The sequence below is a fragment of the Mastigoproctus giganteus genome, chromosome 3, assembly GCF_048544385.1.
Source record: "Mastigoproctus giganteus isolate SK-2022 chromosome 3, ASM4854438v1, whole genome shotgun sequence".
NCBI lineage: Eukaryota > Metazoa > Arthropoda > Arachnida > Uropygi > Thelyphonidae > Mastigoproctus > Mastigoproctus giganteus.
In genome coordinates this window covers 206,542,719-207,696,151 of record NC_143577.1, presented here as the reverse complement: position 1 = coordinate 207,696,151, position 1,153,433 = coordinate 206,542,719, and the positions used below count along the sequence as shown (strand labels likewise).

General features: G+C 37.3%; 6 protein-coding genes and 1 non-coding gene across 7 annotated transcripts in view; 2 read left to right on the top strand and 5 right to left on the bottom strand.

Annotated features, from left to right (window-relative positions):
- Positions 1-18,611: 18,611 nt before the first annotated feature.
- TRNAT-UGU (transfer RNA threonine (anticodon UGU)) lies at positions 18,612-18,684 on the bottom strand. Its single transcript has one exon. It is a non-coding gene; the product is annotated as a tRNA-Thr (tRNA).
- Positions 18,685-84,472: 65,788 nt separating this feature from the next.
- LOC150088634 (HAUS augmin-like complex subunit 3) lies at positions 84,473-226,794 on the top strand. Its single transcript, XM_090370276.1, has 13 exons — positions 84,473-84,671; positions 103,732-103,830; positions 113,336-113,410; positions 127,347-127,458; positions 140,116-140,310; positions 147,460-147,602; positions 169,841-169,969; positions 176,938-177,121; positions 198,916-199,068; positions 208,529-208,616; positions 210,947-211,091; positions 224,459-224,636; positions 226,666-226,794. The coding sequence occupies exons 1-13, from the start codon at positions 84,493-84,495 to the stop codon at positions 226,792-226,794; spliced, it is 1,809 nt and encodes a 602-aa protein (XP_090226402.1). The 5' UTR covers positions 84,473-84,492.
- A 39,884-nt stretch (positions 226,795-266,678) lies between these two features.
- On the top strand, positions 266,679-267,173 carry LOC150088633 (uncharacterized). Its single transcript, XM_090370275.1, has one exon. The coding sequence runs from the start codon at positions 266,679-266,681 to the stop codon at positions 267,171-267,173; it is 495 nt and encodes a 164-aa protein (XP_090226401.1).
- A 9,892-nt stretch (positions 267,174-277,065) lies between these two features.
- Positions 277,066-362,126, bottom strand: LOC150088632 (zinc finger FYVE domain-containing protein 21-like). The gene is made up of 7 exons (XM_090370273.1): positions 362,004-362,126; positions 357,808-357,858; positions 341,323-341,491; positions 336,459-336,540; positions 322,752-322,849; positions 296,797-296,927; positions 277,066-277,116 (listed from the first exon to the last, which is right to left on the bottom strand). Exons 1-7 carry the CDS (start codon positions 362,124-362,126, stop codon positions 277,081-277,083), a joined length of 690 nt encoding a protein of 229 aa, XP_090226399.1. The 3' UTR covers positions 277,066-277,080.
- Positions 362,127-383,466: 21,340 nt separating this feature from the next.
- Positions 383,467-562,246, bottom strand: LOC150088631 (uncharacterized). Its single transcript, XM_090370272.1, has 16 exons — positions 562,135-562,246; positions 553,057-553,211; positions 549,592-549,668; positions 542,713-542,835; positions 530,556-530,633; positions 520,086-520,179; positions 510,040-510,116; positions 496,785-496,921; positions 476,672-476,724; positions 458,789-459,116; positions 438,771-438,823; positions 423,807-424,128; positions 407,478-407,530; positions 395,279-395,615; positions 390,385-390,461; positions 383,467-383,712 (listed from the first exon to the last, which is right to left on the bottom strand). The coding sequence occupies exons 1-16, from the start codon at positions 562,244-562,246 to the stop codon at positions 383,467-383,469; spliced, it is 2,322 nt and encodes a 773-aa protein (XP_090226398.1).
- Positions 562,247-588,158: 25,912 nt separating this feature from the next.
- Positions 588,159-1,110,944, bottom strand: LOC150088630 (ral GTPase-activating protein subunit beta). The gene is made up of 29 exons (XM_090369596.1): positions 1,110,805-1,110,944; positions 1,107,050-1,107,285; positions 1,097,977-1,098,175; positions 1,079,487-1,079,651; positions 1,070,346-1,070,579; positions 1,068,585-1,068,845; positions 1,057,100-1,057,225; positions 1,050,532-1,050,795; positions 1,030,716-1,030,963; positions 989,014-989,156; positions 954,747-954,850; positions 936,298-936,417; positions 914,707-914,823; positions 892,179-892,286; positions 873,192-873,332; positions 825,438-825,664; positions 800,413-800,523; positions 773,624-773,816; positions 766,098-766,186; positions 753,791-753,915; positions 749,405-749,572; positions 718,056-718,128; positions 700,164-700,334; positions 681,185-681,323; positions 676,578-676,760; positions 656,096-656,365; positions 652,667-652,808; positions 614,695-614,811; positions 588,159-588,279 (listed from the first exon to the last, which is right to left on the bottom strand). The coding sequence occupies exons 2-29, from the start codon at positions 1,107,251-1,107,253 to the stop codon at positions 588,159-588,161; spliced, it is 4,563 nt and encodes a 1,520-aa protein (XP_090225722.1). The 5' UTR covers positions 1,107,254-1,107,285; positions 1,110,805-1,110,944.
- Positions 1,110,945-1,143,933: 32,989 nt separating this feature from the next.
- The window catches only part of COX7A (Cytochrome c oxidase subunit 7A), a 43,231-nt gene continuing 33,731 nt past the window's right edge, over positions 1,143,934-1,153,433 (bottom strand). Inside the window, exon 3 of the mRNA XM_090370829.1 lies at positions 1,143,934-1,144,194. Coding sequence (XP_090226955.1) covers positions 1,144,048-1,144,194 — 147 coding nt within the window. The 3' untranslated portion in view covers positions 1,143,934-1,144,047. The remainder of the gene's footprint in view (positions 1,144,195-1,153,433) is intronic.

Here is a 1,153,433-nt window from a genome sequence, read left to right as displayed (position 1 = left end):
AAATCAAAACGCATGGGGATGTGTCTGGAGAACCTGTTGTGATACAGCGACTTCATGACCTGGAAACATCCACAATCTCCTGTGCGCAAAAAATTCAAAACTGTTCCCAGTGTCCGAAAAGTCCAAGGCGTTCTGTTGGTGGATTTCTTGCCGAAGGGAGGAAAAAACAATGCACAGCTTTACTGTGCAACGCTGGAAAAACTGAAAGCCAACATTCGATGCAAACGACCAGGACTCCTGACAAGCGGCGTGATTTTTTTACACGACATTGCAAATCAACACACTGCCCACACCACTCGTGAGTGGTTGCGCCGTAATCGTTGGGAAACTTAGTCACATCCCCCCCCCCTACAGCCCACACTTAGAGCCTTCAGACTTACGTTTGTTGGGCCCTCTGAAAAAACACCTTTCAGGAAAGCATTTCACCAGGGATGAGGAAGTTCGTCAGGCGGTGCGATGTTGGTTACTGCGTGTGGGCACAGACTTTTTCAGTACTGGTATTGATAAACTGATCCATCGTTGGGACAAGTGAATCAATAAAATTGAAGACTTTCTGGAGGAGTCGTGCATGTTCACTTATTTCTTGGTGTGTAATTTCAACTTCGTATTATTAAACATCATCGAGAGAAAAAATGTGTTACCTTACTTTTCGGAAACCCTTCGTAGCTTAAACCCAATACAGTTTATAAACACAGTTACTAGAACACTACTGAAAAAAAAGGTATGTGCAATTTAAAAATGTTATTTGGATGATTTCCTTTGGTACACTTTGTCAGAAGCATCACAACATCCAGCAGTAGTCTTCCAATGATCACACTCAGTGATCACTGAATTGTGACACCCAATCCGTAATGGACGATGCCATATAGCTCACAGTATAAAAAGCCGAACAGCTTCGTACGTTGGAGCATTGGTGAAGGGTGCAGACCATTGTATGGGCTCAACGGCAGGTTTGCGACAGTTGACATCGCAGTACAGTCTGGGGAATGCAAGAACAATATCCCAAATGACGATGTGTCGTCTGCTAGACGACGCATCGTCATTTGGGACATTGTTCTTGCATTCTCCAGACTGTCTGAGTGTGGAACCCCACACTCAGACGTACGGAGTTCCACAGCAGACGACCCAAGAAACACCCTCTCTTCACTACTGATCATCGTCGACGGCGAATGTTGTGGTGTCAACAACATTCTGGTTGGACACTGGAGGACTAAAAACGATGTGCTGGTCGGATAAGTCAACATACAAATTTTTATCTGGTGCAACAAGCCGATGGACGCCTTTGCTTGTGGCGCAAAAACATTAGTCCATGGACCCATCGTGCAAGGTGTCCACTACCCAAGTACGTGGTAGTGGTTGTTTAACATGGGGCACGTTTTTATGGTAAGAATTAGGATCCCCCCTAGTGCGTATGGACCAACGTTTTACTAGCAATGTTTATTGGCAGCGTTTAAGCGACTATGTGCATCCTGCTATATTGTATTTTTTTCCCCGGACAGAAACGGGATCTTCCAAGACATAACGCGCCGTGTCATCGGGCCACACTGTGACCAAGTGGTTCTAGAAACACAGTGAAGACATCATCCATTTTGAATGGTCTTCAGTTTCGCCTGGATTGTTTTGGAACGGGAAGTGAGGCGTATGGACACGCAACCGTCATATATTCCTATGCTGTGGAAAGCCTTGCTGGCAGCATGGCTGTAGATCCCTACGGACGTCTTCAGATATATATAGTTGAGTCAGTGCCTAAGCGAATAGCGGCTATTATCCGTGCAAACGATGGTCCAACAAGATATTAAGTAGGTGGTTATAATTCAGTGATCATTCGGTGTACGTTCGTTCTATAAACTTTGGTAGCGATTTTCCTTTGACTTAAGGTTTGATGGAATCATTTACCCTGTTGTCACTCATCGTCCAAGATTTTCGGGAAAGACGTCTAAAGGCACATGCAAGAAATGGAGTTTCAGCAACGTACGATGTCCCATTTCCTTATATATATATGAACTTACTGAACTCCATCTTTGTTTGCGGAAGACCTGCGTTCACCCAAAAAGTTTCCACAAATCCATTTAAAAGCCTTCCATCCCATGCTTTTAGTTCTAATATATTGAGCAATTTTTCTATTCTTTCGTCCTCCAGAAGATCGCTGATTTGAGATGCCACAAAGATCCCCTCTTTCGCTTTCGAGTGCTGAACTTCAGAAATTTCTCGCTGAAGTAATGAAATCCTCTCGAATTCTTATCCATTGTTTTCACAGAACTCTTCATTGACGTGGAGATGTGGAAGGAAAGTCTTCGCTGTATACACTAATGGAACTTACTGCACCCTATTCGTCTGTGGCTCATACGTGTCTCTTTGAAGCCAGTCATGTCTGAAGTAATTACCTGTGGTAGAATGACTGTCCCATGGGCATAGGAAGCATTTACTGAGGATGGTCCACACATTTTTAATGTGTTCATTAAAACTTATGCTGTACCAAACATGATGGTGTCCAGTTACTTTTGCTAAAGTAATATATATCAGCAGAAATATTTAAATTACTTGCGTTATACAACCATCACAGGAAAGTATTCTACTCTTTCACTTGTTTGATGAAAACTTGCTCAGTTTTTTACCGCAGCCGAGTCTTCAGGGTCGAAGAATGGAGTTCCTTATGCAGCATGTTCGAATCCACAAGATACGATAATAGTTTTGATTTTTTTTTCTATTTATTTCCTTCATTGTCATATTGTCTTCATTTCATTACAGTTAACTAAACAGCCGAAGCTTAAACTGGATTAAAATCTATTCAATTTCAAATTCTATTTCTGCTTGTCTAAACTATGTACTTCTTTTCATTTCCAATGTAGTGTATTACGTCCAGCTAAACGTTGAACCATGGGAGTATTTTGAAATACATGGACCCTACAAAGTACAGATTGCTATCCATGATGCCTATTCTCTGGTCAATCCATTTCGAGAAGGGTATTCCTTGAAGAGCGGGAAAATGTACAACGTCTACGTATCCATGGTAAGAGTCTGTGCCTATAGAATTCTAAAACTGAAACGTCGACTGAAAGTATGGCAGCAATTTAATTTGTGTAATTAACAAACGTATTGGAACACTAAGAGGTATTCTTTCAATAGGTTGCCTTCAATGGTCGGCAACCTACGACCAGGGGATCGTTGGATTCCTCTCCATCACGAATCTTCTGAGCTGCTAATTAAACTTTAAAAAAATAAATAATATAACAGTAATATAAGAAATAAAAAGGCTTCCCACAACATTTTTAGTTGAATTTTTTAATTCAACATTCGTATCTGCTTTCGTCTTTCACTTCCGTATGATTTTCCCTTTAGTGAATCGTTGGATCTTCAGAACCTTCGAAATCCATCAAATGCTGTCATTCAACTTCATGGGGCAATTTTAGAGCACTGCTATAACGCCATCTACATCATTGGTACTATCGATACTTTACGTGTGATTATCTTATGGTGTTCCAATATTTTTGATAACATAGTGTACAATATCTCCATTAACTCTAAATAAACAAGCTTAAAGACCTTTTTTTCATTCAAGTGATGTATTTGTATCAACAGATCGAAAAGGAACGCCTGCCTCCACCATACGAGTCAAATTGCACTGATTATCTGGAACAATGGAAATCGAATGGTGGAACTGGTCCTATTAATCGTAAAGTGAGTTAAATTTTAAATTTCAGTTGAATTTTAATTGGATAAGTAATCTATTGTATGAAGGCCACTTCAAAAGCAATGCCAACTGTTATTTTAGATAAAATATAATATTTGATGTTTTGTATGAATTGTATTACGTGGGAAGTTAATAATTAAATAACAAAAATTAAAAACATCAGATTACACGTATATTTGTAAAACTAAATTCACACCAAGAATCAAAACGTTTCCTGCACCCAAGCACTCTCAATTCACCAAATAAAATTGCATAGATGTCTACGTTTCAGAACGGTTAATGGATTCCGTTATCAAGGCAATCTGCTATATTGTAAAACGACTAGAGTCTTCTGAGGCAAGTCCTAAACTGAAGCAGAAAACAATGAGAATTCTCTTCTGCTAAACTTCAGTTTACGCACCGATAATCGAATCTCTTTCGAAGTCTATGAGATCCTATCCTTTTCCCATTGATTTTCACTGCACTTATAACATCTCAATGATTCCGTGCCATGACCAATGCTGGCTTATGAGAGTTAAAACAATGACCTGCTTGTTATTAGGTAGCTGTACCTAATAATGTGGACACTCAGTGTATTATAGCTGAAGGACTGAATACTGTTTACTGCAATGCACTGATTGGAGGAATGAATGGACGAGACGAGGATGCGAAAAATGTAGTGTTCTCAGTTTGCAGTGGCATATGAAAGTCATTTACTTCTAGAACTCGTTTTTTATTATCAGTTTACTAAATATATAAATCATGAAATTGTTATTATTATTTGTTTATTATATTAATCAATCTATTTTTATATTTTTGCTTAACAATAATTAATCTCCAGTTACCTAACAATAATTTTCATTGAATGTTCTGCAGATGTGCATCGAATTCTGCAAGCTACAAAGTGTGAAAGGATGTGTGGATGAAACCATTTCTTATCCCAGTGAAAGACCTCTCTGTGGTGCAAGTAAGCTTTACATTTTATCTTCTCTCAAATTGAAATTTTTCTTTTCTCAAATTCAGTTTGAAACAGTAGCTATTTGAAATCTTTTCGATGAAAACAGTAATATTTAATTGGTCACTTTCCATCTAGAAATGCTTATTTTACTTAAGAAAGTGTAGTCTTAGCGGCCTTTGGATTTCATTTGCAACTCGACATAGATCAATTAATATCAGATCAAAGGGGACAAATAACTTTTATGAAAACAGGGTTTTTGTCCCTTCTTGGGAATCGACCTTGGCAATAATGTCCGTGATTGATCACTGTTCTTCCACACCATGGAAAAGTTCTGGATTCTGTTCGCGATAAAACTGGAGAAAGACTTGGACTATTTTGACAATATGACTGAGTTAGTTGGGAGTAGTTCCTTTACTAGAGACTAAGATTTTTCGTTCAGAAACAGGCAAACTAGCCAAACTGCTGCTGTGCTTAAATTTTATGGACACAACATATGATAACACGTTGCCTTCTTGAATAGTTTTGAATTCAATAGCCTTAAGGCGCCTCCGTAGCCAGGTGGGAAGGAGCAGCAGTGCATAGCACACGCTTCTTGATTAGACCGGGGTTCGAGCCCGTCGCCACCAAATATGAAGGATGCGGAAAGGTCAGGGAATGACCACCGCATATCCCGGAGCAATATGGCATTAGTTGCTAATGCTCCTAAAACCCAAACAATAGCCTTAAGAAATATCCATGCAGAAGGACTAGATCTGCACTGTTGCAATTCCAACAGTAAGTAATTTAAATAAATTATTATTTTTTTACTTTTATTAACTGAAAAGGGTGAAATAGAGTGGGTGAGGGGCAGGGATGATACTTTATTGGAAATAAATAAATGGGTGAAAAATGTTCAATATTTAGGGGGAAATATTCGATTTTCAGAAGGTGAATCTCCAAACAGTAGACTGTGCTATGTGAAACGAGATTATAACTATTCAAGTGATATGGAACAAAAAAAAAATTGTGGCATTAAGAACCAATGAAGAACTGCCTTATCCGTCCATGAGTATTATGTCCGTACAATTGCGCGTGTTCTCTCATCGAGTTCTCTGTTTTGTTGGATGAAAAACCCCAGTTTCCAAAGTGTGGGAGGGAATCTTGCTATCCACACATGAGATCGACTAACTGTTGTTTTATGTTCTGTTTTTTTCTTTATATCTTTCAAATATATTTTAATAACAGTCATAAAATTAAATTTTAAGGTTTTGTAAGAGCATGCTACTCTCTTATCGCAAGAACTGCCAACATTCATTGAGCATCCGCCCTGACTTTTGACGGGGCAGTCATAGGATAATTGTCCCAGGCGCTCTATGACTTTTGGTAGAATTGCGAATTCAAGGAGCTCGAAAATTTACTCATGAATTTATTTATTTATAGAGCAGTATGTAGTAGGCCGAGATATTGTGGATGCTTGCAGCAGCAGATGTGGAGTAGCGTGCAAGTAAGAAAATTATACATTTTTTTATAATTACATTGGATATTAACCAATTGAAACCTAAGAATAATTGAATATCTCTGCAATTTTTAATCATTTTGAATTACAAAATAAGAAAGAGTTCAATACAGTTAAGATTTTAATATATATGCACATTATGTTATTCTTGGTACTGTGATATTTTTGAAAGGTTTTCTTCAAAAAAACTGCATCAGGTTTGGAAGATCTTACAATATCGCGCAATCTAGAAAGTGCAATCGCCAATACCATCTATCTAGCACCATATCACTGTTCAAACCATTGGATACTGCCATTGTACTTCCCGATTTCGACGTTTTTGAAATGTTTTCTGGGTTGGAATCGTCACTTCCCTTTCATCCGATGGGGTCAGCCACGCACATCAAAACTCATTGCTGAAGAGAATCATTTTCCAAGGGGCGGCGGTTTCTTCTAGTATGACACCATTGCATCCGTCGTTTTGCATTAACTTTCGTTACGAGAGACATGTTGGAGGTTATTCATCCATGAAACCCTGTTATCCACCATTAAGCTACCTCACACGCTGCACACAGTTTCCCTTCTTACAACTGCTGCTGTACGACCTTAGATCTTTCGGTTGATTCTTGGAATTTACGTGGTGTCCGTGGTAAATATTCAAATGTGTCAAGGCCAGCTGCCTTCCATTTGTGTACGATGTTTCTTATATAGATATTTGGCATCCCACCACTTGTTGATCTTAAAATTCGCAGAGCCTGTTTCCACACGCACTGTCGCTTGTATATAAATAAATAAATAAATAAATATTCATTTATTGCAACTACAGCAAGCCCATCACAAGCACATAGCTAGGGGCAGATAATAATACAGAGGAAATTACATAAAATAATCGAATATATGTACATAGCAGATTTCATATAGACATTAACAGTGACTAGGAACTATAGTTATGAATTAAAAAGAGAATTTTCACAACCGGACATTTGGCTTTCAGTTGCAGTTACTGGGTTGGATTATTTTTCTTCATTTTATCGAAGATCTGACTCCTGTAGACTTCAAAGTTGATTGACCTGTTGCAATCAATGTTGTGATGATTTATGAGGTGAAGGGGTGCATAGGGGAACATTCTGTCTGGAGAGGTTGGATTTGAATTGCTGGTTTCTTGAATTTTTTCTGTTGGGGGAAGCTATTATATTGATTAAGTTTGGTGAATCGCATGCAGAAGTGATTAACTTTGCAAGAATCATGACTCCAGACTCGCTGGTCATCTGTTGCAGAGGCTTTGTTTTTAGATTTTCATAAAGCTGTTGCCTGAATATTGTATGGGGAAAACGAAGCTTTCCCATTGAGCCATCTAAGAACCCAATATTCTAGGGAAAGGAATTTCTTGACGGTTACTTGAGGAGCACCAGACCAGATTTCGGAAGCATAGGACAGAATGGGAAAGATGCATCTTTGAACATGCTTAATGACTGTTTTTCTGTCTTGAATCGCTGCTGTTTCTTGTTTGATTAACCATTTTGCATTTTGGATTTTTTGAGCAACATACAAATGTATAAATAGTGGGCATTAAAGGAGATATTTTTATCAAAAACAACTCCAAGTTCTTTGTGAGCATAAACATTTGGGATTGGGACATCTGCAATTTTTATTTCTATGTAGTTGGGTTGTTTCTGAAGGGAATAAGTAATTTGAGCAGATTTGCTTGCATTTATATTCAGATTGAGATCTTTCAGGTACTTGATGATTTCACAAATCTGTGAATTCGCATCATTGATAACGTTGCGAATATCATCACTGGCTTTGGAGATTATAAATAACTTTAAATCATCGACATATGCCAGTATATTTGGATTTTCTTGTAGAAGTGGTTGAAGAGATGCTGAAAATATAGTACTGGAGAGAATGGCTCCTTGAGGAATGTCGTTGAGGTTGTGACGAGAATATTGTCAGTACTAGTGGGGAAGAGGATAAGTCTGCGATTCAAGCTGTATTGAAGATAGGAAATAATCATTTTTTTAGTATTTCAAAAGCTTTTTTGAGATCTATGTTGTCGAAATCACCTTTGATGTCAAAATAAAGTACATCGCATTGTGCCTTATCTTGAAATGTTTGGATGCGTACAATGGCTTGTTGTTGTGCAGCGCCCTCTAAGACCAAAATGCATATTGACAGGTGCATTAGCGAAGATTGCACTGTGAAGATATGGTAGCATGATTTTTTTCAATATTTTTTGTAATTATTGACGAAACAGCAATTGGTCGATGGCCGGGATGGTTATTTCTGCAAGCTTTTTTTAGGAATCAGAGTAATCCTGAAAATTTCCCACTGTCTTGGAAGGAATGGCTGGCAGATGCACCTGGAAATGATATGCACTAACGAATCAATAATGTATACGCTGGACAATCTAATAATAAAACCAGGGATGCCATCAGGACCTTCACTACTATCAGGGCGTATTTGGTTAACTGCACGCTGAACTGTATTCTTGTTCACAAGTTGGTTAATTAGCAGGACTTGACCCGGAAACACATCATGTTGCACTTTCTCTGCTTGTTCGTAAGAATTAAATGCTATAAATCTGTTTTGTATACCTTCAGTGCAAATGTCAGAACTGCTTGTTTCCATATTGCATCTTATCCATTCAAAAACTAGATCATGCTCTAAAGTAGCTGTTGTTTTTGTAGAAAATGCTCTTTTATTGTGCACTTTCTACTTAATTTTTGTATTACTGAATTTTTTTTGAGTTGAAACAATGCTCTGCTCTTTTTATATTTTATGTGTGCTAATGAAGTGCTGTATTTCTTCCACTGTCTGTGGTATTTTTGCTTACTTTTAAAGTATGGTTTCAGGTGGGATTTGAACCAAGGGAGTGAGAAGATATTCTAACAAGTTTGGATGCCGACTCTGTTTTCAGTTGATTCAACCATTTTATAAGAAGAAAGGTGGCGTCCTGTATAGGAATATTTTTAAAAGAATCCCATGGGTAGTATTTTAAGAGCTGCAAAAACTTTTCTTTCTGAAGGAATTTAATTGGTAATATTCTTTTGGTGATTTCCAGAGGGGAGCGAGGATTCTGGTAGCAAACTGTTACTTGCAGTTCTATACTTTTATAGTCAGATTTGAATGTAAGGTTGCTGCTAAGTTTTTCTTGGAGTGAGAAATTAGAGTATACAAGATCAAGCGCTTGATTACCGCTTGTAACATTTTTTAGCTCCTTGATTTTTTTAGCTCCTAGAACAAAACTGAGTCGGACAGCAGCTTCATTTGTAAATTATATTTGGGCAGGGGAAGGTCAAAGTCGCCCATTATAATGATGTTAGTTTGAGGCTTAAGAACAGTAGTGATCCAGGTTATTACTTCATTAATGATGTCATCAGTAGGTCCAGGTGGAATATAAATATTATAAATTTGAAGCAGAGAATCTTTATCTTGGATTATTAGGGAAATTCCCTCAAAGTTGAAGGTATTAGAGTTGTATGTGTTCGAAATTTTAATATTGGATTTTAAAATTATTGCTGTCCCACCACCTCTACGATTAATTCTTGATGTCAATATTGGCGTGTAGCTGAGATTCTTCGGCAGTAGAAAAACATCCTGTAGAGATTCCTGCATCCACGTTTCAACTAAACATATGATGTCGTGAAATTCTTCAACCATTAAGGAAATAAGTGTAGACAGTTTATTTTTTATGCTTCTTACATTTTGAAGAAAAATGCTGATATGGACATATGTGTTGGAAGGATGTTTGCAAACAGATGTATTAGGTGGCAGGTTAAATGATGGATTAGGATGAGAATCAGGAATATTATTCTCTAGCTATGCAGAGAGTTCAGTAGATTGAGAATTAGTTGGTACCTTTTCACTAGAGTTGTTGACCGATCCTCCAATAGCTGCATAAAATGGCATGACGAGTAGACCATTTGGCCAGATGTCAGGATTTAGATATTTTTGTAGGTCACAATTCTTTAGCTTAATTCTAAATGATGAATATGTGGGATGTTTGGTTTTTAATTTGAAAGCTCTACCTGGAATTTCTAGCTCTAATGGTAGCTGGTCCATCTGCTGGGAAGTAGTATTGGGTCTAACCTGCTAACAAAAATGTTACTACTTCTAAGCGTCGAACTATTTCTGTTTCTAATTTTAATACAAGACTGCATATTTCTTGTTCCTATTATGCTTGCATATCTGTTATTTCTGCGGGGAAACTTAAAACTTGGGGAGGTTGTAGGCAACCTATTATGGGAGGGCACTTCAGGATAATGCGCAGAGCGATCATTTTGACAGTGCACATACAAATTGCTCGGTTTCTGTTGATTGCTAATAGTGGTGGATATCGGTTGTCTGCCTGTGTCAACACGTTGCGAGGAAGCACAATTGTGTTCTCGGAGAGAAAGAGAGATAGAGCTAGATTTTTGGGGCTTAAGAACAGTCTGTTCAAAAAGAATGCTTTTGAACAGACCTTTTAAAATATTGTCATTTGAGTTTTTGACTTAGTACTGCTTTTATTTGCAGCGAGAAGAATTATGTAATCCGCGTAGAAGAGAAAAATACATATGAAGGTCTTGTAAGTTAACTTGTTCATCTTACTCTTTTAAGTAATTTATGTATTTAAGAAAATATTTTAATTTTTAATAATTTACTTGCAATTTAGATAAAAAGTTGTGAAAATAGTAACGTTAATATTGTTGTTGAAGTACTTTTATCTCTCCTAGTGTCCCATAGAGGAGGTCACTTGCAAGTAAGTCTTACTCCACTACTTTTTAAACAAACCTTATATTTAATGCTATATAAATAATGTAGATAATTTACATACTGTGAGATACTACGGAGTTTGCACATTTTAGCTTGAATCACTGTGAATTTGAATTTATAGTCGATTATTTATATTTATAGGTACAAGAATATCAAACTCGATTTCCGCTTCAACAGATTTGAAGTTACCAAGTTCACCTACAAGCCAAAATTCGAGGTGAGATCTATAGTACTTTAAACAATCCAGCATTTACTTTAAAACCCTGCTGAGTGTCCTCCTACCACTGGCAAAAAAATTTATTGTTAAGCACATACTGTGTGTTTCCAAATATCTAAATATTAAGAGGAACATAGCAACGGAAATCAAAAGGCTTGTAATTATGTGCGTTCCTTCTGTGAGCGGTTCGACACCAACTGTGCTAATCTAGCTTCTTTCAGAGTTATTTTACACTCTCCAAGTTAGATCGTTTTGAGTACCCTTTACGATTTTGTGGTTTAATAAATAAAAAATAAATAAATTTTCTGTTTATACTCCGTTGTAATCACACGGGTTCACAAGAAAGAAAGAATACAAGAAACAACCGTATTTAGCAGTCACGGGCTTGAACCTCTACTTATACACCCTCGCCACCGACCACTCAGCTACGGCGGCCTTGCGGATTGAAAGAAGGACGCTCCATCAAATTCTGTTAAAAACTCCAAAAACAGCTCTTAAAAGACAAATTGCTTTCAAGGTCTAGTAATGGGCAGAACTCAAATCTGAGCTAATTATTCAAAAATGGGCTGACTTCTACTGAAGATGCAGAACGTTCATGCTGATTATATTTCCCGGCCAGATCAGATGAAAATACTGCGCAACTTATCAAAATTCCTATAAAAGTTTAGTCCTAATTTAACTAAACAGACGCTTCCTGCAATTGGGCTGATGACCAAAAGTAACAACAAGTAACACCATTTGCACGTCATTAATGTTTCTTTTAACTGATCATCACAGGAGATGAAAACGTACCCGTTCAATGAACTCTCTGTGCTGCAACAGGTAAGGAAACAAAGGTTCCAGAAGAGCTTCCAGTAATACGCCTGGATCAGGTGTAGTATTTCGCAAGAGAACAACCAGTAAGTGAAACCATATTGTATCATAGTTCAGAAACTTTTGGTTCGAATATTGCACAGATGAGGTTTAAAACAGAGTAGGATCTCTATTGGCTAACAGGTCAATGGAGATCCTACATGTCAAGAGGATGAAGGAGAGGCGTTTGCCAAGTAGAGTGTTTGATTTACAATTAAGGGACAAAAGACCAAGGAGGAGACCAAGAATGAGATGGCAGGACATGATAAAGACCAATGTCATTAAGAGAGGAGGAAACTGGAGTGAACTCAACGACGGAGAGAAGTACACGGACAGGGCATGGTGGCGAGGTTTCATACGTCGACCCGTGGAATAGCGGAACGATGATGATGATGATGATGATGATAATGATGATGGAAAAGGACTTCATAACTCTGTACTCAATTATAGCGAGGGCTTCTACAGTGCGTAGTTCGCATTTGCTATTTAATTTGGCTAAAATTTCGGAATTAGCCAAATAGTGACTACAAACTTCACCCAGATACATAACACTGTTTTTCTATTAAGAAAAGACGATCGTTTTGCCACTGCATTGTTAAACTTTCGCCATTCTTTTCATTTTTCTCTATTTCTATGAGATATGCAACAGAGACAGCTTGGATCCATGTAATTTTCACCAAGTTCACGCTTGCTGTTCGGGATAAAAATTCAATGCTGAAAATTAATGGGATACTGTATTTTTTAAATAATTCCTGTTACTTTACTGTTTATTCTAGATATAAGAATTTCTGTGTTTTGTTTTTGAAACCATATACTGTAATATTTTGTAGTGTCATTGTAGCACCTAAATCATTAAAAATAATCCATATTTCTTCCTCTTTAGAGTATCGAGCTGTTTAGCTACATCGGAGGTTATATGGGAATGTGGCTAGGAATATCACTTATTTCTTTGTACGATTGTCTGGAAGCTATTATTTACTTGTTGTATTTTCCCATTGGAAAGAGTAGAGCAAAAAAGAAGTATAATCAGAAGATGTTTGAAGAACATCACCATCACCACTACCACCCTTATGAACGTCCGTACTAAATTTTGTAAAATCGTCGGACATCTGAAACATTCTAATTGTAATTATTTTCATTTTATAAAGGTTTTTATAATTTATTGAAAAATATTGTTAAAAGCTATAATTCAACATAAAATTTTAAAATGAACAGCAAAAATGATGGCAATAGGATGGCAAAAGTATGTAATAAATGAGAATGCATAATTTCACCACGGGTGGAAAATAATTTACCTGATCATTCAACACAACAGGCGCCTCCATAGCCAGGTGGGCAGGAGCAGCAGTGCTTAACACACGCTTCTTGATTAGACCGGGGTTCGAGCCCTTAATCACCAAATACGGACGATGTGGAAAGGTCAGGGAATGACCATCGCATATCCCTGGAGCAATATGACCTTAGTTGCTAATGCTCCAAAATAATAAAAAAAAGAAATGTGGAAGCTGATTAAATTAAGATAAGACACTTTTTTACCACGTGGCCAGATAGAAGACCCAATAGGACAGGGAGGTGGAATTGGAACGTTTGAGTATTGCATGTTACTCTGCGGCGCCAACTATTTAACAGTGCAAGCTTGCTGCATAATAGTCAATGAGAAAATTATGCATTTTTATTTCCCTCTATGCGTATCTTTAACGATGTACTCATGTTCATTAGTACATAGATGTGTTTTATTATGAAACTTTTCATAACATAATTATCAAAATGTCAGCAGAACTCAACAGAAAAAAAAAATACACTTACTAATACAAAATATTCCATGTGCCTTTAATAAATAAAAAAACGAATATTTATTCATTACAATAAATTGTTTTCAAAAATAGAACATAATTGGAAGGTTCAGAAGGTTAATATTCTGTTTCACTAAATATAACTCAGTGAGAACTACGCCCTCTGCACAACTCGAGACGTCAGAGTTTTCTATACATTGCATCCTAAAAACTTACAATTTCTGTATTTCTATTAATAATAAATGTGTTTAAACTTCTATTTATGAAAAGGCTGGTTTGTATCTTTTATAGAAGTGCATTAGATTTTGTTAAAAATTGAGATCCGTTTCTAAATATAGTTGACCAGTTTTGCGAATTCTGAATATACTGCAACTCAATACATTTGTGGTCTCCTTTCAGCCCTTTTTAATCACTAGAAAAGACAGGAAAGCGATATCGAACTGAAAATGAATACTTCTTTGGAAAAGACTTAGAGTCGATTTAGATCAGGCTGTTTAATTTCGTTAAAGCAGCCCAAGATCCCAAGATTATAGCAACAAAAAAAAAAAAAAAACTGTTGTAATCTTCACGAGAGCTGACGAGACTTCGAGTCGCATTAACACAATAATCGCAATAATAAAAACGTATTATAATTAGGTAATCTTCAAATTAAATCAATTAGATAAAATTAATTAGATAATCTTCACTTGGAGGAGGGAGAGAGAGAGAGAGAGAGAGAGAGAGAGAGAGAGAGATATGTATCATAGTCTATTCCAACGTTTGTCAACCTTTAATTGACCATGGAGCATCAAAAATTATGCCCTAATTTATAAAAAATACAAGTATAAATATATTGTATATGTGTATGAACGACATAAAATCTTACTCATATTTACAGATATGTGTTATTTATTCCTCTGCACGCTAACCCACGTGGTGAGTACTCGCGGACTATCAGTTTAGAAACACTGGCTTATTCAACAAGTTTCGATAAGTTGAGAGTGAGATGTAATGGTTAGATCTGTGTCGCTGTACATTTTCATTCCTTTTAGCCCACAGGATTAGTGGATTAGTTATTTCCTGTCCAGGTTACCAAATCTACCACGAGGAGTAGAGTAGTGTCATCGAGTTGATAAAATATTTAGAAAATTAGTAGGGTTAGTAAATAAATAAAATGTTGGAAAGGAAGGGTGGGTTTTCAATTTTGACTCTGCTTACAAATCTTAAGGCAAGAGTATTCGTTTTCATTCGAACGATCTTGAAATAATTGAGTTTAGAATATTACCAAGGATTAATAAATTCATTTTAATTACGAAATTACCTAATTGAGTAATCGCTTTTGTAACAAGCTGCGCAATGCTACCACTCACTATAGTGATGTGAAAGATATCAATAAGAACATTGTAAACACTTAAGTAGCAAAGTGTGCTACGTAGTAGGTAGGCTAGGGATCGAAAATTTACGCTTGTTAATAAAATATCTTATTTTTAATCATCAAGTATGCGCATCACATTGCCGATGTGTATGATGAAAGGGACCGATAACACGCTGTCTATTCAGAGCTCTGGGGCATGCTGGTTAATTGAGTTTCTTAAGTTGCAGTTGTCTCTGGTTATACGTAATGAAATCCAAGAGTGTTGTTGTTGTTATTGCGTGTTCTGCGGTCAATTTTCTATTTTCTGGACAAAAAAAACCCGAGTGTGGAGAAAAAACAATGCTACCCTCTCCTGAGACCGACTGACTCAACTACGTTGTGTAAAAGGCCCATAAAGAAGTCCTCACGTTGTCGACGGGACTCAAACTCTTTTACACCGGTGTGGGAAGGAGACAGCGATTCTACCAAGAGTGGAGACTGATATAAATGATAAATGCAAAGAAGAAAGCTTAGTTATGGGGTTGGGACTAACTGTTAATACGTAACCTTTATTTTTGGTATAACGAAAGTAATGAATAAATTATGTAACCAATATATGCAAACATAAATGAAATATTCCTAGCAGAAATCTGTGATCTAATTAGATCCCTAGAATGCCTTTGTATAACAGTAAAATATCTGTCTTTTTTCTTAAAATTCATTTTAATAAGTTTTTATTTATTTTCATTCTTTTTTAATTTTCTTTTCAAATTCTTTTTTAGGTTACTTTTTAACTTTTTTTTCAGTTTCGTTTTTAAATTTTTAGTGAAAATTTTCAACTATTTTTAAAATTCTTAACGACTTTTATTTATTTAATTTTTTATTTTAGTTTAGAATAAAACAAAAAGGAGGGCGCACTATACGGTTTTGTAAATGCTGTGTTCTTACGCGTATGTAATGCAATCGTCATTAACTCGTTTGGAGCATTTTGATATTGTGTAAACTATTTTATGAAGATTTCGAACTGCAGAAAGATAGCAGGTAGGTTGTTTTTTTTATTGTGAACAAGATAAACACAAAATAAATCTAATATTTATCATAACTTTATTTAAAATTTAAAGCTTTACTCCTACAGTGATTTTCTTCTACATATGTAAACGCAGTTTGAAATACAGTATATCAAATATAAGACAAAATAGTTCATGATGACCTACATAACATGAATAAACTACATACCTCTACAAGAGTAAAACATGAAGAAATGAAATGGGCGTTTGCTAAAGTAGTGCAAATGGTAAATACATATTACTCAGATAGGAATAATGGTAAAACTTTTGCTAATCGGAAGCCTATTAGTGAATATAAGTATTTCACGATTACATTATCCATATTTAGGCCATATTTCTTTTACTAGTGTAAACTCAATAATTAAATAAACTTAACGAAGGTTAAAACCAAGTCGTATTTGATTGAAAATAAAAATTATGATAATTATTTATTCTAATAAGTATAAAGATGGTGCTAGTTTAGTTAGATATCCAATGCTTTTGGAATCAAGTGCCGGTATTTTAAACACAATCGTGAAGAAAATTAGCATGACCGATAACTATCAATTTAACAGCATTATTATTATTATTATTATTATTATTATTATTATTATTATTATTATTATTATTGTTATTATTACCAAATAGTGGTGACCTTGAGGACAGCCACGTAGCTAGAAAGGTTTACATTACAGTATATTGTGTATACAGTATATTTACAGTAAAACAGTGTCCACGAATGTATAACAAAGCAAGTGGCTCGTAGCTGACTAAATGCAAGCATCCCCAAAATGACCACCATCAGTACCCTGGCTCAGTGAATGCCACGGTTCTTGTACTGGAAGCCATCTCAAAGCTGACAAGGAAATAACCTAATGGATCGCAGTTTTTGATTGCTCCCACTTGATATCATTTCCGTATACTGGAAATGGGAGTCATCTCTGAGATGCAATCACTTATTTTAGCTTTACCACTTTTGGCAGATGCACGGTTTATAAATTACTATGGGCGTGCATTTATTTTAAGATTTATCTCTTTTATAATGTACTGTACTTTTTTGGTAAATAATAAATAAATAGAGGCCATCTTCTGTAATAATAAGTTCATATACTCCTTGTTATAGTAAGATCTACGTCCTCCTCCCTCACTTAAAAATAATAGAATCAAAATTCAGTAAGGAACAGAATTTAAACAAAGTTAATAAGAAATAAAAATTTTATTTGGAGTTTAAGTTTTGTTTTTTGGAGTTTAATAATATAATCAACTATTATTTCTGGCAGCAGTTGCGCCATATTTTACCCTTGCCGTTATGCTTCTCGTAGTGAATATTAGCTTTTGCTCCTTAATTTTCCTTTATTTATTTTATTTTTTCAGTTTATTTTTGTATACTTTCATTTTTTATTTTGTTTACTTTAGAAAAATTAATACATGATATAAAAGTGTTTATGAGACGTCATAAAGAGAAGCTTGCTTTTCTGAAAGAGTGGCTTCGATGATGATCTTCATAAATGCGAACCACAGAATTTTATTAGGACAACAGATATCGTTGGTATGTCTTTGTCTGACTTTTGAAGCTTAGTTTTTGATTTGCAGCACTTCGTCGCTGCTATATTCGCGAGATAAATCACTGTGTAGAAAATTCCCTCATCGAAATCGAATAGGAACACAAGACAAAAACCCAACCACATATCCATGTATCCACTTATCTAACTTAACACCTCCACGCTGTGCAGAGAAAAATAGTACATCATTAGATCTTTAATACTCAGTACTTCAGAATTTTATTTTTAATATATTTTTTCCTTATTGGTTTTGTAACGTACAGCGCTAGCCATAACAGTCAGCTATACAACCATCGGTAAGTGATTTAAGCAGCATTTATAATCCAAAAGACGTTTCTTGGCTAAATCCTTAGAGTATGAAGGAGTTTACTTATGCATGGGTTAAGGCACACACATCATTTTACTACCACGATAGTTTTAATGCATCATTTTAATTATATCTCATATTGTGAATATCTTCACCTTCACAACGAGTTGCCATAGTATTGCACTATCTCGAATAAGTAACGCGTCACCTATGGAGAAGAATATTTACTTATTTTAAAGCGGATACCTTATACTCTGAGGCTTTAGCCAAGAAATGTCTTTTAGACTAAACCATTGCACACCATCAGGCATCTTTCATATTGTGGAGTTATACTTCATAACTGGGTTGTCACTATTGCAACAACGGGGTACCCACCCACCCACCGAAGAGAGGCCAAAAAAAAGCCTTGAAACGATGCCATCTGGGTGGTATCTGCCAAGAATAATTAATAGTAGTCTTCTCCATAGGTAGAGTTACGTATTCGAGGTAGTGCAATACCACGCATAAGTAAACTCCTTCAACATTTATAATCTTTACAATTTATTAAATATTTATAATGCTTTTGTATTATGTGTATTGTTTTTATCACCGGTAGGAGAAGCGGTTGAAGGGTAGAGTAGAAAATGGCAAAAAATAACGTACCTAGCCTCCAGTGAGGATCGAACTCACGACCCCTGGTTTACAAGACCAGTGCTCTAACCACTGAGCTACAGAGGCAGGTGAGAGAATAGCTTCATTTGGTTTCGTATCACGGTATTATGATGCTTCTACCACTTCCAGGGTTATCTCACTTTGAACTACTGAAGTTACCTCTTTGTATTTTGGTACGTAGCCACAGGTCACATTATATTTTTTCCCCAGTATATCGATACAAATATCTGATCCGCAGTGATTAGAACTGTGAAGTACAAACACGTGAATAAGAATCAGATCCATTCAACTCGCTTCAGTGAAGTAGCGTGAATTTAAAAAATTCATAATCAGTGTGAAGTTTTGCGTGAGAGAAAGTCCAATGCTGAATCAAAATTCCGTGAGCATTCACGGAATTTTGATTCAGCGTCAAAATTCCCTGTGACAATTCACAGGGCCTCTACAATTGTCATCCTGGAACACAGAAGTATTGAAATAATGAATGTCACTCATATTTTCAGCAAGTAGCCAGCCTGATTCATACTGGTTTCTATCTCAAGTAGCGGGCCTATTTCTTAATAGCCAGAACATCTCCAAAAAGCATTACTGTCCCACCACCAGCTTGTACGACATCTTATACATAGCCTGGATGAAATGTCTCATCGCTTTTATTTTTGAACTGTGTGCTTGGAATCATTACAATATAAACAGCTTTCCAGTCATCAACAGTTCAGTTTTTAAGTCTTTTAATCCATATTAGCTTATTTAGCATATTTTTAAATGCACAGCTGTTAACATTGGTCTTTTTCGGGGACCTACTCCAGATATCCATGTTATGCAAACTCTTCGCAGTGTTCTCTCAGAAATTAGCTAATGAAATCCTTTGGTTAACTGTTAGTAGTAGTTGCTTTGTTTGCCTTTGGAAAATATTAGTTGCAGCTTCAAATACGAGACCTAAGTGTGGCCATTCACTGTACAGTACGTTTATTATAACGGAACTGCAATCACTAGTCCACTCTCACATTAACTAATGCTGGACGTCCTTGTAAACCTTCTTGGGTAGCACAGTTGGAAGATCGCCGTCCTCCCCACATCGAGTGGAAAATACCTGAGTTCGAGTTCCGTCGATGACGTCAGGAATTTTTATGGGCCTTTTTCACAAATTGGCTGAGGTAGTTGGTCTCAGGCGATGGTAGCATAGTTTTTTTCTCCCTGAAACTCTGTTTTTTTCTCCAGAAAAACAGAAAATCAACCACGGAACACACGCAATTTACAGACATATACTGTATATGGAACAATATGGCCTTCGTTGATAATGCTCTAAAACCCTACTACAACAACAACAACAACGTCCTTGTAAGTGGTAACAAGCTCATTGTTCTTGGACCGTAGAACAGTATATAAATGCCCTAGAAAGCAACAAGTGGCGCTTCACACTCAGGGAATAAGACGAGTGTGGGTGTGAAATGCTGAGGAAATGTAGTGTGCCCACAATGAAGTTCGGAGAGGTTGGGGTAATGGTGCGGGGCTACTTCTTATGGCTTGGCCAACTATTTAGTGACAGAAATACTGAGTCCATCAATACCGAATTATATACTGACATATGCTTGATTTTTGCGTGAGATGACATATGCCAGGCGAAATATTTCTCTGTCCATCGAATAGAACAGTTTTTAACTGAACATGTAGACATATATAGTATTTTACGCAGAGCTGCTCCAGAAATTTAATTCAACTCCGCTGTGGTACACTGTGATGATACAGAACTCTGTAAAAGCCTGAAAGGTGTGTAATATTGTGTTTGTGAAGTGAAAGTGTTGAGTTGTTTCTGACCAATTAGTCACCAGGAAGGTGATCACCTGGAAAGCCTGCCCCGTGTCCGTCTACACCTCCCCGCGGTGTAGACGGACACGGGGACATTGAAGTAGTGCAATGCAAGTGGGTGCCAACCATCCCGTAGTTAAGGCAGCTCATGTCTCAGCTACCAGCAATAAAAAAATTTTAACTGAAAAAATTCATAAAAATAAATAAAAAATTAGATAAATAAAAAAGAGGGGAGAAAATAAAAGGGAGAATAAGTTTTAATTGAGTATCGTTTTAACTGAGCAAGTCATACTAGTCTCCACGAGGTAGTGATCCTATGTCTTTCCAATTTGTCTCAACGTGATTTGACTCATTCGAGTTTTCAGCAGCCATTATGTGTCACATTATCACATATGATTTCCAAATAATGCTGCCTCATGTCGAATATAAGTCTCAGTAAGTCGCTTACAAATTTCACAGGTTAGCACTGTGGCTATAATCAAAGTTCTCCTACACCTAGGCCTGAATTCGAATCCAGCCAAAAATGCAAGGAATTTTTGTGGCTGTTTACCAGCTAACTGAGCTACGTGCGAATTTTTTTCACAGCGTGCCTAAGTTTGCCAGTCTCCGAAGAGGTTGCATGGTTTTTCGTCTAGCAAACAGTAAACAGATCAAAGAATACACTCAATTACAAACAAAATATATTAATGCTTCATAGCCTTAGCTGACTTGCTGTTTACCACCTTACCTTAGGCTTAATGTTTTAAAATTCAAATTAAGAAAGGACAGAGATGTAGAATAGATGTGCGGAAATTTGCCCTTAGCCAGCGGGTGGTTAATTGCTGGAACAAACTTCCATCTGTCGTTGTGGAAGTTGATAGGTTGAATAAATTTAAGGAGGAACTGGACAGGCAATTGGAGGGAATGGTGTGATTTTTTTTTTTTTTTTTTTTTTTGGCTGATGCTGCATAAGCTCATACATTTGCTTTCTTGCATCACATGCCACTACTACTACTACTACTACTACTACTACTACTTACCTTTTCAAACCAACGATAGTCAACCTCTTGTCACTTTTTACAGCAGTGTTTGTCACCATTGTCAGCGGATGTTGACTGTAGTGAACACGTTTGAGAAAAATTGTGAAGTTACTTTTGACTTATCCTGTATTATCAGGCAGGAAATAAATCAATGCCGTCACCAAAAGAGAAATCCATGAAGCAGAGTTATAAATTCTTCATATGTGTATATTTGTATATTAATACGAAAGGTATATAGAAGAAAATATTATGCCTCACCTGCAGCGCGTATCAGTGATAAAAGATACTCATAGGATTGTTAAATATAGAGCTTCAATAATTTCAACTTTTGTTAACGTGGTGCCTCCAATCTGAACTTTTGTTAACATAGCAAAGTGTGATATTACAAGTTGACTAGACGGGCGGGCTTCTCTGTACTGGCATAAAGCGGATATTTTTCATATGTGAAACGCAAATAATTTTACGAAAAATTCCAGAATTCCAGAAATATAGAAATCATGGTCGTATCCGAGTCGTCAAACGAAAGGGTACATTAGTACAGGCTTTTTATTAACCTATTTACCCAGGCGTATAAACAGAAATTTATTTATTATTATTTATAAACGCATATTCAGCAGTTAAATGACTCGTATCCATCAGATATCTTAAGAGATATAGGAAGATCACTTCTGGACGGTCAACATGTGGCCTTCAACGTTCCACGCTTGTTGCGCACCTTATACAGATAAACAGGGATTATTCTACTGGAATAAATTCAAATATCGAAGCTATGTAGTTACACGGTTCTTTATTACAGGACATTTATAAGTAGCATTATAGCTTTAAACATTTATAACGAGTCTTTTTCTGACGAAAGGAAAACAGGGGACATGACAATGAAATATTGCAAGTAATCGCATAGTAACAGTTCTAACGTTAATATGTTCCATTCATATCATTTAGTACTGTGAAAAATAATTTTTTGGGCTTGGGTACTTTGTTACCATAAATCAGTGGTAACAAAGTTCCCAACGACGATCCTTAAGGAAGAATTGTTTTTAACAAGATAACACGCTCAGCATACATGCTGAAAATGAAAGATTGTCTTAATCATCAATTCCCACGCTATTGGATCGGGTGCTGACAATCCCTAAATGGCTTCTGCTGTACTGTACTGTACACCAGCCCTAAACTTAACTCGATTTCAAGGTTCAACACCATTTTCAACATCTCTAAACTTGATTTAATTTCTTCCCTTTCTTATGAAATATAAAATCGTTATAAATGTTTTGAGTTATAAAGGTGCTTTGTAATTACCCTGTGTATTTGGAAAGAATTCAGTCTACTAAAGATGGCATATTCGTAACTCAAAGTGATTTTACTTTATATTACAGAATAATCAAAATGTTCGGCAAGATGCGGGCAGATGGCTGCGAATAGAAAACAAACAAAATAAATATTTTATGAATAAAACAGTGTTGAAGATAACGTGCTAGACTTTTCAGCAAAACGTTGTGAAATCGCACTCTAAGAGCATATAAGGGTTGCAATTGGTCGTTCATCAATACATCCGTTTATTTTCATTAACAAAGACTTTTAACTTTATCTTGTCCTTGTATGACGTTGATTTTCCTTATTTTTCCACCTTTCATCCTCGCTTTCTTCACAGGGTACGTCACTGTGTAGAAAATGCTCTCAAGAAAATCGAAAAGGGACACCAGTGACAGCCCCAGCCACATACCCATATATCCACCCACGTAGCTGAACACTTCTATGCTCTGAAAAATAAATAAAAAATAAATAAGCACCATATAATTAGAACTTCACTAACGATTAACCTACATTCCTAAAATGAGAATACCTTCGAAATTTTTAACATAAAAAATGAAATCGATAGGGTACCTAATATATTTTTCTATTTATATACTGTATTTATAACATTTGTAATATTATAATCTAATTTCTTTATAATATTTATATTTATAATTTTCAAACGATTAAGAAGGCTGCAGGATTTATCAATATAGCTCGAAGTAAATTTTGAATCGAAAGTGTAAACTATTATAAAATGGCTGAATGATCCAACCCTCTGTGCTTGACTTCATCTACAGCTGGAAAAAGAAAATAGTTTCGCTCGCGGATGTTCCTAATAATTAGAATGATACAAGATCTGAGGGAGCAGTTAGAATAATTCAAGCGAAGTGTTAGTGTCTGCGTAGCCCACACTGGTTTTATCCCAGCTTATGGAAGGAGGAGACCTCGCTGGCTCTGGAGTTTTTGAATATTTTAGACGAATTCTGTCGTCTTAAATCCAGAGAAAAGTTTTTCGGGATTAATTTGTAGATTGTTGTATAAGGCTGTTATTTTTGCTTGAAACAAGCAGGAGATGCAAGCTAGATTCTACAAGATACCACGATAGTTGGTGGGCGCAGCTTGACCTTACTTTTCTTAACGGTTGTGATTACGTCATTACGTCATCAATTTTCGGGGAATCTAGTGTTCTGAGTAACAAACTGGCTAAAAGTTATGATGTCAACATTAGAAACTTCTAGCCTGGTCAGAAATACATTCTAATCTGGACTTTATATACAAGTTTCTGACCTATAGATCGTGAACAGTTTCCTAGCTTACCATCCATAAACCAATAATCCAGACGTTTTTGCTTAATACTTTATATTCATAATGCTATAAGTGGAATCTGATAAATAAACATTAAATGTGCGAGTTTCTTTGAGTAAAATTGGGGCAAAATGAAAGTGAAAAAAATTCGGATCAACAGAATTCTACTGGACATATATTAAAGAATCTTAGCCTGTAACTGAAACACTGGGACAAAACTAAGTATGACCTCTTTGTTTCCATAATTTCCAGTATAAACTCCATTAATTATTGGAACACTACACATAATTTTAATGCACGCCATATATAAATTTCATGCAATTACCCAATTAATAATAACACGAAGCTTCATAAGATGTAAAAACCTCATTTCGTACATTTGCTTCTAGTACAGTACTTATTAACTTATTTACAACTATTATAACTTTAATTAAAAACACCTTCCTTACCTCAAACTTCGGTACATGAATGGAGCGTTTTACTTTAAATCTAGACAGTTTGATGTGCACTCTAACTCTGCCCACCCTAAAAAAAAAGAAGAAAAACTCAGTTACTTTCTGCAGTTAAATAAGCAACAGAAGTGAAAAAAAAAACATATCATTGAAACTGTACCACTCAGTAGAGTGTGGAAAGAACAGGAAATATACACTGAGTGCCGGTCTTATTAGGTATACATGACATCGCATCGGACACCACTTTTTCCTGCAACAAAGCAGCGATGTCTCTCATCGTTGACGCCACTAACTTTCAAGAACATACTGGCGCATGCCCACTGTACTGCATCTTGAAATTCTTCACAGTGGAATGAAAACCGTTCTCAATGCCAGATGGCTCTTTCATGTCATTCCACGCGTGTAGCCCTCGTGGGTAGCACAGCTTGTGGAATCGCCATCTTCCGTACACGGCGTAGAAAAGACTTGAGTTCGAGTCCTGTCAATGACGCGAGGAATTTTTATAGTTCTTTTTCACAACCTGATTGAGTTAGCCGGTCTCAGGCGAGGGTAGCATGGTTTTTGCCCTGGAAAATCGGATTTTTCGTCCAGCAAAGAGAAAATTGACCATAGAATACATGCTGTTGTTATTGTAATAGGGTTTTAGGAACATCAGCAGCTAAGACCATATTGCTCCGTATATAGTGTCTGTAAATTACCCTCACCTGAGACCGACTAACTCAGCCACGTTGTGAAAAAGGCCCATAAATATTTCTAACGTCATTGACGGGATTCTAAATGTACCGTATATTACAAGTACATGCCCAGGCCATACCAAAGACATCTGCTCGAAAACTATACTGGGACCGCGCCATAATAATGTCTGTTGTGCGGGACACAACAGACCAGACATAACCCTCAATGACAAGAAAAAAATCGCTACCTATTTGATCGACATAGCAGTGCTGACCAGCAACCTCCAGAACACCTACGAGGAAAAGATCATAAGGTACACAGACATAAGACAGGAAGTCAAAGAAATGTGGCATATGGAACAAGTAATGGCCATCCAGATCACCATGAAAACGACCAGCATGGTGCCAATGAGCATCCATAAGAACCTAGCAGCAATAGGTCTCCCAGAGAACACTTACATGGAACTCCAGAAAGCACGCTGAAACACCTGTAGGACAGTAAGAGAGTTCCTTGACCAACAGTAATAATAATAATAATAACCGGATACAACCAACCACCCACGCGCTTGGTACCAGCACCCCTCAGGGCCGAAAAATTTCCATAAGAAGACAGTCATAATAATAATAATGACAATGAATGTCCAATAAGTATTTATTATTTTTCATATTATCCTGAACGATTGGCATAGGTTTAGTGTACATGTTCGTTTGCGTTTGCATCAGTTTCTTCAGCGGTAAACACAATTTCAATTCGATTTTAAATTTTTGAAGTTCGCCAATGCAATTTTCCTGATAACTGAACTTCACCAGAAGTGCGGCGCCTCGGTAGCCAGGTGGGAAGGAGCAGCAGTGCGGCACACGCTTCTTGATTAGACCGGGGTTCGAGCCGTCACCACCAAATATAGAGGATGCGGAAAGGTCAGGGAATGACACCGCATATCCCGGAGCAATATGGCCTTAGTTGCTAATGCTCCTAAAAACCAAATAACAACAACCAGAAGTGCACCGGTCCTCATCTCAAGTACAATTTTAATTTGCTACACCCAGTGCCGGATTAAGGACGGGCTAGTAGGGCTCTTGCACGTGGCGCCAAAAACCGAAGAATTATGAAGCAAGAAATATATATATCCTTAATAAAAGGGTGGCGAAAAATCTTTCTGCCCGTGGCTCGGAAATACCTGGTCCGGTGCTCGCTATACCTCTATCTTGTTCATCATCATAAGCCATTTTCAATCCACTGCAGGATGAACGCCTCTCCAGCAATTTTCCAGTTCCTTCTGTTTTGTGCAATGGCCATCCATTTACTACCCACGAACTCGTGAATTTCATCTGTACATCTCCGTTGTTGTGTTCCAGGTTTTTTTCTAGCTCCTCTTGGGTACCATTCTGTTATTTTCTTAGTCCATGTTTTCTTAGTCCATCATATCTTCGAGCTATGTGTCCTGCTTAAGGCTATTTCAGCTCTTTAGTTTTAATAAGAACGTCCTTTACTTGAGTTTTCTGCCTAATCCATGTATGTAATATCTATTTAGTTGTAATATCTAACAGTCTGATTCCTAATATAATTCATCCCATTCTTTGCTGTGTAGTTCTCAGCTTCTCTTCCATTCTTTTGGTGAGTGCCCAAGTTTCACTTCCATAAGTCATGGTAGGAGTATACATTGGTTCATTATTTTACGTTTCAGACAAATTGGGATATTACTTCTCAATATGTGACTATATTTCCTGAATGCTATTCATGCAAAATTTATTCTTCTCTTGACTTCCAGCAATTTATCATCATTACAGCTAATGACTTGTCCCAGATAAGTATGCGAATCCACCTTTTCAATTTCTGCTCCTTCAACGATTATATCCCTTTCTGTGACATACTTGTTCATCATTACTTTTGTTTTTGCCACATCCATTTTGTTATAGCCATATTGTCTTTCCGATGCCCGAAACATTGCCTTATGCTGTATGGAGTCAAATGCCTTTTCATAATCCACGAATGCCAGGCATAATGGTGTTTTATATTCATTTGCTTTCTCCATTAACTGTGATATTACGTGGTGATCCATATTTGAGAATCCTGTCCTAAAGCCATCTTGCTCTTTCGGTTGATTCTCATCAAGTATTCTTTCTAATCTGTTAGTAATGACCCTTGTGAGCAACTTGTAGATGTGGACTAATTGGTCTATAATTTCCACTTTCTGATTTATCTCCTTTCTTATGCAGCAAAACTATGATTGCATTATTCCACTCCTTAGGCGTCACGCCTTTTCTAATGCATTTTGTTAAGAGTCTTGCCAGCTTCTGTGTTATGTCTCTTCCTCTCAATTTTAACAACTCTACAGTAACTTCATCTTCCCCCAGGTTTTCTAATTCTTCATTTTCTTCAACGCATGTTCTGCCTCATCTGGAAATGATATCGTGTATGTCATATGTGTGACATACTAATTTGTGATCCATCTTCCCCACTGCTGGCATCATTCCCTCGCTCCTTGTATAATTCTTTATAGTAGTCTTCTGCTATTTGAATTATGCCTTCTTTGCTATTTATAAGTACTGTACACTATCGCTATTCTTCAGTTTCAGTATCATTTGTCTTTCTGTATTACTGCTCATGACTCTACTTTTCTTCTGTTAAATATTCTTATGTCCTCTCTGAGTCTCTTTCTAATGACTTTGCATAACTCAGTATACTCTTCATTTGTCGTCTTCGGTTCGTCATGATAAGTGATTCTTGACTAATGTTTTCTTCTTTGGATTTCTTTTTACCTATAGGTTTCTTGGACTTGATCACTTTCAGAAAGTTGTAGTATTCCTCGTCGATATTTTGGTCCTGAACGATCTGCAGAAGCTCAAACTTGTTCTTAAGTTCCAGTTTTCTCCTCAAAGACCTTCGTATTATTTACTCCAGTCAGTTTTTTTCCTTTCTTTTCTTACGTCTATATCAAGTGTGCGTCTTACCATTCTGTGATCATTTCCAACATTTACCTTGTTGAGGACGGTAACATCACGATATATCTTCTGTTAGTGAGGATGAATTCGATTTCATTAGTTGTTAATCCAGTTACGGTCATTAGTTGTCCAGTTACGTTCATTAGTTGTTAGTCTATCTTGTTACGATGCCAGAAATATGTAATATGCGTACTCGTGGTATACAGCGCCAATTTTACCCTGGAGTCACTTTTTAGAACTTTTTTTTTATGCAATTCAGTTTCTGATGGTGCTTCTTTCCACTTTCGCTTTTTCACGATTAAGCGCTTTCGTCTACAGGTCATATAAATGATACAATTAAATTATAAACCTTCTCACCTGTACATGCCTTGCACAACCCCCTCCCCTCGTAAATTATAATGTCCGTTTTCATAATCAAACAATACCATTAAAGAACAAATTTATTTTAAAGAATACAAAGTAACAATAATGATTAACTTACAGGCATACATCGTCTTCATTCGTGCACTTTAGGGAAGAAAAAAGTATAAATTAATATGGATTGAGCAGAATATATCTGATTAATATGATTGAACTGAACATAAAGTTATTAAATAATTCTTGGCTACCTTCAGAAACAATTTTGTGTTATATTATTTTTTTATTTAAGCTAATGCCACGAGACATCAATATACCATGTTTGTAATCGTGTGTTTATAACTGCCCATTTTTCCTGTTTTGCTCAGTCAATTTAAATTAAATTCACATTTAATTTAAATTTATTTTAATTTAAATATACTCGTATATTTTCATTTATGTGTTGAAATTGGATTTATGTCTCGAATTAAATAAGGTTGGGAACCCCTTGTTTTAATGTAGATTACTATTGTGTATTTTATATTTAACCAAGACACGAGAAAAGGTTTAATCTTAAACTTTATCAATCATAAACACCGTAGATATTCATATTTTTCGTGTAATAATGATTTTTGTTTTGTTCTGCTGTGATTCAAAGTGACAGCTACCAAAATATTCGTTTGTAGTTTAGATAATAGAATCAGTTTTTGCTTACCTGATCTGCCATTGTTTTGACCTTTTCAACTTTCATAATGTATTCTGCTTCACTAAAAGAAAAGGTAAAACATATAAGTAAAATAAATGAAAAGTGACTTCAAAATTGAAAAGTTTTTCAATGAGACACTAATATTACTATATTCAAATATAGTATACTATATACTATATTCTCAGCTTCTCTTCCATTCTTTTGGTGAGTGCCCAAGTTTCACTTCCATAAGTCATGGTAGGAGTATACATTGGTTCATTATTTTACGTTTCAGACAAATTGAGATATTACTTCTCAATATGTGACTATATTTCCTGAATGCTATTCATGCAAAATTTATTTGAGTTATCGCGCAATAAAGTTTATTAATAAAAATAACAATAAACGGGTAGAGCAATGTTTTATTTACTGAAACGACATATTGCATTTAAACTTTAAGTGTCCAAGCTCCTTTCGAGGGGTAATCAAAAAGTTTTGATAATGGAGTATAAAAGACATAGACGCACAATTTCTAATTTTTAAAAATTTTTTTAATGTACACTGGTGTGCAAAATTTAAGGACTAGTCAGGTTTTCACCTGTAGCTTCTCATTGGAATGGCCTGGATATGGGAAAAACATACCAAAGGAACCTGTGACATACAGAAATCATGAAGGAAACAAGACCGACACAAACAACGGAAACAAAACGGTACAGAGAGACTTTATTCAAAAATGGCAACATAGCACTGGCTACAGATGCATCACTACCAAAGATGGAACAAAGGAAATAGGTGGTCCTCAGAAGGAGTTATAACCACCCCTAATGTCGATGCAGACTTTGCACCGCCTGTCCATACTTAGAACAATGTTGTTGATAAGTTCTTGCGGTAACGTTGTCCATTCCTCCGTCAGCGCCATCTTCAGCTAGTGAGCATTTTCTGGTGGGTGTGGACGTCCCATATGTGTTCGATGTGATTTAGATCGGTGGAACGGGAAGGCCAATCCATGCGAACAATGTCCTCACTTTCCAAAAGCATATCAGCAGCTGCAGTGCGATGGGGTGTGGCGTTATCATTCATAAACACGAAACCAATGGAACACGGGACCAATGGCACCTCGGAACAGACGCCCATGGGGAAGAATTACCTCAGTACAGTAGCGTGCACCGGTTACAGTACCCCATTCCATTATCTGGAGTTGTGTACGTCCATCCAAGATAACGCCTCCCCAGACGAGAACACCTCGACTGCCATATCGATCCCTTTCAGTGATGTTTGCCGGGTCGTACCTTGTGCCAACCTCTTGCCAGATTAGCTGACGTCCAGAATCGCTGCTGAGAGTGGATCTAATCTCATCAGTAAAGAGTACCTTAAGTAAAGATTTTGTGGTTGTAACCTTTAGAAATAGTGTTGGTTCTTAAGTTTTGCACACCAGTGCATTTACTCCGATGTTCAATAAATTTATTGTGTTTAACCTGCAAAGAATTTAATCCTGCAAAAATTCATCAAGCCGTGCTTCCATGTTTGCCTTTAGCTCTTCATTATCCTTAAAATCAGTCCCACCAAGACGAGACTTGACGTTTCTGAACAAAAAATAGACCGGGACTTCGGGGAGGTGTAAGGATTAATTGTTCAAATCCACATTCATGAATTCAATTCTGTGCAATCCGAGCTTTGTATTGGCATGTAGAAGCAAAACCAGACGATTCAACTCTTCTTGTCTTTTTTTTTTTCCGAATTTCAGCTTTTAAACTTTGCCATAAAACTGGCATAACGCTCTGTTTTTCAGCAGATTTTTGGGTTCGAAACTTTTCGGGGTTGAAGATCCCTTGTGCTTCCAATTCATGCTTTCTATTTAGGATTGAGGATCATGAAAATATAGCCAAGTTTAAACACCAGAAAAATCTATCTGGGTCGGTGAGAATTAAATTTTAAATTCTCTTTTGATGACTCCTCCCTGTGATGTTTGTCATGAATAAAAGTGTTGTTGGGAACCCATCTTGCACAAACTTTGGACATTCCCAAATGCCTATCTATTATTGTTAAAATTTTTACATGGGAAATGCTAAGTACTTTTTTCAAATTCCAACATTTTAATTCTTCTGTTTTCTAATTTTTTTTTTTTCAACGATGGTAATTGTTTCAGAATTGATTGCTTCCGATGACCAACCAGACCTTGCATCACCTTCAACTGACTCGCGTCAGCTTTTGAACTCTGTCAACTATCTTGCAATAGAGCACAACTGGGTGATTCTTCACCAAACACTCTACTCATTTTTTTATGGATTTCTATCCCCTTTGGTCAAAATTTTGATTAATGAACGCTCCTAGATTTGCTGTACATTCATTCTTCTTTCAACTACCAACTTAAAAATAAAATTTTAGAAACTGCATTAGAGTGATTTACAATTTTTTAAATGTTATTTTATAAGACATTAAGCTGTCAAAATAACCTATTCTATAAGTTATTAATAATTTTTATATGCTCTGTTCTCAGAACTTTTTTGACTACCCCATCGTATCAACAAGTTAGTTCCAATACCTCTCATGAAGCATTTATATTCATGCTGTTAAACTGAACTTAAGTGATGCACGTGTCAATGCTAACACAAACTTTAAAAGCATTTTAGGAGAACGTTGGGGTCTCAGATTGGTTAGTTGCTGTTGGGTTCTAGACGCATCAGCAAAGTAGACCATTTTGTGTCGTTGTAATATATTTTCGTAAATTGCGGGTGTTCTGTGGTCCATTTGCTGTTTTCGGGATGAAAAACCTGAGTTTCAGAGAGAAAAAGCCATGCGACTCTCTCGCCTGAGACCGACTGACTATGAAAAATACCCATAAAAATTCCTCGTGTCATTGACAGGAATTTCGAACTCAGGTCTTTTTCCATCGGGTGAGGTGGGTCAATGATTATAACAACCGTGCTACCCACGAGAGCTTGGTTCGTCTCAAAGTTCAACAGAATTTTCCAGTCAGTGGTTTCCAGTACACTTCAGAACCGTGAGTGTTAAATTATTGCTGGATTTGTCGCGGATATTTGCTGTAATTTTTTTTTTAAATTTTGGATTGATGGAGGAGCCACCGTCAAATTTGGAAGGCTTTGGAAGTAAATAACAAAATTTAGGTTTATAAATATAGTTTAGAAGTGCAATTTAGCAATTGATGACAAAATTCAGCTAGGAATTTAACAAATTATAAATGTAGAAAGACTCCGCTTTATCTTTACTGTTTAATTGGAACATTAATGAAAGTAAATTTGGAACTTACTAGCAGGCGTCTCCACATCTGTTGTAACAAGCAGAAACTTGTTCTGGTGTCAAGAGTAGCTCTTCTTCTAAAATGAACAAATCCATTTAATTTAATTATAATATACTAAGAGAATTTTATTTTAAATGAATACACATTGAATTACTTTTCAGGCACGTTCGTATTAACTGTGTTTTCCCATTTTCCAAAATTAATAGAACTGAAAAGTAAATAAGTAATTACTTTCAACTAACTAATTAATGATATATAAAATACTGTATTTCCCCATGTATAAGACGCACCTTAATTTTGGGGCCTGAAATTTGAAAAAAAAAAAAGTATTATATAAAGTTATTGAACTCAAATTTTATTCATCATAAAATTCATACAACTTCTCAGTGATGAGGAGTTGTATGAATTTTAAATTCTCTTTTGATGATGGCAGTTTTGTCAAAACTCCCATCCATTAGCTTGTCCTCATCTGTGTCTGATGACAAATCACTGTCTTCATATATTCCCTCGTCCTCAGTTCCATCTATGGCATTTGAAATGCCACACTTCTTAAATGACTTGACAACGATCTCAATCTTGATATTATCCCAGGATCTTTTCACCCAGGTACAAACTTCTCCCATAGCTGTTTCTTCACTCTTCCTGTTGGTGTCAAATTGTCCCCAGAAGACTTCATCCATTGGTTCCATTCGTCTCTCATGGCAGCTTTGAAGGGTTTGTTAACGCTGACATCAAGTGGTTGGAGCTGGGATGTCAAGCCTCCAGGTATGACGGCAAGTTTTGTTTTTTGCTCTGCAGCAATCTTCTTTGTGTTTTTTGTTATGTGTGCCCTGAACTGATCAAGCACCAATAGGGCAGGTTTGCGTAAGAGCCCACCTGATCTCCTGCTCCAAACTTTCTCAAACCAGATCTTCATCCCATCCTGATGCATCCAACCCTTGTCATGAACGTGGACAATCACTCCTCGAGGAATGTCTTCTTTTGGCATTGTTTTGCGTTTGAAAATCAGCATAGGAGGCAGCTTGGTTCCGTCGGCACAACAAGATAGAACTGTATAATGGCTCTTTTCATGTCCACCTGTCTTCACAGTTACAGTTTTCACCCCCTTCTTATCAACAGTTCTGTTACTTGGGACATCAAATTGAAGGGGGACTTCGTCCATATTTTCAATCTGTCCCAACTCAAACTGATGTGTCTTCTGACATTGAATGACAAAACGATGAAATTCAAGGACCTTCTGCTCATAGCTTTCAGGCATCTTTTGGGAAAGTCTGGTGCATGTACACATGCTTAGTCCATTCCGTTTCATGAACCTGAAGCACCAATTATGTCCTCCTTTGAAATCAGTAACTTCTTTTTCATCAGCAATTCTTCTTGCCTCATGCTGAACCATCTTTGTGGACACAGGAATTCCAATTGCCCTTTGCTCCTCAATCCATATCTTCAATTCCCTCTCTAAATCAGGCCATTTTGCTGACTTGCCTCTAATGGCCTTCTTCTGCCGTGGCGGTTTCAGTAGATTTCTTCTTTCCGTAGCCAGTCTCGGATTGTTTTCTCAGTTGGAGGAGGACCAAACTTACGTTCAGCAGCACGATTTCCATTCACTTTTGCAAACTGGATCACTTTTAACTTGAATTCAGCACTGTACGAAAATCTTTTCTGAGCCATTTCTGGGCAGAACGTTGCAAAACGTAACCTAATATACGGGTAACAAGTGCGAAACAATGAGCGCAAAGACAACAAGCGCTAAAAGCCCGAAATGCAAGTAAAAAAATCTACAACCACTGTATAAGACGCACCCAATTTTTAGACCCCAAATTTTTCGAAAAAAGGTCCGTCTTATACATGGGGAAATACGGTAATTCATATATTATTAACTAAGAATAAAACTAGCAAATACAACGATCCAATATAATTTAAATGAAAACAAATAAATCTACGCTTACCATTTACGCACTGGGTCTCATTATTCAGGTATTCCACAGTGTGATCCACGCAATTAAACTCCTGAAGTACAAATTCCAGCTTACACTGATCCACACATGACTACATCAGTTTAAACAAAAATAGAAACACATTAGCTATTTTAGTCCGTTTACGTATAACAACTGGTATTATAAATTTTTCTATTTATGAGTGTCTTATAATGTGAAATATGTATTTGTCATTATTTTTAAAGAATTTACAATTCACAATAATTACTGTGTAATGTTTATTTTAATTTTTCTAAACTCGCATCATTCTGTTCACGTTGTTCCAGTAAAGGATGAACTACAGCTACTCAAAAATATAAAGTTAAAGTTAAGACTTAAATGAATATATATTATATAAATATTTGAAATAAACTCGTATATAAATTAATACCAGTTGATTGCTAAATCCTGATTGTCTGTCAGGGGCTGACTTTGGCTTAGGCAGACTAGGCAACTGCCTAGGGCCCGTAAAACGGTTTTATTATACATTTTTTTATTATTTTATTTTAAATAAATTTATAATGTTCTGCTTGTTTCGCGCCGATCAATCAGAGCATCAAAGCATCCTGAATGCCAGGCATCATATGCCTGGCATCAAATGACTGGCATGAGCTCCATAGCTTTGGTTTTTATGGGAGAGTGGCGGCGAATAAGCCAAACATCAACCTGAATCAGTGTTTCTCTTTGCATGATTCAACGAACCGTGTAATTGGTCCATATAGCAGTGGAAATTAGTTCTCTGGAGTGACAAATCTGATTACCCCACTATTCCAATTAGATAGGAGGGTGTGGGCGCGGAGGATGCCTGGAAAACATCTGATGCCAGAGTGCATTGTGCTAACATTGACATCAGGAAGAAGTGGCGTTACAGTGTGCACCTGTTTCTATGGTATGGCCTAGCCTTTGAATTCCAATGCCTCTTTTCGAACATCTTCAATAATTCTATGATCCGAAATGTGGCAATTCTTTATCACAGGCTAAAGCACTTTCAACAAGATAATGCCCCATGCCATACCGTCGGTTGCTATTCGCGAATGGTTCATGGACGTGAATGTGTAGAAGTTTGAATATCAGGCACAGTGTTCCGGTTTGAATCCTATGGAACACCAATGGGATGAAGTCGAATGTCGAGTGAAGGCCAGACCAACACAACCCACAATAGCTGAACCGGTCACCTTTCTGCTATTGATGAGGGAAGTATTTTGATTTTTTTTACTTGGACGAGGAAGTTTTGACGTGGCATGAATGCTACAGAGACGGCGAAAGAAATATCAGAGATTTACGGAGACAACTGTTTGAAGAAAACTGCAATTTTCAAGTGGAACAGGTGCATTAAAGAAAGTGGAGGACATGTGGCTGACAACTCGCGGCTTTGACAGCCAAGGATTTCCATTACTCCAGAGAAAATAGCAGAGGCTAAGGAAACTCTGTATGGAGGTAGGAGAAACACACTAAGTCAGCTAAGCAGCAGAATGTCAATCTCATATGGAAGTACATTCGATTGTTACAGACCCCTTAAAAAGACATTTTACTATATTTGTAATGTCGTTTAAGTATTTTCTTTTTTAATAAGTCTTCACGTTAACACGGTTTGAGAGACCCAGTGAAGTTGGAGACTGTTCTGAAGAGTGACATTTTGGCTGAGACAAGCAAGTTCAAAAAGCCGCAACGACCACTCTCTTAAAGATTATCAAAATAGCTTTCAGGAGCGCATGTGTCAGTGGCTTTTTCGAGTATATAGACTGCGTAGGAGATTATTTCGAAAAGCGGTGACTACAAGCAGACCTCAGACAAAATTTAAAATTAAGGTAAGCCCATTCCGCAAATTAAATGATCAAGTGACTGGCATCGAGAGCAGAATTTGGCCTAAAATTCGCACTTCTATAATAACATACACTGTGTGATCACTGAATTCTGACTACCTACCTAATACTTTTCCTTTTGCCGTCAGTACAGCAGCTATCCGACGTGGAATTGATTCAAAACGATGTTGGAAGCGTTCGGGAGGTATGGCCAACCAAGCTGTGTGTAATGCGCCCAGCAATGCAGGTGTAAAAGTGATTGATGTATCCAGACGCCTGATATGCCTCTCCATAGTGTCCCACAAGTGCTCTTTGGGATTAATATCGGTGGAGTTCGGAAGCCAATCGATATGCTGGAAGTCAGAACTGTGTTCCTCAAGTGCACAAGTGCCCGATGGCTCAGCGCATTGTCATATTGGAAGACACCATCGCCATTCGGGAAAAGTGCAACATAGCGGGGTGTATACAGTCAGCAAGCAGTTGCCGATAGCGGAGACCACTGATACATTGTTCTACATGCACCAGGGGTCCAAGTTCCTACCAGTGAAACATGCCCCACACCATACAACCGCCTCCACTGCCCTGAACTTTTCATACCATGCATGATGGATCAAGAGCCTCATGTTGTTGATGCCAAATCCGTACATGACCATCCACGGTGTGGAGTAAATAACGTGACTCATCCGACCAGCACACCTTCTTCCAGTCTTCTAACGTCCAACTTGAATGCTCTTTGCACCATTCGAGTCTTTTACGCCGATGAACTTTGGTTAGGTGAGAATGCGGTATGGGGTCATCTGCTAGTATAGCCCATACGTGGGAGCGTGCGACGCACGGTCATGCCAGATATTGTTTCGGGTTGGCCCATGTTGTATTGGGTAGTCAACTCTTGAACAGTGCTGCTCCTGTACGAGTCGTCGGACCCGGTGCTCACCTTTAACATCAACATCAACCTTTCGCTGACCTTTGCAGTTTTGCCGTCGAGTCGTTGTTTGACCATTTCGACACCAGTCCGGGTACACTTTAACTACGGTGCTCTCGAACACCCCACCAGTTCAGCCGTTTGGGAAATCGAGGCACCAGCTTGTCGAGCACCCACAATCTGTCCTTTATCAAAGTCTGATAAATCCTTCCTTTTACCCATCACGCTCGCAATTTTACTACCTACTGAACCACTGACACCTTATCTATGCTACGTAGATCGACTAAGTCCGCACTCTCGTACCGCACGTGGTCAAAGAGTCGCATTCAGTTTTCATAGGGGTGGTCATAATTCAGTGATCACTCAGTGTATATGGCCAAGCTAAGCAACTGTGTCAGCTTAGTAGCTGGGTCGAACTCTGAAAATGAAAGACTGAAATAACAATAATTCAAGATAAAATACTTAGATGATAAATTTTAATAGAGCTTCAGTACTTTTATAACATCGTTAGTGAACAGTTAAATAATAAATTCATTTTATATTCCTTATATGGACATTTATAAACAGAACTATATAACAATCAGAAATTAAACTGGAATTTTCAGCGCTTACTATAGTTAGATATTGGCAATGCTATACGCTTCTGCTATGTACATTCATATAAAAATTTAACCTTCATCGAATTTCTTGAAGAAAAATCATAATTATACCTTTTTATTCCAGGGACCTTCACCTCCATTAGCTTTCCATTCCTTCAGATAATCAGTGCAATTGCTTGCATAAGGTGCTGCTAAAAGTTCCTTCTCTTCCTGTAAATATAGTATTTTATTCATTTTCATCGAGTTCACGTGGAAACCAAACATTACAAAATATTAATGAAATAAATGTGTAATATAAACAATATCTGATGTCATTTTTGTTCAGGTTCTTACTTAATGCGTTTTTAATTCGTATTTTAAGTATATTTATTTAACAGTACTGTACCTTAAATATTAACTTCTGTTACAGTACTGTACAAAGCATTCAAAAACGCTGGATATAAAAATTAAATTAAAGAAACTTAATATAAATAGAGCCTCATAATGGAAGTATATACTGGAAGTTGCTTTGATGTCACTGCATACTGAAACTGCATAGCTAAATACTTGAACAGTTTTTCTTGAAATCTTGGACATTGTAGTCCATAAATGCGTTATTTATTACTTCGAGCCATTTACAATCCTACCTGAATATCATGATTTTACCAAAATTATGTTGAAAAATAAATAAATGTGGAATACTAGATCAGCTGTATTCCTAGATTATCAGTCATATCGGTAATCAGGTATATAGAATTACGCTAGATGGCGTTGAATCTTAAACGTTCAACCCACAAAGTAAAGTAACTCAAGAACTAGAACCCCTGATGCGTATGGACCAACGTTTCACTTGCGAGGTCTACCGGTAGCTCTTAGGAGACTACATGCACCCTACTGTTGCATTTTTTCTCGGACAGAAACGGGATCCTCCAAGACTATAATGCGCCTTGTCATCGGGCCTACACTGTGTACGAGTGATTCGAGGAACACAGTGAAGATATCACCCATCTTGATTGACTTCCAAATTCGCCTTACCTCAGTTCAATTGAACACCTGTGGAATGTTTAGGAATGGGAAGTGAGGCATATGGACATGCAACCTCTGTCATCTGTTCTATCACTGTGGAAAGCCTTGCAGGCAGAATGGCTGCAGATCCCTAAGGATGTTTCAGACATCTAGCAGAGTCAGTGCTTAGGCGAATAGAGGCTGTTATCCTTGCGAACGGTGGCCCAACACAATGTTAGTTAGGCGGTCATAGTTCAGTGATTACTGAGTATATATGCTGATGAACATTATGTTGTGATATGTTGTGTTGTGATTTTATGTTGCAAAATATGTTATATATAAATATATTATGATAAATGTGCTGTTAGTCATCATATCATTTAGAACGCAGATTGCATCACTCAGGTACCTACCCACCCACCGAAGAGGAGCCAAATAGCCCTGAAACGGTGCCGTCTGGGTGGTGGTAGTATCCATCTGAGAATAAGTAACATTAGTCTTCTCCTTAGGTGAAGCATTACTTATTCGAAGTAGTATGCATTATCATGGCAACTCGTTGTGAAAGTATTCACAATATGAGATATAACTTAAAACGATGCCGTTTTACTAATATTCTGATTTATTCAGATATAGCTATGTATTTCTGATGCGTTTGCACTATATTTATACCACAGATAAATAAGGAGCGCGTGATCATTTTCAAAAGCTGTTTGACAAGCATATTACAATGTAAATCAAACCATAAAGACTGTCAAATTTATTAAAAGAACGTCTTATCAGTTTATCAATCACAGATTCTTTGCCTGCTTTTTAAATTTCCCTCGAGGGTAGTACAATAGATATAGTTACCTTTCTACCCACAGCGGGCGGTTTCCACCTGGCTTGGTTCGTCAATAGTAGAAGGATGATTTTCATTTTTTCACAACGTAGCTGAGTTAGCAGGTCTCAGGCGAGAGTTGCATGGTTTTATCTCCTTGAGTTTTTCGTCCAGTAACGGGCAAATGACCACAGAAATATGCACAACTTACAGACACAATAGACTGACGCCTCATAGCCATAATTGCTGGCGCCTCCGTAGCCAGGTGGGCAGGAGCAGCAGTGCGTAGCACACACTTCTTGATTAGACCGGGGTTCGAGCCCGTGAGCCACCAAATATGGAGGATGCGGAAAGGTCAGGGAATGGCCACCGTATATCCCCCGAGCAATATGGCCTTAGTTGTTAATGCTCCTGAAAACCAAATAACAAATTCCATAATTGCTCTTAAAAGATATTCATTCGCTTTCTAAATTGTAATTTTCCTCACAGATCTGGAATCCTCCGCCAAAAAGGATTTAAAACAACCTTCAAAAGCTTAAAAGGACTTTCCTACTGCACTCAATAAACTGTGGTCCAATGTTTTATCCCAGAAAATTCTGCCCTCAGTTCTACCAGCACAACAAAGAGCTGCTCTCACCAAGAACGGCTTAAGTTCTGCAAATTGCAGCGTCTGGAATCTAGGCACCTGCGAGTTGATCTGATTGAGATGTATAAGGCCTTAAATGGTTTGAGCAGGCTCAATGCTGATGGGATTCTTGCTCTTCCTCAGATTACGCACCTGAGGACACATATATTCAAACTGAAGAAGACAGTTGTAGAATAGATGTGCGGAAATTTACCTTTAGCCAGCGGGTGGTTGATTACTGGAAAAAACTTCCTTCGGTCGTTAAGTCGACAGCTTTGATAAATTCAACGAAGAGCTGAACAAACTATTTTTGAGCGAATGGATGGGTGAAATGGAAGTTGGTTTTTTTTTTTTTTTTTTTTTTTTTGGCTGATGCTGTATAAGCTTGCTTTCTTGCATCACGTGCCTCTACTAATGCTAATTTCAAGCAAAATTAATATGAAAAGATAATAACTGTTCTGGGTATAAAACCATTCCACAAAAACCATAGTCATAATCTTTATTTGAACTTACCAAACTCAGATAAATATTATACTCAAAACCTCCATCCAAGTAGACTCCATCGGTAAATGGATTGATCATTGTCCAAGGTGCATGGACGCCCAGCCTGATTTGAACAAGTTGTTTCGCTAACAAGTATTGTTCTGGTTCTGTACGGAATTCCATTACAATTTCTGAATTAAATAAAATAAATAAATAAATGAAACATACATAATGTGAAAACTTTTTAGAACATTGAAAATTTATCAAAAGGAAATGTTGGTTGTTACTTATAAATATTAGGTGAATATGATTAACATTAATGTTTTAAAAACTATATCTCTAACACAAACAGTTTATTTTTAGAAGGCATATGCAATGCGCAAGGAATAGTGAGGAGATCGAAATGTAAAATTTCAATAGTCAGTCAGGGGAGTTTATCATTTATCAACTCAAATTTATCCAAACATTGGTGTCCTCAAATTGTCTGAAGCAGAAAAAGGGCATTGTTTTCCATCGAGCAGCATAATTCTCTGTAGTATTGCAGTTTAAGGAAATGGGAGGTTATATGGCTTCCATTGCTCGAACATTTCTCTATTTCCATTTTCTTGAATATTACCACAATTCTTTGTTTCTGTAGAGGTTTCCTTGGAGCATTGCCCCAAGGAAATGGGACAATGCTCCAAGGAAATCCCCCCCCTACACCATACCGTGCGGGAAAATATACTGCATTCTGGCTGTTTGTTACAAATACAACAAATTGATATTTAGTTGACCTTAGTTAGATCTTAGTTGCTTTTGCTCAGAAACGAAAAAAGAATTCTTCGAAGCACATAACTTGTAGAGATTAAAGTTTTCAAACAATGAGGACGTTTTAAAGAAAAACGTGAGAGACATTGATTTTGGATCATTTCCCAGGTTTCCTTTTAAGTTATATCCGTGGTAGTGCCTTTTAGATAATGTGTTTGTCATAGACTTGGTTTTCTCAATGAATGGTTTTACCATATTGTGGAAACGAAACAGACGTTAGCATCAAGGACATGATGACTTTTGTTGAGGGAATAGAGAAGATGGTGATGGACGATACGTAAAAGGTAAGTGCCTATTTCTGAAGAACATCCGTCACGATCTTCCCTCGGTAAAAGGAGGTGCTTAATTGAAGAGGAGGATAAATCTTTTCCATGCCATTCGTAGATTACTGGCTGTACTTTGTACCTTTCAATCAGAAATCTGCTTTCCAATTATTGCGAAGTACTTATAGAGAGGATGATATCTCTGTCAAAGGTCAGGATGCTTTTTAAGGCGAGCAGTAAGTGCGACTATTCTTATTCAACTTGAGTGTATACATTCTTTGGAGTTTTTGATTTTCACTGTTTAAAAAGAACCTCATGCAGGATCTGCTATAAAGATATCATCAAATAAAACTGGCAGCAGGAAATGTAACCCCCCTAGCTGAATCTGCTGTCATGATGTGAGTTATGTTTTGTTTTAGTCCCCAAACACGCATTGTTTCTCAAGAGATCCCTTCAAATCCTTTAGGCCCACATAATTTCTGAACGATCGATTTGAGTGTGATGTCCATTGATAATCTTGCTTATTTATATAAATTTAACTGAGTTCGCTATCAGGGTCACGAAGGAATCAGAAATTGAAGATTTGAATTGCAAGTGGCGATCGCAGTTCCTCTATGACTTCTTTGATAGTTATTTAGATTTTCTTCCAGCATTATAAACAGGCCTGAGGTAGCCGAGTTGTCAGGAGCGAGAGTGCATAGTAAGCTTTCCTTGAGTGGACCGGGGTTCAAACCCGTGACTGCTAAATACGATAAATATTTGTATTGACGATTTATTGTAAACTTGGTTGTCGTGCCGGAGTATAAACAGAAAATTTAATTATTTCATAGCCGTTAAGAAAGTGCTCAATAAAGAAACTGTCTCTTGCTTCAGCAGTTTGAAAGCCAATTCCACTGCACAGGGGGCCCAGGTTTCCTAAACCCATCCGGATCTTGTTCAATTAGAAGAACTCTTTATTACTCACAACGGAATTTTTATGGGTATGCTATGCTTTTTATTTAACCTCCATTTGATTTTTTAGCGTACATTCCCGCTGCTTTTTAATCGCCAAAGCAACTAAGACTATGAGGCGTCGATATATTATGCGTGTAATTACATGTGGTGTTCGGTGGGCTGTCGGGACGAAAAACTTCTGGAGAAAAACCATACAACCATCTTCTGAGAACGACTAACTCTATTTGAATAATGGATTGGCCAAGAAAAAGCGCATAAATATTGCTTGCGGCGTTAATGGGATTCGAATGATGATTATACGGTGGCAGGGCGGTGATTATAACCGATGTGCTACTGCGAGGGATCACACGCCATTATACCTCCAGCAGTTTTCAGTATCGGTTCACAGCGGGATCGCCCGTGAGTAGTACAGTTGGTAGGATCGCCGTTCTCCCTACACCTGGTGGAAAAGACCTGAGTTTGAATCCCGTCAATGACGAGAGGAATTTTTATGGGTGTTTTTCACAACATAGCTGAGTTAGTCTCAGGCGAGGGTAGCATGGTTTTTCTCACGGAAACTCCAGTTTTTCGTCCAGCAAACAGAAAATGGACCTCAGAACACACGCAATTTACAGACAATATACACGGAGACCGCTAGGTGGCGAAGGTCAGTAAGTTACTGAATTATGTGCTCCTAAAAAATATTCAAATATCTAAGTTAACCTGAAAGGATCATACATGAATTGCATATTGACAGAGAGCTTATCAGAAGTGGAATCTGGATATAGTGCCTATTAATGGAATCCTAATAGGTAATATGTTTAAACTTAATTTTAAGCATTCATACTTCGGTTAATAGTTGAAACGAACGTTGTGTTTATAGTGATCAGCAACAATCTGCTTAAGGCAATACGCCACTTAAGCTCTGGACAAGGTCAAGTGGTGACAAAGTTAGGGATTATACCTCCTCCACTCCCACCTGCATCACTAGTCATCGACGAAAGAAGTGCGTTATCTTGTGCTAACCTGTCGTGAAATTACTGAGATTCCGCCTTCCGTTTGCATTGCAGAATGACAGATTTCAGCGCATCAGCCGTGCCGCTTACTTGCTGCATACGTCTGACGAATGATGACTTTATAATTAAATGCCTTACTTGTCACAAAAACTATTGCAATAAGCCTGATTGTACTTCTGTCGATATTAAGAGATTGAACAAAATCAGAAAACGCAAGTTTGAATGTGACGCTTGTAGGCAACAAACAGTAAAAAATAATGAAGAATTACCTAATGAAGTCATTTGTGAAGATTCTTGCGAAGAACAGGTTAACAACCTTGAACAAGCAACAAGAGTAACCCTCTCGCAGACTGACCTTGGAAATGGCACCTTGGGCCATCCTGAAGGATCAATTCTTGAAACCCTGGGATGCGATATTTGCCCGGAAGACTGCGAGCACTCTGAAGAGTATTCCGCTAGACAGAGCAGCAATCATCGCCAGAATGAAAGGCAGGAAAAGAGCCGTAAACAATATGTCTCGCGTGCGAAATTAAAGGACATCCTTGCGGATTTCATCAGCCCTTTTTGATGCAGGCTGCGGAATACACTGAAAATCTCGCAAGCAATTTCATCCCTGTACTACAGGAACTGCAGGAAGAGAAATTTCTTCTCAAGGAACAAAACAGTAGAATATTGCAAACCCTTAAACAACTGGAGGAAAAGCTAGGATGCTTTGAATCCATCCTCGTTGCACAAGGTAACTCAGCGGCCCCCGTGACCGACGAATCGTGCTATATGAGGCAGAGCTACCCAAAGAAAAGTAGAAGAGAAATGCATGGATTGCACATGAGGATAGAAAGTAATGAAAATCACAAACAGAAGACAAGAAACTAATGGAATTCGGGAGAAAACATATCAGAAAGAATAACAACTCTACAAGACAGCCAAATAATAAGTGAATTTCAAGCCAAACAAACAAACGGCTTTCTGAAATCTACAACATTACTTCTGTTGCAACCAGAGAGCAAATTTTCGTATCAAGGCTGGGGCCCACAGCACAGCCCCGAAATATTAAAGCCATGTGTGAGGGTGAACATGGGACAGCTGTAGAAGTAAAAAAAAAAAAAAAAAATTACTATATTAGGGTTACCCGTAAATGATTACATTAACCCGTATTCGTGTCTGTAAATTGCGTGTGTTCTCTAGTCGATTTGCCTGTTTTGCTGGACGAAAAACCCCAGTTTCTGAGGGAAAAAACCTTGCTATCTACGCCTGAGGCCGACTAACTCAGCCACGAAGTGAAAAAAGTCCACTAAAGTTCCTCGCGTCATCGACGGGATTCGAACCCGGGCCTTTTCCACCCGGTGCGGGAAGGACGGTGACGATACCACTGTGCTACCCACGCAGACTCTGTGGAAGTAAAGCAAGTGAAAACACGACACCCAGCTTACTCCTCCTTTATAATCTCTTGTCCACCAGATAAAGCAACTCGTCTACAAGACCTAAGCGCCCGGCCAGTAGGTACCTTAGTCAAGCCCTACAGAGACAGATGGGCCAGATCACTGGTTAAAAATTATGGAAGGAATCGGGCTCAATAGCAACAAAAAAACTACCCCCAGCTGGAGATGCGGAACATCACATCCATTTGTTTGCACAAAACGTGAGGAGCATCTCAAATAAGTTCCACACCTTACAAACCATGATGATGCAGAATGACCTGAATTTCATTTGCTTAATCGAAACCTGGTTGGGAAATGCAAAACAATTAGATCGTCTAACTACATCAGCAAACTACAAATGTGTGGGAACCGATTATAGACGAGGAATGGAAGATATAAGTTGTTATCAAAATAAATACGAGTCTATAAAAGAACAAACAACCAATTCAAATAATTTTATATATTATATAATGCATCATATACCTCCCACCTGAGCACACAAAGGAGACAAGAAGTGAGCTCTATGCGTGGCTTATTGCAAATCTAAATACATCAGTCAACACGATAATAGCGGGAGATTTTAATATGCTTCTCTAAAACACGGAGGCCAAGGAAGAGCTGGATGCTACACTAGACGCATTGCACTAAACGCAGCTACCGACACTAGTGACAAGGGGAATGCAGAAACTTGACCTGTTGTACCATAGTTCGTTAGACATAAGGCTAACGCAAAATTCATAAAATTTAAGTTGTACCACAACCCCGTTGAAGTAGAAGTAGCATTGAAGATCCATAAATACATGCAGAAGACGAATTTTGCAAAGCACAGTAATTATCTTTTCTCCCTGAAGTATATTAATGCAGAAGTGACGTATCTTAATGCAGAACGTGGGATAACTGGAAGTATAGCAAGTGAAAACACGACACCCAGCTTACTCCTCCTTTATAATCTCTTGTCCACCAGATAAAGCAACTCGCCTACAAGACATAAGCGCCTTGCCAGTGAGGATGCACTCTATAAGGATGCAACATACCGGAAAGAGATCTTCCAGGATTCTTATAGACTTACCGAAATATGAATCAGCTGCAAAGTGACAACATACCAAAGAATTGTGAGTAAAAGTGAAACTTTCTGCTTTAAGAACAATAATAATTTGGTAAGCCATTGACTGGCAAAATACACTATGCTGCCACTTTATTAGGTACACCTACCTAGTAGCGTGTTTATCTCCTTTAACCTTCAAAACAGTCTGAATTCGTCTAGGCTTGGATTGAACAAGATGCTGAAAACGTTGTGCAGGAATGGAGTACCATTCAGACATGAGTGTGCCACGCAGTTCCTTGAGATTCGACGGAGGTGTAGGCCTGCATCGAAACCTTTCCAGCTCATTCCAAAAATGTTCAATAGGATTGAGATCCAGGGACTGAGCAAGCCACTGCAGCAAAGAAAAGTCATTGTCATTTTCCTGGAACCATTCCATAGTGATTCGGACTTTGTGCACCGGCGCATTATCCTGCTGGAAGTAACCATTTGACTGTGGATAAACTGTCAACATGAACGGATGCACTTGGTCAGCAACGATGTGGCATTCAGACGTGAATCTATGGGTATCAATGGACCGAAGAAAACATTCCCCAGACCATAATACTACCCCCACCACCTTGCACAGTAGTTGTCAGACATGACGGGTCCATGGATTCATGTTGTTTTCGCAAATTTCTGGGGAATCGAAGTTCATGATGCTTGTTGTTGTTATTTGGTTTTTAGGAGCATTAGCAACTAAGGCCATGTTGCTCCGGAATATACGGTGGTCATTCCCTGACCTTTCCGCATCCTCCATATTTGGTGGTTCACGGGCTCGAACCCCGGTCTAATCAAGAAGCGTGTGCTACGCACTGCTGCTCCTGCACCTGGCTACAGAGGCGCCCAACATGATGCACCAGGAACTTCAACTCGTCAGACCAAGCAGCTGTTTTCCAATCCTCGATAGTCCAGTGCTGGCGCTGCTGTGCCCACAGGAGGCGTGCTCTCTTGTTCTTTATTGGTAACAAAGGTACGTGATGTGGCCGTCGTCTGTTGTAGCCCATTCGCTACAAAGTGCGACTAGTGGTCTGTTGCGATATTTTGTTCTGCGCACAAGGTTGTATTCTGACGTGATGTGCGACATTGTAGCCCGTCTGTTTGCTTGCACAATTCTAGCCATCCTCCTCTCACCTCTCTCATCAACAAACGATTTTCTTCCACAGGAGTGCCGTTGAGAGGATGTTTTCTATTCGTTGCACCATTCTCGATACACCCTTGAAACTGTGGTGCGTGAAAAGTTCAGAAGAACTGCCGTTTCAGAGATGCTTTGTCCAGCACATCTTGCACCTACTACCATGCCACTTTCGAAGTCCGTTAGATCACTCCTTTTCTCCGTTCTTGCTACGGTTTGTACGCTTAACTGATACTAGAAAGGCTGTTCTGCTGCATTTATATCCATAACTGTGGTCATGTGACTTGCAACTTTGGGGGACGAACTATTTGTGTGCACGTCCCGGGGTGGTTTCCTTTTGTGGAATAAACAGATAATAATAATAATAACATAGCCTTAGTCGCCGATGCTCCTAAAACCCAACAAAAACCAACCATCACAGCAGAGTGATTCTATTGATCGTGTGGTTTCCTCCATATGTTATCTTTTCCATCCGTGCTTGCCGAAAAGCATAAATCGGGACTCATCGGAGCACATGTATTGCTTCTACTGCTTCTGCCTTCATCCCATCTGTTCCTAATCTCAACTGTTTTATTTTCCAGCTGGTATCCGAGATCCACCAATCCGCGCATTACGGGTTCTGTGCAATGTTCAAGATTTAAAAAAATGGAAGACAACATGCATGCGTTGCATATGTGCAATGAATATCGCTTAAAAGACTCCCAAATTCTTGCACACGCACACTCGCGCGCTAAAAATGAATTCGTTATATACTTATTGCTTCGTTCGGTTTTAGTATCATCTCAATCGAAACAGATCACTAAAAACAAAAAGTTGGCTTACCTGTAGTGGAAAGTGTTTTGTTTTGCTCCATATCCGGATTATTCAGTGCAGAATACATAGTATAGCACATGTTGGCTGAATTTGAGTTATCAAACACCAAATTGGAAGTGAAAGTATTCCTAAAAGTTACAAAATAAAGAGTTATTTGCTATTCTTAATTATCCGTATACCAGGGCTGATCAAAAAGCATAGAGACCGTTTTCGTAAAACAGATGTTATTTAAAGGGATGATAGATTAATCCCCTTCAAAGTAGGCTCCTTCGATAAGGGTAACTTATTCCATTGATTCTGCTAATTCTGAAAGCACCTTTTAAGTTAATATTTTTCAATTAAATAAAAAAAAATCAATTTTTGAGTATTTAAGTTTAGAGAACCTTGACTCTTGATATTTTAAGGAGTCCTTATGTGCTGTGATGTAATGACTAGATCGTAGGCATAGCTTAGCTTAATTTTTCAGCACTCACCTCATAGTAATCCGATTAGTTGGTGGAAAGTTTTACCACATACATGATGGTTATGAGATTCTAATAACTTACGGGGATTATAAATTTAAAAACTAAGTTATGGGCTTTAAAATTTTTCTAAGAAAGGAAAGTGCACCTTCCATTCTATGGTTGTCTAATTAAAATAAATTAAATGAAGAAAGATTTAGAGAACCGAAATAATTTTTCTGTTTGTTCACTCTATCTATCCATTTTTTTTTTTTTTTTCTCATGGAACCACATTTCATCTCAGCAGATGAAAGTCTGAAACAACAGAATCATCTGGAAATACGACTGTGTAAGCAGTAACAGCTTAGCCTGCGCAAAGCGATATATCAGAGATATGTATTCATCTCGATACTTTTTTTCATCAGCCCTCATAAACTGTTATCCATAAAAAATGCGTATATCAAAAATGCATTTATTATAAACTGCCCTACCATTAATATCCAGAAAAGAGCTTTTATTTTGTCATTAATATTTTGTGCTGAAACCTTTTGCTTTTATGACGGCCTTCAACCTTCGCGGCATACTCTCAACCAGCCTTTTATAAATATCAGGTGATATGTTCCTCCATTCGGGCTTTAACGCAGCCACCAGTTCCGCCTTGTTCTTTGGGCGATCTCAACGTGCACATACCCGACGAAGCCAATACATCCCGAAGATGCTCGATAGGGTTCAGAAGAGGACTTTGTGCTGGCCAATCCAACTTTTCTACACCCGTGTCCTCAAACCATTCTGTTACTACCCAAGCAGTATGGCATGGCGCGTTGTCTTGCTGATACAGGTGGCCTGGGCCTTCCCCGAAGTATCGCCATAATGTTAGGAGTGCATAATTGTCCAGGTTGTTCTGGTATTGCACAGAATTCATGGTTTTATCGATAACGACTAATGGGCCCAAGCCAAACCATGACAAGCAGCCCAATATTATGACACTGCTTCAACCAAACTTCATTGTTGGGAGGATACAATCAGGAAAGAACTGTTTCCCTGGCATTCGCCACACCCAGGAATGGCCATCAGACTGGTAGAATGCGAACCTCGACTTGAGGTAATTCTGAACGTGTCATCTTGCATGCCCACTTTTGCAATTGTAGCAGTGTGCATATTTATAGCAAGTTCTGTGACGTGTTGCATGCATAGGACCTGTTTCCCCATCCATGGAGGGGAGTCCGGATATTAATGGTAGGGCAGTGTATTTATTATATTCATTGTACTGTATCTTAATAAATTTTTAAATCCATTGTTATTAATGGATTTAACTTTCAACTTTCAACCGGGAAAATTGTGACCATAAGTAGTTTTTTATAAATGACCCTAATATTAATTATGATATCGTCTCGTGGCAAATTTCAGACAGACCAATCTGTCTTTGTCAATCACATGATCCCTTCATGTATGTAGAAAGGTATTATGGTAATTATAATGGCAGCCAGACAGAGCTCAGAAGGGACAGGAGCGTATTTGGTTTACTCGAACTGATTTGGCATTCGCAAGTAAGACTTTTTTTTGCTTGCACTCATTGCCATATACAGGGTGATTCACTGCCAGAGAGACAAACTTGCAGGAGGTGTAGGGGGCACAAAGACGAATCGGAATCACATCGCATTGCAGGGTCCGAAATGCCTTCGTCATGCGGTAGAGGACGTTGAACGGGAGGTCGCGTGAACAGCGATCCCTCTGGAAGTCAGCATTTGCGAACCGTTTCTGTTGAAGAAACCAAGTACCAAAAGTCCTCCGGAGTGGATAATCCGCAGGCTCCAATGATTGGACGCGTTGCAAATGGTATGAACTCATTTGGTTTGTTGACAGTATCCTCCATACAGTGGATTGGGACATACCCAATCGTTGGCCCATCGCTCCAGTACTCGTACTCGGATTGCCTTCTGCAAGACGTAGGACATTCTCCTCATTGTCTGGAGTCCTCGTCGTTCGCTCTCGATTCATGGTACCTCTCGTGAAACAACCAGTCTCGCGTAACCTTGTGCACACGTGCGAAAATCGTATGATGAGGAGCACGCCTGTGCGGGAAACGTTCCTGGTACAAGCGCAGAGCGGCGCGCCCGTTACAGTCCGCAGCTCCATACGCGAGGTGCATGTCGGCCAGTTCAACGTTTGAATACTCGTCCATCCTACTGCCTCAGGAACCGGTTCGCAAATGCTCACTTCCAGCGGGATCACTGTTCACGCGACCTCCCGTTCAACGTCCTCTACCGCATGACGAAGGCATTTCGGACCCTGCAATGCTATGTGATTCCGATTCGTCTTTGTGCCCCCTACACCTCCTGCAAGTTTGTCGCACTGGTAGTGAATCACCCTGTATATGCCCAGCATTCGATAGCTGATGGAGAGTGTTATTTCTTTGCCCAAGATGCTGAGAGAAAGACGAAATGAATTTATTCTTATTATCAATTTGTAGGGAGGAAGGAATTCTATCATATGTGGATAAATATCTTCAGTTAGTTTTAAATCTTACTGGGTGCTATGCATAAAAAATACGTATATGCTACTGTAAAAGCCCGAAATCCGGTGAATACCCTTGGTTTTACCAATCTGCACTGGTACAGACCCGAAATTCGGACTCTCGCCAAGAACTAAATGTGGTAATGTTTTGTATTCTCTCTCTCTCTCTCTCTCTCTCTCTCTCTCTCTCTCTCTCTCTCTCTCTCTCTCTCTCTATCTATCTATCTATCTATGAACAGTGGCGGTCACCTCTTCACCATCACTGAACAGTCCATTACCTTCAACGTGTGACACTTAATATGAGAATGATCCAACCCCAAGAAACTGTTTTTCTTATTTCCTGACATTAAAATATTGAACCTTTTGTATTTCATTCTAAAAAGTTTTCTTTATCTTTCCTTTTTTTTCTTTGTACATAGAATTTAAATAGTCGTTGTTGAAAATGTATCTACTGTTCACGTTTTAATTAAAAAAAAAAAAAAAAAAAAAATATATATATCTTTGAAATCTATATCTCTGACCCTATGTGGTCTTTCTGGAGTATAAACAGATTTTTTTTTTTTTTTTTTTTTATGTATTTTAAGAAAACGAGATCTCTGAAAAGTTGACAGTCTTTTCCATTAAAATAAAGCAATAAAAATCACCAAAAAAAAAAATTCAGAAACCTGTAAGAGTACATTTTGCACGCAGAAACTTGCAATAGCAAGTTTATCGGGAATTAAAGTAAATGGATTATAAAATAATGGATTCTAAAAGGAGTATTATAGTATTCCTTACAAAGAAGTGATGTTGTGACACTAAATTTATAAGCATTGTGGTATATTATATTAGATGTTTAATTGTTTTTCTTTTTGCGCTCACTGTTTTGATTATGCTACCAGCCAGTAGGCACAATTCCAGAATAATGGAAACACTCGCATTACCTGCATTTGAATCTACTATATCCTGTAATAAAGTAGCACTTCTTCAGCATCTTCTTCGGTCGGTGAACTAAAGTTTCCATCATTGACCAATTAGCCTTATAATCAAACCAGGTCTGAAAAGGAGGTAGCTGCAACAAAAAGAGTCAGAACTTATGTTACTCCATTATATTTTAATATAATACACTAACAAAGGAAAGTCAGCGTTTCATTCTAAATTTCATATGAAAGTTTGTTCCTTTATGGATCAAGCCAATTAATACGTATTTGAAAATTTTATCTGCCGATACCAATTTCGAGTATCCGTGGGTACTTTCAGCCAAATTTAAATTTCAGTCGGTGTCACCTTGTAAAGTTTCATTCATAACGACTACTGAGAACAGAGCTGTTGTTGTTGTTGTTATAGTAAGGTTTTAGGAGCATTAGCGACTAAGCCATATTGTTCTGTATATATATATTGTCTATAAATTGCGTGTGTTCTGTGGTCGATTTTCTGTTAGCTGGAAGAAAAACCCGAATTTCCGGAAGAAAAACCATGCTACCCTTTGTGTCTGAGAGCGACTAACTCAGCCACTTTGTGGAAAAGGCCCATAAAAATTCTTCTTGTCATCGACGAGACTCGAACTCAAGTCTTTTCCACCCGTTGTGGGGAGCACGGCGATTCTACAAACTGTGCTACCCACGAGGGCGGCAGAGGAGTGATAGATGGAGAAGAAGGGTGTTCAGCGTGCGTATCTCCTCTTTCTGTCTATATATAATTCACATTCCAGTTTTACAAAGAGAAAATTCTTTTTCATCGTGGACGAACTGTGATGATGCTCACTTACCTCTCTTTTTAAACCAGAAATGTACAGCTCTCTTTTTTTTTTTTTTACTTCAAATGAGACAGAGCTTTTGGATATTTTCTTTTAACTGGGCTGGTAGTCTGCCTGAACATCAGTCATTGACTGTTTGATATTTTTTTCTGCTCAGATGGCTAATCAACGTCTGCAATGACTTTATATTCGCTTTCCAATATGTCAAGCATGTTAGCGGTTTCCACAAAGCTGACTATTTTTCTAGGGATAGGGCGATATAACAAATGATGATCCGACAGCAAGTGAAAATTTGGATTTTATTTACTTTCAATTTATTTCGAATTTTCAATAAGCTTTTATATAATATGCGCATAACTCGTAAAACACAGTATTTATTCCAATTTATCCAGGCTCTGGAGACTAGAATGATCTCCCCATCCTGGATCGATCATTCTAGTCATGTGACCCCGGATCGTCTTCTAAAACGTTATGGACTCTGCCCTTTTATTTTGCAGTCTTCGTTGACTTACATCGCAAGCACCAGAACGTTTACAGAGTTCTACATTTCGAGAGCATCACAAGTGATCACAGAGAATCAGAGACTCACAGAGATCACAGTGATCACACGAATCGATTAAGAGGAAATGTCAGTGAAAGATACGGTCTCTAGCAGTTAATATTTTTTAATCATAAATTTAAATTTGAGGGTTTTTTTTCGAGTACTTCAGTTGTTGTACGCAGTTAAAATGTATACAATTATTAATTGACATGATTTATAAATGATCAAAATTTCAAATAAGGCTCCGACATGACATGAAAATGTGGACAGTTCCCTTGTAAGCATTTTTTAAATGTCAGTTCATGTTATCAACAACCACGCAATTTATGGTAATTCATAGAATGCAATATATTTTCTATATATTGCATTCTATTTCTTTATAATTCCCAAACCAATATTGGGTTAAAGACAATAGGAGTACAATAGGAGTTGGGAGTACAACCTCAGTTGTACTCCCAACAATAATCCTTAATCCATTTTTATAAAAATATTATATATATATATATATTTTTTATTATTATTTTTTTTTTATTGTTGCGTCTGTGAGGTTGCTGGGGTGATTCCCATATCTGCCGTGTTTCTTTGTGATGTAGCCAATGCAACTACTGTAATTTGGTCATGCGTGTGTTGTGTTCAATACCTCGTATAATTTATGTTCTGTTGGTTTTGTCTGACTCACCACTCAGAATCCACAGGCAGTCGCTATTATTATACCTATGGCGGAGTTAGCTACAGCTGGAAGCAGAGAAGACAGTTGGAAAGCTGTGGAGAGACAAGTAGTGTATAGGAAAAGAAAAGGAGGAGTAAACCCCTTGCCGGAAAATCACAGAGGAAGAGTGAAAGTATAATGATCATTTTCCATGTGACCACACTAGAAACAAGGCAAAAGGACCAACTATTATTATATTAGGCGACCCGAATATTTAAATTCATCTGCCGTGCTGTGTGTCTTATGTCTGTTAATTGCGTGTGTTCTATGGTCGATTTGTCTGTTTTGATGGACGAAAACTTCCAGTTTTTTGGGGGAATAACTTTGCTATCTACGCGTGAGACCGACTAACTCAGCCACAGAGTGAGAAAAGCCCATTAAAGTTCCTCGCGTCATCGACGGGATTCGAACCCGGGCCTTTTCCGCTCGGTATGGGGAGGACGGTGACGATTCCACTGTGCTACCCGCTCAGACAGGCAAAAGGACCAGCATGGATTCCGCTCCTGGAGCCAGAATCGTTTTCTCCTGATATGGATGAATATACGAAGTCGTCTACAGAGAGTAGTATCTCGCACCGGAAGACCGGAAGGAGGTGTGTCACCAGTACCAGTGACGAGGTATTCAATCTCATCACTGAAAGCGGTGGTCAGCAAAAACAGTCCCGGGTTGAAAACATTGGAGCTTGAACAACAACAAATTATTATTATTATTTATATTAGGGTGACCCGTAATTTTATACATAAACCCGTATTTGTGTCTGTAAATTGCATGTGTTGGTCGAGTTTACTGTGTTGCTGGACGAAAAAAAAAACCGGTTTCTGGGGGGAAAGCCTTGCTATCTACGCTCCGGATTCGAACCCGGGCCTTTTCCACCCGGTGTGGGGAGAACGGTGACGATACCACCGTGCTACTGCTCAGACTTGAACAGTTACAGGAGATGAACCCAGAATTCGAGAGAAACAGGTGGTTGCAGTGTACAAAAGTGGTAAGAAGGAATTCTATCCCAAAGCGGGGTCAGCCAGAAATCCAACTTGGGATGGAAGCGAGTAGATCTCACCTCTGGGGAGTTACAGAATTCAACAAAGTTGACCCCACACTGAGGCACAAACCAGACCGTCATCTTGATTCCTATCTCTGGATGATTACAGAGGGTTAGCAAAGTCACTTTAAGAAGTTTATGGAGTGAGCAAGAGGAGGAAGCATGGGTGGTGTCTGGTGAGCAGACCCGGAGATACTAGAATGGTGGGAGAAAGAAAAGAACGCAATAGCTGGTGATGAGCTCAGGTTGAAATTATTTGTCCCCTGTATATATCAGCATGTAACCCTCCCAGGGGATTGGATTTTATGTGAAGTTTGGAGACATTGTCTACATTTTGCAAGAATTAATGAAAGGCGATGCTGGCTGTTAATTTGGGTTCTTCTCCAAGTGGGGTTACCTGATATTCCTTAAGTAGTGATAGTCTAAATTCTGGTAATGAGCGCAGTGAAATGAAGCCTTTACCACTGTATGGTATCTGCATGGTTTTCGATGTTCGTAACTCAGTTTTTTACTCTGATTTCAGAAATGTTACTCGGCTTTTTTTCTATCACGCATCGTTTTTCTTTATAAAACACTTCAGTTGATGTTATGTTGTATTATTGAATGTATTAAGTTAGGAATAAATACTGGAAATTTGTAACCTAAATCTTCACGTGTTGGCAAGACTGCCTTCAGTCATTTATTTCTTGACCTTGAGAGTAGTGTTAATTAGTGTGAGTTTAATTTATTTTTGGTGTGTTATCGTATCAAACTCGTGCTGAAAAGTGAGTAAAAGGTCTTCACGCAAGCGTTTGACCAATTCGAACTTATTTAGGACTTTTCCTGAGGTGATTTGAATTTCTTAGTTCATTTTGTTTGTAGGCCCACAGGTTCAGTTTCCTGCTGTGTTAACCAAGTGTACCTACTGTCATTTTCATTCTGTATATTGAGCTTAGACTGCAGATGGCTATATAGCTGTTTCCGAGACATTTAAACCAATGTCAATTCATCGTGTAAAGCTCAACAACTGATTGACGATTTTCTGGATTACACTTCATTTTTTTGTTTTCATATCAGTCCCTCGAAGAGCAAGTATCTACCGTTTCCTCCTTCGACGATCTCTTTCCTACAAGTCAGAATCCAATATAAATTAATTCTCCTTGCAAACTAGATTAAATTCTTAGAAGTTCGTCTGGATTCTAAACTTCTCTTCTCAGTCCATTGCACAAAGCTTCGGTCTAGCACTGTGAGAGTATTCTAGTTTATGAAGTGCGACCTCGCTCTCATTTGCTGTCCCCTCCCCCACACCGGGTGGAAAAGATCAGAGTTCGAATCTCGTCGATGATGAGAAGAATCTTTATGAGCCTTTTCATAACGCGGCTGAGTTAGTCGGTCTCAGGCGAGGGTAACATAGTTTTTCTCCCGGAAACTCGGATTTTTTGTCCAGCAAACAGAAAATCGACCACAGAACACATGCAAAATACCTAAGGTATATACGGAGCAATATGGCATTAGTCGCTAATGCGCTTAAAATCCATTATTAAAATCCATGCAGAGTGCCACAGCATCGCTGAAATAATCTACTCACTATTGTAGTTTCTTGTAATCAGAGTGTAGTGCTCTGATCCTTCAGTTCACTCATCACGAATTTCTCATGAAATTTTTGTAAAAAGATATTTTACGATAATCCACAATTAACACAATAGAATTTACTTTGAAATCCCATATGATCTACTGCAATGATATTAGCAGCAGTTCATATCAAAAATCAGTAATAAGTGGCGCACCCCGGTGAAAAATAAAATATCATATTGGAGTTACGCGAGAACATCTATGTGCATTATGCCCATAAATTGTGTATTCTTTGATTGGTTTCCTGTTTTGATGGATAACAAGGGACCAAGTCTCTGGGAGCAAAACCTTGCTATACTTGCCCGAGATAAACTCATCCAAGTAGTGAAAAAGCTCATAAATTTTCTGGCGGAGTTCGAACGCTGGTCTTTTTCACCCGGTGTGGGGAGGACGATGATTTCAACCACTGTGTTACTCGCAAGGACACACCCTGGTGAGATATTTAGATCTTTTGTTTCCCAATGGCAGAATGTAAATTACCTCGTGAAAGGTATGTATTGTGTTAAGAGTTAAAGCAACTAAGGTTATCAGGCATCAATATAGTCTGTAAATTGTGTGTATTCAGTATTCGAGTTGCATGTTTGGAGACAAAAATCTGAATTTTTGGTAGAAAAAACCATGATGCCTTCGCCTGAGACCGATTAGCTAAGCCACGTCGCGAAAAATCCCATAAAAATTTCTCCCGTCATTAATGAGATTCGAGGCATTTTCCATCCAGTCTGGAAGCATAGTAATTATACCAGCTGCGCTACCCTTGAGGGCCTTCTGAAAGTGTTCCCTTTCTGTACCTACGAACTTGTTGGAAAAATACAACAAAGAGCACCAATGTTAGTTATTTGTAGAAAGAGATATCACACAAGAAGAGACTACAGTTTTGAAGGTTGCATAGTATTCACGTTGGATCAGATCAAGGGTTTTAAGACTAAAACGGTTAAGCAAACTAAATGCTAAATATCTTTTCTCTGATTATATTTACTCTTTCTCAGGTGATGCAAACTAGGGAACGTATGTTTAATTAATACAACAGAAGAAATTAATAAAAGACAGGCATTAAAATTTGTTTTGCCCAAAAGAATAATTGTTTTGTTTTGTTTTTAACAAAAAGATATTCTAACAGTGAGCGACTTCAGTTTTTAAAGTTGCATAGTATTGAAATCAGTCTGTTACTTTGGATTTGATTACTTTTTAAGACTAAAAAAAATTGGGAGATATTTTGTCTCTTTTTCAGGTGCTAAGGGACGTATATATTGAAGTTAAAAAGTATACACTCAAAATTTGTTTTGTCCAAAATGTTAATTGGCTATTGAAACAAACTGCTACCTAAAGACTGGTGTAAATTTATGAAAGGTTTTTAGATATGTGCCTGGATTAAAACGAGGTAGAAAGATATGTTCGGATAGTTTTTTTTTACTCGCCAAGTGATGCTTCATATATAGAGCTTTATTGCATCATTTTGCTTATTTTAATATAAATGGTAACATGCTCAAAACGCGTTTTTAATGCTAGTAAAAACACTGAAATATTGATACAGTATTCAACATTTCCCTTTATAAATAAAATGATGCAACATTATATTACATACCACAACTGGTTTGTCAGTGCTAGTTTCTTTGGATACGTATGTAGGGTACAAAGACTTTGCTAATTTATACTCTATTTCATGACATCCAGGAACCAAATTACAGAAGATTTTTCTACGAAACCTGAATTAAAAAAAAAAAAAAAAAAAAAAAATTTCATATTTTTTTCTCTATAAATAACCTTTTTTTATGAGAATTAAGAAAGCATGACAGTTTTTGTAGTGAAAGAAATGAGATGTACAACTTCTATGCTGAAATAAATTTCACTTAATCTATGAAAATGGAATGTTAAATAAAAGAAATAATCATCATATGCTTGGCTAATTACTTTCGAAACGAAATAAAAGATACTAATGCATATAACATGTATTAGTGTCAGTAAGACCGATCAATGCATGATTTTTCTGGATCAGCCAAAAATAAATAAAATAATAATTAATAAATGAATAATTAAAAAATATATAATATTCATTCCATTTCCTTTTCCCCACAAGGTAATCGTTCATTGTACATTTGAGTGTCGTTTAAAATGCCATTTCACGTCTGAATATCATTTCATGGTCCGATGTAATACAAGTAAATTCCCCCCATCTCACACACATCATCTACTATTCTCAAATATTCCTCATATGTATAAATAATTTACGTTGATTAACACAATCCTTCCTTTACAGGTTTTCACATATCATTTTTTCATAAGCTGTCTCTTCCTTACTACAAATCACCTATCTTATCTAGCAAATCAATTTCAACTTATGACCTTACATCAGCTGTACTTACTACAAATCTTATTTCTATCAATTCACCTATCTATTCAATACATATCAATCCAACTACTATTATCATCATCACCTAACATCAGTAGTACTTACTGCAAATAACTTATTTCTACCTTAGTTACTCCCTTATTTAGTTAACATCTTAGTTACTCCCCTTTCTAATACAGGGCAGCATTCCCCTTTTCTCTCAAAGTTTCTCCATAAAATAAATTTCTTCTTCCCTTTACACATTAACACATTACCTAGAATTTTATCTGTTATATTATCATTTGTTAACACATTGTCTAGAATAGTAATATAGGTTACCGCATTCTCATCCTACTACTCCTTGATTTATCCTATCATTATTTCCCTTATACTTTTTTCTTCTCTCTCTTTATCCCTTTAGTACCTTAACATCATTTCATGGTCATTACCTTTATCTAACCCAACTTAATACTTAATTGTACATTATAAAAGACACTATCAAACAAATTTCTCAGAGTCTAGCTTATGAGTTTATGAGTTCTAGGTTCAACAAAAAATAGAGCTGGAACACACTTACGTTACGAAATAGTGTCCTCTGCGGCAGACAGGCTTACTTTCAATTCTTTGGCACTCTGGTTTCCTACGTGACAGACAGGCTTCCCAACCGTATCAAATCTTTCTGGCTGTCGATCTATTCTTCGGGGGCTCGTGGACTAGACACTTCTGACGTAGATGTCTCGGCTCACGTATTTGCACAACTGGCTCTTTTTCATCGGGCCCGACCCTAGAACCACTTGTAGATCCTACTTATTTATTTGCTTCAGAAAACGTCGTGTGATTACATTGCTAGGCCCGCCGATCACCTGATTGGATGGCCTACTTCGCCCTTACTTTATACTTCAGAATACGTTTCCCACACGTCCCACTTCCCAAAAAAAAAAAAAAAAAAACCACACCACTTTCAGTTCGCACGTACTCGCGTTCTCTCCGCCTCCCTACCCTCTCTCTTTTTTTCTTCTTCTTCATCTTGCGACCACGATTTCCGAACTTGAATTCTAACTCTAGCACAGCTCTAACAACTCAACTTCCAAACTTTCTTCCTTCCCTCAGTCACTCCAAACTCATTTTCCTCAGCAGTTAGAATAATTTATACCACAACGGTCTCCCTCATGAACAAGCCAAACCCCTCTATTTCCTTGCTTTTTCTGTTTATTTCACACCCTAGTAATACCCTTTTTCATCTGTGCTGATAGCCTCCATAATACTATTTTCGTATTTACACTTTCCTTGCTAAATGTCGCCAACTTACCTAAAAATCCGCCACCAACTGCCAGCCAGTCCCGTCAGTACTTCCTGTGCTCAGGGGCGGACTTTGGACTAGGCAACTGCCTAGGGGCCCGTAATGATTTGGGGCCCGTAAAACGGTTTTATTATACATTTTTATAGTATGATTTTTTATAGGCACGGGACTCTTTTTAGCTTTCAACATAATACAAGACCTGTATTTTTATATTTAGTAATAGAAGACGTTTTTTAATCCATTCAACTGTGTCCTCCATTACAATTTCTGAAAGGTGGCAACCCTAGGTGGGGCCCGAAATGAGAATCTTGCCTAGGGCCCGATTTTTTCTTAGTCTGCCACGGCTTAAATCAAACAACCTTCATAACTCAGTTTCAGGGTCCTATTGTTTTTGCCCCTAGTAACCCCTTTTCGCCTGTTCGCAAATGACCACTCCTTCCCTAGTACGGCTACTTTCTTTGTCTACTCTCAGTTCACCCTCTTTTATCATTTGTAACTTCTTGTTTCCATTTGGTATCGTCACAAAAGGCCTGGTTCGAATCCTTTCGGTGACGCGAGGAACTTTTATAGGCTTTTTTCACTCCGTGGCTGAATTAATCGGTCTCAGGAGTAGATGACAAGGCTTTTTCCCCAGAACCTGGGGTTTTTCGTCCATCAAAGCAGGCAAATCGACCACAGAACACACGCAATTTACTGATACAATACACACAGGTAGACGAAGTAACTTTCCGGGTGACCCTAATAAATAAATAGTTTTTTCTTGTCTCCATTTAACTGCTATTTTATTTCTCACCATTTGTAACCTCCCTATTTCTAAATGTAATATTTTATAAAATCTTAATATTTACCATATCCAACTTAACGTTCAACCCTTACGAGGGCGGGGTGTGAGCCTACTCACCACTAGCCGCCCCTTTTAGACCAAGGAGATTTAATATTCAAATGACATCATCTTGGTTTAAACTTGTATAATCGCGCTTAATTGGTATAAAATGTTCAGTATCATCCACGACTGCGTATCTGAACACTTTCTATTTTGTATCTGCAGTTTTTAGAAACATTAGTTGGGCCCACTGAAAAGAGTTAAAAAAATATCTGAATCCATTATAATCACCTATGCGAAAACAAAATCTCTTTCCTTTACACCCTTAACATTCGTTACTTCTTTGAATAAATCCCACGCTAATACACTATGCACGCTGCCACCTAAACGCTCCTTAATTTGAAGATTCTTAATATGTAACGAATCGCTGCTGATAACTAGATGAAGAATATTGCTTTCTTTTGTTATCTCTCTAACATCTTGGTATACAAAAAACAGTCATCCAACAAATCTAGTTCTGCTACTGAGTGAACTCTCTACTCATGAGTTCCAATTGATATCTGTAAAGTTAAAATTCACCCGTGAGAAAACATTCTAATTTGTGGCCTGCTCCATTTGTCTATATACACTGTGCTGCCACTTTATTAGTTACACCCCCGCTGGCACACAAATGGTTTGTCCCACAACGTTGCAAGTCACATGACCATAGTTGTGGATATAAATGCAGCAGAACAACCTTTCTAGTATCAATTAAGCGTACAAACCGTAGCAAGAATGGGCATGGTAGGTGCAAGGTACGGTACGTGCCATGGTAAGTGCAAGACGTGCTGGACAAAGCATCTCTGAAACGGCAGTTCTCCTGAACTTTTCACGCACCACAGTTTCAAGGATGTATCGAGAATGGTGCAACGAACAGAAAACATCCTCTCAACGGCACTCCTGTGGAAGAAAGTCGCTTGTTGATGAGAGAGGTGAGAAGAGGATGGCTAGAATTGTGCAAGCAAACAGACGGGCCACAGTGTCGCAATCACATCAGAATACAACCTTGGTGCGCAGAACAAAATATCGCAACGAACCACTAGTCGCACTTTGTCGCGAATGGGCTACAACTGCCGACGGCCACATCGCATACCTTTGTTATCAATGAAGAATAAGAGAGCACGCCTCCTGTGGGCACAGCAACACCGGTACTGGACTGTCCAGGATTGGAAAACAGTTGCTTGGTCTGACGAGTTGAAGTTCCTGGTGCATCATGTTGATGGAAGGCTCAGAATTTGGCGAAAACATGAATCCATGTACACGTTGGGTCCATTGATACCCAGAGATTGACGTCTGAATGCCACGTCATACCTAAACATCGTTGCTGACCAAGTGCATCCATTCACGTTGTCAGTTTATCCTCAGTCAAATGGTTATTTCCAGCAAGATAATGCGCCAGTGCACAAAGCCAGAATCACTATGGAATGGTTCCAGGAACATGACAATGACTTTTCTTTACTGCAGTGGCCCGCTCAGTCCACGGATCTCAATCCTATTGAACATCTTTGGGATGAGTTGGAAAGGGCTGTTCGCTGCAGGCCTACACCTCCGTCGAATCTCAAGGAACTGCGTGACACACTCATGTCTTCATGGTAATTCCTGCACAACGTTTTCAGCATCTTGTTCAATCCATGCCTAGACAAATTCAGGCTGTTTTGAAAGCTAAAGGAGGCTCAACACGCTACAATACTAGGTAAGTGTACCTAATAAAGTGGCAGCACAGTGTAGTTGTGCATTGTATTCTTCATAGGCATTTGGCCTATGGCCTATGGCCTACTACTCATATCCCTATCTTTCCAGTGTTATGTGAAATGTGACTGACTTAACGTTACGCTGACTCTTGTCTACCCGTTTATTGTAAAGTCGACAAGCCCAGTTTGTCACAGCTAAGTACATGGCCTCCGTAGCCGAGCGGTCAATTGCGGGTGTGGAGTAACACACGCTCTTTGAGTAGAGCCGGGTTCAAGCCACTGACTGCTAAATACGGTCGATCTGCCAACCCGCACTGGATCAGCTTGGCAGATTATGGTCCTTTTCCATCAACATGAATCGTTGAAGAGGCTTCCATCCCAGGTATGTACAGAAGCAGTTTATATCGACAAATATAATTACTTTATATAGATTTCACAACTTGAAGTGCTCTAGACTTAACTATATTTTACTTCTCCATCTCATATTTCATATTTTGTAATCTTTAAATAATAGGTAAAAACCTCATACCTTTTTAGTAAGACTGTTAATCTCTCAACGCTCAATCGCGAATGATTATAATATGAACTTATCCTCCGTACATAGTCATAAATCAATTAAGTTGAAATAACTATTAATTAAAATGGCAATGAAAATTAAAATAATCCTGCCTTCAACTCTCATATCATATCAAGGGAATCGGAAAGAATCACAGAAAGACGGCTGCTACCAACCTCCAACAAAACCAACCAACATCTCAAGTCAACATGAGAATTGAAAAGCAGTTGTAGTAAAATTCTAAAACGATGAAACAAATAAATTAATCCACACATAAATTAAACTCTAAAACCGATTTATTAATTTATACGTATATATTCATATATTGTGGATATATCTCGTTATTGATTTGCTCAAGTCTTCACAATGCCTACCTGCCCACCGATGAGACTCCAATCAAAACCCGGATCTAGGTAGTAGCATACCTTTAAAATAAAAAGAAACACACTTCTACATTGGAACAATGCTTTTATTTAAAGTAATACCAAGGTAACGTTGCAAATTGCTTCCATGATATGAAACCGATGCACTTAGTATCAACCTCAGTTTTTTCATGGCTATGTACAGAAAGAGGTCATACCTATAGAACACCATTAAAGTCATTAAAATGAGGTTAACATACTTGGGCAAGGAGAAGAAATAAGAGGTCATCAAATAAAATTAATTCTGTTAGTTACTAACTTTGCTGTTGGGACATCAAGTTTGGTGATATTAGCAAATACTCATTCATGTTAGTACATAAATAATAAATTGTTCCTTTTTTTTTCAAATTTTCTTTGAAGAAAATCATTAAAAATAATTTAGGCACAAGGGATTTTAAATAGAATTTTTTAAGGAAAAAACTTTCTTAATTTCAGTTCAAATGTGAAGTGATTTTCATATACTCACCTGTTATTATTACAAAAGCTGAGTGAAGGAATGGGAACATTGATAGGAAAAAATTCTTTTATTTGCACAAGTGTTGGATATTTCCAGTAAATCTGTAAAAAACTATGGGTTTGATAGATGAATCCGGCGATGCACATCAGAAATACTAGAAACTTGACTGCTTTCCGTATCTTGCTTTTAGAGTTGACGATCTCTGGAATTCCTGTGATCAGTGATCGTTCCCATACCCTGCGGAAATGGCGATAGAAAGAAAACATTTGCACCATCCTGATGAACTCTCAGGCCTTTTACCAGGAGGGAGTAGCTAAAACAAACGGAAATAAAGAAATAAATAATTAGGGAAGAATATTTTATCTAAATGAGCAACAGCGGGCAACAGACAAATTTTGGCCAAACTGAACTGACTCCCAAGTCACACACGTATAGTTTATATTCATTAAGTAATAAATGCCAAAGAAAATATTTTTAGAAACTAGGGACAGCGTTTGAGTTGACTGTAGTTCAAGTTACGTGACTGCTATATACGGCGAGGTTCGCATACACTATCTGTCTTGTGAATTCAAAAAAATGGCAGTCCAGTAAGTTGTGTTCTAAGAGTATTTTCGAAACCGTCATTCCACAATCTGACCTGAACAATATGCAGTGTGGCTCATACTCTGTTGGATTTCCTCCATTTGAGAATACCCAACACATCACTTAAGCTAGTACTGCAAGCTTTTTTTTTTCTACACCAGAACAATTGTATAAACCTTAATTTTCCCAAGAACACAAATATCTCTTAAAAGAGTAGCATATACATGGTGTTTCAAAGACCCATGTATCGTATTCTCAAACATTACGGAGCTGTAAGTCTTTCAAATTACACACATGGTTATTTGTGGGGAATAAATTCATATCGCAAAATTCAGAAGCATTGATTTTGTTTTCGGTTTACAATAAGTTATTCTCTACCTTCTCTAGACAACTAACAAAGTTATATTTCAACCATTGTGGAGTAGTTTATATAATTAAAAATAACATGTGGGCTAAAACTTAGAAGGTTGCCCTAAAAGTCTCACGAAAGCGCTTCAGAATTATGGAGATATAAACTCATCATCAAATGCTGTTAATAACTATTTTAAAAAGCGGAAAAATTACAAAAGAATGTACTAACTAAAGCTTTCGTTGGTGATTTTCTGTAATTTGCCATTTTCATATTATTATTTAACTTTCATCCACAGTTATATGGTAACGGACATTAAATGGATTTCATTAGATGCGCGACTATGGGAGAAGCCGAAATGAGTAACCCTTGAACATGAGGAGAGATCCAAATTACTTTTTATATCATGGGTGAAGTGCTTTCATTTCTAGATTTTATAATTTAGAAATCTGAAGAGAAGCATTCATTGTCCTCCTAATTTAAATGCACTCTTCAGCCTTTACCCTTATCCTTGTTTAATAAAGCCAATGAAACTTCCTTTGAAATTGTTAAAGAAGATCCCATCCTTTTGGAAAAATTAGCCTTACTAGCTTCTAAAAACATTGGCAAAGCTGCCTCTTAACGAAGCAGAACAAAAAACCCTCTCCAGTTGACAATGTCACTAGATAGAAATACCGCAGAACCTTTTACTAATGACAAGGTTTAAAAATTATTAAAATAATTGCTCCTTCAATCAATGGAGGCAGTATCGTGGGTGAAAAAAAAAACAACTTTTTATCGTAATTACATTTTTAAATGGGAATAAAATCTCTATAATAATTCTTAGTCTGTTTTGCTTCAGCTAAATTAACTATATTTATAAATTTTTCTTCAACTCAAATAATTTTAATAATTTCAATGTTAATAAATGTGGATAATTTTATAAAATTCTATTCTCTAAAATGTCTGGACCTTTATCTGAAGAAATACTTTTTTTAACTATAAAATCATATTATTCATGAAAAATATAAATGGTTATTGAATGTCAGAATTTTGAACTGTATTCTGCTGATTAAAAATATGAAACATTATTATTATTTTTATTATTTTTTTTTTTTTTTTCAAAATGCAAACATTTAATTTCTCATTATAAACTTAATTAATTAATTAATTTATTTATTTATTTATATACACGTTTCTCACACATAGGGCACACAGACCTTAAATAAAGGTGAGAACGCTAGGAATTCCATAAAATACAAAACAGTAGTAATCAATATAGAACTAGAATTAAAATATATACAAAATATAGAACTAGAATTAAAATATATACAAAATATAGAACTAGAATTAAAATATATACAAAATATAGAACTAGAATTAAAATATATACAAAATATAGAACTAGAATTAAAATATATACAAAATATAGAACTAGAATTAAAATATATACAAAATTCACATTAAGAAAACATAGTAAGGAGCAAATTCTTATAAATATATGGATTAAGAGTAGAATCAATATTGCACTTATTCATTACCTGAAGAAAACGAAACAGAGGACTACCAAGTAAGTGATGAGTACGAGGAACAGGCAGTGAGAAATTAATTTTATAACGAGAATTCAAACGGGATATAGCGAAAGGTATTTGTGCAAGAAGAGATGGAGAATCGATAACAGGGTTTATGATATTGTAAACAAAAAGAGACCCCTGGAGTTGTCATGTAGAGTGAAGAGGAATGATTCTGAAGCGACCACAAAGAGCTCCATAATTTCGACAGTGAAAGCCAATGTGATACCCCGTCCTCTTAGAAATCGCTCAACAGAACAGGAGACCCCTCCTTGTAGGAAAATGTAATTTTCCCACAAGGAGGGTTCAATTTACCCTTTCAGTTTGAACGTAATTGAAAATGCAAATACAATCTACTTGCAGATTTGAATGTTCTTTCAATTAAAAGAGTTTATGGATAAATTGTCCATTCACATGAGTGGCCCAATAAGGCAATTAGACAATTACTGGTTAGACTAGGAAGCTGAGCAGAGAAGAAAGAATGGAGGGATGTGGTGGGGGCTGTTTGTTTGTTTGTTTTGGTTTTAAAATTCTTGAACATTTACTTGGCTTGCCTACTAGCGCTACACGGTGAATGATTTCAACATTTTCTGACAACTGTTTGGAGAATTCCTAGGGGGTGAGCACTCACGAAAATGATGCAAACGCTAATGCACAATGCTTCTATTGTTAATTCATTTCAACCGGCAGCCTAAAATGGGTGGTTACTAATCAGTATTAAATAAAGCACTTGGTAATTGTATTTATTGAATCCTAAATAAAGGAAATGTTACTCTAACACAGTACAATTTTCAACAATCAGATTAAAGATTTCTGAATTCGTAAGTCTAATTTTTAAGAAGTAATCTGCAATCTAATTTGTAACCAAGTAATTCTAATAGCCTTTTCCTGCCAGCTTCAGAGCCTTTGAACAACAGCTGATTGCAGCCGTCAATATCTTCTTAGTTAATGTTTAAGGTGCTAATAATATATCAAAATTCTTCATTAAATGTTTCATATTTACAATTTATAACTCCATACTTTTTACAGTAATATTTTCCGGAATCATGGAATATATAGTTAAGCCAATCCCAAAAACTCTGATCCCAACTGAGGTTAATCATTACAGACCTATAGTTAAGGCATCCTTCTTACTAAAGATTTTATTAAAAAAAAATAATGTTACCCACTATTACAACTCAATTCACATCAAGCAAGCCAGAACAAATCCATTATGGATTCAAGAAGGGGTTAACCATCACAAACCTACTGGCAACATTCTGGCCGCTTTTAGAGACAACGTAGAACTAGCGATAACATACTTGGACATCCAGGCTGCCTTTGGTGCAGTTTTTGTCATCATGTCCGCCTCTGTGAAGAATGCTTTCATATCAAAGGAAATGTCAGTTTCTTAACCGCCCTCCTAACTGAAAGGACTCTGCAACTTCATATGCATAATAAAGTCTACTCCTGTAGAATCCATGTGGACGTTAAACTAGGACGGGTTCTCTCTGGGATCCCCTACTTCTACTGCTCGTTTCTGAAAGAAATGGCATACTGTGCAACGTAGATGACATCAAACTGATGATTTAAATTAACAAAACGGGCAACTCCCCAACTTATCACAGAAAGGATAAACCAGCTGCAACTTATTTATTTTTTCGTAACGACTACTTCGGGGACTTCAAATCCAGCCAGACAGCTAAATCAGTTCTAGTAATATACTCACCGAAAAAAAAAAATTACACATAGATCACTCCTGCAATACAGAGAAACAACATCTGTTGCAAGTTCGGGAATGACACCGAGAACTACAGTCTAAAATTTTTGTATCCAACTGAAATTCCCATCTTAAACAAACTTACTGATCTGGGTGTAACTTTTTACCCAAAGCTGAAGTTTCACAGAACACATGGAACGGCTGCACTTGAAGATATATCAACAAACATGGCAGATGAAACAATACCTGTTGCACGTTCGGGAATTGGCAGACACCAAGAACTACAGTCTAAAATTTTTGCATCCAACTATGGCGTAGAGATCCGGCAATCAGCAGCACCCATTGACTTGAGGCGCCTCTATGCAGATGAGTACTGGCTTCTGAGGTGGGTAGCCTGCAAGCACCAGTGTCAAATCCCACAGCCTGAAGTGCTGAAGTCACTAGCAACAATGATTGAAATTTCCAGACTTCCAGAAAAAATGGAAAACATTAGGATTATTATTGCAGTTAAATGCTACCAGAACTCATCTCAGCTCCATATATCTGGGACCAGTGTGATTGGTTGATTCCACCTGCCCTTCTCAAGGCTGGCCCATCATTCCCTGCAGTGAAATCTAAACTTCACCTGCAAACAGAGTTTTGCCATACCAACTCCTTTAAAAAATTCAGGATCTCGATGCCGCGTTAAATTCGTTACAGATAAATCCTATAGACGATAAAGTTATTAACTAGAGTTGGATCTCTTTCTTTTTTATCACAAATTTGTGTTGTACGATGCTGATCAGCTTCTTTTTGAAGCTCATCTGCTGCGCAGAATGACTGTCGCCTGTGTTGAATTAATGCATAGAACACTAAGGTGTTATATAACTGTTATGTGCAATAGTGTTATATGTAAATATGTGCTAATTTGTTGATCTGTTATGTTTTGTAAGTAAATTTTTATGAATATTTAAATTAATTTTCCCCCACTCTTTGTAAATACCCCTGTATGTGCGAGAGTGAGCTGCGCCTCACATCCTTCTCTCCACACAGGGGGCTATAATTATAATTGTAAGCTGCTGGCATCGTTTTGCCGTTATTACAAAATAAATAATTTGATCAGATTAACTAATCTAAAGAGTATTCGGAAACGCCAGTCTCAATTAAATTCAATTAGTTTGGTGCATTTAATTTACCAAGTGTTGGGATTAAATGCTCTTTATTTAGTATTCAGTAAAGTATATTGTAGAAATCTTGATTGCAATAATAATAATACAAATCGATACATCGCAATATTGTGCTTCACAGCCACAAGACCTGGTGCTAACAGTAACAATATGTAAGAGAAAGAACATTGATAAATTAAACAGAAGAATACATCACAATGTACAAGGAATATATAGGTGGAAAACTGAAAAGTTAGTAAACTATGTTCATGTCATATGGTATTGCTGGCTTGCGGCATTAAGACGAGCTTCGAGGAGAAGGGACAGGGAAGTACAATTTAAGAATGCGGCATCTGTATTCCCTGGCACAAGAAAACTTATTAAGGTTAGCATCCAAAGACTGGGCACGTGAGAGTATCTGAAAAGGCAGATAGATGAAGACGGCTGAGATATAGGCACAGAGTTGGAGTCGCTCTGAGTGATAGCTGAGGGACTTCCCAAGAGCACAAATCCCAGAATCTTGCCAGTGATCATTTTTACCGTCGGAGTAAGATGTTTCACACTAATCATCGTGGGGAGCCTGTGTGAATTTTTATCAAACTGGCCACAGTTCTCCTTAACTGTGAGGAAATTTATGTTTGTTATGGCCCACTTTAAGAGCCAAAACTCAGTAGAAAAGTGGACGAATTGTGCTAGGGGTAGCAGTTGCCCATACCTCTGCAGCATATAAAAGCGGAGAGTATACTGTAGTTTTTTATATACCTTCTGGTTACTTGTGGTTTTTATATATCTTTTATACTGTATATCTTATATTAATTTTTTTAATTCACCTGGAGTCCGTGTTTACTGATAACTGGTTAAAAAAAAAAAAGACAGATAATCTGCAGCCATTATCAACTCACTGCAGGATGGAAGCCTCCTCAACGATTAATGCTGAAGAAAATGGACCATAATCTGCCATGCTGGTCCAGTAAGAGTTAACAGATTGACTGTATTTAGCAGTCAGGGGTTTGAGCCTCGGTCTACTCAAAGAGCGTGTGCTACTGCACTCCCGCTCCTGACCACTCGGGTGGTCTGCGCTGGTAGCATAGTGGCGTCGTCACCGTCCTTCCCACACCAGGTGGAAAAGGTCAGGGTTCGGATCCCGTCGATGACGCGAGGAACTTTTATGGGCTTTTTTCACTCCGTGGATGAGTTAGTCGATCTCAGGCATAGATGGGCAAGGTTTTTTTACCATAGAAACTGGGGTTTTTCGTCCAGCAAAACAGACAAATTGACCAGAGAACACACGCAATTTACAGACTCAATACAGTTCACATGTGCAGTTGAATTAACATTCTGCGTGACCCTAATAAATAATTTAAATAGTTTGACCACTCGAGTATGGAGGTCTTGGATATTTACTAATACATTGTTAAAAATGTTTAATTCAAGAGAGAGTTTATACATATGTCAATATGACACAAGAGGGAAGGGGGAAAGTTCCAACTTTCAAGGAACTCATCTTTAGGTATCAAAATGTTGGCATCACTAATTCAAATTCATTATTTGGAAAGAGAATGAAATTTACTTCAGTATCAAAACTTAATCCAAATCAAAATGAGACTTTAAAGGAGCATTTCATATATTGCTCTCCAACAAAATTAGGAAACGTAGCAAATAATTTAGAAAAATTTTATAACAACTTAATAACCTTATATCTTATGGCATACATTCCAAAATAAGTTTTATTACTTAATAATAAAATAATTAAAAAATGCGTCAGTGAACGCCATGCAAAACTGCACACTTATAATTAACTGGCCAGTTAATTATAAGGTGTAATCAGCAGAGCCAGTTAATACATATTAACTGGCTCTGCTGATTTTTGTTTATACTCTGACCGGAGTCAGAGGAGGTTACAATTAATTATTTTGACAATGAATACAATATTTAGCCGTATTTAGCAGTCACGACTCTTAACCCACAGTTTAAGTTCCACTCAAACGCGTGTGCATTACTGCACTCTCCCCCTTGACCACTTAGCTAAGCTAATTTTTTGCATGTTAAAATTTTCCTGTTTAAAAATCTGCATCCATTTGTGAGCCGACATTAACGTAGAAAGATATTTTGTGGAATTTTTAGAATGGAACAAGTTATACTTTATGTGTTCTAACAACAAAAAAAGTTGGAGAACTAGTTCCATTTTCATCATTGGAACTCATTTTTCTTCAGCGTTGCTTTTTTATAAATTTCAATATGCTTCGATGTTTTTGCATTGAAAATTTCTCTGGAAGGCTAGTTTTAAAACAGTTGCGACTACTCGCTCAAAGTTTTCTGATACAAAAAGTATATATCAAAATAGTTTAAATGGATTTATCAAAAATTATTCTCTAAGTTATCTAAATTTAATCCGTTATTTAAACTTACCTTGTCAGAAACTTGCCACCTTTCGAATCCTTACCGCCGAAAACTGCTCCGGCTTATCTCTTCAATCCAAAAAATAAACTAAAAAATATATATAATTAATTATTAAAATGTTTAAATCGCTCTATTAAGGATGATATCAATCTTTAACTATAAGTTCACTAGTCTCATTGTAGACCAGTAAGTACCAGATATAAAGGGGCACAAATGGCTGTTTTGAATATTATAACGGGCCCATGTCCAAAAATATGATGTCTCAATGACCAAACGCAATATGCCATTATGTCTAAATAGTCATTAGATCAGCTAACTCGCTCATCTAGTTTAGATCTACATCTGGTTGTACATAACGCATTTCACGCGACTACAAAAGTTGAAATAAATCCTGCTGCTAAGTGCAAACAGCTATGATTTATATCAGCATGGTGTTATTGATGTACGATGATACATGAAAGCCTATCATTATTATAAGTACTGTACATTTAGAAAGTTTCCTAAGATAAGTGTCTATACACTGTCCACCAACGTTTATTTGAACACTAAAATTTAGTGTATTTCTGTCAACAACTCTGTACGTAATTGTATGTAGTTATTTGAACAAATGTATATCTCGCATGGCTTGTTTCAGATGTGATGTTAAGCTGAACTTTTTACTACAACTGACAGGACTCTAGAAAAAAATTAGTGATGAGACTTTCATTCTATATTTTAGATTTTCTGTTATATTTTAAATTTTCTGTTATATTTTAGATTTTCTGTTATATTTTATCTATTATGTTATATTTTGGCTACTCTGTTATATTTTAGCTAATCTTTTATATTTGGTTTTATATCAATCCTCTGGCATTTTCTGTCGTGAAGGGAATTTGTCTCATGCTAATGTAGAGAGAGAGAGAGAGAAAATCTTTATTGCAACTAAATGAATACAATGTACATATATAGATTTAAATGAAGTTGCAATTGTCCCATCACGGTCAATGGCCAGGGGCTCACATCAGAATAGATAATTAGTTAATAGATAATGCTCACATCAGAATAGATAATGCACACTGTAAAATTAAAAATGTAGAATGTAAACATGTCATTACACTTCCTCACATTACGCAGTATTAATTATATTTACAAATTACATCATACGGTTATATTTACAATAAAAATATCTTATTTACAATTTTATTATTTAAAAATTTTATTTACAATAAAAATATCTAGTATACATAAATGGCACTTCTCTGTCAAATGAATTTTGTCGTGGCACAGGAGAGCTTGGCAAATGGTGTGGAGTGTGCACGAACTTGTTCTTATTCGATTCTGGGATTGGAGCGAGCTGCCAGCACTTCTTTCCTATAGGTTTTATTGCTGAAAAACCTATGCAAGTCAGCGTCGAGGTGCTGTACTTCCAGTAGCATTTGGTTTGGGAGGAAGCGGTCTGAGATATGAAGCCTCCGATTCCTCGAGCAGAGCATCGGGGTTGACCGAAGTTTTGGCTTGGGTATTCGCCAGTAACACGAATCCCAAATGGACGGTGTTGAGATCTGACCCGTGATCATTTTAACTATAGCTATCAGTCGTTGTGTTTCGATGATATCAGGCAGTCGCTGCATCCTCAGTGAAGTAGTTAAGGCTGTAGTTGTGTCCTGTGGTGGGAGAAAAGCTTTACGGTTAGACCATTTAAGTAGCCAGAATTCTGCAGCGAGGATTGGAACCACACTTCAGCTGCATAGAGGAGTGGAGAATAGATTACTGTTCTGATGAATTTCTTAATTAAACGAGGCTCCTTAACATAAATTAGTTGTTGTTTAGCTAGCCATCGGAGAGAGGCTGCTCTGGAAGTGAGCTTGTCTACATGAGCATGGAACCGGAGTTTTGGGTCAAATACTAATACCAAATCCGCATGTGTAGGAGTGGCAGATATTACAATTCCATCGAATGTTGGGGTTATTATTGTAGGGGTTGGTCTGAGAGAAAACACCATTAGTTTTGTTTTTTGTGGGTTGATCGAGAGTCCATACTGTTTGAGGTAAGAGACGAGGTTGGTGAGACTATTATTAATGCTTGATGTAGCTTCAAGGTGATTTTTGGAAGCAGTAGGCGTTAGAATCTTTATATAATCTGCATAGGTGATGATTTTCTCATTGTTACGGACAAGACGCGCAATTATAGCTGTAAATAATAAGCCAAATAGGACTCCTCCTTGCGGAACACCAGCAGAAATTGCCTTCTTGTGCGATTGTCCATAGGCATCGATTTGTTGTACCCTATCATAAAGAGGAGTGATGCTATGAACCAGAGGATATTACCTCGGATCAGATAGTGGTCTTCCAGTAAGCGGAGGGCGCCGACACGTTGATGCCGTCAAAGGCAGCTTCAATATCCAGGTACGTGATTGCGAGTTCCTCTTGCAGTTCAAAGGCGGACAATATATTACATGTTGTCATGTTGCAAGGAGGTTCGTCACTGTGGATCGGTTTCGGATTCCGTAGTGGATCTGTGGCGGCTTATCTCCAAGAATCTGATTCATTAAGGTGGGCAGCATAGTTTTTTCCAGGATTTTCAGGAGCGTTGAGGAGTTAGATAATCGGCCGAAAGTGCCTGGGTAGAGTGGGGTTTCGAACTTTTGGATGTGGTCTGACAAGGTACCTATTTCAGGCTTTAGGAAAATTTCTTGTGGTTAGAATTCCGTTGAAGATGGGCTTGTGCGGTTGGAGGATGAACGGACTGAGGTATTTTACCATGAATTGTGGCACTTTGTCGGCCCCCGCGGTTGCTGTCGCTGGAAGGGAGTTTATCGCTGTTGTGTAGAGATGGTGATGGAATGCAAGATATTTCGTTGTAATTCATTGTCGGGACATAAAAGAGAGTTTAGTTGATCTGCAGGCGTATTGAATCTGGTAATATGATCTAGCCATTGAGCTGGGTCCAGCTGACTAGGAAAGCTATGGGATCTGAAGCGGTATGGGATTTTCCCTTTTTGAAGTTGGGCGCCCAGGTGTGCTGTTATTGCTCGTGATTTCTCCCTATTAAATGCACTCGTGCTCTTGAATAAGATATCCGGTCGGAAGTCTGTTGAGTTCTTTTCCAGATCTGGTGTAGATGCTGCTTTAACAGGAAGGCCATATGTAGATTTGGATTCCACCAGGCTTTGGAGTAAGAGTAAGATAAGAGACCCTTATCTTCTTTGATGTGGAATATTGTGCAATGGTGTTTACCCAGTTTGTCAATAGTATTACCGCAAGCGAGACATCACACGTTTCAAGGACATGTCACAGTATAAAGGTGGCAGCTTGCAGGCATTTTTGGATGTTAAGGAGCTTGGGGCTGACGATGACGGCGATTTGAACGTTTTTTCGAGCAGTTGGTCCCCGAGTAGGAATAATTAATTTTGCGTAGATAGGGTCGTAATCCGATTTATAGTGCGTCTCGGGTGATTCTTCAATCATACATGCTAAGGAGGAAAATAGCAAGTCAAGGCGGTTTTCTCCTCTAGTAGGGCAGTGATCGATTAGATGTATATTTGCTGACTTCATGTAGTCAACAAGGATCTTCTTGTGGGCAGTGAGCTGTGGAGTGAGGTTGAAATCCCCGATGGCGATATGGTGAGCTGAGAGGTGAAAGTGGGTGATTGCCCAGTTGATTGCCTCAGTAATGATATCAATTGTGGTTACCGGTGGGATATACATTACGCAGATATTTATTGTGGATGTGTTTCTGAGCAGTGTCATGGCTAGGGCTTCGAAATTTGATGAGTCACTGGAGATAGTGTTGATCAATTTGAAGGCCACGTCTTTGAAGAACATAACAACACCACCTCCCCTTCTATTCCTCTGGATATCTGCAGGTGAACTCTGCCACATAACCTGCTGGTGTAGCTATCACTATGTTCTGTTGCTCATGCTCAAGCCATGTTTCAGATATAGCTAAAATATCGAATTCGCTTGCAAGTAGGATTTGCGCCGTAGTCTCCATTTTATTTCGAAAGCTCCTAACCTTCTGATATATTACACTTACAGTGTCAGAGCCGTGAACTTGAATTAAATTTTTGGACCTCGAAAGAGGAAGTACCACATGAGGTCGTGGGTGTCTCATTGTGATCACTGTTGGGATCGGCCAGCGTAGCTTATCTTGCTGGCTCGGAGAATTCGGGCTATGGGGTAAAATGAGGCTTGTCTACTGCGATGGTAGAACCGACTGTCTTGTTTTGTTTATGGCATAAGGGGCGCAACCACTGTAGAGCCTGGACCTTGAGTCAACTTCCATTTAGTCGAGTGTCCAATGCATGCTCCGCTATGTTTCTCCTTCTGACGCTGTCGCTTGGGTAGAACGGTCGGATAATAACACCAATCGGCCAGGAAGAGGGCTGATAGCTTCGACGGACATTGCTTCACAGGATAACTTGAATGAAGCGTAATTATTGCTCATGGTAGGTAGCTTAGTGACTTCCGAACTGACGTAGAGGTCTTGAAGGAGGACGTTAGCTACTTGTTCAGGAGTTGTTAGGGGATGCAGCCTCGAAATGAAAAAATTCTTAGATGTTTTGTTGCGATATGGCGTCATGGCTCTGCGCCTAGAAGAATTTGACGTGCCAGGTGCACGTCAAATTCGCACGAACCAGGTGCATGAATGAAAAATGTATGTGTAACATACATTTTTCATTTATGCACCTGGTTCGTGCGACTGTTTGACCTTTGGTAATGGAGTGTTGTGAGTGGGATGAGGCTGATATTTAGCCACAGTCCCTGCCCATGTTGTTCTGATGGTCTTTTTATTAGGACGAATTTCAGCGCTGTGAGCTAGCGGTTCTGTACGATGGCTGATGTCACTTCTTGATGCAATTCTCGGGTGTGCCGATGGCATAATTTCTGGACTATCTTCACGACTGCATGAATTGACTGATGAGTTGTGCACGTGTATAGGTTGTGAGGCACTCGTGATGGCTGTGCTACAGCTGGTTGGAAGCGACAGGGAATGCTCACTCGGTGGAATTTTTACCTTTTCATTTGACGTGTCAGTTGAGGACCGCATTGCAGGTATATTATTGCCTTTTGCATGGGAATGCGATATTTCGCAACGTTCTGATATATTACACTTACAGTGTCAGGGCGGTGCACTTGAATTAAATTTTTGGACCTCGAAAGAGGAAGTACCACATGAGGTCGTGGGTGTCAATATGTAGTGATCGATTTCTGCAGCTTTTCCACAGCACTGTGAGTCAGGAATAGAATGACTCATGCTGCGTTTCACATCCTCACGAATTTTGCTAGAGAAAAGCTCGTAACACTTATCGTAGAATGTATCAAACTTCGATTGTACACGTTTTAGTAGCGCAGCCTTGAAGTTACTCAGCATTGGCAACAGGACCTCATCGGTTATATGAGGTTGGGTGGAACGAACAGGAGGGTTTTTATTTCGCAGCCCTATTGAATACTGCCTATTCGTCTCCTCTGTGACTTCCGCATCAGGGTACATGCTGACACTCCTTGCGGTGGACTCAAGTGCGTGCGTCCAATCAGTCTGTGAGGCAGTGCCGATGTGAGAGGTAGGATTGAGATCGTGCAGTGTTCCGATGGTGCGCTTGGTCGTGGGGATCTCTTTAGCGTTACTGGTTTCACTGGGGGTATCCTCAGAGTCAATTAGTCCGAGGAACGGAGTGGCACTTTCAGTATCAGTGGTCGATTTAGCTGGCTGTGTGCCCTCCGGTTTCTGAGCTCGATTCACATCTTAAGACGTCGAACCGGGTTTCTCTGGTGAGATTTCAGATTTCCTTGGGGCAGTGAACACACACGTAGCTGACTTTGACATTTTAAAGATTTGTGACCGTCCAGAGCAGTTTCCGCATAAGGAGCGGCCGCAGTCACTATTGCATATTAGTATATGTTTGACCTTCTTCAGGCAGGCCTGACAAGTATGTATACAATCTTCCACCTGCATATTGCTTATTTCACTGCTACTATTTGAAGGCAGCAAATTTTAACGTTGATCCGAATTACAGCGACTTCCACATAATTCTTTTAGAGCAGACACAAAGAAGGAAGGCCACTATTGTTTGTGAGCTTTCAATTTCGTATAGGGTTAATAGCGTCAGTTCCGTCCAGCCACTGCTCAAGGCGTTGAGACGCGGACAGGTGTTCTTCCCTCAGTGGAGACAATGCTACGATCGCTTTAGGCTAGGATTACTGAGGATAAGTGCAGTTAACAGAAGCTAAGCAGCATATGCGAGTGCTAATCGCTATAAAGAGCATTCAAACATGAAAATAATATAAAATATCTATTTATCTGAACAACTATCATCCATGGGTGCATTTAGACGCGTGTTGGCACAAGGATTCCGGCAGTATCAAATGGACATCTGGTCGTTGAAAAGAACATAATTTTTAACTTACGTTCAGCAGAGCACAAAACGGTGCAACCGTTCACCTTCGCAAACAAACTTCGTTTTGATATTCTCTAGTCCAGAGCAAAACGCCCAGTTATGAAAATGTTTGAAAATATTGTACTACTATATTTATATTTGGTAGGACAAATAAAGATTCTTTCTTTCTAAAAAAAGAAAAATGTATGGTTACCAAAAAGAAAATTTTAATGTTGAGGATAAACCCGATGGATTGGAATAATTATGTGAAAAAAATATTTTTTGTTTGTCTCGTTAATTTCATTAATTATGCTAGCCACCATGGGTGTCCACGGAGTGGGCAGGGATGGAGAAATTTGCTCTCTCTGTATAAATATAGGATTCTATGGTAGAGATCTCTGTTCATCCCTCCTCATATATTCCTATGGTTGCCACTTAATCTTTGATGCAAGTAGCTGATGGGTTATAATAAAGAAATACAAATTGTAAATGGCCAGGAGCTGAGAACCTTAACAGAGAGAATAATCTATCCTGGAAAGGCCAGTAAATTTATTTTAGGTATTAAATTTATTTCTTTAGGATAGTTGACAAAGGGAATAACAATTTAAATATTGAAAATGATAATGATGATGAAATTAATCAATTGAAAAATGAAAATATACAGGTTTGTTGCTCAAATTGAAAAAAAAAAAAAAAATGTTTGAAAATATTGTCGTCGTGAAGATTCAACGACGACGTCGAATGAAAGTAATACAAATACAGTATAGTTGGGAAAGGACGTTAAGTTGTGATTTTCCGTAGAACTATACTTTTAGTAATGACTACTCTTATACCACATGAATGTATATTCATGGTATTTTTTCCCGGTGGTCATTACTCAAAGTATAAATCCAAAGTAATTCAAAGTTATAAAAGAATTTTGGCAATTTATTTTTCAGTTAAGCGTCGCATCTCAGAAGCATCATTGCATCAATGATGTCCTTTTTCGACCTCAGCTAAATTCGTCAAAAATATAATGCTTATAAAAAATACAAGCCAGAAAATGTGCACTCAAAGCTCGTCTGCTTGACAGATAGTGTTACTATCAGATCAACAACTTTCTTTATCTTTTGATGAGAATGATGTTCCTGCCTTTTAAAAAGACCTTTGTTCCCGTCAAAACGGGGAAAAAGATTGTTGTCAAAGCCTTCGATAAACTGTTCGATTTTATATTCATTTGGTTTTGTTGTTCCAGAAGCTTCACTCTTATCACTTTCTCTCAATAACTGATCAATGATATCTCCTTTAGAATCTTCGTTATTAATCAGAACTGAGGAACATCTCTTTTAGAAGTTTATTAACTAGCACTCCTTCATTTGCTCCTCCCTCAAATTTTTCCATTATTTTCCATTATTTCTCTACGATCCATTTCTGCACTCTTTCGGAAGGCACTGGAACCTGGAATAGCAATTTATTACTTCTCCTGCTACTTCGTGGCTTGGAGAATATCAATTGAAGTAGTAGTAGTAGTAATAGTAATAGTAGTAGTAGTAATAATAGAACAGAGGCGCATGATGCAAGAAAGCAAGTGTATGAACTTATGTAGCATCAGACAAAAAAAAAAACGATTTCACACAACTATTCCCTCAAAAGGTTTGTCCAGTTCCTCCTTGAATTTATTTAAGCTATCAACTTCCACAACGACAGATGGGAGTTTTTTTCCAGCAATTAACTACCCGCTGACTAAAGGCAAATTTCCGCACATCTATTCTACAACTGTCTTTCCTCAATTTGAATTTATGCCCCTTCAGTTTCGTAATCTGAGCAAGCAGAAGAATCCCATCAGAATTCAGCGTGCTCACAAGGCCTTATACAGCTCAGTCAGATAACCTCGTAGGTGCCTAATCTCCAGACGCTGCAATTTGCAGGATTTAAGCCTTTCTTGGTAAGAGGATCCCTTCGTTCGCCTTATTAATCTTGTAGCCCTTCTCTGTACACGCTCAAGCAACTGTACAATCTTCCAAAAATAAAGCCTCCAGATCTGTACGCCGTACTCAAGGCGGGGCTTGACTTTCGCCTTATACAAAGGGGTAATCATCTCCTTTTCCCTGCTAGCAAAATTTTTATATATCATTGACAATACCCCGTGACCAGCTTTGGCAGCCTGTCTGCATTGCTCAGAAAACTTCATATCTGACTGCATAATCACTCCCAAGTCTTTTTCATTTTTTACCACCCTAAGTATAGTACGACATAGTTAGTATATTCCTCTAGGGTTATTTCTACCCCATATGCAGTACTTTCAATTTGTCAATGTTAAATTTCAGTTGCCACTTCTCAGCCCATCTGCCCATATTTTCTAGATCCTGTTGCAGTAGCATACTGCCATTACTGTCATTAACAATCCTGCCAAACCTTGTATCATCTGAAATATTCGACTCTAAGCCTGATATACCCTCATCAATATCATTATTAAATATACAAAACAACAGTGGACCCAACACCGAACCCTGTGGGAGTCACTAAAAACATTAGTCCACGAAGAGCAGCGCCCATTAATTATCACTCTCTGTCTTCTCCCACTCAACCACTTATTTCATGCATTGTAGCAACTTACCCTTAATACCATTTTTTCTTTTTTCTTTTTTTCCAAAAAAAAAACTCTGTAAAACAGCATGTTTTACAGGGTAAACAAAGTAAACTCTCTCTCTCTCTCTCTCTCTCTCTCTCTCATGGGTTTAAAATCTTCACTGGTCTTCAGCTGATAGTTTTTCACTGTCTGGATTTCTCTGATGAAATCCATGACTCTTGCATTTGTTTGCGCCAAATTGCATTCTAACGTCAGTGCCGAACTTTTCAGTGATCCAGAATACCTGTTACTGTGGGAAAATCTCGTACATCCTGCTGAAACTGAGTAGATTCTCGGTTTCGGCAGAGCATTTGATCATCCGTGTAGATTAGCGTAGAGAGAGTGAGTGTAGATGTTCTTCCTCCCTTCTTTTATGGTTTATCCAAACTTGTTGTGGTTGAGCGTGGTGAACAGTGAGTTGAGTGCTAAAATAACTACAATTGGCTCAGGACATCTCCCTCGAAGATCTCTCTTCTGATGGCGATCAGTCTGGTTGCGATGTTCTCGGCCTTGATAGTGGTCTTCTATTTCACTATGGTTGCTTGTAGGAACTGAAGATCTATAGTATCGAGTTGACTTTTGTAGATCTTCAGTGTCTCTATCGGCCAGCTATGGGGTACGGAATCAAAGGCTTTGAGGTAATCGATGTATGCGTCTGCTGGTTGCAGCGTATCTTATAGGCTTGCTTCATAACTACCGCGTTAATAATCAATTGCTCCTTGAATCATTTGCTCATCTGCTTACATCCCTACTGCTGCTCGGCCATGTTGATCTGTCACTCCAAGCGGTCTGCTGTCTTAGTTACTCAGCTGGTAAGTATATCTTCTACATTATTGGGAGACAGGTGATCGGTCTGTACTTCACCGGGTTCAGACAGGTGATTAATTGAGTCAGAGATTCTGGGACTGTGTCAGGGTGCCTCATCATCTTGGTGAACTGCACCGTTATGTGTCTGTGTGCAGTTTAACTTTCTGTACCTGAAGTTGTGAATGTTATCTATTCCGGGAATTCGCCAGTCGTAATCTGGGATTCGCCAGTTGTAGAATATTGTACTTCTTTTCCTGAATCTCCCATTCTGTTATCTCTTGTATTACTTTGGTTTTCTTCCGTTGTAGTTCTATCCAGGGGCACTGCCGTTGTGACTAACTTCGCTGCTCCACAGGTTGCCTAAGATCTGCTCTAGTGCTTACTGGTTAGGGGCTACTTTCTCTCCTACTTCTCTTGTCCGATGTTCCTGTAGAAGGTGCTCTGGTTTTCATCAAATAACCAGTTGTGTGTTTTCCTCCGTGCACCTTTCCCGTAACGGCGAGGTTTCTTGCTGATTCTAGGAGATTTTCTTTGAGGGTGTCCAGGTATTCTTCAATACTCTGATTATACGTCTCGTGTTTTGTGTGGACGTTTTTTTCTTATGGGTGGACTTCATTTTACTGAACAGCTTTTTACTTCTATTACTCCTTTGATACTGGTTGCTAACTGTCTCTGTTATCTTATCTTTACTATTAGCTCTTTTATCTTCTGCTGTAGCCTTCTTTCTCAGGCCTGTTGGCCTGAGAGTCAAATGATTAGTTCGTTTGTAACTACTAACCATTCGACTGAAAACCATCCATTTATTTAACCCCGGGGACTCACGTCTGGTGAGTATGGGCTTGGCACACCCAGGGTTCTGAGCTGGATATCATCATTCTTCTGTTTCTTGGTGATTCCCTTCTACTCTCTCTCTCTCTCTCTCTCTCTCTCTCTCTCTCTCTCTCTCTCTCTCTCTCTCTCAGGGTAACTCGGGAATTTTTTTTTTTTTTTTTTTGGCTGGTGCAGCATAAGCCTCAAGCTTCCTTGCAACATACAGCTAATAATAATAATAAACATTCGATTGTGCCTCTCACTAACCGTAATCACTCCATGTTTGTCTGTCAGTATTATTTTCCCTGAATAGAGAAAGAGCAGCGACATCTATACATAAATAATTGGAAATTGTTGGCGCTGTTTTCAAGATAGGTAAGTATCGTGAAACTTATATTAATACTGATTTGACTTATGTTGATATTTTCACAAAATGAGATCTTACATATTTCGTTGCAAACTTCGTTCATATCTACGTGAAAAACTAAGGCAGTTTTCCTAATTGTAAGATAACCCATAGGTGAGTGTTTGATAAAGGGGATAAAGTTTCGTGGTATCTTGATTTATAGCCTCTGCAGAATAAATTGTACTATCTTCGTGATTTAAAAGGAAAGGAAAAGCGGTTAATCTTCACAAGCTGGTACCCCTGAGATAAACTTTTGGAGAGAATAGATAGGTGAAATGGGAAGTGTGTTTAGGAAACCTATGGAGGGATGGCCACATGTAACAGAATCTCCGAGACGATTTATCAACAGACCATATACCTACAAGCGTCGAACATGTACTGGAATATTTTACTGAAACATAGGAAACCGATGGAGGGCTGACCACATATATAACAGAAGCTGGTTCATTTATCATTTTATACCAAAAATTATTGACCTCCTACTATATAAAATTATATGTAAAGCATTAGAATGGGAATGCGAACCCTCAAAATGTTTGAAGAATATCTGCTAATACTAAGACTAATACTGCCTCAGTTATTAATTGATCTGTAACCAGTGAGTGCTTTTCATTCAAATATTCATCATTTTCTCATTGGAAATGGGTTCCAGCTTTTAAACATCCAGTGTAAGTAGTGCAGTGTAAGTAGTCACAGGAAAGTTAAAAGTATATGAATGAAGAATAAAGCTTGTATTCAGGTTTCCAAGATAACCTGAATACAAGCTTTAAATATTTCTTCTAATTCAAGAGCCGACCGGGCTAGCCGAGTGGGTAAAGTACCTGCCCGGCAACCCAAGGTCGCGGGTTCGATTCCCGCCTCGGGCTTGGATCAAAGTACTGCAAAAACCTTGGGAGGTGCAATATGGCCATAGAAGCCGATGCGCCAACAACTACCAAATCAAAAAAAAAAAAAAAAAAAAAATCTAATTCAAGATAGTTTAATATATTGTCTTAGAATGGCTTTCTGTAGTGCTTTTAGTATTAGATTCATTTGCAGTTTAGTCTTAGTCTGCTAATACTAAGACTAAATTACAAATGCATTGTCTGGTTTGGAAGATCTGTCATACTACTTGTAAATTGTGGATCTTAAAACTGTTGGAATAACATTTGTCTTTACCTCTATTTCCCTCTATTTCTAAATTATTTTATAATATTTAATATTTTATATTTATTATTTTATATTTAAATTATTTAACTATCTCTATTTTTTTGCAACATTTAAATAAAATTTTAGTGTCCCAAACACAAACAAAAAAGTTTATATATATTTTTGAAAATGAAGAAAAATATTGCTCACAGTGTGTAATCTTTTGGCCATGACACTTGTGAATTTTACAGGTATATCATTTTTCATTATGTCCATTTAGATTGTAACTATATTTCATTGTTGAAATAAACTAGCAAGTATAATTGAATATTATATGACTATTTATTATACAGACAGTGAACTAAGTTTAGCATCCTCTATGACCTGTCACCATGAACCCTGGGAAGAAGTTTCTTGATGTACTGGTTAAAATAAATTATCCAGCAGTAAATAAATTAGAAGCAGCCGATTTTGATTGGATGTTTGAGAATGAAAAAATGGTGCCTTTTCTCGCCACATTCTGCAACTCCATCAGTAATGAAAGCCTTTTAAGTGGAGCAGAACTTGATGAGTAAGTGTTCCTTTAATTAATTGTCAAATATACTAGTCATTTGTTACAGGGAGAGAAAAAAAAAAAAAGAGGCAAAAATCATGAGGCATGGAAATAATTTTAAATTCACAGACAAATTATGGCTGATATCATAGTAGGGAATATACAAAAATCAAATTATAAAATAGGTATACTTTTAATTGTCTAATTTACAGTATTATATAAATTTTAAAACAGGAGTATACAGAAAACAGAAGGATTATATTTGCATTTTGAAACTGCATGTTGTATATTAATAAATTTTTATCCTCAATATTCATTTGCATCTTCTTCATTTGCAGTAGTAGTAGTAGAGGCATGTGATGCAAGAAACAAGCTTATATAGCATCAGCCAAAAAAAAAAAAAAAAAAAAAAACATTTCACACATTCAATTCCCTCTAAAACTTTGTCCAGTTCCTCCTTGAATTTATTTAAGCTATCAATTTCCACAACAACAAATGGAAGTTTGTTCCAGCAACCAACTACCCGCTGGCTAAAGGCAAATTTCCGCACATCTGTTCTACAACCTTTCCTCAATTTCAATTTATGCCCCCTCAAGTTCTTAATGTGAACAAGAGGAAGAATCTCATAAGAATTGAGCCTGCTCAACCCATTCAAGGCCTTATACATCTCAGTCAGATCACAACACAGGTGCATAGTCCCCAGACACTTAAAATTCCAGAATTTAAGCCTTTCTTGGTAAGAGGACCCCTCCCTTCGTTCCCCTCACCAATCTCAAAGCCCTTTTCTGTACTCACTCAAGCAACTCTACATCCTTCCTAAAATGAGGCCTCCAGACCTGTTTGCAATACTCAAGGCATGGCCTGACCATTGCCTCCTTTTCCCTACTAGCAAAATTCCTGTATATCATTGACAACACCCCATGACCTGATCTGGCAGCCTGTCTGCACTGACCAGAAAACTTCATACCTGACTACACAATTACTCCCAGGTCTTTTTCATTTTCTAACACCCTAAGTGTAGTATCATACAGTTGGTACATTTCTCTGGGGTTACTTCTATCCATATGCAGTACTTTGGATTTGTCAACGTTAAACTTCAGTTGCCACTTCTCAGCCCATCTGCCCAAATTTTCTAGATCCTGTCGCAGTAGCACACTGCCATTACTGTCATTAACAACCCTGCCAACCTTAGTATCATCTACAAACTTGGATATTAAGCCTGATATACCTTCATTAATATCATTGATAAACATACAAAACAACAGTGGGCCCAACACTGAACCCCGGGGGACTCCACTAATAACATTACTCCACGAAGAGCAGCATCCATTGATTACCACTCTGTCTTCTCCCACTCAACCAACCTTTTATCCATTGTAGCAACTTACCCTTAATACCATACTGCTTCAATTTGTACAGTAGTCTTCCATGTGCAACAGTGTCAAAAGCTTTCTTGAAATCCAAGTATATGATATCAAAATTATTTTTTACATCCAGTTCCTTTGTAACCACATTATAATATCCAATCAAATTTGTCAGACAAGACAAATTTGATTGGATATTATAATGTGGTTACAAACCCACGCTGTGAATATTATAATGTGGTTACAAACCCCTTAACAAACCCACGCTGTGAATGAATTGTTATTGTTTTTTCATATGCTGGTGTTGCTAGCAAACATGGACATCAAGTACCAAAGGTTTAAGAAAAATTATAAGAGAAAAACTTAAAATTGAGAAAATTCTATTCATTAACTTAATTTTTTTATGCTAATACATAATTAATAAATGATAGTAAACACTGTTTCAAGTCAACAGATAATAACAATTAAGGGTGAAGAAAAATAAATAGTTGTTTACACCGAGGAATATTTACAAGCAATCACAAGACTAATTTAGGGATGATCAATGTATTTGATATATTTGCTTCAATTTAATTAGCAACAATTTGTTTAATGTTTACAAATATGTTAAATATGTTCATTGCTTAGCTTTATTATGTATCATTTTCAATTAACTATAGTATATGCTTGTTATTATAGAATGACACATAATATACTAATTAGTATTCAAATAAAATCTGTATTTGGTTTCATTGATCTCATCTTGGAAGATCTAATGATTTTTGTGTTCATAATACCTTTTAATATATAAAGTAAAGTAATACAATTTATTTTACATATTTAAGTTACTTCATTGCAAAATTTGCTTTTCTATATAATAACTATTATGTCATGAAAGATATTGAAATAAAAATAAAATTTAAGAGCAAACTTCTGTTAAAAACACAAAATCCTCCATAATAAGTTAAACATTATTATAAAATCATAATGTTTCAAGAGCTACACCATTTCCTTGATCACATACAAGAAAACTAAACTCAGATACAAGGAATCTTCAAGTATTTTTCATTGTGATAATGTCATTAGAAAGTCTTAAACTCAGTAAGGAATCTTTCTTATAATGGATCAGTCTCTCCCAGGTGAGTGCTGTTGGGCCAGATGTCATCCATTATGAAACAGTTAAACACATTATCAAAATCAGTAGATCATCTGCTGTTTATCTATGGACTCATAGATAAACAGCAGATGATCCGCTACTGTTTATCTCTGCCTTTCCAGGAAAAAGGTTCCTTTGCCTTGTCAGGAAAGGATCCAAAACTCTGAGTAGTTGTTGTTCTGTAAGCTGGACCAGATTTTCACAAGCTGGTCAGGTCTATAGTTGTTCTATGGATTTGACCAGCTTGTGTAAAATCCTGGAGACACTATAGGACTTGCAAGGATATTCTGGGGTAGTAGTTGAAATCAAATCAAAAGTGGTATGCATTACCTGCCTTCAAAATTGATCACGGATTTACTCTCTTCTCTCATCAAAGGCCAAGCACTGATTTGTTTTTAAATTGTATAGCATCATTATCAGATTAGGTCAGTCTGAGACACTGCCAAACAGAAAACTGTCATATTGTGATCACCTGAGAAATACCTCATCTACCCCTGTGTGTAGATTTGGCTGTTTTGCTGGACAAAAAACTTGAATTTACATGGGGGAAAAACTTGACATTCTTTCCCGACACCAACTAACTCAGCCACGGAGTGAAAAAAAGCTCATAAAAGTTCTTCGCATCATTGATGGGATTTGAAGCTGGACCTTTTCAACAGGTGTGGGGAGAATGGTGTTTATAACTTATAAACAACCCCTGGTGTTTATAAGTCCTAGCAGAGCATCCTTCCTGCGAAGGCTACTCTGCTAGGACTTTGTGTGCACGCATGTACATGCAGCCCCAACTAAACTATGGCAACTCTGCTATGTGATGTTAGCATTAGTAGAGGCATACGATGCAAGAAAGCAAGCTTATGCAGCATCAGCCAAAAAAAAAAAAAAAAAAAACCCTCCCATTGCATCTCTCCATTTGTACCAAATGCCTGTCCAGCTCAGCCTTAAATTTATTTAGCCTATTAGCTTCCACAACAAAAGATGGAAGCCTGTTCCACCAATCAACTATCCGCTGGCTAAAGGCAAATTTCCGTACATCTATTCTACAACTATCTTTCCTAAATTTGAAACTGTGCCCCCTCAGGTTCTTAGTCTGAGCAAGACGAAAAAAACCATCAGCATTCAGCTTGCTCAACCCATTCAAGGTCTTATACACCTCATTAAGATCACCTCACAGGTGCCTACTCTCCAGGTGGTACAATTTGCAGAACTTAAGCCTTTCTTTGTAAGAGCACCCCTTTGTTCCCCTCACCAATCTTGTTGCCCTTCTTTGTACTCATTCTAGCAACTCTACTTCATTCCTAAAATGAGGCCTCCAGACTTTTACACAGTATTCTCTAGGTGTGGCCTGACCATCGCCTTGTATAACGGGATTATCACCTCCCTGTCCCTGCTAGCAAAATTCCTATATATCATTGACAAGACTCCATGACTTGCCCTGGCAGTCCATCTGCACTGCTCAGCGAACTTCATATTTGGCTGCACAATTACCCTCAGGTCTTTTTCACTTCCCTGAGTGTAGGTACCACCCAGTTGGTACGTTTCTCTTCGGTTATTGCTACCCATATGCAGTACTTTGCATTTGTCCATATTAAACTCCAGTTGCCACTTCTTAGCCCATTTTCCCAACTTATCTATATCCAGTTGGAGTAGCATACTCTCATTACTGACATTAACTGATATAGTGTACAACTGATATAGTTGTACACGTTGGCACTAATGATATTAAGAGTAGGAGACCGGCGGAATTACTTAACAAGTACAGGTCACTGTTGAAAAAAAGCCGTGAATTAGGGTTGAATTTGAAAGTGTCTGCAATTCTGCCCAGACACAATAGGAGGGAGTATATGATGAGAGCCCTGTCAATCAATTCGTCCCGGGAAAGATTGTGCAAGGCTCAAGGGGTAGAATTATTTTTAGCCTGGTCTGTACTTGTTAACAGGAGAGACTGCTTCTACAGGGATGGGATACACTTAAATAGAAAGGGTGCAAGAATGTTTGCTAATGCTACGAGGCAGTGTTAGGTGGGTCGGAAAACTGCTAGATTGAGGGGGATACAAGGACTAATAGATTAACAGTAGCCACTGGCAGAGGTGAAAGTGATTCTTGCACTGCTTCTATTGCAATGAGCCGCAGCCTGGAAAATAAGATGCAGGATATTTCAGAGACTGCTGGGAATCATTGGGGTACAAGTAAACATGGGTTGTGTTAGGGTAGCTAAGAAAAAGAACAGGTGCATGTATACTTGCGTGTACACCAATGCTAGGAGTTTAGTAAATAAATTTGATGAATTTGAGGTATTGCTCAAAACATCAAAAGCAGATATTGTTGGGATTTCAGAGACGTGGTGTCACAGATATAAGGAATGCAGAACTGGAATTTGGGGAGTACAACGTCTACAGAAAGGATAGACAGGATAGGAAGGGAGGAGGGGTTACGCTATTAGTTAAGAAACACATCCAAGGAAGTGAAGCCAGTCGACATCGCTGGACAGTGCAGTGTCGAGTCAGTTTGGTGTAACATAAGCATTGGAAGATCAAAATTGAGAGTAGGAGTGTGCTATAGGCCTAATGACTCTGATGAGTATAATAAGAAACTCTCCAGGGAAATAGTGGGCCAGTACATAAGAGAGTCTTATAATGGGGGATTTTAATCTCCCAAATATTGACTGGAATTTGGGGGCTGGTCACTCACACACTAGCAAGGCTTTTGTGGATTTATTGGATGATTGTTTTCTACATCAGCATGTTCGGGAGGCAACTAGATGGAGTAATACTCTTGATTTGATTATTAGTAATGATTCTTCATGCATTAAGAATCTGCAGGTAATTGAACCACTAGGTGGCAGTGATCACGGTGTGCTGAAGTGGGATTTACTCAAAGAGGTAACTACCATTAGGGGTAAAGGGAAGGGTTATTGCTTTCGTAAAGGCGACTACGATGAACTGAGACAGTATTTAAATTCTATACAGTGGGACCAACTGATGATGTTACCAACAGCAAATTCAAAATGGGAAGCATTCAAAGAACTTATCTTGGAAGCTACTAGGCTTTGCATACCAACTAAGAAATATTGTTCAAGGTTTAGGCTTAAGTGGATGTCAGATGAACTAATGAGACATATCATCATTCTTCTTTTTCTTTCTTGGTGATTCCTTTCTGCTTCTGACTCTCTCTATCTCTGGGTAATTCAGATTTTTTTTTTTTTTTTTCTTGGCTGGTGCAGCATAAGCCTCAGGCTTCCTTGCACCATATAGCTAATAATAATAATAATAATAATAATGGCAGAGAAGAAAAATGCATGGGATACATACAAATTAACACGTGACACAGAAGCCTATGAATAATACAAGTTGATCTGTAACCAAGTTACAAAGGAGGTTAGGCAGGCGAAGATAGGCGCCTCCGTAGCCAGGTGGGAAGGAGCAGCAGTGCGTAGCACACGCTTCTTGATCAGACTGGGGTTCGAGCCCGTCACCACCAAATACGGAGGATGCGGAAAGGTCAGGGAATGACCACCGCATATCCCCGGAGCAATATGGCCTTAGTTGCTAATTCTCCTAAAAACCAAATAACAAACAAACAAACAGCAAGCGAAGGCAGATTACGAGAAATCTTTGGCAAGAGATGCAAAGAAAAACAGCAAAGAGTTCTTTACTTATGTAAACTCTAGAAGGAAGGGGATGAATCAGATTGGTCCACTTGATATCGATGGGTCAACTGTTGATGATCCTGCTCAGGTAGCTAACAAACTAAATGAATATTTTGCATCGACATTCACACACGAGGAGTTATTCAGTGAGGGAAATGCCAGAGGTGTATTCAACTCTGGCAGTAAGTTAGAGAATCTTGTAATAACTGAGAGTAAAGTGGAGGAGAAATTGTTGAAGATAAATACAAGAAAGGCACCTGGGGTGGATGGGATCTATCCAGTTATATTAAAGGAGGCAGCAAAGGAAGTAAGCAAACCCTTAGCCATAATTATGAGAGCTTCCTTGGACTCATGGGAAGTACCCATGGACTGGAGATGTGCAAATGTGACCCCAATTCACAAAGGAGGATCAAAGGGCGACACAAGTAATTATAGACCTGTTAGTTTAACTTCTGTTCCCGGAAAATTAATGGAGGCACTGGTTAAAGATGCACTGCAGAATCATCTAGACAAGACTTCAGTTATAGCTCAGACACAGCATGGTTTTGTTAAGAGAAAGTCTTGCCTGACCACTTTGATTGGATACTATGATGCAGTCACAAAAGAACTCGATGCAGGGAATAACTTTGATATTATATACTTGGATCTTAGAAAGGCTTTTGATACTGTTGCACATGGAAGACTGCTGCACAAATTGGAGCAGTGTGGCATTGGAGGCAAATTGCTGCTATGGATAAAGGGGTGGTTGAGGGGGAGAAGACAGAGAGTCGTAATCAATGGACACTGCTTATCGTGGACTAATGTTATTAGTGGAGGCCCTCAGGGTTCAGTATTGGGTCCATTATTGTTTTCTGTATTATGTTTTCTGTATCTATATAATATAAATGATATTGATGATGGTATATCAAGCTTAATGTCCAAGTTTGCAGACGTTACGAAGGTTGGCAGGGTTGTCAAGGACACTACTGACACTATGCTACTGCAACAGGATCTGGAAAGGTTGAGCAGATGGGCTGAGAGGTGGCAAATGAAGTTTAACATTGACAAATGTAAAGTACTACATATGGGAAACAGCAACCCCAGAGCAACGTATCAACTCTGTGGTACTACACTGACAGTGGTAGAGAATGAAAGGGACCTGGGAGTGGTTGTGCAGGCAGATATGAAGTTTTCTGAGCAGTGCAGACGGGCTGCAAGAGTAGCTCATGGTGTATTGTTGATGATATATAGGAATTTTTCTAGCAGGGATAAGGAGGTGATTATTCCCTTGTATGAGGCAATGGTCATGCCACACCTAGAGTACTGTATATAGGTCTGGAGGCCTCATTTCAAGAAGGATGTAGAGATGCTGGAACGAGTACAGAGAAGGGCAACAAGATTGGTGAATGGAACAAAGGGATGCTCTTATGAAGAAAGGCTTAAGTTTTGCAAATTACAGTGTCTGGAGACTAGGCACCAGCGAGGTAATCTGATAGAGGTGTATAAAGCCTTGAATGATTTGAGCATGCTCAATGCTGATGGGATTCTTCTTCTTCTTGCTTAGAATAATCACCTGAGAGGGCATAAATTCAAATTGAGGAAAGACAGATGTAGGATAGATGTGAGGAAATTTGCCTTTAGCTAGCAGGTGGTTGGTTGGTTGGTGGAATAGACCTCCATCCTTTGTCGTGGAGGTTGATAGCCTGAATAAGTTTAAGGCTCAGCTGGACAGGTATTTCAAACGAACAGAGGGGTGAAGTGGAAGTGGTTATTTTTTCAATTCCTACTATTAGTTCACACTCTCCCTATATATATATTTATATATATTGTTCAAATTTTCAATCGTTAATAAAATACTTTTTATTCATCCCCTCAAGTTCAAATAAATTTTTTTAAACTTGTAGTGGATGACACTTGATGTTAATACAGTTTTTTCAAATATTAATTCATTAATTAAATGTAATTAATTAATTTTAGTTTATATGGGAGAAAAAAATTTCTCTTATATAAGATATTTAGCAGGATATAAATTTAGGAATAAAATTGAAATCAACAGGCAGTAGCTCAATCGGTAAAATGCAAGGATTTCAGTATTTTTCACGTGAAGGTGAAGAATGCGAGTTCAGTTCTTGCGAAAATCAATAATTTTTTGATAAATTTTTGTTATTCATCCACTCAAGTTCAAATACATTTTTTTAAACTTGTAGTGGATGGCACTTGATGTTAATACAGTTTTTTCAAATATTAATTCATTAATTAAATTTAATTAATTAATTTTAGTTTTATATGGGATAAAAAAATTTCTCTTATATAAGATATTTAGCAGGATATAAATTTAGGAATAAATACCGTCAGTGGCGAAGCGTGTAGATCGCTGGAAAAAAATTTCTTTTTCAGATTCTTTTTTCATTCTGGGTTCTAGTCTGAGTCAAGTAGGGAACAAAATGGAAAATGAAACATATGAATAAAAATAATAGTCCAACACCATATATAGAAAGGAAAATGGAAAATTGCAAAGAAATTCGCTTTCTATTTTGCCACTTAATATTGTGATTCTGTCATATGTATATACATATTTATATTAATTGTAATTATTTAATAAAAAGTAACTAAAATAAAATTTTTCTTTGTTGACCTAAGTAGGAATTGACTTTAAAAAATTTTTTTTTATATTACTTGTTATTTATTTATTTTTATTTTATTTTATTTTTTATTTTTTTGGCTGATGCTGCATAAGTTTGCTTTCTTGCATCAAATGCCTCTACTAATGCTAATAACCCTGCCAACCTTTGTATCATCTGCAAATTTGGACATTAAACCTGATATAACTTCATCAATATCATTGATAAATATACAAAACAACAATGGGCCCAACACCAAACCCTGGCGAACCCCACTAATAACATTTGTCCACAAAGAGCAGTGTCCATTTATTACCACTCTCTGTTGTCTCCCACTCAACCATCCCTTTATCCATTATAGCAGCTTACCCTTGATGTCATACCTCTCCAATTTGTACAGCAGTCTTCCATGTGTAACAGTATCAAAAGCTTTCCTGAAATCCAAATACTGTATATGATATCAAACTTATTTTTGGCATTCAGTTTCTTTGTGACCACATCATGGTAAGGAATCAGATTGGTCAGACAAGACCTCCCTTTGACAAACCCATGCTGTCTTAACTATTACTGCAGTCCTCTCTAGATGATCCTGCAATGCTTCTTTAACCAGTGATTCCATTATTTTCCCCCGGAACACAAGTTAAACTAACAGGTCTATAGTTACTTGTGTCACTTTTTGAACCCCCTTTGTGAATTGGTGATACATTTGCACACCTCCAGTCCATGGGGACCTTCCCTGAGTCCAAGGAAGCTCTCATAATTATGGCTAAGGGTTTGCTTACTTCCTTTGCTGTGTCCTTTAATATAACTGGATAGATCCCGTCCACCTCAAGTGCCTTTCTTATGTTTAACTTCAACAATTTCTCCTCCACTTTGCTCTCAGTTATTACAAAATCACTTAGTTCCCTGTTAGCATTTGATAAACTTCTGACACTCCCCTCATTGAATAACTCCTCGTATGAATATAGATGCAAAATACTCATCCAGTTTATCAGCTACCTGAGCATGATTATCAATAGTCAACCCATCTATGTTAAGTGTTCCAATCTGATTCATCCCTTTCCTTAGAGAGTTTACATAAGTAAAGAATTCCTTGCTGTTTTTCTTTGCATCCTTTGCCAAAGATTTCCCATAATCTGCCTTTGCCTGCCTAACCTCCTTTTTGACTTGATTACAGACTAGTTTATACCTGCCATATGCTACTGTGTCGCCTGATACTTTATATGCATCCCTTACATTCTTCTCTGCTACTAGCCTCATTAATTCATCTGACATCCATTTAGGCCTAAACCTTGAACAGTATTTCTTAGTTGGAATGAAAAGCCTAGTAGCCTCCAAAATTAAGTCCCTGATCATCAGTTGATCCCACTGTACAGAATCTAAAAAATGTCTGAGATCTCTGTAGTCACCTTTATGAAAGCAAAAGCCCTTCCCTTTAGCTTTGATGGTAGTTGCATCTTTAAATAATTCCCACATCAATACATTGTGATCATGTCGCCCAGTGGTTCCTTTATCTGCATATTCTTAATGCATGAAGAATCACTACTGATAATCAGATCAAGAGTATTACTCCCTCTGGTTGCCTCTCGAACATGTTGCTGTAGAAAACAGTCTTGCTAGTGTGTGAGTGACCAACCCACAAGTTCCAGTCAATATCTGGAAAGTTAAAATCTCCCATTATAAGACATTCTGATTTACTGGCCCACTCTATTTCTCTGCACAATTTCTCATTATACTCATCAGCTTCATTAGGCCTATAACACACACCTACTCTCATTTTTCCTTTTCCAGTGCTTATTTCACACCAAACAGACTCAACACTGCATTGTCCACCAACATCAATTGGATGAACTTCTTTAGATTTTGTGTTTCTTAACTAACAGCATAACCCCTCCTCCCTTCCTATCCTGTCTATCCTTCCTATACCCATTGTACTCCCCAAATTCCAACTCTGCACTGCCTATACACGTGTCTGATATCCCAACAATATCTGCCTTTGATGTCTTGACTAGCACTTCAAGCTCATCAAATTTATTAACTATACTCCTAGCATTGGTGTACATGCAAGTATACATGCACCTGTTCCTGCTCCTGGCCACCCTAACACAGCCCATATATTTACTTGTTCCACTATGACTCCCAGCAGTACTGGAAATCTCCATTACCTTGCTTTGCAGTCTGCTGCCCATTCTAATAGTCTGCTAGAGTGCAAGAATCACTTTTGCCTCTGCCTCTGCCTGTGGCCACTGTTAACCTTTTAGTCTGTGTATCCCCCCACACTAGCAATTTTCCAACCCACCTAACACTGCCTCGATAACATCAGCAAATATTCTTGCACCCTTTCTATTTAAGTGTATCCCATTCCTGTAGAAGCAGTCTCTCCTGTCAACAAGCACAGACCAGGCTGAAATAAATTCTGCCTCTTGAGCCTTGCACAATCCCTCCAGGGCCAAATTGATTGACAAGGCTCTTATCATATACTCTCTCCTATCTTGTCTGGGCAGAATTGCAGACACTTTCACATTCAACCCTAACTCGTGACTTTTTTTCAACATTGACCTGTACTTGTTGAGTAAATCTGCAGTTCTCTTACTCTTAATGTCATTAGTTCCAAAGTGTACAACAATATCGCCTTTTGTGCCCTGAAAAGATGATATCTGCTCTACAACGTCATCAACTTTTGCCCCTGGCAGACATACCCTAGTCCAGTTCCACCTATCCTTCTTACATAGTATATTCCCTGTCTCCCTGACAATAGAATCACCAACAATAACTAGTTCCTTTGGAACCAGCACATTCTGCCTTGGAGATTGCCTCTGTGTTGCCTGGTGCACAGGAGTGAGCTCTGTCATTGAGCTAGGCAGCTGAGAGCCTGATGGGCCCCTCATATTAATTTCTTCGAGGGCATTTACCCTACACCTCAAGCTCTCATAGATGCCCATCAGAATGCTGAGTTGCCGCCTAATTTCTTGACACTTCAGACACCTTGCACACAAAGGAATCCTGTTTGGTAGATCATGTCCCGTTTTAGAAAGGTCAGCAAACATTTCACATTTTGTACATTTTTTGAGACTGTGATGCATTAGAGAATCGCCCACTTCATTTCTTCCCCCGAGCCGCAGCACTCTTGCTAGTCTGTGATCTTTGCTTCACAGCAGTAGTTTGGGTTATTATTTCTGTTTAAATACAATTTAATTAACAATGAAATTTAATAAGATTAATAATATTTTTGATTAATTGATAATACTATAATAAGCTAACAGATTCCTAATACAGTGCTCCACACATGCATAAAAGATATCTAGTTTTACTTTATATCTTACGTTATCAGTTCGAGATATATACGTTAAGCTATTTCTTATTGACTACAAAATGGCGGCTAGTTCAACAATATTGGTGCCAATATTGGGAGTCGTAACTTCCAAAAATCGCTGGTCAAATTCAAAATAAGAAGCTAACGAATGCTACTAAGCCTATTTAATATCTCCGTAAAACACAATGTACTATGTTAAATAACGAAGAATACATTAAAAATTAAAAAATACTTATCCTTTTACAGCAGCCAAAAATCCCCCATCCGTACTGTTCTGCGATCCCAGCGCATATCATACTGGTAAAGGCTAATAAATGAAATAGTATTGATGTATTGTTGTGTATGGTTGGGTTATGTTGTTTGTGTTGAGTGACTGGCTGCTTAGACCAGATGGCAACAGAAACTGCCACCACCTGATTACCATCCCTGGCCTGGCTCCACATGCCAAGGATTCACTGATCTAGCACTCCTAACTAACTACATTCATTGAGCCCCCCCCTCTCCCAATACAGGAAGAGAAGGACATAACAAATAATGTTAGACCTACAAAGTACTGGGAGAAAAAAATAAAACATCTATAGTTCAAGATGATATCCTCCGTTGAATGTCTAGACTGATTCAATGAAAATTACAGTCATGTCATTATTATCCTTCAGTTTGAGTCATGCAATAAAGATCACCTGCCAGCTAATGAGAAGCCAACTGGCTTTTCATTGGCTGGTAGGTGGTCTTTATTGCATGCTGAACTGTGAATAATATAAATGGCCACATGGTACATGGAAGTAAAACTTCCATTTAAAAGCATTACTGTGATGTGCGTTCAAGTTGTAAGGTCTCAAAATTTATTTCTCATAAAATAATTGAAGTATACATGCAGGACTTCTTTTAGTTTAACTGACAATTAGTTCTGAATGGTTTCAGAAGATGGTGGCACAATACAGTGTGTCATATTGATTGCAGTGCCCTAAACAGTATATTATGTTTATATTACTTAAAATGGTACCCTTCACTCATTAAGAACAATGTGTCATCATCCAATTTTTGCATCTCACTGGGAAAAGTCCAATTGAAATCCATCGGGAAATGTCAGAAGTGTGTCCTGTGTAGGCCTTTTGGATATGAAAAATGTTCATAGCTGGGTACATAAATTTCTTGAAGGATGGGAGTCCTGCAGAATGAAGCATGTGAACCAAGAAGTCAAACCAGTCATTCCAAGGCCATCATCTGCCAGGTTGAAGAAATGGTTTTGAGTGACAGAAGATCAACATAGGTGAAATCGTGTTACTACTTTGACTTCTTTTAGGGATTCCCTAGCTAACTTTTGTGAGAGGGCTTACACTTTACCAGCCCCTTTCATTCTGGACTTAAGTAACAAGTCTGTCAGATTGTCTGGTAGATATAATGTCAGCACAAGTACACAATATTCAAATCTCTCAATCACCAGCTTCAATTCCTTCCCCCACACCACTGCCACCACCTTCCTCCAAAGAAGCCCAGTTTGTCATCTCAAATGCAAGTACATCTAAGTATAGGCGCCTCCGTAGCCAGGTGGGAAGGAGCAGCAGTGGTAGCACACGCTTCTTGATTAGACCGGGGTTCGAGCCCGTCACCACCAAATACGGAGCATGCGGAAAAGTCAGGGAATGACCACCGCACCGGAGCAATATGGCCTTAGTTGCTAATGCTCCTAAAAACCAAATAACAACAACAACAACATCTAAGTATATATCAAGCACCCTGATGGAAAGCTCCACACATGCATAAAATATATTAGTTTTGATAAAACATATCAGATATCAGCATGAGAATGATATCAGTTTTACCTGTTGCTGGCACTCATTTCTAGAGGCTCTAAAAATAATGTAGGACAAACTGCAATTGCATTGTTTCAGAGTTCTCTGCAAACCTTGGGACCCTGGAGCCATTGTGCCTTGGTAAATCTCTAGTTGTCTGGCAAAAACAAAGTGAAACAAGAGGTTGACTCTGGCAAAAACAAAGTGAAACAACAAAGTTGTTTCACTTTGTTTTTGCCAGAGTCAACCTCTGATCTAGCCTTACACACTATGTCCAGTGATCCCTTTTCCTTACAGCAGTGTGTAAGGGAAAACAACTGGAAGACAACTTTTGGCTTGGGTGAGTATACAAAAAGGCTTTTCCAGCAAACTCAAAGTCTGTGTCAATCGTGGCTTATAGTTTAGTGACAGGAAGTCCCACATCTAGATGGAAATACTGAATATTAGAAACATGTTCCTATTCTGCATTTCACTCCCGAGTGTTTCTCCTCTTCCCACACTTTTTATCTCTTTCTATGCCACACTGTTTATCTCTTTCTATGCCACTCTTCTCTATCTGCTACCTATCTATCACTTCTTTCTCCTTAGCAGTTTTCTGCCTTGCCAACTTCTGAGTTAAGAATACCCACAAGGATTGTCCATCATCAGACTGCATTCTCCACCATCACCAGTTTTTCTAGTTCTCACCAGTCGGCGCCTCTGTAGCAGATGGGCAGGAGCAGCAGTACATAGCACATGCTTCTTGATTAGACCGGGGTTCAAGCCCGTGACCACCAAAGACGGAGGATGCGGAAAGGTCAGGGAATGAAAAAAAACCAAATAAGTTCTCACCATTATACTCTGAATTGTAGTACAGTTCAGCCTTCCATCAACAGTAAGAAAACAACACACTTGGTTTAGTATGTAGGATTGAAAAGATCCCAGGGAACAGCTGTCTACAATTGGACTAAGAAAGAGTTCCAGGTTCCCTCCTTGAATGCTTTCAGCTTCAGCTCTTGTGTTGCAAGAGTTTTTTTGAAACATTTATTTATTTATCCATAGTTGGATTTGAATTTTTTTTTTTTTTTTTGCTTGAACGAAGGTAGTTGATACCTCTTCAGCATTACCTGTTGCAAACTGCAACAGTGCTGAAGAGGTATTTACTGTTGCAGTTTGGAACAATTCCTTTAATGTGGTATAATAGTGCTTAAATTTTTAAATAATTTAATTATGGCATGTTTAATTTACATTTTAGTGTTTAATTGTATTTTGTTGTTTCTTTTGTACATTTTTCATTGGAGTATATAGTAGAATATACAAAACATTTGAGTTGTGCCTTTTGTTCTTATAGATTGCCTTCATGTGCATGTGATTTGGTAGTTCCAACTTGTGTGTACTTGGCATGATGTTCTTGAAATATCTGGTCACTGCTGTTGCACTTTCAGATATTTGTACCAACACACCCACAAACATTGTGTGTGATTTTTGTTGAATCAGTAACTGAAACTTTTTTTTTTGTTTGTTTTTTTATACTCAAAGAATTGAATGGATATCATCCACTCTAATTGTTGCAGATTTCATATACACTATTTGTGCTTATAGGATAGCCCAATTTCTGTCTTTACTTATTTGTGTTGTACAAAAAGAGAAAGGCACCTCCGTAGCCAGGTGGGCAGGAGCAGCAGTGCATAGCACACGCTTCTTGATTAGACCGGGGTTCGAGCCCATGACCACTAAATATGGAGGATGCGGAAAGGTCAGGGAATGACCACCGCATATCCCCAGAGCAATATGGCCTTAGTTGTTAATGCTCCTAAAAACCAAATAACAAACAAAACAAAAAACAAAAAGAGAAATGTAAAGCCACATGAAAAATGAAACTCATCAACTTCTGTTTTTGAACTTTCATTTCATTTTTTTTTTTTTATTTGGATATGCATTTTAATAAATTAAACTGTTTTAAATATACTATATTTAAATAACCTTGATATACTTTATCTCATTATACTGTCATATTGGATATACTTTGAATGTGATTGTGTCTCTCAAGATGTGTATGAAAAATATAGTATATAGTGAAACATTAATTTTCCACTGGAAACTGGCAAAAGTAAATAAATACTGTACCACAGAGAAAGAAAGCTGCTACTATATTTCTGTGTGATATCTTCTGAAATTCTAAAAAAATTTCTGAATATATCACAGAAGAATATTCACATTTCTCATGTGAATTCTGAATATTTCATATTTTGCATGTGAATTCTGAAAATTTCACATTTCACATGTGGCAGTCACAAAAAAAGTAACCAGCCACTGTATTTGTCATTTGCAGTATATTCAGTTACAGAGTCAATTTTTGTAACCAACAACATGTGACTGCGATATTTAGAAAACAAAAAATACTGCTAATGATTTAATACAAATTGTATATGAACTGATAAATAGCTTGCAAATTTTAATTTGTTACTGGTCACAGTTAGTGTTCTCTGTAATTTTAGTGTATTGTGAAGTTTTTGCTGTCCGTAATGTTAAAAGAAAAAAAAAAAAAAAAAGTTTAGTAGTTTGATCCAAAATAGCATTGCATTATTTTCTATGAAAAAAATATTTCCACATCATGGGTTTTTGCCTATGCATGATGATTTCCAGGAATGTATTACATTATATTCTTGGTTAACCAGTCTCAGTGGCATTGAAAAGTCAAATCAGCCTATGTCAGATAACAATTCACAAGGGGGGGGATCTGAGGGTGACACGAGTAATTACAGACCAGTTAGTTTAACCTCTGTTCTGGGGAAAATAATGGAGTTACTGGTTAAAGATGCATTGCAGGGTCATTTAGACAAGACTGCAGTTATAATTGAGACACAGCATAGGTTTGTTAAGGGAAAGTCTTGTCTGACAAATTTGATTGGATACTATAAATAAATAAATAATCTGTTTATACTCCGGGCGACCAAACGGTCAGAGGAGTTCACAAGATAGACAGAATACAAGAAACAGCACCGTATTCAACAGTCACGGGCTTGAATCCCGGTCACTCAAGGCATGTGTACATATGCACCCGCAAGCCTGACCACTAGGCTACGATGTGGTTACAAAGGAACTGGATGCGAAAAATAATTTTGAAATTGTATACTTGGATTTCATGAAAGCTTTTGACACTTGCACATGGAAGACTACTGTACAAATTGGAGCAGTATGGTATTAAGGGTAAGTTGCTTCAATGGATAAAAGGGTGGTTAAGTGGGATAAGACAGAGAGTGGTAATCAGTGGATGCTGCTCTTCGTGGACTAATGTTATTAGTGGAGTCCCCCAGGTTTCGGTGTTGGACCCACTGTTATTTTGTATATTTATCAATAATATTGGAGAAGGTATATCAGACTTAATGTCAAAGTCTGCAGATGATACAAAGGTTGGCAGGATTATTAATGACAGTAATGGAAGTGTGCTACTGCAACAGGATCTAGAAAATTTGGGCAGGTGGGCTGAGAAGTGGCAACTGAAGTTTAACATTGAGAAATGCAAAGTACTGCATATGGGTAGAAGTAACCCCAGAGAAATGTACCAACTCTGTGGTACTACAATTAAGGTGGTAGAAAATGAAAAAGACCTGCGAGTAATTGTGCAGACAGGCTACCAGAGCAGGCTCAATTCTGGATTCTTCCTCTGCTTAGATTACGAACCTGAGGGGCATAAATTCAATTTGAAGAAAAGATAGTTATAGAATAGATGTGCAGAAATTTGCATTTAGCCAGCGGGTAAAAATTTATCCACTGGCTAAATGCATTTTTATCCTATTAGATGGAATGGATGTGTGAAATTTTTGCTTTTTTTTTTTTCTATTTTGGCTGGTGCTGCATAAGCTTGCTTTCTTGCATCACATGCCTCTACTACTACAAAAATAAATACATAAAACCCACTACAGGTGTTCTTTGTTTATATTTTGTAATGTTCCAGTAGGCAGACCCTTGAATTTTTCAGAAACGCTATCCTGACCTTTTCTTTCTGCTTACTAGTTTTGCTCTAATGCTATTTTGGTAATCGCTCAGTTTTATTACCATACAATTTATTTTAACATCCCTTTGAATTTATCTTTTAATTTTCATCCATCATGTTTTCATCCATAGAATCAGTTTCCTTTTTTCCAACAGAAAATAAGTCACAGTGAAAAATGCTACAATGTAAAATGTCATAATGTAAATTAAAAAATATGTATATATTAAATTTCATGTCAAATATTCTCATACTTTTATAAATATGCATACAGTACATACAAAAAATAAATTTACATTGTTGTCGCATTTGAGTTTTACTTTCATTTTATGGATTATCAGGGAAAATTTATTTTCTTACTTATGTTGCAGTATTAATTTTTAAACTTACAATAATGTTGCATTTGCTATTTAAAGCATTAATCTGTTGAGTCCACTATCATCAAAATAGAAAAGCTTTTAAAAACACATGTAGCTTACAATAACATTGCTTGCTTTAAATAGTTCATGAACGTTAGTCATTGTGTTATAAAAAAATTAGTGAATTTTAGTTTTGCTTACAACATGGTTTTTCTAGCAGGGATAAGGAGGTGATTATTCCCTTGTATAAGGCAATGGCCAGGCCACACCTTGAGTACTGTATACAGGTCTGGAGGCCTCATTTCAAGAAGGATGTAGAGCTGCTGGAACGAGTACAGAGAAGGGCAACAAGATTAGTGAATGGAACAAAGAGTTGCTCTTACGAAGAAAGGTTTAAGTTTTGCAAATTACAGTGTCTGGAGACTAGGCACCGGCAAGGTGATCTGACAGAGGTGTATAAAGCCTTAAATGGTTTGAGCATGCTCAGTGCTGATGGGATTCTTCCTCTTGCTCAGAATAATCACCTGAGAGGGCATAAATTCAAATTGAGGAAAGACAGATGTAGGATAGATGTGTGAAAATTTGCCTTTAGCCAGTGGGTAGTTGGTTGGTGGAATAGACTTCCATCCCTTGTTGTGGAAGTTGATAGCCTAAATAAATTTAAGGCTCAGCTGGACAGGTATTTCGAACGAACAGAGGAGTGAAGTGGATTTTTTTTTTTTTTTAGGCTGATGCTGCATAAGCTTGCTTTCTTGCATCATATGCCTCTACTAATGCTAATCTTATAATTCCAGTTAAGGTGTCCTCTGACACCCATGTTTTATGAAGGTTGTATTGTATTTAAAAGACATGTTCTTCACTTATATGATTTTTAAGAAATATTTTTTTCTTACAGATACAAAACACTTGAGTTATCTCAGGGTATTTTAGAAAATGAAAAATTGCAACAATTAGTAAGCAGTATTGGTTCAAAAGATGCACCATCAAAAAGTAGGTGAGTTAAAATTAAGCTTATTTTATCATTTTTATCCTCTTTTTATGACTTTTGCAAGAAATCTTGCAAATTAAGTACAGTAATAACCATTTTGGTTAAATTGGTAATTCATATTTGTTATAAAAAAATTAAGAAATAAATTAATGATTTGTTGCAGTTAAATTAAATTTTAACAGTATTAGCTTGAAAAGGCTAATAATTGAAATAATAACTATACCTTCATGTGTAATCTGTTTGAGAACAGATAGTTAATAGTGCTGTCAGCAAACTCTTTAGGTATAATTTGCTGATAAAGTAGGACCTGCTGTCATTTTTTATAGAACTGAATCAGTTGCACACTTCTGCATATGTAGAGGAACATATAAAATGAAAATATTCTAATTTATTCTAAATATTCTAATTACAGTTGAAGCTAATTAAAACAAAAATTTTTGAAGCCAGAGATTTTATCATAGATTTAAAGAAACAAAAGATGGATTAATAAATGATTTAAACTGAGGTTATAATGGCATAAACATTAACTTTAATTATGTGTACAAAACAGTGAGAGGTAAAATGGCAACTAGCTGGCACATGACATGAGCCATTTTCAAAATTGATAAGTAGTCTTGCAAAGTTCAGAATGACTTACAAGCCACTATCCTGTAGCAGGATCTTACCAGCTTTGACAATGACTTAAAAAAAATACCACCTTCTCTGGAGAGCATTTATAAATTTTTGGCCATAGACTGAAATCTATACATAGACTCAGAATAAAAAAATTTCAGAAAATAAAAAAATAAAATAGAATGAAAAAATTTCAAATTTTAAAAAGTTTCAAATAGTTTTTTTTTAATATTTAAAAGAAATGGTATAAAGATTAGCATATACTGATTTACATGCAGATAATTTCAAAGAATAATCTAATAAAGGTGAATTGATGCAAGGAAGCCAGGTTTTTAAATCATCCTTAAAAAGAAGAAAAAAAAAGTTGTATTGTTCCATTATACATCTGTCCACCCTTCCTTAAATTTACTTATGCAGAAAAATCTCATTATAATACAAACTTGGTTTACAAAATTCAGTTAATATGTATTACAAAGTTCATTTTTACCCTATTAGAGATAAAAAATATAAAATTTGTATGCTTAATTCAAAGCTCCAGTACAGTTAGCCTATTATTGCCTAACCAGCAGCATGCATATGATCACCTGTTCTGTATTTCCAAAAATACAGCACTGACTTCTTAATTTACTTTTATGTAAACAAACATAGTTTATGGTTGCTGCAACATAAATACACTCTGAAAGACATCAACTGTTTTTCAGAGCATATTTTTTTCATCATCAGATTTTTAAAAGGATGTGATATTTTTATGGAGCTTGTGTCTTTAAATAAATTTAATAGCTGTTTATATTAAACCTTATCTAGCAGTTATGGTGACAAACCCTAAACAGAGGGAATTATATAAGAGGCTGACATGATGGAATGAAGTAAAACAGACATTGCAAAAGAATACAATATCCCTTTACTTACTTTGTTCACAATACTGAAAACTGAAAAAAAAAAAAACGTTGAAGTTCGTGACTGGAACAGTAATAAAAAAAAAAAAAAAAACAGGAAATGAGTCCGTGGTACAACACATGAGAAGCTTAAAATAAAACTCTTTAGATGATATCAAAAAATGAGTACATCTAATTTGCCAGTATCGGGTCCAATTTTGCAAGAAAAGGCAGATTATTCAACCTGGAATTAACAACTTCAAATGCATCAGTAGCTAGTTCCAAATATTTAACAACAGGAATAACTTAGTTTCACAAAATTTTTGCAGCGAGTATGGATCAGTTGACAAAAGGCAACAGACTGGTTATGTTCTGTATGGTCCTTTCTTGAAAAATATAAGCCAAAGGATATTTTTAATCTTAACAAGACAGGTATATTTTATAATTTTCTGTCAAACAAAAACCATACTGTTTGAGGTGAGTCTTGTAATGGTGGAAAATTAAGTAAACAAAGAAAGAATTGCTGTTTTGTTATGCTGCAAAGCAGATGGCAGTACAAAAGTGTGTCCAGTTCTGGTTGAGAAGTTATCCAAACCAAGATATTTTAGGAGTTAACCAACTACCCTGCAATTATGAGGCCATTCAAAATGTTTGGCTTTTGGTCAAAAATTTTTGTTCTTGGTTATTAAGAGTGGGCAGAAGAATGGTTTCATAAAAAAGGAACATTTTGATGGTTCTAGATTGTTGCAAATCACATTTTGTTGTGGCACCTAAGTTGATGAATATGTCTGTTGTTTTTACCTCCCATTACTACCAGTTTTATGCAGTCATGGGATCAAGGCATTATTTATAACCTCAAGACAGCATATAGAGCCTGCCTGATAAGATACATGATTTTGAAACACAGAAAGAGAGAAAAAGCTGCAGCCAAAAAGGGAAATGTTGTCTTGGATGCTTATTGTTATTGCTTGAGACAGTATTGTGCCAAGTGGAATAATTAACTGCTTCAGGGAGAGTGGCTTTAGAGATAATATAATCAAAAAATGTGGTCTAGAAAGTGAATGTGGTAGAAATGCTGAGGAATGGGGGACTTTGGAAGGGCATATAGATTTTGTGGGAAAATTTGAGGAGTTTAAGGTGAATGGCGAAAGTGCTGCCATAGCAACATCAACACCAGAAGAGCTGTTGAGTATCAAGCAGACTGATGAAGTTTTTGTTACCGATGATAAAAGTGAAGAAACACTCATTCTGCCTTTTAAAAAAGATGCCAAAAATGTGTGGTATATAATAAAGAATGCGTAACATCGATAAAGAAACAAATTATTGCATTTGATAATGTCTGTGCTACAGTTAAGAATGCACATAAAACAAACCGTCCAAACGAAATTAGATTCTCTCTCTCTCTTTAAATTAGATTAATTCTTCTGTATATGCTATATATACAGAAGAAAAATTTAATTTAATTAAACACATAATATATTTTTATTAATTTAATTTAATTAAATACATAATATATTTAATTTAATTAAATTTTTCTATATACAGAAAAATTTAATTTAATTAAATACATAATATATTTTTATTCCAATTACTTTGATTCTTTTCTTTTTGTTTACCTTATAAATAATTAAAAATAAAAGAAAATATGTATTCTTGTTATTGTTTTTATTTTTACTGTTTTATTTTTCTTTATTTTATTATTTCATTAGTTTTTGTTATTATTTCTTATTTTTGTTAGGTATATCTACCCAAAAAAAGAGATAAATCTTGTCATTTTGGTGGACCTCATTACTACAAACCTCAATATTACAAACCATGAAAATTTAGATCCCTTGAACTTTGTATTAACAAGATTCTACTTTATAAGTGCTCCTCTAATTTTATGAGATGAAAGTAATTTTTTTTTTTTTCAATAGATAATCCTTTAGCTAAAAGAGAATTTTCTTCTATCCAGTCTATAATTATACTTCCTTAATTTAAGTAAAAGTTCCTTGTAAATTGGGTCACACAAGAAAAAAAAAGGATATTCCCATTATTTAACTTAAGCCCTTTCAAAGCCACAAAGACCTTGATCAAGTCCTTGTGCAAACATCTTGTTTTGAGACCTTGCAGCTCTCTCTCTCTTTTTCGGAGAATGCCTCGACCATTTCTAGTAGATTCATATCCTTAGTGAAAGTAGGGTATGTGCTGAAGCTGTGACCTAACCAAGGTTGTATATTTTAGAATAACTAACTGTATTTACTGGCAAAATTCCTGTACATCATAGTAAAACACTACATTGTCTGGCAGTATTTCTACACTTTGGCACACAATGGCCTTTAGCTGCCATTGTGCCATAAAACCTCCAACAACAATTTCTACACTGTTGAAAGAACTTATATTGGATTTCTTAATTACTTGTAAGTCTTTTTTACATCATTATCAGGTACCTTGAGTTTTTTGTTTCACAGGATTAACCAGATGTATAACAGTACTTTTTTATTACTGTCACTTAACTGCCATTTTTTGGACCAACTGAATAATTTATCTAATATTAATATTGGCCATAAAGTCAGTGATAACCCTGGATTAGTAATCAGCAACTGTTGCTCTAGGCAAATCATGCAGTTGACCCAGACCCTAAGTAGCTAGCTTTTTGGTAAGCTGAAATGCATTTTGCTGAGTGGCTGAGTTATTGCTTATTAAAATTTAAAAGAGTGGGTCAACTTGCCTATATACAGGGTGTTTCAAAAATGATGGTCAATAATTTAAAGGTGAAAAGTACAAACTAAAATAAGCAAAAAAAGTCCCAGTTAACATCGGGCCGCAAATGAACTGTTTTCGAGATAATGCACATTTTCTGTTAAGATCCGCCACTGACTATGGGAGCACTAGTTTAGCAAATATCTGTGAATCCTTTGCTAAGGATGGTTTTATTAAACATAAGATAATACATTTTTAATTTTTGGTTTCAACACCACAGGATTTTACAGATGTTCTTTCTAACACCCTTTCCTCAACATCAGGAGTTATTCTTCTGGGCCTACCTGCTCGTACTCCATGTTCTCTAAGGCATTGATGTACCGTGATGAATGTGCGCCTGTTGGGCTGCCTTCGGAGGGGAAATGCTTCTTGGTACAAACGTGCAGCCTCGAGTGCACTGCCATTGGCTTTACCATACACTTCGTGTATCCGCATACTCTTCATTGCTGTAACTTCTTTCCATGTTGACTATCCTTTGACAAGTACTAGTATGCCTACTACGTCTCTCTGCACCTCCGTAGCCAGGTGGGCAGGAGCAGCAGTGCGTAGCACACACTTCTTGATTAGACCGGGGTTCGAGCCTGTGACCACCAAATATGGAGGATGCGAAAAGGTCAGGGAATGACCACCACATATCCTCAGAGCCATATGGCCTTGGTTGCTAATGCTCCTAAAAACCAAATAACAACAATTGCTACGTCTCAGAGCATTGAGAGAGAGGAAAGGGAGAGAATGAGCATAATCTAACCTAAACAAACAAGTCTGTGGCTCCCAACTAGAAATGTGCAATATCTTGAAAATGATTCACTTAAGAACTCATGTTTACTAGGCTTTTTTGCATGTTGTACAGTCTGTCCTCGTATAGCACGATAGTTGCGTTCCTAGAAACCCTCGTGCAATGCAAAATCGTGCAATATAAACAACAGGCCCTATGGGAAAAGTAGGGTTAGGTGCCGACCACCCAAGATTAAACACACATTTGGAACCAAAACATTAACAAACACAATAAATAATCGGGTAATTTTAATCGTTATAAAATACGTAAGTATTTTATAACGATTAAAATACGTAATAAAAATATTATATTATAATAAAGTATTTTTAATACTAAAAAAGTATTTTTTACGAATAAAATACGTATTTTATTCGTAAAAAAATTATTATATTAAATAAAATAGTCGTAATAAAATACTTACGTATTTTATAATACGTAAGTATAAATTATAATACGTAAGTCGTAATAAAATATTGCTAATGCTTTTGCTTCTATCGTAAGCAAACTTGCTTTTTGTTTGATTTTCTATCCAAACAGATGACAGCCGTTCCATCTCTTCCAATTCTTTGTGTCTTAATCTAATGGATATTAATTACACTTTGAGTTGTTCCCGCTATGAAAGTTGTTTTTATTTTCGCTGCATTCTTTGTAATTCCCGGCGTTCTCTCATTTAGGTCTGTAGCACGTGCAATATCACATGGTCTTTAATTTCGCTCAAAGCGTTTCACAATTTCGTATTTTTTCTCTATCGACAGAAGAGGACTGGCCATAAGCCTTAGGGGATAAACCACGGTGGGCCGGAGGCCGGTGTGATTTTGGCCATAAACCGTAGTATGAGGCCACTATAAATTTTCCCGGGTAAGAATTTTTGACCCAGTCCGCCTCTGTTTATCGTTATTGCTTTTTTTTTTTCTCTCTGAATCTGCAGTGTCTTAGCCAGGACACTTCCTTTTCACACCTTTTAAGTATTTTACTAATTTTTAGGGAATAAAGCGCAATTACAAAACGAGGAGGTACGCTTAATACACATAAACAAAGCTGCGCGCGGGTAGCAACTGAATAAACAACACGGTAAAGGCCGAGATACGCTATTAACACCTCACATTTTACTAAAGCACATTTCTGGGGGTTACTACCATAAAACAATAAAAACAATTTCCAGTTGCGTTTCTGCTAGTGGAATCTGTTATAAACTGGTAGTAAACTCCATCTAATTGCATTTGCGATTATACCGATAGCTGGAATTGTGTTGGTTTTTACGTTATTATGGTGAAATGTGTTTCCCCTTCAGTGATATAAAACACATAAATACATTTTCGGACTCTTCTTCATTGTTATCGTGTTGCGTTCAGTTGGGGTGATTCCGCGTTCGACTGCCATTTCTTGTAAACACAAAGGCGAATCGTGTATAAGCGAATTCGGTTCGTGTTATATAAGATAACGTTCCCCTATTTATAAATCGTGTATGATCGAATTCGTGTAATGCAAACACGTGCTATACGAGGACCGACTGTATTCTGTACAGTTCACCTTTAAATTATTGACCATCACGTTTGAAACACCCTGTATCACAAATTAAAAAGAATTTCCTTAAAATATTTGTTTATAAATAAGTTGATATATTAATAAATCCTCAGAAATGTAGAGAAATCAGTTATACTTATAATTTCCTCAGTACATGTAAGGGAATTGAAAATAATGACATTGTTGTTATTTTATTTTTCTGCATTTTAATTTTGGCATTTTTTTTCCTCTTGAATTCCATGGTCTTTATGAACAGGTTACTCCTGCATATGGTGCAAGGAAGCTAGACTTTTGCTGCACTAAAAAAAAAAGTAACTTACTCCAATGAGTAACAACTTATTGACTAAAGAAAAACTTCATACAATTCAGTATGTAGTTCTCCCCCTAATTTGTATTTATGCCTGTTTCTATCATCTTTTAATACCATGAAAATTTTATTATCCTTCATTTTACTAACCCCACCTCTCTTCTACTAAAGCCTTGTAAATCTCAATTAGATCCCCTCTTAAATACTTAGTTACTAAGCTTACCCAGTCTGCACATTCAAAATCTCCCATTTGGGTGCCTTTTAACCTCTTCCAGGCTCATTGCCCATCTTTGGATCTTTTCAAGAAATAGTTTTTTGAGCATGACCACATACCTACACACAACTTCCCTATCTCTGTAAGTTGTTTGATAAATCAGCCAGACAGCATGGAGCTTCTTGCAACAAACCTAATGTCTGCATATATTATAACTCCCAAATTTCTTGCTTCCTCTCCCATATTTAACTCAACCTTTCAAAAGTATATTAGTTATTTTGCAGTTATTTTCAAAGTTTAAAACTGCATTTTGAAAATACAGACAACCCTTGTATAACACAGTACTCTACAACACAGTTTTGCTCCAACACGATTGATAAATTGCGGCATTCCTCTCACAACATGAAACTTATATTATATGGTTTCGCTCTAACACAGTGTAAAGAATTGCAGCAAACCTCGCTTAACATGGTAATTTTGAGCTTTTGTGAAGGGAGTCCCTGCTATTATGTCGGATGTAATTTTTAAACATTTCCATTCTTTTTTGTGAGTCCCCACTGTTGACTCGTTAGTCATTATGCAAAAAAAAAAATTTTTGGAAAATCCCCATATTTTATTTTGTTGGGAAATTCCCATGTTAGGTTATGTGCTGTTGAACTTGTACTTGTTTGAGACCATAAAAAATTGACTATGAATTGTGCAGTTCATGGTTTTTAAGGTTTTCGTAAGGTTATTTTGGTTTTTATTTGATCATTTATAAATTTTTCTGGGTATGTATTACTAAACTTTGTTCTTGAGAACCGTATTGGAATAATTTCTTTGTTATGAATTAAATTCCAGCCCTAAATTATGCCTAAGGAAAATAAAAAAAGCATCACTCAAAAGAAACTTTTTCTCTAGAATCAAAGATACAAAATTTGGTTTTGTATCATCTTAAAAAATGGGAAAAAGTATCATACATTACAAAAAGTTTAAATTTAAATGAAGTAACAATCAAAACCATAAAGAAAAATGAACAGAAAATTAGAACTGCTGTTGCTGCAGGATCTTTCATTTCTGCAAATATGACAGCTCGTCTCCGAGTGCAAATAATTGAGAAAATGGAAAAAGCACTCAAGATTTGGTGGAAATGCATCATAGGTAAACCAAGTCAATTCAGAAGATGATAGCACAGATGAGTTTTAAGTTCCAAAATTTAAAATTCTTATTCTTTGAATGCAAATCCTTCAACGGAAAGGAGCATAAAGTTCAAAAGAGAACTTCAAAAATGCTTAGCTCCTCCATACCTGAAATTTAAAAGATCTATCAAGAAAAAGCAAACAAACCCAGTTTACTCATTTTTTTAAAGAGAGCAGAAGATACATGAAATCTAGATGCTGCAGAAGAAAGTTCAGAAGGTGAAAATTTTCTGCAACAGAAAAAACATCGTTTGATTGTGCTTAGCAGTGATGAAGAAAATTAAATGAACGTACATTATCTGACATATATGTATCACAGTTTGTTTGTTTGTTTGTTATTTGGTTTTTTTGAGCATTAGCAACTAAGGCCATATTGCTCCGGGAATATGCGGTGGTCATTCCCTGACCTTTCCGCATCCTCCGTATTTGGTGGTGACGGGCTCGAACCCCGGTCTAATCAAGAAGCGTGTGCTACGCACTGCTGCTCCTTCCCACCTGGCTACAGAGGCACCACATCACAGTTTGTAAGATGTTTGTTCAGTTATTATTGTTTTTAAAAAAATTTATTTTCCGACAGTTATTAAAAAATGGTGTATTTTTGTTAGCTTTTGGAATGCAACCCCCTTTTTTGTACTGGTTCTTAGTCCCGTATAACACAGTTTTGCACTACACAAGATTTTATAGGAAACCTAACTACCATGTTATACAAGGGTTACCTGTATTACAAACCTGTCGAAATCATCCTGAAGGACAGCTGTTTGACATGTCATTAATCACTCTTCCCAGTCTTTATATCATTTGCAAATTTTGACATACTCTGTATCTCTTCATGTCATTGAAAATCAGAAACAGGATCAGTCAAAGCACTAATCCCATAGGGAACCCACTTCTCTACCTATTTTGAAGAGTAATTATTAATTTAAGCCCTTTGTCTCTTGCTGTGTAACCAGCTATTAATTCAGTTAAGTATCTTACATGAATTAAGGTTGCTATATAAGCTGAACATATTCATAAATTACCTGAAAATGTCCAGCTTGTATAGTAGTCTCTCATATATGAGGCTGAATCAAACTTTGCTAAATTAAATGATGGCTATTTTACCAAGTACATTATAGGATAACTGACAGATTCTTTTGTCCCCAAAAGAATCTGCCAGTTGCCCAATTTTTAACAAAATTAAGCATTTTCAAGCAATTAATTCAAAATTAAAGCAAATTACCAACTTAGTTACAAATGTGTGAATGCATTTGCATGTGTTTAATACTGCAGATATTATATTTACAGGGAAGAACTAGAAGAAGAACTGAAAAAAATAAAAAAATCTATTTCTCATTTGAATCTACAAAAAGACATTCTTAGGTAAAGTTTTCAATTCTTGAATTCTTTTTTTTTTTTTTTTTAATTTTCTATGACATGTAATATTATTGATATTAAATTATTAAAATTATGACTTTAGAAAGCACTATAAAAATATTACATGTGCACCATATGTATTGTGGGGATGGGAGAAAAAAAAAATTTATTATTTGGCTTGTTTTTGTTGAGTTTTTGACTTCCACCCTACTGAAGCCACAAGCCCACCCCACAAAACACAAATCTAACTGCAATTCACAGAAAATTCTAGATTCTAGAGTATGTAAAGCGGTGTGTTAGCAGAACATTAAAGACATTTTTTACAAAAAATTTTACAAACCTTTAATGAACATTATATACAACATTTACATAAAAATTACATGTATGCATATCAATTTCTATATATATAAACCATACTATAGTACTATACACTATCTCTCCTTCAGGACTAATGCTTGAGGTCATTCCTTTTCCGTTACAAATTATCCACTTTACTTTGTATCAATTGTATCTTACATATTATGAATCTTCAATGAATATCCAATCATTCTCATCTATTACTCTTTGTTATTGCTTACATTAGTAATATCCATTACAACTCTTATTATTTTGTTAGATCTCTTAGCTTTTAACACATGAATTGTATTACAACTAGTATCCTCTTACATCAGTAATATTCACTGCAGATCACTCATTCTACCTTAGTTACTCCCTTCATTCAAGAGATTTCTAAATAAATAAAATTTCTTTCTCTACAAACGATATCTGTCAAGTTATCATTTGTTGACATCTTGTCTAAATGAATGATACATGTTAACATATCCTCGACTTACTACCCCTATGATTATATTTCTTTATTAATTCTTTTATATTATTTCTCTCTTTTTATTACCCCTGTACCACCCTAACATTATTTCATAATCATTAACATTCATAACAAATTATCTCAACCTTAGTAACTAACTTGCCTATTTCAATTTGAATTTTCTTTAGAAAGAACTATCAATCAATTTCTTACAGAGTTTAGATTATGAGTTCGGGGTTCAATAAAAAAAAAACAGAAACAGACTTACATTCCAAAATGATTGCTACTTCCAATTCCCTTGCAATCAGGCTTCCTTCGTAGCAGACAGCTTAAGTTCCTTTCTTGGGCGCTCTGATTTTTTTCTTTCCTTTCTTGGCTGACATATCTGCACAACTGGCCATTTCTCAATGGGCACCCTAGACACAAGTGTAGGCCCTTACACAACATAACTTTGGAGGTACAGCTTGCGGTTACATTGCCAGGGACGCCGATCACCCGATAACTGCCTTCTGATGCCGGACAAAGCTTTCTCTTCTTGGCTCACATATGTGCACAACTTTCAATGCGCATGTTTCCCACTCTTCCATACTTCCAAAAAAACATAATCACTTTCAGTCCACACGTACTCACTTCCTGTATGCCTCAATACCCCTTTCTCTCACCCATTTTTCCTTCTTTTTCTTCTTCATCTTGCTACCATGAGATGTGAACTCTGACCACCAAAAAATCTACTTACACTTCAACCCGCAAACTCACGACCTTCTCCCCTTAAATCACAGAAAAGTCAGATACAAAGTGGACAAGTGCTCAATTACTCTCCCCGAACTTTTCTTTTTCCCTCAAGTTTGAAATGTCTCCCCCAAGGACTTGCAACCAATCCCCATACTCTGTTTAATTTTTCATTCCTTCCTATTTGCTAAAACATCTCACCACAGTGCACAAACCAACCCTTCTCTAGAAATTTTCTTTTCTTCTTTTTTCACATGGCAGTATGACCTTTTCATGTTTGCCAGTCACCTCCAAAACACTCAGTTTCATGTTCACACCTTCTCTGCTAAATATATCAAACTTACCCAAATATCGGTCACCCTGACGCTGTTTTCTTGTTATGTGAACACTGGACGTTCACTTATTCTGGGGTGGCTTAGATCAAAAGAGACGCTTCATATCCAGTTTCACGGTCCTATTGTTCTTGCCCTCAGCAACCCTTTCTCGCCTATTCACAAATGGCACCCCTCCCTATTCCTGGCTGCTGCCCCTGTTAACTATCTTATATTATTTGAAATTGCTTGTTTCCATTTAGCTGTTATTTAAACAAATACATCTATAACTTTCCCATCCCCAAATCCAGTGTTTCTTCGAACTTTAACCTTATTTAATAAAACTAAATATCCAATCTTAATACTTTCTATTTTTAAACTTAATGCTCCCTTTCCATTGCCCTTCCTGGATTTATTTTAGCAAAACGATATTTCTATTTTATTTGTAAGATTTAGGTCTTACAGTATACGGTAAAATAATCTGTAACTCAAGGTTGATTTACAAAATACCTTATACATTCAAGGTATTTTGTAACATGTGGGCCATACTTTCAGGACTGATTTAGAAAATGTAAACAATGAAAAAAAATTATATAAACATATGCCTGAACTGTTTTTTGTTGTGTTCCAATCCCGATGTCCAGACTATACAAAGGTTGGCAGGGTTGTTAAGGACACTACTAACAGTACACTGCTGCAACAGGATCTAGAAAAGTTGAACAGATGGGCTGAGGGGTGGCAAATGAAGTTTAACATTGACAAATGTAAAGTACTACATATGGGAAACAGTAACCCCAGAGTGACGTATCAACTCTGTGGTACTACACTTACAGTGGTAGAGAATGAAAGGACCTGGGGGGTAATTGTGCAGGCAGATATGAAGTTTTCTGAGCAGTACAGACGGTCTGCAAGAGTAGCTCATAGTATCTTGTCAATGAGATACAGGAATTTTTCTAGCAGAGATAAAGGAGGTAATTATCCCCTTGTATAAGGCAATGGTCAGGCCACACCTTGAGTACTGTATACAGGTCTGGAGACCTCATTTTAAGAAGGATGTAGAGCTATCGGAACGAGTACAGAGAAAGGTAACAAGATTAGTGAATGGAACAAAGGGTTGCTCTTAAGAAGAAAGGCTTAAGTTTTGCATATTACAGTGTCTGGAGACTGGGCACCTGCAAGGTGATCTGATTGAGGTGTATAAAGTTTTGAATGGTTTGAGCATGCTCAATGCTGATGGGATTATTCCTCTTGCTCAGAATAATCACCTGAGAGGGCATAAATCCAAATTGAGGAAAGACAGATGTAGGATAGATGTGCCGAAGTTTGCCTTTAGCCAGCGAGTAGTTGGTTGGTGGAACAGACTTCCATCCTTTGTTGTGGAAGTTGATAGCCTAAATAAATTGAAGGCCGAGCTGGACAGGTATTTGGAACGAACGGAGGGATGAAATGGGAGCAATTTTTTTTTTTTTTTTTTTGGCTGATGCTGCATAAGCTTGCTTTCTTGCATTATATGCCTCTACTAATGCTAATCCTCCCCGCAACGAGTGGAAAAGAATCTGAGTTTGAATGCCATCAATGACGTGAGGAATTTTTTGGACGTTTTTCACAACAATGGCTGAGTTTGGATCTTAGGCGAAGGTGGCGTGGTGTTTTTTTTTTTTTTTCTCACGAAAACTTCGGTTTTTTCATCCAGCAAACAGAAAATTGACCTCTGAACACATGCAGTTTACAGGCAGTCTACATGGAACAACATGTCCTTAGTTGCTGATGCTCCTAAAACCCAACAATAACATGTTTATTTCATACACTGTTTAACTGAAAGCTTTGAAATTAGAAATGCCTCCTTTGCTATTTATTGTTGCATTCTTATGCTCTCCTTAGCTTTTCTAAAATTCTACATTGTTTGTATTCTTTCCTTGTTGGTAACAGTAATCACTTTCTCTTTGTGTGTGTACAACATGGCATCAATAAAAAAAAAATGTTTGCAAGTTATTTTCAGTGGCAGAAGAATTATTAATTAATTTCATGAAACACAACATTATTATTATAATGTTTAATATAATTAGGGAAGGACAGTACGTGATTGTTTTCCATTAAGGTTATTATTATATTAAAACCACTCTTATACCACGTGAAAATTAATATTATAGTTTATGAGGCTGTTTTTTTTTTTTTTTTTTTGATTTGGTAGTTGTTGGCGCATCGACTTCTGTGGCCATATTGCACCTCCCAAGGTTTTTGCAGTACTTTGATCCAAGCCCGAGGCGGGAATCGAACCCGCGACCTTTGGGTTGCCGGGCAGGTACTTTACCCACTCGGCTAGCCCGGTCGGCTTATGAGGCTGTTCGCCTACATTACTATGCATTAATATGATGTTTCGGGTATCTTACCGATACCCATCATCAGACAAGGCTGCTGCTGGAACAGAAAAATAGATTTACAAATTTGAATACAGTAAACCCCCGCTATTCGCGGGAGTTACGTTCCTGAGAAATGCCGCGAATACTGAGTTATGGCTCCCATAGTAATAAAGGGGTTCTGTTCCAAAGTATGAAATATATAAGAAAAACTAGTCTAAAATTTTGTCCATGTATGTATTATATGTACCTTCATAATATGATTATGTACATAGACAGTACATAGTTAAATGCAAGCATATGGCATCGAAATGAAAATAAGAAACAATTTAATATTAAATGTAATATTTATTAGAAATTTCAAACAAATCTTTCAAACCAGCGCCTTTGCTAGCTAAAAAACTTATCCCGCCAGTGCTATCACCAGTTTCGCTAAAGTGTTGATAAAGGAGTTTTGCCTTTTCACGAATGATGAGTGAACTTAACAGAATTTTATTTTGAGTTCGGTCTTCTATCCACAGATTTAAAGCCTTTTCCATTTTTTCTAATTTAACATCGAGTTACAGAGCAAATTTTTGAAGCAATTAGCGCGTTTTCACGGACACTACAACGGATTTTTTCTTCTGATTTCTTGATTGATTGTACCGTTGACTCATTGATTTTATACTGTTTTACCACTGAGGAGACACTTTCACCATTAGAAATTTTATCTAATAACTCAATTTTATTCGCTAATGTCATCACCTTTGATATTTTCACATTTCCCTTGTAATTCGTAGCCATATTTTTGTACGGGTTATAAAGAACTTGTCCACAATAAAGTCACTTTCTTCCGTTAACACACTCAAAAAAGTCTGTTTTACACTGCAAAACGGTAGATTTATCACTTTTGTAAGCATATCAATTTATAAATTGATAAATTTATTCAATTTATAAGCATATAAATTAAAAGCAAACGACGAAACCTTCCATGACAAGCACATAACACATAATGAACAAGGATTAGCAAGAAACATCCACATTCGCGATTTTGTCACCCCTCTCCCCCCACCCAATGAGCACTGTTTTGACCAGGAAAGATAATTTTAGCCACAACCATGTTTTTTTATGGAGGAAAATGTTCACGGTGCTTTAAAATTCACAATTTTTTAGGTTCCATTTTATATTAAATCAGCGACCCCGAATACAGATACCGCGAATAGCGGGGGTTTACCGTATTTTAGAATATTACAATTACCAATAATACAATTACAGCTACCAATTTAAAATTACAATATTGCTATTACAATTTACAAATTATGGTTGTAAAGTATTAAATTTTTAAGTTATATTACAATAGAAAACAGGAAATCTAAGATAATTACAGAGGTTAAATTCTTTCCTCCTGACAGACTCCTCTTGCCGATGCTCCCAGAAACCAGATGGGCATACAGGCAAGTGAACTGTCAGCAGTTAATTTATAGGAGATGGAGTAACTCCATTAGCCAATGGGATAGTACCAAGTTTTTATCCTGGATCCAGGGTTCTTAGAAGCCTGTGGTAACCTTTGCTCCCATACTCTTTACATCAGGGTTGGTGTGCAGGCTGGTTCAGGACCTTACCAATACTTATCATCAGGCCATGCTGCTTGTGCCAAGTTTTAACCTGAATCTGGGGTTCTTGTGTAGTGGATGCCTGGATGACCTTTGCTCCCATACTCTGGACATCAGGGTTGCTGAACAGGCTGGTTCGGGATCTTGCTGATATACACCTTCAGGTCTGGAGGAAGATATCTGGTCTATTTTCTTCTCCTGTTTTTTTTTTTTTTTTTTTTTTAACCCCTTCCTTCTCCTATATTTGAATTTACTGTTTCCTATTGCTGAGGTTCTGATCCATTTTAGTGAACAACAAGTAATGGGAAAAGTCGCAAATGATAGGTTTCGGTAATATACCTGAAACGTCATATTAATGTAGACGAACAGCCTAATAAACTATAGTATTAATATGGTATATAAGAGTGGTTTTAATATAATAATAACTTTAATGGAAAACAACCACATAGCATCCTTTCCTAGCTATATTGGATCTAGGTATGGACCAACCACAGTCCATCTCATTTACGACTTCTTCCTGTTACTTGTTCTTCGCTAAAATGGATTGGAACCTTAGCAAGCAATAACAAACGCTGAATTAAAATAGAAGAGGATGAAGGGGGAAAAAAAAAAAGCAAGGAAAAGAAAATAGACCAGACACACCTCCCTCCAGTCCACCTGAACCAGAATATGATCTGAAGGTGGATATCAGCAAGATCCCGAACCAGCCTGTACAGCAACCCTGATGTTCAGAGCATGGGAGAAAAAGTCACCCCAGGCTTCCACTACACAAGAACCCTGGATCCAGGTTAAAACTTGGCACCAGCCTGCACACCAATCCTGATGTCCACAGTATGGGAGCAAAGGTCATCCCAGGCTTCCACTACACAAGAACCCCAGATTCAGGTTAAAACTTGGCACCAGCAGCATGGCCTGATGATAGGTATCGGTAAGGTCCTGAACCAGCCTGCACAGCAACCCTGATGTCAAGAGTATGGGAGCAAAGGTTATCACAGGCTTCTAAGAACCCTGAATCCAGGATAAAAACTTGGTACTATCCTATTGGCTAATGGAGTAAATCCTTCTCCTATAAATTAATTGCTGGCAGGCCACTTGCCTGTATGCACACTCGGTTTCTGGGAGCATCAGCAAGAGGAGTCTGTCAGCATCTAAGAATTTAATCTCTTTGTAATCGCCTTAGATTTTCTGTTTTCTATTGTAAAGTAACTTAAAGATTTGATACTTTACAACAATAATTTGTAAATTGGTAACTGTAATTGTATTATTGGTAATTGTAATATTCTAAAATATTCAAATTTGTAACCCTATTTTTCTGTTCCCGCAGCAGCTTTGTCTAATGATGGGTGTCGGTAAGCTACCGAAATGTCATATTAATGTATAGTAATGTAGGCGAACAGCCTAATAAATTATAGTATTAATATTCATGTGGTATAAAAGTGGTTTTAATATATAATAACCTTATTATAATGTTTATAATATTTAAGATGTTTAGTTAAATTTCATTCTTTTTAATATCACGCAAAAAAAAAGATTGAAGTTTCTAAAAGGCAGGCACAGTACAAGTGTGCAGGTTTTCAACTTAGATACAAACCATGCTTCATAAACACTGTTAAAAAAAAAACTGAAAATTCAATGCAAAATATTGATGAAATATGAAAAGTAGTCCCAAAAGTGTGGAGGGGAGGTTCTTATAGCATTCTTTACAGCCATTTCTCCAAAAAATGCTGTAATGGGAGTTAACTTTTTATAGTTTCATTTTTTACAATACTTGTTACCAACCATAATCCATTAATGCTAGTATAATAACATACAGTGCACACATTTGAAACTTTGTGTTCAGGTCTGGAGGCCACACCACCACATTTTAGGAGACATCTTGGACCTCTTGAAAGGATCTAAAGATGGGTGACTTTACTAGTGAAAATAGCAGAGACATCCACATGTGTGGGGAGACTATGATCACATGGGTTACGGAGTTTGGAAACTTTGAAAACTAATAAGCATCATTCAGTTTGTGTGGAGGGCACAAACTGAATGATGGTCGAATTTCAAATTGAAATGGGACATAAAAATCAAGGAGCATAAATATAAACTGTTGAGCAACCTAATAAACTGAATCTAATGTGTTTGGTTAGTGTGGTGTTGACTTCTAGAATAAACTACTTTTCTGTATGATTGTCACTGACAGTGAAATTTAAGGAGTAACTGGATTAGTACTTTTGTCAGTGGGAAGAGTATGATATGAGGGATAAAGGTTGTGTAGTTTTATTGTTGATGATACAGCAAAAGTTTAACTTACATGCATTTTTTGACTTATAATAGTAACAGTGTATACAAACTTTGTTGTATTTGCCCATAACAAGAAACACAGGTCTTCCTTTACAGCAACATTTCACAAACTTTTTTAGTCACGGAACAATTTTCATCTCACAACATATTCATGGAACACTTACGAAACACAAGTTTAGCTGTAGCCAAAGAACTATTCCGTAATATTTTATTACATATGACATGCTGTGCATCAGGAGCAGTCTATATTTCCAACACATGTAAAGCTGAAATTCAAATAACTGTCACCATACTTTCGTTTATTAAAAGGTTGGTTCATCCTCACTTTGAAGTGTGACAATATTGTGTTCATTTTCATCGACCACAGTTGCACTACTAGAAATACTTTGCTTCTCGTTTTAAAGTTCCTTTTTGTCAACCACAAATCTATGGTCACATATTTTAATAATAATATTTCGAAATACTAATAATTATCAAAAAAAATTTATAAAAGAAAGTGAGTTTAGTTATGATATCGATTCGCTTCCTCCTCTCCTTCAACCCATGTACTCTAGGCTAAATTGCATACAAATGGCATACTAGATCACCACATTGCTATTTTTTCGTAGGTGTCATTACCTCTACACATACTTCTCTATGCAAAGCCTGCCAAAATGAAGTGTTCTGTGGTCTATTCAATTGATTATTATTAGTCTATGCCAGTATATTAATAACCGAAAAAAAATTATGTTAAATATTATAATGATACAAAAGTGGTGTTGCTACAAATATGCAAAATTTATTTATTTTATTTTTTTAATTATTAATTACGATTTTTCGTAGAACACTTGTTTACATCTCACGGAACACAGTTTGAGAAACGCTGCCTTACAGTATAGTCATTTCATTTCTATAAGAATTCCTTGGTTTTGATTCTATCAGAATTAAAACCAAGGAATTCTTAAAAGCTCTTCAATCAGGGCTGTCTACAGCCTTGTTGATTTGCAAAATACCAGGTGTTTGCAAATCAGCCCATGAACACATGTTTGTCTAGGCATATACAAAACAAACCATACGAACAGGATTACCATTGGAACTGACATGCTTATGTATCAAAAATCCCCAAGAAATAACACATTGTTTCATATATGTATAATGTAATTTTAGCATACCAGAATTTCAAATAATTTATTATTACACAAACAGACATTTACAAAAAAAATTTTCCTCTCATCTTTGTGAATTTTTAAATCTGAAATTAAGTGAAATTTTTCTTTGCCAAATAAAATAATTTTTTATATTAAAATTTACAGAACTATTGAAGTCTGTTGTTTTCAAGTAATTAAAAATGAATATTATTATTAATTTGTTGAAAGAGGAATGATTATTCATTGTGTATGAATAACCTGTTACCATATTTCAGTGTACAGGTGACCCCCGTTTAACGCTGATAATTCGTTCCGAAAAAACAGAGCACTAAGTGAATCCGCGCTGAGCGAGCGCTGCATTCCCATAAGGTAACATATGTGTTTGTGAGTTGCGGTCGGTGCCACAGGATATTTCCTAATCAATAATAAACAGTAGTGAAAAGATGCACAAATGTCGGTCAAAATATTTAATATTCAAATATTTGTACATATAAAATATTCTGCATTACATACGTATATAATTATGTGGTAACTACTTACGTATCAAAATTAAACTTAAAATTCCAATTAAAATCATGAATTTAATTGATTTAAATTGATTTAATTTAATTGATGAATTTAATCACGAAAAATGTATCGATTTTGGGTTGAACTTTGGCCCTCTTCCAAATAAACTAAAAGGGGTATTAATTTTAAATCCCCTGCAGCATTACCACCCAACAATAAAGCCAACCGATCCTTCGCCGCTTTGAAACCTGGCATGTTTTTTCTTCTTTCAATATGAAACTTCTTTTAGGCATTCGTTTCCACAAAAGTCCTGCTTCATCTATGTTAAAAACTTGTTGAGAAGTATAACACATAATATCCCTCTTCAATAATTTTAACAAGTTCTTTTTTGAAAGTTTCGGCTCCTTGATCTGCACTTGCGGCTTCTCCCTGGATTTTAAAACTATTCAATCAGCCCTTACTAGTTTTAAATGGTTCCAATTTTTTTTTTTTTTAGGTGAGTTTTCTTCAGATCATCATATAGGCTAATGTCTCTCTCTCTCTCTCTCTCTCTCTCTCTCTCTCTCTCTCTCTCTCTCTCTCTCTTTTTTAATAATATTTAACTGAATTCTGCATTGGATATTATCTTCAATAAAATTAGTTAAAAGTCTTTCCATTTCAATCCTAATAGCTGGCCTAGCCCTAGTTGCTTCCAGTGGAACAGCTACCTTTCCCGATGCTAAAATTAATTCCTTATTTTTTTTATAATTGTTCTTACAGTTAAACTTGCAAGTCCTAAATTATGGCACACATCCTCTTGTCTTTGACCGGAATCGATTCGCTTCAAAACGTCTTAATTTAATTTTCAAATTCAGTCTTTTTCTTACATTTATAGTCTTCGTACTGCGCCCAGACGTTGTTGCTTTTTCATTTTTATCAGCCATTGTTAACTCTTCGAAAATGTAACTGTGTTGGTTGCATTAATTATGTACGGTTAAGTCACTGTACTCCGTAGCCGAGTGGTCAGGAGCGGGAGTGCAGTAGCACACGCCCTTTGAGTAGACCGGGGTTCAAGCCCCTGACTGCTGAATGCGGTCGATCTGCCAACCCGCACTGGACCAGCGTGGCAGATTATGGTCCGTTTCTCTCAGCATGAATTGTTGAAGAGGCTTCCATCCTGCAGTGGGTTGATAATGGCTGCACTTTTTTTTTTTTAAGTCACTGTACTGCAATTAAATTAGCGTGCGAGAAATTTCACTGAGCGTGGGAAACGTTTTAACTGTATTGTATTTTTATATTCATTTTCAAGCTATCGACTCCATCAAATGAAACAATTTCGTTAAATATGCCAAAAATGCAATCTGTAAAAGAGTGTTATAGTGACAGCGTTATAGTCAGATACGGGTTATAATATAAGAACAGCGTTATCGCGAATCAGCATAAAGCGAACCGCGTTATAACGGGGGCCTACTGTACTTTCCACAAACACTGTTGGTTTACAAGATCATCATGTGTATCTGTGTCCCCATCCTAATAATATACATTATGGTCAAAATCAGATTTATCACACAGGTCTCTTCCCTGTCACACTGTTCAAATACACAAATGGGAAGGGGTTTATTTTATCTACCATTTTGAAACAAGATAGGCACCATTTGATTTCAGCATCACCTTTTTATAGCTCATTTGTTTAAAAATTTTAAAATTATTACTTTAGTGATCCCATAGTTTGTCACTCATATCCATATAGTTTTATTTGTCAGTAGAAGTGGTATGTGTGTTCATGAGGCGATACGCATACTGTGCGAGCTGAAAAACCCAGAAAAGCTTTGCAGGGAAACTCTTCACCTCAGATCAGTTAATTACAGCCTTGAATGAAGATGACTATAGGAATTCCTCCAGTTGTCAACAGGAATCAAACTGAGACATCTCTAAACAGGTGGTAGTAGACAGTGATGTATTGTGCTACCTAAATTGCCACGGACAACTCATTTGTTTACAGTTTGACCCAAATCAAATTTACAATGTCTTTTTTGGAGGGATATAAGTCTGCACCCTGATTGGGTTACTTCTCTTTCAATCCGTCATCTTGAAACAAAGTGACTGTCATTCAAAATACAGGTTCAACCTATTTGAAACTTTTCTATTTACAGTCCAATTGAAACAAAATTTATGATACTTGATTTACGATACAAAATTTCATTGTCTTGCCAAAATCATCATTGTCATCTTCCAAACTAGCATTATCCAATAAACTGTAAATATCTATTTAACTCGATCCACTAAGAGAAATTTAGATTTCCAAATCTTCCAGTTTTCGTTACAGAAAGCAATATAATATAAAAGTATGATACTCACTCTCAGAAGAAAAGCATTACTTTCCATTATATTTGACAAAAATAAATGTCTCAATGCTAGTCAACAAAATAAATCTTCACCTCTGCATTTACATGTAATGTGCATGCTGATATTACTGAATTGATGAAAACAGGGCCATCTAGTGTATAGTATCCAAATTTTGATTATCATAACGGCATCATTTTACAGGAAAATTACACACCATGATAGTTTAGTGAATGTGTGCATTCAAAACCAAACTAAGATAAACAGGTTTAATTGAAATAATCATTCTAAAACCATGTAAAGTAATAGTGCTGCAACTCCCACACATTAATTCTGATATTGAAATGCACAGTGCATTTACCACGTGCCCAGCCAAATCAGGTTTCGTTTGGTGTATCTGCCCATACTCTCTATGGAGAGAGTCAAGGTAAATGGTTAAATAAACATGTTGAGTAAACTGGATTGAATATTAATCATTATTCTTTGCCACCAGAATAATATAATAATGGTGCAATTGCAGAATTACAAAAAGTTTGTCTATGTAATGCAACAAGAAAGTCACACGCTGCATTTTTAATGATGCATGTAGTGAAAAAAGTTCAAAGAAACAAATGATTTGGCAGATCATCCAAGGACTAGAAGGGACAAAACTTTTTAACATTGGTCATCTGCCAATATACTTAGAATGCCTGTTTATAGGATTCTGTCACCAAACTTTAAATCATTCTGTTTTAAAATAAATTCTGTGCTGATTGTGCCTACTGGAGTTTCTCTAAAATTACAGATGACTTGAATTGGCTGCTGATATGCACTCTCCACACTAGATCATAATTTATTTTCTGCAAGAAAGGGTCACAGTACATTTTTTTTTTTTTTTTTTTTTTTTTTTGCTACTAGATTAATTGAGTCTTGTTTTTCCTGAAAAAATTAATGAAGTTTCTGTGTATGCCAACTGCACTAAGTTGGCATGCACAGAATTCTCAAAATATTAAAATTACATTTGAATACTGAAAAGAGGGACACTTCACTGCACACTAAACTTAACACCATATTTCCATTTAATTTGAAACCACATATTTTGGACTCTAATTCAGTCCCTTCTGCTGTGGTAAGCTAATTATTAAACTGATTAAACTTTTACATATCATTCTACTTTAGTCACTTAGGAAAAACCTTTCCTTAAACAGTATGCAGAAGTTCAAGAGATTTCTGGAGAAACAACATTGCTATTGTAGTTATTTTATTTTTTTATTTTTTTGTTAGTTGTTAACGCATTGGCTTCTCTGGCCATAATGCACCTCCTAAAGTTTTTTGCATTTTACTCTGATCCAAGCCTGCGACCTTTGGGTTGCCAGGCAGGCACTTTACCCACCTGGCTAGCCCGGTTGGCCATTGTAGTTATAAACAATAAACTGTTCATGGGGGATACATATCACTAGTTAGATGCTAAGAGTCAATCTTGAGTTGGATGTGGAAAATAATTTTGACAATTATTTGTGTTATAGAAAAAAATTCAGTTGTCTCATGCAAGAAGTTGTTGGTATCAAGGGATAAAATCCTTGGATTGTAGCCCACCTCTTCAGGCTAGGCTAATGTTCAAAGTGGGATCCCTCAAGGATCAGTGCTAGAGCCATTGTTATTTCTGATTTTCTTAAATGATATCAACTAAGGGATGTAGAGCATAATGTCAAAATTTCCATGATGCAATTAATGTTATTTCTAAAAAGTTCTATAAATATATGAATTTTATTATTTTTTTTTATTTTTTGGCAAATGCATAATAAGTCTCTGTTTCCTTGTGTAATTTGATGAAATAGAAATGATTAATAGATTTTATATAAAGAAAGGAACAGTTACATATAAGATATTGTCACTAATTTCTTCTAATATATTTATGGGTTAGTGCTCAAGAGATGCAGCTTGTTTGCCAGAATAATGCATTACAGAAACTCATTAGCCAAAGGAAGCAAGAACTTTATATAGAGGAACAAAAGGAAATTTCTCTGGGAAAAAAGGTAATTTATCATTTATCTCAGTTTTAACACTCTGGTGGTTTTACTACATTAAAAAGATTGTAATTTTATTTATTTTAATTTAATGGTAATAAAAATATATTATTGTAATTCTAATTAAATATATTAATAATTGTTAATGTAAGGATTCTAATTTTTGTTTTTTATTTAATTCAATTTGTATGTTTCATTTAAATATTACATAAGGTGAGTTTTCTTAAATACAATTATCCTCTGCTTTGCAATGATCTGCTTTTATATTGCCTTTTTGGTGCAGAAACAAAGCAGTGATCAATTTAAAAAACACTCAACCTACTTTCAACAAAATTTCTTCAGAATTTTTTTCCCTGATTATTAAGAAGTAAATTTAAAAAATAATAATAATTTTGCACTACTTTTTTCATTTAAATTTAAATAAATATGAAGTGGTGGATCTTCTACCACAGCGTCACCACTGCAATTCAGTTCATTTGAACAGATAATTGTGTATCACTAGATGTGGTTGTTGTCGGCCAATATTATGCGTGCATCATTGTTTGTTGGATCTTTTCTAAACTCTTATAATTTTCCATCATTTTGACAGGATTAAAAATTGTTTTCCCAGAAACAATGGCTGGTAATGATGTATACGATAATTACCAGTGCTGCTTCTGATAAGCAAAAATGCTAGAAAGACTTGGATATATTGTGCAAAAAGCATGTTAGTTTCACAGGCTGATAATTAGCAAAAATAAAAAGACACTTTACTTTGTATGTATAATGAAATAGAAAGACATTTAATGGCGAGAAAATTTATATGGGCTGAAATGATAAATTTATACAAGTTACCACATATTGTGTCTGTTTGTTTTTTTTTTGGGAGGGGGTGTTTTCAGTGGGATACAGAGATATTTACTATCATCATAGACTAAAGTCAAAAAGATATATTTTTACTTTAACTTAACCATTTAAGTTTTTCATAACAGAACTATTTGCTAAATAAACAGGGGCAACTTTGAGTTTAAATTGCATTACAAAATTTACTTTATAATACCATGTTTTCATGTCAGTAACAGCACCATTCAAATGATTAGAGATTGTGTAATCCATACGTAAGCAGCAATCCACAAGGGGTGGTAAATTAATATTCATAATAATAAACTTTTAGCAATAAAAGAATTTCACTTGTGTGTGTGTGTGTGTGTGTGTGTGTGTGTGTGTGTGTGTGTGTGTGTGTGTGTGTGTGTGTGTGTGTGTGTGTCCCTTAGAAGAGTTCTGACCAGTAATATAGGAGTGGTCTTATTGTTAAAACTTCATAAATGGTTTTTCAGTTGTTCTAATGTTTTTAAATTTGCAAGTTCAAAGTTATTTGTATTTTAAACCTTAAGAAAATCAGCTCAAAGCGAACTACCAGTAGAAAACTCAAGACCCAAAAAATGAGGCTTATATTTTTTAAAAGAGATGAAAAGAGGAATATATCTGTGCACAAATAAAAAACTATGTGTTTGATTTGCAAAAACATAATGAATGATTGCAAAGAGTGCAGCATTAGGCAGTATTTTAGGAACCCACAAGGAAAGGATAATCCTTGTTTACAGGTGAATAGCAAAAATAATTTTTGCAAGCAACGAGGGGAATAGGTATCCTGTGTGTTATCAGACAAGCAACGAGGGGAATAGGTATCCTGTGTGTTATCAGACACTCAGCCTAAAACACTGATGGATCCAATATCTCTCTATTACAGAAGATTTAGGAGAAGTCCGGTTGGCCTGCCTCCCTAAAATCCACTCATGCACACCTTCTTGATGGTAAGCCCTGTTAAGTCACTAAGGTGGCAATGAACGTGTAGAGTGGTTCTCTTCAAGACGCCTGGTCAGCGTGAAGAGGAAAAGACCAAACCCTCCAGCATATGACAGCACGACAAAACAAATGGCCCTCAGTCCCCAGCAGCTTTCACTCCCCCCCTCTTACGGCAGCGAGAGGATCAGAGTGGAAGCAGAGGGTACTAAGAATCTCTGGTTATGACCAGGCTGCCATGCACGGAAACTGAACTTGGCCTGCTATAACGTAAGATCACTCATCAGTGAAGACAGGATATTAGAGCTGGAAAAGGAATTAGAAAATGTGAATTGGAATATCATTGGTTTGACTGAAACAAGAAGAAGAAATGAATCACTTATAAGTTTATCAAGTGGAAATCTGCTGTACACCAATGGAAACAGTGAAAGGAGTGAAGGTAGAGTTGGGTTTCTGGTCCATAAAGATTTTAAAAACAACATTTTGGAATTCAAAAGCACATCACCAAGGGTGTCAAGACTAATACTCAAGATTTCTAAGAGGTACAAGCTAAAGGTTATAATGATTTATGCACCAACATCGAGCCATGATGATGAAGAGGTTGAAGAAATGTACACCGAAATTGAGTCTTCTAGATGAGCAGAAAACCCACTACACTATTATTATGGGGGACTTCAATGCTAAGGTTGGAAAAAGACAAAACAGCACAGAAAGGGGAACTATAGGAAATTTTGGAATTGGTGAAAGAAATGAAAGAGGTGAAAGACTTGTGGAATTTGCAGAATCTCAACATTTGGCTTTATTAGTTGACATTTATGAAACAGTTGAATTACACCTCTAACTTTAAGAGGGGAGAGAACTAATAACATCAATGTATGATAGCATAAAAGCATTTTACACAAAACTTCAGCCCTAGGAAATTCAATTTAAAAATAATAACCAAATAATAATCCAAAGAAAAAAAATTAGTCAAGAAACACTTGTCATGATGAACCGAAGACGACAAATGAAGACCAAGAAAAACACTGACAAGGAAAAAATTGAGTATATTGAGTTATGCAAATGAAATGTCAGTAATGAACACGTTTTTCAAGAAAAGGGTGAACAGAAAGTGGACATGGAAGAGTCTAAATGGATTAACAACTAATGAAATCGACTTCATCCTCACTAACAGAAGATATATTGTGAGTGATGTTACCGTCCTGAATAAGGTAAATGTTGGAAGTGATCACAGAATGGTAAGATGTACACTTGATATAGATGTAGGAAAGGAAAGGAAAAAACTGACTCGAGTAAATAATACAAAGGTCTTTGAGATAACAGAAGAGGAGAAAAAGCAGTATGTACTGGAACTTAAGAACAAGTTTGAGCTTCTGCAGACTGCTCAGGACCAAGATATCGACGAGAAATATTACAACTTTCTGAAAGTGATAAAGCCCAACAAACCTATAGGAAAAAAGAAAACCAAAGAAGAAAAAATTAGTCAAGAAACACTTGTCACGATGAACCGAAGACGACAAATGAAGACCAAGAAAAACACTGACAAGAAAAAAATTGAGTATACAGTAAACCCCCGCTATTCGCGGGGGTTACGTTCCTGAGAAATGCTGCGAATACCGAAAACGCGAATACTGAGTTATGGCTCCCACAGTAATAAAGGGGTTCCGTTCCAAAGTATGAAATATATAAGAAAAACTAGTATAAAATTTTGTCTATGTATGTATTATATATACCTTCATAATATGACTATGTACACAGACAGTACATAGTGAAAAATCAAAATGAAAATAAGAAACAATTTAATATTAGATGTAATATTTATTAGAAATTTCAAACCAGCGCCTTTGCTAGCTAAAAAACTTATCCCGCCAGTGCTATCAAGTTTCGTTAAAGTGTTGATAAAGGAGTTTTGCCTTTTCACGAATGATGAGTGAACTTAACGGAATTTTATTTTGAGTTCGGTCTTCTATCCACAGATTTAAAGCTTTTTCCAGTTTTTCTAATTTAACATCACGAGTTACAGAGCAAATTTTTGAAGCAATTAGCACGTTTTCAGGGACACTTCGGCGGATTTTTTCTTCCAATTTCTTGATTGATCGTACCGTTGACTCATTGATTTTGTTTTGCCACTGAGGAGACATTTTCACCATTAGAAATTTTATCTAATAACTCAATTTTATTCGCTAATGTCATCACCTTCTTTGATCTTTTCACATTTCCCTTGTTATTCGTAGCCATATTTTTGTACGGGTTAACACACTCGAAAAAGTCTGTTTTACACTGCAAAACGGTAGATTTATCACTTTTGTAAGCATATCAATTAATAAATTGATAAATTTATTCAATTTATAAGCATATAAATTAAAAACAAACGACGAAACTTCCCATGGCAAGCGCATAACACATACTGAACAAGGATTAGCGAGAAACATCCACGCTCGCGATTTTGTCACCCCTCTCCCCCCCACTGAGCGCTGTTTTGACCGAGGAAGATAATTTTAGCCATGCCCATGTTTTTTATGATGGAAAATGTTCACGGCGCTTTAAAATTCACAGTTTTTTTAGGTTTCATTTTATATTAAATCAGCGATCGCGAATACAGATACCGCGAATAGCGGGGGTTTACTGTACTGAGTTATGCAAAGCCATTAGAAAGAGACTCAGAGAGGACATAAGAAGATTTAACACAAGAAAAGTAGAACAAACATTAAGGGAAAACAAAGGATTTAAATCAGCAGCCATAAGCAGTAATACAGAAAAACAAATTATACTGAAACTGAAGAATAGTGATGGTGTACTTATAAACAGCAGAGAAGGCATAATTCAAATAGCAGAAGACTACTATAGAGAATTATACAAGGAGCGAGCGAATGATGCCAGCAGTGGGGAAGATGGATTGCAAAGTAGCGTAGCAACACATACGACATACTCGATATTCTCCGTGATGAGGTAGAACATGCATTGAAGAAAATGAAGAATCAGAAAGCCCCGGGGGAAGATGAAGTTACTGTAGAGTTGTTAAAATTGGGAGGAAGAGACATAACACAAAAACTGGCAAGGCTCTTCACAAAGTGCATTAGAAAAGGTGTGACGCCTAAGCAGTGGAATAATGCAATCATAGTTTTGCTGCATAAGAAAGGAGATAAATCAGAAAGTGGAAATTATAGACCAATTAGCTTGTTATCCCACATCTACAAGTTGTTCACAAGGGTCATTACTAACAGATTAGAAAGAATACTTGATGAGAATCAACCGAAAGAGCAAGCTAGCTTTAGGACAGGATTCTCAACTATGGATCACCTTCACATAACATCACAGTTAATGGAGAAAGCAAATGAATATAAAATACCATTATGCCTGGCATTTGTGGATTATGAAAAGACATTTGACTCCATACAGCATAAGGCAATATTTCGGGCACTGGAAAGACAAGGTATAGATACCCCACATATTATGATTTTGAAGAAAATATATGAGAGTGCTACCTCCTTTATTAGACTAGACAAAGACAGTAGGAAATTTAAAATAGAGAAAGGAGTTCGACAAGGAGACACAATATCTCCGAAGCTGTTTACTGCTGCTCTTGAGGAAGCTTTCAGAAGATTAGCTGGTTGCAGAAAGGAGTCAATGTGAATGGAGAGTACCTAAACCATTTACGATTTGCAGATGACATTGTGGTCATAAGCCACGATCCCAAAGAATTAGAGGAAAATCTTAATCAGTTATGCACAGTTAGTAAGGATTTTGGACTAAAGATGAATATGGCTAAAACAAAAGTAATGATGAACAAGTATGCCACAGAAAGGGAAATAATGATTGAACGAGCAGTAATTGAAAAGGTGGAGTCATATACTTATCTGGGACAAGTTATTAGCTGTGATATTGATAAATAGTTGGAAGTCAAGAGAAGAATAAATTTTGGATGGATAGAATTCAGGAAATATAGTCACATACTGAAGAGCAATATCCCAGTTTGTCTGAAATGTAAAATAATGAACCAATGTATACTCCCCACCATGACTTATGGAAGTGAAACTTGGGCACTCAACAAAAGAATGGAAGAGAAGCTGAGAACTACACAGCGAAGAATGGAATGAATTATATTGGGAATCAGACTGTTAGAAGGAGAGAAACACATGGATTAGGCAGCAAACTCAAGTAAAGGACATGCTTATCAAAACTATAAAGAACTAAAATGATCTTGGGCAGGACACACAGCTCGAAGACATTATGACTGATGGACTAAGAAAATAACAGAATGGTACCCAAGAGGAGCTAGAAGAAAAAGGCGGAGATGGATAGATGAAATTCATGAGTTTGTGGGTAGTAAATGGATGGCCAGTGCTCAAAACAGAATGAACTGGAAAGTTGCTGGAGAGGCCTTCATCCTGCAGTGGATTGAAAATGGCTGATGATGATAATGAACAAGCAACAAAATATATTCCTGTATTCTTTTCCACCAAAGGATAACTGAATCAGCAGTGAAAGCCAGTTATGTTTTGTAAAATTTAATTGAATTTCATTCAAAGCCTTTTACAGATGGGCAGTTTTTTTCAAAAATGTTTGATTGGGACAGCTAAAATTGTGTCCAGAAAATGGCAATATTTTCAAAAATATAAGCCTCACTTGAAGCACAACAGCTGAACATGTCAGTGAATTAGCTAATGATTTAAGAGGCCAATTAAATGCTATTAGTAAAAAATTTGTACTTATTCCATAGCTGTCAAGAAGAGAACAAATACTAAAGATGTGTCTCATATTGCAGTGTTTATTCCTGATTCCATCACAAATTTTATAATAATGGAAGAACCTTTGGAACTAATTCTCATTCACTGGACAACAACTGGAGAAGAAACTTTTAGAAATGAATTGTATCAATTGTTAACTTCATCCATTCTTGAGGATTGAATCATCACAAGTTTTCTTCTTTTCTTACTGATGTGGAAAGTGCGTACCAAGGATTTGCCATTCTATGATGAAATTCATTGGCCTTCGTGTTACAAGGCATTGGAAACTTTTATGATTTTAAAAGGGAAATTATTATATTTTAAAAAATATAAATAAATATTGAATGGAGGCAACATTTGGCATTATTAGTTGACATTTATGAAACAGTTGAATTACACCTCTAACTTTAAGAGGGGAGAGAACTAATAACATCAATGTATAATAGCATAAAAGCATTTTACACAAAACTTCAGCCCTAGGAAATTCAATTTAAAAATAATAACTTGGTTCATTTTGAAATCGCAAGTTATAATTTTCCATCAGTTGTATCTGGAGTTCAGTTGTTATTCAAATAGTATTGGATTATTGAGAAATGAGTTTGAATTTAGATTTCAAGCTTTGTGAAATTAAGTTTTCATGTTCAATGCATCATGTCATTTTGATACTGAAAAAACAGGGTTACAAATCGAATTCATTGAATTGCATTGTGATTCAATTCTAAAATAAAAATTTAGTGACATGTGGAGTGCCAAACTTTTATTTCTGTTTACTTGCAGAATGATTTCCAGAGATAGTTTAATTTGTGAAATATATGTAATGTTTGGCAGCACATTTATGTGAACAGCTTTTAGCATTAGTAATGCTAAAAGCTAACAGCTATAGCATTAGTAATGAAAGTTGTATCTACACAAAATATTATGCCTGACTCAGCAATTAAGTACAAGCAAAAGGCACCAAGTTTCTGGGAACAAATCTTAATTGGTTAAGTTTTTTAAGAATGCAGTTTCATCTATTTATTTATTTTATTTAAAGGATTAAAATTTTATTTAGTTGTGTTGTCTACTTTTAAAAACAAAGATTTCAAAAAAAAAAAAAAAAACTTTAATTTGCAATGCTGAAACTGATTTTTTTTTTTTAATAAATAGCCAATTTTATTAATGTACCATGTAATTTATTATATATTTAATTTATTATATTTAATTGTATATTTATTTATTACTAATTTATAGATACATATATTATACATTAAGAAACTATAAAAATAGCTATAAAGTAGTTATGTTTTAAAAAAAAAAAAATCCAGAACAAAAAATGGAGCTCACTCCTAACACATCTCAGATCAATGCAGCCCAAATGATCTGAGAGAAAGTTTGACTAGAAGTTTGTCAAGCCTGCTGTAAAGGAATAATGTGTAAAATGTATTTCATATATTATTCCTCTTATACATACACACATGCACTTCATTCACAGTTAATTTGCATGTTTGTGTGGGATGAAAAACCCAGAAAATATATACTGAGCTTAGTATTCATATGCATTCTTTATAAATTTTACAATTATTCACAGTTGGTTTTCTTTATTTGTACATTGCAATGAGATCTTGGTTTGGTTTTCAATATGATGTCTTTCCTTTGTGTTTTTGTAGTATTAAAGCTACGTTCATTCAAATGAGTTGCCTTGGACACTTATTTCTCTGGTTTCAAAAATACTATGCTCTCATTGTTAATCAAGTAGCTTTCTGAGGAGGATTGATTAACTGGCTGTCTTCCACTTTTCCAGTTTCACTCTTTTCTTTTTTCATAATGATTTCCTGGTATGCTTCTTTTGCAATGGATTTTAAGTTAGTGATATTTCACAGTTTAGGCCTTGGCTGGTTTCTTCAGCAGCCATTTTTATTTTTATAAACACACAGAAATAATGCATTTTTGTGTGACTATCTGTAGATATGTTGTGCCCTCTTACTTTTAGATGCCAAAATTTTTATATCTTTCATTCTTCCTTTGTTTTGTAGACAATTCTTCTCTTCCCCACCTTCTTTTATTCTACTGTAGTCTTTGTCATTGTTGCTCACTGTTGTGGATTCCTGTATGGTTATAGCAGTCTAGTTTTACTGTCAAACACTGATATTTCACTCTCTTGGTTTTATAGCCATTTTCTTAAGTGGCTTCTAAATTAATGTTTTTAGGATTTAAAGGAAGTTTAATAATTTTATGCCTTTTTTATATTTTAAAATTATATTGTTTCATGGATACTACTACTGTTTGTATATTATTTACACTATTTCAGTTATTAATATTTGTCTCTGCTGCTTTGTGTGTCTGTTGTTTTAACAAGTATTTCATACCTTATTCCTCTATACAGACTCTTATTCACATATTTATTTCTATATGACCTATCCATTAATCAGGAAATTCATTGTCAAGATAATCACACACAGCTATGCACGATTATTAATTGCTTCATCATTCTAAAGAAACTTGTATGGTTTAAACCTAGCCTTTATGGTTTTGTCTATTTTCTTGGGTTCCACAAGATCACATTTCTTACAGCTTCAGTCTTTTCGTTACTTCTTGATGTCCTCTTGCTACCACATGCTAAGTTATTGATAGTCTGAAGATTCCATGCTCCTCAAATTTATCCACCAAACGAGTAATTAAATGTGTGGGCACTTTTTTCCATATCGCGATTTTCAAGCACACTGAACTTCATTGACATTTTCATATTTCCAGTACCATTTTATGATTGCCTTTCTCTTTTCAAAAGTGAAAAGTGAGCCAAGGATTTGTACTCACTTTTCACTTTTGTACTTAATTGGGTACTCTTCGTTGTTTTAGCAGTAGCATTAGCAGAGGCATACGATGCAAAAAAAGCAAGCTTATGCAGCATCAGCCAAAAAAAATCTCCTACTTCACCCCTCCATTTGTTCCAAATGCCTATGCAGCTCAGCCTTAAATTTATTAAGGCTGTCAACTTCCATAACAAAAGATGGAAGTCTGTTCCACCAATTAACTACCTGCTGGCTAAATGCAAATTTCCGACATCTGTTCTACATCTAATTTGAAACTGTGCCTCCTCAGCTTCTTAATCTGAGCAAGAGGAAGAATCCCATCAGCATTCAGCTTACTCGACCCATTCAAAGCCTTTCTAAGATCCAAATATATGATATCAAAGTTATTCCCTGCATCCAGTTCCTTTGTGACCACATCATAGTATCCAATCAAATTGGTCAGGCAAGATTTTCCCTTAACAAAACCATGCTGTGTCTGAGCTATAAATGAAGTCTTGTCTAGATGATCCTGCAGTGCTTCTATAAACAGTGCCTCTATTAATTTTCCTGGAACAGAAGTTAAACTAACAGGTCTATAATTACTTGTGTCGCCCTTTGATCCTCCTTTGTGAAATGGGGTCACAGTTGCACATCTCCAGTCTATGGGTACCTCCCCTGAGTCCAAAGAAGCTCTCATAATTATGGCTAAGGGTTTGCTTACTTCCTTTGCTCCCTCCTTTAATATAACTAGATAGATCCCGTCCACCCTGGGTGCCTTTTTTATGTTTATCTTCAACAATTTCTCTTCCACTTTCCTCTCAGTTATTACAAAATCATCTAGCTCACTGCCAGAGTTTAACTCACCTCTGGCATTCCCCTCCCTGAATAACTCCTCATGGGTGAATGTAGATGCAAAATACTCATTTAGTTTGTTAGCCACCTGAGCAGAATCATCAACAGTTGAACCATCAATATCCAGTGGACTAACCTGATTCATCCCTTTCCTTCTAGAGTTTACGTAGGTAAAGAACTCTTTGTTGGTTTTTTTTTTTTTTTTTTTTTTGCATCCTTTGCCAAGAATTTCTTATAATCTGCCTTTGCATGCCTAATCTCCTTTGTGACTTGGTTGGTTACAGACCAGTTTATATCTATCATAGGCTTCCATGTCACCATTAATTTATATGTATCCCATGCATTTTTCTTCTCTGCCATATGTCTCATTAATTTATCTGCCATCCATTTAGGCCTAAACCTTGAACAATATTTCTTAGTTGGTATGTAAAGCCTAGTATCTTCCAATATAAATTCTTTAAATGCTTCCCATTTTGAATTTGCTGTTGGTAACGTCTTCAGTTGGTCCCACTGTATAGAATTTAAATACTGTCTCAGACCACCGTAGTCGCCTTTACAAAAGCAAAAACCCTTCCCTTTACCCCTGATGGTAGTTACCTCTTTGAGTAAATCCCACTTCAGCACACTGTGATCACTGCCACCTAGTGGTTCCTTTATCTGCAGATTCTTAATGCATGAAGAATCACTACTGATAATCAGATCAACAGTATTACTCCCTCTAGTTGCCTCCCAAACATGCTGATGTAGAAAACAATCATCCAATAAATCCACAAAAGCCTTGCTAGTGTGTGAGTGACCAACCCACAAATTCCAATATCTGGGAAATTAAAATCCTCCATTATAAGACTCTCTGATTTACTGGCCCAATCTATTTCCCTGTACAGTTTCTTATTATACTCATCAGAGTCATTAGGCCTATTACACACTCCTACTCAATTTTGATCTCCCAATGCTTATGTCACACCAAACTGACTTGACACTGCACTGTCCAGCGATGTTGATGCTTCACTTCCTTGGATTTTGTGTTTCTTAACTAATAGCATAACCCCTCCTCCCTTCTTATCCTGTCTATCCTTCCTGTACACATTGTACTTCCCAAATTCTAGTTCTGCATTCCTTATATCTGTGTGACACCACATATCTGATATCCCAACAATATCTGCCTTTGATGTTCTGAGCAATACCTCAAATTCATCAAATTTATTTACCAACTAGCATTGGTCTACATGCAAGTATACATGCACCTGTTCCTATTCTTAGCTACCCTAACACAACCCATGTGTTTACTTGTACCGCAGTGACTCCCAGCAGTCTTGAAATACTCTGAATCTTGTTTTCCAGGCTCATTCCAATAGAAGCAGTGCAAGAATCACTTTCATCTCTGCCAGTGGCTACTGTTAATCTATTAGTCCTTGTATCCTCCCAAGCTAGCAGTTTTTTGACCCACCTAACACTGCCTCGATAGCATCAAGAAATATTCTTGCACCCTTTCTATTTAAGTGTATCCCATCCCTATAGAAGCGGTCTCTCCTGTTACCAAGTAGAGACCAGGCTGAAAAAATTTTACCCTTTGAGCCTTGTGCAGTCTTTCCAGGGCCAAATTGATCGTCAAGGCTCTCATCATATACTCCCTCCTATCGTGTCTGGGCAGAATTGCAAACACTTTCAAATTCAACCCTAATTCACGGCTTTTTTTTTTCAGCAGTGACCTGTACTTGTTAAGTAATTCTGCTAGTTTCCTACTCTTAATATCATTAATACCAATATATTTTTTAAAATAAAATCTATTTCTATTTTGAAATAAAATCTAATAAAATAAAATCCATTTATATTTAGTGAAATAAAATCACATTCAGTTTAATTCGGAAACATTTATGGTTATGTTTAACATGAAATATATTTAGTTTTTGAACATGGTGACTGGTGGGAGCATCCAGATTTCTGTACTTTTTTGAGGTCAATTGGCTGAAGGGAAATACCTTCTGTCTCTCTTTTCCATCACTAAGGGCACTAGTAGCAGGCTAATCTGTCATAAAATTTAATAAATAAATGGTAGAGTATCCCTGTCCTAGTCATTCTATATCTGAAATAAAGGACCAGGGCTACATTTTGTGCATGAACGTTGAACATAATTAGTTAAGAAAAACACAATACAAAACAAACAGGTAGTGAAATAATATCTAAACAAACAATAAGCTTACATTTTTTAAATTAATTTTTTAATAAATCTGCAACCATTTTGTGCATTATCTCAGACAGTATTTCACGGTTCCAGTAATGTGAATTAAAAATTATTGCTAATGAACTCTCTGAGATGTTATATAACCTAATAGTTTACAGTACTCTACTGCCATTTAGTGATTAATTGACAGTAGAATATTGTGATTAATTGAAAATGTATGTGATAATATTGGAAAAAAATTTTTATTATTAAAATAGCTTTGATTATAAGGATATCTTAGTTCCATTTCATACATCATTAGTCGTTTTTGAAAATTGAAACAGGAAAAACTTTTTCTTTTTTTCTTTGCAATTAGGAAACTGAAGTCTTGTTGGACACTGTGAAAGATCTGCAGTCACTTATCCAGGCTGAAGATAGAATAAAGAAAAGTTTTGAAACATCTAGACAAATGAAACACCTCTTGTCGTATACCGATATTTGTGAATACCAAACAGCTGAGAATAGTGTGTTAGAAAATCTGAATATATTTATCAAAAGACATTTTTCAAAGGTGAGACTTTTGGCTATTTTTGTTTTTTATTTTGTTTTAATGGAGGGGAGTTCTAATCCAGGGAGGCTCACCCCCTTAGAAGTGAGGTAGAAATACAAGGTGTCCCAAAAGTCATTGCGTATTTTGGTGAAACTGTGTGATTTTCAAATAAATTTCATTACGACAAGTATATTTATTTTTTACATAAAACAAGTATTTGTAATGTGTTAGAGAGATGTTATTATAATTTTTTAATGTTTTTTTTTTTTCAGACCCATAATTCATGATGAATGTTCAAGAGTGAATTTTTGTTGTAACATCCCTCATCAAAGGAATGAAGTTTTGTAAAATTAGGGAAAGATTTTCAAGGTTTCATAGTCCCGGTCCTACAGGCAATATGATTTGTGCACTGGTGAATAAGTTTAAAAGAACTGGGTCAGTGCTTAACCCAGTTCTTTTAAAGAGAGATGCAGACACCCAAAGACAATATGTGAAAGCATTAAATCAATTTGAGAAATGTTCGAAGAGGACTCAAAATTATCAGTTAGGGAGGGATCTCAAAAACTGAACATACCCAAGACATCAATTCATAGAATTTTGTGTTCGACACTGATGAAAAAGCCCTACCACATCCAACCATTGCACGACCTGCACGAAGAATATTTTCCACGTCAAGCAGCAATGTGTGCAGATACAGGCCTTATATAGAACTTGTCAATCAAATCCAAAATAACAGCTTAACGAACCACATCTTGTTCAGTGATGAGGTGACTTTTCACACTTGTGGTAAAATTAATCGCCACAATTGTCGTATCTGGATTTCCCGAAAACCATCTGAGTTCACAGAATGGCTAAGAGACCCCCCCCCCCTTAAAGTAAACGTGTGACTTGGGATGACGAAATAAAAAATTTATGGACCTTACTTTTTTGCAGAAGCAAGTCACAGCAACTGTGTACCTTGATATGCTTCAGCAGTTTCTTGAACCCCAACTTCTTGATGATGGTGTTGTTTCAAGTAATATTTCAGCAGGATGGGGCACCATGTCATGTATTCGTGGACTCAAACTGTCCACGAATACCTCAACAGGTACCTTCTGAATCGATGGATTGGGCGTGGAGGACCTAGACCTTGGGTGGTGCACTCTCCGGATTTAACTCCCTTGGATTTTTTTGCTTTGGGTTTTATAAAATCAAAGGTTTATTGCAAGAAGATTCAAGATTCAGGAGAGGTGGTACAGGAAATTACCCCTGAAATGCTTGCAAATGTGTTCTACAACATGTCTGAGCAATTTGAAATTTGTAGGGACACTGATGGGGCACGTGTGGAAAGCAATAATTAAATTTTTGACCTTTGTATGTAATAATTTTTTTTTTCTGTTTCAAACTTTGATATTGTATAAAAATAAACTTGTAATCATGCTATTAAGTCATTTGTCTCAAATTCACCGGATTTCACCAAAATATGCAGTGACTTTTGGGGCACCCTGTACAGGGAAATAAGAAAGTCTTTCAAAATACATCCTTTTTTTTTTTCTTTGCCTGTTCATTATTTAGTTATAATGCTAATAATGTGTACTTAAACAGCAAGATATTTTCAGCAGCACTATTATTTTATGATTTTATTTACAGGTTTTGAAACTTGAATAAGAGAGGTGAGAAGGTGTAGCAAAATTGAAAGCATGGTTGCTAACTATCCAGATTTACGATGGAGATCCTTTTTTTCTAATCAGTTTGACAAGTCTCCATCTTACCATTATAATATAGTTGATAACAAAGAGTTTATTTTTTTGCAAAACCAAGTTTTCCATTCATTCGAAATGGATCAGTGAAATGGATCAGGATTCATTTGTCTAGTTCTGCCTTAAATTTATGTAAGCTATCAGCTTCCAAAAAAACAGATGGAAGTTTATTCCAGCAATCAACTACCCGCTGGCTAAAGGGAAACTTCCACACATCTATTTTACAACTGTCTTTCCTCATTAGGCACTCCGTTTGTTGTTTGTTATTTGGTTTTTAGGAGCATTAGCAACTAAGGCCATATTGCTCCTGGGATACGCGGTGGTCATACACTGACCTTTCCGCATCCTCCGTATTTGGTGGGCACGGGCTCGAACCCCAGTCTAATCAGGCGCCTCCGTAGCCAGGCGGGAAGGCGCAGCAGTGCGTAGCACACACTTCTTGATTAGACCGGGGTTTGAGCCAGTCACCACCAAATACGGAGGATGCGGAAAGGTCAGCTAATGACCACCGCATATCCCGGAGCAATATGGCCTTAGTTGCTAATGCTCCTTAAAAAAAAAAAAAAAAAAAAAAAAAAAAACTTTCCTCACTTTGAATCTATGCCACCTCAGGTTTGTAATCTGAGCAAGAGGAAGAATCCCATCAGCATTGAGCCTGCTCAATCCATTCAAAGCCTTATACACCTCAATCAGATTGCCTTGCAGGTGCCTAGTCTCCAGAAGCTGCAATTTGCAGAACTTAAGCCTTTCTTCATAAGAGCACCCCTTTGTTCCCTTCACCAGTCTTGTTGCCATTCTCTATACTCGTTTAGCAACTCTACATCCTTCCTAAAATGAGGCTTCCAGAACTGTATGCAGAGCTCAAGGTGTGGCCTGACCATTGCCTTATAGAAGGATATAATCACCTCCTGGATATATCACTGCTCATAGAAGGGTATATCACTGCTGTCAAAATTCCTGTATATCATTGACAAGACCCCCATGACCTACTCTGGCAGCCTGTGTGCACTTCTCAGAAAGCTTCATATCTGACTGCACAATTATCCCCAGGTCTCTTTCATTCTCCACTACCCTGAGTGTAACGTCACCCAGTTTAGTACATTTCTCTGAGGTTACTGCTACCCATATGCAGCAATTTGCATTTGTCAGTGTTAAACTTCAGTTGCCACTTCTAAGCCCATCTACCCAACTTTTCCAGATCCTGTTGCAGCAGCATACTGTCATTACTGTTATTAACAACCCTTCCAACCTTTGTATCATCTGCAAACTTTGACATTAAGCTTGATATACCTTCATCAATATCATTGATAAATATACAAAACAACAATGGGCCCAACACAGAGCCCTGAGGGACACCACTAATACCATTAGTCCACGTAGAGCAGTACCCATTGATTACCACTCTCTGTCCTCTCCCACTCAAGCATCCTTTTATCCATTGTAGCAACTTACTCTTAATGCATACTGCTCCAATTTGTACAGTAGTCTTCCATGTGCAACAGTATCGAAAGCTTTCCTGAAATCCAATTATGTGATATCAAAATTATTTTTTGCACCCGTTTCCTTTGTGACCACATCATAGTATCCAATAAAATTGGTCAGACAGGACTTCCCTTTGACAAACCCATGCTGTGTTTGAATTATTACTACTGTCTTGTCTAGATGATCCTGCAATGCTTCTTTAACCAGTGACTCCATTATTTTCTCTGGAACAGAAGTCAAACTAACAGGTCTGTCATTACTTAAATCACCTGTTGATCCTTTGATCCCCCTTTGTGAATTGAAGATACAGTTGCACATCTCCAGTCTGTGGGGACTTTCCCTGAGTCCCAGGATACTCTCATAATTATGACTAAATATTTGCTTACTTCCTTTGCCATCTCCTTTAATATAACTGGATAGATCCTATCTACCCCAGGTGCCTTTCTTATATTTAACTTCAACAATTTCTCCTCCACTTTGCTCTCAGTTATTACAAAATCATTTACCTCTCTGTTAAAATTTGATAAACATCTGGCCCTCTCCTCCTTGAATATGTTTCCTGATAATGAAATTGATAGCAAAAAAAATATAGTTGTGCAAGAAGAAAAACAACTTTTTCTTTTTTCATAACTGAAAAAAAAAAAGCAAACACTAGGCATTGTTAGTGAAATTGTATGGATAAGAAAAGAGGTAGTGATGGCTCTGAAAAATGGACCATTTTCAGTTGGTACAGATGGCAGTAATCAAAGTGATTCTGGGCTATATTCCAGTGTAATGATCTTTTGTAATAACAAAAAAAAAAAAAAAAAAAAAGTAGAAAATAGCTTGCTTTCAGTGCCACTGGAAGATGACTGCAGTGCAGGATACAACATTGAGCACCTGTACAACCTAAAAGTATGTTCAGATTACTTCAAAAAAAAACTATACGGCACTTAGTATTGATAATGTGCCTGTTATGGTAGGCCTAAAAACTAGAGGCAAGGGTATTAAAAGAGGAGATTGAGCATGTGAATAGGCTGTCCTTGTCATTTCGTTAATTTCTATGCATGAGAAAGGCAGCTGCATCCCTTCCTGTGAAAGTGGGTGAATACTTGTTACACATTGGCAGTTTTTGTTAAATGTGTACTAGACTGGTAGAACAGTAGCAGGAAAAAACTGGTTCCTTCGTGCATTGCTCACATCATACGATAAAAAAAAATAAAAAGGAACAGTAACAACCTTTGTCAAGCCTGTTTATCCTGGCAGTAGTGGAAAATAACATTCCTGCTTTAAATGTTAATTAATGATTAAAAATTGAAAATTTTCTACCTCCCTAAATATAGTCAAACTTCTACTGCAGTAATTTATGAAGTGGTTTTTTTTTCTTTTTTAAGTTTCATACAAAAATTGCTTTTTTCTTTTTAAGTTTCATACAAAAATTGCAAGAGAGAACCTGCCACTACCTTTGAAGTATTTGGCTTTTTGTTTGAAAAGTGATGTGGTGCCAACAAGCACCAATGCTGCTGTGTTTGTTTAATGTTTCAAGTTAGTTTTTCTTTTCCTACTAGATTAGTTTAATAAACATCTACTGCCTTACCATAGTTGATTTCAAAAGATTTATTATTGTTTTCATAAAGTAAAGACAGGAAAATGAAACTGGATGATCTCTCCAGTGGCTGACACATTGCAGAATCATGGTATGCTGACTCAGTTTCAAATTTCATGCACTGTAATGTGCCAAATTTGAAATAAATTTTAAAATAAACCTTCTTATGTCGGAAAACTACTTAGAAGAGAAAATGACCTAAGGGTATGAAATATTAGATACACAAATGAAAATGAAAAGATGCACATACATAAGTTAAAAATCATTTTTAAGTACTATTTCAGAATTTATAAATATTTTACTCTGCTTATGGAAAACATTTTTAAACTTAGGATTTCTATTTGCTTAATATTCTGTTCATTAAACTCATTACCAATGAGTACTCATTGGCAATGAGTACATTACCAAATACTCAATACCATGAGCACTTTTGGAGTTTCAACATACCTTAAAAGGTCACAATTACAATAAGACAGAGAACGATCCACTAAGTAATTCAGAACTGTTCAGAAAAATCAGAACTTAATGGCAAATGCTTCTTGTGGTCGAAGCTATCCAATTATGGATATCAATGAAAACAACTGCAATATGTCACTTCTATTATATCAAAATATTTATACTAAAAAGGTTTTAAGGCTGAAAGCCTCAGACTACGAAAATTCACTAATTGAACAAGTTAATAGCATCATTTTAGTTTGTAGTAAATCACCAAAGTAGGTAGCAAGTAACATTAGTCTTCTCCATTGGCAAAGCATTGTTTATTGGAGGTAGTGCAATATCAGGGAAACTTGTGAAGGCATTTACAATATGAGATGTTAAAAAACAATGCCATTTTCTTGTTTATACTCAGGCACGACCAGATTTCACCTACTTCAGTGGTTTACTATGAACTAAAAATAATGCTGTGCACTAACTTGTTCAATTATCAAAATGCTTATATTGTTTAATATTTTTTTAATATTAACAATAAAGAATTTATATATTTAAAAAATGTGTTAAGTGGAAAACGTCATAATAATACACAGTCTATTCTTTATCACAAACTTTTTATGCGGGAAAACTTTTTACCTGAGAAGCTTCTTACGTAGGAAAATAATACATTACAATATACACTGATGTTCAAAAAAAAGTGCATCACCCCTTAAAATTGCAATTGTCGTCCAAATAACGTACGTGTATGGCAATATTTCTTACAGATTGTATCAGATAAAATTGACATGCATAGGTAATGACGTAATATTGCAGCAGCTGTTACTTTCAGCTATATAAGCATGCTCTGCAAGAGGTGCAGTTGACGCCACGAAGGAAGAGTACTATTGTTGCTTTACGTGTAGAAGGATGTTCTTCCCGTCATATTGCTTAGAGTGTCTTGTAATCGGTAGACAGTGAGTAGATTTCTTTCCAAACTCAAGAATACTGGTTCTGCTGATAGGAAAAAAGGAACCGGACGCAAACTAGTCTCTATGCCAAAACAGGACTGTTTTGAAGCATTATGCCTTAAAAACCGTAAAGCTTCTTCGTCTGAGCTGAAAAGAGAATGGGAAGAACATACTGGAGTGGTAGCAAGTGCAGTAACAGTCAGAAGATGCCTCTTCAAAAATGAATTTGTAGCTCGTTGTCTTAAGAAGAAGCCCCTCCTCACACAAAAAATGAAAAAGGCCCGATTAATTTGGTATAAAGAGCACGTCAAATGGACACCCGAGCAGTGGTTTTCTCAGATTAGAAGAAATTCAACCTGCATGGTTCTGATGGGAGACAAGCGATTCACCGTAGTGGTGGTGAAGAATACCATCCAGACTGTATGGTGTCTACAGTGAAATTCCCTACCAGCCAAAAGATATGGGGGTGCATTTCGTATCATGGAGTAGGTCACCAGCAGTTTATAAAAGGTTTTGTAAATGCCAATGGATACCTGGCTATATTGGAAGGCAAATTGCTGCCAACCATTAGAGACCAAGGAAGGTCTCTAATGAAGATTCAGGGAAGGTCCCTATGGAGAACCAAATGTATCCCCAATTCAAATTGCTTTGATCAATGACTGATCAAATGGAACAAGTATGACTGATCACAATGGACCAAGTATGGACTGATCACAATGGAACAAGTATGACTGATCACAATGGAACAAGTATGACTGATCACAATGTAACAAGTATGTATTTGCAAGCGTTCATATTGAATAATGTTAACAATATAAACATTTATTGAATAAAATTAATTTTTTGCAACATTCACCAAACTTTTTAATCAAACCTTGTAAGCATTAACTTAATTGAGTTTTTTTCTGTCTGCTATCCATAATATTATATATACTAATCATAAAATATTATATAACCATTATACAATTCTTGTATCTTCCCTTAGTCATTATCTTCGCTACTTGAAGATGATATATTTCTAGAAGACACCACTACAGAAATTAGAGGGAAAAGCATGCACAGCAATTTACAAGATTCTGGAGACAAATACTCCTGTGAATTAAGAGAAATGAATAGGTTAAAGAATGCGTAAGTTACCTTTCATTCATAAAAGATATGTAAAAGTTTCTAAGTTCTGATTTTTAGTGTTAATATTTTCTTTTAATTTGCATTATATATATTTACCTATAAGCTTAAATTAATAACAAAACATATTTTAATGGTTCTCTAAATTTAATTCTTCTTTTGTCTTCAAGCTGTATCAGATCACTACGATATTTTTTCTTTACAGAAATTTATATCCAACTACCTGTGTATAGGATCAGTTTACCCATCAAATCCCTGTAGTTGCCATATATATTTCTAATCCTTGTAGTTTCTGATGAAAATTTAAAGGTTTTGATGTTTAGTTAAATAGTTCAAAGAAACTTAAACAAGTTTCTTTGAACATGAAAACAAGTGCCCCCCCCCCAATTGGTTTTTTGGGGGGTGCACTTGTTTTCATGAAGAATTTTTTAAAAAAAATATGGACAAGCCATCCCACTAATCCAGGTACATACCATTTTTTGTTTATTTCTATTATTTGTATTTTATTTCTTTGAGATTATATGTATTGAAGTATATTTTAATTTATAAAAATGTGTATTCATAGCTAAATTTCATGTTAAATACATTTATTTGTGCTTGTTCTGGAACTTGGGAGCTGAAGATATAAAAGTTTGGGAACCTCTGATATAGTGGATGGAGTATTATAGGATGGCTTGATAATTTTTTCATGAATTATGGAGGTGATACAAAACTGCAATTAGCAGCTACTATTGGATTCCCCCCCCCCTTCCTGAAGAGTATATTTGAAAACAGTATACTCAGGTTTTCTGATGTTCATGGTGATTTTGCTTGGTCCTCTTTATCACTTAATTTAAACCAGTGTGACTATCTTTTATAGGGATACTGGGAATACAGAAAAAAGTGTTTTCATTTTCCATAGAAATTTTGAAAGATGTACTCTGGAATTTCATTATTTGGACTAAATCATCATTTCACAAAGAGGAAAACATTAGCATTAGCATTAGCAGAGGCATTTGATGCAAGAAAGCAAGCTTATGCACCATCAGCCAAAAAAAAAAAAAAAAAAAAAAAAAACCCACTTCCACTTCACCCCTCTGTTCGTTCAAAATACCTGTCCAGCTGAGCCTTAAACTTATTTAGGCTATCAACCTCCACCACAAGGGATGGTAGTCTGTTCCACCAACCAACCACCCGCTGGCTAAAGGCAAATTTCCGCACGTCTATCCTACATCTGTCTTTCCTCAATTTGAATTTATGCCCTCTCAGGTGATTTTTCTGAGCTAGAGGAAGAATCCCATCAGCATTGAGCATGCTTAAACCATTCAAGGCTTTATACACCTCTATCAGATCACCTTGCTGGTGCCTAGTCTCCAGACACTGTAATTTGCAAAACTTAAGCCTTTCTTCGTAAGAGCACCCCTTTGTTCCATTCACTAATCTTGTTGCCCTTCTCTGTACTCGTTCCAGCAGCTCTACATCCTTCTTGAAATGAGGCCTCCAGACCTGTATACAGTACTCTAGGTGTGGCCTGACCATTGCCTTATACAATGGAATAATCACCTCCTTATCCCTGCTGGAAAAATTCCTGTATATCATTGACAATACTCCATGAGCTACTCTTGCAGCCCGTCTGCACTGCTCAGAGAACTTCATATCTGCCTGCACAATCACCCCCAAGTCCCTTTCATTCTCTACCACTGTCAGTGTAGTACCACAGAGTTGATACGTTGCTCTGGGGTTGCTTTTTCCCATGTGTAGTACTTTACATTTGTCAATGTTAAACTTCATTTGCCACCTCTCAGCCCATCTGCTCAACCTTTCCAGATCCTGTTGCAGCAGCATAGTGTCAGTAGTGTCCTTGACAACCCTGCCAACCTTTGTATCATCTGCAAACTTGGACATTAAGCTTGATATACCATCATCAATATCATTTATAAATACAGAAAACAATAATGGACCCAACACTGAGCCCTGAGGGACTCCACTAATAACATTAGTCCACGATGAGCAGTGTCCATTGATTACCACTCTCTGTCTTCTCCCCCTCAACCACCCCTTTATCCATAGCAGCAATTTGCCTCGAATGTCACACTGCTCCAATTTGTGTAGCAGTCTTCCATGTGCAACAGTATCAAAAGCCTTTCTAAGATCCAAGTATATAATATCAAAGTTATTCCCTGCATCCAGTTCTTTTGTGACTGCATCATAGTATCCAATCAAGTTGGTCAGGCAAGACTTCCCCTTAACAAAACCATGCTGTGTCTGAGCTATAACTGAAGTCTTGTCTAAATGATCCTGCAGTGCTTCTTTAACCAGTGCCTCCATTAATTTTCCTGGAACAGAAGTTAAGCTCACGGGTCTATAATTACTTGTGTCAGCCTTTGATCCTCCTTTGTGAATTGGGGTCACATTTGCACATTTCCAGTCTATGGGTACCTCCCCTGAGTCCAAGGAAGCTCTCATAATTATGGCTAAGGGTTTGCTTACTTCCTTTGCTGCCTCCTTTAATATAACTGGATAGATCCCATCCACCCCGGGTGCCTTTCTTGTGTTTATCTTCAACAGTTTCTCCTCCACTTTACTCCCAGTTATTTCAAGATTCTGTAGCTTACTGCTAGAGTTGAATACACCTCTGGCATTCCCCTTGCTGAATAACTCCTCATGTGTGAATGTCGATGCAAAATATTCATTTAGTTTGTTAGCTACCTGAGCAGGATCATCAACAGTTGACCCATCAATATCAAGTGGACCAATCTGATTCATCCCCTTCCTTCTAGAGTTTACATAAGTAAAGAACTCTTTGCTGTTTTTCTTTGCATCCCTTGCCAAGGATTTCTCGTAATCTGCCTTCGCCTGCCTAACCTCCTTTGTAACTTGGTTGCATATCAACTTGTATCTATCATAGGCTTCTGTGTCATGTGTTAATTTGTAAGTATCCCATGCATTTTTCTTCTCTGCCATATGCCTCATTAGTTCATCTGACATCCATTTTGGCCTAAACCTTGAACAATATTTCTTAGTTGGTATGTAAAGCCTAGTAGCTTCCAAGATAAGTTCTTTGAATGCTTCCCATTTTGAATTTGCTGTTGGTAACATCATCAGTTGGTCCCACTGTATAGAATTTAAATACTGTCTCAGTCCATCGTAGTCGCCTTTACGGAAGCAATAACCCTTCCCTTTACCCCTAATGGTAGTTACCTCTTTCAGTAAATCCCACTTCAGCACACTGTGATCACTGCCACCTAGTGGTTCATTTATCTGCAGATTCTTAATGCATGAAGAATCACTGCTGATAATCAAATCAAGAGTATTACTCCCTCTAGTTGCCTCCCGAACATGCTGATGTAGAAAACAATCATCCAATAAATCCACAAAAGCCCTGCTAGTGTGTGAGTAACCAGCCCCCAAATTCCAGTCAATATCTGGGAAATTAAAATCTCCCATTATAAGACTCTCTGATTTACTGGCCCACTCTATTTCCCTGTACAGTTCCTTATTATACTCATCAGAGTCATTAGGCCTATAGCACACTCCTACTCTCAATTTTGATCTCCCAATGCTTATGTCACACCAAACTGACTCAACACTGCACTGTCCAGCGATGTCGACTGGCTTCACTTCCTTGGTTTTTATGTGTTTCTTAACTAATAGCATAACCCCTCCCCCTTCCTATCCTGTCTATCCTTTCTGTAGACGTTGTACTCCCCAAATTGCATTTCTGCATCCCTTATATCTGTGTGACACCACTTCTCTGATATCCCAACAATATCTGCCTTTGATGTTTTGAACAATACCTCAAATTCATCAAATTTATTTACTAAACTCCTAGCATTGGTGTACACGCAAGTATACCTGCACCTGTTTCTATTCTTAGCTACCCTAACACAACCCATGTGTTTACTTGTACCGCAATGGCTCCCAGCAGTCTCTGAAATACCATGCATCTTGTTTTTCAGGCTTCTGCTCATTCTAATAGAAGCAGTGCAAGAATCTCTTTCACCTCTGCCAGTGGCTACTGTCAATCTATTGGTCTTTGTCTCCCCCCAAGCTAGCAGTTTTCCGACCCACCTAACACTGCCTCGATAGCATCAGCAAATATTCTTGCACCCTTTCTATTTAAGTGTATCCCATCCCTGTAGATGCAATCTACAGGGATGGGATCCCAATCTACACCAATGCTAGGAGTTTAGTAAATAAATTTGATGAATTTGAGGTATTGCTCAAAACATCAAAGGCAGATATTGTGGGGATTTCAGAGACGTGGTGTCACACAGATATAAGAAATGCAGAACTGGAATTTGGGGAGTACAATGTCTACAGAAAGGATAGACAGGATAGGAAGGGAGGAGGGGTTATGCTATTAGTTAAAAAACACATAAAATCCAAGGAAGTGAAGCCAGTCGACATCGCTGGACAGTGCAGTGTCGAGTCAGTTTGGTGTGACATAAGCATTGGGAGATCAAAATTGAGAGTAGGAGTGTGCTATAGGCCTAATGACTCTGATGAGTATAATAAGAAACTGTTCGGAGAAATAGAGTGGGCCAGTAAATCAGAGAGTCTTATAATGGGGGATTTTAATTTCCCAGATATTGACTGGAATTTGGGGGCTGGTCACTCACACAGTAGCAAGGCTTTTGTGGATTTATTGGATGATTGTTTTCTACATCAGCATGTTCGGGAGGCAACTAGAGGGAGTAATACTCTTGATTTGATTATCAGTAGTGATTCTTCATGCATTAAGAATCTGCAGATAAATGAACCACTTGGTGGCAGTGATCACAGTGTGCTGAAGTGGGAGTTACTCAAAGAGGTAACTACCATTAGGGGTAAAGGGAAGGGGTATTGCTTTCGTAAAGGCGACTACAATGGACTGAGACAATATTTAAATTCTATACAGTGGGATCAACTGATGATATTGCCAACAGCAAGTTCAAAATGGGAAGCATTCAAAGAACTTATCGTGGAAGCTACTAGGCTTTACATACCAACTAAGAAATATTGTTCAAGGTTTAGGCCTAAATGGTTGTCAGATGAACTAATGAGGCATATGGCAGAGAAGAAAAATGCATGGGATACATACAAATTAACACGTGACACGGACGCCTATGATAGATACAAGTTGATCTGTAACCAAGTTACAAAGGAGGTTAGGCAGGCGAAGGCAGATTACGAGAGATCCTTGGCAAGGGATGCGAAGAAAAACAGCAAAGAGTTCTTTACTTATGTAAACTCTAGAAGGAAGGGGATGAATCAGATTGGTCCACTTGAGATCGATGGGTCAACTGTTGATGACCCTGCTCGGGTAGCTAACAAACTAAATGAATATTTTGCATCGACATTCACACATGAGGAGTTATTCAGCGAGGGGAATGCCAGAGGTGTATTCAAATCTAGCAGTAAGCTAGAGAATCTTGTAATAACTGAGAGCAAAGTGGAGGAGAAATTGTTGAAGATAAACACAAGAAAGGCACCTGGGGTGGATGGGATCTATCCAGTTATATTAAAGGAGGCAGCAAAGGAGGTAAGCAAACCCTTAGCCATAATTATGAGAGCTTCCTTGGACTCAGGGGAGGTACCCATTGACTGGAGATGTGCAAATGTGACCCCAATTCACAAAGGGGGATCAAAGGCTGACACAAGTAATTATAGACCTGTGAGTTTAACTTCTGTTCCCGGAAAATTAATGGAGGCACTGGTGAAAGAAGCACTGCAGGATCATCTAGACAAGACTTCAGTTATAGCTAGGACACAGCATGGTTTTGTTAAGGGGAAGTCTTGCCTGACCAATTTGATTGGATACTATGATGCAGTCACAAAAGAACTGGATGCAGGGAATAACTTTGATATTATATACTTGGATCTTAGAAAGGCTTTTGATACTGTTGCACATGGAAGACTGCTGCACAAATTGGAGCAGTGTGGCATTGGAGGCAAGTTGCTGCTATGGATAAAGGGGTGGTTGAGGGGGAGAAGACAGAGAGTGGTAATCAATGGACACTGCTCATCGTGGACTAATGTTATTAGTGGAGTCCCTCAGGGTTCAGTATTGGGGCCTTTATTGTTTTCTGTATTTATAAATGATATTGATGATGGTATATCAAGCTTAATGTCCAAGTTTGCAGACGATACAAAGGTTGGCAGGGTTGTTAAGGACACTACTGATGCTATGCTGCTGCAACAGGATCTGGAAAGGTTGAGCAGATGGGCTTCGAGGTGGCAAATGAAGTTTAACATTGACAAATGTAAAGTACTACATATGGGAAACGGCAACCCCAGAGCAACGTATCAACTCTGTGGTACTACACTGACAGTGGTAGAGAATGAAAGGGACCTGGGGGTGGTGGTGCAGGCAGATATGAAGTTCTCTGAGCAGTGCAGACGAGCTGCAAGAGTAGCTCATGGTGTATTGTCAATGATATATAGGAATTTTTCTAGCAGGGATAAGGAGGTGATTATTCCCTTGTATAAGGCAATGGTCAGGCCACACCTAGAGTACTGTATACAGGCCTGGAGGCCTCATTTCAGGAAGGATGTAGAGCTGCTGGAACGAGTACAGAGAAGGGCAACTAGATTGGTGAATGGGACAAAGGGGTTCTCTTACGAAGAAAGGCTTAAGTTTTGCAAATTACAGTGTCTGGAAACTAGGCACCAGCGGGGTGATCTGATAGAGGTGTACAAAGCCTTGAATGGTTTGAGCATGCTCAATGCTGATGGGATTCTTCCTCTAGCTCAGAAAAATCACCTGAGAGGGCATAAATTCAAATTGAGGAAAGACAGATGTAGGATAGATGTGCGGAAATTTGCCTTTAGCCAGCGGGTGGTTGGTGGGTGGAACAGACTTCCATCCCTTGTCGTGGAAGTTGATAGTCTAAATAAGTTTAAGGCTCAGCTGGACAGGTATTTCGAACGAACAGAGGGGTGAAGTGGAAGTGGTTATTTTTATTTATTTATGTTACTTTTTTTTTTTTTTTTTTTTTTTTTTCTTTTTTTTTTTTTGGCTGATGCTGCATAAGCTTGCTTTCTTGCATCAAATGCCTCTACTAATGCTAATGCTAATGCTAATGCTAATCTCTCCTGTTAACAAGTACAGTCCAGGCTGAAAAAAATTCTACCCCTTGAGCCTTGCACAATCTTTCCAGGGCCAAATTGATCGACAAGGCTCTCATCATATACTCCCTCCTATCGTGTCTGGGCAGACTTGCAGACACTTTCAAATTCAACCCTAATTCTCGGCTTTTGTTCAACAGTGACCTGTACTTGTTAAGTAATTCTGCTGGTCTCCTACTCTTAATATCATTAGTGCCAACATGTACAACTATATCACCTTTTGTGCCCTTAAAAGATGATATTTGCTCTACAACGTCATCAACCTTTGCCCCTGGCAGACATACCCTGTTCCTGTTCCACCTATCTTTTTTACAAAGCATGTGCCCCGTTTCCCTGACAATAGAGTCACCAACAACTACTAGTTCCTTCGGGACCAGCGCATTCTGCCTTGGGGGTTGTCTCTGTGTCACGCAATGCCCAAGTGCAAGCTCTGGCGTTGATGTGGGCAGCTGAGAGCTTGATGGGCCCCTCAATTTAGTTTCTTCGAGGGCATCCACCCTGTCCTTCAAGCTCTCATATAGGCCCACAAGAACGCCGAGTTGTTGCCTGATATCGATACACTGCTTGCATCGCGCACACACAAAGACATCCCCCTTGGCAGTATCATGTCCCGTACCCGATTGCTCTGCAAACATCAAGCAAACAGTGCATTTTATAAGGCTGTGAGTCAGAGGACAACTGCCCCCCTCAGTTCTGCTCTGAGCCACAGCGCTTCCATTAGCTTGAGCCTTTTGCTTTGCTGCTCTGGTCTGAGTCATGATTCTATTAATTTATTAATTAATTATGTTATGTTATTAATTATGTTAAATATAATTAATTATATTACGTTTGTAATCTAAGTCGTTATATGTATTTATTTAAACGTACAATTTAACTCCTAACGAAGTTCAACTAACGCTATCTAGTACGGCATACAACTATCGTATCACAATGGCGGGAAAATTACGAAGGTATCGGAGTTGAAACACGTGGAAACCTTTACCGATACTTTTATGCAATTACAAGGCCGAGTAAAGAATAATTACACCAAGTTAATCAGAAAATCACAAAATAATGTTATACTACTAAATTTAAATCAAAAGTTTTAGAAAAACAATAATTTCAAATCAATAAATGAGAAAAATCCACTTAGCGGCTTGGAACACGACCGTCTCTAGTAGCCTCGTCAGCAGACTCATAGAGTGAAGGAGCACATTCCTACACTATAGTGTACATACCAGTAAACATACCAAGCATGTTTTTCCTTGAGGATTATCTCTTGTGTATGTGGGGGGGGTAAAAAGTTTGTGGCCTGAGTATGAAGGGGTAGTGGTAGTGTTAAAAGATGGACAAAATCAGTCATTGTGCAGTAATCTAATATTTTGTGGGGGGGGGGGTTTAATGCTAAAGGCAATTTGTAAGGATATGGTTACAACTTTGGTGGAGGATACCCCTTCGTATTCCATGGTTAAGAAGTTGGCAGCAGAATTTAAACAAGAGGGAGAGAGCCTAGAAGATAACCCACACTGTGGAAGACCTGCAACACAACATTCATCACTCCAGAAGTTGTTGAAAGTGTGCATGATCTGGTGATGAATGATTGATGAGTAACAGTTCAGTACATTGCCAGTATCTTAAGCACCTCATCTGAATATCTGTACCACATAATAAGAGAGGTTCTTGCTATGAAAAAGGCATCAGCACAATGGGTCCCAAAGCTGTTGACAGCAGATGAGAAATGCACAAGAGTTGTCAAGTAAACAGTTGCATCATTTTCAAGCAGATCCAGCAAATTTCCTTGAGGTTTGTGACCATGGATGAGGCATGGGTCTATCAACCAGAGACAAAGGAATAGTCTAAACAGTGGAAACACAACTCTTCTCCCCCTCCAAAGAAAGCCAATTTAATTCCTTCTGTTGGCAAAGTAATGGCATCAGTTTTTTGGGATGCTGATGGAGTATTGCTAGTGGATTACCTTCAGAAAGGCCAGACAGTCACAGGGGCATTATTATGCAAACCTTGTAAAGTGTTTGCATTAAAACATTAAGAGTTGCGATTTGGTTTGGTCTTGGGTGGTTCAGTGTGCATCGACTATGCTTCGCTTTTCCTTTCTTAGCAGTGATAGATAATGGGAATTGAACACACATTATATACCCAGTAGTTTTTTTAATGAAACCATATGTATTGATAATAAATTTTATGGATAATATCACATTACTAACTTTAACCTTTTGTTTTTTTCATAATGGATTAACTGGATAAGTTGGGGGTGAGTGTTGGTTGAAGAGCATTCCTATAGTAAGTTATGAGAATTTCTCTTATATTTAACAATATTACTGAAGTAGGAAGGATTGAACTTTATTGTTCTTGTCTTTAGCAAATTAAAACATTAAAGACAAATGCTGAGGAAATTCAGCAAAGGAGTCTTTTTCCACCAGGACAAAGCATGAGGGAGGCTTTGAAATCTTGTTCATCTCCCATATTCACCAGAGCTAGCACTGATAGACTTTCATTTATTTCCCTTTTGATAAAATAGCCGTGTGGTATCCATTTTCCATACTGATAATGACATCATTGCTGCAGTGGATGCATTCCTGGAGGTCCAAGAGAAAACTGTTGAATGCTGTTCCACTAATTCAAAATAATCCAAATACCCATTCATCTTTTTTGTATGACTTTCTATAAAGAAAAAATTATGATGAAAATTAGTTCCAAAAGGGTTTCTGCATTTGTTTGAATGCAAGGAAGATATATTTCTGAATGCACCATATTTAAGTTTGTGTTTGTCTCTCTCACATAATTGTTGCACCAGAATATTTTATAATAAAAAAAATATTGCATTTATTTCCCCAAAAAGGTGCCTCCATAGCCTGGTGGGCAGGAGCAGCAGTGCGTAGCACACATTTCTTGATTAGACCGGGGTTCGGACCCGTGACCATCAAATACGGAGGATGTGGAAAGGTCAGGGAATGATGACCACCGCATATCCCCGGAGCAATATGGCCTTAGTTGCTAATGCTCCTAAAAAAAAAAAAAAAAACAAATTTCCCCAAAGATTTCATCAGTGTTTTGGTAATTTTGAATTTACATATTCATTCCAGTTATATTGAAAATTGCCTGCTTTTGCAAGTGATGCACATGCATGACTTCCCCCCCCAAGCTCTGTGACAGTGCAGTGATTTCTCCACTTGTCATTCATTTGGAGAGGTCTGGGTTCAAGACCTGTTGATGATGAGGAATTTTTAAACGCCTCTTCAATTGAGGCTTCAGTTAGCTAATCTCAGATAGAGCAATAAGAGTTTTCTCTCATGAGTTATTCTGAGTTTATTCATCCCCACAGCATACAAATTGGTCTGTGAACACACTTGTACAGGCATAATATACAATGATGCATTATACTGATGTGCCTAAAACCCAACAACTCACCTTTGCTTCTCACTTAATTCTCAATGAAACCATGTCGTCACAGTTGTTCTGACCGAGAACAAAGGAAAGTCACTTATTCCAATCACAAGATGCCATTCTTCCCCAGTTATTATGATACAGAGCACTTTAAAGAAAGTAGCAGTGGATGTTTTTGCTGATTTAGACTACATACTTGTGTAGTGCATATTTATGCACCAACCATCTCTTCACAGCAAAGAAATGTTTTAAAAAATCTCTTCTGGACTGTAATGTTTTATTAGATATAGATGATCCAAATTCCATTCTTATATTTTTGATAAGCCTAAAAAAAAAAAAAAGTTTATTTCACACAAAGATGAATAAGGACGGATAAAAAAAAAAAAATTTAGATGTTCCGCCTGCTCTATGCATACTGATTAACCTAGCCCATTTTCTTCAGTGCTCCTCTGTTGTAATGGCTGAAATGTTGTCCATCTGAAGAGTTAAAGAATTGTTTCTGAACTTCATTCATAGCCATATTTCTTGCTTTGTTTTTTCATCTCATCATCAAATTGGTTTTGACAGTTTTTTTTTTTAATTTCTTTTTTTACTTCACTATTCGATGGAAACTTATTTGCAGTGTATAAATAACAAGCCATGACAGAGTTGGTCTTAACTGGTGAAAAAAAAAAAAAAAAAAAAGATTTTCTCTTTTGGTTTTAAATATGTTTGTGAAGTTCAGTATTTCATTACTAGCTGCCAAATTACTGTTCAATTTTTAGTTCTGAATGGAGTGGTTAATATATTGCAAGCAGCAGGCTACCTTTAACCAGACTTGGCTTTACAGATTTTGAGACTAGCTCAGTTCTTTTAGCAGTTCAATTTAAAGATGTTTTAAATTCTCAATATGTGAAAACACTGAAGAATTAAGATTATATAATATAGTTAGTACACTAAAGAGATTGTCTTGTTTGAATACAGATTGTCTTGTTTGAATTAAAAGGCACAGACATGAACAAATATTCCTCATGAAGTAAAATAGGTTATAATATTAATTAAGGCAAAAAGATGAAAATAAACTAGGTTTTTGCTGCATTACCAAAAAAAAAAAAATAAAACTTTGTATAACAATCTGTATTTTTAGTCTTTCCAACAGCCAGAGAGCACTGATCCAGCATTTCAATTTCTGAAAACTAACTGTCCCCTGTGTTTTCTTGCTGCAAGAACTAGGCCAAAATCTGGTTTCCTCTTCTTTTTCAAAGTTGGATCCTGATGTATGATGTATTTTATTTATGCTTTAGTATTTAGTATAAATTTAGACACATTAACACAAATGATCAGTTTCCTAACTGATTGATGATCACCACCTTAAAAAACAGTAATGGTTCTCACTGGTCAACCAGTCTTGACAAATTTCTGCCAAGTGACAGCCACCTTGTGCATATATTTTCCGGTATTTTCTTGGCAATTTGTTGTGAAGATTTTATGTCTCTGTATCCTTTTCTTTTATCAATTTCGCTCAAAGAAATTTTTTTTTATATTTACAACAGCCATATAGTGCAAGGAAGCCAAAGGCCTTTTTCTGCACCTACCAAAAAAAAAAAAAAAAAAGAGAGAGAGAGAGAGCAATACCTAGATGTTTTTCCTGTTTCAGCAGGCCTTTGAATTTAGCCAAACTGTCAGCCTTAACCAACCATGAAAGCAACTTATTCTAATGAATAACAATTTGCTCTGTGTGTGCGCATGCATGCACGTGCAACTAAGAATCATGGTGCTTTAATAATTTGTCCAGTCCTTCAGATATATTCTAAATGATGACCAGATGGCATTTGGTTCCATGATTGCAGATCTTCAGCTTTATCATAAATATTCTTTTAGTATGATTACTTTATTTTACCCCTGTGATATTATCAAAACTCAACATATCTCCAGATCCAAGTACCTGATAATTATTTTTGATGTTTTTAAATTGGGGTCATTCTTGATCCCACAATAGTAGTTACATTATATAAGAAGTGCCTCCGTAGCCAGGTGGGAAGGAGCAGCAGTGCGTAGCACACACTTCTTGACCGGGGTTTGAGCCCGTCACCACCAAATACGGGGGATGCGGAAAGGTCAGGGAATGACCACTGCGTATTCCCGGAGCAATATGGCCTTAGTTGCTAATGCTCCTAAAAAAAAAACACAACAACAATATTATATAAGAAAGAATAGTAGTTCAGGGTCAATAATGTGAAAATTTCATCCTTTTTCATTTACCTCCCTCTCCCCTCTTAGAGCCCTATTAACCTCAGTAAAATACCCTCTAAGGTATCTAGTTGCCAAGCTCGTCGCAGCTCACATGTTCAAAATCTCGCTTCACATGGGCACTCTTTTGTTAATCTTGCAAGGCACATTAGCCATCTCTGGACCTTTTCAATACATTTGATGTCTTATTTTAGGCATGACTTCCCCATACCTGGTCTCACAATTGCCTTATATGGTGGAATTATTACCTTCCCTATGGGAAATTTTTTTTTTTTTTTTTTTTTTAAGTCCAGATAATGCTCAGTTATTTCCAACATCCATCTCATGAGTGACACTAATAACAGTTTATCAGGTTAGTTAGACAAGATTTTCCTCTTTCTTAAATAATATACATCCACTTTGATAGGCAAACTTTGCTGCAGCCTTTTCCGGACCTAAATTTATTAAATGATAAAGACTGTCTATAACAGTGAACCTAGTAAGATTGTATATTGTCCACATCCCGAATGATCAGCAGTGATCATTCGTGTATTAAGAATTTGCAGATAAAGGAACCACTAGGTGGCAGTGATCACAGTGTGCTGAAGTGGGATTTACTCAAAGAGGTAACTACCGTCAGGGGTAAAGGAAAGGGTTTTTGCTTCCGTAAAGGGGAGTACAGTGGTCTCAGACAGTTTTTAAATTCTGTACAGTGGGATCGACTGACGATGTTACAAACAGTAAATTCTAAGTGGGAAGCATTCAAGGAATTAATCGTGGAAGCTACTAGACTTTTCATACCGATGAAGAAATATTGTTCAAGGTTTAGGCCTAAATGGTTATCAAATGAACTAATGAGACTCGTGACAGAGAAGAAAAATGCATGGGATGCATATAAATTATCAGGCGACGCAGAAGCCTGTAGCAGATATAAGCTAGTCTGTAATCAGGTCACAAAGGAGGTTCGGCAGGCAAAGGCGGATTACGAGAAATCTTTGGCAAAAGATGCTAAGAAAAACAGCAAGGATTTCTTTACTTATATAAACTCTAAAAGGAAGGGGCTGAATATGATTGGTCCACTTGACATCGATGGTTCGACTGTTGATGATCCTGCTCAGATAGCAAACAAACTGAATGAGTATTTTGCATCTACATTCACACGTGAGGAATCATTACAGTTTGAAAATGGAAGAAGGTTATCAAATTGTAGCAGTGTGCTTAATGATTTTGTAATAACTGAGAGCAAAGTGGAGGAGAAATTGTTGAAGTTAAACATAAGAAAGGCACCTGGGGCGGATGGGATCTATCCAGTTATATTAAAGGAGGCGGCAAAGCAACTAAGCAAACCCTTAGCCATAATTATGAGAGCATCCTTGGATTCAGGGGAGGTTCCCACAGACTGGAGATGTGCAAATGTATCCCCAATTCACAAAGGAGGTTCGAAGGGTGACACGAATAATTACAGACCAGTTAGTTTAACTTCTGTTCCGGGTAAAATAATGGAGTCACTGGTTAAAGATGCATTGCAGGATCATCTAGACAAGACTGCAGCAATAATTCAGACACAGCATGGGTTTGTTAAGGGAAAGTCTTGTCTGACAAATTTGATTGGTTATTATGATGTGGTCACAAAGGAACTGGATGCAAAAAATAATTTTGATATCATATACTTGGATTTCAGGAAAGCTTTTGACACTGTTGCGCATGGAAGACTACTGTACAAATTGGAGCAGAATGGTATTAAGGGTAAGTTGCTACAATGGATAAAAGGATGGTTAAGTGGGAGAAGACAGAGGGTGGTAATCAATGGGTGCTGCTCTTCGTGGACTAATGTTATTAGTGGAGTCCCACAGGGTTCGGTGTTGGGTCCACTGTTGTTTTGTATATTTATCAATGATATTGATGAAGGTATATCAGGCTTAATGTCGAAGTTTGCAGATGACACGAAGGTTGGCAGGGTTGTTAATGACAGTAATGGCAGTGTGCTACTGCAACAGGATCTAGATAATTTGGGCAGATGGGCTAAGAAGTGGCAACTGAAGTTTAACCTTGACAAATGCAAAGTACTGCATATGGGTAGAAGTAACCCCAGAGAAACGTACCAACTGTGTGGTACTACACTTAAGGTGGTAGAAAATGAAAAAGACCTGGGAGTAATTGTGCAGTCAGATATGAAGTTTTCTGAGCAATGTAGACAGGCTGCTAGGGCAGGTCATGGGGTTTTGTCAATGATATATAGGAATTTTGCTAGCAGGGAAAAGGAGGTGATTGTCCCTCTGTATAAGGCAATGGTCAGGCCACGCCTTGAGTACTGCGTACAGGTCTGGAGGCCTCATTTTAGGAAGGATGTAGATTTGCTTGAGCGTGTACAGAGAAGAGCAACACGATTGGTGAGGGGAATGAAGGGATCCTCTTACCAAGAGAGGCTTAAGTTCTGCAAATTGCAGTGGCTGGAGACTAGGCACCTGCGCGGTGATCTGATTGAGGTCTATAAGGCCTTGAATGGGTTGAGCACGCTGAATTCTGATGGGATCCTCCCACTTGTTCAGAATACGAACCTACGGGGACATAAGTTCAAATTAAGAAAGGATAGATGTAGAATAGATGTGCGGAAATTTGCCTTTAGCCAGCGGGTGGTTAATTGCTGGAACAAACTTCCATCTGTCGTTGTGGAAGTTGATAGGTTAAATAAATTTAAGGAGGAACTGGACAGGCAATTGGAGGGTATGGTGTGATTTTTTTTTTTTTTTTTTTTTGGCTGATGCTGCATAAGCTCCTACACTTGCTTTCTTGCATCAAGTGCCACTACTACTACTACTACATGGAATTCCATGCAGTTTTAAGTTAGTATTGTACAGTAGTCATTTCTGAATGCTGTAATACTAACTTAAACTGTTTCCCTCGAAAATTTAAAATATTCCGTGATGCACAGTTTGGGAACCGCTGTTTTATGCAATAAACATTTAATTCCATAATTATTTTCATTATCTTTTACATTGTATACAGTTAAAAAGTTATTTAAAAGGTATTTTTAAAATTCTTTCCAGAAGGAAAAAAATTTATTCCAAATTTATTCCAGAAGGTCAAGGACCAATTATAATTTTTCCTATTGATTATTATATTCGATTAACGCATTTCCGTTTGCGCGATGTGCTCGCTGGCCTCGATTAATTCGTCCCACAAACGCATCGCGCAAAATGGAAACGTGTTAATCGAATATAATAATCAATAGGAAAAATTATAATTGGTCCTTGACCTTCTGCAATGTCCATAAAGAATTTTAAAAATACCTTTTAAATAACTTTCTAACTGTATACAATGTAAAAGATAATGAAAATAATTATGGAATTAAATGTTTATTGCATAAAACAGCGGTTCCCAAACTGTGCACTGCGGAATATTCTAAATTTTCGAGGGAAACACAGCGATACTCGACATCTGTCGGACACCGTGCGAACTACTAGCTTGAGGTAGTTCACAGTTTCAGCATTTCTTATTAAGTTGTTTGGACCTAACTACTAAACGGAACTGTTGGGTATTTCTTTTGGTCTGGGTGCGCCTTGAAAAAATTACTGAGACACTAAGGGCGCCGTGAACCGAGAAAGTTTGGGACCTCTGACATAAAATACACAATGAAGAAATGACTGTCGCAGAAATATTTGAACAGTGTTGACTTTCTCTTTTCATCAATCAATTTCCGATAGCCGACAACAATCTTCTCTGGGCCCTGGCGAAATAAATATCGCAGAGAACCTCAAACCTTTTGTTTGAGGTTCTCTGCAATGCGAAAGATTTCATCTAATTCTTTTTACCGTTATCTCCTTTGCGGTAACATTTTCATCTGGCTCATTTAAAATTTTGAATTTTTATGCAAGTGTGCATTGACTTTATTAGCAGGAGACAAACAAGTAACACGTCTTCTTCCGATGGTTGATGGAACACACCGAAGCGGGCAGCAGGCAAACATTTGTTTATTGACTATACGACTTAATGCGCAATTCAAATCTTTTTCAACTATCGCATAAAAAAAAAAAAAAAAAAAAAAAGATCGCGTTAACTGGAAATTTGCATCATGTAAAGTGAAAAGTGGTATAATTTTTCAATTAGTGTTAACAGAAAATTGCGTTAATTGAACTCGCATCATGCGAGGCCTGGCTGTATTTGTGATTTCAACAGTTTATCATCAAAAAAAAAAAAAGTTATGATTAAGTGAAAATTTTCATTTCTGTATAATTGCTGCTTTCAGTTTAAACATAAAATGGTCCATTTTGCAAACATGGTACAATTCTAGCAGCTATGTCAGATAACATTCAAAATAGCTATTACTTTTGTCCTTCAAGAACCATTCTGATTTTTTTATTTTTATTTATTTAATTTTTTTGTTACATTTGATTTGGGAAACATTTTCCTGAATAATTTATCATCACGGTCTGCTACTGTCATAGGAAGATTGTATTCTACCAAAATTGAAGTACAAAAAGTACTTGCTTGTCTCACACTGAAATCAGCATTTCCACTTTCAAACTTTGATCATTTTAATGATCAATTAAATTCTTTTTCCCTCGAAACTGTTTCCCTCGAAAATTTAAAATATTCCGTGATGCACAGTTTGGGAACCGCTGTTTTATGCAATAAACATTTAATTCCATAATTATTTTCATTATCTTTTACATTGTATACAGTTAAAAAGTTATTTAAAAGGTATTTTTAAAATTCTTTCCAGAAGGAAAGAAGATCAATTAAATTCTTTCTTTACCAAATATGAAAATAGCTGCTGACTGCTATCTGCAACCAAACAATTAAAATAAACCAAATTAGACAAAAAAAAATAAATAAATAAACTACAAAATCTTCTTTTCCCATCAAATTCGACTATTGGGTTCTGTCCTTTAATAATTTTCTTTGAATATTTTAATTTTGCATCTAAAGGGCAGGTTTCCAGTCCTTCTCTTCAATAATTTCCCTTTAAGAGAAGGGCAGGTTTCCAGCCCTTCTCTTAAAGGGAAAATCATGTTTAACAAATCTGGTTCGCTATTTCGAAAGGGTCACTCACGAGCTGGATTTAGGGAATAATTTCGACATTGTTTATTTAGATTTCAACAAAGCTTTTGACTCAGTCCCACATGAGCGGTTGCTTTATAAACTGGAACAGATTGGAATCACTGGGAAAATCCTTAGATGGATAGAAGGATGGCTTCAGGGCAGGAGGCAGAGGGTTGTGATAAATGGCTATTCCTCAGATTGGGTTGATGTAAGAAGTGGGGTTCCCCAAGGATCAGTATTAGGACCACTGTTGTTTTTAATTTTCATAAACAACATTGATGAAGGGATAGAGGGCATGATGTCTAAATTTGCAGATGATGTTAAAATTGGTAGAGTAGTTAATGATCACTGTCAAGCTGAGCTTCTTCAGAGAGACCTAGATAGACTTCAAGAATGGTCAGAAAAATGGCAGCTGTGCTTTAATCCAACAAAGTGTAAGGTATTACACCTGGGAAACAGTAAACCCAAAAAAACTTATTCACTTGGTGGAGTTCAACTAAACCCAGTACTGGAGGAAAGGGACTTGGGTGTTACGATACGGTCAGACATGAAATTCTCTGAGCATTGTAAACAATTGTAAAACATTGTAACCAACTAAGGTTGCAAGGAAGGCCCATGGTGTCCTATCGATGATCTATTGAACTTTTGCAAGTAGAGATAGGGACGTGATAATCCCATTATATAAGGCTTATGTTAGACCACACTTGGAATACTGTGTTCAAGTATGGAGACCGCACCTAAAGAAAGACATCGAGCTTCTTGAAAGGGTGCAAAGAAGGGTAACTCGCCTGGTGAGATCGGCAAAAGGGCGTCCTTATGAAGAAAGACTTCGAATATGTGGGTTGCAGAGTTTGGAAACTAGACACCTTAGAGGAGATTTGATTGATGTGTTTAAGGCTCTGAGAGGAATCAGTAAAATGAATGAGGACAAAATTTTCAAGATTATAAATGATGCTAGAACTAGGGGACATAAATTCAAGTTACGGGGGGAAATGTTTAGATTGGACTGCAGGAAGTTTTATTTTAGCCAGCGAGTTATAAATTACTGGAAAAAGTTGCCTTCATGAGTGGTAGAGGCCGACAGTTTGGGGAAATTCAAAGGTCATCTGGATAGTACTTTCGGTTAAGGGAAGCGCATAGGATGATAGGTTTAATTTCCTTTTTATTTATTTTTTATTTTATTTTTTTTATTTATTAATTATTATTATTTAGTTATTTATTTTTTGTTTTTATCATTGTTTTGTTCAGATTTTTTTTTTTTTTTTTTTTTTTTGGCTGGTGCAGCATAAGCCATAGGCTTTCTTGCACCATGCGGCCGTTACTAATACTAATAATGAACTACACTTCATCGCATACATGTTCTTTGTTCTACCAGCAGCTTCAGCTCCCATCAGCATAGCTTTTTTGGGTCACTGGGGAATTCAGGTCTCTTTACCATGATAAGTGTAGTTCATTAAGAGGATTATGAAAAGAATGAAATTAAATTAACAAGCAACAGCTAATACTCGCCCATACCTGTCTCCTTGCATTATTCCAGTTCCAAAGCAAATGTCAACACTCACCAAGAGAAAAAAAAATAATAATAATAATAACAACAACAACAACAACAAAAAATCTTTGGAGAACTATAGTAATAACTTCATCATGAGGGCATCTGTCATCGTGGCCTTCTTGTCGTGAATTAACCTACTATGGATTCCTTATACAAACAGTAAAGGTAGATTCAACTGAAACCTAACAAATCTAATACATAATCATTCAGTAGCACTTACAAACTGTATGGGAAAAATTGGTCAATTACTGACTGACATGGATATAGGAAACTGAGCATTGAGCATAAATCAATTTGGTTTCCATATAAATAAGTCATTACTAGATCCCATGATAAAAGTGGAGACAAATGTCTGTGATTCTTTTCTTTAGAATGGACACATAATTATTAACTTTAGACATAGAGAAGGTTTTTGACACAATCTAGCAACATGGCATACTCCAAGATCTTTATAGTTCTGGTTTTTAAGGGCACTTACAGATTTTAATTCAAAATTTTCTGAGCTGTTGAATCTTCCAGGTGAGATATCAGAATACCTTATCACAAATATATGTTCAAAAAGGAGTCTATCGGGGCTGAGTTCCTAGTTCAACTTTACATTCAAAATTAATTTCATTAAAAAAAAAGACATACTGAATGCAGCTGAAATGTACCTTTATGCAGATAACCATCTTGTCATTTATAAAACACATATCTAATTGAAAGGCAGCTAAATAAAATAGAATCTTGGACAAAAAAAAAATGGATACCAATATCTCTGTTTAATAGCAATCATATCTTTAGTCTTATTTTTGTCATTTAATATTTTGATCTTTATTAAAACTTTGTCTTAACTTCTTGGAGCATATTAAACATCTCCACATAACCTGTTTTTAAAAACTAAAACATTCTCTGCAAAACTTATACCATGCCTTGATCAGACCCAGATTAGATTGTGGAGCTCCTGTCTACAGCTCTTGTAGTCAAAAGATTGTAAAATTTGCCTTAAACATTATAGTGCTTTACAAAGTGCCTTTTTTAATCTGCAGTGAGATAATCTATATACTGGAATTAATAAAACCTCTGCAAAAATCAGTTGGCCTATGATTTCAAGAATAAATTCTAAAATGGGGTTTAGGCTTCTATTGCATATGCCACAATGTTGTAACAAATTTGCCACAGCAGACAGCAACACCCTGAATAGCTAATATGAAAGGTGATATAACATACTTTCTTTTTCCTCACTGTTCCCAAATATACATGTCCTGCAATGGTCCAATAAAATGCTGCCATATCCCAATCACTCTCAAATGAATACAGCAGCTGAGTTATTTACCATATTTATAGCCTTGTAATTCATTGAAAAATCTCTTTCTCCAAAGCATCTTATATTCACTGACTCACTTAGTGTAATACATGCCTCCAACACACACACACACACACACACTGTGCATTCAATACTGTGTAAAATTCAAAGCTGAGTTAATGAGAACCACCAACAACAAAAGAGATGTTAAACTTTGCTGGATTCTGAGACATTTAGGTATCCTGGGCAATGAACGTGCTTATCAGGCAGCAAAAAACCCAAGTTCAGTCTTACACTGTGAAATTTCTTATACTGACTACAAACATCATCAAACAGGCATACTCAACTCAGTGCATAAGTCTGACAGAATTATGCAAATAATAAACTGCTGCAAATCAAACTGGATCTCAGGCAGTGGAAATCAAGTTTTCTTATGAATCAGCACGAAAAGGTAATTCTAGAAAGAATACACATTAGACACATTCACCTCGTACATTTGTATGTATATATATTCACAAAAGACAGTCCTCTAGAACAGGGTTGGCCAACGAGTCGATCGCAGATTTAATTTCGGTTGATCATGATGAATTTTAAATATACAGTCATCCCTCGATTTGTGCACTGAAATTTTTGAGATGGTAGATCACGGCCTATGTTGTGAAGGAAAAAAGTAGATTGCATCACAAATTAAGTTGGCCACTCCTGCTCTAGAATGTTGCCACTGTTGTCAGCTTCTATGAAACATTTGCTTAATAGAATATCCACCAACAGCCTTTCATCTTCCAGTTCATATGAAGGAAACTCTGATGCTATAGCAAATTTTGTGTGTGAACTTCAACACTGACAAGCTCTTTTCTTTATCTGAAACTTTTTCTGAAAAATTTTCGACAAAAAAAAGACTACTCACATACTCAACTGTGGCTACCCAGCAGTTCATAGCAACTACCCACCAAGAATTACTGGGTAGTTGCTATGACATTGATATGAGTTGCTATGACATTGATACAATCTTTATACATAGCATCCAAGTTGCTATGACATTGATACAATTTGCACTTCTAATCAGACATGTGATAGCCATAGCAGCTTTTGTGCCACTAAATGCCTAAGTAACAGCAACAATCAACCAAATGATAGAACAGTCCAAACTGCATAGCACCTTGTGTTTCATTTGGATTACAGAGGGTAGCCCATGACATTTCATAATGGCTCTTTGTTGCAATTTCAAGTATGCACTATTTAGTGTATTATAAATTTAGGTTAAAAGGTTTTTTTTTTTTTTTTTTTTTTTTGCACCTTTCTTGTTTCAGTTATGTGTGTATTAAATTCCCACTGCTGAGAATCAAATAATCTGATAATCCTGTAATATGTCATCTCATAATGTTTTTAAATTATATTAAAATTTCAAGAAATGATGCTGAGTGCTGCCTTCATATCCAGTATTAGTACTTTATTTATTAATGCCTTTTAACTGTTATATCAATATGCAAGGTGCTTAAAATCTTTAACTCAATTCATGTTGTTTGCTGCTCTTGAATTATAATCGGGACATACACAAAAAAAGTTATATCTCTTTGTGCATTCTTTACAAAATGTAGAGGTAAAAATGCAGATTGCACCAAACTTAGTGTACTGGAAGTTAAAATTGAGTTATAAATTTAACTTAGACCTTTTCTTTTACAGACTTCAAACTGTTGATCATACCAGAGTAAAATGGCTTCAAAAGCTGCTTGAAAACCAAGGGAAGATTGAATTTCTGGAAAATGTACTTGCTAGTAATATCACTATTCCATCATCATCTGTAGAACTCAGGTATGTATTAACTGTTTACCCTGGGTAGGACCCATCTCATCACTTGTATTAAGTAAAATAATTTCACAGTTTGTTTTTACCTGTCCAAATTTTTGCAAAATGTAAAGTTTGAAAACATGTTTGGTTTTGGTGAATTTAACAATTTACCTCACCTGTTCAAAGTTCTTGGTTTAGAATGGATGAAGATAGTTTAGTTTTAATAAATTGACGAGGTATAAACTGTTGTTAAACAAAATATAATAATACATTTTTACCTATTTCTGAGAATGCAAAAGTCAGGTGAGGATTTTGGAAATCAAGGTCCAGAACCTCAGAACATAGGTTCCACTTGGAGCATTATCCTTCTTAAATTACAAATTTTCTAATTTCATTTTTAATTTTATTTTCACCTTGTTATCATATAACTTGTAATCCAATAACAAATATAGCTGTTTTACTTACAAATTGTATCCGTGTATAATAATTTAGCAGTTTGCCTGATAACAGTTTGTCATGGTTTGTTCAGAAACATAACCTGTAAATAATTTTTTTATTAATTAAATAACAAAATTATTTACAGGATAATGCTGGGATAGTTATTAGATAGTACTAGATTGGATCATCATACATTTACATGTAATGCAAATGTACTATTGATAGAAATATAATTAACCAAAGAAAAATTATTTTAATGTGGTGTTTCATTACCTTATCTAATGTCATTTTCCTAAATTGTATATATCTGCATACTTTAAGTATTCTTAAATGCATCACTTTAGCTGCCTGTATGTGAAAAACTGTTACTGGCGGAAGGATAAAATTTGGAATTGACACTATCCAGTGCATGTAGAAATGGAAAGTGCGAAAGAAAAAAAAAAGTCACAGAAACTGCCACCAGAGAGACAATTGGTGATAAAGTATGATAAAGGTGATAAAAATGTGGTCATCATCAAATGTGTAATGAAGGAGCCAATTTACTGGCCAACAAATGTAGAGATATCCCATCCTTCATAAGAATAGTAGTAGTAATGGCAAATGATGCAAGAAAGCAAGCTTATATAACATCAGCCAAAAAAAAAAAAAAAAAAACCTGCACATTTCACCCATCCATACCCCCAAGAATTTGTCTAGTTCTTCCTTGAATTTATTCAGCCCATCCACTTCCACAATGACAGATGAAAGCCTGTTCCAACAATCAAGCACCTGCTGGTTGAAGGCAAACTTCCACACATCTATCCTGCAACCATCCTTCCTAAACTTGAATTTATGCTCCCTCACGTATGTAGTCTGAGCAAGTGAAAAAAATGCCATTAACATTCAGCTTATGCAATCCTTGAATGAATTGAATAAGCTGAATGTTAATGTTACTTCAATCAAATCTCCCCACACCTAGTCTCAAGACACTGCAATTTGCAGAACTGAAGCCTTTCTAGGTAAGAGCCTTTTGTTCCCTTCACCAGTCTGGTTGCCCTTCTCTGTACCTGTTCCAGCAGATCTGCATCCTTCCTAAAGTGAGGCCTACAGACCTGTATACAGTACTCAAGATGCCTAACCATGGCCTTACACAAGGTTTCTGTATATCATTGACTGTCCCCATGAGCTGTCCTGGCAGTATGTCTGCACTGCTCAGAGAATTTCATGTCTGACTGCACAATTACCCCTAGGTCTTTTTCATTCTCCACTACCCTCAGTATAGTACCACACATTTGATAAGTTACTCTGGGGTTACTACTACCTATATGCAGTACCTTGCATTTGTCAATGTTAACTTCAACTGCCATTTCTCAGCCCATAGACCCAATTTTCCTAGATCGTATTGCAGTAGCTCACCCTGATTACTGTCATTAACCACCCTGCCAACCTTTGTATCATCTGCAGACTTAGACATTAAGCTTGATATGCCTTCATCAATATCATTGATAAATATTGAAAAAAACAGTGGGCCCAACACTGAACCCTGGGAAACTAATAACATTTGTCAATGAAGAGCAATGCCCATTGATAACCACTCCCTGGTCTTCTTACACTCAACCATCCCTTCATCCATAGTAACTTGCTTTAATGCCATACTATTCCAATTTATACACCAGCTTTTTATGTGTAAGCGTATTGAAAGCTTTCCTGAAATCCAAGTATAAGATATGAAAATTATTTTTTGCATCCAGTTCCTTTGTTACTGCATCATAATATACAATCAGATTAGTATTAGTATTATTAGTAATGGCCATAAGGTGCAAGGAAGCCTATGGTTTATGCTGCACCAGCCAAAAAAAAAATTAATAATAAGCAAAATAAAATAAAATCAATAAATAAATAATAATAAAAAAATAACAAAAAATAAATAAAATAAAATAATAAGAATAAAAACAAATTAATAATAATAAGAAGAAAATTTTAAAAAATTAATAAGAGAAAAGGAAATGGACAACTTATGCATTTCCCTCTTCCCTTAGGTAATTATCCAGACTTTGAATTTCCCCATACTGTCAGCCTCTACCACCCATGTAGGTAATTTATTCCAGTAATTTAAAACTCGCTGGCTAAAATAAAATTTCCTGCAATCCAGTCTAAAAAACTCCCCTAGTTCTAGAATCATTTATAACCGTGAAAATTTTGTCCTTATTAATTTTGCTTATGCCTCTCAGAGCCTTAAACACCTCAATCAAGTCTCCTCTAAGGGGCCTAGTTTCCATGCTCTGCAACCCGCATATTCAAAGTCTTTCTTCATATGGACGCCCTTTTGCCGATCTTACCAGGCGAGTTACCCATCTTTGGACCCTTTCAAGAAGAAGAACAATATCTTTCTTTAGGTGCGATCTCCATACTTGAATACTTGATAGGACACCATGGGCCCTCCTTGCAACCATTCCACAAGCTCAGAGAACTTAATATCTGACCGTATCGTAATACCCAAGTCCCTTTCTTCCACTACCTGCTTTAGTTCAACTCTGCCAAGTGTATAAGTTATTTTGTGGTTACTGTTCCCCAGGTGCAATACGTTACACTTTGCTGGATTAAAGCATAGCTGCCATTTTTCTGACCATTTCTGAAGTTATCTAAGTCATTCTGAAGAAGCTCTGCTTGGCGACAATCATTAACTACTCTACCAATCTTTACACCATCTGCAAATTTAGACATCACGCCCTCTATCCCTTCATTGATGTCATTTATGAAAATCAAAAACAACAGTGGTCCTAATACTGATCCTTGGAGAACCCCCACTTCTTACATCAACCCAATCTGAGGAATAACCATTTATGACAGCCCTCTGCCTCCTGCCCTGAAGGATTTTCCCTGTAATAGAGTAACTACTCATCTGGTACTGAGTCAAATGCTTTGCTGAAATCCAAATAAACAATGTCGAAATTATTCCCCCCAAGTCCAGCTCTTGAGTGACCCTGTCAAAATTAGTCAGATAAGATAGCCCCTTAAACTGCAGTATAACTGCACTCCTGTCTAGATGGTTTTGCATTACTTCATATACTAGTGACTCCATTATTTTTTCTGAAACAGGAGTTAAGCTGACAGGTCTGTAATTGCTCATGTCACTGTTTGATCCACTTTCAACTCAACATTGCACTGTCCACCAATGTCAACTGGTTGTATTTAATATACTTCTTAACTAAAGCCATAATTAAGAAGTATATTCAAACAATGTATAACCCCATATTCAAATTCTATTACCAGGAGGTGTGACTCACACCATGTCTCTGATATCACTACGATGTTTGCGTTTGATGACTTAATTAGTACTCCAGCTTCATCAAATTTATTTACTATGCTCCTAGCATTAGCGTACATGCAATTGTATGTACACCTGTTCTTACTCTTAGTTATTTGAATACAGCCAATGTATTGGCTTGTTCCATAAGGACCTTCAGAAGGTATTGAAATTCCCAAAACCATACTTTCCAGGCTGTGCATCTTCCAATAGAAACAGTGCAAGAATCACATACACCTCTGCCCATGGCTCTAGTTAATCTATTGGTCTGTGTACTACCCCCCATTATCAATTTTCTGAACTACCTAACACTGCTTCAAAAGCATTAGTAGATATTCTTGCACCCTCCTCTATTTAAGGGTGTCCCCTGTAAAAACAGTCTCTCCTGTTCACAAGCACAGATCACCACGAGAAAAATTCTAGCCCATGAGCCTTGCACAGTCTCTTCACAGCCAAATTGATTGATAATGCTCTCATTGTCATTCCTTCTGCATTCTGTATTCCTTCCTGTCTTGTCTGGGTATAATTGCAGACACTTTCAAATTTAATACTAACTCATGGTTTTTTCTCAGCATTGCTCTGTACTAGTTAAGTAAGTCCTCAGATCTACTTTTAATATTAGTGCTAATGTGTACAACAATATCACCTTTCATGCCCTTAAAAGATGATATCTACTGTACATCATCAACTTTTGCCCTTGGCAGGCAAGGGCAAAGGTTGATGGTCCTATTCCAAATTTAAGCACTTGTATTCTCTAAGTGCAGCCATGGAGCTGCTGTTGTTCCAGTGAAAAATCCTTAACAATAAATCACATTGTTTGGTTGGTGTACAGTAATGGTACACCAACCAAAGATATGTTGACTGCATTCTGTTTCCATTTTTAAATCCTCTCAAAAGCATCAGTAGCAGTCATTTGTGATAAAGTTAATTTGTATTCTGGTGCAGATGGTGCCAATTTCCTGTGGCAGCTTTTGGAACTCCTTTTTCCACTTTCTATTTCTGTTTATGTTGGATAGTGGCCATTTCAAAATTTGTCTTTCTCCCATTAATGGTTTTCCACCTGCAGACAGCTGAAATGATACACCACTTTAATAACTGCCCTGTATACAGTTGTATCTAGTTTTATGTGTTGAATATTAAAGGAATTTCTTTATTCTTCTTCTTTGCCTGTATATGTAACTTTATTAATTGGTTCTTTAACTGAAAGCATAACTGAGCTCAGAAGTTAAATGGAATAAAAGACTGTTTACCTTTATGAGAATTTGTTTTAGGATATTTATTGAAATGTTATCATCAACCTAAAGTTAATACAGATTAGCTACTTTCGGTGTTGTTCTGAATCTTATCTTCATGTCATGCCTTTAAACAGATATAAGCTGCTGGAACTGGCCACATCTTTAGTACTGCATATACAGTTATAGAGACCTCATTTTAGGAAGCATGCAGAGCTGCTGGGATGAGTACAGAGAAGGGAAACAAGATTGGTGAGGGGAACAAAGGCTTCAATTCTGCAAATTGCAGCATCTGGAGACTAGACACCTGCGAGGTGATCTGATTGAGGGTGTTTAAGGCTTTGAATGGCATCAGCATTGATGCCATTCAAAGAATCCCATCAGCATTGAGCTTGCTCAATGCTGATGGGATTCTTCCTCTTGCTCAGACTACACACAAGGGGATACAAATTCAAATTGATTACTGTTGCAGAATAGATGTGTGGAAGTTTGTCTTTAGCCAGCAGGTAGTTGATCGCTGGAACAAACTTTCATCTGTTGTTGTGTAAGTTAAAGCTTAAATAAATTCAAGGAAGAACTAGGTGAAATGGGAAGTGTCTTTTTTTTTTCTTTTTGCTGATGCTGTATAAGCTTGCTTTCTTGTATCATTTACCACTACTAATGTTAATGCTAACTGAAACAGAACATTGCCACATTAATGATTAGTTCCATTACCAGTACTGTATATGAGCAGCAGTAATCCCATTACTGTATATCATTGACAGAACCCCATGAGCTACAGGATCTTTACTAGCAGGGATGAGGAGGTGGTTATCCCATTGTATAAAAAAATTACTGTATGTAGTACTCAAGATGTGTTAGGCCACATACAGGTCTGGAAGCCTTATTTTTTAAGAAAGGTTCAGAACTCTTTGAATGGGTGCAGAGAAGAGTACTCTTACCACAAAAAGACATTGTTTCTGTAAATTGCATCACTTGGAACTAGGCACTTGCAAGGAGACCTGATTGAAGTTTTTAAAATGGATTAAGTAAACTTGAGTTGAGTCTAACCCTTTCTCAAACAATGCATACAAGGAGACATAAACTTAAATTGAAAAAAGATGGCTGGAGAGTAGATGTGTGAAAATTTGCTTTCAGCCAGAGACTTTATATTAATTGTTTTACAAACTACCATCTGGTGTTGGAAGTGGACAGCTTGAATAAATTTAAGGAATAATTAGACATTATTAGAAGGCATAGACAGATGAGGATCTTTACTAGCAGGGATGAGGAGGTGGTTATCCCATTGTATAAAAAAATTACTGTATGTAGTACTCAAGATGTGTTAGGCCACATACAGGTCTGGAAGCCTTATTTTTTAAGAAAGGTTCAGAACTCTTTGAATGGGTGCAGAGAAGAGTACTCTTACCACAAAAAGACATTGTTTCTGTAAATTGCATCACTTGGAACTAGGCACTTGCAAGGAGACCTGATTGAAGTTTTTAAAATGGATTAAGTAAACTTGAGTTGAGTCTAACCCTTTCTCAAACAATGCATACAAGGAGACATAAACTTAAATTGAAAAAAGATGGCTGGAGAGTAGATGTGTGAAAATTTGGTTTCAGCCAGAGACTTTATATTAATTGTTTTACAAACTACCATCTGGTGTTGGAAGTGGACAGCTTGAATAAATTTAAGGAATAATTAGACATTATTAGAAGGCATAGACAGATGAGGTAGGTAGGTAGAGATTTTTTTTTTTGTGATGCTATGTAAACTTGCTTCCTTCATCATTTGTCAGGGCTAATAATAATTCTGAAAAGTCATTTTGAATGCAGTTATTAAACTGTGGTAATAAAGGACACTTTAGTTTTGATGCAAATTAAAGAATGCTAGATGCCACTTAGTATTGTTATTAAGAAAAAAACATCCTTACAATATTTTGTCTCTCTCTCTCTCTCTTCCCCCCCCTTCTTCTCCCCTTCAAATTTAATTAGAAATGAATTGCATAAAAAAAATATACACTTAAAATAAATTTTTTTACTTGTTCTATTCAGAACTCAGATGCAGGTATACCAATCTAAAGTTAATAGTATCGAGGATCAAATTAATGGCAAGTTTCATACAAAAATAAATATGGCAATACAGAAATGTGTCGAGAATTGTATTGGTTCTGTTATCCAGTCTATGTATCAATACAAAATTGAATTTCAGCAAGGCTTCCTTGACAAACAGAAAGAGGTAAGAATCTATTAATGTTAGTACAAAACTGTGTCATGTAAGAAATAGTATATTTAATGTAGCATATTTCTTATATTTTCACATTTGTAAAAATATTAGAAATATAATCGATGTCCCTTTGGTGATTTCATAACTTTCTTGTATAATTTGAAATGCCACAACTTTTCATAACTTTCTAAACACCAATAATTTTCTTCTGTAATTTGAAATGCTACAGCTTTGTAGTCCAGGTTGCTTATTTAAGTGAACTTCCTACTCACTACCAAAACATTCTAGCAACATAAGCTTCATTTTACTGTGCATGGCCTATTGCAGATTCCTCTTAAGATCAAATGTTTCACGTGTGGTTTTTCTGATTTTAAAGCAGCATTTAGCTGTTTGGTATACTCTGACATTTTGAAGTATAGTGCAATGTGAAAATATCTTTGTTATTAGTTGACAATAACAGACTGCCATAAGTGAGCTTGTTCCTTTGAGGTAGGCGCCTCCGTAGCCAGGTGGGAAGGAGCAGCAGTGCGTAGCACACGCTTCTTGATTAGACCGGGGTTCGAGCCCGTCACCACCAAATACGGAGGATGCGGAAAGGTCAGGGAATGACCACCGCATATTCCCGGAGCAATATGGCCTTAGTTGCTAATGCTCCTAAAAACCAAACAACAATTTCCTTTGAGGTAAGATGAGACATGTCTAAACACATTATGCTAGCAGCACAATCTGTTATCTCAACCTTGAACAATGAATATAATCTGAATATTTTTGAACAGACCTTCTATAACTAGAAACATCTTGTTGCACTAGATTTCTGGTGATGGTGACTGAAAGTTGTTAATATGTTGCAAGAAAAAAATCTATATTTTGTTTCTTTAATACAGCAGTGGTGTGGATGGTGGGGAAGCCTGACAGGTCCCCCTCCAGAATATTGTTATTAACTGCTAATGATTAAAAAAATAAAATTTTTTTCCTGCTTTCCAAAAAATAGTCAAACTTTTACTACAATAGTTTCTGGAGTAATTTTTTTATGGTTTTTGCAAAGTAATTGCATGCAAAAATCTATCAGGTGCCCATCTGTTATGCTTGAAGGGTAGAATGGAACCTGGCAGGTGCTGATACTGCTACAAAGTTTTGAATTATATGTTTGTGTATAGTTCAACATTATTTGCTTTTAATCTCCCACTAGTTCTGTAAATATCTATTTTTTTTTTTTTTTTATGAAAACCCCAAACACAAGAGGTACTAGAACCGTGCTTGGGTTGGAGGTCAAGAAGACGAAAGAAGATATTTGTTGACATTAGACTTCAACTTCTGTGGACTGCAATTTTCAGGAAATACATACGAAGGAAGGTTGTTCCAGAAAACAGCAGATGAATGAATAAACAAGGAAGATGAAAAGTTGGTTCTGTGAGTTTGAAGTTGGACAGTAAATGGACGTCGGCGGCACGTGTTCTGACTGTTTTGAAAGAGAGACCACAATGCCCATGGAAGTATCTGTAGAAAAGGCATGCAGCAGAAACAGTATGTCTATGAGACAGAGTGGAGAGACTGTTAGAGATGAATCATTAATTAACCTAACTGCCCTCTTCTGAATGGAATCTAGAAGTCTGAGAGAGGTTTTGGGGGGGCATCGCCCCAGAACATGGGAACAATATTCCATGGTAAGGCGGATTTGCGATTTGTACAGAGTGAACAAAAGTGAACTGTTTGGAAGAAAAGTAATGCCTAGAGAAAAAGAGAAAACCAAGTTTTTTAGATGCACAGGAAGCAATATTTGCAATGTGTTTTTGCCAGGAGAGATTAGAAGTCAGGTAATCCCCAAAAGAGATATATCAACTTGTCTAGAAATCGGAGTGTCACCAAAGATAAACATAGGAGCAGAAGAATCCTTTTTGCAAGATATAAGAAAAGACTGAGTTTTAGAAGGATTGAAATCAACTAAGTTGTCTTTGCTCCACTGGAGAATTACCTGGAGATTGGCATTTAAGGAATTGGTAGTGGATATTCAAGAAGTTGAAGCTCATTGAGCAGCGGGGCAAGGGTTCTCAAAATGGCAAGTGGAATGCAATGTGCTATCATCAGTAAAACTATGGATAGGATTTCCAGTCAATGGCAGAAGGTCATTAATATATAAGAGGAAAAGAGTGGGGGTAAGAACTGAACCTTGGGGGATCAGCAGCGTTAGTGGAGAAGTTAGAAGATAGAGAGCCATACCCCTCAGTGAACGATCAGAGAGAAAACTGGATAACCAATTACAAAAAACAGTTGGCAAACCAAAAGATGGAAGCTTAGTTAGAAGACTTTTATGCCAAACACAAACAAAAGCCTTTGAGATGTCAAGGGCAACTGCTTGTGTTTCACCGAACTTTTCCATTGAATTTGTCCATAAATGAGTAACATAAGCCAGAATATCACCAGTGGATCAACACTGACGTAATCCATACTGGCAATCATTGATCAGACGGAAGGTTTCTAGGTAGTTTAAGACTTGGTGTTTAAATGATTTCTCTATTACTTTAGAAAGAGAAGAAGTAATTGCAATGGGACAATAATTGTGGATGGGAGGGATTTGTTACCCTTTTTAGGAACTGGCTGGATATGAACAAATTTCCAAGCAGAAGGAAAAACACCTTTGGCATAAGAAAGTGAAAAAAGGCGGCAAAGAACAGGAGTAAGTTCAGGAGCACAGGTTTTGAGAACAAGTGGAAAAATACCATCAGCACCTGGAGCTTTCACCACCAAATACGGAGGATGCGGAAAGGTCAGAGAATGACCACCGCATATCCCGGAGCAATATGGCCTTAGTTGCTAATGCTCCTAAAAACCAAATAACAAACAAACTTAGAAGGGTTGTTTGTGAATAAAAGATAAAGCGTATTGGTTAGGATTGTCCGGAATTCTTGTAGGTAAATGAACAATCTGTGTAAGGTCATTAGTAATTGCAAAAGCCTCAGCATCTTGACCAGCTGGATCAGTGTGACTAGAAAACGGAAGCCAGCTGCAGTTGTGAACATTAAAATCACCAAGGAAAATTACCTCACTGTTAGGAAATTTGCACTGGAGAAAGTCAAGTTGCAAAGAGACCCAAATGATTAGTGGAGTTGGGAGAATGGTAGATACAACAGATGAATTTGACAGAATGAGATAGAGAGATTAAGCCATAGAAGATTCCAAATTACAAAGTCTCTGACAGGGAATATCAGAATGGACATATGCATAAGTACCACCTTTGAGGCGAAAGGAAGCATACAGCGAATAATTTGGCAACTGAGGTGAGCAGTAGTTGAATCAACCGATAACAGATTCTGTCAGAAAAAGTACGTGGGGGTTTGGCAAACTGCAAGTGGAAATGGAGATCGTTGAAATTAGGATTGAGACCACATATATTTCTGAAATGAACTAGGATGTGTTTGGGAGGTTTAGATCTTTTTGCAGATAAGCTTACTCTATTAGTTTGACAATTCATGGTGTATTCAATTGTAAGGAAAAGTGGGAGGGGCATGCTGTATGAAGTAATGAAATTTTTGGATATGGTGTACACATGGTAAGAATATACCCAGATTCTTGACATAATGTGGCCGCAACAATGTCCCCCGCATACACACTACTCAGACTCCGTCCAGTCACTATCTGGCACAGTAGAGGTAGCAATATTGTACACTAGTTAATCCTGAAACCTCCTAAAGAGTTACCAGTAGGTTCGATCCGGTATACTGACTAGTGGCCAGCCTGCAAACACCATTTTAGATCTATACCCTCGAAATGTAAGGAAGATTGGATCTTGCCATGATGTTCATCATAACCTCAAAAGTCATCAGTCATACTGCATGATGGAAGTGATGGGGAAGGGTTGACCGGAACTTAGCTGTGGAGACTAAACATAGGTTCCACCACTTCAAGCCTCCAATAAGCAAAGTGGTGAGATTGCACCGGTTGATGACAATCCTCTACCACCTAGTATTGCCTGGTAACACAGAGGGGCGGCATTCCTCCATGTAGTGTGGGTGCACACCTCAACCGACCCCTGCTTACGTTGGTTCACACCTAGGTGGTCACCTACAGTGTGCTTTTGCATGGAGGTTATACCCAGGCTTACTAACAGTCCCACCATCGTGAAGGTGCAAGCAGAGGATTTGGTTGTCACAGACCATCCGGACTTCGCCGAAATTGCATCCCCTTGACTTGAATGTCACCCGAATATCAGTTCCATCAGCGTTTTAGAATCCCAGGTAGCAAGTACAGCATGTCTGGCATATATGAGCAAATGTTTGTGACAATCTCAAGGACCATCTTTCAGGATTGTTTTTGAAAGATTTGTTATTGATTTTGCATAATAAAGACAATGTGAAATGCATCATTCACTAAAGATCTTTACTACTCTTTAGAAACCAATTTGTGTAATTTTCAAATAAATCTGATAATGAAAGTAACACTAATAGTGTTTAATATATATATTCAGTTTATACATATATATAATTTGAAAATAAATGAAGAATGTGCCAGTTTACTCCAGTCTAAGTAAGTGGTGAATTCAAAGTAAACCAGTATGTAACTATGGCAACAAATGAAGAAAGGAATGGGAGAATAAATCAAGTTAAAAAGTGTTGCAGAAAGAATCATGATTTATTCCCCCCTCCCCTTTTGTTTCCATAGTTATGTACTGGTTTATTTTCTGTTTGCCACTTACTTGGCTTGCCATACACTGGCATAATCTTCATTTATATTAAAATTGTGTTTCTGCAATGCATGTTATGCCTTGCCGCCACCAATGCATAAAAGTCCGCACTTTTTGCCTGAAATCACGATTCCACTTCATTGATGACTTCCTGTGACGAATCAAAGTGGTGTGCCCGCAATGGTTTCTTCATTTCTTGAAACAAGAAGAAGTCTTGTAGTGCTGCAGTAGCACAAATCCAACAGTTGGTGAGAACATTGCATTCAACTTTGCTTCTCCAAAGGCGTCAGCAACCTTGGAACTCATCGTGCAGAAACTTTAGACATGTGCAGATGGTCATGTAAAATGATGTGGGCAGAACCATAACTAATTCTCTCTGCATTTGTGATGAAATGAATTATCACACATCTGTCACTCAACACCAGCTTCTCTACCTTTGCAACCATCTCACTGTCTGTGGACGCTGATGGCCTTCCTTCTCTTGGCTCATCAAAGACACTTGTACAACCGCACTGGAACTCCCGTTTCCACTTTTTTACAGTTTCATATGATGGACAATTCTGCCCATACACAACTTTCATTTCTTTGTCAATTTCCTGAGCTTTCTTGCCCTGCAAATACAGGAACTTAATCGTTGCTCAATACTCAACTTTGTCAACCATAATGTCCTTCCTCAGATTCCGGGCACCACCTCTGATGTACGATCACTTATGCGAATGAAATTTCACATGTTAGTTATTGAATATGTAGACAACTTATATTAAAAATGGCATCTTCCTATTGATGTTTTATCTAGATCAGGGTACGAACCTTTTGATACCCCCTCGTATATAAGCAAAATATATATGTGAATAATAATACAAAAATAAAAGAGAGAGAGAGAATGAAGTATAGAAATATAGAAAAGAGCAAGATTAAGAAGAGTAAAGAAATGAAAGAAATAAATTACAGTATATATATATATATATATATATATATATAAAAAAATTACAAAAAAATTATATAAAAATAAAAATACATAAGTATATTGTGCATCCCTAGTGTCGTGTTAAAAATTCAACCACTGGAATTACACGAAAAGGCAGCAATATAAGTTCTTTGTTTCTAACATATGGAAGGCACCTCCATAGCCAGGTGGGAAGGCGCAGCAGTGCATAGCACATACTTCTTGATTAGACTGGGGTTCGAGCCTGCCACCACCAAATACGGAGGATGTGGAAAGGTCAGGGAATGACCACCGCATATCCCGGAGCAATATGGCCTTAGTTGCTAATGCTCCTAAAAACAAATAACAAAACTAACATATGGAACATGCTGAAGTAAAGCACAATTAAAAAGTGAATTAGGGGATTATTTAGTAAAATTAAGAATTTAAAATAAAGTAAAATAAATTTGAAATTAAAGATTCCTTTTTTGAGCGTTTCATGTCTCCCCTGTCATTGCTATAAATTCTTGACATCCCTACCCCATGCGTTCTTTTTTGTTCATCTGTCAAAGTCAACCATAAACTACATGCCTGCACTATATGTATTATATATATTCTCTCCCTGATATTTAAACACATTTGACCCTTACTTCTTGTATTTAATATTCTAAATTCTCCCTAATTCATTTTTTAATTGTACTTTGCTATGGCATGTGCTTCCTGCTAGAAACAGAGAACTTATATTATCATCTTCTCGTATAATTTTGGTGATTGACTTTTGATAATGACACCAGGGTTGTGTGATATATGAATATGTTTATGTATTTTTTAATTTTTATATATACTTACACACACACACACTGTAATTTCTGTACTGTTTTCTTTACTTCATTTTCTCTCTTTTTATTCACATATATATATTTCAGTTTTACTTATATTCATTTGGTCTTTAAATGCGTTCTGTTTGTCAGTGGCCCTTGTCCATAAATATCCCTTCTGTTTTTTTCATTTCTGCTTTCTTCTATTTCCCTTATTTCATATTTTGTTTTTATATATACAGGGTGTCTCAAAAATATTGGTATAAATGTTTAGGGGAGGTAGGCAACATCTAAAAGAATGTGAATCGCATAGGAACTCATAACCGGAAATGTCACCGTAAGTCGGTACACGGCACTGTTCATCAGTTTGTGAGAGGGAAAATTTCTGGTTTACTCATTCAAGCAGTAGTCGCCGCACAAAGAGCATGCATCGATATACGAACTGTGAGCTGGCAGACATGCATCTAGTGTATGGATTAGCAGAAGGCAATGGACGAGCCGCTCAACGAATTTATGGAGAACGCTTCCCAGACAGACATGTACCGGACCACCGTTTGTTTGTTTGCGTGTGTGCATCAAAATTTGTGCGATTATGGGTAATTTAGAGGTAACAGGAGTAGTGCAGGCAGACCACATTCGACGTGAACTCCCACCATGGAAGAAAGTGTGTTGAATGCCGTCCAGGATAATCCTACTACTAGCACACGTGCCATTGCCTCTACCTTAGGAGTGTATCGTTGCAGTGTACAGCGTGTCTGGCACGACGATTCCATATACCCCTTTCATCTCCAAAGGGTTCAGTTACTGCTCCCCAAGATCATCCTGCATGTGTGGCTTTCGCGCAGTGATTTCTCCAAGAAAGTGTTCAAGACTTGAATTTTCCAGCCTATGTTTTGTTCATGGATGAGGCTTATTTCACTCGGGAAGGCTTATTCAATCAGCACAATGCTCATGTGTGGGCTCACAACAACCCACACGTTGTGCACCCCCATGTGGCACAACATCGCTTAGCAATAAATGTGTGGGCAGGTATTGTCAGTGACTGCTTAGTCGGCCCATACTTGTTACCATCCCACATGAACTCCGCTATATATATCGGATCTTTCTTCAACAAGTTCTACCAGGGTTACTGATAATGAAAGTAACACTAATAGTGTTTAATATATATATATATTCAGTTTATACATATATATATATATATATATATATAATATGAATATAAATGAAGAATGTGCCAGTGTACTCCAGTCTAAGTAAGTGGTGAATGCAAAGTAAACCAGTATGTAACTATGGCAAATCCAGCAAATGTGAGACGCAACATTTGGTTTCAACGTGATGGGGCGCATGCCCATTATGGAAGGTGTGTTCGTGACCATTTGAACAGGCGTTTTGGGCATCGATGGATTGGCTGTGGTGGACCCATTGCCTGGCCCCCACACTCACCTGATTTATCGAGCCTAGATTTCTTTCAGTGGGGGGGCCCTCAAATCTATCGTGTATGAATCGCCTGTGGAGATGGAAATGGATCTTGTGGCGAGACTCGTCTGCGCTGCTGCTACTGTCAAAGAAACTCCAGATGTATTCGACCGTGTCTGCCAATCCATGCTGCGTCGGTGTCATGCATGCACCGCATCTCATGGTGTAACCTTCGAGCATCTGTTGTAACATCATGAAATGCATCTATCTCATACTCCATTGTTAATATTATGTCAAATAAATGTTTGCCACTAATTACTGTCTTGTATCATTTCTGCTTCTTGTGCCTCTGCTACTACTTTCCCGTGACGTTTCCGGTTATGGGTTCCTATGCGATTCACATTCCTTTAGATGTTACCTACCTCCCCTAAACATTTGTACCAATTTCGGGCGGAATTACAATGAACATTTCTATTAACAGGAGGGAGGTCAGTAAAGGGTTCGAGGTATGCTGGGAAGTCACGGTTATATATAAGGATGTCAGAAAATAATGAGAGAGGGAGTGGCGAAGGTGAAGTTAGTAACGGAGTTAATGATAGAGGGAGTGGCAGAGTAGTGGTTAGTTAGTGATGAAGTGAGAAATGAAGTCGTGGTTAGTAATGGAATTAGTAACGGAGTTAATGATAGAAGGGATAATAAGTGCTAGTGAGGAAGAGTTCCGGAGACGTACTCTGGTTTTACCAAGAGTAGTCATGAAATTATTGGAGATAGTCAGTTGGGAAGCGGCAAGCTTTTTGCTGGATTTCAGAAAGGAGAAATTTCCAGCCAACATAATAAAAGGGTTATTCAATCAACTAGGTTCAAGGCAGCAAGGAGGAATCGTGGTTAGTCGAGAGGAAGATAGGAATTAACAGCCTGGTATTAGATGAGGAAGTCGTCACACACGGTGTGGGAAGGTCAAGGAACTGATCCTAAAGCAGAGAAAAATATTACTTATTGTAAGTACTGTTTGGTATTATTATTTCTAATCATTCTATTTGGAAAGAAAAAGGCATAATCCCAAAGTACTATTGGTTTGTTTAGCCTAGGGAATAGCTGGACTAACAATTAAACCTTTAGTAATGAAACCTTTAGTTATATTGTCAATTAGACTAGAGAAGAGATATTCTAAATGGAATTGTTGTAATCAGTTTTTCTTAGAGAAGAGATATTCTAAATGGAATTGATGCAATCATTTTTTTTGGAAAACTTCCATAATAGGAAAAGTTGTGGATAAATTTTTGTATAAATATGTTTGTTCTATAATTAAACATGTTAAGTTTATCAGGTATTGTTCATTGCCTCACTCAATCTCTAACAAAAGGTATAAGTAATCATGAAATTTTCTGATGCAGTCAGTTGCCCAAAAGATAACAGTTATTACCTAAAATTAAAGTAAGCATTCTCACTATAATTAAAATAAGAAAGGCAAGGGCATACAAAATTTGGCGCACTCATTGTGCCAGTTGAATAACAAGACTGATGCTACTACAGAAAAAAAGAATAACACTAAGTATTTTTATATATATACTTACACAAACTCGCACCAAATACGGAGGATTTCGGAAAGGTCGGGGAATGACCACCACATATTAGCATTAGCATTAGCATTAGTAGAGGCATTTGATGCAAGAAAGCAAGCTTATGCAGCATCAGCCAAAAAAAAAAAAAACCCACTTCCACTTCACCCCTCTGTTCGTTCAAAATACCTGTCCAGCTGAGCCTTAAACTTATTTAGGCTATCAACCTCCACCACAAGGGATGGCAGTCTGTTCCACCAACCAACCACCCGCTGGCTAAAGGCAAATTTCCGCACGTCTATCCTACATCTGTCTTTCCTCAATTTGAATTTATGCCCTCTCAGGTGATTTTTCTGAGCTAGAGGAAGAATCCCATCAGCATTGAGCATGCTTAAACCATTCAAGGCTTTATACACCTCTATCAGATCACCTCGCTGGTGCCTCGTCTCCAGACACTGTAATTTGCAAAACTTAAGCCTTTCTTCGTAAGAGCACCCCTTTGTTCCATTCACTAATCTTGTTGCCCTTCTCTGTACTCGTTCCAGCAGCTCTACATCCTTCTTGAAATGAGGCCTCCAGACCTGTATACAGTACTCTAGGTGTGGCCTGACCATTGCCTTATACAATGGAATAATCACCTCCTTATCCCTGCTGGAAAAATTCCTGTATATCATTGACAATACCCCATGAGCTACTCTTGCAGCCCGTCTGCAGTGCTCAGAGAACTTCATATCTGCCTGCACAATCACCCCCAAGTCCCTTTCATTCTCTACCACTGTCAGTGTAGTACCACAGAGTTGATACGTTGCTCTGGGGTTGCTGTTTCCCATGTGTAGTACTTTACATTTGTCAATGTTAAACTTCATTTGCCACCTCTCAGCCCATCTGCTCAACCTTTCCAGATCCTGTTGCAGCAGCATAGTGTCAGTAGTGTCCTTGACAACCCTGCCAACCTTTGTATCATCTGCAAACTTGGACATTAAGCTTGATATACCATCATCAATATCATTTATAAATACAGAAAACAATAATGGACCCAACACTGAGCCCTGAGGGACTCCACTAATAACATTAGTCCACGATGAGCAGTGTCCATTGATTACCAGTCTCTGTCTTCTCCCCCTCAACCACCCCTTTATCCATAGCAGCAATTTGCCTCCAATGTCACACTGCTCCAATTTGTGTAGCAGTCTTCCATGTGCAACAGTATCAAAAGCCTTTCTAAGATCCAAGTATATAATATCAAAGTTATTCCCTGCATCCAGTTCTTTTGTGACTGCATCATAGTATCCAATCAAGTTGGTAAGGCAAGACTTCCCCTTAACAAAACCATGCTGTGTCTGAGCTATAACTGAAGTCTTGTCTAAATGATCCTGCAGTGCTTCTTTAACCAGTGCCTCCATTAATTTTCCTGGAACAGAAGTTAAGCTCACAGGTCTATAGTTACTTGTGTCAGCCTTTGATCCTCCTTTGTGAATTGGGGTCACATTTGCACATTTCCAGTCTATGGGTACCTCCCCTGAGTCCAAGGAAGCTCTCATAATTATGGCTAAGGGTTTGCTTACTTCCTTTGCTGCCTCCTTTAATATAACTGGATAGATCCCATCCACCCCGGGTGCCTTTCTTGTGTTTATCTTCAACAGTTTCTCCTCCACTTTACTCCCAGTTATTTCAAGATTCTGTAGCTTACTGCTAGAGTTGAATACACCTCTGGCATTCCCCTTGCTGAATAACTCCTCATGTGTGAATGTCGATGCAAAATATTCATTTAGTTTGTTAGCTACCTGAGCAGGATCATCAACAGTTGACCCGTCAATATCAAGTGGACCAATCTGATTCATCCCCTTCCTTCTAGAGTTAACATAAGTAAAGAACTCTTTGCTGTTTTTCTTTGCATCCCTTGCCAAGGATTTCTCATAATCTGCCTTTGCCTGCCTAACCTCCTTTGTAACTTGGTTGCATATCAACTTGTATCTATCATAGGCTTCTGTGTCATGTGTTAATTTGTAAGTATCCCATGCATTTTTCTTCTCTGCCATATGCCTCATTAGTTCATCTGACATCCATTTTGGCCTAAACCTTGAACAATATTTCTTAGTTGGTATGTAAAGCCTAGTAGCTTCCAAGATAAGTTCTTTGAATGCTTCCCATTTTGAATTTGCTGTTGGTAACATCATCAGTTGGTCCCACTGTATAGAATTTAAATACTGTCTCAGTCCATCGTAGTCGCCTTTATGGAAGCAATAACCCTTCCCTTTACCCCTAATGGTAGTTACCTCTTTGAGTAAATCCCACTTCAGCACACTGTGATCACTGCCACCTAGTGGTTCGTTTATCTGCAGATTCTTAATGCATGAAGAATCACTGCTGATAATCAAATCAAGAGTATTACTCCCTCTAGTTGCCTCCCGAACATGCTGATGTAGAAAACAATCATCCAATAAATCCACAAAAGCCCTGCTAGTGTGTGAGTAACCAGCCCCCAAATTCCAGTCAATATCTGGGAAATTAAAATCTCCCATTATAAGACTCTCTGATTTACTGGCCCACTCTATTTCCCTGTACAGTTCCTTATTATACTCATCAGAGTCATTAGGCCTATAGCACACTCCTACTCTCAATTTTGATCTCCCAATGCTTATGTCACACCAAACTGACTCAACACTGCACTGTCCAGCGATGTCAACTGGCTTCACTTCCTTGGTTTTTATGTGTTTCTTAACTAATAGCATATCCCCGGATCAATATGGCCTTAGTTGCTAATGCCCCTAAAAACCAAATAACAAAAAACAAACACACACACACACACATTGCAAAGTGAGGTTATATATTTTTGACGTAATCACTTCCGATGTGTACACACTGTTTACGTCTTTTATACAAGTTTTGAAAACGCTGCTGGAATTCCTCTTCTGGTACCGCTTTCAGCTGATCAGTCACTGCAGTCTGGATGTCCTCTGTCATCCCATATCGTGTTCCTTTCATGGTTGTTTTCATTTTGGGGAACAAAAAGTAATTTGGGGGGGGTTGATGACTGGAATAAATTTTTTTGCCTGATGTTGACGGCAGAATGTGCGGGTGCATTGATGTGGCCAGGTCGGGGATCATCCTCTCAGTCCATTTGCTCAACCTTTCTAGATCCTGTTGCAGCAGTATACTCTCATTACTGTCCTTAACAACCCTGCCAACCTTCGTACTGTCTGCAAACTTGGGCATTAAGCCTGACATACCATCATCAATATCATTTATAAATACAGAAAACAACAATGGACCCAATGCTGAACCCTGAGAGACTCCACTAATAACATTAGTCCATGAAGAGAAGTGTCCATTGATTACCACACTCTGTCTTCTCCCACCTAACCATCCCTTTATCCATAGCAGCAATTTGCCTCTAATGCCACACTGCTCCAATTAGTGCAGCAGTCTTCTATGTGCAACAGTATCAAAGGCTTTTCTAAGATGAAATATATGATATCAAAGTATCTAATCAAATGAGTCAGACAAGACTTCCCCTTAACAAACCCATGCTGTGTCCGAGCTATAACTGAAGTCTTGTCTAGATGATCCTGCAGTGCTTCTTTAGCCAGTGCCCCCATTAATTTCCCTGAATCAGAAGTTAAGCTAACAGGTCTGTAATTACCTGTGTTGCCCTTTGATCCTCCTTTGTGGATTGGGGTCACATTTGGACATCTCCAGTCCATGGGTACCTGTCCTGAGTCCAGGGAAGCTCTCATAATTATGGCTAAGGCTTTGCTTACTTCCTTTACCACTTGCTTTAATATAACTGGATAGATTCCATCCACTCAGGTGCCTTTCTTGTGTTTATCTTCAACAATTTCTCTTCCACTTTACTCTCAGTTATTACAAGATTATGCTTACTGCCAGATTTGAATACACCTCTGGCATTCCCCACCCTGAATAACTCCTGATGTGTGGATGTCAATGAAAAATATTCATTTAGTTTGTTAGCTACCTGAGCAGGATCACCAACAGTTGAACTATCAATATCCAGTAGACCAATCTGATTCATCCCCTTCCTTCTAGAATTTCCATAGGTAAAGAACTCTTTGCTGTTTTTCTTTGGATCCTTTGCCAATGATTTCTCATAATCTGCCTTTACTTGCCTAACCTCCTTTGTAACTTGGTTACAGACCAGCTGTGATTCCGAGGACAACTGCCCCCCCCCCCTCAGTTCTCTCGAGCCACAGCACTCCCATTGGCTTGAGCCTTTTGTTTGATGCTCTTGTCTGAATCAAGATATCTATTGAATTTGAAATAAATTTTCACTTTCAATACAAAATCAATGTGAAGGGTCACTGCTGATAACCAGGTCAAGAGTATTGCTTCTTCTCTGTCATGCTGCTGTAGAAAACCCATCCAGCAAATTCATAAATGCCTTACTACTGTGTGAATTACCAAACTACAAGTTCCAGTTAATATCTGGAAAGTTAAAATCCCCTCTTACAATTGATTCAAATTTAGTGGCCCACTCTGTATGTCTGTATAGTTGGTTTTTATACACATTACACTTACTAGGCCTATATCCCACTCCAGCACTAAGTTTTTTTCCGGTGCTAAATTCACATCAGACTAATCACATTGCAGTGACCAGCTATGTCATTTGGATGCCCTGCCCTTAGATTTAATATGCTTCTTAACCAAGTAAACTATGTATGCTTCTTAAACTGTTCCCTCTCTTGTCGTAACTGTACACATTATATTCCCCTTATTGAAATTCTGCATGTCTTATGTCTGTATGGCATCGTGTCTCCAATATCTCCAAAATGCCTGCATTTGATGATTCTGCCACAACTTCAAAATCATCAATTTTTTGTTCTATGCTTGCTCGCCTGGCAGTTATGTACATGAGAGTATACACGTCTTTTCTTTTTTTAGGTCAGTAATCTTAAGTCTTCGGCTCATGTGTTTGTTCCATTAAGATTTGTTCCATTAACATATTCTGACAGAATGGCACTTCAGTGACTGTGGTTGTTATGTTGGGAAAAACTGCCACTTTCGAAAGTAGTTTGCACATCAGAGATATATTGGCCTGTTTTATGAGTAGATGCAGGTGATTGAGCTTGAGGTTTTTATACATTTGCTGTCTGGATATGATATTGTGAATGGAAATTCTAATTTCTGGTTTAGCATTGGAGGGTCCAGTACTCGAGAGAAAAAGAAGAACTTCTAATATATGGCTTGTGGGGACTCCTGACCATATTTGTGCTCCATATGTGAGGATTGGTTAGATGCATTGCTCTACATGTTTGGTAATGATTGTTTTCTTGCATATTGTGATTGTTTCTTGGTTGATCAGCTATATGGCTCTGAATTTGTTTTGCCACTTGTGCATAGTGGCAGGAAAAGGTTTTGGTACTGGAGTGCCTTTAATGAGAATATCAACTGGCTTAGGCTTCTTCTGGAAAGTGGGCAGATTTCCTTATGTGGATGGTTAAGTTGAGGGTTTGGAGCTACTGGACCACCAATTCATTGGCATCCTGACTAATTTTTTGTGTTATCACTGGGTCTAGAGTTAAAGATTTTTAAATCATCAGCATATGAGATGATGTTGGGTGTTGTTGTTGTTTGTTATTTGGCTTTTAGGAGCATAAACAACTAAGACCATATTGCTCCGGGAATATGCGGTGGTCATTCCCTGACCTTTCCGCATCCTCCGTATTTGGTGGTGACAGGCCCGAACCCCCGTCTAATCAAGAAACGTGTGCTGCGCACTGCTGCTCCTTCTCACCTGGCTACGGAGGCGCCCGATGTTGGGTGTGATTTGAAGTAGTAGCTGTAGTGAGGCTGCAAAGATAATCATTGACATGAACTCCTCCTTGAGGTGTTCATGCAGATGTAGTGACTATAATATCCTTGGAGATAGATTTGAACACAAGGAATCTGTGGTTGAGGTTATATAAAGAGATAGTTGGGTATTGTAGTGTTTATCTTGCAATTATTTTTCAGAATTTGTATTGCTTCCTTGAGTGAGGTTATCAAATGCTGATTTAATATCTAAGTAATGACTGTCACACTGGGCATTTTTCTTGAAATGCTGATTGTATCAGCCAGGTTAGTGATCATGGATTTGCCTGCTGGACCATGATGGATATTGATGGAACTGCATCTGTAAATCAAATTTTGCAGGTATGGAAGGAGATCTTTTTCGATTATTTTTGGGATTGTCAAGGCGACTGAAATAGGTCTGTAGCTAATGTCTCCCTGTGAGTGTCCAGTTTTGGAATGAGACTAATTTTTGTAGGGTTCTCCAAATTTTGGGCAAGTATGTTTGACTGATGCATCTCTTGATAATGAACACCAGAAGAGTGATGATATAAGACTGGTAGCCTTGGTAACGAAGGTTGGAATGCTGTCTAGGTTGGATGTATCTTGTTTCAGGGAATTTATTATTTGTTGAATTGTAGACTGATTGACCAACTGATTTAAGACAATAGTTTTGTTCATCTTCATTAGGCAGAAAGTTCTGTGGCTAAGTAGATGAAGCTGCAAAGATGTTATTTGAAATCCATCTGGTGACTTCAGCGAGGTCAAGAGCAGGAGTAGTCACTTTGAAGAAAGCCCTCTTATTGTTCTAGATTCTATTTAAGATGGTCTTATATGCCTATTTTTTTTTTTGGTTTTTTTTTTACCTGGAATAGTGCTCTCTTTTTCTTGAGGTTTAGTAATGCAGTGGGAGTTCATTTTTTTCCATTCATTGCGACTTTTCTGTTTGAGTTTGAAATATAACTTTAGATCAGGTGTGAACCATGGTAAAGTGCATAATGTTATAGTGACTTTTTTGGATGCTGCTTCCTTGTTTAAATGTTGAAGCCATTTTATTAAGGGTTGAGTTGTGTTGCTTAATCAATGGGCAAGTTATTCAGAGAATCCCAGGGATAGAATTTTAATAGCTCCAGCATTTTGTTTTTATTAAGTAAATTTGGTGATTCTACTAACTTCTATTTACTAGTGATGGAAGGGATTCATGTGGCAGGTGGTAAGATACTTGAAGTTCCAATTGGTTGTGATCTTTTTTGGGTATACTATGATGTTTAGTTGATTTGGTTGCCTCTGGTACATGGAGTATTAGTTCTATAAATTCCAATGCCGGAGATGGCATTTTCCAGGAGATGTGTGCTTTGAATTTGGGGATGGGGTGGGTTTAAATCACCAGTAATTATTATATTGCTTCCTCCTTTGTGTATGGAATTGATCCAATTGAGGATTTCGCTGATTATATCTACATTTGTACTCAATGGGCAGTAGATATTGAAGATCTCCAGAGCAGTGCCATTGATATGCACAATAACAGTGATACCTTCAAAATAATTGGAATTGGAACTGACTAATTGCCTGATAGTGAGATCGTTCCTAATGTACATTGCAGATCCTCCTCCTTTGTTAGATTTACTTGAAGTTAGGAATGGAAAGTAGTTGAATTTTTGGGGAAGAAGCAGAGTATGATTGTTATTACCAGTTTTATACTGATTGTTATTACCAGTAGGGTAGGGAACTTATTGTTAAGGCTACATGCATTCTGTACGTAGAGGTTGAGTGTAGAGATTGGTGCAGAGATTGACATCTTAGGTTTGACTTTTTGGTGCACATTTGAGGCTAGAGAATGTTCTGATATTGGCTGGTGAGTCTAGCTATGCATCTAAAGGGACAACTGGCATTCTTGGGAAAGTAACTGTTGTCCTTGGTGTTTTGGGAGCCATAGTATGGCATGACAAGCAACCCTGCTGGCCAGAGCTCAGGGCTGAGGTTTTTTTTTTTTTTTTTATGTGAACCCCAAACACGAGAGGTATTAGAACCTATAGTACTTAGTACCGTGCTTGGGTTGAAGGTTAAGAAGACGAAAGAAGATATTTGTTGACATTGGACTTAAACTTCTGTAGATTGTAATTTTCAGGAAATACATATGAAGGAAGGTTGTTCCAGAAAATGGCAGTTGAATGAATAAATGAGGAAGATGAAAAGTTGGTTCTGTGGGTTTGAAGTTGGACAGTAAATGGATGTTGGCTGGTGGCAGCACGTGTTCGGACTGTTTTGAAAGATAGAGCGGGAATTATAGAAGCCAATTCAGAAGAACAGTGCCCATGGAAGTATCTGTAGAAGAGGCATGCAGCAGAAACAGTGCATCTATGCGAAAGCGAGTGGAGAAACTCTGTTAGAGATGAATCATTAATTAACCTAACTGCCCTCTTCTGAATGGAATCAAGAAGCCTGAGAGAGGTTTTGGGGGCACCACCCCAGATGTGGGAAAAATATTCCATGGCAGGGCGGATTTGCGATTTATACAGAGTGAGCAGCTGTTTGGAAGAAAACCAAGTTTTTTAGATGCAGAGGAAGCAATATTTGTAATGTGCTTGTGCCAAGAGAGATTAGAAGTCAGGGTAATCCCCATAAGAGATATATCATTTTGCCTAGAAATCGGAGTGTCACTAAACATAAGCATAGGAGCAGAAGAATCCTTTTTGTGAGATATAAGACAAGACTGAGTTTTAGAAGGGTTGAAATCAACTAAGTTGTCTTTGCCCCACTGGAGAATTACCTGAAGATCAGCATTTAAGGAATTGGTAGCAGATTTTCGAGAAGTTAAAGCTGATTGAAAAGGACAAGGTTTCTCAAAATGGAAAGTTGAATGCAATGTGCTATCATCGGCAAAACTATGGATAGGATTTCCAGTCAATGGAAGAAGGTCATTGATATACAAGAGGAAAGGAGTGGGGGGAAAGAACTGAACCTTGGGGGACACCGGCATTAGTGGAGAAGTTAAAAGACAGAGAGCCATCTACCATCACCCTCAGTGAGCGATCAGTGAGAAAACTGGATAACCAATTACTAAAAACAGTTGGCAAACCATAAGATGGAAGCTTGTTTAGAAGACCTTTATGCCAAACACGATCAAAAGCCTTTGAGATGTCAAGAGCAACTACTTGTGTTTCACCGAACCTTTCCATTGAATTAGTCCATAAATGGGTAACATAAGCCAGAATATCACCAGTGGATCGACACTGACGGAATCCTTACTGGCGATCGTTGATCATACGGAAGGTTTCTAGGTGGTTTAAGAGTTGGCGGTTAATTGATTTCTCCATTACTTTAGAAAGAGTAGAAGTAATTGCAGTGGGACGATAATTGGATGGGAGGGATTTGTAACCCTTTTTAGGAACTGGCTGGATATGAGCAAATTTCCAAGCAGAAGGAAAAACACCTTTGGAATAAGAAAGTGAAAAAAGGCGGCAAAGAATAGGAGTAAGTTCAGGAGCACAGGTTTTGAGAACAAGTGGAGAAATACCATCGGGACCTGGAGCTTTCTCAGCATCAAGATTCATCAAAATCCTTCTAATATCCTTTTCACGGAAGACCACAGGAGGCATTGAATAGAGCGTGTTGGGAATGGTGGGAGGTGTTTTACCAAGATCATTAATACGTGAGCTGGAAGAAAAATGGGATGCCAGCAGGTCAGCTTTATCCTTGGCTGAAGTGACAACAGAACCATCTGGTTTGGACAGAGGTGGGAGCAGAGATGGGCAAAAGTTGCGGCCAATAGCTTTGGCAAGAGACCAGAATGGTCGGCTACCATTAGGGCAAGAAGCAAGTTTTCTACTCTTAGCCTGTTCAAACTCTAGTTTGGACTGATTAATAACTGCTTTCAATTGTTGCGAGCTTTGGTGTAGGCAGAAAATGAATCTGAAGAATTAGAAACAAGCCAATTACGATATGCAACGTTCTTCTCTTGGACAGCCTTAGCACATTTATTGGAAAACCAAGGTTTAGATAAAGGGCGAGATTTTAAAGTGGAGTGTGGGATAAAAGATTCCATTCCTTCAAGAATAATTTCACTGACACGATCTGAGCAAACGTTGACATCAGAAGTTTTGAAACAGTAATCCGACCAAGGAAAAGAAGAAAAGAAGTCTCGCAGGTCATCCCATTTTGCATTCTTGTAATGCCAAACAACACGAGGTTGGGAATAGCCATGAGATAAAGGTTCCATTGGAGAAGAGACAATCACCAAGTTGTGATCTGAAGTGCCTAAAGGACCTCTCACTTTTACTGTATACTTAGAAGGGTTGTTTGTGAGAAAAAGATCAAGCGTATTGGCTGTATGATTAGGATTGTCCGGTATTCTTGTAGGTAAATGAACAATCTGTGCTAGGTCATTAGTAATTGCAAAAGCCTCAGCATCTCGACCTGCTGGGTCCGTGTGACTAGAAAACGGAAGCCAGCTGGAGTTGTGAACATTAAAATCACCAAGGAAAATTACCTTACTGTTAGGAAAGTTGGACTGGAGAAAGTCAAGTTGCAAAGAGAGGAAGTCAAAGAGCTCCAAGTGATTAGTGGAGTTGGGAGAATGGTAGAGACAACAGATGAATTTGACACAATGAGGTAGAGAGATTTTAAGCCAGAGAAGATCAAAGAGAGGAGATTCCAAATTGCCAAGTCTCTGACAGGGAATATCAGAACGGACATATGCACAAGTACCACCTTTGAGGCGAAAGGAATCATACAGCGAATAATTTGGGCATCTGAGATGAGCAGTAGTTGAATCAACTGATAACTGAGATTCTGTCAGAAAAAGTACATGGGGGTTGGCAGACTGCAAGTGGAAATGGACATTGTTGAGATTAGAATTGAGACCACGTATATTTGTGAAATGAATTAGGAAGTCCTTGGGAGATTTAGATCTTTTCGCAGATAAGCTTGCTCTATTAGTTTGACAATTCATTGTGTATTCAGTAGTAAGAAAAAGTGGTGGGACATGCTGTATGAAGTAATGAAATTTTTGGATATGGCATACATGTGGTAAGAATATACCCAGATCCTTGACATAACGTGGCCTCGACAATGCTCCCCGCATACAGACTACTCGGACTCCCTCCAGTCACTATCTGGTAGAGTAGAGGTAGCAAGATTTATACACTAGCTGATCCAGAAGCCTCCTAGAGAGTTACCAATAGGTTCGGTCCGGTGTATTAACTAGCGGCCGGCCTGCGAACACCGTTTTAGAGCTCTACCCTCGAAATGTAAGGAATATTGGATCTCGCCACGACGTTCATCATAACCTCAAAAGTCATCAATCATACTGCATGATGGAAGAGATAGGGAAGGGTTGACCGGAACTTAGCTCTAGAGACTAAACATGGGTTCCACCACTTCAAGCCTCCAATAAGCAAAGTGGTGGTATTTCACCGGTTGATGAGAGTCATCTACCACCTAGTACTGCCTGCTAACATAGAGGGGCGGCAGTCCTCCATGTGGTGTGGGCACCACACCTCGACCCCTGCTTACGTTGGTTCACACCTAGGTGGTCACCCACCATGTACTTGTGCATGGAGGTTATACCCAGGATTACTAACAGTCCCACCATCGTGAAGGTGCAAGCAGAGGATTTGGCTGTCACAGTCCGTCCGGACTTCACCGAAATTGGGTCCACTTGACTTGAGTGTCACCCGAATATCAGTTCCATCAGCGTTTTAGACTCCCAGGTAGCAAGTACAGCTTGAAGAGAGCTGTACTTGCTACCTGGGTATATTTAATTATATAAATTAAATATATTTTTTCTGATATATTTAATTTATTAATAGTTGTTCAATTTGATTTTCAATAGTTCGGGGTCAAGATTGACTTATAAAGATGCTATTTGTGTTATTCCTTGCTGCACTGCTTTGGCAGATTTTTAGATGACTAGGCTGACTGCTGATTCCAATAATGTTAACTTGATTGCTTTGAGCTTCCTATTATTTACAATTTTTGGGAGATGTTACTGGGGGGGGGATTTTGTGGGTGAGGGGAAGGCAGTTAGTGGAGGGGGGAAGTGTGAGGTTGTACTGACAAAGTAGGGACTTTGTAATGTATAGGATAGCTATCAGGATGGGCAAGGTAGGTAGAAGGGTTGGAATGGGGTCAGTTTGGCATGGGTGAACAAGTTACCTCCTAAGTCTTGTAACCTTTTTTTGTAGATAGTGCTGCATAAGCTTGCTTCCCAACATTATTCTGCAATTAGTATTGGCTAATATGAATACTAATCTGACAGTGGAATTAATACAGTCTAATGCATTTGTGCTTCAGTTCAATAAAATTATAGTTTCAGTAACCCTAAACCAAATGTATATGTTTATTTATGACATAGATTGATAACTTTACAAATTGTCAAAATACACTAGATTTTAGTGTGTATGTATACCCAGCTAATATATTGTTAATATTAAAATTAAACTACTCACATGTTTTAAAGATGGCCATTTCTTAATAAAACTTATAGCAACATGCATAACAGTTTTCAGCTAACAGAAACTTATAAACTGATTTTCTTTGTTAATACATGAGATCATTATGACAGCTCCTTAATTATTATGAATAAGAGCTAAAATAATATTAGAAATATTTATATCTCTTAGGTTGTACAAAGTTTACTTTCGCAGCAAGCAAGACAGATGTTTTTACAAATGATGTTGGAAACAGAAGAGCAGATTACAAAAGAAATTTCAGAACTACTCAAAGAATTGGTAACTACAGTAGAAGATGATTGGAATTTGTTTTGTCTCCGAAAGGTTTGTGTACAATTTTTATTTGTTCATTATTCGAATAGCTCAAAATGTACCACTGTATTTATCATTTTTATCCAAATCCAAGATAAGATAACTCCATGGCTTTACTTTATTTTTCTATTAGTATTTGGTGCAATACATTTTATAAATAAATAAATTTTCTGTTTATTAGTATTAGCCATATGGTACAAGAAAGCCACAGGCTTTTTCTGCACTGGCCAAAAAAAGAAATAGTAGATAAGAAAATACAAAACAAATTATGTGCTTTCCTCCTCACATGGGTAACTATACAGTTGACCTTTGAATTTCTTCAAATTGTCAGCTTCAACTACCTGAAGAGGCAACTTGTTTTTGTAATCAATGATTCGCTAGCTGAAAGGAAACGTTTGCAGTCTAGTCTAAACATCTTCCCCTGTAATTTCAATTTATGCCCCCCCCCATTTCTTGAATTCTTTATAACAGAGAAAATTCCACCTTCATTCATTTTACTAACTCTCTCATCACCTTATAAACCTCAGTCAAGTACCCACTAAGCTGCTTGGTTGCCCAGCTCTGTAACCCACAAAATTGAAAGCTTTCCTTGTATGGTTGCCCTTTGGCTGATTTCACCATGCAAGTTGCTAACCTTTGGACCCTTTCAAGAAGCCCAGTGTCATTTAGGCTTCCTATCTCCACAGGATATTGTTTGATAAACTATTGATAGGACACCATGGGCTTTCCTGGCCATCCATCTGTTTACACTGCTAGAAAACTTCATATCGCCCATATGGTAACTCCCAGATCCCTTTCCTCCTCTGTTATTTTTAATTCAACCCCATTAAGCATATAAGTTATTTTGGGGCTACTATTCCCCAAGTGTAAGACCTTGCATTTTGCTGCATTAAAACATAGCTGTTACTTTTCTGACCATCCTTGAAGCCTGTTCAGCTCATCCTGAAGGAGCACTCATCATTAACAATTCTCCCAACCATTACATTTTCTGCAAATTTTGACATTGCCCTTTATTCCTTCATTGATGTCATTAATGAAAATCAGAAACAACAGTAGTCCAAGAACCTATCCTTGGGGGACAATGATGTTACATCAAACTGAAGGATATCCGTTAATCAGTCTACTGCCTTCTTCCCTGCAGTCAACTTGCAGTCCATCTTAGAATCTTTCCAGTAATCCCAACATGCTCTAGCTTATACAGTAATATGGCTAATAATAATAATAATAATAATAATAATAATAATCTCTTGAGGGACTGAGTCAGATGTCTTGCTAAAATACAAATAAACTATATCAAAATTGTTCTCTACATCCAGCTCATGAGTAACTGTCAAAATAGCTTATCAAGTTAATTAAACATGATTTTCCCCTTAACAAAACGATGTGTGTCCTTCAGAATACCATTTCTGTAATCAGTATCAAAAGAGGTCTATAAACTGTAATTTTTAGCATTACAAACCTGTTTTAATACATTAATGTTCGTACATTAATGTACGAACATACATTAATGTTCATAGAGCTTTTGTGTCGGTGATCTGCGGTGAATATTTACTAGTAGAGCATATAGCAGGGGTGGCCAACAAGTCGATCACGGCTTTAATTTTGGTCTATCACGACAAATTTTAAATATATATAAAAAATTGATTAGTCAAAATCTAAATGTTATTATCATTATTATGCGCCCCACTGCATAAGCTTATTACAAATCCACTGAAGCACGTGACTACTCTTGTCACCACACAGCCGCTAGGCTTGTCTAGTGAAAATTCACGCAGTTACATTGTAGAGAGCATCGTGTATGTGTCGAATTCTTATTAGCTTACTTAATATTAATATTTAATAATTGGACAGTACTTATACGTTAATTTAATACCCTTTGATTTAAAATGAATACTATGAAAAAGAGTAAAATGTATCATTTTCATCAAGTGGGAACTAGAATACTTTTTTGTAATATTGTTTGATCTGCAATGCTTCCGTGGCTGTACCCAAAAAAGGAAACTTAGAAAGGCACTTCAACGCACTCCATGGTAAATACCAATCAGATTTTCCACCTAATAGTGACCTTAGAAAAAACAAATTAAAAGAATTTAAATCCAGATTATTCACACAACAAAATTTCTTCATTTACAATCTAAAGCAGTAACTGCAGAATCATTTGAAGTGAGCAGTCTTGCAAAAAAATGCAAACCATTTTCTGATGGTCAATTCATCAAAGATGCATTTTTAGAAATAACAGATTCTCTTTTTGAAAATTTCAAGAACAAAAACGAAATTAAAAGTTCTCTTGAATATATGCAATTATCGAAAAAATGAGTAAAAATGTGAGGGAACAATTGCAGGTTCATATTGCTAATTGTGTGACCTTTTCTTTACAACTGGATGAATCTACAGACGTCAGTGATAAAGCTCAATTGCTCGTTTTTATTCGTATGGCGTTTGATGATTCTGCAACTAGAGAAGAACTGCTGGGTATGGTTTCATTTAAAGAAAGAACTGGAGGTCTTGATATATTTAACGCATTCAAAAATTTTATTGAAAAACTTAAATTACCACTATTTAAGCTCGTATCAATGACAACAGATGAAGCTAAAGCAATGACGGGGAATCTTAATGGATTCATCGCATTGTGCCAAATGAATTCCCAGATTTTTTGATTTACCACTGTATCATCCACCATCAAGTGTTAGCCAGCAAAAGATTAAATACTAAAAGTGTTATGGACATAGCTTTAAATATCATGAATTCCATCAGAGGATACAATCTCTTCAAAGGAGACTTTTCAAAATGCAACTCAATGAAAATGAACCAGATCTGATATTACACACAGATGTGAGGTGGCTGAGTCTGAGCAAGTTTCTACAGAGATTTCGAAATTTGCTGAATGAAATTTAAAAAATTGTTGATCAAAAGGGAGATGATTATCAGCAGCTACAAGATATGGAGTGGTTGTGTGATCTGGCTTTTTTGGCAGATTTCACCAGTAAATTTAGTGATCTGAATTTGGAATTACAAGGAAAAAAATAAAAATATGGGTGACATGATTAGTAGTTGTTGTTGTTATTTGGTTTTTAGGAGCATTAGCAACTAAGGCCATATTGCTCCGGGAATATGCGGTGGTCATTCCCTGACCTTTCCGCATCCTCCGTATTTGGTGATGACGGGCTCGAACCCCGGTCTAATCAAGAAGCGTGTGCTACGCACTGCTGCTCCTTCCAACCTGGCTATGGAGGCGCCATGATTAGTAGTATTTCTGCATATAAATATCAATTTTCGCAATGGCTAAAGTTCTCAAAGAAAAAAAAAATTTCGATCATTTTGCAAATATCAAGATCATTTGCAAAAATATTCTGTTTTTGAATTTAATAGTGAGAAATATTTACTGAAATTGAGAAAGTTGTTGATGATTTTAAAACCAGATTCAGGCGCCTCCGTAGCCAGGTGGGAAGGAACAGCAGTGCGTAGCATACGCTTCTTGATTAGACCGGGGTTCAAGCCCATCACCACCAAATATGGAGGATGCGGAAAGGTCAGGGAATGACCACCGCATATCCCGGAGCAATATGGCCTTAGTTGCTAATGCTCCTAAAAAAAAAACCAAATAACAATAACAAAACCAGATTCAAAAATAAAAATATGGGTGACATGATTAGTAGTATTTCTGCATATAAATATCAATTTTCGCAGTGGCTAAAGTTCTCAAAGAAAAAAAAATTTGATCATTTTGCAAATATCAAGATCATTTGCAAAAATATTCTGTTTTTGAATTTAATAGTGAGAAATATGTTACTGAAATTGAGAAAGTTATTGATGATGTTAAAACCAGATTCAGTGATTTTAAAACAATTGAAGACATTGTTCAATATATTTCTTATCCATTTAATGTTGACTTAGATATGAAACAAATTGCAGAAAAAATCTCTGAGATTTTTCACATTCAGAAAATATTACTTGAAAATGAAATTATTACATAGAAAAACGATAACTTCTTAAAAGCCAGATCATCAGAAAAAGACTTTTGGAAATATGTTTGCTGAGAAAAGTACCCAAATTGTAAAAAATTAATTGAACTTTTAAATTCTTGTTTTGGTTCCGCATCTCTATGTGAATTGGCCTTTTCGTATTTGAAACAAACAAAAACGAAAAATTGCTCTACTCTTACGGACTTGCATACAGAAGATTCTCCAATTTTGCAAACTTGGCAGATGACATGAAGACACAAACTTCACATAAATTAAAAATTTAAAATAAGAATTCTGAATTGTATTTAATTTTAAAATTTATAAACATCATTTTTCAGTATGTGTTGATTAACTTTTTTAACCATGTACAAAGAAATTCTTGAGATGGTATATCGCGGCACATTTTGAAGAAAAAAAGTAGATAGCATCACAAATTAAGTTGGTCACCCCTGGCATATAGTATAGGAATCGTAGGGTTTTAATTCTGGTAAATAAGTAGCTCGTAGGTTCTAATCATGTAGGTTTGTTGTATATTTTTTTCTTTTAGCTAAGAAATTATTTCTATTAAGACTAGAAATTAAATTTCTAGTCTTGTTACACATTATACACATTATTGCATTTAGGTTTCTATCAGTTTAGTTTATTATTCTCAAGTTAAACTGAATTTAAATGGAAAACATGTCTCAGACTACAAGCTACAAAGCAATGGGCTCAAAGCAGTGAGAGTGCTGTGGCTTGGGAGAGAACTGAAGGGTGCGGTTCTCCTATGAATCATGGCCTAACGAAACATGCTACTTGTTCGATGTTTGCAGACCTAACTGGACTGGGACATGATACAGCCAAGGGTGTGTGTTCGGTGCAAAGAATATGCAGAAATTAGGCATGAACCCAGCGATCTGACAGGCATTTATGAGAGCTTGAACAGGGTAGATGCCATCGAAGGAATTAAAATACCTGCCCAACTCAATGCCAGAGCCCTGACTTGTGCATCAGGCAACATAGTGACAATCCCCAAAACAGAATGCACTATGTTCCACAGGAGGTAGTTATTGTCTGCAACTCTATTGTCAGGGAAATGGGAAATATATTGTACAAAAAAGGATAGATGGAATAGGACTAGGGAATGTCTGCCAGTGGCAAAAGTACTTTGACGTTGTAGAGCAGATATAATTTTTTAAGGGATATTATTATATGCTTAGGTACTAATGATATTAAGAGTAGGAAATCTGAGGACTTACTTAACATATACAGGGCAATGTTAGTAAAAATTTATGAGGTAGGATTAAATGTGTCTGCAATCCTGCCTAGACATGATAGGAGAGAGCATATGTTGAGAGCCTTCTCGATAATTTTGGCCCTGGAGACTGTGCAAGGCTCATGGGGTAGAATTTTTCATGGAATAGTCTGTACTTGTGAACAGGAGAACCTATTTTTACAGGGACAGGATACCCTTAAATAGAAAAGGCGCAAGAATATTCACTGATGCTATCACATCAATGTTAGGTGGACCGGAAAACTGATAGCTTGGGGGATACACAGACCAATAGATTAGCTAGAGCCACAGGCAGAGATGAAGGTTATCCTTGCACTACTTCTATTGGAACATGCAGCATCCTGGAAAGCAAAGTGCAGAGATTTCTAGCTGTGCTGTGGGTCATCATGAAACATGATTATCCCATTGTATAAGGCAGTGGTTAGGCTGCATCATGAGTACTGCATACAGAACTGGAGGCGTCATTTTAGGAAGAATGTATATTTACTGGAACAAGTGCAGAGAAGGGTAGTGAGATTGGCGAAGGGAATGAAAAAGTAGTCTTACCAAGGTATGCTTCAATTCTGCAAATTGCAGCATCTGGAAACTAGGCACTTGTGAGGCGATCTGTTTAAGGCTATGAATAGATGGGGCATTTTTTTTTTTTTTTTTTTGATAATGCTTTATAAGACGTTTGCTTTCTTGCATCATATACTACTACTACTGACAATAATAATATATATTGCACTCTTAATCATTGCATCTGAGATTTTCCTTACCACTGAAGTCAGACTAACCAGTCTGTTGTTACCAATTTCACTCTTAGAATAACTTTTATATATTGACAATATATTATCACTTCTCCAACCAAAGGAGTCTCTCTTGAGTACAGTAATGTCCTCATAATTAACTTCAGGAGCCTAACTCTCCTTTAGGCTCAAAGATTTTTCTAATAAACAGTCATCTGTAATTTCAAAATTGATAATTTTTTTTGTCTCAGCCTCACTTGCACAGCCTCTCCTCAACATGCTCTTTCTTCAGTAAAGACTTATGCAAAATACCTATTGAATTCATCAGCAAAATCAGCTGAGTCAATCTAAAACTTTCCCACATGCAGCACACATGGGTCAAATCTGATTCATCTTTTTCTTTGTATTCACATACCTGAAAAACTTCTTGTCCCCATTCTTTGCTCTCTGTTAACCAGTGCTTTCTCATACTCAGCCTTGGCTTCCCTGTCCTTATATGGCATACTATTACAGATCAGCTTGTAACTGTTGTAGGCTTCAGTACTTTTCCTCACTCTGTATCTTTACAATGCTATCTTTTTCTGCTCTGTTAGAGTTGCTAACTCCAAATTCAACCATCTTGGCATCCTCGTGGTATATTTTCGTAATGGCATATATGCATTCATGGCTTCTGTGATACAGCTTTAAAGGTATTCCATAATTCTAATATATTTTCCTTCCCTCTGCAGTTCACCCAATTAATAGACTGTGTATCTATTAAATGTTTATCTAATCTAATTTAATTAAATTAGAAATTAAAACCCATGCCTTTAACTACTGCAACATCTTTCTTCATATTCCAACTAACAACTGCACGATCACCACCTGCCAATGGCTCCTGTACTGTAAGTCCTGTTATGTCATCTGATTTGTAATAAGGAGGTCAAGAATATTCTTACCCATAGTATTTTCTCTGACTTGCTGGTACAGATAATCATCTAGTTTATTTTAAAATTTGTGTTCCCCATGCCGAGTTTCCCCTCCTACTTCTTCCAATTAATTTGGGGAAGATTGACGTCGCCCATAATAAGACATTCACACTTGCTTGCCTATTCCATCTGCACACAGAAACTCTCATCACACTCTTCACAATCCTCTGCTCTGTAGATTGCTTCCACTCTTAACTCTACCTTCGCTTCCATCTAACTCACACTACACAGTTTCTGTGTTGGCAGGTGTAACTTCTGACTCAGCAAAAGCTCTTTTCATGCTCAGGCTGCTTTTGATAAGAAGCATTACCCTACTATCTCTTCTGTCTTCCTTATCTTATGTATTGAAAGGCTTGTGCTGAGAAAAATTTTGCTGCATAAGCCTTGCAATCTTTTCAGGGCTGAATTTATTGAGAAAGTTCTTATCGTGCATTTTTTACTCCCATGCCTTGGTAAAATTCTACACTTAACTTGCAGCTTTTTCTACCCTCATAACTATGGAAGAAAGTCTCAGATGTGTATGTCTAATTATAGTGCCTACATACATAAATTACTATTTCATTTTGTGTCCTTAAAAAATAATTATTTTTATTCTTTCTACGATATCACTAACTTAGGCTGCTGTCAGACATGTCCTCATCTGAATTTTTGCTTATTTCTCTCTCTCTCTCTCTCTCTCTCTCTCTCTCTCTCTCTCTCTCTCTCTCTCTCTCTCCCTCTCCCATCATATGTCCAACTATGGTGAACTCTGCATACATGGTGCATGCTTGTATACAAGCAATGAGGTCTTATTCATATAATTGCAATAAGGTCTTATCCAGGATGTAGAGCTGCTAGAATGAGTACAGAGAAGGGCAATGAGATTGGTGAGAAGAACAAAGGGGTGCTCTTACCAAGAAAGACTTCAGTTCTGCAAATTACAGCATCTGGAGACTAGGCACCTGTGAAGTGATCTGATTAAGGTGTTTAAGGCTTAGAATGGTTTGAGCAAGCTCAATGCTGATGGGATTCTTCCTCTTGCTCAGACTATACACTTGAAGGGAATAAATTCAAATTGAGGAAGAACAGTTGCAGAATAGATGTGCGAAAATTTGCCTTTAGCCAATGAGTGGTTGACTGCCGGAACAAACTTCCATTTGGTGTTTGGAAGTTGATAGCCTAAATAAATTCAGGGGAGAACTAGACAAACTTTTGGAGGGTATTGGATAGGTGAAATGGGTATTTTTTTCTAATGTATTTTGTGTGTATTTTTTGCTAATGTTGTATGAAGCTTGCTTTCTTGCATCATATGCCACTGCTAATCCATGGTGCATTCTCATATATATGCAGGACATGAAATAAGGTCTTATTCGTAAAATTTCATTTGGCAACTTACCCGTGAGTGAAAGCATTTGCACTTGCTCTGCTGCTCCAGTCCAAGTTGCAATTTTTGTTAAAAAAAAATTAAATTAAACACACTAATATTGGGGGAAGGGGACATAAGTCACAAAAGTGTGGCTCTGTATATACCAAATGAATTATTGAATTTTTATCAGTAGGTTTTTGTGTTTTCATCAGTTTTGCATGATTAGTTGTGCATGGTTTTTGAATGTTCTTACCTTGAAGAACAGCATGTGTTGGTGTGTATTTTCTATGGGCCAAAGGACATTTGGCTAAAGATATTCACAAAGATATTTGATAGTTAGGACAATGCCAAGACAGGATGTCTGATGGAAAATGCAAGCAATGCAATTTTGGTCATAGTAGAATCAGTGATCTGAGCTGATAGATGGATAAGGATCAAAGATACAGTAGATGTTATAGGACATTTTCATGGTTCACCCTATAGCATAATGTATGATCATCTCAAATTTTGAAGGTGTACACGTGTTCTTCTTTATTCTCCAGCATAACCACCATCTCAGAGGAATTTACAGTAAATCATGAATATAATCATTAGTCGTATTTAGCAATCACATGGACTTGAACTATGGTCTGTTCATAGAGCATGTGCTCTATGAACTTCACTGTCACTTCTGACCACTTGGCTATGTCAGGTCATGATGGATCAGAGAACTGAAACCTGAACACAATTCATGTAGTACAGGAATTGCAATTTCTGTGGGAACTTTCACCCTACAACCTTGTAGTGATTCCCTATGTTTGGGTCCACTTAAACAACAATAAATAGCAAAAAAAGTTTTTCTGATGATGCAGAGGTTCAAAATGATGTCTATCACTAATGCCTTTTTATGCAGTAGGTTTTTAAATTTTGACAGCTATGGGAAAATATATAAATGGTTTTGGTGGTTGTGGTGAAAAAACCTATGTACAGATCAATTTCCTGTTTGCCAACCCCCCCACACACTTTTTCTCCCTCTCTCATTTGTAACTTGGTCCTGTCATTTTTCCATCTTTTAATTTAATTTAGTTTTCTTAAAACACATTATTTCTGGAGATTTTATAGGAGTCTTTTATTTTGAATTCCTGACTTTAGAATACCTTGGTGAAATTGATTAAAACCAAATCTTTTCTACTCTAATAAGGTATTATGTTTTCCAGGCTGTAATGAAAAAATTGAAAGAACAAGATGAAGCAAATGATATAAACGAAATAGAAAGGCATGACCTGCCTCTTCTCATGGTTCTGGGTAAGAGTTTATTTAAATAATAATAATAATAATAAATAGTTTTATATACTGTACATATATACTTATACAGTAACACCTGAAAAATACAGACTTTTTGAATAGCAGCAGTGCGTAGCACACGCTTCTTGATTAGACCGCGGTTCGAGCCCGTCACCACCAAATACAGAGGATGCGGAAAGGTCAGGGAATGACCACCACATATCCCGGAGCAATATGGCCTTAGTTGCTAATGCTCCTAAAAACCAAATAACAAACAAACTTTTTGAATACTTCAAGGACAGAAGGAAAATAGGCTGGGTGGACTTTAAAAAAAAACACCACAGACATTGGATTTATGCATTATGTCCCATTAATAATTTCCAAACACCAATTTCTTTCTGTTTACGTATATCCTAGAATGTCGCATCCTTGCTGTGTATTTGTAACATAAATATTTTGTTCATTGCAATGTATATATTTTATAAAGTATTCATTTTGCCGAACACCCAATACTAGTACATAGTATTGTGTATGGTACTTAATAGTATAGTAGTATGTATTTATCTTTTAAGCAATTCAATTGCTAAAATCATATCACACTATTTGTTTCTCATATTAAAAAAAAATATCAACAATTTTAACACAAATTTTTAAGGTCACTGATTCGAATGCTGTCTCTGGCACTGCTCAAATCTCTGGCCTTTATTTCTTAGGCAGGTACATGATGGACCAGTCCAAAAGTACTGGTTAATATTATGGCTTAATGCTGGCAACTATCTGGAGATTATATGGCTACTGCATTTATCTAATAAAAATAAAAAAATTACTCCTGAATGCTTACGTTATATGCATAACCTTTAAAAAACTGTAATTTTCAAAAATCCTGCATGTGCTGAATCCTGAGGATGGTGAATTTATGAGGTTCTACTCTATATATGTACATACGTATACTTACCAGTGATTAGCATAATCAAATGATTTCTATAATCAAGAGATTTCAATAATCGAAATAATTAAATGATTAGTAATTATAATAATATACATAATAAGTTATAATAATTGAATGATTAATAATTACTACTACTAATCATTTGAATGATATCAACCGAATGATTGCCCTAAATAAAATAATTGATTATGACTTCTCATTATACCCATCACTAATAAACATATAAATATATATACATGTATATACAGGATGTTTCAAAATTATGTATGCATCAATTTAATTTTCTTAAACACATTTTGTAGCTTAAAAAATATACAATTGTTTTACAATAATTTAATTTTTGTTTTATTTTATAGATACCTCTAAAACGATGGAGAGTATCCAATTAAGTTTTGAAGAAAGAAAGGCAATTATAAAATGATATTGTAAATATGAAAATATCAATGAAGTTCAGCATGCTTGGAAATCACGATATGGAACAAAAGCAGCCACGCGTTTAACAATTACTCGTTTGCCGGATAAATTTGAGGAGCATGGAACCATTCAGGCTATCAGTAACTTAGCATATGACAGGAAGAGGGCATAAAAAAGTGAAAAGGTTGAAGCTGTAAAAATGCAATCTTGTGCACCCCAAGAAAATCAACAAGACGGTGTTCACAAGAGCTAGGTTTAAACCATACAAGTGTTTTTAGAATAATGAAGGAATTAATAATCGCACACAGCAGTGCGCAATTATCTTGACAGTGAATTTCACGATCAATGGATAGGTCGTCGAGGGAGTGCGTTTGAATATCCTCCAAGGTCGCCAGATCTCACCCCTTTAGATTTTTTTGCTTGAGGATACTTGAAAAATTGGGTTTACAGTCAGAAACTGGAGAGATTGTGGATGAAACAAGAAGCAGAAAACATTTCACCTGATTTGTGCATTTCAGTATGTAGATCTGTTGGAGATAGATGCCATCCATGCATTAATGCTGATGGAGGGCATTTTGAACAATTAAAGTAAAGCTTTATTGTTGTAAAAAAAAAAAAAAACTGCTTTTTGTCTTCAACGTATCAAAAAAAATGTAAATTTGTATATATTGTTCATTAAATATAAATTTTTAAAGTGTGTATACATAATTTGGAAACACCCTGTATGGAATAAGCATGGAATATTTTATTTCTTGATAGATCACCCACAAAGAAAATGTCTCATTTAAAGACATAATTAAAGCTAAAGTTATATACATTATTATATAGAGGCCAACTGAAATCTCAAGAAAAATTTTTGATATTTTGATTTCTATTATGAAAAACATTCGTATTTTTTATTTAATAAATTTTGACAAATTTTGGTTAAAATATATTTTGAAAAACAGCAAATTTCTGTATAATTGAATTTTGCATATTATTTATTTAGATAATGATGAAAATAAAGAGAGATCATTATTTCCAACATATTCTGTGCTTTCAAGCATCACTGAACACCTCTCAAAGGAATCATCCAGAACACAGGCAAAATTGTCTTCTTCCTTTACATATCAGATGCAAAATTTACTTGACATGTGAGTAAACATTTGCACACTTTATTAAAATAATAAGATACAAGCTATCATCTTATTTAAATTAACATCAGTGTAATAATTATGACATTTCTATTGCTTATGAGTTTATATTTTGTTTTGTTTTTTTTGTTAGCTCATTTTGTTTATTAAATTATAGTAAGAAAATTAAATATATGAAAATATATTTTCATATATTTAATACAAAATTTATAAATATTATCTAAAATTTTATATATTTTATCTACAAAATTTCTTTGTTAATAATGTCCCCATCCACTTTATTTAAATTATTGTTCTTGGGGAAATCGTCAAATAGTTTTGTGGAATTTGAACAGAGAATTAATTAACATGATGTGGTAATAAATAAGCTTAATGAAATTTTCACTAAATGGCTGGTACACCTCAAATATCTTGAAGTAGTGTACTTATATCTTTTCATTGATGTTTTGAGAAACAATGAAAATTAATCAAAATGTCACAACAAAACATGAAGACAGAGGTAGAAAAATATTTTAGAAATGATTAGCATTAGCATTTAGCATTAGTAGAGGCATTTGATGCAAGAAAGCAAGCTTATGCAGCATCAGCCAAAAAAAAAAAAAAAAAAAACCCACTTCCACTTCACCCCTCTGTTCGTTCAAAATACCTGTCCAGCTGAGCCTTAAACTTATTTAGGCTATCAACCTCCACCACAAGGGATGGAAGTCTGTTCCACCAACCAACCACCCGCACGTCTATCCTACATCTGTCTTTCCTCAATTTGAATTTATGCCCTCTCAGGTGATTTTTCTGAGCTAGAGGAAGAATCCCATCAGCATTGAGCATGCTTAAACCATTCAAGGCTTTATACACCTCTATCAGATCACCTCGCTGGTGCCTAGTCTCCAGACACTGTAATTTGCAAAACTTAAGCCTTTCTTCGTAAGAGCACCCCTTTGTTCCATTCACTAATCTTGTTGCCCTTCTCTGTACTCGTTCCAGCAGCTCTACATCCTTCTTGAAATGAGGTACCTGTATACAGTACTCTAGATGTGGCCTGACCATCGCCTTATACAATGGAATAATCACCTCCTTATCCCTGCTGGAAAAATTCCTGTATATCATTGACAATACTCCATGAGCTACTCTTGCAGCCCGTCTGCACTGCTCAGAGAACTTCATATCTGCCTGCACAACCACCCCCAAGTCCCTTTCATTCTCTACCACTGTCAGTGTAGTACCACAGAGTTGATACGTTGCTCTGGGGTTGCTGTTTCCCATGTGTAGTACTTTACATTTATCAATGTTAAACTTCATTTGCCACCTCTCAGCCCATCTGCTCAACCTTTCCAGATCCTGTTGCAGCAGCATAGTGTCAGTAGTGTCCTTGACAACCCTGCCAACCTTTGTATCGTCTGCAAACTTGGACATTAAGCCCGATATACCATCATCAATATCATTTATAAATACAGAAAACAATAATGGACCCAACACTGAGCCCTGAGGGACTCCACTAATAACATCAGTCCACGATGAGCAGTGTCCATTGATTACCACTCTCTGTCTTCTCCCCCTCAACCACCCCTTTATCCATAGCAGCAATTTGCCTCCAATGTCACACTGCTCCAATTTGTGTAGCAGTCTTCCATGTGCAATGGTATCAAAAGCCTTTCTAAGATCCAAGTATATAATATCAAAGTTATTCCCTGCATCCAGTTCTTTTGTGACTGCATCATAGTATCCAATCAAGTTGGTCAGGCAAGACTTCCCCTTAACAAAACCATGCTGTGTCTGAGCTATAACTGAAGTCTTGTCTAAATGATCCTGCAGTGCTGCTTTAACCAGTGCCTCCATTAATTTTCCTGGAACAGAAGTTAAGCTCACAGGTCTATAATTACTTGTGTCAGCCTTTGATCCTCCTTTGTGAATTGGGGTCACATTTGCACATTTCCAGTCTATGGGTACCTCCCCTGAGTCCAAGGAAGCTCTCATAATTATGGCTAAGGGTTTGCTTACTTCCTTTGCTGCCTCCTTTAATATAACTGGATAGATCCCATCCACCCCGGGTGCCTTTCTTGTGTTTATCTTCAACAGTTTCTCCTCCACTTTACTCCCAGTTATTTCAAGATTCTGTAGCTTACTGCTAGAGTTGAATACACCTCTGGCATTCCCCTCGCTGAATAACTCCTCATGTGTGAATGTCGATGCAAAATATTCATTTAGTTTGTTAGCTACCTGAGCAGGATCATCAACAGTTGACCCGTCAATATCAAGTGGACCAATCTGATTCATCCCCTTCCTTCTAGAGTTTACATAAGTAAAGAACTCTTTGCTGTTTTTCTTTGCATCCCTTGCCAAGGATTTCTCGTAATCTGCCTTCGCCTGCCTAACCTCCTTTGTAACTTGGTTGCATATCAACTTGTATCTATCATAGGCTTCTGTGTCATGTGTTAATTTGTATGTATCCCATGCATTTTTCTTCTCTGCCATATGCCTCATTAGTTCATCTGACATCCATTTTGGCCTAAACCTTGAACAATATTTCTTAGTTGGTATGTAAAGCCTAGTAGCTTCCAAGATAAGTTCTTTGAATGCTTCCCATTTTGAATTTGCTGTTGGTAACATCATCAGTTGGTCCCACTGTATAGAATTTAAATACTGTCTCAGTCCATCGTAGTCGCCTTTACGGAAGCAATAACCCTTCCCTTTACCCCTAATGGTAGTTACCTCTTTGAGTAAATCCCACTTCAGCACACTGTGATCACTGCCACCTAGTGGTTCATTTATCTGCAGATTCTTAATGCATGAAGAATCACTGCTGATAATCAAATCAAGAGTATTACTCCCTCTAGTTGCCTCCCGAACATGCTGATGTAGAAAACAATCATCCAATAAATCCACAAAAGTCCTGCTAGTGTGTGAGTAACCAGCCCCCAAATTCCAGTCAATATCTGGGAAATTAAAATCTCCCATTATAAGACACTCTGATTTACTGGCCCACTCTATTTCCCTGTACAGTTCCTTATTATACTCATCAGAGTCATTAGGCCTATAGCACACTCCTACTCTCAATTTTGATCTCCCAATGTTTATGTCACACCAAACTGACTCCACACTGCACTGTCCAGCGATGTCGACTGGCTTCACTTCCTTGGTTTTTATGTGTTTCTTAACTAATAACATAACCCCTCCTCCCTTCCTATCCTGTCTATCCTTTCTGTAGACGTTGTACTCCCCAAATTGCAGTTCTGCATCCCTTATATCTGTGTGACACCACGTCTCTGATATCCCAACAATATCTGCCTTCGATGTTTTGAGCAATACCTGAAAGATTAAATGAAATAAGCATGATTTTTGTATCCATGTAGAATTAAAATGATTGAGGATTCAAAAAACCTTTCTAGATTGAAATAAAGTTGAAATGAATTGTATTGTTGAATTGAAATGTATATCTTTGTATATTGTGTAATTTGTTTTAATCATTTAAAAAGATTTTTTTTTTCGCACCTTGATCTTTTTTAGGTTTAGTTATATTCTACACTTTGTATATCATAACTGCCTTGAGCATTTCAAAACACTTTCAAGATGAACAACTTTAAATAAAGAGATGAATGGAGATAATATTATTTTGTATACAAGATGTATCAAAAATTCTTACCCTCACTTTTGTTTAAATGTAACAACTTCATCATCATAATCATTCAAATCTGTTATCTTCAGGTCACTGTGGTAGTACAAATCACTCCTGGACTATCAGCATTCCATTCACTGTCTTTTTTTTCCATGCTGGTCTATTTCTTTTTAAAGTTTTAGCCCTAGCTAGAGAGTAAGCCCTGTTTCTTTAAATGCTTGCTCGAAACAGTAGAAGAAAGGTACTTATTTTGCTATTTTCATTTTATTGTTCTTACTGCATGCCCATATACAGGAACTCCCCGACTTACGGAAATTTGACTTTACATAAGTTTTTGCTGGCCGGTGCAAACTTAAAAAAATCATGGAAATGTATTTTGCATCCCATAGGAATAAATGGAGGTATTGTGAAAATATCATGTGAACCCAATAACACTTTTTTTTTTTTTTTTTTTTTTTTTTTGTAATTTGTTCCACGTCCTTGGAAGTTGAAAATTTTTCGCTATATTACTAAGCTATTTATCTCTCTAAAAGGTCATATTTATAATGGAAATTGCACTACACTTTCATCGTTATCATATGTTCCCGTTATAAGAATCAATTTTGAATACCTTTGTGATATTTTTCTAAAGCACATTTCTGGAGGTCGCGAATGTAAAACAATAAAAACAATTTGCACTTTCTGGTTTATTGGGCTTTTCTGTTAGTGCATCTAATTATAAACGGGTAGTAAACTCGGTCTTATTGCAATTGTGTGGGTTTTTACGCTATTATGGTGAAATGTGTTCCCCTTCACTGAAATCTTCAATCATATAAAAAAACAAATTTTCAGAAACTTCTCTTCATTCCTATTTATGTATTACAATGATGAAGGGAAAGCAACCAACGAAAAGTGCAAGTAGTGGTGGTAGTGCCAGGAAACAAAACAAAATTGATTTAGAAATGAAGATTAAAATGATTAAGAAGTACAAAGCAGGACAAAGTTTGTCATCTATTGCAAGGGAATTAGGTCTCGCTGCTTCAACAGTGAATACTATTTTAAAGGACAGTGCATGTATAGAAGAACATGTCATCAAAGGATCAACGCACTTAAGATCAACAGTGATCACAAAACAGTGTTCAGGTGCTATATCGAAGATGGAACAGCTATTAATAATATGGATGGAAAATCAGATTCAGAAGCAAGTGCCCCTGATTCTAATGACCATTCAAGCAAAAGCAACAATTATTTATAAAGATATTAAGGATAAGTACGGTGAACCCCAACCCAAGTTCATGGCAAGCAATGGGTATTTTTAATAGGTTCAAGCATCACGATGATTTCCACAACGTTAAAGTACTTGGTGAAGTCCTCAGTGCCGATTCTGCAGCTGCAGAGAAATTTTGTGATGTACAGTAAACCCCCGCTATTCGCGGTCGCTGATTTAATATAAAATGAAACCTAAAAAAATGTGAATTTTAAAGCGCCGTAAACATTTTCCACCATAAAAAACATGGGCGTGGGTAACATTATCTTTCCTGGTCAAAACAGCACTCAGTGGGTGGAGGGAGAGGTGACAAAATCGCGAGCGTGGGTGTTTCTCGCTAATCCTTGTTCAGTATGTGTTATGCACTTGTCGTGGAAGGTTTCGTCGTTTTGCTTTTAATTTATATGCTTATAAATTGAATAAATTTATAAATTGATATGCTTACAAAAGTGATAAATCTACCATTTTGCAGTGTAAAACAGACTTTTTCGAGTCTGTTAATGGAAGAAAGTGACTTTATTGTGGACAAGTTCTTTCTAACCCGTACAAAAATATGGCTATGAATAACAAGGGAAATGTGAAAAGATCAAAGAAGGTGATGATATTAGCGAATAAAATTGAGTTATTAGACAAAATTTCTAAAAGTGTCTCCTCAGTGGCAAAACATTATAAAATCAATGAGTCAACAGTACGATCAATCAAGAAATCGGAAGAAAAAATCAGCCGTAGTGTCCGTGAAAACACGCTAATTGCTTCAAAAATTTGCTCTGTAACTCGTGATGTTAAATTAGAAAAAATGGAAAAGGCTTTAAATCTGTGGATAGAAGACCGAACTCAAAATAAAATTCCGTTAAGTTCACTCATCATTCGTGAAAACACAAAACTCCTTTATCAACACTTTAGCGAAACTGGTGATAGCACTGGCGGGATAAGTGTTTTAGCTAGCAAAGGCACTGGTTTGAAAGATTTGTTTGAAATTTCTAATAAATATTACATTTAATATTAAATTGTTTCTTATTTTCATTTCTATGCCATATGCTTACATTTCACTATGTACTGTCTATGTAAAAAAAAAAAAAAAACCGTCTATGTACATAGTCATATTATGAAAGTACATATAATACATACATGGACAAAATTTTAGACTAGTTTTTCTTATATATTTCATACTTTGGAACGGAACCCCTTTATTACTATGGGAGCCATAACTCGGTATTCGCGGCATTTCTCAGGAACGTAACCCCCACGAATAGCGGGGGTTTACTGTATTGGGAAAAATTATTGATGAAGGTGGTTATTCAACGCAGCAAATTTTTAATGTTGATGAGACTGCTCTGTATTGGAAAAAAATGCCGGATCGAACATACAGGCCCTATCTTTTGATGCCAGGTTTCAAGGCATCGAAAGATAGGGCCACACTTTTGCTTGGGGCTAATGCAGCGGGAGATTACAGATTAAACCACTGCTTGTGTACCATTCTGGAAATCCTCGTGCATTTAAGGGTATCAATAAATTCACCCTGTCCATGCATTTCCTATTGAACCAAAGAGCATTGATAATAATATCTCTCTTTGAGGACTGGTTTAAATGCTGCTTCATTCCAATATTTCTTTACAATATTTTTCATTGAAAAATATTGTAAAGAAAAGACAACAACATTCCTTTCAAGATTTTGCTTCTATTAGATAATGCTCATAGACATCCTACGTATCTAAATGATTTCAATTCGAACGTGAGAGTCATTTCTACTGCCAAACATGACTTCACTCATCCAACCTATGGCTCAGGGTGTTATTTCGAATTTAAAAGCATACTATTTGTGCATAACATTTGCTCAGGCATTGTCTGCAGTAGACGAGAAAAATTTTATGTTCAGAGACTTTTGGAAATCTTAAAATATTTACCACACCATTTTAAATATTACTAAAACAATTACTAAAAGTTGTTTAAATGGTGCCTGGAAGAAAATATGCACACAACACATAAAAGGCTTCGAAGGGTTTGAAAAAGACGAATCATATGAACTTAGTAACTTGCAGGCAGCGATAGCGAAAGAAGAAAATGCTGACGAAGCTCAACATGAACCAAATGAGGAGCTGAGACGCTTCATTACCAGAGAGATGGCAATGGCGAGGTTTGAGAAGGATGATCCTGACAGCGAACGATTCTTAAAAGTTAACAGAGGGTTGAATGATATGCTTGCTTGCTTGCTACAAAGAATCTATGATGAAAAGAAAAAAGCCACCATTCGGTCATCCATTAGTATATTCTTTTGTAAGGTTGAGCAGCTGACGACCCCTCCTCAACCTCTGCAGCAGCATACTTATCAGCTGAAGACGTTGATTCTGGCAACGATGCTCGAGAGGTAAAACTTACTGATGTTATGCCTGTCTCTTCCCTTTTTTTTGTAATTTTATAATTTTGAAATTTTTTTAAATTGCACACTTTTGTAATTTTTCCTGCACATGAGATAGAAAATTGAATAAATACAATAAATAATTCTGTTTACATGTTCGTCGAACATTTCTTTTTTGATTCAATCAATTCAGCGAGTACTGCACAAGCATGGGGGAAATTCCGACTTACGTAAGTCTAGGAGTACTCTGTTCGATTCACTTAATTTTGATTGGATATTTTTTGCTTTACCCAAGATTCTTTTTCTTATCCATTTGTAATATGATCTTACCAATTGCTTCTATCTCTTAATTTCATTTAGTTTTCTAAAACTCTAATTTCCAAAGACTAGTTTATGATCAGTCCCATTTTTATCCAGTTCTTATCAGTTACAACTAGCTTAAAACTATTGTGAACAGCTTTTTTCTCATTTTGCTTTTCCAAATGAATTTGCTTAACTGGCTTCCTATGCTTTCTGCTTTATTTTGCTGTTATTTATTTCCATGTCTAATGGTTATTATTCTGTTTTGATTTCCTTATCCATCTTCATTAAAAAATACTCTTAATGTCATAATGATTACGCTGATGCTCTTACTATACCAAACTAGTTACTAACTTTTAGAGTTTTTGGTGATTCAAAAAAGGTCTTACCATAGTCTATGATATAAATTTTCCTTGTCTCTTCCAATTTTAATAACTTTTTGTGTAGTTAATTTTCATGTAAAATTCTCTCCAACCTTTAAGTTTTAATTTTTGTTAATATTTCAGTGATGAGGCAAGAGAGAGAAAACACCTTAAAGTTTTTATGACTGTCAATGCTATTTGGTTAATTACTTGTATTTCCAGAAAAAGATTTTATGGATGCACATGATAATGATACAAAATCCATTTGTAACATGTAGTTGTGAGTGCCATTATTCTTTATGGAACTGTTGGGGGGGGGGGGGGTAATATCACTGTAGATTCTTATCAGAGTCAATTTAATGATTAAAAATTGTATGAATAACACAATAAATTTTAAAAATGTTTTGTATTCACTTCTTACATTGTCCATATATTACTCTACTGTACATTAATGGCAACTTCCAATATGTTATCTTATACATAAATGCTACACAAATTGTCATCTCTTATGTGTGTTTCTAAGTAATTATAGAGAACATTTATGATAGCTGAGAGCATGAGAGCATGAAAATAGATTTTAAATTTGGAGGAGCTCATGCTTATCAACCATTATTCTCTGATTTTAGTTTACAAAAGCTGGAATTCATATCCAGAAGTTGATGAAATCGAATCAAGTGATAAGTGAAAAGAGAAATAAGTTTTTCTAATTTTTTTTTTATTCTGATTCGATTATTAGTTTGAAATAATACTGAGAAACTGAATCAAAATAAGAACAAATTAATAATTAAAAGCATTTATGTACAAAGGTTTTGTTTTTATGAATTTTTAAAATTTTATGAAGATATTCACTCACAGATGTTTGTTAGCAAAAAAAATTTGGTGATAGACTGAAAATATTCTATTGTAATGCAATAATACTCTGAATGATTCTTAATTTGAAGAAATGAAGACCGATTCTCCAGAAACAGATAACTTCAACAATGTGCTGGATGCTTCAAATGAAAATATCCATCAACACTCACAGTTGTGTACATGACACATGCAAATAATTACAAGCCAGATCATTACATTGACTTTTGTTTAGGAGCTTGTACACACAAGAAAGACTGCAAAATTTTGAAAATATTATATTTAAAATTTAATTAGAAGTTTACTTTAAAGTGTAAAATAGTGAAAGGAGATATTTGCATTTTACCCGATGCCATGTTGAGGTCAGCACTACATATTTCTCAAGGAGCTGCAGTATTAAAATATTCCATTGAGAAACATGTCTTTAGTAGCAGCAGATCAAGAAAAATATGATTATTTACAGATTTGTGAATCTCTTAATTGGCAGTCTGTGTTGTATAGCAATGCTCCATCAACAGATAAACTTGACATTTGTCATGAAAGTTTTGAGAAAAAGCAGTGTAAGTCATTGCATTTCTCAGACGACACCCCACAGAAAACGAGGTATTGTCTATTTGACAATGACAATTTTCAATGATGGTTGAAACTGTCAGTGCCCAAAGAATTGTTCATGGAGCAGATTCCATGGTTGATGGCTTAGCAACTTCAAAAATTACTAAAAAGACAATGCACGAAATGTTTCAAGTAAAAGGAAAGAAGCTATAGATAAAAATGAATTAAACTAAAAAATTCAACTGAAAAATCACATCAGTGGGTGATGTGATTTTTCAGTTGAAGAAAAAGCTGAAATTTTGTCAGCTACAGTGTCAAAATTGTATAATTTAAAATACATTTTATAAATAAAATGTATTTATTTATTTAGTGGTAAATAAAATAAAGTTAAAAGAAGAAATGCAATTGGGGGGTGGGTGATTTTCATCCTTGAATGTTTGGGAGGGCATCCCTTCTTTTACTTCCAGTTTAGATATTAGAAATAATGAAATTTTTATTCTAAAAGTATGAAAAGATAATGAATTTGTTTTTCAGAGATTGTAATTATATTATATCAGTATATTAAATTTATATTGTTTAGTATAGTTATTTCCTGAAATGCATCCATTACACTAAACTGTTATTACCATATATGGAAAGCTTTTCTAATAAACAAAGTCAATATGAGGTGTGGCAATAAAGTTATTTCTGCACTGGTGCAATTATTTTCAGTGAGTTTTAAGATAAATAGAAGTGGTAAGTTGTAGTTCAAACTTCCTCCAACAGATGGTGGTAAAGAGATTGTCCAGTAGGCTGACAGTTTGCAATTAACAACCAGTTTTGTTAGTAGCATTAATGTTCCATGTCACAATTTTGAAACAGAGCAACATGAATCTCAAATATCAAACAAATACCCAATTTTGTTTTAAACTGGGAAAATCTGCAACAGAAACATGAATTGTTAAAAACTGTTCATGGTGATGAAATGTTAAGTTGTACCAGTGTGTTTGAATGGTATAAGCATTCATTGTGAACATCTTCACATCCATTCAAAGACAGTGGGGATGTTTGTAATGACCCAAGAAGTGGGGTCCATCAACCTCTCAAAATGAGGACAGAATTGCAAAAGTTTGGGAAATTGTGGCAAGATAATGTTGTTTCACTCTGTGAAAATGCTATCATTTTTATCCCTTTCGCCCGCTTTTAAGAAGCATTTATTCCTCAAAGTGCCCTATACTTTTTCCGCAGCCTGTATAACTAAAGTTGCATCACTTCATCGGAATTTGTTGCGTTTCACTTTCGTTTTGGCACCTGCAACCAGCACCGCCCCAGGGGATGCAGTAGCTGAAATATTATACATCCGTTAAGTGTCTAGTCAATTAGTGACGCCAGGTCCCTCTCCTGATAGCAGGTAGGCAGGCAGTAATAGCCCCAAGAACGACGAGGGGAGAACGCGGCTTTTGTCGAAGAAAGGTGATTAAGCAGAACAAGAGACATATCTTACACAATCAGATCCGATAAACATTGACTGTCATTTCAAAATTCCATACATAAGTGTGTCGATTTATGTTCGATGACTGCAATTGTAAAACAAAAGAAACTGCCCTACACAAATATGAGATTTCCCTTCTACATATATCATTTTTAGTAGTGTCAAATCCCAAAAGTTGACAGTCGCCAAGTGTAATTCTTTGCCCCACATAATTAACCCGTGAAATCAGAACAGGTCATAGGAAACTTAGGAAGGGGGATGCAGGGATATATATATGAAAAGGGTATAGAAAACGAGACCTTCTTTGGCTAGATTTTAGAGCGTGCAGATTTGTGAGAGGAGATTTGAAAGTCGGTGGATGAGATTCAAGAGTTCAGAGAATTGAAGAGTTTTCTAGAAGCCGAGTGTAGTCAACAGAGCTGTGAAGAGCACCAGAATAAGAAAATCGAGGAAGATCTCAGATCATGTCGATTGAACAGGCATCCCCAAAACTGTATTTATGGAGCGGAAAGCCATAGCCAGAAGTGCAGAAGGAGTACGACGATTTGTTGGTAAGTTAACTGGCATTTTTTAGAACAAACCAAACCCGACTACTCAGGTAATGAGACTTAATGACCTAGTTGTCAAAAATACTAATTGTAATTGTTTAATTGACATGCTTCCCTATTCCAGCAGTAGAATAGTTGTACGCCAGTCATTGTGAGTACTCGTGAGAGTAATGGTGGAAGTGCCAACACGAAGAACACTGTAAAATTGTAATACTAGTAGCAGCAAGATTATACCTGCTATTCAGTTAGTTTCCAAACAATCAATTGCCAATTATGCTAAAACTTTGACCAGATTCTTTTGTAACTATTTGTATGACTTATATGTGTAATAAACCTTGTTTTGTTGATCATTTTGCCTAGTGACATTTCTCTGCTACACATAATTCACTGAGTAGACCATTGATTTTGAACCATAGTTAAGCGGCCCTCAAAGATCCAATTACAAAGAAAGGTTTTTTAGTGAAATCACAGCGCAATCTTCGATGCTGCGAGCTTGCTCTCAGTGTCAATCTGAGTGAGTCTTGAGGGCACAAGATTAGTCCTAATCAAAACTGCTGGACTATCATATGAAACCCAGGTTTTCTGGATACACATATTAGCGTGCGTTCTTACCGGCAGTTGTATAATTCACAGAGAGCTTCAATTGATGGCAAGACTGAACCAGCAGCAGCACATGGGTAAGCGCACACGCTATAACAGAAAGAGCTGGGGAACAACTCTTTGAATGATGGTTGAGTTGAATGTGAATAAGGAGGTAGTTTGTCAAATTCTGCATGAAGATTTAGGGAAAAGGATGATCTGTGCAAAGTTGTTGTTGCAGTCTCACGGATGAGTAGAAGCAACAAAGCATGTCATCGTGTGAAAACTTCATCCAGACTTGTCAAGACAATACTAATTTCCTTGGCTATATTGTCACTGGAGCATTGGGTGTTTCAGTATGACCCAGGGACAAAGCATCAGAATATACAGTGGACTTCAAAATCACCACCAAGGCCCAAACATTGCATTTACAGAAGTCCAGGATCAAGACAACAAACAAGGTATGGTTCACAAGGACTTTAAAGGGAGAGAGAGAGAGAGAGAGAGAGAGAGAGAGAGAGAGAGAGAGAGAGAGAGAGAGAGAGTCAGTGCTGCATTCTGTGTATAGGTGCTTCAAAACCTACTTTTTTTTTTTTTTTTGTTAGTTGTTGATGCATCGGCTTCTGTGGCCATAATGCACCTCCCAAAGTTTTTGCATTTTACTGTGATCCAAGCCCGAGGCGGGATTTGAACCTTCAACCTTTGGGTTTCCAGGCAGGCACTTTACCCACCTGGCTAGCGCCCGGTTGGCTCAAAGCTTACTGAACTGTATTTCCTGGGTGAGGCTGTAAGTTTGAGAGAAAGGTAGCTGGTTCTTGTTGCATGACAGTGCCCTCTCCCATTCTGCACTTGTTATGAAAATAGTTCCCACATTAATCAATGATTAAAAATCTGAAATTTTTTTACCCTCAGTTTCAAATTTCATCAAAGTATGTGAAACTTGAGATAAATTTTGAAATAAACCTAAAAATGGAAGAAACTGCTAGTATTGAATATATATATCCTTATTTTATTTTTTAATAACATTATTATAATTAATAAGCAGAAATGAATGTGCATGTTTGAAATTTCATAAACTCATAGGTTTTAAACTGAAAAATGAAAGAGACTAAGAGATTGTATGTCTAGAACTTATTTTTTTGAAGTTTTCAGCAGAATTAATTTGTTTATTTTTTGTTGCTTTGAAAATAAAAGGTGTGTTTTAAAAATTAGATTTTTTTTTTATTAAAATTTAAAAAGTACAATGAGTACTGCAATCCATTAAGAAAAGATGAAATATTGGCACTGTTTAAACAAAACCAAAAACATTTTCCAAAAATTAAAAACAAAAAAAAAAAAAGTTGGACACCTGTCAGGTGATATAACACTGTTTTTACTAAATTTTGGATGCCACCACTACCACTGGGTATAATTATATTACTAATAGCAGTTAAAAATTGAAAACAAGATTTAAAACTGTGAAATTAAAGTGATTGATTTTTTCCCCCCCAATAGGGAAAGTAATATTGAAACACTTGAATTTTTAACTGCAAAGGATAGATGCACTTTTAAGGATGAGCTGAAATCGAATTTTAGGAACCTCAGTGATGTAATCAATACATTGAAGTGTAAATTAGGAGTCCTCGAAGAAGATCTAACAGATATTATAAAAGAAATTGAAGAAAGGAAAAGGGTAGGCATACTTTTTCCTAAATGTTAATTTTCAAAATCTGTAAAATCAGCTATTATCTTAAGATGGCAATTAATGATAAGAAAAAAAAGTTCCTCATTTGCAATATTTCTTATTTTTTGAATATTAGAAAATATCCAAAAAATAAGCATATTTCATAGCTTTATCTTATGCTTTGGCAAAGCTTGTGAATTTAGAAGGCAATGTATAGGTAGTCTTTTGTTTGAAGGATTCCAGTTAATGATTTATTTTATACTTCATAGCTACTCTTTCTATCTTCTTTAGACTACAAAATGCCTTAATCCACACATTGCACCAGTGATGACACACTGGGGCATAAAACTATGAATGAAATTTTATACTCATTATTTTGTGTATAATATCACTTTCGTTATTCCAAAAAGTTTGAAATATTTTAATCCTAATCTGTTATACCCAGTGGGTGCACTGTAATAGTACACATCAGCCTTTCAATCACTACCTTCCTCTTTGCTATTGCATTTCCTATTAGATCTTTAGCCTGAGCTGAAATAAACTCCCTTTCCTCTGAAGCTTGTATGAACCCTCCTTTCTCTTAAATCTACATCTAAGATTGTTGTCATTAATTTTTCCTTTATATATCTGGTTAGCTAATCTTCCTTCTCTTACCTCTGAATATTTGTTACTATAAAGTTTTTTCTTATTTCCACATTTGAAATATGGTCCTGCCATTGCTTCCATCTATTAGTGTCGTGTATTTTTCATACGGTTCTAATTTTTAATCAGTTCCTTTATTTCTTACCCAGCTTTGCACTCCATTAGTTAAAATAGGCTTAAAATATGAGAACTACCCAAAAGTAATGCACACTATATACATACTCCTTGCTCCATATGCCTGTGCAATTGACATTTATCAGGATAATAATCTGAAGTTTAACCTCAACATTAGTTGCTTGAAACAGAGCTCCTGCAATGAATGAAAGCCTTCATTGCAGGAGCAATGAAAGCTTTTAAAAATGGATGGTAATATTGCTTCAGGTCAGATTAAACATCTTTTTATCAAAAACTTTGTGGTTGAATGCCAACACAAATTTATGAATTGTTGTGGGAAGTTCGTGTGTGTGTGTGGTGAGTTAACAGAGTGTAGCATAATTTCATGTTAGTCTCAAAGGTTTCATCAAGGTCAGAACTGTGTTGAAGACAAGCAATGCTAAAATAGACTGAAAACATCTACGGACAACACATTAACAGTCATTATTACCACCATTTTGGTGGGAAGGCAAATATGTGACCTGCGAAGAAATAGCCAACAAAAATGGAATATTGAAATCATCTTTTCACCAAATTTTAACTGGGCATGTACCTTTTGTTTTTTACAAAAACAAAAGGTAAATGCCCAGTAGGTCCATATTTGCTTGTCAGATGAACAACATAGTGTAAAGAAATTTCAATACAGCTACTTGCATATTAATGACAAGGTGAAGAGTTTTAATAAAATGCATCGTTGCCATTTGTGAGACATGGGCACGTGATTTGAACCGGAACTGAAGACACAATCTCAGTGGAAGCATCCATCTTTGCCATGCCCCTCTAAATGTCGATGGCAACAACCAAAGGTGAAACAAATAGTCAGTGTGGACTGTGGTTACGAAGTCATTATTGCCACTGGTCGTGTGCTATTTGGAAGATCAGTAACCACTATGCAACATTTCTTCCTCAGAAATTATGCTTGAATTTGTCTGAAGTGGCCAAAGATGTTGGAAGTACAGCTTGTTTTCACCAATCACAAGTGGGATATGAATAATCTATTCCCCAAGATCAAGAGACCATTGTGAAGACAGATTTGTCTTTAGAAGCATGAGGGCAGTTGTGATCCAAGGCAATAGACAGTTAAATGGCATGAAAGATTTTTACACTGAAGATTTTTAATATAAGTTATGTTACAATATAAATTGATTTTAAATTAACCACGTTTGTGCATTACTTTTGGGATAACCCTTATATATATAGGGAATGTGCAAGATTTAAAAGATGAATGTTTCTTTTGTTCTAGGTGCAGCAAGAAGATCCTCTGAAATCAGAAGAAAATGGTTTATTTGTAGATTTTTTTACTAATCCAAAGCAACTAGTGAAGAAAGTTGAAACGCTACAAAAGAAGTTAGAAAAATATGCACAACAATAATCTGACATGCATATGTTAGCTAATAATATGAATCAACTTCCTAGAGAGGCATTTGTATATAATGATTTATATTGAATAGTGCTTTTATTTAAATTCCTGGATGTAATGTATTTTGCATTGTTCATTTCACTTTTTTCCTCCCTTTTGGATAAATTTGAGAGAATCATAGTATTTAGTGTAAATTTAAATCTGTTCACACAAAAAATATGGTAATGTAAGCAAAGTTTGGCTATAATAAACAGGATTGGTTAATAAAAGTGAAGGGCCTGAATTTATGCAATGGAAAGAAATATTTGGCTAAAGTTTTTTTTTTTTTTTTTTTTTTTTTTATATATAAACTGGCAAGTGTGACTGATAGCCCTACTCTTTCTTTCTGACAAAGTGAAGATAGTACACTGGTGTGCAAAACTTAAGGACCAGTCCAGTTTTCACCTGTAGCTTCTCATAGGAGTGGCCTGGATATGGGAAAAGCATACCAAAGGAACCTCGTGAGGTACAGAAATGAAGGAAACAACAATGGCACCGTTGTTGTGTCGGTACCAACAATGGAAACAAAATAGTACAGAGGGACTTTATTCAAAATTGACAACATAGCACTGGCTGCCATGATACAGATGCATCACTGCCAAAGATGGAACAAAGGGAAGAGGTGGTCCTCAGTAGGAGATATGGCCACCCCTAATGTCGATGCAGGCTTTGCACCACCTGTCCATAGAACAATGTTGTTGATAAGTTCTTGCGGTAATTCAGTCCTTGTGTTCGATGCACCACTGTAAACGGTGTCTCCAATGGGCAGGTGCTAAAGGGACACACTGTACTGGCCATCTGGCAAACAGTCCACCAGGTGGAGTCACCTGGCCACAGTAAACTGCAATATCCTGCGTCCTGTGCAGCTGGTTTGCAATGGATCCCGCTGTCTGGTGTCGGTCCCTCTTGGCCTGTAGGAGTATATGGCGGTCATCATTGGGCATTGTTTTTCATGGACGACCACCACTGGTCCTTCGAACAGATGTACCTGTCGTTCTGAAGGCTGACCACGCACGTGAGACAATGCTATGGGTGATACTGAACTCTGCAGCCACACTCCTCGCACTTCGACCTTCCTCAAGCTTCCCAATTATTCAACCCTGGATAAAGTCATCCAAATGTTGTGTACTGCCCATTTTGTTGTCTGTAGCACTGTATGAAACCAATCGAACATCTATAACAATCATGCTCACCATTCAGTAATTTGCACTAACTGCTGCTTTCATCTGTTTAGGTTAGCCCTCTCATCACGATTCAAATTTTTGCATGTGCACCAGCTTTCTACTGAACGACCACAATTATGCAAATTGCCACAGGCTATTTCGTTTGATTTTGTGGTTGAACCTTTAGAAATAGTGTTGGTCCTTAAGTTTTGCACACCAGTATATGTTTAAACTGGCAAAAAAAATAAATAAGTAAAAATATGCACTGGCAAAAAAAAAATATATAAAAAATGAGTAGATAAGAAAATACAAGTTATATGCTTCCCTCCCCACACAGGTAAATATCCAGTTGATCTTTGAATTTATTTAAACTGTCAGCTTCAAGTACCTGCAAGGGCAACTCGTTCCAGCAATTGACTTGCTGGCTAAAAGAAAACTTCCTACAATATAATCTAAACTTCAACCCCCCCCCCCATAATTTGAATGTATGACCCATAGTTCTGGAATTATTTTTAACAGCGAGATTTCCATCTTCATTCATTTTACTAATCTGTCTCAGAGTCTTATAAACCTCTGAAGTGCCTGGTTGCCTAGCTCTGTAGCCCACATAATCAGAGTCTTTCCTCATAGTCATAAAATTATGTGCATGACAGCCAAGATAATGCTATAAAAATACACCTTTTTTTTAAAAAATAATTTTTTTTAATATACAGAAATGTGTCCACAGGCCAATCTGCACGTTGTGGTGCCAAAAAACCAAGAATAACGCACAGGTGAAACTCCCTATTCCCTCCACTTGAAATCAGATAACTACAGCCTTGATTGAAGAGGGCTTTAGAAATTCCTCCAGTTGTCAACAGGAATTGAACCCAAACCTCTTCAGATGAGTAGCAGTGATATATCATGCCAACTAGACTGCCACATCTTAAACAATAAATCAATAATAAGTGTGAAAACTGTTTTTTTTCCAAGCCCACCAGAAGCCATAGCAAAGCCATTTCTCATATCTCATACTCATTGAATAATTTGCATATCAATCAACAATAAATATAGTTTTTTTTTACCTATTTCTGATTTTTGGCTAAATTTGTATATTTCAAAAATATTTCAAGTGCTCTGGGTTTTTTTTTTAAACAACTGGTTCTCTGTTTTGTTTTAGGATCATAGAAGCATGAATATTCAGTCATTTACCCAAGAATAAAAAATTTTTCCATTTAAAATATTAATCACTGTGTAATGCCTTAACCATTCATTCAGTATTTATTAATTATTAACACTTCAAATACAGTTAATATCTGTGAGAAAAAAATTTATTTTTTTTTTTTTTCAAGAATGTAGGGGTACGTATATGAGCCCCTGTATTTTGAAGTTGGAAAAAGGAAGTTGTAAGTAGCAGTAGCAACTCCATTGGAGTTTAGTGTACCATCTTTTTTTTTACAGTAGTAGTTTGTTCCATATTGTATTTGTGTTAAAAGTTAGATTAAATATGTAAGTGTTTTGTATTTGTGAAAGAATCTTATTACTTTGAGCTTGTTGAATGATGTGACTGCACTGTGGTAGTTGATTTTCTCGAGTTGGCATGATACACTGCAGTCAACTTCAGTAAGGTCATGGAACTTAATATTTTTCAATAGCTAATACTATGTAATAGAACAGAAATGGCACATGGTGGGAACCAAGCAAAGAACTTTAAAATATATTACTGACAGCCCTTGACTTATGAACTTAATGAATCCCAGAAGTTCATTCATAGGTCAAAATTCATGATGAATTTTATTCTTATAGGAAAAAAATAAAATACACTGTATACATTATGATGTGACCCTTTCCTTGCTGGGACTAATGATACTTGAAGATGAGTGATCTTTAATTGGAAGAGGAAGGTGAGGGTAATGATTGGAGGGTCATCAGGATATAAGGAAACTGTTTCTGGGCTTAGAAATGGCTTTAAAAGTACAAGGGGTTTCCGAAAAGTAAGATAACACTTTTTTTTTCCCTTAATAATCGTGAAAGGGAATGAGATGAAATGTGGTGGACAAACAGACCCGTTAATAACATTCAAAAAGACCGCCAGTGCAGTGTTGCGGTACTGTCTCCTCACAGCAGATTCCAGTTGCAAAATGACGGCTACCATGTGAGTGTGGTCCAAAACAGATTTCGTGAAGTTAATTGCTTTTTTGCAAGCAAAAGAGTCTTCACCAAGTGACATTCACCGTGAACTGGTTGCTGTGTATGGCGAAAACGTGATGACAAAGAAGCAGGTGTGTTTTTGGTGCAATGAATTTAAAGCGGGCCATGTTGATATTGAAGATCGACATCGAGCAAGACAGAAGACAACATTTCATGCATTAAAGGCATCATTCTTGAAAACAGGCGAGTGAAACTGCGTGTAATTGCTCAAATAGTGAACATGAGTAAGTTGACTGTCCACGATGTCCTTGGCTTTCGAAAGGTGTGCTGCTGCTGGGTGCCCTGACAATTGTCAGAGGAGGACAAAGCAAAACGCATGGGGATGTGTCTGGAGAACCTGTTGTGATACAGCGACGGAGAGGATTTTCTCACTTGCATAGTCACAGTAGACGAAATGTGGGTTCATCTCTTTACCCCAGAGAGAAAGCAAGACTCCATGACCTGGAAATATCCATAATCTCTTGTGCGCCAAAAATTCAAAACTATTCCCAGTGTCCAAAAAGTCATGGCCACAGTGTTCTGGGATTGCCAAGGCATTCTGTTGGTAGATTTCTTGCCAAAGGGAGGAACAATCAGTGCACACCTTTATTGTGCAATGTTGGAAAAACTGAAAGCCAACATTCGACGCAAACAACCAGGACTCCTGACAAGCAGAGTGATTTTGTTACACGACAACGCAACTCCACACACTGCCCACACTACTTGTGAGTGGTTGCACTGTAATCGTTGGGAAACTCTGTCACATCCCCACTACAGCTAAGACCTAGTGCCTTCAGCCTTCCATTTGTTCGGCCCTCTGAAAAAACACCTTTCAGGAAAGCATTTCACCAATGGTGAGGAAGTTTGTCAGGCAGTGTGATGTTGGTTACTGCATGTGGGCATGGACTTCTTCAGTACTGTTATTGATAAACTGATTCATCGTTGGGACAAGTGCATCAATAAAACTGGAGAATTTGTGGAGAAGTAGTGCATGTTCACTTATTTTTTGGTGTGTAATTTCAACTTCGTATTATTAAACATCATTAAGAAAAAATGTGTTACCTTACTTTTCGGAAACCCCTCGTAGTACAGCTTGATGTAGATGATACCATTCCTGCAACTGCTACTTTCTTGAAGGTCATGTTCAAGGAATGTCAAAACATTTGTCTTCTTTTTCTCTTAACACTGTAGCAAGCGAAATGAAAAATGTTCATTACTGAAGGCCTAATTTTTAAAATACACCAAGGCCACTGAGGATAAAACCTTTGGGCAAATCCTTACAATTGAACTCTTTGGGTTGTTCAGTCACCTCATCCACCTGACTTGCTACGTCTTCTTGCTGTTCTAACAGGTATATCGGTTGTTGGTTGGCAATCTTTTTCTGTAGCTATCAATAAATACCTGAATGCCAGGCCTCATCCATTTCCAAATCCAGTTGCCTATCAATCCCCACCAGGTTGTTGGACAAAGGATTTGAAGAAAGGGTCTCCACACTTTCTTCAAGTCACTTGAGACCAATGTTCTTTCTAGTTTTTAAAATGTCTTTCCAAAGGCTTTTTAATAGTGCCCTTGTCCATAGACTGGGTGAGGGACATATCAGATGTTAAGAAGGCATGCTTGATGCTTTCTTGACTCCTGATTATTAATATCAACAAAACCATGAAAATATTGCTAATATACTAAATGGCAAGAAGTTACTTTTAAAGGTAACCATTTGCTGTTAAAGTATATTTCCACCTCTGAAGCAATTAGCATATAAAATCAGTCCTTAAAAAGATTGAGTTACCCAGCTTTTATTTAGCATTAAAACTTCTAGCAAAATGGAATAGTTGTTTTGAAGGCAGTTGTTTTGTTTTATCGTAGGAGTGTTAGCCCAACTATAAAACAAGGCATATTCTCTCCTTTGGCAGTGTTTATTCTCTTAGATATCCTTTTTCAATACAGCCACCCATTTCATTGATGCTAAAAATGCGGTATGCATCATTCTGCGATGTTGTCTGCACTGGCAGCCACTCCCCTTAAGATTAAGGTTATTTCCTTTGTAATACCAAGCCATTGATAAACTTTGGGGTCAAAAGGTTCACACCAGAACTATAAAGCAACTTCCACAATTTTTTCTCTACCGTTGTGGCATTTTATTATATTCATGTTTTTCTCCATGGTTATAGTATGCTGTTTTTATATGCAAATTCATTCTGTTGTCAGTTTTTTTGCTTTACATATTGGTATAAAGAGCACAAATTTTATTAAAATAAGAATGCATTTGAAGGATTTGAAGAAAGGGTCTTCAAATCCTTCAAATGAAAAAAAACCTCTTCAAATCCTTCAAAAAAAAAAAACCTGTTGCCCTCTCACATACTGAGAGGGCAACAGGTTTTTTCAAATAAAACAGATGTCAACAGCAATAGCCTATTAGACAAATTTTCTAACTTTTAAGATTTTAGTATAATTTAATTTTTTCAAAACTTTGAAAATGAAAGGGCATGTCGTTAGTTAGGTTAAATAACATTGTGGATAAATATAGTTGTTTGTAAAGAGACTAAACCCAGGATTTGTCATTAGAGGAACAATGGTCCCTAGGCAGTCATGACAACAACAATGCTTGTGGCATTCTTTTCTTAAAAAAATTTTTCAGTAGAAATATAGTGGGCTTGGCATCAGCATATGTTTTGATGCTGATTTCAAATGGGCAACCCATTTTTTCCTAGAAACCTCAGTTTGCAAGATATTTTGTATTTTAATTTATGGTCTGTCCATTCACATTAGCTGGACTGCCAACTGAGAAGTAATGGAGTCAGGATGCTAGATCTTGCTACAATGGTCAGTTTCTAGACTGTTTTGCCCTCCATGCCAGTTATAAAAAGAAAACTTCCTAGACAGGTCATTCAGTCAAAGTTGTGTACAGGTTAGTGTTATATATATAAATTTCGTGCTTTTAAATTTTCACTTCAGTGCATTAATTCAGTGCATAACTTTTGTTGTATATACAGTGATTACACAAATCTCAGTCTATAACACCCTAATTAAAAAAAAAAAAAAGCACGTGAACTTTATTTTGGCTACAAGTTAGGTGATCAGAACAAGAAGTAGGCTCCTCATATATGCTGCACTAATTATGATTTGTGATATTATTAATTTCATGTGGTATAAAAGTGGTAATATAATAATAACCTTAATGTCAATGACTGTTTTTTTATATCTCAAATTGAAGGATGGAAAGGGGATAGACAGGAAAAAAAAAAAAAAAAACTAAATATTCTCTCAGACATTAGACCAGATGGTTAAACTACTTGTTACTCAGGAAACCCTGTCATTAGAAGAAGAAAACACGGAAAATAATGCAATGGAAACAGTCCACATAATCAGAATATGAAAAATACCCAGATCAAAACAAGCTTCTTCTTCTTCTAATTCAAAATAATTTAAACACTTGTGCATTATTTAAATCAGTAGGGAAGAGCTTGTAATAAACATGAAAAGTGATAATCGCTCAGAATAGAGATTTAGCAACATATGTAATATACAAATTTCATGCATTCATGGCGTGTCAAATTTGAAATAAATTTTGAAAAAATTTGAAAATGAAGTGAATAATAGCATCAAATATATGCACATATTTTATATTTTCACAAAAAAAAAAAAAAAGGTAAATTTTGCCTATTGACCAGTTTTCTAAACTGGAAGAATATGTTATAGCATTTTATGCTATAATATTTTATAATTTTCAAAAGAATATTTTTTTTTTATAAAAACCTAAAAAAACATGTATATGGTAAGTATTGTAATATATTAAGAAAAGATTCAATACTGTTATATTCCAAGAATTCAAAAATCCAAACAAAATATAAGCTATTTCCAGAAATTAAAAAGTTTACACCTGTCAGATGTAGTGCCACCATGTTTGTATCAATTAAGGGCACCACCTCTTCAGGGTTCAGTGAAAATTACAGAAAAGGCGATTCAGAATGTCAAGCTTGCATTCTCACCTGGATTTTTTTTTTATTTTATTTATTTATTTTTTTTTTTAAACCAAATCTGGGGAGGGGGAGATTCCACCAGGACTCAGTCATTGGAGTCTGCTGACGAGGCTAGTGGGAGCCATATGTGTTCAAAGCTGCTAAGTGGATTTTTCTTATTTATTGATTTGAAATTATTGTTTTTCTAAAACTTTTGATTTAAATTTCATAGTATAGCATAATCTGGTGTATTTATTCTTTACTCTTGTAATTGCATAAAAGTATCGGTAAAGGTATCAAATCCATGTGATACAAGTTGCAACTTCGCTGAACGAGAAGTTTTACTTAGCCGCTTTATTGACCATTTTTTACATCAAATTATTTTCTATAAGTAGCTTATAGACCTAATGAAGATTGTTAGTTTATTCTGAATTGAGACAGGGAGATTTGGAAGTTAATTAATACTTAAGTGTCCGTAGATTTACCATTCGTAACTTGCCTCCTTGTTATACGATACGTTATATTCCGAACTAGATAGCGTTAGTATAGTATAATATTGTCAATTAATCAGTAAAATCTATTAAACTTGTTTAACTTCATTGTCAATTAAATTGTACTTTTAACTAAATATATATAACGACTTAGATTACAAACGTAACATAATTAATTAAAACATAATTTGATACGGAAGTTATATAAAGGGAACTCATAGATAATTAATACTTGATACTGAAAAATATATATATAGCGTTATAACTGTGTCGGGATACAAGTTTAGACTTATAATTTTGTACTGGAAATGAAATTTTATTGAAAGTAAATCGAAATCATGACTCAGACCAGAGCAGCAAAGCAAAAGGATCAAGCTAATGGGAGTGCTGTGGCTCAGATGAGAACTAGGGGGGGGGGGGGGGCAGTTGCCCTCTGAATCACAGCCTTTTAAAATGCACTGCTTGCATGATGTTTGTGGGGCAATCAGGTACGGGGGATGTCTTTGTGTGTGCGCGATGCAAGGAGTGTAAGGAAATCAGGCAACAACTCAGCATTGTTATGGGCCTATATGAGAGCTTGAAGGACAGGGTGGATGCCCTCAAAGGAACTAAATTGAGGGGCCCATCAAGCTCTCAGCTGCCCACATCAACACCAGAGCTTGCACTTGTTCATCATGCAACACAGCGGCAACCCCCAAGGCAGAATGCATGGTCACACAGGAACTAGTAGTTGTCGGTGACTCTATTGTCAGGGAAACGGGGAACATGCTTTGTTAAAAGGATAGGTGAAACAGGACCAGGGTATGTCTACCAGGGGCAAAGGTTGATGATGTAGAGCAGATATCATCTTTTAAGGGCACAAAAGGTGATATAGTTGTACACGTTGGCACTAATGATATCAAGAGTAGGAAACCGGCAGAATTACTTAACAAGTACAGGTCACTGTTGAAAAAAAAGCCGTGAATTAGGGTTGAATTTGAAAGTGTCTACAATTCTGCCTGGACACAGTAGGAGGGAGCATATGATGAGAGCCTTGTCAATCAGTTCGGCCCTGGAAAGATTGTGCAAGGCTCAAGAGGTAGAATTTTTTTTTCAGCCTGGGCTGTACTTGTTAACAGGAGAGACTGCTTCTACAGGGATGGGATACACTTAAATAGAAAGGGTGCAAGAATATTTGCTGATGCTATCGAAGCAGTGTTAGATGGGTCAGAAAACTGCTAGCTTGGGGGGGATACAAAGATTAATAAATTAACAGTAGCCACTGGCAGAGGTGAAAGTGATTCTTGCACTGCTTCTATTGGAATGAGCAGCAGCCTGGAAAACAAGATGCAGGATATTTCAGAGACTGCTGTGAGTCATTGCAGTACAAGTAAACACATGGATTGTGTTAGGGTAGCTAAGAATAGAAACAGGTGCATGTATACTTGCGTGTACACCAATGCTAGGAGTTTGGTAAATAAATTTGAGGTATTGCTCAAAGCATCAAAGGCAGATATTGTTGGGATATCAGAAGATATAAGGAATGCAGAACTGGAATTTGGGGAGTACGTCTACAGAAAGGATAGACAGGATAGGAAGGGAGGAGGGGTTACGCTATTAGTTAAGAAACACATCCAAGGAAGTGAAGCCAGTCGACATCGCTGGACAGTGCAGTGTCGAGTCAGTTTGGTGTAACATAAGCATTGGAAGATCAAAATTGAGAGTAGGAGTGTGCTATAGGCCTAATGACTCTGATGAGTATAATAAGAAACTCTCCAGGGAAATAGTGGGCCAGTACATAAGAGTCTTACAATGGGGGATTTTAATTTCCCAGATATCGACTGGAATTTGTGGGTTGGTCACTCACACACTAGCAAGCTTTTGTGGATTTATTGGATGATTGTTTTCTACATCAGCATGTTCAGGAGGCAACTAGAGGGAGTAATACTCTTGATCTCATTATCAGTAGTGATTCTTCATGCATTAAGAATCTGCAGATAAAGGAAGCACTAGGTGGCAGTGATCACAGTGTGCTGAAGGTACGATTTACTCAAAGAGGTAACTACCATCAGGGTTAAAGGCGACTATGATGGTCTGAGACAGTATTTAAAGATGTTACCAACAGTAAATTCAAAATGGGAAGCATTCAAAGAACTTATCTTGGAAGCTACTAGGCTTTACATACCAACTAAGAAATACTGTTCAAGGTTTAGGCCTCAATGGATGTCAGATGAACTAATGAGACATATGATAGAGAAGAAAAATGCATGGGATACATATAAATTAACACGTGACACAGAAGCCTATGATAGATACAGGTTGATCTGTAACCAAGTTACAAAGGAGGTTAGGCAGGCAAAGGCAGATTACGAGAAATCTTTGGCAAGGGAAGCAAAGAAAAACAGCAAAGAGTTCTTTACTTATGTAAACTCTAGAAGGAAGGGGATGAATCAGATTGGTCCACTTGATATCAATGGGTCAACTGTTGATGATCCTGCTCAGGTAGCTAACAAACTAAATGAATATTTTGCATCGACATTCACATATGAGTAGTTATTCAGTGAGGGAAATGCCAGAGGTGTATTCAACTCTGGCAGTAAGCTAGAGAATCTTGTAATAACTGAGAGTAAAGTGGAGGATAAATTGTTGAAGATAAACACAAGAAAGGCACCCGGGGTGGATGGGATCTATCCAGTTATATTAAAGGAGGCAGCAAAGGAAGTAAGCAAACCCTTAGCCATAATTATGAGAGCTTCCTTGCACTCAGGGGAGGTACCCATAGACTGGAGATGTGCAAATGTGACCCCAATTCACAGAGGATCAAAGGCTGACAATTATAGACCTGTGAGTTTAACTTCTGTTCCAGGAAAATTAATGGAGGCACTGGTTAAAGAAGCACTGCAGGATCATCTAGACAAGTCTTCAGTTATAGCTCGGACAGCATGGTTTTGTTAAGGGGAAGTCTTGCCTGACCAATTTGATTGGATACTATGATGCAGTCACAAAAGAACTGGATGCAGGGAATAACTTTGATATTATATACTTGGATCTTAGAAAGGCTAAGATTTAATTTGTGCAGCAGTCTTCCTGTTGCACATGGAAGACTGCTGCACAAATTGGAGCAGTGTGGCATTGGAGGCAAATTGCTGCTATGGATAAAGGGGTAGTTGAGAGGGAGAAGACAGAGAGTGGTAATCAATGGACACTGCTCATCGTGGACTAATGTTATTAGTCGAGTCCCTCAAGTTTCAGTGTTGGGTCCATTGTTGTTTTCTGTATTTATCGGGCTTAATGTCCAAGTTTTCAGACGATACGAAGGTTGGCAGGGTTGTCAAGGACACTACTGACACTATGCTGCTGCAACAGGATCTGGAAAGGTTGAGCAGATGGGCTGAGAGGTGGCAAATGAAGTTTAACGTTGACAAATGTAAAGTACTACATATGGGAAACAGCAACCCCAGAGCAACGTATCAACTCTGTGGTACTACACTGACAGTGATAGAGAATGAAAAGGACCTGGGGGTAATTGTGCAGGCAGATATGAAGTTTGCTGAGCAGTGTAGACGGGCTGCAAGGGTAGCTCATGGTGTCTTGTCAATGATATACAGGAATTTTTCTAGCAGGCATAAGGAGGTGATTATTCCCTTGTATAAGGCAATGGTCAGGCCACACCTTGAGTACTGTATACAGGTCTGTAGGCCTCATTTCAAGAAGGATGTAGAGCTGCTGGAACAAGTACAGAGAAGAGCAACAAGATTAGTGAATGGAACAAAGAGGTACTCTTACGAAGAAAGAGTTAAGTTTTGCAAATTACAGTGTCTGGAGACTAGGCACCAGCGAGGTGATCTTATAGAGGTGTATAAAGCCTTGCATGGTTTGAGCATGCTCAATGCTGATGGATTCTTCCTCTTGCTCAGAATAATCACTTGAGAGGGCATAAATTCAAATTGAGGAAAGACAGATGTAGGATAGATGTGGGAAATTTGCCTTTAACCAGCGGGTAGTTAGTTGGTGGAACAGACTTCCATCCCTTGTCATGGAAGTTGATAGTCGAAATAAATTTAAGACTCAGCTGGACAGGTATTTCGAACAAACAGAGGGATAAAGTCGGGTTTTTTTTTTTTTTTTTTTTTAAGGCTGATGCTGCATAAGCTTGCTTTCTTGCATCATATGCCTCTAGTAATGCTAATATTTATGAGCTTGATAATGTAATGGCAACAAGGCCATACATAATGCACTTAACTATGGTAAAGTTTGATTGCTTTCTGTAATTTTATCAATAAGAATTGTGGTTGAAGTTTAGACTGCATTGTAGAGTTTCCTAGCCATTTGTGGAAAGTAAAAAATTTTGACTACATGGCATATCTGCTAGGAGGTAAGCAATACTGAAAGAGATGTTCATCATTGAAGAGGCACCAAGGAAGGTGGAAGATATGTGCGATTATAGGTTTCTAGTTCAGAATGACCACAAAAGAAACATTCAACCGTACATTTTTAAGTAAATTTACTCAGAAGAGAGGATATACTTTTTAATTTACAATTTTCGTAGCTTGTTTACTTGTAGCAAAGATTAACATTTTATTCTGTACAGAAATTAATAAATCTGATCTAGTATTATTGTATATTTACCTTTCTTTCATTTCTGGGCATAATCAGAATCAACTTTTCAAAATTCAGAAAAAAATTTCTGAACTTTGTCAAGTAATTTGTGGTAATTTGTTGACTTGAACACAAGTACTTTGGTGGTAATTTGTTCAAGCTCTGATATTGTTAAAAATAAATAACAGCACACTACTATTTTGAGAAGGGAATTATTTGAGAATAGTTCTGTATGTGGCAACTCATTAATAATCAAAATGTTACTAAGGGAGAGAACTGAAGCCTTGTAAAAAGATTTGTCTTTTATGAAGGTTGTCATAAATATAAGTAGTAATAGAGGCATATGATGCAAGAAAGCAAGTGTATGAGCTTATGTAGCATCAGCCAAAAAAAAAAAAAAAATTCACACAACCATTCCCTATAAATGTTTGTCCAGTTCCTCCTTGAATTTATTTAAACTATCAAACTTCCACAACGAGATGAAAGTTTGTTCCAGTAATTAACCACCCCCCAAGTTAAAGGCAAATTTCCGAACATATATTCTACAACTGTTTTTCCTCAATTTGAATTTATATCTCCTTAGGTTCATAATCCGAGCAAGTGGAAGAATCCCATCAGAATTCAGCATGCTCAACCCATTCAAGGCTTTATCACCTCAATCAGATCACCTCGCAGGTGGGCGCCTCCGTAGCCAGGTGGGAAGGAGCAGCAGTGCGTAGCACATGCTTTTTGATTAGACCGGGGTTCGAGCCCATCACCACCAAATACAGAGGATGCGAAAGGTCAGGGAATGACCACCGCATATTCCCGGAGCAATACAGCCTTAGTTGCTAATGCTCCTAAAAATCAAATAATAACATAACATAACCTCGCAGGTTCCTAGTCTCCACCCACTGCAATTTGCAGAACTTAAGCATCTCTTGGTAAGAGGAGCCCTTCTCTGTACACGCTCAAGCAAATCTACATCCTTCCTAAAATGAGGCCTCCAGAACCGTACGCGGTACTCAAGGCGTGGCCTGACCATTGCCTTATACAAAGAGATAATCACCTCCTTTTCCCTGCTAGCAAAATTCCTCTATATCATTGACAAAACCCCATGACCTGCCCTTGCAGCTTTTCTGCATTGCTCAGAAAATTTCATATCTGACTGCAGAATTACTCCCAGGTCTTTCATTTTCTACCACCCTAGGCTTTTTTTTTTTTTTTTAATGTCAACCCCAAACACGAGAGGTCTTAGAACCTCTTGGTGCTTGGGTTGGAGGTTGAGAAGACAAAAGAACTTATTTGTTGACATTGGACTTGAACTGCTGTAGACTAATTTTCAGGAAATACGTATGAGGGAAGTTTGTTCCAGAAAACGTCAGTTGAATGAATAAACAAGGAAGATAAAAAGTTGGTTCTGTGAGTTTGAAGTTGGACAGTAAATGGATGCTGGCTGGTGGTGGCACGTGTTCAGACTGTTGTGAAAGAGAGAGCGGGAATTACAGAAGCCAATTCAGAAGAACAGTGCCCATGGAAATATCTGTAGAAGAGGCATGCAGCAGAAACAATACTTCTATGAGACAGGTTTTGAGGGCAACACCCCAGATGTGGGAACAATATTCCATGGTTGGGTGGATTTGCAATTTGTAAAGGGTGAACAGCTGTTTTGAAGAAAAGTAATGCCAAGAGTGAAAGAGAAAACCAAGTTTTTTGGATGCAGAGGAAGCAATATTTGTAATGTGATTGCCAAGAGAGATTAGAAATCAGGGTAATCCCCAAAAGATATATCATTTTTCCTGGAGGAGGGTCACCAAAGATAAGCATAGGAGCAGAAGAATTCTTTTTGCAAGATATAAGACAAGACTGAGTTTTAGAAGGACTGAAATCAACTAAGTTGTCTTTGCCCCACTGGAGATAGGCATTTAAGGAATTGGTAGCAGATTTTTGAGAAATTGAAGCTGATTGAGCAGGACAAAGTTTCTCAAAATGTAAAGTGGAATGCAATGTTGCTATCATCGGCAAAACTATGGATGGTATTTCCAATCAATGGAAGAAGGTCATTAATAAACAAGAGGAAAAGGGTGGGGGAAAGAACTGAACCTTGGGGGACACCGGCATTAGTGGAGAATTTAAGAGAGCCATCTACCATCACCCTCAGTGAGCGATCTGAGAGAAAACTGGGTAACCAATTACAAAAAACAATTGTCAAACAATAAAACGGAAGCTTGTTTAGAAGACCTTTATGCCAAACACGATCGAAAGCCTTTGAGATGTTAAAAGGGACTGCTCGTGTTTCACCGAACTTTTCCATTGAATTCGTCCATAAATGGGTAACATAAGCCAGAATATCACCAGTGGATCGACAATGACGGAATCCATACTGGCGATCATTATTCAGACGGAAGGTTTCTAGGTAGTTTAAGAGTTGGCGGATAATTGATTTCTCCATTACTTTAGAAAGAGTAGAAGTAATTGCAATGGGACGATAATTGGATGGGAGGAATTTGTCACCCTTTTTAGGAACGGGCTGGATATGAGCAAATTTCCAAGCAGAAGGAAAAGCACTTTTGCAATAAGAAAGTGAAAAAGGTGGCAGAGAAGAGGAGTAAGTTCAGGAGCACAGGTTTTGAAAACAAGTGGAGAAATACCATTAGGACCTGGAGCTTTCTTAGCATCATGATCCTTTTGACGGAAGACCAGAGGAGGCATTGAATGGAGCATGCTGGGAATGGTGGGAGGTGTTTTACCACGATCTTTAATACACGAGTTGGAAGAAAACTGGGATGCCAGCAGGTCAGCTTTATCCTTGGCTGAAGTGACAACAGAACCATCTGGTTTGGACAGAGGTGGTCAAAAGTTGCGGCCAATAGCTTTGGCAAGAGACCAGAATGCTCGGCTACCATTAGGGCAAGAAGCAACTTTTCTACTCTTAGCCTGTTCAAACTCTAGTTTGGACTGATTAATAACTGCTTTACAGTTGTTGCGAACTTTGGTGTAGGCAGAAAATGAAACTGAAAAATTAGAAACAAGCCAATTACAATATGCAGCGTTCTTCTCTTGAACAGCCTTAGCACATTTATTGGAAAACCAAGGTTTAGATAAAGGACGAGATTTTAAAGTGGATTGTGGGATAAAGGATTCCATTCCCGCAAGAATAATTTCACTGACATGATCTGAGCAAACAGTGACATCGGAAGTTTTGAAACAGTGATCCGACCAAGGAAAAGAAATCTCGCAGGTCATCCCATTTTGGATTCTTGTAATGACAAACAACACAAGGTTGGGAATAGCCATGAGATAAAAACTCCATTGAAGAAGAGATGATCACCAGGTTGTGATCTGAGGTGCCCAAAGGACCACTCACTTCGACAGTGTACTTAACTTAAAAGGGTTGTTTGTTTGAAAAAGATCAAGTGTGTTGGCTGCATGGTTAGGATTGCCCGGTATTCTTGTAGGTAAATGAACAATCTGTGCAAGGTCATTAGTAATTGCAAAAGCTTCACATTCTCGACCAGCTGGGTCGGTGTGACTAGAAAACGGAAGTCAGCTGCTGTTGTGAACATTAAAATCACCAAGGAAAATTACCTCACTGTTAGGAAAGTTGGACTGGAGAAAGTCAAGTTTCAAAGAGAGGAAGTCAAAGAGCTCCAAGTGATTAGTGGAGTTGGGAGAACAGTAGACACAACAGATGAATTTTACACAATGAGGTAGAGAGATTTTAAGCCAGAGAAGATCGAAAGAAAGGAGATTCCAAATTACCAAGTCTGACAGGTACTTGTGCATATGTCGGAACGGACATATGCACAAGTACCACTTTTGAGGTGAAAGGAATCATACAGCAAATAATTTGGGCAACTGAGTTGAATCAACCGATAACTGGGATTCTGTCAGAAAAAGTACATGGGGTTTGGCAGACTGTAAGTGGAAATGGACATCGTTGAGATTAGAATTGAGACCGCGTATATTTGTGAAATGGATTAGGAAGTGTTTGTGAGGTTTAGATCTTTTCACAGATAAGTTTACTCTATTAGTTTGACAATTCATGGTGTATTCAATAGTAAGAAAAAGAGGGTGGGACATGCTGCATGAAGTAATGAAATTTTTGGATCTGGCATACACATGGTAAGAATATACCCAGATCCTTGACATAACGTGGCCTCGACAATGCCTCCTGCATACACACTACTTGGACTCCCTCCAGTCACTATCTCGCAGAGTAGAGGTAGCAAGATTATACACTAGCTGATCCGGAAGCCTCCTAGAGAGTTAGCAATAGGTTTGGCCCGGTGTACTAACTAGCGGCTGGCCTGTAAATACCGTTTTAGAGCTGTACTCTCGAAAGGTAAGGAAGATTGGATCTCGCCACGATGTTCATAAACTCAAAAGTTATCAATCATACTGCATGATGGAAGAGATGGGGAAGGCTGTAGTACCACACAGTTGGTACATTCCTCTGGGGTTACTTCTACCCATATGCAGTACTTTGCATTTGTCAACATTAAACTTCAGTTGCCACTTCTCAGCCCATCTGCCCAAATTTTCTAGATTCTGTTAACTCTGCCAACCTTTTTATCATCTGCAAACTTCGACACTAAGCCTGATATACCTTCATCAATATCATTGATGAATACACAAAACAACAGTGGGCCGAACCCTGTGGAACTCCACTAATAACATTAGTCCACAAAGAGCAGCGTCCATTCATTACCACCCTCTCCCATTCAACCACCCTTTTATCCATTGTAGCAACTTACCCTTAATACCATTCTAATCTCCTATTTGTACAACAGTGACAAAAGCTTTCCTGAAATCCAAGTATATGATATCAAAATTATTTTTGGCGTCTAGTTCCTTTGTAACAACATCATAGTATCCAATCAAATTTGTCAGACAAGACCTTCCCTTAACAAACCCATGCTGTCTGAATTATTGCTGCAGTCTTGTCTAGATGATCCTGCAATGCATCTTTAACCAGTGACTCCATTATTTTACTCAGAACAGAAGTTAAACTAAATAGTCTGTAATTACTCGTGTCACCCTTTGTGAATTTGGGGATGCATTTGCAAATCTCTAATCCATGGGGACCTTCCCTGAGTCCAAGGATGCTCTCATAATTATGGCTAAGGGTTTGCTTAGTTCCTTTGCTGCCTCCTTTAATATAACTGAATAGATCTCATCCACCCCAGGTGCCTTTCTTATGTTTAACTTCAACAATGGATTTTGTTCCACTTTGCTCTCAGTTATTACAAAATCACTAAGCAACCTGCTACAATTTGATAACCTCCTGGGCTTTTCCTTCCTTAATAACTCCTCATGTGTGAATGTAGAGGCAAAATACTCATTCAGTTTGTTTGCTATCTGAGCAGGATTATCAACAGTCAAACCATCAATATCAAGTGAACCAATCTGATTAATCCCCTTCCTTTTAGAGTTTATATAAATAAAGAAATCCTTGCTGTTTTTCTTAGCATCCTTTGCCAAAGATTTCTCGTAATCTGCCTTCACTTCCTTAATCTCCTTTGTGACTTGATTACAGACTAGCTTATATATATCATGGGCTTCTGTGTCGCCTGATAATTTATATGCATCCCATGCATTTTTCTTCTCTGCCACAAGTCTCAATAGTTTATTTGACAACTATTTAGGCCTAAAACTTGAACGATATTTCTTAATAGGTATGAAACGTTTAGTAGTTTCCACTATTAATTCCTTAAATGCTTCCCACTTAGAATTTGCTGTTGGTAACATCATCAGTTGGTCCCACTATAGAGAATTTAAAGTGTCTGAGACCATTATAGTCATCTTTACAGAAGCAAAAACCTCTTCCTTTACCCCTGATGGTAATTATATCTTTAAGTAAATCCCACATTAGTACACTGTGATAACTGCCACCTAATAGTTCCTTTATCTGCAAATTCTTAATACACGAATGTTCACTGCTGATAACCAGATCAAGAGTATTACCCTCTCTGGTTGCCTCTCGAACATGCTACTGCAGAAAACAGTCATCCAATAAAACCACAAAAGTCTTGCTAGTGTGTGTGTGACCAATCCACAAGTTCCAGTCAATAACTGGGAAGTTAAAACCCTCCTTATTGTAAAACATTCTGATTTACTAGCCCACTATATTTCTCTGTACAATTGTTCGTTGTATTCATTCGAGTCATTAAGACTCAATTACAAAAATTGTATTTATTAGTGATCATCTCGGCATGCATAATATTCAAAATAATCCTACTGTAAGTAAAATATTTGTCCCAATATCATCAAATCAGTATCCGTGCAGTTTCTGCTTCATGGCAGGTTAAAAAGAAAGTGAAATTTCTCATGAGGTGAGGTAAAGGTTGCAGGATGGATGTGGAACACATTTAGCTTCCTTCTAGTCAAAACTGCACAAATATTTGGTTATCCAACTATGAGTGTGTGTCAGTACTGTCCTGTAACCAGTGGCAGATCCAGAAAAAAATGACAGGAAGGACACCATTTTGTGCCTTGTTTGTGAACAAAATAATGCAGAGAACAAAACAAATATGACACTCAAACAATGTGACTATCAGACATAGGCACACAGCTAAAGTCTGAATTACTTTGAAGTAAACATTACGCAAGACCAAACTGCATGATGCCTCGAACTAGAATGGCAATCACATCAGCATCAGTGTTGCCATCTGTAGTTAGTTGAAAATAGTTAGCCACAATGCAAAAATAGATAAAATCCTATGTTAACAATGGGGGAAAAAAAAAATTATTTTTGTAGCTAAAGGGAATAAACAATTAGTGTGTATTCTCCGAAAAATAACGGGGGTGTGCATATGCCCTACTGTGAATCCACCACTGCTTGTGACTAGTGTATTCTTTCCTTATGTGCATGCACACTATACCCTGAACATCAAAGAAAGCGGTAAGCATCACCTTGCCTGCTTTTATAGCCACAAGCTTTCTTGGGCCTGGGAGATGCATAACCAACCCACTGTGTATTTTATAATTTACATTCCACCTGGCACACACAAGACACATTGAGGGGATTCCTTCAGAACCATGAATACTTCAGCTGAAATTCAAAAAATAACTATGAGCTTAGACAGCTCTTCATGAGCAACAGCATCACTGTTTTTTTTATCTTAATTTGGCACAGACATCACTGATAATTTACAGTGAACCAGTGAGAAGCACATTCTCCTACTTTAATTAGACTTCTCCAAAATTTGGAGGAAATTTTCAAAGCAGTGTGCTGTCCTTCACTATCAAAGTAAAGCCGAGGGCAAAAAACACCATACTAACTAAAAAAAATTGCAAAGACTGAAGCTCAGTGCTCACTAACCTTGGCACATGGTAATGGCATGCTCACTGTGCACTACCATCAATCCCATTTCTGTGACAAAATCAGTCTTAGACTTTGTTTAAGTCATAGCATCGTGCATATTAGAAACATGAAATACTGGAACTACCTTTATTTTCAGACACAATGAAACAGCAGAAAAGGTACTAAATGAATAATAGTTTCATCTGACAAAGGCAAAAATAATAACCATTTCTGATCTGATTTTGGAAATTCTTCTTTGCTGTAAAAGCTCAGTTTTTTTATAGCAATGAAGACTCTTTCTACTTGCTATAAAAATTAACAATTTTTCTAGTGAGGATAATTATTTATTTTTTAATTCAAGAAAATGTTTATATATTAAAATTTTAATGTTTGAATTATTTACATATATTTTCTGAACCCAGAGCTGGGTGTACAGGCTCTTTGAGGCCCATTAATTTCAGCAATATGTCCTTCATCTATTCAGTCCACACAGCTGAAACTCCCAATACTTTTCAACAAAGTGTTTTCTTTGGTTTCTCCACTGAAAATCTGGAAACCACTAACTTGTAGGTGCCTCTGTAGCCAGGTGGGAAGGAGCAGCAGTGCGTAGCACATGCTTCTTGATTAGACCGGGGTTCGAGCCCGTCACCACCAAATACGGAGGATGCGGAAAGGTCAGAGAATGACCACCACATATCCCGGAGCAATATGGCCTTGGTTGCTAATGCTCCTAAAAACCAAGTAACAAACAAACAACTAACTTGTCAGACAAACAGAAAAAAAGCAGGATAGCGTTTAGCCTATTCTCAATAATTATATGCACAATGCTAAAACAAAAGAATTTAAAATTTGTGGTATCTTTTGTGACCTATATTGAAGTTTACTGGCTTCATGTTTTATGGCATTGCCTCCAACTCACATTATCTGGATCGTCTCATGGAAAAGTCTGGCTGACATCCAATTGTTGAAGCTTTTTTTTTTATTTAAATTTTGCCCACCAATAGTGAATAAGGATTTCTGATTTGAATTATACTCACCCAAATAAGGGAGATGATGAAAAAACATGTATAAAGTGCTGTGGGTGGGGGGAAGATTTAAAAAAATTGAAAATGTATGATATTTAATATAAAAAATAGATTTTTCATAGTTGTGTTCATAACAAATTGAAAATAAAAGTAACATCAAAAAGTAGGCAATTTTGAATTATAAGATTATAAATGGGGGTAACTTTTTCTCAGTGCACATATGATCTTCAAAAAAAAAAAAAAAAAAAAAACTGGTGCACCCAGTTATGGGTTAAAGATTGAATGCAATATAAAGCACATACACTTTAGGGCTCATCACTTCAAAAAATATTACCAATGGCATTTTTTTATTTATGGAAACTATTATCTTTAGTCATTGAATAGTATTGTGATCATAAAAATCTCACACACAAAAAAAAGTGCAAAAAACTTCCAGTTGAATGATAAGCTTAGCTGTGCATTTCCAGCAGCATGTGTAGAAGTCATTTACTTCATCATCAGCCATTTTCAATCCACTGCAGGATGAAGGCCTCTCCAGTAACTTTCCAGTTCCTTCTGTTTTGAGCACTGGCCATCCATTTACTACCCACAAACTCATGAATTTCATCTATCCATCTCCGCCTTTGTCTTCCAGGTTTTCTTCTAGCTCCTCTTGGATACCATTCTGTTATTTTCTTAGTCCATCTGTCATCATGTCTTCGAGCTATGTGTCCTGCCCAAGACAATTTTAATTCTCTAGTTTTGATAAGAATGTCCTTTGCTTGAGTTTGTTGCCTAATCCATGTGTTTCTCTTCTTATCTAACAGTCTGATTCCCAATATGATTCGTTCCATTATTCGCTGTGCAGTTCTCAGCTTCTCTTCCATTCTTTTGGTGAGTGCCCAAGTTTCACTTCCATAAGTCATGGTGGGGAGTATACATTGATTCATTATTTTACGTTTCAGACAAACTGGGATATTGCTCTTCAGTATGTGACTATATTTCCTGAATGCTATCCATCCAAAATTTATTCTTCTCTTGACTTCCAGCCATTTATCATTATTACAGCTAATAACTTGTCCCAGATAAGTATATGACTCCACCTTTTCAATTACTGCTCCTTCAATCATTATTTCCCTTTCTGTGGCATACTTGTTCATCATTACTTTTGTTTTAGCCATATTCATCTTTAGTCCAAAATCCTTACTAGCTGTGCATAACTGATTAAGATTTTCCTCTAATTCTTTGGGATCATGGCTTATGACCACAATGTCATCTGCAAATCGTAAATGGTTTAGGTACTCTCCGTTCACATTGACTCCTTTCTGCGACCAGTCTAATCTTCTGAAAGCTTCCTCAAGGGCAGCAGTAAACAGCTTCGGAGATATTGTGTCTCCTTGTCGAACTCCTTTCTCAATTTTAAATTTCCTACTGTCTTTGTCTAGCCTAATAAAGGAGGTAGCACTCTCATATATTTTCTTCAAAATCATAATATATGGGGTATCAATGCCTTGTCTTTCCAGTGCCCAAAACATTGCCTTATGCTGTATGGAGTACAGCATAAGGTATGTATAGCACATACTAAATGAAACAAAAGCTTAAAAATAAACATGCAGTTAAGTAGGTTCATAGTATATTATTCAATCTTCAAGAGAAATTAGTAAAAGATATGGATAATGATAAACCCTATCACTAGCACTATGCATAGCAAATCAAAATCATTTTATGACATTAATGTAGTTTTTGAAACTTAAGAGAATGTTCATATATTAAAATTTTATTTTTTATCTTATCAAAATATTAGTACATAAATCTTTACATGTTAACTGAAACAATATGCATGCAAACATAAGACACTAGTAACATTTTCTTTTTATGCCACAACAATAAAAATGTGGCTTAAAATCTGTAGAAACAATAATATTGACAACAATATCCAGATGACAATAGCCAACAGATAAAAATTTACTATTCATTTCTATACATCAAGATAAAAATCATTTAAAATATTTTAGTATAAAAGTAAAATGGTACACACCTTTAAAAAGTTAGGTAAGCATATCTTTCATATTTACTTTAATTATATATACAACTTCTTACTGTAACCAACCAAAACAAACTTTAATATATAACATTGATATTAGTGTGCATAAACAAGACTTCATTAATAACAAAGTTAAATAAAGGAGATTGTCAGTTTCAATATTTTATTAACAATTTTTTTTTTTTTTTTTCTGAAACAGTGGACCCTTGATATAACAATGTTCAGCAAGGTAATTCCTTTCTATCTGTTAGAAATTCAACAATATACATTTTTTAAAAAAATTACAAATAAAAACAATGCAACTGAACCACCATAGGTGGTGTGTTGTCAGATTTTTGACTTATTGAAAACTTAAAGTATTACGATAATGGACCATAGGAAGCGCAATTTTCCACTTGAGGTATATATATGTATGAAAAGATATGACACTATGCTCTAAAACAAGTTTGCTAAAATGATAAAAGGTTTTGTTATGACTGCTTATTGGCACTAAATTTAATGGAATTCTTTACAAGAAATAATGGCACAGGTTAAAGATCTGATTTCAGAGAAGCATTCCTATAGCTAATTTTTGTTACCTAACCTGTTTTATGTAACGAACTATATTGGCTAAAACCATTAATGGGTAACAAATGTATATAAAATTATTTCTATACTGTACTGCAGCAATTTCAAATTTCTACAAAAAAAATTAAATTTTAAGACTGGTTCTACTATTAAAATAATGGTATAATCAATTAAATAGAACAAAACCATTTAACTAATTAGAAAAATACAGAAAATGAAGTCCTATATTGTAAGAGGTTTGGGGTTTTTTTTTTTTTTTTTGCTTCTATATATAACACCAAAACACTTTTTTTTTTCTTAACAAATCTGCTATAGAAAATAATTCTCTAGCTAAGTTTGGAATGAAAAAATATCACATCAAAAATGTTAATCTCCAAAGTACTACTTTTCTTAGTTTGAGGTAATAGTTTCCTGCCCACTTCATATCTGCAATTCTGCTTTGCCATCATCTTATATTATATTAGTGTCATGTGCAAATGACAGATGGTTAGACACACCTCAATCACCAGAGGGCACCATTTCAAGGCCATTATTGGCAAACATTGGAAGTCAAAATTTAATAAGAATAAAATGAACAATAAGCATTATGCACTTCTTAAAAACTTGCATCTTTATATCTGAAATCTGTAAGGTGGACTTTTGAATGTTTATCATAAATTTAAGAAATGCAAATTCCTATACTGAGAATTAATACTTTTTTTTGTTTTTACTGTTTAAAAAATGTATAAAACATTTTTTAAACATTATCCAATCATGAATAATTCCACAAAATGTTAGAATCATTAGTTTGTGCAGTGAAATTTTAAGGGGACACATATTAGTGATTGTATATTAACTAAAAGTGCACTCTTAATGGTTTAGAAAGAAAAGTTTTTTGGAATAAACTGCAGTCCCACATACTTCAAAATGTTTGAGAACCTTTATCTGAATATATTATAATTCATATAGTTCAGTATCTTTGAAATTTTGCTTCTATATATAACACCAAATTTTGAACTTTCCTTTTTTTTTTCCAGTCAAGAATATCCCCACTATGCCATAACTATCCTGAAGCATCAAATATTAACAAAACATCAAACATAACTGCCACTTTCAATCTGCCTGTTAAATTTAATTTTTTTTTATTTCATTATTATTACATTCATGTTTGTATTGTTATTCATATACATATCTACCAAATGCTGAAGTAATGATTGATATGTTTATCAATGAACTTAAAGCCTCTAGTAGGTAACTTTGTTCATTTTACATGCAGAATGCTGACTGAGTTTGACAAATCACATTTTTGTACTCATGAAAAGTGAGGTTACAGTTATTGTATTATGTTAATGCTAGCAATGCACTATTCACAAGCATAAAATGTGACTGGTCACAGGGGCCATTTTGACCCTATTCAATAGTGATCTTTTAATTTTTTTTTTTAATAAACTAGGGAAGAGATGGGAAGACTTTTCTTGAAATTTTAAGTTACAGCTGAGTGAACAGTAGTGGAAAAGAGGGGTGGGGTCAAAATACCCCTATTTGGTATTAAGCTTAGAAGGAAAGTACTGTCCTATAAGTAAAGTACATACAATCATCAGATCCATGACTTAGCACACCGATACACAAAAGAATAAAGACATAAAAATTAATTCAAGCAAAAATTCTCAAATCAAAACAGTTTCAAACATTTATGAATATATATCTTAACTTGTTAAAATGTAGTGATAAAGGCGGACCAGAAAATTAATTAATAAACATGGCAGAGAAAGCCTAGAGTTCATTGCAGAGATGAAATCCGGAGGAGTGCAAGATGAGCATGGGGAAGACTGTGGACAGACAACAGTTGAGGAAAAGAACTTGTTAAAATATTACTAAATGGGTGCTGAGTTCTGCTGAATATTCAATCTATACATTTAGTAACTTGATAAGAAAAGGCATCATTAATGTCATAAGGTAACTTTTAGGCAGATTCTACTGAAAACATATTAAAATATTTCAAAATATGTAATGACTGCATGCCAACCCTGTGAGCTCAAGAAATGAAATATATATAATTACTACACTGGTTGTAAAATATGTTAACATAATAAGAATGTAGATGTTTCCTTGAAAAATAAAAGCCAAAACAAAAACAAAATTAACTATAAAGAGCATTATGGACCTGCTGATGTGGTCCATAATCCATTCTTATAGAAGGAAAATTATATAATCATGTTTATCTATGGGGAAAAAAGGACAAATCCCCCCCTCCACAAAAAAGAAAATATTTAGTCTAATAACAGCATGAAACTCTGTAGAAATCAATAAACATTATCACAACTAAAGTATCAAAATTTGAACCTTTGATTAAAACTGTTGAACAAGCCTATGAACTGAGACTTAGAAAGGGAAAGTATTAAATTTAACTTTTATCAGAGACAGAATATATCAAAATGTTTTCATAAAAAAAAAATACATTACATTTTAATTACTATCAACCAGCAAAGATTCCTATCCCACATTAAAGATCTCATATTTGTACCCAAAACTTTAAACACTTTCCAATATCCACAAAGAATTATAAATTTTAAAAGGACAGAATTTCTTACAAATAGCCATTTAAGTCATAAACAAGGAACCAGAACAAGTATAAATTCAGCCAACAAGGATCTTGCATTTCCTCATGAAAATGATTTCCATATATTTTTAAATATGGAATTGTTTTATTTAAATATATATGTATGTGTGTATATATATAAATTAATTACTGTTAGTTTAGAATATATATAGAAAAAATTAGAGAAACTATGAATAAATGTGTATACTGTATATATATATATATATATATATATATTTGTTTTATTTTTTTTTTTGTATGTGTACACGTGTTTTGTGGTTTTAGGAAATAAATAGCGATTTAACTAACAGGAGGCAAAATTAGGTAAGTAATTTTTAGAATAGAAATAGACACTGATGCCCTCGTATTAAACTAATAGCTCAGAGTGTGGAAAATTTTAGTTATAGGAAAGTGAATAGTATATGACTGAAGAATATGAAGTCAGTGCTTGGGTTATTTGGAAGCATGATTTCCCATCCATGCTAGTAACAGCCCTGGACATGGTAGATATGTGTATCCATAAGTAGTTGTGTATATATATATATATATATATATACATATATATATATATATACAAATATGTAATAATCTTGAAATTTAGCTCTGAAAAGTAACTTGATCGTTTTTTTGGTTCAACCAGCAATGTGCAGCATGGTAAGTCCTTGCTATGGCTTATTTTTTTATTTTAATTTTTTTTTATTAATAACTATTAATTAACAATTAACCATTACCCAACAGTATAACATTTTTAGTAAAAATATATCTTATTTATATAAAATTAAAGGTAACATAACATAGATGCCCCAGTTACCTGTATATATAAAAAAAAAACCATAAACCTGGACATGGTAGATATGTGTATCCATACAGTAGTTGTGTATATATATATATATATATATACAAATATGTAATAATCTTATAATTAATTTTCCACTTACCAATACTGCCTCATACTTAAAAACTTTCTATTCTAATCTTAAACTTGTAGATAACTGGCTGATATAGGTGAAACGATATCTCTTCAGGATGCCACATCATTTCACTATTTCAGCAAAATATGCTGAAATAGTCAATATATACAGCCTATAACATTTCAATAGTTTCCTGTACATTGTAGTGTAGCCAATAAATTTAATTTAGTTTAATTTTAAATGAAATGAATTTTTATGGTTTTTTTTTTTTTATATGTAGACACTATGGCATCTACATTAATCCTGGCCCATAAGAGGTCACCACTTAAGCCCACGACAGAGGGTGGCAATCTTGAAATTTAGCTCTGAAAAGTAACTTGATCATTTTTTTGGTTCAACCAGCAATGTGCAGCATGGTAAGTCCTTGCTATGGCTTATTTTTTTATTTTAATTATTTTTTATTAATAACTATTAATTAACAATTGACAAACCATTACCCAACAGTATAACATTTTCAGTAAAAATATATCTTATTTATATAAAATTAAAGGTAACATAACACAGATGCCACAGTTACCTGTATATATATAAAAAAAACCATAAAAATTCATTGACTACACTACAAGGGTAGGCTGTATATAAACATGGACTATTTCAGCATTTTAAATAGTGAAATGGTGTGGCATCCTGAGGAGATACTATTTCACATATATCAGCCAGTTACCTAAAAGTTTAAGATTTGAATAGTAAAAGTTTCTAAGTATAAGGCAATATTGGTAAGTGGAAGATTAATTATAAGATTATGAATTGATTTTGAATTGTGTTAAATTGATTATTTAATTATTTATATTTTACTTTAACGTACCGGTAAGTTGTCGATTTTTTCGTTTTTTCCGTTTTAATTTCTGGAGGGTATCATACGGAAGTGTTCCACGTACTATATTGAGGTAAACTCCTCTTATTAATTTACTAATAAGATTATTACATATTTGTATACATACAACTACTTATAGATACACATATCTACCATATCCAGGGCCATTAATAGCATGGATGGAAAATTGCACTCCAAGATAACCTTGAGTACTAACTTTATATTCTTCGGTCATATACTGTTCACTTTCCTACAACTAAAATTTTCCACACTCTGAGCTTTTAGTGTAATACAAGGACAGGAGTGTGATTGCTATCCTAATTATTTACTTAATTTCACCTCCTGTTAGTTAAACTGCTATATAATTTCCTATAACCACAAAAATATAAATATATATATATATATAGGTTACTAACAAGCTATCTTTGCAGCCAGTCGCAAGATAAGTGAGTTGATTTACACATAGAGAAAATACACACATACAGAAACCCCATATATATATATATATATATATATATACATACATACACACACACACAGTCAAATTTGGTTATAATGAGCATCAGAAGACTTACAAAATTTCTTCATTATGACCATTACTCACTATAAAAAAAAAAAAGGTAGAGTGCCGCCATTATCAACCCACTGCAGGATGGAAGCCCCCTCAACAATTCATGCTGAGGAAAATGGACCATAATCTGCCACGCTGGTCCAGTGCTGGTTGGCAGATCAACCGTATTCAGCAGTCAGGGGCTTGAACCCTGGTCTACTCAAGGAGCGTGTGCTACTGCATACTGCACTCCCACTCCTGACCACTCGGGCTATGGAGGCCGTACATGGAGTTAAATCTACCTCTTTTTTTTTTTTTTATTCGATAAAAAGATACATTCAAAGAACAAAGGTAGTATTAGAGAGAAAAAAATAATATTAGTATATTATTTTATCCAGCAAACTGTTGTTACATACAAAATTTCCACATCCAAATTGTTTAGCAAATTTTTAAAGATTGGACTGTCTATTGAAAATCCAGCACTTCTTTGTGTAGTGATGAACCATTGAAGCACTGCTTCATCAACATTTGTGACCTTGTACTTTCTAACTTTTTTTTCTTTTTTTGGTAAAACTCCAGTTTATGGTACACCCTGGACGTGGCCAACAACCAGTTTTTGCTTGAATCCTTCCCAAAGTCTCATAAAAACCTAACCTTTTTTCACTAAACACAAATGAAAGTCAATTTAAAACATGATCCCCCCTTTTTTCCCCTTCTAATTATGACTGTTTTTCTCAGTTCAAGTCCTTCACACAACCTTCTGTTTGTCACACAGCAAAACACAAGGGGTACCTTAAACTGGAGTACAGCCTTTTTTTTTGTTATGTTCTTTTCCAGTGCCGATATGTAAACGTTTATTCTTCCACAATGGCAATACTGTTGAAGAGGACAAAGACAACTTTTTACACAGCAACATTTTTTGCACGACGTTCTAACTCACGAATAGAGACTTGCTTTTGTTAGTAAATATGTTTCCGAAGGAAGGGTTCGTTTCTAACTGATTTTACTTTAAAATGACAGTAAAGTGATCTGTATACAAAGTTCTTAGAAGTTCCAAAATGCATAAGAAGTAAGTCCCGAAATAAAAATTTATGGTTCAGTGAACACAAGACAATCTGTAAATAGGGCAATACAACAAGCGGAACACCAATGCACTATTGTATAACCCCCGTCCCTGAAAGGACAAGGAAATCTGGCAGCTAATCAGATTCAGGTGGTCATAAAAGCTAAATAACCCTTTTCATTTTTGTCTATTCCAATTCTTGGAATAGACAAAAATGAAAATAACAATGAGCGATCGTATGGGAATATGCATAAATTAAAATCATTATGGCTTTTTGCTCATTACAGCCATAATCTCATTATCTCCATGCTCGTTATAACCGAATTCAACTGTATATGTGTATGTATATATATATATATATAAAAACCTCACCTAGATATGTTTTTTTGTAGACAATATGCATTTAAAATGCATATTATTAACAGGTGTAGCATATATATACAGTAGTACTATCTAATTTGTGTACAGGCAAATGAAAGGGATTGAGAATCAGTATCAGTCCATTTGTGGTGCACTGTCTTACAAAGCAAAGAAAACATTATTGCTGGTAGCTGTCACACATGGCTAGTGCTAATGGAAAAAGACTTCGGGCCACATCAAAACAAAATCAGATAAACATAATCATCCTTTCATTCCATACAGAAAAGAAATAGATGAAACAGTAAATATGAGTGAGAAATATATGAAAATAATACTTTTAATACAGTTCAAAACAAAGTCAAGCATATTCAAATAGTTTGTTTTTGACTCGATAGCAGAAGACCCAGTTAAATGATGGAAATACATGCCTCAAACAAATCCAAATACCAAAAGCAGATGTAATCTAATTAAAAATTTAGTACTGAAATCTGCTTATTGCACTAGCAAGTTCCACATCAACAAAGTATGCTTTCATCATATGATCATTCAATACTAAAAAATACACTAAAAATTAAACTAAGCTACAGTTTAATTAAAGAATACTGCAATAAAACACACTATCATTACAACTCTGAACAAGTATGCTGACAGTGACAATAACACAGAAATTTACTAATATTGCTCTGATGATATGTCAATGTTTATTATTTAATTAGTACTTTTTTTTTACTTTACTTTCTATGCAATTGAACTTCTTGTGAGAAATGAAAATAAATTAAGTTAAATTGATATTAAACTTTTAATACTTTTGCCTGCAGAATTCAAACTTTCATAATGCATTCTTTTTGTGCATTCATCCAGTTTTTTCCCACTGAAAAGGAAAGCATATCAGTTAAACAAGCAACCCTGGATGTACAGATGCAAATGTACATATAATTATTTGCAAATTTAGTATCCATATACAGTAAACACTCAATTTAACAGGACTTCACAGTATCACAAAACCAGGATTTTTACTAACCATGATCCAGTAGCATAACTGCCTTACTCTAATGATATTTACCATTAGCTAAAACATTTCAGTTAGCAGTAAAGAAAATTTAACTTTCAGCTAATGAGAAGGCTGGCCTTGTTTTCATTTATCAATAGTATACCAGATAAAACTATGTAAAAAAAAAAAAAAAAAAAAACATTTGTTTATATGTAACTGTTTCCTATAGGTATTTTGTGTGCTGAATGCAACAGCATCATTGGTTGTTCGTGGGTGTCAATATTTTGGCAGCAACTGAAGGGTTTTATGTTTTTGCAACATTTATATATACATACAGTCAGTCCTTGTATAGCACGATAGTTGTGTTCCTAGAAACCCTCGTGCAATGCAAAATTGTGTAATATAAACAACAGGCTCTATGGGAAAAATAGGGTTAGGTGCTGACCACCCAAGATTGAACACGCACACATTTGTAGCCAAAACATTACCAAACACAATCAATAATCGTAATAAAATACTTACGTAATAGAATACGTAAGTATTCTATTACGTAATAAAATATTGCTAATGCTTTTGCTTCTATCGTAAGCAAACTTGTTTTTTGTTTGATTTTCTATTCAAACAGATGACAGCCGTTCCATCTCTTCCAATTCTTTGCGTCTTAATCTAATGGATTTTAATTACATTTTGAGTTGTACCTCTATGAAAGTTGTTTTTATTTTCTCTGCATTCTTTGTAATTCTCGGCGTTGCCTCATTTAGGTCTGTAGCACGTGCAATATCACATGGTCTTTCATTTCGCTCAAAGCGTTTCACAATTTCATATTTTTTCTCTATCGATAGAGGCAGACTGGCCATAAGCCTTACCAGGGATACCCCGGTGGGCCAGAGGCCGGTGTGATTTTGGCCATAATGAGGAGTGGATGAGGCCACTACAAATTTTCCCAGGTAAGAATTTTTGACCCAGTCCGCCTCTGTTTATCGATATTGCTTTTCTTTTTCTCTCTGAATCTGCAGTGTCTTCACCAGGACGCTTCCTTTTCACACCTTTTAAGTATTTTACTCATTTTTAGGGAATAAAGCACAATTAAAAAACGAGGCACGCTTGTTACACATAAACAAAGCTGCGCGCGTGTAGCAACTGAATAAACAACACCGTAAAGGCAGAGATACACTATTAACACCTCACATTTCTAGGGGTTACTACCATAAAACAATAAAAACAATTTCCAGTTGCATTTCTGCTAGTGGAATCTGTTATAAACTGGTAGTAAACTCGATCTAATTGCATTTGTGATTATACTGATAGCTGGAATTGTGTTGGTTTTTACGTTATTATGATGAAATGTGTTTCCCCTTCACTGATATAAAAAACATAAATACATTTTCAGAATCTTCTCTTCATTCCTATTGTGTTACGTTCAGTTGGGGTGATTCCACGTTCGACTGCCATTTCTTGTAAACACAAAGGCAAATTGTGCATAAGCGAATTCAGTTCGTATTATATAAGATATCAGTCCCCTATTTATAAATTGTGTATGATCGAATTCGTGTAGTGTAAACACGTGTTATACAAGGACTGACTGTATTACATAAGTGCATACCAACAGCCTGTAGTATGCATATAAGTTTCTTTTATCTGAAGTTTGCCATGGCTATCAAAAGAAGGTGTAAAATATCTCCAGACTTGTTCTGCTATGTATCTAGATATTATATAGGTTTGAAGGATGTGCAGCAATACATATAAAACCAATTTTGGAATGCCTATAGGTGATCAAGACAAGTGTGGGCACCCCAAAATTAGAGGGGTGGTTTCATAGTAGTCCTAAGTGTATGCCTTTTACTATACCTTAAATAAGGACAGAGCCCACAAACCATCATGATGATTGCCACTTTTATTTTAAACTTTTGTGGATATATCAAAATTTTAAAAATCTATAGATCAAAAAGCTGTGCTGTATCCCAACACACACACCATCCTGTATTTCTCCAGTGCCACATAATGAAGAACTGCCAGTTACCAATCCACCTTCCAGACGTCTTCAGAGCTGAATTGAATCTGTTGAACAGAATAATTGGTGCTACGCTCTGATACTCTGATGGCTGTTCAGGTAAGGTGTAATATTTCCCTAATCAGTAAGAACTGGATATAAAAAAAAAAAAAAAAAATTGGATGACTTAGTGAGAGGCTTAGATCTAGTGAATTTCTCACTAGATCACTAATACCTTGGCTCTGCGTTGGATTTGGTCATTGATCGAAAAAAAAAAAAAAAAAAAAAGAAGAAGACAAAGCTTATTGCATACTTTTTACACAGTTTCAAAATGCCTGTGCTATTGTTTATATTTGATTGGTTTTGAGAAGAAACTGGTATTAGTCACAATCCAGAAGGGTGGCACCTTTTCAAATAGATCATGTTCAAGTAAAAATATGAAAGCTGTCGTTTCACAATGAGAATATATACCCAGTGATTCCAGCCTGCACACTCTGTTCATATTAAAGAATAATACAGATATGTAAAGTATGGTAGAGATGACCAGTATAAATGGGAGGTCTGTGGCACTTCAAGATGCTTTCTTTTTGCAAGGTGATTTCACTAAGTTCTCTTGTTTCTCTGACTCTGGGACAGCAGGGTAGTAGAGTAATAATAAGTAATAACATAGAAGAGAATGGTGATAAACACAATGTAGTAAACAATGAAAAAATATGGAGTGGTTTCATAACTACAGAACTGTTTTAGTTGGCTAGAGCAGACTCTAGCAAAGACAGTTTGCTAAAGCACTGGATCCTTAAGGTGACACCTTCAAACATATACAATTTGTTTCCAAAATTAACACTCTCTTCTGTAAAGAAGTTAAGCATTATTAATAAATCTGATATATTATTATTCATATTTACTTTTATTTCTAAAGGATATTTTTGCCTAAACTGCAAAGGAGTTTACTGACATACAGGTCAGTGCAATTTGCATCATTTTATACCTACTTATATAAAAATAAGGCAAATTGCACTAACCGATATGTCAGTATACATTTATTTCATTTTAGGCACTCTACTGACACCATGCAAAAACTAAGGTTATATTTAGAATCAGCATACTCAAATTATTGGTACCAAAAAATACAAATAAACAGAATTTTTCGAAAATTTGTTACATAATACAATTAGATAAAAAACTGAAATACCGTATCAAGTATTTTCATTCTAAACACAGCAGTAACTTTCTGAAATGCTGCCTTAAATCATATTTACAGTTCTTTTCCTGTTATGGAAAAACTGTAAGAAAAACAAACTTCACATGTCCTGTACCTTCAGATCGAAAAGACTGAAATGATGGCAGGTTTTTTCTCATCACCCCCTTCTATTAGCTTGCCTAGCAAATCAGTAGGGAGTCAGTACCTACAGCAGGATACTTGAGAGCTCCTCAGACTCTGAATAAGCTTCAGTTTCTGTTACCACTATATGACAGGGCCAAATTTCAAGCTCCTGTATTTCAAATAACTAGTAAGTGCAGAAATTATAGTATTATAATGTTTAATGTGTTTTTTTTTGTTTTTTTTAAATAGTACAGAACTTTTTCATAACATTCTAGAAACTTCAGTGAATATATACATATTTCTTTTGGGTTTAACATGTTCGTTTGTTGTTTGGTTTTTTTAGGAGCATTAGCAACTAAGGCCATATGGCTCCGTAGATATGCGGTGGTCATTCCCTGACCTTTCCGCATCCTCCGTATTTGGTGGTCACGGGCTCGAACCCCGGTCTGATCAAGGAGCATGTGCTACACACTGCTGCTCCTGCCCACCTGGCTAGTTTAACATGTTCACCACCACTGATGTGTATATGCATCAAATGACACCCAAGTGATGAACAAAAATGCAATTGTTCTTAAATGGTTATAAATGTGTGCAGTAAAGGAACAGAAATCAAGGACTACTTGATATCGGCACACTAAATGAACTCTGTGCTATTTGCAGCAATGCTTAGTTTTTGTTTATTTTCAACTGTGCATTATAAAGATTTAGTACACAGTTTTATTTCTTCTTCCATCGAGATTAGTTTATATAGACAGAATAAGCCTTTAATAAAATTTTTAGATTTGTTTTGATTTACAGCTCAGCCTAAAAGTGTTTGCTTTTAGCAATACATTCCTAACTTTTACTTTTAAATCATTATATATAAGGAGTTGCTCCTTTAATAGTTCCTCTCAATATTCCAAAAATTATGGCACATAAAATGAGCACAAATATTCCAAAAATTATGGCACATAAAATGAGCACACACTCTCTCTCTCTCTCTCTCTCTCTCTCTCTCTCAAATACAGATGAAGTGAATGTGTTAATGGATAATCAGATTTAGTAGACAAATCTTGGCCCCATATAGTCTGTTAAATCAAGGTTTTACTGCATTAATAAACTGCCAAGAAAGGGTTGCTTTTACACATAATTAGTTGTTTCAAATCAATGGGAATAATTGAATAAACATCTTATTTTGCAATATAACCAAGTCTCTAATATATTTTCCTAATTAGTCACCTTTCTGTGTTTGATATTCCACAAGTTAATTTTTGTTTTGTGAAATATATTCATCTGTATCAAATAACAAATATTCAACTGGGTATTTAACAAACAGCCACCTTCTTACAGCAGAATAGTATAATAACAGTAATTTAAAAGGCAGTTTCAAGCAAAGAATTATTGACAAGATGACTTTTTGAATTTGCCATTGGCACCATGACTTTACAAAATGGCACCAAAACCTATCCATTTATTGTTATTATTAATCCAAAAACAAATATAATTCCATAATAAATATTTTTACAAGGGCCCTAAAAATACTTTTTCCTAGGTCCCATATATCCTCAAGTTAGGCCCTGACACTACATAATTATGCAAGTCTCCTATAAGATGAACTATATTGCAATTATTTAAATCTACATCTACATCCAAAACATTTTCATTTAATTACAGATCACCAACCATATAAGACTATCAAGTCAGTATGACAATACCTCATGTCTGTTAATAATCCATATTAATGATATTAAATAGTTATATTAAATAGTTATGTAACAAATTATAAAACTTCATTTCTTAATAAAAAAAACTTAAAATATTCTTAACTAAAAACTTGGAGTAAAATTCAAAATGTGTTATTTAATGTAAGCTATATTTCCAGACTATTTCTGCTACGTGTTGCTTTTTTAAGCTTACAAGAAATCCATTTTCCTTTCCCACATTACAGATACATATAACTAATTACTGTACTTCTTTTACATAAAATCCCTAGTGCATATCTATATCATTCTTATGAATTTCAATGAGCGCTTTTTCAAGCTAGTTGGTATGAAATATAGTAAACATATGTTAAGGCACGGAGACATGATTTCATGTAAAAAATAATAAAAACATTTCACTTTTTACTAAAAATCATATAATGTTATTTTATATAAAAAGTTAACTTCAAAATTAACTTTTTATTGATACCAGTTTACCCTAATGTTAACTTTAAATAAAGTATTCATTAAACATGTGTACTCAGTTACATAAAAGATTTGTGTTCATTAGTAAAATCCATTACTATTATAGTGCATTCAGCATAACCTTAGGACTACTACAGAAAAGTTTGTATGTATACAGTAATGAAAACAAGATAAAACAATCAGTTGTTTAATAACAGCATAATGGCTAACTTTATAAATTGTAGAGAAATGTTTGCTGACATTTAAACTTTCTATTGAATAAGTAAATGACTCACAAAGAACAAGAGCATTTATATGAACTTTGTGGTGCAGTTATAATTTTGATGTTCATCATAATTCAAATCCACTGATTAACATTTTAACATGTAAGTAATCTATTATATATTATGAAAACTATTTTTGAATGTTTTTCCATAAGTTCACCCTCAAGTTTTGTATCTTCAAAGAGATAATATATCATTCAAAAAGTCTCAATGAGGAATAAAGTTTATGATATTAACCAGAATTAAATAGTTTTTAATTATGAACTTAGGTAATTGAATTGTAGCTGAATTGTACTTGGATCTATTGCAATGCCCAATATCCAAATATCTTATCATAAACAGCTTAGCAACAAATATCACACTGCAATTAGGTAAGATGAGTAATGAGTTTTTCACAGTGAAGTTTTTTCTTGATGGATATGATCAACTTTGCCTGTGGACATTTAGAATTTTTTAACCCCCTTTTCTGATTCTTCTGACAAGGAAAAAGTTATACAAATGATAGGTGCAAAATGAGAAAGCTTACTGCTGTAAATGGAACCAGAATGTTAAACTGCAACTTACTTATTTTTGATATAACAAATATAATAAATAATGTAAACCATTTTTAAAAGAATGCATAAATAATAACCAAGGCCATGTCAACGTAGTCTGTGAGAGAAGAGCTATGCTAGCTACTGCACCACCCAGAAGGACAACAATCTGCAATAAAAATTAGCAAATCACAGAGTCAGCCATTTGATTAAGTTGTAATACAAATATATCTGCCCAAAACTAATGTTTGCTCATGATCAACACTGTTTCAAGAAATGATTATTAAAGTTCTGATTGAAGATAATATGTGATAAGGTAGATTACCCTCAACCAAGAAAGGTCTACCAATAAATTTAGAAAGTAATACATTCTAGCAAAAAGTGCTTATAATCAAATTAAACTTAAATTTAAACATTATACCAAAATGAATTTTTTTAAAAAATAACTTAATTTTCTTTTGTTGATCAATAATAATCCAAATATCTTATCATAAATGAACTATATCCTAAAATTTGGTAATGAGATGTTTTTGAAAACTTGTGAGATTGTTAACAAAGGAATGTGATGCAAAGAAAAATTTTGACATTGTATACTTATATTTCAGTAAAGCTTTTGATAGTTCCACATGAAAGATTATCGAATAAATTGGAGTAATGTGACAATAAGGGCTAGTTACTATTATGGATAAAGGGATGGATAAGCGGTAGGAGATAGCATACATCAAGTCCATAGAAGCTATCAGTCTTCATAGACTACCATAACGAATGTGACATCATAAGGTTCAATATAAGACCATTTACTGTTTTTAATATTTATTAATGATAGTGAGGCATTTGACGTTTAAGTTTTTAGGTGGTTTAATGAAATTAACCACTCTGTCCACCTTTGGTTTATCTGGAGACTAAGGATTAACATTGATAAATACAAGGTAATGTTTTCGGGTAATGCCAAACTCAAGGCAGTTGATAAGGACAAAAAAGCTTTAAGAATAATTGTACATGAAGTACTCTTGAGTAGTGCAGATAGGCTGTTAAGACAGATCTTAGGGTTCCCAACTTTTCCAGCAAAGACAAAGAGGTGACTATCCCATTATATAAGTAATAGTTAGCCCACATTTTGAACTGCACACAGGGTGAGAAACCTCAAACCCTCAAAAATGCAAGCTAATGCATTTGAGTAACACCAACCTCAAGAAGATTTAGATAAACTAGGCAATTGAAAACTGGCAACTAAGGATCAACAATGATAAATGCAAGGTAATATTTTTGGATGATGCCAAACTCAAGGCAACTTGAGTTTGGCATTATCCAAAAACTCTATAAGAATAACTGTACAGTAAGGCATGAAGTACTCTGAGCAGTGCAGATAGGCTGCTAGACAGGTTCTTGGGTTCTGCCAACTTTGCCAGCAAAGACAGAGGTGATTATCCCATTATATAAGGTAATGGTTGGTCCACATCTTGAATACTGCACACAAGATGGGAAACCTCATTTCTGAAAGAGCAGAGATCTGTTTGGAAAGGATACAGAGAAGAGTATGAGATTAGTCTGGGCACAAGAGGGGGCTCTATAAATTGCTACATCTAAAAACTGAAAAAAGTTGGTTGCAAAATGGTTATGCAGAAATTTGTCTGTCTTTAACAGTGACAAATCAATTATTGGAATAGATGTCCACCTAGCACTGTGGAAGTGGACAGTCTGAATAAATTATTAGAAGGAATAGCTAAATCATGTAAGTTTTTCTTTCTCTTTTAGCTGATACAGTATACAAATTCAATGATATTTTAGAATTAATGTTACTAACTGTTAAGTTAGTAACATAAATTAATTAGTATACAATGATTACAAGTTTATTACTCTTTTAATACAATATGCAAATGTAAGCCATAATTTTACTCTTGTCCAGCAGTATGCCAAGTTCTGTAATCAGCTCATAAATTTATAATAAATATACATTTCATTCAGTAATTTCCAAAATAGTTTAGATATAAAAAATATATATAGTAAGTTGGGAAATATGGCACACTAGGTAATATGTCGCATATACTGCACTTAATAAAACCCAAGTATAGATGGCGATACTGTCCACATGGTAACATCCACGGACGTGGCGCTAACCATTTTTAGGCACATGGTGATGACAGAAAGCAATTTTGACTGATTTTCACCAGAATAATTACAAGGTATTTATGTCTATTTATGATAGCCAAAACTTTATAAGGTACAGGAAAATATAGAAGTGAAAGGAGAAGTAAAAAATGTGTGTAAATAAAGTGAATAGGTGGGTTAAAGTATCAGGCCAGATATATATGTTCATGGCATCAGTAGGCCGTCATGTTTAAAATGACATAGCTTAAGCAGGATTTTTAAAAATGAGTGTAATTTGGGGTTATACACCTTGCCGTCAAGGGGTAATGTGCCGTGTGTGGCACATTACCCCGAATCATTTTATGTTTTAAGTTTTAATTTCATTATAATTTAAATACACTTACTTATTACTTTGTTAGTACCTATATTTTGTTATTATAGACTAGATACCTCGAAAATATGTTAAGAAGAATTTACGAGCAACTTGGACTGAAGAGGACCTACAAAAGGCTGTTAATGAGCACTTTAATGAGGAGAATAAAAGATGGGAACTTCCACAAGATGCGACTGGGATGCAAGACTTATTTAGGAGAGGAAAATGAAAAGGAACTGGTTGACTACATTCAGAGATTGGAAAAAAATGGTTTTGCATTAACCCAACATGACGTTAGACACCTCACGTGTACATTTTGTCATCAAGAATAACATTCTGCATCATTTTAGTGTTGAAAAAGAAGAAGCTGGATATGACTGGTTTCGATTAATCATGAAGAGACATAGGGAACTAGCAATTCGAAAGCACAAGGTGTTTCCATAGCTAGGTTTAAAGGAATGTGATGCTTATTTCAACATCCTGCAGAGTGTTTGTGTGCAAAACAATTTAGTTGATAAACCGAGACGAATTAGCAATATGGATGAATCGGGACTACAATTGAACAATAACCCAGGCAAAGTAGTTGCCAGTAAGGGAGCAAAGTCAGTTAGCTGCATGGCAAGTGATGAAAAAGGAGAAACTATTTCAGTGATAGCCTGCATGAATAGAGAAGGAAATTTCTTACCACCATACTGCATTTTTAAAGGAGAAAACAAGAAAAAGGAGGTTGAGGATGGTCTGCCACCAGGTAGTCAAGTAGTTATGAATCAAAAGTCAGCTTATGTGACAACAGAAATTTTCAAGAAATGGCTGCAGGATCATTTCATCTCACAAAAGGAAACAGGCAAGCATTTACTTATTTTAGATGGACATAGTTCATACTGTTCAGATGTTGAACTGTTGGATTTTGTTGCCCAAAATGACATCATGCTGTTATGTCTCCCAAGTCATACTACTCATTGGCTGCAGCCTTTGGATCGATCATTTTTCAAGCCATTGAAAACGTATTGGGAGCAAGCCTGTCAGACATGAGTGCATAATCATCCAGGTCGAAAAATCACCAGACGTCAATTTCCAGAGCTACTAAACAGCTTGGTGTAAAGCAGCAACAGTCAAGAATGGAGTATCTGGATTTCAAGCTTGTGGAATCATTCCTTGGAATTCAAAAATAATTCCAGACCATGCATTCATGTTGGATGAAACTGCCACAGTCCAAGAACCTGTAAAGACCTGAGCTTACTACTGCTGGGACAAGCCTTGTTAATAATACTCCTGCTGTTCCCAAATTGTTTGAAAACATTGCACCAATACCTATTGTTGCGAAACCCAGTGGTTTGTAAACAAATGCAAGCAGCACGCACAAGTTCTTACATCACCTGAAACTATTGCACAAATGCGTGGTAACAAAGGAACAAGAGCAAGAAAAACTGCTGAAATTCAACATCGCAAAAACCAAAGGAAAAGGATGAACTCTTGAAAAAGGAAGAAAAAGCAAGCTGCCCACAAACCATCTAGTTCATCAGAGAGTGAAGATGATTCTCCTCCATGTGATGATAATGAATCAGAATTGGATGACTCAGATTCATTTTGTACAAAATGCTGTAGGTCTTACACTGATGAAAAAGGACTGAAATGTGACTGGATCCAATGTGTGCTTTGGATTTGTGAGATATGCACGCCATCTGATCGTTTTTGTGAAGATTGTGCAGAGGTCAATTCATAAAAATTACTTACTTACCATCACTCATTACGTATCTTCACAATTAGGCATAGTTAGTTGTTAGTTACCCTTTTAAGAACAATGCCAACCATAAACATTTTTACGTGTGGCCATATTACCCCACTGTTGGGGGAATATGGCATTTTGACACTTTTTGATTTCATACTCACTTGCGATACATTTGCTTTGTATTTGACGAAACTACTATCTAGTATTGTAATTAAAGGTTATAAAAATACTTTCACGACTTTATTTTGTTCATACATTTATAATATAAAATTAAGTTGCCTTATTTCCCCAATTTACCCTATCTATACTTTAAGCATTTTTATTTCCTGAAAGAAAAACTGCTTACTCTACATGTCTAGCCAAGATTGCACTGTTTCCATCACTTCAATATTGTCACAAAACTGGAATCTTTTCATATCCTTTAAGTTCCATACTGACAGAACTCCAAGAGATTCAAATGAAAACTGTAGAGAGGATGTTCTGAAATCCAAGTTATGAAATATCAGTAGTTTTATATGATGCATGATCTAGCACTATTGTACTGAAATAAAATGAAAAACTCCCTTACTCAACAGAGTACATCTTTTTGTTTTCTGGTAAATATTTATACTCATTCATAAATAAACTTTTCTTTCAATAGTTATATGCTTCATCATACTTTTTCACTCAGTTGACATCATTACATAATATTTAATTATTTAAATTAAGTAAATACTTTAACTATAAATTTTAAATATAAAGAAACTGTCATTACCTTTTTTGAATCACCTAAGCTTCCAGCTTTCTCCCATACATATTTATTAGTACAGTTACTGCAGAAAATGGCTAATACAAAATCAGGTAAGATAAAAAAAATATTATTTAATATGAATTGTATATTTAGTCCAGTCCAGCATTAGAAAAATGGATGGATTTGGAAAACCACCCAAGAATTTGCCATTCAAAAAAAAAAAAAAAAAAAAAGCATTACAGCTGGCTGTACAGAGCAAAGATTTCACTGTAAGTAGTTTCAACAAAAAGCTACAGTACTCTGGATTGTGGCTTTTAAAAACCATTACTCAGATCATTATCTCTTGTGAAAAGGGTGTATTGTCTGTCACTCAACACTGGGAGATTTATTTCAGTGATGTGTAGCATATTATTCTCAGCATTTTTATGACTGTAATATGACTATCAGGAATTCCATCAAGCACTGGATCTCATGGTTGCCAGATTTGGGAGGATCAACTGTAACTATCTGTTTCTTGACAAACGGATAACAAGAAAATATTGTTAATACAAAAGTCATTTTCAGTTCCAAAAATATAACAATGCAAATTTCTTTCAATAACAAAAAATGAATGGTATAATTGAGCAACTATAAATTTCCTAAAGGAAAGAAGTCATGGCTATAATATAATAATATAAAGTGTGTTACAGTTGCCTGCACATTATATAATTTTTGCAGCTGTAACTCAAAGTAACTTACAGGAAAATATTAGATCTGTGGTTTATTAAAAATAGTTAGAAAGAAGCTTTAACTGACAATTGCTGCTATAAACTGAAGTCACTATGCAAAATGCCTTCTGCATCCAATACAGCAAAAAAAAAAAACTTTTCATTTTTTTTTTTCTCTTTTAGCCAACTAACCAAGTTTTGAATTGAAAATAAAGTAGTTATGGTCTCTCTCTCTCTCTCTCTCTCTCTCTCTCTCTCTCTCTCTCTCTCTCTCTCTCTCTCTCCCTCCCCCCCCCCAATGTAGCTGAACTGGGAAAAAATAAAGATGTTTTGAACAAAAGGTGTAACATGACAATAGCACTTAACTACAAATCCTTTATGACAGTATGGTGGTTTCACAACTTGTTGCTCATTTGAAAAGGTCTGGTTCACTTCCCATTGGAGATTGGGGGAATTCTTAAATGCTTCTTCAATGAGGGCTGACATCAGCTGATCTCAGGCATGAATTATTCTGGGTTTTTTCAGCCAATACAACAAGGAGATCAGCCCAGAACCCATGTACAGATATAATAGATGACAAACCCATATATGACTAGAGTACTACACAAACTGGAACACTATAGCCTGAATAGCCAATGCACCAAAAATCCCAATGTACTTTACTCCACATTTTTGTAAGCAACAGTTTAGTTTCTTGATCTTATAACGATGACAAACCTTACATTCGAAACATTCAATATGCTAAACTATTACTCTTTACACACAGCATTTCTGAGAGATGATCTGGTGTTTTTGGAAATGATATAACATCCATAACATCTTTATTATTATTATCATCATCTTTATTATGTTATCATTTATGACATCTATAAAGTAACAGTTTGATATACTGAATGTTCTGGATATAGTTTTTTCCAAAATATTTCTTCAATGAATTATTATTTTATTTTTTTTATTTTTTTTACTGCAAAAATGTGGAGTTAAGTGTTACTTAATTTCAAAGACAAAATCCTATTCATTACTACACTACAACTTTCACATACGTGTAAAAATCAATTATTTAAAGTTAAAAAAAAGTTTTAAGAATATAACTATTGCTATTATGAATAATATTTTTTTGGTTTTATATGTTCATATAATCACTGACAAGAGAGAAAAATTAATGAAAAATACTGTATTGTAAATGGATACATCATAAGTGTCTAATCATTACAAAACTTTGGCATGATTAAAATCTAAAGACTGCAAACAACCATCCAATTTATTTTGGCATGCATTTTTATAATGTAAGAATGCCTTTTATAAAAGATTAATGGTTATAAGATTAAAGTTTAAAAGATTTAACTGAAATTGAAAAATTATTTTTAATTTAGTTAATTGAAAACAGTAATGCAGTATTTTTTTTTAATGTGTATTTTAAAAAATGGACTTCAAAGAAAGAAAGAAGCACCTAAATATTGAGGGGGTTTTTTTCCGTCTTTTTTAAAATAATTATTGTCATTATGATATTTTAGTATTATAGTGCTTTTGTATTTATTGATAAAAAAAAAAATAAAAATCGATGAAGAATACTATTTGCAGTTTATATAATGCTTCTAATTTTGGATATCTCTACAAACATTCTCTGACTAATAATTGCTGTAAAAGTTCACTAATATAGCTAATCCTATATAGCTTAGTGTAAATGATACAGGTTTGAAATGAGCAGACCTTAAAAGTTTCATTATTCATAATGCAAATTACACTTCACCTTGCAATGCATTATATGTTTTCTTACACATGATTACTGTACCTCCAAATTTATGAGTTAAGATTTCATCCTTAAAATTTGTAGCCCTTCTTTCCAGTTATCAGAACTTTTAATGCAAAAATGTGGTTAACACAAAATGCTAGTGCTGCCACATATCATGTTAATAGGTTTCCACTGTATATTTTTATGAACAGAATAAATGCAGAATTAAATCAGTGTATCAGTTATTGCTCAGCTATACATTCTATATGGTGAAGAGGCACAGTTACTGATGCACCTCTTCTTGAGAAGTCTAAGATTGCACTGAATGCACTATACTTATGTAGATGGTAGAAAAAATAAGATTAAAACTTAATTTAAAGAAAATACAGTAATGTAATCATCTTATCATATGAACTGCAACCTTCCAAAAATCAGTTTATGAAAATTAAATTAATCAATCGTCATATGGATTGCATGACTCTATAAACCCTAATCAGCCATTTTATTGAACGTTTTTAGCTAATTTATTATTATTGTTTTTTTTTTTTCTAATTCCATTTCAATTGACCAGCAGTCCAAAAGATGTGAAGACTAAGCAAGAAGATTATCTACATAACTACTTTTATTAACTAATAAAATCATCAGCCTTAATCACAAAAAAATAATGATACAAAATATAAAGAATTTAAAAAAATCTAATTTTTATTAGTTTTATATCAGTTATTTTTTTTTTTCATTTGTACATCATCTAAAAGAGAGAGGGTGGCTAGTAAAAACCAGTAAAAACAGAATCTCAAGCATCTAAAGGAAAGATTCACATACAACTGAGGGAGCTATTTGTGTAAAATACTGATTTAACTAGGGTTCTAATGATAACTAAGAAGAAGAAAAAAAAAAGTTTTAATCAGTTTATGATTACAATCAATGTTCCATTTAAAGTGCATTGTTGTGCAACAGTTTTTTTTTAATCTATTTTCATTGACCAGCAGATCAAATGCTGTGAAATGAAAACACTACACGCTACTTGTATTAACTAATAAAAGTGGTCTTAACAGTAACTTAGGAAAATGGTTGTTTACAATACATAGATTTAAAACATGAATGTCATAATTGCACAAAGCTTTGATATCCATTTATTAATGATAAATGCTGCAATTCAGAGGTTTAGTTGCAAACATGCTAGTGCCTAAAAAGTTTAATCAAAGATGGATGTCAGTTTTTTGATGTGAATAATGTCTATACTGAGTCCCTACGGCGATCAGGCTGTCACGAAAAGTGAAACGCCTAACCACTGCTATATCTCCGAAACTAATAGACAAAAGTATAAACAATTTATATTTATTTTGTTGGGTATATAATGTCTTCGATGAATAAGCAAAAAAAAATTTTTTTTTTAATTTTGATATTTAATATAATTTTTTTCGAAAAAACTAAAAAGTTCACATTTTGGTCATATGCCATTGCGCCTTGGTTACTTTCACTCACAATAGCAGTGATGCAACAAGTACAATGCATGCACCCAAGAAAACTCAATTGTATGCAACAAGTTGCATACAATTAAGCAACAAAATTGTTGCCCTTTGAGAGCTCTACAAGGATATATAACTAGATTTTAAATCAGGTTTTTAGTTTTCGAGAGTTGAACAACTCGTTAAAGTAACTACTTCATTCAGTTACTTCACATTTGTCGAGCAGTGCGGTTGTGTTTCATTTAGTTAAGTTGTGATGATGCCGAAAGTTACATCAACTAAATGTGTCCAAAGATTTCGATAAAATCACAAATCAAACACATTCCTCAACTTCGTGGAATCAACATTCGATCTTAAACTCACATCAGATCCTACAAAATCTACTACGTGTGGTTAATCATGTATCGACTTGGGCTTCAATCGCAATGTTAATAGTTTGAATTGTTTCACCTATGTATCCTACTTTAGTTACCACAAACCTTTATTGCTGATTGTAAATGAAAATACTGAATAAAATAAAACTGATTTTATTAAGCTTAAATTATAATGGTGGATCTGTTATTCACGGATCCACCTTCGGGTCCATGGAGCTAACGTCGATTTTTTGTTCTGGAAATCCTAACTGTATCCACCAGCTATGAGTATCCAATAAATCTCACAACTTAAGCTTAAACCTTACATGCAGTTAAGTGTGGATTATGCATTACTCGATGTTGACATTGATGGGATCCTTATGTCTAATCTTGTGTGTAAGCTGTACAGTATCACTTAAGAACAACACCATTCCAGCGCCATCTTAGTCGAACGGCTTTGTCTGCACTAATAATGACATGCAGGATATAATTAAAAACTTAAAATCACAAATACATTTTTCAGACATAAGAATTTTCATAAATTCACATGGGAAGCAAGAAACAGTCTATAATAGACTACATTATCATTAATGAAAATTTAAATAATAGAATTAGAGACATTGGAGTATTTAGAGGAAGTGAAATTGACAGTGATCACTGCCTACTAGAAAGTACTTTAAAAATAGAAAGAAATTATTTTATTAAAAAGAAGAAAATACCAACAAAAACCACTAAGAAATTAAAAATACATTTATTGTAAGATGAAAGCATTAAATTACTGTATGAAAATTGATTGAAAGATAAACTCAAATCATATGAGAGTGATAATGTTGAGGAAATCTGGTTAAACATAAAAAAATCAATTCTGGGAGCTGCTAAAGAAAGTCTTGGATATAAATCTATCAAAAATAAAAACTGGTCAAGAGCTTGGAATGATGAATTGAAACATAATTGATGAGAAAAAAAAAGGCCTATATAAACTGTTCCTACAAACCAAAGACCAACACATATAATATAAAAAACTTAGAGCAAAATTAGAAAATTAACCAGAAAGGTCTGACAAGATGCTGGGATAAATTTGTTAAATCCTTAAAAAATGATATCATGGGCCACCAGAGAAGAGATATTAAAATTAAGAAACTGCAACTAGATAGACACAAATGATCAAATAAAAACCAACTCCATTTCTCAAGCAGAAACACTATTTTTAAGTTTAGAATAGTGTTCAGAATCTAAACTATGGTATAGTCCTGGTACTAAGGAAGAGTAGGAAGATGAATCTGTGGTAACCAAAGATGAAGAAAATATAACAATGGAAGAACTGGACTTAATATTACAAAAATCGGAAAACCAAAAAAACCCAGGACCAGACAATTTAAGCAAACTATTTAAATATGGTGGCACCTTACTAAAAAAACGCACTATTAAAATTATTTAACATCATATGGCATAAGCAACTGATACCCAAAGATTGGGAAATGGGAATAGTAATCAATTTAGACAAAAAAATGCTGCAGAAATAACCCTAACTACAGAGGTTAAAAAAAAAAAGGCTGCAGAGGATAATACTGCTAGCAACTGAATCAAAGCTATACTCTAATATACTAAAGAATAAACTTAATAAATAATTTTTAGAAGAAGAACAATATGGGTTCAGAAAAGGAAGAAGTACAATAGATGCCATTTTCTCATTACAACAAATTTTTTAGAAAAGAAGAGAATTTAATTTACCAAGATTTCTTCTATTTATTGATTATGAAAAAAAAAAAAGCAAATGATAATGCAAACAGAGAAAAACTTTGACAGATTTTACATGAAGAAAATATAAAAACTCAACTCCAGAAAGCAAGACAAGCCTATATAAAAATTCAAAAGTTTGCATAAAATATTCTAATGGTCAACTATCAGACCCAATTAACACCAATAAAGGAGTCAAACAAGGATGTGGACTGTCACCAAATTTATTTAATATTTACATTAATAAAATTATTAAAAAATGGAAACAAACAGTTAATAATTGAAACAAACAGTTAACAATGGAATACAGCTGAACAACAGAATAAAATCCAAACTACATTATATGCTGACAATCAAGTTATAATTGCAAAATCAAAAGATGAACTAGAGACAGCAGTTAATGAACTAAATAAAATAGGCAAAAAAATAGAGATGAAGATCACATCAAAAACAAAATCATTGGGACTATGTGGAAAAAAACATACAGAGTCAAAATTGTTATTGATGACAAAATAATAGAACAAATATCTGATTTTACTTATCTGGGAAGTTTAATATCAAATGAAGGGAAAGTTATCCATACTAAACTACAAAAATATAACAAAATGAATGGAACAATTAAATGCCACTTCAGTAAAAAATATAACTGAAACAAAATTACAATTGCACAACATTACTTTAAAATCAGTCCCTTTTACAGTTATGAGACTTGGGTGATAAATAAGAAAGATGCACAAAAGCTGGAAGCAGCAAAAATATGATTTTTAAGATCATTATTAGGCTTTACAAGGTTAGACCATGAAAGAAATTCAGATATTTAAACATAAAACGGTATCCAGATATTCAAACATAAAAAGGATCAGAAAAAATGGATCAGTCACATAGAAAGAAAGAAAGAACCCAAACAGATCCCAAAATTAGCATTTAACTACAAACCTACAGGCAAGAGCGATGTGAGCTGACCAAAACAACGACAGCAAGATCAAAACCACCTCCAAGAGCTACAACAGAACAGGTCTTAAAAGACCTAAGCCAGATCAAGTTCATGATGATGAACAATATTAATTCACTTCAAAATATTTGTACAAAGAATGCTATTGAAAGCCTTATTTGAATTTTCAATTCATGTCAATGAAAAACTAGGACACAAGAGTAGTGTCCATGGCAGTATAATAGCTATCACTGACCACCCATTTGTAAAGGTTGGAGTTTAATTCTTGTCATTGGCCAGACTAATACTAACAACTTTTTCACAGGGGTACTAAGTTATCTGATCTTATATAAAGTGTGTACAGTTTTACCCATAGTCTTTCCTCCCACCAAAAAAAAAAAAAAAAGACAAACTAAAAATACATTCTTCTATAACAGAAAATATGCAAACAGGGTAGACAACAGCAAGCCATCAAATGATGGCTGCATAAGTCTCATGACATATGATTGAACATAGTAAGCAAACTAATTCAGACAGAGCTGAAGCTAAAGATGTTCAACTGGTAATTTGAAATTTAAGAGAAATCTAAACCAAATTTGTTATTTGCCATATTTTTAATGGTAACTAAAAATATATTGCATTTAGGTTAAGATTTTACTGATGGTTTAATCTTGGTCATATCCAATTTAACAGTGTACACAATGATAAATTTGAACATAAAATTAGCCAAATGTTTATCAAAGTACGCATGGTTGCAGTTCATATGCGCGCTGAGATTATTGCAATTTAGAATAACAGAACAAAATAGTCAAATCAGATCTATACTGCTGTGGCAACCAAACAAGATGATTAAGATCTCATCCAGTAATTATTAAAACTTGCTAGATGAAATATTCCACCAACTACATAATAGATATGTGCTGATATTGACATAGATCGTATTAAGACCTACTAACATTGCATTTAGTTATTCATTGCATTAGCTATTATAACAAATAAAAAGTAACAGCAGATGAAATTAATATACAATTTCCTAGATAGCAAGAGAAAATAGTCACATAGGGACATCCAACAAAAGCAATAGAGATATCAACTGACAGTGACATCCAGCTTGGTCATACAGCAACAAATAAAATCTGACAAATACAAAAATTTGAGATATTTTACAATATCTAAAGTATGTATACAGTGAAGTGACTTCTTATCATCACAACCCAATCCAAATACTGTTGAAACAATAGTCACTTTGTTATATATTCTCATACTGGAATACAGTATCATCTTGAACCACATTTGTTTACTTACTTAGTCTGATATTAATAAAGCTATACACAAAATTCAAATATCAAGTCATTATTTTAAGCACTGTATAAATAAAGTGGTGAAATCCCTGATATATATTATTGTTGTCTAAAATGAAGCTTTATAAAATATACACACATCTCTACTTTTGTGGTTCACAATTCCACTGAAATGAATCCTTGGGAGATAAAATAATCCCAATCATGGAGGAAAACTATTTGTTTTAAGGCATTCGTATAATATGGGACATCATGGTGTTGGTGGAGAACTCAGTAGCTTCAGTGCCTATATGAACAAAACATAATTAAATTCTAGCTAATAATTTACTAACCTGCGCATATATATAAGAAATCTAATAAATATAAGATCAATATAAGATAAAATAAATAAAACACAAGAAATATACCTCACTGCCAAAGTTGTGATACAAAAAAAAAAAAAAAGATATAAAGCATTTCTTTCATATAGCTTGATGCAAGAAATTATTATGCATACAAAAAAAAACAGTTATAAAATATATAAAATGTTCCTCCTGTTATTCATTCTCAAAAGTTCGTTGTAAAACTATACTATACATATTATAAACTATACTAAAGCTACATACTTACTAAATAGAGAAACTACATACATTACTAAAATGTAAAAATTTGTATTATTTTTTTAATAGGTCTGGGAAACCAGATTAACCTGGATTAACATTGGGGATATGAGTGCATACCACATGCTAATAAACCTATACACGACCTCAAAAAAACATATGTCCCATTATTAACTAGTGTACTGGTATATCAACTGCAATAAAATGCTCACAATGAAGTTGTAAACTCAACCAGCTGTGGTGAATGTACTGCATATAAACAGAAATTTATTTATTATACTTGACATGGCTAGTAAAAAGTCCTATGTGTTAGAGATTACTTTCAAAAGTGACATACTGCTAAAAAGCAGTTTTGTTTTAATCATCAATTACAAAGAAATGTGTAACCTTTTTTTATTTTTCACAAAGCACAAAAATTATACTGAAGTCTGTAAAATGCATTTTCTTAGGTCAGCTTTTCTGTTAGCAATATTTCCACAAAACAGGGGTAAAAGAGGGGAAAAAATAATAAAAATAAAAGTGAGTGAATGCAGAAACTACATTTCTGCCCGAAATTAATAACTTAGCCCAACTCAGTAAAGTATCAATAAGTTCCTCACAACACCAACAAGAGTTTCTCACATCACCAACAGAATATCTGAAAGGGCCATAGGTACTTTCAGATATTCTGTGGATACAAATCACATTTTACAGTTCTCAGAGTCAGAGATGTAATTTTTCACAATAGCTTGATTTTAAAAAATATTTTGGTGACCAATAACAAAATAATATGTTATTATTATAACTGAGTGAAAATTTCATTACTATAAGTATTACCATCACTGATACCTTTATAAGGATGCACAGGTAAATGTGGTAGCACCAAATCTGTCTTCCTAGACTATTGAATAATTTCTCTGGATAAAATATTCAACTACAACTATAATTCAGTACTTGAGAATTTCTCATTAAATCTGTCAAGTTCTAACTTGTTTATACAACCAATCTTATAAACAAGCCAAAAAATGAAATAGCTTAAAGAATATTATACCTTGACTATAAAGACAAAGAAAACACAAGTTCTAAAGCATTAACTTCTATTTTTTTTTTTTTTTTTTTTTTTGGGTATAAATTCTATACAAAGCATTATTTGGTATTATTAAATCTATGCAGAATGTGTATTCAACAACACCCTCTGTGACTTATCCATCGTTCACAAAATTCCCTCTCCAGTTAGTCATGGACAGCAGTATGAAATTGTGAAGGCAAGCCATTCTAATGAAAAAACTCCACTACATCTGAAAACATGCTTCTGATATTGGCCACTGCATAATTGCTTGACATTTCAAGATAACTCTCTCCAGTAAGAGTGGAGTGCCACTGAATCTCTCAAGTCTGAAAATCCTACAAGAAGAGATCTTTCTGTAAAGTGAGGTGAGGATTTTTACTGACCAATCAACAGAGCTATGATGATTCAAATGTACACTTAGTTTGAACATGGCTTCGTCTGACCATAAATGCATCTTCAAAAGGACTGATTCCACCATTTTTTATGACAGGTTCACTCGCAAAACTGTGTTTGTTGATCTGGATCTTCCCATATTGCATGCAGTGAGGTCTAAAAAGCTTCAAATTCATGTCCTTTAAAAGTCTTATAGCCCTAAATTGATTCATTTGCAGTTCTAAATTGATTCATTTTCACTTCTGTGGGAAATGCTAAAACGCATTTGTGATAGCTTTAAAATTTTTGATACTTCCTTAAGTCCTTTTCCTCTAATTTCTTGTTGTTTTGATATTGTATACAATATCAAACAACAAGAAACACATTCCTCAAATTTATCACATAGATGGGTTATTATTAGACAAGTTGTTGTTATTATTTGTTTTTTTAGGAGCATTAGCAACTAAGGCCATATTGCTCCGGGGATATGTGGTGGTCATTACCTGATCTTTCCGCATCCTCCGTATTTAGTGGATCACGGGCTCAAACCCCGGTCTAATCAAGAAGTGTGTGCTACACACTGCTGCTCCTTCCCAATATAAGTAGCCTTATAGTTCTAGTTACACTGGTTTTTTTTATTTTTAATTTAGATACAGTTTCTGTAGATTACTACTTAATATATGTAAAACCATTGTTTCGTTCGAATCTCGCAGCCATTGTTTTTGTATAGAGCACTGCTGCTCCTGCCCACCTGGCTACGGAGGTGCCATTAGACAAGTAAGCATCCTCATTCCATATTGTCTTTCCCATGCATGCTGAACCTCTACAACATTTTCAAATTTCCAGTACTACATAAGAAACTCATTTCTCTCATTAAAACTTAATTATTAAAACTTAATAAAATTTGTGTAATATTTTTTCAGCCAATCTGAAAAAAATATTATACAAATTGATCATCTAATTGGAAAATTATGGATCATTAAAGTGTGTATATACATAGTTCTCAATCTCCCTGTCAAGGCCAGATTTAAACTTGCTGTGGCCCTAAGCTATAACATATACAAGGCCCTCCTCCCTTACCTGTGACAATATTAAAATAAGGATTTTTTTTTTAAGATGGAGCGAGGCTCCTTGTAATGTGAGGGCCCTAAGCTGTAGCTTATTTAGCTTATGTGTAAATCTGACCCTGCTCCTTGTACATATTTATATGTGTGACCCCTGAGACACACACATGTGTGTATATATGTGTATGTGTGCATGTGTATAAATACACACACACATATATTGGTCCTTGAGGTTGTTACAGACATTCTCTCAGATATGCCAGACAAGCTGTCATGCTACCTGGGAATCTAAAACGCTGATGGAACTGATATTCAGCTGACATTCAAGTAGACCCAATTTCGGCAAAGTCCGGACGGTCTGTGACAGCCAAATCCTCTGCTTGCACCTTCACGATGGTGGGACTGAGTGTAATCCTGGATATAACCCCCATGCACAAGCACACAGTGGGTGACCACCCAAGTATGAACCAACATAAGCAGGGGTCGAGGTGTGGCACCCAAACCACATGGAGGAATGTCACCCCTCTGCGTTACCAAGCAATACTAGGTGGTAGATGACTCTCATTAACTGGTGCAATACCACCACTTTGCTTATTGGAGGCTTGAAGTGGTAGAACCCATGTTTAGTCTCCAGAGCTACGTTCCGGTCAACCCTTCCCCCATCTCTTAAATCATGCAGTATGACTGATGACTTTTGAGGTTATGATGAACATCATGGTGAGATCCAATCTTCCTTACATTTCAGGGGCATAGCTCTAAAACGGTGTTCGCAGGCCAGCCGCTAGTTAGTACACCAGACCGAACCTATTGGTAACTCTTTAGGAGGCTTCCGGATCAGTTAATGTATAATCTTGCTACCTCTACTCAGCCAGATAGTGAGTGGAGGTAGTCTGAGTAGTGTGTATGTGGGGGGGGGGGCATTGTCGAAGCCACGTTATGTCAAGGATCTCGGTATATTCTTACCATGTGTACGGCATATCCAAAAATTTCATTACTTCATACAGAATGTCCCACCTACTTTTTCTTACTATTGAATACACCACGAATTGTCAAACTAATAGAGTAAACATCTGCGAAAAGATCTAAACCTCACAAACACTTCCTAATCCATTTCACAAATATACGCGGTCTCAATTCTAATCTCAACGATGTCCATTTCCACTTAGAGTCTGCCAAACCCCATGTACTTTTTCTGACAGAATCTCAGTTATCGGTTGATTTAACTACTGCTCATCTCAGTTGCGCAAATTATTCGCTGTGCAATTCTTTTCGCCTCAAAGGTGGTACTTGTGCATATGTCTGTTCCGACATTCCCTGTCAGAGTCTTGGTAATTTGGAATCTCCTCTTTTCGATCTTCTATGGCTTAAAATCTCTCTACCTCATTCTGTCAAATTCATCTGTTGTCTCTACCATTTTCCCAACTCCACTAATCACTTGGAGCTCTTTGACTTCCTCTCTTTGCAATTTGATTTTCTCCAGTCCAACTTTCCAAACAGTGAGGTAATTTCCCTTGGTGATTTTAATGTTCACAACTCAATGGCTTCTGTTTTCTAGTCACACTAACCCAGCTTGTCGAGATGCTGAGGCTTTTGCAATTACTAATGACCTTGCACAGATTGTTCATTTACCTAGAAGAATACCGGGCAATCCTAACCATACAGCGAACACATTTGATCTCTTTTTCACAAACAACCCTTCTAAGTACACAGTCAAAATGAGTGGTCCTTTAGGTACCTCCGATCACAACTTAGTGATTGTCTCTTCTCTAATAGAGCCTTTATCTCATGGCTATGCCCAACCTCGTGTTGTCTGACATTACAAGAATGCAAAATGGGATGAATTGCAAGATTTCTTTTCTTCTTTTCCTTGGTCGGATTACTGTTTCAAAATTTCTGATGTCAACATTTGCTCAGATTGTGTCAGTGAAATTATTCTTGTAGAATGGAATCCTTTATTCCACTCTCCACTTTAAAATCTCATCCTTTATCTAAACCTTGGTTTTCCAATAAATGTGCTAAGGCTGTTCACAAGAGAAGAATGTTGCATATCGTAATTGGCTTGTTTCCAAGTCTTCAGTTTCATTTTCTGCCTACACCAAAGCTCACAACAATTGTAAAGCAGTCATTAATCAGTCCAAACTAGATTTTGAACAGGCTACAAGTAGAAAACTTGTTTCTTGCCCTAATGGTAGCCGAGCATTCTGGTCTCTTGCCAAAACTACTGGCCACAACTTTTGCCCATCTCTGCTCCCACCTCTGTCAAAACCAGATGGTTCTGTTGTCACTTCAGCTAAGAATAAAGCTGACCTGCTAGCATCCCATTTTTCTTCCAACTCATGTATTAATGATCTTGTTAAAACACCTCCCACCATTCCCAACACGCTCCATTCGATGCCTACATTCCATCAAAAGGATGTCAGAAGGATTTTGAAGAATCTCGATGCTAAGAAAGCTCCATGTCCTGATCGTATTTCTCCACTTGTTCTCAAAACCTGTGCTTCTGAACTTACTCCTGTTCTTTGTCGCCTTTTTTCACTTTCTTATTCCAAAGGTGTTTTTTCTTTTGCTTGGAAGTTTGCTCATATCCAGCCAGTTCCTAAAAAGGGTGACAAGTCCCTCCTTTCCAATTATTGTCCCATTGCAATTACTTCTACTCTTTCTAAAATAATGGAGAAATCAATTAGCCGCCAACACTTAAACTACCTAGAAACCTTCCGTCTGATCAACGATCGCTAGTATGAATTCCATCAGTGTCGATCCACTGGTGATATTCTGGCTTACGTTACCCATTTATGGACAACTTCAATGGAAAAGTTTGGTGAAACGCAAGCAGTTGCTCTTATTATCTCAAACGCTTTCGATCGTGATTGGCATAAAGGTCTTCTAAACAAGCTTCGATCTTATGGTTTGCCAACCATTTTTTTTTGTAATTGGTTATCCAATTTTCTCTCTGATCGCTCACTGCTGGTTTCCCCCAAGGTTCAGTTCTTTCCACCACTCTTTTCCTCTTGTATATTAATGACCTTCTTCCATTGACTGGTAATCCTATCCACAGTTTTGCTGATGATAGCACATTGCATTCCACTTTCCATTGCCCTGCTCAATCAGCTTCAACTTCTCAAATATCCACTACCAACTACTTAAATGCCAATCTCCAGGTAATTCTCCAGTGGGACAAAGACAACTTAGTTGATTTCAATCCTTCTAAAACTCAGTCTTGTCTTATATCTCGAAAAAAGGATTCTTCTGCTCCAATGCTTATCTTTGGTGATACTCCGATTTCTAGGCAAAATGATATATCTCTTTTGGGGATTACCTGACTTCTAATCTCTCTTGGCGCAAGCATATTACAAATATTGCTTCCTCTGCATCTAAAAAACTTGGTTTTCTCTTTCGCTCTCGGCGTTACTTTTCTTCCGAACAGTTGTTCACTCTTTACATATCGCAAATCCCCCCCTACCATGGAATATTGTTTCCACATCTGGGGCAGTGCCCCAAAAACCTCTCTCAGGCTTCTAGGTTCCATTCAGAAGAGGGCAGTTAGGTTAATTAATGACTTATCTCTAACAGTCTCTCCACTCACTGTCTCATAGACGCACTGTTTCTGCTGCATGCCTTTTCTACAGATACTTCCATGGGCACTGTTCTTCTGAAATGGCTTCTATAATTCCCGCTCTCTTTCAAAACAGTCCGAACACGAGCCGCCACCAGCAAACATCCATTTACTGTACAACTTCAAACTCACAGAACCAACTTTTCATCTTCCTCATTTATTCATTCAACTGCCGCTTTCTGGAACAACCTTCCTTCATACGTATTTCCTGAAGATTACAGTTTTGAGTTTGAGTTTGATTTGGGTTTTATTGGCGCATTAGCAACTTAGGCTATAATGCGCCAAGACCAGGTCATGTATAAAAGAGTATACTTTCAGTGACCTAATTAATTAGGTCACTATGTCAAAAAATTTAGCAAATGCATAAAAGGTAAATCAACAAAATTTCACAATAAAATGTAAATTTTATATATAAGCGAAAACGTTTATTGATTTTAAAAAGCTAAAAACAGCAGACACGTGGTCATTGTCGGATAAAATCTGGCTGAGTGTATAAGGCTCAGCCAGATGACTAAAAGCGGTAAAATAAAAATCACGTTCAGGGGTAAAACGTGGACACACGGTTAAAATGTGATAAATAGTTAAAATGGTGCCACAGTTCTCGCACATAGGACAGTCATCTGCCCTCAGCAGAAAAGCATGTGTAAGATGACTGTGTCCTATGCGGAGGCGAGCTAAAACAACTTCCTCTCTGCGGTTCCTGCGCAGACTAGACTGCCAATGTCCGATTACAGGCTTTATCTGATAGAGCTTGTTTGTGACTTGCTCATGCCAAGATTGTTGCCATTGGGAATTAATCTTTTGGTGTATTATTTGCCTGTAGTCTGTATAAGGGACTAACAGGCAATACGTGTTTTGGGGTTCTGGTGATCTGGCCGCAGCATCAGCCAGTTCATTTCCCCTGATCCCAATGTGGCTTGGGATCCAGCAGAAACGGATATCGAGTGAACTCTCAAACAAAGAATGTAAAGTCTGCTGAACCCGGGTCAATATTGGATGAGGATTATGTCTCATCCCCGATAAAGCCTGCAGTGTACTTGAAGAGTCAGTGTACACCATACATCTTTGATGCTTCCGGGTTTTAATGTGGTCCAAGGCTAGCTCTATAGCATACAACTCAGCTGTATATATGCTGCATTCGAGGGGAATCTTCCCAGATATAGTACAATCTGGAAAGACAGCAGCAGATCCTACAGACAACTCTGACTTCGAGCCATCAGTGAACACAGGCAAGAAATCAGAGTAATCGGATCGATGGGCAGCATAGAGTTGTTGGTAGACAGAGGACGGAGTTATGGCTTGACCCCAACGTTTTATGGAGAAGTCACATGATGGTAAGCGAGCATGCCAGGGTGGAAGTAGATGCCTTGGTGACTTTGCAACATTGTCTACCGTAATGTTGAGCTCTCTGAGCAGATCTTGGACACGGATGCCAAAGGATCGGTTAGCAGTCTGACGGGTTTTATAAAGCGTTTCCCATCGTGGCTCAAAAACACAAGCCCACGTTGGGTTGTCTGGCAGGGATTTTAGTTTGAAGGTATAGTTTAGCGACAATTGCTTTCGTCGGAGCAATAGTGGTGGTTCACCTGCTTCGACGTATAAACTCTGGACGGGAGATGTTCTGAATGTTCCAGTTGCAGTACGGATGGCTTGGTGGTGCAGTGGGTCTAGCCACCATAGTACGCTATTTCTAGCCGATGCGTACACTTGGGACCCATAGTCTAATTTTGAACGAACAAGTGTACGATAAAGACGCAGTAAAGTGCATCGGTCTGCCCCCCATTTATTTGAGGAGATGGCACGAAGGAGATTCAATCCCCTCGTGCACCTTGTTCGCAGTTGACGGATATGTGGTAAAAATGTCAACTTCTTATCGAATGTGAGACCTAAGAATTTTGTCTCAGGTACTACTGGAATGATGTGTTGTCCAAGTTTGAGTTCTGGTTCAGGGTGAAGGTTCCGTTTGCGACAAAAATGTACGCAGACGGTCTTCTGTGGTGATAGCCTGAAACCATTAGCCATTGCCCAAGTTTTTACATGGTCAATGGCATGCTGCAATTGTCGTTCAATAACCCTCATGTTGCATGACTGACAGAAGATGGTAAAGTCATCAACAAAGAGGGCGCTGTTTACGGTTCGAGGAAGTTGTTCAGTAATAGAATTAACTTTGATAGCGAAAAGCGTAACACTTAACACTGACCCTTGGGGGACTCCTTCTTCTTGACAAAAAGATTGAGAATAAACAGAGCCGACACGAACTTGGAATGACCGGTTCAATAAGAAATTTTTAATGAAGAAGGCTAGATGGCCCCTCAGACCCAGATCATGGATATCCTTTAAGATTCCAAATCTCCAGGCCGTGTCATACGCTTTTTCGATATCAAAGAAAATTGACACCAGGTGTTCACGTTTAAGGAAAGCATCTCGGATAGATGTTTCCAGTCTTATAAGATGGTCAAGTGTTGACCTGTTCCTTCGGAAACCACACTGAACTTTGGAAAGGAGGTCATTCCCTTCTAAATACCACATGAGACGGGCATTCACCATCCTTTCCAGGATCTTGCACAAGCAGCTTGTCAAAGCAATGGGACGGTAATTACTCGGAGATTTTGGATCTTTTCCTGGTTTTGGAAACGCAAGCACGATTGCCTTATGCCAGGAGTCCGGAAACTCATCTTCAAGATAAACTCTGTTGTACAAACAGAGCAACTGATCCAGAGATTGAGACGAAAGATGTTTTATCATCTCATAATGGATGTCATCCGGCCCTACGGCACTCGCCTGGGATAGTGATAGTGCCGCTTTCATTTCCCATTCAGTGAAGGGTTGATTGTATGCTTCACAGTTCTTTGATGACAATTTCAAAGGTTGCCTTTCAACATTTTGTTTGAGGGCCAGAAACTCAGGGTGGTAAGATGTTTTGGCAGACACTTTAGCAAATACCTCCCCAAGAGTATTTGCAATTGCAGTTTGGTCTGCAATTGCAGATCCATTATACTCCAGAATCGAAAAAGGGTGGGATATATATTTCCCCTTCATTTTTCGGACTTTATCCCACACAAGCTTAGATGATGAAGCCTGATTGATAGAAGATGTGAATTTGATCCAAGATTCCTTCTGACTCTGACGTCTTACGTAACGTGCTTTCGCACGTGCACGTTTGAATGTTATTAAGTTATCTGCGGTGGGGTACCGGCGAAAAATACCCCACGCCTTGTTTTGAGACTTTCTTGCTGCAGTGCAATTGGAATTCCACCAGGGTTTTGGAAATGGTGGAAACCGAGACGAAGTCTTTGGTATTGCAATTGCCGCTGCTAGGACAACAGCGTCTGTAATGTACTTTACCGCGTCATTAATCGGTTCCTTGCTGACTGTGTTGATATCAAATAATGCTAGATTTTTGAAGGCATTCCAGTCAGCGTGACCAATCTTCCACCGTGGCATCCTGGACGGGTGGCATGGTCTCCCTTTACAAAGGGTGGATATCACGGGGAAGTGGTCACTGCCATAAATATTGTCTTCAACCTCCCATGTACACATGGGAAGGAGAGAGGGCGAGCATATAGAGAGATCGATCGCGGTAAATGTACGGGTAGGCATGTGGCAAAAGGTGTTAAGTCCAGCATTTAGAAGGGCCAGGTCATTGTTTTCAAGCATGTGCTCTATAGTCCGACCCATTCCATTAATGTCTACACTACCCCACAGAGTATTGTGTCCATTAAAATCCCCTAGTAACAGAAAAGGTGGCGGCAATTGTCTAATGAGATCATCAAGGTCTGCCTGGGGGATGTCATTCCCAGGTGGCAAATAGATGGAACAAACAGTTAAAAGAAACCCTACAGTAACTTGAACTGCTACAGCCTCTAAGTTGGTGGTAAGTGGTGTAGCTTGAAATGGGATGTGGTTACCCACAAGGATTGCGACGCCTCCGTGGGCAGGTCCATCCGCATCTCTGTCTTTTCGTATAACGAAAACGTTACGCAAGTATGGGTCCTCATTTGCCTTTAAATACGTCTCCTGTAAGCAAAAGCAAGTAGGCTCATGCTTACTCAGGAGCGCCTTGATGTCGTCACTATTTCGACAGAATCCACGACAATTCCATTGTAGAAATTTAAACTTTCCCATTATTTGGATTTGTTGGGTCCATCAGGTGGTTTCCGAAGGGCTGAGGGCTTCATTTTCTCAGTCCTGGCTTTATCTTTCTTTGGAAACACAGGTCTTTGGCTTGTGTCCATATCTTCTTCTGCAAAGATTTCCAGAACTGGGTCATCCGATACCTCCTTATCCTCGACATCCATTGTTTCTCGTATTGCAGGTGACCCTTCCGATGTTTGCACCTTTACTTTACCACTTGGTTTTGGTAGTGGTGGAGCATTAGGAGGTACGGAAATAGGAGTGGCAGCTGACTGTGTTTTTTGGGTGGGCTTTTGTGAATGCAATAAATAGCGTGCAATCGGAGTAAATGACTCTTTTGGTGGTATAGTCATCTCCGTTTGTGTACCGATGGTGCACTTTGCAGAAACCTTCTGGGCGTATGAAGGTTTCCCACTATTTATTGGTTGAATGCGTTTTCTGGCCTCCTGATAGGATATGTTCAGTTCTGTTTTTATTTTTTGAATTTCTTTCTCGTCCTTCCACTTCTGGCATGCTCTAGAATAGGCAGGGTGTTCTCCTTGGCAATTTATACAAATTGGTTTGGAAGCTGAACACTCCTTGCTCTCGTGGTCTTTCGTACCACATCGAGCGCAGGCAGGATTACCACGACAAGCTGTTTGTGAATGGCCGTATTTCTGACATCTAAAACACCTCAGTGGGTTCGGAATGTAAAGCCGCACTGGGCAGTTTAAGTAGCCTGCCTTAATGGAACTTGGAGGCCGTGGGGTGTTAAATGTTATGATGAGAACTCGGGTAGGGACGAGATTCCCATCCTTCCGCATTGATATTCTCTTGACAGCCGTCACTCCTTGGTCTTTTAATTCAGAGCAGATCTCTTCTTCAGAAATGTGAAGAAGATCCCACTCTGAAATGACACCTCGTGAAGAGTTCAATGTTTTGTGGGGTGTTACGCTAATCGGTATTCCCCCTATGGATGTCGCGTTGAGGATTTTTTCTGCTTGCTTCGTGCTTGAAGCTTCGACTAAAAGATCGCCAGAACGCAGCCGTTTTACGGTTTTCGGTGATCCAGCCAACCCTTCTAATCCTTTCTGGATGAAGAAGGGTGACATCTTCCCAATTGACTGCTCTCCGATAGAATGGAGAATGAGGAATAGCGGTGTTATAGATGGTGTTTTATCCTCAGTTCTGGCTCTTTTGGCATTGTTGGTGTCAGTATTATCGTCTCGGTTAGGTAGGGGCCTTGTTGGGGCCCCAGAAGAAGAATTTAAATTACTCATATGAGTAAAGAAAAAATGTCTGATGCCTAAGTACCTCACCCACCACGGAGCCCTACGAGGGGGCGCCCATCCGTGAACTAGCAGGTACTGCGTACACGAATGGGACGCCGAGTTCGCTTAGAACACCATACCCACGTTACCAATAAGTCTTTATCCCGTCCCAGGACCATAGGGAGGGAGACTTATTGGAACGCAGTTGACCCTAGCAGTATAATACCACCCGCCGATTGATCCCAGTCGAGCCAGTCCGGGACCACCCGTCTCGTCGAAGCAGGGGCCAAAGTGGTGTATTGAAGCTGGGCCCCTCAACCACCAGGATCCCCCTTTCCGCTTCCACGGGTCGCGGCGCACGGCTGCACACGCCGGATTCCAACGATGTAACCCTGGAACCAAGGTATGGGCGTTAGATCCCAGTGATGCTAATCTGGAAACCCAGCAGCATTGAAGATTACAGTCTACAGAAGTTCAAATCTAATGTCAACAAATATCTTCTTTCATCTTCTCAACCTCCAACCCAAGCACATGGTACTAAGTACTATCAGTTCTAATACCTCTCGTGTTTGAGGTTTTCATAACACACACACACACACACACACACACACACACACACACCTATATAATACACCATAGATAACTCTTAAGAAACTACAATGGTAGCGTGGGAGGCATCATTTGCCCTCTATCTCATATTGTGCTCTTCCTCCACAATGAGTTGCCATGGTACTGCACTACCTCGAATAAGTAATGCTTTACTAATAGAAAGGACTATTAGTTACTTAATTGCAGTGAGTACCACCACCCAGACTGTTGCATGTTATGTGAAACCATGCTGATTAAGGTATAATTATAATGGGTTTTCATTGAATGCATATTAGAGAAACAGTCTATAAACAAATTATAATAAATCTATACACAATTTGCACTTGATAGCCAATTAAAAGGATTTGAAATTAAAAATATTGCAAAAATTTTATTAATAAAAAAGGTAACATCATGAGAGATGAGAAAAAAGCTTCATTGTTTATTTAGATATTTCAATAATAAAGTCTGGTAAAGTTGTCTCTTCTTTTCTCGGTATATAATTCTTAACATCAAATTCCATCTTGTAAAATTTGCAGTATCTTGATGCTACATTCAACATCCGGATCTCCATTCATAATCACTTCGTAGGCCATGTCAACCCCCCCCCCTCCCCAAAAAAAACTTTCTCCAATTCTTCTGTTGAAAATTCTTTTGGTGCCACTTCAGAATTGTTTTCCTATTCTTCATATGCAGTTTGCTTGTCAGTTTCAAGAGAGTTGCATCATCTAAGTAAGTGGTTTTCAACCGGGGTGCTCCAACAACATTCCAGGGGTGCCATTTAATTTGGGTTTAAGTTACTTAAACATTATTTTTTTTTAAATTTAAGTATTAATTTCATTATAAAAAGGTACATCCTTATAATCATATTATTATAATAACTATCATATAACATTTTGTTTAAATATTATATATATAAAGAGAGAGAGAGAGAGAGTTGGATCTAACAGGCAGAAAACTGAGTAGGGGTGCCACAAAATAAAATTAATTAACTAAGGGTGCCATTATTGATGTAAGTCATTTGCTTGTGAGTCAGTGCAGTCACATACATTGGCAGTGTTCAAAGTTTCAAATCCCAAGTCTTTTCCGATCTTCACAGTGTTTTCGGCAATTGCCTGAATTTGCGATTCAAAACCAGTGAAATCATTTGCCAAATTAGCATTAGCATTAGTAGAGGCATTTGATGCAAGAAAGCAAGCTTATGCAGCATCAGCCAAAAAAAAAAAAAAAAAAAAACCACTTCCACTTCACCCATCTGTTCGTTCAAAATAGCTAAGCCTTAAACTTATTTAGGCTATCAACCTCCACGACAAGGGATGGAAGTCTGTTCCACCAAACAACCACCCGCTGGCTAAAGGCAAATTTCCGCACGTCTATCCTACATCTGTCTTTCCTCAATTTGAATTTATGCCCTCTCAGGTGATTATTCTGAGCTAGAGGAAGAATCCCATCAGCATTGAGCATGCTCAAACCATTCAAGGCTTTATACACCTCTATCAGATCACCTCGCTGGTGCCTAGTCTCCAGACACTGTAATTTGCAAAACTTAAGCCTTTCTTCGTAAGAGCACCCCTTTGTTCCATTCACTAATCTTGTTGCCCTTCTCTGTACTCGTTCCAGCAGCTCTACATCCTTCTTGAAATGAGGCCTCCAGACCTGTATACAGTACTCTAGGTGTGGCCTGACCATTGCCTTATACAAGGGAATAATCACCTCCTTATCCCTGCTGGAAAAATTCCTGTATATCATTGACAATACTCCATGAGCTACTCTTGCAGCCCGTCTGCACTGATCAGAGAACTTCATATCTGTCTGCACAACCACCCCGAAGTCCCTTTCATTCTCTACCACTGTCAGTGTAGTACCACAGAGTTGATACGTTGCTCTGGGGTTGCTGTTTCCCATGTGTAGTAGTTTACATTTGTCAATGTTAAACTTCATTTGCCACCTCTCAGCCCATCTGCTCAACCTTTCCAGATCCTGTTGCAGCAGCAGCATAGTGTCAGTAGTGTCCTTGACAACCCTGCCAACCTTTGTATCGTCTGCAAACTTGAACATTAAGCTTGATATACCATCATCAATATCATTTATAAATACAGAAAACAATAATGGACCCAACACTGAGCCCTGAGGGACTCCACTAATAACATTAGTCCACAATGAGCAGTGTCCATTGATTACCACTCTCTGTCTTCTCCCCCTCAACCACCCCTTTATCCATAGCAGCAATTTGCCTCCAATGTCACACTGCTCCAATTTGTGCAGCAGTCTTCCATGTGCGACAGTATCAAAAGCCTTTCTAAGATCCAAGTATATAATATCAAAGCTATTCCCTGCATCCAGTTATTTTGTGACTGCATCATAGTATCCAATCAAATTGGTCAGGCAAGACTTCCCCTTAACAAAACCATGCTGTGTCCAAGCTATAACTGAAGTCTTGTCTAAATGATCCTGTAGTGCTTCTTTAACCAGTGCCTCCATTAATTTTCCTGCAACAGAAGTTAAGCTCACAGGTCTATAATTACTTGTGTCAGCCTTTGATCCTCCTTTGTGAATTGGGGTCACATTTGCACATTTCCAGTCTATGAGTACCTCCCCTGAGTCCAAGGAAGCTCTCATAATTATGGCTAAGGGTTTGCTTACTTCCTTTGCTGCCTCCTTTAATATAGCTGGATAGATCCCATACACCCCGGGTGCCTTTCTTGTGTTTATCTTCAACAATTTCTCCTACACTTTACTTCCAGTTATTTCAAGATTCTGTAGCTTACTGCTAGAGTTGAATACACCTCTGGCATTCCCCTCGCTGAATAACTCCTCATGTGTGAATGTCGATGCAAAATATTCATTTAGTTTGTTAGCTACCTGAGCAGGATCGTCAACAGTTGACCCATCAATATCAAGTTGACCCAACAGTTGACCCATCAATATCAAGTGGACCATCCCCTTCCTTCTAGAGTTTACATAAGTAAAGAACTCTTTGCTCTTTTTCTTTGCATCCCTTGCCAAGGATTTCTCGTAATCTGCCTTCGCCTGCCTAACCTCCTTTGTAACTTGGTTGCATATCAACTTGTATCTATCATAGGCTTCTGTGTCATGTGTTAATTTGTAAGTATCCCATGCATTTTTCTTCTTTGCCATATGCCTCATTAATTCATCTGACATCCATTTTGGCCTAAACCTTGAACAATATTTCTTAGTTGGTATGTGAAGCCTAGTAGCTTCCAAGATAAGTTCTTTGAATGCTTCCCATTTTGAATTTGCTGTTGGTAACATCATCAGTTGGTCCCACTGTATAGAATTTAAATACTGTCTCAGTCCATCATAGTCGCCTTTACAGAAACAATAACCCTTCCCTTTACCCCTAATGGTAGTTACCTCTTTCAGTAAATCCCACTTCAGCACACTGTGATCACTGCCACCTAGTGGTTCATTTATCTGCAGATTCTTAATGCATGAAGAATCACTGCTGATAATCAAATCAAGAGTATTACTCCCTCTTGTTGCCTCCCGAACATGCTGATGTAGAAAACAATCATCCAATAAATCCACAAAAGCCCTGCTAGTGTGTGAGTGACCAGCCCCCAAATTCCAGTCAATATCTGGGAAAAAATCTCCCATTATAAGACTCTCTGATTTACTGGCCCACTCTATTTCCCTGTACAGTTTCTTATTATACTCATCAGAGTCATTAGGCCTATAGCACACTCCTACTCTCAATTTTGATCTCCCAATGCTTATGTCACACCAAACTGACTCAACACTGCACTGTCCAGCGATGTCGACTGGCTTCACTTCCTTGCTTTTTATGTGTTTCTTAACTAATAGCATAACCCCTCCCCCCTTCCTATCCTGTCTATCCTTTCTGTAGACGTTGTACTCCCCAGATTCCAGTTCTGCATCCCTTATATCTGTGTGACACCACGTCTCTGATATCCCAACAATATCTGCCTTTGATGTTTTGAGCAATACCTCAAATTCACCAAATTTATTTACTAAACTCCTAGCATTGGTGTACACGCAAGTATACCTGCACCTGTTTCTATTCTTAGCTACCCTAACACAACCCATGTGTTTACTTGTACCGCAATGGCTCTCAGCAGTCTCTGAAATATCATGCATCTTGTTTTTCAGGCTTCTGCTCATTCTAATAGAAGCAGTGCAAGAATCTCTTTCACCTCTGCCAGTGGCTACTGTCAATCTATTGGTCTTTGTCTCCTCCCAAGCTAGCAGTTTTCCGACCCACCTAACACTGCCTCAATAGCATCAGCAAATATTTTTGCACCCTTTCTATTTAAGTGTATCCCATCCCTGTAGAAGCAATCTCTCCTGTTAACAAGTACAGTCCAGGCTGAAAAAAATTCTACCCCTTGAGCCTTGCACAATCTTTCCAGGGCCGAATTGATCGACAAGGCTCTCATCATATACTCCCTCCTATCATGTCTGGGCAGAATTGCAGACACTTTCAAATTCAACCCTAATTCTCGGCTTTTATTCAACAGTGACCTGTACTTGTTAAGTAATTCTGCCGGTCTCCTACTCTTAATATCATTAGTGCCAACGTGTACAACTATATCACCTTTTGTGCCCTTAAAAGATGATATTCGCTCTACAACGTCATCAACCTTTGCCCCTGGCAGACATACCCTGGTCCTGTTCCAAATGGAGCAAAACATGCTGCCGGCAGTGATTTCTAGCCAAGGTGTAAATAAATTTTAATCGTATTTAAAGAGGTAAAGAATAAATTGTGAAATGAAAAGTTTGAAAGCTATCATGCCATCCGATTAGGTTGGAATTACGAATACTGAACATTGTTGCATGTTGCCACTTACTGCCTGAGGGGAGCTATTGGCACATCTGCATGTGAGACAATAGACTTGGCACTGCAGCATAGGCAGAATATGTGTCTAGGCTATTGAATGAGTTTTAATATGTACAGTAAATTTCCGACTTAAACTTAATTGAAAACCGTGTTATAGTGAAACCCATGCTGTTTGAAGCTGTGCTAAGTGAAGTATTGCTGTATATACTACATTTTTGAATCCTTTCAAATAACATTTCAAAATAAGCTACAAATCAAATAAGTGCTTCCAGCTCTTAGCTGTGTTTCTAAATAACTGTAAGCACAATTTATAATGGATGGCAGTATGAAATCAGATTTTAAAATCATAAGAGATCACACCTACAGTCCAATTTTGGCTTACAAAAGCTGAAATTCTTTGAAGTTCACAAAGTTCGTGAAATTGAATTCTAACTTTAATCCTAATATAAACAAATATGTCATCCAGTAAAGCTCTCAGTAGTCAGTTGCTGAAGTATCACTGTATCGTTAGCAGATGATCAATGAGAGTTTTACTCAGTGGCATATTTGTGTCAGATTAAAGTTAGGAAAATCAGAGTATAGAAGATGGTATTACATCAAAAAAGTCACATTTTTTATACTTTTTTTTTTCCAAGTCCTTTTGTGGCATTTTATGTTTCTTAATTCCAATTTAATATCTGAAATAAATTCACCCTAATATTGAGCAAACAGGCAAAAATGAAAATCAAATTAATATTTAATGGCATTTATATATGAAGTTTTCATATATAAATGCCACATCTGACTAACCACAGCCATCAGCTTTTCAATTTAAACTTATGTCCCATTATGTGTGTGTGTGTGTGTGTTATCTAAAAAAATAGTGAATTCCACTCAATCCAACAAAAGCCTTGAATACTTCAATCAGGTCTCCTCTCAGGTGCCTAGGTTCCAGATGCTGCAATTTCCAGAAGTCAAGCGTTTCTTGGTAAGGGTGCCCTTTTGTGCCCAACTCATATTATTGCTCTTCTCTGTCTCCAGATCTGTATACAATACTCAAGAAGCAACCCAACCATTGCCTAATAAAGATAATCACATGGATAATCACCACCTTGTTCCTGCAGACAAAGTACATGTATTATCAACAAGAGAACTCCAAGCTATCCTAGCTCCTTGTCTGTATCACCAAATCAGTATACTATACTGAAATTACTGCTACTCAAATGAAGTACTTTTCATTTATCAATAGTAAATCTCAACTGCCAATTGCTTCTCAGCCCATCTTCCTAGCTCTCTAGGCCTTGTTACAGTAACATACCCTGATTCCTGTCATTTACAACTCTGCCAAACCTTTTTATCAAAAGCTTAGACATTAAACTCAATATGCCTTTATAAATATCATTAATAAATATTTAAAACAGTAAGGAACCCAACACTGAGGGAATCAACTAATAACATTAGTCCACAAAGAGCAGTGATCATTAATAACCACTCTGTCTTCTGCCACTCGACCATCCTTTTATCCATAGCAGTAATCTGCTCCTACTGCCACACTACTCTAATCTGTACAGCAGTCTTTCGTGTGGAATAGTGTCAAATGCTCTACTGATATCTAAGTATATGATGTAAAAACTTTTTGATGACAATGTAATAGTCACTAATCAGTTTAGCCAAACAAGCTCACTGCTTAAAAAATCCACATGCTGCAATTGCTGTAAAATTGCAACCATGCCAAGTTGATCCAGCATTACTTCTTTAACCAATAACTTCATTCTTTTTCCTGAAACTGAAGTCAAATTTATAAGTGTGTATTTCCTCACTTCACTCTTTGATTCACCTTTGTGAATAAGACAAACATTTGCACATCTCCAGTCTTTAGGATTCTTTATGGATCTGAGGATGGCTAAAGGTTTGCTTACCTTTTTTTTTTTTTTTTTTTTTTTTTTTTTTTATGAAAACCCCAAACATGTATCAGAATCTACAATACTTAGTACTATGCATTGGTTGAAGGTTGAGAAGACAGGAAACACTTGTTGATGGGAATTTCTGTAGAGTGTAATTTTCAAGAAATACATGTGAAGGGAAATCATTCCAGAAAGCAGAAGAAATGGAAGAAGAAAAGTTGTGGTTCAGTAAGTTTGAAGTCAGACAGTAAAAAATCCTAAATAGTTATGACTGGCTAGAAGAGAGAGAGAGGGGGGGGGATTATAGAAGCCAATTATGAAGAACAGTGACCATGTAAATATCTATAGAAAAGCTGTGCAGCAGAGATAGAAATTTCGTAGCAGATACCAATTGCAAAAAAAGTTGGCAATCCTTATGATGGAAGCTTGTTTAGAAAATCTTGATCACATGATCAAAAGCCTTAGAACTCTATTAAACTTTATTAACTCAGATAAGTTAATAAAGTTTAGAATATCTAAAAAAAAAAATTCAATTTATGCAGTTTGCCTTAACTGTGATTAAATATAGCTAAAAATAATGCAAAATTCCAATCTACCTTCTGTAATGCTCCTATCCATGCTACAGACTGTTTGCGGTTTGGAACTGGTGCCACTGACATCAACAGAGATTGTTCTTGATTTGAAAGATCTAAATGAACTATTTCAGTTCCATAAATCTGCATATTACCTATTTGGGGAAGAAATAAAAACCATATTATACAATAAATTGAATCACATAGCTTGATAAATAAGCTTTAAAACAGCTTCTTCTCACAGGAAAGCAAAAAGCTTGTTATTACAATAAATTCACCTAAAGTCAATTTGTAAGTATAGTGAAATTGTCAGTAAAAAAAAAAAAAAAGTCCTTGCTTACACCGCCCTGATATTGCACTTAAAAGAAATAACAGCATGCCTCATGAAAAATATATTGATATTTTTTTATGTGCAACAGGAATACAGTGCACCACCACCACCTAAACAGATTGTTAATGATTTTGCACTGGTGGGAAGGTAGCTGGAACTCCAAGTCAATGCAGTACTTTAGGCTGGCTGGTCTTGAGGTAACATATAAACACAGCATGCAAATTGTAAAACTGAGTTCTTACACTATCATAAAAAATGAACAGACCACCATTAACTTGGTTTAAGCAATTCAGGTTTATTTACTGCTATATAAATCAGTTATAATGAAGTTGTAAATTCCATTGGACATAGTGCATGTGCAGAGTTATACATGAAAATTTATTATTATATTATTATTTTACAGTCAATTCTTTAAAATCCAGCATCAAAGATTTGAGAAGCACTAGGTTGTAAAATTTTCTGGATTTTAGAGATGTATACCATGGGTTTGAGCAATTTTGAATTATATATCTCAGGGATATATAAGAATTAACAACTGAACTTATTTACATCTGTAAGCATTTAAATTGGCTAAAAGGTGATATAAATGGTTATAAATGTAAATAACAGTTAAATTTGTTAAATGTAAATAAATGACAATAAACAAAGTCACAGCAAATGTTGTTAATGTACTGTAATGTCAATTTTAAAAGTATACTTAGTACACTTACAGACAGAATACCAATAAATGCGCTTAAAAAAAAAAAAGTACTTTAACTTTGGAGAATAAAAAAAAATAACTACTAATTCTTAAGGAATAATTATAACAAGGTTTGTGCAATGGTTCTTGAGGCTGTCGCAGACATTCTCTCAGATATGCCAAGCTGTGCTTGCTAACTAGAAGTCTAAAATACTGATGGAACTGATATTTGGGTACATTCAAGTCAAGTGGACCTAATTTCATTCAGTCATTGTGGGACAGCCAAATCCTCCACTTGTACCTTCACAATGGTGAGACTATTAGTAACTGTGAGTATAACCCCCATGTGCAAGTCCTGAAATACAGCACCTTGCAAACTGTAGGTGACCACCCAGGTGCAAACCAATGTAAGCAGGGGTCAAAGTGTGCCGCCCACAACACAGGGAGGAATGCCACCCCCTCTGTGTTACCAGGCAATACTAGGTGATTGATTACTCTCATCAACTGGTGAGGTTAAAAAGGGCATAATGGTAAGATCAAATTCTCCTTACATTTCGAGGGTATAGCTCTGAAACGGTGTTTGCAAGCCAGCTGCTATATAGTCCACCGGACCGAACCTATTGATAACTCTCTAGGAGGCATCCGGATCAGCTGGTGTATAATCTTGCTGCCTCTACTCTGCCAGCTGTGAAAAGATCTAAACTTCCCAAACACTTCCTTGTTCACTTCACAAATATACGTGGTCTCAGTTCTAATCTCAATGATGTCCATTTTCACTTACAGTCTGCCAAGCCCCATGGAGTTTTTCTGACAGAATCCCAGTTATTAGTTGATTAAATCACTGCTCACCTCAGTTTTCCGAATTATTCGCTATATGATTCCTTTCACTGCAATTATTATTATTAACCATCTGGTGCAAGTGCCTGAGTCTTATGCTGCACCAGACAAAAAAAATTCCCACCCAAGTTACCCTGTGTGTGTGTGTGTGTGTGTGTGTGAGAGAGAGAGAGAGAGAGAGAGAGAGAGAGAGAGAGAGAGAGAGAGAGAGAGAGAGAGAGAGAGAGAGAGAGAGAGAGAGAGAGAGAGAGAGAGAGAGAGAGAGAGAGAGAGAGAGAGAGAAAGTCAGAAGTAAAAGTAGAAAGGAATCACCAGGAAAGAGAAGAATGATAATATCCAGCTCTGGACCCTGGGTGTGCCAAGCCTATAAGAGTCCCTGAGGTGAAAATACTGATAGCAGAGGATGACTGTGCACATGTTGGTGACAGTAATTTGGAATCTCCTCTTTTCAATCTTCTCTGGCTTAAAATCTCTCTACAACATTTAGTCAAATTCATCTGTTACCTCTATCATTCTCGCAACTCCACTAATCACTTCAAACTCTTTGACATCCTCTCTTTCAAACTTGACTTTCTCCATTCCAACTTTGCTAAAAGTGAGGTAATTTTCCTTGGTGATTTTAATGTTCACAACTCCAGCTGGCTTCCATTTTCTAGTCACACAAACCTAGCTGGTTAATATGCTGAGGCTTTTGCAATTACTAATGACCTTGCACAGATTTTTCATTTACCTACAAGAATACCAAACCATTCTAACCATGCAGCCAACATGCTTCATCTTTTTCTCACAGAAAAGCATTCTAAGTATGTGGTTAAGGCGAGCAGGATGGTCTGTGAGATTTCTTTCCTTCTTTTCCTTGGTCAAATTACTGTGTCAAATCTAATGTCAGCATTTGTTCAGATCGTGCCAGTGAAATTATTCTTGTAGGGATGGAATCCTTCATTGCACACTCCACCTTAAAATCTCGTCCTTTATCTAAACTTTGGATTTTCAATTAATGTGCTAAGGCTGTTCAAGAGAAGAATGTTGCATATTGTAATTGACTTGTTTCCAAATCTCCAGGTTCATTTTCTTCTCACACCAAAGCTCGCAACAATTGTAAAGGAGTTATTGATAAGTCCAAACTAAATTTCAAACAGGCCAAGAATACGAAACTTGCTTCTTATCCAAATGGTAGCTGAGCATTCTGGCCATCTCTGTTCCCACCTCTGTAAAAACCAAATGGCTCTATTGCCACTTCAGTCAAAGATAAAATTGACCTGCTAGCAACCTATTTTGCTTCCAACTCATGTATTGATGATCTTGGAAAACCACCTCCCACCATTTTCAGTACACTCTATTCAATGCCTCCTGTGATCTTCGTCAAAAGCATGTCAGAAGGATTTGGATCAATCTTAAAAATACCTGATGGTATTTCTCCACTTGTTCTCAAAACTGGTGCTCCCGAACTTACTCCTGTTCTGTGTCAGCTTTTTTTTCACTTTCTTATTCCAAATGTTTTTTACTTTCTGTTTGGAAATTTGCTCATATACAGCCAGTTCTTAAAAAAAGGCAGTGTGTGTACCCTGTACGCACAAAACATGTTTTATTTTATGTGAAAACATCCATGCTCGACTATTGTTGAAACCTGTGGAGAATCTCCAATAGGCAATTGAGATGAAACAAGATTTTGTTTCTTTTTGGATGATGCAATCGAAGCTGGTTGCTGCAGTATATCTGTCTAACAGATTCAGGAATCGATTGAAAATCCTTAGGTAATTCATTTGAACTAACTTCTTCTGGATCAAAACTTCAAATTTAAACTTCATTTAAATCTTCTGGATCAAAATCTTCAGGAAGTTCTTGAATATAATTTCATGATATCAGCGGTCCAGCTTCTTAATGAGAAGTCGATCTAGAAGGTTGATGTTCATCAATATCTTGAAAAGCAGATTTTATTAAACTCTGCATTTTTTTTCTTTCTCTATGTTTTTGAACTCATTCTTTTGTCAACATGGGAGGCTTCTTCGGTGGCTTTGAAGCTTTTATTCTTGCATACTTTTCCCAGTTTCGCTCAGGTGGAGTTTCAGCCATCTTCGAAATACTCTTATAGGTTGTTACCTGAAATTAGATTTGGTATTTTTACAATTCAATAGTTAGCAAAATTCATTTGCAAACTAGTATGATGTCATAACCAAAAACTACTGCAAGAAGTGATTGTTGTATGTTCAAGTGATTGTGTTATTCTTATATCCTTCAATCAAAACCGTTTAACTGAAACTCACTTTCACTACTTAGAAGATTGATATTGATCAAAATCTTGAGAAGCAGATTTTCTTAAAGTCTACATTTTTTTCGTTCTCTATGTTTTTGAAGTCATTCCTTTTTGACATGAGAGGCTTCTTCAGTTGCTCTGAAGCTTTTATTCTTGCATAATATTACAGATAAAGAAACCACCTAGGTGGCAGTGATCACAGTGTACTGATGTGGGATTTACTTAAAGATATAATTACCATAAGGGGTAAAGGAAAGGGTTTTTGCTTCCGTAAAGGTGAGTACAATGGTCTCCGACAGTTTTTAAATTCTGTACAGTGGGATCAACTGACGATGTTACCAACAGTAAATTCTAAGTGGGAAGCATTCAAGGAATTAATCGTTGATGCTAATAAAAGTTTCATACCTATTAAGAAATAGTGTTCAAGGTTTAGGCCTAAATGGTTATCTAATGAACTAATGAGACTCGTGACAGAGAAGAAAAATGCATGGGATGCATATAAATTATCAAGTGACTCAGAAGCCTATGGCAGATATAAGATAGTCTGTAATCAGGTCACAAAAGAGGTTAGGCAGGCGAAGGCAGATTACGAGAAATCTTTGGCAAAAGATGCTAAGAAAAACAACAAGGATTTCTTTACTTATATAAACTCTAAAAGGAAGGGGATGAATCTCATTGGTCCACTTGATATCGATGGTTCGACTGTTGATGATCCTGCTCAGATAGCAACAAACTGAATGAGTATTTTGCATCTACATTCACATATCAGGAGTTATTAAGGTTTGAAAATGGCAGAAGGTTATCAAATTGTAGCAGGGTGCTTAATGATTTTGTAATAACTGAGAGCAAAGTGGAGGAAAAATTGTTGAAGGTAAACATAAGAAAGGCACCTGGGTGGATGGGATCTATCCAGTTATATTAAAGGAGGCGGGAAAGCAACTAAGCAAACCCTTAGCCATAATTATGAGAGCATCCTTGGACTCAGGGAAGGTTCCCACAGACTGGAGATGTCCAAATGTATCCACAATTCAAAAAGGGGGATCGAAGGGTGACACGAGTAATTACAGACCAGTTAGTTTAACTTCTGTTCGAGGTAAAATAATGGAGTCACTGGTTAAAGATGCATTGCAGAATCATCTAGACAAGACTGCAGCAATAATTCAGACACAGCATGGGTTTGTTAAGGAAAAGTCTTGTCTGACAAATTTGATAGGATATTATGATGTGGTTACAAAGGAACTGGATGCAAAAAATAATTTTGATATCATATATTTGGATTTCAGGAAAGCGTTTGACACTCTTGCGCAGGGAAGACTTGTACAAATTGGAGCAGAATGGTATTAAGGGTAAGTTGCTACAATGGATAAAAGGATGGTTGAGTTGGAGAAGACAGAGGGTGGTAATTAATGGGTGCTGCTCTTCGTGGACTACTGTTATAGTGGAGTGCCACAGGGTTCAGTGTTGGGTCCTCTGTTGTTTTGTATATTTATCAATGATATTGATGAAGGTATATCAGGCTTAGTGTTGAAGTTTGCAGCTGATACAAAGGTTGGCAGGGTTGTTAATGACAGTAATGGCAGTGTGCTACTGCAACAGGATCTAGATAATTTGGGCAGATGGGCTAAGAAGTGGCAACTGAAGTTTAACCTTGACAAATGCAAAATACTGCATATGGGTAGAAGTAACCCCAGAGAAACGTACCAACTGTGTGGTACTACACTTAAGATGGTAGAAAATGAAAAAGACCTGGGAGTAATTGTGCTTGTTATGTTTGTTATTTGGTTTTTAGGAGCATTAGCAACTAAGGCCATATTGCTCGGGGATATGCGGTGGTCATTCCCTGACCTTTCCACATTCTCCGTATTTGGTGGTGACGGGCTCGAACCCCGGTCTAATCAAGAAGCGTGTGCTACGCACTGCTGCTCCTTCCCACCTGGCTACGGAGGCGCCGGGGAGTAATTGTGCAGTCAGATATGAAGTTTTCTGAGCAATGCAGACAGGCTGCCAGGGCAAATCATGGGGTTTTGTCAATGATATATAGGAATTTTGCTAGCAGGGGAAAAGAAGGTGATTGTCCCTCTGTATAAGGCAATGTTCAGGCCATGCCTTGAGTACTGCGTAGAGGTCTGGAGGTCTCATTTTAGGAAGGATGTAGTTTTGCTTGAGCGTGTACAGAGAGAAGGGCAACAAGATTGGTGAGGGGAATCAAGGGATCCTCTTAACAAGAGAGGCTTAAGTTCTGCAAATTGCTTGTTTGTTTGTTTGTTTTGGTTTTATTGGCGCATCAGCTACTAAGGCTATAATGCGCCAAGACCATGTCATTAATAAAAATTTAAACTTTCAGTGACCTAACTAGTTAGGTCACCATGTCAAAATAAACCATGTCACCATGTCAAAAGAAAACAGCGTACATGGGAGCACCTAGTTTCCACGACAGGAAATGACAACCCCTGGGGAGTGGTCTATCGGGTGACTACAAATAGGCTTCCCAGAGGCGAGGTACTCCCAGCAATGAGGAAACCGCAAGGGGGGTTCACAAAGACGTGGCACGAAACTGTCAACAATATTTTGGATGCTATGTTTCTGGAGCACACTGATCCCGCTACGCCAGAACAAGTACTGCTCTGCCAACAGAACAGGATATACACAACCCAGCAAATTGAGGAACCTTTCACCAAGATTGAATTGGAGATCGCGGCGGCCAAGCTGAGAAACAAAACGTCCCCAGGGGAAGATCTCCTAGAGCCAGAGATCATCAAGAAAGCAGTGGACACTATCCCGGAGGAAATACGGAAACTATACAATAAATGCCTCAAAGAAGGCTAATTCCCGTGCAGTTGGAGGGTGGCGATGCTCCGGCTAATCTTGAAGAATCCCACGAAGCGGCAGGACCTCCCAGGGTCCTATCGCCCGATAGCGCTCCTGACAGTTCTCAGCAAGCTTCTTGAACATCTCCTGCGAAACAGGATAGAGAAGCACTATAGAAACGCAGGCCTAGAGTCACCCAAACAATTTGGATTTCGAAAAGGATACTCCACCACCGATGCCCTACGCAGCATCATCAACGCTGCAAGAGAAACAGACCGCAAATACTTTCTTGCCATCGCGGTTGATTTTGCCGGGGCGTTTGACACCCTCTGGTGGCCAAGCGTCCTCAGCAGGCTCCGTGAGGCCAAACTCCCAAGTAATCTATACAATTGCATCAGCAGTTACCTATGCGACAGGTCAGTAAAAGTCACTGCTCCTTACTGTACAATAACCAGACGCATCTACAGAGGATGCCCACAGGGCTCCGTCCTGGGCCCACTGCTCTGGAACGTGGTCCTGGACGGATTCCTCAACCTCAACCTCGGAAATGCAACCTCCCATGCGTATGCGGATGACCTTGTCCTGACACTGGCAGAAAACTCCAGGGCACAGCTGGAAAACACAGCAAACCGGGCGCTCGCCACTCTACAAAAATGGGCTGACGAAAATAACCTGAAGATATCATCCACTAAGACAAGCTCCATCCTACTTCGGGGAACCCTGGACACCAGGAGACCCCCCCAAATAAAAGTACAAGGAACCACCGTCAAACTGACCACAGAAATGAAATTTCTGGGGGTTGTCCTTGATAGAAACCTATCCTTCACTCCCCATCTTAACTATCTCAGAAATAAAATCAGAAATTACTCGTCACTATTTGCAAGAATCACCCGCAAGGACTGGGGCATAAAGAAGAAAACCCTTGCTCTTTTTCACAAAACTGTGTTCCTGCCAGTCATCCTCTATGCCTCCGGTGTCTGGTACAAGAAAGCAACCACTGCAACTAATAAAAGAAAACTAGAAACCATACAGAGGTACATATTACTGACTATCTCACGAGCTTGCAAAACAGTGAGTACACACGCGCTTCAGGTGCTCACGGGTGCCCTCCCCTTGGACCTGGAAGTGATACGCAGTGGACTCCTCTACAGCCTTTCCAGAGGCATACCGGATACCTGCCTAAATTTCACATTAAATGTAGCCAGCGAACCGAAAATAGAGAAAAGAAGACTAACTGTACATCTTCAGCAAACCTGGCAAACACGGTGGCAAAACTCAACAAAAGGGCAAATAACGCGAAAATTCCTCCCAACTGTCTCGGCCGTATACCCAAAATACCCAAGCTGGCTCTCCCCAGGATTGCTGGCCACGTACCTCCTAACTGGCCACGGCGCCATCAGATTCAAACTAATGACCTTTGGACTGAGCAACACTGCCCTCTGTCATTGTGGCTTAGTGGAAACGTGGGAGCATTTAATGTACCACTGCAAGCTTTATGAAGACCTCCGATGCCGACTAATTACAGAATTACATTATGTACCAGAGAATCAAGAGGAACGCTTATTGGAGGAGGAGCACAGCTACAAAGCACTGGCAAACTTTGCACAAGATCTTTTTCACAGAAGGCATACTCTTCCGCCCCCACAGCCACAATAGCGTTTCTCAGGCCCACAATATATCACTTTGCAAACAATCATATAAGGTGCACAGACAGTCACCATCAAGACAATCCACAAAGGGATTGCATCCCAGGAAGAAACAGCATAAAAAAAAAAAAAAAAAACAGCCGGACTCGACAAACGCGGATCCAACAAATGGACCCAGGATCCAATAACTAATGACCATGACTCCAGATAGAGACATAAGTACAGACTGGACTAAATACCCACAACTACGGACCTGACTAAGGCACCTGTCCTGCTGCCAAGTGACAACCACAGACAGGAGCCTACACACGGATGGAACAACAAGGACCTGACTCAAGCAAACATGCAGCCGCCAGGCCATATGGCGACCTGTGCCGGCTCCCTTGCCGGGCACACTTTCTTCCCTTCCCTGGCAGAGGGGGAGGCGACAGCCTTCTTGTTGCCTCCCCCCCTGCCATCCCACATCTTTCTCTCTGGTGGAGCATGGGCATGCCCCACTGGCACATGCTGGGGTCGTCTACTCTATTGATCCCAGTCTTTCCTAGCTATTCCCCCCCCCTAGCCTTCAGTCTCCTCCCCTCTCTATCTCTATGCCAGCGCAACACCCACACCAAAATTCTAGCTTCTCTAAATTATTTCGCCCTCTCCTCGGCCATTAAACTTTCAAATGCAACCCCTTCAAACCGGGAAACATGTATGTGATCAACATACAACGTGCGAATTTTTTTTTTTTTTTTTTTAAGGTCCTAGCCACTGAAATCTCAGGAAATTAGGTGGCAGGACCTGCCAGAGTATATTAATTATAATACTGGTGTACCTGGTCTGCCTCCACGGGGCGAAAGTGGGGCAACGTTTGGGCCTCAGTAGGGGTCCAGCGGCTAAATGACCAGATGAACAACGGTACACGACACTACATATGAACAATATCCATACACTTTTAAATCTCTGGCATTTCCAGCAAACTGGCACACCCATCACAATGTAAACAACGCGGAGATGGGGGAAACCCCTGGTGCCGTATGACCCTAAATACACTTTACACTTTATGTCAAAATAAACAAAAACAAAAGTATAAAAGATAAATCAATAGAAAAAAAAAAAAAAAAACAATAAAATGTAAATTTTATATAGCAGTAAGAATGTTTATTGATTTTAAAAAGCTAAAAACAGCAGACACATGGTCATTGTCAGATAATATCTGACTGAGTGTATAAGGCTCAGCCAGATGACTAAAAACGGTAAAGTATAAATCACGTTCTTGTCTAAAACGTGGACATATGGTTAAAATGTGATGAATAGATAAAAAGGTGTCGCATTGCTCGCACATAGGACAGTCATCTGCCCTCAGCAGGAAAGAATGTGTAAGATGACTGTGTCCTATGCGGAGACGAGCTAGAACAACTTCCTCCTTACGAATCCTGCGCAGACTAGACTGCCACGGTTCAATTACAGGCTTTATACGATATAATTTATTCGCAGTCTGTCGATTCCACGAGTCCTGCCATTGGGAGTGTATGTTTTGATGTATTATTTGCCTGTAGTCTGTATAGGGGACTAACAGGCAACGGTTATTATTGGGAATTGCTGATTTGGCTGCGGCGTCAGCCAAATCATTTCCCCTAATCCCAATGTGGCTGGGAATCCAGCAGAAGCGGATATCATATTCACGTTCATGGAGAACGTGAATCTTCTGCTGAATGCTAGACAGAACTGGATGAGGATTATACCTCACAGATATTAAAGCCTGTAACACACTGAGAGCGTCGGAATATAAAATGAACCGTTGGTGTTGGCATTCACTAATGTGATCCAAGGCTAACTCTATGGCATGCAGCTCTGCAGTAAAGATACTGCATTCAGAGGGAATCTGCTCCGATGTAGTGCTGTCTGTAAAGACAGCAGCAGATCCCACGTATGATTCCGACTTCGAACCGTCTGTGTAGACTGGCGCGAAGTCGGAATGTTCAGCTCGGTGTGCTGAATAAAGCTGCAGGTAGACCGATGATGGAGTGTCCGACTTTCCCCAATTTCTAAGGGACAAGTCACATGCCGGGAAATGAGCATGCCAGGGTGGAAAGGGTTGCTTTGGTGTTTGGGCTACCTTGTCTACCTTCATATTAAGTTCTTTGAGTAGCTCTTGGAGACGAATACCAAAAGGACGATTGGCAGTCTTACGGGTGTTGTACAAATTTTCCCATCGTGGCTCAAAAACGAATGGCCACGTAGGATGGTCTGGCAGGGATTTCAGTTTAAAAGCATAGTTTAGAGACAACTGCTTACGTCGAAGCGATAACGGTGGTTCGTTTGCTTCGACGTATAAGCTCTGGACAGGGGATGTTCGAAATGCTCCAGTAGCGATACGTAGAGCCTGATGATGGACAGGGTCCAGCCATCGAAGGGCACTGTCTCTGGCTGAACTATATATTTGGGACCCATAATCTAATTTGGATCGCACAAGTGCACGATAAAGCCGTAGCAGGGTGCATCGGTCTGCACCCCAAGATAAAGAGGAGAGCGAGCGGAGCATATTAAGGGCTCTTGTACACTTTGTGCGGAGTTGACGAATATGATCCAAAAACGTGAGTTTTTTTATCGAATATGAGTCCCAAGAATTTTGTGTTCGCTGCTACTGGAATAGCATTTTGTCCGAGCCTTAATTCAGGTTCAGGATGAAGGTTACGCTTGCGACAAAAGTGTACGCAAACGGTCTTCTCCGGCGAGAACCTGAAGCCATTAGCGAGTGCCCAGGAATTCAGACTATCAATGGCTTTCTGCAGTTGTCTTTCAATAACCCTCATGTTGCACGACTGGCAAAAAATGCTAAAGTCATCAACATAGAGGGCACTGTTTACAGTTGGAGGAAGTTGTTCTGTGATGGAATTTATTTTGATGGCAAAAAGCGTGACACTTAATACTGATCCTTGTGATACTCCCTCCTCTTGGCTAAAGGAGCGAGAGAGTGAGGATCCCATACGAACTTGGAAAGATCGATTGGCTAAAAAATTTTGAATAAAAAAGGGCAGATGCCCTCTTAGGCCTAGGCTATGTAAATCTTTTAAAATGCCAAATCTCCAAGTTGTGTCATACGCTTTCTCCATGTCAAAGAACACCGACACCAAGTGTTCGCGTTTTAGGAAAGCATCCCGGATGGATGCTTCCAGTCTAATAAGATGGTCCAAGGTGGACCGGTTCCTTCGGAAGCCGCACTGGATTTTGGAGAGAAGGTCGTTTGATTCTAAGTACCAGATTAAACAGACAGCTAGTCAGAGCAATAGGACGATAATTGGTGGTGACCTTTGGATCCTTTCCTGGCTTAGGAAAGGCAAGAACGATTGCCTTTCGCCAGGAGTCCGGAAACTGCCCTTCAGTAAAGATTCTGTTATACAGAAGGAGCAGACAATCCATAGATTTCGGTGAAAGATGTTTAATCATTTCATAATGGATGCCATCTGGTCCAACGGCACTTGGTTTGGAAAGAGCGAGGGCTCTTTTCAATTCCAGAATAGTGAAATCCCCGTTGTAGGGATAAATGCCCTTAGTTTTAAAGTTAAGTGCCTGTTTTTCAATTTTATATTTCAGGACCAGGAACTCTGGGGAATACGAAGATGTTCCAGAGATGTTAGAGAATGTTTCCCTAAGAGCATTGGCTATTGCAGTTGGATCTGCAATAGCGCATCCATTATAATCTAGGATTGCAGAAGGTTGGGAGGTATATTTTCCCTTCATTTTCCGGATTTTATCCCAGACTACCTTAGAGTTGGTAGACTGGTTAATAGATGATGTAAAACGGATCCATGATTCCTTTTGACTCTGACGACGGATGTAGCGTGCTTTGGCTCGTGCACGTTTGAAGGCTATAAGGTTGTTCGTGGTAGGATATCGGCGAAATATCCCCCACGCTTTGTTTTGAGCCTTTTTTGCTGCTGTGCATTGTGAATTCCACCAAGGTTTGGGAAATGGTGGAAACCGGGCTGATGTTTTTGGGACAGCGTTAGCAGCTGCTTGGACGATGATTTCTGTGATGTACTTTACTGCGTAATTGATCGGCTCTTGACTGACTGTGCTAAGATCAAAAGTTGCCTGTTGTTGGAAGGCAGTCCCGTCAGCCTGATCAATCTTCCACCGTGGTAACCTAAAAGGAAGACATGGTCTCCCACTGTGTAACAAGGTTATCACAGGGAAGTGATCGCTTCCGTATGGATTCTCCTCCACTTCCCAAGTGAGTGAAGGGAGTAGAGAAGGGGAGCAGATAGAGAGATCAATGGCAGAAAAGGTACGGGTAGGCATGTGGAAGAAGGTGTTTGTTCCAGTATTTAGAAGGGAAAGGTCATTGTCATTAAGCATACGCTCAATGACTCGTCCCCTTCCGTTGATGTTAGCACTACCCCACAGGGTGTTATGTCCGTTAAAATCCCCGAGAAGTAAGAAAGGGGGAGGCAGCTGTGTAAGGAGATCATCAAGGTCTGCCTGGGAGATGTCAGTCCCAGGTGGCAAATAAATGGAGCACACAGTTATTAAAAATCCCACTGAAGGGCGAATTGCAACAGCCTCTATGCTGGTTGTAATTAGCAAAGGCTGCACAGGGGTCTGGTTACCCACAAGGATAGCCACTCCCCCATGTACGGGGCCATCCGCAATTCTATCCTTTCGAAAAAATGTGATGTTGTGCATGGTGGGATCATCATTTGACATTTTTTCGAAATTCTATCCTTTCGAAAAAATGTGATGTTGTGCATGGTGGGATCATCATTTGCCTTTAGATATGTCTCCTGCAAGCAAAAGCAAACTGGCTCGTGCTTTTGCAGGAGGGCCTTGATGTCATCCATATTTTGCCGGAATCCATGACAATTCCATTGTAGGAATTTAGCCATTATTTTGGCTTGGTGGGTCCATCAGGCGGCTTCCGAGGTGCTGAGGGCTTACTTTTATCAGTCTTGGATTTATCTTTTTTGGGGAAGAATGGACGCTGTCCCGTGTCCATTTCTTCCTCCGCAAAGAGTTCCAAGACTGATTCTTCGGATACCTCCTTTTGCTCGACATCCATCTTTTCTTGGGAACTAGGGGGGACTTCCCCTTTCTTATTCTTTTCTTTGGTAATTACCTTTGTTAATTGTGGAGCATTAGGAGGTACCGATATAGGAGTGGCAGCTGATTGGTCCTTCTGTGTAGGTTTTTGCGAACTTAAGAGATACCGCACAATGGGAGTGAAAGACTCCTTTGGAGGAATGGTCATGTCCGTCTGAGTTCCGACGGAACATCTCCCTGCTACCTTCTGGGCGTAGGTAGGTCTGTTGATATTCAGGGGTTTGACCGATTTCCTTGCCTCCTGGTATGATATATTTAGCTCTGCCTTCAGCCGTTGAATTTCTTTTTCTTCTTTCCACCTCTGGCATGCTCGTGAGTAGGCCGGATGTTCACCCTCACAGTTAATACAGGTGGGTTTTGCGGCTGAACATGCTGTTGTTTCGTGGTCCTTTGCACCGCATCGTGCGCATGCAAGGACTCCACGGCAGGCCATTTGAGAGTGTCCATACTTCTGGCATTTAAAACACCGTAAAGGGTTCGGAACGTATGGACGCACTGAACAATTAATGTATCCAGCTTTGATCTCGTCAGGAGGTTTAGGAGAGTTAAAAGTCAGGATAACGCTCCTGGTTTTAACTATTTTTCCATCCCTTCGCGCAGTGATTCTCTTGACGGCAATGACTCCCTGTGGTTTTAATTCGGAGCAGATTTCCTCCTCGGTGACGTCGAGAAGGTCCCACTCCGAAATGACACCTCTCGATGAATTGAGTGTTCTGTGTGGTGTCACCGTTATAGGGATTCCTCCGATTGATGTTACTCGGAGTAGATGTTCGGATTGCCTGTCATTTTTAGTTTCAATTAAGAGGTCTCCAGAGCGGAGCCTCTTAACTGATTTGGGTGAACCTACTAACCCATCTAACCCTTTCTGTATAAAGAAAGGTGACATTTTTCCAATCGGTTTTTCATTGGTGGAGTGCATGATTAAAAACCGCGGGATAGGACCTGATGGTAATTCAGTCCGCTGCCTCTTTGAAGCAATATTGCTGTCAGTGTCTGTATTTTCAGATAGGGACCGGATTGGGGCCCCTGAAGAAGTAAGTTTATCAGGATTCATAGAGTTTATTTTATTGTTCAGTGCCCGGGCTCCCCACCCACCACAGAGCCCAAAGGGACGCCCACTACCCGGCATGCAATAAATGCGCTCGGGAGTGGGACGCCAGGGCTACCCAGACACTATACCCGCACCGCCGCCAGCCTGAATCCTGTCCCTCGGACCATGAGGGTAGGGGCGTGGCATTGACACGGTTGACCCTCGCAGGCGAGCCTACTAGCCGATTGATCCTAGCCGGGCCTTCCAGGACCACCCGTCTTGTCGAAGCAGGGGCCAAAGTGGTGTATTGAAGCTGGGCCCCTCAACCACCAGGATCCCCCTTTCCGAATTTCCACGAGTCGCAGCACACGGCAAACACGCCGGATTCCATTGATGTAAGCCCGGAACCTAGGCTGTGGGCGTTGGATCCCAGTGATGCTAGTCTGGAAGTCCAGCAGCGTCACTGGGAGGTCCCCTCACCACGTACAGGTGCCCACGTCGAAGGGCTGCAAATTGCAGTGGCTGGAGACTAGGCACCTGCGCAGTGATCTGATTGAGGTATATAAGGCCTTGAATGGGTTGAGCACGCTGAATTCTGATGGGATCCTTCCACTTGTTCAGATTACGAACATAAGGGGGCATAAATTCAAATTAAGAAAAGACAGATGTAGAATAGATGTACGGAAATTTGCCTTTAGCCAGCGGGTGGTTAATTGCTGGAACAAACTTCCATCTGTCGTTGTGGAAGTTGATAGGCTAAATAAATTTAAGGAGGAACTGGACAGGCATTTGGAGGGAATGGCGTGATTTTTTTTTTTTTTTTTTAGCTGATGCTGCATAAGCTCATACACTTGCTTTCTTGCATCACATGCCACTACTACTACCACCTGCTGTTTACTCTACTGAATCAACATTAGTGACTAAGTTGGTTGCTGCAGTATACTCTGTCCGGATGGTTGGTTTGTTATTGGGAGTTTAATGGCATATCAGCATCTAAGGCTATTGTGCGCCAAGTTTTACATTATAAATGAGATTAATTGGCAAAAAAAAATTTTACCGTTACATGGAAATTATTAGTTACACAAAATTAAACATGTAAAAATGAAATTATAATAATGAAAATATGAGGAGTGAATGTCATAGGGAGGAAATTATCCCAGTTCCACAGATGTAATCCACTTGAGGAGCATGTGACGGTATTTGTAGTCGGTAGCCAATTTCTGAAGGTCGACTCCAAGACGGAACAGTGCCTGAATTTTGTGGAGTGCCTGGGCAGGTAGGAACCGACTACACAGTTTCAGCCGGTTGTATTTGAGGGTTAGTGTGGGCTCTGATCTCAAGGATGGCGGAGGATTGTGCCACTGACAGAAATCCCAGATGTTTGGGACGTTTATCACTCCTGTGTACATTTTTACTGAAGTCATTAAATGCCTGCTGTCAATTAACCTCGGAAGCCTGGGTACGTTTAGCTGTCAGCCATGTCAGTTGTTCTCAATTGACGGGGTCGGCGATGCTTATTTGTGGCCTATTTCAGGGTCCAGTATTCACACGAGAACACCGGTTTTTGAAGTGAGGGCAACGCATATGCCCAAATCTCAGCAGCGTATAAAATAGCCGGATAAACAGTGGTTTGAAGATATCTGGTAGTGGTTGCGGCATCGTTGAAATGAAATAAGTGTTGTTTCGCTCTCCAGCGTAGGGTGTTAAATCGTTTCCGGAGGTATTCTGTGTGAATATTAAATTTCAGCTTCGGATCAAAATAGACACCGAGATCCTTATGGCAGGTAACTACTGGGATGAGAGTACCTAAAACTGAAGGTTGAATTATTGTTGGTTGGTGTTTCAATGAGTAAATCATTATTGCAGATTTTGAAGGGTTAAGGTTTAATTCAAACATCTTCAAGTACGTTGAAAGGGCAGTCAAGTTCTCTGTGATGGAAGACGTAATTGTCATTGGGTTTGCAGACGGTGGGATTAATGTAAGAAAAACTTTATATCGTCGGCATATATTATAGCATCATCCCGAGGACTCATGAAAGGAATCAGAATGGCTGAGAAGAGAAGGCCAGACAGGACACTACCTTGTGGGACTCCTGCATTGATTTTTCTTGTAAAGTGGGTCTTCTTCAAAGTGAGGTGGACACTTCTATTCCTCAATAAGGCAATGAGGAAAGCTAGTAGGTCTCCACTAATCCTGAAGAAGAATTGCAGAAGACTGAGAAGGGGTGTGACGTCTAGGCTGTCAAAAGCAGCTTCAATATCGGCATACACTATAGCTAATTCAGATTTAGTTTCGAAGGCTTGAAGAATTGATGTCTGTGCGGCCATGAGGTTTGTTATGGTGGATCTATTTTCGACTGCGAAATGGAACTGTTTCGGCTTTTTTGTGGCATCAGCTGTTTGTTTAATGTCTGAAGGAGTAGCTTTTCTAGAAGTTTGAGGAGGGTGGAAGAAGTTGCGATTGGTCTGAAATCTTTTAGGCTTGTTGGTGCTTTAACCTTAGGTAGTGGCCTCACAGAGTATTCATTCCATTGAGCAAGGAGAACACTCGTGTGGAAAGAACAGAGTTGTAGATTGAGAGTAATGCATCTAGGATATAGGGGCTAAGGCATTTGATTATGAAATGAGGTATCTTATCACATCCTGCAGTACTAGATGGACGCAGGGAGTTAATAGCATATATCAGTTGCTGTCTTGTGATGGAAATTATGGAGAGGTCATCAGTAGAAGTAAATTGAGAGTTTTGGAGAGGGATTTCGGCAGAAGCGGAATTGGTTTTGAATCTTGAAATGTAGTCCATCCAGTTATCTAGATCAAGATTTGAATTAATGCAACTGTGTCTTGATGAGTATGGCGCTTTTCCTTTAGACAAGGTAGTATCGGTGTATCTCTTTATTGCTGATGACGTGAGTCTGTTGAACATAGATAATCCTATACTCCAGAGCTCTTGCTCTGGAGTATAGGATTCGATCTTGGGTTGTGCCAGAGATTTTCCACTGCCTGTGAAGGTACTGCTTGTTGTGGAAACTGCGCGCTAGATCTTTGGTCCACCAAGCTCTAGTTCTTGGAGAAATGTGTATGGTTTTGGCTGACGCATAGAGGGTGACTGTATTTATCCATCTTGTGATTAGGTCAACTGCGAGGATTGGGTCACATCTATCAAGCACATGCCATGGAATAGACTGCGCTGCCTCGAGGCACTTTTTTGGATCCAGAAAATTCGGAGAGAATATGATTTTCTTTTCAACAGTATTACGACAATTGAAGCTGGGCAAAGGCAGAACAAGAAGTAATGCAATTGGGTCGTGATCTGAATTGAAGGACGTTTCTGGTGGAATGTCAACTCTGCAAATTCCAGAACATAGAATCAGGTCAAGGCGATTGGCGCCTCTCGTTGGCTCCTCATTGATAATCGTGAACTTTAATGGAGAAAGATTGTTCATTAGTCATTGAAGGAGAGGGCTCAGGTGGGGTGGAAGGTTAAAATCGGCGTAGAGAATGTGCATAGCAGAAGGGTGTAACTTACTCATTATCCAGGTGGTAGATGACTTTCATCAACCGGTGAAATACCACCACTTTTGCTTATTGGAGGTTTGAAGTGGTGAAACCCATGTTTAGTCTCTAGAGCAAAGTTTCCAGCATCCCGCTTCCCCCATACTTCTCCTTCAACCCATGCTTTTTTAACCCAAGCACGGTACTAAGTACTATAGGTTCTAATACCTCTCGTGTTTGGGGTTCACATAAAAAAAAAAAAAAAAAAAGCTGGTAGCATCGTCAATTGTTGCAATATCTGGAGCTGGGGATATGTAGATTGCCACTAAATCGATTAAACAGGCATTAAACTTCACAGTCACGAGTATTGCTTCATAAAATAAGGAGCTGCTAGATGTGACGTGCACAAATTTCAGGTTGGAATCCTTGACGAAGATGGCAACACCGCCGCCTCTAGATTGAGATCTTGATGTGAAGAACGATGAAAATCCGGCGACCGGAGCATAGGCTATTGACTCCTGGTCAGATTCAAGCCATGTTTCTGATAGACAAATTACATCCATACTGTTGGACAACAAGAGTTGTTCGAGAGTTTCAAGCTTATTTCGGAGGCTCCGGACATTTTGGTAGAAAACTCTAAGGGTGAGTTGAAAGGGAATTTTTATAAGTGCTGATCTCTTTGTAGATTCTTTTGAACACCTCAACAGATTAGGCCTGGTGGAAATTATACTGTTAATTGAAAGTGATTGAAAAGCAGGGTTATGTGGTATCACATCGGTATGTTTATAAGCAGTAGCTGGGGCAAGAAAGTGATTGGAGCTGGACATGTGGTGCGGTGGTTTTCGACAGTCGAGAGACACTAGTGTAGTTCCACAATTAGTTAGTCATGCGGGGGGGGGGGGAGCTGTATCATCTTTCGGTTTTGCTCATAAGATGAAGTTGAATTGGATGGTTTTGGGTCTTTCGATTCGTAAAAAAGCCTGATTAGAGTGCTAACTGGTCATACAGATGTGGATGCAACTGAACTGAATGCCCGACTTTCACAAACTACTCTAAAGGATGGGTAATTTTGCGTTTTCTTGAGTAAATTTGCAGATACTTTGGTATGCAGTTCTTTACTCATTGCAGCCTCAATTTCCTCAGCAGTTGTCAGTGGCCCCAGTCGGGAAATAAAAAGGCTTCTGTGCTGGGAGGTGGAAGGCTTGCTCATCAATCTCAGAATAGAGGACGTGGAGGTACCAATCCTAATCTGACCCTTTTCCTTGATATTGGCAGGGTGACTCTTAATTTGAAAGGGTGACCTGGGGAAATGAGGGTTCTAATTAGCTGTTAATTGAGATGAAACAGAACGGGTAGCAGCGATTTTTGCCAAAGATTGTTTGTTCGTGACAGGTGAGCAATGGCTGCTTTCAGACAGCAGCACAGATGGTAATCTAAATAAAACTATGTAGATTAATCAGTTGTAAAAACTGAATACATCTGACACATTGTCATCGTCGGATAAAATCTCCCCAAGTGTATAAGGCTCAGACAGATGATTAAAACATAAACGGCATTCATTACTAAAATATGTACATTCAACTAAAATATGATGGATAGTTAAATTTGCTTTACAATGTCTACACACAGGATTATCATCAGCCCTCAGCAAATACGAATGCGTCAGCTGAGAATGTCCTATGCGTAGCCGAGCAAGAATTACTTCCTCCCATCGAACCCTGAGCTGACTAGAATGCCAAAGCATTATTACAGGCTTAATATCATTCAGCTTGTTGGTAGGGCACCCATTCAAAGATTCTTGCCAATGCGCATATAATTTTTTGTAGATCAGTTGCTTGCAGTCTGTATAGGGGACTGACAAGCGACTCTGTGTGAAAATGACGTCGCCAGTGTGTCGATCTACTGGTGACGTCATTTCCGTATCTTAGTATAAACTTACTCTGCTGAATCAATGTTAGTGACTGAATTAGCATCATAAGTACCATTTGGAAAGTGACATCATTTGCATCATTTAAAATCTAATATGAAGTGACGTCAATTGTGTCATTTCCAATAAGAAAATTTTGTTACCAATCGGTTTTACTCCAGTTCTGCCATAAATGTTTTCACATCAAAAAGGTGACAAATCCCTCCTATCCAATTATTGCCCCATTGCAATTAAAATAAATAAATAAATTTTCTGTTTATACTCCGGGACGACCAAACGATCAGAGGAGTTTACAAGAAACAGCACCTTATTCAGCAGTCACGGACTTGAACCCCGGTCACTCAAGGCATGTGTACTTATGCACCCGCGCGCCTGACCACTAGGCTATGGCAGCCTAATTACTTCTACTCTTTCTAAAATAATGGAGAAATCAATTAACCACCAACTCTTAAACTACTTAGAAACCTTCCATCTGATCAACGATCGCCAGTATAGATTCCGTCTGTGTCGATCCACTGGTGATATTCTGGCTTATGTTACCCATTAATGCACAAATTCAATGGAAAAGTTTGGTGAAACACAACCAGTTGCTCTTGACATCTCAAAGGCTTTCGATCATGTTTGGCATAAAGGTTTTCTAAACAAGCTTCCACCTTATGGTTTGCCAACTGTTTTTTGTAATTGGTGATCCAGTTTTCTCTCTGATCGCTCACTGATGGTAGATGGCTCTCTGACTTCTAACCGCTCCACTAATCAATAATTGCCGGTATGGATTCTGTCAGTGTCGATCGAATCCATTGGTGATATTCTGGCTTATGTTACCATTTATGGACAAATTCAATGGAAAAGTTTGGTGAAACTCAAGCAGTTGCTCTTGACATTTCAAAAGCTTTTAGTCATGTTTGCCTGGGGGCTCACATCTGGTGAGTATGGGCTTGGCACACCCAGGGTCCTGAGTTGGATATCATCATTCTTCCCTCTCTTGGTGATTCCTTTCTACTTCTGACTGTTGTTTTCTTTCTCTCTCTCTCTCTCTCTCTCTCTCTCTCTCTCTCTCTCTCTCTCTCTCTCTCTCTCAGGGTAATTCAGATTTTTTTTTATTTTTTATTATTATTTATTATTATTTTTTTTTGGCTGGTGCAGCATAAGCCTCAGGCTTCCTTGCACCATATGGCTAATAATAATAATAATAAAGGTCTTCTAAATAAGCTTCCATCTTATGGTTTGCCAACTGTTTTTTGTAATTGGGTATCCAGTTTACATAGCTCAGTGGTCAGGAGCGGGAGTGCAGTAGCACACACTTCTTGAGTAGACCAGGGTTCAAGCCCCTGACTGCTAAATACGATCGATCTGCCAACCCCCACTGGACCAGCGTGGCAGATTATGGTCCATTTCCCTCAACGTGAATTGTTGAGGAGGCTTCCATCCTGCAGTGGGTTGATAATGGCTGCAATTTACCTTTTTTTTTTTTTTTTATCCAATTTTCTCCTTGACCACTCACTGCAGGTGGTAACAGATGGCTCTCTGCCTTGTCTTCTCCACTAAAGCTGGCTTTTCCCAAGGTTCAGTTCTTTCTCCCACTTTTTTCCTCTTGTATATCAATGACCTTCCACTGACCTGAAATCCTACCTATAGTTTTGCAGATGATAGCACATTGAGAAACCTTGCCCTGCACAAACAGTTTCAGCTTCTCAAATATTCGCTACCAATTCCTTAAATGCTGATCTCTGTAATAGCAATCAGCTTTGGAAAGGTGTTCAGTCATCAGTGAAAGCAGGAAGCCTCTCTAAGATTGAAACCAAATGCACATAAAGTGTACTACTTTTGATTTTATTTCAACTACTGCATTGAAATATTTCTGCAAACTTAAAATATTGTAATGCTACAAGATACCTCTTTAAGTCAGCTGACAAAAATTTAAATGAGATGGTGGGGGGGGGGGAGATCAGACGAATAGAGGATTCTACTTTTAGGTTAAAATTAAACTACAGTAGAACATTGGTTATTTGGACATCAGTTATCCGAAAAAAGAAAGCTCAGCCTTTGAAAGGCTGAGCTTTTTTTTGCTGTAGCTGTACAGTAAGCAGCAGTTATAGTGATCCCATATGCAAAATTAATTTTGATTCTAATAAGCGAAAGATCGAGTTTACTACCTGTTTATAACAGATTGTACAAACAAAAAACCCAATAAATCGAATATTGCTTTTATTGTTTTATGGTTGTGACCTCTAGAATTCTATGGGACCTTCAGAAATATGCTTTAGAAAAATATCACAGCGACTACTGGGTTTTCTCAGAAACCCTGAGTGAATTTCAGATTATTTTAGCTCAAGATTCAGTAAGAATAATATCAGCCCGAAACTGTGTGATTTATTATTTTTTTCAATTTTTTACAGTAAAATGTGAACAAAATGAAAACGCGTGGTTTTAACATTGCAACAAAAAATGGAAATTATTATAATAGAATTAGAAAAGGTGAAAATTTAAGAAATCTCTCCAAAGAGTTTAATGTGGGGACTTCACCAATTTACGATATCAAGAAAAATTCCAATGCTATAACAGAATTTGTGTCAATTATGGATAGTGAAGGAGGATCTGGAAGGGGAAAGACAATATCGAAACCTGAAAATGCCATTTTAGAGAGTGCACTTTATTTGTGGTTTCTTCAGAAGCGAATTTTAAATGAACCAGTCTCTGGCTCAATGTTGTGTGAAAAAGCATTGGATTTTAATCAAAAATTAAGAGGTAAGGAAGACCAGGTTGGCTGAAAAACTTTAAACTGAGACACAGTATATGTGAACTAGTTATTCAAGGTGAGAAACTTTCTGCAGACGAATCGGCAGCAGTGTCCTTGTAAGTTTGCTTCAGTTATAGCAAATTAAGATAAAGAAAATGTTTATAATGTTGATGAGGCAGGCTTATTATGGAAAACATTACTGAGAAAAACCTAGCCACTAAAAGAGAAATGCCTGCATCAGGTTTTAAAATGAGAAAATAGCGAGTTACAATTGCTATGTGTGCAAATGCTACTGGGATACACAAATTGTCCGTGCTGATTATCGGTAAGTCCAAAAAACCGAGAGCATTTAAAAATCTTTCTAATTTTCCTGTTTTGTATAAAAATCATAAAAATGCCTGGATGGATGTGTCTGTTTTCCGAGATTGGTTTATAATTTTTTTTTTTATTTAATTGATCTTAATTATTTAATTTAATCATAAAGCAAGATTAAATTTATTTAATCTTACCTTACATTCGATTATCCGGAAAATCTGGCCATCCGAAAGAGGTCTGACATCAATTATTCCATAACTGATGCTCTACTGTATTTCTATCCAGCACTCACTAATAAAACTTTGGCAGAAATATGAAGCAAGAGAAACTTTCTTCTTTTTTTTTTTTTTTTTTTTAAATAGGACAGGAATTGCAACAACATCTAAAATGAATGTACAATACCTTTTGCAGTCTCCTCTCTTCTATTTATTTACAAAAATTTCTTTGTGTTTAAATTGCAATGACAAGGGGATAATCTTATTACATTACAGCCATGGCTTTCTAACAAAAAAATCCACTCTGTACATCTTTATAGCTGAAATATTTTCAAAAATTTATTTTGTAAGAGCTGTCTACCTCATGTTGGCACTGTGAGGAGTGTTCCTATTTACCAACCACAACAGTACTATCTTCTTGGTTACATATTTTGATGTATATAGGATCGTGAAACTTGGTATGAAATAAAGAATGTAAAAAACAGAATCAAAGCAAATAACAGAATCAGATGGAATGTTTGGTAGAAGTTTCTCTCTGATCCACTTTTCAAATTTTCATTGTTCATTTGCTCATGGATTATGACCATGAACAAATGAACCACTGGCAGATCCAACTTTAGAAACTAATAACACATTGGAACAAATCCAGAGGAACTAGCACGGATGACTGTTTAGAATGACTAGCATGATTTCTTACATTTACATTCACCTGAGCACTAATGATGTCATTCTTCCAATATATACAGAAATGTGAGATTGTTATCTGCCTGTGTTTCATCAATGCAAACTATAATTTTTCTGTCCTGATGATATTTTCTCAAACTGGGTAGAAAATCGTAGCTCAATGTCACACCTTTCCACATGTTGTGGTACTTTTTCCAACAAAAGCTGAGAGAAAGCATTATAGATTGTACAGACTCATTTTTCCACTGAATATTTACTTTTACCTTTACTATGGGTAGCAGATTTGATACAGACAGTGCTACTTTCTTTGAAATATAAAAATTTATTCACAATGTTATAGATCTCTCGCATTTGTCAAAATCATCTATAACAACACTGTAATGATCTACCTACCTTTAGAGCTTACCTGGCATTGAAACTTTATCATAACTACAGTCAAACAGGATTTTATTTCTTGTTTATTTTATTAGTTACAGGATTTCATTGCTTGTTTATGGTGCATGAGCAGCTCAGGCTAATGTGTCAAGTCCAGTAGTCATCTCTCTGCTATTTTATTCTGTTAACTGTGCTAAGACATATCTGAAGCAACTGCAGCACACTTTAAATTCTGGTTAATTGGAATTTCTAATTGCTGTTTCTTAGCTTCCTACTAACAAAATTCCATCGCTGAATTAACCCACAAGTTTGGGAATGATACGTCTTACCCTTGGAAGCATACATCTGATGAAAATGATAAAAATTTAGATACACAAACGTGAGAGAGAGAGAGAAAGATTCACTGATAATGTCAGGCTAAAAAAGCAAATACAAAGCAAAGTAACTTTTGAATAGATATCCTTGGGAAAGTAATATATCTTCAGAATTTAATTACTTGCTAGCAATAATGAACCCAGTCTGTTTTCAGAGAAACACTAATCGTGTTAAGTAACTTCTCTTGAGAGAACAACTATAGTATTATTATGGTACCAACACTGAAACTTGTCAATGCCTTAAATTGGAATGTAACACTGACTGCCATTAATTTTTTCAAGTGGGATATTCCTTTGGTATTAAATACTCTTCTAGCTGTTTAATATCATAGCAAAAAACTTTGCCTAATATGTTTCTCAAATGCATCATCTTATTTCAAATAAAAATACAACAGAAATGTGTATGAAAATCACCTTTATAGTAGCAGTGTTATCTGTAAGTCAACAATTATATGAAACAAAATATTAATATCAATAAGATAATGTGATCATTTTCTTTCAATAAGAAATAAAATCCTTCCTCTGAGCATTTATTGTGACAAAAAATCTGCATTAACACTTAACTACATTTTTTAGAATTAACAAAAGCAGAAGTCCAAATATCTCAGTGAGTTAGCATTGGCATTAGTTGAGATATATGATGCAAGAAAGCAAGCTTATACAGCATCAGCTAAAAAAAAAAAACCTTCCCATTTCACCCATCCAGTCACTCCAAATGTTTGTCCAGTTCAGCCTTAAATTTATTTAAGCTATAAACTTCCACAACAACAGATGGAAGTCTGTTCCAGCAATCAACTACTCGCTGGCTAAAGGCAAACTTCCGCACATCTATTTTACAACTGTCTTTCCTCAATTTGAATCTATGCCCCCTCAGGTTCTTAATCTGAGCAAGCAGAAGTATCCAGTCAGCATTGAGCCTGCTCAATGTTGAGGATATAAAGTTATCTGACTTGCACCACTTCTGCTTTGAACCCTCAAATAATCTGACATTCCACCACTAACACTATTGAGTGCAATATACTCATCACTGCTTTTTTTGTTCAAAGAATTATCAATTTTTTTCAACAATACATAAGAGAACAGCAGATGTCCATGGATAACAGTATAACTATTATGTGACTTTTCATAATATCTAACAATAGTAAGCACCAGAATCCAATATTTTATTCATATTTAACATAAATAATTACCCAGACTCCCTGAATTTCCAAGAACTTTAATAGAAACAATCTGTGATAGCAAAATGGGTTCGTGTTGCCAAGTACTTCCACCATCAAATAGTACAGTTCTAAAAGAAATATTGAAAGTATTAATATTCAAGACACGGTGAAAATAATTGCATAGCTAGAACCAAATTGCAATTAAAATTATTTACATATATTTATAAAAAAGAAAATCTCCCATATGTATGTCACTTGATGCATGTCCAAACTTTTATCTATTTTCATTCTCTAACCTTTATCGATTACAGGAACTCCCCCGACTTACGTAAGGGCTGTGTTCGCTGAACACTACATAAGTCGGAATTTCCCCCATGCTTGTGCAGCACTCGCAACTGTGCTCGCTGAATTGATTGAATCAAAAAAGAAATGTTCGACAAACATGTAAATAGAATTAGTTTCTGTATTTATTCAATTTTTTATCTCATGTGCAGGAAAAATTACAAAAGCGTGCAATTTAAAAAAATTTAAAAATTATAAAATTACAAAAAAAGAGGAGACAGGCATAATTGTCAGTAAATTTTACCTCTCAAGCATTGTTGCCAGAATCAATGTCTTCAGATGATAAGTACGCCGCTGCAGAGGTTGAGGGCTGTGGAAATTTAGGGGTCGGCCGCTCAACCTTATAAAAGAACATATTAATGGACGACTGGACGGTGGCTTTTTCTTTTCATCGTAGATTTCTTTGTAGCAATCAAGCATGTCATTCACCCCTCTGTTAACTTTTAAGAATCATTTGCTACCAGGATCCATTTTCTCAAACCTTGCCATTGCCGATGCAATTTTGACAAAATGCCATTGCCATCTCTCTGGTGGCAATGGCAATGGCATTGCCATCTCTCTGGTGACGAAGCGTCTCGGCTCCTCATTTGGTTCATGTTGAGCTTCGTCAGCATTTTCTTCTTTCACTATCACTGCTTGCAAGTCAATTCTCTTTCAATGATTCAATAATCAATTCTCTTCTTCCTCTATTAACTCCTCCACGTCTTTGGCAACAACCTCCAACCGAAGAAGCCTCTGCAACCTTTACAATCTTATCTGTAACCTCTTCGTTATGATTCATCTTTTTCAAACCCTTTGAAGCCTTTTATGTGCCGTGGGCATATTTTCTTCCATGCGCCATTTAAACAACTTTTAGTAATTTCCACCCATGCCTTATTAATGTTTAAGATGGTGTGGTAAATACTGTAAAATTTCCAAATGTGTCTTAACATAAAATTTTTTCTCATCGTCTACTGCAGACAATTCCTGAGCAAATGTTGTGCATAAATAGTATGCTTTTAAATTCGAAATAACACCCTGATCCATAGGTTGAATGAGTGAAGTCGTGTTTAGCAGTAGAAATATGACTCTCACATTTGAACTGAAATCATCTAGATGCGTAGGATGTCTAGGAGCATTATCTAATAGAAGCAAAATCTTGAAAGGAACGTAGTTGTCTTTACAATATTTTTCAATCTCTGGAATGAAGCTGCATTTAAACCAATACTCAAAGAGAGATATTGTTATCCGTGTTCTCTAGTTCGATCGGAAATGCACAGGTAGGGCAGCTTTATTGATGCCCTTAAATGCATGAGGATTTCCAGAATGGTACACAAGCAGTGGTTTCAATCTGTAATCTCATCCACTGCATTAGCCCCAAGCAAGAGTGTGGGCCTATCTTTTGACGCCTTGAAACCTGGCATTGTATTTTCCTCTTTGGCAATGTATATTCGATCCGGCATTTTTACCAGTACAAAGCAGTCTCGTCAATGTTAAAAATTTGCTGCATTGAATAGCCACCTTCATCAATCACAAAATTTCTCTGCAGCTGCAGAATCAGCACTGTCAACTTCACTGCATACTGTAACGTTGTGGAAACCAGCACGATGCTTAAACCTATTAAACCACCCATTGCTTGCCATAAACTTGGCTTGGGGTTTGCCGTACTTATCCTTAATATCTTTATAAATACTCGTTGCTTTTGCTTGATTGGTCATTAGACTCGGGCGCACTCGCTTCTGAATCTGATTTTCCATCGATATTATTAACAGCTGTTCCATCTTCAATATAGCACCTGAATGCTGTTTTGTGATCATTGTTGATCTTAAGTGCTTGATCCTTTGACATGTTCTTTTATACGTGCACTGTCCTTTAAAATAGTATTCACTGTTGAAGCAGCGAGACCTAATTCCCTTCAAATAGATGACTAACTTTGTCCTGCTTCATACTTCTTAATCATTTTCATCTTCATTTCTAAATCAATTTTGTTTCGTTTCCTGGCACTACCACCACTTGCACTTTTCGTTGGTCCCTTTCCCTTCACCATTGTAATACATAAATAGGAATGAAGAGAAGTTTCTGAAAATTTTTTTTTTATATGATTGAAGATTTCAGTGAAGGGGAACACATTTCACCATAATAGCGTAAAAACCCACACAACTGCAGTTATCAGTATTATCGCAAATGCAATAAGATCGAGTTTACTACCTGTTTATAATTAGATGCACTAACAGAAAAGCCCAATAAACCAGAAGGTGCAAATTGTTTTTAGTTTTATGGTCGTGACCTCCAGAAACGTGCTTTAAAAAATATCACAAAGGCATTCAAAATTGATTCTTATAACGGGAACATATGATAAGAATGAAAGGGTAGTGCAATATCCATTATAAATATGACCTTTCAGAGAGATAAACAGCTTTAGTAATATAAAAAAATTTTCCACTTCAAAGGACCTGGAAGAACGAATTACAAAAAAAAAAAAAAAAGTGTTATTGGGTTCACATTACGATATTTTCAGGCTACATCCATTTATTACTAAATGTAAAATACGTTTCCACAATTTTTTTTTAAGTTTGCACCAGCCAGAAAAAACTTACATAAAGTCAAATTTCCATAAATCGAGTATTACGTAAGTTGGGGAGTTCCTGAAAATGTTTGAGTTATACATCTTTATTTGTATTAAATTACTACTTCATCTAAAATTACTTCCATTTTAATTATATGTAATTGATAGCAAGCATATACTTCACATTTTTGCATATTCTATCAAATGTACCTTACTGAGTTAGAAGGCAATTACATGGATATGAGCCGACCGGGCTAGCCGAGTGGGTAAAGTACCTGCCCGGCAACCCAAAGGTCGCGGGTTCGATTCCCGCCTCGGGCTTGGATCAAAGTACAGCAAAAACCTTGGGAGGTGCAATATGGCCACAGAAGCCGATGCGCCAACAACTACCAAATCAAAAATCAATCAATCACATGGATATGAATGAATATAAATGAACAAACATTATCATGAATGAATGAATATAATACCAAAAATTTAATAAATCACACTTTACTATCCATAGGAAAATTATAGAAATTATCACAACTTTATCAAAATCAGTAAAATATCTAAACTGAAAAACTAAAACTGACTACGTTTCTGAATCATCTTTGGTCATCAGAGTTTTGGGTTTTACAGAGATATATAGCACAAAGAGAATTAAATAAAAGATTATATGTCAAGAAAATTCAATTTTGAATTAATAAGGTCAACTTCACATAAAAATTTCATTTAATAAAAACTTAACTTAATTAAAAACAATTACTTTATTTTTAATTTTAAATAAATTTGTTACATACCTTAATTTTACAACAATTGTTAATATATGAAAATGCAAGGACCAACTTGTATTTTTTAACTTACACACAAAATCTATTAATATAAATATAACATAACCAGGATGATTCACAGGGAAATGAAAAACTTTTTAGTTATACTTTTTTTTTGCAGAGATTTTCTACTTAAATAATAAAACAAGACAGTGAAGTTAACCAAATTATATAACTAATCTTGAAACTAACAAATTATATAGAAAAATAACTGTAGCAGGAAATTAAACTAATAGCCCTTGTAACAACTGACTATTAATGAAAAGATACTGAGTTTGGTAAAACAGGCATATTTTTAATTTTCAAAATTTCAGATATATACAGGGTGACCATAATTAAAGTATCCCTATTCAGAGCTCTCTGTAGCTCTAAATAATAAGCGGAATGCCACCAAAATTAGTAAGTAAACTATTCAAAGGCATGGGGAGAAATATCCCGTAGAAAAAAAAAAAATTAGTTCCAAAATCTGCCGATAGGGGATTATATGGCGCTGTACAAGAGGAAAGACAAGTTATGTTTTTTTTTTTTTTTTTTTTTTTTAGGAGCATTAGCAACTAAGGCCATATTGCTCTGGGGATATGCGTGGTCATTCCCTGACCTTTCCGCATCCTCCGTATTTGGTGGTTGTTGTTGTTGTTATTGTTGTATGTTTTATGGCGCAACGGCAGCTATAGGCCATTATGCGCCAAGCAATGGTAGGAGGCAAAAGGCTTTATGGCACCAGGTGGGCAGGAGCAGGTGGGCAGGTGGGCAGGAGCAGCAGTGCTATGCACTGCTGCTCCTGCCCACCTGGCTACGGAAGTGCCAGGAGGAAAGACATGACAAAGTACCAACAAATACACAACTTAATGAAATTAAAAATTTCTATTTGTGCTCTTTGCAAAAAAAAAAAACCAAAAGAAACTGAAAGAATTGCACTAAAGTTTTAAATCCAAACTAAAAAATAACACACCTAAGAGAGCAGAAAATTTGCATAAATCTGAGTTAATTTGCCAGCAGCAGAGAGCTATAAAAGCACAATGCAAACATCGCAAGCATATTCTGTAAGTTTACTGTTAACAGTGCATCTCACTCTGCCTGATTGCGCTTTAATTGCTAAGTTATTCTATGTTAATGGATGCAATGCAGTAGCCGCTCTGCATGAATTTAGATGCTCAAGATCAAGGTCCTTTATCAGCTGCAGCGGCAATTAGAAGGATGATAACAAGCATGAGGAAACTGGGTCCTTTGTTGTTAAGCCTGCAAGAGGAAGGAAGCCTCTTTCACCTCAGGTAGTAGAGGAAGTTGCAACAGCTATCGTTGACCAATCCATGCATACAGTTGCTGGAACTAGTAGCAATGCACAGGGAGTAGTGAGGTAATTGAATGTCCCATATTCCACTGTGTGGAAAATTCTTCAGAAACTAATCCACTATTATCCATACAAGATCAGTCACCAGCAGCAGCTGCAAAGAGATGATCCTGAAAAACAAATGGCCATTGCTCTAACGTTTTTGGCCAGAATGGAAGTGGACAATGCCTGGCAAATGGAACATTTTTAGGGAGATGAGGCCCATTTTTATCTCGATGGGACAGTCAACACTCAAAACTGGCAAATATGGGCTTCAGAAGCACTGCATGCTATTCAGCAAATCCCATTGCACTTGCCGAAAATCACCATCTGGTGTGGTGCAACTTCAAATTTCATCATAGGGTCATACTTTTTCGAGAAATTGCACCCAGCAGGAGCAGCCACCTGTTCCATTACATCAGAAAGATATCATCACATGCTGAGCAGTTCCATTATTCCTCAACTGTAGCAAAGAGCTCCTCCTAATATCACATGACCAGTACAACAGCTTCTCGGCATCACTTTACTACAGAAAGAGTCATTTGTTTCCCCATTGCATGGCCACCACGTTCGCCTGACCTTACACCGTGTGATTTTTGGCTATGGAAGTGTCCCTAACCTGGCTGTCTTAAAGGACAACGTAACATAGCATGTGCAGAATATTACTCCAGAGATGTTGCATTCTGCAGTTGAGCACACTATGCAATTTCTGGACCAGAACAATGGTAATCACATAGAAAACCAACTCCACCATCAAGGACAGCATCGACCATCAGGAGTAAACTGTAAGTTTGGAGATGTGAAACCATTTCCTCTGACTGTTTTTGTGCAAAGAGCACAAATAAAATTCACTAAAAAGGCCTCTGTGGTCAGGAAATCTATCCATAATTGATGCCGCCAACTCTGACCAATTATAACTTTATAATTGGTCAGGAAATCTATCCATAATTGATGCCGCCAACTCTGACCAATTATAACTTTATAAAGATAAAATACATAAAATCGACTATAAAATATAATATAATTTAAAATACAATAATTCATATGAATATATTAAAAATATAAATAATAAAAATATTATACATTAAAAGCATTAAACCTGCACTACTGTAAAACTGAAGCTTTCAGCAGCATCTGCTGCCTTCCTCAACATAAGCAGTGCTGCATTATAAAGTACTATGCCTTCTCAGCAGACCCAGGGTGTACTAAGGTACCTTGCCCATGTTCCGTTTCCTCTATATCAGCACCGGAAGTGGCTCAGGGCTGTATGACTCTAAAACGCTCATCCCTATCCAGGATAACGGTCTCTGACATTACATTAATCCTACAACCCTTATCCCTATTCAAGCTATGATCACCCAAGGAACAAATCCTTAGGCTCTCCAGCCACTTCCGGTTCCAGAAACCCTCAACCTTATCTGTATAGGGAGGAAGAAATTAAACGGGTCAGGGCTGACCTTGTGAAATGTGGATACACCCGGAACATGATTGAAGATTGTTGTGGACATGATACTCAGAGGGGGGGGGGTACCTGGCTCCAATGCATACATTCCTACTAATCAGGCGTTTCGAAGCCAATAGCCTGCATCTTATGGTCATATCAAATACGTTGTGTGCAGCTTCCAGATCGGAAGCTGCACACAGTGATGACGGCAGTTAAAGATCCCGTTGTGGGAGTTGACAACAGTGGGGTTGTCTACAAAATTTGGTGTCTGGATTGTGGGGGATGTTATGTAGGTGAGACTAAGCACAGATTACACGATAGATTGGGGAGCATAGCAGGGCGCTTAGATTTGCTAATGTCTCGGGGTCGGTCATAGCAGAACATGCCTGGGAAACCGAGCATGGGATAACAGCCAAAGGAGCTGTAATTACAGATAAGGTAAGAGGGTTTCTGGAACCGGAAGTGGCTGGAGAACCTAAGGATTTGTTCCTTGGATGATCATACCTTGAATAGGGATAAGGGTTGTAGGATTAATGTAATGTTTGAGACCGTTATCCTGGATAGGGATGAGCGTTTTAAGGTTGTACAGCCCCGAGCCACTTCCAGTGCTGATATACAGGAAATGGAACATGCACAGGTACCATAGTATGCCCTGAGTCTGCTGGGAAGGCTTAGTACTTTATAATGAATTGTTGATACAGCACTACTTATGTTGAGGAAGGCAGCAGATGCTGTCAAAAGCTTCAGTTTTACAGTAGTGCTGGTTTAACACTTTTAATGTATAATATTTTTATTATTTATATTTTTAATATATTCATATGAATTATTGTATTTTAAATTATATTATATTTTACAGTCGATTTTATGTATTTTATTTGTAATTTTATTTTATTTTTATAAAGTTATAATTGGTCAGAGCTGGCGGTATCAATTATGGAGGAGCACAAATAAAAATTTGTAATTTCATTAAGGTTTGTCTTAGTTATTTATTTATTGGTACTCTGTGTGTGTCTTTCCTCTTGTATAGCACCATATTATCCCATATCGGCAGATTTTGGAACTAATTTTTTTTTCACGGGATCCTTCTCCCCATGCCTTGAATAGTTTACTTACTAATTTTGGTGGCTTTCTGATTATTACTTAAGAGCTACAGAGAGCTCTGAATAGGGATGCTTTAATTATGGCCACTCTGTATAATAAATCTTTATTATAAACACAATCAATAAAATCAACAATAGAAATACAAATTACTTGAAGTTACTTCTTTGAGATCACTACTGACACTTAATCATGCTTGAAGGGGAGGGCAATTATGAACTAATAGTTATGTGGTAAACTACTATTTACCACAATGCATAGCTATGATAAAGACTGGACAAAAATACTCAGGATAGCAGACTAACCTAAGAAGAACAGCCTAAACAGAACCGAGGTAATATAATGGATGCCAATATGGAGATATTTTCATAGCAAGAAACCAACACATTAAACAACACAATAAGATAAAGGATATAATGAAAAGGTAACTTCAAACAAATGATGTAATACGAGAAATGCAGAATTAGGTATCAAAGACAATTCAGTTTCCACCAGCAGTAAGATATACATTCAATACAAATATTTAATAAATAACTATAATTTAAATAATAATTAAACTAAATTAAATAGTAAAACTAAACAGGGACTCTTCATCTTCAAGAACTTAAAGGGAGAGTTCTGGATGTAACTGGACTGTTGAGGTTGCTTGGTTTTGCCCTGAGATTATAATTATGAGAGCAATTCTGTCACATGACTCTTACCATTCTCCACTTGTTGGGCACCTCTTCTAGGTGTTCGGCTTCCTAAAGACTTGTGACTTGGGCTGAGCAATATACTTTGTTTGATTTGATGGTGTAGTTCTGATAGTGGCCTCCAATATCAGATCTGGAAAGGATGCATCTCCTTTAAACAGATAAAATTTCTGTTGGGAAATGGATACTCAGCTTCCTACTGATGGCTGTGTCCTGAAAACACTTGATAAAAATTGCCACCTTGAAAGCATTTTTGGTTCATAGAAAGGACCAAAAAATCAAGAGAAATCCCAAATATGACCGTATTAGGGAGAGTGAAAGGTGCTGGATCAAACTATCCATGCTCCCAAACAGAACATCCTTGAAATGTTCTTGAATCCTTTTTAACAATCTTTTATAGGATTTCCCACTTTTGCACTTTGTACAATATATGGGTCCCCTGGGGTTACTAGCATCTGCTTGTTATTGAACTATGTTTTTCATAAGTTCAGGCCTATAGAAATAGGCAGAACATTTCTATAGGTTTGAGCATGCTCAATGCTGATGGGATTTTTCCTCTTTCTCAGAATAATCACTTGAGAGGGCACAAATTCAAATTGAGGAAAGACAGATGTAGGATAGATGTGCGGAAGTTTGCCTATAGCCAGCGGGTAGTTAGTTGGTGGAACAGACTTCCATCCTTTGTTGTGGAAATTGATAGCCTAAATAAATTTAAGGCTGAGCTGACAGGTATTTGGAACGAACAGAGGAGTGAAATGGGAGAGGTTTTTTTTTTTTTTTTTTTTTTTTTGGCTGATGCTGCATAAACTTGCTTTCTTTTGCATCATATGCCTCTACTAATGCTAACATCCTAGTCATCAGCTTGTTTGGCTATCATTTTGCAGATATCTGGTTAAATGGAATGAAAATATATCTGATTTTGGAGTTTTTTTTTCTTAGCTGGTGCTAAACTTTCACACTGTGTCCTCAACAGTTTTATTGATGATATTTAAGTGGTAATCATTCTTTATGGCTTTTTTTTCTTGATGCCATTCAAGGTGCGAATGAGATCTGGAAAACAGCCTTTATGGCTGTTAACCAGATCTTATTCGCCCAGACATGTTTGGAGAGTTATTAGGATATTGGTGAAAAGGATTCCTACTTTTGTAGAATGAGATTGACAGAATCTGGAAGTTCAGAAAGATAGGATCACAGATACTTGCGTCTATATAATATAAATAAGAGTGACCAAAGATAGTGCCCATGGTAGGAAAAAAAGTTACATTTCTTAATTTCTTTTATAGCTAAAATAACACAGCAGTAGTTGCAGTTCTGCCCCAGTTCATGACAAAGGGATCATCACACAGCACCTGGCTGGTGGCCAATTTTGTTTTTTTATTTACAGAAAACATTTTGATTTTTTTTTTAAAATTCTGCTTGCAGTATACCAATATATCATCTTTTCTTAACAAGATGATATATTGGTATAACAGATCGCAGTATTTATTGTATGTAATTTTTTCTTAATTTTTAATAAAAAAATTTAAATATTTAAAAAATGCTGTGTTATTTCTGATCAAAATGAAAAAAAAAAAAAAAAAAAATTGCAGTCATAAAATAAACATGAAACTAACAGCCACTTCAATTTTCCAGTGCAACATACCACAAAGAGCATGAAATTTCAAAATAACCCATGCACATATATTTCTGTTTATATATATTATGCATGGCAGTAGAAATTTGCAGTAACTTTTATTAATTCTGCTGAATAAAAAACAAACACAATCATAAAATAATAACACGAAATCAACAGCAGGAAGTTTCGAAATAATGCAAGTACACATTTCTCAGGAAGAATTCTGTTCAGTACTCTGCTAGCAGAAGGTCATCAACTATATGTATATCAACACTATATCAACTATATCAACAATATGTATTCAGCAATATTCCTTGATTCAAAATATTTTAATATCAAAAGATTGAATAGTTAAAAATTGTTCCATTCATTGTCAAAATATTAACTACAAACTTGTCTGACCTAGTGGTCACACCAGATTATGAAAAGAATATTTTTAGACCCAACATAGATGAGAGATCATCAAATGCAAGTGTACAGGAACATATATAACATCAAACCCCCATGACCACTAAATACAATTGATGTCAAAATGATTAACAGCAAACTCCTCTGACCTAGTGGTTGTGTCAGAGTTTAAATAGAATATTTTATATTAAAAAAAACTGCTTATTATTTATTCACTTCATAAAGCTCTACACAAAAATTATTACAAGAGTTGAGGTCTTTCAAGAGTTCTCATGTGTTTTCCAATTTTTTTCAGCTAATTCAGCAAAAGCTCTAAAATGTTCCTCCCAAAGTTGAGACAATGAAGTATTTAAAGTTAAAAAGCATAACAGTGGATTACCTTAATCTAGAACAGCAATCCTTCAACATGCAATCAGAGTGAGACCAGTGAAGTCCCACGCACCTGCAATAATATACAAAAAGTACCTAAATGGATTTCACAGCACCTGCCTGGTACTAACTACTCTGTAAAAATCATAAATTACCACCTTCAAAAACAAGTAAAAGCAGGTCTATATTTAAGGAGGTAGTATTTTATTTTATTATTTTCTGCGGGCTCCAGGGTTTCCCCTATCCGCCATTTAAGAAGGTAGGAAAAAAAAAAAAAAAAGTTTTAAGATTTTAAGCTTGAACCAACAAAAAATGTGCAAACTTTTTCTCTGAGGACTGTGGTTGTGTGAGAACACTGCCATATTAATCGCACACAGCCAGCAGTAAATATGTGCATGCCACAGGAAGAGTTACAGAGACTATATAACAGTGAGAAAAGCAAACACAGTCGAAGTGCATGATTTAGATCCAGCTACATATCTACATAAACTTGTATCTAACCTTGATTCTCTGTACTATGAAAATTTTACCTTTTTTACTATGGAAAATATGTATTTTCCAAATGTAACTGGGAGGGTGGGGGAAGTAACTTTTTTCTCTACTGAACAAAAGACATCCCATACAGAGTGGAAGATATTCCATGATGACTCTCAGTTTGAAGGACTGGTAACAAGACAATCTAGCCCTATCTCCTATTTTCCCAAAAGGTCTTTTATCCTAATCATGATTAAGTCCACTCTCATTAGTTTTTCAATCATATCAAACTTAACAGTCAGCCAAGAATCAAACAGTATGTTTCAAATTAGGTGAGACAGGATATGCCATACTTTTGAGGCATATTAACATATGCAAGAATTTCCATTGCATATGTAGCAGAGGTTCAGATGCTGCAAGTGTATTGACTATGTACAGGTGATGCCATAGCAGAGTGGTCATTGCATGAGTGCATAAGTATCCATGCTTTGAGTGATTGTGGTTTAAACTCACTAAATATGGTGCTGTTTCTTGCATTCTCTCTCTCTCTCTCTCTCTCTCTCTCTCTCTCTCTCTCTCTCTCTCTCTTGTTGAATTCCTCTGCATAATAATCTCAGAGTATAAGAAAATTTATTTATTAAAAAAAGGCTCCTGAAGCTGAAGAACACTACGAAATGGAATCTAACTTTTTGATAAGGACTGCTTTGCTAAATATCAGAAGCTCCATAATCCATTTGAGATGTTATGAGTGATTTATATATATGGAATAATGTGCTTCTGAGTATAGTAAGGTAACTATGGTATCAGAACATGTCATTAACAGATATGGAGTGACACATTTTCAGATGGGTGGCAAAAAGCAGTTTGACTGTGACAGAAATGATATTTGAGGAGTAATGAGAAACAGTATGGCATTTGTTAAAGAAATATGTAACAGATTTTTCCTGAAAAGGATGAATTTATTTTATAGTATTTTTAGAACGTACAGAATTTTCCCCATTTTCTTCATAGAAGGTGCATCAAACACACTAAAAAGAATGGATATGTATATTCATGAACACAATGTACATTTCCAGAATATTCTATAACAGTTATAATTAAATATTGTTTGTTTTCAATAAAATTTGTTGTACTACTGTAAACTGTGTTGTAGTTTAACTGGATAACACTGTACAGCATTATTCTGCGTAATAAGCTGATTATTAAATTTCAAGAACATTTTGATTTCAGAGTATTACTAAACTAAACAAGTTAAAAATTAAAAAACTATTGTTATTTGGAATGATCACATATTTTAATTACTACAATCAGCTTCATAACATGCATTCAAATCAGTGTTAAAAAAAAAAAAAGTTCATTTTAGCCTCAAAAGCTAAATTGTAGTCAGTTCATACAATATCGATGTTATGTCCAGTCTGGGAAAAAAAAGTCTTTTTAATAAATGAAATATAATCCAGAAAGCTGAATTACACACCATGGAAGTATTCTTATCAGGAACTGTAGTCAAAAGATCGACACAGATCTGCTGCAAGTACTTCATAATTGCTGAAATATGCATAATTAGACAATGATATTTCCAATGGTCTCATCAAGTACACTCATTTGAAGACCAATCAGTGTGAAATGTGGCCTAACTAGGGATGAACTGGCCTATTCATACTAGCCACCTTGAATCATTAATGATTGTCTACCAGCTGCCTCAGCTCGTGCCTGCAGTACAAGGAACTGCATCACACTGCTGTCATCTGTGACACAAAGAACTGCTTTGCAGTAATCTAAAGATTGCCAAGTGAAGCAGCTCACTTGAGGGTATTGTGTTGTAGGAACTGGTCACTCTCTGGAATTTTAATTTTAATATGATGTATCCAGAGGATCAACTCATGCAACAAGGCTCATTCAAGAAAATGTTGCAGGAGCTTTTCACTGCATGATGGAAATGGTTTTCAATACGATATTGCATGGATCACATTTTTAGAAGAAATAATCACCTCCTACTGAAGAGGATATTAGTTTGCAACTACACAAGGATACAGAGAAGTAGTTGCTTCCTACTGAATATGTTTACATGATCCTCTCGCAGATCCTGGTACTCATGGTACATATACAGGAGTACTCTGTCTTATTTTTCTCCACAGGTACACCACGAACATGCTGAAATACCTAATTCATTTAATTTTCCAAAGAAAGACACATGTCTGTCCTGTAATCAGAAACGTTGAATAGAGGTTTGGTTGAAACCAACTTGGCATACCATTCCCAAAAGGTTTAATGCTTAGAAGAAACTTTTTGGTTATTAAACCCTTGGTGCAACTGTTTCATCTGTCTTGCCACCAGTCAATAAGAAGAGCCCATAATCGTTTACTCCCCTCATTATAACAACATCACATTAAATCTCAATTGATATCCACTCATATGGCTTCGAAATAAGTGTGTTTAATAAAGTTATGTTGTGAAAAAAATAAATAAATTTATTATCAGTCTTTATTGAACAGCCCTCATAATAATTAATACATGATCGTAAAAATAAGCCAAAGGAATCTCTTACGCTAGCCTAGAACTGCAATTCAGATGTTAAAAATTACACTTAAAAGTAGCATGACCAACTGACCTTTGATCAGATGACAAACGACACAAAAATGATATCTCAGGTTCCTCTGTTTCTTTGGCACCGTTTAAGAAAAAATTGGCTCCTGAAAAGTGGTAAAAATATTCATTAAGAAAGGGGAAAAAAATTTACAGGATAACACCAAAAAAAAAAAAAATTTTTTATACATTATATATAGAGTGTATATCATAACATGCAGACTATACTTGAAGAGTTGATTCAGTTATTGATTTCAGGATTGATTCAGTTATTCATTCAATTGTTAAATCAGGATGTTCATTTTAAAACACAACCTATAATTGTCGGTTTCGATGCATTGTTTGTGCAAGATATTTATTTTATTTTTTTATGAAAACCCCAAACAGGAGAGGTATTAGAACCTCTAGTACTTAGTACAATGCTTGGGTTGGAGATTGAGAAGATGAGAGAAGATATCTGTTAGCATCAGACTTGAACTTCTGTAGACTGTAATTTTCAGGAAAAATGTATGAAGGAAGGTTGATCAAGAAATCGGCAGTTGAATGAATAAACAAGGAAGATGCAAAGTTGGTTCTGTGAGTTTGAACTTGGAGGGTAAATAGATGTTGGTTGGTGACGGCACGTGTTCGGACTGTTATAAAAGAAAGAGTGGGAATTATAGAAGCCAATTCAGAAGAACAGCACCCATGGAAGTATCTGTAGAAAAGGCAAGCAGCAGAAACATATGTCGTTGATAACCTTCCGTCTGATCAACGTCTTCAAGAGTTGGCAGTTAATTGATTTCTCCATTACTTTAGAAAGAGTAGAAGTAATTGCAATGGGACGATAATTGGATGGGAAGGATTTGTCACCTTTTTAGGAACTGGTTGGATATGAGCAAATTTCAAGCAGAAGGAAAAACACCTTTGGAATAAGAAAGTGAAAAAAGGAGGCAAGAGCGGGAGTAAGTTCAGGAGCAGAGGTTTTGAGAATAAGTGGAGAAATACCATCAAGACCTGGAGCTTTCTTAGCATCGAGATTCTTCAAAATCCTTCTGACATCCTTTTGACGGAAGACCACAGGAGACATTGAATGGAGCGTGTTGGGAAACTGAGATGAGCAGTAGTTGAATCAACCAATAACTGAGATTCCTTCAGAAAACGTAGATGGGGTATGGCAGACTGCAAGTGGAAATAGACCTCAACAACACATGCGTCCATTACTACTACTTTAAACAAGGTTAATTCCGGTATACAAGGCAAAGTTGAATATATCTTATCTACAAAGCAATATATCTTATCTTCAACTGACAGAATCAAAGCTCTGAGAGATAAGTTAAGCTTGTGGGTCACCATGTTGAAGGGAAGCAACGTGAATATGTTTCCACTAAGAATAAAGAAATAATACCATTGATTTCTGAGAAAAAACATTCAGTACTATTTTCCAAACTTGCATACCAAATACTACGACTGGTTAAGGAATCCATTTATTGCATCAGTTTCAAGCCATTCTAGGCTCAGTGTCATAGATCAGGAGGAGTAATTGAAATACATAATGATGGGCAGTTTGCAGTTAAAACAAAGTATCTATTGATGAATTCTAGCTAGAGATGAAGAATAAATATCCTCATATTGCAAAAAAAAAGCTGTGCTAATTCTATTGCAATTTTCTACATCTTACCTATGTGAGTTTGGATTTTCTGTGCTTACCACTATAAAAACTAACAAGAGGGAAAGACTACAAATGATTGAGGAATAAATGAGAGTATGCCTCTCCAGTATTCCACCTAATATCAAAAAAGATCTGTGAATCACACCAGGCACAAACATCTCATTGAAAAATTACGTAAACCAAGTGTTTAAATACCTTCCATTGTATGGTATCTTTTTAATTTTGTGGTGATCTATAATTGATGTTTATTTAGTATCTCTATATAAAGAATAAAATTATTATATAAGTATATATAGTTTGTATTATGAATTGTAATTTTGTTTATAATTACATTATTATAATAACTATCATATAACATATTTTTTTAATATTATATATATATATATATATATATATATATATATATATATACAGACAGAGAGAATCGGATCTAACAGGCAGAAAATTGAGTAGGGGTGCCACAAAATAAAATTAATTACGTAGATTATAGATGAAGCACTGAATATTATGTTTGTTGCCAAGTTCTGAGTGGAGGAATGAACAGGCAGCCTGGCAGATGCACAGAAAAGAAAGAAAACTTCCCATTTTAAGCCTATAAAGTGGTTGCCTGTTCGATTTTTTTTTTTTTTTTTTTTTTTTTGTTATCAATTTGCTAAATACATAAATCAGGAATTATTTACTATTTGCTTGTTATATCAATCACAGCAGAATCATGAAATATGTGTTAAATCTCAATTATTAAATCATGGAGTAAATAAAGTAAATTATAAAAATCTTGAGTACATACTAGGATCTGAGGTATGCACTGATATTTATTTCATGTGTGTCGCATTTCAACTTTTATTAAAAATCCAGGAGGAAATAAGTAAAGTATTACAAAATGCTGAGTGAATATTATGTTGTGAGATGTGTTGTGAATTGAAAACGATTACTTTTATATAATATTAATTAATTAGTAATTAAGCGGTAACAAGATAATTTGTTATTAATTTTTCGCTTCAATTAATCCATTAAAATCTAACATGTTTTAATAATTATTAAAACTTCCTAACCAACAAAAGCAGAAATATATCCAATTTTCCATTTTATTTCAACCCAAATAAAAATGCTTTATACAAGTAAAAAGAAAGTATCCAAATATTGATTAATTATTATTAATTAATTAAAATATGTATTATTAATAACAACAATATTAATAATTAATAACATTGTTATTATTAATCAACGTAAGTTAGAAGTTACTCAGTACAGTAAGAACCAACAGTAAATATCACAAATAACTTTTGCAAGAACACTAAAATGAATTAAAAATTGAAAATATTAGCTGTAACATCCTTAAAAGAAGAGCTGATGAAGAAATGTTCTATTCACAGAATGTATTATAAATATGTAATACTGCTGTAAATGATATATAATGGATGCACACTATGTACAATCAAATACTACAGTTTAAAAAAATTATCAGAATAATCTGAGCTAAATGCTATATCAGATATCTGAATAGTAAAAATAGTGGCAAGAATGATAAGCAACCACATTGTGATAAGGCAGTATAGTTTGATTTACTATCAGCAATATAAATTTATCAGTTAATAGCAGCATTTCAAAATCTTAAAGGTTTAACACTAATCTAACTTTTAATGACAGAAAATTGTAGAAAAGATGCCAATTACAAGCTTTAAACTAAAGTAAAAGAAAAGTCAATGGATATGATGATAATTACTCTTCAAACTGTAGAGTAAAAACTTTGCTATAATGGATTATCATTTCCACCACTTTCAGTTAAGAATGAACTCTATAAACACTACAAAACAAAACAAAACAAAACACCTGCCTCTTATTTATATATACATGTATATATATATATATATATTTTTTTTTTTTTTTTTGTTTGTTTGTTTTTGGTTGTCATATATTTTTTAAAATATCTCATGAATTAATTCACAAGATTCAATCTTTCACTAACACAACATATTTCCAATTTTAAAGGCATTCAATATTTCTTCTCTTAAAAAAAATAATGTACACAAATATATTATTTACATTATTTATACAAAAAATAATAATAATAATAATGTTGAAATAATGAAGTATAATCAAAAAGCTATAAGTCCAGCTTTGGAAATGCCTAATATCACATTTATCAATTTTAATAATATTTAACATTACAATTATGAAGCATGGTAGCAATTTGATAACAGCTCATTAGTAGGCTTGGTAAATGCCTGTAGCAGTGAATGGTTTGTGCTTCAGAACTTAATGCCATATTTATCACAACAATAATAAATCTTTTAGTATTCTGAGGTTTGTAGTATTCTGAGATTGAGCAGTGTGGAACAGACTGTCACAGGTAAAACCTATTTTAATTAAGCAAATAAAACAGGTCAACAAATAAAAATTGTTCTTGTATAACAATCATGATTTTTACTTACTATGGATTTTTATAAACAATTTTATATAACTATAAAGAGATTTAACTTCATTGTAATTAAACTTAATTAGCTTAATTGTAAGTCATAAAAATAAATTCTTAATAGTCATGACTAAGTCTATTATCAAAAAATGTACTGGCCATAAAATCAAATTTTTAAAATAATAATGAAGAATGTGGATCATATTGTGCAAACAAACATAAAAGGTTATTAAGAAAAATTCACCTGTAGCTCTTTTTCTATATACTCCAAAAATCTTTTTTAGCTCTTTCATGAGTGAGATTGTATTTTTCATGGAATCTCAAAGTTTTGTAAAACATGAAACCTATGTATATAATTACTATTAAATATTAACTTATTCTTATTTTGACTAGATAAACTGTTAGACTGACTTCATAATCAAAAATAACTAGTTTGAAATTAGTATTTGAAATCATTATATACTGTTTCAAAACATTTCATTGATGTTTAGGTATATATAAACATATACCTAAACTACACCAAACAGTTTAGGTTACATACTGATGTCAATGAAATGTCTTGAAAATGTAAAATGTATATTGTATGAACTTACTACAGTGAACATGCCCATGAAAACCATACATTTATATAGGTACCCATGAAAGAGTCAAACAAACCTCAGAATTAAGTTTTTATTTAGAAATCCTTATCAGATTAGGCAATTGTAAATTATGAGAAAATAAAAGCAAAGCTGTTGTTGACTTAATTCAAAATAATTTTATTAATTATGCTTTAAAAAAATAATAAATACATATCATGCAAATAAGTAGGAATATTATACTTACCATTTAAAAGAATTTTCAAGTGTTTATCATAAAAATCATTCTCTTTTAACGTAACCTCAGCACAACCTGTACATAAACGAACAGGATCAACAAAACACATCCTGGGTAATGGAACCTTTTGCTCACAACAATTGCTGCAGTAAATTTGGCCACAGCGTCTGCAGTGGTGCTAAAATTAAGGAGAAGTGATCACAATCCATGCTTTACTAATTTATCATAAGAGTTCCTATTTTTCTACATTGCACTACAAAAAAAAAAAAAAAGAAAAGTTTGTTTCTATGGGACATCCATGTAACAAGGTTATTAAAGAATGCAGTTAATAGTGAGGTGGTTTTTTAATGGTGCTTAGAACACAAAGGTGCTTGCATAAGTAATAATGGCGCTGCATCCTGTTTCTGAAAAAATTCTTCACATTTCTCAAATTCACTCAAATAGATTTATATCTTGAGAAAATAGGAACAAATAAAGGGCTACATACATTTGAAGTGCTATTCAAAACATCCCTGCACAATCTTTGCCCAAATGTACTTGTATAAAGGCTAGAAGGGGGCACGCAACTCATGATATATGGCTAATAGTTCTGAATATTTATCTGGAGTACCGAAATACCTTGTCTCTTCTGGAATATCAATTATTAAATGAATACCTAAACAATGTAAATAAAAAGCACTTGGTCAAGAATAACACTTGAATAAGACTCAAGAGCCCTCATGGTATATAAAAAGAACAACAACACCATGTAAGAAAAATGTTACCAATAACCAGAATACCACCATCAAAGATACAAAGAGAAGACCAACTACTACTACTACTGTTGATTCGTGTTCCCCCCACCTTCAATTGAGTCATAATGTGTGTCAATCACATGATACAGCAGTTAATAGTTCATTGAACAGTATGTTTGTAGAGGCTAATGTTCCCTGACCAAATTGCTGTTTTTTTGGGATAAAAAATACATCGCCATTATCCCAAATATACATTTTTGGGATAAATGCAAAGCCCTATTCCCTCTACCTGAGATCAATTCATTACATCCAAAACTTAACCGTTAAGTACAGGCTAATTGTTCATGAGACAAGTTCAATATTTTTTTTTAACATTCTCACTCCTCTTTATTGGCTAATGTGTGTTAAATAGTAATAGAGGCATGTGATGCAAGAAAGCAAGTATAGAAGCTTATGTAGCATCAGACAAAAAAAAAAAATTCACACAACCATTCCCTCTAAAAGTTTGTCCAGTTCCTCCTTCAATTTATTTAAGCTATCAACTTCCACAACGACAAATGGAAGTTTGTTCCATCAATTATCCACCTGCTGGCTAAAGGCAAATTTCCAAACATCTATTCTACAACTGTCTTTCCTCGATTTCAATTTATGCCCCCTTAGGTTTGTAATCGGAGCAAGCAGAAGAATCCCATCAGAATTCAGCATGCTCAATCCATTCAAGGCCTTATACACCTCAATCAGATTACCTTGCAGGTGCCTAGTCTCCAGCTGCTGCAATTTGCAGAACTTCAGCCTCTCTTGGTAAGAGGACCCCCTTTGTTCCCCTCACCAATCTTGCTGCCCTTCTCTGTACATGCTCAAGCACATCTACATCCTTCCTAAAATGAGGCCTCCAAACCTGTACGCAATACTCAAGACATGGCCTGACCATTGCCTTATACAAAGGGATAATCACCTCCTTTTCCCTGCTAACATAATTATTATATATCATTCACAAAACCCCAAGATCTACTCTTGTAGCCTGTGCTACATTGCTCAGAAAACTTCATATCTGACTGCACAATTACTCCCAGGTTTTTTTCATTTTCTGCCATCCTAAATGTGGTACCACACAGTTGGTACGTTCCTCTGGGGTTACTTCTACCCATATGCAGTACTTTGCATTTGTCAATGTTAACTTCAGTTGCCAATTCTCAGCCCATCTGCCCAAATTTTCTAGATCTTGTTGCAGTAGCACACTGCCATTACTGTCATTAACAACCCTGCCAATCTTTGTATCATCTGTAAACTTTGACACTAAGCCTGATATACCTTCATCAATATCATTGATAAATATACAAAATAACAGTGAGCCCAACACCAAACCCTGTGGGACTCCACTAATAACATTAGTCCATGATAAGCAGCATCCACTGATTACCACCCTCTGTATTCTCCCACTCACCCATCCTTTTATCCATTGTAGCAACTTACCCTTAATACCATACTGCACCAATTTTTACAGCAGCCTTCAATGCTGTTTGTTTGTTTGCTATTTGGTTTTCAGGAGCATTAGCAACTACATTAAGTATATATATGGTGGTCATTCCCTGACCTTTCCGCATCCTCCATATTTGGTGGTGACGGGCTCGAACCCCGGTCTAATCAAGAAGTGTGTGCTACGCACTGCTGCTCCTTCCCACCTGGCTACGGAGGCGCAGCCTTCGATAGGCAACAGTGTCAAAAGCTTTCCTGAAATCAAACTATGTGATATCAAAATTATTTTTTTGCATCCAGTTCCTTTGTAACCACATCATAGTATCCAATCAAATTTTTCAGACAAGACTTTCCCTTAACAAACCCATGCTGTGTCTGAATTATTACTGCAGTCTTGTCTAGATGATCTTGCAATGCATTTTAACCAGTGACTCCATTATTTTACCTGGAACAGAAGTTATACTAACTGGTCTGTAATTACTCGTGTCTCCCTTCGATCCCCCTTTGTGAACTGGGGATACATTTGCACCTCTCCAGTACATGGGGACTTCCCCTGAGTCCAAGGATACTCTCATAATTATGGCTAAGCATTTGCTTAGTTCCTTTGCCTCCTCCTTTAATATAACTGGATAGATCTCATCCACCCCAGGCACCTTTCTTATGTTTAACTTCAACAATTTCTCCTCCACTTTGCACTCAGTTATTACAAAATCAGTTATGTCGGTGCAAAATACTCATTCAGTTTGTTTGCTATCTGAGCAGGATTATTAACAGTCGAACCATCAATATCAAAGGAACCAATCTGATTCATCCCCTTCCTTTTAGAGTTTATATAAGTAAAGAAATCCTTGCTGTTTTCCTTAGCATCCTTTGCCAAAGATTTCTCGTAATCTGCCTTAGCTTGCCTAATCTCCTTTGTGACTTGATTACAGACTAATTTATATGCATCCCATGCATTTTTCTTCTAGGCCACGAGTCTCAATAGTTCATTTGACAACCATTTAAGCCTAAACCTTGAACAATATTTCTTAATAGGTATGAGATTAATTCCTTGAATGCTTCCCACTTAGAATTTACTGTTGGTAACATCATCAGTTGGTCCCATTGTACAGAATCTTAAAACTATCTGAGACCACTGTAATCACCTTTACGGAAGCAAAAACCCTTTCCTTTACCCATGATGGTAATTATATCTTTAAGTAAATCCCACTGTGATTACTGCCACCTAGTGGTTCCTTTATCTGCAAATTCTTAGTACACGAATGATCACTGCTGATATCCATATCAAGAGTATTACCCTTTATGGTCGCCTCTCGAACATGCTGCTGCAGAAAACAATCATCCAATAAATCCACAAAAGTCTTGCTAGTATGCGAGTCACCAACCCACAAGTTTCAGTCAATATCTGGGAATTAAAATCTCCCATTATAAGACATTCTGATTTACTAGCCCACTCTATTTCTCTATATAATTGTTCATTGTACTCATTCGAGTCATTAGGCTTATAACACACTCCTACTCTTATTTTTGCTTTCCCAGTGCTTATGTCAACACCAAACTGACTCAACATTGCACTGTCCATCTATGTCAACTCGATGCACTTCCTTTGATTTTATGTTTTTCTTAATTAACAGCATAACCCCTCCTCCCTTCCTATCCTGTCTGTCCTTTCTGTACACAATGTACTCCCCAAATTCCAATTCTGCATTCCTAATATCTGGGTGACACCACGTCTCTGATATCCCAACGATATCCCAACAATATCCGCCTTTGATGTCTTGACCAACACTTCAAACTGTTCAAATTTATTTACTACACTTCTAGCATTGGCGTACATGCAAGTATTCATGCACCTATTCTTATTCTTAATTACCCTAACACACCTCATGTATTTCTCTTTTTCATGATGACTGCCATCAGTCCCTAAAACCCCAAGCACCCCTCACTCCAGGCCACTGCTCATTTGAACAGAAGTAGTACAAGAATCACCTTCACCTCTGCCTGTGGCTACTTTTAACCTTTTAGTCTGTGAAATCTCCCCAAGCTAACAGTTTTCCGACCCACCTAACGCTGCCTTGATAGCATCAACAAACACTCTTTCTATTTAAGTGTATCCTATCCCTGTAGAAGCAGTCTCTCTCCTATAAACAAGCACGGACCACCCTGAAAAAAATTCTACACCAGGATCCTTGCACAATCCCTTCAGGGCAGAATTTATTAACAAGGCTCTCATCATAAGCTCCCTCCTATCGGGAAGGGCAGCTATACTTCTGGGCTGCAATTCAGCCCAGAAGTATATTCTGGGCTGAATTACAGACACTTTCAAATTTAACCCTAACTCATGACTTTTTTTTCAACGTTGACCTGTACTTGTTAAGTAAATCTGCAGATCTCCTATTCTTAATGTCATTGGTGCCAACGTGTATAACAATATCACCCTTTGTGCCCTTAAAAGATGATAACTGCTTTACAACATCAACTTTTGCCCCTGGCAGACATACCCCTGGTCCTATTCCGTCTATCCTTTTTACACAATATATCACCCACCTCCCTGACAATAGAGCCACCAACAATAACTAAATCCTGTGGGACCAGTGCATTCTGCCTTGGAGATTGATGCTGTGTTCACTGATGCACAAGAGTGAGCTGTGGCAATGAGTTGGGCAGCTGAGCTGCTTGACAGGCATCTCATTAATTTCTTCGAGGGCATCTACCCTACACTTCAAGCTCTCAGACGCCCATCAGAATGCTGAGTTGATGCCTAATTTCTAGACACTCTCTGACAAAGACATCCTCCTTGTCTAGATCATGTTCTGTTCCAGAGAGTTCAGCAAACATTTCACAAGTTGCACATTTTTTTAGGCTGTGATGCGTTGGAGAATCGCCCCCCCCAGCTCTCCCCCGGGTCACAGCACTCCAGCCACTTTGTTGTTGTTGTTGTTATTTTGGTTTTTAGGAGCATTAGCAATTAAGGCCATATTGCTCCGGGAATATGCGGTGGTCATTCCCTGACCTTTCCGCATCCTCCGTATTTGGTGGTGACGGGCTTGAACTCCGGTCTAATCAAGAAGCATGCGCTACGCACTGCTGCTCCTTCCCACCCGGCTACGGAGGCGCCTCTGCCACTTTGTGCCCGTTGCTTTGCTGCTCTAGTCTGGGGCATGATATTTAAAATTAATAAGATCAATAAATTTCATTGTCAATACTACACTATCTAATAGAATGCTAAATGCAGTGTGCGTATTATGCTATATAATTTTATGTTACAGCTACCTAGTTACCAAAATTAAAAATTTGAATTCTCTACCACTCTCTATACAAAAACAATGGCTGCGAGATTTGAACGAAAAAAATGGTTTTACATATATTAAGTAGTAATCTACAAAAACTCTATCTAAATTAAAAATAAAAAAAAAAAACAGTGTAACTAGAACTATAAGGCTACTTATATTGGGCAGGAGCAGCAGTACGTAGCACACGCTTCTTGATTAGACCGGGGTTCGAGCCCGTGCCCACCAAATACGGAGGATGCGGAAAGGTCAGGGAATGACCACCGCATATTCCCGGAGCAACATGGCCTTAGCTGCTAATGCTCCAAATAACAAAACAAAAACAAACCAGCTACTTATAAAGTACAATATAAAATAACAATTAGGTAAATAAAATGGCAAACACTTATTGCTTTTTCGAAGCCTGTAAATCCATCTCAGTATCTTCAAATGACAATGGGCTATGTTATTTACACTCATTTTTGGCACAATGCAGGCCATATGAGTGTCAACTATAAAGCAGTCTTGTTTGCAGAAGTTTTGGGCATTTTTAAATCTGCTTTTTTTTTTTTTTTAACCCTGTGATCTTTTCACCATTTTATCGACAGAGAAATATATTCTTTATATACTTCTAGATTTTTCTATTTTATTCAGCAGGTATTAAACACAGATCAGCAGTTTTTAAGACTCCAACATGCATATACAGCATAATATATAATAAATTTTAAAAGCAAAAAAAGCTGATATAGTCTGTAAGGTGAGTCATCAGTGTCACAAAGTTAGTCTATACTTAAGGGTTAACAGGCCTTTGAGAATGCCTCCAATTCCTAAGGAGATTCAAGCCCAACCACTTCAAATAAGTGGCAAGTGGTGAAATGACTATTGCCAAGACAATGAAACCAGGCACCACTTATTTCCAAAACTGCAGTGACACAACTCAACAATTGCCTCAATTATTCCTATCAAAAATATCTAGAGATTACCATTCCATGATTTTCTGAAAAACCTATCCACATGCCTCCAAAGTAAATATGATTACTATAGGCTGAGGAGAATAATAAAATTTCAAAATTGAATTGAATTGAACTGAATTAATAAAATTAAATTGTACTAATCCTCTCTTTATAGATTTATACTGCCAATCATTTAAATATAATAATGAGACAGATTGACAACCCATGGCACACTTGCTAAAAGTAGCATGCAAAATGATTATTTAATTATCCCAAAAAGAACTGTTAGGAGTGGTAACAAAGACAAACACATCAGGTTTAAATTAATTTTAAATTGAAGCTTATAAAATGATTTTTAAAAAATTTACTCATTTTGTGAAACAACTTTCTTTATAAAACAATACCATACACACCTTTTATATATAGAACTATGAATAAATTAAAAATATACTACAAGGATAGAGAACTGGGTAACAATAAGATTCCCAAATGTCTTTATTTTATTTGGAGATGCAGCACACATTAGTCATTGCTATTTTCAGTGTAACTGATACAGTATAGTTGTTCCCTTACTTTTCTATTAATCTGAATTGCTCATTTCAGTAATACCAATATATCCAAATATTTCACTTTGTTCTTTATTAACAGGTTTGTACTTTCATCTGTGCAACTGACCTTAAACAGTTATACAGGGTGTCCATAAATGATGTTTCTGATTTTGATATTTTTTTTTATTTAGAATTACTTCAATCTACATTCATGAAACAAATATCTGAAAAATCAATTCAATAAGTTTTATGAAGGGACATAAAGTCATTGGTAAAGTTCAATGTGGGCACCATGAGTAATTCAAGCAATATCATAGCGATATTCAGTCTCCTGCCGCACACTGCTTCATTTTGCGATTAATTTTACCAAAGGCCTCTGTGATCTGTGCCTTCAGCTTCTGCAGTGTCGTTGATAGTGGAGGGATGTACACATTATCCTTCGCATAACCCCACAAAAAGAAATCCATTGGCATCAGATCAGGCGACATCAGAGGCCATTCCATATGGCCTTCACGCCCAATCCAACACTGAAGAAGATTTTCGTTCAGGTACGACTTTGCTTCATTATGAAAATGCAGAGGAGCACTGTCTTGTTGATAAATCACATCTGTATGTCCTGCAGCTGTGGCATTAACCATTCACTGGCCATGTCCAAGTAGCAAACCCTGTCACCGTCAGTTAGATGAAGAAGAACGGTTTCAATGCTCACTGACAGTCTGCCAACACCTTTGTGTCTACACACAAAAAAAAAAAAAAAAAAAATTATGACAATTAGGGTAAACCGTAAATGATTACATCTACCCATATAGGTATTATGTCTGTAAATTGCGTGTGTTTTCTGGTTGATTTGCCTGTTTTCTAGATGAAAAAACCCCACTTTCTGGGGGGGAAAAATTTTGCTATCTTCACCTGAGACCAACTTAACTCAGCCATGGAGCGAACATGTTTACACACACAGCCCTCAGTAGCAAAACGCTCATACCAAGATACCAAGCACAAATTGATGGTTTACTTGGAGGAACCTTCCTATACTTTCACTGAAACTGTTGCTGCACTGTAACAACATATTTTGTTTCATGAAATGGTAACACACAGAATGTTTTCTCCGGCCCTGTCGCCATTTTGCCATGTAGCACTGCATAGTGTGGTAGAATGCAAAACTGGCAGTCGAGTGCCAATTTTAATAAAACTTATTGAATTGATCTTTCAGCTAGTATGCGTTTCATGAGTGTAGCTTGAAGTAATTTTAAATAAAAACATATCGAAATCAGAAACATCATTTACGATTAGACACCCTGTATATATTTTGCAAGGTTTGGTTTCCAGTAGCTTTTGTAATAGCCAACATCAGCAATTCTATATCCTTTTCCATATTTATGTTAATCACTTTCGAGATTCTATTTTTTGCTACTTTCAGTTAAACAGACTTGAGAGACCATACATCCAAGTTAACCCAGCAGCACTTGCTAACCACTAATATAATATCAGATTCATTTATCTATCAAAGTTACATTCAAACATAAGATTCAAATCCTTTGGACTTATGCCAATTTTTACCTTCTACCAAAAAACAGAGTGAACTATTTTCATTTCTTCATCAGGATGAAATTCAAGTATATTTTCTTCTTTCTCACAGAAAATAATCATAAATTAGATTATTTTCATTTCACCACTGATTTGATAAAATTGATTGTGACTAAGAAAATTTAAAGGAATCTATGTTTTCAGACACTCAAACAGATGCATATTTAATCATTTCCAAAGTGAGTTTCTTAAAAGTGACTGGGTCCTGAGTAGTGTGTTTTCATCAGCAGCAAACTCTGTGGAGTGAGTTTCTTCGTGAACTTCATAAAATTGAAAAATTTATACATAAATGTTTTTAAATATTAATTTCTTCCTTTTTTTTTTTTTTTTTTTCTTGAAAACCTCAAACACAAAAGGTATTAGAGCTTATAGTACTTAGTCCTGTGCATGGGTTGTTGAAGGTTCAAAATATGAAAGAAGATACTTGTTGATATTACACTTGAATTTCTGCAGATTGTAATTTTCAGAAAAACGTGTGGTGGTGTTGTTTCAGAAAACTAAAGTTGAAAGAATGAATGAAGAAGAAGAAAAGTTGGTTCTGTGAGTTTGAAGTTGGACACTAAAAGGATGCTGACTGGTTGTGGTATGTGTTCAGACTGGCTTGGAAGAATAGGGAGAAATTATAGAAACCAATTCAGAAGCACAGTGCCCATGGAAATATCTATAGAAAAAGAATGAAGCAGAAATAGAATATCTGAGACAGACAGCAGAGAGGCATTGAAAGAGATAGGTCATTAATTAATCTAACTTTTGAATGGAGTCTAGAAGACAAAAAGAAGTTATTCGGGAATAGTGTCCCCACATGTGAGAACACTATTCCATAGTAGGGTGAATTTCAGATTTGTACAAAGTGAGTAGCTGTTTAGAAGAAAAGAAATGGTGAAAGCAAAAGAGAAAACCTAGATTTTTAGATACAGAGGAAGCAATATTTGAGATGTGCATATGGCAAGAGAGATTAGAAGTCAGGATAATCCCTAATAGAGATATGTGACTATTAGGGATTAAAAGTTGGGATAATCGCTAATAGAGATTTGTGACTATTAGGGATTAGAAGTTGGGATAATCCCTAATAGAGATATGTGATCTTGCCTAGAAATCAGAGTATCTTCAAAGAAGATCATTCAGCAATCCATAAAAATGAAAGCTTATTTAGAAGACTTTTATGGCAAACACAATCAAAAGCCATTGAAATGTCCTTGAGTTTCACCAAATTTTTCCACTGAATTTGTCCATAGATGGGTAACAGAAGCCAGTATATCACCAGAAGATCAACACTGACAGAACCCATATTGGCAATCATTGATCACATGGAAGATGAAAGAAATTAAAGAGTTGGTGGTTAATGGATTTTTCCCCAATACTTTAGAAAGATAATTGGATGGGAGAGATTTGTCCTGCTTTTGCTTTTTTGGGAACTGGTAGGATATGAGCAAATTTCCAAGCTGAAGGAAAAACACCAGTAGAATAAGAAAGTGTAAAAAAAGCGTAAAGAGTAAAGTTCAGGAGCATAGGTTTTGAGAACAAGTAGAGAAATCCCATTAGGACCTAGAGCTTTCTTGGCATCAGGATTGTTCAAAATTCTTCTGACATCCTTTTAAAAGAACACAACAGGAGGCACTGAGTGGAGTGCTGGGAACTGTTGAAGGTCATTTAAAAGATGGGCAAAAGTTGCAGCCTATAGCTTTGACAAGCGACCAGAATGCTCGACTACTATCTGGACAAGAAGAAATTTTTCTACTCTTATCCTGTTCAAAATCTAGTTTGTACTGATTAATAATTGCTTTACAACTGTTGCGACTTTGGTGTAGGCAGGAAATGAACCTGAAGATTTGGATGCAAACCAACTGCAATATTCAACCTCCTTATCTTGAACAGCCTTAGCACATTTATTGGAAAACCAAGTTTTAGGTAATGGACGAGATTTTAAGGTGGAATGTGGAATAAAGGATTTCATTTCTACAAGAATAATTTCACTGATACGATTTGAGCAAATATTGACATCAGAAGATTTAAAACAGTAATCCAACCATGGAAAAGAAGAACAGAAACCTGACAAGTCATCCCATTTTGTATTCTTGCAATATCAAAAAACATGAGGCTGAAAATGGACACAAAAGAAAGGCTCCACAGGAGAAGAAACTATTGTTGGCTGTGTGGTTAGGATTGTTGGGAATCTTGGTAGGTAAATGAAAAATCAGTGTGAGGTCATTAGTAATTATAAAAGCGTCAGCACCTCAACACCAGCTGGGCCCAAGTGGCCAGAAAATGGAAGCCAGCTTGAGATGTGGACATTAAAATCACAAAGGAAAATTAGATCACTGTCAGGAAATTTGGATTGGAGAAAGTCAAAGAGTTCTAATTGATTAGGGAGCTCAGAGAAAAAAAGAGGCAACAGATGAGTTCGACAGAATGGGATAGAGAAATTAAGCCAGAGAAGATTGACAAGAGAAGAATCTAAATCACTAAGTCTGATAGTGAATATCAGAGTGGATGTATGCACATGTTCTGTCTTTGAAGTGAAAGGAATTATACCTTTTTCCTTGGTGATTTTAATGTTCACAATTCCAGCTGGCTTCTATTTTCTAGTCATGCAGACCCAGCTGGTTAAGATGCTGAGGCTATTGCAATTACTAATGACCTCACACAGATTGTTCATTTACCTACGAAAATAACAATCCTAACCATGCAACTGACATGCTTGATCATTTCCTCACAAACAACCCCAATAAGTACACGGTCGAGGTGAGTGGTCCTCTAGGCACTTCAGATCACAACTTGGTGATGGTCTCTTCTCCAATGGAGCCTTTCTCTAGGCCATTCTCAACCTTGTGTTGTTTGGTATTACAAGAATGCAAAATAGGATGATCTGCGAGATTTCTTTCCTTTTCCTTGGTCGAATTACTGTGTCAAATCTAACGTCAACATTTGTTCAGATCGTGTCAGTGAAATTATTCTTGTAGGGATGGAATCCTTTGTTCCACACTTTACCTTAAAAGCTCATCCATTATCTAAACCTTGGTTTTTTCCAATAAACATGCTAAGGCTGTTCAAGAGAAGAATGTTGCATATCACAATTGGCTTGTTTCCAAATCTCCAGGTTCATTTTCTGCCTATACCAAAGTCGCAATAATTGTAAACCAGTTATTAATCAGTCCAAACGAGTTTTCAAACAGGATAAGAGTAGAAAACTTGTTTCTTGCCCAAATGGTAGCTGAGCATTCTGGTCACTTGCCAAAACTATTATCTGCAACTTTTGCACATCTCTGTTCCCACCTCTGTCAAAATTAGGTGGTTCTATTGCCACTTCAGCCAAAGATAAAGCTGACCTTCTGGCATTCTATTTTTCTTCCAACTCATGTATTAATGATCTTGGTAAATGGAGAAATCATTTAACTGCCAACTCTTAAACTATCCAGAAACCTTCCATCTGATCAAAGATTGCCGGTATGGTTTTCGTCAATGTCGATCCTCTGGTGATATTTGGGCTTATGTTATAGGTTTACCCATCTTTGAACAAACTCAATGGAAAAGTTAGGTGAAACTCAAACAGTTGCACTTTACATTTCAAAGGCTTTTGATATTTGGCATAAAGGCCTTCTAAATAAGCTTCCATCTTATGGTTTGCCTATTTTTTTTTTTTTTTTTTTTTTTTGCAATTGGGTATCCAGTTTTCTCTCAGACCACTCACTGTGGGTGATGGTAGATGGCTCTCTGTCTTCTAACTTGTCCAGTAATGCTGGTGTTACCCAAGGTTCACTTCTTTCTCCCACTCTTTTCCTCTTGTATATTAATGACCCTCTTCCATTGACCGGGAATCCTATCCACAGTTTTGCACAAATTGCATGCCATCTTCCAGTCTGAAAAACCTTACCCTGCACAAACAGCTTCAACTTCTCAAATATCCAGTACCAATTCCTTAAGTGCTGATTTCCAGGTAATTCTCCATTGGGGCAAAGGTAACTTAGTTGATTTCAATCCTTCTAAAACCCAGTCCTGTTTTATATTTTGCCAAAAGGACTCTTCTGCTCCTATGCTTATCTTTGATGACACTCCAATTTCTAGGCAAGATCACATATCCTTATTGGGGGTTACCCTGACTTCTAATCTCTCTTGGCATAAGGCCATTACAAATATTGCTTCCTCTGAATCTAAAAAAACTGGGTTTTCTCTTTCACTCTCGGCATTATTTTTCTTCCAAACAGCTGTTCATGCTGTACAAATCACCATACCATGGAATATTGTTCTCACATCTGGGGCAGTGCCCCCCAAAACCTCTCTTAGGCTTCTAGATTTCATTCAAAAGAGGCAGTTAGGTTAATTAATGACTCATCTCTATCAGAGTCAATCCTCTCTCTGTCTCACAGACGTTTCTGTTGCATGCCTTTTCTATTGATGCTTCCATGGGCACTGTTCTTCTGAATTTGCTTCCATAATTCCAGTCTCTCTTCAAAAGCAGTCTGAACAGGTGCCGCAACCAGTCAACATCCTTTTAATGTCCAACTTCAAACTCGCAGAACCAACTTTCTTCCTCATTTATTCATTCAACTTCCGTTTTCTGGAACAACCTTCCTTCATACACATTTCCTGTGAATTACAATCTACAGAAGGGTCAACAAATATCTTCTTTCATCTTCTCAACCTTCAACCCATGCACGGTACTAAGTACTATAGGTTCCAATATTTCTCGTGTTTGGGGTTTTCATAAAAAATAAAAAAAAAAAAAAAAATATACACCAAATTATTAGGACAACTGATGTGAACAGTTGAATCAACAGATAATTGAGATTCTAACAGAAAAAGTAACTGGGGCTTGGCAGACTAGCTGAAAATTGACATCACTGAGATTAGAACTGTGAAACAAATGAGGGACTGTTTGGGAGGTTTAGATCTTTTCGCAGATAAGTTTATTCTATTAGTTTGACTATTCATGATGTATTCAGTAGTAAAAAAAGGTTGGGAGGACATGTAAGAAGTAATGAAATTTGTGGATATGGCATATACTCAGCAAGAATATACCCAGCTACTTGACATAATATGGACTCAACAGTGGCCCCTGCATGCACACTGCACTGCATACACACCACTTCAATGAAACTACTGACAGAATAGAGGCAGAAAGATTAGATACTAACCAATCTGGATGCCTTCTACAGAGTTACCAAGAGGTTTAGTCTGGTGGACTACCTAGTGGCCAGCCTGTGAACACTATTTAAGAGCCATACCTTGAAAAAAGAAAAACTCTTGTTCCCATTTGGTATGAAATGATAGTTCTTTGCTTTCTTTTCCAGATGCTTTTCAATGAAACCGGCACTCATTATGGACTTGAAATTTTTTGCAAACAAAAAGTAGTAAAAGTATCTGAAATTAATTTGAAGAACTAGATTTATTAGTACCCACAGGCTTCCTTGTGGGATCCTTGTATTAAATTTTGTAATACCTGCTTGAAGCCAGTTAATTATTTAAATGGGAACAATAGCACATTCAAGTTTTGTAGCTTCAAGTTTTTAATTCTGCCAAACTGTTTTTTAACTTTACTATAGCCAGCATGAATGTTGTTGCCACATTTGTCTGAAGTAGCCTGTGGAACTGGTATAGAAATTTCTTGACAGTGTGTACTAACAATGAAACTAATTCTAAAAAGTAACATGGAAGAATATTAGGAATCGCAACTCCCGTAAGGCCAATTGTAATATGTTTATGCTACTGTCCTCTAGCAGTCACCAAACATAAGGCAGCAATTTTAAAAATTCTCCCTGCAATAGGAAATGTATGTATGTTATGTTCAAATCCATGAAATGGACAAACTTTTAGGACTGTTTATTATTTATTTTTTTAAACCTTCTCACGAATCTTTGATCTTTCTGGCTTCATGGATTGATCAGTTCATCTGTTGTAATTTTGTGGTATAATACAACCATGATCAACTAATCAATCACAATCAAATGTTTGCCAGCCACTGGTCTAAACACTGGCACTTGAAACAACTCATCAGATTTGAGATAAATTGAATAACTTCAAAGTTTTAAATAACCAGCTAAGATATATAAGTACACAGTGCCAGTCATAATTTTAATATATTATATAATTTTCTTTTCATTGTAAACCAATACATTTTAGGCAAAGGCAGACTTTGAAAATAACTCACTATACTAAATTTTTTGTTAAAACAAATAAGATTTTTGTTAATACAAAACATCAATAACAACGGAAGTAATATGGGACCTGGAAATAGTATTAGTAATGGCCAGATTGTGCAAGAAAGCCTATGGCTTATGCTGCACCAACCAAAAAAAAAAAAAAAAAAAAAAAAAACCAAATAAAACAATGATAAAAAAAATAATAATAAATAAATAAATAATAATAATTAATAAAAGAAAAGGAAATTAAACCTATCATCCTATGCGCTTCCCTCACCCGAAGATACTATCCAGATGACCTTTGAATTTCCCCAAACTGTCGGCCTCTACCACCCATGTAGGCAACTTATTCCAGTAATTTATAACTCTCTGGCTAAAATAAAACTTCCTGCAGTCCAATCTAAACATTTCCCCCCATAACTTGAATTTATGTCCCATAGTTCTAGCATCATTCATAATCTTGAAAATTTCATCCTTGTTCATTTTACTGATGCCTCTCAGAGCCTTAAACACCTCAATCAAATCTCCTCTAAGGTGTCTAGTTTCCAAACTCTGCAACCCACATATTCAAAGTCTTTCTTCATATGGATGCCCTTTTGCCAATCTCACCAGGCGAGTTACCCGTCTTTGCACCCTTTCAAGAAGCTCAATGTCTTTCTTTAGGTGTGGTCTCCATACTGAACACAGTATTCCAAGTGTGGTCTAATAAAAGCCTTATATAATGGGATTATCACATCCCTATCTCTACTTGCAAAAGTTCGATAGATCATCGATAGGACACCATGGGCCTTCCTTGCAATCTGTTTACAATGCTCAGAGAATTTCATATCTGACCATATCGTAACACCCAAGTCCCTTTCCTCCAGTACTGGGTTTAGTTGAACTTCACCAAGTGAATAAGTTATTTTGGAATTACTGTTTCCCAGGTGTAATACCTTACACTTTGTTGGATTAAAGCACAACTGCCATTTTTCTGACCATTCCTGAAGTCTATCTAGGTCTCTCTGAAGAAGCTCAGCATGACAGTGATCATTAACTACTCTACCAATTTCAACATCACTTGCAAATTTAGACATCACGCTCTCTATCCCTTCATCGATGTCGTTTATGAAAATTAAAAACAGAGGTCCTAATACTGATCCTTGGGGAACCCCACTTCTTACATCAACCCAATCTGAGGAATAGCAATTTATCACAACCCTCTGCCTCCTGCCCTGAAGCCATCCTGCTATCCATCTAAGGATTTTCGCAGTGATTCCAACCTGTTCCAGCTTATAAAGCAACCGCTCATGTGGGACTGAGTCAAAAGCTTTGCTGAAATCTAAATAAACAATGTCGAAATTATTCCCTAAATCCAGCTCGTGAGTGATCCTTTCAAAATAGCGAACCAGATTTGTTAAACATGATTTTCCCTTTACAAAACCATGTTGAGTATCCTTGAGAATTTCAATTCGATCCAAATGATCCTGAATTCCACCCTTGATCATTGGCTCCAATATTTTCATTATAGTGAAATTTTCATTAAAATGGTATTCGTTATAATGAAATCTTGCTGTACAATTTTGAGGTATGAAATTTTTAGTAATAAAATAACCCTTTGTAAATATGCAAATGAGTAATGTAAAGAACATTTATAACAGAAAATGAGCATAACAATGTTAAGGCAGGCACTGACTGCAATTTTAATCCCAACTCCAAATCTTTTGAATATCTGATGCAATATTAAAAACAGATCAATTATAGCATATCTAAATTTAATTATGACCACTAAAAGACGACAAAACACTACTTACTCTTCTTGTAATAAAGTCAAACCTTGCCTCACATTTCATGCAAGAAACACTCTGAAAAGTAATAAACCAATTATTTTTGATTTACAGAAAATGTTAAAGTACTACTCTAAGCTTAAAACATTCAATGCCGCTTATATATTGTGAGGGTCCTTTATATGTGTTTGGGGTACTTCTGTGGAACACTAGAAAAAATAGGAAGTGTTTTTTTAGTAAATGGATTTCATCTGAGAAGAATCATCACTCCAAGTAATGCCATTGTCTGTTGTTTTTAGTACTCTAACATCGAAAGATGCATTTGAATAAGATTCAGAATCCACATCACTTGAATAACATTCTATTTCAGTATCAGATGGCATATTATGAAGATTTGATTCAATGTTACCAGCATCAACATACTATCCATCCCTGTTCCTTTTCAGTTCTGATGTCCCAAGCTGTGCATCTATTTGTATAACAACCTTTAGGATAAAATTTTATAAGAAAACTTTTTACACTAAATTTTATCAGTAGACACACACACTATGGATGTTTTGTTTTTCACAAACAACTGAAGATTATACTTACTGAATTAAAATTCAGCAGTATAATCTTCAAAAAATTTTACCTTTTCTTCTTGCAGAAAATACAAAACTAGATAAAATAACTTCAGAATAAAGAAAAAAAAAAACACTCAACTAGATAAAACAACTTCAACATAAGCAAAGAACATATGAAACTGTGAACTAAGTATACAGCTTTTATAGTGCTCTCTAGGCATTGACACTAAGCAAAATCCCAACTATAATGCAATAGCACAGTTCAACAAGTGTGCTAATATCACTCAGTTGTTCACTTCATGTGCCTTCCTTAACAGCACTCAAATTATTTACCGTAATTGAATGGAGCCATTTTTGCATTAAGGCACAAAAATTGCATTTCGTTTTTACACAAGTTTGCATTCTGACAGCGAACATATTAATACTAATAAATGGAATTAACAAACTTTTGATGTAGATATGAAATAAGTATCAAAAATTTGCAATCATGATTATATTTTATATTTCAACAATCATATCCTCTATGGTAGTTGAGTGGATATAATATTCTGCCACTTGTCATTTATTTGGTGCTTTTTTTCTAAAAGTTTCTTCAAATAAAACTAAGTTACCTGATTTAGATTGAAGTCAAGTTGCCGCCCCGTGATAGGTTTTTTTCAGCCCACACAATATATAAATTAACTAGTGAAAAGACATATACAATCATAAGACATGAAAGGCCTAAGTGGCTGGTAGTAATTCTAACACTGCAAAAGTGCCCAAATTGAATAGCAAACTTGACTAGTGGTCAGACAAAAGCAGAACAAGGGAAAGAAGATTTCAATAATTAAAGTACAGTAATAAGTCAAATCTTCATATTAATATTTGATTTTTAGAATGGATTTTTTAGATTAACACAAAAACATTCAAGTGATGATACAAATAACATTTTTAACTTTTAGCACATTCACAAAGCAGTCATTTTACTTTACCAGGAGGTATGCTAAATTCTGTAGTCAACTCAAATATAACTAACATGGATCGAAGAATGCATTAACATTGAAAATGCATTTTGTATTTAAAGTTTTATTGCATTAATATAATTAAAGAGTGCTTATAGGGTAATAAAGATGTAATTAAGATTTAAAGATAGGCAACTGACAACTATTTTTTTTTTCTCAAATGGTACAAATAAATGCAACAACCCAAATAGAAATTATTTTTCCATTTGCATAACCCTTCACAAGGATTTCTTGTGCTGAATTCCATGAATAATAATTGCATTATCACACAGCAAAAGTTTTGACAGACGTACAACACGAAAGGCAGTACTCAATAAATCATCGGTATATTATCTGTAACCGTGTATGTTCTTTGGCTGGTTTCCTGAACCAAGAACAAAAATTCCAAGTTCCTGGGAGATAAGATCATTGAACCATCACCTGAGACAAATAATTTTGCCACAATGTAAAGAAATATTGAAAGAACCTTCCAAGGTTGGGTATATGATATACAGGATGTTTCAAAAGTGATGGTCAATAATTTAAGTGAACTGTACAGACTACAATATGCAAAAAAGCCTAGTAAACATGGGTCCTTAAGTGAATCGTTTTCGAGATATTGCACATTTCTAGTTGGGATCCACCACTGACTTGTTTGTTTAGGTCAGGTTATGCTCATTCTCTCCCTTTCCCCTTTCTCAATGCTCTGAGACGTAGCAGGCATACTAGTACTTGTCAAAGGATAGTCAACATGGAAAGAGGTTACAGCAACAAAGAGTATGCAAACATGTGCTTCATGTATGGTAAAGCCAACAGCAGTGCACTCGAGACTGCACGTTTGTACCAAGAAGCATTTCCCCGCCGAAGGCAGCCCAACAGGCACATATTCATCAGGGTATATCAACGCCTTAGAAAACATGGGCACTTCACACATGGAGTACAAGCAGGTAGGCCCAGAAGCATAACACCTGATGTTAAGGAAAGGGTGTTAGAAAGAATAGAACATAATCCAGGAATTTCGACAAGGAGGGTTGCTCTGCAAGAGCAACTGAGTCATTGCAGTATGTGGCGAATTTCACATCGCCAATTTCTGTACTTCTACCATATCGAGCGTGTACATTTCCAGTACTTCTGTACTTCCAGTACTTCTACCATATCCAGCATGGTCTCAGCAATGCAGACAACCCTCCCAGGTGCTCCCATAGTTAGTGGCAGATCTTAACAGAAAATGTGCATTATCTCGAAAACGTTTCATTTGCAGCCCGAAGCTCACTGGAACTTTTTTGCTTATTTTAGTTTGTACTTTTCACCTTTAAATTATTGACCATTTTTGAAACACCCTGTATGCTAATTCTAGTAGGCATTGACCACACTGTATGGAAATACATTTATTCATTAATATAAATACAAAACAATACAATATAAATTACAGTAAACCTTTAAATCTGCCACCCTCAAGAAACAAGTAGTGCCAGATTTTAGAGAGCATATATAGTAGATGAGCAGTTTTGGAGAGGCATAATTTGGTGAATATTAAGGACTAAAAACTCAACTTATTTAGATCCGTGAACATTTATTTATATGGACTAAAAATAGTACTTCTGGTTATCATGCAAATAACAGTTAAATTTGTTAAAGTATGAGCAAATGACAATAAATATAGTTACAGAAAATGTCAGAATATCAACGGATGTACCTTGGAGAGAAAACTATTTTGCAACGGAGAATAAGAAGAAAATTAATGTTCTTGATGAATAACTATCATAAAAAGGTAATCTTGATCAGTTTACATGACATTTTGCTTTTAATAAAGTACTGTGGAGAAATCTGACTGATTTCTTGCACAAAATAGCAAAGATAACCAAGTTTTATTTCCGTTTCAGGAGCAACCAAAATATCAACATTTGACAGACAACTTACTGAAGTTGATGAAGTTGTCTATCAAAACAGACAGCTTTAGCTATATTACACTTTGAAAACTCCAATTCTGTATGCCACATGGGATCTCATATCAAATAAACTCTTTACAACTGTTTTGTCTGTGCATGCCACCAAAGATCACCTACTATTTTATTATACAATGGGATAATCACCTCCTTATTCCTAGTGGCAAAATTCCTGTATATCCTTGCCAAAACCCTATGAGATGTCCTGCTAACTGTCTGCACTTCACAGAACTTTATATCTGACCGCACATTTATCATGAGGTCTTTTTCGTTTTTCACTACTGAGTATATGCAGAACTTTGCATTTGTCAATATTAAATTTCAACTGCCATTTCTCAGCACATCTACCTATTTTTCCACCAAAACTGCAAACATAAATGATGTTACTGAATATTCAGTTTTATAACCAGTGCCAGGAATCTCCCACGGATTAAACCGACCCAGTTCAAATTACAACTAATTAATTCTATTACTTCTACTCTATCCACACAGCTGAAAATCGCCACAGCTGTCAAAATAAGTAGTTTCTTTGATTTCCCCACTTAAAATTTCAGAAACCTCTTTTAATTATCAAGCAAACATCAAAAATCTTCGATCAAATATGCATATTATTTAAAAATTGTACCTGAAAAACCCACTAACACATTCATGTACTCCATAAACTAAAAAACATTCGTTATCAACACTAAACTGATGAGTGCAGATCGCTAGACCTACTCTACTTCAAACTCTACCTGTTTATCTGGGATCCACTCCGGTTCACTAAGTTCAAATGGACTTGTAGTTGATCCCCCAAGAGCAACAATACGCAACCCACTTCTAGATTTAACGAGTCTTTTTTGGTTATCCTCTGACATCCTTACAACACAAATACACTACTGATTTAAGCGGAAGCTCTCATACTATATGGTAACTCCCACTCAAGGTTATCGTACACTAGACAGAACGCGATATCCATAGACCTGATACTACATGATTAACACATCATGTTAGTTCTGCGCAGTAAATTTGCACTTTTTTTTTTTTTTTTTCTTTTTCCGCCTCCAATATTTGCAAGAAAAAAAATACGTGATTTTTGCCTGCAGCTGATAATCCCAAAGGAATTAGTGTAACAATTTTAAATACTTTATATTTCTGTACAGAAAACGCTCGCCTTAACAGATCTCAAACTAAAGAGATCTGTTAATTGTTGTCTTTATGAAAACCTCCGTTATAATATCCGTCTGATAGAAGTGATCATTTTAAAATATTTCAAGAATAAAGCAAATACGTATTGGCTAGTACTCAAAAGCATCATTTAAATACGCGGTAAACTCATGAAGACAGCAAACGAAATCGGCAAGACGGCATCATTATCATACCATCTCATATTGTGAAATCTTTCACAATCAGTTGCCTACAATTTCACTTTCGAATAAGTAACGCTATCCTACAGAGGGCTGCGGGGTACCCAGTAGTTACAACCTATGTCTTCCCATCACCGTGCGAAAATGGCCCCGGTTCGAATCCAGTCAACGATGGGAGAAACTTTTGTGATTTTTTCACTAAACGGCTGAGTTCATTGATATTAAACGTCGATAACAAAGTTTTAACCCCCCCCCCCGGAAACTTCGGTTTTTCGTCCAGTAAAACGTAGGCGAATCGACCAGATAAGTTCGATGTTGGTCACCATCAGGGGCTCACATCTGATAATTATGGGCTTGGCACACCCAGAGTCCTGAGCTGGCTATCATCATTCTTCTCTTTCTTGGTGATTCCCTTCTACTTTTGACTTTGACTCTCTCTCTCTCTCTCAGGGTAACTTGGGATTTTTTTTTTTTTTTTTTTTTTTGGCTGGTGCAGCATAAGCCTCGGGCTTCCTTGCACCATATGGCTAATAATAATGTCTGGGTTGGTTACTAGGACTAAAGCCATTTTGGTCCGTATGTAATGTCTGCAATATTGCGGGCGTTCTGTCGTCGATTTTCTGTTTTCTGGAAGAACAACCCGCGATTTCCGGATCGAAAACCATGCTACCCTCGCCTGAAACTGACTAACTCAACCATGTTGTGAAAAAGACCCAAAAAAATTCTTCTCGTTATCAACGGGACTCGAACGAAGGTTTCTTCCACTCGGGGAGTGGAGAATGGCGATTCTACCAACTGTACTATCCACGAGGGTAGTTGGACCTCTAAAACAGTGCTTATAAGCACCATCATGCCCACACCGGGTGGAAAAGGCCAGTTAAAAACCGGTCAGTGACGCGAGAGACGTTTATGGGCATTTTCACTACGTCGCTGAGTTAGTCGGTCTCTGATGATGAGAATGAAGATGAAGATTTACCACAACGCCTGCCAGAAAGTCGGGATTTCATCTAGGAAAATCTACCACAGAACACGTGTAGTTTATAGACATATCATTATTATTATTAGTTATATGGTGCAAGGAAGCCTGGGGCTTATGCTGCACCAGCCAAAAAAAAAAAAATTCTGAATTACCCCAAGAGAGAAAGGGGGGGGGGATCACCAAGAAAAAGAAGAATGATGATATTCATCTCAGGACTCTGGGTATGACAAGCACATACTCACCAGATATGAACCCCCAGGGTTATCTCTATTTAAAAAAATAGTCATAAAAAATTATTCATGGGCGATGAGTTAATCCTCGAGTCACCTCGAGTTATGGCGCATTAAGGTTTTTTTTTTTTAACCTATAGAAAACATTACTGTTATTTATAGTGTTTAGTGGCATGGGTTCACATCTAGTGAGTATGGGCTTGGCACACCCAGGGTCCTGAGCTGGATATCATCATTCTTCTCTTTCTTGGTGATTTCCTTTTCTCTCTCTCTCTGGGTAACTCAGATTTTTTTTTTTTTTTTTTTTTTTTTGGGCTGGTGCAGTATAAGCCTCAGACTTCCTTGCACCATATGGCTAATAATTACAGCACTGTTTCGGGTACCCTTGTTGCCTCTTTAGTGTTAGGCATTTAGTTAGGACAACTATGGGCACTGTAAGAGTAGGGGTAGACAACTTATAAGTAAAATATTAGCATTAGCATTAGCATTAGTAGAGGCATTTCATGCAAGAAAGCAAGCTTATGCAGCATCGGCCAAAAAAATTAAAGTAAAATAAATAAATAAAATATAACCACTTCCACTTCTCCCCTCTGTTCGTTCGAAATACCTGTCCAGCTGAGCCTTAAACTTATTTAGGCTATCAACTTCCACGACGAGCCCAAGCTTTTTGGCAGAGGTGAAAGAGATTCTTGCACTGCTTCTATTAGAATGAGCAGAAGCCTGAAAAACAAGATGCATGGTATTTCAGAGACTGCTGGGAGCCATTGCGGTACAAGTAAACACATGGGTTGTGTTAGGGTAGCTAAGAATAGAAACAGGTGCAGGTATACTTGCGTGTACACCAATGCTAGGAGTTTAGTAAATAAATTTGATGAATTTGAGGTATTGCTCAAAACATCGAAGGCAGATATTGTTGGGATATCAGAGACGTGGTGTCACACAGATATAAGGGATGCAGAACTGCAATTTGGGGAGTACAACGTCTACAGAAAGGATAGACAGGATAGGAAGGGGGGAGGGGTTATGCTATTAGTTAGGAAACACATAAAAACCAAGGAAGTGAAGCCAGTCGACATCGCTGAACAGTGCAGTGTGGAGTCAGTTTGGTGTGACATAAACATTGGGAGATCAAAATTGAGAGTAGGAGTGTGCTATAGGCCTAATGACCCTGATGAGTATAATAAGGAACTGTACAGGAAAATAGAGTGGGCCAGTAAATCAGAGAGTCTTATAATGGGAGATTTTAATTTCCCAGATATTGACTGGAATTTGGGGGCTGGTTACTCACACACTAGCAGGGCTTTTGTGGATTTATTGGATGATTGTTTTCTACATCAGCATGTTCGGGAGGCAACTAGAGGGAGTAATACTCTTGATTTGATTATCAGCAGTGATTCTTCATGCATTAAGAATCTGCAGATAAATGAACCACTAGGTGGCAGTGATCACAGTGTGCTGAAGTGGGATTTACTCAAAGAGGTAACTACCATTAGGGGTAAAAGGAAGGGTTATTGTTTCTGTAAAGGCGACTATGATGGACTGAGACAGTATTTAAATTCTATACAGTGGGACCAACTGATGATGTTACCAACAGCAAATTCAAAATGGGAAGCATTCAAAGAACTTATCTTGGAAGCTACTAGGTTTTACATACCAACTAAGAAATATTGTTCAAGGTTTAGGCCAAAATGGATGTCAGATGAACTAATGAGGCATATGGCAGAGAAGAAAAATGCATGGGATACATACAAATTAACACATGACACAGAAGCCTATGATAGATACAAGTTGATATGCAACCAAGTTACAAAGGAGGTTAGGCAGGCGAAGGCAGATTACGAGAAATCCTAGGCAAGGGATGCAAAGAAAAACAGCAAAGAGTTCTTTACTTATGTAAACTCTAGAAGGAAGGGGATGAATCAGATTGGTCCACTTGATATTGATGGGTCAAGTGTTGATGATCCTGCTCAGGTAGCTAACAAACTAAATGAATATTTTGCATCGACATTCACACATGAGGAGTTATTCAGTGAGGGGAATGCCAGAGGTGTATTCAACTCTTGCAGTAAGCTACAGAACTTGAAATAACTGGGAGTAAAGTGGAGGAGAAACTGTTGAAGATAAACACAAGAAAGGCACCCGGGGTGGATGGGATCTATCCAGTTATATTAAAGGAGGCAGCAAAGGAAGTAAGCAAACCCTTAGCCATAATCATGAGAGCTTCCTTGGACTCAGGGGAGGTACCCATAGACTGGAAATGTGCAAATGTGACCCCAATTCACAAAGGAGGATCAAAGGCTGACACAAGTAATTATAGACCTGTGAGCTTAACTTCTGTTCCAGGAAAATTAATGGAGGCACTGGTTAAAGAAGCACTGCAGGATCATTTAGAGAAGACTTCAGTTATAGCTCAGACACAGCATGGTTTTGTTAAGGGGAAGTCTTGCCTGACCAACTTGATTGGATACTATGATGCAGTCACAAAAGAACTGGATGCAGGGATTAATTTTGATATTATATACTTGGATGTTAGAAAGGCTTTTGATACTGTTGCACATGGAAGACTGCTACACAAATTGGAGCAGTGTGACATTGGAGGCAAATTGCTGCTATGGATAAAGGGGTGGTTGAGGGGGAGAAGACAGAGAGTGGTAATCAATGGACACTGCTCATCGTGGACTGATGTTATTAGTGGAGTCCCTCAGGGCTCAGTGTTGGGTCCATTATTGTTTTCTGTATTTATAAATGATATTGGTGATGGTATATCGGGCTTAATGTCCAAGTTTGCAGACGATACAAAGGTTGGCAGGGTTGTCAAGGGCACTACTGACACGCTGCTGCAACAGGATCTGGAAAGGATGGGCTGAGAGGTGGCAAATGAAGTTTAACATTGACAATTGTAAAGTACTACACATGGGAAACAGCAACCCCAGAGCAACGTATCAACTCTGTGGTACAGAGAAGGGCAACAAGATTAGTGAATGGAACAAAGGGGTGCTCTTACGAAGAAAGGCTTAAGTTTTGCAAATTACAGTGTCTGGAGACTAGGCACCAGCGAGGTGATCTGATAGAGGTGTATAAAGCCTTGAATGGTTTAAGCATGCTCAATGCTGATGGGATTCTTCCTCTAGCTCAGAAAAATCACCTGAGAGGGCATAAATTCAAATTGAGGAAAGACAGATGTAGGATAGACGTGCGGAAATTTGCCTTTAGCCAGCGGGTGGTTGGTTGGTGGAACAGACTTCCATCCCTTGTGGTGGAGGTTGATAGCCTAAATAGGTTTAAGGCTCAGCTGGACAGGTATTTTGAACGAACAGAGGGGTGAAGTGGAAGTGGGTTTTTTTTTTTTTTTTTGGCTGATGCTGCATAAGCTTGCTTTCTTGCATCAAATGCCTCTACTAATGCTAATGCTAATGCTAACGACAAGGGATGGAAGTCTGTTCCACCTACCAACCACCCGCTGGCTAAAGGCAAATTTCCGCACATCTATCCTATATCTGTCTTTCCTCAATTTGAATTTATGCCCTCTCAGGTGATTATTCTGAGCAAGAGGAAGTATCCCATCAGCATTGAGCATGCTCAAACCATTCAAGGCTTTGTACACCTCTATCAGATCACCTCGCTGCTGCCTAGTCTCCAGACACGGTAATTCGCAAAACTTAAGCCTTTCTTCGTAAGAGCACCCCTTTGCTCCATTCACTAATCTTGTTGCCCTTCTCTGTACTCGTTCCAGCAGCTCTACATCCTTCTTGAAATGAGGTCTCCAGGCCTGTATACAGTAGTCTAGGTATGGCCTGACCATTGCCTTATACAAGGGAATAATCACCTCCTTATCCCTGCTAGAAAAATTCCTATATATCATTGACAATACACCAGGAGCTACTCTTGCAGCACGTCTGCACTGCTCAGAGAACTTCATATCTGCTTGAACAACCACCCTCAGGTCCCTTTCATTCTCTGCCACTGTCAGTGTAGTACCACAGAGTTGATACGTTGCTCTGGGGTTGCTGTTTCCCATATGTAGTATTTTACATTTGCAGCTCCTGTTGCAGCAGTATAGTGTCAGTAGTGTTCTTGACAACCCTGCCAACCTTCGTATCATCTGCAAACTTGGACATTAAGCTTGATATACCATCATCAATATCATTTATAAATACAGAGAACAATAAAGGACCCAATACTGAACCCTGAGGGACTCCACTAATAACATTAGTCCACGATGAGCAGTGTCCATTGATTACCACTCTCTGTCTTCTCCCTCAACCACCCCTTTATCCATAGCAGCAATTTGCCTCCAATGCCACACTGCTCCAATTTGTGCAGCAGTCTTCCATGTGCGACAGTATCAAAAGCCTTTCTAAGATCCAAGTATATAATATCAAAGTTATTCCCTGCATCCAGTTCTTGTGTGACTGCATCATAGTATCCAATCAAATTGGTCAGGCAAGACTTCCCCTTAACAAAACCATGCTGTGTCTGAGCTATAACTGAAGTCTTGTCTAGATGATCCTGCAGTGTTTCTTTAACCAGTACCTCCATTAATTTTCCGGGAACAGAAATTAAACTCACAGGTCTATAATTACTTGTGTCAGCCTTTGATCCTCCTTTGTGAATTGGGGTCACATTTGCACATCTCCAGTCCATGGGTACCTCCCCTGAGTCCAAGGAAACTCTCATAATTATGGCTAAGGGTTTGCTTACTTCCATTGCTGCCTCCTTTAATATAACTGGATAGATTCCATCCACCCCAGGTGCCTTTCTTGTGTTTATCTTCAACAATTTCTCCTCCACTTTACTCTCAGTTATTACATGATTCTCTAGCTTACTGCCAGAGTTGAATACACCTCTGGCATTCCCCTCGCTGAATAACTCCTCATGTGTGAATGTCGATGCAAAATATTCATTTAGTTTGTTAGCTACCTTAGCAGGATCATCAACAGTTGACCCATCGATATCAAGTGGACCAATCTGATTCATCCCCTTTCTTCTAGAGTTTACATAAGTAAAGAACTCTTTGCTGTTTTTCTTCGCATCCTTTGCCAAGGATTTCTCGTAATCTGCCTTCGCCTGCCTGACTTCCTTTGTAACTTGGTTACAGATCAACTTGTATCTATCACAGGCTTCTGAGTCACGTGTTAATTTATATGTAACCCAAGAATTTTTATTCTCTGCCATATGTCTCATTAGTTCATCTGACATCCATTTAGGCCTAAACCTTGAACAATATTTCTTAGTTGGTATGTAAAGCCTAGTAGCTTCCAAGATAAGTTCTTTGAATGCTTCCCATTTTTAATTTGCTGTTGGTAACCACCGTAGTCGCCTTTACGAAAAAATACCCCTTCCCTTTACCCCTAATGGTAGTTACCTCTTTGAGTAAATCCCACTTCAGAACACTCTGATCACTGCCACCTTGTGGTTCATTTATGTGCAGATTCTTAATGCATATATTATCACAATATGCCAAAAAGGACATGAATTGTTCGATTATTGAGACGGTATTCATTTGAAAAAGGGTGGTGTAAAGAGTTTTGTCATTGTCATTGAAGACACCATGAGGATTCAGGGAAACTGCTAGTTACGGAGGAGAATAATATTCAACTGCTTTTATCTGATAATATACGTCAAAGTAACAATTGCACAAACTTCAAGAATTTTTTTTTTTTTTGTTTTGTTTTTGTTGCAGCAACAGTCGAAATTTGGCAAGATGTTCTGCGGGTAGCAAGGTTTCAAATGAACTGTAAGACAATGCTCTGGAAACAAGCATAAGTAACTTCAAAGGGAATTTCAGGGTAGTAAACTATAAAAGTATACTTAGTCTTTAACCTCAGGGACTCATATCTGGTGAGTATGGACTTGGCACAACCAGGGTCCTGAGCTGGATATCACCATTCTTCTCTTTCTTGGTGATTCTCTCTCTCTCTCTCTCTCTCTCTCTCTCTCTCTCTCTCTTGGTAAGTTAGAATTTTTTTTTCTGCTGGTGCAGCAAAAGCCTTAGGCTTCCTTGCATCATATAGCTAATGATAATATTAATATTAAGTGAGCAGTAATGAAAGGAGAGTACAGACAAAATGGGTGAATTCGAACTGCTGGTTAGGACAACTATGGCTGATATAACAAGGCTAAGAGAAATGTAGCGACCCGGAAATTGGGGATGAAGAGCTCCACTATGGCATGTATAATGTATTAAAGGAAGATAGAAGGGATGGTTGGGTAATACTTCTTGTTAAAAGCAGCCGAACGCAAAAAGAGCTTTTTCTGAGACAAAGTTTGTATCTGTCAGCATAAAATCTATGTGATATGAGTGAGTCGGAAGCAAAGGTATAAGGAGAATGGGCGTGATCTACAGACCAGAAAAGTGTAAATAGTATGAGGAGAGTCTTACAAGCAGCTGGAATGGGCAAGCAAGAGTGACTGCCTTATTATGGATGACATCGATTTGCTCCTAATCGATTGGAATAAGTTGGACAGAAACTCACCATGAGGGGAAATTTTTTTAATAAACTAGATTATTTGTACCAGCATGTTTGAGAAAATACTAGGGGTAAGAATATTCTTGCCCTCATCATTACTCACGAATCGGATGACATCACGCAGTTCAAAGAACAGGAACCATAGGCAGGTGGTCATTGCACAGTCGTTATTTGGAAGATGAAGCAAAAATTATGCTGCGGTTAAAGATAATATGAGTAACTTATCAACCAAATGGTACTAGCCTGACAGTGGTAGAGAATTGAAAAGGCCTGGGGGTTATTGTGCAGTCAGATATGAAGTTTTAGCAGTGCAGATGTTCTGCAAGAGTAACTCATGGTGTCTTGTCAATGATATACAGGAATATTTCTAGCAGGGATAAGGAAGTGATTAATCCTTTGCATAAGGCAATGATCAGGCCACACCTTGAGTTCTGTATACAGGTCTGGAGGATCCATTTTAAGAAGGATGTAGAGCTGCTGGAACGAGTACAGAGAAGTGCACAAGATTAGTGAATGGAACAAAGGGTTGCTCTTACGAAGAAAGGCTTAAGTTTTGCAAATTACAGTGTCTGAAGACTAGGCACCTGCGAGATGATCTAATTGAGGTGTATAAGACATTGAATGTTTTTTTTTTTATGAAACCCCAAACACGAAAGGTATCAAAACCTAGAGTACTTAGTATCGTGCATGGGTTGAAGGAGACGTATGGGGGGAGGAGGATGCCAGAAACTTTGCTCTAGAGACTAAACATGGGTTTCACCACTTCAAGCCACCAATAAGCAAAGTGGTGGTATTTCACCGGTTGATGAAAATCATCTACTACATGCTCAATACTGATGGGATTCTTCCACTTGCTCTGACTAATCGCCTGAGAGGGCATAAATTCAAATTGAAGAAAGACAGTTCTAGAATAGATGTGAGTAACTTTGCCTTTAGCCAGCAGGTGGTTGATTGCTGGAACAAACTTCCATCTGTCGTTATAGAAGTTGATAGCTTAAACAGATTCAAGGCAGAAGTAGACAGACATTTGGAGCAGGTGGATGAGCGAAATGAGAAGGGTGTGTGCGTGTGTGGTTTTTTTTTTTTTTTTTTTTTTTTGGCTGATGCTGTATAAGCTTGCTTTCTTGCATCATATGCCTTTGCTAATGCTAATAAAAGCAGGGGTAATTTCGGAAAAGCGATAATTAGCATTAGCATTAGTAGAGGCATTTGATGCAAGAAAGCAAGCTTATGCAGCATCAGCCAAAAAAAAAAAAAAAACCCACTTCCACTTCACCCCTCTGTTCGTTCAAAATACCTGTCCAGCTGAGCCTTAAACTTATTTAGGCTATCAACCTCCACCACAAGGGATGGAAGTCTGTTCCACCAACCAACCACCCGCTGGCTAAAGGCAAATTTCCGCACGTCTATCCTACATCTGTCTTTCCTCAATTTGAATTTATGCCCTCTCAGGTGATTTTTCTGAGCGAGAGGAAGAATCCCATCAGCATTGAGCATGCTTAAACCATTCAAGGCTTTATAAACCTCTATCAGATCACCTCGCTGGTGCCTAGTCTCCAGACACTGTAATTTGCAAAACTTAAGCCTTTCTTCGTAAGAGCACCCCTTTGTTCCATTCACTAATCTTGTTGCCCTTCTCTGTACTCGTTCCAGCAGCTCTACATCCTTTTTGAAATGAGGCCTCCAGACCTGTATACAGTACTCTAGGTGTGGCCTGACCATCGCCTTATACAATGGAATAATCACCTCCTTATCCCTGCTGGAAAAATTCCTGTATATCATTGACAATGATATACAGGATACCATGAGCTACTCTTGCAGCCCATCTGCACTGCTCAAAGAACTTCATATCTGCCTGCACAACCACCCCCAAGTCCCTTTCATTCTCTACCACTGTCAGTGTAGTACCACAGAGTTGATACGTTGCTCTGGGGTTGCTGTTTCCCATGTGTAGTACTTTACATTTGTCAATGTTAAACTTCATTTGCCACCTCTCAGCCCATCCTTTCCAGATCCTGTTGCAGCAGCATAGTGTCAGTAGTGTCCTTGGCAACCCTGCCGACCTTTGTATCGTCTGCAAACTTGGACATTAAGCTTGATATACCATCATCAATATCATTTATAAATACAGAAAACAATAATGGACCCAACACTGAGCCCTGAGGGACTCCACTAATAACATTAGTCTACGATGAGCAGTGTCCATTGATTACCACTCTCTGTCTTTTCCCCCTCAACCACCCCTTTATCCATAGCAGCAATTTGCCTCCAATGCCACACTGCTCCAATTTGTGCAGCAGTCTTCCATGTGCGACAGTATCAAAAGCCTTTCTAAGATCCAAGTATATAATATCAAAGTTATTCCCTGCATCCAGTTCTTTTGTGACTGCATCATAGTATCCAATCAAGTTGGTCAGGCAAGACTTCCCCTTAACAAAACCATGCTGTGTCTGAGCTATAACTGAAGTCTTGTCTAAATGATCCTGCAGTGCTTCTTTAACCAGTGCCTCCATTAATTTTCCTGGAACAGAAGTTAAGCTCACAGGTCTATAATTACTTGTGTCAGCCTTTGATCCTCCTTTGTGAATTGGGGTCACATTTGCACATTTCCAGTCTATGGGTACCTCCCCTGAGTCCAAGGAAGCTCTCATAATTATGGCTAAGGGTTTGCTTACTTCCTTTGCTGCCTCCTTTAATATAACTGGATAGATCCCATCCACCTCGGGTGCCTTTCTTGTGTTTATCTTCAACAGTTTCTCCTCCACTTGACTCCCAGTTATTTCAAGATTCTGTAGCTTACTGCTAGACTTGAATAGACCTCTGGCATTCCCCTTGCTGAATAACTCATGTGTGAATGTCGATGCAAAATATTCATTTAGTTTGTTAGCTACCTGAGCACTTCAAAAGGTTCCACTGCTGAGGCCGTGATCCTAGTAATTGAGCCTTGGTTTTGAAGAGGTGCAAATCTCTCACCAAATCGTTCAATTGTGCCTGAGTGGTTAGATGGGGCTTTGCATTATCTTGAAAAATCTGGATTCTGCACCTTGTGGAGAGTCATTTTTCCATTCCTGAATAAGTCCACAAGTTTCTGGTGGCTTTGCCACTGGCATTGTATCATCGTGAAGAACCGGCTTTAGAGCAGAAGGTATGTTGGGACACTACTTTATGCTGATTTCCCAGAAATATTGGTCATGCAAAAGTAATGATTGTTTATGTGGTCTCAAGGTTACCGCCACATCACCGGATGAGCAAAAAGCATCGATTTATGACTACCTCTAAGGCAGCCTGTTAATGTCCCTGAACATGAGCTACAGGGAATCTTTGGAGCCCATACTTTATTATTATTAGCCATATGGTGCAAGGAAACCTGAGTTTATGCTGCACCGGCCAAAAAAAAAATTTCCTTATTACTGAGAGACAGAAGTAGAAAGGAATTACCGAGAAAGAGAAGAATGTTGATATCCAGCTAAGGATCCTGGGTGTGTCAAGCCCATACCAGATATGAGTCCTTGGGGGTTTATCTTGATCTCTGACTTAATATCCAAAATAGAATTCATCGGCTTTTCGTACACGTTGACTGGCTTCTGCTGGGATTTTAACCCACTTCTACACAAATGCAGCAAAAGCTATTAGGCTTATTTCGACAAGTACGCGACATATTTCATGTACGATTGAAGCCGAGCACATAAAAACACAATTAAGAAGCTGTTCATTTTTATTCACCACTCGCTCTCTGAAACATACACGTTTTTGAAATATGAAAATGCTTGCTTGGTAACTTATATACAGGGTGTCTCAAAAATATTGGTACAAACGTTTAGGGAGGTAGGTAGCATCTAAAGGAATGTGAATCGCATAGGAACCCATAAAAGGAAACGTCACCGTAAGTCGTACACGGCGCTGTTCATCAGTTCGCGAGAGGGAAAATTTCTGGTTTACTCATTCAAGCTGTAGTCGCCACACGAAGAGCACGCATCATTATATGAACTGTGAGCTGGCAGACATGCACCTAGTGTATGGGTGTATTATATCTTTAATTAAATTCCACATTACTACACTGTGTTTGCTGCCACCCAGTGGCATTTTACCAGAAGATTCTTAATGCATAAAAAAATCACTGCTGATAACCAAATCGAAGTATTGCTTCCTCTTGTTACCTCTCTAACATGCTGATGTCGAAAACAGTCATCCAGTAAATCCTGGGAGTAAATCAGTTTCCAAGTTATCACAACATAATTTATCACCTAGTTATAACTTCCCATATTCTGGGGTTCCCATCAATAAAAACTTCACCTGAAAGTGTACATGCAAAATATTTAATTTTTTAGAAACCTGATCAGGATAAATAAATATACCGTTCATATCTAGTTTGTCACTGTCCATCCCTTCTTTCTAGTATATACCCTAGAACTGAGGATTTCTTTTAATCTGCAGTTGTAGTTTATTCACAGAGACTTAGACCATATTGTGCAGTATACACTGTGCTGCCACTTTATTAAGTACATCTCTGCTGTGCACACAAATGGTTTGTCCCACAACGTTGCAAGTCACATGACCAGTTGTGGATATAAATGCAGCAGAACAACCTTTCTGGTAACAGTTAAGTGTACAAACCGCAACAATAGGGAAAAGGAATGATCATGGTAGTAGGCGCATGACTTGCTGGACAAAGCATCTCTGAAACGGCAGTTCTCCTGAACTTTTCACATACCAGTTTCAAGGGTGTATCGAGAATTGTGCAACAAACAGAAAACATCATCTCAATGAGAGAGGTCAGAGGGTGGCTAGCATTGTGCAAGCAAACAGACAGGCTGTGTCGCATATCACATCAGGATACAACCTAGGTGCGCAGAACAAAATATTGCAATGGACCACTAGTCGTACTTTGTCGTGATTGGGCTATAACAGCCGATGGCCACATCGTGTACCTGTTACCAATGAAGAACAAGAGAGCATGCCTCCTATGGGCACAGCAACACCGGCACTGGACTACTGAGGATTGGAAAATTGGTCTGACGAGTCGAAGTTCCTGGTGCATCATGTTGATGGAAGGCTCAGAATTTGGAGAAAACAACATGAATCCATGGACCTGTCATGTCTGACAACTACTATGCAAGGTGGTGGGGGCAGTGTTATGGTGTGGGGAATGTTTTCTTGGCACACGTTGGGTCCATTGATACCCATAGATTCACATATGAATGCCACATTGTACCTAAACATTGTTGCTGACCAAGTGCATCCGTTCATGTTGAGTTTATCCTCAGTCAAGATGGTTACTTCCAGCAGGATAATGCGCCGGTGCACTATGGAATGGTTCCAGGAACAGGACAATGACTTTTCTTTGCTGCAGTGGCCCGCTCAGTCCACAGATCTCAATCCTATTGAGTATATTTGGGATGAGCTAGAAAATGCTGTTCACTGCAGGCCTACACCTTCCTTGAATCTCAAGGAACTGCATTACACACTCATGTCTGCATGGTACTCCATTCCTGCACGTTTTCAGCATCTTGTTCAATCCAAGCCTAAACGAATTCAGGCTGTTTTGAAGGCTAAAGGAGCCTTCAAAACAGCCTGAATCATATGGAGATTTTTAATGCCTGAATTTATTTGATATGCTACTAGTATCGTATCAAATAAAGTGGCAGCACAGTGTATATTATGTATAACCTGTGTATGTTCTGCCATGTGAAAAAAACCAATAAAAAATCCGGGCACCATTGACAGGATTTGAAAATGGGTCTTTTCCACCACCAGATGTCAGGGACAGTGATTATACCAACTGTGCTTCTCACGAGGGCCTTATAATCTGCTTTACCCTGCCTAAATCCTCACCCCTTAGCTGTAGGATTACATGTCTCCTGGTAATTTGTATCGTCCACACTTTTTTCTTTGCCACTAATCTCAGCAGTTCATCTAATATCCATTCAGCCCTATACGCTGAACAAATCCCTTAACTGTTGTTAAAAGCCTAGTTGCCTCTCATTAATTCCCTGAAATGCTTCCCATTCAGGATTGACCATTAATGCCATCATTGTTACTACTTAATAGGTTTTATAAACTCTGAGACCACTGGGGCCAGCTTTATGAAAGCAAAATCACTCTTTGTTTCATATGGAGATTTTTAATGCATGAAGTGTGCTGGTAATCAAATCAAGAGTATTGTTGCCTCTCTAACAAGGTTATGTGGAAAAGAATAATTCAATAAGTCCACAAAAGTGTTGCTACTGAGTGGGTGGCCAATGAATAACATTTTATTGATTATAATAATATTTTTATTAGTGGATGTCCCCAGGGTTCGGTGCTGGGCCCATTGTTGTTTTGTGTATTCGTCAAGGATATTGATGAAGGTATATCAGGCATAACGTCCAAGTTTGCAGATGATACAAAGGTTGGCAGGGTTGCTAACAGCATTAAAGACAGTATGCTACTGCAACTGGATCTAGATAAGTTGAGCAAATGGACTGAAAAATGGCAACCGAAGTTTAACATTGACAAATGCAAAGTACTGCATATGGGTAGCAATAATCCAAGACAGTGTAGTACTACGCTCAGGGAAGTGGAGAGCAAAAATGGCCTGGGGGTAATTGTGCAGTCAGATATGAAGTTGGCTGAGCAGTGCAGATGGGCTGCCAGAACAGGTCATGGAGGCTTGTCAATGATATCTAGGAATTTTGCTGGAAGGGACAAGGAGGTGATTATCCCATTATACAATGCAATGGTCAGGCCACACCTTGAATACTATGTACAGATGTGGAGGCCTCATTTTAGGATGTAGTGTTGCTAGAACAAGTAGAAAGAAGGGCAACAAGATTAGTGATAGGAATAAAGGGGTGCTCATACCAAGATAGGCTTAAGTTCTGCAAACTGCAGTGCCTGGAGACTAAGTACATGCGAGGTGATCTGATTAAGGTGTATAAGGCCTTGAATGGGTTGAGCAAGCTGAATGCTAATGGGATTCTTCCTCTTGCTTAGATTAAGAACTTGTGGGTCATTGAGTCAAATTGAGGAAAGACAGTTGTAGAATAGATGTGCGGAAATTTGCTTTAGCTAGTCGGTTGTTGATTGCTGGAAGAGACTTCCACTCTTGTGGAAGTTGTTAGCTTAAATAAATTTAAGGCTGAGCTGGAGAGGCATTTAGAGTGAATAGATGGGTGAAATGGGAGGTTTTTTTTTTTTTTGGCTGATGCTGCAGAAGCTTGCTTTCTTGCATCATATGCCTCAACGAATGCTAATATAAAAGTTCCAGTAAAGCTCTGGAAAGTTATAACCCCATTAAAAGATATTCTAATTTACTGGCCAATTCTGTCTGTACAAATGTTCATAATACTCATCACAATCACTATCATTTTTGCTTTCCCAGTGCTTATGTTACATCAACCTGACTCAACAGCACACTGGCCACACCTGTTGACTGGATGCACTGCTATTGATTTTGTGCTTCTTAACTAAGGGCATAAATTTCCCCCTACCCATCCTTTGTTTTATACCGATTACATTCATATAGGGTTTATAATTTTATGTAACTGCATAATGTTTATAGTTTTTATGCATTCTTTGCTATCACTGGGTGGTGTCTTCAATGTTTTTCCACTTTATCTCCTATTTTTGCTGGTTCCATTGGCTTCAGCCACAAGTGGCATGGGATTTGATGGCACTCCCTGATATTGCATTACCTTTAGTTTGTTGTGGGTTTTATCTTTTTTAATAGGCAGTATGCGATGGTACTCCTCTCTTTGTGGCAATTAGCATTAGTAAAGGCATATGATGCAAGAAAGCAAGCTTATATAGTGTCAGCCAAAAAAAAAAAATAAATAAATAGCCTCTCATTTCACCCATCCACTCACTCCAAATGTTTGTCTAGTTCTGCCTTGAATCTATTTAAGCTATCAACTTCTACGACAGATGGAAGTTTGTTCCAACAATCAACCACCCGCTGGCTAAAGGCAAACTTCTGCACATCTGTCCTACAACTGTCTTTCCTAAATTTGAATTTATGCCCTCTCAGGAGGAAGAATCCATCAGTATTGAGCATGCTTAAACCATTCAAGGCTTTATGCACCTCAATCAGATCACCTCACAGGTGCCAAGTCTCCAGATACTAATTTGCAAAACTTAAGCCTTTCTTCATAAGAGCAACCCTTTGTTCCATTCACTAACCTTGTTGACAAGTACAGGTATCAGGAAGAACATTTTCAATAGAACCCTACATTTTGCCTTTTGCAATGTTTTGTATGAGCAGTGTACCACAGCAGAGTTGAACTAAAGTTCAGAAGTCTTCCTACTCTAATGCACACATACATATCCTTTCTGTGCACATTGTACTTCCCATATTTAAAATAGACATTTCACCAAACTAACTTTGCTGACGCCGAAATCCTTCAGTGGGAATAATCTTCCGACTTGGGCTTTCCTCCCAGTCAGCTGCTAACCTCTCCTTTCTGGGTTTATGTATTCATCAATGATATTGATGAAGGTATATCAGGCATAACGTCCAAGTTTTCAGATGATACAAAGGTTGGCAGGGTTGCTAACGGCATTAAAGACAGTATGCTACTGCAACTGGATCTAGATAAGTTCGGCAAATGGACTGAAAAATGGACTGATATCTCGAGAAGACCAATACGGTGACTCTCATCAATCTCTTAAGCTTTATTAATGTTTGAATCCTCCTCTCCCTCTTATAGTCCTACAAGTGGTTTCCAGCTTCTCTTGCATGGGAGGTACAGATATGGGAAACCACAGTTGGTGCGTGCCCCTGACACCGTTCTCTTGAATGGGTTTGCATGGGTAGCACAGTGGTATTGTCACTGTCCTCCCAACACTGGGTGGTAAAAGCCAGAGTTCGAATCCCGTCGATGATGTGAGAAACCTTTATGGGCTTTTTTCAATCCGTGGCTATGATAGTCGGTCTCGTACATAGATAGCAAGGTTTTTCACCGGAACCCAGAGTTTTTATTCCAGCAAAGCAAGCAAATCGACCAGAGAATATGCTCAATTTACAGACACAATATGCATGGGTAGATGAATTGACTTTTCGGGTGACTCATAGCTTTTAAATAGTTTTTTGCTCTTGCCCGGTCTGCACCGGTAGCATAGTGGTATCATCACCATCCTTGCCACACTAGGTGGAAAATGCCTGGTTTCAAATCCTGTTGATGACGTGGGTCTTTAATGGGCTGGACCCAATACACATGGGTAAGTGAAAGTTACTTCCCAGATAACACTAATATAGTTTAGTTTTTTTTTGATTCTCTCACCTGGACACCATAAACAATACCTCAATGTCCTGTTCTTACTTGATGACAGCACTTATCCCTGAACAATTTAACCTGTACAATGACAGTTATAGCAATGATACGCTGGAATACCATTCAGAATTGAAGAAATGGAAGCTCTTGATAGACAAAAACAAACAAATGTCCAAGCCATGACCTTAGAGGTAGAAACAATTAAAAAATTGCTGAAGAACTCACAGATCACCCCATGAAACTATCCAATAAATTCAATGCTGAAGTCACATTTACAAACCATGGAATTTAGCTAACTTAAAATAAATTTTAAAAACCATCAACTGACCCAAAATTCTTACAGGCCAAATAGCTGAAAGGAAAATTTCTAGAAAGGCTGATGCTACACAGATTAACAGGCCACAACAAGAAGCAAATCTGCACTCTGAGCAGCAAAATGGCAAATCTACAGAAGATGCAAGGCATCACATAATTGCAGCTATAAGTTCAAACGTGAAAAAATATATGCTAGCTGTTTCCATGTGTTTTGCAAGCTTCAATACCATGTAGTGGCAGCCAAGTATTCGTACAAGATATGACCACAGTTACATGCATTTTAATCAATGCATAGAGAACAATCTTACAAACATATCGGCTGCTATGCACAGTAGTTTATAAGCACAGTGAAAAAAAGACTTCCCAATGTTCAGTGCTAGGTTCATAATTCTGGACCTCAGTGCTAGATAAGTTTCTTAAGACTGATCTCGGTCCTACTGCTAAAGTTTCCTTTGCAGGTAACCTTGTCCTTTTGATTAGGGGCAACGCCAGAGCAGCACTGGAAAAACAAGCCAACTTTGCTTCTCAGAGAACTGCAATGTGCATAGACACAGACTAGTCATTTCTCTTGAGAAAACTAAAGCCATCCTGTAAAGGGAGCCTTTGCCCCTGTTATCTGTCATCAAAATTAATGATATCTAAATCAAAACAGTACAAGAAATAAAATACCTGGTTACCCTTCTTCTCACAGATGAATTATCTTGAAAAATAGTTAGTAATTGCACAAGAATGATTGCCCACATCAGTAGACTTCATATGGGCCTAAAAGGACGTACATTGGCAATAATCTAAAAGGTAATCTTTGTACCAGTTATTTCCTATGGATTCTTCAAACAGGCCTCTGGGGTTGGGAATGTTCAAATTCATAATAACTGCAATAATACTACACCAACCATAACTGATACTTTATTAACTGGTAATAAAATAAAAATACACTGTTTATACAATAAAAATAAAGCATATAAATTGTACAATGAAATAAAAGACTATATAAATCACATAATAAAAAACGATAAAAACATAAACGTAGCTTTCAAAGGCATCCACCTCCTTTACCAACAGTAATTGTTACTGTTGATAAAGGAGGCAGATGCCTTTGAAAGCTACGATTTGTTTTTATTGTTATTTTTTTATTCTGTGATTTATATAGTCTTTTATTTCATTGTACAATTTATATACTTTATTTTTATTGTATAAACAGTATACAGTAGAGCGCCAGTTATCCGGAATAATTAATGTCTGACCCCTTCTGGATTGCCAAATTTCCAGATAATTGAACCACAAAGTTTTCCAGATAATTTTCCTGGTAAGATTATATAAATTTAATCTTATCAGAATTTAATTAAATTTAACCTTACCTTACAATTAAATTAAATTAAATAAGATTAACTAAATAAAAAAAATTTAAACCAATCTCGGAAAACAGAAACATCCATCCAGGCATTTTTATACAAAACAGGAAAATTAGAAAGATTTTTAAAAGATTTTCTTGTTTTTGACTTACCAATAATGAGCATGGACAATCTGTGCATCCCCAATGGCATTTGCACACAGCAATTGTAATTCAGTCTTTTCTCATCTTAAAATTTGGTGAAGGCTCTTTTAGTGGCTACGGTTTTTCTCGGTAATGCTTTCCACAATAAGCCAGTCTCATCAACATTATAAACATTTTCTTTCTCATAATTTGCTATAACTGAAGCAAACTTACTTTTCAAAGGACACCACTGCCGATTCATTTCTCGCCTTGAATGTCTAGTTCACGTATACCATGTCTCAGTTTAAAGTTTTTCAGCCAACCCATTCTTCCCTTAAAATCTTCATTACCTATTAATTTTCGATTAAAATCCAATGCTTTTTCATACAATGTTGGGCCAGACACTGGTTCACCTAAACTTCGCTCTGAAGAAAACAAAAAAATAAAGTGAGTGCATTCTCTAAAGTGGCATTTTCAGGTTTTGACATTGTCTTTTTCCTGCTAGATTTACTATCCATAATCAACACAAATTCTGTTATAGCACTGGAATTTTTCTTGATGTCGTAAATCGTTGAAGTCTCCCACATTAAACTGGAGAGATTCCCAAAATTTTCACCTTATCTAATTCTATTAATAATTTCCATCTTTTGCTGCAATGTTAAAACTACACGTTTTCTTTTCATTCACATTTTACTGTAAAAAATTGAGAAAAATAATAAATTGCACAGTTTCGGGCTGATATTATCTTACCAAATCTGGAGCTAAACTAATCAGAAATTCACTCATGGTTTCTGGGAAAACCCAGTAGTTTGTGATATTTTTCCATTCTGAAGGTCACGTAGAATTCTAGAGGTCAAACAATAAAACAATAACAATTTGTAGTTTTCAGTTTATTGGGCTTTTTGTTTGTACAATCTGTTATAAACAGGTAGTAAACTCGATCTTTCACTTATTATAATCAAAATTCAATTTGCAATCGTGATCACTATCACAGGAGCTTACTGTACTACCATTAATAAAAAAAGGAGAAAGATCAGCCTTTCAAATTATTCCAGATAACTGACTTACAGATAACTGACGTTCTACTATTTTATTTTATTACTGGTTTAATTTTAATCTGGTTTTCACTATACCATTCTTATTTTAATCAAGGAGCAGTTTTATGGTTGGTGTAATATTACTGCAGTTATTATGAATATTTCCCACGGAGTTAGAATCTGATGCCACTACCACCAGAGCATGCTGCACAGTCAGCACTCTGGCCCTTCAGGTTTTGGCTTGATCCCTATTGTTGGACCTTGTGGTAATATGTAAGGACCACACTTACTGACTTCTTGGGAATAGTCCTCAATTTGGGCAATTTCATTAACCAGGAAAGAAAATGCAGACATAATGCTGATGCAGCAATGGAAAACTGGTTGGGAGCAACAATAAAGGGTGAGGTGACCAGAAACCCCTCCCACAGGTGGTGTCTGGTCAATCTCAGACCTCCACCTTGGTTTGCTCATGGAATCTACACCACATTTATTATGACACAGCATGGCTCCTTTAAGCATAAATAATCCATATCTGGCCGAGGACCCACTTGGTCAGGCATGGATTATTTGGTTTGTGAGCAATCACTGAGCTGTGTTGGCCCATTACAGGGATTAAGTGAAGATAAAGAAATATATAGTTATGTAAATAAATATATAAAGTATGGAAAAATATAATGCAGAAAAGCATTTATGATATTTCAAAATGTGCATTGAATTATAGCCCTGTTCGTTACTTAATTGAGTTATATTTTCTCTTTTTCAGGATTCTGAAAATGGGGGGGGGGGGGCATAATGTTAAATTAAGGCAAGATAATTGTAGACTAGATAAAAAAATTTGCTTTCAGTCAAAGATTAATCAACTATAGGATTAAGTTATTACCACCTAGTTTTTTAAAGGTGGAGAGCATTATGTTATGTTAGAGTTAAACATAGAGGTCAGATAAATAATTAGAAGAGGCAGACACAAACTAAACAAATAAAATATGCAAAAATAAATTCCTCAATCTTATGCATTACATTCCATTTGTATGACTTTTTGACTACCCTTTGTAACAAAAAAAAAAAAAAGTATATACATTTATAAATAGTATTCCTAGGCTAGTGAGATGATGCAAACTGAATCAAATCTATAGCATGTTTCTGAAGTTCTTGCTTCAATAAGCATCTGATAGTCCTTACAGCATGAACCACTTTCTTTCCAAACAGCTTTCTTGCTTTGGATGATGATGAAAGGTGAAGTCCAGGTATATCATCTGTATATATATATTGACATAACTGTGTTAAATCCTTAATTGTCTTCAGGTTTGTCACAAGTTGCTGAATATCACTGTTTGATGGGAGTTCCTTCAGAGACAAAAAATGAATTAATGGAAAAAATGAATAAAGTGTAAATTTCATTAAACATAATACTAGCATAATTGTTTAAAATTAAGTGTACTGCTACTGCTTTTTCATATTTTATTAGATTAAACAAAATAATCCAAAGTATAGACATCCACTCTGGTTGATTTTATGACTGATAAAATAAATATTGCTAATATAAACTCAGAACTTATTGCACCACTGAAATCTGAAATTTGCACTATTCTATTTATTGTCTTTCCAATTCAATCTATGACTAGTATTAAAGCACAATCATTCCTAACCTGAAAGTAACTCCCAATTACTTTCTTATTGTTATAAAGAAATTAATTGAATCTTTCTTTTTCTGTGATTAACTGAATGAAAAATAAATAACCAATTAATTACTAACTAATGCATCATATTAGTACACAGCCAAACTCTGAATTAGCAAATTTTTGCAAGGGTGGCATCGTTACCCACCTACCGAAGAAGGGCAAAATAGCCCTGAAACGGTGTAGTCTAGGTGGTGATATCTGCTAAGAATAAGTAACAATAGTCTTCTCCTTTGGTGAAGTGTTACTTATTCGAAGTAGTGCAATATCATGGCAACTCATCGTGAAGGTATTCACAATATGAGATATAACTTAAACGAAGCTGCCTTTGCAAAAATTTGCTAATTCAGAGTTTGGCTGTGTACTAATATGATGCATTTGCACTAACTTGTACGTAGTCTAATTCTCTTGCAGCCTGAGGCATAAGCCCTTAATGCATCTTACTAACTAATTAATAATATACAGTGGATTCTGGTTATTTGGGCCACTAGTTAATCGGGGCAGCCGTTTATTTGGGACAAATCTTAAAAACAGAACCCAATCAAGAAAACAGCCAGGGTTTACTTTGCTTAATTTGGACAACATGCCGTTTAATTGGGGTAGGAGACCGCAGCACTGGAGATTACCCTACAATTGTTTCCGACCGTACCACGTGGTTTGGTTGGATTTCTGGAGGTCACAACCATAAAAACAATTAGCAGTCACCTGTTTATTGGGCTTTTCTGTTAGTGCAATCTTTCATAAACGGATAGTAAACTTGATCTTATTTAATTTGCGATAATACCGACAGCTGGAATTCTGTGCGTTATTAAGGTGAAATGTGTTTACACTTTCATGAAATCTTCACTTATAAAAAAAAATAATTTTCAGAATCTTCTCTTCATTCCTATTTTTAAAGCTTCGTAACTTGTTACTCCATTCTCACTTGTGCATATCGTGTTACTTGCAATTTCTGTGCTGTGTTCTTTGTTACTGATTGCTTATCTTTTTACTGTTTTAAATTTTAACCCCCCACCCACAAATGTCAGTGAACAGAAATATCAACTAGTTAGTATGTACATATTACAGTACATATTAATTATTCTTCCGATTTTCACATATCATTTAATTTTTTAATTGGTAATGTAATAAAGGGTAAATTTGTGCTTAATATAGCTTGACTTTTATAGCCTGTGGATAATATTCCTCCTATTTTCACTAATTAGAATTCTGTTTAATAGAATTAAAATTCAATTCACATACATGATCACAATGACCGGCACTTACTACACATTGTATAGAGAATGGTACTTTACTATGGTGAGTCCATCGTAACGTGATATGATTGTATAGTGAACCAATTGTAAAGTGGGGTCCATTTGTATTTTTAAATATTTACGCAAAACTTCGAATAATTGGGGCAGCCGCTTAATCGGGCCAAAATGCACTAGTCCTGATGTGTCCCAAATAACCAGAATCGACTGAATAAAAATAATTGTTTCCACTTTTACTGCATATTCCTCATGATAATATTCATTCACGTAATAGTTACAAAAGTACTGTTTAAAGTGCTTTCCAGTTTTTTAAACATAAAAACTGAGCAACACATATTTCTTTGATTTTATATATACTATACTTATTTCTTCCTGGATTTTAATAACAATTGAATTATAATATGCAATTCACATTTCTGATACATTACAAATAGTAATGATTCATATATTTAGTAAACTGATAACAAAAAAAGGAGCTCTTCAAAAATCAACAACCTTCATATATGTGGTGGTTAAACTCATAATATATTTCTTTTCGGTCCACCATATTGCTCATTCATTTCTCCAAATCACTGCACGGCAACAATGTCCATTGCTCCAGCTACGAGCTACAATTACAGTATATGGATAGGCTTAATGTATTAAAAAAAATACATAAAATAATAAATGCCAAATTTCTATTTTTCTGATTTTAATGAAATTCAGAATGGCTTCACCAATCTTTCTAAAAGAGCTGAATACAAATTTCATGAAAATCTTATTGGAAGTTGAGTTTTATACGCAGATATAATAAAGTCAACAATCATTTTATGCATATGCAAATGAACTAAAAATGAAAATTTTAAAATTACAGAGTGGGATCAGATTTGGAAACAAAAAAAAAAAAAAATTTAAAACTCAAAGAGGCTATACAAAGGGTACTAGGAAAGTTTTGCAATACAGCTTTGTTTATTTAATTTTTTCAAAGTAATTTCCTCTACATTCAATACACCTCTCCATCCTCCGAAACCAATCTTTAAACCAGTTCTGCCAAGTTTCACTAGGGAGTAAAGCACACTCGTTGTCCCAAGCCCGTAGAAGGTCCTCATCACTGGAAAACCGCCTCCCTTTTAGCTTCATTTTCACATGCGGGAACAGTGCAAAGTCGCAGGGAGCAAGGTCTGGACTTTAGGGAGGGTGCTCGAGAAGTTTCAGTCCTGTCGTGGTCAAATATTCGGTGCAGGCTTTGGCGCGGTGAGCTGGAGCATTTTCGTGATGGAGGTACCAGGTGTCCATTCTTGACTTTGGCCGCAGGTTCTTCATAGATCCAATGACTTTAGGCAGGCATTGTTCAGTATACCACTTAGCTGTGACTGTCTTCTGCGTGTCCAAAACGACACGTTCCACAATTCCACTCGATTTGAAAAATACAGCTATCATTTTCTTCTTTACAGATCGGGATTTTCTGACAATTACGGGTGTGTCGTCATCATCAAAGACCCAAACTTTGTTTTGAGCCTTGGTCGGCAGATCGTAATAGTACAGCCAAGTCTCGTCACCTGTCACGATGTTGTTCACATACCGAGATTGTCCCTTATCAAACTTTTTTAACATCTCCCGGCACCAAGTCACACGTCGTGTCATCTGCTCTTCAGTCAGTTGATGTGGCACCCAGAGAGAACAAAGTTTCTTCACGTGCAAATGATCTTGCAGAATCGAACAAATTGCTGGTGTATTTAGGCCCAAAGTATCCTCTATCTGTTGGTAGGTCACTCGCCTGTTTTCGTCAAGCATTTTCCTCACAGCAGTAACGTTTTCCTCCGTAACTGACGTTTGTGGCCTTCCCGGCCTCTCAGAATCCTCCAGAGTGAAATTTCCCCTTTGGAATTCTCTATACCACCTGAATATCGTTGTACGATGTGGACAATCATCATCTAGTGCAAGAGTCATTTCTTCTAAGCACTGGTCTATGGTTAAACCACGCACGAAATTATTCCGCAAAACTGTCCTTATCTCATTTCGTGACCACGATGCCATCGCAAGCACTTTACACTCTCACTACTAATGAATAACTGAGCCCATCGACTTGGCGCGGCGGCTACTATGCACATATGAACATGTCTCAACATGCAGCAACAAGCAGCTTCCTGTGATTCATTGTTGCGTCATATTGCAAAACTTTCCTAGTACCCTTTGTATATTCCCCGAAACTGCATTGATCATGTGCTATACGAGCAGCAATGCAAAATGTCACGCCCAAAAAATCACTGATCCCATCCTTCCAACTAGTTGCAGGTCTTTCTTTAACAGCAGTTTTTGGAGTTGGTTTTGTTATGGTCTCTGTGGTATCAGATAATGTAGTGGTATGCCATTGCCTATCACATGGCCGATTTTGAAAGGGGCCCGCTTTCATCATAGGAAGAGTCACCATGCATCCAACAAGATGCTTTTGAAGAGGAAAGGTGTCTACAGCAGAGCCCAACTTAGTGCAGAAGGCTGATTACAACTGGTTTTTGCCTGGTTTCCAGAGGAGGTCGTCTTTTATATATATATATTATTCATTATATTTGCATAAATTCAATGAATTTATTCATAAGGTGACACTATTATCCCTCCTCTTACTTCTTCGATGTCTAATTAATGTCCAGTATTTCCAATTAATTATATTTATAATTATTTAGCTATCTTACTATAATATAATAAAACACATGATCAAGGAACTGGTACAGATTATGAAATATTATGTGGATAGAACAAATCAGTTTATTGGAGTTTTGGTATGATTAATTTTGAGTTATATCTTAATGGAAATTAATAATTACAATTGTGGAGTTACAATTGCAATAATGAATACTCTTTTCTTGAGCAAGCAGTGAGGTCAAATCCAGAAATTTCCTCTCTTGTACCAGATGCAAGTTTGAGGGGAAAAGTAAAGTGATTATGCTGTTTAGATTAGAAACATTTATGGTTTCATGCAAAAAAAAATTATGGCAAGGAGTGAATTAAGGTTGAACAAGTACATAATGTAGATGGCAGTTGTACCTGAAGTGAGTGAAGCAGCCTTCACAATGTGAAGTAAGCTGTAAGATATAATTCTTTGCTAAATTCCTCTGTGACAGATAACAGAAGCTGCCTGTAATGAAAATAAGACCAGGAAGGCAATGGTTGATTATATATGAGAATTATTTTGAAAGCACAGAAGACATCCAGTCAGTTCTATCACTGGGAGTAATGATAGTTCAGTCGCCACGTGAGAAACAATAGATAGAACAGTTTGCAGTGAACTATTATTAGAGATTATTACATAAATAAGGCGCCTCCATAGCCAGGTGGGAAGGAGCAGCAGTGCATAGCACATGCTTCTTTATTAGACCGGGGTTCGAGCCCGTCACCACCAAATACGGAGGATGCAGAAAGGTCAGAGAATGACCACCGCATATCCCGGAGCAATATGGTCTTAATTGCTAATGCTCCTAAAAACCAAAACAATCTTATTACATAAATAAGGTAATTATAAAGATCTGTAAGGTATGAGAATTATAATAAAAGATATTACAACATACTGGGTAAGTCAAATTTAACTCAATTATCACGTACATTTGAATAGCAGTCATGACTGTTCTTTATCTAACATGATATTATCCAATAAAGAATAAGCAGTGCAGACATGGCTCAAGACTTGATCATACCTGGCAATAATACTTTGTGGTTGACAGTAGCAACTCAGTTGTTGTTTCGACCACTACAGTGAGAAATGGGAGTGAATGTACTTATACTGCTTCTGGTTCAATGAAACATTCAACAAAGTACTGAGACATGGCAATTAGAAATGAGAAGTGTGTTAATCTTTTTCCTTCAGAGTGACTGTAACAGGTTTCCTACCTTAAATCAGAGATCATCTTCCAGCAGGATAGCATACCTGCTCATTTCCTTTCAGATGTGCAAAGGACAGCATTGGCTGGGATAATGACTATAGAAACAGAGTTTGAAGAGGAAGGAATTTGAGACTGAGGAATGGATACAACTGAAGCAAACTGTATGGTGAAGGCTTTGAAGATGGTTTAAGGACTTTAGGAATCTATCAAACAGTGATTTCTTTATTTTGCAGTCAGATAAGATACAGGTATAACACTTAAAAAATACTACACCACTTAGTAGGAAACTGTCTTCAATAGATTTAAGATATATATTATACTATCTGTAGATGAGAAATTTACATCTTTGCTTGTGGAATTGTTTACAAAGAAGCCAGTGCTGCAGAAGCTCAGTATTATTATTATTTTTTTAAGAGTGTGAAGTGTGAGAATTTTTTTAATGAGAGAAGGACCAAATAGCACAGGAAATCTGGTGCTTGTAGCACAAGTATACAGGGAGTCTTGTTAAGAATAATTATTTTAATTGAGTAAAACAAGTTATCACAAATGAAGTTTATCATTAGATAAGACAGGGAAGAAGTGATAAATCAATGGTTCAAAGATCAGAAAATAATTTACTTCAGTTAGTTTTCCTGAAGTTTACAAATATTTAATTGTACTGACAGCTGATATGAAATGTAAATTCTTGTAGATATGTAGAACTGCATGATCTGTAGAATAATAGCAAATATGATAAAATGATAAAGGGATGAAAAAGAAATGAATGAAAATGAGATCCATGGAGTTAGGACTGCATGGGGGGGGGAGAGCAATACTGCATTGAGATGTGTGAAATTTCCCCCAATAAAAGCCCCAACTATATCAATAATTCAATCTTTGGATATATCCCTCATGTTAATTATATTTGTCAGCCTTTCTATCATGCTGGTGCATGCAGCACTTGCAAATAAATCTATTCAAATAAGCAAGTTGACATTTAAGTAGTTTAAAGAAGAAAATTCAGATATTTATCATAACTGAACTGAAAACATATATATAAAAGCCTTGTTTTTGGTGTTTTGGATTTTTTTTGGCTAATTATCACAAAAAAAAATCTATCCAAAGATAATGGAGTATCACTTCAAAAGCTGCTGTGATCACTAATAAATTCAGGGACCATTTGTCTGGTGCATTAATAATATACAAACGAAAACAGAAAAATTAATGAAATAGGCAACTTTGGTTTTTCCTTACCTGAATAATTGAAGTTTTAGATACTTTCTCTGACTCTATATTATTTCTTTCTGTTGAAAAATGTGAAATAAACAATACTGATGTAAAACACAGCAAAATAAAAGTTACACAGAAATTAAAATAAGGAATATTCCAACAACTAATGAATAAACTAAGAATTATTAAATTAAGAATTAATTGCCTAAGAATTAAGCAATTAAGATGATATTAAAAATCCACTTTTAGAATTCTGCCCTTTGTTAATTTCTTTTATCTGTTATAAATGCATACTGAATTCTTACATCAATAGAAATGTCTAAATTTACATTAACTATATTCACAACTATTCCTCTTCATGTATTTCTTTGGTATAACAGCTAAGATGGTATGTACACTCACTAATTTTAATAGCATACATAGTATGCTATGTGCAAACAGAGACTGTATCCTACTGGTACAATCACTAGCATGTTTTAACACACTGGCAATGTGTAACAAGTACTGGACTTATCAGCTGGAAAGTGGTGCAGCCATCATACTGCTAATGCAGAGCTCATAGTAGAAGGTGTATACATGAGTGCACAAATGTACTTAAAAAAAGTATTCATAAATCACACTGAGACAATGTATTATGCATATGTATCCAACATTAAGAAATAAATCAGTCAATATAAAGTGTAATAGAATAAATGAGTATGCTAAAAGCAAAAGTGTAAAAAAATTCTGATGTTTGAGACGACAGCGTTGCAGCCAACTACAAAACAAAGTCTGACATTTTTAAATGTGTTGACTATTCACAATCGTTTTCTGTTAATATTCTCCAGTACCTTCATCATCATGATAAGAGAAAATGTCAAGAGCCTGCTGTAATGTGTTTGTACTTCAATGATTTTTTTGATTTTGTAGGATTTTAATACCCGGTGAATAAAATTCTGAAACACTCTTCAAAGTAATTAACAGCTTTGTTGCATCATCAATCATCATCATTTGAAAATCTGTTGCACGCACGCACAAGATTTAAAATTTTTGTGTATGTAACAGTCATTGAAAGCTAAATATAGGTTGCAGGATGGATGGTTTAGCTGCTCATTGCAGCATTCCTTTTCGTAAAGAAGAACAATTTTATACTTGTGAATAGGCACGCTGTCAGGAAGAAACAAAACTTCTTTTGTTAATATTCTAAATTGGTAATGTAAACATTAACTGAACAAAGTAATCATTCATCATGATACTTTCTGGTAAGTAATCAACTAATAATATTCCACCACAATTCCAAAAGAAGTGACAATAATCTTGCCTACTGAATGTTGAGCAGAGAGAAATTTCTGGGTGGGATGACACTGTGTGCTTCCATTGTTTTTATTGGATTTCTGCATCAGGGTTCCAGTGATGAACCTGTGTCTCAATGCAAGTAACAATCCTGGAAATAAAGTCTTCTGTGTTGGAACTGAAAACTACCTAAAGCTCAGCAGATGACTCAACACAATGTTAATGATCAGGTACAGTCAAATTTTGTGGAACCCCTCATGCAGCCAATTTGGATACATGCAGATGTTCACGAACCATCTTTTCAATGCTACCAATGAATATATGCACCTCTCTGGCAATCTTTGAAACCTTCATGGTTGATTACCTATGATTAATTTTTCTACAGCAACAACTGCTTTGGTACTGGCACCATCAAATGGTCTTGTACACTTAGGATTGTTTTCAGTAGATTTTCAGCCATGATTAATTATATCATGCCACATAGTTATTACAGCATAACAAGGATACCTTCCTTATAAACACACATTTGTTCATGGATTGCTTTGCATTGTTTTGTACACACATTTTCTAGGCACAGAAATCTGATGCCAGATATAAACTCTTGCTTTTCAGATTTCCATTATTCTGTTACCTAGAGAAAAAAGAAAATAAAAGTTTTCATTAAATGTTTTGAGTTTAAAAATTATTTTTTTGTATATATGATGTACAGAAATGTTGATATATAATTTTTATTATTCACTCACAACAGATTTGTTGTTATTTGGTTTTTAGGAGCATTAGCAACTAAGGCCATATTGCTCCGGGATATGCGGTGGTCATTCCCTGACCTTTCCGCATCCTCCGTATTTGGTGGTGACGGGCTCGAACCCCGGTCTAATCAAGAAGCGTGTACTACGCACTGCTGCTCCTTCCCACCTGGTTGCGAAACTTTTTGAATACTCCTCACAATGAGAGAGGAAAAAAAAAAAAAAAAAAAAAAAAACCCACTATATGTAATACAGTTAGTATTAGTATTGGCAAAATGATGCAAAGAAGCAAAGCTTATACAAGAGAAAAAAATAATAAATAAAAATACTTCATTGGTAAATGACCTTTAAATTTATTTACACTACTCAACAATGCCAGGCAGAAGTTTATCACGACAATCAATTACTCTCTAGCTGAATGGAAATTTCCACAAATCTATATATAGTAAACTCTTTAAAATCTTACACCTTGGGGATTGAGAGATGCTGTATTTTAGAGAGGTGTAACTAGTAGTTGAGTACTTTTAGAGAAACACATTTCAATAAATAGCAAGCACAAACAATTGAACTTACTTATATTCGTGGATATTTATAATGACTATCTTGTCCTTCCAACTGTTTCTATGGGCAGCATGACATGATTTAAATTGAATGGTTAATACAATGGTCTTAATTCTTGCAGCAGAACAAACTTGCCTCTGTAATGAGCTGAACAAGTTGCCCTGGTATTGTACTACTTCCAACAGTTTTAGCTATATTACAATTTTGAAAACTGATTTCATATACTGCATGGCCATTCACATTGAACTTCTCTACAACTGTTTTGTCTGCCTGTAATCACTAGAGACTACCTTAAGTGAGAGACCACTTTGGTCTTGAAACAGGCTGTCATAGAAGTCTCATCTTTTAAACAAATGGCCAATTAACTTTTTGAAAAGGCTGTAATACCAGGGCAACTTGCTGCAAAAGCAAGTTTGTTCTTCATTAAGATTAATTACTATACAGGGTCATTATAAAGTCCTTGTGCAGTTTTAAATTTTCATAACTTCTGTTCTATACATGATAAAATCAATCTGTAAAAATGTGAGAAATGTAATTTAGTGAAGTTTATTATGTACTAAGAGTGATTCATTTATTTTACTGCAGTTAGCAAAAATTTTATTATTATTATTTTTTTGCAGAATTAGGCTTGACCAAATGGCTTCAATAGATGAGAAAGCAAATTGTGTGCTCTGGTTGGTCGAGTTAAAGTCTATAATTGCAGTACAAAAAATATTTAGAACCCATTACAACAAAGATGTACTACACAGGAATTCCGTAACTAACTGGATGAAAAAGTTTAAAGAAACAGTTCTGTCAATGAAACCCTACAAAATTCAAGTCCAACCAAATGTTGCTGGAAGAGAATTACCACATGATTGATTTTCTGTCACCAATTTAAGGAAAAACTTGACAGTAATGCTTCATTTATGGACCATTTAATGTTTTTTTGACAAAGCAACATTTCACATTAGTGGTAAGGTCAAACAGACATAACTGCCATATGTGGGGCACTGAAAAGCCACAAGAAGTTGAGGAACATGAAAGGGATTCCCCTAAGGTCAATGTCTGGTGTGCATTAGGAAAAGACCACATAACTGGGCCATTCTTTTTTGAAGGATGGGTTGTTAATAGTGACAGTTATTTGGAAATGCTGCAGAATTACTTTATTCCTGAAGTAACACATTTAGGATTTATAGGTGTTGTTGTTATTTTGTTGTTATTTTAGTTTTTAGGAGCATTAGCAACTAAGGCCATATTGCTTCGGGGATATGCGGTGGTCATTCCCTGACCTTTCCGCATCCTCCGTATTTGGTGGTGACGGGCTCGAACACCGGTCTAATCAAGAAGCGTGTGCTACGCACTGCTGCTCCTTTCCACCTGGCTACGGAGGCGCCCTTTATAGGTGATACAGTGTTTCAGCAAGATGGTGCACCTTGTCACTGCTCTCAGTGTTAGGCAATTTCTGAATGAAAATTTTCCTAAAAGATGGACTGATCTCTTGGCCACCACATTCACCAGATTTGAGCTCACTGGATTTTTTCTATGGGGCCATGTTAAGACTTGTTTATTCAACAAAACCTTGTTCTTTAGATGACCTTCGGACTAGGATAACTAATGTGATCCAGGGTATTACTGAAAATCAACTGCAAAACGTATTTGTAGAAATTCAGAATCATATCTCAGTTTGTATATGTAATGACAGTGGATATGTTGAGAATTAACAATCCCAAGGATAAATGTATGTAAAACTGTAATAAATTCTTTCACTTACCCTTTTCACAGATTTATTTTATGATGTATAGAACGGAGGTTACGAAAATTTAAAACTGCACAAGGACTTTATAATGACCCTGTATTTAATAAACTCATATACCATGTATGCACAACAAGTTTATATCGTCAGAATTAAAGAAATTGCATTATCTCTGCAGAAAGAACAGACAGTGATGCAAGTATCTTATAAAGTATATGATGCTTGTAGCACTGATATTTTAAAATCCAAAAATATTCTTAATATTTCTGGATTTTTTTTTTTTTTTTTGTGAAATATGCTAGCTTTTACAGAATTCTGGATTATAAAGTGCCAGATTTTACAGAGCTTAGTGTAATTCTCTTTATTTTCTAATATTCCAATCTTTATAATTCCTACAGAATACAGATTAAAAGATGTTTTTCATAATTGCCTAATAATTCTGGCAATTATTAGTATTCACAGGCCTAATTGCCTGTGAATACTAATAATTGCCAGAAATGAGCATACCCTATGTGAGTGTAACAACTGTGAGTGTAAATACGTGAGTGTAACAACTGACTGAATTCTAGGTTTAGAATAAATAATTTTTATTATCATCACTTACCTTTCTGTGAAAGAGCTAGATTTTCAAATTTGCATCTCTTATTTTGGTTAAAATAATTTCTTTCTCCATTTTTGACAAATTCAGTTAACTTTTGTGCCGTCTCTTTTATCTTTTGCTTTTTAACTTCTTTTTTGTCTTCTTTCTGGCACATCTGAATGTCATAAAGACCTTGAGCAAATATATTTTGTAAAGACATTTTACAACTACTATTTTCATTACAGAGTTGGTCGCATAGCATTCTTAATGATTTGATTGTTTTGACATTTATTACATTTATTCCTGGAAATTTTGAGATATCCACAGATGACCTAATTTTTTTATCAGCTTTCAAAATATCCTAAAAAGGATTAAAAAATGTTATTGCACAAAACACAGAAAATATACTCGGTAATGTTAGTTAATTATTAAATTACCTTTATTGTAAATAATAAATGTTAGAAGAATGTATTTAATTATAAGAATTAGAGCAGCAGATTAAGTTCTGAAAGAAGGAAATATTAAACATGCAATTTACTTGAAGATACATTTTTTACATAATTTGCCTTTACTAGTACTGCAGTGATATATTAGTGCAGCATTACTGTGAAGTGAAATACAATGGGTGAAAGGTGAAATTTAAAAAATTACTTATACCTTACTTTTATACAGTGCTCAGCTACATATGCTAAAATAGGCAACTGCATAAAGATGTTCTGATGTGCCACTTCACTTTTTAGAGTATAATGTGAACTTTGACTTTTAAACATTTTTGAAAATTTCAGGGTAACACGATTTAGCCAAGTCTTTAAGGTGGTGAGCAATATAGCAAACTGAAGCAGAACAAACAGCAGAGGTGAAGAATTTCAATAGACTGCAGTATGGTAAGAAATATATATTCATAATTAAAAAACAGTGTTGCATTATGACCTCTGTACATTCAAGACTAGGGTCACTTCAATACTGTCATGACTGAAAGACACTACAAGACTAACAAATCAACCCTAACTGGAATTTACTGCTGTAATTTATTTTAGGAGATTCTTTTAGGAATACTATATAGATGCTATAATATCTTCAGTCCACATCCCTTTAAGAAAAAAAGCACAAAAGAGTGTACATGGACTGAACCCAACAACATTTGACCTGTGAGGTCAAATAGTGAATATTGTATTTGCCTGAATAAATATTCACTATTTAAATTTAAATATTTAAATTCATTATTAAATCTTTTAAGCCACATCCCCAATCTTATATAGTCTTGAAATGAAAAAAAAAAAAAAATAATAAATAAATAATAATAATAAATAAAATAATATACACATGCACAAAACTAATCCCAATTTGGTGCTAATTGTGAAAATTATAAATGTAGACATGCAGTTTCTAGTAGTCTACTTGAATGAAGAATATTTATTTGGAAGAAAAGAACCAAAAATGCCAATTTTGAACAGTGTTGTTCAAAATTCTGTATGCAACAATCAGAACAACTCTATAGTGAGAAAGTTTCGTGTTGTTTCATGTAGTGATATAACAGGTGTGATTTGAAGCTGTGTATGTACACACATTCCAATGTTTCTGAAACTTCTGGAAGCATTCCAGATTAGGCTTCTTTTGGAATTGTATTAGTTCCTGTTTCACATTCTGAATAATTTTCTCAGTGCAAATCTGTGACCTCTTAAGGAGCAGAATTTAAGCTTGGGGTGGGGAGGGGGGAATCATAAGGAGCTAAATCTGCTTCACAAGAAATTTTTATAAAAAGAATGAAAAGCACTGAGTGTGCAAGGGCATTGTGATGCATGCACCAATTGCCTTAAACCCACTTTTCTGAACAGCACTGTGAAATCATCATAGAACTGTTCTGTAGTATTTCTAGTTTACTGTTTGACCATGCAGAACAAATTCTTAATGACCATAGTTATATACCCACAATTTGACACCACCAGTAATGATGGAAGAAACAAAGTGTAGGTCAGCAGCAGATTGATGATTCCAACATATGAGAATTCGTTCTCTAAGAATTAGCATTGAGGACGTAGGGAAAAAACTTGGCTGAAACATATCACTTTCCGAAATCTTGTTAAAATTGAAACTAGCAACTTTATGGACAGTTAAATGAATCACAAATCATAAAATTTTTGAAGTTAATGCTGCCAGGGTGAAGATTGTCCAAATGGACAAGCAGCTCTCTTTTAACTTTGCAAACTATTAGTCTGAAAATGAAACATAGCATCTCCAAAAGTGGTTTTAACATTTCATGGATTTCTGTGCATTTTTCTTTAATAAGAAACAAAATTTGATGCAAATTTGCTGTTCAGTAAAATCACTCATTTTAAAGTGCAGCAAAGACAGAAAACGCCTATTCAATGCAATCCAGACTGACTGCAGTTAAATGGGTGATTTAAGCATTACTATGTCTAGATAAGTCACTGAACAAGTTTCAAGAGTTACAACTTGCCATGATGCTGCAATTTCAAGATACAAAGCCAGTCCTCAAACTTTTTGATCACAACTCATCCATTACTTAAGAAACGTTAATTTGATTTGGGTTGACAAGAGGCTTTAATACCATTAAAAAATTAGGTATTATTGTTCCCATTAGGATTCCATGAGTTGACAACATTGATTTTCAATCTAAACTAAAACTTCATTTCTTGGTACAGGAAGAATATCCAAATTCTGGTTGTCCAAAACTTGTCCCCCACCCCCACCACCTTCTTGCAAATTTTGAAATGTTCTGGATGGTTATCTGGTTCTCTTAATTGGTGCTCCAAGTATTATTTATATTTAACTTCAATAATATTTACACCTCAAAGCTTCTAAAAATTCATTTGGCAACTTGCTTCTCACTTTATGTTCAACACATTATAATAAATACAAATGCAACAAGGCATAATACTATAAGAGTATACATCATAGATATCTCTTAAATTAAAACAACAACAGTAGTGTAAAGGAATCTTTCAACTGCATCCCATATTGTGATCATCCTCCACAACAAGTTACCATGTATTGCACTACCTTGAATAAGTAATGCTTCACTAATAAAGAAGACTATTGTTACTTCCTTTTGGTGGACACCATCACCCAGATGGCACTGTTTCAAGGTTGTTGGCCTTTCATTAATGGGTGGGCAGGTATAATATTATCACATACACCTTTTGGCATCTTTCATATTGTGGGATTAACTTCACAACTAGGTTGTGAAGTTAATCCCACATGATGGCAAAACCAGGGTACCTGCCCACCCACCAATGAAAGGCCAACAAGCCTTGAAACAGTGCCATCTGGTTGGTGGTGCCCACTGATAATAAGTAACAACAGTCTTCTCTATTAGTGAAGCATTACTTATTCAAGGTAGTGCAATACATGGTAACTCATTGTGAAGAATGATCACAATATGAGATGATTTTGTGATTGAAATTTAACTAGCCATAAAGTTACTAGTTTCAATTTTAACAAGATTTGGGAAAATGATGGATGTAAGGCAAAAACTTGGCTGAAATGCCAAATTTTTGCCTTGCATCCTCAAGGCTAATCACAGAGAGCAACAAATTCTCACATGTCGGGATCATTAACAATGTGCTGCTGACCTACACTTTGTTTGAAATGATGCCTTTACACTACTACTATTGTAGTTTTCTTTTAAGAGCTATCTACACCAATATTCAATAATTAAACATATTTGTGTATTCCTCACACTCACTCACTCACTCACACACACACACACACACACACACACACACACACACACACACACACACACACACACACACACACACACACACACACACACACACACACACACACACGTGTGCTCAGTCGTACACTGAGTGCAGTGGAAAAGCTTCTAAATAAAAGCTTTCTCATTCCTATTTTATAAAAATGAGAAAGCATTTATTTCTAGACAAATAAATGAACACTGCTTTCCCTCAGCAGCTTGATAGCCTGGTTCTAAGTAACTTTTCAACTCCTAATAACCTACAGCATGGGAATTAATAAACCTATACAAACTCTTTATACTGTTTATAAACCTATATGGAACCCTTATACTGTACAGTAAGTCCCTGACATGCGTAAGAGATACGTTCCAGGACTTCTTACTTAAGTTGAGTTTTACGCAACTTGGGAATGACAAAATAAAATATTTTGATATGCCAAAATTACAAAAACCACATAATATCCTCAGAAGAATTAAAGAAAAATAGTTATATATTTTTAATTAGTTCAATTAAAACTTTATCTGGGGGCAGCAGTGGCACATAAGAAAAGAAAACATAAAAGGAAGAAAAAAACGGATGTCATTGTACTGTAAAAATGGATATGTATTTCGTAGCCTTGGTTGTTATAGTTGACTTCATTGGTGCCGATCCCTTCACCGCTTCTTGTATTGTCTTTGTCCTTTATTATAGTGTTCAATATTGACACTGACAAATCTAAATTCTGCATGATACTTGTTAATGTTTGACCATTTTCACATATCCTCATTATTTTATCATAAATCCTCGTTATCATGGTGCCGACCAAGAGATTGCTCTTGGAAAATGGTCAAACATTAACAATGTGCGGAATTTAGGTTTGTCAGTGTCAATATTGAACACAATAATAAAGGACAAAGAAAATACGAGAAGTGGTGAAGGGATCGGCACCAATGAAGTCAACTATAATAACCAAGGCTATGAAATACATATCCATTTTATAGTACAGGGAGATCGCTCTTGGTCAGCACCTCGATAACGGCCAAAATGGAATTTTCTGTAAAGAACTTCACAGGGTTAAGGCACAAACAGACTATTATCACTTCACACGAGCTCACATTTTACTAAAACACATTTCTAAAGGTCACTACCACAAAACAATAAAAACAATTTGCAGTTTCCGATTTATTTGGCTTTTCTGTTAGTGCAATCTATTATAAAGAGGTAGTAAACTCGATCTTATTGCATTTGCGATAATACTGATAGCTGGAATTCTGTGGGTTTATAAGTTATTATAGTGAAAAGTGTGTCCCCTTCACTGAAGGGGACACAAAAAAAAAAAAAATAAAAAATAAATTTTTAGGATCTTCTCATCATTCCTATTTTTTAAGCTTAGTAAACTTCTTACTCCATATGTCACTTGTGTAATTTGTGCATGCTATGTTTGTCGTTATTGATTGCTTTTTTTTTTTTTACTGTTTTAAATTTTACAATCCTAAAAATTTAAAGAATTAAAAAAAAAAAAAAAAAAATTTACATAAGTCTGAAGTTACGTAAGTCAAGGACTTACCGTATTGGCACTGAAAGAGGAACATAATGGTACACTTTTGTGAGTATAGTTTCATAACTTTATATTTTCAGACTGCATTTAATATTGTGATAATCTATATGAAAATAATGGGGAAAAATCAGCACAGAATTGAATGGAGAATGTGTTGGTATTCTGCTCTACTGGCAGTTGGCTGTCTGTTTTTTTGTCAATTTGTCTACATGAATAACTTTTAATCTTTTTATGACTCATTTTTTTTTTTTTTTTTTTTATGAGAACCCCAAACACGAAAGGTATCAAAACCTATAGTACTTAGTACCATGCATGGGTTGAAGGAGAAGTATGGGGAGAGGGGGATGCCGGAAACTTTGTTCTAGAGACTAAACATGGGTTTCACCACTTCAAGCCTCCAATAAGCAAAGTGATGGTATTTCACCGGTTGATGAAAGTCATCTACCACCTGAAAATGCAGGATATGTTAATGGTTAAAAATAAGGTAATGAGAAGCTAGCAATTGAAAAATGCAGGCAGAACATACTTGTTAATATCTCCAATTGTAATCAAAAGGATCAATAATATGCCATTTAAAAAAAACGCACTTCATTTTTTTTGAATGGCATATTATCGAAGTGCTTTTGTGTGTAATTTATATCTGCTCATGTGTCAATTTTTTTTTTTTTAACTGGGTTTCCTAATTGCATGTTTCTCATATTTATTCCAATTGATTCTTCAGAAATCCTTTTATCTGCATCAACCCACTCTTCCGCATCTATTAGATTCATTTCACATGCAAGGATTGAAGAGAAGAGTTCTTTAAACATCAATGGCCACCACAATTACCTCAAAGGTCAGTGCAAAGTTTTGCCTTGACTGAATTGTATGCTTTGTATCCTTGATGATGTTAGTGTCTCAAAATTCTTAAAATTCAAAATTGAAATCTTGTCAATAATAACACTTAGCACATTTTGCATGACTCCCTGGTCCATAAGTTGTATAAGGACTGTCACATTTGGAGAAAGATAAATAGTAAAAATATTTCTGGATCGCAATTCAAGTTCATTATGATAGGATGTGTATATGTTGCAATTATTACGTAACAAAATGCCCTTGCTTTCTTTAGGCATGCAAATCTTGTGGAAATTTTAATTTACCAAGGAAACAAAGTCATGAAAAAAAATTAAAAAATCTTCTTGTTTATCCAGGAATTTAATTACCCTGCATAATTCCACCAATAAATGCCAAACATTTTAAATGCTAGTGGATGCTATTATTTTCAAACAACCAACAATTTGACATGGCGAGTGCCAGTGGCATTTGTGTGAAATTATACTATAAGTAACTCTTTATTTAACTTAAAGACATCTGCACCTTTTTCATTACAACATGTGAGAGTCTTGTTAGGAAAACAACACCACAATAAACCTTGGCATTATATCTGCTCAGGTACTAAATATCTTTTTACTTTTTTTTTTTTTAAACTTTTACTTGCCCCTTCCATGATAAAGAAGTGATGACCAAACACAATAAATCATGCCAGGCACTGCAATGTAACTCACCTTAACAAGTTGGTTAGCAAACAAAGGAAATAAATGATAGTGCTACACCATCTGGCTGCCACTTGAAGAAATGTGTTAGCTTTTTTGAACTCTTGGAAATGGCACTTCCAGATGAATAGAATAATAAAAATTAATGGGCCTCTTAGCCAATTTCTGATTAATATAGCTTTACAGATCATCCAGCATTGTATATTGCAGCTTGAGCTTTTATTGTACTATGATTCCTGATGTCAAGTCTTTTTACATATAGTGTTTTCACTTCAATGTACACTGAAAGGGCAGAATTCACGGGATACATGGTTCCTGAGCAACGAGAGGCTGTCACTGACTCTCGTTGCTCAGACTCTCTTTAAACATTACAGCTGTCAGTTGCAGGCTCCGAAAAAAACGATGTGTTTGCCTTTTTATTTACATAATTGTTATTTTACATTGTACTTAATACGTAGTCTTATAGTTATAGTTACGCTGGTTATTTTTTATTTTAATTTAGATAAACAGTTTTTGTAGATATACGTAATACTTAATAACCGTTATTTCGTTCGATTGCAGTCATTGTTTTTGTATATAGTGGTAGGGAATTCAAATTTTTAACTGAGGTAGTTAGGTAGCTCTAATGTATAATTTATAGAGTATTACGCTTCACTGTTTCTATTAGATAGCGTAGTATTGACATTTAATTAATTTAATTTATTTATTTTATTAATTTAAAGTATCATGCCCCAAACTAGAGCAGCAAAGCAACGGGCTCAAAGTGGCAGGAGTGCTGTGACTTGGGGGAGAACTGAGGGGGCGATTCTCCAACGCATCACAGCCTAAAAAAATGTGCAACTTGTGAAATGTTTGCCGAACTCTCTGGAACGAAACATGACATTGCCATGGGGGATGTCTTTGTGTGTGCGCGATGTAAGAAGTGTAAGGAAATCAGGCGACAACTCAGTGTTGTTATGGCCCTATATGAGAGTTTGAAGGACAGGGTGGATGCCCTCAAAAGATCTAAATTGAGGGCCCATCAGGCTCTCAGCTGCCCACATCAACGGCAGAGCTTGCACTTGGTCATCGCGCAACACAGCCGCAACCCCCAAGGAAGAATGCGCTGGTCCCTCAGGAACTAGTAGTTGTTGGAGACTCTATTGTCAGGGAAACGGGAAACATACTTTGTAAAAAGGATAGGTGGAACAGGACCGGGGTATGTCTGCCAGTGGCAAAGGTTGATGACGTTGTTGAGCGGATATCATCTTTTAAGGGCACAAAAGGTGATATAGTTGTACATGTTGGCACTAATGATATTAAGAGTAGGAGACCAGCAGAATTACTTAACAAGTACAGGTCACTGTTGAACAAAAGCCGAGAATTAGGGTTGAATTTGAAAGTGTCTGCAATTCTGCCCAGACACGATAGAAGGGAGTATATGATGAGAGCCTTGTCGATCAATTCGGCCCTGGAAAGATTGTGCAAGGCTCAAGGGGTAGAATTTTTTTCAGCCTGGATTGTACTTGTTAACAGGAGAGACTGCTTCTATAGGGATGGGATACACCTAAATAGAAAGGGTGCAAGAATATTTGCTGATGCTATCGAGGCAGTGTTAGGTGGGTCGGAAAACTGCTAGCTTGGGGGGGGGATACCAGGACTAATAGTTTAACAGTAGCCGTAGGCAGAGGTGAAGGTGATTCTTGCACAACTTCTATTAGAATAAGTAGCGACCTGGAGCGTGGGGTGTTGGGGGTTTCAGGGACGGATGGCAGTCATCCTGAAATAGGTGGGTATATGGGATGTGTTAGGGTAACTAAGAATAGGAGTAGGAGCATGTATGCTTGCATATATACATGTATGCTTGCATATGTTGGGCATATACCAATGCTAGAAGTATAGTAAATAAATTTGATGAATTTGAAGTTTTGGTCAAGACATCAAAGGCGGATATTGTTGGGATAGCAGAGACGTGGTGTCACACAGATATAAGGAATGCTGAACTGGAATTTGGGGAGTACAATGTGTACAGAAAGGATAGACAGGATAGAAAGGGAGGAGGTGTTATGCTGTTAATTAAGAAAAACATAAAATCAAAACAAGTGCATCCAGTTGATATAGATGAACAGTGCACTGTTGAGTCAGTTTGGTGTGACATAAGCACTGCGAAAGCAAAAATAAGAGTAAGAGTGTGTTATGGGCCTAATGACTCGAATGAGTACAATGAAAAATTGTACAGAGAAATAGAGTGGGCTAGTAAATCAGAATGTCTTATAATGGGGGATTTTAACTTCCCAGATATTGACTGGAACTTGTGGATTGGTCACTCACACACTAGTCAGACTTTTGTGGATTTATTGGATGATTGTTTTCTGCAGCAGCATGTTCGAGAGGCAACCAGAGAAAGTAATACTATTGATCTGGTTATCAGCAGTGATCATTCGTGTATTAAGAATTTGCAGATAAAGGAACCACTAGGTGGCAGTGATCACAGTGTACTGATGTGGGATTTACTTAAAGATTTAATTACCATCAGGGGTAAAGGAAAGGGTTTTTACTTCCGTAAAGGTGAGTACAGTGGTCTCCGACAGTTTTTAAATTCTGTACAGTGGGATCAAATGACGACGTTACCAACAGTAAATTCTAAGTCAGAAGCATTCAAGGAATTAATCGTGGAAGCTACTAAAAGTTTCATACCTATTAAGAAATATTGTTCAAGGTTTAGGCCTAAATGGTTATCTAATGAACTAATGCGACTCGTAATAGAGAAGAAAAATGCATGGGATGCATATAAATTATCAAGCGACTCAGAAGCCTATGGCAGATATAAGCTAGTCTGTAATCAGGTGACAAAGGAGGTTAGGCAGGCGAAGGCAGATTACGAGAAATCCTTGGCAAAAGATGCTAAGAAAAACAGCTAGGATTTCTTTACTTATATAAACTCTAAAAGGAAGGGGATGAATATGATTGGTCCACTTGACATCGATGGTTCGACTGTTGATGATCCTGCTCAGATAGCAAACAAACTGAATGAGTATTTGGCATCTACCTTCACACATGAGGAATGATTAAGGTTTGAAAATGGCAGAAGGTTATCAAATTGTAACAGGGTGCTTAATGATTTTGTAATAACTGAGAGCAAAGTGGAGGAGAAATTGTTGAAGGTAAACATAAGAAAGGCACTTGGGGTGGATGGGATCTATCCAGTTATATTAAAGGAGGTGGCAAAACAACTAAGCAAACCCTTAGCCATAATTATGAGAGAATCCTTGGACTCAGGAGAGGTTCCCACGAATTGGAGATGTGCAAATGTATCCCCAATTCACAAAGGGGGATCGAAGGGTGACACGAGTAATTACAGACCAGTTAGTTTAACTTCTGTTCCAGGTAAAATAATGGAGTCACTGGTTAAAGATGCATTGCAGGATCATCTAGACAAGACTGCAGCAATAATTCAGACACAGCATGGGTTTGTTTAAGGGAAAGTCTTGTCTGACAAATTTGATAGGATATTATGATGTGGTTACAAAAGAACTGGATGCAAAAAATAATTTTGATATCATATATTTGGATTTCAGGAAAGCTTTTGACACTGTTGCACATGGAAGACTATTGTACAAATTGGAGCAGAATGGAATTAAGGGTAAGTTGCTACAATGGATAAAAGGATGGTTAAGTGGGAGAAGACAGAGGGTGGTAATCAATGGGTGCTGCTCTTCTTGGACTAATGTTATTAGTGGAGTCCCACAGGGTTTGGCGTTAGATCCACTGTTGTTTTGTATATTTATCAATGATATCGATGAAGGTATATCAGGCTTAATGTCGAAGTTTGCAGATGATACAAAGGTTAGCAGGGTTATTAATGACAGTAATGGCAGTGTGCTACTGCAACAGGATCTAGATAATTTGGGCAGATGGGCTAAGAAGTGGCAACTGAAGTTTAATCTTGACAAATGCAAAATACTGCATATGGGTAGAAGTAACCCCAGAGAAACGTACCAACTGTGTGGTACTACACTTTTAAGGTGGTAGAAAATGAAAAAGACCTGGGAATTATTGTGCAGTCAGATATGAAGTTTTCTGAGCAATGCAGACAGGCTGCCAGGGCAGGTCATGGGGCTTTGTCAATGATATATAGAAATTTTGCTAGCAGGGAAAAGGAGGTGATTGTCCCTCTGTATAAGGCAATGGTCAGGCCACACCTTGAGTACTGCGTACAGGTCTGGAGGCCTCAATTTAGGAAGGATATAGATTTGCTTGAGCGTGTACAGAGAAGGGCAACAAGATTGGTGAGGGGGAATGAAGGGATCCTCTTACCAAGAGAGGCTTAAGTTCTGCAAATTGCAGTGGCTGGAGACTAGGCACCTGCGTGGTGATCTGATTGAGGTGTATAAGGCCTTGAATGGGTTGAGCACCCTGAATTCTGATGGGATCCTTCCACTTTTTCAGATTACGAACCTAAGGGGGCATAAATTCAAATTAAGAAAAGACAGATGTAGATTAGATGTGCGGAAATTTGCCTTTAGCCAGCGGGTGGTTAATTGCTGGAACAAACTTCCATCTGTCATTGTGGAAGTTGATAGGTTTAATAAATTTAGGAGGAACTGGACAGGCATTTGGAAGGAATGGTGAGATTTTTTTTTTTTTTTTTGGCTGATGCTGCATAAGCACATACACTTGCTTTCTTGCATCAAATGCCACTGCTACTACTACTACCCCCCCTCTCGCTAGTGGACGAACCCACGGCTTGGCAGGTATAGGGGTACACTGCATTCACGTAGATGGTAATTCGATGTCAATATGAATGAACGTCATGAGTTAACCAACTCTGAAAGAGGGATGATAGTGGGTGCCCAGTTCGTTATTGTTATTATTTTTTGGTTTTTAGGAGCATTAGCAACTAAGGCCATATTCCTCTGTGATATGCGGTGGTCATTCCCTGACCTTTCCGCACCCCCCGTATTTGGTGATGACGGGCTCGAACCCCGGTCTAATCAAAAAGCGTGTGCTACGCACTGCTGCTCCTTCCCACCTGGCTACGGAGGTGTCCGCCCAGTTCATGGGTCACTATCAAATTACAGAGCTATATGCTATTCTGACATCAGTCATCTTTTGGTACATAAATGTTTTTGTATATTTATGTATGCACATTATGCTTCTTTAGTTCATTCAGTTAATTCAAAACTACAGCTATATGAAATAGAATGTTTATTTTTTATTTATATTCAAATAACTTTTATAATCAGGACTTCCATAATAGAGCACAAATCTGTCCATATGGCAATATCTGTATTCATGTTCTGCATTTTCAAACTGTAACCAAAGAGCTCTCATACGTACACTTCAAGAACCCCAACACAGCATCAGTGTTTTCACATAAATTAGAAAACCTAAAAAAAGCATGTTGTTTTAAGCTCTTATTTATTCAAAATAAATAAGATTTAATTTATTACCTGAGATACTGAATTTGTTTTAGAGACTTTCTGTAGCTTCTGAATTTTTCTTTCTGTTTAAAAATGAAGAAAAATTATACATGCACAAACAATAGAATAAACAGATAAATAAATGCAAATAATATTTAAATTATAATGGATAACTATCGGAACAGCTAATTAATGAATACTTTATTAATCAGTTGTTCAGCAAAGTATTTAAAAATACTGTCCTCTCTTCAATTAACTATCAAAATAAGTCCTGAATTCTAACATCAAAATAGCTTTCTGTAGAAGGAAAACTAGAATGAGTTCATTGCTTGTATAGCCTGTGGTATGTATTCTAAGGTTTTCCTTGTAGTTTAACCCATGGTAGTGGTGGGTCATCTGACATATGATCATTTAAAATAATGATCCCATTTAATCGTAAATTAGTGAATAAAAATCAGAAATTTTTTTCTACCTTCCTAAATATAGACAAACTTTTATATTGCAGTCATTTCTGTAGTGATTTTTTACAGTTCTTGCAGCATAACTGAGTGCAAGAACCTGTCAAATGAACCTCCACAAACTTTGAATTACGTGTTTGTTTATAGTTTCAGGTTACTTTCTTTTACCCTCCCACTAATTCAATAATATTTACAGTATTTACAATGTTGCCCTACTTGTTTTTGAAAGATTTATTACTGTTTTCATGAGAACACAAAGCATGTTATTCACTCAGATGGCCATACTCTGCGTAAAGCAATACAGAATAAGGCCAAATTTCATGTGCTATAAAGTGCACCAAATTTGAAACAAATTTTGACAAAATGAAAAGAAGTGAATAATAGTATCTAATACAGTAGAGTTAAGATAATTCAAAATTGCAGGGGCATAAAATTACTCTAAATCACCAAAATTTATACATGTTTATACAGATTATAAAGCACTATCAGTGAATTTCCAGCTCCAAGAAATCATGTTTTTGAATACTTTTGCTGTTTTATTGACTTAACTCTCATATTATATCGTACTCTATACTACAAGTACTTTATCATCCTAGTCATGGTCACTATTTATTTTTAATTTAGCTAGAGATTTTGCAGGTTACCTTAATTTTTGTAGAACTGTTGTTTCGTTCGAATCTTTCTGCACTTGTTATAGTACAGAGTGAGTGGTAGGAGAATACAAATTTTAAATTGTGGTACATAGGTAGCTCTAAAGTTTTAATCAATTAGGTTGGCATTAGTTGGATAATTTTGTTATATATTATAATTAACTTAGCTCAAAATCGCTTGTTGGGCATATATCTTCGTGTTTAGCTAAGGATATAACTAATTTAACATTGTGTTCATTAGGGTATAGCATAATACGTAACAAGCCATTTAGGAATCTATTAAATTAGTGTAGTATTGACAATTAATTAAATAAATGTATTAATCTTATTAATTTTCATTGTAAATCAATTGTATTTAAATGGAAACCATGCCCCAGACTCGAGCAGCAAAGCAACAGACACAAAGTAGCAGGAATGCTGTGGCTCAGGGGAGAACCGAAGGGGATGATTCTCCAATGCATCATAGCCTAAAAAAATGTGAAACTTGTGAAATGTTGCAGTCCTTTCTGCAACAGGTCATGATCTAGCCAAGGAGGATATCTTTGTGTGTGTGTGTGTGTGTGTGTGTGTGTGTGTGTGTGTGTGTGTGTGTGTGTGTGTGTGTGCGCGCGCGCACGATGCATATAGAGAGTGTTAAAAAATTAGGTGCTAACTCAGTGATCTGATGGGCATCTAAACAATCAGGTAGCTGTTTGCGAAGGAATTAAAGTGGGAGATCCATCAAGCTCTCAGCTGCCGAACTCAATGCCAGAGCTCACTCTTGTGCATTAGGCAACATAGCAGAAATCTTCAAGGCAGAATGTGCCGGTCCCACAGGAGCTACATATTGCCGGCGACTCTATTGTCGGGGAGATGGTAATATACAGTAAACCCCTGCGAATAGTGGGTGTTACGTTCCTGAGAAACGGTGCCTATAGTAATAAAAGGGTTCCATTCCAAAGTATGAAATATATAAGAAAAACTAATCTAAAATTTTGTCTATGTATGTATTATATGTACCTACATAATATTATAGTGAAATACAAGCATAAGGTATCGAAATGAAAATAAGAAACAATTTAATATTAAATGTAACATTTATTAGAAATTTCAAACAAATCTTTCAAAAACATATCAAGAATATGAGTTGCTTGGCGAAAAATAACTCTTAATCGAAGTTTGTTTCTTCATTTTTTTTATTGAGCTCCTTTTGGATTTCTCTGTAAGGCAAGAGTAATTGTTCTAGGTCTCGTTTAAACTTGGTGCTTCTTTCCAAATCAGGATCCATTTTCACCACTTTTTCTGAAAGTGGAATGGAGAGGCTAAAGATTTCCTTTAATGATTTGTTATTTAATTCTGGTATAACAACGTTGAGATCTTCTTCTTCAGGATCATTTTGGTTCTCATTTGACCCTGTCACTAATTCATCCAACTCTTCTATTGTAAGTTCATCTGCATGAGTCTCAATAAGTTCCTGATTGTCTGTTGCATTGATGTTTTCAAAGCTCCCACCTTCTATTCCCTGTGTGATTGTTACAATATCAGCAACCAGTTCACTGCCATTGGGAATTGTTTTAGCAACATCCACTTCTGGCCACAATTTTCGCCAACACGCAGTTGCTCTTGATGCCAATCAGGCAATCTGCGATGTTATAATTTTTCCAACTTTGACTTACAGTTAAGTCTGACTCCCTTTCCATTTTTTCAAGCCAGTAAAACTACTCCTAACATAGGACTTAAATGCAGCAATCACACCTTGGTCTAGCAGTTGTAAAAGTGATGTGGTGGTGTTGGGTGGCAAAAACACAATTTCAACGTTCGGGTGGTCAAATGCTAGACTGCTTGTATGCCCTGGTGCATTATCAACAGGAAGCAAAACTTCGAAAGGCAAAGATTTTGAAGCTAAGTAACTTTCTACCATAAAGCTATCATTAAACCACTCTTTTTAAAGTGTAGTTGTTACCCAGGCTTTTTTATTGGATTTCCAATAAACTGGAAGATGTTCTTTATTCTTTTCCTTCAAAGCACATGGATTCTGTGATTTATACACAAGCATCGGTTTGATCAAGTGTCCAATAGTATTTGGACAAAACAAAAGAGCAAGCCTATCTTTGGAAGCTTTGAATCCAGGAGCAGATTTTTCATTTTGTGGTAAGTTCTAGCTGGCATTCTCTTCCAAAACAACCTAGTTTCGTCTGCACTGAACACCTGTCCAGGAACATATCCTTTGTCTGTAATTAATTTTTTTTAAATTTATTCAGGAAACTTTCTGCAGCCACAAAATCTGCTGGTGCAGACTCGCCTACAAGTTTCACATTATGATGTGGCCTTCACATCGATTTTTAAACTTTTCAAACCAGCCTTTACTAGCTAAAAAACTTATCCCGCCGGTGCTATCACCAGTTCTGCTAGTGTCGATAAAGGTGTTTTGCCTTTTCACGAATAATGAGTGAACTTAACAGAATTTTATTTTGAGTTTGGTCTTCTATCCACAGATTTAAAGCTTTTTCCATTTTTCCTAATTTAACATCACAAGTTACAGAGCAAATTTTTGAAGCGATTAGTGCGTTTTCAAGGACAATATGGCGTATTTTTACTTCTGATTTCTTGACTGATCGTACCATTGACTCGTTGATTTTATGTTTTCCCACTGACGGCAACACTTTCACCATTAGAAATTTTGTCTAATAACACAATTTTACTCACAAATATCACCACCTTCTTTGACCTTTTCACAATTACCTTTTTCACAATTACCTTGTTATTCGTAGCCATATTTTTGTAAGAGTTAGAAAAGAACTTGTTCACAATAAAGTCACTTTCTTTTAACCATAACACACACTCGAAAAAGTCTGTTTATACTAACACACTGCAAAATGGTAGATTTTTCACTTTCATAAGCATATCAATTAAAAGCAAACGACAAAACTTTCCATGACAAGCACATAACACATAGTGAACAAGGATTAGCTGGATACAACCACACTTGCGATTGTGGCACCCCTCTCTCCTACCCACTGAGGATTATTTTCACTGGGCAAGATGATTTTAGCCATGCCTATATTTTTTATGGTGGAAAATGTTCACGGTGCTTTAAAATTCACATTTTTTTTGGTTTCATTTTATATTAAATCAGTAACCATGAATACAGATAACACGAAGAGTGGGGATTTACTGTATTGTGCAAAAAGGATAGGTAGAATAGGACCAAGTCTGCCAGGGGCAAAAGTTGATGATATTTTAGAGCAGATATCATCTTTTAAGGTCAAAAGGGTGATACTGTTGTACACACTAGAACTAATGATATTAAGAGTAGGAGATTTTTTTTTTTTTTTATTATTTACTTTAGCAGCTACAAAATAGCAAATAAACATGCCTTAATGTGCAGATCTGCAGATTCACTTAACAAGTACAGGTCAATGTTGAAAAAAAAAAAAAAAAAAAAGCCGCGAGTTAGAGTTGAATTTGAAAGTGTCTGCAATTCTGCCCAGACACCATAGAGAGAATACATGATGAGAGCCATATCAATGAATTCAGCCCTGGAGAGATTGCGCAATGCTCATGGGGTAGAATTTTTTTCAGCATGGTAGATGCTAGTTAACAGGAGAAATGACTTCTACAGGGATGCAATACACTTAAATAGAAAGGGTGCAAGAATATTTGCTGATGCCATCAAGCCAGTGTTAGGTGGGTCGGAAAACTTCTAGTTTGGGGGGGGAAGATTGGTTGGTTGGTTTTGATTTTATTGGCACATTAGCAACTAAGACTATAATGCGCCAAGACCCGGGGGGGGGGGGGGGGGGGAAGAGTAGCTGCAGGCAGATGTGAAAGTGATTCTTGCACTGCTTCTATTAGAATGAGCAGTAACCTGGAAAGCAAGGCGCTGGAGATTTTGAGGACTGGTGGGAATCATCATGAAGAGTTATTAAGGAAGGAAAATGCCGTAAGTTTATCAAACTGTAACAGGGTACTTAATGATTTTGTAATAACTGAGAGCAAAGTGGAGGAGAAATTGTTGAAGTTAAACATAAGAAAGGCATCTGGGGTGAATGGGATCTATCCAGTTATATTAAAGGAGGTGGCAAAGGAACTAAGCAAACCCTTAATAATGAAAGCATCCTTGGACTGGAGATGTGGAAATGTATTCCAAATACACAAAGGGGGATCGAAGGGTGACATGAGTAATTACAAACCAGTTAGTTTAACTTCTGTTCTGGGTAAAATAATGGAATCACTGGTTAAAGATGCATTAGAGGTTCATCTAGACAAGACTGCAGCAATAATTCAGTCACAGTATGGGTTTGTTAAGGGGAAGTCTTGTCTGACCAATTTGATTGGATATTATGATGTGGTCACAAAGGAACTGGATGCAAAAAATAATTTTGATATCATATACTTGGATTTCAGAAAAGCTTTTGATATTGTTGCACGTGGAAGACTACTGTACAAATTGGAGCAATATGGCAAGTTGCTACAATGGATAAAAGGGTGGTTGAGTGGGAGAAGACAAAGTGGTAATCAATGAACACTGATCTTTGCAGATTAGTGTTATTAGTGAAGTCCTTCAGGGTTTGGTGATGGGCCCATTGTTGATTTCTGTGTTTATCAATTATACTGATGAAAGTATATTGGACTTAATGGCGAAGTTTGCAGATGATACAAAGGTTGGCAGGATCGTTAGTGACAGTATTCTACTACAACAGGATCTAGAAAAGTTGCGCAGAGGAGATGAGAAGTGGCAACTGAAGTTTAATATTGAAAAATGCAAAGTAACTGCATATAGGTAGAAGTAACCCCAGTGAAACGTACCAACTGTGTGGTACTATACTCAAGTTGGTAGAGAATGAAAAAGACCTGGACATAATTGTGTAGCCAGATAGGAAGTTTTCTAAGCAGTGCAGACAGGCTGCCAGAGCCAGAGATTACCTTCGGAAAAGTCTGACAATCACAGAAGCATATTATGCAGACTTTGCATTGCATTTGCATGAAAGCATCAAAGAAGTCTTCTACCAGGACAACACACCTACTTGCAAGTCTGTCATTACCATAGTTGCACTGCATGAGTGTGGCCATAAACTTTTCAAATGTCCCTCATACAAACGCAATCCCCTTTATGTCAATGAGAAATTATGGGAGTGAAGTTGAAAAATATGTAATTAATGATATTGAAATTTCACATGATTATTTAATGAAAAAACTTTTCAGCCTACAGGAGAGTAATGGGGTTGATAGTATATACCCTATAATTTTAAGGGAGGTGACAAGTGAGTGCACTGAACCTTTGAAGCTAATTGTGAGAGTATCACTGAACACAGGAATGATTCTGTTGGATTGGAAAAGTGCCAAGGTATCTTCAATACATAAGAGTATAGTGGGAAATTACTGATTTGTCAGTCTAACTTCAGTAATAGGGAAAATCATGGAGGCAATGATCAAGGGTAGAATTCAGGATCATTTAGATATAAATGGAATTCTGAAGGATATGCAGCATGGTTTTGTAAAGGGAAAATCATGTTTAACAAATCTGGTTAGCAATTTTGACAGGGTCACTGATGAGCTAGATTTAAGGAATAATTTTGACACTGTTTATTTAGATTTCAGAAAAGCATTTGACTCATTCCCACAGGTTACTTTATAAGCTGAAACAGGTTGGAATCGCAGGGAAAATCCTTAGACGGATAGCAGGATGGCTTCAGGGCAGGAGGCAGAAGGCTGTGATAAATGGTTATTCCTCAGATTGGGTAAAAGTAAGAAGTGGGGTTCCCCACGGATTGGTATTGGGACCTTGGTTGTTTTTGATTTTCTTAAATGACATCGATGAAGGGATAGAGGGCGTGATATCTAAATTTTCAGATGATGTAAAGATTGGTAGGGCAGTATTCGAATGATCACTGCCATGTAGAACTTCTGCAGTGACCTAGATAGACTTCAGGGATGGTCAGAAAAGTGGCAGCTTTGCTTTAATCCATCAAAGTGCAAGGTCTTACACCTGGGGAGCAGTAATCCCAAAATAACTTATATGCTTGGTGGAATTGAACTGAAGTCAGTAGTAGAAGGAAGGGACTTGGGAGTTACAATACAGTCAGACAAGAAGTTCTTCGAGCATTATAGACAGGTTGCAAGGAAGGCCCATGGTGTCCTATGATTTATCAAACATTTGCTACTAGAGAAAAGGATGTCATAATTCCATTATATGTGGCTATTGTTAGACCACAGTTGGAATACTGCATTCAAGTATGGAAACCGCACCTAAAAAAAATAGAGCTTCTTGAAAGGGTCCAAAGATGGGTAACTTGCCTGGTGAGATCGACAAAAGGACATCCATATGAGGAAAGACTTTGAATATGTGGGTTACATAGCTTTGAAACTAGGAACCTTAGAGGAGACTTGATTGAGGTGTTTAAGGCTCTGAGAGGCAAAAGTAAAATGAACAAGGATGACATTTTCATGGTTTTAAATGATTCTAGAACTAGGGCCCATAAATTCAAGTTGCGCGGGGGGGGGGGAAATGTTTAGACTAGATTACAGGAAATTTTATTTTAGCCAGTGAGTAATAAATTACTGGAATAAGTTACTTACATGGACAATTCAAAGCTCAGATGGATAGTTACCTATGGGAGGAAAATGCATAGGTTGTCTATTTCCTTTTCTTTTATTATGTATTTTATTTAATTTTTTCATTATTATTATTTTACTATTTTTTCCTTTTTTGGAACGTATAGGTTGTCTATTTCCTTTTCTTTTATTATGTATTTTATTTAATTTTTTCATTATTATTATTTTATTATTTATTCCTTTTTTGGCTGGTGCAGCATAAGCCTTAGGCTTCCTTGCACCATATGGCCATTACTAATACTAATACTATGCTGATGATTTGACTATCTTAGTTAATGGAAACTTCAGGAAAGATTTGTAAATATCAGCTAATACTATTCCCTCCACACTAGTAGACTGAACCATCCTTAACATACTGCCTGTTTTGACAACAACAACAAAAAAAAAAAAAAAAAAGATATTCGAGGGAAAATTAATTACACCAATCCTCAAATTACAAAATTCCAGGTAAAACCTTACTATTAGTGTGTTCACATAAACATCTTGTAATCCTCCTCCTTGATGACCATCTAGGAGGATGTCAAAATGTCAAGTCAGTCATGGATGCTTCCCTGACAACCAACAAAATGTTTATGTACCCTCTTTGCTGCTTCATGATCAAAAAATTTGATCTTAAGGCAATTCTGCTTTAAGATTTGATCTTAAGGCAGAATTACAAGACGGTTATTTTTAATGTTTCTAATTATGTTTTTAAATGTTGGAAAAATGTCGGTGCAGCCACTTTTGTACAAAATTGCCAAAGTGATAGGGAAACACATCCTCCATAAAGTGAAGCGATTCGATTTATTATTACAATAAGACATAATTAGCCATAACTGTGCTCTCCCCATCTCCTGACATGTTGGAGTATCTAGAACAATTTGTGTGTCTTAGATGGATGTTATATCAAAACTGTCACCTCTATGTGACCTTGGCCTTTTCCACACATATATGGATTCTCTTTTGTCCAATAATGGAAGTAGTGCATGAAATAACAATGTGAAAACCCTTCAACTCCACAGTGTTCTCCAAAAACTATTTCCATTTTTCATATTACCCAAAAAATTTATATTAGTTTCACCCATTTTTTATATTACAGTCTTCTGCAAACAGTTCTTGTATCTAATGAGATTTCTATGGTTTGAAAGAGCTCATTTTTTCAGAAATGTCTGTATTGCATAATGTGCAAGCCCACTTTCACAAGAACCTGCAGAAACTGATTTGTTGGTACCTTTTGTAAACATTTAATCCTCAGCTGCAACGTTCTAGGAGATCTGCAGGGGTGATAGTCATCCTAATCTCTTCTTATGTATAATGATACCCACTACCAATAACTTTTGGTGAATACCTAAACAATTAATCGTGTAAGTATTGAACACAGCAGCAACTGCATTTTTCAGCATTTCCTACTAACCTGATAGTAACCCTGATCCACAATTTGGCTATATATTTAGTATTGAAAGCATCACTCAAGTGAAAAAAAAAAAAAAATGACAAACATTAAATACTCCATCCTTGACAGTTTCTTTGTGACTTGTAACCAAGTCACAAAGGAGATTAGGCAGGCAAAGGCAGACTACGAAAAATCCTTGGCAAAGGATGCAAAGAAAAACAGAAAGGAGTTCTTTACATACTTGAACTCGAGAAGGAAAGGGATGAATCAGATTGGTCCACTGGATATTGATGGTTCAACAGTTGAGGATCCTGCTCAGGTGGCTAACAATCTAAACGAGTATTTTGCATCTACATTCACGCATGAGGAGTTATTCAGGAAGGAGAATGATGTAGGTAAAGTAAACATTGGCAGTGAGCTGGATGATTTTGTAATAACTGAGAGGAAAGTGGAGGAGAGATTGTTGAGGATAAACATAAAAAAGGCACCTGGGGTGGATGGGATCTATCCAGTTATATTAAAGGAGGCAGCAAAGGAAGTATGCAAACCCCTAGCCATAATTATGAGAGCTTCTTTGGACTCAGGGGAGGTACCCATAGACTGGAGATGTGCAAATGTAACCCCAATTCACAAAGGAGGATCAAAGGCTGACACAAGTAATTATAGACCTGTTAGTTTAACTTCTGTTCCAGGTAAATTAATGGAGGCACTGGTTAAAGAAGCACTGCAGGATCATCTAGACAAGAATTCAGTTATAGCTCAGACGCAGCATGGTTTTGTTAAGGGCAGGTCTTGCCTGACCAATTTGATTGGATACTATGATGTAGTCACAAAAGAACTGGATGCAGGGAATAACTTTGATATTATATATTTGGATCTTAGAAAGGCTTTTGATACTGTTGCACATGGAAGACTGCTGCACAAATTGGAGCAGTGTGGCATTGGAGGCAAATTGCTGCTATGGATAAGGGGATGGTTGAGTGGCAGAAGACAGAGAGTGGTAATCAATGGACACTGCTCAACGTGGACTAATGTTATTAGTGGAGTTCCTCAAGGTCAGTGTTGGGTCCATTGTTGTTTTCGGTGTTTATGAATGATATTGATGATGGGATATCAAGTTTAATGTCTAAGTTTGCAGATGATACAAAGGTTGGCAGGGTCGTTAAGGACACTAATGACGCTATGCTGCTGCAACAGGATCTGGAAAGGTTGAACAGATGGGCTGAGAGGTGGCAAATGAAGTTTAACATTGACAAATGTAAAGTACTACATATGGGTAACAGTAACCCCAGAGCAATGTATCAACTCTGTGGTACTACACTGACAGTGGTGGAGAATGAAAAGGACCTGGGGGTAATTGTGCAGGCAGATATGAAGTTCTCTGAGCAGTGCAGACGAGCTGCAAGAGTAGCTCATGGTGTCTTGTCAATGATATACAGGAATTTTTCTAGCAGGGATAAGGAGGTGATTATTCCCTTGTATAAGGCAATGGTTAGGCCACATCTTGAGTACTGTATACAGGTCTGGAGGCCTCATTTCAAGAAGGATGTAGAACTGCTGGAACGGGTACAGAGAAGGGCAACAAGATTAGTAAATGGAACAAAGGGTTGCTCTTACAAAGAAAGGCTTAAGTTTTGCAAATTACAGAGTCTGGAGACTAGGCACCGGCGAGGTGATCTGATAGAGGTGTATAAGGCTTTGAATGGTTTGAGCATGCTCAATGCCAATGGGATTCTTCATCTTTCTCAGAATAATCACCTCAGAGGGCATAAATTCAAATTGAGGAAGGACGGATGTCGGATAGATGTGCGGAAATTTGCCTTTGGCCAGCGGGTGGTTGGTTGGTGGAACCGACTTCCATCACTTGTTGTTGAAGTTGATAGCCTAAACAAATTTAAAGCTCAACTGGACAGGTATTTCGAACGAACGGAGGGGTGAAATGGGAGAGGGTTTTTTTTTTTTGGCTGATGCTGAATAAGCTTGCTTTCTTGCATCATATGCCTCTACTAATGCTAATGCTATACATATCACACAGCTTACAATAACAGTTAACCCTTTCTTTAGTGAGGTTCTGAAAATTATATATACCACCTGGAGTGAATTTTTTTCAAGGAATTTGGAAGTTCATAAAAACTGAAATTATATTATATTTTTAATATTCATAAAAATAAATACAATTTTTTTACTATTTTGACTTTATAGCTAAAAATTAGTGAAATTATCAAAAATAAAATAAAATTTTGTAAGAGTATTTGTTTTGATTTTAAAATTGTTCATTTATATATACATTATTTGATTCAGTTCTCTTCAACTTCAGTTTGCTTAAATGGTTCCAAATCTTTCCAAAAGGTTGTGCCTCCTTACAATGATTTCTGACACTATTGTAAATACAACAATGGCTAATATAACTTTAAACACAATTAAGAGATAGCAGCAGGTCCCTTTAGAGTTTGAAAGCAACCTGTGCATATGTAAATATGTAATTTGTTGACACTGCATTGAAACAACCATCTAAACATATATACGTTCGTACTCCTTTGGTTTCTCACATGAAAAAATTTATACGTACATGCACAATAGTGAAAAGGTTAATACAGGGGATGTCCAACCCTTGGGCCATGCGTGGCCTATTCCTTCATATTGCACTGACTACAGCTACGTAGGAAGCTGTACAAGTCATGTCCGTCCCTTGAATTTAAAAATAATGTCACAAAATACAGTTTCACAATGCCTTTTGAAAATATCTCTGCTAGCAATATTAGATTTTTTAGCATAGATTCCTTATGATGTTTTTTTTAATATATCGGCAAAGGTAAAGAAAGCCAACATGAGAACACGAGAAACTTACCAGGCAAACTCGTTTCCCACTACTGCAGTTTCTCCCTGCATTCTCGGTAAACAGATGGTGCATGTTATCGGTAGTGACAGTAGAAGTTAATAACGATGTACTGATTAGATTTTTTCTCATTATTAAAGCAGATTATTGGAGTTGATGAGTGCAATGCATTCAAGGCTTAAATTTACTTACGGGTACACCCTCCAGACTGCCTCAGTTATAGGGTCTTCATTCCACCCCCTCCCATTGTTTTAAAATAGGAAACGACTTCTACAGACTGTGTATGTCATCGATAATGGCAGAAGAATTCATTTTCCTATTTTAAAACAGTGGGAAGAGGAGGGGATAAACACCCCAAGACTGAGGCAGTCGGAGAGTGTACCCACAAGTAAATTTCAGCCAACTCATGAACTCCAATAATCTGCTTTTAATAATGATAAAAAAACTAATCAATACATCGTTATTGACTTCTATTGTTACTAAAAATAACACGTACCATTTGTTTACAGAGAAGACAGAGAGAAACAGCGGTAGTGGGAACAAGTTTGCCCAGTAAGTTTCCCGAAGTTTCCTGTGGTTTTCATGTTGGCTTTCGTTACATTAGCCAATATATCTTCTTCAATTATTTAACAATATTATTACTACTATGTAATAAGAAAGTTATTCGTGTTGTATAACAATAATGGTGGATTTCGGGAATTTAATTATTAGACATAAAAAATTAAATCCTATTTTTAAAAATGCATGATTAGTGATAAAGGACTGTTCTTGTGGCCCACTGTTTGTGCAAACCCACATGACCTGTGATCTTCATCAGTGTATGCATTGGACCCTAACCAAAATAGGTTGGACAGCCTGGGTTAACCTGGTTTTGAAAGCCCCAGGTCTTAGCATTACTTGACGCATATAAAGCAAGCTTATACAGCATCAGCCAAAAAAAAAAAAAAAAAAACCCCTCCCTATTTCACCCATCCAGTCACTTCAAATATTTGTTTAGTCAGCCTTAAATTTATTTAAGCTATCAACTTCCACAACAACAGATGGAAGTCTGTTCCAGCAATCACCCACCTGCTGGCTAAAGGCCAACTTCCACATATCTATTGTACAACTGTCTTTCCTCGATTTGAATCTATGCCCCACCAGGTTCTTAATCTGAGCAAGTGGAAGTATCCCATCAGCATTGAGCCTGCTCACAAACCATTCAAAGCCTTATATACCTCAATCAGATCACCTTGCAGGTGCCTAATCTCCCGATGCTGCAACTTGCAGAACCTAAGCCTCTCTTGGTAAGAACACCCCTTTGTTCTTCTCACCAATCTTGTTGCCCTTCTCTGTACTTGTTCCAGCTACTAAAAGTTTCATACCTATTAAGAAATATTGTTCAAGGTTTAGGTCTAAATGGTTATCAAATGAACTAATGAGACTCGTGACAGAGAAGGAAAATGCATGAGATGAATATAAATTATCAAGCGACTCAGAAGCCTATGGCAGATATAAGCTAGTCTGTAATCAGGTCACAAAGGAGGTTAGGCAGGCGAAGGCAGATTACGAGAAATCTTTGGCAAAAGATACTAAGAAAAACAGCAAGGATTTCTTTACTTATATAAACTCTAAAAGGAAGGATGAATCTGATTGGTCCACTTGATATCGATGATTCGACTGTTGATGATCCTGCTCAGATAGCAAACAAACTGAATGAGTATTTTGCATCTACTTTCACACATCAGGAGTTATTAAGATTTGAAAATGGCAGAAGGTAATCAAATTGTAGCAGGGTGCTTAATGATTTTGTAATAACTGAGAGCAAAGTGGAGGAGAAATTGTTGAAGTTAAACATAAGAAAGGCACTTGGGGTGGATGGGATCTATCCAGTTATATTAAAGGAGGCAGCAAAGCAACTAAGCAAACGCTTAGCCATAATTATGAGAGCATCCTTGGAATCAGGGGAGGTTCCCACAGACTGGAGATATGCAAATGTATCCCCAATTCACAATGGAGGATCGAAGGGTGATACGAGTAATTACAAACCAGTTAGTTTAACTTCTGTTCTGGGTAAAATAATGGAGTCACTGGTTAAAGATGCATTGCAGGATCATCTAGACAAGACTGCAGCAATAATTCAGACACAGCATGGGTTTGTTAAGGGAAAGCCTTGTCTGAAAAATTTGATATGATATTATGATGTGGTTACAAAGAAACTGGATGCGAAAAATAATTTTGATATCATATATTTGGATTTCAGGAAAGCTTTTGACACTGTTGCGCATGGAAGACTATTGTACAAATTGGAGCAGAATGGAATTAAGGGTAAGTTGCTACAATGGATAAAAGGATGGTTGAGTGGGAGAAGACAGAGGGTGGTAATTAATGGGTGCTGCTCTTCGTGGACTAATGTTATTAGTGGAGTCCCACAAGGTTCGGTGTTGGGTCCACTGTTGTTTCGTATATTTATCAATGATATTGATGAAGGTATATCAGGCTTAGTGTCGAAGTTTGCAGATGATACAAAGGTTGGCAGGGTTGTTAATGACAGTAATGGCAGTGTGCTACTGCAACAGGATCTAGATAATTTTGGCAGATGGGCTAAGAAATGTCAACTGAAGTTTAACCTTGACAAATGAAAAGTACTGCATATGGGTAAAAGTAACGCGAGAGAAACGTACCAACTGTATGGTACTACACTTAAGGTGGTAGAAAATGAAAAAGCCCTGGGAGTAATTGTGCAGTCAGATATGAAGTAAGTTTTCTGAGCAATGCAGACAGGCAGCCAGGGCAGGTCATGGGGTTTTGTCAATGATATATAGGAATTTTGCTAGCAGAGATAGCAGGAATTTTGCTAGGAGGTGATTGTCCCTCTGTATAAAACAATGGTCAGGCCATGCCTTGAGTATTATGTACAGGTCTGGAGGCCTCATTTTAGGAAGGATGTAGATTTGCTTGAACGTGTACAAAGAAGGGCAACAAAATTGGTGAGGGGAATGAAGGGATTCTCTTACCAAGAGAGGCTTAAGTTCTGCAAATTGCAGTGGCTGGAGACTAGGCACCTGCGCGGTGAACTGATTGAGGTGTATAAGGCCTTGAATGGGTTCAGCACCCTGAATTCTGATGGGATCCTTCCACTTGTTCAGATTACGAACCTAAGGGGGCATAAATTCAAATTAAGAAAAGACAGATGTAGAATAGATGTGCGGAAATTTGCCTTTAGCCAGCGGGTGGTTAATTGCTGGAACAAACTTCCATCTGTTGTTGTGGAAGTTGATAGGTTAAATAAATTTAAGGAGGAACTGGACAGGCATTTGGAGGGAATGGTGTGATTTTTTTTTTTTTTTGGCTGATGCTGCATAAGCTCATACACTTGCTTTCTTGCATCACATGCCACTACTACTATACATCCTTCCTAAAATGAGGCCTCCAGACCTGTACGCAGTACTCAAGGTGTGGCCTGACAATTGCCTTATACAAAGGGATAATCACCTCTTTGTCTCTGCTAGCAAAATTTCTATATATCATTGACAAAACTCCATGAACTGCTCTGGTAGCCCATCTGCACTGCTCAGAGAACTTCATATCTGACTGCACAATTAACCCAAAGTCTTTTTTATTCTCCACCTTCCTGAGTGTAGTACCACTCAATTGGTACATTTCTCTTGGGTTCCTGCTAACCATATCCAGTACTTTGCATTTGTCAAAGTTAAACTTCAATTGCCACTTGTCAGCCCATCTGCCTAACTTTTCTAGATCCTGCTGCAGTAGCATACTGTTATTGTCATTAACTACCCCACCAACCTTTGTATTATCTACAAACTTGGACATTAAGCCTGATATACCTTCATCAATATCATTGATAAATACACTAAACAACAATGGGCCCAGCACCGAACCCTGGAGGTCTTGTAAAACAGATGCTTTTTGAGAGTTTTCAGTAGAAGATTGGAGCAAGTTTATACGAATGCAGATTTGCATGCAGGATTCAAAAAACATATATATATATTGCAAGCTACAGGCAAAACATTTCTTGGTCACAAATATCCAGTATCAAGGAATCAATTTATTTATGAATGCAGTAAAGCAGAGCAAAATTAATATTGTAGTATTTTGTGAATGTGTGAAAAAATAATTTTTTTTTTTTTTCCCATTTGGGAACAGCTAAATTCCTTAATGAACTATCCATAAAGATATATAAAAACAATAACCTTCATTATTTTAACTTTATAACAATTACGAATTACGGTATTAAAATTATATGAGATTATAGAGAATGTTCAGAGACATTCTGCTCTGCATTTATTACTGGTTCCATTAAATTTAAAAACTAGCATTGAGCATATCTTATAAGTATGCAAACATATAAACAGTTTATATGTTTGCTTCAAAATACTTCACTATTAATTTGAATGTCTGGCTGTTAAATTTATAATAAATAAATATTCATTATCATTGCAAACTTACTTTTCTGTGAAATAGGTAAGTTCTTGGAGGTGCATTTCACATTTTGATTTAAATCACTTCCTTTTCTTCTTGCAACTATCGCATTTAATCTCTGTGCCGTTTCTTTTATGCATTTTCTTAATTCTTTCTGATATATCCTGATCTCAGAGTAACCTTGATCAAATGTCTCCTGTAAAATTCTTCTGTAGTCACTATTTTTATTGCTAAGTTCATAGTATAGCTTTTGTAATGATTTAACAGTTTTAATATTTTTTGCACTTGTTTCTGTAAATTTTGTAATATCTGCAGAATGACTAACGTTTTCATTAATCATCAAAATATCCTAAAGGGAAATAAAACACACTTCCATTAAAAGAGAAAATACTTAATAATACAGATATTTGTAAAAGGATAAGAGAAATTTACCTCAAACTGATATGTAGAATACTTCCATATGATACTCTCCAGAAATTAAAATGAATAAAAGATTAACGCAAAATGATTACAGTAAAAAATCAATTGAACACAATTCAAAAATTAACTAAAGTTCAAAAAACAATTTAAAAAAAAAAATTAAAGTTAAACATAAATTTTTAAAAAATATTTTCCTTCCTGAAGCAGAAAATGCTTTTTGACCATGTCGTGATCACAGGAATGGAAATTATGAATTGTGAGAGCTTGAATCTTAAATAGAGAGATTATTTGTTCTCACGCATGCACATGAAACACTGCAATTATTTGTCTTTGCACATGCACGTAAAAGACCATGAATCGGAGATTAGATATGGACGATGAACGTTAATAGAATTCTCATGTAATTTAATTTCAACAGTTTCTGCAAATAATAGTCTCGTATAATTATGTTGGACACTAAGTATTTTGGTCTTGTTAAATAAAAATGTATATTTTTCGTTAACAGCACGAAATCCCAATTCTGACGCTACTGAACAATGAGTGGAAATCATGTAGACCCTTGGTAAGATGAGTCACAATCACTGCAAGAAATGTTGCATACCAAGTCATATATTTGTGTCTTTTTTTGTTAGTTAATGGAGCATCGGCTTCTGTGGCCATATTGAACCTCCCAAGGTTTTTGCATTCCCTACTCTGATCCAAGCCCGAGGCGGGATTCGAACCCGCGACCTTTCGGTTCGACCAGGTGGGTAGCCGACCAGGCTACCCACCTGGCTAGCCCGGTCGGCTATATCTGTGTCACAAAAGAGGAAAAAACTGAACGATTCTATAATATAACATTTAATTTCGGTATTGGTCTGGCCACAATCTTAAATTCAGTATCTTTAAAGAATCTGTTAAGATGTTTGTGCACTGTTCAATATTTGGGATAGAAATAAAGTATTTTTTGATGTTACTATTGTTAGTTGTAGTTTTTTGTATCCTATCCTTAGCTTGTACCCCAATTTGGTTTATTGTAGCAAGGGGTAACTCCTGTTTAAGAATCTGCTGGTTATTATCTGTATTTCAGAGTCTTATGCAGATTCCAATGTTGAATATTTATAGGAATTGAGAAACTTATTAAAGATAATAGCCCTTTTGTAGGTGAAATGGTTTAGTGACTTAGTATCCATATTTTCCCTTTCCAATATAAAATTGAGTCTAGGATGAATATCATTAAACAAATGTAAAATGTCTTGAATAGTGCTACTATCAGTAATAACCAGAACCGTGTCTAAATACCTCCCTTAGTATGTGATAGGGGGTAGAAAAGGCATTAAATGTATAAGCTCAATCGTTGAGATTTAGACCTGTGATATTAAGCCACTTAGACTCAATCCTATTGGCAAACCAAAAATGTTTGTATACTTTGTCTCGAAAGGTGATATAGTTGGCTTCAACTAAAAGTTTAATTAAGTGAAAATTTTCTTTAGGAAATTACACATTACTGAACAATTGCTCAGTCTTTTCCTCTTTTGCGACACAAATAAACGACTTGGTATACATTCTTGCAGTGATCGTGACTCATCTTACTAAGGGTCTAATGCGATTTCCAGTCACTGTTCACGTAAAACAGCACACATCCTCAGTTCACGCTTCTTGTTCAGCAACATCAGAATTGGCCTTTCATGCTGTTAACGAAAAACATACATTTTTATTTAACGAGACCAAAATACTCAGTGTCCAACATAATTATACGAGACTTAATTACAGAAACCGTAAAAATTAAATTACATGAGAATTCTATTAAAGTTCGTCGTCCATATCTAATCTCCGATTCATGGTCTTTTGCACGTATGTGCAAAGACAAATAATTGAGGTGTTTCATGCGCATGTGTGAGAACAAATAATCTCTCTATTTAAGATTCAAGCTCACACAATCCGTAATTTCCATTTCTGTGATCATGACAGATGGCTGAAAAGCATTGTCTACTTCAGGAAGGAAAATCGTTTTTCAAAATTTACTTTTAACTTTAATTGATTTTTTTTAAATTGTTTTTTGGATTGTTTTTTAGTTAATTTTTGGATTGTGTTCAATTCATTTTTTACTGTAATCATTATTTGTTTTAATTTCTGGAGAATATCATACGGAAGTGTTCTACGTATCAGACTGAGTTGTAAATTTCTCTTATCCTTTTATTGATATCAATGTAGAACGTATTAATCACCATAGCTCTGATATATATATATATATAGTAAAATCTCATTAATACAAAGTACTCATTTATATGAAGCACATATCATTCCCCTGCGAAAGGATAGACTTTTCTATGTAAATATATTCATTTATTACAAAATTCGGTTAATATGTATTACAAAGTTCTTTTTCACTCCGTGAGAATAAATATTGTCATTTTGTATGTTTAATACAAATCTTGGCAGAGAGATCCGATTATTGCTCCCGGCCATCTGGCTCCCTACAAGAGCTTTTTATGGTAGCTATGTCAAGTGCACTCTGAAAAACATCTTTCTGAAGGATGAGTTGTTAAATTAACAAAAGAATAAAAAGTTTTTCTAAGTTGTTTATATGAACTCCCTCGTTCTCCACAGGTATAAGGTCAGTTAAAATTGCTATCCCACTTCAAAGAGTCTTTTGCTATCGTATGCAGCAGCTATTTTTTGTGCCATTTTATCTGAGCTGATGTCTTTTTGGAACTTGTCTTTAAATTAATTTAAAATTTGTTTATATTAAATCTTATCTAGCAGTGTTATGGCAACAAAACGTAGACGGACAGAATTAAGCCTGGAAATTAAACTAAAATTTATACAAGAGGCTGAGGATGGAAAGAAGCAAAACGGACATTGCAAAGAATACAGCATCCCTTTACCTACTTTATCTACAATACTGAAAAACCGAAAAAGACTTGAAGAAGTGCGTGACACTGGAGCAGCGATGAAAACCAGGAAATGAATTCGTGGTCCAAAACACAAGGAGCTTGAAACAAAACTTTTCGAGTGGTACCAACAAATGCGTGCATCTAATTTGCCAATATCAGGTCCAATTTTGCAAGAAAAGGCAACTTATCTAGCTCAGCAACATGGGATTAGCGAATTCAAATGCAACAGTGGCTGGCTACAAAGATTTAAAGACAGGAATAACTTGGTTTTGCGAAATGTTTGAGGTGAGTCTGGATTAGTTGACAAAGAAAAGGCTACAGACTAGTTGTGTTCTGTAGTTGTGTTCCTTGAAAAATATGAGGCAAAGGATATTTGTAATCTTGACGAGACGGGTTTATTTTATAATTTACTGCCAAACAAAACATTTGCTGTTTGAGGAGTCTTGTCATGGTGGAAAATTAAGTAAACAAAGACTCACTGTTCTGTTAATTCTGCAATTCAGATGGCAGTACAAAACTATGCCCACTTGTGATTGGTAAGTTTTCCAAGCCAAGATATTTTAAAGCAGTTAACCAACTTCCTCTGTTATTATGAGGCCAATAGGAGTGCTTGGCTTACAATCAAAATTTTTCAGTCTTGGTTATCAAAATTGGACAGAAGAATGGCTTCAGAAAAAAGGAAAAATTTGATGATTCTAGACCATTGTACAACACATTCTGCCGAGACACTTAAGTTAACAGATATATGGCTGTTGTTTTTACCCCCAACACCAAGTTTAATGCAACCACTGGATCAAGGCATTAGTTATAACCTCAAGAGAGCATATAGAGCATGCCTGATAAGGTACTTGATCCGCAACGTAGAAGAGGAAACAATTTGCAGCCAAATTGGAATGCCTTGGATGCTATCCGTAATCTTGTTATTGCTTGGGAAAGTATTACATCAAGTGTAATAATCAACTGCTTCAGAAAGAGTGGCTTTGGAGAGAACATCATCGAAAAACATGGTCCAACAAACGAATGTGATAGCAACAGTGAGGAATGGAGAAATTTTAAGCATGTGGATTTTGTTGGCAAATTTGAAGAGTTTGTGAAGGTGGATGATGAAGTTGCTACCAATGCAAAGTCAACACCAGAACAGCTGCTGGGTAACAAACAAAATGTTTTGTTACCAGTGACAGCGAAAGTGAAGAAGCACGCACACTGCCATCTAAAAAAGATGCCCAAAATGCATTGAACATAATAGAGAATGTGTTGGCCTGCAGTAACATTGATGAAGAAACAACTATTGCACTTGATAACGTCTGTGCTGTAGTTAAAAATGCATATAGGACAAAAACTGTGCAAGCAACATTGGATTCTTTCTTTAAATTAGATTAATTTATTAAAAAGTTAATGGTTTGTATGTCTCCTTTTATATTAAGATTGTAATTCTTTTTATTGTGATACTAAAATATTGTATATATCAAAATATATACTGTACAATATTTTCATTTCCATTAATATTGCTTTTCTCTTAGTTTATCTTACAAATAAAATCTTTAAAAAATATGTTATTTCTATTACTGTATTGTTAGACTAGGCTTTTGTTTTTATTTTATTTTATTATTTTATTAATTTATTTTTGATATTATTATTATTCTTAGATATACAGTATGTACCAAAAAAAAAAAAAAACTGTAAAATTTTGACACTTTTGGGGAACCTCATTACTACAAACCTCGTTATTACAAAATGTGAAAATTTAGGTCCCTTGAACTTTGTATTAATGAGATTCCACTGTACTATCAAATCAATAATACAGGATAATTATTAAACTGTCTTATATAAATAGCGATTTTAAAATGTATGCACATAAATAGTCCCATTGCACATGAGGTAAATACTGTGGCTATAGTAGTAATAGTATTTGCCATATAGTGCAAGGCAGCCACAGGTTTTTGCTGCACTGGCAAAAAAAAAAGTAGATAAGAAAATACAAATTATATGCTTCCATTCTCACAGTTGACCTATGAATTTATTCAAACTATCAGGATTTATTCAAACTCTCAACCACCTGCGAGGATAACTTGTTCCAGCAATTGACTGACTGGCTAAAAGAAAACATCCTAAAATCTAATCTAAACCTCAACCTCTGTAATTTCAATTTATGACACATAGTTCTGGAATTATTTATAATAGTGATAATTCCACCTTAACTCATTTTACTAATCCCTCTCAGAGCCTTATAAACCTTATCAATGCCACCTCTGCAGTGCCTGACTGCCAAGCTATGTAGCCCACATAATTGGAGTCTTTCTTCACATAGTCGTCTTTTTGCTGATCTCAACCATTTGAGTTGCCCATATCTGGACCCTTTCAAGAAGGGGTCATATGAGGAATCCATACTTGAACATATTCCAAATGTGGTCTTACAATTGCTTTATACAATGGGATGACTTCTCTATCTCTACAGGATAATGTTCGATAAATTATCGATAAGACACCATGGGATTTCCTAGCTGCCTGTTTACACTGTTCAGAAAACTTCAAAACCAAATACTGCAATTCCCAGATACCTTTCCTCCTCCACTGTTTTTAATTCAACTGCACCAGGTGTATAATTTATTTGTGGGTTGCTATTCCCCAATGGCCTAGTGGTCAGGAGCGGGAGTGCAGTAGCACACGCTCTTTGAGTAGACCGGGGTTCAAGCCCCTGACTGCTGAATACGGTCGATCTGCCAACCCGCACTGGACCAGCGTGGCAGATTATGGTCCATTTCCCTCAGCATGAATTATTGAGGAGGCTTCCATCCTGCAGTGGGTTGATAATGGCTGCACTTTACCTTTATTCCCCAAGTGTAAGACCTTGCATTTAGCATCATTAAAACATAGCTGCCACTTCTCCTTTGACCATCTTTGAAGTCTGTTCAAGTCATCCTGACGGAGTGCTGCTGGGCACTGATCATTAACGACTTTGCCAATCTTTACATCATGCCTTCTACCCTTCGTCAATGTCATTTATGAAAATGAGAAACAACAGTGGTCAAAGAACTGATCCTTGAGGAATCCACTCCTGAGGTTACACCAATCTGAAGAATATCCATTAATCACAACTCTCTGCTTTCTGCCCTGCAGCCACCCAGCAATCCATCTTAGAATCTTACCAGTAATCCCAACCTCTTCAAGCTTATAGAGTAACCTCTCATGAGAGGCTAAATGCTTTGCTAAAATCCAAATAAACTATGTCAAAATTGTTCCCTAAATCCAAGCTCATGAGTAACTGTCAAAATAGCCTACTTAGTTAGTAGGCTATTTCTCAGTTATATCTCCGCATGTATTGATTTGTTTTAGACAGATGAAGTGGAAATTTTGAACTAATGCAGTAAAGCATAACATGATAAAAGTGCTTGCCATCATTTTTTTGCTCTCATAATTTAATAAATTGATATGTGATCGTACAATTTTTGCTGTTTTTGAGTGAATTAATAGTTTTTGTTGAACGCTAAAGGTAGGAAATCAAAGAATATACTTCTGTTTATGTATATTGAAAGTTTCAATTTTGTAAATTGAGTAGAAATTATGGAAATTATTAGTTTTTTCAGGGGAGGGAGGGAGCAACCTTCAAGTTAGGGTTAAAAGTCGGCTTGAAAAGGTCGGGACCGAAGCAGAGTTAAGCATGATTTACCCTTAACAAAACCATGTTGCAGGGCTTTGTTAAGGATAAATTCCTTCAGAATGCCATATCTATCTAAATAACCCTGAACTGCATTCTTAATCATTGCCTCTAAGATTTTTCCTACCACTGCAGTCAGAATAACAAATGTGTAGTTACCAACTTCACTCTCAGAACTACTTTTATGTATTGGCGATACATTATCACTTTTCCAAACCAAAGGAATCTCCCCTGAGTCCAAAGATGACCTCATAATTAACTTCAATGTTTCAATATGCTCCCTTACACTCTTCCTCAGAACTCTTACAAACAATGCAACTTCAATGTAATGCAATTAAATCCAATAATGCTTGTATTTGATATAGACAATGATCTTTCTAAGGAAGATATTACTGATAACATATTCTTCAAAAACATAAAGGGCAGTCAGAATAACAAATGTGTAGTTACCAACTTCACTCTCAGAACTACTTTTATGTATTGGCGATACATTATCACTTTTCCAAGCCAAAGGAACCTCCCCTGAGTCCAAAGATGACCTCATAATTAACCTCAATGTTTCAATATGCTCCCTTACACTCTTCCTCAGAACTCTTACAAACAATGCAACTTCAGTGCAATGCAATGCAATTGAATCCAATAATGCTTGTATTTGATATAGACAATGATCTTTCTAAGGAAGATATTACTGATAACATATTCTTCGAAAACAAAGGACTATGGCTTTGCTCATGAAGACGTTAGTACTGGAATAACTTCCAGTTTTAAAACTTCTTCCAGCTGGGTGCTTGGCCTTTTCCCTCAGCTCTTTACCATTGTTACTTTTGCTTGATCAATTATTGATTGGCTGGTCAGCCCATAAGATCAAATCTTTCACACTTGTGATTAAGTGTTTAACTGCTTATCCTATGGTCACAGCTCAAATTCCTGTCAACAAGATATGTCTACCTGTGGGTATTGTGCCTATTCAGGACATGTCTATACCAAATGTCCTTTCAAAAATAATCAGCCTACATGAGCAAACTGTAAGAATAAGAAATGGGATGCCAAGCATTCAATCAGGGATACTGCTTGCCCGGAATATCTATGAGCTGAAGAAACAATAAAACCTGCATAAAAACAGATAGTTTATTTCTGAAAGTAGACTTGTAGCATTAGCAATAGTTTCTGCATTTGTAGACATGTCTTTAGTATTAATTAATACTTTAACTTCCATTATTCGCAAAAACAAAGATTTTATTGCTTGTTCTTTTGATAATCATTTTGTATCAGTGTGTCCTTTAAGTGAAATATTTTAAGTCTTTATTAATATTTTCTAGCAAATAGTCTAGGAAAAAATCTTTGAACAACACCAAAAAACTTACCATTCCAGACATAAATGAGGCTTCATGTACGCCAGCTAAATTGAGGCTGTGCGGAACATGGCAAAAATGTCACAAATTCAGTTTGTTTTAAAATTATTGCCTATATGCTATTATATTTTCCCACCATACTAGTACCATTATCATATCCCTGTCCTCTTACATTTTTTATGTCAAGTCCATCTTTTTCTAATTTTGTAAGAATTTCTGTCACTAATCCAATTCCATTATCTTTACTTTCTATGAAATCAATGAAATATTCTTCTATTAAAATTTGTCAGCTAATAATTTGCACATTTCTTATCTGATTATTTGTGACATTTGTTCATGATCAGACAAGTCAGGCACACAATCAAATAATAAGGAAAAGTATTTAGCCTTTTTAATTTTGGAAATAGTAGTACTCCGAATTTCATTTCCAATTAAACATATAAATTCATCTCGAATTTCATGTGATAAATAATTTACTTGTCCTTTTTTTATGCGAAATTTGTTCCACCAATTCTTTATTATAATGACTTATGAGATAAATAATGTTAAGAAATATTCTGGCTTTTGGATTACCAAGAACTTAGTTTGAATCTCTTAATGCAAAGTTATTTTTTGCACAAAATAAAATTGCTTCTAAAATTATTTTTAAAATTTGTCTCCATTTTTCTTTTTTTGTTAAAATTGCTTTGTGTAGAGCACCATCGATAAGTCCACCATTAAGTAGACTTATTCAGTAATCTTTTTTTTCCCCACTGATTTCCGTTTTAAAAAATGTTCGGTGTTCTAACAAATTTTTACGGCTTGGAATACAAATATATCTATATAAGTGCTTCCAAGAAGAAAAGCCTTTCTTTGGATTAACAAACAATGACACATTAAGAGTATTTCCAAATAAAATGCATGGAAAGCAATACAACGATTTAGTTACTTTGGAATAAATTAGCCATTAGCTTCTTTTCAACCCACTCTACAGAAAATTGACATCCATTTTCTAACAAAGATTTGCAAAAATCTGCCCTGGCCTGGTCAATTTTCTACTAAAAGGGCATCTCATTTTATCTGAAATATTCAGCACATAAGATGCAGGGTCATTCAAATTAAGCATAACAAAATCCTTTTCATTTTTTACAATCTGAGTTGATTCTGACTCAGATTCAGTTTTCTTGTCATTTTCTGAATTATGTGCAATTGTTTTGCTAAAATTGTCTTCAGATTCAAAAATGATAGAATTGCAAATAACAGCATTTTCTTTATTGCCATTTTAAAATTATATGAAATGTTTTTATTTTCTTAGTCTCTTAACTTTCTCTTCAAAATTCTGCTCCACTTGGTCGTTTAGATATTTTATTCTTATCTATAATTTTTAAATACAGACAAAATTTTTAAATACAATTTTTAATTTTCAATAAATTTAAAAGAAGTTATATTATAAATAAGGCTATGGATGTATGATTTTAGGAAGAAATAGTAGATAATAAATAAAACCTAATAAACACATTATTCTCACAACAATTTCTGTATTGGCAACTTGTAAATCAAGTTGTTTGAGGATTATTTATTTAGAAAGAAATAATACTAATACCAAATAATAATAATACCGAAATACTGTTAAAGAATGTAAATTGAAAACAGACTGATTACTAAGAGGGTCCAGCAAAAGAAAATTATGCATGGAAAAGTAATGAAATATATAGAAAAAAGTTTGATTATATTACTTTTATATACTCACTTTTCTTAAGAACGTGTAGATGTATATAAAACAACTAAATAATACTGAGACACTAACATAAAATAGCTAGAATACACTGTTGTTTTTCCCATATTTGCATCAGTTATCCTACCTAACAATCCTTCACACGATAACAATATGCAAATATGCAATGAACATCATCGAAATTTCTAAGTGCTAACAATGCCAATTTAAAGAAAATTAACAAATAAAGTTTAATTGTTGGAAAGAATGCCTTACTTATAATAAGGCACCAGCAATAAATAATTATAAATTAAAAATTAAACAATTTTAAAATAAATTAGTGCTCCAGTGCACCCCTTAAAATGCTGTGCCAGAGATGGCTGGGGTCCACAGGTGCAGTTTCACCCTACTCCACATGATCTTAGCCCACTGTGGCCATCAGCCACTGGATATTCAGCCTTTTGGCTAAGATCAAAGTGTAGCCACTGGATATATCGCTTCTCGGCCTTCTGGCTTAGATTGTAATCATAGAAACCATTGGATATCTCAATTAACAAACTCTTAAAAGTATTTAAAGGAGTGAACCAAATAGACAGAGACATGAAGTCATGATTTGACATCAACAGGATGAAGGAAGCAAGCAAGCAACCAACCAACCATTTCCACCATTTCTCAGGTGTGCAAATGATTGAAAGATTAGGAGGAGTCAAGGAAACATGAGGGAGGTTGATGTGTCTTTAAAGATATACGGAATCAACAATGTTCTCAATGGCCCTGAACGTGATGCACTCTTTGAAGAAAGTGAAAATTCAGACCATAACATCAGTAATGGCAGGTGTGATAGCAATGATGATATGTTATTGACATTATACAATGAACAAAAGCTTCATCTACACTGAACATTTGGTAGGCAGTCACAAATTAATGTTTTAGATATATGTGATAAAATATTTTTTTTCAAACTCTGTCTTTTAAATGAGGGCATGTGTTGTGTCTTATTATCTGGAAAATACAGCTAACTGAATTCCAGATAATTATTTTTTTGATTTTGTGTTTTAAGCCCAAATAGGACAAACTGAGGCTAATATATATGAATCCCACCAATTTTTAAAAGCTATTTTGGTAGAGCAATCTATTATAAACTTTGCATACAATTGCTTGGAAATACACATAATAAGGTGTATATAAAGTCACATTATTTAAAAATAATGTGTACATAAACAATCACATTATTAAAAAATATATTTGAAATGAACTTGAAAAATGCATATGTATGTGCGTGTGTGTGCGCACATACACACATACAAATATAAATAAAAACAAAGTTTAACTAAATAGGCAGTAAAGAAAAAAAAGAGAGAAAATCAGTACAGCAAAAATTCGGATGCTGCAAAGAATTATCAGAATTACTTGATAGAAACAATTTAAATATAAATGATGAGGTTGTCTAGTTGCCAAGTCTTTCCTCATATGGTCACCCTTTTGCCAATTTAACCATGCGAGTTACCATTTTATGGACCCTTTCAAGAAGCTCAATATCTTTTTTTCAGTTGAGGTCTCTGTACTTGGACGTGGTATTCCATACGCGGTCTTACGACTGCCTCATACAGTGGAATTATGACCTCTCCATCTCTACCGAATATTGTTCAATAAATCATTAATAGCAGGGTAAACTTGTGGCTTTCCTGGCCACCAGTTTACACTGCTCATAAAACTTTATATCTGCCCATATCATAACACTGAGATTCCTTCCTTCCTCTAATGTTTTTAATTCAACCCCAACAAGTATAAGTTATTTTGGAGTTGCTATTTCATAAGTGTAAGACTTTGATTTTGCTACATGGTCTTAAAATGTAACTGCTATTTTTCTGACAATTCTTGAAGCCTATTCAAGTCATCCTGAAGAAGTGCTACTTAGCACTGATCATTAATGACCCTCCCAATCTTTATGTTGTCTGCAAATTTTGACATCACGCCCTTTATTTCTTCGTCAATGTCATTAATGAAAATCAAAAACAACAGCCTTGCTTGCCTTAAGGCTTGAAAGTTTTTCTAAAACACAATCTATAATTTTTAAATATTACAGAAATATTAAGCCATATGAAATCAGTAATTTCATATGGCTTAGCCTCTTCTCAGCATGAAAGGTCTTTCGTCAGTAAAAACCAATGCAAAATACTTACTATTCAATTCATCAGCAGAGTTATCTAAGACTTTCTCACACACAATGTACAAGGTTCCAATCTGATTTGTTTTTCTACTTTGTATTCGTGTACATGAAAAGCTCCTTGTCCCCACTCTTTGCTCTGTTAGACAGTGCTTTCTCTTACTTAGCCTTGGCTTAACCTTATCTGTGGTACTATTACAGATCAACTTGTAGCTGTTGTAGACTTCAGTGCTTTTCACTGTTCGTAACTTTTCCATGCCGCTTTTTTTCTGCTCTATTAGACTGGGACAGCTCAGTATTCATCCACCCCAGCATGTTTTTTTATTTTATAGCACAGCACTTTTTCACAACATTTTGGAAACTTCAGAGAATATATATATATATATTTCTTTTTAATTTAACAGATAATTGGACTTAGCAGAAAAGCCATGACCCTATATAGTCCACAAAATAAGGATTTTATTTGGGTTTTATTTAAATTCTCACCACGGAGAAAAAGGAATGAAGATGATCCTGTATGACACTTTGTAAACTTTCTAAATTTTTTATTAAAACCATCTTACCCAGTAAATCAGTCCCTTTAATAATGACTTTTAACTACAGGAACTCCCCAACTTACATAAGGGTTGTGTTCCGTGGAACGCTACATAAGTTGGAATTTCTCCCACGCTTGTGCAGCACTCACTGAATTGACTGAATCAAAAAAGAAATGTTCGACGAACATGTAAATAGAATTATTTATTGTATTTATTCAATTTTTTACCTCATGCGCATGAAAAATTACAAAAGCGTGCAATTTAAAAATTTAAAAATACAAAAAAAGGGAGGAGACAGGCATAACATCACTAAGTTTTATCTCTCGGGCATCATTGCCAGAATTGACGTCTTCAGCTGATAAGTACGCCGCTGCAGAGGTTGAGGGCTGACCACTCGAGCTTACGAAAGAACATATTAATGGATGACTGGACGGTGGGTTGTTTCTTTTCATCGTAGATTTCTTTGTAGCAAGCAAGCATATCATTCACCCCTCTGTTAACTTTTAAGAATCGTTCGCTGTCAGGATCCAGCTTCTCAAACTTCACCATTGCCGATGCAATTTCACAAAATGCCATTGCTATCTCTCTGGTGATGAAGCTCCTCATTTGGTTCATCTTGAGCTTCGTCATTTCATCCTCATTTGGTTCATCTTGAGCTTCGTCAGCATTTTCTTCTTTCACTATCCCTGCCTGCAAGTCAATAAATTCTTCATTAGATAAGTCCTTCTCTTCTTCCTCTATTAACTTCTCCACATCTTTGGCATCAACCTCCAACTGAAGTAGCTCTGCAACCTTTAAAATCTTATCTGTAATCTCTTCATATGATTTGCCTTTTTCAAATTCTGCCATTTTCATTTCCTGCCATTACCACCACTTGCACTTTCCACTGGTTCCTTTCCCTTCATCATTGTAATACATAAATAGGAATGAAGAGAAGTCTCTGAAAATTTGTTTTTTATATGATTGAAGATTTCAGTGAAGGGGAACACATTTCACCATAATAACCTAAAAAACCCCACCATTCCAGTTATCGACATTATTGCAAATGCAAGAAGATCGAGTTTAATATCTGTAATCTGATTTTCCATCCATATTATTAACAGCTGTTCCATCTTCGATATAGCACCTGAATGCTGTTTTGTGATCACTGCTGATCTTCAGTGCGTTGATCTTTGACATGTTCTTTTATATGCACACTATCCTTAAAAATAGTATTTTCTGTTGAAGCAGCAAGACCTAATTCCCTTACAATAGATGACAAACTTTGTCCTGCTTCATACTTCTTAATCATTTTCATCTATTTCGAAATCAATTTTTTTTCATTTCCTGCCACTACTACACCACTTGCACTTTACGTTGGTCCCTTTCCCTTCATCATTGTAATACGTAAATAGGAATGAAGAGAAGTTTCTGAAAATTTGTTTTTTATATGATTGAAGATTTCAGTGAAAGGGAACACATTTCACCATAATAACCTAAAAAAACCCCCACCATTCCAGTTAATAATATGCACACTATCCTTAAAAATAGTATTCTCTGTTGAAGCAGCAAAGCCTAATTCCCTTGCAATAGATGACAAACTTTCCCTTCATCATTGTAATACGTAAATAGGAATGAAGAGAAATTTCTGAAAATTTGTTTTTTATATGATTGAAGATTTCAGTGAAAGGGAACACATTTCACCATAATAACCTAAAAATGCAAGAATATCGAGTTTACTACCCGTTTATAATTAGATGCACCAACAGAAAAGCCCAATAAATCAGAAAGCGCAAATCGTTTTTGTTGTTTTATGGTCTTTGTGATATTTTTCAAAAACACATTTCTGGAGATCAACTCCAGAAATGTGTTTTTGAAAAATATCACAAAGACGTTCAAAATTGATCCTTATAATGGAACATATGATAACGATCAAAGTGCAGTGCAATTTCCATTTTAAAAATGACCTTCTAGAGAGATAAATAGTGTAGTTATATAGCGAAAATTACCAAAGAATTACCAAAAAACAAAGTGTTATTGGGTTCACATTACGATATTTTCATGATACCTCCATTTATTTCTACAGGAAACAAAATTCATTTCCACGATTTTTTTAAGTTTGCACCGGCCGGAAAAGCTTACGTAAAGTTGTATTTCCCTAAGTCGAGTATTACGTAAGTCGGGGAGTTTCTGTATAGTATCAAAGAAAGTCCTGCATTAAATACTGAATTATTATTAGATCCATTGTAATAATAACAAATGAAAAACCTAATAAAATGATAAAATATAATGAATTATTTTGTTTTTCATTACCTCACTAACTGAACTTGCTTTAGGAACTTTCTGTAGTTCATTCTTCTTCCTTTCTATTTAAAAAGTGTTGTTAAATAAAATTAAGTTTTTTTAATAAACAATAAAATTCATACAATTACTTTTAATTTGCAACTGGTAACTACTGCAATACTAATTAATCTATTCTTTATTTGAATTTTAACTATTTAAGAGCAATTAAGATTAGGGTAATAGTTTCATCTTAAAATCTCGAAATTCAATTAATTCAAGATTTTTTGTAATCAGGCCAAGTTCATGATTCAAAATAAATAACTCTTAGAACCTTGAATACAGATAGTAATGTTTACATTTTAACACATTTTTAATTGAGCTATTTATACAAAATGAATAAATAATTTCTCTTTATAGAGATACATTCTGTGATACCACTATTTAGTAGGAGAGTAAAATGGGATAAATATTATTATATCATATATATATATATATGGGTGTGTTCAAGGGGTGGTGACGTGCATTCCATAACCTCTTCTACCCAAATGTCAACCTCACCTTCTTGGGGTGAACTGACCCGTTTCCACAGACGAGGCTCTGGCGACCGAGTCACAGCAGTATAACTGTCCCATCACATACAGAGGAAATTCTGTACCTGAAGCCTGTCTAGAGGCTATAAAGTGGCAGCCCACCACTAGACTTACCCCGTGAAAGGTTTGTAACCTATCTGGGGAACATTCTAAATACTCGAAATAAGCTCAAGGGAAAAAACTGGACAAATCTCAAGGGTAACGACCTAGGCAATGGATATAGAACTATGATTAAGGAACTTAAAGTAGCAACTTGGAACGTTAGGGGAATAAATCACAAATTAGATGAACTGACCATGGAACTAGAAAATAGAAATATTGACATAGCAGTCATTACCGAAATAAAAAAGAAGAACAAAGGATCCAAAGAAATAGGTAACTTCATAATGATATACTCTGGTGTACCAAGTGAAATGTGGGCATCATCGGGAGTTACTGTTATAATAAAGAAAGAATGGGAAAACAAAATATTAGACTACTCTTGGATATCACCCAGAATATTGAAATGAAGACTAAAAATTCTATCTTATACAATAACAATCATTGGCATCTATGCACCAGTAGAAGGCAACATTGATGAAACCACAGAATTTTATGACGAATTACAAGAGATCATAGACCAAACTAACAAAAACGAGTATCTCATACTAGCAGGAGATTTTAATACAAGGGTTGATGCTCAATCAGTAGACAAATGTATAGAATCAGAAGGCGAACCCATGGTCAACAATAATGGAAGATGCCTGATAGACTTCTGCATTTTTAATAAACTTAAAATTACAAATACCTTTTTCAGACACAAGAATATCCATAAATTCACATGGGAAGCAAGAAACACAAAGTCTATAATAGATTATATTATCATTAATGAAAATTTAAATGACAAAATTAGAGACACTAGAGTATTCAGAGGCAGAGAAATTGATCACTGCCTCTGAAAGCACTTTCAAAATAAAAAGAAATTATCTTAATAAAAAGAAGAAAATACCAACAAAAACTACTAAGAAATTAAAAATACATTTGTTGGAAGATGAAAGCACTAAATTCCTGTATGAAAGTTGATTGAAAGATAAACTCAAATCAGATGAAAGTGATAATGTTGAGGAAATCTGGTCAACCATGAAAAAATCAATCCTGGGAGCCGCTGAAGAAAGTCTTGGATATAAACCTATAAAAAATAAAAACTGGCTAAGAACTTGGAATGAAGAATTGAAACAAACAATCAATGAGAAAAAAAAGACCTATAAACTGTTCCTACAAACTAAAGAACTTACAGCTACACATAAAAATAAAAAGCTTAGAGCAGAAGTCAGAAAACTAACCAGAAGAATCCGACGAGATGACTGGGATAAATTTGTTAAATCTTTAGAACGCGATATCACAGGCCCACAGAAAAGAGGTTTTAAAATTTTTAAGAAATTACAACTAGACACAAATTATCAAATAAAAACCAATTCCATCTCCGAAGCAGAATGGAAGCAACACTATTCCAAACTATGGTATAACCCAGGCACTACGGAATTGGAAGAGGAATCTGTGAAAACCAAAGATGAAGAAAATATAACAATGTAAGAACTAGAGTTAATATTACAAAAATCAAAAAATAGAAAAAGCCCAGGCATAGACAATTTGAATATAGAACTATTTAAATATGGGGGCACCTTACTAAAAAATGCACTACTAAAATTATTTAACATCATATGGCATAAGCAACAGATACCCAAAGATTAGGAAACAGGAATAGTAATCAATTTACACAAAAAAGGCTCCAGAAATAACCCTAACAACTACAGAGGGATAACACTGCTGTTAACTGCTGCAAAGCTATACTCTAATATACTAAAGAATAAACTTAATAAATACAATGAACAATTTTTAGAAGAAGAACAATGTGGGTTCAGAAAGGGAGAAACACAATAGATGGCATTTTCTCACTACAACAAATTTTGGAGAAAAGAAGAGAATTCAATCTACCAACATTTCTGCTCTTTATTGATTATGAAAAAGCATATGACAATGTAAACCGGGAAAAACTTTGGCAGATTCTACGTGAAGAAAACATCCCAACCCAACTCCGGAAAGCGATCCAAAGCCTATATAAAAACTCAAAGGTCTGTATAAAATATTCTAATGGCTAACTATCAGACCCAATTAACACCAATAATGGAGTGAAACAAGGATGTGGACTATCGCCAAATTTATTTAATATCTACATCAATAAAATTCTTAAGAATGGAAACAAACAATTAACAACAGAATACAGTTGAACAACAGGAATAAAATCCAAACTATATTATATGCTGATGATCAAGTAATAATTGCAAAATCCGAAGATGAACTACAGATAGCAGCAAATGAACTTAATAAAATAGGTAAAAAGTACGAGATGAAAATCTCCACCTCAAAAACAAAATCAATGGGATTTTGTGGAAAAAACATACAAAGAGTCAAAATTGTTATTGATGATAAAATAATAGAACAAATATCTGACTTCACCTATTTGGGAAATTTAATGTCAAATGAAGGGAAAGACATCCCACACAAAACTACAAAAATATAATAAAATGAATGGAACGATTAAACGCCACTTCGAAAAACAAATGACAATTGAAACAAAATTACGACTACACAACATCAATTCAAAACCAGCCCTCTTCTACAGCTGTGAGACTTGGGTCATAAATAAGAAAGATGCACACAAACTAGAAGCAGCACAAATGAGATTTTTAAGACCATTATTAGGCTTTACAAGACTAGACCACCAAAGAAATTTGGATATCCGCGAGAAATTAAAAGTAGATAATACAGTAAATGACATAAAACGGTATCAGGAAAAATGGATCAGCCACATAGAAAGAACGAACCCAGACCGGATCCCAAAATTAGCCTTTACCTATAAACCTACAGGCAAGAGAGATGTTGGTCAACCAAGACAACGATGGCGAGATCAAGACAACCTCCAAGAGCTACAACGGAACAGGTCTTAAAAGACCTAAGCCGGACCAAGTTCATGATGATGATGATATATATATATATATATATATATATTGATTTATATAGAGGGGATTCAATATTTAAATGGACAAAATAATGAAAATGGGATGTTTAAACATTAATATATAAGAAAACAGAAAAGAAAAGATATTGACAGAGAACAAGATGAAATTTTTTTTTTTCATCAAAGATACAAATATGCTATTCTAAGCCATTTTACAAGCTGATTTCAAATGTATTCTCTATTTTTTAATACTATGTGTAGTTTTCTATAATATGACTACTAATAATATCAGTAAAAGTTAATTAGATGATTTCTTTACAAAACATAAGACTGGTTTTTACAGTTAAACCCCAATACATTTTATACACATACAAATAGTTAAAATAATATAGTACCCTACTGTAAAAGGAACAAGTACAATTTAAAAACATTGTGCAGAATTCCTTTGGCACACTTCATCCAGAATGTCATGGTATGGTACAACATCCAGCAGTAGTCTGCTACATACATTCCAGAAACATTGGTAGAAACTTTTCCGATGGCTTAATGTCTTGAGAACTGACCACCTCACTGTCAGCCTAGCAACTGGTGTGCTAGCAGTGGTCAATTAGCCTATTGTTACATGTTGAATTTAAATTGCTAAAAGAATTATTACAAGACAATAATAAGTTAGTAGAAATAATAAGGTAAAGTTAGGAGACATTAAGGTAATTTTAGGAAAAATTATAAAGAAAAACATTAAGGCAAAATTAGGGAACAAAATTACATTCTCTCACATGGTCATCTTTCCACTACTTCCTCAGGGTCTTTGAGCGTACAGATAGTAAATATTAAATGAATCTCATGCATACCTGTTTCTGTAGTCCCAGTAACAGTTTTACTAGATCTTTATCATATAAAGTTTTTAGTTTTAGGTATGCCAGATAAGTATTTTTGAAATCCAAATTATTTGTGTTAACAGTAAACTGGGATTGGGACCCAAAGCCCAATAGGTATGCATCAGTATAAAATACTGATACGCATTTACCTGTAACCGTTGTGGACTGTGGTCGGTGCAAAAAGCTTTAAGGCAGCTCAATGTTCCGATTTTATAGATGGTTGTGCACGCCCTCTGGTCTAATTTAGCAAGTTTGTCAGTAAATGCAATTATACTTTAATTATTAAGAATTACATTTGCAAAATATGTTAAGATGGGGGTAAATGCATATAGGGACTTATTTAATAACACTTATTAAAATTTTTTTTTTTTTTTTGATTCTATGTTATCCACTGGGCAAGGACTGGTATGACCTTTCTACAGCATAACAGCCAACTTATGCCCAGCAGGATAACTATATACATATTTACATCCTCCCACTGTGGTGATATCTATCCTTATGATGCTAAGGAATTTATTTTGATTGTCATCTGTAGGCCGAGTGAAGTGTGATGTGTATTTGTATTATAATATCCAGTTTAATTTTCTATGGGATAATTAGGGTCAGCAGCCTGTTAACTATATTATTTATTATTATTGTTGTTGTTGTTTTCTTTTTAGGGTTGAATTTAGACATCCAGGTTACAGTGTGGTCAGACAATGAGCCTTGTCTGAGCACAATAAACCCAGGGGTCTAACAGGGGCCCAAATAGTTGTTCTGTGAGCCTATTTGGATTGATGCCTGTGTGATGTCGGTTTATATTGGCTTGGATGGCTGCATTTATGTGGAATCTGATAAAATTAATCAGTATTTTATTCTTTAAATTTTCTTTTAGTTTTATTAATGCCTCCAGTATATATTCCTGGTTATTAAAAATTCGTATTATTCTGTTGGTTTGGTTTCTAATAACGTTTCCATGTACTTGTTTTGCTAAATTTGTGTCCCAGTTTGTTAGTTTAATAGTTTGAAAGTTAAAGTGGTCTCTTTTGTCAAATTGTCGTGTGCAGACTTTATTTTCTTTAATTATAGCCTCACTATCTAGGTAGATGACTATTGGGATTAGTGGATACGATGGTCAGATCTGGGGGATATATTTCCAATGCCAAGTCATCGAATTTGTCTTAATTAACAACCAAAACATCGTCTATATATCTGTAGAATATTACATTATCTTTTATTTTGTTTTCATAGTAGTGCAAGTATAGTGCAAGCACACCTCTACTTTGCACACAGATGCTATTGCCCATAAGTATATAGTTGTTAATTACACAATGTTATAAGGTCTAGCCAGTAAGATGCATTAAGGGCTTAAGCCTCAGGCTGTGAGAGAATTAGACTACTACAAGTTAGTGCAAATGCATCATATTAGTTCACAGCTAAACTCTGAATTAGCAAATTTTTGCAAAGGTGGCATCATTTAAGTTATATCTCATATTTTGAATACCTTCACAATGAGTTGCCATGATATTGCACTACTTTGAATAAGTAGTGCTTCACCAAAGGAGAAGACTATTGTTAGTTATTCTCAGCGGATACCACCACCCAGACAGCACCATTTCAGGGCCCTTCTTCGGTGGGTGGATGGGTGGGTAGGTACCCTAGTGATGTGATGATGGCAAATCAGTTATGAAGTATAACTCCACAATATGAAAGATGCCTGATGGTGTATAAGATGAATTAAAGCTAAGATGCATTAAGGGCTTATGCCTCAGGCTGCAAGAGAATTAGACTATGTACAAGTTAGTGCAAATGCATCATATTAGTACATGGCTAAACTCTGAATTAGCAAATTTTTGCAAAGGCGACATCATTTAAGTTATATCTCATATTTTGAATATCTTCACAACAAGTTGCCACGATATTGTATTACTTCAAATATGATAAGTAAGTAATGCTTCACCAAAGGAGAAGACTATTGTTACTTATTCTCAACGGATACCACCTGAAATGGTGCTACCCAGATGGCACCATTTCAAGGCCATTTTTGCACTTCTTTGGTGCCGTCTTTGCAAAAATTTGCTAATTCAGAGTTTAGCTGTGTATTAATATGATGCATTTGCACTAACTTGTAGGTAGTCTAATTCTCTTGCAGCCTGAAGCATAAGCCCTTAACGTATCTTAGTCTTAATTCATCTTATACACCATCAGGCATCTCTCATATCGTGGAGTTATACTTCATAACTGATTTGCCATCATTACATCACTAGGGTACCTACCCACCCACCCACCCACCGATGGGTGGGTAGGTACTAAGTAACAATAGTCTTCTCCTTTGGTGAAGCGCTACTTATTCGAAGAAGTGCAATATCATGCAACTCGTGAAGGTATTTACAATATGAGATATAACTTAATGCTGCTGTTGCAAAAATTTGCTAATTCAGAGTTTAGCTGTGTACTAATATGATGCATTTACATGTGGTCTAGCCACATGTAAATGCATCATATTAGTACAGTCTAGTATTTCCTGAAATTCTACATAATAGTTGGTTAGTACTTTTTTTAAATTATTGTGTGATATGCTGTTGAATAGGTTTTTGAAACCGTAAGTGCACACTTTATGGACGTTATTATTTTGAGGTATTATATATAGTTTCTGTTGTCTGAAAAGAATTTTGCATTTGTGAATTGGGTAGTTATTAATCTTAGTTTGGTCTCCAGTTTTTCACTGGGGTTTTTAATGTAGTTGTTTCTACATGTAGAGATGAACCTGCAGCCTACTGGGTTTTTACGGAATTTCGGGATCCAATAGATGAATGGAAATTTGGTATTATCTATTTTTAGTTTAACTTTTTTGTGCATAGCTATGTTTTTTTGTAATAGTACTGTGGGCAACTCTGGTAATTTTATACGTATCACTGTTGTTTAATTCCTTTTTGAGTGTGTTTGTGTAAAACATTTTGTATATTATACTGAAATTGCACTGAAATACTTTTTGCATATTATACTGAAATTGTTATTGGCTTTGTCTGAATTGGTAATAACAAATTTATTTTGCAAGTCTTTAATATGCATTAGCATGAAAGTTTATCCATCGCAGCGATAAAAGACTAAAATTAGCAGTTACAAATTATAAATATATATAAGACGCTGTTAGCACCCTCGTTTTGCTAGTAGCTACAGGGGCAGCAGTAAAATAAAATAAATAAATTAGGTTTAAAATTTATAAAAATAATATATTTGCTTTAAATTTTATATTAAAAAAAAAATATATATATATATATAGATAGATAAGAATTAAAAATAATTAATAGAAATAATTAATAGAAAATATTAAAAGACGGAGATGTTATTAACACAAGGTGCTAGGCCTAATAGAAGAAAAAAAGAGAAAAAGAATATTAAGAGCCTAAAAAAATAAAAAAAAAAAAGTAGAATTATGTAGAATTAACGGCTGAATTAGCATTAGTAGAGGCATATGATGCAAGAAAGCAAGCTTATGCAGCATCAGGCAAAAAAAAAAAAAAAAAAAAAAAAACACACACGCTCCTATTTCACCCCTCACTTTCGTTCCAAGTACCTGTCCAGCTCAGCCTTAAATTTATTTAGGCCATCAACTTCCACAACAAAAGATTGAAGTCTGTTCCACCAACCAACCACCCGCTGGGACATCTATCCTACATCTGTCTTTTCTCAATTTGAATTTATGCCCTCTCAAATGATTATTCTGAGCAAGAGGAAGGATTTCATCAGCATTGAGCATGCTCAAGCTATTCAAAGCTTTATACACCTCAATCAGATCACCTTGCAGGTGCCTAGTCTTGAGACACTGTAATTTTCAAAATTTAAGCCTTTCTTCGTAAGAGCAATCCTTTGTCCCATTCACTAATCCTGCTGCCCTTCTCTGTAGGCGACTCCGTATCCAGGTGGGCAGGAGCAGCAGTGCGTAGCACACGCTTCTTTATTAGACTGGGGTTCGAGCCCGTGCCCACCGCATATCTCTGGAGCAATATGGCCTTAGTTGCTAATGCTACTAAAAAAAAAAAAAAAAAAAACCAAACTAAACCCTTCTCTGTACTCATCCTTCTTAAAATGAGGCCTCCAGACCTGTATACAGTACTCAAGGTGTGGCCTGACCATTGCCTTATATAAGGGGATAATCACTTCCTTATCCCTGCCAGAAAAATTCCTGTATATCATTGACAAGACACTATGAGCTACTCTTGCAGACCGTCTACACTGCTCGAAAACTTCATATCTGCCTGCACAATTACCCCAGGTCCTTTTCGATCTCTACCGCTGTCAGTGTAGTACCACAGAGTTGATACGTCACTCTGGGGTAGCTGCTTCCCATATGTAGTACTTTACATTTGTCAATGTTAAACTTCATTTGCCACCTCTCAGCCCATCTGCTCAACTTTTCTAGATCCTGTTGCAGCAGCATACTGTCATTAGTGTCCTTAACAACCCTGCCAACCTTCATATTGTCTGCAAACTTGGATATTAAGCTTGATATACCATCATCAATATCATTTATAAATACAGAAAACAACAATGGACCCAAAACTGAACCCTGAGGGACCCCACTAATAACATTAGTCCACAATGAGCAGTGTCCATTGATTACCACTCTCTGTCTTCTCCCACTCAACCATCCCTTTATCCGTAGCAGCAATTTGCCTCCAATGCCACATTGCTCCAATTTGTGCAGCAGTCTTCCATGTGCAACAGTATCAAAAGCCTTTCTAAGATCCAAATACAATGAATTCCGGTTATTTGGGCCATCGGTTAATCGGGGCAGCCATTTATTTGGGGAAAATCTTAAAAAAACGGAAACCAATTGAGAAAATAGCCAGGGTTTACTTCGCTTAATTGGGACATAATGCTGTTTAATCGGGGCAGGAGACTGCAGCACTGGAGATTACCCTACGATTATCTCCGATGGTACCACATGGTTCGGTCGTAATTCAGGAGGTCACAACCATAAAATAATAAAAACAATTAGCAGTCACCTGTTTATTGGGCTTTTCTGTTAGTGAAATCTATCATAAATGGACAGTAAACTCAATCTTACTGAATTTGCGATAATACCGACAGCTGGAATTCTGTGGGTTATTATGGTGAAATGTGTTTACACTTCCATGACATCTTGACTCATATAAAAAAAATTAATTTTCAGATCTTCTCTTCATTCCGATTTTTAAAGCTTTTTAACTCGTTACTCCGTTCTCACTTGCGCATATTGTGTTACTTGCAATTTGTGTGCCATGTTCTTTGTTATTGATTGCTTATCTTTTTACTGTTTTAAATTTTTGAGTGCCGAATGCCGAAAATATAGCCGAAAAAAAAAAAAAAAAAAAAACAAATAACCGAAAGGTGAATAAAAATAGTGAAAATAAAAAAAATTAAATACCCTTTAAAGTTATGCAACATAAAACTGGGCTAAAATGTAATATATAATGAAGAAAATATTATAAAGAGAATATCTTGTGAACATGATTAATTAAAAATAGAATATAAACAGAGGGAGAACTATGACGACGGTGGAGTTGCTCAGTAGAAAAGAACAATGGAAATCCTCTAGAGTTAAAATGAAATTGAGAAATTCTGAAAGAAATGCGTACGATTATAAATAATTATTAATATTAATAATATTAATATAGAAAATAACTTAGAGAGTGAAAAGGCATGAATATCGTTCAAATAGAAGTCATATAATGCGATCACTTTCAAAGTAGTCGAAATACCACCATTCAAATCTACATCTATACAGCTGTACAAATATCAGGTTAACCCTAATCAAAATGGGACCTGGTGAATCCAAATTTTTGTTTAAAAATCTATCTGCTTTCATTACTATGAAATCAGATAGATTTTTTATAATATAATTTATAAAATTGATTGGAATATCATTAATGTGGAATTTAGTATAAAGGCCATTTGAAGCATTAACGAAAAGTGTTTGATTGCTGCTTAGATTTGCAAGACGGATTTGTGTTATGAACTTTAATAGAAATATTAGAATTCCAGTTAGTTAAGTAAATAATGTTAAAATTAAATTTACTTCTTTTATCAAATAACTCCATATTATGATGAAGAGGGGGACTGTTTAAAGTAATATTTAAATCAAGGAAGTTTGCTTGTTGGTTACCCTTATTTTCTTTATTTAGGGTAAGTTCAGTAGGATATATAAATTTTGCAATATTTTCAAAATGAATATTCAAAACCATGATGTCATCAACATAACGAAATGCAAAAAAGTTAAGGTTCGGGTTATTGCGAATATAAAGATCTTCGTAGTAATGAAGAAATAAGTTAGAAACTATACTGGAAATTTACAAGCCCATGGGAACTCCTACAGATTGTCTATAAGTACATTTACCATCGTAAATGTAGTTATTCAGAATGCATAGGTTAATATAGTTATTCCAAACAACCTCATCCACGAGTAGAACGTTCTTGTATTTAAAATATAATTGATTAAGCACAGTGATAATCAAATGATGTGGTAAAGAAGTAAATAAGTTAGCAAACTCATAAGTTTCGATACTGAAAATGTTGATATTAGAATTAAAGATTTTAAATGATGTTATTTGTTTGTTTGTTTTGGTTTTTAGGAGCATTAGCAACTAAGGCCATATTGCTCCAGGATATGCGGTGGTCATTCCCTGACCTTTCCGCATCCTCCGTATTTGGTGGTGACGGGCTCGAACCCCGGTCTAATCAAGAAGCGTGTGCTACGCACTGCTGCTCCTTCCCACCTGGCTAGGGAGGCGCCAATGATGTTATGGTTATTATTGATGATCCAAGTGGATGGAATATTAATAAATACATTAAACCCCCACTATTCGCGGTATCTGTATTTGCAGTTTCGCGTATTCGTGGTCGCTGATTTAATATAAAATGAAACCTAAAAAAAATGTGAATTTTAAAGTGCCGTGTGAATTTTACGCCATAAAAAAACATGGGCATGGCTAAAATTATCTTTCCAGGTCAAAACAGCGCTCAGTGGGTGGTGGGGGAGAGGGGTGACAAAATCGCAAGCATGGATGTTTCTTGCTAATCCTTGTTCAGTATGTGTTATGCGCTTGTCAGAAGGTTTTGTCGTTTGCTTTTAATTTATATGCTTATAAATTGAATAAATTTATTATAAATTATAAATTGAATAAATTTATCAATTTATAAATTAATATGCTTACAAAAGTGATAAATCTACCATTTTGCAGTGTATAACAGACTTTTCGAGTGTGTTAACAGAAGAAAGTGACTTTATTGTGGACAAGTTCTTTCTAACCCGTACAAAAATATGGCTACGAATAACAAGGGAAATGTGAAAAGATCAAAGAAGGTGATGACATTAGCGAATAAAATTGAGTTATTAGATAAAATTTCTAATGGTGAAAGTGTCTCCTCAGTGGAAAAATATTATAAAATCAATTAGTCAATGGTACGATCAATCAAGAAATCGGAAGAAAAAATCCATCGTAGTGTCCGTGAAAACGTGCTAATTGCTTCAAAAATTTGCTCTGTAACTCGTGATGTTAAATTAGAAAAAATGGAAAAAGCTTTAAATCTGTGGATAGAAGACAGAACTCAAAATAAAATTCCATTAAGTTCACTCATCTTCGTGAAAAGGCAAAACTCCTTTATCAACACTTTAGCGAAACAGGTGATAGCACTGATGGGATAAGTTTTTTAGTTAGCAAAGGCGCTGGTTTGAAAGATTTGTTTGAAATTTCTAATAAATATTACATTTAATATTAAATTGTTTCTTATTTTCATTTCGATGCCATATTGCTTGCATTTCACTATGTACTATGTACATAGTCATATTATGAAGGTACATATAATACATACATAGACAAAATTTTAGACTAGTTTTTCTTATATATTTCGTACTTTGGAACAGAACCCCTTTATTACTATGGGAGCCATAACTCAGTATTTGCGACATTTCTCAGGAACGTAACCCCCATGAATAGCGGGGGTTTACTGTATAGTGGTTAATAATTTAAAGAATTGTTTACTTGGTAGATAACAGCCACTTTTTTCTGGCACTAGTAATAAATCTAAAGCCAACGGGATGTTTATGGAACTTGGCTATCATATATAAGAAAGGTAAGGTAAGGTGGAATTGCAAATTTTGGTATGTAATTTTTTATGTAAAGCCATGTAAAGCCATTAATGCCAAGATTACAGCGTAAAAAGGTGGTACTATTGTCAACTTCCTTTTTTGAGAGTGGTTTAGTAAAACTGCTTGCAAAAAATTGCAAACTTGTTAGAAGCTTTATCTACAGGGGTGATGATAAACTTTTGCTGTAAATCTAAGATGGCTTTTAAGATTAGAATGCCTAATATGTGAATTATTATAAAGATTGTAAGTCTTAGAAACAATTTTTATAATATCTTGGTATACAACATTTATCCATTTATAGAATGCTTCATGGGGTATTGTATACTTGTAAGCCAACTTACTACAAAAATATATATTTTTGTATATATATTCTTTATATATATATGTATTCTTTATATATATATGTATTCTTTATATGTATTTGTATATGTATTCTTTATATATATATTATTTAAATAGGCTTTATGGGTAGGTCTAAATTTGAATCCTTTTTACATGAGACTTGAGTGAGATGTTATTGACAATATCCAAATTGCCAGTGATAATATGTCCATGATGTTGATCTACAAAAGGAGCATATATGGAATTATTACAGTGACATGAAAGATTTGCAAGTTGCCTATGTTGGTAGCTAAAGTTTTATAGTTACAAATTTTGAGTCCAATAGGACTAGCTCGTAGCTGAAACAGTGATGAATGTTGAACCTGAAATTGTTATAAAAATAAGAATTTCATAAAAATAACAATTACCTATTGAAATAATATATATATAAAGATTTATATCATAATATCTTAAATTTTTTGCAATAAGTTGGCTTACAAGTATACAATACCCCATGAAGCATTCTATAACTGGATAAATGTTGTATACCAAGATATTAAAAAACTGTTTCTAAGACTTACAATCTTTATAATAATTCACATGTTAGGCATTCTAATCTTATAAAAGCCATCTTAGATTTACAGCAAAAGTTTATCATCACCCCTGTAGATAAAGTTTCTAACAACTTTGCAATTTTTTGCAAGCAGTTTTACTATATCACTCTCAAAAAGGAAGTTGACAATAGTACCACCTTTTTATGCTGTAATCTTGGCATTAATGCAAGCATCAAGAAACTTATGGCTTTACATAAAAAAATTACATACCAAAATTCACAATTCCACCTTACCTTTCTTATATATGATATCCAAGTTCCATAAACATCCCGTTGGCTTTAGATTCATTACTAGTGGCAAAAAAAAGTGGCTGTTATCTACCAGGTAAACAATTCTTTAAATTATTATATTAACCACTATATTTATTAATATTCCATCCACTTGGATCATCAATAATAACCATAACATCATTAAAATCTTTAATTCTAATACCAACATTTTCAGTATGGAAACTTATGAGTTTGCTAACTTATTTACTTCTTTACCACATCATTTGATTATCACTGTGCTTAATCAATTATATTTTAAATTGATAAAATATTTTAATCTTGTATTTAAAATATTTTATATTTTAAATACAAGAACATTCTACCCGTGGATGAGGTTGTTTGGAATAACTATATCAACCTATGCATTCTGAACAACTACATTTAGGATGGTAAATGTACTTATAGACAATCTGTAGGAGTTCCCATGGGCTCGTAAATTTACAGTATAGTTTCTAACTTATTTCTTCATTACTACGAAGATCTTTATATTCGCAATAACCCAAACCTTAACTTTTTTGCATTTCGTTATGTTGATGACATCATGGTTTTGAATATTCATTTTGAAAATATTGCAAAATTTATATATCCTACTGAACTTACCCTAAATAAAGAAAATAAGGGTAACCAACAAGCAAACTTCCTTGATTTAAATATTACTTTAAACAGTCCCCCTCTTCATCATAATTTGGAGTTATTTGATAAAAGAAGTAAATTTAATTTTACTTCTTTTATCAAATTTTAACATTAATTGTTAAAATTAAAATTAATGTTAAAAGGGCAACAAGATTGGTGAGCGGAATGAAGAGTTGAATGAATGAATGAATGAATGAGGGGAACTGCAGAACTTAAGCCTCTCTTACCAAGAGAGTCTTAAGTTCTTAAAGTCTTAGATGCCTAGTCTCCAGCCACTGCAAATTGCAGTGGCTGGAGACTAGGCATCTGTGCGGTGATCTGATTGAGGTGTATAAGGCCTTGAATAGGTTGAGCACGTTGAATTCTGATGGAAACCTTCCACGTTCAGATTACGAACCTAAGGGGGCATAAATTCAAATTAAGAAAAGATAGATGTAGAATAGATGTGCGGAAATTAGCCTTTAGCCAGCGGGTGGTTAATTGCTTGAACAAACTTCCATCTGTCGTGGAAGTTGATAGGTTAAATAAATTTAAGGAGGAACTGGACAGGCATTTGGAGGGAATGGTGTGATTTTTTTTTGGCTGATGCTGCATAAGCTCATTCCCTTGCTTTCTTGCATCACATGCCACTACTACTACTACTATTATTATAAAAAAATCTGATTTCATTAAACAAAAATTCGGATTTGCCATGTCCCATTTTGATTAGGGTTAACGTATAGATGTAGATTTGAATGGTGATATTTTCACTACTTTGAAAGTGATCGCATTATATGACTTCTATTTGAACGATATTCATGCCTTTTCACTCTCCAAGTTATTTTCTATATTAATATTATTAATAATTATTTATAATCGTACGCATTTCTTTCAGAATTTTTCTCCATTTCATTTTAACTATAGAGAGCTTCCATTCTTTTCTACTGAGCAACTCCACCGTCGTCATAGTTCTCCCTCTGTTTATATTCTATTTTTAATTAATTATGTTCACAAAATATTCTCTTTATAATATTTATTTTATTATATATTACATTTTGGCCCAGTTTGATGTTGCATAACTTTAAAGGTATTTAATTTTTCTTCTTTTCACTATTTTTATTCACCTTTCGGCTATTTGTTTTGTGTTTTTGGCTATATTTTTGGCATTCGGCACTCAAAAAATATATTACAGGCTAGTGGTATTAGTTTCCACTTCTACTAACACTCTCACAGCCAAGGCCCTCTCTAAGAGGTTGGGTATTTACACACCTAGCTTGCCTAGTATCCTTTAAACTCTTTTCCTTCTCTTTGCATATTTTTACTTTCTATTCTTCTTTCTTCCTTCCGTTGAACTATTAGTGCAATACGAAGGTGATTCGGACATTCTTACTTTTTCTTATTCTTGCTATTTCCACCTCTTTAATTTTTATTACCTTTTTCCCTCCCTTAATCTGCATTACTTCCTATTTCTATACCATTGCCTGTTACATAAATTTACATAAAAATCACCTTTCTCAAAAACATTTTTTCAAAACTTTTCATTTTAACCCACATGCATTTACACTTTAATTTGACTTAATTTAATTGTTTTATTTTATTTTAACTTCACACACTGCTTTGGGGCTACCTTACTCATGTTTTTGGATGTTTTATTTTTATTTCCCCTACCCCCTTTTTGTATATTTCAGTTATATTTTAATAGTTCCTCCATCAACTTGGGTTTGTATAGAAACGCAGTGTTTTGGTACATGATCAGGTGTAGTCCTCTGATGAAATACCTGATCCATGTACCAATTTTCCATCATTTTTTTTTTTTTTCACCCTCATTTTTACCACCCTCGTTTTGATGCTCACTACATTTATTATTTTACATTTATTAATTTATACTTCCCTTTAATCTTTTGTACATATGATTGGCCTGTTAATTCAGCCATTAATTCTACATAATTCTACTTTATTTTTTTTTTTTTATTTTATTTTTTTTTTTTTTAGGTTCTTAATATTCTTTTTCTCATTTTTTCTTTTATTAGGCCTGGCACCTTGTGTTAATAACTTCTCCATCTTTTAGTATTTTCTATTAATTATTTTTAATTCTTATCTTTATATTTTTGTATCCTGTTTTTGCTGCCTTTCGCATTCAGGTACACTTACTGTTTCTCTTTCCTTTTTCAGCGAAATTTATATTTGGCTGCACAATTACCCCCAGTTACCTGCACAATTATTCTCTTCTCTTTTTCAGCCAACTCCATATTTGGCTGCACAATTACCCCCAGGTCTTTTTCCCTTTTTTTCTTCTATTAGGCCTGGCACCTTGTGTTAATAACTTCTCCATCTTTTAGTATTTTCTATTAATTATTTCTATTAGTTATTTTTAATTTTTATCTTTATATTTTTGTATCCTGTTTTTGCTGCCTTGCACATTCAGGTACACTTACTGTTTCTCTTTCCTTTTTCTTACATTTTATAATACTATATATATATATATATATATAAAACCATACAAATAAATTAGAATGAGACTAAAAAAATAAATAAATAAAAAATAAAATAATGCCAGCAGTATGGCAAGACAAGAGCAAAAAAGTCAAAATTAAACTTAAGAATCAAACTAAACAAGGAGGGAAGAGAGGGGTAACAACAATAAAAATATTGCAGCAGAAAATCTCTAATATAATTTAGAACATCTAATTATAAGAATAATAAATAATAATTCATTAAATTTTGAAATCCAATTAGAATAGAAATTTAACGGCACACCTCCCTGATGGGCACGAGGTCCAAATTTATGTGAAATATCACCAACAGAGATCTAGACCACTACAGTAAAATAAAACAAAATTAAACCAAAAATTGACTGACCATTATGCCCCATCTCAACAGAGGATCACAAGGCCAATAATGGTCAGGGAATCGCTGCATTTCGATCGCTAGAAAAATCGCCGCAAAGGCAAGTCGATTGGAATATCAGTCCACCACCCAATCCATAGATCGAACTGCCAATGCAGAGGATTTGAATAGCGGTGGTCCTGATGCTAAAAATAGAACAGATACGAGCACTCCAGTGCAAAGCCACATTACTGACAGAATTAATCTTAAACAGTTTATATAGACGAAAATTGAACTATGGATGCCTTTTGGCTGCCTCTGATGTTTGATGTACCTTTTTATTTTATTTTTATCATGAAAGATTCAGTTTCCAACTATTTTAAATGTTATTTAAATATATGTATATCACGTGACAGTACTAGGCGAATTGCTAACGCTGCGCCTGTGCTGCCATCCATAGTTCAATTTTTGTTTGCTCTCAATTACTACAAAATCACTTAGCTCCCTGTTAGCGTTTGATAGACTTCTGGCACTCCCCTCATTGAATAACTCCTCATGTGTGAATGCAGATGCAAAATACTCATTCAGTTTATCAGCTACCTGAGCATGATCATCAATAGTCAACCCATCTATGTTAAGTGGTCCAATCTGATTCATCCATTTCCTTCTAGAGTTTACATAAGTAAAGAACTCTTAGCTGTTTTTCTTTGCATCCTTTGCCAAAGATTTCTCATAATCTGCCTTCGCCTGCCTAACCTCCTTTGTGACTTGATTACAGAATAGTTTATATCTGCCATAGGCTTCTGTGTCACCTGATAATTTATATGCATCCCATACATTCTTATTCTCTGCCACTAGCCTCATTAATTCATCTGATATCCATTTAGGCCTAAACCTTGAACAGTATTTCTTAGTTGGAATGAAAAGCCTAGTAGCCTCCAAAATTAAGTCCCTGAAGGCTCCCCAACATTGGTAACATCACCAGTTGATCCCACCGTACAGAATTTAAAAACCGTCTGAGACCTCTGTAGTCACCTTTACGAAAGCAAAAGCCCTTCCCTTTAGCCTTGATCGTGGTTACATCTTTAAGTAATTCCCACATCAATACATTGTGATCACTGTCACCCAATGGTTACTTTATCTGCAAAATTTTAATGCATGAATAATCATTCATGCATTAAATAATCATTCATACTGATACAGATATGGAAGCCTCATTTTAGAAAGGATGTGATCTGTTAGAATGTGTGTGCAAAAAAGAGGAACAAGAATGGTGAGGGAGTAAAAGGGTGCTCTTCCGCTTTGAAATGGCTTTAGTTTTGCAAATTGTAGCACCTGAAGACTAGGCTCTGGCAAGCAGATTCAATTGAGGTGTTCAAGACCTTGAAAAGATTAAATAATGCTGATGGAATACTTCTTCCTGCTCAGACTACACACACACACACACACACACACACACACACACACACACACACACACACACACACACACACACACACACACACACACATATGAGGGACATAAATTCAAATAAAATTTTATTAAACTCCCATCTGGTGTTGTGGAGGTGGCTAGTTTGAATAAATTCAAGAAAGAACCAGATAAACTGGTAGAGGGAATGTTCAGATAAAATGGAAATTGTTTTTTTTTGGGGGTTTTTTTTTTTTTTTTTTTTTTTTTTTTGGTTGATGCTGTATAAGTTTGCTTTCTTTCATCATTTGTCACTACTACTAATAATAACATGTTAACAGAAATGTGCACACATTTTTGAATTTTTGCATGCTTCCTCAACGGTATTTTATAACTTGAAAATGGGAGTGAATAATAGTTTCATGCTTATTTTATATTTCCCATGTTATTTTTCCCAGCAGAATTAATAAAAGTTTTGTTGTTTCATTGAATATACGAAGTGTAAAAAACAAAATTTTTAATTTCAAATTCTTTATGAAAAATAAAAACACTAAATTTAATAAGTATTGCAGTTCCTCTAGTAAAAATCAGGTATTGGTTATATTGCAAGCAGGATTCAAAAAAACCTTTTTTTAACAGCAAGTCCATCTGAACCTATCATGCCCTGCACCATCATGTTTGTTATTAAGGGGGGGGGTGTTACAGTTGACAGGTAAAATAGTCAGATATTGGTTACAGGGTCGGACCAAGGTTTTTCTGCACCCCAGGTAGAGAGATTTTTCTTCTGTTTTTGGCACCCCAGGCAAGGGCCCTCTAGCCCATACCTTAATCCAGCACCGATTGTTATGCTGCAAGCAGAATTTTAAAAAAAAATTTTTACAGCAGGTACACAGCTGGACCTGAAGTCATACCCTGCACATATTTGTTATTAATGAGGGTGTCACAGTTGACAGGTAAAATAGTCAGGTATTAATTACAGGGTCGGACCAAGGTTTTTCTGTACCCTAGGTAGAGAGATTTTTTGGCCCCCATTTATTAAGGATACACTTTTTTTTTTTTTGCTTCATTGTTCTTGTTTTTGGCACTCCAGGCAAAGGCCCTGCTAGCCCATACCTTAATTCAGCACCGATTTATACACTGTAAGCAGAATAAAAAAAAAAAAAAAAAAAAAAACCTTTTTTGCAGCAGGTACACATCTGGACCTGTCATGCCCTGCACCATTATGTTTGTTATTACTAGAGGGTGTCACAGCCAACAGGTAAAAAACCACCTAAATTCAAACACAAACATTCCAAAGTTTCATAATTTTGTTAAAGCAGATTTTGGTATAATTATGTAAAATATTTCAAATTTATCAACTGGATTAGGGAATAACATGACACACTTAAATGCATGCTTAAAAATATGATATTCACCTTACCTTGAGGCTTACAAGGCAGCACATCACATTTCTTCAAATGTTTGGAAGAAATATCTGAATTTTTATTTATAGTTTTCTGAACATTCAAAAGTTTTTGCACTGTTTTCTGTATTATTCTTCTTTTAGCAGACATTTTTTTTTCTCTGTTAAGTTTCTTTAACAGACAGATGTTTTTGGAAAAGATTTTCTTTAACCTGATATCACTAGAGTCATTATAAATTCCCTTAAAGAATGCCCTTAATGATTTTATTGTTTTGATATTTATTTCTTTGGCATTCGGCCGTCTTCCTACTAGCATATTTTCCTTCACATCAGTATAAAGGGTTTTCTGCAATTGATACAATGATAAAAACAAAACAATTTAGAAAATAGCATTGCTCGCTTATGTATAAATATATTAATTCATAGGTACATACATGCAGACTTGCCAAACTTTCATATTTTGGAAATTGAGAAAACTTCAAGATTTTTAACAGAAAAAAAAAAAAAAAAAAAGAAAAGTAGATTTTTAAAATCCAGACCATGGTCTCAAAACTAACTTTTATTGATACACTATACAATTTTATATTAAGTGAAGATTATTAATTAATCATCAAATCCTAGTGGTCAGTGAACTTGAAAAATCTTAGGATTAACTGAAATAAATTTACTTTTATTTCACCTTCCAAAAAATGGATTTTATAATGATTTAAATAATTTATCCCATTTATTGTTAGTTGAAATTTCTGGCTGTATGTGTTTTTTCATTCATCTTCTATAATAACACCCCTTCCCTCAATTTACCACCTTTCCAAGCAAAATCACTGCCTTGAAGAAAAGGCAAGTTTCAGAAAAATATACATGAGTATAAAAGGCTCAAATTATAAAATGCTGTTGATCCAGTTATATTACATAACTATATAATGAGTGATGTTTGTAGACTCCAACTAATTCCAAAAAAAAAAAAAAAAAAAAAGATATGCTTTCTTCCATAATAAATAAACAATTAACCTCTCATAACTAGTAAATCATGATACAGTATTTGCAAACAAAACAAAAGCTGTAAATACTGTTGTGATTTAGAGAATATTGGTAGGGAAAAGTATATGGAAGGATATGATTTCATTTCTAAAAAAAAAAAAAAACATCTTCAGGTATTACATAATAGTTGAAAGGTTAAGACTATTGCATGATAGTATTTTGACCATATCCAATTTTTTTTTTTTAATTTGATATTTTGTTTTGATTTCACTTAAAAATCAATGTGCTCACTCTGGAGTACTGTATATTCTGGTGTATTAGATGACCTCTGATGCATTACAATTATTCTAAAAAAATTTTATTTTTTTTTTTTAAAAGAAAACTCCAAAAACAAAAGATATTAGAAATCTATATTAGAAGTTTGTGGGTTGAAGGTTGAGAAGACAGAAGAAGACTTGAATTTTTATAGGTTGTAATTTTCAGGATTTTTTTTCAGCTTTACCCAAAAATGGGTAAAGCTGCATTTATTGCAAAACAAATGAGGACATATAAAATACATGTTCTGGGAATTAGCAAAAAAAGTTAAAAAATTAAAGATGGGGGGAAAGAAAGAAAAGATAATTAGTGCAGAATAAAAAGAAGAATTAGCGAAAAAAGATGGAAATAGTAAAATCAGATTTACATCAGGAAAATTCATAATTTATTTTGGAAACAAAACGAGTCATGAATATAGTAAGGAAGTAGAGCCATGCTAAGTACTGATGTAAGAAAAGTCCTGAAATAAAGGAATGTAGTATCCGAAACAATCTATGCCAGATTTAAAACTAGATATAGATGCATAACAACTATAAATGTATATGAAACAACAAATAATGCAGAAACTGAAAGGAAAAAGATTTTATATGAAAAGCTACAAAGAGTAACAGATAAAACAAAAATAAGAAATATATTAATTGTCATGGGAGAGTTGAATGCTAAAGTAGGTAAGTAAGACAGAGAAAGATAATGAGAAGAGAGGGAACAGGAGAGGAGAATGAAAATGAAAAATGTTTAAAGACCTGTGCCTTTAATGAGCTGGTAATAGGAGGAACAATATTCACACACAAGGAAATACCTAAGAAAACATAGATATCACCAGACAAGGAAATACCTAAGAAAACATAGATATCACCAGACAAGAAAACAGAAAATCAAATTAACCATATGACAAACAGATTATGGAGATACTCCTTAAGAGTTATCAGAAGCTGGAGAAGAGTTTGTTTGTTATTTGGTTTTTAGGAGCATTAGCAACTAAGGCCATATTGCGGTGGTCATTCCCTTTCCGCATCCTCCGTATTTGGTGGTGACGAGCTCGAACCCCCGGTCTAATCAAGAAGCGTGTGCTACGCACTGCTGCTCCTTCCCATCTGGCTACAGAGGTGCCTGCTGGAGAAGAGTAGATGCATATACGTACCACATACTTTTAACAGAAACAAAAAAATTATACCTGGCAATTAAAACCAAAAAATCCAAGAATGAAGCTCCAATTAGCAAAACTGGAAGCTAAAAATATTAAAGAACAGTTTACAAAAGAAATAAAAAAAAAAAAATAGATCTGATTCAATCAATTTGACTGGTAGTGAAAATAAATATAAAAGACCCATCTTTAAAAAAAATATACACAAGTAGCTGAAAAAGTTTTAGGGAAGAAGCAAAGTACAGAGACTAGACTTCAAATTAGTTCAACTAATAGAGAAAAGAAAGGAGATTAAGAAATTTTTACAAAATAAAATCACATATGACAAACTCAGGAATGCATACAAGAATAAAGATAAACAGGTCAAGAAAAGAGAACGGAAAGACAGAGATGATTTCCTAGATGAGATATATAGAAAGAAGGAAGGAAAGGCTGCAGTTATATAGGACATAAGGTGCCTTTGAATCAACAAGAATATCATCAGGAAGAAAGAATATCTGGGAGGAAAATATACAGAGTACAGAGTAATGGGGAAAACCAGACAAACAAGAAAGAGATACAAGACAGATGGACTGAGTACTTTACATAAATATTAAATAATAATAGCCTCAAAACATTAGATATTCAGAACAATCCTGAATGCAATTTAAGATAAAAACAAGGTGGAAATTCAAAGTGCACTAAACAAGTTAAACTATAATAAAGCCAGCAGGAATTGATAATATACTAGCAGAACTCTTGAAAATGGATATAAAATTAACCACAAGTACTTTGCATCCTTTACTGAATAATATTTAGAGGGAAGAAAGGTGGTCACAGGATTGGAACATAGTATAAATTCTAAAATATCAAAGAGACAAAACTGTACGCAAAAATTGGAGGGGAATAATTCTTCTAAGTATTGTAGGAAAAGTATTATCAAGGATAATACCTAAAAGGATGAAGCAAGAAATAAATATAATATTAAGACTGGAGCAAGAATGTTTCAGAAACTTCATCAACCTAACTGCAACACTCAGAATAACTGAACAGAAAACAGAGTGGAACAACAAACCCCCAGGGGCTCACATCTGGTGAGTATGGGCTTGGCACACCCAGGGTCTTGAGCTGGATATCATCATTCTTCTCTTTCTTGGTGATTCCATTCTATTTCTGACTCTCTCTCTCTCTCTCTCTCTCTCTCTCTCTCTCTCTCTCTCTCTCTCTCTCTCTCTCTCTCTCTCTCTCAGGGATAACTCTTTTTTTTTTTTTTTGTTCGGATGGTGCAGCAAAAGCCTCAGGCTTCCTTGCACCATATGGCTAATAATAATAATAAAGTAGTAGTAGTAGTAGCAGCATGTGATGCAAGAAAGCAAGTGTATGAGCTTATGCAGCATCAGCCAAAAAAAAAAATCACACCACTCCCTCCAAATGCCTCTCCAGTTCCTCCTTAAATTTATTTAACCTATCAACTTCCACAAGGACAGATGGAAGTTTGTTCCAGCAATTAACCACCCACTGGCTAAAGGCAAATTTCTGCACATCTATTCTACATCTGTCTTTTCTTAATTTGAATTTATGCCCCCTTAGCTTGACAACATCGGTCAAAAATAAATTTGGAAATTAATGAAATATTATAGCCTACCAGATAAAATTATCAATTGTGTAGAAAAAATGTATAGATTCTTTGTAATGATCAACTGACCACAAAGGTTACTCTTAAGACAAGTGTCAGAGAAGAATGTATACCACCCCCTACAATTGGGGATGATGGTATATATCCTTGTCTCTATGGGTTGAATAATAAAGACATCAAGCACAAAAAATACAAGAATACAGTGGGGACCGGCAACCAGATTACATGATGCAGACTTTACTAATTACAAATGTATATTATCCCAAAACCATCAACATAAGAAACAACAAATAAATAATTGAAGTAATAATGAACTGTTTAGTTTAACAACATACAGGGTGTCTTTAAATGGTGGGAACACTTTCAATAATTTATTGCACATAGAGTAAGAGAGATACCATTTACTTATTTATACCATGTGAAAGAGAAACATGAAAGTTTCCCAGTTGTTACTGCCGAGGCATGTAGTTCCATCATTCACTGCCAGTTGGTGTTACCTGTCATACCTCTACCACACGCATAGCCTTGTTGAAAGATGGTGGCTTCGGGTCCTGAGAAGACACTTTGTGTGCTACTGTTTGACAAGTGTGCAACAGATGTTCAAAGGAAATTTCGAAGTGCATATGGAAAAGAGCCACCAACCAGGAAGGCTATTTACAAGTGGCATAAGCAATTTGTAAACACGGGTTGCTTGTGTTTGGGAAAGAGCAGTGGCCAGCCTAGTGTTACTGTTGATAATAGGGAATGAGTGAGAGAGACATTCACAAGAAGCCCCAATAAATCAGTGCACAGAGCATCATGTGAATTGCAAATGCCAGCCCCGACAGTATGGAAAATTCTTTGTAAAAAACTTTCTATGAAGACATAAATTGCAGTTGGTGCATATGTTAAAGGAAGATGACAAAGAGAAGCATTTCCAATTTTGTTGTGAACTGCAACGACTGACAGAAGAACATGACATCTTTAATCGCGTAGTGTTTAGTGATGAGGCCATATTTCACACCAATGGAAAGGTCAACCAACACAATTGTCGAATCTGGGACACCCAGAAACCTGAAGAGATAATTGAATATGAGTGTGATTCGCCGAAGGTGAATGTTTTCTGTGCCTTGTAACACTGAAAACTGTACGGACCTTTCTTCTTTGTTAAGGACACTATAACTGAACTATCCTACCTCGATATGCTTCAGCAATGGTTGATGCCTCAAGTTCAGGAAGATAGACTTTATTTACCAGCGACGGGTCCCCTCCCCACTTCCATAATGACATTCGGGGCTACCTTAACACCGAGCTACACAAGCACTGGATTGGATGTGCTGGAGAAAGAGACGAATGTTTCTTGAAATGGCCGCCAAGGTCACTGGACTTAACTCTGTGTGATTTCTTCTTATGGGGCTACATAAAGGATAGTGTTTATGTACCACCTTTGCCACATGACATCCAGGAACTAAAGCAGAGAACTGAAGAAGCTATCATCACGGTCGCACAGGATATGCTGGACAGGGCATGTCACACGTGGTTCCCACATTGAATCGTTGTGAAGTGATGTGATGTGATGTAAAAAAAACTTTGACACCATTTATAAACACCCTGTATATAATAAATAAAACAAAGATAATGAAATTAACCATCAAAAAACAGAATGGTAACAACTGAAGAAGAGATAGTTCAGGAAGTGTACATCATAATTAATAATATACAGAAGTCCAAAGACAAGTAATAGAAATAACATTAGACTATGCAACACAAACATAAATTCAGTACTACTGTATGGATCAGAAACATGGATGATGACCTAAACCAGGTGTGTCAAACTCATTTCTGTCGCGGGCCATTTTGTGTGATGGTATGATTTTCATGGGCCGCATAAAATTTTCTTAAATATTATATATTGATTCAGGATTCAGTAGCATAATCAGGATAATTAAAACTCATATGTAATTAACATTTAAATTTTTATTCAGATCTACAGAATACAAGTAAATTAGAATTTAGTATGTATAGTGAAGAAATGGGAGTAAAGTGGCTGTTGATGAACTGGTAACCAAAGATGCGCAAGGCAGCCAAAGTAACACACCTCTATTAGTTACAATTTATTAGGAAATGTTTTGGAAATTGCTACAAAGACTGAAGATGGATTTTGTAACAATAACAATTTCCGAAACGTTTCCTAATAAATTGTAACTAATAGAGGTGTGTTACTTTGGCTGCCTTGTGCTCCTTTGGTTTTAGCATATATAATTGTTATATTATTATTTTTATTTAAAAATGAAATATTCAATATATTTATGAAAATAATTAATTTGTTTTCCCGGAAATCTGCCAGCTTTTACCCCCTACTAATTTTTCAACATCAGGAGTCAAAGACTGGGAACATACAATTTTCAGTATGTCGGAAAGATGGTTATCTGTCAATCTCGATCCATATGCCGTTTTATTTAATTTCAAACATGAAAATAATTGCTGGCATAAGTATGTACTCCCAAAGTAGCACATAACTTGCGCAGCAAACTTTTTAATTTCCGGGTATTTTTCACCTAAGTAAGAATATATTTTTGGAATTCCTACTTCTTGACATTTGTCTTTCAAAAATGAATCATTTTGGAAATCAATTAATTCCAGTTGAATCAAAGTGGGAGCTTTTTCGATTTCAAATGAAAAAGGTCCAACAAAAAGAGAAAACATATCTTCTAACTCTTTAAAATCATTAAAACGCTTATCGAATTCATTTTTGATTTCCTCAATTTTGTCACAATATTGCGAGAAAGGGCAATTTTGATTTTGTGTTTTTAACTGCTCACAAGTAGGAAAATGGGTAAAAACGTCTTTTTTTTTTAAATGATTTTTAAACAACGTTAGTTTTTGTACAAAACTTGCTATTGCGTCATACATGTTCATTATAACTTTTTTTTACCTTGTAATAAAATGTTAAGATTATTGAGGTGGCTTGTAATATCAATTAAAAATGCCAAATCCTTAATCCACAAAGGATTTTTTATAACTGATACATTTTCATTTTTCATTTCAAGAAAAACTGTTATTTCCTCCAAAAGCATATAAAATCTCTTTAAAACTTTGTGGCATGATAACCATCGAACTTCTGTATAATAAGGAAGATCGTCGAAGTCAGATTCTAAATCTTTAAGAAGAGAAGTAAATTGCCGATGGTTGAGTGCTCTCGCTCGAATAAAGTTGATTGTTTTTGTTACTGTTTTCAATACATCGTCCATTTTTAATATTTTTAAACACAGTACTTGTTGATGAATAAGGCAGTGGACAGCCATGGTTTTCAGTTTATCTGGGTACTCAAGCTTGTAATTTTCTAATCAATTTTGACACAAATCCTCGATTTTCACCTGTCATTGATTTAGCACCATCGGTTGTTACAGACACAAGTCTGTCAAGTGGAAGCTTACACTTTTCTAAAATGCTCCACACAGACACAGCAGCAAAAATATCTTCGCCAGTCGTAGTTCCAAGAAGAGGGATAACTTCCAACAATTCTTCGGTGATCCTCATGTTATTATTGCAACCACGAAAAAATACAGCAACTCAGGCAACATCTCGTATATCTGTACTTTCATCAATCTCAATTGAAAAGAACACAACTTGTATAGATATATCCTGTAGTTGTGAACTGGTGTTATCTGCCATTTCGCTAATTCTCTCTACCACTGAATTTTTTGATAATGAAATATCGCAAAATGACTGCACTTTTTCAGGACAGATGATTTCAGCTGCTTTTATCATACATTCTTTAATTAATGAACCATCCATGAACGATTTTGAATGTTTTGCTAACAAATAGCTTATTTTGTAACTTGTGCTTACTACTGATTCATTAGTTTTCATGAATTTTGTAAATACTTGTTGTCAACTATGAAGTGTTTTCTTCATTGTTTTTAATTTTTCTTCTCTTATTTTTCCTTCGAAGCCCGAATATTGTTCCTTATGATTAGAGTTATAATGCTGCTTAATGTTGTATTCTTTAGCAACACTAAATTTACTGTTCACTTCCATACAAAAAAAAAGTTCAGCTCCCACTTTTCTTGGAATTTTCTTCCCTCGTTATCAATTTTTCTTTTCTTGACTGTGTTGAAAGCGACATTTTCTATATAAATTCTATAGCTGAAATTAAAATTATAAAATTAAAAAAACGATTACTTAGGTATTTGTTAAATTATAGATAGCAAACAATGCACACAACACAACAGATCCTGACAAAGAAACTAGTACGAAGGAAGTATCTTTTCGATAAAATTATAAAAAACGCTGCATTTGCAATATTGTAATATTAGTTTTTGTAATTGTAATTTTTAAAATAATATTTCTCCATTTAAAAAATATTTAAAAAAATAAAATGTAACTCTTTTATTTTTAAAGAAATAAACTAAAAAAGTTACAATGTTATTTAAAGATAATAATTTAAATTTTCATTCATTTGAAATTACTATTTATATTTTTAGTTCTTTCTAATCAAGGCTCCATCGATCCAGTCTTTTCTTTTTTTTAATTATTATCAATTAAAATGATTATTTTTATATTTATTACAGAGGTTTTTTAATCCTTATATTCTAGAATTATAAATAGGTACTTTTTAATTGTTTACTTTAACATTTTATTTTTAGGCATCGTGGGCCACAAAAATTTTATTGCAGGCCGCCAGTTTGATACCCTTGACCTAAACAAATGCTAACAGATTATACCTGTTTGTATGTAAATAAATTCATGAGAAATATACCTAAGAATATAGTCGTTGTCATCATCATCATCGTCAGCCATTTTCAATCCACTGCAGGATAAAGGCATCTCCAGCAACTTTCCAGTTCCTTCTGTTTTGTGCAGTGACCATCCATTTACTGCCCACGAACTCTTAAATTTCATCTGTGCAACTCTGTTGTTGTCTTCCAGGTTTTCTTTTAGCTCCTCTTGGGGTACCATTCTGTTATTTTCTTAGTCCATCTGTCAGCATGTCTTCGAGCTATGTGTTCCGTTTCCATTTCAGTTCTTTATTTTTGATGAGAATGTCCTTTACTTGAGTGGGGTTTGCTGCCTAATCCACGTGTTTCTCTTCTAATCCAACAGTCTGATTCCTAATATAATTCATTCCATCCTTCTGCGTAGTTTCAGCTTCTCTTCCATTCTTTTTTGTGAGTGTCCAAGTTTCATTTCCATAGGTCATGGCGGGGAATATACACTAGTTCATTATTTTATGTTTCAGACAAATTGGGATATTGCTCCTCCTCAGTATGTGACTATATTTTCTGAATGCTATTCATCTGAGATTTATTTTCTTTCTCTCTCTCTCTCTCTCTCTCTACTTTCAGCCATTTATCATTATTACAGCTAATGACTTGTCCAAGATAAGTATATGAAACCACCTTTTTAATTTCTGCTTGGTTTGGTTTGGGTTTTGATTTTATTAGCACATTAGCAACTAAGGCTATAATGTGCCAAGACTAGGTAACATAAAAATTTAAGCTTTCAGTGACCTAATCAGTTAAGTCACCATATCAAGATATAAAATAACAAAGGTGTAAATGTAGAAAAGATAAATCAATAAAGAGATAACAATAACATATAAATTTTAAATAGAAGTAAAAGCGTTTATTGATTTTAAATAGCTAAAAACAGCAGACACATTGTCATTGTTGGATAAAATCTGACTGAGTGTATATGGCTCAGTCAGATGATTAAAAGTGGTAAAACGGATATTGCTAAAATCTGGACAATCAATTAAAAGGCATCTAATTGATAAAATTGTGTCACAGGACTCAAACATAGGAGGATCATCAGCGTTCAGAAAATAGGAATGTGTCAAATGACTATGTCCTATGCGGGTCCGGGCAAGAACAACTTCCTCCTTATGATTGCTGCGCAGACTACACTGCCACGGTTCAATTACAGGCTTTATATGATATAATTTTTCATAGTCTGTCTATTCCACGAATCCTGCCATTGGGAGTATATCTTTTGGTGTATTATTTGCCTGTAGTCTGTATAGGGGACTGACAGGCAGCGATTATTATTGGGAATTGCTGATTTGGCTGCAGTGTCAGCCAAATCATTTCCCCTAGATTCCCAATGTGGCTGGGAATCCAGCAGAAGCGGATATCGTAATCACATTCATGGAGAGAATGGATCTTCTGCTGAATGCAAGACAGAACTGGATGAGGATTACATCGTTAAAGCCTGTAACACGCTGAGAGAGTCAGAATATAAAATGAACCGTTGGTATTGGCATTTACTAATGATCCAAGGCTAACTCTATAGCGTGCAGCTCTGCAGTAAATATGCTGCATTCAGAGAGAATCTGCTCCAATGTAGTGGTGTCTGTAAAGACAGCAGCAGATCCTACGTATGATTCCGACTTTGAGCAGTCTGTGTAAACTAGCGCAAAGTCAGAATTTTCAGCTCGGTGTGCTGAATCTGTCAAAGCTGCAGGTAGACAGATGGAGTGTCTGACTTTCTCCAATTTTTAAGGGACAAGTCACATGCTGGAACATGAGCATGCCATGTTGTTGCTTTGGTGTTTGGGCAACCTTGTCTACCCTGATTTCAAGTTCTTTGAGTAGCTCTTGGAGACGAATACCAAAAGGATGACTGGCAGTCTTATGTGTGTTGTACAAATTTTCCCCATCGTGGCTCAAAAACGAATGGCCACATAGGGTGGTCTGGCAGCGATTTCAGTTTTAAAGCATACTTTAGAGACAACTGCTTACGTCGAAGCGATAACGGTGGTTCATTTGCTTCGACGTGTAAGCTCTAGACAGGAGATGTTCGATATGCTCCAATAGCGATACGGAGAGCCTGATGATGGACAGGATCCAGCCATCGCAGTACACCATCTCTGGCTGAATTGTATACCAGAGACCCGTAATCTAGTCTGGATCATACAAGCGCACGGTAAATGCATAGTAGGGTGCATCGGTCCGCACCCCAAGATGTAGAAGAAAGAGAGCGGAGAATATTCAGGTCTCTTGTGCACTTTGTATGGAGTCGACGAATGTGATCCAGAAAGGTCAGCTTTTTATCAAATATAAGTCCCAAGAATTTTGTGTCTACCGCTACTGGAATAGTATTTTGTCCAAGTCTTAATTCAAGTTCAGGAAGAAGATTATGCTCAAGACAAAAGTGTACACAAACGGTCTTCTACGGTGAGAACCTGAACCCATTAGACAGTGCCCAGGAATTTAGGTGATCAATGGCTTTTTGCGGTTGTCTTTCAATAACCCTCATGTTGCATGACTGGCAAAATATGCTAAAGTCATCAACATAAAGGGCACTGTTTACAGTTGGAGGAAGTTGTTCTGTGATGGAATTTACTTTGATGGCAAAAAGCGTGACACTTAATACTGATCCTTGTGGTACTCCCTCCTCTTGGCAGAAGTGACGAGAGAGTGAGGATCCCACACGAACTTGGAAAGATTGATTGGCTAAAAAGTTTTTAATAAAAATGAGGAGATACCCTCTAAGACCAAGGCTATGCAAATCTTTTAAAATGCCAAATGTCCAAGTTGTGTCATATGCTTTCTCCAAGTCAAAGAATACAGACACCAAATGTTCATGTTTTAGGAAAGCATCCCGGATGGATGTTTCCAATCTAATAAGATGGCCCAGAGTGGACCGGTTCCTTCGGAAGCCACACTGGATGTTAGAGAGAAGGTCATTTGATTCTAAATACCATATTAAACAAAAATTAGGATTTTGCACAGACAGCTAGTCAGAGCAATAGGACGATAATTAGTAGTGACTTTTGGATCCTTTTCTGGCTTAGCAAAGGCAAGAATGATTGCCTTGCGCCAGGAATCTGGAAACTGCACTTCAATAAAGATTCTGTGAATAGAAGGAGCAGGTGATCCATAGATTTTGGTGAAAGATGCTTAATCATTTCATAGTGGATGTCATCTGGTCCAACAGCACTTGCCTTGGAAGAATGAGAGCTCTTTTCAGTTTGTATATAGCGAATGGCCCATTGAATGGAGATATCAGCGAATGAAGATATCACAGAGATGTTAGAGAATGTTTCCCCACGAGAATTGGCTATTGCAGTTGGATTTGCAATAGTGCATCCATTATAATCTAGGACTGAAGAAGTGTGGGATGTATATTTTCCCTTCATTTTCTGGATTTTATCCCAGCCCAACTTAGTACTAGTGGACTGAGTAATTGATGAAGTAAAACGGATCCACGATTCCTTTTGACTCTGACGGCGGATGTAGCGTGCTTTGGCTCGTGCATTTAAAGGCTATAAGGTTGGTGTGGTAGGATATCGTCGGAATATTCCCCAGGCTTTGTTTTGAGCTTTTTTTGCTGCTGTGCACTGTGAATTCCACCATGGTTTGGGAAATGGTGGAAACTGGGCAGATGTTTTTGGAATGGCATTCGCAGCTGCTTGGACAATATTTTCTGTGATGTATGTAACTGCATCTTTGATAGGCTCCTAACTGATGGCACTAAGGTCAAAATTTGCCTGATGTTGGAAGGCAGTCCAGTCAGCCTGATCAGTCTCTCACCGTGGTAACCTAAAAGGAAGACATGGTCTCCCACTGTGTAACAAGGTTATCATAGGAAAGTGCTTAATTTCTCCTCCTTCAATGATTACATCCCTTAAAGTGGCATACTTGTTTGTCATTATTTTTATTTTAACCATATTCATCTTTAGTCTGAAATCCTTACTAACTCTGCAAAACTGATTAAGATTTTCCTCTAATTCTTTGGGATTATGGATTACGATCACAATGTCATCTGCAAATCGTAAATGGTTTAGGTACTCTCCACACACTGACTCCTTTCTATGACCAGTCCAATCTTCTGAAAGCTTGTTCAAGAGCAGCAGTAAATAACTTCGGAGAAATTGGCTCCCCTGGTTAAACTCCTTTCTCAATTTTAAATTGTTACTGTCTTTGTGTAGTCTAATAAAGGATGCAGCATTCTCATATATTTTCTTCAAAATCAATGTATGGGATGTCTATGTCTTGTCTTTCTAGTACCTGAAACATTTTTTTAGTACATTGCCTTGTGCTGTATGGAGTCAAATGCCTTTTCATAATCCATAAATGCCAGGCATAATGGTGTTTTACATTCATTGCTTTCTCCATTAGCTGTGATATCACGTGAAGGTTATCCATAGTTGAGAATCCTCTCCTAAAGCCAGCTTGCTCTTTTGGTTGATTCTCATTAAATGTATTCTTTCTAATCTGTTAATAATGACCCTTGTGAACAACTTGTAGATGTGGGACAACAAGCCAATTAGTCTATAATTTCCAGTTTATCTCCTTTCTTATGCATCAAAATTATGATTGCATTATTCCAATTCTTAGGCGTGATGCCTTTCCTAATGTATGTTGCGAAGAGTCTTGCCAGTTTCTGTGCCCTGTCTCTTCCTCCTAATTTTAACAGTAACTTCATCTTCACCTGAGGCCTTTTGGTTCTTCATTTTCTTCAATGTATGTTCTACTTCATCAGGAAGGATATCGGGTATGTCATATGTGTTGAAAACTTGTGATACATCTTCACCACTGCTAGCATCATTCCCTTGCTCCTTATATAAAACTTTATAGCAGTCTTCTGCTATTTGAATTATGCCTTCTCTGCTATTTATAAGCACACATCACTATTCTTCAGATTCAGTATCATTCGTCTTTCTGTATTACTGCTCATGACTGCTGATTTAAGTCCTTTGTTTTCCCTCAATGCTTGTTCTACTTTTATTGTATTAAATCTTCTTTAGTCCTCTCTGAGTCTCTTTCTAATGGCTTTGCATAACTCAGTATCCCAATTTTGTCCTTGTCAGTGTTATCTTGCTCTTCATTTGTTGTCTTCGGTTCACCATGACAAGTGTTTCTTGACTAATTTTTTCTTCTTTGGATTTCTTTTTACCTCTAGGGTTCTTGGGCTTTATCACTTTCAGAAAGGTGTGTTGTATTTCTTGTCAATATCTTGGTCCTGAAAGGTCAGCAGAGGCTCAAATTTGTTCTAAGTTCCAGTACATACTGGTTTTTCTCCTCTTCTGTTATCTCAAAGACCTTTGTATTATTTACTCAAGTCAGTTTTTTCCTTCGTTTTCTTACATCTATATCAGGTATGCACCTTACCGTTCTGTGATCACTTCCAACATTTACCCGTTCGGGACAGTAACATTGTTCACAATATATCTTCTCTTAGTGAGGATGAAGTCAATTTTATTAGTTGTTAATTCATTTGGGCTCTTCCATGTCCACTTTCTGTTCAGCCTTTCCTTGAAAAAAAAAAAAAAATGTTCATTACTGACATTCCTAGAGATTCTGCAAATTCTAGAGATCTTTCACCAATTCCAAAATTTCCTACAGTTTCCATTTCTGTGCTGTTTTGTCTCTTTTCAACCTTAGCATTGAAGTCCCCCATAATGATGGTGTAGTGAGTTTTCTGTTCATCTAGAAGTCTCTCTCAATTTCGGTGTACATTCAATCTCTTAATCATCATTGTTCGATGTTGGTGCATATATCATTATAACCTTTAGTTTGTACCTCTCAGAAATCCCGAGTAGTAATCTTGACACCCTTTGTGATGTACTTTAGAATTTCAAAATGTTGTTTTTAATATCTTTATGGATCAGAAAGCCAACTCCGCCTTCACTCTTTTCACTTTTTTGCACTGGTGTACAACAGATTTCCATTTGATAAACTTGTAAGTGCTTCATTTCTTCTTTTTGTTTCAGCCAAATCATGATATTCCAATTCACATTTTCTAATTCCTTTTCCAGCTCTAATATCCTATCTTCACTCAATCTTACATTGAGTCTAATTTCTGTGCATGGTAGCCTGGTCATACCCAGAGATTCTTTGCAGTCTCTGCTTCCACTCTGATCCTTTCACTGCCATGAGAGGGAGGGTGAATGCCACTGGGGACTGAGGGCCATTTGTTTCGTCATGTTGTTATATTTAATAAACTGCTGGAGGGTTTGGTTTTTTTCGCTTCATGCTGACCAGGTGTCTTAAAGAGAACCACTCTACATGTTCGTTGCCACTTTGGTGGCAACGAACATGTAGAATGGTTCTCTTTAAGTGGTTCTCACCTCGTTGGTAAGCCACTAACGGGCTTACCAATGAGGTGTGCATGAGTGGATTTTAGGGTGGCAGGCCAACCAGAGTTCTCCTAAATCTTCTAAAAAAGAAAGATATTGGATCCATCAGTGTTTTAGACTGAGTGTCTGATAACACACAGAATGCCTGTTCCCTTCCAAGCTTCAGAACACAGTACAATAGTAAGAATACAGTAGCTAGATAAAATTAGTAACAAACAGCTATTGGAAAAGGTGGAATAGATACCAATCAGAATAAAAATTATAAAAACAAAATGGACTGGTCATATGTTAAGAATTCCAGATAAAGGGACTGCAAGGACAGAATTAGAATGGAACTTATAAGGAAATGAGTAAAAGGCACAGGACTAAGGTAACTAGAAAAAGAAATTACAAAATGGAAGCAGCCTTGAACTGAAATAAATAGAGAAGCACAGAGTTCAATCTGATGGAGAGCTGCTGTGGAAGTCCTGTGCTCCAACTAGAGCAAAGATTAAATAAGTATTTACAATTTATTACATATATATTTACACAAATATATAGTAGCATACATAAATTGCATCATTTTCTTCCAAAACAAGCATTACAATTAAAATAATTGCTCCTACAGTCAAATTTGTTATACACTAATGTAAATGATTATGTATTTTACTGATAAAAAATAAATTAAAGAAAAAACTATTTAGACAGATTTATTTACAAATAATCACAGAAATACACTGCAGGCCATATGAATGCCTTTTCACTGTGCCCAATGTTTGAAATTAACATTATGTAATAAAATGAAAAAAAAAAAAAATAAATAAAAAATATATATATATATATATATATATATATATATATATAAATATATATATACCATCAGCAAATAAACACAGTTGTGATACTATTAAATCTTCTATAACAGATATTAGTATTTTTTGGTCCACCACAAGTTTTAATACCTTGCCCTTATTTGGCATAGTGTGTCATATTCTTGATATAATTGCTGCTTAGTCATGGTAACAGACAAAATAACTGCTCCCATAATGAAAAATGGTTGCTTGCAATGATATTTTACCTGATGACTTTTTAGCAGCAATTTTCTATCCCACACCACTCCAGCAGTTTTCACTCAGGCTCAAATCAGGACTATTTCCATTAAATAATTGTATACTGTTGTACTACCATGCAGTGTAGCAAGGTGCAAAGTCATTTTGGAAACAATTTCCTGTTCCTCGAAAGAGATCTGTGTGATGGGCAGAAGAGTCCCCCCCCTTTAAAAATTTTTGTGTAGTAGTCACCATTAACAGTACCATTTACAAAATGTATTCGGCACACTCTTTTGTTTGTTATGCATCCCAAACCATCTAGCCTAATGGAAACTTTACTATCAAAAAGGCTTTGTGCATAAGTAATAAGCATACTGAAGCAAATCTTGTCACTACCAACAAAACATAAAAGTATAAAATAAAATTTTATTAAAAATACAGCAAAAAATAAAAATTAAAATCCAATATATAGAAGATTATTAAAAATATAAATAAAAAAACACACAGATAAATGAAGAATATACACACACACACAGATAAGCGATAAGAACAAAATATAAATTAAGAAGCTTTCAGAATTATGTGTCCCTTTACCAACTTAGAAGACAAGTAGTATGACATGTATCAATATATTCCACAGAGGCTCAGCATGCTCTAACATATAACTGCAGACAGTGAAAAAAAAAAGGGGGGGGGGGTGTAGGGGAACAAAACATAAGTGTCAGACTGCAGAAGTAGGCCAGCATACATTTGCCAGGTTACAGGCTCGTCATCTTTCATCATGCTGCAAAATAACTGCTTCCATAATAGGGAAGTTGACCAACCATCTTCAGTCAGTGATTTATCTGATTCGATCTTCAAATCCTAGGAAACACGAAACAATTTCTGGACATAATTTTTTAAAAAAATGCAAAAATTTTCTTCCAGATGACAAACTCATCATAAAGGTACAGATAACCCTCGTATAACACAGTAGTTTGGTTCCTACAAAATCTTGTGTAATGCAAAACCGTGTTACAGGGGACCAAGAACCAGTACAAAAAGGGGGGTTACATTCCAACAAAAGCTAACAAAAATACATCTTTTTTTTTTTTTATAACTATTGGAAACTTAATTTTCATAGTAGTAATAACTTAATATTTTAACTTTATTTTTATAATAGTAGTAACTTAAATAGTAATAACTGAACAAACTTCTTACCTTACAAACTGTGATACTTATATGTGAGATAATGTAAGTTCATTAAACTTTCTTCCTCTTCATCGCTGCTAAGCACAATCTCTTCTGTAGTATCTAAATTTTGTGTACCTTCTGCTCTCTATAACACTAAAACACTAGCTAATCTCTATACTAGGGGATGACCAGTCATACCAATGTTGCAATTAGAATCAAATTGAAATAAGTTGTCAATGATAAGTTAACACTTACGATTTTAGTTGCATGAATTCTGAATCACACTACTCCTGTAACTGCTCTGGGGTATAAACTGAAAATATGCTCATTTAATGGCCTATGTTTTAAAGGTCTGTTTAACCATTTTGACAAATTTCCTGGTGTAAAATCTGCCTACAGAGATGATTTTTTCCAAATCTCCCAAAAATTTTCAACTGCCAATGGCAGGGTTTGAATACTAGACCTTTCTACTCAGCATATGTTTTGAAAAGTATTAAGCTAAAATACGTGCAGAATTTGTGGCATTCATTTATTCTATACAGAGCACTTATTAAGTTTAATAATAACTAAAAATATTACTTACACTGTCATTTTCAATTGGACTGTACAAGTTTCCAGCATCTCTAATAATGGCCTCTGTAAATGAGTTCAATCAGATAAATAATTTGCATTAAGAATAGTTAAGTAGTAATGTAAAGAAAGTGACATACAAATGGTATGCTGGTTAAAAAATAATGACATTAAAATTTTAAAAAATCAAAAATATATTAAGAAAAATACAATACTAAAATAATGTTGTATAATTAATCAGCTCTTTTATTATGTTCAGTACAGTATAGAAGGAAACATGAATTTAAATAGAAAATTGTTAAAAAAAAGCCAATTCTTTCAGTTAGCACTGTAATTTATCCCTAGTATTTCAGTCAGATTAAATCAAATTGCTATTTGTTTGTTTTTTAATTTTTTTTTAATAATATTATCCTCATCCTTTTCCAGAATCTTTAACTATAAATATTAAGATCATAGATTCATAAAATTATAAATTTTACATTCCCTTAACTCTTTTTAATTTGTCTTGTTTAAAACTGTAAAGTATTTTGAAAAAATATATTAATTACAATTAATACATTATATAAATTTACTTAAGTTAAATGAGCCAATATAGAGTAAAGAAGCAAAAATATTACACCTTGTAATTTTTATTTAACTACAGAAAGTTGTAAATGAATGTGAAGCTATGTATTTAATTTTAAAATTAAATTTTAAAAAAATCAAGTTAAAAATCTAGCACTGTGTACATATATATTAGAGAGGGTACCTTCAAAAAACAGGAAGTAAATGTTAATTTTCTGTTTTAAGTTAATTGTAATTTATTTAAATTAATAAATTTTCTATTAATTAGCAGAAAGTCAACAGGAAGTGAATTTTCTATTTTTCTATTTCCTTGTTCTTTTTTTTATATTCTATAACAATTAATTAAAAATATTTTTGGTTGCATACAGGTAACAGCAGCTACTGGCAAACATAACACTTAACTCACTGTAGCTACAGCAATATATACATGTGGTAAAATGTGTTTAATTTTTAATTAGAAATAATTGCATAACAATACTGTGTGTTTCTTTTCTTTTCCTTATTTTTTTTGAAGTAATATAAATTTAAAAACCTTCATTTCTCTCCATTTGTCAAGAAATATTGTAAGGAACAAAATCTCAACAAGGCCTTACTTGTCTTTGAAAACAACATTCCTTGGTCATCCTGTTAATAACTCTGAAGCCCTGGATAACCTATAATTTGTATTAAATGCCAGTAAATACAACCTCTTTGTGTTGTCAATGGACTATATCTTTGGCCAACTATGCAATAACTGATCACTGAGGCACATGATAAAGACTAACCATCAAATTCAGGAGTTCTTCTTAAGGGAATATAATATTAAGAGGCTTATAGAAAAAATTTGGCATTACAGCAGGCTGGGATCAATGGTGTATGGCAAAACACATGGCCCAAGTGCATTCACAATGAAAAAGAACTCATCAATATTCCAATGCTAAGCTGATCAACAAAGATCTGATTGGGTAAAAACAACAAATGAAGATGAACAATACATGGAATGTCAAGGAATGAATGATCTTTTACACTGCTATAATGAATTGTAACAAAAGAATCAGTAAAGTTCTGTTCAGTCTTTTATTCTCGGCTTCTTAAAATTTGGCATGACTAACATAGCATGTAAATAATAAATGTTTAGGTATAGAGTAAAATACACATATTTATGTGTGTATTTTATTGCTTTCCTCTTTTAATACTGATTTGTTTAATCTTTGTTTTTAATGAGTAATTAAGTGAAGCCTAAGTTGGTGAATTAAAAATTTATAAAATGTACATATGATAAATACATCACCATTCACAGGAAACACATTCCCAATGTAAATCAGAAACTGCCTATATTGTATCCATTTCATATTTTTTCACATGTCTAATGCTTATGTAAATTCATTTTGTTTGTTAAAGCAAAATGAATTGTTTTTAGATAATGGGTAGTTGATTGCTGTAACAGGTTTCCATCTGTTGTTGTGGAAGTTGATAGCTTAAATAAATTTAAGGCTGAACTAGACAAACATTTTGAGTGACTGGATGGGCAAAATGGGAAGGTTTTTTTTTTTTTTTTTTTTTTGGCTGATGCTGTATAAACTTGCTTTCTTGCATCATATGCCTCAACTAATGTTAATGATGGGTTTTTTTAAAACACTGCTTATTATTGTTCCTATTTCATACAAATTATTTTTATTCATTTAATAAATATTGATATTTCTGTATATTAAAAAGTGCAGCAAAACTTACTGAACAAATAATAGTTCTTTAAACAAAACTTTTGGAATGATATATATTTTTTAAAGACCTCTGAGAAATTCACTACAATGGAATTTTACTATTGATAAGAAATTTATCCTGAAAAGGATAATAACATTATAATACTAGAATAAGCACTAATATAATCTATGTTAATTCCTTGATCACATGATATATCACTCCCAATTGAAGCAAAATAGGCTGTTTATTCAAGCACACATTAAGAAAATATGAACAAATATAGTTCATACAACGAATCCTTTTGCTCCATTTAAGAGTATTAGCACAAATAATCCATAAGTCGCAGAATAATTTTTGTTATTATTAGCAGTGACTCAAAAACAGAGCTAATTCACAAATAACACTGTTCAAAGTTCATTCCAAAATAAAATTAGGTATTTCCGTTTGCTATTCTCTTAAATTTATTTTATTTTAGTTTAACTGAAAATACTTTCATTATTTTTATTTTATTTTCCTAATTTACTAATTACTATTTATAAATTAATAAATAGTAATTAGTAAATTCCAAATTAACTAAGTTTTCCTAGTCACCAAGACTAATAAGTTATGTCCCAAAATTAAAATATAATCAATATTTTGAGTTATCTAAAATTGTTACCAACTTTAGGTAAAATGATAAAGCACTACCAAGGTTTCACCATATAAACTACAAGTATATTTTCTTATTTTTTAAAAGCATTAATTATTGGAAATCAGAAAACAATTTTTAGCTAATTTTATCATAAATTTTCTCTGATATTCAGTAAACTTAATTTTTAATTCATTAAAGAAAAGCTCAAACAAAGGATGAAACATTTAAATTCCTTGGCCTAATTATTATAATAAGTTTCACCAGCTAATCACCATATGTTATGGTAAACTGACTTTAATGATATTGCACACTGATACAATACAAGAAATAACAGAAAAATCAAGATAATGTAAAATGGATGCTGCTGGAATTGCAAAAACTGAGGACTGCATGAAAAAATTGGTGTATATTGTGGTGGCTGGGGGAAGGGGAAACAAATATGGAAGAGACTGAAATAATGTGCCAGAGTGCTGAGAATGAGCTTTTATTAGCATTAGCATTAGTAGAGGCATTTGATGCAAGAAAGCAAGCTTATGCAGCATCAGCCAAAAAAAAAAAAAAAAAAAAAAAAAACCACTTCCACTTCACCCCTCTGTTCGTTCAAAATACCTGTCCAGCTGAGCCTTAAACTTATTTAGGCTATCAACCTCCACCACAAGGGATGGAAGTCTGTTCCACCAACCAACCACCCGCTGGCTAAAGGCAAATTTCCGCACGTCTATCCTACATCTGTCTTTCCTCAATTTGAATTTATGCCCTCTCAGGTGATTTTTCTGAGCTAGAGGAAGAATCCCATCAGCATTGAGCATGCTTAAACCATTCAAGGCTTTATACACCTCTATCAGATCACCTCGCTGGTGCCTAGTCTCCAGACACTGTAATTTGCAAAACTTAAGCCTTTCTTCGTAAGAGCACCCCTTTGTTCCATTCACTAATCTTGTTGCCCTTCTCTGTACTCGTTCCAGCAGCTCTACATCCTTTTTGAAATGAGGCCTCCAGACCTGTATACAGTACTCTAGGTGTGGCCTGACCATCGCCTTATACAATGGAATAATCACCTCCTTATCCCTGCTGGAAAAATTCCTGTATATCATTGACAATACTCCATGAGCTACTCTTGCAGCCCGTCTGCAATGCTCAGAGAACTTCATATCTGCCTGCACAACCACCCCCAAGTCCCTTTCATTCTCTACCACTGTCAGTGTAGTACCACAGAGTTGATACGTTGCTCTGGGGTTGCTGTTTCCCATGTGTAGTACTTTACATTTGTCAATGTTAAACTTCATTTGCCACCTCTCAGCCCATCTGCTCAACCTTTCCAGATCCTGTTGCAGCAGCATAGTGTCAGTAGTGTCCTTGACAACCCTGCCAACCTTTGTATCGTCTGCAAACTTGGACATTAAGCCCGATATACCATCATCAATATCATTTATAAATACAGAAAACAATAATGGACCCAACACTGAGCCCTGAGGGACTCCACTAATAACATCAGTCCACGATGAGCAGTGTCCATTGATTACCACTCTCTGTCTTCTCCCCCTCAACCACCCCTTTATCCATAGCAGCAATTTGCCTCCAATGTCACACTGCTCCAATTTGTGTAGCAGTCTTCCATGTGCAACAGTATCAAAAGCCTTTCTAAGATACAAGTATATAATATCAAAGTTATTCCCTGCATCCAGTTCTTTTGTGACTGCATCATAGTATCCAATCAAGTTGGTCAGGCAAGACTTCCCCTTAACAAAACCATGCTGTGTCTGAGCTATAACTGAAGTCTTGTCTAAATGATCCTGCAGTGCTTCTTTAACCAGTGCCTCCATTAATTTTCCTGGAACAGAAGTTAAGCTCACAGGTCTATAATTACTTGTGTCAGCCTTTGATCCTCCTTTGTGAATTGGGGTCACATTTGCACATTTCCAGTCTATGGGTACCTCCCCTGAGTCCAAGGAAGCTCTCATAATTATGGCTAAGGGTTTGCTTACTTCTTTTGCTGCCTCCTTTAATATAACTGGATAGATCCCATCCTACCCGGGTGCCTTTCTTGTGTTTATCTTCAACAGTTTCTCCTCCACTTTACTCCCAGTTATTTCAAGATTCTGTAGCTTACTGCTAGAGTTGAATACACCTCTGGCATTCCCCTCGCTGAATAACTCCTCATGTGTGAATGTCGATGCAAAATATTCATTTAGTTTGTTAGCTACCTGAGCAGGATCATCAACAGTTGACCCATCAATATCAAGTGGACCAATCTGATTCATCCCCTTCCTTCTAGAGTTTACATAAGTAAAGAACTCTTTGCTGTTTTTCTTTGCATCCCTTGCCAAGAATTTCTCGTAATCTGCCTTCGCCTGCCTAACCTCCTTTGTAACTTGGTTGCATATCAACTTGTATCTATCATAGGCTTCTGTGTCATGTGTTAATTTGTAAGTATCCCATGCATTTTTCTTCTCTGCCATATGCCTCATTAGTTCATCTGACATCCATTTTGGCCTAAACCTTGAACAATATTTCTTTTTTTTAACAATATTTCAAATACACAAATAATTACCTTTTTGTCTATATATATATATATATATATATATATATATAAGTACACGTGGCTTGACTGACCAGGTTTCAAGCCCGTGACTACTGAATACGGTGCTGTTTCTTGTATTCTATCTATCTTGTGAACTCCTCTGACCATTTGGTCGTCCCAGAATATAAACAGAAAATTTATTTATTTATTTATTTATATATATATATATATATATACACACACACACACACACACACACACACACACATATATATATAAAAAGCAGAATAAGTTGGTTATGGTTACAGCTTTATAGTTGAAATAAAAATAAATATCTTGTGTGCGTGTGTGTGTATGTATATATATGAGCATCAGCCAAAAAACCATTTTATCCTTTCATTTTCCCATCCCATCTAATGATTTGTCCAATCTTTCTTAAATTTATACTAAATTCTATCCCTAGAACACTGGGTGGAAGTTAATATAAACAATTACCCTTTTACCAAATACAAATACCTAGACATCATTTGGCAATCATTTTTTCTTTTTCAATTTAAACTGATGTCTTCTTTGTGTATCTGAGGGGCAAGAATGCTATCATTATTTAGCCAATTGAAAGCTTTATTGAAAGCTGCATGGGAACCTAATTGAATACTCAATTAGGTTCCCATGCAGATGCCCAGTTTCCAGACACTGCAATTTACAGAACTCAAGTATTTTTTTGGTAGGAATATCCTTTGTTGCCCTCAACTAATCAAACTGCTCTTCTCTACCTCTATCCACTGGAACCATTCCCTTTCTAAAATAAAGTAAAACAAAATAAACAGTATTCAAGATGGGGCCTAAACACTGATATATACAATGGATAATTACCTTTGTTCCCCAATAGTAAAGTTCCTGTATAACATTAACAGAACCCTATGAGCTGTCCTAGCAGCCTGTCTGTACTGTGCAGAGAATTTTGTATCAGATTGCAAATTACCCCCAGGTCTTTTTCATTATGACTACAATGGGTTTGGTGTAACGCAAATGGTATGTTATTCTGGGAACACTACTACCCAAATGCAGTACATTTTCCAGTTATAGCTCAATTTCCATTTTTCATCCCTTCTAAATAGTTTATCTAGATCTTGAAGTAAATACTTTGATTAATATCATAACTACCCTGCTAGCCTTTCTGTCATCAACTTCAACAAACCAATAAAACAATTTCAATAATAAATATCAGAAACAGTAAGAGACCCAACATTAAATCCTGCGGGCCCCTGCTTGTGACATTGGTTCACAAAGATAAGTGGCATTTATAACCAATCGCTGTCTGCTATCACTTAAACATCTCTTTATCCACCATAGTATCTTGCTGCTAATACCACGCTGATTTATGCAAGTCATTCATAACTTGCATAAATCAAACTGTATCAAACTGTGTCAAAAGCTTCACTGAAATCTAAGTATGTCATAATTGTTCTATGAATTCAGTTCCTTTGTGACAACCTCACAGTTAATAAGCCTGCTCAGGCATGATCTCTACCAAACCATTGTTTTAACTGCCTTATAACTCTATTCTTATGAAGATGAACTTGCATGTAGACAAGTGGAAATTAAGAATAAGTAAGATCTATCTTTAATTTTTTAAAGGGATCACAGATAATTCTCAGATGTTTCATAGTACTTCCAGTACCACTCCCTCAGTGACTATAAAATCAGTAGAAGGAAAACAAACGGTGTTTTCTATTTTTAATTTTGGCCTCACTTGACTACTTTTAACTAAGAAATTAATAGATAAATTAATAAATAGTTATTGTTATTTGGTTTTTTTTAGGAGCATTAGCAACTAAGGCCATATTGCTCTGGAATATGCGGTGATCATTTCCTAACCTTTCCGCATCCTCCGTATTTGGTGGTGACGGGCTCGAACCCCAGTCTAATAAATAGTAATTAGTAAATAAATTTATCTATTAATTTTTTTTTATTACTCCAGAATAGCCTAAGCCTTACAGAGGAGGAATGTAACAATAATAGTACAGATCTATTTACAGTCAATAAATAAATGGGATATAATACAGTATACACAATAGAATATCATATATTACAGGCGATTTGCATTTAGGCAAAGATCGGATGACAGAGATCTGTGTATTTCTAACAAAACCTTTATTATTATATTTTATTGTCTGATCATAACTTATAGTTTACTCTGAGTGATTAGTATATTATATTATTATTATTCATTTTTTGATAATTTATTGTATTATTTATTTAATCGTTTATTCTTGTTTTTTAGTTTCTTGGTTATAGAACCTTTGTAATTTTTTTTGATATTGATATCTTCAGTAGAATATCAATGTTGGATTCATTGAGCAGTCTTGCAGTTCTATTGAAATGGTTGAATTTTAGATTATCAGTTCTGAATGGCTCTAGTGCCAGCAGGTTGTCAAAGCTCTTGGAGGGCAGCTAAAATTGATCAGGTAGCGCAGCACGGGGGGGCATCCAGCTTTCCAGCCACGAGATGCATCAGGAATTTGCAATCTGCCACAGCTCTTCTTTGGCAGAGTGGTACCATCCCAAAGTGAGCATACCATTCATAATAAGATTTTGTGTCCATTTCCAACCTAGACTTGTACACTAAAAATCTAACTATGGATTTCTGAATATGTTCCAGTTGTTTTATGAGTATTTTGGTGTGGGGATTCCAGATATGCAAGGCATATTCAAGTATTGGGTTGATGATCAATATACATGCTGTTTTTATGAATTGTATGTTGGAAAAGTCAAAGCAGATTCTTTTAAGTAATCCAAGAGATTTGGAGGCCTTTGCTGTAGTCTTATTAATATATATGTTGAAGTATCCCTTGGCAGAGAACCATACTCCCAAATCTGAAACCTCTTGTACTTTCTTTACCTCATGATTATTGGTTTTGTAGGGATAACTGATTTTATGCTTTTTATGATAGTCTGCAATAGAGATGATGCAGCATTTGCTAAGTTCAGTGTTAGGCCATTATTTCTAATCCACATGGTGATAGTAGCTAATCCTTCTTCCAGTAGTTCAGTCTTGTGTTGATTTAATGGTTTTGTATATTTTGAGGTCATCTGTATGTGATAGCATTTTTATGTCCACATGTTGCATACAATCTTGTATGTCATTAATGTACACTGCAAATAATAGTGGACCAAGAGGAGAAACCTGGGGGACTCCCCTTTGGATAGGAAAAGTGGAGGAGTAGCTTCCCTCCAAAAGAACTCTACTTTTCCTGTTGTAAAAGAAGTTTAACGTTATGATATGTTATTTGATTTTTAGGAGCATTAGCAACTAAGGCCATATTGCTCCAGGATATGCGGTGGTCATTCCCTGACCTTTCCACATCCTCTGTATTTGGTGGTGATGGGCTCGAACCCCGGTCTAATCAAGAAGCATGTGCTACGCACTGCTGCTCCTTCCCACCCGGCTACAGAGGCGCCTTTTAGCGATATGGCATTACTCAATATCCCTATGTGATTTAATTTGAGGCAGAGAAAATTGTGTGGCACTGAATCAAAGGCTTTTTTGTAGGTCCAGATATATGATGTCTATTTGGTTGTTATTGTCAAGGCCAAGTTTGATATCACGTTCTAAGGAAAGCAGGTTGGTCACTACTGACCTGTTCATAAGAAAGCCATGATGAATGTGGCTGAATCTGTTCTCCATAAAGCAACGTAGCTGAGAATATATTAGTTAAAAAAGATTAAATGAAGTCGAAAGTATTTAAAGTTAGAAAGCACTGCATAAATTAATTACCAACTCTTTCCTGTTCTGCTGTCTTTACAGTCACTGAAGTACAGGAACTCTCCGACTTACGTAAGGGTTGGTTCCGCAGAACACTACATAAGTCGGAATTTCCCCCATGTTTGTGCAGCACTCGCAACTGTGCTAGTGGCGCCTCCGTAGCCAGGTGGGAATGAGCACCAGTGCGTAGTATATACTTCTTGATTAGAGCGGGATTCGAGCCAGTCACCACCAAATACGGAGGATGCAGAAAGGTCAGGGAATGACCACCGCATATCCCGGAGCAATATGGCCTTAGTTGCTAATGCTCCTAAAAAAAAAAAAAAAATAACAAATAACAAATAGCAACTGTGCTCACTGAATTGATTGAATCAAAAAAGAAATGTTCAACGAACATGTAAATAAAATTATTTATCATATTTATTCAATTTTTTATCTCATGTGCAGGAAAAATTACAAAAGCGTGCGATTTAAAAAAAAAAATTTCAAAATTATAAAATTACAAAAAAAAAGAGAGAGGAGACAGGCATAACATCAGTAAGTTTTACCTCTCGAACATCATTGACAGAATCGATGTTTTCAGCTGATAAATACACCGCTGTGGAGGTTGAGGGCTGTGGAGATTTAGAAGAGGGCCACTCAATTGCTTACGAAAGAGCATAATGGATGACTGGACATGGCTTTTTTCTTTTCATCTTAGATTTCTTTGTAGCAAGCAAGCATATCATTCACCGCTCCATTAACTTTTAAGAATCTTTCACTGTCAGAATTCATCTCCCCATTGCCATCTCTCTGGTGATAAAGCATCTCATTTGGTTCATCTTGAGCTTTGTCAGCATTTTGTTCTTTCACTATTGCTGCCTGCAAGGCAATAAGTCCTTCGTTAGATAATTCCTTCTCTTCTTCCTCTATTAACTCCTCCACGACTTTGGCATCAACCTCCAACTGAAGTAGCTCTGCAACCTTTACGATCTTATCTGTAACCTCTTCATATGATTTGTCTTTTTCTAATCCTTCAAAGCCTTTTATGTGCCGTGAGCATATTTTCTTCCATGTGCCATTTAACAACTTTTAGTAATTGTTTTAGTAATGTTTAAATATGGCGTGGTAAATATTGTAAGATTTCCAAGTCTCTTAACGTAAAATTTTTCTCATCGTGTACTGCAGACAAAGCCTGAGCAAATGTTATGCATGAATAGTATGCTTTTAAATTCGAAATAACACCCTGATCCATAGGTTGGATGAGTTAAGTCACGTTTGGCGGTAGAAATATGACTCTCACGTTTGAATTGAAATCATCTAGATGCGTAGGATATCCATGAGCATTATCTAATTGAAGCAAAATCTTGAAAGGAATGCTGCTGTCTTTACAATATTTTTCAACCTCGGGAATAAAGTAGCATTTAAAGCAGGCCCAGGCAAACTATGCCCCACGGGCCACATGCGGTCCGCCACACATTTTTGTGCGGCCTGTGAGCTTTAATTGTATTTTCGAAAAAAGTTTACTTATTTTATGCCTTTTGCGACGCCATTTTGAAAAATAAATTTGTATATGTAATACATTATAAAATTTTTCGACTTGTAAATTGTTTTATCATCTCTATTGTTCAAACTGAGATAGAATTTGAAATTGTACGCGAACTGGAGCGAGCCAACACACCGGCCGCAATTCCAATCTGTTTTCTCTGACGGTCATCCCGCAGTTAGTTTTTTTGCGTTATCTTTGGTTATCATCTTGGTACTAGTAGCAATAAAAATTATATTTATGCGCTTTTAAAAATGAATAAAAAAAACGAAAAATTCAACAAGAGCATCGTGTCTTCAATGAAGAGTGGAACACAAAATATTTTTTTGCTAACATAAATAACCAGATTATTTGTCTGATCTGCCGGGAGAATGTCCCAGTGTTGAAAGAGTACAATATTAAAAGACATTTCACTACTAACCATTCTGAATATGGTGCCAATTTAACACGGGAAGCAAGAAAGAAAACTGCTGATGGATTGATTCAAAATTTATCTAGACAACAAAATGTGTTTACGTGGCTAACTAAGGAACAAGAAGCTACCATAGAGGCAAGTTTTGTTATTTCTCATATAACTGCAAAAAGCAACGAGCTTTTTTCTGATAGACACTATATTAAAGAATGTATGACTGATGCTTGTGGAATTATATCTCCTGACATTAAACACAAATTTGAGAATATAAGGTTACTGTGGGGTTACTTCTACCCATATGCAGTACTTTGCATTTGTCAAGGTTAAACTTCAGTTGCCACTTCTTAGCCAATCTGCCCGAATTATCTAGACCCTTTGCAGTAGCACACTACCATTACTGTCATTAACAAGCCTGCCAACCTTTGTATCATCTGCAAACTTCAACATTAAGGCTGATATACCTTCATCAATATCATTGATAAATATACAAAACAACAGTGGACCCAACACCGAAGAATTGAATGTAGTAGTAGTAGTAGTGGCATGTGATGCAAGAAAGCAAGTGTAGGAGCTTATGCAGCATCAGCCAAAAAAAAAAAAAAAAAAAAATCACACCATTCCCTCCAAATGCCTGTCCAGTTCCTCCTTAAATTTATTCAACCTATCAACTTCCACAACGACAGATGGAAGTTTGTTCCAGCAATTAACCACCCGCTGGCTAAAGGCAAATTTCCGCACCTCTATTCTACATCTTTCCTTTCTTAATTTGAATTTATGCCCCCTTAGGTTCGTAATCTGAACAAGTGGAAGGATCCCATCAGAATTCAGCGAGCTCAACCCATTCAAGGCCTTATACACCTCAATCAGATCGCCACACAGGTGCCTAGTCTCCAGCCACTGCAATTTGCAGAACTTAAGCCTCTCTTGGTAAGAGGATCCCTTCATTCCCCTCACCAATCTTGTTGCCCTTCTCTGTACATGCTCAAGTAAATCTACATCCTTCCTAAAATGAGGCCTCCAGACTGTATGCAGTACTCAAGGCATGGCCTGACCATTGCCTTATACAGAGGGACAATCACCTCCTTTTCCCTGCTAGCAAAATTCCTATATATCATTCACAAAACCCCATAATCTGCCCTAGCAGCCTGTCTGCATTGCTCAGAAAACTTCATATCTGACTGCACAATTACTCCCAGGTCTTTTTCATTTTCTACCACCTTAAGTGTAGTACCACACAGTTGGTACGTTTCTCTGGGGTTACTTCTACCCATATGCAGTACTTTGCATTTGTCAAGGTTAAACTTCAGTTGCCACTTCTTAGCCCATCTGCCCAAATTATCTAGATCCTGTTGCAGGAGCACACTGCCATTACTGTCATTAACAACCCTGCCAACCTTTGTATCATCTGCAAACTTTGACATTAAGCCTGATATACCTTCATCAATATCATTGATAAATATACAAAACAACGGTGGACCCAACACCGAACCCTGTGGGACTCCACTAATAACATTAGTCCAAGAAGAGCAGCACCCATTGATTACCACTCTCTGTCTTCTCACATTTAACCATCCTTTTATCCATTGTAGCAACTTACCCTTAATACCATTCTGCTCCAATTTGTACAATAGTCTTCCATGCGCAACAGTGTCAAAAGCTTTCCTGAAATCCAAATATATGATATCAAAATTATTTTTTGCATCCAATTCCTTTGTAACCACATCATAATATCCTTTCAAATTTCTCAGACAAGACTTTCCCTTAACAAACCCATGCTGTGTCTGAATTATTGCTGCAGTCTTGTCTAGATGATCCTGCAATGCATCTTTAACCAGTGACTCCATTATTTTACCCGGAACAGAAGTTAAACTAACTGGTCTGTAATTACTCATGTCACCCTTCGATCCCCCTTTGTGAATTGGGGATACATTTGCACCTCTCCGGTCCGTGGGAACCTCCCCTGAGTCCAATGATGCTCTCATAATTACGGCTAAGGGTTTGCTTAGTTGCTTTGCCATCTCCTTTAATATAAAGTATCGATACAAATTTGAACGAGCAATTATTATCAGTATTAGAATCCATAACATGGTACTCGATAGCTCTTGACGAGCTGATATATTTGAAAAATGCTTAACAAAATATAATTTACAATGGAACAAAATGGTAAGTGTAACAACTGACGGAGTACCAAGTTTGACAAGTAAAAATGTTGGAGCGTTAAAGAAAATTCAGGATAAAATTTGTGAAAATTATCCTGATTATAATTTTAATTACAATTCATTGTATTATACATCGACAAGTATTATGTAAAAATGTGTTAAAAGTTGAACGTGTCACATCTTGTATTATTAACCTAGTAAATTTAATACGATCGAGGGGCCTGAAAGTTCGTTAATTTTCTTCAAGATATTGAATCCGAGTACACAGATATTCCTTATCATAGCCAAATTCGATGGCTTTAGCTTAGGAAAAGTTCTTCGGCGAGTATGGGATCTTAAAGATGACATCATTCTATTTTTAAAACTGAAAAATATTATGGACTTCCCCGAATTAACTGATAATAACTGGATATGTGATTTTGCGTTTACCCTAGACATCGTGACACACTTAAATACTTTCAACACTGTGTTACGAGGAAAAAATTTATACGCCCATGATATGGTAAAAAGTTTGAATGGATTTCAATTAAAATTCCAGTTGTTTCATTGCTATTTGGTTTTTAGGAGCATTAGCAACTATGGCCATATTGCTCCGGGCATTCCCTGACCTTTCTGCAACCTCCGTATTTGGTGTTGACGGGCTCGAACCCTAGTGTAATCAAGAAGCGTGCGCTACGCACTGCTGCTCCTGCCCACCTGGCTACAGAGGCACCAAAACTCCAGTTGTTCCTTCGACATTTATTGATTAACAAGGTAGACCACTTTCCAACCATGAAGTTGCTGAAGATTCCAGAAAATAAATTTGAAAAACATTGTGAAATTATCAACGCTTTGAATGAAGACTTTTCACAAAGATTCGGCGACTTCCGAAAAATTGAGAAAAGTTTGGCAATAGTGTGCTACCCATTTTAAATAGAAATTGATAGTGCACCGAGTGAACCACAACTTCAGATTATAGATCTGCAGTGTGATACCGATTTAAGGGAATTGCACCGTTGTGAAGAAATCTGTAAATTATACAATACTCTTAATTTGGACAAATTCAACGAACTTAAAGATTTTGCCCGAAAAATGTTGGCTATTTTTGGATGAACCTACATATGTGAACAAACATTTTCCATCATGAATCTAAATAAAAATTCTTTACGATCAAGCATCACCGATGAACATTTACAAGCAGTTTTAAGAATCTCAACAACAAAATTAAAAAAATGTTAAAAGATGTAAAACAGTTCCATTCAACTCATTAAATTCTTGGTTGTTAGAGAATATTTTTTTTATGTTATATTTCTTCTTCATGATAACTAATAATATATATCTAAAAATAGTATTTTACGTGCAGCCCGCCTTCTTTTTGAATTCCTAATGTGGCCCTTCAGCCAAAAAGTTTGCCCAGGCCTGATTTAAACCAATACTCAAAGAGAGATATTCTTATCCATGCTCTCTGATTCGATCGGAAATGCACAGATAGGATGGCTTTATTGTTGCCCTTAAATGCACGAGGATTTCCAGAATGGTACACAAGCAGTGGTTTTAATCTGTAATCTTCCACTGCACTAGCCCCAAGCAAGAGCATTGCCATATCTTTTGACACCTTGAAACCTAGCATTGTATTTTCCCTTTTGGCAATGTATGTTCGATCTGGCATTTTTTTCCAATACAGAGCAGTCTCGTCAATGTTAAAAATTTGCTGCATTGAATAGCCACCTTCATCAATAATTTTTCCAACACATTACAAAATTTCTCTGCAGCTGTAGAATCGGCACTAGAGACTTCACTGCATACTTTAACATTGTGGAAACCAGTGCGATGCTTGAACCTATTAAACCACCCGTTGCTTGCCATGAACTTGGGTTGGGGTTCACCGTACTTATCCTTAATATCTTTATAAATAATTGTTGCTTTTGCTTGAATGGTCATTAGACTCAGGGGCACTCGCTTCTGAATCTGATTTTCCATCCATATTATTAACAGCTGTTCCATCTTCGATATAGCACCTGAATGGTGTTTTGTGATCCCTGTTGATCTTAAATGCATTGGTCCTTTAATGTGTTCTTTTATATGCATACTGTCCCTTCAAAAAGTATTCACTGTTGAAGAAGCGAGACCTAATTCCCTTGCAATATATGACAAACTTTGTACTGCTTCGTCCTTCTTAATCATTTTCATCTTTATTTCTAAATCAATTTTTTTTCGTTTCTTGGCACTGCCAGCACTTGCATTTTCTGTTTGTCCCTTTCCCTTCATCATTGTAATAAGTAAATAGGAATAAAGAGAAGTTTCTGAAAATTTGTTTTTTATATGATTGAAGATTTCACCATAATAACCAAAAAATCCACACTTCCAGTTATCGATATTATCGCAAATGCAAGAATATCGAGTTTACTACCCATTTATAATTAGATCCACCAACAGAAAAGCCCAATAAACCAGAAAATGTGCTTTAGAAAAATATCACAAAGGCATTCAAAATTGACTCTTATAATGGGAACATATGATAATGATGAAAGGGTAGTGCAATTTACATTATAAATATGACCTTTTAGAGAGATAAATAGCTTAGTAATATAGCGAAATTTTCAACTTCCAAGGACTTGAAACAAATTACGAAAAAAAAAAAAAAAACCACCATTACGATACCTCGGTTCACATTACGATATTTTCACGATACCTCCATTTATTCCTACGGGACGCAAAATATGTTTCCACAATTTTTTGCTTGCTGCTTTGCACCAGCCAGCAAAAACTTGCGTAAAGTCAAATTTCCATAAGTCGGGGAGTTCCTATATTATAGAAAGTATGAAAAAAACAGCTGAAAATTACCTGTGATCCAGTTAAGAAATTAATGAGACATCTTACGCTACACAAGCTGAAGTGTTTAATTTTATGCTTGCTTCCATTTTATTTTACCGGATCACACCATTAAAAGAATTACCCTTTCACCAAACATATCTTAGATTTGTATTACTTCTTAAACTATGGACTCTATAATTTTCCCTAGCATAAAAATCAAACTTACAGGTCTGTAATTACTTCACTCAAAGGCTATTCTCAGTATTATAGTTAAGAGTTTGTTGCTTGCTTTTAATGTAACTGGATAGATTCCATCAGCCCAGGCACCTTCTTTTTAATATTAGTATTAGTAGTGGCAAATGATGCAAGAAAGTAAGTTTATAGAGCATCAGCCAAAAAAAAAAAAAAAACAATTATCCACCTCATTCATCCATCCCCTCCAAGAATTTATCTAGTTCTTCCTTGAATTTATTCAAACTACCCACTTCCACAACAACAGATAGAAGTTTGTTCCACAAATCAACCACCTGCTGGCTGAAGGCAAACTTCCACACTTCTATCCTGCGACCATCCTTCCTCAATCTGAATTTATGCTCCCTCATATGTGTAGTTTCAAAAAGGAAGAATGTCATCAACATTGTGCTTACTCAATGTAATCAGAAGTAATCAGATCTCCTAGCAGGTGCCTAGTCCCCCAGATGCTGCAAGAAGATCTGATTGAGCTGTGACAATTTCTCTACCAGCTTCCTTTCAAGTTATCATGAAATCATTTACCTCGCAGTCAGTGTTACATAGACTTCTGGATTCCCCATCTTTAAAGGGGATGTACTAAGAAAGAAATTCTTATTGGGAAATTTTTTCTAGTAGCACAAGAACACATCAAAAATTGTTTTATTAAACAAACATTTATATAAAAAATATTGTATAATTCAGGTTATATTTTATATTTGCATTTGATGCAGCAGAAATTATCAGTGATACTGCAACCACGCACGAGAAATAAGTTTATTGTGAAAATATGTTGAAGTTATTATTTAAAATTTGTAAAAGAATTAAGTATTTGTTGGGCTAGTGTATTGAGAAAATACAGCCAATATGTGTATGAAATTTTGTACCAATCTGCAATTAAGCCAAAATACGCTAAACTGTAAAATCCTGCACTTTACAATCTAGAATTCTTTAATATCCAGCATACATTACAAAAAACATTTTACAATCCAGAAATATTAAGAAAGCAATTTGGTACTCATATCAATGATTGCATTTACCTTTAAGGATTCATGCATAAAAGAGTGACATTTCTCTAATAATATGATATTTGCAGGATTATTTTTCCGTTCATATGATTTTGTGGCAGCAGAATTTAAACTATGTAGATAATGCAATGGTTTTAAATCTCACAGCAGAGCAGTTGCTCTTTGCTACTTTCAAACAAATAACATCATCAAAAAATTAATCAGCCATTTGTTTAAAAGATGAGACACTGCTATGACAGTTTGCTTCAGAACTAACTGGTTCCCCATTAGATAGCAGGTGGTCTTTAGTGACAACATTCAGACAAACAATTGTAAATAAGATGTTTGATGTGAGCTGACATGCACTCTAAGAAATCAGAGCTTCGAAACTGAATTTATAGCTAAGGCTATCTGTTTTGTCTGGGTTTTGTCACTATAGACAACCTGCTATTTGATGAGTGATCAGTAAGCAGTGTCTATCTTTTGAATAAATGACAATTAATCTTTTAGCCAGGCCATCTGTTTGAAAGTAGTGTACCAGGGAAACCCACTGCAAAGCAAGTTTGTTCTACTTGGGAATTTAGACCACTGCATTAACTAAGCAGTTTAAATCATGCTGGCCACAAAAACAGATGAAAGGACAAGGCAGTCCAACAGACATTTTATAATTTCTCTGAGACCATACAGCTTTAGCTATATTATAACTTTGAACCTCTCTCTTTCAGTGATATCTCTTATTCAATACACTTTGTAACTTGGTGTGAACTGCTCTGGCAAATTACAGTTGTAGCTGGTCATAAAGATTACACATATCTCGTCATTCATGAACCAGTTTGACGTTGCTTTAAACTGGCTCTTGCATGAGCCAGTTTGACATTGCTTTAAAAGCTAAAAGCAAGGGGCAATAGAAAATGTTCAGTGCAAGCAGAGCTGAAAAATTTGTATTCTTGATTAAACCTATGGTTAATCTCTTAGATAAACAGTGAGTTACTGATACACATAAACAACAGATTTACTTCCACAAAATGAAATTTTTGCCACCATTACACTAAATCATAATGCTTGACGGCTGCGTGGCTAAAATAGGAAGAAAAACATATGTAGTTTGTAGTGCTGCTGGCTTCCACTAAATATTAACAATATGAAAGAGAAGGCCTACTGAGTGACATTGAACCATATATTATTTTTCGCTCTATAATTACAAATGCGACAAAATCAAACATCTTTGTTATTATGTGCGAGAAATTGATTGAATTTTTCCACAGTACATTAATAACTACATTTATTGGAAATTAATAATTTTATTTTATATTTTTTATATTACTTTATATTATTACATTTATTAGAAATGTACATTAACTATGGTACATTTATTACGAAAACTTTCAAGCCTAAAGGCAAGCAAGGCTCCTGAGTTGATGGCATATATCCAGCAGTCTGGGGTGTACTGAACCACTGAAGTTAATTATGAGAGCATCTTTGGACTCGAAAGACATTCCTTTGGAGCGAAGAAGTACTAACATATCACCAATACATAAAGGAATTTCCAAGAGTGAAGTTGGTTGGTTTGGTTTTTTTTTTTTTTTTTTTTTTTAGGAGCATTAGCAACTAAGGCCATATTGCTCCGGAATATGCGGTGGTCATTCCCTGATCTTTCCGCATCCTCCGTATTTGGTGGTGACGGGCTCGTACCCCGGTCTAATCAAGAAACATGTGGTACGCACTGCTGCTCCTTCCCACCTGGCTACGGAGGCACCTTAGTGAAGTTGGTAACTACAGGCTGGTTAGTCTGAACTTCAATGGTAAGGAAAATCTTAGAGACAATGATCAAGAATGCAATCCAGGGATATTTAGATAGAAATGGCATTTTGAAGGACAAACATGGTTTTGTTAAGGGAAAATCATGTTTAATTAAATGTGAAATCATGTTTAAGTGAAAACATTGACATTACACATAATTAAACTACAAATAGATGAATTAACATGTTTGCTGCTTCAATACACTAAGAGTAATGTGGTGCAATGCAGGACTGTGTTCAAAATGCACCCAAGCAGTGTGCCACAACACAAATGAGTGGCCATTCTTAAGTGGTCAACCAATGAGTGCCATAAACATAAAGGGATATGAAATTAACAACTACTCAGTATTGACACACTAACTGAATGCTTTGCAGTAATGCTTGGCATTTGTTTATAGACTTTGACATGGTTTTGTTGCTTTGCTTGTGTTGATGTTAGTTTATATATATGAATATAACTTTTATAAAATTTTAAGATTTTTTTTCTGATTTACAGCTGAACATAAAAGTAAGTGCTTTTAGCAATGAATTCCAAACTTTTTTCAACCAGTATGTACAAATTTTTGGAATGCTGGGGATGTCAGAATGTTGATTCTGATAACATTCTGAAAATTATGAATTATGGCACGCTGAACGAGTTCTCTCACATTTAGGTAGCAGCAAACATATTAAATATATAATATCAATTTATTTTTAATATATTTTTCTACAGCATAAAGCTGAGAGAGAGAGGTACTAAGTTCTTCAAATTTCTGCACATTGCTGTATACTGATCACTGAGCAACATTTTTACAGTAGCTTACCTTTTTCATTCATTGCCCCTTGCAATACAACAAAGGGCAAAACGAAGCAACGTGCCATAAATTCTAATTTTAACTGGTAAAACTAATAATTAGTCTTTGCATTATGGATCCCAAACACCAAGGGAAATTCCTGAAATGGAACATCTGATATTACATCAAGATAGTCTTTCATTCTATAAAAATATAATTTCTTTCATAAAATTAATTTCTTTTTCCAGAATTAGAGAGGAATACTAACCTCCAATATCTTCCTTTCCAAGTGTATTACTAGGAGTTTTTACATCCTGAAGCTGACTCTCCAGATGATTCTCAATGTTTTGGATTTCATTATTACCTAACACAAATATATCACTCAAGATACCTTTGGATACAGCTCTATGGAAAAATGAGAAAAACTAAATTAATCTCAAAACCATTATTAATAATGAAAAGCAAGATGACATACAAAATTAATACAAAATAAAAGTACAAAAAACAGGGGAAAAAAGCATATTCTGATATGAAAAGTTAATCCTTAATTTTTTGGAGACCTTGCCAAAAAACCATGTTATTTGACCAAAAATTAATTTTTATTACCCCCACACATCTTAAATCACTTTATAAGGCATTAACATAAATCATCCTAATTATGCTGCTTTAAACAACACTTCTATTCCCTTATATTTCATCATCACAAAATACCTGTGTTCGTGAGACCAAATCTGCTTATGATAGGAACAGGGGTAGAAAAATTACCAGGAAGCATGAATTAGAAGAGGTACTATACAATCTATAAACTACACTGATATTAGCTGTTGTTAAAACAGCAATTATTAACATATGTAAACAGAAAATTATGTATACTCACCATATTAATCACCCCATTTGAGAGGACTAAGTAATAGAACACGATAAAAATCCAAATAATCTGATTAATATGGGTAACTTTCTGGTAAGTATACATAACTTATAATTAGTAATTGCTATTTAAACAGTAGTTTACAGATAGATGATCTGTTGAATCCTTCCATTTCTTGTTTCCAGGTAATTTTTTTTTATCTCCCCATTCCTTTGTATGCAAATCTAAATGTTGTTCCGCAATTAAGATTATTTTTAGATGGTGAGAAATAAGAGAATATCAGTACAATTATTTATGATAATGCCCTATGAAGGGATTTAAGATGGGAAGCTGATAAAAATGTACTGTTTGATTTTTGGTCAAACAACATGGTTTTTGCTCTGCCTTCCAAAAAAAACAAAGGTGAGCTTTTCATATCTGAACATACTTTTTTTTCTGTTTTTTTTTCAGTGACACAGTTTGTATAGAAATATAGCTAACACAATGCTTATTATAGCAAAAAGTGTCATACAGCTAATTTACATTATCAGAGGGTAACCAATAAATTAACAACTGCACTGAAATGTGTCCGTCCAATAGCTATCTGCTAAAATTTCAATTTCACAGCACCACAAAGGCAGTTCTTAGGCTGCCCCTACTATAATGTGCAGGCTCATTAATAGAGAACTGAGGTATTTCTGTATCTCTGAACAATGTATAAAATAATTAACAAGAAGAGTTCACTCATCACTATATCTAATAATGTGTAGCTTTATGAAACTAAAGAAATTAATGAAAATTAAAGGATGGTGAGGAGAGGTGGGATGCAAAAGATTCTGCACGGGAATGAATTGCTGCACAAATAGCAGTACACACCATGAGAATGACTGTACTTTCAGAAATAAAATAGCATATTCCCAAGGATATGTGATTGTGGCACAGGTGCAAAAAATTGAGCTGACCTGAGGGGATATAATTTACAGTTATCTTTTCATATACAGGGTGTTTCAAAAATGATGGTCAACAATTTAATTCTTTGAAAAGTACAAACTAAAATAAGCAAAAAAGTCGCAGTGAATATCGGGAAGTACCCATGTTCTTTACGGCGTTGATATACACTGATGAATGTGCACCTGTTGGGCTGCCTTCGGCGGGGAAATGCTTCATGGTACAAATGTGCAGTCTCGGGTGCACTGCTGTTGGCTTTACCATACATCTGAAAGGTGATCTGAAAGTGCACGTCCACATATGCTTCGTTGCTGTAACCCCTTTCCATGTTGACTATCCTTTGACAAGCACTAGTATGCCTGCTACTTCCATAATTGAGAGAGTCAGTTCAAAATGAGCATAACCTAACCTAAACAAACAAGTCAGTGGTGGATCCCAATTAGAAATGTGCAATATCTTGAAAACGATTCACTTAAAGACCCATGTTTACTAGTCCTTTTTTTGCATATTGTAGTCTGTACAGTTAACCTTTAAATTACTGACCATCACTTTTGAAACACCCTGTATGTGGATTACAGAAAATCCCAAGTTTATCGTTTTATAAAAAATCTGTCTTTTTTAAATGTCACTACTGATTTCTCATATTGTGAAGACATTACTACTGAACTGCAGCAGAGATGCACTACAACCACAAAAAAATTGCACATCTAATAAGAGATGAATGATGCTATATACTTGTAATATAGTGCCATTTTCTGAGGGGTTGAGAAGGCAGCTTCAGCAGTTATTACCACTTCATTACTGTCAAAGCTTTTGACACTGTTGCGCATGGAAGACTATTGTACAAATTGGAGCAGAATGGTATTAAGGGTAAGTTGCTACAATGGATAAAAGGATGGTTAAATGTGAGAAGACAGAGGGTGGTAATCAATGGGTGCTGCTCTTCGTGGACTAATGTTATTAGTGGAGTCCCACAGGGTTTGGTGTTGGGTCCACCGTTGTTTTGTATATTTATCAATGATATTGATGAAGGTATATCAGGCTTAATGTCGAAGTTTGCAGATGATACAAAGTTGGCAGGGTTGTTAATGACAGTAATGGCAGTGTGCTACTGCAACAGGATCTAGATAATTTGGGCAAATGGGCTAAGACGTGGCAACTGAAGTTTAACCTTGACAAATGCAAAGTACTGCATATGGGTAGAAGTAACCCCAGAGAAACGTACCAACTGTGTGGTATTACACTTAAGGTGGTAGAAAATGAAAAAGACCTGGGAGTAATTGTGCAGTCAGATATGAAGTTTTCTGAGCAATGCAGACAGGCTGCCAGGGCAGGTTATGGGGTTTTGTCAATGATATATAGGAATTTTGCTAGCAGGGAAAAGGAGGTGATTGTCCTTCTGTATAAGGCAATGGTCAGGCCACGCCTTGAGTACTGCGTACAGGTCTGCAGGGCTCATTTTAGGAAGGATGTAGATTTGCTTGAGCGTGTACAGAGAAGGGCAACAAGATTGGTGAGGGGAATGAAGGGATCCTCTTACCAAGAGAGGCTTAAGTTCTGCAAATTGCAGTGGCTGGAGACTAGGCACCTGCGTGGCGATCTGATTGAGGTGTATAAGGCCTTTAATGTGTTGAGCACGCTGAATTCTAATAGGATCCTTCCACTTGTTCAGATTATGAACTTAAGGGGGGCATAAATTCAAATTAAGAAAAGACAGATGTAGAATAGATGTGCGGAAATTTGCCTTTAGCCAGCAGGTGGTTAATTGCTGGAACAAACTTCCATCTGTCGTGGAAGTTGATAGGTTAAATAAATTTAAGGAGGAACTGGACAGGCATTTGGAGGGAATGGTGTGTTTTTTTTTTTTTTTTTGGCTGATGCTGCATAAGCTCATACACATGCCACTACTACTACTACTATTAGTGGTGAGTGGGTGGGGGGCAACATCCTCATCAATGCAGCAACTGATGAACTGATACCCATCCACTTATGGAAATTGGATTTTATAAATTCTTTATAACATTATTTCTGCTAAAATGTGCCAGAATGCTTTATCAATGCAGCAATGTTTTATTTAAAAATCAAAAATTGTTAAGGAAGGTATAAGCAAACCAGGCCTGTTTCTCAACAGCCATTAAAAAAAAAATAATAAAAGAAAAAAAAAATTATTACATAACAGGAAAGTTTAGTTGAAAAGGTCCACACACGACCTTTTCAACTAAATTGTGATCCAAGAAAGCAACGGGAAACTACTTGGATTATCCTTCCCTTGAAAACTTCAATGATAGCAAGCAAAATAAACCACGGCCCCGAGTCTCGGCGTCCCTCGAATGGGGCAGGGGTGCTAAGAATCTCCGAGCTTGCGTCGAAGAATTTTCTGAAACTAGCTACATGGAACGTTAGAAGCCTACTACAACCAGGAAAACTAGCCAATGCTTTACAAGAAATGGAACGCATTAACATCAACATACTTGGGCTAAGTGAAACCAAATGGCCTGGAACAAAGAAGTTTATATCAAACGACCACCACGTCTTCTGTTCCGGAGGAGAAGAGAACACCAAGCAGACGTACGGCGTCGCTTTCGTTGTCCACAAACAACTGGCCAACAAAGTCACCAGTTTCACCCCAATATCGGAACGAATCGCACTACTACAGCTAGCAGGCAACAAGATCAACCTGAATGTGCTCCAGGTCTACGCACCAACAGCGGACAAAGACGATCAAGAAATTGAATTGTTCTACGACAAGCTAAGCAACACTTTAAAGTCGCTGAAGAAGCACGACATGACGGTCATCCTCGGTGACTTTAATGCCAAAATCGGTCAAGGAAAGCTACAAAACATAGTCGGAGAACATGGCTTGGGGACACGGAATGAACGAGGAGACAGACTCGTCCAGTTCTGCCAAGAAGAAAAATTTAGCATTGCCAACACTTGGTTCAAACTACCACTTCGACGACTATACACCTGGACCTCACCACAAGACTCTGACAACAATATCGTCAGGAATCAAATTGACTACATCTTAATCAACATCAGATATAAGTCAAGTGTCCTCAATGCAAAAACTTACCCCGGAGCTGACATATCATCAGACCATAACCCAGTAACAGCAACACTACGTCTCAAATTACGAGCAGTCAAACGCACAAGCACAACAAAAAGAATCGACCTGGAGAAACTGAAGAACACCGCCAACAGACGACAAGTACAGCTTCATCTCAACACTACAATCCGATCGATCGAAGCAGTAACAACAGACGTGCAAGCATTCGGGCGTTCACTCAAACAGTGCATCAATGAAACAGCAGAAACCCTGCTAGGACATCAGGCGTCGAAAAAGAAACAACGGTGGATGACTCAGCACATACTAGACCTAATGGATGAACGGAGAATATTCAAAAACAACAACAACCGGGAAAAATACAAAGAAATACAACAAAAGATCAAACAGGAAATCCGGAAGGCGAAGGAAAAATGGATGGAAGATCAGTGTGCAGAAATCGAAGACCTAATCAAGAAAAATGACAACTATAACCTGCACAAGAAGCTTAAAGAAGCTGGAAACATCTACAAACCGGCTCCTATCCCAAGTTTATATACGGACAACAATCAACCTATACTAAGCAAACAAGCCAAACTCGACACCTGGAAGAGCTATATATACAATCTGTTCGGCACCAACAGAAAACCGGCAGAAACGCAACAACAAACACAGGAAGACAATCTCCACATATTAACATCTGAAGTGGAACATGCCATCCGAATAACAAAGCCAGGCAAGGCCTGTGGACCTGATCAGATTCATGTGGAACTGCTGAAACAACTAGACTACAGCAACATCCAACAACTAACGAAATGGTTCAATCAAATCTACAACAACAACGACATTCCATCCGAATGGCTCCAATCCATCTTTGTGGCCCTACCAAAAAAGGCTACCAGCCGGAAATGCGAAGACTTCAGGCTGATCAGTCTAATGAGCCAGGTGCTAAAAGTCTTCCTCAAGGCGATTCAGCAAAGGATAAGATGTAAGTGCGAAAGTGCACTAGGAAACACACAGTTCGGATTCTGCAGGGGACTAGGCACCAGAGAAGCAATTTTCTGTTTACAAATATTGCTACAAAGGTGCTATGAACATCAAAAAGACGTGTATATATGTTTTATTGACTACGAGAAAGCCTTCGATTCAGTAGACCACGACCGCCTAATTGACCGACTGAGAAAACTTGGGCTTGAAAACAATGATATCAACTTTATTACAACTCTCTACTGGAATCAAACAGCCCGGCTTCGCTATGACAACGATCTGACAGACCCAATTCCAATAAAAAAAGGCGTCCGGCAAGGCTGTCCATTATCTCCCATTCTTTTTAACATCTATTCGGAAATGATCTTCGACCAAACACTGGCTGACAAGAACATCGGCATAAAAGTTAACGGACACTACATCAATAACTTAAGATATGCCGATGACACAGCACTAATAGCGGATTCAGAACAAGATTTACAGACCATCTTGAACGAAGTGGACATAGAAAGCCAAGCATGGGGGCTACGAATCAACAAAAAGAAAACAAAGGTGATGAAGGTCAGCAGGACTGCAAGCAAAATCACGATCAAACTAAACAACGAAAAATTAGAGCAAATACACCGCTTCAAGTATCTCGGAGTGCTCATTGATGACCAGCTGAACCATGAGGCCAAAATCAAAAGCAGAATTGAACAAGCCAGGCAGGCATTCACCAAATGGAGAACCCTCCTCACCGACAGAAGCTTGAACATCGTGCTCAAATTACGCACATTGAAATGCTACATCTGGCCAATACTGCTCTACGGTGTAGAAACCTGGACTCTAACATCAGCCACTACAAAAAAGCTCCAGGCCTTCGAAATGTGGCTCTACCGAAGAATGCTGAAAATTCCGTGGACAGCCAAGATAACCAACGCACAGGTCCTGCAGGACATGCACACGGAACGGGACCTGCTCAAAACCATCATCAGCAGGAAATGCAAATACCTAGGTCACATCGCTAGGAACCAACAAAAATATCACCTACTACCACTCATCCTGGAGGGAAAGATCGAAGGCAAGAAACGCCCAGGCAGACCGAAAATGGCATGGCTAGATAACATCAACACCTGGCTTCACATGACAACAGCACAAATTCTACACGCAGCGCTAGACAGAGAACAATATCAAAACGAAGTCGCAAACGCCATTCGGCAGCATTAAAGAAGAAGAAGAAGAAGATTACATAACAATACAAGATATGACCAATACACAATATACAAGGCCCACATACAATATACAAGAAGATCAATACAAGACAGGAGACCAACTGTTATTTTCAGTTATTTGAAGTTGCTGTTATTACCAAATATTTCCGTTTCATTTATCTTATTTATTTTTGTTGATATGGCTGTATTATAAGAAAATAGTTAACTTAATATCTGCATTCACTCTCTTTTCCTACTTCACTAATCCTTTTACTCGGGCCTGTTACAAATGAACAACTTGTAATCATAAATTTTCTGATTAATCCCTACTGCAACAGTTCAGCATACTTTCAGACTAATGACAAAGTACATTATAGCAGTTTGCACCCAAACTGACCTGTGACAATCTGTGTAGGATCATTTAAATTCCAATCCTATCCATAATTTGTGCAATACTCCTGATTTCATTATTAAATTTTAAAAAATATATTTCAATATAATACAAAAAAATATATATTTAACAAAATCAAATCCAGCAATTTTATTAGAAAAAGTATTTATCTAATTTAAATTTAACAACTTCTGTTGCCAAAGTTTCCAAAGTACTAGGTGACCAAAGTTTCTTTTGATTTCACTTATTTTCTTAATTTCTGGTCTCCATGTGATAGACTAAATTGTCATGCATACCTCAAATTGTTGCACTCTCCAAATTGTCACATACAGCTAACTGTCATGCACTGAATTGTCTTCCACCCAAATGATGTGATCCCACTATAGAACAGAAGACTGTGAAGAGTATGACTGATAGCCTCTATATGCAAATATAACAGGTGACCATTATATCATTCAGTGAATGCCTTGTTATGGGTGATCTCAATTTGTTCCTTACTGACTAGTACATGTGGTATTAAACTCACCATGGGGAAAAATTTTTTTAAATAAACCAAATGTGAACCCTACTGGCTTTCAACTTGCACAAAATTAAAAATTTCTGAGTTAACTCTAAATGAGGAACCACATAAAAATGGGACATCTGTTTATTTATAGTCTGACAATTTTCTTTTCTCCATTGTACAAACTGAAAAATGTGATTTTCCTCTGCAAAAGAGTATGCTGAATAAATCTGTGCACTGTGTGTTTTCTTGTACTCATAAAGTTGACTACAAAATTTAAATAGATATATTTCTGTACACAATATTTACAAGGTAAGAGTTTAAAAACAGCATATACAGAGTATAGAGTCATTATAACTTTTAAATGAAACTAATTTTTTGAACTTAATGAATAGTAAATAAATTTGATGAATTTGAGGTATTGCTCAAAACATCAAAGGCAGATATTGTTGGGATATCAGAGACGTGGTGTCACACAGATATAAGGGATGCAGAACTGGAATTTAAGGAGTACAACGTCTACAGAAAGGATAGACAGGATAGGAAGGGGGGAGGGTTATGCTATTAGTTAAGAAACACATAAAAAGCAAGGAAGTGAAGCCAGTCGACATCGCCGGACAGTGCAGTGTTGAGTCAGTTTGGTGTGACATAAGCATTGGGAGATCAAAATTGAGAGTAGGAGTGTGCTATAGGCCTAATGACTCTGATGAGTATAATAAGGAACTGTACAGGGAAATAGAGTGGGCCAGTAAATCAGAGAGTCTTATAATGGGAGATTTTAATTTCCCAGATATTGACTGGAATTTGGGGGCTGGTTACTCACACACTAGCAGGGCTTTTGTGGATTTATTGGATGATTGTTTTCTACATCAGCATGTTCGGGAGGCAACTAGAGGGAGTAATACTCTTGATTTGATTATCAGCAGTGATTCTTCATGCATTAAGAATCTGCAGATAAATGAACCACTAGGTGGCAGTGATCACAGTGTGCTGAAGTGGGATTTACTCAAAGAGGTAACTACCATTAGGGGTAAAGGGAAGGGTTATTGCTTCCGTAAAGGCGACTACGATGGACTGAGACAGTATTTAAATTCTATACAGTGGGACCAACTGATGATGTTACCAACAGCAAATTCAAAATGGGAAGCATTCAAAGAACTTATCTTGGAAGCTACTAGGCTTTACATACCAACTAAGAAATATTGTTCAAGGTTTAGGCCAAAATGGATGTCAGATGAACTAATGAGGCATATGGCAGAGAAGAAAAATGCATGGGATACTTACAAATTAACACATGACACAGAAGCCTATGATAGATACAAGTTGATATGCAACCAAGTTACAAAGGAGGTTAGGCAGGCAAAGGCAGATTACGAGAAATCCTTGGCAAGGGATGCAAAGAAAAACAGCAAAGAGTTCTTTACTTATGTTAACTCTAGAAGGAAGGGGATGAATCAGATTGGTCCACTTGATATTGATGGGTCAACTGTTGATGATCCTGCTCAGGTAGCTAACAAACTAAATGAATATTTTGCATCGACATTCACACATGAGGAGTTATTCAGCAAGGGGAATGCCAGAGGTGTATTCAACTCTAGCAGTAAGCTACAGAACCTTGAAATAACTGGGAGTAAGGTGGAGGAGAAACTGTTGAAGATAAACACAAGAAAGGCACCCGGGTAGGATGGGATCTATCCAGTTATATTAAAGGAGGCAGCAAAAGAAGTAAGCAAACCCTTAGCCATAATTATGAGAGCTTCCTTGGACTCAGGGGAGGTACCCATAGACTGGAAATGTGCAAATGTGACCCCAATTCACAAAGGAGGATCAAAGGCTGACACAAGTAATTATAGACCTGTGAGCTTAACTTCTGTTCCAGGAAAATTAATGGAGGCACTGGTTAAAGAAGCACTGCAGGATCATTTAGACAAGACTTCAGTTATAGCTCAGACACAGCATGGTTTTGTTAAGGGGAAGTCTTGCCTGACCAACTTGATTGGATATTATGATGCAGTCACAAAAGAACTGGATGCAGGGAATAACTTTGATATTATATACTTGGATCTTAGAAAGGCTTTTGATACTGTTGCACATGGAAGACTGCTACACAAATTGGAGCAGTGTGACATTGGAGGCAAATTGCTGCTATGGATAAAGGGGTGGTTGAGGGGGAGAAGACAGAGAGTGGTAATCAATGGACACTGCTCATCGTGGACTAATGTTATTAGTGGAGTCCCTCAGGGCTCAGTGTTGGGTCCATTATTGTTTTCTGTATTTATAAATGATATTGATGATGGTATATCAAGCTTAATGTCCAAGTTTGCAGATGATACAAAGGTTGGCAGGGTTGTCAAGGACACTACTGACACTATGCTGCTGCAACAGGATCTGGAAAGGTTGAGCAGATGGGCTGAGAGGTGGCAAATGAAGTTTAACATTGACAAATGTAAAGTACTACACATGGGAAACAGCAACCCCAGAGCAACGTATCAACTCTGTGGTACTACACTGACAGTGGTAGAGAATGAAAGGGACTTGGGGGTGGTTGTGCAGGCAGATATGAAGTTCTCTGAGCAGTGCAGAGCTGCAAGAGTAGCTCATGGAGTATTGTCAATGATATACAGGAATTTTTCCAGCAGGGATAAGGAGGTGATTATTCCATTGTATAAGGCAATGGTCAGGTCACACCTAGAGTACTGTATACAGGTCTGGAGGCCTCATTTCAAGAAGGATGCAGAGCTGCTGGAACGAGTACAGAGAAGGGCAACAAGATTAGTGAATGGAACAAAGGGGTGCTCTTACGAAGAAAGGCTTAAGTTTTGCAAATTACAGTGTCTGGAGACTAGGCACCAGCGAGGTGATCTGATAGAGGTGTATAAAGCCTTGAATGGTTTAAGCATGCTCAATGCTGATGGGATTCTTCCTCTAGCTCAGAAAAATCACCTCTGAGGGCATAAATTCAAATTGAGGAAAGACAGATGTAGGATAGACGTGAGGAAATTTGCCTTTAGCCAGCGGGTGGTTGGTTGGTGGAACAGACTTCCATCCCTTGTGGTGGAGGTTGATAGCCTAAATAAGTTTAAGGCTCAGCTGGACAGGTATTTGGAACGAACAGAGGGGTGAAGTGGAAGTGGGTTTTTTTTTTTTTTTTTTTTTTTTTGGCTGATGCTGCATAAGCTTGCTTTCTTGCATCAAATGCCTCTACTAATGCTAATGCTAACTTGAATGGTGGCCAACTTAAAATTAAGTGCTAAGTTTGTTTATAACAGACTTTTTACAAATATTTTGAAAATCATTTAAAACATTTTTCTTACTAGCTAAGTTCAGAAACAAAGCCAACATAATGTTTGCTTTTCATTTATGTAGTTTCTTCACAGGACACAATATATTTTTTTGTCAGTTCAGAATCTATACTGGCAGTTTCTTTCATATCAAGAAAAGATTTTTTTCTTCCCAGACTGCTTTATCTTCAGTGGATCACAAGGAGATTTTTTTCAGGTTAGTGAAATTATATCCTACCTAAGATACTAACAACTTTATGACAGAGAATTGCTCTTCCAATATATTCCATTTTTATATTTCTTGGTATCAAAGAGAACAGAATTTACATTAAAAAAATACACCAATTTCTTTTTTGTCTTAATACATACTCAATGATCCTGGAATCTATCCATAATAGAACTGGACATATTAACTCATATTTGTCTATATATAATAACATTTAGTAACATAATAAACATTGCCTTTTTGTTCCATGAAACTTTCCTTTTTGATATGGTAAAAATCGCATTTAACTTTTAATTCCCTATCTTTTATTTTTCTACTCAAGCACACCCTGCAATTGCATGCATGTCAGAGTTTTATACAAATGAAAAGTGAAAGCAACTGTTTGTGACAACGATCCTTAAACATGAATAGATAAAGTTAATACTGAAACATGTGAATGATGCTGAATTAAATAAAACAGCATCATAAGATTGATACATTTTAGATAATAACAGTCTTAACATAGATATCTAATAGAGATTTCTCATATTTGTATTTTCTATAAGTAACAGATTTTTCAATTCTTCTATTTGTGCCTAAAAAAGATGGAAGTCAGATAAGAAAGCGTTCAAAAGTTCCAATAAAGCATTGACTTTCCTCACAGGCAAAGGTTAAGCAAATATTAAACAAATTATTAAAGAGGATGATTAAAGGTGGTACTTCGTATTACACAAGTATATGAAGTACAGGAATACCTCGCATAGCGCAGTTTCAAACAGCACGGGTTTCGCTATAGCGTGGTTTACAAATTGAAAAAATATTAACTGCGTTACCACCAATACATTTGATATGTATGTATGTATTATAACGCCAGCACGTAAGCCAATGCGTTATGGATTCAAGCCACGCTGACTGTGGCCACAACTCCCATTATATACGGATTCTGCTAGCTTTGATAGATTAGTAAACACTAGATTCCGAGCGGTGAGGTCATTGATTGTGCGTAAGCTGTACAAATATTTTTTGCTGTGTATTTTTATTAAAGATTATTTTTTAAAAACGTTACACCTTTATACGCAAATATGAGTGGAAAGAAGAAATGTAATGGCACCGAGCGTTCTTATAGATCCAGACATCGAACAAGGTATGAAAGTAAGGTAGGCATTGCAAAATGACATTCGATGTTATAAAGAGATGTATGCAGATAAAAAGAAGAAAAAAACTGTGCAAACTAAGCTGATCAGTTATTTTTCAAAATAAAAATACAGTGCATACTTCACTTATATTCTTTTGGTATGTACACACTGCAATAAAAATCATTTGTACTGTATTTACTAGTATTTTTAATTTTTATCATTTTAGTTTTTTTTGCAAGAATTTCGTGTGCATCAATTTATAGTAAACAAACACCTATATATTTTTCCAACTTGACTCATATAATCAAGTCGTTGGAATGTGTTACATTAAAATACATACTAATAATACCTCGATCAGTGCAGTACTTTTTTGGCATGAATTAACCGCGCTATGCGAGGTATTCCTGTACCACCTTTGAATCGAAAGGAATCAGAGCAAATGATCAGGGCAACTGAGGTGAGTTTTTTTTTTGTTGTTGATGCCATATAACCTTGCTTCCTTGCATCACAAGCCACTACTAATATTAGTACTAATACTAAATATAGACTGTACTATAGAAAGTTTTCTGTTAGCCAAAAAGAACTGATAATTATTGGATGTTTTCTTCATGAGTAGTGAGGCTGACAGCTTCAGAAAATACAAAGGTCAGTTGGATTGGTACCTATGTAAGGAATGCATAGGGAGTTCTTTTCTTTTTTGTTTGGCTGGTGTATCAAAAACTTGGCTTTTTTTTTGTACTACCACATGGCTAATACTAATTCATTTTTTCAGGTTAGTAAAATTATATGCTGGGCATGCTTCAGTGGAAACATAAGTAGAAAAACAGTTCATCTATTCTAGATCTCATTTAGTCACTGAAAATTTGAAAATTCTAATTTGCAAATGTAGGTAAAAAGGTAATATAGCATAATCTAATTCATTATTCTTAAATATTTCTAATTAAATATATGAAACTAAAATTTTACAGCTTCATAGTAATATATTGCAATTACTTTTCTTCTTCAATGCAAGTAATCAGTGGCTGTCCCAGCCAGTTCTCCAAGTTTTCAGGTATCTCTAGCTGCGCTTCCTAAAAGAAAAGAAAATGAAATAAAACAAAACATGGTTATGCTTTATAGTTCCTCTATTGAAGACTATTTAGATTAATTTTATTAACTTTTTGTTCTCTTACTGTTCCAAATCTGTCTTGAGGGTGATAAATTTATGTTAATGATAGCAGGGTGTCTCAAAATTGACAAACCATGGAGGAATACAGGTGTTTTTAATTGTTTTTAAATTTTTTTTTAAAACCACTTTTTGCAAATTTAATTTTCATAGGATTGAAAGAAAACTGAAACTGGAAGAAAGATTTACTAATAATAACATTTGTGAAAAAAAAAGGAAATGTTAAACAACCACAGTGCAAATACAGCAAATTCCTGCTGTCTTTTTTATGCTAAACTTGGCAAAGTACAAGTCTGTTCCTATGTATCAAACCAAATTAAAATGTGAAATAAACTGAAATGAAATAAGGAAGACCACGCAAAGCAACATTTTCCAATATCAGAACAAACAAATGACCCACCCTGACCCACTGAAATGCATGCCCACACCCACAAAAGAACGAGCACCACTTTTTTACAACTACTACCTCTTCAAGGGAATATCAGCTTTTGTTAACTCCAAAAAGGATCTTTTTTTTTTTTTTCAGTCATTAACTGTTACCCAACAAAGTGTCAATGGGTGATGTCCCTATACAATTCAAACTCAGATAATAAACAATAAATAGAACTCAAACTTACGAAGTGAAAGGTTTGTCATGGCCATGGCCCTCTACAGGTTAAACAAGTAATGGACAGCAGGAATTTTGGTCTTTGTAATGTAGTTTAGTGTTTCTTTTTTCATAAGTATTAATAATATTAACACATTAGTCCCTTATAGTAAAGTATAGCGAATTTATATACAGACGTGAAACAGTCATATTGGTATCTCCCTCCCCTTCTTTGATTTAACCGACACAATATGAGTAAACAATAAGATTGGAAGATTTAAAATAATAATACAAACAAGAAAGAACAGACATAATTAAATAACCCCATTTTGATTCTTATAATGCCAAATGACGTGAAGACAAGGATGGCCATTACCACATTGTGATCTGAAGTACCTAGAGGCCTATTAACATTGACTGCATACTTTGAAGCATTTTGTTCAGGAAGAGATCAAGTGTGTTTGGCATGTGATTAGGATTGTCTGGTATTCTTGAAAACATGAAAACAAAAATAAAAACAACACGAAGCCTTGAACGGCCATGAAAGAGAGAGAAAGAGAGTGAGAGAGCGAGAGAGGGCCTCCACTGGAGAGAGAGAGAGAATATACTGTCACTGTATACTCTTCAAAGTATACAGTGACAGTATACTTTGAAGAGTTGTTCGCTAGTGAGGAAAACATAAAGAGTGTTGGGTATATGGTTAAATTGTTTGGTATTCTATTAGGTAAATTAACAACCTTGTCCTTCGTTCTGCAGTGGAAGTTTACTACCTTCATTTGCAAAACATTTTATGGTACCCACCTTAGTGCCTGATATCAGGCACTAAGGTGGAGATGAGTGGTGCTATACAATTTTTTGCAAATGAAGGTAGCAAACTTCCACTGCAGAATGAAGGACAAGATTATTAATTTACCTAATAGAATATCAAACAATCTTAACCACATACTCAACACGCTATGTTTTCCTTACCAACAAACAACCCTTCAAAGTAGTACACTGTCACTGGTAAAGGCCTTCTCTCCAGTGGAGCCTTCCTCTCCCTCTCTCTCATGGCCATTCACAGCCTCGTGCTGTTTTTATTTTTGTTTTCAAAAATGATCACTCAGCTAAGAGGGTTTGTTTCCAAACCCTCTTAGCTGAGCGGTCAGGAGTGCGAGTGCTGTAGCACACGATCTTTAAGTGGACTGTGATTCAAGCCTGTGACTGCTAAATACGATTAATGCTTGTATTGGTTGGTTTATTGTAAAACTCCACTGACTTGGTGGTCATGCCAGTATAAACAAGAACATTTTTTTTTAATGTAATGAATTATCAGTACTCTCTACTATCACATATGTTACAAGTAAACTTTTAGTAACACAACATATAAAAAAACAAATTCCATTGTTAACATGTGCTATAGCAAAACACATCCCGTCATTTAATAACTGCAAAAACTTCAGTATTTTGACCAGCTAGGTCTGTCACATAACTAGATTTTTTTTTTATGAAATCCCCAAACATGAGAGGTATTAGAACCTATAGTACTTACTACTGTGCAAGGGTTGAAGGATGAAAAGATGAAAGAACACTTGTTGATATTAGACTTGAACTTTTGCAGATTGTAATTTTCGAGAAACATGTATGAAGGAAGGTTGTTCCAGAAAACGGAAGTTGAACAAATAAATGAGAAAGAAGAAAAGTTGGATCTGCGAGTTTGAAGTTAGACAGTAAAAGGATATATACTGGTTGTGTCATGTGTTCGGATTCCTTTGGAGGAAAAAGTGGGAATTATAGAAGCCAATTCGGAAGAATTGTGTCCACAGAAGTATCTACAAAAAAGCCATGCAGCAGAAACAGAATGTCTATGAGAAAAAGAGTGGAGACTGTTACAGATGAGTTATTAATTAACCTAACTTCCCTCTTTTGAATGGAATCTTTTTCCATTGAATTTGTCCATAAATGGGTAACATAAGCCAGAATATCACCAGTGGAATGACACTGACGGAATCCATACTGGCAATCGTTGATCAGATGGAAGGTTTCTAGATAGTTTAAGAGTTGGCAGTTAATTGATTTCTCTATTACTTTAGAAAGAATAGAAATGCAATGGGACAATAATTGGATGGGAGGGATTTGTCACCCTTTTTAGGAACAGGATAGGAATGAGCAACTTTCCAAGAAGGAAAAAGACCTTTGAAATAAGAAAGAGAAGGAAGTGACACAGAGCAAGAGTAAGTTCAGCAGGACAGGTTTTGAGAACAAGTGGAGAAATACTATCAGGACCTGGAGCTTTCTTAGCATCAAGATTGATCAAAATCCTTCTGATATCCCTTTGACGTTAGACCAAAGGAGGCACTGAATGGAGCGTACTGGAAATGGTGGGAGATGGTTTACCAAGATCATCACTACATGAGTTGAAAGAAAAATAGGATGCTACCAGGTCAGCTTTATCTTTGGCTGAAGTGACAATAAAATCAACTTGTTTTGACAGAGATGGGTAGAAGCTGAAGCCAGTAGACTCTGGCAAGAGACGAGAATGCTCTGCTGCCATATGGAAAGAAGCAGGTTTTCTACTCTTAGCCTGTTTGAAATCTAGTTTGGACTTGTTAATAACTGCTTTATGATTGTTGTGAACAAATTATGATATGCAACATTCTTCTCTTGAACAGCTTTAAATTTATTAAAAAACTAAAGTTTATATAAAGGACAAGATTTTAAGGTGGAGTATGGAATAAAGGATTCAATCCCTACGAGAATAATTTCACTGACATAATCTGGACAAACTTTGACATCGGAAGATTTGAAACAGTAGTCCGACCAAGGAAAAGAAATCTCGCAGATCATTCTATTTTGCATTGTAATGCCAAACAATACGAGGTTGAGAGTGGCCACGAGAGAAAGGCTCCACTGGAGAACAGACCATCACCTAGTAGTGATCCAAGGCGCTTAGAGGACCACTCACCTCAACCATGTACTTAGAAGAGTTGTTTGTGAGAAAAAGATCAAGTGTGTTGACTGTGTGGTTAGGATTGTCTGATATTCTAGTTTGAAAATGAACAATCTGTATAAGGTCATTGCAAAAACCTCAGCATCTTGGTCTATATGAGCAGAAAAAGGAAGCGAGCTGGAGTTGTGAACATTAAAATCACCAAGGAAAATTAACTCACTGTTAAAAAAGTTGGACTGGAGAAAGTCAAGTTTCAAAGAGTTCCAAGTGATTAGTGGAGTTGGGAGAACGATATAGGCAACAGATGAATTTGATAGAATGTGGCAGAGAGATTTTAAGGCAGCGAAGACTAAAAAGAGGAGATTCCAAATTACTAAGTCTCTGACAGGGAATATCAGAGTAGACATATGCGCAAGTATCACCTTTGAAGTGAAAGGAATCGTACAGCAAGTAATGAGGGCAACTGAGATGAGCAGTGACTGAATCAACTGATATTTGGGATTCTGTCAGAAAAAGTATGTGAAGTTTGGCAGACTGTAAGTGGAAATGGACATCATTGAGTTTGGAGCTGATACCACATATATTTGTGAAATATACGATGAAGTGTTTTTGTGAGGTTTAGATCTTTTCACAGAGAAGTTTGTTCTAATAGTTTGACTATTCATGGGTGTATTCAGTAGTAACAAAAAGTAGGGAGGACAAATTGTATGATGTAATGAAATATTTGGATATGGCATACACAAAGCAAGAATATACCCAGCTGCTTGACATAATGTGGCCTCAACAATGTCCCTTCAGCATATACACTACTCCAACTCCTTACAGTCACTATCTGGCAGAGTAGAGGCAGTGAGATTATACACTAGCTAATCCAGAAACCTCCTAAAGAGTTACCAATAGGTTGGGTCTGGTGGACTATCTAGCAGCTGGCCTGCAAAACCCATGTTAGAGCTATACCCTTGAAATGTAAGCAAGATTGGATCTCACCATGATGTCCATCATAACCCCAAAAGATATCAATCATACTGCATGCAGGAAGAGGTGAGGGGCAGTTGCTGGAGCTTTGCTGGAGACTAAACATGGGTTCTACCACTTCAAGCCTCCAATAAGCAAAGTGGTGGTATTGCACTGGTCGATGAGAATAATCTAAAACCTAGTATTGCCTGGTAACACAGAAGGAAGGCATTCTTCTGTGTGGGTTGGGCACCACACCTCGACCCCTGCTTAAATTGGTTCGCACCTGGGTGGTTACCTACAGTGTGCTAAGTGCCATATTTCAGTATTTCAGGGCTTGCACATGGGGGTTATATCCAGTGTTACTAACAGTCCCACATCGTGAAAATGGTAAGCAGAGAATTTGGCTGTCGCAGGCTTTCACCAAAATTAGGCCCACTTGACTTGAGTGTCACCCGAATATCAGTTCCATCAGAATTTTAGACTGCCAGATAGCAAGCACAGCTTGACATATCTGAGAGAATGTCTGTGATTGCCTTAAGGATCAAACTGAAGACAGCAGTAGTTCAGAACATTAAAAGGAAATTTCTCTCTTTAGAGAACATTGCATTTCAAGAAAAGGAAGTTTAAAAAGTTTGTAATTTGTGGAATTGGGAGAATGATAGAGGTAACATACAAATTCAACAGAATTTTTTTTTTTTTTTTTTTTTTAATGAAAACCCCAAACATGAAAGGTATCAAAACCTATAGTACTTAGTACTGTGCATGGGTTGAAGGAGAAGTATGGGGGGTGGGGGATGCCGGAAACTTTGCTCTAGAGACTAAACATGGATTTCAGCAGTTCAAGCCTCCAATAAGCAAACTGGTAGCATTTCACCAGTTGATGAAAGTCATCTACCACCTACAATGTCATTGTAAAGAGACTTTAAGCCAGAGGAGATAAAAAAAGAGAGTCTGGGAAATCTCTGAATATCAGAGGAGATAGTTACACAAGTATATGAGGTACCACCTTTGAATTTAAAGTAATCATAGAGCAAGTGATCAGGACAGTTGATTTGAATGGTGGTCGAGGCAACCAATAATGAGATTCTGTGAGAAAAAGTAAGTGGACCTTAGCAGATTATAGATGGAAATCGACGTCAAGATTGGAAATGAGACCACATATATTTGTGAAATGAATGAGGAAGGTTTTGATCTTTTTGTAGATAACTTTGTTGTATTAATTTGCCTATTTGTAGTGCATTGAGTAGATAAAGTAAAAGCAGAGAGAGCAAAACGAGTGAATTAATGAAATTTTTGGATTTAGTGTATACTGCACAAATATACCTGGCTCGTTGATATAATGGCCATGACAGTGGCTCCCATCTGTTGTAGGTATCTGTTATACCTGTTGTAGGTGATTAATGTGAAGTTTGATCCAGTGTACTCTCCAGCAGCTGGCTTGTAAAAATTGTTTTATAGCTGCATCCATCAAAATCTCAAACCATATCCTAAACACGGGTTTCACCACTTCAGGCCTCCAATAAGCAAAGTGATGGTATTGCACTAGGTGATGGGGGGGGGGTCACCTACCACCTAGTTCTGTCTGGTAACACAGAGTATCAGCCAATCCTTTCTTCTTCGGTGCCTCCGTAGCCAGGTGGGCAGGAGCAGCAGTGTGTGTAGCACATACTTCTTGATTAGACCGTGGTTCGACCCTGTGCCCACCAAATACGGAGGATGCAGAAAGGTCAGGGAATGACCACAGCATATTCCTGGAGCAATATGGCCTTAGTTGCTAATGTTCCTAAAAACCTAATAACAAACAAACCAATCCTTTCTGTGAATACTGTTACCTGGCCTATGGGTAGCATCATCCAAATCCTTAAACTATCTTAAAAATTCTTCATCCAATTATGGACATGATTTTTTAGACCATAACACAATGCTGTAAATAGCCTTCATTCTGCAGTGTAAGTTTTCTGGTTTGTCACCTTCATTTGATAAAAACTATATTACACCTCCCTTCTCCACTTTAGTACACCATTTTGAAACTGGCATAATGAATTGCCAGGCCTATCTACTTTCATATGTATCAAAGTAAACTTTAACCAACATAACAGAAAAAGAAACAACTTCCATTTTAACATGTGTTACAGTAAAACAGTTTCCTTCATTTGATTCAGACTGCACAGAAACTGCTGTTGAGGAAGAAAAAGTGAACATATTATTTTCTATCATTGGGCCAATGCAAATGCAAAACTGAAACAATCACAAAAAATAATTATAAAGCATAAAACTATAAATGTGCTAAAAATGAAAAATTCTGCTATTAATTACATACGTTAAATAAAATGTCTTTGACAATTTCTGTTTTAATTTATTATAAGTGTAGATAATTGCAGCGATATTAAAGATCAATAAAATATATTGTTTTATTCTTTAATCAAAAGTACTCTCCAAACTGCCTAAATTATCTTCCTTTACAAAATAACAATACAGTAGAACCAGTGGATACGGTAACTAAATGAATTTTAATACAGTAAAGAAGCTTTCGGGGTAACGAACCCCTTCCTCAGCTAAGTATATACACACAGAAATGTAAACATAACATAAAATTTTAGGAATGGAATAAACTAAATAAGCAGTGCATGCTCAGATTGCTGGGAACATGAGAGTGCTCAATCACTTACTATGTCAGATCAGGTGATTGTTGTTGGTACCCTGGTGCATATATGGGATGACTGCTAGCATTTGCTGTGCTTTAACACTACAGACTCCAAAATTGAGTGTAGTTTTGTATCTCTCTTGCGATTTAAAACTTTGTGACAGCTAAATATGTTTAGGGACTCTAACCATAGGCAGTGATAGTAGTGCCGAGATTGGTCAATCACCTTGTTATTACAATTGGGATTGAGGTCATGTTGAGTTGACCAGAAATGCTTTGTGATTGCAGAATGCGCAGTCACCTAGGCGAATGGACCTATCATGTTCCACGAAGCATTCCTGCAGTCGTCTGGAGCTTTCCCCCCACACAGCAGCTGCCACAATGGTGGCAAGTGATCTGGTATACAATACTGCTGCATAAGAGAGGGGCGATGGATGTTTTTACTCTCGAGACCAGAAATTGCAAATTTCTACCAGGAAGTTGTACGCATTTCATGCGGTACTCATATAAGATCCTATAAATCTGGTCTAAGGCACCCGGGTAATATCAGATATAAGCAGTAGATACCGTTTCGCTGTCATGAAAGAGGCGAGTTGCAAGTTCTTGTGCTTGTTGTGAGCACTTGTCCAACACGCATGCTGAGTAGCCACAGTTGGTGAGGTCAGCTTTTACCCTAGAAACCTCGGTGTGCCTGGCTTTTTCTGAGCTGGAAGAGAGTAGAGTGCGTGCAGTGCTGTTCAGGTGACAAAGGGCATGCGCTGACTCGAAGTTCTTGAAGTTCGTAAATTGCCTGCAGCACATCAGTTTCCGGTTTACCAAGGTTTCCAGATGAGGGAGCCCACCCATCTCACTAAGACATCCAGGAAAGAAAGGGTCTTGTTCACTTCCAATTCTAAAGTGAACTGGATGAAGGGGGATAGGGAGATGAGGTATTCTAATAGCGGTGTATCCGAACCACAAGGGATGATGGTGAAAATATCATCTACATATCTGCACCACTTGGTGATTGGTACCAGTGGGTTCAGGAATGTGCATTCCTCTAACTCCTTCATTGCAATGTTGGCAACACCGGAGCTGACAGGGGCACCCATAGCCATACCGTGTATTTGTTTGTAGAGATTCGCCAAATGTGACAACACTGCCCGATAAACACAGGTTAAGGATGGCACAGATATCTTCTGTATAGAGTTGTTTTATCTGATAGGCTGAGGTCATTCTCTAAAAGCTGTCTGATACATACGATGGCCTGTTTTTTTTTTTTTTTATGTGAACCCCAAACACGAGAGGTATTAGAACCTATAGTACTTAGTACCGTGCTTGGGTTGGGGATTGAGAAGATGAAAGAAGATATTTGTTGACATTAGACTTGAACTTCTGTAGATTGTAATTTTCAGGAAATACGTATGAAGGAAGGTTGTTCCAGAAAACGGCAGTTGAATGAATAAATGAGGAAGATGAAAAGTTGGTTCTGTGGGTTTGAAGTTGGACAGTAAATGGATGTTGGCTGGTGGCAGCACGTGTTCGGACTGTTTTGAAAGAGAGCGGGAAAGATAGAAGCTAATTCAGAAGAACAGTGCCCATGGAAGTATCTGTAGAAGAGGCATGCAGCAGAAACAGTGCGTCTATGAGACAGCGAGTGGAGAGACTCTGTTAGACTGGTGTTAGACTGTTGGACTCGTGTGGAGGTAAACAGGGAGACGCCATCAAAGGATACCATGTTCTTGTCTTCAGGAACTGTAAGGTGTTTGATGAGGCAAAGGAACTCCTCACCGTTGGAGACAGTGTGGACTGCATTTCTCACCGGTGGTGTTAGGAGATGGGCGACATGTTTTGACAGCTCGTAAGTTGGTGAATTGCAACAGGAGACAATGGGCCTAAGAGGGACACCTGATTTATGCACCTTTGGTAGGCTATAAAATTGCAGGAGCTGGCAGCCCATACCATGTAATTGCCAACGTGTGGACTGGAAAATCTTCTCCGATATGAACCACTCATAAACCAACTTGTTCACTTTTGACTCAAGACCCTGATGGGAGTGTCCTCTACAGGTTCATAGACATTAGGATTGAGCAGAAGGGCATGAGTCTCATTCAGATACAAGGGGAAAAGCTCCAGATGACTGCAGGAATGCTTCGTGGAACATGATAGGTTTATTCGCCTAGGTGACTCTGTGCACTCTGCAATCACAGAGCATTTCCGGTCAACTCAACATGACCTCAATCCTAGCCACAACAGCGAGGTGATTGACCAATCTCGGCACTACTATCACCACCTACGGTTAGGGTCCCTAAACGTATCCAGCTCTCACAAAGTTTTAAATCGCAGTAGAGGTACAAGACTACACCCAATTTTGGAGTCTGTAGTGTTAAAGCATGATAAATGCTGGCAGTCATCCCATATATACGCCGGGTACCAACAACAATCACCTGATCTGACATAGTAAGTGATTGAACACTCATGTTCGTGTGCATGCTCTCCCAGCAATCTGAGCATGCACTGCTTATTTAGTTTATTCCATTCCTAACATTTTATGTTATGTTTATATTTCTGTGTGTATGTACTTAGTTGAGGAAGGGCTTCGTTACCCCGAAAGCATCTTTACCATGTTAAAATTCATTTAGTTACCATATCCACTGGTTCTACTGTATTCTTCTTTTGAAAAACTATGGAAACCAGTGCCACAGGCCCATTCTCTTTTATCTTCCTTTAATTATACTGTAATCAAAAATTAAAGGTTCTTTAAAAACTCAATAATTACCCAACTATAGGATCCAGATTTCAGTTTTGAACACCAAGATTGGAGCTCTTTATACCACTGACAGAGATTGAGTAGGAGCGTTTTGCAAAGGAAGCTGAAACAAAATTAATATAGTAAATGAATATAAATACCTACTATACAATGTAAACTAACCACAGCATTAGCAATGGAAAATGTTCTTTGTATATATTAATAAAAAAGATATGTTGATTTATAATCTTTCTCAATGAATTTTAAAATATGGGATTATCAAGGCGTCAGCTTTTAAGGAAGTACATGGAAAGATTACTAAATAAAAATGCTAACTGAAAACTTTAAATGATAAGTAGATTTTTAGTTATTTTAAATAAAAAAGGATTTTTTTTTTTTTTTTTTTTTTAGTTCTCAAAAAAGTTTATTAATGGGAATAAATATATCACATAAGACAGGAAAACTGATAGAAGAAATTACAGATAAAGCTAAAAAGAAACAAATGCTTAATAGAGACCCAAATTTTGGATGAAGTAGGCAACAAATGATACAAAGACAATACCACTACAAATAACTGAAGGAGATTTTTTTTATTATTTTTTTTTTTTCAAGTAAACCCCAAACACGAGAGGTATTAGAACCTATAGTACTTAGTACCATGCTTGGGTTGGAGGTTGAGAAGACGAAAGAAGATATTTGTTGACATTGGACTTGAACTTCTGTAGACTGTAATTTTCAGGAAATACGTATGAAGGAAGGTTGTTCCAGAAAACGGCAGTTGAATGAATAAACGACGATGATGAAAAGTTGGGTCTGTGAGTTTGGAGTTGGACAGTAAATGGATGTTGGCTGGTGGCGGCACGGGTTCGAACTGTTTTGAAAGAGAGAGAGCATGAATTATAGAAGCCAATTCAGAAGAACAGTATCCATGGAAGTATCTGTAGACGAGCATGCAGCAGAAACAGTACGTCTATGAGACAGTGAGTGGAGAGACTTTGTTAAAGATGAATCATTAATTAACCTAACTGCCCTCTTCTGAATGGAATCAAGAAGCCTAAAGAGGTTTTGGGGGCACCACCCCAGATGTGGCAGGGCGGGGTTATTCCATGGCAGGGCGGATTTGCGATTTATACAGAGTGAGCAACTGTTTGGAAGAAAAGTAACGCCGAGAGCGAAAGAGAAAACCAAGTTTTTTAGATGCAGAGGAAGCAATGTTTGTAATGTGCTTGTGCCAAGAGAGATTAGAAGTCAGGGTAATCCCCAAAAGAGATATATCATTTTGCCTAGAAATTGGAGTGTCACTAAAGATAAGATAGGAGCTGAAGAATCCTTTTTGCGAGATATAAGACAAGACTAAGTTTTAGAAGGGTTGAAATCAACCAAGTTGTCTTTGCCCCACTGGAGAATTACCTGAAGATCGGCATTTAACGAATTGGTAGCAGATTTTCGAGAAGTTGAAGCTGATTGAGCAGGACAAAGTTTCTCAAAATGGAAAGTGGAATGCAATGTGCTATCATCGGCAAAACTATGGATAGCATTTCCAGTCAATGGAAGGTCATTAATATACAAGAGGAAAAGAGTGGGGGAAAGAACTGAACCTTGGGGGACACCGGCATTAGTGGAGAAGTCAGAAGACAGAAAGCCATCTACCATCACCCTCAGTAAGCCATCACCCTCAGTAAGCCATCAGAGAGAAAACTGGATAACCAATTACTAAAAACAGTTGGTAAACCATAAGATGGAAGCTTGTTTAGAAGACCTTTATGCCAAACACGATCAAAAGCCTTTGAGATGTCAAGAGCAGCTACTTGTGTTTCACCGAACCTTTCCATTGAATTAGTCCATAAATGGGTAACATAAGCCAGAATATCACCAGTGGATCGACACTGACGGAATCCATACTGGCGATCGTTGATCAGACGGAAGGTTTCTAGGTAGTTTAAGTGTTGGCGGTTAATTGATTTCTCCATTACTTTAGAAAGAGTAAAAGTAATTGCAATGGGACAATAAATGGATGGGAGGGATTTGTCACTCTTTTTAGGAACTGGCCGGATATGAGCAAATTTCCAAGCAGAAGGAAAAAACACCTTTGGAACAAGAAAGTGAAAAAAGGCAGCAAAGAATAGGAATAAGTTCAGGAGCACAGGTTTTGAGAACAAGTGGAGAAATACCATCGGGACCTGGAGCTTTCTTAGCATCAAGAATTGTCAAAATTCTTCTGACATCCTTTTGATGGAAGACCACAGGGGGCACTGAATGGAGCGTGTTGGGAATGGTGGGAGGTGTTTTACCAAGATCATTAATACATGAGTTGGAAGAAAAATTGGATGCTAGTGGGTGAGCTTTATCCTTGGCTGAAGTGACAACAGAACCATCTGGTTTGGACAGAGGTGGGAGCAGAGATGGTCAAAAGTTGTGGCCAATAGCTTTGGCAAGAGACCAGAATGCTCGGCTACCATTAGGGCAAGAAGCAAGTTTTCTACTCTTAGCCTGTTCAAACTCTAGTTTGGACTGATTAATAACTGCTTTACAATTGTTGCGAGCTTTGGTGCAGGCAGAAAATGAAACTGAAGAATTAGAAACAAACCAATTACGATATGCAACATTCTTCTCTTGAACAGCCTTAGCACATTTATTGGAAAACCAAGGTTTAGATAAAGGACAAGATTTTAAAGTGGAGTGTGGGATAAAGGATTCCATTCCTGCAAGAATAATTTCACTGACACGATCTGAGCAAACGTTGACATCAGAAGTTTTGAAATAGTAATCCGACCAAGGAAAAGAAGAAAAGAAGTCTCGCAGGTCATCCTATTTTGCATTCTTGTAAGGCCAAACAACATTAGGTTGCGAACAGCCATGAGATAAAGGTTCCATTGGAGAAGAGAATCACCGAGTTGTGATCTGAGGTGCCTAAAGGACCTCTCACTTCGACCGTGTACTTAGAAGGGTTGTTTGCGAGAAAAAGATCAAGCGTATTGGCTGTATGATTAGGATTGTCCGGTATTCTTGTAGGTAAATGAACAATCTGTGCAAGGTCATTAGTAATTGCAAAAGCCTCAGCATTTTGACCAGCTGGGTCGGTGTGGCTAGAAAACAGAAGCCAGCTGGGGTTGTGAACATTAAAATCACCAAGGAAAATTACCTCACTGTTAGGAAAGTTGGACTGGAGAAAGTCAAGTTGCAAAGAGAGGAAGTCAAAGAGCTTCAAGTGATTAGTGGAGTTGGGAGAATGGTAGAGACAATGGATGAATTTGAGACAATGAGGTAGAGAGATTTTCAGCCAGAGGAGATCAAAGAGAGGCGATTCTAAATTGCCAAGTCTCTGACAGGGAATATCAGAACAGACATATGCACTAGTACCACCTTTGAGGCGAAAGGAATCATATAGTGAATAATTTGGGCAATAATAAATGTGGAATAACAAAAGAAATAAGAGCAGGAAGACATGTGGTGGCAGTAATTAGTAATAGTTGGGTTTGTAACTGTTCTGTAGTAATGCCAAGGTAAATCAGGCAATGAGCTGTGTGTGTTTGTGTGTCTAAATGGCATATGTTCTTAAGTTCACATATGTTTCACTTGAAAAGCCCAAAATAAATTACTTGCCTCAATAAGATTAAAACCAGAACTTGTAGCAGGTTACTTTGATAATATGTGCCATAGAGGTGCACAGTGGTAAAGTGAAAAGTGCATTGCACACAACAGGCACTTGAATAAAGGGGGGGGGGGAAGCCAAGGAATAACAGCTAGGAATGACTATTCTTATATTTTCTTGTCAGTCTTCCTAGTGATAGAGAAAGTGTCTCTATCACTTTCCAAACTTCATGAATCACAGAACCTTTTGATTTTCTTTTGTTAAAACTTGACTTTTTCCAGTTTAACATCTTAACAGCAAAGTAATTTTCTTTAATGAGTGCAATGTTCCTAAAAATTGAAGCCAGCCTGGCTTCAATTTTTGGTATACAGACTCAGATGGTAAAGATGCTGAGGGGTTTTCCTACTAGAAATGACCTCACACAACTTGCCTACTAGAATACCAAACCACAATAATCACATATCTAGCACTCTTAATATTTTTCTCACCAACTTTCAAAGTGCACAATTCATGTTAGTTGTCCACAAATAATAATTTTGTGATGGTCTCTATTCTAGTTTTGCCAATGGCTGTCCGAAGCTTCATAACGTTTGTTAATTCAAGAATGCAAATGAGATAATCTCATGATTTCTTTCCTCTTTCCCTTGTTTAGATCATCGTTTAAAATTTTCTGAAAGTCAGAGTGTAGGAAACTTGCTTCCTGTCTAAATGGTAGTCGAGTCTTCTGGATTATCGATGAAGGTATAACAGGCTTAATGTCAAAGTTTGCAGATGATACAAAGGTTGGTAGGGTTATTAATGACAGTAAGGACGGTACGCTACTGCTATTAGAAAAGTTGAGCAGATGGGCTGAGAGGTGGCAACTGAAGTTTAACATTTACAAAATAAGGTACTGCATATGGGTAGCAGTAACCCCAGAGTAACATACCAACTGTGTGGTACTACACTCAGGGTAGTGGGGAATGAAAAGGACCTGGGGACAACTGTGCAGTCAGATATGAAGTTTTCAGAAGTGCAGACAGGTTGCAAGAGTAGCTCATGGGGTCTTATAAATGATGCTAGAACTAGGAGACATAAATTCAAGTTACGGGGGGGAAATGTTTAGTTGGACTGCAGGAAATTTTATTTTAGCCAGCGAGTTATAAATTACTGGAATAAGTTGCCTTCATGGGTGGTAGAGGCCGACAGTTTGGGGAAATTCAAAGGTCATCTGGATAGTACTTTCGGGTAAGGGAAGCGCATAGGATGATAGGTTTAATTTCCTTTTTTTTATATTAATTATTATTATTTATTTTTTTTTTTTATCATTGTTTTGTTCAGATTTTTTTTTTTTTTTTGGCTGGTGCAGCAAAATTCCTATATATTAGTATTAGTAATGGCCGCATGGTGCAAGAAAGCCATAGGCTTTCTTGCACCATGCGGCCATTACTAATACTAATATATAGGAATTTTGCTAACAGGAATAAGGAGGTGATTATCCCCCCCCCGTATAAGGTAATGGTCAGGCCACATCTTGAGTACTGCATACAGGAAAGATGCTGGGCTACTAGAATGAGTACAGAGAAGGGCAACTAGATTGGTGAGGGGAACAAAGGGTTGCTGTTACCAAGATAGGTTTAAGTTCTGCAAATTGCAGCATCTGGAGACTAGGTCCCTGCAAGGCGATCTGATTGAGGTGTATAAGGCCTTGAATAGTTTGAGCAGGTTCAATGCTGATGGGATTCTTCTTCTTGCTCAGATTCCACATCTGAGGGGGCATAAATTAAAATTGAGGAAAGACAGTTGTAGAACAGATGTGTGGAAATTTGCCTTTAGCCAGTGGGTGGTAGATTGCTGGAACAAACTTCCATCTGTTGTTGTGGAAGTTGACAGCTTAAATAAATTCAAGGCTGAACTAGAAAAAACTTTTGGAGTGAATGGATGGGTGAAATCGGAAGAGCTTTTTTTTTTTTTTTTTTGGCTGATGCTATATAAGTTTGCTTTCTTGCATCATATGCCTCTACTAATGCTAATGACTGCTGCCAAAGCCACTGGCTGCAAATTCTATGTATACTTCCAGCTTACACCACTCCTGATGGCTCAATTGTATTTTAATAAAGATAAACTTACTTTTCTAAAATTTAAATTTTCCTTAAACTCTTGCATTATGATCTGATGAAACTACTTATATATCATTATTATATATATCATATATAAATGTCATACTCAATGCCTTCTTTAGTTCTCCTTGAGAGAGAGAGAGAGAGAGAGAGATATTAGAGGAATTCTTCCTGAACACTATCAATGCTAAAAAGTAGTTTTTCAGAGTTACCTCCTACCTGTTTTGTTACCGTTTTACACTATCTTACTCCATTGGTGTTTTTTTATATATATATATATATATATGAAAATTTACTGATACCCACCCAATTTCTAAAACAAATGACAAATCCCTTCCTTCCAATTATTCTCCTGTTGTGTACTTATTTCAACTCTTTCCAAAGTAAGGAGAATTTCTTCAACTGCCAATTTTTAGACCATATCTCTCTTCTTATCTTGAAATGTTATTGGAAATAATCCAGGAGAACATTTTGTGTTACAATTCTTAGTACTTTCAATGCTTCAAAGTTATTCCATTTGAATCTTTTGAAAAGACCACCTTTCAGTAATTTCAGTGTTTTACCCTCAAGAAAATGAGAAAAAAATTGCATGGTATCAGAATGAGTGATTCAGTTGCATAAAGTCATAACACTATTAATACATATTTGGTGAAATAATATTAAAAAAAATGGAATTGTATGCAGATACATTGTCGTCCAGTAAAATCTCCTTGGATCCATTTTTTCAGTATTTCAAGTGCTCTTTAGCCATAGTTCAGTTTTCCATAATGAATTCAAAGTAAATAATGCTATTTAAAAAAAAAATATATATAGAAAACTACAAGCACAAATCAGCTGTCTGATTAGAATTTCTTATCTTGTGACAACACCAAAACTGTAACATTCTTACACTTCTCTGCTGCCAACATTTCACTCTTGCCATAAACAAAATACAGTATACAGTAAAACTCCGCTATTCGCAGTCGCTGATTTAATATAAAACGAAACCTAAAAAAATGTGAATTTTAAAGCGCCGTGAACATTTTCCGCCATAAAAAAAAACATAGGCGTGGCTAAAATTATCTTTCCTGATCAAAACAGTGCTCAGTGGGTGGAGGGAAAGGGGTGACAAAATCGCGAGCGTGGATGTTTCTCACCAATCCTTGTTCACTATGTGTTATGCACTTGTCATGGAAGGTTTTGCCGTTTGTTTAATTTATTTAATTTATATGCTTATAAATTAAATAAATTTATCAATTTATAAATTGATATGCTTACAAAAGTGATAAATCTACCATTTTGCAGTGTAAAACAGACTTTTTCGAGTGTTTTAACGGAAGGAAGTGGACAAGCTCTTGCTATCCCGTACAAAAATATGGCTACCAATAACAAGGGAAATGTGAAAATATCAAAGAAGGTGATGACATTGGCGAATAAAATTGAGTTATTAGACAAAATTTCTAATGGTGAAAGTGTCTCCTCAGTGGCAAAACATTATAAAATCAATGAGTCAACGGTACAATCAATAAAAAAATCTGAAGAAAAAATCTGCCGTAGTGTCCATGAAGACGCGCTAATTGCTTCAAAAATTTGCTCTGTAACTCGTGATGTTAAATTAGAAAAAATGGAAAAAGCTTTAAATCTGTGGAAAGAAGACCGAACTGAAAATAAAATTCCGTTAAGTTCACTCTTTTATCAACACTTTAGCGAAGCACTGGCAGGATAAGTTTTTTTAGCTAGCAAAGGTGCTGGTTTGAAAGATTTATTTGAAATTTCTAATAAATATTACATTTAATATTAAATTGTTTCTTATTTTCATTTCGATGCCATATGCTTGCATTTCACTATGTACTGTCTATGTACATAGTCATATCATGAAGGTACATATAATACATACATAGACAAAATTTTAGACTATGTTTTTCTTATATATTTCATACTTTGGAACAGAACAACTTTATTACTATGGGAGCCATAACTCAGTATTTGCGGCATTTCTCAGGAATGTAACCCCCGCGAATAGCGAGGGGGTTTACTGCATATGTTATGTTATTGTGTGCATTTCTTTAATAGTAACTCAAAAGAAAAAAGGTCATCAAAATCTAGAGTACACTAGTAGGGTGTAGAGAGGGAGGCAAGAAGAAAAATATAACTGCCAGACTGAACATCATCTTTTTGGTTGCCTTCACCGACTCTTTTCAGAACCTTTTATAATGGTGTAATAAGTGAGTCAATAAGGTGGTGATTACTTTGAATAAAAATAAAGCCATTTTTGAGCTCCTTTACTTTGTGTTCTTTTTATCACACGTCTGGAAACTTTATTGCCAAACCTGATGTTTTTTGTGTGTGGTGCCGAGAAGTACATGTACACACACACACACACACACACAGTCTCAAAAATATTGGCACAAACGTTCAGGGGAGGTAGGTATGAAGGAATGTGAATCGCATAGGAACCCATAACCGGAAACGTTACTGTAAGTCGGAACACGGTGCTATTCATCAGTTCGCGTGAGGGAAAATTTCTAGTTTACTCATTCAAGCAGTAGTCGCCGCATGAAGAGCATACATCGATATACGAACTGTGAGCTGGCAGACATGCATCTAGTGTATGGATTAGCAGAGGGCAATGGACGAGCATGGACGGTTAAAGGAACTACCAAACGATAACAAAAATTTTTCGCTGCATAAGGACCACCGCTGTGCAAATCCTCTGCATTGGTGGATCGATCGGAGGAGGGAGGGTGAATTGGTACTTCGATCTTTTCACCATGGCGACGATTTGTATAGTGATTGAAATGCAGCGATTCCATGACCATTATTGGCCTCGTGGTCCTCTGTCGATATGGGGCATGATGGTCAGTCTATTTTATTTTAATTTATTTTGATTTTGTTATCATTTGGTAGTTCCTTTAACCCTCTTTTGGTGATATTTCACGTCTTTCGGAACTGGTACCGCTAAATTAATATGTAATTGGCATTATCCTAAATTTTGTATAGTTTTTGTTAATTGGATTTAATGTTCGAAATTATACAAGGGTTTCTGGGCTACTATTTATATCTATTCTTTCTTTTCGTTTGTTTGTTTATTTGGGTTATTTTTATGTTAATTTTCGCTCTACAGTTATTGCCATACTACTGGCTTATGTTTTATTTTATTTAATTTAAAATATTGGATATATATAAACATTTTTAAAGGTAGTTTCAAATAACTTCACTATATAACTTTTACTGTAGCTAATAAACCAGAACAATACTGAAAACAGGCTGCATATTTTTTGTGGCAACATACAGGATTGATACAGTGCTTAACTGTTCCCCTACACATTATCCTAGAAATAATAAAGGAGAAAATCTAGCTTTCTCAAGCAGAGGAAGCAATATTCGTGATATTGCGATGGTGAGACACCAGATAAAAAAATGATAGAAGTGTTTCATTGACAATTCATAATGATTAAACATTTTTAAACCAAGATTTATCCTCTATATTATGAAGGCTGGTGAAAATGGCATTAAGGCACAGGGAACAAAAACTTCTTGCTCTCTTTTAACTAGGGTGAGGGCTGAAACAGCTCATCTCCATAAAGGGTGCAAAAATCAGTTAGCTACAGCTCTACCCTACAGTTTATATCTAATGCATTTATTTAAGACTCAACCTGTTTATATCATCTAAAGATGCTAGATCTAGAATGTAATCTATGGATCATTATTAAAAGGTTTAAAATCTTATAAGCAAAAATGAAATTAAAAAAACCCAAAATTAAACAGTAAGCATTTCATGCTTTTATGACTGAATATATTTCAGATAGCATTAATAATCTTTAAATAAACTTTCATAATACAGATACAACATGATAGAAAAATAATTTTTAAGGTGTCTAGAAACAATCATTTAAAAAAATTTTTTTAGAAGTTTTCAACCGAAACTCAAGAGCTCTCATATAAGCAAAGAATTTAAAATTGTACTGCTAAATTATAGTGCTTGCTGTTGTAGGGACAAGCAACCATAGAACTAACTGAAAGTAATATTATACTTTTTTTTGGATATGCAGATGAGGTCAGAATTTTATTTTGTATGGAACTTTTAAGGAATAATTGGGAGGAATCGTGCAGTCAGATATGAAATTTTCTGAGCAGTGTAGACAGGTCATGGGGTATTGTCAATGATATACAGAAATTTTGCTAGTAGGGAAAGGAAGTGATTATTCCTTTGTATAAGGCAATGGTCAGGCCATGCTTGAGTACTGCATAAAGGTGTGGAGACCCTAATTTTAGGAAGGATGTAGAGTTGCTTGAACAAGTACAGAGAAGGGAAACAAGATTGGTGAGGGGAACAAAGGGGTAGTCTTACCAAGAAAGGCTAAGTTCTGCAAATTGCATCGTCTGAAGACTAGGCACCTGTGAGGTGATCTTATTGAGGTGTATAAGGCTTTGAATGGGTTGAGCTGGCTCAATTCTGATGGGATTCTTCCTCTTGCTCAGGTTACGAACCTGAGGGTGCATAAATTCAAATTGAGGAAAGACAATTATAGAATAACTGCATGGAAATTTTTTCCTTTAGCCAGCAGGTTGTTGATTGCTAGAACAAACTTCCATATGTCATTGTGGAAGTCTATAGCTTAAATAAATTCAAGAAGGAACTGGACAAATGTTTAGAGGGAATGGATGTGTGAAATGGTTTTTTTTTTTTTTTTTTGGCTGATACTACGTAAGCTTTCTTTTTTGCATCATATGCCAATGCTAATAGGAATAGAAATATTCAATAGAAAAACTATGAGATTAGCATGAATTAACAAACAATGTAACACAAGTATATTTACTTTACTGTACCTGATTCTAGAAATTGAAGCAACTGCCATAACAACAGTTCGTAAATTATGTCCAAGCCTCAGCCACTGAACAAGATGTCTATTTTTGTATTAAGTTAGTTTATAATGATACAGTACAAATGGCAATATAAGATTATAACATATAATTTTTTTTACAGCTGAAAATTTAGTATATAGTTGTATAATTACTTTATTAAACAAATATATCATTAACATAATGAAAACATACAAATCTATATTAAACTATTCTAATTTTAACCAAAAATAACATTTTTTTTGCTTATAAATCTTGCTAAAATATTGATAAATTTATTAAATTTATCAAAATTTTCATAAATTTAAAATTTAATTTCAACCAAAAGTATTATCTAGACCGGCGTTTCTCAAATTGTTTTAGTCACGGAACACTTTTCATCTCACAACATATTCACAGAACACAAGTTTGGCGAGAGCCAAAGAACTGTTGCTAATATATTATTACATATGATGCATTGTGCACCAGGAGCATCTTTATTTCCAACACATGTAAAGCCAAAATTGAAATAACTGTCATACTTTCGTTTTGGTCTTTTATTAGTTGGTTCCTGTTTTTTCACTTTGGATTTCTGGGGAACAAAAGGCTGTGATTGTTCATACTCACTTTGAAGTGTGACAATATTGTGTTCGTTTTCATCAACCACAGTTGCACTACTAGAAGTACTTTGGTTCTCATTTTAAAGTTCCATTTTTCAAACACAAATCTATGGTCACATATTTTAAAAATAATACTTCGAAATACTAATAATTATCAAAAAAAATTTATACAAGGAAGTGAGTTTAGTTATGATATCAGTTTGCTTCCTCCTCTCCTTCAACCCGTGTACTCCAGTCTAAATCACATACGAACGGCATACTAGATATCGGTTTGCTACTTTTTCGTAGGTGTCGATACCTCTATGCAAAGCCCGCCAAAATAAAGTGTTCTGCGGTCTATTTTATTATTATTCTATGCCAGTATATTAATAACTGGAAAAAAAATTATGTTAAATATTATAATGATACAAAAGTGGTGTATGCTACAAATATGCAAAATTTATTTTTTTTATTTTTTTTAATTATTAATTATGATTTTTCATGGAACACTTGTTCACATCTCATGGAACACAGTTTGAGAAATGCTGATCTAGACCAGTACCTAGATGGTTCACTTTTTCATTCAATAAATCACCCTACTGATCTCCAATTAATATCTTTTCAACCCTAACTGTTTATCCAATCATTTGATTTTAAATGCAGTATTAAATACTGGAGAATCATCACTCTTTTTTTTTTTTTTTTTTATATTGATGCATCTGTAAAAGGATTGCAGAGGAAGATTATCATGGAGCAACCACAAAAATTCAAGGTGGTACTTGAACTGTGGAATCATGTATTATTAGTGAAGCTCTATTAATCCTTCTTTTGTAAAAATAAACAATTTGTACTTAAATGCTTTTAAATAGTAATATATTTTTATTTAAATTTGATTGTCCAAGGTTAGAGTGAAATTACTGTCAAAAATCAAGGAAAAATTCATGGAATGATCTTTTCAAAAAGTTTGTTGTTACTTTTTTGGGGAACAATATCCTCTAACTCTATTAGCATTAGCATTAGTAGAGGCATTTGATGCAAGAAAGCAAGCTTATGCAGCATCAGCCAAAAAAAAAAAAAAAAAAAAAAAACCCCACTTCCACTTCACCCCTCTGTTCGTTCCAAATACCTGTCCAGCTGAGCCTTAAACTTATTTAGGCTATCAACCTCCACCACAAGGGATGGAAGTCTGTTCCACCAACCAACCACCCGCTGGCTAAAGGCAAATTTCCGCACGTCTATCCTACATCTGTCTTTCCTCAATTTGAATTTAAAATTTAAAATATTAAATTTGAATTTAATATTTAAAATATTTATGTATTACCTGATTCAGTTTCACAAAATTCTAGATCACAAATCCGAAGATTTTATCCAGAGATTTTATTATTTAAATGTTTCTTTGTGAACTAATTTTATGCAATGTTAATTTCAGTATTACAAATGGTTTGTGATATTGAAATTTACAGTGAAAAAAACCAGTTAAGTCTAGGGCAAAAGCCTCAAGCTCTGAAAGCTATTAGAGTCATTATACATGTTGGGCTTATCCTCCTTCTATATATAGCTATTAGCAAACTAGGTTGATATTATTTGTTTGTAATTCAATTTGTCAACCTTTGAAAAAACATGGCTTGCAGTTGGATAACCATGTATTTGTTTTTGTATAGAGGAGCACTAAATGGAATATTTTCCACATGCAATTTCCAAGCATTGTTTCATTTATAGAGAAGTATTAGTGGCCCAAACTCTTTGGTCAGAGGTTTTCTTGATTCAGCAATAAAATTTATAAATTTCATAAAATGTCACCTGCTGACATTTTATGAAAGCAAGACTTTTTAAATTGTTCTGCCAACAAATGGGTTCTTTATTTTATTTTATTAAAGCGTGCCGATGGCAGGTGGATACTAGAGAAAAAGTGATCTCAAGCATTTATAAGCACAAAGAAAACTATTAGTTTTATTTACACACAGAAAGAATCTGAATTAGTGTAATGATAAAACTCAGGAAAATGTTTTGCACATTTAAGAAAACTGTACGGCAGTATACATGGTAAAGAAAATAAAATTCTTAGATAAAAAATTTTAATATCTCATCAGAAATTATAAATTTCTGCATTAGTTGTATATTTGTAAAATAATATCTAAATTAATTAATGATGGCCTCTTAGCCTTATCGGAGAAAATAAGACATTCTCTGTCATTTAAAATGATTCTATATTTACATGCAGGTACTCATGATAATAAACATACAGTAGATCTGAGGTCTACATTTAGTTATAAAATAATGTCAAGTGACTAGGTCTCATCCAGACACAATAAGGAGTGTTACGGCCAGAAACTTAACAAATTAACCACTGTATTAGAGCACAAAGTAACTTATGTTCTTAAAGCTTAACAACTGCAAGTGGCTGTAAGACTATGAAAGACTATAGGAAAGCAATGGGGAACTACCAGACAACTGACAAGCACTTTCAGGAGTTCTATTACTGATTGGGTAATAAAAGTAACCTAATAGCCAAACAGAAAATTCCTCGTAAAAGTACTGTTAGAAGAAACTGCATGAGATGTGATTTCATATTCTTTGTAGTTACAAAGAACATGACAAGACACTCTCACATGCTCATAGTAATTCCAGGGGTACAGTTAATAAATTCAATGAATTTGAAGTACTAATTTAATCAACAAATGCCAGGAATATTAGAAGCACAGTGTTATTTGATATACTGGATGTAGAATTAACACTGCAGGCAAATGCAAGGTGTACAGAAAAGACAGGTAAAAAAAAACAGAGTATCAGGAAACTCATTTACTGCTTTTTGAGACTAGACTGACTTAATAATATCTCAGCAGTTTCACCTTTTAGGTATACTTGTAGGTGGGTGATTCAAATACCAACAGTATATTTCTTGATCAATTCGATAACTGCTTCTTATATCAAGATAACAATATTCCTGACCTCATTTTTTTACTAAGGATTCAACTGATAATGAATACTTTTACATTAAGGAACTTAGCAGATAATGATCATAATATATTAATCTGAGACATATCCAAAGAAGTAACTAAAGGGAAGAGATTTAATTATTGAAAGGAAAATGAAGATGGACTTGAGCATTATTTAAATACTGTTCAATGGAAACAGTTTGTTAATCTAATAAGCACAAATCAGAAATTTAGAGTTTATTCAAAGCAGCAATTCTAGAAACTCTGCACCTTTTTACACTATTAAAGCATGGCTGTTCCAAGCCTAGACCAAAATGGATGACCACTAATGCTGGCGAAGTTGTAAGAGAAAAAAAATACTACAGGGAATGAATATAAAGTCTTGGACTGGTGAAGAAAACAGAATAAAAGGGCAAAAAAGAGAAATATATTATGGCCTAAAAAAAATGACCAAGGAAAATGGGTCTATGATCAAGCAAAAACTGAAACTCTTCTGTAATTGCAAGCAAAGTTCTGAACCTACAAAAATCCAGTGCAGGAAGTTTACTGAGGAAGAGAGATTTTTGGAACAAGCTGGCTGGAATCAAAGGAAAGTTTGTGTTGCAAGTTTTGTTAACCCTGTTCTGGCTAAAGATAAGAAAAACCAAATCAATGAGATTTCACATTGCAAATTAACTTTTTTTTTGTCATCTTAAGAAAGATGAAATACAAATTCAACTCTGTCAAAAAATGTTTACAAACACATTAAAGCTTTGTACATAGCCTTTGCACAACTGGGTATCTCATAATGAACCAGAACTATCTATTCAGATCCATTTGAGAGATAAAAGAAAGGCAAGACTTAAAGCTGAAAAAAATAATAATCTTAAAATTTTTTTAACCAATTACCAAAGATGGAGTCTCATTATTGCAGGGCTTCTTCAAGCAAATTGTACTTAGATTTGGCAGTCCAAATCTGGTTTATACAAAGAATACATAAGATTCAGCAAGGAAAATAAGGTGAAAATTCTTTCAATAAAAGTCTTGCACAAAGAATTTTATCGCAGGAACTTAGGATACATGACAAAAGAAGATCAGTGCAATTTATTTGTAAGCCATAAGATGGGGAACACTTCAGAAATAGATTGTAATATTCAAATTCAGAGCAAAAACAGAACTCATGAGGATAATAATAAAGATAAAGAATTAGCTAAATATATGTATACTATGAAACTAAATATATGTATACTAATGAACGGCATTGCATAGTATACATATATATGTATACTATGCAATGCCGTTTGGAGGAACGGCATATGAATGCCGTTCCTCCAAACGGCATTGCTATGCTCAGTGCTAAAATCTACTGCTATCTATTACAAGAAAAGCTAGTAGTTAATAATTTCACAATCTACAACAACCTTATCAAGACAGTAGACAATATCTATTCATATTGCTAACAGCATTATCTAATCTCTTTTTAGATTGATTGCCCAACAGTGAAAAAAAATTGTGTATTACTGAGATGTTTATTTTTTTTTTTGTCTCCTGTAAAAATTAATTAATTGAAATGACTTAGGAGGTTTTAATACTAAGTTGTTGTTGTTGTTGTTATGGAGGCTTAATGGCACATAAGCTGCTAAGGCTATAATGTGCCTATTCACTTATATTAAAACATGAGTTTTCCATAAATCAGAAATAATTAAAAAGCCCAGTTTGCCTGAGAAAGTCAAAAAATTCAGAAATATTAGCCTTATCACCAATCAGGTTTTCAAGAGTAATTGGTTTATGTAGATTAACCAGTGAGATCAAGGATGAAGTTCTAGCTTGTTTATAATAGGAGCAGACAATAAGAATATGTTTTACAGTCAAATTGTTAGAACAATGTGTACATTGTGGTGGATCATCTTCTCTCGGTAAATGAAGGTGGGTCAGATGTGTATGTCCTATTCTTGCCCTTGAGAGGACTACTTCTTCTCGTCTCGACGTACGGACACTGGAGCGCCAAATTTTCGGGTCTTGTTTAAACTGAAAGAGTTTATTATTAGTCTGAGAGTGCCAGAGTGCTGTCCATTGTGATAGGCAAGCAGCATGAATGATTAGTGCATAATCTGATGCTGGAACAGGGATGTTGATTAGATCTAAGGTAGTTGGATTTTTTGCAGCTTTATCGGCCAGTTCATTTCCTAAAATACCGGAATGTGCTGGAATCCAGCAAAAAGTGACCTGTTGATTGGGTTCTTTAATTTGCTGTAATAAGCTTCTGATTTCATCTAGAACAGGGTGAACTTTATCTGAGGAATTACATAACGACATGATTGAGCTGAGGGAATCAGTGTAAATAACAGATTTTAAAGAACAGTTAGAATGAAGATTTTCTAAAGCTAGTTTTATTGCGTATAATTCAGCAGAAAATATACTAAATTCTGACGGAAGGGAAGCTGATACAATTGTATTTGGAAACACTGCAGCTGCTCCAACATTTGAATTAGATTTAGAGCCATCTGTATAAATTGGAGAGAAATCAGAATATCTTTGAATGTGAACTGCGTGAATTTGGTTGATATTTGTTGCTTGCAAGGAATTCTTTCTCCATTGACAGAGGTAAGTGTCACAGATTGGAAGAGGAGGAGGAGTCCATGGAGGTTGAGTATAAGTTGCTACCTGCTTTACTGAATGGATAGAAATATTCCAAACTTGCACCAGTTCAAGAAGGCGAAGACCAGCTGGTTTTACTATGCTAGGTTTGTTTCTGTATAGGGTTTCTAATGGTGGGTTAAAAAGGTATGACCGAATGGGATGAGAGGCACAACTTTGTATCTTGACAGCATATTTCAGTAAGTGTTTTCCTGCGTAAATTTAGTGGGGGCTCATGAGCATCAATGTAGAGACTATGTACTGGCGACGTTCTGAATGCACCAATTGCAATTCTCAAAGCACTGTGCTGAATGGGATCAAGCCAGCGTAATGCACTCTTTCTGGCAGAATCATAGATTGGAGCACCATAATCGAGACGAGATCTGATTAATGCCCTGTATAACCGAAGAAGTGAGGTACGATCTGCACCCCATGTTTGGGCAGATAAAGCTCTGAGTATGTTTAACTTTTTTAGACATGAAGTCCGTACATTTTTAATATGATCTAGGAAATTTAACTTATTGTCAAGGGTTAATCCTAGAAATCGGATGTTGCTGGTGACCGGGACAAAGACGTTAGAAATTTGAAGTTCAGGATCTGGATGAAGTTTGCGTTGTCTACAGAAATGGATGGCAACTGTTTTCTGCTGCGAGAGCCGATAGCCGTTGAGGCTCGCCCATTGTTGAATTTTATTAAGTGATATCTGAAGCTGTCTTTCAATAGACCTCATGTTTTGAGAATGACAAGAGATGGAAAGGTCATCTGCATAAAGGTAAGTCTCAATTGTATTTGGAAGCTGCTTAGTAATAGAATCTATTCTCAGAGCAAAAAAGAGTGGCACTCAGTACTGATCCCTGTGGGACACCTTCTTCCTGGATGAAAGTTGGGGAAAGGGCATGTTGATATCGAACTTGAAATGATCTAGTATGTAGAAAGTTCTGAATGAATATAGGAAGATTGCCTCGTAGTCCGAGAAGGTAAAGATCACTAAGTATACCATACCGCCAGGTGGTATCAAAAGCCTTCTCTATGTCTATTGAAACCATTACTAGATGTTCATGTTTGACAAAAGCATTACGGATGGCAAATTCTGCCTTGACCATAAGATCTAAGCATGATCTGTTTTGACGAAAGCCATATTGACTATGGCTCATTAGATGTTCCGACTCAATGATCCAGACGAGTCTTCTGTGGATAATTTTCTCAAGGATTTTACTGAGGCAGCTTGAGAGAGATATGGGTCTATAGTTATTTGGGTTGGATGGATCTTTTCCAGGCTTCAGGAATGCCAAAATTGTAGAGTGATGCCAAGATGCTGGAAAAACATTTTCTAAAAATATGCGATTGTAAAAGACCAGGAGGCAGTGCAGAGCTTTGTCATCAAGATGTTGTAGCATGACATAATAAATCCCATCTGGCCCAGCAGCACCATTGCGAGCTGTTCTAATGACATGTAAAAGTTCAGAATATTGCAGAGGTTTGTTATATGGGAGAAGACAGGTAGTTTGAAAATGAATAGCATGCTTTTCTTTAGTGTTTTTAATTCTTTGGAATGAGGTAGTATAGGCTGACGTTGCTGAGATTTCTGCAAAAGTATTGCCTAAAGCATTAGCTATATCCAGAGGATTAGAGAGATCTTTCCCATTCCAGGAGAGGATTGGAGAAGGTATGGTAGGAAACTTACCAGACAGTTGTCTAATTTCTTTCCATATTATTTTGGGATCGGTATTTCTGTGAAAACTGGATGCAAAACGGGTCCAGGATTCTTTCTTTGCTTGCTTTTGTATGAAGCGTGCTTTTGCCCTTAATTTCTTATAATTAATGAGATTGACTGTGCTCGGACATTTCCGAAACAAATTCCAGGCTTTATTTTTTGCTCTTTTTGCTGTGGTGCATTTATCATTCCACCAGTAATTATAATGCTTTCGGCCCGGCGGATTTGATATTGGTATTGTGTCTTTAGCCACATTTAGAAGATGCGACGTGATGTAATCTGTCACATCATCAATGTGCTGGAGGCGGATTTTTTCCTCATCGAGGTCAATTGATGATTGAAATTTTGCCCAGTCTGCTCGGACAAATTTCCACTTTCTGCAGGGTTGAATTGAAGGAGTCTTTGCTTTCAGAAAGTTGCATACTATTGGGAAGTGGTCACTGCCCATGGGATCGTTTATTACATACCACTCTATGGCTGGGACTAGTACTGGTGAACAAATTGAGAGATCTATTGCTGAGGTGTGTCCTGTTGGAAGCTGTACGTGTGTCGGTGCACCTGTATTGAGTATAGTGAGATTTAGTGCATCCAAAAAACTTTCAATTAGTCGGCCTCGTCTATCCAATTTAGGAGAGCCCCATAATGGGTGGTGCCCGTTAAAGTCTCCTAATATACAGAGAGGTGGAGGTATCTGTATAAAGAGGTCTTCAAGATCTTTTAAAGAGTTAGTACAGTTTGGCGGTAGGTATATTGAGACTAGTGTTATTGCACTATGGAGAATTATACGAACAGCAACAGCTTCTATTTTAGTTTGGAGTGGGATATGTTTAGTTGGGATCTTTGAATTTACTAGGATTGCCACACCACCATGGGCAGCGCTAGCGGTATTTCGATCTCTTCGATAAATGCAATAGTTCTTTATCGAAGGAGAAATTTGTGTGGTTAGGTAAGTTTCCTGTAAACAAAAGGCAACCGGAGAATATTGATTAATTAGGTATTGAATATCGTCTGTGTTGGAACGAAAGCCTCTGCAATTCCATTGTAAGATGCTGTGGTTCATTTTGGTTTAGTTGAGGATGATTCATCTGACTGTTTTTTGTTTGAGGAGGATTTTTTTCAGTCTCTTTTCAGGAAGGTAGGGCGACCGGTATCCATAGTATCGTTTGCGTGAAGTTCTAGTATTGGTTCTTCATGATCTGGGTTTACATCTACTTCCATACTACCAGTGGATGATTCAGGTTTATTGTTGTGTTTAGTAGTTTTTAGTTTTTCTTTGTCATGCGGGACTGTCCGAGTCTAAACTGGGATACTGATTGGAGTGTTGGTCGATTCACTGATTTTAATTTGATGTGTGTCTTTGACAGGGTTTGATAATGTGTTTTTAACCCAGTTAGCTAGAGATGTGCAGGGAGATATGGATACATCTGTTTGAGCTGCTGTTGAATTAAAGCTTCGAGTGTGAGCTGCATATGAATGACTGGGCATGGTCGACATAACCTGTCTGCGTGCCTCGGGGTACGTAACTTTGTGCTCTATTTTATATTTTTGGATTTTCTTCCCCGTTTTCCACATTTCACAAGATTTGGAAAAGGCTGGGTGACTTTCTTTGCAGTTGGGACAACTGGGACTTGAGGCTGAACAGTCTGTTTGTGTATGCTCCTTGGAACCACAAATTGGACAAATGGCATCACCTCTACATGCTTGTTGCGAATGTCCATATTTTTGGCATTTAAAGCAACGTAGAGGATTAGGTATGTAAGGCCGTATTCGGCAGTTTAAATAGCCAGCTTTTAATGATAATGGCAAATCTGGGGTGCTGAATGTTAAAATTATGGATCGGGTTGGAACAAGATTTCCATCTTTTTTGGTTTTTATACGTTTTGCACTAATTACTTTTTGATTGCCCAGTTCCTGTACTAATTCCTCTTCAGATACTGTAATCAGGTCCCACTCTGTGATGACACCTTTTGACGAGTTTAACATATTGTGGGGAGTGATAGATATGGGTAGCCCAGCAAAGGTTGTTGTTTTAAGCAGCCATTCTGAATGTTTTGAGGAGGCTGTTTCGATTAGGAGGTCTCCGGATTGCAGACGTTTAACCATTTTCGGTGTACCAGCAATGGATTCCAAAAATCTTTGGATGACAAATGGTGATAATTTGCCGACAGGCTGGTTGGAGAGCGAATGTATTACAAGGAAGTTTGGCATCTCATTGCTCTGCACTTCTCTTCGGAGCATTTTTGGTTGGTTTAGGTCACCATCATTTGGTATGTCTGGCCTTGAATTTGAAGGCTCTAGTGGTGGATAGTCATTTATATCCATCGTTACTCCTTTTCGCCCTGGAGGATAACTTTTCCCCCAGGTTACCGGCCCCGCCACGGGGAGGCGGGTTTAATACTAAGCTGACAATAAGCACTTAAAGAAGACCAGTTGTAGAATGGATATAATAAAATTCTATTTTAGGCAGTAATTTATTACAATCACTTAACTATTGCAATAAATTACTGCTAATAAAACTGACAAACAATTTGTCACTTTAGACCTTTTGGTATTTTTTGTGATGGTATCACAGTAAGATTAAAATCACTGAAGAAGTGGAAGACAAAACATTCAATAAATATATGATTTTTAAACTCTATTAGTGATAAATAATAAATGGATTCTAAACTTTACACAGAGTGAAGTGTTTTCATTTCAGATGTTTAGATAAAGATAACAAGGTTTCCCTGGTCATCTTTATTGGGAACATGAACAATGGAGTTCACTGTCCCAAATGCAGTCCTTGACTTCATTGTACAGATAATGAAGTCAACGACTGCACGGAATCAAGTTCTGTTCATTAATGTGTCAAGATTTAGTGTGAATAGTGATTCTAGATAGTGTTACATCTGGACAGAACATGGCGTATAACATCAGAACTACAACATAAAAGGTGCCTCCATAGCCAGGTGGTTAGGAGCAGCAGTGCACGTAGCACATGCTTCTTGATTAGACCGAGGTTCGAGCCCATGACCACCAAATACGGAGGATGCAGAAAGGTCAGGGAATGACCACGGCATATCCCCAAAGCAATATGGCCTTTAATGCTCCTAAAAACCAAATAACAACAACATAAAAGATGGCTTTGATGGTAAGGAAAGATAATACTATGGGAATCCTGTTAATGGCTGCACACCACTCCACATCTTTGGGGACAGAAATTTAACTGTTCAAAAATACAGCGATGAAATCTTAAAGCTCTAAGTGTGAATGCTCCAGGGAGATAACTGTTCAATTCCTTTTCCCAAATGATAATGCACATCCCCATAGGGATCACTCGCGATGAATTTAAATGATGAATGAGAGTAAAGCTATCAATAAAATGGAGTGGCCTGCTAGCATCCAAGACTTTTTGGGGTGGTGTGACAGAGATTCTTCTGGTGTAGATGTTTTAATACCATATTCAGTCTGGTCTGGGTTGGGGGGGGGGGGTCTACAGCGCAGTACAAAAATTTTAAATTAAAAGTGTGTGTGTGTAAAGGAAACTAATTCTGTCATTTTTCAAAAACGAGCATAAATAGGGTGGTGTGGCTTTCTGAAATATATTTTGGGAGCTTAACTTTGAATTTAAATTGAAACACAGTCTACATGTTGGCCTTTGTTATGACTTATTAAAAATGCTTTTCAAAATGATTTAACAAAATCATCTCTCATTGCCATTTGGAGTCTCTGGTGCTTTCAGTGGACCAGTAATGTAGATTTCTAATCTCTGTATAGAATATGCATTAAATATGTCAAAATGCAATAAATTTACTGCCCACTGACTTGATGAATAATTGTACCTGGTGCTCTGCTGGTAGCAACAAGTTATCAATTTGAGGGATGATCACACAATCTATTAATCTTTGTATAATCCTTTTTCATGGAATAAAATTTGTACAACTTTCATGAGATCATGGTTATTTTTTTCCTGACGTGCACATTCAAATTGGTTCTGGTGGGTTTTATGAGTTTTCATTTATAGATGTCTACACAAAATTTTATTGAAATCTCAACAGGCAGCTGAAATATTTCTAAAAATATCTCATATAATTAAATTAACTTATGTATATGAGTAGATTTCATATATTAATTATTAAAAATATTTTCAATTTTTCTTATTCTTACATTAAAAATTAATTTTAGTTCACACAAACTTTCCTAAAAGTTATAACCACAAAGTAAATGCAAAAGAGGTTTCATCCATGTTTTGTTGTTTTTTTTAAGTTCACTTATACATTTAACATTACTTAAAAGGATACAAAAAAGTCTGAAAGCACCAAGATATATTCTTAATAAGAAGGCTTGCTGTCCCTTGTGTACGCAGCAGCAAAAACTCAAACTGCTGTCTTGATGGCAAGGTATTTATTGTTGTGTACTGTGTCCTATATAACAAACAAATAAAATAAAAAATATTATATACGCTACTTAACATTAATGTTTTATAAACATTTTTAATAGGATATAACTATAACCATTATATTAATAAATATTATAATATATTATAATTATATACAAAATCATTTATCATACATAAATAAAATTGCACTTTCAACAAGAATAGTTAGAACACTTCGAACAGTTAAGGAGGCCACTGGTGCAATGGTTTGCACCAATGGCCTCCATGCATCAATTTTTTTACCTTGAGGTAAACCTGAACTTTTTGGAGCAAACACAAGTACAATATTATAAAGGTAGCCAGAGACACCATGATTTTCTGGAAGGTTTAGGTGACAGGCACACCTTCTGGCAAGCTATAGCTTGTATGGGTAAGTAAAGCCAGAAATCTTAATTAGAAATTGAACACGAAAGATATCTGCACTGCCTTGTTTTCTGGAGGATATTAAATAAGTAAATTATAATTTATAAAGTGAGGAGGAGAGCAGAAAGAGATAAGAATTTGTAAAACATTTCAATTAATGCATGTGCCAGAAGATTACTGTCATTCACTGAAAGAAAACAGTGTGTTTGTGTAAAACAAAAGCATGTTTTCCAAGTTTCATGTATGCTGAAAAGATGTACACATACAAGCTAAATTACATAAACTATAAACAAATTTAATTTTTTCAGAATATTATGCATTTAGTTTAATTTTATTAAAGGATAAATTTAGCAGCCTATGTACATTTTTACAAGAAATAAGTTAAAATTAAAAACAAATTTTAAAAACAGCAAAATTTACATTTTAGTTGATGGATTCAGTGCAACTACTATTTTCAATGATGTCTTATTTCCTTTGGTTCTTAACATCTAACCTAGCACCTAACCAGTTAATATAATGGTCTTATAGCAATAATGGTCTTAATTTATAGTAGAACAAACTGCCTCAGTAGTGCAATACCAAGGCTGCTCATTTTGAATGCAAAGTTTGTTCTACCATGAGCATCAAAGACCACTGAATTAGCTATGAAGTTTAAATACTGCTTCCTCCAGAAAATACAGAAGATTACAGTGTCTACATTACATATGCTATCAACAGATTATGATTCTACCAAACTGCCTTCGTCTTAGCTGAAATAAAACAAACTTTTAAGTGGAAGACAGACAACTTGGCTGGTTAAAACACTTAAACTTATCAGGTTCTAAGCAGCCTGTAAATTGATACCTCACAAAATTAACCTTTTCTTGGGTTTCCCCTCGTTATGGCACAACGTTGAGAAATGTCTTAGCTCCCTTTATATAAAGTTTTGGTTCTGTTTGTGTTCTCAATATAATTAGGATTCCAGCTAAAGAAAAATTAATTTTTTAGTATTAGTAGTAGCAAATGATGCTAGGAAGCAAGCTTATAGAGCATCAACCAAGGAAAAAAAAAAAAAAAAAAAAAAATCTTATCTTCCTAATTCTTCCTTAAATTTATTCAAACCACCCACTTCCACAATGCTAGATGCTAAATTGCTGTATGCAATACTCAAGATGTGGCTTACACATTGCCTTAGAAATGGGATAATCGCCTCCTAGTCTCTGCTGGAAAAGTTCTTCTATATCATAGAGCTGTTCTAGCAGCCTTTCCACACTGCTCAGAGAACTTCATGTCAGATTGTACAATTACTTCTGACAATTACCCACACTATGATTAGTCTCTTTCATTCCCCACCACCTAATTAGTATGTTATTCTGGGATTAATGTTGCCTATATGCAGTAATTTGTATTTATCAATGTTAAACCTTAATTGCCTCAGCCCATCTGCCACCTAATTTTTCTAGATGTTGCTGAACCTAGAAATATTCTTCACTAATACAGTATTCGGGAAAGCACAAAACACTGATTCAAGTGCACAAACACAAAATACCATTTCAAGTAAGAAAGCATTAAACATAGAATCAGTAGTGCAAATACATACCATAACTTCCAATTGCAGTTCTGCCAGATCTGGCAAAGAATTTTATGTTAACACATTGCTATGAATTTCTATGATACACTTTCAGTCAAAGGTGATAAAACACATCTTACACAAATGGGTATAACACAAAAACTAAGCAACCAATTCAAACATGCAAGTGATTGATGGAAATAGAAAAGAACCATTGAATCTATTTGATTAGTGAGGGATGTTTTTTTTTTGTTGTTTTTGGTTTTTAGGAGCATTAGCAACTAAGGCCATATTGCTCCAGTATATGCGGTGGTCATTCCTTAACCTTTCCGCATCCTCCGTATTTGGTGGTGACGGGCTCGAACCCCGGTCTAATCAAGAAGCGTGTGCTACGCACTGCTGCTCCTTCCCACCTGGCTACGGAGGCGCCTGATTAGTGAGGGATATATTGTTATTATTACATATATGGTGCAAGGAAGCCTGAGGCTTATGCTGCACCAGCCAAAAAAAAAAATTCCGAGTTACCCTGAGAGAGTGAAAAGTAGAAGGGAATCACCAAGAAAGAGAAGAACGATGATATCCAGCTCAGGATCCTGGGTGTGCCAAGCCCAATACTCACCAGATATGAGCCCCTTGGGTTAATAAGAGTAGTATGATCTATAATACAGAGTCAAAAGCCATACATTGTAGTTATGAACTCGCTAGGCACTCTTTCTGAAGTCATTTCTGTCACAATGCTAGTATCCTCGTGGGAACAAGGGATCATGATCATTTTTGCTCATGACCACTGTATGGATTGGGTTTAAAGAGAAGGAACTTTTATCAGGTTTTTTTTTTTGTTTTAAAATGTGGCTGACTGAATGGTTTTATTCTTCAGAAAACTTAGGTTTTTCATCCAGCAAACAGGCAAACTAACTTTTATACATGCAGTTACAGACACAATATTACTCTATGTTCAGTCTAATTTCTTTATTTGCCATACCTTACTCAGAACCATCACTTTACACTCTGTTCTTCAAAATAGACCCATCACTAAACCTATTTGCACCATCATTCAACCCAAAGCTGAAATCCAGTTTATAAAAATGCTGTTGACTCTCAGTTCACTTCATTTTCTAAACTTCACCTGGTTATACGATGAGAAATCTTAGCATATTTCTTATATTTTCCTGTTATTGCATACAATTTGAAAATTGCTTTCCATTATCCTCTTAGTATTTGTAAAATAATAAGAGGAGTTTACCTTAATATTGAGCATTACAGCTCTGGTTCATACTATTATCCTCTTAGTTATTAATAATGGAATGGTGCAATTAAAAGGATTCCTATTAGATTTTTTCATTTCTGCCAGACTGTTTCATATAATTATATAATTTCATATAAATTAAAATGTTTCATATCTTGTAAAATTTTTTGTGCATTTCATTCTTCAATTATGTCATATGCTTATATTCTCATAAATATGATCTGAATAATATATGAACGAAAGTAAGTGAAAACTGTAGCATTGTTGCACACCTGAGTAAAAGTAGGTAATCATTTCATAAAGTTTTAATAGTAAAGCAATATCAAATGTATACATTGTTAGGTACAGTAATTTTGCAGGAATTTTATGGTTATATATAACAAATTGTCAAATAGATTGATTTTTCTTGTTCACACTACAGTAAAATGTCATTCTAACAAATTGCTAGTTTGCATGTAATAAAAACTTTTCTACATCCTTATTTACATGCAGATACATTGCTGCTTCTGGGGCAAGAGAGGATGTTTCACTTTCTTAAAATAAAGTTAGCTATTTAGTATTCCATTTAGTTAACTATTTAGTATTCCATTTAGTTAACTATTTAGTATTACATATGTTAACTTTCCAATGTTAATTAGTTAAAAACTAATTAACATATGGAAAGTGAATACTCCATTAACTTTCCATATGTTAATTAGTTTTTAAGTGTGTTAGCCTACATGCCTATTGTCTTCACCATCTCTGACTACATTTAACAACTCGACTCCCAATGGAGGATTTCATGAAATTTTATAGTTGCACATTTTAAAAATATTTGTTGAGCTGTTCCAAATTTCTTTAAAATTGGACAAATGGTTATAAATAATATATTATAATAATATAATATCCAGCAATTAGTATTTTTTTTTTCCATGCATTGTGGAAAAAAGAAATTCATAGATTAAATGTAGTTTTAATGTAGTATTGTTAGCTTTAGACAGTTTGTGCATGCTTCATGTATATTGTTATATAAGACTTGTGGATGTGGTGTCGCTTGTGAAGAAAATGTACATTATATATATATATATATATATATATATATATATATATAGAGAGAGAGAGAGAGAGAGAGAGAGAGAGAGAGAGAGAGAGAGAAAGGGGGGGGAGCACACTCCCACACTTTGGGAACCTCTGGTCTAGAATGAAAAGTCAGATCAAAGCAAAATTTCAACCTATGTTCTTTTGGTCCTTTGGGGAAATTTTAGGTCAAATTACAATCTTATAGTACAGTCCAGTCCTTATTCCCCATACAAAAATCAGCATAAATGAGAGTATGTTTTTGCATTAATCAACAAGAATAATGAGGATTGCTACCAAATTTCGACATATATTCTGTTGCCCCTGAGATGGTCTAAGTTCAATTCTGATTTTGCAGCATTCCCTCTCCAGTTTCACTTACAGAAATATTACTATAAATTTGGAACAGGAGCTCTGATCCCTTTCAAAATCTCAATTTCAATAGTTACTTAGAATATTTTAGGAATCCTTGTAACAAATTTTCATGTTGATGGGTTGACTTATTGTGTTATAAATCATGAATTATTACTACAGTAGACTCTCGATTTTCCGGGATAGATGGTTGTTGTTGTTGTTATTTGGTTTTTAGGAGCATTAGCAACTAAGGCCATATTGCTCCGGGATATGCGGTGGTCATTCCTTGACCTTTCCGCATACTCCGTATTTGGTGGTGACGGGCTCGAACCCCGGTCTAATCAAGAAGCATGTGCTACGCACTGCTGCTCCTTCCCACCTGGCTACGGAGGCGCACAGGATAGATGGTAAAAAACAAATCCCGGATAATCGATTTCCCAGTTAATCCAAAAATACAAAAGTCCCAGACATATGTAAAAGATATGTTCCAGGACTTCTTACTTCGTCGAGTTTTATGTAACTCTGGAATAACTAATAACATATTGCTACTATATTATTATTGACATATCTGAACTCCGGGTGATACTTGTTAACATTTTGCCATTTTCATACATCCTTATTAGTTTAATTTTCTGATCCAAATTGATAGCTTTCCTTTTGTTGGTAGATTTACTAGTAGCATTGTCACTTATTCTCTTAGTCGGTACCATGATAACGGTCAAAATGAAATTTTCTGTAAAGAACTTCACAGGGTTAAGGGGAAACACACTATTATCACCTCACGCAAACTCACATTTTACTAAAGCACATTTCTGTAGGTCACTGCATTTAAACAATTTGCACCTTTCGGGTTACTGGGCTTTTCTGTTCATGCATCTAATTATAAATGGGTAGTAAACTCGATCCTATTGCATTTGCGATAATACCGATAGCTGGAATTGTGTGGGCTTTTACATTATTATGGTGAAATGTGTCCCCTTCACTGAAATCTTTATTCATATAAAAAAAAAAAAAAAAACAACCAGAAATAAATTGTAAGAATCTTCTCTTCTTTCCTATTTTTTTGCTTGTTACTCCGTGTCTCACTTGTGCAATTTGTGCTTGCCATGATCGTCGTTATTGATTGCTTATTTTATTTATTTATTATTTTTGTTTTAAATTTTACAGTCCTAAAAAAAAAAAATGAGCAAAAAAAAATTTACGTAAATCTGTAGTCGCGTAAGTTGGAGATTTACTGTATCAAAAAACGTTCAGCAACCTACGTAAAAAATATGGTGATAGATAAAAATTGAAAAAACTTACCATGCACTACTCGCGTATCCAATACAATGCATCCCTTTATTTTTTGAGATATCGATTTTAAGTCTAATAGCTTTCCCTATATTTTTTTGCGATATCGATTTTAAATCTAATAGCTTTCCTATATTTTTTTACAATGTTGATTTTAAATCTAATAGCTTCCCTTTATTTTTAAAATGTTGCATATGGTTTGGTCATCAACATTATAATGGTTCTTTAGAGATTTAACGGATGCACCGTTTTCAAACTTTTGAATAATTTCAAGTTTTTGTTTAACTGAAAACGCAACTCTTTTGCCTTTACCCATATTTTTTGCGATTTTTAAACAAAAAAAAAAAAAAAACAAATTACTATAAAAAAAAATATGACATCCCTGACATAAATAATGAAACAAAATTTGTCCTTTTGCACTGCAACAGAACATAACAATCGACGCGATGAACTAAATCAAACTAAACAATTGGTCTCTCTCTCTCTCTCTCTCTCTCTCTTTTTTTTTTTTTTTTTTTGAGCAGCAGGTGTGAAGACAGCGGGGGTGGGGGTACACTAATCTCCCAATGACGAATTATAATGCCGCTTGTCGCTTATTTACAACTTGCAAAATATCTGTTTATACCTATTCTAGTTATTATTTGAATTTTATGATTTCTGGTTTATTTTTTTATTTGGAGTCTTGAAGTGTCCCTGTTAATCGAGTCTGCTGTATTTGATAATGGGTCCAAAATATAATGTACTGCATGCAATAACTAATTTGTTTCTTATATTACTAAACACTTTCTTCCACTGCTCAATGGCTTGAGTGAATTCTCTTTTAAATAATTTAATAAAAATAGCATAGAATTTATATATAAAACACACAGGATAACAAAAACTACCTTAAGAACTGCTCTCCCAGTTGCTGATAAATTTTAGCAAGATTAATCTTGAGGAAGTTTCGCAAGCATTGAAATACCTGAAATGAAATAGTGTTATATGGTAAAACTAGTCAGCATTTTAATTTCAAAGTTAATAATACAGGAACTCCCCAACTTACATAACACAAGACTTATGCAAATTAAACTTCACGTAAGTTTTTGCAGGCCGGTGCAAACTTAAAAAAATCGTGGAAACGTATTTTGCATCCTGTAGAAATAATAGTAATAGATGCATATGATGCAAGAAAGCAAGCATATGAGCTTATGTAGCATCAGCCAAAAAAAAAATAACAATAAATGAATAATAAAAAAAAATCCACACAAACAACCATTCCCTCTAAAAGTTTGTCTAGTTCCTCCTTGAATTTATTTAAGCTATCAACTTCCACAACAACAGATAGAAGTTTGTTCCAGCAATTAACCACCCGCTGGCTAAAGGCAAATTTCCGCACATCTATTCTACAACTGTCTTTCTCAATTTGAATTTATGCCCCCCTTAGGTTCTAATCTGACAAGTGGAAGAATCCCATCAGTACTGAGCCTGCTCAGCCCATTTAGGGCTTTATACACCTCAATGAGATCACCTCGCAGGTGCCTAGTCTCCAAACGTTGCAATATGCAGAACTTAGGTCTCTCTTAGTAAGAGAATACCTTCATTCCCCTCACCAATCTTGTTTCCCTTCTCTGTACATGCTCAAGCAAATCTATATCCTTGCTAAAATGAGGCCTCCAGACCTGTACACAGTACTCAAGGCTTGGCCTGACCATTGCCTTATACAAAGGGATAATCACCTCCCTTTCCCTGCTAGCAGAATTCTTGTATATCATTGACAAAACTCCATGACCTGCTCTTGCACCCTGTCTGCATTGCTCAAAAAACTTCATATCTGACTACACAATTACTGCCAGTTCTTTTTCATTTTCTACCACCTTAAGTGTAGTATCACACAGTTGGTACCTTCCCTGCATAAATGGAGGTATCATGAAAATATCGTAATGTGACCCCAAATAACACATTGTTTTTTTTGGTAATTCATTCCAAGACCTTGAGAGTTGAAATTTTCACTATATTACTAAGCTATTTATCTCTCTAAAAGGTCATTTTTATAATGGAAATTGCACTACACTTTGATCGTTATCATATGTTCCATTATAAGAATCAATTTTGAATGCCTTTCTGATATTTTTCTTAAACACATTTCTGGAGGTCTACCATAAAACAAAAAGAATTTGCACTTTCTGGTTTATTTGGCTTTTCTGTTAGCGCAATCTATTTTAAATGGGTAGTAAACTAGATCTTATTGGTTTGCAATAATCCCGATGACTGGAATTTTGTGGGTTTTTACATTATTATCGTGAAATGTGTTCCCCCTTCACTGAAATCTTCAATCATATAAAAAACATATAAATTTTCAGAATCTTCTCTTCATTCCTATTTACTTATTACAATGGTGAAGGGAAAGGGACCAACAGAAAGTGCAAATGCTGGCAGTGCTAGGAAATGAAATGAAATGAAACAAAACAAAACAAAACAAAACTGATTTACAAATGAAGATGATTAATTAAGAAGTATGAAGCAGGACAGAGTTTGTCATCTATTGCACAGAATTAGTTCTTGCTGCTTCAACAGTGAATACTATTTTAAGGGGCAGTGCGTGTATAAAAGAACATGTTCAAGGATCAACGTAGTAGTAGTAGTAGTAGTGGCATGTGATGCAAGAAAGCAAGTGTATGAGCTTATGCAGCATCAGCCAAAAAAAAAAAAAAAATCACGCCATTCCCTCCAAATCCTGTCTAGTTCCTCCTTAAATTTATTTAACCTATCAACTTCCACAACGACTGATGGAAGTTTGTTCCAGCAATTAACCACCCGCTGGCTAAAGGCAAATTTCCGCACCTCTATTCTACATCTGTCCTTTCTTAATTTGAATTTATGCCCTCTTAGGTTCATAATCTGAACAAGTGGAAGGATCCCATCAGAATTTAGCATGCTCAACCATTCAAGGCCTTATACACCTCAATCAGATCACCGCGCAGGTGCCTAGTCTCCAGCCACTGCAATTTGCAGAACTTAAGCCTCTCTTGGTAAGAGGATCCCTTCATTCCCCTCACCAATCTTGTTGCCCTTCTCTGTACACGCTCAAGCAAATCTATATCCTTCCTAAATTGAGGCCTCCAGACCTGTACGCAGTACTCAAGGTGTGGCCTGACCATTGCCTTATATAGAGGGACAATCACCTCCTTTTCCCTGCTAGTAAAATTTCTATATATCATTGACAAAGCCCCATGACCTGCCCTGGCAGCCTGTCTGCATTGCTCAGAAAACTTCATATCTGACTGCACAATTATTCCCAGGTCTTTTTCATTTTCTACCACCTTAAAAGTGTAGTACCACACAGTTGGTACGTTTCTCTGGGGTTACTTCTACCCATATGCAGTACTTTGCATTTGTCAAGGTTAAACTTCAGTTGCCACTTCTTAGCCCACCTGCCCAAATTTTCTAGATCCTGTTGCAATAGCACACTGCCATTAACAACCCTGCCAACCTTTGTATCATCTGCAAACTTCGACACTAAGCCTGATATACCTTCATCAATATCATTGATAAATATACAAAACAACAGTGGACCCAACACCGAACCCTGTGGGACTCCACTAATAACATTAGTCCACGAAGAACAGCACCCATTACTATGTCTTCTCCCACTCAACCATCCTTTTATCGTATTTCACACTGGGGCCAGTCCGCCCCAACAGTGATCACAAAACAGCGTTCCAGCTATATCATAGATGGAAAAGCTTAATATTTATGAAGATATTAAGATACATATGGTGAACCCCAAGCCAAGTTTGTGGCAAGCAATGGGTGGTTTAATACATTCAAGCATCGCACTGGTTTCCAAAACATTAAAGTATGCGGTGAAGTTGCCAGTGCAGATTCTGCAGCTGCCGAGAAATTTTGTGATGTGTTGGAAAAAACCCCTTCTAAATCTCCACAGCCCTCAACTTCCGCTGCAACCTGTTTATCAGCTGGAGAGTTAATTCTGGCAACGATGCTTGAAAGGTAAAACTTGCTGACATTATGCCTGTCTCATCTCTCTTTCTGAAATTTTGTAATTTTGTACACTTTAGTAATTTTTCCTGAGCATGAGATAAAAAAATTTAATAATTCTATTTAGATGTTCGTTGAACATTTCTTTTTTGCTTCTATCAAATTCAGTGCGCATAGTAGTGAGTGCGGAATTTCCCTAAATGCTTATTTAGGGAAATTCTGACTTACGTAGCGTTCTGCAGAACACAACCCTTACATAAGTCAGTGAGTTCCTGTACATATATATGTTATAAAAAATATATATTTATGTTATATGACTTCATAAAGTTTATGGCAATTCAATACTCTACTTATTTTCTTTTAAACATTCTGACCCTTTGGAAATTTTCTAGCAGTTTATCCTTTGGCTGTCTTAATAAAATATGACTCTGAAGTCGCTGAAATATTATGATTTCTTTGATAAAATCAGACTTTGGTCCTATGATTTCTGCAGCTGATAACAGAAGTTTTCCCACTAATGGAATATTTCCTACAAAAATAAAATAAAATGGTTTTTAAAAAAAAGTTTAAAAATAACACCAAATATAATGATACATTAACTCAGAATGTTAACCATTCATTTGGAATTAATCATATATAACTTTATTCAGTTTGACCTTAAATCAGCCATTTCCAACTGTTAAATGTTTATTCCCTATTATATTTACATTCCAGCCATTTTTACAACTGATGATGCTTACACCCTATTATGCTCACATTATTAAAAGATATTAATTTATATTTGATTACAAAAGTATTAAAAAAAAGATTTTGTATATAGGTGCACTGACACATCACCTCAAAGTAGGTATATTTCACAAATCCTCTATACACTATTTTAACAAAAGCAAAAAGTCAACATCTTGGTGATAATTCCAGTTAGTGGTGAAACTATCATACTGCCATGCCACCACTGCAGTGGCCAACAACTGGTTTGGCATAGTTGTGAAAGATTATATGGGGACCATCCAGCATAGGAATTTTAGACCTTGCACATGAGAGATATACCCAAGATTACTAAAGGTCCCACCAGTATGAAGCTGCAAGCAGAAGTTCTGGTTTCAAAATAACAGCCTTTCTGAAATTTAATACACTTGACTCACAAGCAAGAATTGAATATCAACTCCATCAAGAGGTGGTCTTAGCTATCTCTCAGGAAGATGGTCTACAATAAACCTCAGGGACCCAATTTAGGAATTCATTGACTGTAAAATTCCTCAGAAAACCAATATTCATTCCCTTATTAGGCAGACTTCATATGGCTTTATGCATAAAACCAAAAGATACATTCAAATCAATCAATCTAAACAAATAATTTGCTACACCTTTTCTCATGCTTAATCTTAATTTTAGTTTTCAGCCCTAGACCTCTTATCATTTTCACAATTCAAAATGTCCTATTTGTTTACTTCTTATATCTTATTTTTTGTTACCCCTTCTTTAGTTAAAATATCTTTAACATAAATGATTTTATCATCTAGATAATACTATATACAGTACGTAAATACTGGGTACTACAATAAACACAATTATCTCAAATGTTAGTGTTAGTGACTTTGCTATTATATGGGTATCAGGAGCAGAGGCAAAATTATAAATTCTGCCCAGCCAGAGTGCCAAATGATCCCATGTGATCTTTAAAAACCACTATGACTATACTGACTCTGACTCCTAGTCCCCCATAGGGGGCAAGGAGTCAGAGTCAATATACACTAATCAGGACTTCCCATATCGTGGAGAGGAAAGAGAATAAGCCATGACCAACGCTGTGGCTTATTCTCTTTCCTCTTGATGCTTGCTTTGTCAAATCAGTGTATAATGTCTTCAAGAATTCATAATGTTGTGACTAATTATCTGTGACTTTATAATAATAAATGGCTATTAATTAAAAATGGAACAAAAACAATCACCAATGAATCTATGAATATATAAAGCCATAGCAGCACCCATAAATTCACAATTTAACTTAGATTTGATTTATTCTGCTTACCCATGCGAAATAGTCCCCTCAGTCTCTCTGTGCATGACCAAATCAGCTGTTCCTATTATCAAAATTCGGAAAGTAAATTCAACACATAGGTTCATCGTGTTAATTCCTTTAGCCAGTAAGTTGTCAATTAATGAAACAAGTTAAGGCTAAGAGCTTGAGAAATACAAAGTTAAGTAATACCTCTGGAAAATGTGAAAAACTTTTTTTTGCTGGTGTGGCAAAAGCCTGTGACTGTACTTGAATTTAAAGATAAGGTATAACAGGTTTGGGAATTAGAAAATAGATATTACACCTTGATTATACTCCAGACCATGGGTACAATCCCATACTTCAATGAGAAAGAAAGGAAGAAGGCAGTAATAGGCTGGTAAAGGCACCTTCCCTCACTGCTTTCCCTCTCTCTCCTCCTTGCCTGCACATTACTGAGGATGTCATGTAACATCACAATATGCCGGAGCTGTAATGAAGAAAAATAAACAGCAAATTGGCAAATTTTTCTTAAACAACTAACAAAAATTAACACCCCATACAACCACTGATTCTTTTCACCCATACATTACTAGACGATTTCATGAACATTAACAATGAGAATTGCTCATGCACGTCAACAGAAATGCTTTCTAAGGGCAGCAGTCCCCACACCCCTGCTAATATAAAAGGAACCTGATACTAACAACTCATACAATTACGGAGAAAAAAAATCAAATCGTCAAGAAACAACATGAAAACAAAAAAAACTGACCTCATCAGTCCTCACATGACGGTTGGTTTGTTAGTTAGTTATTTTTGGTTTTTAGGAGCATTAGCAACTAAGGCCATATTGCTCCAGGATATGTGGTGGTCATTCCCTGACCTTTCCGCATCCTCCGTATTTGGTGGTGACGGGCTCGAACCCCGGTCTAATCAAGAAGCGTGTGCTATGAGCCCCTGGGGTTTTGTTATTCTTTGTTCATGGTTTGCAAAAGGCTGGATGTAAGATTGTAACTGAATGGTGTGTGAGTTTGATAGCTTTGGAATACAAGTTTTTTTCAGTGTGGATTTATGACGAAGTGTACCAACCGTCAGCATGGTGCCTCCGTAGCCAGGTGGGAAGGAGCAGCAGTGTGTAGCACACGCTTCTTGATTAGACCGGGGTTTCAGCCCATGACCACCAAATACGGAGGATGCAGAAAGGTCAGGGAATGACCACCGTATATCCCTGGAGCAATATGGCCTTAGTTGCTAATGCTCCTAAAAACCAAAAATAACTAACTAACCAACCACCCGTCACGTGAGGACAGATGAGGTCAGTTTTTTTTTTTGTTTGTTTTCATGTTGTTTCTTGACAATTTGATTTTTTTCTCCGTCTGGTGAGTATGGGGTCCTGAGCTGGATATCATCATTCTTCTCTTTCTTAGTGATTCCCTTCTATTTCTGACTCTCGCTCTCTCTCTCTCTCTCTCTCAGGGTAATTCAGAGTTTTTTTTTTTTGGCTGGGCGGCATAAGCCTCGGGCTTCCTTGCACCATATGGCTAATAATAATAACACAGGGCAGCAGAGCAGCATGACGATGATTAAACAATAGCACGATAATTTTGCATTTCCCACTCAAATCAGAACAAGTTTACATCCAATCAAATAATCAGAAATGCAAAATGAGGTAAATTATGCATTCCCAATAATCAGCCAATCACAGAACTTGACTGGACAATCACTCCGTTCTTCAGTCATGCCAGCAAAGTGGTACCGATGTCGTGAAGTTCGCCTACATCTTAATTAAGAATCTTATGAAAAAATTTATTTCATGTTAAAAATATTTTATTCACATTCATTTCATTTTAAATACTTTGTCCTCTGAGGTGTGACATCAGTTCTTTTCATTCAAACTTTTCTTCTCTTTTGAGTTTTCTCCCAAAAAATCCCATCTTATCAAGGATTTTAACAATTAACTTTTCTTTTAGCACTGAGATTAAGGCATAGTTGGTACTTTTTGACATAAATATAAAATTCCTCGATTGTTAGTCTTATGCGGTGCTACCAAACTGGTCCTGAGACCAACTTGTTAAGTTTTTTCACAAGAAATATGGATCCTGTTGCTACACTTAGCACACTTCGTTGCTTGCTTGATTGGTATACTCAATTTATCATTTAATGCTTCTTCAACAAAATGTTCAATAACACTAAATACAATTTTCTTGGTTCAGATTTTCCTCTTTTTCCCTTTGATACAGATACAACAATTTGTATATTTTTATGATGTATTCACTTGTGTATAACCATGTGTACACAATAATGAATAAAACTGCAAGTTTAAATTTCATGCCATGATGTGACTCCTTCCAAAAGAAATGGAATATTCTTGGCAAGTTGCCAGCAAGGTTACCAACTAAAGTGGGTAAGCAGTAAACTAAGCAGATTTTTAGATTGGTGTAGTCGTAAAATAAAAGCAGTGGAAATACAAAATAAGGGGCTTACATATGGACATTTGCAATAGTGACTCCTAGCTACTTGTAGCTCTCCCCCACCACTGCTACTCTGTGATCAGCTACTAATAACCGCAATTTTTTGTTGTAGTGAGTTTAGGTTTGTGAACAGCTTCAGCCAGCAGTGTGTTTCTTTCGTTTCTTAAGTCAAAAAAAAAAAAAAAAAAAAAATCATTGTTTTTTTTTTCTTTTTGCTTGAATCCCTCCCAAAGTCATACAAGTTAACTAACCTTTTTTACTCAGCAGGTGGATTGGTCTTAACTATTATTCTTCTTTTTCTTCTTCTAGTTCCCTTAGGCAAGTTCAGGGCTCCATTGATGCCATGCTTCTCTATCTTGTGCTCTCCTTTTAATACCTGCATAATTTCCTCTTCCCATCCAATTCATCATTCCAATTCTTCTTCTCCCTACAGCTCTCCTCCCACACATTTTCCCCTGAATCACTTTCCTCAACATGCTTTCTCTCCTCAATACATGTCTTATAAAGCTCTTTTGTCTTCTTAGTTCTTTCCTCAATACTTACTCATTACTCACTGTATTCACCCATTTCACACTTTCCATTCTCCTCCACACCCACATCTTGAAAGTTTCTAGACATCTAATTTCTCTTCCAATTTCCATGTCTCTGATCCATATAGTACAACTGTCCATATTAATGTTTTCACCATTTGCTTCCTTAATTCCCTAAAATTTCTTCTCAACAGTTCTTTTCAATTACTAAGTAATTCTTTGCCCTTTGCAATTCTTGTTTTTATTTCCTCCAGGCTTTTTCCATGTTTTGTCATTATGCTTCCCAAGTATCTATCCACCTGTTCCAATAGCATCGAGTCTAATGTTACGTTGATTCTCCTTCCTGGCCACTTTAAAATTAACATTATCTTGGTTTTCTTGCTGTTAATCTTCAAATTGTACTCCTTTTCTGTTCAAGATATCCAAGGAGCTTAATTCTTCTTCATTATTAGCAAGCAATACCTGGTTGTTCACAAATCTTATTGTTCTTTATCTTCTTCACTCCTACTTTTACACCTCCTTTCTGCTCTTCTTTGTATTCTTTCATCAATGTTCTGCATATGATCTTAACTATACCATACTGAAAAAAGAAAGTTAGGTTACGTTAGTTTGTACATGGGTTGATCTTAAGTATACCATACTGAAAATGGTTAAGTTAGTTTGTATGATTTTCGGGAAGATTTCAAGGGAAAAAAAAAAAAAACATATGATTATTCTATTTATTTATTTTGCTTGAATCCTTCCCAAAGTCCATAAGTGGTTTGATCTTAAGCATATCATATGAAAAAAGTTAAAGGTTAGGTTAGTTTGTATGACTTTCGGGAATGATTCAAGGGAAAAAAAAAAACATGATTTTTTTTTTCATTTGAATACCAACGGCTTCAGCTGGCAGTGTACTTCTTCCTTTTTTTCTTGTTAATCAGTTTAATCAAATAAGCAGTGTACTTAATAACCTGTCCTAAGATAAAAAAAATCCAAGATGTCTGCCTAATAAAATATTAAAATAAGCATATGAAACTTATTATAAAAGAAATCAGCAATAATTAATAACCTATAAAACACGTCCTAACAAAAAACACAAAGATGAAATGTATTACAAGGCAAATAACTGATAAAAGAAGACAGAGTGGTAATCAATGGACACAGCTATTCATGGTCTAATGTTATTAGTGGAGTGCCCAGAGTTCGGTGCTGGGCCCATTTTTTTTTTCTGTATTTATCATGATATTGATGAAGGTATATCAGGCTAAATGTCCAAGTTTGCAGATAATATAAAGGTTGGCAGGGTTGTTAATGACAGTATGCTACTGCAACAGGGTCTAAAAAAGTTGGGAAGATGGGTTGAGAGGTGGCAACAGAAGTTTAAGACAGACAAATGCAAAGTACCGCATATGGGTAGCAGTAACCACAGAGTTGCTGTATACGAACTGTGCGGTACTACATTCAGGGTAGTTGAAAAAGACCTGGGAGTAATTGTGCAGTCGGACATGAAGTTTTCTGAGCAGTGAAGATGGACTGCCAGACCTGCTCATGGGATTCTGTCAATGATATACAGGAATTTGATAGCAGGCATAAGGAAGTCATTATCCCTCTGTATAAGGCAATGGTCAGGCCACACATCAGTACAGCATACAGGTCTGGAGGCCTCATTTTAGGGAGGATATTGAGCTGGTGGAATGAGCATATAGAAGGGCAATGAGACTAGTGAGGGGAACAAAGGGTTGCTCTTACCAAGAAAAGCTTAAGTTTTGAAAATTGTGGCATCTGGAAACTAGGCACCTATGAGGTGCCTAGATCTGATTAAGGTGTATAAGGCCTTGAATGGTTTCAGCAAGCTCAATGTTGATGGGATTCTTCCTGTTGCTCAGAATACACATCTGAGGGGAATTAAACTCAAATTGAAGAACAACTCGTAGAATAGATGTGTGGAAATTTGCCTTTAGCCAGTGGGTAGTTGATTGCTGAAAGAAACTTTCTGTTATTGTGGAAGTTGATAGCTTAAATAAATTTAAGGAAGAACTAGACAAACCTTTGGAGCAAATGGATGGGTGGAATAAGAAGTCTTTTTTTTTTTTTGCTGATGCTGTATAAGCTTGCTTTCTTGCATCTTGTGCCTCTACTAATGCTAATAGCCATTAATTTCACACCAGTACATCTACCAATCATTGAACAGCAGTGGATGGAGCTAAAAGTAGCCAGGAGTCGGTGTTGCAAAGATCCATGGGTAAGCCTCATATACTTTAGTTAAACCAAAATAAGTTATGATCCTTATCCTCCAAATATGCCGGATTTTTGATAAAAATAAGTAAATACAAAATTAAATATAAGACACGCTGGTAACTGTGTTCACAGATAGTGTTTCTAAGCAAGAATTAAAATATTGTAAAAGAACTGAATATATCAAATAATGAAATATATTATAATAATATATATTTCATTATTTGATAGTATTTTAACTTTGCTATTGTGTAATATATATACAGGGTGATTCACTACCAGTGCGACAAACTTGCAGGAGGTGTAGGGGGCACAAAGACGAATCAGAATCACATAGCATTGCAGGGTCCAAAATGCCTTCATCATGTGGTAGAGGATGTTGAACGGGAGGTCGCGTGAACAGCGATCCCGCTGGAAGTCAGCATTTGTGAACTGGTTCCCAAGGCAGTAGGATGGACGAGTATTCAAAGGTTGAACTGGCCGACATTCAAAGGTTGAACTGGCCGACATGCACCTCACGTATGGAGCTGCGGACTGTAACGGGCGCACCACTCTGCACTTGTACCAGGAACGTTTCCCACACAGGCGTGCTCCTCATCATACGATTTTCGCACGTGTGCACAGAAGGTTATGTGAGACTGGTTGTTTCACGAGAGGTACCATGAATCGAGGGCAAACGATGAGGACGCCAGACAATGAGAAGAATGTCCTACATCTTGCAGAAGGCAATCCGAGTACGAGTACTTGAGCGATAGGCCAACGATTGGGTATTTCCCAATCCACTGTATGGAGGATACTGTCAACAAACCAAAGAGTTCATACCATCTGCAACGCGTCAAATCATTGGAGCCTGCGGATTATCCACTCTGGAGGACTTTTGCTACCTTGGTTTCTTCAACAGAAACGGTTCGCAAATGCTGACTTCCAGTGGGATCGCTGTTCACGCGACCTCCCATTCAACGTCCTCTACCGCATGACGAAGGCATTTCAGACCCTGCAATGCTATGCGATTCTGATTCGTCTTTGTGCCCCCTACACCTCCTGCAAGTTTGCCGCACTGGTAGTGAATCACCCTGTATATAAAATCTATTGGGAAATATTGGAATAGATGTAAAAGATATGTCAGATCAGATTAATGCCATCAATTGTAGATTGAACATTACATCAGTCTGTAATCTAATTAAGCAATGTAAACCAACATGGGCTATCTTAGTCGTTATAGGTTCTTTTGGCCTTATGGCCCACTGAGTACTTTTACGCCAATGTTTTAATACACTTTGAATACCTATATAGTACCAATTATACACTTACAATAATAATAATAATAATACATATATATATATATATAGAATATTAAGGATAATATAAAGAACCATTAGAATAAGCAAATCAATCCAATAATAATACCATCACGGACCTAAGAAAACGCAAAAAAAAAAAAAAAAAAAAATTTATTATAAAATAAAATCAAGATGCCCAATCATAAATCCATGAAGGTAAAATTAAGAAGGATCGATGCAGTTAAGAAAATGGAAAAAGAAATTATATTTTTCTATTATATTTCTTTTTCTAAACTGCATCGATCCTTCTTGATTTTACCTTCATGGATTTATGATTGCGCATCTTGATTTTATTTTATAATATTTTTTTTTTTTTTTTTTGCATTTTCTTAGGTCCCTGATGGTATTATTATTGGATTGATTTGCTTATTCTAATGGTTCTTTATATTAATTATCCTTAATATTCTATAGACATTATGGGTGTATTGCATGATTGCTTGCAACTGCATTGCCTCATAAATATTATTTAAATATTATTTACATATTAGTTACAGTTATTGTCGTTTTAACTTTCTTTCTTTACTTTTTTATCAATAATTATATATATATATATATATATATATATATATATACACACACACACACACACAGGTTAGAACACTGTCAAATAATGAAAGATAATAATTATTATATATTTTGGAGTTCAGCACTTATACTCCAAATTATGGGTACACCTCCAGAAGAGCGGTTTCTTTTGCTTGAATCCGTCCCGATTACTGGCATAAACTAACCTTTTTTTCACTAGCCAAAAATGAAATTCTATTTAAAAAACCGACACTTCTTTTGCTTGAATCCGTCCAGAATTTGGGGGAGGGGGACATGCCCGCAACGCGGTGACAAAGTGTACTCATAATCTGGACTTCAGCCTATTTTGTATTAACTGAAAACTTCCTACCAAGCTGTTCAAATTCATCTTGAGAATAGAAACAAGTTTCATCTGGAGGCTGTTTCAAATTCTGTTGGTTCCACACATCACATCTAAAAGAAGTGCTAGAATACGACAACATAATTCTTATTATTTAAATTATTTTGATGTCTGTGAAACAAACCATGCACAATTTTTAAAACACCGAATTACAAATGCTGCGGAAACTACCAGAGAAAAGCAAGCACATGTCACTGAAATCACCGAGTATTACAGTAACATACTTCTCTATGACTGAAATATTCCACACTTTCTGAGCACATGTCCAAAGATTACTTACTGCCATCTATCGAACAGATATAAAAATAACTCCAGTATCCATATTTTAAAGAATCAACGATAAAAATCTACACTAACAAAACACATACTAATACTTGGGCCAGTGGAAACTATTTTTTCATGTAGGTAAATTATCTCGTGTCAGCCCCATCATCTTCATTCATCGTGCAAACCTCAGAAATATTTCAAAATAAATATAATGATAATATTGTATAAACAATTGTAATGAAAAATCTGAGGAGACGAGAAACGAGACTAAACAAGTTACGGCTGACCTAGTAATGTGCGGATACCCCCAGAGCATTATTGAGGGGTGTTTAAGAGATATGAGTAGCAGTTGTTGGGACGCTTTTACACCTGTTGCCACCGCATATATTCCCTACTATCAGGGAATTTCAAAACACATTTCCCGTATTTTACGTTCGTGTAAGATACAGTGTGTGCAGAGGCCGGGTCGCATACAGGGTGATTCACTACCAGTGTGACAAATTTGCAGGAGGTGTAGGGGACACAAAGACGAATCGGAATCACATAGCATTGCAGGATCTGAAATGCCTTCACCGTGCGGTACAGGACGTTGAACGGGAGGTCGCGTGAACAGCGATCCCGCTGGAAGTCAGCATTTGAGAACCGGTTCCCGAGGCACTAGGATGGACGAGTATTCAAACGTTGAACTGGACGACATGCACCTCGCGTATGGAGCTGCGGACTGTAACGGGCGCGACGCTCTGCACTTGTACCAGGAACGTTCCCGCACAGGCGTGCTCCTCATCATACGATTTTCGCACGTGTGCACAGAAGGTTGCGTGAGACTGGTTGTTTCGAGAAAGGTACCATGAATCGAGAGCGAACGACGAGGACGCCAGACAACGAGGAGAATGTCCTACGTCTTGCAGAAGGCAATCCGAGTAAGAGAACTCGAGCGATAGACCAACGATTGGGTATTTCCCAATCCACTGTATCGAGGATACTGTCAACAAACCAAATGAGTTCATGCCATCTGCAACGCGTCCAATCATTGGAGCCTGCGGATTATCTGCTCCGGAGAACTTTTGCTACTTGGTTTCTTCAACAGAGTGCGGCAGACAGCGCATTTGCTGCGTCCGTATTGTTATTGAAGGTTCCCTCTCAAGTTTCACAAGAGAGGGAACCTTCAATCAACATAACGCCCATTTGTGAGCTTTATGACGAAGCATTTCGGCATGACGAAGGCATTTCGGATTCTGCAACGCTATGTGATTGCGATTCGTCTTTGTGCCCCATTCACCTCCTGCAAGTTTGTCGCACTGATAGTGAATCACCCTGTATATGAAAATATATATGCATATTGTCGGTTAAACTGCAACCATCACAGCTGATGAAGGCGGCCGCTGTTGCCGAAAGATCCTGTTTTAGTGGTTTTTACTGATTTTAAACATCTTTTTAGAGCTTTTAATTTTATATTTTATCGCATTTTATTATTGTTGATACCATTTTATTTCATTTTAATTTTATTTTAATATACAGTCGGTATGTATATTTTTATTCTATTTTTTGTTTAATTAAGGCATTTTATCGATTTGAGTCAGTGTTTTAGTAGCATCATAAATGAATAATAAGTTCCTGATTCCAGAGGTCTCTTCAATGAATTGTAATGAAAAACATTATACGCAAAACATGTCTATACTTGCATGTACATGCAGGTATACACAAGTTTTTAAATTCTGTACAGTGGGATCAACTGACGATGTTCCCAACAGTTAATTCTAAGTGGGAAGCATTCAAGAATTAATAATAATGTAAGCAACTAAAAGTTTCATACCTATTAAGAAATATTGTTCAAGGTTTAGGCCTAAATGGTTATCTAATGAACTAACTAAGACTCGTAAAGAAGAAGAAAAATGCATGGGATCGATATAAATTATCAAGCGACTCAGAAGCCTATGGCAGATAAAAGCTAGTCTGTAATCAGGTCACAAAGAAGTTAGGCAGGCGAAGGCAGATTACGAGAAATCTTTGCCAAACGATGCTAAGAAAAACAACAAGGATTTCTTTATTATATAAACTTTAAAAGGAAGGGGATGAATCTGATTGGTCCACTTGATATCGATGGTTCGACTGTTGATGATCCTGCTCAGATAGCAAACTGAATGAGCAGTTTGCATCTACATTCACACATGAGGAGTTATTAAGGTTTGAAAATGCCAGAAGGTTCTCAAATTGTAGCAGGGTGCTTAATGATTTTGCAATAACTGAGAGTAAAGTGGAGGAGAAATTGTTGAAGTTAAACATAAGAAAGGCACCTGGGACGGATGGGCTCTATCCAGTTATATTAAAGGAGGCGGCAAAGCAACTAAGCAAACCCTTAGCCATAATTATGAGAGCATCCTTGGACTCAGGGGAGGTCCCCACGGACTGGAGGTGTGCAAATATTTGGATTTCAGGAAAGCTTTTGACATTGTTGCCCATGGAAGACTATTCTACAAATTGGAGCAGAATAGTGTTAAGGGTAAGTTGCTACAACGAATAAAAGGATGGTTGAGTGGGAGTAGACAGAGGGTGGTAATTAATGGGTGCTGCTCTTCTTGGACTAATGTTTTAGTGCAGTCCCACAGGGTTCGGTGTTGGGTCTTCTGTTGTGTTGTATATTTATCAATTATATTGATGAAGGTATATCAGCTTTAATGTCGAAGTTTGCAGATGATACAAAGGTTGGCAGGGTTGTTCACAACAGTAATGGAAGTGTGCTACCGCAACAAGATCTAGATAATTTGGGCAGATGGGCTAAGAAGTGGCAACTGAAGTTTAACCTTGACAAATGCAAAGTACTGCATATGGGTAGAAGTAATCCCACAGAAACGAACCAACTGTGTAGTACTACACTTAAGGTGGTAGAAAATGAAAAAGACCTGGGAGTAATTGTCCAGTCAGATATGAAGTTTTCTGAGCAATGCAGAGAGGCTGCCAGGGCAGGTCATGGGGTTTTTGTCAATGATATATAGGAATTTTGCTAGCAGGGAAAAGGAGGTGATTGTCCCTCTGTATAAGGCAATGGTCAGGCCACGCCTTGAGTACTGTGTACAGGTCTGGAGGCCTCATTTTAGGAAGGATGTAGTTTTGCTTGAGTGTGTACAGAGAATGGCAACAAGATTGGTGAGGGGAATGAAGGGATCCTCTTACCAAGAGAGGCTAAAGTTCTGCAAATTGCAGTGGCTGGAGACTAGGCACCTACGCGGTGATGTGATTGAGGTGTATAAGGCCTTGAATGGGTTGAGCACGCTGAATTCTGATAGGATCCTTCCACTTGTTCAGATTACGAACCTCAGGGGGCATAAATTCAAATTAAGAAAAGACAGATGTAGAATAGATGTGCGGAAATTTGCCTTTAGCCAGCAGGTGGTTAATTGCTGGAACAAACTTCCATCGGTGGTTGTGGAAGTTGATAGGTTAAATAAATTTAAGGAGGAACTGGACAGGCATTTGGTTTATTATTTTTTTTTTGGCTGATGCTGCATAAGCTCATACACTTGCTTTCTTGCGTCACATGCCACTATGAAATAACCAGGCTAGGGACCGATGTGAAAATGTACACGCAGCGACTACTACATTTCCTCCGTTGGACTTACCTCCCCAAAATGGGAGTGACAGCTGAGCCATTTGGTGTCACTCGCGAGAACTAAAAATACCACTGAACATAAGCCGTGGCTAAACAGGTCCACCTCCATATAGGAGTGATGCCCCAGAGAAATATTAATCATACCGCATCGAGTGTCTGCGCGTGTAGCACAGTGGTATCGTCACCTTCCTCCCAACACCGGGTGGCCTGGGTTCGAATCCCGTCGATGACGCGAGGAACTTTAATGGGCTTTTTTCACTCCGTGGCTGAGATAGTTGGTCTCAGGCGTAGATAGAAAGGTTTTTCTCTCCAGTAACTGGGGTCCAGGAAAACAGGCAAATCAACCATAGAACATACGCAATTTACAAACATAAGTACTGGTTAATGAATTTAATTACGGGCAACCCTAAAATAATAATAATAATACTGCATCGAGTGTGGCGCATGATAAAGTCACTCGCTTTCAGTTTATAGGCAGAGGGGTTGGTTTGAAAAGTTGGAGAGGGTCTCCCGAGCAAGAAAGTGGAGCAAATGGTGCGTTCCCCCATATGGTTACCACAAGAGAAGGGCAAGATCACCAGCCCCACCAACTGGAAGTGCTTCCTGTGAAATTGCGCTAGTGACCATCCACAAAGGAAGAAGACGCCAATGCAAGAAGTGGAGCATCGAAATTAATACGTACATCATGCGAGCATACCATGAAATAACCAGGCTAGGGACCGATGTGAAAATGTACACGCAGCGACTATATACCCATCGGTTTGAACGATTCCAGGATATTCAGGTCACCGAACAGCGATTAGCAGACCAAAGAAGGACCATCATTAGGAAAAACCTAAAAGCTCCTTCCATCTTGCAAAAAAGCAAGCAGTATGTGAGCGATGACTACAGAGAACGAAAAAAATGGTCAATATGGAACCAGAGGAGGAACAGCATACCACCGAACCAGAGGAGGAACAGCAAGAAGAAACACAACCCAGAGTTGCTGAAGTGGAAAGAGACGAAGTCATGATATCCAGAATAGAAGATGAGTTTAGGACCCTAGCACAATTCGTAGGAATGGACCTGCAACAACCCATGTGATATCTTAACAGAGACTAAATAAAATCCTATGGAGAATAACAGACGACCTCAATCGGGAAATAATGCCACAATACCTTGACAACAATGGCAACCTCAAAAGAGACAGCCTCCTCAAACCAAACTATTCTATTTAGGTCATCAGAATAATTAAATTCATCTGCCGTGCTGTGTCTTATGTCTGTTCATTGCGTATGTTCTATGGTCGATTCGTCTATTTTGCTGAACAATAACCCCAGGTTCTGGGGTAGAAACCTTGCTATCTACGCCTGAGACCGACTAACTTAGCCACGGAGTGAAAAAAGCCGATTAAAGTTCCTCGCATCGTCGACGGAATTCGAACCCGGGCCTTTTCCACCCATAATGGGGATCACGGTGACGATACTACTGTGCTACCCACGCAGACTGAGACAGCATCCACAGCAAACATATGACCAGAAATCAAAGAATAGCACAATACTCGGACACAATAAAGCAGAACCTCCTAGCACTTAGCAAGAGACTACACTACTCCGATACAAAGAGAGCTCCAAGAGGAAAATAAACAACCGAATCTTCGATGACGACCAAAGAGCCTTCTACAGGAAACTGGGAGAAGATAAGAAAGCAGGAAACGGACCACCCAAGACGACCTAAGAATTCTGGGGTTATATCTGGAGCACTCGACATAACAGCCGAGCCACCTGGACAGAAGTAGAACAGAAGAAAACCAAGGACGTACAAGAGATGAGGCAGTGGAAGATTCGAGAAGTAAAATAGTCGATCAGGAACACCCACAACTGGCGAACCGCCGGAATTGATAACATCCACAACTACTGGTACAAGAAACTCATTTGCACCCACAAACACCTAGCAGAGCAGTTCACTCGAATTATAAGGCAACCAGAACCCCAGGAATTTATAACATCCAAAACTATTGGTACAAGAAGCTCACTTGCACCCACAAGCACCTAGCAGAGCAGTTCACTCTAATGATAAGGCGCCCAGAAACAATCCCGAAGTTTTTCACTGGAGGAGTAAAGATGGAGATACAAGATACAAGATGTAAAGACGGAGATACAAGACAGCCAGCGAAGTACAGGCCAATCACATGTCTTCTAACACTGCACAAGATCCTGATCAGCTGGATAACCAAGAAGATATCAGACCACAATGGCCGAACAGCAGAAAGGATGCAAGCGAACCTCCTTGCACTCAGCAAGAGACTACACCGATACAAAGGTGGCAAATGAAGTTTAACATTGACAAATGTAAAGTACTACACATGGGAAACAGCAACCCCAGAGCAACGTATCAACTCTGTGGTACTACACTGACAGTGGTAGAGAATGAAAGGGACTTGGGGGTGATTGTGCAGGCAGATATGAAGTTCTCTGAGCAGTGCAGACGGGCTGGAAGAGTAGCTCATGGAGTATTGTCAATGATATACAGGAATTTTTCCAGCAGGGATAAGGAGGTGATTATTCCATTGTATAAGGCAATGGTCAGGCCACACCTAGAGTACTGTATACAGGTCTGGAGGCCTCATTTCAAGAAGGATGTAGAGCTGCTGGAACGAGTACAGAGAAGGGCAACAAGATTAGTGAATGGAACAAAGGGGTGCTCTTACGAAGAAAGGCTTAAGTTTTGCAAATTGCAGTGTCTGGAGACTAGGCACCAGCGAGGTGATCTGATAGAGGTGTATAAAGCCTTGAACGGTTTAAGCATGCTCAATGCTGATGGGATTCTTCCTCTAGCTCAGAAAAATCACCTGAGAGGGCATAAATTCAAATTGAGGAAAGACAGATGTAGGATAGACGGAAATTTGCCTTTAGCCAGCGGGTGGTTGGTTGGTGGAACAGACTGCCATCCCTTGTGGTGGAGGTTGATAGCCTAAATAAGTTTAAGGCTCAGCTGGACAGGTATTTTGAACGAACAGAGGGGTGAAGTGGAAGTGGGTTTTTTTTTTTTTTTTTTGGCTGATGCTGCATAAGCTTGCTTTCTTGCATCAAATGCCTCTACTAATGCTAATGCTAATGCAAAGAGTTCCCAGAGGAAAATAAACAACCGAAACTTCGATGAGGGCAAAAGAGCCTTCTACAGGAAACTGGGTGAGCACGAGAAAGCAGGAAACGGACCACCTGAGAAGAAGACGATTGAAGAGTTCTGGGGAAATATCTGGAGCAATGAAGTAAGACATAACAGCAGAGCACCCTGGATAGAAGTAGAAAGGAAGAAAACGAACGACATACAAGTGATGTGAGAGTAGGAGATTCGAGAAGAAGAAAAGCAGTCGATCAGGAACACCCACAACTGGCGAACCCCGGAAATTGATAACATCCACAACTACTGGTACAAGCAGCTCACCTGCACACACAAGCACCTAGCAGAGCAGTTCACTCAAATGATAAGGTACCCCGAGACAATCCCAAAGTTTCTCATTGAAGGAGTCACATACCTGAAGCGTAAAGGTGAAGATACAAGAAACCCGGAGAAATACAGGCCAATCGCATGCCTCCCAAAGATGTACAAGACCCTGACCTGCTGCAAAACTAAGAAGATATCAGACCACTTAGAGAGTCAGAACATAATGGCCGAACAGCAGCAAGGATACAAGCAGAGGAGCAAAGGAAGCAAGGAGCAATTAACCATAGATGTCACAGTTATGGAGCAAGCCTTCAAGAAGCATCGCAACCTATACACGGCCTACATCGATTACTACAAGGCAAGGCCTTCCACTCCGTACCTCATAGCTGGCTAATAGAGACTCTGAAGATCTACAAGGTCAATCTGTTAGTGACAAACTTCCTAGGAGCAACAATGGCGAAATGGAGTACCACCATTGTCGATAACATCACAACCAGGCCAATACCTGTTAGAAGAGGAATCTTATGGTTCTGTCTAGTACTCAACCTGCTGTACACCTTGCTCAACGGCAGCAAGTATGGATATAACCTCAAAGAAGGAAGAAAGAACCTGTACACCCTCACCCATCTGATGTACATGGATGACATCAAGCTCTACGCGGCAACCGAGAAACAACTCCAGCAACTACTCCGGATCACCAAAGAATTCAGCAAGGACATCAGGATGGAATTTGGTCTAGAAAAATGCAAGACCCACACACTGCAAGAGGGAAAATTATTTGGCCGAAACTGCCAGCTGCTGAGTGGTAAAGAGATCGAAGCTATGACAAGACAGACCTACAAATACCTAGGGATGATGCAGGCTGAGCAGTTAGAAAACAAGGAAATCAAGAAGTGTCTGATCTGAAGGATTCATGTTGGCCATCCAAGACCAGGTAATCAACACCCGAAACTATAGAAAATACATCGCAAAGGAGCCCAGAATGTCAGATGACACATGTCGATGATGCCACCTGGCCTCAGAAACGATCCAACACATCACTGCAGGTTGCAAGGTGATCACCCAGACTGAGTACACTCATAGACACGACCAGGTAGCCAGGCTAATACTATACATCAGAAGCTAGCAAGGAAATACCAGTTGACCGAAGAAAGTGTACCATACTACAAGTACGAACCCCAGGCAGTAGTAGAGACCCAAACCCATAAGCTGTACGACCGTGCCATAACGGATAACACCATCCCGCACAACAGTCTGGACATAACTCTTGTGGACAAGATGGAAAAGGCTACCTACCTGATTGACAAAGCGGTCCCCAATACAACAATGTCCAGAAAACCCATAAGGAAAAAATTAGGAAGTACATGTACCTGAGACATGAGATCAAGGCAGATTGTGGCACCATCTGGCATCACTCCCAAGAACTACCACTGGACATAAGCCTAAGCTAAGCAGGTCCACCTCCATAGATGGATGATGCCGCAGAGAAATATTAATCGTACTGCATCGAAAGTCATTCGCGTTCAGGCCTTAGGCAGAGGGGCGGTTCGAAAAATAAGACTGTCTCCCAAGGGAGCCAGTGGAGCAAATGGCAGTCTCTCGTATAGCTACCACAAGAGAAGGGCAAGACCACCCAGCACCACCAAATGAAAGTGCTTCCCGCACAACTGCAATAGTGATCACCCAGGATGAAAGAAAACGCCAATGCATGAAGTGGAGTATCGAAATGAATACGTACGCCATGCAAGCATACTACGAAATAACGAAGCTGAAGACCTATATGACAACTTACAGGGCGAGACTACATACCAAGTGACTGGAACGATTCCCGGATATTCAGGTCACCGAACCGCAAAGAGCAGACCAGAAAAGGACGTTCATCACGAAGAACCTGATAGCTCCTGCAATCTTGGAAAAAATCAAGCAGGACGTGAGGGATCAACTACAAAGGATAAAGAACATATCACCACCAAACCAGAGGAGGAAGAGCAAGAAGAAATGCAACCCACAGCAGCAGAAGTGGAAAGAGAAGAGGTCATGATGTTCAGAATAAAGGACGAGTGGAAGAAGGCCCTAACAGAATTTAAAGGAATGGACCCCACAAAGAATCACGTGATACTGAAGCAGAGGCCAAATAGAACCTTGCGGAGAGTCCCAGACCACCTCAAATGGCACATAATACCGCATTACCTTGACAGCAATGGTGCAACACTGGAGGTCATCCACACAGCCGTGTATTGTGCTGCGGTAGCAGCCCCAAGGTTTAATGGAAGAGAAACTAGGCCAGTGGCACAATTGAAAAGAGAAGGAACCACCAGCCTTGGAAAGAAGACTTCAGCAGAAGATAGAAGAATTAAGAGTCAAGATAGTCCAATTGACCAAGTATAAACGGGGCAATAGGAGTAAGAAATTAATTGGAAAAGAGAAGAGCATCCTCAAGAGAGACAGCTTGATATACCTTCATCAATATCATTGATAAATATAGAAAACAACAATGAATCATGGGGGACTCCATTAGTATTAGTCCAAGTGTCCATTGTTTACCATTCTCTGTGTTCTTCCACTCAACCATCCTTTCATCCATAGCAGCAACTTGCCCTTAATAGCAAAGTGCTAAAATTTGTACAACAGCTTTTTATGCACAACAGTATCAAAACTGTTCATGAAATCCAATATAGGATATCAAAATTATTTTCTTCTAGTTCTTTTGTGACCACATTGCAGTATACAATCAAATTGGTGAGACAAGATTTCCCCTTTACAAACTCGTTCTGTGTCTTACTTAACTCTAACTGTAGTCTTGTCTAGATGGTTCTGCATTGTTTTTACAACTAGTGACTCCATTATTTTCTCTGGAACAGAAATTAAACTAACTGGTCTGTAATTACTCATCCCCATTTGTGAATTAGGGATACATTTGAGTATCTCCAGTCCATAGGACCTCCCTGAATCGAAGGATGCTCTCATATTTATGGCTAAAAATCATTGTTTTATGATTTCTCAAAGGTTGAAAGGCCCCAGACAGTGAAGGCTATGGAAGTCCATTGCTTCAAATTCTAGAATTGGTCGAAAATGTGCACACTGTTTGCACCTGATTGTAGAATGTTCGAAAATACCTTCACACTAACAGTGTCTGAAATTCTGAGGTTTTACGAACATAGGTTAGTTGCATCCAGATTTCATTCTGAAGAGTGCATTCAAACTCTTAATGATAATTCTCCTTGTTCAGTTTTATCATAAGTGAGGAGTAGGTGTTTCAAATACAGGTGTAGAGCAGAGGTATCAAACACACAACTCACAGGCCGCATGCGGCCCTAATCACATTAAAATTTAACTGGGAAATATTCAACAAAATAATAAAAATACAATAAAACACAGTTATTTGATTTTAAAACTCAAACTCATAAAATTCTCTTGACCTTGGTTTATGCATGCCCTTTAAGTAGGCGAAACAACATTTCCCCCTCTCCGACTGCCGTTCCCCTCATAGCATGTTATCTTTTATTCTTACTTGCCAAGACATTTTGTTGAAATATGCATGTTTGGGTAAGAATCTTAGCTGTTTGGTTTTTAGGAGCATTAGCAACTAAGGCCACATTGCTCCGGGAATATGCGGTGGTCATTCCCTTGACCTTTCCGCATCCTCCGTATTTGGTGGTGACGGACTCGAACCCGGTCTAATCAAGAAGCGTGTGCTATGAACTACTGCTCCTTCCCACCTGGCTACGGAGGCGGCCCTGTTTAGTAGTACATACCTTTGCAAGCAGTTATTTTCACTGTCAAAGAGAATTAAAACTTCATATAGGGTGAGATTAACAAGTGAGCACTTAATCGTCCATACTGAAAACTGCATTATCACGAAAGCTTGTACCCAATATTGGTAAAACAGTTTCTCACAAAAGATGCAAGTTTCCAGCAAACAATATTAAATTAATTTTGAATCTTTTTCTGATATCTTTTGAAGTTATGTTTGTTGTTTGGTTTTTAGGAGCATTAGCAAATAAGGCCATATTGCTCCAGGGATATACGGTGGTCATTCCCTGACCTTTCTGCATCCTCCGTATTTGGTGGTCATGGGCTGAAACCCCGGTCTAATCAAGAAGTGTGTGCTACACATTGCTGCTCCTTCCCACCTGGCTACAGAGGCCTTTTTGTAGTTATTTTGAATCTATTCGATATTAAAACATAAAATTGTTTCTTTTTATTTATAGTTCCTATCTGATTAATGTATATGTTAATAAATAAATATACAAATAAATATTGAACACCAATGTATTTTCAAGTCAATATGCGGCCCACACTGATTCTCATATAATATGAGGATTAGGATAAGGTTTAGTGGTCCCCGTAAATATTTGAGTTTGACACCTATGGTGTAGAAGACATTTTTTTTTTTTTTTTTTTATGTGAACCCCAAACACGAGAGATATTAGAACCTATAGTACTTAGGACCGTGCTTGGGTTGGAGGGTGAGAAGACGAAAGAAGATATTTGTTGACATTGGACTTGAACTTCTGTAGATTGTAATTTTCAGGAAATACGTATAAAGGAAGGTTGTTCCAGAAAACGGCAGTTGAATGAATAAATGAGGAAGATGAAGAGTTGGTTCTGTGGGTTTGAAGTTGGACAGTAAAGGGATGTTGGCTGGTGGCGGCACGTGTTCGGACTGTTTTGAAAGAGAGAGCGGGAATTATAGAAGCCAATTCAGAAAAATAGTGCCCATGGAAGTATCTGTAAAAGAGGCAAGCAGCAGAAACAGTGCGTCTATGAGACAGCGAGTGGAGAGACTCTGTTAGAGATGAATCATTAATTAAACTAACTGCCCTCTTCTGAATGGAATCAAGAAGCCTGAGAGAGGTTTTGGGGGCACCACCCCAGATGTGGGAACAATATTCCATGGCAGGGCGGATTTGCGATTTATACAGAGTGAGCAGCTGTTTGGAAGAAAAGTAACGCCGAGAGCGAAAGAGAAAACCAAGTTTTTTAGATGCAGAGGAAGCAATATTTGTAATGTGCTTGTGCCAAGAGAGATTAGAAGTCAGGGTAATCCCCAAAAGAGATATATCATTTTGCCTAGAAATCGGAGTGTCACTAAACATAAGCATAGGAGCAGAAGAATCCTTTTTGCGAGATATACGACAAGACTGAGTTTTAGAAGGGTTGAAATCAACTAAGTTGTCTTTGCCCCACTGGAGAATTACCTGAAGATCGGCATTTAAGGAATTGGCAGCAGATTTTCGAGAACTTGAAGCTGATTGAGCAGGACAAGGTTTCTCAAAATGGAAAGTTGAATGCAATGTGCTATCATCGGCAAAACTATGGATAGGATTTCCAGTCAATGGAAGAAGGTCATTAATATACAAGAGGAAAAGAGTGGGGGAAAGAACTGAACCTTGGGGGACACCGGCATTAGTGGAGAAGTTAGAAGACAGAGAGCCATCTACCATCACCCTCAGTGAGCGATCAGAGAGAAAACTGGATAACCAATTACTAAAAACAGTTGGCAAACCATAAGATGGAAGCTTGTTTAGAAGACCTTTATGCCAAACACGATCAAAAGCCTTTGAGATGTCAAGAGCAGCTACTTGTGTTTCACCGAACCTTTCCATTGAATTAGTCCATAAATGGGTAACATAAGCCAGAATATCACCAGTGGATCGACACTAACGGAATCCATACTGCCGATCGTTGATCAGACGGAAGGTTTCTAGGTAGTTTAAGAGTTGGCGGTTAATTGATTTCTCCATTACTTTAGAAAGAGTAGAAGTAATTGCAATGGGACGATAATTGGATGGGAGGGATTTGTCACCCTTTTTAGGAACTGGCTGGATATGAGCAAATTTCCAAGCAGAAGGAAAAACACCTTTGGAATAAGAAAGTGAAAAAAGGCGGCAAAGAATAGGAGTAAGTTCAGGAGCACAAGTTTTGAGAACAAGTGGAGAAATACCATCAGGACCTGGAGCTTTCTTAGCATCAAGATTCATCAAAATCCTTCTGATATCCTTTTGACGGAAGACCACAGGAGGCATTGAATGGAGCGTGTTAGGAATGGTGGGAGGTGTTTTACCAAGATCATTAATACATGAGCTGGAATAAAAATGGGATGCTAGCAGGTCAGCTTTATCCTTGGCTGAAGTGACAACAGAACCATCTGGTTTGGACAGAGGTGGGAGCAGAGATGGGCAAAATTGCGGCCAATAGCTTTGGCAAGAGACCAGAATGCTCGGCTACCATTAGGGCAAGAAGCAAGTTTTCTACTCTTAGCCTGTTCAAACTCTAGTTTGGACTGATTAATAACTGCTTTACAATTGTTGCGAGCTTTGGTGTAGGCAGAAAATGAAACTGAAGAATTAGAAACAAGCCAATTACGATATGCAACATTCTTCTCTTGGACAGCCTTAGCACATTTATTGGAAAACCAAGGTTTAGATAAAGGACGAGATTTTAAAGTGGAGTGTGGGATAAAGGATTCCATTTCTGCAAGAATAATTTCACTGACACGATCTGAGCAAACGTTGACATCAGAAGTTTTGAAACAGTAATCAGACCAAGGAAAAGAAGAAAAGAAGTCTCGCAGGTCATCCCATTTTGCATTTTTGTAATGCCAAACAATACGAGGTTCGGAATAGCCATGAGATAAAGGTTCCATTGGAGAAGAGACAATCACCAAGTTGTGATCTGAAGTGCCTAAAGGACCTCTCACTTCGACCTTGTACTTAGAAGGGTTGTTTGTGAGAAAAAGATCAAGCATATTGGCTGTATGATTAGAATTGTCCGGTATTCTTGTAAGTAAATGAACAATCTGTGCGAGGTAATTAGTAATTGCAAAAGCTCAGCATCTTGACCTGCTGGGTCAGTGTGACTAGAAAATGGAAGCCAGCTGGAGTTGTGAAGGTTAAAATCACCAAGGAAAATTACCTCACTGTTAGGAAAGTTGGACTGGAGAAAGTCAAGTTGCAAAGAGGGGAAGTCAAAGAGCTCCAAGTGATTAGTGGAGTTGGGAGAACGGTAGAGACAACAGATGAATTTGACACAATGAGGTAGAGAGATTTTAAGCCAGAGAAGATCAAAGAGAGGAGATTCCAAATTGCCAAGTTTCTGACAGGGAATATCAGAACGGACATATGCACAAGTACCACCTTTGAGGAGAAAGGATTCATACAGCAAATAATTTGGACATCTGAGATGAGAAGTAGTTGAATCAACTGATAACTGAGATTCAGTCAGAAAAAGTACATGGGGTTTGGAAGACTGCAAATGGAAATGGACATCGTTGAGATTGGAATTAAGACCACGTATATTTGTGAAATGAATTAGGAAGTCCTTGGGAGGTTTAGATCTTTTCGCAGATAAGCTTGCTCTATCATTTTGACAATTCATGGTGTATTCAATAGTAAGAAAACGTGGGTGGGACATGCTGTATGAAGTAATGAAATTTTTGGATATGGCGTACATGTGGTAAGAATATACCCATATCCTTGACATAACATGGCCTCGACAATGCTTCCCGCATACACACTACTCGGACTCCCTCCAGTCACTATCTGGCAGAGTAGAGGTAGCAAGATTAAAAGCTTGGAGCAAGATTTAAAAAAGAGTAACGAATTGCTGGAGGTGCAAAAACTGATTTCACAGGTGTAGAACTGCTCAAGACGATTACTTTGAAAAATATCAATTGATATTTTTCTAAGTCAAAAACTGAAAAAACATTTCATCACACATCTTACCAACGGTGACCCAATTCTTCTCAAAAATCTATCAATATTATAATATATAGTTTAAATCTAAAGAGTTAATCTACTGAAAACAAGACAAACTTTTCTTGCATTGTTACTGCACAAAATGGTTAAGTGCTCGATAATTCCTATATTCTATTGTATTATGAAAACAACTGGGATTACCTTTATTTTAGATATAGGAAGCTTCTTTTCCAACCAACTCTCCTAGTCCAATGTGCTAATAATTCTTTGGGGAGGCAATATCAATTTTACAAAAAATGTGGGGCATCTTCCCCACTGTCAGAACCATAGTGTTCAGACCCCTCGGTCTCAACATTGAGAGCTCAAGACTTGTCTTCAAACACCATACCTCTGGCAGCAAGAAAACCATTACGTGGATTGACATAAAATTGAATTTGAAGGTCTGAAAAGCTGTATAAATATGGAGCGATTTCTTTCTTCGGTCCTGTAGCTTGACATTAAAATTTAGTGGTCTAAAAAGCTTAATGGATATGGGGGGATTATTCTCTACATTCCTTAAGTCGGACTAGAACTTTTTGGGACGTCATGTTCACAGGAATGGAGCAACTCACAATTAATACAAAACTTTGTCTTATGTTGTAGTGTTTGTTCTTCACGCATGCATATAAGTGCCCAATTGTCGGATAATAGGAATGGTCTACGGATATTGATTGAATTTTCATGTAGTTTCATCTAAGGTTTCCGCAATAAGTAATTTGTGGTAGTTGTGTTGAATATTTATAATTTTTGTTTCATTAAAGCCGAATGAATGTCGTTCATTTATTGCGTGGAACGAAAGTTTCGATGCATTTGAATGACCCACCCGCACCGAAGCTTTGGGTTGTTTTGCTCGAAGCTGTGCCACTCCCATGGTAGATCCTACATAAACAGCATTGCAATTTAAATTGTAACTACTGTCGCATAGCGCTTGCAGGGAGCACAGTTGGTATAATCATCATATTATACCAACTGTGTTTCATCATCGCCATGGAATACAATATTTATTTTTACACTTATATGCTCACATGCTGTTATGCTTATTTGTTTGCAAATGTCTGATTATAGTGTTTCCCACTGCTTGAAATTGAAAAATCACAGCTGTGTATGGTACACAATGCAAAAATGTTACCGTTTTCAGATTATACACAGAAAACATTGCATATATGTCTTCTGAAATGTTACATCATATTTCTTTGGTATCTTGCTGAAAGACTGTTAATTAGCTTTGCACTATAGAAGTACTATGAAATTAGTGCACACAATATATAGAACAATGCTTTATTATTGTACATTTAGCCCTAGGGGCTCACATCTGGTGAGTATGGGCGTGGCACACCCAGGGTCCTGAACTGGATATTCTCATTCTTCTCTTTCTAGGTGATTCCTTTCTCTCTCTCTCTCTCTCAGGGTAACTCAGAAATTTTTTTTTGGCTGGTGCAGCATAAGCTTCAGGCTTCCTTGCACCATATGGCTAATAATAATAATAACAACTTCTGTTTTGAAACGTATATTACCATATCACACCTTAAAGCCAATTTGTTAACAAAAATAAGCAAAAATTTGCAAAATTAAAAAAAAAAAAAAAAAACCCTCCAGTTCTGGATGTAGTTTTATTATTCTTTTGTAAAAGGAAAAGACAGAGAGAAACTGAGTTTTTTCAGGATGGAGAAACTCTTTTTAACCAACTATATTATTAATGGTAGTGGCAAATGAAACTATAAAGCAAGCTTATATACAGCATCAGTAAAAAAAAAAAATTCCCATTTCACCTATTCATACCTTCCTATACTTTGTCTAGTTCTTCCTTGAATTGATTCAAACTATATCTGCAATAAGGCCTCTGAGGTTGGGATTATTCATACTACCACTTTTAAACACATCATTTGTCAGATCGCATTGCGAGGATGCTTCGCGACTTTCAGACATGCTGTGTTCATCTTCCGGGCCAGAGGTTGCACACAGTAGTGTCACAGGTCAAAGACCCCATTACTAGGGATTCTAGTAGTGGGGTCGTATATGAGATCACATGCCCGGATTGTGGGGAATGTTACGTGGGGGAGACAGGACGGCATCTCAAGGACCGTCTGGGGGAGCATTCACGAGCGATACGGACCGCAGAGCTCAATAAATCTGCCATTGCCGAGCACTATTGGGAAAAACAACACCAGATCTCCCCCAACAACGCTGTCATCCTTGACTGGGCGCATAGAATCTGGGACTGCAAGTGGCTGGAAAGTCTGTGGATTGGATCCTCTGGTAACAATAGCATGAACAGAGACAGGGGAGTTAGGCTTCACCCCCTTTTTGAGGCGGTGGTTTTGGCCAGAGATAAACGTTTTAACTTTCCACGTCTCCAGACCACTTCCGGTTCTGGTACAAGTGAAAGGAATGCTGAGTATGCGCCTGGTCATCCACGTGTGCCGTGAACCTGGTACTTAAGGATGTGTCACTTAAGTCTCACTGTTACTGAGGAAGGAGGTAGACACCTCTGAAAGCTCTAATAGTGTTTTTATCGTCTTTTTTATCGCTTTTATATTTATATTTATATTTTAATGTATTTTAACTTATTCACTTATTTTATTTTTGTTATATTTCAGTTTTTTGTAAATATTATTTTACAGTCTTTTTTATCATTTTATTTTATTTTATTTCATTATTCAATCAGTCATAAACGGTTGGTGTGTGTGTTTAAAATTGGTAGTTGATTCAAACTATCCACTTCCACAATGGTGAGACAGAGATGTATCAAATCGAGAAAAAAAGATGGATTCTCCATTGTAAATACAAAAAGTTGACAGCTATACATGTGCCATCAAACAAATTTTGTTCTGTGGGCTTTCTCTCCCCAGGAAAATGCAAATAATACTGCTCAGAGATGGAGATATTATCCTTCATTGTAAAAAGAAGTAAACATTTAATTAATATGAAAATTAATAAAAATTAATATCAATAACACACGCTTCTTGATTAGAACGGGGTTCGAGCCCGTCTCCACCAAATACGGAGGATGCGGAAAGGTCAGGGAATGACCACAGCATATCCCCGGAGCAATATGGCCTTAGTTGCTAATGCTCCTAAAAACCAAAACAACAACAACAACAACAACATCAATAAAGATTAATTTTAAAAGCAAACAAATGGAATTGGCAACTGTAATCTGTGTTGCCAATTCCATTTGTTTAAAGTTTAAAAATATGACACAAATATTGCCCTCCCTTAACAATTTAGTAATAGCTACATTCTCTGTCAAAAACAAAGACCAGTGAAGAAGTTTGCCAGGTTATAAGCCATCTAAGATCAACAGACTGTTCTGGGAGGCAATGTCACTGGGTACTTCAAATTGAATGTGACACTTGTTTACCATTCCAAGAACTCAAGAACTTGGAAAAGTTTTGTGAAAGTTAAAGCTTCCTATGGTTTGGAAGTCAAGAAGAAACCTTGGGCTACCAGGATCTTATTCCAGTAGTTCTGCTTTTCTCTGAAATTGTTCCAATAGTTCCACATCTTGCTTAACACTTTTGCTACCACCTAAATGAAAGAGAACTCATTAAATGTGCCATAATTTTTGGAATATTGAAAAAAGGAAAAAAAAAAAAAAAAAAAAACAATTCCAACATCCTCCAGCATTCTGAAAATTTGTACATAATGATCAAAAATTAAAAGTTTCGAATTCGCTGCTAAAAAAGTGACACTTGCTTTTGTGCTGAGCTGTAAAGCAGAACAAATTTTAAAATTTTATAAAAAGTTTTATTCATGTAAATAAAGTAACATCAACACAAGCATAAATAAACAAAACTGTGTGCCAGTATTGAGTAGCTGTTAATTTAATGTGCCTTTATGTCTATAGCACTCGTTGATTGACCACTTAAGAATGACCGCTTGTATGTATTACGGTGAATTCTAAATGCATTTATGCATTGTGGCACAATACTTCTAGTACTGTTTTAGACATATGTGCAGCAGTGAACATGTTTAAACAAGCTTCCAAGACCTGTATTCAGTACTTTAGATGCCACCTTACCATTGTCTTATAACATGGGATAATCATCTCCATGTCCCTGCTGGCAAAATTCCTTTATATCATTGACAGAACCCCATCATTGCAGCCTGTCTACACTGCTCAGAGTCATGCCTGACTGTACAATTACCCCCACATTATTGTCATTCTCCACTACCTTGGGTGTGGTACCAACTAGTTTTTATGCTATTATAGGCCATTTATATGTTGGATTGTGCCAGTAAAAAATCACAGATAAATCCGTCCATTGGTAGCAAACAACAGATACAGCCCCGAATGGGACTCATGAAGAACTTGCTGTGGGGGGGGGGAACTGCCATGAATAAATGTCTTTGCTAGTGGGTACCAGCACAATGGTTTTATCTGTAAACATTATCATGTATTTTAGTAAATGCATAGTTATGTGTGAACAGTTTTTCCAGTATTTGTATTTGTGAGAAATAGTTTAAAGAATCCAAAGAGTATACAAACAAAACTTAAAATCAAAAGCTTTGCTCATTAGCACTTCAAAAAGAATTGCAAAAAATCAATGCTGAAAAGAAATCAAGAATATCTATAGATGTTTATGAACCTCACTCTGGTACTACAACTTATTATTATTCACTACAGAGAAAGCACTACAAGTATCAGTGTTTCTAAAGAAAATAAAATTTTACTGTTGATCCAGTAGATGTGGAAGCTTTAAGATGTACAGGAAATGCAAGAAAGAACACACAAATTGTCAGTAAGTAATATTTATTTCATTAATAAGTGTACATTATTAAATTGAACTGGGTGTATTGTAAAAGTATACATTCCTGTAATTATAATTAAAAAGATATGCTACTTTCATTTATGCTTTGCTGTGTTTACTTTCAGCTTCATGGATCACACTATTTTCTTTGCCAAAAGCATATGATATACTCATTTCGCATTTTTTTAACTGTTCAAAACTAATGACTGATAAGTAGTTACCACCTCATCTTTCTGTTTCTACTAAAATATTTACAGTAATTATGTCTGTTTTCTTTACAGTAACTGTCTGGAAGAAGTTTTTTAAGTGATTCATTTGCAAAGGACTAAATTTTGCACCATGTATCATTCTCCAACTGGCATTTCATGGTTCGCCTTACTTTCTCTGCCAAAAGCATATTCTACTGCATATGATATACTCACTTTTAATTTTTTTAACTTTTCAAAACTAGTAACTGATACGTAGTCTTACCTTCATGTAATCTTCTTTTAATTTTTCATACAAAACTCTGCATGTTTAAGGAATTAGGTAACCTAGTTTGAAACAATTCCTGAATTTTAGATCATAATTTTCCACTTGCTAAAAACCTTAGAGTGGTTATTAAGCATTTGTTCTTTCTTTGGTCAATACAATTTCACCAATTTAAACAAATGATGATAACTTTTGTCTATTCTTAAATAGTTCTCAAAGTCATTGGTCTTGTTTTTTTTTTGCTCATTAAACTCTTTCAAAAGCACCATGTGGTTAATCTTGCTGTCTAACCATGAGTTAACCTATTTCGAATTTTTTTTCCCATCTTTTATAAAGTTTAATAATAACGCACCGACACTGCACAGAGCAGTGAATGCTTTTTCTTATCACCCACATCCAAAATATTATATAAAAATGCACTGGCTATGAAAATTAGCTTGGCTTTGAACTGTGCTAGCTGCAAAAACCATGATCCAGCAAGTACACTTTTTGGATTTCCTAGATAATATCAGACAGAAGATTGTTTAAAAAATCAATTATTCACACATCTATCCTGCAACCATCCTTCCTCTAATTGCATTTATGTCCCTCATGTATGTTATTTCAGCAAGAAGATGGAATTACTTAGTTCATCCTTTGATTCCCAAAGAATGTTAATAGGGGAGACATTTGTACATCTCCAAGCTATAGGGGCCTTCTATGAATACAATGGAGCTCTATTAATTACCATTAAAGGTTCCTTTGCAGTCTTCCTTAATAGAATTTTTTTGATATATCCCATCCTGGTGCTTTTTTTAATGTTTAGCTTCAATAGTTTCTCTTTCACTTTTCTCTCATAGGGCACTAAATGATTTTGTTATCACAAAATCATTTAGTACTCTGTTAGAATTTGATATAATTCTGGAATCTCCAGCCCAAAAAAATTTCTTATGTGTGAATGTAGATGTAAAATACCTATTCAGTTTGTCAGAAAAGTGAACAGGACTATCAACAATTATTTACAGTATGATGAAATGATGTCTTGAGAACAATTTCATGTGTACAGGAATATAATAATAAAATAACTTTTAAGGGGATGATCCAATTCTTGTGACTGCTACTGCATAGATTTAATTTGATGTAGGTTTCTTTTTATTTTGAAAAAGAAGCAAAAAAGTGGCATTAGTTATCAAATAACATGATAAATATTTTAATAGAGTAAGCTTATCTGCGAAAAGATTTAAACCTCACAAACACTTCCTAGTTAATTTCATAAATATACGTCGTCTCAATTCTAATCTTAATGAGTCCATTTCCACTTGCAGTCTGCCAAACCACATGTACTTTTTCTGACAGAAACTCAGTTATTGGTTGATTCAACTACTGCTCATCTCAGTTGCTCAAATTATTCACTGTATGATTCCTTTCGCGTCAAAGGTGATACTCGTGTATATGTCCATTCAGATATTCCCTGTCAGAGACTTGGAAATTTGGAATCTCCTCTTTTCGATCTTCTCTGGCTTAAAATTTAAGGGCACAAAAGGTGATATAGTTGTACACGTTGGCACTAATGATATTAAGAGTAGGAGATTGGCAGAATTACTTAACAAGTACAGGTCACTGTTGAAAAAAAGCCGTGAATTAGGATTGAATTTGAAAGTGTCTGCAATTCTGCCCACACAATAGGAGGGAGTATATGACGAGAGACCTGTCGATAAATTCGGCCCTGGAAAGATTGTGCAAGGCTCAAGGGGCAGAATTTTTTCAGCCTGGTCTGTACTTGTTAACAGGAGAGACTGCTTCTACAGGGATGGGATACACTTAAATAGAAAGGGTGCAAGAATGTTTGCTGATGCTATCGAGGCAGTGTTAGCTGGGTCGTCAAACTGCTAGATTGGGGGGATACAAGGACTAAGATATTACAGTAGCCACTGGCAGAGGTGAAAGTGATTCTCGCACTGCTTCTATTGGAATGAGCCACAGCCTGGAAAATAAGATGCAGGATATTTCAGAGACTGCTGGGAATCATTGGGTACAAGAAAACACATGGGTTGTGTTAGGGTAGCTAAGAAAAAGAACAGGTGCATGTATACTTGCGTGTACACCAATGCTAGGAGTTTAGTAAATAAATTTGATGAATTTGAGGTATTGCTCAAAACATCAAAGGCAGATATTGTGGGGATTTCAGAGACGTGGTATCACACAGATATAAGGAATGCAGAACTGGAATTTGGGGAGTACAATGTCTACAGAAGGGATAGACAGGATAGGAAGGGAGGAGGGGTTATGCTATTAGTTAAGAAATACATAAAATCCAAGGAAGTGAAGCCAGTCGACATTGCTGGACAGAGCAGTGACGAGTCAGTTTGGTGTGACATAAGCATTGGGAGATCAAAATTGAGAGTAGGAGTGTGCTATAGGCCTAATGACTCTGATGATTATAATAAGAAATTGTACAGGGAAATAGAGTGGGCCAGCAAATCAGAGAGTCTTATAATGGGGGATTTTAATTTCCCAGATATTGACTGGAATTTGGGGGCTGGTCACTCACACACTAGCAAGGCTTTTGTGGATTTATTGGATGATTGTTTTCTACATCAGCATGTTCGGGAGGCAACTAGAGGGAGTAATACTCTTGATTTGATCATCAGTAGTGATTCTTCATGCATTAAGAATCTGCAGGTAAATGAACCACTAGGAGGCAGTGATCACAGTGTGCTGAAGTGGGATTTACTCAAAGGGGTAACTACCATTAGGGATAAAGGGAAGGGTTATTGCTTTCGTAAAGGCGACTACGATGGTCTGAGACAGTATTTAAATTCTATACAGTGGGACCAACTGATGATGTTACCAACAGCAAATTCAAAATGGGAAGCATTCAAAGAACTTATCTTGGAAGCTACTAGGCTTTACATACCAACTAAGAAATATTGTTCAAGGTTTAGGCCTAAGTGGATGTCAGATGAACTAATGAGACATATGGCAGAGAAGAAAAATGCATGGGATACATACAAATTAACACGTGACACAGAAGCCTATGATAGATATCAGTTGATCTGTAACCAAGTTACAAAGGAGGTTAGGCAGGCGAAGGCAGATACGAGAAATCCTTGGCAAAGGATGCGAAGAAAAAACAGCAAAGAGTTCTTTACTTATGTAAACTCTAGAAGGAAGGGGATGAATCAGATTGGTCCACTTGATATTGATGGGTCAAGTGTTGATGATCCTGCTCAGGTAGCTAACAAACTAAATGAATATTTTGCATCGACATTCACACATGAGGAGTTATTCAGTGAGGGGAATGCCAGAGGTGTATTCAACTCTGGCAGTAAGCTAGAGAATCTTGTAATAACTGAGAGTAAAGTGGAGGAGAAATTGTTGAAGATAAATACAAGAAAGGTACCTGGGGTGGATGGGATCTATCCAGTTATATTAAAGGAGGCAGCAAAGGAAGTAAGCAAACCCTTAGCCACAATTATGAGAGCTTCCTTGGACTCAGGGGAAGTACCCATGGACTGGAGATGTGCAAATGTGACCCCAATTCACAAAGAAGGATCAAAGGGCGACACAAGTAATTATAGACCTGTTAGCTTAACTTCTGTTCCCGGAAAATTAATGGAGGCACTAGTTAAAGAAGCACTGCAGGAACATCTAGACAAGACTTCAGTTATAGCTCAGAACACAGCATGGTTTTGTTAAGGGGAAGTCTTGCCTGACCAATTTGATTGGATACTATGATGCAGTCACAAAAGAACTGGATATTATATACTTGGATCTTAGAAAGGCTTTTGATAGTGTTGCACATGGAAGACTGCTGCACAAATTGGAGCAGTGTGGCATTGGAGGCAAATTGCTGCTATGGATAAAGGGGTGGTTGAGGGGGAGAAGACAGAGAGTGGTAATCAATGGACACTGCTCATTGTGGACTAATGTTATTAGTGGAGTCCCTCAGGGTTCAGTATTGGGTCCATTATTGTTTTCTGTATTTATAAATGATATTGATGATGGTATATCAAGCTTATGTCCAAGTTTGCAGACGATATGAAGGTTGGCAGGGTTGTCAAGGACACTACTGACACTATGCTACTGCAACAGGATCTGGAAAAATTTGCCGATTATAGCACATTGAGAAACCCTGCCCTGATCAATCAGGTTCAACTTCTCGAATATTTGCTACCAATTCCTTAAATGCCAATCTCCAGTAGGGAAAAGACAACTTAGTTGATTTCGATCCTTCTAAAACTCAATCTTGTCTTATATCTCGCAAAAAGGATTCTTCTGCTCCTATGCTTATCTTTGGTGACACTCCGATTTCTAGGCAAAATGATATATCTCTTTTGGGGATTACCCTGACTTCTAAACTCTCTTGGCACAACCACATTACAAATATTCCTCCTCTGCATCTAAAAAATTCGGTTTTCTCTTTCACTCTCAGCATTACTTTTCTTCAAAACTGCTGTTCATTCTGTACAAATTGCGAATCTGCCCTACCATGGAATATTGTTTCCTTATCTGGGGCGGTGCTCCCAAAACCTCCCTCGGGCTTCTAGATTCCATTCAGAAGAGGGCATAGGTTAATTAATGACTCCTCTCTAACAGTCTCTCCACTCGCTGTCTCATAGATGTACTGTTTCTGCTGCATGTCTTTTCTACAAATACTTCCATGGGCACTGTTCTTCTGAATTGGCTTCTATAATTTCCGCTCTCTCTCTCTTTCAAAACAGTCCGAACCATGTGCAGCCAACATACATTTACTGTCCAACTTCAAACTCACAGAACCAACTTTTCATCTTCCTCGTTTATTCATTGAACTGCCGTTTTCTGGAACAACCTTCCTTCATACATATTTCCTGAAAATTACACTCTACAAAAGTTTGTCTAATGACAACAAATACTTTTGTCTTCTCAACCTCCAACTCAAGCATGGTACTAAGTACCATCGGTTCTAATACCTCTTGTGTTTGGGGTTTCATAAAAAAAAAATAAAAAAAAAAAAATGTGTTTCTGTCAGATATATGACGAAATGAGAGAAGGGTTTACACAACAGATATCATATAAATTGAGCAATGTAACCAGAGAATTTCTTTCACACGCTGGATTACTCCTCTCACATTCTAGAATCCATATAATTTAAAAATTATGACTATGGTAAGTAAACAATACAAAAATATTGATTATTTTCTTTTTATTATTACAAAAAATTAGTTTACTCCATTTTTATCCATGATGACTATATATATATATATATATATATATATATATATATAACAATGATTCATTTACATTTCTTTAAGATACATTTAACTGGGAATGATTGGAAATGATAAAAAATAACAAAACTCAATTTCTTATAAGAAATTAAACCTCTAACAAAAACATATTCAGATGGAGTATAACAAAACGGCTTTACATTATTTGAAACAAAACAATATATTTACAATGTGAAATATCATCATCTATACAAGTCAATTATTTTGTTAATTTTTTATTTTTAAAATTTATAAGAGCCGTAAAGTAGCAAAGAAAGAATTTTATACAGCCCCCTCCAACTTTTTTGTTTTTGAAACAATGATCTGAATGTGCATATTTTCACGTTCATAAATAAAACTTTAACCAAAAATAAAACAAAATTTCTAACAAATATGGTCTACAAAGAACAAGCCAAAAGGAAGCAGTTTCAGTTTCTTAAGAAACCCAATATATTTTTATAATGCAGAGGGGAAAAAAAAAAAAAAAAAAAAAAAACACCCATGACTAACCAGTTGGAGACGGTGTAAACAAAGATGTGTAGAATTCTGGCTCGGATAACTTCTTATGGTATTTACTTACTATCTCTTGAATTTTTAATCTTCGTCGCACATGAGGAGGTTGGCAACTTAAAAAAAAAAAGAAAATTTATTATTTAATATGTGGAAATTTAAATATGCAAACATACTGAAATAAAGGTTGTAAAGAGAAAATACAGTTGGTAATGATAATATATAAAATTCATTATATGCTACTCTTCAAGAATTAAGTCTTTAAATAACACAAGAGCTATTACTTCCTAATAGGAAATAGCATTTAGATATTCTAATTTAGAGAAAAATCCTTCTTTGTGTTAAAGATAATAATAAGTTTCTAATAAAGATAGTAGGTTAAAGCCGCCAGTGTGAAACCATTAACTCATAAGTACATAAATAAAACCAAATTAAGAATGATGGAAAACAAAGGTAAATGTAACCCACAGGACATATGCATGCGTTTTCCAAAGCATACATATATAACCTTCCCAACATTAAAGTTTTCATATGGAAATTTTTAAATTTTTTTTATAGAAAAGTGAAATTCTTTTTAAACAGCATTAGCATTTGTAGAGGCATATGATGAAAGAAAGCAAGCTTATGCAGCATCAGCCAGGAAAAAAAAAAAAAAAAAACAAAACTTCCACTTCACCCCTCCTACCTGTCCAGCTGAGCCTTAAATTTATTTAGGCTTTCAACTTCCACAACAAGGGATGGAAGTCTGTTCCACCAACCAACTACCCGCTGGCTAAAGACAAATATCCAGACATCTATCCTACATCTGTCTTTCCTCAATTTGAATTTATGCCCTCTCAGGTGATTCCATCAGCATCGAGCATGCTCAAACCATTCAAGGCTTTATACACCTCTATCAGATCACCTCGCTGGTGCCTAGTCTCCAGAAACTGGAATTTGCAAAACTTAAGCCTTTCTTTGTAAGGGCAATCCTTTGGTCCATTCACTAACCTTGCTGCCCTTCTCTGTACCAGCAGCTCTACATCCTTCTAGAAATGAGGCCTCCAGACCTGTATACAGTACTCAAGGTGTAGCCTGACCATTGCCTTATACAAGGGAATAATCACCTCCTTATCCCTGCTAGAAAAATTACTGTATATCATTGATAAGACACTATGAGCTACTCTTGCAGCCCGTCTGCACTGCCCAGAGAACTTCATATCTGCCTGCACAATTACTCCCAGGTTCTTTTCATTCGCTACCACTGTCAGTGTAGTACCACAGAGTTGATACATTGCTCTGGGGTTGCTGTTTCTCATATGTAGTACTTTACATATGTCAATGTTAAACTTCATTTGCCACCTCTCAGCCCATCTGCTCAACCTTTCCAGATCCTGTTACAGAAGCATAGTGTCAGTAGTGTCCTTAACAACCCTGCCAACTTTTGTATCGTCTGCAAACTTGAACATTAAGCTTGATATACCATCATAAATATTATTTATAAATACAGAAAACAATAATGGACCCAACACTGAACCCTGAGGGACTCCACTATTAACATTAGTCCACGATGAGCAGTGTCCATTGATTACCACTCTCTGTCTTCTCCCCCTCAACCACTCCTTTATCCATAGCAGCAATTTGTCTCCAGTGCCACACTGCAACAATTTGTGCAGCAGTCTTCCATGTGCAACAGTATCAAAAGCCTTTCTAAGATCCAAGTATATAATATCAAAGTTATTCCCTGCATCCAGTTCTTTTGTAACTGCATCATAGTATCTAATCAAATTGATCAGGCAAGACTTCCCCTTAACAAAACCATGCTGTGTCTGAGCTATAACTGAAGTCTTGTCCAGATGATCCTGCAGTGCTTCCTTAACCAGTGCCTCCATTAATTTTCCTGGAACAGAAGTTACTCACAGTTCTATAATTACTTGTGTCAGCCTTTGATCTGCTTTGTGAATTGGGGTCACATTTGCACATCTCCAGTCTATGGGTACCTCCCCTGAATCCAAGGAAGCTCTCATAATTATGGCTAAGGGTTTGCTTACTTCCTTTGCTGCCTCCTTTAATATAACTGGATAGATCCCATCCACCCCGGGTGCCTTTCTTGTGTTTATCTTCAACAATTTCTCCTCCACTTTACTCTCAGTTATTACAAGATTCTTTATCTTACTGCCAGAGTTGAATACACCTCTGGCATTCCCCTCGCTGAATAACTACTCATGTGTGAATGTTGATGCAAAATATTCATTTAGTTTGTTAGCTACCTGAGCAGGATCATCAATCTGACTCATCCTCTTCCTTCTACAGTTTACATAAGAAAAGAACTCTTTACTATTTTTCTTTGCATCCTTTGCCAAAGATTTCTCGTAATCTGCCTTCGCCTGCCTGACCTCCTTTGTAACTTGGTTACAGATCAATTTACATCTATCACAGGCTTCTGTGTCACATGTTAATTTATATGTAACCCAAGAATTTTTATTCTCTGCCATATGTCTCATTAGTTCATCTGACATCCATTTAGGCCTAAACCTTGAACAATATTTCTTAGTTGGTATGTAAAGCCTAGTAGCTTCCAAGATAAGTTCTTTGAATGCTTCCCATTTTGAATTTGCTGTTGGTAACATCATCAGTTGTTCCCACTGTATAGAATTTAAATACTGTCTCAGACCATCGTAGTCGCCTTTATGAAAGCAATAACCCTTCCCTTTACCCCTGATGGTAGTTACCTCTTTGAGTAAATCTCACTTCAGCACACTGTGATCACTGCCACCTAGTAGTTCCTCTATCTGCAGATTCTTAATGCATGAAGAATCACTACTGATAATCAAATCAAGAGTATAACTCCCTCTAGTTGCCTCCCGAACACGCTGATGTAGAAAACAATCATCCAATAAATCGACAAAAGCCTTGCTAGTGTGTGAGTGACCAACCCACAAATTCCAGTCAATATCTGGGAAATTAAAATCCCCCAATTATAAGACTCTCTGATTTACTGGCTCACTCTATTTCCCTGTACAGTTTCGTATTATACTCATCAGAGTCATTAGGCCTATAGCACACTCCTCCTCTCAATTTTGATCTCCCAGTGCTTATGTCACACCAAACTGACTTGACACTGCACTGTCCAGCGATGTCGACTGGCTTCACTTCCTTGGATTTTATGTGTTTCTTAACTAATAGCATAACCCCTCCTCCCTTCCTATCCTTTCTGTAGATGTTGTACTTCCCAAATTCCAGTTCTGCATTCCTTATATCTGTGTGACACCACGTCTCTGATATTCCAACAATATCCGCCTTTGATGCTTTGAGCAATACCTCAAATTCATCAAATTTATTTACCAAACTCCTAGCATTGGTGTACACGCAAGTATACATGCACCTGTTCTTTTTCTTAGGTAGCCTAACACAACCCATGTGTTTACTTGTATTGCAATGACTCCCAGCAGTCTCTGAAATATCCTGCATCTTGTTTTCCAGGCTTCTGATCATTCCAATAGAAGCAGTGCAAGAATCACTTTCACCTCTGCCAGTGGCTACTGTTAATCTATTAGTCCTTTTATCCCCCCCCAAGCTGGCAGTTTTCCGACCCACCTAACACTGCCTCAATAACATCAGCAAATATTCTTGCACCCTTTCTATTTAAGTGTATCCCATCCCTGTAGAAGCAATCTCTCCTGTTACAAGTACAGACCAGGCTAAAAAAAATTCTACCCCTTGACCCTTGCATAATCTTTCCAGGGCCGAATTGATCGACAAGGCTTTCATCATACACTCCCTCCTATCGTGTCTGGGCAGAATTGGAGAAACTTTCAAATTCAACCCTAATTCATGGCTTTTTTTTTCAACATTGACCTGTACTTGTTAAGTAATTCTGCCGTCTCCTACTCTTAATATCATTAGTGCCAATGTGTACAACTATATCACCTTTTGTGCCCTGGAAATTTGATATCTGCTCTACAAAGTCATCAACCTTTGCACCTGGCAGACATACCCTGGTCCTGTTCCACCTATCCTTTTTACAAAGCATGTTCCCCGTTTCCCTGACAATAGAGTCACCAACAACTACTAGTTCCTGTGGGACCAGCACATTCTGCCTTGGGGGTTGCCGCTGTGTTGCATGATGACCAAGTGCAAGCTCTGGCGTTGATGTGGGCAGCTGAGAACTTGATGGGCCCCTCACTTTAAATCCTTCGAGGGCATCCACCCTGTCTTTCAAGCTCTCATATAGGCCCATAAAAACGCTGAGGCGACAACTCAGCATTGTTATAGGCCCACAACAACGCTGAGTTGTTGCCTGATTTTGTTACACTCCTTGCCTCACACACACACAAAGACATCCCCCATGGCAATATCATGTCCTGTACCTGATTGCTCCACAAATATCATGCAAGCAGTGCATTTTTAAAGGCTGTGATTCAGAGGGCAACTCCCCCCCAACTGAAATATATATATAGCGTTATAACTTCCTTTACCTGCAGTTTCTTAATGCATTAAAAATAGGTGCCTCCGTAGCCAGGTGGGCAGGAGCAACAGTGCATAGCACATGCTTCTTGATTAGACCACGGTTTGAGCCTGTGACCACCAAATACAGAGGATGCAGAAAGGTCAGGGAATGACCGCCGCATATCCCCGGAGCAATATGGCCTTAGTTGATAATGCTCCTAAAAACTAAAAATAACAAAAAATAAAAAATAAAATAAAATAACAAGCATGAAAAATCATTACTGATAATCAGATCAAGAGTATTACTAGCTCTAGTTGCCTCCCGAACATGCTACTCTAGAAAACAATCATTTAATAAATACACAAAAGCCTTGCTAGTGTGTGAGTAACCAACTCACAAGTTCCAGTCAATATATCTGGGAAATTAAAATCTCCATTATAAGACAATCTGGTTTACTGGCCTACTCTATTTCTTTGTACAGTTATTCCCTTCCTTGAATAACTCCTCATGTGTAAATGTAGATGCAAAATACTCATTCAGTTTTTTGGCTACCTGAGCAGTATCATCAACAGTTGAACCATCGATATCAAGTGAACCAATTCCTCAAATAGGCCTCCGGGATTGGGGATGTTCATGTTCACATTGTTGTTGTTTTTTGGAGCATTAGCAACTAAGGCCATATTGCTCTGGGATATACGGTGGTCATTCCCTGACCTTTGCGCATCCTCCGTATTTGGTGGTGATTGGCTCGAACCCCGGTCTAATCAAGAAGCGTGTGCTACGCACTGCTGCTCCTTCCCACCTGGCTACGGAGGCGCCTGTTCATGTTCACAATGACTGCATGATCCTACACCAATCATTATAAACGTTTTATTAAATAAAATAAAATAAAATAGAGTTGTTAAGACAATAATAATAAAATGAAATAAAATAAGTAAATTGAATAGTACAATTACACTGGATAAAACTGTTAAAATATGATTCCTGTCTGTACAATAAAAATAAAATACAATAAAATAAAACAATGTAGATAAAAGCGATAAAACACCGAAACTTTCAGGTGTCCAGTGGTCATATGGAGAATACTTACCAGTTAGTTTAACTTCTGTTCCGGGTAAAATAATGGAGTCGCTGGTTAAAGATGCATTGCAGGATCATCTAGACAAGACTGCAGCAATAATTCAGACACAGCATGGGTTTGTTACGGGAAAGTCTTGTCTGACAAATTTGATAGGATATTATGATGTGGTTACAAAGGAACTGGATGCGAAAAATAATTTTGATATCATATATTTGGATTTCAGGAAAGCTTTTGACACTGTTGTGCATGGAAGACTATTGTACAAATTGGAGCAGAATGGTATTAAGGGTAAGTTGCTACAATGGATAAAAGGATGGTTAAGTGCTAGAAGACAGAGGGTGGTAATCAATGGGTACTGCTCTTCTTGAACTAATGTTATTAGTGGAGTCCTACAGGGTTCGGTGTTAGATCCACTGTTGTTTTGTATATTTATCAATGATATTGATGAAGGTATATCAGGCTTAATGTCGAAGTTTGAAGATGATACAAAGGTTGGCAGGGTTGTTAATGACAGTAATGGCAGTGTGCTACTGCAACAGGATCTAGAAAATTTGGGCAGATGGGCTAAGAAGTGGCAACTGAAGTTTAACCTTGACAAATGCAAAGTACTATATATGGGTAGAAGTAACCCCAGAGAAACGTACCAACTGTGTGGTACTACACTTAAGGTGGTAGAAAATGAAAAAGACCTGGGAGTAATTGTGCAGGCAGATATGAAGTTTTCTGAGCAATGCAGGCAGGCTGCCAGGGCAGGTCATGGGGTTTTGTCAATGATATATAGGAATTTTGCTAGCAGGGAAAAGGAGGTGATTATCCCTCTGTATAAGGCAATGGTCAGGCCACGCCTTGAGTACTGCGTACAGGTCTGGAGGCCTCATTTTAGGAAGGATGTAAATTTACTTGAGCGTGTACAGAGAATGGCAACAAGACTGGTGAGGGAAATGAAGGGATCCTCTTACCAAGAGAGGCTTAAGTTCTGAAAATTGCAGTGGCTGGAGACTAGGCACCTGCGCGGTGATCTGATTGAGGTATATAAGGCCTTGAATGGGTTGAGCACACTGAATTCTGATGGGATCCTTCCACTTGTTCAGATTACGAACCTAAGGGGGCATAAATTCAAATTAAGAAAAGACAGATGTAGAATAGATGTGCGGAAATTTGCCTTTAGCCAGCGGGTGGTTAACTGCTGGAACAAACTTCCATCTGACGTTGTGGAAGTTGATAGGTTGAATAAATTTAAGGAGGAACTGGACAGGCATTTGGAGGGAATGGTGTGATTTTTTTTTTTCTTTTTTTTTGGCTGATGCTGCATAAGCTCATACATTTGCTTTCTTGCATCACATGCCACTACTACTACTACTACCCATGCTGTGAAAGCATGTGTTTCTACAGGAGCACGGGAAGTATTCTCCATATGACCACTGGAACTGGAAATGGTACGAGAGCATGCCAGGCGGAACCATTCATTCCATCCAAGAACTGTAGCTTTGAAAAGGGGAGAAATGTGGACTCCCCTGGCTCTATTAATAGTGTTACTCTCAGAGGAGCAAATTCGCAAGCTCTCGAGCCACTTCTGGTGCCAAAATCTGTGTGCCTGGTAGATGATAACAGTTTCATCAGGATAGATTTGATGGTTCTCCTCCTAAATATGCTACGCCACAGCAAACCTTCCATAATCCACGGTCTTTATCATGCTGATATGCTCCTCCATATGATCTTTAAACTGATGCATTGTTTCACCAACATAACATTCCCCGAAATTCGGGCATGTTATCTCATATACAACCCCAAGCACATAGAGAGCCGTTTACACTCACTGCCACCACATACATTCCCTACTATCTGGGCTTAACTGAGTGTATAACTTGGGTGTTATGTAATTGTCAGACACACTGTATGAAGCTAGTAGGGCGGAGGTTGCACACGGAGGTTGTTTGTCAAAGGTTAAGGACCATACACCTATGGAATGTGTAAGTGCGGTTGTACATGAGATAAAATGCCCGGATTGCAGGGAATGTTATGTTGGTGAAATAAAGCATGGGTTTAAAGATCGTATGGGGGAGCATACCAGTGTGATAAAGACCACTGATTATTGGAGGCCTGCTGTGGCAGAGCATTTCAGGGAGCAGAACCATCAAATCTAGTCAAATTAATGCTTGCACATACCTCAAGAGTTCTTGTTTGTTACCGCAACAGAACATATTAGCAAGATGTTCTGAGGGCAGAAACATTTCAAATGAGTGGGCAGCTAATACGAGGGAAGCGAGCTTAAATAAGTTTAAGGAGTGTCAGGGTAGTTAACTATACAAGAACACTAAGTGTTAATTTTTTTGTACAGTAATGTCAGAAGTGTCGTCAAATAAAATTAGTGAATTCGAACTGCTTGTAAGGACAATTAATGCTGACATAATAGGGCTTATGGAAATGTGGTGCCATCCGGAGAAAGGGGATGGCAAGTTTCAGTACAGTATGTATAATGTATTTAGGAAGGATAGGGAAGATAGAAGGGGTGGTGGGGTCATGCTTCTTATCAAAAGCAGTCTGAGAGTGACGAAAGCCTACCCGGATTCAGATGTTTTGCATGCTAATGTAGAATATGTATGGTGTGAGATGATTGGAAGCAAAAGTATAATGAGAGTGGAATAATCTACAGGCCAGGTGATTGTGAAGATTATGATGAGAGCCTCTACATGCAAATGGAATGGGCAAGTAAGTGTGAATATCTTATTATGGGTGATTTTAATTTGCCTCTAATTGATTGGAGCAAATGGGAGGGGAACTCCACATGGGGGACAAAATTTTTAAATCAACTAGATGATTGCTATTTGTATCAACATGTCAGGGAAAGTACTAAGGAAAACAATACTCTAGACCTCATCATTACCCATGAACCAGATGACATAATAGGACTGACAGTACAAGAACCAGTAGCAAGAAGTGATCATTCTACAGTGGACAATGAAGAGAGAGGTAACAGTAGTTAAAGGCAAAGGAATGGGTTATAACTTCAGGAAAGGAAATTACGACGGCATAAGGTGCTACATGGCCTCTATTAACTGGGTAGATATCTCACAGAGAGCGAATACAATTGAACTATGGTATACCTTTAAAACATTAATCACAGAAGCCTTGAATATGTATATACCATTAAAAAATACTCCACGAGAATTCCAAGTTGGATGAATAATGAAGTTGCCAGATTACTTGAGCAGAAAAAAGACAGCATGGAAAAGTTACAGAGCAATAAAAAGTACAGAAGCATATAACAGCTACAAATTGATCTGTAATGCCACAGAAAAGTTTAGGCTGGCAAAGGCAAAGTATGAGAAATCGCTGGCAAAGACAGCAAAAGGGGGGTGGGAATATAAGGAATTCTTCACATATATAAATGCAAAGAAAGGACAAACCAGATCGGACCTTTATGTAATGAACATTGGATAGCATTATATACCACAGCTGAAATTGCAGATGAACTCAACAGTTACTTTGCATTGATATTTACAGAAGAAAAACCCTTCACATCTATGAGAAACTATGGGAGTGAAGTTGAAAAAAAATGTAATAATGATGTTAAAATTTTACATGTTTATTTAATAAAAAAACTTTTGCGCCTACAGGCCAGTAAGGCTCCTGGGCATGGGTGTCCACAGAAAATTTTCCGGGGGGGGGCAAAGCTTGGAGACAAATAATTACATCAATAAATTTTTATTTAATTATTTAATTTTTTAAATAATGATTTAATTAAACAAGTATATTACAGAATACAGTATTGCATCAATACAAAAACACATATATAATGTATATAAATTTACAATATAAAGGAAACAAGAATTAATATATATATATATATATAACAGTTTTTTTAGTTAATTATAATACCGACTGGATAAATTGGAGAATTTAGCATAAAAGCATTAGGGGTACAAACTATACTCATTTCTGTCATTTCATGGCAAACAGAAACAGATAGCTTCAGCTAATTATTGATGGGATATATTGAGTGGAGCTAGCCCTAGTTAATGTTCCATTCAATATATTCATATATCTATAATTAACTATATTATCATGTTAATTTTACTATTTTATATTATTTTATTTTATGTGTTTATTTATAGGCTACAACAAAGAAGTCCAACTTAGGTTACCTAAACTTGGCCCTTTGAACTAATGAGTTTAGTTTGCACCCCTAATACTTTTATGCTAAATTCTCCAACTTATCTAGTAGGTATTATAATAAAAAAAGTAAAGTGCAGCCATTATCAACCCACTGCAGGATGGAAGGCCTCCTCAACAATTCATGCTGAGGGAAATGTACCATAATCTGCCACGCTGGTCCAGTGCGGGTTGGCAGATCGACCATATTCAGCAGGGGCTTGAACCCCGGTCTAACTCAAAGAGCGTGTGCTACTGCACTCCCGCTCCTGACCACTCGGCTACGTAAGCCTATATGGTATTATAATACCAACTAGATAAGTTGGAGACTTACAACTAGAAAAATTGTTATATACAGATAGATGTAATGTACAATCAAAAATTTGATGGCATTAATCTGTTCTGTCACTCTTTCTCCTTTTCTATATCTTATATTATTTTACATAACTTCATATATATATAGATAATAATAATAATTTCAATAATCATTGAAATTGGTGTATCGTATAAGAATTGAAATCTCCGTCTATCGCCTGCAAACCTATTGATGACATTCTCAATAAATTTCTTCCTTACCTCTTCTAGTTTCTTCTTGCGCATACTAATCATACATAAACCTGATAAGCGAGTTTCTGAGATAGTGGACACCTTAACCATGTTTTCACACGGCTCAAGGTGCTGAAACTTCTTTCAATGGTACAGGTCGTAATAGGTAATGTCATACCAATAGTTATTGACAAATTAATAGAAGGAAAATAGTCGCAATGTTCCAAAATTTCTGGTAAAGTTTGGGGAATATCAGTCGATGAACTAAAAACAAGAACACGTGTTTTATTGCGGAAATAGATGGAACATGTGTTCTATGGTTACCCCGCCGAGGGCCGAAACCGGCCAACCAGTAATAAAATTTTAAGGCAGACAAAGCGTCCCATGGTCAAGGGTGTAAGGTTACATATCTCAATCACTTTCATGATTATAATTTGTGGAATTTTTTACTCGATCCCAGGGAGTGGCAAATGCCCCGTTTGCCCCCCCTCTGCAGACGCCCATGCTCCTGGGGTTGATGGCATATACCCTATAATCTTAAGGAAGGTGGCAAGTGAGTGCACTGAACCATTGAGGCTAATTATGCGAGCATCACTGGACTCAGGAGTGATTCCGTTGGATTGGAAAAGTGCCAATGCATCTCTAATACGTAAGGGCAGTTCTAAGAGTGAAGTGGGAAATTACCGGCCAGTTAATCTAACTTAAGTAGTAGGGAAAATCATGGAGACAATGATCAAACTTGGGACTGCAAACGGTCAAGAGCTTGCGATTTTGTTCCTCTAAGAGTAACACTATTGCTTGGCACAGTGCCAAGCATTTCTGGTTCCAGTAGAGAATACTGCCCACGCTCTTGTAGAAACATGTGCTGTGAACCGTAAGCCTGCTGATATTTAAGGATGTACTGTACGTTAAGCATCACTGTTGAAAAAGGGGGCAGACGCTTCTGAAAGCTTCAGTGTTTTGTCACTTTTATCTACATTGTTTTATTTTAATGACAGTTTTATCTGGTGTAATTGTACTGTTCATTTTACTTATTTTATTTCATTTTATTATTATCTTAACTCTAATTTATTTTATTTTATTTAATAAAAGTTTATAACGGTTGGTGTAGGATAGTGCAGTCATTGTGAACAAAAAAAAAATCAAGTGGACCAATCTGATTCATCTCCTTCCATCTAGAGTTTCCATAAGTAAAGAACTCTCTGCTGTTTTTCTTTGTATCCTTTGCCAAAGATTTCTCATAATCTGTCTCTGTCTTCCTAACTTCCTTTGTAAATTGATTATGGACCAGCTTATATTTACCATAGGCTTTGTGTCACCCGATAAATATGAACCTCATGCATTTTTCTTCTCTGCCACATGTCTCATTAGTTCATCTTATATCCATTAATTAGGCCTAAATCTTGAACAATATTTCTTAATTGGTATGAAAAGCCTAGTAACTTCCAAGATTAATTCTTTGAATGCATCCCATTTAGAATTTGCTGTTGGTAACATCAACAGTTGGTCCACTGTGTAGAATTTAAAAACTATCTCAGACCACCACAGTCAACTATACGAAAGCAAAATCCCTTCCCTTTATCTCTGACAGTAGCTACCTCTTTGAGTAAATCCCACTTCAACACACTGTGATCACTACCACCTAGTGGTTCCTTTATCTGCAGATTCTTAATGCATAAAGAATCACTACTGATAATGAGATCAAGAGTATTACTCCCTCTGGTTGCCTCCCTAACATTCTGCTGTAGGAAACAATCATCCAATAAATCCACAAAAGCCTTGCTAGTGTGCAAGTCACCAACCCATAAGTTCCAGTCAGTATCTGGGAAATTAAAATCCTCTATTATAAGACAATCTGATTTTCTAGCCTACTATTTCTCTGTACAGTTGTTCATTATCATCATCAGAGTCATTAGGCCTATAACATGCCCCTACTCTCACTTTTGCTTTCCCAGTGCTTATGTCGCACCAGTCTGACTCAACACTGCACTGTCCACCCATGTCAATTGGCTGCACTTCCTTAGATTTTGTGTTTCTTAACTAATAGCATAGCCGCTCCTCCCTTCCTATTCTGTTTATCCTTTCTGTACACATTATACTTCCTAAATTCCAATTCTGCATTCCTTATATCTGTGTGAAGCCATGTCTCTGATATAACCGAACAATATCTGCTTTTGATGTTTTGACCAACAGCTCAAATTCATTTACTAAACTTTATTTATTCATTTACGTGCATGTATACTTGCATTGGTGTACAAGCAAGTATACATGCACCTGTTCTTATTCTTAGTTATCCTAACACATTCCACATATTTATTTGTTCTGCAATGACTCCCAGCAGTCTCTGAAATCCCCAGCACCTTGTTTTCCAGGCTGCTGCTCATTCGAATAGAAACAGTGCAAGAATCATTTTCACCTCTGCCAGGGGCGACTGTTAATCTATTAGTCCGTATATCTCCCCAAGCTAGCAGTTTTCTGACCCATCTAACACTGCCTCGATAGCATCAGCAAATATTCTTGCACCCTTTCTATTTAGGCGTATTCCATCCCTGTAGGAGCAGTCTTTCCTGTTAACAAGCACAGTCCAGGCTGAGAAAAATTCTATCCCATGAGCCTTGGACAATCTCCCACTGGCGAATTGATTGACAAGGCTCTCATTGTATACTCCCTCCTTTTGTGTCTGGGCAGAATTGCCGAGACACAATTCTTTCAAATTCAACCCTAACTCGCAGCTTTGTTTTTTAACATTGACCTGTACTTAAGTAAATCTGCAGATCTACTACTCTTAACATCATTGGTGCCAAGTGTACAACAATATCACCTTTTGTGCCCTTGAAAGATGATATCTGCTCTACAATGTCATCAACTTTCACCACGGGCAAACATACCTTGGTCCTGTTGCACCTATCCTTTTTGCACAATATATTCCCCGTTATTGTTATTTGTTTTTTTTTAGGAGCATTAGCAACTATGGCTATATTGCTCCGGGGATATGCGGTGGTCATTACCTGACCTTTCTGCATCCTCCGTATTTGGTGGTCATGGGCTCGAACCCCAGTCTAATCAAGAAGCGTGTCTATGCACTGCTGCTCCTGCTCACCTGGCTAATATTCCCCGTTTTGGTGACACTAGAGTTAACTACTAGTTCCTGTGAGACTAGTGCATCCGGTCTTGGGAATTGCCGCTGTGTTGACTGATGTTCAAGTGCAAGCTCTGGCATTGATGTGTGGGGGCAGCTGTGAGTTTAATGGGCCCCCTCAATTTAAATTGTTTGAGGGCATCTACCCTGTTCTTTAAGCTCTCATAAAGACCCATAACAACGCTGAGTTGGGGTCTATTTCCTCACATTCCTTACATCCAGCACACAGAAAGACATTTCCCTTGGCAATATCATGTCCTATTCCTGATAGCTTTACAAACATCAAACAAGCAGTACATTTCAAAATAGTGTGATTCAGAGGATAACCATCCTCCCCCCCCCCTCAGTTCTTCCCTGACCTACAGCACTCCCACTACGTTGAGGCTTTTCCTTTACTGCTCTGGTTTGAAGCATGATTTCGATTCAGTTTCAATACAATTAAAAATATAATACTAAACTTATATCCCAATGTAGTAATAACACTATATATATTTCAGTATCGAGTTTTATCTCCTACCGAGTTATGTTATATGTATTAAGGTATAACATTACGGTTGTAAAATATAAGTGGTTATACACCGATGAGCCAAAACATTATGACCAACGAGTCGTTAAGTAAATCGAAGCAACTGCATGTGCACGGGTTGGGACATGGTATATATCATGGCAATATCATGTCCTATTCCTGATAGCTTCACAAACATCAAACAAGCAGTACATTTCAAAATACTGTGATTCAGAGAATAACCATCCCCCCCCCCCTCAGTTCTTCCCTGACCTACAGCACTCCCACTACGTTGAGCCTTTTGCTTTACTGCTCTGGTTTGAAGCATGATTTCGATTCAGTTTCAATACAATTAAAAATATAATACTAAACTTATATCCCAATGTAGTAATAACACTATATATATTTCAGCATCGAGTTTTATCTCCTACCGAGTTATGTTATATGAATTTCGTATCTCCTATCAAGTTTAAGTTATATGTATTAAGGTATAACATTACGGTTGTAAAATCTAAGTGGTTATACACCGATGAGCCAAAACATTATGACCAACGAGTCGTTAAGTAAATCGAAGCAACTGCACGTGCACGGGTTGGGACATGGTATATATAAAAAAAAACCTGATACTGAGCTCTGCTAATCAGTGTTAATCTTGTTCTTCAGATGGGAAAGGCAGCGGACTTAAGTGAATTTGACAAAGACCAAATTGTAATGGCCAGACAAGTAGGTCAGAGTCTGAAGTGGCACGGCTGGTGGGATGCTCACGGTCAGCCATGGTTAGTACCTACTGAAAGTGGTTCGAGGAGAAAAAACCCATGAACTGCTGGCAAGATGTTGGACAACCATGACTCATCGATGCTCGAGGTGAGCAAAGGCTCTCCCAGATGGTATGTGGCAACAGAAAGGAGACTGTGGTGCAACTCGCCAGTAATTGGAATGCTGGTGACGGGAGTAATGTGTCACAACACACACACACAGTACATCGATCCCTGTTGAAAATGGGGCTTCATAGCCACAGGCTGCTCCTAGTGCCCATGCTAACCACAGTTCACTGGTGACAGTGCCTACAATGGGCACGCAAGCATTGAAACTGGACCTTGAGTGACTGGAAGAAGGTCGTCTAGTCCGATGAATCATGTTTCCTGTTGCACCATGTGGATGGCTGGGTACATGTGTATGTCATTTACCTGAGGAAGTGATGGTGACTGGATTCACCACGGGGCGAAAACAAGCGGTGGTGGCAGTGTCATGCTTTGGGCAATGTTCTGCTGGGATACTCTGGGTCCAGTCATCCATGTGCCAGACAATCTGACGTCTACCACCTAAATGAAATGGCTAATGGGGGAAACTCCAGGCTCCGCTCAGGCAACACACACACACACACACACACACACACACACACACACACACACACACACACACACACACACACACACACACACACCTGAACATCAATGCTGACCAGGTACACCCTTTCATGACAACGGTCTTCCCCTCTGGCGGTGCCATCTTTTAGTAGGATAATGCACCATGCCACACCGCCCAGATTGTTTGAGACTGGTTTGCATAACATGAGGAATATATCCAGGTATTGCCCTGGCCTCCAAATTCCCCAGACATCAATCCCATCGAGCATCTGTGGTTTGTGTTGGAACTGCCAGATACGAGCTGTTTTGGCTGCACATGAAGGATCAACATCATATTAGGTAGGTGGTCATAATGTTTTGGCTCATCGGTGTATGTATTAAGTTAAAACGTTACATTTGTAAAATCTAAGTAGTTATAATAGACAATAAATTTAACTATTTACTAGTTGTACCCAGTGCAACATATGCCATCAGGATCATATCTTAAAGGTTATTAATTAAATATCAACACATTTTATTTATTTATTCATAAATTTCATTATATGATATCGGTGTAGATACACCATAGTTAACCCATAAATTTGACCTATGTAAGTAGTGTAAAAGGCATCATTTTAATTGTATCTCATATTGTGGGATACAGTTAAAATGATGCCTTTTACACTACTTACGTAGGTCAAATTTATGGGTTAACTATGGTGTATATACACCGACATTATATAGTTAATTACCAAAACCCATAAGGATTATGCCTTGTGCATTTCGTTTTCAAAATACATTATTACCACACCCGTTGGCATCTCTCATATTGTGGATATAACTTCGCAACTCTGATGGCTTGTTGCATTACCAGGGTACCTGCCCGCCCACTGATGATGAAGCCCAATAGCTTCGAAACGATTGTATGGGTGGTGGTATCCTCTGAAAATAAATAACAGTGGTCTTCTCTACTAGAGAAGCATTATTTATTTTAAGTAGTGCAATACCAGCTATCTTATTGTGAAGGCACCCACAATATGAGATACAATTAAAACGATGCTTTTTACACTACTTACATAGTTCAAATTTATGGGTTAACTATGGTATATCTACACTGATATTATATAGTTAATTACCAAAACCCATAAGGATTATGCCTTGTGCATTTCATTTTCAGAATAAATTTCATTATAAACAAATAAAAATTTCATTCTTCTCAGATACAACACTTAATAAGTCCATTGATCTAACTCTTGAGAGACCAATATATAGTTGCCTGTGACCGAATACAGGTTTCGGAAGGTATAAGTATATTCTTTCAAAAGCCTGTCCCTGTGACTTGTTGATGGTCATTGAAAATGCTAAATGTTTAGAAAGCTGTCTTCTTCTTTTGAATTTGAAAGGCATATTTGTATTAGATGGAATAAAAGGTATTTGCAGTATGAGAACAGCATCTAAATTCAATCATTTATTACACGAACGCCAGGTGGGCAGGAGCAGCAGTGCATAGCACACGCTTCTTGATTAGACCGGGGTTCGAGCCCATCACCACCAAATACGGAGGATGCGGAAAGGTCAGGGAATGACCACCGCATATCCCCGGAGAAATATGGCCTTAGTTGCTAATGCTCTTAAAAAAAAAACAAAATAATAATAATAATTACGTGAGCCTTTATGATGTGTCATTGTAGATGCATAATTATCAATCTTGTTTCATTGCAGAGATATTAATCTCGATGGCATAAGATTTCGTAGTAACATGATTACAACACCTACTTTCAGTTTTAGCTCGCGAGGGGGGCATTCCTGTCAGTATTAAGTTGTTGAGAAATTCTTCAGGGTATGCCAGGTGTTCACTTGGTTCATTGCTTGCTGTAAACAGTCACTTCTCTGGGAATACGGTCTAACACTTTGTTGTTCAGTTCCAAAGAATTCTCATTTGTAACACAGTATTGCTCTGCCTTTGACTTGTTGAGTTTAACAGTGTTGAAGCTGTCACCATAGAGTTGTTCTACAGGGTCTTGTGTTTGAAAAACAGGCTGTGGGCAAACTTATACTAGCACCACTTCTTCCAACACCTACTTCTAACAGTCTGAAAATTGATTCTCACTTGCTATTGTTCACATATTACATGTAAGTTTCAGTACACGGAATTGGGTACATAGCCTACGTTTCTTTATACAATTGGCAACTGTTAGAGATCTTGAGCCTCGTAGTATCACCGGTAGGACTTGCCTGAAGTCCGCCTAGTAATATAACTTTCCCTCCAAATGACTTGGCTAATTCTGTCAGATCGCGCAGTAATCCTGTACTGCTTGAAAGGTGTGAACATGAGTCATTGGTGCTTCGTCCCACACAATCAGTTTTGATTGTAGAAGTGCCTCAGCTTCCTCTGTGTTTGGCTTTAAATTGCATGTTGAAGTTGCATTCAGAAGCAGAGGTATCTTGAATACAGAGTGAGGAGTTCTGCCTCTTACTAACAGAGTTGCTGCAATACCTGCAAACGCAACAGGAGTAACACTATCTCCCTTGCCTCGCATGGTGTATAGCATAGTTTAAAGAAATGTTTTTCCAGTTCCAGTCAGACCATCTAAAAAAAAAACAGTTATGATTAGTGTTTGACTTATTGTATGTCAAGAATAATGTCAAATGCCATTTTTTGTTCGTTGTTTAATTTTTCTGTATTTGCGATTGCTTTGGCTTGTTCTTCCAAAACATCAAATGATTGACAATGCAGAGTTCCTGTCATCATTTCAACAGCTTGTAGATGCACTTTTCAAAGGCTCAGAGCAGTGGTGGGATTCAGCCGGTTCGCACTGGTTTGGCAGAACCAATACCTAATTTTTTTGTTGAGTTCAGCGAACCGGTTGTTAAAATGGCACTTGTGATCAGGGTTCTCTCTAAGGTGGGCACCTGGGCAGCCACCCAATATGGAAATCACAAATTACATTCCTTACTCTTTTTTAATGTTCATCTACGCAACAGCATATTTCAAGTGCCCGTAGTAATGTTCATTCTGTCCATAGGTGAAAAAAATTAGACAGAACTATGCTTGTAATATTTATTTATTTATTTCTTAAAACTCATTATACCTTTGATGAACTACTACATTTTAGGACAAAACGAACCAATAGAAATATAGATTTCAAGGGTTATCTTATCGCCCATTTCGGAAGCCGTGGAAGAATGTTCTTCCATGTTGGAATCCTTATGCCAGTGTGCACGTGGTAATTAAGGCATTTTTATCATAACTTTCCCGTGACAAACAGGTTTGTCGTACACATTATTCTATCGTATTTAATATGCATAGCCTATGCCATTTATTTATTTAGCAAGAAATTTTCGTTTAGTATCGACAAAATGAAGAAAATGTATGTTCTGACTGATGTTTATCAATGGCATAAGCACAGTGCTTTGTTTATAAAAGTTTATGATATGACCACACGTGGACAGAACCAGTAAAAATATTCAAATATATAGGCACATATAATCCTGCTCTATAATATATTAAAATAAAACATTTTTAAAATTTTTTGCAGTAGCCCTTAAAAGGCAACAGAGTTTGACAGATTTTTTTCAATAAGAAACCAAAATCATAATTGGCCTTGGATGGTACAAAACAGTCACAAGCACAACCACTCCAACTTGAAAAAAGAAGCACATCAATTATTGAAATAAAAAACGATAACAACTCCAAAATTGAAAAAAATCTTCCTGAATGCTGGACAGTGCAACAATATAACAATTTTAAAGAAAAATATGACGGACTGGTAATTTTTAACAAAAAGTTAGGTTGCGAGTATTGTGCAAAATATGACTTTATAAAAGAGAAAAGTGTTCATGTGTCAAAAGAATGGAAATGTTTTCAGATTGAGGCATCAGGGAAAAATAAAGAGGTATACAACAAGCAAGGAAAAAAAATGAAAGAACATTTTTCATCAAAAGCTCATAACATTTGTAAAGAGAACTCAAAACAATGTGAGCAGGATTCAATAACAAAAGTAATAGATACGATGAATGAAAAATATTTAAGTGCTACTTGTAGAATATTTAATACAGTTTACAGCCTAGCAAAAAGATGTAAACCATTTTCAGATATAGAAGATGAGATAGAAGTGCAAATTAAAAATGGATTACATTCTCGTAAAACTGCTGTGAAAGTAGTTGATTTCATTGCAAAGGAAATTAAAAAATAAATATTTAATAAAATTATTGAAAATAATCTGAAAATATGTTTGATTATTGACGAAGCTTCAATGATATCCTGCAAACCAGTTATTATACTTTTCTTAAAAGTTGAGGATTCAGTTACATCACCAACAATTTTCGTTGAACTAGTTGAATTGGAAAAACAAGATGCAGAGACAATATGTTCTTCAGTTATGGAAAGTTTAAATAACGTTGGGCTCACTAAGAACTACCTAGAAAAAAATTTAATAGGATTTTGCTCCAATGGTGCCAGCGTTATGCTTGGGAGAAAATCTGGAGTGAGCACTAGGATTGCAAAAGTGTTTCCAAACATAATAATATGGCACTGTTTAAATCATCGCCTCCATCTTGTTTTAGATGATTCGATAAAGGAAATAAAGCAAGTAAATCATTTTAAAATATTTATTGATAAGATATATACTATTTTTCATCAATCCAATAAGAACCAAACTGAACTTTCCAAAATATCCGAACAACTTGGAATTGAAATTATAAAGATTGGTAGAGTTTTGGGACCAAGAGTTTTGGGCTGCCTGTAGTTTAAGGTCAAACCTAGCTGTGTGACGTGCTTATCCAGCGCTACATCACTATTTTTATTCAAATAAAAAGTACTTAGGTATGGCTGCCTGTCTTGAAAATATATATTTTATAACTGATTTGGCATTGATGATTGATATTTCAAACAAAATTTCTCTTCTTTCAAATGCACTGCAAGCAAGAAATATAGATATAATAAAGGCTGAAAACTCATGATAAGATCTATTGAAGCATTTCAAATTCTTGGAAAGGAAAAGGGTCCATACGAAAAAAAAGTTGATGAATTAATTACTTCAGAAACCTTCAAAAATATAAAATTTGTAGAAAATCATCTTTCCTTTGGAAAGACTTTTAGAAAACATTGTAATGAATTTGAAAAAAAGATTAATGGATTGTGAACATTTAAAAGCAAGTTGTAACCAATTTCAAGATAGGAATAAATTAAAATTTCTCAATTTTTTGGAGCCAGATTACTGGAATTTTGAAGAAGTACTAGTTGGTAGATGACTTTCATCAACCGGTGAAATACCACCACTTTGCTTATTGGAGGCTTGAAGTGGTGAAACCCATGTTTAGTCTCTAGAGCAAAAAAAAAAAGTTCCATGGAAAGCAGCTGAAGAACAATTGCTCGTATTTAATGACATTTTTAATTACCAAATTGATATTAATGATTATCGAGATTTCATGGGAAATGTTTTAAAAAATTCTCAGAATTACGCAATTCCTGAAAGAATTGCGTAATTCTTTCAAAGAGCTAAAAATATTGTCAGAACAATTGTTGTAAGTTCAGCAGAAGCGGGAAGGGGTTTTTCAAAGATGAACATAATATGTTCAGAGAAGAGAAGTCGCCTAACTGTTTCTAATATATCAAACACAATGACTATTAGTCTAATCGGCCTACCTCTAAAGGAATGGGATCCTATTCCTACAGTGAAAAGATGGTTAGGAATAAATCACTCAGCCGATGATGCTCGGATAAAAGCTAAGAAAATTGCAAGTGAGGACCCCACTCAAGAAGCAATATGGAAATATCTTAAATAACAGTTTTATTGTTTTTTGTCAAGTATTAGTCAATATTTTTTCATTAATATTTTAAAACTAACTCTTTCTGATAACATAATCTAGTTTTGTGAACCTCTTTTATTGTTCTTATTTAAGTATTAACTGCATGAAATAATAAATTACCTTTCGGTATATAATTTTTTTTATAATTAGAATGGTCATTAGGGCAGCGAACCGGTTGTTGAATTATTTGAATCCCATCACTGGCTCACACCATAATTTTTCAACATTTTTTTCATTTCTGCAAGAGCATAGAGAGGGCCAGTTTCTTCAGAATAATGTCTTATGAAATCTTCACTAATGTTCCGGCTTAGTTTTTCCCATAGTTCAGGTTCTCCAAATCCACATGTCATTACAAACAACAACCATATATAACTTGGTGTACGTGCGTCGATTGCCTCGGAAAGTGTGTTGTGCCATATCCTGTCTCCTTTCAAAAGTCCATGTTCTCTGCAAGCATGCTGAAATGTTTCACAGAGTTGTCCACTGACTGTTCGCAAATGCTCAAAACTAGTAACTCTTGTAAGAAGCATGCGCAGATAGCAGCACTCGCTGTCTTGAACACACAACAGGCATACGTCCAATAACACCATCTCCACCTCTTTGTCTACGTTTCCATTTGCCTGATTTTTTTCTCAAATATATAGTACTTTGGTATCTCTGTGTAATTTAATAGTGTTGCTTGCACATCTGTTCTGTTTAATTCAAATCATGCCTCAAGCATGGTCTTAGACATTTCCCGCTGCAAGTCCTCCTCTTCTCTGCCCTCTTGGAAGATCACTGGCTGTTGATTAGGTAAGTGCATTGCCAATCTTATAATGGAGTGTGACTTCACCAACATTGGAAAGTCACAATCAAATGCCACATTGCTTCAGGTGCACTAAAGTACCGTCCATCTAAGAAAGCTTGACTCTCATCAAAGATCAAACTACCATTGGTACCTTCCCTCTGTAATCATACAGATGTCACATCATGACCTTTATAAATGTATTTATAGAGGTACTCTACACTCTTCATGGAGGCACACACACTTCCATATTAATATGGACATTGAATTTCTTCAACAACCATGGATTATAAGGTACAATCCATCTATTGTCCACACCATACTTTTCTACTTTAACAGCAGGTCCTTCTCTTATATATCAGATAGCCGTTAACATTCTCTTCTGTTGTATCTATGAACTCTTTTGGAAATCCCTTACTGCATACACCTTCTTTCATGCACAGAAATTGTGCATTGAGTGCACTGAAGGGACCATGTAGTGTGCGATTTCATGACGATTTCAAACCTTGGATTTATTTTTAAGCATGGTAGCTCTGCACTTGCAACTCTGTCAATGTCATCCTTTGTGTGTATTTTAGAATTTGTAGACAGAGTGAGGAGTATATGCGCATGTGGTTGTCCATGTTTCTGGAACTCTATCACGTAGATAAAGGCTATCACAGTACCAAAAAGATTCCTCTTGAGAATGCCGTCAAGCAGTTCTGCAAGTTTTATTTTGAACACTCGCACAGTTATGTCTGGTTTGTGTTCAGGTTGTTGCTTCTCTTTCATTGAATTCATAATCTCAGGCCAGGCAGGACTGAAAATAAATGTGACGAATAGATCAGGTCTCCCAAACTTTCATACAATTGCCATTGCATCTTGACAGTTTTGTTGCATGTACCTTGGGCTGCCTTGGAAAGTCGAAGGCAGAATTACCATCTTCCCTGCTTTCAAGTCTCTTGGTTCTGAGCTCTTGCTTCTACTGCATCCAATAGTCCATGGTACATTTCTACTTATAGATCTTTCTGATTATGGTGTAAATAGTTTAATTTAGATCCTTCAGTCTTCATATAGGCATCTACAATGTATTGCTGAAATAATTTCCCACTGCTATGAATTAGGCTAAAACCAGGTCTCAATGTAAGTCTATAAACAAAGAACTGTAACTGTGTTACTCTAATACGTTTTGTGGTTCTCTTTTCTGCATGTTGTAGTTTCTCGTGCCAACCACACTCTCCACATGGGAATAGCAATGGATACACCACAGGGTCTCCATTCTTGTTTAGCAGTGATATAATTCTACAGCAGTCGCCTGTGGGATATATGCATAATTTTCTATTTGCAGGTGATTCCCCGTCTTCTCCAACAAATATTGCAGCAACCTCCGTTTTGGACGTAGGTGCATTATATCATCTATTATATCATCTCTTATAAAGTCTGGGTCTTCTATAAATGCCATGCGCACATTCATTATTTCGGCCATACACCCTTGGTTTGATTGTTTTTCAAGCCATTTTGTTGTTGATTTAGCAGAATAAAAAATATAAAGTTGTCCATATCCTGGCTTATTTGCCCTGTTTGGATATAGTGGCGAGACCAAATGGTAAATCTGGCCATGTATTCTAAAACAGTATGGACCATTTCCACGCTGTGATTTAATATCTGCACCCATTGATGCAAACACAAATGCTGAGATGTACCTTGTGTGTGTTCTCTGTAGTTATTTGCTTCACATGTATCCCCTGTAAGCAGCTCTCATAATAGAGTAGGTGTCTCAGACAGTGGGTTGAGTGAAACCTTTCCATCATGATAGCATTTAGTGTATTTATCTCATGTCCCCAATACCTTACATTGCAATACTCACAGTGTAACACATATTTCCTGTCATGCTCTTCCACATTAATTACAGCTTATAGATTATTCACATCCAGTACTTCTATTTGATTAGTCCTACGGTGTTTCACACATCTTCTCATTTCCAATCTTGCTTCTCTTTCTTCAACGTTTTCTGTCCATCTGCGTAGTCGTAGAGTCTCGTTTAGGTTTCTTAGTCTATTAGATCTATTCTCTAATGTTTTATTAGCATTTATTCTATGGTTTCTCAAAGTTCTTACACACTGTTCAGCCATTTTTATACTTCTTAAAACTTAAATTGATTATGCTAATAAGTTCAGCTTTTTTTCTGAGTAAAGACAGATAAAATAAACAGTCAAAATAGCAGTTACCTTTCAGGCATAGCTTTTCTTTCTTCAGTCGAAAAACGTTAGAACAAAAATTAATAATAAAAAAAAAATTAAAAAAAAGCCTGGTGCAGTGGTCATGCAAGGTGAACGGGTGCTGGCAACAATTAGCAGTTGGTGCCAGCTACTAATTGTTGGGCAGCATACCTAAGTGTTTTATATATATAGATTGCCACCCATGTGGTTCGAACTCTCACACTAGCTATCTAAGCAAAATCACTGATTCTAAAAGCTCCACAAATATTACTGTCATAAGTTATGATCTACATGACAAGTTAAATTATTAACTTGTCATGTAGATGACAAGTTACTGCTGTAAAATTTATAGTTATAATCTTTTGCTGATACTGATTACACCGTTACAAGTTATGTAGAAACTTCCAGTATCTGCTATATCGATATGAAAACGATGGCAGCAGATTCAAATGCTACTGTCGATATAATGCTGGCAAAAATCAACTGTGGTTTTCTATGCAATTACAAGGCCAAGTGAAGAATAAATGCACCATATTAATCAGAAAACACTAAAAATATTATACTACTAAATTTAAATCACAAGTTATTCAAAAACAATAATTTCAAATCAATAAATAAAAAACGTTAACAGCGGCTTTGAACACGTCTGGCTCCCACTAGCCTCATCAGCAGACTTTTGTTAGGTTTTGTTGGCCTTTACTAATCATGATGCACTATCGCCCATCTCCCATCTAGACTTGTGACAAGAGTATGGAAAGTGAATTGTTTCCTCCTATGGAGAATGTTACTAATAGATATTATGCCATTTGTCGTGTGATATAGTTGATATCAGTGTATCTGGTTTTCACTAATCATTACTGAGATATAGGTATCTTCCAATTCAGCTAATGAGAAGTCAATACCCTTGCCAAGAATTTTAAGAAAAAAAAAAAAACAAACAAACAAAGTTCATTGCATGGCATTTTAAATCAAAAAGAATAAATTTACCATTTCAATTTTAGAACCAACTTACCACAATGATAGAGGTAAAAATAATGATTAAAACTGCTACATTCTGTATAGAGATAAATATCCGGGATGCCAATTAAGGGTTTATCAAAGGAACCGGCTTCTGATGTGCGCTGTGTACTGCTGCTATTGATGTTGCTAATGGGTTGCTGCTTTTCCATATTTTATTGTACATGGTTGAAGGTTGAGAAGATACACCTGTTGACAACTGACTTTTATTTCTGTAGATTGGATTTTTTTAGTTTCCCTAACCTATTTAATGAACCTGCTACATATGGTTATTTTAGGAAAATGGAGATAACATTTTTGTTTTTAGTTTTAATCCTGTCAAAAACTGCCTGTTGTCGCTGATCATACGTTGCTGTGTCTGCATCAAGCTATTAATGGAGTTGACCATGTAAAAATGATGAACAATGAGCTGCACATCATTGTATATGATGTATAATGCTCATCTGATAGGAGTGAATATTTTTATTTTACTTTTTTGGCTGAGGCAAAAGCCTGGATTCCTTGCATCTTTTGACCTTTATTAATACTACCACATTTTAACTTGGTTTAAACAAGCAGGAGCTAATGGTATCCTATTTTTGGAAACTTTTCTTGAAACTAAAGGAAAATCATTTGGAAAAAAAAAATGGCTTGGACTCAAGCCTCACAGCAAATACAATATGCTTGCTGGTTTCCAAAAAAGATACATCACTAGTAAAAAGGTCTATTGAGAATCATCTATGATTAACAACAAAAGAACACGAAAAACTGTGTGCAAGACTTCATCTACAACTGTCACACTTGTGATGGCTTTAATGCAGAAAATGAAGCAGAAATTTCTTAAAATGTTTACTAGACAAAACATTTGCATTCAAAAGTGAGCAGGGCACTGGAGCAAGAAGAGCAAAGAAAAAAAAGTAACAGTATACTGTTAGGAGCTACTGCAGGTGGCTCAGAAAAAGTCCCAATACTCAAAATTGGTAAATCAGAAAGGGCAAGATATTTTAAGGGTGTTAAAATTATGATAGTTTATCAACAGAATAAAAAATTGTGAACAACTACAGAACTTTAAAAAAAGTGGTTGATAAAATCTGATATAAAATCAGTGTGAAAAATATGTTTTCTTTATCCAGTTCACACTGTTAGAATGAATTTAAAATTTACAAGTGTAGTATTTTTTCTTTCCAAAAATCACACTAAAAGATCTAAACAACTGATGGATTAGGGAGTGTGCTATAATTTAATACTTTTATCAGCACATGCTATTATATAAATGAAATGGGCAAGAATGGTGGCTTTATTAATTTGAACCTTCTATAAGTATGCAGGATGATTAACAGAGATTGGTGAGAATATTCAGCTAAACCAATTATGGATGGTTTTAGAACAGTGCCTTTAAACACAAAGATTCAGAGCATTCACAAAATCCAATAATTGATTGTGTTAGGCATCTGAATTTCCCAACTGTACTTTAGATGAGTTTAGTGACTTTGAACAATACCAATAATATCAATTTAAAATCAATGTTTTAAATATGCACTTACTTTTCTGCATCAAGCCTTCTTCTTCGACATAAATTTAAAGCAGTTTGTCGTACTAGTGTACCTAAAGTACGTCTGCTAACAACCATCCCATCAACCAGTGGCAAAGCCAAACTCATTCTGAAAGAAAAGTGTAAACAATGTATGCATAGTTCGTTTGATTAGTAAGGCAAATAATTTTGAAATGCTATGGAATTATGAATAGCAATATAACCTATAAACAGTATAATTTTACATAAGCCTCATAATATTAAAAATTATTTTAATCTTCAGATATTATAAATACCAGGGCAGTAAGTAATGATGTCACTACACGAACTATGATAAACAGATGGTATGCACATCAGTGTCCAAAATTAAAATTTTTTTTAAATTTAGGAAAACCGCAAACACCAACGGTATTAGAACCTATAGTATTTAGTACCATATGTGGGTTGAAGAGTGAGAAGACAGAACAAGATACCTGTTGACATTAGACTTGAATTTTTGTAGATTGTAATTTTCAGGAAATACATATGAAGGAAGGTTGTTCCAGAAAGCTGAAGTTGAAGAGATAAATAAGAAAGAATAAAAGCTGGATCTGTCAGTGTGAAGTTGAACAATAAATGAATGCTGACAGGTTGTGACACATGTTTGGACTGGTTTGAAAGAGCCTGAAGGAATTATAGAAGCCAATTCAGAAGAACAGTGCCCATGGTAGTATCTATAGAAAAGGCATGCAGCAGAAACAGAATATCTATGAGGTAGAGAGTGGAAAGACTTTGTAAGAGATATGTCATTAATTAACTTGACTGCATCATTTGCATGTAGTCTAAAAGGCTGAGAGGAGTTTTGAGGGCATCGCCCTAGATGTAGGAATAATATTCCATGGCAAGGCAGATTTAAGATTTCTAGAGTGAGTAATAGAATTATTTAGAAGAAAAGTAATGCAGAGAGTGAAAGAGAAAACCGATTATTTAGATGCAGAGAAAGAAATATTTGTGATGTGCATATTCCAAGAGAGATTTGAAGTAAAGGTAATCCCTAACACAGATACGTGAGCTTGTCTGGAAATCCGAGCATCATCAAAGACAATCATAGGAGCAGTAGACTATTTTTCATGAAATATATGATGGACTAAGTTTTAGAATGATTGAAATTAATTAAGTTATATTTGCCCTACTGGATATGAACATTTAAGGAATTGGTGGGGGATAATCAACAAAATGAAACTGTTTATGCAGGGCAAGATTCCTCAGACTGGAAGGAGGAATGTAATGTGCTATCATCAGAAAAACTATGGGTAGGATTTCCATTTAGTGGAAGAAGGTCATTAACATACAAGAGGAAGAGTAGGAGAAAAAAATGAACCTTGGAGAACACCAGCATTAGTGGCAAAGTTATAAAACAGCCATCTATCATCACCTGCAGTGAGCAGTCAGAGAAAACTGGATACCCAATTGAAAAAAAAAGTCATCAATCCATGAGATGGAAGACAGTTTAGAAGACCTTTATGCCAAACATGATCAAGCCTTAGAAATGCTATAAAATTGCATTAGTAGAGTCATTATTGCTAAGCAAGTATATCCTTGTTCTGTTGTTGTTGACAACAGAACAAAGATATACTGTTCTGTTGTCAACAATCTCGAGTCCCAACATATACGGAAATGATTCATGTGTAAGTGATCATGCACAAAGATATACTTATAAGACTCTTTAAAGCCAACTTTCTGACAATAAAGTAGCAATGGTGTTGATGTAGTAGTAATCGAGGCATGTGATACAAGAAAGCAAGCTTATATAGCATCAGACCAAAAAAAAAAAAATAAATAAATAAATAAAAAACCATTTCACACATCCATTCCCTCTAAACGTTTGTCCAGTTCCTCCTTGAATTTATTTAAGCTATCAACTTCCACGACAGATCGAAGTTTGTTCCTGCAATCAAATACCTGCTGGCTAAAGGCAAATTTCTGCACATCTATTCTACAACTGTCTTTCCTCAATTTGAATTATGATCCCCTCAGGTCCATAATCTGAGCAAAAAGAAGAATCCCATCAGAATTGAGCCTGCTCAACCCATTCAAATCCCTATACACCTCAATCAGATCACTGTGCAGGTGCCTAGACTCCAGACGCTGCAATTAGCAGAACTTAAGACTTTCTTGGTAAGACCACCCTTTCGTTCCCCTCACCAATCTTGTTGCCCTATTCTGTACTCGCTCAAGTAACTCTACATCCTTCCTAAAATGAGGCCTCTAGACCTGTACACAGTACTCAAGGCATGGACTGACCATTGCCTTATACAAAGGGATAATCACCTCATTTTCCCTAATAGCAAAATTCCTGTATATCATTGAAAATTTCATATTTGACTGCACAATTACTCCCAGGTCTTTTTCATTTTTTACCATCCTAAATGTGGTACCACACAGTTGGTACGTTTCTCTGGGGTTACAGTCGGTCCTCGTATAACAAGTGTTTACATTACACGAATTCGATCATACACGATTCGCCTTTGTGTTTACAAGAAATGGCAGTCGAACGCGGAATCACCCCAACCGAACGCAACACGATAGGAATGAAGAAGATTCTGAAAATGTATTTATGTGTTTTATATCAGTGAAGGGGAAACACATTTCACCATAATAACGTAAATACCAACACAATTCCAGCTATCGGTATAATCGCAAATGCAATTAGATCGAGTTTACTACCAGTTTATAACAGATTCCACTAGCAGAAATGCAACTGGAAATTGTTTTTATTGTTTTATGGTAGTAACCCCCAGAAATGTGCTTTAGTAAAATGTGAGGTGTTAATAGTGTGTCTCTGCCTTTACGGTGTTGTTTATTCAGTTGCTACACGCGCGCGCAGCTTTGTTTATGTGTATCAAGCATGCCTCCTCATTTTGTAATTGTGCTTTATTCCCTAAAAATGAGTAAAATACTTAAAAGGTGTGAAAAGGAAGCATCTTGGTAAAGACACTGCAGATTCAGAGAGAAAAACAAAAGCAATATCGATAAACAGAGGCGGACTGGCTCAAAAATTCTTACCCGGGAAAATTTATAGTGGCCTCATACCACGGTTTATGGCCAAAATCACACAGGCCTCCGGCCCACCGGGATTTCCCGGGTAAGGCTTATGGCCAGTCCGCCTCTGTCGAAAGAGAAAAAAATATGAAATTGTGAAATGCGTCGAGCGAAATGAAAGACCATGTGATATTGCATGTGCTACAGACCTAAATGAGGCAACGCCGAGAATTACAAAGAATGCGGAGAAAATAAAAACAACTTTCATAGCGGGAACAACTCAAAGTGTAATTAAAATCCATTAGATTAAGACACAAGAATTGGAAGAGATGGAACGGCTGTCATCTGTTTGGATAGAAAATCAAACAAAAAACAAGTTTGCTTACGATAGAAGCAAAAGCATTAGCAATATTTATTACGTAATAGTCGTAATAAAATACGTAAGTATTTTATTACGACTATTACGTAATAAAATATTGCATAGTAATTGCATAGTAATAGTCGTAATAAAATACGTAAGTATTTTATTACGACTATTTTATTTAATATAATAAATTTTTTACGAATAAAATACATATTTTATTCGTAAAAATACTTTTTTATATTAAAAATACTAAAAATACTTTATTATAATATAATAAATAATATTTATTATTTATTATATTATAATAAAAATATATTATATTTTTTATTACATATTTTAATCGTTATAAAATACGTGAGTATTTTATAACGATTAAAATTACCCGATTATTTATTGTGTTTGGTAATGTTTTGGTTCCAAATGTGTGTTCAATCTTGGGTGGTCGGCACCTAACCCCACTTTTCCCATAGGGCCTGTTGTTTATATTGCATGATTTTGCATTGCACGAGGGTTTCTAGGAACACAACTATCGTGCTATACAAGGACAGACTGTACTTCACAAATGCAGTACTTTGCATTTGTCAAGGTTAAACTTCAGTTGCCACTTCTCAGCCCATCTGCCCAAATTTTCTAGATCCTGTTGCAGTAGCACACTGCCATTACTGTCATTAACAACCCTGCCAACCTTTGCAGGGTTGGCAGGGTTGTTATCATCTGTAAACTTCAACATTAAGCCAGATATCCCTTCATCAATTATCATTGATAAATATGCAAAACAACAGCAGGCTCAACACCAAACCCTACAAGTAATGTTTTGATCAGTTACTGCAGATGCCTAAACAGTTTGGCTACTGGCGATTGTTGCTTACTCATGTTAACCTTTAAATTATTTAAACCACTGTCTAGCTATGCTATAAGGAAGGAGAGATTTTCTATATGGTTTTATACAACTTTTTTTTTTTAAATGGTAAAAAATTAAGAGCAGCATTTTGTTTTTCATTAATGTCAGCCATAATAACCCAGATGAAAATGAATCATGAGAAACATGGTACAGTAGTGTTGATTACTAATGATCATTTCAGAACACAGTTTAATTGATAACAATAACAGAAGAGACAAGAGGCAGCTGATTAGCTGTTTACTGATGCAGAGTGGAAAATAATGTACAGAAAAAAAACATTAAAATGAAGCAATATAAAATACTTTATAATTTGATAATATTTTCATAATGTTTCTGTACAAACCATTAAAAACAAATAAAGAAAATATTAAAATAAGGAATTAGTTAGTAATCAGGAGTTAATGCTCTACTGTAAAGCAGACAAACTGGGCAGAGAACAGATACAATATTTTCTTTCATAGAGTAATAACAACCACACTATACAAAAACTGTATGAAGTGACAGCAGTAGTTGGGCATGAAACTTGTCAGAGTTCAAGAACAAATTGGGATGTTGTGTAATCACCTCCAACTGTACATGCATAAACCATGATAAGGCAAAACAGCAATTGCACAAAGTGAAGTGCTGATTAAATATACCACTTTTTTTCTATGTATATAATCTCAATGAGATAACATTAGCTATGATTACAATAAGTGGCATATACTGTGTTGCTAAACCTGATGTATAGTAGATCACAGCAACTTGGTGAATGTTTAGGTAAAAAATAATTCTATACACTGGCATATAAAAGTATCCTCAAGAAGATTTTCATAAATTTTTTAAATTTATGATAATTCTCTTTTGAACAGCCCACATATTACATCTATCTATGTTCAGCTTTATACAACAGATCGCTGCCTTGTCATTCCCATTTTCCAAAGCTGCTGGAGTTGGGTATCTTCTACTTTCAAATTTCTCTCTCTCATAGCTGATATTGCACCCTCCTTCCATGATTTCTAGGGCATCCTCATACCCTTGTGGTATCCACTCATTTAAAATTTAGGCCATCACTCTTCATTCATGCATAGAAGATGTCCAAACCACCTCAGCCTCCTTTTTTCACAATTTGTTCTGAAATATCTTCATCTACTTGCAAACGCCTTCTAATTTCTTTGTTTGTAACCCTCTCCAGCTTAGAAACTAGCACTTTGATGAAGGTAGTCCACCTCTAGGGCCCTAAGCTTTTCTGTCACTCCCTTTCAGTGTCCACACCTCACATTCGTAACAAAGTACCAATTTCACCAAAGACTGTTCATCAATATAATTTTTTTGTTCTAAGGGAGATTGTTGTCCCAGCCGACAGTATCAAGGGCACAAAGAATCTTCCTACTTTGATGAATTTGTGTGCCAACTTCCACTTTCCCCAGTCTTCCTTAGTTATAATACAGCCAAAATACTTGAAGAAGTCAACAGGTTTTAGACTGCATAACTTCCAATTCGTCTAGATACTCCGCTATGCTTAGGAATTCTATTTTTGTGAAGCTGATATTAAGGCCTCATTGGTTATACACAAGATGCAGTTTTCTTAACATGTGTTCCAAATCATAAGCTTCTTGTGCCAGGATGACCTGATCATCAGCAAAATTGAGATTTCATAAATATCTCTGTCCATTTCACAACAGCTTCTTTTCCATTCTTGCAAAGTGCATTCGGAGAAAACATTAAACAATAAGGGTGATAAGCTACATCCTTGCCTCAGTCCCTTTGTTAGATAGAATGGGTTGGATAGAGACATATTACATAAGAACTGTAACAATTTGTATGCCATATACTTTATAACTCATATGTTTTTAAGATGAAGGGGATCAAAACAGATTTATACTCACCCAGAAGTAGTTGATAGAATGATGAAATTTTTTTATTTGATACCTTGAAATTTCTATAGTAACCATACAAATTTTGGTTCTGATCTGACAATTTATTTATTTTTTCCTTGGCAGTGCTGAATGAAGTGTCAAAATGGATAAAGTGGAATACAAATAAATAATTTGATTCCTCTTTCTGCAAGAAAAAACATCCAAAACAATCCACAAAGAAATGGTTGCTGTTTATGTAGAAGACTTCCGATGTTAATGTTGTTGCACATTGGTATAAACAATTCAAATGTGGAAGAATTTCAGTGAACGATGAAGAAGCCCCGGGAACACCCGGCAACTGCTATAACTCTCTTCTGTTACAAATATTGAGGCATTACTCCTGGAAGATCACCATATTAGTATCATAGAACTAGCTATAGAGCTACAAACTAGCATAGGATCTGTAAAGAACATCATTCATCAACAACTGCATATCAGTAGAGTGCCTGCTAGATGGTTCCGAGACAAGGAAAGGGCACAATGTGCACATGAAATTTTATCGAAGTGACAGGCAAATTTGAAATATTGCCACATTCTGCTTTTACTCCCAACCCTGCACCCTTGGATGTCTTTCTCTTTCCTGCACCGAAGTCTGTTCTTTGAGGAAAACACTTTTCTTCTGACGATAAGGCGATTTCTGCCATTGAGTCATGGTTTGAAGGATAGTCAAAGGGCCTCTGTAAAACTGGCTGGTGGAGGTGTATTGAGAGGTGGCAAAAATGTCATTTTGTCTGGAACTATATGGAATTACACTTTTTCGACTATGTTGAAAAAGTGTAACACATGGTGTTTGTTACAACATTCTGTCACAACTACTGAGTGAATACAAATCTTTTTTTTTTTTTGACCCCCACATTAAATTTCTGAAATAACATTCCGTGCATGTTTAATTAGCCGTCTTTTTTTAATATATTTATTTCCCATCTGTCATTAAACAAATAAATAGATAAATAAAATTCATGATGCATATATTATTATTAGTAGTAATTATGTGTGATAAATAATGCAAGAAAGCAAGTTTATACATAATCAGCAAAAGAAAAAATGCCACCACCCCCATTAAACCTTTCCATCCTCTCTAACAGTTTCTCTAGTTCTTCCTTGAATTTATTCATACTATCTGCTGATGCTATTGAGGCAGTGTTAGGTGAGTCAGAAAACTGCTAGCTTGAGGGGATGCACAGATTAATAGATTAACAATAGCAACAGGTAGAGGTGAAAGTAATTCTTCCATTGCTTCTATTGGAATGGGCAGCAGCCTTGGAAGCAAAGTAGTGGGTACAAGAGCTGCTGTGAGTCATCATGAAAAGTAAATACATGAGCTGAGTTAGGGTAACTAAGAGTAAGAACAGGGGCATGTATACTTGCAACACTAATGCTAGGAGTATATTAAATAAATCTAATGAATCTGAAGTGCTAATGCAGACATTGTTGGGATTTCAGAGATGTGGTGTCACTTGGGTATAAGGGATGGAGAATTTGAATATGGGGAGAACAACATATATACAGAAAGGACATACAGGGGAGGAGAGGAGGGTTATGCTCTTAGTTAAAAAGCACATAAAATCTAAGACTGAACATCCAGTTGACATGGGTGGCCAGTGCAATTTTGAGTCAGTTTGGTGTGACATAAGCACTAAGAAAGCAAAAATGAGGGTAGGAATGTAATGACTGATGAGTACAATAGCTGTACAGAGAAATAGAGTGGGCCAGTGAATCAGAATTTCTTATAATGGGGGATTTTAAATTTCCAGATATTGACTGGAACTTGTGAGTTGGTCATTCACAGAATAGAAGACTTGTGGTTGTCTTGGATGACTGTTTTTTACAACAGTATGTTAGATAGGCAATACTCTTGATCTGGTTATCAGTAGTGATTCTTCGTGCTTAAGACTTTGCACAATCTATATAATATTGGTTAAAAAATATTGGTTGTCAGGTGAACTAATGAGGCATATGGCAGAGAAGAAAAATGCATGGGATACATACAAATTAACACGTGACACGGATGCCTATGATAGATACAAGTTGATCTGTAACCAAGTTACAAAGGAGGTTAGGCAGGCGAAGGCAGGCGAAGGCAGATTACGAGAGATCCTTGGCAAGGGATGCGAAGAAAAACAGCAAAGAGTTCTTTACTTATGTAAACTCTAGAAGGAAGGGGATGAATCAGATTGGTCCACTTGAGATCGATGGGTCAACTGTTGATGACCCTGCTCGGGTAGCTAACAAACTAAATGAATATTTTGCATCGACATTCACACACGAGGAGTTATTCAGCGAGGGGAATGCCAGAGGTGTATTCAACTCTAGCAGTAAGCTAGAGAATCTTGTAATAACTGAGAGCAAAGTGGAGGAGAAATTGTTGAAGATAAACACAAGAAAGGCACCTGGGGTGGATGGGATCTATCCAGTTATATTAAAGGAGGCAGCAAAGGAGGTAAGCAAACCCTTAGCCATAATTATGAGAGCTTCCTTGGACTCAGGGGAGGTACCCATTGACTGGAGATGTGCAAATGTGACCCCAATTCACAAAGGGGGATCAAAGGCTGACACAAGTAATTATAGACCTGTGAGTTTAACTTCTGTTCCCGGAAAATTAATGGAGGCACTGGTGAAAGAAGCACTGCAGGATCATCTAGACAAGACTTCAGTTATAGCTAGGACACAGCATGGTTTTGTTAAGGGGAAGTCTTGCCTGACCAATTTGATTGGATACTATGATGCAGTCACACAAGAACTGGATGCAGGGAATAACTTTGATATTATATACTTGGATCTTAGAAAGGCTTTTGATACTGTTGCACATGGAAGACTGCTGCACAAATTGGAGCAGTGTGGCATTGGAGGCAAGTTGCTGCTATGGATAAAGGGGTGGTTGAGGGGGAGAAGACAGAGAGTGGTAATCAATGGACACTGCTCATCGTGGACTAATGTTATTAGTGGAGTCCCTCAGGGTTCAGTATTGGGGCCTTTATTGTTTTCTGTATTTATAAATGATATTGATGATGGTATATCAGGCTTAATGTCCAAGTTTGCAGACGATACGAAGGTTGGCAGGGTTGTCAAGGACACTACTGACACTATGCTGCTGCAACAGGATTTGGAAAGGTTGAGCAGATGGGCTTCGAGGTGGCAAATGAAGTTTAACATTGACAAATGTAAAGTACTACATATGGGAAACAGCAACCCCAGAGCAACGTATCAACTCTGTGGTACTACACTGACAGTGGTAGAGAATGAAAGGGACCTGGGGGTGGTGGTGCAGGCAGATATGAAGTTCTCTGAGCAGTGCAGACAAGCTGCGAGAGTAGCTCATGGTGTATTGTCAATGATATATAGGAATTTTTCTAGCAGGGATAAGGAGGTGATTATTCCCTTGTATAAGGCAATGGTCAGGCCACACCTAGAGTACTGTATACAGGCCTGGAGGCCTCATTTCAGGAAGGATGTAGAGCTGCTGGAACGAGTACAGAGAAGGGCAACTAGATTGGTGAATGGGACAAAGGGGTTCTCTTACGAAGAAAGGCTTAAGTTTTGCAAATTACAGTGTCTGGAAACTAGGCACCAGCGGGGTGATCTGATAGAGGTGTACAAAGCCTTGAATGGTTTGAGCATGCTCAATGCTGATGGGATTCTTCCTCTAGCTCAGAAAAATCACCTGAGAGGGCATAAATTCAAATTGAGGAAAGACAGATGTAGGATAGATGTGCGGAAATTTGCCTTTAGCCAGCGGGTGGTTGGTGGGTGGAACAGACTTCCATCCCCTGTCGTGGAAGTTGATAGCCTAAATAAGTTTAAGGCTCAGCTGGACAGGTATTTCGAACGAACAGAGGGGTGAAGTGGAAGTGGTTATTTTTATTTATTTATGTTACTTTTTTTTTTGGCTGATGCTGCATAAGCTTGCTTTCTTGCATCAAATGCCTCTACTAATGCTAATGCTAATGCTAAAACATCATAGAAAACTGTTAAAGGAAAAACTATGATAGTAGTGTAAAAGGCATCATTTCAACTGTATATCATATTGTGTTCATCCTTCATAATGAGTTACCATGTATTGCACTACCTCAAATAAGTAACGCTGCACTAATAGAGAAGACTATTGTTACTTATTTTTGGTTGGCACTACCATCACCCAGATGGCACGGTTTCAAGGTTTGTTGGCCTTTCATCGGTGGGTGGGCAGGCACCCTGGTATTGCAAACATGACAACCCAGTTGTGAAGATAATCCCACAATATGAGAGATGCAAAAAAGTGTACATGATAATGTTTAAGTAAGACTAAATGCATTGGGCATAATATTTTTAAGTTATAATTATCTATAACAAATTTGTATAATATCGGTGTAAAAACACCATAGACAACTCTTAAAGGAAAAACTACGATAGTAGTGTAAACGGCATTATTTCAACTGTATCTCATTTCACCCACTTAAACATTATCATGTACACCTTTTGGCATCTTTCATATTGTGGGATTATCTTCACAACTGGGTTGTCGTGTTTGCCATACCAGGGTGCCTGCCTGTCCACTGATGAAAGGCCAACAAGCCTTGAAATGGTGCTGTCTGGTTGGCGGTGCCAACCGAGAATAAGTAACAATAGTCTTCTCTATTAGTGAAGCATTACTTATTCAAGGTAGTGCAATACATGGTAACTTGTTGTGAATGATGAGTACAATATGAGATACAGTTTAAATGATGCCCTTTACACTACTATCACAGTTTTTACTTTAAGAATTGTCTATAGTGTTTTTACACCGATATTATATAGATAATTATGACTCTTAAAAGTATTATGCCCACTTGCATTTAGTCTTACTTAAACATTAAGACTCTGCAGATAAAAGAACCACTAGGTGAGAGTCATCACAGTGAATTCATTTGAGATTTACTTAAAGATGTAACTATCACCATGGGTAAAGGGAGGGTTTTTTGCTTTTGCAAAGGTGACTACAGTGGTCTCAGACAGTTTTTAAATTCAATACGGTGGGACCAACTGATGATGTTACCATCAGCAAATTCTAAATGAGAAGCATTCAAGGAATTAATCATAGAAGCTACTAGGTTTTTCATACCAAATAAGATATACTCTTCAAGGTATAGGCCTAAAAGGATGTCAGATGAATTAATGACTCATGGCAGAGAAGAAAAATGCATGGAATGCATATAAATTATTGGGCAACATGGAAGTCTATGGTAGATATAAACTAGTCTGTAATCAAGTCACAAAGGAGGTCAGGCAAGAAAAGGCATATTAAGAGAAATCTTTGGTGAAGGATGCAAAGAAAAACAGCAAAGCCTTCTTTACTTATGTAAATACCAGAAGGAAAGGGATAAATCAAATTGGTCCACGTGGTGATATCGATGGTTTGACAGTTGATGATCCTGCTCAGGTTGCTGACATTCTGAATGAATATTTTGCATCTATATTCACAAAAGAGGAATTTTTTTTAGGGAAAGGGATGCTGGAGGTTTATGAAACACCAACAGAGAGCTAAATGATTTTTTAATAACTGAGAGGAAAGTGGAAGGGAAATTTTTGAAGTTAAACATAATAAAAGCATTTGGAGTGGATGGGATCTATCCAGTTATATTAAGGGAGGCAGAGAAGGAAGTAAGCAAACACATAGCCATAATTATGAGAGTATCCTTGGATTCGGGGGAGAACCCGGCAGACTGGAGATGTGTGAATGTATCCCCAATTCACAAAGGAGGATCAAAGGGTGACAAGAGTAATTATAGACCTGTTAGTTTAACTTCTGTTCCAAGGAAAATAATGGAGTCACTGGTTAAATAAGTAATGCAGGACCATCTAGACAGGAAGTCAGTTATACTTCAAACACAGCATGGATTTGTTAAGGGGAAATCTTGTTTGAACAATCTGATTGGATACTACAATGTAGCCACAAAGGAATTGAATGCAAAAATAATTTTTATATCATATACTTGGATTTCAGGAAAGCTTTTGATACTGTTGCACATAAAAGATTACTGTAAAAATTGGAGCAGTGTCGCATTAAGGGCGGGTGCCTCCGTAGCCAGGTGGGCAGGAGCAGCAGTGTGTAGCACACGCTTCTTGATTAGACCCGGGTTTGGGCCCATGACCACCAAATATGGAGGATGCAGAAAGGTCAGGGAATGACCACTGCATATACCCGGAGCAATATGGCCTTAGTTGCTGATGCTCCTAAAAACCAAATAACAACAACAACAGCATTAAGGGCAAGTAACTGCTATGGATAAAGGGATGGTTGAGTGGGAGAAGACAGTCAATGGACATCGCTCGTCACGGCCTATACAGGTGTGGAGGAATTTTAGGAAGGATGTGGAGCTCCCACCAAGAAAAGGCTTCGGTTCTGCAAATTGCACTAGGCACCTGCATGGTGATCTCATTGAGGTGTTTTAGGTTTTGAATGGATTAAGCAAGCTCAATGCTGATGGGATTCCTCCTCCTCCTGCTCGGACTACTCATGAAAGGGCACAAATTCAAACTGAAGAATGACAGTTGCAGACTAGGCATGCGGAAGTTTGCCATCAGCCAGTGGGCGGTTGATTGCTGGAACAACCTTTCATCTGTTGTTGTGGAAGTTGATAGCTTAAATAAATTAAGGGAAGAACTAGATAACCTATTGGAGAGAATGAAAAGGTGAAATGGGATGTGTCTTTTTTTTTTTTTTTTTTTGCTGATAATGTGTAAACTTGCATTATTTGCCACTGCTAATGATACTACCCACATATTCGACAACACTAAATGGGGGTTGTTTGTTCCAACAATTGACCATCTTCTGTCTGAAGGCAAATTTCTGTTCATCCGACCTACATCCATCCTTCCTCAATTTGAATTTATGCCTTCTCATGTGTAGTCTGAGTAAGGGGAAGGTTTCCGTCAGCATAAAGCCTACTCAAGCCTTTCAAGGCCTTAAACACCTCAATCAGACCTTGCAGATGCCTAGTCTTCAGATGCACAATTTGGAAAACTGATGCCTTTCGTGGTAAGAGCATCTCCTTTGCTCTCTTCACCAATCTTGTTGCTCTTCTCTGCACCCAATCTAACAGATCATCATACTTCCTAAGACACTTCCAGACCAGTGTGCAGTACTCAAGATGTGGCCTAAACATTGCTTTATACAGTGGGATAATCACTTCTTATCCCTGCTAGAAAAATGTCTGTATATCTTTGACAAAACAATACGAGCTATCCTGGCAGCCTGTCTGGACTGTTCAGACAACTTCATACTTGACTGCACAATTCACTGCAGATCCTTTTCATTCTCCATTACATGAATATGATACTACACAGCTGATACATTAATATGAATTACTCTTCCCATACCTTGCATTTGTCAATATTAAATTTAAATTGCTTAATTTTTAAATTAAGCAATTTAAAATTAAGCTTTTTACATTGCACAGCCCATCTGCTTAATCTGTCTAGATCCTGTTACAGTAATGTAACCTGATTACCGTGTTTAACTACATTGCCAACCTTCATCTCATCTGTAAACTTGGTATACCCTTGTGGGTACCATTAATAAATATATAAAATAACAATAGGTCCAGCATCTGACCTTAGGGAAACACCACCAATAAAATTAGACCAAGAAGAGCAGTGTCCATAAATAACCACTCCCTGTCTTCTTCCACACAACTATCCTTTTATCCGTAGTAGTGGCATGCGATGCAAGAAAGCAAGTGTATAAGCTTATGCAGCATCAGTCAAAAAAAAAAAAAATTTCTGCACATCTATCCTACATCTGTCTTTTCTTAATTGAATTTTTGCTCCCCTAGGTTCGTAATCTGAACAAGTGGAAGGATCCCATCAGAATTCAGCGTGCTCAACCCATTCAAGGCCTTATACACCTCAATCAGATCACCGCGCAGGTGCCTAGTCTCCAGCCACTGCAAATTGCAGAACTTAAAGTCTCTCTTGGTAAGAGGATCCCTTCATTCCCCTCACCAATCTTGTTGCCCTTCTCTGTACATGTTCAAGCATATTGACATCCTTTTTTTTTTTTTTTTTATGTGAACCCCAAACACTAGAGGTATTAGAACCTATAGTACTTAGCACCGTGCTTGGGTTGGAGGCTGAGAAGACGAAAGAAGATATTTGTTGACATTAGACTTGAACTTCTGTAGACTGTAATCTTCAGGAAACACGTATGAAGGAAGGTTGTTCCAGAAAACGGCAGTTCAATGAATAGATGAGGAAGTTGAAAAGTTGGTTGTGTGGGTTTGAAGTTGGACAGTAAATGGATGTTGGTTGGTGGCGGCACGTGTTCGGACTGTTTTGAAAGAGAGAGCGGGAATTATAGAAGTCAATTCAGAAGAACAGTGCTGATGGAAGTATCTGTAGAAGAGGCATGCAGCAGAAACAGTACGTCTATGAGAAAGCGAGTGGAGAGACTCTGTTAGAGATGAATCATTAATTAACCTAACTGCCCTCTTCTGAATGGAATCAAGAAGCCTGAGAGAGGTTTTGGGGGCACCACCCAGGATGTGGGAACAATATTCCGTGGCAGGGCGGATTTGCGATTTATACAGAGTGAGCAGCTGTTTGGAAGAAAAGTAATGCCAAGAGCGAAAGAGAAAACCAAGTTTTTTAGATGCAGAGGAAGCAATAATGTGCTTGTGCCAAGAAAGATTAGAAGTCAGGGTAATCCTCAAAAGAGATATATCATTTTGCCTAGAAATCGGAGTGTCACTAAAGATAAGCATAAGAGCAAAAGAATTCTTTTTGCGAGATATAAGACAAGACTGAGTTTTAGAAGGGTTGAAATCAACTAAGTTGTCTTTGCCCCACTGGACAATTACCTGAAGATCGGCATTTAAAGAATTGGTATCAGATTTTCCAGAAGTCGAAGCTGATTGAGCAGGACAAAGTTTCTCAAAATGGAAAGTGGAATGCAATGTGCTATCATCGGCAAAACTATGGATAGGATTTCCAGTCAATGGAAGAAGGTCATTAATATGCAAGAGGAAAAGAGTGGGGGAAAGAACTGAACCTTGGGGGACACCGGCATTAGTCGAGAAGTTAGAAGACAGAGAGCCATCTACCATCACCCACAGTGAGCGATCAGAGAGAAAACTGGATAACCAATTACTAAAAACAGTTGGCAAACCATAAGATGGAAGCTTGTTTAGAAGATCTTTATGCCAAACACTATCAAAAGCCTTTGAGATGTAAAGAGCAACTACTTGTGTTTCACCGAACCTTTCCATTGAATTAGTCCAAAAATCCTTCCTAAAATGAGGCCTCCAGACCTGTACGCAGTACTCAAGGCGTGGCCTGACCATTGCCTTATACAGAGGGATAATCACCTCCTTTTCCCTGCTAGCAAAATTTCCTTATACAGAGGGATAATCACCTCCTTTTCCCTGCTAGCAAAATTTCTATATATCATTGACAAAACGCCATGACGTGCCTGGCAGCCTGTCTGCATTGCTCAGAAAACTTCATATCTGACTGCACAATTACTCCCAGGTCTTTTTCATTTTCTACCACCTTAAGTGTAGTACCACACAGTTGGTACTTTTCTCTCGGGTTACTTCTACCCATATGCAGTACTTTGCATTTGTCAAGGTTAAAATTCAGTTGCCACTTCTTAGCCCATCTGCCCAAATTATCTAGATCCTGTAGCAGCAGCACACTGCCATTAATGTCATTAACAAGCCTGCCAACCTCTGTATCATCTGCAAACCTCGACACTAAGCCTGATACATCTTCATCAATATCATTGATAAATATACAAAGCAACAGTGGACCCAACACCGAACCCTGTGGGACTCCACTAATAAGATTAGTCCACGAAGACCAGCACCCATTGATTACCACCCTCTGTCTTCTCTCAATTAACCATCCTTTTATCCATTGTAGCAACTTACCCTTAATAGCATTCTGCTCCAATTTATACAATATCTTCCATGCCCAACAGTGTCAAAAGATTTCCTGAAATCCAAATATCAAAATTATTTTTTGCATCCAGTTCCTTTGTAACCATATCATAATAACCAATCAAATTTTTCAGACAACACTTTCCCTTAACAAACCCATTGTGTGTTGAATTATTGCTGGAACCTTGTCTAGATGATCCTGCAATGCATCTTTAACCAGTGACTCCATTATTTTACCTGGAACAGAAGTTAAACTAACCGGTCTGTAATTACTCGTGTCACCCTTCGATCCCCTTTTGTGAATTGGGGATATATATTTGCCCATATCCAGTCTGTGGGAAACTCCCCTGAGTCCAAGGATGCTCTCATAATTATGGCTAAGGGTTTGCTTAGTTGCTTTGCCGCCTCCTTTAATATAACTGGATAGATCCCATCCACCCCAGGTGCTTTTCTTATGTTTAACTTCAACAATTTCTCCTCCACTTTTCTCTCAGTTGTTACAAAATCATTAAGTATCCTGCTACAATTTGATAACCTTCTGCCATTTTCAAACCTTAGTAATTCCTCATGTGTGAATGTAGATGCAAAATACTCATTCAGTATTTTGCATCTACATTCACATATGAAGATGCAAAATACTCATTCAGTTTGTTTGCTATCTGAGCAGGATCATCAACGGTAGAACCATCGATGTTAAGTGGACCAATCAAATTCATCCCCTTCTTTTAGAGTTTATATAAGTAAAGAAATCCTTTCTGTTTTTCTTAGCATCTTTTGCCAAGGATTTCTCATAATATGCCTTCGCCTGCCTAACCTCCTTTGTGACCTGATTACAGATTAGCTTATATCTGCCATAGGCTTCTGAGTCACTTGATAGTTTATATGCATCCCATGCATTTTTCTTCTCTGCTACGAGTCTCATTAGTTCATTTGATAACCATTTAGGCCTAAACCTTGAACAAAAAAAAAATCAACCCCGGGGACTCACATCTGGTGAGTATGGGCTTGGCACACCCAGGGTCCTGAGCTGGATATCATCATTCTTCTCTTTCTTGGTGATTCCCTTCTATTTTTGACTTTCTCTCTCTCTCACAGGGTTACTTGGGAACTTTTTTTTTTTTTCCTGATGCAGCATAAGCCTCAGGCTTCCTTGCATCATATGGATATTAATAATAATAATAATAATAATAATATTTCTTAATAGGTATGAAACTTATAGTAGCATCCACAATTAATTCCTTGAATGCTTCCCACTTAGAATTTACTGTTGGTAACATCGTCAGTTGATCCCACTGTATAGAATTTAAAAACTGTCTGAGACCACTGCACTCACCTTTACGGAAGTTTGTTTGTTTGTTTGTTATTTGGTTTTTAGGAGCATTAGCATCCAAGGCCATATTGCTCCGGGATATGCGGTGGTCATTCCCTGACTTTTCCGCATCTTCTGTATTTGGTGGTGACAGGCTCGCACCCCGGTCTAATATAGAAGCACATGCTACGCACTGCTGCTCCTTTCCACCTAGCTACATTTATGGAAACAAAAACCCTTTCCTTTACCCCTGATTCTAATTAAATCTGGGAAGTTAAAATCCCCCATTATAAGACATTTTTATTTACTAGCCCATTCTATTTCTTTGTACAACTGTTCATTGTACTTATTTGAGTCATTAAGCCTATAACACACTCCTACCCGTATTTTTGCTTTTGCAGTGCTTATGTCACACCAAACTGACTCAACAGTGCACTGTTCATCTATATCAACTGGGTGCACTTCTTTTGATTTTATGTTTTTCTTAATTAACAGCATAACACCTCCTCTCTTCCCATCCTGTCTATCCTTTCTGTACACATTGTACTCCCCAAATTCCAGTTCTGCATTCCTTATATCTGGGTGACACCACGTCTCTGCTATCCCAACAATATCTGCCTTTGAAGTCTTGACCAACACTTCAAATTCATCAAATTTATTTACTATACTTCTAGCATTGGTATACATGCACCTATTCCTATTCCTAGTTACCCTAACACATCCCATATACCCATCTATTTCACGGTGACTGCCATCCGTCCCTGAAACCTCCAACATCCCTCGCTCCAGGTCGCTACTTATTTTAATAGAAGTTGTGCAAGAATCACCTTCACCTCTGCCTTGTATTCCCCCCCCAAGCTAGCAGTTTTCCGACCCACCTAACACTGCCTCGATAGCATCAGCAAATATTCTTGCACCCTTTCTATTTAAGTGTATTTTTTTTTTATTTTTTATTTTTTTGATTTGGTAGTTGTTGGCGCATCAGCTTCTGTGGCCATATTGCACCTCCCAAGGTTTTTTTGCAGTACTTTGATCCAAGCCCGAGGCGGGAATCGAACCCGCGACCTTTGGGTTGCCGGGCAGGTACTTTACCCACTCGGCTAGCCCGGTCGGCCTATTTAAGTGTATCCCATCCTTGTAGAAGCAGTCTCTCCTGTTAACAAGTATAGACCAGGCTGAAAAAAAAAAAATTCTACCCCTTGAGCCTTGCACAATCTTTCCAGGGCCGAATTGATTGACAAGGCTCTCATCATATACTTCCTCCTATTGTGTCTGGGCAGAATTGAAGACACTTTCAAATTCAACCCTAATTCACGGCTTTTGTTCAACAGTGACCTGTACTTGTTAAGTAATTCTGCCTGTCTCCTAACATGTCCTTAATGCAGAAACTGAAAGTTGGTCAACTATGAACAAATGGGAGAGATAGAGAGAGACGGACGATGTCTAAATTCTGGCAGTAGTGGGAAAGCATGTAATGAAGGCCATTTCAAGACAGAGGAAATGTCACAAAGATCTATCCAAGGGCATCCTGTAATGATTACTATATTGCCATAACATGAAAGATTCCAAAGAGATTATTCTGAACTTCAGAATAATGCACTTCATCGTCATAGCAGCTTACTGCTGCTATGACAGCGGAATGCATTGAGGTAATTTTTTGCCAGAAGAGTCGAGAAAAATATCTTTTTGCAAGGTGATTCACATTTGAATTCCTTTAATTCCAACACCAGAAGAGCACGGTTCAAATGGAACTGACAACATCTATCTCATGATAATAGTATTGCTCTTTACAGATTAATCAAAATTCAGCCTTCATGACCAAAGTTCTTTCTCCGGGTGAAAATTACTGTTTAATTAAAATTTGAGAACCTTATTTTTAGAATGATAAGATATTGTGGAGCATGTCAAAGAAGGCATATGATAGAAACTGTGAGACATATGATAGAGATCGTATTCCATATCAACATTGTTCTCCAGACATTTTTTTCCTTTCCATATTTTTTTACTCATACTCCCAAGGTTGATGGGCAATAAATTTGCACAATTTTTTAAAAATCTGTGTACTTTGAGATATGTGATTAATTACATTTGCTGATTTACTTCTAGGAGCACATAATATTATTAACTTCTAGGATCATATAATCTTATTAACTTCTAGAATCACATAATTTTATTAACTTCTAGGATCATTAATTAACTTCTAAGATCTGACAGCAGATTGGCTGATCTGATCCAATACTGATTAACTTATGAGAGCTTGAAGGACAGGGTGGATGCCCTTGAAGGAACTAAATTGAGGGCCCATCAAGCTCTCAGCTACCCACATCAATGCCAGAGCTCGCACTTGGTCGTCGCGCAACACAGCGGCAACCCACAAAGCAGAATGCGCTGGTCCCAAAGGAACTAGTAGTTGTTGGTGACTCTATTGTGGGAAACGGGGAACATGCTTTGTAAAAAGGATAGGTGGAACAGGACCAGGGTATGTCTGCCAGGGGCAAAGGTTGATGACGTTGTAGAGCAGATATCATCTTTTAAGGGCACAAAAGGTGATATAGTTGTACACGTTGGCACTAATGATATCAAGAGTAGGAGACTGGCAGAATTGCTTAACAAGTACAGGTCACTGTTGAAAAAAAGCCGTGAAATAGGGTTGAAATTGAAAGTGTCTGCAATTCTGCCCAGACAAGATAGGAGGGAGTATATGATGAGAGCCTTGTCGATCAATTCGGCCCTGGAAAGATTGTGCAAGGCTCAAGGGGTAGAATTATTTTCAGCCTGGACTGTACTTGTTAACAGGAGAGATTGCTTCTACAGGGATGGGATACACTTAAATAGAAAGGGTGCAAGAATATTTGCTGATGCTATCGAGGCAGTGTTAGGTGGGTCGGAAAACTGCTAGCTTGGGGGGAGCCAAAGACGAATAGATTAACAGTAGCCACTGGCAGAGGTGAAAGAGATTCTTGCATTGCTTCTATTGGAATGAGCAGAAGCCTGAAAAACAAAATGCAGGATATTTCAGAGACCGCAGGAGTCATTGCGGTACAAGTAAACACATGGGTTGTGTTAGGGTAGCTAAGAATAGAAATAGGTGCATGTATACTTGCGTGTACACCAATGCTAGGAGTTTAGTAAATAAATTTGATGAATTTGAGGTATTGCTCAAAACATCAAAGGCAGATATTGTTGGGATATCAGAGACGTTGTGTCACACAGATATAAGGAATGCAGAACTGGAATTTGGGGAGTACAACGTCTACAGAAAGGATAGACTGGATAGGAAGGGAGGAGGGTTATGCCATTAGTTAAGAAATACATAAAATCCAAGGAAGTGAAGCCAGTGGACATCGCTGGACAGTGCAGTGTCGAGTCAGTTTGGTGTGACATAAGCATTGTGAGATCAAAATTGGGAGTAGGAGTGTGCTATAGGCCTAATGACTCTGATGAGTATAATAAGATACTGTACAGGGAAATAGAGTGGGCCAGTAAATCAGAGAGTCTTATAATGGGAGATTTTAATTTCCCAGATATTGACCGGAATTTGGGGGCTGGTCACTCACACACTAGCAAGGCTTTTGTGGATTTATTGGATGATTGTTTTCTACATCAGCATGTTCAGGAGGCAACTAGAGGGAGTAATACTCTTGATTTGATTATCAGCAGTGATTCTTCATGCATTAAGAATCTGCAGATAAATGAACCACTAGGTGGCAGTGATCACAGTGTGCTGAAGTGAGATTTACTCAAAGAGGTAACTACCATTAGGGGTAAAGGGAAGGGTTATTGCTTTCGTAAAGGCGACTACGATGGACTGAGACAGTATTTAAATTCTATACAGTGGGACCAACTGATGATGTTACCAACAGGAAATGCAAAATGGGAAGCATTCAAAGAACTTATCTTGGAAGCTACTAGGCTTTACATACCAACTAAGAAATATTGTTCAAGGTTTAGGCCTAAATGGATGTCAGATGAACTGATGAGGCATATGGCAGAGAAGAAGCATACATGGGATACATACAAATTAACACATGACACAGAAGCCTATGATAGATACAAGTTGATCTGTAACCAAGTTACCAAGGAGGTTAGGCAGGCAAAGGCAGATTATGAGAAATCTTTGGCAAGGGATGCAAAGAAAAACAGCAAAGAGTTCTTTACTTATGTAAACTCTAGAAGGAAGGGGATGAATCAGATTGGTCCACTTGATATTGAAGGGTCAACCGTTGATGATCCTGCTCAGGTAGCTAACAAACTAAATGAATATTTTGCATCAACATTCACACATGAGGAGTTATTTAGCGAGGGGAAAGCCAGAGGTGTATTCAACTCTAGCAGTAAGCTAGAGAATCTTGTAATAACTGAGAGTAAAGTGGAGGAGAAATTGTTGAAGATAAACACAAGAAAGGCACCCAGGGTGGATGGGATCTATCCAGTTATATTAAAGGAGGCAGCAAAGGAAGTAAGCAAACCCTTAGCCATAATTATGAGAGCTTCCTTGGACTCAGGGGAGGTACCCACAGATTGGAGATGTGCAAATGTTACCCCAATTCACAAAGGAGGATCAAAGGCTGACACAAGTAATTATAGACCTGTGAGTTTAACTTCTGTTCCACGAAAATTAATGGAGGCACTAGTTAAAGAAGCACTGCAGGATCATTTAGACAAGACTTCAGCTATAGCTCGGACACAGCATGGTTTTGTTAAGGGGAAGTCTTGCCTGACCAATTTGATTGGATACTATGATGCAGTCACAAAAGAACTGGATGCAGGAAATAACTTTGATAATATATACTTGGATCTTAGAAAGGCTTTTGATACTGTTGCACATGGAAGACTGCTGCACAAATTGGAGCAGTGTGGCATTGGAGGCAAATTGCTGCTGCTGTGGATAAAGGGGTGGCTGAGGGGGAGAAGACAGAGAGTGGTAATCAATGGACACTGCTCGTCGTGGACTAATGTTATTAGTGGAGTCCCTCAGGGCTCAGTGTTGGGTCCATTATTGTTTTCTGTATTCATAAATGATATTGATGATGGTATATCAAGCTTAATGTCGAAGTTTGTAGACGATACAAAGAAAGGCAGGATTGTCAAGGACACTACTGACACTATGCTGCTGCAACAGGATCTGGAAAGGATTGAGCAGATGGGCTGAGAGGTGGCAAATGAAGTTTAACATTGACAAATGCAAAGTACTACACATGGTAAACAGCAACCCCAGAGCAACGTATCAACTCTGTGGTACTACACTGACAGTGGTAGAGAATGAAAGGGACCTGAGGGTGTTTAAGCAGGCAGATATGAAGTTCTCTGAGCAGTGCAGACAGGCTGCAAGAGTAGCTCATGGTGTATTGTTAATGATATATAGGAATTTTTCTAGCAGGGATAAGGAGGTGATTATTCCCTTGTATAAGGCAATGGTCAGGCCACACCTAGAGTACCTAGGTGTGGCCTGACCAAAAAACGTATACAAGTCTGGAGGCCTCATTTCAAGAAGGATGTAGAGCTGCTGGAACGAGTACAGAGAAGGGCAACAAGATTAGTGAATGGAACAAACGGGTGCTCTTACGAAGAAAGGTTTACGTTTTGCAAATCACAGTGTCTGGAGACCAGGCACCAGCAAAGTGATCTGATAGAGGCGTATAAAGCCTTGAATGGTTTGAGCATGCTCAATGCTGATGGGATTCTTCCTCTCGCTCAGAATAATCACCTGAGAGGGCATAAATTCAAATTGAGGAAAGACAGATGTAGGATAGACGTGCGGAAATTTGCCTTTAGCCAGCGGGTGGTTGGTTGGTGGAACAGACTTCCATCCCTTGTCGTGGAAGTTGATAGCCTAAATAAGTTCAAGGCTCAGCTGGACAGATATTTTGAACGAACAGAAAGGTGAAGTGGAAGTGGTTTTTTTTTTTTTTTTTTGGCTGATGCTGTATAAGCTTGCTTTCTTGCATGAAATGCCTCTACTAATGCTAAATGCTAATGCTAACTTCTAGAATCATAATCAGTCGATGTCCATTAGGCATCAGTTGATTATGACTACAGTAAACTCCCGCTATTCGCGGTCGCTGATTTAATATAAAATGAAACCTAAAAAAATGTGAATTTTAAAGCGCTGTGAACATTTTCCACCATAAAAAAACCATGGGCGTGGCTAAAATTATCTTTCCCGGTCAAAACAGCGCTCAGTGGGTGGGGGGGAGAGAGGTGACAAAATCGTGAGCGTGGATGTTTCTCGCTAATCCTTGTTCAGTATGTGTTCTGCGCTTGTCATGGAAGGTTTCGCCGTTTGCTTTTAATTTATATGCTTATAAATTGAATAAATTTATCAATTTATAAATTGATATGCTTACAAAAGTGATAAATCAGTGTAAAACAAACTTTTTCGAGTGTGTTAACGGAATAAAGTGACTTTATTGTGGAGAAGTTCTTTCTAACCCATACAAAAATATGGCTACGAATAACAAGGGAAATGTGAAAAGATCAAAGAAGGTGATGACATTAGCGAATAAAATTGAGTTATTAGACAAAATTTCTAATGGTGAAAGTGTCTCCTCAGTGGCAAAACATTATAAAATCAATGAGTCAAATGGTCAATCAAAAAATCCGCCATAGTGTCCGTGAAAACGTGCTAATTGCTTCAAAAATTTGCTCTGTAACTCGTGATGCTAAATTAGAAAAAAATGGAAAAAGCTTTAAATCTGGGGATAGAAGACTGAACTCAAAATAAAATTCCGTTAAGTTCACTCATCATTCGTGAAAAGGCAAAACTCTTTTATCAACACTTTAGTGAAACTGGTGATAGCACTGGCAGGATAAGTTTTTTTAGCTAGCAAAGGTGCTGGTTTGAAAGATTTATTTGAAATTTCTAATAAATATTACATTTAATATTAAATTGTTTCTTATTTTCATTTCGATGCCATATGCTTGCATTTCACTATGTACTGTCTATGTACTTAGTCATATTATGAAGGTACATATAATACATACATAGACAAAATTTTAGACTAGTTTTTCTTATATATTTCATACTTTGGAACGGAACCCCTTTATTATTATGGGAGCCATAACTCAGTATTCGCGGCATTTCTCAGGAACGTAACCCCCGCGAATAGCGGGGGTTTACTGTACATCAAGAAAGATACCATTGAACACTCTGCCCTCTTTAGATATCTAAGTCAAAGTTTTGTTTATAACAATGGCACTGCTGTTTGGACTTGGCTCTCAAGAGCATTTCCAAAACTTCACCAAATAGTGCTACTGGATGATGAACTAGTTCTCCAAATATAATTGCATTTAAGTTAAATAACATTTAACTTAAAGTTTCCAAAAACCCAGCTGGCAACTTGCTATCAATGAATTCTGTTTAGCAGCAGCCTTTCAACTGCCATAAAGAAACATGTCTTAGGAATTCATACTGTAAAGTCAGCTAACTGCCAAACTAAGTCCACAATTCGTTTATAAAGTCATATCATATGACTTTTGTTATGAGCACTAAATATTTGAAGCTAAAACACTTCATTGGATCATATCAGCACAATGGCATAATATCAGTAGAACTGCATTAATGCTTTTTCACTTATGTACATAAAATTTTTATCATGGTAAATTTTAGCACTTTGGCACAAATGTTGGCAGACTATTGATCAGGTCATCATCCATAAAGATTTTTTGATGTTCATGACATACTGTCTATGTACTCGTTTCTCATAGGTCTTTTATGATTGTGATTGACTAGAAAGGTGGTCTTTACTCATTTATTAACAGAAAACTTTTGGCTGATATTTCTAGATTTTATTAACGATGCAAGCTAGAGGAGTTGCTATCCTGTACATTTATTTTCTTTGAAAATAAACCTTTAATGATAATAGTTATGAAATAAAACTAAGTTCATTTTATTAACCTTTACACTGTATTCATTGCACTAGAAATGAATAAACTGCAGAATAATTTTTTTTTTTTTAAACTGAACAATTATGGAGGAAACCATTCCATGGTGTTCTTACGGCCTAACTTGCTAATAGAAATAAGAAATTCAGAGAATTTTTTTAAAAAATGCAGTTTAGACAGAAAAAATTCATTACTGCAAGAAATTGAGAAAATCTGGTACAATGGTGAGAAGGGATGAAATTGAGTCCAAAAAAACCCAGTAATGATGAAATACTACAAGATTTACTGAAAGTCATACACTTTTAATAAAGTTGAATGTGGAAATTACAGTGGAATTTTGCTTCTTAGTGCACCAGATGAAACCTATGCAAGTACAGGAAAGTGTAAAATTGACGTTTTACATTTCAGAATTCATTAAAATCTAGCACACTTTACAATCAAGAAATATTAAGAAAGCCACATGGTATTGTATCTATGATGGCATTTTTCTTTAAAGAATCCATACAAAAAGGGGTGATATTTCTCTCTTTTTCAGTGCAATTGCTGTGGTTTAATTCCACATAACTAAGGTAAAATTTCACAAATGTAATCTCTCTCTCTCTCTCTCTCTCTCTCTCTCTCTCTCTCTCTCTCTCTCTCTCTCTCTACACTCAGCTGTTCTAAAACAAAGCTGGACAAATTCATAACTTTATGACCAGTTATGTAGTTTACATATAGGTAGCAGCATTAAAAGAAAGAACTGTCACACTTTTTATCATGGATTACAACGGCAAATAATATCCGAACCCTGGATATATTCTCTTTAGCAGGTAGTAGTAGTAGTAGCATGTGATGCAAGAAAGAAAGTGTATGAGCTTATGCAGCATCAGCCAAAAAAAAAAAAAAAAAACACACCATTGCCTCCAAATGCCTGTCCAGTTCCTCCTTAAATTTATTCAACCTATCAATTTCCACAACGACAGATGGAAGTGTGTTCCAGCAATTAACCACCTGCTGGCTAAAGGCAAATTTCCGCACATCTATTCTACATCTGTCTTTTCTTAATTTGAATTTATGCCCCCTGAGATTTGTAATCTGAACAAGTGGAAGGATCCCATCAGAATTCAGCGTGCTCAACCCATTCAAGGCCTTATATACCACAATCAGATCACCGTGCAGGTGCCTAGTCTCCAGCCACTGCAATTTGCAGAACTTAAGCCTCTTTTGGTAAGAGGATCCCTTCATTCCCCTCACCAATCTTGTTGCCCTTCTCTGTACACGATCAAGTAAATCTACATCCTTCCTAAAATGAGGCCTCCAGACCTGTACGCAGTACTCAAGGCGTGGCCTGACCATTGCCTTATACAGAGGGACAATCACCTCCTTTTCCCTGCTAGCAAAATTCCTATATATCATTGACAAAACCCCATGACCTGCCCTGGCAGCCTGTCTGCATTGGTCAGAAAACTTCATATCTGACTGCACAATTACTCCCAAGTCTTTTTCATTTTCTACCACCTTAAGTGTAGTACCACACAGTTGGTACGTTTCTCTGGGGTTACTTCTACCCATATGCAGTACTTTGCATTTGTCAAGGTTAAACTTCAGTTGCCACTTCTTAGCCCATCTGCCCAAATTATCTAGATCCTGTTGCAGTAGCACACTGCCATCATTGTCATTAACAACCCTGCCAACCTTTGTATCATCTGCAAACTTCGACATTAAGCCTGATATACCTTCATCAATATCATTGATAAATATACAAAACAACAGATAATAGTAGTAACAGAAATGTGGTGCCACCCATAAATTGGGGATGACGAGTTCCAGTATGGTATGTAATATATGTATTTAGGAAAAACAGGGAAGACGGGACAAGGTGGTTATGCTTCTTATCAAAAGCAGTCTGAGTGCGAAAAGAGCCTTTGCTGAGTCTGAAGTTATGTCTGCCAGCATAGAATCTGTGTGATGTGAGTTAGTTTAAAGCAAAGGTATAATGAGAGTGGGATAATCTACAGAGAACAAGATAGTGAGAAATATGATGAGTCTACATGCAAATGGAATGGGTAAGGAAGTGCAAATGTCTTATTATGGGGACTTCAATCTGAACCAGATTGACTGGAAAAAGTGGGAGGGAAACTCACCTTGGGGAAAAATTTTTCTAAATAAACTAGATTAATATTATTTGTAATGGATGTCAGAGATAGTTCTGGGTGTGAGAATATTCTTGGCCTCATCATTACTCACAAATTACATGGCATCACAGCTTAAAATACAAGAACCATTGGCAGGTAGTAATCACATAGTTGTCAGTGGAAGATCAAAAAAGATGTTGCAGTATTTAAAGTTAAAGGTGCAGGTTTTAATTTCAGAAGAGGAGACTTTGACAGTTTAAGGAGCTATATGGCTTCTATTAATTGGGTGGATTGCAAAGTGAGGGAAAATACACTTGAATTATGCAATATCTTTAAAGCAAAAATCACAGAAGCCACTGTTGTTGTTGTTATTTGGTTTTTAGGAGCATTAGAAACTAAGGCCATATTGCTCTGGGGATATGCGGTGGTCATTCCCTGACCTTTCCACATCCTCCGTATTTGGGGGCTCACGGGCTCGAACTCCGGTCTAATCAAGAAGCGTGTGCTACGCACTGCTGCTCCTGCCCATCTGGCTATGGAGGCGCCACACACACAGAGAAGCCACGAATGCTTACACACCATTAAGAAAATATTGCAGGAGGATGCTGAAAGGGATGAATGCGGAACTGGCTGGTCAAATAGAGCAGAAAAAGATAGCATGGGACAGTTACAGAGCGATGAATAGTACTGAAGCTTACAACAACTCAAGTTGATTTGTAATAGTACCAAAGATAAGGTTATAGAGATCAAGGATGCATATGAGAAAGCACTGGCTACAAGAGCAATGAATGGGGACAGGGAATTTTTCATGTAGCGAATCAGACTGGACTCTTGTGTATTGGGCTTCAGGAAGTCTTAGACAATCCAGCTGATGTTGTGGATGAATGGAAGATGTACTTTGCGTTTGTCTTTACTGAAGAAAGACCCTTCATAACATGAAGGGCTGTACAAGTGAGGCCAAGTCATATGAAATTAGTGATTTCGAAATTACAGACTGTTTATTAAAAAAACTTTTCAGGATTAAAGGCAAGTAAGGTTCCTAGAATTCCTGATGGCATACATTCAGTAATTCTGAGGGAGGCTGCCAGGAAGTGTATTGAACCATTGAAGCTAATTATCAGGAAATCTTTGAACTCAGAAGAGATTCCTTTGGATTGGAGAGATGCCAATGTATCACCAATACATAATGACAGTTCTAAGAGAGAGAAGTTGGTAACTACAGACTGGTTAGTCTGACTTTAGTGGTAGGGAAGATCTTAGAAGCAACGATTAAGAGTGTAATCCAAGGACATTTAGATAGATATAACATTCTGAATAACACATAACATGATTTTGTTAGGGTAAAATAATGTTCAACTAACTTAGTAAGCTATTTTGACAGAGTTACTCATGTGTTGGATGTATGGAACAATTTCAACATAGTTCACTTGGATTTTAGCAAGGAATTTGACCCAGTCCCTCAAGAGAGGTTATTGTATAACCTGGAACATGTTCGGATTACTGGTAAAATTCTAAGATCGGTGTAAAGTCAGAAATGGGGGAAATGGGTCCCCCAGGGATTGGTTCTTGGAATGCTATTGTTTCTGATTATCACAGATGACATCAACGATCAGAAAGCATGATGTCAAAATTTGAGATGTAAACTTTGGTAGAATAGATAATGATGAATATCAAGCAGCACTCTTTCAGGATGGCTTGAACAGGCTGTAAGAATAGTCAGTAAAGTGGGCTATGTTTTAATGCAGCAAAATGCAAGATCTTACACTTCGGGACAGCAATCCCAAAATAAATTATACACTTAGTGGGGTTGAATTAAAACCAGTAGTGGAAGAAAGGGAAATAGGAGTTATAATATGGGTAGATATGAATCACTTATAAGTTTATCAAGTGGAAATCTGCAGTACACCAATGGAAACAGTGAAAGGAGTGAAGGTGGAGTTGGGTTTCTGGTCCATAAAGATTTAAAAAACTAACATCTTGGAATACAAAAGTACATCACCAAGGGTGTCAAGAATAATATTCAAGATTTCTAAAGGTTATAATGATTTATGCACCAACATCGAACCATGATGATGATGATGAAGTGGTTGAAGAAATGTACACCAAAACTGAGAATCTTCTAGATGAGCAGAAAACCCCACTACACTATTATTATGGGGGACTTCAATGTTAAGGTTGGAAAAAGACAAAACAGTGCAGAAAAGGGAACTATAGAAAATTTTGGAATTGGTGAAAGAAATGAAAGAGGTGAAAGATTTGTGGAATTTGCAGAATCTCAAGGATTGTCAGAAATGAACACTTTTTTCAAGAAAAGGGTGAACAGAAAGTGGATATGGAAGAGTCCAAATGGATTAACAACTAATGAAATCGACTTCATCCTCACTAACATAAAATATATTCTGAATGATATTACTGTCCTGAATAAGGTAAATATTGGAAGTTATCACAGAAAGGTAAGATGTACACTTGATATAGATGTAGGAAAGGAAAGGAAAAAAAACTGACCCAAGTAAATAATACAAAGGTCTTTGAGATAACAGAAGAGGAGAAAAAGCAGTATGTACTGGAACTTAAGAACCATTTTGAGCTTCTGTAGACTGCTCAGGACCAAGATATCGACGAGGAATATTACAACTTTCTGAAAGTGATAAAGCCCAAGAAACCTATAGGGAAAAAGAAATCCAAAGAAGAAAAAATTAGTCAAGAAACACTTGTCATGATGAATCGAAGACGACAAATGAAGAGCAAGAAAAACACTGACAGGGAGAAAATTGAGTATACTGAGTTATGCAAAGCCATTAGAAAGAGACTCAGAGAGGATATAAGAAGATTTAACACAAGAAAAGTAGAACAAGCATTAAGGGAAAACAAAAGACTTAAATCAGCAGCCATGAGCAATAATACAGAAAGAAAAATGATACTGAAACTGAAGAATAGCAATGGTGTACTTATAAATAGAAGGCATAATTCAAATAGCAGAAGACTACTATAGAGAATTATACAAGGAGTGAGGGAATGATGCCAGCAGTGGGGAAGGTGGATTGAAAATTAGCAACACATATGACATACCCGATATTCTTCCTGATGAGGTAGAACATGCATTGATGAAAATGAAGAATCAGAAAGCCCCGGGGGAAGATGAAGTTACTGTAGAGTTGTTAAAATTGGGAGGAAGAGGCATAACACAAAAACTGGCAAGGCTCTTCACAAAGTGCAGTAGAAAAGGTGTGATGCCTAAGCAGTGGAATAATGCAATCATAGTTTTGCTGCATAAGAAAGGAGATAAATCAGAAATTGAAAATTATAGACCAATTAGCTTGATATCTCACATCTACAAGTTGTTCACAAGGGTCAGTACTAACAGATTAGAAAGAATACTTGATGAGAATCAACCAAAAGAGCAAGCTAGCTTTAGGACAGGATTCTCAACTATGGTTCACCTTCACGTAATATCACAGCTAATGGAGAAAGCAAATGAATATAAAACACCATTATGCATGGCATTTGTGGATTATGAAAAGGCATTTGACTCTATACAGCATAACATTAGCATTAGCAGAGGCATTTGATGCAAGAAAGCAAGCTTATGCAGCATCAGCCAAAAAATATTAAAGTAAAATAAATAAATAAAAAATAACCACTTCCTCTTCACCCCTCTGTTCGTTCAAAATACCTGTCCAGCTGAGCCTTGAACTTATTTAGGCTATCAACCTCCACGACAAGGGATGGAAGTCTGTTCCACCAACCAACCACCCGCTGGCTAAAGGCAAATTTCCGCACGTCTATCCTACATCTGTCTTTCCTCAATTTGAATTTATGCCCTCTCAGGTGATTTTTCTGAGCTAGAGGAAGAATCCCATCAGCATTGAGCATGCTCAAACCATTCAAGGCTTTATACACCTCTATCAGATCACCTCGCTGGTGCCTAGTCTCCAGACACTGTAATTTGCAAAACTTAAGCCTTTCTTCGTAAGAGCACCCCTTTGTTCCATTCACTAGTCTTGTTGCCCTTCTCTGTACTCGTTCCAGCAGCTCTATATCCTTCTTGAAATGAGGCCTCCAGACCTGTATACAGTACTCTAGGTGTGGCCTGACCATTGCCTTATACAATGGAATAATCACCTCCTTATCACTGCTAGAAAAATTCCTGTATATCATTGACAATACTCCATGAGCTACTCTTGCAGCCCGTCTGCACTGCTCAGAGAACTTCATATCTGCCTGCACAACCACCCCCAAGTCCCTTTCATTCTCTACTACTGTCAGTGTAGTACCACAGAGTTGATACGTTGCTCTGGGGTTGTTGTTTCCCATGTGTAGTACTTTACATTTGTCAATGTTAAACTTCATTTGCCACCTCTCAGCCCATCTGCGCAACCTTTCCAGATCCTGTTGCAGCAGCATAGTGTCAGTAGTGTCCTTGACAACCCTGCCAACCTTTGTATCGTCTGCAAACTTGGACATTAAGCTTGATATACCATCATCAATATCATTTATAAATACAGAAAACAATAATGGACCCAACACTGAGCCCTGAGGGACTCCACTAATAACATTAGTCCACGATGAGCAGTGTCCATTGATTACCACTCTCTGTCTTCTCCCCCTCAACCACCCCTTTATCCATAGCAGCAATTTGCCTCCAATGTCACACTGCTCCAATTTGTGTAGCAGTCTTCCATGTGCAACAGTATCAAAAGCCTTTCTAAGATCCAAGTATATAATATCAAAGCTATTCCCTGCATCCAGTTCGTTTGTGACTGCATCATAGTATCCAATCAAATTGGCCAGGCAAGACTTCCCCTTAACAAAACCATGCTGTGTCCGAGCTATAACTGAAGTCTTGTCTAAATGATCCTGCAGTGCTTCTTTAACCAGTGCCTCCATTAATTTTCCAGGAACATAAGTTAAACTCACAGGTCTATAATTACTTGTGTCAGCCTTTGATCCTCCTTTGTGAATTGGGGTCACATTTGCACATTTCCAGTCTATCGGTACCTCCCCTGAGTCCAAGGAAGCTCTCATAATTATGGCTAAGGGTTTGCTTACTTCCTTTGCTGCCTCCTTTAATATAACTGGATAGATCCCATCCACCCCGGGTGCCTTTCTTATGTTTATCTTCAACAATTTCTCCTCCACTTTACTCCCAGTTATTTCAAGATTCTGTAGCTTACTGCTAGAGTTGAATACATCTCTGGCATTCCCCTGGCTGAATAACTCCTCATGTGTGAATGTCGATGCAAAATATTCATTTAGTTTGTTAGCTACCTGAGCAGGATCATCAACAGTTGACCCTTCAATATCAAGTGGACCAATCCGATTCATCCCCTTCCTTCTAGAGTTTACATAAGTAAAGAACTCTTTGCTGTTTTTCTTTGCATCCCTTGCCAAGGATTTCTCGTAATCTGCATTTGCCTGCCTAACCTCCTTTGTAACTTGGTTGCATATCAACTTGTATCTATCATAAGGCAATGTTTCGGGCACTGGAAAGACAAGGCACAGATACCCCCATATATTATGATTTTGAAGGAAATATATGAGAATGCTACCTCCTTTATCAGACTAGACAAAGATAGTAGGAAATTTAAAATCGAGAAAGGAGTTCGACAAGGAGACACAATATCTCCGAAGCTCGGGTATATCGGGTATGTCGTATGCAACACATACGACATACCCGATATTCTTCCTGATGAGGTAGAACATGCATTGAAGAAAATGAAGAATCGGAAAACTCCGGGGGAAGATGAAGTTACTGTAGAGTTGTTAAAATTGGGAGGAAGAGACGTAACACAAAAACTGGCAAGGCTCTTCACAAAGTGCATTAGAAAAGGTGTTACACCTAAGCAGTGGAATAATGCAATCATAGTTTTGCTGCATAAGAAAGGAGATAAATTAGAAATTGGAAATTATAGACCAATTAGCTTGTTATCCCACATCTAAAAGTTGTTCACAAGGGTCATTACTAACAGATTAGAAAGAATACTTGATGAGAATCAACCGAAAGAGCAAGCTGGCTTTAGGACAGGATTCTCAACTATGGATCACCTTCACGTAATATCACAGCTAATGGAGAAAGCAAATGAATATAAAACACCATTATGCCTGGCATTTGTGGATTATGAAAAGGCATTTGACTCCATACAGCATAAGGCAATGTTTCGGGCACTGGAAAGACAAGGCATAGATACCCTACATATTATGATTTTGAAGAAAATATATGAGAGTGCTACCTCCTTTATTAGACTAGACAAAGACAGTAGCAAATTTAAAATCGAGAAAGGAGTTTGACAAGGAGACACAATATCTCCGAAGCTGTTTACTGCTGCCCTTGAGGAAGCTTTCAGAAGATTAGACTGGTCGCAGAAAGGAGTCAATGTGAATGGAGAGTACCTAAACCATTTACGATTTGCAGATGACATTATGGTCATATGCCACGATCCCAAAGAATTAGAGGAAAATCTTAATCAGTTATGCAGAGTTAGTAAGGATTTTGGACTAAAGATGAATATGGATAAAATGAAAGTAATGCTGAACAAGTATGCCACAGAAAGGGACATAATGACTGAAGGAGCAGTAATTGAAAAGGTGGAGTCATATACTTATCTGGGACAAGTTATTAGCTGTAATAATGATAAATGGATGGAAGTCAAGAGAAGAATAAATTTTGGATGGATAGCATTCAGGAAATATAGTCACATACTGAAGAGCAATATCCCAGTTTGTCTGAAACGTAAAATAATGAACCAATGTATACTCCCCATCATGACTTACGGGAGTGAAACTGGGGCACTCACCAAAAGAATGGAAGAGAAGCTGAGAACTACACAGCAAAGAATGGAATGAATTATATTGGGAATCAGACTGTTAGATAAGAAGAGAAACACTTGGATTAGGCAGCAAACTCAAGAAAAGGACATTCTTATCAAAACTAAAGAACTAAAATGGTCTTGGGCAGGACACATAGCTCGAAGACATGATGACAGATGGACTAAGAAAATAACAGAATGTTACCCAAGAGGAGCTAGAAGAAAACCTGGAAGACAACAGCAGAGATGGATAGATGAAATTCATGAGTTTGGGGGTAATAAATGAATGGGCCATTGCACAAAACACAAGGAACTGGAAAGTTACTTGAGAGGCCTTCATCCTGCAGTGGATTGAAAATGGCTGATGATGATGAGATATGAAGATTTCTGAGCAGTATAAACAGGCAGCCAAGAAAGCCCATGGTGTCCTATCAATGATTTATTGAACATTATCCTGTAGAGATGAGGAGGTCATAGTACCACTGTATAAGGCAATTGTAAGACCACATTTGGAATACTGTGTTTACTGTGTTCAAGTATGGAGCCCTTGAAAGGGTTCAAAGAAGGGCAATCATGAGTCTCAGAGGTGACCTGATTGAGATTTATAAGCTCCGAGAGGAGTTAGTAAAATGAACAAAGGCAGAATTTTCACTGTTATTGAGAATTCCAGAATTCGAGACATAAATTCAAATTATAGGGGAAGAGGTTGAGACTAGATTGTAAGTTTTCTTTTAACTAGTGAGTCATTGATTGTTGGAACAGCTTGTCTTCACAGGTAGTTGAGGCTGACAGTTTGAATAAATTCAAAGGTCAACTGGATAGTTAACCATGTAAAGAGGGGTGCAAATAATTTGTACTTTATCTACTTTTTTTTTTTTTTTTTTTCCCAGCTAGTGAAGCAAAAGCCTTTGGCCTCCTTAAACTGTATGGCTGTTACCATTACTATGTTCAATTATACAAAATAAACTAGATAGTACTTATTTTAACATACAGTTTGTTGGGTACATGACTAGTTATAATGGCTGCAAAAAATGAAACACAGTGATATCATTTGATGTGAGAAATTGATTGTGTTTCTTTATGGTACTGATTACCCCAATTGTGAGTAGATACAAAGATTACGTATCTCACCAGAGCCCACATACATGGATCTATGTTTTTCTAAGGTTGTTCAAGTACATTTCAAATAATGCATCCATTTACACAAGAAAATTTTCTTGAATTTTTCCAGTACATGTTGCTATCTCTTATCTGGCAGCATGAAACTAGCTTTGGAAATTGAAGAATGAGCAGGAATTGAACCTGTCAGCCATTTTTGTCTAATTATGAATAAATTATATGAAATGATATACACTTCATCTCTTTACAAAAAGAGATGAAGAGTATATTATTGATTTAAAAGAAAAGTAACAATGAGTTTATTTATTTTGATTTTTTAATTGGTTTGATTTTTGGCAATGATTTTCTTCTGAATTTAATTCTAAAAAGTTAATTTATTCAGAATATGAATAAATTAACTTTTTATTTATATAAAAGTTTTCATTTTTATAAAATTCATTTTAAAATTTCATGGAGAAAGTCACTCCACAGAACCCACCCTCCTGTGAAAATCAAAAACAGAGAGCCTAAGCACCTTTCGGAAAACTCGCTCATGAAAAGGTCAAGAACAAAAATGTTATGTAAGTTGATAGAGGTTGTGCATACTTCATCATAAATTATTCCTTAATATTCATTGGAATGTGCTTCTCCAGAAATGCTTAGCCACAAGGTATTATATCTCTCAAAAATCCAGCATCCCAGTTAGGAAGTAAATATTCCAAAGTGAGTGAAGGGATCAAATATTCACACCAAGACAAATTACAGAAAAGTCATGGTAACATAAGAACAAACACAACCTTTAAAAAGAGCATAAGATAAGGTATTTAGGATAATCTTTAAGAAGAATAAAAATTTTGTACAAAAAGGCAAATCTGCAGTGAAAGAAGCACTGGAAATGGTTTAAGGTTAAACTTGGGTGGAAGCAGGGCTGCACTTTACTGCTATATTTTTCTATAATTTGCATGGACCATTTAATAAAAGCGTAAGTTACTACCAAAGTTTAGTGTGGGAGAGGTAAAAATTGAATCATAGTATAATTAAGAAAAGGGAGACCATTTCAAATGCAGGTTACTGAAATATTTGAAACTGCTTAAATATAATGCTTCTCTGTGTTAACTTTTATAGTCAACCATCAGGGACACTGTGACCTCTCCAGTGATGGCGATGCTTGGAAAAGAGACACCACAGTTTCCCCTATCAGTTGTTATTGCAAATATTACAATTACAATAATTTGCATTTGAAATGATCTCCATTTATTAATTATACCATAACATTGCCCTCACACAGCTTTTCTACAGGGGTTTAACATCCAGAATGTAAATTACATTTCTAATCAGAAGTTTTCTTCTAATCTACCATGTGGCTGCTTGTTTACATTCAATACATCTGTTTAATGTTCAACACAAGATTGTTAATAACTGCAGTCTGATGAAGGGACCAATAAGTTCCAAAACTGGTCACAGCAATGCCTCGGGTTTTTAATGGATAATATTTTCTATGGGTGTTTAATATCCACATAACATAAGTTACATTTCCGATTGGAAGTATTCTTCCAACCTACCACTTGGTTGCTCATTTAGATTCAATGCATTCCTTCACCACTTGACACAACATTGCTAATACCTATAGTCTGATAATGGAACCAATAAGTTCTGAAACTGGTCACAGCAGTGCCTCGAGTTTTTAATAGATGACCAAATTGTTTAATGGGTAATGTTATCTGATGAAAAACAACATCAGTTACTTTAGATTGCCTATGTGGACATTCATAGTTGACTCTAAAAGACAATAAGCCTGAACATTGGCTGTCCAGATCACAGTGTCGCCAGCAGTTGAATGTAAAAGTTAATGCAGAGAAGCATTATTTAAGCTGTTTCAAAATTTGGATCATTATTATATGCAGATGATACAATGTGATAAATAGTAGCCTACAAAATTCTTCAAGAATCTCCAAAATAGGTAGATGTTGTAATGAATTTGGCAGGAAAACTAGCAACACAAAAAAACAAAAAATTGGAATAGTAATCTTGTGTATCTAGCAACAATCTTTAATGAAGATAGGCTAGACATGAAAATAAATAATCGAATAAGCAAATCAGGAAGCCAGTTAATCAGCCAAAAGGCACAGTTTTTAAGCTTCTTTTAACCTATATATCTGAGAGCCAAGTAGGAAATAAAGGAAGGACTATCCCAAAAACGAGAATCTCCAGAAATTAGAATTTTAAGAAAAATAAAAGGAACAAACAGATGTAAGCAATGGCAGGATCATGTTAAAAAGGAGGAAATAAGAAAATATCTTTGGATAAGAAATATCTGATCAAAGATATGAAAAGCAAACCTAAGATAGTATGGATATACAGAATGGATGACAGAAGAGAGATTAGCTAAAGAAATAGTCAAAGAAAAATGAATGGTAATAGGCTGCTTAGCAACAGATGAAGAAACAGGCAGATCAATGGATGTAAAGCAAGAATTAGAAGAAAGAGAGAGCTTACTCTGTCTAGGATAAAAACCCAAATGGAAATAGGACAGCACTGAAAAAATAATGAATGGAGGGCTGATAGTTTAGATGGATATTGATTTTTATTACCAGTGACCTGTACACTCACCGTTTATAAGAGATTTAAATGATGATGATTTTCCAAACAAATATATATGAACTGAAATTAATTTTAGTTACAAATAAATATTTATACCTTCCAGTTGGGCCATGCATCTTGATTCGAAATAAGCCACTCTGAAGGGCATGAATAAATATTATGAAAACATCTTTTTCAGAGCAACGTGGAGCATAGCTAAAAGATTCCAAGCCAGTTGTGAGATCAGGCAAAATCTCAGCTGGAAAATATATCACATATTGAATTAATATTTGAAATAAAAATTAAAGCAAAAACAAATTAAGATATAGTAAAGAAAAAAAAAACTCAATTACATTATCACATGAATTAATAAAAGAGTAAAGTCTAAATTTAATAAAATCTGATTAAGGTTAATGTAAGCAACTAATAATGTTTCAGAAATAGAAACTTCAATAGTTATTAACAGAAGTAGCAAATGATGCAAGAAAGCAGGATTACACAGAATCAGCCAAAAAAAAAAAAAAAAAAAAAAAAAAAAACAACATCACCTCTCCTCCAACAGTGTCTAGTTCTTCCCCGAACCATCTGCAACCATCTTTCTTCAATTTGAATTTATGCTTCTCATGTGTGTAGTCTGAACAAGAGGAAGAATGCCATCAGCACTGAGTTTGCGCAATCCATTCAAAGCCTTAAACACCTTAATCAGTCTTGCAAGTGCAGTCTCCAAATGCTGCAATTTGCAGAAGTGAAACCGTTCTTGGTAAGAGCACTCTTCTGTTCCATCACAAATCTCACCCTTCTCTGTACAAGTTCCAGGAGATCTACAGCCTTCCTAAAATGAGGCATTCAGACTAGTATGCAACATTATTCAAGATGTGGGCTAACCACTGCCTTGCACAATGGGATAATCACATCCTTATCCTTGCTAGCAAGATTCATGCATATCATTGAAAAAATCTCATGAGTTGTCCTGGTAGCCTCATTGCAATGCGCAGAGAACATCACATCTGACTGTACAAAATCCCCAGGTCTTTTTTTATTTTCCACCAACCTAAGTGTAGTACGTTAATCTAGGATTGCTGCTACTCACATGCATTACTATCTTGCATTTGTTAATTTCAAACTTCAATTGACATTTCTCGCTCACTTTATCTTGTTGCAGTAGCATATCTTAATTGATGTCATTAATTGCCAACCTCTGTTATCATCTGCAAACTTAGACATTAAGCCTGGAAAAACCTTCATCAATATTATTAATAAATACAGCAAACATTAATAAGCCCAGTGCTGAACTCTGGTTATCTCTACTAATAACATTAGTCCATGAAAAGCAGTCTCCCACTCAATCATCTCTTTATATGGGCATCTCCATAGCCAGGTGGGCAGGAGCAGCAGTGCATAGCACATACTTCTTGATTAGACTGGGGGTTCGAGCCCGTGACCACCAAATACGGAGGATGCGGCCAGGAAATGACCACCGAATATCCCCGGAGCAATATGGCCTTAGTTGCTAATGCTCCTAAAAACCAAACAACAACAACATCAACAACCATCTCTTTATTCATAGCAGTAACCTGCCCTTAATGTCACACTGCTCAAATTCTCAAATTTTTACAGCAGTCTATTATGTGTAACAGTATCAAAAACAAACATTCCTGAAATCCAATTATATGACATCAGAATTATTTTTCGTATCTAGTTCCTTTATTACTACATCATAGTATACAATCATACTTGTCAGAGACAGGATTGTTCCTTAACAAATCCATGCTGTGACAACAGTATAACTGCATTAATTCTTAAACCAGTGACTCCATTATTTTCCCTGGAACAGAAGTTAAGCTGATGAAGTATTTATTCATGCCAACCTTTGATCCCCCTTTGTGAACTGTGGACACAGTTGTATATTTCCAGTCTACAGGGACATCCCTTGAATCAAAAGATGCTCTCATAATTATTGCTAAGGACTTTATTACCTCTTTTGCTGCCTCTGTAAATACAACTGGATAAATCCTATATATCCCAGGTGCCTTTTTTATGTTTAGCTTCATTTCTCTTTCACTTTCCTCTTAATTCACAAAATCATTTAGTTCCCTGTAGAGTTTGATAAACTTCTGGCATTGCACCCCTAAAGAATTTCTCATGTGTGAATGTAGATGTAAAATATCTATTCAGTTTGTCAGTGACCTGAGCAAGATCATAACAGTTAAGCCACTGATATCAAGTGGACCAACATGATTCATCTCCTTTCATCTAGTGTTCCCATAAGTAAAACTGTCTTTGCTGCTTTTCTTTGCATTCTTTGCCAAAGACTTCTCATAATCTGCCTTAGCTTGCCAACTCCTTTTTTTTTTTTTTTTACCTTAGGCAGAATATTTAATATCTACCATAGGTCTCTGTATCACCTGAAGTTTAAAGCAGTGCATCCCAACCTGGGAGAGGCTCTGCTTCCCTTATTTCAGAAATTTCCCTAACAATGGCTACCATTTTCATTCTGCAATGGAACATTGATTATACATTATGATCAATATTTTAAACTTTTGTTATCTTCAATTTCATTATTTTTTAGCAAAGACCAAAAGACATAATTTTAATATTGTTAAAAATGTTGCAATGACTACATCTGTCATAATTAAAATTATTGAAATGTTACAATGCCTGATACTGATAATTTGTAAAATGTGGCCAAGTATGGGAAAATTTTGTGATTTTAATCAAAACAATTCCGCCTATATAAAACACAACACTTCAACAACCATTTTTATTTTTTAGCATTTCGCTATTTGGGAACTATTTCTGAAAACACATGATTAGCACAACTCAGAAGAAGAAGATTATGTTCTGTGATAAACTACTCAAATAAAACATTCAATATGTATGATAACATCATTTCCATTATGAAATGATACATTAATTTTTGCATAGCTTTTAAAGCACTGCATGTTTTCCTTATGCTTATTTATTTGCAAATGTTTGATTATATTGCATTTCCTGCCACACAAAGAAAACATGTTACCTTTTCCAGATTTTACAATACATGGACGATACTGCACACATTGTTTGCAGGAATATCACATCATACTGAATGACATTAATTAGTTTTGCACCACATAAGTGTGATGAAATGGTCAAGTTGCGTAGAAAAATACTGCCTACATTCCTATTTTGCAATACAGATTAGTACAACTGATGGCTAATTTGTTAATGAAAATAAGTAGAGATAAAAAAATTTTTTTAAAAATTACATTCTTAATGTAATATTACTATTTTTTTGGAAAACAAAAAATGGAGGAAAATTATGTTATTGCAAAAAGATGGGGAAAACTGTTACAATGGTGAGACAGAGAAGGGGGTCAAATTGAATCAAAAGATAAATTCTCCATCACAAATTTGGACAGATGGCAGCTATATACATTCAGTTTTCTGAACACTAATCAGAGATGCTCCTTTCCCACCAGAACTCTCAAATGCATAGGTATATTAAAATATATAGATAATTTATTATAAATAAATCAATATTCAACATGGAATGATCAGGAAACTTACACCAAGGGAAGCTTAAGTGGTCTTCCATATTTTCCAACCATACAACTAAAACTTTTGCATCACAGCTCACAGCAGCACCTTGCTGACGACCAAATTTTCTACCAGAGCTCCTACCCTGCCCTTGACTTAAATCTTCTGTAGAATCCAAACTAAGAGACATAGATCGCGGAACTGGTAGGTCTGAATGCAAGGAGGTGCGTGATACAGAAGAATCTAAAGGATTATTCAGTGTTTTTCGCTCTGCTTCTTTTGGTGGTGTTTCAAGTCTCACTATACAAAAAAAATCAAAAGTTAGCTTTGAATACATCTTACATAATAATATATATATAAATAGCACATTGCATCGTCAAATATGAGCCTTACAAGCTGGTTATACTTATAAGGTGACTTTGAAAAAACATGAAAAGTCACAAAAATACTTCAATAGGATACAGCTAAAGGAAACTACAGAAATAATTAAAGTGGCAATTGAATTTCAGTATTAACTATAGGCAATTCTTCTAAATTTGAGTTAGCATTAAAAATGTTAAATTTGAATCTGCTTAAACAACTACAGTGGACTCTGAATTTGGGATATTACTAACTGATGTTAATATAAATGTTGATATTAGCCAATGTCACCCTTATATTTTTGGAATTTCAGTATTAGTATTAATAGTGGCAAATTATACAAGAAAGCAAGCTAATATATAGCATCAGTAAAAAAAAACAAAACAAAAAAAAACACATTTCACCTATTCATCCCCTCAAATAGTTTTCTAGTTCTTCCTTCAATTTATTCAAACTCTTCAATTTATTCACTTCCACAACAATGGAAAGAAGCTTGTTCCAGCAATCAACCACCCATTGATTGCTGGAACCACATCATTGTCAAACTTCTGCACATCTATTTTTCAACCATCTTTCATGAATTTGAATTCATGCCCTTTCGTGTGCATAGTCTGAACAAAGCGAAAAATCTCATCAGCACTGAGTTTGCTGAAACCATTCAAAGCCTTAAATGCTTCAATTAGATCACCTTGGAAGTGGCCAATCTCCAGATGCTGCAACGAATATTAACAGGTCCCGCATATAGTATACTCATCCTCTATTTCCAATAATCATTTCAATAATAAACGGATAAAAACACAAAATCAGTTTCAAGTTTGAAGTTTAACCATAAGTGGAACTGTGTGCTATGCAGTTCCACATTTTGGCCCCAGGGTTGAGTAAATGCTTAGTTGGCAGGTTGACAATATGCATTTGTTAGAGGTGATAAAACGAGTCAAAGGAACTGTGGAGCAAGCAGTGCCGATTTGAACAGTGCACGAAACTTGAATGAAAAAGTTATTAATCTATTTTCAACAAATAAAAACCGAAGAATGGATTTTATTTTTAAATAAAATTTCGAGATTACCCAAGTCTGTTAATGGTAAATGTCCAGTTGATATTTTTTAGTATTTTTAACTTGCTTATTATTATTACCATCTATGTCTACATGTCTTATAACCAAGGCAATTTAATGTAACTTTAAGAAGCAGCACTGCCATACATCAGAGTCACGAGCTGCCACTGCTTATATGAATATCAAAAGCTAATAATCTTAACATTTAAATATATTTGATTATAGTGCATGTTCAAAATTAAGTAATTTATTTACAGAGAACATTGTTATATTATATGTAAGTGAGTGTATAAAATATAGCTCATAATAAATATAAAATGCAGGAACCAAGCTTCATATATTTTTATACTAAACAGGACTACAAAACAATATTTCTGTTTAGGGCTTCAAAGGTGTTTTAGAGTCCTAAACAGAATGTGCTATCTCATTTTAAAATAAGCAAACAGAGTAATGTATTGAGATCAAATAAATGTAAAGAATTTAGCCAAAATTTATATAGATATATTAACATGAACTTGATAGCATAATGTATGACATAAACATAATAGCATAATACATATTATTGCATTTAGAATATTAGCTTAGTTTAGTATTGTCAATTAAATTGTATTTAAACAGAAATCAGACTAGAGTAGCAAAATAATGGGCACAAAGAAGCAGGAATATTGAGGTTCATAGGAGAACCAAAGGTGGAAATTCTCCTACAAATTACAGCCTAATAAAATGTGTTATTTATGCAATGCTTATGGAATTTTCTGTAACACGACATGATGAAGCTAAGGAGAATGTCTTTGTGAATGTTCAGTGCAGAGAGTGTGAAGAAATTAGGTGCCAACTCAGCATTCTGACGGGGTGTTTATGAGAGCTTGAAGAGTAGGCTGGATGCTCTCAGAGCAATTAAAATGGTAGTGGGGGGGGGGAGCATCAAGCTCTTAGCTGCCTAACTTAATGCCAGAGTTTACATTTGTGCCTTGGGTAACACAGGAGCAATCTCCAAGGCAAAATGCAATGCTCCCACAGGACGTAGTCACAAGAAATATATTGTGCAAGAAAGATAGGTGGGATAGGACAAAGGCATGTCTGCCAGTGGGAAAAGTAGATGATACTGTAGAGCAGATAACTTTTAAGGGAATAAAAGGTGATACTGTTGTATACATTGGCACTAATGATATTAAGAGTGGGATATCTGAGGACATAACGAGTACAGGGCAATGTTAGAAAAAAGTTGGAGAGTTTTGATTGAATTTAAAAGCATTTAAAATTCTTTCCAGACACAATGTTGAGAGCCTTGTCAATCAATTTGGCCCTGGAGAGAATGTGCAAGGCTTGTGAAGTAGAATTTTTCTCACCATAGTCTGTGCTTGTTAACAGAAGATACTGCTTTTACAGGAATGGGATACACTTAAATATAAGGGGTTTGAGAATATTTGTTGATGCTATCAAGGTAGTGATAGGTGGATCGGAAAACTACTAGCCTGGGGTGATCCACAGAATAACAGATTAACTACAGCCATAGGCAGAGCTAAAAGTGATTCTTGCATTACTTCTACTGGAACATGCAGCAGCAGGAAAGCAAGGTGCCAGAGATTTCAAGCTCTGCAGTGATTCATCATGGAACAAGTAAATATGTGGGCTGTACAAGGATAACTAAGAGTAAGAACAAGTGCATATATACAGGCAGTTCCCACTTTACGAGTTACAGAGTTTACAATTTTTTTTTTTTCTCTCAAGTATCAACAAAATTAAAAATATGAACATTAATTGCAAAAAATGAATGTTAAACATTCATAAATATTGCATTTCAAACCAAGCTCATAACTATACAATACAGTGTACCCCCACTACGACATTAATCTGTTCCAGAGGCGCCATCATATCATGAAAATATTGCAATGTGAACCCAATAACACATGGTTTTTGGTTATTTGTTCCAAGACCCTGGGAGTTGAAATTTTTGCTATATAACTAAGCTATTTATCTCTCTAAAAGGTAATTTTTCTAATGAAAATTGTATTAGTTACCAATTCAAATCATTAAAATGCACCACACTTTTGTTATCATATGTTCTGTTATAAGAATTGATTTTGAACGCCTTTGTGATATTTTTCTAAAGCACATTTCTGGAGGTCATGACCATAAAACAATAAAAATAATTTGTGCTTTCCGGTTTATTGGGCTTTTCTGTTAGTGCAATTAGTTATAAACGGGTAGTAAACTCAAAGTTATTGCATTTGCGAAAATACTGATAGCTGGAATTGTGTGGGTTTTTATTTTAATATGGTGAAATGTGTTTCCCTTCACTGAACTCTTCAAACATAAAAAAAAATATATATATATATATATACAGTAAGACCTCCTAATCCACGGGGGATACGTTCCAAGACCTATCGTGGATGGCTGAAACCTCGGATATAAGCGAACACCTGCTGACCCCATACATAACGTGATTTTCTTGTACGTATGAGGGTGGTTCAATAACTCATACATAATAAAGTTTAATTGATAAATTAAACACACGTTAAGACATTACCAACGTTAAATACGGTAATAATAAAGTACAGCAGTGATCACAATGTACTGATGGCAAATTTACTTAAAGACATAACTATTGTCAAGGGTAAAGGGGAAAGCTTTTGCTTTTGCAAGGGTAATTAAAGTGCTCTCAGACAGTTTTTAAATTCTGTACAGAAGGACCAATTAATGATGTTACCAACAACAGATTCTAAATGGGAAGTATTCAGGGGAATAATTGTAGAAGTTACTAGACTTTTCATTCCAAATAAGAAATATAGTTCAAGGCTTAGACCTAAATGGATGTTGGATAAATTGATGAGATTTATGTCAGAGAAGAAAAATGCATGGGATGCACACAAAGAATCAAGTGATATAGAATTCTAGTGCATAATCAAGTCACAAAGGAGGTTAGCAAGCAAAGGCAGATTAAGAGAAGCCTCTGGAAAAGAACAACAGCAAAGATTCTATGCTTATATTAACAGTAGAAGGAAGGGGTTGAATCACATTGAGTCACTTAATGTCAAATGGTTTTAACTGTTGATGACCCTGCTCAGCTACTGACAAACTGAATAGGTATTTTGCATTTCTAATTATATTAAGGAAGGCAGCAAAGGAAGTTAGCAAACCCTTAGCCATAATTATGAGGACATCCTTGGATTCAAAAGGTGATATAAGTAATTACAGATCTATTAGTGTAATGTATATTCCAGGAAAAATAATGGAATCACTGTTTTTTTTTTTATGTGAACCCCAAACACGAGAGGTATTAGAACCTATAGTACTTAGTACCGTGCTTGGGTTGGAGGTTGAGAAGACGAAAGAAGATATTTGTTGACATTGGACTTGAACTTCTGTAGATTGTAATTTTCAGGAAATACATATGAAGGAAGGTTGTTCCAGAAAATGGCAGTTGAATGAATAAATGAGGAAGATGAAAAGTTATATCTGCAATAAGGCCTCTGAGGTTGGGATTATTCATACCACTAATTTTAAACACACACACACCAACCTTTATGACTGATTGAATAATGAAATAAAATAAAATAAAATGATAGAAAAGACTATAAAATAATATTTACAAAAAACTTTTAATTATTTACAAAAAACTAAACTATAACAAAAATAAAATAAGTAAATAAGTTAAAATGCATTAAAATATAAATATAAAAGCGATAAAAAGACAATAAAAAACACTATTAGAGCTTTCGGAGGTGTCTCCTTCCTCAGTAATAGTGAGACCTAAGTGACACATCCTTAAATACCAGGTTCATGGCACATGTGGATGACCAGGCGCATACTCAGCATTCCTTTCACTTGTACCAGAACCGGAAGTGGTCTGGAGACGTGGAAAATTAAAACGTTTATCTCTGGCCAAAACCACTGCCTCAAAAAGGGGGTGAAGCCTAACTCCCCTGTCTCTGTTCATACTATTGTTACCAGAGGATCCAATCCACAGACTTTCCAGCCACTTGCGGTCCCAGAATCTAAGCGCCTGGTCAAGGATGACAGCGTTGTCAGGGGAGATCTGGTGTTGTTTTTCCCAACAGTGCTCGGCAATGGTGGATTGAGTGAGCTCTGCGGTCCGTATCACTCGTGAATGTTCCCCCAGACGGTCCTTGAGACGCCGTCCTGTCTCCCCCACGTAACATTCCCCACAATCCGGGCATGTGATCTCATATACGACCCCACTACTAGAATCCCTAGTAATGGGATCTTTGACCTGTGACACTACTGTGTGCAACCTCTGGCCCGGAAGCTGCACACAGCGTGTCTGAAAGTCGCGAAGCATCCTCGCAATGCGATCTGACAGGCTCAGATAGTAGGGAACATACACTGTGGTAAGTGGTACAGGCGGAACTACCCGATTGGGCTCTTCCTCTCTGTTGTATTCATCAATGACCCTCTGGGGGTAACCGCACCTCATAAGATCCGTTGTGATTTGCCTAATTTCCTTTTCCCCCCCTCCTCAGGGGTACTGCAATGTGTTCTTCCCCTACCCAAAAGTGCTCTGGCCACACTATTTTTATGTTGGACAGTCTGTGCCATCCTATAATGTGTGTACTGGCCCCTACACATTGTTTTCCTATAAACCTTAGTTCTAAGTCTGGGGCCTTCCCTCTATATAGCATTATGTCCAGAATGGGAGGGTACCATCTATTTTTACCTCCGAGGTGAATTTTATAAAGGGGGAGAAACCATTGAGAAATGAGACCACATCTTCCTCTCTCCCCTTCTTTACAATAGTAAATGTGTTATCAACATATCGTTTCCACTTATGCATAGGGAACTCCAATCTCGCAAAAACCCTATTCTCAAATTCCTCCATAGCCAGATTTGCAACAATGGTGCTGATTGGAGAACCCATGGCTGTGCGGTGACCTGTTTATACATCACTCCTTGGAAAACCAAGGTTGTACTAGAAAGACATAATTCAACAGCACCACATATATCTTCTATGTTTAGGTGGGATCTAGCACTTAAGGTATTATCCTTTTGTAAAGCCAACTTCACACATTCTACCCCATGTTCCATTACGGCCAGCCGACCGGGCTAGCCGAGTGGGTAAAGTACCTGCCCGGCAACCCAAAGGTCGCGGGTTCGATTCCCGCCTCGGGCTTGGATCAAAGTACTGCAAAAACCTTGGGAGGTGCAATATGGCCACAGAAGCCGATGCGCCAATAACTACCAAATCAAAAAAAAAAAAAAAAAAAAAAAAAACCATTACGGCCCATAGTTTCCTTCATTGGTAGCCCTACGTATGCGTTATCAAAATATCTGGCGCAGCTGATTTCCCCGGTTGTGGGGCGGTCCGCGTTGGTCATGGGAGACAGTGCGGAATTTTTGTGAACTTTGTAAGGAGTCAAGAAATAGGGGAGGACGAGATGATGATGTCATTAGATGTTATATCATTATTTACGTGTATCCCCATAGCACATGGGGTAGAATGTGTGAGGTTGGCTTTACAAAAGGATAATACCTTAAGTGCTAGATCCCACCTAAACATAGAAGATATATGTGGTGCTGTTGAATTATGTCTTTCTAGTACAACCTTGGTTTTCCAAGGAGTGATGGTATAAACAGGTTCACGGCACAGCCATGGGTTCTCCAATCAATGCCATTGTTGCAAATCTGGCTATGGAGGAATTTGAGAATAGGGTTTTCGCAAGATTGGAGTTCCCTATGCGTAAGTGGAAACGATATGTTGATGACACGTTTACTATTGTAAAGAAGGGGAGAGAGGAAGATGTGGTCTCGTTTCTCAATGGTTTCTCCCCCTTTATAAAATTCACCTCAGAGGTAGAAACAGATGGTACCCTCCCATTAGTGGACATAATGGTATATAGGGAAGGCCCCAGACTTAAAACTAAGGTTTATAGGAAACCAATGTATAGGATAGCACAGACTGTCCAACATAAAAATAGTGTGGCCAGAGCACTTTTGGGTAGGGTGAGAACACATTGCAGTACCCCCGAGGAGGGGGGAGAAGGAAATTAGGCAAATCACGACAGATCTTATGAAGTGTGGTTACCCCCAGAGGGTCACTGATGAATACAACAGAGAGGAAGAGCCCAATCGGGTAGTTCCGCCTGCACCGCTTACCACAGTGTATGTTTCCTACTATCCGGGCCTGTCAGATCGCATTGCGAGGATGCTTCGCGACTTTCAGACACGCTGTGTGCAGCTTCCGGGCCAGAGGTTGCACACAGTAGTGTCACAGGTCAAAGATCCCATTACTAGGGATTCTAGTAGTGGGGTTGTATATGAGATCACATGCCTGGATTGTGGGGAATGTTACGTGGGGGAGACAGGACGGCGTCTCAAGGACCGTCTGGGGGAACATTCACGAGCGATACGGACAGCAGAGCTCACTCAATCTGCCATTGCCGAGCACTATTGGGAAAAACAACACCAGATCTCCCCCGACAACGCTGTCATCCTTGACCGGGCGCTTAGATTCTGGGACCACAAGTGGCTGGAAAGTCTGTGTATTGGATCCTCTGGTAACAATAGTATGAACAGAGACAGGGGAGTTAGGCTTCACCCCCTTTTTGAGGCGGTGGTTTTGGCCAGAGATAAACGTTTTAATTTACCACGTCTCCACACCACTTCCGGTTCTGGTACAAGTGAAAGGAATGCTGAGTATGCACCTGGTCATCCACGTGTGCCGTGAACCTGGTATTTAAGGATGTGTCGCTTAGGTCTCACTATTACTGAGGAAGGAGGCAGACACCTCCGAAAGCTCTAATAGTGTTTTTTATCGTCTTTTTATTGCTTTTATATTTATATTTTAATGCATTTTAACTTATTTACTTATTTTATTTTTGTTATAGTTTAGTTTTTTGTAAATAATTAAAAGTTTTTTGTAAATATTATTTTATAGTCTTTTCTATCATTTTATTTTATTTTATTTCATTATTCAATCAGTCATAAACAGTTGGTGTGTGTGTGTTAAAATTGGTGAGATAAAAAGTTGGTTCTGTGGGTTTGAAGTTGGACAGTAAATGGATGTTGGCTGGTGGCGGCACGTGTTCGAACTGTTTTGAAAGAGAGAGCGGGAATTATAGAAGCCAATTCAGAAGAACAGTGTCCATGGAAGTATCTGTAGAAGAGGCATGCAGCAGAAACAGTACATCTATGAGAAAGCGAGTGTAGAGACTGTTAGAGATGAATCATTAATTAACCTAACTGCCCACTTCTGAATGGAATCAAGAAGCCTGAGAGAGGTTTTGGGGCACCACCCCAGATGTGGGAACAACATTCCATGGCAGGGCGGATTTGCGATTTATACAGAATGAGCAGCTGTTTGGAAGAAAAGTAACGCCGAGAGTGAAAGAGAAAACTAAGGTTTTTAGATGCAGAGGAAGCAATATTTGTAATGTGCTTGTGCCAAGAGAGATTAGAAGTCAGGGTAATCCCCAAAAGAGATATATCATTTTGCCTAGAAATCGGAGTGTCACTAAAGATAAGCATAGGAGCAGAAGAATTCTTTTTGCGAGATATAAGACAAGATTGAGTTTTAGAAGGGTTGAAATCAACTAACTTGTTTTTGCCCCACTGGAGAATTACCTAAAGATCGGCATTTAAGGAATTGGGAGCAGATTACCAATTACAGGACAAGGTTTCTCAAAATGGAAAGTGGAATGCAATGTGCTATCATCGGCAAAACTATGGATAGGATTTCCATTCAATGGAAGAAGGTCATTAATATACAAGAGGAAAAGAGTGGGGGAAAGAACTGAACCTTGGGGGACACCGGCATTAGTGGAAAAGTTAGAAGACAGAGAGCCATCTACCATCACCCTCAGGGAGCGATCAGAGAGAAAACTGGATAACCAATTAATAAAAACAGTTGGAAAACCATAAGATGGAAGCTTGTTTAGAAGACCTTTATGCCAAACACGATCAAAAGCCTTTGAGATGTCAAGAGCAACTACTTGTGTTTCACCGAACCTTTCCATTGAATTAGTTCATAAATGGGTAACATAAGCCAGAATATCACCAGTGAATCGACACTGACGGAATCCATACTGGCGATCGTTAATCAGATGGAAGGTTTCTAGGTAGTTTAAGAGTTGGCGGTTAATTGATTTCTCCATTACTTTAGAAAGAGTAGAAGTAATTGCAATGGGACAATAATTGGATGGGAGGGATTTGTCACCTTTTTAGGAACTGGCTGGATATGAGCAAATTTCCAAGCAGAAGGAAAAACATCTTTGGAATAAGAAAGTGAAAAAAGGCAGCAAAGAACAGGAGTAAGTTCAGGAGCAGAGGTTTTGAGAACAAGTGGAGAAATACCATCTGGACCTGGAGCTTTCTTAGCATCAAGATTTGTCAAAATGCTTCTGACATTCTTTTGACGGAAGACTACAGGATTCATTGAATGGAGCATGTTGAGAATGGTGGAAGGTGCTTTACCAAGATCATTAATACAGAAGTTGGTAGAAAAATGCGATGCTAGCAGGTCAGCTTTATCCTTGACTGAAGTGACAACAGAACCATCTGGTTTTGACAGAGGTGGGAGCAGAGATGGGCAAAAGTTGCGGCCAATAGCTTTGGCAAGAGACCAGAATGCTCGGCTACCATTAGGCAAAAAGTAAGTTTTCTACTCTTAATCTTTTCAAAATCTAGTTTGGACTAATTAATAAGTGCTTTACAATTGTTGCGAGCTTTGGTGTAGGCAGAAAATGAAACTGAAGAATTAGAAACAAGCCAATTACGATATGCAACATTCTTCTCTTGAACAGCCTTAGCACATTTATTGGAAAACCAAGGTTTATATAAAGGATGAGATTTTAAAGTGGAGTGTGGGATAAAGGATTCCATTCCTGCAAGAATAATTTCATTGACACGATCTGAGCAAACGCTGACATCAGAAGTTTTGAAACAGTAATCCGACCAAGCAAAAGAAGAAAAGAAGTCTCGCAGGTCATCCTATTTTGCATTCTTGTAAGGCCAAACAACATTAGGTTGGGAACAGCCATGAGATAAAGGTTCCATTGGAGAAGAGACAATCACCAAGTTGTGATCTGAAGTGCCTAAAGGACCTCTCACTTCGACCATGTACTTAGAAGAGTTGTTTGTGAGAAAAAGATCAATCGTATTGGCTGTATGATTAGGATTGTCCGGTATTCTTGTAAGTAAATGAACAATCTATGCTAGGTCATTAGTAATTGCAAAAGCCTCAGCATTTCGACCTGCCGGGTCGGTGTGACTAGAAAACGGAAGACAGCTGGAGTTGTGAACATTAAAATCACCAAGGAAAATTACCTCACTGTTAGGAAAGTTGGACTGGAGAAAGTCAAGTTGCAAAGAGAGGAAGTCAAAGAGCTCCAAGTGATTAGTGTAGTTGGGAGAATGGTAGAGACAACAGATGAATTTGACACAATGAGGTAGAGAGATTTTAAGCCAGAGAAGATCAAAGAGAGGAGATTCCAAATTGCCAAGTCTCTGACAGGGAATATCAGAACAGACATATGCACAAGTACCACCTTTGAAGCGAAAGGAATCATACAGCGAATAATTTGGGCATCTGAGATGAGCAGTAGTTGAATCAACCGATAACTGAGATTCTGTCAGAAAAAGTACATGGGGTTTGGCAGACTGCAAGTGGAAATGGACATCGTTGAGATTAGAATTGAGACCACGTATATTTGTGAAATGAATTAGGAAGTGCTTGGGAGGTTTACATCTTTTCGCAGATGAGCTTGCTCTATTAGTTTGACAATTCATGGTGTATTCAATTGTAAGAAAAGTGGGTGGACATGCTGTATGAAGTAATGAAATTTTCGGATATGGTGTATACGTGGTAAGAATATACCGAGATCCTTGACATAATGTGGCCTCGACAATGCTTCCCGCATACACACTACTTGGACTCCCTCCAGTCAATATCTGGCAGAGTAGAGGTAGCAAGATTATACAGTAGCTGATCCGGAAGCCTCCTAGAGAGTTACCAATAGGTTCGGTCCGGTGTACTAACTAGCAGCCGGCCTGCGAACACTGTTTTAGAGCTGTACCCTCGAAATGTAAGGAATATTGGATCTCGCCACGATGGTCATCATATCCTAGAAAGTCATCAATTATACTGCATGATGGAAGAGATAGCGAAGGGTCGACCAGAACTTAGCTCTACAGACTAAACATGGGTTCCACCACTTCAAGCCTCCAATAAGCAAAGTGATGGTATTTCACCGGTTGATGAGAGTAATCTACCACCTAGTACTGCCTGGTAACATAGAGGGGCTGCATTCCTCCATGTGGTGGTTGGTTCAACCACCAACATGGAGGAATGCCGTGAGGAAAACTGGACGTTCATGTTCCATGCAACATGAACATCCAGTTTCATTTAATGTCTGGATCCATGCTGAACACCATTTTTGCCAACATTTGAACATATACTATCATCTTCCCCCTCACCCCATATATAGTGCAAGGAAGTTACAGGTTTTTGCTGCACTGGTCAAAAAAAAAAAAAAAAAAAGAAAGTAAATAAGAAAATACACAAATTATACATCCCCCTCCCATGTAGGTAACTAATCGGCTGAACTTTGAACTGTCAGCCTCAACTACCTGTAGAGGCAACTTGTACCAGTAATCAACAAATGAATAGCTAAAAGAAAGCTTTCTACAATCTAGTCTAAACCTCTTCCCCTGTAATTCGAATTTATGGCCCGTAGTTCTAGAATTCTTTATAAGATTGAAAATTTTGGCTTCATTCATTTTGTTAAGCTCCCCCCCCCCAGAGCCTTTACACTTCAATCAAGTCCCCTCTAATGTAGCTCGTTACCAAACTCTGCAGCCCACATAATCGGTCTTTCCTTATACAGTAATTTTTTTACTAATCTCACCATTTAAGACATTGCCTGTCTTTGTCCCCTTTCAAGGAGCTCAACATCTTTTTTAGATGAGGTCTCCATATTTGGACATAGTATTCTAAGTGGTCTTGTCTTACGATTGCCGTATACAGTGGGATTATGATGTCCCTATCTCTATAGGCTATTGTTTGATAAATCATCAACAGGACACCATGGGCTTTCCTGGTCACAGAATTTCATATCTGCTTTTATCATAACTCCTAGATCCCTTTCTTACTGTACTGTTTTTAATTCAACCTGACCCAGTTATCAGTTATTTTGGCGTTGCTATTCACCAAGAATAAGACCCTTCATTGTATTGCGCTGAAGCATAGCTGCCACTTTGTCTGACCATTCTTGAAGCCTGTTCAAGTCATTCTGAAGGAGTGCTGCTTGGCACTGATCATTAACAACTCTTCCAATCTTTACATAATCTGTAAACTTTCACATCATGCCCTCTAATGTAGTTTATGATACTGTAGTGTATCATAAATTACACAGAAAGATGTCCAAGAACTGATGGTTGGGGGCCCCACTTCTGACGTTACACCAATCACAACCCTCTGCCTTTTGTCCTGCAGCACGCTGCAATCCACCTCAGAATCTTTCCAGTAATCCCAATATATTCCAGCTTATACAATAACCTCTCATGAGGAAATGAGTTAAATTCCTGCTAAAATCCATATAAACTATGTCGAAACTGTTCCCTACATCTGGCTCATGAGCAACTGTGTCAAAACAGCTTACCACTTTAGTTAAACATGAATTTCCCTTAACAAAACCATGTATGTCATTCTTAATGCCATTTTTATCAAATGTCACTGGATTACATTTGTCATTGCCTCAACAAATTTCCTCTAACACTGAAGTTAGGCTAACTGGTCTGTAGTTACCAACTTGACTCTTAGAACTGCCTTTATGTATTGGCAATATGTTGGCACTTCTCTACTCAAAATGGATATGTTCAGAGTCCAATAAGGCCCTCATAATCAACTTAAATGGTTTAATGCACTCGCTTGTTGCCTCCCTCAAAATTACTGGGTATATACCATAAATTCCAGGAGCCCTACTTTAATTTAGGCTTGAAAATTTTTCTAATAAATAATCTTCTGAAATTTAAATATTGCAAATTTCATGCTTTCCAGCTTTATTCACATGGCCTCCCCTCACTATGAAGGGTCTTTCATCAGCAAAGATCAATGCAAAGTAGTAATTCAATTCATTAGTAGCATTAGCTGGGCTGTAGTAGTAGTAGTAGTAGTAGTAGTGGCACATGATGCAAGAAAGCAAGTGTAGGAGCTTATGCAGCATCAGCCAAAAAAAAAAAAAAAAATCACACCATTCCCTCCAAATGCCTGTCCAGTTCCTCCTTAAATTTATTTAACCTATCAACTTCCACAACGACAGATGGAAGTTTGTTCCAGCAATTAACCACCCGCTGGCTAAAGGCAAATTTCCGCACATCTATTCTACATCTGTCCTTTCTTAATTTGAACTTATGTCCCCGTAGGTTGGTAATCTGAACAAGTGGAAGGATCCCATCAGAATTCAGCGTGCTCAACCCATTCAAGGCCTTATAGACCTCAATCAGATCACCGCGCAGGTGCCTAGTCTCCAGCCACTGCAATTTGCAGAACTTAAGCCTCTCTTGGTAAGAGAATCCCTTCATTCCCCTCACCAATCGTGTTGCTCTTCTCTGTACACGCTCAAGCAAATCTACATCCTTCCTAAAATGAGGCCTCCAGACCTGTACGCAGTACTCAAGGCGTGGCCTGACCATTGCCTTATACAGAGGGACAATCACCTCCTTTTCCCTGCTAGCAAAATTCCTATATATCATTGACAAAACCCCATGACCCGCCATAGCAGCCTGTCTGCACTGCTCAGAAAACTTCATATCTGACTGCACAATTACTCCCAGGTCTTTTTCATTTTCTACCACCTTAAGTGTAGTACCACACAGTTCGTACGTTTCTCTGGGGTTACTTCTACCCATATGCAGTACTTTGCATTTGTCAAGGTTGAACTTCAGTTGCCACTTCTTAGCCCATCTGCCCAAATTATCTAGATCCTGTTGCAGTAGCACACTGCCATTACTGTCATTAACAACCCTGCCAACCTTTGTGTCATCTGCAAACTTCGACATTAAGCCTGATATACCTTCATCAATATCATTGATAAATACACAAAACAACAGTGGACCCAACACCGAACCCTGTGGGACTCCACTAATAACATTAGTCCACGAAGAGCAGCACTCATTGATTACCACCCTCTGTCTTCTCCCACTTAACCATCCTTTTATCCATTGTAGCAACTTACCCTTAATACCATTCTGCTTCAATTTGTACAGTAGTCTTCCATGCGCAACAGTGTCAACAGCTTTCCTGAAATCCAAGTATATGATATCAAAATTATTTTTTGCATCCAGTTCCTTTGTGACCACATCATAATAACCAATCAAATTTGTCAGACAAGACTTTCCCTTAACAAACCCATGCTGTGTTTGAATTATTGCTGCAGTCTTGTCTAGATGATCCTGCAATGCATCTTTAACCAGCGACTCCATTATTTTACCCGGAACAGAAGTTAAACTAACTGGTCTGTAATTACTCGTGTCACCCTTCGATCCACCTTTGTGAATTGGTGACATATTTGCACATCTCCAGTCCGTGGGAACCTCCCCTGAGTCCAAGGATGCTCTTATAATTATGGCTAAGGGTTTGCTTAGTTGCTTTGCCGCCTCCTTTAAAATAACTGGATAGATCCCATCCACCCCCAGGTGCCTTTCTTATGTTTAACTTCAACAATTTCTCCTCCACTTTGCTCTCAGTTATTACAAAATCATTAAGCACACTGCTACAATTTGATAACCTTCTTCCATTTTCAAATTGTAATAATTCCTCACGTGTGAATGTAGATGCAAAATACTCATTCAGTTTGTTTGCTATCTGAGCAGGATCATCAACAGTCGAACCATCGATGTCAAGTGGACCAATCATATTCATCCCCTTCCTTTTAGAGTTTATATAAGTAAAGAAATCCTTGCTGTTTTTCTTAGCATCTTTTGCCAAGGATTTCTCGTAATCTGCCTTCGCCTGCCTAACCTCCTTTGTGACCTGATTACAGACTAGCTTATATCTGCCACAGGCTTCTGCGTCACCTGATAATTTATATGCATCCCATGCATTTTTCTTCTCTGTCACGAGTCTCATTAGTTCATTTGATAACCATTTAGGCCTAAACCTTGAACGATATTTCTTAATCGGTATATAAAGTCTAGTAGCTTCCACGATTAATTCTTTGAATGCTTCCCACTTAGAATTTACTGTTTGTAACATCGTCAGTTGATCCCACTGTACAGAATTTAAAAACTGTCTGAGACCACTGTACTCCCCTTTACGGAAGCAAAAACCCTTTCCTTTACCCCTGACGGTAGTTACCTCTTTGAGTAAATCCCACTTCAGCACACTGTGATCACTGCCACCTAGTGGTTCCTTTATCTGCAAATTCTTAATACACGAATGATCACTGCTGATAACCAGATCAAGAGTGTTACTTTCTCTGGTTGCCTCTCGAACATGCTGCTGCAGAAAACAATCATCCAATAAATCCACAAAAGTCTGACTAGTGTGTGAGTGACCAACCCACAAGTTCCAGTCAATATCTGGGAAGTTAAAATCCCCCATTATAAGACATTCTGATTTACTGGCCCACTCTATTTCTCTGTACAATTGTTCATTGTACTCATTCAAGTCATTAGGCCTATAACACACTCCTACTCTTATTTTTCCTTTCGCAGTGCTTATCTCACACCAAACTGACTCAACAGAGCACTGTTCATCTATATTAACTGGGTGCACTTCTTTTGATTTTATGTTTTTCTTAATTAACAGCATAACACCCCCTCCCTTTCTGTCCTGTCTATCCTTTCTGTACACATTGTACTCCCCAAATTCCAGTTCTGCATTCCTTATATCTTTGTGACACCACGTCTCTGCTATCCCAACAATATCCGCCTTTAATGTCTTGACCAACACTTCAAATTCATCAAATTTATTTACTATACTTCTAGCATTGGTACACATGCAAGCATACATGCTCCTATGCCTATTCCTTGTTACCCTAACACATCCCATATACCCAACTATTCCATGATGACTGCCATCCGTCCCTGAATCCCCCAACACCCCTCGCTCCAGGTCACTTCTTATTCTAATAGAAGTTGTGCAAGAATCACCTTCACCTCTGCCTGCGGTTACTGTTAAACTATTAGTCTTTGTATCCCCCCAAACTAGCAGTTTTCCGACCCACCTAACACTGCCTCGATAGCATCAGCAAATATTCTTGCACCCTTTCTATTTAAGTGTATCCCATCCCTGTAGAAGCAATCTCTCCTGTTAACAAGTACAGTCCAGGCTGAAAAAAATTCTACCCCTTGAGCCTTGCACAATCTTTCCAGGGCCGAATTGATCGACAAGGCTCTCATCATGTACTCCCTCCTATCGTGTCTGGGCAGAATTGCAGACACTTTCAAATTCAACCCTATTTCACGGCTTTTTTTCAACAGTGACCTGTACTTGTTGAGTAATTCCGCCGGTCTCCTACTCTTAATATCATTAGTGCCAACGTGTACAACTATATCACCTTTTGTGCCCTTAGAGGGCGCTGAATCTCTTTAAAAGTTACAGCTGTCAGTTACAGGCTCCGCAAAAACGATAAGTGTTTGCCTTTTATTTACATGATTGTTATTTTTATATTGTACTTAATACGTAGTCATATAGTTATAGTTACGCTGGTTATTTTTTATTTTTAATTTAGATAAAGAGTTTTTGTGGATTTTACTTACAATAGGTAAAACCGTTATTTCGTTCCATTTTTGTAGCCATTGTTTTTGGATATAGTGGTAGGGAATTCAAATTTTTTTAATTGAGGTAGCTAGGTAGCTCTAACGCATAATTATATAGTAATACGCTTCACTGTTTCTATTTAATAGTTTCTATTCAAATACTATTGACATTTAATTTATTGATTTTATTAATTTAAACTACCATGCCCCAGACTAGAGCAGCAAAGCAACGGGCACAAAGTGGCAGGAGTGCTGTCACTCGGGGGAGAACTGAGGGGGGGCAATTCTCCAACGCATCACAGCCTAAAAAAATGTGCAACTTGTGAAATGTTTGCCGAACTCTCTGGAACGGAACATGATATTGCCATGGGGGATGTCTTTGTGTGTGCGCGATGTAAGGAGTGTAAGGAAATCAGGCAACAACTCAACGTTGTTATGGGCCTATATGAGAGTTTGAAGGACAGGGTGGATGCCCTCGAAAGATCTAAATTGAGGGGCCCATCAGGCTCTCAGCTGCCCACATCAACGCCAGAGCTTGCACTTGGTCATCACGCAACACAGCGGCAACCCCTAAAGCAGAATGCGCTGGTCCCACAGGAACTAGTAGTTGTTGGTGACTCTATTGTCAGGGAAACGGGGAACATCCTTTGTAAAAAGGATAGATGGAACAGGACCAGGGTATGTCTGCCAGGGGCAAAGGTTGATGACGTTGTAGAGCGAATATCATCTTTTCTGTCTAAGACTTTCTCACACCCCGTGCACAAGGGTCTGATCTGACTTGTTTTCTTCTTCTTTATATTTTTATACATGAAAATTTTCTTATCCCCATTCCTTGCTCCCTTAGCCAGTGCTTTCTCATACTCAGCCTTGGCCTCCTTAACCTTATCTGATTAATTTTCTTCTTTGTATTCATATACATGAAATACTCCTTGTCCAGTTGCAACATGCATTCACATTTCAGTAGAACAATGCCACCTGCCATTAACTGCAAAATATGATTATCTAATTTGAAAATAACAAAATGCTATCAGTGGAATGGTTGGGCCAGAGTCTTAATCTTAACTTCAATGAGCATCTGTTGTGGGATGAATGGAAAAGCACACACACACGAAGACTGATGAGGTTAACTTCTCTGTGTTGGCCTCCACTATGTCAGGATATCTTCACTAAGAGATATCCTAATTACTAAATATTTCCCTAAAACTTGCCAAAAATATGTAAAGTTTGCAGCATAGAGAATCTGCTGTATAGAAAGAAGAAGAAGAAGAAAAAACACTATTGTACAGTCGGTCCTCGTATAACACGTGTTTGCGTTACACGAATTCGATCATACACGATTTATAAATAGGGGAACGTTATCTTATATAACACGAACCGAATTCGCTTATACACGATTCGCCTTTGTGTTTACAAGAAATGGCAGTCGAATGCGGAATCACCCCAACTGAACGCAACACGATAGGAATGAAGAAGATTCTGAAAATGTATTTATGTGTTTTATATCAGTGAAGGGGAAACACATTTCACCATAATAACGTAAATACCAACACAATTCCAGCTATCAGTATAATCGCAAATGCAATTAGATGGAGTTTACTACCAGTTTATAACAGATTCCACTAGCAGAAACAAAACTGGAAATTGTTTTTATTGTTTTATGGTAGTAACCCCCAGAAATGTGCTTTAGTAAAATGTGGGGTGTTAATAGTGTATCTCGGCCTTTACTGTGTTGTTTATTCAGTTGCTACCCGCGCGCAGCTTTGTTTATGTGTATCAAGGGTGCCTCCTCATTTTGTAATTGTGCTTTATTCCCTAAAAATTAGTAAAATACTTAAAAGGTGTGAAAAGGAAGTGTCCTGGTGAAGACACTGCAGATTCAGAGAAAAAAAAAAAAAAAGCAATATCGATAAACAAAGGCAGACTGGGTCAAAAATTCTTACCCAGGAAAATTTATAGTGGCCTCATACTATGGTTTATGGCCAAAATCACACCGGCCTCTGGCCCACCGGGATTTCCCGGGTAAGGCTTATGGCCAGTCCGCTTCTGTCAACAGAGAAAAATATGAAATTGTGAAACGCTTTGAGCGAAATGAAAGACCATCTGATATTGCACGTGCTACAGACCTAAATGAGGCAATGCCGAGAATTACAAAGAATGCGGAGAAAATAAAAACAACTTTCATAGCGGGAACAACTCAAAGTGTAATTAAAATCCATTAGATTAAGACACAAAGAATTGGAAGAGATGGAACGCCTGTCATCTCTTTGGATAGAAAATCAAACAAAAAGCAAGTTTGCTTACGATAGAAGCAAAAGCATTAGCAATATTTTATTACGACTTACGTATTATAATTTATACTTACGTATTATAAAATACGTAAGTATTTTATTACGACTATTTTATTTAATATAATACATTTTTTACGAATAAAATACGTATTTTATTCGTAAAAATACTTTTTTAGTATTAAAAAATACTAAAAATACTTTATTATAATATAATATTATTTTTATTACGTATTTTAATCGTTATAAAATACGTAAGTATTTTATAACGATTAAAATTACCCGATTATTTATTATTGTGTTTGGTAATGTTTTGGTTCCAAATGTGTGTTCAATCTTGGGTGGTCGGCACATAACCCTACTTTTCCCATAGGGCCTGTTTTTTATATTGCACGATTTTGCATTGCACGAGGATTTCTAGGAACGCAACTATCGTGCTATACGAGGACAGACTGTATTTCAGTTCTTATGACATCCCTATTTCTACAGGCTATTTCACTTTTTCCATAGATATTGATTCAGCTGAGATCTGAATTTCCCAAATCTGGGCATCAACTTACTCCAGTAATTCACAACTCACTGGCTAAAAGAAGTAATATGATGAACCCACGTATTGAACTTACTTCTCCATTTCATTTAATAAGAATATCGGATTTGGTCATGTGCAGTAAGGTTGAGGGGACTATCTTGCATGAGTAAGCAGTAAAAGTCTCATTTATATTCCAGATTAAAATAAAATTGAATTGTGAAAATATGAACATTAAAACAAAAAAAAAAAAAAAAAAAAAAAAAAAGAGAGAGAGAGAGAGAGAAAGAGACATCTTTTAATTGTGCACATTGAGTAACACATTTTCTTTTTTTGTAGCAGAAAGCAAATAAACAAGTAATATTTAAAGTTTGCTAACAGGTGATGACTTGTTTTATTTATTTAGTCTTCAAGTCATTGATGTTTTGTAAATTGGCTCTAAACAGAAGTTAAAATGAAAACATTTTTACTGACAAGTATATAGCATGCCTATTCAAGTAAATAATAAAAGAACCACCCAATTAAAATAAACATTTTCATTCATTAATCTATTTAATCTTTGCAACTCACCTCTTAGTCTCAGGGTTACTTCATCAGGAGAATCACTATCATCATCCTTTTGTGATGGCTCGCAACTTGATGGTCTATCATTTTGATATGGAACTACAAAAGCTATTTCAGATGAAGCATCTGACCAATAAAGTACCTGGTGGTCACCATTATATAAACAGCCTCCATGATCAGTTGGAAGTTCTGTTATTTGCATATTGAAAAAAAAAAAAAAAAAAAAACTGTTGATGAAATAAATCAACAAGGTAAGACACAAACAGGCAGAAGCAGCCCATAAACACATATCGGTTATTTTTTTCATTTCATTTTATACTGTGAGGCAAATGAGACATTTTACATATATTTTTAGCAATGTAGTTAAAGAATTATGTGTGTGATTTGTCTGAGGTAGTAGTTGACAGCAAATACTAATAATAATTAGTTAATGTTGGGGTTATATACCTGGAAAATATTTTACATGATAAAATTTTAGCTAACTGGAAATTTCTATTGGATTTAACTAAAATGGATATTATCTATTCTGGTAGTCCAATTACACCATATACAGTAAAAGTACGAAAATCCAGACTGCTCGGGGACTGGGTCGATTCGGATTCTCAGGCAGTACTTCTAAGATAAAGTGCCAGGTAAATTCTGGCACTTTATTCTTTAGCAAATAAAGCATGCTTCCTTTATTGAAATGAGCAGTTTAAAAAAAAACATAAAGTGAACACCTGACAAAGATATAAAACAAAAATTTCACCACAAAAAAAAAAAAAAAAAAAAGCATGTAATGCTTGAAATTGTGTTTAAAAATGAACAATGTAAAAGAAAAATACAGTATATAAATGAAAGCAGAAGATACATATTTTATATAAATTAATTATTTGTTTTAAGTTTGTTAACAAAACATTTTCATACAAAAATACAAAGTTCGAAAAACAAACAAAACTAATATTTATCTGTTTTTTTTCCACGATTTCTGTTGCATTTGTTGCACTCCTTGTGGATGGAACACTTGCAGTTTCTACTCTATCTGTTGCACTGCTTGATGCTTCTATTGTTTTCTTTAAATACTTTCATATATCATCTTGTTTACGACTTTGTAATTTCTTTGTGATAAACTTATTATGCACCATGTGCACATGCATGATGTCTTGAAGGCTGAAGCTATGATTCCGTTCCATAAATTTAATAACCGTTTCAATAGTAGCCCAAGATATTTTTTATTTTTCAACTCTGTCATTATATGGTAAATGGAAAGAGTAGGACAAAAATTATAGCATTGCCATGGTTTGATTGCTCATTTCAAAATGGCAACCGTGAGCTTGCTTGTTGTTGCTGGATATCTGTGGCGCTCACACACAAAAATCCACTAAATTTAAAAAGTTTGTGAATTTTTGAAAGTCCAGATTCTCAGACTTTTACTGTACAAAACTTTAGCAAATTTTTACTATTTTACTTTATTACTATACCACAAGAATAAACAGAATTTATTTATCTGTTAATGAGCAAAACTAATACTAAATTAGAGAAAGTAAATGTAGATATAATTTGTGAGAAATGTAAATATTTAGTAATTTACATTTCTCATATTAATCCCCATGAAAACAGTATATTACACGAACAAACTTATATGGAATATAAATTTATTTGTCTAACTGAACTTAGTCTGAACTTTGATGTGAAGAAGCATCATTCTACAGATTTCTAATGTAATGGATTTGTAAATGAGTTTTTTTCATGGAGATTAACTGAATATTAACTTGTTTGAGCTGTTTTTTTTCTGTGAAGTGCTGTTCAGGCTGGTGCTGTCTTTTAATTGACTCTTGATGTGGCTCCCAATGTCCTCAACTCTTCTAACAGTTGTTCTCACCAAAAGACTGACAGATCGAAACAAATCCATTTTCTCTGGACACATTTCTTCAGCTGCCACAAGCAAACATGATTTAATTAATTCACCATCGGTAAATGGTTTCCCTTTCTTGGCTAATAAATGAGCTATTCATAAGTTTACTTTAGTTACTGCTTCATTATAATTTTTTATTTTAATGAATAAATTGAGTTGTGATGATGCATTACGTTTTAAACTTTCCAATTTTAGCTTCAGTTGATTTTCTGTGAGTTTTGAATATTGTGCCGCGTGCTTACTTTGGTAATTGTTTGGTTTGTTGGTTTGGTTTTTTTTTTTTAGGAGCATTAGCAACTAAGGCCATATTGCTCCGGGAATATGCGGTGGTCATTCCCTTGACCTTTCCGCATCCTCCGTTTTTGGTGGTGACGGGCTCAAACCCCGGTCTAATCAAGAAGCGTGTGCTACGCACTGCTGCTCCTTCCCACCTGGCTACGGAGGCGCCTTACTTTGGTAATGATGACATATATTGTACTCTTTTCGCACAGCTATTGTGTCATTAAATAATAAACATGATACTTTGTCATTTATTTCTATGACAAAATAATTTACATTCCATTCAGCTTTAAAAGCAGGACATTCGAAGGCCACTTTTCTCTTCATATTTGGTCTTGAGGGTGACATGGAAACGGTGGGTAATAAATAAAAGGAAAAAAAAAAAAAAAAAGATCGCAGAGTGCCGTGACAGACAATACCACGTGGGCCGCTAAAGTAAAACTGAGAGAAATGCTGGCAACACTTGTTCTATGGTAGACCACAGAATGCGAATATGTGACACCAGTAGCGTCACGCACGGTCATTATTCTCAACTCGATTATTGACGATTGCAGTGCGTAATTTGATTTATTTTTAATTTTTTTCATGTAAAAAAACAATATTAAGCCGCAGGCCGGATTAAGGGGGGGGGGGATTTGGCCCACAGGCCGTAGTTTGCCGACCCCTGATTTAAAGGATAACAAAGGCAACCCAGGATGCTGAAAGGTAATGTTTGTTTAATTCTCATTTTTACCTTGTTTTTATCTTATTTCATCACCTCAAAAAGTTTTTATGTAAATATAAAATTTTATTTTTACCATTATTTATCCTTTCACATTTTCATTTTTGCTGGCAGGAGATACCGTATTTCCCCATGTATAAGACACCTTTCTTCGAAAAATTTGGGGTCTAAAAACTGGGTGCGTCTTATACAGTGGTTGTAGATTTTTTTACTTGCATTTCGCACTTGTTGTCTTTGCGTTCATTGTTTCGTACTTGTGATTGATATATTAGGTTACATTTTGGCTCAAAAAAGATTTTCGTACAGTGCTGAATTCAAGTTAAAAGTGATCCAGTTTGCAAAAGTGAATGGAAATCGTGCTGCTGAATGTAAGTTTGGTCCTCCTCCAACTGAGAAAACAATCTGATACTGGCTACGGGAAAAAGAAACCCTACTGAAAACGCCACGGCAGAAGAAGGCCATGAGAGGCAAGTCAGCAAAATGGCCTGATTTAGAGAGGGAATTGAAGATATGGATTGAAGAGCAAAGGGCAATTGGAATTCCTGTGTCCACAAAGATGGTTCAGCATGAGGCAAGAATTGCTGATGAAAAAGAAGTTACTGATTTCAATTGTGAGGACACAATTGTTGCTTCAGGTTCATGAAACGGAATGGACTAAGCATGCGTACACGCACCAGACTTACCCAAAAGATGCCTGAAAGCTATGAGCAGAAGGTCCTTGAATTTTATCATTTTGTCATTCAATGTCAGAAGACACATCAGTTTGAGTTGGGACAGATTGCAAATATGGACGAAGTGCCCCTTCAATTTGATGTCCCAAGTAACAGAACTGTTGATAAGAAAGGGTGAAAACTGTAACTGTGAAGACAAGTGGACATGAAAAGAGCCATTATATAGTTGTTCTAGCTTGTGCCGACGGAACCAAGCTGCCTCCTATGCTGATTTTCAAACGCAAAACAATGCCAAAAGAAGACATTCCTCGAGGAGTGATTGTCCACGTTCATGACAAGGGTTGGATGGATCAGGATGGGATGAAGATCTGGTTTGAGAAAGTTTGGAGCAGGAGACCAGGTGGGCTCTTATGCAAACCTGCCCTATTGGTGCTTGATCAGTTCAGGATACACATAACAAAAAACACAAAGAAAATTGCTGCAGAGCAAAAAACAAAACTTGCCGTCATACCTGGAGGCTTGATATTCCAGCTCCAACCACTTGATATCAGCATTAACAAACCCTTCAAAGCTGCCATGAAAGACGAATGGAACCAATGGATGAAGTCTTCTGGCGACAATTTGACACCAGCAGGAAGAGTGAAGAAACCAACTATAGGAGAAGTTTGTATCTGGATGAAAAGATCCTAGGATAATATCAAGATTGAGATCGTTCTCAAGTCATTTAAGAAGTGTGATATTTCAAATGCCATAGATGGAACTGAGGACGAGGCAATATATGAAGACAGTGATTCTTCATCAGACACAGATGAGGACAAGCTAACGGATGGGAGTTTTGACAGCGATGAGGAGTTGTATGAATTTTATGATGAATAAAACTTGAGTTCAATAACTTTATGTAATACATTTTTTTTCAAATTTTGGGCACCAAAATTAAGGTGCGTCTTATACATGGGAGTATCTTATACATGGGGAAATACGGTAAATAATTTTATTGATGCCACATGACATTTTTATATATTTTATGAAAATAAAAAATTTGAAATACCTGGTTCATCATTTGAGGATAGGATCTTAAAGGCAGTCGAAACATGTCCTGTCCATCCAGCATGTTTGGCAACATCAACAGGCCAACCAAGAGACTTCAAGAATTCCATGAAGTGGGGATGAACATTCTTAATAGACGTCTAATATTAAAAAAAAATTAAAAATTGTAGACAGACATGTGTGTGCATGCAGACATTAACATAAACCTATATATAAACATAAAAATGATATTTAACTGATGGCAATGAATAATAATGACAGCGGAGTTTGCATGTCCATAGTGAACATGTACTCGAAGGAGCTTCTGAAATTTTGCATTTTTAAATGGTATTGTAAAGCTATTTAATGTTGATTTTTCTTCTGCAAGGGTCTAAACTCACAGTGGAGCTCCAGGTCTGGTCTCACCATATTGGGTCATCATCAGATTCAGGCAATTTTTTTTATATATAATTTTTTGGACAAGTCAGCACAACTTCTCCCCCCCCCCCTCACTGATTGACTTCTGTTCCATGCTGAATGCAAGCTGTCCCAGAACTCAATTATGAAGTGACCTTCTTCCTGTTTACCCCATTCATTTTCAAAACTCAAATTTTCACTGACTTTGTTTAGCCTCCTTTTGCCACTTTATTTCAGTTTATTTTGGCATGGGTGAAGCTTTGTTGTGCACTGGATGTCTAAAGGAAGCAGATTTTCTTCTTGACTGCATCTCCTGTAAGTGGGTATGTCTTTGTGGACCTTGTAGCTCACATTCTGATCTAAAGAAGCTTGCAAAGAAGACTAAACTTTTGTGGAAATGTGGGGCCTGCAAAATGATCAATTATGACATGATAAAGTTGAATTACCCACCTCTTCAAGTAAACATTTAACAAATCCCTTTGCTTCTGCTGAGTTGAGAACCCTTATGAACCCAATTCAAGTCACGGTTATGCAATTGGTAACTGGCCTAGATCAGTTAAAATATGCTCACATGCATCTGACAGAGAATGTAGTCGCAAAACTCGAACATCGACATAAAATGAGAATGGAAACTAATTCCACCGTCACGACTGCCATGGATGCATTTGTCAATAGTTTCAAAATTGTACTGTCAAGAATCAACTACACTGAGAATGAAATACTGAACCTCCAGGAGACCTGATCGGACATCATTTTGAAAATGGAATTCAGCTTCAGTATGATGAAAGTGAACCTTGTAGAACTGCATGATAATGTCACATTTCTCCACAGGTAACAAGGACATCAAACTTATTCTTCTCAACACATACAATAAAATTTAACTGAATAAGTCCAAGGATTCTAGGGATCTTTCCAATCTTCTTAATGCCCAGGATCTTATTAAGATTTATAAAAACTATGAAAAAAAAAACTAATATTGTGTTAATTTGTTCAGACTGTAAAAGAAAATCTAATGATGTTTTTACCCTCAAAAATCCCAGGAGAAACGATTCCACTGTGGCCTCGTTAGATGTTGGTCATTGGGCCAACCAACTTGTCTCCAACAGCCAACAGGCTGTTGGAGACAAGTTGGTTGGGCAACAGGCAACAATGAACATTGTTCTTCCCAGGGACAATGTCATTCACATGCACAGAAAAAGACAATTGATGAATGTCATCCCCCAATCAGGAACAATGAATTTCACCCCCCACTCAGGATCAATCTCACCATTCAAGGAACAAATGTTTGGAGTTATCAAGCAATGATCGATTTCCCTCCTCTGAAGAAACAGTGTCTGAATTCCTCACATCCCCACCCCTCCTAACATCAATCACAGCAGGACAGCACCACCCATCTCAGACTTCTCTCATCTCAGGAAAAAAACTTATCTGCCCAAGGCTCAGAATACAGCCGATGTACTACATTTATATCATCATTCTTCTATTTCTTCGTGATTCCCTTCTACTTCTGACTATCTCTCTTTCTCTGTCTCTCTCTCTCTCTCTCTCTCGAGGTAATTCAGAAATTTTTTTTTGGCTGATGCAGCATGACGAGGCTAGTGGGAGTCAGAAGTGTTCAGAGCCGCTAAGTAGATTTTCTTATTTATTGATTTGAAATTAATGTTTTTCTAAAACTTTTGATTTAAATTTAGTAGTATAGAATTATTTTGTGATTTTCTGATTAATCTGGTCTATTTATTCTTTACTCGGCCTTGTAATTGCATTAAAATATCGGTAAGGATATCAAATCCACGTGTTACAAGTTGCAGCTCTGCTGAACGAGAAGTTTTTTTAGCCATATTAGCCGCTTTATTAACCAACTGTTATATCAAATTGTTTTCTATAAGTAGCTTACAGATCTAGTCAGGATCCTTAGTTTATTCTGAATTGAGACAGTGAGATTTGGAAGTTAATTAATACTTAAGTATCCGTAGATTTACCGTCCGTAACTTGCCGCCATTGTTATACGACACGTTATATCCTGAACTAGATAGCGTAAGTATAGTATAGTATATAATATAATATTGTCATTAATTATTAGATTAATTATTAATCGGTAAAATCTTGTTAATCTTGTTAAACTTCATTGTTGATTAAATTGTACTTTTAACTAAATACATATAACGACTTAGATTACAAACGTAAAATAATTAATTAATACATAACTTAGCATTAGCATTAGTAGAGGCATTTGATGCAAGAAAGCAAGCTTATGCAGCATCAACCAAAAAAAAAAAAAAAAAAAAAAAACCCACTTCCACTTCACCCCTCTGTTCGTTCAAAATACCTGTCCAGCTGAGCCTTAAACTTATTTAGGCTATCAACCTCCACCACAAGGGATGGAAGTCTGTTCCACCAACCAACCACCAGCTGGCTAAAGGCAAATTTCCGCACGTCTATCCTACATCTGTCTTTCCTCAATTTGAATTTATGCCCTCTCAGGTGATTTTTCTGAGCTAGAGGAAGAATCCCATCAGCATTGAGCATGCTTAAACCATTCAAGGCTTTATACACCTCTATCAGATCACCTCGCTGGTGCCTAGTCTCCAGACACTGTAATTTGCAAAACTTAAGCCTTTCTTCGTAAGAGCACCCCTTTGTTCCATTCACTCATCTTGTTGCCCTTCTCTGTACTCGTTCCAGCAGCTCTACATCCTTCTTGAAATGAGGTCTCCAGACCTGTATACAGTACTCTAGGTGTGGCCTGACCATCGCCTTATACAATGGAATAATCACCTCCTTATCCCTGCTGGAAAAATTCCTGTATATCATTGACAATACTCCATGAGCTACTCTTGCAGCCCGTCTGCACTGCTCAGAGAACTTCATATCTGCCTGCACAACCACCCCCAAGTCCCTTTCATTCTCTACCACTGTCAGTGTAGTACCACAGAGTTGATACGTTGCTCTGGGGTTGCTGTTTCCCATGTGTAGTACTTTACTTATGATGAGAGCCTTGTCGATCAATTTAGCCCTGGAAAGATTGTTCAAGGCTCAAGCGGTAAAATTTTTTTCAGCCGGGTCTGTACTTGTAACAGGAGAGACTGCTTCTACAGGGATGGGATACACTTAAATAGAAAGGGTGCAAGAATATTTGCTGATGCTATCGAGGCATGTTAGGTGGGTCGGAAAACTGAGAGCTTGCAGGGATACAATGACTAATAGAATAACAGTAACCACTGGCAGAGGTGAAAGTGATTCTTGCACTGCTTCTATTGGAATGAGCAGCAGCAGCCTGGAAAACAAGATTCAGGATATTTCAGAGACTGCTGGGAGTCACTGCGGTACAAGAAAACACATGGGTTGTGTTAGGGTAGCTAAGAATAGGAACACGTGTATGTATACTTGCGTGTACACCAATGCAAGGAGTTTGGTAAATAAATTTGATGAATTTGAGGTATTGCTCAAAACATCAAAGGCAGATATTGTTGGGATATCAGAGACGTGGTGTCACACAGATATAAGGAATGCAGAACTGGAATTTGGGGAGTACAATGTGTACAGGAAGGATAGACAAGATAGGAAGGGAGGATGGGTTATACTATAAGTTAAGAAACAAAAAATCCAAGGAAGTGAAGCCAGTTGACATTGCTGGACAGTGAAGTGTCGAGTCAGTTTGGTGTAACATAAGAATTGGGAGATCAAAATTGAGAGTAGGAATGTGCTATAGGCCTAATGACTCTGATGAGTACAAGAAACTGTACAGGGAAATAGAGTGGGCCAGTAAATCAGAGAGTCTTATAACGGGGGATTTTAATTTCCCAGATATTGACTGGAATTTGTGGGTTGGGCACTCACACACTAGCAAGGCTTTTGTGGATTTATTGGATGATTGTTTTCTACATCAGCATGTTCGGGAGGCAACTAGAGGGAGTAATACTCTTCATCTGATTATCAGTAGTGATTCTTCATGCATTAAGAATCTGCAGATAAAGGAACCACAAGGTGGCAGTGATCACAGTGTGCTGAAGTGGGATTTACTCAAAGAAGTAACTACCATCAGGGGTAAAGGTAAGGGTTTTTGCTTTCGTAAAGGCGATTACGATGGTCTGAGACAGTATTTAAATTCTATACAGTGGGACCAACTGATGATGTTACCAACAGCAAATTCAAAATGGGAAGCATTCAAAGAACATATCTTGGAAGCTACTAGGCTTTACATACCAACTAAGAAATATTGTTCAATGTTTAGGCCTAAATGGATGTCAGATGAACTAATGAGACATATGGCAGAGAAGAAAAATGCATGGGATACATACAAATTAACACGTGACACAGAAGCCTATGATAGATACAAGTTGATCTGCAACCAAGTTACAAAGGAGGTCAGGCAGGCGAAGGCAGATTACGAGAAATCCTTGACAAAGGATGCAAAGAAAAACAGAAAAGAGTTTTTTTCTTATGTAAACCTCTTGAAGGAAGAGGATGAATCAGATTGGTCCACTTGATATCGATGGTTCAACCGTTGATGATCCTGCTCAGGCAGCTAACAAACTAAATGAATATTTTGCATCGACTTTCACACATGAGGAGAGGGGAATGCCAGAGGTGTATTCAACTCTGGCAGTAAGCTAGATAATCTTGTAATAACTGAGAGTAAAGTGGAGGAGAAATTGTTGAAGATAAACACAAGAAAGGCACCTGGGGTGGATGGGATCTATCCAGTTATATTAAAGGCGGTAGCAAAGGATGTAAGCAAACCCTTAGTCATAATTATGAGAGCTTACTTGGACTCAGGGGAGGTATCCATAGACTGGAGATGTGCAAATGTGACCCCAATTCACAAAGGAGGATCAAAGGCTGACACAAGTAATTATAGACCTGTGAGTTTAACTTCTGTTCCAGGAAAATTAATGGAGGCGCTGATTAAAGAAGCACTGCAGGATCATCTAGACAAGACGTTACAGCTCGGACACAGCATTGTTTTGTTAAGGGAAAGTCTTGTCTGACCAATTTGATTGGATACTATGATGCAGTCACAAAAGAACTGGATGCAGGGAATAACTTTGATATTATATATTTGGATCTTAGAAAGGCTTTTGATATTGTTGCACATGGAAGACTGCTGCACAAATTGGAGCAGAGTGGCACTGGAGGCAAATTGCTGCTATGGATAAAGGGATGGTTGACAGGGAGAAGACTGAGAGTAGTAATCAATGGACACTGTTCATCGTGGACTAATGTTATTAGTGGAGTCTCTCAGGATTCAGTGTTGGGTCCATTATTGTTTTCTATATTTATAAATGATACTGATGATGGTATATCAAGCTTAATGTCCAAGTTTGCAGACAATAGAAAGGTTGGCAGGGTTGTTAAGGACACTACTGATGCTATGCTGCTGCAATAGGATCTGGAAAGGTTGAGCAGATGGGCTGAAAGGTGGCAAATGAAGTTTAACATTGACAAATGTAAAGTACTACATATGGGAAACAGCAACCCCAGAGCAACGTATCAACTCTGTGGTACTGCAGTGACAGTGGTAGAGAATGAAAAGGAGCTGGGGGTAATTGTGCGGGCAGATATGAAGTTCTCTGAGCAGTGCAGACAGGCTGCAAGAGTAGCTCATGGTGTCTTGTCAATGATATACAGGAATTTTTCTGGCAGGAATAAGGAGGTGATTATTCCCTTGTATAGGGCAATGGTCAGGCCACACCTTGAGTACTGTATACAGGTCTGGAGGCCCCATTTCAAGAATTATGTAGAGCTGCTGGAACAAGTACAGAGAAGGGCAACAAGATTAGTGAATGGAACAAAGTGTTGCTCTTATGAAGAAAGGCTTAAATTGTGCAAATTACAGTGTCTGGAGACTAGGCACCGGCGAGGTGATCTGATAGAGGTGTATAAAGTCTTGAATGGTTTGAGCATGCTCAATGCCGATGGGATTCTTCCTCTTGCTCAGATTAATCACCTGAGAGGGCATAAATTAAGATTGAGGAAAGACAGATGTAGGATAGATGTCTGGAAATTTGCCTTTAGCCAGCGGGTAGTTGGTTGGTAGAACAGACTTCCATTCCTTGTCGTATAAGTTGATAGCCTAAATAAATTTAAGGCTCAGCTGGACAGGTATTTCAAACGAACGGAGGGGTGAAATGGAAGTTCCCCCCCCTTGGGTGATGCTGCATAAGCTTGCTTTCTTGCATCATATGCCTCCTAATGCTAATGCTAAAAAAGCCTCAGGCTTCCCTGCACCATATAGCTAATAATAATAATAAAATAATAATAATAATTTGCAGAAGTCCTCAAATCTAGTCAATCAACTGCCCAGGCATCCCAGAGAATGCCCTTAGGCTACAGATCCAGCTCCCACCCTAGAGGAAGAGGAGACTGATGGAATTCCCAGCATGCAAATTCCACAATTTAAGGTACCAGAGGGTCCTAATCAGCCAAATTGGATCCCAAAGTTTCCTTCTCACAGCAAAACATCCCAAAATCATTCCTTTCACCGCGCATCAAAGAAACAACCCAACCAGGACTGCCAAAATATCCTAAGATGATGACATTTTTCGAAGGCAAGCAGAAATGCACAAAAAACTCAGAAAACACACCAAAAAAACTGAACTTCAACACGAAGCCCACAGTCAGGACTGCTAACCGAATGAAAATTCATGCGATTCTGCTGAAAATCTTATCATGTAAAAGATCAATTTTTGTCTCCCACCTATTCCACAGGCACCAGTTGAACAGATGTGATGTTATTTGAATGAATACATAGGTACAGATGCACAAGTTACTAGGCTCACCAATAAACAACCATACTATGCATCATTCAAAATCATTACAGTGGAATCTAACTACAAACTAGTCAGCCTTGCTTCATCTTGGCCTGCAGAGGCACTTGTGAAGCACTTCTACCCTTCAAAGTGTCCATCTACCAGGATGAAGCAACCTGAACAGTTTGAAATCAAGACTAAGGAAAAGCTGACTCAGACCTGCCATCAAGTCTAAGATTTGGGGAGGAACATTCGAGTTATTCCAAACTGAACCTTTTAAAAGGTCTGAATAGTCACAAAGAAGCTAGCCAGTGACAAGGTCACCTACCACCAACTCTTGAGGAATATATGAAGATAAGAAGTGGGTGGTTCATCAGGGTGAGCTAATGCAATAAGATATAGGAAAATTAGGTTGATGTGCTGAGAAATAGCAGCCAAAGGTTAACTAGTTGAAGTAGTACTATACTCAGGGAGAATGAAAAAGACCTGGGGGTAATTGTGCAATCAAACATGAAATTCTCTTGAGCAGTGCAGACACGCTGCCAGGACAGCTCATGGGGTTTTGTCAATGATAGGCAGAAACTTTGCTAGCAGGGATAAGGAGTGGTTATCTCTTTCTATAAGGCCATGTTTAGGCTGCGACTTGAGTACTTCATACAGGTCTGGAGCCTCACTTTAGGAAGTTAGATCTGCTGGAACAGGTGCAGAGAAGGGCAACCAGATTGGTGACGGGAACTCCTCAGTGGGTGCTCCTCAGAGGCAGACTGGCCATTACTGGGGAAACCCCGGTAGGACGAAGGTTGGTGTGATTTTGGCCATAAACACTGGTATGAGGCTGCTACAAATTTCCCTGGTAAGAATTTTTGACCCAGTCTGCCTCTGGTGCTGTTACGCAGAAAGGCTTCAGTTCTGCATACTGCAGTGTTTCTAGACTAGCGATTTCTGGGAAGTTCTGATTGAGGTGTTTAAACCTTTTAATTGATCGAGTAAGCTGAATGTTAATGATATTCTTCCAATTGCTGAGATTACACATGTGATTGGACATAAATCGAAGTTGAGGAAAGATAGTTGCAGGACAGATGTGCAGAAGTTTGCCTTCAGGAAAATTGCGAATTAGTGTAACAAGTTTACACAAAAAGGACGTTTGCTTGTATGCAATTGACGTTCAAGTGTGTTTCTGTTGAGTGTGTCTTGCAATTTTTGTAGTTAAGTAGAATGGTGAAAGAAACATTGTCACATTAGGTCCATTCAAGGAGAAACTCATCCATCCATGTGTATTATGTCCATAAAATGCAGGTATTCTCTGGTCAATTTTCCTGTTTTGCTGAACAAAAAAAAAAAAAGGACAGTTTCTAGCGGGAAAAAAAAATCTTGCTATCCACACCTCAGACGAACTGACCAAGTTAAGGAGTGAAATAAGCCAATAAAAGTTCCTTGAATCACTGATGGGACAGGAACTCAGGCCTTTCACCTAGTGCGGGGAAGGATGGACATTATAATCGTGCTATTCATGCAGACTCTAGATATTAAGGAACAGCAAATTTCCATCAAATTTTATCATAAACTTGGGTAAACAGCTTCAGAGACTTACAAATGTTTAAATGAGTGTTTGGTAATGATGCTAGGGGTAAAGCACAAACCTTTCAATGGTATTCGCCTTTGGAGGGAGGCCAAATTTCGACTGAGGTTTTTTAGCACTCAAGTGATCCACTGTCACGTTGGAAAAGTGCATCACATCATCCTGCGAGGACAGATGACATCTGATTAATGATATTTGTGACATGATAGGCCTAGCTTACTTACTGACACTTAAATAGAATATTTAAACATGAGGTGGAGTGCTGTGAAACGACGAACAGAAACAGGACCAGCTTTTTTGTGTGCAGGGACCTGCAAGCACAGGTCAGAAAGAACAGAAACCTCCTTTTCAAGGTCATAACACAGGATGAAAACTGGTTTTACCCATTTCACCCATCCATTCACTACAAATGTTCGTCTAGTTCAGCCTTGAATTTATTTAAGCTATCAACTTCCTCAACAACAGATGGAAGTCTGTTCCAGCAATCAACTACCCGCTGGTATAAGGCAAACTTCTGCACATCTATTCTATAACTGTCTTTCCTCAATTTGAATCTATGTATGCCCCCTCAGGTTCTTAATCTGAGCAAGCAGAAGTATCCCATCAGCACTGAGCCTGCTCAAACCATTCAAGGCCTTTTACACCTCAATCAGATAACCTCGCAAGTGTCTAGTCTCCAGATGCTGCACCTTACAGAATTTAAGCCTCTCTTGGTAATAGCACCTCTTTGTTCCTCTCACCAATTTTGATGCTCTTCTCTGTACTCGTTCTACCAACTCTACAACATTCTAAAATTGAGGCCTCCAGACATGCATGCAGTACTTAAGGTGTGGCTTGACCACTGCCTTATACAAAGGGATAATCACCTCCTTGTCTCTGCTATCAAAATTCCTATATATCATTGACAAAACTCCAGGATTTTACTCTGTCAGCCAGTCTGCACTCCTCAGAGAACTTTATATCTGACTGCAAAATTACCCCCAGGTCTTTTTCATTCTTCACCTCCCTGAGTGTAGTGCCACATAGTTGGAACATTTCTCTTGGGTTACTGCTACCCTATGCAGTACTTTGTTTGTCAACGTTTAACTTCAGTTGCCACTTCTCAGCCTATCTGCCTAACTTTTCTAGATCCTGTTGCAGTAGCATACTGTCTTTACTGTCGTTAACAACCCTGCCAACCTTTGTATCATCTGCAAACTTGGACATTAATCCTGATATACCTTCATCAGTATCATTGATAAATACACAAAACAACAATGGGCCCAGCACTGAACCCTGGGGAACTCCACTCATAACATTTGTCCACGAAGAGCAGTGTCCATTGATTACCACTCAACCATCCCTTTATCCATTGTAGCAACTTACCCTTAATGGCTTAACTCACAAATTTGTACAGCAGTCTTCCATGTGCAACAGTATCAAAAACTTTCCTGAAATCCAAGTATATAATATCAAAATTATTTTTGACATTGTTTCTTTGTGACCACATCGTAGTATCCAATCAAATCGATCAGACAAGACTTTATTTAACAAACCCATGCTGTGTTTAAACTATTACTGCAGTCGTGTCTATGTGATCCTGCATCACATCTTTAATCGGTATCTCCATTATTTTCACCAGAACAGAAGTTAAACACGTGTGAATTGGAGATAGATTTGCACATCTCCAGTCCATGGAGACCTCCCACGAATCTAAGGATGCTCCTATAATTATGACTAAGCACTTGCTTACTTTCCTCACTGCCTCCTTCAATATAACTTGATTGATTCCATCTGCTCCAGGTGCCTTTTTTTATGTTTAACTTCAACAATTTCTCCTCCACTTTGCTCTCCGTTATTACACAATCATTTAGCTCCCTGTTAGAGTTTAGTAAACTTCTCTCCTCCCCTTCCTTACAGAATTCCTAATGTGTGAACGTAGATGCAAAATACTCTTTCAGTTTGTCAACTAACTGAGCAGGATCAACAACAGTCGAACCACCATCATAAAGTGGACCAATCTGATTCATCCCCTTCCTTCTAGAGTTTACATAAGTAAAGAAATCTTTGTTGTTTTTCTTTGCCAAGGATCTCTTGTAATCAGCCTTCGCTTGCCTAACTTCCTTTGTGACTTGATTACAGACTAGCTTATATCTGCCATAGAAGCCTATGGCAGATAATTTATAAGCATTCCATGCATTTTTCTTCTCTGCCACATGCCCAATTAGTCATCTGACATCCATTTAGGCCTAAATCTTGAACAGTATTTCTTAGTTTGTATGAAAAGTCTAGTAACTTCCAAGATTACTTCCTTGAATGCTTCCCATTTAGAATTTGCTGTTAGCAACATCATCAATTGGTCCCACAGTATAGAATTTAAAAACTGTCTGAGACCACTGCGGTCCCTTGATGTGGTTATATCTTTAAGTAAATCCCACATTAGTACACTATGATCACTGTCACCTAGTGGTTCCTTTACCTGCAAATTCCTAATGCATGAATATTCACTGCTAATAATCAGATCAAGAGTATTACTTCCTCTGACTGTCCCTCAAATGTGTTGCTGTAGAAAACAATCCTCCAATAAATCAACAAAAGTTTTGCTAGCATGCGATTGATCAATCCACAAGTTCCAGTCAATATCTGGAAAGGTAAAATCCCCCATTACAAGACATTCTGATTTACTGAACCACTCTATTTCTCTGTGTAATTGTTCATTGTACACATCGGAGTCATTAGGCCAATAACACACTCCTACTCTCATTTTCCCTTTCCCATTGTTTATGTCACATGAAAGTGACTCAACATTGCACTGTCCACCCATGTCAACTGGTTGTACTTCCTTAGATTTTATGTGTTTATTTACTTTCTGTACATATTGTACTCCCCAAATTCCAATTCTGCATTGCTTATATCTCTGTGACACCATGTCTTTGATATCCCAACAATATCTGCCTTTGATGTCTTGATCAGCAATTCATATCGTCAAATTTATTTACAGCATTGGTGTATATGCAAGTATGCATGCACCTGTTCTTACTCTTAGGTACCCTAACACAGCCCATGTATTTACTTGTTCCATGATGACTCCCAGCAGCTCTTGAAATCCTCAGCAACTTGCTCTCTAGGCTGCTGCTCATTACAAAAATGTATGACCCAGAAATGCAGCAGTGCTCCCATTTCCACATCCAAAAAAGGCAAGGCAGGTCAGTTCCAATGTGAAGAGCATGCTGATTATTTTCTTCAGAGGGAATTATTTATCAGGAGTTTTTACTGCCAAGCTATGCTGTAAATCATCAGTTGTACATCAGGGTCCTAAGGTGTTTGTTTGAGGGAGGATGTCAGAAGAAAATGCCCAGAAAAATGGTGCACTCGAGATTGTGCATCACAACAAAGCACCAGTCCACATGGCTTTGTGTTCAGCAGTTTTTAGCCAGGAACAAAATGGCAATAGTCCCAGACTCTTCCTATTCTCTTGACCCAGCTCTGTGACTTCTTCCTGTTCCCCAAAATGAAAATCCACTTAAGAGGATAACGATTTGAGGACATCACAGAATTTCAGGCTGAATCACAGAAAGAGTGTTGGACGGCATCATCAACATAAGGTCCCCAAGTAAGTCTTTGGCAGTTTTTAGCTAGAAGAAAATGGCAATGGTCTCACACTCGTGACTTATTCCTGTTCCCCAAAATGAAAATCCACTTAAAAGGACAAAGATTTAAAGACATTTCAGAAATTAAAGCTGAATCATAGAAAGTACTATATGGCATCATGCAACGAGTTTCAGAGGGGCTTCAAACATAAGTGTTGGGAGTCGATATATAAACTCTGGAGGAGCCTACTTTGAAGGGGCCAATGCAGACATGTAATTAACATAAGTCTAAATTAATTTATTATCCCATTCTGGAACCTTCCGGTTTGCACCCAATATATATTTCTCAAAGGGTTAAATATGCACTAATAAAAATGTTACTTTGCTGATAACACTGGTCTGTAAGATTTTGATGTTTTGAAAATTCACAGTGTTTTTAGGAGTACTTGAAGTCAATTCTAAAAATCCAAATCTAATCCTAATGATCTAGAATTTTTTCACAGATACACACTGTTTTCGTAGATACTATGTATATGTGATATGCATACTACTTCCTTTGTGACTGGCAGGTACAGATGTACTCAGATGTGTTCAGACACATTAAGACTTGCAAGTCAGGTAGCTATATACGCCTATGAAGTATTTCGTCCACATTCAGTTGTCTTTGTGCACTTCTGCTAACTAGTACCTGCTATGTAAAAATCACATTCTGTGTGAAAGTTGACAGTAGCAACTTGTCATCGTGTGAACAATATAAATATATTCTGTTACATTTGCAGTATGTTGTTATGAAACAAAGACAGGATATAACATCATTTGTGAACAAAGGTATATATGCATATTTTTGAATTAAATTAGGTGATGAAGATAAAATCTGTCTCCTCCCCCTTGCAATTAAGTGTGCCATACATGTGTAGAGGACTTGTGATTGTGGAAATGTGGTAAAAAGAAAGTTCTGACACTTGCTATTCCCAAGGTCTGGAAGGAACCTCAGCATCACATTAATAACTGCTACTTTTGTTCCATAAATGTATCAGGTTATAATGTGAAGAATAAGCAGAGAATTGTGCACCCAGACAACATTACTTCATCTGTAAAGCCAGTAAACTTATGGATTTGAACTAGTGGAGTAACAACTTGTGGAGTAACACCTCCACAAGTTGCTCTTGAACATAAGCCATCAGAGATCTAGAGGATGACATAAACTGTTGTTACAAAAAAATTCGCAACTCTAGACAATAGCTGTTTACACAAAGTGAACCTGATGATCTCATGAGAGATTTAAATAAATCTAAAGGATATGCAGAGCTTTTAGGATCAGGACTAAAAACTAAGAATCTGCTGCCCCAGGAGGAACAGTCGTTTCAAGATGTAGACAGTGAAAAAAGAATTGGCTCTCCATTTTTCTAAAAAAAAAGCTCAATGATACATTGCTTGTTCTTGTTATGTTATTTGGTTTTTAGGAGCATTAGCAACTAAGGCCATATTGCTCCAGGGATATGTGGTGGTCATTCCTGACCTTTCCGCATCCTCCGAATTTGGTGGGCATGGGCTCAAACCCCGGTCTAATCAAGAAGCGTGTGCTATGCACTGCTGCTCCTGCCACCTGGCTACGGAGGCACCTAATGATACATTGCAACAATATTCTTGCAGTTATGAACTTTTTTGGGATTTCCTACTGAGTGGCAGCTATTTATTGACTCAATGAAGCAAATCCACAAAGGAGTCATTCATAATGGAAACAAGTATGCATCCATTCCTCTAGCTTATAAAATGCACCTAAAAGAGAAATATAAAAATGTTAAGCTTATTTTGTAAAAAAAAAATTGGTATAATGATCATGGTTGGCTAGTGTGTGGAGATGTGCAGATTTTAAAGTAATTCTGCTACTTTGGCCAACAGCTTGGTTACACAAAAAGCACCTTGCATTCTGTGCAAGTGAGATAGTCGAGCAAGAAGTGAACACTGGGAAAGAAAAATGTCGTCATCAAGACGATCTCTGACACAAGGTTTGAAGAATATTAAAGAGAGGCCACTAGCAAGCACATTGAAACAAAGTATTGATATCTGCTCAGCATATAATGTGATTTAATGAACCAGTTTATCCAAGTCCTGAATAGAAAATCAAATTGTTTCAAGCATGTTTGAACTAAATCCCTACTGCTTACATATGAAAAAAAACGTTAACTTCTTCTGGGGTTCTCATCACAACTATTTCCCAAAAAAAAATTAAGGTAGTACAAGTGAAAAGTAGGGGGGACGATTTTGTCAGAATATAAGAGAGAAAAGGCAAAAAAGGTTCCAAAGAGGATAACATGTTAATACAATGGTCAACTCTTGCTGGATACTAAAAAGAGGAATTATCATTGGAACTAAATGCCTGAGGAAGTCAAAAAGGATGTTGCAACCATCTATGCTTGACAGGAGGATGAAGCCTTTGATATTTCTGTTTTTACATATTTTTATATTAAAATAACTTATGTGGAAAATTTGAAAAAAATAAAGACAGAATCATCACCAACCAATACATAAATATATATTTTTTTTTATTTGTAAAAAATTCTGACAAGACAAATTTTTCATTAAAAATGCAATTCAGATTACTTATCAGAGAACTTTTTTTAAAATGTAGACTAGTGTAAAAACAATCTTGTACAACAGGTGTATTGTTGGGAATGACTTACAAATAATTTCCACACACACACACACACACACACACACACACACACACACACACACACACACACACACACACACACACACACACACACACACACACACACAGTGGTGAACAGTGAATATTTTAACAATGGGCTCGCAGTTGTGCAGGCTTTTTGATGTGAAACATCCTTGGGGATTCCTGCTGAGTAAATCTGATCGTTCACAGAAATTACGTCATCTGTGTCAGCAAGAGGCACTTCCCACATGCTTGCTACTAGTCTGTGCCGAGCACTCACTAATAGTGTGAATAGAGCATATGATGCATTTTTCATGACCGATATATGATATCTTGTGGTAGCCTGGTCCCACACACATTCTGTTATTATGATTGCAACTAAAATATGGAATTCTTTCAGAGTTGGGCCTCCCTCCTTATCTCTGCCTGAACAAACAAATGCATGCACAGTAATGCTGTATTATACACATTTATGAATGTTTAGCATTTATTGCAATTAATGTTCATATTTTTGATTTTGTTGATACTTGGAAAAAAAAAAAAGAACTCGTAAACCCGGGAACTTGTAAAGCGAAAGCTTGTAAAGCAGGAACTGCCTGTATATCAAACAGCCAATGTTTCTATTATAACAAAACTCACCCCAACTCCTCTTGATTTAATGCATTAATTAAGATGAAGTATACAGAAAGAAAGAAACTGGTATAATGAAACCCATTCCCTCTGGAGCTGGGGAGCTGATGTTTCTCATGTAAAGGGGCACCTTCAGGAAGGAATAGGTTGCAGTTTAACAGTTTCTTTCTTTCTTCCACTTCATCTTAATTAATGCATTAAGCTAAGTGGAGCTGGAGGTGAGTTTTGTTACATTAGAAGTGTTGGCTTTTGAATTTGGAGCAGTTAGATAAAACGTTACAAACATTAGACACATTTTAATTATGAATATAATTAAACAATACAGCAACAGTGCATGAAGTATGGCATGTGAGCTGTGTAAAATCCATTAGTGTAATGTATGCGACCTGCTCCTAATGTTTCAGTGTTTTGAGATGTAACTTGTTTTAACAAAAAAGACGATTCCTTTTATTAAACAGAGAGAAATATTAAACTGGCTGTTACATAGTTTCAACCCAATTTCATTTTACTGCCATAAGTTAAACCAGAAGAAATAAGATACTATTTAGTCATATGGAATTATAAAGTGGTGTTATACATCACATATCCAAGTTGCAGAATAATGGATGGACAAAAAAAAAAAAAAAAAAAAAAAAGTTTTTGTTAGCAGTTAAAAAAGGAACTGTATAAAGGGTGATGGACGTGAGTGAAATTTTTTAAAAGAATAAGTGAGACAGTCAGAAGATCAGATGAACCCCACTGATAATAAGATGATTCAACATGTTTTTTTACAATTTTATGCTTCTCGCAAGCAGCATTTATCAGAATAAATTCTCCATATAACAGATTTAGGTTATACAGTAACCCAGATCCATTATAAAACACTTGATTCAAAAGTTTTCAATACAATGCAGTCAATCAATGTATCTTAATTAAATACTAACAGCTAATGGTGAGCACTTAAATTTTCTAAATTTTAAGAAACTACAGCAGCAAAGCATACAGCCGGAGGTGGGAATGCCTTGTCTTGGGGAAGGGGGGGGTATTGCCAAAGGCAGTTCTCCCATGAATCAAGGAATCTTATTGCTTGCACTGCATGTGTGTCAGAAATGACTAGCTAAACATATGGCATAGTGAACATGAAAATGTGGCTGAACATATCAAATCAAGGCCATTGTTGCTGATTTCAGGCAAGGGGGGTTTCCTCCATGAGTTATTATGAGGTATTCTCATGAACATCAGCCCATGATACTATTTAGTCATATGGACAAAGTGTGTTCATGGATATCATAGATATCAGTGACAAGCTCTGGTGCCCTTAAATAATAATTCAAATTTGTAACTACATACAGACTTCTGCAGCAGTTTAGTAAGCAAAATACATTGATGCCTGCCACTTGTTTGGAGGCATCTGAATTTGATTCTCATTAATAACTAGAGGAATTTCTAAACTACAATTAAATTAAGGCCGTAGTTAGCCAATCTCAGGTGTATGGATTAGGATTTTCCCCATGAGTTATTCCAGGTTTTTTAGTCTGCACAACATACAAATCAGCCCCTAAACACAAGTCTACAGGCAAATACATGTTATCGATAATGCCCATGTAACATGGCACTGTTCATTCAGGAATGGGTTCAGAAGCATGAAAGGTGACTTTATTATACTTCTTTAGCCTGCTCAATCACTGGATTCTGCCCTGTTTAGCATCTGTGAAATGAGATGGAACAGCTGTTCATAGTAGGAATCGAATATCTGCTAAGTGCAATTCTAACACGGTCCCAGAACTGAGAAATTCTTTGAAAGTATTTCATTTTAGATCAAGGATCTATCGAAGACATTCAGATCAACTGTGACTCTGAACTACAAAGAACTCTAAAGTAAATAATTTCAACAATTTTTCCAGATGTGGCAAAGACATTATAATGTATAAAATCAGAAGAATGCTGAATGCTTGTTTTTTAATAAATAAAGTGCAGCCATTATCAACCCATTGCAGGATGGAAGCCTCCTCAACAATTCATGCTGAGGGAAATGGACTATAATCTGCCATGCTGGTCCAGTGCGGGTTGGCAGATCGACCGTATTCAGCAGTCAGGCGCTTGAAACCCGCACTACTCAAAGAGCGTGTGCTACTGCACTCCTGCTCCTGAACACTCGGCTACAGAGGCCGTCTTGTTTTGTTAATTGTTTGTTATTTGGTTTTTAGGAGCATTAGCAACTAAGGCCATATTGCTCCGGGATATGCTGTGGTCATTCACTGACCTTTCTGCATCCTCCGTATTTGGTGGTCACGGGCTCAAACCCCGGTCTAATCAAGAAGCGTGTGCTATGTGCTGCTGCTTCTGCCCATACGGCTACGGAGGTGCCAATGCTGAATGCAGTCACACTCATAAAAGCAGTGTTTTGCAACCTTTTCTGAATAATGCAACACTTTGGAATTGGTAAGAAATTGGTGGAACATATATATAGTGTTCTATATTGGCAGAACACAACTATATAAATGTTATTTCATTCATCAACTTTGATTACAAAAACATTTCTCTCCACATCAAGGAAAAAACAAATCAAATTAATTACATAGCAAGGATTTGTCCTCTGTACAGCTATATCAACAATCACTTAGTTTTATTATTATGGCGCCTCCGTAGCCAGGAGTGGCAGTGTGTAGCACACGCTTCTTGATTAGACCGGGGTTCAAACCCGTGATCACCAAATACAGAGAATGTGGAAAGGTCAGGGAATGACCACTGCATATCCCCAGAGGAATATGGCCTTAGTTGCTAATGCTCCTAAAAACCAAATAACAAACAAACAAACAAACAAACAACAAACTTAGATTTATTTTAAAGCGAAAAAAAAAAGTCAAAGTTAATTTTTTTTTTTTTTTTAGTTTTTGGTGCATCGGCTTCTGTGGCCATAATGCACCTCTCAAAGTTTTTTCATTTTACTTTTATCCAAAACCGAAGGGGGATTCGAACCCACAACCTTTGAGTTGTCAGGCAGGCACTTTACCCACTTGGCTAGCCTGGTCGGCATCAAAGTTGAAAGTTTTATTTTAAATCAAAATATCAATGTAAATAAGTAATAATTTTTAGTAGAAAATTTTGTGGAACAATAGTGAAATTCTTGAGGAACATCAGTGTGACACAGTATGTTTGGAAAACACTGCATTAAAGGACAGGGTTAAATCTTTTTAAATAATTCATCTGGTTTAAACAGGGAGTTTGGGAGGGGATTAAGAACTCAAAAGTTTTCTAAAGCTAGTTTTTAAACTAGAAACTGCCAATTAATATTCTGAAGAAAATAGCATTTGAAAGGTAAATGCCACAAGCACCTTACACTTTACTGAAAACTATTCACATTAACCACAACTAAAAATTTAAGTATTTATTTTACCTACCACATTTTCCATAATTTCCCTTGCTGATGTCTGTGAGCTCTTAACATAAAAGATAAAAACCGTGTCACTAGTTCGACTAGAAATTCCATCTAAGACTTCTAAATGTTGGTGGAAACTTTGTTGAGTCTGGTCAAGTGACATAAGAGAAGGAAGAGGCTGTGTAATAGATTCCTGTATAAAAAATTATGCAATAATATATTACAAATAAACTTATATATAAGTGAAGCTCAAGTTCTGAAAGATCTTTTCGATACAACCTTATAAAATTATAAGGTTGTATTGAAAAGTGTTCCAGAACTAAAACAATTTCAAAATTTTGATCTAAATGTACTAATTTAAAGGGAAAATTTATTAGGTCACTTATTAAGAAGACTACTCTTTTATGTCATAATCCCATTATATAAGGCTATTGTTAGACCACACTTGGAATGCTGTGTTTTCAAGTATGGAGGCCACACCAAAAGAAAGACATTGTTCTTCTTGAAAGGGTCCAAAGATAGGTAACCTGTCTGGTGAGATCGGAAAAAGGCATCCATATGAGGAAAGACTTCGAATATGTGGGTTGCAGAGCTTGGAAACTAGGCACCTTAAAGGAGACTTGATTGAGGTGTTTAAGGCTCTGAGAGGCATAAGCAAAATGAATAAGGATGAAATTTTTACGGTTATAAATGAGTCTAGAACTAGTGGCCATAATTTCAAGTTATGGGGGAGTTGTTTAGACTGGATTGCAGGGAAGTTTTATAATAGCCAGTGAGTTATAAATTACTGGAATAAGTTACCTACATGGGTGGTAGAGGCTGATAGACAGTCTAGGGAATTCAAAGGTCAGCTGGATAATTACTTAAGGGAGGAGAGAAATGCAGAGGTTGCCCACTTCCTTTTCTCTTATTAATTTTTATTATTATTTTTTTTTAAATTTCTCTTATTAATTTTTATTATTTTTTTTTAAAATTTCTCTTATTAATTTTTATTATTATTATTATTTTTTAAAATTTTCTTCTTATTATTATTAATTATGTTTTTATTCTTATTATAATTTTATGCATTTTTTGTTATTTTATTTTATTATTTTTTTTGGCTGGTGCAGCATAAGGCATAGGCTTCCTTGCACCATGTGGCCATTATACTAATACTGATATATATATATATATATATATATATAAAATGTAACGTTTTGGAATCGGTAAGAAATTGGTGAAACATATATACCAGGTGGTTATAAAATAAGTTTCCCTATTCAAGAGACCCTAGTGTCAAAACAGTCAGAGTTAGCACTGTAAAAATTGATGGGTATGTCATTTAGGTAATGGGAAAGCGATTTCTAGAAGAAAAAAAATTTGTTCAAACTTCTGCCTCTAGGGAGATACCTCGCTGCACATATGTAAAGGTTGCCATTTACTTCAAGACACGCTGCTTATGAAATAGTAGTAGTAGTGGCATGTACTGCAAGAAAGCAAGTGTATGAGCTTATGCAACATCAGCCAAAAAAAAAAAAAAAAAAAACACACCATTCCCTCCAAATGCCTGTCCAGTTCCTCCTTAAATTTATTTAACCTATCAACTTCCAGAACGACAGATGGAAGTTTGTTCCAGCAATTAACCACCCGCTGGCTAAAGGGAAATTTCTGCACATCTATTCTATATCTGTCTTTTCTTAATTTGAATTTATGCCCCCTTAGGTTTGTAATCTGAACAAGTGGAAGGATCTCATCAGAATTCAGCGTGCTCAACCCATTCAAGGCCTTATACACCTCAATCAGGTGCCTAGTCTCCAGCCACTGCAATTTGCAGAACTTAAGCCTCTCTTGGTAAGAAGATCCCTTCATTCCCCTCACCAATCTTGTTGCCCTTCTCTGTACATGCTCAAGCAAATCTACATCCTTCCTAAAATGAGGCCTCCAGACCTGTACGCAGTACTCAAGGCGTGGCCTGACCATTGCCTTATACAGAGGGATAGTCACCTCCTTTTCCCTGCTAGCAAAATTCCTATATATCATTGACAAAACCCTATGACCTGCCCTGGCAGCCTGTCTGCATTGTTCAGAAAACTTCATATCTGACTGCACAATTACTCCCAGGTTTTTTTCATTTTCTACCACCTTAAGTGTAGTACCACACAGTTGGTACGTTTCTCTGGGGTTACTTCTACCCATTTGTAGTACTTTGCATTTGTCAAGGTTAAACTTCAGTTGCTACTTCTTAGCCCATCTGCACAAATTATCTAGATCCTGTTGCAGTAGCACACTGCCATTACTGTCATTAACAACCCTGCCAACCTTTGTATCATCTGCAAACTTTGACATTAAGCCTGATATACCTTCATCAATATCATTGATAAATATACAAAAAAACAGTGGACCCAACACTGAACCCTGTGGGACTCCACTAATAACATTAGTCCACGAAGAGCAGCACCCATTGATTACAACCCTCTGTCTTCTCCCACTTAACCATCCTTTTATCCATTGTAGCAACTTTCCCTTAATACCATTCTGCTCCAATTTGTACAATAGTCTTTCATGCACAACAGTGTCAAAAGCTTTCCTGAAATCCAAATAGATGATATCAAAATTATTTTTTGCATCCAGTTCCTTTGTAACCATATCATATTCTGTTAATGACATTCTGTTAGATAAAATGCAATAAAGCCAATTGCATAGTCAATAACCATTATGGCTCTTACAAAAAAGGAACATGCTCTTTTAGTAAAACTATAATAGTAGTTTCCACCATTCCCAACATGCTAATGAAGCACTACTTGAATATCGGAAACTAAAAGTTTTGCGTAAAGGACCTTTGACGTAAGTGGGGCTTCGAAAACTAATAAAAAAATTTGAAGCAACTGGAGAGTTAGGTGTAATTCCAGGCAAGGGATGACCACATATCAGAACGGAGATAGTTGATGAAGTGGCATTTGAAATGGTCAGAATGCGAAACACTACCAGTCAGTAATCCCAGAGGTGTGTCAAGAGACTTGAATCTTTCTTGGTATACTGTAAGTAAATTGCATCAAATAACTTTATGCTGGTTCCCGTACAAGATTCACGTAGTGCAAGAACTAGTCTTGTGAACAGCAACAACAGATAGACTTTGCTCTATGATTTCGTATGGAACTTGACAATACGTGGGCTTGAATGATCGTGTGGTCTGATGAGGCACATTTCACTCTTCATGAGGCTGTAAATTCCCAAAACTGCTGAATACGGGGAACTTCTCATCCATCTGCTGTGCATGAAACACCACTACAAAGTCTATACATTACAGTATGGTGTGGATTCACAGCAGAGTTTATAATTGGACTATTTTTCTTTGAAGAGTCTACACCTCATGGCCCTAGTAAAGTGTACGATAATTACTGCACGGTATTGAACTCTTAAAACAGATAACATTATTCCTGCTCTGCAAGAAAGACAATGCTTGGAGCCCGTAGTGCTCCAATGCAAGATGGTGCCCCTCCCCACGTTGGTGAAAAAGCGAAGGAACTGCTCCGTTAAACATTCAGAAATGATCGCATCATTTCTAGAGACTTTCTGCAGTTCTGGCCAACCCGATCACAGGTCTCAATCCCTGTGATTTCTGGCCATGGGGATACCTGAAAGACAGATGTACATACAGATATGTTGCATACCCTTCCCCATCTCTTCCATCATGCAGTATGACTGATGATTTTTGAGGTTGTGATAAACATCATGGTGAGATCCAATCTTCCTTACATTTTGAGAGTACAGCTCTAAAATGGTATTCACAGGCTGGCCACTAGTTAGTACACTGGACGGAACCTATTGGTAAATCTTTAGGAAGCTTCCGAATCAGCTAGTGTATAATCTTGCTAGATCTACTATGCCAGATAGTGATTGGAGGGAGTCTGAGTAGTGTGTATGCAGGAGGCATTGTTGAGGCCACATTATGTCAAAGATCTGGGTATATTCTTACCATGTGTATGCAAAAATTTCATTACTTCATACAGCATGTCCCCTCCACTTTTTCTTACTATTATTCAATAGTAAGAAAAAGTGGAGGGGACATGCTGGGGTTTGACAATACCATTAATTGTGAAACTAAAAGAGTAAGATTATCTGCAAAAAGATCTAAACCTCCCAAACACTTCCTAGTTCATTTCACAAATATATGTGGTCTCAATTCTAATCTCAACGATATCCATTTCCACTTGCAGTCTGCCAAACCCCATGCACTTTTTCTGACAGAATCTCAGTTATCAGTTCATTCAACCACAGCTCATCTCAGTTGCCTAAATTATTCACTACATGATTCCTTTTGCCTCAAAGGTGGTACTTGTGCATATGTCCATTCCAATATTCCCTGCCAGAGACTTGGTAATTTGGAATCTCCTCTCTTTGATCTTCTCTGGCTTAAAATCTCTCTACCTCATTGTATCAAATTCATCTGTTGTCTCTACTTTTTTTCCCAACTCCACTAATCACTTGGAGCTCTTTGACTTCCTCTCTTTGCAACTTGACTTTCTCCAGTCCAACTTTCCTAAGAGTGAGGTAATTTTCCTTGGTAATTTTAATGTTCACAACTGCAGCTGGCTTCCATTTTCTTGTCACACCGACCTAGCTGGCCGAGATGCTGAGGCTTTTGCAATTACTAATGACCTTGCACAGATTGTTCATTTACCTACAAGAATACTGGACAATCCTAACCATGCAACCAACACACTTGATCTTTTTCAAACAAACAACGCTTCTAAGTTAAGTAAACTGTCGAAGTGAGTGGTCCTTTGGGCACCTCAGATCACAACTTGGTGATTGTCTCTTCTCCAATGGAGCATTTATCTCATGACTATTTCCAACCTCGTAATGTTCGGCATTACAAGGATGCAAAATGGGATGACCTGCGAGATTTATTTTCTTCTTTTCCTTGGTCGGATTAATGTTTCAAAATTTCTGATGTCAACATTTGCTCAGATCATGTCAGTGAAATTATTCTTGTAGCAATGGAATCCTTTATTCCATACTCCACTTTAAAATCTCGTCCTTTATCTAAACCTTGGTTTTCAAATAAATGTACTAAGGCTGTTCAAGAGAAGAACGTTGCATATCGTAATTGGCTTGTTTCCAAATCTTCAGTTTCATTTTCTGCCTACACCAAAGCTCGCAACAATTGTAAAGCAGTTATTAATTAGTCCAAACTAGATTTTGAACAGATTAAGAGTAGAAAACTTGCTTCTTGCCCTAATGGTAGGCAAGCATTCTGGTCTCTTGCCAAAGCTATTGGCCACAACTTTTGCCCATCTCTACTCCCACTTCTGTCAAAACCAGATGCTTCTGTTGTCACTTCAGTCAAGGATAAAGCTGACTTGCTAGCATCGCATTTTTCTACCAACTCCTGTATTAATGATCTTGGTAAAGCACTTTCCACCATTCCCAACATGCTCCATTCAATGAATCCTGTAGTCTTCCATCAAAAGAATGTCAGAAGGATTTTGACAAATCTTGATGCTAAGAAAGCTCCAGGTCCAGATGGTATTTTTCCACTTGTTCTCAAAACCTCTGCTCCTGAACTTACTCCTGTTCTTTGCTGCCTTTTTTCACTTTCTTATTCCAAAGATGTTTTTCCTTCTGCTTGGAAATTTGCTCATATCTAGCCAGTTCCTAAAAAGGGTGACAAATCCCTCCCATCCAATTATCGTCCCATTGCAATTACTTCTACTCTTTCTAAAGTAATGGAGAAATCAATTAACCGCCAACTCTTAAACTACCTAGAAACCTTCTGTCTGATCAACGATCGCCAGTATGGATTCCGTCAGTGTCGATCCACTGGTGATATTCTGGCTTATGTTACCCATTTATAGTATGAATCAGAGCTGTAATACTCAATATGTTCTACGTTGATAATGATATTAGTAAATTAATAAGAGGAGTTTACCTCAATATAGTACGTGGAACACTTCCGTATGATACCCTCCAGAAATTAAAACGGAAAAAACGAAAAAATCGACAACTTACCGGTACATTAAAGTAAAATATAAATAATTAAAGTAAATTATAAATAATTAAATAATCAATTTAACACAATTCAAAATCAATTCAAAACAATTAAAATTCAAATTAACGCAATTAAAAGAATCTAACGAAAATATTCAAAACGATTTTCCTTCCTGAAGCTGACAATGCTTTTCGACCGACTGTCGTGATCACAGGAATGAAAATTATCGAATCAGGCTAAACCTGCAACTTAAATAGTGATTATGTGTCTTCGCGCATGCGCGTAAAGGTCCACGCATCGGAGATCAAATATGGCCGCCGAACATTAACAGAATTCTCGTGTAATTTAATTTCAACGGTTTCTGCAATTAATAGTCGCGTATAATTACGTTGAACGTTAAGTATTTTGGCCTCGTTAAATAAAAAAGTATGTTTTTCGTTAATGGCATGAAAGGCTAATTCTGACGCTGCTGAACGAGAAGCACGAACAGAGGCTTCGTGTTGATTTACACGGATATTAAGAGAAAACCGCGTGGAACCCTGATAAGACGAGTCGCAATCACCGCAAGAAATGTTGTATACTAGATCATTAATTTGTGTTGCGAACGCCGAAAGAACCGAGCGATTGTTCAGTATAGTGTGTAACTTCCGTATAGGCCTAGCTATAATTTTAAATTCGGTATCTTTAAAGAATCTGTTAAGCTGTTTGTGCCACTGTTCAACATATGGGACAGAAATAAAGTATTTTTTGATATTACTATTGTTGATTGGTGCAGTATTTTGTATCCTATCCTTAGCTTGTACCCTAATTCGATTTATAGTGTTAATGGGATAACCCCTGTTCAAGAATCTGCTAGTTAATATTTGTATTTCTGAGTCTAAAGCAGAATCCGTCGTTGAATATTTATAGGCATTTAGAAATTGATTAAAGATAATCGATCTTTTGTAGGTGAACGGGTGGTAGCTATTATAATGTAGAAGCATACCGGTGTTTGTGGGTTTTCGATAGATGCTAAATTGTATTTTGTTCGAGTCCCGGGTAAGCGTGAAATTTAGAAAGTTTAATGACTTAGTATCCGTATCTTCCCTTTCCAATGTAAATTTGAGTCTAGAATGAATATTGTTAAACGAATGTAAAATATCTTGGATAGTACTACTATCGGTAATAACTAGAACATCGTCTAAATACCTCCCATAGTATGTGATACGGGGACGAAAAGGTGTCAAATGTATCTGCTCAATCGTTGAGAGATAGATCTCTGACATTAAGCCACTCAGGCTCAAACCCATTGGTAATCCAAAAATTTGTTTGTACACCTTGTCTCGAAAGGTGATGTAGTTAGCCTCAACTAATAGTTTAATTAAGTGAAAAATCTCCTTTATAGGCAGCTTCGTATAATTAATCGGTGTCGAGTTTTTATTTAACATATCCCAAATAATATCTAATGTGTATTCAACGTTTACATTCGTATATAATGATGTAACATCTAATGAGAATAAATTGTCATTGTCGCCGAGTCTACAGTCTTTAAGATTATTAAATAATGTATCGTAATTCTTAATCCCAAATTGTATAACCTGTCTAAAAGGTTTTATAATGTTATATACATGTGTGGCTAAGGCTGAAAATGCCGAGTTCCTGTAGGAAACAATAGGTCGAATCGGAAATCCAGGCTTGTGTAATTTTACCTGACCAAAAAGTGCAGGAATATTGTATGTTCTGGACTTCAATTCCTTCAACTGAACCATAGTAATGTAGTCGTTTTTACGATATGTGGTTAACGTTTTATTGTATTGATTTACCAAATTGGTAAACAGTGTCGGGTCCACTTCACAATAAGTGGAGCTATCAGATACAACTGAATCTAACTTATTAATATAATCATGTTTATCTAGTATTACCACTGTATCTCCTTTATCTGCCCTCTGTATAATAATGTCCTTATTTTCTCGAAGTTCTCGTAAAGCTGAACTGTCATGTGTATTCAATTTAGGAAGTCGTGTTTCTTTTATGTTATTCACTACTTGGTTAACTTGTTGAATAAATACATCTTTTTGTGGAACACTACGAAGTCCAAATTCAAAATCAATTACGCATTGTTTTTTTGGCAGCTTTCGAGGTGGTAAATTATAATTTAATCCTTTGGATAAAAGTGAAATCTGGTCCTGCGATAGTGTACACGAGGAAAGATTTGTAACCTGTTGATGTGTCGGTTCGTTGGATACTGGGTGAGGGGGTGTTCGTGAACTAGCCGACATATTCTGTGGTAGTGCGTTATGTGTCTGTGGGGGGGGATGTCACCCAACTCGTGTGAACTTGGTCGCAAGCTCGCGACAATGTGTTAGAATTCGTATGAACGTGTCTTGAACTATTCGATAATGTTTGCAACTTATTAACGTGTCTGTTTTTTATTTCTGAGGCTTGTGCTTCCCGTCGCAAATCTATGGAGGTCTTCAATACAGACCAATCGTTCGGATGTAGATAATTTTTTAATTTATCGCGAAGCTTCCTAACCTGGGAAAGGTATTTTTGTTTATCCGAATATCGAGATTTTAAGGCAAGCTTAACAATATTACGTGATGTCGCCAGTGATAGTTGTTTTATGCCTGAAATTTTTTGATTTAAATTCACCCTGGCAAACTTCGGAACGATGTTGTTTTGAAGGCAATATTTTAGGAAAGAAATATGGTAACTTTGGGCCGAGCACCTTAGTGTAGATTTAATGTAATTTTGTACCAAGCCATTCAAAAAATCTCCCATAATTGTGTGTATCAATTGTATACTATTGGAGAGACAGGAAGTGAATGAAATAGTCAATAAGAGTATGAAAATTGATTAGATAGTATGAATCAGAGCTGTAATACTCAATATGTTCTACGTTGATAATGATATTAGTAAATTAATAAGAGGAGTTTACCTCAATATAGTACGTGGAACACTTCCGTATGATACCCTCCAGAAATTAAAACGGAAAAAACGAAAAAATCGACAACTTACCGGTACATTAAAGTAAAATATAAATAATTAAAGTAAATTATAAATAATTTAATTGACAATGCTTTTCGACAGTCGGTCGAAAAGCATTGTCAGCTTCAGGAAGGAAAATCGTTTTGAATATTTTCGTTAGATTCTTTTAATTGCGTTAATTTGAATTTTAATTGTTTTGAATTGATTTTGAATTGTGTTAAATTTAATTATTTATAATTTACTTTAATTATTTATATTTTACTTTAATGTACCGGTAAGTTGTCGATTTTTTCGTTTTTTCCGTTTTAATTTCTGGAGGGTATCATACGGAAGTGTTCCACGTACTATATTGAGGTAAACTCCTCTTATTAATTTACTGTTACCCATTTATGGAAAAATTCAATGGAAAAGTTCGGGGAAACACAACCAGTTGCTCTTGACATCTCAAAGGCTTTCGATCGTGTTTGGCATAAAGGTCTTCTAAACAAGCTTCCATCTTATGATTTGCCAACTGTTTTTGGTAATTGGTTATCCAGTTTTCTCTCTGATCACTCACTGAGGGTGATGGTAGATGGCTCTCTGTCTTCTAACTTCTCCACTAATGCTGGTGTTCCCCAAGGTTCAGTTCTTTCCCCCACTCTTTTCCTCTTGTATATTAATGACCTTCTTCCATTGACTGGAAATCCTATCCATAATTTTGCCGAAGATAGCACATTGCATTCCACTTTCCATTTTGAGAAATATTTCCTGCTCAACCAGCTTCATCTTCTTGAAACTCTGCTACCAATTCCTTAAATGCCAATTTCCAGGTAATCCTCCAGCGGGCAATGACAACTTAGTTGATTTCAATCCTTCTAAAACTCAGTCTTGTCTTATATCCTTGGACTCAGGGGAGGTACCCATAGACTGGAAATGTGCAAATGTGACCCCAATTCACAAAGGAGGATCAAAGGCTGACACAAGTAATTATAGACCTGTGAGCTTAACTTCTGTTCCAGGAAAATTAATGGAGGCACTGGTTAAAGAAGCACTGCAGGATCATTTAGACAAGACTTCAGTTATAGCTCAGACACAGCATGGTTTTGTTAAGGGGAAGTCTTGCCTGACCAACTTGATTGGATACTATGATGCAGTCACAAAAGAACTGGATGCAGGGAATAACTTTGATATTATATACTTGGATCTTAGAAAGGCTTTTGATACTGATGCACATGGAAGACTGCTACACAAATTGGAGCAGTGTGACATTGGAGGCAAATTGCTGCTATGGATAAAGGGGTGGTTGAGGGGGAGAAGACAGAGAGTGGTAATCAATGGACACTGCTCATCGTGGACTAATGTTATTAGTGGAGTCCCTCAGGGCTCAGTGTTGGGTCCATTATTGTTTTCTGTATTTATAAATGATATTGATGATGGTATATCAAGCTTAATGTCCAAGTTTGTAGATGATACAAAGGTTGGCAGGGTTGTCAAGGACACTACTGACACTATGCTGCTGCAACAGGATCTGGAAAGGTTGAGCAGATGGGCTGAGAGGTGACAAATGAAGTTTAACATTGACAAATGTAAAGTACTACACATGGGAAACAGCAACCCCAGAGCAACGTATCAACTCTGTGGTACTACACTGACAGTGGTAGAGAATGAAAGGGACTTGGGGGTGGTTGTGCAGGCAGATATGAAGTTCTCTGAGCAGTGCAGACGGGCTGGAAGAGTAGCTCATGGAGTATTGTCAATGATATACAGGAATTTTTCCAGCAGGGATAAGGAGGTGATTATTCCATTGTATAAGGCAATGGTCAGGCCACACCTAGAGTACTGTATACAGGTCTGGAGGCCTCATTTCAAGAAGGATGTAGAGCTGCTGGAACGAGTACAGAGAAGGGCAACAAGATTAGTGAATGGAACAAATCGGTGCTCTTACGAAGAAAGGCTTAAGTTTTGCAAATTACAGTGTCTGGAGACTAGGCACCAGCGAGGTGATCTGATAGAGGTGTATAAAGCCTTGAATGGTTTAAGCATGCTCAATGCTGATGGGATTCTTCCTCTAGCTCAGGAAAATCACCTGAGAGGGCATAAATTCAAATTGAGGAAAGACAGATGTAGGATAGACGTGCGGAAATTTGCCTTTAGCCAGCGGGTGGTTGGTTGGTGGAACAGACTTCCATCCCTTGTGGTGGAGGTTGATAGCCTAAATAAGTTTTAAGGCTCAGCTGGACAGGTATTTTGAACGAACAGAGGGGTGAAGTGGAAGTGGTTTTTTTTTTTTTTTTTTTTGCTGATGCTGCATAAGCTTGCTTTCTTGCATCAAATGCCTCTACTAATGCTAAATGCTAATGCTAATGCTAATCTCGCAAAAAGGATTCTTCTGCTCCTATGCTTATCTTTGGTGACACTCCGCTTTCTAGGTAAAATGATATATCTCTTTTGGGGATTACCCCGACTTCTAATCTCTCTTGGCACAAGCACATTACAAATATTGCTTCTTCTGCATCTAAAAAACTTGGTTTTATCTTTTGCTCTCAGCATTACTTTTCTTCCAAACAGCTGTTCACTCTGTACAAATTGCAAATCCACCCTGCCATGGAATATTGTTCCCACATCTGGGGCTATGCACCCAAAACCTCTCTCAGGCTTTTAGATTCCATTCTGAAGAGGGCAGTTTAGTTAATTAATGACTCATCTCTAACAGAGTCTCTCCACTCACTCTCTCATAGACGTACTGTTTCTGCTGCATGCCTTTCCTACAGATACTTCCACAGTCACTGTTGTTCTGAATTGGCTTCTATAATTCCCGCTTTCTCTTTCAAAATAGTCCGAATATGTGCCGCCACAAGTCAACATCCATTTACTCTCCAACTTAAAACTCACAGAACCAACTTTTCATCTTCCTCGTTTATTCATTCAACTGTTACCCATTTATGGAACAACCTTCCTTTGTACGTATTTCCTGAAAATTACAGTCTCCAGAAGTTCATGTCTAATATCAACAAATATCTTCTTTCATCTTCTCAACTCTCCAACCCAAGCACGGTACTAAGTACTATAGGTTCTAATACCTCTTGTGTTTTGGGTTTTCATAAAAAAAAAAAAAAAAACCAGATACGTGTCGATCTGAAAGCAAGCATTAAACAGCATGTAACCAACATCCCCAGTCAGATGCTATGCGAAACTGTGTTGCACAGTCCTCCATTTTCAGAATGTCATCTCAAGTGAAGGAAAGCATGTAGAACAATATCTCTAGATTTCTAAGTTCTGATATTAAAATCTAATCCTAAGTTAAGTATTTCATGTCATATTTACATTGCCAATTTCACCCCTGGTGGCAGAAATTTGAACAAATTTTTTTTCTCCTCAAATCACTTCTCCATACCCTAAATGACATACCCGCCGATTTTCACAGCGCTATATCACAAAGGTGATATAGCACCTTTATTTGCTCTGAGCAGGGACTTTGCTCCATCAGTACAAATGTGTAAACACAAATTCCAAGATAGTTCATTTTTTTCCATGTGTCGATAATTTGAAAAATATTTTCCCCTGTGGTCCTGTCTGGAAGAGGTTTACAAATGAGAATATCCTCTTGCACAGTTGAATCAAAAATATAAAGTACAAATACAAGTAACGCTGCTAAGCCAGAAACTTCAGTTGACTCAATCTGGTTTAGGCGCATTATAGCTTTAGTTGCTAATGTGCCAATAAAATCTAAACCAAACCAAACCAATCAGTTAACTCATCTAACTGTAATGTAAAGCCACATAATGAATTTTTTAAACATCTTATAATTAATTCATCTTCACAAAAATGTGACATATCTTTAATGTGCCTAGCCATGGTTGTATCGGAAAGGGGTCAATTTCTCTAGAATATTTTTCACCAATCTTTCAAATAAGTAAATCTTTTTCACAAGGTTTAATTACTTTTCCCACAATTGTGTAAGCCTCGCCTGCTTTGGCAATTTGATAGCTAATGCAGTAAGATGCTTCAGTGATGCTTTATTTTCAGAATAAATATACTTAGAATCATTTTCATTTTACTTTTCAGCTCCTCACATTTGTGTTTAAAATATTTAACATTTTTATCCTTTAAATGTGGGTGATTACTTTGAAGATGTCTTCATAATTTTGCAGGATTCAAACTACTATTCTTAACCACTTTTTCACATTCGACACACAATACATTTTGCTCATCTTCATTTCCAATCCACATAAATCCAAAGCATAAATAATTGTCATCATATTTTTGCTTCTTACAAGCATTTACGTTCATAAAAATTTGTCTTCCTGTGCTGTGCACTGCTGCCAAACTATTATTATCTTCTTCAGCGTTAACAGATTTCAATTTTCCCATCGTTTACAGCCACAGCCAAAGTCGCAGTAAGTGGTAATAAAGTGCTTCTGCTTAAGGGTCCCAGTAATTCGTAATTTATAGAGAAAACAAATAGCTCTTTAAAATTACGTTGTGAAAACTTTGTTGTTATGATATGTTAATTTTTTTTTCTCTCAAGTGTAAGTGCTATTTTAATAATTTTTTTAAATAATATAATTCTAAAAAAAAAAAAAAAATTATAATTTTTGAGAAAATTTCTAACACCATTTTGACAACAGGATCTCCTGAATAGGGAATCTTATTTTATAACCTGGTATATAGTGTTATATATTTTATTATTATTAGCTACATGGTACAAGGAAGCTTGAGGCTTATGCTATGCCAGCCAACAAAAAAAAAAAAATTACCAAGTTACCCTGAGAGAGAGAGAGAGAGAGAGAGAGAGAGTCAAAAGTAGAAGGGAATCACCAAGAAAGAGAAGGATGATTATATCCAGCTCCTTGGGTGTGCCAAGCCCATACTCATCATCAGATGTGAGCCCCTGTGGTATATATAAATTTTAGTATATATACTGAACTCTTTTGAAAACGATTTAGCTATTGTTGAAAATATGATAATACTGATTAACTAGCACAACAGCTACCCCAAGAAGATGAACATTTAATCCATATTTAGTTGTTAATTCAGTGCTTAGATGGCAGAGCATACTGATGTTGCCAAGAGTAATATGTGGCAATGGCCACATAAATTGCATCACTATAAAATTTTCAAAATACAAGCACCAGAACTGCAATAATACAAACACCTGCCCATCATGATGGAGTTCAGATTAACATTAACTTAAAAAAAAAAACAAAAAAAAAACAAACCACTATACCTAGGTCTTTTATAAGTGATCACTATTTTACTGATCTATTCTAAGTTTCAATTATTACCTTGCACTTGTCTGACATGGGGTATACTGCTTCTTGATATAATTGTTAAGTAATTCCTAGAAGCAAAGATAAACAATAGTGTTTATATATATATATATATAAAGTGTTATCTTTTTTGATAGCCATCAAGCAAGGTAATATGTCATTAAAAAACCCTTCTTTGCTGCAATTTTCTCTTCCACAACATACCAGGAATTTCCTCTGGGATTTAAATCTGGCTATTTCCTGGCCACAATAAGCATTAAATACAGGAGTCTTGCACAAAATTCTTCAAATAAAATAGTGCAGTATTTGGTACAAATTAATCATCAACATCTAGAAAGTGGGTTTATGAGAGATAATCTAAACACCATTATCCATAAGCAAATGATTATTTCAGTTTTTTTTTTTTTAAAGAAGATATAAGTGACATTATAGTCCGACATTAATAAGCTGAAATCTATTCATTATTTATTTATTATATATATCTAAATTTACGTTCATGTTAATATTCACAATTCAAACTTGCCCATTATTGTAACTGATTGTAACTGTTGCAAATATTATGATATGTTATGCTGTATTAATTTTATTTCTGCACTCGTTTTTTTTTCTATATTTGAAATTAACAAAATATAATTTATTATGCTATTAACCACTATTTTCCATGATATTTGTTATACATTAAGGGATGTAAAACAAACTCTCAGGGGCCACTGAAACTTCATAAAATGACTGTGTAAAGTTGCAATTATGCAATGATTATGTGTATCAAGCATGCCTCCTCATCTTGTAATTGTGTTTTATACCCTAAAAAACATAAGTAAAATACTTAAAAGGTGTGAAAAGGAAGCATCCTGGTGAAGACACTGCAGATTCACAGAGAAAAACAAAAGCAATTTCGATAAACAGAGGCGGACTGGATCAAAAATTCTTACCTGGGAAATTATAGTAGCCTCATACTATGGTTTATGGCCAAAATCACACCGGCCTCTGGCCCACCGGGGTTTCCCCGGTAAGGATTATGGCCAGTCCACCTCTGTCGATAGAGAAAAAATATGAAATTGTGAAACGCTTTGAGCGAAATGAAAGCCCATGTGATATTGCACATGCTACAGACCTAAATGAGGCAACCCCGAAAATTACAAAGAATGCAGAGAAAATAAAAATAACTTTCATAGCAGGAACAACTCAAAGTGTAATTAAAATCCATTAGATTAAGACACAAAGAACTGGAAGAGATGGAATGCCTGTCATCTGTTTGGATAGAAAATCAAACAAAAAACAAGTTTGGTTATGATAGAAGCAAAAGCATTAGCAACATTTTATTACGTAATAAAATACGTAAGTATTTTATTCGTAAAAAATACGTATTATTTATTAAATTATAATAAAATATAATATAATAATAATAAAAAATATTATAAAAATTATAATATTTTTTATTACGTATTTTAATTGTTATAAAATACGTAAGTATTTTATAACAATTAAAATATGTAATAAAAAATTACCAAACACAATAAATACGTAATAAAAAATGTAATAAAATACGTAATAAAAAACCAAACACAATAAATAAATCGATTATTTATTGTTTGGTAATGTTTTGGTTACCAATGTGTGTTCAGTCTTGGGTGGTCGACACCTAACCCTAGTTTTCCCATAGGGCCTGTTGTTTATATTGCACGATTTTGCATTGCACGAGGGTTTCTAGGAACACAACTATCATGCTATATGAGGACTGACTGTACTTGGATTTTAGGAAAGTTTTTGATACTGCAATTTTGCAAGTTGGATCAGTATGGTATTAAGGGCAAGTTGCTACAATGGATAAAAGGATGGTTGAGTGGGAGAAGACAGAGTGATAATCAATGGACACTGCTCTTCATGGACTAATGTTATTAGTGGAGTTTCCCAGGGGTCTGTGTTGGTCCATTGTTGTTTTCTGTATTTATCAATGATATTGATCAGACTTAATGTCCAAGTTTCCAGACGATACGAAGGTTGGTAGGGTTGTTAATGACAGTAATGATGGTACACTGCTGCAACAGGATCTAGAAAAGTTGAGCAGATGAGCTGAAAGTGGTCAACTGAAGTTTAACATTGACAAATGCAAAGTATTGCATATGGTAATCCCAGAGTAACATACGAACTGTGCAGTACTACACTCAGGGTAGAGGAGAGTGAAAAAGATCTGTGGATAATTATGCAGTCAGATATGAAGTTTTCTGAGCAGTGCAGACAGGCTGCAAGAGTAGCTCATGGGGGTCTTGTCAATGATACATAGGAATTTTGCTAGAAGGGATAGGGAGGTGATTATCTCCTTGTATAAGGCAATGGTCAGGCCACACCTTGAGTACTGCATATACGTCTGGAGGCCTCATTTTAGCAAGATAGGCTTAAGTTCTGCGAATTGCAGCATCTGGAGACCAGGCACTTGCAAGATGATCTGAGGTGTATAGATGGGTGAAATGGGAAGGGGTTTTTTTTTTTTTTTTTTTTTTTTGGCTGATGCTATATAAGCTTGCTTTCTTGCATCATATATCTTTACTAATGCTAATGCTTAGCCATAAAAACCAAAATCATTCACTCACTGTTCATTCAATGCATCTATGCTGACCTTCACCAGGTCTATGTCGAGCATCAGACTTCTATGCTGTATATTACTTTCACCGGAATATTTTCAAGACAAACTAAACAGTCAGTGATATACAGCCATTTTGCCAGGAAGGGATAAGGAGGTGATTATCACATTGTAAAGATTAGGCCACATCTTGAGTACTGCACACAGGACCAAAAGCCTCATTTTAAGAAAGATGCATATCTTTTAGGACAAATGCAAAGAAGAGCAACCAGATTAGTCAAGAACACAAGGGGATACTCTGATCATGAAGATTTCAGTTGTGCAAACTGGAGTGTTTGGAAACTAGGCACCTGTGAGGAGACTTGATTGAAGTGTTTATTGTTTTAAATGGATTGAATAAACTAAATTCTGATGGCATTCTTACTTTTTCTTGGATGTGAAGAGGACACAAATTTAAATAAAAAAATGATGGATGCAGAATAGATGCACAAATTTGCTTTCAGCAAGAGGGATTGATTATCGGAACCAACTTCCATCTAGTGTTGTGGAAAAGGATAGTTTAAAGAAATTCAATAAAGAATTAGACAAATTATTAGAGGTGATGGATATAGAGGTGATGGATAGACATGCTGGATAGTCTTTTTTATGTTTTTTATTATTTTTTTTTAAAATCTGGTGCTGCATAAGCTAGCTTCCTTGCCCAACTGCCACAATTAACACTAATATTAAATATTTTTATAATTAATCAGAAACATTACATAGTATATCACTTTATTAATAAGAATAAGCTATGCACTTAAATTGGTGTCTTTAATCTGTATATGTTTTAACCTGTACAAAACAATAAAACACTCCACACAACTTAATAAACTGTTCACTCTATAGTTTGCATAATTCACTTATTCCTAGGTGTATTCTAGTGAATGCAATGTTACCTTTTATTCCTATTACTCATAATGCACACATAATGTGCTTTGGTTCAAATTATGTTAAATGCTTACTCAGATCAAATAAGCAAGCATGCATCCATTTCATTAGTATTCTTTTATTTTTTTTTTAATTTTGACATTTAAACCACATTACATTTTCTGAAAAAAGTTAATTGTAAAAAGGTATTTTAAAATAGATAATTTTATGTTATATTACCTTTAGAGCTTCCAATGTTAAAAATCCTAAATGCGATAGGATTAGACGAGATGTCTGAAACTCCTGACACACACTAAGAAAATAGAAAAAAAAAAAAAAAAACATTAAAAAGGGGAAGGAGGCATTTAACATGCTATCCCACAATAATTGTAATACATAAAAGTGCATTGTAAAACCATGCCTGACAATATTTTAGAACTAAATTCAGGATTATAATAGGTATAACTGTTTTATAACTAGTGAAATAAAATGCAATTAAGAAATTATCAGTTACAGTGAGCTTAATTAATAAATTTAAATAGCTGTCTGAAAATCAAATACTTACTGACATTTAACTGATATATATCGAATAAAAATAATGGAGTAACTGCAAAAGTTCATGTTCTGAATGAATAAAAGATATATTAAGTCTATAAGTTGTTACCTCAGAATCAATGGTTCCTTGATCACCAAGAATTGTCATTATTGAGATGAAACATTATTTTGTGGGTAACAAAAGATAGAATTTAAGTAAAAGAAAATAACAATGAAAATTGTTTAATCACATGTATATAAAGGACAAAATAAAAGTGTATGCCAAAAAAGAATTAAGGGATGTTTTATAGGACTGGTTATGATTTATATATTACACAAGTAATATACAAGTAATGAATGCTCATTACTTAATTAAATAATATACAAGTAACAAGTGTTCAAATTGAAGAAGTATCACCAAACCAAGAAGTATTATTATAAAATGCACCATTTTAATCTATTTGCACGATTAAATATTAAAAAAAATTTATTTTTAAATAAATAAATAAAAAATAACACTAGATTACTTCTTAACCTGGCAGCAGTATCCTGTCCTCTTCACAGTGTCAGAGGTAAAATACTGGTGACTCACTGGTTGGAGATTAGTAGTTGTTACGTTTGTTTGTTATGTTTGTTATTTGGTTTTTAGGAGCATTAGCAACTAAGGCCATATTCCTCTGGGGATATGCAGTGGTCATTCCCTGACCTTTCCGCATTCTCCGTATTTGGTGGTCACGGGCTCGAACCCCGGTCTAATCAAGAAGCATGTGCTACACACTGCTGCTCCTACCCACCCGGCCACAGAGGCACCAGTAGTTGTTACTTTGCGTACCTTCTTCTTCGTGAATTTAATCTCCCTATTCATATTTTTGATCCTCTATGAGAGGCTGCCAAACTCTTTATGTTACCCAATTGTAGCCCGCTGCATAGAGTTCACTGGTGGCAGGAACATGTTCTTTAACCACAAAGCTAAATTACATATTTTTAGTTTTATGTTTGAATTATTACATTAAAATGGATCTCTTGTTTATTATTATTATACAAATGTTGACACAAATATTATTATTATACAAATGTTGACACAAATATTATTATTATACAAATAATAACTAATTTTCCTGATCTAAATAGTGGCCACACACAAATGATTTTTCCTGTAGATTTGGACTACTACTGTTTAATACTTGCAGTCATTTCTTGCTAAATTATTATATTTTATAACTTTAAACACTGAAAATTAAAAGTATATATATATATTTTTTTTTTTTTTTGCTTAAAGCAGGACACGCATGAGCAGTTTTAGTGATTTTATCCTGCAGGACTGGACTGTGGCGGTCCAGATCTGTGGAAAAAACTGTTTGTGTGGGGCTGCCAAATATCACAGGAATTTTGAGGAGAATATAAATGAATGAATTTATATAACTATTACAAGTTTAAAATTTAATTCAAGATAGGAATAAATAAGAATAATTTAGTATTGTTTTTTTTTTTTTTTTTCATTGAAAAATGTTAATTTCAAGGTAATTTTTGGATTAATTGTAGTGCTAGAATAATATCAAAGTACAGGCCGATAAACGTCTCTAAATATATTTAAATTTGGGAGTAATTAATAGTATCATGTTTCTATTTTGTGGTACCAACCTATTTTTATAATTTTAAGCATAATTAACTTTTTGTTTCATTAAAACTAATAAGTATTTCTAGTGGCCAAAAAGGTGGTAGATGACTCTCAACTGGTGCAATACCAACGTTTTGCTTATTGGAGGCTTGAAGTGGTGGAACCCATGTTTAGTCTTCAGAGCTAAGTTCTGGTCAACCCTTCCCCATCTCTTCCATCATGCTGTATGACTGATGATTTTTGAGGTTATGATGCATCATGCCGAGATCCAATCTTCATTACATTTCTAGGGTACAGCTCTAAAACGGTGTTCGCAGACTGGCCGCTAGTTAGTACACTGGACCAAACCTATTGGTAACTCTTTAGGAGGCTTCCGGTTCAGCTAGTGTATAATCTTGCTACCTCTACTCTGCCAGATCATGACTGGAGGGAGTCTGAATATAGTGTGTATATGCGATGGGCATAGTCGAGGCCACGTTATGTCAAGGATCTGGGTATATTCTTACCATGTGTATGCCATATCCAAAAATTTCATTACTTCATACAGCATGTCCCCTGCACTTTTTTTCTTACTATTGAATACACCATGAATTGTCAAACTAATAGAGTAAACTTATCTGCAAAAAGATCTAAACCTCCCAAACACTTCCTAGTTCATTTCACAAATATACGTGGTCTCAATTCTAATCTCAATGATGTCCATTTCCACTTGCAGTCTAGGCGCCTCCATAGCCAGGTGGGAAGGAGCAGCAGTGCGTAGCACACGATTCTTGATTAGACCGGGGTTCGAGCCCATCACCACCAAATATGGAGGATGTGGAAAGGCCAGAGAATGACCACCGCATATCCCGGAGCAATATGGCCTTAGTTGCTAATGCTCCTAAAAACCAAATAACAAACAACAACAAACAATCTTGCAGTCTGCCAAACCCCACGTACTTTTTCTGACAGAATCTCAGTTATCGGTTGATTCAACTACTGCTCATCTCAGTTGCCCAAATTATTCGCCGTATGTTTCCTTTCGCCTCAAAGGCGGTACTTGTGCACATGTCCGTTCCGATATTTCCTTTCAGAGGCTTGGTAATTTGGAATCTCCTCTTTTCGATCTTCTCTGGCTTAAAATCTCTCTAGCTCATTCTGTCCAATTCATCTGTTGTCTCTACCGTTCTCCCAACTCCACTAATCACTTGGAGCTCTTTGACTTCCTCTCTTTGCAACTTGACTTTCTCCAGTCCAACTTTCCTAACAGTGAGGTAATTTTCTTTGGTGATTTTAATGTTCACAACTGCAGATGGCTTCCATTTTCTAGTCACACCGACCCAGCTGGCCGAGCCTTTTGCAATTACTAATGACCTTGCACAGATTGTTCATTTACCTAAGAATACCGGACAATCCTAACCATACAGATAACAAGCTTGATCTCGAAGTGAGTGATCCTTTAGGCAACTCAGATCACAACCTGATTGTCTCTTCTCCAATGAAGCCATTATCTCATGGCTATTCCAACCTAGTGTTGTTTGGCATTACAAGAATGCAAAATAGGATGACCTGTGAGATTTCTCTTATCCTCTTTTCCTTGATCGGACTACTGTTTCAAAACTTCTGATGTCAACATTTGCTCAGATCGTGTCAGTAAAATTATTCTTGTAGGAATGAAATTCTTTATTCCACACTCCACTTTATCTTCCTTTTCGTCCTTTATCTAAACCTTAGTTTTCCAATAAATGTGCTAAGGACGTTCAAGAGAAGAACACTGCATATAAAGCAGTTATTAATCAGTCCAAACAAGATTTTGAACAGGCTAAGAGTAAGAAACTTGCTTCTTGCCCTAATGGTAGCCGAGCATTCTGGTCTCTTGCCAAAGCTATTGGCCACAACTTTTGCCCATCTCTGCTCCCACTTCTGTCAAAACCAGATGGCTTTGTTGTCACTTCGGTCAAGGATAAAGTTGACCTGCTAGCATTGCATTTTTCTTCTAACACATGTATTAAGGACCTTGGTAAAACACCTCCCACCATTCCCAACACGCTCTATTCAATGCCTTCTGTGGTCTTCCGTCAAAAGGATATCAGAAGGATTCTGATGAATCCTGATGCTGAGAAAGCTCCAGGTCCACATGGTATTTCTCCACTTGTTCTCAAAACCTGTGCTCCTGAACGGAATCCTGTTCTTTGCTGCCTTTTTTCACTTTCTTATTCCAAAGGTGTTTTTCCTACTGCTTGGAAATTTGCTCATATCCAGCCAGTTCCTAAAAAGGGTGACAAATCCTTCCCATCCAATTATTGCCCCATTGTAATTATTTCTACTCTTTTTAAAGCAATGGAGAAATCAGTTAAACACCAACTCTTAAACTACCTAGAAACCTTCCATCTGATCAACGATTGCCAGTACAGATGGGGTCAGTGTCGATCCACTGATGACATTTTGGCTTATGTTACCCATTTATGGAGTAATTCAATGGAAAAGTTTGGTGAAACACAAGTAGTTGCTCTTGACATCTCAAAGGCTTTCGATTATGTTTGGCATAAAGGTCTTCTGAACAAGCTTCCATCTAATGGTTTTACCACTGTTTTTTGTAATTAGTTATCCAGTTTTCTCTCAGGTCGCTCACTGAGGGTGATGGTAGATGGCTCTCTGTCTTCTAACTTTTCCACTAATGCTGGTGTCCCCCAAGGTTCAGTTCTTTCCCTCACTCTTTTCCTCTTGTATATTAATGACCTTCTTCTCCTGACTGGAAATCCTATCCATAGTTTTCCCGATGAGAGCACATTGTATTCCACTTTCCATTTTGCCCTGCTCAATCAACTTCCGCTTCTCGAATATCCGCTACGAATTCCATAAATGCCGATCTCCAGGTAATTCTCCAGTGGGACAAAGACAACATAGTTGATATCAATACTTATAAAACTCAGTCTTGTCTTATATCTTGCAAAAAAGGATTCTTCTGCTCCTATGTTTATCTTTGGTGACACTGCAATTTCTAGGCAAGTTGATTTGGGGATTACCCTGACCTAATCTCTCTTGGCACAAGCACATTACAAATACTGCTTCCCTCTGCATCTAAAAAACTTGGTTTTCACTTTTGTTCTAGGTGTTACTTTTCTTCCAAACAGGTGTTCACTCTGTACAAATCACAAATCCACCCTACCATGGAATATTGTTCCCACATCTGGGGCAGTGCCCCCAATTCAGAAGAGGGCAGTTAGGTTAATTAATAACCTATCTTTCCACTCGCTGTCTCATAGACATATTGTTTCTGCTGCATGCCTTTTCTACAGATACTTTCATGGACACTGTTCTTCTGAATTGGCTTCTATAATTCCTGCTCTCTATCTCCTTCTCTTTAAAATGGTCTGAACACATTCCGTCACCAGCCAACATCCATTTACTGTCCAACTTCAAACTCACAGAACCAACTTTTCATCTTCCTCGTTTATTCATTCAACTGCTGTTTTCTGGAACAACCTTCCTTCTTATGTATTTCCTGAAAATTAAAGTCTACAGAAGTTCAAGTCTAATGTCAACAAATATCTTCTTTCATCTTCTCAACCTCCAACCCAAGCACAGTACTAAGTACTTATATTTGCCTATGGCAGATATAAGCTAGTCTGTAATCAGGTCACAAAGGAGGTTAGGCAGGGGAAGGCAGATTACGAGAAATCCTTGGCAAAAGATGCTAAGAAAAACAGCAAGGATTTCTTTACTTATATAAACTCTAAAAGGAAGGGGATCAATCTGATTGGTCCCCCTTGACATCGATGGTTCGACTGTTGATGATCCTGCTCAGATAGCAAACAAACTGAATGAGAATTTTGCATCTACATTCACACATGAGGAATTATTAAGGTTTGAAAATAGCAGAAGGTTATCAAATTGTAGCAGGATACTTAATGATTTTGTAATAACTGAGAGCAAAGTGGAGGAGAAATTGTTGAAGTTAAACATAAGAAAAGCACCTGGGGTGGATGGGATCTATCCAGTTATATTAAAGGAGGCGGCAAAGCAACTAAGCAAACCCTTGGCCATAATTATGAGAGCATCCTTGGACTCAGGGGAGGTTCTCACGGACTGGAGATGTGCAAATGTATCCCCAATTCACAAATGAGGGGGATCGAAGGGTGACACGAGTAATTACAGACCCGTTAGTTTAACTTCTATTCCGGGTAAAATAATGGAGTCACTGGTTAAAGATGCATTGCAGGATCATCTAGACAAGACTGCAGCAATAATTCAGACACAGCATGGGTTTGTTAAGGGAAAGTCTTGTCTGACAAATTTGATAGGATATTATGATGTGGTTACAAAGGAACTGGATGCAAAAAATAATTTTGATATCATATATTTGGATTTCAGGAAAACTGTTGACACTGTTGCGCATGGAAGACTATTGTAAAAATTGTCGCAGAATGGTATTAAGGGTAAGTTGCTACAATGGATAAAAGGATGGTTAAGTGGGAGAAGACAGAGGGGTGGTAATCAATGGGTGCTGCTCTTCGTGGCCAAATGTTATTAGTGGAGTCCCCCAGGGTTCAGTGTTGGGTCAACTGCTGTTTTGTATATTTATCAATGATGTTGATGAAGGTATATCAGGCTTAGTGTCGAAGTTTGCAGATGATACAAAGGTTGACAGGGTTGTTAATGAGAGTAATGGCAGTGTGCTACTGCAACAGGATCTAGATAATTTGTGCAGATAGGATAAGAAGTGGCAACTGAAGTTTAACCTTGACAAATGCAAAGTACTGCATATGGGTAGAAGTAACCCCAGAGAAATGTACCAACTGTGTGGTACTACACTTAAGGTGGTAGAAAATGAAAAAGACCTGGGAGTAATTGTGCAGTCAGATATGAAGTTTTCTAAGCAATGGAGAAAGGCTGCCAGGGCAGGTCATAAGATTTTGTCAATGACATATAGGAATTTTGCTAGCAGGGAAAAGGAGGTGATTGTCCCTCTGTATAAGGCAATGGTCAGGCCATGCCTTGAGTACTGTGTACAGGTCTGGAGGTCTCATTTTAGGAAGGATGTAGTTTTGCTTGAGCGTGTACAGAGAGAAGGACAACAAGATTGGTGAGGGGAATGAAGGGATCCTCTTACCAAGAGAGGCTTAAGTTCTGCAAATTGCAGTGGCTGGAGTCTAGGCCTGTGTGGTGATCTGATTGAGGTGTATAAGGCTTTGAATGGGTTGAGCACACTGAATTCTGATGGGATCCTTCCACTTGTTCAGATTACAAACCTAAGGGGGCAAAAATTCAAATTAAGAAAAGACAGATGTAGAACAGACATGCAGAAATTCGCCTTTGGCCAGAGGGTGGTTAATTGCTGGAACAAACTTCCATTTGTCATTTAAGTTGATAGGTTGAATAAATTTAAGGAAGAACTGGACAGCCATTTGGAGGGAATGGTGTGATTTTTTTTTTTTTTTTTGTTTTGGCTGATCTGCATAAGCTCATACACTTGCTTTCTTGCATCACATGCTGCTACTACTACAATACAAACAAACCTAGTACATCATCCTTTCATAGCCTTCAGGTGGCCTTTGTTAACAACTGGGAGGGGTGATGTCATTTCTGATATTGTGGCTTATAGATAGGCAGTAAGTCGAAATTTCTGGAGTGAATTAGTTGGATGGAGACATTCTGTTCTGTTCTCCGACCTTCTTGGATATTTCAGCAGTTATTCTGCGGTTATGCAATGCTCTCTTGGATATTTCATTTGGAGGACCTATTGGCATGAGATCACCTGGGGCAGGTGATAGCCAAGTAACTGGTCTTCCTGTTAAACCAGCAGTCCACAAGAGTCCCAATACTTTAAAGAACTCGAGGATGTTCTTCCCAGACCCCCCTCCTCAAATACCAACTTCACAACAGCAATATCCTAGACAAGCTTGATGTCAATACCATGTTTACAAACAATTCACTTCAAGAAGTTTGTTTGTTTGTTTAGGGATTTATTAGGCACATCGGCAACTATGGCCAAAGTGCGCCAACTACAAGAAGCAAACACTGCCTATCCAACCAAAATTTTATTGAAATTGAATCGGAATCATGACTCAGACCAGAGCAGCAAAGCAAAAGGCTCAAGTTAAATGGAGTGCTGTGGCTCAAGGGAGAACTTAGGGGGGATTTTGCCCTCTGAATCACAGCCTTTTAAAATGCACTGCTTGCTTGATGTTTGTGGAGCAATCAGGTATGGGACATGATATTGCCAAGGGGGATGTCTATGTGTGTGCGCAATGTAAGGAGTGTGAGGAAATGAGGCGACAACTCAGCGTGGTTATGGGCCTATATGAGAGCTTGAAGGACAGGGTGGATGCCCTCAAAGGATCTAAATTGAGGGGCCCATCAAGCTCTCAGCTGCCTACATCAACGCCAGAGCTTGCACTTGATAATCACGCAACACAGCGGCAACCCCCAAGGCAGAATGCGCCGGTCCCACGGGAACTAGTAGTTGTTGGGGAAATGGGGAACATGCTATGTAAAAAGGATAGATGGAACAGGACCAGGGTATGTCTACCAGAAGCAAAGGTTGACGCTGTAGAGCAGATATCATCTTTTAAGGGCACAAAGGGTGATATTGTTGTACACATTGGCACTAATAATATTAAGAGTAGAAGACTGGCAGAATTACTTAACAAGTACAGGTCACTGTTGAAAAAAAGCGGTGAATTAGGGTTGAATTTGAAAGTGTCTGCAATTCAGCCCAGACATGATAGGAAGAGTATATGAGGAGAGCCTTGTCGATCAATTCAGCCCTGAAAAGATTTTGCAAGGCTCATAGGGTAGAATTTTTTTCAGCCTGGTCTGTACTAGTTAACAGGAGAGACTGCTTCTACAGGGATGGGATACACTTAAATAGAAAGGGTGCAAGAATGTTTGCTGATGCTATCGAGGCAGTGTTAGGTGGGTCGGAAAACTGCTAACTTAGGGAGATACAAGGACTAATAGATTAACAGTAGCCACTGCCAGAGGTGAAAGTGATTCTTGCACTGCTTCTATTGGAATGAACAGCAGCCTGGAAAACAAGATGCAGGGTATTTCAGAGACTGCTGGGAGTCAATGTGGTACAAGTAAACACATTGGTTGTGTTAGGGTAGCTAAGAATAGGAACAGGTGCATGTATACTTGCATGTACACCAATGCTAGGAGTTTGGTAAATAAATTTGATGAATTTGAGGTATTGGTCAGAACATCAAAGGAAGATATTGTTGGGATATCAGAGATGTGGTGTCACACAGATATAAGGAATGCAGAACTGTAATTTGGAGAGTACAATGTGTACAGGAAGGATAGAAAAAATAGGAAGGGAGGAGGGGTTATACTATTAGTTAAGAAACACAAAATCCAAGGAAGAAGTGAAGCCAGTCGGCATCGCTGGACAGTGATGTGTCGAGTCAGTTTGGTGTGACATAATAATTGGGAGATCAGAATTGAGAGTAGGAGTGTGTTATAGGCTGGTTGTTGTTGCTGTTGTTTAGGAGCATTAGCAACTAAGGCCATATTACTCCGGGAATATGCAGTGGTCATTTCCTGACCTTTCCGCATCCTCCGTATTTGGTGGTGATGGGCTCGAACCCCAGTCTAATCAAGAAGCGTGTGTTACACGCTGCTGCTCCTTCCCATCTGGCTAGGGAGGCGCCAATGTGTTATAGGCCTAATGACTCTGATGAGTATAATAAGGAAATGTACAGGGAAATAGAGTGGGCCAGTAAATCAGAGAGTCTTAAAATGGGGGATTTTAATTTCCCAGATATTGACTGGAATTTGTGGGTTGGTCATTCACACACTTGCAAGGCTTTTGTGGATTTATTGGCCATATTGCCCGAATATGCTGATGGTTTTCTACATCAGCATATTTGGGAGGCAACTAGAGGCAACTCTTGATCTGATTATCAGTGATTCTTCATGCATTAAGAATCTGCAGATAAAGGAACCACTAGGTGGCAGTGATCACAGCGTGCTGAAGTGGGATTTACTCAAAAAGGTAACTACCATCAGGGGTAAAGGGAAGGGTTATTGCTTTCGTAAAGGCGACTATGATGGTCTGAGACAGTATTTAAATTTTATACAGTGGGACCAACTGATGATGTTACCAACAGCAAATTCAAAATGGGAAGCATTCAAAGAACTTATCTTGGAAGCTAGTAGGCTTTACATACCAATAAGAAATATTGTTCAAGGTTTAGTCCTAAATGGATGTCAGATGAACTAATGAGACATATGGCAGAGAAGAAAAATGGATGGGATATATATAAATTAACACGTGACACAGAAGCCTATGATAGATATCAGTTGATCTGTAACTAAGTTACAAAGGAGGTTAGGCAGGCGAAAGCAGATTATGAGAAATATTTGGCAAGGGATGGAAAGAAAAACAACAAAGAGTTCTTTACCTATGTAAACTCTAGAAGGAAAGGGATGAATCAGATTGGTGCACTGGATATTGATGGTTCAACTGTTGATGATCGTGCTCAGGTGGCTAACAAACTAAATGAGTATTTTGCATCTACATTCACCCATGAGGAGTTATTCAGGGAGGGGAATGCCATAGGTGAGTTAAACTCTGGCAGTGATCTGGATGATTTTGTAATAACTGAGAGGAAAGTGGAGGAGAAATTGTTGAAGATAAACATAAAAAAGGCACCTGGGGGTAGACAGGATCTATCCAGTTATATTAAAGGAGGCAGCAAAGCAACTAAGCAAACCCTTAGCCATAATTATGAGAGCTCTGGACTCAGGGGAGGTACCCATGGATTGGAGATGTGCAAATGTGAAACCAATTCACAAAGGAGGATCAAAGGGCAACAAAAGTAATTATAGATCTGTGAACTTAACTTCTGTTCCAGGAAAATTAATGGAGGCACTGGTTAAAGAAGCACTGCAGGATCATCTAGACAAGACTTCAGTTATAGCTTCGACACAGCATGGTTTTGTAAAGGGAAAGTCTTGCCTGACCAATTTGATTGGATACTATGATGCAGACACAAAAGAACTGGATGAACGGAATAACTTTGATATCATATATTTGGATCTTAGAAAGGCTTTTGATACTGTTGCACATGAAAGACTGCTGCACAAATTGGAGCAGTGTGGCATTGTAGGCAAATTGTTGCTATGGATAAAGGGATGGTTGAGTGGAAGAAGACAGAGAGTGGCAATCAATGGACACTGCCCTTCGTGGACTAATGTTATTAGTGGAGTCCCTCAGGGTTCATTATTGGGTCCATTGTTGTTTTCCGTATTTATAAATGATATTGATGATGGTATATTAAGCTTAATGTCCATGTTTGCAGACGATACATAGGTTTGCAGGTTGTTAAGTACACTAATGACAGTATGCTGTTGCAACAGGATCTAAAAAAGTTGAGCAGATGGGCTGAGAGGTGGCAAATAAAATTTAAAATTGACAAATGTAAAGTACTACATGTGGGAAGCAGCAACCCCAGAGTGACATATCAACTCTGTGGTACTACACTGACAGTGGTAGAGAACGAAAAGGACCTGGGGGTAATTGTGCAGTCAGATATGAAGTGTTCTGAGTAGTGTGCAGACGTTCTGCAAGAGTAGCTCATAGTGTCTTGTTAATGATATACAGGAATTTTTCTAGCAGGGATGGGATAAGGAGGTGATTATCTCCTTATATAAAGCAATGGTCAGGCCACACCTTGAGTAATGTTTACAGGTCTGGAGGCCTCATTTTAATGAGGAATGAGTACAGAGAAGGGCAACAAGATTAGTGAATGGAACGAAGGGTTGCTCTTACAAAGAAAGGCTTAAATTTTGCAAATTACAGTGAGGCACCTGCGAGGTGATCTGATTGAGGTGTAAAGCCTTGAATGGTTTGAGCATGCTCAATGCTGATGGAATTCTTCCTCTTGCTGAGAATAATCAGTTGAAAGGGCATAAATTCCAATTGAGGAAAGACAGATGAATGATATATGTGCGGAAGTTTGCCTTTAGCCAGCGGGTGGTTGGTTGGTGGAACAGACTTCTATCCTTTGTTGTGGCAGTTGATAGCCTAAATAAATTTAAGGCTGAGCTGGACAGGTACTTGGAATGAACGGAGGGGTGAAATGTTTTTTTTTTTTTTTTGGCTGATGCTGCATAAGCTTGCTTTCTTGCATCATATGCCTCTACTAATGCTAATGCTAAAAGGAAACAAAAGGGAATATATTCCATTTGTAAAACCTAGTTTACCTTCTTAGATGAATTTTACTTACAAACCAAAGGCATGTGCATGGGGAATCCGCCCCTATCTCAATGCCAAGATCTTTACATCTAGTTCTGAGAATTCCACTCCAACCAAGCCATGGGTTAGGTTGATATATAATTGATCTGCATTTACCCATATGTTTGAAGATGGGATGCATGACAATGCTCTGTATCACAAAGAACATGCAAAGGAATTACAACAGTGGTTTGAGGAGAATAAAGTGGTGAACCTACCAATTACAAGTCAGGGCCCATATCTGAATCCACCTGAATACCTTTGGGATATATCAAAAAAAATTATAGAAGAGTGTTTTCTACAAATTGTGTCCCTGTAGTCCCTATGGATCATAGTTGATATTAATTTTTTTTTTTTTTTTTTTTTAGCCAGACATTTTTTTCACTTTGTGTCCCAATCCAATCTCAGTATAGAATTTTTTTTAGATTTTACAGCATGGCAATCAAGGGGAGAAACATTGGTATATGGTGTCAATAAATTTGTGTGTGCATTCAGTGGTCAGTTTGCCTGTTTTGTGGGATGGTAAACCCAAGTTTCCAAGAGGGAAAACAATCTTACAACCCTTGCCAGAGACTGGTTCACTTTCCACAGCAAGAAAAAGCTCATATAAGTTTTTCCACTTTAAACTAGACTCAAACCCAGATATTTTCATATGCTGTACATGGATAGTATTTGTACACACTATGCTTACTGTAACAGTGTTTCAGAGTGCAACATCTTTCATACAGGCAGAGAGAGAGAGTGTGGGTGTGAGTGCGTGCGTGCGTGCGTGCGTGTGTGTGTGTGTGTGTGTGTGTGTGTGTGTGTGTGTGTGTGTTATTTTTAGCCCCTCTGGCAATATGCCATTCAAGGTGGACCCCTCTCCCTTGTCAATGCAATTTATTTATTTATTTACTCTTCACTCACTTTAAGTGACACAAATTAATAAATTAAGTTTCTTTCTTTATTTTTTAAATGATGGGCATATAAAATAAGCAAGCTAAAATTGTGGTGTGCACTGTTTAACTTCTCATTTTGTTGCAAGACACAAGCATACATTTCTTCATTTACTTAAAATTTTATAAAAATTAAAACTATAGTCAAATCTCGTTAATATAAAGTTCAAGGGACCTAAATTTTCAAGTTTTGTGATAATGAGGTCCCACAAAATGTTAATTTTACCATTTTTTTTTGTACATACTATATATCTAAGAATAATAATAAATAATGGGGCTTAGAGAGGGAGCAGGCATTCTGTGTGTTATCAGACCCTTAGTCTAAAACGCTGATAGATCCAATATCTTTCTATTTTAGAAGATTTAGGCGAAGTCGGTTGGACTGCCTCCCTAAAATCCACATCTTGTTGGTAAGCCCTGTTATGTCACTTTAGTGGCATAGAGTGGTTCTCTTCAAGATCCAGGGGCTTACATCTGGTGAATACGGGTGTGGCACATCCAGGGTCCCGAGCGGGATACCATCATTCTTCTCTTTCTTGGTGATTCCTTTCTACTTCTCTCTCTCTCTCTCTCTCTCTCTCTCTCTCAGAGTAATATGGAAATTTTTTTTTTTTTTCCCTATTACTCTGAGAGAGAGAGAGAGAGAGAGAGAGAGAGAGAGAGGGGCCATTTTTTGGCCAGTGCAGTATAAGCCCCAGGCTTCCTTGCACCATGTGGCTAATAATAATAATAATAATAATAAAGACACCTGGTCAGCATGAAAAAGAAAAGACCAAATCCTCCAGCAATTTATTAAATATGACAACACAGTAAAACAAATGGCTCTCAGTCCCCAGCAGCTTTCACCTTCCTTCTTATGGCAACAAGAGGATCAGAGTGGAAACAGAGGGTGCAAAGAATCTCTGGGTACAATCAGGCTGCCATGCAAGGAAGCTGAACTTGGTCTGTTACAATGTAAGTTTGCTCATCATTGAAGATAGGATATTAGAGCTCGAAAAGGAATTAGAAAACGTGAATTGAAATATCATCTGCTTGACTGAAACAAGAAGAAGAAATGAATTACTTACTACTTTTTTTTTTTCTTTCTTTTTTTTATGAAAACTCCAAACAAGAGAGGTATTTAGAACCTACAGTACTTAGTACTGTACTTGGCCTGGAGGTTGAGAAGACTGAAGAAGATATTTGTTGACATTAGACTTGAACTTCTGTAGACTGTAATTTACAGGAAATACATATGAAGGAAAGTTGTTCCAGAAAATGGCAGCTGAATGAATAAACGAGGAAGATGAAGTTGGTTCTGTGAGTTTGAAGTTGGACAGTAAATGGATGTTGGCTGCACGTGTTCGGACTATTTTGAAGGAGAGAGCAGGAATTATAGAAGCCAATTCAGAAGAACAGTGCCCATGGAAGTATCTGTAAAAAAGGCATGCAGCAGAAACAGTATGTCTATGAGATAGAGAGTGGAGAGATGCTGTTAGAGATGAGTCATTAATTAACTTAACTGCCCTCTCCTGAATGGAATATAGTAGCCTGAGAGAGGTTTTGGGGGCATCGCCTCAGATGTGAGAACAATATTCCATGACAGGGCAGATTTGTACAGAGTGAACAGCTGTTTGGAAGAAAAGTAACACTGAGAGCGAAAGAGAAAGAAAACAAAGTTTTTTAGATGCAGAGGAAGCAATATTTGCAATGTGCTTGTACCAAGAGAGATTAGAAGTAGTCAGGGTAATCCCCAAAAGAGATATCATCTTGCCTAGAAATCAAAGTGTCACCAAAGATAAGCACAGGAGCAGAAGAATCCTTTTTGCAAGATATAGGATAAGACTGAGTTTTAGAAGGACTGAAATCAACTAAGTTGTCTTTGCCCCACTGGAGAATTACCTGGAGATCACCATTTAAGGAACTGGTAGCGGATATTCAAGAAGGTGAAGGTGATTGAGAAGGGTATAGTTTCCAAAATTGAAAGTGGAATGCAATGTTCTATTGTTGGCAAAACTATGGATAGGATTTCCAGTCAATGGAAGAAGGTCATTAATACACAAAAGGAAAAGAGTGGGGGGGGGGGGAACTGAACCTTGGGGGACACCAGCATTAGTGGAGAAATTAGAAGACAGAGAGCCATTTAATATCACTCTCAGTGAGCGATTAGAGAGAAAACTGGATAACCAATTACAAAAAACAGGTGGCAAACCATAAGATGGCATAAAGGTCTTCTTGTTAAGAAGACCTTTATGTCAAATGTGATCGAAAGCCTTTGAGATGTCAACAGCAACTGCTTGTGTTTCACTACTTTATCAAGTGGAAATCTTCTGTACACCAATGGAAAGAGTGAAAGTGGAGTTGGCTTTCTGCTGCATAAAGGATATTAAAAACATTTTGGAATTCAAAAGTATATCATTAATGGTGTCAAAGACTACTACTCAGATTTCTAAGAGTTACAAACTAAAGGTTATAATGATATATAACCAACATCGAGCCATAATGATGAGGTTGAAGAAATGTACACTGAAATTGAGAGACTTCTATTTGAACAGAAAACTCACTACACCCATCATTATGGGGACTTCAATGCTAAGGTTGTAAACAGACAAAACAGACAAGAAATGGAAACTAGAGGAAATTTTGAAATTGGTGAAAGAAACAAAAGAGGTGAAAGACTTGTGGAATTTGCAGAATCTCAGAGGAATGTCAGTAATGAACACTTTTATCAAGAAAATGGTGAACAGAAAGTGGACATGGAAGAGCACAAATGGATTAACAATTAATGAAACTGAATTCATTCTCACTAACAGAAGATTGTGGATTTATTGGATGATTGTTTTCTGCAGCAGCATGTTCGAGAGGCAACCAGAGAGAGTAATACTCTTGATCTGGTTATCAGCAGTAATCACTCGTATATTAAGAATTTGCAGATAAAGGAACCACTAGGTGGCAGTGATCACAGTGTACTGATGTGGGATTTACTTAAAAATATAATTACCATCAGGGGTAAAGGAAAGGGTTTTTGCTTCCGTAAAGGTGAGTACAGTGGTCTCAGAAAGTTTTTAAATTCTGTACAGTGGGATAAACTGACGATGTTACCAACAGTAAATTCTAAGTGGGAAGCATTCAAGGAGTTAATCGTGGAAGCTACTAAAAGTTTCATAACTATTAAGAAATATTGTTCAAGGTTTAGGCCTAAATGGTTATCTAATGAACTAATGAGACTCATAACAGAGAAGAAAAATGCATGGGACGCATATAAATTATCAAGTGACTCAGAAACCTATGGGAGATATAAGCTAGTCTGTAATCAGGTCACAAAGGAGGTTAGGCAGGCGAAGGCAGATTACGAGAAATAATTGGCAAAAGATGCTAAGAAAAACAGCAAGGATTTCTTTACTTATATAAACTCTAAAAGGAAGGGGATCAATCTGATTGGTCCACTTGATATCGAAGGATCGACTGTTGATGATCCTGCTCAGATAGCAAACAAACTGAACGAGTATTTTCATCTACATTCACACACGAGGAGTTATTAAGGTTTGGAAATGGCAGAAGGTTATCAAATTGTAGCAGGATACTTAATGATTTTGTAATAACTGAGAGCAAAGTGGAGGAGAAATTGTTGAAGTTAAACATAAGAAAAGCACCTGGGGTGGATGGGATCTATCCAGTTATATTAAAGGAGGCGGCAAAGCAACTAAGCAAACCCTTGGCCATAATTATGAGAGCATCCTTGGACTCAGGGGAGGTTCTCACGGACTGGAGATGTGCAAATGTATCCCCAATTTACAAAGGGGGATCGAAGGATGGCACGAGTAATTACAGACCAGTTAGTTTAACTTCTATTCCGGGTAAAATAATGGAGTCACTGGTTAAAGATGCATTGCAGGATGCAGCAATAATTCAGACATAGCATGGGTTTGTTAAGGGAAAGTCTTGTCTGACAAATTTGACAGGATATTATGATGTGGTTACAAAGGAACTGGATGCAAAAAATAATTTTGATATCATCTATTTGGATTTCAGGAAAGCTTCTGACACTGTTGTGCATGAAAGACTATTGTACAAATTGGAGCAGAATGGTATTAAGGGAAAGTTGCTACAATGGATAAAAGGATGGTTAAGTGGGAGAAGACAGAGGGTGGTAATCAATGGGTGCTGCTCTTCGTGGACTAATGTTATTAGTGGAGTCCCACAGGGTTCAGTGTTGGGTCCACTGTTGTTTTGTATATTTATCAATGATATTGATGAAGGTATATCAGGCTTATTGTCAAAGTTTTCAGATGATACAAAGGTTGGCAGGGTTGTTAATGACAGTAATGGCAGTGTGCTACTGAAGTTTAACCTTGACAAAGCAAAGTACTGCATATGGATAGAAGTAACCCCAGAGAAACATACCAACTGTGTGGTACCAACTTAAGGTGGTAGAAAATGAAAAAGACCTGGGAGTAATTGTGCAGTCAGATATGAAGTTTTCTGAGCAATGCAGACAGGCTGCAAGAGCAGGTCATGGGGTTTTGTCAATGATATATATGAATTTTGCTAGCAGGGAAAAAGGAGGTGATTATCCCTCTGTATAAGGCAATGGTCAGGCCACGCCTTGAGTACTGCGTACAGGTCTGGAGGCCTCATTTTAGGAAGGATGTAGATTTACTTGAGCGTGTACAGAGAATGGCAACAAGATTGGTGAGGGGAATGAAGGGATCCTCTTACCAAGAGAGGTTTAAGTTCTGCAAATTGCAGTGGCTGGAGACTAGGCACCTGCGCGCTGATCTGATTGTGGTATACAAGGCCTTGAATGGGTTGAGCATACTGAATTCTGATGGGATCCTTCCACTTGTTCAGATTATGAACCTAAGGGGGCATAAATTCAAATTAAGGAAAGACAGATGTAGAACAGATGTGCGGAAATTTGCCTTTAGCCAGCGGGTGGTTAATTGCTGGGACAAACTTCCATCTGTCATGGAAGTTGATAGGTTGAATAAATTTAAGGAGGAACTAGACAAGCATTTGGAGGGAATGGCGTGATTTTTTTTTTTTTTTTTTTTGGCTGATGCTGCATAAGCTCATACACATGCTTTCTTGCATCACATGCCACTACTACTACTACTACTACAAAGTAAAAGTTGGAAGTGATCAGAGAATGGTAAGATACACACTTGATATAAATATAAGAAAAGAAAGGAAAAAATAGACTTGAGTAAATAATATGAACGTATTTGAGATAAAAGAAGAGCAGAAAAAGCAATATGTATTACAACTTTTGTCTAGGAACAAGTTCCAATACAAAAACTTCCTAAAAGTGATACAAACAATTTTTTGAAATTTCGGAAAGGAATACAAAAACTTTCTGAAAGTGGTAAAGCCCAAGAAACCTTAGGTAAAAAGAAATCCAAAGAAGTAAAAATTAGTCAAGAAACACATGTCATGACGAACCGAAGATGACAAATGAAGGGCAGACAAGTACAAAATTGAGTATAATCAGTTATGCAAAGCCATTAGAAAGAGACTCAGAGAGGAAATAAGATTTAACACAAGAAAAGTAGAACAAGCATTAAGAGAAAACAAGGAACTTAAATCAGCAGTCATGAGCAGTAATACAGAAAGACAAATGATACTGAATCTGAAGAATAGTGATGTGTGCTTACAGCAAATAGCAAATATCAGAATAGCAAAAACAGACAAATAGCAGAAGACTACTATAAAGTATTATATAAGGAGCAAGGGAATGACACCAGCAATGGGAAGCTAATTATGTTTTGTTGTATGTGTTCCTAATTTGTATCACAAATTAGTAACACATATGACATTCCTGACATCCTTCCTGATGAGGTAGAACATGTATTGAAGAAAATGAAGAACCAAAAAGCCTCAATTGAAGATGAAGCTAATGTAGAGTTGTTAAAATTAGGAGGAAGGGACATGAAACAGAAACTGGCAAAACTTTTCACAAAATACATTAGGAAAGGCTAAGGAGTGGAATAATGCAATCATAATTTTGCTTCATAAGAAAGAAGATAAATCAGAAATTGGAATTAAAGACCAATAAAACAATTAGCTTGTTTTCCCATATCTACAAGTTGTTCACAAGGGTCATTACTAGTAGATTAGAAAGAATACTTGATGAGAATCAATGGAAAGAGCAAGCTGGCTTTAGGACAGGATTCTCAACTATGGGAAATCTCGACTCACTTCATGTAATATCACAGCTAATGGAGAAAGCGAATAAATACCAAAATGCCATTATGCCTGGCATTTTTTGATTATGAAAAGGCATTTGACTCCATACAGAATAAGCAATGTTTTTGGCACTGGAAAGACAAAGCATAACAATTCCATACATTATGATTTTGAAGAAAATATATGAGAATGCTACCTCCTTTATTAGACTAGACAAAGACAGTAGCAAATTTAAAATTGAGAAAGGAGTCTGACAAGGAGACAAAATATCTCTGAAGTTATTTACTACTGTCCTTGAAGAAGCTTTCAGAAAATTGGACTGGTCGCAGAAAGGAGTCAATGTGAATGGAGCGTACCTACACTATGATCCCAAAGAACTGGAGGAAAATCTTAATCGGTTATGCACAGTCAGTAGGGATTTTGGATTAAAGATGAATATGATTAAAACAAAAGTAATGATGAACAAGTATGCCACAGGAAAGGATATAATCATTAGAGGAACAGAAATTGAAAAGATGGATTGATATACTTATCTTAGACAAGTCATTAACTGTAATAATGATAAATGGATATTTATTATTTGGTTTTTTCTTAGGAGCATTAGCAACTAAGGCCATACTGCTCCGGAGATATGCGGTGGTCACTCCCTGAACTTTCTACATCCTCCGTATTTGGTGGTCATGGGCTCGAACCCTGGTCTAATCAAGAAGCATGTGCTACGCACTGCTGCTCCTGCCCACCTGGCTACGGAGGCACCCCATAACTTATGGAAGTGAACGTGGGCACTCAGCAAAAGAATGGAAAAGAAGCTGAAAACTACACAGCGAAGAATTGAACAAATTATATTATGAATTAGACTGTTGGATAAGAAGAAAAACATATGGATTAAGCAGCAACTCAAGTAAAGGACATTGTTATCAAATCTAAAGAACTGAAATGGGCTTGGGCAGGATACATAGCTCAAAAACATGATAATAGATGGACAAAAAAAATAAAATAAAATAAAATAACAGAATGGTACCCAAGAGGAGCTAAAATAAAACCTGGAAGACAAAAACAGAGATGGACAGATGAAATTCCAGAGTTCGTGGAAAGTAAATGGATGACCATTGCACAAAACAGAAGGAACTGGAAAGTTGCTGGAGAGGCCTCCATCCTGCAGTGGCTGATGAAAATGGCTGATGATGATTACGAATAAATAATAATAATATCAAAAATAAATGAAAAAAAATAATAAAAATAATAAAAATAAAAGCCTTGTCTAACAATACAGTAATAGGAATAACACTTTTTAAAGATTTTATTATATTTGTAAGATAAACTCAGAGAAAAGTAATTAATGGAAATGAAAATATTGCACAATATATATTTTGATATATATATATATATACAATATTTTAGTATTGCAGTAAAAAGAATTACAATCTTATTATAAAAGGACACATACAAATCATTAACTTTTTAATAAATCAATCTAATTTAAAGAAAGAATCCAATGTTGTTTGCACAGTGTTTGTTCTATATGCATTTTTAACTATAGCACAATAGTTGTTTCTTTATCAGTTGTTTCTTTATCAGCGTTACTGCAGGCTAATCCATTATTTATTATGCACTATGCATTTTGGACAACTTTTTTAAATGGCAGTGTGTGTGCTTCTTCACTTTTGCTGAAAATCATTTTGCTTGGTGCTCAGGTGGGAAGGAGCAGCACTGCATAGCCCACGCTTCTTGATTAGACTGGGGTTCGAGCCCATCACCACCAAATACGGAGGATGTGAAAAGGTCAGGGAATGACCACCGCATATCCCGGAGCAATATGGCCTTAGTTGCTAATGCTCCTAAAAACCAAATAACTAACAAACAAACAAACAATTAGTACTAGTTAGTATGGCCACAAGTTTTAGAACTCATGTGATAGAATAATTATTAGAATTAAAAGAAATGTTCTTTCATTATATAGTAAATGCGAGACTTCTTTTCTTCTTTTCCTTGGTCGGATTACTGTTTAAAAACATCTGATTTCAATGTTTGCTCAGATCGTGCCAGTGAAATTATTCTTGCAGGAATGGAATCCTTTATCCCACACTCCACTTTAAAATCTCGTCCTTTATATAAACCTTGGTTTTCCAATAAATGTGCTAAGGCTGTTCAAGAGAAGAATGTTGCATATCGTAATTGGCTTGTTTCTAATTCTTCAGTTTCATTTTCTGTCTACACCAAAGCTCGCAACAATTGTAAAGCAGTTATTAATCAGTCCAAACTAGAGTTTGAATAGGCTAAGAGTAGAAAACTTGCTTCTTGACCTAATGGTAGCCGAGCATTCTGGTCCCGTGCCAAATCTCTACTCCCACCTATGTCCAAACCAGATAGTTCTGTTATCACTTCAGCCAAGGATAAAGCTGACCTGCTAGCATCCCATTTTTATTCCAGCTCATGTATTAATGATCTTGGTAAAACACCTCCCACCATTCCCAACACGCTCCATTCAATGCCTCCTATGGTCTTCCAGCAAAAGGATATCAGAAGGATTTTGATGAATCTTGATGCTAAGAAAGCTCCAGGTCCTGATGGTATTTCTCCACTTGTTCTCAAAACCTGTGCTCCTGAACTTACTCCTATTCTTTGCTGCATTTTTTCACTTTCTTATTCCAAAGGTGTTTTTCCTTCTGCTTGGAAATTTGCTCATATCCAGCCAGTTCCTAAAAAGAGTGACAAATCCCTCTCATCCAATTATCGTCCCATTGCAATTACTTCTACTCTTTCTAAAGTAATGGAGAAATCAATTAACTGCCAACTCTTAAACTACCTAGAAACATTCCGTCTGATCAACGATCGCCAGTATGGATTCCATCAGTCGATCCACTGGTGATATTCTGGCTTATGTTACCCATTTATGGACTAATTCAATGGAAAGGTTTGGTGAAACACAAGTAGTTGCCCTTGACATCTCAAAGGCTTTTGATCGTGTTTGGCATAAAGGTCTTCTAAACAAGCTTCCATCTTATGGTTTGCCAACTTCTTTTAGTAATTGGTTATCCAGTTTTCTCTCTGATTGCTCACTGAGGGTGATGGTAGATGGCTCTCTGTCTTCTAACTTCTCCACTAATGCTGGTGTCCCCCAAGGTCCAGTTCTTTCCCCCACTCTTTTCCTCTTGTATATTAATGACCTATCTCCAATGACTGGAAATCCTATCCATAGTTTTGCTGATGATAGCACATTGCATTCCACTTTCCATTTTGAGAAACCTTGTCTTGCTCAATCAGCTTCAATTTCTCGAAAATCTGCTACCAATTCCTTAAATGTCGATCTTCAGGTAATTCTCCAGTGGGGCAAAGACAACTTAGTTGATTTCAATCCTTCTAAAACTCAGTCTTGTCTTATATCTCGGAAAAAGGATTCTTCTCCTCCTATACTTATCTTTAGTTACACTCCGATTTCTAGGCAAAATGATATATCTCTTTTGGGGATTACCCTGACCTCTAATCTCTCTTGGCACAACACATTACAAATATTGCTTCCTCTGCATCTAAAAAACTTGGTTTTCTCTCTTTCGCTCTCGGCGTTACTTTTCTTTCAAACAGCTGCTCACTCTCTATAAATCGCAAATCCGCCCACCATGGAATATTGTTCCCAGATCTGGGGTGGTGCCCCCAAAACCTCTCTCAGGCTTCTTGATTCCATTCAGAAGAGGGCAGTTAGGTTAATTAATGATTCATCTCTAGCAGAGTCTCTCCACTCGCTTTCTCATAGACGTACTGTTTCTGCTGCATGCCTCTTCTACAGATACTTCCATGGGCACTGTTCTTCTGAATTGGCGTCTATAATTCCCGCTCTCTCTTTCGAAACAGTCTGAACACGTGCCGCCACCAGCCAACATCCATTTACTGTCCAACTTTTCATCTTCCTCATTTATTCATTTAACTGCCGTTTTCTGGAACAACCTTCCTTCATACGTATTTCCTGAAAATTACAATCTACAGAAGTTCAAGTCCAATGTCAACAAATATCTTCTTTCGTCTTCTCAACCTCCAACTCAAGGACGGTTCTAAGTACTATAGGTTCTAATACCTCTCGTGTTTGGTGTTCACATAAAAAAATAAAAATAAAAATAAATTTAATGAATTTGAATTGCTGGTCAAGACATCAAAGGCAGATATTGTTGGGATATCAGAGATGTGGTGTCACACAGATATTAGGAATGCAGAATTGTAATTTAGGGAGTACAATGTGTACAGAAAGAACAGATAGGATAGGAAGGGAGGATGGATTATGCTGTTAATTAAGAAAAACAAAATCTAAGAAAGTGCATCCAGTTGACATAGATGGACAGTGCAATGTTGAGTCAGTTTGCTGTGACATAAACACTGGGAAAGCAAAAGGAAGAGTAAGAGTGTGTTATAAGCCTAATGACTCAAATGAGTATAATGAACAATTGTACAGAGAAATAGAGTGGGCTAGTAAATCAAAATGTCTTATAATGGGGTATTTTAACTTCACAGATGTTGACTGGAACTTGTGGGTTGGTCACTTGCACACTAGCAAGACTTTTGAGGATTTATTGGATGATTGTTTTCTGCAACAGCATGTTCGAGAGGCAACCAGAGAGGGTAATACTCTTGATCTGGTTATCAGCAGTGATCATTCGTGTATTAAGAATTTGCAGATAAAAGAACCACTAGGTGGCAGTGATCACAGTGTACTGATGTGGGATTTATTTAAAGATATAATTAACATCACAGGTAAAGGAAAGGGTTTTTGCTTTGGTAAAGGTAACTGCAGTGGTCTCAGACAATTTTTGAATTCTGTACAGTGGAACAAACTGATAATGTTACCAACAGCAAATTCTAAGTGGGAAACATTCAAGGAACTAATCGTGGAAGCTACTAGGTTTTTCATACCGATTAAGAAATATTGTTCAAGGTTTAGGCCTAAATGGTTGTCAAATGAACTCATGAGACTCAAAGCAGAGAAGAAAAATGCATGGGATGCATATAAATTATCAGGTGACACAGAAGACTATGGCAGATATAAGCTAGTCTGAATCAAGTCACAAAGGAGATTATGTAAGAGAAGGCAGATTATGAGAAATCTTTGGAAAAGGATGCTAAGAAAAACATCAAGGATTTATTTACTTATATAAACACTAAAAGAAAGGGGATGAATCAGATTGGTCCACTTGATATCGATGGTTCGACTGTTGATGATCCTGCTCAGATAGCAAACAAACTGAACGAGTATTTTGCAACTACATTCACACATGAGGAGTTATTTAGGAAGGAAAATGCCACGCGTTTATTAAATTGTAACTGGGTGCTTAATGATTTTGTAATAACTGACAACAAAGTGGAGGAGTAATTGTAGTTAAACATATGAAAGCCACCAGGAGTGGATGGGATCTATCCAGTTATATTAAAAGAGGTGGCAAAGGAACTAAGCAAACAATTAATTATAATTATGAGAGCATCCTTGGACTCAGAGAAAGTTCCCACAGACTGGAGATGTGCAAATGTATCCCCAATTCACAAAGGGGATCGAAGGGTGACATGAGTAATTACAGACCTGTTCATTTGACTTCTATTCCAAGGAATAAAGAAGCACTGCAGGATCATCTAGACAAGACTGCAGCAATAATTCAGACACAGTGTTGGTTTGTTAATTAAGGGAAAGTCTTGTCTGACAAATTTGATTGGATACTATGATGTTATTACAAAGGAACGGGATGCAACAAATAATTTTGATATCATCTATTTGGATTTCAGGAAAGCTTTTGACACTGTTGTGCATGAAAGACTATTGTACAAATTGGAGCAGAATGGTATTAAGGGAAAGTTGCTACAATGGATAAAAGGATGGTTAAGTGGGAGAAGACAGAGGGTTGTAATCAATGGGTGCTGCTCTTCGTGGACTAATGTTATTAGTGGAGTCCCACAGGGTTCGGTGTTGGGCCCACTGTTGTTTTGTATATTTATCAATGATATTGATGAAGTTATATCAGGCTTAGTGCTGAAGTTTGCAGATGATATATAGGTTGGCAGGGTTGTTAATGACAGTAATGGCAGTGTGCTACTGCATCAGGATCTAGAAAATTTGGGTAGTTGGGCTGAGAAGTGGCAACTGAAGTTTAACATTGACAAATGCAAAGTACTGCACATGTGTAGAAGAAACTCCACAGAAACGTATCAACTGTGTGGTACTACACTTAGGCTGGTAGAAAATGTAAAAGACCTGGGGGTAATTGTGCAGTCAGATATGAAGTTTTCTGAGCAATGCAGACAGGCTGCAAGAGCAGGTCATGGGGTTTGTCAATGATATATATAGGAATTTTGCTAGCAGGGAAAAGAGGTGATTATCCCTTTGGTATAAGGCCGAGCCATGCCTTGAGTACTGCGTACAGGTCTGAAGGCCTCATTTTAGGAAGAATGTTGAGTTGTTTGAGCATGTAAAAAGAATGGGAAACAAGATTTATGAAGGGGTCCTCAAGATTTATTAGGGGAGTAAAGGGGTTCTCTTACCAAGAGTGGCTTAAGTTCTGCAAATTGCAGTGGCTGGAGACTAGACACCTGAAATGTGATCTGATCGAGGTGTATGTGTATAAGGCCTTGAATGGGTTGAGCATGCTGAATTCTGATGGGATTCTGCTTTCTCAGGTTATGAACCTAAGGGGCATAAATTCAAATTGAGGAAAGACAGTTGTGAATAGACGTGTGGAAATATGTTTTTAGCCAGCGGGTGGTTAATTGCTGGAACAAACTTCCATCTGTCGTTGTGGAAGTTGATAACTTAAATAAATTTAAGGAGGAACTGGACAAACATTTAGAATTTTTTGGCTGATGGGTAGAATCGCTTGCTTTCTTGCATCACATTCCTCTATTACTATTACTAAAATGGAAATGTATATTCTTTTTTGTGCAATATATTTCTATAAATTTCTAAACCAGAGAAAATTTATCTCAGTGCTTAAATTCTTTTATATAAAAAATTTGTGTCATTATTCATCTGCATAATTTACATTAGAGAACAAAAGATCAAATCACAGTCTTTCTAGGGCACTAGGCCTGTGTAAAATATATGTTGGGGAAACCACATCATGAGGGTCAATTTAATAATATAATACTTTTTCTTATTTCTTAAGTTAAAAGGGGTGCAGTGTTATTACCCCTAATTACATTTCAATTGCATATCTCCATATATACTGTGACTCAGAAAAGTGTAGAAGGAAAACCATAAAGATTAATCTTAACTTGATGAATTTGTAAAACATAGCAGAGAGGAGACAACTGAAATGTTCATGGCCAGTGTAATGAAAACAATTGTAGAGCTTAAACTGAATTTATCTTTTCATAGGGAATTAATGAAATGGTAAAGAATGTCTTTTTTTGTACAGATTACAAAATCTGAACAAAGAAACTGGATGAAAAAAAAAAATAATTTTGATATCACTAATGCATAAAATACATAAAATCAGTGACATCACTTATTTCAGAAAAGCTTTGATATTGTCCACATAAAAGACTGCCATACAAATTGGGGCAGTGTGGAATTATGGGCAAGTTACTTATCTGGATAAATGGATTGTTGAGTCGGAGAAGACAGAGTGGTTATCATGGGCATGCTCTTCTTGGACTTCTGTTATTAGGGGAGTTCCCAAGGTTCAGGATATGTGATGGCAACGAGATATAGAAAAATTAGGCAGATGGGCTGAGAAGTGGTGATTAAAGTTTAACATATATATATATAGTGTAAGCAAACCCTTAGCCATAATTATGAGAGCTTCCATGGACTCAGGAGAGGTACCCATAGACTGGAGATGTGCAAATGTGACCCCAATTCACAAAGGAGGATCAAAGGGTGGCACAAGTAATTACAGGCCTATTAATTTAACTTCTGTTCCAGGGAAATTAATGGAGGCACCGGGCTCAGAGAAAGCTCAGAGACATAATTTTGATATCATATATTTGGATCTTAGAAAGGCTTTTGATACTGTTGCACATGAAAGATTGCTGCACAAATTGAAGAGGTGTGGTATTGGAGGCAAATTGCTGCTATGGATAAAGGGATGGTTGAGTGGGAGAAGACAGAGAGTGGTAATCAATGGACACTGCTCTTCGTGGGCTAATGTTATTAGTGGAGTCCCCCATGGTTCAGTGTTGGGTCCATTGTTGTTTTCTGTATTTATTAATGATATTTATGATGATATATCAGGCTTAATGTCCGAGTTTGCAGATGATACGAAGGTCGGCAGGGTTGTTAATGACACTAATGACAATACACTGCTGCAACAGGATCTAGAAAAGCAGATGGGCTAAGAGGTGGGCTGAGAGGTGTCAAATAAAGTTTAACATTGACAAATGTAAAGTACTACATATGGGAAGCAGCAACCCCAGAGTGACGTATCAACTCTGTGGTACTACACCGACAGTGGTAGAGAACGAAAAGGACCTGGGGGTAATTGTGCAGGCAGATATGAAGTTTTCTGAGCAGTGCAGACGGTCTGCAAGAGTAGCTCATCGTGTCTTGTCAATGATATACAGGAATTTTTCTAGACGGGATAAGGAAGTGATTATCCCCTTGTATAAGGCAATGGTCAGGCTGCACCTTGAGTACTGTATATAGGTCCGGAGATCTCATTTTAAGCAAGATGTAGAGCTGCTGGAACAAGTACAGAGAAGGACAAGTTTAGTGAGTGGAACAAAGGGTTGCTCATATGAAGAAAGGCTTAAGTATTGCAAATTACAGTGTCTGGAGACTAGGCACCTGCAAGGTGACCTGATTGAGGTGTATAAAGTCTTGAATGGTTTGAGCATGTTCAATACTGATGGGATTCTTCCCCTTGCTCAAAATAATCACCTTGTAGGATAGATGTGCAGAAATTTGCCTTTAGCCAGCAGGTGGTTGATTGCTGGAACAAATTTCCATTTGTCATTGTAGAAGTTGATAGCTTAAATAGATTCAAGGCAGAACTAGATAAACATTTGGAGTGAGTGGATGGGTGAAATGAAGGTTTTTTTTTTTTTTTTTTTGGCTGATGCTATATAAGCTTGCTTTCTTTCATCATGTGCAGTAGCAGTAATCACAGATTAACATACCAAATGTAATACCACATTCAGGATAGTGGAGAATGAAAAAAGGTCTGGGGATAATTATGAAGTCAGATATGATGTTCTCTGAGCAGTGCAGATAGGATACCAGAGCAGCTCATGGGGTTTTGTAATTGATATATAGGAATTCTGTCAGCAAAGATAAGGAGGTAATTATCCTGTTGTATAAGGCAGTGGTTAGGATACATCTTGAGTACATAAACCTTGTTTTAGGAAGGATGTGGATCTGTTGAAATAGGTGCAGAGAAGAGTGAGAAGATTAGTGTGGGGAACAAAGGGGTGTTCTTACCAGAATAGGGTTCAGTTTTTCAAATTGCAGCATTTGGAGACTAGGCGCTTGCAAGGAGATCTGACAGATGTTTTATGCTTTGTACAAATTTCTAATGCTTTGAATGAATGAAGGATGTTTGCAGGACAGAAATATGCCTTCAGCAATGAACGAACTTTCATCTGCTGTTTTGTAAGTGGGCAATTTTAATAAATTAGAAGAACTAAACAAACTATTACACGAAATGGTCTGGTGATATAGGGCTTTTCCTCCCCCAGCTGATGCTGTATAAGCTTGCTTTCTTGCATCATTTGCCACTACTAATACCAATTAAATCAATCAAATTCTGTCACTTAATTTTCAATATAACTGTGTAATGAAAAATTAAACTGTTAGGGTGACATGCAGGAAAGTAAAAGTATTGTGAAAATGCAAAGTTTACAATAATGTCAAGCTATAATCATTAATTAATGCTCATCCTTTTTAATACAGTAAAATAGTTATGCTTTTCATACACTGCATATTATCAAACTGTCCCATCTAAAAGGAATTGATGGATTTACCAAAAAATTTGCCTGTATAACTGATCTATACGAAAGTAAATGATTGGTATGTCAAACTGATAAACACACAAAAACATCCACTAATCTTTTTGTTACCACCCTAACACTGGAATCTGAAGGTGTTATAAAAATGTGTGTAAACAGAGGGAAACAAAACAGCAAGCAAATATTATCTCAGAATATTCAATGTCTTGAACACAGGTAAGGTAATGTTATGTAAGGCTGATAGATTTTGAAAGAGGTCACATCATTTTCTTGTCAAAAGTTGGATGGTCAATATGGCAAATTGCTGCTCATGTGGATCATGCCTGAATCGTTGGATACTACTGGAACAATGAGTATAGGAGGTAATCAGATATATCACCAGGTCTCTGACAGCAACACAGGAACATCAAAATGGGAGGACTGGCAAATCCATCAACTTTCCCTGTATGTGCAATGGATGGGAAACATGATTATTGGACAACTGTGAGAGTGAAACTGCATTCATGCTGTCTGTTGCTTGCTTCATCTGCTTCTGATGCCATTATATTGTTGTGAGCATCTGCAGTGGTTCAGAGATAGAGAGAGAAAGCATTAGCATTAGCAGAGGCATGTGATGCAAGAAAGCAAGCTTATACAGCAACAGCCAAAGAAAAAAAAAAAAAAAAACCTTCCCATTGCATCCATCCATTTGCTCCAAATGTTTGTTTAGTTCTGCCTCGAATTTATTTAAGCTGTCACCTTCTACAACAATAGATGGTTTGTTCCAGAAATCAACCACTCGCTAGCTAAAGGCAAATTCTGCACATCTATTCGAATTTGAATAGATGAATTTATGAATTTTTTTTTTCAATTTGAATTTATGTCCCCTCATGCAAATAATCTGGGCAAGAGGAAGAATCCCATCTGCACTGAGTTTGCTCAAACCATTCAAGGCCATATACATCTCAATCAAATCACCTTTCAAGTGCCTAGTCTCCAGACACTGTAATTTGCAAAACTTATGCCTTTCTTCATAAGAGCAACCCTTTGTTCCATTCACTAATCTTGTTGCCCTTCTCTGTACCCATTCCAGCAACTCTATATCCTTCCTAAACTGAGGCCTCTAGACCTGTATAGAGTATTCAAGGTGTGGCCTGACCACTGCCTTATACAAGGGAATAATAACCTCCTTATCCCTGTTAGAAAAATTCCTGTATATCATTGAGAAGACACTATGAGCTTCTCTTGCAGACCATCTGGACTGCTCAGAAAACTTCATATCTGACTGCACTATTACCCCCATGTCCTTTTCATTCTCTACCACCCTGAGTGTATTACCACACAGTTGATACATTACTCTGGGGTTACTGCTACCCATATGCAGTACTTTACATTTGTCAATGTTAAACTTCAGTTGCCACCTCTCAGCCCATCTACTCAACCTTTCTAGATCCTGTTGCAGTAGCGTACTGTCATTAGTGTCATTACAACACTGCCAACCTTTGTATCATCTGCAAACTTAGACATTAAGCCTGGTATACCTTCATCAAGAGAGAGAGAGAGAGCTGCTTGGAGGCAAGAATGGTATTATGTTGTCTTTAATGATAAATCATGTTTCTCTTTGGGATCTGTATAGCGATGGCGATATGAACATCTGGAGATATGCTGTGGACAAAGTACTTCTGCCCTTTTTACACTTCATCCAAAACAATATTTTTCAACAGGACAATATATCCACCCCAGATACAGCTTTAACATCCCAATAGGTGCCTATGACATTGCCTGCACATTCAACATATCTGTCACCCATTAAACACATTTGAAATATGATAAGACATTCACTGACCTCTGCCTCTCAGTTCCTTACAACTGTAGCCAATCTCATAGCATAAATGACTCAGATGAATGGCTACTCCTCAACTCCTTATAGTATACATATGGCAACTCATACTGTTGTTCATGGAGGCCACACTTAATTTTTCAAATAAATACTGCCGAGTTCATATATAACTTAACCGAAATGTTTCTTTGTCTAAATTAATATCTGTTACTTCACTTATTCTAAGTTAAAAAAAAATAAATACACTCCATTAAGGCGGGGCAATTTCAATGATGAGCAGTGTATGTATAGAAAGAAAAAAAACAGAAAGAGAAACAAACTGAATAATTATTTCATTTATGTTATATTTATATGAACGTCAAATATATAGATAGGCCTTACCTCGGTGCCTTACACTCATTTTCAACTTTCATATAATCATGATTTACATTTTTTTTTTTGACATTCTCTTCATATGTTATCTGATCATCTATCATGTTTGTTAATTTCTCATGTTCAGCTACTTCCTGGTCAGATATTATTGATTCAAGGGAGGGAATACTTTTATCTCTAAAAAAAAAAAAAAAAAAAAAAAAGTAGTTTTCAGAAGCAAGTTTTAGCAACATAAAATATAATAATTCGGTCCAGGCTACTCCAATTTTAAGAACAATATTCTGTTTTCTATATATAGCAATAATGAATACTAATTACAAGTGAAATTCAAATTCATGTGAATTTATTTATGTGCTGATTTAAACTGCACAACAATAACATGGCAAATTGAAAACTAAAGTTAATATTCCAGCTAATACATGGTCACTATAAATAAAGTATCCCTATGCAAGGCTGTTTGGAATGCCATCTAATGGCCAGATTGAAGTGGAATTTGATGTTTACATGATCTATAACATGGAGAAAAGACTACTGGTGCCTTTTATTGGAGATGGGAGTAAAATGCTTGTGATATTCTTGCATAAAGTCAACAAAAATAGTCTCCATATGTCAGCTTAAAATTTGACAAAATTTTTAAGGAAATAAAATGAAGTCTACTTTGTATATATATAAAATACATATAATGACCTGGCCAAAAAAGATAACATCAGTCAGACAGTATTTCCCTTCAAAGGCTCAAAGTTATCACAAAATGAAGTGAGAATGGAAGTTGTGCATTACACATAGAGAACAAATGGAAATAACTGGGAGGAGTAAGAAGAAAAATTTGGCTGCCATCTCTTTAGGCAGAAAACTATAATGCACAGTGTTTCAATATTTCTCCCATAACCCAGCAAGGCCTGAGCTGAGTTGGCTGTAGCTCTACACAATGATCACCAGTAGGAAAACAATTTCTGACTTGCGAAGCATTCAAAGTCCCAAAAAATAAATGAAAAACATGCAAATACAGGTATTAACCCATAAACAGTGCCTTTAGTGCCTTTAATGAACTTATAATAATTGTATTTCAAACTGAAGTTTTTTCAAACAAGTATAAGCTGCTCTATGATTACTGAAATATAAATTAACTAAAATGATATTAAATTTTTAAGAAGGACCAAGAGATACAAAGTTTTTGAAATATTTTGATACTAAATTTTGAAAGATGAAAAATAACATGAAAAGCATGACAAGCAGAAAAGTAGATTAAAACCAAGAAAAAGTGCAGGAAACAACAAAGTCTGAAATACTGAGAGCACAATCATGTGCTATTAATGTGAGACCAAGAACAGAAAATGCTATTATTATAAAATAGTATTTTATGTTCTATAATTAACAGTATTAATTTTAAAATAATAATTATGATTGTTTAAACATTAAAATGAAGTTTGAACAAATACAGACAAGAATAAACCTGATGTGACATCATGCAAAAACATTAAAAGAACTGATAGTTTGCAGAAATTTGCAAACAAAATAAAAAAATAAGAATAAAATAAAAGTTTGCCATGAGCAAAACACAGAATTATAGAGAAATAATTAGAAGAAAGTTATAGAAAGTGACAAAGTCAAAGGGTCAGCAAAATGTCACTCTTTACTAGCTTAAAGTTATCATAACTGAAATATAAATTTAGAGAAAAGAAAAAATAAACGGTAAATTTAGTAAATAAAGAACAATTCAAATGCAAGGGGTATGCACTTCTTTTGTTTTCCTTGTGCACAAAGAAATGCTATAATCTATTCCTTTTCTATTCTCAATATAAATAAATGGGAAAATATAGTTGTTGTAGATGAGTGAATCAGCTTAGGCTACCCCCATGCTTGCACATGTCCTACCTCACAAACCGGAAAATTCCAGAAAATGCTGCTGCTCCTCTCAGAAGCAATCCTTAGCAAGGGAAAATCTGAGGCGCCTCCGTAGCCAGGTGGGAAGGAGCAGCAGTGCGTAGCACACGCTTCTTGATTAGACCGGGGTTCGAGCCCGTCACCACCAAATACGGAGCTTGCGGAAAGGTCAGGGAATGACCACCGCACCGGAGCAATATGGCCTTAGTTGCTAATGCTCCTAAAAAAACCAAATAACAACAACAACAACAACAAAATCTGACTTGTTAACATCAGGAATAAACTAAAAAAGATTAGTAGCATTCCCTACTTCATCCTGAAATTTTGTTTTCATGGTAACTAACAGATTTATAGAATTTTTAATGGAGATCAAAGAAAATATTTTTGTTGACAGCTATTGACAGTTTCAGACTGTGTGGATGGAGTAGTTAATGAGCACGAAATAGCTGAAATTTGTGCAGTGCCTTCAAAACACCACATGCATTCCACTGGTTAAAACCCCAAAAATAAAGAACACGAAGTGTACCCACAAGTGTGGGGCAAAGACAGGTTAAGTTATTGTGGGGGGGGGATTCAAGTTCAAATAAAAATAAATACAACCATAAAAAATAACTGCATGGAGAAGAAGGGCTTCAAAGCTATCAGAATGGTACTTTTTTTCTTATTTTGGAGTCTAAAATATATCCCTAATTTTTTGCTACATCAACAGGTGAAAGTGAAACAGTAAGTGAGAAGAAATAGCAAAGGTAATCTTAATGAGCTGGCTCCAGAGATAGTTAACAGAAGTGGGATAAGCATAGGACCAATAACCACAATAATACAGAATGAGTTACCACAGTTGCATAGCTGTTTGCAAGCTGAAGCAGTCTCCCAGTAATTCACATCACTACCAATTCTCTTACTATTAAAAAAATAATAATAAATAATAATATGGTGACTGTCCCGAGCTCTATTACAAACACAGTAGGTTTCAAAAAATGGACACAACAAAGAACAACAACCTGTCTACTGTTATAGCCAATAATGCCACGAATTATGAAAATAGATGAAAAAGAGTATAACTTTTTTCTACAAGAGTGCCTTTATGATGATGCATATGGTACTGCTTAATAGCTAATGAGATTATTTGCCAGCTTACTTACCCAGAAGGTCACATTAGGATTAGTAATAATAAATGCACGGTAAATTAAAAAAGTAGAGGCAATTTATTTTTTTATTAAGTCAAGAAAAGGAAAAATATGTAAAAATTTTAGAATTACTTTTCTATGTAGTTCCCTTGCTTCTCCAAGCCCTTTTCACATCAGTTCATGAGCTTCTTAATGCTGTCTAAAAAAATGTTTTGGGTTGTTCACAAGGGCATCATTTCAATGACTTCCTCAATATTTGAAAATCAATGTCCACGTAATGTTTTTCAGAGGGCCAAAATGATGATAATCTTAAAGGAACGAGCACTAGACTTTATGGTAGATGAGAAAGAAGTTCAAAAATAAGTTTTTGCACCATTTTAACAGTTACATCAACTGAATGAGGTTGAGCAGTTTCATGCTGCAGAATATCTTTTAACAGTAAACCTCTGCATGTATCATGAAAGCAGTTTTAAGTTCCTCTTCCAACTTGCACAATACCTTGTATTAGTGATGGTCTCCCAACATTGTTTGTAACATTGTAGAATAAGCCCATTAAAATGCCAAAACAACATCAACATGAGTTTGCTGGAAGAAGAGAAACTTGAATTTTTTAATTGTTGGGAATGATGTGTTTCCATTTCATGCTTTACAGCTTGCTTCCAGACTTGTAGTGATGCACCCATGTTTCATCTTCCATAACAATTTGTTGTGGGAATGCCTCTCCTTCATTGGGATAGTGCTGCAAAAATTGCATGCAAATCTCATGCTTCTGTTTATGCTCATCTGTTAGAAGTTTGAGGATCCACCTAGCATAAACTCTACAATATTTGAGGGTGTCACCTATGATTGAATATATAGATCTGTAGCTAACAGTAGTTAATGATTACATTAACTTGATTGGCATTGTTTGCTACTGTTGAGGTTGTTCCACCAAATCATTCACCTTTTGTTGACTAATACACTTTTCTCTACATTGTGCTAATGTTGCTCTGGGAGAGTTGGACTCCTGGCCATAAAAAAAACCTGATCACAGCACATTCACTAATGGTGCAAATGGAAACAAAGACTACATGATTACACCTCGACTGTATAAAATGGTCTGAGTGCAAGCAATTGGCAACATGTATAGTGTCTAACAACACATCAAATATAATGACCTTTTGAGTTTCAACGTGGGGTGCTAGTTTTAGATGCATATTGCCTTTGCTTTTTGATTTACACTTGCATAATTACATATAATTTAGAATCCCATATACAGTTTGTCTTTTTCTATTTCAAAAAAAAAAAAAAAATACCAGACACATGAATCACACAGATTTCAGACCACCACCAAATATTATGTACTCATTGTATTCAGAGACTGTTATTGATGTAAGTCACTTACGCTTTACAGAGTGGTATTCTATCTACAGCTTCAGGAAAATAGCGTGGGCGAACGTTATACGTTACCCCAACATCATTTACTGGAAGTGGTCTTCCTGGATTCACCGGATAGAGTTTACTTCCAGACTGAAGAATAAACAAGAATCAATTTTTGCAGATATGAATATAAACATTTATAAATAAAATAAATCTGCTTTCAATTTTATAATACATATATATAGCTTAGTCTCTTAAACTGTGCTAATTTTAATGAAAAGTCACAGGATTACCTTATTCTTATGTGTTTTTGTATTATACAGTTTAAACTGAATAAAAAAAACCCTATGATCCTAATAATAACAACAGAACAAATGACATATTTCCACAATTGCCTTAGTATTCAACTACTTTTAAATAAGCAGCATCCCCAAGTAGGTAATTTCCAATCTGTAAGATAAAAAAAAAAAAAAAAAATACTATGATGGTTGTTTGAGAGTTCCTAGTCCATCAACAGGTAGCAGGTTGTCTCTAGTAACAATCCCAACTTCAACTAGGTCAAATAGTTTTATCCGTTATAATTTTATATATAAATATGAAGTATCAAGTGGAATCAGATTTAGAATCATGAGTACCAAAGTCCATGCTTGCTAATTGGAAAGGTATGTTGTGTTTTACAATATTATTAGGAAAAAGGAGCACTATTTTTTCACAATTTTTCCACTTCAAAAAGTTTATTTTTATATAATTGTGAAGGTGTGAGGTTGAATTCTAAACAAAAAATTAAAATTACATGCCACTATACAAGAAGAAAATATATCCCGGGACAGAACTGTGTTAGGAACACCCCGAATCGTGACTTCACATGCAGCAGCTGTTACTACTGCCACCACACAGCACATTTCCTCTATGTAAAAAGCCTGGCACTACAGCATTACACACACAGAATGGGCTAGAGATGTGACCATCTAGCAAAGTTCCAATCTGGGGGTGGTTGCCGGATTAAAAATGAGGCCAGATTAGCAGAGCAAGTATTTTGGACATGGCCACCTTTATCCAGTGTTCTCATGCAGGATAACCAAGGTGGGGAGGATAAAATGCTGTTCAGTGGAGCAATCAATCACACAATGTATCGTGAGAGTGGCACAACCCATTTTAACATGGGCCCATTTCAACCCATCATACATTAGCACAGTTGGAGTCTTGCAGCCAAACTGATAAACAATCAATAAATATATATCTGTCATGTTATCACTGTCCAATCAATGACAGTATATGGCTCAGTCAGATGGGTAAAAGTTGATTATTAAAAGACCAACATTTAACTAAAATATTTCTGAATTGTTGAACAGGTGCCATATTACATGATCAACAGCCCTCAACAGATAGGAATGCATTAGGTGACAATGTTTAATATGGAGCCAAGCAAGAATAATTTCATCCCAGCAACTCCTCTGCTAACTAGACTGCCAATTGACAATTACAGGCTTGCTTTGGCACAACTTATTGGTGGTGTACCCATGCTAAGATTCTTGCCACTGTGATAATATTTTATCATGAATTAAATGAATTAATTGTGATAATGTTTTATCGCAATTAATAATTTAATTCATGAATTAATTTCTATGGGATTGCTGATTTGGCAGTTGCATCAGCTAAATCATTGCCTGTGATTCTAACATGACTATGCCTGTGATTCTAACATGACTATGCTATATACCAACTATAGTTGGTATATAGCATACACCTTTGGTACTGGAAGGATCTGATGTGATCCAAAGCTTCTATTGCATGCATCTCTGCAGTGTATTATACATTTGCGTGGAATTTGGCTACTGATAGCTTTACATAGAAAAATACCAGCAGATCCCACATATACTTCAGACTTAGAGCCATCTATATACACCGGCAAGAACTCAAAATATTCAACTCTGTGAATGGGGATGTCTCAGCTTTCAGCCAATTCCTAAAAGTAAAGTCATAAGATGGAATTTGCATACTCCACAGAGAAATGATTTGCCTGACTGATGATATGGATATATTATCCATAATAAAATTTATATCTTGAGCTAGATCCTGGATCCTGATACCAAAGAAACAATTGGAAGTTCTGTGCATGCTATAATGATTTTCCGACCATGGTGACAAAATAGATAACATATAGGATGGTCTGGCAGGAATTTTTTTTTTTTTTATGGCATAATGCAACAACTGCTGACATTGAAGTAATGGCAGTTCATTAGCTTCCACATAAATACTTTGGATGGGTGATGTATGAAATGCTCAAGGGCAATCCCACAGAGCCATATGAATCTGTGGGATTGGATAAAGCCAACAAAGAACAGGATTTCTGGCAAGGAATAGACTTTGGAGCCATAGTCAAGTTTAGAGTGGACAAGTGTTGAATAAAGGCATAGTAAAGTGATTCTGTCTGCTCTCCAAAAACTGGAGGAGATACCATGGGGAATCTCCACCATGTTTAATCCACTTGAACATTTTGCCCTGAGCTTATGAATATGTTGGAGAAAAGTCAGTTTTGCATCAAAATGAGTTCCAGAAATTTTGTTTCTGTTACCATTGGAACAGAATTTTGTCAAAACCTGAGTTCAAGTTCCAGGTGGAAAATGCGTACATGAACTGAACCATCTTTTGAGTGGAAAACATTGGCCAATGATCAAGAACTAAGGTGGTTAATGGTTGTTCAATAACTCTCATGTTGCAAGAGGGGAAAAAATGCTAAACTCGTCCACACATAGAGAGCACTGTTTACTGACTGAGAAAGCTGTTCTATAATAGAGTTCACTTTGACTGCAAAACCATAACTACCAAGGCCAGAGCCCTGAAAAACTCTCTCCCCTTGGTGAAACATCTAAGAGAAGTTAGACCTAACACAAACCTGGAATTCATTTTGATAAAAAAAATTCGATAAAAACAGCAAGATGACCTCTAAGTAAAATACTGTATCTCCTAGTGGTGTCATAAGTTTTTTCCTTATGAAAGAAAATTGACACCAAGTGCTCACTTTATTTCTAGAAAGCATTGCGAATTGATATTTCTAACTGAATCAAGTGGTCCAAAGTGGACCGATTTTTTTGGAAGCTACACTGTCTTTTTAAAAGTTACATTCTTCAAAGTAATATATAAAGTGAGCATTGACCATTTTTCCAAGACTTTACATAGGCAACTGGCCAAAACAATTGGCCAAATGAGAATTTTAGGATCCTTTCCTGGCTTCAAAAATGCAAACACTATACACTTTACAACTGTGCATACAGTCTGCAATGATTTGCCCATTAGCTCTAATATTGAGCTGATGTACAGAGTGATTCACAAAGATATGGCATAACTTCAGGAGCTGACTTCTGAGGCAATTTTTTTTAATTGCCTTAAGCCAAGAATCTGAAATTTGATTTTACAAATAGATCGTGTTATAGATAAGAAGCAAAAACATTAGAAATTATGAAGGAAGGCGATTTAATGTTTTCATACAGCATATCCTCTCTCCTGTGTAGTAGCAAATGCAGTTGCCAGTTCCTCTTTAGTGAATGGCAAATTATAAGGTTTGGTACTGCCCGGGGAAAAGTTGAGTGTCTGTTTCCCAGTTTGTTTCCTGAGAGTCAGAAACTCCAAGGAGTATGATGTTGAGAAGTTGGCAATAACATAACTGGGTCTACAACTACATTATGCTCTAAACATAAAAAAGCTTACATACTGGTTGATTCATGAAAATATGGCATAACTTCAGGAGCTGATTTCTAAGGCAATTTTGAATAAAAAAGTACATATGAACATAAGTCAATTCTGAATAACTACAGCCAGGCCTTGCATAACGCGAGTTCGATTAACGTGTGTTTTCAGTTACCGCTATTTGAAAAAATCATACCACTTTTCAATTTACACGATGCAAATTTCCAATTAACGCGATCTTTTTTTTTTTTTTTTTTTATGTAGTAGTTGAAATAGATTTGAATTGCACATTAAGCTTACCGCGCATCGGACGGGCAATAAACAAATGTTTGCCTGCTGCCCGCCTTGGCATGTTCCATCAACCATCGAAAGAAGACATGTTACTTGTTTGTCTCCCGCTAATAAAGTCAATGCAGATTTGCATTTAAAAATTAAAATTTTTAAATAAGCCAGATGAAAATGTTACCGTGAAGGAGATAACAGTAAAAGAACTAGATGAAATCTTTTGTATAATATAGATTTTTTTTTTTAGGAGCATTAGCAACTAAGGCCATATTGCTCCGGTGCGGTGGTCATTCCCTGACCTTTCCGCATGCTCCCTATTTGGTGGTGACAGGCTCGAACCCCGGTCTAATCAAGAAGCGTGTGCTACGCACTGCTGCTCCTTCCCACCTGGCTATGGAGGCGACGTATAATATAGAACCTCAAACAAAAGGTTTGAGGTTCTCTGTGATATTTATTTTGCCAGGGCCCAGAGAAGATTGTTGTCGGCTAACGGAAATTGTTTGATGAAAACAAAAAGTCAACACTGTTCAAATATTTCCGCAACAGTCATTTCTTCATTGTGTATTTTATGTCAGAGGTTCCCAAACTTTCTCAGTTCACGGCGCTCTTAGTGTCACAGTAATATTTTCATGGCACACCTAGACCAAAAGAAATACCTAACAGTTCTGTTTAGGTCCAAACAACTTAATAAGAAATGTGAAACTGTGAACTACCTCGAGCTAATAGTTCGTGCGGTGTCTGATAGCTGTCGAGTATCGCTGTGATTCCCTCGAAAATTTAAAACATTCCGCGGTGCAGTTTGAGAACCGCTATTTTATGCAATAAACATTTAATTCCATAATTAGTTTCATTATATTTTACATTTAATTTCATTGTATACAGTTAAAAAGTTATTTAAAAGGTATTTTTAAAATTCTTTATAGACATTCCAGAAAGTCAAGGACCAATTATAATTTTTCCTATTGATTATTATATTCGATTAACGCGTCTCCGTTTTACGTGATGTGCTTGTGGGACGAATTAATCGAGGCCAGCCTGTATATAGTTATGTAATGTTTGTAGATACTCAACAATGTGCCATTGTGAACAGACCTAAAGCCTTTAGATTTTGCCTGTAGGGGTTAACACACAAAACTGCAAACACAGTAATGAAAGTATGCTACAGCAACAGGAGGCTAAGGTAAAGAAAGCCCACACGAGAAGCATGCAAAAGTTCAATGAAATTTACTGGTAAAAGTACTTTGCCGTAATGGCATTTGTATTGTTGCTTGCTCGGTAAACAGAGAGTGGGTGTTATCGGTCTGGAGTAGCAGTTGAATCCCATGGAAGCTTGCAACCCTCCCGAAGTGGAGGGGGATAACCTGACCTTTTTTCTTTAGAATCACTAATTGAATTAACTAATTGAATCACGAACAGAGTCATATTGGAAGTTTTGGCGTCGTAAAAAATGTTCGTAACGTAGTTTCACCAGTAAACTTTTTCGAAGTTAGCCGTGCTTTTCGTGTGGGCTTCCTTTATATTTGCCTTTTTTTTTTTTTTTTTTTTAATAAACAATTTATCCACTAGTCCACCAGTGATTCTAAAGAAAAAATGTCAGGTTACCCCCTCCACTTTGGGAGGGTTTAATCTCCCATGGGATTCAATTTCTACTCCTGACTGATAACACCCACTGCATGTTTACTGAGTGAGCAACAATACAAATGCCGTTATGGCAAAGTACTTTTACTGATAAATTTATTGAACTTTTGTATGCTTCCCGTGTGAGCTTTCTTTACCTTTGCCCAACAGGATCTAGAAAAGTTGGGCAAATGGGTGAGAAGTGGCGACTACAGCTTAACATTAATAAATGCAAAGTACTACATATGGATAGCAGCAACCACAGAGTAATGTACCAACTGTGTCATACTACACTCAGGGTAGTAGAAAATGAAAAAAAACCTGGGGGTAATTGTGCAGTCAGATATGAAGTTCTATGAGCAATGCAGACAGGCTGCCAGGACAGCTCATGGCATTTTATCAATGATATACAGGAATTTTACTAGCAAGAATAACGTGATTATCCCATTGTATAAGGCAATGGTTGGGCCACGTCAAGTACTGCATACAGACATGTAGTGCAAAAGCATCATTTTAACATAGCTATCTACCAAAGTAGTTAAATTAATTAATTAATTAATTGGTATCATTTTGGTTATATCTCATATTGTGAATGCCTTCACAATGAGTTGCAATGGTATTGTACTACCTCGAATAAATAACACTTCACCAGTTGAGAAGACTACTGTTATTTATTCTCAGCGGATACCACCAACCAGATGGCACCGTTTCAAAGCTTGTTGGCTTTTCTTCGGTGGGTGGGAAGGTACCCTGGTGTTGCAATAGTGACAACCCAATTATGAAGTATAACAGCCTAGGCACCTGTGAGGTGATCTCATTGGGATTTTAAGTCTTTGAATGGATTGAGCAAGCTCAGTGCTGATGGGATTCTTCCTCTTGCTCAGACTACACAATATGAGAGATGTCTAATGGTGTGCAGTGATATAGACTATATACATTTAAGGGGAAAGGCCTCATGCTACGAGGTAGAAGACTAACATGTAAGTTAGTGCAAAAGCATCATTTTAACACAGCTAGCTACCAAAGCAGGTAACTTAATTAATCAATTTAACTAATTAATTAATTAGTTAATTAAAATTAATAAATTTAACTACTTTGGTAGATCACTATGTTAAAATGGTGCTTTTGCACTAACCCACGTGTTAATCTTCTACCTCATAGCATGAGGCCTTTGCCCTTAAATATTTATAGTCAAAAGTACTGCATACAGGTATGGAGGCCTCATTTTAGGAGGGATACAGATCTGCTGGAATGAGTACAATGAACGGCAACGATATTGGTGAATGGAAGAAAGGGGTGCTCTTACCAAGAAAGGCTTATGTTCTGCAGTTTGCAGTGTCGAGCCTAGGCACCTGTGAGGTGATCTCGTTGGGGTTTTTAAGTCTTTGAATGGATTGAGCAAGCTCAATGCTGATGGAATTCTTCCTCTTGCTCAGACCACGCACACATTCACACTGAGGAAGAATGGTCACAGAATAGCTGTGCAGGAGGTTGCCTTTAGCCAATAGGTGGTTGATTGTTGGAACTTCCATCCGTTGTTGTGGAAACTGACAGTTTAAATATATTCAAAGAACTAGACAAACTGGAGGGAATTAGGTGAAATGGGAAATGTCATGTTTTTTTTTTGTTTTCTTTGCTGATGCTGTATAAGCTTGCTTTCTTGCATCATTTGCCACTGCTAATGCTGACACAAGATGCATTACTTGATCGCATATTGAATTCTGTGGCCCATGTAAAAGACAGCCATGATCAGCTTAAGTGAACACATAACTCACACACACAAGCAGTGAGATGCACTGAGTCAAAGGTGGTGTTTTTGAGAATCGGATCTAACCACACATGTATGCATCTGTTAACAGAGAATTTCATTTTCCTAAATAAATAAATAAATAAATGAACATTTTAGCATTTATGTTTATGCATTTATTGTTGTTATTGTTATTTTATATCTCTAATAAGTAGCAATAGTAGTAGTAATAAAGGAGGCATGTGATGCAAGAAAGCAAGCGTATGAGCTTATGTAATATCAGCCAAAAAAAAAAAAAAAAAAAAAAAAAACCAATCAACTTCCACAATGACAGATTGAAGTTTTTTCCAGCAATTAGCCACCCGCCGGCTAAAGGTAAATTGCCGCACATCATCTCTTCTACAATTTGAATTTATGCCCCCTCAGGTTCGTAATATGAGCAAGTGGAAGAAACCCATCAGAATTCATCATGCTCAACCCATTCAAAGCTTTATACATCTCAATCAGTTCACCTTGCAGGTGCCTATTCTCTAGCTCCTGCAATTTGAAGAACTTAAGCCTTTCTTGGTAAGAGTTGCAGTTACTGCAACTCTTACCAAGAAAGTTGCTGCAACTCTTACCAACTCTTACCATTACTGTCATTCACAACCCTGCCAACCAATTGCTTTGTTTTTAATAAGATTCAAATAGCCACACATTTCTAGTCATTTAAAATTGGACCCAGATTTACATGCACTTTTCAACTCAAAACTGCTTCAGAAACCCCCAAACACAAGAGGTATTAGAACCTATAGTACTTAGTAATTTGTACTATTTTTGAAAACAAATTTGAAAAAAAATTTCTTCAAATTTCCGCCACCAGGGATGAAATTGGCAATGTAAATATGACATGGAATACTTAACTTAGGATTAGATTTTAATATCAGAACTTAGAAATCTAAAGATATTGTTCTACATGCTTTCCTTCACTTGAGATGACATTCTGAAAGCGGAGGACTGCGTGCAACACAGTTTCGCATAGCATCTCATTGGGGATGTTGGTTACATGCTGTTCAATGCTTGCTTTCAAATCGACAAGTATCTGTATTTTTTTTTTTTTTTTTATGAAAACCCCAAACACGAGAGGTATTAGAACCTATAGTACTTAGTACCGTGCTTGGTTTGGAGGGTTGAGAAGATGAAAGAAGATATTTGTTGATATCAGGAAATACATATGAAGGAAGGTTGTTCCCAAAAACGGTAGTTGAATGAATAAACGAGGAAGAAGAAAAGTTGGTTCTGTGAGTTTGAAGTTGGACAGTAAATGGATGTTGGCTAGTGGCGGCACATGTTCGGACTGTTTTAAAAGAGAGAGCGGGAATTACAGAAGCCAATTCAGAAGAACAGTGCCTGTGGAAGTATCTGCAGAAAAGGCATGCAGCAGAAACAATATGTCTATGAGAGAGTGAGTGGAGAGACTCTGTTAGAGATGAGTCATTAATTAACTTAACTGCTCTCTTCTGAATGGAATCTAGAAGCCTGAGAGAGGTTTTGGGGGTAAAGCCACACTTGGTAACAATATTCCATGGTAGGGCGGATTTGTGATTTGTAAAGAGTGAGCAGCTGTTTGGAAGAAAAGTAATGCTGAGAGTGAAAGAGAAAACCAAGTTTTTTAGATGCAGAGGAAGAAATATTTGTAATGTGCTTGTACCAAGTGAGATTAGAAGTCAGGGTAATCCCCAAAAGATATATATCATTTTACCTAGAAAGCGGAGTGTCACCAAAGATAAGCATAGGAGAAGAAGAATCCTTTTTGTGAGATATAAGACAAAACTGAGTTTTAGAAGGATTGAAATCAACTAAGTTGTCATTGCCCGCTGGAGGATTACCTGGAAATTGGCATTTAAGGAATTGGTAGCAGAGTTTCAAGAAGATGAAGCTGGTTAAGCAGGGAAAGGTTTCTCAAAATGGAAAGTGGAATGCAATGTGCTATCATTGGCAAAACTATGGATAGGATTCCCAGTCAATGGAAGAAGGTCATTAATATACAAGAGGAAAAGAGTGGGGGAAAGAACTGAACCTTGGGGGACACCGGCATTAGTGGAGAAGTTAGAAGACAGAGAGCCATCTACCATCACCCTCAGTGAGCGATCAGAGAGAAAACTGGATAACCAATTACGAAAAACAGTTGGCAAACCATACATAAGATGGAAGCTTGTCTAGAAGACCTTTATGCCAAACACGATCGAAATCCTTTGAGATTTCAAGAGCAACTACTTGTGTTTCACTGACCTTTTCCATTGAATTAGTCCATAAATGGGTAACATAAGCCAGAATATCATCAGTGGATCGACACTGACGGAATGCATACTGGCAATCGTTGATCAGACGGAATGTTTGAGAGTTGACGGTTAATTGATTTCTCCATTACTTTAGAAAGAGTAGAAATAATTGTAATGGGACGATAATTGGATTGGAGGGATTTGTCACAATTTTTAGGAACTGGCTGGATATGAGCAAATTTCCAAGCAGAAGGAAAAATACCTTTGGAATAAGGAAGTGAAAAAAGGCGACAAAGAACAGGAGTAAGTTGAGGAGCACAGGTTTTGAGAACAAGTGGAGAAATACCATCGATACTTGGAGCTTTCTTAGCATCAAGGTTTGGTTTTGGTTTTTTTTTTTTTTTTTTAAAGGAGCATTAGCAACTAAAGCCATATTGCTCCAAGGATATGCAGTGGTCATTCCCTGACCTGTCAGCATCCTCCATATTTGGTGGTCACGGGCTCGAACCCCGGTCTAATCAAGAAGCATGTGCTATGCACTTCTGCTCCTGCCCACGGAGGCGCCTCTTAGCATCAAAATCCCTCTGACATCCTTTTGACAGAAGACTCCAGGAGGCATTGAATGGAGCGTGTTGGGAATGGTGGAAGGTGTTTTCCCAAGATCATTAATACAGGAGTTGGTAGAAAAATGCGATGCTAGCAAGTCAGCTCTATCCTTGGCTGAAGTGACAAAAGAACCAACTGGTTTTGACAGAGGTGGGAGCAGCGATGGGCAAACGTTGCAGCCAATAGCTTTGGCAAGACACCAGAATGCTTGGCTACCATTAGGGCAAGAAGCAAGTTTTCTACTCTTAGCCTGTTCAAAATCTAGTTTGGATTGATTAATAACTGCTTTACAATTGTTGTGCATTTATTGGAAAACCAAGGTTTATATAAAGGATGAGATTTTAAAGTGGAGTGTGGGATAAAAGATTCCATTCCTGCAAGAATAATTTCACTGACACAATCTGAGCAAATAGTGATATCAGAAGTTTTGAAAATGTAATCCGACCAAGGAAAAGAAGAAAAGAAATCTTGCAGGTGATCCCATTTTGAATTCTTGTAATGCCAAACAATATGAGGTTGGGAATAGCCATGAGATAAAGGTTCCATTGGAGAAGAGACAATTACCAAGTTGTGATTTGAGGTGCCTTAAGGATCTCTCACTTCGACCGTGTACTTAGAAGAGTTGTTTGTGAGAAAAAGATCAAGCGTGATGGCTGTATGGTTAGGATTGTCCGGTATTCTTGTAGGTAAATGAACAATCTGTGCAAGGTCATTAGTAATTGCAAAAGCCTCAGTATCTCGACCAACTGGGACGGTGTGGCTAGAAAACGGAAGCCGGCTGGAGTTGTGAACATTAAAATCACCAAGGAAAATTACCTCACTGTTAGGAAAGTTGGACTGGAGAAAGTCAAGTTGCAAAGAGAGGAAGTCAAAGAGCTCCAAGTGATTAGTGGAGTCGGGAGAACGGTTGAGACGACAGATGAATTTGACAGAATGAGCTAGAGAGATTTTAAGCCAGAGAAGATCGAAAAGAGGAGATTCCAAATTACGAAGTCTCTGACAGGGAATATCGGAAAGGACATATGCACAAGTACCACCTTTCAGGCGAAAGGAATCATACAGCGAATAATTTGGGCAACTGAGATGAGCAGTAGTTGAATAAACCGATAACCGAGATTCTGTCAGAAAAAGTACATGGGGTTTGGCAGACTGTAAGTGGAAATGGACATCGTTGAGATTAGAATTGAGACCACGTATATTTGTGAAATGAATTAGGAAGTGTTTGGGAGGTCTAGATCTTTTCGGATAAGCTTACTCTATTAGTTTGACAATTCATGGTGTATTCAATAGTAAGAAAAAAGTGGGTGGGAAGCAATGAAATTTTTGGATATGGCATACACATGGTAAGAATATACCCAGATCCTTGACATAACATTGGCAACTGGGTTATAGTCTGGACGGTCTGTGACAAATCAGTCAGGATATTCATACACCGTATGTATATCCTGACAAATCAGGATATACATACAGTGTAATGTATATCCTGACCTATAGATAGCATAATACACATCACTGCATTTAGGAATATATTAGCTTAGTGTAGTATTGTCAATTAATTAGTTAAATTTATTAATCTTATTAATTTTCATTGTTAATCAATTAAAATTGTATTTAAACAGAAATCATGCCCCAGACCAGAGCAGCAAAGCAACAGGCACAAGGGAGCACAAAGAAGAACTGAAGGTGGCAACTTGTGAAATGTTTGCAGATCTTTCTGGAACAGGACATGATCCAGCCAAAGAGGATATCTTTGTATGTGCCAGGTGCAGCAAGTGTGAAGAAATTAGGTGCCAACTCAGCATTCTAATGTTTTTGGAGAATTTTATCAAAAATGCAGTTTATCATCTACTGTTAAAAAAATACATAAATAAATTCCTTCCTTTAACTATTGTACAAGTAATTCCCCACTTATTTCATAAATTACAGGAGACTGAATTTTGTTGGGATGTCATCACTGAACATCAGGAAACAATGTATTTCACTTCTCTGTTATTTTCTTCGGAAAAAAAACATTATGCTTTTCACAAAGAAACTTTGTGAAAAGCACAATGCTTGAAGTTGTAAAGCTATGTTTGTATTTATATTTTTTGAAATATATTTATCTATAAACGTTAAGATAATATCAATACCTTGTGACGAGGCAAATGTCTCAGTTGCATTGCCCAAGCATGCCGGCCAAATGGTCCTCGTATTAGAGCAGTAACAGTAGGCTGTGGATCTATTTTTGGTAAATAATTACTAGTAATTACTACAAAAAATTTTATATTCAAAGATGAGAAAGAAAAAATTACATATGTGACCTTTAAATAATTAAAAAAAATAACATATATACATATAAAGAATATATAAACATTCATAAATAATTCAAAGAATGTGCTTTGATAAGCTACAAAATATATGCATGCTGAGGAATATAACAAATGAAGTTATACAGATAAATGAACCACTAGGTGGCAGTGATCACAGTGTTCTGAAGTGGGATTTACTCAAAGAGGTAACTACCGTTAGGGGTAAAGGGAAGGGGTATTGCTTTCATAAAGGCGACTACGGTGGACTGAGACAGTATTTAAATTCTATACAGTGGGAACAACTGATGATGTTACCAACAGCAAATTCAAAATGGGAAGCATTCAAAGAACTTATCTTGGAAGCTACTAGGCTTTACATACCAACTAAGAAATATTGTTCAAGGTTTAGGCCTAAATGGATGTCAGATGAACTAATGAGGCATATGGCAGAGAAGAAAAATGCATGGGATACATACAAATTAACACGTGACACAGAAGCCTATGATAGATATCAGTTGATCTGTAACCAAGTTACAAAGGAGGTTAGGCAGGCGAAGGCAGATACGAGAATTCCTTGGCAAAGGATGCGAAGAAAAAACAGCAAAGAGTTCTTTACTTATGTAAACTCTAGAAGGAAGGGGATGAATCAGATTGGTCCACTTGATATCGATGGGTCAACTGTTGATGATCCTGCTCAGGTAGCTAACAAACTAAATGAATATTTTGCATCAACATTCACACATGAGGAGTTATTCAGCGAGGGGAATGCCAGAGGTGTATTCAACTCTGGCAGTAAGCTAGAGAATCTTGTAATAACTGAGAGTAAAGTGGAGGAGAAATTGTTGAAGATAAACACAAGAAAGGCACCTGGGGTGGATGGAATCTATCCAGTTATATTAAAGGAGGCAGCAATGGAAGTAAGCAAACCCTTAGCCATAATTATGAGAGCTTCCTTGGACTCAGGGGAGGTACCCATGGACTGGAGATGTGCAAATGTGACCCCAATTCACAAAGGAGGATCAAAGGCTGACACAAGTAATTATAGACCTGTGAGTTTAACTTCTGTTCCCGGAAAATTAATGGAGGCACTGGTTAAAGAAGCACTGCAGGATCATCTAGACCAGTGTTTCTCAAAGGGTGTGCCGCGTTACATTAGTGTGCCGCAAAACTTTCCAAGTGTGCCGCGAAATTTAGAAATTTCTTCTTCTATAACTACGTAGGTGTGCCGCGAAATTTTTCTTCTTTGGAAAATGTGCCACGAGAGTAAAAAGATTGAGAAACACTGATCTAGACAAGACTTCAGTTATAGCTCAGACAGAATGGTTTTGTTAAGGGGAAGTCTTGCCTGACCAATTTGATTGGATACTAGGATGCAGTCACAAAAGAACTGGATGCAGGGAATAACTTTAATATTATATACTTGGATCTTAGAAAGGCTTTTGATACTGTTGCACATGGAAGACTGCTGCACAAATTGGAGCAGTGTGGCATTGGAGGCAAATTGCTGCTATGGATAAAGGGGTGGCTGAGGGGGAGAAGACAGAGAGTGGTAATCAATGGACACTGCTCATCGTGGACTAATGTTATTAGTGGAGTCCCTCAGGGTTCAGTATTGGGTCCTTTTTTGTTTTCTGTATTTATAAATGATATTGATGATGGTATATCAAGCTTAATGTCCAAGTTTGCAGACGATACGAAGGTTGGCAGGGTTGTCAAGGACACTACTGACACTATGCTGCTGCAACAGGATCTGGAAAGGTTGAGCAGATGGGCTGAGAGGTGGCAAATGAAGTTTAACATTGACAAATGTAAAGTACTACATATGGGAAACAGCAACCCCAGAGCAACGTATCAACTCTGTGGTACTACACTGACAGTGGTAGAGAATGAGAGGGACCTGGAGGTGGTTGTGCAGGCAGATATGAAGTTCTCTGAGCAGTGCAGACAGGCTGCAAGAGTAGCTCATGGTGTATTGTCAATGATATATAGGAATTTTTCTAGCAGGGATAAGGAGGTGATTATTCCCTTGTATAAGGCAATGGTCAGGCCACACCTAGAGTACTGTATACAGGCCTGGAGACCTCATTTCAAGAAGGATGTAGAGCTGCTGGAACGAGTACAGAGAAGGGCAACAAGATTAGTGAATGGAACAAAGGGGTGCTCTTACGAAGAAAGGTTTAAGTTTTGCGAATTACAGTGTCTGGAGACTAGGCAGCAGCGAGGTGATCTGATAGAGGTGTACAAAGCCTTGAATGGTTTGAGCATGCTCAATGCTGATGGGATTCTTCCTCTTGCTCAGAATAATCACCTGAGAGGGCATAAATTCAAATTGAGGAAAGACAGATGTAGGATAGATATGCGGAAATTTGCCTTTAGCCAGCGGGTGGTTGGTAGGTGGAACAGACTTCCATCCCTTGTCGTGGAAGTTGATAGCCTAAATAAGTTTAAGGCTCGGCTGGACAGGTATTTCGAACGATCAGAGGGGTGAAGTGGAAGTGGTTATTTTTTATTTATTTATTTTACTTTAATTTTTTTTGCTGATGCTGCATAAGCTTGCTTTCTTGCATCAAATGCCTCTACTAATGCTAATGCTAATACAGTATTACTGAATCCTATTTTGGATATTTGGTTTCTTTGCTATTCAAATGGAAATAATGGCCAATGTTCATTTTATTAAACTGTATGTTACAGTGCAGTTATAGTACACCCACTGTCCTTGTAATAGCCATAGTGACTGTTCACAATGGAACAAAAAAAAAAAACCACTTAAATAGGGATTATTAAAAGATTGAACTAAGAATTATTACTATAAACAACATTGAAAAAATTCTATTCATTTATTGGTAAACCGAAATTCAATATTCTCTATGAGAAGCAATAAATATATTAAAACATATATTTTATAATATATAAATGAAGTATACTGCTCATTTATTGCCCACAATCGTTCAACATGATTTTTCTGGGCAATTTTCATGTTGTATGGCTCTCTGATATGGAAACATGTGAAAATGTTCGTGAAATCTGGGAACGTGAAAGTTTTGTGTAAAGCTCAGTCATCGTTGTGACTGAGCAACATTCAGAATAATTTAGGGAGAGTATGTCAGCAAGTCCACATAAGTCACTTAGAGGCTTGCACATTAAAAGGATGTGTCATATAGCAATGAGGAAATTAAAATATTTCCATACAAAGTGCATGTTATGAACAACTGCCACTAGACAATGGAAAATGAAGCTAGTATTCTGGATGGTTACTGGAAAAGTGGATAAAGATCCTCTGATGTTAGACTGGATTTTCTTCTCCAATGAGGGAACCTTGTTATTTGGTTTTTAGGAGCATTAGCAACTAAGGCCATATTGCTCCAGGAATATGCGGTGGTCATTCCCTGACCTTTCTGCATCCTCCGTATTTGGTGGTGACAGGCTCGAACCCCGGAACAAGAAGCATGTGCTACGCACTGCTGCTCCTTCCCACCTGGCTACGGAGGCCAGGTGGGAAGGAGCAGCGTATACGTAAACTCTCAGAATACTCTTCTGTGGTGTATGGAAAATTCCCATGAACTCCCTGCACTCTGTGAAGACTGGAGTATGGTATGCAGTGACCTGCTGCAGGATTGTTGGGCCATCTTTGTAACAGAAATCATAGCCTCTTAGAGGTACAGTCCATGAATCCTTGGACATATCACTAAGGAAAAGATTGCTAGGTGTGGTTTCAGCAGGATACTGAATATTTATGACCATTCAGACATAAGAATTTGCTTTATCATAAATATATTTATGCTGAGACAGAAAAAAGGTGTCAACAAATTATCAGAAGTAATGGGTAAATGAAGCAATTAATTTTTTTTATTATATTCTTCTCAGAATTAGAGCCAACCACAGTCTGTTGAGATGAGGTACTTTTGTAGAGTGGAACAGAAGACAAGAAGAGACCGAACCAGTAATCAAACTATGCGGGCTGCATTAAACGTAAATCCACTTCACATGCAGATCCAAGAAGCCCAACTTCAATGGTGTGGCCATGTCATCAGAATAGACGACAATAGTTTCCATGTTTAGCCTGGGAAGCTAAATCCTCTGGAGCATGACCAAGGGGTAGGCCGTGTATGCAATGGGAAGATAACATCAAAAATAGCCTAGCCAAGAGGGGAATAGCCTGGAGAAAAAGTCACAACTGTTGCTCACGACAGGAAAAAATGGTGATCTCTCTCTAAAACTGCAATACTGGCTGGTACAAAAGGAACAACTAAGTAAGTATATTCTTATTAATACTGTTATTAATGACCCAATCCAAAACTGATAATAACACAACACAACATTAACATAACATCACATTATAAAAATTATTTCTAGTTTTATAGCTTCCTAAACGTACAAAAAATGTTCATAAGCTTAAATAGATTAATCAAAAGAGTAAAGATTGTTTCAAAAATTGATTTTTAGAAGGATACAATTTCCTTTCAAATGAGGTAAGTCTTTATACCAGTCAGTTCACAGAAGTGAGGAGCACAAATTTTCTTGATGCATGATTAGAAAAGAAAGGATTAATTTTTCTGCAATCTTCAGAAAACCTGACTGGGTGGAGATAGGTCTTAAGTAAGTGACTTCAGTGATAGTTTTTCATTTGGGAACAGTAAAATTTGTGCACCGTAAGTCTGAAAGACAGGACAATGCAAAATACCAATTCAGAGTTCTGACAAAAAGTACCTATGAGGTAGAAGCCTTCTATCTATGGGGTAGGTTATTCAGAAGGAATAACTGTAGGATACTATCCACTTCTGCTGTGTCTTTTAATGGAAGCAAACTGATGACTATGATCAAATTCTGCAAAACTTCAAAACAGGCTAGCATCAACAAGGGTTCCTTCCACGGTAGCTGTTTCCACATCATTTTAAATCTTAAATCAACAAGAGAAGATCCACCATATGATTCGGTGAAAATTCTTTTACTTTTGACATTCATAATGAAACAAAAGAAGTGAATGCCTCTTTTTTAATTGAATAGAGCTAAATTTGCAATATACAGTCAGTCCTCATATAACACGTGTTTACATTACACGAATTTGATCATACACAATTTATAAATAGGGGAACGATATCTTATATAACACGAACCGAATTCGGTTATGCACGATTCACCTTTGTGTTTACAAGAAATGGCAGTCAAACGCAGAATCACCCCAACCGAATGCAACCCGATAGGAATGAAGAGAAGATTCTGAAAAGTATTTATGTTTTTTATATCAGTGAAGGGGAAACACATTTCACCATAATAACGTAAAAAGCAACACAATTCCAGCTATCGGTATAATCACAAATGCAATTAGATCGAGTTTACTACCAGTTTCTATTGGCGCCTCCGTAGCCAGGTGGGAAGGAGCAGCAGTGCGTAGCACACGCTTCTTGATTAGACCGGGGTTCGAGCCCGTCACCACCAAATACGGAGGATGCGGAAAGGCCAGGGAATGACCACCGCATATCCCGGAGCAATATGGCCTTAGTTGCTAATGCTCCTAAAAACCAAATAACAATAACAAACTACCAGTTTATAACAGATTCCACTAGCAGAAATGCAACTGGAAATTGTTTTTATTGTTTTATGGTAGTAACCCCTAGAAATGTGCTTTAGTAAAATGTGAGGTGTTAATAGTGTATCTCTGCCTTTACGGTGTTGTTTATTCAGTTGCTACACGCGCGCAGCTTTGTTTATGTATCAAGCGTGCCTCTTCGTTTTTTAATTGTGCTTTATTCCCTAAATGAGTAAAATACTTAAAAGGTGTGAAAAGAAAGCGTCCTGGTGAAGACACTGCAGATTCAGAGAGAAAAAAAAAAAGCAATATCGATAAACATAGGCGGACTGGATCAAAAATTCTTACCCGGGAAAATTTATAGTGGCCTCATATTATGGTTTATGGCCAAAATCACACCGGCCTCCGGCCCACCGGGGTTTCCCCTGTAAGGCTTATGGCCAGTGCGCCACTGTCGATAGCGAAAAAATATGAAACTGTGAAACACTTTGAGGGAAATGAAAGACCATGTGATATTGCATGTGCTACAGACCTAAATGAGGCAACCCCGAGAATTACAAAGAATGCAGAGAAAATAAAAACAACTTTGATAGCAGGAACAACTCAAAGTGTAATTAAAATCCATTAGATTAAGACACAAAGAATTGGAAGAGATGGAACGGCTGTCATCTGTTTGGATAGAAAATCAAACAAAAAACAAGTTTTCTTATGATAGAAGCAAAAGCATTAGCAACATTTTAATACGTCATAGTCGTAATAAAATACGTAAGTATTTTATTCGTAAAAAATACTTACGTATTATTTATTATATTATAATAAAATATAATATAATAATAATAAAAATATTATAAAAAAGTATAATATTATTTTTTATTACGTATTTTAATTGTTATAAAATACATAAGTATTTTATTACGATTATTTATTGTGTTTGGTAATATTTTAGTTACCAATGTGTGTTCAATCTTGGGTGGTCGGCACCTAACCCTATTTTTCCCATAGGGCCTGTTGTTTATATTGCACGAGGGTTTCTAGGAACACAACTATCGTGCTATACGAGGACTGACTGTATAGCAGTGTTTATCTTCATATTAAAGTGTTTTATAAGCCAAGTAACCACATCTATAAAATTATATTTATCACAGTCGTTTTTGGGAAGTGTGAATATAAACATGTTTAAACAGCTCAAGGTGATAGATAGTCAATAGGGCTTCAAAACAAACGAGAGTCTAAGCAAATGACTACTGAAATGCCTAAACACTTTTTTTTTTTAAATTAATATCATTAATATCAATAGATTATTAATATTACAAAGAATCTCTCCAGACATGTGAATGAAGCTACTATAGTATCACGGAGAACTGGTGATTTGTAGCAGCATAAAAATTTACCCCTATCTTAAATTGAAGCTCTGATCCATTTAAACATCATAAAAACAAACTATGGATTCAGATAATTGAATAATTATAAGAAATAAAGATATTGAAAGAAGCATTCTGGTTGCTGATCAGATATATATTAAATTTGGATAAAAACCCTTGAAGTTTAATTAGCTAATTGAAATGAAACAGTGAGCAAGTTAATGTACCTCATAAGAAGGCAATAACATATTTTCCATTTAACATAATATCAGTATATTATATTGGTTACTATTGTTGAGTTTAAATAACATTCTGAAGCCACTAAACATAAAACAGCACAGTGTCCGGTGTACAAAATTAATTGCCGATTTCAATACAAGTATATCTCATATTATACTGCTTTTCCATTTACTTAAAATATTTCACACAATTAAACTAAAATAAAATCATTGACTCTTTTTGAGTAAATGGACGCTAACCTTGGTCATTCCCAAGATGTTGTTCCAATAAGGCCAGAATAGTAGAATTATCTGTAACAAAATAGCGAAAATGATTAACAGCTTCTTCTCTTGTAAGGGAACCACCACTCCAACTATTACAGTACAACAGCAATGTTTGTTCATCCAAAAGGGATGATAAATTTTCAGGCCCACAAGGAGGAGGAAAATAACCCTGAAAAAGAAACAAAATAATGCAGAGGATTAAAAAAAACCTATCAACAATTTTAAACTACTTTTAATAAACATAATTTTATTTTAATAACTAACTGAAGTGTTCTTTAGAGTACAGTAATACCACGAAGTTAGCGATAGGTGGGTCCGACGAAAATCGCGTAAGTCGGGGTACAACTTTGCATATAAATACATATAAATTTTGTTTAATTGGGACCAAGGACTAACAAAACACTAGTTTAGAAGAAAAATATTTAATAAAACTGCAATTCTTTATACATATTAATACAAAATATGTATTAAAAAAATAAATGAGTTACGTAAAAAAGTTATTTCGATGTTGATGGCTTCATAAAATCTAACAAATTCGTCTGACAACACAGCACCTTTTTTTCACACAGAATTTCTTCATAGCAAGCTAATAATTTTTTTATTCCTTGCTTTGTAGCTATAATGCATCCTTCATTGTAGTCTATGTTTTCTAAAATTTTTAAGCCCTTTTCAATTGAGCTGAGACCTTCTGTCAAGCTTGCAATTGTCATGTGCTTTTCTGGTGGAACTGGGTCTGAAGAGTTGGATACTTCAGTGACGTTGTGCTCATGCATCTCTATGAGCTCATTCATTGTCAGCTCCTGACTATGTGAATCCAACAGCTCGTTGACATCATCACCATTGACTTCCAAATCTAATTGCCTGGCAAGATTAACAACTTCTTCTATCACATGAGCGACATGCCAGTTTCTGGCATTGTTTTCGTCTCGGTTTTGAAAAAAAATGGACAAAGTTACTTCCAGACACCATTCAATGTTTTTTTTGTGAATTTAATCCCAAGATTCTTAAGGCATCTAAAACATTGAATTGTTTTCAAAAGTCTTTAACAGACATCTCACTATTTTGTCTCATAGCTTCATTCAGACGTGCAAACGAACGCCTCGTGTAGTAAGCCTTGAATGTTTTGATGACTCCCTGGTCCATCGGTTGAAGCAAGCTGGTTGTGTTTGGAGGCAAAAACACAACTTTCACACGTGGGTCGAAATTAATTAGGGTGGCAGGAGGGTGACCGGGTGCATCGTCAATAAGAAGCATCACTTTAAATGGAATCTGTTTAGACTTGCAATAACGTTCGACTTCGGGTATGAAGTGGTGACCAAAACAGTCCTCAAAAATGGAAGCTGTCACCCAAGCTTTATGATTTGACTTCCAAATCACTGGTAAGCTAATTTTAGATATATTTTTTAAAACTCTTGGGTTTTCAGAGCAATAAATTAAGAGAAGTTTTAACTTGCAGTCACCAGCTGCATTCCCGCCAACCATCACTGTCAATCGGTCTTTGGAAACCTTAAAGCCTGGAAAGTTTTTTTTCTTCGTGAAAACGATGTAATTTCTGACAAACGTTGAGCATGAATTCGAATGCACACATATAAATATGACAGTTGGAATGCAAATTCTTGTATATATGTGTGCAGTTCATGCAGCAGCAAAGTTGAATTTTGTTCATCTTCTTGCTCTCACTCTACGCCATCGCACCGTATATCGATAGCATATGAAAAACGACCTTGAAGATAGTGGGCGGCAGTGTTGCCAAATGAAAAAATCAAGAACCGCGTAACTCCGAGTTTGCTGTTGTTGTTGTTGTTTGGTTTTTAGGAGCATTAGCAACTAAGGCCATATTGCTCCGGAATATGCAGTGGTCATTCCCTGACCTTTCCGCATCCTCCGTATTTGGTGGTTACGGGCTCGAACCCCGGTCTAATCAAGAAGCGTGTGGTATGCACTGCTGCTCCTTCCCACCTGGCTACGGAAGCACCTCCGAGTTTGCATAAGTCGGGGTATTACTGTATAGACAAAGCCATCCATCTCAGGCAACAAAAATCATCAATTCTTCCAAGGTTGAGAAACCAAATACCAATCTATATAAAACCAAAACCAAGCACTTAGAGTAATAATAACTATTGTCATATCAGAGCTGATGTTATTGTGAAAGGGAAGCGGTTGTTGTCACCATAGGATAATTTTATTCATAGTTGATTATACAGTTGCAGGTAATCCATGTTACTAACTTAGTTCAGAATTCCTCAAACAATTATTCACATTTGTGTATGTCAGATTGTTCTTTTCCACATGCAGGGGCTGTGCATACAGGCATTCCTTGATTTTTACATCCTTAATTCCTTATTTGGTTCTGAAGAGACTGGACGTTAAGTAAAAAGACATATATTGAGTAATATTTTCTTTATAAACGCAAAGCTATAAATCTATAAATCGCTAATTCATTCTTGAACATCCAAAAATCAGACCATATTTTCATATTATCCATTTTAAACTGTTACTGACACCATGGCCGGCTTTAGGGTAAGGGTGAGTAGGCACTGGCCTAGGGGCACCAAGGTTTAGAGGGCACCAACACAGTCCTCTGCTCCCATAAACAAAGCTTGCAAGAAAAATCAATGTGGCTTAGGGGTGCAATGTACCTTGAGCCGACCCTGACTGACACCATAAATACAGTACTATCTTTACCCTCCCCAAGGCCTTTAAAATACAGTATTTAAATCATTAGAAGAATATTAAAAATATTCAATGAAACAATTAAATATAAGGCTTACCTTCACTTGAATTTTTTTTTTATATGAATAAGCTTTAAAAATTATTCAGACGACCTCTTATTTCATTGGTTCAGCCTTCATGAGGACTCATTTGTGGAGTCAGAGCTGTGCCAAGGGTGAGGTGAACAAGGCTTTGCCTTAGGTTAGGGTGCCAAAAGAAAGATTAAATAGTAATAATTATTATTATTATTAGCCATATGGTGCAAGGAAGCCTAAGGCTTATGCTGTACCAACCAAAAAAAAATTCCCAAGTTACCCAGAGAGAGAGAGAGAGAGAGAGAGAGAGAGAGAGAGAGAGAGAGAGAGAGAGAGAGAGAGAGAGAGAGAGGGAAGGGAAGGGAAGGGAATCACCAAGAAAGAGAAGAATGATGATATCCAGCTCAGGACCCTCGGTATGCCAAGCCCATACCCACCAGATGTGAGCCCCTGGGGTATTGCCAATGTTGCCATCATTAACAGTAGGGTGCAATTTTTCATTCTTGCCTCAGGTACTAAAATGGCTCGGCACAGCCCTGTGTGGATTTTCCTGTGCCTTTTAAGGACTCTATAGGCTACATCTTTCTTGGGAGGGGGGGGGGCGAGATCCTTGAATCCTTTGGGTTTTCAGGCTAGGACTTCCTGCAGTATCATACAGAATTCTCCAAATTCTCATATTCATTTTACTAATTCATTCCGAGGTTGGATAATTTCTTTTATTGCCCTCAAATGTATTTAAAAACTGTTTCAAGATCCTCTGCTCCAGTGGTTTTCAACCAGGGTGCCGCAGCACCTTAGGGAGCAACAACATTCAGGGGTTCCACGTAATTTGGGTTTAAGTTACTTAAACTTATTATTTTTTAATTTATATGTTTATTTCATTATAAAAAGGTGTACAGTATCTTTTTAATTTTGTGGTGATCTATAATGTTTACTTAGTACCTCTATACAAAGAATAAAATTATATACTGCATATATATAATTTGTATTATGAAATGTAATTTTTTAATATTAAATATATATATATATAAATAGGCAGAAAATTGAGTAGGGGTGCCAAAAAATAAAATAAATTACTTAGGGGGTGCCATTATTAAAAAAAGATTGAAAACCACTGCTCTAAGAGGTCTTTAATACAATTTTTCTTCATTCCCTTTGTTTTATGGCTTCAATTTATCCAGCTGAATAAGCTCTTCATTTGTCAATGTGTCATTGTGTGAAGCAATCAGTTCTTCAACATCATCATCATTCTCCAATTCTCCAAAGACCAAATATTTGCTCAGTTGCACATTCTCAGTATGGGATTGTTTTCCAGCTTCTTCAAATGCTCAAAAATTACTACCCAATCCGAACATAAATATTTTTCCAGACACCAATCAGAGTTGGAGGAAAGTTTATTAATGATATTTATGGCTTTAAAGCTGCTGAATTCCTTCCAAAATTGTTTTAGTGTTAGAACCCTTTTCACCTTGGTCTCACTAATTGCCCCACAGAATATTCATCTATGGTAATAGTAATTGAAATTTGCAATGATGCCCTGATCCAAAGGTTTTAACAGAAGGTGATCAAAAACTTTAGGGGGTGAACCAATATTTGGGAAATGGTGAAGCATTGGCATTGGCACATGATGCAAGAAAGCAAGCTTATATAGCATCAGCCAAAAAAAAAAACACACACACACACCCTTCTCATTACACTCATCCACTCGCTCCAAATGTTTGTCTAGTTATGCCTTGAATCTGTTTAAGCTATCAACTTCTACAACAACAGATGGAAGTTTGTTCTAGCAATCAACTGTTAATCTATTAGCCTGTGTATCGCCCCAAGTACCAGTTTTCCGATCCACCTAGCTCTGCCTCGATAGCATCAGCAAATATTCTTGCACCCTTTCTATTTAAGTGTATCCCATCCCTGTAGAAGCAGTCTCTATGGTTAACAAGCACAGATCAGGCTGAGAAAAATTTTACCCTACGAGCCTTGTACAAACTCTCCAGGGCCGAATTGATCAACAAGGCTCTCATCATGTTGTTGTTATTTGGTTTTAATTAGGAGCATTAGCAACTAAAGCCATATTGCTCCGGGATATGCGGTGGTCATTCCTTGACCTTTCCGCATCCTTCGTATTTGGTGGTGACGGGCTCGAACCCCAGTCTAATCAAGAAGCATGTGCTACGCACTGCTGCTCCTTCCCACTTGGCTACGGAGGCGCCCGGCTGTCATCATATACTCCCTCCTATTGTGTCTGGGCAGAATTGCAGACACTTTCAAATTCCACCCTAACTCATGGCTTTTTTTTCAACATTGACCTGTACTTTTTAAGTAATTCCGCCAGTCTCCTACTCTTAATATCATTAGTGCCAACGTGTACAACAATATCACCCTTTGTGCCCTTAAAAGATGATATCTGCTCTATAACGTCATCAACCTCTGCCCCTGGCAGACATACCCTGTTCCACCTATCCTTTTTGCGCAATATGTTCCCTGTTTTTCTGACAATAGAGTCACCAACAACTAGTTCCTTTGGGACCAGCGCATTCTGCCTTGGTTACCGCTGTGTTGCTTGATGTTCAAGTGCAAGCTCTGGCATTGATGTGGGCAGCTGAGGACTTGATGGGCCCCTCAATTTAAATCCTTCGAGGGCATCCACTCTGTCCTTTAAGCTCTCATATAGGCCCATAACAATGCTGAGTCACCACCTGATTTCCTGACACTCCTTACATCATGCACACAAACAAAGACATTCATTCCTTCATTCCCCTTGGCAATATCATATCCCATTCCTGATAGTCCACAAACATCAAACAAGCAGTGCATTTCAAAAGGCTGTGATTCAGAGGGTCACTGCCCACCTCAGTTCTCTCCTGAGCCACAGCACTCCTATTAATTTGGGCCTTTTGCTTTGCTGCTCTGGTCTGAGTCATGATTTCTACTCAATTTCAAATAAAATTCCAATACAAAATATAACCCTAAACTTATATCCCAATGCAGTTATAGTACTATATATATATATGTATTTCAGTATTGGATATTATCTCCGAGTTACGTTATATGACTTTCTTATCGACTCCATCAGATTAAATGTTTTCATTAAATATGGCAAAAATGCAATCTGTACGTTGGTAAAAGAACGTTATAGTGATTTGTGACAGCATTATAATCAGATACGGGTTATAATATGTTTGTTATTTGGTTTTTTAGGAGCATTAGCAACTAAGGCCATATTGCTCCGGGAATATGCGGTGGTCACTCCCTGACCTTTCCGCATCCTTCGTATTTGGTGGTGACGGGCTCGAACCCCGGTCTAATCAAGAAGCGTGTGCTATGCACTGCTGCTCCTTCCCACCTGGCTACGGAAGCGGCAGGTTATAATATAAGAACAGTGTTATAGCGAATCAGCGTAAAGCCAACCGCATTATAACAAGGGCCCGCTGTACTTGTAACCTGATAAATGGGTCGAGGAATAGATGGTTTTAAGGGTAGTAAGTTGAAGTAATAATGACAGTCCCTTATGATAAATAATGTCAGGGAATACGGTCGTTTCAAAGGCATTAACTAGAATTACTAACAATGCTTATGGTGAACATGAAATACTACAGTAAATTTATGAGTGGAGAACTGCTACTATGTTTTATTAGATTGGTATTAATATATGGAATCTATACTAGACCATGTGTGGTGAATTGTACATTTATGTGTGTTGTAAATAAATAATGTTGAGTTTTTATCCAGACTAGCAAAACATCCGTTTTGCTAGTCTGGATTTTGCTAGATTTTTTTTTTTAGAAGAGAGCAATTAAGGGCTAAAACTTATTAAATAAAGAAAAATACCAGCGTGCCTCTGGAGTGTTTTGAGATCTTGGCAGAGGGTAATATTCTCTTTATTTTTACTTAGTAATGATAAATTATGAGTATTATTATTATTAGTAGTAGTGTTTGATTATGATCAGCAAGAAGCAGCAACATATTACAAAAACAAATAGTTGCATACTTGTAGTTATTTGACTTCTAGTTATGTGTTTGCACATAATCAAATCAAATCAAATTTACAGTAATCAAATAAAATTAAGTGTAAACTGAGGTTAAATTAAAGTTTCAACTTGTTGCTCTCAAACGTTAGCATGGTTATTACTTTTTGTGGGATGATTTCTCTTTATTGCTTGTGGGTCTGGAAATATATATATATACAGATAAGAATTTTTTTGGCACCTCTGTAGTCAGGTGGGCAGGAGTGTGTAGCACACGCTTCTTGATTAGACCAGGGTTCGAGCCCGTGACCACCAAATACGGAGGATGCAGAAAGGTTAGGGCAGCGGCTTTCAACTGGGGTGCCGCAACAACATTCCAGGGGTGCCACGTAATTTGGGCTTAAGTTACTTAAACTTATTATTATTTTTTAATTTATGTTTATTTCATTGTAAAAAGGTGTACAGTATCTTTTTAATTTTGTGGTGATCTATAATTTATGTTTACTTGGTACCTCTATATAAAGAATAAAATTATATACTCTATATATATATATGATTTGTATTATGAAATGTAATTTTTATAATTATATATATACACAGATATATACAGAGAGAGAGAGAGAGAGAGGATCGGATCTAACAGGCAGAAAATTGAGTAAATGGTGCTGCAAAATAAAATAAATTACTTAGGGGTGCCATTATTAAAAAAAGGTTGAAAACTACTAGGTTAGGGAATGATCACCGCATATCGTTGGAGCAACATGGCCTTAGTTGCTAATGTTCCTAAAAAAAACCCCAAAAATAAACCAAATAAGAATTTTTAAAAGGCTAGGCTTATCATTTAAGTTCTATTGATTTATTATAGGGGTCTTATCAGTTTAAAACAATACTCTGAATAGGCCATGCTTCTGAATAAGTACTACTATTTGTTTAAACCATACGAATAACCATTTCCCTCTCTAATTAAGACATTTGTTATTATTTACAAGCACATACAAATTATTTTTTTAGATATAAGGGTTTAGTATAACACACAAAATGGAAGGAATGTAGAGGGGGGTCTAACTACAGAGGGAGTGTAAGAGGGGTCTAACAAATGTAGAGGGGTCTAACTTACAAATGTCAGAACCATTGATTCCCACACAACCTGAACCATCAATTGAACATGGGAGGGCCAATCCAGCCCCAATTGCTGGATTTATAAGACTAATTCCAATGTTTTGGGGGTCAGAAGAAGGAATCCCGATTTCCCAGTTCTTTGAAATGGTAAAAGAAATAGCTGCGATTTCAAACTGGACATATAGATAAAAGACTGCGGTCACTAAATCGAAAATGAAGTGCCCAGCAGTGGGTTTCCTGTTTGTTTCATTTGAGTTAAGGGTGGAAAAGAATTTTGAGATTTTTAAAGATGCTTTTGCCACTCGTTTTGAATGCTCTGAACTTCTTATAATGCAACTGCAGTGGTTCAGCACAACTAAACAAGAATCGGGAGAGACTGTTATTCAGTTTGGCTCGCGGTCTAAGAATTTGTGAAGAGCAGCCTTTAAGACAGAAAATGAAATTCAAGTGTTAATGCTAAGAGATCAGATGCTCTTAGCCCAATTTTTGAGAGGATTAAATCAAAAATTAAAGTATTTAGTGCTCAGCCAGAATCCAGCTACTTTTCAATTGGCATTGGAAGTCACTTCACACAAAGAATTGAATGAAAAACTAACCCAAAGTAATCAAAAGGTCACTATAAATGTATCTAACAACATCGGTGATAAGGGAAAACCAGCGATATCAACAAATAACATTGAGGTAATCATTCTGAAGAGACAACAATCTTCTCTTATCAAAGAATTTCAAAAATATGCAATGGAAATTGATTATCAGTTAGAGATGATCAGAAATAACCTAAATAATCCATACTGCCTATCTAACAGACAGAGACCCAGCTAAGCCTGACATGTTAATTGCTCTGCTCTTGTTCCTCATTAATTTCAAACTATTATGAAGTTTCAATATCCCCATATGCCCACTGCAATTTGCGAGCTTGCTAAAATACTGTCCTGCTCATATTTTCACTTTTCATAAGGGATATGTGCTTATAGCTGCATATATTAAGCATTGACTTATTGATGTAGTTCTTTTTAGCATTAGCATTAGCAGAGGCATATGATGCAAGAAAGCAAGCTTATTCAGCATCAGCCAAAAAAAAAAAAAAACCCTCTCCCATTTCACCCCTCCGTTCGTTCGAAATACCTGTCCAGTTGAGCTTTAAATTTGTTTAGGCTATCAACTTCAACAACAAGTGATGGAAGTCGGTTCCACCAACCAACCACCCGCTGGCCAAAGGCAAATTTCCGCACATCTATCCGACATCCGTCCTTCCTCAATTTGAATTTATGCCCTCTGAGGTGATTATTCTAAGAAAGATGAAGAATCCCATTGGCATTGAGCATGCTCAAACCATTCAAAGCCTTATACACCTCTATCAGATCACCTCGCCGGTGCCTAGTCTCCAGACTCTGTAATTTGCAAAACTTAAGCCTTTCTTCGTAAGAGCAACCCTTTGTTCCATTTACTAATCTTGTTGCCCTTCTCTGTACCCGTTCCAGCAGCTCTACATCCTTCTTGAAATGAGGCCTCCAGACCTGTATACAGTACTCAAGATGTGGCCTAACCATTGCCTTATACAAGGGAATAATCACCTCCTTATCCCTGCTAGAAAAATTCCTGTATATCATTGACAAGACACCATGAGCTACTCTTGCAGCTCGTCTGCACTGCTCAGAGAACTTCATATCTGCCTGCACAATTACCCCCAGGTCCTTTTCATTCTCCACCACTGTCAGTGTAGTACCGCAGAGTTGATACATTGCTCTGGGGTTACTGTTACCCATATGTAGTACTTAACATTTGTCAATGTTAAACTTCATTTGCCACCTCTCAGCCCATCTGTTCAACCTTTCCAGATCCTGTTGCAGCAGCATAGCGTCAGTAGTGTCCTTAACGACCCTGCCAACCTTTGTATCATCTGCAAACTTAGACATTAAACTTGATATCCCATCATCAATATCATTCATAAACACCGAAAACAACAACGGACCCAACACTGAACCCTGAGGAACTCCACTAATAACATTAGTCCACGTTGAGCAGTGTCCATTGATTACCACTCTCTGTCTTCTGCCACTCAACCATCCCCTTATCCATAGCAGCAATTTGCCTCCAATGCCACACTGCTCCAATTTGTGCAGCAGTCTTCCATGTGCAACAGTATCAAAAGCCTTTCTAAGATCCAAATATATAATATCAAAGTTATTCCCTGCATCCAGTTCTTTTGTGACTACATCATAGTATCCAATCAAATTGGTCAGGCAAGACCTGCCCTTAAGAAAACCATGCTGCGTCTGAGCTATAACTGAATTCTTGTCTAGATGATCCTGCAGTGCTTCTTTAACCAGTGCCTCCATTAATTTACCTGGAACAGAAGTTAAACTAACAGGTCTATAATTACTTGTGTCAGCCTTTGATCCTCCTTTGTGAATTGGGGTTACATTTGCACATCTCCAGTCTATGGGTACCTCCCCTGAGTCCAAAGAAGCTCTCATAATTATGGCTAGGGGTTTGCATACTTCCTTTGCTGCCTCCTTTAATATAACTGGATAGATCCCATCCACCCCAGGTGCCTTTTTTATGTTTATCCTCAACAATCTCTCCTCCACTTTCCTCTCAGTTATTACAAAATCATCCAGCTCACTGCCAATGTTTACTTTACCTACATCATTCTCCTTCCTGAATAACTCCTCATGCGTGAATGTAGATGCAAAATACTCGTTTAGATTGTTAGCCACCTGAGCAGAATCCTCAACTGTTGAACCATCAATATCCAGTGGACCAATCTGATTCATCCCTTTCCTTCTCGAGTTCAAGTATGTAAAGAACTCCTTTCTGTTTTTCTTTGCATCCTTTGCAAAGGATTTTTCGTAGTCTGCCTTTGCCTGCCTAATCTCCTTTGTGACTTGGTTACAGACCAACTTATATCTATCACAGGCTTCCATGTCACCCATTAATTTGTATGTATCCCATGCATTTTTCTTCTCTGCCACATGTCTCATTAGTCCATCTGACAACCATTTAGGCCTAAACCTTGAACAATATTTCTTAGTTGGTATGTAAAGCCTGGTAGCCACCAAGATTAGTTCCTTGAATGCTTCCCATTTTGAGTTTGCTGTTGGTAACATCATCAGTTGGTCCCACTGTATAGAATTTAAATACTGTCTCAGACCATCATAGTCGCCTTTACGAAAACAAAAACCCTTCCCTTTACCTCTGATGGTAGTTACCTCCTTGAGTAAATCCCACTTCAACACATTGTGATCACTGCCACCTAGTGGTTCATTTATCTGCAGGTTCTTAATGCATGAAGAATCACTACTGATAATCAGATCAAGAGTATTGCTCCCTCTTGTTGCCTCATGAACATGCTGATGTAGAAAACAATCATCCAATAAATCCACAAAAGCCTTGCTAGTGTGCGAGTGACCAACCCACAAATTCCAGTCAATATCTGGGAAATTAAAATCCCCCATTATAAGACTCTCTGATTTACTGGCCCACTCTATTTCCCTGTACAATATATTATTAAACTCATCAGAGTCATTAGGCCTATAGCACACTCCTACTCTCAATTTTGATTTCCCTATGCTTATGTCACACCAAACTGACTCGACACTGCCCTGTCCATCGATGTCAACTGGCTTCACTTCCTTTGACTTTATGTGTTTCTTAATTAATAGCATAACCCCTCCTCCTCTCCTGTCCTGTCTATCCTTTCTATATACATTGTATTCCCCAAATTCCAGTTCCGCATTACTTATATCTGTGTGACACCACGTCTCTGATATCCCAACAATATCTGCCTTTGATGTTTTGAGCAATACCTCAAATTCATCAAATTTATTTACCAAACTCCTAGCATTGGTGTACACGCAGGTATACATGCACCTGTTTCTATTCTTAGCTACCCTAACACAACCCATGTGTTTACTTGTAACGCAATGACTACCAGCAGTCTCTGAAATATCCTGCATCTTGTTTTTCAGACTTCTGCTCATTTGAATAGAAGCAGTGCAAGAATCACTTCCACCTCTGCCAGTGGCTACTGTTAATCTATTAGTCCTTGTATCCCCCCCAACTAGCAGTTTTCCGACCCACCTAACACTGCCTCGACAGCATCAGCAAAAATTCTTGCACCCTTTCTATTTAAGTGTATCCCATCCCTGTAGAAGCAATCTCTCCTGTTAACAAGTACAGTCCAGGCTGAAAAAAATTCTACCCCTTGAGCCTTGCACAATCCCTCCAGGGCCGAATTGATCGACAAGGCTCTCATCATATACTCCCTCCTATCGTGTCTGGGCAGAATTGCAGACACTTTCAAGTTCAAGCCTAATTCACGGCTTTTTTTCAACAGTGACCCGTACTTGCTAAGTAATTCCGCCGGTCTCCTACTCTTAATATCATTAGTGCCAACGTGTACAACTATATCACCTTTTGTGCCCTTAAAAGATGATATCCGCTCTACAACGTCATCAACCTTTGCCCCTGGCAGACATACCCTGGTCCTATTCCAGCTATCCTTTTTACAAAGCGTGTTCCCCGTTTCCCTGACAATAGAGTCACCAACAACTACTAGTTCCTGTGGGAGCAGTGCATTCTGCCTAGGGGGCTGCCCCTGTGTTGCCTGATGACCAAGTGCAAGCTCTGGCGTTGATGTGGGCAGCTGAGAGCTTGATGGGCCCCTCAATTTATTTCCTTCGAGGGCATCCACTCTGTCTTTCAAGGTCTCATAAAGACCTTGTAACATAAGATTTTGTAACATAAAATTGCAATATAGGATTATATGATATTAATAACATTAAATACAGGATTTAATAATATTAAATTTTATAAAAAGCAATGATTGGGAATAACAGGGGCCTTTCTATATGAGAAAACGGGAAAAAACTTTAGCCAGAAATTTATTTACTGAAACATTAATAAGAACATGCACAATGACAATGCAATCAGTTGACATTTATGTCATAAGTCGTTGGAATTTTGATATTGTTTTTGATCTACTCAATTTTCATCTACTGGAATTTCAACCCTGTTGGTGGTTTTAACTGTTATTTTTAAGTCAAAATCTTCAAGCTAACTAACCCCTATAGGTGGGATTTTAGTTAGCATTAGCATTATAAGGGACATATGATGCAAGAAAGCAAGCTTTTTTTTTTTTTTTTGTTATGTGGACCCCAAACACGAGAGGTATTACAACCTATAGTACTTAGTACCGTGCTTGGGTTGGAGGTTGGGAAGCCGAAAGAAGATATTTGTTGACATTAGACTTGAACTTCTGTAGACTGCAATTTTCAGGAAATACGTATGAAGGAAGATTGTTCCCGAAAACAGCAGTTGAATGAATAAACGAGGAAGACGAAAAGTTGGTTCTGTGAGTTTGAAGTTGGACAGTAAATAGGTGTTGACTAGTGCCGACACGTGTTCGGACTGTTTTAAAAGAGAGAGCGGGAATTATAGAAGCCAATTCAAAAGAACAGTGCCCATGGAAATATCTGCAGAAGAGGCATGCAGCAGAAACAGACATCTAAGAGATAGCGAGCGGAGAGGCTCTGTTAGAGATGAATCATTAATTAACCTAACTGCCCTCTCCTGAATGGAATCACGAAGCTTGAGAGAGGTTTTGGGGGCACCACCGCAGATGTGGGAACAATATTCCATGGTATGGCATATTTGTGATTTGTACAGAGTGAGCAGCTGTTTGGAAGAAAAGTAACGCCGAGGATGAAAGAGAAAACCGAGATTTTTAGATGCAGAGGAAGTAATATTTGTAATGTGCTTGTGCCAAGAGAGATTAGAAGTCAGGGTAATCCCCAAAAGAGATATATCATTTTGCCTAGAAATCGGAGTGTCGCCAAAGATAAGCACAGGAGCAGAAGAATCCTTTTTGCGAGATATAAGACCAGGCTGAGTTTTAGAAGGATTGAAATCAACTAAGTTCTCTTTGCCCCACTGGAGAATTACCTGAAGATCGGCATTTAAGGAATTGATAGCAGATTTTCGAGAAGTTGAAGCTGAGTGAGCAGGGCAAGGTTTCTCAAAATGGAAAGTGGAATGCAATGTGCTATCATCGGCAAAACTATGGATTGGATTTCCAGTCAATGGAAGATTGATTTTTTTGATTTGGTAGTTGTTGGCGCATCGGCTTCTGTGGCCATATTGCACCTCCCAAGGTTTTTGCAGTACTTTGATCCAAGCCCGAGGCGGGAATCGAACCCGCGACCTTTGGGTTGCCGGGCAGGTACTTTACCCACTCGGCTAGCCCGGTCGGCTATCAATGGAAGAAGCTCATTAATATGCAAGAGGAAAAGAGTGGGGGAAAGAACTAAACCTTGGGGGACACTGGCATTAGTGGAGAAGTTAGAAGACAGAGAGCCATCTACCATCACCCTCAGTAAGTGATCAGAGCTAAAACTGGATAACCAATTATAAAAAACAGTTTGCAAAATCATAAGATGGAAGCTTGTTTAGAAGACCTTTATGCCAAACATGATCGAAAGCCTTTGAGATGTCAAGAGCAACTACTTGTGTGTCATCGAACATTTCCATTGAATTAGTCCATAAATTGGTAACATAAGCCAGAATATCACCAGTGGATCAACATTGATGGAATCCAAACTGGCGATCGTTGATCAGACAGAAGGTTTCTAGATAGTTTAAGAGTTGGCGGTTAACTGATTTCTCCATTACTTTAGAAAGAATAGAAGTAATTGCAATGGGACCATAACTGGATGGGAGGGATTTATCACCCTTTTTAGGAACTGGCTGGATATGAAAAAATTTCCAAGCAGAAGGAAAAACACCTTTGGAATAAGAAAGTGAAAAAGGGCGGCAAAAAATAGGAGTAAGTTCAGGAGCAGGTTTTGAGAACAAATGGAGAAATACCATCGGGACATGGAGCTCTCTTAGCATCAAGATTCGTCAAAATACTTCTGACATCCTTTTGACAGAAGACCACAAGAGGCATTGAATGGAGTGTGTTAGGAATGGTGGGAGGTGTTTCACCAAGATCATTAATACATGAGTTAGAAGAAAAATGGGATGGAAGCAGGTCAGCTTTATCCTTGACTGAAGTGACAACGAAACTGAAGAATTAGAAACAAGCCAATTATGATAGGCAACATTCTTCTCTTGAAGCCTTAGCACATTTATTGGAAAACCAAGGTTTAGATAAAGGACGAGATTTTAAAGTGGAGTGTGTGATAAAGGATTCCATTCCTCCAAGAATAATTTCACTGACACGATCTGAGCAAACGTTGACATCAGATGTTTGAAACAGTAATCCGACCAAGGAAAAGAAGAAAAGAAATCTTGCAGGTCATTCCATTTTGCATGCTTGTAATGCCAAACAACATGAGGTTGAGAATAGCCATAAGATAAAGACTCCATTGGAGAAGAGACAATCACCAAGTTGTGATCTGAAGTGCCTAATGGACCTCTCACTTCGACCGTGTACTTAGAAGGGTTGTTTGTGAGAAAAAGATCAAATGGGTTGGCTGTATGATTAGGATTGTCCGGTATTCTTGTAGGTAAATGAACAAACTGTGCAAGGTCATTAGTAATTGCAAAAGCCTCAGCATCTCGACCAGCTGGAGTTGTGAACATTAAAATCACCAAGGAAATTTTGATATCATATATTTGGATTTCAGGAAAGCTTTTGACACTGTTGCGCAGGGAAGACTATTGTACAAATTGGAGCAGAATGGTATTAAGGGTAAGTTGCTACAATGGATAAAAGGATGGTTAAGTGGGAGAAAACAGAGGGTGGTAATCAATGGGTGCTGCTCTTCTTGGACTAATGTTATTAGTGGAGCCCCACAGGGTTCGGTGTTAGGTCCACTGTTGTTTTGTATATTTATCAATGATATTGATGAAGGTATATCAGGCTTAATGTCGAAGTTTGCAGATGATACAGAGGTTGGCAGGCTTGTTAATGACATTAATGGAGGGCGCCTCCGTAGCCAGGTGGGAAGGAGCAGCAGTGCGTAGCACACGCTTCTTGATTAGACCGGGGTTCGAGCCCGTCACCACCAAATACGGAGGATGCGGAAAGGTCAAGGAATGACCACCGCATATCCCGGAGCAATATGGCCTTAGTTGCTAATGCTCCTAAAAACCAAATAACTAACTAACATTAATGGCAGTGTGCTACTGCAACAGGATTTAGATAATTTGGGCAGATGGGCCAAGAAGTGGCAACTGAAGTTTAACCTTGACAAATGCAAAGTACTACATATGGGTAGAAGTAACCCCAGAGAAATGTACCAACTGTGTGGTACTACACTTAAGGTGGTTGAAAATGAAAAAGACCTTGGAGTAATTGTGCAGTCAGATATGAAGTTTTCTGAGCAATGCAGACAGGCTGCCAGGGCAGGTCATGGGGTTTTGTCAATGATATATAGGAATTTTGCTAGCAGGGAAAAGCAGCTGATTGTTCCTCTGTATAAGGCAATGGTCAGGCCACGCCTTGAGTACTGCGTACAGGTCTGGAGGCCTCATTTTAGGAAGGATGTCAATTTGGTTAAGCGTTTACAGAGAATGGCAACAAGATTGGTGAGGAGAATGAAGGGATCCTCTTACCAAGAGAGGCTTAAGTTCTGCAAATTGCAGTGGCTGGAGACTAGGCACCTGCGCCGTGATCTGATTGAGGTATATAAGGCCTTGAATGGGTTGAGCACACTGAATTCTGATGGGATCCTTCCACTTGTTCAGATTACGAACCTCAGGGGGCATAAATTCAAATTAAGAAAAGACAGATGTAGAATAGATGTGCGGAAATTTGCCTTTAGCCAGCGGGTGGTTAATTGCTGGAACAAACTTCCATCTGTCGTTGTGGAAGTTGATAGGTTGAATAAATTTAAAGAGGAACTGGACAGGCATTTGGAGGGAATGATGTGATTTTTTTTTTTTTTTTTTTTTTTGGCTGATGCTGCATAAGCTTATACACTTGCTTTCTTGAATCACATGCCACTGCTGCTACTACTACTACCTCACTGTTAGCAAAGTTGGACTGGAGAGATTCAAGTTGCAAAGAGAGGAAGCCAAACAGCTCCAAGTGATTAGTGGAGTTGGGAGAATGGTAGAGACAACAGATGAATTTGACACAATGAGGTAGAGAGATTTTAAGCCAGAGAATCCATATTGCCAAGTCTCTGACAGGGAATATCAGAACGAAAGGAATCATACAGCGAATAATTTGGGCCTCTGAGATGAGCAGTAGTTGAATCAACTGATAACTGAGATTCTGTCAGAAAAAGTACATGGAGTTTGGGAGACTGCAAGTGGAAATGGACATCGTTGAGATTAGAATTGAGACCACGTATATTTGTGAAATGAATTAGGAAGTGTTTGGGAGGTTTAGATCTTTTTGAAGATAAGCTTATACAGCATCAGCTAAAAAAAAAAAAAAAACGCTTCCCATTTCACCCATCTATTTGCTCCAAAAATGTTTCTCTAGTTCTGCCTTGAAGTTATTTAAGCCATCCGCTTCACACAACAGATGGAAGTATATTCCAGAAATCAACCACCTGTTGGCTAAAGGCAAATTTCCACACATCTATTTTACAACTGTCTTTCCTCAATTTGAATTTACGTCCCCTCAGGTGATTAATCTCGGCAAGAGCAAGAATCCCATCAGCATTGAGCTTACTCAAACCATTCAAGGCCTTATACACATCAATCAGACCACCTCACATGTGCCTACTCTTCAGACACTGTAATTTGCAAAACTTAAGCCTTTTTTGTAATAGCAACCCTTTGTTCCATTCACTGATCTTGTATCTTGTTGCCCTTCTCTGTACTTGTTCCAGCAGTTCTACATCCTTCCTAAAATGAGGTCTCCAGACTTGTATACAGTACTGAACGTGTGGTCTGACCATTGCCTTATACAAGAGGATAATCACCTCCTTATCCCTGCTAGAAAAATTACTGTATATCATTAACAAGAACACCATGAATTACTCTTGTAGACCATCTGCACTGCTCAGAAAACTTCAAATCTGACTGCACAATTATCGGCAGGTCCTTTTCATTCTCTATCACCCTGAGTGCAGTACTACACAGGTGATACATTACTCTGGGGTTACTGCTACCCATACAGTACTTCACATTTCTCAATGTTAAACTTCAGTTGCCACCTCTCAGCCCATCTATTCAACTGTTCTAGATCCTGTTGCAGTAGTGTACTGTCATTAGTATCATTAACAACCCTGCCAACCTTTGTATCGCTTGCAAACTTAGACATTAAACCTGATTTACCTTCATCAATATCATTAATAAATACAGAAAACAACACTGAACCCTGGGGGACTCCACTAATAACATTAGTCCATGAAGAGCAGTATCCAGTGATTGTCGCTCTACCACTCAAATATCCCTCTATCCATAGCAGCAATTTGCCCCCAATGCCACACTGCTCCAATTTGTACAGAAGTCTTCCATGTGCAACAGCTTGTAGCTCATGGTGTCTTGTCAATGTTATACAGGAATTTTTCTAGCATGGATAAGGAGGTGATTATCCCCTTGTATAAGGCAATGGTCAGGCCACACCTTGAATACTGTATACAGGTCTGGAGGCCTCATTTTAAGAAGGATGTAGAGCTGCTGGAACGAGTTCAAAGAAGGTCCACAGGATCGGTTAGGGAACAAAGGGCATTCTTACGAAGAAAGAGCTTAAGTTTTGCAAATTACAGTGTCTGGAGACTAGGCACCTGCAAGGTGATCTGACTGAGGTGTATAAAGCCCTGAATGGTTTGAGCATGCTGATGGGATTTTCCTCTTGCTCGGAATAATCATCTGAGAGGGCATAAATTCAAATTGAGGAAAGACAGTTGCAGGACAGATGTGCCGAAGTCTTCCTTTATCCAGTGGGTGGTTGATAATGTTTGGAGCGAATGGATGGGTGAAATGAGAAGATGGTTTTTTTTTTTTTTTTTTTTTTTTTGGCTGATGCTATATAAGCTTGCTTTCTTGCACCATGTGCCTTTACTAAAGCTAAGGCTAACAGTATCAAAAGACTTCCTAAGATCCAAGCATATGATATCAAAATTATTCTTTGTATCCAGTTCCTTTGTGACCACATCATAGTATCCAATCAAATTAGTCAGACAAGACTTCCACTTAAGAAACCCATGCCATGTCTGAACTATAACTGAAGTCTTGTCTAGATGATCCTACAGTGCTTCTTTAACCAGTGCCTCCATTAATTTGCCTGGAACAGAAGTTAAATTAATAGGTCTGTAGTTATTTATGTCACCTTTGATCCTCCTTTGTGAATTGGGGTCACATTTGCACATCTCCAGTCCATGGGTACCTTCCCAGAGTCCAAGGAAAGCTCTCATAATTATGACTAAAATTACAGAAGCTTATGGCTAAAGTTACAGAACAAATGTGAAGACTCCCTCTAAAAGACTAAGCAAGTCTAAGCATGATTGGCCACCCTATTAAAGCAAACAAAATTTCTTCCAACAACTTTTTTAAAGCATTAAAAGCTTTATAGAACTTTGCTAATTCTAATTAGTTAAGTTTTGCAAGTGATCAGCTCATAGTGAGATATGGCAAATGTCATTTCTTACAAAATACAGCTGATATCAAAAGGCTACCACCAAGGCATTTTGATATCAGCTGTATCCTATCGTTATGAGGATAAACTCATCCCTCAGAGTCCCTGAAAAGTGTTCAGAGAAGAAGAAGTGAGGGAAATGGAGCAATATTTTTTATATTTTCATAATTTTTATAGGTAATTTTTATATTGCTCAGTAAACCATCACCCCAAGCATCTGATAATGAGTTAAACAAGGCAACACAGCCATGCAAACATATAAAATTTCTAACTCATCTGAGAGCTCATTAATGAACTGTTTTAGAGAAAACATTCAGAATGTGTATATTTCACATCCTGGATAATCTGCCTGTTGAACAATCGGACTTTTCAGTCTGTTAACATCTGGTATTACAGTATACCCAAAGCTAACCAAATTAAGCTATGATTGGTTATACGTTGAGGAGAGGATTGGCTTTATTCCATGCATATTATCTTTATCATGAATTATCTATACAAAAAAAGAGTGTTCATGGGTCAATCTGTACGTCGTGTGAGCAGAAATACCACGTGCAACTATGATGTGGGCCCTAATCCAATCATTATTCTGCATGTTGCTTCTGCATATTTTAACAGTATTTTTGATTGGCTAACATATTAAATTGTGTTTTACAAGACATTAAATAGACTTAGTAGTGTCTGCTAGCTTTTTTTTAAAGGTTTGAAGGTTTTCATAAAATTCCCGCATTACACAGAGAGGGGGGGGGAGTAGAAGGGAATCACCAAGAAAGCAAGAAAGAGAAGAATGATGATATCTAGCTCAGGACCCTGGGTTTGCCATGCCCACACTCACCAGATGTGAGCCCCTGGGGGTTGACAACATTGTAGAGCAGATATCGTTTAAAGGCACAAAGGGTGATACTGTTGTACACGTTGGCACTAATGACATTAAGAGTAGGAGATCTGCAGACTTACTTAACAAGGACAGGTCAATGTTGAAAAGAAATCGCAAATTAGGATTAAATTTGAAGCGTTTGAAATTCTGACCAGACATGGTACAAGGAAGTATAAGATGAGTGCCTCGTCAATCAATTTGGCCGTGGAGAGATTGTGCAAGGCACATGGGTAAAATTTTTCTCAGTGTGATCTGTGCTGGTTAAGAGGCCAAACTGCCTCTACAGGGATGGGATACACTTAAATAGGGGGTGCAAGAATATTTGCTGATACTCCCGAGGCAGTGTTAGGTGGGTAGGATAACTGCTAAACTTGAGGAGATTCACAGATTAATAAGATTAACAGTAGCCTAAGGCTACTGTTAACCTATTAGAGGCGAAAGTGATTCTTACACTCCATCTATTGAAATGAGCAGCAGCCTGGAAAGCAAGGTGCTGAGGATTTCCAGGACTGCTGGGAGTTATTGTGGAAAACTAAATACACAGGCTGTGTTAGGGTAAATAAGAGTAAGAACAGACGTATGTATAATTGCATGTACACCAATGCTAGGAGTTTAGTAAAAAAATTTGATAAATTTGAGGTGCTGGTCAAGACATCAAAGGCAGATATTGTTGGGATACCTGATACGTGGTGTCACACAGATATAATGACTGCGGAACTGGAATTCGAAGAGTACAATGTGTACATAGGGGATAGACAGAATAAGAAGGGATGAGGGGTTATGCTGTTAGTTAAGAAACACATAAAATCTAAGGAAGTGCATCCAGCTGACATGGGTGGACAGTGTAATGTTGAGTCAGTTTTGTGTGACGTAAGCACTGTGAAAGCAAAATTGAGAGTAGGAATGTGTTATAGGCCTGACTCTGATGAGTAGAATGAACAACTGTACAGAGAAATAGAGTTGACCAGTAAATTAGGTTGTCTTATAATGGGGGATTTTAACTTCCCAGATAATGACTGGAACTTGTGGATTGGTCACTTGCACACTAGCAAGGCTTTTGTGGATTTAATGGATGATTGTTTTCAACAGGCAACTGGAGGGAGTAATGCTCTTGGTCTGATTATCAGCATTGATTATTCATGCATTAAGAATCTGCAGATAAAGGAACCACTAGGTGGCAGTGATCACAGTGTACTGATGTGGGTTTTACTCAAAGATGTAACTACCATCAGGGATAAGGGAAGGGTTTTTGCTTTCTTAAAGATGACTATGGTGATATCAGAAAGTTTTTAAATTCTATACTGTGGGACCAACTGATGATGTCACCAACAGTAAATTCTAAGCATTCAAGGAAGTAATCTTGGAAGCTACTAGACTTTTTCATACTGATTAAGAAATATTGTTCAAGGTTTAGGCATAAATGAATGGCAGATGAACTAATGAGACTCATGACACAGAAGAAAAATGCATGGGATCCGTGTAAATTATCAGGCAACATAGAAGACTAAGGTAGTCTTCTATGAATAAGCTAGTCTGTAATCAAGTCACAAAGGAGGTAGGCAAGCAAAGGAAGATTATGAAAAATCTTTCGAAAAGGATGCAAAGAAAAACGGTAAAGACTTCTTTACTTACGTAAACTGTAGAAGGAAAATTCAGATTGGTCCACTTGATCAATTGACATTGACGGTTCGATTCTTGATGAACCTGCTGAGGTAGCTGACAAAATTAATGGGTATTTTGCATCCACATTCACACATCAGAAATGTCTGTAGGGAAGTGGAGCCCAGAAGCTTATCATACTCTGGCAGGGAGCAAAATGATTTTGTAATAACTGAGAGCAAAGCAAAGGAGAAATTGATGAAATTCAACGTAAGAAAAGCACCTCAGGTGACTGGGATCTATCCAGTTATACACTGAAAGGACAGAATGTCACCCCCCTCTCATTAGTGGATGAACCTACCACTTGGCAGGTATATAGGTACAGTGCATAACTGCATTCACATAGATAGTAATTTGATGTCGGTATGGATAAATGTCGTGAGTTAACCGACATTGAAAGAAGGATGATAGCGAGCGCCCAATGCACAAGTCACTCTATTGCAGAGGTGGTGCGGAAATTGCACTATTCTTGTTTGACAGTATCAAGAGTATAATGAAAATATGCCATTTCTGGAATAACATCTGATTGTGGACAGCGCTGTGGGCAGAGAAAGGTGATGGTGAAAGTGGCTGTCGAAGTCTGTTGCATTGTTTCAGCCAACTGGAGAGCGAAAGTGACACAAATCACTGCCAACAGAGTGACACAAATCTCCACCACCAAGACAATCAGGTGATCATTAGCTGCAATAGGTTGTGGGAGCTGCAGAGTCTTGTTGCTAACACCATGACACAGGACTCTACGCCTCAACTGGGCTAAAGAATGTCGGTACTGGACCTTGGATGATTGGAGACGGGTCTCCTGGTCCGATGAGCTTGTTTCCAGTTATTTTGAGCGGATGGGAAGGTGCATATCTGGAGGAAATGGCATGAAGCTATGCATCTGCCATGTAAAGAAGGAACTGTTGTTATTGTTATTTGGTTTTTAGGAGCATTAGCAATAAAGGCCATATTGCTCCAGAGGTATGTGGTGATCGTTCCCTGACCTTTCCGCATCCTCCGTATTTGGTGGTCATGAGCTTGAACCCCGGTCTAATCAAGAAGCATGTGCTACGCACTGTTGCTCCTGCCCACCTGGCTACGGAGGCGCCAAGCAAGGAACTTTTCAGCCATATGGATGGTCGGTAATGGTCCGGAGTATGTTCAACTGGCAGATGTTGGGGCCTCTGGTAGGCATCTTTGAATGGTCCAGCTTAGTGTCCATCCTTGCAGACCATCTGCATCCCTTCATGGTCATCGTGCACCCACAGGGCAATGGACTCTTTGAGCAGGACAATGCACTACCCCACAGAGACTATAATATGATTCGAAGAGCATTCCGCAGATTTTACCACCATGAAATGGCCTCCCCTTTCATTGGACGAAAGGTGGTCTAACCGATTACTAGGTGTAGGTAACCCATGATTTCTGTCCACTCAGTGTATTAAAGGAGGCAGCAAAGGAAGTAGGCAAACTCTTAGCCATAATTATGAAAGCTTCCTTGGACTGGGAGGTCCCCATGGACTGGAGATGTGCAAATATGTCCCAATCCACAAAGGTGGATTAAAGGGTGACACGAGTAATTACAGACCAGTTAGTTTAACTTCTGTTCCCATTAAAATAATGGAGTCACTGGTTAAAGAAGCAATGCACGATCATCTAGACAAGACTGCAATTATAGTTAAGACAGAGCATGGGTTTTTTAAGGGGAAGTCTTGTCCGACAAATTTGATTGGATAATATGATATGGTCACAAAGGAACTGGATGCAAAAAATAATTTTGATATCATATACTTGGATTTTAGAAAAGCTTTTGATAATGTTGCACAGGGAAGACTACTGTTTTTTTTTTTTTTTTTTTGATTTGGTAGTTGTTGGCGCATCGGCTTCTGTGGCCATATTGGACCCCCCCCCCCCAAGGTTTTTGCAGTATTTTGATCCAAGCCCGAGGCAGGAATCGAACCCGCGACCTTTGGGTTGCCAGGCAGGTACTTTACCCACTCAGCTAGCCCGTTCGGCTGGAAGACTACTGTACAAATTGGATCAGTATGGCATTCAGAGCAAGTTGCTACAATGGATAAAAGGATGGTTGAGAGGGAGAAGAAAGAGAATGGTAATCAATGGACACTGCTCTTCATGGACTAATGTTATTAGTGGAATCCCCCAGGGTTCTGTGTTGGGCCCATTGTTGTTTTCTGTATTTATCAATGATATTGATGATATATCAGGGTTAATGTCTAAGTTTGCAGACAATACAAAGGCCGGCAGGGCTTTTAATGACAGTAATGATAGTACACTACTGCAATAGGATCTAGAAAAGTTGAGTATATGGGCTGAGAGGTGGCAACTGAAATTTAACATTGACAAATGTAAAGTACTGCATATGGGTATCAGAAACCCCAGAATAACATACCAACTGGGTGGTAACTACACTCAGGGTAGTGGAGAATGAAATGGACCTGGGGATAATTGTGCAATCAGATAAGAAGTTTTCTGAGCAGTACAGACAGGCTGCAAGAGTAGGTCATGGTGTCTTGTCAATGATATACAGGAATTTTGCTAACAGGGATAAGGAAGTGATTGTCCCATTGTATAAGGCAATGGTCAGGCCACACCTTGAGTACTGCAAACAGGTCTGGAGGCCTTATTTTAGGAAGGATATAGAGCTGCTGAATGCATACAGAGAAGGGCAACGAGATTGGTGAGTGGAACAAATGGTTGTTGTTGTTGTTACCAAGAAAGGCTTAAGTTCTACAAATTGCAGCATCTGGAGACTAGGCACCTGTGAGATGATCTAACTGAGATGTGTAAGGCGTTATATGGTTTGAGCAAGCTCAATGCTGATGGGATTCTTCCTCTTGCTCAGATTACTCCCCTGATGGACATAATTTTAAATTGACAAAAGACAATTGTAGAATAGGTGTGCAGAAATTTGCCTTTACCCAAGAGGTGGTTGATAGTAGGAACAAACTTCCATCTGTTGTAGTGGAGGTCAACAACTTAAATAAGTTCAAGGCAGAAATAAACAAACATTTGGAGTGAATGAATGGGTGAAATGGGATGGTTTTTTTTTTTTTTTTTTTTTGGCTGATGCTATATAAGCTTTTTTTCTTGCATCATATGCCTCTATCAATGCTAATGCCAATTACTATTAGCCATGGTTCAAAGAAGACAAGCATTTGCTGCACTGGCCAAAAAAATAATAAATAATAATAATAATAAAATAAATAACTAAATAAAAATTTAGACTTTTGGCCTATGCAGTTTAAACTTTTAAATTTTTGACTTAATTAATTTATCAAGTATTCATTAATGACGACCAAGGACGAAGTTGTGCACTCCTACTTCCTTGAGATTATTTTAATTCCGATTTTCAATTCATTACCCCAACCTTAATTTATTTATTTCCTATCCTTAGCATCAATTGCAGATCATACTAAGGTGAGTACTGCTAAATTAAGCATTGCTATTAAATTTGAGTCAAATCAATTCGGTACCTTAACTAATTTCTATAATTATTTGATAACTAAATAAAAATATAAAAATAATAAAAATTATTTATTATTATTTTTTATATTTATTACTAAATATAAAAAATAAAAAGAAAATAAACAATCTATCACACAAACAATTATCTAGACCTTTGAATTTCCATAAACTGTCATTTGCTCAAAGAAATAACTTATTCCAATAACTTATAATTTATTAACTTATTAACAACTCACTGGCTGAAAGACTGGCTGATTAGAAACCAGTCTAAATCTCTTTCCCCCATATTTTGAATTTATGTACCTTAGTTTGGGAAACATAACAACAAAAATTCTTCATTCATTTTACTAAAGTAAAATTATCCTCTCTAAGGTGCCTAGTTGCTTAAGCTCTGTATCCAACAATTTATGGGCCCTTGCTTAAGCTCTGTACCCAATTTATGGGCCCTACAAGCAGTTTAATTTCTTTTTAGAAATGAATAATAATTAAATAAAAATGCCTTCTGTGTATCGGTGTACACATACTTTTCCAATCATGGAGTCCAATGATGTCCTCATAATTAACTGTAATGGTTCAATGCAGTCTGTTGCTGCATCTTTCAAAATTATTATATATGACACCAACGCCAGGATTCTTACTTGCCTTTAGGTTAAAAAGTTTCTCTCATAAACAATCATCCGTAATTTCAAAATTGATAATTTCAAATACTAAGTTGGTAACTGCAAAGTTATTGGTTTTTAGGAGTATTAGCAACTAGGCCATATTGCTCCGAGAATATGCGGTGGTTATTCACTGACCTTTCCATATCCTCCATATTTGGTGGTGACGGGCTCGAACCCCGGTCTAATCAAGAAGCATGTGCTACGCACTGCTGCTGCTTCCCACCTGGCTACGGAGGCGCCATTAACTAACTGCAAAGGAATCTCTCTCAAGTCCAATTATACCCTTAAATGAAATGTGAACAAGCAGACATAATGAATACTACAGAAACCGTCCCTCTCCATCTCAACTTTTTTAAAAGGCATAACCTTTAAAAATGCATTTTTTTTTTGAGTGAACCAGCTTTCAGGAACTTGAAAAGTCCTTCGAATGCAACAAATACAAGAACTTCACAAACTGAAAGCTGATTTGTTGCAATAGTTCCATATCCAAATGCCAATATAGTGAGAAGCTAAAAAAAGTAGTTAGTCATAGTTATTTTATGAACACAAAATATTTTATATAATCTGAAGGTGTGATTACTGAATCATACCTTCTGGGTTACTGTCTTTCTAACTGAATTACTGGTGTAATTAAAGCAAACAATTTATTACATATAAAATGCTTTGCTCAAAGTAGGATACTAAAATATTTAAGTGCCAAATGAACTTGAAAGCTGGATGTTAGAACCTTACCACATGATCTAACATGCATGCCAATACAGCTTCAGCAGCATCCTTTACTCTCATAGATGCAGGTTTCAGCTCCTTGTCACCTTTCAGTATAGGAGGATCTGTTATTTTTGGCTATTATACAGAAAAAGGCATTCTATATAAGCCGAAATAAAACATAGCTAAATTAACATCAAAACAAAAATTTAAAACAAGCAACTGCTTCATGAAATCTGTAATTTGAAGTATAACAGCAAACATGTAATTCCAATACATACAGTATTGTTCAAACTAATTTATAGATAACCAGGTTAGATTTATCAATAAACAATTAGGCTAGTGGATTTATTATAATCACCATCTATAATAATCTAATATACTTACCACTGTAAAATCAAAACACCTTTCCTTCAGTGGCACGTTATCCTATAGGCAAAAAAGACATCTGCCTATGACCCTGATCAGAGGGTGCCCCAAAATCACTGTTTAAAAAACTCATTGCAGTTTTTCACTAATATTTTTTAAGTGATTTTTATTGGAAACTGAACTTTCTACCTGTAAAGTTCAATGAACTTTTCTTGAAGATTAATTTAAAAATTATGTTTTTTCCAAAAATGGTTTTACCGATTTTGGTGAAATTTTGTATTTAGTTCTTCTTTAAATAATTGAGTCAATTGAAAAAATAAATGCTACCTTGTATGAAACTCAATAATACAAAGATCTTTGAGATCACAGAGGAGAAAAAGCAGTATGTACTGGAACTTAAGAACAAGTTTGAGCTTCTGCAGACTGCTCAGGACCAAGATATCGACGAGGAATATTACAACTTTCTGAAAGTGATAAAGCCCAACAAACCTATAGGAAAACAGAAATCCAAAGAAGAAAAAATAAGTCAAGAAACACTTGTCATGATGAACCAAAGACGACAAATGAAGAGCAAGAAAAACACTGACAGGGAGAAAATCGAGTATACTAAATTATGCAAAGCCATTAGAAAGAGACTCAGATAGGACATAAGAAGATTTAACACAAGAAAAGTAGAACAAGCATTAAGTGAAAACAAAGGATTTAAATCAGCAGCCATAAGCAGTAATACAAAAAGACAAATGATACTGAAACTGAAGAATAGCGATGGTGTACTTATAAACAGCAGAGAAGGCATAATTCAAATAGCAGAAGACTACTATAGAGAATTATACAAGGAGTGAGGGAATGATACCAGCAGTGGGGAAGATGGATTGCAAAGTAGCAACACATACGACATACCCGATATTCTTCCTGATGAGGTAGAACATGCATTGAAGAAAATGAAGAATCAGAAAGCCCCGGGGGAAGATAAAGTTACTGTAGAGTTGTTGAAATTGGGATGAAGAGACGTAACACAAAAACTGGCAAGGCTCTTCACAAAGTGCATTAGAAAAGGTGTGACACCTAAGCAGTGGAATAATGCAATCATAGTTTTGCTGCATAAGAAAGGAGATAAATTAGAAATTGGAAATTATAGACCAATTAGCTTGTTATCCCACATCTACAAGTTGTTCACAAGGGTCATTACTAACAGATTAGAAAGAATACTTGATGAGAATCAACCGAAAGAGCAAGCTGGCTTTAGGACAGGATTCTCAACTATGGATCACCTTCACGTAATATCACAGCTAATGGAGAAAGCAAATGAATATAAAACACCATTATGCCTGGCATTTGTGGATTATGAAAAGGCATTTGACTCCATACAGCATAAGGCAATGTTTCGGGCACTGGAAAGACAAAGCATAGATACCCCATATATTATGATTTTGAAGAAAATATATGAGAGTGCTACCTCCTTTATTAGACTAGACAAAGACAGTAGCAAATTTAAAATCGAGAAAGGAGTTTGACAAGGAGACACAATATCTCCGAAGCTGTTTACTGCTGCCCTTGAGGAAGCTTTCAGAAGATTAGACTGGTCGCAGAAAGGAGTCAATGGGAACGGAGAGTACCTAAACCATTTACGATTTGCAGATTACATTGTGGTCATAAGCCACGATCCCAAAGAATTAGAGGAAAATCTTAATCAGTTATGCACAGTTAGTAAGGATTTTGGACTAAAGATGAATATGGCTAAAACAAAAGTAATGATGAACAAGTATGACACGGAAAGGGAAATAATGATTGAAGGAGCACTAATTGAAAAGGTGGAGTCATATACTTATCTGGGCAAGTCATATACTTATCTGTAATAATGATAAATGGCTGGAAGTCAAGAGAAGAATAAATTTTGGATGGATAGCATTCAGGAAATATAGTCACATACTGAAGAGCAATATCCCAGTTTGTCTGAAACGTAAAATAATGAATCAATGTATACTCCCCACCATGACTTATGGAAGTGAAACTTGGGCACTCACCAAAAGAATGGAAGAGAAGCTGAGAACTACACAGCGAAGAATGGAACGAATTATATTGGGAATCAGACTGTTAGATAAGAAGAGAAACACATGGATTAGGCAGCAAACCCAAGTAAAGGACATTCTTATCAAAACTAAAGAATTAAAATGGTCTTGGGCAGGACACATAGCTCGAAGACATGATGACAGATGGACTAAGAAAATAACAGAATGGTACCCAAGAGGAGCTATAAGAAAACCTGGAGGACAAAGGCGGAGATGGATAGATGAAATTCATGAGTTTTTGGGTAGTAAATGGATGGCCAGTGCTCAAAACGGAAGGAACTGGAAAAAGTCTGATGACTATGTGCATGAGTGCCATGGACCTGCTACTTAAGGATGTGTCTCAGCACTAGTAATATGCTGTTGAAGAAGGAGACGGCAGTCTCCGAAAGCTCCAGGTTTCATTGTTTTATCGCTTTTAACCCAGTTTATTTTAGATAATTTTACTGCTTTTAACTATATTTTAACTATATTGTAACTATATTTTAATCTTTATTGTATTTTATTTTATTTTCATTACATTTTACTGTATATTATTTTATTTTATTTTATAGTAAATTTTCAGTTTAATTTCTTGGCTGGTGTTTATCATTAATTATTATAGTGTGGAATTTCCCAGCCCCATAGGCCTGTTTGAAGATATAGGAACTGGAAAGTTGCTTGAGAGGCCTTCATCCTGCAGTGGATTGAAAATGGCTGATGATGATGATGTATGTAACTTGTGCCACTGGCTTCATTATGCTTAAGGCAGTAGAGTAGCAAGGAGAAGGTAGCCATGATCTTATGGAACAGTCTTGAGTGAATGCCCAAGCAGAACTGATGTGCAGCAGAATAATTCGGCAGTTTGTGATTTTAATGAGTGTAAGAAATCTAAATGAATGAGTGTAAGAACATTAAATACCAAGTGACAGAAGAACACATAGAGCTGAACTTAGTTCAGCTCTCCATGTTCTTCTGTAACTCAATATTTAATGTCGATGGGAGGGGCCCCCCTTTTTTATTAGATGGTGTCCCCAAATTCCATTTTTCCTTAAGCCCCATGCCTAAGGAAAAATGGGGCCCTAAGGAAACTTTCCTTTATCCACTGCTTTCCTTTACCCTTGACATTTATGTTTTACCAATGTAGTTTTTTTTGAATAAACAACACAGCAATACACTAAAATCACAGTTGAATAAATGTTGCTTTACTTAAAGATGCTTAATATTGCTGATGCTATCGAGGCAATGTTAGGTGGGTCAGAAAACTGCTAGCTTGAGGAGGGGGGAGTGGATTCACAGCTGGGAATGGAAATTTCTGGGGATATCTGGAACTGATGGGAGTCATGAAACAAGTAAGTACATGGGATGTGCTAAAGTGAGTAAGAGTAAGAACAGGGGCATGTATATTTGCATGTACACCAATGCTAAGAGTATAGTATATAAATTTGATGAATTTGAAGTGCTGGTCAAGACATCAAAAGGGGATAGGGTTGGGATATTGGAGTCACACAGATATAAGGAATACAGAACTGGAATTCACAGAGTACAATGTGTACAGAAAGAATAGACAGAATAAGAAGGGAGGAGGGGTTATGCTGTTAGTTAAAAAACACATAAAATCTAAGGAAGTGTATCCAGATGACATAGATGGATAGTGCAATGTTGAGTCAGTTTGGTGTGACATAAGCACTTTAAAACCAAAAATGAGGGTAGGAGTTTGTTATAGGCCTAATGACTCTGATGAGTAAAATGAACAATTATACAGAGAAACAGAGTGGGCAAGTAAATCATTGTCTTATAATGGGAGATTTTAACTCCCCAGATATTGACTGGAAATTGTGGGTTGGTCACTCACACACTAGCAAGGCTTTTGTGGATTTATTGCATGATTGTTTTCTACAGTAGCATGTTTGAGATGCAAGTAGTGGGAGTAATACTCTTGATCTGATTATCAGCAGTGATTATTCAAGCATTAGGAATTTGCAGATAAAGGAACCACAAGGTGACAGTGATCACAGTGTACTGATGTAGGATTTACTTAAAGATGTAACTACCATCTAGGGTAAAGGGAAGGGTTTTTGCTTTCGTAAAGGTGACAACAGTGGTCTCTAGAGATTTTTTAAATACCATACAGCGAGACCAACTGATGATGTTACCAACAGCAAATTCTAAATGGGAAGCATTCAAGGAAATAATCTGGGAAGCAAATAGGCTTTTTGTTCCAACAAAGAAATACAGTTCAAGCTCAAATGGATGTCAGATGAACTAATGAGACTCGTGGTGGAGAAGAAAAATGCATGAGATGCATAAAAATTATCAGGTGACAAAGAAGCCTATGGTAGAGATAAGCTAGTCTGTATTCAAGACACAAAGTAGATTAGGCAAGTGAAGGCAGATTATGAGAAATCTTTGGCAAAGGATAAAAAGAAAAACAGCAAAGACTTCTTAACTTATATAAACTCTAAAAGGAAGGGGATGAATCAGATTGGTGAACTTGACAGCAGTGGTTTGACTGTAGATGATCATTCTCAGATAGTTGCCAAACTAAATGAGTATTTTGCATCTACATTCACACATCAGGAGTTATTCAAGGAGGAGAGGGCCAGGTGTTTATCAAACTCTAACAGGGAGTTATATGATTTTGTAATAACTGAGAGCAAAGTGGAGAAGAAATTCAAGTTAAACGTAAGAAAGGCACCTGGAGTGGATTGGATCTATCCAGTTATATTAAAGGAGGTGGCAAAGGAACTAAGCAAACCCTTAACTATAATTACGAGAACATCCTTGGACTCAGAGGAAGTTCAAACAGACTGAAGAAGTGCAAATGTATCCCCAATTCACAAAGGGGGATCGAAGGGTAACAGGAGTAATTACAGATCTGTTAGTTTGACTTCTGTTCCACGGAATATAATAGACCCATGGTTAAAGAAGCATTGCAGAGTCATCTAGACAAGACTGTTGCAATAATTCAGCCACAGCATGGGTTTGTTAAGGGAAAGTCTTGTCTGACAAATTTGATTGGATATTATGATGTAGTTGCAAAAGAACTGGATGCAACAAATAATTTTGATATAATATACTTGGATTTCAGGAAAGCTTTTGACACTGTTGCAGATGGAAGACTACTGTACAAATTGCAGCAGAATGGTACTAAGGGTAAGTTGCTGCAATGGATAAAAGGGTGATTGATTGGGAGAAGACAGAGAATGGTAATCAATTGATGCTGCTTTTCGAGGACTTATGCTATTAGTGGAGTCCCACAGGATTCGGTGTTGGGCCCAGTGTTGTTTTGTATATTTATCAATGGTATCGATGAAGTTATATCAGGCTTAGTGTCGAAGTTTGCAGATGATACAAAGGTTGGCAGGGTTGTTAATGACAGTTTGTTTGTTATTTGGTTTTTAGGAGCATTAGCGACTAAGGCCATATTGCTCCGGAATATACGGTGGTCATTCCCTGACCTTTCCGCATCCTCCGTATTTGGTGGTGACGGGCTCGAACCCCGGTCTAATCAAGAAGCATGTGCTACGCACTGCTGCTCCTTCCCACCTGGCTACGGAGGCGCCTGTAAATGACAGTAATGGCAGTGTGCTTCTGCAACAGGATCTAGAAATTTTCGGCAGATGGGCTGAGAAGTGGTAACTGAAGTTTAACATTGGCAAATGCAAAGTACTGCATACGGGTAGCAGTAACCCAAGAGAAATGTGCCAACTTGGTGGTGTTACATTCAGGGTAGCGGAGAATGAAAGAGACCTGGGGTAATTGTGCAGTCAGACTTGCAGCCATAGTAGATCATGGGGTCTTGTCAATGATATACAGGTAGTTTGCGAGCAGGAATAAGGAGGTGATTAACTCCTTGTATAAGGTAATGGTTAGTCCACACCTTGAGCGGGCGTACAAGTCTGGAAGCCACAATTTAGGAAGGATGTAGAGTTGCTAAAATGAGTACAGTGAAGAGCAATAAGACTGGTGAGGCGACGTACTCTTACGAAGGAAGGCTTAAGTTTTGAAAATTGCAGCATCTGGAGAATAGACACCTGAAAGGTGATCTGATTGAGGTGTATAAGGTTCTGAATGGATTGAGCAAGCTCGATGCTGATGGGATTCTTTCTCTTGCTCAGATTACAAAGCAACCTGAGGGGGGGGGGGCATGAACTGAAATTGAGGAAAGATAGTTGTCGAATGCCAACCGGGCTAGCTGGGTGGGCAAAGTGCCTGCCTGGCAACCCAAAGGTTGCGGGCTCGAATCCTGCCTTGGGCTTGGATCAGAGTAGAAAATGCAAAAATCTTGGGAGGTGCAATATGGCCATAGAAGCCGATGCGCCAACAACTAAAAAAAAAAAAAAAAAAAAAAAAAAGGTTGTTGAATAGATGTGTGGAAATTTGCTTTTAGTCAGCGGGTAGTTGATTGCTGAAAAACTTCCATCTATCGTGGTGGAAGTTGATAACTTAAATAAATTCAAGGCAAAACTAGACAAACATTTGGAACGAATGGATAGTTTTTTTTTTTTTTTTTGGCTAATGCTGTACTGTATAAGTTTGCTTTCTTGCATCGTTTGCCCACCAATGCTAATATATGATGAATTATGCTACTAACAACCAGAAAAAGAATACTTCTTTGTCTTATTATAGTAATAGAGGCATGTGATGCACGAAAGAAAACGTATGAAATTATGTAGCATGAGCCAAAAAAAAAAAAAAATTCCCAAACCATTCTCTCTAAATCCAGTCCAGTTCCTCCTTGAATTTATTTAAGCTTTCAACTTCCACAACGACAGATGGAAGTTTGTTCCAGCAATTAACCACCCATTGGCTAAAGGCAAATTTCTGTAAACTATTCTACAACTGACTTTCCTCAATTTCAATTTATGCTCCCTTACATAATCTGAGCAAGTTTAAGAATCCCATCAGAATTCAGCATGCTCAACCCATTCAAGACCTTATACGCCTAAATCAGATCACCTCACAGGTGCCTAGTCTCCAGCCATTGTATTTTGCAGAACTTAAGCCTCTCTTGGTAAGAGGATAAATTTGCAGAACTTAAGCCTCTCTTGGTAAGAGGATACTTTCATTCCCCTTGCCAACCTTGTTGCCCTATTCTGTACATGCTCAAGCAAATCTACATTCTTCTTAAAATGAGGCCTCCAGACCTGTACACAGCACTCAAGGCGTGGCCTAACCATTGCCTTATACAAGGGAATAATCACCTCCTTTACCCTGCTAGCAAAATTCCTGTATATCATTGACAAAACCCCATGACCTGCTCTTGCAGCCTGTCTGCATTGCTCAGAAAACTTCATATCTGACTGCACAATTACTCCCAGGTCTTTTTCATTTTATACCACCCTAAGTGTAGTACCATACAGGTGGTATATTCCTCTACCAATATGCAGTACTTTGCATTTGTCAATGTTAAACTTCAGTTGCCACTTCTAAGTCCTTCTGCCCAAATTTTCTAGATCCTGTTGTAGTAGCAAACTGCCATTACTGTCATTAACACCCCTGCCAACCTTTGTATCAGTTGCAAACTTTGACACTAAGCCTGATATACCTTCATCAATATCATTGATAAATATACAAAACAACAGTGGGCCCAACACCGAATTCCACTAATAACATTAGTCCACGAATAGCAGTGCCCATTGATTACCTCCCTTTGTCTTCTCCCTCTCAACCACCCTTTTATCCATTGTAGCAACTTACTTTTAATACCATTCTGCTCCAATTTGTACAGTAGTCTTCCATGTGCAACAGTGTCAAAAGCTTTCCTGAAATCCAAGTATATGATATCAAAATTATTTTTTGAATCCAGTTCCAATCAAATTTGTCAGACAAGACTTTCCCTTAACGAACCCATGCTGCGTCTGAATTATTGCTGCAGTCTTGTCTAGATGTCTCTAAGATGTTGGTGTCTCTAACATCCAGCAAACTGGGAAATGTTCTGCTTCGATATAATGAATTCCACATGATATCTGGAAAGTTAATATCCTTCGTGAAAAGACATGAAGAATGTTAACAGCACAAATGCTTACAGCACCTTCCCATTTCACCCAGCAGTGAATGGCTGGGTGAAATGGAAAGTTTTTTTGCTTTTTGGCTGATGCTGCATAAGCTTGTTTTCTTGCATCACATGCCTCTCCTAATGATAATGCTAATGTGAAAGCCGTGGTGGTTGGAGGGGGGCTTACACACGTGTATGGATGGATAGGAAATATCACAATACAGTGGTAATTTTACTATTTTTACAAATGAGAGAATTTTACTACTGAGCGAAGAACTACTAAGATTTACCACTGAAAGAAAAATATGAATTTCAGTTTAATAAATAACCCATATTTAGTATAAGAAACGTGACCTTCTAGAACTTCCACCCTCTGTCTTCACACATTCAACCATTTCTTTATCCATAGCAGCAACTTGCCCTTAATGCCACACTGATACAATTTGCATAGCAGTCTTTTATGTACAACAGTATCAAAAGCCTTCATGAATCCAAGTATATATCAAAATTATTTTTTGCTTCTAGTTCCTCTGTTACTGCATCATAGTATCCAATCAGATTGGTTGGACAAGACCATCTGTTAACAAATCCATGCTGTGACTGCAGTATAATTGGATTGCTGTCTGGATGGTCCCCCATTACTTCTTTAAAAGTGACCCTATTATTTTCCCTGGAACAGATATTAAGCTTCTTGCTCTTCTCTGCACTCTTTAGAAAAGATGTACATTCTTCCTAAAATAAAGTTTTTGAATCTATATTCAAGATATGGCATAATCATTACTTTATATAATGAGATAAGACAAACCTCCTCTGAATCTGTAAACAGCTACCTGAATACATTCTGTAAGTATGCCAAATTTTTTCGCCAGTTAATCCACAGAAGTCAAGCTATCTCATCTTTAGTCAAAGTCAGATAACTGCTGCTAATACTGCATCTTCTCTAATTTCAGGAATTGGTAGGAAATGTTCTGACTCCCACAGACAGTTTCAAATTCCTAGGAGTAATCCTTGATGTGAAACTCAATTACAAACAGCAAATCCAAGCTCAGTATTCCAAAGCCTTGAAAGCCTTTTCGGGAATGAAAATATATCTGTGCAAAACTCACAATAAACAAATAATCAGGAAATACCTCAAAACTTACTTCAGTAGTGTGCTTTCATATGCTATGGAAGTTTGGTCTGCCAAACCACTCACCAGCCTCAGGAAACTATGGGGCCTCAAATTCTGGGTGCTGAAATGGACCAATTTGTGGTCTCACCAGATCTACACAACATCAAAATCTGCACTCTGGTCCACCATGCAATACATGCCCACAGTTCACAGAACCCATGTGCTAAAAATAAAGGCATTCCTTCACCTGTGTTCATCCAAGCATGATCACATCAACATGTGGGACATGGTTGGTTGGCGTTTGCCAGGAAGACACCTCCTCAGTACCTCACTCCTTGTGCTTAAGGCTCCAGAGAATACAGAATTTCAAGAGACATTTCCCAAATGTGACTCTGGACATTCAACATTCACATTCATCTGTGGACTATTGACAAGGCATAACGCAATGATATATTTTTTTTTTTATGTAAACCCCAAACACGAGAGGTATTGGAACCTATAGTACTTAGTACTGTGCTTGGGTTGGAGGTTGAGAAGATGAAAGAAGATATTTGTTGACATTAGACTTGAACTTCTGTAGACTTTAATTTTCAGGAAATACATAAGAAGGAAGGTTGTTCCAGAAAACAGCAGTTGAATGAATAAATGAGGAAGATGAAAAGTTGGTTCTGTGAGTTTGAAGTTGGACAGTAAATGGATGTTGCCTGGTGGTGACACGTGTTCGGACTGTTTTGAAAGAGAGAGCGGGATTTATAGAACAGTGCCCATAGAAGTATCCGTAGAAGAGGCATGCAGCAGAAACAGTACGTCTATGAGACAGCGAGCAGAGAGACTCTGTTAGATATGAATCATTAATTAACCTAACTGCCCTCTTCTGAACGGAATAAAGAAGCCTGAGAGAGGTTTTGGGGGCACCACCCCAGATGTGAGAACAATATTCCATGGTAGGGCGGATTTGCAATTTGTACAGAGTGAACAGCTGTTTGAAAGAAAAGTAATGCCGAGCACGAAAGAGAAAACCAAGTTTTTTAGATACAGATGAAGCAATATTTGTAATGTGCTTGTGCCAAGAGAGTTTAGAAGTAAGAGTAATCCCCAAAAGAGATATATCAACTTGCCTAGAAATCGGAGTGTCACCAACAATAAGCATAGGAGCAGAAAACTCCTTTTTGCAAGATATAAGACAAGACTGAGTTTTAAAAGTATTGAAATCAACTAAGTTGTCTTTGCCCCACTGGAGATCGGCATTTAAGGAATTGGTAGCAGATTTTCGAGAAGTTGAACTGACTGAGCAGGACCAGGTTTCTTAAAATGGAAAGTGGAATGCAATGTGCTATCATCGGCAAAACTATGGATAGAATTTCCAGTCAATGGAAGAAGGTCATTAATATAGAAGTGGAAAAGAGTGGGGGAAAGAGCTGAACCTTGGGGGACACCGGCATTAGTGGAGAAATTAGAAGAGAGAGCAATCTACCATCACCCTCAGTGAACGTTTGGAGAGAAAACTGGATAACCAATTACAAAAAACAGTTGGCAAACCATAAGATGGAAGCCTGTTCAGAAGACCTTTGTGCCAAACACAATCGAAAGACTTTGGGATGTCAAGAGCAACTGCTTCTGTTTCACCGAACTTTTCCGTTGAATTAGTCCATAAATGGGTAACATAAGCCAGAATAACACCAGTGGATTATTCTGGCTTATGTTATGACGGAATCCATACTGGTGATCCTTGATCAGACGAAAGGTTTCTAGGTATTTTAAGAGTTGGCGGTTAATTGATTTCTCCATTACTTTAGAAAGAGTAGAAGTAATTGAAATGGGATGATAATTGGATGGGAGGGATTTGTCACCCTTTTTAGGAACTGGCTAGGTATGAGAAAATTTCCAAGCAGAAGGAAAAACACCTTTGGAATAAGAAAGTGAAAAAAGGCGGCAAAGAGTCAGTTCAGGAGTAAGTTCAGGAGCACAGGTTTTCACAACAAGTGGAGAAATACCATCGGGACCTGGAACTTTCTTAGCATCAAGATTCGTCAAAATTCTTCTGACATCCTTTTGATGGAAGACCACAGGAGGCACTGAATAGAGTGCATTGGGAATGTTGGGAGGTAATTTACCAACATCATTAATACAAGTTGGAAGAAAAATGGGATGCCAGCAGGTCGGCTTTATCCTTGGCCGAAGTGTCAACAGAACTATCTGGTTTGGACAGAGGTGGGAGCAGAGATGGGCAAACGTTGCGGACAATGGTTTTGGTAAGAGACCAGAATGCTTGGCTACCATTAAGGCAAGAAGCAAGTTTTCTACTCTTAGCCTGTTCAAACTCTAGTTTGGACTGATTAATAACTTTTACAATTGTTGTGAGCTTTGGTGTAGGCAGAAAATAAAACTGAAAATTAGAAACAAGCCAATTACAAAATGCAACATTCTTCTCCTGAACAACCTTAGCACATTTATTGGAAAACCAAGGTTTAGATAAAGAATGAGATTTTAAAGTGGAGTGTGGGATAAAGGTTCCATTCCTGCAAGAATAATTTCACGATACTATCTGAGCAAATGTTGACATCAGATGTTTTGAAACAGTAATCTAACCAAGGAAAAGAAGAAAAGAAATCTCACAGGTCATCCCATTTTGCATTCTTGTAATGCCAAACAGTACGAGATTGGGAATAGCCATGAGAAAAAGGCTCCATTGGAGAAGAGAATCACCAAGTTGTGATCTGAGGTGCGTAAAGGAATTCTCACTTCGACCGTGTACTTAGAAGGGTTGTTTGTGAGAAAAAGATCAAGCATGATCTTTTAAGGAATGCAGATATAAGGAAGGCAGAGAACTGGAATTTGGGGAGAACAACGTCTACAGAAGGGATAGACAGGATAGGAAAGGAGGAGGGGGTTAGGCTATTAGTTAAGAAACACACAAAATCCAAGGAAGTGAAGCCAGTCGACATTGCTGGACAGTGCAGTGTTGAGTCAGTTTGGTGTGACATAAGCATTGGGAAATCAAAATTGAGAGTAGGAGTGTGCTATAGGCCTAATGACACTGATGAGTATAATAAGAAACTGTACAGGGAAATAGTGGGCCAGTAAATCATTAGTTAAGAAACACACAAAATCCAAGGAAGTGAAGCCAGTCGACATTGCTGGACAGTGCAGTGTTGAGTCAGTTTGGTGTGACATAAGCATTGGGAGATCAAAATTAAGAGTAGGAGTGTGCTATAGGCCTAATGACACTGATGAGTATAATAAGAAACTGTACAGGGAAATAGTGGGCCAGTAAATCAGAGAGTCTTATAATGGGGGATTTTAATTTCCCAGATATTGACTGTAATTTGGGGGCTGGTCACTCACACACTAGCAAGGCTTTTGTGGATTTATTGGATGATTGTTTTCTACATCAGCATGTTCGGGAGGCAACTAGAGGGAGTAATACTCTTGATTTGATTATCAGCAGTGATTCTTCATGCATTAAGAATCTGCAGATAAATGAACCACTAGGTGGCGGTGATCACAGTGTGCTGAAGTGGGATTTAATCAAAGAGGTAACTACCATTAGGGGTAAAGGGAAGGGTTATTGCTTTCGTAAAGGCGACTACGATGGACTGAGACAGTATTTAAATTCTATACGGTGGGACCAACTGATGATGTTACCAACAGCAAATTCAAAATGGGAAGCATTCAAAGAACTTATCTTGGAAGCTACCAGGCTTTACATACCAACTAAGAAATATTGTTCAAGGTTTAGGCGTAAATGGATGTCAGATGAACTAATGAGACATATGGCAGAGAAGAAAAATGCATGGGATATATACAAATTAACACGTGACACAGAAGCCTATAATATATACAAGTTGATCTGTAACCAAATTACAAAGGAGGTTAGGCAGGCGAAGGCAGATTACGAGAAATCTTTGGCAAGGGATGCAAAGAAAAACAGCAAAGAGTTCTTTACTTATGTAAAAGGGGATGAATCAGATTGGTCCACTTGATATCGATGGGTCAACTGTTGATGATCCTGCTCAGGTAGCTAACAAACTAAATGAATATTTTGCATCGACATTCACACATGAGGAGTTATTCAGCGAGGGGAATGCCAGAGGTGTATTCAACTCTGGCATTAAGCTAGAGAATCTTGTAATAACTGAGAGTAAAGTGGAGGAGAAATTGTTGAAGATAAACACAAGAAAGGCACCCGGGGTGGATGGGATCTATCCAGTTATATTAAAGGAGGCAGCAAAATAAGTAAGCAAACCCTTAGCCATAATTATGAGAGCTTCCTTGGACTCAGGGGAGGTACCCACAGACTGGAGATGTACAAATGTGACCCCAATTCAGAAAGGAGGAGCAAAGGCCGACACAAGTAATTATAGACCTGTGAGTTTAACTTCTGTTCCAGGAAAATTAATGGAGGCACTGGTTAAAGAAGCACTGCAGGATCATCTAGACAAGACGTTATAGCTCGGACACAGCATTGTTTTGTTAAGGGAAAGTCTTGTCTGACCAATTTGATTGGATACTATGATGCAGTCACAAAAGAACTGGATGCAGGGAATAACTCTGATATTATAATACTTGGATCTTAGAAAGGCATTTGATACTGTTGCACATGGAAGACTGCTGCACAAATTGGAGCAGTGTGGCATTGGGGGCAATTGCTGCTATGGATAAAGGGGTGGTTGAGGGGGAGAAGAAAGAGAGTGGTAATCAATGGACACTGCTCATCGTGGACTAATGTTATTAGTGGAGTCCCTCAGGGTTCAGTATTGGGTCCTTTTTTGTTTTCTGTATTTATAAATGATATTGATGATGGTATATCAAGCTTAATGTCCAAGTTTGCAGACGATACGAAGGTTGGCAGGGTTGTCAAGGACACTACTGACACTATGCTGCTGCAACAGGATCTGGAAAGGTTGAGCAGATGGGCTGAGAGGTGGCAAATGAAGTTTAACATTGACAAATGTAAAATACTACATATGGGAAACAGCAACCCCAGAGCAACGTATCAACTCTGTGGTACTACACTGACAGTGGCAGAGAATGAAAGGGACCTGGGGGGTGGTTGTGGTTATGCAGGCAGATATGAAGTTCTCTGAGAAGTGCTGACGAGCTGCAAGAGTAGCTCATGGTGTATTGTCAATGATACACAGGAATTTTTCTAGCAGGGATAAGGAGGTGATTATGCCCTTGTATAAGGCAATGGTCAGGCCACACCTAGAGTACTGTATACAGGTCTGGAGGCCTTATTTCAAGAAAGATGTAGAGCTGCTGGAACAAGCAGAGAAGGGCAACAAGATTAGTGAATGGAACAAAGGGGTGCTCTTACGAAGAAAGGCTTAAGTTTTGCAAATTACAGTGTCTGGAGACTAGGCACCAGTGACGTGATCTGATAGAGCATAAATTTAAATTGAGGAAAAACAGATGTAAGGTAGACATGTGGAAATTTGTCTGTAGCCAGCAGGTGGTTGGTTAGTGGAACAGACTTCCATCCCTTGTCATGGAAGTTGATATCCTAAATAAGTTTAAGGCTCAACTGGACAGGTATTTCGAATGAACAGAATGGTGAAGTGGAAGTGGTTTTTTTTTTTTTGGCTGATGCTGCATAAGCTTGCATTCTTGCATCAAATGCCTCTACTAATGCTAATGCATGTTGGCTGTATGGTTAGGATTGTCTGGTATTCTTGTAGGTAAATGAACAATCTGTGCAAGTTCATTAGTAATTGCAAAAGCCTTGGCATTTCGACCAGCTGGGTCGGTGTGACTAGAAAACAGAAGCCAACTGGAGTTGTGAACATTAAAATCACCAAGGAAAATTACCACACTGTTAGGAAAGTTGGACTGGAGAAAGTCAAAGAGCTCCAAGTGATTAGTGGAATTGGGAGAACGGTAGAGACAACAGATGAATTTAACACAATGTGGTAGAGAGAATTTAAGCCAGAGAAGATCGAAAAGAGGAGATTCCAAATTACCAAGTCTCTGACAGGGAATATTGGAATGAACATATGCACAAGTACCACCGTTGAGGCAAAAAGAATTATAAAGCAAATAATTTGGGCAACTGAGATAAGCAGTAGTTGAATCAACCGATAACTGAGATTCTGTCAGAAAAAGTACATGGGGTTTGGCAGACTGCAAGTGGAAATGGACATCTTTGAGATTAGAATTGAGACCACGTATATTTGTGAAATGAATTAGGAAGTGTTTGGGAGGTTTATATCTTTTCGCAGATAAGCTTACTGTATTAGTTTGACAATTTATGGTGTATTCAATGGTAAGAAAAAGTGGATGGGACATGCTGTATGAAGTAATGAAATTTTTGGATATGACGTACACATGGTAAGAATGTACCCAGATCCTTGACATAACGTGGCCTCGACAATCACCCCCCCCTGCATACACATTACTCGGACTCCCTCCAGTCACTATCTGGCAGAGTAGAGGTAGCAAGATTACACACTAGCTGAACCGGAAGCCTCATAAAGAATTACCAATATGTTCGGTCTGGTGCACTAACTAGGGGCCAGCCTGCGAACACCGTTTTAGAGCTGCACCTTCGAAATGTAAGGAAGATTGGATCTCGCCACGGTGTTCATCATAACCTCAAAAATCATCACTCATACTGCATGATGGAAGAGTTGGGGAAGGGTTAACTAGAACTTAGCTCTGGAGACTAAACATGGGTTTCCCCCACTTCAAGCCTCCAATAAGCAAAGTGGTGGTATTGCACCGGTTGATGAGAGTCGTCTACCACCTAGTATTGCCTGGTAACACAGAGGGGCGGCATTCCTCCATGTGGTGTGGGCGCCACCCCTCGAATCCAGCTAACATTGATTCATATCTGGGTGGTCACCCACCATGTGCTTGTGAATTTAGGTTATACCCAGAATTACTAACAGTCCCACCATCATGAAGGTGCAAGCAGAGGATTTGGCTACCAAAGACCGTCCGGACTTTGCCGAAATTGGGTCCACTTGACTTGAGTGTCACCCGAATATCAGTTCCATCAGCGTTTTAGACTTCCAGGTAGCAAGAACAGCTTGTCTGGCACATCTGAGAGAATGTCTTTTACAACTTCTCTTTGTAAAGGACAATTGTGTAAGTGCTGGTCCTAGTTTGCCGATATCATTTTATGTTCCGCTCAAATTGTATTTTTTGTTTTAATTACCATTATGGTTTTTTTTTTTTTTTGTTTTTTTTTTTAATTCATTAATTTATGTAACTTCTCAATGTAGCTTAAATCTGTATCTCTGTACTTGTTCATTGTATAGACAATGTATTGTAAGATTCCTCTGGCCTTTTGTGTAAGGAATCATTAATGCATATGATTTATTAATAAAGAATCATTATTATTATCACCTCTCATCCCTCTTTGCAACATTCCTATATACACTGACAGAACCTGATGAGCTCTTCTAGCAACATGTCTGCACTGCTAAGCCAATTTCTTGTCTTGAGTTTGATGCTACCCATATAGTATGTTTGTTTGTTTGTTTGTTATTTGGTTTTTAGGAGCATTAGCAACTAAGGCCATATTGCTCCAGGGATATGCGGTGGTCATTCCCTGGCCTTTCCGCATCCTCCGTATTTGGTGGGCACGGGCTTGAACCCCGGTCTAATCAAGAAGCGTGTGCTACGCACTGCTGCTCCTGCCCACCTGGCTACGGAGGTGCCCCCATATGGTATGATATGATATATGATATCAGTTCCATCAGCGTTTTAGACTTCCAGGTAGCAAGAACAGCTTGTCTGGCAGTTATCCTGGGATTACTACTACATAAATGCAATATCTCACATTTACCAATGTTAAAATTCAATTACCACTTTTCAATGCAAATGACTAGTTTATTTTTTTATGTTTAACTATCCTGCCCAGCTCATTTTCATTCTCAAATTTAGCCACTAAACTTGAAATACCTCTATCAATATCATTAATAAATGCTGGAAATAGTATGTGGCCGAACAGTGAACACTGTGGATGTTCTGATGTTATGTGTGAGATTCCACAGGAATGTGGAATCTCGCACATAACATCAGTCTAATAAGAGCAGTAGCCATTTATAATTATTCTATCTCCAACCAATAAACCATTCCTCTATTCACTGTAATACTAAGCTACCCATAATGCTGTACAACAATTGTGTTTGTTACATTGTATCAGAGTGTTACTGAAATATAAGTAAATGATATAACTTCTAATATAATAACAGCTAATCAGATTGTTCAGGCATGATCTAAAATGCAAAAAATAGCAATAGCTTGCTGTTTGTTTGTTGTTTGGTTTTTAGGAGCATTAGCAACTAAGGCCATATTGCTCTGGGAATATGCGGTGGTCATTCTCTGACCTTTCCGCATCTTCCGTATTTGGTGGTGACGGGCTCGAACCCCGGTCTAATCAAGAAGCATGTGCTACGCACTGTTGCTCCTTCCCACCTGGCTACGGAGGCGGCAATAGCAATAGCACTGGTTGTTTTGGGGTTTCCTTAAGTACACTGACTAATTTGTTTATTGTTCAGTGGTTCATATATAGTTTGTTGTGTATTATGTCTGCACAAAACAATCTGTATGTTGTATAGCTAGAAAAGCCAGAAAAATTCAAGAGTGGGAATCCATTGAGGTCATCTAACTTCAGCCCTAACTGATGAGGCCTATAAGAATTTTTCCAGTCTCTGACAGAACTTTAATGCAGACTTCACCAAATGAATAACTTGTTTTTGTTTTTTTTTTAGGAGCATTAGCAACTAAGGCCATATTGCTCCGGGGATATGTGGTGGTCATTATCTGACCTTTCCGTATTCTCCATATTTGGTGGTCACGGGCTCGAACCCCTGTCTAATCAAGAAGTGTGTGCTACGCACTGCTGCTCCTGCCCACCTGGCCAAATGAATAACATTGGACAAACTTGCTCCATTGCAATGAAATTCACTGATTCTACCAGACTTTATAATTAAAAACAAGATAAACTGTTGCACAATAATAGGATATGATATTCAAATATACAGGAAATACAAATATAATTTGCATCAAAAAGAAATAGGATGCAGTTAACACACAGACCAAACAAACATTCAAAAAAATAAATAAAAAAAATCACTCACTCCACAAAAAGCCTTCAGTTGTTCTTGACAAAATTTAAAACGTATAGTTAATCCATGGCATTATATATATACAGGAAAGATAGGAAAAATAGACATCATCATCAATAATTCAGTCTTGTGGCTGGTCAGTTCCTCTGATGAGCTGTCGCCATCTTTGTCTCTCCTGCGCCATTTGTTTTAGTTCCTCAAAATTTCGAAGCCTTGCTTCATCCAGCAACATCCTGATGAAGGTCTTTTTTGGCTATCCTAGGGCATTTTCCCTCAACAGTTCCCCCATTGCATTCAGAAGAAAATCACCATGTTGATCATGTAGCCCACCCATTTGAGTCTATTTGATCTTATTCTACCTAGAATTTTCCATTGTTCTTGGACACATCTTAATACTTCCACATTTGACACTTTTTCAGTCCATTTAATTTTTTTCCATCCTGTGCCAGCACCACATCTTGAAGGCCTCAAGTCTCTTTTTGTCTCTCTTTGTTAGAACCCATGTCTCTGCATATAGTGCCACTGACCATTATTATTATCATTATTATTGTCTTCCTAATTTCCTGCGACATCTTCTTCTGTGTAATCAACAACAGTTTATTCTTGAAAGATTGTTTTGCCATTGCAATTCTGGATTGAATCTCAGTTTGACATGAAATGTCCTGTGCAAATAACTGTCCCAGTTACCTAAAGTGCTCTACCTCTTCTATTCTTACTCCATCAATCTCAATTCGAAAGGGAATTAACCTTTTACCAATCATCATTGATTTTGTTTTCATCATGTTTATCTTCATTCCATACTTCAGTGCATTTTTATTTAGTCTTTTGATCATTTTTTGCCGCATAGCAGGGCAACCTGCTATTATGGCCTGATCGTCTGCAAACTTAATAGCATGTACATCCTTTTCACCTATTTTAACCCCCCACTTCTTATTTCCAAGTGCCTCCTTAATTATCACTTCGGCAAAAGCATTGAACAAACCAGGTGAAAGTAAACATCCCTGTCTTACTCTCTTTTTAACTTTAGCTTTTTCTGTCAGTTCTCCCCTCACTCTTATCACCATATTGTGTCTTCTATATAAGTCATAGATCAGTACAATAATCTTCTTCTTGCATCTGATTTTCTCAAGCAATGGTAACAGTTCTCTCCAGATTACTCTATCAAATGCCTTCTTGTAATCAACAAAACACAAATAGAGGTTTCTTCCCATGCTATACATTTTCTCTCCCAACACTCTAATAGCATCTCTCGTCAATCTGCCTCTGTGAAAACCGCACTGTGAGTCATCCAGAAATTGTTCAATGATTCTCCATATGAAGTTTGATAACTTTCAGCAGAATGTTGGATGCATGGGTAATAAGACTTATAGTTCTGCAGTCTTAGCATACTGTTGGTGTCATCTTCTTGGGTACGAGGATTATGACTGATGTGCTGAACTCCTCTGGCCAATGCTCATCCCTGTATATCATCTTTATCAGTTCAAATAAGGCTTTCTTCAGATTTTCTCCACTGCATTTTAAAAGCTCGGAAGGTGTGTTGTCAATTAATGGTGCTTTGTTATTGATAAGGGACTTTAAAGCTGTGTTGAATTCATCTTTAGATATTTTCCTCCTCCATGTTTTCTTGTTCTTCTAGTGCCATATTCCTCCATACGTACATGCTTGAATTGTCATAAAGTTCTTCAACATATCTCCTCCATCTTTCCTTTTGTTCTTCGAAGTTCAGTACTATCATTCCTCATTCCCTTTTCATCCCACATTGCTCCCATTTGGATTCTGCTATTCTTTCTCTTTAACTCTCTGATTTTTCTATGAGCCAAGTTCAAACTTGTTGTTCAAGCATTTCTGTCTCTTGACAGTTCTCTGCCCACCACTGTTCTTTAACCTTCCTACAATCCCTATCAATTTCATTCTTCGGTCTATGATAGTTCCTTCAATCATCATCATCATTTTTTTGGCATTTCAGTCTCCTTCTCCTCATCTCATCCATTTTCTGCAGTAAAATATCTGTGATCCACTTCTTCCTAATTTTTTCACTCTTACCCAGAGCCATCGATGCCGCTTTACAAGTCATCTCCTTGATTGAAGACCAATTTTGCTCTAGATCATTCGTAGTCTCCTCAGCAGCAATAGCATTGGTCAGATCTTGAAACACATTTTATGCACTCGCCTGTTACCAATCAAACTTCTGTTCCAGGAACAGAAATTAAATTCACAGGTCTATGTGAGTTTACAGTCTATGAAACTCACAGGTTAAACTCCAGTTAAATGGAGGCACTGGTTAAAGAAACACTGCTGATGCTATGCTGCTGCAACAGTATCTGGAAAGGTTGAGCAGATGGGCTAAGAGATGGCAAATGAAGTTTAACATTGACAAATGTAAAGTACTACATATGGGAAACAGCAACCCCAGAGCAACGTATCAACTCTGTGGTACTACACTGACAGTGGTAGAGAATGAAAAGGACCTGGTGATAATTGTGCAGGCAGATAAGTTCTCTGAGCAGTGCAGATGGTCTGCAAGAGTAGCTCATGGTGTCTTGTCAATGATATACAGGAATTTTTCTAGCAGGGATAAAGAGCCATTATCCCCCTTGTATAAGACAATGGTCACGCCACACCTTGAGTACTGTATACAGGTCTGGAGACCTCATTTCAAGAAGGATGCAGAGCTGCTGGAACGAATACAGAGAAGGGCAACAAGATTAATGAATGGAACAAAGGATTGCTCTTACGTAGAAAGGCTTAAGTTTTGCAAATTACAGTCTGGAGACTAGGCATAGGCGAGGTGATCTAATAGAGATGTATAAAGCCTTGAATGGTTTGAGCATGCTCCATGCTAATGGGATTCTGCCTCTTGCTCAGAATAATCACCTGAGAGGACATAAATTCAAATTGAGGAAAGACAGATGTAGGATAGATGTCTGGAAATTTGCCTTTAGCCAGCAGGTAGTTGGTTGGTGGAACAGACTTCCATCCCTTGTTGTGGAAGTTGATAGCCTAAATAAATTTAAAGCTCAGCTGGACAGGTATTTCGAACGAACGGAGGGGTGAAATAGAAGTGGTTTTTTTTTTTTTTTTTTTTGGCTGATGCTGCATAAGCTTGCTTTCTTGCATCATATGCCTCTACTAATGCTAATGCTAACTTCGTCTTCATTTTCTTTGTCTTCGTTGCTAACAAGGTTTTCTAAATCTTCCACTGAAAAACCACCATCTGCATTCAATAAATTTCTAATATCCTCTTCATTGACATTTTCGAAACCTATTGATTGAGCCATCTGGATAACTTCATTTCTAATTTCTTGGATGTTATTTTCTTCTTCTAGTACAACTTCTGGCCATATTTTGTGCCAAACTCCATTTAAGCATTTCTTAGTGACTTCTTACCAAGAACTAACAATGTTTTCAATTGCGTTTTTAATGGTGTAGTTTTTACAAAAAGTTTTAACTGTCATTTCCTCTTTATCCTCTAGTTCAACTGAATTGCTTAATGTTCGACGCAGATAATAAGCTTTAAATGATGCTATTACTTCCTGATCCAATGGTTGAATCAGTGAAGTTGTGTTTGCTGGAAGAAACACAACTTTGACAGGAATGCATGTGTCCAATGTGTTAAGATCAGTAGGATGTCCCGGAGCATTGTCTAACAACAAAAGAGCTTTTTCTTCAAAGTTGTTTTTTTGACAATACCGTTTTACTTCAGGACAAAAGTGGTTAACAAACCAATCAGTAAATAGCTCCTTGGTAACTCACGCTTTTCTATTTGCTTTCCATATTACAGGTAAATTCATTTTTATGTTCCTTTTAACGCCCTCAGATTTTCTGAATGGTAAACTAATAACAATTTTAATTTATAATCGCCAGAGGCATTTGATCCAAAGAGTAACGTTAAAAGGTCTTTGGCTGCTTTGAACCCAGCAGCTGATTTTTCTTCAATAGAAATGAAGCTTTTTGATGGTAGCCGTTTCCAGAACAAACCGCTTTCGTCAACAATGAACACCAAATTTGGTGGAAAATTTTCATGTTCAATTATTTCCTTTAGTTTTTCTGGAAACTTATTTGCAGCTTCAACATCTACACTTGCAGCTTCTCCTGTTAATTTTACACTATGAATCCTGGCCCATTTTTTAAATTTCTCAAACCAACCACGAGAAGGCCCAAAAGTTTCCATAATTCCTTCAGTTTGTTTGGATTTCAGGTGATTAAACAAAAATAATGCTTTTTCTTGAATCACCATTTGACTTAAAGGCATATGATGTTGTGACATATCTTCTATCCACAAACTTAACATTTACTCCATTTTTTCTAAAATTAGACTCCTTAAGCGAGTTAATTTTGCCGCTGTAACATCTGTACAATTCTGAGCAGACTGTTTTATTTTTTCTGATTGACTTAGTATGGTTGTTAAAGTTGATTGCACTAATCCTAAAGAATGTGCCACATCGGATTTTCTTTCGCTGCTTTCAACACATTGTACAATATTTAGTTTAGTTTCCAAAGAAATTGCTTTTCTTTTCTTTGATTCTGACATTTTAACTAAAAAAAAAAATATATTTCTATTAAAATTTACAAAATCTACATTAGATCAAATTATTGTCAATTATTGTAATGCACCACACTGAAACAACGTCAATCATGTATTGCAATGCACCACACTGAAACACACCCTATGAAGTGTAAACAACAACTAAATTAGGTGAATAACGCGCATAACTGTTATAACAGACACACCCACAGCTTGAGAGCACTCGGGAGTATGTAACGAGTTGCCTTCAGTCACCAATCGGATGATTGTCGGGTGTTGGCCTTAAACTGGAATATTTTTTATGTTAAATGGGGCTTGAAATTGCGGACTTCGTTATCAGAGGTAACGTTAACCGAGGTATGACTGTATATATATATATATAAACGGGAATAAATATACATATGCATTATTCAATTAGCTTTGCACTTTTTAATTTTTTTTGACAGGAATAACGTCTATACTGGGGGTACCCTACAGGACTCAGGCTGTCACAAAAAGTGAAACATCTAACTGCTGTTATATCTCCAAAACTAATAGACAATAGTATAAACAATTTATACTTATTTTGTTGGGTATATAATGCCGTCGATGAATATGCAAGAAAAAATTAGAAATTTGATATTTAATACAATTTTTTCGAAAAAAACTAAAAAGTTCACAATTTGGTCATTTGCCATTGTGCCTTGGTTACTTTCATTCTCAATAGCAGTGACACAACAAGTGCAATGCATGCGCCCAAGAAAACTCAACTGTATGTAACAAGTGCAGTGACACAACAAATTGCGTACAACTGAGTAACAAAATTGTTGCCCTTTGAGAGCTCTACAAGAATATATAACTAGATTTCAAATCGGGTTTTTAGTTTTCGGGAGCTGAACAACTTGTTAAAGTAACTACTTTGTTCAGTTACTTTGCATTTATTGAGCAGTGTGGTTGTGTTTCATTTAGTTAAGTTTTGACAATGCTGAAAGTTATATCAACTAAACATGTTCAGAAGATTGACAAAATCACAAATCTAATGTTGAAAAGCAAGCACCAAAGTTGGCGACAGAACACAAGTTTGTTTGTTTGTTTGTTTGTTATTTGGTTTTAAGGAGCATTAGCAACTAAGGCCATATTGCTCCGGGATATGTGGTGGTCATTCCCTGACCTTTCCGCATCCTCTGTATTTGGTGGTGATGGGCTCGAACCCCAGTCTAATCAAGAAGCATGTGCTACGCACTGCTGCTCCTGCCCACCTGGCTACGGAGGCCCCACAGAACACAAGAGAGAAAGAGAGAGATTCGTAAGCATAAACACAAGAAAGATCAATTAGAGCCAGACATTATTCACGGATCCACCTTCGGCTCCTTGGAGCTAACATAAATTGTTTTTTTTTTTTTTTTTATCTTCAGTGAGGTGCAGCTATTATCTCCCTTCTATCGCAACGTCTAGCCAATTTCCAATATATTAATGATTTTTGAATTTTACAACAAACATATTTTCATGTTGGTTCTTACAGGCTTTGCCCCAATGGATAAAATTTAAATTATAGCCAGATAAAATGTTAAATATTTATGCTATGCTATAGCACAGGAAAACAATCAGCTGACTGTTAGAACTAAGAACATTCCAACCGTCAAAAGAAACACATGTCCATAAGTAGTTAAATACTACCTGATATCATGAAAACCCTACAAAAATCAACTTTGTTAACAAGGTGGTCACTAAGAAAATCTAATAACTCTTTTTAATACCACATTTTCAACATAAAATCCAAGAGCATATAGTACAGGGGCCAGGCACCACTATCTCTTGTCTATGCATATTGATATATAACTTATCAATTTAATTATTAATAAGCCTATTAAATATGTCATGTTGTATTTTGTAGTATTACTGTTAAAAAAAAAAAAAAAACACTTATACATTTAAAAATAAACCACACCTGAGACTTGGAGCCTGCAATACCTAATTCCACCACTTCTAAAACTGTATGGACACTATCCTTATCTTGAAGCAAATCAGGATGTTCTACCAGCCATGTTGTTACACACTGGTATGCTGCTACTATTGTTGAATGCAGATCTCTAGAATGTGCAGGTGGAGGACGAGAACACTGGAACACAATATAATCACATATCCACTTCACTGCTCGCTTTCCTTCAAGAGAATCTATCAATAAAAAAAAAAGTATATATATATATATATATATATATATATATATATATATACACACACACACACACACATATTCGTTTCTACTTGTTTTAGTTTATTTGTAGATTGTTACCGATTATTGGTGTTTTTCATATAAGTATTAGTGTTCACACAATTTGTGTAATCAAGCTAGTCTAGTTTAGGTTATCTTCATTTGAACACCAATACTTATATGAAAAACACCAATAATCAGTAAAAATCTACAAATAAACTAAAACAAGTAGAAACGAATATATACTGGCACATATAATGTACAATTGGCCTAATGGCATTAACGCTGCACAAAAGAACACATAAATTTAAAAGAATACATACATCTAAACGTAATAACAATATAAATGCTAATAATATATATATATATATATATATAACTATAAAAATTATATGAAAAGGAAAGGGAAATATTATTTATCAACAAATTCAAGATACACCTATGATTCAAGATACAACAAATTCAAGATACACCTCCTATGGGCAGTCCAGCTTCTTGTATTATTGCCATTCTATACCTTTATTGGTTTGAAATTTCCTTTCACAAAAATGTCATTTTTCTTTAGATATGTTGACGACATATGAGTGTTTAATTATCCTAAATTTTGGCTATCTATATCCCCAAGAACTTTTGTTGGAAAAAAGCAATTAATGTGACCATGCAGCTAATTATCTGGATTTGGACAAAGTATTAATAATGGTCTAATATTATTAACATTTACAACAAATGTGATATATTTAATTTTTAATGTGGTCAACTTTATTCATTGGCTATCAAATATCTCTAAAAACATCCATTCTAACATTATTCTTTCTCAGTGTCTAAGAATTGCTACTATATGTAAAGATTATTAATTTGGTGACTAATAACATTTTTTTTTTTTAACATTAGAAAATTCTATGTTAAACTGATTGAAAATTCATTTCCCCTATCTTACCTACAATATCATTTCATAAGAATTTTCTTAATCAAATTCTCGATTAGCTTGCATCTTATTATTGTTCAGTATTTTTGGCTTCTTACTGTCTTGAATAAAATTAATTAATTTTTTCCAATTTCGTGTTTGGGTGTGTATATTTTGTATTCTATGGTGGAAAACATGTACCTATAATTACAATTTGCAGAATGCTTGTACATGAAAAATGAACGTTGTAATTCTGTCCACTTGGCATCTTCCAATTTTTTTTTTTTTTTAGTGGCAGAATAATGGCATATTATTAGTGATATTTTGCTTATTTTGGCCAGGGTGCCAGCCTAAATTCTCTCCTTTTTTGGCTTTCATTTCCGGATACTTTTGCCTTACTTTTATTTTATTGAGGAAATTTTATTGAAAATTTTTCATTTGGATGTTTTTCTCCCACTCACATTTTTGACTACCCGAAGTCACTACTAGTACAAAAAGAAGGCCTCCTAATTTTTGTTTTCAAATGTGGCACCACAGATCATTTTGTGTCACTGAGTGGTCACTGGAGGCCACTAGTTTCACCATAATGACAGGAGAGATTGCTTCTACAGGGATGGGATACACTTAAATAGAAAGGGTGCAAGAATGTTTGCTGATGCTATCGAGGCAGTGTTAGGTGGGTCGGAAAACTGCTAGCTTGGGGGGAGACAAAGACCAATAGATTGACAGTAGCCACTGGCAGAGGTGAAAGAGATTCTTGCACTGCTTCTATTAGAATGAGCAGAAGCCTGAAAAACAAGATGCATTGTATTTCAGAGACTGCTGGGAGCCATTGCGGTACAAGTAAACACATGGGTTGTGTTAGGGTAGCTAAGAATAGAAACAGGTGCAGGTATACTTGCGTGTACACCAATGCTAGGAGTTTAGTAAATAAATTTGATGAATTTGAGGTATTGCTCAAAACATCAAAGGCAGATATTGTTGGGATATCAGAGACGTGGTGTCACACAGATATAAGGGATGCAGAACTGCAATTTGGGGAGTACAACGTCTACAGAAAGGATAGACAGGATAGGAAGGGGGGAGGGGTTATGCTATTAGTTAAGAAACACATAAAAACCAAGGAAGAGAAGCCAGTCGACATCGCTGGACAGTGCAGTGTTGAGTCAGTTCGGTGTGACATAAGCATTGGGAGATCAAAATTGAGAGTAGGAGTGTGCTATAGGCCTAATGACTCTGATGAGTATAATAAGGAACTGTACAGGGAAATAGAGTGGGCCAGTAAATCAGAGAGTCTTATAATGGGAGATTTTAATTTCCCAGATATTGACTGGAATTTGGGGGCTGGTTACTCACACACTGGCAGGGCTTTTGTGGATTTATTGGATGATTGTTTTCTACATCAGCATGTTCGGGAGGCAACTAGAGGGAGTAATACTCTTGATTTGATTATCAGCAGTGATTCTTCATGCATTAAGAATCTGCAGATAAATGAACCACTAGGTGGCGGTGATCACAGTGTGCTGAAGTGGGATTTACTCAAAGAGGTAACTACCATTAGGGGTAAAGGGAAGGGTTATTGCTTCCGCAAAGGCAACTACGATGGACTGAGACAGTATATAAATTCTATACGGTGGGACCAACTGATGATGTTACCAACAGCAAATTCAAAATGGGAAGCATTCAAAGAACTTATTTTGGAAGCTACTAGGCTTTACATACCAACTAAGAAATATTGTTCAAGGTTTAGGCCAAAATGGATGTCTGATGAACTAATGAGGCATATGGCAGAGAAGAAAAATGCATGGGATACTTACAAATTAACACTTGACACAGACGCCTATGATAGATACAAGTTGATATGCAACCAAGTTACAAAGGAGGTTAGGCAGGCGAAGGCAGATTACGAGAAATCCTTGGCAAGGGATGCAAAGAAAAACAGCAAAGAGTTCTTTACTTATGTAAACTCTAGAAGGAAGGGGATGAATCAGATTGGTCCACTTGATATTGATGGGTCAACTGTTGATTATCCTGCTCAGGTAGCTAACAAACTAAATGAATATTTTGCATCGACATTCACACATGAGGAGTTATTCAGCAAGGGGAATGCCAGAGGTGTATTCAACTCTGATGCTGCATAAGCTTGCTTTCTTGCATCAAATGCCTCTACTAGTGCTAATGCTAATGAGTGCAGCACACATAGTTCAAAATGGTGGATGTTACAGATATACGTACAAGCAAGGAGTGGTGAGCGAATTTCTTCTTATTATTATTATTAGCCATATTGTGCAAGGAAGTCCAAGGCTTATGCTGCACCAGCCAAAAAAAATTCCTGCATTATCCTGAGTGTGTGTGAGAGAGAGAGAGAGAGAGAGAAGTAGAAAGGAATCACCAAGAAAGAGAAGAATGGTGATATCCAGCACTCAGGACCCTGGGTTTGCCAAGTCCATACTCACCAGATGTGAGCCCTACCAAGGAAAAAGTGACACCTATCAAAATCCAAACACATCTCAAAAATGTTTATGGTGACAATACTGTAGACGTTGAGACGTTGGGTAAGACACTTTAAGAGTGGGGAAAGTGACAGTTTGCAAGCCCCAAAGCAGCCAGCCAGTAACGTCAATGTGCTGATCAAAGAAGACCACCGCATCATAACACGTGAATTGTACGATGCAATAGGTATTGGGAAACCTGCTGTGATAAACACCATAAAGGAACTAGGCAACAACGAGATTTGTGCCCAGTGGGTCCCAAAAATGCTGACACATGAACACAAAGAAGCCCAGAAAGTCATCTGTACAGAACTTCTCCAGCACTACGAGAGCGAAGGAGAGGTTTTCTTTCACGCATAGTCACAGGTGACGAAACCCAGGTCCACCGTTATGACCCTGAAACGAAGAGACAGTTGATAGAGTAACCTCACCAGAAGAAGTTCAAAAGACAGCCTTCTGTCAGTAAAGTCAGAGTGACAATGTTTTGGGACAAAGATGGGGACTTGCTTGTGACTTCTTGGAGCATGGCACTACACTCAACTCAGATTGATAAGTGGAAACATTGAAGAAGTTGAAAGCCCACATCTGTAGAGTTCGACCAGACAAAAACCTCAATGAGGTTCATCTCCTCCATGACAATGCACAACCCCACACCAGTCTGCACATGATGGAGAACTGTTCTTCCTCATTCCTCTTACAGCCTGGATCTTGCACCTTCCGACTATCACTTCTGCCCATTGAAGGGTGCACTCCATGGAACCCATTTTGCAGATGAAGACCGCTCAAGCACAGTGTTCACGAAGCCCTCTGGAGCAAGAGTAAGGACTTTTGTAGGATTGGAATATAGTATCTGACTCAGAGATGGAAGAAGTGTATAGAAAATTATGTTGACTTTGTGTAAAGGCGCATTTAGGGCTAGAGCCTCAAGCTGCGAACAAATTTAGACTATGTATATAAAGTGTTTAGCATCATAATACACAGCCATTTCTGAATAAACAGAAAATTTTTAAGGTGGCATCGTTTTAGGTTATATCTCATATTGTGAATGCCTTCACAACGAGTTGCCATGATATTGCACTACTTCGAATAAGTAACGCTTCACCTAAGGAGAAGACTAGTGTTACTTATTCTCAGATAGGTACCACCACCCAGACAGCACTGTTTCAGGGCTATTTGGCCCTTCGTCAGTGAGTGGGTAGGTACCCAAGTGATGCAATGATGGCAAAAACAGTTATGAAGTATAACTCCACAATATGAGAGATGCTTGATGGTGTATGATGTATTTAGTCTAAATACATCATGGTGATACCTATCTGAGAATAAGTAACACTAGTCTTCTCCTTAGGTGAAGCGTTACTTATTCGAAGTAGTGCAATATCATGGCAACTCGTTGTGAAGGCATTCACAATATGAGATATAACCTAAAACGATGCCACCTTAAAAATTTTCTGTTTATTCAGAAATGGCTGTGTATTATGATGCTAAGCACTTTATATACATAGTTGACTTTGTGTTTATTAATGATTGAGGATTAAGTTATGTAAAAGGCATAGCTGTAGGGATTAAATTTTCTGAGTAAAAAAATAGGAGGCATTACTTTTTTACCACTCCTCATATATCCTTAATTAGTTTACTTTCTCCTACATGGTTCCTTTGAATCATTCCCTTCATATTAGGCAAGTTTGCTTCTATAACCATTTAGTCCATATTTTCTTTAGTTTTAATTATCCATTTCTCTGTCATATTTACACATTCTATCTACTGTATTTTACATAATTTTTTTTTTAGTTTTCATTTGCTTTTGTCTCAGTAATGTGTACATCTACCACATGCTGCTTACTGTTATTACTTGCATGTGCTTCTTATCACTATTCCTGCCACTGGCTAATTGCTACTCTGGGCTCTATCCTACATTAACAGTTCTTTGTTTTAATTTAGTTTCTCAGCTATATATATATATATCTTTTCTTTTGATATATTTTGGTTTTGTTCCCCTGTCATGTCAACCATAAATTACATACCAGCTTTCTATTTCTCCTCCTTTATAGTGTTATTTTCATATATATTTTTACTTTGTATACTCTGAAAATTGTTTTCCCTCCTCTCTTTTCCTTAATTCTATTTATTAATTTTACTTTGCCATGGCACATACTTTATGTTAGAAACAGAGGACACTATACTGTCATTTTGTCATGCAATCTGTTGGTTGACACTTGAAAAGACACCAGGATTGTGCAATATGTGGCAATATAATTATATACAAGTATTTATTTCTGTATAGTGTTTAAAATGTATTAATTGGTTTTTTTGCCTTTTTTAGTAGTTATAATACCTACTCTCATCTTTCCTTTTTTTATCTTCCACTTTTTTTTCTTTTCTTTTCTCAGCAGCTGTTATCTATACATTGCACACATGCACGCACACTATAATTCACCTGATTATGGAGCTCAATTAAAATTTTATTGTAAAAGGTATTTAAAAATGGTTTGCTGCAATAAAGCAACTCAAAGAATTTTTTATTGTACAACCCTGTTTCGGTAAACCTCCACATGCATTAGATAAAACAATACTTATACTTACTAAGTTAAGACCAAAGAACTCCACATTTGCAGTAGTAGGCAAGAAAAGAGGGAGTGAGTTTGTAATTGCTGTCGAGTATATATTGAATTTGAAAGCATCGCCTGGCATTATAATGGGTCACAGTTACTCACCACTTGTATTAAAATACCATTAATTAAATATGATAGGGAAAAAACTAATAAAATACAAAAAATACATAAAAAATAATAAGTACAAAAAAATAAAATAAAAATTGCTATCTAGTTGGCAAAGACTGGTGTAACCTTTCTACAGCATTAATAGGGAAACAAAGGTCTAGCAAGATAACCTATAATATATCCTCTCAACCAAATGAAATTTCGATTTATAATGGACAGAGGAAAGCACTTATTAATTAGATGTGTAGTAGTAGTAGTAGTGGCACTTGATGCAAGAAAGCAGTGTAGGAGCTTATGCAGCATCAGCCAAAAAAAAAAAAAAAAAAAAATCACACCATACCCTCCAATTGCCTGTCCAGTTCCTCCTTAAATTTATTTAACCTATCAACTTCCACAACGACAGATGGAAGTTTGTTCAGGCAATTAACAACCCGCTGGCTAAAGGCAAATTTCCGCACATCTATTCTACATCTATCCTTTCTTAATTTGAACTTATGTCCCCGTAGGTTCGTATTCTGAACAAGTGGGAGGATCCCATCAGAATTCAGCGTGCTCAACCCATTCAAGGCCTTATAGACCTCAATCAGATCACCGCGCAGGTGCCTAGTCTCCAGCCACTGCAATTTGCAGAACTTAAGCCTCTCTTGGTAAGAGGATGCCTTCATTCCCCTCACCAATCGTGTTGCTCTTCTCTGTACACGCTCAAGCAAATCTACATCCTTCCTAAAATGAGGCCTCCAGACCTGTACGCAGTACTCAAGACGTGGCCTGACCATTGCCTTATACAGAGGGACAATCACCTCCTTTTCCCTGCTAGCAAAATTCCTATATATCATTGACAAAACCCCATGACCTGCCCTAGCAGCCTGTCTACATTGCTCAGAAAACTTCATATCTGACTGCACAATTACTCCCAGGTCTTTTTCATTTTCTACCACCTTAAGTGTAGTACCACACAGTTGGTACGTTTCTCTGGGGTTACTTCTACCCATATGCAGTACTTTGCATTTGTCAAGGTTAAACTTCAGTTGCCACTTCTTAGCCCATCTGCCCAAATTATCTAGATCCTGTTGCAGTAGCACACTGCCATTACTGTCATTAACAACCCTGCCAACCTTCGTGTCATCTGCAAACTTCGACATTAAGCCTGATATACCTTCATCAATATCATTGATAAATATACAAAACAACAGTGGCCCCAACACCGAACCCTGTGGGACTCCACTAATAACATTAGTCCACGAAGAGCAGCACCCATTGATTACCACCCTCTGTCTTCTCCCACTTAACCATCCTTTTATCCATTGCAGCAACTTACCCTTAATACCATTCTGCTCCAATTTGTACAGTAGTCTTCCATGCGCAACAGTGTCAAAAGCTTTCCTGAAATCCAAGTATATGATATCAAAATTATTTTTTGCATCCAGTTCCTTTGTGACCACATCATAATAACCAATCAAATTTGTCAGACAAGACTTTCCCTTAACAAACCCATGCTGTGTCTGAATTATTGCTGCAGTCTTGTCTAGATGATCCTGCAATGCATCTTTAACCAGTGACTCCATTATTTTACCCGGAACAGAAGTTAAACTAACTGGTCTGTAATTATTCGTGTCACCCTTCGAACCTCCTTTGTGAATTGGGGATACATTTGCACATCTCCAGTCCGTGGGAACCTCTCCTGAGTCCAAGGATGCTCTCATAATTATGGCTAAGGGTTTGCTTAGTTGCTTTGCCGCCTCCTTTAATATAACTGGATAGATCCCATCCGCCCCAGGTGCCTTTCTTATGTTTAACTTCAACAATTTCTCCTCCACTTTGCTCTCAGTTATTACAAAATCATTAAGCACACTGCTACAATTTGATAACCTTCTTCCATTTTCAAACTGTAATGATTCCTCACGTGTGAATGTAGATGCAAAATACTCATTCAGTTTGTTTGCTATCTGAGCAGGATCATCAACAGTCGAACCATCGATGTCAAGTGGACCAATCATATTCAGCCCCTTCCTTTTAGAGTTTATATAAGTAAAGAAATCCTTGCTGTTTTTCTTAGCATCTTTTGCCAAAGATTTCTCGTAATCCGCCTTTGCCTGCCGAACCTCCTTTGTGACCTGATTACAGACTAGCTTATATCTGCTACAGGCTTCTGCGTCGCCTGATAATTTATATGCATCCCATGCATTTTTCTTCTCTGTCACGAGTCTCATTAGTTCATTTGATAACCATTTAGGCCTAAACCTTGAACAATATTTCTTCATCGGTATGAAAAGTCTAGTAGCTTCCACGATTAATTCCTTGAATGCTTCCCACTTAGAATTTACTGTTTGGAACATCGTCAGTCGATCCCACTGTACAGAATTTAAAAACTGTCTGAGACCACTGTACTCCCCTTTACGGAAGCAAAAACCCTTTCCTTTACCCCTGACGGTAGTTACCTCTTTGAGTAAATCCCACTTCAGCACACTGTGATCACTGCCACCTAGTGGTTCCTTTATCTGCAAATTCTTAATACACGAATGATCACTGCTGATAACCAGATCAAGAGTATTACTTTCTCTGGTTGCCTCTCGAACATGCTGCTGCAGAAAACAATCATCCAATAAATCCACAAAAGTCTGACTAGTGTGTGAGTGACCAACCCACAAGTTCCAGTCAATATCTGGGAAGTTAAAATCCCCCATTATAAGACATTCTGATTTACTGGCCCACTCTATTTCTCTGTACAATTGTTCATTGTACTCATTCGAGTCATTAGGCCTATAACACACTCCTACTCTTATTTTTGCTTTTGCAGTGCTTATGTCACACCAAACTGACTCAACAGTGCACTGTCCATCTATATCAACTGGATGCACTTCTCTTGATTTTATGTTTTTCTTAATTAACAGCATAACACCTCCTCCCTTTCTGTCCTGTCTATCCTTTCTGTACACATTGTACTCCCCAAATTCCAGTTCTGCATTCCTTATATCTTTGTGACACCACGTCTCTGCTATCCCAACAATATCCGCCTTTGATGTCTTGACCAACACTTCAAATTCATCAAATTTATTTACTATACTTCTAGCATTGGTATACATGCAAGCATACATGCTCCTATGCCTATTCCTCGTTACCCTAACACATCCCATATACCCAACTATTCCAGGATGACTGCCATCCGTCCCTGAAACCCCCAACACCCCTCGCTCCAGGTCGCTTCTTATTCTAATAGAAGTTGTGCAAGAATCACCTTCACCTCTGCCTGCGGTTACTGTTAAACTATTAGTCTTTGTATCCCCCCAAACTAGCAGTTTTCCGACCCACCTAACACTGCCTCGATAGCATCAGCAAATATTCTTGCACCCTTTCTATTTAAGTGTATCCCATCCCTGTAGAAGCAATCTCTCCTGTTAACAAGTACAGTCCAGGCTGAAAAAAATTCTACCCCTTGAGCCTTGCACAATCTTTCCAGGGCCGAATTGATCGACAAGGCTCTCATCATATACTCCCTCCTATCGTGTCTGGGCAGAATTGCAGACACTTTTAAATTCAACCCTAATTCTCGGCTTTTTTTCAACAGTGACCTGTACTTGTTGAGTAATTCTGCCGGTCTCCTACTCTTAATATCATTAGTGCCAACGTGTACAGGTCACTGTGTAAATGTCAGTAGTATTTGAATAGAAACTATGAAATAGAAACAGTGAAGCGTATTACTATATAATTATGCGTTAGAGCTACCTAGCTACCTCAATTAAAAACTTTGAATTCCCTACAAAAACTTTGAATTCCCTATATACAAAAACAATGGCTACAAAAATCGAACAAAAATAACGGTTTTACCTATCGTAAGTAAAATCCACAAAAACTCTTTATCTAAATTAAAATAAAAAATAACCAGCGTAACTATAACTATATGACTACGTATTAAGTACAATATAAAACAACAATCATGTAAATAAAAGGCAAACACTTATCGTTTTTGCGGAGCCTGTAACTGTCAGCTGTAACTTTTAAATGGATGTGGATATTTATGATGGAAATTTGAATAAATAACATAGCATATTAGAAATTTTAAATGATACTTGGATAAACGATGGTTTGTTTTAAACATACAGGTAGTTCCCGACTTTACGAGTTAATTTGTTCCTAGTATGCGCTCGTAAAGGAAAACTCGTAAAGTGTGAATTTATATCTCATAGACATAATGTGAAAAATAGGGGTTACATTCTCAACAATGAAATTAGTTAGCTAATTAGTTTATGTTTAAACAATGATTGATTTATTCAAAGAAATTAAAACGTAGCCTGTAAAATCAAGCAAATTATAATAATAAAGAAATTATTTATGACTTACAAATTTTAAAGAATGTTTATTCTTCATCATCATCATCGATTAAATGCACACTCATTGATCACTCATTATTGGCTTGGCACTCGTTGGTTTGTTGCACAAGGAGTCATCTTCTTCAGAAATGCTTCAAGAGGCGTTTGTTTCCAAGGTAACCTTCTCTTTTCTTTATAAATTTCAATAGCATGCATAAGAATTTTTTAACGGAACGCACAAATTGCAACTAACACGATTTGTGCGGAATGACAAGTTTAAGAAGCTTTAAAAAAAAAATGAATGAGGAGAAGATTCTGAAAATTTATTTATGTTTTTTATATGATTGAAGATTTCAGTAAAGGGGAAATATATTTTACCATAATGATGTAAAAAACCACATAATTCCAGCTATTGGTATTTTCGCAAATGCAATAACATCGAGTTTACTACCTGTTTATAATTGCTTGCAGAAACAGAAAAGCCCAATAAACTGGAAACTGCAAATTGTTTTTGTTTTATGGTCGTGACCTCCAGAAATGTGCTTTAGAAAAATTTGGTTCTTATAACAGAACATATGGTGCCTCCGTAGCCAGGTGGGTAGGAGCAGCAGTGCATAGCACACACTTCTTGATTAGACCGGGGTTCAAGTCCATGACCACCAGATACAGAGGATGCGGAAAGGTCAGGAAATGACCACCGCATATCCCCGGAGCAATATGGCCTTAGTTGCTAATGCTCCTAAAAACCAAATAACAACAACACCAGAACATATGATATGTTCTGAAAGTATACGATGAAAGTATAGTGCATTTTAATGATCTGAATTGGCAACTAACACAATTTGCACTATAAAAACGACCTTTTAGAGAGTTATATAGAGAAAATTTCAACTTCCGAGGTCGTGGAACGAATCACCAAAAACAATGTGTTATTGGGTTCACATTACAACATTTTCATGATACGATGGTGTCTCTGGAATGGATTAATATCGTAAAGCAGGGTACACAGTATTGTATAGCTATGTGCGTAATTTGAAATGCGGTATTTATGAATGTTTAACATTAATTTTTTCAATTAACGTTTATATTTTCAATTTTGTTGATACTTAACACTTTGAAAAAAAAAAAAAAAAGTAGAAAAAAAAACCTGGTAACTCGTAAAGCGGGAACTGCCTGTATATGTATACAGGTGCCAAGAACAGCTAAATTATTTATTTATTATTATATATATATATACATATATATAAGAAATGTTGATGTCATAATATTAAGCCCAATTGTTCATTCTGCAGGATGCCAATCTAGAAAGATCAAAAGGAAAGTGGAATTGTAAGAAAGGAAGATGATGAAAGCTAAAAGATATGAAAAATCCTAATGATTTCAATCATTATCCAGGCCTTCCCACTTAAGAATGGAGTTTATGACCCCAGCATACCTAAGTATTGCAACTTTTTAACAGAATACTGTTATTTAATAATATATAATACTAATTACCAGCAATGATGTTTAGACATCTAATTTGCAAATTTGGTACAAGTTTTCTGAATATGTGGCTAATAATGGCTAATAACAAGCAGTTACTCTTATGTATGGCCTGGGATGAACCTTAATGAATTAAAATATCAATAATGGGAAAAAGTAAGGTACAATGGAATGTCCCAGCAAACTTCTTCAGGAGGACCAAAACTTTGATGATCCACTGGGGCCATAATGTTTCATATAATAAATTTCATCAATGTTTCATACAATATGTTTCATACAATAAATTTCATAAAATAATGTTTCATATCAACACAAGCAGATCAAAATGGAAAAGTAGGAAAAAAACACCTATGAATTTAGAGTATGAATTGGAAAAAAATGGCAGTATACGGAAGGATATTTACACCTGCAGCTTTGCATATTTAGTGTGGAAAACATGTCTTAAATTGACACTGCTTTCTATTTCATATATTTTGAATAAATCATATTTGGTTTATTCAAACTCCCTCTTTTCATCCACTGCATGCAATGATCAATATTGACTGGAACGACTGGTGGAAGGCTGAGAATGGTATACTGCTCAATATTCTCATCATAGCTCTTTGAATGGTGTTGGCGTCATCAAAATAAGTCTTTCAGTGGTGCCTTGAGCTTCAGGAACAAAAAGAAGTCGCCCAGTGGGCACAACAGTATGCGGATGTTTTTGCCAGACAAAAACTCCCAAACAATAAGGGCCTTGTGAGCTTGGTGCACTTTGTGCAAGATGATTAAACTGCCATTTTCTCCATACTGAGGCTGTCCATGATGGATTCTCTGCAACAAATGTTTCAAAACATCCAGATAGCAGGTGGTAGTAACACTTTGGCCAGTGGGCAAATCTGTGCACTATTCCCATGATACCTTAGAAAGTGATGAGCGTGGTTTTGATTTTTGACCTTTCTTGATGAACTTTTTTGACACTACATCTTGTCACCCAAAGCAATCGAATTCAGGAAGCTGGGTTTACTTTCGGCAGCCTCAGTAAGTTCTCTGCAGTGTCTAACTCGTGCCTGTCTTTGATTGTCTGTTAACAAATATGGAACAAACCATGCATAGACCTTCATTTTCTTCAAATCCTAGGTTATAATTTGTTGAATGGTTTCCTTATTAATGCACAGATCTAAAATCCATGGGTGAAAGTTTATGCCACTACATAAAATAGACACAGGAGGGATGTGCAGTTCAGCTCACACTACAGGGGGGACCACTGGAGGCAATATCTGCTGACCTTGACTGAAGTACTTGAGGAATCATCACTCTTTCATTTCACATTTACTTCTAGCAGATGGTAGCATCCACCACTTGTCTCATAACATCAGTCTCATTTTCTGATTGATGTGTACGTCATTTTTCTATACATTTTTATTTTCAGTTTCCAAATTCAATTGATATGCTTCTTTACTAACTACTTAACACCAAAGTATTTTCACATTTCTAATTATATTGACATACATATTTTTATAAAATCTTTAATACATTCTGGTCTATATGTGAATATTTTTGTCCATCTTTATTCATTTCATATAGCATATTTTTTGAATTATTTATTCCTGTCATGGCATGTATAACACATCAATATGTGGTATTAACTTCCAATTGATAAGCTTCTTTACTACTTAGCAGCAAAGTATTTTGGCATTTCTAATTATATTTACTCACATTTAAAAAAATTATAGTCTTTAAAATATTTTGGCCTATTTGGATCTACCTTTATTCAATTTATCTAGTATATTTTTCAATTTATTCCTGTCATGGCCTGTACACCTTACAGCAGCATATGGTATTAACTTCCAATATGACATTAAATCTTTTCTCGGCCAGGACCTCTCTTGTGGGTTAGGCACTTGTAATCCCAGATTGCCCAAGCAATTCAGCAATTCTTTCCTTCAATTTTCTTTTTGCTTTACATACATTTCTTCCACCAATCTGTCTATTAGAGTAACCCATGGAATCAAGTCAGCATTCTTTCTATTCTTCACTCTCTTACCCTATTTTAATCATTTAATTATTTTCTTTTAATCCTCAAGTTGATTCCTCTCCCTATATACTAAACAGTGTATAGTGTATAGTATACCATATACTATACACTGTTTCACTACCCCTCTTTCTACTAACAAACTCCTGTACCATTGCCAGGGTTTCTCATTGGAAGATGGGCATTATGATCCGAGTATACCTAAGTACTGTATTTGTAACTTTTTTTATTTTTTTATTTTTTTTTTATATCAGAATACTGCTATCTATTTTTCATATTTAACATTATTGCTATTACTGTATTCTTTGCCTTCCTTACCAGTTACTGGTGGTTACTTTTCCTCCCACTCCATGCAATGTACATGTATACCTGTCCTTTGCACTACTGTTTCCTTTGGCTAGATGTATACCTCATAAATTTCTTAAAAATGCCAAAAAATTTCCAAATATTTTAAAAATCTTTATAAATTTTAAAAAATTACAATAACAATATTTTGACCACACACTTAACTAAATAAAATGTAATTTATAATACAATATACATTCCTGCATTATATCTATTAATACATTGACATGGAACCCTTAGCTAGAAAAGACTACCAGTTTTTGTCAATGCATACTCTAAATTCATAAGTGTTATTTATTCCTACTTATCCATTTTGATCTGCTTGCATTGAGACAAATATGAAAAATTACCCAACAAATCATCACAATTGTGATCCCTTTGATGAATTTGCTGTGATGTTGCATTGTACCTTACTTTCTTCCCAGCATTGATATTTTTATTATTGATATTAAAAATTTAAAAATTAAGATTGGTTTGGTTTGGTTTGGTTTTGGTTTTATTGGCACATTAGCTACTAAGGCTATAACATGCCAAGACCAGGTCATTTATAAAAAATTTTAAACTTTCAGTGACCTAATTAGTTAGGTCACTATGTCAAAAGGTATAACAAATATATAAAAGAAAAATGTAAATTTTATATACGAGTAAAAATATTTATTGATTTTAAAAAGCTAAAAACAGCAGACACATTGTCATTGTCAGATAAAATCTGACTGAGTGTATATGGCTCAGTCAGATGGTTAAAAGCGGTAAAACGGATATTGCTAAAATCTGGACATTCAATTAAAATGTGTCTAATTGATAAAATTGTGCCACAGGACTCACACATAGGAGGGTCATCAGCCCTCAGCAAAAAAGAATGAGTCAAATGACTGTCCTATGTGGGTCTGGGCAAGAACAACTTCCTCCTTACAATTCCTGCGCAGACTAGACTGCCAATTACAGGCTTTATACGATATAGTTTATTCCCAGTCTGTCCATTCCACAAATCCTGCCATTGGGAATGTATCTTCTGCTGTATTGTTTGCCTGTAGTCTGTATAGGACTCTGACAGGCAGCGATTATTATTGGGGATTGCTGATTTGGCTGCGGTGTCAGCCAAATCATTTCCTCTAATCCCAACGTGGCTGGGAATCCAGCAGAAGCGGATATCATATTCACGTCCACGGAGAAAGTGAATCTTCTGCTGGATACTAGACAGAACTGGATGAGGATTATATCTCACAGATATTAAAGCTTGTAACATGCTGAGCGAGTCGGAATATAAAATGAACCATTGGTATTGGCATTCACTAATGTGATCCAAGGCTAACTCTATAGCGTGCAGCTCTGCAGTAAATATGCTGCATTCGGAGGGAATCTGCTCCGATGTAGTGGTGTCTGTAAAGACAGCAGCAAATCCCACATATGATTCCAACTTCGAACCTTCTGTGTAGACTGGCGCGAAGTCAGAATATTCAGTTCGGTGTGCTGAATGAAGCTGCAGGTAGACAGATGATGGAGTGTCCGACTTTCCCCAATTTCTAAGAGACAAGTCACATGCCGGGACATGAGCATGCCAGGGTGGAAAGGGTTGCTTTGGTGTTTGGGAAACCTTGTCTACCTTGATATTAAGTTCTTTGAGTAGCTCTTGGAGACGAATACCAAAAGGACGATTGGCAGTCTTACAGGTATTGTATAAATTTTCCCATTGTGGCTCAAAAACGAATGGCCACGTAGGATGGTCTGGCAGGGATTTCAGTTTTAAAGTGTACTTTAAAGACAACTGCTTACGTCGAAGTGATAACGGTGGTTCGTTTGCTTCGACGTATAAGCTTTTGTTTTTGTTTTTTGTTTTGTTGTTTGGTTTTTAGGAGCATTAGCAACTAAGGCCATATTGCTCCGGGATATGCGGTGGTCATTCCCTGACCTTTCCGCATCCTCCATATTTGGTGGTGACGGGCTCGAACCCCGGTCTAATCAAGAAGCGTGTGCTATACACTGCTGCTCCTTCCCACCTGGCTACGGAGGCGCCTGACGTATAAGCTCTGGACAGGAGATGTGCGATATGCTCCAATGGCAATACGTAGGGCCTGATGATGGACGGGGTCCAGCCATCGCAGGACACTGTCTCTGGTTGAGGAATATACCTGGGACCCATAGTCTAGTTTGGATCACACAAGTGCATGGTAAAGCAGAAGAAGGATACATCGGTCTGCTCCCCAAGATGTAGAGGAGAGCGAGCGGAGAATATTAAGCCCACGTGTGCACTTTGTGCGGAGTTGACGGATATGATCCAAAAAGGTCAGTTTTTTATCGAATATGAGTCCCAAGAATTTTATGTTCACTGCTACTGGAATAGCATATTGACGCGCCTCCGTAGCCAGGTGGGAAGGAGCAGCAGTGCGTAGCACATGCTTCTTGATTAGACCGGGGTTCGAGCCCATCACCACCAAATACGGAGGATGCGGAAAGGTCAGGGAATGACCACCTCATATCTCGGAGCAATATGGCCTTAGTTGCTAATGCTCCTAAAAACCAAATAACAAACAAACAACAACATATTGTCCGAGCCTTAATTCAGGTTCAGGATGAAGATTACGCTTACGACAAAAGTGTACGCAAACGGTCTTCTCCGGCGAGAACCTGAAGCCATTAGCAAGTGCCCAGAAATTCAGATTATCAATGGCTTTCTGCAGTTGTCTTTCAATAACCGTCATGTTGCACGACTGACAAAAAAATGCTAAAGTCATCAACATAGAGGGCACTGTTTACAGTTGGAGGAAGTTGTTCTGCGATTGAATTTATTTTGATGGCAAAAAGCGTGACACTTAATACTGATCCTTGTGGTACTCCCTCCTCTTAACTGAAGGAAGGAGAGAGTGAGGATCCCACGCGAACTTGGAAAGATCAATTGGCTAGAAAGCTTTTAATAAAAATTGGGAGTTGCCCCCGAAGACCAAGGCTATGTAGATCTTTTAAGATGCCAAATTTCCAAGTTGTGTCATACGCTTTCTCCATGTCAAAGAACACTGACACCAAGTGTTCGCGTTTTAGGAAAGCATGCTGGATGGATGCTTCCAATCTAATGAGATGGTCCAAAGTGGACCGGTTCCTTCGGAAGCCGCACTGGATGCTGGAGAGAAGGTCATTTGATTCTAAATACCATATTAAACGAGAATTAACCATTCTCTCCAGGATTTTGCACAGACAGCTAGTCAGAGCAATAGGATGATAATTGGTGGTGACTTTTGGATCCTTTCCTGGCTTAGGAAAGGCAAGAACGATTGCCTTTCGCCAGGAGTCCGGAAACTGCCCTTCAATAAAGATTGTGTTATACAGAAGGAGCAGACAATCCATAGATTTTGGTGAAAGATGTTTAATCATTTCATAATGGATGCCATCTGGTCCAACAGCACTTGCTTTGGAAAGAGTGAGGGCTCTTTTCAGTTCCTCTATAGTGAACGCCCCGTTGTAGGGATAGAGGCCCTTGGACTTTAAATTAAGTGCTTGTTTTTCCAGTTTATGTTTCAGGACCAGGAACTCTGGGGAGTACGAGCATGTTGCGGAGATGTTAGAGAATGTTTCCCCAAGAGCATTGGCTATTGCAGTTTGATCTGCAATAGTGCAACCATTATAATCTAGGATTGAAGAAGGGTGGGATGTATATTTCCCCATCATTTTCCGGATTTTATCCCAGACTACCTTAGAGTTGGTAGACTGGTTAATAGATGATGTAAAACGGATCCACGATTCCTTTTGACTCTGACGACGGATGTAGCATGCTTTGGCTCGTGCATGTTTGAAGGCTATAAGGTTGTTCGTGGTAGGATATCGGCGAAATATCCCCCACGCTTTGTTTTGAGCCTTTTTTGCTGTTGTGCATTGTGAATTCCACCAAGGTTTGGGAAATGGTGGAAACCGGGCAGATGTTTTTGGGACAGCATTAGCAGCTGCTTGGACGATGATTTCTGTGATGTACTTTACTGCGTCATTGATCGGCTCCCGACTGACTGTACTGAGGTCGAAATTTGCCTGATGTTGGAAGGCATTCCAGCCACCGTGATCAAACTTCCACCGTGGTAACCTAAAAGGAAAACATGGGCTCCCACTGTGTAACAAGGTTATCACAGGGAAGTGATCACTTCCGTATAGATTCTCCTCCACTTCCCAAGTGAGTGAAGGGAGTAGAGAAGGGGAGCAAATAGAGAGAGATCAATGGCAGAAAAAGTATGGGTAGGCATGTGGAAGAAGGTGTTTGTTCCAGTATTTAGAAGGGAAAGGTCATTGTCATTGAGCATACGCTCTATGACTCATCCCCTTCCATTGGTGTTAGCACTACCCCACAGAGTGTTATGTCCATTCATATCCCCGAGAAGTAAGTAAGGGGGAGGCAACTGCGTTAGAAGATCATCAAGGTCTTCCTGGGAGATGTCAGTCCCAGGTGGCAAATAGATAGAGCAGACCGTTAATAAAAATCCCACCGTAAGGCGAATTGCAACAGCTTCTATGCTAGTTGTAATTAGCAAGGGCTGCATTGGGGTCTGGTTACCCACAAGGATAGCCACTCCCCCATGAGCAGAGCCATCCACAATTCTATCCTTTCGAAAAATTGTGATGTTGTGCATGGTGGGATCATCATTAGCCTTTAGATATGTCTCCTGCAAGCAAAAGCAAACTGGCTCGTGCTTTTTCAGGAGGGCCTTGATGTCATCAATATTTTGCCGGAATCCACGACAATTCCATTTTAGGAATTTAGCCATTATTTGGGCTTGGTGGGTCCATCAGGCCGCTTCCGAGGTGCTGAGGGCTTACTTTTATCAGTCTTGGGTTTATCTTTTTTGGGAAAGAATGGATGCTGTCCCATGTCCATTTCTTCCACCGCAAAGAGTTCCAAGACTGAATCTTCTGGTACCTCCTTCTGCTCGACATCCATGTTGTCGTGGGTACTAGGGGAGACTTCTCCTTTCTTATTCTTTTCTTTCATAATTTCTAATGCTCCACAAGTAATCCTTTGTTACTTGTGGAGCATTAGGAGGTACTGATATAGAAGTGGCAGCTGATTGGTTTTTCTGTGCAGGTTTTGGAGAACTTAAGAGGTAACGCACGATGGGAGTGAAAGACTCCTTTGGAGGAATGGTCATGTCCGTCTGAGTTCCGACGGAACATCTCCCTGCTACCTTCTGGGCGTAGGTAGGTTTGTTGATATTCGGGGGTTTCACCGATTTCCTGGCCTCCTGGTACGATATATTTAGCTCTGCCTTCAGCCGTTGAATTTCTTTTTCTTTTTTCCACCTCTGGCATGCTCGTGAGTAGGCCGGGTGTTCGCCTTCACAGTTAATACAGGTGGGTTTTGCAGCTGAACATGCTGTTGTTTCGTGGTCCTTTGCACCGCATTGAGTGCATGCAAGGACTCCACGGCAGGCCACTTGAGAATGTCCATACTTCTGGCATTTAAAACACCATAAAAGGTTTGGAACGTATGGACGAACTGAACAATTGATGTATCCAGCTTTAATCTCTTCAGGAGGTTTAGGAGAGTTAAAAGTCAGGATAACGCTCCTAGTTTTAACAAGTTTTCCATCCCTTCGCGCAGTAATTCTCTTGATGGCAATAACTCCACATGGTTTTAATTCGGAGCAGATTTCCTCCTCAGTTACGTCGAGAAGGTCCCACTCCGAAATGACACCTCTCGATGAATTGAGTGTTCTGTGTGGTGTCACTGTTATAGGTATTCCTCCGATTGATGTTGTTCGGAGTAGATGTTCAGATTGCCTGTCATTTTTAGTTTCAATTAAAAGGTCTCCAGAACGAAGCCTCTTAACTGATTTGGGTGAACCTGCTAACCCGTCTAACCCTTTTTGAATAAAAAAGGGCGACATTTTACCAATCAGTGTTTCATTGGTAGAATGCATAATTAAGAACCTTGGGACAGGCCCTGATGGTAATTCCGTTCGCTGCCTCTTTTTAGCAATAATGCTATCTGAATCTTTGTCTATGGTTTCAGATAGGGACCGGGTTGGGGCCCCTGAAGAAATAAGTTTTTCAGGATTCATTGAGTTTTTTAAATTGTTCAGTGCCCGGGCTCCCCACCCACCATGAAGCCCAAAGGGACGCCCACTACTCGGCATGCAATAAATGCGCTCGGGAGTGGAACGCCAGGGCTACCCAGACACTATACCCGCACCGCCGCCAGCCTGAATCCTGTCCCTCGGACCATGAGGGTAGGTGCGTGGCATTGACACGGTTGACCCTCGCAGGCGAGCCTACTAGCCGATTGATCCTAGCCGGGCCTTCCAGGACCACCCGTCTTGTCGAAGCAGGGGCCAAAGTGGTGTATTGAAGATGGGCCCCTCAACCACCGGGATCCCCCTTTACGAATTTCCACGGGTCGCAGCGCACGGCAAACACGCCGGATTCCATTAATGTAAGCCTGGAACCTGGGCTGTGGGCGTTGGATCCCAGTGATGCTAGTCTGGAAGTCCAGCAGCGTCAATGGGAGGTCCCCTCACCACGTACAGGTGCCCACATCGAGGGGTAAAAATTAAGAGATTTAAAAATTGATATTTTGTTGGATAAGAATAATTGCTTATTATTTGCCATATATTCACAAAACTTACACAAATTCTGCCAATGTGGTAATTACCAGCATTGATGTCTAAATGGGTTTGTTAAAGGGAAGTCTTGTCTGACCAATTTAACTGGATAATTTTGATATCATATATTGGGATCTCAGAAAGGCTTTTGATACTGTTGTACATGGAAGACTGCTGCACAAATTGGAGCGGTGTGGCATTGGAGGCAAATTGCTGCTATGGATAAAGGGATGGTTGAGTGGGAGAAGACAGAGTGGTAATCAATGGACACTGCTCTTTGTGGACTAATGTTATTAGTGGAGTCCACCAGGGTTCAGTTTTGGGCCCATTGTTGTTTTCTGTATTTATTAATGATATTGATGATGGTATATGAGGCTTAATGTCTGAGTTTGCAGACGATATGAAGGTCGGCAGGGCTGTTAATGACACTAATGAAAGTACACTGCTGCAACACGATCTAGAAAAGTTGAGCAGATGGGTTGAAAAGTGGCAACTGAAGTTTAACATTGACAAATGTAAAGTACTGCTTATGGGAAGCAGTAATCCTAGAGTAACATATCAACTGTGTGATACTAACTGTAGTAGAGAATGAAAAGGACCAGGGGGTAATTATGAAGTCAGATGTGAAGTTTTCTGAGCAGTGCAGACAGTCTGCAAGAGTAGCTCATGGTGTCTTGTCAATGATATACAGGAATTTTTCTAGCAGAGATACGGAGGTGATTATCCCCTTGTATAAGGCAATGGTCAGGCTGTACCTTGAGTATTGTATACAGGTCTGGAGGCCTCATTTTAAGAAGGATGTAGAGCTGTTGGAACAAGTACAGAGAAGGGCAACAAGATTAGTGAATGGAACAAAGGGTTGCTTTTACGAAGAAAGGCTTAAGTATTGCAAATTACAGTGTCTGGAGACTAAGCACCTGCAAGGTGATCTGATTGAGGAGTATAAGGCCTTGAATGGTTTCAGCATGCTCAATGCTAATGGGATTCTTCCTCTTGCTCATAATAATCACCTGAGAAGTCATAAATTCAAATTGAGGAAAGACAGTTATAGGATAGATGTGCAGAAGTTTGCCTTTAGCCAGCGAGTGGTTGAATACTGGAACAAACTTCCATCTGTCGTTGTAGAAGTTGATAGCTTAAATAGATTCAAGGCAGAACTAGACAGACATTTAGAGGGAGTTGATGGGTGAAATGAGAAGGGTGGTTTTTTTTTTTGGCTGATGCTGCATAACTTGCTTTCTTTTATCATATGCCTTTACTAATGCTAAACATCAATGCTGGTAATCAGTATTGTACATTATACTATGTATATTATTATCATACTGTTTAAAATTTTCATATTCTTTATTTTTCTTTCATATCGATATTTTTCATTTTTTTTAAAACTTTTTTTCATTTTTTTTAGTTTTTTCGTATTATTTCAGCATCTTCCTTTCTTATACTTCCACCTTTCCTTTTCTTACCCTTCTAGGTTGGCATTTTGCACAATGAACACTTCAGTTAATATTATGACATCAAAATTTCTTTTATGTTATTATACTTTAACTAACAATCTTCGTTAGCAGCTTAGCACTTGGAGTTGATCCATACCATACCTGACCTTCATTTAATATACATCCACCCATTCAGTGATCATTATTATTAACTATTTTCATTGATGCTTACAACTCATACAATATAAAAAAGATATGGGAAAACATGGAAAATCAGAAAAATAAGGCATGTGTAGGCTTTGTGTGTATTATTATTATTATTATTATTATTATTATTATTATTATTATTATCATTAGCCATATGGTGCAAGGAAGCCTGAGGCTTATGCTGCACCAGCCAAAAAAAAAAATTTTTCTGAATTACCCTGAGAGAGAGAGAGAGAGAGAGAGAGAGAGAGAGAGAGAAGAAAGGAATCACCAAGAAAAAGAAGAATGATGATATCCAGCTCAGGACCCTGGGTGTGCCAAGCCCATACTCACCAGATGTGAGCCCCTGGGGACAAGAGAGAGAGAGAGAACAGCATAGACAAATAATGCCAATAAAAGATATTCAAGCCCAGCAAAGGAATTGGCTGTTTAATTAATACATACAGTATAACTGTATCTCTATATATGGATTATTTATGAGGGCTGTTCAATAAAGAAAAATTATAATTTTTCATGAACCGTATTGCTATTTCTAGCTCAGCATTGAAAGACCAAACCAAGCTGCATCACATAGTAATCATGCAGCTGACTCGTGTGCATGGTGTAACCTTGGCAGTCAGTCAAGTTTATGTCTGTTCAGTTCTGCCTATGTAACGATGGACGTGAAACATGAGAAACAGCATACTTTCATTTAGCATAAGCCCCTAAAAGGGGCTTATGCTAAATGAAATGCTAAAAGGGGCTTATTATGAATCCACACTTCCAATGGATGGTTACCGAAGATGGCGAGGTTCTGCACAAGGTTATAACAGCGGATGAAACATGGCTTCATCATTTCAAATCACAAAATAAGCAACAAAGCTCTATTTGGAAGTCTATGTCATCACCAATGACAAAACAAGCAAAAGTTGTGGCTTCTGAATGAAAGTTATGGTCATCTTTTTTTTGGACATTCAAGGAATGATTATTACTAAGGGATGAATGATATGCTGTGCCACATCATACAACTGTTATGGGACCTTACACTTTGTGGGATCACGTTTGTTGCAAACGACCACAACTGCGGGCAGGTGGGTAGATGCTGCGTCCCAACAATACTTCGCATTGCTCATACTGTACTGTCACTGAGTATTTAGCCAGCATTTATGTCAAATCAGAAATGGAGTAAGTGCATTTCATCAAATGGAAGACTACTTCGAAAAGGACCATCAAAATATGGATGATTAATAAATGTGTGTTGTGCAAAAAAAAAAAAAAAATTATGATCATTCTTTATTGAACAGCTCCTGTACATATGTATACTATCTATATTTCCCACTACCTTTCTCTGGTTTACCCACTGAGTTCTACAATAAATGGTATGATCACTCCATATCACTGGTATTAGTAATCAACTGACTGACCTTATTACATATTACAAAGCCACCACTGGCCAATTGCTGCTTCACAACAAGCCCACTTCATGCAATAAAAATCTTATCTTTGCTTTGATGAATTAAAATCTTGGGCAAACATCATTCTACAGGGTGATCCATTAGAAACAACATAAGTAAAAAAGAATAAAATGAAAACTATTCCATGTATTTTATTCAACCTTTGAACAAAGATAGCTGAAACTTTGAAGTTTTCATTGGATCTCAACATGGCCTCTTTGGTTTCTTAAGGCATATGCAATATTGGGCAGCCAGAGTTTTCCAGGTGTGATCGATTCGAATGCAGCACATATCCTCCTTTTCAGGTCATTTACATCTCTCGGACATTGTATACAGGGTTCTTAACATAACTGCACATGAAAAAGTCAGATGGGGTGGGGTGAGGTCAGGTGAATTTTGGGGCCAAGCAATGGGTCCTTCATGATCACACTAGTTTTCACTAAAAGTTTGATTGAGGAAGTTTTGCACTTCAGGCCACTGCAGAGGTGCACCATCCTGCTGGAAGACAATGTAGTTCATTTTATCAATATTTTGCAACTGTGGAATGGAAAATAGTTCAAACATGTCCAAGTAAGGGGCCTAGAAAATTGTCTGCTCAGCAAAGAAAATAGGCCCAAACACCTTATTGCACATAGCTGCACACCATACATCAACTTTAGGACTTGCCCTTTCCAACTTGTAGAAAGTAATCAGGGTTATCCGTGGCCCCCAAATGATTGTGCTATGTATGTCGACCCTTCCAGACACATGAAATATGGCCTCATCACTAAACACCCATCGGCTGAAAAAGTTTTCATCTGCTTCTAACTTTTCACATACACAAATGTTGTGAAGGCTAAATGGGATACATGATCTCACTGTTTCAGAGCCTGCACATGCTGTCATACATTTTCAGATAATGTCACAATATGCATTGCCTTATACAATCTGCCAATGCATAGTGTGCCGATGTCACACTAAGCATTGGCAGATTGCATAAGGCACACCTGTTTCTCTTGACAAATGGCTTAAAGGCTTGTTATGCTGTCTTCCACTATGGCGTAATCTTACAACAGAGCCGGTTTCCTCAAATGTTCAACACCACCTCTTGATGTTTCAATATGAAGGAGCTTCGCGAACACTGCACACTTCTGTATTCATTTTGTACATGTGTAACACTTTGGAAACTGTGCGTACCATTGAACACACTTTGCTCACTGTTTGGTAATTGGCAACATTTTGAAATGCCTGCTACAGTGGCACCTCTATTGGTTGTATTTAGTAATGACATAGTATCAGTAAACAAGTAATAAAAGTGAGTGGCAGAGTGATATAGCATCATCGTTGTATATTTATGATGTTTCGAACGGATCACCCTGTATAATTGTTCAAGGCCTCAATGTCACCCACATATGGTAAAAGCAGGAATAGTACATTACTACTTAAGGTAAGATGATCATGGAAATAAAACCAATAACCAATTGCCACCTCACTGCAAGGCTGCTTCATGCAATAAAAATTTCATCTTTGCATTGATAAAGTTTTTTTTTTTTTTTTTTTTTTTATGAGAACCCCAAACACGAGAGGTATTATAACCTATAGTACTTAGTACCGTGCTTGGGTTGGAGGTTGAGAAGACGAAAGAAGATATTTGTTGATATTGGACTTGAACTTCTGTAGATTGTAATTTTCAGGAAATACGTATGAAGGAAGGTTGTTCCAGAAAACGGCAGTTGAATGAATAAATGAGGAAGATGAAAAGTTGGTTCTGTGGGTTTGAAGTTGGACAGTAAATGGATGTTGGCTGGTGGCGGCACGTGTTCGGACTGTTTTGAAAGAGAGAGCGGGAATTATAGAAGCCAATTCAGAAGAACAGTGCCCATGGAAGTATCTGTAGAAGAGGCATGCAGCAGAAACAGTGCGTCTATGAGAAAGCGAGTGGAGAGACTCTGTTAGAGATGAATCATTAATTAACCTAACTGCCCTTTTCTGAATGGAATCAAGAAGCCTGAGAGAGGTTTTGGGGGCACCACCCCAGATGTGGGAACAATATTCCATGGCAGGGCGAATTTGCGATTTATACAGAGTGAGCAGCTGTTTGGGAGAAAAGTAACGCCGAGAGCGAAAGAGAAAACCAAGTTTTTTAGATGCAGAGGAAGCAATATTTTTAATGTGCTTGTGCCAAGAGAGATTAGAAGTCAGGGTAATCCCCAAAAGAGATATATCATTTTGCCTAGAAATCGGAGTGTCACTAAAGATAAGCATAGGAGCAGAAGAATCCTTTTTGCGAGATATAAGGCAAGATTGAGTTTTAGAAGGGTTGAAATCAACTAAGTTGTCTTTGCCCCACTGGAGAATTACCTGAAGATCGGCATTTAAGGAATTGGCAGCAGATTTTCGAGAACTTGAAGCTGATTGAGCTGGACAAGGTTTCTCAAAATGGAAAGTTGAATGCAATGTACTATCATCGGCAAAACTACGGATAGGATTTCCAGTCAATGGAAGAAGGTCATTGATATACAAGAGGAAAAGAGTGGGGAAAGAACTGAACCTTGGGGGACACCGACATTAGTGGAGAAGTTAGAAGACAGAGAGCCATCTACCATCACCCTCAGTGAGCGATCAGAGAGAAAACTGGATAACCAATTACTAAAAACAGTTGGCAAACCATAAGATGAAAGCTTGTTTAGAAGACCTTTATGCCAAACACGATCAAAAGCCTTTGAGATGTCAAGAGCAACTACTTGTGTTTCACCGAACCTTTCCACTGAATTAGTCCATAAATGGGTAACATAAGCCAGAATATCACCAGTGGATCGACACTGACGGAATCCATACTGGCGATCATTGATCAGACGGAGGGTTTCTAGGTAGTTTAAGAGTTGGCGGTTAATTGATGTCTCCATTACTTTAGAAAGAGTAGAAGTAATTGCAATGGGACGATAATTGGATGGGAGGGATTTGTCACCTTTTTAGGAACTGGCTGGATATGAGCAAATTTCCAAGCAGAAGGAAAAACACCTCTGGAATAAGAAAGTGAAAAAAGGCGGCAAAGAATAGGAGTAAGTTCAGGAGCACAGGTTTTGAGAACAAGTGGAGAAATACCATCAGGACCTGGAGCTTTCTTAGCATCAAGATTCATCAAAATCCTTCTGATATCCTTTTGACGGAAGACCACAGGAGGCATTGAATGGAGCGTGTTAGGAATGGTGGGAGGTGTTTTACCAAGATCATTAATACATGAGCTGGAATAAAAATGGGATGCTAGCAGGTCAGCTTTATCCTTGGCTGAAGTGACAACAGAACCATCTGGTTTGGACAGAGGTGGGAGCAGAGATGGGCAAAAGTTGCGGCCAATAGCTTTGGCAAGAGACCAGAATGCTCGGCTACCATTAGGGCAAGAAGCAAGTTTTCTACTCTTAGCCTGTTCAAACTCTAGTTTGGACTGATTAATAACTGCTTTACAATTGTTGCGAGCTTTGGTGTAGGCAGAAAATGAAACTGAAGAATTAGAAACAAGCCAATTACGATATGCAACGTTCTTCTCTTGGACAGCCTTAGCACATTTATTGGAAAACCAAGGTTTAGATAAAGGACGAGATTTTAAAGTGGAGTGTGGGATAAAGGATTCCATTCCTGCAAGAATAATTTCACTGACACGATCTGAGCAAACGTTGACATCAGAAGTTTTGAAACAGTAATCAGACCAAGGAAAAGAAGAAAAGAAGTCTCACAGGTCATCTCATTTTGCATTCTTGTAATGCCAAACAATACGAGGTTCGGAATAGCCATGAGATAAAGGTTCCATTGGAGAAGAGACAATCACCAAGTTGTGATCTGAAGTGCCTAAAGGACCTCTCACTTCAACCTTGTACTTAGAAGGGTTGTTTGTGAGAAAAAGATCAAGCGTATTGGCTGTATGATTAGGATTGTCCGGTATTCTTGTAGGTAAATGAACAATCTGTGCTAGGTCATTAGTAATTGCAAAAGCCTCAGCATCTCGAACTGCTGGGTCGGTGTGACTAGAAAACGGAAGCCAGCTGGAGTTGTGAACGTTAAAATCACCAAGGAAAATTACCTCACTGTTAGGAAAGTTGGACTGGAGAAAGTCAAGTTGCAAAGAGAGGAAGTCAAAGAGCTCCAAGTGATTAGTGGAGTTGGGAGAACGGTAGAGACAACAGATGAATTTGACACAATGAGGTAGAGAGATTTTAAGCCAGAGAAGATCAAAGAGAGGAGATTCCAAATTGCCAAGTATTTGACAGGGAATATCAGAACGGACATATGCACAAGTACCACCTTTGAGGCGAAAGGAATCATACAGCAAATAATTTAGACATCTCAGATGAGAAGTAGTTGAATCAACTGATAACTGAGATTCAGTCAGAAAAAGTACATGGGGTTTGGAAGACTGCAAGTGGAAATGGACATCGTTGAGATTAGAATTGAGACCACGTATATTTGTGAAATGAATTAGGAAGTCCTTGGGAGGTTTAGATCTTTTCGCAGATAAGCTTGCTCTATTATTTTGACAATTCATGGTGTATTCAATAGTAAGAAAAAGTGGGTGGGACATGCTGTATGAAGTAATGAAATTTTTGGATATGGCGTACATGTGGTAAGAATATACCCAGATTCTTGACATAACGTGGCCTCGACAATGCTCCCCGCATACACACTACTCGGACTCCCTCCAGTCACTATCTGGCAGAGTAGAGGTAGCAAGATTATACACTAGCTGATCCGGAAGCTTCCTAGAGAGTTACCAATAGGTTCAGTCCGGTGTACTAACTAGCGGCCGGCCTGCGAACACCGTTTTAGAGCTGTACCCTCGAAATGTAAGGAATATTGGATCTCGCCACAACATTCATCATAACCTCAAAAATCATCAATCATACTGCATGATGGAAGAGATAGGGAAGACCGGAACTTAGCTCCAGAGACTAAACATGGGTTCCACCACTTCAAGCCCCCAATAAGCAAAGTGGTGGTATTTCACCGATTGATGAGAGTCATCTACCACCTAGTACTGCCTGGTAACATAGAGGGGCGGCGTTTCTCCATGTGGTGTGGGCGCCACACCTCGACCCCTGCTTACGTTGGTTCACACCTGGGTGGTCACCCACCATGTACTTGTGCATGAAGGTTATACCTAGGATTACTAACAGTCCCACCATCGTGAAGGTGCAAGCAGAGGATTTGGCTGTCATAGACCGTCCGGACTTCGCCGAAATTGGGTCCACTTTAACTTGAGTGTCACCCGAATATCAGTTCCATCAGCGTTTTAGACTCGCAGGTAGCAAGAACAGCTTGTCTGGCATATCTGAGAGAATGTCTGTGACAACCTCAAGGACCAAAAGGTTGTCTGTGACAACCTCAAGGACTCAAGCACCCAGCAAGAAGTAAAGCAAGAAGAAAGCTATTAGCTTTCTGTCTGTATCTATATAACCATGGCCAATTGCTAGACATTCAAATGCACTGAATGGTTAGGCACCTCCATAGCCAGGTGGGCAGGAGCAGCAGTGCGTAGCACACGCTTCTTGATCAGACCGAGGTTCGAGCCTGTGACCACCAAATACAGAGGATGTGGGGTCATGGAATGACCACTGCATATCCCCGGAGCAATATGGCCTTAGTTGCTAATGCTCCTAAAAACCAAATAACAAACAAAAAAACTGAATGGTTATGTATTTTACACGACCAAACAGAACACATCCCTCACTAATTTATTTGCTTTCTCCACTCAGTCTTCCTTCTCGGAAGGACAATCCTCTCTATTCTATAATAGTCAAGGATATGTCAACCAGATGTGGTAAAAGAGGGAAGTGAATTAATGCATTATGTAATATGATCATTGACAAATTTCCCCTTGACTGCAAGGGTGCTTCATGCAAAAGAAGATTAAAATAATACTTTTCCTTTGAGATTTTACTATTACACCAACAAGTGGCGTAATAGTAAAATAAATGGTGTATTACAGCTGACATATTATTTTTTATGATAATAATGTTTAATTTATAATATAATAATGATGCATATTGAAAATAAATACATTGCTTGAAATATATTAGAATTGCCATGTTTGTCACTGATAGGCTTTTTCTTTTTTCACAGAGCAATCAAGAGTGTCTAAAGCAGTTTTAGGAACACTTTGCACTTATCCTAGACAATGAGTTAGCACACATGCAGGGCTTTAATTATGCTCCTGGAAATGAAAGTTAGTGCCTCCTTACTTGTCAGATTTAAGGATAACTTTAAAACAAAATGACTTATTTGGAAGGGCAGCAGCAATACCCAATGATGCCATTGCAAGGTTAATTATTTTCCAGTCAATCTTTCGCACTCATACTGATTTATTTTACTTATCTTAGCAAATTTTCATTATTAGTCAGAGAAATTGCAAAACTAGGCTGTTTCAAATAAGATGTCTGAAACATTTAATATGAATCAAATTAAAACTTTCTTTCATAATATCATTGTACACAAAGGGAACAACCTCATTCTATATACAGTGTTAAGCAAACTTGGTTTGCTACTAGTGCATCAATCTCATACTGTAGAGACAGTCTGCCATGAGTTGTTGCCTTAGCATTGCACTACTCTAAATAAAATTCTCTGCTGTAGTGGAGAAATATATTGCTGTTTTATTTAAAGTGCTTACCATTAGCCAGACTCAAGTTTCAATCCTATATGGGATCTTGTCAGTAAGCCAACAGACAATGTGAAGACCTCAACAACCTGGTGATGGGAAGTATTCACAATATGCAAGATGCAAAAAGGGAGTAAATAAAATGAAGTGAAATGGGCTTATATCAAAAGTCTTATGCTACAAGAGTTATATAACATTCTTGTACACAAAGGGCATTTGCCCCATTCTGTACATAGCACAGAAAAAACTAAGTTTGCTACTTAGTGCATCAATCTCATATTGTGGAGGCACTCAATAAAAATTGAAATCTGGTTAGTGGAAAACACTTTAAATAAAATATTAACACTTCTACATTGTAGAGTGCATTTTTTTTTAGAGTAGTGCAATACCAAGGCAACTTGCAGCAAAGTATATCTACAATATGAGATTAATATATTGATTAGTAAACTTAGTTTGCTCAATGCTATGTACAGAATAAGGCCATGTCCCTCATGTATTGTGGCATAAGGCTTTTGCCATAAAGCCATTTCACCTCAAATTTTCCAACCAAAATGATTTAATGACTGCCGCCTTTTATATACAGTACACACACACACAAACTACAAATCTTCTAAGCAAATTGATTTAAAGTTTTACTGAACACTGGACATTTTTGAAAGATAAAATTATCTCACATTAAATTATATCTTCTTATAGATTGCATTTTTAATAAATAGTAGCAATAGCTTAATTTTCAGTACTGAAAATTAAGCTATTGCTACTATTTATTAAGTAAATTAAATCGGTACCCTAAGGAATCCTACAATTTATCCAATTGTCAGATTGCCTTTTTTTAATAGGCACGATTAACTTAAACAAGTAATATGAATAATAAATCGATTTAAAGCTTTCATTCATTTACTTTATGGTACTTACCCTTTCAATTATAATTAATATTACAATAATTAATATTACAAATTTTCCAAATTCAATTTAAAGCATCCATTTCATTAAAAAATATAACATTTCATTTACAGTTAAAGGGAATATTTACCGTACATTACTTAATTCAACTGATTCATTTTATAATATTGATATTAACTAACATTACAAATTGTTCAAGGAAATTAATTTAAGGCTTTTTTTCATTTGCGCATATTAAAAAGTTCGAAGTGACATTTATGATGCCCTCTTTCATTTATAACTTGCCATTTGTTGTGTTCAATAATAATGCTAATTAATAACTCACAGAAAGAAGTTAAATAAAAAAAAGTAAAACATCAAATGAAAACAAGACGTTCAAAACAACTTAGTTACCATGACAATGTAAATCATGCATGAAGTATAATAAAATATCATTTAAGAGGTTTGTAGCTTGAAGGATTCAAAATCTCACCTGTTGCAATTTTTACTAAACCAATCCAGCAGCAAAAGAAATTAATAATTACCACATATCAGTTTAGAAAACAAAAGAAATTTATAATGAGAATATACAAAATTATCATTAAAAAAAAATTGAAAGCCTGCATTCAATCATAGATTAAAGATAATTTTTTAATTCCTTAAGAACAATTTTAATAAGTCTCATAAAATATTCCCTTATTATGACAATACAAAGACTTGTACTTTTGTTTTTTTCAACCAGCAGGATTTAAGCTATCTGGTAATAGTCCTAATGTTTACAGCAGACCAAACTTTGTGATTCTACAAATTTGCCTTAGTATTGCACTATTTTAGGTCCTTTAGGTCCTGCAACTGGCTGTCATAGCAATTTATAATAATATCATTAACAGTTAAAAGTAATGCCATAGTAACAAGCAGAAACAGGAAGATTGTCTGCTGAGAATTAAGTCCATTGCACTTATTAGGCAATTTGAAAACTTGCAAATTCTGGGGGGGGGGGGAAGGGACATAAGGTCTTCGTATTTTTCATAATTTGAGAAAGAAAGTGCGTTATCTATTTTATAATTACAAAGACTTCAGATACCAATGACGGCTAATGCCAAATAACTACTTTTTTTTTTTTTTTTTTTTGTCAGGGAATTGTCATGAGACAACCTTTCGGATGAGAGATCACTAAGTCTTGAAACAGGATGTCAAAGGAGTACCTCATCATTGAAATATATAGCATATTAACCTCGGCAATGCCTTTTTTGAAAGAAGTGTAAAAAATCAAATAAATTTTTTGTTTATATTCTGGGATGGTCACAAAGTGTCAGAGGAATTCACAAGCTAAAGAGTGCAAAAATATCATCTATTTTATTAATAATTTTTTTATTATCTGAAGAAACAGAGATGAACTTTTTATCTAATAACACCCATAAAAATAAAAAAAATTATAGTCCACCTGGTGGAGAAAAGTATACGTGGGCTGCTCACTCCTGCACACACCCACACACACACACAGACAGACTTGTGAATATTTCTTGAGGGTGCATACCATAGGGGAAATTATTAATTTAGAGATTCATAAAAATTTGCTTACAGACAATTACTTATAGAAGTAAATTTAGGAGAAGAAACATAACAGAAAAAAACAATATTTATAATACAACTGTACATAATAATTATATAACACATTAGTGTTCTGTGCTCTTATTGCACACAAGCAGCAGTTTTACTTACTGACTTACAGTAATTCTCTATTCTGTTAGAGGAGAATATGAACAAAGAAGTGGATTAATATTTTATATTAGAGATTTCTGTGGAAGAGTCAGTACAGGTTAAGAAGCTGTATTTTAAGGCTTCCTATTCCAAGAGAATCAAGGAGGTTCAACACTAGTTGAGAAATTTTGCCCATAGGCCATGCAGCAAACTTTACATGTTCAGCATCAAGATCCTGAATTCTTTGAAGGATTGGTATGGAAAAAAACAGCCTGAACGGTGAAACCTAGTTCTCACTGCAGAGAGAGTGATGGGGTGCCTCCGTAGCCAGGTGGGCAGGAGCAGCAGTGCATAGCACAAGCTTCTTGATTAGACTGGGGTACGAGTCTGTGACCACCAAATACGGAGGATGCGGAAAGGTCAGGGAATGACCACCGCATATCCCCGGAGCAATATGGCCTTGGTTGCTAATGCTCCTAAAAACCAAACAACAACAACAGAGAGTGATGGACTAGCCCTGAGAGGGACAGCTGGAATCAGCTGCCACTAGGGCTTACAATATCGGTCAAAATCTTAATACCGGTATTTCAGTATTTTTAATTTATGAAATTGGAACCGGTATTCCAAAAACAAACGTTTTTCTCAATAAATTTTGATGACAATTAGGTGCAATAAAGTAAGGAAAAAAACAAGTACTGTAATTACTTGAATTCATGTTTTTAATAAACTTTTATTGCAATAATAAATATTCTTAAAAAAAATCATTAAAATACAGTTATTCTAAAAACAAAAAAATACTTATTGTTACTGCAAAGTTCAGTTATGTTTAAGCATCCAACTACTTGTCCGAATAAAATGAGCTGTTCAGAAACATAAGCAATCAATAGCATGATCAATAGAAAATGTAATTAATGATGTTGAAATTTCAAATGATTATTTAAAATGGATCTGATTTTGGTACATACAGTATTCGATTAGTGGCAGAAAACGCCCTTTCGGATTCTATTCTGGTACTGAGATAATCGTAGACGATCTCAGTCCATATTTTCTAAGCTTTGAACTTTTTTAGCAAAAATAGTTAAAAGTATTTCATTAATTTCTGACTCAAGTTCATCTTTTAAAATCTCATTGGAGTCAGGCAAGTTCTTATTTTGGAAAAAAATTTGTGGAACACTGATGTTCTGTTCCATGGTTGGTCTTCCATGGTTGAATTATGTTCATCATTTTTTGAAGGAGAAAGACATTTTGAAGTATAATTTTCACTATAGTATCTTTACTGAGTCTGGGAGAGAGCAAAGAATGAGGATAAGGAATAAAGAGAAGAGCAAAGAGTGCAGTTAAGGAATTCTTCACATATATGAATGCAAAGAACAGAAGGACAAATCAGATTGGACCCTTATGTAATGGAGTATTATAGTAATGGAGATACCACAGCTGAAGTTGCAGATGAACTCAACAGTTACTTTGCATCGATATTTACATAAAAAAAAACCCTTTGTGTGTCAATGAGATATTATAGAAGTGAAGTCGAAAAAAATGTAATTAATGATGTTGAAATTTCAAATGATTATTTAATGAGAACTTTAGCGCCTACAGGAGAGTAAGGCTCCTGTGGTTGATGGCATATACCCTATAATCTTAAAGGAGGTGGCAAGTGAGTGCATTGAACAATTAAGGCTAGTTATGAGAGGAGAGCATCACTAGACTCAGGAGAGATTCTGTTGGATTGGTGTAAATTGGAACATAAAGGCGGCTAGGAGTGTAACGGGAAATTACCAACTGGTCAGTCTAACTTCAGTAGTAGGGAAAATCATGGAGGCAATGATCAAGGGTGGAATTCAGGATCAAATTAGATGGAAATGGAATTCTGTAGGATAAATGGAATTCATGGTTTTGTAAAGGGAAAATCATGTTTAATTAATTTGGTTAGTTATTTTGACAGGGTCACACAAGAGCTGAACTTTGGGAATAATTTTGACATTGTTTATTTGGATTTCAGCAAAGCATTTGATTCAGTCCCACACGAGTGGTTACTTCATAAGTTGTAGCAGGCTGAAATCATAGGGAAAATCCTTACATGGATAGCATAATGGCTTGAGGGCACCAGGCAGAGGATTGTGATAAATGGTTATTCCTCAGATTAGGTTAATGTAAGAAGTGGGGGTCCCCAAGAATCAGTATTGAGACCATTGTTATTTTTGATTATCTTAAATGGCATCTATGAAGGGATGGAGGGCGTCAGGTCTAAACTTGCAGATGATGTAAAGATCAGTAGAGTAGTTAATGATCGCCACCAAGCAGAGCTTCTTCAGAGTGACCTAGATAGACTACTTCCAGGATGGGCAGAAAAGTGGCATAGCTGCCACTTTTTTTAAGAACTTAACACCAAATGCAAGGTCTTAACACCTGGAGAACAGCAACCCCAAAATAACCTATACACTTGGTGGAGTTGAACTAAAGTCAGTAGTGGAGGAACGGGACTTGGGAGTTACGATACGGTCAGACATGAAGTTGTCTGAGAATTGTGGACAGGTTGCAATATTGCAACGATGATTTATCGAACATTTGCTAGTAGAGATAACGACATCCTAATCACATAAAGATGATTTTATAACCTTTATGCGATTATATTATAAACAATTATTTTTTTTAAAAATTAGTACCGAAAAACTTTTTTGTGTCAATACTGGAAAAAAATTACCAGGCTCCTGGTATTCGAGATCCTGGTATTGTAAGCCCTAGCTGCCACACTGGTCCCAGATATTTGGAGCTGAGATGAGCCCTGCTAGCATTTGACTGCAAAAATCATTCTACTCTAAATTTAAAAATTTTTTCTTATTTCTTTTTTTATTTCTTTAAATTAAATTTTTTTTTAAGTCTCAGCATTTCAAAGGCTGCTGCCAGTGCTAAAGTACTCTAGGGGTGGTGGCATTGGTAGGCTACCCACCACAGAAGCGAGTATTCTCTGATATACACAAGGTGTCTAAGGATTAATGGGTGCAGCTAATCCTCAGATCTATAAGCCAGTGCACAGCTGGATACAAAAATCTTAGATTTGGATAAAGTTACACCAAGTTAAGATTTCCAGATCATACAGATCAAGTGGATTCGAGCACACATCATGAGTAATGGAAATAACCCATAAAGTAAATGATTCTTTTGAAGTAATGATTAGGGAAACTCTGTACATAAACTTTAAAAATATAAATATAAGAATTCTCTTAGTGTTTAATATTAGAATGCTATTATGAGGAAATTACATTAGAAATTATTCAATTTTTAATGTAATTGAATAATTACATTAGAAAGAAAACAGTATAAGGAAGAAAGCCCTTATACTATTCACAATTTTGAAAAGGCTAAATACTTGTAGTTTTACCTACTTTCTAATTTCAAATCTGCATTATACATACCAGCATAAAAGGACTACTTCTTATCATTCATTTTAATAATTCTTTCCTTTTCATCTATAGTCTATCAAACTTTATTCTCATCCCATATTTCCCTCACAACCTTAAGTCTTCCCAACAAAATATATAACTTTCTGTATAAGATAATACTATCATCTATATCTCACTGTCTGTAGAATTTTATTCCCATCAAATGTTTTTTCTCTGTTGGGGGAGAGAAGACCCTTGTCTCACTTCTCACCTATTTTCCTTGTATCACTCACATCCATTCTCAATGTAACACTGACTCCAATATAGTTCCTCTATCAACCATCTCTCCCTCTCTAATCAGTTCTCATATCCTTTAGTATGTTCCATATTGTAATCAGCTTGTATCAAAATCTCCAAGTTCATTTTCTGCCCACACCAAAGCTCACAACAATTGTAAAGCAGTTATTAATCAGTCCAAACTAGATTTAAAACAGGCTAAGAGTAGAAAACCTGTTATTGAAATAGTAGTCAAGCATTCAGGTCTCTTGCCAATGCCATTGACCGCAACTTTTGCCCATCTCTCTTCCCACCCCTGTCTAAACCAGATGGTTCTATTGCCATTTGAGCCAAAGATAAAACTGACCTCCTGGCATCCTACTTTTCTTCCAACTCGTGTATTGATGATCTTGGTAAGACACCTCCCACTATTTCCAGCATGCTCTAATCAATGCCTCCTGTGGTTTTCCATCAAAAGGATGTCAGAAGGATTTTGAACAATCTTGATGCTAAGAAAGCTCCAGATGGTATTTCTCCACTTGTTCTCAAAATCTGTGCTTCTGAACATATTCCTGTTCTGCACTGCCTTTTTTTTCATTTTCTTATTCTAAAGATGTTTTCCCTTCTGCTTAGAAATTTGCTCATATCCAGCTAGTTCCTAAAAAGGGTGACAAATCCCTTCCATCCAGTTATCGTCCCATTACATTTACTCCTAAATTAATGGAAAGATCAATCAACTGCCAACTCTTAAACTATCTAGAAACCATCCATCCGATCAATGATTGCCAACATGGATTCCATCATTGTCGATCCCCTGGTGATATTCTGGCTATGTTACTCATTTGTGGACAAATTCGATGGAGAATTTTGGTCAAACAGTTGCTCTTGATTTTTTTAAAGGCCTTTGATTGTGTTTGGCATAAAGGTTTTCTAAATAAGCTTCCATCTTATGATTTGATTTTGATTTCTACTGTTTTTTATAATTGGGTATCCAGTTTTCTCTCTGACTGCTCACTTTGGGTGATGACAGATGGATGTCTTCTGACTTCTCCACTAATGCTGGTGTTCCCCAAGATTTAGTTCCTTCTCCCACTCTTTTCCTCTTGTATATTCATGACTTTCTTCCATTGACTGAAAATCCTTTCGATAGTTTTGCTGGTGACAGCATATTGCATTCCACCTTCCAGTTTCAGAAACCTTGCCCTGCACAAACAGCTTAAACTTCTCGAATATCCACTACCAATACTTTAAATACTAATCTCCAGGTAATTCTCCAGTGGGGCAGAGATAATTAATGACTTCAATCCTTCTAAAATTCAATCCTGTTCTTATATCACACAAAAAGGATTCATATGCTTCTATGCTTCTCTGTTTCTTCTAGCTCCTTCTCCTATCAGAGTATCATGTTTGGTGATAATGATTTCTAGGCAAGATCATATAACTTTATTTGGGATTACCCTGACTTCTAATCTTTTTGTTGCAATAAGCACATAACAAACACTACTTCCTCTGCATCTAAAAAACTGGGTTTTCTCTTTTTCTCTCAGCGTTACTTTTCTTCCAAACAGTTATTCACTCTGTACAAATCTCAAATCCGATCTACCATGGAATATTGTTTCCTCATCTCGTATGATGTCCCTAACCTCTCTCTGAGGCTTCTATATTCAGAAGAGGATAGTTAGGTTAAATAACGACTCATCTCTAAGAGATTCTCTCCACTCTCTGTCTCATAGACATTCTGTTTCTGCTGCATGTCTTTTCTATAGATATATTTCCACGGGCACTGTTCTTCTCAATTGGCTTCCCCGCTCAATCTTCCAAAGTACCGAACACATGCTGCAACCAATCAACATCCTTTTACTGTCGATCTTGAAACTCACAGAAGCAACTTTTCTTCTTCCTCATTTATTTATTCAACTTCTGTATATCGTAACTGGCTTGTTTCGAATTCTTCAGTTTCATTTCTACCTACACCAAAGCTCACAACAATTGTAAAGCAGTTATTAATCAATCCAAACTAGATTTTAAACAGGCTAAGAGTAGAAAACTTGCTTCTTGCCCTAATGGTAGCCAAGCTGCTCTCTTGCCAAAGCTATTGGCTGCAACTTTTGTCCATCTCTGTTCCCACCTCTGTCAAAACCAGGATGGTTCTGTTGGTCAAGGATAAAGCTGACCTGCTAGCATCCCATTTTTCTTCCAACTAGTGTATTAATGATCTTGGTAAAACACCTCCCACCATTCCCAACACGCTCCATTCAATGCCTCCCGTGGTCTTCCGTCAAAAGGATGTCAGAAGGATTTTCACAAATCTTGATGCTAAGAAAGCTCCAGATCCTGATGGTATTTCTCTACTTGTTCTCAAAACCTCTGCTCCTGAACTAACTCCTGTTCTTTGCCATCTTTTTTTCACTTTCTTATTCCAAAGGTGTTTTTCCTTTTGCTTGGAAATTTACTCATATCCAGCCAGTTCCTAAAAAAGGATATGGGCAAATCCCTCCTATCCAATTATTGTCCCATTGCAATCACTTTTACTCTTTCTAAAGTAATGGAGAAATCAATTAACCGCCAACTCTTAAACTACCTAGAAACTTTCCATCTGATCAACGATGGCCGCCAGTATGGATTCCATCAGTGTTGATCCACTGGTGATATTCTGGCATATGTTACCCATTTATGGACTAATTCTATGGAAAAGGTCGGTGAAACTCAAGCAGTTTCTCTTGACATCTCAAAGGCTTTCAATCGTGTTTGGCATAAAGGTCTTCTAAACAAGCTTCCATCTTATGGTTTGCCAACTGTTTTTTGTAATTGGTTATCCAGTTTTCTCTCTGATCACTCACTGAGGGTGGTGGCAGATGGCTCTCTGTCTTCTAACTTATGATATATCTCTTTTGGCAAAATGATATATCTCTTTTGGAGATTACCCTGACTTCTAATCTCTCTCTGGATACTCTGGGAGTCTGGGCACGAGGTTAGCCTGTGCGGACGAAGCACTTTGATGCTCTTGGAACAGAGAAGTTTTTCCTGATTTATTTTCTGATTTATTAGCTTAAATTGTCATATTAACTTATTTTCTAGAGTAGCTTTATATTCCTAGTTACGATACTTAGTTTAAAGTTTAACTTAGACAGAGATTTTGTAGGTATCGGAAACGGTATCAAATCCACGTGTTACAAATTGAACGAGAGGTCTTTTTTTTTTTAACCAAATTTAGTCGATTTATTAACCAATTGTTATATCAAATTATCTTCTCTAAGTAGATTATAGACCTAGTCAGGATCCTTAGTTTATTCTAAATTGAGATAGCGAGATTTGGAAGCTAATCAATACTTACGAGTCCATAGAAGTACCGTTCGTGAATTCCCGCCATTTTTACACGATAGCATAAGCTTAGTGTAGTATAGTGCATAATATAATATTGTCAATCAATTAATCAGTAATCTATTAATCTTGATAAACTTTATTGTCAATTAAATTGTACTTTTAATTATATATATATATATATAACGACTTGGTCGTAACAAATAATTAATACATAACTATAGTGGTACACGTGATACGGAAGTTGTATAAAGAACTCGTAGAAAACACTAGATACCGAAAAAATAAATATAGCGTTATAACTGTTTTGGGATATAACTTAAGGAATTAATTTTGTTTTGAAATTTTATTGAATAAATCGGAATCATGACTCAGACCAGAGCAGCAAAGCAAAAGGCTCAAGCTAATGGGAGTGCTGTGGTTCAGGGGAGAACTGAGGGGGACAGTTGCCCTCTGAATCAAAGTCTTAAAATGCACTGTTTGCTTGATGATTGCGGAGCAGTCGGGTACGGGACATGATACTGCCAAGGGTGATGTCTTTGTGTGTGCACGATGTAAGGAGTGCAAGGAAATCAGGCGACAACTCAGCGTTGTTATGGGCCTTTATGAGAGCTTGAAGGACAGGGTGGATGCCGTCGAAGGAAATAAACTGACGGGCCCATCAAGCTCTCAGCTGCCCACATCAACGCCAGAGCTTGCACTTGGTCATCAGGCAACACAGAGGCAGCCCACTAGGCAGAATGCACTGGTCCCACAGGAACTAGTAGTTGTTGGTGACTCTATTGTCAGGGAAACAGGGAACATGCTTTGTAAAAAGGATAGGTGGATTAGGACCAGGGTATATCTGCCAGGGGCAAAGGTTGATGACATTGTAGAGCGGATATCATCTTTTAAGGGCACAAAAGGTGATATAGTTGTACACGTTGGCACTAATGATATTAAGAGTAGGAGACCAGCGGAATTACTTAGCAAGTACAGGTCACTGTTGAAAAAAGCCATGAATTAGGGTTGAATTTGAAAGTGTCTGCAATTCTGCCCAGACACGATAGGAGGAAGTATATGATGAGAGCCTTGTCGATCAATTTGGCCCTGGAGGGATTGTGCAAGGCTCAAGGGGTAGAATTTTTTTCAGCCTGGACTGTATTTGTTAACAGGAGAGATTGCTTCTACAGGGATGGGATACACTTAAATAGAAAGGGTGCAAGAATTTTTGCTGATGCTGTCGAGGCAGTGTTAGGTGGGTCGGAAAACTGCTAGTTGGGGGGGATACAACGACTAATAGATTAACAGTAGCCACTGGCAGAGGTGGAAGTGATTCTTGCACTGCTATTGAAATGAGCAGAAGCCTGAAAAACAAGATTCAGGATATTTCAGAGACTGCTGGGAGTCATTGCAGTACAAGTAAACACATGGGCTGTGTTAGGGTAGCTAAGAATAGAAACAGGTGCATGTATACCTGCGTGTACACCAATGCTAGGAGTTTAGTAAATAAATTTGATGAATTTGAGGTATTGCTCAAAACATCAAAGGCAGATATTGTTGGAATATCAGAGACGTGGTGTCACACAGATATAAGGAATGCAGAACTGGAATTTGGGGAATACAATGTGTATAGAAAGGATAGACAGGACAGGAGGGGAGGAGGGGTTATGCTATTAGTTAAGAAACACATAAAGTCCAAGGAAGTGAAGCCAGTCGACATCGATGGACAGGGCAGTGTCGAGTCAGTTTAGTGTGACATAAGCATAGGGAAATCAAAATTGAGAGTAGGAGTGTGCTATAGGCTTAATGACTCTGATGAGTATAATAAGATATTGTACAGGGAAATAGAGTGGGCCAGTAAATCAGAGAGTCTTATAATGGGGGATTTTAATTTCCCAGATATTGACTGGAATTTGTGGATTGGTCACTTGCACACTAGCAAGGCTTTTGTGGATTTATTGGATGATTGTTTTCTACATCAGCATGTTCGTGAGGCAACAAGAGGGAGCAATACTCTTGATCTGATTATCAGTAGTGATTCTTCATGCATTAAGAATCTGCAGATAAATGAACCACTAGGTGGCAGTGATCACAGTGTGTTGAAGTGGGATTTACTCAAGGAGGTAACTACCATCAGAGGTAAAGGGAAGGGTTTTTGTTTTCGTAAAGGCGACTATGATGGTCTGAGACAGTATTTAAATTCTATACAGTGGGACCATCTGATGATGTTACCAACAGCAAACTCAAAATGGGAAGCATTCAAGGAACTAATCTTGGAGGCTACCAGGCTTTACATACCAAATAAGAAATATTGTTCAAGGTTTAGGCCTAAATGGTTGTCAGATGAACTAATGAGACATGTGGCAGAGAAGAAAGATGCATGGGATACATACAAATTAATGGGTGACATGGAAGCCTATGATAGATATAAGTTGGTCTGTAACCAAGTCACAAAGGAGATTAGGCAGACTACGAAAAATCCTTGGCAAAGGATGCAAAGAAAAACAGAAAAGAGTTCTTTACCTATTTAAACTCAAGAAGGAAAGGGATGAACCAGATTGGTCTACTGGATATTGATGGTTCAACAGTTGAGGATCCTGCTCAGGTGGCTAACAATCTAAACAAGTATTTTGCATCTACATTCACGCATGAGGAGTTATTCAGGAAGGAGAATGATGTAGGTAAAGTAAACATTGGCAGTGAGCTGGATGATTTTGTAATAACTGAGAGGAAAGTGGAGGAGAGATTGTTGAGGATAAACATAAAAAAGGCACCTGGGGTGGATGGGATCTATCCAGTTATATTAAAGGAGGCAGCAAAGGAAGTAAGCAAACCCCTAGCCATAATTATGAGAGCTTCTTTGGACTCAGGGGAGGTACCCATAGACTGGGGATGTGCAAATGTAACCCCAATTCACAAAGGAGGATCAAAGGCTGACACAAGTAATTATAGACCTGTTAGTTTAACTTCTGTTCCAGGTAAATTAATGGAGGCACTGGTTAAAGAAGCACTGCAGGTTCATCTAGACAAGAATTCAGTTATGGCTCAGATGCAGCATGGTTTTGTTAAGGGCAGGTCTTGCCTGACCAATTTGATTGGATACTATGATGTAGTCACAAAAGAACTGGATGCAGGGAATAACTTTGATATTATATATTTGGATCTTAGAAAGGCTTTTGATACTGTTGCACATGGAAGACTGCTGCACAAATTGGAGCAGTGTGGCATTGGAGGCAAATTGCTGCTATGGATAAGGGGATGGTTGAGTGGCAGAAGACAGAGAGTGGTAATCAATGGACACTGCTCAACGTGGACTAATGTTATTAGTGGAGTTCCTCAGGGTTCAGTATTGGGTCTCTCCTAAGCATTAGCATTAGTAGAGGCATTTGATGCAAGAAAGCAAGCTTATGCAGCATCAGCCAAAAAAAAAAAAAAAAAAAAACACTTCCACTTCACCCCTCTGTTCGTTCATAATACCTGTCCAGCTGAGCCTTAAACTTATTTAGGCTGTCAACCACCACCACAAGGGATGGAAGTCTGTTCCACCAACCAACCACCCGCTGGCTAAAGGCAAATTTCCGCACGTCTATCCTACATCTGTCTTTCCTCAATTTGAATTTATGCCCTCCCAGGTGATTTTTCTGAGCTAGAGGAAGAATCCCATCAGCATTGAGCATGCTTAAACCATTCAAGGCTTTATACACCTCTATCAGATCACCTCGCTGGTGCCTAGTCTCCAGACACTGTAATTTTCAAAACTTAAGCCTTTCTTCGTAAGAGCACCCCTTTGTTCCATTCACCAATCTTGTTGCCCTTCTCTGTACTCGTTCCAGCAGCTCTACATCCTTCTTGAAATGAGGCCTCCAGACCTGTATACAGTACTCTAGGTGTGGCCTGACCATTGCCTTATACAATGGAATAATCACCTCCTTATCCCTGCTGGAAAAATTCCTGTATATTATTGACAATACTCCATGAACTACTCTTGCAGCCCATCTGCACTGCTCAGAGAACTTCATATCTGCCTGCACAACCACCCCCAAGTCCCTTTCATTCTCTACCACTGTCAGTGTAGTACCCCAGAGTTGATACGTTGCTCTGGGGTTGCTGTTTCCCATGTGTAGTACTTTACATTTGTCAATGTTAAAGTAGGGTCCGTTGTTGTTTTCGGTGTTTATGAATGATATTGATGATGGGATATCAAGTTTAATGTCGAAGTTTGCAAATGATACAAAGGTTGGCTGGGTTGTTAAGGACACTAGTGACGGTATGCTGCTGCAACAGGATCTGGAAAGGTTGAACAGATGGGCTGAGAGGTGGAAAATGAAGTTTAACATTGACAAATGTAAAGTACTACACATGGGAAACAGCAACCCCAGAGCAACGTATCAACTCTGTGGTACTACACTGACAGTGGTAGAGAATGAAAGGGACTTGGGGGTGGTTGTGCAGGCAGATATGAAGTTCTCTGAGCAGTGCAGACGGGCTGGAAGAGTAGCTCATGGAGTATTGTCAATGATATACAGGAATTTTTCCAGCAGGGATAAGGAGGTGATTATTCCATTGTATAAGGCAATGGTCAGGCCACACCTAGAGTACTGTATACAGGTCTGGAGGCCTCATTTCAAGAAGGATGTAGAGCTGCTGGAACGGGTACAGAGAAGGGCAACAAGATTAGTGAATGTAACAAAGGGTTGCTCTTACGAAGAAAGGCTTAAGTTTTGCAAATTACAGAGTCTGGAGACTAGGCATCAGCGAGGTGATCTGATAGAGGTGTATAAGGCTTTGAATGGTTTGAGCATGCTCAATGCCAATGGGATTATTCATCTTGCTCAAAATAATCACCTCAGAGGGCATAAATTCAAATTGAGGAAGGACGGATGTCAGATAGATGTGCGGAAATTTGCCTTTGGCCAGCGGGTGGTTGGTTGGTGGAACCGACTTCCGTCACTTGTTTTTTTTTTTTTTTTTTTTGGTAGTTGTTGGCGCATCGGCTTCTGTGGCCATATTGCACCTCCCACGGTTTTTGCAGTACTTTGATCCAAGCCCGAGGCGGGAATCGAACCCGCGACCTTTGGGTTGCCGGGCAGGTACTTTACCCACTCGGCTAGCCCAGTCGGCTCCGTCACTTGTTGTTGAAGTTGATAGCCTAAACAAATTTAATGGAGACAGGTATTTCGAACGAAAATGGGAGTGGTGTGTTTTTTTTTTTTTTTTTTTTGGCTGATGCTGAATAAGCTTGCTTTCTTGCATCATATGCCTCTACTAATGCTAATGCTAATCTTGCAAAAAGGATTCTTTCTGCTCCTTTGGTTATCGTTGGTGACCCTCCATTTCTAGGCAAGTTGATACATCTCTTTTGGGGATTACCCTGACTTCTAATCTCTCTTGGCACAAGCACATTACAAATATTGCTTCCTCTGCATCTAAAAAAACTTGGTTTTCTCTTTCGCTCTCGGCATTACTTTTCTTCCAAACAGCTGTTCACTCTGTACAAATCACAAATCAGCCCTACCACAGAATATTGTTCCCACATCTAGGGTGGTGTCCCCAAAACCTCTCTCAGGCTTCTAGATTCCAGTCAGAAGAGGGCATAAGTTAATTAATGACTCATCTCTAACAGAGTCTCTCCACTCACTGTCTCATAGACACACTGTTTCTGCTGCGTGCCTTTTCTACAGATACTTGCATGGGCACTGTTCTTCTGAATTGGCTTCTATAATTCCCTCTCTCTTTCAAAACAGTCCGAACACAGCCGGCAACATCCATTTTCTGTCCAACTTCAAACTCACAGAACCAACTTTTCGTCTTCCTTGTTTATTCATTCAACTGCCGTTTTCTGGAACAACCTTCCTTCATACATATTTCCTGAAAATTACAGTCTACAGAAGTTCAAGTCTAATGTCAACAAATATCTTCTCTCATCTTCTCAAACTCCAATCAACACACAGTACAAAGTACTACAGGTTCTAATACCTCTTGTGTTTGGGGTTTTCATAAAAAAAAAAAAAAAAAAAACTTCGTTCATATGTATTTCCTGATTAAAATCTATAGAAATTCAATTGTGATATCAATAAGTACCTTCCTTCATCTTCTCAACCTTCAGACCGTGTACTGTACTAAGTACTATAGGTTCTAATACCTCTTGTGTTTGGAATTTTCATTAAAAAAAAATCCTTTATTATATCCATCAAATCCTTTCTGCAAATGAACAAAAGAAATGTAAACACTCTCACTTATCTCCACATTCTTTCCACCAAAATTCTTGGTGGAAAGAATGTGTTTATACTTATCACATCCTCGGTTCCTCTCCCATATCTCATTTCATATTTATTTGCCCTCTCAATTTTCTTAAACTGTATATCATATTGTCCCTCTCTTCATTGTGTTCAAGATAACTCTTAAAATAATCTTTAATGCATGCAATATCAAATTAATGGTTCTTAATTAGTTACCTTTAATTGCATTCTTTTTTCTTCACTGTTGGAATAATGATAGTAGTACTAGTCATAAAATACCCGCCATTTTTCATTCTCATATATCTGTCAACATATTTTTGTTAGTTCCCTTACTCCTTGCATTTCCTATCACTTCAGGTATTTCCTCTGGTATCCCATTCCTTTCAATTGTCTGCCTTTTTTAATGATATTTGAAGAATGTACATTTCACCACCAATTTATTTTTTCAACCAGTTTTTCCCTTCTTTCAATCCTCCTTCCTGACTGTATTCTCCTACACAATTCTCTTCCCTTCCCTCTCTATTTGAGAAAATTATTTTTTCTCTTTAATTATTTCTTCTACTCACTCATATATTTTCACTTATTTCCTATTTTTCATAATCTCATATAGGCATATATCCCTGCACCCCACTATATCTTTATGTTCTGCTTTTATCTTCATCACTATTATCCTTTCAGTAAGAAATTTGATTGTTTCCATTCATTTCCTTACTTCTTGTTAGTAGTGGGTGGGGGAATTTTCCTTCAGATTAATTTAAATCGATATTAGAGTATCTGTATATAAAAAGGGTTGTCCTCTATTTCATCTATTTAAAAAAAATTATGTACACTCAGCAACTGAAAGGCTTAAAGCTGGGCTGTTTTGTTAGAGTATGTGCTGAGAAAGTTAGGACCATAATCAGTATATTGTTATTGTACATTGAAGCATTCTATGGCTAGTTTGACTCTCTTTTGTAAGATAAAAAATAGAAGTTTTTGGGAATAGAAATCTTGCATTCATGAATCATCTATAGTATGCAACATAATTTAATTTTTTATACCTATAAGTCATTACATGATGCAATTTAAATTCTGTTGTTCTCAAATGATATAACCTTAGCTAAAAGTAACCATAATACAGATATAAATGGAGTTTAATATAACTTTAATATAGTGGCAGAAGCATACAATACCAGCTTGAGGCAAGTGAATTCGAGCAAGTCCAGAAAGAACTTCTAGAGCAGCCAATGACACATTCAAGTCTGTTTTCCACGAAGATATAAGTCTATGACAAATGAGATAAGTGGCACGTAAAAATGATGCATGTGTAGAATCTGAAAAATAAAAACATAAAACATTTTCTTTAAAGTTTCAACCCATATCTTTCTCTAATGTATTGTTAAAAAGAAATGATGTCTTAAATAACATTTCAACTACCACATTTATTAACGTTACTTCAAGGAATAATACTGATGATATAGTAGAGTTTGGCATGTATTACAAAAAAATCAACACACCAAAAACTTTCAGTGCAATTTGATTCTTTTAATATCTCAGGATAAACTAAATTTTTTAACGAGTGTTTTGATATATTTTACTGCAAACAATAGAAATGAGAGGCAAAATAAGGAGTAAATGAGCCTGGCCACGAAAAAAAAGAAAGCACAGTGTGATCAATCTGTTTGAAAACATATCGCTTTAAACATTTTCCAAGATTTAGACCATACCCTTCACAATACTTTTATAAGACTCCGAATATTTATATTTACTTATACAAAAGTTTATTATTACATGAAAAGTTAATAATATAAAAAACATTTGACTCTAGTAAGAACAAAAAAAACAAAACAAAACAAAACAAGATTCTGCCTGTAATAATACTGCTATGCACTTCTTAAAATTAAAGCTTTTGATACCATTGCACATAAAACACTACTGTACAAATTGGAACAGTGCAGTATAAGGTGAGCTACAGCCATGGATAAAGGGATGGTTGATTTGGAGAGGATACTGATGGTTGAGTGGTTATCTTGGACACTGATCTTTGTGGACTAATATTATTAGCGGATCCTTCCTCACTCCCAAGGTTCAGTGCTGGGGCTGCTGTTGTTTTCTGTATTTATTAAGGATATTGATGAAGGTATATCAGGCTTAATGTCTAAGTTAGCATATGACACAAAGATTGGCAGGATGGTTAAAGACAATAATCAAGGTATGTTACTGCACAAAGATTTAGAAAAATTAGGCAGACAGGCTGAGAGGTGGCATTGACAATATCATTACTCATCTGCCTTCCTGACTACCATGTTGGTCAAGATTTTTGCAGCTCCAGCGAATGCTAAGTTTTCATTTATATTTAGTTGTTTTATTGACTTAATTGTTATACTAAATTATTTTCTATAAGTAACTTTATAGTTCTAGCAAAGCTCTGCGGTTTATTTTGAATTTAGATAGCGATTTTGAAAGTTAATACTTAGTGTCCGTAGATTTTACGTTTGTAATGTGCCACCATCATCATCATCATCATCAGCCATTTTCAATCCACTGCAGGATGAAGGCCTCTCCAGCAACTTTCCAGTTGCTTCTGTTTTGAGCACTGGACATCCATTTACTACCCACAAACTCATGAATTTCATCTATCCATCTCCGCCTTTGTCTTCCAGGTTTTCTTCTAGCTCCTCTTGGATACCATTCTGTTATTTTCTTAGTCCATCTGTCATCATGTCTTCGAGCTATGTGTCCTGCCCAAGACCATTTTAGTTCTTTAGTTTTGATAAGAATGTCCTTTACTTGAGTTTGTTGCCTAATCCATGTGTTTCTCTTCTTATCTAACAGTCTTATTCCCAATATGATTCATTCCATTCTTCGCTGTGTGGTTCTCAGCTTCTCTTCCATTCTTTTGGTGAGTGCCCAAGTTTCACTTCCATAAGTCATGGTGGGGAGTATACATTGGTCCATTATTTTACGTTTCAGACAAACTGGGATATTGCTCTTCAGTATGTGACTATATTTCCTGAATGCTATCCATCCAAAATTTATTCTTCTCTTGACTTCCAGCCATTTATCATTATTACAGCTAATAACTTGTCCCAGATAAGTATATGACTCCACCTTTTCAATTACTGCTCCTTCAATCATTATTTCCCTTTTTGTGGCATACTTGTTCATCATTACTTTTGTTTTAGCCATATTCATCTTTAGTCCAAAATCCTTACTAGCTGTGCATAACTGATTAAGATTTTCCTCTAATTCTTTGGGATCATGGCTTATGACCACAATGTCATCTGCAAATCGCAAATGGTTTAGGTACGCTCCGTTCACATTGACTCCTTTCTGCGACCAGTCTAATCTTCTGAAAGCTTCCTCAAGAGCAGCAGTAAACAGCTTCGGAGATATTGTGTCTCCTTGTCGAACTCCTTTCTCAATTTTAAATTTCCTACTGCCTTTGTCTAGTCTAATAAAGGAGGTAGCACTCTCGTATATTTTCTTCAAAATCATAATATATGGGGTATCAATGCCTTGTCTTTCCAGTGCCCGAAACATTGCCTTATGCTGTATGGAATCAAATGCCTTTTCATAATCCACAAATGCCAGGCATAATGGTGTTTTATATTCATTTGCTTTCTCCATTAGCTGTGATATTACATGAAGGTGATCCATAGTTGAGAATCCTGTCCTAAAGCCAGCTTGCTCTTTCGGTTGATTCTCATCCAGTATTCTTTCTAATCTGTTAGTAATGACCCTTGTGAACAACTTGTAGATGTGGGATAACAAGCTAATTGGTCTATAATTTCCAATTTCTGATTTATCTCCTTTCTTATGCAGCAAAACTATGATTGCATTATTCCACTGCTTAGGCGTCACACCTTTTCTAATGCACTTTGTGAAGAGCCTTGCCAATTTTTGTGTTATGTCTCTTCCTCCCAATTTTAACAACTCTACAGTAACTTTATCTTCCCCCGGGGCTTTCTGATTCTTCATTTTCTTCAATGCATGTTCTACCTCATCAGGAAGAATATTGGGTATGTCGTATGTGTTGCTACTTTGCAATCCATCTTCCCCACTGCTGGCATCATTCCCCTGCTCCTTGTATAATTCTCTATAGTAGTCTTCTGCTATTTGAATTATGCCTTCTCTGCTGTTTATAAGTACCCCATCGCTATTCTTCAGTTTCAGTATCATTTGTCTTTCTGTATTACTGCTCATGGCTGCTGATTTAAATCCTTTGTTTTCCCTTAATGCTTGTTCTACTTTTCTTGTGTTAATCTTCTTATGTCCTCTCTGAGTCTCTTTCTAATGGCTTTGCATAACTCAGTATACTCAATTTTCTCCCTGTCAGTGTTTTTCTTGCTTTTCATTTGTCGTCTTCGGTTCATCATGACAAGTGTTTCTTGACTAATTTTTTCTTCTTTGGATTTCTTTTTCCCTATAGGTTTCTTGGGCTTTATCACTTTCAAAAATTTGTAATATTCCTCGTCGATATCTTGGTCCTCAGCAGTCTGCAGAAGCTCATACTTGTTCTTAAGTTCCAGTACATACTGCTTTTTCTCCTCTTCTGTTATCTCAAAGACCTTTGTATTATTTACTCGAGTCAGTTTTTTCCTTTCCTTTCCTACATCTATATCAAGTGTACATCTTACCATTCTGTGATCACTTCCAACATTTACCTTATTCAGGACGGTGACATCATTCACAATATATCTTCTATTAGTGAGGATGAAGTCGATTTCATTAGTAGTTAATCCATTTGGACTCTTCCATGTCCACTTTCTGTTCACCCTTTTCTTGAAAAAAGTGTTCATTACTGACAGTCCTTGAGATTCTGCAAATTCCACAAGTCTTTCACCTCTTTCATTTCTTTCACCAATTCCAAAATTTCCTATAGTTCCCCTTTCTGTGCTGTTTTGTCTTTTTCCAACCTTAGCATTGAAGTCTCCCATAATAATAGTGTAGTGGGTTTTCTGCTCATCTAGAAGACTCTCAATTTCAGTGTACATTTCTTCAACCTCTTCATCATCATGGCTCGATGTTGGTGCATAAATCATTATAATCTTTAGCTTGTATCTCTTAGAAATCTTGAGTATTAGTCTTGACACTCTTGGTGATGTACTTTTGAATTCCAAAATGTTGTTTTTAAAATCTTTATGGACCAGAAACCCAATTCCACCTTCACTCCTTTCACTGTTTCCCTTGGTGTACAGCAGATTTCCACTTGATAAACTTATAAGTGATTCATTTCTTCTTCTTGTTTCAGCCAAACCGATGATATTCCAATTCACATTTTCTAATTCCTTTTCCAGCTCTAATATCCTGTCTTCACCGATGAGTGTTCTTACGTTATAACAGGCCAAGTTCAGTTTCCGTGCATGGCAGCCTGGTCGTACCCAGAGATTCTTAGCACCCTCTGCTTCCACTCTAATCCTCTCGCTGCCGTAAGAGGGAGAGTGAAAGCTGCTGGGGACTGAGGGCCATTTGTTTCGTCGTGCTTTCATATTGCTGGAGGGGTTGGTCTTTTCCTCTTCATGCTGACCAGGCATCTTGAAGAGAACCACTCTACACGTTCGTTGCCACCTAAGTGACGTAACAGGGCTTACCATCGAGAAGGTGTGCATGAGTGGATTTTAGGGAGGCAGGCCAACCGGACTTCTCCTAAATCTTCTGTAATAGAGAGATATTGGATCCATCAGTGTTTTAGGCTGAGTGTCTGATAAGACACAGGATACCTGTTCCCCTCTAAGCCCTCCGTATTGTATACCAATGTGCCACCATTGATATACAATACGGAATACTGTAAGGTTTACCGTAAAACTAGATAGCGAAATACGTAGCATTGTATTAGAAATCTGTTAGATTAGTATAGTATTATCAATAAAATTTATTAATCTTATTAAATTTCATTGTTAATTAATATAATATTGGTGTAAACACACCATAGACAACTCTTAAATAAAAAATTATGTTAGTAGTATGAAGGGCATCATTTTATCTGTATTTCACATTGTGCTCTTCCTTCACAACGAGCTGCCATGTATTGCACTACCTCGAATAAGTAATGCTTCACTAAAAGAGAAGACTATTGCTACTTATTCTCAGTGGGCACCACTACCCAGACCGCACCGTTTCAAGGCTTGTTGGTCTTTAACCCCTGCATGGATTATCCCGAGATATCTCAATTTTAGTTTTAAAAGTTATTTGGAACTACACGAAATATCTCGAGATACAATAATACCTCCAAGTTTAGGACTAAAACGTATTTTCTCTGGCTAATTTTGCATTAGCCAGGTAAATTCCCGAGTTTTCTCAGGATTTTGTTACGCCTGGCAGCAGACGACTGGCTTTCGTTTTACTTATATTGTACAGCAATGTCAGAACAGTAGTTCGCGTTCCTGTGCTGCCAGAAAGCAAAATATAATTTGCCATCCTAAATGCAGAATACTGAACCCACAAAAATAATTCGCAAAAACAATATCGAAAAATATTTCGGCACCCTCTTGAACTGCTGCCCGTAAGCGACGCTTACCTTGCCTGTTCACTTGTGGTGGCCATGTATCAGAATGTAGTTAGTTCGCGATTACTGCTTGTGCGTTCTGCTTGATTTTTAAAATTTATTTATATAATGAGTAATGAAGACTTTTTCTGTGCCTTTCTTTTAGCTCAAGCGCTAATTTATTTAAAATATCTGTATAGTTTGCACACTTTTTGGCATACACGAGATAACTCGGGATAGCCCAAATGGGTTAATTACTCCCATGTATTTTCTATGAAAAAATTAATAAAAAGCACAAAAAATTATACAATGATATTCGCACGATGCATACTTTTAAAATAAAAAATAAGAAAATAAATAAAAAAATTTTTAAAATAAAAAGAGTCAATCCGTCATGACACATTTTCCGTAAAAAAAAATTTTTTTTTTTTTTTTTTATTAGTTGTTGGCTTCTGTGGCCATAATGCAGCTATCTTGTTGTGAAGGCAACCACATTATGAGATACATTTAAAACGATGCCTTCTACGCTACAATCGTAGCTCAAATATATGGGTTAACTATGGTGTATTTACACCGATATTATATAGTTAATTATCAAAACCCATAAGGATTATGCCTAGTGCATTTAATTTTCCAAATACATTACCACCACACCCTTCTGGCATCTCTCATAATGTGGATATAACTTCGCAACTGAGATGGCTTGTTGTATTACCTGGGTACCTACCCGCTCACTGATGACGAAGCCAAAAAGCTTCGAAACGATCGTCTGGGTGGTGGTACCGCTGAAAATAAATAACAGTAGCCTTCTCTACTAGAGAAGCATTATTTATTTGAAGTAATTCAATAGTAGCTATCTTGTTGTGAAGGCAACCACATTATGAGATACATTTAAAACGATGCCTTCTACGCTACAATCGTAGCTCAAATATATGGGTTAACTATGGTGTATTTACACCGATATTATATAGTTAATTATCAAAACCCATAAGGATTATGCCTAGTGCATTTAATTTTCCAAATACATTACCACCACACCCTTCTGGCATCTCTCATAATGTGGATATAACTTCGCAACTGAGATGGCTTGTTGTATTACCTGGGTACCTACCCGCTCACTGATGACGAAGCCAAAAAGCTTCGAAACGATCGTCTGGGTGGTGGTACCGCTGAAAATAAATAACAGTAGCCTTCTCTACTAGAGAAGCGTTATTTATTTGAAGTAATTCAATAGTAGCTATCTTGTTGTGAAGGCAACCACATTATGAGATACATTTAAAACGATGCCTTCTACGCTACAATCGTAGCTCAAATATATGGGTTAACTATGGTGTATTTACACCGATATTATATAGTTAATTATCAAAACCCATAAGGATTATGCCTAGTGCATTTAATTTTCCAAATAGAATTTTGTGTACATGGCTGAATTTGTGCTTTTCTGAAATTTTTATTCATTTCATGAATCCCCTTTTCAAACACCAACAGTAATTTGCAACACTGCCTCATTCCATTTACCATGGTATCTTTTTTACTCAAGTCTTGACAACTTGGTGAAACTTTTCACCCTCTCTTTACTCACCAAGGTTCTGTGAAAAGTGTTCAAGGTGGCTGTGCAGAAAAGAACCTCTACATTCATATTATAAACTTTCTGAAAGTAGTAAACATACTGTTGACAATCTTCTTGTAGTCCTCTGATTTATAAGTGCCTAAACAGTTGTTCACAAACCTCCACTTCTTGCTAATCATAAAAATTGCTAAATTATCATCTTGTGGTATTTTTTGATCTGTGATCCACTGAAAACATCACAATTGAGTTTATCACCACTTATTCCAGGAAATTTCTGAAATGATGTACAGTGAAACTTCTACTAACCGGACACCTCTTGTTAATGGACATCTCTCTACAACGGACATTTTCAAATTCCCCAACTCACCTCTATTGGTTATTGTTATTGTTATTTTGGTTTTTAGGAGCATTAGCAACTAAAGCCATATTGCTCCGGGATATGCGGTGGTCATTCCCTGACCTTTCCGCATTCTCCGTATTTGGTGGTGACGGACTCGAACCCCGGTCTAATCAAGAAGCGTGTGCTATGCACTGCTGCTCCTTCCCACCTGGCTACGGAGGCGCCGCACCTCTATTGGTTTTAACGTGTTTGCAGCTTCTGTCTAGCGGACATTCTCTGTAATGGACGCGGACAGGCAATCTGCACTGTTTCGTTTAGATTAGCACTTAATTTGATCTCCCCATAACGGACAGTGGGCGAGCTTACAGCCCTTTTTCTAGGAACGTTTCTTCCACGTATTGCCTCAATCGTGTGTTTATTTTCTATTTCCGATTCTCTGAATTTTATCAAGGTTTACATCGCGGTTCTAAACCCTTTTTCAAGAATTTTAAGGCATGTGTAAAACTTCTGATGAATTCGGTGTGTGCAGGGGCAGGAATATGGTCGGCCTTTCGTCTTTTCAGTTTCAGTTTTCAGTTTTGTTCAGTGTCGTGTGAAGTGCACAATGTCTTCTCGTAAACATTTAACTTTAAAAGATAAAGTCGAACTCATTAATGCGTGTAATCGGCAAAAAAATAGTGTTCGCAATCTCACTGCAAAATTCAAAATCGGGAAGACGCAGGTAAGCGATATCCTAAAGGAAAAAAATGAACTGCTCAAACAATTTTGGCAACACGGAAATGATCAGGTTCAAAAATCATTCCCGAAAACTGTTGGACTTCAAATTGACAATGTTACGTATGAGTGGTTTTGTCGCGCACTTGCTAAAAAAATTCCCATTAATGGGCCTATTATTAGGGAAAAGGCTTTGGAGGTTGCAAAATCTATGGAAGTAAATGAGTTCAAAGCTTCTGTGGGATGGCTAGACAAGTTCAAAACTCGGCATAAAATTTCTTGGAAAACCGTAAGTGGTGAAGGTGGATCTGTTGATACTGGGGTTGTAACAGAGTGGACCGTCCAATTGGAAGGTTTATGTCGTGATTTTGAAACTAAAGATATTTACAACTGTGACAAGACAGGGTTGTTTTTTAAAGCTCTTCCTGAAAAAACAATGAGTCTAAAAAACGAAAAGTGCCAGGGCTGAAAAAATTCTAAGGAATGCTTGACTGTACTATTGTGTACAAATATGCTGGGAGACTTTGAACAACCTCTTGTTATAGGAAAACCACAAAATCCTCGTTGTTTCAAGGGCATAAAGTTGAATCTTTTGAATGTTGACTAAAAGTCTAATAAAAAAGCGTGGATGACACGAGATATCATGAGCGAATGGATAAGTCACTTTAACCAAAACATGATTCGTCAAAACAGAAAAATTATTCTTTTCATGGATAATGCTGCATCTCACCCGCACATTGAATTGTCTAACATTCAAATTGTTTTTCTGCCACCAAACACATCTGCAGAGTGTCAGCCCTTGGATCAAGGGATAATAAAAAATTTTAAACTTCACTACAGAAAATGAGTTTTAAGACATCTCATTGCAAACATGAACGATGTAACATGTGCGAGTGACCTTGCAAAGAAAATCAGCATCCTAGATGCGATTCAATGGATTTCCTCTTCAGTAAACGCAATTAGAAAATAAACTGTCATGAACTGTTTTGTAAAGTCTGGCTTCTCAAACGCAAAAATCGAAGTTGTGAACAGCAATGTGGAGTACCAAGAAGAACAAGAACTTCAACATCTATTGATAATGTACGATACCTCCGCTACAAGTGACCCTGGCTACAAAGATATAGACTCGAACCTCACTACAGAAGATGGTGCTCTAGATATCAACGACATTATCATCATCGATATTTTTCAAGAAGTTCCTCATGAGGATGAAGAAATGGAAGGAGGTCATTCTGTCGAAGAACATATTAACAACGAACCACCGATGAAAATAGAAGAAGCACTCATACAAATCAATCGTTTAAAAATGTTTTTCACCGCTGAAGAAGATACTGAAGGACTTTCAATGGTTTCTTCACTCCAAACAAATGTTGAAAACAAAATTATCAGCCGGAAGAAGGTGCAGAAGAAAATAAGTGATTACTGTATGTATTTTTCTTAAGATAAAGTCATAATATGCATAGCACAATTGTATGTATATTATTTACAAAAATATTGTGCAAAATCTGTATATAATTTAATTTAATTTTACATTAAATGTTTAACGATTTTTCTTTCTTTCTTTTTTTTTTTTCCTCCCTCAGACTTCTTGTTAGTGGACACTTCTCTCTAACGGACACATTTTCGTTCCCCGTGGCTGTCCGTTAAAGGGAAGTTTCACTGTATTGAAAACAACCTCCCTCTATCTATCACCTTAAAATGTTTCATTAGTCCCAGTTTGACATGTAGCAATGGCAGAAACAATCTGCTTTGAGAATTAATTGGCATCGCTTATCATCACTTCTCACCTTGACGCATTCTCTGCACTTTCTACATTTTTGATTACGGGTGTGATAAAATCAAATGATCAGCTTTAGTTTTGTTATCCCATTTTGCACAGAAAACAAAGGAATTTTGAGTAACCTGACTGTTGTTCAAGAAGTGTGAGTGATTGCTGGAACAAACTTTCATTTAGTGTCTTATAACAGGGGTGCACAACCTTTCCTACCTGTGACCCCTAAATTTAGATGATAATGGTACACCAGTGTCTATTTGCCTAGGGAACAATGTGAAAAATACATCATTTATAGGTTTGAATAGTATTTATTATATTTATAAAATGAAGACGATACAATATAAAGAATAGAAAATTATACAATATATAACAATAGAATGATTACATTTAATGTAAAACTCATACTTCTCTCACACTTCACTGTCCACACATTTAACCAAGAATGTCCTGTCCATGAAACAGACTAATGAGTTTTAGTAACAAGCACAATAACATCCATCACAGGCAGAGGATAAAATCAAAGCTTATCCTTGTTCAACTACATCTTATTTATTGTATCATATTGCATGGCATTGTAGGAACTACAATGGGGTTGCAAAGGAGTGTTACAAATTAAGGAATTTTATAAAGAAATAAGAAATAATAAAAAATAGGAACTACAATGTCATGTGATATGATAAAAGTACTATGTATTGTAGGAACTACATTGTCACACAATATAATAAAAATATTATGTTTGGGAATGATTTCTTTTTCAATATTCCTTAATTGGCAACCCTCCCTCATGACCCCTTGAAGTTCTGTGACCTCCAAGGGAGTGACCTCTGGGTTGTGCACCCCCTGTTTTATAAGGTCCAAGTCCCAATGCCTCCATTCTTAGAGTAAAAAAAAAAATAATCATCTTAGACAAAGGAGGCTATTTTTCAAAAAGATAACTCACTTGCAAATTATTTCAGTTACTGACTTACTGTTTCTACTTCACTGAATAGGTGGCATGGCTCCAAAAAAAAAAAAAAAAAAACAAGTGAAACAGCCAAGTTAAGGGAATATGTCAAAAGGGTTTGGGGGGGGGGGGGAATTATAGCCAACAAGGTACTGTACTGCAAGTTTGTGAGAAGAGACTGCCAAACACAAGGGGAATGTGATCAGGAAAGAAAAAAAGTTAGTTCAGATCCTGTCAACAAGTGTTAATACACCTATGAAGAATAAAATTTCAGAATTTCAAAGAGACTTGTGTAAGAACTTCACTGCAGCAACAAACTTTTGGGAGCTCTTCACAAAATACTGTGTGAAAGAAACAACATGAATCCACCACAGTGAAAAAGATTTATATTGGCAAAATATAACAAGGAAACCACTCACAAAATTCATTAAAAGATGAAAGACAAAAATCTTTGGGTTTCCATAGATGACACGAGTGATTCTTTCGACTATTATACAGCAGATGTGATTGTGGGTATTCTGGAACCAGAAAAGGTATTTCTAATGAATATGGAAAAGTTGAAAAGGTAATTCACTCCAACAAATGCTCTCTGTTTTGAAAAATCCAGGCAAATCATTTCCAAATGGAATTCAATGCAGAGTTTTATTCTTCTTTCTATTTTTACTCTTTCTTTATGCTTTAATTAAAACATAAATAAAATATTCCTCAAGTCACCATCTCAACCTTTAACTAAGTTTCACACCAGACCTCTCACTCTTTTTCACCAAAACACTGGCATTAACAAGATGGGAGTACACAGTAAGAAGCTGTTGACTACTATTGTAAAAAGCTTCCCATTAATGCAAACGTTCTTAATAAGCTTTCCCACAGAAAGCAGTGCAGCTGTCCTAGTTGTGAAGGGCTCAATGTACAGTGTTCAATTAAAAGGGGACTTAGCTGCATTTTGGACAACCTTTGGTATTCTTATGCTTGGCAGCATTCAAGTGGAGACAAATGGCATGCAATTTTTTTTATTCCCTTCATGTGGCAGAAGATGTAAAACTAATATTCAATAGCAACACATCACAAGAAAGAATATAATGGACATTTTAGCTAAAAATCCAGGATATATATGACTTTAAGGTAAACTGAAGAAATTTTGTATGAAGACAAGTAGTTCTTCAATTGAAAATATAAAATAAGATTTGATATTGGAGAATGTAACTTCCTTTGTCTACAGTCAGTCACATTCTGTTATTTTGAATATAATTTTTCTTACTACAAAGCCATTATTAGTGGACAACAACTTCATCCTTCACAATCTGAATATGAAGTTCAAGCCACACAACAATTTTAATGTAGATAACACATGCATCAGCATTAAACCCTCAAATATACTTTCACGTTACAAATTTTAGCGAGACATAAACAAGCCAAACCAATAGGGTTTTTCCCCCATTCCAAACAAATATCACAGCATATAGGTCAACCTTTGAAGCACTAAAAAAAACTGGAAAATATTAGTCAACTCATTAACCTGAATGTTAAGTTAACTAAAATATCATATACGTTTGTGCAATAGCATCATTTCCATACACACGATGCACAGTGGTAGCGTTCCATAACATTACTGGAACTTGAGGATTGGTCATTCCCAAACTCACAAGACTTTTGTGCATTTATTGGATGACGTATGTTTTGTACATCAGCATGTTAGAGAGACAAACAGAAGGAGTAACATTCTTGATCTGATTATTGGCAATGATTATTCATACATTATGAATCTGCAGATAAAAGAACCACTAGGTGGCAGTAATCACAGTGTATTGATGTGGGATTTACTTACAAATGTTACTAACATTAAGGGGAAAGTGAAGGGCTTCTGCTTTCATAAAGGTGATTACAGTGGTTTCAGACAGTTTTAAATTCTATACAGTGGAACAAACTGCTGATGCGACCATCAGCCAATGGGAAGCATTCAAGGAATTAAACATAAAAGCTACTAGGCTTTTCACAACTACTAAGAAATACTGTTAAGGTTTAAACCTAATTCGGTGTCATATGAACTAATGAGACTTGTGGCAGAGAATAAAAATGCATGGAAGGTATATAAATTTTCAGGTGGCAGAGAAGCCTGTGTTAGATAAACTAGTCTGTAATCAATTCACAAAGGAATTTACACAAGCAAAGGCAGATTACGAGAAATCTTTGGCAAAGGATGAAAAGAAAAAACAGCAAAAACTTTACTTACGTAAACACTAAAAGGAATGGGATGAATCAAATTGGGCCACTTGATATCGATGGTTCAACTGTTGTTGATCCTGCTCGGGTTACTGACAAACTAAATAAGTATTTTGCATCTAAATTCACATATAATTGTTTAAGGAAGTAGAGGCCATAAGTATATCAAAATCTAATGGAGCTAAATGATATGTAATAACTGAGAGGAAAGTGGAAGAGAAATTAGTAGTAGTAGTAGTGGCATGTGATGCAAGAAAGCAAGTGTATGAGCTTATACAGCATCAGCCAAAGAGAAAAAAAAAAAAAAAAATATCACACCATTCCCTCCAAATGCCTGTCCAGTTCCTCCTTAAATTTATTTAACCTATCAACTTCCACAATGATAGATGGAAGTTCGTTTCAGCAATTAACCACCCGCTGGCTAAAGGCAAATTTCTGCACATCTATTCTACATCTGTCTTTTCTTAATTTGAATTTATGCCCCCTTAGGTTCGTAATCTGAACAAGTGGAAGGATCCCATCAGAATTCAGCGTGCTCAACCCATTCAAGGCCTTATACACCTCAATCAGATCACCGCGCAGGTGCCTAGTCTCCAGCCACTGCAATTTGCAGAACTTAAGCCTCTCTTGGTAAGAGGATCCCTTCATTTCCCTCACCCATCTTGTTGCCCTTCTCTGTACACGCTCAAGCAAATCTACATCCTTCCTAAAATGAGGCCTCCAGACCTCTATGCAGTACTCAAGGTGTGGCCTGACTATTGCCTTATACAGAGGGACAATTACCTCCTTTTCCCTGCTAGCAAAATTCCTATATATCATTGACAAAAACCCCATGACCTGCTCTGGCAGCCTGTCTGCATTGCTCAGAAAACTTCATATCTGACTGCCAGGTCTTTTTTATTTTCTACCACCTTAAGTAGTTTTCTACCACACAGTTGGTACGTTTCTCTGGGGTTACTTCTACCCATATGCAGTACTTTGCATTTGTCAAGGTTAAACTTCAGTTGCCACTTCTTAGCCCATCTGCCCAAATTATCTAGATCCTGTTGCAGTAGCACACTGCCATTACTGTTATTACCAACCATGCCAATCTTTGTATCATCTGCAAACTTCGACACTAAGCCTGATATACCTTCATCAATATCATTGATAAATATACAAAACAACAGTGGACCCAACACTGAACCCTGTGGCACTCCACTAATAACATTAATCCACGAAGAGCAGCACCCATTGATTACCACCCTCTGTCTTCTCCCACTCAACCATCCTTTTATCCATTGTAGCAACTTACCCTTAATACCAATCTGCTCCAATTTGTACAATAGTCTTCCATGTGCAAGAGTGTCAAAAGCTTTCCTGAAATCCAAATATATGATATCAAAATTATTTTTTACATCCAGTTCCTTTGTTAACCACATCATAATATCCTATCAAATTTGTCAGACAAGACTTTCCCTTAACAAACCCATGCTGTATCTGAATTATTGCTGCAGTCTTGTCTGGATGATCCTGCAATGCATCTTTAACCAATGACTCCATTATTTTACCCAGAACAGAAGTTAAACTAACTGGTCTGTAATTACTCGTGTGTCATTACCCTTCGATCTCCCTCATTTGTGAATTGGGGATATATTTGCACTTCTCCCATCCGTGGGAACCTCCCCTGAGTCCAAGGATGCTCTTATAATTATGGCTAATGGTTTATTTAGTTGCTTTGCTGCCTCCTTTAATATAACTGGATAGATCCCATCCACCCCAGATGCCTTTCTTATGTTTAACTTCAACAATTTCTCCTCCACTTTGCTCTCAGTTATTACAAAATCATTAAGCATCCTGCTACAATTGGATAACCTTCTGCCATTTTCAAACTTTAATAACTGCTCATGTGTGAATGTAGATGCAAAATACTCATTCAGTTTGTTTGCTATCTGAGCAGGATCATCAACGGTCGAATTGTTGAAGTTAAACATAAGAAAAGCACCTAGAGTGGATGGGATCTATCCAATTATATTAAGGGAGACAACAAAGGAAGTAAGCAACCACTTAGCAATAATTATGAGAGCATCCTTGGATTCAGAGGAACTCCCCAGGAACTGGAGATGTGAGAGTGTATCCCTAATTCCCATAGGTGACATGATTAATTACAGGTGACATAAAAGGGTGACATGATTAATTACAGACCTGTTAGTTTAACTGCTGTTCCAAGGAAAATAATGGAGTCACTGGTTAAAGAAGTAATGCAGGATCATCTAGACAAGGCTGCAGTTATACTTCATACACAGCATGGGTTTATTAACTGGAAATCTCGTCTGACCAATCTGATTTGATACCACAATGTGGCCATAAAGGAACTGGATGAAAAATAATTTTGATATCATATACTTGGATGTCAGGAAAGCTTCTGACCTTGTTGCACATATAAGACTGCTGTACAAATTAGAGCAGTGTGCCATTAAGGGAAAGTTGCGGCTATGGACAAAGGGATGGTTGAGTCAGAAAACACAGAGTTGTAATCAATGAACACTGCTCTTTGTGAATTAATATTATTAGTGTAGTCCCCCAGGTTTTGGTGTTGGGCCCATTGTTGTTTTCTATAATTATCAATGATACAGATGAAGATAACCAAGGTATGCTGCTTCAACAAGATCTAGAAAAATTAGGTAGATGGGCTAAGAAAAGGAAACTGAAGTTTAACACAGACAAATGCAAAGTACTGCATATGCGTAATAATAACACAGCATAATGTATCAACTGTTTCGTACTACAATCAGGGTAGTGGAAAATGAAATAGACCTGCAGTAATTGTGCAGTCAGATATGAGGTTCTCTGAGCATTGCAGACAGGCTTCCAGGACAGTTCATGTGGTTTTGTCAATGATATACAGGAACTTTTCTAACAGGGATAAGGAGGTAATTATCCCTTTGTACAAGGCCATGGTGAGGCTGCATTTTGAGTACTGTTTACAGGTCTGGAGGCCTCATTTTAGGAGCGATACAGTTCTGCTGGAACAAGTGCAGAGAAGGGCAATGAGTTTGGTGAAGGGAACAAAGGAGTGTTCCTACCAAGAAAGGGTTCAATTCTGAAAACTGCAATGTCTGGAGACTAGTCACCTGCAAGGTGATTCAACTGAGGTCTTTAAGGCTTTGAATGGATTGAGCAAGCTCAATGCTGATGGGATTTTTCCTCTTGTTCAGATTACACAGCTGAGGGAGCATAAATTCAAATTGAAGGAGGATGGTTACAGAATAGATGTGCGGAAATTTGTCTTTAGTCGGCAAGTGGCTAAAGACAAATTTAGTGGAACAAACTACTTCCATCTATAAGTTCATTTAGTGGAAAATTACTGGAACAAACTACTTCCAACTGTAAGTTCAAGGAAAATTTATACAAACTATTGAAGGGAATGGATAAGTGATATGAGAAAGTTTTTTTTTTTTTTTTGGCTGATGCTGTATAAGCTTGCTTTCTTGCATTATTTGCCATTACTAATGTTAATCTCGTTATACTTTGAATAAGTAACACTTCCCCAGTAGAACAGAATAGTGTTACTCATTCTCAGTGGGTACCACCACACAGACAGCTGTTTCAGGGCTATCTGACCCCTTATCGGCAAGTGGGTAGCTATGCCAATGGTATAACAAATGACAACCTAGTTGTGACTTAATTTCACAACATGCGAGGTGCTAAGTGGGGTGTAGTTCGGTACACATAGGATTAAGGGTTAAAAATCCTCAGACTGCGAGAAGAGTTTACTGTCATATTATTTAGTACAACAGCATCATTTCTGTACACTGTAAACCAACTAAAGTTGTGCAGTGGAATCATTATGAAACAGGAGAATGTAAGATTAACTGATGAGATTAGCAGCAGAGGAGAAAAATGAATGGGATGAATATTAATTAGCAGAGGAGATGGAATCCTACAGCAAGTACACACTAGTCTGCAATCAGGTTACTAAGGAAGTTAAACAAACTAAGCAGATTATGAGTTCTTGGCTAAGAAAAGTAGCGAAGAATTCTTTGACTGTGTTAACAATAGAAGGAAAAGGATGAACATTGGCCCACTACTTATGAATGGCATAACTATTGATGATCCTGTTCTGGATGTGGATAAACTAAATAAATATTTTGTATCTTCATTTTTGTGTGAATAAATTTTTCTTGGGGATGAAAAACACTAAGTTACAACCCAGGAGCTAAATGATTTTATTATAACTGAGAAGAAAGTGGAAGAGAATTTGCTGAAGCTAAAAGTAAATAAGGCACCTCAGGATGATGGGATTTATCCAGTTATATTAAAAGAATAACCAAAACAGGTAAGTAAACCCTTGGCCATAATTATGAGGTATCCCTGGATTCAGGGATACCTCATAATTATGTGATGAGGTATCCCTGAATCAAGATTATGATACCTCATAATCTTGTTCCTATAAACTGGAGGTGTGCAAATGTGTCTCCTATCCACAATGGGGGGGGGGACAAAGGATGCATGAGCAATCATACATTTATTGACCTGTAAGCTTGACTTCTGTTCCAGGAAAAATAATGGAGTCAGTGGTTAAAAAAGTATTGCAGGATCACCTTAACAGAAATAAAATCATGCAGAAATTATACAGCATAGCTACTATGATGTAGTAACAAAGAAAATTGATGCAAATAATAATTTTGACATAATATATTTAGACTTTGGTAAACTTTTTGATGCTTCCACACGAAAGATTGCTAAACAAATTGGTATAATGTGGCATTAAGGGCTTGGTTTGATTTAGTTTGGTTTAGGTTTTTATGGTGCAAAAACAACTATGGTTATAATGTGCTTCGTCACAATTAATATTTAAAAAGGTTGTGAGAGAGAGAGACCCTTAATGCCCCAGAAGACAGAGGGTTGTTATAAATAACATTGCTTTCCTTGGACTAATGTTATTAGAGACTCTCGACATTCAACATTTGGCTCCTTACTGTTAAGCTTAAGTTTAAGTTAGTAGATGATACAAATGTTAGCAAAGTGGTTAATGACAAGAATTGAGGCATATTATTTCGACAAGACCTGAATAAATTAGGCAGATGAGTTGAGAAGTAGCAATTGAGGTTTAAAATTGGTAAATACAAGGTACTGCACATATTTGTATCAGTAATCTCAGAATGACATACCAATTAGGTAGTAATTGGTAAGGGTACACTCAAAGCACCCTTGGAGTAATTGTACACTAAGTCCTCTGAGCAGTGCAGGCATTCTGCTAGAACACTCAAGAGATTCTGTCAATGATATGCAGGAACTCTGCTAGAAGGGACAAGGAGGTAATTATCCCACTGTATGAGACAGATATATAAGGTTTGTTTTTTTTTTTTTTTTGGCTGATGCTATATAAGACTGCTTCCTTGCTTCATTTGCCAGTTCCACTAATACTACTACTAATAATAATAATAAGCATATGCAACAGGTTACAACCATCCCAATCATCGTGTCAACCACCAGTATGGTGCCAAAGACCCTACATAACAGCCTAGCAGCAATAAGTCTCCCAACAAACACCTACAAGGAACTCCAGAAAGTCACAATCCTGAACACCTGTAGTATAGTCAGAGAGTTCCTCGACCATCAGTAACACCAGACACAACAACAACCCTGTGCACTTGGTATTTCTGGTAATGCCTTATATACAATTAAACACAGCAGTTTTAAAAAAGCATATATTGTACAGCTCATGAAATAGAGAGAATTAAATTTTTCAATCCTTCCGCAACAAAAAAAATGAGTAAATAGCAAGTTATGCATAGCAATGAAATAGAATATTTTAAAAAATTATATGAAAAACAAACTGTGACTCAAATATTTTTAATAATTTTATTAGGAATAAAATATCATTACTTTTTATATACAGTTTAGTTACACATTGAAATTTATTTCATTCAACAACAGATAAGAAGAGGTAGGGTTCAATTAATAATGATTCTAGAAAACAATTCCCACCATTTAAAGACAACAGTTGAAAGGGTTTAGTTAGTAGTGTTAGTAAGAAATGTAGTACTTAAAATCATATTACAGAGTTGTATTTAGACAAATGTGTTAAGACCTTCACCAGCATCTCATGAAAGAGGATTAGCCAAGCTGAAACAAAAGTGTTTTTACCATAATCTAATGCAGGAAAATCTGCTCTAAGAAGAGTGTCTAGATCTGGGCCCAGACTACTGCATTCACACGAGGAATGGTGTTCGTTACTGTCACCAGCTTCAGGATCTATTACAAAGGGTGAAAAATCACGAAATAAAAATCATAAACTTTAATTGATTTTTCTACGAAAAACAGAAAGAAACTTTTTAACATTCTTCTTTTGCGATAATATCTGTTCCTTCCAAAGTTTATCTCTTGAATAATGAGAATTCTTTGAAATGATAAAATACACATCCTGTAATAATCATGCCACTGCACCCACTTAATTTCTTTCTCTCCACACATACATACCTCTAACCCTGTGCTGCATATCAATTACTTACCTTTATTGCTTTTCAGGGGGCAACACTGTTGCACTTGACTATTGTTCTAGAACTACTTATTTTAAGTGGTTAATGATGGTAATAAAGGTATGCTACTGCAAACAATATCTAGAAAAAGTAGGCAGATGGACTGAGAAATGGCAATTGAAGTTTAATATTGAAAATTGCTAGGTACTGCACATGGGTAGCAGTAATAACATACCAACTAAGGGTACTACACTCAGAGTAGTGGAAAATGAAAAATACCTGAAGGGTAATTGTGCAGATGGATATGAAGTTCTCTGAGTATTGCAGACAGCTGTCAGGACAACTCATAGGGTTCTGTAAATGATATATTGAAATTTTTCCAGCAGGAACAAGGAGGAGATCATCCTATTGTAAAAGGCAAAGGTCAGGCCACATCTTGAGTACAGCATACAGGTCTGGAAACCTCTGTTTAGGAAGGGTATGGATCTGTTCGAATGGGTGCTGAGAAGGGCAAACAAGATGGATGAGGGGAACAAAGGCTTCAGTTCTGCAAACTGCAGCGTCTGGAGGGTAGGCACCTGTGAAGTAATCTGACTGAGGTGGTTAAGGCTTTGAATGAATTGAGCAAGCTGTGCTGATGAGATTCTTCCTCTTGCTCAAACTACACACAAGGAGGCATAATTTCAAACTAAGGAAGAATGATAGCAGAACAGTTGTGCAGAAGTTTGATTGTTGGAACAAACTTCCATCTGTTATTGTTATTGTGGAAGTGAACAGTTTGAATAAATACAAAGTGTTCACTTCCACTAAACAAACTACTGGAGGGAATGGATAGGTGATGGAGAAGGGTTTTTATTTATTTATTTAAATATTTGGCTAATGCTGTATAAGCTTGCTATCATTATTTGTCACTACTAATGCTAAATGGAGCATTACCATCATTTTGCATAAGTCACTAGTTCACCATGTTTGCAGGCTAATGTATTAACCACAGAAGTAACTGTTGCAACCCTGATTACGAACACATACACAATACTACGCTATCTATTAGATAGCGTAGTATTGACATTTAATTAATTTAATTTATTGATCTTATAAATTTTAAGTATCATGCCCAAAACTAGAGTGGCAAAGTAACAGCACAAAGTGGCAGGAGTGCTGTGACTCGGGGGAAAACTGAGGGGGAGGTTATTCTCCAACGCATCACAGCCTAAGAAAATGTGCAACTTGTGAAATGTTTGCCGAACTCTCTGGAATGGAACATGATATAGCCATGGGGGATGTCTTTGTGTGTGCGCGATGTAAAAAGTGTAAGGAAATCAGGCGACAACTCAGCGTTGTTATGGGCCTATATGACAGCTTGAAGGACAGGGTGGATGTCTTCGAAGGATCTAAACTGAGGGGCCCATCAGGCTCTCAGCTGCTCACATCAATGCAGGAGCTTGCACTTGGTCATCATGCAACACAGCGGCAACTCCCAAGGGAGAATACGCTGATCCCACAGGAACTGGCAGTTGTTGGTGATTCTATTATCAGTGAAACGAGGAACATGCTTTGTAAAAAGGATAGGTGGAACAGGACCAGGGTATGTCTGCCAGGGGCAAAGGTTGATGACGTTGTAGAATAGATATCATCTTTTAAGGGCATAAAAGGTGATATAGTTGTACATGTTGGCACTAATGATATTAAGAGTAAGAGACGGGCAGAATTACTTAACAAGTACAGGTCACTGATGAAAAAAAGCCATGAATTAGGGTTGAATTTGAAAGTGTCTGCAATTCTGCCCAGACACGATAGGAGGGAATATATGATGAGAGCCCTGTCGATCAATTCGGCCCTGGAAAGATTGTGCAGGGCTCAAGGGGTAGAATTTTTTTCAGCCTGGTCTGTACTTGTTAACAGGAGAGACTGCTTCTACAGGGATGAGATACACTTAAATAGAAAGGGTGCAAGAATGTTTGCTGATGCTTTCGAGGCAGTGTTAGGTGGGTCGGAAAACTGCTAGATTGGGGGGATACAAGGACTAATAGATTAACAGTAGCCACTGGCAGAGGAGAAAGTGATTCTTGCACTCCTTCTATTGGAATGAGCCGCAGCCTGGAAAATAAAATGCAGGATATTTCAGAGACTGCTGGGAATCATGGGGGTACAAGTGAACACATGGGTTGTGTTAGGGTGGCTAAGAGGAAGAGCAGGTGCATGTATACTTGCATGTACACCAATGCTAGGAGTTGAGTAAATAAATTTGATGAATTTGAGGTATTGCTCAAAACATCAAAGGCAGATATTGTTGGTATTTCAGAGACGTGGTGTCACACAGATATAAGGAATGCAGAACTGGAATTTGGGGAGTACAATGTCTACAGAAAGGACAGACAGGATAGGAAGGGAGGAGGGGTTATGCTATTAGTTAAGAAACACATAAAATCCAAGGAAGTGAAGCCAGTCGACATCGCTGGACAGTGCAGTGTCGAGTCAGTTTGGTGTGACATAAGCATTGGGAGATCAAAATTGAGAGTGGGAGTGTGCTATAGGCCTAATGACTCTGATAAGTATAATAAGAAACTGTACAGAGAAATAGAGTGGGCCAGTAAATCAGAGTGTCTTATAATGGGGGATTTTAATTTCCCAGATATTGACTGGAATTTGGGGGCTGGTCACTCACACACTAGCAAGGCTTTTGTGGATTTATTGGATGATTGTTTTCTACATCAGCATGTTCGGGAGGCAACTAGAGGGAGTAATACTCTTGATTTGATTATCAGTAGTGATTCTTCATGCATTAAGAATCTGCAGATAAATGAACCACTAGGTGGCAGTGATCACAGTGTTCTGAAGTGGGAGTTACTCAAAGAGGTAACTACCATTAGGGGTAAAGGGAAGGGGTATTGCTTTCGTAAAGGCGACTACGATGGACTGAGACAGTATTTAAATTCTATACAGTGGGATCAACTGATGATGTTACCAACAGCAAATTCAAAATGGAAAGCATTCAAAGAACTTATCTTGCAAGCTACTAGGCTTTACATACCAACTAAGAAATATTGTTCAAGGTTTAGGCCTAAATGGTTGTCAGATGAACTAATGAGACGTGGCAGAGAAGAAAGATGCATGGGATACATACAAATTAACACGTGACACAGATGCCTATGATAGATATAAGTTGATCTGTAACCAAGTTACAAAGGAGGTTAGGCAGGCAAAGGCAGATTACGAGAGATCCTTGGCAAGGGATGCGAAGAAAAACAGCAAAGAGTTCTTTATTTATGTAAACTCTAGAAGGAAGGGGATGAATCAGATTGGTCCACTTGATATCGATGGGTCAACTGTTGATGACCCTGCTCAGGTAGCTAACAAACTAAATGAATATTTTGCATCGACATTCACGCATGAGGAGTTATTCAGCGAGGGGAATGCCAGAGGTGTACTCAACTCTAGCAGTAAGCTAAAGAATCTTGTAATAACTGAGAGTAAAGTGGAGGAGAAATTGTTGAAGATAAACACAAGAAAGGCACCTGGGGTGGATGGGATCTATCCAGTTATATTAAAGGAGGCAGCAAAGGAAGTAAGCAAACCCTTAGCCATAATTATGAGAGCTTCCTTGGACTCAGGGGAGGTACCCATGGACTGGAGATGTGCAAATGTGACTCCAATTCACAAGGGAGGATCAAAGGCTGACACAAGTAATTATAGACCTGTGAGTTTAACTTCTGTTCCTGGAAAATTAATGGAGGCACTGGTTAAAGAAGCACTGCAGGATCATCTAGACAAGACTTCAGTTATAGCTCGGACACAGCATGGTTTTGTTAAGGGGAAGTCTTGCCTGACCAATCTGATTGGATACTATGATGCAGTTACAAAAGAACTGGATGCAGGGAATAACTTTGATATTATATACTTGGATCTTAGAAAGGCTTTTGATACTGTTGCACATGGAAGACTGCTGCACAAATTGGAGCAGTGTGGCATTGGAGGCAAATTGCTGCTATGGATAAAGGGGTGGTTGAGGGGGAGAAGACAGAGTGGTAATTAATGGACACTGCTCATCATGGACTAATGTTATTAGTGGAGTCCCTCAGGGTTCAGTATTGGGTCCTTTATTGTTTTCTGTACTTATAAATGATATTGATGATGGTATATCAAGCTTAATGTCCAAGTTTGCAGACGATACGAAGGTTGGCAGGGTTGTCAAGGACACTACTGACACTATGCTGCTGCAACAGGATCTGAAAAGGTTGAGCAGATGGGCTGAGAGGTGGCAAATGAAGTTTAACATTGACAAATATCAAGTACTACATATGGGAAACAGCAACCCCAGAGCAACGTATCAACTCTGTGGTACTACACTGACAGTGGTAGAGAATGAAAGGGACCTTGGGGTGGTTGTGCAGACAGATACGAAGTTCTCTGAGCAGTGCAGACGGGCTGCAAGAGTAGCTCATGGTGTATTGTGAATGATATATAGGAATTTTTCTAGCAGGGATAAGGAGGTGATTATTCCCTTGTATAAGGCAATGGTCAGGCCACACCTAGAGTACTGTATACAGGTTTGGAGGCCTCATTTCAAGAAGGATGTAGAGCTGCTGGAACGAGTACAGAGAAGGGCAACAAGATTAGTGAATGGAACAAAGGGGTGCTCTTACGAAGAAAGGCTTAAGTTTTGCGAATTACAATATCTGGAGACTAGGCACCAGCGAGGTGATCTGATAGAGGTGTACAAAGCCTTGAATGGTTTGAGCATGCTCAATGCTGATGGGATTCTTCCTCTAGCTCAGAGTAATCACCTGAGAGGGCATAAATTCAAATTGAGGAAAGACAGATGTAGGATAGATGTGCGGAAATTTGCCTTTAGCCAGCGGGTAGTTGGTAGGTGGAACAGACTTCCATCCCTTGTCGTGGAAGTTGATAGCCTAAATAAGTTTAAGGCTCAGCTGGACAGGTATTTCGAATGAACAGAGGGGTGAAGTGGAAGTGGTTATTTTTTATTTATTTATTTTACTTTATTTTTTTTTTTTGGCTGATGCTGCATAAGCTTGCTTTCTTGCATCAAATGCTTCTACTAATGCTAATGCTAATGCTAACATAAGAAAAGCACCTGGGGTGGATGGGATCTATCCAGTTATATTAAAGGAGGCGGCAAAGCAACTAAGCAAACTCTTGGCCATAATTATGAGAGCATCCTTGGACTCAGGGGAGGTTCCCACAGACTGGAGATGTGCAAATATATCCCCGATTCACAAATGAGGGGGAATGAAGGATGACACGAGTAATTACAGACCAGTTAGTTTAACTTCTGTTCCGGGTAAAATAATGGAGTCACTGGTTAAAGATGCATTGCAGGATCATCTGGACAAGACTGCAGCAATAATTCAGACACAGCATGGGTTTGTTAAGGGAAAGTCTTGTCTGACAAATCTGATAGGATATTATGACGTGGTTACAAAGGAACTGGATGCAAAAAATAATTCTGATATCATATATTTGGATTTCAGGAGAGCTTTTGACACTGTTGCGCATGGAATAACGCCTATTGTACAAATTGGAGCAGAATGGTATTAAGGGTAAGTTGCTAGAATGGATAAAAGGATCGTTAAGTGGGATAAGACAGATGGTGGTAATCAATGGGTGCTGCTCTTCATGGACTAATGTTATTAGTGGAGTCCCACAGGGTTCGGTGTTGGGTCCACTGTTGTTTTGTATATTTATCAATGATATTGATGAAGGTATATCAGGCTTAATGTCGAAGTTTGCAGATGATACAAAGGTTGGCAGGGTTGTTAATGACAGTAATGGCAGTGTGCTACTGCAACAGGATCTAGATAATTTGGGCAGATGGGCTAAGAAGTGGCAACTGAAGTTTAACCTTGACAAATGCAAAGTACTGCATATGGGTAAAAGTAACCCCAGAGAAACGTACCAACTGTGTGGTACTACACTTAATGTGGTAGAAAATGAAAAAGACCTGGGAGTAATTGTGCAGGCAGATATGAAGTTTTCTGAGCAATGCAGACAGGCTGCCAGGGCAGGTCATGGGGTTTTGTCAATGATATATAGGAATTTTGCTAGCAGGGAAAAGGAGGTGATTGTCCCTCTGTATAAGGCAATGGTCAGGCCACGCCTTGAGTACTGCGTACAGGTCTGGAGGCCTCATTTTAGGAAGGATGTCAATTTGGTTGAGCGTGTACAGAGAAGGGCAACAAGATTGGTGAGGGGAATGAAGGGATCCTCTTACCAAGAGAGGCTTAAGTTCTGCAAATTGCAGTGGCTGGAGACTAGGCACCTGCGTGGTGATCTGATTGAGGTGTATAAGGCCTTGAATGGGTTGAGCACACTGAATTTTGATGGGATCCTTCCACTTGTTCAGATTACGAAACTAAGGGGGCATAAATTCAAATTAAGAAAGGCAGATGTAGAATAGATGTGTGGAAATTTGCCTTTAGCCAGCAGGTGGTTAATTGCTGGAACAAACTTCCATATGTCGTTGTGGAAGTTAATAGGTTGAATAAATTTATGGAGGAACTGGACAAGCATTTGGAGGGAATGGTGTGATTTTTTTTTTTTTTTTTTTGGCTGATGTTGCATAAGCTCATGCACTTTCTTTCTTGCATCACATGCACTACTACTACTACATTACAAGTAAACCAGCTGCAGTGCACAGGGTAACTGAATGAAGTGTTTTTTCCCATTTTAAATCTATTTCTGAAATCAATGACTTCAGGATTTACTCATCCCATTTTTTTGGCACCAAACTCTTCACTGGAAAGTGGTCAGCCTGAAACTCTTATGACTCTTCTTCCACTCATACCATCCAATTACAACCAACAGTTATCAAAAATGTTTCACGGCCAAAGACTTATCTTTAGCTGAAAAGATTATTCTTATCAATTTCTATTTTATGATGAAATTGTGCCGAAAAATACAAAAGATGGAAGTGTGCAATACATGTGCACAAATGTTTGTGCAGTGAAAAGGGCCACACTCAACAATGACTAAAAAGGTGTGTCATCAGAGTTGAAAACAAATGATTCTGTAGTTGATAAAAATTGAAATAGAAGACAATCAAAACCACATGTCAAAGAAAATACTGCAGCAACTTTCATCCAAACCTGCTATATGAACCATTTCATTTATCATTTAATAAAACTGAACACTATTTAAAAAATTAACTAGTTCTCAGAATGATGCTAAATTGTCTATGCACATAATGGTGCTGTGCATTCTAATTCAATGCAAAGCACCATTACATGAGTAGACTATATCCCTTTTCTTGTATACTTTGAAATGCTACGTGGTACTTATATGATCTCTAGAGAACTGGGTAAGTAAATATATACCTTTTACTTTTTATTATATATTTATTCAATTTAATTATAAAAATATACCCCATAAATGATATGATATATATATATATATATATATATCATTTATGGGGTTTCTGTATGTTTTCTGTATATCTACTTTTTTATTATAAACAAGTATTATATCTAATATATGTTTATATATTAGATATATATGTTTATACATTAGCTATATTAGATTATACTTTATTGATATATGATACAGAAATTGATTTTAAGAAATTTTATAAAATGTATTAATATTTTATGGGATAAAATCTTATCAAATATAAAGATTGTCTTATAAAATATAAAATAATTTATTTGATATTTTATTAACATATTATATGATATAAAATCCAATACTTCATGATATTTTGAATTTTTATACCTATTTTTGGATGACTGTTTTTAGCAGTTATTCTTACCCTCCCCTCATGACCAATGATTCAAAATAAAGCAAAAGATGTGTAAATAAATTCAGTTAGCCTGGTAAGAACAGTAACTAATTTAATGAAAAACAGTAACTAAGATTAAGTATCAGGAGCTTTTGAGATTTAAGTATCGCTTCGTCAGCTGTGTGAATACATACATAAAATATAAAAATATGAAACCTTACAAATGGAAGGTGCAGAGCATGGTCGTGTTGAGTAAAAAGTGAGAGCATGCACGAGGATGTGCGAATGCTAAAGCATCATAGTGCAGAGCTAGGTGATTGTTGTAGATACATGGGCTGAGTGCCAGCATTTGTCATGCTGTAACACTACAGATTCCATAATTGGGCATAGCCACACGCCTCCATTGTGGTTAAAAATGCTATGACAACCAGATATGTGCAGTGACTCAAACCGCAGTCATTGATGTAGTGGCAGGTTTGGTCAACCACCTCGGTATCATGTCTGGGATCGAGGTCCTGTTGCATCGACCAATAATGCTCTGCAACCACAATGTGTAGAGCCATCTAATCGAATGGCCCTTTCATGTTCAGAGATGCAATCCTGGAGCCTTCTGGCAGTTCCTGACATAGCAGTTGCCACAATCATGGCATGTGATGCAGTATATTGTACCGCTGCGTAAAAGAGGGAGGATGGGTGTCTTCACCCTCAAGACAAGAGATTGCAATCCTCCATCGGGAAGTTGCAGGCACTTTATCTAGTACCCACGTAAGATCTTAGAAATGTGATCTGAAGCACCAGGGTAATATGGGATGTATGCGGTATATGCTGTCTTATCGCTATGGTGGTGGGGCTTGGCCGTGCAGCAAGCTCACGAGCTTGTAGGTCGCACTTGTCCAAGACATAGGTGTGATAGCCACAGTTGGTGAGGTCAGCTCTTACCTTAGAAATTTGTTGTGCCAGGGGTCCATGGTGTTAGAATGACACCAGACTTGAGACTAGTGCATGCGCAGTACTGAACAGGTGGCAGGGGGTATGCATTGTGGACCTGTAGTTGGTAAACTGGCTAGAGAATATGGGCTTTTGGTATACCAAAGTTTCCAGACTTGAGCCTATGCGCTTCACCAAGACATCCAGGAAGGAAAGGGTGTTGCTTGACTCTAATTCTATTGTGAACTGGATGGAGGGAGATAATAGTGAAGACGTCGTCGATGTATCAACACCAGAGGGTGATGGGGACTGGCAGGTTCAGGAATGTGTGTTCCTCCAACTCCTCCATCACAATGTTCGCAATGAAGGAACTGACAGGGATAGCCATGCTATGCCATGCCATGCAGTGCATTTGTCTGAAGAGAGAGTCACAAAACGTGACCATGCTGTTGGACAAGCACAGATATCCTCCATGGATAGAGATGTTCTGTCCAGTAAGCTGGCATCTCTATTCAAAAGGTGCTCGGTATATATGATGGCTTGCTGCACAGATATGGAAGTAAATAAAGAAACAACGTCAAATTATGCCATGATCTTGTCTTCGGGAATGGTGAGGTGTTTGGTAAGGCGTAGGAATTCCTTACTGCTTGAAATGGTGTGACTGGTATTTCCCACTAGGGGTGTTAGTGGATGGGTGACATATTTTGACAGTTCGTATGTTGAAGAATTGCAGCAAGAGACAATTAGTCTTAAAGGAATGCCTGGCTTTTGGTAGGCCATAGAACTGGAGAGCTGGCAGCCCGTGGCGTGTAATTGCCAACATGTGGACTTCGAAATCTTCCCGGACTTGAACCAATCGTTAACTAACTTATTTATCTTGGATTCCAATCACTCCAAGATTTTGATGGGAGGGTCCTGCACTGGTTTATAGACGTTAGGATTGAGTAGAAGAGAGAGAGAGCCTTACTTAGATACTCAAGGAGATTCCATCACAACCGTATGGCATCCTTTGTCAGCGGGTAGAATGGTGATGGTATTGTCATTCTTGATAGAATTAAGGGAAGCATGTTGGCAACAGTTGAGATTAGAGGCAGTAGGGCAGACATACTGAAGAATTGAAGCTGTCTTGAAGTGAATTTCTTTCGCAATTTCTTTGGGAGAGGCAGGTCAAGGATGAATCTAATACCCCATAGCAAGTTGTGTGATGGGGGGTTTACATGGTAGAATAGCAAACTTCATACTGAAAGTGAGGAGTTCGGTCTGGTCATCAGATAAGCATTTGCTGCTGAGGTTTAAGAGAAAGTGAGAATGGTCTGCTGAGGGATCCTTGCGGGTGTTGGAAGTATGAACCTCTCAGAGTAGGCCAATGATCTTATGCTGTTGGCGAGAGCAGTAAATATCGGATTCGCGGATAGCCTGGGAACAAAGAGTGTGAATCAGGATTGAAAAGGTTAATGGAGAAACCAAACCTCTGAGTTCCTGGATAAGTCTGGAATTGTTGATAGTGGCTCTCTGCAGCTCTAGGTGTAGGTAGCCAATCCATATTCTCAAGGTTCGAAGGCCAAATTTGAAACAGGCACACTTTTCATATGGAAATGGTTGAAGTGATTTGACTTGCGTTGATGTGCGAATGAGGGTGCTGTTTGTTTTGAGCTATCAAGATGAAGGATTTTTGCAGCTCCACTGTAACACTGATGTATAAGGGTCATGAGTCGAACGAATGAAATTGAAGAGGCCTGTGGTGCCGGATTCCATAGATTAGTAAAGAAATTCAGTTTGCCTGGAAAGAACAGTAACTAATTTTAATGATAAACAGTAACTAAGATTAAGTAACAGTAGCTTTTGAGATTTAAGTATCTCTTCGTCAGCTGTGTGAATAAAAAATAAAATATAAAAATATAACACGTTACAAATGGAATGTGCAGAGCGTGGTCATGTTGAATAAAAAGTGAGAGTGTGCACGAGGGTGTGTGAATGCTAAAGCATCCACAATGCAGAACTAGGTGATCGTTGTAGATGCTGGGTGCATACACGGACTGAATGCCATGAAGTTTCTAAGATAAGAGCTGACCTCACCAACTGTGGTTATTCCATCTGTGTCTTGGACAAGTGTGACCTACAAGCTGTGAGCTTGCTGCACATTCAAGGCTCCCCCATAGCGACGAGACAATGTCTACCGCATACATCCCGTATTACCCAGGCACTTCAGATTGCATTTCTAAGATCTTACATGGATACCAGATAAAGTGCCTGCAACTTCCCGATAGAGGATTGTGATCTCTTGTCTCAAGGGTAAAGACACCAGTCTCCCTTCTTTTACTTAGAGGTACAATATACCATATCACATGGCACAATTGTGGCAGCTGCTATGTGTGGGGAAACTGCCAGAAGGCTCCAGGATCACCCCTTTGAACATGAAAGGGCCATTTGATTAGCTGACTCTGCATACACTGCAGTTGCAGAGCATTACTAGTCAATGCAACACGACCTCAATCCCAGATGTGATACCGAGGTGGATGACCAATTCTGCCACTACCATCAATGACTGGGGTTTGAGTCACGTATCTGGTTGTCACAGCATTTTTAACTGCAATAGAGGCGTGCGACTACACCCAATTATGCAGTCTGTAGCATTACAGCATGACAAATGCTGGCACTCAGCCCATGTATGCACCCAGCATCTACAACAACTGCACTGTGATGCTTCAGCATTCGCACATTCTCATGCACACTCTCAATTTTTACTCAACATGACCATGCTCTGCACTTTCCATTTGTAAAGTTTCATATTTTTATATTTCAATATCTATTCACACAGCTGATAAAGAGATAGTTAAATCTCGAAAACTCCTGTTACTTAATCTTAGTTACTGTTTATCATTAAAATTAGGTACTGTTCTTACCAGGATAACTAATTTCTTTACTTGTTTGTTATTTGGTTTTTAGGAGCATTAGCAACTAAGGCCATATTGCTCCGGGAAATGCGGTGGTCATTCCCTGACCTTTCCGCATCTTCCGTATTTGGTGGCGACGGGCTCGAACCACGGTCTAATCAAGAAGCGGGTGCTATGCACTGCTTCTCCTTCCCACCTGGCTACGGAGGTGCCTTCTTTACTTGTCTATGGAACCCGGTACCACAGACCTCTTCAATTTCAAAGCAAAAGATATCTATGAAAATCTGAAAACTCATAAGATCTGCAGGACTACACAATGTAAAATTATGCAGGAAAGCTGTTATTGCATGATTTGGAAGCAGCTGAAAGTTTCATCAACTTGATTTCTGAAATTACTGAGCTGGGGGAGGATACGATGGTATGAAATGTTCAACATAGATGAAACAGGAGATTCTGTTTCATCTATATTGTATACTGGAAGAAGATCTTTTATTTTTTTTGTATTGAAAAAGAAGATTCCCTCACATACATACTTTGCAATTGAGAAGAAATTTCCTGATTTCCAAACACTGCTTAACCTATGTAATAATACAACTGGTGACTATAGTGAAAATGTATCAATAGTGAAAATCCATAGGCTTCAATGATGTTTCAATCTTCACTGCAGGGATTTTGAAATCAAATAAGAATGCATGGCTTACTGCAATGCTTTACTAGGACTGGTTTCTGCACTACTTTTTACCAGATATGTGAAAAAAATTTGATGGTAAGGCAATGTTAATCGTTGCCAATGCTTCTAATCATTCATATAATATTGCAGATTCTTGCCCTAAAATGAAAGTTGTGTTCCTTTCCCCAAATACCCTATTCCAACCTATGGATCAAAGGGGCATTTTCACCTTCAAGCAGGATTATTTGAAAAAAACCATGGCTTAGGCAAATTCTACTACTAGTGTGGGGAAGGAAGCAGCAACTCTCATGCTGTTTTGGAAAGGGTATACCATCCTTGTAGCAGTGAGAAACACTGCTGAAAACTGGAAAGCTATCAAGCAATCCACTATGGAAGGCTGCTGGAAAAGGCTTTCCCACAGTTTCTCCTTTGTCTGTAACTAAAAAGATTTCCAAAAAATGCAAGAAAATGCCACAGTAAAAATTTTATACATAGCAAAACACCTTACTCGGAAGTGAATATTGAAGATGTCAGCCTTTCTCATAGAGAATGAGATGTGAAGTCTTCTCATAGAGAGATCATAAAGCTACAACCACAAACACAAAATAAAGAAAGGGATGACAGTGACGATAAAATCTCTAGCATTCTTCCAAAGAGCCTGAACCTAAAAAAGTTTAAGAGAAAACATGAAGTAGTATAAAACATATGGAGGCAGAGGATTCTGATCCCAGCACTAAAAGAAGCATTGATGTTATTAGGAATGCTTCATGATAGCAATTTTCTATAAGGCTCTTTAATGATGAAAAGGAGGAGGCAAGTTGTAAAATTTCTTTGGGTGTATTTTTCAAATAGGACAATTTATCAGATATTATAATAACTGTATTTATTTATATTCTGTTCTTAAAGTAATATTAATGCTTGCCAATGCTCCTAATCATTTATCTGATATTGTAGATTCTTGCCCTTAAATTCAAGTTGTATTCTGTTCCCCAAATACCCTATTCCAACCTATGGATCAAAGGGGCATTTTCATATGAAGGTGAAAATGGTAAAAACATGAAACCTTCATATGGTTTCATATTTCTTTTAAAAAAAAAAAAAATTATTTGCAAATCATCAGGAATATATCTAGGCAAGCTACTTAAGTTTATATGAGAAATTTATGTTTATTTCACATACATCTGTTTAATGTGTAGTTTTGAGAAATGCATTTTATACATTAACTGCATGTTAATATGCCACATGAAATTTGCCTTTAGCCAGCAGGTGTTGATTGGTGGAACAGACTTCCATCTTTTGTTGTGGAAGTTGATAGCCTAAATAAATTTAAGGCTGAGCTGGACAGGATTTGGAACGAATGGAGGGATGAAATGGGAGGTTTTTTTTTTTTTTTTTTTTTTTGGCTGATGCTGCAAAAGCTTGCTTTCTTGCATCATATGCCTCTGCTAATCCTAATCTGTAGCAGAGAATTTTCAGAAGACTTAAACTCAATATTATTGATCCTAATATTAGGTTTTTCTAATATTAGAAGAATCAGCTATGTCATCAGATGAGAAAGAGGACATCTTAAAAATGTCAGAGTTGGATTTCATAGTTTTATTATTATTATTACTAGCCATATAGTGCAAGGCTTACGCACCAGCTAAAAAAAAAAATTTTTCAGAGAGTGTGTGTGTGTGTGTTTTTTTTTTTTTTTTTTTTGATTTGGTAGTTGTTGGCGCATCGGCTTCTGTGGCCATATTGCACCTCCCAAGGTTTTTGCAGTACTTTGATCCAAGCCCGAGGCGGGAATCGAACCCGCGACCTTTGGGTTGCCGGGCAGGTACTTTACCCACTCGGCTAGCCCGGTCGGCGTGTGTGTGTGTGTGTGTGTGTGTGTGTGTGTGTGTGTGTGTGTGTGTGTGTGTGTGTGTGAGTGAGTGAGTGAGTGAGTGAGTGAGAAGTAGAAGGAAATCACCAAGAAAGAGAAAAAATGATGATATTCAGGACCCTAGATGTGCTAAGCCCATACTCACCAGATACCACCATTACACCATTTTTGAATCCAAAACACGGGATTTTTCAGTTTCCAGAGCCATAAAATATGGTGGTAACCATGGCTTATTTCTGTATATAGAACCCAAAATAATCATCAAGTTTTTAGAAAGTATATATCTTCATTAAATCTAAACTAATTAAAACATTATCATAGGTATCCTTTATGGGTATTTATTATCAATTTCTGTAACAAAGCAAGTGACAACTTTTTTACCTTCCTTCTTTTTCATTTTTCTTTCTTCACCAACTCCTTTACCAGTAAATATCGCTACTTTCTTAGTATATGAAATACTAGTAATATTAACTATCCATATTTTTATTCCATATATTTCGTTTTGATGGAATGTACCTTTGAAATATACAACTATCTCTGATTAACCATTTTTAACCATTTACTGGTTACTCAATTAGATGGTTACTTAAACAGTTACTCATGTAAATGAGTAATAACCATTTGCTCATGTAAAGTCATACACATTCCTAGACTAAGAGCACATTTAAAGTAATTGCTCCTTATTGGTGCCAACTTGTCTTGGGAAGGATGCTGGCAATGAAAAGTGGCATCATCATCATCATCAAATTGTAGGATTATCAATATACTAAAAAAAACATTCTACTCATTATTTTTCCAAATATGTCTTCCATGCACTGGTTCTATAAGATTTATATCATTTTTAGGCACATTTATAGATATATGTATTAAGTGTCTACTCCTCTACTGCCTTTACTACATCTGTGCATCTGTCTTGTCTGTCTACCTCCTTGCAGCTAATAACTCTACTTCCAGTGGATGGATTTCCTGAAATTTTATATTTGGGTCTTTTAGAAAGATTTGTTTATCCAGCCCAAATTTCATTAAATTAAACAAATAGAAATCCAACAATTATTTATTATTATTTTTTTTTTACATAGTTTATCCGTATATCATATATTGTAGCTGAAACACTGGATCGATTTTCATTAAATTTTATAGTTAGCTTTTTTAGAAAGCTCTGTCAAGCCATACAAAAAAAATTTTTTTTTTTTTTTTTAATATACACCACATAAACTATCCACATACCATATACTACAGATGTAGCATTGGATATTATGTTTGTTGCTGTGCAGTGATTGAATAAATGAATGAACAATATATGCAGACACAGAACCAAAATGGTTTTGGTTCGCACATAAGTTGCTATCAGTTGAGAAGTTCATTATTCTGCTATCAGTTTACTAAATAAAAAAAAAAAAAAATCAATTAATTTAAGAAATGTACATCATGAATTATAACTACTTTCTTATCACATTATCCACAGCAGAAACATGAAATATACAATATTTAAATTGTTATTAAATTATTTAATTATTTGTTTGACTTATTACATTCCAGAGCATGAAATACATGTTACATTTCACATGTTGTGATTTTTATAATGTATTATAAAACACTGAATAGTAGGTTGTGAGGTAAAAACATAACCTGTGAGGTAGTGAAGTGAAAACAATTACTATAATATATTATTAGTTACACATAACAATATTAATTACCATTATTAGTTACATGATGTTAATTAAAAATTAATTAACAATTTATATTTAATAATTAATTGGTCAAAAGAAAATTAGTTATTTGCTTTTCACTTTTATTAACAACATTAAGAATAAAAAAATCAATTAATTTAAGAAATCAAACACGCTTGAAATATAATGCACTGCTTATTGCCTAACTTGATTTATATACCTCTATCAGCATAAGAATTCCAATAAATTTTATACAGAAAAACCTCTCAAAAAACTTCCTATTTACTATTATATATTTCTGCTTCTTTGTTTGTCTTGACTGCAAATTTTATCCAATATATATTAAAAAAAAATAAATGGAAAAAAATTAACACATAAACAATTTTTTTTCTTTGACTGAAACAGAAAATGACAGATTCACAAATTTCTCATATATTTTTCATACATATCTGATAGTATTAGACAGGGGAGTTCCTGTAATGCACCTGGGTCTGATGGAATCTATCCAATTGCATTAAAATAAGCAGCAAAAAAAAGTAAGCAATCATTTGGCCATAATTACAAGAGCATCCTTGGATTCAGCAGAGGCCCTACATTGATACACAAATGTCTCTCCTACTCACAAGGGTGGGGGATCAAAGAATAAGTAATTATAGCAATTACTGTTCAAAAATAACAGTGAGTAGTTGAAGTAGTTAGATTACTATATAGCTGTATTCCTGTCTCCTTGACAGGAATACAGCTATATGGTAATCTAAGTATGGATTTGTTAAGGAGAGATCTGTCTGATCAATTGATTAGCTACGATGATACAATTATAAATAAATTGGATGCAAATAATACTTTTGGCATCATATATACTTGGATTTCAGTAAAGCTTTGGCATTATTCCACATGAAACACTACTGTATAAATTGGAGTAGTGTAGTTGTAAGGGTTATTTCTGTTGTGGATAAAGGGATGGCTAAATTGCAGAAGACAGATAGTGGTTATTAATGGGAACTGCTCATCTTGGATTAATGTTATTAGTAGAGTCCTCCCTTGGGGTTCAGTGCAAGGCTTCTTACTGTTTTTATTATTTATTAACGATACTGATGAAGACATACCAAGCTTAATGTCCAAGTCTGTGGATAATGCTTAGGTTGACAGGGTGGTTAATGACAGGAATCAGGGCATACTACTGAAGAATATTTCTAGCTGCAGCAAAACTTAAAAAAATTAGGTAGAGGGGCTGCCTAATTTTTTTCAAGGTGACAATTTGATAAATGCAAGATTTGGCATATGGATAGTTGTAATCCCAGAATAACCTACCATTTGGATAATACAACATCCAAAGTAAAAAAAAGAATGAAAAAGACCTAAGGTAGTTGTACAGCTCACCATGAAGTTCTCTGAGCAGCGTGGACAGGCTGATAGCACAGTTCATCACATTTTGTCAATGGTATACAGGAAGTTTTGCACCCCAGAGAGAGAGAGAGAGAAACTTTCAGGCACCAGGAAAAACAATGAAAATTGGAACATATGGTGACCTTAACTATAACAATATTAATACCATATCGCGGATTACTTTTCATATTGAGTGTATTTTGTAATTTCAGTGAAACAGTTCTGACAAAAATTCAGTACAACAAATTATTTTGAGAGCTACTTTCAAAGTAAAATGAAAGGGCTTAACAACAGTGCTTTTTTTGGGACGGTACACAATGGTACAGCATACCGGCACCGTTATTGACAGTGACGTGTGATATTTGGATGCAGTACATCCGTAGCCGAGTGGTCAGGAGCGGGAGTGCAGTAGCACACACTCTTTGAGTAGACCGGGGTTCAAGCCCCTGACTGCTGAATACGGTCGATCTGCCAACCCGCACTGGACCAGCGTGGCAGATTATGGTCCATTTCCCTCAGAATGAATTGTTGAGGATGCTTCCATCCTGCAGTGGGTTGATAATGGCTGCACTTTACCTTTACCTTTTACATTTCAAAATTTGTAATATTCAGTAAATTTTATTCACATGTTTACCTAATACTGAAATAAGCTTAAAGTTATTTAACTAAATTTGCATTTTTTACTGTCTATTGTTAAGATATTTTCTATATAAAACTTTATAAGCATTTTTAGAATTTTAAATTACTCACTCGGACCTCTTTTTTGAATTCCCCTTGGAAATTGCATTTAAAATAGTTTTTCCATTGAGTGAAGAAAATTTTCATATAATGAATGGATTAGCAGAGACTTAACTCGGTATGCACTGTTCGCACTAATTGCTGAAATTGCCTGAAGGTCAGAGTCTTCAGGCAATTAGTGCTGCTGCTGCTAACCACGAATTAAGAGCGCTAAAGGGATTACCATTCTACAACTTAGTGGTACTCGTAAAACCTATCTGACCACCTATCCCACATATCAAGAAGTTGCACTGGTCAACAGTGTGTAGATCAAGCGCTATTCCCGATGTGGGCAATGGGCTGTGTTCAACCTTCTAATGCAAGCACCCTGTTCAAGAATTGGAGAGTGATTTTCTTTTATCCCAACAAATAATCATCTGTTGTTTCGTGGAAGTGAGTTATCCACATTTTTCCATAAATTTTCCCCATCTCTGTTTACACAGTTACAGTACCCGAATAATTCTGACATTTTGGACAGTTTCAAAGAAAAAAATTCAAATTTAAGAACTAGTTCAAAGAAAAAAATTCAAATTTAAGAACTAGTGACAATATCGATGACAAGAGAAGGAAATGATGAAATGATGATATCAATATTTCATGTTTAGGAGGTATTAAACCTCCTAAACATGAAATATTGATAGCTTTTGAAACTTTGCTGTGGCTTTCAGGGTGAAGAAAATGTTCCTGAAAATAAAAGATATGTTAAAACAAATGCAAATTTTTTTTTAATGATTGATGTACAGTAAATCTAGTGTACAACACTAGATTACTACAATAGATAACGAAATGTAATATGTTGATGTACTTTTGTTGTAATATATTGATATACTTTTGTTGTAATATATTGATGTACAGATTTACTGTACATCAATATATTACAACAAAAAATAACCAAATATTTTGCAAAATAATTCTTAACTGTACTGATATTGTGTGCATCATGCAGGGATGAAAAAAAATCTTATATTAATAAATTGTTTTTAAATGTTAAAAAATTTATTTATTCTCACTTATTTCTGATTTATTTCCTATCATTTACTATATTTCTGAACGTTGAGTTACAGTATTTTTCATCGTTGAAAAGATCATATTTCTTTATAACGAAATTTTGCAAGCAAACAATCAATTTCATTATATAGAGGTCTGACTGTAGATTTATTTTATTAGGGTCTATCCCACTTTCACAGGTGTTCTATTCATCTAAGTAACACTCATTTTGGTAACCTTTCTCTTGACTTTTCTCCCTTTAGAAATAAGAAATGATATTTCTAAAGGGGGAAAAGTCAAGAAATACCATTTCTTAAGGGCTCGTATTGTTCCACACTAGTTTTTCTGAGACTTTTTCTACAATTTAAAAGTTTGTTCAACATTAATAACTTTGTATTTGCACATTTTCAATTTAGACACAACAGTTTTATTTAACTGTCTGTGTGGTAACAAGATTGTGAGTGAATTAGTATTAAAATGTCTTGAACCATAAAGTAAAAAATGAAAAGAATTACTAGTTTCTTTTCACCTTCCACAGTAAAAAAATTAAAAAAAAGTGAGAATGTGAGTGATGACTTAACTAGAGATTGTGTCAAAGATTGTTTTTGTTCCTGATGGTCTCTGCATCCAACAGCAAGAGATGACTGACATAAATGACTGGTCAAGTTGCTGGACTGTTGATCAAAAAAATTACTTCTGTGCAAAGTATAATTGGCAAAATTATCAAAATAAGACAATTGGGTGTGCATTAAGTAAACAAATTGGAACTTTTGGAGTGGAAAAGAAGATGGGCATGAAGATTTCTAAGGAATGGGCAAACAATGAAGTTATCTATTTTTGTGAAAGTAGACAGCAACAGCTACTGTCTTTAAGAAAGAAAATTTTCAATAACAAGGAAACAGCAGGCCATAAAGCTGCCGTAAAACTGCTTGCAGAAGATGAGAAACAGCCCCTTGAAAATCTGTTTAAAGAGTTTATTTCATGAAAAATTAATAGCAGGTGACCTACAAGACCTACAGACTGACCTACAAGAATTAAATGGGATTGACATGGGTGATATTCTTCATTCAACTAACACTTGCATTAACATCTTAGCGGTGAAATTAAAAAAAAATTGGCTTATGAAATCGTTGTTAAACAGTAAAATTTCATTGATAATTGATGAATCGACTACGGTTAGTAAGAAATCCACTTTAATCATTTACGTTCAAACTTGTATATTTGACAGTGGAATGAGACCTCTCGTAAATTTGTTTTTGGACTTAATCGAACTCAATCGATTTGCAAAAGGGATATTTGATTCTCTGCTCGATTGACTTCAGTCATAAGATATGGTGCAAAACTATTTAAAAACTCACTTAGTTTGTGTCGTATGTGATGGTGCAGATGTTATGATGGGTAGTAAAAGTGGTGTTACAAAACTAATGAAAGAAAAATTCCCTTCTTTAATAGTGTGGTATTGTGTTAATCACCGAATAGAACTATTAGCTGCTGATACTGTGAAATCTGTTACAGGTATCAACAGATTTAAAGCATTTATTGATAAACTTTATATCGGCAAAAAATGCTAGAGAATTGAAGGTGTGCACTTGGTGGATAGTGAACTATTAAAAACTGGCAGAATTTTAAGCATATGATGGGTGGCATCGAGTTTCCCGTCTGTTTCGGCTGTTTGAAATAACTATGAGGTGTTAGTTGATAATTTTCAAGAAGCAAAGAATGACTCAATGCGAGACCAAAGAAAGATGCACATATAAAGGATTACAAAAGAAAATTACGACTACAAACTTTATATTAGACTTAGGTTTAATGTGTAATGCTCTTCAAGAATTATCACACTTAAGCTTGGTCTTGCAGGAGCATGATATAGATCTGTACTGGGTGAATAAATAAAAAGAAATTGTTGTACAACTTTTTCATGAAAGAAGAACAGTTCTGGGAAAGTATTACAGAAATGCTGCCAAAGCTGCCGAAAATCTAAGATTTCAAGGAGTTTCACTTCATGGGATAGATTACAGAAATTATTTTAATCAATCTGGAAGCTTTCTGCAGAACTTTGAAACAATCAGTAGAAAGCAGGCTGCTTGACAGTAAAAATGCTGATTTGGCAGCATCGGCCAGAGTACTTGATAGGAAACATTGGTGTAAAGATGTTAACTCTCAAGTGACATTTGGTGAGAATGAAGTTAGAAAATTGTAAATTAGGTTTCAGTTAAATGAAAGAGATACAATTCGTGGATTTCGGGAATATCAAATTGAAAAGACAGTTTCGGAAAAATTGAAGCATTTGATGACCGCTCTGAGTACGATACCAATTACATGAAGCGAATGTGAACGAGGATTTTCACAAATGAATCTGATTGTCAGCCCAACTAGAGCTTTGTTGACGATTGTTATTGTTATTTTTTGGTTTTTAGGAGCATTAGCAACTAAGGCCATATTGTTCCGGGATATGCATTGGTCATTCCCTGACCTTCCCGCATCCTCCGTATTTGGTCATGACGGGCTCGAACCCCGGTCTAATCAAGAAGCGTGTGCTACACACTACTGCTCCTTCCCACCTGGCTATGGAGGCACCTATTGTTGATGACAAAAACAATTTCTTCGTCACTATTTCTTAAAATTGTAGGCCCGCCACTGATGCACTTTGATCTAGCAAAATATGTCGATTTGTGGCTGCTTAGGAAACGTCATTCAGCAACAGACACAAACAGTAAGAAAAGAAGTCAGCAAAGCATGTCAGATGAGAATTTAAACTTTATTATGAAATTATTTTTACCTAATTTTTTACTTATTTTACTTATTATCTATGTTTACTTATTTTTTATACATTTTACTTATTTTTTTATATACTTGTATAATAAATTTAGGCTTAATAAACTGTGTGTTAATATACTTAATTTGTTGTTCTTATTCCAAAAACATTACTACTGAAGTAACAATATCACTAATAGTAACAACATTATTACTGAAGTCACAATGAAGTAAAATTTGCTGTGACCAAAAATCAATAACGTAACACAAAAGCTGCTTGGACACCATACCAATATTAGTGCACAGTTTTCTAATTTAGACAATCAAATGAGAAATAAGCAATTTCTTAAAATTGTAAAAAGATGCTCAATAATGATTATATCACCTTGGAAAGAATTTTTCTTGTGAAGTGGCAATTTCAGAATTTTATATAAAAATATAGTTTCCCTATTTATATTTTTTTGTAAAAAAAAAATGAATATCAAAAATCCATTTGTTAAGAAATATTTCCAGGTATAATTCTTACCTGAGCAAAGTAAACTAGTAACAGGTTCAGTAGAAACACTTTCATTACCAGATGGCTGAGTTATTTGCTCTACTTCTTCACTAGCTGCAGCATCTTGTATACAGAGCAATAAACCACCTTAAAAAAATAATAAGATAAGATAAGATACATAAGACTGTCAACACAGAGAGAGAGAGAATTTCTACTTAATGACAGTTCATTTAATGATAAGACTAACCTCACTGAAATTTACTGACACGTCACTTAAAGACATCACTTTTTCAACATAATGTTTTTCAATAACATTGACAAATACCGATTTAAATATGAGAAAGTATAAAAAAAATAAGTATCACACTTTTATTACTACAGTGATTTTTAAATACTATATCTCTGAGGGGTGTAGCTGAGAATGTGATTCAACGTAAATAATTAATCTTACTTTTTTTTTTTTTTTTTAAATAAAATATGTACAAATGAATTTTTGTATTTAGAGGCAATCACAGTTATTAAATTTAACATAAACCAATGAAAAAATCTCAAAGGAAGACCACTATTTAAAACATCAGAATACAGGGTTCTGATAGAAGCTTTGCTATGTAAGTATAATCCCCCTCCCCCTCACACCCTATTTTTCTCTCATTTTTAGTGTATCTGAAGTATACATGTGTAGTTTTGGTAAAAACTGAAAATGAAATTTATAAGGATGAAGAGATAGCCAGACAGCTAAATACCCTTAAATATTACTCCACATTACTTTATATACTCTTCTTCTTGTGTGTAGTGTTTTGTAAAATAAGTCTGAGTTAATTTGAGCAAATAATGCTACACTGCACTGTGTTTTTGTTGTGACTGCCAGGGAACACTACTGTCCTGGTGACAGCAACAGAGCTTGGGCTTAGGCTCTTCAGAAATAATTATATTTATCCACAAGCCAACCTAAAATTAAAATACTAGTTTTAATTGAATAACATCACCCAGTAGGCAAAACTGTTATTCATTAAAAACTCAAAGGCACTGTTGTTACCAATTTGGGTCACTCATCAGGTAACAGATAACCTCATTTGTGTTGAGTGGTGAATGAATGAATGCACTGAATTTAAATGAGCAGCCAAGCAGCGTTTGGAAGGTAAACTTCCATTTTTGATTAAATACGATACTAGTTACTACAGGTGAACTGTTTAATAAGTGTAGTAATTTCTAATTACTAATTGCAATTACTAATTAGTAATTGCTTTCCCCAGGAGGCCAGTAGCATTCCCTAAACAGTCATGAGAGAAAAATAGAACACAATGTAGTGTTATTTGTTTCAACTGCTTCAATACCTGCATTGAAATGGTACACTGCTTTTTTTTTTTTTTTTTAATTAAATGTTTGAGTTAAATCATGATATTAACTGAAAATTTTTTCTCATGCAGATAAGCTGAATTTTTGGGATGCAAATTTGTTCATTTTATTAACTTATTTGATTAATTTGTAATATTTAACTGTACATTATATTTATAACAAAAAGTTGAAAAAAATATATATAAATATGCATATTAAAATAGGTAAAAGACCTAAAATGTCAGAAATGTTCTCTCACTAAATTGCTTACACATTCCTGCCAACTATGAAATCTAGAAATGGAAAACTTTTAATAGAAGTCCAGCTTTAGCTGGAATGTGCTTAAAGTGTTTCAGTACTGTCTGAAAAGCATTACCAGCATTACCAGTTAATAATCATTAATCACAAATTAATGATTATTAACTGATGCATGTCATGTGCTGCAGTGGGTAAATTACATTTCATCACGATATGTTCATTCATTATGACATTCTAGGTGCATATGTTCATTATAACACTCTAGGTGCCTATGTTCATTATGTCACTCTAGGTGCCTAGGTGCATATGTTCATTATGACACTCTAGATGCCTAGGTGCATATGTTCATTATGACACTCTAGGGCCTAGGTACATATGTTCATTATGACACTCTAGGTGCCTACAGTGTCAAGAAATTAGGCAACAACTCTCAGCATTCTGATGGACATCTATGATTGTTTCAGGTGTAGGGTAGATGCCCTTGAAGAAATTAATATGACAGCCCATCAAGCTCTCAGATGTCCAACTCAACAACACAGCTCAATCTTGTGCATCAGGCAATACAGTGGCGATCTCCAAGGCAGAATGTGCTGGTCCTACAGGAGCTAGTTTTTGTTGGTGACTTTACTGCAAAAAGGATAGGTGTTTTGCATACATTATGCAAAAAGGATAGGTGGAACAGGACCAGGGTATGTCTGGGAGGGGGAAAAGGTTGATGTTGTAGAGTAGATATCTTTTAAGGGCAAAAAGATGATATTGTTGTACACGTTGGTGTACTAATGACATTAAGAGTAAGAAATCTGCAGATTTAACTAACAAGTACAGGACAATGTTGAAAAAAAAGTCACAAGTTCGGATTGAATTTGAAAGTGTCTGCAATTCTGTCCAGACACAATTGGAGGGAGTATATGATGAGAGCCCTGTCAATCATTTCAGCCTTGGAGAGATTGTGCAAGGGTCACAGGGTAGAATTTTTCTCAGCATGGTCTTGTTTGTTAACAGGAGAGACTGCTTCTACAGGGATGGGGTACACTTAAATAGAAAGAGTGCAAGAATATTTACTGATGCTATCGAGACAGTGTTAGGTAGGTAGGTCAGAAAATGCTAGCTTGGGGGGGGGGGGTCACAGACTAAAAGATTAACAGTGGCCGCTGGCAGAAGTGAAAGCAATTCATGCACTGCTTCTATTAGAACGAGCAGCAGCCTGGAAAGCAAGGCGCTTGGGATTTCCAGGACTGCTGGGAGTCATAGTGGAACAAGTAAATACATGGGCTGTGTTAGGGTAACTAAGAGTAGAAACAGGTGCATGTATATGTATACTTGCATGTACACCAATGCTAGAAGCATAGTTTATAAATTTGATGAGTTTGAAGTGATGGTCAAGACATCAAATGTGGATATTGTTGGAATATCAGGGATATGGTGTCACAGATATAAGCAGTGCAGAATTGGAATTTGGGGAGTACAGTATGTACAGAAGGGATAGAGAGGACAGGAAGGGGGGGTTATGCTGTTAGTCAAGAAATACATAAAATCTAAGGAAGTACATCCAATTGACACATTGGTGGACAATGCAATGTTGAGTCAGTGTGGTGTGACATAAGCATTGGAAAATGAGAGTAGGTGTGTGTGTGTGTGTGTGTGTGTGTTATAGGTCTAATGAATCTGATTAGTATAATGAGCAATTGTGCAGAGAAATAGGTGGGGCCGTAAATCAGAATGTCTTATAATGGGGGATTTTAACTTTCCAGATATTGACTGGAACTTGTGGGTTGGCCACTAGCAACTAGCAAGAATTTTGTGGATTTATTGGATGACTGTTTTCTACAGCAACAAGTTTATGAGGCAACCAGAGGGAATAATACCCTTGATATGATTATCAGCATTGATTATTCATGCATTAAGAATTTGAAGATAAAGGAACCACTGGGCGACAGTGATTATAGTGTACCAATGTGGGATTTATTTAAAGATGTAACTACTATCAAGGGTAAAGGGAAGGGCTTTTGCTTTTGTAAAGGTGACTAAAGTGGTCTCAGACAGCATTTAAATTCTATACAGTGCGATCAACCAATAAGATGATGTTACCAATGGTGAATAATAAATGAGAAGCCCTCAGGGACAATCTTGGAGGCTACTAGGCTTGTCATACCAACTAAGAAATACTGTTCAAGATTTAGGCCTAAATGGAAGTCAGATGAATTAATGAGGGAATGATGAAATAAAAATGCATGGGATACATATAAATTATCAGGCGACACAGAAGCCTATGGAAAATATAAGTTAGTCTGTAATCAAGTCACAAAGGAGGTTAGGCAGGCAAAGGCAGATCACTAGAAATCTTAGGCAAAGAGTTCTTTACGTATGTAAACTCTAGAAGGAAAGGGATGAATCAGATTGGCCTACTTATCATAGATAGTTTGACTATTGATGATGATGCTCAGGTAGCTGATAAACTGAATGAGTATTCTGCATCTACATTCACACATGAGGAGGGGAATGCCAGAAGTTCATCAAACTCTAAGAGGGAGCTAAGTGATTTTGTAATAACTGAAAGCAAAGTGGAGGAGAAATTGTTGAAGTTAAATATAAGAAAGGCACCTGGAGCCAAAGAGATCTATCCAGTTATATTAAAGGAGGCAGTAAAAAGGAAGTACACAAAACCCTTAGCCATAATTATGAGAGCTTCCTTGGACTCAGGGAAGGTCCCCATGGACTGGAGGTGTGCAAATGGTTCCCAAAGGGGATTTCATCAAAAGGCAACAGAAGTAACTATAGACCTGTTAGTTTAACTTGTGTACCATGGGTACACAAGTTAAACTAACAAGTTAAAACTAGCATGGGTTTGTTAAAGGGAGGTCTTGTCTGACCAATTTGATTGGATACTATGATGTGGTTACAAAGGAACTAGATGCAAAAAATAATTTTGATATCATATACTTGGATTTCAGGAAAGTTTTTGATACTATTGCACTTGGAAGACTGCTGTACAAATTTGAGCAGTATGGCATTAAGAGCAAGTTGCTACAATGGATAAAAGGATGGTTGAGTGTGAGATGACAGAGTGGTAATCAATGGACATTACTCTTTATGGACAAATGTTATTAGTGGACTTCCTCAGGGTTCGATACTGGGCCCATTGTTGTTTTGTATATTCATCAATGATATAGATGAAGGTATATCAGGCTTAATGCCCAAGTTTGCAGATGATACAAAGGTTGGCAGGGTTGGTAACAACAGCAAAGACAGTATGCTACTGCAACTGGATCTATATAAGTTATTATTATTATTATTATTAGCCATATGGTGCAAGGAAGCCTGAGGCTTATGCTGCACCAGCCAAAAAAAATTCCCGAGTTACCAAGAGAGAGAGAGAAGTAGAAAGGAATCACTAAGAAAGAGAAGAATGATGATATCCAGCTCCAGACCCTGGGTATGCCAAGCTGCGCTTGGCATACCCAGGGTCTCACCAGTATACTCACCAGATGTGAGCCCCTGGGTGAAAGTTGGGTAAACGGGCCAAGAAGTGGCTACTCAAGTTTAACATTGGCAAATGCAAAGTACTGCATATGGGTAGTAGCAGTAACCCAAGAGAAACATACTAACTGTGTGGTACTACACTCAGGGAAGTAGCCGACCGGGCTAGCCGAGTGGGTAAAGTACCTGCCCGGCAACCCAAAGGTCGCGGGTTCGATTCCCGCCTCGGGCTTGGATCAAAGTACTGCAAAAACCTTGGGAGGTGCAATATGGCCACAGAAGCCGATGCGCCAACAACTATCAAATCAATCAATCAAAACTCAGGGAAGTAGAGAGTGAAAAATACCTGGGAGTAATTGTGCAGTCAGATATGAAGATCGTTGAGCTGTGCAGATGGGCTGCCAGAGCAGATCATGGAGGCTTGTCAATGATAGGAATTTTTCTAGCAGGGACAAGGATGTGATTATCCCGTTGTACAAGGTAATGGTCAAGCCAGGCCAGGCCACACCTTGAGTACTGTGGTCTGGAGGGCTCATTTTAGGAATGACATAGAGAAGTTAGAACAAGTACAAAGGAGGGCAACAAGGTTGTTGAGGGGAACAAAGAGTGCTTCAGTTTGCAGAACGTAAGCCTATATGTTGGTAATAGCAGTGCCTAGAGACTAAGCACTTGCAAGGTGATCTGATTGAAGCATATATATGGCCTTGAACGGGTTGAGCAAGCTCAAATGCTGATGGAATTCTTCCTCTTGCTCAGATTAAGAACTTGAGGGGCATAGATTCAAATTGAGAAAAGACAGTTGTAGAACAAATGTGCAGAAATTTGCCTTTAGCCAGCAGGTAGTTGATTGCTAGAACAGACTTCCATCTCTTGTTGTGGAAGTTGATAGCTTAAATAAATTTAAGGCTGTGCTGGACAGGCATTTGGACTGAATAGATGGGTGAAATTGGAGGTTTTTTTTTTTTTTTTTTACTGATACTGCATAAGCTTGCTTTCTTGCATCATATTCCTCAACTAATGCTAATGTCATAAAATATATTTTAAAGTTTTTTGCTTCGCTTATTTTATTTTATTTTATTTTATTTCTATTCAATTATGTCATACTGGCTAATGCAAAACTTTATGGTTCCATGAGCTGGTAGAAGCTGACTCAGCACACCATACCTACTTCCATGTATCAATTACCATAGTGTAGTTACATTACTCACCTAATTCAAAGTAAAGTATTCTTTTCTCAAATTCTCTTTACAAAAAAAACCTTCATATATTTAAACAATACCTAACTTTCTTTTTCAAAACAAACAATTTGCAATACACAGAACAGCACACACAGCCCAATAACCAGTAACAAACTCTACTTTAGTCATTAACCCTGGCAGTGGTTCCTTTTGAACATAATGGTTCAATATCAGCTGTTTGGTGAAGGCTAAAATATGAAATTTTTATTATCTTCCTAAATAAAGACATACTTTTACTTTGGGTGGCATTTGAAGTGGGTTTTTTTTTTTTTTTTAATGGATTGTAGAGAGAGAAAGAACATGTAAGATGCTGGGTCACTATCCTAAACGCCCAAGGAAGTTTTGAATTTTGTGTTATTTCTAGTTCAAGGTTACTGGTTAGTACTCTCCCACTAGTTCTATAAAAAAAAAAGGTACAATCTAATATTAGTGTTTTTGAAGGATTTGTTATTGTTTTTCCATAAATAAACATAATACAAGATATTCACTTCTCAATCAATAGGGAAAAACATGTAATTTTCAAATTTTGAACTTCACACATACACACCAAATCTGAAAGAAATTTAAAAATGAAAAACAATATATATATATATATTTTTTTTTTTCATTTATGTACATAACAAGTAGAAATATGAGTGCATGTGTGGGTTTGAAAAGTTGCATGCTAAAATTTTTTTAAACTTGATAATTGGATAAACTAACAGTCTCGTGTTCAAAATTTATACATATATATTTTTTTAATTTTTGATAAAATTAATAAAAGTTTTGTTTTTTAAATAAAAAAGTTTTAAAAGCACAGTATTTTTCAAATATTTAAATTTCATATTAAATATATTAAAAATACATAGAATAGTATTGCAATCCATTAAGAAAAGATGAAATATTGGAAGTATACTCCAAGCTGAATTCAAGAAAAAGAAACTTTTCCTGTTACAATTTTGGAATGCTACCAAAATGTTTTAAAAAGTTTTTCTTTACAATTTCAGGCTTCTTCAGTTAGAGGATCCAGGTCAATGCTACTTACTGAAGAAAAAAAAGCAGTAAAATTAAAATATTAAAATTTAGGTCTTTATGGCAAAAACATGTGTCAAAACACATGATATATGGTCAGCACATAATATGTCTAGAACCAAATGTACGAAGACCAGATATATTTCTTCACCTTATGTTGTGAACATATACTAGAACGTGGTCACTGTATTTAAGCTAAACGTGAACAGAGCCACAAATTGACAAAATTAATAATAATATCTATATATTAAAAAAACAAACAAACTTGGCTAAAAACTGGAAAAAAAATCACAGGCCACATTATATTAAACTAATAAAAGTTTTAAATTCATTTCATAATTTTTAGATTAGAATGCAATTTTCAAGAATATATCCCTATTTGTCACTGTAAAATTATATAGGGTTTTCAAAAGTCTGACAAAAAAAAAATTAAAAACAGATTAAAGAAGAGCTATTGGAAAAAAGAGAGAACATTTTATAATAATACTCTACAATAGTGTTTCCCAAAGTGTGATACATGTACCCCAGAGGTATGCAAAAGGGTTTTAAAGAGTACAAGGCAGAATTTTTTTATTTTACTTTATCATAGTTTTTTTAGCTGCAGAAAACAATTCAATAAAATTTAGTGCAGTGGGTTCTGCTCATAGGAATCACTGGTTAATTGAATCAAAATGAATCAAAATTTGAAAACCCAAATTCTTTATATATTGCAGTTTGTAAACCTCTTCTCTTATTAGAATGCCAATTTCATTTTATTGAATCATGAAAGATGGTAGCACTATATAATGTGTGATTTTTTGTTTTCTTTTTCCTTTTATCTAATTTTGTGTGTGTGTGTGTGTTCTTTATCAGAACTTTTTACCAGACATTAGTGGGAAGTAATCACTTGATAATTATGCCGTTTGTTTACTGCTTTTGTCTCCCCTTTCTGCAAATGAACTCTACTGTGTTGTACATATGAACAGTAACTGGGTTAATTTTAGAATGCCAGTGAAGTAGTCTTTTCAAAAAAGCATGATTTGTTAAATTTTGATTAATCCTTTATTACTCAATGAAGGTTGTAAGTTGTTGTGCAAAACAACTTAAATTTATTCAACCTATCAACTTCCACAACGACAGATGGGTGGTTAACTGCTAGAACAAACTTCCATCTGTCGTTGTGGAAGTTGATAGATTGAATAAATTTAAGGAGGAACTGGACAGGCATTTGGAGGGAATGGTGTGATTTTTTTTTTTTTTTGGGCTGATGCTGCATAAGCTCATACACTTGCTTTCTTGCATCACATGCCACTACTACTACTACTACATTAAAAAAAAGTGCTTGGTATGTAACAATTTAAACTTCATTTAAATTTATCCATTTTAATACCAATTTCAATTTCAGTACCAAAATAGTAAGTATTAAAAATGTGCTTTCTTCATTAGCTAACATGAGTACTTTAATTTCAGACTGGTACAAATAAGCCATATATATCTATGTTCTCCTATCAATAAATCTGATAGGAGAACATAGATATATATTCTCCTATAGACATAGATTTTTATTATTACTTAATTTTTTTAAATTATTATTTCCATATATAGTATATATAACTTTTATTATATATTAATAAATGAATGCTATATCTTGTACTGTATTTATTCTAGTTGAGATAAAATAGTATATTATTAAAACTACCCTAAATTATCTTTGCCTGAGAAGGGGTATGAAGGTAAGACTAAACTCTCAAAAGGGGTACACAATTACTGTAAGTTTGAGAAACACTGCTCTACAAGTATTACTGTAAAATGGAGAATTCTGAATAAAATTTCATTACAGAAGTTTTTTTTTTCAGAAAGACATGAAGTGAAACTGGACCAGTATTACCACCTGGATTAGTTTTTAACTAGTTAAGAGGTTCAAGGAAACAAAATGCCTGAAAGCAATTCCATGTCTGTTATGAAGAGCACATTGGGAAATTAGCCGCTTTAAACAACAGATTTAACAGCCAATCTTTGTGCAGTTTTGCATTAATAAGGCAGTCCAAATATGACAGTGTACCAAGCAGTAAGGAATACATTACACTACTACCCTCATAAAAACCCATCATGTCCAGCAATTGCTACTATAAGATTTACTGAAGGAGACATTTCACGAGGTAGAACTCTGCAAACAATGAGAAGGATGAGAACTAGTTTTTCAAAGTGTTTCGGACAAATGTTAACCATTTTTTTATAAAATACAAAAAGTGAATACCCACAACCATTGTAATTTGGCAACAGAGAATCCTTATGCCTACATCAAATTTTTCAAGAGGCCCATACCTCAGCCATCAGTAAAATGTGTGACATACTAGGGCATTAAAGAAATTCAAACAAATGTGTTGGAATTTCTTGTGGTAGCGGCAGTTGTGAAAAAATCTTACAAGGAAATTCAGGAGAGGTTGATTTATGTATATGTCTATGATGCCCCTTCACTATATCAAGTAAAGTAATGAAACCAACTATTAAAATGTGGGTAAGAATTACTATATTGCTATAAATGTGTGAAAAGGTGAAACTGATGTATGCGTGTGAGGACAGATGGCTAAATTTTGCAGTAAACTGACATATCAGAACCACTGTTTTTACATATTTCATATTAAACTAGTGATATTAGTTTACATTTCACGGGTACTCTATTATTATAGCTTATTTCTGTTATTTTTTTTTACTCTTCATTGTGGCACCTATTTAATGCCAGATTTAGGTAGCTGGGATCCTGGCACAATATGGCTGTGCTCTCCACAAATCAACAGTAATCCTATTGATCCCAGAACCCCTGTGACCTTAGTACCCAAGGGCAACCATACCAATTGTGCCTTGGTAAACCTGGCCATGTAACTAGCAACAAACGAATGAGGGGAAAGCATATCTACTCGAAGAAATATTCTTTGACCAGAAGCTTGTAGCACTCCAATAAGGAAAAACTGTTAATTTCTATGCCAGGGCAACCATGAGGGTCAATCAACTCTATCAAAGAAAACTAGAAGGATATTCAAGCTTCTTTCTTCTACCTGAACTCCTTCGTAGAAGCTGTCATTAAATTCCCTCATTAGGATACTATAATTTGTCAGCAAATAGGAAAATATTAAAATTGTGATTTATCAATATACTTCTGTACATTTAAATTTTTTTTTATATATGTACAGAATGTGGCAACTCTCAGTCCTCACTCCCTTCCTGTTCCTTCTTATTTTTGTGTACTAACAAAGGGGCTCACTCACTCGCTCTTTCTTATTCACTAGATCAGGAATTTTTGCAGACAAAACCTGGCCCACAAGCTGCTCACTGCCTAACCTAAGCTAAGTCAGGGCTTCTGCACTCTTTCAAAGGTTCTCAAAATCCTAGACAGCCAGTATTAGTAGGCTCTTCATTTAATTACAATAGGTCATTCTGGTAATAGTCTGCTACAGAGAATCACTAAAGCCGACCAGGCTAGCCGAGTGGGTAAAGTACCTGCCCGGCAACCCAAAGGTCGCGGGTTCGATTCCCGCCTCGGGCTTGGATCAAAGTACTGCAAAAACCTTGGGAGGTGCAATATGGCCACAGAAGCCAATGCGCCAACAACTACCAAATCAAAAAAAAAAAAAAAAAAAAAGAATCACTAATAGCCAAGATTACCAGACAGGATAATCTCCTTACCTTCTATGTACAAAAGTGTGTCTATAATCTGAAACCATCTCTCATCCACTGCCCATTCTTTCAGGTAGGACAAAAATTATTTTAAAGTAGGCATCGATATGTGGTAACATGCTCATGTCTATATTTTGTGGTAAATGTGCCACTATTCTATGGCTTGGTTTTATTTTGAAGTATATAAAGTGTAAATTAACTGAAGCTATTACAGTTGCACATTCAGTTATACTTCGAATAACTAATGCCACCCCAACAGAGAAGACTACTGTTACTTATTTTCAGTGAATATCACCACCACCACCACCACCCAGATAGCTGTTTCAGGGCTATTTTTGGACCTTCATCAGTGGGTGAAGGTCCAAAAATAGCCCTGAAACAGCTAGGTGAAATATCCTGATGGTATAACAGCTGATAACCCAGTTGTGAAATTAAGTCCACGATATGAGAGATGCCAATTAGTTTTTGGCAGGTTAATATTTTAATAAAAATTCAGGGCAAAAGCCTCAGACTGCAGGAAAATTTACAGACATAAAAGTTAATGCAATTGCATTATGTCTATATGTAGCAAATTAGACAAAGTTATTATAGTGGCAATATTTCATTACATCTCAAATTGTGAATGCCTCCACAACAAATTACTTATGGTTATAATATGTCTTCCCCAACAGAGAAGACTATTGTTACTTATTCTCACCACCACCCCCAGACAGTCATTTCAGGACTATTTGGCCCATCACCAGTTTAGGTACCCCTAAACTGGTGACAGTTGGTATTACAGCTGACAACCCAGTTGTGAAAATAAGTCCACAATATGAGAGATGCCAAATGGTGTTTAGTTTTTAATACTTAATTTTTTATTAGGTATTAAACTACCCACCCACTGATGAAGTGGCCAAAATATCCCTGAAATAGATGTCAGGATGGTCATATCCACTGAAATTGGGGAAGCATTAGGACTAAACTCTATTGAGGAAGTGTTAGGACTAAAATCTATTGGAGAAGCGTTACTTATTCAAAGTATAACCAAATAGGCAACTCATCATGAAGGCATTCTCAATATAAGATGTATGAAACAATACCAATATAATAACTTCAGTTAATTTACTGCATACAGACATGATGCATTTGCACTAACTTATATGTCTGTAAATTTTCCCACAGTGCGGCTTTTTTCATTTCACTACTGCCAAATATAACAAAAACTAACATTTCAGCTTTTCATATAAGAGCTAGTATCAATCACAGTTACTTTTATATTACATTGATTTTAATAACAAAAACTGGTGGATAACAGTGATTGAGAATCAAAATAACATTTCCAAGGATAGGTGACAGTACAAGGGCAGAAGGAAAAACAGGCTGACCAGAATTAAAAAAGCATGGCAAGTGCCAAATTGATATATTATATTCTATTAATAATTTCAAAACATCAATTTCTTTCTGTTTTACATATTTCCTAGACTGTATATCATCATTAATACATATTTACAATGTATAAAATTATTTGTCTTATGAGACATTCAATATTAGTTCATAGTACATTAGTATGTATTTTAGTTTTTAAGGTGATTTCATTGCTGAAATCACGTCACACTACTTATATCTCATATATCTTGGACAATTGCAACATCCACACCAGAGGCAGCATTCAAACCCACAACCTTTATTTCTCAAGCAAGTACATTACCCACTGGACTAATCCATCGGTATAGGTTAAAATTTTGGCTAATGATGATTACTATCATTTTCTGGAGATTATAGGGATCAAACTACTGTATTAGTTAATAAATAATGAAATATATCTGAATACTATATATAATGTTATATATAAGATTTAAAAAAAAAAAAAAAAAAAAAAACACAGAGAATTTTCAAAAATCTGTAACATGCTATGTCCCTAAGGGTACTGGACTTATGAGGTTTTACCATACTTAAAAAGTTAACTGGGAGCTTACTGGTTAAGTTTCATCATGATATTATATTTCATCTACCAGTGTCACAAATTAAAATCTCATGATTCTGTTCACAGACATTCCCTGCATTAATATTGATTTATTAGTGGTGCTTTACAACATAGCATTTATAAAAAAATACAGCTTCATTTTATACTGTAACTAGAATATAACTTAAGGTAATTAGAATAAAACGGTACTTTTTTTTTAAAACTATATATCACTTTTCTTTTTAGGAATCATTCTGTTTTCTTTCAGAATAAAATTTAGCTGAATGGCCAGTGTGGGAGTGCACAATGCATGCATCTCACTTGACCATTATTCTTTCCCATATAACTGCTAAATATATGTAATGAATGTATTCTTATCAAAATGATGAACTGTAAACTCCTCTGACTTATATGACATTATTATTATCTTATATTATTTCTCCCTGATTGGGGAAGGGGGTTCCACCTCATGACGGGTATTGCTACCAAGTACACAGGGTAGTTGCTATGTTATTATTATTAGCCATATGGTGCAAGGAAGCCTGAGGCTTATGCTGCACCAGCCAAAAAAAATTCCCTGTGTGAGAGAGAGAAAGAAAGAAAATAAATCAGAAGTAGAAATGAATCACCAAAGAAAGAGAAGAATGATGATATCCAGCTCAGGACCCTGGGTGTGCCAAGCCCACACTCACCAGATGGGAGCCCCTGGGGTTACATGCTAGAGTATAAGCAAAACATTTTTTTAGGTGTCCTTGAAACTGACATTGATATTTATTGAAGGAATGGTTCAATAAAATACAAGAAATGTCTAGACTCAGTTTGAAGCAAGAGCAATGGATTTTGAGTTAGGGTGTTAGACTAGTGATGTCATTTCTGCTTGTAGTATTTTACATATAATAGTAAATTTATGAAAAGCTTACTTTAAGTAGAAACATTTTATTTATGTAAAAACATTTTTATTTTAATTATTACTGAGTATCTGAATAATGTTACTTGTACTGTACATGGTTATCAATATATCCAGAACAATAAATGTTTGTTAATTAAAATTACACTATAAATTGAAAAGCAACTGAAACTCAATAATGCTGTACACCAGGAGTAAATTAATTTTATTACCTACAATCAAAAACAAGATCAAGGGAATAGTAACGAATGGGCCTGGTGTACTGGGGTCCATGGTTGAAATAACATACACATATAAATTATAAATCCAGTTTAATGTAAAAATACGAATATATACTAATAGGCAATAGCTTTCGAGACTGGCATGTCTCTTCATCAACTGAAATTCAAATACAAAAATACAACGGATAAGTGCAATGAGCTGAGTGAGGCACGTTAATCATGTGCCATTGTTGTTGCACGGACATGCGCTGCTTTTACTCCACTGATCATCTAGCATTAAAACGGTTGTCTCTAGGATGGGGTGTAGACGTATGCCTTTGTGGCGGTTTATTGCTTTTGGATTGTTTAATATGTTAAGTGACTCTAGCCATAGGCGGTGGCGAGAGTGTCGTGAGTGGTCTACTACTTCACAGTCACGTTTGGGATCAAGATCGTGGTTGGTGGCCCAAAAATGTTCTGCGCCTGCGATCTTGGAGATGCCTTGATGTTTCTCCTATGTAGCAACTGTCACAGTCTCTACAGGTGATGCGATATACTACATTGCTGCGTAAGACAGGTGTGACGGGGGTCTTCACACTGGAGACAAGTGAACGTAGGTTCCTGCAGGGTAACTGCGTGCATTTGATGTTGTAATTTCTAAGGACCTTTGAGATCCGTCCTGACACGCCTGGATAATAGGGAATGTAGGTGGACGATATACCATCTTGGTTCGGTGGTCTTGGGTGGGATGTGAGTTCTTGTGCCTGTAATAGGCACCTGCCTAGCACATGGGATGGATAACCACATTTGGTTAGGTCCGCCTTCACACGGGAGATCTCGTTACGCCTAATTGTATCAGTGCTGGAATGGCTCCAGGCCCTGGAGAATAGGGTGCGGGCAGTGCTATTGAGATGACTTGGTGCATGGCCGGATCTGTAGTTAGTGAATTGACCGCACCACATAGGTTTGTGGTATACTGAAGTCTCTAGATGTGGGCCTGCGCAATGCACTAGGACATCCAGGAACAGGAGCATACCGTTCACCTCTGACTCTATAGTAAACTTGATGAAATTAGATAGGGAGTTGAGGTATTCCAGTAGTGCTGTTTCAGAGCCACGTGGTATTACAGTAAAAATATCATCAACGTATCTACACCATGTTGTAATAGGTGTAGGTGGGTTCCGGTGTATCTGCTTCTCCAGATCTTCCATGGTGATGTTGGCTACTACGGAACTAACAGGGGCACCCATAGCAGTGCCATGTACCTGCTGAAAGACTGAATCCTCAAAAGTGCAGATGCTGTTTGATAAGCATATGTTGAGGGTGGTGCAGATGTCATCAGTGGATAGTGATGTCCTGGATTGGAGGCTTAAGTCGTTCTCGAGGAGCCTTCTGGCGCAGTGCACGGCCTGTTGGACGGGAATTGAAGTGAATAAAGAAATCACATCAAATGATGCCATGACGGTGTTGTCAAGGATTGAAAGGTCCTTAATGAGGTGGATGAATTCACTGCTTTTTTAACGGTGTGTGAGGTATTTTCTACAAGAGGTGAGAGGAGGTGCGCGATATGCTCGGACAGTTCATACGTTGGGGCACTGCAGCACGACACTATTGGTCTAAGGGGAATACCCGGTTTGTGGATCTTTGGTAATCTACAGAATTGCAGTAGTTGGCAGCCAGTAGCACGTAGAAGACCTTCACTTTTGAGTATTTAGTCTATCAGCAGGTACATAGCACTGCTATGTACTTGCTGAGGAATTTATTCTACTGGAATACCTCAACTCCCTATCCAATTTCATCAAGTTTACTATAGAGTTAGAGGTCAACGATGCGCTCCCGTTCCTGGATGTCCTAGTACATCGCGTAGGCCCACATCTAGAGACTTCAGTATACCGCAAACCTATGTGGTGCGGTCAATTCACTAACTACAGATCCGGCCACGCACCAAGTCATCTCAATAGCACTGCCCACACCCTATTCTCCAGGGCCTGGAGCCATTCCAGCACTGATACAATTAGGCGTAACGAGATCTCCCGTGTGAAGGCGGACCTAACCAAATGTGGTTATCCATCCCATGTGCTAGGCAGATGCCTATTACAGGCACAAGAACTCACATCCCACCCAAGACCACCAAATCAAGATGGTATATCATCCGTCTACATTCCCTATTATCCAGGCGTGTCAGGATGGATCTCAAAGGTCCTTAGAAATTACAACATCAAATGCGTGCAGTTACCCTGCAGGAACCTACGTTCACTTGTCTCCAGTGTGAAGACCCCTGTCACACCTGTCTGACGCAGCAATGTAGTATATCGCATCACCTGTAGAGACTGTGACAGTTGCTACATAGGAGAAACATCAAGGCGTCTCCAAGATCGCCTTACGGAACATGACAGAGCAATCCGGCTTGCCGAAACTGACCAGTCCGCAGCCGCGGAACATTTTTGGGCCACCAACCACGATCTTGATCCCAAACGTGACTGTGAAGTAGTAGTAGACCACTCAAGACACTTTCACCACCGCCTATGGCTAGAGTCACTTAACATATTAAACAATCCAAAGGCAATAAACCACCACAAAGGCATACGTCTACACCCCATCCTAGAGACAACCGTTTTAATGCTAGATGATCAGTGGAGTAAAAGCAGCGCACGTCCATGCAACAACAATGGCACATGATTAACGTGCCTCACTCAGCTCATTGCACTTATCCGTTGTATTTTTGTATTTGAATTTTAGTTGATGAAGAGACACGCCAGTCTCGAAAGCTACTGCCTATTAGTATATATTTGTATTTTTACATTAAACTGGATTTATAATTTATACATGTATGTTATTTCAAGATCAAGAGAAATATCACAAAACATGTTTTAAATGAGTGCCATGCGACAGGAGGCAGTATTCAACATGGTGTGAGTAGCACTGTATTGTTTTTAATAGCAGCAGCAGCAGCAGCTTTGTGGATATGATTCACCAAGCCACCTCGTTGTTAACCTCTGTAGCGTAACTAATTTGTTTCGTGCGACCTACACATACAAATCCAACAGGTTAAGGTCAGGAGATCGTGGCATCCAAAAAAATGGGACCTCGCGACCACTCCAGTGTTTACAGTAACAATCATTTAAGAACATTCTTACTTGTTGCCCAAATTGTGGAGTCTGTCATGCTGAAACCATATACAGCTGAAACCTGTTATATCTGTCTGTAACCAATTCACAATGGAGGTTAGGCAGGCAAAGGCAAATTATGAGAAATCTTTGGCAAAGGATGCAAAGAAAAACAGCAAAGAGTTCTTTACTTATTTAAACTCTAAGAAGAAGGGGATGAACCAGATTGGTCCACTTGATATCGATGGTTCAACTGTTGATGATCCTGTTCAGGTAGCTAACAAACTAAATGAATATTTTACATCTACATTCACCATGAGGAGTTATCCAGGGAGGGGAATACCAGATGTGTATTAAACTCTGGCAGTAAGCTAGATAATCTTTTAATAACTGAGAGTAAAGTGGAGGACAGATTGTTGAAGATAAACATAAGAAAGGCACCTGGGGTGGATGGAATCTATCCAGTTATATTAAAGGAGGCAGCAAAGGAAGTAAGCAAACCCTTAGCCAAAATTATGACAGCTTCCTTGGACTCAGGGGAGGTACCCATGGACTGGAAATGTGCAAATGTGACCCCAATCCACAAAGAGACACAGAGATTAGAGGGAGACACAGGTAATTACAGACCTGTAAGTTTAACTTCAGAGAAATTAATGGAGGCACTGGTTAAAGAAGCATTGCAGGATCATCTAGACAAGACTTCAGTTATAGCTGAGACACAGTATGAGTCTGTTAAGGGGAAGTCTTGTCTGACCAATTTGATTGGAAACTATGATAGTCACAAAGGAACTGGATGCAAAGAATAATTTTTATATCATATATTTGGATCATAGAAAGGCTTTTGATACTGTTGCACATGGAAGACTGCTGCACAAATTGGAGCAGTGTGGCATTGGAGGCAAATTGCTGCTATGGATAAAGGGATGGTTGAGTGGGAGAAGACAGAGAGTGGTAATCAATGGACACTGCTCATCGTGGACTAATGTTATTTATTAGTGGAGTCCCCCAGGGTTCAGTGCTGGGTCCATTGTTGTTTTCTGTATTCATTAGTGATATTGATGATGGTATACAGGCTTAATGTCCAAGTTTGCAGATGATACGAAGGTCCGCCGGGTTGTTAATGACCCTAATGACAGTACGCTGCTGCAACAGGATCTAGAAAAGTTGAGTAGATGGGCTGAGAGGTGGCAACTGAAGTTTAACATTGACAAATGTAAAGTACTGCATATGGGAAGCAGTAACCCCAGAGTAACGTATCAACTGTGTGGTACTAAACTGACAGAGGTAGAGAGTGAAAAGGTCCCCGGGGATAATTGTGTAGGCAGATATGAAGTTTTCTGAGCAGTGCAGACAGTCTGCAAGAGTAGCCCATGGTGTTGTCAATGATATACAGGAATTTTTCTAGCAGGGATAAGGAGGTGATTATCCCCTTGTATAAGGCAATGGTCAGGCCACACCTTGAGTACTGTATACAGGTCTGAGACCTTATTTTAAGAAGGATGTAGAGCTGTTGGAACGAGTACAGAGAAGGGCAACAAGATTAGTGAATGGAACAAAGGGTTGCTCTTACGAAGAAAGGCTTAAGTTTTGCAAATTACAGTCTGGAGACTAGGCACCTTCAAGGTGATCTGATTGCGGTGTATAAAGCCTTGAATGGTTTGAGCATGCTCAATGCTGATGGGATTTTTCCTCTTGCTCAGAATAATCACCTGAGAGGGCATAAATTCAAATTGAGGAAAGACAGTTGTAGGATAGATGTACAGAAGTTTGCCTTTAGCCAGCGGAACAACGACAAATGGAACAAACTTCCATCTGTCATAGAAGTTGATAGCTTAAACAGATTCAAGGAAGAACTAGACAAAAATTTGGAGCAGGTGGATGAGTAAAATGAGAAGGGTGTGTGTGTGTTTTTTTTTTTGGCTGATGCTATATAAGTTTGCTTTCTTGCATCATGTGCCCTTGCTAATGCTAATATCACAATGCTGAGGGTACAAAGAATCACATCACAATATAAGCTGGATCACGTTAGAAAATTCTAGCCATTTTTCGGAATTCCAATTTCATAAGTACTATCAATTTTGCTTGTTTCTTTTTTTGCGTGATAATTTCACTGCTACGTCTAAGAAAAATCACACAAAGAATAATAAGAAATACTATGCAATTGTGTTGTTTCAATCTTTTATTAATGCACTATACAACCAATATTCATGTTGTTAAATACACAATCATGATAAAGACACTTTTTGTCACAAAAACAAATCAATACTCACAAAACTGCTTTTCCATGTCATTTTATTGACTGTTATGTTCATGTTTTGAAATTAACAAACAGTTGAAAATTCGGGAGAAAAAGGAAAACATAATATTAGTGTTCTTTCAACTACTCAGTAGACATTGGCACTAACTTTTGCACATTTCAGTCATTACTCTCAAGTCTTTCATTTTTTTAAAAAGCAATAAAGGGTTGACTGTTTCATTTTCAGAATTCAAACTTCATATGTACTCTGTTTCTTTTTAACAATTTCAATAAGCGTTTTAAGTGTAAAATCGAAAAGGAATCTACTATTTCTGTTTCAAGAAATTTAATTTCAATCTGTAAACCAGCGAGTGCCTCCACAATCTTAGTGGTAGTGGCTCTGGCTCCTCGTCTTCATCATCTTCGGTTGTACCTGGATCATGACTTTTGCCAATAATGTTTTCGATTATTTCAGAGTCAGTCACATGCTCATATGTATGATAGTTCCCATCTATCCAACATTCTACTGTGGTCCCTCTTTCTCTATTGATGAACTGTGCCAGTACTAGCTTGACATTGCCATGTTTTCTGTTAGACCTTCATTAGAGTACCTTTCCAAAAACTGGTCAGTAGAGGCAAAGTCTTCCCCTATAAAGCCATCTAAGTCATTCTCTGCATCACTGTCACTGGCTACTTGGGAGTTATCTGGGATCAGACTTGCACCCAATATGTTTCTCCAACATTTTGATATACACTTTTTTTGTCATGGTTTCCCACACTTTTCTACCAATGTACAAAACTTCCTTTAAGTTCAGCTTCTTTAAAAATGAGGTAACAGAATCCTTACTAGTGATTATTCACTATATCAGAATCTTGTGAAAGTTCATTTTAAATGTTGTTATAATCCCTTGATACTGAGGCTGTATCTTTGTTGTGATATTTTTCGGTAAGTAGTTCACTCGGATTTTACCATCTCTCGTTAGATTATCAGGAGGATGGGTAGGACAATTGTCCAGTAGAAAGAGAGCTTTGATATATAGCCCTTGTAAGAAAGTGCTTGCTTACGTACATCAGGTACAAATTGCTTATAAAACCAGTTTTCAAAAATATTGGAAGTCATCCATGCATTTTTTGCTAAAGTCACAGACAAATGGCATTGAGGCCATGTTCATGTGATGGAAGCACCATGGTGATTTAAACTTTCCTACGCAAAGTGGCTTCAGTTTGTGATTTCCTGTTTGGTTTACAAAGAAAAGTACAGTTACTCTTGTCTTTCATTTGCTTGAAGCCTTGTTTTCTTTGAGCATCGTTCTTACAAGCTAGAGGAAATCTGGCTAAATCTGGCTAATCTGTTTAATGCTTTAACCCAAAACCCATTGCTCATACTTTAAACTAAGCGTACACTTTTAGCTTGTATTTTAATGAATTATTTTCTAGATAAATATTAAAGTCAATTTCAAGGACACCCTGTATATTACTTGTATATCAAAATGATAGATAAATGAGTAAAATGATTGTATGTGGTATACAATATAAAAAAAAAATGTTGCAATTGTTATTTTAATTAAATAAATAATACATTAAAATAAATAACAATTTTATTATAATAATAATCATATATTATAATAATCATAAAGTGTTTAGCATGTTTCAAACTATAATACACTGCTTGGGTATGACAACACATCTAGAATATAAAAGACATGTGCCTTTATACAAAGTGTTGTGGGGATTTTTTCTTTTTTTTAACATTATACCTACAGCTTCTCACGGTATTTAGATCTGCTCGTGTTCTATATATTACTTCATTTCAGTTTTCCAGTTTAGTGCATAACTCTTAAGTAATTGCATTCCATTCCTTGTAACATGCTTGTGAAAAGTGCTGAGAAATTCAGCATGGCATATCACTATTTTGGAAAATAACCAGTTTTAGACCAGTGGATTTGATGACACTGGTGGCTGGTTGCATTACATATTGATAACCCCCCCACCCCGACTCCAGTCCTCAGAGACAGAACATAAAAACATTGAATGAAGGTGCAATTTTTGATTTTGAAAGTTTAATTTTTGAAAAAGAAACTGAAGGTTTCTGCATAACTTCCTATTTCCTTTTTTTTACTAAAAAATAGATTTTTTTAACTAAGCAGCTCCACCAAAGTCCCAGATACCTGCTTATAAGTTAAACTTAAAAATGGGCAGATTAAGATTCACTAATAAAAAAAAATTAAAAAAAACTGATAAATTAAAACTTACCAAGCAACATATGTGTATTTGTTGAATCAGACTCAACTTGCAGAGCATTGATTAGCAAATTAACTAATCTTACCCTCAGAGAATGAAAAGTTACAGGTTTTTCATTTGTAGAAGAAATATCTGGAATATAACAGAATTCAGATTTTAAAATAATTATCTTTAATCTTTAGCACAGAGATCAAAAACTTCTGAATATAGTGAGTATATACAATGAATATATAATTTTAATGGAGTAAAGGGAAGAGAATCAAATTCAATGGAAAAACCAAAAAAATTCAACTTCCACATAGATTTTAATGTTTACAAATAACAAGCTCCTGTCATTACTGGAGAGCAAAGCAGCTCTTCATTTGTGAAGTACAACTCACTCTTCTCAACTCAAGAAGGGTAACGATGAGTGAAGCAAAGGGTTACTGTTACCAAGAAAGGTTTAAGTTCAGCAACTTGCAGTGTCTGGAGACTAGGCACCTGAAAGGTGATCTGATTGAATTGTATAAGGCCTTGAATGGTTTGAGCAAGCTCAATGCTGGTGGGATTCTTCCTCTTAATCAGATTCTGCACCTGAGGGGGGCATAAATTCAAACTGAGGAAAGACAGTTGCAGAATAGATGTGCAGAAATTTGCCCTTAACCAGTGGGTGGTTGATTGCTGGAACAAACTTCTATCTGTCGTGGAAGTTGATGGCTTAAATAAATTCGAGGCTGAACTAGACAAACTTTTGGAGTGAATGGATAGGTGAAACGGGAAGGGTTTTTTTTTTTTTTTTTTCTGATTGATGCTATATAACCTTGCTTTCTTGCATCATATGTCTCTACTAATGCTGATACTAATGCTAAAGGTGAACCACTTAAGTGAATCATATGAGAGTAACATTCTCTAAAATGTTCTGTAAAGATGAAAAATAACATTTTGTAAAAAATTTGTGCATTGCCAACATACTATCTATTTCAAAGCAATCGTATTTATAACTATATAGGATGTTACACACACACACACACACAAACACACACTTCATGCTATTTTGGATCAGGCATTTTAATATCATGTTATCAGATTTCTATTCAATGATATGAGAGCTGATGATGTCCAAATTATTAACTATTTTTGCTTATTGGCATAGATATTCAAAAGAAACACTACATCAACAAGAAAAAAAAAATGCCATTAGTGTACACAGGTAACAAAACCCATTTACACAACTGAAGAGTCTCTGAGCAGAATCATCTTAACTCAATGTATGTGCAGGGAATCAGCTCTTTGTAGAGGTGATATTTGCCCAGGGGCTCATATGTGGTGAGTATGGGCTTGGCAAACCCATAGTCCTGAGCTGGATATCATCATTCTTCTCTTTCTTGCTTTCTTGGTGATTCCCTTATACTTCTGACACTCTCTCTCTCTCTCTCTCTCTCTCTCTCTCTCTCTCTCTCTCTCAGGGTAACATGGGATTTTTTTTTTTTGGCTTGTGCAGCATAAGCCTCAGGCTTCCTTGCACCTTATGGCTAATAATAATAATAATATCCTATTCTCATCTTGTGTGTGTGCAATTGCTATTGAAAGCCCAGTTTCATATTTAATTTGCCTAATAGATTTCTTCCTGTGCATGATGAAAAGTACTTTCTGTTTTGGGAGGGAAGGTCGAAAATTTTTTTTCTCATCTTTAAGCCTTCTATTTCCAAGGATTTTTTCACAGTGCTCCAAATTAGGGCTTAGATATGCTGTGAGTGCAGATGCAATATTTTTGTATATTACCAATAAAGCAAACTAAGTTTCCTAGAAGTGTATAAATATCAAATACCTGTGGGCTTGCCAACAGGATTTCATTATGATTTTATTACTCGTGGCCAGCAGGAATTTGCTATTATCTTAATACAGGTTGTTTCCAATTTACATTGGGGATGTGTTCCTAGAAATGGTAACATATATCAAAATAACAGACTAATCATTTCTCTTGTATATTTATGTTATAAAGAAGTCGATAACACAGATTGATTTTAAAAAAATAATAAGAATACAATAGAATACACATTTATCATTTGTTAGTTTTAACCAACATTTATTACTTTTTAGTGATATTTATTATTAGTTAGTTATATTATAGTAAGTATTGCATTATTGATGTTTTACAAAGCCGAGGACAGAGTGTGAACAAACTTTTGCTTCTTTGCTCGATATTATTTTTTGAAGCAATAATATCCTCTACATCTATTGTGTATCAATTAATTTAATTTCATCAACTTTTGGATATGAATTTCAAAGAATTAGCTCAGTTTCAGCTTCTGTAAATCAAAATCAGACAAGAATGACTTTCTGACAGTCGGTGAAATCTTCTCTTCCTCTGATAAATAGCACAAAAACAGTTATGAAAAGGCTGTTTTTGCACTGTTATCTAGTAAAACTGCGTCATCTATTAATTGAAAACACAGAGAACAGATGATATTACATAATGGAAAATTTTCAAGACAATTCATACATAAATGGATATGTTATTTGAAAGGTACTTGAAATGAGCTTGAAAAACCTAGATCTACATAGGTACTTACCAGAGCTGACACATAGAAAAAAAAATAGTAATAAAAAATATATATATATATATATATAACTTATTTATACATTATTACTTTTTTAAATTAAGGTACTACTTGGGAGCATCAGGTTTGTAGTGACCCCCAACCAACCCAATAATTATATATAAATCTAGCCATGGTATGGATAGCCTTATGTATAAATAACATAGATACATATAAAAACAACAAAATTAATGTAAATTTAAAGAAGATTAGAGACTTTTAGAGAAAGTTGGAGAAATCGGAGAAAATTAACATTCTCCCTCATGGCCATACATCTGCTACTTCCTCAGGGGCTTTGAGCCTCGGGGCCATGCTAGAGGAATGTATTATACATACCCGTTTCTGTAATCTCTATACCAGTTTTGCTTGCTTAACTTTAGGTAATTACTTGGTGAATAATTTGGAATAATGTGAGCGAGTAATTTTTTTGAATATATGTACTTAATTTTAAATAAACAGGGTGGTTTACGTATATGACAGCAAACAGTGATAGGAGATTCAAAGCCCTACGGGTATGTATCAGATTAAAATATCACTGTACCTCACCTCCATATCCTGTGTGGTAGTCAGTCCGAAAATGTTCAATTTTCTTGCCTTCTTTAGGTTTTATGTGTGTAGTACTGTTTATTGCACAAATGTACCAGGTTTTATCCGTGGCGTGATAGTTTACCTTGCCGTACGCTAAATCTAATGCTCTGCATTCCTGAGAGTGGGCTGGATGTTAAATTATAATTTAAAGCTTGGGAAAATTGTATATTTTTGCTTGTATTATTGTAGGAAGCAGATACAATATGATATCAATTTTTATATTCATGTTTAATGCATTAAATTAAGCTAAAAATGAGAAATAATAGAAATAAATGCAAATAAATTGACATTATAGATATTAAAATTAATCATATTATCCATAGGGCATGGACTGGCTTTTCTAAGGCATGATGGCCCTGTATGTGCCCTTGCGGATAACTATTTACAAATATATACAGCCTCCTTCAATGTGAATCTTAACTCTGTGGTTTCTCGTTATATTCCGTGTTTGTAAATAAATTTCGTTTTAGTGGAATGCAACATACCTGCATAGTGATGATGACCAGTGTATTTACATTCATGGTGTTGATAACTCTGCTAGTGGGGATTTGATTTTGGATATCCAGGTATCGTGCGGATAGGTGACGAGCCTCACCTATGCGCAATTAACCTGGGATTCAAATTCATCAGCTCCACCCCTAACACAATCATTAAAAAACTAACAGCATTACATAATAAAATCAAATTAAAAAGGGATAACACCCAATATCCATACATTATCTGGATTCCCAAATTCCACAAAGACCCAACAGGGAAAAGGTTCATCATCACATGCTGGAACAGCTACAACAAAACATCTAGCAAAATAATGAAAACCAAATTAAATATAATAATCAGCAATCTCACAAACACAAAATTCATCTCCAATAACAGGCAGTACATTGAATATATTAGAAACAACCATATTAACAAATTGTACACTTATGACTTCAAAACTTGTTCATCAGCATATCACTCGACAATTTGATAAAAGTACTATCTGAATATTACAAAGAATATCAAGATAAACTAGGATATAAAAAACAGTACTGGATAGACCTTATCAACCTTAATGTGAAAAATAACTACATACAGATGGGTAATAGCATCTATGTGCAAATAAGAGGCATGGTTATGGTTTCAAGTAGTTCTTGCTCCATAGCCAACCTCTATTTGCACTTTCATGAAAATAAGATTAAAGAAGACATCACATACTATAGGTACATTGACGATGTACTTGTCATCAACTATGCAGATTTCGACAACACGACTGTGGAAATTTATTCCGAAGAACTGACTATAGAAAGAACTAACACAGAAACCTACAAGCCACCTTCTTTCAAATCACAATAACAAATGGGAAGCTAAACCAGTCTCTTTTATCATAGCGTCAGGTGTATACCAGACACTACGATAAAAGAGACTGGTTTAGCTTCCCAGCTACTGGCGCCTCCGTAGCCAGGTGGGAAGGAGCTGCAGTGCTTATCACACACTTCTTGATTAGACCGGGGTTCGAGCCCGTCACCACCAAATACGGAGGATGCGGAAAGGTCAGGGAATGACCACTGCACCGGAGCAATATGGCCTTAGTTGCTAATGCTCCTGAAAAAAAAAAACCAAATAAAACCAAATCTCCCAGGTATTAAATTAACTAACTGGGATTAACCAACTTTAATTAACTAACAATATGGCCTTAGTTGCTAATGCTCCTGAAAAAAAAACCAAATAAAACCAAATCTCCCAGCTATTAAATTAACTAACTGGGAAACTAATTTAGCCAAAAATAGACATAAAAACGTGATCAGAAACCAAACCAACAGAATTATACACATATGCAATAACCTAGAAAACATGGTGGAAGCTTTAATAAAACTAAAAAATACCCTCATCAAAAACAAAATACCTCAATTACATCAGCCACCGCATAAAGATAGCTGCACAAGCTAAACTCAAACAGCAACAAACTAACATTAATCTTAACAGTATCAAAGAAAAAATGTTTTTTCACAGAACATAAATGCTCCTATTAGAGCTGTAAATTGACCCCCATTTGAACCCCAGGTTAACTGCACATAGGTGAGGCTCGTCACCTATCCGCATGGTACCTGGATGTCCAAAACCAAATCCCCACTAGCAGAGTTATTAACACCATGAATGTAAATACACTGGTCATCATCACTAAGCAGGTATATTGCATTCCACTAAAACAAAATTTATTTACAAACATGAATATAACGAGAAAAACACAGAGTTAAGATTCACAATGAAGGAGGCTGTACATATTTGTAAATAGTTATCCCCAAGGGCACATACAGGGCCGTCATGCCTTAGAAAAGCATTGCCAGTCTATGCCCTATGGATAACATGATTAATTTTAATATCTATCATTTCAATTTATTTTCATTTATTGTTATTATTTCTTATTTTAATATCTATAATGTCAATTTATTTCCATTTATTTCTATTATTTCTCATTTTTAGCTTAATTTAACGCATCAAACATAAATATAAAAATTAGTATCATATTGTATCTGCTTCCTACAATAACAAGCAAAAATATACAATTTTCCCAAGCTTTAAATTATAATTTAACATCCAGCCCACTCTCAGAAATGCAGAGCATTAGATTTAGCCTATGGCAAGGTAAACTATCATGCCATGGATAAAACCTGGTACGTCTGCGTAATAAACAATACCACACACATAAAACCTAAAGAAGGCAGAAAATTTAACATTTTCGGACTGACCACCACAGGATATGGAGGTGAGGTACAATGATATTTTAATCTGATACATACCCGTAGTGCTTTGAATCTCCTATCACTGTTTGCTGTCATATATGTAATCCACCCTGTTTATTTAAAATTAAGTACATATATTCAAAAAAATTACTCACTTGCATTATTCCAAATTATTCATCAAGTAATTACCTAAAGTTAACCTAGCAAAACTGGTATAGAGATTACAGAAATGGGTATGTATAATCCATTCCTCTAGTATGGCTATATGTCTTCTCAAAGACCCTGAGGAAGTAGCAGATGTATGGCCATGAGGGAGAATGTTAATTTTCGCTAACTTTTGCTAATTTTCTCTGATTTCTCCAGTATTCGCGAATTCTCCAATTTCTCCAACTTTCTCTAAAAGTCTCTAATCTTCTTTAAATTTACATTAATTTTGTTGTTTTTATACGTATCTGTTATATATTTATACATAAAGCTATCCATACCATGGCTAGATTTATATATAACTAGTGGGTTGGTTGGGGTCACTACAAACTCGATGCTCCCAAGTAGTACCATAATTTAAAAAGTAATAATGTATAAATAAGTTAAGTACATATATAACTCATGCACGTATAATAACTAATTGTCATTGTACAATAGTATTAATGTAGGAGCTAATACCCTCATTTACGCTATTTAAAACTTTAATATTTAAATCTAATTCTCATTAGACATAATTCCAATATATATACACATGTACTCAAAGAAAAGAAATATATATCTATGCACTTGAAAAAAAGGATTACTAATAATTAATACAAGGCTAAATTAGGATACTACAAAACAGGACTGCAACACTCAGACAAGCAATGAACCATGATTTCATTGGTGGCATAGCATGTATTCCAAGGTTACTCTTTAACTCAATATCTTTTTGTAAGAAAGATAGGTTAACCATAACCAGGATATGGGATCACATCAATTTGTTGCAAGACACATTGTATGACACTTCGGTGCCTCCCTAGCCAGGGGCGCATTATAGCCTTAGTCACTAATGTGCCAATAAAACCCAAGCAACAACAACAACTTCGGCGCCTCCCTAGCCAGGTGGGAAGGAGCAGCAGTGCGTAGCACATGCTTCTTGATTAGACCAGGGTTCGAGCCCGTCACCACCAAATACAGAGGATGCGGAAAGGTGAGGGAATGACCACCGCATATCCCAGAGCAATATGGCCTTAGTTGCTAATGCTCCTAAAAACCAAATAACAAAACAAACAACATGACACTTCAGTGCATGACAATTCAGCGTGTAACAGTTCAGTGTATGAGTCAATTTGGTGAATGATATTTTGCAAGTGACAGAAAATGCAAACTTTTAACGTGACATGCTGCAAATGGTAAATTTAGTGATCACAATCCGTTCTTGATATTTTACATTTCTGATGGAGTGCACTATCTACCTTTGTTTTTTTAATGCACATGCTACTTTTTTTTTAGGAAAATCTATTAAAAAAGTAGCATAGACTAGTTAGGGATTGGGGTACAAGTAAACCTTGTTTGCGCTTTACTTTCACAATATGAGAGACGCCAAATGGTATGCTTCTTAGACAAATAATATTTTAGGGCAGGAAGCCTCAAACTATGATATTGGTTAGTGCATATGAATCATTATTACAGTTAGATTTTTAAACAAACTGAAGTTTGTACATTGGCATCATTATTGTAACATCACATAATTGCGAAATTCTTAACAAGTTCCCCTCCTTATATTGTGTAAATAAGTCACAACTAGCTTGTCATCCCTTATATCGCTTGATACTTATTACCTGCTCACTGACGAGAAGCCAAACAGCTTCAAAACAGTGTTGTCTGAGGGTGGGTACTCAATTGAAATTAAGTAATAGTAGTCTTCTCTAATGGGGAAACCTTACTTATTTGATGTATAAGGAGGGCAATTCATGAAGGATTTCACAATATGAAAGGTTACAATAATGATACCAATGTACAAACTTCAGTTTGTCTAAAAAAATTCAACTATGTAGTAATGATGCAAATGCACTAACCAATGTCATAGTTTGAATTTGACATAGTTTGAGGCTTCTTGCCCTAAAATATTATTTTTCTTCTTAGACAAATAATATGAGACGCCAAAAGGTGTGCTAAGAAGCATACCTTTTGGTGTTTTTCATATTGTGTAAAAAAAAAAAGTCACTGAGTACCTAACCATCACTGAAGAGAAGCCAAACAGCTTTGAAACAGTGCTGTCTTAGTGGTGGTGAAATAAGTAACAGTGGTCATCTCTAATGAAGAAGCATTACTTATGTGAAGCATAAGGATGACAACTCATTGCCCTCCTTATATATTGTTAAGGACATCACAATATGAGATGTTGCAATAATGGTGCCAATGTACAAACTTCAGTTTGTCTAAAAAATTGAACTGTGTTATACAGTATTGATGCAAATGCACTAAACAAAGCCATAATTTGAATTTGACATTGAGGCTTCTTGCCCTAAAATATTATTTGTCTTTTCTACATAATTTTATAATTATACATTAAAGTAGCTTTCCGTCTTTTAATTAACGATAATAATTGCTAATTTACTGAAATAAACAGCAAACTAATGGTTATTTTGCAGTTGTGTGAGCATCCATATTAATAGTCCAGAAGAATTCAAATACAGATAAAAATAGCTACAATTGTCTGCAGAAAGTTGTAGCTATTTTTCTTACATCTATCATGCAACCATCCTTTTAAATTTATGTACTCTTGTATGTGTTGCCCAAGAAAGAGTAAAGAAGCCATCAGCATTCAAGTTGTTCCTAGTGAGAGTACCTTTTGTGCCTGTGATTAATCTTTTCCCTCTTCCCTGCACTGTTCTGCTTCCTTTCTAAAATGAGGCCGCTAACCCAGTATGCAGAACTCAGAATGCACCTAACAATTGCCTTATAAAACAGAATAATCATTTATTTGTTCTGTGTTACCAAAATGTCTATACCAATAACAGAATTCCATGAGCTCTACTAGCCGCCTGTCTGTACCGCACATAGAACTTTATTCTAGACTGTGAAATTATACTTAAGTGTATGCTTTTGTGCCCTTCTTCATGACACTTTCAAATTTAGCCTTTGCTCACAATTTTGTCTCAACATTGCCTCATGCTATGAAGTAAATTCTTTGATAAATATCACTAGTACATACATGTACAACAATATCACCTTTTGTGCCTTTAACTTTTGCTTTTATAGGTATCATATAAAATTGATCCAGATTCTGGGGTGTACTATGCAGTACAATCAGGCAAGAAATTATAAAATTGTTGAAGAACATGGGGGGGGGGGTATCAGGGCTGTAAATTTGTAAGAGAACTGATTTCACACAATTTCTCCTCACTAAACACTTGGAGGAGCATGGCATTCTCTTTCCACCCATAATGGTCCTCAAGTTACTCATTGTTCACACAGTCAATGACATGAAGATAATATTTCAAAATAGTAGACTCCATAACGTGGTGGATACAGACCCCTTTATTGCATTTATCATTGAATGCTAGAAGTATATATACAAAGTGCTTCCACATTTGGGTCACCAGAATCAGGTAACCAAAATCAGGTAATATCATATTGCTTAAAGTTAACAAAGTGTCACTCTGGCTCACAGACTATTCCCTTATATTTGTATATTTTATTACTTCTAGGCAAAATATTTTTATCAGTTCTTAATTGGTTTTAATCTTATATATCCATATTTACTATTCATGGTTTATATAATTTACTAACTACAGGTAACCTTCGTATAACATGGTAATTAGGTTTATATAAAATGTTGTATTGTGTGAAACCATGTTATACGTGACTAAGAAAAAGTAGAAAAAAAGAGGGGGTTTACATTCCAAAAGCTAACAAAAATACACTATTTCGTTAAAAAATGTTAACAAAACTAACAAAAATACACCATTCTAGATTTCACATATCTTCTACTCTTTAAAAAATCAGTAATCTGGTTTTGTTTGCTTTTTCTTGATAAATCTTTGTGAATTTCGTTGTATGGAACTAAGCATTTTTGAAGCTCGCTTTTGAACTTTGAGTTCCTTTCATTCAAGAAATAAGATTTTAACCGGCTAACTTTATGCCTTCCCGTATGTTTTTCAGTGTAAAATTTGGAAGTTTAGAATTTTCATCTGAGCTATCATCCACTGAATTGATTTGGTTTTATCTCCAATGCCATTTCCACAAAATCCGCTTTGCCAGCCTCTTTTTCTACCAGTAATTCTTGAATGTCTTCAGTAATAATCATATCTTTTTTTTATTTTTTTAGGACCATAGGCAACTAAGGCCATGTTATTCTGTGTATATTGTCTATAAATTGAGTGTGTCCTGAGGTCGATTTTCTATTTTGCTGGACGAAAAACCCGAGATTCTGCGAGAGAAAAACCATGTTACCCTCGCCTAAGCTCGACTAACTCAGCCACATTGTGAAAAAGACCAATAAAAATTCCTCCCGTCATTGATGGGATTTGAACTCAGGTCTTTTCCACCTGGTGTGGGGAGGAGGGTGATTCTATCAACTGTGCTACCCATGGGGGCTTCAGCAGTTATATCATCAAAACTTTCCCCTCCAGCCGACGTAGCAAGTTCTACTATCGCACTTATTCCATTTTCTGCCGGTTCAACCATATTTCCTGAATGAACTAACTTTGACCATACATTTTTCCAACATGCATTTAACACTGATGATTTTACTTGTTTCAGCGATAAAGCTATGATTGTGATACAGTCCACAAATGAGAAATGTTTTCATGCCTCCATTACTTCAATAGATTTGGAATCTTTTTTTTTTTCAAAATCTATTGTAATGATTTTCTGAAGTAATGAGTTTTAAAGGTGGATATAATGCCTTGATCTAATAGCTGATTGAAAGAAGTTGATCTAATGGCTGATTGAAAGAAGTTGATCTAATGGCTGATTGAAAGAAATTGTACCATTAAAGTTGTATCTAGTACAACTGTAGTGGTAGGAACATAACTTCTAACATCTGCTATCCAATAATAAAACTTAGAAATCTAGATTTTTCTACAAGTTCAATAGCATGGGGATTTCCCAACAAAATAAAATACAGGGATTTCTCAATAATTTTTTTCGACTAGCGAGTCAACAGCGGCGATTCAAAAAAGAGTGGAAATGTTGAAAAATGTTGGATGCCGAAATTCTCTAACCGTGTTACATAAGTACCATGTTGTGCAAGGATTGCCACAATTTACTAATCGTGTTAGAGCAAAACTGTTGTAGAAGTACTGTGTTATATAGAGGTTGCCTGTATTTCATTTAATATTTGTGTTTAGTCAGCTGTAAGAATATTCTATGATATGATTCCTGAAGCTCAAGGCCTTTCCTTCTAATAATGCTTCTTGGTTTGGTCACCTGACATTGTTACTTATATTGAAGGTAATGTTACAGTAACTAAACCCTTATCTTTTTACAAGCACAAAACAAGAAACCAATAATGAATGATTTGTAGGACATTACATGGTGAAGAACACTTTGAATGAACAATAAATAACACTTTCTTTATACTCTGGAATGTATGGCTGACAATCTCAGAGCAAGCAAATTCAAAAATTGAGTTTTTCAGAATCAAAGAATGAAAGAAAACCTACAATACACTGTGTGTGTGTGTGTGTGTGTGTGTGTGTGTGTGTGTGTGTGTGTGTGTGTGTGTGTGTGTGTGTGTGTGTGTGTGTGTGTGTGTGTGTGCAGTATGTTCTGCAGAATGTGGTCTTCCCAATTAATTTTTTAAAATTAATTGAGAGAGAGAGAGAGCAGTATGTTCCCAAATAATTTTTTTTTCAAAAGCAAACAATTAAGAGAATTAACTTATGATGATTCAGAAAAACTAAAGACATATACAATGACAAAAATCACACGTCATTCTATAAATGGAAATTACATAAAGCATTGGAATTTCACTACTATCCAATAAACTGACACAAAATCAAAACTGCAATATATATTAATTATGTGACCTAATAAAAGCTCATGTTTGCTATACTATATGCAAAGCATGAGGAGCCACTTAAAAAACAACATATACAGAGTGCTTCAAAAAGAAATGTTAACACTTATGGGAAATATTTTTGTTTACTTTTCTGTTGACTGAAATGGAAACAAGATTTACTTTGGAGTGAAGAAGAATGGTTGCTGCATGGATGGAGGTCTTCCAGGTCTTCCATAGCAGTTTACAACAAATATTGAGAATTTCAACTGCAACCAAACCTAGACATTGACCATTTATCGCATTTAAAAGTTGGTCAAAACCAGCTCCGTTGCTGACAATTACAGAGAGAACAGAGGTCAACGGCAAACAGGCCAATCCCTTGCAAACACAGCTGTTAATATAAGAAGCTTTCTTGCAGAGCCCAAAGAAATCAACCAGACGATACAGTGCAGAATGTAGTCTTCCCTGGGAAATGTGTAGAGAATCTTGAATAAGGACCTGGAAAAGTGGTCACATTTCCAGGTCCTTTTACCAAGAAAGACTTAGGTTCTGCAAACTGCAGCAGCTGGACACTAAGCACCTGCAAGGTGATCTGATTGAAATGTATAAGGCCTTGAATGAGTTGAGCATGCTGAATTCAGATGGGATTCTTCTGCTTGCTCAGATTACGAAACTGAGGGGGTATAAATTCAAATTGAGGAAAGACAGTTGTAGAATAGATGTGCGGAAATTTGCCTTTAGCTGGTTATTTGCCTTTAGGTGATTAATTGATGGAGCAAACTTCCATCTGTGGTTGTGGAAGTTGATAGCTTAAATAAATTTAAGGAGGAATTGGGCAAACTTTTAGAGGAAATGGAAGTGTGAAATTGTTTTTTTTTTTGGCTGATGCTACATAAGCTCATACACTTGCTTAATTGCATCATTACAGGCCTTATTATCAACCTTATCTCCACAGACAAAGGCTGTCTGCAGGAGATAAGGTGGTAGTAGTAGTAATGGAAGCATGTGATGTAAGAAAGCAATCATATGAGTTTATGTAGCATCAGGGAAAAAAAAAAAAAAAAAAAAAAACAATTTCACACATCTATTCCTTCTAAAGGTTTGTCCAGTTCCTCCTTGAATTCATTTAAGCTATCAACTTCCACAACGACAGATGAAAATTTGTTCCAGCAATTAACCACCCATTGGCTAAAGGCAAATTTCCGCAATCTATTCTACAATGGTATTTCCCAATTTGAATTTATGCCCACTCAGGTTCATAATCTGAGCAAGAGGAAGAATGCCATCAGAATTCAGCATGCTCAACCTGTTCAAGGCCTTATAAACCCGAATCAGATCAATTTGCAGGTACCTAGTCTCCAGGCCATTGCAAATTGTAGAATTTAAGGACCCCTTAGATTCCCCTCACAAATTTTGTTGCCCTTCTCTGTACATGCTCAAGCAACGCTACATCCTTCCTAAAATGAGGCCTCCAGACCTGTACGCAGTACTCAAGGCATGGCCTGACCACTGCCTTATAAAAAGGGATAAACACCTTTTTCCTACTAGCAAAATTCCTGTATATCATTGACAATACCCCATGACCTACTCTGGCAGCCTGTCTGCATTGCTCAGAAAATTTCATATCTCACTGCACAATTATCCCCAGGTCTTTTACATTTTATACTACCCTAAGTGTAGTACTACACAGCTGATACGTTTCTCTGGGGTTACTTCTTGCTGTATGCAGTACTTTACACTTGTCAATATTAAACTTCAGTTGCCACTTCTCAGCCCTGTTGCAGTAGCACGCTGCCATTACTGTCATTAATAATCCTGCCAACCTTTGTATCATCTGCAAACTTCGACATTAAGCCTGATATACCTTCATCAATACCCTTGATAAACATACAAAAAAACAACAGTGGGCCCAACACCGAACCCTGACGGAATCTAATAACATTAGTCCACGAAGAGCAGTGTCCATTGATTACCACTATCTGTCTTGTCCCACTCAATCATCCTTTTATCCATTGTAGCAACTTACCCTTAATACCATACTGCTCCAAATTGTACAGTAGTCTTCCATGCAAAGTGTCAAAAGCTTTCCTGAAATCCAAAAATATGATATCAAAATTATTTTTTGCATCCAGTTCATATATTTGTTATCCTTATAACCCATTCTGTTTCCATTAAAACTTATAAATCCATATAAGTTAATATTTTTTGAACCACAGTGTACTTACGCTTAATACCATACCATACCGTGTACTTACCCTTGATGACATCATAGTATCCAATCAAATTGGTCAGACATGACTTCCCCTTAACAAACCCATACTGTGGCTGAATTATTACTGCAGTCTTGTCCAGATGATCCTGCAATGCATCTTTAACCAGTGGCTCCATTATTTTCCCCAGAGCAGAAGTTAATCAAACTGGTCTGTAATTACTCATGTTGCCCTTAGATCCCCCTTTGTGAATTGGGGAGACATATGCACATTTCCAGTCCGTGGGGACCTACCCTGAGTACAAGGACGCTCTCATAATTATGGCTAAGGGTTTGCTTACTTCCTTTGCCACCTCCTTTAATATAACTGATAGATCCCATCCATCCCAGGTGCCTTTCTTATGTTTAACTTCAACAATTTCTCCTCCACTTTGCTTTCGGTTATTACAAAATCATTAAGCACCCTGTTACAGTTTGATAACCTTCTGACATTTTCCTCCCTTAATAACTCCTCATGTGTGAATGTAGATGCAAAACATTCATTCAAGTCGATGTTAATGCTTGCAGCAACATTTTCTTGGAGATGAAGAATGGTGGTGGCATTTAGCAACGAGGCAACCTTTCACATAAGTGGACATGTGAACAAACACAACTATATCTTCTGAAGTATTAAGAATCTTCATGTTGTGTGTGGGCATGAATGAGCCAGTCCTAAAATTAATGTGTGGTGTGCAGTCACTGTGGCAAGGGTGGCAGTGCACACTTTTTAAAGAACACCACAAACAATCAACAGTGGTGACTTCTTGCACAGGCTGGAGAACTACCCAGAGAACAAATCCGACTTCCGGGATACTTTCAGTTGAATGGTACTCCACCTCACTTTACTTTGAATGCATGTGCCTACCTTAATAGGAAATTTGGACTGACATGGACTGGCAGAGGAGCAAAAATGACCAGCATGTTTGCTAGATCTTACGCCTATGAGGTGTAGTAAAAGAATATGTTTATGCTACCAAGCCATGTGGTTTGCAAGACCTCTGACAGAAAATTTAAAATGTGATTTCAACAATACCACAAGATGTGTGCTTTGGGTTCTGCAGACCATTAGAGAAGATTCCAGGCATACGTTGACAGTGATGGCAAACAGGTGGAGACTTTGAAGTTTCAACATATATTTGTTATCATATTACAGCTTATAACCCATTCTTTTCTATTAAAACTTATAAATCCATATAAGTTAATATTTTTGAAGAACCGTGTACTTGAAAAATACACTAACGAGCCAAAACATTATGACCAGCGAGTTGTTAAGCAAATTGAAGCAACTGTAGGTGAACTATGGTGCACGCACGGGTCAGGACATAGTATAAAAAACACCTGATACTGAGCCCTGTTAATCAGCATTACTCTTGTTCTTCAGATGGGAAAGGCAGTTATTTGTTATTTGGTTTTTTAGGAGCATTAGCAACTAAGGCCATATTGCTCCGGGATATGTGGTGGTCATTCCCTGACCTTTCTGCATCCTCCGTATTTGGTGGTGACGGGACTGAACCCCGGTCTAATCAAGAAGTGTGTGCTACGCACTACTGCTCCTTCCCACCTGGCTACGGAGGAGCCCTGGAAAGGCAGTGGACTTAAGCGAGTTTGACAAAAGCCAAATTGTAATGGCCAGATGACTGGGTCAGAGCATATCTGAAACAGCACAGCTGGTGGGGTGTTCACGGTCAGCCGTGGTTAGTACCTACTGAAAGTGGTCCGGGAGGGGGGGGACCCATGAACAGCAGGCGAGGTGTTGGACGACCACGGCTCATCGATGCTTGAAGGCTCTTCCGGATGGTACATGGAAACAGAAGGGTGACTGTGGCGCAACTCGTATTTGGAATGCTGGTGATAAGAGTAATGTATCATAACACACAGTACATCGAACCCTGCTGAAAATGGCACTGCATAACCACAGGCTGCTCCAAGTGCCCATACTAACCACGGTTCACCAGCGACACCGCCTATAATGGGAGCATCAAAACTGGACCTTGAGCGATTGGAAAAGGTCTCTGGTCTGATGAATCATGTTTCCTGTTGCACCATGTAGACAGCCGGGTACACCGTAGTGCATCCAGGTACACCGGGTACCTGGATGCACTGTAGGAATGGAACAAGCCAGTGGCGGCGGTGTTGTGCTTTGGGCGATGTTCTGCTGGGATACACTGGGTTCAGTCATCCATGTTCCGGGCACTGTGATGTCTATCACTTACCTAAACTTCATTGCTGACCAGGTACACCCTTTTGTGGTAACGGTCTTTCCCTCTGGTGGTGCCATCTTTCAGCAGGATAATGCGCCATGCCACACTGCCCACATTGTTTGAGACTGGTTCACAGGACATTAGGAAGACTTACAGGTATTACTCTGGCCTTCAAATTCCCATCGAGCATCTGTGGTTTGTGCTGAAACAGCAACTCCGACCTGCAGCGTCTCAACCACGGACCTTACAGGAGTTAAAGAATCTGCTGGTTACGTGCTGGTACCAGATACCACAAGACACATTTAGAAATCTTGTAGCATCTGTGCATCACTGGATACGAGCTGTTTTGGCCGCACGTGGAGGACCAACATCATATTAGGTAGGTGGTCATAATGTTTTGACTCATCGGTGTATAACATACATATTTCAGGAGGGTAAAAAAATGAAATTTAGCAAAAAATTAAGCTTTTCATAAAAATTGAATTTTTGGACATTTTCTGAACTAGAATATTTAGCAAGTATGTATATCATTTATAAATGCTGAATTTTGTCTATAAGCCTGGCTACTTACCTGGTTGGTATTAAACATGCAACTTCCATTTATGTGATCCATAGAAGAAAGTCTTAATGGACTATAAGAGCTCAGATATACTAACTGTAACTGCATAAATTTTGCCAATCCATTTTATTTACATATACTTAATATGAATTTCACTTTTGTGTCTAATTCGAAATCTTAACTTGTATTATACCTGTTTTATAAGGATTGTTATTTTTATAATTATATTAGGTAGTATGTAACTCACTTTAATGAAGCTGAAATCATGTGAGCATAACGAGGGTTTAGCGTCAAACAACGTTAACTATAAAATTATTTTGTAGTTGATGTTTTTATAATTAACCAAAAAAAATTCATTCAACATTTTCTTGGTTTACCACAAATGCACTTATAACCTAAGTTAACTTGTAAAGTACTAGAGAGATGCAGTTCTGTGACATGATATGTCACAGAACTGCATATTGTTATTTGTGTATTTGTATAAAGTAAAATTGTTATTTGTATAAAGTAAAACTAAAGTTATTGCAAAAAAAGAAAAAAGTTAACATTATTTGACACTAAACCCTCAATATGTTGCTATTATGGCATGATGTTGCTAAAAGTGTCTGGAGAAAAAGATCAAACTTGGATGACAATGAAAGAATGAAAATTAACAAGAGATCAAGTAGAGAAGTAAAGTAGCTTTAAATATGATTTAATAATAGCATTTTGGAAAACTGGCACTTAACACTGCAGATATATTTAATAGATAGCAAAATAAGAAAATTACTGTTTATAAAAGAGTAGACAAATAATTTGCATCCACAGGATGCTTAGGTGCATAATCCCTGTAACCTATGCAATTGGCATTTCAGATTATAAAGAAATTTATATTTCTTTATAATCACTATATGCTATGTATTTATGTAAAACAAGATTTATTTATATAAACCTTGTTTTATATAAATATCTGTATTTTTCTCTCAGAAAAGCATTTAGCTCAACTACTGTTGCATGTGCTGTAGTAATAAATATGGCAATTTCCAGTTATTAAGCAGGAATACTTTTTTGTGGTGCATGATTTTATAATTTATGCAAAATATAATGGCAGTGGCTTTTTAATGTATTAATTTCGAAATTTATTGCATGTGAACGTCAAGACAATTAAGTCTTGACAGTGTCCTTAGATATATTGATTATGGGGATCCCTCTAAATTCTGAGGTTCAAGAATGCTTTATGAATGCTCGAGAATGATGTATGCTTAAATCCACCAATGTGCTTACAAGGTTACAGTATAATTTATTTCTTTTTTTATAATTAACTTCAACCATGAAAGGTATTAGAACCTGTGGTTCTCTAGTACTGTGTACATGAACTGAAGGTCGAAAAAGCAGAAGATACATCTAATGATGGACTTCAATTTCCGCGGGTTATAATTTTGAGGAAATACATATACAGTTGAAGATTGTTTCAAATAATAGAAGTAGAAAGGATAAATAAAAGAGGAAAAGATAGTTTCATAAATTTCAAGTTGAACTGTGAATGGATGTTGAATAATTAATAAAAAAAATTAATTAAATAAACTTATCAAGCATCACTATATATGTACCTTTGATTGACAAGCTCCGAAAATGAAGAGGAAGTGTCAACATGGACAGCAGTAGATGAATAGAAGCTTGCCTTAGTTCACTTTGTGGAATGTTTGGTTGAGGTCTGAAATTAAAAAAAAAAAAAAAAGTAATGTACATCTGTATATAGCCTAAAATAAAAAGAAGACCATAAAAGAAAAGAAAAAACAAAAGAAAAAGGCACATTATTAGCCCTTACAAGAGTGGATTTAAAGTACTGTGTGGGCCCTGAGAATATTTTCCCTGTGAAATTTTGAAAATACATAAAAATGAAAACTTTATAAATAAATGCTTTTAAATATTAATTTGTTCTTATTTTGACTTGGTGGCCTAATATTATTATTTCAAAAATGAAATCAGATTTTTAAAAAAAATCACAAAAAATTGAAAGAAAAAAAAAATTGTAAAAAAAACTTGCCATTACTTCACTTTTTGATGTAATTATCATCATATCTAATCTATTCTACATTGATTTAGGTATCACTTTATTCAATTTCATCAACTTCTGGATGTCAATTCCAGAGAATTTCAGCTCTTTAAACCAAAATTGGACAAAATCTCCTCTTGTAATTTTAAAATTTATGTTTGCACTGAAATCTATTAGAAACATCCTTTGTAAAAAGGATAGGTGGAATAGGACCAGGGTATGTCTGCCAGGGGCAAAGGTTGATGACGTTGTAGAGCGGATATCATCTTTTAAGGGCACAAAAGGTGATATAGTTGTACACGTTGGCACTAATGATATTAAGAGTAGGAGACCGGCGGAATTACTTAGCAAGTACAGGTCACTGTTGAAAAAAAGCCGTGAATTAGGGTTGAACTTGAAAGTGTCTGCAATTCTGCCCAGACACGATAGGAGGGAGTATATGATGAGAGCCTTGTCGATCAATTCGGCCCTGGAGGGATTGTGCAAGGCTCAAGGGGTAGAATTTTTTTCAGCCTGGACTGTACTTGTTAACAGGAGAGATTGCTTCTACAGGGATGGGATACACTTAAATAGAAAGGGTGCAAGAATTTTTGCTGATGCTGTCGAGGCAGTGTTAGGTGGGTCGGAAAACTGCTAGTTGGGGGGGGGATACAAGGACTAATAGATTAACAGTAGCCAGTGGCAGAGGTGGAAGTGATTCTTGCACTGCTTCTATTGAAATGAGCAGAAGTCTGAAAAACAGGATGCAGGATATTTCAGAGACTGCTGGTAGTCATTGCGATACAAGTAAACACATGGGTTGTGTTAGGGTAGCTAAGAATAGAAACAGGTGCATGTATACCTGCGTGTACACCAATGCTAGGAGTTTGGTAAAAAAATTTGATGAATTTGAGGTATTGCTCAAAACATCAAAGGCAGATATTGTTGGGATATCAGAGACGTGGTGTCACACAGATATAAGTAATGCGGAACTGGAATTTGGGGAATACAATGTGTATAGAAAGGATAGACAGGACAGGAGGGGAGGAGGGGTTATGCTATTAATTAAGAAACACATAAAGTCCGAGGAAGTGAAGCCAGTCGACATCGATGGACAGGGCAGCGTCGAGTCAGTTTGGTGTGACATAAGCATAGGGAAATCAAAATTGAGAGTAGGAGTGTGCTATAGGCCTAATGACTCTGATGAGTATAATAAGATATTGTACAGGGAAATAGAGTGGGCCAGTGAATCAGAGAGTCTTATAATGGGGGACTTTAATTTCCCAGATATTGACTGGAATTTGTGGGTTGGTCACTCGCACACTAGCAAGGCTTTTGTGGATTTATTGGATGATTGTTTTCTACATCAGCATGTTCGTGAGGCAACAAGAGGAAGCAATACTCTTGATCTGATTATCAGTAGTGATTCTTCATGCATTAAGAACCTGCAGATAAATGAACCACTAGGTGGCAGTGATCACAGTGTGTTGAAGTGGGATTTACTCAAGGAGGTAACTACCATCAGAGGTAAAGGGAAGGGTTTTTGTTTTCGTAAAGGCGACTATGATGGTCTGAGACAGTATTTAAATTCTATACAGTGGGACCAACTGATGATGTTACCAACAGCAAACTCAAAATGGGAAGCATTCAAGGAACTAATCTTGGAGGCTACCAGGCTTTACATACCAACTAAGAAATATTGTTCAAGGTTTAGGCCTAAATGGTTGTCAGATGAACTAATGAGACATGTGGCAGAGAAGAAAAATGCATGGGATACATACAAATTAATGGGTGACATGGAAGCCTATGATAGATATAAGTTGGTCTGTAACCAAGTCACAAAGGAGATTAGGCAGGCAAAGGCAGACTATGTAAAATCCTTGGCAAAGGATGCAAAGAAAAACAGAAAAGAGTTCTTTACATACTTGAACTCGAAAAGGAAAGGGATGAATCAGATTGGTCCACTGGATATTGATGGTTCAACAGTTGAGGATCCTGCTCAGGTGGCTAACAATCTAAACGAGTATTTTGCATCTACATTCACGCATGAGGAGTTATTCAGGAAGGAGAATGATGTAGGTAAAGTAAACATTGGCAGTGAGCTGGATGATTTTGTAATAACTGAGAGGAAAGTGGAGGAGAGATTGTTGAGGATAAACATAAAAAAGGCACCTGGGCTGGATGGGATCTATCCAGTTATATTAAAGGAGGCAGCAAAGGAAGTAAGCAAACCCTTAGCCATAATTATGAGAGCTTCCTTGGACTCAGGGGAGGTACCTATGGACTGGAGATGTGCAAATGTGACCCCAATTCACAAAGGAGGTTCAAAGGCTGACACAAGTAATTATAGACCTGTTAGTTTAACTTCTGTTCCAGGTAAATTAATGGAGGCACTGGTTAAAGAAGCACTGCAGGATCATCTAGACAAGAATTCAGTTATAGCTCAGACGCAGCATGGTTTTGTTAAGGGAAGGTCTTGCCTGACCAATTTGATTGGATACTATGATGTAGTCACAAAAGAACTGGATGCAGGGAATAACTTTGATATTATATATTTGGATCTTAGAAAGGCTTTTGATACTGTTGCACATGGAAGACTGCTGCACAAATTGGAGCAGTGTGGCATTGGAGGCAAATTGCTGCTATGGATAAGGGGATGGTTGAGTGGCAGAAGACAGAGAGTGGTAATCAATGGACACTGCTCAATGTGGACTAATGTTATTAGTGGAGTTCCTCAAGGTTCAGTGTTGGGTCCGTTGTTGTTTTCGGTGTTTATGAATGATATTGATGATGGGATATCATGTTTAATGTCCAAGTTTGCAGACGATACAAAGGTTGGCAGGGTCGTTAAGGACAATACTGACGCTATGCTGCTGCAACAGGATCTGGACAGGTTGAACAGATGGGCTGAGAGGTGGCAAATGAGGTTTAACATCGACAAATGTAAAGTGCTGCATATGGGAAACAGTAACCCCAGAGCAACGTATCAACTCTGCGGTACTACACTGACAGTGGTGGAGAATGAAAAGGACCTGGGGGTAATTGTGCAGGCAGATATGAAGTTCTCTGAGCAGTGCAGACGAGCTGCAAGAGTAGCTCATGGTGTCTTGTCAATGATATACAGGAATTTTTCTAGCAGGGATAATGAGGTGATTATTCCCTTGTATAAGGCAATGGTTAGGCCACATCTTGAGTACTGTATACAGGTCTGGAGGCCTCATTTCAAGAAGGATGTAGAGCTGCTGGAACGGGTACAGAGAAGGGCAACAAGATTAGTAAATGGAACAAAGGGTTGCTCTTACGAAGAAAGGCTTAAGTTTTGCAAATTACAGAGTCTGGAGACTAGGCACCGGCGAGGTGATCTGATAGAGGTGTATAAGGCTTTGAATGGTTTGAGCATGCTCAATGCCAATGGGATTCTTCATCTTTCTCAGAATAATCACCTCAGAGGGCATAAATTCAAATTGAGGAAGGACGGATGTCGGATAGATGTGCGGAAATTTGCCTTTGGCCAGCGGGTGGTTGGTTGGTGGAACCGACTTCCATCACTGGTTGTTGAAGTTGATAGCCTAAACAAATTTAAAGCTCAACTGGACAGGTATTTCGAACGAACGGAGGCGTGAAATGGGAGTGGGTTTTTTTTTTTTTTTTTTTGGCTGATGCTGAATAAGCTTGCTTTCTTGCATCATATGCCTCTGCTAATGCTAATGCTAATGCTAAACTCAAATAAGAGATGGCAGCACCTTACTGGATGAATTCATCATACTTTGAAACATTTGAAACTCAGAATTCTGTATGTACTGTATATACTCCTTAGGGCATGCATACACACACACACACATATATGAAAAACGTATATGTACCTATATAATCTGGAAAGAGTATGGGTATATACAGGGTCATTACATAGTCCTTGTGCAGTTTTAAATTTTCATAACTTGTTCTATACATGATAAAATCAATCTGTAAGAAATATTAGAAATGTAATTTAGTGAAGTTTAGTATGTACTAAGAGTGATTCATTCATTTTATTGTAATTTAGCAACATACATGCACCACACTGGAATCCCATAACTAACTGGATGAAAAATTTTAAAGAAACAGGTTCTGTCAATGTGTTAGTGAAGAAAGAGTGGCATCAGCAGAACAATCCTTTACTGCAAATCATATTGAGAATTTTTTTTTTTTTTTAATAAAAATCCCAAACACGATAGGTATCAGAACCTATAGTAGTTAGTGCTGTGCATGAGTTGGAGGTTGAGAAGACGAAAGGAGATATCTGTTGACTTTAGACTTGAACTTCTGTAGACTGTAATTTTCAGGAAATACGTATGAAGGAAGGTTGTTCCAGAAAATGGCAGTTGAACGAATAAACGAGGAAGATGAAAAGTTGGTTCTGTGAGTTTGAAGTTGGACAGTAAATGGATGTTGGCTGGTGGTGGCATGTGTTCGGACTGTTTTGAAAGAGAGAACAGGAATTATAGAAGCCACTTCAGAAGAACAGTGCCCATGGAAGTATCTGTAGTAGTAGTAGTAGTGGCATGTGATGCAAGAAAGCAAGTGTATGAGCTTATGCAGAATCAGCCCAAAAAAAAAAAAAATCACACCATTTCCTCCAAATGACTGTCCAGTTCCTCCTTAAATTTATTCAACCTATCAACTTCCACAACGACAGATGGAAGTTTGTTCCAGCAATTAACCACCCGCTGGCTAAAGGCAAATTTCCGCACATCTATTCTACATCTGTCTTTTCTTAATTTGAATTTATGTCCCCTTAGGTTCGTAATCTGAACAAGTGGAAGGATCCCATCAGAATTCAGCATGCTCAACCCATTCAAGGCCTTATATACCTCAATCAGATCACCGCGCAGGTGCCTAGTCTCCAGCCACTGCAATTTGCAGAACTTAAGCCTCTCTTGGTAAGAAGATCCCTTCATTCCCCTCACCAATCTTGTTGCCCTTCTCTGTACATGCTCAAATAAATCTACATCCTTCCTAAAATGAGGCCTCCAGACCTGTACGTATACCATTGCCTTATACATAGGGATAATCACCTCCTTTTCCCTGCTAGCAAAATTCCTATATATCATTGACAAAACCCCATGACCTTCCTTGGCAGCCTGTCTGCATTGCTCAGAAAACTTCATATCTGACTGCACAATTACTCCCAGGTCTTTTTCATTTTCTACCACCTTAAGTGTAGTACCACACAGTTCGTACGTTTCTCTGGGGTTACTTCTGCCCATATACAGTACTTTGCATTTGTCAAGGTTAAACTTCAGTTGCCACTTCTTAGCCCATCTTCCCAAACTATCTAGATCCTGTTAGTATTAGTATTATTATTAGCTATATGGTGCAAGGAAGCCTGAGGCTTATGCTGCACCAGCCAAAAAAAAAAAAAAAAAAATCTGAATTACCCCAAGAGAGAGTCAGAAGTAGAAGGGAATCACCAAGAAAGGGAAGAATGATGATATCCAGCTCAGGACCCTGGGTGTGCCAAGCCCATACTCACCAGATGTGAGCCCCTGGGCCATCACTGTCATTAACAACCCTGCCAACCTTTGTATCATCTGCAAACTTCGACATTAAGCCTGATATACTTTCATCAATATCATTGATAAATATACAAAACAACAGTGGACCTAACACCGAACCCTGTGGGACTCCACTAATAACATTAGTCCACGAAGAGCAGCACCCATTGATTACCACCCTCTGTCTTCTCCCACTTAACCATCCTTTTATCAATTATAGCAACTTACCCTTAATACCATTCTGCTCCAATTTGTACAATAGTCTTCCATGCGCAACAGTGTCAAAAACTTTCCTGAAATCTAAATATATGATATCAAAATTATTTTTTGCATCCAGTTCCTTTGTAACCACATCATAATATCCTATCAAATTTGTCAGACAAGACTTTCCCTTAACAAACCCATGCTGTGTCTGAATTATTGCTGCAGTCTTGTCTAGATGATCCTGCAATGCATCTTTAACCAGTGACTCCATTATTTTACCCGGAACAGAAGTTAAACTAACTGGTCTGTAATTACTTGTGTCACCCTTCGATCCCCCTTTGTGAAAAGACATGCAGAAGAAACAGAAAGTTTATGAGATAGAGTGGAGAGACTCTGTTAGAGATGATCATTAATTAACCTAACTACCTTCTTCTGAATGGAATCTAAAAGCCTGAGTGAGGTTATTTATTTATTTTTTGTAATGTTCTTGTGCCAAGAGAGATTAGAAGTCAGGGTAATCCCCGAAAGAGATATCATTTTGCTTAGAAATCGGAGTGTCACCAAAGATAAGCATAGGAACAGAAGAATCCTTTTTGTGAGATATAATACAAGACTGAGTTTTAGAAGGTTTGAAATCAACTAAGTTATCTTTGCCCCACTGGAGTATTACCTGGAGATCAGCATTTAAGGAATTGGTAGCAGATTTTCGAGAAGCTGAAGCTGATTGAGCAGGCACGGTTTCTCAAACTGGAAAGTGGAATGCAATGTGCTACCATCAGCAAAACTATGGATAGGATTTCCAGTCAATGGAAGAAGGTCATTAATATACAAGAGGAAAAGAGTGGGGAAAGAACTGAACCTTGGGGGACACCAGCATTAGTGGAGAAGTTAGAGAGCCATCTACCATCAACCTCATTGAGTGGCCAGAGAGAAAACTGGATATTCAATTACAAAAAACAGTTGGCAAACCATAAGATGGAAGCTTCTTTAGAAGAACTTTATGGAAAACACGATCGAAAGCCTTTGAGATATCAAGAGCAACTGCTTGTGTTTCACTGAACTTTTCCCTTGAATTTGTCCAGAAATGATAAACATAAGCCAGATATCACCAGTGGATCAAACACTGACGGAATCCATACTGGTGATTGTTGATCAGAAGGAAGGTTTCTAGATTGTCACCATTTTTTGGAACTGGCTGGATATGAGCAAATTTCCAAGATGACATCCTTTTGATGGAAGACCACAGGAGGCATTGAATGGAACATGTTGGGAATGGTGGGAGGTGTTTAACCAAGATCCTTAATACAAGAGTTGGAAGAAAATGGGATGCTAGCAGGTCAGCTTTATCCTTGGCTGAAGTGACAATAGAAGGTTTTGATAGAGGTGGGAGCAGAGATGGGCAAAGGTTTCGGCCAATAGCTTTGGCAAGAGACCAGAATGCTCAACTACCATTAGGGCAAGAAGCAAGTTTTCTACTCTTAGCCTGTTCAAAATCCAGTTTGGACTGATTAATAACTGCTTTACAGTTGGTGCAAGCTCTGGTGTAGGCAGAAAATGAAACTGAAGAATTGGAAACAAGCCAATTACGATATTTAACATTGTTTTCTTGAACAGCTTTAGCACATTTATCGGAAAACCAAGGTTTAGATAAAGGATGAGATTTTAAGGTGGAGTGTGGAATAAAAGGATTCCATTCCTACAAGAATATGGTATAAGGTATATTAGGGTCAAATGCCTCCTGGGGTTTCTCCCATCTCCACGTATGCACATTGCATCAGAAACAGAAACACTGTCAAGCCAGAGATTTAAAAGTGTATGGGTGATGTAAGATGTTGTGCCCATTGTTCCTCTGGCTTACTGGCCGCCGGGCCCCTATTGGGAACCGACGTTGCCCATACCCCACCACTTGGAAGCTACCAGGTGTTACCAGTAAGTGATACTCTGGCAGGTCCTGTCACCTACTTTCCTGAGATTTCAGTTGCATGGACCCAAAAAAAATAATAAAAAAAGAAAAAAAAAGATTGAAGTGATCGCGTTGATTTTGATAAAGAGCACTGTGTGTGGTGATACGCTGAAAAGACGAGTTCTAGGAGCCTAAAAGGTTGGGCAAAATTTTGTTGTAATTTAAGTTTGGATGTGTGGTATTAATGCTCTGTAAGAGAAAGTATTGGGAGGGGAGACTGAAGACTGGGGGGGAGGTGTAGTAGGAAGGAGGGGGTCGATAGTGAAGGTGATCCCCGTTGTTTTTTTTTTTTTTTTAGTGGGCCATGCTCCACCAGATTGAAAATTTGGGGCGGCAAGAAAAGGGAACCCTCTCCTCCCGCCCGGGGGAGTTGGAAGGAAAGATCTGCTCAAGGGAGAGCAGATTAAGAGTCATCAATAGGCCGTCTCTATATCAGGGCCACCATAGTGATCCATGTCCAGGTCTTGTCCTTGTCCATTGGGGGTGGGGGACTGGGGAGTCCTGTCCAAGAGTCAATAGTAGTGAGGTTAGGTTCGGATATAGTCCAGTATTCCACGGGAAAAACAAGATTCTTTACTTGAGTCCATTGCTGGAATTTTCGTTGGTGGAGTGGGTCATTTCAGGAGCGGAGATGTCCTGTTTGTGGCTTCCTTTTGGACAAAGTCCCATCTTTGGTTTCACGTGATTTTTAAAATGGTGTACTCTTTAGTCCTTGGTGGAGGGACCAGAAGGAGCTCATCCCTGCATGCTTGACATCAGACACCAGTAGTCATTTGTCTATTCTGATGTGCCATTCATGGGATCAGGGGTTCCATGTTAGGGTCCTCGTATATGGAGAGACTTTGTGTTGGTATTCGCTGTTGGGATTGTGCTCTGTCCTCACTCAGTTCCGATGTACAGTGGTGATATAAGCCAAGATTATGGCGGTGGGAGGGTCCTTCGTCTGTAAAAGAGTTCGTCTGCGAAGTCTTTGTAGATTGAGCAAGTATACACTAGGTGCTCCCAGGTCTCTGGGAGCCCGCAGGAACATAGGGGGTTGTCTGTTAATCCAATTGTTATTAACTTTCCTCTGATGGCCCCATGCCTAGTGAGTGGGTACGAGGACAGTAGGCCTGGGGAAAGCCAGACTGGCATTTCTGGATGAGTTTTTCTGAGGTCTGGAATGAATTTTTTGGTAATGGTGCCCTTTGTGCTGTCATTCCAGCATTGCTGGAATGACATGCAAGTATTCGGTCAAATGTAGGTTTTCCATTTTGTGGCAGTTTGCTGTGTTTGAAGTGAAGTCTCGGAAGGTGGTAGCCTTTCCTCTGGTCAGGTTGGTTAGGATGCCAGGCCGCACTACCTCCAGATCCAGGGGGGGGAGCCCCCTATGGCCTGCAGGCTGCGAGTGCTGACCATGCAACAGGCTAGAGAAGTTGTCAATAATATTGTCCTCTGGATAGTTTCTAGCTTCTGTTAATTGGAGACCATTGTGGTTTTGTTGTACCAGACTGGAGCAGCATATGTAATAGAAGGTAGAAAGATAGTCTTGTAGAATAGACTGAGGGTTCTCCTTTTGAGCCCCACTTTTCTGGTAATCCTGGCAGTGAAACATAGTTTTTAATTTTCCTCTGCAGGTACTTGGGGTGAGGTTTAAAAGTAAGGTTATCCAGCAGGAGACCCAGGTATTTAAGCTGGGTATCCATTCAAACTATTTTATTTTGAATCTATCTGTGGTGGTCTGTTTGGGTGCAGATGTCCCTTTAGTAAGACTGAGCAGATTTTACCGGCAGAGATTTGTAGGTTGTGTTCAGTTGCCCATTCCTGTACGGTTTCGAGGGCTCTATTTCCCGAAGCTTCCAGTTGTGTCCTGCTGCCTGCAGCAAGCATCAAGGACAGGTCATCGACATAAGCCAAAGATGTAATGTTTCCTTTTTGCAGAAACTCGTCAAGTACAATGTTCCATAACATGGAGCAGAGAATTGAGCCCTGTAAACAGCCTCTGTGCACCTGCTGTGTGACTTGAGCATATGGAGCTCTCACAGTGATTTTCCTGTGTGAGAAATACAGTGCAATGCATTTAAAGATGCATATTTGTGGGGAGATTTGCTCTTCTGAGCCTTGCCAGGACGCTCGGCCACCAAAGGGTGTCGAATGCCCAGCAAAGTCGACAGAGATGACAAGGAAATATTTTTGTTCACAGCCGTTGGCCGAATTTATAATTTGAACCAGGGCATCAAAGTTCAAATAAGTTCAAAGAACTTATCTTGGAAGCTACTAAGCTTTACATACCAACTAAGAAATATTGTTCAAGGTTTAGGCCAAAATGGATGTCAGATGAACTAATGAGGCATATGGCAGAGAAGAAAAATGCATGGGATAATTACAAATTAACACATGACACAGAAGCCTATGATAGATACAAGTTGATATGCAACCAAGTTACAAAGGAGGTTAGGCAGGCAAAGGCAGATTACGAGAAATCCTTGGCAAGGGATGCAAAGAAAAACAGCAAAGAGTTCTTTACTTATGTAAACTCTAGAAGGAAGGGGATGAATCAGATTGGTCCACTTGATATTGATGGGTCAACTGTTGATGATCCTGCTCAGGTAGCTAACAAACTAAATGAATATTTTGCATCGACATTCACACATGAGGAGTTATTCAGCAAGGGAAATACCAGAGGTGTATTCAACTCTAGCAGTAAGCTACAGAATCTTGAAATAACTGCGAGTAAAGTGGAGGAGAAACTGTTGAAGATAAACACAAGAAAGGCACCAGGGGTGGATGGGATCTATCCAATTATATTAAAGGAGGCAGCAAAGGAAGTAAGCAAACCCTTAGCCATAATTATGAGAGCTTCCTTGGACTCAGGGGAGGTGCCCATAGACTGGAAATGTGCAAATGTGACCCCAATTCACAAAGGAGGATCAAAGGCTGACAAAAGTAATTATAGACCTGTGAGCTTAACTTCTGTTCCAGGAAAATTAATGGAGGCACTGGTTAAAGAAGCACTGCAGGATCATTTAGACAAGACTTCAGTTATAGCTCAGACACAGCATGGTTTTGTTAAGGGGAAGTCTTGCCTGACCAACTTGATTGGATACTATGATGCAGTCAAAAGAACTGGATGCAGGGAATAACTTTGATATTATATACTTGGATCTTAGAAAGGCTTTTGATACTGTTGCACATGGAAGACTGCTACACAAATTGGAGCAGTGTGACATTGGAGGCAAATTGCTGCTATGGATAAAGGGGTGGTTGAGGGGAAGAAGACAGAGAGTGGTAATCAATGGACACTGCTCATCGTGGACTAATGTTATTAGTGGAGTCTCTCAGGGCTCAGTGTTGTGTCCATTATTGTTTTCTGTATTTATAAATGATATTGATGATGGTATATCAAGCTTAATGTCCAAGTTTGCAGACGATACAAAGGTTGGCAGGGTTGTCAAGGACACTACTGATACTATGCTGCTGCAACAGGATCTGGAAAGGTTGAGCAGATGGGCTGAGAGGTGGCAAATGAAGTTTAACATTGACAAATGTAAAGTACTACACATGGGAAACAGCAACCCCAGAGCAACGTATCAACTCTGTGGTACTACACTGACAGTGGTAGAGAATGAAAGGGACTTGGGGGTGGTTGTGCAGGCAGATATGAAGTTCTCTGAGCAGTGCAGAGCTGCAAGAGTAGCTCATGGAGTATTGTCAATGATATACAGGAATTTTTCCAGCAGGGATAAGGATGTGATTATTCCATTGTATAAGGCAATGGTCAGGCCACACCTAGAGTACTGTATACAGGTCTGGGGGCCTCATTTCAAGAAGGATGTAGAGCTGCTGGAACGAGTACAGAGAAGGGCAACAAGATTAGTGAATGGAACAAATTGGTGCTCTTACGAAGAAAGGCTTAAGTTTTGCAAATTACAGTGTCTGGAGACTAGGCACCAGCGAGGTGATCTGATAGAGGTGTATAAAGCCTTGAATGGTTTAAGCATGCTCAATGCTGATGGGATTCTTCCTCTAGCTCAGAAAAATCACCTGAGAGGGCATAAATTCAAATTGAGGAAAGACAGATGTAGGATAGACGTGCAGAAATTTGCCTTTAGCCAGTGGGTGGTTGGTTGGTGGAACAGACTTCCATCCCTTGTGGTGGAGGTTGATAGCCTAAATAAGTTTAAGGCTCAGCTGGACAGGTATTTTGAACGAACAGAGGGGTGAAGTGGAAGTGGGTTTTTTTTTTTTTTTTTTTTTTTTTGGCTGATGCTGCATAAGCTTGCTTTCTTGCATCAAATGCCTCTACTAATGCTAATGCTAATCAATAGTAGATCTGCCTTTCCTAAAGCCATATTGGTTGTCAGATAATAGGTTCGCTGCAGAGTAGTACTTCTCAATTCTTTGTTTCAACATGTATTCGAATACTTTACTTATGAATGACAGTAAGGCAATTGGATGGTAAGATTCTGGTAAGTCTTGATTTTTGGACGGAATTTTTAGGATTAGCCGGTCACTCACTGTTCACCAGTCGAGCGGGAAGCAGCCTTCTTGTAGACAGTGGTTGAACACTGTCTAGAAGACAGTGGTTGAAGAGGTTTAAGAAGGGCTGCGGAACGTATTTGATGGCTTTCTTTATGATTTCAGGTTCTAATTGGTCGAGACCTGGAGTCTTTCTATTTTTTGTTATATGGGCGGCGAGGTTATATGTTCTGAGAAGGGTTTTTCAGTCTGAACTGTGAAGTAGTTTTCATTGCTTTTGCATAATTGGATCTGCTGCAGTGTTGAAGGATTTACTGCTGGGAAAAAAACAGTATTCAAGATGTTGTTTATGGATTCTCTCCAGTTGGTGGTTGTTTGATTTAGTTGGGTTTTGGTGGAGTGAATAACTTCACTCCTGGGGAGTCCATTTGTGGTGATTTTGTACCCCCCCCCCCCAGGGTTTATCATTTTCCACTGTAGAGACTAGGTTTTCCCATGCTAGTTTTTTCCTTTGCCATATCAATGTTGTGTAAGGTTCCTCTTTTCCCTGTAGCTTTGCTTAAGGGTGTCAACTTCTGGTTCTGGTTCTGGTTGTGTCCTACGGGCACGTTGGAACGCTCGTCTTTTGGCGTTCACCTCTTGTCGAAGGTTCTGCAGGTTTCGGTTCCACCACGGGACAGTTCTTGACTGAGGTTTTTTCCTTGGGATGGCTGGGAGGCTGCATTTGTAATGATTCTTGTTATGGCTTTTTGATACCAGTTGGGGTCTATGATCTGTTGATATTGGACATGGAAATCTCGGGCCGTGGCAGTGATACTAGTTTGGAATAGTGGCCAATCTGCTTTAGTGATGGCAAATCTCTGGAGTTGTATTCTTGGAAGGGTACTGCAATTAAGTGCTCTGGTCATCTGGAAGGTTATGGCGCGGTGGCTGGAAGTGGACCAGCCATCCTGCACTGTCCAGTTTGAGATATACCTGGCAAGTGATCTAGTTGACAGAGTTACGTCTACAGTAGACTCCCAGAGTGTGCTTGAGTAGGTGGCAAGGTTGTTTGGGCGATTTAATACTGTGAAAGGACTGTTGGCAAGATATTCCTCAAGTTGTTGTCCATTTCTGGATCCACTTCACTACTGGCTTTGGCTGTACCAGCTTGGAGAACGACAGTTCACATCAGCGCTGACAAATATTCTGGCATTCAGTAGTTCAGCAGTTAGGTTCTGGAGATAATTTATAACCGGAAGGATGTCATTCCCATGTCTGGAGTATAAGGATACAGCGTAGAATTCACCAACGGGACAAATAATGTGGGCACAGGCAGCCCAGGAATGGCAGAAATGAGTGATTTTGGTTGTAGTGAAGTCTGGATTGTGAACCAATACAGCTGCCCAGGTGGTGTCGCCCTGGCACTGTATGATCTTATAGGTGGTGGGGTATCCCTTAACTACTTTGGCATGGGTGTAGGGTTCTTGTATCAGTAGTAGGTCTATATTTTCTTCTTCCGTTTTGCGGTGGAGTTGGCCAGCAACTCCACCGCAAAATTTTGTAGAAGCATACTCTGTTTGAAATTTGCTGTTTATGGTGTGGTTCCATAATTGATCCTTTGCTGGTGTAGACTTTGCTTTTAGGTAAATTGGACAACTGCTGTCCCTGATGGAATGCAAGTGCTGGATGTTTTGTGCTTTACAGTTTGCACATTTTGGATCTTCAGATTTATTTGGGCATGTGTGAAATTCATGGCCTTTTTTGTACGCAATAGCCACAAGTGGGCTCTTTTTGAATGCACACGTGACTGGTTTGGCCAAAGTGGCAACATTTGAAACATTTGGGAACAGCCACATGTTCTTTGAAGCAGTGGCTGCCCCAGTTTATGTATATTCTGCTTTGGTGATTAATCGCTTGCCAGGTTTTGGATGATAATTCCACAACCCAGTTCATTGAAGTACCATCTCGTGATTTGGTCTGGTATTTAGGATTAATTAGTTTAGTACGATCATCGTCGGGATAAAGATTCTGTAAATTCCTGTGGTAGATTTCGGTCTAAACTGCTGATGGGGTAAGTTCCTTATCCATGTCAAAAATTATTATAGACAGGGCTTTTTCTCTGGAAGGCTCAGCTAGCAGGCCCAAGGAGGGTATTTTCGCATTGTTTAGGATTTGGGATGCATCCTCTTCAGTCTCGGTTTCTATTATTAGTCCTGTGGGTCTTGTCTTTCTAATTGATTTTATTCTTCAGATCAGTGGACAGGTTTGTTATTAGTGATTCCTTTATTTGTTCACTTGTTTGGGTGGAGTCTGTAATTGCTGGTTTAAACAGGACCAGATGCGGTTTTGGGAGGAGGGTCCTCCTTTTTGGTGCGGTTGCAGTATTAGCTCTTGTTGGGTTTTTATGGTTTGGGTTCCTCAGTGCGTCTGCGTATGTAGGGGCACGCTGTGGCATTTGTTCGCACCTACACTGCATGAATGCATCTAATTTGGCAGCATTTACCTCCGATTGGTAGTGGACCTTCAAGAGTATTGTTTCCAGTTTTGTCCAGAGTCCAACCAGGTCGCCACGAAGAGCTGTGGTAATCCTATTTGTGAAATCCTTAAGTTTGTTCTCAAGTTGAATCCTGGGTTTCAAAACTTGGTATAGAATGGGGCCCTTAGGTAGAGTAGGGTCAATCTCCAGGGAGTCAGATTGTTTGCTGGACTCAGTGTTTTCTGTCTGGGTAGGTTGGATTTCCTCTTGTTCCTTTGCCTCCGTTTGAGATCTTGTTTCCCGATCAGTTTTGGGGGAAACAAATCTTTTGTGTTTTTTTTTTGGGGTGGGGATCAGTTTGAGGTCTTCTGTCTCATCTGTGAGTTCGTTGACTGGTAAGTCATCTTTATCAGCATCTGTAGGCTCTGTTTGAAGTTGTTCTGGTGTTTCAGAAATTATGTTTGCAGTTTTACCCTTTGTATTATCCATTTTCTTGGTCTTTCTAAAATTTGTCTAAAAATTTATCAAGGGTTCCTTTAATTGAGGGGACCTTCCTCTTTTAAATGATGTATAAGGATCCAAGTTCTGATTACAATTTCCCTTTTAAAAAGTTTGCCAAAAATCTTGCGTTTTTACCGTTACGATGGTTCCTAGACATCAGTTACAACCATGTGACTTAAGGGCACAGTCAATTTCATTAAATAATTCATTTTACACATGACAAATTATTACAATTACATGACAAATAATTATAATTACATGACAAATAAATATGCAGCAACAATACACAATCAGTAGTGATATTAATTGACAATTTTTATCACCTAACATGCAGTATTTAGCAGGTTTAAAGCAGTTCGCTTGTAACCAATCCAAAATGGCAGCCAATATGGCGTCGCTATTGTTGCGATAGTAGCAGAGTGGGAGCGTGTGAATAAGGCATATAAAATAACTCCAGACTATTCAAAATATATATATATATATTTTTTTTTTTTTTTTTTTTTACAGCACAACTACTGAACCTTATAGGGATAATAATTAGGAATTATTTTGTGGGTTATTCAGGCTTCCCAAAAGCCTGAATAACCCACAAAATAATTACAATTACATGACAAATGTCCACTCCAATCAAAGCATGTATAGTATTACATAGACTTATATATACTGCCACCATGTTAGTTATGGGTTTTCATAGGAGGTCACAAAAATGGTCATAATTCAAAAAATAGCTGTTGAAATGTCACAAAAAATTATCCACATCCATTTTCTTTCCAAAATTCGATGTATTTTCATAAAAATTATAACTTTTTAATGGAACTACAAGAATAATTTCACTGACATGATCTGAGCAAACGTTGACATTGGGAGTTTTTAAACAGTAAGCCGACCAAGGGAAAGAAGAAAAGAAATCTCGCAGGTCATCCCATTCTGCATTCTTATAATGCCAAACAACACAAGGCTGGGAATAGCCATGAGATAAAGGCTCCATTGGGGAAGAGACAATCACCAAGTTGTGATCTGAGGTGCCTAATGGACCACTCACTTCGACTGTGTACTTAGAAGGGTTGTTTGTGAGAAAAAGATCAAGGGAGTTGGCTGTATGGTTAAGATTGTCTGGTATTCTGGTAGGTAAATGAATAATGTGCTGTTGTTGTTGTTATTATTATTCGGTTTAACGACACAAGGGCTACTAATGCCAAACTGTGTCTGTTCATTATTAATTCAAAAAAAGCATATTGTTAGAGAGGTTAAATTATATGCTTCGGTACAAGCCAATATGTTTTAGATATAATAAAAGTTATTCAATATTTGCTTCATTTCCTAAGAAATGAGATAAATCAGGTGATATATTCAACATGGAGAGTGACTAAAAAGTGTTTGACTGGATGGTTGAATGTAGAGGACAATCAACCAGAAAATGACAAACAATCTGTGGAAGGTCATTAGTAATTGCAAAAGCCTTAGTATCACAACCAGCCAGGTCTGTGTGACTAGAAAACGGAAGCACCAGCTGGAGAACATTAAAATCACCAAGGAAAATTACCCCACTGTTAGGAAAGTTGGACTGGAGAAAGTCAAGTTGCAAAGAGAGGAAGTCAAAGAATTCCAAGTGATTAGTGGAGTTGAGAGAACGGTAGAGACAACAGATGAATTTGACAGAATGAGGTAGAGAGAGAGACCTTAAGCCAGATTGTTTGTTTGTTTGTTTTGATTTTATTGGCGCATCAGCTACTAAGGCTATAATTCGCCAAGACCAGGTGATTTATAACAAAAATTTAAACTTTCAGTGACCTAATTAGTTAGGTCATATGTCAAAAGGTATAAAAAATGTATAAAAGGTATAAAAGAAAAATGTAAATTTTATACACGAGCAAAAATATTTATTAATTTTAAAAAGCTAAAAACAGCAGACACATTGTCATTGTCGGATAAAATCTGACTGAGTGTATACGGCTCAGTCAGATGATTAAAAGCGGTAAAACGGATATTACTAAAATCTGGACAATCAATTAAAATGTGTCTCCTGGATAAAATTGTGCCTCACACATAGGAGGGTCATCAGCCCTAAGCAAAAACGAATGAGTCAAATGACTATGTTCTATGCGGGTCCGGGCAAGAACGACTTCCTCCTTACGATTCCTGCGCAGACTAGACTGCCACGGTTCAGTTACAGGCTTTATACGATATAATTTATTCGCAGTCTGTCTACTCCACGAATCCTGCCATTGGGATTGTATCTTTTGGTGTATTATTTGCCTGTAGTCTACATAGGGGACTAACAGGCAGCGATTATTATTGGGAATTGCTGATTTGGCTGCAGTGTCAGCCAAATCATTTCCACTAATCCCAACGTGGCTAGGAATCCAGCAGAAGCGGATATCATATTCACGTTCACGGAGGAAGTGAATCTGCTGCTGAATGCTAGACAGAACTGGATGAGAATTATATCTCACAGTTATTAAATCCTGTAAAACGCTGAGAGAGTCAGAATATAAAATAAACCATTGGTATTGGCATTTACTAATGTGATCCAAGGCTAACTCTATAGCGTGCAGGTCTGCAGTAAATATGCTGCATTCAGAGGGAATCTGCTCCGATGTAGTGCTGTCTGTAAAGACAGCAGCAGATCCCACATATGATTCCGACTTCGAACCGTCTGTATAAACTGGCGCAAAGTCAGAATATTCAGCTCTGTGTGCTGAATGAAGCTGCAGGTAGACAGATGATGGAGTGTCCGACTTTCCCCAATTTCTAAGGGACAAGTCACATGCCGGGACATGAGCAAGCCAGGGTGGAATGGGTTGCTTTGGTGTTTCGGCAACCTTGTCTACCTTGATATTAAGTTCTTTGAGTAGCTCTTGGAGATGAATACCAAAAGGACGATTGGCAGTCTTACGGGTGTTGTACAAATTTTCCCATCGTGGCTCAAAAACGAATGGCCACGTAGGATGGTCTGGCAGGGATTTCAGTTTTAAGGCGTACTTTAGAGACAACTGCTTACATCGAAGTGATAACGGTGGTTCGTTTGCTTCGACGTATAAGCTCTGGACAGGAGATGTTCGAAATGCTCCAGTAGCGATACGGAGAGCCTGATGATGGACAGGATCCAGCCATCGAAGTACACTGTCTCTGGCCGAATTGTATACCAGCGACCCATAATCTAGTTTGGATCATACAAGTGCACGGTAGATGCGTAGTAGGTTGCATCGATCTGCACCCCAAGATGTTGAGGAAAGAGAGAGCAGAATATTCAGCCCTCTTGTGCACTTTGTGCGGAGTTGACGGATGTGATCCAGAAAGGTCAGCTTTTTATCGAATACAAGTCCCAAGAATTTTGTGTCCACTGCTACTGAAATAGCATTTTGTCCGAGCCTTAATTCAGGTTCAGGATGAAGATTACACTTACGACAAAAGTGTATGCAAATGGCCTTCTCCGGCGAGAACCTGAAGCCATTAGCAAGTGCCCAGGAGTTGAGGCGATCAATGGCTTTCTACAGTTGTTTTTCAATAACCCTCATGTTGCATGACTGACAAAATATGCTAAAGTCATCAACATAGAGGGCACTGTTTACAGTTGGAGGAAGTTGTTCTGTGATGGAATTTACTTTGATGGCAAAAAAGCATGACACTTAATACTGATCCTTGTGGTACTCCCTCCTCTTGGCTAAAGGAATGAGAGAGTGAGGATCCCACACGAACTTGGAAAGATCGATTGGCTAAAAAGTTTTTAATAAAAATGGGGAGTTGCCCTCTATGCAGATCTTTTAAGATGCCAAATCTCCAAGTTGTGTCATACGCTTTCTCCATGTCAAAGAACACTGACACCAAGTGTTCACGTTTTAGGAGAGCATCCCGGATGGATGTTTCCAGTCTAATAAGATGGTCCAAAGTGGACCGGTTCCTTCGGAAGCCACACTGGATGTTGGAGAGAAGGTCATTTGATTCTAAGTACCATATTAAATGAGAATTAACCATTCTCTCCAGGATTTTGCGCAGACAGCTAGTCAGAGCAATAGGACGATAATTGGTAGTGACTTTTGGATCCTTTCCTGGCTTAGCAAAGGCAAGAACAATTGCCTTGCGCCAGGAATCTGGAAACTGCCCTTCAATAAAGATTCTGTTATATAGAAGGAGCAGACAATCCATAGATTTTTGGTGAAAGATGCTTAATCATTTCATAATGGATGCCATCTGGTCCAATAGCACTTGCTTTGGAAAGAGTGAAGGCTCTTTTCAGTTCCTGTATAGTAAATGCCTCGTTGTAGGAATAACGGCTCTTAGACTTAAAATGAAGTGCCTGTTTTTCGATTTTATTTTTCAGGACCAGGAACTCTGGGGAATACGATGATGTTGCAGAGATGTTAGAGAATGTTTCCCCAAGAGAATTGGCTATTGCAGTTGGATCTGCAATAGTGCATCCATTATAATCTAGGATTGAAGAAGGGTGGGATGTATATTTTCCCTTCATTTTCCAGATTTTATCCCAAACCAACTTAGTACTAGTGGACTGAGTAATTGATGAAGTAAAATTGATCCACGATTCCTTTTGACTCTGATGACGGATATAGCGTGCTTTGGCTCGTGCGCGTTTAAGGGCTATAAGATTGGTCGTGGTAGGATATCTGCGGAATATCCCCCACGCTTTGTTTTGAGCCTTTTTTGCTGCTGTGCATTGGGAATTCCACCAAGGTCTGGGAAATGGTGGAAACCGGACAGATGTTTTTGGAACAGCATTCGCAGCTGCTTGGACAATGATTTCTGCGATGTACGTTACTGCATCATTGACAGGCTCTTGACTGACTGTACTTAGGTCAAAATTTGCCTGATGTTGGAAGGCAGACCAGTCAGCCTGATCAATCTTCCACCGTGGTAACCTGAAAGGAAGACATGGGCTCCCACGGTGTAACAAGGTTATCACAGGGAAGTGATCACTTCCGTATGGGTTCTCATCCACTTCCCAAGTGAAAGAAGGGAGTAGAGAAGGGGAGCAGATAGAGAGATCAATGGCAGAAAAAGTACGGCTAGGCATGTGGAAGAAGGTGTTTGTTCCAGTATTTAGAAGGGAAAGGTCATTGTCATTTAGCATACGCTCTATGACTCGTCCCCTTCCATTGATGTTAGCACTACCCCACAGGGTGTTATGTCCATTAAAATCCCCGAGAAGTAAGAAAGGGGGAGGCAACTGCGTTACAAGATCATCAAGGTCTTCCTGGGAGATGTCAGTCCCAGGTGGCAAATAAATAGAACAGAAGGTTAATAAAAATCCCACTGTAAGGTGAATTGCAACAGCCTCTATGCTAGTTGTAATTAGCAAGAGCTGAACTGGGGTCTGGTTGTTCACAAGGATAGCCACTTCTCCGTGAGCAGGACCATCTGCAATTCTATCCCTACGAAAAATTGTAATGTTATGCATGGTGGGATCATCTTTTGCCTTTAGATAAGTCTCCTGCAAGCAAAAGCAAACTGGCTCGTGCTTTTGCAGGAGGGCCTTGATGTCATCAGTATTTCGCCGGAATCCACGGCAATTCCACTGTAGGAATTTAGCCATTATTTTGGCTTGGTGGGTCCATCAGGCGGCTTCCGAGGTGCTGAGGGCTTAATTTTGTCAGTCTTGGATTTATCTTTTTTTGGGAAGAATGGACGCTGTCCCGTGTTCATTTCTTCCTCCGCAAAGAGTTCCAAGACTGATTCATCCGGTACCTCCTTGTGCTCGACATCCATTGTTTCTGTTATTACTGTTGGCTCTTTACCACTTGGTTTTGGTAGTGGTGGAGCACTAGGAGGTACGGATATAGGAGTGGCAGCTGACTGCGTTTTTTTGGTGTGCTTTTGTGACCTCAATAAATAGCGTGCAATCGGAGTGAATGACTCTCTTGGTGGTACGGTCATCTCAGTTTGCGTACCGATAGTGCACTTCGCAAAAACCTTCTGGGCATATGAAGGCTTCCCGCTATTTATTGGTTGCATGCGTTTTCTAGCCTCTGGGTAGGAGATATTCAGCTCTGTTTTTAGTTTTTGGATCTCTTTTTCATCCTTCCACTGCTGGCATGCTCTGGAGTAGGCAGGATGCTCTCCTTGGCAATTTATACAGATCGGTTTGGAAGCTGAACATTCCTTGCTCTCGTGATCTTTCGAACCACATCGAGCACAGGCAGGGTTACCACAACAAGCCGTTTGTGAGTGGCCGTATATTTGGCATTTAAAAAACCTCAGTGGGTTTGGGATGTAAAGCCTCACTGAGCAGTTTAAGTAGCCTGCCTTGATGGAAATGGAGGCCGTGGGGTGTTAAATGTTATACTGAGAACTCGGGTAGGGCAAGATTCCCATCTCTTGACATTCTCTTGACAGCCGTCACTCCTTGGTCTTTTAGTTCAGAGCAGATCTCTTCTTCAGAGACATGAAGAAGATCCCACTCTGAAATGACACCTCGTGAAGAGTTCAAAGTTTTGGGGGCTGTTACACTGATCGGTATTCCCCCTATGGATGTCGCATTCAGGATTCTTTCTGCTTTCTTTGTACTTGAAGCTTCGATTAACAGATCACCAGAACGCAGCCGTTTTACGGATTTTGGTGATCCTGCCAACCCTTCTAATCCTTTCTGGATAAAGAAGGGTGACATCTTCCCAACTGACTGCTCTCCGGTAGAATGGAGAATGAGGAAAAGCGGTATTATAGATGGTGTTTTATCCTCAGTTCTGGCTCTTTTTGCAGAATTGCTCTCACTCTCATCTGATCGATTAGGTAGGGGCCTTGTTGGGGCCCAGAAGAAATTGGATTTAAATTACTCATAAGAGTAAAGAGAAAGTGTCTGATGCCTAAGTACCTCACCCACCACAGAGCCTACGAGGGGACGCCCACTCGTGAACTAGCAGGTACTGCGTACACAAATGGGATGCTGAGTTCGCTTAGGAGCACCATAACCACGTTACCAATAAGTCTTTATCCCGTCCCAGGACCAAAGGGAGGGAGACTTATTGGAACGCAGTTGACCCTAGCAGTAAAAAACCACCCGCCGATTGATCCCAGTCGGGCCGGGCCGGGACCTCCGGTCTCGTCAAAGCAGGGGCCAAAGTGGTGTATTAAGGCTGGGCCCCTCAACCACCAGGATCCCCGTTTCCGAAATCCACGGGTCGCAGCGCACGGCTGCACACGCCGGATTCCACAGATGTAACCCTGGAACCAAGGTATGGGCGTTAGATCCCAGTGATGCTAATCTGGAAAACCAAGAGCATCACTTGGAGGTCCCCTCACCATGTACAAGTGCCCACGTCGAGGGGCCTTAAGCCAGAGACGATCGAAAAGAGGTGATTCCAAATTACCAAGTTTCTGACAGGGAATATCGGAACAGACTTATGCACAAGTACCACCTTTGAGGCGAAAGGAATCATACAGCGAATAATTTGGGCAACTGAGATGAGCAGTGGTTGAATCAACTGATAACTGAGATTCTGTTAGTAAAAGTACATGGGGTTTGGCAGACTGAAAGTGGAAATGGACATCACTGAGATTAGAACTGAGACCACGTATATTTGTGAAATGAACTAGGAAGTGTTTAGGAGGTTTAGATCTTTTCACAGATAAGTTTTCTCTATTAGTTTGACAGTTCATGGTGTATTCAGAATTCAGTGTATTCAGTAGTATTCAGAATTCAGCGTATTCAGTAGTATTCAGTGAATTCAGAATTAACAATCCCAAGAATAAATGTATGTAAAACTGTAATAAATGCTTTCACTTATCCTTTTTACAGATTGATTTTATCATGTACAGAATGGAAGTTATGAAAATTTGAAACTACACAAGGACTTTATAATGACCCTGTATTAGTATTAGACAGATAGTGCAAGGAAGCCCAAGGCATCAAAAATAAATAAATAAATAAATAAAATAAAAATAATAATAAATAAATAATACAGTGGACCCCAACATCTAACAGTAATTCGTTCCCCAAAACACATTGTATGTTGAAAATATTGTAAGTTGAAACCAATAATACATTGATTTCCTGTAATCCATTCCAAACTCTTGACAGGTGACCCGAACAACACATAAAAATAGGTATTTCTTATATGTTATAAGAAATACCTATTTTTACTTTGAAAATTAGTGTTTTATAAAATATATTTAATAAATAGCCATAAAACATCTTAAAACAAAAAAACAAACAATAAATTAGCATTTACCTTAGACTTGAATTGCAGAGCTGATGAAATCAAAGGCAGCATAGTGGTGGTGGGTCAGGCGTCAGGTGTCTTTTGCTGCTACTGGCAAAGGAACTGTCCAAAGTGGACTGTTTTTGACAACTTTTTGAAAGCTTCCTGAAGTAAGAAATGACTTCGCCTTCCATTTTGCACATCGTGAATTCAGTGTTTTCAATGTTGGGGTGTTTTTTTTTTTACCACTTCTCTTAAATGCTTTCAACAAGAAATGACAGTCTTCAACTCTTCAGCTGACACTTTTTGCATGTGTTCTTCTACCTCTCCAGTATCACTCTCTGCAATTTTCTCTAACTCTGACATGCCCATGAGCATCAATAAGGTCCTCCACATCCTCTTCGTCAACCTCCAGACCCACTAATTTACCAAGCGTGACAATATCATTTGTCAAAGCAGCACCATCTTCCAATCCGTCAATGTTATGGGATGTTAAGGCCTGATAATTAAATGCCTGATATTTTTCCAAGCTGAATTTAAGCACCTGGTGGAAACATCATTCCAAGAATTTACAATCAGCCTCACACAGTCCAGGATGTTGAACTTAAACCTCCAAAAATCGTTGAGAGTTTTTTTTTTTTTTTTTTTTGGTAGTTGTTAGTGCATCGGCTTCTGTGGCCATAATGCACCTCCCGAGGTTTTTGCAGTACTTTGATCCAAGCCCGAGTCGGGATTCGAACCCACGACCTTTGGGTTGCCAGGCAGGTACTTTACCCACTCGGCTAGCCTGGTCGGCTCATTGAGAGTGAGAGCATTTTTATTAGAGGTTGCTGCAAAGCAACTTGCAAACATTTTCTTGGTGTAGATTTTCTTGAAGTTTGCTATCACTTGCTGGTCCATTGGTTAAAGAAGAGGAGTGGTGTGGGGTGGCAAAAATTTGCCTTGAAGAACAAAGTCAAAATATGCCTCAAGAGATGAACAAGGTTGGGATCACGGCCTGGGACATTATCCAGCAGGAGCAGTGCCTTCACAGCAGGGCTATTTTTCTCAAGATAACTCTTCACTGAAGGACAGAAAACTTCAAGCTCCCATTCATTGAAGACATATCCTGTAACACAGGCCTTCTTGTTACTGTGCCAAAACACTTCCAGCATACCTTTGTTGACCTTTTGTTGTTTAAATACTCTGGGGGCATTTAAACAACAAATACACAAGCAAAGGCTTCAGCTTGAAATCTCCAGTGGCATTGGCACCCAACAAGAGAGTAAGCCTATCTTTCATAGGCTCACTCTCCCTCATCACTAAGGATGAGGTCCAGGTAAACTGATCTCATCCTTAGTGATGTATGTTCTCCTGGGCATTTGCTTCCAGAAGAGGATGGTTTTGTCAATGTTAAAAACCTGTGGGGGGAAGATAACCCTCCTGATCAACAAACTCTTGTAATTCAATTTTAAAGGCCTCAGCTGCTTTTTTATCAGCACTGGATGCCTCTCTATGTCTCTCAATACTTTTGATATTTGTCCTTTTTTTTGAAGTGCTCGAACCAGCCTCTGCTAGCTTTAAAGTCCTCAAAGCGAAGCACACAACACTCCCACTGGTTGATGGAACTTTAAGTTTCAGATCGTCATAGACCTGCTCAGCACGTTTGCAGATAAATTGTCTAGGCACTGCGTCATCCTTCATCTGTTTTTCCCTAATCCATATCAACAAAAGCCTTTCCATTTCCACAATAAAGTCTCTTCCGTTATGTATCGATGTGGAATCATCACTAACTTTAACACTCTTTAGAATATCCTTTTGTTTAAGTATTGTAGAAATAGTCGATGGAGGAAAATCACACTCACATATTAATGCACTAATTTTACTCCATGTTTTTTTTTATTATTTCTTGCTTCACTTTAATAGAAATTTTATTCTTAACTTGTGCATTAGGAGACATCATTATTTAATTTTAATTTATTTAATTAATAAATTCAACCATAAGCACAATTAAATTATTGTAATTACGTATGATTAACAAAAACACACTGCTTACATGCTGAACAAGCGCATCAAACAGAACAAAGAAACTTTCGAAAGTACTGTAACACATGGGAATGTTTATTGAACCATAACAAATATGCTAATTGGTTGAGAACACTCGTACGAGTGATGTTCTGCACATGGTGCATCTGAAAATTTCCACCCATGTATCGTTCCAGCTATATCACTGCAAATATCATTGGTTCTTAAAATAAAAGATCGTATGGAGGTATATTGGTTCCTGAGAATATTGGATGTCGATGTCATCGTAAGTCGAGGCCCCACTGTAAAATAAATTACCTATTTGACTTCCTCCTCACGTTGGTACAGATCCAGCTGACATTTCAATTTCTCCGAGCTGTCAGCCTCAACCACCCACAAATGAATTATGAAATTCACTCATTGGCAATCCATACCAATAAAAAAAAATGGTTTGAATAAAATTTCTCATCTCAATTTTAAGGTAATTTCATTAATCCTAGGAATTTTACTATCCCTTCATTAAAATGTGTCTAATTCCTTATATAGGGGGTGGCCCTGCAAACTAGTGGTTTTATTTTGCAATATCAATTGAAAAAATTGATATAACATTGTGAAAACACTAGTATTTAATAGTATAAATAATTCAATTTTAGTTCTTAAGGTAACTATACTCTTGTTTTGCTATACAGCTTTCTAATTTATGCCGAAAATTTTCACAACGCAACAATTTTCATCAATCGCTTGGATTATTGGATTTCCTGTCGAATTTCTCTTTTAATTCAGCAATATTTGATGGGCAGTGTTAAAAAATCTCTCTCTCAGATGTCTCTCCACAAGAAAACATCATTTGAACGAGGCTGGGGACATTGGGAGACATGCAATGTCACTAAATCTTGAAACAATGTGATTGGGAAAAATGTTATCCAAACTTCTATAGAAGCATGGAAAGTGTGGGCTGTTGTGCCACCTTGTCAGAAATAAACACTGTTTTGATCTATTCCTAGGCAAAGTTCAATTTGTATAAATGAATGTACTGTCTTGCTTTCACAATTAAAATTTCATCATCCTCCTCAAAATAATAAGGCTTTGTGGTTCTGGATTTTGCAACGCCTGTACCACACCTCGCTGTAACCTTAAATACTGTGCAACTGTTTTTAATGTATTTTCTCCAGGATTTTTTTTTGAGACCAAATAAATAGTGGGAATATTTGAAGAAAAGAGTATTTTGTGGTGCTTTTCAAATAGTTAAATTATAACAGAAGATTCCACAAGAAATCAGAGTAACTGATGAAAACTGGTTGCACTATATCATGGAAAATTGTCAGCAGAAATTAAAAAACTGAGTAACAAAACAAAGGATCACACTTACCGAACTTAGTTTCTAAAAACTAAAACTGCTTTATTAATACTGTTGAATAAAGCAAAAAGACTTCCTTTATAAAAGGGTTATTGGAACAAATTAGTATTAGCATTAGTAAAGGCATATGATGCAAGAAAGATAGCTTATACAGCATCAGCCAAAAAAAAAAAAAAAAAAATATTCCCACTTCACCTGTCCATTCACTCCAAAAGTTTGTCTAGTTCTGCCTTGAATTTATTTAAGCAGTTAACTTTCACAAGAGATGAAAGCTTGTTCCAACAATCAACCACCCGCTGGCTAAAGGCAAATTACGCACATCTATTCTACAACTGTCTTTCCTCAATTTGAATTTATGCCCGCCTCAGGTTGTAATCTGAGCAAGAGGAAGAATCCAATCAGCACTGATGTTTGCTCAAACCATTCAAGGCCTTATACACCTCAATCAGATCACTTTGCAGGTGCTCAGTCTCCAGATACTGCAATTAGCAGAACTTAAGCCTTTCTTGGTAACAGAAACCTTGTTCCACCTACCAATCTCATTTTCCTCCTTTGTACTCGTTCCAGCAGTTCTATATCCTTCCTAAAATGAGGTCTCAAGACCTCAAGGTTTGGTCTGACCATTGCAGTATACAAGGGGAAAATCACCTCCTCATCCCTGCTAGCAAAATTCCTGTATATCATTGACAAGACCCATGAGCTACTTTTGCAGCCTGTTTTCACTGCTCAGAAAACTTCATATCTGACTACACAATTTACCCCCAGGTCCTTTTCATTCTCCACTTCACTGAGTGTAGTACAGCACAGTTGGTACATTACTCTGGGGTTACTGCTGCCCATATGCAGTACTTTGCATTTGTCAATGCTAAACTTCAGTTGCCACCTCTCAGCCCATTTGCTCAACTTTTCTAGATCCTGTGATTTATCCATCCCTTTATCAACAACTTCTCCTTAATGAATGTTGTTTGGTTTGGTTTTTTTTTTTTTTTTTTTAGGAGCATTAGCAACTAAGGCCATATTGCTCCGGAATATGCGGTGGTCATTCCTTGACCTTTCCGCATCCTCCATATTTGGTGGTGACGGGCTCGAACCCCGGTCTAATCAAGAAGCGTGTGGTACGCACTGCTGCTCCTTCCCACCTGGCTACGGAGGCGCATGAATGTTGTACTGCTTTAATTTGTACAGTAGTCTTCCATGTGCAACAGTATCAAAAGCTTTCCTAAAACCCAACTATATGATATCAAAATTATTTTTTGCATCTATTTCCTTTGTGCACACATCATAGTATCCAATAAAATTGGTCAAACCAATCTTCCCCTTAAGAAACCCATGATGTGTCTGAACTATAACTACAGTCTTGTCTAGAAGATCCTGCAGTGCTTCTTTAACCAGTGACCCCATTATTTTCCCCAGAACAGAAGTTAAACTAACAGGACTGTAATAACTCGTGTCATCCTTTGATCCTCCTTTGTGAATTGGAGATGCAATGTGGGGAAATAATGTGCATGGTAATATAAATCCATAGCCTTCATATTTTATTAATGGCACTATTTGTTGGCAGAAATATACAATATTTAATAGTGAAGTTTCTAACAATTTTAAGATATCTGTTCTACATTACATAGATTGTACCAGCCGTAACTGTTTAGGGAATATTTTTAATTCTGAACATTTACAAATAGGCTAGTTAACAGCAATTTTTTTTTCTCTCCCTCAAATTAGTTCATTTATTAAGATTTCTAACTTCACAGTACAGTTCTGCACAGTTTTTGGATCCCACTTTGTATCATGCAGATAAGTGCTGGTAGCATTGGATCTGGAGATTATTTTTAGTCCCAGGTTCCTTATTTGCCGATTTGATACAATTTTTTTGTTTTTATCTAATTTTATTTTTCTGTCCAGTTCATTTTACTGCTACATTCAATATATCTTTTCAGTTTCCTTGAAGAGGATACTATTTGGTTACTGTCTTTGTGTTATCACATTCAGATTTCCACATTTTAGTTGACATCACAAGGATGATGTTTTGTGGTACATACTTCTATTGTGGAACTATATTCTCTCTTTCCATGTTCAGATATTCTCCCACATAACAGCTTTGTGATTTAGGTTATCATAGCATAGTACCATGTATGATAACCCAAATCATAGATCCTGCCATGGGTGGTATTTAAGGGTTAGTGACATGTATCCTTCCTTTCTTTTCGATGAGATGAAATCCTGACAGACATTTTTTTTTTTTTTTTTTTTTCAAATTTATGGAGAACTGAGACTAAGTTTGCTATTTTTGTTCAGATTTGGCATGTGGTTCCAAATTTTACACTGATAAAGTGTTTATATGTGGCAGAAACTAATAGAATGTTCTACGAACCTGCTGAGCCAAAGCTGTCACAGCAGATATATAATGTCACTTCATAGGTGCTTTTCAAGGTCTTCCATAATAAGAAACCCAGTGTAGAGTAAATATTAAGGTACCTAAATTAATAGATATTAATAAATTTCTTTACTTTACAATTTTCCTTAAATTAGCATTAGCATTAGCACACCTCCGTTCGTTTGAAATACCTGTCCAGCTGAGCTTTAAATTTATTTAGGCTATCAACTTCCACAACAAGGGATGGAAGTCTGTTCCACCAACCAACTACCCGCTGGCTAAAGGCAAATTTAAGCACATCTATCCTACATCTGTTCTTCCTCAATTTGAATTTATGCCCTCTCAGGTGATTATTCTGAGCAAGAGGCAGTATCCCATCAGCATTGAGCATGCTCAAACCATTCAAGGCTTTGTACACCTCTATCAGATCACCTCGCCAGTGCCTAGTCTCCAGACACTGTAATTTACAAAACTTAAGCCTTTCTTCATAAGAGCAACCCTTCATTCCGTTCATTAACCTTGTAGCCCTTCTCTGTACTCGTTCCAACAGCTCTACATCCTTCTTGAAATGAGGACTCCAGATTTGTATACAGTACTCAAGGTGTGGCCTAACCATTGCCTTATGCAAGGGAATAATCACCTCCCTATCCTTGCTACAAAAATTCCTACATATCATTGATAAGACACCATGAACTATTCTTGCAGCCCGTCTGCACGGCTCAGAGAACTTCATATCTACCTGCACAATTACCCCCAGGTCCTTTTCATTCTCTACCACTGTCAGTGTAGTACCACAGAGTTGATACGTTGCTCTGGGGTTGCTGTTTCCCATATGTGGTACTTTACATTTGTCAAGGTTAAACTTCATTTGCCACCTCTCAGCCCATCTGCTAAACCTTTCCAGATCCTGTTGCAGCAGCATAGTGTCAGTAGCGTCCTTAACAACCCTGCCAACCTTTGTATCATCTGCAAACTTGGGCATTAAGCTTGATATACCATCATCAATATTATTTATAAATACAGAAAACAACAATGGACCCAACACTGAACCCTGAGGGACTCCACTAATAACATTAGTCCACGATGAGCAGTGTCCATTAATTACCACTCTCCGTCTTCTGCCACTCAACCATCCCTTTATCCATAGCAACAATTTGCCACCAATGCCACACTGCTTCAATTTGAGCAGCAGTCTTCCATGTGCAACAGTATCAAAAGCCTTTCTAAGATCCAAATATATAATATCAAAGTTATTCCCTGCATCCAATTCTTTTGTGACTACATGATAGTATCCAATCAAATAGGTCAGGCGAGGCCTTCCCTTAACAAAACCATACTGTGTCTGAGATATAACTAAATTCTTGTCAAGATGATCCTGCAGTGCCTCTTTAACCAGTGCTTCCATTAATTTTCCTGGAACAGAAGTGAAACTCACAGGTCTATAATTACTTGTGTCAGCCTTCAATCCTCCTTTGTGAATTGGGGGTACATTTGCACATCTCCAGTGTCTGTGGGTACCCTGAGTCCAAGGAAGCTCTCATAATTAGGGCTAATGGATTGCTTACTTCCTTTGCTGCCTCCTTCAATATAACTGGATAGATCCCATCCACCCCAGGTACCTTTCTTGTATTTATCTTCAACAATTTCTCCTCCACTTTACTCTCACTTATTTCAATGTCACATAGCTCACTGCCAGTGTTTATTCATCTATGGCATTCTCCTTCCTGAATAACTCCTCATGTGTGAATGTAGATGCAAAATATTGATTTAGTTTGTTAGCTACCTGAGCAGGAGCATGAATAGTTGAACCATCAATATCTAGTGGACCAATCTGATTCATCCCCTTCTTTCTAGAGTTTACATAAATAAAGAACTCCTTGCTCTTTTTCTTTGCATCCCTTGCCAAAGATTTTTCGTAATCTGCCTTCGCCTGCCTAACCTCCTTTGTAACTTGGTTACATATCAACTTATATCTATCATAGGCTTCTGTGTCACATGTTAATTTATATGTATCCCATGCATTTTTCTTCTCTGCCATATGTCTCATTAGTTCATCTGATATCCATTTAGGCCTGAACCTTGAACAATATTTCTTAGTTGGTATGTAAAGCCTAGTAGCTTCCAAGATTTCTTTGAATGCTTCCCATTTTGAATTTGCTGTTGGCAACATCATCAGTTGGTCCCACTGTATAGAATTTAAATACTGTCTCAGTCCATCGTAGTCGCCTTTACGAAAGCAATAACCCTTCCCTTTACCCCTAATGGTAGTTACCTCTTTGAGTAAATCCCACTTCAGCACACTGTGATCACTGCCACCTAGTGGTTCATTTATCTGCAGATTCTTAATGCATGAAGAATCACTACTGATAATCAAATCAAGAGTATTAATCCCTCTAGTTGCCTCCCGAACATGCTGATTTAGAAAACAATCATCCAATAAATCCACAAAAGCCTTGCTAGTGTGTGAGTGACCAATCCACAAATTCCAGTCAATATCTGGGAAATTAAAATCCCCCATTATAAGACTTTCTGATTTACTGGCCCACTCTATTTCCCTGTAAAGTTTTTTATTATATTCATCAGAGACATTAGGCCTAAAGTACACTCCTACTCTCAATTTTGATCTCCCAATGCTTATGTCACACCAAATGGACTCGACACTGCACTGTGCAGCGATGTCGACTGGCTTCACTTCCTTGGATTTTATGTGTTTCTTAACTAATAGCATAACCCTTCCTCCCTTCCGATCCTGTCTATCCTTTCTATAGATGTTGTACTCCCCAAATTCCAGTTCTGCATTACTTATATCTGTGTGACACCACGTCTCTGATATCCCAACAATATCTGCCTTTGATGCTTTGAGCAATACCTCAAATTCATCAAATTTATTTACTAAACTCCTAGCATTGGTGTACACGCAAGTATACATGCACCTGTTCTTTTTCTTAGCTACCCTAACACAATCCATGTGTTTACTTGTACCGCTGACTCCCAGCAGTCTCTGAAATACTCTGAATCTTGTTTTCCAGGCTCATTCTAATAGAAGTAGTGCAAGAATCACTTTCACTTCTGCAAGTGGCTACTGTTAATCTATTAATCCTTGTGTCACCCCCCCAATCTAGCAGTTTTCCGACCCACCTAACACTGCCTCGACAGCATCAGCAAACATTCTTGCACCCTTTCTATTTAAGTGTATCCCATCCCTGTAGAAGCAGTCTCTCCTGTTAACATGTACAGACCAGGCTGAAAAAAATTTTAACCCTTGAGCCTTGCACAATCTTTCCAGGGCCAAATTGATCGACAGGGCTCTCATCATATACTCCCTCCTATCGTGTTTGGGCAGAATTGCAGACAATTTCAAATTCAACCCTAATTCACGGCTTTTTTTCAACAGTGACCTGTACTTGTTAAGTAATTCCGCCATTCTCCTGCTCTTAATATCATTAGTGCCAACGTGTACAACTATATCGCCTTTTGTGCCCCTAAAAGATGATATCCGCTCTACAACGTCATCAACCTTTACCCCTGGCAGACATACCCTGGTCCTGTTCCACCTATCCTTTTTACAAAGCATGTTTCCCGTTTCCCTGACAATAGAGTCACCAACAACTACTAGTTCCTTTGGGACCAGCGCATTCTGCCTTGGGGGCTGCCGCTGTGTTGCGTGATGCCCAAGTGCAAATTCTGGCGTTGGTGTGGGCAGCTGAGAGCTTGATGGGCCCTCACTTTTAATCCTTCAAGGGCATCCACCCTGTCCTTCAAAGTCTCATATAGGACCATAACAACACTGAGTTGTCGCCTGATTTCCTTACATCCTTGCATCGCGCACATACAAAGACATCCCCCATGGCAATATCATGTCCCTTACCTGACTGCTCCACAAACATCAAGCAAATAGTGCATTTTAAAAGGCTGTGATTCAGAGGGCAACTGCCCCCCTCAGTTCTCCCCTGAGCCACCACACTCCCATTAGCTTCAGCCTTTTGCTTTGCTCCTCTGGTCTGAGTCATGATTTCGATTTAATTTCAATAAAATTTCAATTTCAGTACAAAACTAAAACCCTAAACTTGTATCCCAACACAGTTATAACGCTATATTTATGTTTCAGTATCGAGTGTTATCTATGGAATCCCTTTATATAACTTCCGTATCAAGTTAAGTATTAATTATTTATTTTTGCTAATTATTTATGTTACATAATCTAAGTCATTATATGTATATAGTTAAAAGTACAATTTAATTGACAATGAAGTTCAACAAGATTAATAGATTTACTGATTAATTGACAATATTATATTATGTACTATACTTTACTAAGCTTATGCTATCTAGTTCGAGATATTTTTTATCGCGTAACAATGGCGGCAATTTATGAACGGTAAATCTACGGACACTTAAGTATCGATTAACTTCCAAATCTCGCTGTCTCAATTCAGAATAAACTAAGGAACCTGACTAGCTACTTACAGAAAATAATTTGATATAACAATCGGTTAATAAATCAGCTAAATATGGTCAAAAAAAAAAACCTCTCGCTCAACGGAGTTGCAAATTGTAACACGTGGATTTGATACCCTTACCGATACTAAGTAATACTACAAAATCTCTATCTAAGTTAAACTTTAAACTAAGTATTGTAACTAGGAATATAAAGCTACTCTATAAAATAAGTTAATATACCAATTTAAGCTAATAAAACAGAAAATAAATCAGAAAAAAACTTCTGTTCCAGGAGCGGCAATAAGCTACGTCCGCACAGGCTACCCTCGTTGGTGCAGAGAGAAAACTAACATTTTTTAAATCTTGCACAAATATGAGAAAGTAATTAAAAATAATTACCTTATTTTGAGCTCTTTTTCTGGTAATACCAATTCCAGTGCTTGCAAAAAATGAGGAACTAAAACCATAACTCCATCTAAGTCCTGTCTTAATAAATCACAAGAGTTCATCAGGATGCTTGATAATATTTGACCTCGAGAATTCTGAAAAACAAAGTAAGACAGTAATTAGGCAACAATATATTAATGTTTGAAATTTGAAATTTTTACATTTCAAATTTCAAACTCTGCCCCATACTGGAGTTCAAGTGCACTTTGATTATAGAAATACTTTTCTTATAGATTCTAGTATCTTTAATTATAAAATTTTTTAACATTTATCTACACTTAATTTTAAGGATTTTATATGTACTGTATTTATTTATATTTTGCAAACAAACTATTTTTTATATTCTGCTGTTTAGTTGTTTGATTTGCTTATAATGGTATGAAAAGTTGTATTTACTAACACTTTTTAGATAAAGTAAATCTTAACACAGATTACTAATTCTTTATTTTGCATGTATTCTAATTTCTCTTGCTAAGGGTCCAAAATCCAGAAAGCCTCTGGTTCCAAGCTTTCTGGATAAAGGGTCTGGTACTGTAGTTAAACTTAACCAATACATATTCAAGGATTTCTTAGGTCAGGGGGAGGAAATCTGAGGACTGCATGCCCCTCTGCCAATCGAAGTAAAATTTCACGTAGACTGTGGACAGTTCCCAATCACTTAAAATAAAAAAAATATTTTTAAGTGATTGGAAAAAAAATAATAATAAAAAAATTTTTCCCCTTTACAATTTGTTAAGTGAGGACAGCACATATAGCAGTGGTTTTTAACCAGTGTGCCGCAACATTCCAGGGGTGCCACATAATTTGCGTTTAAGTTACTTGAACTTATATTTTTTTAAAATGTATGTGTTTATTTCATTATAAAAAGGTGTACAGTATCTTTTTAATTTTGTGGTGATCTATAATTGATGTTTACTTAGTACCTCTGTATAAAGAATAAAATTATTATATACTGTATATATTTGATAGTAGTATTTTGTAATGGTAAATGATAGAAAATTACAAAAAAATCTGGAGTTAAATTTGTGGTTTTAATGAAATTGAACAACTATATTCACTTCAACAAATAGCAGAATTCCTTATGTTACTAGTGTAATTTAAATCAGAACCTCTAAAACAAGTGAAAAAAGAAATAACCGAATTGAGCTGTAATGCTCAATATGTTCTATGCTGATAGCAATATTTGTAAAATAATAAGAAAAGTTTACCTCGATATAATATGTAGAACACTTCCATATGACACTATCAAATGGAAGTGTTCTACGTATTATATTGAGGTAAACTTCTCTTATTATTTTACAAATACTGTGTATATATATATATTATATATATATTATATATATATTATATATATATATATATATATATATATATATATATTGTTTGTTTGTTTGTTATTTGGTTTTTAGGAGCATTAGCAACTAAGGCCATATTGCTCCGGGGATATGCGGCGGTCATTCCCTGACCTTTCCACATCCTCCATATTTGGTGTCACAGGCTCGAACCCCAGTCTAATCAAGAAGCGTGTGCTACGCACTGGTGCCGGGGTTCAAGCCCCTGACTGCTGAATACGGTCAATCCGCCAACCTGCACTGGACCAGCATAGCAGATTATGGTCCATTTCCCTCAGCATGAATTGTTGAGAAGGCTTCCATCCTGCAGTGGGTTGATAATGGCTGCACTTTACTTTTTTTTTTTACCTGCATATTTACACACACACACACACACACACACACACACACACACAGAGCGGGAGAGAATCGGATATAACAGGCAGAAAATTGAGTAGGGGTGCCGTTATTAAAAAAAGGTTGAAAACCACTGATATATAGTCATGGAATGCAGTTCTAAATTTCACATTTATAGAGTGTTTGTATGAGCTACACTAATAGAACGTTCTGTGAATCTACCTAGATAAAGTAGTCTTCTGCATGTATACAGTATCACTTCATAGGTGCTTTACAAAATATTCAATAATAAGAAAAGAAAATTTATGGCTAACTGCATTCATCCAAGTACAAGTTGTAACTCTCCTATCCAATTCAGTATGATTGCTTTTTTTTCTAACTGATGAGTATCATTTATACATATGCCACAAATTATCACCGCGCTAGATGCCCTATACATAATCTCGCTATATTGCAGACCTGGTGAAGACATAACCACAGCCACCAGATACCTCCAACATGCTACCAACTTACTAAGAGGGGAAAGAATTATCATCGGAATGGATGCAAATTGTAGATCACCAGCCTGGCACAGCCATACCCCCGACAGGCAAGGTACTAGGAATGGCCAGAGACTGGAGGAATTTATTACGAGTTCATCTATCGTAGTCCTCAATAAACCAAACCAGCTGCCAACTTTTAGCAACCTCCGTTGGGGGGCTACAATAGATGTCTCTCTTGCCACTCGAAACATAGCAGGAAACATCACAGACTGGATGGTCCAGGATGCTTGGACCACTTTAGACCATAGGGCCCTGACATTCCAACTCAACAGGAACCTAAACCGACAACCGCCAGAAAAAAGAATGCCCCAACGCTATGCATTGCAAACTAGGATCTGTTCCAGAAAACCCTCACAGACAACAAAAACAGAAAGATGCAAGAAATCAACACAGCTGAGAACCCTGATGAACTCCAGAAGACCATCACCGAAATTATAACAGTGGCTGCAAACATCTCAATCAAGTGGAGACGGCCCAAATCTGGTGCTGTACCTTGGTGGAACCAAGAACTTCAACAGCTTCGCAAAGACGTCCAGACCAAAAGGACAAACTTCCAAAAGGCAAGAAGAACTTGGCCTGAGCAGGAGGTGGACGCGCTCAGAAATCTGTATAGAGAAGCACGAAATGCTTATACCGCCCTCATAAGAAAAAATAAAAAGGAAACCTGGGAGAGACTAGTAGCAAACTCAGGGAACACTGACCCCTGGGGTGTTGTGTACAAGGTTGTCACAAAAAAGCTCCCCAGAGGTGAAGTGCTTACAACCACTGTCACGCCCTAAGGAGAAGAAACCTGTTCCTGGGAGGCATCAATAAACAATATATTAGATGTCACCTTTCATCCCCACAAAGACCCACAAACGGAGGAGAAGATCCAGACCTGTAGGGAAAATGATAAGTACAGAACAGATAATGCAGAACCGCGATTCACTACAGATGAGCTCATCCTGGCAGCTTCACGTATAGCAGCGAAAAAATGCCCAGGTCCAGGCCTCCTGGAGCCGGAAATAATCAAAAAAGTCATAGAAATAGAACCGGAACTCTTGCTCCAGCTCTTTAACCTATGCCTCACAGTGGGAGCATACCCGCAAGATTGGAAAATGGCCAATGTTAAACTAATAATTAAGAATCCAAACAAACCACCAGAGCAGCCATCTTCCTACAGACCGATCACACTACTCACAGTACTAAGTAAACTTTTTGAAAGGCTACTGTTATCCAGAATAAATCACCACTACCAACAGGCAAACCTATCTTCACCAAACCAGTACGGATTCAAACCAGGTCGATCCACAGTAGATGCACTCCAAAGCCTAATTGCCCAAGCACAAGAATCTGAGAAAGAATACGTGCTGGCTATCTCAATTGATTTTGCCGGGGCATTCGACACCCTATGGTGGCCGAGCGTCCTGGGTCGGCTCCGGGAGGCAGGGGTTCCTGGCAACCTCTTCAATGTGCTTAAAATCTATCTCACCAACAGAGCAATCAAGATAAAAGCTCCCTACAAAGAAATAGAAAGAAAAATATATAGAGGGTGCCCACAGGGGTCAGTGCTTGGACCAACAATGTGGAACCTCCTGATGGACCAGTTTCTAAACAAGGATCTGGAAGGGGTCCGCTCACAAGCCTTCGCGGACGACCTCATCTTAACAATAGAAGCTAATTCCAGGGCACAACTGGAAATACTGGCAAACTGCGCTGTGCAAATTCTCCAAGACTGGGCCACACACCATTTACTACAAATCTCACCGACGAAGACCAACTCCATACTCTTAAAGGGAACACTGAACATCCACAGACCACCCCAAATTAAAATTGGCACTAGAACAATAAGGCTCAGCACAGAGCTCAAATATTTCGGCTTCATCTTGGATACCCGCTTATCCTTCAAACCGCACCTAAACTACATAAGAAGAAAAATAAGAAACTGCACTGCCTTAATAAACAGAATTGCCCGAAGAGACTGGGGATTGAAACAGAGAATGATGATGTTTTATTATAAAGCAGCCTTCTTACCAATCGCAACATACGCAGCTGGTGCCTGGTACAAAAAGGCCAGCACAGCTGCAAACCTAAGAATACTTGATTCCATACATAGAATCATGCTACTCACTGCTACTCGTGCCTGCAGCACAGTGAGCACACAGCTCTGCAAGTCATCGCAGGAACCCTCCCCTTAGACCTAGAGGTGGTGAGAAGAGGCATCCTCCATGAGCTCGCTAAAGGCAATGCTTGTACACACCTTGACTTCAACGGAGATCCAGGAAATAACCGCATTGCGGAAAAAAGAAGACTCCAGACCCACTTGCTGCAGGCGTGGCAGGCACGATGGGATGTCTCCATTAAAGGTCGGATAACAAATAAATTCTTTCCAAATATACATAGATTCCAACCTAAATTACCAACCTGGTACACACCTGGTCTGTTTGTGACGTACCTACTCACAGAACATGGTGCCTTAAACGCCAAACTAACAACACTGGGAATAACTGAAAATCCAAATTGCACTTGTGGCATTCCAGAAACTTGGACGCATCTACTGTATGACCGCCACCAATACGACGACATCCGCTGCGTCATGTGACAAGACTACAACATTCACCCAAGGATCAGGAGCAATTCATTCTGGACGATAAAGGACCATACATGGCATTCACCGAATTTGCACAGAACGCCGAGCCACACTAGCCCAACAAGCAAATAACAACACAACTGAAAACTAAATGGGACAAGCTACTATTCCTACAACAAATTCCAATGAGAATAAAAGGATATGGCCTACAACTCTGCGACTGACTGAACCTTGAATCTGCAAAAGCCCACATGGACCTGAACCATGCAGCTTCACTGCCATCAAGACTTGTTGGGGACCAGAATCGAGCACCTGACTCGATTCCTTTCCAAACCTACCATGGCGGGGGGAGACTCCTTGTGTCCCCTCGCCGAACCCCCCCTTTCCTCTCTGGTGAGGCATGGGCATGCCTCACAGACCAACTGGGGGCATCTTCTCTATCGCTCCCATATTTCTATCTTTACCCCCCAGTCTTCTGTCTCCCCTCCTACTCTATCTATATACAATGCGAACGCCCCACACACTAAATTTAGCAACACTCAAAATAATCTTCGCCCAGTCTCGGCCTATCCATCTATGTAATATCAAACCCCCCGGCAGTGTATATAGGCATACAACATATGGTGTATGCAGACAAGTGAAATGAGTATATACATGTGCATATACATACATATTATGATTTTTTTTTTTTTTTTTTTTTTTTTAAGGTCCTAGCCGCCGAAATCTCAGGAAACTAAGCGGCAGGACCTGCCAGAGTAACTACGTCTACTGGGTTCCTGGTCTGCCTCCACAGGGCGAAGGTGGGGCAACATTGGGCTCCAACAGGGGCCCAGCAGCTAGATGAACAATGGTACACGACATTACACATGTACAATACCCATTCTGGCATTCCCAGCAAACTGGTACACCCACAATGAAAGCAACACGGAGATGGGGGAAACCCCTGGTGCCGCATGACATCAATATACCTTACAATTTACACACCTTATACATATGCCACCAATACGACGACATCCGCTGCCAGCTGGTGACAAGACTACAACATTCACCCAAGGACCAGGAGCAATTCATTCTGGACGATAAAGGACCATATATGGCATTCACCGAATTTGCACAGAAACTGTTTAACAGATGCCGAGCCACACTAGCCCAACAAGCAAATAACAACACAACTGGAAACTAAATGGGACGAGCTACTATTCTCACAACAAATTCCAAATTCCATACCTCCAACGAGAATAAAAGGACATGGTCTACAACTCTGCGACTGACTGAACTCTGAATCTGTAAAAGGGCCACATGGACCTGAACCATGCAGCTTTGCTGCCATCAAGACTAGTTGGGGACCAGAATCGAGCACCTGACTTGATTCCTTTCCAACCCTACTACGGCAGGGCGTAGACTCCTTGTCTCCCCTTTCCTCTCTGGTAAGGCATGGGCATGCCTCACTGACCAACTGGGGGTATCTCCTCTATGCTCCCATATTTCTATCTTTACCCACCAGTCTTCTGTCTCCCCTCCTACTCTATCTATATACAACGCGAACGCCCCACACTAAATTTAATAACACTCAAAATAATCTTCGCCCAGTCTCGGCCTATCCATCTACGTAATATCAAACCCTCAGCGGTGTGTATAGGCATACAACGTATGGTGTATGCAGACAAGTGAAATGAGTATATACATGTATATATACACATACATATTATGATTTTTTTTTTTTTTTTTTAGGTCCTAGCCGCTGAAATCTCAGGAAACTAAGCGGCAGGACCTGCCAGAGTAACTAAGTCTACTGGGTTCCTGGTCTGCCTCCACGGGGCGAAGGTGGGGCAATGTTGGGCTCCAGCAGGGGCCCAGTGGCTAAATGACCAGATGAACAACGGTACACGACATTATACATGTACAAAACCCACACACTTTTAAATCTCTGGCATTCCCAGCAAACTGGTACACCCACAATGAAAGCAACGTGGAGATGGGGGAAACCCCTGGTGCCGCATGACATCAATATACCTTACACCTTATACATATACCATGAAATCAGCATAATCTCTAAATTGTAACCCATATATTGCATCTTTCCTCATTTCCTGCTTGTCACAAAAACTAAAACTACTTCAAACGTGACTGGAATCTCTTGGCCCATCAGAAAAGATGGCCTCCAAGAGGACTCTTCTTTTTGCACAGTAAATTAAGTTTAATTAACAATTTTAATGTAAATTTCTTGTTTCTATACGTATCGTTCCATACTGATCACTTTGATTTTGTAATTGTAAATGATAGAAAATTACAAAAAAATCTGGAGTTAAATTTGTGGTTTTAATGAAATTGAACAACTATATTCACTTCAACAAATAGCAGAATTCCTTATGTTACTAGTGTAATTTAAATCAGAACCTCTAAAACAAGTGAAAAGAGGAAATCCAAACACTATGCTGTTGTGACAGATGGACAACTTAATCGTAAAATAAACACCCACCATTTCACAATAAGAAAGAAATTTATGTGTATATATATATATATATACACAAGTGCATGCAAGCACATCCGCGCACACACACACACACAATATTAAAAAAATTCTCTGCAGATGAGTCAGTATCAGCAACCTTGGCACCATAATTTGTAGAGATCTAATCATATACATATATAAATAAATAATATAAATATATATTATATTGATATACTGAAATAGGGTGGCATCCTGAAGAGATTTTGTTTCACACATATCAGCCAGTTACCTATAAGTTATGTTTTTGTATGCATCTGGGGAGTATGGTCTAGGCACACCCAGGGTCCTGAGTTGGATATCATCATCATTCTTTTTCTTGGTGATTCCCTTCTACTTCTCTCTCTTAGGGTAATTCAAAAATTTTTTTTTTTTGGTTGGTGCAGCATAAGCCTCAGGCTTCCTTGCACCATATGACTAATAATAATAATAATAATAATAAAATAAATAAATCTGCAGCCATTGTCAATCTACTGTAGGATGGAGGCCTCCTCAACAAGTCATGATGAGGAGGGAATGGACCATAATCTTCCATAATCTAGTTCCTTTGTGGTTACAAAGGAACTAGATACAAAAAATAATTTTGATATCACATACTTGGATTTCAGGAAAGCATTTGACACTGTTGTGCACAAAAGATTACTGTACAAATTGGAACAGTATGGTATTAAGGACTTTGTTATTGTTATTTGTTATTTGGTTTTTAGGAGCATTAGCGACTAAGGCCATATTGCTCCGGGGATATGCGGTGGTCATTCTCTGACCTTTCCGCATCCTCCGTATTTGGTGGTCACGGGCTCGAACCCCGGTCTAATCAAGAAGTGTGTGCTATGCATTGCTGCTCCTGCTCACCTGGCTACGGAGGTGCCATATTAAGGGCAAGTTGCTACAATGGATAAAAGGGTGGTTGAGTGGGAGAAGACAGAGTGGTAATCAATGGACGCTGCTCTTCGTGGACAAATGTTATTAGTGGAGTCTCCCAGGGGAAAGGAGGTAATTAACACTTTGTATAAGGCATTGGTCAGGCCCTGCCTTGAGTACTGCGTACAGGTTTAGAGGCCCCATTTTAGGAAAGATACAGAGTTGCTTGAGCATATACAGGGAGGGACAACAAGATTGGTGAGGGGAATGAAGGGGTCCTCTTACCAAGAAAGGCTTAAGTTCTGCAAATTGCAGCAGCTGGACACTAGGCACCTGCAAGGTGATCTGATTGAGGTGTATAAGGCCTTGAATGAGTTGAGCATGCTGAATTCTAATGCAATTCTTCTGCTTGCTCAGATTACGAACCTGAGGGGGCATAAATTCAAATTAAGGAAAGACAGTTGTAGAGCAGATGTACAGAAATTTGTCTTTAGCCAGCGGGTGGTTAATTGCTGAACAAACTTCCATCTGTCGTTGTGGAAGTTGATAGCTTAAATAAATTTAAGGAGGAATGGTTGATGACACATAAGCTCATATGCTTGCTTGCTTGCATCACATGCCTCTATTACTATTATTACTGATCAAGTGCGGGTTTGGCAGATCGAACGTATTTAGCAATTAGGGGTTTGAACCCCCGTCTACTCAAAGAGCACGTACTATTGCACTCCCGCTCCTGAACACTCGGCTACAGAGTGCCTAAATAACAAATATTGTATGTGCATAGCAAACTTTATTATATATGAATACTAAATTTATAAGAAGTGCTCAATATACTCCAGTTTTCCCTAACACGTTCTTCCATAACTTCATTCCAATGAATGGTGCACCTCCGTCTAAAAAATTTCAAGCAAGGTAACACTGGTTTAGGTTATGCCTTGTTTGCAGTATGCTATTTACATTCTCATCCTTCAATGTTGAAGGCACTATGATCACTATTTAAGTCATTAAATTGGATATATCATCATCATTAGGAGTGGTCACTGTGTCAAAGGCCTGCAGTTTTGATTCATAAAAGCTTTCTGTCTTGGACAAGTCTCTTCAGATCAAAGTATTTTTTCCTGTTGGACCATTCCTTTAAGTCATCTAGCCATTCTCTTCTTGGCTTTCCTTGTCCTCTGTCTCTCTCTCTCCATCCCTCTAGTGCTGCAACTAGTTTGTTTCCAGAAGACCCTCTCATAATATGTCCAGCATATATTATTATTATTATTATTAGCTGTATGGTGCAAGGAAACCCGAGGCTTATGCTGTACCAAACAAAAAAAAAAAAAAAAAAAATCCCCGAGTTACCCTGCGAGAGAGAGAGAGAGAGAGAGAGAGAGAGAGAGAGAGAGAGAGAGTCAAAAGTAGAAGGGAATTACAAAGAAAGAGAAGAATGATATCTCCATTTCCTTTTCATCAGTTCTTTCAATAAGCTATAATCACTTTCCATTCTTCTCCAAACTTGATTCCTAATCACATCGGTCCATTTAATTTTCAGCATTCTTCGAGCACACCACAACGCATCAAAAGCATATACATATCTTAACTTTGCTCTCTTTTGTCAGAATTCAAATTTGGCACCCATATAGAAAGACTGTCCACACATAGCATCTCAACATCTTTAATTTTATTCTCCTATTCACATTTCTTCTCATCCGTTCTTTGTGTTTCCAGGAAGCCGCCTTTGCCATTCCAATTCTTGAATGAATCTCTTTTTGTTGCTCCTTCCATCTACTGTTGTCAAACTTCCAAGGTCACTGAAAAAATACCAATATAAACAAAGAAAGTGGCTTTGTCTATTCAGCTATTATAAAATGGGGATGACAATGAGGTTGCCACAAGATAAAAACAGAAAAGTTCTGCCCGTGACAGAAGACAATCCTAGCAGAAGTAATTTCATCTGCACAATTAGAGAACTCTTCATAAGAAATTACTATATCATATGCAGACATTAAACCTGAATGATTATCTGTTGCCCAATGTGTTCAATGCACAATGGCTATGATGCTGTACCAAGAATCTCTTGTCTGCAAGTAATACACTGTTCACAGATGAAGTAAGTTTTATGAAAGATAAAATGAATATGTATGTACTCATCTTTCATAAAATTTACTTTTATGGACCATACATTTTGAATTCTAAACTTTTATGAAACTTACATTCCCCCTTGCCTAAACAAAGTGTCAGCCACAAGCATGTGGTGAGCACTTGGTTTCACTCTTAGAGCCTATTGTATTGGGGATAGATTTGCACTTTCTGCAATCCAAAGGAACCTCTCCTGAGTCCAAAGACACCCTCATAATTAACCTTAAATGGTTCAATACACTTCCTCGCACTCTCCCTCAAAACTACAGGGTATATGCCATCAACTCTGTGAGCCTTACTTGCCTTTATGCTCAAAGGTTTTTTCTAATAAACAATCATCCATAATTACGACATCAGTAATATGGCTTAGCCTCACTTGCACAGCCTATGCTCAAGATGAAGGGTCTCATCGGTAAAGATAGATGCAAATTACCTGTTCAATTCATCCACTACATCAGCTGGGTTGTCTAAGACTTTCCCACACCCAATGCAAAGGGCCCAATCTGATTCACTTTTTTCTTCCTTGTATTCACATGTATGAAAAATTCCTTGTCTCTATTCTTTGCTCTCTTGGTCAATGTCTTCTCATACACAACCTTGGCCTCACTGACCTTATTTATGGTACTATTACAGATTAACTTGTACCTGGACACTCTCTTCGTGGACTAATATCATTAGTGGAGTCCCCCAGGGTTCAGTGTTGGTTCCACTGTTGTTTTTTGTATTTATTAATGATATTGATGATGGTATATCAGGTCTAAGTTTACAGATGATACGAAGGTCGGCAGGGTTGTTAATGACAGTAATATCAGCACACTGCTGCAACAGGATCTAGAAAAGTTGAGCAGGTGGGCTGAGAGGTGGCAACTGAAGTTTAACATTGACAAATGTAAAGCACTGTATATGGGTAGGAATGACTCCAGAGTAATGTACCAACTGTGTGGTACTACGCTCAGGGTAGTGGAGAATGAAAAAGATCTGGGGGTAATTGTGCAGTTAAATATGAAATTTTCTGACTAGTGCAGACAAGCTACAAGAATAGCTCATGATGTCTTGTCAATGATATACAGTAGACTTGATTTTCCAGGATAGATGGTAAAAAAAAAATTCCCTGTTAATCCAAAAATATAGTGTCTCCGACCCAGGACTTCTACGTAACTTGGGAATGACTAATAAAATATCGCTACAATATCCCTGATATGCCAAATTTACAAAAACTACGTAATATCCCCAGAAGAATGAGGTTATATATTTTTAATTAGCTCAATTAAAAACTTTATCTTGGGACAGCAGTGAAATAGCGAAATAGCCAGAGTGGCACATAAGAAAAGAAAACATAAAAGGAAGAAAAAACGCATGCTATTGTACTGTAAAAACTGATATGTATTTCGTAGCCCTGGTTATTATAGTTGACCTCATTGGTGCCGATCGCTTCATCGGTTCTCATATTCTATCTTTCTCCTTTATTGTGTTCACCATTGCCACTGACAAATCTGAATCCCGGCAATACTTGTTAACGTGTGGCCATTTTCATACATCCTTATTATTTTAATTTTCTGATCCAACTCGATCGCTTTCCTTTCTTGATAGATTTACTAGTAGCACTGTCACTTATTATTAGCCTTATGGTGCAAGGAAACCTGAGGTTTATGCTACACCAAGCAAAAAAAAATTCTGAATTACTCTCTTAGTCGGCACCATAATAACAGTCAAAATTAAATTTTCTGAAAAGAACTTATTATTATTATTATTATTATTAATAGCCATATGGAGCAAGGAAGCCTGAGGCTTATGCTGCACCAGCCAAAAAAAAAATTTGAGTACCCAGAGAGAGAGAGAGAGAGAGAGAGAGAGAGAGAGAGAGAGAGAGAGAGAGATTGATTGATTGATTTTGTGTTTATTGGCGCAAAAACAGCTAAGGTTATACTGTGCCAAGAAACGATTAAAATATCAATAAAGATAAATTCTGATAACCTTTAAAAAGGTTACCTCGTCAAATTGTTATTTATATATGTGGGTATATATTAGTAGCTTTTAAAAATTTAAAAACTGCCGACACGTGGTCGTTGTCTGATAAAATCTGACTGAGTGTATAAGGCTCAGTTGGATGAGTAAAAGCGGTAAAATATATATTGCGAACATGGGTAAAATTAACGCAATCTATTAAAATATGCTTTATTGATAAAATGGTGTCGCAAGACTCGCACATAGGAGGGTCATCCGCCCTCAGCAGAAACGAATGTGTCAGATGACTGTGTCCTATGCGGAGTCGGGCAAGAACAACTTCCTCGCTCCGATTCCTGCGCAGACTAGACTGCCATGTTTCTATTACAGGCTTTATTTGATATAATTTATTTGTTCTCTGCCTGTGCCATAGTTCTTGCCATTGGGAATATATCTTTTTGCGTATTATTTGCCTGTAGTCTGTATAGGGGACTGACAGGCAACGATTATGAGTGGGTGTTGCTGATTTGGCTGCAGCGTCAGCCAAATCATTTCCCTTTATCCCAATGTGGCTAGGAATCCAGCAGAAGCGGATATCAAACTTCCATTCATAAAGAGAATGTCTCTTCTGCTGAATCCGACAAAGAACTGGATGAGAATTTTGTCTCAGAGATAATAAAGCCTGTAATACACTCAAAGAATCGGAATATATTATTGACCTTTGGAATTGACAAGTTCGAATGTGATCCAAGGCTAGCTCTATAGCATACAGCTCTGCAGTGTATATGCTGGATTCGGGAGGAATCTGCTGAGATATTATAGTGTCCGGAAAGACAGCAGCAGATCCTACGCACGATTCAGACTTCGAGCCGTCTGTGTAAACGGGCAGGAAGTCTGAGTGCTCAGCTTGGTGTGCAGAGTAGAGCTGCTGGTAGACAGATGATGAGGTCTCAGACTTTACCCATTTCTTAAGGGAAAAGTCGCACGGTGGGGGATGAGCATGCCAGGGTGGAAGAGTTTCTTTTGGTGTTTGTGCCACCTTGTCTACCATGATGTTAAACTCTCTGATTAGCCATTGGACACGAATACCAAAAGGTCGGTTGGCAGTCTGACGGGTATTGTACAAGTTTTCCCAGCGTGGCTCAAAAACGGATGCCCACGTAGGATGGTCTGGCAGGGATTTCAACTTTAAAGCATAGTTTAAAGACAACTGCTTACGTCGAAGGGATAACGATGGTCCGCTTGCTTCGACGTATAAGCTCTGGACAGGAGATGTTCGAAAAGCTCCAGTAGCGATACGGATAGTCTGATGGTGGACAGGGTCCAGCCAGCGGAGGACACTATCTCTAGCTGAGGAGTATACCTGGGACCCGTAGTCTAATTTGGGTCGTACAAGTGCACGGTAAAGCCGTAGTAGGGTGCATCGATCTGCTCCCCAACGCGTTGAGGAGAGAGAGCGGAGAATATTGAGTCCCCTCGTGCATTTTGTACGAAGTTGACGAATATGTTCGAGAAATGTCAACTTTTTATCAAACACAAGTCCCAAGAATTTTGTGTCTGACACTACTGGAATAACATTTTGTCCGAGCCTTAATTCAGGTTCAGGATGAAGATTACGCTTGCGACAAAAGTGTACGCAAACGGTCTTCTCCGGCGCGAACCTGAAGCCATTAGCAAGTGCCCAGGAATTAAGGCGATCAATGGCTTTCTGCAGTTGTCTTTCAATAACCCTCATGTTGCATGACTGACAAAATATGCTAAAGTCATCAACATAGAGGGCACAGTTTACAGTTGGAGGAAGTTGTTCTGTGATGGAATTGACTTTGATGGCAAAAAGCGTGACACTTAATACTGATCCTTGTGGTACTCCCTCCTCTTGGCTGAAGGGGCGAGAGAGTGAGGATCCCACACGTACTTGGAAAGTTCGATTGGCTAAAAAGTTTTTAATAAAAAAGGGCAGATGCCCTCTTAGGCCTAGGCTGTGTAAATCTTTTAAAATGCCAAATCTCCAAGTTGTGTCATACGCTTTCTCCATGTCAAAGAACACCGACACCAAGTGTTCGCGTTTTAGGAAAGCATCCCGGATGGATGCTTCCAATCTAATAAGATGGTCCAAAGTGAACCGGTTCCTTCGGAAGCCGCACTGGATGCTGGAGAGAAGGTCAATTGATTCTAAATACCATATTAAACGAGAATTGACCATTCTCTCCAGGATTTTGCACAGACAACTAGTCAGAGCAATAGGACGATAATTGGTGGTAACTTTTGGATCCTTTCCTGGCTTAGGAAAGGCAAGAACGATTGCCTTTCGCCAGGAATCCGGAAACTGCCCCTCAGTAAAGATTCTGTTATACAGAAGGAGCAGGCAATCCATAGATTTTGGTGAAAGATGTTTAATCATTTCATAATGGATGCCATCTGGTCCAACAGCACTTGCTTTGGAAAGAGTGAGGGCTCTTTTCAGTTCCTCTATAGTGAATGCCCCGTTGTAGGGATAGAGGCCCTTAGTCTTAAAATTAAGTGCTTGCTTTTCCAGTTTATGTTTAAGGACCAGGAACTCTGGGGAATACGAGGATGTTGCAGAGATGTTAGAGAATGTTTCCCCAAGAGCATTGGCTATTGCAGTTGGATCTGCAATAGCGCATGCATTATAATCTAGGATTGAAGACTGGGTGGGATGTATATTTTCCCTTCATTTTCCGGATTTTATCCCAGACTACCTTAGAGTTGGTAGACTGGTTATTAGATGATGTAAACCGGATCCACGATTCCTTTTGACTCTGACGACGGATGTAGCGTGCTTTGGCTCGTGCACGTTTATAGGCTATAAGGTTGTTCGTGGTAGGATATCGGCGAAATATCCCCCACGCTTTGTGTTGAGCCTTTTTTGCTGCTGTACATTGTGAATTCCACCAAGGTTTGGGAAATGGTGGAAACCGGGCTGATGTTTTTGGGACAGCATTAGCAGCTGCTTGGACGATGATTTCTGTGATGTACTTTACTGCGTCATTGATCGGCTCTTGACTGACTGTGCTAAGATCAAAATTTGCCTGATGTCGGAAGGCAGTCCAGTCAGCCTGATCAATCTTCCACCGTGGTAACCTAAAAGGAAGACATGGTCTCCCACTGTGTAACAAGGTTATCACAGGGAAGTGATCGCTTCCGTATGGATTCTCCTCCACTTCCCAAGTGAGTGAAGGGAGTAGAGAAGGGGAGCAGATAGAGAGATCAATGGCAGAAAAAGTACGGGTAGGCATGTGGAAGAAGGTGTTTGTTCCAGTATTTAGAAGGGAAAGGTCATTGTCATTGAGCATACGCTCAATGACTCGTCCACTTCCGTTGATGTTAGCACTACCCCACAGGGTGTTATGTCCATTCATATCCCAGAGAAGTAAGAAAGGGGGAGGCAACTGCGTTAGAAGATCATCAAGGTCTGCCTGGGAGATGTGAGTCCCAGGTGGCAAATAGATAGAGCACACAGTTAATAAAAATCCCACCGTAAGGCGAATTGCAACAGCCTCTATTCTAGTTGTAATTAGTAAGGGCTGCACTGGGGTCTGGTTACCCACAAGGATAGCCACTCCCCCACGTACAGAGCCATCCACAATTCTATCCTTACGAAAAATTGTAGTGTTATGCATTGTGGGATCGTCATTTGCCTTTAGATATGTCTCCTGCAAGCAAAAGCAAACTGGCTCGTGCTTTTGCATAAGGGCCTTGATGTCACATCAATATTTCGCTGGAATCCACGACAATTCCATTGTAGGAATTTAGCCATTATTTTGGCTTGGTGGGTCCATCTGGCGGCTTCCGAGGTGCTGAGGGCTTACTTTTATCGGTCTTGGATTTGTCTTTTTTTGGGAAGAATGGACGCTGTCCCGTGTCCATTTCCTCCTCCGCAAAGAGTTCCAAGACTGATTCTTCGGGTACCTCCTTCTGCTCGACATCCATCTTTTCTTGGGAACTAGGGGGGACTTCCCCTTTCTTATTCTTTTCTTTCGTAATTACCTTTGTTAATTGCAGAGCATTAGGAGGTACCGATATAGGAGTGGCAGCTGATTGGTCCTTCTGTGTAGGTTTTTGCAAACTTAAGAGATACCGCGCGATGGGAGTGAAAGACTCCTTTGGAGGAATGGTCATGTCCGTCTGAGTTCCGACGGAACATCTCCCTGCTACCTTCTGGGCGTAGGTAGGTCTGTTGATATTCAGGGGTTTGACCGATTTCCTTGCCTCCTGGTATGATATATTTAGCTCTGCCTTCAGCCGTTGAATTTCTTTTTCTTCTTTCCACCTCTGTCATGCTCGTGAGTAGGCCGGATGTTCGCCCTCACAGTTAATACAGGTGAGTTTTGCGGCTGAACATGCTGTTGTTTCGTGGTCCTTTGCACCGCATCGTGCGCATGCAAGGACTCCACGGCAGGCCATTTGAGAGTGTCCATACTTCTGGCATTTAAAACACCGTAAAGGGTTCGGAACGTATGGACGCACTGAACAATTAATATATCCAGCTTTGATCTTGTCAGGAGGTTTAGGAGAGTTAAAAGTCAGGATAACGCTCCTGGTTTTAACTATTTTTCCATCCCTTCGCGCAGTGATTCTCTTGACGGCAATGACTCCCTGTGGTTTTAATTCGGAGCAGATTTCCTCCTCGGTGACGTCGAGAAGGTCCCACTCCGAAATGACACCTCTCGATGAATTGAGTGTTCTGTGTGGTGTCACCATTATAGGGATTCCTCCGATTGATGTTACTCGGAGTAGATGTTCGGATTGCCTGTCATTTTTAGTTTCAATTAAGAGGTCTCCAGAGCGGAGCCTCTTAACTGATTTGGGTGAACCTACTAACCCATCTAACCCTTTTTGGATAAAAAAGGGCGACATTTTACCAATCGGTTTTTCAGTGGTAGAATGCATGATTACAAATCTCGGGACAGGCCCTGATGATGATGTTTCAGTTCGCTGCCTCTTTGTTGCAATAATACTATCTGCCTCTCCGTCTATGTTTTCAGATAGGGACCGGGTTGGGGGCCCCTGAAGAAGTAAGTTTATCAGGATTCGTGAAGGTTATTTAGTTGTTCAGTGCCCGGGCTCCCCACCCACCACGGAGCCCAAAGGGGCGCCCACTACCCGGCATGCAATAAATGCGCTCGGGAGTGGGACGCCAGGGCTACCCAGACACTATACCCGCACCGCCGCCAGCCTGAATCCTGTCCCTCGGACCATGAGGGTAGGGGAGTGGCATTGACACGGTTGACCCTCGCAGGCGAGCCTACTAGCCGATTGATCCTAGCTGGGCCTTCCAGGACCACCCGTCTTGTCGAAGCAGGGGCCAAAGTGGTGTATTGAAGCTGGGCCCCTCAACCACCAGGATCCCCCTTTCCGAATTTCCACGGGTCGCAGCGCACGGCAAACACGCCGGATTCCATTGATGTAAGCCTGGAACCTGGGCTGTGGGCGTTGGATCCCAGTGATGCTAGTCTGGAAGTCCAGCAGCGTCACTGGGAGGTCCCCTCACCACGTACAGGTGCCCACGTCGAGGGGGGAGAGAGAGAGAGAGAGAGAGAGAGAGAGAGAGAGAGAGAGAGAGAGGAGGGAATCACCAAAAAAGAGAAGAATGATGATTTTCACAGGGTTAAGGCGAAAACTCATTATTATCACCCCCACGCGAGCTCACTTTTTACTAAAGCTCATTTCTGGATGTCACTGCCATAAAACAATAAAAACAATTTGCACTTTCCGGTTTACTGGGCTTTTCTGTTAACGCAATCTATTATAAATGGGTAGTAAACTCTATTTTATTGCATTTCCAATAATACCGATTGCTGGAATTCTGTGGGTTTTTAAGTTGTTATGCTGAAATGTGTGTGTCCCCCTTCACTGAAATCTTCCGAAGTTACGTAAGTTGGGGACTTACTGTATCGAAAAATATTCAGCAATCTATGTAAAAAGTGTGATGATATATAAAAAAAAGTATAAAACTTACCATGCACTATCCGCGTGGCCAATACAACGCTTCCCTTTATTTTTTACGATGTTGAAATAGCTTCCCTTTAATTTTTACAATGTCGCGTATAGTCTGATCACCAACATTATAATGGTTCCTTAGAGATTTAACAGATGCACAGTTTTCAAACTTTTGAATAATTTCAAGTTTTTGTTTAATTGAAAGCACAACTCTTGCGTTTGCCCATCATTTTCGGGATTTCTAAACAAAAAAAAAAAAAAATCTGACATCCCTGACATAAATAACGAAACAAAATTTTGCCCTTTTGTGGTGAGACAGAACACAATCGACGCGACGCAATAAAACAAACTAAACATTTGGTCTCTTTTTTTTGACTGGCAGCAGGGATTGCAAAATAATAGGCACACTGATCTCTCCATGACAACTTATAACACCGCTTCTTTTTGCTTATTTACAACTTGCAAAATATCTGTTTATAGCTATTCTGGTTATTACTTGAATTTTACAATTTCTAGTCAATTTATTTATTTATTATTTTTTTTTTTAATTTGGAGTCTTTAAGTGTCCTGGTTAATTCGCTTCCCGATTAATCCGATCCCAGCTAATCAAGAGTCTGCTGTACAGGAATTTTTCTAGCAGGGATAAAGAGCCATTATCCCCCTTGTATAAGGCAATGGTCACGCCACACCTTGAGTACTGTATACAGGTCTGGAGACCTCATTTTAAGAAAGATGTAGAGCAGTTGGAACAAGTACAGAGAAGGGCAACAAGATTAATGAATGGAACAAGGGATTGCTCTTATGAAGAAAGGCTTAAATTTTGCAAATTACAGTGTCTGGAGACTAGGCACCTGCGAGGTGACCTGACTGAGGAGTATAAAGCCTTGAATGGTTTGAGCATGCTCAATGTTGATATAATTCTTCCTCTTGCCCAGAATAATTGGCTGAGAGGGCATAAATTCAAATTGAAGAAAGACAGTTGTAGGATAGATGTGGAGAAATTTGCCTTTAGCCATCGGATGGTTGATCGCTGGAACAAACTTCCATCTGTCATTGTAGAAGTTGATAGCTTAAATAGATTCAAGGCAGAACTAGACAGAGATTTGGAGGGAGTGGATGGGTGAAATGAAAAGAGTGATTTTTTTTTTTTTTTTTTTTGGCTGATGCTATATAAGCTTGCTTTCTTGCATCATGTGCCTTTACTAATATTATATACTAATACTGTTGCAGGCTTCAGTACTTTTCATCGCTCTGTAATTGTCCCATGTTTCTTTTTCTGCTCTACTTGACCAGCCAGCTCTGCAGTCATCCATTTCAGCATCCTTCTCTTGCAACATTAGGTACGAGGTTATTACCACTTGATCAAGATTTTTGCAGCTGCAGTGAACGTTAAGTTGTCATTTATATTTAGTCATTTTATTGACTTAATTGTTATACTATATTATTTTCTATAAGTAGCTTTATAGTTCTAGTCAAGTTCCATGGTTTCTTTTTGAATGTAGATAGCAATTTTGAAAATTAATACTTGGTGTCTGTAGATTTTACATTCATAACTTGCCGTCACTGTTAGCATTAGCATTTAGCATTAGCAGAGGCATATGATGCAAGAAAGCAAGCTTATGCAGCATCAGCCAAAAAAAAAAAAAAAAAACTTCCACTTCACCTCTCCGTTCGTTTGAAATACCTGTCCAGCTGAGCCTTAAATTTATTTTGGCTATCAAATTCCACAAGGGATGGAAGTCTGTCCCACCAACCAATTACCCGCTAGCTAAAGGCAAATTTCCGCACATCTATATATTCTGTCTTTCCTCAATTTGAATTTATGCCCTCCCAGGTGATTATTCTGAGCAACAGGCAGAATCCCATCAACATTGGGCATGTTCAAACCATTTAAGGCTTTATACACCTCAATCAGATCACCTCGCAGGTGCCTAGTCCCAAACACTAATTTCCAAAATTTAAGCCTTTCTTCGTCAGAGCAACCCTTTTTTCCATTCACTAATCTTGTTGCCCTTCTCTGTACTCATTCCAACAGTTCTACATCCTTCTTAAAATGAGGCCTCCAGACCTGTATACAGTACTCCAGGTGTGGCCTGACCACTGCCTTATACAAGGGGATAATCACCTCCTTATCCCTGCTAGAAAAATTCTATTTAAGTTCTTATTTAAGTTCTGCCTTGAACTTAAATAAGTTCAAGGCAGAACTAGACAAACATTTGGAGTGAATGGATGAGTGAAATGGGAAGGGTGTTTTTTTTTTTTGGCTGATGATATATAAGCTTGATTTCTTGCATTTTATGCCCTGCTCATTCTAAAAACCAGTCCTCGAAGATTTTAGCTTTCATCCAGGCTTTTTTTTGCTTGATTTCCAATGAACTGGTAAGGAGCTTTTTGATATTCCTTTAAAAGCACGAGGATTTTCTGATGTATAAATTAGAAGCAGTTTACACTTAAAAAAAGTCACCTTCTGCATTGCCACATAACAAAAGTGTTAACCTATCTTTTGCAGCTTTGAAACCTGGGGCGGTTTTCTCTTATTTCCAAATGAATGTTCTACTTGGCATACACTTCCAAAATAAGCCAGTCTCATCAGCATTAAACACTTGACTTGCTAGATAGCCTTCAGTCGTAATAACATCCTTTAAAGTTTTTGAATACAAAGAAGCAGCTTCTGTATCTGCACTGGCCACTTCACCCGTTAATTTTGATTGTGAAGACTTTGACGTTTTTTTAAAATGTTCAAACCCTTACTAGCCTGAAAGACATCTGTATTGGATGGACTGGCTTCTTCTTCTTGTAAGTGATTAAAACTTTGCAGAGCCTTGGTGCAAATAATATCTGAACAAAGAGGCATTCTCTTTTGATTAAGATCTTCTATCCAGAAAGAAAGTAATTTTTTCAGTTTTCTCTATTAATGGATTTCTCACTTTTGTAATGCTTTTTGCAGCCAATATGGAACAGATAACTGAACTTTTAATTTCCTCAGCATTTTTCCTAACTTGTCAAATGCTGTATTTCTGGCCAATGTCAGAACCTTTTTACCATTTTCTTACTCCTTAATGATTTTTAATTTTTCCTCTAAATTAAAATTTTATTTTGTTATAGCATTCTTCATTTTAGGCACTAATTAAACTCACATTTTATATAGACAAGGAATATTAAATCAGTAAAAGCAATGCTTACCGATTAAAACACTTTATTTTGTGCAAACCAAAAAAGAGTGTACAGCTAACATAGGATAACTGACGAATGGGGGTTCCTGAATGAGAAAATTGTTTCAAAAATAACCAGACACAAACACACCACCATTCATTGCTATGTTTGGTTTTAGGAATCAGTTTTGAACATCTTTGTGATATTTTTCTAAAGCACATTTCTGGAGGTCATGACCATAAAACAATAAAAACAGTTTCCACTTTCTGGTTTATTGGACTTTTCTGTCAGTGCAATATGTTATAAACGGGTGGTAAACTTGATCTTATTGCATTGCATTTGCGATAATTCCGATAACTGGAATTTTGTGGGATTTTACGTTATGGTGAAATGTGTTTCTCCTTCGATGAAATCTTCAATCGTGTAAAAATCATAAATAAATTTTCAAAATCGCTCTTCATTCCTATTTTCAAAGTTTTGTAAACAAAAATCGCACAGGTAGCGCAACTCACCGCACAATCTAAAATTTTGGTAGTAAATACCTGACTGTGCAATAAAAACCATGCAGGGATGCATGGTTTTTATTGCAGTCAGGTATTTACCGACTGTGCTTTTGGCGCCTCTGTAGCCAGGTGGGCAGGAGCAGCAGTGCGTAGCACATGCTTCTTGATTAGACCGGAGTTCGAGCCCATGCCCACCAAATACGGAGGATGCAGAAAGGTCAGGGAATGACCAACGCATATCCCCGGAGCAATATGGCCTTAGTTGCTAATGCTACTAAAAAAAAAACAAATAACTGACTGTGCAATAAAAAAAAAAAAGGTAAAGAAAAAAGTCTAATAATTGTACTAAAAGGCCAAATAAAGTGTTCCCCAATAACCTTAAAATGGGAGCAGGGACATTCAATCTAGAAGTAGGCATAATTACACTTTGTGTGTAATTTCTGGTTATTAACATTAACTGCATTTCATTTTTGATAAACACTACAATCTGAGGTGTCATGTCGGAATCTAGCTGGAAAAGAAGTAAACTAATAAGCATAGGTTTAAGGGTACTCCTAACAGGGCTGCAGAATATTGTTTACTAATGATCCATTTCAGTAGCTCTTCCCATGGAAGCAGATAAGCCAAGAATCAGCATTATAACCATATCTGGAATAATAGTGATTTGGGTGTGGCACATTCATATGAGACATTCTTAGTCAAATAGTTTCATCTGACTGGGTTTAACTAGTCAGATGAAATTAATTAAAAATGTCTTGTATGTGTGTGCATCAGAGTTCCCACCAACTGTTGACAGGGAGACCCCAGTTAACATTTACTTTTGGCATTTGTTTGTAATTAGACATTGTGGCAACAATGGAGCTGCAAGCATTAGGATGAGGATGGGTAGGATAAGGAAACGTTTTGGAAGAATGGTTGTAGAAAGATTGACATGTAAAGTGAAGATGTTTCAGTAAAAACTATATTGACATCACTTAATAACTTAAGTTATGCAGAACTTAGCCCTTTCTTGGTAAGAGCACTCCTTTGTTCCCCTCACCAATCCTGTTGCTCTTCTTTGTACTTGTTCTAGCAACTCTACATCCTTCCTAAAATCAGGCCTCCAGACCTGTAACTCTAGGTGTGGCCTGACCATTGCCTTTTTATATAATGGGATAATTATCTCCCTGTCCCTGCTAGCAAAATTCCTATATATCATTGACAAGACTCCATGACCTGCCCTGGCAGTCCGTCTGCACTGATCAGCAAACTTCATATTTGCCTGCACAATTACCCCCTGGTCTTTTTCACTTTCCACTTCCCTGAGTGTAGTACCACACAGTTGATATGTTTCTCTTGGGTTATTGCTGCCCATATGCAGTACTTTGTATTTGTCAATGTTAAACTTCAGTTGCCACTTTTCAGCCCATTTCCCCAACTTATCTAGATAGATAGATCCAGTTGGAGTAGCATACTTCTTTACTGTCGTTAACAACCCTGCCAACCTTTGTATCATCTGAAAACTTAGACATTAAACCTGATATATCTTCATCAATATCATTGATAAATATACAAAACAACAATGGGCCCCATACCGAACCTTGGGGAACTCCACTAATAACATTTGTCCGCGAAGAGCAATGTCCATTGATAACCACTCTCCATCATCTTCCACTCAACCGTCCCTTTATCCATTGTAGCAACTTACTCTTAATGCCATACCTCTCCAATTTGTACAGCAGTCTTCCATGTGCAACAGTATCAAAAGCTTTCCTGAAATCCAAATACAGTGGATTCCAGTTATTTGAGCCACCGGTTAATCGGGGCAGCCGTTTATTTGGGGCAAATCTTAAAGAACAGAACCCAATCGGGAAAATAGCCAGGGTTTACTTCGCTTAATTGGGACAACATGCCTTTTAATCGGGTCAAGAGACCACAGCACTGTAGATTACCCTACGATTGTCTCCGACCATACACATGGTTCGGTCAGATTTCTGGAGGTCACAACCATAAAACAATTAGCAGTCACCTGTTTATTGGGCTTTTCTGTTAGTGCATTCTATCATAAATGGATAGTAAAGTTGATCTTATTGAATTTGTGATAATACCGACAGCTGGAATTCTCTGGGTTATTATGGTGAATTGTGTGTTCACACTTCCACGGAATCTTCAATCATACAAAAAAAATTAATTTTCAGAATCTTCTCTTCGTTCCTATTTTTAAAGCTTCGTAACACGTTACTCCGTTCTCACGCGTGTATCGTGTTACTTGCAATTTGTGTGTGCCGTGTTCTTTGTTATTGATTGCTTATCTTTTTACTGTTTTAAATATTATCCCCCACCCACAAATGTCAGTGAACAGAAATGTCAACTAGTTCATATGTACATATTACAGTACGTATTAATTATTCAGATTATCACATATATTCTTCCAATTTTCACATATCATTTAATTTTTTAATTGGTAAGGTAATAAAAGGTAAATTTGTGCTTAATATATCTTTACTTTTATAGCCTGTGGATAAATTTCCTCCTATTTTTGCGAATTACAATCGCCATTTAAGAGAATTAAAATTCAATTCACAAATGTGATCACAATGACGGCGTATAGTGAACGGTACTTTACTATGGTGAGTCCATCATAATGTGATTTGCTTGTACAGTGAATCAAATGTAAAGCGGGGGATCCATTGTATTTTTAACTATTTACGTGAAACTTTGGATAATTGGGGCAGCAGCTTAATCAGGCCAAAATGCACTAGTCCCGATGTGTCCCAAATATCCGGAATCGACTGTATATGATATCAAAATTATTTTTGACATTCAGTTCCTTTGTGACTACATCATAGTATCCAATCAAATTGGTCAGAGAAGACCTCCCTTTAACAAACCTATGCTGTGTCTTAACTATTACTGCAGTCTTGTCTAGACGATCCTGCAATGCTTCTTTAACCAGTGATTCCATTATTTTCCACGGAACACAAGTTAAAATAACAGGACTGTAGTTACTTGTGTCACCTTTTAAGCCCCCTTTGTGAATTAGTGATTTATTTGCACACCTCCAGTCCATGGGGATCTCCCCTGAGTCCAAGGAAGCTCATATAATTATAGCTAAGGGTTTGCTTACTTCCTTAGCTGCCTCCTTTAATATAACTAGATAGATCCCTTCGATCCCGGGTGCCTCCCTTATGTTTAACTTTAACAATTCATCCTCCATTCTGCTCCCTATTATTGCAAATTCACTTAGCTCCCTGATAGCATTTGATAAACTTCTGACACTCACCTCATTGAATAACTCCTCAAGTGTGAATGTAGACGCAAAATACTCATTCAGTTTATCAGCTGCCAGAGCATGATCAATAGTCAACCCATCTATGTTAAGTGGTTCAATTTGATTCATCCCTTTCCTTCTCGAGTCTACATAAGTAAAGAATTCATTGCTGTTTTTTGCCAAAGATTTCTCGCAATCTGCCTTTGCCTGCCTAACCTCCTTTGTGACTTGATTACAGACTAGTTTATACCTGCCATAGGCTACGGTGTCACCTGATACTTTATATGCATCCCATACATTCTTCTTCTTCTCTGCCACGAGCCTCATTAATTCATCTGACATCCATTTAGGCCTAAACCTTGAACAGTATTTCTTAGTTGGAATGAAAAACCTAGTAGCCTCCAAAATTAAGTCCCTGAAGGCTTCCCATTTAGAATTCAATGTTGCTAACGTCATCAACTGATCCCACTGTACAGAATTTAAAAACTGTCTGAGACCTCTGTAGTCACCTTTACGAAAGCAAAAACCCTTCCCTTTAGCCTTGATGGTAGTTACATCTTTAAGTAATTCCCACATCAGTACATTGTGATCACTGTCACCCATTGGTTCCTTTATCTGCAAATTCTTAATGCATGAATAATCGCTGCTGATAATCAGATCAAGAGTATTACTCCCTCTGGTTGTCTCTCGAACATGTTGCTGTAGAAAACAGTCATCCAATAAATCCACAAAAGTCTTGCTAGAGTGTGAGTGACCAACCCACAAGTTCCAGTTAATATCTGGAAAGTTAAGAACCCCCATTATAAGACATTCTGATTTCCTGGCCTACTCTATTTCTCTGCATAATTGCTCATTATACTCATCAGATTCATTAGGCCTATAACACACACCTACTCTTATTTTTCCTTTCCCCAGTGCTTATTTCACACCAAATAGACTGAACACTGCATTGTCCATCAAAATGAATTGGATGCGCTTCCTTAGATTTCGTGTTTCTTAACTAAGAGCATAACCCCTCCTCCCTTCCTGTCCTGTCTATCCTTCCTGTATACATTGTACTCCCCAAATTCTAATTCTGTACTGCTTATATCTGTGTGATACCATGTCTCTGATATCCCTACAATATCTGCCTTTGATGTCTTGACTAGCACTTCAAGCTCATCAAATTTATTCACTATACTCCTAGCATTGGTGTACATGCAAGTATACATGCATCTGTTCCTACTCTTAGTTACCCTAACACAGTCCATGTATTTACTTGTTCCACTATGACTCCCATCAGTCCTGGAAATCTCCATTACCTTGCTTTCCAGGCTGCTACTGCTCATTCTAATAGAAGCAGTGCAAGAATTACTTTTGCCTCTGCCTGCTGCCACTTTTAACCTTTTAGTCTCTATATCCCCCCCCAAGCTAGCAGTTTTCCTACCCACCTAACACTGCCTCGATAGCATCAGCAAATATTCTTGTACCCTTTCTATTTAAGTCTACCCCATCCCTGTAGAAGCAGTCTCTCCTATCAACAAGCACAGACCAGGTTCAAAAAGATTCTACCCGTTGAGCCTTGCACAATCTCTCCAGGACCTCATCATAGGCCCTGGAGAGATTGACAAGGCTCTCATCATATACTCCCTCCTATAGTGTGTGGGCAGAATTGTAGACACTTTCACATTCAATCCTAACTTGCGACTTTTTTTCAACATTGACCTGTACTTGTTGAGTAAATCTGCAGATCTCTTACTCTTTATGTCATTAATTCCAACGTGTACCACAACATCACCTTTTGTGCCCATAAAAGTCTCCCTGTCTCCCTGACAATAGAGTTACCAACAATAACTAGTTCTTTTGGGACCAGCACATTCTGCCTTAGAGATTGCCTCTGTTTTGCCTGATGCACAGAAGTGAGCTCTGTCATTGAGATTGTCAGCTGAGAGCTTGATGGGCCCCTCATATTAATTTATTCAAGGGCATTTACCTACATCTCAAGTTCTTATAGACTCCCATCAGAACGATGAGTTGGCACCTAATTTCTTGACACTGTAGACACCTAGCACACACAAAGGCATCTTGCTTGGCTAGATCATGTCCTGTTTTAGAAAGGTTGGCAAACATTTCACACTTCACACATTTTTTGAGACTGTGATGCGTTGGAGAATCGCCCCTTCGTTTCTCCCCCCGAGTCACAGCACTCTCGCTAGTCTGTTATCTTTGCTTCACAGCTCTAAACTGGATCATGATTTCTGTTTAATTACAATTTAATTAACAACGAATTTTAATAAGATTAATATTATTTTTGATTAATTGATAATACTATAATAAGCTAACAGATTGCTAATACAGTGCTTTGTATCACGCTATCTAGTTTTACTTTTTACCTTATGCTATCAGTTCGAGATATACAGTAGACTAGATTTTCCGGGATAGATGGTTAAAAAAAATTCCCGGATAATCGATTCCCCAGTTAATCCAAAAATGCAGTAAGTACCCGACATATGTAAGAGATATGTTCCAGGACTTCTTACGTAAGTCGAGTTTTACGTAACTCCGGAAGGAATAATAAAATATTGTTACCATATCCCTCATATGCCAAAATCACAAAAACCACATAATATACTCAGAAGAATGAAGAAAAATAGTTATATATTTTTAATTAGTTCAGTTAAAACTTTATCTGGGGACAGCAGTGATATAGCCAGAGTGGCAGATAAGAAAAGAAAACATAAAAGGAAGAAAGAAAAAACATGTTATTGTACTGTAAAAACTAAAAACTTGGTTATTATAAGTTGATCTCATTGTTCCATTCACTTCACTGCTTCTTGTTTTCTGTCTTTCTTCTTTATGATTGTGTTCGACGTTGCCACTGACAAATCTGAATTCCACGCAATACTTATTAATACTATCAGTTATTTATGCCATTTTCATACATCCTTATTATTTTAATTTTCTGATCCAACTTGATCGCTTTCCTTTCTTGATAGATTTACTAGTACCGCTGTCATGTGGCGCCTCCGTAGCCAAGTGGGAAGGAGCAGCAGTGCATAGCACATGCTTCTTGATTAGACTGGGGTTCGAGCCCATCACCACCAAATACGGAGGATGCGGTAAGGTCAGGGAATAACCACCACATATTCCCGGAGCAATATGGCCTTAGTTGCTAATGCTCCTAAAATACAAACAACAACTACTGTTGTTGTTTGTATTTTAGGAGCATTAGCAACTAAGGCCTCTTAGTCGACTGATAACGGTCAAAATTAAATTTTCTGAAAAGAACTTTAGCATTAGCATTAGCATTAGTAGAGGCATATGATGCAAGAAAGCAAGCTTATTCAGCATCAGCCAAAAAAAAAAAAAAAAAAAAAAAAACACACACCATTCCCATTTCACCCCTCCGTTCGTTCGAAATACCTGTCCAGTTGAGCTTTAAATTTGTTTAGGCTATCAACTTCAACAACAAGTGATGGAAGTCGGTTCCACCAACCAACCACCCGCTGGCCAAAGGCAAATTTCCGCACATCTATCCGACATCCGTCCTTCCTCAATTTGAATTTATGCCCTCTGAGGTGATTATTCTGAGCAAGATGAAGAATCCCATTGGCACTGAGCATGCTCAAACCATTCAAAGCCTTATACACCTCTATCAGATCACCTCGCCGGTGCCTAGTCTTCAGACTCTGTAATTTGCAAAACTTAAGCCTTTCTTCATAAGAGCAACCCTTTGTTCCATTCACTAATCTTGTTGCCCTTCTCTGTACCCGTTCCAGCAGCTCTACATCCTTCTTGAAATGAGGCCTCCAGACCTGTATACAGTACTCAAGATGTGGCCTAACCATTGCCTTATACAAGGGAATAATCACCTCCTTATCCCTGCTAGAAAAATTCTTGTATATCATTGACAAGACACCATGAGCTACTCTTGCAGCTTGTCTGCACTGCTCAGAGAACTTCATATCTGCCTGCACAATTACCCCCAGGTCCTTTTCATTCTCCACCACTGTCAGTGTAGTACCACAGAGTTGATACGTTGCTCTGGGTTTACTTTTTCCCATATGTAGTACTTTACATTTGTCAATGTTAAACTTCATTTGCCACCTCTCAGCCCATCTGTTCAACCTTTCCAGATCCTGTTGCAGCAGCATAGCGTCAGTAGTGTCCTTAACAACCCTGCCAACCTTTGTATCATCTGCAAATTTGGACATTAAACTTGATATCCCATCATCAATATCATTCATAAACACCGAAAACAACAACGGACCCAACACTGAACCCTGAGGAACTCCACTAATAACATTAGTCCACGTTGAGCAGTGTCCATTGATTACCACTCTCTGTCTTCTGCCACTCAACCATCCCCTTATCCATAGCAGCAATTTGCCTCCAATGCCACACTGCTCCAATTTGTGCAGCAGTCTTCCATGTGCAACAGTATCAAAAGCCTTTCTAAGATCCAAATATATAATATCAAAGTTATTCCCTGCATCCAGTTCTTTTGTGACTACATCATAGTATCCAATCAAATTGGTCAGGCAAGACCTGCCCTTAACAAAACCATGCTGCGTCTGAGTTATAACTGAATTCTTGTCCAGATGATCCTGCAGTGCTTCTTTAACCAGTGCCTCCATTAATTTACCTGGAACAGAAGTTAAACTAACAGGTCTATAATTACTTGTGTCAGCCTTTGATCCTCCTTTGTGAATTGGGGTTACATTTGCACATCTCCAGTCTATGGGTACCTCCCCTGAGTCCAAAGAAGCTCTCATAATTATGGCTAGGGGTTTGCTTACTTCCTTTGCTGCCTCCTTTAATATAACTGGACAGATCCCATCCACCCCAGGTGCCTTTTTTATGTTTATCCTCAACAATCTCTCCTCCACTTTCCTCTCAGTTATTACAAAATCATCCAGCTCACTGCCAATGTTTACTTTACCTACATCATTCTCCTTCCTGAATAACTCCTCATGCGTGAATGTAGATGCAAAATACTCGTTTAGATTGTTAGCCACCTGAGCAGGATCCTCAACTGTTGAACCATCAATATCCAGTGGACCAATCTGATTCATTCCTTTCCTTCTTGAGTTTAAATATGTAAAGAACTCTTTTCTGTTTTTCTTTGCATCCTTTGCCAAGGATTTTTCGTAGTCTGCCTTTGCCTGCCTAATCTCCTTTGTGACTTGGTTACAGACCAACTTATATCTATCATAGGTTTCCATGTCACCCATTAATTTGTATGTATCCCATGCATTTTTCTTCTCTGCCACATGTCTCATTAGTTCATCTGACATCCATTTAGGCCTAAACCTTGAACAATATTTCTTAGTTGGTATGTAAAGCCTGGTAGCCTCCAAAATTATTTCCTTGAATGCTTCCCATTTTGAGTTTGCTGTTGGTTGGTAACATCATCAGTTGGTCCCACTGTATAGAATTTAAATACTGTCTCAGACCATCATAGTCGCCTTTATGAAAACAAAAACCCTTCCCTTTACCTCTGATGGTAGTTACCTCCTTGAGTAAATCCCACTTCAACACACTGTGATCACTGCCACCTAGTGGTTCATTTATCTGCAGATTCTTGATACATGAAGAATCACTACTGATAATCAGATCAAGAGTATTGCTCCCTCTTGTTGCCTCACGAACATGCTGATGTAGAAAACAATCATCCAATAAATCCACAAAAGCCTTGCTAGTGTGCGAGTGACCAACCCACAAATTCCAGTCAATATCTGGGAAATTAAAATCCCCCATTATAAGACTCTCTGATTTACTGGCCCACTCTATTTCCCTGTACAATATATTATTATACTCATCAGAGTCATTAGGCCTATAGCACACTCCTACTCTCAATTTTGATTTCCCTATGCTTATGTCACACCAAACTGACTCAACACTGCCCTGTCCATCGATGTCAACTGGCTTCACTTCCTTGGACTTTATGTGTTTCTTAACTAATAGCATAACCCCTCCTCCCCTCCTGTCCTGTCTATCCTTTCTATACACATTGTATTCCCCAAATTCCAGTTCCGCATTACTTATATCTGTGTGACACCACGTCTCTGATATCCCAACAATATCTGCCTTTGATGTTTTGAGCAATACCTCAAATTTATCAAATTTATTTACCAAACTCCTAGCATTGGTGTACACGCAGGTATAAATGCACCTGTTTTTACTCTTAGCTCCCCTAACACAACCCATGTGTTTACTTGTACCGCAATGACTCCCAGCAGTCTCTGAAATATCCTGCATCTTGTTTTTCAGGCTTCTGCTCATTTCAATAGAAGCAGTGCAAGAATCACTTCCACCTCTGCCAGTGGCTACTGTTAATCTATTAGTCATTGTATCCCCCCAACTAGCAGTTTTCCGACCCACCTAACACTGCCTCGACAGCATCAGCAAAAATTCTTGCACCCTTTCTATTTAAGTGTATCCCATCCCTTCAGAAGGTTAAGGCGAAAACTCCCTATTATCAGCCCCATGCGAGCTCACATTTTACTAAAGCACATTTCTGGAGGTCACTACCATAAAACAATAAACACAATTTGCACTTTCCATGTTATTGGGATTTTCTATTAGTGCAATTCATTATAAACGGGTAGTAAACTCGATCTTATTGCATTTGTGAAAAAACTGATAGCTGGAATTCTGTGGATTTTTACCAGTGGTGTATTCAGGCTGAAACGACATTCCAGTACTTTTTTCTAAATGTCATAATAGGAAATCATTAAATTTGTACACCTAATATTATACAACAATGGCATAATCAAAGGGGAGGGAGAAATATCTATTTTACCCATTGCTACCATAAATATATATTAATAGTAATTTTTAAAATTAATAGATTTCTTTAAAAATTTATTTAAAAACAAAAATATAAATTTCGTAATGAAACTTAAGCTGACCTCCACTATGACAGATTGAAGTTTGTTCCAGTTATCAACCACCCGCTAGCTAAAGGCGAATTTCCGCACATCTATTCTACAATTGTCTTTCCTCAATTTGAATTTATGCCCCCTCAGGTGAGTAATCTGAGCGAGAGGAAGAATTCAATATGCATCGAGCATGCTCAAACCATTTAAGAAGTATTGGAAAAGAGGGGAAAGAAGGTAAAGGACCACACAAGCAGAACACAATCAAGGAAATCTGGGGCAACATATAGAACAGTGAAATAAGATATAACAGCCGAGCCCTGGATAGAACTAGAATGGAAAAAAAACAATGACATACAAGAAATGGAAGAATAAGAAATTTTGAGGAAGAAGTACAAGTGATCAGCAATCCCATAACTGGCAAACCCCAGGGTTAGATAACATCCTCAACTACTGATACAAGAAAGTTCACTTGCACACACAAGTATCTAGCAGAATAGTTCACCCAGATGATAAGTTGCCCAGAGACAATTCCAGATTTTCTTACTCAAAGAACCACCTGCCTGAAGGCTAAGAACCATGATACAAGAAACACAATGAAATACAGGTAAATCACCTATCTTCCAACGATGCAAAAGATTCTGACCATATGCATAGCCAAAAAATATCAAATCACTCAGAAAACCAGAACATCATGGTGGAGCAGCAGAAGGGATGCAGGCAGATGAGCAAAGGATGCAAGAGCAATTAACCAATGATGCCACAGTTAAAGAGCAGCCTACAAGAAGCACTATAACTTAGACATGTCCTCCGTTGACTACCACAAGTCCTTTGGCTCTCTGCTTCACAGCTGGCTAACACAACAGATGCTGAAGATATACAGTTAACCCCACAGTAACAAACTTCTTAGAAGCAATCATGGTGAAATGGAATACCATAAAGGTAGAAAATATCACAACAAAGCTGATTCCCATCAGGAGAGGAATCTTTCAGGGAGATGTTTTGAGCACACTGTGGTTCTGACTAGCACTCTTAACCCACTATTCACTATGCTCAACAACAGCAAGTATGGATATACCCTCAAGGAAGGAAGGAACAACTTGTACACCCTCTCCCACCTAATAGTAATAGTCATGTGACACAAGAAAGCAAGCGTGTGAGCTTATGTACCATCATCAAGAAAATAAAAAAAAAATTCACACAACCATTCCCTCCAAATGTTTGTCCATTTCCTCCTTGAATTCATTTAAGCTATCAACTTTCACAATGACAGGCGGAAGTTTATTCTAGCAATTAGCCACCCGCTGGCTAAAGGCAAATTTTCGCACATCTATTCTATAACTGTCTTTCCTCAATTTGAATTTATAACCCCTTTGGTTAATAATCTGAGCAAGTGGAAGAATCCCATCAGAATTCAGCGTGCTCAACCCATTCAAGGCCTTACACACCTCAATCAGATCACCTTGCAGGTGCCTAGTTTCCAGCTGCTGCAATTGGCAGAACTTAAGCCGCTCTTGGAAAGAGGCTCCCTTCATTCCCCTCACCAATTTTTTGCCCTTCTCTGTACACGCTCGAGCAAATATACATCCTTACTAAAATGAGACCTCCAAACTTGTACGCAGTACTCAAGGCATGGCCTAACCATTGCCTTATACAAAGGGACAATCACGTCCCTTTCCCTGCTAGCAACATTCCTCTATATCACTGAGGAAACCCCATGACCTGCTCTTGAAGCCTGTCTGCATTGCTCAGAAAACTTCGTATCTGACTGCACAATTACTACCAGGTCTTTTTCATTTTCTACCACCCTAAGTGTAGTACCACACAGGTGGTACGTTCCTCTGGGGTTACTTCTACCCATATGCCGTATTTTGCATTTGTCAAGGTTAAACTTCAGTTGCCCATCTGCCCAAATTTTCTAGATCCTGTTGCAGTAGCACACTGCCATTACTGTCATTCACAACCCTGCCAACATTTGTATAATCTGCAAACTTCGACACTAAGGCTGATATACCTTCATCAATATCATTGATAAACATAAAAAACAACAGTGGGCCCAACACCGAACCCTGTGGAACTCCACTAATAACAATAGTCCACGAAAAGCAGCATCGATTGAGTACCACCCTCTGTCTTCTCCCACTCAACCATCCTTTCATCCATTGTAGCAACTTACCCTTAATACTATTCTGCTCCAATTTGTACAGTAGTCTTCCATGCGCAACAGTGTCAAAAGCTTTCCTGAAATCCAAGTATACGATATCAAAATTATTTTTTTGCATCCAGTTGCTTTGTAACCACATCATAGTATCCAATCAAATTTGTCAGACAAGACTTTCCCTTAACAAACCCATGCTGTGTCTGAATTATTGCTGCAGTCTTGTCAAGATGATCCTGCAATGCATCTTTAACCAGTGACTCCATTATTTTACCCGGAACAGAAGTTAAACTAACTGGTCTGTAATTACTCGTGTCACCCATCGATCCCCATTTGTGAATTGGGGACACATTTGCACATCTCCAGTCCATGAGGACCTCCCCTGAGTCCAAGGGTTCTCTCATAATTATGGCTAAGGGTTTGCTTTGTTCCTTTGCCACCTCCTTTAATATAACTGGATAGATCCCATCCACCCCAGGTGCCTATGTTTAACTTATGTATGTGGATGATCTCAAGCTGTATGGAGGCAACTGTGAAACAACTCCAACAGCTACTCCAGATCACCAAAGAATTCAGTAATGACATCAGGATGAATTTGGACAAGACAAATGCAAGACCCACGGTTTACATCAGGAAAAATAAGTTAGCATTAGCATTAGTAGAGGCATTTGATGCAAGAAAGCAAGCTTATGCAGCATCAGCAAAAAAAAAAAAAAAACACCACTTCCACTTCACCCCTCTGTTCGTTCAAAATACCTGTCCAGCTGAGCCTTAAACTTATTTAGGCTATCAACTTCCACGACAAGGGATGGAAGTCTGTTCCACCAACCAACCACTCACTAGCTAAAGGCAAATTTCCGCACGTCTATCCTACATCTGTCTTTCCTCAATTTGAATTTATGCCCTCTCAGGTGATTATTCTGAGCGAGAGGAAGAATCCCATCAGCATTGAGCATGCTCAAACCATTCAAGGCTTTATACACCTCTATCAGATCACCTCGCTGGTGCCTAGTCTCCAGACACTGTAATTTGCAAAACTTAATCCTTTCTTCGTAAGAACACTCCTTTGTTCCATTCACTAATCTTGTTGCCCTTCTCTGGACTCGTTCCAGCAGCTCTACATCCTTCTTGAAATGAGACCTCCAGACCTGTATACAGTACTCTAGGTGTGGCCTGATCATTGCCTTATATAAGGGAATAATCACCTCCTTATCCCTGCTAGAAAAATTCCTATATATCATTGACAATACACCATGAGCTACTCTTGCAGCCCTTCTGCACTGCTCAGAGAACTTCATATCTGCCTGCACAACCACCCCCAGATCCCTTTCATTCTCTACCACTGTCAGTGTAGTACCACAGAGTTTATACGTTGCTCTGGGGTTGCTGTTTCCCATGTGTAGTATTTTACATTTGTCAATGTTAAACTTCATTTGCCACCTCTCAGCCCATCTGCTCAACCTTTCCAGATCCTGTTGCAGCAGCATTGTGTCAGTAGTGTCCTTGACAACCCTGCCTACATTTGTATCGTCTGCAAACTTCGACATTAAGCTTGATATACCATCATCAATATCATTTATGAATACAGAAAACAATAGTGGACCCAACACTGAGCCCTGAGGGACTCCACTAATAACATTAGTCCACGTTGAGCAGTGTCCATTGATTACCACTCTGTCTTCTCCCCCTCAGCCACCCCTTTATCCACAGCAGCAATTTGCCTCCAATGTCACACTGCTCCAATTTGTGCAGCAGTCTTCCATGTGCAACAGTATCAAAAGCCTTTCTAAGATCCAAGTATATAATATCAAGTTATTCCCTGCATCCAGTTCCTTTGTGACTGCATCATAGTATCCAATCAAATTGGTCAGGCAAGACTTCCCCTTAACAAAACCATGCTGTGTCCGAGCTATAACTGAAGTCTTGTCTAAATGATCCTGCAGTGCTTCTTTAACTAGTGCCTCCATTAATTTTCGTGGAACAGAAGTTAAACTCACAGGTCTATAATTGCTTGTGTCAGCCTTTGATCCTCCTTTGTGAATTGGGGTCACATTTGCACATCTCCAGTCTGTGGGTACCTCCCCTGAGTCCAAGGAAGCTGTCATAATTATGGCTAAGGGTTTGCTTACTTCCTCTGCTGCCTCCTTTAATATAACTGTATAGATCCCAACCACCCCGGGTGCCTTTCTTGTGTTTATCTTCAACAATTTCTCCTCCACTTTACTCTCAGTTATTCCAAGATTCTCTAGCTTACTGCTAGAGTTGAATACACCTCTGGCTTTCCCCTCGCTAAATAACTCCTCATGTGTGAATGTCGATGCAAAATATTCATTTATTTTGTTAGCCACCTGAGCAGGGTCATCAACAGTTGACCCATCGATATCAAGTGGACCAATCTGATTCATCCCCTTCCTTCTAGAGTTTACATAAGTAAAGAACTCTTTGCTGTTTTTCTTTGCATCCCTTGCCAAAGATTTCTCGTAATCTGCCTTCGCCTGCCTAACCTCCTTTGTAACTTGGTTACAGATCAACTTGTATCTATCATAGGCTTCCATGTCACCCATTAATTTGTATGTATCCCATGCATCTTTCTTCTCTGCCACATGTCTCATTAGTTCATCTGACAACCATTTAGGCCTAAACCTTGAACAATATTTCTTATTTGGTATGTAAAGCCTGGTAGCTTCCAAGATAAGTTCTTTGAATGCTTCCTATTTTGCATTTGCTGTTGGTATCATCATCAGTTGGTCCCACTGTATAGAATTTAAATACTGTCTCAGTCCATTGTAGTCGCCTTTACGAAAGCAATAACCCTTCCCTTCACCCCTAATGGTAGTACCTCTTTGAGCAAATCCCACTTCAGCACATTGTGATCACTGCCACCTTGTGGTTCATTTATCTGCAGATTCTTAATGCATGAAAAATCACTGCTGATAATCAAATCAAGAGTATTCCTCCCTCTAGTTGCCTCGCGAACATGCTGATGTAGAAAACAATCATCCAATAAATCCACAAAAGCCTTGCTAGCGTGTGAGTGACCAGCCCCCAAATTCCAGTTAATATCTGGGAAATTAAAATCCCCCATTATAAGGCTCTCTGATTTACTGGCCCACTCTATTTCCCTGTACAGTTTCTTATTATACTCATCAGAGTCATTAGGCCTATAGCACACTCCTACTCTCAATTTTGATCTCACAATGCTTATGTCACACCAAACTGACTCGACACTGCACTGTCCAGCAATGTTGACTGGCTTCACTTCCTTGGATTTTATGTATTTCTTAACTAATAGCATAACCCCTCCTCCCTTCCTATCCTGTCTATCCTTTCTGTAGACATTGTACTCCCCAAATTCCAGTTCTGCATTCCTTATATCTGTGTGACACCACGTCTCTGAAATCCCAAAAATATCTGCCTTTGATGTTTTGAGCAATACCTCAAATTCATCAAATTTATTTACTAAACTCCTAGCATTGGTGTACACGCAAGTATACATGCTGTTCTTTTTCTTAGCTACCCTAACACAACCCATGTGTTTACTTTTACTGCAATGACTCCCAGCAGTCTCTGAAATATCCTGAATCTTGTTTTTCAGGCTTCTGCTCATTCCAATAGAAGCAGTGCAAGAATCTCTTTCACCTCTGCCAGTGGCTACTGTTAATCTATTCGTCTTTGTCTCCCCCCAAGCTAGCAGTTTTCCGACCCATCTAACACTGCCTCAATAGCATCAGCAAATATTCTTGCACCCTTTCTATTTAAGTGTATCCCATCCCTGTAGAAGCAATCTCTCCTGTTAACAAGTACAGTCCAGGCTGAAAAAAATTCTACTCCTTGAGCCTTGCACAATCTTTCCAAGGCCGAATTGATTGACAAGGCTGTCATCATATACTCCCTCCTATCGTGTCTAGGCAGAATTGCAGACACTTTCAAATTCAACCCTATTTCACGGCTTTTTTTCAACAGTGACCTGTACTTGTTAAGCAATTCTGCCGGTCTCCTACTCTTGATATCATTAGTGCCAACATGTACAACTATATCACCTTTTGTGCCCTTAAAAGATGATATCTGCTCTACATCGTCATCAACCTTTGCTGGCTGAAACTACCAGCTGCAAATTGGTAAAGAGATCAAACTCATGAAAGGGGAAAAGGAGAGAGACCAACAAAACCTGGGGATGATCAGACTCAGCAGTTAGAACACAAGGAGACCAAGGCTTGCCTGACTGAAAAATACATCAGAGAATCAGAAGCCTGCTCAAAGCAGAGCTGAACAGAGGAACACAGTTAAAGCCATAAACACCTATGCAGTCCCAGTACTGACATACTCATTTGGGTTCACAGAATGATCTGACACTGAACTGGAGGAGATCATGAGGAAAACAATGACCAAGGGCCATGAATACCACCCAAAGTCTTCCTGGGAGAGACTGACTATAGCTCAGAAAGGATGAAGGGACTTGACAGACCTCATTGAGCAACAGAAGAAAGTGATTAAGAACCTGAAGGATTAATTCCAGAAGAACACAGAACTACTCTAACAAGCCATAAGGAAAATATAGACAAGTGGCATACCCCATTCAAACCTAAGCAAGGAGACCCATCCTACCCTGACGGAAGAAACAAAGATAGAAAGATAGGTTAAGAACATACTGCATGGCAGATACTGCAATGACCTCTATCAAGACCATATAAAAAAAATCTATTTCCAGTCATGACATATCACTTCAGGTAGAACTCTAAAGTTTAAAAAAAAGTTAGTAACCATTAACAGTAAGAAAATTATATTTTACCCTTATGACCCACACAGTAGTGTTGACAAACATAATAATAATAACAATAAAAAAAAACATTAGTGAGAAATATTCAACAACTGCTGCATCATAAGGGCTTACATTTTTGGGACTGCACAACAGACACACAGAAATATTTAAGTTATATTATGTAAAGGTCAAAGGAATATTTTGTATAGAAGTTAATATATACAAGGGTTAAGGAAATATGGCAACACTGCTATATGTCTCCAGGCCATGAGAGGCAAGTCAGCAAAATGGCCTGACTTTATACAACACAAATACTAAGTTGGAGGGAGTGCTGGTACTGTGCAGCAGTCACATTAGATATTAAAATTTCTTAAGAATGTTACAGATGTAGTGTGTAGGAGAAATTAGCTGATGGCAACTAAGCCATCCAACCCATGTTCAAAGTACATCTATTCTTCATCAAGCTGTAAACACACTGAAAGTTATACCTGCACAATTCTACTAGGAACACACTGCATGGTTCTACTTGTACATTCCTTCAGCATAATCTGGAACCAAAACTGGATCAAAATGAACACAGTATCTAAGATAAACCGTATTTCTCCATATATAAGACACACCCTTTTTCAAAAAATTTGGGGTCTAAAAACTGGGTGTGTCTTATACAGTGGTTGTAGATTTTTTTTACTTGCATTTCGCGCTTTTTCGCGATTGTTGACTTTGCGCTCATTGTTTTGCACTTGTTACCGGTATATTAGGTTATGTTTTGCCACATTCTGCCCAGAAATGGCTAAGAAAAGATTTTCGTACAGTGCTGAATTCAAGTTAAAAGTGATCCAATTTGCAAAAGTGAATGGAAATCATGCTGCTGCACGTAAGTTTGGTCCTCCTCCAACTGAGAAAACAATTCGAGACTGGCTACGGGAAGAAGAAACCCTACTGAAAATGCCATGGCAGAAGGCCATGAGAGGCAAGTCAGCAAAATGGCCTGATTTAGAGAGGGAATTGAAGATATGGATTGAAGAGCAAAGGGCAATTGGAATTCCTGTGTCCACAAAGATGGTTCAGCATGAGGTAAGAAGAATTGCTGATGAAAAAGAAGTTACTGATTACAAAGGAGGACACAATTGGTGCTTCAGGTTCATGAAACAGAATGGACTAAGCATGCGTACATGCACCAGATGTGCCCAGAAGATGCCTGAAAGCTATGAGCAGAAGGTCCTTGAATTTCATTGTTTTGTCATTCAATGTCAGAAGACATCAGTTTGAGTTGGGACAGATTGCAAATATGGACGAAGTCCCCCTTCAATTTGATGTCCCAAGTAACAGAACTATTGATAAGAAGGAGGTAAAAACTGTGTAACTGTGAAGACAAGTGGACATGAAAAGAGCCATTATACAAGCTAGTTGTTCTAGCTTGTTGTGCCGACGGAACCAAGCTGCCTCCTATGCTGATTTTCAAATGCAAAACAATGCCAAAAGAAGACATTCCTCGAGGAGTGACTGTCCACGTTCATGACAAGGGTTGGATGGATCAGGTTGGAATGAAGATCTGGTTTGAGAAAGTTTGGAGCAGGAGACCAGGTGGGCTCTTATGCAAACCTGCCCTATTGGTGCTTGATCAGTTCAGGGCACACATAACAAAAAACACAAAGAAGATTGCTGCAGAGCAAAAAACAAAACTTGCTGTCATACCTGGAGGCTTGACATCCCAGCTCCAACCACTTGATGTCAGCATTAACAAACCCTTCAAAGCTGCCATGAGAGACGAATGGAACCAATGGATGAAGTCTTCTGGAGACAATTTGACACCAGCAGGAAGAGTGAATAAACCAATTATAGGAGAAGTTTGTACCTGGGTGAAAAGCTCCTGGGATAATATCAAGATTGAGATCATTGTCAAGTCATTTAAGAAGTGCGGCATTTCAAATGCCATAGATGGAACTGAGGATGAGGCAATATATAAAGACAGTGATTCGTCATGAGACACAGATAAGTGTTTTGACAGTGATGAGGAGTTATATGAATTTTATGATGAACAGTTCATCATAAAATTCATATAACTTTAAAATTCATAAAAATTGAGTTCAATAACTTTATGTAATACAATTTTTTTCAAATTTCGGGCCCCAAATTACGGTGTCTTATACATGGGGAAATACGGTACTAAGCAAAGTATATGTGTTCCTTATGCACTTCCTCCACTTTCTTGCATAAATGTGCACAATGCAATAGGATGACACCTAGTAACTCCTGAAGATAAAAAAAAGAACATCTTATGTTCCATAGTTTGGTCCCATGCTGGTTAGTTAGATGTTTGAGGTTTTTTGGCACACTGACATAGCATCCCAGTTCAACTGATCTATTGTATATCATATCTATAAGATGTGCATATTCACAGACAGACCTGCATGTTGTGCATAACAGAATACTAGGAATTTCTCATGGATAAAGTCACCAGTAACTGGTAAATAAAGCTGAGACTGAAAAGGCTTTAAAAATTTCTCAAGTCTCTGTCAATATTTAAGCCCAAACCTCTCCAAAAGATTAACGAGCGGCACCTGCCTCGTAGACATCAAGAAAACTCTACAGATGGAATTTCCTGTTTACAAAAGGTGAAGAAAAAGATTTTACTGATATACAGAGATAATATTGAAAGAATGCAGTCAAAAACAGCATAGTAAAAAAAACTGCACTTTTCTGTTATTTGGTTGCCACTGCTTTTTTCCTCAATCCTTGTATTTTAATAACAACTCTAACTAAAAGGACTTACTTGGCCACCTGAGAGTCCATACTGAAGTGCTAAATAAAAACGTGCAAGATATACAGGAAGTATCTCTTCTCCACTACGCTTGGCACAGAAAAGCCTACATAAAGCACCAATAGCTTCTGCTTGTCCAGCTTCAAAATTTTCTGGTGTTAAATTGGAAGGTATTTCAATAGACTCAGGCATACTAGGAGTGGAATTCTGATTGCTGCTAAGAACTAAAGAGTTTGGTCTACGCACGCTTCCATCTAGTTCTGAGGAAAGGAAAAAAATTCTACAGCTGATAAAAACTACTTAATTCATCCAAAATTCAAAAACATAAGTCATTGAAAAATTTTTATTTCAAGCTGGAATTTAATTAACCTATTTTGATTAGTACACTAAGACACTAACAGCAAAGTATTTGACCAGGGTATGTCTGCCAGAGCCAAAGATTGATGACGCTGTAGAGTGGATATCATCTTTTAAGGGCACAAAAGGTGATATAGTGGTACACGTTGGCACTAATGATATTAAGAGTAGGAGACCGACAGAATTACCTAACAAGTACAGGTCACTGATGAAAAAAAGCCGTGAATTAGGGTTGAATTTGAAAGTGTCTGCAATTCTGCCCAGACGCGATAGGAGGGAGTATATGATGAGAGTCCTGTCGATCAATTCGGCCCTGGAAAGATTGTGCAGGGCTCAAGGGGTAGAATTTTTTTCAGCCTGGTCTGTACTTGTTAACAGGAGAGACTGCTTCTACAGGGATGGGATACACTTAAATACAAAGGGTGCAAGAATGTTTGCTGATGCTATCGAGGCAGTGTTAGGTGGGTCGGAAAACTGCTAGATTGGGGGGATACAAGGACTAATAGATTAACAGTAGCCACTGGCGGAGGAGAAAGTGATTCTTGCACTGCTTCTATTGGAATGAGCAGCAGCCTGGAAAATAAGATGCAGGATATTACAGAGACTGCTGGGAATCATGGGGGTACAAGTAAACACATGGGTTGTGTTAGGGTGGCTAAGAGGAAGAGCAGGTGCATGTATACTTGCGTGTACACCAATGCTAGGAGTTTAGTAAATGAATTTGATGAATTTGAGTTATTGCTCAAAACATCAAAGGCAGATATTGTTGGGATTTCAGAGACGTGGTGTCACACAGATATAAGGAATGCAGAACTGGAATTTGGGGAGTACAATGTCTACAGAAAGGATAGACAGGATGGGAAGGGAGGAGGGGTTAGGCTATTAGTTAAAAAACACATAAAATCCAAGGAAGTGAAGCCAGTCAACATTGCTGGACAGTGCAGTGTCGAGTCAGTTTGGTGTGACATAAGCACTGGGAGATCAAAATTAAGAGTAGGAGTGTGCTATAGGCCTAATGACTCTGATGAGTATAATAAGAAACTGTACAAAGAAATAGAGTGGGCCAGTAAATCAGAGAGTCTTATAATGGGGGATTTTAATTTCCCAGATATTGACTGGAATTTGGGGGCTGGTCACTCACACACTATCAAGGCTTTTCTGGATTTATTGGATGATTGTTTTCTACATCAGCATGTTCGGGAGGCAACTAGAGGGATTAATACTCTTGATTTGATTATCAGTAGTGATTCTTCATGCATTAAGAATCTGCAGATAAATGAACCACTAGGTGGCAGTGATCAGTGTTCTGAAGTGGGATTTACTCAAAGAGCTAACTACCATTAGGGGTAAAGGGAAGGGTTATTGCTTTCGTAAAGGCGACTACGATGGACTGAGACAGTATTTAAATTCTATACAGTGGGATCAACTGATGATGTTACCAACATCAAATTCAAAATGGGAAGCATTCAAAGAACTTATCTTGCAAGCTACTAGGCTTTACATACCAACTACGAAATATTGTTCAAGGTTTAGGCCTAAATGGATGTCAGATGAACTAATGAGGCATATGGCAGAGAAGAAAAATGCATGGGATACATACAAATTAACACGTGACACAGAAGCCTATGATAGATACAAGTTGATCTGTAAACCAAGTTACAATGGAGGTTAGGCAGGCGAAGGCAGATTACTAGAGATCCTTGGCAAGGGATGCAAAGAAAAACAGCAAAGAGTTCTTTACTTATGTAAACTCTAGAAGGAAGGGGATGAATCAGATTGGTCCACTTGATATCGATGGGTCAACTGTTGATGACTCTGCTCAGGTAGCTAACAAACTAAATGAATATTTTGCATCGACATTCACACATGAGGAGTTATTCAGCAAGGGGAATGCCAGAGGTGTATTCAACTCTAGCAGTAAGCTAGAGAATCTTGTAATAACTGAGAGTAAAGTGGAGGAGAAATTGTTGAAGATAAACACAAGAAAGGCACCTGAGGTGGATGGGATCTATCCAGTTATATTAAAGGAGGCAGCAAAGGAAGTAAGCAAACCCTTAGCCATAATTATGAGAACTTCCTTGGACTCAGGGGAGGTACCCATGGACTGGAGATGTGCAAATGTGACCCCAATTCACAAGGGAGGATCAAAGGCTGACACAAGCATTTATAGACCTGTGAGTTTAACTTCTGTTCCAGGAAAATTAATGGAGGCACTGGTTAAAGAAGCACTGCAGGATCATCTAGACAAGACTTCAGTTATAGCTCGGAGACAGCATGGTTTTGTTAAGGGGAAGTCTTGCCTGACCAATTTGATTGGATACTATGATGCAGTCACAAAAGAACTGGATGCAGGGAATAACTTTGATATTATATACTTGGATCTTAGAAAGGCTTTTGATACTGTTGCACATGGAAGACTGCTGCACAAATTGGAGCAGTGTGGCATTGGAGGCAAATTGCTGCTGTGGATAAAGGGGTGGTTGAGGGGGAGAAGACAGAGAGTGGTAATCAATGGACACTGCTCATCGTGGACTAATGTTATTAGTGGAGTCCCTCAGGGTTCAGTATTGGGTCCTTTATTGTCCTCTGTATTTATAAATGATATTGATGATGGTATATCAAGCTTAATGTCCAAGTTTCCAGACGATACGAAGGTTGGCAGGGTTGTCAAGGACACTACTGACACTATGCTGCTGCAACAGGATCTGGCAAGGTTGAGCAGATGGGCTGAGAGGTGGCAAATGAAGTTTAACATTGACAAATGTAAAGTATTACATATGGGAAACAGCAACCCCAGAGCAATGTATGAACTCTGTGGCACTACACTGACAGTGGTAGAGAATGATAGGGACCTGGGGGTGGTTGTGCAGGCAGATATGAAGTTCTCTGAGCAGTGCAGACGGGCTGCAAGAGTAGCTCATGGTGTATTGTCAATGATATATAGGAATTTTTCTAGCAGGGATAAGGAGGTGATTATTCCCTTGTATAAGGCAATGGTCAGGCCTCACCTAGAGTACTGTATACAGACCTGGAGGCCTCATTTCAAGAAGGATGTAGAGCTGCTGGAATGAGTACAGAGAAGAGCAACAAGATTAGTGAATGGAACAAAGGGGTGCTCTTACGAACAAAGGCTTAAGTTTTGCGAATTACAGTGTCTGGAGACTAGGCACCAGCGAGGTGATCTGATAGAGGTGTACAAAGCCTTGAATGGTTTGAGCATGCTCAATGCTGATGGGATTCTTCCTCTTGCTCAGAATAATCACCTGAGAGGGCATACGTTCAAATTGAGGAAAGACAGATGTAGGATAGATGTGCAGAAATTTGCCTTTAGCCAGCAGGTGGTTGGTAGGTGGAACAGACTTCCATCCCTTGTCGTGGAAGTTGATAGCCTAAATAAGTTTAAGGCTTAGCTGGACAGGTATTTCGAACGAACAGAGGGGTGAAGTGGAAGTGGTTATTTTTTATTTATTTTTTTTACTTTATTTTTTTTTGGCTGATGCTGCATAAGCTTGCTTTCTTGCATCAAATGCCTCTACTAATGCTAAGTACATGGCTGCATACAGAATATGGGGTAAGCACACTGCCACAAAAAATGAAAGGGCTATTGTTAACTATTATGCTGAAAAAAAAAAATGGCTCAAATAAAACAGTTACAGTGAACCCTACTATATATGGTGACAATACTAAGTAAACAGAGAAATTCAATTATTTATTTAAAAAAAAACCATCTGTGAGAAATATTTTACATGTTGATATTTTCTTCTATATTACATTGAAACTTCCAAAAATTTTAAAATTAAGAATTAAGACTAAACAATAGCATGATAAAATGGATGACTCTAACCAAGAGCATGATAAAACCTTGAACATCACACATTCCCAAAATCATATTAAGAACTTTTATTTCAAAACAGTGCAAGAGAAATAGACATAAGGGGTGGTTGAGGGGGGAGAAGACAGAGAGTGGTAATCAATGGACACTGCTCATCGTGGACTAATGTTATCAGTGGAGTCCCTCAGGGTTCAGTGTTGGGCCCATTATTGTTTTCTGTATTTATAAATAATACTGATGATGGTATATCTAGCTTAATGTCCAAGTTTGCAGACGACACAAAAGTTGGCAGGGTTGTTAAGGACACTACTGATGCTATGCTGCTGCAACAGGATCTGGAAAGGTTGAGCAGATGGACTGAGAGGTGGCAAATGAAGTTTAACATTGACAAATGTAAAGTACTACATATGGAAAACAGCAACGTTGGCAGGGTTGTTAATGACAGTAATGGCAGTGTGCTACTGCAACAGGATCTAGATAATTTGGGCAGATGGGCTAAGAAGTGGCAACTGAAGTTTAACCTTGACAAATGCAAAGTACTACATATGGGTAGAGGTAACCCCAGAGAAATGTACCAACTGTGTGGTACTACACTTAAGGTGGTAGAAAATGAAAAAGACCTGGGAGTAATTGTGCAGGCAGATATGAAGTTTTCTGAGCAATGCAGACAGGCTGCCAGGGCAGGTCATGGGGTTTTGTCAATGATATATAGGAATTTTGCTAGCAGGGAAAAGGAGGTGATTATCCCTCTGTATAAGGCAATGGTCAGGCCACGCCTTGAGTACTGCGTACAGGTCTGGAGGCCTCATTTTAGGAAGGATGTAGATTTATTTTAGCGTGTACAGAGAAGGGCAACAAGATTGGTGAGGGGAATGAAGGGATCCTCTTATCAAGAGAGGCTTAAGTTCTGCAAATTGCAGTGGCTGGAGACTAGGCACCTGCGCGGTGATTTGATTGAGGTGTATAAGGCCTTGAATGGGTTCAGCACGCTGAATTCTGATGGGATCCTTCCACTTGTTCAGATTACGAACCTAAGGGGGCATAAATTCAAATTAAGAAAGGACAGATGTAGAATAGATGTGCGGAAATTTGCCTTTAGCCAGCGGGTGGTTAATTGCTGGAACAAACTTCCATCTGTCGTTGTGGAAGTTGATAGGTTGAATAAATTTAAGGAGGAACTGAACAGGCATTTGGAGGGAATGGTGTGATTTTTTTTTTTTTTTTTTTTTTTTTGCTGATGCTGCATAAGCTCATACATTTGCTTTCTTGCATCACATGCCACTACTACTACTACTCTTGATCTGATTATCAACAGAATGGTTGTAGCATGTGTTCAGACTGTTTTGGAAGAAAAATTATAGAAGCCAATTCAGAAGAACAGTGCCCATGGAAGTATTATCTATAGAAAAGGCATGCAGCAGAAACAGAATGTCTCTGATACACAGGAAGAGGAGAGACTCTGTTAGAGATGGGTAATTAATTAATCTAACTGCCCACTTTTGAATGGAATCTAGAAGCCTTAGAGAAGTTTTGGGGACACCGCCCCAGATGTGGAAACAATATTACATAGGACAGATTTGCGATTTGTACAGAGCGAATAGTAGTTTGGAAGAAAGGTAGTAACACTGAGAGCAAAAGACAAAACCCATAGGAAGTAATATTTGAAATGTGTTCATGCCAAGAGAGATTAGAAGTCAGGGTCTGCCCCAATGAAGATATATGATCTTGCCTAGAAATCAGAGTGTCATCGAAGATAGGCATAGGAATTCTTTTTGCAACATATAAGACAGGACTGAATTTAAGAAGGACTGAAACCAACTAAGTTATCTTTGCCCCCACTGGAGAACAGCATTTTAGAAATTGGTAATGGATATTCGTGAAGTTGAAGCTGTTTGTGCAGGACAAGATTTCTGAAACTGGAAGGCGGAATGCAATGTGCTATCATCAGCAAAACTAGGAATAGGATTTCTGGTCAATAGAAGAAGGTCATTAATATACAAGGAAAAAGAAGTGAATCTTGGGGAACACCCAATATTCAGTAGATGGCACTGTCTTCTAACTTCTCTACAATTACTAGAGAAGTTAGAAAATAGTGCCATCTACTATCACCTGCAGTCAGAGAGAAAACTGGATACTCAATTATAAATAACAGTTGGAAAACAATAAGGTGGAAGCTTATTAGAAGATATTTATGCCACACACACAAGCGAAAGTCTTTGAAATGTCAAGAGCAACTCCTTGAGTTTCACCAAAATTCTCCACAAATGAGTAACATAAGCCAGAATATCACCAGTAGATTGACAATGATGGAAGCCATATTGGCAATCATTGATCAGATGGAAGGTTTCTAGAAGTTTAAGAGTTCTCAGAAGCCTATGGCAGATATAAACTAGTCTGTAATCAGGTCACAAAGGAGGTTAGGCAGGCGAAGGCAGATTACGAGAAATCTTTGGCAAAAGATGCTAAGAAAAACAACAAGAATTTCTTTACTTATATAAACTCTAAAAGGAAAGGGATGAATCTGATTGGTCCACTTGACCTTGATGGTTCGACTGTTGATGATCCTGCTCAGATAGAAAACAAACTGAATGAGTATTTTGCATCTACATTCACACATGAGGAATTATTAAGGTTTGAAAATGAAGAAGGTTATCAAATTGTAGCAGGATACTTAATGATTTTGTAATAACTGAGAGTAAAGTGGAGGAGAAATTGTTGAAATTAAACATAAGAAAAACACCTGGGGTGGATGGGATCTATCTAGTTATATTAAAGGAGGTGGCAAAGCAACTAAGCAAACTCTTAGTCATAATTATGAGAGCATCCTTGGACTCAGGGGAGGTTCCCACGGACTGGAGATGTGCAAATGTATCGCCAATTCACAAAGGGGGATCGAAGGGTGACATGAGTAATTACAGACCAGTTAGTTTAACTTCTGTTCTGGGTAAAATAATGGAGTCACTGGTTAAAGATGCATTGCAGGATCATCTAGACAAGACTGCAGCAATAATTCAGACACAGCATGGGTTTGTTAAGGGAAAGTCTTGTCTGACAAATTTGATAGGATATTATGATGTGGTTATAAAGGAACTGGATGCAAAAAATAATTTTGATATCATATATTTGGATTTCAGGAGAGCTTTTGACACTGTTGCGCATGAAAGACTATTGTACAAATTGGAGCAGAATGGTATTAAGGATAAGTTGCTACAATGGATAAAAGGATGGTTAAGTGGGAGAAGACAGAGGGTGGTAATCAATGGGTGCTACTCTTCGTGGACTAATGTTATTAGTGGAGTTCCACAGGGTTTGGTGTTGGGTCCACTGTTGTTTTGTATATTTATCAATGATATTGATGAAGGTATATCAGGCTTAATGTCGCATTTTGCAGATGATACAAAGGTTGGCAGGGTTGTTAATGACAGTAATGGCAGTGTGCTACTGCAACAGGATCTAGATAATTTGGGGAGGTGGGCTAAGAAGTGGCAACTTTAACCTTGACAAATGCAAAGTACTGCATATGGGTAGAAGTAACCCCAGAGAAACGTACCAACTGTGTGGTACAACACTTAAGGTGGTAGAAAATGAAAAAGACCTGGGAGTAATTGTGCAGGCAGATATGAAGTTTTCTGAGCAATGCAGAGAGGCTGCCAGGGCAGGTCATAGGGTTTTGTCAATGATATATAGGAATTTTGCTAGCGGGGAAAAGGAGGTGATTATCCCTCTGTATAAGGCAATGGTCAGGCCATGCCTTGAGTACTGCGTACAGATCTGGAGACCTCATTTTAGGAAGGATGTAGATTTACTTGAGTGTGTACAGAGAAGGGCAACAAGATTGGTGAGGGGAATGAACGATAATTGGGTGGGATGGATTTGTCATAGTTTTAGGAGCTGGCTAGATATGACCAAATTTCCTGAATAAAAAAGAGAAAAAAAGATATGAACCAAACACCTTTGAATAAAAAAGAGAAAAAAGAAACACAGAGCAGGAGTAAGTTCAGGTGTACAGGTTTTGAGAATAAATGGAGAAATACCATCAGGAACTGAAGCTTTCTTAGTCTCAAAATTATTCAAAATCCTACTGACATCCTTTTGACAGAAGACTGCAGAAGGCACTGAATGGAGTGTACCGGAAATTGCAGGAGGTGGTTTACCAAGATCATCAATACAAGAGTTGAAAGGAAAAGTAGGATGCCAGCAGATCAGATTCTTTTTTGGCTGAAATGGCAATAGAACCATCTAGTTTAGACAGAGGTGGAAAAAGAGATCGGCAAAAGTTGCAAGCAATAGTCATTGGCAGGAGACCAGAATGCTCGACTACTATTTGGACAAGAAGCAAGGTTTTTTACTCTTAACCTGTTTGAAATCTAGTTTTGACTGATTAATAACTGCTTTACAGTTTTTGCAAGCTTTGGTGTAGGCAGAAAATGAACCTGGAGATTTGTTGCATATCGCAAGCCAATTGCGATATGCAACATTCTTCTCTTGAACAGCCTTAGCATGTTTACTGGAAAACCAAGGTTTCACTGACACGATCTGAGAAAAAGTTCAAATTAGAAGATCTGAAATACTAATCCAACCAATGAAACGAAATCTTGCAGATCACTCCATTTTGCATTTTTGCAATGCCAAACAATGTGAAGTTGAGAATAGCCAGAAGAGAAAGACTCCATTGGAGAAGAGACTATCACCGAGTTGGGATCTGCGGTGCCCAGAGGACCAGTCACCTTGACTGTGTACTTAGAAGTGGTTTGTGAGAAAAAGAGGGAATAATACTCTTGATCTGATTATCAACAGTCATTCTTTATGCATTAAGAATCTACAGATAAAGGAACCATTAGTTGGCAGTGATCACAGTGTGCTGATGTGGGATTTGCTCAATGATGTAACATTAATCAGAAGTAAAGGTAAGGGTTTTGCTTTCGTACAGGTGACTACAGTGGTCTGAGACAGTTTTTAAATTCTATACAGTGGGACTAACAGATGATGTTACCAACAGCAAATTATAAATGGAAGCATTCAAGAAATTAATCTTGGAAGCTACTAGACTTTTCATACAATATCAGAAATACCATTCAAGATTTAGGCCTAAATGGATGTCAGATGAACTAATTAGACTCATGGCAGAGAAGAAATATGCATTGGATGCATATAAATTTTCAGGTGACACACCAGCCTACGGTAGATATAAACTGGTCTGAAATCAAACTACAAAGGAGTTTAACAAACTGAATGAGTATTTTGCATCTACATTCACACATAAAGAGTTATTCAGGGAGGGGAATGCCACGGGTTTATCAAACTCTGGCAGGGAGTTAAATGATTTTGTAATAACTGAAGGCAAAGTGGAGGAGAAATTGTCGAAGCTAAACAAAAGAAAGGCACCTGGGGTCGATGGGATCTATCCAGTTATATTAAAGGAGGCAGCAAAGGAATTAAGCAAACCCTCAGCCATAATGAGAGCTTCCTTAGACTCACGCGAGGACCCCATTGACTGGAGATGTGCAAATGTTCTCCCCAATTCACAAAGGGTTACAAGAGCAATTACAAACCTGTCAGCTTAACATCTGTTCTGGGAAAAATAATGGAGGCACCGGTTAAATAAGCACAGCAGTATCATCTAGACAAGACTGCAGTTATAGTTCAAACACAGCATGGGTTTGTTAAAGGGAAATCTTGTCTGACCAATTTGATTGGATACTATGACGTGGTCACAAAGGAACTGGATGCAAAAAATAATTTTGATATCATATACTTGGATTTTAGAAAAAACTTTCGATAATGTTGCACATTAGCATTAGCATTAGTAGAGCCATTTGATGCAAGAAAGCAAGCTTATGCAGCATCAGCCAAAAAAAAAAAAAAAAAAAAACCCACTTCCACTTCACCCCTCTATTCGTTCAAAATACCTGTCCAGCTGAGCCTTAAACTTATTTAGGCTATCAACCTCCACCACAAGGGATGAAAGTCTGTTCCACCAACCAACCACCCGCTGGCTAAAGGCAAATTTCCACACGTCTATCCTACATCTGTCTTTCCTCAATTTGAATTTATGCCCTCTCAGGTGATTTTTCTGACCTAGAGGAAGAATCCCATCAGCATGGAACACTACTGCACAAATTGCAGCAGTATGGCATTAAGGGCATATTGCTGCTATTGATAAAGGGATGGTTGAGTGGGAGAAGACAGAGAGTGTTAATCAATGGACACTGCTCTTCATGGATGAATGCTATTAGTGGGGTTCCCAAGGGCCAATTGTAATTGTCTGGATTTATTAATGATATTGATGAAGATGTATCATGCTTAATGTCCAAGTCTGCAGATGATATGAAGGCTGGCGGGTTTGTTAATGACAGTAAGGACAGTACACTACTGCAACAGATCTGGAAAAGTTGAGCAGATGGGCTGTGAGGTGGCAACTGAAGTTTAACATTGATAAATGTAAAGTACTGCATATGGGTAGGAATAACCCCAGAGTAATGTACTAACTGTATAGTACTACACTCAGGATAGTGGAGAATCAAAAAGATCTGGGGGTTATTGTGCAGTCATATATGAAATTTTCTGACTAGTGCAGATGAGCTGCAAAAATAGCTCATGGTGTCTTGTCAATGATATACAGGAATTTTTCTAGCAGGGATAAAGAGCCATTATCCTCCTTGTATAAGGCAATGGTTAGGCCATACATTGAGTACTGAATACAGGTCTTGAGGCCTCATTTTAGGAAGGATGTAGAGCTGCTGGAACAACAGCACAGAGAAGGGCAACTAGATTGGTGAAGGGAACAAAGGGTTGTCTTACAAAGAAAGGCTAAAGTTCTGCAAATTGCAGTGCCTGAGGACTAGGCACCTGCGAGGTTACCTGGTTGAGGTGTAAGGCCTTGAATGGGTTGAGCACGCTGAATTCTGATGGGATTCTTCCTCTTGCCCAGACTACCTGAGGGAACATAAATTCAAATTGAGGAAAGACAGTTGTAGTACAGATGTGCAGAAATTTGCCTTTGGCCAGCAGGTGGTTGATTGCTGGAACAAAACTTCCACTGTCATTGTGGAAGTTACGACTTAAATAAATTGAAGGAAGAACTAGACAAAAATTTGGAGTAAATGGAAAGGTAGGGTTTTTTTTTTGACTGATGCTGTATAAGCTTGCTGTCTTGCATCATATACCTCTACTAATGCTAAACATCAAGCATGTTGGCTGGGTGGTTCAATTGTGTGGTATTCTGGTACGTAGATAAACAACCTTTGCAAGGTCATAAGTAATCGTAAAAGCTTTAGCATTTCAACCAGCTGTTTCCATGTGACTAGAAAATGGAAGCCAGCTGGAGTTGGGAACATTAAAATCACAAATGAAAATTACCTCACTTTTAGGAAATTTGGACTGGAAAGAGTCAAGTTTCAAAGAGAGGAAGTCAAATAAAGAGTTCCAAATGATTAGCATTGTCAAAGGCACATGATGCAAGAAAGCAAGCTCATATTGCATCAGCCAAAAAAAAAAAAACCCGTATTTCACCCATCCACTAGCTCCAAATGTTTGTCAAGTTAAGCTATCAACTTCTACAACAGATGGAACTTTGTTCCAGCAATCAACCACCTGCTGGCTAAATTCAAACTTCCACACATCTATCCTACAACCATATTTCCTCAATTTGAATTTATGCCCTCTCAGGCGATTATTCTGAGCAAGAGGAAGAATCTCATCAGCATTGAGCATGCTCAAACCATTTAAGGCTTTATACACCTCAATCAGATCACCTCGCAGGTGCCTAGTCTCCAGACACTAATTTCCAAAATTTAAGCCTTTCTTCGTCAAAGCAACCCTTTTTTCCATTCACTAATCTTGTTGCCCTTCTATGTACTCATTCCAACAGTTCTACATCCTTCTTAAAATGAGGCCTCCAGACCTCTATACAGTACTCAAGGTGTGGCCTGACCACTGCCTTATACAAGGGGATAATCACCTCCTTATCCCTGCTAGAAAAATTCCTGTATATCATTGACAAGACACCATGAGCTACTCTTGCAAGCCGCCGCTGCACTGATCAGAAAACTTCATATCTGCCTGCATAATTACCCCTAGGTCCTTTTCATTCTCTACCACTGTCAGTGTGGTACCACAGAGTTGATAGGTTACTCTGGGATTACTGCATCCTACATGTAGAGGTGGCAAATGAAGTTTAACATTTGTCAATGTTAAACTTCATTTGCCACCTCTCAGTCCATCTGCTCAACTTTTATAGATCCTGTTGCAGCAGTGTACTGTCATTAGTGTCATTAACAACCCTGCCAACCTTCGTATCGTCTGCAAACTTGGACATTAAGCTTGATATACCATCATCAATATCATTTATAAATACAGAAAACAACAATGGACCCAACACTGAACCCTGAGGGACTCCACTAATAACATTAGTCCTCGAAGAGCAGTGTCCATTGATTACCACTCTGTCTTCTCCCACTCAACCATCCCGTTATCCATAGCAGCAATTTGCCTCCAATGCCACACTGCTCAAATTTTTGCAGCAGTCTTCCATGTTCCCTGACGTTGTAGAGCAGATATCATCTTTTAAGGGCACAAAAGTTGATATAGTTGTACACATTGGCACTAATGATATTAAGAGTAGGAGACCGGCAGAATTACTTAACAAGTACAGGTCACTGTTGAAAAAAAGTCGTGGATTACGGTTGAATTTGAAAGTGTCTGCAATTCTGCCCAGACATGATAGAAGTGAGTATAAATACAGATAAGAGCCCTGTCAATCAATTCGGCCCTGGAAAGATTGTGGAAGGCTCAAAGGGTAGAATTTTTTTCAGCCTGGTCTGTACTTGTTAACCGGAGAGATTGCTTCTACAGGGATGGGATACACTTAAATAGAAAGGGTGCAAGAATATTTTCTGATGTTATCGAGGCAGTGTTAGATGGGTTGGAAAACTGCTAGCTTGGGGGGATACAAGGACTAATAGATTAACAGTAGCCACTGGCAGAGGTAAAAGTGATTCTTGCACTGCTTCTATTGGAATGAGCAGCAGCCTGGAAAACAAGATGCAGGATATTTCAGAGACTGCTGGGAGTCATTGCAGTACAAGTAAACACATGGGTTGTGTTAGGGTAGCTAAGAATAGGAACAGGTGCATGTATACTTGCATATACACCAATGCTAGGAATTTGGTAAATAAATTTGATGAATTTGAGGTATTGCTCAAAGCATCAAAGGCTGATACTGTTGGGATACAAGACACTGTAGCAGATACTGTTGGGATATTGGAGGACCCCCCCCCCAGCACCATTTGAGCAAGAAACACTATACACTATGTCCTTTTTGTACATCCCATATTCAAATTCTGCATCCTTTATATCTGACAGCACGTCTGATATCCCAACAATATCCACATTTGGTGTCTTGACCAGCACTTCAATTTATTTATTATGTTCCTAGCATTGGTGTACATGCAAATATACATTACCTATTCTTACTCTTAGTTACCCTCATATAGCCCATGTATTTACTTGTTCCATGATGACTCCCAGAAGTCCTTGAAATCTCCAACATCTTGATTTCCAGGCTGCTGCTCATTCTAATAGAAGCAGTGTAAAAATCACTTTCACCTCTGCTTGCAGTTACTATTAATCTATTACTTTGTGTATCCCCTAGGCTAGTAGTTTTTCAACCTACTCGATAGCATCAGCTATATTCCTGTGCCATTTATATTTAAGTGTATTCCATTCCTATAAAAGCAGTCTCTCCTGTTAACCAGCACAAACCACACTGAGAAAAATTCTACCCCACGAGCCTTGCACAATCTCTCCAGGACTGAACTGACTGACAAGGCTCTCATCATGTACTACCTCCCATCATGTCTCGGCAGAATTGACAACACTTTCAAATTTAACCCTAACTCGCGACTTTTTCTTAACATTGCACTGTACTTGTTAAGCAAGTCTGCAGATCTCCTACTCTTAGTGTCATTAATCCCAACGTGTACAACAATATCAATTTTTGTGCACTTAAAAGATGATATCTGCTCTCCAACTTCATCAACCAGGGGCCAGGGAGTGTTTAGCCCCTGACAGATATACCCTGGTCCTATTCCACCTATCCTTTTTGCACAATAAATTTCCCGTTTGCCTGACAGATATACCCTGGTCCTATTCCACCTATCCTTTTTGCACAATAAATTTCCCGTTTGCCTGACAATATAGTCACTGACAACAACTAGCTCTTGTAGGACCAGCGCATTCTGCCATGGAGATCACCACTGTGTTGCCTGATAATCAAGTGGAAGCTCTGACATGATGTAGGCAGCTGAGAGCTTGATGCCCTGCCCAATTTAAATCCTTTGGGGGCATCCACCCTGTTCTTCAAGCTCTCATAAAGGCCCATAGCAATGCTGAGTTCGTGCCTAATAATCCCACACTCCTTACATCAAACATGCAGAGAGACATCCCCCTTGGCAATATCATCTCTCATTCCAGATAGATCCACAAACATCAAACAAGAGCACATTTCATAAAGCCGTGATTTGGAAGACAACCTTCCACCCCCCCACCCCCCTCAGTTCTCCCTCGAGCCACAACATTCCTACTGCCTTGAGCCCTTTGATTTGCTGCTCTGGTCTGTAGCATGATTTCTGTTCAAATTATATAATTAAAAATACTACCCTAAACTAATATACTTAATGCAGTAATAACACTATGCACCAGTTATGCTATGAAGTTTACGTTATTAAATACAGTGGAACTTCTCTATTACGAACTTCTATTTAACGAATTTCTCTATATTACGAATTTTTTCGCAAAACATTACACCTTGAAACAAAATTACATGTAAAATTACCCCATATAACGAAGTGTTAGTCTCTCTCTAATGAATTTTTAAAAAAATTAGTAAAAGCATTTTTGAAGATTTTCAAGCATTTACTGCTAAACAGCCGCTCAAATATACTGCCTCCTTCTTTCCGAAATTGCGCATTAGCATCTGGAATTAAATAATCATCCTTATGTTTTCTTAAGTGGTTGTAAACTTTACAATAAATAGGGTAGATTTGTAAATTGATGTTAGCTCAGGGGAAAACGAAATTCGCTACGGTAAACCTTTAGCATGCTGCTACGGCAGCAATACACAGAATGCTACCATAGTCGGTTTTAGTAATGCCTACTGAGTGACATTGCGCTTCTCACCTCAATTGTATCACGTGACCTGCATGTCAATCATTATATGATATGTCCATTCTCATCTAACTGGACTTCCAGTAGATGTTTTTCATCAATTTTTTTTTTTTTTTATTTTGTTCGTCATCAATCACATAGGCTATATGCACTTGTATTTTTTTTTTTTTTTTTTTTCTGAAAAGTAACATACAGCATACGTTAATCATAAATTTTCTTTTATGTATATATGAATGAAAGCAGAATAAAAGAAATTCACAAAGTCCTATATTTCTTCAAAGTGAGTGATACTGTTGAATTGGCAAGTGAACGTCACTGAGTAGGCGGTACTAACAATTCACTATATGGCCAGCGCAGCGAAGTTTGCGGTGTATGTATCGGCAATAGCTGCAGTCTAGTAATTTTTAAAATTGCGAAAACAATGTCGAAGAGAAAGTGTTTAAGTATTAATGATAAAGCAAAGATTGTTATGATATTGACCAGGGTTTTAAGAAAAAAGATGTTGTAGAGAAATATGGCATATCTGCAAGCAGTTTATCTATGATTTTAAAAAAAATCGAGAATCAATTTTAAATGCAACTGAAAGAGGAGCAGACAAGAAGCGAATTAAGTTGTGTATATACAAAGATGTTGGTAAAGCTGTTCTAAAATGGGTGGAAATGATACATGAAAAGAATATCCCAATATCGGGCCTAATAATTAAAGCAACAAGCTCTGAAATTTGCACAGTCCTTGGACATACAGAATTTAATGCAAGCACTGGGTGGCTAGATAAATTTAAGAAGCGCCACAGAATTGCGGAAAAGGTTATTTGTGGAGAAAGTGTTAATGTAAGCGAATAAGATTGCAACAGTTGGAGGAACAATACCTTAAAGAAGATTTTGGAAGAAAATGAGCATAAGGATGTTTTTAATGCTGACGAAATGGGTTTATTCTTTAAATGTTTACTGAATAGAACACTTGCTTTTAAGGATGATAAATGTTTTGGTGGAAAATAACGCAAAAAAAGAATCACTGTATTCATTGGAACAAATATGACAGGAAGTGAAAAATTAAGACTTTTAGTCATCAGAATATCAAAAACCCAAGATGTTTTAGAGGCACAAAATCTTTAGAAGTTGACTACACCTTTTAATAAAAAAGCATGGATGACAAGTGATATTTTTGAAGAATGAATATTAAAACTAGACAAGTGTATGAAAAAAGGAAAATCATGTTAGTAACTGACAACTGCCCTGCACATGCTGCCAGTATTTCTGCAAAACTTAAAAGTGTGAAGTTGTTTTTACCACCAAACGTAACGTCAAAACTCCAGCCAATGGACCAAGGCATTATTAAAAATTTTAAATTTCATTATCGAAAGAGAATAATAATGAAGATTGTCAATGCATTATCAGAAAATAGAAACTTGGAGGTTACAATTAACCTTAGAGATTGCATCTCTGAACTGGCAAAAGTTTGAACAAACGATGTCACTGAATACACTATTCAAAATTGTTTTTTGAAAGCAAGATTTGCGCTGAATACAGAAGTCGAACGACTGGACGAACAAGATGAACTGCCCCTTTCACAACTGAAAAACTTTTGGACATTTCTAGAATCGTCTGGAAACATCAAAAATGAAATAACACTGGATAGTTATGTTTATATAGATCATAGCAGAACATCCAAATGAAGATGAAATACTGCTGAACAGTGTTAGATGCGACCTTCGTTAGATGCAAGCCTTCGTGAAAGCTTGCATGAGAAGCATGCAAAAGTTCAATGAAATTTACCGGTAAAAGTACTTTGGCGTAACAGCATTTGTATTGTTACTCGCTCAGTAAACAGATGGTGGGTGTTATTGGTCTGGAGTAGAAGTTGAATCCCACGGGAGCTTGAAACCCTCCCGAAGTGGAGGGGGGTAACCTGACCTTTTTTCTTTAGAATCACTAATTGAATTAACTAACTGAATCACGAACAGAGTCATATTGGAAGTTCTGGCATTGTAAAAAAAGTTCGCCGATAAACTTTTTCGAAAATTGCTGTGCTTCTTGCATGGGCTTCCTTTGCCTTTTTTTTTCTTAATAAAAAATTTATCCACTAGCCCACCAGTGATTCTAAAGAAAAAAAGTCAGGTTACCCCCTCCACTTCGGGAGGGCTTCAATCTCCCATGGGATTCAATTTCTACTCCTGACCGATAACATTCAACGTCTGTTTACCAAGCGAGCAACAATACAAATGTCGTTATGGCAAAGTACTTTTACCGGTAAATTTCATCTAACTTTTGCATGCTTCTCATGTAGGCTTTCTTTACCTTCGCCGATACTGCATATGGATAGCAGTAATCCAGGAATAACATATTACCTGTGTGGTACCACACTCAAGATAGTAGAGAACGAAAAAAGACCTGGAGGTAATTATGCAGTCAGACACGAAGTTCTCTGAGAAATACAGATGGGCTGCCAGGACAGCTCATGGGGTTTTGTCAATGATATACAGGAATTTTGCTGACAAGTAAAAGGAGGTAATTATTATTCTGTATAAGATAATGGTTAAGCCACATTTTGTATACTACATAGAGGGGCCCCAGAAGCCTCATTTTAGGCAGGATGTGGATCTGCTAGAACATGTGCAGTAAAGAGAAATGAGGTTAGTAAGGGGAAAACAGAAAGAAGACCAGAGAAGAAGAAATAAAATACCAGTTTTGCAAATTACAGCATCTGAAACTAGGCACCTGCAAGGAAATCTGACTGAGGTGTTTAAGTCTCTAAATGGATTGAGTAGGCTAAATGTTGATAGCATCCTTTCTCTGGCTAACAAACTCACATGGGTGGGGGCAGAAATTTAATACAGGAAAGATGGTTGCAGGATAGAGGTGTGAGAATTTGCTTTCAGCCTGAGGATAGATGATTGTTGGAACAAACCTCCATCTGGTACTGTTTGAATAACACTAAGGAAGATTTAGTCAGATTATTAAAGAGGATGAACAGGTGATGTGGTTTTTTTTGCTGATGCTGTATAAGCTTACTTCCTTGCACCAAATACCAATATTGTCTCAAGACTTTGAGACACACAAAGCTGAAGTTTTCTGATCTATAGGAATGCTTCTTTATATCAGTAACTAACTTTTACACCTTTTCCAGTATATCCACATTCTCCCTGAAATGATTACTCCAAAACTGTATGCAATGCTTGAGATGTGTTCTAACTATAAAATTAACCTTTTATGGTTAGGCTGAAAGAACTTCGTGTTAGACTGCACAATTACTCCTATGCATTTTTAACTTAAGTTTTCTGTTTTTTTCTCAAGTAATATAATAATCTGTAAATGCTATTACCCAAATGAAAAACTTTACATTACTCTACATTATTGTAATTTATCTAAGTTTTGTGAAAAAAAACATACTGTTGGTCATTATCAGGTACTACCCTCCCAAATAGCATCAGCAGCAAACTTTGACACCAACACATTATGCTTTCATCGTCATCCACAAACGTTAGAAAGAAACAAAAAAAAAACCCAACACTGAACCATATAATACTCTAAAAATCCTAGAACCATATAATTATCTTACCAAAAATATTCTGGAATGAGCCAATATAGGTCAGCCCCTTTCTTCTAGTGCTCACATATGCAAAAAAATAACAACCATTCCAATGATGAATTTCACTGAAAATACTTTATTGAACTGATAACATTCATTATTCCTCTATATAACTCAACTAGGTCCGTTACAATGTACCTGATTAGTGATTGTGTTTTACTACACAATTTTCAGCCAATAACTATACCATATATGATGTATACCATAACATGTAGCAGTAATTACAAACAATACTCATTTTCAGTTATTATATAAATATATTCATATCTAAACATTTCAAATGGAGGTATGTGCAAATTTAACAACAGTAATTTGTGTTAAAAAATTATAATAATAAGTGTTACTATGTTATATTTGTGATAAAAATTTCTAATATAGTAAAAAAAAAAAGGTAAAGTGCAGCCATTATCAACCCACTGCAGGATGGAAGCCTCCTCAACAATTCATGATGAGGGAAATGGACCATAATCTGCCACGCTGGTCCAGCGCGGGTTGGCAGATCGACCGTATTCAGCAGTCAGGGGCTTGAACCCCGGTCTACTCAAAGAGCGTGTGCTACTGCACTCCCGCTCCTGACCACTCGGCTACGGAGGCCGCATAGATTACACCACAAATTTTTGTATATTTACCTCATTCCATTTTGAATAAATGAAATGAGAAAATGATGGCAGATTGCTTTCAGTGTTTGAAAAGAAATCATGCCATGAGCACAACAGGGTTTCAAAAAAAAAAAAAAAAACCCAAATTCACTTGCATGCAAAAAAAAAAAAAAAAAGGATGACCAAATCCCTGTGTACATTATCAGTTGTTACAAGTTCTTCGAGTTGCATTTAAAAAAAGCAGAATTTTTTTAGAAATATATACCAATATCATTTTATACATTACCAATATAGGATTTATGTTCTGAAGAACTGTAAGCTGCCAGCTCAGAGCCTACTAGAGAAGCTTCAAACAACCAAGCTCCAAAAAGGTGTATTATAGAATTGCACTTAGGTCGAGACGGGGACAGTACAGGTCGAAGAGGAGGAGCTGAAGGAGCTGTTGGCGTGGTAATAGGTGACTGGAGCATCTGCTGCTGTTGATGATGAGGACCTGTGGTACTTGATTTTGAAGTAGTAAAACCAGCTATAAGGCTAGTACGTTGACCAACTAAGGAAACAATATATAATTTTAGTCATTTCTAAAAATCCTAAAGTTAAAGTAAATCATATAACTTTAGTCCCTTATATAAATATTTAATTTTAAAAATGAATAAAACTTAGGACTTTTCTATAAGGAACTATCATCACCACAATATCCCCAATTCTTAAGAACATTCCTTTTGGAAGGATGTTGGAGAGAAAAAATCATGTCTGAAAATGTCTCTGGATTTATACAAACTGCACACAATTGCTTCCTATTTCCTTCCACACCAGCATCTACAGGTCAGTTTGTGGGTAAGAAAAAACCCCAGAATAAAACATGAGGAATATCTCCCCCCCCTCCCCCTAAATCTGTTTCAGACTAATTCAAACCCAAGTGAAATTCTTCCAGCCTAAGGTAGGATTCACACAAAACCTTGCCAAATAGATACCAAGTAATTAAGCCATTATAATGACATAGAGGTCTGGCTAATGAATATGAACTAGCATCAAACACATCATTTTTGTATAGTGGAAGAGGAAGAATAATACCGTTGTCAATAATAATCGATTATTTATTAGTATGCTTAAATTCAGAAACTTTTTCTGAATTTAAGCATACAATTTTACATTGTTTTTAAAATTTAAAAACAAAGTAAAATTGTAAAATTAAATTTAAATTATAAACATGAAAGTTCAAACTTGATAGTCCTAGGGTAGAATACATGATCATTTGTATGCAGTTGTGGGGACCAACTCCCATATAACCATACAAAAATGCATGGTCTGTTGTCAACTATAGTGCTGGTATAGCAGCTGCCACAAGAAGCAGTTATGAGTAAAATTAAGAAATGCTCCTCTGGTAAATTAGTGGCTGTAACAACGGAATGGTCTTTACTCTCATAGACACATAAATTCAGAGAATGATTCATTACCCTTTCTGTCCAAAATGTACACAGTTTATGCAAAAAATTTCTATTATGATATTCTTATCTTGAAAATCACTTTACCTCTCCATGGCTTGGTCTGGTGATGAAGATTAATGGCATAGATAGAATGAAGACTAATTATTCCCATGATAGTGAACTGTGGCATACTCTCTAAATCTCCTTGGAGAAAGGAAAAGTGATGGTGGTGTAACAAAATCATTAAAACTTGTCTGTCCACAATTCCAAAATTCTGAAGCATTATCTATACTAATTAAACTTAAAAATAAATTATCGTGTTACTGCTATTAACTTCCCACAGAACCCATCCCAGATGTGATTAATGAATTCACACGTCAGGTTATTCAACCTGATGATATCACTTATATAATCATCATTGGGGATTTCAATATTCCCATTCCAGTTTAATAAATCTAAGTCTGTGCAACCAAGATCCTTCAAATTAGCATAAAATACAAATTCCACTGGACTTACAAGGTTGTTTGTCAATTCAACCAATACAACTGCCTTGCGGCATATCTAATTTTTATTTTTTTTTGGTAGTTGTTGGCGCATCGGCTTCTGTAGCCATAATGCACCTCCCAAGGTTTTTTTTTGCAGTACTTTGATCCAAGCCCGAGGCGGGATTCGAACCCACAACCTTTGGGTTGCCAGGCAGGCACTTTACCCACCTGGCTAGCCCGGTCAGTGCATCTCTAATGATGGCAAATTCATATTAGATAACAATGTGGTCAAAGAGATTGTTTTCCCCAACTCCCTTCACCAACTTCTGCTTCAGCTCAACACTGAATAAATTAATCACTAACAAATTTCTTGATCTTTAATCTGCACCTTAAATTTAATGTTTCCTCCTCCCATGGAGGTCCACTGGTGACTCAAATCTATTGCTGAAAATGGTCATCAAAAGTTTTCAAAGCACCTCTGCATGTCAGTGTTAGCTCAGATAAACTAAATGAAACATTTAAGTTGAAGCAAAAAAGAATTTTGAACAGAAAAGTAATCTCATAGCAGAGAATCATGATAATTATACAGCTCTGCAATTTCTTCAGCACATACAGAAAATAATACAGCTACACTATACTATCTCAATTATAAAATACAAAAGATAAGAGACATTCTCTTTGTTATCTTTTGTGCATATAGATAACCAAGAGAATACATATTTTGGTTACATATATCTTCTAAGCAATCAAGAACCTTGATATCATCTTACATTCTAAGCAAGCCATTAATTCTGATTATGATGGTTGTTTTATCACAAAAAAAAAAAAAATTATAAATAATAATAAAAAAATAATAAAATAAAAAAAAAATATATATATATATATTATTATTATTAGTATGCTTAATAGGTTAGATATTAGCTTATAGTTTAATGAATACTTAGTATTGAAATAAACAATATATTAGCTGAAGGTAATGAAAATACATTATCACATACTAATATACTTCATAAAATTAATATGTATAGGCCATACTGGATTAAGTTAACCTAGTTGGGCTAACATGTTTACCAGATTCGGAAGCACAATAATACTTATATGTCAAAGTGCCATTAAAAAGGGGAAAAAAAAACACATACACTCATATATATATCATGTTGGGGAGGAGGATAATCAATGTGTGAGAAAAAAACTCAGCTACAGGGTCACAAATTCCCCAACCTACTAGAAGACCATGAATAAGATATTATTATTAAATTAAAAAAAAAAAAAAAAAAAAAAAGTTGCTAAAGAACAAACTTAACAGAACAATGCCAATTAAAACACACTGTAGCATGTAATGGCACATAACATTGCTTAACACCATTACAATATATACATATTAATATCTGAGATGCTAATATGGTAATGAAAAAAAATAGTTTGATTTTCAATGACATTTTCAGATGCTTACACTTCCTGTGTGTGTGTGTGTGTGTGTGTGTGTGTGTGTGTGTGTGTGTGTGTGTGTGTGTGTGTGTGTGTGTGTGTGTGTGTGTGTGTGTGTGTGCATATTTACAGAGATATTAATTACAAGAACTAATCCAAAACTAATTCCTCCAAATTTTTTTTCTCACGTGCAGTATGACTTACAAAAATTAATAGTGTTGGGTTAAAATCTAAACATAAATGTCAATATTTTGCAAGTTTCAAAACTACACACCAGGTGGCAGGGCTATAGTAGAAATGAAAATAGATAGTGGGTTATGCATGTCAGTAATGAGTTTGAAGGAAATACCACAATCAGGCTGCCTGTGAACTGAAACAATGACAAAAAACGAGGAGTGGATAAACTGATTTGTGAAGATTGATGCATTAAGACCCAGGAAATGTGCAAGAGTAGAAACAGGCACTGAATAGACACTAAAGTGCATCAAGGACAACTCTGGCAATCAGGTACATGAGAAACTGTATGCCAGGTGGGTTCCACAAATGATAACACCAGATCATAAGAAGCAGACAGTGCTGATCATCCAGAGTAGCATGAGAACATGAGTGACAATTTTATTCATAATATCACCAAAAACAAGATCTAGGTACATTGCCATGAACTGGACTTGAAGTGGCAGTCTGCGGAGTGGTCGCACAAGGATTTGTCAATAATGAAGAAATTCAAGGCTAAGAGATGGATGGTTTCCAATACCATCACAAGCCATCCATTGGAAAATTCATATGTTTCTGTTTATACACTGGTGTGCAAAACTTAAGGACCAGTCAGGTCCTTAAGTTTTCACCTGCAGCTTCTTATAGGAGTGGCCTGGATATGGGAAAAGCATACCAAAGGAACCTCATGAGGTACAGAAATGATGAAGGAAACAACACCGACACAACGGAAATAAAACGGTACAGAGGGACTTTATTCAAAAATGGCAACATAGCACTGGTCGCCATGATACAGCTGCATCGCTGCCAAAGATGGAACAAAGAGAAGAGGTAATCCTCAGTAGGAGATATGGCTATCCCTAATGTCGATGCAGGCTTTTCACCACCTCTCCATACTTAGAACAATGTTGTTGATAAGTTCTTGCGATAACGTCGTCCATTCCTCTGTCAGTGCCATCTTCAGCTGGTGAACATTTTCTGGTGGGTGTGGACGTGCCACTAGGCATCTCCCCAGAGTGTCCCATATGTGTTCGATTGGATTTAGATCAGAGGAACAGGCAGGCCAATCCATATGAACAATGTCCACACTTTCACAGCTGCAGTGTGATGGGATGTGGCGTTATCATCCATAAACACGAACTCAGGACCAATGGCATCTCGGAACAGACACACATGGGGAAGGATTACCTCAGTACAGTAGTGTGCACCAGTTACAGTACCGCCTTAAAGTATCTGGAGTTCATCCAAGATAATGCCTCCCCAGATGAGAACACCTCGACTGCCATATCGATCCCTTTCAGTGATGTTTGTGGGGTGATACCGTGTGCCAATCTCTTGCCAGATTAGCTGACATCCAGAATCGCTGCTGAGACTGAATCTACTCTCATCAGTAAAGAGTACCTTATCCCACTGTGCTGCTGACCAGTCCTTATGTTCAATGCACCACTGTAAATGGTGTCTCCGATGGGCAGGTATTAAAGGGACACAGCATACTGGCTTTCGTGCAAACAGTCCGCCTTTGTGGAATTGCCTGGCCACAGTAAACCGCGATATCCTGCATCCTGTGCAGCTGGTTTGCAATGGATCCCACTGTCTGGTGTCAGTCCCTCTTGGCCTGTAGGAGTATATAGTGGTCATCATTGGACATTGTTTTTCATGGACGACCACCACTGGTCCTTCGAACAGCTCTACCTGTCATTCTGAAGGCTGACCACGCATGTGAGACGATGCTATGGGCGATACTGAACTCTCAGCCACACTCCTCGCTCTTCGACCTTCCCAATTATTCGACCCCAGGGTAAAGTCATCCAGATGTTGTCTACTGGCCATTTCATTGTTTGTAGCACTGTGTGAAACCAATCGAACGTCTGTAACAATCGTGCTCACCATTCGGTAAGTTGCACATAACTGCTGAATTGCACTTTTATCTGTTTATGTGAGCCCTCTCATCACGATTCAAATTTTTGTATGTGCACCAGCTTTCTACTGAACGGCCACAGTTATGCAAATCGCCACAGTCTGTTTCATTTGATTTTGTAGTTGTAACATTTAGAAATAGTGTTGGTCCTTAAGTTTTGCATACCAGTGTACTTTAGGATGGTCACATTGAGTCAGAAGCGTTTAGATAGAGAATACAAGAATATTATTGTATTTAGTAGTTACATGACTAGAACCACAAATGACTCAAATGCATGTACTACCATGCTAACACACAATCAGTTCTTATTCTGGGGAGACACTCAAAAAGCTGAAGGCCCAAACAGCAAGAATGAGGTCAGAGAAGAAAGGGAAGGAAAATTTCTCCATCAACAAAGACAGTGCCAGATCGCATACCAGTATCCTCACAAGGGATATCGTTGCAAATTTCAGGTGGACTGTCATGCTACATCCCACAGCCAGTCTTGACCTTGCACCAAACTTTAACCTGTTTGACTTTATGATAGAGAACACTTTACCAATAATGATGCTGCTACAGCAGCCATTAAGAAGTAGCTCTTGGAGGCGACAGCAACTTTTATAAGAGGGGAACACCGGCTCTATTTAAGCAGTGAAGAAATGTACACAAATGTGGTTGTGAATTTATGAGAAAATAAATGCAAGTACTTAAAAGACTTGAAATACTTAACAATATTTAATATATAGTTTAAACTGACATATCTGCAGTGGTATGACAATATAAACTAGTATCCAAGTTTACGTCAATTTAAAGCAGTATCCAAAAAAAAAAAAAAAAAAAAAAAAAAATGGAGGCATTAGTTTTGGAGAGATCCTCACATATTAGTTTAAATGTAATCCATTTTGCAAAAGGGGCCTAAATCAAAAACAGTCACTCTTAACGTTTTTTTTTTTTTAGAACAAGTGGCTTGATATCTTCTGATATATTTTCAAAGATGATAATCAGCTTCATAATCACAAAACCAACTGTTGAATCATGCTAATTTTTAAGAGAGAGATAAGATTGTAATGCTATGCAGTTTATACTATAAGCCAGCTGTCACATAATATGCTCGACCTACAGAGGATGGTAGAGGCTTTACTACTGATTTCTTTTGAATACTCTGACATCTGCTGCTTTCCTCAGGGATTTAACATGGTTACCAACCTGAACCTCAATGGCTCACAAGGTTTTTACTACCGAGACTTGGGGGGGGGAGGAATATTCTCAGACCTGTTTTAATCCAAGATTCTTGCAAATGCTTCCATACTTGGAAATCTTTCCTTCAACAGCTGGCCTTGAACACTTGAAAAGCATACCTGGATAATGGTACATAAATTAAACTATTAACAGAACCTTGCATACCCTTAGTTGCAGTCACACCTTTAGAAATTCCTCGCCTATTATGAGGTGGAGTAACAGAAGAGGGCTGTGTATTTTGCTGCATTTTTTGTGATTGAATTGCATCTTCAGAATCAAACTGTGCAACTCCTAAAAATAAAAATACAATGTAACAAAGATTAACTTTATATTAATAATATTACAATCAAATTTAAATTATGGTTAACTTTAAATTACTCAACTATTAAACTATTTAGTTTACAGTACACTACTTCTGCATCCTGTTCTTTAGCCAAGATTTTGTGTTCTTTCAAGCCAAACTCAAGTTTTGGTGGGAAGAAAGAACTGCACAATTACTGCCTGTTGTAAGTAAATTTTCACGAAAAAATCAAATTTCAAAACTAAATCTGTTAGTTAAAGGAAAATATAAGCAAAAACAGAAGTTCTGGTTTCCTAAACAATACCTGCATTAGAACTACGAGCTATTAATATTATTAAAATCAAACCCCAGCCACCACATAATGATGTTACAATTTTAGGAAGGAGGAGATCTGAGAACTTAGTTAACAAGTACAGGACAATGTTAAAAAAAAAAAAGTTGGTAGTTAGGATTAAATCTGAGTGTCTCCAATTCTGCCCAGACATGATTGAGAGAGTACATGTTGAGAGCCTTGTCAATCAATTTGGCCCTGAAGAGACTGCAAGGCTCAAGAGGTACCATTTTTCTCAGTATGGTCTGTGCTTGTTAACAGGAGAGACTATTTTTACAGGGAATTTTTATATGGAATAAAGTTAAATAGAAGGGGGAACAAGAATATTCATTGGTGCTATCGAGGCAGTGTTAGGTGGGTCAGAAAATAGTAGGGAGATACACATAATAATAAATTAACTAGAAGTGAAGAGGTTAAAGCGAAGTGAGGCGAAAGTGATTTTTGCATTGCTTCTATCGGAACATGCAGCAGCCGGGAAAGCAAGGTATTGGGGATTTCAAGCCCTGCTATGGGACATCAAGAGCAAGTAAATATATGAGCAGTGTTCTTAGAGTAACTAAGAGTAAGAATAGGTGCACACAGACCAGCATGTATACTAATGCTAGAAAACATAAATAAAGTTGATGAATTTGAAGTACTGATTAAGTCATAAGATGCAGTCATTGTAAGGATATCTAAGACATGGTGTCACTCTCACTTAAGGATATTAGTTCAGTTGCATAAAAGATATAAGGTAATGCATTCAATTGACATGGGTGGCCGGTGCAATGCTGAGTCAGTTTGTCTTTGATATAAGCACAGGGAAAGCAAAAACGACAGGAGTGTACCAAATGGCTATGATAAGTATAACAAACAACTACACAGAGAAATAGATTTGACAGGTAAATCATAATGTCTTATAATGTGGGATTTTAACTTTCCACATATTGACTGGATTTTGTGGGTTGATCACTCACACACTAGCAAGACTTGTGGATTTATTGGATGACTGTTTGGATTGGATTCTACAGCAGCACTGCAGACAGGCAACAACAGAAAACAATACTCTTGATCTGATTATCAGCAGTGATTCTTCATGCATTAAGGATCTGCAGGTAAGAGACCCACTCACTGGCTAGCAGCGATTACAGTGTACTGATATGGAATTCACTTAGAGACAAGTGAAGGGAAAGGCTTTTTCTTTCATAAGAGTGATTACAGCAGTCTCAGACAGTTAAATTCTACGCAGTGGAACCAATTGATGGTTACTAACAGCAAATTCTAAATGGAAAGCATTTAGGGAAGTAATCATAGAAGCTACTAGGTTTTTCATACCAACAAAGATATACTGTTCAAGGCTTAGACTTAAATGGATGTCAGATGAACTATAGAGACGTGGCAGAGAAGAAAAGTGCATGGGATGCATATAAATTATCAGGTGATACAGAAGCCTATGGTAGATATAAACTAGTCTGTAATCAAGTCACAAAGGCGGTTAGATAAAATAAGGCAGATAACAAGAAATGTCTGGCAAAGAATGCCAAGAAAGGCAGCAAAGATTTTTTTTTAATTTTTTAACAGCAGAAGAAAGAGATTGAATCACATCAGTTCAATTCATGTCAATGGTTTAACTGTTGATGATCCCACTCATATAGCTGGCCAAGTATTTTGCATCTATATTCATGCATGAGGAGTTCTTTAGGGAGGGAAACAACAGAAGTTCATCAAAATCTAAACGGTAGCAAAATGATTTTGTGATAACAGAGGCAAGTGGAAGAGAATTTATTGAATCTGAACATTAAAAAAGTGCCCGGGGTGGATGGGATCTATCCAATTATAATTATATTAATGGAGGCAACAAAGGAGGTAGCCAAACCTTAGCCATAATTATGAGAACATATTTGGAGACAGGGGAGGTCCCCATGGACTGGATATGTGCAAATATACCTCCAAGTTCACAAAGGGGAGATCAAAATGTGACATGGGTAATTATAGACCCATTAGCTTAACCTCTGCTTCAGGAAAAAATAATGGATTCCCCGGTTAAAGAAGTAATACAGGACTATCTATACCGGAATGCAGTTGTAAAGCAGTAACAACATGGATCCATTAAGGAGTGACTTCATCTGATCAATTTGATTCAATACAATGATGCATTAACCAGGAACTGGATGCAAATAATTTTGATATCATATACCTGGAAAAGCTTTTGATACTGTTGAACATAAAACACTGCTGTACAAATTGGAGCAGTGCAGCATTAAAGGCAAATTACTATTATGGATAAAGGGATGGTTGGGGTGGGACAAGACAGAATGGTTATCAATGGACACTGCTCTTCTTGGACTAATGTTATTAGCAGAATCCTCCAGGGATCAGTGCTGGGCCCATCGTTGTTTTCTATATTTATTAATGATACCGATGAAGGTATATCAGATATATCAGTATCTAAGTTTGCAGATAATACAAAGATTGGCAGGGTGACCGTAATCAGCATAGCTACTGCAACAAGATCTAGAAAAATTAGGCAGATAGGCTCAGAAATGGCAGCTGAAGTTTAACATTGACAAATGCAAGATACTGCATATGGGTAGCAGTATTAGTATTAGCAGAGAGAGAGAGAGAGAGATGTTATGCAAGAAAGCAAGCTTATGCAGCATCACCATCCAAAAAAAAAAAAAAAAAAACTTCCATTTCACTCATCTATTCACTCCAAATGATTGTCCAGCTCAGCCTTAAATTTATTTAAACTACAAAATTCCACAACAACAGATGGAAGTCTGTTCCAGCAATCAACTACCCACTGGCTAAAGGCAAACTTCCACACTTCAATTCTACAACAGTCTTTGATCAGTTTGAATCCGTGACCCCCCTAAGGTTCTTAATCTGAGCAAGAGGAAGAATCCCATCAGCACTGAGCTTGCTCAACCCGTTCAAAGCTTTATATACCTCAATCAGGTCACCTCGCAGGTGCCTAGTCTCCAGACACTGGAATTTGCAAAACTTAAACTTTTCTTCATAAGAGCACCCTTTGTTCCCTAACCAATCCTGTTGACCTTTGTACTCGTTCTAGCAACACTACACTAAAATGAGGCCTTCAGACCTTACACAGTATTCAAGGTGTTACCTGACCATTGCCTTATACAACGGGATAATTACCTCCTTGTCCCTGCTAGAAAAATTCCGATATATCATAGACAAGACTCCATGACAGCTCTGGCAGTCCAGCTGCACTGCTCAGAGAACTTCCTGCACAATTACCCCCAAGTCTTTCTCACTCTCCACTTCACTGAGTGTAGTACCATATAGTTGGTATGTTTCTATTGGGTTATTGTGACCCATATGCAGTACTTTGCATTTGTCAATGTTAAACTTCACTTGCCACTTCTCAGCTCATTTGTCCAACTTATTTAAATCCAGTTGCAGTGGCATGCTGCCTTTACTGTTCTTTAACAACCCTGCCAATCTTTGTATCATCTGCAAACTTGGATATTAAGCTGGATATACCTTCATCAATATCATTGATGAAAACACAAAACAACAATGAGCTCAGCACTGAACTCTGGGGAACTCCACTAACAACATTAGTTCATGAAGAGCAGTGTACACTGATTACCACTCTCTGTCTTCTCACACTCAACCATCCCTTTATCCATAGCAGAAACTTGCCCTTAATGCAATACTGCTCCAACTTGTACAGTAGTAGTCTTTCATGTGCAACAGTATCAAAGCTTTCCTGAAATTCAATTATATAATATCAAAGTCTGACATCCATTTAGGCCTAAATGGATGTCAGATGAACTGATGAGGCATATGGCAGAGAAGAAACATGCATCGGATACATACAAATTAACACATGACACAGAAGCCTATGATAGATACAAGTTGATCTGTAACCAAGTTACAAAGGAGGTTAGGCAGGCGAAGGCAGATTACGAGAAATCTTTGGCAAGGGATGCAAAGAAAAACAGCAAATAGTTCTTTACTTGTGTAAACTCTAGAAGGAAGGGGATGAATCAGATTGGTCCACTTGATATCGATGGGTCAACTGTTGATGATCCTGCTCAGGTAGCTAACAAACTAAATAAATATTTTGCATCGACATTCACACATGAGGAGTTATTCAGCGAGGGGAATGCCAGAGGTGTATTCAACTCTGGCAGTAAGCTAGAGAATCTTGTAATAACTGAGAGTAAAGTGGAGGAGAAATTGTTGAAGATAAACACAAGAACACAAGAAAGGCACCTGTTATATTAAAGGAGGCAGCAATGGAAGTAAGCAAACCCTTAGCCATAATTATGAGAGCTTCCTTGGACTCAGGGGAGGTACCCTGAGACTGGAGATGTGCAAGTGTCACCCCAATTCACAAAGGAGGATCAAAGGCTGACACAAGTAATTATAGACCTGTGAGTTTAACTTCTGTTCCAGGAAAATTAATGGAGGCACTAGTTAAAGAAGCACCGCAGGATCATTTAGACAAGACTTCAGCTCGGACTTCCCCGGTTAAAGAAGTAATACAGGACTATCTATACTGGAATGCAGTTGTAAAGCAGTAACAACATGGATCCATTAAGGAGTGACTTCATCTGATCAATTTGATTCAATACTATGATGCATTAACCAGGAACTGGATGCAAATAATTTTGATATCATATACCTGGAACACAGGTAAAAAAAGTAAAAAAGTAAAGTGCAGCCATTATCAACCCACTGCAGGATGGAAGCCTCCTCAACAATTCATGCTGAGGGAAATGGACCATAATCTGCCAACCCGCACTGGTCCAGTGCGGGTTGGCAGATCAACCGTATTCAGCAGTCAGGGGCTTGAACCCCGTTCTATTCAAAGAGCGTGTGCTACTGCACTCCCGCTCCTGCCCACTCGGCTGCGGAGGCCACAGGTATATGATATCAAAAGCTCGGACACAGCATGGTTTTGCTAAGGGGAAGTCTTGCCTGACCAATTTGATTGGATACTATGAAGCAGTCACAAAGGAACTGGATGCAGGGAATAACTTTGATATTATATACTTGGATCTTAGAAAGGCTTTTGATACTGTTGCACATGGAAGACTGCTGCACAAATTGGAGCAGTGTGGCATTGGGGGCAATTGCTGCTATGGATAAAGGGGTGGTTGAGGGGGAGAAGACAGAGAGTGGTAATCAATGGACACTGCTCGTCGTGGACTAATGTTATTAGTGGATTCCCTCAGGGCTCAGTGTTGGGTCCACTATTGTTTTCTGTATTCATAAATGATATTGATGAGGGTATATCAAGCTTAATGTCGAAGTTTGCAGACGATACAAAGGTAGGCAGGGTTGTCAAGGACACTAGTGACACTATGCTGCTGCAACAGGATCTGGAAAGGTTGAGCAGATGGGCTGAAAGGTGGCAAATGAAGTTTAACATTGACAAATGTAAAGTACTACACATGGGAAACAGCAACCCCAGAGCAACGTATCAACTCTGTGGTACTACACTGACAGTGGTAGAGAATGAAAGGGACCTGGGGGTGGTTGTGCAGGCAAATATGAAGTTCTCTGAGCAGTCCAGACGGGCTGCAAGAGTAGCTCATGGTGTATTGTCAATGATATATAGAAATTTTTCTAGCAGGGATAAGGAGGTGATTATTCCCTTGTATAAGGCAATGGTCAGGCCACACCCAGAATACTGTATACAGGTCTGGAGGCCTCATTTCAAGAAGGATGTAGAGCTGCTGGAATGAGTACAGAGAAGGGCAACAAGATTAGTGAATGGAACAAAGGAGTGCTCTTATGAAGAAAGGCTTAAGTTTTGCAAATTACAGTGTCTGGAGACTAGGCACCAGCGAGGTGATCTGATAGAGGTGTATAAAGCCTTGAATGGTTTGAGCATGCTCAATGCTGATGGGATTCTTCCTCTCGCTCAGAATAATCACCTGAGAGGGCATAAATTCAAATTGAGGAAAGACAGATGTAGGATAGACGTGCGGAAATTTGCCTTTAGCCAGCGGGTGGTTGGTTGGTGGAACAGACTTCCATCCCTTGTCGTGGAAGTTGATAGCCTAAATAAGTTTAAGGCTCAGCTGGACAGATATTTTGAACGAACAGAGGGATAAAGTGGAAGTGGTTTTTTTTTTTTTTTTTTTTGGCTGATGCTGCATAAGCTTGCTTTCTTGCATCAAATGCCTCTACTAATGCTAATGCTAAAGTTATTTTTTGCATCCAGTTCCTTTGTGACCACACCTTATATCCAATCAAATTGGTCAGAAAAAACCTCCCCTTAACAAACTCATGCTGTGCCTTAACTACTACTTCAGTCTTGTCTAGATGATCCTGCAATGCTTCTTTAACCAGTGACTCCATTATTTACCCAAGAACACAAGTTAAACTAACAGGTCTGTAGTTACTTGTGTCACCTTTTGAACCACCTTTGTGAATTGGGGATACAATTGCACCTCCAGTCCATGGGGACCTCCCCTGATTCTAAGGAAGCTCTCATAATTATGGCTACTGGTATGCTTAGTTTCTCTACTACCTCCTGTAATAAAGCCGAGAGATCCTATCCACTCCAGGTGCCTTCCATATATTTACTTCAACAATTTCTCCTCCACCTTGCTCTCAGTCATTACAAAATCACTTAGCTCCCTGTTGGAGTTTGATAATCTTCTGGCATTGCCCTCCATGAATAATTCTTCATGTGTGAATGTAAATGCAAAATACTCATTCAGTTTATCAGCTATCTGAGCATGATCATCAATAGTCAAACCATCTATGTTAAGTGGATCAATCTGATTTATCCCTTTCCTTCTAGAGTTTACATAAGTAAAGAACTCTTTGCTGTTTTTCTTTGCATCCTTTGCCTAAGACTTCTCATAAACTGCCTTCACCTGCCTATCCTCCTTTGTGACTTGATTACAGACTACCTTATATCTCCTATAGGCTTCTGTGTCACCTTATAATTTATATGCATTCAATGCATTTTTCTTCTCTGCCATGAGTCTCATTAATTCATCTGACACCCATTTAGGCCTAAACCTTGAACAATATTTCTTAATTGGTATGAAAAGCCTAGTAGCCTTCAACATTAAGTCCCAGAAGGCTTTCCATTTAGAATTCAATATTGGTAACATCATCAGTTGATCCCACTGTACAGAATTTAAAAACTGTCTGAGACCATCGGTCACCTTTATGAAAGTAAAAGCCCTTCCCTTTACCCTTGATGGTAGTTACATCTTTAATTAAATCCCACATCAGTACACTGTGATTGCTGTCACCCAGTGGTTCTTTTATCTGCAAATTTTTAATGAATGAATAATAACTGCTGATAATTAGATCAAGAGTATTACTCCCTCTGGTCACCCCTTGAACATGTTACTATAGAAAACGGTCATCCAACAAATCCACAAAGGTCTTGCTTGTGTGCGAGGTGACCAACCCACAAGTTCCAGTCAATATCTGGAAAGTTGAAATCCCCCATTACAAGACATTCTGATTTACTAGCCTACTATTTCTCTGCACAACTTCTCATTGTACTCATCAGATTCATTAGGCCTATAACAAACATCTACTCTCATTTTCCCTTTCCCAGTGCTTATGTCATTAACAACCCTGCCAACCAACAACATCAATTAGATGCACTTGCTTAGATTTTGTGTTTCTTAACTAACAGCATAACCCCTCCTCCCTTCCTGTCTGTCTATCCTTTCTGTACACACTGTACTACCCAAATTCAAATTCTGCACTGCTTATATCTGTGCAACACTATGTCTCTGATATCCCAACAATATCTGCCTTTGATGTCTTGATCAGCACTTCAAATTCATGAAATTTATTTCCTATACTTCTAGCATTGGTGTACATGCAAGTATACATGCACCTGTTCTTACTCTTAGTTATCCTAAAACAGCCCATGTATTTACTTGTTCCATGATGACTCCCAGCAAGTTACTGGGGATTTCAAGAGCTGCTTACAGCTCTTGAAATCTCCAGTAACTTGCTCTCTAGGCTGCTGCTCATTACAATAGAAGCAGTGAAAGAATCACTTTTACCTCTACCTGTGGCTACTGTTAATCTTTTAGTCTGTGAATCCCCCAAGCTAGCAGTTTTCCAATCCACCTAACACTTCCTTGATAGCATTAGCAAATATTCTTGCACCCCTTTCTATTTAAGTGTATTCCATCCCTGTAGAAGCAGTCTCTCCTGTTACCAATCACAAGTCACACTGAAAAAAATTCTACCCCATGAGCCTTGCACAATCTCTCCAGGGACGAATTGATCGACAAGGCTCTCATCACATACTCCATCCTATCGTGGCTGGGCAGAATTGTAGACACTTTCAAATTTAACCTTGGCTCACAACTTTTTTTTCAACATTGACCTGTACTTGCTAATTAAATTTGCAGATCTCTTCCTCTTAAGGTTATTAGTGCCAATGTGTACAACAATATCACCTTTTGTGCCCTTAAAAGATGAGTTATTTCAGATTAACACATACGAACTGTGTGGTACTACTACACTCAGGTTAGAAGGAAATGAAAAATAACTAGAGGTAACTATGCAGTCAGATTCAAAGTTTTCTGAACAATGCAGAGAAGCTGCAAGGACAGCTCATTGGATTTTGTCAATGATATACAAGAACTTTGCTATCAGGGATAATGAGTCGATTATCCCATTGTACAAAGCAATGGTTAAGCCACACCTTGATTACTACATACAGGTCTGTATGCCTCAATTTAGGAAGGATGTTGATCAGCAGGAACAGGTGCAGGAAGGGAAATTATACTGGTGAAAGGAATAAAGCATGTGCTTTACAAGAGAGGCTTCACGTCTGCAAACTGCAGCACCTGGATACTAGACATCTGCAAAGTAATCTGATTGAAGTGTTTAAGATTAAAAGCCTTCCTAAGATCCAAGTATATGATTTTGATATCACATATTTGGATCTTAGGACGGCTTTTGATACTGTTGCATATGGAAGACTGTTGTACAAATTGGAGCAATATGGCATTGGAGGCAAATTGCTGTTATGGATTTTTGATGGTTTGGTTTGGTTTTTTTTTTTTAGGAGCATTAGCAACTATGGCCATATTGCTCTGGGGATATGCGGTGGTTATTCCCTGACCTTTCCGACTCCTCCGTTTTTGGTGGTCACGAGCTCGAACCCCGGTCTAATCAAGAAGCGTGTGTGGATTTTTGATGGTTGAGTGGGAGAAGACAGAGAGTGGTAATCAATGGACACTCCTCTTCATTGACTAATGTTATTAGTGGAGTTCCCCAGGGGTTCAGCGTTGGGTCCATTGTTGTTTTCTGTATTTATTAATGATATTGATGAAGATATATCATGCTTAATGTCTAAGTTTGCAGATGATATGAAGGTTAACGGGTTGTTAATGACACTATGCTACTGAAACAGAAAAGTTGAGCAGATGGGCTGAGAGGTGGCAACTGAAGTTTAACATTGACAAATGCAAAGTACTGCATATGGGTTGCAGTAACTCCCAGAGAAACGTACCAACTGTGTAGTACTACACTCAGGGTAGTAGAGAATGAAAAATGGTCTTGGGGGGGGGGAATTTTGCATTCAGATATGAAGTTTTCTGAGCAGTGCAGACAGTCTGCAAAAGTAACTCGCGGAGTCGTGTCAATGATATAGAGGAATTGTTCTAGCAGAGATAAGGAGGTGATTATCCCCTTGTATAAGGCAATGGTCAGGCCACACCAGTACTGTATACATATGTGGAGGCCTCATTTTAGGAAGGATGTAGAGCTACTGGAACGAGTACAGAGAAGGGCAAGATTATTGAATGAAACAAAGGGCTGCTCTTATGAAGAAAGGCTTAAGTTTTGCAAATTACAGTGTCTGGAGACGAGGCACATGCAAGGTGATCTGATTGAGGGGTATAAGGCCTTGAATGGTTTGAGCAAGCTCAATGCTGATGGGATTCTTCCTCTTGCCCAGATTAATAGCCTGAGGGGACATAAATTCAAATTGAGTTAAGACAGTTGTAGAATAGATGTGTGGAAATTTGCCTTTAGCCAGTGGGTGGTTGATTTCTGGAACAAACTTCCATCTGTCATTATAGAAGTGGACAGCTTAAATAAATTCAAGGCAGAACTAGACAAACATTTGGAGCAAGTGTGAAATGGGAAGTGTTTTTTTTTTTTTTTGGTTGATGCTGTATAAGCTTGCTTTCTTGCATCATATATTGTAGAATATGAAACCTAAAGTAATCTAATGCTAATGCTTTGAACGGATTGAGCAAGGTCAATGCTGATGGCATTCTTCCTCTTGTTTAGACTACACTTGAGGCAGCCTAAATCCAAATTGAGAAAGGATGGTTGCAAGATAGATGTGGGGGAGGTTTGTCTTCAGTCAGCAAATCATTGATTTTTGCAACAGATTTCCAGCTGTTATTATGGAAGTGGGTACGTTTGAATAAATTCAAGGAAGAAACAAGACAAATTATTGAAGGGGATGCACAGGTGATGTGGAAAAAATTTTTTTTCCCTGGCTGATGCTTTATAAGCTTGCTTTTTTTTTTGCATCATATGCCACTATTACCAATAATATAATTATTCTAAGCATAATCAATATAATAAACATTATAATCTTGTTTTACTTTGAATCCTAACATATTTGAATATACACTCAGCTTTCTGAAATAGAACAAAGATAGATAAAGACATGTTGTTTGTATTAGCATAAAGTCAACTGAAACCATGACCTTTTTGTTGGGGCTCCACGTCTATAAAGTTCACTACCCACAAAGTGCATTGTTCTAAGGTTTGCAGAAAGTTTGTTTGTTTGTAGAATATGAAACCCAGAGTAATCATGAAGGTAAGCACCACTACCAATAAGCTTCCACTTGAAAAGTGGCTCAATTACTTCTCACATCATTAGTGCAAAATGAATTTAAATCTTTTCAAATGTGTAATATTTGAAACAGCCACTGTGCTGCCACAATGAATCAACTACTTAATTTGAATAAAGAAGAAATTAATAGGGAAACATAACTAGAAAAAGTCTATGTATCACTAATCTAATAGATTTAAATACTTACCAAGAAACACATCGACTAATGTAGCAATTCCTTTCATGGCCTTTAGAAAAATATGAGGGAGAGACACTAGGCACGGATGCTGACATGGATCAATTACCATTTCACTGGTCAAAGCATAGTGGTAGAACTTGGGAGTCTGGCTTATTATTTCAGGATGGCAAAGATCTACTGGATTGCCAAGGGTGTGCAAGAAGCGGAACCAAGACTGCGCTATACACTCATTAGTCATATCAGCTGGAACAAGGTGACTGTCATCTTCTGCTGCAATACAGGAAGATATATATTTAAATCAGAAGACTTCAAAACAAACAGTGCTTAATCTTTCAAATGAATCAACAAGACATATATCTGCATTCCCAGCACTAAGGAAAATAAACAGTAACTTGAAAATTAATATACAAAAAAATAAATGGATCCAAAAAAATAAATATATATATATATATAATGTTTCACCAAGCGTAATAGTTAATAATATATCACTAGGCAGAACTAATAGTTAATCAACATAACATTAGACAAAATTAACCATTGAGAACAAAAGCAACTTTAATACATAAATCTAAATTACCTAAATGAAACACACAAAATCATATTGCAATGTAGGAGTTGCAAAGGATGGTTGTTGTTGTTTTGGTTTTTAGGAGCATTAACAACTAAGGCCATATTGCTCCGGGGATATGTGGTGGTCATATCCCCTGACTTTTCCGCATCCTCCGTATTTGGTAGTCACGGGCTCGAACCCCGGTCTAATCAAGAAGCGTGTGCTACACACTGCTGCTCCTGCCCACCTGGCTACGGAGGCGCCTGTAAAGAATGGTTGTAAATAAATTGTTATATAAATTTCCTATTACTTGTAGCCTATATGGCTGAAGTCAGAGGAGTTTACAACTTCTTTGTATTATATATCGCACTGTATTTTATTGCAGCTACCAAAATAACAGTACATTTATTACTGTGAAGTTGTCAAGTGGCAGAATTGAGATCTCCCTCAACTCTGCTTTAGTTGCTCTTGTGAAGGAAACAAAACTCTGTCAAGGCCAGATAGCATGGGTTAGTGTGTTTTATGTAAACTAATGTGTGATGTGTTGTTAATCTAGCCACGTAGCCTAGTGGTCCCACGGATGACCAAACCTTGTTACTGTCCACTGGCATGAGGTATAGGGCAAGGGCAGTAAAGATCAACCCCAGGGGCTCACATCTGGTGAGTATGGGTTTGGCACACCCAGGGCCCTGTGCTGGATATCATCATTTTTCTCTTTCTTGGTGATTCCCTTCTACATATCTCTCTCTCTCTCTCTCTCTCTCTCTCTCTCTCTCTCTCTCTCTCTCTCTCTCTCTCTCTCACAGGGTAATTCAGAATTTTTTTTTGCTTGGTGCAGCATAGCCTAGTGGTCCCATGGATGACCAAACCTAGTTACTGACCACTGGCATGGGGAATAGGGCAAGGGCAGTAAAGATCAACTCCAGGGGCTCACATCTGGTGAGTATGGGTTTGGCACACCCAGGGCCCTGTGCTGGATATCATCATTTTTCTCTTTCTTGGTGATTTCCTTCTACATCTCTCTCTCTCTCTCTCTCTCTCTCTCTCTCTCTCTCTCTAAAAAACTACAGCAGAAGTTTATAACTTCTGCTGTAGTTTTTTTTTAATGTATTTTCAAATTAAAGAACTCTCCTCCACAATAAATTAAATTAATGCAAATATGCAGAATTTTTCTCATGAAAAACTGAATACAATAAATACAACACACAGAGGATACTTACATATTTTAACATCAGGAAATTGAGGACCATACATAAACTGTAGAACTCTTGCTGTAAGTGCCAAATTCACTCGATTCCACTGGTCAACAAGGGCAACACGATGACGCCAACTACAACACATTTCTCTGAACGTTTTCCAGAGAGGGGGTGTAGGAAAACAGCGATGACAGGCAAGTAACCATACTTCAAATAACACACCTAGGATCCTCTCACAAAGATGGCTTCCAATATCATCTAAAAATTTTATCAGATTTAGTGGACTTAAACACAGATTGATTTAACAATCTCAAAATTTATTAATACAAAATTCTTAAACTTTTTGAAGTGATAAAAATCCAAAACAAATTATTTTTAGAACACCAGTATATATTAACCACTAGTCTATAATTATAAAATTTTTGTTATAATTAAGTGATGTGAATATCATGAGATGCATATAAATTAATAGGGGGTACAAAAGCCTATGATAGATATAAACTAGACTGCTAACAAGTCACAAAGGAGACTAGCCAAACTAAGGCAGATTACAAGAAGTTGGGCAAAGGATACAGTGAAAAAACTCTTTACTTATGTAAATACTAGAATGTTATTTGGTTTTTTTTTAGGAGCATTAGTAACTAAGGCCATATTGCTCCAGGAATATGCGGTGGTCATTCCCTGACCTTTCCGCATCCTCCGTATTTGGTGGCGACAGGCTCGAATCCCGGTCTAATCGAGAAGCGTGTGCTACGCACTGCTGCTCCTTCCCACCTGGCTACGGAAGCGCCCGTAAATACTAGAAGGAAGGGGATGAATCAGAGTAGCCCACTTGATATGGTCCTGCTCAGGTTCTGACAAACTGAATATGTACTTTGAAACTACATTCACACATGAGGAATTCTTTAGGGAAGCGCATGTCAGAAGTTTATCACATTCTAACAGAGGTAAATGATTTTGTGATAATTGAGAGGAAATTGGAGAAGAAATTGCTGAAGCTAAAAGTAAAAAAGGCACCTGAGGTGAATGGGATCTTTCCAGTTGTATTACAGGAGGCAGCAAAAAAGGTAACCAAACCTTTAGCCATGATTATGAGAGTATCTCTGGATTCAGGGAAGGAACCTATGGACCTCCCCTGAATCCCGAATACTATCAAAAGGTGACATGCATAACTAAGACCTGTCAGCATGATTTCTGTTCAAGGGAAAATAATGAAGTCATTGATTAAAGAAGTAATGCAGGACCACCTAGACAGGAATGCAGTTATACTGCAGTTCACAGCATTATTTAATCTTGTCTGACTAATTTGATTCAATAATACGTAATTGAGCAATGCAGTAACCAAAGAATTGGATACATATAATTTTAATATCATATACTTGGATTTCAGAAAAGCTTTTGATACTGTTGCACATAAAAGACTGTTGTATAAACTGAAGCAGTGTTGCATAAAGGGTAAGTTATTGCTTTGGATAAAGGGATGGTTGAGTTGCAGAAGACAGAAAGTGGTTATCAATGGACAGTGTTCTTCATGGAATGTTGTTATTAGCAGAGTCCTCCGGGAATTCAGTGCTGGGCCTATTGTTGTTTTAAATTTTTATTAATGATACTGATGAAGGTATAACAGATATATCAATCCCTAAGTTTGCAGATGATACAAAGGTTGACTAGTTAGTTAATGACAGTAACCAAGGTATGCTATTGCAACAATATCTAGAAAAATTAGGCAGATGGGCTGGGAAGTCGTAATTGAAACGTACCAACTGTGTGGTACTACACTTAAGGTGGTAGAAAATGAAAAAGACTTGGGAGTAACTGTGCAGTCAGATATGAAGTTTTCTGAACAATGCAGACAGGCTGCCAGGGTAGGTCATGGGGTTTTGTCAATGATATACAGGGTGTTTCAAAAATATTGGTACAAACGTTTAGGGGAGGTAGGTAACATCTAAAGGAATGTGAATCGCATAGGAACCCATAACTGGAAACGTCACGAGAAAGTAGTAGCAGAGACACAAGAAGAAGAAATGACACAAGACAGTAATTAGTGGCAAACATTCATTTGACATAATATTAACAATGGAGTACGAGATGGATGTGACATAATATTAACAATAGAGTATGAGATGGATGCATTTCATGATGTTACAACAAATGCTCGAAGGTTCCACCATGAGACGTGATGCATGCGTGACACCGACGCAGCATGGATTGGCGGACACGATTGAACACACCTGGAGTTCCTTTGACAGTAACAGCAGCGCAAACAAGTCTCACCATGAGATCCATTTCTGTCTCCACATGCAATTCATACACGATAGATTTGAGGGCTCCCCACAGAAAGAAATCAAGGTTCGATAAATCAGGTGAGCATGGGGGCCAGGCAACGGGTCCACCATGGCCATTCCATTGACGCCCAAAACACCTATTCAAATGGTCACGAACACACCCTCCATAATGGGCAGGTGCCCCGTGATGTTGAAACCAAATGTTGCATCTCACATTTGCTGGAACATCATCAAGTAACTATGGTAGAACTTGTTCAAGAAAGATCCGATATTTAGCAGAGTTCATGCGGGATGGTAACAAGTATGGGCCGACTAAGCAGTCACCGACCATACCTGCCCACACATTTATTGCGAAGTGATGTTGTGCCGCGTGGGGGCACACACCATGTGGGTTGTCGTGAGCCCACACATGAGCATTGTGCTCATTGAATAATGCCTTCCAGAGTGAAATAAGCCTCATCCGTGACCAAAACATAGGCTGGAAAATTCAAGTCTTGAACACTTTCTTGGAGAAACCACTGCACACCTGTGTAAGGGTAACTAAGGGTACCCTTAGTTACCCTTACACAGCCCATGTATTCACTTGTTCCATGATGACATGCAGCAGGGCCTGAAATTGCTACAACCTTGATTTTCAGTCTGCTGTATTTTCCGATAAAAGTAGTGCAAGAATCACCTTCGCCTCTGCCTGCGGCTCTGCTTAATCTATTAGTCTGCCACCCAAGCTAGCAGTTGTCCGCCCACCTATTGCTGCCTCGATAGCTTCAGCAAGTATTCTTGTACCCCTTCGTATGACATCTCTATAAAAAAGTCTTGCCTGTTAACAAGCAGACCATGCTGGGAAAAATTCTACTTCATTAGTCTTGCACATTCTCTCCAGGGCCAAAGTGACTGTTAAGGCTCTCAACATGTACTCCCTCCTGTCATGTCTGGGCAGAATTGCAGGCACTTTCAAATTTATTCCTAACTCCCAACTTTTTCCAACATTATATTGTCCTCAGATCTCCCACTCTTAATATCATTAGTACCATCATTTACAAATATCACATTTTGTGCCCTCAAAGGTTTATGATACCTGCTATACAACATCATCTACTTTTGCCCCTGGAAGACATACCGTGGTCCTATGCCACCTATCCTTCTTACTCAACATATTTCCCGTTTCCCTGACAACAGAATCACCAAAAATAACTACCTTCTGTGGGACCAGTGCAATCTACCTTGGGGATTGCCTCTGTGTTGCCTAAATCACAAGTGTGAGTTCTGGTGTTCAGTTTGGCTGCTGAGAGCTTGATGGGACCACCATTTTAATTCCTTCGATGTCATCCAACTTACTCTTTAAACTCTCATAAACACCCATCAGAATGCTGAATTGGTGCCTAAATTCTTCACACTTTCTATACCGAAGGCACAGAAAGACATCCTCCTTGGCTGCATCATGTTATTCTAGACATGTCCGTAAACATTGCATAGACATACATTTAGTTAGGCAGTGAGTGATTATTAAGAGAATCACCCCCTTCGTTTCCTCACTGAGCCTCAGCACTCTGGCTACTCTGTGCCCATTGCTTTACTGCTGTAGCATAGATCATTATTTCCGCTTAAATACAATTTAATTGATCAACAATGAAAATTAATCAATTTAATTGATTAACTGACAATAGTTCAAGATATACATCATGTTATACCATTATGATTGCAGTTTTAAATTAGTTATATCCTTATTAAAAAGTAAAATATCTGTGCTAAAAACAAAGAAATATATGCCTAAAAAGTAATCAGAACCTTCAAGCTACTTATTTATCACAATTGAACCCTACTTTTCCATTGTACTACTAGTTACATGTTATGATATTCACACAAAAACACTAATACAATAATAGTATGAATAATAAGTTGTAATTTACAAAATCATCAGCTAAATTTAAAAATAAGCTAAGGAATGTGACTAAGACTATTACACTATTTTCCAAACACAATTTAATGTGTTAATTAATCAAAAAGATAGTAAAAATTTTCAAAAACTTATCTGTTCCCAAAAGCTCAAAATTCTTTAACTGTTCACATGTATTCTCGTACCAGCAACACAGGAGAAGAGAATAGTCTGCCAGAAATGAGTTGCAGTCTGGACACACACATACCATGTAGTAAATAAACTCTTGTTTTCAAGAAAAAAGTATCAAAAAAAAGAAAAAGAAAACAGCACTGAATCCTCAAGGTGAAACCTTCACACATATACAACTTGTTTCCAAAATTGTGTGATACAAATGTGATTGGTGGCATATTTATTAGTATACAGATTAAGCAGATGTTGGTTTCAAATAACTGGACAGATGCTAATTGAAACACCTCGCAATCATTTTACCTTCTAGTGAATTGTTTTTTACTTATAATATAAGTGAAAATTATAACTAGTAATTAACAAATTGATTAGTGGAAAATCAAGAAAAGTGGGATATACAGAATGTCAATCATCTCCATTACTTGTAGTCATACTGATTTTTTCAGACCAAATCTGTACAATGTTAGTAAAGAGAATGGGTAGAGATTCTACCAGGAATTACAGCCAATGGAGAAGTAAAAAGGCAGCTGGGATAAAGCTATGATGAGAACTATATCTTCTTGATTTGGATTGATCAACCTGACCACAAAAGACAAAGAGGTACAAATGTGCATTTTTAATGTGTTTTTTTTTTTTTTTTTTTTTTGATTAACCAAGGTGGGTTTCTACTTTTTAATTTGAAATTGATTTTTTTTTTCAGCTTGTGTACCTGTAGAAAAGATTAACATTCTGTTCCGTACAGAATATTAAACATTTTTAATAAATGTAATATAATATTACTACATATCTACTTTTCTTTAATTTTTGGGCAAACTGTTGATGCTATGCATAATCTAAGGTCATAAGTGAAAGTTATCGGTTGATTCATCTACTGCTCATCTCAGATGCCCAAATTATTCGCTGTATGATTCCTTTCGCCTCAAAGGTGGTACTTGTGCATATGTCCGTTCTGATATTCCCTGTCAGAGAACTTGGCAATTTGGAATCTCCTCTCTTTGATCTTCTCTGGCTTAAAACCTCTCTACCTCATTGTGTCAAATTCATCTGTTGTCTCTACCGTTCTCCCAACTCCACTAATCACTTGGAGCTCTTTGACTTCCTCTCTTTGCAACTTGACTTTCTCCAGTAAAACTTTCCTAACAGTGAAGTAATTTTCCTTGGTGATTTTAATGTTCAAAACTCCAGCTGGCTTCCGTTTTCTAGCCACACCGACCCAGCAGGTCGAGATGCTGAGGCTTTTGCAATTACTAATGACCTAGCACAGATTGTTCATTTACCTACAAGAATACCGGACAATCCTAATCATACAGCCAATACGCTTGATCTTTTTTCTCACAAGCAACCCTTCTAAGTACACGGTCGAAGTGAGAGGTCCTTTAGGCACTTCAGATCACAACTTGGTGATTGTCTCTTCTCCAATGGAACCTTTATCTCATGGCTATTCCCAACCACGTGTTGTTTGGCATTACAAGAATGCAAAATGGGATGACCTGCGAGACTTCTTTTCTTCTTTTCCTTGGTCGGATTACTGTTTCAAAACTTCTGATGTCAACGTTTGCTCAGATCGTGTCAGTGAAATTATTCTTGCAGGAATGGAATCCTTTATCCCACACTCCACTTTAAAATCTTGTCCTTTATCTAAACCTTGGTTTTCCAATAAATGTGCTAAGGCTGTCCAAGAGAAGAATGTTGCATATCGTAATTGGCTTGTTTCTAATTCTTCAGTTTCATTTTCTGCCTACACCAAAGCTCACAACAGTTGTAAAGCAGTTATTAACCAGTCCAAACTAGAATTTGAACAGGCTAAGAGTAGAAAACTTGCTGCTTGCCCTAATGGTAGCCGAGCATTCTGGTCTCTTGCCAAAGCTATTGGCCGCAACTTTTGCCCATCTTTGCTCCCACCTCTGTCCAAACCAGATGGTTCTGTTGCCACTTCAGCCAAGGATAAAGCTGACCTGCTAGCATCCCATTTTTCTTCCAACTCATGTATTAATGATCTTGGTAAAACACCTCCCACCATTCCCAACACGCCCCATTCAATGCCTCCTGTGGTCTTCCGTCAAAAGGATATCAGAAGGATTTTGATGAATCTTGATGCTAAGAAAGCTCCAGGTCCTGATGGTATTTCTCCACTTGTTCTCAAAACCTGTGCTCCTGAACTTACTCCTATTCTTTGCCGCCTTTTTTCACTTTCTTATTCCAAAGGTGTTTTTCCTTCTGCTTGGAAATTTGCTCATATCCAGCCAGTTCCTGAAAAGGGTGACAAATCCCTCCCATCCAATTATCGTCCCATTGCAATTACTTCTACTCTTTCTAAAGTAATGGAGAAATCAATTAACCGCCAACTCTTAAACTACCTAGAAACCTTCCGTCTGATCAATGATCACCAGTATGGATTCCGTCAGTGTCGATCCACTGGAGATATTCTGGCTTATGTTACCCATTTATGGACTAATTCGATGGAAAGGTTCGGTGAAACACAAGTAGTTGCTCTTGACATCTCAAAGGCTTTTGATCGTGTTTGGCATAAAGGTCTTCTAAACAAGCTTCCATCTTATGGTTTGCCAACTGTTTTTAGTAATTGGTTATCCAGTTTTCTCTCTGATCGCTCACTGAGGGTGATGGTAAATGGCTCTCTGTCTTCTAACTTCTCCACTAATGCTGGTGTCCCCCAAAGTTCAGTTCTTTCCCCCACTCTTTTCCTCTTGTATATCAATGACCTTCTTCCATTGACTGGAAATCCTATCCATAGTTTTGCCGATGATAGCACATTGCATTCAACTTTCCATTTTGAGAAACCTTGTCCTGCTCAATCAGCTTCAACTTCTCGAAAATCTGCTACCAATTCCTTAAATGCCGATCTTCAGGTAATTCTCCAGTGGGGCAAAGACAACTTAGTTGATTTCAATCCTTCTAAAACTCAGTCTTGTCTTATATCTCGCAAAAAGGATTCTTCTACTCCTATGCTTATCTTTAGTGACACTCCGATTTCTAGGCAAAATGATATATCTCTTTTGGGGATTACCCTGACTTCTAATCTCTCTTGGCACAAGCACATTACAAATATTGCTTCCTCTGCATCTAAAAAACTTGGTTTTCTCTTTGGCTCTCAGCGTTACTTTTCTTCCAAACAGCTGCTCACTCTGTATAAATCGCAAATTCACCCTGCCATGGAATATTGTTCCCATATCTGGGGTGGTGCCCCCAAAACCTCTCTCCGGCTTCTTGATTCCATTCAGAAGAGGGCAGTTAGGTTAATTAATGATTCATCTCTAACAGAGTCTCTCCACTCGCTTTCTCATAGACGCACTGTTTCTGCTGCATGCCTCTTCTAAAGATACTTCCATGGGCACTGTTCTTCAGAATTGGCTTCTATAATTCCTGCTCTCTCTTTCAAAACAGTCCGAACACGTGCCGCCACCAGCCAACATCCATTTACTGTCCAACTTCAAACCCACAGAACCAACTTTTCATCTTCCTCATTTATTCATTCAACTGCCGTTTTCTGGAACAACCTTCCTTCATACGTATTTCCTGAAAATTACAATCTACAGAAGTTCAAGTCCAATGTCAACAAATATCTTCTTTCGTCTTCTTAACCTCAAACCCAAGCACGGTACTAAGTACTATAGGTCCTAATACCTCTCGTGTTTGGGGTTCACATAAAAAAAAAAAAAAAAAAAAAAAATATATATTCGGAACCAGAATACCCAAATTCATGAACAACAAGAAATGCAGATGAACAGAATATTTTTGAAATTTTTTAATCCATTATTACTAGCACTTTTTTCAGTCTCTGAACTGTCATTAATAGTGGACTTTTTACTAACATATACATACTACAGTAAAATTTACTAATGACACTTCTGTGACAGGTCTCCTCCAAGTTTGCTTGGAGGGAAAAAGCTGGATTGGAACGTCAACAGGACCACAATATTATTTAATACATTAGGTTTGCATCTGTCAGGTAGACAACAGGTTTGTATTTTGTCTAATTTTAACTACAGAAGTCAATAAACCATTCAAAATTGCATAAATAATACACAACTTTCAAAATTTAAATTTTGTATATTACTTTAATCATATATTAATAATAATAATAATAATATTCTAATAATAATAATTATTTAGTAACTTATTTGAAGGTAACTCGTTTCTTTATTCTGCTTGTGAATAAAGAGGCAAATTATATATATTCTTAAATTTTCATGTGGTGAATTTTTATATTAAAAGTAAGAAGACTACAGAATTAAAAACCATTAAAATACTGTTTTCCTAAAGTGTACTTCCCTATTAGTGTATCAAACTTAAAATTACTAATGCTGATTAGCAATTTTAAGTTTTAACACCACATGTAAATTTAAATACAAACAGAATAAAGAAGTGTTTTCTTCAAAGAAGTTCCTAAATCATTTTTATTGCAAACCTGATAACTAGAAGCCCTTGAGCTTTAAATCTTCACAAATTATATTTTAATTAAAATGAATATTAAAACATTAAAAAAGAAAAAGTTAAAATCAATAAAAAACATCCTGACAGACTAATCTAAATTATCACATTATCACATTATTTTTCTTTTTATTATTTCCAAGATAGTGTTTATCATCATATGTAACAATTCCAGGAACACATTAATCACAATAATGGTGGTGAGAGATACCCGAATATAGTGTTCATATAAAATGAGTATAATGTGTAATGGTCCATAATAAAATATTTTAACTATTTATAGTTGAAAAGTTTAATATCAGTACTCATAAATCAATTCAGTAATCATTAAAACAGTTTGCAATAATTAAGCAATACTACACAGAACACCTTTTACACAAGGAGGAGTAAGGAGTGTATCATTTATGGCAAGAAGAAATAGAAGAAGGTCATCCCACGTTTCCCTTTCTATAATTGTAGATTCTTGAGCTACTGCTTCAACAGTCCGCAAAACACGATGACAAAGTACTGCTTGGCGACTTATGATATCTCCTGCTGTAAAAAACAAAAATATTATAATTAATTAATAACACACATATGAAATCAAGGTTATATTCATATGAGCATTTATTTCTCTCTCTTTCGTTTCATTAAATGTGTAAAATGTAAATTATGTATCCACTATTAATCTTTGTTGTTTTGGGATTCATTCATGCACTGATTATTTTGGTCACTGTGGTTATTATATGTGTTCAAGGGCTGATTTGATTTGCATATTGTGCAGACTGAAAAACTTGGCTAACTCATTGGAAAGGAAAGACTACACTAATCACCTGAAATCCACTATCAACATTTCATTAAACTCTTGTTTACGTCAATATTAAGTTTAAGGGGGCATCTGATCATATGTGGTGGCCAAACTTTCTAGCAAGAATGAGAAAAATGAAGTGTACTGGGCAGTTCTATGGAGTTTTAAAAGATTATTTTAAAGATAGGAAAGTTATGATTGTAACAAAATAAGGGAAAGTTACTCAGGAAGTAACAAGAGGTGCTCCACAAGGTTCAATCATAGGTCCCTATAGCTGGAATATTATATTGGATGAGCTACTGGTTCAGGAGCAGGTAGGATGTGACCGGTAGCATATGCTGATGATTTGTTAATAATGGTGGTGGGAAAGTCTAGAAAAGAATTGGAGGAAAGAATTAAGAGGGATATAGAATAAGTGGAGAAATGGGATGAGGCCCATAAAATGGAGATATCGATGAACAAAACTCACATGGTTCTGCTCAAAGGAAAGCTCATGAAAGAAGAAGGCCAACTGCAAAATTATATTTGGTATGTTGATAGTATATTCCCCGTTGGTCAAGTACCTAGGAGTTTATGTGGATGAAAAGATGTGATTTTTGTCTCACGTGCAAAAATTAAGAGATAAAGTGAGGATGATTTATTTAAAAATTAGGAAAGTCACAAGGGTAGAATGGGGAGTGAAAGGCAAGTCCTTAGACCTCCTCTATAAATGTATATTTCTACCGATTGTGACATATGCACGTGGGGCTTGGGGACAGAGCAACTAATAGCCACATTAAAAGAAGTCTTATTTCAGCACAGTGATTTGCCCTTCTGGCAGTGATGCGGTCCTGCAGAATCATTTCAAATGATGTTCTGCAAGTTATTGCAGGAAGGGAACCAGTGGATTTGGTTATACTTAAAAGGACAGTGGAATATGCAATTAAGAGAATAGAACTTAACTAAAATCTTGTAGAGAAGAGGGAAGAGAGAGAGTATGGAAGACAGGATTTGAAAATAGAAAAGAAAAGGTTACAGCAAAATATAGACTGTATATGGCAGGAAAGATGGAGCGGTTCTGCTAAGGGGCGTGTTACCTTTGCCTTTCTGCCTGGGGTGAAAACTATGAAAGAGATTTCATTTAGTCTGGTCTAGGAATGTTCCAAACATTGTTAATAACTAGACATGGGTTTAAAAAAGACTAGTAGAGCTTGGTAGAAGAAAATCCAATGTGTATTTGCAGAATGGTAGAGGATACAGAGCATATTTTACGGCAGTGTGTAAGATATAATATACCAAGGAATATGTTAATTAAGCAGATTGGCTCTGACTTGTACACCTGGAGTGACTTGTTTAAGAATAGAAAATGGAATGAAGCTTTTGCTGAGTTCATTAGAGAAGTAAGCAGAATTAGACAATTATAAAAATTTGTATATATGTAAATAGTGTTTTTATGGAGTTGAGATTTAGTTGGAATTGGAGTTTATTGATTTTACAGTTTATAGCTATATAAAAAGGATATGTTGAAAAAAGTAGAAAATACAAAAAATATATTGATGAATTTTAATGTTTAGAGTTTTTAATTTGGGTGGAACAAGGATCACAATTTATAGAAGTTTGCCTTTGAAGTTTTAAAGTTTGAGTTCTAGATAGTGGGGATCTGCCTCTTTGGGGCAGGGGCAGTAACGTATCTATCCTCAATTTTTGATTTATCATACAGAGGATATGACTAAGGATCAAAAGATAAAAATTGACAGGATAGAGAAATAAAGTGCAGATGAGCTTATTGCTCAGGAAGCACAGGTACAAGTAGGTGTTAGGATAGTGATGATGATGATGATTAAGTATGTGAAGGCAGTGGCATGCAAGGAGGAAGATGGTATGAAGAGTGTGTATGTGTTCATGTGCAAAACTGAATCTTGTAAAGACTGAAAATTTTCAAATAACTCATAAGGAAAAACTCCCCTTACTCTTCCACCTGAGATTCACTAACTGCCCCAATATACAGGGTGAGCATAAAGTCTTTCCCTGATTTCAAACATTTATTACACAAGAACCATGCTGGGTACAAACATACAGCTTTTTGCAAATTTTACCTCAACTCAAAAAGTTTTTTTTTACCTCTCCAGTAGACTTCTACATGTGCTCCATTTGTTGCCTGGAGAATGTTTTCTCCAACATCTCTTCAGTAACTGTTGCCAAAGCATCCGTTATCCTTGCCTTTAAAATTTCAGTAAAATCTCACGAACTGGAGTCAAATACACTTTCTCCTTAATATACCCCCATAAAAAGTCAAGAGGGGTAATGTCTGGTGAATGGGCTGGCCATGGTGTTGGACCAAACTCCCAATCCATCGGTTAGGAAACGTAGCATCCAGGAATTCACGAACAACTAAACTCCAGTGTGGCAGTGCACCATCTTGTTGGAAAATTACCCATGGCTGAAACTCTTCTGACTACTTTCGTAAGTTTCACGGACCACAAGTGGCCTGCAGATCACAGGTCAAAAAACAATGAACAGATAAAGAAAGTTACCTGCAAAAAGAACTAAACCTCACAAAAAAAAAATTCCTACTTCAAGCCAGAAATATGTTTCGTGTCCCTATTAGTAGTTGTCTCTATTATTGCTTATTTCATCATAAAATGGAACTTATGCTAAGTTCCATTTTATTTTTTCTGACAAAATCTAAATTAATGGCTGCCTTGCCTAACCTCCACCCCACCCACCTTTTGTCCTAATCAATTTCCACTATTCAGATTCTACTGTTTTAATTCCTACTCCTTTGACTCACAATCTTTAACCAATTCTGTCAAATTCATATCATTCTCCCAACTTGAAAAATCCTCTGAACTTTTTGATTTCTTTGAAAGTTTAAATTCTAGTCTAAGCCAGTAGTACTCACCAAGCGGTGTGTACAACACTGGGGTAAAGGAGTGGAACAAAGTTCTTTCAGAGGCTACACTAGCATACAAAATTGGGTTTGTTGAAAAATTATCTATTGTAAATTTTAATATCTATGCAGTAAATTTATATGAATTAAATCATGTTCTGGTTAATACAAGAGTAATTATTGATATTAGTTATCTCAAAAATGTATTTAAGTGACAAAAATTTCATATAAAATAAAATGTAGTGGGAGACAATATTCTAAAGAAGAAAAAAAATACAATGGGTACAATTGAATACCATTGCTCTAAGTTTCTTAATAGTAAAATATTTCATCTTGAGTGATTTTAATATTCATAATAATCTTCCTCTAATTGGTTCAATTTCCTCATATGGATCCAGTTGTTAAAGAAGCTGAGACTTTTGCTATTACACTAGCCAACATGATTTTTACCTCAAGAACTTAAATGCTGTTTTTAACCAATTTTTATGCATAGATTTCGAAAATCACCATTACAATTTCACATCACATCACAGTTATTAAATATAGAGGGAGTTATGTTTTACTAAAATACACTAATTTTGCATAATCTATGCCAGTAATGTATGATATGCTGATTTATTTTAACAGATATAAGCTAATTCTCTTAATTTTAGCAATCAATTCTGACCTCTGTTTTCTTGCAATAAACATAATCAGACTACCTATGGTTCATAGGTTCAAATTCTGATGCAACAATTTACAATTTGAAGAGAGCACACTTAGCATTTTTGGTGGCTGTATCAAGGACTTAGGATTTTTGAAGGCTGTACCAAGATTTTCCAAGTATTAACTAATCATTGCATGTTCTCAGGGCTGTAAATCTATCCTCCAAATATGTTGTTGTTGTTATTTGGTTTTTAGGAGCATTAGCAACTAAGGCCATATTGCTCAGGGAATATGCGGTGGTCATTCCCTGACCTTTCTGCATCCTCCGTATTTGGTGGATCACGGGCTCGAACCCCAGTCTAATCAAGAAGCTTGTGCTACGCACTACTGCTCCTGCCCAACTGGCTATGGAGACGCCCCTCCAAACATGAACAGTCCCTCAAGAATAGGAGGGTGCGGCCTGCAACCCTTGCACTAGGAAAAGTTTTCGAAATATTTTGCTATGGAGGACAGTATGTGTTTTTGCAAAGAGATTATTGGACTTCTGAAAGAAATAGGTGTCGTGCATAAGTCAGATGAATAGCTTTTAAACACAGATGCCTCAAAATTAAGTTTAAAAGCAGTTTTGCTTTATAATGGCAATGAATTTCCATCAGTTCCTGTGTTTCATTCAGTTGGACTTAAAGAGTCATGAAAGCAAAGCATGTCTAAGGTTCTACATGCTATAATATACCTTGAACATATGCAGCAATCTTAAGGTTATTGGTTTGCGGGGGGGGGGGGGATGAGTTCATACCAGGACAATGTAATGAAAAATATATTCCTTTAGTGTAATCAAACAAGGTTCTTCTTCCACCTCTGCACATCAAACTTGGATTGATGAAAAATTTCGTGAAGTGGCTAGATCAGTGGTTTTCAACCAGGGTGTTGCGGCGCCTTAGGGTGCCGCAACAACGTTCCAGGGGTGCCATGTAATTTGGGTTTAAGTTACTTAAACTTATTTTTTTAATTGACATGTTTATTTCATTATAAAACGGCGTACAGTATCTTTTTAATTTTGTGGTGATCTATAATTGATGTTTACTTACTACCTCTATATAAAGAATACAATTATTATATACTGTATATATATATAATTTGTATTTTTATGAAATGTAATTTTTATAATTATATTATTGTAATAATTATCATATAACATATATATTTTTTAATATTATGTATATATATACAGAGAGAGAGAGAGAGAGAGAGAGAGAGAGAGAGAGAGAGAGAGAGAGAGAGAGAATTGGATCTAACGGGCAGAAAATTAAGTAGGGGTCCTGCAAAATAAAATAAATTACTTAGGGGTGCCGTTATTAAAAAAAGGTTGAAAATCACTGAACTAGATAAAGAAGGTAATGGATTTGCATTCTTGAGAAGTTGTTTCCTAATTTAACATATGTCAAACTTAAGGAAGGAATTTTCATAGGACCCCAAATTAGGAAACTCCTGAAAGACAATGTGTTTAAAACCCAATTAAAGGAGGTTGAATTGGCAGCTTGGCGATCATGTACATGGTTTTTTGGATAACAGGAAAGAAGAAAACTATGAAATGTTGGTGTCTAATTTACTTGAGTGCTACAAAAACACGGGCTGTCGAATGTCATTGAAAATTCATTTTCTCCATTACCATCTCGAATTTTTCCCTGAAAATCTGGGAGATGTGAGTGATGAACAAGGGGAGATGTTTCATCAAAATATTTCCAAGATGGAAAAGCAAGATAGCTGGGATCCTGTAATGATGGGGGATTACTGATGGTTCCTTGTGAGGGAGAGTAAGCAGGAATACAGGAGAAAATCCCTTAGTAACAAATATTTTTAAGGATAATTACAATTATGCTGATTATACAGTGGCAGACTAAAAAAACTGCATCACTTATGAATTTTGCAAATAATGTGTTTTGCATTGCATTGCATTGCGGGTTGCAGAAATGTTCGAAATGCATTTGTTAGATGGAATATACAACTCTGTGAATGAAATCCAATAAAAACACTCCACCTGATATACCTAACTGCCATAAATATCTTCCAAAAGGAGAAAATGTGTAATTAATGGAAATACGAGAAATCATGAAAATGGTAATCATGACAACCAAACATACATTTTATTGCATTTACATGTACAAACCAAAACGACAAGTTAACGTAATAGTATTATGTACTGTAAATCAGCAAAATAAGTCCTCAATATTTTGTCCTGCAATTACAGCCTTGCAACAATCTGACCAGAGTTAATCAACTTCTGGATATACAGTTGCCCAATTTCGCTGTACCACATCCTGCTTACAATGCTCTTCAGCAGCTGAATCTTACTTGTTGGCTTCTTCTGAGCAATTTTAAATGACATTATGTACCTGCAATTTTCAATAGGATACAAATCTGGACTGTTTCCGGGCTAGTCCAACACTATAATGCCAGCATTTCTGAGGTATGACTGCACCTTTAGGGAGAAAAATGAGGGAAAACATTGGTGTAAGCATGTTTTAAGCCCAGTGTGACAAGAAGATAAACTCATCATTAAATCTAAATCTAAATAGCATAAAACTTAACAATTTTGCTGTGTGGCAAGGTGCCGAGTCCTGTTGAAAAATGCAATTTTGGACATCTGTGTTGTGATCCCTAATAACAGGTTTCAGGCACTCCTCCAAGATAGCAGTGTAGGTTTCTGCATTCACCATTCTGTTAATAAACTTAATTTGCCCAACCCCTTTGCTTGTTATGCATTCCCAGACCATCTAACTGGTGGGGAACTTTACAGTAGGCGTTATGCAGTCGGAATGGTATGCCTTCTGACATATTGCTTCCCATCTGAGCCATGCAGTTTGAATTTCGATTCGTCAGAAAAGATGATGGTGTCCCATTGCTCTTTTGTCCACAAAATATGCATTTTAGCCTAAGCAAGTCACTTTTTCCTCATTTGTTGGGTCAACAAACTTCTTCTTGGGCTGATAGGCATGCAGACCACGTTCCATTGGGTAGTTCGTGCACTTGTTTCAACACCAAAGGCCATCTCAAAGTCCAGTTTTAGATCAGGCACACTAGCATGGCGATTACGAAGGCATAGCTGTTTCAAATGTAGCCACTCTCTTACGGCCTAATCCAGGATCTTCTCTTCAATCACTGGTTTCACGCTTTAATTTCAGCACCCAGGATACTGTTGGGTTGCAGCCTATTTTATCAGTGATAGCACATGTAGAAAGCCTTTCCTGGGAAAGAGCAACAGCTATTTTTTTTTTCTTGTTGTCAACTGAACATATGGAGCCATGCTTAAACCTCCGCAAAACAGGATACTAATGAGCGTGTATACTCTTCCAATGCCATATTTATAGAAACGGCTGATGCAATACCTTGCAATTACTATCTGATGCAATACTTTTGCTTTGCAACAAACAGAATGACTGTAATCAAACAATATCACTATAAATGTTAGTTTTTTTTTTTAAGGTGATGCAGTTTTTTTGTCCACCACTGTGCATTATTGAAATAACTATTTCGCTATGATTTATGATATTTTTTCCGGAGTTAAGTGAGTTACAGAGAACATATAATAGTTTTTTTATACTTATATTACAAAATTCAATCATAAATATATCCCTTTATTTTAACGTTAAACATTGATACATCTTTTGATCTAGACGTGACAGAGACTTTTTATAGTGATTTTTGGAATGAGTGCATTTATTTCCTCCAGAATCACTTATTTTCATTGTGGAGGTATAATAGAAAACATTTTTTGTTGGCTAGTGTTATTAATGACCTTACAAAATTTTATAAAGAAAAAGTATCTAAAAATGAGTAACATATATTTCGAATCAGAAACTAGTAACTACTAGCAGATTAAAGTATAGCAGTACTAGTCTGCTCAATTGTCAAACATGCTGTATTTTGCATACATTTGTGTCACATTTATTGTATCTTATTCATGTTTAAGACTTCAAAATATAATTTGTTTTTCTTTCAGACATTGACTGTTTTTATTTTTTGACATGCACTTACACTACCTTGAAATGTTCCATCTGATTAATGATTACCAATATGGCCTGCATTAAAGTTTAGCATATTGCTTTATTACTATCTCTTGGAGTCTGTTTCTATGCTTATCTTCAATAAAACTGATTTCCAAACAAGATAATAAATATTTACTGAATTTGACTTTAACCTTTCTCAGCATAAATATTGCTTTGATGAAGCAATATTTGCAACATGCTTATGCTGAATAAAAACTGAGTTTTCTCTTTTGCTGTTACTGTTCTTTTCTCCTAAACAGCCACTAACTCTTTACTGATCACAAATCTCCATTACCATGGAATATTGTTTCCACATCTGAGATGATGTGCCAAAACCTCTCTGAAACTATAAGCCTATACTAAAATAGAGCAGTCAGGCTAATTAACAATCCCTTACTTATAAACTCACTCCACTGCTTATCGCACAGATGTTCAGTTTCTGTTACATCCCTTTCCTATAGGTATTTCCATTGCATTCTTCTTCTTCTTCTGCATCAGCATGTATAATTCCACCTCTTTCTTCCAATATATGCTTAACAAGTCAACATCCAATCACAGTTCAGCTCTACACTTGCTAAACTAACTTTTCCTCTTCTTCATTTATCCTTTCTACCTTCTATTCTTTGGAACAATCTTCCTCTACCTCTCTGGCAGTCCCTTACAAGTCTTGGGGGGGCCAATCATCAAGGCTCTTATCACATATCCTTCAACAGTTTCATTGTTGTTGTTGAATTTTTCCAGTGCAATGGCTACTTAGGCCACATTGCACCTATCATGTGATTCATACTACTTGTGCTAGCTGCTATGCAAGCAGTTAAAAGCAGTCATATAAACCTATTTGTTTCAGAAAACAGAAAAATTCTGTAAGATTTGAGTTTTCATCTATGATATGGTCAAGTGACAATTCCTGTAAGTTTGAGAGGGATGTGAATGACAATAGATGGGCATTATTATACAAGGCACATTCCAAGAATATATGTTTTACTGTGAGTGGTCTGTGGCAGTGCAGAGGATCATTACTTGACAATAGGAATAGATGAGTCATATGAATGTTCTCTATACTCGCTCTTCAGGTTCTGGCTAGGATTACTTCTTATCCGTTTGTATGGAAGCTGGAAGCCCATAACTGTGGTACAGGTTTAAAATGGAGTTTGTTAAGTATGTGTGTTTGCCACTGAAGTCCATTGTCCTTTGCATATATTTCATATATGCATTTTGTAATCACTGGATGGTATAAGAAAATGCACTGGGGCTATGCTGGATGGATGTTTGGCAGCAGCATCCATGATTTTATTTCCTGGTATTCCAGCATGGCCTGGGATCTAGAAGAAGACAACCTTTTGCTAAGTCTCTTTGAGATGAATCAACTCTATTCTGATAAGCTTTATTAATGGATGGGTAGGTGGGAAAGTATTTTGCATGACTAATAGGGCACTTTGCAAGTCTGTACACATAATGCTCTTTTGGACTGAGAGATAGAAAATATTTTCTAGAGCAAGCTTTATGGCATATAATTCAATGGTGTAACTACTACATTCTGTGGGAAGTGATACAGAAATGGTAGTGTCGGGGAGTACCACTGCTGAACCCATTCCACTCTGTCGTTGTGGTGTTTTCTGGCGCAAGGGCTACTCAGGCCATATTGCGCCTGCCAAATTAATTTAGTCACTTATGATAACTGCACGGCGAGCGGTTAGAAACAGTCATACATTTTTATTTGTTTTAAATAGAAAAAGAATTCAGAGAGATTTGCTTTTTTTACCTATTATGCTATTCAGAGAGAGAGGTTGCTGTAGATGTGAAATGAAACTAAAAGACATTCGTTGGGCATTGCTGAACAAGTTACATTCAAGGAGGATATGTTTTACTGTAAGTGGTGCGAGCAGTGCGCACACTGCAGAGGGTCATTTCCTGTAAGCAGATAGAGATGTGTGAGGTGAGTGTAACCTATCCGAGTTCTGGCTAAGATTACTTCTTCTTTTCTATTTTTACGAAGGCTAGAAGTCCATAATTGTGATTGAGGTTTTATTTGGAATAGCTTGTTATTTGTTTGCATTTTCCACAGAAGTATCCATTGTTCCATAGATGTCCTTTGTATATTATGTCTATAATCAGGATATGGGACCAGGTCATTTGTTGAGGATATAATGGAAGGATGCTTAGCAGCATTATCTGCACATTCATTTCCTGGAATACCACTGTGGCTAGGAATCCATGAAAAGATAACAGTTTTCTGATGCTCATGAAGACACATCAGTTTATGTTTTATGAGCTTTAATAAAGGATTTTTAGGTGGGGAAGTGATTTTCAAAGCTAAAAGAGCAGTCTGAATCAATATATATTATACTTTTATTTATTGACATTAGGGAGATGTTTTCCGGAGCAAGCTTAATCGCATGGAGCTCAGCAGCATAGCTGCTGCATTCGGTTGGAAGTGAAATTGAAACAGTTTTATTAGGGAAGACAGCAGCTGCACCCGCTCAATTGTCAGACTTTGAACCATCAGTATAGATCTTAGTAAAGTGGGAGTACTTTTGTGAGTGAGCAATATGTAGTTGTTGGATGTTAATATTTGCTATAGAACCTTTACCCCATTGCTCAAAGTATTCATCAGAAGAAAGTGTGAAGTTAGTCCATGGGGGATCCAGATCTTTTGATTCTCTGAGGATATTATCAAGCTGAATATTCCAGCATTCTGTTAGATTCTGCAGCCTAATACCAGTAGGCCGAATTGTTCTAGGTTTATTTGCATAATGGGTTTTCCATTGAGGATTATGCAACAGTGGCCAAACAGGATGAGTAGGCAGGCTTTTAATTTTAGCTGAGTAGTTCATCAGCAACATCTTTCTTCTGATGTTAAGTAGAGGTTCGTGAGCCTCAACATAAAGACTTTGAACTGGTGATGTTCTATATGCACCTAGGGCTATCCTAAGAGAAGAATGTTGGATGGGCGCAAGACGGGTCAAGGTTTGCATAATGGGTCTAGCTGAGTCATAAACAGGTGCTCCGTAGTCTAGCCGAGATCTAATTAGAGATTTATATATGTGGAGCAGGGTATAACGATCGGCACCCCAAGATGTACTGGAGATGACCCGGAGTATATTCATTTTCTTTGTGCAAGTGGTTCTTAGATACTTTATGTGGACTCCTGGAAGTTTAACTTGTTATCAAAAATTAGCCCTAGGAGGCGAATACTGTTCACAATTGGTAAAGGATGATTGGCCAATTGCAACTCAAGTTCAGGATGCATTCTGCGCTTGATGCAGAAATGTATAGCTGTAGATTTGTGGCTTGACAGGTTGTATCCATTTTGCACCATCCATAATTCAATGTTATTAATGGATATTTGTAGATGCCTCTCAATATAGTTCATATTCTGGGAATGGCAGGATATGGTAAGATCATCTGCATAGAGATATGACTCATTGGTGTTTGTAATGCTGTTTGTGATGTTGTTTATTCCTATTGCAAACAGAGTGGCACTAAGAACAGAGCCTTGTGGGACTCCTTCTTGAATGTATGTTTGAGATAAAACCTGCCGGTACCTCACTTGGAAAGATCTTTGACGAAGGAAGCTTTGAATAAAATATGGTAAATGGCCTCTCGTATGAATAAAATGGAGATCTCTTAGGATACCATAGTGATATGTGGTATCAAAGGCCTTCTCTATATCAAGGCATATCATGACGAGATGTTGATTTCTGATGAATGCATTTCTTATGTTGGATTCGGCTTTGGACATGAGGTCTAGGGAAGACTTATTCTTCCGAAAACCAAACTGATTATGTTTTCGGATTCAAGGTACCAGGTGAGTCGATGGTGAACCATTTTTTCCAAAGCCTTACTCAGACAGCTTGTTAGAGAAATTGGTCTATAGTTGTTAGGAATCGAATGGTCTTTTCCAGGTTTAGGTATGGCTATGACATAAGAATGTCACCAGGAAGGTGACGTTCTTATGTAATAGGAATATTACGGAATTCCTCCTTAAAATTTTAAGGAGGAACTGGACAGGCATTTGGAGGGAATGTTGCGATTTTTTTTTTTTGGCTGATGCTGCATAAGCTCATACACTTGCTTTCTTGCATCACATGCCACTACTACTATTAAAGCAGGGAATATATGTTCTGAGAATATTCTATTGTAAAAGTTTAGCAATGAAATTAATGATTTCTGATTGAGGTGCTGAATCATTATATTGTAGATTCCATCAGGGACAGGAGAGCTATTTCTTGAAGTATATATAGATTCTTCCAGTTCGGATATTGTGAGTGGTTGGTTATAGGTAAAAGGACATACATGTAATTTTGAAGTTTAGTTTCCTTTTCTCAGCTTCAGCTTTAATTTTTTGAAAAGATGGTTGATATGCAGTTGAGGCGGACAATTCACAGAACACCATTCCTAGAGCATTGGCAATATCATTAGCAGATGAGATCTCCTTCCCATTCCAATTAATAATAGGAGAAGGCAACTTATGATATTTACCATTTAGTTTCTTTATTTTTTTCCCAGATTATTTGGATATCAGTATCTTTGTTGATTGAGGAGGCAAATTTTATCCATGAGTCTTTTTTCATCTTCCACCGGATATAACGAGCTTTGGCTCTCAGTCTCTTGAAGTTAATAAGGTTAGCAGTGCTGGGATGTTTGCGGAAGGGGGTTCCATGATGCATTTTTTTTTCGCTCCTCGCTTTGTTACAATCACCATTCCACCAAGTGATTGGCATGCCGATGGTTTTTTATTTGAGACTGTGGGATGGCGGCTTCTGTAGCTGTTAGTATCTACATTGTGATATGATCGGTGACAGTGCCAATATCAGAAGACTCTATGATGCCATCATCAAAAGATACATGACTGGTAAATTTTGTCCAGTTTGCTTTGGAAAGTTTCCATTTTGTCTTTGTTTCAGTTTGTTTGGAATGGGTAGTTTGAATACTACAGTTCAGTGGATAGTGGTCACTATTTAGAGGATTGTCATGTACTGCCCACTCTATAGTTGGGAAGAGGATTGGAGAGCAAATTGAGAGATCTATTGCACTGGTTGACCCAGTAGGAAAATGGATATATGTCGGTAAGCCAGTATTCAATAGTGTCAAATTCTCTTGGTCAAGTAACATTTCAATAAGTTCACCACGTCCGTCTGACACCAGAGATTCCCATTAAAATCTCCTAGTAAATAAATAGGAAGTAGTAATCAAGAAATTAGATTTAGCAGTTGCTGAATTGTATATGATTGGTTTGGCAGAAGATAAATTGAGGCCAATGTCAATGTGATATCAATTACCAGTGCTTTTTTTTTGTAAAAAAATAGGTGCCAGTACTCATTCTTTGCTATCGGGAAAAATTGAAAATTAAAAGGATATGATTTTTTTTTTTTTAGAATAAGAACAAGAAATTAAGTATATTAACACAGTTTATTAATCATAAATTTATTATTCAAGTATATAAAAAAATAAGTAAAATGTGAGTAAAATAAGTAAAAATAATTTCATAATAAAGTTTTTGTAGAATATTCCAAATTTTTATTAAGTTCTCATCCAACACCCTATGCTAACTTCTTTTCCTGCTCTTTGTATCGATTGCTGAATGACGTTTCCGAAGCAGCCAGGAATTGACATATTTTGATGGATCGCAGCAGGTCAGCGGACGGCCCACAATTTTAAGAAAGAGTAGTGAAGAAACTGTTTTTGTCATCAACGAAGTGCTGGTTGGCGATCAGATTTATTTCTGAAAATCCTCGTTCACATTCACTCGGTGAAATTTATATCATACTCAGAGTGTTCATCAAATTCTTCAGTTCTTTGGAAACCTTCTTATCAATTAGGTATCCACGAATTGCATTTAACTCTAATTGACAATTTTCTAACTTCATTTTCACCAAATGCCAACAATTCATGTTTAGAAGGTGTAATACCTTTGTTGTCCTTGTTTTCCTTCTCTCGTCATTGGTATTGTCACTAGTTCTTAAATTTTTATTATTTTCTTTTCTTTTCTTTTTTTTTTTTTTTTTTTTGAAACTGTCCAAAATATCGGTATCATTTGGATATTCAGGTAAAGTAAAGTGTAAACAGAGATAGGGAAAATTTTCGGAAAAATGTGGATAACGCACTTCCGCGAAATAACAGATGATTATTTATGGGGTAAAAAAAAAAATCGCTTTTCTAATTCTCGAACGGGGTGCTTACAGTTGATTCACAGAGGTGTCTAACCTACGACCCACGAGGAAAGTGAACTAAAACAGCATTTTAAATTTTATTATCAAAAAATTTTTCTCATTAAATGTTTTGTTTAGTAAAGTAAATGTAATTGTGTATTGTACTTAATAAAATTTTTGAATATTTTCAATTTTACTTTTACATGCAATAAGATATCGAAAATGTAACACACTAAAGAAACTTTGAATTTTTTTGAATATGGCCCCGGTACTGGAAAAGGTTGGACACCACTACAGTAGAAGGTGGGCCAGAGCCCATTGGGAATAACTCCTTGATCTGCTCACTCTTGACCAGTACGACTTCTCCGTATGTGGGACAGGTGGTCGGATAGGTTTTACCAGGTACCGCTAAGTTATACAATACTAATCACTTTAGCTCTCTTAATTCGCGCAACAGCACTAATTGCCTGAAGGCCAGAAATGCGAACAGGGCGTACCGAGTTAATTCTCTCCTAATCCGTTTGCTATATGAAAATTTTTTCCCTCAACCGAAACTATTTTAAATGTAACTTCCAAGGGGAATTCAAAATAATTAAACAGAGGTCCGACTGAGTAATTTAGAATTATAAAAATGGTTATTGTTTTATATAGAAAATATCTTAACAATAGACTGCAAAAAATGCAAATTTAGTTAAATCATTTTAAGCTTATTTGAATAGTAGGTAAACATGTGAAAAAATTTACAGAATATTATAAATTTCGAAGCACTGCATCCAAATGTCACACGTCACTGTTAATAAAGGTGCCGGTAAGTTGTACCATTACGTACCGTCACAAAAAAAGCACTGTCGATTACTATACGGGTAGCAACAGCTTCTAATGGTGTTGCTACCCGTATAGTAATCGACAGCAACAGCTTCTATAAGTTTGCAATGGAATGTGCCTGGAGGGGACTCATGATTCCACTAGTATAGCTACTCCTCCATGGGAGGCTGTTAGTTTCAGATCAATCTTTTCTGAGGATAGTATAGTTTTTGACTGAAACGGATATTTTTTTTGTTAGATTTGTTTCTTGCAAGCGTATGGCAGCAGGATTGTAACGAATTAGTTCATTAATATCATCAATATTGCTGCGAAAACCTCTGCAATTCCATTGTATGATTTGTTCCATTATTTGGTTTTGTGAGCGGAAGACGAGTCTGTTTTCTTTTTGTGAGTGACTTGTTTATATCTATCGGGTTTTGATTTTTCTTTTCTTGAAAAATTTGGGCATCTTGAGTCATTGCCTTCTTCCATATCATCATCTGCATGTATTTCAAGCAGATCTTCTGAGTTGGTGGTATCATCTGTATCCAAGCTTGAAGGGTGAGATTGCTTCACCTCAACTGGATCTAATTTTTGCAAATTTTGCACTGCTTGACAATGGGGAAGTCTCTGGGATGGAACTGTCAGTGGTGTATTACTGCATTGATCAACTGCTTTTGATGGATGTTGGACCAAGAGGACTGATCAAGCCCAGTCTGAGATCGATGTGTCTGGAAAGATGGACACTTCTGTCTGACATGCTACTGATTGGTGACTATAAGTAGCAGAGACATAAGTGCATTTTGGATTACTTAATCTTACTTGTTTTCTTGCCTCTTGGTAGGAAACTTTATTTTCAACTTTATGTTTTTGTATTTTTTCCCCCAATGTCCAGAGGTCGCAGTCTTTGGAGTATGCCGGATGGTTGCCCTTGCAATTTGGACACTGTGGGGTTGGTGCCTTACATTCTGTTTATGTATGAGTTTTACACCCACAGTTTGCACATGTTGCGTCTCCATGGTATGCTGTCTGGGAATGGCCGAATTTCTGGCATTTAAAACATCTTAGGGGGTTCGGAATATATGGCTGAATGCGATATTTAAATATCCTGCCTTGACTGAAGCTGGTAAGTTTGGAGAACTGGAAGTTAAAATTATACTCCGGGTAGCAACTAAACTGCCATCTTTTCGGATCATGATCCTCTTTGCCTGAGTGACTTTTTGTTCTTTAAGTTCCTGGACTATTTCATCTTCAGGAACATTCAATAGATTCCATTCAGTGATCACTTCCTTTGAAGAATTGAGAGTGGTATGTGGTGTGATTTGAACTGGGATTCCACTCAAGGATGTCAGACTTAATAATAGTTCAGAGTGTTGAGAATTGGTGGTCTCTATTAATAAATCTCCAGATTGGAGATGTTTCACCATTTTTGGTGAACCTGTGGCATGTTCAAGGCATCTCTGAATGATAAATGGGGAGAGCTTGCCCACAGGTTGTGTTGACAGAGAATGTATTATCAGGAATGCTGGTAATTCCTGTCTGCCAATGTCTTTCTTCATTCTCTTCGAGAGAGAGAGAAGTCATGGTCAGTGTCATTTGGTTGAGAGCTCTTCGGCTCTAAACATGGAAAATCACTTGTTTCCATATCTGGTCCTTTTAGCCCTGGGGGTTGTCTTATCCCCCAGGTTACCAGCCCTGCCACGTGGAGGCAGGAGTGATGCTACCAGTGACCAAGCGGTTGTTGAAGTAAGTAAGAGGGTTAGTAATGAATATACAGAATAAAAAAAGAAGGTGGATTTCCTTTCTTGGTTCTTACTTTTGACCTTTAAAGTACAGGACCACTTGAAGTAAACAGAAGAACAGGTGACGCTAGAAAAGAAACAAAACTATAACACCTTGGGAGAGCACTATATATTCACAGGAAGAAAATCACTTGTCACTATCGCTTGGCACTCAGGGCCTCCACTCTCTGACTTTGATCCATCAGTATATATTTTAGCAAAGTTGGGATAACATTGTGTATGAACAATGTGTATCTGTTGGACGTTACTATCTGTTAGACTGTTTTCCCCAATGGTGGAAATAACTGTCACAAGATGGCATGATGACAGACCATGAAGAATTGGGATCTATAGTATCTTGGAGAACTTGACTGAAGTGTGTATTCCAATTTTCTGCTAGTTCCTTTATCCTAATACCAGCAGGCCAAATTGCCCATGATTTGTTTCTATAAAAGGTCGTAAACTGTGGATCATTAAATACTGATCAATAGGATGGAGCGCCTGGCTTTGGATCTTGGTTGCATAGTTCAGTAATAATATCTTTCTCCTGATATTTAGAGGAGTATCATAGTTTCAACATACAAGCTTTGCACTGGAGATTTCTGAAAGCACCTTTTGCTATCCTAAGACTTGAACATTGAATAGGGTTGAGGCGAGATAATGCACTCTTCCTAACAGAATTGAAAACAGGCATACCATAGTTCAGGTGTGATTTGATTATGGATCTATATAAGTGAAGCAAATTGTAACTATCTGCTCCTCAGGTTGTTGCTGATAAGGCTCTGAGTATGTTCATTTTTTTTTTTTTTTTTTTTTTGAGTTTTATCTATCCTGATTGTTATTGTTTGTTATTTGGTTTTTAGGAGCATTAGCAACTAAGGCCATATTGCTCCGGGATATGCGGTGGTCATTTTCTGACCTTTCCGCATCCTCCGTATTTGGTGGTGACGGGCTCGAACCCCGGTCTAATCAAGGAGCATGTGCTACGCACTGGTGCTCCTTCCCACCTGGCTACAGAGGCGCCTTATCTATCCTGAACTAATGTGAAATGTGAAATTTTTTTTCCATAAATGATATAACAAATTAAATTAAATATTTAATTATCACTCTTTACTTTTAACTTCTCCACAGATTAAACTACATGGATCAAAGCACGTTGTAATATAAATAAACTATTTTTTTTAAATTAATTCTGCTATTCATTACAATACTTAAAGAAACTACTGTAAGTATTAAGGGGTATATTTTGCATGATTTGGAAGAGAAATACTGGTCTGCATAATAAAAGTGATTTGACATTTCAATGGAGCAACTAGTCAACATCCATTCTCTGTTAAACTCCAAACCCACCAAACTATCTTTTTCTATTCGTCACTTATCTATTCTATTTCTGTTTTTTTTTTTTTTTTTTTTTTTTGAAACAGCCTTCATTTCTGTATATTTCCAGAAAATTACAATGAATGGAAATTCATTAACATCAACAATAATCTTCCGTCTTCTCATTCTTCAATTCACACAAGGTACTAGGATACTGTAGGTTCCAATACCTTTCATGTTTGCAGTCACCACAAAAAAAAACAACAAGAAGAAAAAGAAAAGCAAAGCACAATGCATTCATAGTGTTTCTGAAAGTACTAAGGATGAGTGCTCAACTTCATCTGAAAACAAAAAATATACATCTATGGAATGTTACCAAGATCAAATATACCTGCTTGTGGATTAACCAAGGTTAAATATAAAATTATAGACAGAATTTCAAAACAATCTTTACTTACTAATATCACTTCGAGGAAGAAACAAGTTGTATAAATGTTGCAACATTTTTCGGGCATATACATTAGGATTTTCTGACACTGGCTTGGGAACACAAAGTTTAGGTTTAGTCAGAGCCATTAACCATTCACAGTACACATTGACACAATCTCGAATAGCTTCATGTTCAGACAAAGGAAGACCAAGGCCAAAACAGATTACCTGAAATTTAAAAAAAAAAAAAAAAATTTGTCAAATAATTTTACTTTTTTTTTTTTTTTTTTTTTTTTTGAGTTTGCAATATACATAAAGCAGTTACAAAATCTTATTTCAAGTGATTTCTTTTATATCTTATAACTCAATGAAAGTGTCCATTCAATGTATCCTTTAAATGGTTTGAACAAATCTCTCTAAGAATCTGCATCTTTTTTTTTTTTTTTTTCTTGAGTCTGTCATCTTGCAAAGTAGTCACACTTTTATCACACGTTCAGTGAATATGTGATAAAAGTGTGATAGCAAGCCATTCTAACAAATAAAGATGGAACTAACTTCTTTGCAAATAAAACACTCTCTCTTATTCTGAACTGCATAACAAAATTATGTCTAGCATCATCATAAGGTTATTTGATATGTTCACAATACAAATAACAGAAAATATGGAATATTTTATAATGGCTAGGTGCCATTATAAAAAAACACTTTTCTTGGTACTTTGGTTGCAATATTGCTGATCAGGACAAAAGATGGGCTTCACAAAAGGCACTATATTACATGTACCACAAATCTGAGGATGTGGATAACTGGGAAAATTAAAAGTATGCCTTTTGCTGTTTCTGTGCTGTTGTAAGAACTGTGCAACCATATGATTACTATTTCTGCATGAAAAAAATATCACAGCTATCCAGAAGAAATGCAAGCACAGTATCAAATATCCTAACATATCATCTGCAAGGCCTGTTCACATAAAGACTTGCTCATTTATGCCAGATCCCAAAAATCATGGGACAAAAGAAGCAACAATGAATATAGCAAGAATCCTTGCATTGCAGACTTTGCTGGACTGTCCACTTCAACAGATTTGGATTACCATCTGGAAAATTATAATGCACCACACTTAATTAAGCAAGACAAATTGAATGACTTAGTTTGTAATTTAAGCAGACCTCTTGGTTTTAGGTTACGACAGTGGAAGTTACTTGAAGCAAGAAATAAAATTACAATATACATATTGAAAAACTTCATATAAGTGTTTCACGACTTTCTGGAGTTCCTTGTAGATGTTCTCTGGGAGAACACCTACAATTCTACCTATAACACCTACAATCTCTGGGAGAACACCTATTGCTGCAAGGCTGTTAAGCAGGGTCTTTGGCACCATACTGGTGGTTGACACAATGATCAGGATGGTTGCTATTTGTTACATATGCCACATCTCTTTTATTTTCTGTCTTAGGTTCGTGTACTTCCTGATTTTTTCTTCATGGGTTTTCTGGAAGTTGCATGTGTTGGGCACTGCTATGTCAATCAGATTCGTAGCCTTTTCCTTCTTGTCCACAAGGATTATGTCCAAATTCTCTTATCCATTCTTATACCACGGTCCCAGTACGGCTTGTAGGTTGGAGTTTCTAGTACTGCCTAGGGTTCATACTTAGTAGTAGTAGTGGCATGTGATGCAAGAAAGCAAGTGTATGAGCTTATGCAGCATCAGCCAAAAAAAAAAAAAAAAAAAAAAATCACACCATTGCCTCCAAATGCCTGTCCAGTTCCTCCTTAAATTTATTCAACCTATCAACTTCCACAACGACAGATGGAAGTTTGTTCCAGCAATTAACCACCCGCTGGCTAAAGGCAAATTTCCACACATCTATTCTACATCTGTCTTTTCTTAATTTGAATTTATGCCCCCTTAGGTTCGTAATCTGAACAAGTGGAAGGATCCCATCAGAATTCAGCATGCTCAACCCATTCAAGGACTTATATACCTCAATCAGATCACCGCGCAGGTGCCTAGTCTCCAGCCACTGCAATTTACAGAACTTTTAAACCTCTCTTGGTAAGAGGATCCCTTCATTCCCCCCTCACCAATCTTGTTGCCCTTCTCTGTACACGGTCAAGTAAACCTAAAATGAGGCCTCCAGACCTGTACGCAGTACTCAAGGCGTGGCCTGACCATTGCCTTATACAGAGGGATAATCACCTCCTTTTTCCTGCTAGCAAAATTCCTATATATCATTGACAAAACCCCATGACCTGCCCTGGCAGCCTGTCTGCATTGCTCAGAAAACTTCATATCTGACTGCACAATTACTCCCAGGTCTTTTTCATTTTCTACCACCTTAAGTGTAGTGCCACACAGTTGGTACGTTTCTCTGGGGTTACTTCTGCCCATATGCAGTACTTTGCATTTGTCAAGGTTAAACTTCAGTTGCCACTTCTTAGCCCATCTGCCCAAATTATCTAGATCCTGTTGCAGTAGCACACTGCCATTACTATCATTAACAACCCTGCCAACCTTTGTATCATCTGCAAACTTCGACATTAAGCCTGATATACCTTCATCAATATCATTGATAAATATACAAAACAACAGTGGACCCAACACCGAACCCTGTGGGACTCCACTAATAACATTAGTCCATGAAGAGCAGCACCCATTGATTACCACCATCTGTCTTATCCCACTTAACGATCCTTTTATCCATTCTAGCAACTTACCCTTAATACCATTCTGCTCCAATTTGTACAATAGGCGTTATTCCATGCGCAACAGTGTCAAAAGCTCTCCTGAAATCCAAATATATGATATCAGAATTATTTTTTGCATCCAGTTCCTTTGTAACCACGTCATAATATCCTATCAGATTTGTCAGACAAGACTTTCCCTTAACAAACCCATGCTGTGTCTGAATTATTGCTGCAGTCTTGTCCAGATGATCCTGCAATGCATTATTTTACCCGGAACAGAAGTTAAACTAACTGGTCTGTAATTACTCGTGTCATCCTTCATTCCCCCTCATTTGTGAATCGGGGATATATTTGCACATCTCCAGTCTGTGGGAACCTCCCCTGAGTCCAAGGATGCTCTCATAATTATGGCTAAGGTTTGCTTAGTTGCTTTGCCACCTCCTTTAATATAACTGGATAGATCCCATCCACCCCAGGTGCCTTTCTTATGTTTAACTTCAACAATTTCTCCTCCACTTTGCTTTCAGTTATTCAAAATCATTAAGTATCCTGCTACAATTTGATAACCTTCTGCCATTTTCAAACCTTAATAATTCCTCATGTGTGAATGTAGATGCAAAATATTCATTCAGTTTGTTTGCTATCTGAGCAGGATCATCAACAGTCGAACCATCGATGTCAAGTGGACCAATCAAATTCATCCCCTTACTTTTAGAGTTTATATAAGTAAAGAAATCCTTGCTGTTTTTCTTAGCATCTTTTGCCAAGGATTTCTCGTAATCTGCCTTTGCCTGCCTAACCTCCTTTGTCACCTGATTACAGACTAGCTTATATCTGCAATAGGCTTCTGAGTCGCTTGATAATTTATATGCATCCCATGCATTTTTCTTCTCTATTACGAGTCTCATTAGTTCATTAGATAACCATTTAGGCCTAAACCTTGAACAATATTTCTTAATAGGTATGAAACTTTTAGTAGCTTCCACGATTAATTCCTTGAACGCTTCCCACTTCAAATTTACTGTTGGTAACATCGTCAGTTGATCCCACTGTAAGAATTTAAAAATTATAGAGCACTATACTCACCTTTACGGAAGCAAAAACCTTTTCCTTTACCCCTGATGGTAATTAAATCTTTAAGTAAATCCCACAACAGTACACTGTGATCACTGCCACCTAGTGGTTCCTTTATCTGCAAATTCTTAATACACGAATGATCACTGCTGATAACCAGATCAAGAGTATTACTTTCTCTGGTTGTCTCTCGAACATGCTGCTGCAGAAAACAATCATCCAATAAATCCACAAAAGTCTGACTAGTGTGTGAGTGACCAACCCACAAGTTCCAGTCAATATCTGGGAAGTTAAAATCCCCCATTATAAGACATTCTGATTTACTAGCCCACTCTATTTCTCTCTGTGTGTGTGTGTGTGTGTGTGTGTGTTATGGAGGTTTAATGGCGTATAAGCTGCTGAGGCTATAGTGCGCCTTTATTTCTCTGTACAACTGTTCATTGTACTCATTCGAGTCATTAGGCCTATAACACACTCCTACTCTTATTTTTGCTTTCGCAGTGCTCATATCACACCAAACTGACTCAACAGTGCACTGTTCATCTATATCAACTGGATGCACTTCTTTTGATTTTATGTTTTTCTTAATTAACAGCATAACACCTCCTCCCTTTCTATCCTGTCTATCCTTTCTGTACACATTGTACTTTCCAAATTCCAGTTCAGCATTCCTTATATCTGTGTAACATCATGTCTCTGCTATCCCAACAATATCCGCCTTTGATGTCTTAACCAACACTTCAAATTCATCAAATTTATTTACTATACTTCTAGCATTGGTATACATGCTCCTACTCCTATTCTTAGTTACCCTAACACATCCCATATACCCACCTATTTCACGATGACTGCCATCCGTCCCTGAAACCCGCAACACCCCACGCTCCAGGTCGCTACTTATTCTAACAGAAGTTGTGCAAGAATCACCTTCACCTCTGCCTATGGCTACTGTTAAACTATTAGTCCTTGTATCCCCTCAAGCTATCAGTTTTCCGACCCACCTAACACTGCCTCGATAGCATCAGCAAATATTCTTGCACCCTTTCTATTTAAGTGTATTCCATCCCTATAGAAGCAGTCTCTCCTGTTAACAAGTACAGTCCAGGCTGAAAAAAATTCTACCCCTTGAGCCTTGCACATTCTTTCCAGGGCCGAATTGATCGACAAGGTTCTCATCATATACTCCCTTCTATCGTGTCTGGGCAGAATTGCAGACACTTTCAAATTCAACCCTAATTCTTGGCTTTTGTTCAACAGTGACCTGTACTTGTTAAGTAATTCTTATAATATGGTACACTTTGTTTGATCAACTGGCATTTCCTTGCTAGCTTCTGATGTATTATCCTGGCTACCTGATCATGCCTATGGGTGTACTTAGTCTGGGTGATCATCTTGCACCCCGTAGTGACGTGTTGATTGTTTCTGAAGCCAGGTGGCATCAGCACATTGGTTCAGTTCTGAATTGAACAGGTAGCTTGTGTCACTGTCACATCTCTCGTTGTTCAGGTTCTCACAAATACATATGGTATGCATTCAGTGCCGGATTAAGGCATAGGCTTTAGGGGCTACAGCCCAGGGGTTTCCACAAGCTGGAAGGCTTCCAGAGATTAAGTGAAAAGTTATTTCATTTGTGAATGCTGAATCAAAGTAAAGTGTAAGCATATGGTATGCTTCGGCAAACTGTATTCTTGTTTGTGCCCCTGGCCGGTTCTGCTGAGTCATGTCAGCCAGAAAGTTGAATAAATATAATTCAGTTAAATCAATATTTACCAATTGTTTCACCCTTTCAGATTAATCATGTCGGAGAAGAAGAGGTTTGAGAGTGGAGCAAGCAAAAGAAAAGAGACAACAAGAGAAGTTGCGGAAGCATGAAGAACTGCTCAGTCAATCTCCAAACGTATTGGATCTTGGGTTCAAACGCACAGCAGCAGCAGCAACAGAATAGCAAACAACAAATGTATCCAATGATGGCAAATGACTGAGGCAATAGAAGTTCAATTTGTCTCTGATGATGCCAATGCTACAGGAATTGATGCTGAGCTTGTCCACCAGAAGAAAGATGACCTGGGATCTGAGTATCAAGATGACATTGGTTTGTGGACAAACTCAATTATAACAAAGGAGGTACGTGACTTTTGGTGTAAACAAGATCCCGTGGAATGCCAGCACCATGATGATGGCTTTTCTTTATCTGAAAGACAATACCCTTATCAGAAAAGAAAATTTTCACGTTCATTGATATTCCGAAAACATATAACTGGTGATAAAATTAAAAGGAAAGGATTGCTTTGCTTGTGTTCTCTTTGATAGTATACATGGATGATCAAAAACCCAGTTTTCCGATGGTGGATTTTCAGACTGGAAACATGCCTCTACGTGGATTACAGAACATGAGACCTCTATGATGACATGAATTTCTGGAAGAAAAGCACATGGACAAATTGATTCAATATTGGAAATCCAATTCACAAAGGGAAAAGAATACTGGGCAAAAGTACTGAAAAGAGTAGTTTCAATTATAAAGTTTCTTTCATCTCATGGATTAGCATTCCGTGGTGATACAGAAGTACTTAATTCTCAACAGAATGGCAACTACCTTGGGATACTTGAATTACTTGCTGAGTATGATCTGTTTCTTAGTTCTCATATAGCAAAATATGGTAATCAAGGATGAGGAAAAGCTTCATATCTATCTTCAACAATATGTGAGGAAGTCATAGAGACTATGGGAAATAAAAGTACTGAAAACCATTATAGAAGAAATCAAGGAAGCCAAATATTTTTCTCTAAGTGTTGCTTCAACACCAGAAAATTCTGACACTGATCAGCTGACTGTAGCTCTTTGCTATGTGAATATCAGATAATAAGGTTGTTGAATGTTTTCTCACTTTCATTCCATGACGCCTCCATAGCCAGGTGGGCAGGAGCAGCAGTGCGTAGCACACGGTTCTTGATTAAACCAGGGTTTAAGCCCGTGACCACCAAATACGGAGGATACAGAAAGGTCAGAGAATGACCACCGCATATCCCCAGAGCACGATGGCCTTAGTTGCTGATGCTCTAAAAACCAAATAACAACAACTTTCATTCCCATTTCAAGTCACACTGGAGAAGCTCTTGCCAACACTGTCTTGAAATTCTTTGAACAAATTGGAATTGAGCAGCCTGACACATCAAACATGTCAGGCTGCTACAAAGGGCTTCAAGCACATATGAATATCAATCATCTTGCACATTATATTCCATGTGCTGCATGCTCCCTTCATTTGGTAGATGTATGTGCTGTGGAAAGCTACATTGGAGCAGTTTCATTCTTTGGTCTTATACAAAAACTTTACAATTTCTTTTCTGATTCAACTCAATGTTGGTCAGTAAAGCTTCAATGCCTTAAAGCTGAAAGTGGAAGTGAATCTACATTGGTAGTTAAAAGAGCATCAGATTCAGATACTAGATGGTCTGCAAGGGCCGATGCCACAAAAGCCTTGTCTAAAGGCTACAGCTGTTTTCAAGACGCTTTCAAGTTAATCTCAGAAGATGTAAATCAGAAGGGTGACACACGTTATAAAGCAAACATTATATTCAAGCAGCTATCAAAGTTGGAAACAGTTCTCTTGGCAGACATCTGGGCTGTCATACTAGAGAAATTCAATCAAGTCAGCAAATCACTTCAAGTTGAAACACTGGAGCTTCAACTAGCTATTAAATTTCTTAAATCTCTACTGGATTTTTTGATGTTGCAGCAGAATCAGTTTGAAGCATTTGAAAATAAAGCAAAAAAAAAACAGAAAATACAGAATACTGTGACAAACGAAAACGAGAGCATTGGAAAAGAAAAAGAATCAATGATGGTAATGCTGATGATGTCGCTTTGTGAGGAAGACAGAAATTTAAGGTGGAAACATATCTACCCATCACAGACAAGTTATACTCGGCTCTTTCTCATTGCACTGAAGCATATAAAAATGTTCATTCATTATTTGGTTTCCTGGTCATATTTTCAACAATTAATGATGAAGACATTTCAAAAGCAGCAGCAGCAAAGTTTCAGAATACTTACTCAGGTGACATCAAGCCTGGATTTGTGCCAGAAATTCTTCACTTCAGGAACTTTGTTGGGCAATTTGATGAATTCAGGCACAAGCATGAAACACTACAAGCTTCTGATATCTACACCCTTGTAGTAAACAATGGATTTACTTCTTCATTCCCTAATGTTGAAATAGCACTATGGATTTACTTGTGTTTAATGATAACTAATGCAACTGGAGAGAGGAGTTTCTCCAAGATGAAACATCTAAAGAATGTACTCAGATCGACAATGGCCACAAGAACGACTAAACAGACTTGCTCTCATGGCAATTGAAAACGATGTTCTCAAGAACTTACAATTTACTTGTGTTTTGGAGAAATTTGTTTCCAAGAAATTATGCAAAGCAAATGTTTGAATTTTAATTGTTGTTAGCCTTGTAAAAATAAATTTAATTTTTATTTTAACTTTTTTTTTTTTTTTTTTTCTTTTTACTTTTGAAAATATTACTGGGGACCCTCACAGTACCTGTAGCCCAGAGGCCTACAAAATCTTAATCCAGCACTCTATGAATTAGATTAGAGGCTTGTAGTAAATCAAACAATCATACAGCCAATGTAAATGTAACATTATTAATGATATATTTTAAATAAATCTTAATGGTATCTACATGCTGTGTTTCATTATTTATAATGTTTTTATATTTTAAATTATACTGAATTCCTTCAGGAGCACATATATGTTGCTTAGTAACCAGGGCTAGCACTAGGTGCAAAAATACCTAGTGCTAGCCCTGGTTAAAGGTAATGTTTAAATTACCAAATTAAAAATAGAATAAAATAATTACAAGCACAGAAAAACTAACCAGAATGAGACTTAATATTAGGCAGATAACAACAGTATATCTCTCCCATAATTTATTTTGCAATATGAGGGAAGGGGGTAGTTAGCTGATCAACTTTGGAAACTGTAGGTGTAATATAGGACAGCCAATGAAAATAGGGTGGCACACTTTGTAGAAATATATTTGATATATTATTCCTCTATAATAATATATCAAATACTCAGCCAATAATTACAAAGAACATTGTGGATAAATTATCAACAGCTTCCTCAGAAGTCTGACAAAGCACTCAATCAGAAGTGAACCAAAATATATGAATAATCAATTTTCATTTGATATTTCAAATTATACATCCTCCCTATGTGCACTTTGTATCTCTATCTATAACAGTTCTTATGAAAGTATAATAATTTTTAAACCACAACAAAAAAAAAGTAATCAAGAACCTTAATATTATGCAACTCACTTCCATACACCACTGCACCTCTTTGTCTTTGTGCAAATTACTCGGCTCACAACTAGCAGTACTTATACCAAGATTAGATGCTAATGGTCTAACAACAGCAAGAACAACATCACGACCTGCTGCACCTGGTAGTTTATGAAGGACACTCCATCGCTTATCTTCGGCCTGGGATGTGGCAGGTATGGATACCCATTCAGAATACATTGTGGTAAATAGCAATCACAGGAATCATAAATCTATAAATAAGAAATTCACTTTCAAAAATAATTTCAGTAATTATTTTTTCTATAAGTTTTGCAAAAAAAATTATAGAAAATTGCTAGTTCTCTTGTCAAAAAAGGCAAAGTCTGTAAACTGCATAATTTGGAAACTAAGCAAGGAGATTTGATTGAAGTTTTTAAAGCTTTAAATGGATTAAGTAAACTAAATGGGGGCCTGACATCCTTATTCTTTCTAGAACAATGCAGAAAGGTACATAAAGTTATATAAAAGCATGGTTACAGGATATATATATATATATGAAAATTTGCTTTAACCTGAGAGAGTAATTGACTGATGGGAAGAAACTTCTATCTGGTGGTGTTGAAGTGGGTGGTTTGAATAAATTTAAGGAAGGATAAAAAAAAATCCTTAAATTTGAATAAATTAAATTTAGGGAAGAATAAAAAAAAAATTCCTGAAATCTGAATAAAATTTTTGAGTGTGTCATATTAGTTTGCTTTCTTGCATCATTTTTCCACCACTAATACTATTATTGCAATAAATTATTAGTTTATTTGGGCTCATTACTTGGGCTTTCAAATTAAAATTACTGCAACATCTTCTCTGTCCCAGAATTTCGTATACTTATTGGGCTGGTTAGCCAAATAAGTCCTGCTTCTAAAACATTATGTTTGTGTGAATACTCTAAAATACCACATTTGTATGAATATTCTTTTTTTTTTCTTTTTTTTTTTTTAATATTGATAAGATTCATTCTTTTGAAAACAAATATCTTCAATATTAATTAATTTCTCAGATGTAATGGCAATCACCTCAGTGAAGTGTAATATTTTATTAATTTACAGTCAGAAGCAATGGGGAAAAGAGGGTTAATAAATTTCTATGAAGAGAAAATTCATTCCCTTTAAGAACTTGTTACTCTTATACTCAGAACACAGAGTAAACCTCAACTTAATGAATTTAATGGAGGCTTTGTCCACTGAACCAGGTTTTTCGTCCATATATTGACATTTTTGTAATAAATGAAGTAAATTTGAATATTTGAATAAATGAAGTAGTAAATGTAGTATGTAGTAAATTAGGAACCCTTCTCTTTAAGCCCTGTAGTGGAATACACTTACAATTATGTTGTTTCTAATGATAATTTTGTGGTGGAAAGTTGTTCACAGAGATACCAGCAGAAACCATATAATCTCTCTACCACACTTGTTTAGAAAATGTTCAATACTTGTCCAGAGCTCCCTAGCTACAGTGGTTCCTGTGAACCTTCACATTCTCTGAAATCTCTGATGAGCAATACATTGATTACTTTTACCTGTGCTTTAATTTGGAACACCAAGTATTTATACAACAATTACAAGGTACTGTACCCAAATAAGAAATAGCAACTCATATCTGGTGGTGTGGGATTGATACACTGGGATTCTGAGTTGGATATAATCACCCCAGGGGCTCACATCTGGTGAGTATGAGCTTGGCACACCCAGGGTCCTGAGCTGGATATCATCATTCTTCTCTTTCTTGATGATTCCTTTCTACTTCTCTCTCTCAAGGTAACCCAGGAATTTTTTTTTTTTTTTTTTTTGGCTGGTACATAAGACTCAGGCTTCCTTGCACCATATGGCTAATAATAATAATCATTTTTCTCTTTCTTGATGATTTTCTTCTACACCCGATCCTTGTTCTTATTTTATATATATGTGTGTGTGTGTATAATTTTATTTTATTATTTAAGATGTTAGTTATAATGGTAAGATCTAATGGTGTAGTTATAACCAAAATTTAAGAGGTTATAGTGTATACTGAGCAACAAACTGGTACGATATAACAGCCCAAGAAACATAAAAACCTATGTAAGCGCCTACGGTAACCTGGAAAAAATATATATGCAATATAACTAACATAAGGAAAAACTTTACATATCAAAGTTATATTATAAAATAAAATTATGTTAATTATAGGTATATAGATACATTGAAAGGGACTTTTTCGAGGGCGAACCCTCTCAATGTATCAACCATAATTAACGGGCAAAAGTCCCTTTCAATGTATCTATATACCTATAATTAACATAATTTTATTTTATAATATAATTTTGATATGTAAAGTTTTTCCTTATGTTATATTGCATATATATTTTTTTCAGGTTACCATAGGCGCTTACATAGGTTTTTATGTTTCTTGGGCTGTTATATCGTACCGGTTTGTTGCTCCGTATACACCATAACCTGCTAAATTTTGATTATAACTACACCATTACACTATAACTAACATCTTAAATAGAATAATATACAGACGGCTGTAACGTTTAATCATATAAGACGGCATTAATCAGATCTGTGTTGGTTTATTTATTTATTAAATTAAATTTGGTATATTTATTATATTTAGTTTATTGATTATGCATTTACATACTTTGGAGATATATATATGTAACAAACTAATTAACAAAAAAGTTTGCCATACTGCTGGCTTAAGTTTTATTATTACTATTATTTTTCCTGTTATATATATATATATATATATATATGTGTGTGTGTGTGTGTGTGTGTGTATATATATATATATATATATATATATATATAAGTTGTATCAATATTAAATTAAATTAAGTATGCATAAATGGATGTGAAATTTACACAAGGTGCCAGTAACTATAAGGGTGAGGAAAGTAGAAAAAGAAGAGTAGTAGATTAGTGAAAGAATGTTAATATGACATTGTGATGAATTAAGTAAATTATGGGCTGAATTGCCAAGCCAATATAAAGTGGGGGAACTGTTAAAGTAAAATTAGTAGAACAAAATACTAATAAAATGCAAATAAAAATGAAAATAAAATGAAAATGGTAAAGCTGTCATCAAATATGGGGGAGATCATTTTTAGTAAATGGTCTAATATAGGTAATTCAAAAATGCTTGATCTGATGTCAGCTGAAATAGATATTGATACATGATCAGGTATTTCATCAGGGGACTATACCTAACCATGTAGCAGGAACTGCATTTCTATAGTTGTCCACAGTAGTAGAAGAAAAGTTTCTAATATAATAGCACTTTCTAATGGACAAGGTAGTCCCAGTGCAGTGTAATTTATTTAGGTAAAAATAAGTATCGAGTTGGGATATAAAAATGGTTAATATCAATATGTTTAATAAAGAGTTACATTGAATGCCCATATATATATATATATATATATATATTTTTTTTTTTTTTTTATTATTATTTTTTTTTTTTTTTTTTTTTTTTGCAATGAGCGTCTGATTTCGCTCTCAGGGGAATGTACCATCCAATTTGGGGTGGGTGAAGAGGAAATGGGAAAATCATCTCAGCTATTTTATCCCCAGATCACATACATTTTAAGAGTTACGCCTGGACCTGACTGGAAGGGCACTGATGATGATAAAGAAATTATCCACAGCATAGATCGTTTCTTTATCATCATCATAATAATAACAATAATGTTTTCTCAAGAAATCAACTAACAGTATTAAAATTTATTACGTAAAGTATAATACTTCAAAAAATAAAATTACCTAAACAAAATGCATATTGCATTCAAGTAATGCAAATATATCATAAAAACATCTTTTGCAGAATCATTTTAAAGATACTTTTACACTCAAATTACAAGCATGAATAACCACTCAAGTGACAAGCACAACAGCCCCTCCTCCACGATAGAACCGATAGGATAAGTCACGATACACTGTGGGATAAGTATAGTGACAGCAAAGCAATAGATTCTGACTAGACTCAAAAAATAACGAAAGAGAAAAATGCTCAGAAACTCATTGAAAATATTTCACAACTTATTCATATATTATGTGTTGAGAAGTACAAACGCAACACCCTATCAAAGAAAAATACAGCGTGGTAATAAATAAATACTGCACACGAAAGAAAAAGAGATAATATGTTTTGTTTTTTAATTTTCAATTAAAAAACAAAAGACAGCAGCTAAAAACGCTGACAAAATCACCTCAGAACCTAGTATAAAACACAGAGTGGTATGAAACTGTCGCTACTAGTTTCCTTTAATACCTCCCTCCCTCCAACTAAATTCCCCTGGTTACGCTGAAGAAAAATATGTGTTTTCCTAGTTACTAACTAGAGGTACACTAAGCATAAAAATTCATTGGACATGGTCGGTTAACAATCACATTACATTTCAATACAAAGCACTCAATCACAGAAAAAATAAATATTATCCAAAAACAGATATTTGGATGTGAATTCTGATGTGCAATTAAAATTACTTGTTACATAGAGGCACATGGATAAAGACATGTATTGTATTTTATGGAGGTTTGCTCTTAAACATTAGTTCAACTCCGCTATAATACTATGATGATGCATAACTCTGTACAATGTTTGTGTATTGTTTGTTTTTGTGTTTAGCTGATACTGATCATCTGCTGCAGGAAGCAGCGATCATCGAGAAAGCTGCTTCCCAGTACCTATCCATGCCACGAGGAGGCGGGCCACAATTATGCACTTGAACGTCTACTGGGAGGCAGAGCAGATTTACACATACTAACTACCCATTGACGCCAAACCGAACAGAGAGAACCAAGAAAATCGCACCACACACACACACACACACACACACACACACACACACACACACACACACACACACACACACACACACACAAAATCTCATCTCAATTTGCAAAATCGGTTTTTTTTTTCTGAGTGGGATTCTGCTAGCTCAAAATCCCACTCAAACTTAGGAGAGAAAATTGTACAATCCCCGGGGCTCACATCTGCTGAATATGGGCTTGGCACACGGGTCCCGAGCAGGATATCATAATTCTTCTGTTTCTTGGTGATTCTCTCTCTCTCTCTCTCAGGTAACTCGGAAATTATTATTATTTTTTTTTTTATTTTTATTTATTTTATTTATTTATTTTTTTTTTTTTTTTTTTGGGCTGGTGCAGCATGGGCCTCGGGCGTCCTTGCACCATTTGGCTAATAATAATAATAATAATTTGGTTGGCGTTTTCTTCCTCTAGTTCAGTGTTTCTCAATCTTTTTACTCTCGTGGCACATTTTCCAAAGAAGAAAATTTTCGCGGCACACCTACGTAGTCATAGAAGAAGAAATTTCTAAATTTCGCGGCACACTTGGAAAATTTTGCGGCACACTAATGTGACGCGGTACACCCTTTGAGAAACACTGCTCTAGTTGGCGTTTTCTTCCTCTAGTAGGAAGAAAACGCCACCGCATGAATACATACATCATGAGAGCACACTATGAAATAACCAGGCTAAAACCGATATGACAATGTACACATCGCGACTACATACCAAGTGGTTGGAACGATACCCGGATATTCAGGTCAACGAACAGCGATTAGCAGACCAAAGAAGGATCATCGTCACGAAGAAACTAATAGCCCTGCCATCTTGAAAAAAAATCAAGCAGGATGTCAGCGATCTGCTACAAAGCACAAAAAATATGGTCAATATGGAACCAGAGGAGGAACAGCATACCATGGAACCAGAGGAGGAACAGTAAGAAGAAATATAACCCAGAGTAGCTGAAGTGGAAAGAGACGAAGTCATGCTATCCAGAATAGAAGACGAGTGGAAGAAGGCCCTAACAGAATTCGAAGGAATGGACTGCACAAGAACCCACGTGATACCTAAGCAGAGGACAAATAAAATCCTGTGGAGAGTAACAGACCACCTCAATCGGCAAATAATGCCACATTACCTTGACAACAATGGTGCAACGCTAGAGGCTATCCACACAGTTGTATACTGTGCTGCAATAGCAGCCACTAGGATTAATAGAAAAGAAACGAGAAACCAGCAGCAGAGAACTGAAAGCAGAAGGAACTGCCAGCTTGGGAATGAAGACTTCAGCAGAAGATAGAAGCATTAAGAGTCAAGATAGGTCAGTTGGCCTAGTACCAACAGGGTAATAGAAGTAAGAAATTGATTGGAAAGGTGAAGAGCATCCTCAAGAAAGACAGCGCCCACAGCAAACATGAAACCAGAAATCACAAAATAGGAGAATACTTAGACACACTGAAGCCGAACCTCCTCGAACTCAGCAAGAGATTACACCGATACAAAGAGAGCTCCCAGAGGAAAACAAACAACCGAATTTTCGATGAGGACCAAAGAGCCTTCTACAGGAAACTGGGTGAAGAAGAGAAAGCAGGAAATGAACTACCCGAGAAGAAAACGATCGAAGAGTTCTGGGGAAATATCTAGAGCAGTGAAATAAAACATAACAGCAAAACACCCTGGATAGAAGTAGAACGGAAGAAAACGAAGGACATACAAGTGGTGAGAGAGAGTGGGAGATTCGAGAAGAAGTAAAACAGTCGATCAGGAACACCCACAACTGGCGAACTCGGGAATTGATAACATCCACAACTATTGGTACAAGAAACTCACCTGCACACACAAGCACCTAGCAGAGCAGTTCACTCGAATTATTATTATTATTAATTATTATTATTATTATTATTATTATTATTATTATTATTATTAGCCATATGGTGCAAGGAAGCCTGAGGCTTATGCTGCACCAGCCAAAAAAAAAATATTTCCTTATTACCCTGAAAGAGAGAAGTAGAAAGGAATCACCAAGAAAGAGAAGAATGATGATATCCAGCTCAGGACCCTGGGTGTTCCAAGGCCATACTCACCAGATGTGAGTCCCTGGGGGTGGGTATGATAAGGCACCCGGAGACAATCCCGAAGTTTCTCACTGAAGGAGTCACATATCTGAAGCCTAAAGATGAAAATACAAGAAACCCGACGAAATACAGGCCAATTGCATACATCCCAATGATGTCATCATCATCATCATCAGCCATTTTCAATCCACTGCAGGATGAAGGCCTCTCCAGCAACTTTCCAGTTCCTTCTGTTTTGAGCACTGGCCATCCATTTACTACTCAAAACTCATGAATTTCATGATGTACAAGGTCCTAACCAGCTGCATAACTAAAAAGATATCAGACCACTTAGAGAGTCAGAACATAATGGCCGAACAGCAGAAAAGATGCAAGCGGTGGAGTAAAGGAGGCAAGAAGCAATTAACCATAGATGCCGCAGTTATGGAGCAAGCCTTCAAGAAGCACCGCAACTTATACACGGTCTACATGGATTACCGCAAAGCCTTCGACTCCGTACCTCACAGCTGGCTAATAGAGACCTTGAAGATCTACAAGGTCAATCCGATAGTGACAAACTTCCTAGGAGCAACAATGGCGAAATGGAGTACCACCATTAAGGTCGAAAACATCGCAACCAGGCCAATCCCCATTACAAGAGGAATCTTTCAGGGAGTTGCTCTGAGCCCATTATCTTTCTGTCTAGCACTCACCGCTATCCACCATGCTCAACGGCAGCAAGTATGGATATAACCTCAAAGAAGGAAGAAAGAATCTTTACACCTTCATCCACCTGTTGTACATGGATGACATCAAGCTCAACGCGGCAACCAAGAAGAAAGTCCAGCAACTACTCCGGATCACCGAAGAATTCAGCAAGGACATCAGGATGGAATTTGGTCTAGACAAATGCAAGACCCACACAATGCACCAGGGAAAATTAGTTGGCCTAATTTACCAGCTGCTTACTGGGAAAGAGATCGAAGCTATGATAGAAGGAGAGACCTACAAATATCTAGGGATGCTGCAGGCTGAGCAGTTAAAGCACAAGGAAATCAAAAAGTGCCGACCGAAAAATATCATCAGAGACTCAGAAGCCTGCTGAAAGCAAAATTGAACGGAGGGAACACAATTAAAGCCATAAACACCTACGCAGTTCCAGTACTAACATACACATTCGGGGTCATAGTTTGGACTAACACCAAGCTAGAAGATATCATGCGAAAGACAAGGACAATGATGACCAAGAGTCGATGGTGACCAACAACACCACCCGAAGTCAGCAGTGGAGAGAATAACAATACCTCGGAAAGAGGGAGGAAGGGACTTGATGGACTTGATAGAGCAACAGAAAACAGCGATAGTTAATCTGAAGGATTACTTCGAGAACAACACAGCAGCACTCCACCAGGCCATAAGGAAGATAGATAAGTGGTATACCCCACTCAACCTAAGCGAGGAGCCCCTCCCGCCCAGTCGGTACAAGAAACGAAGTAAGAAAGATGGGCAAAGAAGACACTCCATGGAAGACACTACTATGACCTCCACCAAGATCACATCGATAACACTGCTTCCAATTCATGGCTCACAAGCGGGACGCTCTTCCCCGAGATTGAGGGATTCATGCTGGCCACCCAAGACCAGGTAATCACCACCAGAAACTATAGAAAATACATCGCAAAGAAGCCCGGAATGTCAGATGACACATATCGACGATGCCACCTGGCCTCAGAAACGATCCAACACATCACCGCGGGGTGTAAGGTGATCACCCAGACTGAGTACACTCATAGACACGACCAGGTAGCCAGGATAATACATCAGAAGTTAGTGAGGAAACACCAGTTGACCAAAGAAAGCGTACCATACTACAAGTATGAACCCCAGGCAGCACTAGAGACCCGAACCCACAAGCTGTACTGGGACCGCGCCATAATAATGGATAAGACCATCCCTCACAACAGACCGGACATAACCCTTGTGGGCAAGATGGTAAAGGCTACCTACCTGATTGACATAGCGGTCCCCACCACTAGCAGTGTCCAGAAAACCCATGAGGAAAAAATTAGGAAGTACAAACCTGAGACATGAGGTCAAGGAGATGTGGCATATGCAAATAGTATCGACCATCCCGATCATCGTGTCAACCACCGATATGGTACCAAAGACTCTATATAGCCGCCTAGCAGCAATAGGTCTCCCAGAGAACATCTACATGGAACTCCAGAAAGTCGCAAACCTGAACACCTGTAGGATAGTCAGAGATTTACTCGACCAACAGTAATACCAGACATTACAACCACCCTGTGTACTTGGTAGCAGTACCCGTCACGGAGTGGAATCTCCCAATGAGAGAGAAATTATATAAGAGCAACAACACCAACAGCAATAATAATATTAACAAAAGGAAAACGAATAAGGTGCCCAGCTTTGTACTGCAGCAGAAGATCCCAACTTAAACAAATCGGTAACACACAGACTTTGGCATTCCTCAATCTAGGATAATATAAAAGGAAGTCCTTATGTTTGTGTAATGTGTGTTTTTGTGTTGTTTTGCTGATACGGATCAGTCTGCTGCAGGAAGCACCGATCATCGAAATCAACTATTGGCATGGATAGGCTGCTTTCCAGTACCTATCCATGCCACGAGGAGGTGGGCCATACTTATGCACATGAAAGTCTATTGGGAAACAGAGCAGATCTACACATACTAACTACCCATTGAAAAACCTCATCTCAATTTTGCAAGATCATTTTTTTTTTTTTTTCTGAGTGGGATTCTGCTCGATCAAAATCCCACTCAAAATTAGGAAAGAAGATCGTACAACACAAGGAAAATGAATAAGGTGCCCAGCTTTCTGCTGCAGCAGAAGATCTAGGACAGTATAAAGGGAAGAAGGAAGAGAGAGAGAGAGAGAGAGAGAGAGAGAGAGAGAGAGAGAGAGAGAGAGAGAGAGAGAGAGAGAGACTAAATATAAAAAAAGACAAAATATCACTTAACTTGAACTATGAAAATACCACACCGATCTGAACTCGGGACCAGCAGTTCTTGTTGCTTTAGGAGCATCAGCTGCTAAGGCCATATTGCAATATTGCTCTGTCTATATTGTCTGTAAATTGCGTGCGTTCTGTGGTCGAAAACCCCGAGTTTTTGGGAGCAAAACGATACTACCATCGACTGACTAACACATCCATATTGTGAAAAATGCCCATAAAAATTCCTGACGTCATCGACAGATCTCGAACTCAGGTCTTTTCTACCCGGTATAGGGAGGACGCCGATTCTACCAACTGTACTACCCCCGCGCTCGTCGTGGATACCAGCAGTAGTAGAAGATAATCGTGAAAGCACGAAGATCTGCCTGATCACGTTCCACTGGTTAAAAAACAGATGAAGAAGAAGAAGTCTAAATTCTTAAGATGGAAAAGAGTTTCATATCATCAGCAGGATTCAGGTTTTGATGTAAACGCAAAAATATAAAATTAGAAAATCAATAATACACAAAGAAGAAACCGTGATTTGGAGATTTTTCTGCGTCTATTAAGAGCGCCATAAGAATAATCCTGTAAGGCTATGAAAGCTTTTTTTTTTTTTTTTTTCAGAAATACAAATGTGCTCAGCTTCGAAAGAAAGAGAAAAGATAGAGGGATACTTTGTAAAAAACCTGTAGGAAACCAGCAAAAAGTGGGATAAAATACAAAATATGCTTCTAGTCCGTTGGAAAATTATATGTGCATAGATCAGTCTCAATTAGATGAAAGTAATGTAGTTTTACATTTAAAGAACTGCACCAGTAGCACAGTGGCATCGTTACTGTTCTTCTCACACCGGGCGGAGAGACGCGGGTTCGAATCCCATCAATGATGCTAGGACCTTTAATGGGTTTTTTAATTCATTGACTGAGTTAATCGGTTTCAGGAGTAGATAGTAAGTCCCTTCCCATAACTTGAATTTATGGGCCCCTAGAGAATCATTTATAACCGTAAAAATTTCTCCCTCATTCATTTTACTTTTGCCTCTCAGAGCCTTAGACATTTTAATGAAGTCTTCTCTGAGGTGCCCAGTTTCCAAGCTGTGCAACCCACGATTCGTAGTCTTTCATCATGTGGGCGCCCTTTTGCCGATCTCACCGGGCGAATTTCCTGTCTCTGGACCCTTTCAAGAAGCTCGGCGATGGTCTGCATACTTGAACACAGTATTCCATGTCTGGTCTAACAATAGCCTTAAGGCCGCTACACACGTTCAGTAAAACCTGTCAGTTATGACTGCACAGGCACGCCTATACCGGAGCGTGTGGATGATAAAACTGCACAGTTATTTTGACCTGCACAGGCGACCGGAGGAAATATGAAAAATAATTCTATTTGCATGAACTGGAATGGCCTGTGCAGGCAAACCGGAGCGTGTTTAGCGACGTGGTAGGCGCACTGCCAGATTGGGGGATTTCCCTATTTGACTATCATTAATAATTTCATAAATTCTATGAAAAAACACGTCGTTGCAAATAATAAGCCAACTATTTCCAAAACGTCATCAGTCGATGCCATGGTCAGCTGCTGAATGAATGGTGACAGGTTTACCGGAGCTTGTGAATGCACGATGGGCACTATGGGGCAGACCTGTACAGGCGTGCCTGCGCAGGTACTGGGACGTTTACTGGAGCGTGTGTATGTGCTATCACCGTCCGATGGACCTGTACAGGCGTGCCTGCGAAGGCATAACTGACAGGTTTACCTGAACTTGTGTAGTGGCCTTTATATCATGGAGTTGTGTAGTCTTTATCTCTACTAGTAATTGTTCGATAAATCATCGATGGACACCATGGACCTTCCTTGCAACCTGTCTACAATGCTCGGAGAACCTCATATTTGACGTATCGTAACACCCAAATCCCTTCCTCCATTATTGGCTTTAGTTCAATTCCAACAAATGTATAACTTAGTTTGGGCTTTTAAAGTAACCACTCAGGTGGGACTCAGTCAAATGCTTTGCTGAAATCGTTGAAATCATTGCCTCCATGATTTTTCCTACTACTGAAGTTAGACTGACCGGTCAGTAATTTCCCACTACACTCTTACTACCGTCTTTATGTATTGGAAATACATTGGCACTTTTCCAATCCAACAGACTCTCTCTCTCTCTCTCTCTCTCTCTCTCTCTCTCTCTCTCTCTCTCTCTCTCTCTCTCTCTCTCTCCTAAGTCCTATGATTCAATGGTTCAATGTACTCAATTGTTGCCTCCCTTAAAATTATAGGATATACGCCATCAACTTAGGAGTCTTACTAGCCTGCAGGCGCGAAAGTGTTTTCATTTTATAATCATGTAAAAGTTCAATATCAATATCATTAATTTTCATATTTTTCAAATTCATTCCCATAATTTCTCATTGACATAATGGGTTCTCTTCTGTAAATATCGATTTAAGGTAACTGTTCGTCAGCAACATCAGCTGGGTTATCTAATACTATCCAATGTCGATTACATAAGGGTCCGATCTGGTTTGTACTTCACTTCTTTGTATCTATATATACACCGATGAGCCAAAAGATTATGACCACCTAGCTAATATCATGGTGGTCCTCCAGGTGCAGCCAAAACAGCTCATACCCGGCGAGGCATGGACACTACAAGATTTCTAAATGCGTCTTGTGGTATCTGGTACCGACAGGTAACCAGCAGATCCTTTAACTCCTGTAAGGTCCGTGGTTGAGACGCCCAAGATCGGAGTTAGCATAAGCATTAGCATTATTAGAGGCATATGATGCAAGAAAGCAAGCTTATGCAGCATCAGCCAAAAAAAAAAAAAAAAAAACACTTCTACTTCACCTCTCTGTTCGTTCGAAATACCTGTCCAGCTGAGCCTCAAATTTAATTAGGCTACCAACTTCCACAACAAGGGATGGAAGTCTGTTCCACCAACCAACTACCCACTGGATAAAGGCAGATTTCCGCACATCTGCTGTTCCAACACAAACCACAGATGCTCGATCGGATTGATGTCTTGGAAATTCAGAGGCATGGGCAATACCTGGAATTCTTCCTCTCGTTCCGCGAACCAGTCTCGAACAATCCGGGCGGTGTGGCATGGCGCATTATCCTGCTGAAAGACGGCACCGCCAGAGGGGAAGGTCGTTGCCATGAAAGGGTGTACCTGGTCAGCAATGATGTTAGATAGGTGGTAGAGGTCAGAGTGCCCGGCACATGGATGACTGGATCCAGTGTATCCCAGCAGAACATCACCAAAAGCATGACACTGGCTTGTTTTCATCCCACAGTGCATCCAGGCGCCATTACTTACTCAGGTAAACGATGTACACGTACCCGGCCGTCCACATGGTGCAAAAGGAAATGTAATTCATCGGACCATACGACTTTCTTATAATAACTCAGGGACCAGTTTCGATGCTGGCATGCCCATTGTAGGCGTTGTCGCCTGTGAACGGTGGTTAGCATGGATACTCGAAGCGGCCTGCAGTTACGCAGCCCCATTTTCAGCAGGGTTCGATGTACTGTGTGTTGTGACACATTACTCCAATCACCAGCATTCCAATTACTGGCGAATTGCTCCACAGTCGCCCTTCTTTTGCCACGTACCATCTGGGAGAGCCTTCGGTCACCTCAAGCATCGATGAGCGTGGTTGTCCAATACCTCGTCGGCGTTTCATGGGTTCCCCTTCTCGGATCAGTTTCGATAGGCACTAACTACGGCTGACTGTGAGCATCCCACCTGCCGTGTCGTTTCGAATATGCTCTGACCCAGTCGTCTGGACATTACAATTTGTCCTTTGTAAAACTCGCTTAAGTCCGCTGCCTTTCCCATCTGAAGAACAAGAGTAACACTGATTAACGGAGCTCAGTATCAGGTGTATTTATACAGTGTTCCGACCTGCGCATGCGCCGTAGTTCACCTGCGGTTGCTTCGATTTGCATAACGACTCGCTGATCACAATGTTTTGACTCATCGGTGTACAGTTGAGGACAAAAAACTCCATCCACCTTTAAAAAAGTAATGTTCGTAGTGAAACGTATAAGATGATGTGATCACAAATGAACTGAATGCCAAAAATAATTTTGATATCATATACTTGGATTCCGTAGCCGACTGGTCAGGAGCGGGAGTGCAGTAGCACACGCTGTTTGAGTAGACCGGGATTCAAGCTCCTGACTGCTGAATACGGTCGATCTGCCAACCCGCACTGGACCAGAGTGGCAGATTATGGTCCATTTCCCTCAGCATGAATTGTTGAGGAGTCTTCCATCCTGCAATGGGTTGATAATGGCTGCACTTTACCTTTACCTTTACCTTACTTGGATTTCAGGAAAACTTTTGATACTGTTGCACACAAAGACTGCTGTACTAATTGAAGCAGTCTGGCATTATGGACACTGCTCTTCGTGGACAAATGTTATTAGTTGAGTTCCCCCGGGTTTGGTATTGGACCCATTGTTGTTTTGTTTATTTTTCAATGATATTGATGAAGGTATATCAGGTTTAATGTCCAAGGTTATAGATGAGTAGATGATACAAAGGTTGGCACGGTTGTTAACGACAGTAAGGACAGTATCCTTCCTCTTGTTCAGATTAAGTACCTGAGGTGGCACAGATTCAAATTGAGGAAAGACAGTTTTAGAATAGATGTGCGGAAATTTGCCTTTAGCCAGCGGGTAGTTGATTGGTGGAACAGACTTCCATCTTTTGTTGTGGAAGTTGATAGCCTAAATAAATTGAAGGTTCAGAGCTGGACAGGCATTTGGAACGAATGGAGGGGCGAAATGGGAGGGGTTTTTTTTTTTTTTTTGGCTGTGCCGCACAAGCTTGCTTTCTTGCATCATATGTTTCTACTAATGCTAATGCTAGTGCTAATGATACTGTTTGATTACAGCCACTTTGTTTGACGAAAAGCAAAGTTATTGCGTCAGATAACACTTCCTTAGCATCAGACAGTAATTGTAAGGTATTGCATCAGCCGTTTCTATAAATACGGCGCATTAGTATCCTGTTTTGCAGAGTGTAAGCATGGCCCATATGTTCAGTTGACACCAAGAAAAAAACGTGTTGCTGTTGCTATGTCCCAGGAAGGGCTTCCTACGCGTGCTATCGCTGATAAAATGGGCTGCCACCAGTCATCAGTATCCCGGATGCTGAACTTAAAGCGTGAAACTGGTTAGCGTGTACATAGTGTTTGGGGATGAGGCCACTGGTGGTTTCTCACAACTGCACCTTTAGTACTCTTGTGAGATAACAATATTCTGTAAATGCCAGAAGTATGTGGAGTGTAGGTTTCTGTAGATTTATGTCGGGGTCTGTTGTTCTTCTGGCTTCTTGGCCACGGGACTCCTGCTGGGAGCTCACGTTGCCCGTTCACGCCACTAGGAGGAGAGCAAGGCTGTACAGTACAAATTGCTTCTCTGGTAAGTTAAAAAAAAAAAAAGAGAAAGAACGGGAAAACAAAAAAAAAATTAAAGGGGGAGGGGAAAAAAAGAGTGTTTGTTGCCATGAGGCCAAGGCAATCTTAGGAGTGGGACAAAGTCCTATATAATTTCGTGAAAGTTGTGTTGTGTGTCCACTCAGTTGTACACAAGTGTCTAATTTAGGTACTTTTTTTTTACAATTGATTGTCGTTGATATTATTTCCTCTGTTCTCCACTTGCTGGGTTTTCCGTCGTGTGAAGTTTTCTTGCGCGAAGCATGTATGTGAAGGAGTGGTAATCCTGTTCAGAGTCTAACAGATGACTCTCTCGGTTTCTTAGTAGGTATGTTATCCTAGTAATGAGGATGCATTGTAGGTCCTCGTACAGTATTATGGACAATCATACATTAGGTGTTGCTAGCTCTCCAACTCCCCCCCCCCACAAAAACTGGAACAGTTCGGGATCCTGCAATGTCCAGCTAGGAGAGTTTGGCTTTAATAGATCCGTGTGCGGTCAAGAGAAAAGTTAGGCACAGGCCGGAAAAGAATTGGGGTACACTCTGCCAATGTCAGGGTTAAACCAGTGATGTGAAGAGATCAGGCCATAAGAGAGTGATTGCGCCTTCCCAATATCGATATTTCAAACGGCTATGCTTTCGTAATCGTCATGCTAGTGCTCATCATCTGAAACTGGACTTTGAGATGGCCGCTGGTGTTGAAACAAGTGCACGAACTATTCAAAGACAGCTTTCGGAATGTGGTCTGCATGCCTATCGGCCCAAGAAGAAGCCTTTGTGGACCCAACAAATGAGGAAGAAGCGACTTGCTTGGGCTAAAACACATGTTTCACGGACAAAAGAGCAATTGGACACGGTCATCTTTTCTGACGAAACGAAATTCAACCTGCATGGCTCGGATGGGAAGCAATATGTCAGAAGACGAAAATCTGACTGCATAACACCGACTGTACAGTTCCTCACCAGTCAGATGGTCTGGGGATGTATAACAAGCAAATGGGTGGGGCAAATTAAGTTTATTAACAGAATGGTGAATGCAGAAACCTACACTGCTATTTTGGAGGAGTGCTTGAAACCCATTATTAGGGATCACCACAGAGACGTCCAAAATTGCATTTTTCAACAGGACTCTGCACCTTGCCACACAGCAAAATTATTAAGTTTTACGCTATTTAAATTTAATGATCAGTTTTTCTTCTTCTCTCACAAGGCTTAAAATATGCTTATACCAATGTTTTTCCTCGTTTTTCTCCATAAAGTTCTAATGGCTTGGTTACAAAAATTTTTTTTTACTATCCATGATAGTAAAATTTACGAGTAATAAAGAAAACTGGTTATATCAAAGTTTGTATTCCTCTTACGGAAAATGCGTTCTCTAAATATTAAACGTCGCTGTAGGACCACATGGAACATTCATTCATCTGCCCAAGCGTCTTTATATTTATGAATTGCGTGGGTTCTCTGGTTAATTTGCCTGTTTCCTGGCACGTTATAAAATACCAGGATTATCGTTGGAACATATGCAGTGATCTTAAGGTTATTGGTTTGTTTGTTAGTTTGTAGCGGGTTTCACAAAATATTGTTGTGTTTTATGTTTGTAGGACAGCCGTGTGACAAGAAGGTATGTTGTGCTTCATTGGGACAAGCGGGACGAGTTCACACCAGAAAAATATATTATTTTAGTGTAATCGAACAAATTTCTTCTTCCACCCGTGCACATCAAACTTAGATTGATGAAAAATTTCGTGAAAGGACTAGATAAAGAAGTTAATGGATTTGCATACTTGATAAATGTGTTTTCTAATTTAACATATGCCAAACTTACAGAAGGAATTTTCGTAGGACCTCAAAACTGAAAGACGATGTGTTTGAAACCCATTTAAAGGAGGTTGAATTGGCAGCTTGGCGATCATTTAAGGTGGAAGTACAGGTTTTTTGGGTAATAGGAAAGAAGAAAACTATGAAATGTTGGTGTCTAATTTACTCGAGTGCTACAAAAAATATGGGCTGTCGAATGTCGTTGAAAATACATTTTCTCCATTCCCATCTCGAATTTCCCCCCGAAAATCTGGGAGATGTGAGTGAGGGATTTTATCAAGATATTTCCACGATGGAAAAGCAGTACCAAGGTCGCTGGGATCCTGTAATGATGGGGAATTACTGCTGGTTCCGTGTGAGGGACAGTAAGCAGGAGTACAAGAAAAAATCCCTTAGTAGCAAATATTTTTAAGGACAATTACAATTATGCTGATTATACTGTATATTATCGAAATATAACTATCTCGCTATGATATTACAAACTTGAATTATACGTATACAGTAGACTCTCGATTTTTCGGGATAGATGGGAAAAAAAAAAAAAAAAAAAATCCCGGTTAATACAAAAATACAGTAAGTCCCCAACACACGTTCCAGGACTTCTTAAGTAAGTGTAGAGTTACGTAATACGTCAATGACTAATAAAATATTGCGGCTATCATGATATGCCAAAATTACAAAAACCACATAATATCCTCAGAAGAATGAAGAAAATTAGTTATATATATATATATATTAGTTGTATAAGTAGAAAAATAATGGTATCTTTTTAAAGAATTCAATTAAAAACTTTATCTGGGAACAGCCGTGAAGTAGCTGGAGTGACACATAAAAAAACATAGAATGAAGTAAAAACGCATATTATTGTACTGTAATAACTGATATCTATTTCGTAGCCTTAGTTATTATACACTGGCGTTCAAAGAAAGTGCATCACCTAGGAATTTCACATTTCTAACTCTTTTTCGCGATGTATGTTACATTAATGACCAGCACCACAAATAGAAATATAAACAAAATATATTTATTAATAGTTAAGGCAAAACTAAGTAATATTTGACAGCTAACACTTGACAGTAATATTTGACAAGGTATCGTGTATTTGGATCTTAGAAAGGCCTTTGATACTGTTGCACATGGAAGACAGTGTGGCATTGCAAGAAAATGACTGCTATGGATAAAGGGATGGTTGAGTGGGAAAAAACAGAGAGTGGTAATCAATGGACACTGCTCTTCGTGGATTAATGTTATTAGTAGAGTCCCTCAGGGATCAGTGTTGGGTCCATTGTTGTTTTCTGAATTTATAAACGATATTGATGATGGTATATCAGGCTTAATGTCCAAGTTTGCAGACGATACCAAGGTGGGCAGGGTTGTTAATAACACTAATGACAGTACACTGCTGCAACAAGATATAGAAAAGTTGAGCAGATGGGCTGAGAGGTGGCAAATGAAGTTTAACATTGACAAATGTAAAGTGCGGCATATGGGAAGCAGTAATCCCAGAGTAATGTATCAACTCTGTTGTACCACACTGACAGTGGTAGAGAATGAAAAGAACCTGGGGGTAATTGTGTAGGCTGATATGAAGTTTTCTGAGCAGTTCAGGCAGGCTGCCAGAGCAGGTCATGGAGTGTTGTCAATGATATACAGGAATTTTTCCAGCAGGGATAAGGAGGTGATCATCCCCTTGTACAAGGCAATGGTCGGGCCACACCTTGAATACTCTATACAGGTCGGGAGGCCTCATTTTAAGAAGGGTGTAAAGCTTTTGGAACGAATATACAGAGGAGGGCAATAAGATTAATGAACGGAACGAAGGGTTACGAAGAAAGGCTTACATTTTGCAGATTAGTGTCTGGAGAGTAGGCACCTGCGAGTTGATCTGATTGAGGTGTGTAAAACCTTGAATGGTTTGAGCATGCTCAATTCTGATGGGATTTTTCGTCTTGCTCAGAATAATCACCTGAGAGGACATAAATTCAAATTTAGGAAAGACAGTTGTAGGATAGATGTGCGGAAGTTTGCCTTTAGCCAGCGGGTAGTTGATTGGTGGAACAGACTTGCATCTTTTGTTGTGGACGGTGATAGCCTAAATAAATTTCAGGCTGCGCTGGACAAGTATTTGGAATGAACGGAGGAATGAAATAGGAGCGGTTTTTAATTTTTTTTGGCTGATGCTGCATAAGCTTGCTTTCTTGCATCGTATGCCTATACTAACGCTAATGCTAAAGGCTAATATTAATTGAGGTGCTCTCAAAATGAGCATTTGCAACCTTTATACAACAGTTTTTGAAAACACCATAATTATAGCTGAAATGTTATCAGAAGCCCTAAATTTGCTCCAGTTTATCATTTTACAAGGAAAACCAAATGAGAAGTTCACCAGTTGCAAATTAATATTTAACTGAACCGCCTCTGGCCATGATGACAGCAGCAGCAGCAGCACACCGTCGAGGCATTGACATGATCAAAATATGAAGATAATCAACTGATAGTTCGTAGTTTCAAACACGGACTATCAGTTGATTATCTGATAGTTCGTGTTTGGAACCACGAATTATGGCTCCCTGAAATTCAAGAAGGGTCTTTGATTTCTTTCTGGTAACTGCAGATTCCACACGATGTCAACTATAGGATTCAGGTCCGGCGGTTTCCTGACCAGCCAATAGTGGCAATGGACCGTTCTTCGAACCATTTTTTCACCTATAACAAATGTAGACACATTACTGTTGAACCTCTAATGCATAAATGAAGCTAAAGTAACTACAGAAGTGCCTACTTATATTTTTCGCCCGATGACAAATAGATTCGTCCTGAAAGATGCAGTTACTTTGCAGGTTGAAATGGTCTCCATTGGTTGGCAGCAATTTGCCTTCGAATATAGTTAGGTATCCATTGGCATTTAAGGAACCTTTTATAAACTGCAGGTGACCTACTTAATGATACGAAATGCACCCTAATATCATTTGGCTCGTAGAGAATTTCACTGTAGACACCATACAGTTTGGATGGTATTCTTCACCATTTTTAAGGCAAATTGTTTGTCTGCCATCAGAGCAATGCAGATTGAATTCCTTCTCATCCGAGAATATAACTGACTTCCACGTTCGGGGGTCCATTTGACATGCTCCTTACACCAAATTAATCGGGCCCTTTTCATTTTTTATGTGAGAAGGGGCTTCTTCTTAGGACGACAGCTACAAGTCCATTTTTGAAGATGCATCTTCTGACTCACTGCATTTGCTACCACTCCTGTATGTTCTTCCCATTCTCTTTTCAGCTCAGATAAAAAAGCTTTATGGTTTTCAAGGCATAAGCGCTTCAAACCATGGTCCTGTTTTGGCGTAGTGACTCGTTTTCGCCCGGTTCCTTTTTTCCTATCTGCACTATTCTTCTTGAGTTGGGAAAGAAATCTACTCACTGTCGACTAATTACAAGACACTGGACCAGTCGATCCGGAGAAGGGCCCCCGGCCAGGCGCTGTGCCGTGGTGGTCGCAGGAACTTGACCTACTTAGGAGAGATATGAACAGGAAAAGACGTGCCTTCCAAAGAGCCAGACGGTCCTGGCCTCCTCCTGAGGTTGAACCCCTCAGACAACAATACAGGGAAGCCAGGAATAACTACACTGCGATGATCAGGCAGCGGAAGAAACTGTCCTGGGAGCATCTGGTTTCCACAGTCGGCAATACAGACCCATGGAGCATCATATATAGAATAACCACAAACAAGTTACCATGACAAACCCCACAAGGCACCCCACAAGGCACCATGACAAAAAACTGGCACGACACCGTCAACAACATTCTCAATGCCACCTTCAAACCCATCGAAGAGGACAACACACCTCAACAGCATCAGCTGTGCCACGCCAACAAAACCTACCAATCGGCCCGAGTGGAACAACCATTCACTCTGCAAGATTTACAAACTGCCATACAAAAAATAAAAAACAAAAGAACCCCAGGACTGGACATGCTTGAACCAGAACTGGTAAAAAAGGTGGCCGAGTATGTCCCGAACTTGCTGTTAGACTTATATAACCACTGTCTTCGTCAGGGCTGGTTCCCCTCGGACTGGAAGGTAGCCAGCATAAAATTAATCATAAAAAACCCATCAAAGCAGCAACATATACCGGAGCCCTACCGACCTATATCCCTCCTGTCTGTACTCAGCAAAGTCCTGGAACAACTTCTTAGACAGAGGCTTGAAGTACATTACACCGCAGCAAATTTAACAACAGACAAACAATTCGGATTCAAAACGGGGAAATCCACTCTGGATGCACTAGAATATATCATGAATGCCGCGTCAAACTGCCAACGAAAGTACCTTCTTCTCATCTCTGTGGACTTTGCAGGGGCGTTCGACGCCCTCTGGTGGCAGAGCATCCTCGCAAGACTAAGAGCTGCCAACCTGCCATCAAACCTATATGGATGCATTCAGAGCTACCTGAACAATAGGAAGGTCCTAGTGCAGGCTCCCTACTGCAAAGTTGAACGTCAGGTACACAGGGGCTGCCCTCAGGGCTCTGTACTGGGTCCCCTCCTTTGGAACTACGTGCTGGATGAGTTCCTCTCCCTGGAACTGGGGGGTGTGCAAGCGCTCGCATACGCAGATGACCTCTCCCTAATCCTCTCTGCTGATTCAAGAGCACAACTGGAAACGCTTGCCAACTCAGCACTTTCTATACTAAGAGAGTGGACCGAAACTCATCACCTTAATATCTCTGCCATCAAAACCCAATCTATCCTACTAAAGGGATATCTAACTCCTACCAGACCACCGCAGATAAAAATCTACAACAGAATGATCAAGTTGGCCACAGAACTCAAGTACCTAGGAGTGATCCTGGACCGAAATTTATCATTTACACCCCACTTAAAATACATCCAGAAGAAAATGAAAAACTATGCTGCCATGCTTGCCAGGATTACCCGCCGCGACTGGGGGCTGAAAAGAAGAACCCTTGCAATACTTTACAAAGCAGCCATCATCCCTGCGATTGCATATGCTTCTGGTGTCTGGCACCATAAGGCCTCTACGTCGGTAAATCGTCGGCTACTCAACATCATTCACCGACCGATTTTATTAACACTCACCAGAGCGTGCCGCACTGTATCTACTCATGCGCTGCAAGTACTCACTGGGACCCTCCCTCTTGATCTTGAAGTGATTCGCCTAGGCATGTTACAGCAGCTTAGACGCGGAAATCCAACTACCTTCCAGGATCACACCACAGACCCAACTGCAAATCGGACAGTGGAGAAGAAAAGACTCCAGATCTATTTGCGATCGATTTGGCAGCAGCGCTGGACGACCTCCACAAAAGGGGAAGTCACACGGAGGTTCCTCCCCGATGTACAACATATATACCCACAGTATCCGGTATGGCTTTGCCCTGGATTGTACAGTACGTATCTCCTAACAGGACATGGAGCGATCCGCCACAAATTACACCTTCTCGGACTCGAAAACAACCCAATGTGTGCATGTGGCTCTGTGGAGACCTGGGGACACCAGATGTATGACTGCGAATTTTATGAAAATCTTCGTGTTGAATTAATCATCCAAGTGCGCCTTAATCCCAAAAACCAGGAACACTACTTACTGGAAGATGAAGCCTCATATATAGCGTTCACCAAGTTTGCCCAGAACCTGTATGCTAGACGCTTGACCATTCCTCTGCCTGCAAACTTCGAATAGATGTGTCAAACAAAGCTTCTCAGTGACCCCCAACCAGATGTCAGGTTTGACTGCTTGATCCTTCATGCAAGACAAAACTGGAACTCTTATGAGAAGTGAGAAAACTCCACTTCCCAGAACATTGACTACCGGACGGGACAACAGTCCCATGAATGACTCCCAACTGTGACATTTTGCACAACCTGTTCAGCCAAACCAACATTGGATCGCCTCTGCTGAGCCTCAAGTTTTTCTGGATGGTGCGGACCTGACCCTGCGGTCTGGTTTGCTCCCACCCATGCACACAGGCCACATTGGCAACCTGAGCCAGCTCTCTTGTCTGGTTCACTGTCTCACCTCTTCCTGGCAGGGTGGGGAGGGGACAGTAATCTGTCCCCTCCCCACCCTGCCACCCTATTTCTTCCCTCTGGTGGGGCATGGGCATGCCCACTGTAAACTGGAGTTGCCTTCCCTTTCGGCTCCATATTTCTGTCTATTTGCCCCCCAGTCTTCAGCCTTCACCCCACTCTATCTGATAGCAACGTGAACACGCCCCACACAATCTAAAATCACCAATCTAAATTAATTTTGCCCAACATTTTGGACTTCTAGCGATCCCCGCGACGCGTACGCGATTTTTTTTTTTTTTTTTTTTTTTAAGGTCCTAGCCACTGAAATCTTAGGAAATTAGGTGGCAGGACCTGCCAGAGTGAACTATATACTAGTGAGTACCTGGTCTGCCTCCACGGGGCTAAAGTGGGACAACGTCGGGCCTCAGTAGGGGTCTGGCGGCTAAATGACCAGATGAACAACGGTACAAGGCATCAAATATATACAAAGTCCATACACTTTTAAATCTCTGGCTTTTCCAGTCAACTGGTTCACCCACAATGTAAACTACGCGGAGATGGGGGAAACCCCTGGTGCCGCTTGACCCTAAACACACTTTACACTAATTACAAGACACTCTATAAGCAATATGACGGGAAGAACATCCTTCTTCACGTAAAGCAACAATAGCACTCTTTCTTCGTGGCGTTAACTGCATATAACTCGCCATCGTCACACAAGCAAGGAATGACTGCAACTCTTGCATAGCGTGATTATATAGCTGAAAATAACAGCTGATGCAATATTACGTCACCTCCTACACGTGTCAATCTTATCTGATGCAATCTGTAAGAAATATTGCCATATACTGACGTTATTCGAACGACAATTACAATTTTAAGAGGTGATGCACTTTCTTTGAACGCCAGTGTAGTCAACTTCATTAGTGCCGATCCGTTTACCGCTTTTCGTGTTCTGTGTTTTTTCCTTTATTATTGTGTTCAGTGTTGACATGGACAAATCGAAATTCCGCGCGATACTTGTTAATGTTTGACCATTTTCGAACATCCTTATTTTAATTTTTTGATCCAAATCGATCGCTTACCTCTTTTTTTTTTTTTTTTTTTTGATAGATTTACTAGTACCGCAATCACTTATTCTCCTAGTCAGCACCATGATAACGGTCAAAATGAAATAATCTGTAAAGAGCTTCACAGGGTTAATACCAAAACTCACTATTATCATGCGAGCTCACATTTTACTAAAACACATTTCTGGAGGTCACTACCATAAAACAGTAAAATCAATTTGCACTTTCCGGGTTATTGGGCTTTCTGTTAGTGCAATTCCGTGTTTCATTTGCAATAATACCGATAGCTGGAATTCTGTGGGATTTTACACTATTATGGTGAAATGTGTGTTCCCTTTGCTGAAATCTTCGCCCATATCAAAACAAATATAAATAAATTTTAAGAATCTTCTCTTCATTCCTATTTTTAAGCTTGTTACTCCATATGTCGCTTGTGCAATTTGTGCGTGCCGTGATCGTCGTTATTAATTGCTTATGGGCTTGGCACACCCAGGGTCATGAGCTGGATATGATCATTCTTCTCTTTCTTGGTGATCCATTTCTACTTCTGACTCTCTCTCTGTTTCTCTCAGGGTAATTCTGAATTTTTTTTTTTTTTTGCTACAGCATAAGCCTCCAGCTTCCTTGCACCATACGGCTAATAATAGTAATAATTATTACTTTATTACCATTATTATTTTACTGTTTTAAATTTTACAATCCTAAAAAAAAAAAAAAAATGAGTGAAAAAAATTAACGTAACGTAGGTCGGAGACTTACTGTATCCAAAAATGTTCTGCAACCTAAGTAAAAAATATGGCTGATAGATAAAAATCGCCACCGTAACAATAATGCCTTATCACCACGTAAGTGTGTTAATCCGTTGTTGTAAGTGGGCCGAGGGTTAAAAGTTTCATTATTTTTTTGTTTTATTTATTTTTTTTTAAATATATTTTATTTTTTTGTAATTTTTTTTCCCTTCTATTTTCTCTAGCCGGTATGGCTGAAGAAAATAGAAGAAAGGCTGGACAACTGTGGTTTTTTTTATTTTTCTTATTTTATTTATCTTTTTATTTTATATTTACAATCATTACCTTTTTTTCTTACTTTTATTTATAATTTTTTTTATTTTATATAATTTTACTTCACCTTCATTTTATTTGTGTATTTTATTAGTAATTTTTTTCTTTGTATCTATATATATTTTTTTATTTTTTTTAATACTGTTTTATTTTTTTAACTGTTTTATTTTTTTCTACTCTTATCTATAAATTTTTATCTTAAGTTTATTTTATTTTACTTTTTTAACTAACATATTATTTTTTAAATTATGATTTTATTTATTTATTTTCCATCTATGCTGGTACCTTAAGTCTGCTTAGCTGTGGGTAAGGGATTTGTTGGCACCCCACTGGTATAGCACTATCTCCGATGAGTGCAGGACTTTGCCCTCTTCAGGGTAGACAAAGATTGTAATGGTCTATCTCCACTTGGCTAAGGACATATCTAGTTGTGGCTCACCTCTCGTGGTGTAGATGGCCACGCTTTCCAGATCACCTGGCAAGTGGGTGGCAAAGAAGCCAGAAACAACTAAACAACACGACACATAATATATGCAAACATAACACATGTTTCTGGCCGCTCTAGTTTTGTATCATCACAGAGTAACATGGCAGAGATTAACTTATGTTCCTGGAGCTGCTGAACAGAAGATACTATGGTTGTCTATACGTCAAGAATTACAGTAATTCTAGTAGAGCTTAAGCCTCTTCATTGCCTTTGTTCATTATTATCATTGCTGTTTCAGTGCAGCTGTCTTGTACTATTTCATCTCATAAAAGTGCTTGTGTTTGTACGTACCTTGTGCTGTTTCATCTCATAAAAGTGCTTTAGTGATATTTTTTGGATTTCTGTTGGATACTGTTTTAACTAACAAATGGTTGAAAGCTATACCAACCATAAGACTTTGTGCCATCTGAACATTCAAAGGTAAGTTTGCTAAAATAAGTTTGTGGTACATTAATAGCAGTTATCTTAAATAGGAGTATTTTAACAATGAAATGATAATATATAAGGACATAAAACAGATACACTGGTATGCACAAATTAAGGACCAACACTATTTCTAAAAGTTACAACACAAAATCTTTACTGATGAGAGTAGGTTCAGTCTGAACAGCGATTCTGGAAGTCTGCTAATCTGGCAAGAGGTTGGCACACAGTGTCACCCCGCAAACATCACTGAAAGGGATCAATATGGTGGGCGAAGTGTCCTTGTCTGCGGAGGCCTTATCTTGGATGGACGTACACAACTCCAGGTACTGGAAGGCGGTACTGTAACCAGTGCACGCTACTGTACTGAGGCAATCATTTCCCATGTGCATCTGTTCTGAGGTGCCATTGGCCCTGAGTTTGTGTTTATGGATGATAACACCACACTCCATCACACTGCAGCTGCTGATATGCTTTTAGAAAGTGAGAACATTGTTTGTATGGATTGGCCTGCCCGTTCCACCGATCTAAATCCCATTGGTCACATATGGGAAGCTCTGGGGAGACGCCTAGTGGCACATCCGCACCCACCAGCTGAAGGTGGCACTGACAGAGGAATGGACAATGTTACCACAAGAACTTATCAACATTGTTCAAAGTATGGAGAGGCGGTGCAAAGTCTGCATCGACATTATAGAGGTGGCCATATCTCCTACTGAGGACCACCTCTTCCCTTTGTTCCATCTTTGGCAGTGATGCATCTGTATCATGGCAGCCAGTGCTATGTTGCCATTTTTGAATAAAGTCCTGTACAATTTTTTCCATTGTTGTTTTTCATTATTTCTGTACCCCATGAGGTTCCTTTGGTATGTTTTTCCCATATCCGTGCCACTCCTATGAGAAGCTACAGGTGAAAACCTGGCTGGTCCTAAAGGTTTGCACACCAGTATATATTCTTGCCAGAATATAGAAGTAAATTTTGTCAAATTTTGACTTTTGTAGTTTCATTTATACACTGGCGTTCAAAGAAAGTGCATCATCCCCTTAAAATTGTAATTGTCATCCAAATAATGTATGAGTATGGCAATATTTCTTACAGATTGCATCAGATGAGATTGACACGTGTAGGTGATGACGTAATACTGCTGTTACTTTCAGCTATATAAACACGCTTTACAAGAGTTGCAGTCATTCCTTGCTTGTGTCAGAATGGCGAGTTACGTGCAGTTGACGCCACGAAGAAAGTGTTATTGTTGCTTTACACGAGGATGTTCTTCCTGTCATATATAGTGAGATTTCTTTCCAAACTCAAGAATACTGGTTCTGCTATGAAAAAAGGAACCAGACACAAACGAGTCTCTATGGGAAAAACAGGACCACATTTTGAGGCACTTATGCCTTAAAAGAAGCCCCTCACACAAAAAATGAAATATGCCCAATTAATTTGGTGTAAAGAGCATGTCTCGTATTACGGTAGTGATGGTCCAATACAATGGTTCCCTTTATTTTTTTACGATGTCGAGTATAGTTTGGTCACCAACATTAAATTCTTTAAAGATTTAACAGATGTGCCATTTTCAAACTTTTGAATAATTTCAAGTTTTTGTTTAATTGAAAGGGCAGCTCGTTTGCATTTACCCATCACTTTCGTGATTTCTAAGCAAAAAAATTTTCGTTATTCGGCATAAAATAATTTTTCCTTCTGCAGTACTACAGAACACAATTGACGCGATGCACTAAAACAAACTAAACATTTTTTTTTTTTTTTTTTGAGTGGGGGGTGTGAAGACAGTGGGGGTTGCAAGATAATCTCCCAATGATGACTTTACAATGCTTTTTCCTCTATTATTTGCGACTTGCAAAACATCTGTTTATACCTATTCTAGTTATTACTTGTTTTGATGTCTGATTAATTTTTTTTTAAATTTGGAGTCAAAGTGTCCTGGTTAATCATGAGTCTGTGTTGTAACCCCTAACCTGGTGGCCATGAAGGGCAACATTGCAATGTATCGAATTGTATTATCATCATTATTGCAATAAATATTTCTTAATTTTAACATTAAATGTTGATACATCTTTTGATGTAGACATGAGACTTTTTTATGGTGATTTTCGGAATCAGAACATTAATTCCTCCAGAATATTTTCATTGCGGAGGTATGACAAAAAATTTTTGTTGGTTAGTGTTATTTATTTTTATTATTTTACTCTTTTTTTTGGTTGGTGCAGCATAAGCCTTAGGCTTCCTTGCACCATATGGCCATTACTAATACTGGTACTAAGACATAACAGAACAGCCCCCCATATCCACGATTTAAATATATCATGCACACTTGACATCTGACTTCGCCATCCAGGGAAATTTATGTTAAATGTCTAGTCCTTTTTAACATAAATACATATATGATACTGGATGCCTTATAACTAGAGTTCCTTTGGCGCTTACTTAACACACAGTATGGAATGTAAGTAGCAGTGCATGAGCAAGTGGAACATATATATATTTCATATTGATACAATACGTCTTTGTACTTTGACAATGCTAGAAATAAAATGCCTGGGTGTTGATGTTTTTTATAATTTTATTTACTGTGCTAAATTAACAAAATTATATATCATTAATATCTCGTATTTAGTTTTACAAAATACTTTCACATGAAAATCAGGATAAAAAAAATCTCCAAAATGTTTTTTTGGGGACAACATTGGGACATAACACCCAAAATCAGGACATTGTCAGAATGTTGTCACCCTAGATATTGTTCATCTTAAAGACTGTAGTATGATTGATCCACAGAGAAGAAATCCATGAACTTATCATAAATAATTTTTAAATTTCGAATTAAAAAAGTACTTTCACTACTGGACAGAGTAGTGGAAGATTGTGTTCTAAATTGACACACAAGAAAGATTATTAAATTCTCAAAGAAACAAAAACTTTTGGAAACTAATTATTCTTGTTAATATAATTCAAAAGTTCAAAAAGGACTATATATTAAAATTGATTTGCACTCACATAGGTTGTGCAAGGAAACTAAAGTTTAAGTATCTTATACATTATTTTTATGTAATCATATTAGAATGTTTGGCTTTATTTCTAAGCTCATCTGCTTAGTCACACATTTCCTTCCTTCTATTATGCAACTACAGCAGTGTGTAATAATAGCGAAAATTTTTTTCCCAAACCTTTCATCATGCTACCATACAACGTAAATGGTATGTGGAAGATCATCTCATCCTTCACAATGTCCGTACACGTAGTAGTTGTAGTAGTTGTAGTAGTAGTAGTAGTAGTGGCACATGATGCAAGAAAGCAAGTGTAGGAGCTTATGCAGCATCAGCCAAAAAAAAAAAAAAAAAAAATCATCACACCATTCCCTCCAAATGCCTGTCCAGTTCCTCCTTAAATTTATTTAACCTATCAACTTCCACAACGACAGATGGAAGTTTGTTCCAGCAATTAACCACCCGCTGGCTAAAGGCAAATTTCCGCACATCTATTCTACATCTGTCCTTTCTTAATTTGAACTTATGTCCCCGTAGGTTCGTAATCTGAACAAGTGGAAGGATCCCATCAGAATTCAGCGTGCTCAACCCATTCAAGGCCTTATAGACCTCAATCAGATCACCGCGCAGGTGCCTAGTCTCCAGCCACTGCAATTTGCAGAACTTAAGCCTCTCTTGGTAAGAGAATCCTTTCATTCCCCTCACCAATCGTGTTGCTCTTCTCTGTACACGCTCAAGCAAATCTACATCCTTCCTAAAATGAGGCCTCCAGACCTGTACGCAGTACTCAAGGCGTGGCCTGACCATTGCCTTATACAGAGGGACAATCACCTCCTTTTCCCTGCTAGCAAAATTCCTATATATCATTGACAAAACCCCATGACCTGCCCTAGCAGCCTGTCTGCATTGCTCAGAAAACTTCATATCTGACTGCACAATTACTCCCAGGTCTTTTTCATTTTCTACCACCTTAAGTGTAGTACCACACAGTTGGTACGTTTCTCTGGGGTTACTTCTACCCATATGCAGTACTTTGCATTTGTCAAGGTTGAACTTCAGTTGCCACTTCTTAGCCCATCTGCCCAAATTATCTAGATCCTGTTGCAGTAGCACACTGCCATTACTGTCATTAACAACCCTGCCAACCTTTGTGTCATCTGCAAACTTCGACATTAAGCCTGATATACCTTCATCAATATCATTGATAAATACACAAAACAACAGTGGACCCAACACCGAACCCTGTGGGACTCCACTAATAACATTAGTCCATGAAGAGCAGCACCCATTGATTACCACCCTCTGTCTTCTCCCACTTAACCATCCTTTTATCCATTGTAGCAACTTACCCTTAATACCATTCTGCTCCAATTTGTACAGTAGTCTTCCATGCGCAACAGTGTCAAAAGCTTTCCTGAAATCCAAGTATATGATATCAAAATTATTTTTCGCATCCAGTTCCTTTGTGACCACATCATAATAACCAATCAAATTTGTCAGACAAGAATTATAGTTGTTATAATCACACTTCTGACCACATCAGGTGGAAGAGGCCTGGGTTCAAATCCCGTCATTGACACAAGGAACTTTTATGGGCTTTTGATCACTCCATTGCTGAGTTTGTCTTGGCCTTGTTAGCAAAGTACCCCCCCCCCCCCACACACACACTGAAACTTGGGTTTTCATCCAGGAAAAAAAGCAAACAGACCAAAATTTATGGACATAATACAGATGGGCAGATGAGAGTGTTCTTGGGTGGTCCTAATTTTTTTTTTTTTTTCCATCCTTTGCAATGTTCCTGCTGGAAGCACAGTCATCATAATCACTCCACATTCTGGCTGGAAAACAGCTGGTTAAATCCTGTCAATTGAAGCAAGGCACTATTATGGGAAATTTGGTCTGAATTACTGGCTGAACTAGTCCATCTCGGGGGGGGGGGGGATAGAAGGCTCTTCCTTTGCTATCCACAAAAAATGAACCAGAATGCACGCACATGGGCATATTACACATGGGAAAATCATTTAGTTCTCAGGTGACCTGACTAACTAACCTCAAGATTTAAAGTTTGAAATTCCTTTTTTTTTTTATGAAGGAAAAAAAATTAGAGAAATAATCATAGCACATTATATTTAAGAAGCTGGGATTATTAATATACTGTGTAAAGACATGTTTTTAATGCACCTATTACTAATACATTTAATTTTTGCAAAGTATATTTTTAAACAGGTAAACAAAAAAAGAAAATTATTAAATAATTATTAGTAGTAGTAGCAGTAACTGATACAAGAAAGCAAGCTTATACAGTATCAGCCAAAAAAAAGAGGCAACACTTCCCATTTCATCTGTCCATCCCCTCTAACAGTTTATCTCCCTTGAATTCATTTAAACTACACACCTCTACAGTACCAGATGGGAATTTGTTCCAACAACTATCCACTGGTTGAAGGCAAATTTCTGCACATCTAATCTCCTCGTGTGTACTCTGAGCAAGAAGATTTTTCTTGCTCAGATTGCACATAGTAGGATCGGAAAGCTCAGCACAGCACTGAGCTTACTCGATCCATTCAAAACTTAAACACCTAAATCAGATCTCAATCAGGTACCAAGTCTCCAGATGCTATAAAACAATCCTTTTCTGGTAAGAACACTTTTACTCCCCTCACCAGTCAATGCTTAAGCCATAACTTGAATGCTGCACAGGTCTGGAAACTTCATTTACTTGTATAATGGGACAACTGCCTCCTTATTCCTCCTGGAAAAATTCCTGTATATCATTGACAAAACAACATGAGCAGTTCTTGCAGCCTGTCTACACCCCTCAGAAAACTTTGTCTGATACCACACAGACGGTACAATAACCTGGGATTACTGCTCCCCATATGAAGTACCCACCATTTATCAATATTAACCTCAAATTGCCACTTCTCAACCCATCTGCCTAGAACTTGTAGTTGTATACCAATTAGTGATTAACACCCTGCCAATCATATCATGTGCAAGCTTAGACATTAAACCTGATATACCTTCAATATCATTAATAAATATTGACAATGGGTCCAGCACTGAACTGTGGACTTCACTGACTAGTCCACAAAGAGCAGTGCCCACCAATCTATATTCTCCCACAACTATCCATTTATCTATAACAACAACTTTCTGTTAATACCAATCCACTGCAAATTGTATAGCAATCTTTTATGTGAAAGTACCAAAAGCTTTTCTGATATTTAGAATGTCAAAATTATTTTGACATATTCTAAATATGATACGATTCCTTTTTTACCGTCATAGTATCAAATCAAATTGATCAGACAAGATCGCCCCTAACACATTCATGCTGTGACTGCAGTATGACCACATTCCTGTCTAGATGGCCATGAATTACTTCTTTAACCAGTCACTCCATTATTTTCTGTGGAACATGAGTCAAGCTAACAGGTCTGTAATTACTCATCTCCCTTTGTGAATTGGGGATACATTTGCAAATCTTCAGTTAATAGGGACCTCACCTGAATCTACAGATGTTTTCATAATCATGGTTAAAGGTTTGATAACCTCTTCTGCTGCCTCCATTAATATAAATGGTGTTTTTTTACATTTAGCTTCAACAATTTCTCCTCTAGTTTGCTGTTATCACAAAATCATTCAGCCTCCCGCCACAATTTGATTCACTTCTAGTATCCCCATCCCTATAAAATTTGTCGTGTGAATGTAATATCCAAAATACCCATTCAGTGTGTCAGCAGCCTGAGCAGGTTCATCAACAGTTAGTCCATTAATACCTAGTGGACTAATGTAACTCAACCCTTCTTTCTACCATCTATACAAGTAAAGACTTCTTTGCCAGTAACTTCTCATGATGTGCCTGAGATTGACTAACCTCCTAACATGACTGCAGACTAATTTATATCTACTGTAGGCATCTGTATTACCTAATAATTTGCATGCATTCCATGCATTTTTCTTCACTACCATGAGTCTCACCAGTTCATCTGACATTGACAAAATTCAGGCATTTGGGTCTGTGCTTTGAACTGTATCTCTTTGTTCATATAAAAAGCCTATTAGCTTCTATGATAACATCCCTGAATGCTTTCCATTTAGAATTTTCTATTGGTAGCTTCACCAGCTGGTCCCACTGCACAGAATTTAAAAATGGCCTGAGAATAGCTGTTAGTCAGCTTTACAAAAGCAAACACTCTTTTTCCTTGTAACTACTATCAAATAAATTGATAGTAGTTACATTTTTAAGTAAATCACATATCAATACTGTGACCACTGCTACCCAGTGGGTCTTTATTTGAAGATTCTTAATGCATGAAGGGTTAATACTGATAATCAGCTCAAGAGTATTGCTTTCTCTTGTCTCTCTAACATGCTGGTATAGAAAACAATCATCCAATAAATCCAACAAAAGTCTTGCTACTGTGTGAATGACCAAACCTCAAGTTTCAGTCAATATTTGGAAAGTTAAAAGTCCCCCATTATAAGCCATTTCTGGTCCACTCTATATGTCTGTATATTGTTCATTATACTCATCGGTCATTATACCTATAATAGTCCTACCTTCATTTTTTATGTTCTGGTGCTTGTGCTACACCAAACTGATTTAACACTGCATTAGCCATCCATGATGCACTACCTCAGATTTTGTACACTTTTTAACTATGAGCACAACTCACTCCCCCTCCTACCATCTGTCCCTTCTGTAAGCATTCAAATTCAGCATCACTTATGTCTGAGTTACTCAATATCTCTGCTATCCCAACACCTGCATTAGATGACTTGATCACCATCACAAATTCATCAAATTTCTTTATTATGCTCTTAGCATTAGTGTATACATACAATTATGCATGCAACTTCTCACTCTTAGTAACTCAAACACAGCCTATGTATTTGCTTGTTTCATGAAGCCACCCCCAGCAGATCTTAAAATCCCTACCTTGCTTTCCATGTTCTAATAGAAGCAGTGCAAGAATCACTTCCACCTCTGCCTCCAGCTACTGTTAATCTATTAGTCTGTGTATTCCCCAGCAGGTTAGTAGTTTGGATGGGGAAAAAAAACAGCCCCTGCAACCCTTATTACATTTTTTAAATCAACTATTTCCATTATAGATATTTTGTTTGTAGAGTGCTTATAGTATTTTTAAAAAAAAAACAAAATCTAAATATTCATTAATTGCTGCATCATACATTTAAAGTAAATTGTATCTTATTGAGTTTAAAAAGAGCAAGTAAAAATTTAATTCACATTCCACTTGTTAGGAAATATGATGACTATGGTTACTACTTAATTTTACCTTATTTTGAAACTTGTCTGATTAATATTCCTCAATATGAATCTGTGCTCGTCTTAAGTTGATCCCTTGGAATTATTCCAAAGTTATGTCACTTATCTTAAGAATAATTTCATTGAAAAGTTAGAGAAACTCACAAACTGCTACCGTGGACAAGTGTTTCTCAACATTCTACTTCTGATAAACCCTCTTAAACAAACAAAATTCCACTACAGTTTTAAACCTGTTATCGTAACAAGTTTAGTTCCTTTTTTCAATTGTGAGTTTTGTATCTTAAATTTATTATAGGATAACTATGACTCCCTAGAACATCCTAAGGCCTTTGCCCAATATACGTAGAATATTTCTAGGTAGCATTATTTACCAACAGCCAACTTCGGTCCAAATACACAATTAACTGCTCAGTATTTAATCCTGAATGAACTTGAAACATCAACTTTTCTTAATCTGTTCACTCCATTTTGGTTCTCCAAAACAACACTCCTTCTTATGTATGGTAAGAATTACAATCAACAGAAATTCAAGTCGACTGTTCAGTTTCTTATTTTACAACTCAACTCAGCCATAAGAGATTAGTATAGACTTAAAGAACATGTTTGGGTAAAAACATGTCTTCTTTAAGTCTATAGTTAAAAAAAAAAAAAAAAAATTTCAAAAAAGTGTGAAAGGAACTAGTTAGAAACTAAGGGTGCTTACACATAGAACAGATAATAGTAATAGAGGCATGTGATGCAAGAAAGCAAGCGTATGAGCTTATGTAGCATCAGCCAAAAAAAAAAAATATAATAATAATAATAATAATAAATAAATAAAAAATTTCACAAAACCATTCACTCTAAAAGTTTTTCCAGTTCCTCCTTGAATTTATCTAAGCTATCAACTTCCGCAATGATGGATGGAAGTTTGTTCTAGCAATTAACCACCCACTGGCTAAAAGCAAATTTCCGCACATCTATTCTACAACTGTCTTCCCTCAATTTGAATTTATGCCTCCTTAGGTTCGTAATCTCAGCAAGTGAAAGAATCCCATCAGAATTCAGCGTGCTCAACCCATTCACGGCCTTATACACCTCAATCAGAAAAGCTTGCAGGTGCCTATTCTCCAGCTGCCGCAACTCGCAGAACTTAAGCCTCTTGGTAAGAGGAACCCTTCATTCCCCTCGCCAATCTTGTTGACCCTCTCTGCACATGCTCAAGCAAATCTACATCCTTCCTAAAATGAGGCCTCCAGACCTGTACATATTACTCAAGGCATGGCCTGACCATTGCCTTATACAAAGGGATAATCACCTCCTTTTCCTGCTAGCAAAATTCGTCTATATCGTTGACAAAAGCCCATGACCTGCTCTTGCAGCCTGTCTGCATTGCTCAGAAAACTTCATATATGACTGCACAATTACTCCCAGGTCTTTTTCATTTTCTACCACCCTAAGTGTTGTACCACAGTTGGTATGTTCCTCTGGGGTTACTTCTATCCATATGCAGTACTTTGCATTTGTCAATGTTAAACTTCGGTTGCCACTTCTAAGCCCATCTGCCCAAATTTTGTAGATCCTGTTGCAGTAGCACACTGCCCTTACTGTCATTAACAACCCTTCCAACCTTTGTATCATCCAGAAACTTCGACACTAAGCCTAATATACCTTCATCAATATCATTGATAAATATACAAAACAACAGTGGGCCCAACACTGAACCATGTGGGACTACACTAACATTAGTCCACGAAGAGCAGCATCCACTGATTACCACCCTCTGTCTTCTCTCACTCAGTCACCCTTTTATCCATTGTAGCAACTTACCCTTAATACCATTCCTCCAATTTGTACAGTAGTCTTCCATGCAAAAAAGGTATCCACTTACCGGAAACCAGCAGCAACATAAAGTGGAAGCTTCTCACTGACTATGAATATACAGAAAGCAGTTGACCAGTGCGACTTCTCGGTATGCGATGGGGTAAAGTTTTGCACTGGCCAACTGCTTTCTACTGTGTTCATAGTCAGTGAGAAGCTTCACCTACACGTTGCTGCTGGTTCCAGATAAGTGGTCACCAGCATTCTACCTGTAAGCACCCTAAGGGTGCTTACATGTAGAATTTGCACTGGTAAACTGCTTTGTATGTGTTCATACCGAGAAGTTGCATTCGTCAATTGCTTTCTAGTTGGTGAGAAGATAGTGAGAAGCTTCTGCTTTATGTTGCTGCTGGTTTCTGGTAAGTAGCTACCTGCATTCTACTTGTAATCACCCTAAGTTATGATATGATGATGTGTTATGATTAAATTGAACAAGTATAAAAATTTATCAATTTCAGTTAAATTCTAAACTACTTGGCATGGGAAACCTATTTTATTTAATAATCAAGGTGGTATGATACAGACATACACACACACACAAAAATATACTTCCTAATAGTTTATTCTCATTCTCATAACAAATTAATGAAATTATTACTTATTCATCTTGGTTTCAATGTTTTATCTACATATTAATCTATATACAAGAAAACATGTTTTAAGTACTCTTCTTTTTAGGGAAAGCCATATCAATCACCGTATAAACAAAATAAACAACACCCACGGCAGACATTGCTAAGGTCCCAACATATGCAAATCGATCTTGAACACCTTTCTTTAAATGCACAGGCAAACCATTATCTACCTAAAAAGAAAAAGAGGATAAAATTTATTTTCATTCACATACATACATACACATATAGCGGTCACAATCAGTAAGCATATAAGGCATTACTATGATCCTACTTGTGCACTTCTATTTCATAATTAATACTTATAAATAATGAACAATTTACACTAATTATTTGTCAGACATCCTCACTAAATGCTACTCAAAATTATAATAATGCTTGGTACAGCCACTAGAGAAACATAAATAATAAAAATTTAGCATTTATTTGAAATTCTAAATCCTCAAAGACAAAAAATTTTAAAAAATAATAAATAAAAAAGTGAATTTCAATAATTCTCTATATTGTACACAATTAACAGAGAACCTGTGGTACAAGATTTTATGCCTTGTTAGAAAAATGTTTTATTTTTTCCCAAAAAACAATGATAACGTCATAAATATGGCTAAACATGTGCAAGATTAGATGAAATTTCAAAAAATATAATAATAAAAGTAACATTAAATGAAATGAATCGCACATTCTTCCAGATAAAAATTCATTACCTATTCTTACATACCTTACCTACCATATATTCTTACATACCATACCAGCCAACCTCAAAGGTTGGCTGGTATGGTATGTAAGAATAAGTAACAATAGTCTTCTCTTTTAGTGAAGCGTTACTTATTTGAGGTAGTGCAATACATGGCAACTTGTTGTGAAGGATGAGCATAATATGAGATACAGATAAAATGATGCCCTTTTACATTACAAACGTAGTTTTTTCGTTTACAGTATAATATAGATTATTTATACTCTTAAACATATGATGCCTTGTTGCATTTACTTTGGCTTAAACATTAAAGCTAAAGAAACATTCTAATATGCCATTCTGGCAGAGGCAAATCTGCCAGAATAGTATTAGTAATGGCTATATGGTGCAAGGAAGCATAAGGCTTATGCTGAACCAGCAAAAAAAAAAAAAAGTAAAATAGTATATAAAATTTCCCTTCCTCCGATAGGTAACTATCCAGATGACCTTTGAATTCCCCCAAACTGTCAGCCTCAACCACCCAGGTAACTTATTCCAGTAATTTATAACTCGCTGGCTAAAATAAAACTTCCTATAATCCAATCCAAACATCTCTCCCCCTGCAACTTGAATTTATGGCACCTAGTTTTAGAATCATTTATAACCATGAAAATTTCTTCCACATTTCTTTTTTAATTTCTTCCTCATTTATTTTTTTTCTTAATTTCATCAGTACGTCTCACCACTCTGACTTCAAACAAATCACTGCATAAAGTTTGGAATTTTTTTGGGACGCTTTGAATTTCGTGTGGCACGCGTATAAAAAAATTTATACGCGTGCCGCTTTGGGTATGAGTGCCATTGGTTCACCACTCTTGGTCTATGACATGTTTAAACTCACAAATTAGCAATGTTAAACTTTCCTCTCAATCATAAAGTTTAAGAGACAACATAAGAATAAATCACACAAATAATTACGTTAAAGGGAGTCATTTCAATTTCCGGCCTTTGGGGGAGGGAATTAACTCTGTCCGCAGCAAATAGCATATATAACTAAAGTTCTTTATGTTTACTGTAACAAATTCTACCTGTAGTTAAAAAGGCTTCCCTGGAGCAAGGTTTTCCTTTTTCTCTTTAAGCTACCCTAAAGTGAAAATCTGAGAGAAGAGATCAGTTTCATGCTTCTGTAGTACTCAAATTTCATGATAGGGTGTGGGTGGATGTTGGTACGTGCACATTGCACAGATAAATTTTCAAAACAGTCTTGTCTTCAATGCTGTCACTCAAGTGATGTGGTGTTCTTAGGGGTTTATATTAACTCTCTAACAGTTATACAGAGATTGTGGCATATGTTGATCTCGTGTTGCTTATTGAAGGAAATACATGGATGCAACTAGAAACCAGGTCAAAGCAGGTTTTGTTTGAACTTAAAGATATGATGTTTACATAAACTGACTGTATCAGGAACCAAAACAAGGACAATGGTCGTCAAGGATCAATTTTCCAGTAGAAGACCCCCGGTTGTGAGAATGAATGGGTCGAGCCTAAAATTGGCAAGGCAATTAAATATCTAGGCATTATGTTTGATGGATCTTTGACTTTCAACTCACATGTTACTTATCTATCAGAAAAGGTGAGGAAATTTATTGGGATGATTACTCGAATCACTAGAGTTGGCTGGGGAATAAAAGGCAAGGTGCTGAACTTGCTATATGGATGTGTATTTATCCCCATGGTAACGTATGGTGCACCAATTTGGTTTGAACGTGTAAGTGGAAAAGTATTTACTAGAAAGCTCAGTTCCATTCAAAGAGTAATGCTCCTTAGGATGTGAATGGCATGCAGAACTGTATCGACCTCAGCTCTGCAGATTGTGACTGGAAAATTGCCTATTGATCTGCATTTATTGTATTATGCATTGGCTTACTTCATCCACCGTGGCATTCCCTGTTCTTTTCTGAATATACAGGTGGACATTTTGGCAGATCCCAGCAAGGAAAGGACAAGAATCTGGGATGCTTTGGTAAAATTCTGGCAAGAGCATTGGAGTGTTTGTGATAAAGGGCAGATTACACAAAATTTTTTCCCAGATTTAAGAAATGCAGCCTCGATAAAATTCAAATGGTTTGCCCCAAACTTACAAGCTATGTTCTTATTAACTGGTCATGGTAAATTTAATGCAAAGTTGCATGATTTAGAAATTAATGAAAGATCTAGTTGCAAATTGTGGCAAAATAGAATCATGGGAACATATTATGTACAACTGTGAGGAGTACAGCGATCTACGAATTGAATTGGTATCTCGGGTTAGTAATCTCAATTTTATGGCAGAAGGCTGCGAGACAATTCTAGGTGATAAGCTGGAGAACTTCTTGGCTTTCGAAGCCTTTGCAACTGCAATATTTCTTAGGTGGAAGACTCTTCTGCATCTGGAAGCCTTGGATTTGTAATGCGGTATGGTGTATGCTGAATTACCTAGAGTTCTGTGAAATCGTGGAGGCTTATGTCTGCTATATCCACTGCAACTCCAGCCCCTTGTGCTCAATTACCTAAAGTTCTGTGAAATCATGGAGGCTTGAGTCTGCTATATCCACTATAACCCCTTGTGCTGGAATTCCTGCTCTCAGCAGCTCCTGGCGCTGGCATTTCTCTTCTTGGCAGCTCCTAGCGCTGCTGGCGTTCCAACAGACTGAACAGATGCAGATCTTTCCAATGAAGTTTGGACTTCGTCTGAAATTTAATTATATGTATATTTATTTTTTATGTAATTTAATTATTTTTCAATTTGTTCATATCAATCTTTTTTGGTCATGGCAGGTTTTTTCCCCTCCCTGTACAAACAGGAGCGGGGTTGCCATTGGTTGGCTGGGACCGCTTTAAGTAATAAATATCAAAAAAAAAAAAAAAAATCAATCTCTAACAGTTATAACTTAACACCAAAAACCTGTCCCACTATACCAATTTTTGGTTATCCTTTTTCCAAATACAGATTAATATACTATGTTTATTCAGCTTTTCATCAAATGTAATAGCTCAATAAAATTTAATAAAAAAAATAAAAAATCTATATTAGAATAAATAATTATAGATTACAACAATGAAAATACAAATGCAGCAACTGATATCGAAGTTTCTTAAAAGGTCATTTATTAAAATTAATTGGTGGTTATCAATGGACACTGCTCTTCGTTATTATTATTATTATTATTATTATTAGCTATATGGTGCAAGGAAGCCTGAGGCTTATGCTGCACCAGCCAAAAAAAATCCCAAGTATTAGTAAAAAAAAGTAGAAGGGAATCACCAAGAAAGAGAAGAATGGTGATATCCAGCTCAGGACCCTGGGTGTGCCAAAGCCCACACTCACCAGATGTGAGCCCCTGGGGTGATATTAGTGGAATCTCCCAAGGTTCAGTGCTGGGAACACTGTTTTCAATATTTATTAATAATACTAATGAAAGTAATCAAGGCTTAACGTCTAAAGTTTGCAGATGATACAAAGGTTGGTGGGGGGGAATAATGACAGTAATCAGGGTGAGCTACTGCAACAAGATGTAGAAAAATTAGGTCAATGGGATGAGAAATGGCAATTGAACATTGACAAATACATGGGTTTTGTCACTGATATGCAGCAGGGGTGTCTAACTTAATTTGTGATGCGATCTACTTTTTTTTCTTTAAAATGTGACTCGATCTACTATTTCAAGAATTTCATGGCACCTGGTTAAAACAGTTAATCAACACATATGGAAAAATGTTGTTCCAAGCTTTCAAAATTGGGGATATACCGGAATAAGGCCAAAATTTCAGATGGTAGATGACTTTCATCAACCGGTGAAATACCACCACTTTGCTTACTGGAGGCTTGAAGTGGTGAAACCCATGTTTTGTCTCTAGAGCAAGGTTTCCGGCATCCCCCTCCCCCCATACTTCTCCTTCAACCCATGCATGGTACTAAGTGCTATAGGTTTTGATACCTTTCGTGTTTGGGGTTTTCATAAAAAAAAAAAAAAAAACTGTAAAGAATCGTCTGTATGCAAGTCCGTAAGGGTGGAGCGATTCTTCGTCTCTGTTTGTTTCAAATTCAAAAAGGCCAATTCACATAGACATGTGAACCAAATCAGGAATATAAAAGCTCATTACACTTTTTTACATTTGGATACTTTTCTCGGTAAACATATTTCCAAAAGTCTTTTTCTGATGATCTGGCTTTTAGGAAGATATCATTTCGCAATGTAATAATTTCATTTTCAAGTAATATTTTCTCTATGTGAAAAATCTCAGCAATTTGTTTCGTATCTAAGTCGACATTAAACGGATAAGAAATATACTGAACAATGTCTTCAACTGCTGTAAAATCACTGAATCTGGTTTCAAAATCATCCACAACTTTCTCAATTTCAGAAACATATTTCTCACTATTAAATTCAAAAACAGGTTACTTTTTCAAATGATCTTGCATATTTACAAAATGAGTGAATTTTTTTTCTTTAAGATCCTTAGCCATTGCCAAAAATTGATATTTATATGCAGAAATACTACTAATCACACCATTTTTATTTTTTACTTGTACGTGTAATTCCAAATTCAGATCACTTAATTTACTGGCAAAATCTGCCAAAAAAGCCAGATCACACAACCACTCTGTATCTTGTAGCTGCTGATAATCATCTCCCTTTGATCAACAAATTTTTTAATTTCATTCAGCAAATTTCGAAACTTCTGTAGAAACTTACTCCCACATCTCACATCTGTGTGTAATATCTGATCTGGTTCATTTTCATGGAGTTTCATTCAAAAAGTCTCCTTTAAAGACATTGTCCTCTGACAGAATTCACGATTTTGAAAGCTATGTCCATAACACTTTTAGTATTTAATTTTTTGTTATAAAATCTATATACTAAAAGTGGCTAAAGCTTGTTGGTAGATGATACAGTGGTAACTCAAATAATTTGTGAATTCATCCTTTTGGCACAGTGCGATGAATCCGTTAAGATACCCCGTCATTGCTTTAGCTCCATATGTTGTTACTGATGAGCTTAAATAGTATTAATTTAATTTTTTCAATAAAATTTTTGAATGCATTAAATATATCAAGACCTATAGTGATCTTTTAATGAAACCATACCCAACAGTTCTCTAGTGGCAGAATCATCGAAAAACCATACAAATAAAAACAAGCAATTTAGCTGTATCACTGATGTCTGTAGATTCATCCAGTTGTAAAGAAAAGGACACACAATTAGCAATACGAACATGCAATTGTCCAATGCATTGATCACAGTATTTCGGGATAATTGCAGATCTTGAAGAGCACTTTTAATTTCATTTTTGTTCTTAAAATTTTCAAAAAGAGAATCTGTTATTTCTAAAAATGCTTCTTTGATGAATTTACCATCAGAAAATGGTTTGCATTTTTTTGCAAGAAGATGACGCACTTTAAATTAGCATTAGCATTAGTAGAGGCATTTGATGCAAGAAAGCAAGCTTATGCAGCATCAGCCAAAAAAAAAAAAAAAAAAAAAAAACCCACTTCCACTTCACCCCTCTGTTCGTTCAAAATACCTATCCAGCTGAGCCTTAAACTTATTTAGGCTATCAACTTCCACGACAAAGGATGGAAGTCTGTTCCACCAACCAACCACCCGCTGGCTAAAGGCAAATTTCTGCACATCTATCCTACATTAACTGTAGGATTAACTGAAGGAAAGTAGTAACTGTAGCATAAATGATGCTACAGTTACTGCTTTTAGATTGTAAATTAGGTGTCATGAAGAAATTTTGTTGTGTGAATAATCTGGATTTAAATTCTTTTAATTTATTTTTTCTAAGGTCAGTATTTACCATGGGGGTCTGTTGAATTGCCTTTCTAAATTTCCCTTTTTGGGTATAGCCACGGAAGCATTGCAAATCAAACAACAACATTTTTCTTTTATCATTTTACTCTTTTTCATAGTTTTCATTTTAAATCAAAGGGTATTAAATCAACATATAAGTACTGTCCAGTTATTAATATTAAATAAGCTAAATAAGAATTCGACACATACACTATGCTCTCCACAATGTAACTGCGTGACTTTTCACTAGACAAGCCTAGTAGCTGCATGGAGACAAGAGTAGTCACGTGGTTCAACAGAGTTGTAATAAGTGTATAGAGTGGGGTGCATAATAATAATAACAACATTTAGATTTTGACTAATTTTTTTAACTGACCAAAATTAAAGCTGCGAACAACTTATTGGCCACCCCTTATATACAGTAACTTTGCTAGCAGGGATAAGAAGGTTATTATCTTGTACAAGGCCATGGTTAGGCTGCATCTTGAGTAGATTCAGACCTCCAGATCTGTATACAGGTCTGGAAACCTCACTTCAGGATGTAGATCTGCTGGAATGGGTGCAAAGGCAACCAACTAGATTGGTAAAGGGAACAAAAAAAATGGTGCTCTTACCAATAAAGGCTTCAGTTCTGCAAATTGAGGCATTTGGGGAGTAGGTACCCATGGGAAGATCTGACTGAGTTGTTTAAGGGCTTGAATTGATTGAATAAGCTGAATGTTAATGGCATTTTTCCTATTGCTGAGACTATCACGTGAGGGGACATAAATTCAAATTGAGGAAGGATGGTTGCAGGATAGATATGCAGAAGTTTGCCTTTAGCCTTCGGGTGGTTGACTGTTGGAAGAAGCTTCCATCTGTTGTTGTTGTTGTGGAAGTGGGTGGTTTGAATAAATTCAAGGAAAAACTACACAAATTCTTGTCTAGTTTTTCCTTGGATAGGTGAAGTGTGAAGTTTTTTTTTTTTTTTTGGCTGATGCTATATAAGTTTGCTTTCTTCCATCATTTATCACCACTACTACTACTCTTAGCACTTTTTTACAAATTTTTGCATATATAACATATGGTGAAAAAAAAAAAATTTAATCCATTGGTGGGCCCATTTGAATGAATTTTTTACTCTTTTTTATTTAGGCTTTTCTAGATTCCAACTATCTTGAATATTTCTCTCTTACTTTGTCGCAAAGTTGTGGTTACAATGAAATGCTTAATCCTTTTATAATAACAAATATTTACTTGTAAACTGATTATCTTGCAGACAATCCATAATACATTGCCCTGATAGAATTATCCTTTTATAAATGCTTCAAGTACTACTAATATTTCTAAATTTTTCTGAGAAAATACATAATTTTTTTTTTTTAGAATAAAGAGATTAAAGGTTGTCGTTTTTGGTTTTTAGGAGCATTAGCAACTAAGGCCATATTGCTCCGGGATATGCGGTGGTCATTCCCCGACCTTTCCGCATCTTCCGTATTTGGTGGTGACGGGCTCGAACCCCGGTCTAATCAAGAAGCATGTGATACGCACTACTGCTCCTTCCCACCTGGCTACGGAGGCGCCCAAGAGATTAAAGAACAAGACATGACCTTCAGCGATAATTAACTGAGAAATCCATCCTGAAAACATTTAATATTAACTTCTGTAAATTCCATTACATCAGGCTAGAGCAGTGTTTCTCAACCTGTGTGCTGCGGCACATTAGTGTGCCACGAGTATGCGTCAAGTGTGCCGCAAAAAACAAATCTTTTTTAATAAATCAAGTTTTATAATAAAAATTAATTCAGATAAAAAATTCATTTATTAACGCTGCACTGATCCCAGCCCCTTCCAGCAGTCAACTTTATGTCGCATTTTGATTCCTATTAGTATATCTGTTCATCATTATTCAGCCATTCTTATCATTTGAGAGTGCCCTGCGGTTGTATAAGCTGGATATCACCATTCTTCTCTTTCTTGGTGATTACTTTCTACTTCTCTCTCTCTCTCTTTCTTTCTCTCTCAGGGTAACTCGGGAATTTTTTTTTTTTTTTTTTTTGGCTGGTGCAGCATAAACCTCAGGCTTCCTTGTACCATATGGCTATTAATAATAATAGTAATAATAACTTGTAAGCGGCATAGTAAGAAATTCCTTTGTGTTTTAAAAGTAATTTTTGTGTTTTTATACCTCTAAAATGTCAAATTCAGTTAATTTGTATAGAAGAGGTATTTTCAATTAACTGTATTAGTACATTCTAGAAGTAACTTTTAACTTTTTTCAAAATTATTACCAATGGATAAATTTTTAGTGAAAGGAAATCAAAAGAGGCAAATTGATAACAAGCTTGAAGAAAATGACAAAAACAAAAAAATGAGCAACCATCAACATAAAAAAAAAAAAAAAAATGTTGTCGTAAAACATGACTACTTTTTTTATTTACGAAAACCCCCAAACACGAGAGGTATTAGAACCTATAGTACTTAGTACCATGCTTGGGTTGGAGGTTGAGAAGACGAAAGAAGATATTTGTTGACATTGGACTTGAACTTCTGTAGATTGTAATTTTCAGGAAATACGTATGAAGGAAGGTTGTTCCAGAAAACGGCAGTTGAATGAATAAATGCGGAAGATGAAAAGTTGGTTCTGTGGGTTTGAAGTTGGACAGTAAATGGATGTTGGCTGGTGGCGGCACGTGTTCGGACTGTTTTGAAAGAGAGAACGGGAATTATAGAAACCAATTCAGAAAAACAGTGCCAATGGAAGTATCTGCAGAAAAGGCATGCAGCAGATACAGTACATCTATGAGACAGCAAGTAGAGAGACTCTGTTAGAGATAAGTCATTAATTAACCTAACTGCCCTCTTCTGAATGGAATCTAGAAGCTGGAGAGAGGTTTTGGGGGGCACCACCCTAGATGTGGGA

Bases quoted from the DNA above. Each gene is read 5' to 3' on its own strand.
- LOC150088634 (XM_090370276.1), top strand. From the start codon at position 84,493: ATGAACCCTGGGAAGAAGTTTCTTGATGTACTGGTTAAAATAAATTAT. The intron at 199,069-208,528 runs GTTTGTGTACAA...TATGTTTTCCAG, and splicing joins ATTTGTTTTGTCTCCGAAAG to GCTGTAATGAAAAAATTGAA. The intron at 211,092-224,458 runs GTGAGTAAACAT...CCCCCCCAATAG, and splicing joins ATGCAAAATTTACTTGACAT to GGAAAGTAATATTGAAACAC.
- LOC150088633 (XM_090370275.1), top strand. From the start codon at position 266,679: ATGGATGAATCGGGACTACAATTGAACAATAACCCAGGCAAAGTAGTT.
- LOC150088632 (XM_090370273.1), bottom strand. From the start codon at position 362,126: ATGTCAGAGGATAACCAAAAAAGACTCGTTAAATCTAGAAGTGGGTTG. The intron at 336,541-341,322 runs GTAAGTATAATA...ACCACTTTTCAG, and splicing joins CTTGAAAATTCTTTTAAATG to GAGCCAATTTTTTCTTAAAC. The intron at 277,117-296,796 runs GTAGATTGGAAT...TTGTTCATATAG, and splicing joins GGATAGGAGCATTACAGAAG to GCACTGAAGCTACTGAGTTC.
- LOC150088631 (XM_090370272.1), bottom strand. From the start codon at position 562,246: ATGTTGTCGTATTCTAGCACTTCTTTTAGATGTGATGTGTGGAACCAA. The intron at 530,634-542,712 runs GTATCCTTTTAA...ATACAAAAATAG, and splicing joins TGGTGCTTTCAGACTTTTTT to ACATCTTGTTCAGTGGCTGA. The intron at 407,531-423,806 runs GTAAGTTTGCAA...ATTTTTAAACAG, and splicing joins CTTACCTATTTCACAGAAAA to AAAGAAAAATTCAGAAGCTA.
- LOC150088630 (XM_090369596.1), bottom strand. From the start codon at position 1,107,253: ATGTATTCTGAATGGGTATCCATACCTGCCACATCCCAGGCCGAAGAT. The intron at 914,824-936,297 runs GTAAGTTTTAAT...TATTTTTTTAAG, and splicing joins AAATACACATATGTTGCTTG to GTGGTTTATTGCTCTGTATA. The intron at 700,335-718,055 runs GTAATATAACAT...TTTTTTATACAG, and splicing joins TAACATTGGAAGCTCTAAAG to GAATCTATTACACAGCCTCT.